Source organism: Pan paniscus, chromosome 2 (assembly GCF_029289425.2).
Source record: "Pan paniscus chromosome 2, NHGRI_mPanPan1-v2.0_pri, whole genome shotgun sequence".
Classification (NCBI taxonomy): Eukaryota; Metazoa; Chordata; class Mammalia; order Primates; family Hominidae; genus Pan; species Pan paniscus.
In genome coordinates, this window is record NC_085926.1 from 125,491,183 (window position 1) to 126,635,294 (window position 1,144,112).

At 47.8% G+C, this 1,144,112-nt stretch overlaps 12 protein-coding genes, 3 long non-coding RNA genes, 1 other non-coding gene and 3 pseudogenes across 41 annotated transcripts; 9 read left to right on the forward strand and 10 right to left on the reverse strand.

The window, feature by feature from the left end:
* Positions 1-5,646: 5,646 nt before the first annotated feature.
* TPRA1 (transmembrane protein adipocyte associated 1) lies at positions 5,647-30,514 on the reverse strand. Of its 6 annotated transcripts, none has more exons than XM_063602914.1 (12): positions 30,337-30,514; positions 27,053-27,186; positions 12,618-12,759; positions 12,336-12,468; positions 9,528-9,614; positions 9,359-9,431; positions 9,155-9,234; positions 8,479-8,589; positions 8,288-8,348; positions 7,964-8,066; positions 7,746-7,826; positions 5,647-6,366 (listed from the first exon to the last, which is right to left on the reverse strand). In XM_063602914.1, exons 3-12 carry the CDS (start codon positions 12,740-12,742, stop codon positions 6,099-6,101), a joined length of 1,122 nt encoding a protein of 373 aa, XP_063458984.1. In that variant the 5' UTR covers positions 12,743-12,759; positions 27,053-27,186; positions 30,337-30,514; the 3' UTR covers positions 5,647-6,098. The 6 variants fall into 6 exon arrangements, with proteins under 6 accessions (XP_063458984.1, XP_063458985.1, XP_034813188.1 ...); XM_063602915.1 differs by having other exon boundaries at positions 30,289-30,514; XM_034957297.3 differs by lacking the exons at positions 27,053-27,186; positions 30,337-30,514 and adding exons at positions 16,918-17,047; positions 22,986-23,322.
* A 96-nt stretch (positions 30,515-30,610) lies between these two features.
* Positions 30,611-54,388, forward strand: MCM2 (minichromosome maintenance complex component 2). Its single transcript, XM_003815242.5, has 16 exons — positions 30,611-30,754; positions 31,578-31,807; positions 36,905-37,080; positions 37,193-37,453; positions 38,412-38,631; positions 38,891-39,098; positions 40,657-40,791; positions 41,098-41,289; positions 47,792-47,885; positions 48,798-49,048; positions 49,209-49,335; positions 49,899-50,011; positions 50,967-51,218; positions 52,637-52,819; positions 53,012-53,167; positions 53,602-54,388. Exons 1-16 carry the CDS (start codon positions 30,749-30,751, stop codon positions 53,710-53,712), a joined length of 2,715 nt encoding a protein of 904 aa, XP_003815290.1. The 5' UTR covers positions 30,611-30,748; the 3' UTR covers positions 53,713-54,388.
* Positions 54,389-61,128: 6,740 nt separating this feature from the next.
* On the forward strand, positions 61,129-104,728 carry PODXL2 (podocalyxin like 2). 2 transcript variants are annotated; one of them, XM_034957298.2, is made up of 8 exons: positions 61,129-61,266; positions 71,182-71,460; positions 92,334-93,115; positions 94,193-94,267; positions 100,377-100,533; positions 101,077-101,138; positions 103,370-103,549; positions 104,204-104,728. In XM_034957298.2, exons 1-8 carry the CDS (start codon positions 61,197-61,199, stop codon positions 104,414-104,416), a joined length of 1,818 nt encoding a protein of 605 aa, XP_034813189.2. In that variant the 5' UTR covers positions 61,129-61,196; the 3' UTR covers positions 104,417-104,728. The 2 variants fall into 2 exon arrangements, with proteins under 2 accessions (XP_034813189.2, XP_054966369.1); XM_055110394.1 differs by lacking the exon at positions 100,377-100,533 and having other exon boundaries at positions 61,131-61,266.
* A 122-nt stretch (positions 104,729-104,850) lies between these two features.
* On the forward strand, positions 104,851-112,906 carry ABTB1 (ankyrin repeat and BTB domain containing 1). Of its 3 annotated transcripts, none has more exons than XM_003815245.4 (12): positions 104,851-105,003; positions 106,314-106,376; positions 106,468-106,523; positions 107,930-108,074; positions 108,232-108,391; positions 108,496-108,541; positions 108,927-109,043; positions 109,128-109,246; positions 109,425-109,523; positions 109,636-109,803; positions 111,965-112,165; positions 112,249-112,906. In XM_003815245.4, exons 1-12 carry the CDS (start codon positions 104,948-104,950, stop codon positions 112,453-112,455), a joined length of 1,437 nt encoding a protein of 478 aa, XP_003815293.2. In that variant the 5' UTR covers positions 104,851-104,947; the 3' UTR covers positions 112,456-112,906. The 3 variants fall into 3 exon arrangements, with proteins under 3 accessions (XP_003815293.2, XP_003815294.2, XP_008966439.2); XM_003815246.4 differs by having other exon boundaries at positions 106,314-106,341; XM_008968191.7 differs by having other exon boundaries at positions 104,873-105,003; positions 106,268-106,376.
* Positions 112,907-121,092: 8,186 nt separating this feature from the next.
* Positions 121,093-252,584, reverse strand: MGLL (monoglyceride lipase). Of its 7 annotated transcripts, none has more exons than XM_057301889.2 (8): positions 252,433-252,584; positions 251,045-251,189; positions 213,853-213,959; positions 154,409-154,545; positions 153,034-153,144; positions 142,546-142,635; positions 126,961-127,176; positions 121,093-124,346 (listed from the first exon to the last, which is right to left on the reverse strand). In XM_057301889.2, the coding sequence occupies exons 2-8, from the start codon at positions 251,167-251,169 to the stop codon at positions 124,221-124,223; spliced, it is 912 nt and encodes a 303-aa protein (XP_057157872.1). In that variant the 5' UTR covers positions 251,170-251,189; positions 252,433-252,584; the 3' UTR covers positions 121,093-124,220. The 7 variants fall into 7 exon arrangements, with proteins under 7 accessions (XP_057157872.1, XP_003815296.1, XP_057157873.1 ...); XM_003815248.5 differs by lacking the exon at positions 252,433-252,584 and adding an exon at positions 251,660-252,232; XM_057301890.2 differs by lacking the exon at positions 142,546-142,635.
* Positions 252,585-280,837: 28,253 nt separating this feature from the next.
* LOC129397438 (uncharacterized) lies at positions 280,838-479,000 on the reverse strand. 5 transcript variants are annotated; one of them, XR_008624873.2, is made up of 5 exons: positions 478,863-479,000; positions 470,997-471,113; positions 319,955-320,004; positions 317,511-317,607; positions 280,838-283,536 (listed from the first exon to the last, which is right to left on the reverse strand). It is a non-coding gene; the product is annotated as an uncharacterized LOC129397438 (long non-coding RNA). The 5 variants fall into 5 exon arrangements; XR_008624874.2 differs by lacking the exon at positions 319,955-320,004 and having other exon boundaries at positions 280,840-283,269; positions 283,370-283,452; XR_008624872.2 differs by lacking the exon at positions 319,955-320,004 and having other exon boundaries at positions 280,839-283,452.
* On the forward strand, positions 340,410-418,083 carry KBTBD12 (kelch repeat and BTB domain containing 12). 2 transcript variants are annotated; one of them, XM_055110395.2, is made up of 6 exons: positions 340,410-340,987; positions 352,003-353,184; positions 356,812-357,082; positions 359,180-359,330; positions 392,176-392,373; positions 413,063-418,083. In XM_055110395.2, exons 2-6 carry the CDS (start codon positions 352,115-352,117, stop codon positions 413,242-413,244), a joined length of 1,872 nt encoding a protein of 623 aa, XP_054966370.1. In that variant the 5' UTR covers positions 340,410-340,987; positions 352,003-352,114; the 3' UTR covers positions 413,245-418,083. The 2 variants fall into 2 exon arrangements, with proteins under 2 accessions (XP_054966370.1, XP_057157871.1); XM_057301888.1 differs by lacking the exon at positions 340,410-340,987 and adding an exon at positions 344,490-344,627 and having other exon boundaries at positions 413,063-416,634.
* Positions 478,983-498,598, forward strand: SEC61A1 (SEC61 translocon subunit alpha 1). Its single transcript, XM_003829396.4, has 12 exons — positions 478,983-479,460; positions 479,736-479,803; positions 482,420-482,485; positions 482,577-482,655; positions 483,615-483,746; positions 487,014-487,123; positions 487,420-487,573; positions 491,789-491,949; positions 493,864-494,061; positions 494,331-494,522; positions 494,893-494,969; positions 496,388-498,598. Exons 1-12 carry the CDS (start codon positions 479,454-479,456, stop codon positions 496,572-496,574), a joined length of 1,431 nt encoding a protein of 476 aa, XP_003829444.1. The 5' UTR covers positions 478,983-479,453; the 3' UTR covers positions 496,575-498,598.
* A 3,386-nt stretch (positions 498,599-501,984) lies between these two features.
* Positions 501,985-502,161, reverse strand: LOC112439524 (U2 spliceosomal RNA; annotated as a pseudogene).
* Positions 502,162-507,882: 5,721 nt separating this feature from the next.
* On the reverse strand, positions 507,883-587,221 carry RUVBL1 (RuvB like AAA ATPase 1). 2 transcript variants are annotated; one of them, XM_034957300.4, is made up of 11 exons: positions 587,082-587,221; positions 546,196-546,282; positions 539,772-539,904; positions 531,677-531,828; positions 528,465-528,554; positions 527,502-527,651; positions 525,788-525,851; positions 524,206-524,404; positions 514,628-514,730; positions 509,408-509,499; positions 507,883-508,334 (listed from the first exon to the last, which is right to left on the reverse strand). In XM_034957300.4, exons 2-11 carry the CDS (start codon positions 546,241-546,243, stop codon positions 508,175-508,177), a joined length of 1,191 nt encoding a protein of 396 aa, XP_034813191.1. In that variant the 5' UTR covers positions 546,244-546,282; positions 587,082-587,221; the 3' UTR covers positions 507,883-508,174. The 2 variants fall into 2 exon arrangements, with proteins under 2 accessions (XP_034813191.1, XP_003829446.1); XM_003829398.5 differs by lacking the exon at positions 587,082-587,221 and adding an exon at positions 550,431-550,788.
* On the reverse strand, positions 575,435-575,537 carry LOC112439392 (U6 spliceosomal RNA). Its single transcript, XR_003027688.1, has one exon. It is a non-coding gene; the product is annotated as a U6 spliceosomal RNA (small nuclear RNA).
* Positions 587,222-587,319: 98 nt separating the features above from the next.
* EEFSEC (eukaryotic elongation factor, selenocysteine-tRNA specific) lies at positions 587,320-843,010 on the forward strand. 5 transcript variants are annotated; one of them, XM_008954758.4, is made up of 8 exons: positions 587,384-587,699; positions 680,043-680,250; positions 695,327-695,423; positions 697,816-697,980; positions 775,270-775,422; positions 775,517-776,173; positions 792,472-792,628; positions 842,433-843,010. In XM_008954758.4, the coding sequence occupies exons 1-8, from the start codon at positions 587,384-587,386 to the stop codon at positions 842,621-842,623; spliced, it is 1,944 nt and encodes a 647-aa protein (XP_008953006.1). In that variant the 3' UTR covers positions 842,624-843,010. The 5 variants fall into 5 exon arrangements, with proteins under 5 accessions (XP_003829443.1, XP_008953006.1, XP_034813190.1 ...); XM_003829395.4 differs by lacking the exon at positions 775,270-775,422 and having other exon boundaries at positions 587,320-587,699; XM_034957299.3 differs by lacking the exon at positions 792,472-792,628.
* Positions 843,011-897,138: 54,128 nt separating this feature from the next.
* Positions 897,139-900,959, reverse strand: DNAJB8 (DnaJ heat shock protein family (Hsp40) member B8). Its single transcript, XM_055110399.2, has 3 exons — positions 900,836-900,959; positions 900,033-900,193; positions 897,139-898,812 (listed from the first exon to the last, which is right to left on the reverse strand). Exon 3 carries the CDS (start codon positions 897,945-897,947, stop codon positions 897,249-897,251), a length of 699 nt encoding a protein of 232 aa, XP_054966374.1. The 5' UTR covers positions 897,948-898,812; positions 900,033-900,193; positions 900,836-900,959; the 3' UTR covers positions 897,139-897,248.
* Positions 898,265-909,777, forward strand: LOC130541356 (uncharacterized). The gene is made up of 5 exons (XR_008955399.1): positions 898,265-898,429; positions 898,602-898,815; positions 905,636-907,401; positions 907,745-907,838; positions 909,252-909,777. It is a non-coding gene; the product is annotated as an uncharacterized LOC130541356 (long non-coding RNA).
* A 4,386-nt stretch (positions 909,778-914,163) lies between these two features.
* GATA2 (GATA binding protein 2) lies at positions 914,164-922,667 on the reverse strand. The gene is made up of 6 exons (XM_008954763.5): positions 922,453-922,667; positions 921,544-921,817; positions 920,469-921,110; positions 918,602-918,747; positions 916,562-916,687; positions 914,164-916,058 (listed from the first exon to the last, which is right to left on the reverse strand). Exons 2-6 carry the CDS (start codon positions 921,770-921,772, stop codon positions 915,759-915,761), a joined length of 1,443 nt encoding a protein of 480 aa, XP_008953011.1. The 5' UTR covers positions 921,773-921,817; positions 922,453-922,667; the 3' UTR covers positions 914,164-915,758.
* Positions 922,668-923,875: 1,208 nt separating this feature from the next.
* LOC103783426 (uncharacterized) lies at positions 923,876-926,103 on the forward strand. The gene is made up of 3 exons (XR_010111647.1): positions 923,876-924,159; positions 924,523-924,813; positions 925,274-926,103. It is a non-coding gene; the product is annotated as an uncharacterized LOC103783426 (long non-coding RNA).
* Positions 926,104-972,541: 46,438 nt separating this feature from the next.
* On the forward strand, positions 972,542-973,933 carry LOC100975304 (transmembrane emp24 domain-containing protein 10-like; annotated as a pseudogene).
* Positions 973,934-1,052,945: 79,012 nt separating this feature from the next.
* RPN1 (ribophorin I) lies at positions 1,052,946-1,084,119 on the reverse strand. Of its 2 annotated transcripts, XM_034957301.2 has the most exons (10): positions 1,083,527-1,084,119; positions 1,077,880-1,077,944; positions 1,070,736-1,071,042; positions 1,064,957-1,065,166; positions 1,062,956-1,063,148; positions 1,059,731-1,059,830; positions 1,058,872-1,059,010; positions 1,058,533-1,058,652; positions 1,055,165-1,055,410; positions 1,052,946-1,053,593 (listed from the first exon to the last, which is right to left on the reverse strand). In XM_034957301.2, the coding sequence occupies exons 1-10, from the start codon at positions 1,083,785-1,083,787 to the stop codon at positions 1,053,411-1,053,413; spliced, it is 1,824 nt and encodes a 607-aa protein (XP_034813192.2). In that variant the 5' UTR covers positions 1,083,788-1,084,119; the 3' UTR covers positions 1,052,946-1,053,410. The 2 variants fall into 2 exon arrangements, with proteins under 2 accessions (XP_034813192.2, XP_063458986.1); XM_063602916.1 differs by having other exon boundaries at positions 1,052,946-1,055,410; positions 1,083,527-1,084,110.
* Positions 1,084,120-1,104,743: 20,624 nt separating this feature from the next.
* On the reverse strand, positions 1,104,744-1,118,287 carry LOC129397439 (POU domain, class 5, transcription factor 1-like; annotated as a pseudogene).
* Between the last annotated feature and the right edge of the window lie 25,825 nt (positions 1,118,288-1,144,112).

Genomic DNA, 1,144,112 nt, shown 5'->3' on the forward strand with positions numbered 1-1,144,112 from the left:
GTGGAAACGAGTTAGTTCTGTGCTCCAGAGGTGTGCACTCCAGACCCCGCTCTGCTATAATCACCCCAGGCGCTCTCAGTCCCATCCCAGCAATCCTTTCGGCATTTTCTCTGCATCCTCCAGACTGGCTTTGGAGTGGCTGCAGGCTCCTCATTTTGATGCAATGGCCCAAGAAGCAAGGCTCGGGGCCCTTCCAGTGCTGAGGGTGTTTCTGTCAGATGTGACAGTGCGGCGCAGTGGTCAGAGGCCTGGACTCAGCCCGATTGCCTGGAGTCAAAACCCACCCTACCGCCACGTATTTGGCCATGTGACCTCACTCCCTCAGGTTTCCCCGTCTGTAAAGTGGAGCTGTATAACCCATGGCGAGTGTTTAGAATGCTGCCAGAACATAGTGTTTAGAACTACTTTCATATCGCCCTAAATAATCAACCAAAAACATGTGCAGTGCCAGATGAGCCTGCCTTCCTCTCCGATGTGACATGTGAAAGCCAGCTCCTCTCATTCACACCTTTCACATCTGATGTTGTTAAGGGGGGCAGTTTGGTAAAATTGCTCTCCCTGAACCCCTCCACTGACCTGGGTCCTCCTGAGAGGGGTATTGCGTCCCAGGTAAAGTCAGGCTGCAGATTCAGGCAGACCTGGGCTTAACACCCAGCTCTGCTTCCCATGAGGTCTAGGATCTTGGGCAAATAACTGCACCTCTCTGAGCCTCGGTGTCCTCATCTGTAAAATGGGATAGGTAAACCTGTCTTGCAGGATAATTACCAGGACTTTAGCAGAATGACCTCTTGTGGATGACCCATGGGTGTGAACAGGATTGCCAGCTTTGAAGATGAGACTGTCCTCTGAGAGGCTGCAGAGTGGGAAGTCCTGAAGACCTCACGTTTGCTGTGCCCGGGACTGAGCCCGAGTCCCAAGGCAGAACTTGCGCACGCATCCCCAGGGACACGGGAAGCTTGGGACCAATATCCTTTTGGCCTCACTCAGTTGTTGCAGCCCTGGGGAGTGTGGGTCCAGTCTCCAGCCCAGCTCTGCTACAAAGCCATGGGGAGAAGCAAGTGGCCACTCACTCTAGGCCACTCACACTAGGTCTATTCACCAGGCTCAGTGCTGAGCAGGTGCCTCTAATCCCTTGCAGCTCTCAAAAGGCATTTCTGAGATCGAGGAGAGGCATACTCATGGCTTAGCAACTGCTTCTCCAGGCTGGCTTTGCCGCATCTTGATCACCTGCCTGGGGCAGAGGGTGGGCTCAGGCCTCCAGGGAGCCCATCTGCCAACGGGTTCGGTGCCATGGTGTCTGACATCCAGGCACCAGGTGCAGGCCACCTGAGCATCTCTGGGACAGCCCATGAGGCCGGCCAGCTGCTCCAAGAGGTACCTACCCCATCGTCACTGGGAGAGGAGCAGGCTCACTCCTCCTGGGCTCGGGCACAGCCCTCTCTCCCAGGCCCGGCCCCTTGATCTGCAAGTGGCACAGCAGGAACAGTTGGTCAGGGAAGGGGACAGTGCTTCCTAGGCTGGCACTCCAGAAGGCAGCTCGGCGCTGGGTGCCCAGCACACACTTAGTACGTGGCCTGTGCCATCACAGCACACTAGCTCCTCCCCAGATGCCTTCACCCCTCCACAGTCACCCGAAAGCACAGAGATGAGGCCACTGGAAGCTGAAGGGAGGTGGAAAGACTAGGGCATTCAGGTTATGACCCTGGCACAGGCATCCCTAAGGAAGCTATGAAGGGGAGGAGAAACTAACAGAATGATCCATGGAGTCTCAAAATGAGCCCATGTGACACAGGGGCTGAGGGGGTGACCCTTTGAGCCCAGGAGCTGTTACTTGCCCCTAGCCCAGGCCTTGCTCTCTCTACTTGGAAATCAAATTAATCACAGCTACTGTAGCAGGTGTCCACCTCAGCTAACCCTTGGAGAGGTTGAGACATGCCAGGATGTGCTGCAGTAACAAACAGCCTCCAGTCTTGGAGGCTTAAAGGGTAGGGTTCACTTCTTTTTCTGGTCACATGTTCAGTGCATGCTCAGCAGGGGGATTCTTCCCACTGAGCCCCCTCAGGGACCCAGGCTGGCAGAGGCTCTATCTTTACCACATGCTTCTGCCATCACCGTGGCTGGCTGGAGCAATGTACTGGCCATTAAATTCTCCCACCTGGAAGTGACTGATGCATGCCACCTCTACCCACATCTCAGTAGCCAGCATTAGTCACACGGCCTCATCCCTCCTCTAATGGGGCAGGGCAGGGCGATGCCCCTCCAGCTGTCCCGAGGGAAACGGCAGAACCTGGGGCTCTCCTCGAGAAGACCCAGTCCCACATAGCGCCGGGAATCCCACCACAGCACACCAGGAATTTTCTAGAATGTTGCTGAGTTTCCACCATGGCCCCATTCTGCTGAGCAGGAGGAAGACTTAACCTCAGTTATGCTTAGGGCTTTTCTGCCTATTCCGTGGATCTGGTAAGGTCTCAGGCTCTTGCACAGTGTCAGGAGGTCAGAGGGAGAGAGGCTCTAATGCCATTTGTTATGGCTGAAGTCAGTCCCCCAACACTCATGCACTGAAGCCCCAGCCCCAAGCACCTCTGCAGGGGACTGCATTTGGAGATTTGGCCTTTACAGAGGTGACTAAGGTGAAAAGAGGCCATTCATTGGGAGTCCTAATCTAATCTGACTGGTGTCCATATAGAGGAAATTCAGACCCAGAGAGACAGCAGGGACCCCACACACAGAAGGAAGACCACTCAAGAAGGCAGAAAGGGGACGGCTGACTGCAAACCCAGGAGAGGGGCCTCAGAGGAAACCAACAGTGGACACCTTGATCTTGGAATTCCAGCCTCCAGAACTGTAAGAAAATAAACCCCTGTTGTTGAAGGCCCCCATCTATAGTATTTTGTTATGGCAGCCCTGGCAAACCCATACATCACTGGCCATGCGTTCACCCGTTATATCACCATGCTCCAGTGCTCTGGGTGGGTGGACCTGCAGGTCTCAGAGCTCTGCTGCTTCAGGGCCATGTGGCTGGCACTGAGCTTGGCAGCAACTGAGGACCCTGTGTCCAAGGTCTTCTTCCCTAAATTCTCAATGGTGACACCTCTAGGGTGGGTGCTTCACTGACCCACAAACATGAGGGTGCAGTTACTGAGGGAGGAAAAATGGATACCAGTGGCAACCAGTCACCTGCTACCCTGTACCACTAGTGAAGAAACTGAGGATCAAGGAGAAGCTGTGACCTGCCCAAGGTCCACAGTCCATGTGCAGCAGCAGTGGGAAGGTGAGACTAGACTTTGGCCACACACAGTGAACTCTGTCACCACGTTAAGACTCCAGAAACCTCGCATCCAGCCGCTCCTCTGCCTAATGCCTGTTCGCACCCAGACACCACACAGATGTGGTCTGAGCAGGGCTCTTCAGAAAGACTGAAAATGTGACTGGCATACCACGTCAGTGAGGATGTGCCGGTGGGAATGAAAGCTGGCACAGCCTCTTGGAATGGGTGTTTTGGTTCAGATTAGGTTCAACTGTAAGAGAAACATCAAAAGTGGTTTGAACAAGATAGCCACTCATTTCTCTCATACGTTCCAAAAGTCATCTGAAGGTAGGACGTCCGAGGTCGTTACAGATGCACTACAGTGTCCATGACACCGGCTCTCTCTATCCTGTCGCACTGCAATGAGAAACTTCCATTCCCCAGATTACCCTATGGTTCAAGATGGCTGCTATCACTCCAGCCATTATAAGCACATTCCGGTCAGCAGGAAAGAAGGGCCACCTCTTATCTCTAAGGAAGTTGCATGCATACTTACATCCATTGGCCAGAACCCACCTGCAAGGAAGGCTAGAAAATGCAGTCTTTATTCTAGACAGCTGTGTATCCAGCGAAAAATCAGGGATTCTCTTCCAATGGAGAAAAACAACATATATTGGAGGACAACTATTGATCTCTGCAGAAGACTAATAAGAGTAATTAAAACTAATTAAGACTGTGTGCTCCAGCAATTCTACTTGCATGAGTTACCAAAAGCAAATTTATAAGGATTGTTGATGTTGCCTTGTTTGTTGTTGCAAAATTTTTCAGAAACAAAAGGGAAGTGGTTTATAAATTGCCATATATCCATATATATGTAGCTGCAGGGGTGAAGCAGTCCTCCACTTGACATGGAATGATCTCCAAGATCCATTGGAGCGAGCTACAGGACATTAGCATTACAGAAAGAGGGATGATATACATATCCGTTGGTGTGAACACAGGATGGCTCTGGAAGGTTATGGAGACCCTGGGTGCTTCAGGAGGGGGACAGAGGAATTCAGTGCCACACAGGGAGATTTATCATTCACCAAATACCCTCCTGTACTGCATGAACCTTTTTTCTTGCCATGTACATATATGACCTATTCTTAAAAAACAAACTTAAAAATTATAAAAATGGTCTCTTTTCTTCTGTTGATGCCTCTCTGCTCATTCACTGCAGCCAGCAAACTTCGGCTGACACTGTGCCATCTTGGACTGCATGTGGATCTGATGGTCAAATCCCTGCTGGCCCCAACCCTTACCCCGCTCACTCAGAATGCCGTGAGCTTGCCTTCCCTGATTACCAGGCTTTTACATGAGCTGAGAGGCCCCGATAAAGTATGCCATTCAGGGGCACCCTGCAGTACCCCCTGCAGCCCAGGAGTCCAGCTCACTGGCCGTACTGTTGGCCCTGCCCACTATCAACCCTCCAGGCCCTCCCAGGGAGCCTGACACATTGGCCCCACAGACATGAGCTGTGTTGGAGCTTGTGCCCTCGGCACCCCATTCCCCCCTAAAAAAAAAAGGCTGATCGTGGAGGCGGGCAACAGCCTGATCCTCAGGGTCCCCACAGCCAGGGCTGAGACCTCCCCAGGCTCTGAAGCATGCAGTTGGCTGTGTCCTGGATGGGCTCCTCCTCTCCAACACTGGGGATTACATAACTGGCAGCAACTCCCTTTCACTCTGGCTGCCAAAAAGCTCAAAGCCGAACTCAGGTACAAGGGCAGTGGCAGGGACAAGTGGGCCCCTCTCCCCTACTCATGCCTTATGATCCCAGTGCTTTGCTCTGATTTACTCCCATTTTCAGCCAACCACACCCATCCTTATGACAAACATCAGTCCCCAAGTCCTGTCTGCTGAGGGCCTACTATGTGCCAAGCACTATTCTTGAGGCTAAAAATAAGAGCTATCCTTATCGTTCATTACTGTACGCCAGCCACTCGTGCTTAGTGTTTTCCAATCCTTACAAAAAGCCCTGCAGGATGGGTCTTCTCCGCATTTTACAGATGGCAATAGTAAGTCCATTCTGTGTTTTACTGGAGCTGAGCAGAGAGAACCGGCTGCCCAAGACAACAGTGTGTGTCTGACAAAGGGAGAGGGGCTGGCTCACAAAACATAGTTCTCCTCTCTCTCCATGTCTGTCCCCCCTACTCAGATGGGCCCAGGGGCAGGGGCAGCGGCAGCTGGGATCCTGTTTCTCTTCACCTCCCCAGCAGCCAGCCCAGGGCTTGGGCACTGGGGACTGTTCCTTGGTTGAGCAAACAGAGGCCCCCTGAGCCTCCCAGCCCCTCACCCAGCCCTCAGGCTCCTGAAAGGAACCAGCCCTGGTATTCCTGCAAAACCTCCACATTAGCACCTTCTGCTCCTTTTCCTTTTTATTAAAAAATAGATCAAGAAAATATACACACTTCAGTCCATCCACCATGGTGGATGCTTTGAGGAGGCCAAAGCACCATGGGGATGAGATGGAGGCATTGGGAGAGCCAGCCCTGCCCTCGTGCCAAGGGTGCAGAGAAGAAGGGTGCCCTCAGCCAACCTTGCCAAGCATGGCCCTGGAAGGAAAGCCTGGGCCATGTCACTGAGCAGTATGAGAACAGGTGGGAAGGGGAGGAGGGTCCCCAGTGAGAGCAGAGATGGCAAAGGGGATTGGGAGCCCCAGGGAGGTGGGGCCTCCAGACTCATGGTGGGAACAGGGCCACACAGGGCTACTGCCCACAGAAGGTCCCTTGACCTGGTCCTCCTCCCCTGGGGACTCTGGGCCCGCTGGCCTCCTCTCTGGCCTGTCCTCCACAGGCCCTGGCAGCCGCTCTCAGGCATTGATGGCCTTCCAGCGCTCGCTGTCTGTGCTGTTGATGCTGCCAGTGTGGCAGGGCATGGAAGCGATGTCATCCAGGTAGGCCACCCCGCCGGCAGAGTCGAACTGCGTGCTCGAGTAGCTGGCAGCTGAGGCCCCAGCAGCCCCTGCAGCCTCCAGGCCCTCCCGCCGGGCCACAGCGTAGGGCTGGGGTAGGTGTACATCTGGCTCCTCTGTCTCGTCCACTTGGCATTTGTAGGAGAAGAGGATCTTGGGCTCCGAGCTGATAAAAGGAAAAGAGGGGCATGGAAGCCTCACTGAGTGATTCAGGAAGAGCCTTCCCCTCCAGGCTGATGGGGCCACCAGATAAGGAAGGAATCGACCAACAGTCGCCTAACACCCACCCCGAGTGGGCCTGTGAGCTGGACTCCAGAGCCCATCTAGACTTGTTTTGGAACCCAGCCCTCCTCCCCCTGGCTGTGTGAGCTCAGGCAGGGGGCATCTGTGCCTGCTTCCTCATGGTGAAATGGGTGTGTGGACACCGTGTGGAGGAAGAACGGACATAAATCATGAGCCTTCAACAGTGCCTGCCCAAGCACTCAGGAGACATTGGCTGTGGCCTCCGCCCCTACTCCTGTGACCCCTGCTGCTCATGTTACCACCCACTCCACTCTGACCTCGTCCCTCGGCCCTCAGGGCAATTCTCCAAGGGGGACACACTACACCCAATTTACAAAAAGGAGCCTGAGGCTCAGGGGAGAAATTGTGTGCAAAGATCCAAGCTGGGGCCATGGACCAGTCTGGCCCTCTCCCAGCTTCACCCAGGTGGGAGGCTGATCCCCTCCCCACAAGACCTGGCAGGTGAGAAAGGGGGGACAAAACACCCACATTCCGACCACATTAAGGTCTGGAGTGGGACCCCCAATCCCATGTCTTCAGCATCCCATCTCACAGACGCTTCTGCAGATGCACATGTGCACAGCAGTGTACTCACCCCCAGAGAATCCAACTGACTTCCCACCCCAAACCTGCTCCCCACTTAAGTCTTCCCCCAACAGGGTACAAGCTTTGTGAGGACAGGGATTTGCATCCACTGTGGGCCTCGCATCTTCTGGCTCTAGCAGTGTCTGGCACACAGTAGGTGCTCAATGAATGCTTGCGAATGAATGAGTTAATATATTATTAAATAAAAACCAGCAATGTAGAACACCGTGCATAGTCACTCTCTCTCTCGTGGGGAGAGTATGTCTGTGTGTACTGTACATACAATATGTATGTATATGTGGATATGTGCATATACCTACATGTATGTATATGTTGAGCACGTGTTCATGTGTGTATGCATGCATGTGGGTGTGCACGTGCATGTTTGTGTGCATATGCCCGTGTGTATCTGTATGTGCGTGTTTGTGTGCATGTGCATGTGTGCACGCTTGTGCATCTGTGTGTGCATGTGCACGTGTCCATGCACATGTGGGTGGGTGTGCGTCTATCTGTGTGCATGTGTATGTGTATGCGTGTGCCCAAGTGCATGTATGTATGTGCGTGCGCATGCGCACTGTATGCATACACAGCCTCTCAGCTTCAATCCTCACACCCATGCTGGAAGAAGGCGCAGTTCCGCCGGCAGCCACGCGGGGGCGCCGGCGGTCACAGACTCACCCGAAGAAGCCCCGGAGGAAAGCCACGTAGATGAGCGGAGCGAAGAAGCTGAAGTACAGGAAGGTTGTGGCATCTACACAGCTGCGGAGAAGGCGGGTCAGCACGGGGCCTCCTAGCCCCATGCTGACTCCACACCTCCCCATGTCCCCAGCGGGTGGACACCCTGCCGCCCACTTCCCATGCCCCCACGAGGTAGACACCCTACGGCCCCCACGCACCAGAGCCCCTCGATGATGTCGAAGCACAGCAGCACACTCCCCAGCCCCTGCAGTAGGTTGAGCAGTGCCAGGATGCCCGCATACACGTAGAAGCTCCTCCGAGCTGGGGGCCGGACAGGGTGGGTCGTGAGGTCCCACCCTGGACAGGCCAGGCTCTGCCTCCAGCACCTACTACCCTCAAGCCTGGTGTGTCCCCCGGGGCCCCTCTAGGCCTCCCTCTCACCCAGGGCTCTCCAGCTCCAGCTCCCAGCTACCAGCTCTACAGTGGCCCGGTAGACTCCCTCCCATCCCCGCCTGTCCCAGAGCCGCCGGCCAGCTGCTCACAAGGCAGGGAGATGCGCTCCTTCAGCGGGGTCTTGGGAAGGATGACCACCAGAGAGTAGACCTACAGAGACAGGCAGGGCTGAGAAGGTGCTGGGGGCGCCAGCCCAGACCCACAGCCAGAAACCCAGGAATCCAATCCCTACCTGGCCCTAAGGCCCCAGCCACCCCAGCTGCCCCAGCCTGAACCTCACCAGGAAGAAGAAGCAGGAGCTGACCAGCCAGAACTGGCGGCCCCCATGGCCATAGATATTAAAGTCCTCAGCTGAGAGATGGGCATCAGGGTACAGGATCTCCAGGGTCCCCTGCAGGGGCAAGCAGGAAGGGAGGAAGGGAGAGGATCTCAAGGCTTCTCTCTCCCAGGGGCTTTCCCTGATGCAAAGCCCCTAAGCTCTCCACCACACCAAGTTCAGCCTCTTGGCCTGACCCTCAACTCACCTGCCCCAGCCTGCTCCCTGGCCATGTCCTGCCCAACTGATTGCAGCATCCAGAGCCAGCCCAGTCTTGGGCTGAGTCACATGGGGAAGGGGGCAGAGATGGACAAGGTGCAGTCCCTGCCCCCAATCTAAGAAAGGGGCCTCTAGATGCATGCTTCTCAGGGGGGTCTGTGGACCTGCACCGTCCCTACCTGAACTCCTTATTAAAACGGCAAGTCCTGAGCCTCCCATCCTGGCGCCCTGGCCCACTGGATCCAAATCTCCAGGGGACCCCAGAATGTGCCTCGGTAACAAGCACCCCATGTGATTTCTCAGGTGCAAAGTTTTGAGAACTCTGAAGGTGATAAAGACTGGAAACCTGACCCAGACCCAGAAGCAGTGGGTGCCTGGTGCCCTGACTCCTAGCGTCCCCTGCCCACACTCACCCTCTTACCTGGGTGACAGAGTAGGCCAGGGACAGCACTGTGGTGATGGCCAGCACCCGCTTGATGCTGGACTTACTCTCCAGGTGGCCTGGAAGAAACATGCTGGTCAGCAGGCAGGAGCCAGCCCAGGTGACCACGCCAGAGTCAGCCCACAGCGAGGGAGGGGCAGGGGAGAGCGTCGCCAGGGCCCAAGAGCCCAGCGGTACACACACCAAAGGCCAGGCCCAGGATGATCACACTCAGCTCGATGGCCAGCAGGAAGAAGCGGGTGATCTCCCACAGGATCTGCACGCAGAGTGGGCACAGCGTCAGCCTGGACCAGCATCCCCAGCCCACCCCAGGCCAGGCCTCCCTGGCCTCCCTCAGAGGGCCCAGCCGCACCTTATCAGCAACAGTTGCAGCGTTCGAGGTGCTCACCGTCATGGATACCACGGCCCGGGCAATGCCCACCAGCGCCACCACAAACACCTGGTGGGCAAGGGAGTGGTGTGGCAGTCAGGGAACAAGAGCCTCTGCGTCGGCAGGGGCAGCAAGCCCACCCCCATATCTACAGGAGCCTTTGATTCCTGAGGTCGGAAAGGAGGAAGGGGCAAAGTCAGGGTGGGACACAGGGAGGTGGGGATCAGGCTCCAGGAAGCAAGGCTCACAGAGTTGCAGACCCTCAACTGCAGGTGACTTCCAGCCTGGCCCTCCCTCTCGGGGCCCCGGCTTCCTGGTTAGCACCAACAGCCTTGGGCTGGTGAGCAGGAGTGCGCATGGTGGAGCCAGATGGGCCAGGTTCACATCACAAGCAGCACGCTGCTGCTTCCTGGCTCTGTACCTTAGCTTTCTCATCTATAAAATGGGGGCAGAAACAAAACCTACTGTGTTTGATTGTTGGGTCAAATGGGTTAACAGATGCAGCAGAAGCCTGCCTGGCACCCAGGAAGGGCCAAGTATACATTTGCTGTTATTACCATATTCATGGTTTTAATTCTGAGGCATGCGGGACCAGGCAAAAGGTCACCGAGAAGAGGTGCAGAGACCTCTAGGGAAGCCACCAGCCCAGCAGGTTTCACAAAGTGCCTGCTCAGCATCTGTGGCGCTTATCGGCCTGGTATATCCATCCCCTTCCTCTCCCTTCTCACCCCCACTTCGGTGGTTCCAGGTGAGGCTGAGTCCACCGTTCCTGGCTTCAGGGACGGGCCCGGGACGCAGCACTGGCCAGTGGTGTGTGCCATTCCCCTGGCCTCAGGGCTAGTTCAGGGAAGGGCATAGGCCCCAAGGGAGCCTCATGAGAGAGACCCAGGATGTCAGGTGGGGCTGCTGGGAAAGGCAGACGGACGGCATGCAAGCCTGGCACCATGGACACCACCCTGCTGCCACAAGGGCAGATGGCGAGAGAGCAGGGCCATCGGGGAGATCCCAGGCTGAGTGGGAGATGGAGATGGTGCCCCAGCAGCACTGCTGTGCCCCCAAATCCTGCTGTGCCTGAGGCCCAGGAACTGCCCAGTTTCTCAGTCAAAAACTGGCTTCTGTGAGTCTCAGTTGGGTTTTCTGACACATGCCCAGATCCATATATACTCTGTCTTTTGTGCCATGAGAAATTGTGTCAGCAGGGCAGGCAGTAAAAGCAACAAACTACCACACGCCTACTGTATGCCAGGCTCCCACTGGGCTGTAGCTATGCAGACGACTTCATAGGTGCTCACATGAACACCATAGCTAAAGCAGATCAACATCTGTTACGCAGAAGGGCACTGGGGCACAGAGAGACCAAGCCACTGGCCCCAGGTCACACAGCAGCATGGCTGGGGTTCAGAGCTGGACTTCCTGAGTCCACTCTTAACACTGCCTCCTGAACTCTTTAGGACAAAGTCCCCAAAAGTTGATGGGCTGGGCCCTGTTATATGTTCCTGGACATTTAGCCCTGGCTCTTTCTCCCTGCCTGCACTCCCCCTTACGCCACAAAAGGACATCTGCCTAGCATACAGTAGGTGTTTAATATCTGTTGAATAAATACACAAATGAATAAATGGTGAGAGAAGCAGTGGGAGAGAAGCAAAGAAAGCAGGCCTCAGTTCCCAGTCCTGTCTACCACCATCTTGTAGGTGTGAGGGACATCAGGCCACTACAACCTCCAGGCTTCCCCAGCCCCTTGTCTGTCTCTCTGCCTGCCCACAGCCCACTCCTCTGACTGGGAAGTTCTGGGCTAGACCACAAGGAGGGGACCAGGGAGCCACTCAGCTCTCATGTGGTGGTATCTAAGGGCCACAGAGAAGGGAGGACTCCAGTCAGGCAGGCCCTGCAGGCAGGGGAAGGGCGCCCTGAAGGAAGGCAGCTGGACAGCCCACACCCGAAGCCCACACCAGGACAGCCCGCACCCGAAGCCCACACCAGGAAAGCCCGCACCGGAAGCCCACACCAGGACAGCCCACACCTGAAGCCCACACCAGGACAGCCCGCACCCGAAGCCCACACCTGGACAGCCCACACCTGAAGCCCACACCTGGCACCGATACTGGGACAGCCCACACCTGGAGCCTATACCAGGAGAGCCCACATTTGGAGCTGCCTTCTCAACCACAGCCCTGACACCTCTCCCCAGGCAACATGTGCCAGGACCACCAAGTGGTGACAATGCAGGCTCTCCCAGCAAGTAAGATGTCTTCTCCAAAGAGGTTTCACAGAATGGACAGATGGGGGACGAATGGATGGAGGATGCAGTGGGCATTTTCCCCACCCAGCATCCATTCCCCTCCCCTCTAGTACCAGCTCCCCAATTCTGTTGTGGGCTCCCTCAGTCCATATGGTCCAGCTGAGCTGATGCTGCCCTCCCAGCTTCACAGTGCCCCTTTCCTTGCTAGCCACAGTGCTTGGCTCAGGGATGAGGATGGGATCCTAGGTGGGCCAGTCAGAGGAAATCCCAGGTCTACACTGGCACTATCAGCAAACAGGCACTGTTTGCCTGAGTTGTAGAGGCAGGATGTTAGCTCAAAGTTGCTCCTGGCCATCTTTGACACCATATGAGGGGAACTCATCTGAGATAAGTCCCAAAGAGATCAGAGATGCAGAAACAGATCCTAACGATATCATTTAACTGCCTGGATCCAGCCATACCTGAAGCTTATTTTCATTATAGAAGCAGTTAATTCCCTTTTTGTTTAACCCAGTTGGAGTTGGCTTTTCTGTCAACTGCAGTGAACTCACCAGGATGTAGAAGGTGATAAAAATGGGGCTGGAGGTGATGCGGATCTTCGCCCGAGCAGATGGAAGCTTCCAGAGCAGGAAGATGAGGAAGAGCACATTGGGGATGAGCAGCAAGAGGTCCCAGTACCGGACCCTGGCGGATGGGCACAGGAGCTGGCTCACTGGCGAGGCCACGTATGCACCCCCTCTCCAAGACACAATCTGCCCCACCCTCACCACCCCCCTACACCAGGAAAAGCCACTGACACTCAGCGAGCCTGCCCAGCGTTGTGACTGCCTCACCTGGAGGTGCCAATGTCTTCGTAGAGCAGCAGCAGGCAGCGATGAGGCACACTGATGTTTGGTGCCAGGGGTGGGGGTAGCACTGTGCTCCCATTGGCCCAAGTCACCTCCTCCAGGGTGTCCATCCCGCCAGCAGCCAGCCCTGGGGGAGTGAGAGCCGCCCAGTGAGCTGTGTGGCCTGGGCCACTGTCCTCCTTCCCCTGGACCTGGGACTCCCAGGGGAAAATCAGAGGGGCTGCACAGAGCACCCCTGTAAACCACCCTCCCCACCCCACTGCAGCTCAGTGTGGGGCTCCACACAGGTCACGACCCAATCCCCCAGGCAGGGGCCCAGTCCCCCATCTCAGGCTCTATCTCACGACCTGCAAATAGTCTAACAAAGCCACCCCCTCAGCTAAGCATCTCCATGTGCAAGGCACAGCCACTTGGCTCCTTTCAGTCCTGAGGGCCCATGAGAGCAGCGTGGGGAAGAGCATAGGCTCTGGGTTCACAGCCCAGCCCTGCCCCTTCCTTCCTGTCCTCTCCGTGCCTGTGTCCCCCCACCATGGAATGGGTGTAACAAGTGAGGCTGTGGTGATGCCGAGTGCCTCAAACAAGGCACACACGTGAGGAGTTCTTGGTAGCGGTCAGCCATGGTTCTGACCTGCCACACCATGCAGAACTCAGAGGCCACTGACTTGTGTGAGGCCACAGCACTGCTGAGGGCCAGAGCTGAGCACCATGCCCTCCTCAGTTGCACCCTCCGGCCCTTGTCTCCCTCTGCCACCACAGACAAAGATGGAGGGGACACTGAGCCATGCCTAGAAGATGCACAGGAGGTCTCCAACTGGAGATGGGCATGGGGGAAGAGGCTGTACCACGGAGGGGCAAGGCAAGTGTGTCTGCAATGGCCACGCTGCAGGGTGAAGCCAGGGACAGGGTGGGTCCATAGGCCAGAGGTCCACATGACACTCTGAGCATGAGAGGTCGAGTCTAGCCTGGAAGACAGGAGAGCTGGTGGTCTGGGGTCCTGGGAACCACTCTGGGGTTGGGGGACTGAGGGTCTGGTCGGAAAACCAAGACTCCTAAGCTAGAGGACTCTCAGGAGGCAGCAACAGGTACTTCGGCAGGGAGTTCGGGGTGATCCAGGTGTGGCCTGGGGCACCAGAACGTAACAGATGCCAACATTTAGAATGATTTGAACAGATTGGGCCAGATGCCTGTGACTCTGCTTCACCAGGAATGCTTGTAAAGGCTGTGGATGACAGCCCCAGGCGGGGAGCAGCCCCAGAGCATGGGCATAAATGGTGGCAGGTTCCTACGGTTGACACTTGCACAGCATAAAAAGAACAACCCACTGCTACAGGCAACACGAATGACTCTCAGAAGTGATATAGCGTGAAGCCAGGAACAAGGGCCAACAGGCGTATGATCCGTGGAGAAATGCAGACAGGGCGCCTTTGGGGAGATGAAGCGCATGGTAATTGGGGGAGCCCTGCCAGCGTCTGGGTGTCAGATCCAGGTGGTGGGTACACAGGTGTGTTCACTGTGTGGTAATTCATCAAGCCACACACCGATGACTCCTAAGTCATAGGTGTACTTCAGTAAATTTTAAAAAGTAAAAAAGATGTGGCTGGGCGCAGTGGCTCATGCCTGTAATCCTAGCACTTTGGGAGGCCGAGGCGGGCAGATTGCCTGAGCTCAGGAGTTCGGGACCAGCCTAGACAACATGGTGAAACCCCATCTCTACTAAAATACAAAAAAAAAAAAATTAGCTGGGCATGGTGGCATGTGCCTATAGTCCCAGCTACTCAGGAGGCTGAGGCAGAAGAATTGCTTGAACCCAGGTGGCAGAGCTTGCAGTGAGCCGAGATGGTGCCACTGTGCTCCAGCCTGGGCGACAGAGCGAGACTCCATCTCAAAAAAAAAAAAAAGAAAAAGATAAAAGATGTGTCCCGACAACACATCAAAGGCCCAGGCCTCCCCTTCAGCAAGGAGCCGCCCAGTGAGCTGCATGCCTGTCAGCAAGGTCTGCAGAAATGCAACAGGAGCCCTGCTTGTGTTGTCGCCAAAGCTATCCCTGAACAATAGCAGCCCAAGACAGGGGTGGGGGGACTTAGGAATATTTCCATTGCTGGTCCAAGCCCTTAAACACCAGAACACCTCTGGATGAAAGGGAGGGAAGACTCTGAAGGGGGTGGGCCATGGGCTGGGGCTCAGGTTGCCCCAGTGGGCCACTCACTGGCTCTGGGATCAAGTCCCCATCTAAACAGTAAGGACAGCAGGGTGTAGTGACTCACACTTGCAATCCCAACACTTTGGGAGGCTGAGGAGGGAGGACTGCTTGAGCTCAGGAGTTCCAGACCAGCCTGGGCAACATAGCAAGACCTCATCTCTACAAAAAATACAAAAATTGGCCGGGCACGGAGGCTCATGCCAGTAATCCTAGCACTTTGGGAGGCCAAGGCAGGCGAATCACTTGCGGTCAGGAGTTCAAGACAAGCCTGACCAACATGCCAAAACCCCATCTCTACTAAAAAATACAAAAATTAGCCAGGCATGGTGGCGTCCAGCTGTAATGCCAGCTACTTGGAAGGCTGAGGCAGGAGAATGGCTTGAACCCGGGAGGTGGAGGTTGCAGTGAGCTGAGATCGTGCCACTGCACTCCAGCCTGGACAACAGGGCAAGACTCTGTCTCAAAAAAAAAAAAAAAAAAAAGGCTGGGCACGGTGGCTCACACCTGTAATCCCTGCACTTTGGGAGGCTGAGGTAGGTGGATCACCTGAGGTTGGGAGTTTGAGGCCAGACTGACCAACATGGAGAAACCCCGCCTCTACTAAAAAAAAAAAAAATACAAAATTAGGGCCAGGCACGGTGGCTCACGCCTGTAATCCCAGCACTTTGGGAGGCCAAGGCGGGTGGATCACCTGAGGTCAGGAGTTCGAGACCACCCTGACCAACATGGAAAAACCCTGTCTCTACTAAAAATACAAAAAAATTAGCCGGGCATGGTGGCACATGCCTGTAATCCCAGCTACCTGAGAGGCTGAGGCAGGAGAATCCCTTGAACCCGGGAGGCATAGGTTACGTCTAGCTGAGATCGCACCATTGCTCTCCAGCTTGGGCAACACAGCAAGACTCCGTCTCAAAAAAAAAAAAAAAAAAAAATTAGCCAGGCATGGTGGTGCATGCCTGTAATCCCAGCTACTCAGGAGGCTGAGGCAGGAGAATCACTTGAACCCAGGAGGCAGAGGTTGCGGTGAGCTGAGATCACACCATTGCTCTCCAGCCTGGGCAACAAGAGTGAAACTCCATCTCAGAAAAAAAAAAAAGAAACAAACAAACACAAAACTTAGCCAGGTATAGTGGTGCATACCTGTAGTCCCAGCTAATAGGAAGGCTGAGGTGGGAGTATGGCTTGAGCCCAGGAGTTCGAGGCTGCAGTGAGCTATGATCATGCCACTGCACTCCAGCCTGGGTGACAGAGTGGGACCTTGCCTCAAAAAAGAATAAATTAATTAATTAAAAATAATAAAATGAGGCCATAGCTGCAATCTTCAAGTGATGGGGAATATTAAAGAGAACAAATGCCTGACACATAGTAGATCCTAAGAAAGAAGATGGCTCCTTCTCTACTGTTGGGAGGGGGGCAAAGAAGCCCACCCTTCATTCACACATGCTTTTTTTTTTTTTTTGAGACATTGTCTTGCTCTGTCGCCAGGCTAGAGTGCAGTGGCGTGATCTCGGCTCATTTCAACTTCTGCCTCCCAGGTTCAAGCGATTCCCCTGCCTCAGCCTCCCGAGTAGCTGGGGCTACAGGCACGTGCCACCATACCCGGCTAATTTTTTGTATTTTAGTAGAGACGGGGTTTCATCACGTTGGCCAGGATGGTCTCGATCTCCTGACCTCGTGATCCGCCCACCTCGGCCTCCCAAAGTGCTGGGATTACAGGTGTGAGCCACCATGCCCAGCCCACACATGCTTTCATTTGCTCAGCAGACCTTAACTAGCACCTACTGGGTGCCAGGCACAAGTCTAGGTGGTTGGACGTGGCACGGAACAGAGCAGACAAGGCCCTGCCCTCACAGCGAGGTGAAGCCAACAACAAGCATGAAAACCCTATTTAAAAAGCAAACTTGGAAAAAAAAAAAAAAGCAAACTTGACAGGGCACAGTGGCTTACGCCTGTAATCCCAACACTTTGGGAGGCCGAGGTGGGAGGATCACTTGAGCCCAGGAGTTTGAGACCAGCCTGAGCAACACAGCAAGACGCTATTTCTACAAAAAGTTTAAAAAACTAGCCAGGTATGGTGGTGCATACCTGTAGTCTTAGCTACTCGGTGGGGCCGAGGTGGAAGGATCACTTGAGCCCAGGAGATCCAGGCAGCAGGCAGCAGCAAACTATGATCACACCACTGCACTCCAGGCTGGGCCACAGAGTGAGACCCTGTCTAAAAAAAAAAAAAAAAAAAAAAAAGCAAACATCTAGAGATAAATGCTAAGTGAAGAAAACAGAGAGGTGGAGCAGAATGACAAGAAACACAGTAGAGACTGCTGGGTTCCCCCAACGTCTACCCTTCCCTTTAGTGATGGAACCAATGGAGTTTAGCTTACACATCGCTTCCCAGCACAATGGGGACCTTTCCCAGCTTCCCTGCAACTGGGTGTGGCCATGTGGCTGAGTTTTATCCAACTGGACACGAGCTGAGACAGGCTGACAGTCCTTCAGCCTGTCATTTGATCTAATCCCATGGTGTGAAGACGTAAACTCTAAAACAGAGGCCCAACAAAGATAAAAACCCTGACTTGTCTTTAAAAAGAACTTTTTTTTTGTTATAAACATATGACATGAGCAGAGTGAGGTCTGCTAATTTCAGATCATGCCCTCCTCCCTTCCCGGTGGCTGGAATATAGATACGACAGTGGGAGCAAGAGCAGCCTCCTCAGACCACGAGGCAGAAACCCTGTACGAGGGTAACAGAGCAATGAGAAAGAAGGTGTCTGGGTCCCCAGCACAATGAGGCCTCCGTGCATGTACTGGACAGCTTGCACAGAGGCTGCCTGCATAGATAAAAATAATCTGTTTTATTATCCTAGCCTTTGTTTCAACAGCTAGCCCAAATCCCAATGAATATAAAGGTACTGCTTGGACTGGGTAGTCAAACAAGGTGACATTTTGAGCCGAGATCTCAATAAATAAGCAGGAGCCAGCCTTGGAAAGATCGAGATAAAGAACATTCCAGGGAGAATCACCTAAGATCCAGATGCACAAGTCCAGAGGTAGAAACAGGTTTGGCCTGTCCCAAGGGCAAAAAACAGGCCAGGGTAGCTGATACCAGAAAGGTTGGCAGGGCCAGGTCCCACATGCAACTCAACTTCACTCTAAGTGCAACCAGAAGGGTGTTACAAGGAGTGAGAGGTCTGGTTTCCATGGGGACAGGATGCCAGTGAAAAGGGACTGAAGTGGAGGAGGAGCAGAGACAGGGAGGCCATGAGGAGCTCCTGCAACAGTCCATGCATGAGAGGACAGAGGCTTGCACTAGTGGCAGCAGTGCAGGTGGAACAGAGGGACTTGGGAGACCTTTGGGAGGCTTGGCCAACAAGACCCACTGACAGATCAAACACAGGGAATGAGAGAAGAGGCCAAAGACGGCTGATGGTACAGTTTCTGGCCTGAGTCACTGGATGTTTTGCAACTGAGGCCAACACTGACCACCAGACACTGTCCCCTTCTTCCTCACTAACAAGCTACTATTTTGTTCAGAATCCCTCCATAAAACCTAGTGTTCAAGCAGGGGCCCCTCCCCAGCACCAGAAGTTGAGTCTCCATTAATTTCAGCCAGTGGTCTCTGGGGTGGAGCCGGTGTGGAGCACTGCTCTAGTTTGACATGGCAACTGCTAGGGGATGGAGGACTGTGGATTTTTTTGTGTGCAGGGTCCAGGGCTGCCAAATGTCTGCAATGCATAGGACAGTCCGCCAAATGAGTAACTGTCTTCCCCTACAGCTAGCATGCCCTGCAGAGTGGCTCTGGTCGAAGTCAAGAAGGGTGGCCCTTCTGCTCCTGGCCAGCAGTTGGTTGAGGCAAAGGCATGTGATGCCTCATGGGGGGATCTGCGCCTGTGTGGGGTGTCCAGAACTGTCTTCTGCACCCCTGGAGGACTAGGCCACCACGCTGAGCATGCAGGAGCTTACAGCTGGAAGCAGGTGTGCAGTGCGCCTCCTGCATGACTTCTGGTGGCATGAGATAATAACTTGTAACTTTGAGTTGAGAGTATCAGTGACCTGATGAAGGAGGGAGATTCTACAGCCCTCTCCTCCCCACCCCATTATTTATTTATTTATATATTTTTCAGACAAAGTCTCACTCTGTCACCCAGGCTAGAGTGCAGTGGTGCAATCTCAGCTCACTGCAACCTCTGCTTCCCAAGTTCAGCCTTCTGGGTTCAAGCAGTCTTCCCATCTCAGCCTCCCAAGTAGCTAGGATCACAACTGTGCACCACCACACCTGGCTAATTTTTATATTTTTAGTAGAGACAGGGTTTTGCCATGTTGGCCAGGCTGGTCTAGAACTCTGGACCTCAAGTGATCCACCTGCCTGAGCCTCCCAAAGTGCTGAGATTACAGGTGTGGGCCACCATGACCAGCTATCCCCACCCCTATTATAAAGCCAAGCCAGGCAGAGCAAACGCCTGGTCCTAGCAGCCCAGCACCAACTCTGACCCAGAACGGAATGTCACGCAGCCCCAAGACGGGCAGGGCCAGGGTGCAGGCCAGGCACCCAGCAGTCACCAGCAAGCTGAGAGGCCCCTTGAGGCACAGAGGCCAGTGGGGAGGAACAGGGGCAGGGAGTAGGAGAGTGGGGGAGTCAGGCAGAGTCCAGGGTATGGAGGGCGGGGTGGGTTTCTGGTTTTGCCTGCCCAGCATCCAGGCTCCTGCCAGTTGGTAAGAGCACTGTTTTCCTGAGGTGGAAACTCAGCTCCCAGACTCTAGACTCTCTGGAAGTTTAGGGATGCGTGACTAACCCTTCACAACCCAGGGAATGCACCTGTGATCTAAGTCTGGCTAGTCAGGATGTTCCATCACCCTGGCCAATGAAAATCTGCCCTGAGGCTTTTGATCTAAATTATTATTAGAATAAATTATTAGAGCAAAAGTCTCAGGGCAGATTCTCATTGACAATTGAGGAAACACTCTCTGCTGAGCTCAGTAAGTCAGGGCTGTACCACCTTGACCTCACGCTCAGGTACCCGCCTCAGAGTAAAGCCGACGCGGAGGAGTGGAGAGCTGAGACACGGATGGAGACAGATCTTGATGAGTTCACTGGAGCCCCTGGATTCAGCCACACCCAAAGCCAGTCCTACCCGCTTGGACTTTTCAGTTATAAAACCCAACAAATCCCCTTTTCTGCCTAGGCCAGTTTGAGTCTGACTTCTCTAATTCACCACTGAAAAACCTCCAGCTAACACAGATTTTGGAGTCAACAAGACGGGGCTGCACTGCTGGTTCTGCCACGTGCTTGCTGTGTGACCTGGGGTGAGTCACTCCCCCTCCAAGTATCATGGGGACAACATCTGCCTAATAAGGGTGCCGTAAGGATCAAACAAAACCAGGGAGGTAAACATCTACAAAAGTGACACATGTACAAAGGTGGTTGCTGCTTTTCTTTTTTTTTTTTTTTTTTGAGACAGAGTCTTGCTCTGTCGTCCAGGCTGGAGTGCAGTGGCGCGATCTCGGCTCACTGCAACCTCCACCTCCCGGGTTCAAGCAATTCTCCCACCTCAGCCTCCCAAGTTGCTGGGATTACCAGAGAAGAGACTGAAGGGCAAGGAGGGAAAGGAATTGGTTCCCAGGTCCATGGACCTCTTGTGAAGCCCCCATTGCTGTGGGGTCTGAGGAAAGACAGAGGAGGTGTCAGCTGCTCTGCCTGCCCCCACTCCCCTGCCAACAACGTAGCAACCTCTGTGCCTAACCTCTGAGCCCTGGCCTCCAACCCTGGGAGGGAGGTACTTATGTTATCCGCATTGTGCACGTGGAGCTCAGAGGGGCAGCCACTTGCCAGGCCAGCAATCCAGGCTGTCTGTCTCCAGAGCCCAGGCCCCCAGTCAACAACTTGCCAGGTGCCCCTCTCCAGGCCTCGGCTTCTCCACCTGTGGGTCAAGAGCACCAGGCTTGTTCTAGAGCTATCTTCTCAGACCTGATGTGGGAAATACCCTGGTGTTGTTAACATGCAGATGCTGCTCCCAAGGGCAGGTGTAGGGCTGACAGTCTGTGTTTCCCACAGGCTCCCAGGTGGTGCCCCTGCTGCTGCTACTTGATCCAGCAACCACACTGGAGTTATGGGGCTGCTGGCCATACCAGGATTGCCATTACATATCAAAGCTTAGGAAATAACTGAAGCACTGACTTTTTTTTTTTTTTTTTGAGACAGAGTCTCGCTTTGTCACCTAGGCTGGAGTGCAATGGTGCGATCTCGGGTCACTGCAACCTCCGCCTCCTGGATTCAAGCGATTCTCCCGCCTCAGCCTCCTGAGTAGCTGGGATTACAGGTGTGCACCACCACACCCAGCTAATTTTTATATTTTTAGTAGAAATGGGGTTTCACCATGTTGGCCAAGCTGGTCTCAAACTCCTGACCTCAGATGATCCACCCACTTCAGCCTCCCAAAGTGCTACGATTACAGGCATGAGCCACTGCGCCTGGCCCGCACTGACTTTTAGTTAATAGGATGCACACTTCCTATGTGCAGACATGGTGCTCAGTGCTTTACACGTGGTGACACACTTAACAATGGCATCGCCTTCTAAGGGAGAGAGGACAATTACTGTCCCCTTATACAGAGGAGAGGAGAGGCAGAGAAGGGGTCAGTCCTCAGCCTTCTCTACTTAGTTCTCTTAGACTGATGCTCCCAAGCACTGACAAGGAAGTGGGAGGGGTTGGTCAGCTCACGATAGGGGCCTAAGGGTGGTGAGAAGGGGTGGTGAGAAGGGGTGGAGCCCAGGGGTGATTCTCAGAGGTGGAATTCCTGCGGTGCAGAGCACCCTGGGCAACCCCAGGCCTCCCAGGAACAGGGAAACTGGGACAGACTGTTTCTTCCACCTGGGAGGAGTCTCCCAGCCTCACAACATTCCAGGGGCCTCTGCCTCCCTCCCTCCCACCCAGTTGAGGGACAGGATGCTGGCTAGGCTCATGTCATGGTCACGCAATGCAGGACCCGCTGAGAACGACTGGATAAGGCCTTCTCTCTCCTCTCTGGGACTCAGCTTTCCCTGCTCTCTCATCTGTGCAACAGGATTGACCAAACCCCACCCACGGCTACCGGATAGGAAACCCTGGGGAGAGGGGCCCTCAGTGCTTCCCACACCGACGGGTTGTTGAGCTTACAAACCCTAGGGCCTAAGGGTGGTGAGAAGGGGTGGAGCCCAGGGGTGACAAGGTGGGGAAGGCTCCATAGGGCAGAGGCCAAGTTACTTTGCTCTCCCCTGTTGTCCTTCAGCCTTGGGGCTGGCAGGCGTGTGGTCCCTGTCCTAAGCCGGAGACCCCAGTAAGATGGGGAGGCCTGGGCCCAATCTGACCTGCACCTTGCCCTCCCTGCTTGCCTTCCACCTGCTGAGCTGGTCCGTTCCTCAGGGCCTTTGGGCTGGCTCTCCCCCAGCTCTCTCCTGACACCTCCTCTGAGAAGCCTTCCCTTCTCAGCTGTCTCCAGCGCCCGAGCCGCGTCTGGGTATTTACTACTCTCTATCCCGGGAGTGCCCAGGACTCGGTCCCCTAGAACACGGCCTAGCACGACACAAGCCCTCAACAGGTTGTTATGACGGGAACAACTGCATCTCCAGCACCGCCAAGCCCCGCTGGGGACTGGACGACCCTGCGGCCCCTCCTCACTGCAGAGAAGAGGGCAAAGCCAGCCCCCACCTGCATTCCCCGAGTCCAGAGGGAGCGGAGGCTTCGACATGGCCCCCTCACGGGGCAGCAAAGCCCCGAACCGGCGGCAGGCTTGGCTCAGGAGCACCTCGGCCGCTGCGGGCAGCCACCGTGGGGCTGGAGCCCGTGCCGCCACCCCGCGCCGGACCGGGTCGCCGAGGTCCGGATCTCCACCCGCACTGCCTCCAGCCGGGGCCGAGCCCGACGCCGCTACGTGCGGCTCCCTCCCGGGCCTCACGTGCCCCCGCGCCCCGAGCGACTCCCGACTGCCCGGCACCCCTCCCGTGGGTTCCCACATCCAGGGCCTTCCCTCCCAAACGCCGCCTTGGCCGTCCGAGCTGCGCCCGAGCGGAAATGGGCCGCTCGCGGAGCAAGGAGGGGGACGGCGGCTGGACTTCCCGCCGGGGCGAGGGACGGGGCTCCCCCTCTAGCTGCGGCAGGAGACGGGGAGAAGGCCCCTCCTTACCTGACAGCCCGGGCCGTGCTCAGGACCGGCCGCCCCGGCCGCCCCGGCCGCCCATCCGCCGCCACTGGGTGTGCGCGGACCCAGCACAGGCCGCAGGACTCCGGCCTCCAGCGCCAGACCAGGCGGCCGGGGCCGGGGAGCGTCGCGCAAGGACCGGGCGCGACCGGCTCCGTGGAATGAGGGCTAGGCAGGAAAGGCGAGGCGGGGTCAGCTCGCCGGGCCGCGGGTCTCGCGGACACCCTGCAGCCCTTCCCGACAGCGGCGACCGGGAAAGCAAGACCGTCTTTTTCGTCCAGCCCAAATTGCGAAAACGGCCACAGTCCCACAAGTCCCAGAGTCCCAGAGTCCCCGTTATCACTCAGGCCCGCCCTCTAACCTCCAGCAGCCTATAGGAATAAGTCATCACTGGGGGGGGGGGGGGGGGGAAAAAAAAAGTGGGAGAGACCAATTAAATTCCCAAGAGGCGGAGCAGCCCGCTGACCTCTTAAAGAGACAGCACAGCGGAGACAAGACGCTGCTTCACGGAAGAGAGAGGCCTGCGTTTCTCACTCGGAAAGCGGGCGGAATCGAAGACTGGAAAGCTGAGGACGCGCCACCTCTCGCCCTACGCGCCTTCCAGCTGGCAGCAGTTGTCAGTGGACCAGCTGGCGGCAGCCGCGCTCCACCTCCCGGCCTGGGCCGCGGCCGGACCGTCGGAGCGGAGCCTCCGGGGACCGCCCCCTCGCGTGCGGGCGCTTCGGGCGCCCTGCAGGGGTGACCTGGGGTCAGCTTGGGAGAAGGCGTGTCGGGGACCCTCCCCGGCGCCACGCGCTCCAGCCGCGCCACGCCGCAGGGCCGCCGCCTCCCAGCGCCCTGCTCCACGCCGCGCCGCCAGGCCTCGGGCACTCCTCTTAGCAACCCTGCTAGGCAGTCAGTCACCTTTTACAGGGCCACCTGAGGCTTGGAGAGGTCAAATAACTTGACCAAAGCCGCGCAATGAGGAAGCGACACAGCCAGGACGCCTCTCCCCAACTCTAACTTCCACAGTTCTTCACGCCTGTTCCTCTGGAAAGCCCTCCCTGATTGCGCCTGTCTTATCCCCTGGCATCGATGCTGCATTCACCATACTCAAGCCATGCGGGTCTCTGTTTCTGTCCCTCGGCTGTTCCAAGGTTGTTCCTGCTCCTGGCTCTACACCTGTTCCCCCGCAGAGCTGGCTCCTTGCCACATCATGTCCTCTAGAGGGTTTTGTGGACACCCTCGCTGGAGCGGCTGTCCAGTCTCATTTCCTTCCGAGCATCTTAATTCTCACCTGATTGTTTTCATTTACCTGCCTCCCCGTCCAGTCTCCCCACCCTATTATAGAATTCCAGCGTCATGAGGATGGAGCCAAGAGAGCCAAGCTGCAGGATGTCCCCTGCAGCATCCTGAGGCTGACTCAGAGCCTCATGCAGATTGTAGGCACCCAGTTATTACAGGCACCCCAAGACTCACACCTTGCGACAGCACCGCTGGGCTGGAATGAGATTGGGTCCCATTCTTCTCCTTGCTCCTGTCCTAAAAACACAGGGAGATTGGGGAAGAAACCACCTTGTGATCCTCTGGGACTTTCCCAGCCTGGACCACACCCAAATGTGCATACCTAAGTTTAGGCTTCTATATTCGTCAGAGAGGCTGGGCAATGCCGGCCTGCGTAATCATGAATGACCACAGCCACAATGAGCCGTGGGGAATCCAGTGGCTCCTCAAGTTCCTCCCAGAAAGTTATACACATCACTCTCACTCACATTCAATTGGCCACCGCTTCTAGCCTCCAGAGGGCAGGAAACTGCCACCCTACCATGTGCCAGGAAGTAGAAGTCATGGGACATGTGTGACCAGGCCTAATAACTACCCTCTGTAAGGTTCTTGTATCGGTTCGAACTCTGAGAGCGCGCCGACACACAACACGAGGCGGTGTGGAGCAACATGCTGTTTTAATGAGCGCCTGGGTGCAGGTGGGCTGAGGCCTAAAATGGCATCAGCCCCAAGTGAGGACGGGGCAAAGGTTTTATAGTCTCCTGTAAACAGGAAGTGTCCTAGTCTGACGTAACTGCTACGTTGTACCCGGATGGACTCTTTCTCGATCTTCACGGGTACATGTCTTCCCACCACGGTAGGTGTCTTCCGGCCAGCTCCTGTCCTGCTTCTGCTATCTTGCTGGCACAAGTAGCCTTGCACCTTGGAACTGGGCCTGAGAAGGGAGGAGTTATTCATCTCCTTAAGCTTTCAGGCCCCAGGAAGAATCTTAAACCCTCTATTTTTATTTTTCTGCCTTTTGAGACTTGGAGAATTCTGCATTTTCTTCTCTTGAGTTTTGAACCCCATATCTAGGTTTCTGTGGGATTTTGTTGTATTTGTGAAATAACCAAAGGTATCTCCCTCTGAGAGCTGAGGCAGTGGCTAATTCACTGCAGTATCCACTACACACAGGACAGAGCATGGCATCTGCAACATTAAATGAATAGTAGCTTAATAAACAGATCTGACTCTCAGGTTCTTCATCACCCTACAGCAGGCTCAGGGGTGGCCACGGCTGACAGTAGGAGATGCTGCTACAGAACTGGGCTCCCTGATAGCCATGGGGATGACAGGAATCCCCAGATAACAGATGCCAGATGGTAGTGCTTAGGCGTGAGAAGCAAAGTGGGTGCAACTGTCATAGGACCATCAAGATCAAGCTCAATATATCACTGGGATAGACATCCTGTGTAGTAAACAAAATGCCTGCACTGGTTCCTTGGTCTATGGGGTGAGAGTGATGGTAGTAAAAGTCAAGTGAAAGCCTCTGAGACCCCACTATCACCACCACCCACCCCGGCCAAGAGAGCAAGCACATAAACAACATCACACACCAGAGAAAATGGCGGAGACTGGTGCCACCCTTGAAGACCAAAGATGTGTGGAGGGTATCCCCCACCATGTACCTATTTAATTCATCAGTCTGACCTTATAAAAATAAACAGAGTGGCAATGGACTATTGCAGATTCAGCCAAGTGGTAGCCCTGACCACAGGTGCCGTGCAGGTGCATTGCTAGCACAGACAGATCTGCACGGCCCCCGCTTCTCAGGGTATAGCCTTCCATCTGATCACCACACTTTTTCATCCCTATCAGGGACCATTTGCACTCATAGGAACGGCCAACAATACACAAATATGGTCTTGCCCCAGGCCAATGATACCTTTCCCATCCTTTGTCATCACAGTCTGAAGGGGACTGGGCCATCTGAACGTCTTGCAGAACACTGCACTGGTTCATGGTGTCAATGACAATGTGCTAATCAGGATGGATGAGCAGGAGGTGACAAGTACATGGAAAACTTGATGAGACATATGTGCTCCAGCAGGCAGAAGATTAAACCCTATGAAGAATTAGGGGCTTGCCACATCAGTGAGGTTTGTAGGGGTCTGGTGGTGTGGGGCACACCAGAACATCCCCCTGCACACTCCATCACAGAAGAGCAAGCACAATGCTTAGAGGCCTCTTTGGGTTCTGGAGGTAGCAGATTCCACACCTGGGAGTGCTGCTCTGACCCACATATCTCTGGGTCACATGACATCAAAGGCTGTCCCTCAGGCTATGGGACCCACAGACCCCATGATACTAGAGGCATACATGGTGGGAAGACATGCTGTGTGAAGCTTATGGCAAGCTCTGTGGGAAAAACCACAAAGTAGACCCCCTAGGGTTCTGGAGCAAGACCAGGTCATCTATAGTAGAGAACTAGACACCATTTACAAAGCAGCTCTGCCAGGCTACTGGACCCTGGTAGAGATGACTAGGGGACATCAAGTGACCATGAGGCCAGAGCTGCCCCTCATGAACTGGGTTCTGTCAGGCCCTCTAATATGTAAATTCAGGTGGGTGGGCCTAGCAGCAATCCACTGAGACTGTAAGCAATCCGTTGTACATCCACATCACCTACCACTGCCACAGCAGCTCCTCTGCCTCAGTTCACAACTACGCCAATGGGCAGTTCTTACGGAGGAAAAAGGCTGCGCTTGATCACAGCTGAGCTGGCTCAATACATGGGTCAGATGTAGTACCTGGATGTGCAGCGGTCGCGTGGAGCCCTTGAGGATGAAAGCCACAGGCTACAGACGGTGGAACCAGAGTGGGGAGGAGACTTGTCCTCAGCGATGTCCTGAAGCAGCTGCCCCAGCACTGGATGCCTACTGACCTGGGAAGAGCAAATCCCAAGGTGATGTGTCCTGGAGCAAGTCCAGCATGACTGTTGGCTGGGGTCCCAGCTCCTCACTCCCCAAGCCTGTCCCAGGCTGCCTGAGTGTCCTCAAGACATGGATGCTGCCTTCTCTCAGAGTGAGCAAAGCTGCAGTCTTTTTGTAACTGAATCTCCAAAGTAACATCCAACCACATCTGTCCTATGCTGTTGGGAGGAGATCACACAAGGGTGTGAATACCAGAAGGCAAGGGCCATCAGGGCCATAATAGAGGCTGCCTACTCACCCCACCCACCTTTCTGTCTCTCCTACCCTGCCCCCAACCAGTGTTTAAACATGTCCAAGAACCTCTCATCTGAGAAAAAGCCATATCCCACTCCAGTGCCTGTCCCAGCTCTCACAGTCCATTCCACACCTGGGAATGCCTCTCTGACCCATACATCTTTGGGTGACATAAAAGCACTCCAGCCTCCAACTAGTAACTCACATTCACCCTTCTCACTTCCCTGCATCCTACCTGTCAACACACTTCAATGTGGTGTCTGACTCCAGACACACCGGCCAGCCCAGATCTGCTATCGCCAGGGCCACTAACAGCTCCTAGTCCTTATCAGATGACCTCTGGGCAGCCAGCTGACCCCATCCACCATCTTGACTGCTCTCTTCAGTGGCCTTTGGGAAGGCTCCTGATAATCCCCAGCCCTGCTAGGATCTCCTCTCCTTCAGTGTGGGCCGGACCTCAGGACTCACTTCTCGCTAAGAGAATATGGCAAAAGTAATGGAATATCACTTCCAAGACATGGCATCTGTCTTGTATAGCCTCTCTCTCTTGTTCGCTTGCTCTGAAAGAAACCAGCTGCCAGGTTGTAAGCTGCTCTGTAGAGAGGCCCCCACCCAAGAGCCAGTGGGAAACTAAGTCTTCAGTCCAACAGCCTATGAGGACCTGAATCCTATCATGTGAAGAAGCTTGGAAGGGGATCCTCCTGAAGATGAGCCTTCAGAGGAGACAGCAGCCCTGGCCAATACCTTGCCTGCAGCCTTGAAAGACCTTGAAGAAGAGGCACCCAGTGGCATCGTGCCCAGATCCCTGATCCACAGACACCGAGGTAGTGGGTGCTAATTGCTTCAAGGTGCTAAATCCCAGGATAATTTTTTTTTTTTTGAGATAGAGTCTCGCTCTTTTTGCCCAGGCTGGAGTGCAATGGCACAATTTCGGCTCACCGCAACCTCCACCTCCAGTGTTCAAGTGATTCTCCTGCCTCAGCCTCCTGAGTAGCTGGGATTACAGGCATGCGCCACCACGCCTGGCTAATTTTGGATTTTTAATAGAGACAGGGTTTCTCCATGTTGGTCAGGCTGGTCTTGAACTCCTGACCTCAGGTGATCCACCTGCCTCAGCCTCCCAAAGTGCTGGGATTACAGGTGTGAGCCACCATGCCTGGCCATCCCAGGATAATTTTTTATGCAGCAATAGATAACACAAGCCCATGCAGAGTCTCTTCAGCTTTCCTGTCAGCAGCTCCTAGCATCCAAGGTGCATCCTTCACATCCTTTGTTGGTGTCTCTTAACTGTTGGGGTTTCCCAGGTCCCAGGCTTAGACCTTCTCATCTCCCTGCACTCACTCTGGATTATACAACCACTCCCAAGGCAATCTACAGCTTCAGTCCAAACACGCCCTCGAGTCCCATACATGGATATCCAACAGCTTCCTGGATATGTCCCCTCGGCCCAAATTCAGCACAGCCAGAAACAAACTCATCTTCTTCCCCCTTAAATTGCCGGTCTTCCTGTGCGCTCCTATCTCAGCTATCATCCACCTAGCTAAGCCAGGATCCTGGTGTCATCCTGCATGCCTCTTTTGCTGTCCTCAATCACCAACACCTATAGACCCCACTTCCTGGCCGGGCGTGGTGGCTCACGCCTGTAATCCTAGCACTTTGGGAGGCCAAGGCAGGCGGATCCACTTGTCAGGAGTTGGAGACCAGCCTAGCTAACAATGGTGAAATCCCATCTCTACTAAAAATACAAAAATTAACCGGGCACAATGCCGTGCATCTCTAATCCCAGCTACTCGGGAGGCTAAGGCCGAGAATCGCTTGAACTTGGGAGGTGGAGGTTGCAGTGAGTTGAGGTTGCACCACTGCACTCCAGCCTGGGTGACAGAGTGACTCTGTCTCAAAAAAAAAAAAAAAAAAGATTCCACCTCCTAAACATCTTGTATTTCCAGTTCTCTCCATCACTCCTGTCTCCCTACCCTGGGTCCCAGGCAGAGATGCTTGTTCACTGCACAAAGTGCCTGGCTAAGAGGGTTGCGATTTAGCCCTGCCTCTGTTCACTAAGGCTGCCTGGAACTAGACAAGAACCACAGCAACCTCCTCGTTTGCTGCCTTCAACCTCGTTCAATCCACTTCCACCTGGTAGCAGCCAGAGGGATTCTAAAACCCACACTAGTTCACGTCTCACCCTGCTCAAAATGCTTCCATGGCCTTCCATTGCTTTCAGAATACAGAATAGTCAAACTCTCTAGAAAAACATCTAGCTCTTTTTTGATCCGGATTTTCTCTCCCTCAAGTCTTGTCTGTTGCCCGGCATCATAAGCTCCTAGCGTTAGTTCTTAGGGAGGGGCTTGCACATCCGGGCCCTGCCATGACCTCTGCAGCTTTGCACATGGCATCCTTCTATCTGTAACATCCTCCCTGCATCTTCGCTCCCCTGGGCAAAGATAACTCCTACTAAAGCCTCAGATGTGACCTCCTACAAAATCCCAGAGTTGTCCAGCTGCTTGAAGCATTGAGCCTTTGAGCTTTGGGAGAAGTTAAACCATTGTGCTCCTAAGACGGTAAGAAGCGTCAGAAAACCAGGCTCTGAACCTCTGTTGTCTTTTTTTTTATTTTATTTTATTTTTATTTTATTTTTTTTGAGACGGAGTCTCACTCTGTCACCCAGGCTGGAGTGCAGTGGCGGGATCTCGGCTCACCGCAACCTCCACCTCCCAGGTTCAAGCGATTCTTCTGCCTCAGCCTCCCGAGTAGCTGGGATTACAGGCCCGTGCCACCATGCCCAACTAATTTTTGTATTTTTAGTAAAGACGGGGTTTCACCATGTTAGTCAGGCTGGTCTCGAACTCCTGAGCTTGTGATCCGCCCACCTCGGCTTCCCAAAGTGCTGGGATTACAGGCGTGAGCCACCGCGCCCGGCCTCTGTTGTCTTGTCAGCAAAATGGCCCTGGTGTGACCGAGGTCACGCAGCCAGCAAGTGTCGTCGGGTCCCCTGGAGCCTCAGCTTCTACCTCCGCTCCAGCTCCCACCACAGCGCAGGCGAGCGCACGCGCACAGCGCCGGGCCGCACACCTCCGGGCTCTGGGCGGAGCGCCTCGGGCGTTGTGGGCGGGACCGGACCCTCTGGCCCGCCCCTCCGTGTCCCTGCTGGTCGCCAGTGGACGCCAACGTCATGACGTCGCGTTCCGTAGGGCTCTTCCCGGGCTTTGGTGGGTCACGTGAACCACTTTTCGCGCGAAACCTGGTTGTTGCTGTAGTGGCGGAGAGGATCGTGGTACTGCTATGGCGGTGAGCGCGCTGGCGCGTGGCGGGCGGGCGCCGGGGACATGGGTGCGGAGGCTGCGCGCTTCCCGTACTCTGGCCCCGGCCCAGGGCGGCGCTCTGGGTGAGGCTGGGCCCCAGGCTCTGGGGCGCAGCTACTTTCTCGCCTGCACCCTGCCTACCACTGACCTGGGGCCCTGGGCTCCCTAAGGCGAGCTCGGCCCGTTCAGCCTCTGTCCTTTATTCACCCCACACATACTTATTGGGCGCCATCTGTGTGGCGCTGAGCGTACAAAAGACAGGCCCCCATTTCACTACACTCCTTTAAACTTTTTTTTTTTTTTAATTTCCCAATGATCCTTGTTCCAAACACTACACTTACTTTTGTATTACCTTCTTGTGCCTTTGTCTTGTATACTGTCTGTTCCACATCTGAGTTCCAGACCTCTTGTTTTGGTGGCTCTTCTATGCCATCTCTATCACAATACTTTGCGCACTGTGTGTGCTGAAATAGGTCTAATGCTTAAGGGGAGATAATAGTAAACAGGTAAATAGGCAAATGACATAACCTCAGTGGTTTTTCATGGAGAAAGCACGGTGATGTGGGTGACCCCGATATTTGAGCTGGCTTCTATTTGTTTGGAAGCCACTGACTCAGATTGCTCAGCTGAGAGCATTCCAGGTGAGAGAACAGCAAGGGCAAAGATCTGAGGCTGGAAGGGGTTTGGTGTGTTGGAGGACAAGAGTCACAGGTGGAGAGAAAGAAGGGAAGGCCCCTGAGGGTAAAAAGGAAGCTGTATCATGCCTCACCAGCTTCCTATGTTTCTGACAACCGCACCTTCTCTTGCAGGAATCATCGGAATCCTTCACCATGGCATCCAGCCCGGCCCAGCGTCGGCGAGGCAATGATCCTCTCACCTCCAGCCCTGGCCGAAGCTCCCGGCGTACTGATGCCCTCACCTCCAGCCCTGGCCGTGACCTTCCACCCTTTGAGGATGAGTCCGAGGGGCTCCTAGGCACAGAGGGGCCCCTGGAGGAAGAAGAGGATGGAGAGGAGCTCATTGGAGATGGCATGGAAAGGTAATTTCATTCAAGGCCCTGGTCTCAGCAGATAGTTTTGCAGAGAGCCCATTGTGTGCCTGGTGGCCTGGCTTTGGGAGCTGGGAGCAGATAAATCGATGGCATTCTTGCCTTTGAGCACAGCTTGATCCAGTGTTCTGAGGAGACAGGTTTACAGAGCCATGACACAGGTCTCTTTAACTTACTGTATGTAACTTGGAAAGACTAGACCCTAAGCTGAGGATAAGCCCCAACTCCATAAGCACCCCAGAGAATGTAGGGGTCTCTAATCTGGAATACTCCAACTCAAAAAGACAGGAAGCAGGAAGCCCAGTGTTTCCCAGTAACTTTTCAAAGGAAAGGTGCATGGGGGAGGAGGGATCTGATAAATAAAGTTTTAGAGTCAATCAGCAAACATTTATTGTACCTAATGTGCACCATGCCCTTTGTTAGGAATGGTCTTGTTTATTAGTAAACATGTGGTGGCTCACACCTGTAATCCCAGCACTTTGGGAGGCCGAGGTGGGCAGATCACCTGAGGTCAGGAGTTTGAAACCAGCCTGGTCAACAGGGTGAAACCCCGTCTCTACTAAAAATACAAAAAATTAGCTGTGCATGGTGGTGCGTGCTTGTAGTCCCAGCTACTTGGGAGGCTAAGGCAGGAGAATCACTTCAACCCAGGAGGCATAGGTTGCAGTGAGCTGAGATCACACCACTGCACTCCAGCCTGGGCGAAAAGAGTGAAACTCTGTCTCAAAAATAAATAAATAAATAGGTTAGCAAGACTTAATGCTAGGAGAGTGGAGTAAGCTCTGCGCATAAGCAAGGCTAGATTTCTACCCCTGCCTTACTCTGCATTTCCAGCTGCGATCTGGTAGATAACGTCAGTAGCGGAATTGTGTGAATGCCCAGGAGCCTCGTGGAGATGCTCCTTTTGTGCCTTTCCAGCTTTAGCATGTGTGAGAGTACTGTGCAGGGCATCCTGCCGTCCCTAGGATGTCAGACAGTTGAGAGGCTTTCAAGGGCACTCCAGACTGGATGCATCTTTGCTATTATCAGTACCACCCCCAACGATGAGACTGCATGTGCTGTAGGCTGTAGAAGGAATGAGGAGTCTGGATAAATCTGCCTTGGACTTGGGGTCAGGGCATGGGTCCTGGACGGCTTTCCTGTTCTGCCTGATGGAGTTGTTCAGGCCGGATGCCCCTCCTCTGCTGTTTCCCCTCCCTGTCTTGACCCTTTCTCTTTGCTTCTCTGAGAAGCAAAGAGAGAGGCCCTTGGCAGGGGGCTTCTGGGTAGAGGTATCTGAGGGATAGCTGAGCCCAATTACATTTGTTTTTGTGGTTTTTCAAAAAAAAAAAAAAAAAAAAAAAAAAAAAAAAAAAAAAAAAACCTTATTGGGCTATAGTTTTTTAGAGTTTACCCCTTGCGAAAATATAATTCAATGCAAATTCATGGTAAATTTCCTGAGTTATGCAGCCTTCACCACAATCCAGTGTGAGAACAGGGCCATTTTCCCATTGAGGTCCCTCCTGCCTGCTTATAGTTCATTCTCAGTTCTTACCCAACCCACAGGTAAGAATTAAAGACCTGTCTCTAGATTTTCCAATCTGGTCATTTCATATAAATTGAATCATATTATATATGCACTTTTGTGGTGGGCTTTTTTCTCTTAGTGTGGTTTTAAGGTCTTTCTGTGTTCTTGCATGTGCAGCACTCCATTCCTTTTTGTGGCTGAATCATATTTCTTTGTATGGAGATACCACATCTATTCATCAGTTGATGGATGTTGGCTTCCTCAAGCCTTTTGGCGATTATGAATAATGTTGCTATGAACATTCATTACAGGTCGTGTTTTTTTGTTTGTTTGTTTGTTTGTTTTTGAGTTTTGCTCTGTCGCTTAGGCTGCAGTGTAGTGGCACAATCTCAGCTCACTGCAACCTCCGCCTCCCAGGTTCAAGCAATTCTCCTGCCTCAGCCTCCCAAGTAGCTGGGATCACAGACATTTGCCACCACACCGGCTAATTTTTCTATTTTTAGTAGAGATGTGGTTTCGATTTTACCATGTTGGCCAGGCTGGTCTTGAACCCCTGACCTCAGGTGATCCGCCTGCTTCAGCCTCCCAAAGTGCTGGGATTACAGGTGTGAGCCACCACACCCGGCCTGTTACAGGTTTTTATGTGAACAGATCTTCAATTCTGTTGGCTATGTAGGAGTGAGATTGTTGGTCTTGTGTTTAATCTTTTGAGGAACTGCCAGACTGTTTTCAAAAGCAGCTGCACTATCTTGCATTCCCACCAGCAACACATGAGGGTTCCACTCCTCCGTGTTCTTGCCAACATTGGTCTTTTTGATTCTGGCCACATCCCTGCAGGTGTGAAGTGGCATCTCATTCCTGATGGCTAATGATGTTGAACATCTTTTCGTATGCCTGATTGGCTATCTGTGTATCTTCAGAGAAATCCTGGACTCACTTTTTAATTGGGTTGCTTGGCTTTTTATTATTGAGTTGTAAGAGGTTTTTTACATATTCTGAATATAAGTCCTCTATCAGATATGTAATTTGCAGTTATTTTCTCCTCAATCTGGCTTATCTTTTTCGTGGTTTTAATGTTTTCTTTTGAAGTGCAAAAGTTTTGAAATTTGATGAAGTCCAGTTTAACTTTTTTTTTTTTTTTTTTTGGTATGAACCAATTAGAAGTTTGCTGAGGGCATTTTGTGTGACTTGAGATCCAGGGAGAATGGGACCGATACCTTTTCCCCGAAAACATGGAAGAAATCAGACCTGGTCAACTCTGATATCTGCCTGGCTGGGTTCTGCTTGGGGCATCAACAGCATAAAAAGATTTGTTCTGACAGTAGTTTGACAACGTTTATTGCAGAAAAATAGTAGCAGTTTCTCTTGTCACCATTTAACCTGAAAAAAGGAGAATTCAAGGGGATTGTCTTGGGGAGGCAGTATGGCATGGGGGAAGGAGCTCTGGGCTTGGACTATATTTTGACACTCAGGTCTACAGAGCGACCATAGGCAAAAATCACATTTTCCCCTCAACTACCCATTTCCTCATCTTTCAGATGGAATGAGTGTCTCCTCCTCAGGGAAGAGAGCACTGCAGGGAAGAGAGCACAGTGCTTTGCACTCGCTGGGTGCCTTATTAAGGCATTACTTCTCTTCAGTATCTGAAGGAAGATAATGTGGAAAATGTGTGTCTGATGGTCTTAGAGTAGCTCAAAGGGTTGAGACAGTGGGTGGCCATTTCAGAGGGCTGGTTTGGCTGACTGTGTGTGGAAGCCAGGACATCAGGTTGTTGAAGGCGGCATAGTCAGAGATGGGGAAAGTACAGGGAGAATTCCAGCCCTCACGGGGAGTCGGGTCAGCTCTCTGAAGCCTTTTGGTCTAATGTTTTGTGGTTCCTTGAATTATTTTTTCTTATTGGGCGCATAGAAGCTGTCTGGAGATCTACCTCCCCTTTTGTAATTGTGGTAAAATACACATAACAAAATTTACCTTTTTTTTTTTTTTTTTGAGACAGAGTCTCACTCTGTTGCCAGGCTGGAGTGCAGTGGTGTGATCTCGGCTCACTGCAACCTCCGACTCCCTGCTTCAAGTGATTCTCCTGCCTCAGCTTCCCAAGTAGCTGGGACTACAGGCGCCCACCACCGCGCCCAAGTAATTTTTGTATTTTTAGTAGAGACGGGGTTTCACCGTGTTAGCCAGGATGGTCTCGATCTCCTGACCTCGTGATCCGCCCGCCTCAGCCTCCCAAAGTGCTGGGATTACAAGCATGAGCTACTGCCCTGGCCCAAAATTTACCATCTTAACCTTTTTTGTTTGTTTGTTTGTTTGTTTGAGACGGAGTTTCACTCTTGTTGCCCAGGCTGGAGTGCAGTGGTGCTATCTCAGCTCACTGCAACCTCTGCCTCCCTGGTTCAAAGTGCTAGGATTACAGGCATGAGCCACCGCGCCCAGCCCTTTTGTTTGTTTGTTTGTTTTGTTGTGTTTGCTAGTTTTTTGAGACAGGGTCTTACTCTGTCACCCAGGCTGGAATGCAGTGGCACGAACGTGGCTCACTGCAGCCTTGAACTCCTGCGCTCAAGCAATCCTCCCAGCTCAGCCTCCTGAGTAGCTAGGACTATAGGCATGTGCCACCAGGCCTGGGTTATTTTTTTTTCCTTTTTGTTTTTTTTGAGACGGAGTCTCACTCTGTTGCCACCAGGCTGGAGTGCAGTGGCACAATCTCTGCTCACTGCAACCTCTGCCTCCCGGGTTCAAGCGATTCTCCTGCCTCAGCCTCTCGAGTAGCTGGGACTAGAGGCACATGACACTACACCCAGCTAATTTTTGTATTTTTAGTAGAGATGGAGTTTTACCATGTTCGCCAGGATGGTCTCAATCTCTTGACTTCGTGATTCATCTGCCTTGGCCTCCCAAAGTGCTGGGATTACAGGCATGAGCCACCGTGCCCGGCCATTTTCTATTTTTATACAGATGGGGTCTCACTATGTTAAGGCTGTTCTTGAACTCCTGGGCTCAAGTGATCCTCCTGCCTTCGCCTCCCAAAGTGCTGGGATTATAGGCATGAACCACCATGCCCAGCCATCTTAACCATTCTTATGTGTGTGGTTCAGTGGCATTAAGTACATTCATATTGTTGTGCGGCCATCACCACCATCCATCCACAAAAGTCTTTTCAGTTTGAAAACTGAAACTGTCTCGGTTAAACACTAACTCCCCATTCTTCCCAGCACCTAGCAACCATCATTTTACTTTCTGTTTCTGTGAATTTGACCGCTCAGTGAGTGGAACCATATAGGATTTGTCCTTTTGTGCCTGGCTTCTTTCACTCAGAATCATGTCCTCAAGGTTTATTCATGTGCCAGCACGTGGCAGAATTTCCTTCTATTTTAAGGCTTCATCGTCCATCATATGGACAGATCGTGTTTTGTTCATCCATTGGAGATCTTTTCTGAGCCTTCCGTGTTTCTGACCTGGAAGCACTGAGCCTACCCACAATGGGGCTCCTGAACCTTAGGGAACAGGCCCAGTTCCTGGATGGGGTTTGGTGCTTAGGGTTTTCCTTTTCGGCAGTAACCACATCTGTTTTGGTGCTCCCTCAGGGACTACCGCGCCATCCCAGAGCTGGACGCCTATGAGGCCGAGGGACTGGCTCTGGATGATGAGGACGTAGAGGAGCTGACGGCCAGTCAGAGGGAGGCAGCAGAGCGGGCCATGCGGCAGCGTGACAGGGAGGCTGGCCGGGGCCTGGGCCGCATGCGCCGTGGGCTCCTGTATGGTAGGTCCTGTTGTCTGCCTGCCCGAGGGACTGGGAAGCTGGGAAGGAGTCTGGGAGGGGAGTAGAAGGTGCTGGGGATGACCGCAGTAGCAGGTGTCTCTTGCCTCCCCAGACAGCGATGAGGAGGACGAGGAGCGCCCTGCCCGCAAGCGCCGCCAGGTGGAGCGGGCCACGGAGGACGGCGAGGAGGACGAGGAGATGATCGAGAGCATCGAGAACCTGGAGGATCTCAAAGGCCACTCTGTGCGCGAGTGGGTGAGCATGGCGGGCCCCCGGCTGGAGATCCACCACCGCTTCAAGAACTTCCTGCGCACTCATGTCGACAGCCATGGCCACAACGTCTTCAAGGAGCGCATCAGCGACATGTGCAAAGGTGTGGCTTCCCTACGCCCCCGCCTCAGCCCCTGTAGCGCCTCCATAAATCCTCCCCAGAAAGTTGTCTGAGCCGAGTGAACACGTGAAGCACAGGGCATATGGCTGAGAGGTCTGTCAGAGAAACCAAAAGTATTGAGTTTTGCATCAGGGCTCTCCTGCTGGCTATGCAGTGACCACATCTGGGCCACCAAAGCGTTTTTTGACAAGCTTGAAAATGGACAGATTTTATATAATAATCTGGATTACTACTTTGATCTTTGTAATAGGAATTGACTCTTTTTTTTTTTTTTTTTTTTGAGACGGAGTTTTGTTCTTGTTTCCCAGGCTGGAGTGCAATGGCACGGTCTCGGCCCACTGCAACCTCCGCCTCCTGGGTTCAAGCGATTCTCATGCCTCAGCCTCCCGAGTAGCTGGAATTACAGGCATGCGCCACCATGCCTGACTAATTTTTTTTTTTTAGTAGAGAAGGGGTTTCTCCATATTGGTCAGACTGGTCTCAAACTCCCGACCTCAGGTGATTTGCCCGCCTTGGCCTCCCAGAGTGTTGAGATAACAGGCGTGAGCCACCGTCCCCAGCCAGGAATTGACTTTTAAAAGGGACATGTAGATCTTGATTCCTGCAATTCCTTCCACTGCTTTTTGTCCTGTGTTTGTCAGTTTCTTCCTGGCTCTTGTAAGGCATTTCATGTTTGTAGCTGTGTAGGCACTCTGCTCATATTTAATTTAACCCCCCAGCAACTTTGTACACCGTGTGACATGCCCATTTTATGGAGTAGGAAGTTGAAGCTCAGGCTATGTCACAGCTGAAGTGTGGTAGACCTAGAAGTGAAAGCTGGGCTTTCTAGGTCAAAATCAATGGTCGGGGTGGGTAGGCCTTGCTTCTCACACAGGCATTGTTGCAGCCCAGCCCGGGCCTCATGCTTAGTTAACTCTCTTCCCACTGTGCCGCCCTCTAGAGAACCGTGAGAGCCTGGTGGTGAACTATGAGGACTTGGCAGCCAGGGAGCACGTGCTGGCCTACTTCCTGCCTGAGGCACCGGCAGAGCTGCTGCAGATCTTTGATGAGGCTGCCCTGGAGGTGGTACTGGCCATGTACCCCAAGTACGACCGCATCACCAACCACATCCATGTCCGCATCTCCCACCTGCCTCTGGTGGAGGAGCTGCGCTCGCTGAGGTGAGCTGAGGGCAGGTCCGAGCTCAGTGCTGGGTGACTCGGTCGTGATTCCTGAAGAGCGATTGCGGTGTGGGCGGGGAGGGTGCAGACAGCAGCATCCTCATCGCAGGTGAGTTGTGGTTGCACAGGAGTGTGATGGGAGGGATCTTCCCGGGCTGGGGGCTGGGTCCAATTTCCAGGACAGTGTGTTGGGACACTCTCGTCTGCAGCCTGGCCTCACCCTGGCTCACGGCTTCTGATGCACCCTCTGCCTCCGCAGGCAGCTGCATCTGAACCAGCTGATCCGCACCAGTGGGGTGGTGACCAGCTGCACTGGCGTCCTGCCCCAGCTCAGCATGGTCAAGTACAACTGCAACAAGTGCAATTTCGTCCTGGGGCCTTTCTGCCAGTCCCAGAACCAGGAGGTGAAACCAGGCTCCTGTCCTGAGTGCCAGTCGGCCGGCCCCTTTGAGGTCAACATGGAGGAGGTGAGAGAGGACACAGGGCCTGCTGCCAGCTGTCCTTAGGGGTGCCCAGTATGCAGGACCTGACTGGCCTCTCAGGCTGTGGAAGACCAGTGTGGGCAACCGCAAGAAGCAAGATAGAATTGTGTGTTGGCCACACCCTGGGGTGGACCCAGTCTGTCTGGCCAGTGGACTTAGCTTGGCCCACACGACGTTTTTAAGTCAATTCAAGTCAATATTTAAGTCAGGCGATTTGTTTAAACCATACAAGTTTATGGCTCCTCTTGAAACATGGGAAGATCTGGCAAACAGGGCCCACTTCTTGCCAGGTCACTCCTTCAGGATGTGTGCTTACCAGTCTCCATGGTGCCATCACTCACGTGGGGTGGCTGCAGTCCCATTGGGACTTCCCCTCAGCCTGTTTCTGGGACCTGTCTGGCTCACGTGGGGCCCCTGGACCATACCAACCTCCTGCACCATATTCAGGAGACGCTGCCAAAGCCTCTGGTGTTAAGGTCTTAGGCACATGTAATGTGCCTTTGTACTTGAGTGTCCCTGTAAATGGGCTCATCGCCATCGCTGTGGTGGCGCCCAGGCCCCTTGACTGCCCTGCTGCTGTGGCTGTTCTCTTCTCACCGCTCTGCAGTGCAGTTCTGCGAACTGTCCCAGCTGGAGCCACCTTGCCAGAAAATGCCTCAGAGGTTCCACCTGTGGCCACCTACAGCCAAAAGCTGACCCGTCTCGTCTCGGGTGGGGCAGCTGCAGGCCAGATGCCGGCTGAGCCACGTCTTTGCTCACTCTTCCCATGCCCTGTCTGTCTCCCTCAGGCCTTGCTTCTAGGGACCTGAGATAGTACCTGGTAGAGGGTTAACAGTTACAGCTATCATTCATGGAGTACTTACCAGTGCCAGGTGGTGGGTGGTTTATTACCTGGTCCTTTTTCACAGCTCATGAGGCAGGAACTGTTACTGGCCCCACTTTGCCGAGTGTTTAGAGAACTGGCTGAGGTCACCCAGCCAGAATGTGTGTTAGAGGTCCACAGCTCAGGCATCTTCATCTAGAGCATGTGCTTTTAACTGCAGTGCCATGTTGTGAGATAATGGGTACGAAATGACATGGCACAGTGCTGGCCTGTGATACTTGACAGTGACAGCCAAAACTTCCTGTAACTTAACATTTATCTGATGCTGGATTAGGTTGATGTGTGTATGACTTGCTTTAATTCTTATTGTGAGGTTGCAGAGAAGGCACAGAGAGAGGAAGTCACTTGCCCAAGATCACACAGCTTAGACACAGAACCCAGGCAGCCTGGTTCCAGCATCGGTACTCAAGACAGCTTAGCTGTACAGCATAGAGCAGGTGCTGAGTCTGGCAGTCAGAAGGCATCCCAGAGGGATGGTGTGGCAGGAGTGGGGACTGTCAACTGATGTGCTGAGTCGCCATGAACACATTCCTTGCTGTCTTTGGCTCTCCATTTGCCACTCAGGAGTCGGAATCCTGCCTGTTCTCCCTCCTGTTCGGGGGTCAAGGTTAGGTGACATAGTAAGTCAGTGATTTGAGGCCTTCTGTGTGTCCCTCGCAGACCATCTATCAGAACTACCAGCGTATCCGAATCCAGGAGAGTCCAGGCAAAGTGGCGGCTGGCCGGCTGCCCCGCTCCAAGGACGCCATTCTCCTCGCAGATCTGGTGGACAGCTGCAAGCCAGGAGACGAGATAGTAAGTGGCCAGGGGCAGGCTGGGAGGGAGCCAAGTTGCAGAGGGAATTGGCAGAAGCAGTTGTGGCTGGGCTGGTGGCGGTGTCTATGGTCGCAGGGGCACTCGGGCTAGGATCTGTTTTTGCATGGCTGAGGCAAAGAACTTTCTTCTGGTGGATGGGTTGTTGGAATGGTGGGTTTAGGAGGGGTTACTTATCTTGGTGTCTGTAGTGTGGAGCACTTGCAATAGGAGAAACTGGAGGAAGGCAGCACGGAGGTGGGCAACCCTGGGTTAGGCTCTGACTTCTTGGCCCCTCCCTTTCCCCAGGAGCTGACTGGCATCTATCACAACAACTATGATGGCTCCCTCAACACTGCCAATGGCTTCCCTGTCTTTGCCACTGTCATCCTAGCCAACCACGTGGCCAAGAAGGACAACAAGGTTGCTGTAGGGGAACTGACCGATGAAGATGTGAAGATGATCACTAGCCTCTCCAAGGATCAGCAGATCGGAGAGAAGGTAGGTGGAAGGCAGGGGCAGGGGCTGTCAGGATGCTGTGAGAGGATATGGAGGGTTGCTGGGGCTGTGGTAGGCACCTAGGGCTCACTGCTCAAACCTTGCCTTATTCCCCTGGAGCTCAGTAAGCTTGTCTGGAAGGGAGGCCCTGTGCTCCAGGGAAGAGGTAAACTCACATTGGGGATGGGTGAACCTGGCTGTGGCTCCACCATGGGCCAGCGAGGTAGTGGGATAACTTGGATGACCTCTCTGAGTCTGTGTGGTGGGAGGAGTCCCCTGCTGAGGACGGGGTTGCGACGAGAAGAGCTCTTCCTTTAGCAGATCATTTCAAGCTGTGGTTTGAAATTGGAACAGAGGCAGGGCAATAGGATAACTTGTGTCATGAGGGATTCCTAGGGATCCAGCTGTGGCCAACGGGAATTTCTTCAGAAAAACAACCCAGAATGGTGGTGTTTTTTGGTTTTTTTTTTTTTTTGTGATAGAGATGGGGTCTCACTATGTTGTCCAGGCTGGTCTCAAACTCCTGGCTCAAGATCCTCTCACATTGGCTTCCCAAAGTGCTGGGCTTACAGGTGTGAGCCCTTGTGCCCAGGCAGTTGGGCAGTTGGTTTTTAGTATAGACATCCTTACTGAAGGATGAGGAGATGGGGATTTATGTTGCAGAAATACGGATTACTTAAACAGAACGTTAAATTTCTGTTGATAAAAATCCTTTGCTGTTTCTCCCACATTACCTCCATCCTGCCCCCAGAGCACCGTGTGTTCTCAAGCTCGCTGCCCTCTGCTTTCTCTTCCTTCTTTCCTCTGTTTCTCAGTCAACTTCCTTTTTTTTTTTGAGATGGAGTCTCTCTGTCACCCAGGCTGGAGTGCAGTGGCATGATCTCAGCTCACTACAGCCTCTGCCTCCTCGGTTCAAGCGATTCTTGTGCCTCAGCCTCCCGAGTAGCTGGGATTACAGGCACACATCACCGCACCTGACTAATTTTTGTATTTTTAGTAGAGACAGATTTCACCATGTTGGCCAGGCTGGTCTCGAACTCCTGACCTCAGGTGATCCGCTTGCCTCAGCCTCCCAAAGTGCTGGGATTATAGGCGTGAGGCACCACGCCCGGCCTTCAAGTCAACTTGAACTTCAGTTTTTAATGCAGAGCAGTTTAGTTCGCCCTTTAACCTCCACTCTTCTGCCCTCTGGCAAGATAAAATTCAGTTCCCATTTGGCTTCTTCAGTGAACTGGGTGATTTCCTTCTGACGTATGTAAACCCCCCAGGGACAGGAGCCATCATTGGCTTAATCACCTCTGTCTCCAGGGCCTGGCTGCAGGAGGCCCTGAGTAATTTTGAAGGAATGGATGGTGGGGTAAGGAGAGCTGTGTCCAGGCTGCAGGTTAGCTGATTTGTTTTGGTTGTTTCTCTCTATCCACCTTCCCCTGAAGCCTGTGGAGCCCCCTTTCTTGGTTCCTCTGAGGCACGGCTATGGTTGCCCCTTCCTTTTCCTCCTCACCCATCACATTTACCCATGTCTGCCTGCCACTTAATATTCCTACACATGCATGGTTTGTTCTGTTCCTTTCTTTACCCTTGAGGCGTGTTCTCCAAGTAGGCAGGGTAGTTTTGTGTCTCGGTTCCTTTTCTCAAGTGTATTGCGTGTCTTTGCATCCACCGTGAGAAGCTGCTGCAGGCTAGACGCAAACCCAGTAGGGGCAAAGCATCCAGCATTTGTGGGCTTATATGTTACTGTCATTGTTCAGGAAAGCTCCAGAAATGCATCCCTGGCAGAGGCTGGTATTGGTGCCATTCCTTCCCAGCTCTTGGCCATCTAACCTAGTCTGCGAAGATTTGGGGTTCCCATAGGAGAGGTGGGTGTTTCTCAGCGTCAGGAAGCCAGGAGCTTCAGTTCAGCCAACACACATTCGTTCCTGGAAGACCTCCTAGGGCCAAGTTGTAGGGGTACAATGGTGAGTAAGTCAGACATGACCCTTGCCCTCAGAGCTCATATTTTACTAGGGTTCCCAATAATAGGAAATAGACAAGATCTTTTCATGTAGTTTTACATGCGAGGAAGACAGTCACACAGGCAAAGAAAGCCAGGACCTCCCAGCCTTCTACCCTCACCACCTGCAGAGGCTCATGAGTGCTACCACAGTGGACACCTTTGCAGAATTTCATCCAGATGTTTGAGCTAATTTCTTCAGGCTTGGGTGGACTTGGCCCTGCTGGGGTCTTGCAGTCCCTAAGCAGCCGGACCACCTGTGTCCCACATGCTTCTCTGTGTCTGTGCCTACCACGCCAAAGGAGCTGCATGCTTCAGGAACTCTCTTCTGGCACCTTCTCTTCCTTTGCCTTGAGCTTCAGCCACTAATCTCCCACTGTGTTGATTGAAGAGGTGAGAGACCCATAGGTGAGCGTGTGGCGGGCATGGCATGCCTGGGCACTAATAAGGCATCTGCCCGGGCCATCCCCATGTGCTTCTGGAGCCCCAGGTTCCAAAATGACTTGTTCCCCAAATGGAGGCAGCCCTACCCTGCTCCCATGTCTTGATGCCTGCTATTTGTGTCTACATAGAGCACCTTCTCCCTCACTTGTCCCCAGCTGACTTCTGTCTTCTGCAGATTCCATCTCCAGCAGGAAGCCCTGCAGGCTTCTGCAGCTGACTTTTTGTATTTGTTTTTATTTTGAGTTAGTTATCATCCTTGAGGGATCCGGAGACTTCACATAGAAATCCGGATGCTTTTTGAAAATCCAAGATCTGTGGGTGCTGGCTCTGTGTTCCTCTCTGGTAACGCTGACGGAGCTGAGGCATAGCTGCCCTTGCAGGCAGGACCTGTGTCCCCAGGTTTACCCCGTCCCCTACTCTGTCAGTTTCATGGCCCTGCCTGCCTTCCGTGGGCCCTGGACACTGATCTGGTAAAGTATTAAAGAGATCAGGGTCATGCCCAACACTTAGAGATTTTAAAGAACTAACAGAAGCAGCATGCAGTCTGAAGCCAGACTTTTTAGGTTTGAATTTTGGCCTAATCCTTAGGATGGTCAGATGAGTCACCCTTATCTATAGAAATGAGAGGATGAGAGTAAACACTCATAGAGTTGTTATAAAGATCAAATAAATTAGTGCATATAAAGTACTTGGCTGTTGGCCAGTGCTCAGTATCTAGCTGTTACTGTACATGGCTACCAAAGTTAAACTATTTGTACAAAAACTGGATGGAAGAGCCTGTGACAGGCGTGTAGAAAGCATAAGCAGCCAGTAGGTAGGACAAAAATAGCTTTGAGCCTGGTGCTTTAGGCATTTTACACACATTATCTCAGGCTCATGGTACCCATGCAGGTGGGTGCTTTTTCTCCGTTTGCTGGGTGGAGCTCACAGTACCCACTCAGGTGGGCACTCTATCCCTGTTTGCTGGGTGCGGAGACTGAGGAGTGCTAGGAAGCAGCACACCTAGAGCCAGGAGGAGCATGAGCTTTGGATTCAGATGCATCTGGGGTCGAGTCTTGCCTCTCCTCTGGGAGAAAATATTTTGACCTGAGCCTTGGTTTCCTCTGTAGGATCGAGAGAAACAAGGTTATTATGAGGATTACATGAGGTAATTCATGGAAAGCGCTGTTATTCCCTGGCAGGTCTGGGATTTGATTCTGCCCCACTTTCCAGCCATTAAATTAGCCTGCTACTCTCTCCTGGAGTAACTGGGTCAGCGGTGGAAGGCACAGCAGGCAGTGTAGGCATTCGCATATTTGCGCTCCTTGCCCTCCAGTCCCACAGGGAAATCCCCCTGGATGCAGTGGTTGCTTTACAGGAGGGGGATTGAGTTGGGCAATCTGCCCTGCATAGCAAGCAGGAAGCTCTTGGCCCTGGAGGGAGACATTACCTCATCCTGCAAGGTTGCTCGCTACAAAAATTATACGGGGAAATGAGCTGGGTTAAGAGGAGTCAAGGATTGGCAGTCTTGGCACATCCAGCACGAGGTGTGTTGGGGCATGAGAGGTCCGTGGAGTGGTCTGCCCAGCATCTGCAGCACAAAGTAAGAGTTTCATAAGAGAGTCATTATACTTACTGAGGACTTAGTATCTGCTTGGCATTGTCTAGGTAATTTCTAGATAGCAATGGTCCTGTGAGGTTTCATCTCTGCCTGTTTTACTGATGAATAAACTAAGGCACAAAAGGTTAGATAAGTTGGCCATAGTCACATAGCAAGTGGCAGAGTCAGCAGCCTGGCTTGAGTCCATGCTCCCAGTGACTGTATTGTGCCAACAGTTGGTGAGTTTATTTGGTTATTGTGAGTTCCATGGGCACTCTGTGTTACATAAGGCCTGGCCCACATTTTAAAACATTGTTACAGAAAATTTCAAACAGGTATGTAGAATGGTGTAATGAACTTTGACTATTTGTCTTAGTCCATTTTCTGCTGCTACAACAGAATACCATAGACTGGGTAATTTATAATGAACAGAAATTTATTGACTTATGGTTCTGGAGGCTGGAAGTCCAAAATTGAGGGCTGGCATCTGGTGAGGGCCTTCTTGCCATGTCATCCCATGGCAAAAAGGTGAGAGTTAAAGAGACAGAGTGAGAGCCCAGAGGGGGCCAGACTCATCCTTTTACAAGGACCTACTCCCTGGATAGCAGTGCTTTTATCCTCCATTCATGAGAGCAGATCCCTCATGGCCTGATCACCCCTTAAAGGTCCCACCTTTTAATACTGTTAAATGGGGGATTAAGATGCCAACACATGCTTTCTGGGGGGTACATTCAAACCGTAGCACTCTACCCAGCTTCCACAGCTGTCATAGTCACAGCCAATCGAGTGTTCTTAATACACCACCCATTCACCCTTGGTATATTTCAAGGCAAATTCCAGGCATGCCGTTTTTTTCTGTAACTACATCAGTATGTATATGAAAAAGAAAAGGCTCTCTTTGAATAAACCTAGCCACAATACCATTATCTCACTTTAAGAGGTAATTAACAATTCCTTAATATCCAATATTCTGTTGTTGTTCACATTTCCCTGATTATCTTACCCCTTCCCCCTGTTTTTTACAGCTTCTTGGAGTCATTATCCAAATAAGATCCATAAATTGTGATTGGTTGATATTTCTTAAGTCTCATAATCTTTAGATCTTTTCTCCATCTCTTTTTTCCTTGTAATTTTTTGTGGAAGAAACTGGGTCATTTGTTCTGTTGAGCCTTGCAGTCGAGATATTGCTAATTATGTCCCCATTAGACACACACCTCTGTCACCTGTGTTTTCTGTAATTTGGCAGTCAGGCACTGAAGCCTAGTCAGGTAAATGCCTGCTTATTTTCTTTGACTTACTAGTTTTAAAAATAATGAATTGGTTCCCAGGTGACCTGGGTATCATAACAGACAAATAGGCCTGCCGGGTGTTGAGGTTTCCGCGCTGCAGATGTCATCCCTACAATGCTCAAGTGTCCCTTTTTTGCCAGCGTGAACCTATTCATGTTGGCTCCTGAGTTCTGTTGACATGACCCTAGTTGTCTTTGAGTGATTTTTTGCTTTCTGGTAGAAGATATTGCAGGCTCCTCTTGTACATTTCCAGCCCCGGACCTGGAATTGGACATTTCTCCAAGAAGCCCTGTGGGAAGTGTTACTTGCTTTCAGAGGGAGATAGGAGTTAGAGACACCTCTAAAGCTGCATGAATTTGATGGTGCAGGCAGGACATACAGGATGCAGCCTGATGGGGGTGTCTCCCCTCCACCTTCAGGGCTGGTTTTCCTGCCTTAGTCCCCTCTCCCCAGGGGAGGGCCAGTGCTTTCTGAGCTCCTTTGTCTGTCCTATAAGGAGGGAAGGATGTGGGTGTGGCCAGTGCAGGGGGGTATGAAGGCTGAAAGCTATCAAAACATGGCTGTGCTGCAGATGGAGTTGGAAGCAGTCTCCTACAAGCAAGAAATGTCTTTGATGTCTCTAATTCTATCTAAAATTCATGAAGATTTTGCTCTCTCCCTGTCTCTTTCTTTCTCTCACACACACACTGAAATAGAAATGTTCCAGTGACTCACTAGTTGGAATTACTTCCTAGTGGACACATCTCCCAGATGTGCCACATTTATTGCATTGACGAGGCAGGCACTTGCATGAACTGTCGCATTTGTACCCACCCTTCTGTGAGTTGGATGTTGCCATCTCTCTTTCCCATATGAAGAAACTGAGGCTTGAGGTAGGCCAGTGCCATGACAGACCTGGTTCTGGTCTTATTTCTGCTCTTGGTCTGTGATCTTGGGAAAGGCCTTTCTGAAATATGTCAAGATTAGGGGTTCAGATGAAGGTTCTTCTAAACTCCAAAGTTCTGTGACTCTTGGGAAGAGCCAACTAATGAAAAGCTTTAGAGTCGGGCACGGCTTGATACCAGGGCCTGATGCAGTTGCAGCAGCTGTGGAAGTGGGTGTCTTTGAGCTGGGGATGTCGTGGTTCCCTGATGCCAGAGCATGTGGGAGACCTACTCTGTGAGTATCTGTTCCCATTCTTGTCGGTCTCCCTCCCTTTCTCAGATCTTTGCCAGCATTGCTCCTTCCATCTATGGTCATGAAGACATCAAGAGAGGCCTGGCTCTGGCCCTGTTCGGAGGGGAGCCCAAAAACCCAGGTGAGCACCCACCTTTCCTCTGCAGGGGTGTTAGCAGCTTTCTCTTTGGGGAGCCAGCATTCAAAGAAGGACACAGTGTTTTTAAAGCCTGGGTGCTGGGGAGAAAGAATGCATTAAAAGATGGTCTGGCTGGGCGTGACTCGTTCTTCAAGGGAGAGGGTGGCCCTGAGTTGGGCATTCTGGGTGTTGGGCTGTTGGTCAGGGAGCCAGTGTCTGCCTGCTTTTGTGATTTAAGCAAATGAGTCTTTGCTTCTCTTCTATGTAAAAAATACTTTGTCTTTTAAAAAACTGTTGTAAGTACAAAAATACTATTGACACATGAGTTTGTATTTATATTACACTTTTATAGAACACTAAAAGTCATGGGTGAGGCTGATTTCCCCATTGACCCCCACTTCTCTTCCTAGTCCCTCCCTTTGTGGCCATTTACAATTACACAGCAAACACAGGGTTTCATGACTACACGTGTTTATTTGTACAAGCGCAGCATCCCCTGTGTGTGCCCAGTGCTGTGCCTGTGCGCAGTGCATCCCACCGAGCTCTCCCGCTCAGTGCCACACTGCAGCATCTTTTCTTGTTAGTGCATACAGAGCAATTGCCTTCTTTTAAATGACTATCATGCCACCAGATAACGCAGTTCATTTAGCTCTCCCTTTGGAGAACACTTAGATTGTTTCTGATATTTCACATTCGCCAAGGACATCTCGTGCAACCCTCCTCTGCACCTGTGTGTGTTTCCCTGGGAGTGCCCAGAGTGGGACTGCATGGTGTAGGGCATTGTATCCCTTTCTAGAGGGACTGTGCCTTACCATTCCTAACAAGTAGGTTGAGGAATTGGTGGGGGATGCAACTGTGCCCTCCTCCTCTCACTTCCCACTCTCCCCCTCCCCCGCTTCTACTCATCCCCTCCAGGTGGCAAGCACAAGGTACGTGGTGATATCAACGTGCTCTTGTGCGGAGACCCTGGCACAGCGAAGTCGCAGTTTCTCAAGTATATTGAGAAAGTGTCCAGCCGAGCCATCTTCACCACTGGCCAGGGGGCGTCGGCTGTGGGCCTCACGGCGTATGTCCAGCGGCACCCTGTCAGCAGGGAGTGGACCTTGGAGGCTGGGGCCCTGGTTCTCGCTGACCGAGGAGTGTGTCTCATTGATGAATTTGACAAGGTGGGTCCCTGGGTCACGGAGGCTGGTGGAACTCAGGGGGTGTGTGTGGGCTTGGGCCTTAGCGACGGGATTGGTGTTAATGGGGTCCATTGGGACCTCATCGGAGACTTAGTAGTAGGGGCGTGAACCATGCTAAGGGTGGGCCATTTTAATCTTGCAGATGAACGACCAGGACAGAACCAGCATCCATGAGGCCATGGAGCAACAGAGCATCTCCATCTCGAAGGCTGGCATCGTCACCTCCCTGCAGGCTCGCTGCACGGTCATTGCTGCCGCCAACCCCATAGGTGCAGCAGGCACCCTGACTGCTGGGGCTGGGGTGGGACACAGGGAGGTCCCGCCTGCTTGAATTGGGAGCCCATGGGGTCCCCAGGAGCCGATCTGAGGAAGTCATTGTGCAGCAGAGGGTTCCCCTCTTCTGCATATCCTGCCAGAGTGGGGAACAGTGAAAGTGGGACCTGGGACACCTGGGTTTCCTGTTGAGTCATGTTGCTGGAATCACCTTGGATGTTCTCAGAAGGCATGGGAGGAGAGCCCAGTGCCCCTCTGGCCAGGCTGGAGTTGGCTGTTGGTCTCAGCAGCGAATGCGTAAAAGAACCCAGGCTCTGTCACCCACTGTGTTCTTGGTTTTTCCTCCTGGGGAAGCAGTTATACTTTCTGTCTAAATTAGGCTATTTTGGGCCCTGGTTAGGGTAAGCTCTTTGCTGTCTCAGACAGCAGGTGCTAAGTACCCACCTATGTCTTCCTCTTCCACTGCCCTCATCCCCTTCTGCCATCAGAGCAGCCTGGGGTCCCTGAGATGGGAGGATAGGGGAATCCACCCTGATGGAGGTGCTCCCCTGTGTTTCAGGAGGGCGCTATGACCCCTCGCTGACTTTCTCTGAGAACGTGGACCTCACAGAGCCCATCATCTCACGCTTTGACATCCTGTGTGTGGTGAGGGACACCGTGGACCCAGTCCAGGTATAGCTTGCATGTGCCCGGTTTCCATGAACTGTGGTTTGGGGACCTCAGGTGAGGCTTGGGGTCATACAGTGTGCCCAACACAGGGGACAGGTGCTGCAGGGGCCATAGGCTGTTTTCTAGTCCTGTTCCCTCGGTGTCTTCTCATGTCCAGAAGTCGCCCTGATTTCTCTTTCCTTCATAGCACCCCCGACCCCCACCCAACATAACCTACAATCCACCAAATCCTGTTGTCCCAACTCCTGAGCCTACCCACCTCCCTCACTTCTGCCTCTGACCTGAGGCACTACCATCATCTGAACTGGCCTCCTGGCACCCATGTAGACTGTCTTCCAGTTGAAGGCATAAATCAGATCAGCCTCGTCCTTAACAACTGCTTGAGGCTTTCTGCTGTCATCAGAATAGAATCCAGGGTCCTCCCCTCCGGCCCGCACCCGCCATCTCTGCAGCTACCTCCTCCTCGCTCCCTTCCCTCACCTGCACCTGCACCTGCACCTGCCCTTCTCTCTCTCAAAAGGGCCGAGCCTTGGGGCTTGATTGTGCTCCTTGCTCCTGGCAGACGCTCTCCCACACTGTCACGTGACTTGCATCTCATTGTCGTCATCTCAGCTCCCTGTCTTTCAGGGAGGGGCTTTGCCGGGCACCCTTAGCTAGAGGCATCTCCTTGGTCCCTTGATCCCATCACTCTATTTTTCTTCTGAGCATTACTTTCCATAATTAATTTTTAAGACTATTTGTCTCCTGTCCCCTTGTGGAGATGAGCCCTGTGGGGACTCTGTCCCATTGTCTGGTTTGCCACCCACACCCAGAACTGCCTGGCACATGGTCAGTGTAGTCAGTCTTGTTGAAAGAGTGTCACCCTTGTAGGGCACACACGCAGCCCTTCTCCAGCCACTGACCTCCCCAAAGCCACACACACCCACAATCAGACCCACCCTCTCATGGCTTATCTTAGGACGAGATGCTGGCCCGCTTCGTGGTGGGCAGCCACGTCAGACACCACCCCAGCAACAAGGAGGAGGAGGGGCTGGCCAATGGCAGCGCTGCTGAGCCCGCCATGCCCAACACGTATGGCGTGGAGCCCCTGCCCCAGGAGGTCCTGAAGAAGTACATCATCTACGCCAAGGAGAGGGTCCACCCGAAGCTCAACCAGATGGACCAGGACAAGGTGGCCAAGATGTACAGTGACCTGAGGAAAGAATCTATGGTGAGAGCCCAGGCAGAGCCGGGAGGTGCTATGCAGAGAAGGAAGTGCAGTGTGAGCCTTCTGACCAATGCAGCGGGGGTGGTGGTCAGTCAGGCCAAAAGGTGCCAGAGCAGTGAGGCATTAAAAAAAAATGTAGGTGCCAGGCACAGTGGCTCACGCCTGTAATCCCAGTACTTTGGGAGGCCGAGGCAGGAGGATCACAATGTCAGGAGTTTGAGACCAGCCTGACCAACATGGTGAAACCCAAAAATTAGCCGGGCGTGGTGGCACATGCCTGTAATCCCAGCTTCTCAGGAGGCTGAGGCAGGAGAATCGCTTGAACCCGGGAGGCGGAGGGTGCAGTGAGCTGAGATCGCACCACTGCACTCCAGCCTGGGTGACAGAGTGAGACTCCATCTCAAAAACAAAAACAAAAAATGAAAGTTGGGTACAGTGATTCATGCCTGTAATCCCAGCACTTTGGGAGGCCAAGGCAGGAAGATTGCTTGAGGTGAGTTCAAGACCAGGCTGGGCAACATAGTGAGGCCCTTTCTCTACAAAAAATGTTTTGAAACTTAGCTGGGCCTGGTGGTTTGTGCCTGTAGTCCCAGCTACTCAGGAAGCTAAGGAAGGAAGATCTACTTGAGCCCAGGAGTTCGAGGCTACAGTGAGCTATGATGGCACCACTGCACTCTAGCCTTGGTGACACAGTGAGACCTTGTTTCAAAAAAAAAATATTTTTTTAAATGATAGGTATTAATATATACCTTAACCATTTTGTTTTAGATGAAATTTAAATGTGCATTCATTTGTCTCAGTGTAGGGCCAAGGCCTTAATTGTTGATGTGCTTATTAAGTTCCATATTGACTTTGCGTAAATTTCACTCTAATGAACGCAAGGTCTTTGGCTCATTCATAGTGGAATGGAAACTTAAAGCAGCTTGCAAGCCATGTGAATGCCGAGTCCTTGTAGATTGCTGCCTCAGCCACACCCAGTCAACACAGCAGCTTTTCAAATTTCTGCCTTTTAACTTTACCAAGTTTTTTCAGATCATTCAATTTAGTTTTCCTACAAACAACGACCTTTTTTTGCACTTACATTGCACAGGATTATTCAATATTTAGTGTGTGACAATAACCAATACAGCTGGCCACAAATACAACAGCCTCTGAGATGCACAGAAGTCAGCTGGTGGGAGCAGAACTGTGCAGGTGTGATGGTGACAGGCCGTAAGCATGCAGCATCCACTGGCATCCTCTGATTTCCAGGAGGGATAGGAAGTGTGCATTCACTGGGCAGCGCAGTCAAGCATTCTGCATTTCTGCTGGGGCACTGTCAGATGGGTCTTCTTGGCTCTGGGTGCTAAGAGTGCCACTGCTTTATTTTCCTTGCTTCTCTTTCCTGCCCGTGAAAGACCTGACACTGTGCTTCTCTCCAGGCGACAGGCAGCATCCCCATTACGGTGCGGCACATCGAGTCCATGATCCGCATGGCGGAGGCCCACGCGCGCATCCATCTGCGGGACTATGTGATCGAAGACGACGTCAACATGGCCATCCGCGTGATGCTGGAGAGCTTCATAGACACACAGAAGTTCAGCGTCATGCGCAGCATGCGCAAGGTGGGTGTGCTCCGAGGTAGGGGCCTGATGGGCAAGCTCAGTGAAGGAGGCCACACGTGGGTATCCAGGGCTCTGGCCTGGACGTGCACCCAGGAGCAGCAGCCTGTCTGACCTGGGTGCTGGCACGTAGGGTAAAGGGAGTGTGGCAGGCGTAGTGGGAGCGGGTGTTTGACTGAGGCTTTTTTCCTGCAGACTTTTGCCCGCTACCTTTCATTCCGGCGTGACAACAATGAGCTGTTGCTCTTCATACTGAAGCAGTTAGTGGCAGAGCAGGTGACATATCAGCGCAACCGCTTTGGGGCCCAGCAGGACACTATTGAGGTCCCTGAGAAGGACTTGGTGGATAAGGTATGGGCCCGGAAGGGAGGTGAGGGTTGGGGTTTGCTGACTTGGGAGCTGCCAGTTTCCTGATGGGGGCTCCATCATAATGGGTCATGAAGTGGGTGGGCCTTGGTTGACAGCCATTTATTGAATGCTTACAGTCTGTTGAGTCCAGTTCTGTGCCTGTAGTCTGACAGCAGGGGAGTGAGGTGAGTCCTGTTACTGCCTTCCTGTTGTGCAGAGGTGGAGACAGATACAGGGCAGCCAAGTAACTTGTCTTAGTTTACACGCACAGCTTGTACAGCAGAGATTTGAAGCCCCTTAATCGGCCTCTCCACCCCTGGATATTTTCCTCCCATAAATGGAGGTGATGGTGTCTGAAAGTGCACTGTAACTGGGGCGCTCTGGAAACAGCCTGTTCTCACACCACTGATGGCTCACTGGACACTTCCTCCTTGCAGGCTCGTCAGATCAACATCCACAACCTCTCTGCATTTTATGACAGTGAGCTCTTCAGGATGAACAAGTTCAGCCATGACCTGAAAAGGAAAATGATCCTGCAGCAGTTCTGAGGCCCTATGCCATCCATAAGGATTCCTTGGGATTCTGGTTTGGGGCGGTCAGACTGAGTGGTCAGTGCCCTCTGTGCTTTATGGACACAAAACCAGAGCACTTGATGAACTCGGGGTACTAGGGTCAGGGCTTATAGCAGGATGTCTGGCTGCACCTGGCATGACTGTTTGTTTCTCCAAGCCTGCTTTGTGCTTCTCACCTTTGGGTGGGATGCCTTGCCAGTGTGTCTTACTTGGTTGCTGAACATCTTGCCACCTCTGAGTGCTTTGTCTCCACTCGGTACCTTGGATCAGAGCTGCTGAGTTCAGGATGCCTGCGTGTGGTTTAGGTGTTAGCCTTCTTACATGGATGTCAGGAGAGCTGCTGCCCTCTTGGCGTGAGTTTCGTATTCAGGCTGCTTCTGCTGCCTTTGGCCAGAGAGCTGGTTGAAGATGTTTGTAATCGTTTTCAGTCTCCTGCAGGTTTCTGTGCCCCTGTGGTGGAAGAGGGCACAACAGTGCCAGCGCAGCGTTCTGGGCTCCTCAGTCGCAGGGGTGGGATGTGAGTCATGCGGATTATCCACTCGCCACAGTTATCAGCTGCCATTGCTGCCTGTCTGTTTCCCCACTCTCTTATTTGTGCATTCGGTTTGGTTTCTGTAGTTTTAATTTTTAATAAAGTTGAATAAAATATAAACACTGGTATCTGTTGGCTTCCATTCCGCTTTAGTAAGTAACCTGGACTTCCTCTGAAGGCCCTTTCCACCTTCTCCGTTTAGAGTTCTGTAGGAGGTAGGTCGGGTTAAAAAAGCTGTTTTATTTGTGGATGTAGAGAAAGCAAAAATGATATAGATCTCCCCATTGAACTTGGTTTGCAGTCACTGCCTCTGTGATATCTAAGTGGAATCCATGGAAATCCTAGTTAGACGTGTATAGAAGGACTAGAGGTGGTGTAGCCTACCCCCAAGTGGGGCAGTACCATCCACCACCTCACCCAGAGATGAGGTGCCGGAGGGACCTCATCAGCCTCAGCTGATGGGCTGCCGGAGGGATTGCAGTTCCCAGATGGAGTTCTGACATCTGTCTTGTCCAAGTTTTCCCTTCTTGAACTTTTTTTTTTTTTTTTTTTTTGAAGTAAGTTTTCAGTCGCCCAGGCTAGAGTGCAGTGGTGCAATCAGCTCACTGCAGCATCGACCTCCCGGGCTCAAGCAATCGTCCTGAGTAGCCTGGACTACAGGCACACACCACTACGCCTGGCTAATTTAAGTTTTTGGTAGAGATGAGGTCTCACTCACTATGTTGCCCAGGCTGGTCTTGAACTGGGCTCAAGCGATCCTCCCATCTTGGTCTCCCAAAGTGCTGGGATTACAAGCCTGTGCCACCATGCTCAGCCTGGAGTTACTTTTTAAAGGAAAAGGTGCCAGCCACAGGAAAATGGGCTGAAGCATAGGGCAGGGCAAGGATTGAGGCCAGAGTCAGGCAGGTCACACAGGACTTGTGCTCTAAGGAGGCTCTAGTCTGCCACGGCAGGCAGCCAGCAAGAGGGTGTTCAGGACAGCAGTGGTCCAGCGGTCTTGGAGAGCTGGCTGGCCACCAAATCATACTGAGAGGAGAAAGGACAGAAGAGTGGAGACTTGGGTGATGGAGATGGGGGAAAGTGGACATAGGTGTATTTTGCAGGTAGATTAGACAAGATGTAGTGATGAATAAGATGTAGGGGTGGGGCAAAAAGGAAAAACCCTGGATGACCAGGTCTGTGGCTGGGGAAATAGGTTGAAGTTTAGTAGGGAAAGCCAGGAGTTTCATTTCAGACATGTTGGCTACACAGGCCTTTTAGGCATCCAAGTAGAAATGTGAAGTCTGCAGGCAGGTTGAGTCGACCACTGAGCAGAGGTGTGGGCATGAGGAGTGGTCATCATAGCTGCCACTGTGGGGCTAAGTGCCATCACCCCCAGAGTGCACAGAGAAATGATCCGGGCTGGGTGCGGTGGCTCACGTCTGTAATTCCAGCACTTTGGGAGGCTGAGGTGGGTGGATCACAAGGTCAGGAGTTCAAGACCAGTCTGGTCAACATGGTGAAACCCAGTCTCTACTAAAAAACAAAAATTAGCTGGGCATGGTGGTGTGCGCCTGTAATCCCACCTACTTGGGAGGCTGAGGCAGGAGAATTGTTTGAACCTGGGAGGCAGAGGGTGCAGTGAGCCGAGATCGTGCCACTGCATTCCAGCCTGGGCGACGGAGCAAGACTCCATCTCAAAAAAAAAAAAAAAAAATGATCTGGAAGGCTACGTGACACCCATCATTTGAAACAGCAAAGGAGACAGGAGGAAAATGTGGCAGAAAAACCAGGGGAGAAGGGTGTCTGTGGAAGCCAGGAGAAGAAGAAATTTCCAGAAGATTGAGGTCAGTTGGCCAACGTAGCTGAAAGATCAGGTGAAATGACAAACCTGCCCACTACCATGTTTCATTGAATATAAGATGCCATTGAAGATAAGAATCACCATTTTATGTGCTTCTGAGGAAAAAATGTAAACATTTATAATGATGTCATCAACCTTCAGATGTCCTTATTTTATTTATTTATTTATTTAGAGACGGAGTCTTGCTCTGTCGCCCAGGCTTGCTCTGTCACCCAGGAGTGCAGTGGCACGATCTCAGCTCACAGCAACCTCCGCCTCCAGGGTTCAAGCAATTCTCCTGCCTCAGCCTCCTGAGTAGCTTGGATTATAGGCCTGTGCCACCATGCCCAGCTAATTTTTTCTTTTTTTTGTATTTTTAGTAGAGATAGGGTTTCACCATGTTGGCCAGGCTGGTCTCAAACTCCTGACCTCAGGTGATCCACCCACCTCTGCCTCCCAGAGTGCTGGGATTAGAGGTGTGAGCCACCATGCCCGGCCAGACATCCCAGTTTAGATGTGCACCTTTGAAATACAAGCTTTGTGGTAATGTGGGAGTTGCTGTGGCCTCGTCCAGCAGTTTCAATCCCTTGGTGACAGTGGAAGCCAGGTTGGAGTGCGGATAGAATAAACAGGAGGTGAGGAGGTAGAAACTGCTCATGGAGAAAACGTGTGAGAAGTTTGGCTCCAAGGGGCGTGTGAAATGGGACAGCCAACAAGGTATACAGGACCACAGTGAGGCTTTTCCGTTGATGTTTACTCTAAGACTGGAAAATTAGATTTTTTTTATTCATGCGATAGAATTTATTAATGGATTAATTTGAAAGATAATTATGAGTGAAAAAACAAGATGCTAAAGGATGTGATACATATATGTAAACATTTAAAACATACCGATATTACATAATGTGTGTGTACATATATGTGTGTGTGTGTTTGTATGTTAAAGATAATATACGCCAGTGAGGTGGCTCATGCCTATAATCCTAGCACTTTGGGGGGCCAATGAGGGCGGATCACTGGAGCCTAGCCTGGGAAACATAGTGAGACCCCATCTCTACAAAAAAATACAACAGTTAGCTGGGCATGGTGGCACAAACCTGTAATCCCAGCTACTCCAGGAGCTGAAGCAGGAGGATCACTTAAGCCTGGGAGAGCGAGGCTGCAGTGAGCTATGATGGTGCCCTGGCACTCCAGCCTTGGTGACAGATCCAGACCCTGTCTCAAAGAAAAAAAAAACTCCAAGATAAAATGTGAGCTTGTGTATTCTTGTGTTTTTTACAGGTTTATTGAGATATAGTCTACATACCACATAATTTAAAATGTACAACTTGGCCGGGTGTGGCAGCACACACCTGTAATCCCAGCTACTTAGGAGTCTGAGGCAGGAGAATCGCTTGAACCTGGGAGGCGGAGGTTGTAGTGAGCCAAGATCACACCACTGCACTCCAGCCTGGGCAACAGAGCGAGACTCTGTCTCAAAAATAAATAAATTAATTAATTAAAAAATGTACAACTCAATCGTTTTAGCATATTTGCAGTTGTGCAAATTATCACACTTTTAAAACATTTTCATCACTCCCTTCCCCCAAAAAACATACCCATTAGCAGTTACTCCTCTTCCTTCCACACCAGCCCTAGGCAACCACTAATCTGCTTTCTATTGCTAAAGATTTACCTATTCTGGACATTTCATAAAAATTGAATCATATAATATGTAGTCTTTTGTGATGGGCTTCTTTCACTTAGAATAATGTTTTCAAGGTTCATCCATGTTGTAGCATGTGTCAGTACTTTATTTCTTTGTATTGCTGACCAACATTCCATTGTATGGGTATGCTACATTTTATTTATGCATTCATCAGTTGATGAGAATTTGGGTTGTTTCCACCTTTTGATTATTATGACTAATGCTGCTATGAACATTCCTGTAATGTATTTGACTAGACATATGTTTTCTATGCTCTTAGGTATGTATTAGGAGTGGAATTATGAAGTCATATGGTAACTCTATGCTTAATCTTTTGAGAAACTGCCTATGTCCAAAGCAGCTGCACCGTTTTACATTCCCATCAGCAGTGTACGAGGAGGGTTCTTTCTCCATATCCTATATAACACGTGGTCTCTCTTTTTAATTCTAGCCACCCACCTTAGTGAGACGCGAAGTGGTTTCCTTTTTTTTGAGACAGAGTCTTGCTTTGTCACCCAGGCTGGAGTGCAGTGGTGCGATCTCAGCTCACTGCAACCTCCACCCCCTGGGTTCAAGCAATTCTCATGCCTCAGCCTCCTGTGTAGCTGGGATTACAGTCATGCACCACCATGCCAGAGTAATTTTTGTATTTTTAGTAGAGACAGGGTTTTGCCATGTTAGCAAGGCTGGTATCCAACTCCTGACCTCAAGCTATCCACCCAGCCCGGCCTCCTAAAGTGCTGGGATTACAGGCGTGAACCACTGTACCCAGCCTGAGAAGTGGTTTCTTATTGTGGTTTTGATTTGCATTTATCTGATGGTTAATGAGGCTGAGCATGTTTTCATGTGCTTATTGACATTTGGAGGAATGTATATTCAGATCTTTGTCCATTTTAAAACATTGAGTTGTCTTTATTACTGACTTGTAAAAATTCTTTGTATATTCTAGATACATGATTTCCAAATGTTTCTTCCCATTCTGAGGACTGCCTTCACTTAAATTTTTTTTTCTTTTTTTGAGACAGAGTCTCACTCTGTCACCCAGGCTGAAGTGCAGTGGCACAATCATAGCTCACTGCAGCCTTGAACTCCTGTGCTCAAGCAATCCTCCCACCTCAGCTTCCTATGTAGCTAGGACTACAGGTATGTGCCACCATGCCTGGCTAATTTTAAAATTTTTCATAGAGATGGCATCTTGCTTTGTTGCCCAGGTTGGTCTTGAACTCTTGGGCTCAAGTGATCCTCCCACCTCAGCCTGCCAAGTAGGTAGGACTACAGACATGCACCACTACACCTGGCTAATTGATTTACTTAGAGATGGGGTTCTCACCATATTGCCAAAGCTGGTCTCAAACCCCTAGCCTCAAGTGATCCATCCTCCTACCTCAGTCTCCCCCAAGTAGCTGGGATTCCAGGCACATGCCACCACCCCTGGCAGCTTTAGAGTTTTCTTCATTTGGAGCTTACATATCTGGTTTGGTTTATTCCAGTTTTTAATAATTGTTGCTGTGATTGCGATCTTTTCTCCTACTACATTTTCTAAGTGGTTATTGAGGATACACAGAAAAGCTATTGATTTCTGTACGTTATCTTTTATTCAGCAATCTTGCTGAACTCATTGGTTTTCAATTATTTTGCCAACTGATGATCTTGCATTTTCTAGATAAACCTGCAAATAATGAGTTTTCCCCCAATACTTTCATCCCATTTCTTCTATCAGGCCTTGTTGCAGTGTCTCTTATAGAATATTCAATCATTGTGGTGGTAGTGAGGATTCTTTTGTTCCATTCACTTAAAAGAGAATGTTTCTAATGTTTCATCATTAAGTATGGTTTCACCATTAAGTATGATAATAAAGGTTTCTGGGAGATACCCTTAATGGAATTGAGGACGTTTCCTTCCATTTCTTGTTTGCTTCTAAGATCTTTGTTTCTTGTAACAGAAAAACAAAACAAAACACAACAAAAAACCAAAGGGATGCTCCTTTCATCCTCAGAGGAGGAAAGAAGAGGGAAGCTGGGTCTAGACACACCCTGGATTTCTCTTTTCCAAGCCCAGCTGACAGCCACTTTTCTAGTACCCCTAACACCCATCAAATAAAAGGTGCTACATTTTGCTCATGTTCTTTCTTTTGCCTGGAACCCATTTCTTCCCTATGCTCCTCCACCCCAACTCCTATTTCTCCTAAGTATTAATATTTAGTCTGGAAGAGTCCCGTGAGATTATCTCCAATGTCTGATGCTATACCCCTGCATAGGGGGGTGGGGATATACCTTGAAAAAGCATATTCAAATAACGATTTGTTATTTTAAAGAAGTGTTTTCCTAATATGGTATATATAAAGTAATATTCCACAAAATTGTGGTTGCTGTATATTTAAGCTGCAGTAATTCTAAAAGGGTAGTCGGGGTTTTTCTCTCCCTAAAAGAGGCTGAGCTTCTTTCTAACTCAGGAACTCTATCAGTGAGCTTTTCCCTCTGCCTTGTACGTTCTCTCCCAAACCCAATCTCCTACCTAATACCCACTCATCCTTCCAGATGCCAGCCAGCTTACCTTAAATGCTGTTTCTTCAGGAAGGCAAGCATAAGGTTCCCCTCTGTGCTGTCTCCCAGCCCCTTATACTCCTTAACAGACCGACTACCAATTGCAATCATAGGACCATATGTGTGTCCATTTTGTTTTTCAGTCTGTTTTCTCTACTAGCCTAAACTATGAGGACGAGGGATGTGCCTGTTTTATTTACCACTACAGTGCTTGGCATATTAAGGATCTTCAGTTGCCAAAAGGGAGCACATGTTAGAGAAGTCAGCACCTCTCTCATAATCTAAAACCCCCCAGTTAGCAAATGGGGCAAGTGGGGCCCAGAGGTGAGAAGGGATTTACTCAAGGTCTCGGAACCAATCTGATCCTGAGCCAGACTGCCTAGCTCTAAAGTCCAGTTCTTTGCTCTCAGGTTCTCCTTCAGGGCTCACCCAATCTAAGTACCCTGAGAAGTCTTTCCTTACCCCAGGCCTCTGTCCACCCTCACAGTCATTTCCACGCGTCGTCCTCGTCCCATCAGTCCCATCTGCCACAGCTGCCCACTCTGCTTCCCAGGGAACGGGTGATCGCGCGGGGAGAGAGCGGCATCCGGGCGCGAGGTGCGAGGCCCAGGTCTGCGGGCGGCCGGGCCAAGCCCCCGAGCCTCGGCGGTGCTGATTGGCCGGCCTGGCGCGGGGGACGGGCGGAGGGACGGCCGCCCGCGCGTCCGCTTCGTCTCCGCGGGGGCGCGCCCGCGGCACGCGGCCGGGCGGGGCCGGGCGTGAGTGACGGCCACGCGGACCAATGGGGCGGGCGCGCGCCGCCGCCGCCGCCCGCGCGGCCCCTGACGCGGGCCCGGGCGCCGCGCCGCTGCGGCTGCAGGCGGCGACGGCTACACCATGGGCCGGCTGCTGCGGGCCGCCCGGCTGCCGCCGCTGCTCTCGCCGCTGCTGCTTCTGCTGGTTGGGGGTGAGTGCGCTCCGGGCCCGAGCGCGGGAGGGCGGGCGGCGGCGTGGGCGCGGTGCTGGACAGCTCCCCGGGCCGCCAACAAAGGGGCCAGAGTGCGGCGCCGCCGGGAGCGCGCGTGTCCCGGCCGGGCCGCGGCGCCGCCCCGACACGCGCGCACGAGGAGTGGGTGCGTGGGGGCCGCGGCGGGCGCCTGGCATGCCGGGCGACCCCCGAACAAGGCGCGGCGGTGAAGCTGGGACATAGCACCGTGGCCCCCACGCCGCGGCTCTCAGGGGCAGGTGCGCAGGCTGCTGCCTCGCGGGCCGGGGGGGCGCGCACGTGTGGGTGTGCATGTGTGTGCGTGTGCATGTGTGTGTGCGCGAGTGCATTGTGTGCCTGCGCACTCGGGGGAGGAGGCGTGTGTGACAGCCACGCGGGGAGGAGGCCGCATTGTGAAGGTCCCAGGGGCCGCCTGCGGAGTGTGGGGCGGGTACGCTGAGGCGCGGGTGGCTGTTTACGCGTGGCGTTGCCGGGAGGGAGTGTGAGTGTGTCACGGTGAATGGGTATTCTCTACTGTTCTGGGCGACTCTATTAGGAGCTGACAAAAACGGGCGTACAGCCACGGAAGGCCCGTGACAGCACACGGCGGGAGGCTCCCACGCAGCTCACACACGAGGGAGGTGTGAGACTCAGATGTGTGGTTTCCATTCAGCAGCCACGCCGGGCGGCGGGCTGTGTGGGTGCGTGGCGGGCTGGGGGTGTGGCACAGGTGTGAAAGGGATGTGTCTGCCTGAGAGAGAAAGAGACGGGCCTCCTGATGGCTTCCGGCGCAGACGGGGATTTAGTGGAGGGGGTGTGTAGGGAGGTGGGCATGGGGTGTGACAGCCCATGAGGCAGGCGGCCACTATGGAAATGGCGGGGAGAAGGGCTGTCTGCAAAGGTGGGTCAAATAAGGTCATAGCTGAGCAGCTCCTGCACACACTGGCAGAGCAGAGGGAGTGTGTTACGGTGTATGTTAAGGTGTGACTGGTGCTGCTGGAGGAATACCCGGATGAGGAAGTGTGCATGTGTGCCTGTGCACACTCATCAGCCAGCTGTAACTTCACTTCTGATGCACACGTCAAAATAGCGTCCTAGTATGATGTGTGTATGTGCATGTAGGAGTGTGCACAGGACATTTCCCACGCAACTGGCCCATGAAGACACAGGCACTTTGTGTCCAGATGTGTGTGAGTGAAATAGAAACTAGTGAAGGGTCTCTATGGGAAGGGAGGAACAGTCTTTGCCTGAGGTGGGCCATGAACCTGGGACTCAGAGTGGCAGAATCCCAGGGTAAATGGCTGGGAGGGGAAAGTGGTCCCTCACACATTCCTGTGCATGTCATGGGAAGGCTCAGTTCAGGGAGGGTACATTTTCTCCACAGTCAGTCTAGGGATGAAGAAAGGCCCTAGGTGGTGTGCAAAGAAAAACATGTCCATCAGTGTTGGCTCAGACACTCACACAAACCCACCTGTATTCTTTCACGCTGTAAATCCTCTTTGGAAGAAGGCGACATTCAACAAATAAACATCAATTGATTGGTCTGCTATTTCTTTGTGTGACAGTCATAAACCAGAACTGGCCAGCAACGTCCTCATGGACCCAGGCCCAGCTGTAACTGCCCATGTGCTTATGTGACCAGCTGTGAGGACTGCAGGCAGCCTGCCTCCGGCTCCTCTCTCCCGTGCATGCTCTTCATGATGCACTTCTTACCCCATGCTTGGAGGGCATGTGCGTGTGTCTAGCAGTGTGTCTCTTTCTTACACACCTTTGTGTGGAAGCCCTTCAGGGACCCGTCAGCATTGTTTCTCAGGTGCTTACAGAGTGGAGGTAGCGTGACTGTGCTCAGCAGTTCCTGTTGTCGCTGACACTCAAGGGTGAGGGGCTGTGTGACAGATGCTGCAGGGCCCCTCCCATGTTGGTGTCTGCCAAGAGCTTAGGGAGACTGGACTTCAAAGACCCTGCTTAGGGGAGAGGTGGGGTGTAGCTGATGGTGGAAATCAGAAAGGAGTTTTGCACCGAGAGCAGATCACAGGGACTGATTTGAAAAGGTAAGATAAAACATGAGGATCGCTGGGGTCTTGTTTTTTTCACCTCCCCAAATGTCAGCCTGCTTCCTTTGCCTCTTTCTGTGTTTGTTTGGGTCAGATTTTCAGTTCTTTGAGGCTGATCCCCTAATCCTTTTCATGTGCCATCTTTTTCTCTCTCCTCTGTTGGGTGTGATGATGTAACAGAAAATTATAGGTGCTAGAGGGAAAAAGGAAATCAATCACACGCAGAGTGTAATTCTGAAATTTTAAGTCAGCTGGGGTCTCAATTAAGGCAGATTAATTATTAAGTGCAAAACTAATTATACACAGAATGGCTATGTCTCAGCTACTATTTTGGTGTCATCTTATGGTGGGCAAGTTTGAAAAGAAGTAACCTCTTGTAATTACTTAAATAAATACCCATTGCCAAGGCCTTTGAAAATATCAAGGTCTATGTAAAGACAAAACAGTCATTAGAGGGAAAAATAACCTTAAGAAAATGAAACTGTTTACTGGAAAAGGAATGAAAAACCGGGAAAATACCAGATTCCTTTTTCTTCAGTAGGGTTTTCAAAATCTTTGCCAATTCCTATTAGACCATTGGGAAGGGAAGACAAAGAAGGAAAGGGAGAGATGTTAGAGGAAGGTTGTGGATTCCTGGCTTGACAGGTGGGAGAGCTCAGAGAGGTGGGGGCTCACTGGAGCCATGGAAATGACAGGGAAGGGGCCTAGCAAACACACCAGACCACAGTCCTGTGCACAGAGAGCTGGACTGACTAGAAAGTGTTTTATCCCCCAGAGTGGGGAAGGAAACAGGCTCCTCTGGGCACACTGACCTGGAGAGGGCAGAGCAGTCTTCTTGAGTTCCAAGCCATTCCGAGGAGCCAGAGTAGGATGTAGACGGCAGCAGCCTCCCCCTGCCATGCCACAGCCTCTCCCTGCCATGCCACAGTTCAGCTCCGAGAGAGAGTGCCAAGGTTTGAGAGACAACCCGTGTTTAATCCTTCAGTGGTTTTGTAGAGAGTGAATTTCAAAATTCTTAGGGAGAATCAGTTTACACTTTTCTAACAAGGCTGAAGTAATATCTTTCCCAGCATACCTGCTGGAGGTTGGAGCATGCAGATAAAGATCTCCAGTTCATGGCCCTCTCAAAGGCAGGCTGCCCGGGTGCCCCGGGAACCTATACAATGTGTATTATTTAATTATTACAAACATTTTCCATCAGTTGACTTTTTTCTTCCTGGAATGCATGAATGAGTTTTTCCAGATTTGTTTCTTGTATTTTGGCTCCCTGCCAGCCCTGGGGATACTGCTTTTGCAAAGCAGTCTGCTACATCGGCTCATATCCCCTAAAGAACTTAGGGTTCCACTTCCCAAGAGTTCGTAATTTTCCTGAGGGCAAAGCCTGTCTCTTGTTCATCTGTCTCTTGTTGCACCTCCAGGAAGGGCCTAACACACTGTTTGGCACAGAATAGGAGCTCAGGAGTGACTGTATTTTTCTTTGTAATCGAGAGTCTAATAGAAATTTTACCTCTAATAAGAGCACAGCCCACCTGAAACCAAAGTTCAATTATAATTGGATCACATCTGATTGGCAGTACTACATGATTCTGATTCACTTTTCAAAAATTAGAAAATAACTATTAAATAAGTACAGTTTATAGATGAAACATTTCCAAACACAGGGGCCACATGGAAATGTAAATAAAGGGATTCTTGCTTGTGAAAACATTGGGAATCACTTTACTAATTTGGTCTTTTTCAAGAGAAGAGATTCCTTCAATTGATTGGATTGGTTGTGGGGACCCTGGGCAGAGTGTTTGGAAAGGGATGTCTTCTAGTTTTTAGCTCTGGCTTCTTTCCCTGGCCCTTAAAGCACATGAAATATTTAAGCTGTTTTACATATTCTCTTCCTTCACGTATCCTTTGGAGGAAGGAAGGTACCCAGCCCCACAAGTAATAGCTTTCCATTCTTCTTCCTGGAGCATCCACAAGACGTTTTTGTGGGGGAGAAACCAGCTAATTTCAGCTCCTCTATTAACTAGCTGTTTGACCTTAATCCCACTAGGCCTCAGTTATTTCATTTGTAAAACAAGAGGGTTGGATTACAAATTTTTTGTGTGTGGGGGGAGGGGAGAAACCAGCTAATTTCAGCTCCTCTTTTAACTAGCTGTTTGACCTTAATCCCACTAGGCCTCAGTTATTTCATTTGTAAAACAAGAGGGTTGGATTAGACTACTAATTATTTATTCAAACCTTTATTGTGTCCCCATCATGTGTAAAAGGTTGTGCTAGGCACTGGAATTCCAGGGTGGAATTGAAACAAGGGACTCCTCATTTACAATGGAGGCTGTATGAAGGTCTGTTACAATTTGGTGAGAAAAGTGGCGTGAGAGTAGTTTGTTGAGAAGGCTGTGATAGAGAGGAGTGGTGTCTCATCCAGACTTGGAGTGGCCACAGAAAGCTTCTCGGAAGCTGAGACTGCAGGCAGGAGTGAGAATTAGCAGGTGGGTGGTGGGACAGGACAGAGATGGGAAGATACGGATGTTCAAGCAGAAGAGCATATGCAAAGACCCAGAAGGCAAAAGAGGCGGCTGTGTTCTGGAAATTGCGGGTAGTCAGTTTGTCTGAAGCATAGAGTATGATTGGGGAAGGTGGGTACAGAGAGGGGAGGGGAGGTAATGGTCAGTTTATGAGAGCCTTCTCGCCTTTTCAAAGGATCTGACCTGTATGATAGAATGATAGAACCAGATTTGCATTTTAAAAAGACCTCTCGGCCTGCGCAGTGGCTCACGCCTGTAATCCCAGCACTCTTGGAGGCCAAGGTGGGCAGATCACCTGACGTCAGGAGTTTGAGACCAGCCTGGCCAACATGGCGACACCCCGTCTCTACTAAAAATACAAAATTAGCCGGTCATGATGGCACATGCCTGTAATCCCTGCTACTCGGGAGGCTGAAGCAGGAGAATCGCTTGAACTCGGGAGGCGAAGGTTGCAGTGAGCTGAGATCACGCCATTGCACTCCAGCCTGGGCAACAAGAGAGAAACTCCATCTCAAAAAAAAAAAGTTGACTGGGCACAGTGACTCACACCTGTAATCCTGGCACTTTGGGAGGTTGAGGCAGGCAGATCACCTGAGGTCAGGAGTTGGAGACTAGCCTGGCCAACATGGTTAAACTCTGTCTCTACTAAAAATAAAAAAAAAATTAGCTGGGCGTGGTGGCAGGTGCCTGTAATCCCAGCTACTCGGGAGGCTGAGGCAGGAGAATCGCTTGAACCTGAGAGGCGGAGGTTGCAGTGAGCCAAGAACGCGCCATTGCACTCCAGCCTGGGCGACAAGAGTGAAACTGTCTGAAAAAATAAATAAAAATAAAAAATAAATAAAAAGACCTCTCTGAGCTTTGTCACTCAAAGTGCGGTCCACGGACCAGCAGCATCAGTCACACCTACTGTGTCAGAAGACTCGGGTGACTCACACACATTTCAGTCTGAGAAGCGCTGATTAGAGGGCAGTGTGCGGGACAGATGGGTGCAGGCGGAATTGCTAGGGGTTCGTAAAAGAGCTCTCTTTTTCTTCCAGCGGTGAAGCACTATGAGGACTGTAATTCTAATGGAGGCGTCTCTCATGTCTACACACCTATGCTTCTGTATCGTCTCTGCTGTTTTGCTTTATCGTGAAGTGTGGGGCATTTCGGCCATGTGCCCCCCTGAGTGGCATGGTTGTCTACCCTAGAGAAAGGGAAACTGAACACATGTTCCTGAGATCCCGGTGTTGTTATTTCCTCCAGCCTCCTTTCTCCTTCACAGTGTACTGAGCACAGTTAGTACAGTGCCATGAGCAGTTCTGTTAGTAGCTACCTTTGAGATCTCTCTCCCTGCCCTACTAACCCTGTGGCTCAAACAGAGTTATATGGTCACTGTTACACTATTCCATAATGATTTGTTTACTTGCTGGTCTCTGTAGTAGAAACTGACCCTTTTGGGGCAGGGACCCTATCTTTCTTATTTCTGTACCAACATAGCCTTGGATCATGCCTAGTCCAAATAAGCATTTAATAAAGGCTTTTTGGTTGAAGAATGAATGAATGGATGGATGAATGAATGGAATTTAACCATTCAAACACTACTCTGATCCAAAAGGAGAACTTGATTTATAATTTTTCTTAATGTATCAGTTGGCTATTTCTGTGTAATAAATCACGCCAAAATTTAGTGGTTTCAGATTCTCAATTCTTAAGATCTGATCCCTGGACAGAAGCATCACCTGGGAACTTGCTAGAAATGCAAATTGTTGGGCCCCGTCACAGACCAGCTGGATTCAGAACTCTAGGGTGGGCTTAACAGTCTCTGTTTTAACAAGCCCTCATGGTGATTCCATGCTGGTTCAGGTTTGAAAGCACTGGATTAAAACGGTAGCCATTTATTTAGCTCATGATTCTGTAGTTTGGCAATTTAGGCTGCAGTCAGCTGGGTGGTTCTGGTCTCAGCTGAACTCCTTCAAGTTTGTCATCAGCTGTTTATCACCTTTGCTGGTCTTGTCTGGCTCTCTCACTTTGGGACTTCAGCTAGGACACTGAGCTGACCTGGCTCTCTTCTGCATGGGCTCCTGTTTTCCTGCAGGCTAGCCTTGAGCAGAATCCTGAGAGAATGGAAGCGTGCAAGGTATCTTGATGCCTAGCCTTGGAAATGGCACATCATCACTTCTGCATTGTCTTGTGTAGCAACTCACAAAGGTAGCTCAGATTCAAGGAGTGGAGAATTAGATTTCATCTCTTTATGGGAGGAGCTACAAAGTCTCATTGCAAAGATGTGTGTTATTAATTGGGAGTCATTGGATAACCCCTCTCAGGAAGAACCTTAAGAAGGTACTGTTTTGGGGTAGGACATGGCACTCTGTTTCTTTCCCATCTACCTAGTAGGGGATAGATACTGCTTTCTTCTATAATATTCGGGCTAGGAAAAAATCCAAGAGTAGCTTAGGGTCCCCCCGTGATGTGAAGGGGAATTAGAGTGGAAGAGGTCATGGGAAAGTCTTGAGCTAGAGAGAGTCCAAGTCCTTAATTCATCCTCTCCCAGGAACAAAGGGGAACTTCAAGGGGAGTGGACCCCCAATTGATTGTCTTGGCTTTCTCTGGCTTTTAAATACCTTTGGCTCAAAGAAACCACAAAATATGAGATGGCTGTTTCTCTCTTTGAGTCAGGGTTTCAGACACAGGCTCTGGGAACATGACTTCAGCTTCGTGGAGCCAGGCCCTGCCTGGAAGCAGAATCTTTGTCCGTGGACATGGTGCCTAGGACAGCAGAAGACATTCCGGATGGGGTGTGATAGCTTCCTGGTTTGGACTTGGCAGAAGGCATTCCCCTGTGAGCAGTCCTCAGGGGCACTGGCAACACAGCAGTGCCATTGGCTCCCACCTGCCCAGGGTCACAGCTTGCTCACCCTTTAGGTATTTTTTATTTTTATTTTTTTGAGACAGAGTCTCACTCTGTCGCCCAGGCTGGAGTGCAATGGCACCATCTTGGTTCACTGCAATCTCTGCCTCCCGGGTTCAAGCAATTCTCCTGCCTTAGCCTACCAAGTAGCTGGAGACTACATGCGTGTGCCACCATGCCCAGCTAGTTTTTGTGTTTTAGTAGAGACTAGTTTTGCCACATTGGCCAGGCCTGTCTCGACCTCTTGACCTCAAGTGATCCGCCCGCCTCGGCCTCCCAAAGTGCTGGGATTTACAGGTGTGAGCCACCACACCCAGCCCCATCCTCTAGTTATGATGATACTTTCTAAAGCTGAGAGTTGGGCCTGTGAATTATCTTATTGAGAGACAGAGCTTCACGGGATCTTAGAGGTTGGCACAGACGTTTACTAGCCCTGGTCAGATGCTAAGGCTCTGATGCCTCCTTAGCCCCGGCGTTGGCTTTGAGGCCACTTAGGATCACTCTGATATTCTTATTCACATCAACCTTTTGTTTTAATGTATTTGAAGATACCATGGTCTCTTTTAAATATTTTTTTCCCCAGGCCATGAACTTCGCAGGTCTCTGTTTTTTATATAGGATAATAACACAATATTTGTAGAATAGTTTGGTTTGTAAAGCTCTTTGTAGAGCAGCTTTCACACATGGCTCATCAATTACCTCATTTGGTGCCCCTCACACTGGAGGCATGGTAGGAATTGCTGTCCTTATTACACAGAGGAGGAGAGCAAGGCTGGTGGTGGTGAAGTCACTCAGCCAGAGAAGCCAGAGTGTAACCTATTTCCTGGTACCAGGCTTTCTCTCCTGTTATATAGAACATCTTCCTGTCTCTGACCTCAGGGCGTCTCTCTTACCCTGGAGTCTCTACTTCCCATCCCCCATCCACACAACCCAGACCCTGTGGCTGGATGTGGCATTATTGGCTGTGAGTTGTCTGGCTGCTGCACAGTGTGCACAGACTCCCTCATACCCAGACTCACAGGACAGTCTGAAATGCTCATTTTTTTCAGTGGCCAGTCACAGTATTGGCACATATCAAGCTTAGGGCCTGCTCAGCAAAGCACATGGCACCAATAATATTAGCCCTATTTTTATTATAAGCATCACTAAAAATTGCCATGTACTATAGTCAAGTCAGGTCACGGTACACATCTGGTGTAGAGCAAGAGGAAGACTGTGAAATTCCCTCTTCCCTAGATCCTTAAGTGTTAGTCTTGGAAAAGAATTCAGAGGTCATTTCATTTAGCTTCCTTGTCTTTCTGGTGAGGAGACTGAGACCCAGAGGTCTTGAGCAGCTTTCCAGGAGCCTCACAGCAAGTTAGTAATTTGTGTGGTTAGGTCATTAAGTTAGAGGTTAAGTTGTGAAACTGGCAAATAGGGCTATATTCCTGTCCTTAAAGAATGAGAGTGAAAGAAGAGGAAAAAGGCCTCCTTTAATTTGTTTTCCTGTCCATTTATTTGCTTGTTTTGGTAAATTAGGAGAGAGAGAGTATCCAAGATTCTAAACAAATATGTCAAATTACCAGCACTGGGTTGAGTTTGAACTGTGACCTCACGTGGTTTTTTAAAAGACTACGTGCAGAGGCTGGGCTCAGTGGCGCACGCCTGTAATGCCAGCACTTTGGGAGGCCGAGGAGGGCAGATCACTTGAGGTCACGAGTTCAAAACCAGCCTGACCAACATGGCGAAACCCTGTCTGTACTAAAAATACAAAAATTAGCCAGGCGTGGTGGTGGGCACCTGTAATGCCAGCTACTTGGGGGGCTGAGGCAGGAGAATCACTTGAACCTGGGAGGCGGAGATTGCAGTGAGCCAAGATTGCACCACTGTACTCCAGCCTGGGCGACAGAGCAAGACTCCATCTCAAAAAAAATAAAAAATAAAAAAACTAAAGACTATGTTCAGGATACTGTATTGCTGAAATACAAATCATATTCATAATGCAGTTTTGGAGAAATTTCAGCCAAGGATGGAAGCCTGGGGAACACTGTGTTCGTCCAATCATACTGCTAGGTCCTTAAAAGCATGGGCCCTGTCTTCACTTCAGTTTGTAGCTCCAACACCCAGCACAATTGCCAGCAGAGAGAGGGTACTCAGGAGGTGTTTTCTGAGTGACCACATGCGCAGTGGAACGCTGACTCAGTGATTCCTCTCTCTCCCCTGCCTGTCTCCATCTGTCTCCCCTTGCCCCTGCCATAGGGAAGTCTAAGCAATTTGGCCTTTTTGAAATGAAAATAGTGTCTCAGAATCCCCGCAAAGCCTCTGGGTTTTCAGGAGTGTCCACTGAAGTCCCCCCTTCCCCAGGACCTTTGTCATTTGAGACATGCTCTAACCTGGCACCAGTCTTGTGTCTTCTCTAGCCTCCCCTGACTGTCTGGCTTTTATGTCTGCACAGGAGCGTTCCTGGGTGCCTGCGTGGCTGGGTCTGATGAGCCTGGCCCAGAGGGCCTCACCTCCACCTCCCTGCTAGACCTCCTGCTGCCCACTGGCTTGGAGCCACTGGACTCAGAGGAGCCTAGTGAGACCATGGGCCTGGGAGCTGGGCTGGGAGCCCCTGGCTCAGGCTTCCCCAGCGAAGAGAGTGAAGAGTCTCGGATTCTGCAGCCACCACAGTACTTCTGGGAAGAGGAGGAAGAGCTGAATGACTCAAGTCTGGACCTGGGACCCACTGCAGGTAGCTCTTCTTACCTACAGAGCATGTGTTGAGTGCCAGCCAAGTGTCTAGGCAAAACACCAGGTGACCATTTCCTTGCCAGAAGCATCTCTTCTCTCTCCCTACAGTTTTTACCATGCTGCTGCTGTTTACCTGCACATCAGAGCTAAGGCTCTGGGACCCTGAGTGTCTCACAGGCCCAGGAGGCCCTTTCTCTTTAATACTAACCACTGTTTAGGGAGCCTTTATTCTGTGCTCATTTAATTCAATCTGATGCTTATAACCTGAGAGATAAGTAATATGACCCCCCTTGTAGACAAGAAAACACTGAGACTGAGAGGTTAAAAGCTGGCCTGAGGTCAAACAGCGGCTCAGATGCTCAGTCATGATTCAGACCTATGGCTTTCCAAGCCGTGGGGCTCATTGTTTTGTTTTTCCCTACTGCTCTATGCTGTCTCTGTTGAAGATTGCCACAAGGTCAGCTGATCCATGTTTCCTTGAGTCTATCCGACCAGCAATTGAGGCATTCTAACCGCCCTTCCCTCAGTCATGCACCAGAGCTAGAGCTGGTGTTTGGGTCTACAGAGCCCAGCTGGTGAACATTTGGGTCCTGAAGAAAGCCCGAGGCCTAGGGCTCCAGGTTTGAATGCCCACCGCCATGAGCTGACATTGATACAGATGTACGGGAGCGTGCAGGCAGCGCTGCCAGCCATAGCCCCTCCACCAATGTCCTGGGCCAGCAGGGGCCCATCTCTCAGTAGGGACTGAGGAATTGGTGTGATTGTGTGTGCACATGGGGCAAGGTGTTACAGAACTTAACCTTTAATTTTTCTTTTAAAAATAGGTAATATTTATTGGATTTACCTTTTCTAATTATAAAAGAACGCATGAACGTTGTAGAAAATCTAAAACACACAAAAATAATACAAAGAAGAAAATAAGGCTGGGTGTGGTGGCTCACGTCTGTAATCCCAGCACTTTGGGAGGCTGAGGCGGGTGGATCACTTGGGGTCAGGAGTTTGAGAACAGCCTGGCCAACATGGTGAAACCCTGTCTCCACTAAAAATACAAAAATTAGTTGGGCATGATTGCGGGCACCTGTAATCCCATCTACTCGGGAGGCTGAGGCAGGAGAATGGCTTGAACCCGGGAGGTGGAGGTTGCAGTGAGCTGAGATCGCACCACTGCTCTCCAGCCTGGGCGACAAGAACAAAACTCTATCTCAAAAAAAAATAAAATAAAATAAAAAATAAAAACTACCTATAACCTGATAATTGAAAGATAATTCCTATTAGTAGTTTGGGGATACATTGTTCTAGTCACTTTTATGTGCAAAATTGGAATCGTAGGGACATTTTGTTTTCACTCAAAATATTTCATATTTCCGCATTGTTAAATATCCATTTATAACCTGATTTTTAAACATGTTATTATTTATTTATTTTTTTGAGATGGAGTCTTGCTCTGTCACCTGGGCTAGAGTGCAGTGGCGTGACCTTGGCTCACTGCAACCTTCATCTCCTGAGTTCAAGTGATTCTCCTGCCTCAGCCTCCGAGTAGCTGGGGGATTACAGGCATGCGCCACCACACCCAGCTAATTTTTGTATTTTTAGTAAAGACAGGGTTTCACCATGTTGGCCAGGCTGGTCTCTAACTCCTGACCTCAAGTGATCTGCCCGTCTCGGCCTCCCAAAGTGCTGGGATTACAGGTGTGAGCCACTGCACCCGGACAACATGTTATTATTTATTTATTTATGTTTAGAGTTGAGGTTTTGCTCCATTGTTCAGGTGTGATCATAGTTCACTGTAACCTCGAACTCCTGGGCTCAAGCGATCCTCCCACCTCAGCCTCATAGGTAGCAGGGACCAAAAACGTGCCACCATGCCTGACTAATTTTTTCATTTTTTTGTAGTGATGGAGTCTTGCTATGTTGCCCAGGCTGGTCTTGAACTCCTGGGCTCAAGCGATCCTCCTCCCTTGGCCTCCCAAAGTGCTAAGATTATAGCTGTGAACCACTGTGCCTGGCTTATAACCTGATTTTTTTTTCTTGAGACGGAGTTTCGCTCTTGTTGCCCAGGCTGGAGTGCAGTGGTGCCATCTTGGCTCACCACAACCTCCGCCTCCCAGGTTCAAGTGGTTGTCCTGCCTCAGCCTCCTGAGTAGCTGGGATCATAGGCATGTGCCACCATGCCCGAATAATTTTGTATTTTTTTTAGTAGAGACAGGGTTTCTCCATGTTGGTCAGGCTAGTCTCGAACTCCTGACCTCAGGTGATGTGCCCACCTCGGCCTCCCAAAGTGCTGGGATTACAGGCATGAGCCACCGTGCCCAGCCCTGATTTTTAACAACTACGTTATATTTCATCATGTGGGTCATCAGGTGTATTAAACTGGTTCCCTACTGTTGAATACTTAGGTTGTCTTCAGTTTTAATGCTGCTACAAATATCCTTACACATTTTTGCACCTTCCTGGTGGTTTCCTTAGGATAAATTTCTAGAATAAAATTGATATGTCAAAAGATGTATTAGGGCCGGGCACGGTGGCTCACGCCTGTGATTCCGGCACTTTGGGAGTTCGAGGTGGGCAGATCATGAGGTCCAGAGTTCGAGACCAGCCTGGCCAACATGGTGTAACTCTGTCTCTACTAAAAATACAAAAATTAGCCAGGTGTGGTGGCAGATGCCTGTGAACCTCGCTACTCAGGAGGCTGAGGCAGGAGAGTTGCTTGAACCTGGGAGGTGGAGGTTGCAGTGAGCTGAGATTGCACCACTGCACTCCAGCCTGGGGGACAGAGCGAGACTCCATCTCAGAAAAAAAAAAAAAAAAAAAAGATGTATCAGTCAGCATCCCACGCGGAAACAGAAGACACAATCAAATTAAAACAATCTAAGGAGAGTTTGTTTATGAAGCAGCAGATTTATGAAGGTATGGGCTGGATACGAGTGAACTACCAGAGGACTCACAAGTCCTTTGGCTAAGGATCTGTGGCTAGCAACAGCTGAGTGCTTACCATCTCTAGGCACAGGGAGACCAGGGAAGGGATGAAGATGGGAGCCTGCAGGGAAAGTGGTGTAGAGAGGTGGCCAGATATGGGAGGAGACCAAGAGAATGAACGCCGCACCCCCCACCAAGTGTTCTCTCTTTCCCTTGTCAGTTTGATAGGAAAAATTACAATGGCCTTTGATTACTAGTACATTTTAACTCATATATGTACAAAATATATATGTACGTTCATTATATATAGAATATGTGTATTCTATAGAATATACATATACACAAAAATAGTGACCACTTATCACTCTTCTTTTTTATTTGAAGCACAGTGTAGTTAAGAGAACAGGCTTTGGAGTCAGGAAGGCTCCAGTGCTGTCATTTAACAGTGATGCAATTTTTGGCGAGTAACTCACCCTAAGCCTCAGTTTCCCATCTAGGAAATGGAGATAATTATATACCTACCTCACAGAGTTGTGAGGTTCACACACCATCATACATTTCGAGCACTCAGCTCAGTGCTTGGCACATTGTTAAGTGCTCTGTGACTGTTAGCTATTATTATTACTTTCCTGTTTTTTTCTATTGAGTCTTTAATTTTTTCTTATCCCTGTACAAATCTGAAAAAGGATACTAACTTTCCTCTGACATACGTAGAAAACATTTTTCCAGTTTGTCAACTGCTTGTATTTTTATTATAATTTTTGGCATAAAGAAATTAAATATTTTATAAGCTTAAAATTACTTTTTTTTTCTTCGAGATGGAGTTTTGCTCTAGTCACCCAGGCTGGAGTGCAATGGTGTGATCTCAGCTCACTGCAACCTCTGCCTCCCAAGTTCAAGCAATTCTCCTACCTCAGCTTCCCAAGTAGCTGGGATTACAGGCACGTGCCACCACGCCCAGCTAATTTTGTATTTTTAGTAGAGATGGGATTTCACTATGTTGGCCAGGCTGGTTTCAAACTCCTGATCTCAAGTGATCCACCCGCCTCAGCCTCTCAAAGTGTTGGGATTACAGGCATGAGCCACCACACCCAGCAAAATTACTTCTTTTAAAATGTTTTTATGTGTTTTTCTTTACTTTATGATTAGAAAATACTTTCTGCCCTTGAGATACATGCACCTTTCTTCCTTCTATTCTTTTTTTTTTAATGTAAATTCTTTTTTTAAAATTATTTTTATTTTTTGGACACAGGGTCTCGCTTTGTACCTCAGGCTGGAGTGCAGCAGCACAATCTCAGCTCACTGCAGCCTTGACCTCCTGGGCTCAATCGATCCTCCTGCTTCAGCCTCCCAAGTAGCTGGGACTACTGGTGTACCCCACCACGCCTGGTTAATTTTTCTGTTTTTTGTAGAGACAGGGTTTTGCCATGTTGCCCAGGCTGGTCTTGAACTCCTGGGCTCAAGCAATCCACCTGCCTCAGCCTCCCAAAGTGCTGGGATTACAGGTGTGAGCCAGCACGCCTGGCCCCTTCTATTCTTTAGCTTAATTTTTTACATTTAAGTCCAATTTAGCTGTAATTTATTTTTGTGTGTGGTGTAAGATAAGGATCTAATTTCATTTTCTCCATATAGATCATCTATTGTCATGATGGCATCCATTGATAAATCTGTCCTCTTATCATTTTAAAGAAATGATATTTTGTTGCTGTTGTTGTTTTGAGATGGAGTCTCACTCTGTTGCCCAGGCTGGAGTGCAGTGGTGTGATCTCTGCTTACTGCAACCTCTGCCTCCGAGGTTCAAGTGATCCTCCTGCCTCAGACTCCCTGGTAACTGGGATTACAGGCATGCCACCACGCCCAGCTAATTTTTGTAATTTTAGTAGAGGTGGGTTTTACCGTGTTGCCCAGGCTGACTGAACTCCTGACCTCAAGTGATCCACCCACCTTAGCCTCCCAAAGTATTGTGATTACAGGTGTGAGCCGCTGTGCCTGGCCAAGGAATGATTTAAACAAACTTTTACATTGTACCAGACAATTATTGGGTCTTTTTCTGGCCTTTCCCTTTTGTTGAGACTATTGAGCGTCTAGTGTGAGGTAAGCAGTCACGCAGAGAGCATTGGCCTCAGGACCACAGTGGAGGGCCCTGAAGCCTTGTTGAGCTCGATTTGTTGTCCTCCCCCCTCCCCAGGGGATTCGTTTCCCTTTCTTTTTCTTTCAGTTCATGTCTCTTCCTCTCCCATTTCCTTCCCTAGGTCTCATAAGAATAAAAATAGCTCTCATTCATTGAATACCGGCTATGCATAGGCCTTTGCCTCCATTGTCTCTAGTCCTCACCACAGCTGCATACAGCTTGGCTGTGAGGTGGAGATACCAATCACCCTACCCAGGATGGGCAGAAGGCTAGGGAGGTGCAGGGAGGAGGCCAGGAGGCAGAGGAGGTGCAGGGAGGAGGACAGGAGGCCAGGCAGGTGCAGGGAGGAGAGTTGCTTCAGTCCTGTCCCTCATTGCTCCTCTCTTGACCTGTCCCCTCGCCTTACGTTTCCTCAGGTCAATCTCTTCTCTGTACTACCTGACCATGATCCTGTGAAAAAATTGGAGTTGCCCATCTTCTTCTCAAACAAACTAGCAAACAAACCCCTTCTCAAACCCCAAAGCCCACAGGTTAAAGGCTGAACTTTTTAGCATGGCAGAAAATGCTGTTGATAGTCCGGCCCCAGCCTTCTCCAGCCTCTTCTCCTTCCTTGCTCCAGCATGCATCTGATTAGCTCATCATCAGCTTGTTCTCTTCCTTGCTTGGCAGAGTTGAACTGAGGCATGGGGAAGTAGGGTGCTTTGCCCAAGGACACATTGCTTGGATGTAATGGAGCTGGATCTAGAGTCAGTGTCTTCTCACTGACAACAGCCTGGCCTATTCCCTAAGCCTGTGATGCACTTGTTCCTCTTGTCCCATCTGCTGGGAAGCTCTTCTCCATCCTGATGTGCTAGTGGATATGTATTCGTCCTTGAGTACCTAGCTCAAGAGGACTAGCTTCAAGAGGCTTTTGCCAGCTCTGACCAATGAGCAGGACCAGTGCACGTGGTTATGCTGGTGGTGCCCTGTCCGGGGCTCCTGACCGAGCATGGGAGTTGGAGCCGAAGTCCAGCATACACCCTGCCAACCAGGCCATGGGCTGGGTGGGAGGAGCACCTTTTTCTAATTCATTTGCCCAGAGGGGACATCTCTGTGTACTGGCAGTGGCCCTGAAATCAGGCTAGTGACCCCTGCTTCTGTTTTCTTGCAGCACCTTGATGGCATATGATTAGGACATGACAGAAGAGAAAGTGGCTAAGGTGGCAGGCTGACAGCGAATAGTCAGGCTGGTGTAGGAGGCAGCCCAGGGGACAGTGGCGTGCCCTACCCCCCTATTCTTGTCTGCTCTTGTGCCCCGGAGCCACAGGCTTCTGTCTAGGGGTTCTTGGGGAGAAGGAGGTGGATCACCTCTTGGGGGTTGGAGGAGTGCAAAAGAACCTTGAGAGGGCATGCCTGGGTTGGGAGTCCTGCAGAGTCCAGAGTGACTATGCCAAGTGCTATCCTAACATGGCCATTAGGGACATTGAACTCCATGCAGCAGTAGCAGGGACTGCTGAAAACCATGCTGCAGACAGGCCAATCTCAGATCAAGTACAAGTACATCAATCAATGTATTCAACACCCAGTGTGTGCCCAGCACTATGTTAGGGGTTGTGGGTTCTCATTTAACGTCCACTGAAAAATGTAAGTATATATTCTTACTTCCATTTAGCTGATAAGCAAACCTGAGGCTTAGGGAGTTTGAATTTACAGCCCAGCAAGTAAATGTAAGAATCAGGATTCAAACCCAAGTTGTTAGACTCCAAAGCCTCTCTGCCCTGTCATGTCACCTCTCAGCACAGTGATTTTGCTGGAGACTAGCACTAATGTCATATTCTATGTGGTACTTATCACCATTTTTCCATAGATTTTTTTTTTTTTTTTAGATGAAGTCTCACTCTGTTGCCCAGGCTGGAGTACAATGGTGCAACAGTCTTGGCTCACTGCAACCTCCGCCTCCCAGGTTCAAGTGATTCTCCTGCCTCAGCCTCCTGAGTAGCTGGGATTACAGGGGTGCGCCACTATGCCTAGCTAATTTTTGTATTTTTAGTGGAGACGGGGTTTCACCATGTTGGCCAGGATGGTCTCAAACTCCTGACCTCGTGATCTGCCCGTCTCGGCCGCCCAAAGTGCTGGGATTGCAGACGTGAGCCACCACGCCTGGCTCCATAGAATTTTGAGTTAGCTCATTTGGACTTCACAACCATTCTGTGAGCTCAGCCAGGTGGCAGTTATTCTCTTTGCTTGACAAATGGTGAGCTGGGCCAAGGGAGGTTCAGACCTTTGCCCAAGGCCACACAGCTTGTGTGTGGCAGAGCCGAATCTGGAGTCGGTATCCCTGAGCACTGATGCCCTGGGCCTGGCTTCTTGCCAAGGGAGCACATTGATGACACGTGAGACAGGAAACCAGTCCATTCTGTCACTAGGACTTTGTCATACATCCCATTTCTAGTGTGTTGGGCCTCAGGTAGAGCTGATGCCTTCCTTCTCCATCTGTAGTGATGGTCCCCGGGCCCAGTGGGAAAAACAGCTGTTGGAGTTTCTGCTTGGTGGATAATGAGCAGTGTGACCTTGAGTGTGCTGCTTTTCTAATGTTGGCTTCAGTCTCTTCATCTGCAAAATGAGACCTGGGAATAATAGATTGAAGTCTTTGCAACTTGAAAATATTATGATTCTGTGACATTTCAAGTGAAAAGAGCAACCTCAACAAAGCAGGGAAAAAAACATGGAATGCGAATTGCTGCTCCATCAGCTAGCATCAAGTGAAGTTACAGCCTGACCAGTTAATTCATGCACAATTGTTAATGATTAGGAGCAGTCTCTCAGGTTACCTACTCATTCGAGACTGTCCCCACTGACCCCTCTAGCCCTTTCATTTTCTAAGCTCCTTAAGGAAATTGTCTTGCATGCAGTTTTAATTTTCCTAGTGAGTGAGCAAATTAAAGTGTTCTGCAAGAAACACTTTAATCTTTGGGGTTGGCAAGTCCTAGATACCCAACTCAGACAGGCTCACGGGCCTGTGTGATAAAAGGGGACTTTATTGGCTGAAGAACGGGGGTCCAGGAACAGGCTTCCAGCTCTAGCGCTCGGCGTGCCGCCCTCAACGTGCTGGAGCCTGCCCTGTCCCATCAGTCATGCTCAGCTTTCCCTTGCTGGCTTCGTTCTCAGGCAGGCTGGTCCTGGGCACCGGCTTGGAGAGCCCAGTAGCTCCACACTGTCGTCCCATCACTCAGCACCCTGCAGAAAGGGAGCTCTGCCTTCCCAGCACTTCAGGAACAGTCACTGGATGGTCTCCCTGGGTCCCAAGCTTGGGGATGGAATTTGACTGTCCAGGCCCATGTTGAGCTGTCCCTGAAGCCAGGGGACATTCCAGACCAAAAAGAGAGGAGGAATGTCCCCCAGAGTAGAATTGAGGTGCTATTAACAGAAAGAGAGCATGAGACAACAGTACTGTGCTTGAGTAGGGAACACTCATAAAGTGCCTATACTTCATATGTCATTTTCACTTGGATTTTTTTTTAACCTCACAGCAACCTGATGAAATCTGTAAAAGCAGGCATGATTAGATCACTGTTTTACAGCTAAAGAAGCTGGCTTACAGAGATTTAAAAGTGGCTCTAAATGACACAGTGGCAGAGCTAAATCTCAAATCTGAGAGTTCTACTTCAAGATCTGCTGCTCCCCTCAATACAAAGTCCTTCATTAGGCTACTTTAATTATCATTGCTGTAATCAATTTTGGAGAAAGCAGACCGACCGAGCAGCTGTCTGCTGGGACCTGGAGCTGGTTCCTGTACAGCGAAGCCTTGTTGTGATTGTGTCTGCTGTAGAATGATTTGACCTTCTGGGTCATTGCCCACACATCAGGTGTATCCATGTCCTTAGGATGGGCCGATAGCTGTGGAGCCTGTGGACAGAGCAACAAAGAGAGCACTTTTACTTAGACACCAAAACGAAAGCCTTGTCATTCTTGTTCTGTGCTAGTAATAAATATCAACATATAAAAATTTAAAACAGCAACTAAAAGAAGAAAATAAAAATCACCTATAATCCAGTCATTCAGTCAGTGAATGTTAACGTTTTGGACTATCTCTTTCTGGACTTTTTTTTTTTTTTTGAGACAGTCTCACTCTTTGCCCAGGCTGGAGTGCAGTGGTGTGATCTTGGCTCACTGCAACCTCTGCTGCATGGGTTCAAGCGATTCTTAGTCTCCTAAGTAGCTGAGATTACAGGCGTGTGCCCCTATGCCCAGCTAATTTTTGTATTTCTTTTTTTTTTTTTTTTTTTTGAGACGGAGTCTTGCTCTGTCGACCAGGCTGGAGTGCACTGGTGCGATCTCAGCTCACTGCAATCTCTGTCTCCCGGATTCAAGCAATTCTCCTGCCTCAGCCTCCTGAGAACTGGGGCTGCAGGCAGGTGCCACCACCCCCAGCTAATTTTTGTATTTTCAGTAGAGACGGGGTTTCGTCATGTTGGCCAGGCTGGTCTTGAACTCCAAACCTCAGGAGATCCACCTGCCTTGGTCTCCCAAAGTGCTGGGATTACAGGCATGAGCCATTGCACCCAGCTCTTTCCAGACTTTTTTTTTTTTTTCCTTTATAGGACATATATAAAAATATACTTTTACAAAAAATGGACAATAGTGGACACTGTGGTATACACATCTTGCTGTTTCACTTAGAAACCTCTTTCCAAGCCAGCACACACAGCTCTGCAGCCTGTTCAAGGCTGCCATGGTCTCCCAGTATAAGGCGGGTCTATCATTTCTTTGGGCAGTCCCCTGCCGTGTGGGTGCTGGACCCCAGTCTTCTGTTACATGGACTGTGCCATGATGGGGATCTATAAAGCCACATGACTGTGAGCGTCCCTAATCGTCTCCTTAGGGTACCTTTCCAGAAGTGAGATTGTAGGTTCAGAATATTTGTCTTTAAAGCTTCTCGTTCCTGTGACTCAGTAGCTCTCCAGAAATGTGGCCTGCTTTCCTTCCCATCCCTCACCCTTCCAATACTAGGCATGAATGACTTTGAATGTATACATATACTTGTCAGGTTGGTAGTCCAAAGACTTTGGCATTTTGCAGTTTACTTCATATTCCTTTGATGACTATTGAGGTTGACTATCAAAAAGTAGTTTTAAGCCAGGCATGGTGGCTTACGCCTGTAATTCCAGCACTTTGGGAGGCCGAGGCGGGTGGATCACCTGAGGTCAGGAGTTCGAGACCAGCCTGGCCAACATGGTGAAACCCCGTCTCTACTAAAAATACAAAAATTGGCTGGGTGTGGTGGGGGGTGCCTGTAATCCCAGCTACTCAGGAGGCTGAAGCAGGAGAATTGCTTGAACCCAGGAGACAGAGGCTGCAGTGAGCCCAGATCACACTGCTGCACTCCAGCCTGGACACCAGAACAAGACTCTGTCTTAAATAAAAAAGTAGTTTTAAGTTATACTAAAACGTCTTCCCTTGCACCTCTGTTTTAGACATATTTATTTTTAATTTTGAGTGTTTTAATATTAACACTCAGTTGGATAACTGACTTGAGAGTTGTAGTGAGGGGACAATTTTCAGTGACTTGACATTAACCTAAAGGGACATTTAAAGTGATCTTTCAAGGGCTCTGGCCCTTATGCCTGTTTTAATTCTGTCTCTTGAATAGAAGAATCAGTTCATTGATATTTCAGCCTGTGCTGAAGTTCATCCCTGGGATTATGGCTGGCCTGAGAGATAGAAGTAAAGTCCAGAGTGACCTCGATAAACTGGGGAAAGAAACCTATACAGAACTGTGATGAAATATAGGAGGGAAAAATGATCTATTTAGGGAACAAAGCCAGCACCATAATGAGTTTAAAAGAAAGCGGAGAAATAAGGCCTGGGGGACCCAGGCCTGGGGCTTCATCAGGGTGAGCTGGAGCTGCATCTGAGCCAGCACCAACCCATCACAGGGGGCGCGGGAGAGCTCAGCTTACCAGCTGTGATAAATGACAGTAGTGCCACTGGAGTGGAGAAACCCCTTTACATTTTGCATCAGTTAGTCTCAAGTTAGTGAATCTTGTTCAGTTTTCAATAGTTCATTCAGCAAATATTTACTGTGTACCCCCTGTGCTGATTTTGTAACACTCTTTTTTGTTTTTTGTTTGTTTTTTTGTTGTTGTTGTCATTGTTGTGACGGAGTCTTGCTCTGTCGCCCAGGCTGGAGTGCAGTGGTGCGATCTCGGCTCACTGCAAGCCCCGCCTCCTGGGTTCACACCATTCTCCTGCCTCAGCCTCCTGAGTAGCTGGGACTACAGGCACCCACCACCACGCCCAGCTAATTTTTTTTTGTATTTTTAGTAGAGACGGGGTTTCACCGTTTTAGCCAGGATGGTCTCCATCTCCTGACCTTGTGATCCACCCACCTCAGCCTCCCAAAGTGCTGGGATTACAGGTGTGAGCCACCGCGCCCAGCTGTAATACTCTTAAAACTGGTGAGGCTGGGCGCGATGGCTCACACCCGTAATCCCAACACTTCGGGAGGCCGAGACGGGTGGATCACCTGAGGTCAGGAGTTCAAGACCAGCCTGACCAACATGGTGAAACCCCGTCTCTACTAAAATACGAAAATTAGCCAGATGTGGTTGCGGGCACTTTAATCCCAGCTACTCGGGAGGCTGAGGCAGGAGAATCGCCTGAACCCAGGAGGCGGAGGTTGCAGTGAGTTGAGATCGTGCCATTGCACTCCAGCCTGGGCGACAGACTAAGACTCCATCTCAAAACAAACAAACAAAAAACACCAGGGTGAATCCAGAGTTTTCACAAGAGAAGGATGAAAACAGAAAGGTTGAGAATAAAGAATAATTACAGTTGTTTAGCCCCAGGAAAAGAAGCTAGGTTTAGGGGCAACTAAGAGACTATGTACATTGTTTCCTCTGAAGGCGGTGCTAGCAGGTGCTGCTCACTTACCAGATGAAACAGAGATGGACTTGAGTTGTAAAGGAACCATCACAGCTGGGTTTAGGCAAATGGGGGTGTAGGGGTAAGTCAATAACACAAAAATGCCTCTCTAAAGAGACCCAGCCATATTCTTGAAGATAATTGCCAGCCCATCTTCTCTAGACTCACCAGTGCCTGCCAGAGGGCTGAGGCCTCGTCAGGTAGCCTCCTGTGGTCCCTTCCCGTGTTAGGACCCTGACCCTAACCACGGATACACCTGCCGTGAGCTGGGCTGTGTGGATGCTGAGAGGAGCAGAGAACATGGAGTGTGACAGAAGGAAAGTGTGCCTTCTGTGGGCTGGGTGTTTTGCATTCCTGATGCCACTTCATCTTTGTAACAACCTGAGGTATTAGCCTCACATCATGGAGGGGTGGGTGTGTGGCACACAGAGGCAAGTGGCCACCCAGAATTCCAGCCCATGCCTCCAGAACCCTGAAGCTTGGCCTGGGACTCTTAACGCCAGCCACTCTTGTGATTCAAGCCCAGCTTTAAGGAGGTTGGCTGCGGCCACAAAGGTACAGGCAGACTGGGGAGAGGTCATGATTCTGCTTGTCAGCTTGCTCCTGTCCAGCATCCCAAGCCAAGCCTGGGTGCTGGACTAAATGACCAGGATGTGTCAAAAGACACTGGCTTTAACCACACAAGAGTCTAAGAGTCTTAGAACTTTACAACTGTGACAAGTCTAGCATCACAACTTAGAGCAAGAATCCTCATCTCCTGGGCTCCCTCATATGGAAAAGGCGAGAGATGGGCCCTTTGCTCTTGCAGGGCCTCTGTCTACCTGTAAAATCCCCGAGTCTGGGATTTGGAGACCCAACTGTTCTGAGGGCTCTGGGGAACATGTGGTTTCTGTTTAGAGCCACCAGGGGGGGCTGTGACTTCACAGTGCCATTCCCAGCAGTTCTGGGAGGGTCAGGAGCCCAGGAGCCTAAGTGTTATCCTGCAATCAATCCAGGAGGTGCTCCAGGGCTCTCCTGTGCAACGAGGGGGTCTGCCCCAGGTGTCTTCTGAGCTGCAGCTTAGACATTCGTGGCCTCCCATGCTCCGAGGCCCAGCCCGAGCCTCTCCCTGGAGGGCTTGCGCCTTGGATGACCTTTCTCATCCTTCAGTGCCCCAGCTCTTCCTGAGGACACGGATGAATCCATGGAGCCAGCCCTTAGACTTCCACGTGTCTCCAGTGTGTCTCCCGGGCAGCTCGGCTTCCTCACACCCGTGTCCAGGTGTGGGGCTCTAGAGGTACACCTTGATCCCAGACACGCTTTTGGGGTTTGGCTACAAACTAAAAGGGCTTCGTGGAGGGACCCTTCTCCTGAGCCTGAAGTGGATGGGGTAGGAAGGCATTCCCTGGAGCGCTCAGCTGGTCAGACCCTCCCTCTGGAATCAGAGCTGTCCACGGCAGCAGGGCTGAGGGTGTGGGCGTCAAGGACTTGCCCTGGGTCACTGAGGGCAGGCTGGGAGGGCAGGTAGCCCTGTCATGTGTCCCCTCTCTCCTCCCTCTCCTCTTGCCTCTCCCCTCTTTTTACTCTCCTCATCTTCATCTCCCTCCTTTTCCTGCTCAGCTTCACTTCTTTGTTTCTCTTCTTCCATTCCCAATTTGATCCTTTTTCACCTCCAAAGTGCCTGCTGAGGCTTCCTCTCCCCTCTCAATGCAGCGAGTCCCTAGAAGCCTGATCTGTATTCCTTGGACAACTGAGTGGGAAAAGCACCTTCCTCCCTGTCTTTCAAAACTGTCTCACCTGCTTCAGGGCGGTGTGGCTCCTTCCTGCCACAGGGCTCTCTCAGCCAGGATAGCCAGCCCTGTCCCTTGCCATGTTTCTATTCCCCTCTTGACAGCTCAAGCATGTTCGCTGACCTGTAGTGAAAGTCAGTGTCTCAGGCCGGGTGCAGGGGCTCTCTCCTGTAAGCCCAGTACTTTGGGAGGCCAAGGCAGGCAGATCATGAGGTCAAGAGATCAAGACCAGCCTGGCCAACAAGGTGAAACCCCGTCTCTACTAAAAATACAAAAAATTAGCTGGGCGTGGTGGCATGTGCCTATAGTCCCAGCTACTCAGGAGGCTGAGGCAGGAGAATTGCTTGAACCCAGGAGGCGGAGGTTTCAGTCAGCCAAGATCGTGCCAATGCACTCCAGCCTCGGTGACAGAGTGAGACTCCATCTCAAAAAAAAAAAAAAAAAAAAAGAGAAAGTGTCTCTCACATGTGCACGCTCTCTCTGTTACTCCTTATTTTAAAAAATTTTCAATTTACAGAAAAGTTGCAAGAATAATTCCGTCCACCCCTTGCTCGGACTCCCCCATTATTAACACTTTGCCGCAGTTGCTGTATCAGTGTGTATGTGTACATGTATGGATATGGAGATGCAGATCTGTACTTCTTGCTAGACCATTTAATGGTAAGTTGCAGACATGATGCTCCTTTGCTCCAAATACTTCAGTGTGCATTTCTTAGGAACAAAGCATTCTCCTAAAAACCACAGCAGGATGATCAAAATCAGGAAATTAACACTGATACAATATGCTTCTGTAATTACAAACTTTATTCAAACTTTGCCAGTTTTCCCAGTAGTGTCTTTTATAGCAAAAGAAAAAAAGAGCAGGGTTTCATAGTCCACTATCCGGTCCAGAATCACGTACTGCATTTAGTCAGCATGTCTCTTTTGTCTCTTTTTTATTCTGGAAAACCCTCTAGTCTTTCTTTGTCTTTCATGACCTTGACATTGTTGGAGTGCAGGCCAGTTATTTTGTAGATTGCCCCTCAATTTCAGTTTGTCTCAAATTTCCCCATGGTCAGATTCAGGCTCTGCATTTTTGGCAGGCATATTGTGGACGTGATGCTGTATCTTCTTAGTGAATCGTACCGTGGTTCTGCTCTTGGGTAAAGCCTGGCTTCTTCACTCTTTATTCTCAACTCCCATTTGGATCCAGTCTCACGGGCCCTCTCCTGGGACCGCTGCTTTCACACTGCTGGTGTTTGCCCTGCAGCTGCCCACACAGACGCCCCTCACCCCACTGGTTCCTAGTGTGTGCTCCCATCAGGCCTCCCAGTAATTCTGTTTCTGTTTTAGGAGACATTTGTAATACTAAAATCATATTTACACTTGTCAACAGATGACTAATCCCCTCCTGCCCTGCCCTTTTTCCTGGATTTTCTTTGACTTAAAACTCAAGTGCTTAGGCTTTAGTTACATTCGGTATAAAAAATGAAAAATAAAAACTCAAGTGCTTATCCTGCTCCTCATTCTATGGAGACACTTCCACTTTTCCTGTTATTATTTTACCAGGTAATAACTCCTTTAATAATAATAATGGCAGGCGGATGGCCAGGTGCGGTGGCTTACGCCTATAATCCCAGCACTTTGGAGGGCCAAGGTGGGTGAATCCACCTGAAGTCAGGAGTTTGAGACCAGCCTGGCCAACATGGCAAAACCCCGTCTCTACTAAAAATACAAATTTTTCTTTCTTTCTTTTTTTTGTGAGACAGAGTCTCACTCTGTCACCCAGGCTGGAGTGCAGTGGTGCAATCTCGGCTCACTGGAACCTCTGCCTCCCGCGTTCAAGCGACTCTCATGCCTCAGCCTCCCAAACAGCTGGGATTACAGGCACCTACCACCACACCTGGCTGATTTTTGTATTTTTAGTAGAGACGGGATTTCACCATGTTGGCCAGGCTGGTCTTGAACTCCTGACCTCAGGTGATCCACCCCCCCCCCCCCTTGGCCTCCCAAAGTACTGGGATTACAGGCATGAGTCACCATGCCCAGCCATAATACAAAAATTAGCTGGGCTTGGTGGCAGGTGCCTGTAATCCCAGCTTCTCTAGAGGCTGAGGCAGGAGAATTGCTTGAACCTGGAAGGTGGAGGTTGGAGTGAGCCAAGATCACACCACTACACTTCAGCCTGGGCAACAGAGTGAGACTCTGTCTCAAATAATAATAATGATAATAACAACAACAATAATAATAGCAGGAGGAGGTGGAGGACCCCCCACAGTTAACTGAGTGTTTACTCTGCACTGCGGACTGTGCGCAGGGTCACCTCACTGAACCCTGACCAGAGCCCTGTGTGGCAGGTACTATTTTTATTTTACACTTAAGGAAAGGGAGACACATGGAGGTTAAGCAGCATGTCCAAGATCATACAGCTGATAAGCAGTGAAACTGAGACCACACTGTAAAAAGAAAAGGAATAATTTTAGATCTTGAGAGCTGGTAAGGAAGTAGGAAAGGACTGCTGATTCCAAGTGCCAGTGAGCAAGCGTTCAGTGATTTGTCAAGTCACTGGAGTGAGAGGCTGGAAAAAAGCGAGGAGCTCTGGAGAAGATGTAAATTTGGGAGCCTTTAGCATAGAGAAAATAGATGCAGCCTGTGGAATGAGCACTGACCAAGGAAGAAGTGTGGAAATGATGAGTCAGAGGCTGACCCTGGAAGGGACTGCATTTTGGGAGGCAGGAGAGGAACTCATAGAGACAGTAAAGAAGTCTGTGCAGTGACGGGGGGGCCTCTTACCCCGTGGAGGCACAGGCCCTGGTTTGTAGGAGGCAGAAGAATTCAAAAACACACGTTGCTCTCCCTTCTACTCTGGGCCAGGCACTATGTTAGGTTCTGGGAATGTAGGGATGAAGACAATTGCTTTGCTTGGCATCAAAAATTTGTAATCTAGTGAATCCTATTTTATTCTTACTTAAGACACTAGAGTTGTTTGTAATGCCATTGGTGTATAAGACACATTTATCAGAACTATATCCAAAGCTTAAAATATCAGTGATATGAAGAACCTTAGAAATCATATATACCATCATCCTCATTCCACATAAAAACTGAAGCCCAGGCCAGGTGCAGTGGCTCATGCCTGTAATCCTGGAACTTTGGCAGGCCAAGGCAGGAGGATCGCTTGAGCCCAGGAGTTCAAGACCAGCCTGGGCAACACAGGGAGACCCCATCTCTACAAATAATAATTTTAAAGAATTAGCCAGGTGTTGGGCGCGGTGGCTCACGCCTGTAATCCCAGCACTCTGGGAGGCTTTGGTGGGTGAATCATGAGGTCAGGAGTTCGAGACCAGCCTGGCCAACGTGGTGAACCCTGTCTCTACTAAAAATACAAACATTAGCCAGGCGTGGTGGTGCATGCCTATAGCCCCAGCTACTCGGGAGGCTGAGGCAGGAGAATTGCTTGAACCTGGGAGACAGAGGTTGCAGTGAGCCAAGATCGCGCCACTGCACTCCAGCCTGGGTGACAGAGCAAGACTCCATCTCAAAAAAAAAAAAAAAAAATTAGCTAGGTGTGGTGGTGTGTGCCAGTAAGTCCCAGCTACTCAGGAGACTGAGGCAGGAGAATTGCTTGAGCTCAGGAGTTCGAGACCAGCCTGGGCAGTGTAGAGAGACCCTGTCTCTACAAATAATAAAAAAATTTAGCTGGGTGTAGTGGCCCTGTGGTCCCAGCTGCTTGGGAGGCCGAGGTGGGAGGATCACTTGAGCCTCGGAGTTTGAGGCTGCAGTGAGCCGTGATTGCACCACTGCACTCCAGCCTGGGTGACAGAGTGAGACCCTGTCTCAAAAGCAAAACAAAACCTGAAGCCCAGAGAAGTTGGAGGGACTTACCACTGCGTGCGAAGATAAGTTAGTGGCTGAGTCCCAGATCATGCTGCCGACAGCGTGACTGATGATGCATCTCTGAGGAGGCTGTACACAGTTTAGGGAGTTCTGTTGGTGCCCTCTGGAGATGTTGATGCTCTCTCTGACTTTTGGAAAGTCAGCACCAAATTGAGTAGAGAGATCGTTTTAGTCAGCTTGCCCTCCCAGGACTTCCCCACCCCATGGGATTCTGCTGATGGGTGTGTCACCATCCACCATATTCCTGCCATATCCTAGGCTTCATTGAATCCATCAGCTATTTTAAGTGTGTCCTAAAGGTTTCCAATACTGCTTTCCTCTGAACTTCACCATCTCTATTAATGGCTTGGCTACTCCCGCAGCTTCTCCCTGTTGGCCATCTAGCTCACGCATCTGATTACTTCTCTTTCAGAGTCATCTCTTGAGTCTGCTCTTTTCTCATCATCTCCAGTGTCATCACCGCCATGCATCTCTCCCGAATCACTGCAGCAACTCCCTGACTCTTCTTTGCACTTTCATTCATCTACTCCTTCACCTAATCTTGTAAATTGCTGTCAGATTAATCTTCCAATAATGAAATATTATGCTTGTAAGTGATTTCGTATATTGTATTTCCTAGGCACCCATCTGACTCCTATTCTGTTACCCAGTATTCCTATCAAGTAATCATCCAGCCCATTTCAGTTATGTTTTCATGCATTATATTTTAATTTTGGATAGATCTGGCTATTATAAAGTTCTTACTTACATTGAGGTAAAATATATTTATCCTTCTATATACTTGTTTTGTGGGTGTGATTTCCTCCTGAATCTTTCTGAAGATATTAACAAGAAACTTTTCTGAATTCTCTTTTGTTAACTAGACTAACTTTTCCTAGAGGTCAGTTGCTTTATGGTCCCACCCTTATGCTTCTTCATCAGGCTGGCTTTCTTAAAATGTCTTGTGAATCTTGGTTGTTCTTTCTTTCTTATTTATCTGTAGTGACTTCACTACAGAGTGTGTGCAGTAGGTGGAAGAGGGGGAGGATCTGCTACTCAAAAAGTCTAATTAACAGAAGTGGACTGGATAGAATATTCTAATTATTGATTTAAATACTATAGTGGGCTTTCAGTTGTCACTAGGATTGTTCAGCTTCTAAGTCATACTTTTTATTACAGGGAATCAATTTTTCTTTTTGAAATAATCGTTCTCAGAGCTCTCTCTCTGTGTTCTAATTTGAACCAATTGCTTTCCAGGCTTACTGCACAGTTTCCATCCTGAGATATATTTTCATTGCATTCCTCTCATGTTTCTTGATTTCCCATGTCTTTTTTTTTTTTTTTTGGTTTCTTAAATAACTTACTTAAATCTCTTGGAATCTGTGGATAGTAACACTTTTAAATCTTTGCATGTATGAGAATGTCTTTATTTTGCAATCACACTTGAGTAGTCATTTATTTGGATATAACATTTCAGGTTCAAAATAAACATCCCTCAGATTTTTCAGTGCATTTTTAAATTCTTCCTCTAGGCTACTGATATTAATTAGAAGCTTCATGATAATTTGGTAATCTGTTTCTTGTTCCTTTACAGATAATCTGTTCTTTCTCTGAGAGCTGTTAAGATTTTTCTCTTGCTCCTTATAATTCTAAAATCACATGAGAATGAGGCTGGGTGTAAGTCTTTTATCATTCACCTTGATGATACAAGCAGCTTTCATTGCAAAGATTCATGTTGCCAGCTCTGAAACTTTTTTTCTTTGTTTCTCTCCATTATTCTCCATTTTATTGGTTCTATCTTTCCAGAAATCATATTAGCTAGGTATTAGATCTCCTACATTGGTTGTCTGTATCTTTTAACTCTTATCTGTTGTCTTCTCACTTTTGCCCTAGAGGCTTTTCCTTGACTTTTTTTTTTCCCAGCCATTAAAAATTTGAATTTTCAATCCATTGAATTTTTAAATATCAACTATTGACTTTCAATATCCAAGAAATTTTTCTTTTTTAAAGATTACTTGATTTTCTGAGTGGCGTCTTATTTTAGGGATGCAATATTTTGTAATCTTTCTGAGGATACTAATTAGACTTTTAAAAATTTACCTTCTGTTCTCTGAATTTTCTGTGTTCTACATCCTTGCTCCCACAGTTGTGCCTCTTCCTAACTCTGGGTAAGAAAGCCTGCCTCCTCCCCTGCTATTTTTTCCTATGTTTATTTTGGCTGAGGGGTTATCTGTTCCTATAATCTCATCTGCTTTCCATGTTCCCAGAAATTTCTCTAAAATGTTTTTATCTTCATTTTGACAGTTAAAATTGTTTTTGTCATTTGATAAAAGTTTTGGAGGAGGAGGTAAATGAATACCTTTAGTTCGCTATCTTAAAGTGTTCCCACCACTCTCCTTTCTAAAGAGTATTTTAAAACTACAATATTTATTATTTTGAAACAAAATGGCAGCCAATAAAAGTTGCTTCCTAGATACAGCTTCTGATATTTTGAATGAATTTCCAAAAAACTTGTTGTATAACTTTCATGCATAGTTATCTGGAAGAGGCCTAGGGTTCATTGAAAAGCCAGAAAACAATCTGATCTCCAGGAAGTCTCCTAACTTCTCTGCTTCAAAATGTAATTCCCAAGAATGGCAGGAAGAATAAAAATCCCTCTCCCATTGCCAACAGTGACCCTGAACATTCTGGGAGGCCCTGGAAAACTCTGGGCTCAGCCCCTGGCCTCTCTCTGGCTCTCCCTACATCTTTTTCATTTCCTGTCAGGGCCTAAATTACAGAAAAAGAGCACAGTTGAGGAACAATGGTCATAATTGAGGGGTCTCACTTCCTCCAGTGATGAGAGGGCTCTCAGACCTCCTTCGGGGACTCCACCAAGAAGACTCTTGTAACGACTCACTAGAAAAGGAGTAGGGGGACCCTTCCTAGTGGGTTGTTGTGGGATCTTCTTGGTGAAATCCCCAGATGAGGACAAGCAAGCACATTACAAACACAGTGGAGAATATATACCTCAAACTACTCATGGCTCTTTTGGAGGAATGCAATATACAAAACTTTCTACATTCCTGTGTTCATTGAGTTTTGGTGATAAATTTGTATTATTTTATCATCATAAAGGAAACAGTGACTAGCCTTGTCCCTGTGTCCTCCCACAGTCTGCTCCCCTGGCCTCTCCATCATGACCTGATGACCCCTGCCCTGTCAGTGTATTGTGGTTCTTTTATGCCATCTGCCCAGTAAATACTGAGTAAAGCAATGAATGATGAAACAAGTGAATGAACTTTTCATCTCTGTCCTTAGATTATGTTTTTCCTGACTTAACTGAGAAGGCAGGTTCCATTGAAGACACCAGCCAGGCTCAAGAGCTGCCAAACCTCCCCTCTCCCTTGCCCAAGATGAATCTGGTTGAGCCTCCCTGGCATATGCCTCCCAGAGAGGAGGAAGAAGAGGAAGAGGAAGAAGAGGAGAGGGAGAAGGAAGAGGTAGAGAAACAAGAGGAGGAGGAAGAGGAGGAGCTGCTCCCTGTGAATGGATCCCAAGAAGAAGCCAAGCCTCAGGTCCGTGACTTTTCTCTCACCAGCAGCAGCCAGACCCCAGGGGCCACCAAAAGCAGGCATGAAGACTCCGGGGACCAGGCCTCATCAGGTGTGGAGGTGGAGAGCAGCATGGGGCCCAGCTTGCTGCTGCCTTCAGTCACCCCAACTACAGTGACTCCGGGGGACCAGGACTCCACCAGCCAAGAGGCAGAGGCCACAGTGCTGCCAGCTGCAGGGCTTGGGGTAGAGTTCGAGGCTCCTCAGGAAGCAAGCGAGGAAGCCACTGCGGGAGCAGCTGGTTTGTCTGGCCAGCACGAGGAGGTGCCGGCCTTGCCTTCATTCCCTCAAACCACAGCTCCCAGTGGGGCCGAGCACCCAGATGAAGATCCCCTTGGCTCTAGAACCTCAGCCTCTTCCCCACTGGCCCCTGGAGACATGGAACTGACACCTTCCTCTGCTACCTTGGGACAAGAAGATCTCAACCAGCAGCTCCTAGAAGGGCAGGCAGCTGAAGCTCAATCCAGGATACCCTGGGATTCTACGCAGGTAAAGTGAGGGGCATGCGGGCCACCACCCTGTACCTTCTTCACAGAGCCTGGCCATCCCCAGGGCTGGTGTGGCATGGGGGCAGGATCTGCCAGGTTGAGGAGGGAGGCCCTTTCCACAGCACGTAGAACCCCATGGAACTTGTGGGGATGCAAACCTCAGGGCCAACAATGGGTGTTCTCCCCACACTTCTGTGCAAAGGCCTTTGGAGAAGCTTGGTGGCCTGGCCTGGGTTTCATTTGTTCATGTGTTACCATTGCCACCCTTAGACATCTTTTGTTTTTTTTTTTTCCCGAGATGGAGTCTCACTCTGTCGCCCAGGCTGGAGTGAAGTGGGCATGATCTCGGTTCACTGCAACCTCCACCTCCCAGGTTCAAGCAATTCTCGTACCTCAGCCCCCTGAGTAGCTGGGATTACAGGCATGTGCCACCATGCCTGGCTAATTTTTGTATTTTTAGTGGAGACAAGGTTTCACCATGTTGGCCAGGCTGGTCGGGAACTCCTGACTTCAAGTGATCCACCCGCTATGGCCTCCTGAAGTGCTGGGATTACAGGCATTAGCTACCGCGCCCAGCCCACACTTAGACTTCTGCACTGATTCTACCAGCAGCTAGAGCTAGTGGCTGACCTGTGCTTTCCCCATCCCATCTCACCACCCTCCTCCTCCCCACCGACACCCACGTGCATAGCAGGCACAAGTCAGTGTTCACACCCACTGACACCGCAAGGAAAAGAAAGGAGCCCCAGAATATTAACGATAAACTTGCCCTTGAAAGCCAGCATGTGGGGCAAGCTCTCTGCAGCCTGGCCCCTTTGATATAGTCCCCTACTTCCTGGGAATAATGCCTGGCCTCCTCCTCTCACTCAACACATTCCCTGCTTGGTCCCCAAAGACATTCGAGTTTGTACTCCTTGGCATGGTGCCTCACAGAGGCTGTCAGCAGCCCCCTCGCTGTAATACGCCTCCACTGGCCTCCACCTTCCAGCTTCCCAAAAGGCCTCCGACCGGGGCTCTCTCCCCTGTCCCTTTCCTATGCCTTCGTAACTGTCGCCCTGCTTTCTGTCTCCTCGCACAGGTGATCTGCAAGGACTGGAGCAATCTGGCTGGGAAAAACTACATCATTCTGAACATGACAGAGAACATAGACTGTGTGAGTGCCCAGCCAGGCTCCGAACCGCAGGGAAAGGCTGCAGGCAGTGGACAGGGTGGGGCAGAGGGCAGGCTGGGGGGACAAGCAGTGCGTGGGAGGAGGCTTAGTCCTTCAGTTGGTGGCCCAGGGATATACCAGCAGCCATCAACATTACACACAGAGTGCTTTCGTATTTTAAAATGTCCAAAGGCTCTTTGGTTCTTGCTTCCCTCTCTTTTTAATTTAAATGAATACTTTGTTCATGTGTGCACCATCTTACCTCTCCCGTGATATTGAAACCTTTCTGTCTTTTTTAGAGTTGTTTTCTTCCTGTATAGGTTGCTTTTCTCCGTTTTGGGTCTCAGCCTTTTCATATATATACATGCTCTCCACACATGTCTGGTGGAGTTTGTTCATAGCTCTCTCTATCAAAAAAGTGGCTGGAAGCTTTGAGCATAGTGCTAGGGTTGTCAGCTATGGCTTCTCATGAGAGTGGTCTGGCTGGGCCGTATCACTTAGAAATTTGCAATGGCAGCATTGTTAGGTCCTTCCTCCTGAGGTGATTAGAGTCTTTGAAAAGGGAACTTCTGTTCTGTTCGAAGTATAACAAGTTGGTTGTCAGTGTTCTGGGAGCTGGGGTGGAGAGAGAGGGCTGGGTGTTTCAGTATTATAAATATGTATCCATAAATATCAATATTCATGTACTGTCTCTTCCTGTTTGCAGAGTGACCTTCTCCCTCCCCAAAACACACACTTGTGTCTGATGCTCTCTAGGTCAGAGACCCTCTGTTTTATCTTTTTTAAAGAATAAACTTCCAGTCTTCTGCCAGGGAGAAGGGACATTTCTTGGCTGTGCAGCACTGCGGGAAGAACTAGGGACCCAGCCGTTTCTTAAGCAAACTTTCGACCAGCTCATATTTTTAGTAGCATTTTCATCCCCTCTTCCAAAGGTAACCAGGGCCCCTATTCCGGGGCATCTGGGGAGTGTCAATCGGTATGCATCTGACTGCTTCTCAGCTTTCCTCATTTTGGCTTAGGGTTTGGCTCTTTAGAGTTTGCTAAATTAGGAAATTCTAACTCACCATCTGCTTCCAGTGTCTAGATTTTGTTGCTCTTGTCTCCTCTTCTGTTTTGCTTTGTCTCTGGTTTTAGGCCTTAAATTCTTTACTCTTGTTAGTGGGCCTGGGCAAGACTGAAGGGACATGCATGCGTTGAATCCAAAAGTCCCCAGCAAGGTTGGTTTCCCCCACCATCACTATACTGATGGATCTTCACCTAAGTGATGTGTGTTTTCATCCATTGCAGTTATTATTTTTACTGATGCTCAATACCTCATCTTTGGCCAGGGAAAGCCTCTTTGAGTTGGCCTCTGAGTCCTTTTGACCAATCTATTAAGTGTCTGATTGCTTCCTTGCTTTCTGGCATAATAAGACATTCCAGGCTCACCTTCCTCCCCCAGACATGGAGCCCTCATTCCCTTCATTGGGAAATGGTACATGAAGACCACAGATGGGTATTTGGGACCCTTGAACTTTTGGTGTGCATACTTGAACAATACAGCCTAAAGTTCGTATCTTTTTGCCAATCAATACATAGATATTAAGATGCTTTTATTCTGTTTTCCCTGTTTTTGTCTTCTGTGTTATTCTAATATGTGACCTCCACTCAATTAGTCATCATTATTTTTTATGGTAGATTTTTTTTATTGTAGTAAAAAACATAAAATTTTCCATTTCACCCTTTGTAAATATAAGTTCAGTTCTGTTAAGTATATGCACATTGTTGTGGAACACAGCCCCAGACCTTTTTCATTTTCAAAGCTGAAACTCTGTACCCATTAAATGACTACCTGTTCCCCAGTCGCAGCACCCACCATTCTCCTTGCACCCACCATTCTCCTTTTGGTTTCTATGAATGGGACTACTCTGGATACCTAATAGAAGTGGAATTAGACAGCATTTGTCATTTTTACATCTGGTTCATTTCACTCAGCATAATGTCCTCAGGGTTCATCCATTTGGTAGCATGTGGCAGAAATTTCTTTTTTTTTTTTTTAAGGCTGAAAAATATTCCATTGTATGTATATACCACATGTTATTTATCCATGCAGCTGTCCATGGACACTTGCATTGCTTCCATCTTTTGGCTATTGTGAATAGTGCTGCTGGGAATGTGCTGTGCAAATATATCTTCAAGACTCTGTTTTTAATTATTTTGGGTATATACCCAGAAGTGGGGTTGCTGGATCATATGGTAATTCTATTTTAAATTTTTTTGAGGAATCTCCATACTGTTTTTTGCTATGAGTATACCATTTTACATTTTCGCCAGCACTAGGGTTCCAGTGTTTCCACATCCTCATAAACACTTATTCTTTTCTGTTTTTTTAAACAGTGGCCATCCTGAGAGAAGTGAGGTATTTGGTTGGTGCAAAAGTAATTGCGGTTTTTGCCATTGAAAGTAATGACAAAACCCGCAATTACCTTTGCACCAACCTAAATGGTCTCATTGTGGTTTTGATTTGCATTTTCCCTGATGATTGGTGATGTTGAGCATTAGTCATTATTATTAAGTCAATGCTTACTATATTTTATCAACATACTTATTAGTTTCTTTGCCAGATTCACCACTTGTTAGAATTTTTTCAAACCATTTGAGAAAAAGTTGAAGACATTATTTCCTTTTGCCCCTACCCCCAAATACATTAGTTTGTGTTTCCTCAGAACAAGAATATTCTTTTAGATAACCACAATGGAATGGTCAAAATCAGGAATTAGCACTGCTACAAAACTATTATCTGATTACCTACCTTATTTCAATTTCACCATGGTTCCAATAATGTCCTTTATAGCCTTCTTCCCTCCCATGCCGGGATATAATCCATGGTCATGCATCACATTATTTGTCTTGTCTCCTTAGTCTCCTTTAATCTGGAATAGTTCCTCGGCCTTTCTTTGCATTTAATGACCTTGACTTATTTGAAAAATGAAAGGAATAAATGTGCATAAAAACTGATGGGCTATACAGAGACTACATATTCAGAAAAAGACAGGGAGAAAAGTGCTGGCAGTCTCTTGTGGAAAGTTTTACACGATGGAACTACAGGAGTTCCAGGAGTTCAGCCCTCAAGATCTAGAGAAAGTGATGCAGGCTCAGTGGCTTCTATTTTACCTAGATGTCACAGGTAACACAGAAGAAACTGGAAAGAAGTCTAAGAAGGAAACATGAGAGGAGGAAGAAAGATAAAACAGTAAATCCAGAGGTGGTGTTTTTGAGTTCTAGAAGGCAAAAGAAATCCTTACTGTAGAGATGCAAGGATCCGATCCTTTGTCTAGCACAACAGAGAGAAGTGCTAGAGGACAAGGACAAGGAGGAGAAATATGTGGATCATCCTTTAGTGAAAATCCTGAAATAGAGCTTCCATGCAAAGGGCTGGATCATCAAGATCTGGATGAAGAAGCAGCATTGACACAGTGATGAGGCGCCAGTCCTTTGCCTGAGGCTGCAGAGTTTCTCAGTGCATGCCACACACATGCTTACAAGATGTTCCAGGCTGCATGGGACTTTCCTTGCCCCAGCCCCCAATTTAGCCATTTCTGCAAGGAGCCCTGCTTCCTTTTAATGAGGAAAGGTATTTAGAAACCAAGATCTGGGCCCCAGGTGTGCTCATGGCTACTGGGGTGTCACTGCTTCTAGGCCCTTCTAGAAGAACTGAGCAATATGGATCTTTATTTCTGTCTCTCTCTAGGGCATAGATATACATATATCATGTATAATGCATGTACACATATTAAAAGTACAAATTCAATATTTCCAATTCTAATCCATCACCACTGGATGATGTCCTCCTGTGCTTACTGCTACAAACTTTAGATCTGTAGTCCATCTGGAATTAGTTTTGGTAAATGATGTCAGGTATGAATCAAGGAACTTTTTTTGTTTTCCTTGGGATATCCAGTTGTCCCAGCACCTGTGATTGAATAAGTACTTTACTTATTCACAGTAAGGTAGGGTGTCGGGACCATTGCCCATGTTTTTAAATAGGGAAACTGAGGCTCAGAGAGGTACTTCTTTTTTTTTTTTTTTTTGCTGACATCACAGAGAGCTGACAAATGGCAGAAGCAAGATTTGAACCAATGTATTTATTTATTTTTGTCACCCAGGCTGGATTACAGTGGCACAATGTCAGCTTACTGCAGCCTCAACTGCCCAGGCTCAAGTGATCCTCCCACCTCAGCCTCCCAAGGAGCTGGGACCACAGATGTGCACCACCATACTTGGTTAATTTTTTTGCATTTTTTGTAGAGACGGGGTTTGCCATGTTGTCTGTGCAGGAGTTGGAACTCCTGGGCCCAAGTGATCCACCTCCCTTGGCCTCCCAAATGTTGGGATTACATGAACCAGTGCACCTGGCCAGAACCCAGATTTATTTGATTCCAAAGTCAGGGCTTTTCCCCCTTGCCACGGACATTCAGTTTTCCTGTCTACATAATAAGTGGTATGAAATCTGCAGTCATCAGATCCTCCCACACTGACATTGTGGGTCTCTGGGCTTAAGCCAGGCAGACATATGTACCCAGGAAAACATGGGGTGTGCAAACACAGCAGAGCACAGAGCCGCAGCACAGAGGGCAGGCACTTCATGTGGCAGGAGAGTGCTTGTTTTGTAACCGGGGGTCTGTGGGTCATGGTGCATGGACCCTTGCTCTGGCAGGGGTGGGCATGCACTCCTTCTCCCCCCATACTCAATCAGTGAATAAAGTAAGAACCATCACAGAACTAGGGGTTTCCTAGCTGCTCTATGGCCATCTCCAGGTACCCATCTTCTCCCACATTTAAAACTCAGTTGGCTGGCTATTAGACCAGTGAGTGCCAAGGCTTGAGCCTGAGCCTGGCATTTGCCATGGTAACAAAGAACAGAGGCCCAGCATTTCAATCCCTCTGGTAGCCTTTAGGTTGGCATGACAACTACGAAACAGCTCATTAGCCTGGGCTCTAGCAGAAGGGAGATTTGGAGTGGCAGGGGATCCTGCAGGGCTGGCCTGGTGAGATGCTCGTGCCTCCCAGTGGCGCTGGCTCTCAGCTGCATAGCAGGGCACTGTGAGAGAGCTGAGCACCTGGGAGAGGGGTATCTGCAGCAGGCTGTGGAGGCTACGAGCAGGGAATATGCGACTGTGCATGTTCAGGAGGGAGAAGGCTGCTGGGGAGGAGCCGGAGTGAGGAGTGGCCACAGGGCCAAAGGAGGGTATCTTCCTAGATGGGGCTGGGCAGGGACAAATGGCAGGATGTGAACCAGGAGGCAGGGTTCTGGCCTGTGCCCCAGCCTGGGCTCTTGCCATTCGTTGAGTTTCTGTTTAAGGCCAGGCTCTTGTTTTTGTTTTAAATTGTGGAATTACACGTACACATGGTCAAGAAAACCTCACAATACAAGCGAGTGCACGATGAGAAAAGGTCTCCTCACACCCCTCCCTCTGTTCCAGCCCAGCTCCAGGGGCTGCGGTTCCCATCTCTGTGTTTGCTCTTCTGGCCTCCACCGCCTACACAAGAGCACACAGATGGCTTCCCCACTCAACAGCTTGGGGCTGCATCTCTGCGATGACAGGCGAGAGGAGAGCCGCGTTCTGCCACTTCTGGCCCTCCCCAATTTTTGGTAGTTACATGGTGCACACCTCTTTTGGCCATCACCACTCCCACCCGCCCATGTGTTCATCCCCAGCACCATGCACTTGAGCACTAGGCACAGGGAGCAGTTCTCCCATAGGCCTTACCACTCTGTGTACCCAGTTTCTGGGCTTGTCACTGTACATGGCTGCGTGTGTGTGTGTGTGTCCGTCCCCAGCCCCCGCCCCGCTCAACTGCATGTGTCTCTGGGACAGGCCCCTTGACTTTCTCATGGCTAGAGGCCAGGGCAGGAAGGAGCACCTGGTGTAAGTGAACAAATGGGTGTACATCTTGGGGTTCCCACATTCCCTGGCTTGCAGCTCTCAGAGGGTCTCCAGAGTTGACCAGAGCTGCCTCTCTGGGAACAGCCAGAGGGTTGAGGGTGAGTACGGGGCTGGGCCTAGAGGCAGAGGGCTCAGTAGAGCCCCTCTCCTTCACTGAACACGGGGGGCTCTTTCTGCCCTTGTAGGAGGTGTTCCGGCAGCACCGGGGGCCACAGCTCCTGGCCCTGGTGGAAGAGGTGCTGCCCCGCCATGGCAGTGGCCACCACGGGGCCTGGCACATCTCTCTGAGCAAGCCCAGCGAGAAGGAGCAGCACCTTCTCATGACACTGGTGGGCGAGCAGGGTGAGCGAGGGCAGGTGATGGGAGGGCCCAGGAGGGCAGTGGGAGGCAGGCGGCCCCTGAGGGTCACAGGAAAAAAGTGCACGCATAAGGGCTTTGAAACTTGGAACTCCAGGACAGTAGTTTGAGCTACTTAGCTTAGTGGTCAAGGTGTACCCACCAGCTTGGGTTCTGGGGACAAGGAGGAGGGTGTGAGAATTAAGGATGGGGAACAGGAGGCAGGGGAACAGGTGTGGTCCAGCACAGGTGGGAGATGAATGGACACTGTACCTGGTGTGGCAGGGGAGAAGGGGTGTGTTCAGAAGGCAGTGTGTGGGCTTCGCAAGTGGCTGGCTGGTGTTATACAAATCGATGTTCTAACAGATCGATGCAGTGGAAAGCATGTCTAAGAGAGGGGGAGGCATGTGCCTTGAGGATCTGTGTGCAATTTGAGCCAGGAAGGGAGACAGAGGCTCAGGCCAGCTGTTGGAGAGCGGGGCCAGAGCCCTTGGAGGGGCACGCACCTCAGCCATGGTCGCACTGATAGTGGTGTTTCTTACCCCCCAGGGGTGGTGCCCACTCAAGATGTCCTTTCCATGCTGGGTGACATCCGCAGGAGCCTGGAGGAGGTAAGAGTGCAGGGACCTGGACCTGTTAGCTTCTAATATGCTCCCTCCTGTCTCTGTTCCTCAAAGTCCCAGGAGTCTGCCCACATCGTGAGGTTCAAAGGAGTATAAGACAGAGCGTGCTCTGGGCAGGTTCCTTGCTTCAGGCCTTCCTTAGACATGGTTTTGTGGGAAAGACGGTGCATGTGCATGCTACCAACCAAAGGTCCAATGCAGGCAATGGCCAGGGGCAGAAAGGGGCCATGGGGGTGTGGGGGCTGTGCTAAGAGGCTGACAGTCAGGAGAGGGCCCAGAGAGGAAGGGTCTGGGGAGCAATGAGGGTTAACTGGGAGTTTTCTGGGTAGACAGTGGCAGAGACACCATGCTGCCTGGTGGGAGGGGCGAGCATGATGGGTTCCAGAAACCACAAGAGCAAGCCTGGGAGACCTGGACATGTGACTTGGCGTGGACGTGTGAATCTACTGGTGCTTGCACGGCCAGGCCCTGCGCTCCTGCTGCGGTGAGATGCGGCGCCTGGGGGCCAGGAGGCAGCCCTGCCATCTTGGGAGGTGCCCCCACCCAGTGCAGTCTGCTGGCTGCCTGGCCCATCCCGATCAACCTCTCCTACCCAGCTGCCGCACAAGCTTGGATGGGATGGCAGGGTCCCCCAGTCCTGCTCCTCACACCACCTTGCCTATGGGGTCCTTCTGTTCCTCATCTCACTTCTTGAGGACAGCCACCATCTCCACCAAAACTGCCTTTGCTCACTGTAGAGTCCAGTGCCCTGTCATCAGCCCTCTCCACTCCCGAAGGTGCTGCCATTTTTGGCAGGAGAGATGAGTGGTATAATGCTGGCCGCCTCTTCATCCTTGCGTGCCAGGGGAGCAGAGGCCCTGGTGGTGGTGCTTTTCTGGTGAGCATGTCGAATGCCCACTGAGCACCACAGTGTGCAAGGCTCTCTCCCTCAGTCCTCGCCACCACCCCATGGGGTTGTGAGGGTTAAGTGAGGCACCTGTTGAGTACCGATGGTGTCCCCATGGAAGATGAGAGCTGAAGCGGGAGAGGTTAGGTGACCTGTCTGAGATGGCACCAGCAGTAAGCGGTAGAGCCAGGCTTTGCAGGAAGCCTGATTCCGGAGCCCGGGCCTTTCACCACACTGCTCTACTGCCTGGAGGGCCACTGAGGCCCTTCCCAGTTCTGGAATCGTGGGTCCATGAACAGTGGGGCTGCTGGTGGAAGTGTGGGCTAACCTTGACCTTTTATACAGTCCTCCCCCTGCTTTTCGCTGCCCCTGAGTATTCTGGCCTTACTGGTCACTTAATTCACACTGACTTGGCCAAAAGTCATGCTGGGTCTTTGGAAATATACTCAGGTGAATCTAGCAAGAAAAACTGACCCTTGATAACAAAAAATTGAGAAAAGTACTGGAGATACACGGGTGGTTCACAGAAACCGGGGAAGAGCTGCAACCTGAACTCAGAAAGGGGGCCTGGTGCAACCTAGGCCTCAGCACTGGGAACTGCCCTGATCCCTCACCTGAGGAGCCCCTGGTGGTGCTCGCCCTCCTGCTTCTCTCTGCTAAGATGCTGATCTGTGGAGAGAGCACCTGCCTGGCCCCTGGCGCCGATCTCCTTGGCCAGAGAAGGCAGGACTGACCATGACAACCTGCAGCGTGGAGGGATGCAGGCAGCTACATGCCAGCAGTGAACACGCCATGGGAAGGGAGGAAGCTGGGCAGCTGGGGTGGCCCCCCATGTGGCCTGCATGCCCTCAGTATCCCTCCCTGCACCGGCCCTGGCATCAGGAAGCTGACTGGTCCACCCCTCCCCACCGAGGTGGAAGCGGTTGTATGGTGGAGGATGTGTGGGGGGCTCACATCTCTTGTCTCTCTAACTAGTTAGGATAGGTGTGGGCACTCTCTCTAGTTGGATGGTGTCCAGCAGCATGGGTCCACTCTCACTGGAGGGCTAGGGCCACAGTGAGCTCAGACTCAGCGGCTGGGGCAGAAGCTATGGTGGGATGTGAAGGAGGCTGGGAACATGGGCATGGGGTGGAGAGGCCTCCAGGTGTACTGAGGCAAACGGGATGGGCATGGGGTAGAGGCAAGCCCAGGCCCCAGGGAACTTCAGGAGCCGGGAGTGCCAGCACCTTCTAAGCCTGCTCCCCCATCCCCACCCGAGCCCAATGCAACCACCCCAGAGGAGTCATGGCACCCCAGGACCTCAGCTGAGGAAACTGGCCCCTCCCACCCCTAGATTGGCATCCAGAACTATTCCACAACCAGCAGCTGCCAGGCGCGGGCCAGCCAGGTGCGCAGCGACTACGGCACGCTCTTCGTGGTGCTGGTGGTCATTGGGGCCATCTGCATCATCATCATTGCGCTTGGCCTGCTCTACAACTGCTGGCAGCGCCGGCTGCCCAAGCTCAAGCACGTGGTGAGTGTGGGGACAGGTGGGGCTGGGGGCCAGTGGAGAGGAGAGTGCCCATCGATAGGTGTCCTCATCTGCAAGGGGAGGCAGTGACTCTCCTGGGCGCACAGGGTCCCGTGGGTGAAGCAGCTGGTCAGCCTAGCACTGCTGACTGCTCTGCAGGGCACCAGCCCCAGGACAGGTGCCAGAGGTGCAGGGAGTGAGGGGGCTGCTAGCCCCACCAGGGGGCCCCTCCCTGGCACCACCAGCCCCTTTCCGGCGGAGGCACTGCAGGGCCTGAGCACCTGAATACCTCACCAGAGGCAGGCCCTGCGTTGGTGGTGCCCAAGGATCAAGGAGAGGCTCCAGCAGCCTGGAGGCCTCCCCAGGAGGAAGCGAGCAGAGCCCTAGCGATGCTCCCTGCCCACCTCGCAAGTGGAGTCTTCTTAGGGGGCTGTTGGGGGATCGATGACGTCAGGGAGGCCACGGGGCTTTGTAGTGCCAACGACTAGTAGGTTTATTTTGAGAAAGGAATTGAGCTGCAGCAACAGAAAAGAAGGATCTGGCACCTGTGGAGGGTGCCGCGGGGACCCCCTGGGTGGGGTTGCACAGACGGCCGCGGGCCTGGCGCTGTCCGGGGGCCGGCTCGCTCGCCCATGGCCTCTCCCCACCCCGCCTCAGTCGCACGGCGAGGAGCTGCGCTTCGTGGAGAACGGCTGCCACGACAACCCCACGCTGGACGTGGCCAGCGACAGCCAGTCGGAGATGCAGGAGAAGCACCCCAGCCTGAACGGCGGCGGGGCCCTCAACGGCCCGGGGAGCTGGGGGGCGCTCATGGGGGGCAAGCGGGACCCCGAGGACTCGGACGTGTTCGAGGAGGACACGCACCTGTGAGCGCAGCCGAGGCGCAGGCCGAGTGGGCCGCCAGGACCAAGCGAGGTGGACCCCGAAACGGACGGCCCGGAGCCCGCACCAGCCCCGGGCCGCTCCCGTGGCCTGGCCCTCGGCGCGGGCTCCTCCCCGCTTCCCCCGACTTCACACGGCGGCTTCGGACCAACTCCCTCACTCCCGCCCGAGGGGCCGGCCTCAGAGCCCGCCTTGGCCCCGCTTTCCCGCCCCTGAACCCCGGCCCCGCGGGCGGCGGGCGGCGCTTCCTGCGCCCCGGGACTCCATTAAACCCGCCCGGAGACCACGCCGGGCCCAGCGCGTCTGCCTTCTTGACTCATTCTTATTTCCGGGGTTGGGGCGGGGCGGGCGGGGCACCCCCGGGGCAGGGGCGGGGCCGCGGGGCGGGGAGGCCGGGGCGGGCGGGTCCTCCGGACGCCGCTGCGGGGCGGGGCGGGGCGGGGCTGAGCGTGTTTACATCCGCCGGGTGCGCGGCGTCGCCGCCCGAGGTCGTTCGGCTCGGGTACCATCCTCCGCGCCATGGACACCAGCGACCTGTTCGCCAGCTGCAGGAAGGGGGATGTGGGCCGAGTGCGGTGAGGACCCCGCAGTCCCGGGGAGGGTGCGGGAGGTGGCCGCCCTCGGAACGCCTCGGGCCCTGGGACGGGCGGCTGAGCGGCCGCGGAGAGGCGGGCGCCTCTGCCGGCTCACAGCCCTCGGAGCGCCCCCGCGGGGCAGACCACCTGGACCCCCGCCGCAGCCCCCCAGCGGAAGCGCGCTGGGGCGGGGACACTGATGGCCAATGACCCCCGGAGGGCTTCCTGTAAGAAGGGACTGCTCCGCGGAGGCCCGAAGGCGCAGAAGTGGGCGGAGAGAAAGGCGGGCCACTGTTCGCCCTGGTAGGGCCCGGACGTCAGACACCCCGGGCGCAGGGCGCGGGTATAGGCCTGGGACTCCAGACGTGGCCCCTTTCTCTCGTGCTCTCTGGACCTGGCGCGGGGAACACCTAGAGCCCATAATCGGCCTCCGGTCCCTGAGGATTCGGAAACTCCTGACGCAGCTAAAGTGAATCTGGCGCTGAGATGCCGCCTCCATGGGCCGGACGCGGAGGGAAGGGGTGCCCAGTTGGGTTCTGGGGCCCTTCCCCTCCTTGGGCTTCCACTATCCCGTTTGACCTCCTTTTTTCTTGGCCCTTCCTCCCCCTTGACCTGGTGCTGACTGACTGCTTCCACCTCCCCTGGGCTGGCGCCGGGCTGCTGTACTCCCGTAGCCTCCCTGGGCCGCTCCCTGACATCCCGTGCCACTCAAGAGTTAGTGCATAGTGTCAACGCTGAGTGGGTTCACAGCACTTCCAGGTGCAGCCTGGAGGCCTCCTTCGGGCTGCCCCCGCCTCAGTGGGGCTACATTAGCATTGGCGACTCCCCTCGCTCACCTTCCGCATCCCATCAGTTGCTGTATCCCGCGACTCCTGCCTCCTAGAATTGTGTGCCCTCCACACCATCAGGAGGCCTGCAGCAGCTTTTCCCCGGGCTCCCTGCTTCTAACAGGGCCAGCTTCTTCCTGCAGTAGAGAGCTCTGGTGGGAGTGAAGGCTCCATCACCTCCTCTCCCAAACGCTGAAAGGCCAAAGGTCCAGCCTCGGCACTGGCTCTGGCTTCTGTCCCTGTAGCCCATCGTCCCCCAGCACTGATAGCACACCGTGTCTGCCTGTTCGACCCCACCTCCACATCCTTGCCTGCACTTTGCCTTGAGTGCCTCTCCTGCTCTGGTCTGCCTGTCACCTGCCCTCACCTGGGGGAGGCTTCCCCATACCAAAAGGGATGTTTTCCCTCCGTTCCTTTCCACGGGCCTTCTTTCTCAGACCATGAACCCGTCCTGACCCAGGCTCTGACCTCCTTCCTGCCCAGGTACCTGCTGGAGCAGCGAGACGTGGAGGTGAATGTGCGGGACAAGTGGGACAGCACCCCCTTGTGAGTGCTGGAGAGAGGGGTGGGGAGGGTGGGGGTTGGTGCACCCCTTCAGCACTGAGGACTGCCTCCTGTACTTCCTTCCTCCCTTCAGGTACTATGCCTGCTTGTGTGGGCACGAGGAGCTGGTACTCTACCTTCTGGCCAATGGTGAGAGCAGGGAGCCCGGCTCACGGGTGTGCGTGGGTGCATGCATGTGTGCGTGTGGGTGCATGCATGCGTGCGTGCATTCAAAGGCCTTGATACACATTTGCAAAGCACCACGATTCCTCTCTTACCACCCAGTCGAATCAGCAAGTACTATTATTGCTACTTTAAAACCTTTTCTCTGTCCACCCTGCCCATCTCTACTTCTACGACCTGAGCCCAGTCATCAGCATTTCTCCCCGGACACGGTGCCTGCCTCTCTCTTGCCATTGCAGCCAATTTGATCTTTTCACAATGAATCTGATCGGCTAAAAATCCTCCAGCGAGTTCCCATTGCCTCTAGGATACAGTGAGCCTGCCTGGCCATGCCCAAGGCTCCACAGGGTCTGCCCTCCCACTGGCCTCATTCCTTCGGCTCTCCCTGCTTGCTTGCTGCTTGCTTGCTGCTACACTGGCCTCGCTGGGGCTCCACTGTGCTATGCATGCCCCTGTTCCTGCCCCAGGGCCTTTGCACCTGCAGTTCCTCCTGCATGGACTGCCGTTCCGCAAACGTTCACATGGCCCACTCCCCCTTCATTCAGGTCTCTGCAAGCCGCCACCATCACAGAGTGACCTTTCATGACTTCCCTTCATTCAGGTCTCTGCAAGCCGCCACCATCACAGAGTGACCTTTCATGACTTCCCTTCATTCAGTGCCATTCTTCTTCCTATTTTGGTTTTTTCTTTTTGGAGACAGAGTCTTGCTCTGTCACCCAGGCTGGAGTGTAGTAGTGTGATCCCGGTTCACTGCAGCCTTAACCTCCCAGGCTCAAGTGATCCTCCTGCCTCAGCCCCTTCAAATCTTCAAATAGCTGAGACTACAGGCGTGCACCACCACGCCTGGCAAGTTTTTGTATTTTTTTTGCAGAGATGGGGTCTCACTATGTTGCCCAGGTTGGTCTCAAACTCCTGAGCCCAAGTGATCCACCTACCTTGGTCTCGCAAAGTGCCTGGATTATAGGTGTGAGCTGCCACGCCCAGCCTTGTTTTTCTTAATAGTCCCTGCCATCGTTAGGTAGTGGGTTGATTGTCCTGCCTCACTAGAGTATAAGTTCAGCAGGACAAGGACCTGTGTCTCGTTCACTGCTGTGCTCCAGTGTGTGGGACAAGCCCAGCCACCAAGCTCTCCGTTCTGTGTTGTCTGTCTTCCGTGTGAGTGAGTATGTGCCTGTGTGAGTGCACACAGACGTGCCCATTCGCCTAGCCCTTGACTGGGAGGGTGTTGGGGTCAGAGTGGGCCCAGGGTAATTTGGGAAGGCATCACCAGAGATTCGAAGCCCCATGTGTGGGAAGGTGGGGAGGAGGGACAGGGAGATTAGAATTTCCCCCAGGCCCCTTCCCTGCTAACTGGTGAGCCCTGCCTCCCCCAGGAGCCCGCTGCGAGGCCAACACCTTCGATGGTGAGCGCTGCCTCTATGGGGCACTGAGTGACCCCATCCGCCGGGCTCTACGTGATTACAAGCAGGTCACGGCTTCCTGCAGGAGGCGGGATTACTATGACGACTTCTTGCAGCGGTGAGCCAGGGCACATGAGGGGTGCAGCATGGGGTGCGGTGGCCCTGGTGGGTGTGGCGAGTCTGCTCTGACTGTGGCCTGCACTGGGTTCTGAGTGCTCCGAGGAATGGGGTGGGGCTGTGCCAAGTATCCTCCCTCCTGGCTTGTCCCTCCCCAGGCTTCTAGAGCAGGGCATCCACAGTGACGTGGTCTTTGTAGTACACGGGAAGCCATTCCGGGTGCATCGCTGCATCCTGGGTGCACGTAGTGCCTACTTTGCGAACATGCTGGACACCAAATGGAAGGGCAAGAGTGTCGTGGTTCTCAGGCACCCACTGGTATGTCCCTTCAGGGTGGCAGAGGGGCATGAACTGTCCAGGAACAGCAGGAGGTTGTGCTGGGTGGCTGCCTCTGACATTACTTTCTGGTTTTCTGCCCACAGATCAACCCCGTGGCCTTTGGGGCCCTGCTGCAGTACCTGTACACAGGTGACCCCCTGGGTCCAGGGTAGGAGGAGAGGGAGTGGGCCGTCCTTCTGGACAGCAGTACACCTAGGTGTGGCTGGGCTGACCTTTCACCTCTAGACACTTCATGGTCCCCCCGGGGTGGTTCCAGCTGCCTCTCGGGTTGGGTTGCAAGAGAGAGGACTAGTGTGCCTGCTCAGGAAGAGCTTGTCCCACCCACATGCTGAGGCCCTCCCATCTGTTCCCTGGGGCCTGTAGAACAGCTTTTGATGGGGAAACCATGGTGGCAAGTGGGCCCAGGAGTCCTAGTCCTGCAGCCAGGTGGCCAGGTGGGAGGGGATCACCCTTTTTCTGTGGGCCTGATGACAGCTGAGGTTCTGCAGGCCCTCATCCTTCCAACTGCCCCCAGGCCGCCTGGACATTGGCGTAGAGCATGTGAGTGACTGTGAGCGCCTGGCCAAGCAATGCCAGCTGTGGGACCTGCTCAGCGACCTGGAGGCCAAGTGCGAGAAGGTGTCTGAGTTTGGTGCGAGCAGGGTTTGGGGCCCGGGGCCATGGGTGCGGCCTGGCAGGGCTGGCCTGGCTCCCTGAAGTTGTTCTTCCCCTGTAGTGGCGTCTAAGCCAGGCACGTGTGTGAAGGTGCTGACCATCGAGCCCCCACCTGCAGACCCCCGCCTCCGGGAGGACATGGCGCTGCTGGCCGATTGTGCCCTGCCCCCCGAGCTCCGAGTAAGTGCGGGGCTGGTGGGCAGGAAGGGCGTTTTGGGATGGCAGGCTGTGACAGGCAGCCCAGATACTTGGGCTCAATTCCTTGTGTGGCCCTGGACCAGTTACTTCCCTTTTGTGAACCTAGTCGTTCACTTCTGTGAACAACTGCTCTGATGGGGTCACCTCTTCTGTACCCCAGGGTGATCTTTGGGAGCTGCCCTTCCCTTGTCCTGACGGCTTCAACAGCTGCCCTGACATCTGCTTCCGAGTGGCTGGCTGCAGCTTCCTCTGCCACAAGGTGCCTGTGCCCTCCTGTTGCCCCTGGCCCCAGCCCGTTGCCCTGAGCCCCCGTCTAGCTCCTCAGGAGACAGACCCTGGCCCTCACACTTCCTGAGCCCGGCCTCCCCCAGGCCTTTTTCTGTGGCCGCAGTGACTACTTCCGAGCCCTGCTGGATGACCACTTCCGAGAGAGCGAGGAGCCAGCGACCTCAGGGGGCCCCCCAGCCGTCACCCTGCATGGCATCTCACCCGACGTCTTCACTCACGTGCTCTACTACATGTACAGCGACCACACTGAGGTGGGGGCTCAGGCAGAGCTGGGGATGGCACACAACCTGTGCTGCCGTGGGCTGAGAGGGAGCGCCAGGGCCCTGGGGGTCTGTGGAAGGGCCCAGCTGGCCCCATGGTTGACGTTTTGAGAAGGCTGGAGGGGAAGGCTGTGGGACTTTGGATTTTTCTTTCAGGTAGAGGAAGCCTTGTTGGGCTCCAGAGAGAGGATGAGTGATGAGCTTGTGTCACAGACACTCCACACTTGTCAGCCACTTGGGATCCTCAGCTTCTCTAGCAGGAGGGTGGAGGGTGGGTGGGGACAGCCTCCTCTCTGTGGTGCTGCAGATCCCTGGGGTTCTGGGTTCCCAGTCTCCTCTTCCCTTGCTGCCTGCCTCTGTCTCCAGCTGCCCCAAGGTGTCCGTAAGCCAAGGCTGCAGGGCAGCAGCAGAGTGCTGAAGGTTTGCTCTGCCAGGGTGTGTGAGAGAGAGAGAGAGTGTGTGTGTGTGCGTGCGTGTGCGCGCGCACTATAAAGCGATCCCCATATCTGGTGGCTTAAAGAAGAGGGGAGTTTGTTTCTCCTTCACTTCTGACTGAGGTGGGTGCCCCAGGGCAAGTGGCTTGCGGAAGATCAGGTCATCCCTCCATCTTGCCCCTGTATGCCTAAGGGTGAAGGTCAAAAACCTTTTCTCTAAAGGTGAGTGTTTCAGGTTCTGTGGGCCATATGGCCCTGTTGTAGCTACTGAACTCTGTAGCGCAAAGGTAGCCAGAGACAGTACAGAGATGAGTGGGTGAGGCTGCATTCCAATAAAACTTTACTTGCACAAACAGGCTGGATTTGGTCCACAGGCCGTAGCTTACCCATCCTGCCTGGGGCATCGCCTTTGGCCATGGAGATTGGGTCCTAGGCAAACTCATGCTCTAGGAGGAAGAGGAAGGCAAGGCAAGCAATGCTGTTTTTGTAGAAGCCACCGGAAATTGCACCACTTCTCATGTTCCCCTGGAGAGAACTTCGTGCCTACCTGCCAACAAGGGAGGCTTGGAAAGTCATTCTGTGGCCAGGGCCCTGTTTTGTGGGGGAAGGGGAGGAAGCATGCTGGGAGACAGAGGGCAGTCCCTACTGCTGCTCTATCTCCAGTGGCAGCTCCCTTGTCCATCCCTCCCCGCGGCCTGACAGCCCCTCAGCCTCCATCTTTCCCACCCCCTCTACTGGGCATCTCCTGCAGCTCAGCCCAGCTCTCTGGCCCCTGTAGCAGGGGTTACCTTTGCCCACCCTGGAGAAGCTCCCTCTTCAAGGAGCCTCGCCACCCCAAGGGCACCTTGTCTCAGAGTGTGGCTTGGGCTCCTAACCTGGGTTGATACTGGTTGAGCTGTGTGACACTGGGTGAGCTTTGTGATCTTGGGCCAGTTACTTAACTGCTCTGTGCCTCTAGAACATGGGGATAGCGCTCGTCGTCGTTTCCTAAGGCCTTGTGCAGATGCATGGGTTACCCAGGTAAAGGAGGTGGCATGGCACATGGCACGTGGCCTGTAATGTGGTCGCAGAGCTCCCCTTGTCTCTGTCTGCAGCTTGCTCCCTGTGCCACCCAGGCTCTGGCCTGAATCTGAGGGCTTCAGTCTTGTCTAGCACAGGATGTACCTGTAGGTGGGCTCTGTGTCCCCACAGCCTCTTGAGAGGGAGGGAGCTGGTAGATAGTCTCCCATCCCTGGCAGGGTCCCTGCATGGGTCTTGACTAGCTGCCTCTGTCCCTCCATTCTGACAGCCCCCGCAGGTAGGCATGGTTATCTATACCTCATGGACTGGGAACTAGAGGCACAGGGAGGTGCAGTGACTTGCCCAGGGCCCCACAGCTAGAAGTGTCAGACCCAGGTCTGTGTAACTCGGAGCTCAGACCCTGGCTCCTGCGAGGGCCCTGCCTCCTGCGAGAGCCCTGCCTCCCGCCTGCCCTGCCAGCCTGCTCAGGGCATGGGAGAACCCCCCAGTCTTCTGCCCCCTAGCAGTCCTGCAGATCCCTGTGGGAATCTGGGCCAGCCCCCCGACCCCCAACCCCATACATGCGCAGGGAGCTCCTACTCCCACTGGAAGCCTTCCCGCCAGTGCCCCCCAACCACCGCAGGCCTTAGCCTTGGCTGTTGTGCCCTGGGAGCCCTTGGTGACCTCGGGGGGCACCATCATCCCTGTCTTCACTGCAGCTGTCCCCCGAGGCAGCCTATGATGTGCTGAGCGTCGCCGACATGTACCTGCTGCCAGGCCTGAAGAGGCTGTGCGGCCGCAGCCTGGCTCAGGTGCTAGACGAGGACACTGTGGTGGGTGTGTGGCGCGTGGCCAAGCTCTTCCGCCTGGCGCGGCTTGAGGACCAGTGCACTGAGTACATGGCCAAGGTCATTGAGAAGGTGGGCCAGTGGGCTGCAGTGGGTGGGAAGGAGGGGTGAGAGGGCGGGCACCCCTCCACTGAGCTGGCCCTTCCCGCTCATAGCTGGTGGAGCGGGAGGACTTCGTGGAGGCGGTGAAGGAGGAGGCAGCGGCTGTGGCAGCCCGGCAGGAGACGGACTCTATCCCGCTGGTGGACGACATCCGCTTCCACGTGGCCAGCACGGTGCAGACCTACAGCGCCATAGAGGAGGCGCAGCAGCGTCTGCGGGCACTCGAGGACCTGCTCGTGTCCATCGGTCTGGACTGTTGAGCCCCTGGCTGGGCAGCCCCAGGGGCCAGGAGCTCTCTTGGAGACAAGCATGTGTATGCGTTTGTGTGCAGCTCTTCTTCCTGCTCCCTGCACATTGAGGGCTTCATGGGGGGTGCAAGGGGCTCAGTGGGGCTTCTCTTCCCTCCATGAGCCTGGAGACCCCAGGGGAGGATCCATTTGGGATGAGCCCCCTCCCCCCAATGCACAAGCCAGCCCCCAAGACCCTGGGGGTGGGCACCACTCAGGGAAACCTGGGGTGGGGGTGGGCTTTGGTCTTAGCACTTTCCTTCTCCAGATCCCCCCTACCCACCCCAGTCCCAAATCCAGTCCTCTGGCCCTTGCCTAGCCCTGAATTGCTTCTCTAAGCTGGTGTTCCCATGCACAGGGCCATTCAGGAAGGGCTGGGGGAGTGTGTGTGGCAATAAAGCTTGAAGGCACCGTGGGAGCATGAGCCTGTGTCCTGGGGTACAGCTTGGGAAGGGTGGGGCCTTCTGGAGCCAGTGGAGCTGGTGTGACCAAGGAAAGAAGCTCTAGAGTTGGGGGCTCCCAGCAGAGGCTGGCCCAGAGCCCAAGGGCCAGGGTACCTGGCTGAGCAGACCTAGAGATCTGCCACTGACCCCAGTGTGGCCTGGGCCCATCCTGGCTCCCTGCCTCCCTGTCTCCATGGATGCTGGTTGTGGTGGGCCTCATTCTAGGAGAGGGCCAGGACCAAAATGACCATTTTTTCTCAGCCCAGTGCCAGTCTTTTCCCCAGGGAGGACCTTGTGGCCCTTCCTGCAGGGGCTGCTACCTTATTATGGGAAGGTAAGCTGCAGGGGCCAAGGGAGACCTTTCTTCTTGGCCCTCTGAAGGTTCACTGAAAAATTAACTTGCAAAAGGCAGAGTAACAGGAGAAAAGACACGCAAATTTATTTAGCATGTAGACATGGGCGTCTTCAGAATGAAGACCCAAAGATGGGAAGCTGTCCATTGTTAGGCTTAGGCTCAGCAAAGTGTGGCCAGCCGAGTAGAAATGGGATTGGCAAAAAGTGCAGGATCCTATGCTGACTGAACAGGGAAACGCAGCCAGGCCTGTCTAGATTCTTCTTGGTCTCTCTGAGCAGCCTGCCTGCCTGCCTTCTGGGTGTGGGGCAGGACCCTCTGGAATGGGGGTCTTATGACCTATAGTCAAACAAGGTGGATCAGATGATTACTTTATGGCCAGTTTTTACACAGATACGGCAGAGGGAAAGTGAGAGTCCTGTTTTTAGGTTTTATGGCTGGCTTTGGGGAAAGGGGGCTCTGGTTTCTAGGGCCTGCCTAGGGGAAGAGGGATTCTAGTTTCTGTGGCTAGCCTCGGGATGATGAGACTGAGAGAAGGGGGCAAAAGTTCAGAGAGAAGCTCCTGCTTCTGAGGTTGTTGCTTGGGTTTTCATTTTGGGGTATTTGAGCCCCAAGGGGGTTTCTCACGATGAGCTGCAGGCCTGTGGACCGCCCCCCCCGCCCCCCCCAGGCCTCTGCCTTCTAACCTGGTTAAACTCAGTGTCGTGTCATGGCCCTGGGGGAGGAAAGGAAGGCTGGTTCTTTCACAGGGCTTCTAATATCCGGTGTCTCCACCCTCCCTGCAGTTATTTCACAGCTGTTCATGCTTTTTTTTTTTTTTTTTTTTCTTTTCAGACAGATTCTCGCTCTGTCGCCCAGGCTGGAGTGCAGTGGTGCGATCTTGCTTGGCTCACTGCAACCTCCACCTCCCGAGTTCAAGCAATTCTGCTCAGCCTCCTGAGTAGCTGGGATTACAGGTGCACGCCACCATGCCCGGCTAATTTTTGTATTTTTAGTGGACACAGGGTTTCGCCCTGTTGGCCAGGCTGAGCTTGAACTCCTAACCTCAGGTGATCCGCCTGCCTTGGCCCCACAAAGTGCTGGGATTACAGGTGTGAACCACCATGCCCGGCCTCTTCATGCCTTTTTACTATGGTATTTTTGGATTTTTTTCCTTCTTCCTCCCCAGTGCATTTTCAGCCATGTTGCACTGGCATGTTGGTCATCACATGAGGGAAGTTGTAGGTCTGAAGTGACCACTAGTGAGGGATCAGCTGGGACAAGTCATGGTGCAGCCTGCAGGAGGTGATGAGTGTGTTGGGGAGGTGTCCTGGGTAGGGCCTGTGGGTGGAGATTGTAGTTTGTGCAAGGGCCTGGGATCCTGAAAACAGCCTGAGATGGGATGGGCTGGCAGGGGTCTGCGCATTGCCAGAGCTGAGCTGCAGCCAGAGGACCAACCCCCACCGTGGCTCTGCCTTTCACTGCTGGCCACCGCTCTGCCTGTTTGCCTGCCCACAAATTGGAGGTGATTATGGCAACTCCCTCTTACCTAGTGTTTGACCTATCCTGAGCCTGGTGTGTTAAACAAAGGCTGAGTCCACCTGGTGGGTGGGAGGTGGGAGCACGGGAGTGACAGGGGCTCACTCTGGTTGCCCTGGGGCACACAGGAAGGGAAGAGTGAGGCCAGGCTAGTGGCCTAACACCAGCAGGTCTCACCTCAGAGCACACACAAATCCTGGTGTGCCAAGAGAGATTTAAATATTTAAATAAAAAATTTTAATTCCTATGCATTTCTTTTCATATGCATTAGGGGAGAAAATGAGCTACTACATGAAACCTTTTTTTACAGATGTTATTATTTGAAATCATAAAGTTTCCAATCTTGAACAAATTTTAAATAAAACCCTAGTAAGAGGGCAGTTTAAGGAAAAATTATCTGGAGTTGGTATTTTAGTGGTTCACCGATACAGCAGATACAGCCAGGTGTACCAGCTATGGCACCTGTTCAGGGAGAGCTGCAGTCTGAGAACTGCCACCCCTCAGGAACTAGGCTGTGTGGTTGTTGGGGCAGCATTCCCCAGCCACACCACACCATTTCTCACTTTATTTTATTTTATTATTTTATTTTTTTGAGACGGAGTCTAGCCCTGTTCCCCAGGCTGGAATACAGTGGTGTGATCTCGGCTCACTGCAACCTTCATCTCCCAGGTTCAAATGATTCTCGTGCCTCAGCCTCCAGAGTAGCTGGGGCTACAGGCGCCCGCCACCATGCCCAGCTAATTTTCATATTTTTAGTAGAGACATTGTTTCACCATGCTGGCCAGGGTGGTCTCGAACTCCTGACCTCAAGTGATCCGCCCGCCTCAGCCTCCCAAAGTGCTGGGATTACAGGCATGAGCCACTGCACCCGGCCCATTCCTCACTTTAGCCTCAGGCAGAGAAGACAGCGCGATGGGGAAACACTTATGTAGGAAGGTGTCCAATGCGGTATTGCAAATCAACAGGAAGCATTGCCAGCAGCCGCAGCGAGCAGCAATTGGGGAAGGAACAGAGAGCATGGATGCGCAGAGCTTCCTGTAACTACGAGGGTGGTCAGTGAAGCTTCTGTGTCCACAAGGAAAAGGTGGAGGACATTCAGGCACTAGGGGGTGCTCCCCAGGCTTATGTGAGAAACCTGTAGCACAGACAGCCACACAGGAGTAGTGAACTACAACCATAGAATTTGAAATTTAGTGTCTAATACTTGGTTCTAAAATTGGGTTGATTTAAATTCAGAAGTGTGCTCTACTCTGACAAATGTTAAAATAGACTAATAGAAGACACATTTTGACACAGAGGCCCTGGGTTTGAGACTCCTCCATCATCCCTAAACCAGAGGAAGAGTTGCTGCGTGAGAGCTGGGGATATTTGATCTGATTTCTGTTTAGTTTCTGTAATGTAGCTGTGCTACCTTTAAAATTAAAAATAAAACAAAACATGTTTATCTCTTTAATTCATTCCCACTCCCAGGTGAAAAAAATTTTTATTGTTGAATGAAAAATATTTTCATCATGTGTTATTGGAAAAATTATATGTATTCTCTCCCAACTCAAGATACCCACAAATTTTTAACAGACAGAAAAATAGACTGGTGGTTCACGCCTGTAATTCCAGCACTTTGGGAGGCTGAGGCAGGAGGATGGTCTGAGCCCAGGAGTTTGAGACCAGCCTGGGCAGCACACTGAGACTCTGTCTTTCCAAAAAATAAAAAATTAGCCGGGTGTGGTGGCGCGAGCCTGTAGTCCCAGCTACTCTAGAGGCTGAGGTGGGAAGGTAGCTTGAACCCAGGAGGTTGAGGCTGCAGTGAGCTGTGACTGCACCACTGCACTCCAGCCTGGGCAACAGAGTGAGACGCTGTCTCAGAAAAAAACAAAAAAGAAAAAAAAAAAGAAAAATCAATTGGACAATGACAAAATGAGCAATGATGGAAAGGAAATAAACTCCATTTTGCACAGGAAAGGTAGTATAGGGATGGCTTGTTGACCCACCAGAAGAGGAAGAAGAGTGAAGGTGGGGCTGGGCAACCCTCTACCTAAAGCCCCCAACCGACAGGTGGTCCTCTCCCGCAGCAACTGCTGCTCTGAGGGTCTGCTCCCTGCTGTGGCTGGTCTTGGACGCTGCATCATCTGCTGCTGACCCCTTTAGTGACACCACCCTTGGTTAGGTGCAGCTGTTTCCTGCAGGGCCCCGAATGAACATGCCCTTCACCCCTGTGCTCCAGCCATCCTGAGAGTCTCTCAGTTTTGGGGCCACCCTGAGCTCTCTGCACCTCGAAAACTCCCCCGCAGACCCCTCTGCTGTGCCCCCAACCCCGGCCCGCTCCTGCTCACCTTTGGCTTCTGGAGGGCTGTGCTGGCCCCAGGCTGTGCTGGCGGACACTGGGTGCCCATCGCTGTTAGGCTCTGGGGTGGGAGTCCATGTCGCCCGGGGTCCTCGTTCTGTGAGGGTGGCCCACCTTGTTCTGCCCTGGTCACTGTTCCTCCCAGCGCTGGACACCGTGCCTGGAGCATCACAGGTGCCCAGTAAGGGGCTTGTGATGAGCCTGAGTGTTCATGGAGGAGGCTGGAAAAGCCAACAAATGCAAACATTGTTGGCTCTAGGTTTGATACAGTGAAGTTCCGGGCAGAATTTGGTTGGCCATAAGTAGAGCATGAGGACCTGGAGAGAATGGGCTGTCCTTCAGGTCTGCACACCTTTGGGGGACCTTCTGCACAGAGGCCAGGTGCCACCCCCCCAGGGCCTGAGTGGTTTGCAGGGTCCAGTGCAAAACAGCACGTGGGGACCTTGCTCAAAGAGCATTAAGAATTTCCAGAGAGCAACAGTAGAGCACTCATCCAAACGCACAGACCTTCTAGGGTGGGGTCTGGGCCTCTGCATGGGTGGCCAGGCTGCGAGGCCAACCCTGCTTCCACACCCAGTTCCCAGCTCAGTGCCTGGCTCAGATAAAGCCTTCCTGCCTCCTTCCTCCCTCCTTCCATCCCTCTCTCCCTCCCTTGGCCACTCATTCATTCCTTCATCACTCCCTCACTCAACCATTCTCTCGCTCACTCATTTCCTCATTTATTCATCCCCTCACTCATGGACTCATCCATCCTCTCATTCTTTCATCCCCTCACTCATTCCCTCATTCATTCTCTCTCACTCATTCTCTCATTTATTCATCCTCTCACTCATTCACTAATTCATCATTCTCTTACTTATTTCCTCTCATTCATTCCCTCATCACACATTCCCAGGCTCACTCATTCCCTCAATCATTCATCCCCTCATTCATTCTCATTCATTCATTCTCTCAATTCTCACTTATTTATTCATCCCCTCACTCATTCACTCATCCATTCATTCTCTCACTAATTCTCTCATTTATTCATTGCCTCACTCATTCACTCATTCTTTCACTCATTTCCTCACTCATCCATTCTCTCACTCATTCACCAATTCATTCATTCTCTCACTCATTTCCTCACCCATCCATTCCCTCATCACACATTCCCTCACTCATTCCCTCATTTATTCATCCCCTCACTCATTCACCCATTTATTCTCTCATGTCTTCACTTGCTCATTCATTCCCTTACTCATCCATTCTCTCATTCATCACTCATTTCCTCACCCACTCATTTCCTCAGTTCATCCCCTCATTCATTTTCATTCATTCACCCATTTCCTCACTCACTCATCCCTCATTCATTCACTTGTCACTCATTCCCTCACTCACTCATTCATTTTCTCTCATTCCCTCACTCTTGTTCCTTCATTCATTCATCCCCTTGTTCACTCATGCTCTCACTCATTCCCTCATCCATTCTCACTCATTCCCTCATCACTCATTCCTTCATTCATTCTCTCATTTCCTCAGTCATTCATTCATTAATTTCCTCCCTCATTCATTTTCTCACTCCTTTCCTCATTCATTCCCTAACTTATCCATTCTGATTCCCTCACCACTCATTCCTTCATTCATTCATCCCCTCACTCATTCCCTCATTCACTCACTCATTCTCTCATTTATTCATCCCCCCACTCATTCACTCATCCATTCATTCACTCACTCATTCCCTCATTCATTCATCCCTTCACTCATCCATTCATTCACTCATTTCCTCACTCATCCATTCTCTCACTCATTCATTCATTCACTCACTCATTTCCTTACTCATCCATTCTCTCACTCACTCGTTCACTCATTCCTTCATTCTCTCACTCATTTCCTCATCCATCCATTCCCTCATCACACATTCCCTCACTCACCCATTCCCTCATTTATTCATCCCCTCACTCATTCACTTATTTATTCTATTTCTTCACTTATTCATTCCCTCACTCATTCATTCTCTCGGTCATTCATCAGTCATTTCCTCACCCACTCATTCCCTCAATTCATCCCCTCATTCGCTTTCATTCATTCACTCATTTCCTCACTCACTCATTCCCTCATTCATTCACTCATCACTCATTCCCTCATTCATCCATTCTCTCATTCCCTCATTCATTTTCTCACTCATTCCCTCACTCTTGTTCATTCATTCATCCCCTCATTCATCCATTCTCTCACTCATTCCCTCATTCATTTTCTCACTCATTCCCTCACTCTTGTTCATTCATTCATCCCCTCATTCACTCATGATCTCACTCACTCATTCATACCCACACTCATCCATTCTCACTCCCTCATCACTCATTCCTTCATTCATCCCCATTCACTCATTCTCACTCATTCCTTCATTCATTAATTCCTTCCCTCATTCATTTCCCTCATTCATTCACTCCTTTCCTCATTCATCCATTCTCATTCCCTCACCACTTATTCCTTCATTCATTCATCCCCTCATTCACTTACTCATTCTTCTCACTCACTCATTTCCTCAGTCATTCATTCACTAATTTCCTCATTCATTCCCTTGCTCATTCATTCACTCCCTCACTCATTCCCTCACTCACTTATTCCCTTATTCATTCACTCACTTATTCACTCATTCATTCCCTTGCTCATTCATTCACTCACTCATTTCCTCACTCATTCAATCCCTCATGCATTCGTTTTCTCACTCATTCATTCACTCACTTGCACAGTCCCTCACTCACTCATGTCAGTGCACTTTTTACGTTTTTCTCCTTCAAAGAGAAACCAGAGGGATAATATGGGGCTATGGTAGGCGCTCTCTGTGGGGACCTGGGCTCAGCACCTGAGCCTTCACCTGCCCTGCATGGGATGGGGGTTTGGCTCCTCCTGAGAGAGAGGATAAAGAGAACACATCATTCCATCACTCACTCATTCATTCACTCACTCACCCACTCCTTCCCTCCCTGCCCTATCAGGCAGGCCTTTCCAGGGACCCTCTGGGAAGCAGGCAGAGGTGTAGTGCAGGGATATGCCCTTTTGCAGCTCACATGGGAGGGGACAGAGTGCTACCAAGCAGACAAGCAGAAGATCTGTCATGTCAGATGTCAACAAGTGTGCTGGAGGAGGAGAAGGCACGGCAGCACCTGGGGGAGGGCCTCACTGAGAAGACAACCCGTGAGGAGGCTGGCATGGTGAGGACTGAGTGGATGTGGAGGATGGGGAGAGGGGAGGCAAGGAGGCCAATGGCCCAGCACCTGTAGGCCTCAGCAAGAACTGTGGCCTTTATTTAGGTGAGATGGTAGTCACTGGAGGATGTTAAGCAGAGAAGGGCCACAGTCTGACTCATACTTTAACAGCCCTCTCGCCTCCGTGTGGAAACAGACTGGGTGCAGGAGAGAAAGCGGGGTCTGCCAAGGAGGCTGCTGCCGCCGTCCCTCAGACGCTGGTGACAGCCGTGCAGCTGGAAGGAAGCCACATAATCCTGGCCACACTTAGGAGGAGAGTGGCTGGGGGCCACGTGTGGGTATAGAATGGAGAGGGGCTGGAGGATGCCCAGCAGCAGGAGGCCGGGTTCCCTATGCTGAGGAGGGAGGGCTGAGTCCGGACAGAGCCCAGCTTGTGTGGGGATGGGTTTGGCATCTATATGGGGCCCTGGAGAAAGCACAAGCCACCCGAAGCTGGCGCGGGGAGGGTAGCCTGGGCTCCGTCCTCCCCAGTGGCAGGGCAGGGTCTGCGAGAGGATGTGTGTGTTTAGAAATCTGCTCCAAGCGTGGATGGGAGAAGATAAACTCCACACACGCTGATGGAGGCTGGGAAGCACTGCTGGAGTTGGTATCAGGTGACAGGCATGGCTCAGGCAGGGATCAGCCTGTCTAAAAAAGGGCCTGCTGTGCTCTCGGCAAGGAAGATTGCCATCCAGGGTCAGAGGCTACTGTGATGGATGACAGACGCCATTCCGAAAACATCGGATTTATTAGGATTAGCTGTAGTGTACACTGATTCCTTTAGCTCTAAATGGATACATATGTGCCCCGCAGACAGTATACACGCAGGGATGTGACTGAGCCACAGTGACATAGCAAACCCAACAGCTGGCTTGTGAAGCCATCGTGATCCCAACAAGGTCTATGTTAGCAATTGGTGAAAGAAGAAGAGAGTGAGATGGGACCCAGGTGGGCCTGGAGGTGGGATCCTGTGGGTTTTCAGAGCACCCACCAGTGCTCCCTCGGTGAGCCCAGCACCACCTGGAAGTGGAGGGAAGCTGGGTCGCTGCTGGAAGGGAGGGAGGCTGACTCTCTACCCCTCGCCTCTGCAAGGAACTGAGGCCTGTAGGATTGCGGCTGTCACCGGCTACAGGCGGCATCTTTCTGTAAAAAGCTTTTCAGGCATGAAACCCATTTCTGTATGGACTGGGCTGTGTTGACGGTGGTGCTTGGGCCTTGTGTGCCAGGCCTCTCTGGGTCCCCTCCCTGGCCTTTGCCTTCCTCTCACCTTCTCGAGGCCAAGCTGTGCGAGACCTGGCATCCCTTCCAAACCTCAGTTCCTCCAAGCCCCTGCGCTGGTGTGACTCCAGAGCTCAGAATGTCAGCACGGAGCCGTCAGTATCGAGAAGGAACTCAACGCAAGGCTTCACAGCTTTCCAAGGACAGGGACCGGCTCTGGAGTGGCCGTGCGTGAGATGTCAGGCACGCTCACACGCAGGGTCCTGTGTTGGCTCCTGACCCAGCAGGGGGACATGGTGGGCAGATGTACCAGCCCTTCTGGATAACATGACAGTCCCAATTTCAGGAAAGTTTTTATTTTAAATATTGGTGATTCTTTAACCAGGAATGCAAATGCTACTGAAGTGCTGTGTGTGTCTCTGTGAGAGCCTTCATATAAATAAATTCATGCATCTAAAGAGTCCCTGGTCAGGCCGCATGCCGATATTCAATTTGGGGAATGGTGATGCCATCACATGCATCTGGGGGAGGCGGCAGGGAGGCGTAGGGACTTTGTGTGGCCTGCTCTATCACAGCTCCTGGGAGAATTACAGATCTGAGCCCAGGGCATCTCTGGGCTTTTGGAAAGGGTTCCTGCTTTTCCTGAGTTCCCATGGCTGCCCTGCTGCCGGGGCTGACTGAGCAGGCGGGGCTGGCTTTCTCAGTGCATATTTTACATTTTTCTCCTTCAAAGAGAAGCCAGGGAGACAAGCTGGAGCTACAGAAGGTGCTCTGTGGGGACTTGGGCCAGGTCAGCAACCAAGCCCCCACCTGCCCCTTGTGGGGTAAGGGCTTGGCTCCTCCCCCAGGGCACAGAGTGATCTTCAGCAGGGTGACCCGTTCCTGGCTCTCATGGTGTGATCAGGGCTGCTGGAGGGAGGGTGGAGGGGCACACTCTCCAGGAACCAAGGTTAGCCTCCACAACAGGGCCTGGGAGAGCAGTGGCAGTTCCCGCTGCTGGAGGAAGAAGGGCGGGAGCCCCTGAGGCCTAGACTTCATGTTGGGGGTCCTGGTGGGAAGTGGCCTCCTCCTCCGTGGCCCCAGAACCCCTAGATTGCACCTTCTGCGGGGCTTCAACGGTGGCAAAGCCCTGACCAGGGTCATATTTGCACTAAGGAGCCTCCTGAGGTAACAGCAAGTCCCATTTAGAAGGGGAAAGTATTCCCGAGGCGGGTGGTGAACCCCACTTATTGCTGGGAAAAAGTGAGGCCAAGGGCAGGGCTGGGGTGGTATTGGCACCTGAGAAGGGCAGGCTAGGCCCAGGGCCTCGGCTCCGAATGATTGGCTGATGCCAGCCTTGGCCTTGGGTGAGGCCTGTCCTGGCCTGTCCTGCTGTGGCCTGGGGCAGGGCTGGGGGTGCCTCCAGTCCCTGCTCTGGGTCACCGAGTGCTCCATATAGACCTGGACAGGAAGGCCTGGCCTGCTGCTGTGCTGGGCCTCTCTTCTCCTGCCACCAGAGGTAGCTGTGCTGCTAGCACTGACACTCCCAGGGTAGCTCTGGGCCATAGGCAGGCCCAGGCCCAGGCCTAGGGATCATAGCCCCATAGGCTGCCACTGCTCCATGGTCCCTGGTGGGCAGGAAGAGCACTGGGCCTTGCCCATAGGAAAGGCCCAGCCAAGTCCCCTCTCGGGGGCTGCTGGCTTAGCTCCCGGAGCACAGAGCCCTCTGGCCCCACCATTGCCGGCCCAACCTGTCCAGTTCTGTACAGTAGCATCAAGCTCTGATTCCCTCAAACTCCCCTTGCTCCCTCCCACCTATCCACCAAAATAGTCTCTGCTTTAAAATATACATTATATATTAGACATTTCATCTTCAATATGATTCTCTCATAGCATCAGGTAAAATTAGTGACTCTAGAGGAAAGGCAGCCTTTGTGAGTACAGGCAGCACTCGGGGGCCAACCTGAGCCTCCCCCTGGCAGGAGGGGAAGGGCAGAGGACAGAGAAGAGCCTTGGTTTCCTGCTCAGTTCTCCTTCTGGGCTAAGCCTCACCTCCCGCCCCTCTGCAAAGCCTGGTCTCAGGCTAACAAGGAGCCCACAAAGTCATGGGTGGCTGCTCATTTTGAGGAAGGGCTGGGCATTTTCTGAGCCTCAGAGGGGCACGTGAGTCTGCCCTGGGGAGCTGGCCCCTATGGAGACAGCAACCACCTCATCACACGGCCAGAGGAAGGCCACCAAGCGGAGGCTGGTCAGAGAGGGCGCTGGGGCGTGAGCGAAGGGTGGGCAGGAAGGAGGCGCCTCCAGTTATTGCAGTCTGGTGTCCTGGGAACACCAGGAATTCCTGGAACCCTTGTGGGAGCTGGGAGAGGCGGGGCAGAGGCTTGACTTTGTTTTCAGTGGACATTTTAGCACATTCTTTGTGGAAAATCACCTGGGACCTTTCTCTTTTTTTGCATAAAGTGTCTAACCATTAAGGTAGGTCCAGTGTCTGATAGCCTAATGTATAACAAAAATGTCTGTTATTTTTTAGAAAATTGTGCTAAGGATTTCTCCAATTTCTGATTTTTTTTTTTTTTTTTGCAAGCCATATCTGAGAAGCCATCTCTGCCCTTCCCCTGCCTGCATCCCCCAGACCATGAGCCGGGCACCGGCCAATGCATTCAGGGTGGGGACGCAGTTCCTGCCGTGGCTGTCCTTTGAGAGACCCACATGTTTATTTCATGGAAGACGGAGTTGGTGACTTCAGGAAGCTCCTTGTGGAGAACATGGTAGGCACCTTCATAAATCTGCAATGAGGAGAGACACGGAATCAGAGCTGCACCATCAGAGGCAGGTGCAGGGAGCGGAGACCGTGGGCAGTGGGCAGGGGTCTGCAGCATTCTCCGGACCCTCTCTCTATGCCCAAGGACCTGGCCCTGACCTCCCATTATTAGGAGGCCAACACCTTTCTATCAGAAGATGGTTCAAATGTGTTACAATGTCCCAGTGTGTTCTTGAACTTCCTTTCTCAAATGCAAACCTTCCCTCACTCCACATCTCCCCCATCCCTGGACCCGTTTCTGTGTCTCTGAGTCAGGCAACCTTCTCAAAAGAGGGGGTTCCACTCCCGGCCTCACATCCTGACCTCCACGGGGTCCTCAGCTCATCCCAAGCTGACTTCCACTCCCGCCAACCCACGGTGGCTATCCTGGCGAGGTCTCCAGGGACCTCCATTGCCGTGGCAGGGGACACTGTGCTGGTCATTCATAAGCTGCTCACTCTCACCTTCTAGAAACACTTTCCTCTTGTGGTTCCATGGCTTTAACTTTTGATTTTCTTTCAACCTAGCCGGCAGATCCTTCTCAGTCCAGGCTCACCCCACCCACTGGCCTCTGCAGGCGGCTGGACTACGGGCTTGGCTGTGCCCTCCTTCACTCTCCCTGGTCACCTTGTCCAGTCCAGTGGTTTTAAAATCCATCCTGGGCTGATGACTCTGGAATTTACATCTCCAGCCAGACTTCCCTTCTGCCTCTAGACTGCCGACCTGCCATCTCCATCCGAATTTCTGGCAGGGACCTCCAGACTTCAGTGCAACGCTAATGGGCATCTCCAGGTGGACTCCAGCCGTTGCTCACGTCAGTCTCTCTGCCTGGCGTTTCCGGTCTCATTACAGCCTCCCGAACCCAGGGTTCGTCCTTCATGACAGTGATCTCACTCTCTGCCACCCTGCCTGGCTTGACCTGCCTTGGTTGTCACTGTCTCCTACCTCCTCCTTACCCCAGTTCCTGTCTTCCCAAGGCCACGGGGGGATGCTTTTAAAATGAAAATCAGAGCACGTCACTCCTTGGCTTGAAATGCTCACGTGGCTTCTCATCTAACCAAGAGAAGAAGTTTAGACTTCACAGGTGGTGGGGCTCCCCTGCCCCCCGCCACCAGCGTCCCTGACTGGTGCATCCTCACTGGCTGCTCTTCTTATGGCTGTGTGCCTATGCCAGCCTCAGGTCCTCAATCTCTCTCTTGCCTCAGTCTGGAAGGTTCTTCCACTGGCTCTTCTCACCAACAGACTGCAGGCCTGGCTGTCCCATCTAAACTGCTGCTTTCCCCCTGTCCCCCTCTATGCCTACACTACACTCTGCTGAGTTTCCTTAGGGGCACCGACTCCTCTCCATCATCATCCGTTTCATTTATTTGCTCATCCCACCAGGATACAGGTTCCGTGAGGGGAGGGCAGAGCCTTTGCCTGTCTTGTTCTCTGGGCCTGACAGAAACTTAGGGCCCCATAAATACATGAATTAAAGAAGCAATGAATGGATAGCTGGGTAAATGAATGAATAAACCATCTTAGTGGACTCCTTTCGCAGGGACTTGGCAAGGGTTCACATTGGTGTAACGGCGGTCTGAGTGATGCTGTCACGGATGAATGCAGTGTTCCACTGTGGCTTTTAAAAAATATATTTTGCTGGGCGAGGTGGCTCACACCTGCAATCCCAGCACTTTGGGAGGCCAAGGCAGGTGGATCACCTGAGGTCAGAAGTGAGACCAACCTGGTCAACATGGTGAAACCCCATCTGTACTAAAAATACAAAAATTAGCCGGGCATGGTGGCAGGCACCTGTAATCCCAGCTACTCAGGGGGCTGAGGCAGCAGAATCACTTGAACCTGGGAGGCAGAGGTTGCAGTGAGCCGAGATGGCGCCGCTGCACTCCAGCCTGGGTGACAGAGAGATACTCTGTCTGAAAAAAAAAAAAAAATATATATATATATATATATATATGTATGTGTGTATATATATGTATGTGTATATATGTGTGTATATATGTATGTATATATATGTATGTGTGTATATATGTGTGTGTGTGTGTGTGTGTATATATATATATAATCTTGCTGTCTAATATTCCACATAACCAAGCCGCAGGGCCTGTCCTCAGGGCCCCTGTCTGCAGAGCTAGCTCTGGCAGGTCCCTTCACGGATCAGGCTCTGCCAAGTCCTGCCAGCACCTGTGTGCCCTGAGCCCTCTGGTGGCCATGGCTCCCGAGCTACTGCAGCCACCACTGGTGCAGAGGGAGGCTTGGGCATCACACGTGTCCTTGGAGCTTGGACATGTCTCTCTCTTGGGAGATTTTATTTGCTCAGTGCCCAGTTGCAGATTCCTTTCTTGCCTATAACATCTTTTGATTGTTCTTCTTCCCTTTGAGGCTTATTCATGCAAAACAATCAGCAAATGACTCGTGTTCTCTTGAAATTCATAGGCTCCTGGGATTCCTTTTATTTATTTATTTCTCGGTCAAGCAGGCTGGTCCCTATCCTGAGACCTGGGAGGTGGCCCTCGAGGGTCTGGGCAGATGTGCCCCAAGGGGTGCTGCCTTCCTGTCCCCCTTCCACCTTGGGGGGAAGTGGGCAAGTGGCAGCTGCTCACCTTGAGAGTCTTGTCCTGGCTCTTGGCTAACTCCATGAGCAGGTAGGCCCCTTTGCTGTCACACAGGCGATCGGCAGAGCCCTGGAGCAGCAGGAAGGGCACAGTCAGCTTGGGGAGGGCACGCTCCACCCGTGAGACGGCATTCAGCAGTTGGATGCCGAAGCACACCTTCAGCCCTGCCCGGCAGATCAGGGGGTCTGAGTTATAAATGTCGACCTGGAGGAAGAAGGAGAGGGTTCCATCAGCATGGGCAGGGCTCACTTCCATAAGCCAGGCCTATTTCCTGGTAGCTTTTCCTTCTGCTCTGGCCTGAAGGGTTGATTCCATTCAGGTCAGCTGGGCTTGGGCATGGCTCTGAAGGCCAGCCGTGTTCATCCACAAACCTCATCTGCACCACTGGCAGTGCCTCTCCTTTCAGGCTTGAGGGTTTCACATACACATGGGTGCCTGTAGAAAATGTCAAGTATTGGCCAGGTGTGGTGGCTCTCGCCTGTAATCCCAGCACTTTGGGAAGCTGAGGCGGGCGGATCACCTGAGGTCAGGAGTTCAAGACCAGCCTGACCAACATGGTGAAACCAGGTCTGTATGGGATTTTTTGTATTTTTGTAAAAATACAAAAACTAGCTGGGCGTGGTGGTGGGCACCTGTAATCCCAGCTACTTGGGAGGCTGTGGTGGGAGAATCCCTTGAACCTGGGAGGCGGACTTTGCAGTGAGCCAAGATGGCGCCACTGCACTCTAGCCTAGGTGACAGAGCAAGACTCCGTCTCAAAAAAAAATTAAAAAAACGAAAGTTTCAAGTATTAATTTGTATTTTAAAAAATATAAGCAGCAGCATATTGTTCACGTCAATTATTTTATTAAAAAGTAGCTCTGCAGCAGTTTTAGCACTTGATTTTTGTTCTCTGACTCTGCTGATTTGGTGTCCACCTGGTGGAAGTGGATGAGGGGCAAACAGTAAACTGCAGGAACAGTTTACTGGGTTCTGTGCTGGAAAGCGAGGGTCCATGCTAGGAGCCCCTGGAGGGGCTTCGGCCAGGCACTGACAATGGGCTTTGGGGTGAGGGACGCCCAAGGGTGGGTCTGGCTGGGGTGGGCTCGGCCTCCGTGCCCCTCAGGGCTACACAGGGTGGTCAGACGCCCTGACAGGCTGTGCCCAAGGCCAACTCTGCCCCTCGACGGGATGTGGGTCCTCTCTCCTCAACCACCACCCTGTGGATCTTGCCTTTCAAGGGGCTGCTCTCTCCCCTGTCCTTGCTCTCCCTGGCCTGTCTGGGTTTCTGGCTTCACTCTTCCTGCCTCCATAAAGACAGCTCAGGCTCCACTGCCCTGATCTCTAGCATCTGCCCTACAGGATCGGGGGAGAAGTTTCTAGGAATCTCTCAGGCCCATAGAGGGCAGGAGTGAGCCCCTGATGCTTCTTTTTGTTTTGTTTTGTTTTGTTTTGTTTTTTTGAGACGGAGTCTCCCTCTGTCACCCAGGCTGGAGTGCAGTGATACGATCTTGGCTCGCTGCAGCCTCTGCCTCCAGGGTTCAAGTGATTCTGCTACCTCAGCTTCCCAGGTAGCTGGGATTATAGGCGCCGGCCATCACACCCAGCTAATTTTTGTATTTTTAGTACAGACGGGGTTTTGCCATGTTGGTCAGGCTGGTCTCAAACTCCTGACCTCAGGTGATCCACCCGCCTCGGCCTCCCAAAGTGCTGGGATTATAGGCATGAGCTACCGCGCCCGGCCCCATGATGCTTCTTCATTCATGTTTGTCATCCTTGCCAGTGGGTTCTTGGTGGGTTGGGGAGGGGCCACGTGGTGAGGACTGGGTGAGGGTCAGAGAGCATGTGGGGTCGAGGAAGGAACATGCTGCCAGCTGCTCCCCAGGCAACCAGGGTGCCCACTGCGCTAGGACTCAGCATTTCCAAGAACTGAGCTACACCCCTTCTGTTGCCACCCCTACAAGGCCTCGGCCAGAATTCTGGACCACACCAAGTGGGAGAGGCTGTCCTGCAGTCACCCCTGCCATCCTTGGATTCCTTCCCATGCTGGGGACTGAGCACCAAAAACCAGACCATTTGTGTAAATCCACACGAGACAGATTAGCCACTTCCTGCAGCTGAGCTGGCATGAGTCCTGCTGGGCCAGGCCATCTGCTCAGAGCCTGAGAGGACACGGGACTGGCAGGGCAGTTCATGGGGGCCCATGGCCAGGCCCAACCACAGGGGGTGCTTCCCCAGGGTCAGCCAGGAGCCCTGAGGGAAGGAGGGCTGTAGGGTCCGCAAAAGAGCCTGGGGCTTAGAGTCACCAACAGCAGCGCCATCTACCAGCTTGTGCAGGGCTGCGACATGCAGGGTCTCATTGAGTAATAAAAGTAATAATAGCTACATCTGAGCTCTGGCTGTCTGCCCGGCACTAAGTGTTTTTGCATGCAGTAACTCACTGGGCCTCCATAACTCCCCTGTATGAGGAATTGCTCTCATTCTCTCCACTACACAGAGGAGGAAACTAAGGCACCGAGAGGCTTGTCAACCTGCCTGCTGTTAGTTGCCCCAATTCTTGTTCTGCCCTACAGAACCTTGATGTTTCCTTCGGTACACAACTGCTCAGAATAGAGACTACATTTCCCAGTCTCCCTTGCAGCTAGGTGTGGTCACATGACCACGTTCTGGCCAATAGAAAGCAGGCAGGGGCTGTGTACACATTCTGGGTTGACGGCTTATTTTCTCCTTGCCCCACAGAAAGAGTCAGGGCCGTGTGGACAAGGTTCGCCCCTGGAAGCTAGAGCAACAAGATGGGTGTCCTGATGCCAAGAAGTCACCCTCTCTCTTGGTTAAGCTGCTGTTGTTGGGGGTATGGGTTCCAGCAGGCTGGCGGTGCCCTGGGCTGGGCCACCACCCCATCCCATGCTGTCTCCAGGGCTCCTATGGGACCTGTGGGGTGGGGGCCACACCCTCGCCCCTGTTGCTAGCGATGTTTTACAACCACCTTCTTCCTGCAGCAGGCCTGCTGCTTTGCCCCGCTGACCCCAAGTGTCCTGGGCACAGCAGGCGCTCGGGGACTCTGCTTCTGAGTTTAATTGCACTGACGGCCCAAGCGGCTTCCTGCTCTTGGCTTCGTTTTCCATGTCTTGATCACGTAGGCCCTGTTTACACAATGGCCTATTCTGGGCCTGGGGCCCAGCCACCAGATGTGTCAGAGAAAGAGCAGGCCCCTGATGTGAACCACAGCCTGGACTGGAGGTGAGGGGCAGAGGGAAACTGGGACCAGGAGGTTGGGGAGGGCTGTACCACATGGGGAGATTGAGGCACAGAGCAGCCAAACCCTCCCCTCAAGTGGCAGTTCTGGCCTAATCACAATGGCCTTGATTTTTTGACATCTTAAGATCTCAATCCACCAAAAGTCCTAGGAATGTGGCTTGTGGCTCCCAGGAAGGAGATAGCCAGTCCCCTTCCTCCCAAACCAGGCCCAAGCCCAGAACATGAGCCCATTCATTCAATAGGGACCAGAGTCAGTCCCCAAATATTCCACACTGCGTGATTCCACTGATGTAATGTTCTTCACGTGACAAAACTAGAGAAACAGAGACCAGACTCACGGCTCTCAGGGCTGAGGAGGGTGTGGGGCGAGTGGGGAGGGGATGCGGCTGCAAAAGGGCAACATGAGGGGTCCTTGTGGGGATGGAGCCATCTGTGACTTGACTGTGTCAAGGTCAGTATCCTGGTTGTGATATTGTCCTGTCGTTTTGCAAAATGTCACTGCTGGGGGAAACTGGGTAATGGGTACATGGAATCGCTCTGTATTATTTCTTATAGCTGCTTGTGAGTTACAGTGATCTTAAATGAAAAATTTAACTAAGAACAAGTAACAAAGGCCCAGGCTTTGGCACAGTCTCTCGCACCGCCACCTTCCTGTTTGGCTCACCATGGCTCCCACCAGCTGAGACCAGGGTCTGCTGGAGACATGGCAGCTGGAAGCAGGAGCCCAAGCTGGGGACCCAGGTCCAAGTGACCACCCCCACCGTGGCTCTAGATAACTGATTTCCTGGGGAGCCCCCACTGGCTGAGAGCTGAAGTCTTTTTTTCCCCGGGGTGGGGGTTGGGAGTATGGTAAGGCTCTACTCCTTCCTGGGCCTCAGTTTCCCCATCAGGGGACCCCAAAGGCTCCTCTTGGGTTTTAAGTTTCACAAGCTGGCCTCCTGTTGAGCTTGACAGCCAGGAATACACCAGCTGGGTCTTCTGAATTTCCAGCACTGTCTCTCTGTGGGAAGAAACTTTGCACTGAAGTGCAGTAAATACAGCTGCAATCCTCAGCTGGGAGTTTTCTTACACTTATGTTTGAGCAAAATCTAGACACAACCCCTGCAGTCAAATCTCTTGACCCATTTTTTTAAAAATTGTTCCATGATGAAATGCAATATCAGAGTTTAATTAGAATACTATGAAAAATAACTAATGCGTGGAGCCCTTGACTCTTTACTAGGTGCTGTAGTAAGTGCTTCACTCGTACTTGCTCATTTAATCTTCACGGGAACACTGTGATGTAGGAACTATTATTATTACCTTTTTACATATGAGGAGACAAGCTCAGAGAGGTTAGATGACTCACCCAAGGTTACACAGCAAGAGGCAGAGCCAAGGTAAGAACCTAGGCACTCTGCCACTGCCATCAGCATTCTTAGCCACTTACCATGCTCTGCTGCCTGTCTCGAGAGGAGAAGGTGAAGGTCAGTGCTGGGGCATACACAGCCAGGAGCTATGCAGGTGGCAGGGGCACTAGTGCTCTCAGAAAAGGCAGGAATGGTCCCTGATGAGGACCATAAGCAGATGGGCCTGACAGATGGTGAAGTGATCTGGTGGGGCCCAGGGGTTACCGCCCTTCACAGCCAGCCAGAGGGGATAGGGGAGCCCTTCTGGGCACAGACAGGCATGTGCCCTCCTGGATGCACCCCTAATCACAGAGAAATACAACCCAGCAGGCTTCATCCCTGTAGATCTGTCCACAGCTGGCTCTTCCTGCCCCTCCTTCCCTGCAATCTCCTCCCTTTTCCTACGGAAGCGTCACCCTTCCACCTGGGCTTTAGAGCCCATCCTGGAATTCCCACCTTCTTCCTCCATTGTTTAGATCTCTCTTAATCCATCCATTTCCAATACAGGGAACTCGGATAGCCTTCTCTGGCATAATAGAGAAAGAGTGCATGACACTCTACCCGAGTGATCTCTGAAATTTAGAAACCTGCAGGAACCCTAACAAAAACTGGCAGGTCTTTACAGAGACGATGTCCTCATTTCCCACCTTTGTCTTGAATGGCCGGAGACATAATTTGTGGTGGAAAGAGCTGGATGAGAGAATCCTCTTGTGATGGCTTCTGTCTCCCATCACAAACAGCTTTTCAGCCCCTTGCTCTTAGCTTAATTAACATTGTCTACTCCACTTTCAGGCCTCAGCTCAGCCTTCCCAGACCCCCACAGACTCTGCTGCCCCAAAGCCCTTCTCCCATGCCTCACTTGGCCTGGTCTGCAATCAGCACATCTCTTCCCACATGTCTGCCCCACGTGAGGGTCAGGGCTCTGTCTGTCCTGCCCTCTGCATGGCCTGCACGGTGGCTGGCACAGGGGAAGCCTTTGGTAAACTCTGGTGCGATGGATGAATAAGCAAACCATTCCCTAATCCAGCCCAAGAAGTAGCACCTTTGGGTACTGAGAGGCCAGCACAGACCTCACGGCAGCTGGGAACCGCTGGCCGCCTGCTGGCCAAGACAGTGTCCACAATGGGAATGAGACTTAGGACCCTCGAAAGGGGAGGCCCTTGTCATTTCATTCAGCGAATGGCCTTTCTGCGTGCACACGTGGAAAGCCCCGATAGCTTGCTTTTGGAGCCGCTTGGCATTGCTTTCCTTCAGTGCATCGTGCTGAACCTCAGGCCCATGGAATATCCTAAATGCAAATAAGAATGTACCGTAGCCTGGGCACGGTGGTGCATGCCTGTAATCCCAGCACTTTGGGAGGCCAAGGTGGGCAGATCACTTGGGCCCAGGAATTCAAAACCAGCCTGGGCAACATGGTAAAACCCCATCTCTACAAAAAATACAAAAATTAGCCTGGTATAGTGGTGCACACCTGTAGTCCCAGCTACTGGGGGGGCTGAGGTGGGATGATTGCTTGGGCCCAAAAGGTGGAGGCTGCAGTGAGCTGAGATCATGCCACTGCACTCCAGCCTGGGCAAGCGAGACCCTGCCTCCAAAAAAAAAAAAAAAAAAAAACCACCACCAACAACAATAGCAACAACAACAAAAAAAACAATGTCAATGTCCTGTGGAAGTTGGCCTGAATTTGGAACATGCTGAAGGCTGGAAACAGCTGTGCTTGGCGTGGCCATGGCGTGCTTCCTCTCCCACACATTCCCTCCCAAGCCTGTAGCACCCTGGCCACTGCTGTCAGCCCCCAGAGGGCTCACGGCATTGGGTCCCTGTCACGCAGAGATAGGTCCCATTTCAGACTCACAGATCTGTACCTGTCTCCCTCTGTGAAGAACCCTGTGGTGCTTCCCATGGGGGCTGCAGGGCAAAGTCCTAACTTCTTGGTATAGCCTGGGACACCTCCATCCCTGCCCTCCCTTAACACTCCCCACTCCCCTTGACCCCAGGGCCCTTGCACAGCATGTCCCCTCAGCCTTCAGACCCCTTCCTTGGCTGCCTGTGGAGTTTCTCCCTCCCTATCAACCCTCAGCTCAGCTGCCCTTCCTGCAGGCAGCCTTCCCTGGTCCCGTGTGTGTCATCCCCAGACCCCTTTCCTCATGTGCTTGTCGTCTGCACTACAGACTGGCCCCGATGTCTCCGTTTCCACCATCCCCTTCCACGGCCTTTCTCTTATCTGCCAGCAACCCTGTTCCTTCTCTTCAAAGCCCAGGTTAAGCATTTCCTCCTATGGACAGGTGCCCAGACACCCTCGCCAACATCCATGCTTCTCTCCCCAGGCTCCTGTATCTTCACCAGCACCTCCTTCAGTGGGCCTCTCTCAGAGCTGTGATAGCAACAGCTCTCACCTGCTAGGGTCCACACTGTGCTAGGTGGCTGTGCAGTCATCTGGAGGGATCTGAGGAAGGGCAAGACTGAGTGTGGCTTCCAAGGTCACACTGAGGAGATGGAGTGGGGTCCAGACTCAGGTCCTTTTGGAAGCCTGTGCTCTTCCCACTGAGCCTACCGCCTCTTTCCCCTCTGGGCCACCGCAGTTGATGGGCCTGGCTGGCAGGGACAACAGGGCGACTCATGGGGTGTCACAGCCTCCAGCTCTAGCCTGGCTGGAGTGGGAACCCTGAGAAAGTTTGTTGGTGTGGTGAGCTGCCTGCAGGGTGGCAGAGGGGAGATAGGCCCTGCCTGACTCAGCAGAAAGCTTCCCCGGCTCGATAGACCCAAGCAAGCCCTGCCTACCAGGAGGCCTGAGTCCCCACAATGACCTTACCCTGCCTTGGGCCAGCCCCAGCTGGCACCCAGCCTCGGTGGCTGAAATTCCTGAACCAGATCAGGGCCATTTGGAAAGAAGATGTTGCTCCACATTCTCCTCTCTTGGAAGCTGCAGTGCCATTTTGGACAGTAAGAGGATAATCAAGGATCAGCCTACAATTCTGAGTTGCCACTTAATCAAGGGTGTGCAAATTAATGAGCATTCTTTCCTCCAAATTACTTTTTAGTATGAAGGTTTGAACTCCTGGACATCCTGGCGTCTGTTTGTTTGTTTGTTTTTGAGATGGAGTCTCGTGCTTGTCGCCCAGGCTGGAGTGCAGTGGTGCAATCTTGGCTCACTGCAACCTCTGCCTCCCAGGTTCAAATGATTCTCCTGCCTTAGCCTCCCGAGTAGCTGGGATTACAGGCACACGCCACCATGCCCTGCTAATTTTTGTATTTTTAATAGAGACGGGGTTTCACCATGTTGGCCAGGCTGGTCTCGAACTCCTGACCTCAGGTGATCTGCCCACCTCGGCCTCCCAAATTGCTGGGATTACAGGCATGAGCCACTGCGTCCGGTCCTAGCATCCACTTTTAAGAGCAGTGAGCTAGGAATGGCTCTGCAGGTCGCAGCCCCGGCAAATGGGGAGAGCTGTTTGCATAGCCTCGCCCCACCACTGTCTCCTCCCCCAGGATTCCTTCTGCAGGGCTTCAGAGTCTTCACAACCAGAAGTGATGCAAAAAGTCAACCTCTTTTTGTCCTTTGGAGTGGAGGGCCCTGGAATGTGGCTCTGAACACAGAAGTGCTCCTAGGTGACCACCAAGGGAAAGGAAAAAGCAGCCACCACATTCTCTGCCTTCTCACAGGCTCAGGGATTTGAGGAATAATAAGAGAAACAAGAAAGAATTCCCAGGTCTTGCAGGACCACTTTCATAACTGCTGATCACAGAACAGCAAAATCATGCAGTCTCAAGTCTTAAATGGTGACAACTGTGGAAACTGGAGCATGGACTAGATCGAGGACAATAAGGGGGAATGACTGTTACTTTTCCTAAATGTGATAATGGCATGGGGTCCTGTGTGAAAGCCTCTGTTTTGAGTCCTTCCTCTTGGGCAACCCAGGCGGAAGTATTCAGGCGCATTCAGGATCGTGGTGTCTGCAGTTTACTTTCACATGGTTCAGCCAAAACAAGGTATCCACTTCATGACATTGGGTTTGGCAACAACTTCTTGGATATGACACCAAAAGCACAGGCAACAAAAGAAAAACAGATAAACTGGACTACATCAGAAAGAAAAAAACCCTTACGCTTCAGAGTACATTATCAGCAGAGGGAAAAGGCAGCCCACAGAATAGGAGAAAATACTTGCGAATTATATTTGTATATGTGGTTAATATCCAGGTAAGGGGTTAATATCCAGAACATATACAGAACTCCTGCAACTTAACAACAAATAACAAACAACCCAATTAGGAAATGAGCAAAGCAAACGATGGGCCAGACAATCCTAGGCAAAAAGAACAAAGCTGGAGGAATCATGCTACCTAACTTCAAACTACATTCCAAGACTACAGTAACCAAAACAGCATGGCACTGGTACACAAACGGACATATAACCAATGGAACAGAATGGAGATCTCAGAAATAAGACTGCATATCTACAACCATCTGATCTTTAACAAACCTGATGAAAACAAGCAATGGGGGAAGGACTCCCTATTTAATAAACGGTGCTGGGAAAACTGGCTAGCCATATGCAGAAAATTTAAACTGGACCCCTTCCTTACACCATATACAAAAATTAACTCAAGGTGGATTAAAGACTTAAATGTAAAACCCAAAACTATAAAATCCCTAGAAGAAAATCTAGGCAATACCATTCAGGACTTAAGCACAGGCAAAGATTTCATGATGAAAATGTCAACGCCAAGTGCAACAAAAACAAAAATTAACAAATGGTATCTAATTAAACTAAAGAGCTTCTGCACAGAAAGGGCTTCTGCACAGCAAAAGAAACTATCATTACAGTGAACAGACAACCTACAGAATAGGAGAAAATTTTTGCAATCTATCCACCTGACAAAGGTCTAATATCCAGAATCTACAAGGAATTTAAACAAATTTGCAAGAAAAAAACAACCCCATCAATAATGGGCAAAGGATATGAATAGACACTTTTCAAAAGAAGACATTTATGTGGCCAAGAAACACATGAAAAAAAGCTCAACATCACCGATCATCAGAGAAATGCAAATCAAAACCACAATGAGATACCATCTCACGCCAGTCAGAATGGTGATTATTAAAAAGTCAAGAAACAACAGTTGCTGGTGAGGCTGTGGAGAAATAGGAACACTTTTACATTGTTGGTGAGAATGTAAATTAGTTCAACCATCGTGGAAGGCAACAGAAACCCCATTTGACCCAGCAATCCCTTTGGGTATTACTGGGTATACACCCAAAGGAATATAAATCATTCTATTATAAAGATACATGCACACGTATGTTTATTGTAGCACTATTCACAATAGCAAAGACATGGAATCAACCCAGATACCCATCAATGATAGAGTGGATAAAGAAAATGTGGTACATATACATCATGGAATACTATGCAGCCATAAAAAGGAACAAGATCATGTCCTTTGCAGGGACATGGGTGAAGCTGGAAGCCATTATCCTCAGCAAACTAACACAGGAACTGAAAACCAAACACCACATGTTCTCACTTATAAATGGGAGCTGAACAATGAGAACATATGGACACAGGGAGGGGAACAATACACACCGGGGCCTGTCAGGAGGAGGGGCACGGGGGGAGGGAGAGCATCAGGATAAATAGCTAATGCATGTGGGGCTTAATACCTAGGTGATGGGTTGCTGGGTGCAGTAAACCACCATGGCACATGTTTACCTATGTAACAAACCTGCACGTCCTGCGTATGTATCCTGGAACTTAAAATTAAATTAAATTAAAAAAAAAAGAAAAAGAAAAACAATAGACAAGAAATAGGAAAAAGAAAAGAAATGGGCAAAGGATCTGAACAAACATTTCTCTAAAGAAGACATACAAGGTCCCAGCGCAGTGGCTCACGCCTGTAATCCCAGCACTTTGGGAGGCTGAGGCGGGCTGATCACCTGAGGTCAGGAGTTCAAGACCAGCCTGACCAACATGGAGAAACCCCATCTCTACTAAAAATACGAAATTAGCCTGGTGTGGTGGCACGCGCGTGTAATCCCAGCTACTCAGGAGGCTGAGACAGGAGAATCACTTGAACCTGGGAGGTGAGGGTTGTGGTAAGCCAAGATCGCGCCACTGCACTCCAGCCTGGGCGACGAGAGAGAAACTCCATCTCAAAAAAAAAAAAAGAAGAAGAAGAAGACAACATACAAATGTCCAAAAATCACATGAAAAGACACTCAGCATCACTAACCATTAGGGAAATAGAAATCAAAGCCACACTGAGATGCCACTCTATACCCATTAGGATGGCTACTATCAAAAAACACAACCTAACAAGTGTTGGCGAGGATGTAGGGACACTGGAACCCTTGAGCACTGTTGGTGAGAATGTGAAATGGCACAGCCACCGTGGAAAATGGCAGCATGGTTCCTCCAAAATTACCAGCAGAATATGACCCAGCAATCCCACTTCTGGGTACATACATACCCAAAAGAATGGAAGCAGGGTCTGGAGTAGATATCTGCACCGCCACGGGCACAGCAGCGTTATTCACAACAGCTGAGAGGTGTCTTTGAGAGAGCTTTGCCCAGGCTATGTTCCCACGGAAGCCCAACTGAGCCCACATCTTTCTTTCCTCCACTGCCAAGGCCCTACTATGTGCATGTCCCACGTACCCACAAAGGTACTGAGAAAGAAGCTCAGTTGGGCCTGCTGGACACAGAGAACTCCTCAGTGTGTCCTGTATCTTGCTGGCAGCTGTGGCTTCCCTGACAGTCTCTGCAGTCCCTGGTTTTCTGCTGCCATTAAAGCATCATACTTCCAGGATCTGCCTGTCATGAGCTCACAGCCGTTTCTCCCAGCCTTGGTGACCGGCAGGAGTGGGACTGGGAGCGGGTCCAGAGCTGGAACATCTACAGAGGGTGGTGCAGGGCGCAAAAGCAACGTAGAGCAATTCACACGCTCCCTCGCCACCACCCCACATGGAGCCATATGCCCAAGAGACTTTCTAGTGCCTGTTGTTTTTTTAGGGCATTGGGAAATTTTTAGCTGCAAATACTGGTAATAAGACTGTCTCAAATAGACAAGTATATGCTGTGGGGAATGTAAGTGATGAACGATAGAGAGCCACAGAATAAAATCTGCTAGCCAAACCGAGTTTGCTGGAAGGTTCTTAGCTCGTTCTCGGAGGGAACTCCCGTGGAAGGCTGTGTCCTGGGGACAGTGTGGGAGGCTGAAGCCCATCTTTAGCTGTGGTTACGCTTAAGTCGAAGGCCTCAGCACGGCCGAGCTTTCCAAGACCCGGCAGGAGCCTTCCGAGGGCCTCTGGGCAGCATGGGTGCAGGACAGGCAGGCAACAGGGGGACCTGGAGCCAACTCCTCGACATTGGGCACATCCGAAACACCGGGCAGAGGAGACAAAAAAGGAAGCTGAGTGGCCACTCCTCATGGCTCCCGGGTGCTCAGAACTCAGCATATGGCCTGCCTGAGGAAATATAAACTAGCAGATGCTCAGGAAGGGCCTCCCAGGGTACTTATAAAGAACAGAGACTGGGCTCTAGAAGACAAGTGGCCTCAGGAGATAAGCAGCTGAGGTTCCTAGCGCAAGGTGTGCTCAGAATCATGGCCTCTTTGCCTCCCGCCTCCACCCCTTCCACAGCCTGGGAGAGGAAGCAGTGCATTCCGCCTGAGTATGTGGATGGCTGAGGGCATGGGCAGATGCTGAACAACCTCTCCTCCTCACCTCCTCCCACAGCGTCCTTGGCCATAGAACTCTTTAGAATCACGTTCAAGGCTTCTCAGAGTAGGAAGGGATTCATCACATTCTGATAAAGCCTTTTTGGGGTGGAATGATTACCATGTCAGTATTCTGATGTTCTGATCAGGGACCCTAAATACATTGACAAACATAATAAATGTCTGTGTAGCAACTTCTTTGTTCCCTGGGTTTGAGTGCCAAGGGCACTTGGCCTGGAGTAGCTGTGTTCTTGGGCAAGTGACTTGCCCTTTCTGGGCCCACACTTCTACAACTACAAATGCTGGTAATAAGACTGACTTCCTGGGGTCATGGTGAGACCAGAAGGGCTCTAGTGTCTGGCACAGAAGAATGAAGCCATCATTGTGCATTGGGTAGTGTTGAGACAATAAAAAGTCCTCTTATGCCTTTTTTCCTGAAGGCTTCACACATGCAGGGAGAATGTGGCTCTATAGGGTGGCAGCTTTGGGGCGACGCAAGTGAAGAGAGCCCACTAGCAGTCCTGGGTGGGTTGTGAGAATGCTTGTCACAGCAAACACCAAACATTCTGCTTCTGACATTCTGGCAACAGAGCTAACCCGCTTCCCTTCAGACAGAATTCCAGATCTTCCCTGGGGCCTGTGCACCCTCGAGTCCCAGGCCCCTGCACCCTCGATTCCCGGCCAGTGGCCCATCCCCCGTAGTCCTGCTCACTCAGCTTGTTAGGCAAACATTTCTTTTCGGTTTGAGGCTTTTATAGCTGCAGGGTTCCATGGGAAATGTCTTAGCTAAAGATGTGCCTCAAGACACCCTGATGTTAGATGCCTTTCCCAACACATTTTCCCCTCGGCGTTGCTATTTTTAAAGCTCAGCAGAACGTTCAGAGGGAGACGCAGAGCTGCGGCAGGCGAGGGAGGGAAAGGCGTGCTCTTGATTTTTCCAACTGCAGTCCAGCCTTGGGGCTGACCGGCTACCTCCCTTCCTCATGTCTTCTCAGCAGGGACATTTATTAGTGTTTCTAAATAACTGATGACCTGGGCAGCCAGAAACCCGAGGCAGGAGGGCTCAGATGGGGGCTGTGGGTGGGGCAGGAACAGAGGAGGGAAGCCCCACCAGGTGCTTCCATCCTGAGTAAGACCAAAGAATTTCTCATTATTGCAAAAAGGAGAGAAAAGATCTGAAATTGGATGCTTTTAAATAGAGAGGGTTTGGAATCTCTTTTTAGTACCTGTTTTTTTCTTCCTCTTTGCCCGTGTATTTTCAGGTGTTCAGATAAACAACCTGGATTTGCACATGGGTGCTTTGTCTTAAAGGGAGGCCCCTCCCTCCCTGACCCATCTTTCTCAAACCTACTGTTGTCCTGGCACTGCCGCTACAAAGATCACTGGTTTTACCAGACACCACACCTTCAAGCTAGAGCCATTATGAGGGATGCAGGCAGGTGCAGGAGCCCCTGCCCCACACTGAGTTTCCCTGACAAAGTGGGTGCCGTACAGAGAGCAATGGCCATGGCCATGGGCTGCGTGGACCAGCAATCAATTGTAAAACAGGAAACAGAGCTTAATGACCATAATTACTAGCTAGAGGGAGGCACCAAAGCATGGACTTTTGAATAAAATGGGCTAAAATCCCATCTCTGCCCCTGACTAGTTGTGCAATCTTGAACAGGTTATTTAACCTCTCCAAGCCTCAGTTTCTTCATCTGTGAAATGGGGTTAATGTCGATCTCATTCATGTCAGGATTAAATCAAACAGTGTATATTTGGCTTTGGTCTTTCTGGGTCCTAAAGTTGTGCTCTTTCACTGTATGAATCTGCTTTTTGGAATTAAAGTTTTTTTCCTTTATTCAGATATTCTTTCAGAAAGACTAGGGGCCACACACTGGTCCCTAATGGGTCCAACCTGGCCCCAAGATGTAGGTTTGGGAGGCACTGTGGGCTTTAAAAACCAAATTATATTAGAATTTTAAATTAATGTGGATGGGTTGGATGGATCAGATGCCCTCTGGCTCCACACAGGCCTCATGGCTTGCTAGAATCTCTCACCAGTCTGATTTTTAAGGAGCTGGCCCTCAGAGGCCTAGGAGTTTTCAACCCCTGATCTAGAAAGTCTCTTTCCTACACACCACGGGCTATTCCTCTTGAGTTGCCCACTCTCTAAGTGACTCAGAGGGCCAGAAGGCCACATTTTATAATGAAGCTAGAGTCCAACAGCCCAAGGAAGTCTGGGAACATCCCCAGAATGCTAGAGCACTGCACTCCACTTCCCAGGGCCCTTTAGGGAGCCAGTGATTCAATGATTTAGGGAGCCAGTGATTCAATGATTTCAAACTCCTAAAGCAAGAGGGCAACTGAGGCAGAAGAGTGGCAAACTTATTTGCTTAATCATGAAGATAATGCTGGTGTCTTCTGGATGCTTCCTACCCATTAACTGCAAGCCCACTCCCATACCCAGACAGAGCACAGCTGGAGACCACACCTACCCACGTTCCCAGGCTAGCCTCACCACTGGCTGACCCCAGGCAAGTCATCCCACGTTATGGGGCTCAGTTTGCTCATCTGCAATATGGGTCTGTCCTTCCTTTGCTACCACTATTCTGAGTTACCCCCAGGGATCCCCTTCCTCTACTCTCAGTGGGTGGGGATGATACTACCCCCCTTTCCTGGACAAATAATCCAGGCCTGGATAATCAGTCAGTAGGAATCAGCCCTGAGACTTTTGCTGGAAAGAGGTGCTGTTTTTCCACTGGGGTTGCTCAGGTAAACCTGCTGGTGGCCCTCTTGGCCTTCACTGGGGGAAAGCCTGTCTGGGAATGAAGCCAAACCAGGGGAGATGAAAGCTGGGAAGAGACCGATGGAGAATAAGACTTTCAATGCCCTGGATCCAGCCATGTCTGAAGCCTTCAGTTCCATTCACCACAAAATCCCTGCTTTTGCTTAAATCACTTTGACGTAGGTTTCTGTCTCTTGCAACCAAGAGACTTGACTGGCACACACTCAACTTCCACTGTTGGCTCCTTTCATGTTTAGAACACAGCTCAGGCATCATAGCCAACCCACCCTTTTCACCCAAACCTGAAGCCAACCATGTCTAATGCACCACTGTGTCCTTGTCACTTTGCACAGGACCTCGGTGAAAGGGCAGCAGAGAATGCCAAGGCTGGAGCCAAAACTCTGATTCCCCATGGGGGCAGCCACCCAAGCTACCCCTGGGGTTTCGGAAAGCCTCTCACCTCTGTCTTATTCCGAGAGAGCACGCTGGAGTCGATGGGCCCGAGGGACAAGTTTGGCAGCACAAGGTTGAGCACTTTCGCAGCAAGGACCTAGCCGGGGAGGGAAAACAAGGGCTGTGAGCACAAGTGGCATCCACACCCGGCTCTTCCGCAGTGACAGTTTACAGTGCATTAAGGAGAGTGATGCCCAAACTGAACATCAGCCAGGTTCGTCTCCCAAGCCTGCGTCCTTAAGCCTGCATGCCCAAGGACTCTCCCTTCTGACTCAGCCTCTATTCAGCCTGGCTCTGCTCCACCTTGGGGGAGCTGGCCAGGCAGCTGCCGCGCCCAAGGCGGGAAGTCACGTCTGAATTTTGCCCGCTCTATACCCTCCGCATGATCGCTCATGGGTTGTAATTTTGCATCACTGGCAAGAGTTGCCTGGGATGAGCTCTGGCCATTTCTCTGGGGTACTGAAAATACACGGCAGGTGCAGAATCACACAGATCAACTGAACACGAAGCAGGACAGCGCGGAAGGGCCCACAGGAGCCACACAGAGAAAGTGTGCATCCATTTCTCTCAGGTGGAAGTAGAAATAGCACCAGCTCGATGAGGAGGCTGTGTGGCAGAGGGAAGGATTGCTGGGTTTGATTCCTAGCTCTGCTGCCTCGTGAACATGGGCTGGGATTTCCACATCGCTGAGCCTCCGTTTCCTCAGCTGCCAGTGGGACCTTGACCTTCCCCCAGAGGACCACGGGGAAGGTGAATAACACCCTGTGTGCAAAAGCCCAGGGAACACAGCAGGAGCTTAACACATGCTCACTGAACTTGAGCCTGATCGAGGCCCAAACCTTCCCACCCCCTCCCCCATCTCTCCTTCTGGATCTCTTGTTTTCCCAGGAAAACAGAGAACCCGGATATCACACTTCTGCCTTCAGAGAGGGGCTGTTTTCATTTCTGCAATGTGCACAGACATTTGGGGATGAAAGATGCTATTTCAAAAGTGAGCTGTGAAATGCTGAAATTAGAATTGGACGGAAGGTGGCAAGCAGTGAATTCTCAGTGCACATCAAGGGCACAGGGCACGTAGCTCAGTACCCTTGGCAGAGGGCAAGGGCACTCACAGGCACCGAGGAACCACCTTCTGGTGCATTGGGCACAGTTTCCCTATTTTTTTTTTTTTTTTTTTTTTGAGACAGAGTCTTGCTCTGTCGCCCAGGCTGGAGTGCAGTGGCGCAATCTTGGCTCACTGCAACCTCTGCCTCCTGGGTTCAAGTGATTCTCCTGCCTCAGCCTCCTGAGTAGCTGGGATTACAGGCGCGTGCCACCACGCCTGCCTAATTTTTGTATTTTTAGTAGAGACGGGGTTTCACCATGTTGGTTAGGCTGGTCTCAAACTCCTGACCTTGTGATCCGCCTGCCTCGGCCTCCCAAGGTGCTGGGATTATAGGCGTGAGCCACGGCGCCCGGCCAGTCTCCCTATCTTTGCAAAAACCCTGGGAGGTGAGGCTTCATCCTCACTGAACAGATGAGAAATGGAGGCTCAGTACCACGAGGTCCATGGGAGGGGCCCCGGGCTGGGGGGCCGCTTTATCTTCTTATGCCACACAGCCTGGATTACTACGTCTCTGTCTCTGCCGCTGTCTGTGTCTCTCTCCACAAATGTGACCCAGAGCTCTAACCTTCCCGTGGGTCTTGGCACCAGCGGCCACTGATGTTCTTTTGGGGGACAAGATTGCTGTGCTTGCCCACCTCCCTGTAGGCCAGGGCTAAACCTTCCTGTGTCCTAGGCCTGCACAAGTGTGGCGTGACTGCCCACCACGATTGTTTCTCAACCATCCAGTATCAGGCAGACAGCAAAAAACGGGCTTTTCTCCCAAAGGGCTTTGTTCCATGTGCATGAACCTATTCGGAGTTCCATGTGGTCAACTCTCCTTTTCTCAAATGGTAGAAATCAGGAATTCCTTCTTAGTGCAAAGGTGGCAGCCCCCTGCCTCTGAGGATACCGAAGCTTACTGCCCTCCAGCCTTGGCATCCAGGCAAGCAGATCTCATTCTGCAGCCGCCACTGTGCCAGGTGCTTTGCTGAGCCCTGGGCTCCGACTTTGACTGTCTAGTATAGAAGCATGCGGCAGCCTGACTTTGAGCACTGTGTGGGGGCATGGTGTGTCTGCATAATCGGAAGCCTCGAAGGGTGGCCGTGATGGGTCAGGAATGTTCAAGAGTCCAGCTAGTATCATGGGCCAGCTCCAAGAACAAGCCTGGGAAAGGAAAACTTGGAATTCTGGGAACTCTGCACAAGGATTGGGGTATTTTCAAACACGGATCAAATGTCTGTGAACTCCAAGAATTGGGAGCTCGTCTGCATTGGGATCTGTGCTTTCAAAGGTTAAAACAATCTAAAAATGAGAAAATGGAGTGGATCAGTGCATAAAGGCAGTGGGCTGTGGCTCTGTGGCCTTCACTAGACTCTGGCTGTGTAAGGACGAGTGTTCCAGGGCCTTAGCGCTCTCCTCCAGCAGTAGTGGGCAAGGGCCACACTGTGAGGGAAGACTTCTGTGTTCCACAGTTACGAAGAACTCACTTCTAGATATTCTGCTGTTCTCAGTACCCCGTCACTACTCCCTGATGCTGGCAGTGTGTGTGTCCATGAAACACCACAAACACCTCCTCCCAGTGCTGCCCTGAGAGACTGATTGTATTGGCCGAAGTGGAGCCCTGGCATCAGTGCCTTTTTAAAGTTCCCTAGTGATCCTGTGTGCAGCCAGAGGAGACATGGGGCTGCCAGCTGTGGCGGGGGGATCCCCACCACACTCAGGAACCGCAGGAAGGCTCTGTGTAACGGGATGGTGTGCAAGTGCCAGCCTTGCAGGCGCTGCTCCCAGGTCAACCCACCTGCCTGCTGGGGCCCACACAGCCTTCTCAGGGACATGACTGTTTTATGTAAGCCAGCTTCCTACCCATTCCCTGACCAGATGGCTCAGAGCCAAGAAAAGGCCCAGGGACCCAGCACCTCAGCAGTGCCCGCCACAGAGGTGAAAGCAAGAGACCACCCAGCATCCACACCATTTCGTCCAAGCCCACCACCAGATTTCTCATTGTGCCACCATTTGTGTTCAGATTTCTCATTGTGCCACCATTTGTGTTTTGGGGACCCATCACCTGATTCTGCGGGGACCTGGGCCTGGAGGTGCCGGTCCATCTTCAGGATCAGTCATTTGTGAAGACAGACTTACCTTCATCCTTGAACATATGTTTCTGCTGCTGGCACCTCTTAACCCAAAACTTTTATACCAAAAAGTGACAAGGCCTCTACTTCCAGGCTCTGGAGAAGATGCTGACAGCTTAGGCTGTTGGCGCCTCAAGGATCAGCGCAGCTTGAGCCATCCTTGAAGTGGTTTCACAGAGGATGGGGAAGGGGGAACAGAGAGCCAGAGAGAAAGCCTGCCTCCAGGAGAGAATTACAGCAAGCCCTATTCTGTCGTCTCACCCAGCAAGCCTGATTTTCTTCCTCCATGAACAGGGGAACTTTTTGCAGTTAAAGTAAGCTTTTAAGAAAAGAGCTTCGTAGGAAAAAAAAAGAGGAGAGCCACTTCCTGAGAAGTATTTGCTTTAGAAAATGAACAATGCAAGGGGCTGGTCCCTGGAGGGAAGGAAGTGATTCCTGGCAGCTGAACGCCTCACCATCCCCTTCCAGGTACAAAAAGCCAAGGACTGGGAGGCCTCCCCCTCCTATGGCTGTGAATGATCTATTGCTGAAAGCGCAAACAGGAGATGTGGGGAGAGCACATCCTGCTCAGGAGTGGAGGCAGAAGGTGACTTCCGCTGCATGCATCCAGCTGAGCGCTGGCTGCCCAAGGACGGAAGGGACAAGCAGCCACCCTCGCTCCCCTAAAGGAGCTGCTGCCAGCAGGTTCAGGATGAGGGAATGTGCCTAAAAGGACAAGCTTGTAACAGTAAAACTCCCGTGGCTGATGGTGTACATGAGGCACTGGTGTCCCAGCGACAATAACTGGTTGTTCCATCACGAATGTAGATGGAGGAACATGCCCTCCAGGAAGGCCTGGTGTAGATTCTGCAGACTTTTCCCAGTGAATGCGCACACAGGTGTGTCCTGGCACTAAATCCCGAGGAATGCCACCCCAAGAACAGAAAGGTCTCAGTGCATAGATGGTTGCTGAAGCCCTGGGTGCAAGTTACACCACAGAGAGTATGCAAAGAGGCAGGAGGGGACCCAGGTGGATACACCATTCACAGGAAAGGTGCAGAAAGAGAAACCCATGAAGGAGACTTCTAGAGTCCTGGGATTCCCTTAAAACGATCTGTAACTCCCTGTCTTCCCAGGAAGACGGAACCGCCTGTACTGTTCTGTTCCTTCAATCCAGTTGGCGTATGGTAGCGGGCACAGCACACCCATCCCAACATCCCAGGGCCTCCCTGCTCAGTGTGGTCCTCAAACCAGCAGCGCCAGGGGCTCCAGGGCCACCTGGCTTCTGGGTCAGGATCTGTAGCTTCACAGGGCTCCTGGGCATTCATGTGCGTGGTGAAGTCTCAGGGGCTGGCAGTGTGTGTGTCCATGAAACACCAGAAACACCTCCTCCCAGTGCTGCCCTGAGAGATTCTGATTGTATTGGCCAAAGTGGGGCCCTGGCATCAGTGCCTTTTTAAAGTTCCCTAGGGATCCTGTGTGCAGCTAGAGCAGAAGTGCCTCTGACAGGCACTGGCTAGGATGGGGGTGCACACGTCCCTGCAGGGCAAGCTGCCCTTTCAAAGGAGCCACCATAAGAGATGTTTGCATAGCCCTGATCTTCAGCTCTTTTTCTAAACCTGCATAGTAAGTTCCAAGCCACATTAAAGAGGCAAATCTTTTAATGATAACTTCATGGCTTAAAACAAATTAGGTGTTTAGCCTCTTCCGCATAAAAGCCCCAAGAAAGAGGAGAGCTGCCATGCAGGGGCAGGATGTTTTGAACAACTGCAAAAGAGATCCCCTCTCCCTGCTGCTCTTTTAAGATTTGTTGATTTCATGAGCCTAATTTCTCCTGAAGGAGGAAAGGGTAGGATGGGAGGAGAAAGAGCTAAGCAGAGGAAATGGGTTGATTGTGCATGAAGGAAAGCAGAACGGTTGAGCAGGGGCCATTGAGGCGGCATGACGAGGAAGCAGTGGGGAAGGAAGGAATCATGGCAGGTCCCACACCCAGATGGATCACATTGTCGAGGTCGACCAGATGACTGCTGCTTCTGCTCTCCCACAACCTCCATCCTGAGCTGTGAGCACACCAGGGAAGCCTCAGAGGGGAGTTGCTCACCCAAAAAGGACGTGGAATCCAAAACTTTAACATTGTTGATGCCTTTTCCATCAAGTGTTTCAAAATCCTCGAATAGTCCTACAGGAGCATTGAGAGAGCCTTGGATCCAGCTCAGGAGAGAGGAGCCCCTGCATGGCTCCCCCATTGAGGTGAGACCCCCCGCACCTGCCCCATGACCCTGGTGAAACCAGGTTTGTGTAACCACAGAGCTCCCAATTATGCCAGCTCAACCCAGACCCCAGGGGTCGTCGCCTGAGGATAATTTGGGGCCAAAACCCATGACAAATGGCTACACAGTCACTAGACCCCAACCCCAGAAGGGACAGGCGATGAAATGGAGAAACCAGACTTGGAGACGCGAAGCAGGCGCATTTGGATTTGAACTTTGATTCTGAATCCTCGAGAAAGTCTATGATCTCAGTTTCTTCACCTGTAAGACAGGGATAATTAAACTAACTCTGAAGGGATGCTGGGAGAGCTGCATGAGACTCAACCGCTCTGCAGCAGGTCCCTAACTCTCTTCCTGGCTTCTGGCCCTAAGGAGAGGCCCAATAAATAGGTGTTGGTTGACTGAATGAATGAGCAAATGTCATTCAAAGTAGAGACTTCAGGAAAAGCACATGACGTGCAGCTTTGCAACAAATGACACAGTCACCCACAAATAGGGCAACTCTCCCACAGCTGAAGTCAACATCTTGATGAGCAAGAGGCTTGAGGGGCGTTCCCGATGCACCATCACGCCTGTCACTTTAAATACTAGAGACAGGCACAAATGCCTTTATTGATCCAGAAGGTTTTAATGGCTCCCTGTGATCATTTCAAAGTGAATTTCACTTCTGCCAGTGAAAGCCTTGCCATGAGGAAGGCAATTACAGATGCTGTTTCCTTAGTGGCTCCCACAGGCTGACCTGTGCGCAGGAGGCTAGGACTCCCCACCTTCCGTGGGACAGCACTATGACAAGGGTCATAGGACGGCCATGTGGGGGACACAGCAGGTACCCTCAGGGTTGCCCCAGATTTTCTTGAGAGTGAGAGGACACCTTAAGGCAGCCATAAAACAGAAAGTGCTGTGCCCCTTTCCCAGTGACCCTCGCTGGGAAGGCCAGGACACTTGTTTCCTGATAGATCAGGGGCTCAGCAAAGATGTGTGGCAGGAGGCTTGCTAGGAAGACAGCTGGTTCCTGGAATAACAGGTGTCTAGAAAGCCCAACACCCAGCTATTAGAGAGCAGGTGCCCACAGGACAGAGGTGAACTAACCCCCACGGCAGCTCATTGCTGCTGCCCAAAGGGCCAGTGCATGGCTAAGTTCTGGGATCCTGGGTCCAAATTCACCTGAAGCTTGAAAGAGTGGCCATGTTCCACTTGTTTCCCCTCCCTCCCTGCAATCTCCCACTGCCCCAAGGGCCTTCTGGATTCTATGGCTAAAAACAGATGAGTGACATTCAGATGGGAGTGGGCTCCATTAAGGGAAGCTGATTTCAGGTGTGTTTTGGGGTGAAAGGGGGTATCCTGGCATGCTAGCTGGTCTGAGCTGGTGCTCAAGCTGACTCGAGCAAGACATTTGGCCTCATTTCCTTGTCTGTAAATTGGGAATAATTTCCCCTCCTTCCAAGGTGGTGCTGGAGAGGAATGGAGACAATGCATGTCAGGCACCGAGTGCTGGGCTCCCAGGGGCAACCCCCTTCTCCCTACTGGGCGAGGTGCCCTTCTTGGCGGAGAGTGGGAGTATCTTGAAGCACTGGCTGACTCCTGCACCTCTGCCCCAGGAACCCAAGGGACAACCTTGGCAACAGGGAGAGGTCATTTAGAATGATTACTCTCCCGGTAGGCTGAGACCCCCATCCCTCAAGCTTAGCCCAGAGGGATTTTTCTCTTCTAAGAGGCTCCCAGAGAAAGGAGGGGCCCTGGAGCCTGCAGTTGCTCCTGAGTGCTGTCCCAGACAACTAAGGGTGGGAAATCCTGAGGGGCACCTGGAGCTTGACACTCTTCCAGCTGGGGGGCCACAGTTCCACCTCTGTACCCAGGCACGAGCCACGAGCCATGGTGAAAAACCCCACGGAGTGACCTCACAAATAGCCAGATTTGTTCAGATGCATGGAGTTTTTGTTTCTGAATTTCTGCTGCTACCACTTTGCGAAACCACTTTCTCAGCAGAGACAATGTTTGGGGCCCCCCATCCGTCCTCATTGTCTCATCTCCAGGCTAAATATATTCCAGCTTGTTGAAAACCAGCATCCACATAAGAACCAGATGGTGGCGAGATTTAGGAGGGTGGGGGTGATCTGGCGTTCTCACATTGCAGGGGGTGGGGGCTGGCCGTCTTCCACAGGCCAGACTGTACTCACAGACTGGGCATCTCACGCTGCCCCTTACTAACTGGGGGAGTTGCTCTAGAAGGTGCCTGGTGCTGGGAAACTGTTGAACGGCTTGATGGATTGAACACTGTCTGAGGAGTCAGGAGGCTGGGACTTGACTGTGCTCTGCTACCACTCACAGCCACACTCAGGGAAGCCCCTCAGCCCCACCACCAAACAGATTTCCCAAACAGAACGCTGGAGGGAGGAGGTGGGCTCTAGGAATTGTTCCATCATTGAGGCTCATAAGAGCAAACAACTGGAAATGACCCCAGGGCACCCTCCTGAAACCAGGACCTATCCCTGCAGTGGGACCCTTGGTAGGTCCTGATGGGGAAGGAGCACCAAAAGGTTGCTAAGCAAAACCACCAAATAAAACCCAAAACCCACAAAAACAAACACACCAACCAAAACAACAAAAGCAAACACAGAGTACCCCCGACATGCAGGGAGCAAGCTCCTATTTGTGTGAAAAAGAAGAACAAATGGAGTGAGCGTTGATGGGAGTTGCAGAGACTCTCGCTGGTACCATGGGTTGCTGCCCACGCCAACCGGGAGAGAGACTCTCCCTGCATCCTCTTTCATATCTTTTGAATTTTGAACCATAGAAATGTCTTATTCTTAAAACTTTTAAATTACATTAAAAAATAGATCCTGTGAGACTTTCAGGAAGGTTGTCAGACCAGACTAGAAAATGTGCCAAGAGTAATGAAGCCTTCCAGGGGCAGGGTGGACGAATGCATCATGGACTTTGTCAGCCAAAATTGCCAGAGATGCAGGAGCAGCAACAGATCTCAGGGAGGGGAAGCTGGGCCCTCAAGTCTGGGGCAAAGGGAAACCTCATTTGTCTTGGTTAATAAGAGGAGACCTGTGTTCCCCCAGGGGCAGCTGGCTCCGAATGTCACAAGGTGATCTATTAGCACAAGTCTTTGAAAGGTCACAGTGGTGGCCTTGCCCAGAAGTGCCCCCTCCCCTGGTCGGTATAGAGCCCAGGGGGCTCTGGGAGGAAACCCTTGTTGGTCCCACCTCCAGGCCCAGCTGCCAGGTCCCCCTGGTGCACTTTATCTGAAAAGTCCTGTGGGCCCTGGCTTTTCTGTAAGGGAAAACATCCATTGCAGAAACATCCATTTTCTTCCCTGGGGAAATATCCTAGATGGGGAGTGGGCAGCCCTGGATTCAAACCCATCACAAGGGCTGCACAATCCTGGCCAGCCATTCATCTTCCCTAAGCCCAGGTTTTCCCATCTGGAAAGTGCTGCTACAACCTGCTCCTGGGCTGGAGAGGAGTTAAATGAGACAATGCCTGGGAGAGCACAGTGCATGCCTGGCATTGGCTGAATTTTGCAGACCTGCATATAGCAAATCCCATGGAACGCAGCGGGAACGCCCCTGCTGCTGAGTCTGGGCCTGCTTATTCTACTTAGATAATTAGAACCATAGTCACGGGAGATGTTGAGTAGCTCATGCCTCCCCCCCACCGCACGTTTCAATGATGAAGAGGTAGTGCACATCCGGGCATTGTGATGCTAAGGGACCTCGATCACTCTGTGACAGAACCCTGGTACTGTCCCACACAGCACTGAACTTCATTCATGATAGTCAATTTCAGTAAGTCCGTGATTTCCTTAAACTGGAGTAAAATTCAAAGGAGATATCATCCATCTCTCTCGCAAACTAAGTAAATCATCGTTCTCTGGCTAAACTATCAGATAGTCCCTGATTTCTCTTTTGCCAAGCCGAGCCCCATTTCAGATGGCTGAAATTTTCTGTTTTTAATTGAAAGCCTGTCTCTAGAGCCAGGAGCAAGTCTGTGGTCATGGGCTGAAGGAAACCCTTTGAGGATGTTGTTATAAGGTTTCATTCCCTGTGCTGTGTTGAGGAGAGTGCGGTGGGGGAATAAGAGCTAATGTCATTATTTAAATGATCCCACAGTTCACAGGGTAAGCCTGTGGGTGATGGCTGCCCAGTGCACCTGGCCCCATGACCTACTACCTCACCTCTTTCTCCTTTGAGAGTCTCCAGAACTGACTCAGGAGGCAGAAGCCCCTGCCCAGCACTGGGGTGAGACTGAGGATTCCTTGTGGATACGTGGGGTTGGGATTCTCCACCCTCACTGCGGCTATGTATCTACCTTAAGCCTGATGCCCCCAAGGCCGGGTCTAAACCGATACCTTGTCAACAAGCCAGAGTCACAAGCAAGCAGCCCTACCGAGGCCACTGGTTTCATCTCCTTTCTCGGGGAGAGAAGGTGCCTGCTCCACCTCTAGGTATCATTTGTTGGTTCATTTGCCTTGGCAAAAGCAGCCCAGAGTCCCAGTACCTACAGGGTATATCATTCCTATGGGTCATTCCAACCAGAAAAACAAAATCACGGATCCCTAACAGTCAGAGGTCGAAAGTGCCCGGGGCGGAGGAGCGCGGCAGTGGATGCGACTCCATACTGCATGCAGTTAGGAGTGCCTGCAGTTCCACTCACTGTTCACTTTCTGCTGAAGTTGGCAAATAATCAGTGAAAAACAGCCCAGGCCTTGAGTGTGACTTGTTAACAAACGTGACTTTGCTGGACAAATAACAAGTCTAACCTCTTCTCCTTTTAAAATTCATCAATAAAACATGCACAAACAGGAAGGCATTGTCTTTTTGTCTTGGGGGAAAATGGCACCTGCCTTTAGAAATTACAGAACCCCAGTGGCAACAGTGTTGGATATTTGTCCAACCCCTCACGCAATAGTGTCTGAGGTCCAAGGATGGCCTTTGGTCTTTTTACATAGACTCAGGCTACAAATGGAAGACCCATGTCCCGGGGAACCTGTAGGAATTGTACAGACTGGAAGGTCCTTTTACCTTGAAAGTTGTTGCAGATTCAGGATTGGCAAGAACCAGAGGCGAAATGAGTACCATGCCGGCGAAGTGGCCCGGCCTCTCTGCGGCCGTGAGGATGGCGATGGCGCCTCCCTGTAATGCAGAATGGGCAGAGCTGCTGTGTTCGGCTTGCACCAGTGCACACATTTCTAATAAACATGACCAATGCAGTCCTCTTAAGCTGCAGTCCTGGCCAAGAGCCCTGAGGAGGACTACCTTGGAAGAGGCACCATCAAATGTTGGCTAAACTAGATCTGCAATTATTTTATTATACAAGTTTTTTTCTCTGGGTTTTCCAAGAGCAAACATTTCAGAGAGATATAAATAAGGTTCCTGCTTGTGGGCCGCAAGTTAAACAATAACACATTCCCACTTCATTTCAAGCCCAAAGCTGGCAAAACCCCAATTCATCCATCCCGACAGGCTTAATAGGAGGGTTTTTTGTTTTTTTTTTTTTTGGTGGGGGGTAATCTGATCATAGTAATAGATTGCTAAACTATACTTTTTCCTGGTTTAGTAAAGGTCCTAGAAATTTAAATTCCAAGAAAAATGGGAGTGAACGTGGATGGTGCTGAAGGAGAGAGGCCTCACCTGTTTGCTGAAGCACAAAGGTGCTTAAAAGCAAAGGTTGCAACCGCAAATGCTTACGGGGCTGGGCAGGTAAGAGAAATGTAAGGACAGAGCCAGGCAGTGACCATGGGGTGGGAGGCAAGGCCTGCCCTGGTCAGATGTCCCCAGGCATTCAAATTCAAGCAGTTCAATATATCTTGGTCAGCCAACCAGCCTGCTTTGTCTGTAGGTAGATTTGGCCTGTGGGCTGCCAGTTTAAGGACCCCGATTTAAGATTACATTTCCTCGATTACATTTTAAGATTATATTTGCTCAATTTACATATTTAAAAGGTGGAAGGAGTTGGAATAAGCTTTAAGGAATTGTTTCCATGTGGACCCTTTGTCCCTAGTTAACACTTGTCATCTGAGTTCAATTCTGAAACAAGCACACAGGGTTTGGGGACATTTCATGTGCTTCTTATTGATGAAGGAGCTATTCCCCCCTCCAAGAAGTGGCTCTTAGTAGCCTCACTATGAAATGGCACCAAGTAGGCCAAAGAACGTTGAGAAAAAGATCAGTTTTCCAAGAGGCCCCGTATTCAAGCTGCTCACTAAGGACCGGCTGGCAGCCTCCCTTGTTTCCTAAGCACGGAATTGCCCAGGAACTCCAAGTGCAGTGCACAAAGGGAGACATCATGCCAGCCAGGCAGAGGGCAGTGGGGGGCAGGAAGTCAGGGCCACCCCCTTCCCCCTGCAAGGCTGGAAGCCAGGGTGGATTTAACCTGGGTCTTCTGTGGTCTGCTTACCATGGAGTGGCCCAGAAGGAAGACAGGAAGCCCAGGGTAGTCTTTCTGCATGGAATCCACATGCTGCAACACATCCCTGACGAAAACGTGGAAGTCAGACACTACCATCCTCTCCCCTTCGCTCTGTCCGTGGCCAACTGGAAAGGAACGGGAGATGAGAGAGAGCTGCAGTTACCAGGTCGACTCCTACACAAGCCCAGAGTTCTCCTCACTGCAATCGCTCTCTCTCCTGAGCGCCTGAATGTGTCACCTCATTTAACCCTTTCCAGCCACTCTTGAAGGTTGGAATTCTTCTCCCAACTTTTTATGGATTAGGAAACTGAGACACAGAGTGGTTGAGGAATGTGCCCAAGATCACACCACTAGGAAGCAACGAGCCAGGGTGTACCTACTACAAAGGCTCCCTTGGGGGTGGTTTCCAAGGAAGGGAAAAAGGATAGGCGCACAGAGAGCCTCAGCCTGCCCAGTTTTCTGCAAAGCAGCCGGGAGTAAGACGAAGAAGGCTCAGAATTTTCCTGCATTTTCCCTGTTCCTTGCCCCTGGCAGCTGTGCCTGAATATTGGCCTTTCACTAGGTAGAGTGGTACACTCAGCCCCTCATCTTACAGTTTTAGGTGAAGATAATATGACAAACATAAAATAATATGTAGTCATCGGGTGTGCTTGCCAGAAAGCGTCTCGACGAAGCTGCAGTGAAACTAGGTCACACTCTCTCCCTCTTGAGTTTAATCTGTCACATATCTGTGCTGTTCACCCCCTTGTTCTTTCCTTAGGGCCCTCCACTTTCTCCCTCTTTGAAGGACATCAGTCGCTATAGAAACAACTCACTGGCTGTGGCTTCATATTCGGGCTGAAAGTAGCTGTGATGGTTTGAAAATGGCAAAAAAGAAAGCGCTTCTGGAGAACTGGGACCACACAGCCAGAGGGGCTGCCCAGACCTTCCCTGCTGAGAGCCTGAAGCACTCATTAAGCCTCTGCCACCTCTGGGGAGGCTGCTGCAGTAATAACGGTCACCACCTGGAACTGACAGGCTGCCCAGACCTCCAGCTTGGAGACCCTCCTGCTGTCAGGCCCCAAGCTCCCGTGTTTCCCACTGGCCCTTCCCCCGCACCCACCTTCCCAGTCGCCCCCCCCCTCCCACGGTCTGTCTGACCATCCCAGTGGGCCCGGGAGTCCCACTACCCTCTCAGCAACACTCCCCCTTTCCTTGCCCTTCTGAGCTTTTTTCTCTTTTAAAATTTATTTTTACTTTTTACTGTGCTATCATATCTGTAACATAAATTGTACTGTTTGAACCATTTTTAAATGTAAGGTTCAGTGGCATCGACATTATTGTGCAACCCTGTACTTTTTCACCTTCCCACGCTGAGACTACATACCAATTGATATGGGTTGACTTGTGTCCCCCAAATCCATATGTTGAAGCTCTAACCCCCAGGATCTCGGAATGGGACCTTATTTGAAGACAGGGTCTTAAAAAACATGACTAAGTTAAATGAGGTCCTTAGGGTGGGCCCTAATCCAAATGACTGGTGTCCTGTAAGGAGAGGGGATTAGAACCCAGACATAGAGGGAAGATTATGTGAGGACGCAGGGAGATGGCAGCCATCTACAAGGCAAGGAGAGCCTGCAGGAGAAACCAACCCTGCTGATGCCCTGATCTTGGACTTCCAGCCTCTGGAACTGTGAGACAATGAATGTCTGTTGTCGAGGCCCCAGTCTGTGGTCCTTTGTTATGGAAGCCCTGGCAAACTCATACTAGCTATTAAACCCCAACTCCCCTTTCCTTCTTACTCTCTCTTCCCCCACACCCCTGGCACCCTCTACTCCACTTTCTGCTTCTATAAATTTGACTACTCTAGGGACTTCATTTGAGTGGAATCAGGCCATATTTGTCTTTTTGTGTCTGGCTTATTTAATGTAGCACAGTATCTTCAAGGTGCATCCATGTAGTCGTGTGTGTCAGAATTTCCTTCCTTTTTAAGGCTGCATCATATTCCATTCTGTGGATGGACCATGTTGTGTTTATCCATTTGTCTGTCGAGGGACATTTGGACTGTTCCCACCTTTTGGCTATTGTGAATGATGCTGCTGTGAATATGGGTGTGCAAAGATCTCTTCACATCCCAGCTTTCAATTCTTTGGGGTATATACCCAGAAGTGGGGTTGCTGGGTCAGATGGTGATTCTGTGTTGAATTTTTGAGGCATGACCCCACATTTCCATGTGGAACATCTCTCTGGACGTAGCCGCTGCTCCTCCACACTCTAAAGCTTGAGGGCTGGCTGCACACAAACGCTGAGCCAAGGCAACACCAGGGCTGCCCAGTGTCAGGCTCCCTCTTCCCACAGGCTTGGTCTCCAAACAAGCTCATCTGGGCATCTCTTCCATATGTTTTTATTCTCCCAAAACTTGCAATCCTACCTCACAACCCTGGGGACGTAGTATCACTCATTTTTTTGAAAACATGAGGACAGTCTAAAATGGCCCTCTACGTCGGAAGCATCCCCCTTTCTGATTCCGACCACTCCCGGCCCAGCCTGCCCCCTGTGCCAGCTGCATCCCCATCCTCCCTCCTTCAACCACAGCCCCCAAGCTGCCCTCTTCCCCTCCCTCCTTAAGGGGTGGTCCACACTCATGGCCCTTTTCGCACCTACATTCTCTCTCCAGCTCTGGAGGCTCCGTGCGACCCTCAGCTGAGTCCACCCCAGTAAGCCTTTACCCCATCCTCTTCCGAGATCTTGGCTCACTCAGCACCACATGCTCCTGCTGACCTTGTCATGGGGTGCACTGGAAATGGACTTCCTTGGCTCTCCTCCTTCTCATCTGGCTGTGTTTTCTTTTTCTCTTTTCCTTCCTGGCTGATTTCTGTATTTATTCATTCATTCAATCATTTTTAATTAAAAAATTGCATTTTAAAAGACATTCGATTCACATGGTACAAAATCAAAGTGGCATGAAAGATGTACACTGACAGTCCCTTTCCCACTTCCTCCCATCCACCCGATTCCCTATCTTCCCCTAAACTCTTCTCTTAGTGTCTCAGCCTCTTTACAAGCAAATACAAATATAAATCCTAATTTTTACCCCAGTCCTAAACATAAAGAAACACACAACAGATCCTGCTCTGTGTAGGGCTTCGTTCACTTGACACCATATCCTGAAGATCTTCCAACGTTTGAAATAGGGCTCCTCCCCAGCTTCTTACTACAAAACTTTCAAATGCACAAAAACACTGAAAAAAACATTCCAATAAAAACCCATATGCCTACTATCTTTATTCAACAGTTGTTATTTTATTTGCTGTATACATACACATTTATGAATATAAAAATGGCTGAATCTTTTAAAAGTAAATTGCAGGCTGGGCAAGGTGGCTCACATCTGTAATCCCAGTGCTTTGGGAGGCCAGGGTGGAAAGATCGCTTGAGGCCAAGAGTTCAAAATTGGCCTGGGCAATATAACAAGACAGACCCTGTTGCTAAAAAAGAATTTAAAACAGAAACTGGGCATTGGTGGCGTGGTGGTGCACACCTGTAATCCTAGCTACTTGGGATCACTGGAGCCCATGAGGCTGGGGCCGCAGTGAGCTGTGCTCGCACCACTGCTCTCCAGCCTGGACAAAAGTGAGACCCTATCTCAAAAAAAAAAGAAAGGGAAAGAAAGAGAAGAAACAGAAGAAAGAGAAAGAAAGAAAGAAAGAAGGAAAGAAACAAAGAAAAGAAAGAAAGAAAGAAAGACGGAAGGAAGGAAAGAAAGAAAGAGGAAGGAAGGGAGGGAAAGAGAGAGAGAAGGAGGGAGGGAGAGAGGAAGGAAGGAAAGAAGGAAGGAAGGGAGGGAGAGAAAGAAAGAGAAAGAAAGAAAGAAGGAAAAGAATGAAAGAAAGAAAAGTAAGTTGCAGATTATAACAACAGACAAATCTGGGTAAAGGATCTAAAGGTTATTTATTTATTTATTTATTTATTTTTATTTTTTATTTTTTTTGAGACGGAGTCTCGCTCTGTCGCCCAGGCTGGAGTGCAGTGGCGCGATCTCGGCTCACTGCAAGCTCCGCCTCCTGGGTTCACGCCATTCTCCTGCCTCAGCCTCCTGAGTAGCTGGGACTACAGGCGCCCACCACCATGCCCAGCTAATTTTTTTCTATTTTTCAGTAGAGACGGTGTTTCACCATGTTAGCCAGGATGGTCTCCATCTCCTGACCTTGTGATCCGCCCACCTCAGCCTCCCAAATTGCTGGGATTACAAGTGTGAGCCACCGCGCCTGGCCTACAGGGGTTCTTTATACTATTCTTGCAAACCTTCTGTGAAGTTGAAGGTATTTCTGAATAAAAAGTGTTATAAAAATGATCTATTAACTATTAAAACACTTCACCCTAAACACTTGAGCATGCTTAGTGACATTCTCTTCAAAACTACAATACTATTTTCCTGCCTAAGTAAATTAGCAATAGCTCCCTAATATCATCTAATATACAATCCAAATTCGAATTTCCCAGTTGTCTCCAAGTATTTTACAGCTGGTGTTTTAGAACCAGGATGCAAAACTCTTATGCTGTATTTGTTTGCTATGTTCCTTTAGTCTTAGAGGGGCCAGGCTAGTAAATGCCTTACATCCTGTATCTGATTGTTTCCCCTCATGGTCTGTCATTTGACTTGTTTCTGTGTTCCCATTCATTATCAAGAACTTCCCCCCTTCCTCAACACAAATGTACTAGGCTCACCTTATACTTTCCTTGTCCCAGATTTGGAATTAACCATTTCTCCAGGGAGCCCCAGTTCCTTTCAGTGTTTAAACATCAAGATTTAAAGTTGGGAGTGTCCAATGCCAACGAGGTGCCTTTGCTTTCATGCCCTTCATTAGGCAGAGCTGAAAAACTTAATTCTTTTTTTTTTTACATGAGACTTAAGAAAACTTAATTCTTAAAAAATGAGTCCATATAGATATTTTCAACTATAAATCAATGTTCTGGCTAGGCGCAGTGGCTCATGCCTGTAATCCCAGCACTTTGGGAGGCCAAGGTGGGCAGATCTCTTGGGCCCAGGAGTTTGAGACCAGCCTGGGCAACTTGGCAAAACCCCATCTCTACAAAAAATACAAAAATTAGCCTAGCATGGTGATGCACACCTGTAGTCCCAGCTACTCAGGAAGTTGAGGTGAGAGAATCGTTTGAGCCCAGGAGGTCAAGGCTGCAGTGAGCCATGATCGTGCCACTGGGCTCCAGCCTGGGCAACAGAGCAAGGCAAAAAAAAAAAAAAAAAAAACAGAGCAAGAAATCAATGTTCTAAAGTTTTCTCTTACCTTCTTTGATTTTGTATTTTATCTCTTTTCTTTGACACTGAAAATCTTGGTTCCTAATAGCATTAACATATTTACTTATAGCATAGCGTCAAAATTACAATACCAATATTGCCACCAATAATAAGCCTACGGCAAGAAGCTAGAATTGCTTTGCATTTTTTTGTCTTTAGAATATAGTTCAATCCTAATATGACCAGAGTATTGTGTTTGAAGTTTAAATTCTTACAAACAGGTTATAATTATTTTCTCTGTGTGCTTATGTTACTAATTTGATAATTAGATGCATTAATTTCAAATTAAATTTCTTTCCATTTGTAGGTTTTTCCTTTTTGCTTTTCAATTTAATTTTCTTTTCCAAATATGAAAACGTGTACCTGACACACCAGTCAGAAATATATTTAAAAATTCATCCAGTGAAGTCTCACTTCTACCCCATCTCCTCCATCTCCCCGCTCGTTCCCTAGCGTTAATCATTCTAATTATTTTCTGTTTTTTCCCTTTAAGCATTTCTTTTTGCAAAAATAAGAAAACTACCTGTTTATCCATCCATCCATCCATCCATCCATCCATCCATCCATCCATTTATCCATCTAGTCTATCATCTATCTATTCTCTGTCTAATCTATTTATCCATCCACCCATCTATTCTTATTTTTCCTCCTTTCTTACTTAAAAGATAGTATGCCACATATCCTACTCTAGAAACAGTCTTGTCTATTTCTGGATTTCTACCAGGTTTTCTTTTCCTCACGTTTAACATATTCTGGAGGTCACTCTGTGTCACAGATCCCAGACCTGCCTCCATTCTGCCTTACTGTTGCGTAGTACGCCCTGTGGGGGTGAACCGTAGTTTTTTCAAGCACTCTCTCATTGCAAAACACTTGGATCGTATCCAAGCTCTTATTTATTAAACAGTTGGCTGCGGTAGATAAACTTGGACTATTTTATGTCATCTGCATGATGTTGTATCTTCAGGGTATGTGCCTAGATGCAGGATTGCTTGGCTGAAATGTAAATGCATATGTAATTTTCGTAGGTATTACCGAATTCCCCTCCACGTGGGAGTGTCACCTTTCACTCTATGAGTGAGATGCGGGAGAGGGCCTCTTTCTCTTGGCATGACCAGCAGACTGTGTGTTTGACATTTAGGTTTTTGCTCATATGATAGGAGACAAAGTGTGGGTTGAACATCTCAGATTTTAAGAGCCATTACTTCTTTTTTGGTAAACTGAGTATTCATGTCTTTGCTCATTTTTTTCTGTGGGGGTTTCGCATCTCTTCTTGACATTTAGGAGCTGTTTGTATATTAGTTGGTCATTTGTCTTTTGACTTTGTTTACATTGTATTTAGCCAAGCAGAAGATTCTTATTTTTGGTTTCTTTTGAGATTCTTATTTTTGAATAGTCAAGTTATCAATCTTTTCACTTTATGGCCTCTGAATTTTGATTCTTGGTGATAAAGGCCTTCCCCACTCCACGGGTATAAAAGAATTCAGCCATATTTTCTGTGACTTATATTTCTTTTGCAGTGAAATATACATGACCTAAAAAATTAACCACTTTAAATGTACAGTTTAGTGGTATTAAATACATTCACATTCTTGTGCAACCATCACCATCATCCATCTCTAGATAGTTTCATTTTTTTACATTCGAATCTTTGACCCATTTGAATTTTGTCTTGGTGTAGGCTAGGAGATAACCATCTTTTACCAGACCTTTTTTTCAATTCAGTGAAATTCACCTCACATAAAATTAACCATTTTAAAGTGTACCGATTTAGTGCCATTTAGTATATCCACAATATTGTTGCAACACTATCTATAAGAAGTTCCAAAATGTAGATGGTTTGTAATCGTCTCAGCAGAATTTATGAACAAGTCCTTCATTGCTTCACTGAATTGCAATGTCATCCTTATCATGTGTTAAAGTTCCCTTTGCACTCAAGCCCAGCCTATTTCTGGATTTCTGCTCAGCTCCACTGGTTTGCTTATTCATGAGCCAGCCCCCATATTATTGAGACATTATAGGAGCCTGCCCTTGACACACATTACATGCAGGAGGCCCCAGGTCACTCTGCGAGCTCTCCCTAGTCCAAGCGTATCACTCCCATGCTTTGACTCTGATGGTAATGTAGGCATCTCCTGGATAAACTGTTTCTGACTCTGGCTTCTTTCCAGAGCTACAGATCCATCCTGCCAACCTGTGGTCAGACTCTCCTGGCTGTTCCACAGCTCCTCAGATTGCTTGCAAATAATTGGCTCTCCTTCACATAGCGGTTAAAGGCCCTGTGAGCCTTCCAAATTATTCAGGCTCAAAACAGGGCTGTCGTCTTTGACTTTAATTCTATTTCTACATTCAATTGGTCCCCAAGTCCTTCTAGATTTCTACATCCAGTCTCCTTCTTTGCACGTTATATCCCGGTAGGGGTGGAGACCGTTGCTGCCTTTGAACTTACAGTAGCTTCTTCTCCAATCTCCCTGCCCAACCCCAGGCTCTCCATGACCCACCTCCTCTTCCGGAAGCTGCTCTGATGGTGTCGTGGTCCGACGGCCCCCACTGTTTGAGAATGCAGCCTGCACATCCCAGCCCAGTATTCCCAGCCTCCCAGGAAGGCTTCTACTGGTTCCTCTGCCACAATCTGAGCCACATGCACACCCACCTGCCCACGGTTCCTGAAGCATACGCACACGTTCCTGCCCTGTGCCTCTGAACAGGCAGCCTCTCCTTGATGTCCTCACCCTGCCCCAGTCCTTTAAGGCCCTTTAAATCCCTTCATCCATGGCATCCACTGTAATTCCCTAAATGCAGGTGCAGCTTCCGGAAGAGGAGGTGAGTCATGGAGAGCTTGGGGTGGGCAGGGAGATTGGAGAAGCTACTGCAAGTTCAAAGGCAACATACCCCTTCCATAACCCTGAAGCACTTCTTGACCCTGTCACATGTGAGTTGATCACAGTCCTCCCTCGTTTTCTCCTCTAGCACCATCCCCCACCCTATAGATGGAGGGTCCTGAGAGCAGGGGTGCCACATGGCTCTGTGCTGCAGTGGCTTCTAAGGTGAGTGTGGCTGGATGGGGCGCAAAACAGTCCTGAGTGAACGATGATGTTTGTGTGGACTCGGGGAGGGAATGCACCGTGCATGTGCCCATGTCTGCCAGGGCCGTCTTGGAGAGCAAAGATCATACTTTATTCACCTGTGCATTCCCTAGGGTTCCTGGCACGGGCCTGGCAGAAGGTGGGTGTTTGATCAATGTCTGTTGAAATGAATTGTAGGCAATGTTTCCATAATGGCCACTTACCAAAGAAACTCAATTCCATTACTCTAGCTATAGCTGATGCAATGTTTCCTTGACCACCATGGAAACAGAGTTTGTTGAGAAGTAGTTTTGCATCTGTAATGAGAATTCTTTTTCTCCTGGTTTTATTTATGTATTTACACATTTGTTTTAGAGACAAGGTCTTGTTATGTTGCTCAGGGTGGATTCAAACTCCTGGGCTCAAGCAATCCCCTGCCTCAACCTCCCAAGTACTGGGACTACAGGCGCACACCACTATGCCTGGCTGCTCCCTTGGTGGCTTTTATTATTATTATTATTATTATTTTAAAGAACCTGCTTTGCAGACTTTAAGATATTTTTAGTTTTGTGTCTCTATGTATTAACTATGTTTTTAAATTTGCTGTACTTTGATGCTTTAACATCTCAGGCCTTGCTGATCCTGGAAAGACAGTCCCACCCCATTATGGATGGGACTTCAATTGCCTTATCAGACTCTCCCCGCTCCAGGCCACTGTCCCCCTGTTCTGATCACCTCAGGGCCAGGCAACAGACAATTAAGGACAGCCCTGCATCTGAGAGCCCTGAAATTCTTCAAACTAATCAATCCTAAACCTGCTCACTGCACCTCACCTGTTCTTCCCCTCGGAAGCCACAATAAAAGCCCCGGCCCACAGTTCCCTCTCCCTCTGGCCCCTGACCCGCCCCGTGCTCCCCTGCAGGGCCCTGCGTGGCATGCTTTGCCATCTGTTTCTAGGGACCTGTCAATGGAATAAACTTCTCCCCTCATGACAGTAATTTTCATGTCTGTGTGTCTTACCATATCTAATTAAAACAGATCCTAGGTACTCTTAAAACACCCCAGCACTGCATTTGATGCGAAGTATAATAAATTCGTGATAATCCTTTGTTGAATGATTAAATAGTCTCCAACAAAATATTTCTGTCTGAAAATTACTTTCCATGTTGTTACCATGTACAAAAAGAGTCCCCCGGGAACCTATAGAACCCTGGTGATCCTGTTACTGCTGGAATGGGAAGAGCCAGCCTCCCCCTTCCCTTTTTTCAGGGAACCAGGCTTTCTTAGCATTCATTTTCTTACAGAAGAAAAAGCTGATAAAATATAGCTTTGCGTAAGGAAAGTGAGATGAAGCCTTTAAAAAGTAGTAAAAACAGCACCTGGTATTTGTGTGAGAGTTCATAACGTACAAAGCACTTTTCCCAGAGTTTGTTTCATTTGATCCCCACAAGCTTGTGAGGTAGGGATTCCTTCCCCATTTTCTAGCAAAGGAAACTGACCCTGGAGAGACTAAAGGGCAGCACTCAGCCCCCAGTAGGTGAGCCACAGGGAGGGACTTGAGTACAGGATGTGAGCTCCAGACTCAGGGTTGTCACTCTCACAGCTCAGGGCAAAACACAGCAGGAAGCAGGGGACTGAAGATTGAGGAGGGAAAGAAAAGCCTTCTTAACAAGATAAAGAACCCGCTGTGAAAACACAGGGCTGGCATCTTCCCTACACGCCCAGACCCCAGGGCTTGTGCCTAGAGCTGCTCACCCCAGGTGAGTCCTGAGAAGGATCTGGTTCTGTGTCAGGCAGGGACAGGTGGTTCACACTCACCAGCACCTGCAGATGTGCAAACAGGGAGGCCACTGGGAAATGTTGTTTTGAAGACTTCACAAATTTCTAAGTGTGGGATACAATGGGAACAGAAGGGCTGGGCAGAGGCTAACCCTGGAAGTAACCACAACAAATGGCAGCAAATGTCCACTGGAGACCTCATGTCTATGAGGCCACCGAGTGCACTGACGGACACCATGACTGGGTCTCAGGAGGTTCAGTGACTTTTCCAGCCCAGGGCTGTCTGAGCAGAGCTGGGAGGAGCGGTGGGTGGAAGGAGGGTGAGAGTGCCAGAGGCGTTTGAACCAGAGCAACTCCATCCTGAACGGGGGCTGGGTAAAATGAGGCTGAGAGCTACTGGGCTGCATTCCCAGACGGTTGAGGTATTCTAAGTCACAGGGTGAGATAGGAGCTTGGCACAAGATACAGGCCATAAAGACCTTGCTGATAAAACCGGTTGCAGTAAAGAAGCTGGCTAAAATCCACCAAAACCAAGATGGCAACAACAGTGACCTCTGGTTGTCCTCACTGCTACAGTCTCAACAGCGCCATGACAGTTTACAGATGCCATGGCAACGTCAGGAAGTTACCCAGTATAGTCTAAAAAGGGGAAGCATGAATAATCCACCCCTTGTTTAGCATATCATCAAGAAATAGCCATAAAAAATGGGCACCCAGCAGCCCTCAGGCTGCTCTGTCTATGGGGTAGCCATTCTTTCATTCCTCTACTTTCCTAATAAACTCGCTTTCATGTTACTCTATGGACTCCCTCTAAATTCCTTCTTGTGTAAGATCCAGGAACCCTCTCTTGGGGTCTAGATCAGGACCCCTTTCCGGTAACAAGAGTGAGGGGGATTCAGGCCTGGGAGGCAAGGCAGATGCAGACCCCTGGATGGGAGGAGAGGTGTCAGTGTCTTGGGAGGACGTGGCCTGAGACCATGGTAAGGATGCTGGCCTCTACCTGGAGAGAGGGGAGGCTGAGGAGAGTTTTAGGCACAAGAGGGATGTTTGCATTTTTTTAAAAATGGCCTCATTATATCACTGTCTCCACAAGATCATTATAGAAAAGTCTTGTCAAAAGCTTCATCCACCAACTCCACGCCTCCCTGGGAAGAAAGGACCCTACGCAGCCATCGCTCTGACTTCCAGGGTTCAGAGGGGGAAGCTTTGCCTCTGAGCAGAGGGATGGAGTGGCTGGGTGCGCAGCTGCACCTGGGTGGGTGTGCTGACGTGGAGCAAGTCACTAAAGAGCCCAGTAAAGAGGGCAGGGCGGCCGAGCCCTCCAGCCTGCCTCCCAATTGCACAGCGTAGAGCGTTGTGGCCCTGCAGAGGAAAGTGGGCGTTCCTTGCAGAGCAGGAGGCCCAGGCCTGAAGTAGAAAACCCTGCTGGAGCCTTTCCTGTGGTGGAGCCGGGTTGGTCTAAGGAGTCTAATTCTGGAGCCCACCCCCTTAACCCTGTGGGATCCACGGCTGCCTTGATGCAGTGCTGCTTTCCCTTGAATCTACCTTGACCGGGTCTCACTTTCATAACCAGAGGGAAGACGCAACATGTGTTACCCAAAATGCAGGAAAGTGGATCCAGGTGCTAACCTGGGACTGGTCTGGTCCCTCATCAGCTCAAAGAGGAATGCCAGCAAGGCCAGCCTAGAGTAAGGAGGCGTTGCCACGAGGCGCCAGGGCACCCGGCTCCCAGTATTCCATTTCACCATGGAAGCATCACCCACTGCCTCTCCCATCAGGGGTCTGCAGTGCGCCCGTGCCTTCACTTACCCTAACTCTGAGCCCACACGCTCTCCACTGGGGGTTCGGCACAGACAGACATTTCTCCTCATTTCTCACCCCTGCTCCTTTGCAGGTGCCAACCACAGAGTGTCTCCCTGACCCTCCAGAGTGGCTGCACAGGGGCCCTGCAGGATTTGCTAGCCTGCCAAAGAAACCAACTCCATTAAAAGATGAAAGAACACATTTGAAAAAGGGCTCTTGTCTTGGTTCTGTCCCAACTTGACAGCCCCCAGGTGAAGAGATCCAAGGACCAATCCACCTTTCCACAGGCAGTTTATTCCCCTCAGCCCAGCAAATACCTTCTCTCTGGATTTTCCTGGTCATCTCTCCTCGGGCGACCAAGCCAGCCAGTCATGGCAGGCACACGGGCTGAGGCTCTGGAGAGATGGGAGCACCTGACAGTGAGGAGGACAGACACTTCCTTCCCTTACAATTTGGGTGTCTGCCCTGCATTCCTGGCCAACCCACAGGAGGTCAGCCAGCATCAGAAAGGAGGAATCTTACAGAATGTGTGGTCAGGGCAATAAGACAGACGATCACTGTGGGGCCTCTAGCCTCAAGAACCACACAATAGACCCGGAGGAGCCCGACGTGGGAGTCTTGGCTCATTCAGACCCAAAGGAAGAATTAAAGTCATTTGTTGATGAACACCAGAGTGGAACAAGCCTTTGTTTTAGGAGCAGAAAGGAAGAATTGCCTTAGTCCCCATTTTTAGATCTAAAGGAAGTCATAAACTCATATATGCTACAACAGGAGGGAGAGAAACTAGTACAACCCCCTTGGGAAAACAATTTGGTATCCGGTAAGGTTGAATTTCCTTACTTTACAACTCAGCAATTCCACACCATGATATATGTCCAAGAGAAGCTCTTAGACACAGGAATCGGACTGTTCATAGCAGCCCCGTTGTTATAACTAGAGAATGGATACATTGTGGCAAATGGATTATCACACAGTAGTGAAAAGCAAATAAACTAGAGCTGCACAAAGCAGCACTGATGAGTCTTAGAAAAGAAACACAAAGTGAAGAAAGCAAATCACGGAAGACTGCGTAAGTATGACGCCATTTTATAATGTTAAGAAAACAAGCAAAAGCAAATATACATATTTTTAGAGACTCATACTTATGTGATAAACACATAAAATAAAAAAGTAAGAGAATGAAACACAAATTCCAAGATTGTAGTTACCTCCAGTCACCTCCCTGCCTGTCTACTCATCAAGTTGCTGGGGGAATAAATGAAACAGCTGAACATACCTGGTAAAAGGTGGGTTTCCAGCACATGCTCGCTCCCCGCCTTCTCCCATTCCCTCCCTTTGTATGGTTTCAGAGGAGAAAAATGTATAAATTCTGGCATTCTCTTGGTGCTCGCATCCTTCCAGGGGAAGATCCCTCTGAATCTAGTCTGCATCTCTCCCACTTACAAGGATTTTCTCCTGTTCAGCTCTGCAAAGAGATGGGGCAGCTGGTCTGCACCTTCAGTTAGAATCCTGGCTCTCTTAAGAGTGCAAGCGTTAAACCATCTTTCGGCTCAGTTCCTTCACGCTAAAAGCTCCCAGGTTTAACATGGAACAGACCTTTTTATTTTCCCTTAAAAACATTCAGTTAGATCTGTTGTCCTCTGTGAGATTACAGAAGTTCCCAAACAGTGCTAGTTCCATTGTTTGGAGCTTAGGGTCAGTCAAACCTAATAAAAGTACAGACACCTGGCAACCCAAGTTTCACTTCTGCTGAAATTGTTGTAAGTATCACTTTAAAAAACAAAGAAGATTGCATGAGGAAAAGCAAATTGCTTTAAAAAAATGGACATTCATTACTCTAGGATGTGAGATACTATATTTTTTAACAAGAAGTGAAACTTTTAGAAAGCCTGGGTAATAAGCAACTAAAAACAGCTGAAGTCAGGATCCCAGAGCTTCCAGAAAAGGCAGGAGTTGGGTCAGCGAAAAAGAGTAATGAGTCACAAAGAGTAAATGAGTCTGGTCCTAGAGAGAACATGTGAGAAATGGCTCCGCTGCCCTGGAAACTTCAGCTTCATGCATCCCTGCCCAGGCAGGGCTGGGTGAGGGGAAGGGCTCCTTTCACCCGGGTTTAATGAATGAATAAGCACTATTCCAAATTTGAATTCAGCTAAGATGTAATGAAGGCAAACAGAAAAGAGCCTCATTTGTTAAGCACTTGCGGTATGCCTGGCCTCATGCCAGGCCATCAGGCCTGCTACTCCTCTTGTTTGTTTATTTATTTATTTGTGTATTTTTATTTTTTGAGACAGGGTCTCACTCTGTCGCCCAGGCTGGAGTGCAGTGGTGCAATCTCGGCTCACTGCAGCCTCGACCTCCTGGGCTCCAATGATCCTCGTGCCTCAGCTTCCTGAGTAACTGGGACCACAAGCGCATGTCACCACGCCTGGCTAATTTTTGTATTTTTTGTAGAGACAGGGTTTCACCTTGTTGGCCAGGCTGGTCTAGAACTCCTGACCTCAAATGATCCACCTGCCTCGGCCTCCCAAAGTGCTGGGATTACAGGCATGAGCCACTGCGCCCGGCCCTCCTCTTGTTTAATAATAACCCAAGCTGGGAGGGAAGAGTCACCATCTACCAGTTGGAAGATGAGGAGGCTAAGGCCAGTAGCACTGTATCCTGGAGGTGGCCAGTAATTACAAATGACCTGGGCAGATGTTCCAGTGAGGAGAATACAGGGCCACTTTGGTCTGTAGCCTCAATTTTCATAATGACCCTTATCATAGCAGTGAGCATTTATTGAGTGCTTCCTGTGTGCCCTGCTCTGTGCTAGCCACCATCCATTCCCTCCCTCACTAATCCTCACAGCACCCTCTGATGTGTGACTGTAGTAAGGTGGAGGTCACCTCTGTGTGACCTTGGGCAGTGACTTCACTTCCTGAAGGCTCAGCCTCATCACCTGCAATAAGGGGTATTCACAAGCCCACGTCAGAAGGTGCTGTGAGAATTAGTGAGGGAGGGAATGGATGATGGCTAGCACAGAGCGGGGCACACAGGAAGCACTCAATAAATGCCCACTGCCATGATAAGGGTCATTATGAAAATTGAGGCTGCAGACCAAAGCGGCCCTGTATTCTCCGCACTAGAACATCTGCCCGGGTCATTTGCAATTCCAGGACATCACTGGCCACCTCCAAGACACAGTGAAATCATCAACTGCTTCTTCTTCTTTTTTTTTTTTTTTTGTGAGACAGGGTTTTGCTCTTCTTGCCCAGGCTGGAGTGCAATGGCACAATCTTGGCTCACTGCAACCTCCACCTCCCGGATTGAAGCAACTCTCCTGCCTCAGCCTCCCAAGTAGCTGGGATTACAGGCATGCACCACCACACCTGGATAATTTTTTGTATTTAGTAGAGATGGGGTTTCACCATATTGGTCAGGCTAGTATCGAACTTCTGACCGCAGGTGATCCCCTGCCCTAGTCGGGATTATAGGCATGAGCCACCGCCCATCAACTCCTTAAAACGGGCATTAATTATGCATTCACATATGGCACATGGTAATATTATCTAAGTAAGAATAACGTAAGAAGTGCTCGTGTGGCTAGGCGCAGTGGCTCAGACCTGTAATCCCAGCACTTTGGGAGGCCAAGGTGGGCAGATGGCTTAAACCAGGAGTTTGAGACCAGCCTGGGCAACATGGTGAAACCCCACCTGTACAAAAAATACAAAAAATTAGCCAGGTGTGGTGGCACATGCCTGTAGTTCCAGCTATTCGGGAAGCTGAGGCAGGAGGATCGCTTGAGACCGGGAAGTTGAGGCTGCAGGGAGCCGTGATTTCACCACTGCACTCCAGCCTGGGTGACAGAGTGAGATTCTGTCTCTTTAAAAAAAAAAAAAAAAAAATGTGTTCTTGGTTCCTGGAAGCAGGAAATGGTAACCTAGATCTTTCTTGTTGATTCCTCCAGCAAACACAGGAGCAAGCCACGCCTTGGGAGGCCTTGTTTCTGGAATCACAATTTTACCTCCCAAGGAGCTGCTGGTGGAAGGGTGGAGGCTGGTCAGGCTTCTGGTGTTCAGCACCCACTCAGCCCTGGGTTGCTCACAACCATGGACAGGCAGAAGGAGGTCCTGGGCAGGAGCCATCTGCCAGGCTGGAGCACCCTGCAGCCCGGGTCCCACTCCTTGGGCCTGCCTGCAGAGAGGTTAGAAAGGGATTATCTGGCCCTCTCCATCTGGGCACACTGCTCAGCTTCCAGCATGGGGAGAAGGCCAGTCCAGCCCCTGTAGGAGTGAGCACTCCTGAGTACCAAGCGGCAGGGTGGTGTGAGGGGCTTCTGCAGCAGGGCACAGAGTCCCTGGATGCCAACTGACAGTGTGACTGTATAAAGAAGCGGTCCCAATCTGCACCAGCCGCACAGGCCAGCTATGCTTACATTTACATCAGTTAAAATGAAAAAGCAGAAAAACTCAGTTCTGTAGTCTTACCAATGCCCTACGGCCACATGCAACCAGTGGCTTCCACACAGGATGGGCAGAGGTAGAACATGTCCAACATCGCAGAAATTTCTAGTAGGCAGCATTGAAGATGCCTTCAATTCAGGAGGCACCAGGTGGAATGAAGGAAATGCCTGTGTCCGTTTGCCTGCATCTTAAATGATACACACTGCATCTCTGCTCTGATTGCAAAAGTAAAACATGTTCAAGGGAGCTATCTGGGAAAAATCCCGAAAAGCCTCAAGTGGCCGCTGAGTGCAAAGACCCCAGAATGAGACTTCTTCAGCCCAAATCCGGCTCCACCACAGGGAGGCCTCTTGTGGGGGGTTCAACTTCTTTGAGGCTCAGTCACCTCTTTTGCAAATTGAGGGTAGTGAAAGTCCCCACCTCTCTGGCTTGTTAGTGAGTTTAACTGAGATAATTGCTATAAAGTGCTTAGAGCAGTAAGACACAGAGTAAGTGGGCAGTAAATATTGGTTGTAGAAATAAGAACTAAAAGTCAAACCACTCCTGCCAACCAGAAATAATTAAGTATTATTAGCTTGGTCTCCTTTCAATAACTTGCCAACGTGAACTGTATGAACTGGCCTGGGAAGACCTCCAAGAGCCACTGTGGATAGAAAAAGCTTAAATTGCTGAATGACGCCTACGTAGCTCACCACTGATGCTTTTAAAAACCCACAAAATACTACTGTTTCCTTTGGCTCATACGTGACATCAAAGCAGAGAGAAAGCTCTGGAAGGTTATACTGCAAACCAGCCATGCTGGTGACCTTATGGAGGGCTTTGGGATGGAGCAGCAGGCCTGAGATTTCACTCATGGAACTCTTACATGGACAACTGGATGCCACGCAGAGGTGTGGACCAGTGGTACTGTGCTGCTTCTTTGAGGCTTTGGGGGTTCCTGGAGATGCTTTCTACCATCCTCCAAGTGTGCATGCAGCCAGCCCCCAGTGCACCTTTGCTAAGCACTTGCTGTATGCTGGCCAGTGTCTAGGTGAAGCACACACAGAGACTCATAAAACGCAGGTGTGGGCCTAGGGCCAGATACACACACAGCGAGTCCCCTTGCCTGTGTGGGGAGCCCGCTCAGAGGCCTGCGTGCCTGCAGGCAGCTCTGAGGGGGGAGGCCCTGGCCTCAGCAGGTCCAGGCCGCACAGGAATGTGGGTCCAGCGTGGCCCAGTCTTCCAAATGTTCAAGAGAAGCTAGAAATCCAGTTTTAAGGTCAAGTCTCCTAGTTCTCTTTTTAAAAACTTGTGGTAAATGTGCATAACCTAAATTGACCGTCTTCACTGTCCGAAGTCACCACTTGTGGCATGAAGCTCGTTCACACAGACATGCAGCTACCAGCACCATCCAGCTTCGAACCCTGCCATCCTCCCCAGCTGAAACGCGGTCCTTGTTCAGCAACTCTGTCTTCCCTGCCCCCACCCCCTGGCAACCACCACTGACTTTTTGTCTTCATGAGTTTGACTGCTCTAGGACTTCATGTAGGTGGAATCATAGAGTATCTGTCCTTATCAGTTCCAGTTTTAAAAAGTCTGAGTGGACTTCGCAAAAACCCCTCTGAGGACTGCCGGGACCCAGGTTGCCGTTTGCCGGCCTCACCCTCCAGCTTGGAGAATTCAAGAGAAAGGAAGGCAGAGGCTCGGCGGGGGCCCTGAGGTTCCAGTTCTGTGGGGGTTGTGCAGGGCAGTAGGGGGTACACCCCAGGGGAAGTGGCCTGTGGTCTGAGTCACGTAAACTTCAGGATGAAAATATATTCCAAGTGGAGGATGAAGTCACCAGTGCGGGGACAATGGTGTGACGCTGGCCTGGAAGGAAAGCTCCCCACACTGAGGGTGGAGGTGAGGCTTGCAGGGGCCAAAATGTGGCCGTGTCGACGTAGTGTGGGGACCTCCCAGGGCTGGATTCTGGACGTCTGTTTTCATACAAGAACACAGCACGGGAAAAGTGTTCTGTTCAGCCAGGCAGGGCCTAGGGGAGCAGAACGCCCCCACAGCAGTGCAAGCTTTCCCCGGGGCTGGACTGGCCCAGGCTGCAGGTACCAATGCCTGGCCCCAGCCAGCAGGGAAAATGCTGCTCCCCACGGCTACCCCCAGTGAGCACAGAGCCTGACCTGGTAGTCCTAACCACTGGGCCTTCAGCCACAGTGACCAGTGACAACCTCTCTGTGGCCAGGTGCCTGAGCTCAGCTGTGCCCAAAGAGAGACAGGACAACTAGGTCTCTGTTTCCTCTACATTCCATGGATAGAATGTTCTTCTTCTTCATCACAGGAAACACATCCAGCAGCACCTAGGATGTGACATCCAGAGACACAGTGGGGTGGAGTGAATGAGAATGGAAACATACAACATGGTGTGTGTGGCGACCCCAGGTCCAGGCCATGCCCGCTCCTCATGCTTTCTTGGGGGGGAAAGTGGACCTGTCCAGCACAGACTGTGGGGTGGCCCTGAGTGTGGCGCTGGATGCCAGGGCAGGCTGGGTGCTCCCAGGGGGCATGGCCCTCTCAGGCTCTTCCCAGCCAGACCCCATCTCCCAGGAAAGACAAAGCCGCCTGGTGTGGGCTTACTCCTTTGTCAGCACGAGGCCCATGCTAGGACACCACGATGCGTGTGTTACACCGGGGCAGAGGTTTGTGGGGAGCGGGCAGAGGTTTGTGGGGAGCAGTCACAGATGAGCCTTCCAGCAGGAACAGCCAGGGAGTGTAATTTGCCTCCTTGCTCAGTCAACATCCCCTTGCCTCATGGTTCCCAAGGTGTGCTTTAGGGGCTGGGTGGGGACAAGGTCAGCCCTTCTACTAGACAAAGCCTTTTTCTATCTGGCTGCTACAGGAAGATCGTGCAAGCAGGTCACTTTCAATGTAACAAGCATTTCCTAAATACCTGTTTTGTGTCAGGTCTTGGTTAGATGCTGGGGGCTTAGAGTTGACTTGTAACTTCATATACATAATCTGTGATTTTTTTGCACATTATTGCATCATTTGTACTCGTGACTTACACTGACTGTATAATATCCCATCAGGGGATACATCAAGACTCAACTACTTATTGTGGAGCATTGAGAGTGACTTCAATTTTTTGCTTTTATAAATAACACTGAAATGAACATCTTTTTACAGATGTCTATGGAACTCTCAAGATAAACTTACCAAAATGGGATTTCTAGATCAAAAGATACGAATATTTTCATGAGTTCTAATACATAGAACTAAAAATGCTTTTCAACTTGACATTTCATTGTCATCAGCAAAGTATGGAAGTTTGAGTTTTGCCACATCCTTGTCAGCACGGGAGTTACCATTTGAAAAAATGTCCTTATTATATAATAGGTGGCAAAACCCACCTTCTTTCTACTGTAGTACTTGGTTTACAGACAAAAGCTACAGAAGGCAGGCCAGGCGCAGTGGCTCATGCCTGTAACCTCAGCACTTTGGGAGGCCAATGTGGGCGGATCACCTGAGGTCAGAAGTTCAAGACCAGCCTGGCCAACATGGTGAAACCCCATCTCTACTAAAAATACAAAAATGAGCCATGCTTGGTGGTGGGCACCTGTAGTCCCAGATAGTCAGGAGGCTGAGGCAGGAGACTCGCTTGAGCCCAAGAGGCAGAGGTTGCAGTGAGCTGGGATGGCCCCACTGCATTCCAGCCTGGGAGACAGAGCGAGACTCCGTCCCAAAAAAAAAAAAAAAAAAAAAGCTACAGAAGGCATTGTTTTGGTCTGAAGAACATGCAGCTCAAGTTATGTGTTTCTCCTCACTTCTTTTCTTAAGGCAACCTGTTTTCTCTACCTTTGGTGGGGAGAGAGAGAGCCGTATCACTACTACACATGACCCAAACAGTGGATCAGAACATAATCTGGGCTGTCAGCCCACTGATTTGGAAGCCCTGATTGCAGGAAGAGACCATGTGGCTGCTTGAGCCATTTCTTGCTATGTCACCAGGCTGGTGTGCAGTGGCGGGATCTCGGCTCACTGCAACCTCCACCTCCTGAGTTCAAGTGATTCTCCTGCCTCAGCCTCTCGAGTAGCTGGGATTACAGGTGCCCACCATCATGCCCGTGTAATTTTTGTATTTTAAGTAGAGATGGGGTTTTGCCATGTTGGCCGAGCTGGTCTTGAACTCCTGACCTCAGGTGATCCACCCGCCTTGGCCTCCCAAAGTGCTGGGGTTACAGGCGTGAGCCACCGCACCCAGCCTGTCTGAGCCATTTCAAATGCACCCAAAAGTGATTTGACAGAAAGCCAGCTCAGTGGCCACCTACATGCCAAGAAACAATCTTCCAGTTTCAGCAGATTCCCCTGAAATTGCTGTGTATTTTCAGATTCCAGTCTTTAACCTCAATGCTTTATTGGAGAGAGGATGCCAGCATCTCCATATTTCCTTCCTACTTCAGGCTGCAACTTGAATATGCTTTTAAAAAATTTAGCTATCATTGTTTCAAAAACACACTTTCCTAATGAAAGCCTGGTTTGTTTTCTATGCTCCTGCGACATCCAATAGCAGGGCATTATATACCAAAGTATAAGGAAATAAGACCAATGTCAAATTAAAAGCAAAGGAACCGCTTCCTTAGATGAAATGCCATAGGTCTGTCCCTTTCTGCTGCCACTACAAAACTATGTTTGGCCATCAGCCGACACATTCCACTAATGCTAAAAAAAAAAAAAAAAAAAAAAAAAGTCCAAGCAGAGAGTACTGGAACAAAGGGAGGCTCAAAGTCACAGGTAGAAGGGGCCGGAGAGGCGATGTGTTAGACAAGAACTGCATGCCACCCCTACACGCTGCCCTTCCCTCTCCAGGGCAAGGAAGAGCGTATGACCACAGGGGCTCTGCTTTTCTCGCTTTCTAAAAAATGTACAGATGGCAAAAAGTCCAAGATCACAGCTTGTTGGCCTGGAAAACAGTTTGTTTCCCTCAACAAAAGCCATTTCCTTCTCTTCTGTTTGCTGATGGTCCCAGTTTCAATCCACGGCCACTCAGCACAACATGTTTTCGTCCCCCCAACTACCACTGCACTGAGTTACCTTAGAGCAAGGAAGGATGTCTCCCTTTGTGCCTCTCTGCATCATCCAAGCACAAGCTCGGCTTTACAAGAGAGATAAAGGCAGAAATTAATTTCTTTACTAATTGACAACAGCTTGAAAAAGGTATAAAGATGCCAGAATTCAGCATATGGGCTCTGGAAACACATTTCGACTCAGAATTTTTTTTTAAGCTGTTACTACATGCTTTATAATGTAACCAACTAAAAGGCTGCTAACGGTGCAGCATTTTTGAAGTAATGCATTCTCAGGATTTCATATTTAGAAGGTTTATTTGAAAACATCCTACTCTCCACTGTATAAATAAGAGGAAACAGAATGACAAAAAGTGTCATAACTACGGTTCTTGGCATCTAGCAAGATGATCTTCCTTTTGTATCACACTGCAGGATGACGATCTGGGTTTCAGAAAGCGGTAAGTGGCTGGTTCCGTGGGGTTAGCGATCACATTGCCACGTGTCATGCCCACAGTGGCCATTCTCCTGTTGATTTTCTCTCTCATGAAATGTTAGGGCTCTGTGCAGCTCTGGGTTGGCCAGAATCATCCAGAAATGCCAGACCTTTCTCTCAGAGCTCTATGATGAAAGTTGCATATACAGAAAGTGCCTCTGGCTTATAAATAAGTGACAGCTGCAGAGTGGGGAGAGGCTTTTGCCACTAGAAACTTCCAGGATGCATGAGATCAAGGAATTAAGTCTGTAACAAAATAACAGGATGCTCTGTGAAGTCCAAAGAATTGCTTGAGGCAAACTGCAGAGCTCCATGAGATCAGCAACCCCAAGAGCTTTTACACCGCCGGACAAGGTTTAATAGGAAAAAAATCTCCTATACTGTATATTCAGAACCAAATGAAGAGAAATGTCAAAGGAGTCGGAAACAATATGTCAAATTAGGTAAATTCCTGACCTGACCCAGATTTTGCAGAACATTTGATCCTAAACTGTGCTGTCCACGTCCTTAAGATCACCTTTATCTGGGTTAGAAAACAGATGACAGAGACCATGTTTTGACTAATATATATGCTTCTGTCATACACCTGCTGACCGGCAGAGTCCCTGGAAGGCAGCAGAAAGCAGGCAGGCAATGGCATCAGATCTGGGTACAGACCACAGCTGCTACGTCTTAGCTGTGTGACCTTGCAAACGTCTCCACCGCTATGATCCTTGGTTTTCCCATCAGTGAAAGCCGCCATCAGGGGCCAGGGTATTTACTGAGTGGATTGCTGAAAGGGTTAAATGAGGAGGCAAGTGAAAGCACCTGTCACACAGTAGGCATCCAAAAAATGCTAGTCTTCCTTTCTCCACCTTTCATGCTTAGTTCTTGCAGGGATCGACTTGAGTGTCCATAAACAGATGGCTGGATAAAGAAAATGTGGTGCATTTATACACAGAATGCTGCTAGGTCCTCAAAACGAATGAAATCCTGTCATTTGCAACAACATGGATGGACCTGGAGGCCATTATCTTAAGTGAAATGACTTAGGCACAGAAAGTCAAATGCCGAATGTCCTCACCTGTAGGTGGGAGTGAAATAATGTGCACACATGGACATAGAAGGTGGAATGACAGACACTGGAGGCATGGAAGGATGGGGGATGGGGGATTGAGAGATGACTTATGGGTACAATGTACATTGCTTGGGGGATGGTACACTAAAATCCCAGACTTCACCACCACGCAATATATCCGTGTAACAAAGCTGCACTTGTACCCATACATTTATATGAATAACAATAATGAAAAAGAAAGCCTGCTTCAGGATACCGGGGTTCCTGGTGCAGTGTCCATCCATCCTCTGGGATGCAGCTGCCTTGCTCAGGCCACACAGACTTTCCCAAAGCTGTGCCCTGAAAGAGTCCCAGCCCCCATACTGGTGTCACAGCTGCCATCCCTGCAAGTGGGGACAGAAGGCACAGGGGCGGGGCATGGAAGGGGAAGACTGCACAACGGACTGACCCCTCACAAGACTGGCGCTGGAACTTTACATTTTTGTGCACCATGTTAACAAAAGTTATTTTGACTTTACTGAAGTAAGGGCAAAGGACAGAGTTTGAATAGAATGAGTGACAGCAGCTTGGGAGATGGGGGCCCAGACAGAAACAAGGAAGGTGGAAATGGAAGAGATGGAAGATTGAGAAGCCAACAGCACCGGCCAGGGAGACTGGGGAAGAGGAGCCTGTGAGAACGCCTGGGATCGTGAGGATGGAGCTGAGGCCAGCGGGAATGAGCACATCCTCCTGACTCTCCTTCAGGGAGAAAACAAGCCCCAAACATGCGGCCATGGCTCCTGAGTTTTCTAACGTGGCAGCTCTGCACAGCGTCCTTCCTACATTTCTGGCTGCCTCCAAGCTGTTCATGGCTCCTGAGCAGGTGGCAGTCCCCACTGCACTGCTCACAGCACTCTCTTGTCCTGGGCTCACAGATCCACCCTGCCTCATCTGCCCCCAGGCGGTCCCCATTCACCCTGCCACGATCTTCCCTTCTCCACCCTGCCCTCCCTTTTCTCTCTGGTTCTGGGGGCCTCATCCACACAGAACACTTAAGACACCCTGGTGTGATCCCTGGGCTGGTTTCTGTTTCATTTGGCTCCAGGTCCCACCCCTATGTTTCCCACCTGTCTGGAACCAGTTATGTTCCCCTCCCAACCTGGACCTCTAGCTGCACGCCCTGTCTTTGTGGGGGTAGAACTGCAGGCTCACATTCCACTCTTCCATCTCCCTCTGTGTCCACTCCCTCCAGAGGCATGCACGCCATCCTTCTTGTCCTCTGCCACTCCCGTAGGGAGCCTCCCTCTCGTCTACTGGGGCTGGTTCCCTGGCCTTCCAGCCCTTCTCCCCACCCCCAGCCCCCAATCTCCCTCCAGCCCAGTGCATTCCACAAGATCCACCCAGTCCATGGGCCTGGGGAGGAGATAACCCTCCCCCTCCCTCATCCTTCCTGAATTTTCCTCAGGGGACGGGGTCTAGGAAGCTGGTCCCTGGGGTGGCTCCCAGACTCCTGAACCTGCGCAAACAAGTGACTCAGCCCTGTTCTCGATTGCTGATGGAGCCACCTGAGGTCACAAGTGGGTCATTCTGTGTCTGCCTTTGTGTGTCCCTGTCTCTGTTCCCTTCTCTTGTACTGTGTCTCTGTCCCTCCACTTAAGTGGACATAAGGAGCTCCTCAGCCCCCTCTTCAGTACCTGCTCTTTGATGGGCTGTTGGGAACATCTGGAGATTTGGTCTGGGACTCAGGGGAAGTGACCCAAGGCCACCATCCCAGGCCTCCAGGCAGCAACCACTCACCCATCCTTGCACTCCTGCACATCCTGGACCTTGCACACACACCTGCTCCATCTGAAACACCCCTCCACCCTGTGGAACATCTGCGTGTCTTGTCTCTCCCCTAGAAAAACCCCCAGCCTTCTCCTGTGTGTCTAGAGGTCCAACTCCAGTGTTATCACAGGATGGCATAATCAGGGTCTACTACAGACCCCTGCTGGACTGTGTGCTCCTTAGGGGCAGGGTGCCTTGTGGTGTCTTTGTATCTCCAGCACCTAGAAAGTACCAGGCCCATCACAGATTCTCAAGAATAAGAGAACTCATCAGGACAAGAGCTTGTGGTTTCTTAAGTCACAGAACAAGAGGTTCCCTCCAGGGCAGCTAAGAGGCCACGGAGACTTGTAAGCACAGGGTCTCCGGTCCAGCCCAACCCAAATGGGCACAGGTATGATCATTTCCATCAAGTGGCTGTCTACAGACTTGGGAAAGAAAACCTCAGGCTCCCTTGAGACAGGAGCTTCCACGGTAACACCTATTTGAGCTCCTCAGCTGCTGTCTCCAAGGTGACACCCAGAAACCGTGATTGGAGCGGGCTTCTCCTTCCACACCTGTGGTCCCTGGGGTGGCTCCCAGACTCCTGAGCCTGCACAAACAAGTGACTCAGCCACATCCTAGGGAAGGGGGGTCCTCCCACTGGAACAGGATTTGGCCACAACCTGGCACTTGGGGACCTGGTGTTGAAAATGAGTCAAATGGGGACAGATGCTCTCTCTTCCCAAGTCCACGTGAGATTTCACGCGGGGAGGAGCCACAGCGTCTGGTATTAAGTAAAGGAAAACTCATTAGCAAGAGACTTGGAGCATTCTAGGACAAGTGTTGAAAGTAATCCAAAACAAATATAAAACAACTTGCAACCCCCCTCACTGGATCTGACTAACACGGGCAGGGCTGGTTTAATATTTTTCCATAAAAGCATGCCTACCCAGACTAGGGTGGCCTCCCCTCCACACCACAAAGAGGCGCCTGACACTCAGAGGACCATTCGAATTAAATCCGAGTCATTCTCAACTGAGGGTTATGCATCGCAGTCTGTTGACATTGTTCCATCCTTGATCATTCCCCAGAGAGAGAGAGAGCACACAACAGAGGTGGGAGAGGGAGGAGGGAGGGAGGGAAAGAGAGAGAGAAAGAGAGAGAGAGAGAGAGAGATTCCTATCTTGGTGTTATGGGCTGAGCTGTTTCCCCAGATTCACAGGCTGAAGCCCTAACCTCCAGTACCTCCGAATGGATACAAGGTCTTTGCCAAGGTAATGAAGTTAATATGGGTGGGCCCTAATCCACTATAACCCAAATGTACACACTAGATGGGGAGGACCATGTGAGGACACAGGGAGAAGACGGCCACTTACAAGCCAAGGAGAGAGGCCTCAGAAGGAACCAGCCCTAGCAACACATTGATCTTGCATTTTCAGCCTCCAGAACTGTGAGAAAATAAATCCCTGCTGTTGAAGCTCCCCAGTCTGTAGAATTTTGTTATGCTGGCCCTAGCGGACTCATACACATAGCATCTTTTCATTTACGCTCCAACAGCCCCGAGTGGTGTGCAGCTCCCTCCACAACTCTCACTGCCACGTGACTCTGTTCTTTTGCAAATGTAATTCTCTTTGCTTGGAATGATGCCCACCTCTGCCCACCTCACAAACTTCTATTCAACCTTCAAAACCCTTGTAGATAGCACCTCCTCTGTGCAGCCTCACCTTGCCCTCTGTCCCCTTCCCCAGGGAGTGCTCCCTCTTCTCTGTGTCTACAACCCTGATCACTCTCTTACTAAGCATGCTGAAGCCTGGGTTTGGCAATGTGTCGAGATGCCTGTGATCTGGGCAAAGTTGGAGCCTCTCGACACTGGAATAAGGACTCCTCTCTAGGGCTGGCACAGGGCCTGGCGTGCCGCAGACTCTCCATGTATTCATTCAAATTCTCAACTCTTCTATTTATTTATTAGTGACTGTCTTGACTTTTGGATCAGAAAACTTCATCCTGGAACCTCCCTATTACTCTGAAATAAAGAACATTTTCATCAGAACTTGGGAAGTGCAGCATCTAGCCAAGATCTCCAAACAAACACCATTTTCTGATTGAAAGAAATAAAGCAAATGTTTCCCAGAGCTTTCTGCTGTAAGGAATTAGAATTTACAAATTCAGATACCATTCATTATAAAAGGAAAAGTGCACAGTGCCCTCTTCTATTCCTTTACTTCTAGCTCTCCTGCATTCCACATTCCATCCTTTATTCATCCTTACTCACTGAGCACTTGCTGTGTGCTGGGGGGATGGTTTGGCATTCAGCAGTGGACATTGTACCCCTCGCCAGTGCCTCTCATCCTGTGGCCCAGAGCAGATTCTAGAAGGAGGGCCTTATACACACCCCTTGCCCGTGCCTCTCATCCTGTGGCCCAGAGCAGATTCTAGAAGGAGGGCCTTATACACACCCCTCATGACAAGATCAGTACAGATCTTTGTCATGGTGGGGGTCAGACAATAAACACAGAAAATCTAAAGCGAGTCTGACCACTGGCAGTCTGGAGGGAGTGGGTATGTGGTGCGTGTGTATGTGTGTTATGCGAGGGGGTTTACTGTTTTAGAGGAGGCCTAGCTGAGAAGGTGATATTTTAGTAATGACCGGAAGGAGGTGACAGAGCAAGCCATTCAGACATCTGGGGACACATGTTCCTAACAAAGGGGACAGCAAGTTTGAAGATTCCAATGGGCCCAGTAGGTGGGAACAGAGGGGAGGCCAGTGAGTTGGAGCCAGGGACAGGGAGAGATGGGGCCAGGTCACGGGGGCCTTGTAGGCTTCTTGGGGACTTTGACTTTTACCCCAAGGGAGGTGGGAGACACAGGTGGTGGGAGCTGAGGAGGGCCATGGTCTCATCTGGGCTGAAGGGATCCCTCTGCCCGTGTGTGGGGACTAGACTGCGGGGGTGAGGGTAGAGGCTCCCTGCTGAGAAAGCTACTTCTGTGTCCCGTTCGTCTCCTGGTGTAATCAGGGCACCGTTTCTTCTGGGTTTGCTGTGGAGAAGGCATCTGAGTGACAAGGAGGGCATAAAAGGTGGTCTGGGACACTGGGCTAGGAACGGAGATCCAGTTTTGCTCCCGGCTCACTGGGGGCCTCGGGCAGGCCACGTGCCTCTTCATCTGCACAGCCAAGGAGACGGTCTCCACATCTCCCGTCACGCTTCAAAGGCTGCACTCTCATTCTCTAACTTCAGAAGCAGCTTATCAAAAAACAGAGGGTAGTGCAAAAACGAGGGAGAGAGAACCATGGTGGAGGAAACCGAGAAAGCCCCAAACAGCAGGTGGAGGCCAGGGCCCCCGGGACTCACAGGGAACAGATGTCCATTCTGTTGGCAAACCACAGGTTTCAGTCATTTCCACTCCCGGGCAAACGCACACTGACACACACACACACACCACTGAAAGGATATGCCACAAAATGGGTACTGTTTTTCTCTGAGTAATTGAGTGAAGGCTAATTGTTTTGTCCTTTGGGTTTTCCAAGATTTCTACAATGAACTGGTATTTTGTCATGATGGGAAAAAAATAAAGGCTTCCCTACCCCCAAACTGCAACTGTACATATGCACAGTACAGAAAGCATGAAGACAAAACCAGCTGGCTCTGAATCAGCCCACAGTCATATCTGCTCTTGAGAAACCACTGTAATTGGAGTTAGTGCCTTCATGCATTAAATGGACTTGCCAGGGGCAAGGCTGGCAGTTGAGGATGTGAAAATGAATGAGCTGAGTGTGTGGAGGGACCAGAGGTGAGGATCACTGATCTGGCATTGCCCTGCCATAGCAGTGGTGTTTCTGGGCGTCTGGATTACAGCCTCAAGACAACCACCACCACCACTGAGACATCCCTGGGATGGACAAAAGCGAAGATCAGAAATAGCTCCCAGGAATGGTTTTCATTATCTTCCGCCATTGTTGCCTTCTCTGAAACACACTGCTCTCGGTCATTCGGTAGGCTGACTGCAAAAATGGCTTCAACTCCCCCTCCTCCTTCCCTTTGCACCTGTCCATGCCACTCTGCAAAGTGCCCTGCAGCTCCTCCCAGCAAGGCTGGAGTCTGTGCTTGTGACTTACTCGGACCAACACAATGCAGCAAAGGTGATGTGTACCATGCCTGAGCCTGGGCTTGAAAGGTCTTGCGTCTTCTGCTTGGTCTCTTGAAACCCTGCTGCCACCAGGTGAACAAGCCCAAGCTAACCTACTGGGCGATCAGAGACACATCCTAGTCACCTCTCTTGCATCTGTCACCCCAGCCAACAGCCAGATGATTCCCAGACACAGCTGCCATGCGACCTGCAGCTGACCACACATGTGTGAGGGGCCCAGCTGAGATGAGAGAACCGCCCAGCTGAGCCCAGACTCATGCACTGGCTTGAAGCATCATGAGCTAGATAAATGGCTGTTGTCTGAAGCTGGTAAGTTTTGGGGTGGTTTGTTACATAGCTGTAACTAACTGATTAACTGGTTACTGTCACAGATGTACCTGGGCAAAAAAAACCCCAAAAAACAAAACAAAACTAAAAACACTTTTGGCTTTATTGAAACTTTCCCTCAGAGAATTTCATTTTAGAATCTGTGGCTCTGGCCAAAAGGGTGGCTCTACCATGATGGGCATCTGGGCTTTCCAATTCACAGTGGGCCTTTCAGAGGTCAAGCACTGTGGCAGGTGAAAAGCCATGAATGATGCTTGGTTAACATGCACTGCATCTACTGCTTTACAAATTGTTATTTAAAGTAACAAAATACATGTACGCAGTCTCACTATTCCCTCAGGTGACAAATCCTCTCACTTTGATGTGTATTCTAGACTTTTTCCTACACACTCACACTCATGTCTCAGCTCTGTGTCACTTTTTTTTTTTAGACGGAGTTTCACTCTTCTTGCCCAGGCTGGGGTGCAATGGCCAGTGTCGGCTCACTGCAACCTCTGCCTCCTGGGTTCAAGAAATTCTCCTGCCTCAGCCTCCCCAGTAGCTGGGATTACAGGCGCCTGCCACCACTCCCAGCTAATTTTTTTGTATTTTTAGTAGAGATGGGGTTTCACCATGTTGGCCAGGCTGGCCTTGAACTCCTGACCTCAAGTGATCCACCCACCTCAGCCTCCCAAAGTGTTGGGATTACAGGCGTAAGCCACCACGCCCGGCCATCATTTTGTTTTATGGCCTTCTTTTTCTTTCCATAAAGAGCACTTTATTTTTTTCCCTTAACAACAGGTCTTGGAGGCCTTTCCATAGCCAGAATTATAGACCTAACTCCTTCTTTTTAATCATGGCAAAGGATGACAGTACTTTAGTTTATCTGACTCTTCCTGTGGTCATGGGCATGTGAGTTGTTCCCAACTTTTCATGATAATGAGGTTTATTTCTCTGTACATATGCGGCAGATCCCTTTAGTGAGCAAGCAGAGATATGGCATCCCTGGTCAAGTGAGCATTTAAAGGAAAACGGTGGCAGATGGAACCTTCCCAAAATCCACAGACCAATAACTGACCCTTTCTGCAAAACCGGCTGAGCTTCCCCAGCCAGGGGTCTTTCACCTCCCACCGCTCTCAGGCTGCCTCCTTACCATCTCTTCCCACAGCCTGAAATGCACCTAGCATGGGGCTTGTCAGGTAGAGTTTTCCTGCTTTAATCTAAAGTGAATGTGCACTGAAGTGGCTATATTTTTCTAAGAGGGGAAAGAAATCACCCTCCATTTAGTCATTTTGTTGTGCCCTTGATTGATTTTTTTCTGAGTCAATGGTCCTGCACAGGGAAAAAAAAAGATTTTCTACTGTTGTATTACAAAAGGAACACCTGATTCGTATGGACAGAAGGCTGTAAGAGGAATCATTACAAAAATGAGAGACACAATAGTCAAAGGTGTAAATAAAAAAGAAGCCCCAAAAGAAAACAAGAAGCCAGAAGAGAAGTAACGACACAGGGAAGAGCTGCAGAGCAACCTCCCCAGCATCTCTAGGAGCCTATCACCCAGTCACTCTCCTGCAACCTGGATGGTGAGTGTTCTGGACAGGTGAGGGGCTGCAGGTGTTGACGATGAATTCCCTTCACCCAAAGCAGACCATAGTGACGATAATGTGCCCTTTCCCTGCTGATGCTGGGTCCTTGATGTGACCAGTTTTTAACATACTCTCAGAACCCAGGGATGTTCTCAGGGCTTAGGTGTGAGGCCATCTGTCCCTGCACAAAATGGCCCTTGCCCATGGGTTTCCAAGTTGGCATAGCTCTTTGTTCCCGCAGTCACATTCCATGAGTTCTACCAGCGTTTGCTGAGAACACAACACATGTCAACTGACGTGCTGGGCGCTTCTGCAGATCTTGCCTCATCGAATCAGCATCAGGCACTCCTGGGCCTGAGCTTTGTCTCTGTGATTGGGTAGCTGCGCACAGACAGCATAACCTCTGTGGCCTTCACTTTCCTCGCTTAAAATGGCCACACTAATAAGGTCGGCATATAGTCTACAGGGGGCAAGAAGAGCAGGAGATGTTCCATCTACAAATGTTCCTTCTGCATTTGGGCTCAGAAACAGCCCAATGACTGAATCAAGGCCACACAGCTAGAGATGGCAAAGGAGCCTGGTCCAGAGCACAGGCAGGTCTCCACCGGCCCCACAGGACCCCAACACACTTCCTTGGTGATGGGTCTCCATTCCCACCCTTGACTTGGCATGGGAGGCACCAGGTGTAAGCCCTGTCTTCCTCAGGGGTCACTTCCTCCCACCAGCCTCGTCACAGCCGTCAGCGCCCTGCACTCCTAGCCCATTCTGTAGCCACAGTAGCTGTTTCTGTTGGCACCCTGTTCTGTTTTGGTCACTTTTGGGTGGTGGCCCGCTGGGGCCTGACGCTGCACTCTACGGAGGAGGCCACAGCCTCCCGCTCACCCAGGCCCTGGCCTCACTCTCCAGCTTCCTCCTTGGCAGGGGCTTCCCTCTGTGAACTCAGAGGTCACGACCCGCCAGGCACTGCCGCCCACTCCCCACCAAGCTCACTCCCAGTTCCCCTGAAAAGAAGGAGGTGCTTAGACTAAGTGAGAAAATCTCTCCCTTTTAGGGAATCAGTCCTGCTGTCACCCCCACAACCATAAAAGGCAAAATAAGAAAGAAAAAAAAAACCAGATCTATCAAAAGCTCCACACAAGTGCCTTCCAGGACTGCAAGCCGTCTTCAGGGAAGGGCCTCCCCTTCTGCTCCACGCACCTCAACTCTACACAGGGCCTCACCCCTCACCGGCGTTAACTGGATGAGTACTTGCAACGGCCCCACTAGGCAGCAGTACTGCCTGTGTCCATTTCACCAGGGTGGACGCTGAGGCACAGAGAGGAGAGGGGGCTGGCGGGCTGGGATCCACAGCCTCTAGGTCTGTTCTCACCACTCAGGCTGTTGGTCCCAGTGGGCACCTACAGGTGTGCTTCTGAAGCTGGGTCGGGCAGGAGGATGGGTTTTCCTTGTCGGAGGGCAAGAAAGCGTAGGCTTCACGCTGGATCTCCACCCAGGCCTCAGCGGCCTTCCCGTGTGCCTCCCCCGCAGCTGCTGAGAAAACCAAACCAGAGAGCGAGAACGTCATCAGAGAGGGGCGCGTGGGGTGTGCATCTTGGGAGCTGTATTTCTAGGTGTGTGCACTCATGCCCACGTGTCCCAGGCTCTTTAGAGGGAAGTGTTCCCTAGGTACGTGGCATTCCCTTTCAAATTCACCTAGCGCCCCAGAGAAGGGATTGTGTGGGAGGAACACGGGTTTCCACGAGATGGTGGGGGTGTTTTATGTTTGTTTTCTCGGCATTTTGTGGTTCTGCACAGTCACGAGCTGTGGCATCCCCGGGGGAAAGGTCCTTGCCATTGCGGGGGCTGTTCTTTTTGCCCACACAGCCTCGTCAACTAGGGGATGCCCCATGCATTGCTCAACCCCAGAGAGAAAAGGAGAAGATAAAACCTGAATTCAAATGATTTCACTTCTCATTAGCCACTGTGACCTGGGAACAAGGGAAAAACCAAAGATGAAACTGTTCACGTTAGCTAGACTCAATGTTCTTGTGAAAGGAGGAAGAGGGTGTTTAAAGAAATGGAAGGGTTTAAACAGTTGCTCACAGCTTTATAAAGGATAGCATGCCTCTCCCACCCAGCCTGCCTTCTGGGGTCTCAGCTCCTTCCCTTACACAGCAATCCATCGCTGTAGGCCCCCAAACATGGGAGACACGATATGCCAGTTGTAGGTCAATGGGTTTTCAGTGACAAGGACAAGGAGAAGGTTGCTTATGAATGCGTGTGGGTGGGAGGTGCACGGTCACAAGGGCGGACCACATGCAGCGGCGAGACTCAGTGCAGCCGGGACACTGGCACGTGTGCCTGTTGCTCCGAACGAGGACAAGGGGCCCCACTGCGGGCCCCAGAGAATGCATCCAACCTTCTGTCTCCCCAAACATACCGGGCAGAGTCACCCAATCTTCGCGCACCACCTGTATTATTATTTACCTAATATACTTCTTAATTACACACTCATGTTCCCTCGCCCCCTTAAATTGATGTATTTATCAAAGACACTTTCTATGACTATTGTTTGTAGAAAATCTGTCACTTCCCATAAACACAGAGTAACTGGTGGACATGGCCATTTGTCTACCCAATATCCACTCTCTCTTTTCTTCTTAGTAACTGAAACCTGATTTTATTCAGACTGGCAATGTGCTTGGGCAGAGCACTCTACCTCCCAGCCCCCCTAGCAATCAGTGTGGCTATGTGACTAACTCCTGGTCATTGAGAAACAGGATGGCATGGATAGATGGAACTTCCAGAAAGGCTTCTTAAGTGGAAGATAGGTATCATTTTTTATGTCTGAAATATAAATGTAATGTGATGGCTGGAACTCTTACAGCCATCTTGGGCAAAGAGGTAAATGAAGCTAGGTGCTCTAAGGGTTGGGGAGCAGATAGAAGAAGTTGGTTTCTTGATAAAATAATGAAGCTGTTATTCCAAGTATTAAGTATGTCTTTTTATTCTGATATTTTGGCATCTAGGGCCTTGCTGACTGGGGAAATTACCTGTTCTAGGGCTAGCCAATTACTGGAGATAGTAAAGGTCTTACAGGGAAGCACATCTTTCCTAGGCAAATTAACTGGTCCAGAGCCCACACCTCCACTCCAGGCCAATATTTCTCTGCTTTCATCACCCCAGGGCCAGATGCCAGAAGCCCCTACACCCCAGAGCCCACAAAATCATTCAAACTGGCTAATTCTAAGCCTGCTCACCCCATCTCACCCATCCCTTCCCATGGAAACCACAATAAAGATCCTTTTCCAATTTTTCTCTTTGTTCCCTCTGCCTCCTGATCAGCCCTGGTGCTTCCCCACATGCCCCCATGGTATGCTGTGGCCCCTTCTCTTGGGAACTGAGAGGAACAAACTATCTTTTCAATGGCAGCCTCTCCTGATGTGTTGGCCTCACCATACCTGAATCACAATACAACCTACATTTTCAAACACAGGCCTGGCCTATCTCCAGACTTCTTTACAGAAGAGAAATAAACCTTTTTCTGTGTAATTGACTGTTACAACTAGTCTTTATTTCTAGCAGCCAAACTTAATTCCTAACTGATATAGAAATCATAAAATAAATACATATAAATAAGAAAAAAGTGATTGCCTGCATGCTATCTAAAACCACCATGGCTGCTACCCTTGATGACGCAGACCTAGGTCAGTAGCAGGAGGGGCCCTCGTCTTCCTAGGAAGACCTCCTCCATCCATGTTTCTTGCCATACATCCCTTCAGGTCCTCCCAGCAGGTGAAGAATATCTGTCCCCACTGTCCCCACCCTGTAAATAAATGTTGGGCTTGGCCATGTGACATGCTTTGGTCAATGGAAGGTGGACAGAGTGATGGTAAGAAAGTCTGAGTGCAGACTTTAAAATCATCACCACCATCAACAGCTTCTGCTGTTGTCCTAGAAAAGAACATGACTCTCCTAGCCCACTGTCCCTGGAAGCTGACAGACATGTGGAGAGAGCCGAACCCAACTTGAGGCCTGGAGCCACACCCAGCCAAGCCCAGCCTAAAACAGCTGACCTACAGACACAGAAGAAAGCATGAGTTGTTGTTTCAGGCTGTTGAGTTTTGGGGGTATTTGTTATGCAGCATTATTGCAGTAACTACTGGCTCAGTCGGGAAGGCAGCAATCTACATATATTTATTGATTTCTAATTTTTAAATTAGAAACTGCCCTAGGCATATCCCAGTACCTGTATATAATATATAATACACACAGACACACATGCACACAGACATACACACACATATATACAACCAGTGAGATGGCTTCTGGCTTCAAGAAATTGATGACTTAGCTCTGGAACTCTCCACTTTCAAAGACCACTGAGATTAGCTAGATGCCCAGTTGCCAACTCCAGCAGGAATTGTAACTCCAAGTGAAGTGACTACACCAGAGAAAGAAACTCTTCATTGAACTCCCTAAAAGAAAAAGCACCCAAAGAACCTTGGGGACAATGAAGAAAGCTATGACAGTGTCACGAAGCTGGGGGACCTGCCTCTGAGAGAGCGTTTCTTGACCCCAACCTGGGTAGATCCGAATCCAAGCTCAGGGTCCTCCTGACCCAGTTGTGTTCAGCCACGTGTCATCGACACCTTGTAAACAGATTGCTGATACAGGAGTGCCCGGAAGGAACGCACACTTGCTTACACTGGGGGGCACATAGCACACCTGTAGGTACTTGGCTGATGTTATTCCATCAAATCTGTATGGCAGCTGCCTGGGGGCTTCTGTTCCTGTTTTATAGAGGAGAAAACTGAGGATCTCTGGGCCCTGTGTGGCCAGCTGCACACGACCTTTGTCTCCTCTCCTACAGTGCTCTCCTCTCACCTCACCTCCTGTCTCCCGACTGTTCATGAGTCAGGCACCCTCCTGCCCCAGGACCTTTGCACTGGCCACCCCCTCTTCCCCTAGTCATCTGTGAGGCTCCTCCTTGCCTCCTTTGGGTCTTTGCTCAACCACCACTTTCTCAGTGGAGCCAGCAGCTTGAGCGTGGCCCCCTGCCCCCACTGCCCCGCCCTCCTCCTCCAAGGTTTTATTTTGCTTTGTGGCACTTATCTCCAATGGACATACCCTAAAGTCATTTATTGCTGCTCATTGTCTGCCAAGGGCAGGGACTTGTGTCTGTTTTGTTCACAGCTGCATCTCCTGTGCCCAGCACCATGCCTGGAGTTGGTAACTGGGCATCAAGCTAATACATTATGGACTGAACGAATGAATAAATACACGAATGAGGCTTGGAGATGTGAAGGAGCTTGCAAAAAGTCAATAGCTAGAAGTTTTTCAAGCTAGACAGAAGCCCAGGTCAGCTTGGCCCTCTTAGAGCAGCCCCTGAGCCTTGTATAATTAAATGGTGTGTTCCGTTGTTAGTGCTGACAAAGTGCCAGTCTCCTTTCCTACAATTCGGCTGTACCGAGCGAGGAGAATGGGGGAAGTCACCTGTAATTTTCTTTTCTGTCTTCCTCTTTAAAAGGGTCTTTAAAAATCAGATATGTGTTATAAAAAACAATGGGATAATGGGTCGATTTTTCATATCATGACAAGCAATTGCTAGGGAGAAAAATATCATTCTTGAAAATGTGCAAAAGTGCACTGGCTGTAAGTTGTAAACATGACCCTCACAGGAAAGGATGTTCTGGAGGCTCCTGGCACCTATTTCTTTCTTTTTCTTTTTTTTTTCTTTTCTTTTCTTTCTTTTTTTTTTTTTTTGAGACAGAGTCTTGCTCTGTTGCCCAGGCTGGAGTGCAGTGGTGTGATCTAGGCTCACTGCAACCTCTGCCTCCCAGGTTCAAGTGATTCTCCTGCCTCAGTGTCCTGAGTAGCTAGCTGGGATTACAGGTGCATGCCACCAAGCCTGGCTAATTTTTGTATTTAGTAGAGATGAGGTTTTGCCATGTTGGCCAGGCTGGTCTTGAACTCCTGACCTCAAGTGATCAACCTGCCTCGGTCTCCCAAAGTGCTGGGATTACAGGCGTGAGCCACTGCGCCTGGCCCTGGCAGCTATTTCTCACAGCGTCCATTACTATAAACCAGCTCACCTATTCTGTGACCCCAGCAACTGAGACACAGAGTCAGGTGGCTCTCAACCCTTCTCTCTGCTATGTGTGACCCTGGCTAACATCTCCAACCTCTGCGGGACTGTCCTTACCCCTCCCTTGGTCCCCTACCACACCTGATGTGACCAAGGCTCTCAGCACCGTGCCTGGTACACAGTAGATGCTCACTGGAGGTGGGTGTGCCTCTCTTCTGAATCACGTGCTCAAGAGGGATGTCTGTGTTCACCTGCGGCATGAGATTTAAAAATCTCAGTTGTGGGCATGTTCTCATGTCTCACTGCACCTTCCTCTGCTTAGAGGTCATTTTCCAAGGAAGGGAAGAGAATGTAATTCACAGAAGCAGTGCCACTTTATAGAGATGCTTTGAGCCCAGAGATCCCGATGACTTCAGAGACTCTTGGTTCTTGTGTGGACTGGGAGGAAGGAGTGGCCTGATGCAGAGCTCCTACCTGCTCAGATCAGCCCAGCTCCTTCTCCCTCACTCAACACAGGGTCCTTGGAATCGGTCCCTTTGGCCTTCAGATGATTCTCCTTTTTTGGTAAGAAAGCTTCCACTGAATAAAACCTTTAAGTGATTTTTCCAATCTGGTGGCATCTGTACAATAACTGAGGAGAGAAATAATTATGATTATGGGGCCTGAATGATCCCGCACTTCTCCACGACTCTGAGGAGGAGGCAGCTGGCCCCTGCCTCTCACATTGACTGTCTTTGTGGGCAGGCCCTGCTTAGACGGCTTGGTTTTCTGCGTTGGAGAAAGGAAGCCAGTGGTGTAGCAGGGAGAGCGCTGGATGTGCACACAGCTTTCAAAGAAAAGCAAAGGAAAGATGACGGGAGGGAAGGGCAGAGCCACACAGGGGTGGAAGCATCCATTTATGGGACATTGAGTTTGTGTGGGGTCCTATGAGCTAACGTTTCCATAGGAAGCCTCAGGCCTAACATACAGATGGGAAATCTGAGGCTCAGAGAGGTCAAGTGACTGTCCTGGACACACAGGTATAAAGAGTAGGCCAGGCCACTCTGCCTCCACCCAGCAGGTTCACATAACAGAACTCTCTGGGCTAAGCTCCACTTGTCAACAGGGGACCAACCCCTCTGGGCTCACACCATGCCACACAGGGCACGTGGGTGCTGAGGAATGAAGGTGAAAGGACCTTGTTCTCCCCCTGCAGTCAGCCCCGATGCTGGCTCTGTCCCTCGTCCAGGCTCAGGTGCCACCTCTGGGAGTCAGAGCATCTTCTAGCAGAGCCTTGGCAGGAGGCGAGGTGAGGAGCTGGCACGGCACCCCTGACAGACTGCGCGTCGCAAGCTATTCCTGGAGCCGCTGCGGCACTTCTGTCAGATGATGCAGAAACCCCAGGGCCACTCGCCTGGGGGCTGTGCCCCACGCCAAGCTGCTCAGAGGCACAGCACTGATTGGGGGGCGCTGGTCCAATGGAACCTGCGGCTCTGCACCCCAAAGCATTTTCCCAAAAGTTAAAACTGTAGCAAGGTGCAAGTGTGTAAGAATTTCAGTCCGACTTTGCCCCCTAATGACTGTGAGCTTGAATAAATCAGGCAGCATCTCTGAGCTTGTTTCCTCCATAGGGACGTTGCCTGCCTTACTCTGCTGCCGTAGGATTAAATGGGGTGATCCGTGGAAAAAATTATTAGCACAGAAGTCATGGATTTTTCCAGCTGGGCAAGCGTTATTTGATTTTCTTTAAACAGGGCTCATCCTCCAGGCCAAATTCATACCCACACATACAGGATTCACAAGTGTGAACTTGAGCGTATCCAAAGAAACCATCATTTCTGTGAAATGCCTTGTAATTCTGCAAGCCTTCACTGAGCAGCTGCTATGAGCAAGGTGCCACACAGATGCGGAGAGCAGAGGCCCCAGTTGCTGTATTCAGATAACCTACAATTCCCTGTGGCCATCCGGACCCTTCACACTATCAAGGGGCCCACCGCCTGGGAGGGATTTCTGGGGTGCTGATGACCAGACTGCGTCACTTTCCAGGGCCCACTGGGCAAACTGGCTTCTCCCCTGCTGCTGTGTCTTGTTAGAGCCACCGTGTTGTGTTGGGGGTGCTGGCTTAGTTTAGGGTGGGGATGAGAAGCTTTGAGGGACCAGGGTGGAGGCCTCCCCAGGGCTCCTCCTTCTCCAGCAAGCAGTACTAACCTCCACAGCCAGGGTGGAAGCCACAGAACACTCAGAGACAGCAGTCAAAGAGGCCACTTCTGCACTGCCTGGACCAGAGACTGCAAACTGCCCTTCAAGCTGCATTTCAAGTGCCTTCTGTGTGTGTGTCCACGTGTTCCCCTAAGCAACTGGGCTACACCGGTCCACCACAAAGGTACTGTTGGTTTCCTCTTTTGGCTGGTGAGGACACGGAGGCACAGAGAGGGCTGGCGCACAGCCGGCTGTGGGCAGAGCTGGACTGCCACGCAGGCTGCCTCCCTCCTGGCACGTTCGGCTCCTCGCTTCATCGGCCCGGCCCTTGGGACCCCAGCTCTTCAGGGAGGGACTCCAGGCACAGCTTCATTCTCAAATGCCCAGACAAGCACTAAATATGCGAAGTGCACCCAGCGCACTTGCCGGGGAGTTGTGACTGCATCTGAGGATCCCATGCAAGGTTTGGGTCCTCTGTTTGCTTTTTAATTTCTCCCTTTACCTCTAACAGGGGAGAAACCAAGACACCGAGAACACAGCTTAATAGATCTGTGATTTGGAATTCTGATCCTGGCTCTACCACTCCTGGCTTGTTCTCTCTCCTGTAAAATGAAAATGACGATGGCTTTACCTGCCTTGGAAAATGAAATGAAATAAAGAATATGAAGCCCTTCAGAAAGGGCGGCCTGACAGTGCAGTCGTGGTTTATTGCTTCCACGTTAGTGACACGTGAAGCACCTTGTCTGCCGGTATGCGGTTCTTTTTTCATTTTGAGGGGGACCCCACTGGGCACCGCTCTGCTCCTGAGCTCTCCGCGTCCTCCCCGCCTGCCCTGACGGTTGGCAGCATTACAGCCGTTTATTTTTAGTTCTTGGTGGGCCAGCCATTTCCTGGTCACATGCTGTTTGAGCTCCCACTTCAGAAAGGCTCAGCTCACAAGACAGACTCTGCCCATTCCCACCCCCAGCCTTTCTTAAGGGCTGTGTCAAAGCGAAGCCAGCCCTGACCCTACCTATTTTAAAGTTCCTTTGAGGAGCCCTTTCTTCTGGTCCACTTGCAGCCAGAGTGATTTTGAAGTTTCATTTACGAAATGGGTGGAGTAGCTGTTTCCATGTGTGGGGAGAGGTGCACAGAACCTGGTTCTGGGAGCTGGGGCCTGAGATCCGGGTCCAAAACTGCCACCAACTGGTGGGACCTCGAAGTCTGTCCCCTACCCTTGTACAATGAGAAAGGGAGGGGCGGAGGCTTCCTTGCAGGTTCCTTGCAGCCCACTGCTCTGTCAGGGACCATCAAATGAGAGCAGTTCTGGTCATTACTGCAGCTTCAGTTATGAGTATGCACGTAGTAACAGGTGCACTTCCTGCATGCTGCTCTGGGCCAGGGCCTGTTCCAAGCAATTTATCAATGGTAAGTTTACAGATTGGAGCTCTACACCTAGGTACCATTATTACCATCTCAACTTCACAGACAGAAGATGTGATGGGGACGCCTCAGGCCAGGTCTGTGTTTGTGCCCTGCAGCTGGGACTGGAACCCAGTGTCACTCCAGATTCTGCCTTCCCCCCATGGCAGCCTCCCCAGCTTTGCCCTTGATCTTCATGTGTGCTGGATCACAGTGTGTCACTCTGATTGGGGAAAGATGTGTGATCCACCCTCCTTGAATGTCTTTAGGGAAATACTCAGTATTTGGAGATAGAAAAACAACAACCACCATGCAAGGTCCTTATTACCTAGGCAGGGTGCAGCGGTGTGGATTCATAGGATGTCAGGTGTGCGGTGAGTGTGCACGCACTGACGTGCACCAGCAGGTCCAGGCTGCCCCAGCAGCCAGGGGACAGGTGTGCCAGAAAGAAAGGCTCCGGAGGGTACATCATCTCCAAGATGGATTTGAAGATGCCAGTCTGAGGATGATAGCAACAACTGCCAAAGACCGAAACGGCTTCTTCTGGGGACCTAGAGTGATGTCTGTTTTCTTCTCACCCTCTGGCCCCGCGAAGCCAGGTTGGACACAGAAAACACTGGGCTGTACCCAGTTGCTGTGGTAGCACGGGCCCCTCAGGCTCAAGGCCAGCTCTGACTCAGTAGAATGGGGGACCCTCACAAGCATGCCACAGTGTGGCTTCTGCTTGCCAAGGGGCCTGCCACAGCAGCCACGGCCATCTGGATCTCGGACCCTGCCCAAGCAACCTGGGTGGGGACATCTCCCTGGAGCCCCACCTGGACCTGTGCTGAGGCCAATCCAGCCCCTGACGTGGCCTGGAGTGGACCTCTGTCTGTGCCCTAAGCTCGGCCACTGTGGTCCTTCCCTCTGTGCTGCCTCGCTGAGCTTCCTTCCTTCCCCTCCCGCCCCTTCTCCTCTTCCTACTGCCCTCCCGTCCTCAAACTCTCCCAGAGACTGAACCCGTGTGTGGGGGAGGGGGAGGTAAGGCTAAACTGCAGATGGGTCTTGTCCTCAAGGAGCAACTAAGTTTACTGATGTCGCCGTAGTCATTACACCTACCTCAGTGTGCAGTCTCAGCTGCGTGCTGGGAAGACAGGAAAGGAAGACCCAGGTTCTGACATGGGTGGAAGCAAGAGGCTCCACCTCCACCCTCCTCCCTCCCGGCTCTCAGGCGCTCCTCCAGCTTCTCGGAGCTTGCATGCCACTGTCTAAGCTGCAAATCCCCAATGCCCATCACATGGCCTCTCTGGGTGGCACCCCATGCCTGATGCTGAAGTTGCCTGAATACCACCACCAGCTGTGTTCCCCTTTCCTCTCAGATGTAGGAACCCACCTCTGACATGATAAAGATGGGCCCTGGGAGGGGCACACACTCTCCTCTGTGAGCATCTGCTTCCACCACAGACTCCTGGGGTTCTAGGAAGCCTAATGGCCTAAAGACAAAGGGCAACTCTGTCTCATTTGGGGAAGAAGTCGTGCCAGAGAGAACGAGGCTGCAGACCTGGAGTGGAAGGGGTCCCACTGGCCTCTCAGCACCTTGTGACTTTACTATGTCTCCCTGCCTGCAGAATGGGCATACAGATATCAAGGCCATATACTTGTGGTGCAGAATAAAAGAGAAGAAGGACGGAAAGCCCCCAGGAGAGGCCCGGGCCACAGTTGTGCTCTGCTGTGGGTGAGAAGAGGTGCATGTTTGGGAAGCTCACGTGCTCTCCTCATCTGTAATAATTACCACACCTACTCCAAGGCTGTAATGAGGGTCAAGGCAACGTCTGAAAAGCTTTGCATGGATAATCAGGCATATGATAAATATTAATTAATGTTAAATATGAATATCATCTCTCTCTGAGAATTCTTATAAATACTCCATGCAGTAGGTAATATCACACCACTTTTCAAATTTGGAAGCCACACTAGTTAGCATGAAACTGTGACTGGAGTCAAATCAGGTTTTCCTAAGGCGGAAAAGTAGTCACCCCAACATAGCCAATATTTATGGAGTACTCTCTGTGGGTCAGGCCCCCACACAGAGGAGCTCATTTAGTTCCTTTTTAATCCCCCTACTGACCCTATGGGGTAGAGACTTTGACTCATCATTTACTGTAGATGAGAAAACTGAAATGCAGAGAGGTTAGTAACTTGCCCAGAGTCACATAGCAAATAAGTGGTTAAACTGACTCAAATTCAGGCCTTTCAGACAACAAGGACCACCTATTTGTTCTACACCCAAATATAACCTGCATATATGTTATAATTAGCTACATCTTTTCTCAGCTCCTGAACCACAGCAAATAGCATCCCCGGTGCCGAGAAGAATTTCATTTCCTAGAATTATTCAGTCTTTCTTTTTAAAACAGGATCACGTGTAAGTAATTTGACTTTGTTTCTCCTCCAACAAGTGACTCATTTAAACACTTCAGAAACGGCTTCTTCTGGGGACCTAGAGTGATGTCTGTTTTCTTCTCACCAGGAAACCTTAAATATTTTCATCTGAGAGACCGTATGAATAATTTTGAATGAATGACTATGCCTTTGGGGTAAATTCCTTCTGAAAGATAACCAGGTGGCAAATTATCAGGCCGCTGGGCACTAGAATGAGAAGAGATGGTGCTGGGTCTCCAGGAGTGTCCATTTGGCTTCCAAAGCCCCCAACACAGATCTGCGATTCAGCATTCAGATGGCACACTTGCTGCGGCGCTCGGAAGAGCCACGTGTTCTTGTCACTTCAGTGAAGCTGAGTGAACAATGTGCCGAATTCCTGTGTGAATAGCTCAGGGTTCACATTGTACCTGTCACAGCAACCACTTTGTAAATTTTTAAAAACAAGTTCAACAGTGGGTAAACGAACAGAAACACGTACCCCCAACGTCACTGAAGGGAAGCCCAGAAGGCTGATGAAGAAGAGCGTTCCCGCAGGAACGGCCGCATGTGGCCGCATCGCTCCAGATTAGCTAACATGGGAAGCAGGAACAACTTTCTATAGAAAAGATGGGGGCTGTCTATTTAATTTCAGGGAACTGAAAAAAAAAGTTTCTCTTCTCAGCCAGTGACTAATGTGTGGTGAGGAGAGCAGGGGTCTGTGTGTTGGGGAAGAGGACAGTATGGGGGCTTGTTGAGCACCTACTATGTGCCCAGCAGCCACTCTGCTAGCAGCTAAGACATTCATTTAATCTTCGCCAGGTAGATACTATGACTTAGAGTTACAGGTGGGGAAACTGAGGCTCACCAGTTTAAAGTGAGGTTTAGTAGCTTGTCCAAAGTCACAAATGTCATGTCCTATGAAGATATTTCCCCATGATCACTCCCAAAGGTAGTCTGGGCCCTCCCTCCCTCTCCCATACGTCCCATGCACACTTCTGCCAGAACCCCGTAATAGCCCCCCACCAACTACTTTTGCTTTTGAAGCATGTCTGTCTCCATGGATTCCTGAGGCAGTAACCAGGTCTGTGTGATTTCCTCATTCCACACCCAGCACTGACCCAGCACACGGCAGATTCTCATATAATAGCTGTTGAATCTGTTTATTGCAAATATTGTGTATACATTTCTAATTTTAACTATGTAGACACGCACTTATTGAAAGTAAATCCTACTCAGAAAATACTCGTAGTGCCCCTGGCTCTTTTCTCCTTACAATCTGCCAAACCCCTCTCTTGAGTGGGAGCCCCAATCCACTTCCTCAGTTGTGCACAGGGTCACCTCCCAACTGCGCCTTTCTGGCCTGTTTATCAGCCAAGCAGGGGCACTCTTATGAAGGGTGCTGTGTCCTCAAAAACAGCATCAAAGAACTCCGAAGACAGTGGCTTTGTTGGTTCATTATAGAGGATTCTGGAAGTCAGTTGTGCCATAATCAATGCAAAACCACATGACAAATTTTTATGACAAAAGATATTTGTAATGAGCTCTTTTCTTTCAAATATGAAGCCTTAGTTTACCTCTTTAAAAAACACTAGTTACGGCTGGGGGCAGTGGCTCACATCTGTAATCCCAGCATTCTGGGAGGCTGAGGTGGGCGTATCACTTGAGGTCAGGAGTTCAAGACCAGCCTGGCCAACATGGCGAAACCACATCTCTACAAAAAATACAAAAATTAGCCGAGTGTGTTGGCATGCCCCTGTAATCCCAGCTACTCAGGAGGTTGAGGCAGGAGAATTGGTTGAACCTGGGAGGCAGAGATTGCAGGGGGCCGAGATTGCACCACTGCACTCCAGCCCGAGTGATGGAGTGAGACTCTATCAAAACAAACAAACAAACAAAAAAAACCCCAAAAAACTAGTTAGGAAATTATCCTTTAAGGCTTACCTTCCTCATATTCTCCATCATCACCATCACTCTCACCAATATTACCATCACTATCACCATCACCATCTATGGGTGCCTGTCATGGAGCCTGAATTTATCTAATCTCTCAATATTTGTACTATTGCACCCATCCTGTTAGATGAGGCAATGGAGGCTTAGTGAGGTTAGGAAATTTCCCAGGGTCACATAAGCAGTCAGTGGCAAGGGCAGGGTGACATTCTTGCCTGCCTGGTTCCAAAGATTGTAAATAATTAACCAATTGTTTATAATTGCAGTCATAAAATCCCATATTTCATGGCTCGTGGCAAGGATCAAATAATTCAAAAACACATTTGGGGCTGGACCTTAGCTTGTGAGATTCTCAAGGGCAGGAGCATTGTCTCATTCCTCTTTCTATCCCACAGTGAAAGCACATGGTAGGCACTCGATTAATCTTTTTTGAATGAGTGAATGAATGGATTATTTAAGAAATTATAGACTATCAGAGCCCTGGGGCACTCTGTTCCATAAGAGTGTAAAATGTTCTCAAAGAAATTTTGAAGCAAGTTTAACTCTAGAAACGGAACAGCAATTTGTAAACTTATAGTCTCAGAATGATGCTTTTGACAATATCCAGTGTGGCCAGGTTTTAGCTATTAAACAATAGAATTCAAACACTTTTCAGTACATGTCTTCAGCAGGTAACTGGAATGTGGTGAGGCCATCAGTAATAATAATGAACAGGTGAATACATGCTATATGCCAGAACCTTTGATAAACACTCCACCTAAATGACTGTTTAATCCTCATAACAACTTATGAGGTAGAAATTTCAATACCTTTGTTTCATAGATTAGGAAACCAAAGCTCAGTAATGTTCCAGTAACTTGTCCAAGGATAACAGAGGATATTATGGACAAGTGTATGCCAATAAATTTGATGTCTTGGATGAAATCCACGAACTCCTTGAAAAACACTACTAAAGCTGACACAAAAAGAAAAAGAAAATTGGGATAGTCCTATTAATAGTTAAAGAAACTGAATTTATAATTAAAATCCTTCCCATAAAGAACACTCCAGGCCTTGATAGCCTCACTGATCTACCAAACATTGAAGGAAAAAATAATAACGATCTTACACAAATTCTTTCAGAACTAACTAAGAAGGAGCACTTCCCAATTCATTTTATTAGCCAGAATATCCCTGGTACCAAAACTGGAGAAGGCCATAACAAAAAACAGACTGCAGACCAAAGCCCTGCAGCTAGTAAATGACTGAACCAGGATTTGAGCCCATATCTGATGCCAAAGCCCGTGTGTCTAACCATCACACCACACTGCCACTTCCTGTGCCAGTTGCTTCTGTACAGCTGGTGTGTGGTTTAGGGATCAGAGCCCTCATTTTGGGGATGTGTAATGACTACTGGAGTCATAGAAATAAAATGTTAAGAATCGAGGCCTGACCTACTTTACTCTGATATCCAAGATGACTAAGTAAGGGAGTATTTCCCAAGAGTTCCACTCTGACTCTCCCTTCTCTCTTTGGCATTTCCTTCCCCCTCCCCTGGATTGAAATATCCTTTCCTCTCTTCTTCCTACTGAAGCTCCCTGTCCTGTCCACCCCTCCAGCTCTCCAAGCCCCAGTGCTCACCTCTTTCAGGGAACCTAGCGCATCACTCATGTGTCTGCCCCTGGGCAGTGATTCTAGACTATAGTGTCCATCAGAGTTGCCTAAGGGCTTGCTAAACACTGACTGCTGGTCCCACCCTGGAGCCGGAGAGTGTGCACTTCCTGCAAATCCCTGGGTGGTGCTGCTGCTGCTCCTGCTGCTGCTGGTTTGACCAGAATCACACTTTGAGAACCACTACCATACTCACAGCCCTCATATCTAGAGATGGTTCCTTTCAGTTCAGCATATGGAGTCTCTGGGTAAAACTCTGCTAGAAAGAATTGGATTGTCAGGCCAGGAGCGGTGGCTTATGCCTGTAATCCCAGCACTTTGGGAGGCTGAGGTGGGCAGATCACCTGATGCCAGGAGTTTGAGGCCAGCTTGGCCAACATGGTGAAACCCCGTCTTTACTAAAAATAAAAAATTAGCCAGGCGTGGTGGTGTGCACCTGTAATCCCAGCTACTCAGGAGGCTGAGGCAGGAGAATTGCTTGAACCTAGGAGGAGGAGGTTGCAGTGAGCTGAGATCATGCCATTGCACTCCAGCCTGGGCAACACAGCAAGACTCTATCTCAAAAAAAAGAAAAAAAAAAAGAATTGGATTGTCTTTGACCATAAGCTTCCTACAAATCAATTTTTAAACAACTGGCATTTCAAAAGTTCAACTAACCTGCATCACCTAGACGCTGCCCTCACTTAGTGCCATAGTCCACACTAAAACCCTGTGACGGAGGTAGTGTATCCTCCCCATTTCTCAGATGAAGATGGCAAGGCCCAGGGAGGCTGGTGAGGGGGAGGCTGCCATCGGAGCTGAGGTCTTCTCCAGGTCCAGGGAGTACTGGACCCTGAGCTGCCAGCCCAGGTGGCTTAGCCCCGAGGGACTGAACATATTTAAGTAGCAAGTGAGCTCCAAGAGGCTGCAAGCTGATGTCTGTTTGGTTCAGCATTTCCCCAGTGCCCAGACAGTGCAGGCACATAGTGAGTTTCAATAAATACTTGCTGAGTGGAGGGAGAGCAGAGCAGCCTCCCTGCCTCCACCCCACAACACCCCACCCCCGAAGCCCCATCAGAGTGCTGGGGGGTCTGTCCTGAGGATGGAGCGGGGCTCCTGTGAGTGCTCAGCTCAGTGACCGGCACGCGCCATGGCTGCTTTCTTCTTCCACCTGTCATCTCGACATCAGCCTGCCCTTCCCCAGGCCGCTCTGCTGCAACAGCAATAAGGTGCCTCTCTTCATAACTATCCTCCTTGTAACTCGCAAAGAGCTTTCATACCTAGTTTCTCATTTAGAATCAGAGAATTCTAGAAGTGGAAGAAACTTCCTAAATCCTCAATCTCCTGGGCTCAAGTGATCTTTCCACCTCAGCCTCCCAAGTAGCGGGGACAGGTTCACGCCACTGCACCCAGCTAATTTTTGTATTATTTTTGTAGAGACAGAGTCACATCCTATTGCCCAGACTGGTCTCAAACTCCTGGCCTCAAGCGATCCTCCCACCTCAGCCTCCCACAGTGCTGGGATTACAGATGTGAACCACTGTAATCCCACTGTAATGCCTCACCCTGAAACATTTTTTTTAAGTGAATCCTTTAATCAAATGAAATATTGTACAGAAAAAGAGCTGAATGGCCCTGCATAAGGTGGGAAAGAATGCAGTGCTCAGCCCTCTAGGTTTCTGGGACCCTCCCCACAGCCCCTTGGAGGATATAGGCTCCCCAGGGCAGTTGGAACTTCCCTCATCCACTCCAGGTCTCTTCACCTTTCAGAAAGAACCGAGATGGCAGGAGGGAGAGTGTCATGCCCAAGCCGTGGCATGGGTTGGTCAAAGAACTAAGGCGTGAGGGCCAGGTGCAGCTGCATAGAGGGAGTCCCGTAAATGAACAGTGAATATCTAAGAATATGGAATAGACTCCAGGAGGCAGGGCTGTACGGAGCAAAACCAGGCCACAAAACCCTTTTGGAGTCTTTAAACATCTTTAACCACTTGGCCTGTAATCCAAGGTCAGAGGATCAGTGACTTGCCCAAGGTCACAAGGCTGGGTGTCCAGGGTCACAAGGGTGAGTGCCAAGGGTCACAGGCTGAGAGCTCAAGGTCACAAGGCTGAGCACTCAAGGTTATAAGGCTGGGTACTCAAGGTCACAAGGGTGAGCGTCGAGGTCATAAGGCTGGGAGCCCAGGAAAGGCTAGGTATCTAGGGTCACAGGCAAGGTGCCCAGGGTCACAAGGATGTGTGTCCAAGGTCACAAGACTGAATGATTTACCAATTTCCTCTTTCCCTTTATGCTGCTTGTCCCTGATTAGGCCCCAGAAGCCTGCTTAAACCCCCATCTGCCTATGTCTCAACCCTACAATTTGTGCTAACCAAGCCCATGTAAGCAGGAACCACAACTGCTCATTGCCTCAGGCAGTTACCCTCCCAATCCTGCCTCCTTGAAAGCCTGGCTCCTGCACCAACAGGAGCAGAGGCAGCTGCTCTCTGCTCACCGTGAGCTGCGTGGACCCAGCGACCATGCTCCCTCTGGTCCTGCTCATCACAAGGCAACCCTTTACTATTTCTGTCTTCCTCCAGTTATGCATTTTATTTTATTTTTTGCGATAGGGTCTCGCTCTGTCGCCCAGGTTGGAGTGCAGTGGTGAAATCACAGCTCACTGCAGCCTTGACCTCCTGGGTTCAAGCGATCCCAAGTAGCTCCTGCCTCAGTCTCCCAAGTAGCTGAGATCATAGGCACGCACCTTTAAGCACTGCTAATTTTTGTGTTTTTTAAGAGACAGGGTTTTGACATGTTGTCCAGGCTGGTCTCAAACCCCTGGGCTCAAGCAGTCCTTCCCCCTCAGCCTCCCAAGGTGCTGGGATTACAGGTGTGAGCCACCAAGCCCGGCCTTCTCCATTTAGCTTTAAACGTTTTCATCTGCCTTAGGAAGAAGACAAATGTCCACCACTGGCTCTGCATCATTCTAGGACTTAGTGCCACACTTACCATCTGCAGTTAACTCAAGGGGCATTTGAAAATTATAAAGAGAAGCCCTACGTTAATTTTAACCCAGGGCAACATAGCGTATGTTGAGAACACCAGGGGCAGCATGTATGTGGGGAGTGGACAGGTGGGGGACCTGAGCCTAGTTGCAACAGTCCCGGCTGTCTTGGCAAGGACTCCTCTTGGCCTCCATGAGGTTCTGTTTCTCAACACAACAGTGGTGCAATGGTGGGTCTTACACCAACGTCTCTCAGGGCATCTGAGCTTCGCACTTTCCTACAGTCCATCAAAAAGCAAAAGAGGTGTCATGGGAGGAAGAAAGAAAACCTGCGTTTATCAAACCCCAGGCCCCAAACCAAGCACTCTGCATACTTCACCTCATTGAATCCCTGGGATAACCCCAGCAAGCCTTGCCAGCCCTGCTTTTTCAACTTAGGGGATTGTGCAGACTTGCCAAGGCCGCACAGGTAGTAAAGGATGAAGCCACAATTCAAGGCCTCGTCTGTCTGGTTCCAGAGCCCCGCTCCCCCAACCTCTAAGTGCAGACAGCACGCTGCATTGGTAGTTCACTTCTGACAGCACCCCACAGGCTGGTATTGTTAGCCCATTTTACAGATGAGGAGTGTGAAGTCCGGAGAAGTCAAGTAACTTGCCAAGGCCACACAGCAAATTAGAGCCAAGGTCTGTCTCTCTAAAGCTGAGCCTGTTTCACATCTGTCCAATGGCTGGTGGAAGGAAGGTCACGTGAACCGTCCTGCACACTACTGCATGCAAAGCATTCCCACAGTGCTCTTGAGGGAGTGGTCTGGCTGCTCCTCTTAGAAGCAGGAAAGCCAAGGCTCCCATGAGGCTAAAGCCATGGGCTCCAGCTGATCCAGCAACTAGGGAGAGGCTGGATTTGCAGGGGGGCTGTGTATGCATCCAAAACTGCTGCTCTCTGCTGTGGTGGGAATGTTTGTCTCCCCTCAGAATTCATGTTGAAATCCCAACCCCAAAGGTGATGGTGTTGGGAGGTGGGGCCTTTGGGAGGTGATAGGTCATGGGGGCAGAGGCCTCATGAATGGGGTTAGAGGCCTTATTAAAGGGGCTGCAGAGCTCTCTAGCCCTCTTCCCACCATGTGAGGACACAGTGAGAAAGCATCATCTATGAACCAGTAGGTGGTTCTCTCACCAGACACGGAATCTGTCAGCACCTTGACCTTGGACTTCCCAGCCTCCAGAACTGTGAGGAATAGATCCCTGCTGTTTATCAGCCACCCAGTCTAGAATGTTCTGTTACAGCAGCCTGGACACACCGAGGCACTCTCGGCAGATCTGAAGGCAACAGCTGGGCTCCAGCCTGGGCTGGTTTCCTCCCAGGGTTACTGAGATGGAATGAGATGTTTGAGGAAGCCCCTTATAAACTGTGAGGTTCTGTGCTTGTGAATGTTATTATTTTTGAGGGGCCCAAGAATTCTGTGGGCTGCTGCTTAGAGGCCAGGGTCCCCCGAAGGGGTCAAATTCTAGACCCCTTGAACTCTAGAGCCAGACAGCTTGGGCTTGAGTCTAGGCTCTGCCACGTAGCAGCCATGCCACCTTGGGCAGGCGGCTTAACCTGTCTGTGCCTCAGCTTCCTCGTCAGTAAGAGGGAGACAACAGTCTTGCCTCCTGGCAGCGCTGTGAGGACAAGTCAGATAAGGTATGAACATGTAAACACAGTGTTGAGCACATGCTGGGTGCTCAGTACTTGTGTCTTCTTAGGACAGGCCCTGGGGGTCACCACAAGACAGGAGAGGCCTAGGCAGGTGGGGTGGACACAGGCTGTGCCGGGCTGGCTCTGGACCGGGACAGCGTGACAGGGACTTGTTAAAGAGTGCACCTGCTCTCATCTTGCTGCCTTAAGTGGCACCCACAACATGTGGACTTGGGGGAGGGACCCTGAGACAGGCACGAGGCCTTGAGTTCAGTATGATGCAGACTAGACTCAGCCTTCCATTTCTAGAGGGAGATGTCGTTACAAGGAGACTCAGGCTCGCCACTGTTGGGCCTTCCCTGTCTCTCACCTCTCTGCCAAATCTTCTTGCTTTTATCTCTGTGTCTCTCCACTCTGCTCAGGCCTCTTTATTCCTAGGGTCGCCACCCAAGTTCAAGGCTCAGAGAAGTCTGGTTGACACTGCCACACAGCACACAGCAAGTCCCTCCCAGCCTGGCGGCCCAAAGTCCTCCCCACACTCCCTGCCTTCGCCCTGCAATCTGTCTTCGCACAGCAGCCTCAGGTCGTTCAGAAATCACACACATCACAGTATACTGCTCCCCTGCTCACAGCCCTCCCTCCAGTGGCTTCCAACACCCCAGAGCAGCCTCTGTTCCTCCTGCTTGGGCCCACAAGGCCCCTGCCCATCACTGCTCACCTGCTGCTCTGTCTAAGCTCTGACCATCCTGGCTTGCTGGCGACCTGAGAGCACCCTGCTAGCCCCTGCCCCCAGGCCTTTGCACTGACTGTTCCCAGCTCTAGACTCCCTCTGCCACCCAGACCTTTGCAAGAATGGGTCCAAATGACTGCCACAGCCTCTTGAAAGGCTTCCCAAACTGTTGGGCAGAGGGAGCCCCTCTCCCTGGCAGCCTCCTGCCTCTTGCCTCCCCTGCACTTGGCAGGACATAACACCTCTCCTTATTCACTCATGTCTGCCTGGCTCACTGCTGGACCTCTGTGCCTAGAACAGTTAGGAGTGCAGTTGGGCATTCAGTGAATATCAAAGAATGAAGGAAGAAGAGTTCCTTCACCTGAATGCTCTTTCTCCATATTTCCCTGTTCAATTTCATCTCCTTGAGGAAGCATCCTTTGAAGTCTGGGACAGAACTTTCAATAGCTGCAAAGTCTCCCTGCACCTTTATTTGCAGGTGAGCTGGCAGGTACTTCATGTCTAATAGATGCCTGGCGTTGTGTATGGTTTGTTACACACACTCTCTCAGGGGTCCTCAGCAGCAGCAGCAGCAGCAGCAGCACCCCCAGGGGCTGTTAGAAATGCACATTCTTGGGCCCCACAGCAGACCAACTGAATCTGAATCCTGGGGTGGGCCCAGCCATCTGGCTTTCAACAGGGGATGCTGCTGCCACTGGAGTTTCAGACCCTGCGCTATCTCATTTCATCTCCACGGCCACAGAGCAACCTTGTTATTATCATGGTCCTCATTTTACAAACGAGCAACTGAGCCACATGGAGGTTTTTGTTTTGTTCAACAAAGAGGCAAATGACCTCATATCAGAGAGGACACACAAACTCATATCCGAGATTTACATCAAATAAACTCAACAGACTTTCATCAAAGGTAGAGCATTCACTATGCTTAATAGTGAATGAAGAAGGAAGAGGAGGAGGCAAGGGGAGGAAGGGAATGAGTTGGGGAACAGCAGAGACTATGGGGGTCTCAGGGTGGCGCAGTCCACTCTCCCACACTCTACGAGTTGCAGCAAGTTCACTGTCACCCACCCTCGGAGTTGGGCCCCCAAGGAACTCTTGAAGACTTAAAGGGCAACTCACTCCATTATTTTAATTCTCATATTTACTAAGGCAAGAAAAACGGTTAACACATTTTTCAAACGTTTCAAACAAAAATATATTACTTACAAGAAATAAAATAAACCGATGGCAGTTTATTTTAGAATACTTCCAGCAAGCGACCTTGACTCAAATCTGTCTCCCTGGATGAAAAACACCCATATACAATTATTCCCCCTGAATTTCCTAAATACTCTTCTTCTGACTGGGTAGGACCCACCCGCCAAGGAGAACCACGCGTAACTGCCGCCCACAGACATTCCCTCAAAACTTCCTCTTCTCACATGCCCCAGCTGAGTTAAAAAAAAAACACAAAGCCCTCTTTAACACTTTCCCTCAAATATTTGCAGATAATTAATTCACTGTTCATCAGTTGAGGATGGTTCGTTTATACTTTGTAAATACAGAGGAGGCTTCTCTGGCCCCAGCAAGTGCTCCTGGAGCCGAGTGTGTGTGTTAGGAAGTCAGGAGGCTGCTCCCTGGGGAAGGGCCCTTTCCAGCAGGACTGCAGGGAGCGGGCCTGCGGGCAAATGGGCCTCAGATTCCCACCGTCTCTCGCAGCAGCGCCTCCTGGGTGGGTCCATGTGTGCCCTCCTCCCGGAGTCCTCCTTGCCCCCTCTGGGTGAGACTGGCCCTTCTGCCTGCATGGAAGGCCAAGGGGTTTCCAGTGAGTCACTGCAGCAGCTGGCAGACCAGGGACCAAGAGAACGCCAGCCCCGGTTTTCTCCCTGCTATATTTAGAATGTTGCGGAAAATCCCATCTTCTGGTGTCCCCACCTGTTCACACATGGCAGCAGCCCCTCCGTTTCTGGCTGCCCGTGCACCTCTCCCTCATGGGCTCTACTCCGAGGCCCCTCTCCTGAGGATCTCCAAAGTCTCCTGGTGGCCTTCCATCCTTCCAGGCCCCAGAGCCTTTCCTAATAAATCCTGTCTTCACCAGCTCCAAACTTTGTGCCTGTGTGGCCTCCTCTGCTCAGTGGTAGTTCTCAACCTGGGCTGCATATGAGAATCACCTCGTGTATCTTTTAAAATCCTGATGCCCAGGTGACACCAAAGACCAATAAATCAGGATCTCTGAGGGGTGGGGGAGGGGGAGCCCAGGCTTCAGGATTTTTTGACTCCCCAGTAATCCTGACAGTAGGCAAGGTGAGAACCATGGCTCTCAACGATCGGAGCCCTTCCTCCTGCTGACAAGCTCTCACTCTCTGACAAGACCTGGCCATCCTGCCAGCCACCCTGCTGGCCCTCCAGGCATTGAGGATGCCCTGAGCCTGGAGGTGCCACACCCCTTCCTGAGCTGCGGGCCTTGTGGCGCCTCTGTCCCAGCAGCGCATCCATGGCACTTACGGGCTCTCCACCTGCTTGGTCACCAGACTCAGGTCCAGTGGCCACACTGCTGGACCCTCTGCTCATTGAGGGGACCCGGTAGTGCCCTGCTTACGTGGATACCTTAATGTGGATGTTCTACCCTTAATATTTAAAGCATTTCTGGTCTGATCTATTTTGGCTTATAAACTCTTCCAGTCATTCAACAAACACTGTTGATGCCTCCACTTCCTGCTCAGTCCAGGAATGGACTATGCTATGCAAAGATGATGAGAAGGGTCTTGGGGGAGGGAGAGGAGCGAATGGACAACACAATGTAAGACACTGTCTTTGCCTGCCTGCAGTGGCTGCCTTGGCCTAAAGGAATAGTTCCCATGCAGGATAATACATGCTATAAAAAGCTATGCCTTTAGAGAGGGGCTGCTTACTTTCTCTGGGGAAGACAGGTCATGTTCTCATTAGGACAACAGTTACTGTGTCCACGCATTTCTCCTTGCTTCACACCTCACCCAGAACAAACACCCAATTAGGAACTTCAACCAATGCTTAGTAATGATGCCAATACTAATAGCCTTCACATCAAAACCTTCAGAAAGAACACAAGGATGGGTGAGATGAAAGGAAATCCTGTGAGTGAGCTGAAATGCCCAGAAAATACATAAAGTAGAAACAATCGGGGAAATGCTAATTTAATAATAAACCTGGGAGTGCGGCATGGCAGAGATGGATAGCCATCAGCAATGTCCATTCTCTGTGTCTACCTTACCAACAGAAGTTTCTGTTGTTTGGGTCAGTAGTTAACAAATTACAGTTCCTGCCTCCCTTGCAGCTAGGCAGAGCCCTGTGAACAGCGCTGGTCAATGCAGTGGGGCTAGAGCCTGCCAGGATTTCTAAGTAAGCTTTGCCTTCCTGATAGGAGCCCAGCCCTTTTTCTCTGTCACTTCCTGCTTCCTCTACCTGTTAGAACACGAGGCTGGAGGTAGTGCCCACACAGATGAAAGCCACATGCTAAGTAGTACCAGCTGAGCAAACTACAGATGGAACCCTGGGCACTGATGGTGCCATGGAGTCCTTGCACCTGCCTCAGACGTCACGTGCCCTGGAAGAAGACAAAACTTCCCTTTGCTAACACATGCGCAATGAGAATGGATCTGCTTGAATATACAGCCACACGTTCCTCACTTATAAAATGGGGAAAATAAGATTAATTGTTATGAGAAATTAGAGATCATATGAGGAAAGTGCCCAATAGAGAGCCTGGCATGCAGTTGACACTGAATAAATGGCAGGAATCACAATTTTCACTGCTGGCAAGCCATTCAAACCCATGAGGTCATTTTGTACAAATTCTGAGGTTAACATGGAGAACAAAGTTAAATTAGATGCTTATTGAACATGACTCTGAGCCCACCAATTTACCAGGCATGCTGGAGACACAGCCAGACTGCCACAACCACGGCGCCTAGAGGTTTCTGTCTGAACAGTGAAATACTGTAATGCATTGAGCAATGAGACCCATGGTAGTAAAATCAGTTAGCGTCAGATTTACAGAAGCCAGTGTTTCCATAAATCGTGTCATAGAAACCAGGCAGTGAAACCACCATAGGCAGCTCTGTCTACTTTGTAAAGCATTTTCCTATCCATTGCTTCACTGTATCTTCAGAACGGCCTGTGCAGGCCTGAGGGGTGACCCAGCCCGCTCAGGGCAACCACACAGGGACAAGAACCCCCTAACTCCCAGCCTCAGTCCTGCTGGTCTTGCTCAGAGCCCTGGGGTCACACCCACCTGGGTACACAGCACAGCAGCCAGTCTACATTGTAGATGAGAAAATTAAGACTGGGGATAGTTAAACAAGGTGCAGATCACACGGCTTGGACTCCCTGTTGAGTGGGCCCTGGACTGGGTGTATTAGTGTCTGAGCCCTTCTGCTGTCTGGGATGAAAGTGCAGTAGCATGCTTCCAGCAACACCCTGGAGTGCAGATGACAACATGGCTAAAGACATGGGAGGTTTGGATGTTGGAGCCTGGAGGTGCCATGGGCCCTGCAGCAGTGTTTTCAGCTCTGTTTTTAGTTTTCAGTGTACCTCCAATGGGCACAATAAATGTCCTGACATTCTCCTAATATTTGTTTTATTTAATTTTTTTTCTTTTTGAGACAGGATCTTGCTCTTTCCTCTAGGCTGGGTACAATGGTGTGATCATGGCTTACTGCAGCCTTGAACTCTCAGGCTCAAGTGATCTTCCCACTTCAGCCTCCTAAGTAGCTGGCACTATAGGTATATACCATGGGGCCCAGCTAATTAAAAAAAAAATTTTTGTAGAGACAGGATCTCACTATGTTGCCTGGGCTGGTCTCAAACTCCTGGCCTCAAGCGATCCTCCCACCTCAGCCTCCCAAAGTGCTGGGACTACAGGTGTGAGCCATTGCACCTTGCCTGCTTTATTTAAATTTAAAAGCTATGTTGGACTGGGTGCAGTGGCTCACGCCTGTAACCCCAATACTTTGGGAGGCCGAGGAGAGTGGATCACCTGAGGTCAGGAGTTCGAGACCAGCCTGGTCAATATGGTGAAACCCTTGTCTCTACCAAAAATACAAAAATTAGCCGGGCATAGTGGCAGGCGCCTGAAGTCCCAGCTACTCAGGAGGCTAAGACAGGAGAATCGCTTGAACCCGGGAGGCAGAGGTTGCAGTGAGTTGAGATCACGCCACTGCACTCCAGCCTGGGTGACAGAGCAAGACTCCATTTCAAAAAAATAAAAAGTAAAAAAATAAAATAAAAGCTATGTTGGAAAGAATGCAGTCTGCATATATCTCTGTAGGCATTTGTGCCTGGAAACATTGGTGTACAGTAATAAAAAAGGCCAGGCTTTAGAACCAGCCTTTTTTTTTTTTTCTTAGAAAAGTCTAGACAGTTGTGGCTGTAATGCAGCAGCGCAGGACCTTACATAACCTCAGCAATGCATCAGGAGCCACACTGTGGGCTCCAGGCCTTATTAAATAAGAGGATTTGCTGTTAAAATGCTGAACAGTGAAATACTATAATGCATTGAGCAACGAGATCCAAGGTAGTAAAATCAGTTAGCGTCAGATTTAGCATCCATTCGCTCCTTTCCCTCCCCAACCTTCTGAAGAAGGTTTGACCTGGGTTCAAATCCTTCCTTCTTCACTTACTAGCACATTTCTCAGCAAGAAGGAAATACAGCCAAGATCACTAGCCACCAGTACCTGCATCGCCAGCCTGCACAAGATCCCCGAAATGGCAGCCCACTTACTTGGCTTCCTTCTACTAAGCAAGCCACAGCAAAAGTCACACACGCACAGTCAACTGGGTTCATTTCTTGAATTAAACACTTCCCTTAGGCACTTGCTAGAGAGATTTCCATGAGTCATTCAAAGAGCTTGAAACAGGTGAACACCAACAGCCATTTTCACACTATATTTAGAATGTCACAGAGAGCTCTGCCTCAACTCTAGATGTTATTCTGGAAACATCAAAAGGTGGGCTGTTTCTTTTCTCCCTTTATTCTAAAAAAGGAGGCTTTTAAAATTGTTTCTCAAAGTGCCACAGCCAGACAAAATAAACAAGGAACAACATTTACTTAATCCCACAGATTTGGCCAAGTTTTATCCGATAAGAAGGTGGTTGGTGCTAAGATACAAAATAGATTCTTGGGACTCTAGCTGCATAGTACAAATATCCTTTTCCTTCACAATGTCTCTAGAACATAACGATGATGAGTGTAACAAATTTTAAAGGATGCAAATGCAATAGGAAAAAAAAATTCCTATCTGAGGCTTTTACATGTAAGAAGTGCCAAAGTTAATAATGACACAGTCCCCATACTAAAAGCCTCGGAGATAATCCTCAAATATTATTTCTCAAACAGTCTCACAAATATTACTGGGACAGTTTGCAAAGCACTAAAGAACGTCACAACTATGATAAGAAAGAATTAGTCAATACTGTCAGTTATGAGGACGCTTGTGTATATCCAGCTGAATAAGAGCTCCCGGCAAATCACATTTGCAGCTCTTTACCTACAGAATGTCCCAGCAAGCTTTTCACCTCCTGTGCAGCTTCTCCGTACAGATAAGGCTTTCCCGCATTTACAAGGACTTCCAGGCCTCTGTCATTGCTCCCCTGTCCCTCTTTTCAGAGACATCACTTAATTATTATCCATTTTCAAATCAGATAAAATGGAAGCAACATTTCTGGATCTGGGCCACAATGATAGAATTTTACATTGAAGCTGTGGGGAAATCACCGTGTTCAGTCACAGAGAAGTCTTAATTTTAAAAAGTGTTAGGCAAAGAACTAAATTGGGAGACTTCCTAGCCATAGAGAATGTTGAAAACATGATTACAAAACTACATACCGACTCAGACAATGAACATTGGATTTTGATGGTTGTGGATTTTGCTACAGAACAAAGAATCAAAGACCTGGCCTGGGGTTGTGTGTGTGTGATTGTGTATGGATGGTATGTTTATGTATGCATGTATATGTCTATATGTATGTGTGAATGTGTGTATATGTGTGTAAATGTGTAGGTGCACATGTGTATGTGTGTGTATGTGTGTTTTACGTGTATGTGTATAGGTACAGGTGTGTATGTGTGTGCATGTGTATGTATATGTGTATGTGTGCAAATGTGTGTAGGACTATATGCATGGGTAGGTGTGTGTCCTTGTATTTGTGTGTGTGTTGGGTTTTCTTGTGAACAATATGGCCTGTTGAGGCTTCTACTATTCTCCTGGTCTGAAATGCTTGGTAAACCTCGTGTGGTTAAACCAGGGTTTACACTGTACTTGAACTGACTACACCATGTCCATTTGAGGGCACTTGGAGAAAAACCAGGGCCCATTTTGAGAGAAAGCACTTTATAAATGCAGGAAAGAATTCCTTAGCCTCAGGCAAGTTCTGAGATGAACATATCCGACTTTGTTTTTCCAGTTGAGGTTTCTAATCAGCCTGCATTCAGTCTCAGACTACAGAATCTGCTCGTCAGACATTTTGTTTGTTTGTTTGCATAACTACATTTTTTTACTTTGAAACATCCGTGGGGAATAGAAGAATTGAGAAGGATGCTGGCGGTGAGATGGACTAGAGAGGGAGATCTCCAAATTGTCAGGGCCCAGCCAGCTCTGACGGCACCCTGGGACACTCACCATGGTCGTGGGCGAACACCAGCAGGTCCAGCCCCATCAGCATCCGAGCCAGCTCTTCATAGCGGCCACTGTGCTCTCCGGCTCCATGGGACACAAAGATGAGGGCCCTGCAGAGACAAGAAGGGAGCCTGGTTAGGAAAGCCCACACGGGGCTGGGCGCGGTGGCTCATGCCTACAATTCCAGCACTTTGGGAGGCCGGGGCGGGCAGATTGCCTGAGCTCAGGAGTTTGAGACCAGCCTGACCAACATAGTGAAACCCCACCTCTACTGAAATACAAAAAAATTAGCCGGGAGTGGTGGCATGCGCCTGTCATCCCAGCTACTCGGCAGGCTGAGGCAGGAGAATTGCTTGAACCCAGGAGGCAGAGGTGACAGTGAGCTGAGATGGCGCCACTGTACTCCAGCCTGGGTGACAGAGCGAGACTCTGTCTCCAAAAAAATAGAAAAGAAAAGAAACGCCCAGATGGCTGCCACTGTGCTGCAGCAGCACCAGAGCTTACAAAACCTCAGCAACACCAGGAGCCACACCATGGGCTCCAGGCATTGTCAAATAAGAGGAGTTTGCTGTTAAAATGCGGGGCTTCAGAGTCACGCAGAATGGAGCCCAAATCCCTGCTCTTCCTGTGAGCTCTCAGGCAGAGCTCCAGTCCCATGAAGTTTCATTTCTTCGCCTGTAACATGGTAAGAATAGCATCGCCCTGTGGGTGCTTGTGAGGCTCATGGGAGCTAATCAATGCCAATGGCCCAGGCAGAGTGCTGGCGCGGGGCAGGCAGGTCCTCCACCAGGGCCTGCTTCCTCCCTCGGGGGCGAATGCGGCAGCATTTAGATTCCAAACTATCCAATTTTCAAGACCTATATTCTTAGCAGAAGACCTACGGAGAGCTAGAGTCTCCTTCAGGCACGGAGTAAATGCCATGAGCGATACCCACCAACTTCTACTGCTGCTGATGGTGATGAGGGGAAAGAGGAGGAGGAGAACAAGCTGCCACCTTCCTGAGCATTTACTATGCACCCGTTCCTCTGCAACTCCACATGCAAGATTTCTAACTCTCCAGTCATCAGATGATTTATCTTCTTTACAGATGAGAGTGAAATGCATAGAAGTTAAGTGAGTTGGGCCAGGCAAGGTGGCTCACACCTATAATCCCAGCACTTTCGGAGGCCAAGGTGGGCAGATCACTTGAGACCAGCTTGGCCAACAAGGTGAAACTCCGTCACTATAAAAAGTACAAAAATTAACCGGGCATGGTGGCACACACCTGTAATCCCAGCTATTTGGGAGACTGAGATTGCAGTTGAGCCAAGATCGTGCCACTGCACTCCAGCTTGGGTGACAGAGTGGGACTCTGTCTCAAAAAAAAAAAAAAAAAAAGAAGTAAAGTAAGTTGTCCCGAGCTACATGGCAAGTTGGCAAAACACCATTCAGAGTATGTTGCCGCTGGCTGTCTGGTCTCCAGGAAGCTGCTATAGGGCTCAGAACACAAGCCATGGAGTCAGGACAGACGGTGCCTCGGCGGAGGCTCCCAGTGCCTGATCTGGCAACCCCTCCCGGGCCTTTCTGCTGGGCTCTGGCCCCTCTGTACACCCCTGCTGACCGTCACTCTGGTTCTCTAGTTGCCTGCCTGCTTCCTGATGCCCCCACCTTGACATCAGCCCACAACCCTCTGAGGACTGGACCCCAGAGCTGTATCCCAGCCGAGCAACATGAACAGGGGCCCAGCTGAGGACATAGACACCTCATTCAACAGCTGTGTTCTTCCTACAACTCTTTTCAGCCAGGCTGTGTAAGGCCAGAATGGCACCAGTTTGTTTTATGGTGCTTTCATTTAGCCCCATTTTTCAAATCACCTTTGCCATCTGTCCTTTTCCTTTTCCTGCCTTTTTCCTAAAAAAGCCAGAGGAATTTTCACGCCCTCTTCACTGCTCCATGGAATGCCCAGCCACCTCCACTCGATCAGATGTGTACTTGTGTAAATGACACCTGCCCACCTGATATTTCTGGGATTGGCTGATGGGATTTCTTTCCTGCATTTCCCTTGGCTACTGAGGAGCATGGCTGGAACTGCTAACTAGTCAGCATCTTCTGTCTTCAAAAGGGGCTGTGCTTCCAGAAGGGATAGCTCAAGTACTTTAACCCCCTTTGGGAGCACAGCCACTGCTGTCATAATTCAGGCTACTGTTAATGCAGACAGACAGGTCGTTGAGCTGGATCATGCAACTCTCCAGCCTCTCATCGCAGCCAGGGGCCACCCAGCAGAAAAGGACTTCGGGGTTCCATTTAGCAACCAAAGAAATGGCACAAGGCATTGCCATCATGCCTGGAATTGCCTGTCAAGAGAATCCAGCACCAAGTCAATATGTGGAAAAACAAGTGGTCTCTTACTCTGCAGCAATTCCTTCTAATCCAGAGGTTCTCAACTTTGGCCACACATTGGAGTCACCTGGGGAGCTTTCAAAAAGGCTGATGCCTGGGTCCCACTCCCAGGGCACCTCTGGGTTTAATTGGTCTGCGGTTAGAAAAGCTCCCCAGTGGCTCCGATGTACAGCCAAGGTGGAGAAGCACCTGCTCTCATCACAATGTTGAGCTTGGGCCATGGTACTGCTCAGAGGCTAAGTGGAACTTAAGTGTGGTGAGAATGCAGCCATCGTAGAAACTTAGAGCAACCTTAGAGCCACCAATCTCCCTGGGGGGTATGCTGGGTAGACCACGAGTTCTAGCCATAGAGGCTGACCGATATAGCCGTCCCACTGCAGGCGGTGGGGGTCACTGCCACCCTTCTCTCTGCACAGGAAGAGCCCGTTGGCAGCACCTGCAGGCTTAGCCTTCCACAGCCCCACACTTCCACCCCCAGGCCCGGTCAGCACCCTGAGAGCCCACCATTGGACACCTGGACTCATTCTGATCTTCAGCTTCTATTGTGGTAAGTGGGTTTCTCCTTAGTGTCTGGATTCAGATCCTGCCTGGACCCCGATTCTGATAACTCAATCTCCCCTTCCCCCTGGCTGCCACATTTACATGTTCCCAGGACCTTAGTGTGTTTTGTAAATCTGTCCAGCAAAGCGAAATCAAATCATGTTACCCTTCTGCTTTAAGCCTTCCAGAGACTTCGCATTGCAACAGAACAAAGGTTGTCTGCCTCTGAAACACCTCTCCCCCTCTGCCCTGCTCCCAAGCTCCGAGGCCTCCTTTCTGGTGCCCAGATGTGCCAGGCGATGGTGTGCTGTTAAATGTTTAACAACTAGGGGTGGGGGTGGTCCTAGGGTTCCTCTGCCCACTGCAGTGCCCAGGGTGGAGCCTCCTGGAAGCCCGCCTGTGCTGTGCTTACTGGCACCAGGGTTTCCAGGTGCTTCACCTCACCCCCTGTGAGCACACCCCTCCTCCTGTGAGACCTTCCCCCCTCCTTCCCCACACACCTGCTGCAGGTGGAGCCACTGTTGCCGCTCCCTCCTCTCTTCAGACCTCTTCCCGGCCTGGTCTGGCCGGCCCTTCCCAGCTTCCTGCCCTGTTGCCACGAATACAGCTGGCCATGTCCCAAGCTATGTGTGTCTGCATTTGTCTCTCTGGGTAAAGGGACAGACCCCAGCTCCAGGCTTCCTGATGGAAGGTCACATTCACCACTGGATGTTGGGCACTGCGTGGAAGCTTCCCCTTCAGGGTTTCACAAAACATTGTGCTTCTATTTCTGCTCCAAATATATACATGACTGAGCACTGAGAAACCCAGATGTGGAGGAAATGTACATCCCAGTTGCTGGAGGCTGTGAACAGAGAGCAAAGTTCAGCCAGAACAACCTGCTTGGATTCCCAGTGTGACCACGCAGGACCCTGGGCAAGTCGCCTGATGGCCCTTGGCCTGTCTCCTTGGCATTGGAGTAGAAAGAATGGGATGGCAACAACAGTGGGTCCTACTTTTCTTCAGCCGAGTCTGCAAATGTGTGAATGTGAGCTTATTACGTGCCAGGCCCCCAGGACACTGAGATGAACAAACAACGTTGTCCCTGCCCACACACAGCTTGCAGCCACTCAGCAGAGAACACGCCTGTGAGTGTGTACTGTGAGGAGCACTGTGAGCACCATGAGGGGGTCGACAGATAAGGGAGCCCAACCTAGACTAAGGGAGCCCGACCTAGACTCCAGGGAATAGCCAGGGAAGGCCCCTGAGTGTCTGAGTGGCTGGGAGCTATCCTGGTGCAGGAGTCCTGCTGGGGACACACAGGTGTGCCTACTCCAGGCGCAGAAGGAAGGCCCCGAGTCCAGAGCGCCAAGTGGAGGAGGAAGGTGAGAGGTGCATGGAAGGCTGGGTCCACAGCCCCAGGGGCAGCAGTGGGGCACTGGGGTTCTCCTCTGTGCGGAGGATGGTACCCAGCAGGGCAGCGACCTGATCTGACTTCAGCTTTGTGAGGATTGCAGGGCTGCTGCTAATGGAGTGGGAGACAAGAGACAACGTTCATCAAGGGGCCGACAGGGCCCTGAGCAGGTGCCAAGGAAAGTGGTTGGTTCCTGCCCTTCTTCCCCTGCCGTTCTGCAACCTCAACAACAGGCAGCAGCAGAAAATTAGCAGAGCCATTTATGCAGACAAGGCAATACCCACAGCAGCAGAAATTAGGTTGCAGAGGAGGCTGGCTAAGATCTTTTTCCTGGAACTTCTTTAACGGCTGCAGCCAGTTGGGAGCTAGTCGTTCAGGGAGAAGGCAATGACTGTGGGAGGGGCGCCCAGCCCCAGAAGCAGATGGCCTGCCTGGCATCCAGCCCCAGGAGGTGGGACAGCTCCCAATAAAGCACACACAGCCCTCGAGATGAACAAGCCGCAGAGCCTCTCAGAATGTACAAACCAGGCTGCTTTATCCTCTCCATCGAAAAATGAATGCCCCTTTTATACCTTTGTTTATTAATCAGGTGACCTAACCTCTCTGGGCCTCAGTTCACTCACCCGTCAAGTGGGGATAATCCTAACACCACCGACCTCAGAGAGCAATGTCGCGAGGTAAATAAGTAAATGAGGATAGGGCAGGGGTCTTGCCTGGGCTAATGAAAGCCCCCCATCGCTGTCCGCTAGGAAGCCATTTGCTCCGATGGCGCAGGTGAGCCACTTGCCAGCTGAGCCACTTGCCAGGTGAGCCACTTGCCATGTAGAGGTGTGGGGTAAAGCTCTGGCCCTCCCACAAGCTGGTTCCTAGACCTCTGTGGGCCTCAGTTTCTCCACCTGAGACACAGTAACACTGCAGCCTCCTCCTAGGGGTTTGGAGGTAAAAAGAGACAATGTGTGTGCAAGTGCACTGAGGCCCTGCGGCTCAGGATCCAGGCTTCTGCCTTCATGACCATCCTCTCTGCCTCACCCGCCTCCTGCATGAGGAGGAGGATTCAGGGCCAGGGACAACCCACATTCTCATGGTCACTGCCAGCCCCCTGGGCAAGACGCCTGCAATACACCAGCAGCCACTGCTGCCTTGAAAGGCAGAGACCAGAGCTGAGATGAAAGGGGTTCACCTCCACTGAAGGGGCCGGCCTGTTCTGGCCAGACTCTGGACTTGGCTGGACTTGCTGGCCCCCTGATTGCTCCTCCACAGAGTGGAGATGACAGTGCCTCCCTAGGAGGCTGCCAAGAGAATTAAACAGACAGTCCCCTAGAGCACGTGGAACGGCTGGCAGAGGGGAAAACGCTAGCCTCCTTCCTGCCTGCCCTTGTCGAAGCAATGCCAGGCTCCCTCAAAGGAAGAACGGAATGCCCAGCTGAAGGAACGTTCCGTTCATTTTCTTAGGAAAATGAATATTTTGTTAGAGGAAATGTATGGTCAGAGGGATACAGTGTTTGTTCCTACCACTAGGCAGGTGGGGATGCCACCAGTCCTGGGTGAGGGGAGCCTCGGGGACACTAGTCCCACGCCCCTTGGGGTGTCCTCGCTGGAGGGGCGGGAGCATCGCCTGCCGCTCCAGGGCAGTGCCTGCTCTTGGTTCTTGCTTATTCCAGAGCATCCCACCCATTCGACTGGATGCCTCACTTCATCCTCCACTTCTACCAAACTCCGTCCTGCCAAATTTTATGACTTTAACAAATTTGACCGGCACGTCTGCTGTCAGGGCTGCGTGTGGGCTTATGAGAGTGAGTTGGATCCCTTTCCAGTAACTAAGGCAGGAGAGCATGATGGCTCTGTGGAAGCCCAGATCTAACTTGTCCTTTTGGAGTTCCAGGGGGCTTTGGTTCCTCTCTGTCTCTGGCAGGGCTCCTGCAGCGACAGTGCACGGGGGACAGAAATAGAACAGAGCCAGTGAAGGAGCTAAAATCTCACAGAGGAAACTAGAAATAGACTTCTCCTTTGTATAATAAAACAGATCAATAACGCCTGCCTCCCAGGGAGGGCCTTTGAGAGGACTGGTTGAGAGAATTTATGGAAAATCACCAGCATGCTGCCTGGTACAGAGTTAGGCATTAAATAACATCCAGGGCTGACAGCTGACACCTTGGCCAGATACAGGTCTAAGTGTGTTATTACGTATCAACTCTTTTAACCCTCACAGCACCCCCATGATGTGGGTACTGTTATTTCCCCATTTTACTGATGAGAAAAGTGAGGTCCGGAGGTTGGATAGCTTGCCTGAGATCACACAACTAGTAGGTTTTGAGCCCAGCAGAATTTTAACTCAGCCAGGCTGGCTGGTAAGTCTGCCTTCTTGACCACTGTAGTTAAATAATAAGACAACACCACGTAATGGTCAGGTCATGCCCCAAAAGCCCCTCACCCTGACCAGCTTATCCTCTCTCTGGTCGCCTGCCCCGGCACCCCTACCCTACCCTGTACTGCAACCACAGGGAAAGACGTGTGGTTCCTCCACACCCCCTCTGTCTATGACCCCATGATTGGGCAGAGGCCTGCTCTTGCCCTCTGCGCACTCCGCAGTCCTTCCACGCTTCCCCAACACTGAGTTAGGTGCACCCTCCTGGGGCCCTGCATTACTCTGTTCATGGCTCTTATCCAGAGTTCATCATCAGGGCGTGTAGACCCTGTGTTCTTTGAGAAGAGATCATGTTTTATTCATTCATCCTGGTGTCCTGTCCCTAGCAGCCGGCACTGCCTCTGCTCCATGAACACTGAATGAATGAATGAATGAAATGCATCAGAGATAGGAGAGACAACTGTGGGCTGGAACAGTCATGAAGCATTCCCAGAGGCCTACAGACCACTCCCGCAGTGCCCAGTAGTTTTGAAAGCACTCAATGCCCCAGGTTAAATCCCTTTGCTTTGCCTGGCTAGAGAGGCTTCTCGTGCTTGCAGCTGAACCTGGTTATCCAAACGCTCCATGGGAGAGGTGGGAACTCTCTTGGGCTCAAAAGGGGTGGGGGGATGTGCAAAGGGCATTAAAGGTGGGGCAGGAGGGGGTGGAATGCCAAGGGACACAAGGCCCTGAGGCATGTGGTGGCCAGGAGGAGCTGGGTATGAGTGTGAGCAAAGCCCAGCCATGGTGGGAGGAGCTGCTGAGCCCCTGCGGGCTTAGCTTCAGGAGCCCTGGGCTAGGATGTGAAAAGGCCCGGGACCCATCTACGGCTGGAAGGAAAATTTGAGATTTGGGAACACAATGGGAATTAGACTCATCATCCCTAACACCCAACCCAATCTTCGCTTATTTTTAAAAGGCATATTTTGGGGCAGGTGAGGTGGCTCACGCCTATAATCCCAGCATTTTGGGAGGCCGAAGTAGGGGAAGACTGCTTGAGGCCAGGAGTTTGAGACCAGCCTGGGCAACATGGTGAGACCCCATCTCTACAAAAACATTTTAAAAATTAGCAGGGTGTGGTGGTGCAGCTACTTGGAAGGCTGAGGTGGGAGGATCACTTGAGCCCGGGAGGTGAAGGCTACAGTGAGTCATGATCACGCCACTGCACTCCACTCCAGTCTGGGTGGCAGAGCAAGACCCTGTCTCAAAAAGAAAGAAAGAAAGGAAGGAAAGGAAAGGAAAGAAGGAAAGAAAGAAAGAAAGAAAAGAGGCAGACCTTTAATAGAGGCATTTTCCAAGAAGAAAACAAAATTATAACCATAATAAAACAAAGCCACAGCACAGGTAAGCATTCTTTGATCTAATACTCCTTTCAGAATGGGCACAACTCAGACCCAGAACAACTTTGCATCCAGCATATTTTAGCACAAATGCTGCCACCCACCTCCAAGCTATGTATTTTTTTATTATCATAAAACACTACAAATCAGAAGCCCTTGGTTACGCCAAGGTGGGTAAAGTGACAATCACCCTGATTAGTAGTAAGTGTGCTCGCTGATTAAAAAGCAGTATCCAGACAGCCTCTTTACACACATGGCAGGTTTTCTGGCCTGTGTTTTGCTTTTTAACACATCTGGTTCCCATGAAGCAGGCACATCTGGGCAGAAACTGAAGGGTTCCAATCCCACCCAGGGGTCATGACTCAAAATATTTTTTCTTGGGAGCAATGATGTTGATTGTCAGCCTACCTAAGTCTGAAGGAATTCTCCATTCCTCCTTGGCTGTGAGCCAGATGGAACCCTTCCCAGCTCCAACATGCGAACCACAGTGGCTCCACCAGAGAAATAAAGCAATCGGAGTCGACCAGGCACGTGGCAGAATGGCAGCCGCCCTGGCCCTTGGCTGGCTCAGCAGCTCCCAGGCCACATTCGGGTCTCACTCTGTAACTTGCATGAGTCTAGGGAGAGGCAGGGAAGGGCCTGGCTTGGCAGAATTGCTAAAACTGGAGGTTAAAAATCCCCAATTGGCATAAATCCTAATAAGGGAAAACATTAGAAAAATAGGTTGTGTGTGAATATAACTTATTTTAAGAATGATAACAGTAACATATTTTGAGAGCCTATGGGCCAGGCACCGGGCTAAGGGCTCTCTATTCACAATCTCCTTCCCCATAATTAGAGAAGCTCTAGATCCCACGGAATCTTTTCAGATGTCAGTTTCTTCCCCTCTGCATAAGTGGGTCTTATTTTATAGATGCCAAGTCTTCTTCATTTTTTTTGAGACGAAGTCTTGCTCTTGTCCCCCAGGCTGGAGTGTGATGGTGCAATCTTGGCTCACTGCAACCTCCGCCTCCCGGGTTGAAGTGATTGTCCTGCCTCAGCCTCCTAAGTAGCTGGGATTACAGGTGCCTGCCACCACGCCCAGCTAATTTTTGTATTTTTAGTACAGACGGGGTTTCACCGTGTTGGCCAGGCTGGTCTCAACCTCCTGACCTCAGGTGACCCACCTGCCTTGGCCTCCCAAAGTGCTGGGATTACAGGTGTGAGCCACTGCGCCTGGCCAAGTCTTCTTGAAGTGTGTTGGAAGTTACTGGAAATTTTCTAAATATCTTGAAGTAAGACTGTCTTCTATGATGTAAGACTATCTTCTGACTTAAGACTATCGTCTATGATGTTAGACTATCTTCTATGAAGTCCGGCTGTCTTCTGTGATATAAGGCTGTCTTCTGGCCAGGTTTGATGGGTTATGCCTGTAATCCCAGCCCTCCAGGAGGCCGAGGTGGGCAGATCACTTGAGGCCAGTAGTTCGAGACCAGCCTGGCCAACATGGCGAAACCCCATCTCTACCAAAAATACAAAAATTAGCTGGGCGTGGTGGCTTGTGTCTATACTCCCAGCTACTTAGGAGGCTGAGGCGAGAGAATTGCTTAAGGTCAGGAGCTCCAGACCAGCCTGGCCAACACGGTGCAACCCTTTCTCTACTAAAAATACATAAATTAGCTGGGCATGGTGGCATGCTCCTGTAATCCCAGCTACTAAGGAGGCTGAGGCAGGAGAAAAAAAAAACTGTCTTCTATGAAGTAAGACTATCCTCTATTATGATGCCAAACTGTCTTCTATGATGTGAAACTGTCTTCTATGATGTAAGGATGTCTTATATGATGTAAGGCTGTCTTCTATGACATCAGACTGCCTCCTATGATGTAAGGCTGTCTTCTATGATGTAAGACTGTCTTCTGTGATGTAAGGCTGTCTTCTGTGATGTCAGACCGTCTTCTGTGATGTAAGGCTATCTTCTGTGATGTCAGGCTGTCTTCTATGATGTAAGACTGTCTTCTATGACATCAGACTGTCTTCTATGATGTAAGGCTGTCTTCTGTGATGTAAGACTGTCTTCTGTGATGTAAGGCTGTCTTCTGTGATGTCAGACCGTCTTCTGTGATGTAAGGCTATCTTCTGTGATGTCAGGCTGTCTTCTATGATGTCAAACTGTCTTCCATGATGTCAAACTATCTTCCACGATGTGGAACTTTCTTCTATGATGTAAGACTATCTTCTATGATGTAAGACTCTCTTCTCTGATGTAAGACTGTCTTTTATGATGTAACACTGTCTTCTATGATGTAAGACTCTCTTCTATGAGTCCTATGTAGGCCTCCTCCTCAGGATACCCCCCTCCTTTGGGCTGCAGAGTCTTTCAGATTTCTGTTGAGTTTTTATCTTTTGCTCGTCCTTTTGGAAGAAAGTTAATGTGTGTCTAGTATTAGAAACTGAGGTAGTTAAGCCACTGTGAAAAGCAGTTTGGAGATTTCTCAAAGAACGGCAAACAGAACTGCCATTCAACTCAGCAATCCCATTACTGGGTATATACCCAAAGGAAAATACATCATTCTACCAAAAGACACCTCCACTCGTATGTTCATCACAGCAATATTCATGATAGCAAAGACATGGAATCAACCTAGGTGCCCATCAACAGTGGATTGGATAAAGAAAAGGTGGTACATATATGCAATGGAATACTATGCAGCCATAAAAAGGAACAAAATCATATCCTTTACAGTTAACACAGATGCAGCTGGAGATTACTAAACAAATTAATTTATCCTAAACAAATTAATGCAGGAACAGAAAACCAAACATGGCGGGGTTTTGCATGTTCTCACAAGTGGGAGCTAAGCACTGAGTACACATGGACATAAAGCTGGGAAAAACAGACACTGGGAATTACTAAAGGGGGAAGGGAGGGAGGGGGGCAAGGACTGAAAAACTACCTATTGGGCACTATGCTCAATACCTGGGTGATGGGATCAGTCATACCCCAAACTCAGCATCATGCAATAAACCCGTGTAACAAACCTGCACGTGTATCCTCTGAATCTAAATAAAAGTTGGTACTTTAAAAAAAAATATGAGGAGATGATGATGAGGTTGCTGTCCAGACCTTTCAGCCCAGATGAAGCAAAAGGCTTAGAATTACCTTAAGTAGTAACTAAAAAATTACATTGAGGGGGAGTAATTAATGTTCCTGATGAATTTATAAAGTGAAAAAAGCATGCCACCAAATCTGCACATATGTAATATTGAAGAATGCACACACCAACTCACACATATAATTTATGTATGCTTAAAAAGGAATATGGGTCATTGCACAAAAATAGAAAAATATAGATGAGCACGAAGGAAAAAGCAAAATCCATCCACAATCTTATCACCCAGTGATAACAATTATGAACATTATGATATATTTCCTTCCAGGTTCTTTTCCAAATATATTAAAATTTGTTCATAATTATTTATACATTGTATGTTTCTTTTAAATCCTGCTTTTGATTCCTTAACATCTTTCCATGAACATCTTCCCATGGAAATAGCATCAACACTTTGCAGTGAGGGTGAATGGAGAGAACATTGGAGAAAGCCCCCTCCCCGCCCCACCACTCTCTGCACAGAGCCCAGAAGTTGGGAGGTATCTTGGAAATGGCTAATTACAAACACATGGCATTTGGGCCACTGTCCCTGCTCCTGAACTCAAAGCAGATATTACTAATCAATCCCAGTTCCCTTTTCTGAGGAACACAGAAGCCCTCTGACCCTTTTTCAGCACCACACTCTAGACAGCCACATATTATCTTCCTACATTGGGCCTCGGCTTTGAGAAGCCTAATTCTGAGAAGCTTCAATTCACAATTTCCCTACAGGACTATGTCACCACTACTTAAGAGATTCAAGCCTTTAGTGCACAATGAATCTGCAGTTGGAGCTTTCATATTTAGCTTGGACTGTCATTAAAAAAGCACTGTGGAGCCAATGCATTAGGGTTGCCAAAATCAGTCTGGCTTCAAAACCTCTTGGTTAAGTATCCAGTAGATGAGAAACCTCCCTGCTGCGTGATTAGTGGTAGGGCAGAATTTCATTTGAGACCAGTCCATCTTGACTCCTAGGTCAGCAGGACATAAGAACACTATCATACAACCCTCAAAACAGTGATGTACTGCAGCCAATGGTGCCCTATGGTGAGTGTCACGCAATGTTTAGAATCGTGCACTCTTCTGAGCACTGAACCTCAGCAAAGCTCTCCCAGCGTAAGGATAATTAAATTCTAAAGTAGGCCTACCCTGAAGTTATTCAACTAGAAAATTACAAGCCACAGCAAAGATGTATTTCCATATAAATGTGCAAAAGCAAATCCAGCATCCACCAGCCTGAAACAGACGGGGACGGAGAGCCTGGTGCATTTACCACCTAATTTATCATGCTGCTAACATCTCTCTTTGGGCACTTATCACATTCCCCCGGGGCGACTGCCTGCCTTACCCAGCCTGCTAAGCTGAGAGGTTCTGGAAGGCGGATGCCTTACCCACTCTGCAGAGCTCCGTGGGAGGCCTGCAATCCACTGGTGTGCTTGAGGACAGGGTGGCAGAGGAGAAGCCTGTGATGCTGTGCAGTCCCCAGGCACGAGAGGCCACGCTGTGCCACACACATGACTGTCACTGTTGGCTGTGTGACCGCATCAAAATCGTCTCTCCAGTTGTCTTTCACCATCCCTCTGCAGAGGGTGTATCCCAGGACTGCTTTCCACTCAGCTTCTGGGACATTCTGTGTGGCTGTCCCTGAGAACACCTGGGCAAAGCTGAGAATCCTCCTGGCTTTTTGCAGGCAAAAAAAAAAAAATGTTCCTGAGGCGAATAAGAGAACCATGTCTCCTAAGTAATATTCCCCTCGACCTGTCAAGACTCAGTCTAGTCTTGCTCCGCATGCAGCCTATTTTCTGAGCTGGAAGGCTCCTGAAAATAGAAACTCAGGGTGAAAAGATGGAGGTTGAACACAATCCCTTTATTATGGCTGTCTATGATTCCTTATTTATATGCCTAAGACTATACATCCAGAATGTCGCTAGACTCCTCAAATATTCCAGATTAGAAAAACAAACAACATAAAAATCAACTTTTTTTTTGAGACTTGGTCTTCTTCTGTCACCCAGGCTGGAGTGCAGTGGTGTAATCATGGCTCACTGCAGCCTCAAACTCCCGGGCTCAAGTGGTCCTCCCACCTCAGCCTCCTGAGTAGCTGGGACTATAGGCGCAAGCCACCACTGCCCAGCTGATTTTTATTTTTTGTAGAAACAGGGTTTCACCATGTTGCCCAGATTGGTCTTGAACTCCTGAGTCAAGTGATTCTCCCACCTGGGCTTCCCAAAGTGCTGGGATTACAGGCATGTGGGCCCACCATACCTGGCCCACCGTACCTGGCCCAAAATTCTTTATATAGCATATACTTCTCCAGTGTATCTCTAACCTTCATCTCCAACTTTGCCCAGGTTGATGTCATCCAGAGCAGCAAGGGGTGTGTGACATTTCATTGTGAAACAGATATATGTATTAAAAAGTACAAACAACTGATCTGCGCAGGTCAAATAATCATAACAGGTGGAAACCCGATGTACCTACTAACAGTCAAAGACACAGAGCACATGACCAGCACCTTGCAAGCACACTGCATACCTTTCTCCCTGCAGGAGCAACCCACTGTCCAGAGTTTTGTGATAATCACTCTTTTGCTTTTCTTCGTATCTATGTATGCAGGAAAGCAGGAGCCTGTTCAGGTTCTCTATGCGTCAGACTCTAGCCCATGAAGTGAATTCTTTGGGTGCCATAAAACAGGCAGCACGTCTCTCTGAGCTCCCACCTTCAGCTTCAGCCTCCGCTTTGCTCTGAGTCACAGTCCTGGGGCTCCGAAGTACCCTGCTGGGACCCCAGGGCCCTGTTCTTGCCTCTGTGTCCCCTGCCTGTCCTCTTGTGGAGCTGCCACTGGACTCTGGGTTCCAGGACTTCCTCCTTGGACAGGCCCTTTGCTGAGTCCTCACTTCTCTTGGATTTGTTCTTTCCATTCCCTCTGCTGTCACTCCCAGACCTTATTACCCCAACAGCCTGAACAATCCCAACAGCCTCCTAACTCCACACCCTGCCTCCAGTTTCCCCCACTCAAATCTGTGCTCACACAAATGCCATATTCCTGTTGTGTCAACAGCCAAAATCACTGATGTCTCTGCTCTTACATCATCTCCCCGCACCTTTGTGTGGCCTCTCCTCCACTCAGGATGCCCTTCCCGTCCTCCTCGCCTGCAGGAAGGTTCCTATCAGTAGGAGGCTGGGCTCCACAGCCTTCCCAGGTACCCCAGTCACTGGGGCCCTGGTCAGGGTGTCCACAATGAAGTGAGGCCACAGGTGGTGCAGCCAAGCTGGAGAGCACCCGAGGGAAGCTGAGGGCAGAGCAGGGGAGCAGTCTCAGGAGCATTGTCTTTCAAGCCTGCAGCTGGATTCCCACGATGAAGGGAGAACTTGGAGCCAAACACCAAAGGCCTAGATAGGGCCCTCTGTCCAGTGTCCCCGAGTCCATGGACTCATTGTTCTCTCGAGGACACATTCTTAGGACATCATAGAACACGTAATGCAAATTGCCAGGGACCAAGTGCTCCTAAGAAGCCAGGGAGGACACTCACGGCTGTGGAGCATCTACGTGCCCCAGAAACTCACCCATTATCTCAGCAGGTCCTCCTCCTGGCCCTTTGACATAAGTAGCCTGAGCATCAGTTTCCCAGATGAGGAAACTGAGGCTTCCAGAGGTGAGTGAAGCTATTCGTTAGGATCAGAAGAGCCGGGCCTCGAATGTGGACTCTCCCAACTTCGAATCTGCACTTTGCCCTTTCTACCACCCTCAAGACCAGCTCTGAATCCTGCCCTCACCACTCACCAGTCATGGGATTCTGATGCTTCCAGAACTCCTCTGAAACAACCCTGCCTCCCTCAGAGTGGGTGAGAAGGTGAAAGAGATTACGCACACGAACAGCATTTTGCCAGCTGTATCCTACTACAAGTGGGCTACCTCAAGTCCTTTCTCAGCACAAGATGTGTGTAAATAAACCAGGTTGAATGAGTGAATGAAATCCACCAGTCAACTCTCTTTGCTCTTTCCTGGTTCCTGGCTGATGTCTCATCTCCCGGCTGTGCCTCAGGAAGAGACAGTGAATCAGGCATCTTGGCAGCCCCCAAGCAGCTCACTACAGTAGTACCGGCAAAGGAAGGGCTTCATATTTATGAAATGAATAGATGACCCCATGTCTGCATATGATCATGAATGCATTTAACACTGTCCTGTGGTAGCCCAGTCTTAATATTCACAAAAGAGAAGATGGTCTTTATGGTAGACTGCAAACTGATTGCCCCAAACTGCATTCTCTCTTCTGTAGTTACAGAATTTTATAGAATTTTAACTGTTCATATGGCTGCCCAGATAGAGACTATATTTCCCAGACTTCCCTGCAGCTAGGTGTGGCCGTATGACTAAGTTATGCCAATAGAATATGAATAGAAGTGACGTATGCAATTTCTACAACACCTACTTGAAACAATCTGCTTGCCTTAGACTTGCTCTTTCTCCTCCCCATGGTCGGGAACACAGAGAAGGCAATGACCAGCTTTGGTGATTGAACCACACTCTAAGTGGTGGTGGGGCAACAAGATGGAAGGAACCTAGGTCCCTGAATGGCCATCTGGAGCCCAGTGACCCTACCAACTTGGACTGCTCACCTCTGGACTGCTAAGTGAGAGCAAAATAAACCTCTCTCTTATTTCAGCCACTAAATTTTGAGGTCTCTGTGCTCAGCCTGTACCTTAACAAATGCAGACTATCATTAATAAGACCCCTTACATGGGGAAGAGCCAGTTGACTTGAGTTCAGATCTAGGCTCTGTGACTTCCTACTTCTGTGAGTTTGGGCAAGTTGCTGAACTACTGTTTCTTCATCTGTGAAATGAGGAGAACCATAGGACCTGTAGTGAGAATTAAACAACATAGAATATACACAATGAAGTTGGCTACTGTTATGGCTACTGTTATCATCATCTTATCAAAATGTTTTCCTGCCTATGGAGCCCCAGCCAGGCTACCCGTGCATTAGTCAGCCTATACCAGAGGAAACAGCTTTTATGTTGGTCCCCTGTGTGGTTAGTTATGTGTCTTCCTGCCACAACTGATCTTATGTCCTCACACTCATTTTCATGCAAAAGCCCTAGCAAGCCAAGTGTGGTAGTAAGAACTACCCACTGGTTGCCCTGGGAACTTACTGGTAACAGTCAGAGCATGTGCTTCACCCCCTGAGGTGTCTAAGCATTGTAGCCAACAAGAAATCCCTTCAACTGCCTTTCCCTCCTCTAAACTCAGCTCAGAGTCCCGTAGAGCTCACCGGGTACCAGGCCAGCTTCAGAAGAAGCTGCTGATAAATTTAGAAGTCAGAGAGAGTACGTATAGTCAGAGAGAGAAGAGCAATGCTACTAATTAAAAAGGGGTAATGAGCCAGGTGCAGTGGCTCACGCCTGTAATCCCAGCACTTTGGGAGGCCAAGGCAGGTGGATTGCCTAAGGTCAGGAGTTCTAGACCAGCCTGACCAACATGGTGAAACCCCATCTCTAGTAAAAATACAAAAACTAGCCAGGCCTGATGGCAAGCGCCTGTAATCCCAGCTACTCAGGCGGCTGAGGCAGGAGAATCGCTTGAACCCAGGAAGTAGAGGTTGCAGTGAGCCGAGATAGCGCCATTGCACTCCAGCCTGGGCAACAAGAGTGAAACTCCATCTCAAAAAAAAAAAAAAACAGGAGTGGGGGTAATGGCCAGGCGCGGCGGCTCACGCCTGTAATCTCAGCACTTTGTGAGGCTGAGGCTGGTGGACCACCTGAGATCTGGATTTCAAGACCAGCCTGACCAACATGGTGAAACCCCGTCCCTACTAAAAATACAAAATTAGCCAGGCCTGGTGGTGCATGCCTGTAATCTCAGCTACTTGGGAGGCTGAGGCAGGAGAATCACTTGAACCTGGGAGGCGGAGGTTGCAGTGAGCCGAGATCGCACCATTGCACTCCAGCCTGGGCAACAAGAACAAAACTCCGTCTCAAAAATAAAATACAATAAAACAAAATTAAAAGGGGTGACATTTCCAAGAAAAGTTCAGATGCATGCAAGGTTCTGGAGTAGTCCCTAAAGTATTTATTTCCCTTAAAAAAGAAAGAAAAAATATATATGTATATGTTATGTATTTTAAAATATGTATTTATAATAATATAATAAATATATCATATATTTTATAATATATAATATTTATATATATAATTTTTTTTCTAGAAAGGATGAAGCCCTATAAAAGTAGCTGGAAGGCTGCTGTGGCCACAGCTGTAACCCAACAGGAAGAACCCATGCTTGTCACCAGCCAGAGGCCCACACAGCTCACAGCCCTCCATTTCTTATTTAACAGAGATTCCTTGAGAGCTCTGTCTGGCCAGGCACTGGGTTAGGCTCTGGGGACACATCTCAGACCAAGTCCCTACCCTTATGGAACTTCCAGTCTAGTGTGGACCCAGAATAATTAGCAGATGAGCATATGCCAGGCCGGGTTGGGCACCCTGAGCCAAGCATGTCAGGGTCAGGAGACAGGGGACATCCGCTCCATACCACACAGCACAGGCCTGCTTCCTATAGGACTGGAGATGCTAGAGTTGCGGAGTGTAAGAGATACTAGGTTCAAGAGTTTGGTCTTGAACTTCACTTACTTAGGTGCATACCTGTTTGCTGCTCATAAAATGCAAACAGGACCAAAGTGTGGAGGCCCACCGAGGCGGTCAGCAGCCTGACAGCCCTGGTGCCCAGGTGCAATAACAAGCAAAACCGACATCCTGCATTCCCTAATTAAGCCTGATTAGCCTCTCCCACACTTTCCCATCCTCCTGTAATCTGCTACAGGTGCAGAAAATATGTCAGTGCCAGTGGGGTGAGATGGATAAACACCCCCTTGTACTAGGCTAGAAACTTAGATGGCCGTTATTACTCCTCCAAAACAAGGTATCTACTGCCTCAAAATTATTTCATATGCTTTGGGGATGCAAGCTCCAGGAGTGATTTATTTTTAATCGAAAAGCAGTTCTGCATTATAGGAGGCCAAGAGATTAAGAACCTTTATTAACATGTGCGATCTCTTCAGATGCCTCTTCTAGGCCAGCCGGGGCCCTGGCCGGTTTTGAAAAGGTTCTTATGCCAAAGGGCTCCTCTGAGGCGACATTTAGATCAATATTTGGAACTGCCCTTCTGGGAAATCACTGATGGTCTGTGGAAGGCACATGGTGTGACTTTTAGAGCAGTCCATTAATGAAGAGCTCCACAGCTGTCCCAAGATTCCGGAAAAGGACCAGATGCTGGTATGACTGACCTCGCTTCTGTGCAAGAGCTTGGAGCGCTGTCTTTCAAGCCTGAGTCTCTCTCTCTCTCTCTCTTTTTTTTTTAGACAGAGTCTTGCTCTGTCACCCAGGCTGGGGTGCAGTGGCACAATTTTGGCTCACTGCAACCTCCGCCTCCTGGGTTCAAGTGATTCTCCTGCCTCAGCCTCCTGAGTAGCTGGGATTACAGGTGCGTCCCCTCACACCCAGTTTATTTTTGTATTTTTAGTAGAGATGGGGTTTTGCCATGTTGGCCAGGCTGGTCTCGAACTCCTGGCCTCAAATGATCCACCTGCCTCGGCCTGCCAAAGTGCTGAGATTACAGGCGTGAGCCACCACACCTGGCACAAGCCTGAGTTTCTTTATTGCTGCACGGGGAGGGCCTTTGTTTGCTCTTGTTCTGGCAGTGGGCACCCACCTCCAGGCTGCCTGAAGGAACAAGCAGTGGGGTGGGGGTGAAGATATTCTGGCCCCACCTGCTTCTTCTAATTCTCCTTGGTGCCAACCAGCCTCACAGCAAACCATGGCCGATGCTGGTGCACTCACACCATATGGGATGCTTTTACTGTACAGGCATGTTCCATAGGAGGGGAACAGTACACTCATTTATGGGATGGCTTTGAATGAAGATGTGCATATATGTCAGGGCAAAAAAAAAAAAGAAGAGAGCTAGACGCTAAATCACATAGAGGGTTGTTAAAAACCCTGCACATTTACTAGCTGGTGTGATGAGCCCTGAGTGTGCAGAGCATGAGTCTCTCGGCCTGTAGCACTCCCACAGCTGGTTGTGCCTGGGATGAGTTAGGGAAGTTTGATGTCACAGCATGAAATGCCATCACCGTGTACCAGGAAAACATTACCCATTCCCTCGTTCATCCCATTCCAATCCTCTGAGTACTTAAGAGAGAGACTCACTCAGGTGCTGACCCATTTTAAGCACCTCTCAGGCACTAGCTCACCACCACTTTCAGGACGGGGTGACTCAGGGCTCTTGAGTGTACCCCAGTGCAGAGCTGCAATACACTGTCGCCTTGTTTTCTCCTTGTGGTCACCTATTTACAGCCCCTGACACTGGTTTCTACTTCTTGTGTTACAATAAAATTTCCTCTTAAAATAGATTTAAAGTAAAAAAGAAAGTTGATTTAAAAAAAACTATGAAGAAATAATATGAAATTTAAATAGCCACTATGAAAATCACAAAGGTGGCGTGTAAACAATCAAGGTTTGGGAAAAGCTGATCTGGAGCCATTTAGCAGGAATTACCACCCGGAATGCAAGATGGCTAGTTAGGAGGTAACATCAATGGGAGGAGGATGGGGCCGCAGAGCCAGAAAGCAGTGTCGCCCAGGAGGCCGGCAGTGAGCAGAGGGTTGCAGGGCCACGGGGCGGACCAGACCCGGCTCAAATGTCACGTCTGCTTAAAGCCATCCTGGCCACATGGCAGAGTCCACTGATCGCTTCTGCTCACTTGTCCCCCATCCCACAGTGACTCCCTGAGTAGGACTCCCCACTCCTGCCATGGCCACCTACAGGGGAATGAGTGAGCCTAAGTCCCCTGGGCCTCAGTTTCCCCATGGTAGAGCCCACAGGTCAAACTATAATAGATCATCTTTAGGGTGCTTTCCAACTCCTCAGAGTCTGTGCACATCAACGTTAATTGTCCTGGAGTGGTCAGTAGTCACATCTTTCTACTTCAGTTTCTTAAGGTTCTATAATGAACATGTTTCCCCAAAACACAGAGCCAGTTTTATTGACAGTAACCACATAAAATAACCTAAGATGAGCAAGTAGAAGAAGAACCTATTCTATGAAGAAGAAATGGTAATAGTTGGGCCAGGCCTGCCACCCCAGAGAGGCACTAGGAGGAAGTGGGCCAGGGTCCACTGGGGGTCTGCAGGCACCTCGACCCCTGGAGAGGTCTCCCACCCACACCTGAAGGACAAAGGACAAGGCCACCAGCACAGGCTCTGCTGGGAACAATGCAGTGGGAGAAGCCTTTCCTCACAGAGTCCATGGGGGTCTTGGAGAGACGGCCATTCTATGTGAACACAGGGACAGTATGGAGCTCTTTTTAAAGGCTCTGCAAGAGAGAATGTTTAAAAACGGCAGCTGCCGTGTGATTGTGGACCTGGATAAAATAGGAAGCAAGAGGCAGAGATAACAGGGAGCTGTTTTAGTCAGAGAAGTGGTTTCCTGATCTTCTGTAAGAATGTGCTGGGCTCCATCTTATGTAACATTCATTTTCTTTCCTGGAAGGAGAACAGCTTGAACTTTTCAAGGCTGCAGATGGCTCCAAGTTCCTCTGGGTGGTGAAATGCCAAACGGATGGCGATAAATGATCAGGAATTTATTGAGAATGCAGGAGAGGTGAGACGAGCGTTGAGTGATGAATTTAAGGAAAATGGTCACAATTTCATAGGCACAATGAGGCCTCTGCACTCCATTATGACCTGAAGGGGCATCTGCAGCCAGGCCAGCATCATCAGTGGGAGCGGGAGCTGAACACCTATGGAGGGTGAATGGGGCATGGACCACAGGCTCATACCACAGATCTGGCATTCCTAACTGTGGAACCTCATCAGAGCCACTGAGCCTTTGTGGGCCTGAGTCTTCTCACCTGTAAAATGGGCTTATCATGCCCACCCCCCACTAGGGTTGTTGTGAGGGTTACGTAGCATCTGTACACACAGCTGAGTTACAGGCATGGTTCTGCAATATTTTACGAGGCAGAGCTAGGTGCTGGAATTTCAATGGTGCTTTTAAAGCAAACAGACTTGGGTTCAAATCCTGGCCCTGCCACTTAATAGCATGTAGCTGACACTGTCTATGGCAATAAAATAGCAAGAATGAGGCCAGGCATCTCATGGGTGCTGTGAGAGTCAGGGAAAGCCAGAGAAGTATCTAGCAACGTGTCAGACAAAGGTTTGGGCCTTCCAAAGAGATTCGTTTCCTGCCCCTTTCCAAAGGTGATACAAGCATAAATAAAAAGTGGTTACAAAAGAATTTTAAGAAACTCATGTATTCAAGGAATACATGCCTCCCTGCAGCCCTCTGAGGTTAAGCCATGGAGATCAGCAGGCTGTCTCCCCAATTCTTGGCTGGGGCCTCAGTGGAGATAGAGCCTGACAATGCCCATCTTTGTTCTGGTGCATAGAATTCTAAATGCACTGAATGGCCAGGTGGGGCATGAGCATGGGACTGTGAGGGTCCTCTCCTCTGGGAAGCCCTCTAGCTTCTCCAGGCAAATCACCCGGTCTAGACTCCAGACCCTGGCACATGCACTAGTGGCTTGCCTGCCTGCCGTTCTCCTTGTGCTGTGAGCCCTTGGAAGGCAGGGACCATGGGGTCTTAATGATTTCTCTGTCACCCAAGATCCAGCACAAGGCCTGCCATAGAGTTTGTGCTCAGTAAATATTTACTGAATGACACTGACGGATGTATGGATAAGTAAATGTGTGGATGGGTGGATGAATGAATAAATGGATGGATGGGTGGATTGGTGAATGGATGGGTGGAAGGGTGGAGGAATGGGTGGCTGGGTGGATATATGGGGTGGGTGGATGGATGAACGAATGGATGGATGGATGGATGGATGGACGGATGGACTGAAGGATAAATGAATGTATGGATAGGTAGATGGTAGGTGGATGGATGAGTGGGTGTGTGAGTAGATGTATGGGTGGGTGGATAGATGGAAGGATGAATGGATGTATGGATGGGTAGATGGGTAAATGGATGAATGGGTGAGTTGGTGGATGGATGGGTGAATGAATGAATGGATGGCTGGATAAATAGGTAGATAGGGCCAGGCACGGTGGCTCACACCTGTAATCCCAGCACTTTGGGAGGCCGAGGCGGGTGGATCACCTGAGCTCAGGAGTTCGAGACCAGCCTGGCTAACATGATGAAATCCCATCTCTACTAAAAATACAAAAATTAGCCAGATTCAATTTGCTAGTATTTGTTTTTTTGCATCTCTATTCATAAGAAATACTGACCTTTAGTTTTCTTTTCTTGTGATGTCTTTGTTTACTTTTATTATCTGGGTAATAATGACCACTTAGAATAAGTTGGGAAGTGTTTTCCTCTATTTTTTGGAAAGGTTTGTGAAAATTGGTATTAATTCTTTTTACATGTTTGGTAGATTTCAACAGCAAAACCATCTGGGCCTGGGTTTTTCTTTGTTGGTAGTTTTTTTGGTTTTGGTTTTGTTTTGCTTACTAATTCAATGTCTTTACTTGTTTTAAGTCTAAGTTTGGGTCTTTCTTAAAATTTGTTCATTTCATTTATGTTATCAAATTTATTAGCACACAATTGTTTATAGTATTTCTTTATAACCCTTTTTATTTTAGAAAATTTGGTAGTAACATCACCTCTTCCATTCCTGATTGTAGTAATTCAAGTCTTCTCTCCTTTTTTCTTGATGAATCTAGCTGAAGATTTATCAATTTTATTGGTATTTTCAAATAACCAACTTTTGGATTTATTTCCTCTATTGTTTTCCTATTCTTTATTTCACTAATTTCTGCTCTGATCTTTATGATTTTCTTCCTTCTGCTTGCTTTAGGCTTAACTTGCTCTTCTTTTTTCAGTGTATTAAGGTGAAAAGATATTTGCATTTTAAAAGATAATTTTATTAAGTGAATCTCTGGTTGGTAACTCTGTCAGTGATGAGAAGAGAGAAGGGAGGTCTCTTGGCCACTAAAGACATAGTCATACAAGAACAGGGGCAGGAACTCAGAACTTCATTTTATGATGTTTTCCGGCCCCTACTCTGGCTAATTTAGACATGCTGTGAAAAGTCTCTTTTTTTTTTTTTTTTTTTTTTTGAGATGGAGTCTCACTCTGTTGCCCAGGCTGGAGTGCAGTGGCATAATCTCGGCTCACTGCAAGCTCCGCCTCCTGGGTTCACACCATTCTCCTGCCTCAGCCTCCCGAGTAGCTGGGACTACAGGTGCCCACCACCATACCCAGCTAATTTTTTGTATTTTAGTAGAGATGCGATTTCACCATGTTAGTCAGGATGGTCTCGATCTCCTGACCTCGTGATCCACCCGCCTCGGCCTCCCAAAGTGCTGAGATTACAGGCGTGAGCCACCGTGCCTGGATGAAAACTCTTTTTTCTCTGCTCCAGAGTCTAGCTTTCTTATCAAAAATTTTGTCTACAACCTCCAACATGACCACAGCCTCCAATGTGACCATTTCCAGATCTATGATTCTTTCAGTTGTGACAGAAAGTGATTCCCATGCTTATTGGCTTATGTGATTGTTAGGCTCAGTACTGTTAGGTTTGATTCAAGGAGTCTGGCAACATGACCAGGAACTGGTTTCTCTTTCAACACTTCTTAGCTTTGCTTTCTTGAGGTGGGTTCCATTCTTGGTCAGACTTCCCCCTTGCAGTCTTAAAATGGTTGCCAGAGTGCCCAGGGTTCACACTTCTAGCGTCAACTTCAGAGGAGAAAAGTGATAGTTTCCTTCCCAAAAGTCCCAGGGGAAGTCTTATTGATCACTGACTTGCACTGGGTACTTGCCCATCCCTGAACCAATCACTGTAGCTGGGGAGAATGTAAAATGATGATAGGCTAAACTTGTTGCATGATCAACCTCTCACCAGGGTGGAGTCAACACCAACAGAAACACATGGGCTGAAAGTAGAGGAGAGATGCCTCTTAAATTTAAGGCACTGTGGGTGGAAGAAGGAAATGGATACTGGGGAGGCAACCAACCAATGCCTACTCAGGCTCCAAGCTCATCTCCCACTATTCTCCAACATCGGCCTCTCTTCTCCTGCTCATTCCTGCCTCCAGTGCCTCTACTTAGTCTGGACATGTGCCTAGGATTCCTTTCCTCCTTCTCATTCATGCTCCTCCATATCTGTCTTGGGCCATTTTTAGACTCAGTTCAAGCATCAGCAGCCCAAACACTCACCACCATTTGGATCTTCCATCATTTGGATCCATCTGGCTGAAAGAATCAGAACATACCTGGTGGTTGAGACACATCGGTGTGGATTTTTGTACTGTCAAGGTATATTTATAGGCAGATCCAAGGTTGGCTCAGCTGTTCCATCAAGGACCCAGATTTTCCCAGCTTTCTTCATCACTCTCTGTTAGCATGTTAGCCTTGCCATCTCATGACTACAAGATGGCTACTGCAGCTGCAAGCATTATGCCCACAAAGGCAGAATGTAGGGAGTGAGGGGAATTGGGGCAGAGAGAGAGATCAATCTTCTCATCTTGCTCTCTCTTGCCTTTTATCATGGAGCTAAAATCCTCCAGAAACGTCTTCTGTGTCTCATTAGCCATCACCAAGTCCTATAGCCAGCTCTAGCTGCAATGCCACTGGGAGAGGAGAATGGGAGAGCCATGTCTGATTAAGATCAATCATGAGGCCAGGTGTGGTGGCTCACACATGGAATACCAGCACTTTTGGAGGCTGAGGAGATAGGATCATTTGAGGCCGGGAATTTGTGACATGCCTGGGCAACATAGTGAGATCCTGTGTCTGCAAAAAATTTAAAAATTGTCTGGGTATGGTGGCAAGTGCCTGTAGTCCCAGGTACTCAGGAGGCTGAGGCGGGAGGATCACCTGAGCCCAGGAGTTGGAGACTGCAGTGAGCTATGATTGAGCCAACACATTCTAGCCTGGGTGACAGAGCAAAGCCCTGTCTCTTAAAACAACAACAACAACAAAAAAAGCCTAATGAGTGATATCCCTGAGGACAAAAATCAGCAAGAAAGAAGTGAGGATGGCCACAGTTCTCTGCACAGTACCCTTACTCTGCAATGACAGAGTTCATTCCTGGCACGCTCCCATGATGTGCTGGCTCTGCCCTTGAGCCAGGTGGCCTGTGGGGCTTGCTGAGACTAGATGGTCTTGGACAAAAGACATCAAGGCAAAGGATAAACCAACAGCAACTTCATGCAGGCTGGGGCGTCCACCATGGAACCACAGAGAAGTACGGATGTGAAAATGTGAGATCCTTGTCCAATTCTAGACATTTAGCCACATAAAACTTTTGCAGGAATTTCTCAGTTGCTCTGAATGGACTAGACTGTAAACAATTACCAACCCACATGGCCCCTGACTCTATCATGGTTCCCAGCACAGACTATACAATGAAGCCCAAATTCCTTAGCAAGTCAAAATGGTCATTGCCAACTGAACTGAGTGCACAAAGGAAAGGCCACACGAGGACACAGAAAGAGGGTTGGTATCTGTGAGCCAAAGAGAGAGGCTTCAGGAGATATCAACCCTGTTGACACCTTGATCTTGGACTTCTAGGCTCCAAAACTGCAAGAAAATTAATTTCTGTTGTTGAAGACCCCCAGTCTGTGGTATTTTGTTATAGTGGTCCCAGCAGAGTAGACAACAGCCATTCCAATGCAGGCTCCTGAGCCAGCCATTCCAAACTTACATTCTGCCATGCACTTCGGACTCCAGTTTCCAAATAATCCTTGTTATTTTCAGAGCACACTGTATCCTCTCTCACTTCCATGCCTGTGAGAGTGTGATTCCCTTCGGCCCAGAATGTCCCTTTCTACCTTCAAGATCCAGCTGAAAGTCACCAAACGTCCCTCTGAAATCCCAACACAGAATCCACAGCCTTCACAAGACAACATCCATGGTGTATGGCACTGCCTCCCTGACAAATGCATGGAGATGCCTTCAAAGGCAGGAGCGGGGCAACTTCATTTCTTTTTCTCCAAACTGGAATGAGACCTGGCATACACGAGGTGTTCAGCAAGAGCTAGTGCCATGGAGAGGTCAGAAGTGAAAGGGGCCACGTCTGCATGCTGTTTGTGGACCCTCCTTTGCTGTCCAGCACAGTACTGAGTTTACATTTGGAGCTCAATTAATACCTGTTGAACCATTCCCCCACCCAATGAAAAAAGGAAGCAAACACTCCAGATTCTGACATCCACAGCAACTTCTGTGCTAAAATGGAAAACACCTGCCATACTGTAACTCCCACTCGTAGATGCATTTCACACAAAGTTTTACAGCAAAGCTAACCAAACTGGTGAAAGTACAGCCATCCAGTATCTCAAGGGGTAACCTGCAGGGAATATTCTTCTTCTAGGTGTCACTAACTCCTTCGGTGATACTTCTGGATTTAGGTGCTCCTTTCCTGCACAAAAGATTAATGCCTTGAAGCCATACTCAGCAGAAATGCTTATATTCTTTTCCTGCAAAACTGTGGCAGTAGAGACTTCAGGAATCATCCTCTCTCAGTCATCCCACTGTAAATATGAGGAAGTTGAATCATCCATGCAACAAACGTGTTTTGATCCCTTATTTTGTGCCAGGTATGAAACTCTACAAGAGGCATGTGTTGGAGAAGATAGAAAAAAGCTAAACATGAATTCTGCGCTGGAGAAGCTCATAGGTTGTTCTACTCTTGCAAGATGCAAACTATCCCAGAGTTATAGCAAAAGAAAAAACTTCCGGGAACTTGCTGGAGAGTCTAGAGCTGGTACCTTGTCTAAAGTTACTCAGAGGCAGAGGTAGTAATAAGACTTCAACCCTCGTCCCAACTCTTAATACAAATATATTTTCCCCCATGCAACAGATTTCAAAAATGACCACAAAATATTCTATCCTCCATCCTTGCTCCTTGGACATGCCTTCACATACTGCCTCTGGGCTGGCCTCCTGATGTGCTCTGGCCAGTGGGACATTCACAAACATGATACAGGAGAGACTTCAAAAGCACTTGCATACTGGCATCTGTTCTCATTGCTCTTGAAAAACTGCCACCTTAATAACAGATCCAGGCCAGTCTGAGAAAGCATGATAAACCACATGGACAAGAACTGAGGTGATCCCACCAACAGCCTGCCAACACCAGATGTGGTAAAGCCATCCAAGACTGGCAAGCCTCTAGCTGGCCTGCCAGTGCCTGCTGATCCACAACTGACCATTGATACATGCAGGAGCCCAGCTGGGAGCAACAGAAGACCCATCCAGCTGAGCCCAGCACTAATTGCCAACCCACAGAATCATGGGCTGAGTAACAGCAATAGATTCCTAACATACCCCAGACTATCCTGCCCACTCTGGATCTAGCACATGGCCCTTGTAGTAACAGTCTCACTCTCTGCACCAGAAACATTTCTACCAACCATGATAACGTAATCAGGACCAAAGGAAAAACATATGCCAAAGACTGGAATACCTTAAGACATGGACCACTGAAAATTGACTGGATGCTCTAAGGAAGGCTTATTTAAGTTGACTTCCAGCTATAATAGCTAAGGGTTGTTTGGTTCTCCTTCCAGTCAAGAGTTATGCCACAAATCCTGTACTGCGTTCCACATAAAAGAAAAGTGTTGAGCTACCCTTATTATGTGTTATCTCAAAAAGAATTTCACACCGAAGGCCGGCTTCCTTGTGGCTTTCTTGTTTTGTTTACTTTTAAAAGAAGCACCCAGCAACTGCAGAAGTTTATCAGGGAGTCTGAAATCTCCTTGACATGGAACTGAGTTTCATTTGAAGAAACAAAAAAGTTAAGAAAAAAAAGGTGAGTAACCTGAGGCCTGGGGAAAGCCTGTGGCCTGGTGTGGTGAGGGCAGCAGTCAGGCTGGAATCTGTCAAAAGCATGATTGCTTTCATACTGGGTCCTCTGTGACTGGCGCTTGCCATGAGGGTGGAGGGAAGTAAGGGGTAACGGTGGGCAATCGACAAGCCCGGCACAGGTCCGCAGAGTCCCCAGAATGATGGTGCAGGGAGATGAAGCGGACAAAGGAATCAGGAGAGTTCATGTTGACCCCTCAGGGAGCCCACGTTTCTCTCTTACCTGCACCAGCCATGTGGGAAAGGTGCTATTAGTCCTCATTTTAAAGATGAGAAAACTGCTGCAGTGATGGGTCAGTAGCATCTCTGGAGGCCCATACCTGGCTGGTGTTGACCAGGGTGTGGTCCTGGCAGTCCTGTCCCAGGACCTCTGCTCTTCTGCAGGCACCATTGGCTTTTGCTGTTCAGAGAGGCTATGTTTCCCTGAAACACGTCTCTTCAAGATTGACGGAAGAGGATAAACAGAGGGGAACTTCTAAAATGTCTAAAGACAGCAATTTCCTAACTAAAGGTTTTTAATCTCTAATCCAGTAGACTGTCAATGACCTGGGAAAATTGACATGCCTTGACAAGGAGACATTAACCAGAGGCTGTATGTGGCTGCCTGTGCAGTTTTTTTGTGCCCTTCCATCTCTTTCCCTTTTCATTCTTTTTTCCCCTGCTTCCCTCCTTTTTGTTTGGGGCCCCCTCATAAGAGTCTGCCACTTTCTTCCGACTCTTGTTCTCCCAGAGTCCTCCTGGGCTCCTGTTCCTCCCACAGTTTCTCCCCTCCTCCCACCTATCTCCTGGCTGCTCTAAGTAGGTCTCTGGCCATCTCTTCTGAGGTCCATCTGCACTTATTAGCAGCCTCGGCGGGCATCACTTAGATGCCCACATACTTCTAACCACTGTCAACAGACCCAGCAAAATGGAGGCTGGCCAAATGGCTTCCCATGGGAGACAGGGGTCTGGTACCTCTCCAAGCCCTGCTCCAAACCGGACATTTGCTGGGGAGGGCTAACTTGTAGTTTAAATTGATCAGAAGAAGGCATAAGGGAAACTTCTGGAGGAAAAGCCTGAAGCAGAAGCAATGTGATCAGGAGGCTGCCCTGCAGCCCTGAGCCAGTCCTGTGGCAGCCTGAGAAACTCCTTTCATCCCCTGGGCCTCAGTCTTTCCATCTATGAAATGATGAGGGTGGCACAGGACTCCGGGGTCATTGACCCCCATTTTGAGAGTCTGGTGGAGCCTATGATCCATCTTCCTTTCCTAGAAAAATGTACATACCCCTTTGATGTCAAAAGCCCCAGATTCTAACCCCCAAAAACTATCCATGAACCTCCTGTAAGTCCCCAAGGTCAGGGACAGCTGCTGATCTCTAAAGATACCTTACTGCTCAGTCTGTTGTTTTCCTACTCTTCATTCTCTCCTCTATCCTTCCTCCTCCTTATTTTTCCCCTTCCCCTCTTCTCTTCTTCCTTTCTTCTCTCCTTCCTTCCTTCCTTCCTTCTTTCCTTCCTTCCTTTCCTCCCTGCCTCCCTCCCGCTCTCCCTTCCTCTCTTCAGAATGTTGCTAGAGCTGTGACTCCCTGGAAGGTGAGGCATACCTTCTCATCACCATATACAAGAGACTTTGCGGAACATCAAGCATGGGAATAAATGGTAAGCATTAGCCCGGGAGAGAGGCATGTTAGCAGATGGACACAAAGGTCAACTTGGGGCAGCTGCAAGTGTAGGAACACACAACACACAGCTCTTCTTATAGCCCTCAAACACACAGAGAACAATGTCACCCCGTTTCACTTGCTGACCACCGCAGCATCCCCACCCCCATCCCCTAATGAACAAGGCTGTGTGAAATGAAAAGAAACTCCTACCAACAAGAATCTTGGATGACCCTACAATATGGGACAAGGGTCATCTTGTCATCTCAGCTGTAAAAATTTGCACCAGTAAAGACCATTTCCTCCGTGTATACAATGACCAATAGTTTGGTTTGCATTCATGGACAAAGTGCATCTGGGATTAAGATCTAAACCTAAAAGGTGCCAATAAATAGACAATGGTGGACAAAGGTTGCTATTCAGGGAGCAGCTTATTCTGCTATTTTTTTTTCTTCGACTCTACTGCAAAACAAAGCCAGATTTGTATCAGCAGAACATTCTTACAGCAACTGGAAGAAATTATCCCTTAAAGAAGCTGTTGGAAAACTCAACTGCAAGAATAGCAGCCGGCCTTGCCTCTTGCCATCAAAAGATCTTTGCTATTTGAAGAGTATTTTTAAAAAGCCCAGAAGAAATGTCCTGTTTAAAAATAAAACAATTTGCTATGCTATCACAAAGGCAGAAGCATCAGAAGGAGAAATAACAGCTTCATACAAGAAAAACAAACTTCTGGAAATTCTTAAAATGGACTACTTAAAAGGTGCTACTAAAATGCAATAATCTGACTAAAAATAATGTCATTGCTAGAAGATGCATGGTAGGGCCCATTTTCTCAGAGTTTAAGAGTAAATTTTATGGAACAACAGACATATGTCAAAGGTGCTTCACTTTTTTTTCCTCCTTGTGGGGAGAGGGTGTAAGCTGATTCCTTCCTTACCTTCAGCAGAGTCACTCGTGATTCATATTGATTGATATTGTAATTGGTGACGTCTGAAATGTAATCAGTTCGTTGGCCACTGCTTCTCCTCACTCCCCTCCTGGCTTATCCCATGGCTGTGTCAACAAATGACCCACAGCTTGCGATGATCCCATGCATCCTCCTTGCCACACAGCAGCCTCACCGTGTTCCGAGCAAAGAATACATTAAAGGTGTGTGCTGTGAAGGAGAATCCCACATTCCCACACCCTCAATAACACCAGCTCCTTCTGCCATCACTCCAGAGACACCTGGGAGTCACCCTCCTTCTCTCTCTGCTGCCCATGCATCCTCAGATACAGTCCATGTTCATCTCTCCATCTCCCGCTACCACGCGGTGCTACGTCTTTGCCATGACTCAGCCTTCTTTGCCTTGCGCCTATATTACTATGAACCTCTCCATCTAGCTGGTTATTTGAGATACAATGCTGGGGCCCCTACACCCACCCTTTGGCTCATGCTTTTGTGTTTGGGTCCTCTCCCCCACGTGCCCTTTCCGAGGGTGGAACACCATCCAGGACACAGGACAGAAGGGCAAGTAGGAGCTGCGACCCAGCCCACGCTCTGCTCACCAACTCATGGGGCAGCCTCTGCCCAGTGGGCACCTCTGTCTGATTTGCACAAAGGCTCTGCGTGGCACAGCAGCAGCCCTGCCTCTAGGTCCTGGCTGCATCATATTATAATTATCCGTGTGTTGGTCCATCCCACCCCTTCATCAGATGCATGATCTTTGCCACCCTTTCCCCACCCTGGTGCCCAAGGACCATGTAGACGTCAATAAGGAAGTATTTGCTGAATGAATCGCTGCTTTGGATCCTGGGAGAGGAGAGCAAGGAGCCGTATGGGGTAGCCACAGAGCTGCATGCGAGGGGCGCTGAGCAGGAGCCAGGCCGTCCTCACCCCTGCAGAGACTGACAGAGTGGGGTTCAAAATGGCCACTTGAAGGGACAATAAGCTGTGTGATTTAGCTGACCCCAGGGAGCATCTGCGCTAAACCAGCTGGCTGGTGATGCGGGAACACCTAGTCGCAGGTGGCGTGAGTTCAGAAGGGCTACAGGGTTCAGCAGCTGCGGCCTGGGGAGATGGAAATTCACACTCCCTTCTACACTCAAAGATGAAAACAGGACCTGCAGAAGGTTTCCTGGAACACTGAACAAACACCCAAAGCAGGGGGTGGGGGAAAGAAAGCACTAAACAGCCAGCTGACAACCTGATTAGAAAACCTAAGGGCGGGGAAGGAAAAGCCAGTCCCACCTTTGAGGACAAAGTCTCAGGAAGGCCGTGGGGATGGAATTATGTCCAAGCAGATGGTGAAAATTCTTCACCTCCGGATGGATCCAGATGGCTGGGAGGGGCCCTTATTTCCCAGACCCACAGGTGCCACACCCGTGTCTGGCTGGGGGCTGATGTGAGGAGGATATTACAAGGACGCAAGAAGGGGGTATGTTCTGTATCACTTAAATCTACCCAGGCCTCAGGGCATGGCCTCTCCTCCAGGTAAACTGGCATAGGTGGGGGAAGTGCCCGAGGATGGCACTGCCCATTGCTGTAGACACACACAGGGAGTGAAGGCTTCATGGAGAAAGGGATCAACATGGGCCTAGAACGGGAGGGCTGTGATGGGGACCATCACTGAGTCCTACTCCCGGGAGCAAGCGAAGGAACTGCAGGAGGGAGGAGCCCTGTCTTATTGGTTCTAGATCCACTGAAAGTGGCCACAGTTCTGAGGACTTGGGCAGGTTCCAGAAACAATGCCAAATCTCCCTTGCTAGTCCATCCACGGCCTGTGTTCCCCTTGCAGCACCTAGCTCCGCGTCACCGACAGGAAAATCCTGAAAACCATGCAGGCTGCACCCTGGCCCCGAGGCAGCTCAGACCGGTGGAGCTGGCCAGGTGGGAGAGGAGGGAGCCATGGTGAGGGGGTGACTACAAAGTTCCTGGAGAGAAAAGCCAGGTGACCGAGGTCTGAGGCAAGAAAGGACTAGAAGGCAAGGCCAGTAAGGTTCGGAGAAAGGGCTTATGTTCCAGAAGGTCTCCATAAATGCAGGGGAATTTGGAACAAAATGCTAAACAGAGATTTAAAGGAGGAGGCACTTACTGGAGGTGTGAGGGCAGGGCTCTGGTGGAAGTGGGGAGGGCTGGCCTCCCAGTCGTGTGTCTTGGGACATCAGCGAGGGAGGGACAATCACACTTTAAGCCAGTTCCTTCAATACACCAGTTGTTATCATTGTAACAGAAGCTACAGAAAAGAAAGTGGGCCAGCTCTCCAGAGTTGAGGGGCTGCCGGGAAGGCCAAGTGGCACGAGCCGGTGGATGGACTAGCACTGAGGAAAGATGAGAGTGAGATGTGTCCACTCGGTAACCCTCTACTCAGCACCTCCTTCATGCCAGGCCTTGCAGATGAACAGCAAATATGGTCTGCTCCATGCCTTGAACTCACTGCCTGGCAGGGGTCAGAGTTGTACAATCATATAATTACAGCCTGCTCTCCAGCCTTCCTGGTCATCCAGTGTCAAATGAGGATATTTTTGGAGTCTAAGTCATCATATTGCACAGTGTTTTCAGACCGCACCCTTCCCTCACCTGAGCTCATGGGTAAGGAATTCTCACAGTTAACTTCTAGGCCTCCTTTCTATGGACTGAGAGCCACTTGGTTGGCTGAATACAAAGGTGCTAAATATTTCTCAAAGGGGCACAAGAGAAACTGTGACTTCCTAGCTCAAGAGCCCACAAAGCGGCTTGCCCCCATCCATGGGCCAGTCTCCATCGCCCTGCTAATAGCATCAGTGGACATTTGCTCATGATCCAGTATCCCCCTTTTTTTTTTTTGAGATGGAGTCTTGCTCTGTCACCCAGGCTGGAGTGCAGTGGCGCGATCTCCGCTCACTGCAACCTCTGCATCCTGGGTTCAAGCGATTCTCCTGCCTCAGCCTCCTGAGTAGCGGGGGCTACAGGCGTCTGCCACCACACCCGGGTAATTTTTTGTATTTTTAGTAGAGAGGGAATTTCACCACTTTTGGCCAGGCTGGTCTCGAACTCCTGACCTCAAGTGATCCACCCACCTCAGCCTCCCGATATGTTGGGATTATAGGCGTGAGCCACTGCACCCGGCCAATATTTTTAAATTCCAGCATGCTGAATTGGATAAGGCAGCCAGTCAGGCAAGGGCATAAATTCTGTTTTTTGTTATTGTTGTTGTTGTTTTCAGAATGGATACCTATCTCTATTTTTTTTTTAAGAGACAGAATTTCAACACGTTGCCCGGGCTGGTCTCAAACTCCTGGTCTCAAGGAATTTCCCGCCTCTGTCTTCTGAGTTTCTGGGGCTACAGATGTGTACCACGGAACCCAGCTCATTTCCCACCTTTGATATATTATGAGCAAACGATTAGGGAGAATTAATTATTCTCTTCCTCTTTACCCTAGGAAATGATGTTTACCCTAACCCAAAATGTAAGAATTTATCAGGAAAACACTACCTATAAAGACGAAATCTGTCCTGCTTGGTGGTGTAAGAACAATTGGATTTGGTCCACGTCAGAAGATTGCAGACCAAATCCCACTACTGCCAGCAGGGTCATTTGGAGAAAGATACTTTGTAACATTGGACCTCTGTTTCCTCATCTGTAAAATGGGAATAGTAAGAATAATAATGCTTGTCTCACAGATTGATGTGAAGGTAAAATGAGGTCATGTGTGCACAGAATCTAGTCCAGACCCTAGAACATACTTAGCACTCAATTAATATGAGATAATTGTGCCATGCCTTAAGTATAAGATTTGTTATTACCGTAAACACTACAGCATGAATTTGCCTTGGCACTGCCAAATGGAGGTTTAAGCTCTGATTCCTGATGATGAAATACAGAGACTCTGGCCTGCTACGTTAAAAACAGCACTGATGGTAAAGGCTAACCCAAGACATGCTTTCTCTTTCTCAGGGTCCAGTCCGAGGAGGCTGGTGTTTATACGACAGAATTTGCTTCCATAAAGCGGGTTAAGCCAGTGCAGCGGCTGACACCTGTGGCTTAGTGTTGCTCCGAGCCACCTGCAGAGCCAGTCTTGGAACCCAGCAGGTCCTCTGAGGGCAATATGTCTCTGTAGGTGCTCATGGCAGGCTCCAGGAGCTGGAGGTAACTGGTTGGCCAGAAAATCCACCCAAACCAGTACTGACTAACCGAGGCTGGCACAGATCCTTCTGCATAATAAGATATCCACAGGCCCCCGGGGTGGCTTCTGAGGTCCCTAGGGTCTCTATGAGGAAGATAGCAGAGGCGGGGCTGGAGATGAGGTGCTCTTAACCCAGGTTTTGACCACAGTTGGTACAGTAGTGGGGGAGGGTTCAGTCTCCTCTTTTTTTGCCCCTTGCTTTTCCTCCCTTCTTTCTTCCTAACTGGGAGGAGGCAGGATTGCACAAAGCGAGGCCCTAGTTTTGCTGAAGAGGGGTAAAAAGCCTGGGGGGAAAGATTGAAGCCCTGGTGACTTGAGGTCCCCTCCCTCTTCCTAAAAGCAGAGTGAATGATTCTGTGCAGGCAATAATAATAATACTTATTATAATGATGCTGCGGGGGTCTCCCAGATCATGCAAGAGGGCAGGCAGGCTGAGCAGCTGGTCTCAGTTATGAAGATACAGAGGTGTTTCATGCTGGCTGGCACAAACCTCTGCCCTGAGCCCCCACCCTAGGACCCCCATGACTGCCCCAAGATCCAGCAAGCACAGAGTTAACATGAGTCATGGCAAGGGGCCTCCAGGACCTCTGCGTCATCTCCAGGGGCTGGAGGCAGGGTAGGGCAGGTAGGTAGGACCTTGGCCAGCCCCTTCCTCTTTGGTAAACTGAGGATAACACTATGGAAAGTGTTCATACATGCTCATGGTTCTGTTGCTCTTTCTATTTCAGTGCTCCTGCCCTCAATATTTTTTTCCCTTAACCTTTTCTAGACCCATAGGTTTCTTCCAAATCCTGGGGCCGAACTGCCTCAACCATCCACCTCTGTTCTTAAGCCCATCAGCACCCACCACAAGGCGGACGCTGACATCCAAGAGGCAGCTCAGTTTAAATTAAGAAGTTGAGTTATCATCTCTAACTAGAGCAAAAGCAACGGAGCAGAGAGGGCTCCCTGCAATGCAACTTCAGCACAGAGATTGTGAAAACCACCCGCAGGCGAAGGGAGGGCAGGGCAGCCAACTTGACCGTTTCTAACCCACTGACCCACCACCCTCCCCCTGTGCCAGGACTGCAGAACCTCTTTATTTTTGTTGACTTCGAACTAGGACAACCTCACTACTTAACCAACAAAGCCCCCCAAGTCTGAGACTCAGACATTAAAAACTTCTATTTTCAATTATTTGTCTTCTTTCTGTATATTGATCAAATTACCACATACCACTAATCTGTTAGAAATTAATCCAAGATTGAGCAATTCTACAGCCAGTTAAGTCAGAGTGGAGAATTAATGATTAATTAGCATCATAATGCTCAACAACCCCTCCACTTCCTCTAATGCATATGCACGTACAGACACATTCTTTAAGAAATGTATTACCAGAACTGGTAGGAACTCTTCTCAGCACGTTACCCACTTGAAAACACTAGAGAGAAACCATAGCCAGTCTGTGTAGCTGCCCTGAAGCTATGACTCTATGCCGGGTTTTAAAAGTCCATATCTCTGTGTTTTTAACGTGCAGCTCCCTGGATCATAGATACCTTGATGAAGACAGAGAAGAAATTTTACACCTGTGTGAGGGTTGGGTGATTACCGGAGCACAAAGAGAGACATAATCCAACCACACAATGATCCCTAGGAGACAAGAGGCCTACAAAACAGGTAAAATGTCCCTGGAACAGGAAATGTTCTTGTCACCAGGCCAATTGGTTACCACAAATAAATTCTTTTTCCAAATAACACAAACAAGCAGGGTTTTCCTGCTTCATCCAAGAGGAGGGAGCAGCAGCAGGAGACCAGCTGTCTTGTGTATAGTCCCAATGCTTGCTTCTAATAGCAAGACAAATCCTTGATGGAAAATGTACAAAGTAATTGAGCTGGCAAGGAATCAGAAGGAAATACCCAGGCCCCTTTCTTCCTGGTGACACATGTATGCCATCTTCAGAAGCTCAGAAACAAGCAGGAAAAGTGAGCAAAGGTGAAGATATATGTATTACTTCGGGTTTCTCATCCATCTAGGGGATTTTCTTTAATTGTCGGGTTTGATTTTAAATGAATGCCTGTACAACAGGAAATCAACTCCAGTACAAAAAATAAAGTCATGTGGAATTTTTGAAAATTGCCATACGGTAGGATCCATATCTGAGTTGTTATAATGAAAAAAGAATTCCTGCTTCTTAAATTTAAAAATTATAAAGTATACATTTTAGCTTTGTTAACATTGCTCAGCCTAACATTAAAACGGCAGGGGAAGTAGGTCATAGAGAAAGCGGCCCCGCCCCACATGGCACATGATAACGACCAGAGGAGAAGCAGGGGCCATGTTCCCCTGTCACCTGGGGTGACTTTCTGGGGAAGACTTACTTGGGCGTGCCTGTGGGTTTCCAGTACCTGCAGAAGAGGTACTGTCCGTCTGCATTGACCAGGTGAGGGAGGTCCTGGTAGGGAATGCTCTGCGGGGTCCGCCTGGGGGAACTTTCCTCTGGCATGCTGGAAGGGTCTTCAGGTCCTAGAAGGAAAAGTGACATATTCCAAAGTCAGAAATATCTCAAGAACATGTATGGATAGGAGAGAAAAGTCTAGTTCAGAGTCAGTAACATTTTTTTAAAAGCAGTTTAAAAAACCCCTCTGTTTCAAAGGTTTAAAACATACATACATTTCTTGCAAACCTCTCCAACACTGAAAAATCCCATTTGTTCTTAAGAAAATGCTCACTTTATTTTTTAAGTGCCTCATTACAGCTTTTCCCCCTTCCCATCTGTGTTTATTTTAAATCATTTCAGGAAACTTCATCTTAAAGACTATTTTAGCTGTAATCAAGTGGAAATTATAGTCAGCTCTATGGGTACAAAGACCCAGCTGCAAGAAGACCCATCTATCTTAAAATCTCCAAGGAACAGTTTCAAGTGGGCACAATAATGAGGTGGATGATACTCAGATTATTCCTCCCATCTGAAATTCCAAGGATACATGACAAACCTGTTTCCATTATGTGCTGGCGTTTGCATTCCACAACCACGACAGCCTGGAGAATCAGAACCAGGCAAATCGGGCTGTTCCCTCATCTGGGCGGCCCCAAGGCAGCAGGAAGGCAGCTCCGAGCCCTCTTCCCGCACCCAGACCCTGCCTTTCGGGCTGGGGCGCTCAGCCGGGAGCCTGCTTCCAGCTCCCACCGGCAGGCTCTCCGGGGCTCCCCTCCCTCCCCAGGGCGGGGAGCGTCGCTGCGATTCTCCACTACTAGTTCATGTCATCACTTTTCCTAAACAAATCGCTAGAGGGGCTCGGAGAAGGGAGGGGCCCGGGAAACTGGGAAACTAGCTCCGCGCACACCGAGGCACCTCGCAGACGCACAAATGCGGGTGCCCAAGGCAAAGTCGCCCCCAAGGCTTCTCACAAACTTTGCTTCCTGTGCGTCTCCGACAGCACAGGACACGTAGCCCCGAAGCTGTCATCGGAAATGCCGCTGGGAAAACCGGGTGGGCTTCGCCGGGTGTCTGCACCGGGGAAGGTGGGGACTAGAAAGATGGAGTTGATGGGGACAAGTTGGTTTGGGGGCTGGTGCGAAAGAGCAGGGAGGGCGCGCGCGCGCGCACACGCGCGCACACTCGGACACGCGCGCACACACCGTGCACACACACACACGCACACATGGGTAGCGGGAGCCCACGCCGGGCGTGTCCGGGACCCCAATGCTGCTCCCCACCCCTGACGGCGGCACTGGCGGGCTGGGGCAGGGGCCGGGAGGCAGTTACCGGGGCCACGAGCGCCGCTGTCGCGTTCCCCGAGCGCAGCAGATCCTCGTTTGCGGCGGGCCAGGGCCGGGACGAGCTGCGCGCGACCAGCTTCGCGGCGACAGGGTGCGGCGTCTGCGCCGCCACTTTATCCCCGGGCCGGCTCAGCGGCGGGGGCGGCCCGAGATGGGTGGGGACGCGCGGGACCCGGCGGGCGGCGGGCGGCGCGGGGAGGCGGCGCCCGGGGCCCACGTGTGCCCGGCCCGCGGGGAGGAGCGGGGGCGCCGCCCGCCGACCCAGCCACGCACTCCTCTCCTCCGCGCCTCGTGGACAGCCGCGCCCCGGGGTGGCCGCCCGAGGACTGTCAGGGAGGCCTGAACTGAGCTGGGTTCATGGGAGCCTCAGCGCGGGAGGACACACCACACCCACGGGCACACGCGCGCACACAGACCCACAGGCACCACACGTACACAGACAACTCGCGCAGGGCCGCACACTCACCACACGTGTACACATGTGCACTCCCAAAGTCACTACACTGCACGCAGGGACATACAGACACACATCCCAGAGATACCACATGCATACAGACACACACAGACCACACATGCATGCACACACACAAGCCGAGACATAGGCACAGACAACCCACAGAGACACAGATGTGCACAGACATATGCAGACTATACACCTGGCCCACACATAGACACAGACACACTCACATCATACACACACAGTCGCACACAGACACACTCACACTTCATTGCAGTCAGACACATACAATGCTGGAGGGGCAATTAGCCGGTCGTGGTGGCATGCGCCTGTAGTCCCAGCTACTCAGGAGAATCGCTTGAACCCGGGAGGCAGAGGTTGCAGTGAGCCGATACCACACCATTGCACTTCAGCCTGGGTGACAGAGTGAGACTCCATCTCAGGGAAAAAAAATGCTGGAGGGGGTCCACTTGACTCTAGGGTAGTGTAAAAGCAGATGGTGCATGCCTACAAATGCCTTGTCCCTTCCTGGCAATCCCCAGCAACTCTCCCGTTCCCAGCGGCTGTGACCCCCAGATAAAACCTCTGGTGCATCTACACAGGCCAGGGCACAGTCTGAGCTCTGTCCAGTATAACTAGCAACGTGGCCGTGGAGGGTAAGGCCACTGGACTGAGACTCCACACCACCTGGGTTGAACATTAGCTCCTCCACTTGCTCTTTGAGCCTCAGTCTACCTACCTTCAACCTGTGAGTGATATACCTATGCCCCAGTGGAGTGTCCCTGTCTCACACTGACCTCAAGAGGCCTTCCTGTCTTTCTTTCTCCGCAAAAAATTCTACACCATAGCAGCGTTGAGGACTGTGTCTCAGCGTCACACTGTGTGTGTCCAAGGAGGCCCAGGGTGCTACAGAGCCTGTGGTCTAACTTGAGAAATAAAACAACAGCCTTTGAGCAGTGGCTTGAGTTGCAGGCACTGCTGAGCGTGACTTACCCACTGTCTGGCCTCCAGCAGGCCACCAGGCCTGGAGCAGAGGAGTGGCTAAGTGACTTCTGGTCGGGGCAGCTCTACAGAATCCATGCAAGAGAGGTTTAGGGGCGGCAGTCTCAGGGGCAGGAAGCTTGGGGGCTTCACTCAAAGCTGGACATGCTAAGTGCACTGGATTTCCGTTGGTTATAATTCATGGAAAGGAAGGGTGGTCGGGGGTCTGATGGACGCTTTTATCAAGCCATTATTTCAAATGTTCCTGGCTCTAACATTTTATGATTTAAAATACACAGCTTGAAAATTTGGAGGAGAGGCCGGGCTCAGTGGCTCACGCCTGTAATCCCAGTCCTTTGGGAGGCCAGGCAGGTGGATCATCTGAGGTCAGGAGCTGGAGACCAGCCTGACCAACATGGTGAAACCCCATCTCTACTAAAAATACAAAAATTAACTGGGCATGGTAGCGGGCACCTGTAATCCCAGCTACTCGGGAGGCTGAGGCAGGAGAATCACTTGAACCCGGGAGACAGAGGTTGCAGTGATTGCACTCCAGCCTGAGCGACAGAGCAAGACTCTGTCTCAAAAAAAAAAAAAAAAAAAAAGCTTTGAGGAGAGACTTCACTGAAGTTGTCAGAGGGATCTCAGTAGAAGTGACATTTGCAAACTTGAAGAGATCCCCCAAACTTGGTTATGGACAGAACTGAGACTGTGGTGTGTGGCCAGCCAACTGGGAATTTGGGAGTTAAGAGACAGATCGTATTGTTCTGTATCTGGCTTTTTCTTTTAATTAAACTTATTCTGAGATAATTGTAGATTCGCATGCAGTTGTAACAAATAATACAGAGAGATGCTATGTGCCCTTTACTCAGTTTCCTGCAATGGCAACTTCTCACAAACCACAGTAAATATCACAACAGGATACTGACACTGATAGAGTATCTGTAGTCAAGCTACAGAACGTCTCTACCCCACAAAGTGGTACGCTTTTATAGCCGCATCCACTTCCCTCTCATCCTCACTCCCCTAAAACCCCTGGCAACTACTAATTTATTCTCCATTTCTAAAATTTTGTCATTTCAAGGATATTTTCTGAATAGAATCATAAAGTACATAACCTCTAGGATTCACCTTTTCATTCAGCATAATTCCAGGTGGGTTGGGTGTAGCAGTCCACAGTATGGAAGTACCACAGTGTGTCTAACAGGTCATCTGCTGAAGGATATCTGCGTTGTTTCCAGTGTTTGTTGATTAAGAATAAAGCTGCTGTAAACCTCCATGTACATGTTTTTGTGTGAATCTAAGTCTTCATTCTCTGAGATGAGGGTCCAGAAGTGCAATTGCTGAGCTGTAGGGAAATTGCAAGTTTTTAAAGAGAATGCCAAAATGTTTTCCAGAGTGACGGTAGCATTTTACATTCCTACCAGCAGTGTAGGAGAGAACCAGTCTCTCAGCATTCATGTCAGCATGTAGTGTTGTCACCATTTTAAAAATTTTAGTCTTTCTGTTAAGTGTGTAGTGATGATATTTCACTGTGGTTTTTAATTTGCTTTTGCCTAATGGCTAATGTTGTTTCATGTGCGTATTTGCCATCTATATATCCCATTCAGTGAAATGTCTTTTCTTGGCTTTCGGCTATTTTCTTGCCCCCCACCCCTTTTTTTTTTTTTTTTTTTTTTTGAGACTGAGCCTCACTCCGGTAGCCCAAGCTGAAGTGCAGTGGCGCCATCTTGTTTCATTGCAACCTCCACCTCCCAGGCTCAAGCAATTCTCATGCCTCAGCCTCCCTAGTAGCTGGGACTACAGGTGCAGGCCACCACACCTGGCTAATTTTTTGTATTTTAGTAGAGACGAGGTTTCATCATGTTGCCCAGGGTGGTCTCAAATTCCTGAGCTCAGGCGATCTGACCGGCCTCAGCCTCCCAAAGTGCTGGAATTACAGGCATGAGCCACCACGCCCATCCTTTAGGCTATTTTCTTTCTTTCTTTTCTTTTCTTTTTTCTTTTTTTTGAGACAGGGTCTCGTTCTGTCACCCAGTCTGGAGTGCGTTGGTACGATCTCCGTTCATTGCAGCCTTTGGCTATTTTTTAATTGTTTGCTTCTTGTTTTCTTACTGTTGAGTTTTGAGAGTTCTTGGTATATTCTAGACATTAGTCTACTAGATACTAGATGTGTGATTGCAAATATTTTCTTCCAGTCTGTAGCTTGTCTTTTAGTCCTTTTAACAAGGTCTTTTGCAGAGCAAAAGTTTTCATTTTGATCAGAAACAATTTATCAATTTTTTGTTTTATGGATTATGCATTTGGTGTCAAGTCTAAGAACTCTGTGTAGTCCTACCTCAAGAGATTTTCTCCTGTGTTTTTCTCTAAAAGTTGTATAGATTTACATTTTATGCTTAAGTCTGTAAGCTATTTTGAGTTACTTTTTGTCTGGAGTGTGAGATTTAGATCAAGGTTCATTTGTCTCTACATGTCCCATTGCTCCAGCACAGTTTGTTGAAAAGGCTGCCTTTCCTCCACTGAATTGCTTTTGCACTTTTGTAAAATTCAGCTGCCTGCTTGTACAGGTCTATTTCTGGGTTCTCTCTTTTGTTTCTTTGGTCTGTGTCTATTCCTCCACCAATACCACACAGTCTTGATTATTGAAGTTCTCTATAAATCTTGAAATTGAATAGGCTTGTTCCTCTCACTTTATTCTTCATTTACAAGACTTTTTTTTTTTTTTTTTTTTTTTTTTTGGTAGAGAAGGAATCTCTCCATGTTGCCCAGGCTGGTCTTGAACTCCCGGCCTTAAGCCACCCTCCCACTGTGACCTCCCAATGCACTGGGATTACAAATGTGAGCTACCACACTCAGTCTACAAGATTCTTTGAACTATTCTAGTTCCTTCACCTTTCAATATAAATTTTAAAATAACCTTGTTTATATTCATTAAAAATTTTGCTGGGATTATGATAGGAATTGCATTAAACATGTATATTCTTTGAGAACTGACATTTTTACTATTAAGTCTTCTAATCCATGAACATGGGTATATATGTCCATTTATTTAGTTGTTCTTTGATTCCTTCATAAATGTTGTATAGTTTTCAGCATACAAGTTCTATACACATTTGGTCAAATTTATACCTTTTTAAAAATAAGTAATTATAAATGTTAGGTATATTTAATTTCAGTTTCCACATGTTAATTTGTAGCATATAGAGATAAAATTGATTTTTGTATGTTGATCTTGTATCCTGTAATCTTGTTGAACTCACTTATTAAATACAGATATAGGGTTCCTTTTTTTGGCATCTATTGTCTTCTGTAATCCAGGAGGGTTTGGCTTTGTTTGTAGCTTACTTGGGGTTTTCTACATAGACCATCATTATATTTGAAGGGAGTTTCTTGTAGACAACATATACTTATATCATTTTAAAAAATCCATTCTGCCAATGTCTGTTTTTTAGTTGGTATATTTAGACCATTTACATTTAATGTAATTATCATATTGTTATGGTTTAAGTCTGCCATTTTATTTTTATTTCTGTTCTCTCATTTCTTTTTTCTTTTTCTTTTCTTCTTCTGGGTTACTTGCACAGGAACTTTTTCTTGTTTTGTTTGGTTTGGTTTGGTTTTGAGATGGAGTCTCACTCTGTTGCCCAGGCTGGAGTGCAATGGTGCCATCTTGGCTAACTGCAACCTCTGTCTCCCAGATTCAAGCAATTCTCCTCTCTCAGCCTCCCAAGTCTGGCTAATTTTTGTATTTTTAGTAGAGATGGAGTTTCACTATATTGGTCAGGGTGGTCTCGAACTCCTGACCTCAGGTGATCCATCTGCCTTGGCCTCTCAAAGTGCTGGGATTACAGGCATGAGCCACCAGGCCCAGCCTGTTTTATTTTGTTTTTGAGACAGGGTCTCACTCTGTTGCACATACTGGAGTGCTGTGATGCAATCACAGCTCACTGCAGCCTCAACTTTCTAGATTAAGTCATCCTTCCACCTCAGCCTCCTGAGTAGCTGGTACTACAGATGTGTACCACTGTGCCCAGCTAATTTTTTTTTTCTTGGCAAAGATAGGGTTTCACTATGTTGCCCTGGCTAGTCTCAAACTCCTAGGCTCTGAGCCTGCCTGCCTTGGCCTACCAAAGTGCTGCATAATTATAGGCATGAGCCACCAGGCCTGGCCAGGAACATTTTTAAATTCCAGTTTTATTTGTTTATACTGTGTTTGAGTGAATCTCTTTGTATAGACTTTTTAGTGGTTGCTCTATGTACTGCATTTTATGTATCACAGCTTACTGATGCCACTTTACTAGTTCTTATGCAATATAAAAACCTAACATCTTCTTATGTCCCTTTACTCTGCACCATTTATACTCTAATTGCCTTAACTATTTTCTCTACATACTCTGAGATTCACATCAGATAGTATTAAAATTTTTGCTTCAATCATCAAATATAATTTAGAAAAGAGGAGAATAAAAGTCTATTTTATTTGCCCATAGTTTTGTTCACTGTGTTCTTTCTTCATGATAGTACAAGGTTTCTTCTTTTATCATTTCTTTTCGGTTTAGATATATTCCTTTAGCCATTCTTTGAGGATGGGTCTGCTGGCAACATTTTCTTAGTTTTGCTTTATCTGAGAATGTCTTGATTCCCCTTCATTCCTGAAGGATATTTTCACTACATAAAGAATTCTGGATTAAAAATTATTTTCTTTCAGCATTTGAAAAATATCGTGCCATTACATTCTGGCCTTGATGCTATCTGATAAGATATCCATTGTCATTCAAATTTTTTTTTCCTTATAAGGAAATTACCTATAGGTAACATGTAATTTATCTTTCCCTGCTGTCAAGATTTTTTTCTTTGTCTTTAGTTTTCTGAAGTTTGACTATGATGTTTCTTGGTATGGGTTTCTTTGGGTATATTTTATTTGGAATTCATTCAGCTTTTTTATTTATAGTTTTTTTTTTGTCTCCTGCCAAATTTGAGACATTTTCAGCCATTACTTATTTGAGTACTTTTTCAGCCTCATCGTCTTTTCTCTTCTCCTTTTAGACTCTGATGACATGAATATTTGAGCTTTTCTTATAGTTCCATAGGTCCCTGAGGGCTCTGTTCATTTTGGGTTTTTTTTGTGGGTTTTTTTTTTTAAGCCTATTTTCTCTCTGTTATTCAGATGAGTCATTTCTATTGTCCTATGTTCCAGCTTATTGAACTGTTCCCTCTATTTCACCTTTGAGCTCATCCATTGAGCTTTTTATTTCAGTTATTGTATTTTTCAACTCTAAAATTTCCATTTGGTTCTTCTTTACATCTTCTATTTCTTTGCTAAGAATTTCTATCCCTTTGCCAAGACTTTTTATTTTTCATTTGTTTCAGGCATGTTTATAATTGCCTGTTGGAGAACTTTTATTGTGACTGCTTTAAAAATCTGTTTGTTTTTCTGTTGGTATCTATTGTCTTCTCTAATCCAGTGTTAGATCTTTCTGGTTCTTGATAAGATAAATGATTTTCTATTGAAACTTGGTCATTTTTGTATTATGTCATCAGACTCTGGATCTGATTTAAACCTTTTGTTTTACCTGTGTTTCTCTAGAGTCACAAATGTATAAGGCAAAACAAAAAACCCAGGGAACTCACCACCATGTTGTTCCTCAGGTCCTGAGGTCCCCAGCAGGTTTGCCTTTTATCTCTTCCTTTCAGCATCCTCTTACGTTGGTTGTATACATAATGTCCAGGGTTTTTAGCCATATTTAGTGGGAAAAGTAGGGAAAAGCACATCCACTCCACCTTTGCAGATGTAGAAGTCTTGTATCTGGCTTTTTATTTCAGTAGGGAAATCAGTGGGCCACCAGGCCCCTACTTGCCTGTGTGTCCACCTAGATCTCTAGGGCAGGATTATTCTAGATGCAGTGATCTCCAAGACAAGTGCTGGTTGTCAGGCTCTGCTCCTACAGCCTGCGATGAAAAGGTAAGGGTTGCAATTCAAGTAAAGGTGACGTCTTTCTGCCCCTACAAGTTGATATGGTTTGGATCTGTGTCCCCACCAAACCTCATTTTGAACTGTAATCCCCAATGTTGAAGGTGGGGCCTGGTGGGAGGTGAATGCATCATGGGGATGGATTTCTCATGAATGGTTTAGTGCCATCCCCCTTGGTATTGTCTTGGTGATAGTGAGTGAGTTCTCGTGAGATCTGGTTGTTTAAAAGTGTGTAGCACCTTTCCCTCTCTCTCTTGTTCCTACTCTGGCTGTGTAGGACGTGCCTGCTTTCCTTTCACATTTTGCCATGATTGAAAGTTTCCTGAGGCCTCCCAGAAGCAGAAGCCACTATGCTTCCTGTATAGCCTGCAGAATCATGAGCCAATTAAACCTTTTTTCTTTATAAATTACCCAGTCTCAGGTATTTCTTTATAGCAGCATGAGAATGGGCTAAAACACAAATGTTCTTGTGTGGCCTTCAGAGATGCTCTGAGGTTTGAGGAGAGTAGAACATACTGGAAATACCTGTGAAGAGAAAAGGAGAAAGAGCAAGCTGGGAGATAGTAAGAAGACCAAGAGTTTCTCTTATTAGCAGTTTTAGTGTATGTGATATTGCACAAGAATTTGGGTGGTTGTATACTTCAATTATAAACCACTTCTAATGGGAAAGGAGTGGAGGTTGGGAATGGAAATGGTACTGAAAGTGAATGATAGAGGAAAAGCAAGACTGTACTATCAAACTTAAGGGGAAATAAAGTTGGGCAAAAATACCTAAGCCTCAGAAGCAAGCTCCACTGACTAGTGGTGCTACTTCCTGGTGAGTTACTCTATTTTGCTAAGCCTGCCTCCTCACCTGAAACAGGGGAATGTGGATAGGAATACCCCCTCTAGGGCCTTGGTTAAGATGAACTGAACATCAGCATGGTGCCTGGTGGCTAGTCAGCTTGTATTAAGTCAGGGGTGGCAGCTTGGGGGCCTTCATGTTAAGTCTGACCCATTAAAAAGTATTTCTATATCTGAAATGGTTTTCTTAATGTGAGTTTTAAAAATTGGTGATTTCACATGCAAATCCAGATTCCTAGCTTTTCTCAAAGAGCAGAGGGATATGGTTACACTGGACTGTTAGTGTTGGATGATGGGTTGAGCATGAGGTGCCTGCAGGGGCAGATGGATTTGAGGATCTAGAGCTGAAGAAGAAGGTCAGACCGGAGACAGAGATGTGGGTGTTGGCCGGAAATGGCCCTTGCAGCTGTGGGGGAGAGTGTGCTGACCCAGGAGAGTGGGCAGGTAGAGGTGTGACCTGGCAGCCTGCATACTGCACCTGGTCAGCAGGAGATTTGACCTGCACAGTGCTTTATTGATATTTGGTTGAATTAGTAGCCAATTTCTGAAAATCAGGGCATTTCACATAGCAATGCTGGTTGTGTAAAAGGCCAAAGGTCTGGCAATATGGGCTTCCATCTGGGCGGGCAGCAGCCTGCACTGAGGCTGGGGGGAGGCTGCCCCCTGCAGGTGGTGCATGCATTTGCCTATCGGCCCATTCTGCCTGGCCCACCTCCAAAAATGCTAACTCTCAGATTTCTGATTTATTTTACTGGGTGGAGCTTTTCTGAATTGTGAAACATGAAGGAAGAAGGGGATGTTTTGATGGTGATGGGCAGAAGCATGATGTCCAATTCATTCTAGGCTTTCTGAGTTCTCCTTGGAACAGCTAAGTGGAGAGGCCTGATTGCCAATGGAAGATGCAGTAGGATGCTCAAGATGGAGACGAAGGTTTGGAAGCCGTCGGCCATTTATTATCACTGAAATCATGGGAGTGAATTCAATTGCTCAGGGGATGTAGACTGGAAGGATAAGCAGGCCTAGGAGAGATCATCGTGAAGAGGAGAAGAGTTTGCAAAGGTGATAGAGACAGAGGTGGATGATCCAGAAGGTGTGATTGCAGAGAATCCAAAGTTGCATCATATTCCAAGAAGAATATGTGGCCAAAAGAGTCTAATAGCTCCCAGCAGTCAAGCAAAAGACAAACTGAGAAATGTGCAATTGACTTAATGACAAGGTCATTTTTGACCCTGGAGAGAACCCAGTTCATGGATTAATCAGGGTAGAGGCCAGCTTGTGCTTATGTATGAAGTGAGTGGACAATAAGTGGAGACAGCAAGTGTAGATAACCCTTTCAAGATATCTTCTGTGGAGAAAAGGCAAGAGTGCAGTGGCAAGGACTATGGGCATTCGAGGCAGACAGCCTGGGTTCAATTACCAGCTCTGCTAATGTTTAACTACATGATCTTGGGCACGTGACTTACCCTCTTTATATCTATATGAAACAATGGGAATTAAGATTATTGTCTATTTCATGGGACTGAATGGAATAACGTTGGTCAAGTACTTAGCACAATGCCTGGCACATGGTAAGAAGAGTGCAATAAAATTTCATTACTATTAATTTAAGTGATAGATGCGTGTGTTAAAAATTCAAATGAGAATCAAAATGTTGACAGTGAATTGTGAGTCTCCATCCCATCCCTGTGCCTTGGTTCCTGTCCCAGGTTCTGTGTGGCCTTCCAGAGATCCTCTGAGGGTTGAGGAGAGTGGGACTTCACTGGAAATACCTGTGAAGAGAAAGGGAGAAAGAGCAAGCCAGGAGACAATAAGATGCAAAGGCATCAGGGGAATGAAAGTAACTGGCTTCCCGGGGACTCCAGTAGCCAGGCTGCTTAAAGAAGCAAGACACAAACTGGAGAGTCTGGGAGTTAAGGACAGAGCTTGAGAAACATCTCCTAAGTAAGGGTGGAGATTTGTTGCATCAGTGGCCCCAGTAAATGGCCTGCTTGTTCCCATGCTCTTTGCACTGACTTGGAAGCTCTTCCCATCAAGAGGTGAAGTCTAGTTCCAATACCTTGAATCTGCGTTGGCCTTGACTTGTTCTGGCCAACAGGCTGTGGTGGGAATGGCACTGTGCCAGTTCTTCTTGATGTAAGGCATCAAGAAGCCTTACATGCTCACTCTTTCTTCACTCAGCCCAACCCTTTCCTTTGTCATGTAAACCAGCCTGGACTAGCTTGATGGAGTGATGAGGCCCATGGAGGAAGCCAAGGCTCTCTACCAGACAAGCAACCAATCCCCAGAAGCAGATCTGCCCTTGTGACCTGCAGCTACCCACAGATGCATAAGGGTGCCCAGCAGAGACCAAAAGAACCACCTTGGCTGAGCCCAGCCCATGTTGCTGCCCCCACAGAATAATGAGATAAATGTTTGTTGTTTTAAGCTCTTAAGTGTTGGGGTGACTTGTTATGCAGCAGTTGCTAGCTGATGCAGCAAGTTGTGCATTGCATTTGCCATCTCACACATTAGAGTTATCCCATCTCTACAATCACTGTGGGACCTGGGAGGTGGAATTCAACAGTTCTAAATCAAAAAATGTTTAAAATTACTGAAAATTTGGATGGAGGAAGAAAAGGGAAAGAAAAAGCACTTTGTACGATATATAATATCTACAAGATATGTTTACACGTGACAGAACAATCAAATTAATCAAATAGGATGTACTCAGTGCTATAACTAGAAATCATAAATATCCTTAATGTTGATATGGCAGGGTTTATTGACTCCATTATTCTACCTTGTTGAAGTGTGTAGAAAAATTTTCCCCAAATCATTTCCACCTTGGCGCCCTTTAGCAATTTTTCCATGAAGTCTTAAATTCTTTCTGCATGAGAGATTTGGGGCCATTAACGAGCATGGTTGAGAAAGGAACTATGGTCATTAGAGGCCCCCAGACAGCTAGGTATTAAATGTGAACATAAGCTCTTAAACAATGTGTGTGGGTGCAGAAAAGCTCATTTTCTCCCGTTGAATGCTCCTGAGAGTCGACTTGGCCATCAATTTCTTCTTCCATGAGGACACAGTTGTAGATGTCATTGGAAGGGCACGTGTGGCAGTCAAAGGCACTCTCCTGCCTTTCTTTGACCACTAAAGGTCATGTGGGAAAAACCAAACAGAACATTTTGAATATTTTTAGTATAGTTCCTGCAGAAATTGCATCAATGGGAATCAAAATAGGGAAGTAAATTAACAGGTGCCCATGCCAATAATGCCCTTATCATCCTATGGGGTCAGCACTAGCATGAATTTTACAACTGAGGAAACTGCACAGCAAAGAAGTTCCTTTGCTTGCCAATTGCCCTACGAGGAAATGGCAGAACAAGTCTGTGAACCCGATCCGTCCACCTCCCATACTTTCTCCATTGTAGGGCGACGTTACTGTGTGGGAAGTGTCCATTTTCTATTTAAAGAAAGCTTTCAAAATAAATGAAGTTTAAAACATGGGTTGATTTAAAGAAAGGTATTACATAAATAACAGAGCTTGTGGGTCATAGATGTGACAAAGCCATCATGTAAGTAGCGTGGCCTTGCCGAGGCTGGAGACACACAGGGAGGAGCCCAGGAGGGAGAGCTGGGTGTGGCCCCCACTCTGCCTGTGACCTGCCTACAGCCCCTCCTGGCTGAGGTGCCCTCCACATCAACATGATTTTTCACTTCTGGGCTTCAGCTTCCTGTGGGTCAAGATAAAGCTTGGCCCAGATGGTCTCCAAGGGTCCTCCCGGCTCTTAGAAACAGTCATGCTGTGAACAGCTATTTTTTGCTCTGTATTTAAAAGCACAAGGGCCAGGCCTATTGGGAAAGGCCATTAAGTACAATCAAATCTACCAAGATGAAAATATAGGTTCCCGCCCACATGCCATCTTCTTTAAATGCATTTGGCAAGTCCAGAATGTCAGCAATTAGTAACCGGGCCCAAGCACGGTAATAAGATTTGGACTCACCAGTGAAGGAGAAATTCTTCCCCTGACTAATCTGGTTAGTGAAGCAGTTCAAAGTTGCACACGCTGAAAAATGTTCCACTAAGGTCATTATAAGTACAAATAAAGTAGACTCTGCTCGCAAATAAAAGTGGTGGGTCACACATGTGTATCTTCCTACGTTATTTTTTGAAAAAAGTTTTTTTAGACTTCTTTTGAAATAGATGCCCTTGACCTCATACTAAAGTTTCACCATCAAAGGCAAATGAGGTGGTAGTTATGTTTAGGTGGGGAAAGTCCAGTGAAGGGTTGGGTAACTGCAGAAACTACTACATATGTATAGATATTTCCAGGTAATTTAGGCAAGGTTGTTGGGGAGGGAAGCAAACTACACAGCCTTTCTAAACAACAGCATTTGTGTGTGTGTGTGTGTGTGTGTGTGTGTTGGGGGGGGGTGGGTGTTCTGTTTTTTAATTGACTACTTTGAGTCAGAGAAGCTACACGGTGTGTACTGGTTAAGGGTACTGACCCTAGGGGCTGAAACAGTACTTGGACTTACAAGCTCTGTGGCCTGGAACAAGTTACTTAGCCTTTTTGCACCTCAGTTTCCTCATCAGTAAAATGGAGGTAATAAGAGTATATAATTCACAGAATTATCGTGAAGGTTAAATGAATGAACATATTAAAGTGCTTACAGCAATACTTGCCATAGAGTAAATACTTTATGTGTGAACTATATTCTTATCTGTGAAACAGTGTCACCTCTCCCTCTAAACTGCTTTGGAAACACCACGTACCTGATAACATGTATCTTACAAAGCCAAGCTACCTTATGCAATGCTAAGTGCACATTCCCTTGTGTATTAAGCAAGACTGGAAAGCCTTGGGGGGAACTTTATAGCTGGAAGGTGTCCGAGACATCATCTAGTCTTAAAGTGTCATTTTGTAGACAAAGCAATTGAGACAAGAGAGGTGAGGTGACTTGTCCAGAGTTATGGAACAACTTGTAACCTGGCAGCCAAATCCAGATGAGAACAAGGGTACTATTTACATCACCGCCATTCATTCCCAATGGATTCTTAGTGTTTCAGGTATGAAAAGAAATTAGAAACCAGGAATTAGGATGCTTGGGATCTCTCACTCACACTCTGCCACAGGCCTCTCTCCTAGCCTTCAAATCTGTAGCAGGTTTATGTGAACATTTGTTTTCTTTGTTTTTGAAACACTAGGCAATGCTCTTTCTTTTCTAACCACAGTTGTACTTCCTTTTAGGGAACTCTACATCGCTGCATGTTCCTGGGGCAACTGTCAATCAAAGTGACTCCCTCAGCCTAGGGCTGGCCCAGGGCCTGAGAAGGCCGACAGGACTCCCTCTCACATGGACTGCTGAGCACAGCACTGTGAACTGAGGGTACAGGCAGCGCTCCCCCATTCTAATGTGTGTGCCAGGAGAGGTGGCCAGGTGCTCCTGCTGAGGGAGGCCTGCTGCATGTCCTAAACCCTGAGCTATTGTTTCTGGGCCTGGTCTTGCAGTCTCGTTTACTCTATGAGCTACACAAAAGGCCTACAACAAAGTCCCTTTTGGCTTAAGTTAGCCAGCTTTGGTTCCGTCACTTAACCTATTGACTTAGCCGTTGTGAAAGTTCCTGGCAGGTAGAAAGATGGCGGGAGGCAGTGGACAATGTTAGTGGAGGGGCCTGCCGAAGAGGTGTCTGGGAGAAGAGAAGGCCTGAGCTATGAATTGAATAAAACTAAGGGACCTTTTTGGACCAGCAAAAACAAGGCTCAGCAGCAGGAAGAAGGGGAAATAGGGATTCCATAAGCCAAGCAGTTGGCACATTGAAGTCCCTAAGGGGGCAAGGGATGTCAAGGAAACAGGACAAGATGTTGCTCTGTACTTGAGGATTTGGAAACTGAAAAAATGAGAAACCGAAAGAGGAAAACATCCAAGGACTCAGTCAGGACTCCACCAATGGTCACAGCAAAACAGTACTTTACAGGCACCCCTTAAAAGCGAAACAAAAATTGTTTCCAGGACACTCTGGACAACAGAAGTCAGTATTCATTTACCGTTTCCTTTATTCATTCAGCTTCTATGCATCTGCTAAGCACCTGCCATAGGCTGGACATCGAGCTAGATGCGGAGATCACACCACCGTCCCTCCCCACACATTATTTGTCATCCAACAAGGATGAGGGATGAGAAGACAAGATCATCACAGCCAGAGAGGCAGGTGAGTGGGTGTGGAGGGGACACAAAGGTAAAGCAATGGTTCCCACAGGAAGCCAAGTGGTGGGAGCATCCAGCTCCAACAGCTGGAGGAGGGCTTGCGAGGAGTCCAGGAGAGCTGCCTGCATGTGCGCAGCAACCTCGCTTTCCTTTAACTCTGGCTCTTGTCTCATTCTGGGCTTTAGTGTCAGGGAAAGGAGCACAGGGGGCCAAGTTGGGCTTTGTTCTGGTTCCTAACAGCTTGCAGGTTTGACAGCCAGGCCCCCGAGGGATATGTGCAAAACCTTCCTACCAACATGTGGGCCCCAGACCAGCAGCATAGACCTCTCCTGGGAGCTTGTTAGAAATATAGAATTCAGGCCGCATCCAAGACCCACTATATCACAGTCTGCATTTTAACAAGGTTCCCGGTGACCTGTAAGCAGGTTAACATTTGAGAGCATCAGTGTGATAATTGATGCTAGTGAAAAAGTGCTTTACCAGTTAAAACCTTAGCGAAGTACTGAGATATTCATTTAAGGGTAGGTTATTTGGAAAGACTCAGGTCAGGAACTGGGGGCAATGGTGCAGGGGTTGGGGAGGGCAAAAAGACTGAGTAGGACAGGTTCCTTTGGGTTGGATATACCATAGAGTTACCTGATAAAATACAGAATGCTCAGTTAAATGTGAATTTCAAATATGCAATCAATAACCTTTTAGTATAAGTGTGTCCCAAATGTTGCATAGGGCATACTTATTATTACTATTATTTTTTTGAGACAGAATCTTGCTCTGCTGACCAGGCTGTAGTGCAGTGGTGCGATCTCGGCTCACTGCAGCCTCCACCTCCTGGGTTCCAGCGATTCTGCTGCCTCAGCCTCCCAAGTAGCTGGGATTACAGGTGTGTGCCACCACGCCTGGCTAATTTTTGTATTTTTAGTAGAGACAGGGTTTCACCATGTTGGCCAGGCTGGTCTCAAACTCCTGACCTCAGGAGATCTGTCCACCTCAGCCTCGCAAAGTGCTGGGATTACAGGCACGAGCCACCACGCCCGGACGGACATGCTTACACTAAAAAAGTTACTCATTATTTTTCTGAAATTCACATTTAACTGAGGATCCTGGCAACCTTAGTTTACCAGGATGTATGTGTTACCTCACAACATTTAAAAGGGCTCGAAGCTATTAAAATAAAGGGATTAATGAAGAATAACTGAAAGAATTGAATGGATGATTTAAATTTAGGCATGCCAAGCAAATTAACTTGGGGACATGTGTATAATTTTTTCCAATATTTTCAATGTGGATATGAATCTAGTTGAATCACTAATATCTCCCCACAAAAGAGTAACAACCAGAGGTGGCAAGTGGTTAAGTAAATGGTATTGGAAAAATAAAGCCAAATCTCTACCTAACACCATATGGATTAAAGACCTAAAAGTGAAAGATAAACTTGAAAAGTTAATAGAGGAGAATGTGGGAGAATATCTTAGTTACTCAGGTGAAGGGAAGAACTTCTTAAGTTAAAATTTAAAAACACTTACCATCCAGCAATCTCATCCCTGGGTGTATGTCCTAGATAATTTAAATCCAAAGGTATGTCAAAGAGATATCTGCATTCTTGTCTTCATTTCAGCATTATTTACAATAGCCGAAAAATGGAAGCAACCTAAGTACCCATCAGCGAATGAATGGATAAAGAAAATGTGGTATGTACATACACACAATGGAGTACTATACAGCCTTAAAAAGGAAGGAAATCTTGTCATGTGTGACAACATGGATGGAACTGAAGGATATTGCACTAAATGAAATAAGCCAGACACAGGAAGACAAATACTATATAATCTCCCTTATTTGTGGAATCTAAATAAGTCGATCTCATAGAAACCGAGAGCAGAATGGTGGTTGCCAGGGGATGGGGAGAGGGAGTAATAGGGAAAGGGAAGATGTTGATCAGAGGGTACAAAGTTTCAGTTAGGCTGGAGGAATACGTTTTAGTGATCTATTGCACTGCACAGTGACCATAGTTAGTAGTAATGCATTGTATATTTCAAATTTCCTAAAAAACAGATTTTTATCATCAAAAAAATAAGTTGGTGAGGTGATAGATATGTTAAGTAGCTTGACTTAATCTTTCTAAAGTGTGTACATAGATCAAAACATCACATTGTGCCCCATAAATAACACAATTATTGGCTGGGCATGGTGGTGCATGCCTGTAATCCCAGCACTTTGGGTAGCTGAGGCGGGCTAATCACTTGAAGTCAGGAGTTCAAGAGGAGCCTGGGCAACATGGTGAAACCCTGTGTCTACTAAAAATACAAAAACCAAATGGGTATGGTGGCACGCACGTATAGTCCCAGCTACTCAGGAGGCTAAGGCACGAGAATCGCTGGAACCCAGGAGGCGGAGGCTGCAGTGAGCTGAGATTGCCCCACTGCACTCCAGCCTGGGTGACAGAACAAGACTCCATCTCAAAAAAACAAAACACGCAATTATTATTTGTCAGTTAAAAATAAATTTAAAACAAATTTAAAAACAAAACCATAAGGCAAATAAACAAATTTGGTTACATAAAAATCAAGAATGTCCTTTCTACAAAGGACACCATGGGCATGGGAGAAGACAAAGAAGAGGTGAAAATATTTGCCAAATACAAATGGAAATTGATTTGTAAAGTGTATAAGGAACACTTGAAAATCAACAAGAAGGAATAACAACAAGAAGGAATAATTAGAATAGCTGTCCTAACAGAAAAAAAAAAAAGCCAAATGCAGTGGCTCACACCTGTAATCCCAGCACTTTGGGAGTACGAGGCAGGCAGATCACCTGAGGTCAGGAGTTTGAGACCAGCCTGACCAACAATGGCCAACATGGTGAAACCCCGTCTCTACTAAAAAGACAAAAATGAGCCAGGCGTGGTGGCGGGCACCTGTAATCCCAGCTACTCAGGAGACTGAGGCAAGAGGCTGAGGCGGGAGAATCTCTTGAACCTGGGAGGTGGAGGTTTCAGTGAGCTGAGATTGCACGACTGCACTCCAGCCTAGGCAACAAAGACTCCATCTCAAAAAAAAAAAAAGGACAAAGGATATGAATAGGGAATTGACAGAAACAGAATCTCAAAAAGCCAATACGCTCATTGAAGAGAGGCTCAAAATCATTAGCAGTCAGAGAAAGGCACAGTTAAATAACACGGGCACATTGTAGCAGACTATGCTAGGCTGCACTGGATTGGGGCATGGATAGCTCGGCAGTGGGAGGGCTGGCAGGTGGGCACTGTGGGGGAGGTCCTGCCTCTCTGGGGGGTGGGCCACCACGGCTCAGTGGAGGTCAGCGCACGCACCCCATGGCTGGGGTCTCCCTTTCCAGCTCATACAGGTCCAGAGGGTCAGCACATTCTTTGTGGTTGGATGTCCATGTGTCCTGAACGTCCATCTCCGTGGGAGTGGAAGGTATGATATGTTAGACACACCATGGAAAGTCATGCAGAATTGGAAGCAAAGGTCAGAGGTATCCAAAACAATAGGATGGATGTTATATACACGGTGCCGGGGGACAGAGCGAAACACAGAATGAAATCTATAACACAGTCTACTTACATGTATTTAAAAACGTAGGCATCCCAAGCAAAACATATTTTATGAAAAACATGAACTATAAGCAGAATAGATGGGTTGAATTTGCTTGGAAGGAGCATGGGAGAGGGATACAGAAAATGATAAGTAAAAAATAGCAACAACACTAAATAATAAAAGGATAATAAAAATTAAAGTACTAAGTAAATAGTAGACAATAAAATAGTAAGTAAATAAGAAGGAAGAAAAATAGAAATAGAATAAAAGAAGAAAACAACCATCCCTGAGCCAACCACATGAAGTGGCACAAAATTAGGAGGGTAATTGGCTCAGCCCTCTGCACCTGAAGTCCAAGAGTAAACATGTGAATATGTAAATAAGCAGCCAGGCATGGTGGTGCACACCTGTAATCCCAGTACTTTGGGAGGCCAAGGTGGGCAGATCACCTGAGGTTGGGAGTTCGAGATCAGCCTGACCAACATGGAGAAACCCCGTCTCTACTAAAAATACAAAATTAGCTGGGCGTGGTGCCACATGCCTGTAATCCCAGCTACTCGGGAGGCTGAGGCAGGAGAATAGCTTGAACCCAGGAGGCAGAGGTTGTGGTGAGCCCAGATTGAGCCATTGCACTCCAGCCTCGGCAACAAGAGCAAAACTCCTTCTCAAAAAAAAAAAAAAAAAATTAGCCAGGCATGGTGGCAGGCACCTGTAATCTCAGTTACTCCGGAGGCTGAGGCAGGAGAATTGCTTGAATCCAGCAGAGGTTGCAGTGAGCTGAGATCGCACCATTGCACTCCAGTCTGGACAACAGAGGAGACTCCATCTCCATAAATAAGTAAGCAACCACAGGGGTCTCAAGCCACTGTCCTCACACCTTTGGGGGCTTACCTTAAGGTTCTTACTTCCTAGTGCTCAGCTCTGCTCTGGAGCTCCAGCTCTGTTGCCCATGGCTGCTATTGTCATTTGCATTCCCAGTCTCTGTGCAGTTTGCATATCTATGCCTTGCTTCTACTGCTGAGAGGTGGTTCTCTCCTTGGTCCTCTCAGGCAGGCAGTCCAATAACTCACAGGGTGCTGAGCCCAATAACTCACAGGGTGCTGAGCCCATTGCTCAGCCCAGCCCCACTCTCTGTGACTCCTGCATCTGTGCTGTTTGCAGTCTGGGTATTAACCAATGGGATTTGACCAGAGAAGGAGAGCACCACAAAACTCTCCCCCTTCCCTGACATTTTCCTGCCACCTTGGATGGGGAAGGCAGTATCTGAATCTGTATTTGAAGATACTCCTCAGGTGTCTCTTAGGAACTTCACAGGTTGAAAACACTGAGGCTCAAAAGTAAAGAAATAAAAATTCATAAGATTTAGGTTGAACATCTCTAATCCAAAAATCCAAAATTCAAAACTTTTTGAGTTCTATCATGATGCTGCAGATTGTTGATATGGGTGGTTGAGAAAGTAACCCGTTTGCTTTCTGATGGTTCAAGGCATTCATGCTTTGCTTCATGCACAAAATTATTTTAAATATTGGCCAGACATGGTGGCTTACGCCTGTAATCCCAGCACTTTGGGAGGCCAAGGCAGACTGATCACTTGAGGCCAGGGGTTCAAGACCAGCCTGGCCAACATGGTGAAATCCCATCTCTACTAAAAATACCAAAATGAGCGGGGCATGGTGGCACGCGCCTGTAGTCCCAGCTGTAGTCCCAGCTGTTGCAGTGAGCCAAGATCACACCAATGCACTCCAGCCTGGGTGACAGAGACTTCCTCTCAAAAAAAAAAAAAATTCAAATATTATATAAAATCACCTTCAGGCTATGTGTATGAAGTGTAAATGAAACAAATGAATTTCATGTTTGAAAAATAACTAGTTAGAGGATATTAAGGGAGAGAAAATCTCCTTTACAATACAACAAAGAAGATAAAATATTTAGGAACAAACTTAACAAGAAATATGCAAAACCCATATTAAACCCCCCTGAAAGACACAGAAAAAGATATGAACAAATGGAAAGACTTTCTTTATTCTTGGATAGGATGACAACATCAGAAAGATGCCAGTCCTCTTTAATTTATAAGTGTTAAACAATCCCAACAAAAATAGCAACAAACTCCTTTGTGGAGCTAGATAATTGATACTAAAGCTCTTATTTTAAAAATGCAAGAAGAGCCTTTAATGTCTGGTAGGCAAGAATGCCTTACCAGACATGAAAGCATACGTTTTAAACAGTGTGCTACTGGCACATAAATAGACAAACAGACCAGTGAAATAGAATAGAAAGTCTAAAAATAAATCCACCCTCATATAGAAATTTAGTATTTGATGAAGGTGGCATCTCAAATCAACTGAGACAAAGGTGGATTTTTAAACAAATAACCCCAGACAGCTGGTAAGTTTTTTGGAAAAAGGTCCATCTTCATATCTTCCTCACACATGAACAAATTTCAAATGGATCAGAGCTCTAGATATAAAAAAAGGAAACTAGGCCGGGTGTGGTGGCTCACACCTATAATCCCAGCACCTTGGGAGGCCACGGCAGGAGAAACCCTTGAGGCCAGGAGTTTGAGACCAGCCTGGGCATCATAACAAGACAAAAAACATGTAAAAATTAGCTGGGTGTGGTTATGTGCACCGGTAGTCTTAGCTACTGAGGAGGCTGAGGCAGGAGGATTGCTCGAGCCCAGGAGTTTGAGGCTGCAGTGAGCTATTATCTCACCTTTGGACTCTAGCCTGGGTGACAGAGCGAGACGCTGTCTCTCTCTTTTTTTTTTTGAGATGGAGTCTCACTCTGTCACCCAGGCTGGAGTGCAATGGTGTGATCTTGGCTCACTGCAACCTCCACCTCCTGGGTTCAAGCAATTCTCCTGCCTCAGCCTCCCCAGTAGCTGGGATTACAGGTGCCCACCAGCATACCTGGCTAATTTTTTGTATTTTTAGTAGAGACGGGGTTTCACCATGTTCGCCAGGCTAGTCTTGAACTCTTGACCTCAAGTGATCCGTCCGCCTCTGCCTCCCAAAGTGCTGGGATTATAGGCATCAGCCACCACGCCCAGCCAACCCTGTCTCTTAAAAAAAAGAAGAAAAGAAAATGAAACCGTGCAACTACTAGAAAACCATAACAAATAACTCTCCAGTCTCTCTAGACTCTCAGATGCTGGGATTTAAATAATTATTAGCAAAGCAACTTAAGGCAGAGTGTCCCCCTAAGAACAAATCCATTCTTTATGGTTTTCAAACCATCCCTGGCTCACTTAGCTGTGCAGCTTTGGACAAAGCTGTGATTTCCATGACGTATTAAAGCCATATTTGTGGCAGGGATCGCCAAGCTTCTTCCCCATGGCCGTTCTGCTAGACTACATTTTCCAGACACCCTTGTAGCCTCTTGGGCTTGTGAGGCTGACTTCTGGCCAATGGAGCGTGGAGGGAAGTGCTATGTACTGTGACCAGGCCTGACCTAGAAAACCTCTCTCTGTGTTGTCGCTTGTCTACCAACTAGATGAAGAGTGGAGGATTCCTAGATGGTGTGGAGCTGCACAATGGAAAGAGCCTGGGTCCTTGAATGACTACATGGAGCAGAGTAACCCCTGCCACCACCAACAATTTGCATTGGTCTGTGAAGCAAATAAGAGATAACCTCTTAGTTGGGTTAAGCCAATGAGATTTGGGTTTGTCTATGACGGCAGCTAGCGTTACTTGCCCTGACTAATATGGTATTTGAACTGTTGCTACTGCAGCAGAAAACTCTTTCAATCCTTCAGAATCTTTTAGTTTTCTTCTGCCTCAGGATATAATGTGATATGTCAACACAAGAACATGCAAATTTTCAGCCGAGTAGAGGGATGTGTACCAATCCACATCTGGGCTACTGCCTGACGGTGCTGGGAGGACCATAAGAAGAGAGGTCTGGGAGGACCTGGGCATGTGACAAAGAACAAAATGCTGGAAAAGACAAAACTGTGGCACCAAAAGCAGTTCACAAAGACCAAGTTCAAAAATGTTTGAAACAACAGGTAGTTCTACCTCTAAGTTAAAGCTCTCTGTGTTTATTTGGAGATGAAACCAAAACCTAGGGAGCACTGTGACAGGTGTGAAAAGGCTGCTGTATTGAAGTAGCACAACCAAGTCAGATTATGAAGAGATGGCAGCCTAGATAGGAAGGGAGCCAATTAGTCAGGCAAAGCTGGTATGGAGGGTAGTAACATTTAGAATTAATTTCTCTTCTTTCATGGCCGGGCACAGTAGCTCATGTCTGTAATCCCAGCACTTTGGGATGCCGAGGCAGGCGGATCACCTGAGGTTGGGAGTTGGAGACCAGCCTGACCAACACAGAGAAACCCCGTATCTACTAAAAATACAAAATTAGGCAGGCGTGGTGGCACATGCCTGTAATCCCAGCTACTGGGGAGGCTGAGGCAGGAGAATCGCTTGAACCCAGGAGGTGGAGGCTGTGGTGAGCCGAGATCACGCCATTGTACTTCAGCCTGGGCAACAGGAGTGAAACTCTGTCTCAAAAAACGAAGAAAAATTTATCTTCTTTTCTTTCCTTCCTTCCTTCCCTCCCTCCTTCCTTCCTTCTTTCTTTCTTTTTTTGAGAGCGACCCTTGCTCTGTCATCCAGGCTAGACTGCAATGGTGCGACCTTGGCTCACTGCAACCTCCGCCTCCCAAGTTCAAGCGATTCTCCTGCCTCAGCCTCCTGAGTAGCTGGGATTACAGGCACCCACCATCATGCCTGGCTAATTTTTTGTGTTTTTAGTAGAGACAGGGTTTCGCCATGTTGGTCAGGCTGGTCTTGATCTCCTGACCTCGTGATCCACCCACTTCAGCCTTCCAAAGTGTTGGCATTACAGGCGTAAGCCACTGAGCCTGGCCTATTTATATACATTTTTATTATGTATTATATCTGTATTTATTGGCTTGCTTATTGTTTAGAATGGCACTGTCTGATGTGGTAGCCACTAGCTATTGATGGCTATGAGCACCTGAAGTATGACTTGTTTGAAATGAGACGTGCTGTGTCAAATACACACTGGATTTTGAAGACTTAGCCTAAAAAAAAAAATGTAAAATGTCTTAATCATTTTCATATTGATTGTATGTTGAAATGAGAATGCTTTGGATATATTGGGTTAACCACAATTTATTATTAAAATTAATTTCATTTGTTTCTTTTTACTTTGTTAATGTGTCTACTAGAATTTTTGTTGTTGTTGTTTTTTGAGACAGGGTCTTGCTCTGTCACCCATGCTGGAGTGCAGTGACACAATCACAGCTCACTGCAGCATGGACCTCCCAGGCTCAAGCGCTCTTCCCACCTCAGTTTCCCAAATAGCTGGGACTATAGGCACATGCCACCACAGCTGGCTAATTTTTAATTTTATAGAGATAGGGTCTTGCTATGTTGTCCAGTCCTACTAGAAAATTTTAGAACCCCATGTGGCTTGCATTTGTGATTCCCACTCTATTTCCACTGGACAGTGCTGATGTAGGATGGATGTTCCTAGAGAACAGAGACCCTGTCTGTCTTGTCCTCAGCATCTAGAAGAGCACCTGGTGCAGAGTAGAGGTTTAATAAATATCTGTTGAATGGGACTCTGTGTCTGTTGAAAACTTGGCAGTATGCACTCTCTCTCCTCTTCTCTCTCTCTCTCTCTCCGTATGTAACAACAGTATCATTGTATCAATGATATCCTTGTCCCCTGATATCACTGTTACATAAGAAACTGACAGCCTTCCTTGTCTGCTTACTTAAGACTGTCCTGATTTAGTCCCTTTTGAAAAACATATCTTTGCCACTATCTTCTGAAAATAACCTTAATTTTTTTTTTTAGATGGAGTCTCGCTCTGTCACCCAGGCTGCAGTGCAGTGGCACGATCTTGGCTCACTGCGACCTCTGCCTCCTGGGTTCAAGCAATTCTCTGCCTCAGCCTGCCGAGTAGCTGGGATTACATGTGCCTGCCACCACGCCCGGCTAATTTTTGTATTTTTAGTAGAGACAGGGTTTCACCATCTTGGCCAGGCTGGTCTTGAACTCCTGATCTCGTGATCCACCAGCCTTGGCCTCCCAAAGTGTTGGGATTACAGGCGTGAGCCACTGCACCCAGCCAATCTTAATTTTTGTCCAAAGTAGTTAAGGCATTCAAAATGATCCATCTTATGGACAAATTGGTTAATCTAATTAACCTGAGGGGATGCTTGAAAGAAATCAGGGAAACAAAACAAAAATCTTGAACCATAAGGGGAGACAGCATGCGTTGATGGCAAGAGCAGAGGCCTGGGGGTCAGCCTGGTGCCACATGCTTGACAGAGGGAAGGAGGAGGAGTGAAGACAGCAGGGCGACAAGCACTCAAAACAAGCCTTGCTTTTCCAATAGCCCAGGCATGGCCCACTCAAGTGATCACCTGAGGCAGCAAAGGCATCTACACAAGAAGACACGATCATGCATTCACTCTGCAGATCAATCCAGTGCCTCCCACATGCCAGGTGTTGGGGATACAGCAAGAATGAACAGGTGCCCACTCTTATTGAAGCTTATGTATTAGCTCAAGGAGACAGAAAATTAAGCAAAAAGCACGTAAATGGATAATATAGGCATTCTATGGACTTTAGTAATGCATGCCCAGAGAAGGGAATCCATGTTCTCAGTTAATTTTTAAAATCCTCAGTTAGAGGGATGAGCTAGACAGTGGATTTTTTTCTGAGAATAATTTCAGGATTTTTACAAATTAAGGATATTTAAGATAAATCTCCATAAAAATAAAATCCATGCTCAACATGAGAACAGAGAGGCCATCTACAGGAGTGTTTAAAATGGGGCAGATTCAGTCCCAGAGGGTTTCCAGATGAGTTCTGAGACACATCCAGCAGCGTGCCATGGGCATGGAAGGGTTCTAAGACTTGCATACAAGTTGTGTCAAAACCTAGAAAATGCTAGAATTATATTTCTAGACAGGGAAAATTAATTTTGAATAACAATATTAGTGTTAGTACAAAATTAGTATAAAATGCACCTGCAGACTTGCTGGAGTTGGTGTGATATCTGACACAGAATCAAAGCAAAGCATGACACTCACTGGATCAGAACACTCTAGCCTCAGAAGCCCTTGAACTCTCCAGCGTTCCAGGGCAGGAAATAGCGCTCATCTCTTTGTTAGCTGTGAGCACGCCTGAGCATTTTCTGGAAACTGCTAGTACTGCAGTCCAGATTGCCTGCTCTGAGCTGAAAGAAGACAGAGAGAGACTGAGAAAAGGCTTTGATTTAAAATCCTGCAGTCGCTGCAATACCAGAGCGGGTGAGTCTATGGCAGGATTGTTTTGTTAAGGAGACCTGACAAATCTGCAAAGCAGGTTTTCACGCAATGTATAATGAATCCCCTGGCTTATGTATTATGTAATAGTAGATCTGTGCTCATTGAGTTTCTGTAGGAGGAATGGGTGTACTATTCACAAGTGTTGTCTTAGCAAAGAAGGAAACACTTTTTAAAAGAATGAGGATCTGTATGGGTACACATGTAATTATATCATCTGTGTTCATTCATCCAGTCACCAAAGATTTCCTAGTGTCTTTTACAAAGTTAGTGCTGGGGATTCAAACCTGCAGGAAATTAGGTCCCTGATTCTAAGGAAACTGCAGTCTAGTTTGAGAGATCAACACAGCAGCGAATAATTAGGGCACCACATGGTAAATGCTAAGAGAGCTACAGACAGTTTCATATAGGCTCAAAGAGGAGGAAGTAATGAATCCTGCCTGGCAAGGGATAGGAGGTAGGGAAGGCTCCAGGAGGAGTGGGTATCTGGGTGGAGTGTGGAAGGTTGAGCAGGAGTTTACCAGGCAGAGGAAGAGAGGGGAAGAGAGGAAATGGCCTATGCAAGGCTCATCAGCAAAAGCATGTGTGGAGGTGCCAGCTGTGCTTAGAATGGCAGTGTAAGTGGACTAGGACAGTTGGGAGAAGATGAAGTTGATTTGGCCTGGGGTGTTAGTTTGGACATGGGTTCAGCTGTCCTAAACAATGTTCCCAAATCAGAGTGGCTTTAGAAAGAAAGATGTGTATTTCTCTTACATAATAGTATGGGCATGAGCAGTTCAGGGCTGGTAAGAGACTTTTCAGCGAGAAACCCCAGCTCCTTCAGCCATCCCAGGACACGGCCCCATCCACATGGTCCCATGTGGGGCTCACTCACCCTTGCACATCTGTGTTCCACCCAGCCATGTCCCTAGTCACAAGGCATTCCCTATTCACCTCCACCATTGCTATATTTACAATACAGTCTTCACCTCGTCCACCTTCTATGCTCCAGATGAAAGGGGGAGAGGGAGGACAGGCCTCTTTCCTCTAAGGATGTAGCTGGGAATTGTACATGTGGCTCACATGGTGTGCCGACATGATGGAGCCTGGCTATAAGGAAGGCTGGGAAATGTAGTTCTTATTCTGGGCAGCCATATGGGCAGCCATCTGCCCAGCTAAAAATGGGAGGTCCTATTTCTATGTGAAAGAAAGGGAGCTGGGATGCCAAGAGGCCATGAGCAGCCCCGCCTTTTCATGCCTTTGAGTGCTCTATTAGTGATCTCTAGAATGCCTTTGGGAAAGCCAACATAACGTGCTTCAATTTTCTGCTTTATTTATTCTGACATGCTGACTTGTTAGTGACAGTCTGATTTCTCAAAACTAGAATTTTCGGGATTTAAGAGGTTACTCGATGTCAGCAAGTAATAAATGAGTGCTGACCCAAACATCTGCTTTGGAAACAGGAGCTCTGACATGGTTTTAAAGACACTTTCCACCATGTCTGGCCAGTGGAGGTTTTTAGAGTCCCAGGGTATTCCCATTGCCAAAGTTTACAGAAACAAGTCAGGCACCATTTCCACTGCCCCAGACTAAGGAGATGGGAACAGACTTCTCGTTAGGGTAGGGCAGGGAAATGACACAGATCATGCGTCTGACTCCCAGTATACCTCTTAGGGTGCCACCTAATCTTTCTCAGCATCAACTACCTCATCTGTAAAATGGGGATAAGGATGACTCTCAGGTTGACAGAATTAAGTGAGATATTATATGTGACCTGTAGAGAAAGTCCAACAGACTTTGGGAGGCCAAGGCGGGCGGATCACAAGGTCGGGGATCGAGACCATCCTGGCTAACATGGTGAAACCCATCTCCACTGAAAATACAAAAAATTAGCTGGGCGTGGTGGTGGGTGCCTGTAGTCCCAGCTACTTGGGAGGCTGAGGCAGAAGAATGGTGTGAACCTGGGAGGCAGAGCTTGCAGTGAGCCAAGATCGCACCACTGCACTCAAGCCTGGGTGGCAGAGCGAGATTCCATCTCCAAAAAAAAAAAAAAGAGAGAAAGCCCAACAGATATTTGCTTTTCTTCTATTTTGACTGTCAGTTACTATGTGCATAGCACTTGGATAGAAACTACAATGCAAGAAAGGATTTAAAAGCCTGGTTTCTTGCAAGGAGGGAGGGCTCTTTGCATCTCTACCTCTACTGATACCTTAATGAAGTGATCAATCCTATTTTTTTTTTTTTTTTTTTTGAGACGGAGTCTTGGTCTGTCGCCCAGGCTGGAGTACATTGGCGTGATCTCAGCTCACTGCAACCTCCGCCTCCCAGGTTCAAGTGATTCTCCTGCCTCAGCCTCCTGACTAGATAGGATTACAGGCGTGTGCCACCCCACCCGACTAATTTTTGTATTTTTAGTAAAGACAGGGTTTCACTATATTGGCCGGGCTGGTCTCGAACTCCTGACCTCAAGTGATCTGCCTGCCTCGGCCTCCCAAAGTGCTGGGATTACAGGTGTGAGCCAACGTGCCCAGCCAGAGCAATCCTAATTTGGTCAATAAAGGAGCAAAGAGGCATCATGTCCCACCTGTTGAGTTACACTGGGGGCAGAGGATCACTTCTCTGGTATTCTTTTCAAGAACCCAAATTTAATCACAAATAAGCTTCAGGAAAACTCAAATCCAGGACATTCTGGAAATCAACTAGCCTGGGCTCTAAAAATATTAATGTCACAAAACACATACACAGGTGCACATAAATGAAGGGGAACTATTCTAGCTTAAAGGAGATGAAGAAGCACAGCAAATGAAAGCCATCTTTGATTAAGTTATTGATCAAATAAATCTGTAAAGAATGCTGTTGGTACAATTGGGGAAATTTGAATATAAACTATGTATTAAGCAATGCTGTGTATCAATAATGTTAAATTTGCTGAGTTTTGTGCAGGAGAATATCTCTTAAGAAATACATGTTGATGTATTTACAGGTAGAATATGATGACTGAAATTTAATTTCAAATGATGTTTTAAAATGTATATGTGTGTATGTGTGTGTATATGAAGAGAGAAAATTCTAAAACAAAATGTGATAGAATGTTAACAGTTGGTGAATTGACAGGTTATATCGTTTTTCATTGTATTATTCTTTTAACATTTGGGGTGTATTTGAAGTTTGTTAAAATAAAAGTTGTAGGAGAAAAAGATGATATGATGAAGGGAAAGAGTTTGAGTTTTCTGTAAGACGGTTAACTAGAGGCTATATATTCAAGAGGGCCTCTGGTCTGGCTGACCTATTGCTTCTTCCAGGACAGTGTAGAAAATAAAACATTTAGTTGCATATCCACATTTAAAAAAGAAAAAAGCAAGGGTCCCTTGCTCACTCAGGCCCAGGACTGTGGATGGGCCTTGGATGAAGCCAGGTGAAAAAGGGCTGTCAGCTTCACCCGCCCTTAGAGACAGCATCAGCTTTATCACTGGTGACAACGTGCGGAGGAAAGTTCAAAAGCTGAGGCAGAAAAGTAAGGGGGCAGCTGTCTTGTAAAATACAGTCATACAAATACAGACACACAGCAGCCATAGAGCTGCTGATGACCAGGCTGGGCCTGCCGGCAGATGCTCAAGATTCACAGGTGGGCCTCGGGCTGCTCGAGGAGGGAGGAGCCGGCAGAGCCAAGGAACACAGAGGCCTCACAGGGGGTTAATCACTCCCTCCACCTGCCATATGGCCAGGGAAATCATCCACTCTCACGGAGCTGGGTGGGCGCGGAAGCTGCTCCTGAACTTAATCAGAGGAGGGCTTTTGAATTCAGCATTAAACTGAAGGTGCTGGTAACATGGACTTGCCTGACCTGGTGGCAGTGAGCCAACATGACCCAGAAGAGGACTCCGTTAAATATGTGTATTAAGAGAACACAGATAAAAGCTTCCTGCTTTTATCTGGAGGACAGTGGGTGGTCAAAGAATTTTTCATTAAAAATATTTTTTTAGAATTTCCAGAATGTGACATATGTCCTAAGGGCAGTGCAGTGGAAACAGTTTCCCTAGATTCAAGGATGAGGAGGCATTGACAATGGAGACATTTTATATATATATATATATAAACACACACACATATATACTCACATTATGTATGTATTTCAAATTTATATATAGAAAAAATGTATACTTAAGAAAATATATAAAATCAATATGTAATAAAACATGCTACATTTTCAGTGTGTATGTGCACACTTTGAGTTAGCGCATGTTTATTACTTACCCTTTAATCAAGAATGCATGCTAATGGAAGTTATTTCAGAGAACTCCCAGTTACAAGGTTGGCCCCCAGTGCCGGCAGATTCAGCTACATACATTCCTTGTAAGTGTGGAATCATGTAAGCACTCTCTGAACTCCTATTTCCAACCTGTCAATGGTCTGCACACAACACGTTCCTGCTTTTAAGCAGTAGATTCAAAATAAACAATGCTAACAGTGATTCTGCAGGGGAAGAAACAGAACTTGAATTACTTCAGTTCTGTTATTCTTTTATAGGTAACTTGAAGTTTTTATTTCTGTTTAAAATTTTTATTTATTTATTTATTTATTTGAGCTGGAGTCTCACTCTGTCACCCAGGCTGGAGTGCAGTGGTGCGATCTCAGCTCATTGCAACCTCTGCCTCCCCGGTTCAAGCGATTCTTCTCCTCAGCCTCCCAAGTAGCTGGGACTACAGATATGTGCCACCACGCCTGGCTAATTTTTGTATTTTTCATAGAGACGCGGTTTCACCATGTTGGCCAGGCTGGTCTCAAACTCCTGGCCTCAGGTGATCTGCCCAGCTATTTCTATTTAAAATGTAAAACAATGAAACAGTGTGTGAACTGCAGTAAAATAATCCCCTTTAAAAATTATGATTAAAAAATATTAATCCATGACTTTTTACCTTTTTTTAACATATGTGCCAGCATGATTACATATACAAAGTTCAATAAAAAAATTTTCACTATCTACAGCAGTTCTTTTCTGGACATTATTATTATTCCTTTTGTTTAATGATCATTATTGAAAAGAATTCTGTTGTATGGAGGAAGGAAGTATTAAAAACCAATTCTTGGCCAGGGGCAGTGGCTCATGCCAGTAATCCCCGCACTTTGGAAGGCCGAGGCAGGTGGTCCTGAAGTCGGTAGTTTCAGACCAGCCTGATCAACATAGAGAAACCCCGTCTTTACTAAAAGTAGAAAATCAGCCAGGTGTGGTGGTGGGTTCCTGTAATCCCAGCTACTCGGGTGGCTGAGGCAGCAGAATCACTTGAACCCGGGAGGTAGAGGTTGTGGTGAGCCGAGATCGAGCCACTGCACTCCGGCTTGGGCAACAACAGCGAAACTCAGTGTCAAAAAAAAAAACAAAAAACAAAAACAAACCAACTGTCTGTAGGTGAATCACATGGTAGGTCCGCCAGGTGGAGACAGCAGATTGAGCAGTCTAGTCTGCTCCTTCCATGGCCCCTCGCTGGTGATGATAGAAGACTTGCTTTAAAGGAGAGGAGGCACTGCAGCACAGTCCTGGAAGCTGGAACGCAGAGGGAGCATGGAAATGACACACCTGGCAGCCCCAGGAAGACCAAGCCCTGAGCTGGCAATGGAGAAAGATGAAGCTCAGCCGGACTTACCCCACAGAATCCCCGGAAAGCCCAGGACTTCAAGGCACTCGATGTCTCTGGCAGTAGAGGTGACAAGGATGGTGACCTGGAGGCTGCAGGAAGGTTTGTTTAAGGAGAGGTCCAACACTCAGACCCGCTCCCCACTCTGCATTTTTGGTGATTGTTCTTCTCCCAACCTAGCAGAAGACGAGAGATTTATTTTGGGGAGAGGATAAAAAGTGAGTCTTTTGCACCGGGAGCAGCAGCAGCACAGCTGAGGTCAGCGTTGTCATCCCAACACATCTAAGTAAAAGATTATGTGTATTTTGGATGCTGAAGCCTCTAGCCATCTTTCCTAATCAGTTTTTGGAAGTTTTCACCCTGAGGCCACAAACTGGAGGATCTTTCTGGATGGAATTTGAGGGATAGCACAGGGACTACCCCAGTGAGATGACCCAGCACAGCACGCTCCTGCCAAGCTCCAGGTTGGCAGGCCAGTCACGCCTGCAGTTTCCAATACGCGTGTTAGTATCCCACTCCTGGGTGTGTGGAGACGATGAGAGGAAAATCTCTAACACGAAAGGTGGGACTAGAATGGAGACGGATGTGGCCCAGGATATAGACAAACAGAGAATGGCAATTTGGAGAAGAGCTTTTCACAGGAAGCATTTTTTTTAGAAAAGTCATTAATATCCCCAGGAAGATAAAAAAAGATATTGCAACCATGAAACACAGCAGAATGTAATAGAAATAAACATCAAGAGAACCAAAAAGAATTCTTGGGAATTAAAATCATGATTGCTGGAATGAAAAGCTCAAAAGAAGCTTTAGAAGATAAAAGGGCAGAAGGTAGACAGAAAGAGAAAGAGTTGGAAAATAAAGGAGAAAAGTTCAGAACCTGAAAGGACTGGTCCGTGGGGCTCAGTATCCAAATAATAAGAGTTTCAGAAAAAGAGAACAGAGGAAGCCCAAAGATGGATGGGGACAGAGGGGGAGGAATCTGGCAACTAGAAGATGAGTGTCCACATTGAAAGGGCCCACCAAGTGCCCCACCAAGGCACATCATCATGCAACCTTAGGACGCTGGAGACAGAGGCCCCACAAGAATGCAGAGACAGAGAAAGAGAAGATCAAGAACCAGAATGACAGAATGCATTTGTGTTCATTTCCCGTTGCTGCTATTAAAAAAGAACTACACATTTTGTGGCTTAAAACAACGTAAGTTTATAAATTCTGGAGGTCAGAAATCCAAAATGAGTTTCACAAGGCTAAAAATCCAGGTGTTGGCTGTTCAGTGCTCCTTTCTGGAGGATCCAGGGGAAAATCTGTTTCTTGCCTTTTCTAGCTTCTACTGGCCACCAGCATTGGTTGGCTCGTGGCCCCTCCCTCCATCTTCAGAGCCAGCAGGTTAACATTGTCATGTCTGTCTCCCTCTCCCCACCCTAGCCCTGGCTTCCATCCTCACACCTCCTTCTCTGACCCTCCTGCTTCTCTTATTAGGATCCTTGTGATCACATTGGGCTACCCAGATAGTCCAGAATAATCTCCCAATTCTGAAATCCTTAACTTAGTCCCATTTGCTAAGTCTCTTTTGTCATGTAAATAACATGATCACAGGTTCCAGAGATTATGACATAGGTATCTGTCTTAGTTAGTGACAAAGGAATACCTGAGCTGGGAAACTGGTAAAGGAAAGAGGTATATTTGGCTCATGGTTCTGCATTCTGCACAGGAAGCACGGTGCCAGCATCTGCTCCTGGGGAGGCCTTGGGAGCTTCCACTCATGGCAGAGGTGAAGGGGAGCCTGTGTGTGCAGAGGTCACACAGTGACAGAGGGAATGAGAGAGAGGGGGAAGGTGCCAAGGGCTTCTAAAGAGCAACGGTAGAACTCAGCTGGCAAAGGAGCAGTAACATGCCCTCCATTCTGCCTGAAAACCACCTCCTGCCCACATGACCTCTCTCCTCAGCCAAGCTACCAACCAAGGGCAAGGGTAAAATAAAGACACCTGCAGATGTAAGTTCTCAAAATATTTACATCCCACACATTCTTTCTCAAGAAACTCCTGAAGGATGTTCTCAAACAAAATGAAAGACTAAATCAAGTGAGAAGACAATATGGGGGATACAGGAAATAGTAGGTCCAATGTAGAGAGATGCAAACGGCATCATCAAGATGACATTGAAGAGATTCTAGAAGAAAAGCTGTGATGCCATCCAGTGGCATCCAGTGCGGTGGTTCAGGAGATTCCAGAAGAGACTTCCTTGGGAAGGTGAACTGATGGTTGTCTGGTGCATGTGACCTCATTGTGAAGAAATAAAGCCAGTGGGTCAAGGATTTGGGATCAAATTGATATAAGAAATCTAACTGAGCCCACGAATAAGCTTGTCGGCAGTGGGGGTGGTCTGTTGGAGGCTGTTTAGACTCAGAGTAACGGTTTGTTCATTCATTTGGTCATCAAATGTCAGGTGCCTACTATGTACCACGTACTGTGTGAGGTTTGGAACTTTCTTTTTTTTTAACTTTTATTTTAGGTTCATAGGTACATGTGCAAATTTGTTACATAGGTAAATTGCATCATAAGGGTTTGGCATACTGATTATTTGATCACCCAGGCAATAAGCATGGTACCCATACCATAGGCATTTTTTCTGATCCTCCCCCTCCTCCCAGCCTCCACCTTCAAGTAGGCCCCAGTGTCTATTGTTCCCTCTTTGTGTCCATGTGTTCTCATTGTTTAGCAACCACTTATAAGTGACAACCTGTGGTAGGTACTTGGTTTCCTGTTAGGTTAGGAACTTTCTTAGCAAACCTAGGGCGTTTGGGTAGAGGATCCCAAGTGGATGAAGGCCTAGAGTTATATGATGGCTCCATGGGGTCAGCAACTGGTAAGTGAAGGCTGGCTGAGGCAGGAAGGCTATTGGAAAGCACTGACAGACAAAGGGGCCAGGGCTGGGGCCCAGGAAGCGAGGAGTTGCTGAGCAGAGCAGCCATGTGGCATGGTCTCTGTTAGAAAATGAGTGACATGGGTGGAAGAGAACGATATAGTCCTTTTTGCTGGTGCTGTCTGTCTCAGAAGGAAATCATTTCCCACCACAGATGTTGGGGGCAGATGCTTTGTTTTGCTGTATGAGGTGGACAATCTAATCTTTTGATTTGTTTCCTAAAGCAAATTTTAAAAATCAAAGTATAGCATACATACAAAACATTCACAAATGGGGCAGGCCAGTGAATTCTCACACAGTGAATTCACCTCCACAACCAGCATCCAAACCAGAAAACAGAACAGGAACACTCCTGAGCTCAGTTCTCACTCAGCAAAAGCCTGCTCTGAAGGGCAGGCTGTTTCAGAAGGGGCAGGAGATAGACTTGCCCCTCTGGTGGGGTGGTGGGGATTGGATTTTAGATTCTCAGCAACTGGGTTCAAAGCTCATCTGTGCCACCTTCAGGAGACAGCCTGCTGCACGTGGCAGATTCCATTTGAAACAGGGTTGATAAGGCCTTCCTCACCCATTAGCCATGAGCATCACATGACTTAAAGTGAATAGAAACGATCCACGTACAGTCAGCGCTTAACTCTGTGCTGCAGACTTGCTTTAGACTTGATAGTGATTCTGGAAGGCTTCAAGAGAGGGCTCTAGATGCAAACTTTCTGCCATTTTCCAGGTCCACGACAGAGCCTTGTTAATGGACTCTGCAACCTTCCGGAGGACTCTAAGTCTCAGAGCTTTCCCAAGCCTGACCAGCCATCCTGGTACCTGCTGTCTAAGCAGCACCTCATATACCTCAGCTTATCTGTCACCTCTCTGGAGGGCAATTTGGCAGTGTCTAACAAAATTTAAAATTGGTATGCTCCTTGAATCAGAAATCATCGTTTTAGGCCGGGCGCAGTGGCTCATGCCTGCAGTCCCAGCACTTTGGGAGGCCGAGGCAGGTGAATCACCTGAGGTCAGGAGTTTGAGACCAACTTGGCCAACATGGCAAAACCTTACCTCTACTAAAAATACAAAAATTAGCTGGGCGTGATGGTGCACACCTGTAATCCCAGCTACTGGGGAGACTGAGGCACCAGAATCACTTGAACCCTGGAGGCGGAGGTTGCAGTGAGCCAAGATCATGCCACTGTACTCCAACCTGGGCGACAGAGTGAGACTCCATCTCAAGGAATAAAAAATAAAAATAAAAAAAGAAATTGTGTTTTAGAAATCAGTCCTAAAGAGGTATTTAGTCACGTGCACAAAGACTTTGTTGCTACATTTCTTGAATGTCTGAGAAAACTTTGTCTTCTAGTGGTCAAATAAATTATGGTAGAAATACACCATGGAGTGTTCAGAAGCCCTTAAAAAGGAAATAAGGGAATCCAGCACTTTGCCTGTAAAGAGCCAGATAGTAAGCATCTACAATACTAAACAAACAAACCTGTATTGTTTTCTACACTGCATAACACGTCACCACAAACACAGTGACTTAAAACAACATGATTTCTTTTCTCTCCACCCTACAGGTCAGAAAGCTGGCAGAGCATGGCTGGATTCTCTGCTCGAGGTCTCACATGCCCGAAATCAAGGTATTGGCTGGCTGGGCTCTTGTGTGGAGGCTCTGGGGAAGAACCATTCAGGCTGTGGACAGAAGACAGCTCCTTGTGTCTATAGGACTGACAGCCCTGCTTCCCGCCACCGGCCCTTCAAGCACAAGCCCTCCAGGCCTCAAATCTCTCTGCCTTCCTCTTCTGCTTGTAAAGGCGCATGTGATTTCACTGGACCCACTTTCAAAACCCAGGATAACTTCCCTATTTTAAAGTCCATTTACCTTAATTAATCTGCAAAGCCACTTTGCCATGTAAAGTAACATATTCGTGGGCATGAAACCAGGGGGTGAAGGTCATGTGGCTTTGAGAGCAGCACTCTCTGTGACACATACTCAATTCTGCTCCTCCAGTGCAAAAGCAGCCACTGACAATATGCATAGGAATACATGCAGCCACAACATGGAAGAAATACGTGCATCAACAACACATAGCAGCGTGTGTATGTATGTGCATAAAGGCCTTGGAACACAGCTGGAAGAATACTTTTCAAATCCTTCACTGTTATTTCCTCTAGGGAAGAGAGTGGAGGCCCAGGCTGGGAATCCAGGAGCTGTTCCCATTTTATTCTGCATACTTCCCTATCTTCTGATGACTTCACAATGTAACCATTAAGAAAAATAAAAATTGCTCATGCATTTACATATATAAATATTAATATATGTAAAGAAAACCTTAACCAATAATGATGATTATATCTGGGGAGGAGGGAGTGTAAGGAACTTGCTTTCTAAATTACGTATTCCTGCGATCTTTGCTTTTTTGTTACAATGAGTCTCTATTGTTGTGAATAGAAAAATATGTATACTTTTCATTGTACTGATGTCGATGAAGGATTTATGTAAAAAGCCAGATACTAAATATCTCCAAAGTTCATCCATTCTGGACAAATGCCCATGTTACAACTTTAAGTTAAAAGTGCAAGAGGCAGGCGGATCCTTTGAGGTCAGGAGTTTGAGACCAGCCTGGCCAACATGGTGAAGCCCCATCTCTACTACAAAAATTAGCCAGGTGTGGAGGCGGGTGCCTGTAATCCCAGCTACTCAGGAGGCTGAGGCAGGAGAATCACTTGAACCCATAGGCGGAGGTTGTGGTGAGCCGAGATTGTACCACTGCACACCAGCCTGGGCGGCAGAGCAAGACTCCATCTCGAAAAAGAAAAGAAGAAAAGAAAAGTGCAAGATGAAGAGTATACCCGGAAAATGAATCCAAGGACATAAATATTCATAGAAAATGACTGGAAGGAAATCCACTGAAACGTTAACAGTGGGTGTTCTAGGCAGTGAAGTCACGGATAATTATTTCTTCCTTTCTAGTTTTTAATGCTTCCCAATTTTCTATTATAAGTATGTATTATTTTTATAATTGACAAAATAAGCACTATTTTTTTTTAAACTGAATGTAATTGCCAAGTGTACGGCAATATTCCTGTCAACGGGTTGCCAAATTTTCTTCCCGGCAGGGAAGCCTGTTTGAAAAACAGTAAAAACCAGAGGTGTTCTTGCCGAATATGGGTTCCGAAAAAAAGGAATCTGAAGATGCATGGGTGAGAATGAAGAGACGGTGTCATTTTATCATTGAGGAAACAGGAGGGCTCCCCAACGCCTGCCAAGCCAACAGCCTGTCAAGACTGGCCACAGTGGGGTGGGTCCCGCCCAGCGACAAAACACCCAGCAGCATTGACAGGGGACCCACCCTGGCCCATGCTTAACACGTGCTAATGAGCTGCTATTTTCCATATAGATCAGACTTCTGGTTCCTATATTCCTAACCTTGCATACCTCTTCAACCCCCATGCTGTGTGCCATTCCCAGCAGGTGGCTTTCTGCTTGCTTCAGAGGGGGTTTCCCCTGGAAGGTTAATGATATGTTTCCCGTGGATGTTAGTGGATATTCTCACTGCTTAGGAGAATAAATGCATGCCTGAGATGCAGCTATCACCACACAAGACTCCCCAGACAGACAGGGCTGTGACATTTCAGCCCCTCCCTCTTTTCTGCAGTCCCTGCCCCAACAGTTTGAGCTCCTGCTTCATGCAAGGTGCTCTGGAACAGCTGAATAGGCAAAGGCTGCAGCAGCCCTCACAGAGCTCACAGCCGGTGAGAGACGAGATGTGTCCAGAAAAGGAGACTCCATGAAACAAACAGTAAGAGCCATAAGAAAGGTCAAGGTTGAGTGTTTTGTGAAAGAGAGATTAATCTGGAAAGGGGCGATGAGGAGTTTAAATAGAGGGAGTGACAGTTGAGGTGTACCTCAAAGGATTGGAGAATTTGTTCATGGTAAGATGGGAAGAAAAAGCAAAAGTATTCCAACCCACTCTCCAAAAAGCAGCATGAACAAAACCATAATTTTCTATGACTTTTCAGGATCCAAGGTATTACTCACCTGCACACTGGTCTGCATCAAGCATACCTATGAGTTATTACACTAGGCCACGATCCCCCGATAGAGCAAGTAAAACTCCCCATCTCCATCTAAAGTGCTCTAATAAGGAACCAACAAAAAGGGTCTGGAACCTCAACCTTGGTCATCACATGAGTGGTGCAAATTGAAATTACACTAGGAAACCAATGTATTCTGTGATGAGGCTGTGGGGAGACAGGCACACTCAGATATCGCTGGTGTGAATGCGGAATGCTACTACCCGCCATGGAGGGGAGTTTGGCAATATCTGGCCAAATCATACAGCCTTTGAGCAGAGGTATCACCTCTAGGAAAAGCTGCGTGTAACCTGTATCTTGTTTAATTTTACAAAAATGACTAGGAGATTTTAAAATTTTTAAAACCATGTAGGAGATCTTCTTGGAAACAAAACATTATTTTGCATTGAAAATAATTATTTTTTGCTTTCTTTCATTTCACATTTGAAAATTTTTTCAATACCTTTGTCTCATTAAAGTAAAGCATAGTAATGAAACAGACCCTGGTCACAGACAGTCCTCAGAAGCTGACCCTGTCAGATAAGAGGCAATGTGACCCACAGCACAGGAGAGACATAGGAAGGTAACATTTGTACTATTAATGACTTTGAGGTTCAAATCAAGATCCCTCACCTTCAAACAGGTCTTTATTTCTCATCAGTGGGCACCTCATTTACACATCTTTTGGGGTCATATCTCAGATTAATCATTTTGGTCTCAGTGTACAATAGTTTAACATAGAGCCACATCCCAATAGAGCGGAAGAACTGCCGAAACCATCTGGTCCAATTCCCCCTCACTTTATAGTGAAATAAAACCAAGTGATATTTAAGTGAATTACTTAACATTACACAGCTAGTGAAAGGCAAGGCTCAGGCTCAGGTCTAAGTTTCTTAATTCCAAGTTCAGTGTCCATCCTATGATGCCATACAGTCAGCTATCATAAAAAACCTTTTCCCCTTCATCAACAGTAGCTTGCATCTTTTGAGACAAAGGTATAAATAAAAGTTAGTTTAAAACACTTTAACATTGCTGTTATTTTATGTTTTTTATAAGAAGGCAGGGACCTTCATCTCTGTTGTAATGGATATAGCCCAAAAGCCTAGAAGAGAACAGTGTCCTTGTACATAGTAGATGTTCGATAAATGTTTGAATAAATATTTATTGAATAAATGAATATACTAAGTGGTATGAGTGGATCCATAGAGAAGAAAATGTAATTCTGATGTTTCTCAACTATCAGATTGGCAAAAATCTGAAAAATAACAAATAATTGAGTATTGTGCAGTGGTGCTATCATAGTTCACTGCAGCCTCAAACTCCTGGGCTCAAGCAATCCTCCCACCTCAGTCTTCCAAGTAGCTGGGACCACAGGCATGCACTGCCATGCTTGGATAATTGCCCAGATAATTTATTTGATTTTTTGTAGAGATGGAGTCTCACTATGTTGCCCAGGCTGGCCTTGAATTCCTAGCCTCAAGTGATCCTCCTGCCTTGGCAATTATTTCTTTAGGATAAATACCTGAAGGTAAAATTGTTGCATAAAGGGTCTGTATAGTTTTTAAGGTTTTTTTTTTTTTTTTAAATGAAGTTTCGTTCTTGTTGCCCAGGCTGGAGTGCAATGGTGCGATCTCGGCTCACCGCAAAACCTCCACCTCCAAGGTTCAAAAGATTCTCCTGCCTCAGCCTCCCAAGTAGCTGGGATTACAGGCATGTGCCACCACGCCCAGTACAGATGGGGTTTTCCATGTTGGTCAGGCTGGTCTCGAACTCCCGACCTCAGGTGATTCACCCGCCTCAGCCTTCCAAAGTGCTGAGATTACAGGCATGAGCCATTGTGCCTGGCCTTTTTAAGGTTCTGATACAATAAACTGCCAAATTGTCTCCCCACAAAATATTGTGCTACTGGCTGGGCTCGATGGCTCACGCCTGTAATCTCAGCACTTTGAGAGGCTGAGGCGGGCGGATCACCTGAAGTCAGGAGTTTGAGACCAGCCTCACTGATATGATGAAACCCCGTCTGTACTAAAAATACAAAAATTAGCTGGGTGTGGTGGTGGGAGCCTGTAATCTCAGCTATTCAGGAGGCTAAGACAGGAGAATCGCTTGAACCCAGGAGGCGGAGGTTGCAGTGAGCCCAGATGGTGCCACTGCACTCCAGCCTGGGCAACAAGATCAAAATTCTGTCTCAAAACGACAAAAACAATAAAAAATTTGTGCTACTTTATAGTGCCCATTGCCTGAAACTTCACCTGCCTTGTGTTTTATCCAATTTTTTAAAATTCTATGGAAAAAGCAAAACAGACCTGGTATTTCACAGGTATTTTTAAATATGCATTTATCTTCAAGTAAAAGAAAGTATTTTTGTTCCTTCTTTTTGTGACTGATCTGTTCTTTCATTTTCTCTCTCTCTTTCTTTTTTTTTTTTTTTTTTTGAGACAGGGTCTTGCTCTGTCGCCCAGGCTGGAGTGCAGTGGTGCCACCTCGGCTCACTGTAACCTCCACCTCCTGGGTTCAAGTGATTCTTGAACCTCAGCCTCCCAAATAGCTGGGATTACATGTGCACGCCACAGCACCTGGCTTTTTTTTTTTTTTTTTTTCTGTGGAGACAGGGTTTCACCATGTTGCCCAGGCTGGTCTCGAACTCCTAAGCTTAGGTGATTGACCTGCTTCAGCCTTCCAAAGTTCTGGGATTACAAGCATAAGCCACCGTGCCTGGCCTATTCCTTCATTTTCTTAGTGAACTGTAGAAGTTATTCACATATGGAAGATATTAGTTGTCAATTTTATATATGATGCAAAGCTTTCCCAGTCCATATTTAATTTTAATCATTTTTCTGGTGGTTTTTCACATACAAACGTTTAAAATTTCAAGCAGTCAATTTTAACATCATTTTATTTTTCTTCTTCTTCATATGATAAAGCGTCATATGGTAAAGTCCTTTCCCTACTCAGAAACTGCTTATAATTTCTTCTTTTTATTTTTTCTTTTATTTCCCCTTTTTAACCTCTTATAATTTTAAAATATTAAGGGTTTCTTGTGTTACATATTTTAAGATACTATCTTTTTTTAATATCTAGACTTTTTTCTAAAATAATTTATTAAATAATCCCGTTGATTTCACGTGACATACCTTATGTACACCCAATTCCCATATAAACATAGGTTGGTTTACGGACTCCATTCTGTTCCAGTGAATTAGTTGCCCATTCTTCCTTCAGTAGCACATTGTTTTAACTTCTGTGGAGGCATTTTAATGTTTCAGTGTTTGATGGAACAAGTCACCTCTCTTCACTGTTGTCAATTTCAAAAAAAAAAAAAGATCCCAAAACTATTGATTCTCTGCTATGAAATATGAAATTATATTCTTACACTTGTTTTCTTCACCAGCATTTTTATTAGCTATATTTAATTTTCTATTTTGTCAAGTTTTATAACATTTACACTTAATTCAATAAACATTCTCCAGTTGCTTAATTTTTTGTTTTTGTTTTTGTGTTTTTGACGGAGTCTTGCTCTGTCATCCAGGCTGGAGTGCAATGTTGCTATCCCGGCTCACTGCAACCTCCACCTCCTGGGTTCATGTGATTCTCCTGCCTCAGCCTCACAAGTAGCTGGGACTACAGGCACGTGCCACCACACCCGGCTAATTTTTGTATTTTTAGCAGAGACAGGGTTTTGCCATTGTTGGCCAGGCTGGTCTCAAACTCCTGACCTCAAGTGATCTGCCTGCCTTGGCCTCCCAAAGTGCTGGGATTACAGGTGTGAGCCACTGCACCCAGCCCAGTTGCTTAGTTTTTGTGGTGTTCATATGAGTTTACTATTTCTGTGATTATATGACATAACTATGGCCTTCTTTTTAAATTGCATTTTATCCACTATTATTAATGAAAAAATTTAATCTCATCATTGGTTCTATTTATAGTCAAGTCATTTTTTAAACAAGTGCCATATGCGATATTTCTTAAATTCTTCCATGTTTGAGTATGACTTCCTGTTTCCTTTCTATTGAAGAACTCTTTGGCTGGCTATAATTACTTGAATCTCACTTTCTGCCCCTCAGAACATTACCAGCATTGCTCTACTGCAGTGTTTACTGGCATTGAATGCTGCTGTAGAGAAATCCAAGGCTGATTTTTATCCCTTATAAATTACTTGTTTATCTACCTGAATGCCTGAAGAATTCTGTCTTTAGTCTTAAAGTTTAGTAGCTTAACCAGGTTAAAGGTATTGATTGTTCTGTGTAATCTCCCCCCAAACACTGTGTACCCCTTTAAACGAGTTTTATTTTTCCCCCATTACAGGGATCCTTTACTCATTTTTATATGTGAATATTGTTTCTGGTCAATGTCTTGGGTTCCGTATTTGCAGAACTCTAATTATCTTTATGTCGTTATCCCTTCAAATCTGTCATCTTTTCCTTAATTGCTTTAGTCTCCTGGTATTTCTCCTCTGCAATTACTGTGATTTTCTGAAATCTTTTCTCTATCAGGATTTTTTCCCAGCCATATATGTTTGATTTCTTGCTCTTCCTACGTTATTTATTAATCTCTGTGTTTGAAGTTTCTTTATTGTTCCTTTTCTCTGCTGCTTTCTTTCTCATCTCTGCTTGTTCTAGCATTAAGCTAGTTTATTCAGTTCATATACTTCTTTTTAGTTCTTTCATATCATGAAACACACTTGGAAGTTTACTTCTGTTTTTTAGATTATATTTTCATCCAGATTGGGTTCTTTGTTATTTCTATGCAATACTGTATGCATTTTTGTTGTTATGGGCTTTCATATTTGCATGCCATTTCTTTTTATCTTACACATGCTTCTGATGGTTCCCATCTGCCCGGATCTCCTTTTTGCTCTGCTCTTGCGTGGAGAAGTATCTCCTTGATATTTTGTCCACTTGATCTGACACTCATTTGTCTTCCCCCTGAGCCCCAATATGTAGAGTAAGAGTTGCCTTTTACTAAATTTCATGTGACTTGAGGGCATGGGGGTAGGGGTGGGGGCAGTGTTGAGCCAGCTGGGGGCTGGACCCTGCTGTCTCTTCTGAGCACTCATCACTGTCACGTCTGGAACACCCACCCTCACAGGGTGTGCTTCACTCCTATGGGCTGTGAGTCATTCTCTCCACATAGCAAAGAATCCTAGAAAGTCCTTCTGGCCTCTTCTACGACCTGGTGGTGATACATGAGATTTTCCATTCGCAAAGCTTTCCTTCTTTCTCCCCAGAGCTGCATTATTCACACTGTCCACCCATTCTCCTTCAAATGGGAAGGTCTTTGTGAGAATGTTCTGTATTTCCTTGTGTGGGAGTACGTGAAGAGGAGCATATTTATTAGCTTACAATTCCTTTCAGGGGTCTCAGCAAAATACCTTAGTGGACTATTTGATATGTTGAAAGTCAGATTTCAGGGCCTATCCCAGATTAGTGAAAAGAGAAACTATGAAATAAGAAGGAGCATTGGGGATTGCAGCAAGCTAAAGAAGAGATGGGAAAAATATTCAAAGTAGACAAGAGGGGGCCCAGCTATGTGGCCAGAGATTGGGTATCAAATGTAAAAAATGAGGCCGGGCACGGTGGCTCACGCCTGTAATCCTAGCACTTTGGGAGGCCTAGGTGGGAGGATCATTTGAGCTTAGGAGTTCAAGACTAGCCTGGGCAACATGGCAAAACTGTGTCTCTACTAAAAATACAAAATATTAGCTGGGCATGGTGGTGTGTACTTGTAATCCCAGCTACTCGGGAGGCTGATGTGGGAGGATCACTTGAACCTGGGGGCGGAGGTTGCAGTGAGCCAAGATCACGTCACTGCACTCCTGCAGGGGTGACAGCGAGACCCTGTCTCAAAAAGAGAAGAAAAAAGGCAATAAAAGCTCCACGGAAGTATGTTTATGATTCAATGTGCTGTGCTGCAATATTAAACTGCCCCACTGCTTAACATTTTCAAAGAGTCTCTGAATTGGACCTTGAATCAGTGGTCCTTGGAAAAGTGAAATAATCATGCTGGTTTTATGAGTATTGCCCTAAGAAAAAGAAGCAGTGTGGACAAAGCAAAGAAAGCAAAATCTAGATCTGTGTTCTAGAACACAGACAAAAGATCAGTGAAAGCAGGGACTTAAAAAGTCGGGAATGACCAAGAGAATTCTAAGTCCTGCTCCCTTACTACACCCTGGAAATACTGGCTGGGAGAAGTGAGATTTTAAGGTTTCTCACCAGCCAATTGGAAGACATTGACATGTAGTTACAAATGATTACTAACAACGTTTTCAAGATTTCCTCGAAATAACAGCCTCAGCCACACCCACATTTTCTTAGTTTTTATATATGGAATTGTATTAGTGCTCCCTAAATTAGTAATGCGAGATTTTGACTAGAAGGCTTCTAAAGACATTTTATATGTAAATATTAGAAGCAACTATGATTCCTTGGGGAATTTTGCTTTTTTTTTTTTTTTTTTACTGAGGTAAATTTTACGTACAGTGAAATGTGTGCAGATCTTAGTGAGCAATTCAATGCATTTTGACTAATATCTATACCCATGTAACCAACATTCAATCAAGGTACAGAATGTCTTGATCACCCCAGGAATTCACTTGTGCCCACTTCCAGTCAACCCTCCCACTCCAAGCAACCACTTTTCTGATACTGTTACTATAGATTATTCTGCCTGTTCTAGAACTTCATATACATGGAATCATACAACGTGTACTCTTTTGTGTCTAGCTTCTTTTGCTAAACATAGTATTTTGGAGATTCACAATATCAGTAGTTTGTTGTATATGTCGGTAGTTTGTTCCTTTCTGTTACTGATTAGTAGTCTATTGTATGGACTGCTGCAAATTGTCTATTCTATTGCTGGACATTTGCGTTGTTTCAAGTTTTTTACTATTTTGTGTGTGTCTTATTGTGAACATATATTTTTGTTTCACTTGGGCAAAAACTACAAGTGGAATCACTGGGTAGGTATACATTTAACTTTTAGGAAACCATCAGTTTTCCAAAGTGGTTGTGCCATTTGATGGTACAAGACATTTATGACATTTATGTGGAGCAACTAGAGCTCTCACAAAACATTTGAGAGTTCTAGTTGCTGCACATCCTTGTAAACATGGTTTTGTAGGTCTTTTTTATATTAGTCATTCTGTTGGGTGTAGAATGGAGCCTTATTGTGGTTTCAAACTGCATTTCTCTGGCAACTAATGATGTGAGCATTTCCTCATGGGCTTGTTGGTCATTTGTATTTATTCTTTTTGAAGTGTCTAAGTCTTTTGCCTATTTTTCAAAATTGGGTCCCAGTGTCACTTGTTGAAAAATTCATTGACTACGTGTGAGTCTATTTCTGGACTTTGGTCTATTCCAATGATCTATTTGTTCATGCCTACGCCAATACCATGCTGTCTCCTGATTACTTAGCTTTCTAGGAGATCCTGACATCAGACTGTGTGAGTCTTTCAGCTTTGGGAGGCTGAAGTAGGCGCATCACCTGAGGCTAGGAGTTTGAGACCAGACTGGCCAACATGGAAAAATCCCATCTTTACTAAAAACACAAAATATTAGCTGGGCATGGAGGTGCACATTTATAATCCCAGCTACTCGGGAGACTGAAGCACAAGAATCGCTTGAACCCAGGAAGCAGAGGTTGCAGTGAGCTGAGATTGCACCACCCACTCCAGCCTGAGCAACAGAGTGAGACTCTGTCTCAAAGAAAAAAAAAAGAATTCACTAATTCTAGCTTTAGAATTCATTCATTTTTGCCAAAAGAGTCTACTGGCCTTTGATTGGAATCAGATTAAATCTATAGATCAATTTGGGGAGAACTGACATTTTAACTTGCATCAAGTCTCCCAACTCATAAGTATATTTTTCCATTTATGTGGACCTTTAATTTCTCCCAGCAATGTTTTATATGCAAATGAATTTTTATACATATAAACTGTGAGTAATTTATATGCAAATAGTTAATAAAACTATGATTATATGATTTTTTTAAAAGTCTGCAGTTCTAAATGAACTGATAAAAGACCTCGCATGAAGGGGGAGAAGCACTCAGTAAACAATGTATTAATAACGGGCACTGGACACTCAGAATCCTCAAGTGCTGTCATAATAATGAGTTCAGTTTTAAGTGCAGTAGAAGCTGTTAGTGAAGAAAAATGATATTAGACACAAAGTTTAGTCTGAATGCAGTCTTACATCCTATCCAGTCTTAAATCCAAAGACTTGTTCCAGGGCTCCCCACCTGCACTACTCCAACGTCTTTCTTCTTTGTCCATCAAGGCTGTCCTGTTGCTTCCAACTGACTGCCACTGCCTGGGCTCAGGTGCCCCTTGGCTTGTTCCTGGACCACTGAAACAATGTCCTAACTGACCTCTGTGCCTCAGTCTGTCAGCTGCCAATTTATCCCACATGCTTGACTTCGAAGTTACTTTTTAAACCTGCAAATTTAATATATGTTTGTTTGTTATTTCTGTTAAATAAAAATGGTTCAGATATCCCTTCTTTGGGTTATTACTTGTTTTTGTTTAATGTGGCATGGCAAATATATTCTCCATATATCCATGGTTATCAGTTATCTGTTAAATTAGAAATGATTAATCCCCCATTAATTAAAATTTAAAGCATGTGCTTCAAATAATTTGTTTAAAATATCTGAATCATCACTCAGATTACTGATTCAGTTATAAAATTATTAGAAGAAAATATGTTAATTCAAAGAGTGCATAAAACATACTACATCTTCTGCTCTGTGAAGAGCACCCATTAACTTGCCGTGGAACCAAGCCACTAGACTGTACCTGCTGCAGAACAAACAGCAAATTGAGTCTCCTTGATGAATGCTTTGAGTTGAGTCTTCCCGACTGTGAAATAAATCATGATTTAAAATGTGATTAGCCCTGACTTGATGTAAATAAATCCATACTACTAGAAGCCATGTTCTCAAAGATGGATAGTTTGCCATCGTGTAAATGACCTTAAGAGAAGACCTCCACGTAATTTTCAAAATATAAATAAGCAACAAGAAACCTCTACTCAAGAGAACTACAGCTTTTTGCCTCAAAGTGGTATATCCGTTTTATTTTCATTACCGATGACCCTACGATCCATTCTACAAATCTGACATAATTATGTTAAGAAAAAAAATACAAAATGATGTGGTGTGTTGCTGCTTTTCTGCCTGCCAAATTGGAAGTGAAGAAAGAGTCGTTATGCCGCTTCGCTCCACTGCTGCATTCCAGCAGTTCAGATCGACAAAACAGCATCCATCATGCTTTGCATTACAATTTTCCTTTTCCATTTCCCCCCAGCTCATCATAACATAATTATGTTCCATTTTTTTCTAGCCAGGGGCTGGTATTTTCTTTTATACAGGACAACAGCTGCAAAGCTCAACCTTGATGCCTCCTTAAAATGGTGAAATGTGTTTGCCTTTGTTCCAGTCTTGGTAATTTCAATTTTCACACTCCTGCTTGGCAGATTTTCTTGCTGCCAAAAAATGCATTCAGCCCTGAAACTTTCATAGGGATGTGCAAAGGAGGTAGCTTCCAGGGTACTTAGTACTTGTCTGTACTGTAATTTATCCTTGAGCCAACTTGTTTTGGAAATGTGTTGAGAAGACTAATGCTGCTCTCATTCTTTTTATAGCTTCATAATTGTTAAAGGAGAATTGTCTTTGTGTCGAACCAATCTGAACATTTTTATTCTTCTCTCTATTCGTGTCTACTCATGGATACTCTCATCATCGCTTTCTGAGAGTTGGGAACATTGGGCCAAAATCTTGTCAATAAAAATCCTATGCTTCATGGCAAAAATTTTAAGATGTTAAACAAATGTTAATAATAACTAACAGTTTTGGGGCATTACTCTGTGATAAAAATGTTCTAAGTAATTTGATGAGTTACCTAATGTATTCCTCACGAAAACCATGAGGTAGGTGCTACCATGACCCTCATTTTTCAGTGGAGAGAAAGGAGACTAAGAGGGTTTGAGAAATTTCCTTGAGAGGCCACAGAGATAGTGCTGAGCTGGGAGTTAGATTCAGGCAGCTGGAGCCCACACCACTTCCTATCTTGCCTCCCGCTGTGGTCATCGTCAGCTCCCAAATTCTCTGGGGGCCCAGATTTACCCCATTCCAGCCCTGCCAGGAGAAGTCAGGGCTCATGCCTCAAAAAGTAGCATGTCAGTATGAAAACCCGACAGGATGCAGATGTCTCACATCGTGTATACTGAATGCCTTGCTGGAGGCTTTCAGCTTCATTACGTGGATTTTCGACTGCCATGGTCTTGGCCGCCCCCTATTAACCTGAGCATTCACAAGTTTCCTTTCCTCTTCCGATCCATGGGATACTGAAGAGCAGATGCAGAGGTTCGCAGGCCACTCGTGGCTGAAGGCCTCAGGTGCCATGTCGGGAATCCAGCTGCGCTGAGGCGGCCATGCTGGAGAGGCCACGCATGGAGAGGCAGGAGAGAGAAACAGAGAGATGCCTGGGGAGCCCCAGCTGTTCCATCTCCCCAGTCAGGGTGCCAGATGTGACTAAAGAACCTTTCAAGTTAACCCCAGCCCCAGGCAGCCACGGGTTACAACCTCATAAGAAACCCTAAGCAAGGATTGCTCAGCTGATCCTGTTAACTCCAGACTTACAGTCAAAATCAACTTTTGCTACTTTTCAAACCACTGTTTCAGGGTGATTTGTTACTGAAACACCATTAAGACAACAGCAGAGAACATTTGAGCACATACACCTTAAGGGCTCATATTTTTGCACGAGATTTTTGCAGAAGGACCCACCATTGTGACGTATGTGTAATGTCTGTTGTGTGGATGCTGTGGGTGCATGTGGGTAGGTATTGTTTGTTACCTGTTTGAGTTGTATCCTGTAGACCAGGTCTTACTTGAAGGATAACACAATTTATTGAGTCAGTTACAGAAGTTCTGCCTGTCACCCATGGACTGAGAAAAGTCTGTCAATTCAGAAAGAAGACCAAGTAGAAAGGTCTTAGAGAGGCAGATAAATTAGGATCACTGTCTTGGCCAGGCTCAACATGGGAGTCTTGTTTTGTTTAACCTGGGAAACCTGAGAAACATAGTGAGACCCCATCTCTACCAAAAAAAAAAAAAAAAAAAAAAAGCCAGGTATCTCACACCTGTAGTCCCAGCTACTCAGGAGGCTGAAGCAGGAGGATCACCTGAGCCCAGGAGTTCAAGGCTGTAGTGGGCTACAATTGCACAACTGCACTCCAGCCTGGGCAACGGAGTGAGACCCTGTCTCAAAAAAAAAAACAACAAAAACATTCCAAATTATGCTTTTATGCTTTCTGTTAACTGCAGCCAATAGAATCTAATGATACATTTTTCATAATACATTTTTTTTTTTGAGACAGAATCTCTCTCTGTTGCCCAGGCTGGAGTACAGTGACGTGATCTCAGCTCACTGCAACCTCCGCCTCCAGGGTTCAAGCAATTCTCCTGCCTCAGCCTCCGGAGTACTTGGGATTACAGGCGCCCACTACCACGTTTGGCTAATTTTTGTATTTTTAGTAGAGACAGGGTTTCATCATGTTGGTCATACTGGTCTCAAACTCCTGACCTCAGGTGATCCACCCACCTTAGCCTCCCAAAGTGCTGGGATTACAGGCATGAGCCACCACACCTGGCCACATTTTATATATATATTCACCCTAAGTATACTCAGACTTAGTGGTTTTGGATACTGTGATTCAAATAAATTTGCAGAAGTTAGCGCAAACACAAGTTAGGAACTTTTTATTATAGTTTTTACCAAATAAACTCCAGCTGTGGTATTATCACAGGCATAGAACTGGCATGTTAAGTTGCATGCTGCTGGTCTAGATGAGCTGTCACTATTTGTTTCTTACCCTCCATTCATTCGTCAAGCAAATATTGGATGAGCACCTATTATGAGCAAGGCACTGTTCTAGGCTTTGAGGATATAAGACTGAATGGCATGAACACAAATCCCTGCCCTCACAAGATAATCCACTTCTTATTGATTTGCTCTATGCTCACCGACGACTCTGGATTTCTAATTCAGTTTCTTAGTGTTTGTTGAGAGCAAAACCAGGGTGTCAGGCCCTGAGAAGGCATGGACCCCATTGGAGATTACTGATTTACGCAAAAGGCTCTGGGCAGTTTGATTCACGTGGCTTGGCCCAGGAGACTCTGAGTGCATTGGTAACATTCTACCATGGAGCCTTCAGAGCCCAGGAGCAGCCTTGCCCCCGGGAGACCATGACAACAAAACATCTCTTGCACATCCTGACCTTGATCAGCTTTAGTTGGCGTTATTATGAAAACCCAAATTCAGGGAAAATTGACCAATACTGGGACCTTGGCTTAGCACGTGTGCTTATTGATGCTTACATAAATGATTAGATTGTCTGCCATCACTGCTCCAATCCAGAACTTGGCCTGGAATTAGACACTACTTGAATAGGATGAGAGAAATGGTCTCAAAGGAAACTGTTCTCACTGTTAGTTAGGGAGCAACAATAATAAGGAATAACTTCTCTTGTTTTTCCCAGGTGTTCAGGCCTATTCTAAGAGCCTTAGATGCCTTTGCAACATCATGTCTCTAAAAGATGGGAACCATTACTATCGCCATTTTGCAGAAGAGACTGAAGATTAAGTGAATTGCCCAAGATTACCTGGCTGGTGGTCCCTGGTCTTTTTCTACAGCTTACAAAATCATTTATCTCACACTTCAAGAAGAAATGCTATGTTAGCAGGCAGCCATGAATTTGGGAATTCTGGACAATTGTGTAGAATACTTTTGTGAAGTAAGGATTGTAGTCTGAACCAGTTAGGAAAACAGTGGCTTAGAAGAGACAAGGGGGCAGGGTGCAGTGGCTCACGCCTGTAATACCAGCACTTTGGGAGGCCGAGGCGGGTGGATCACCTGAGTTTAGGAGTTAGAGACCAGCCTGACCAACATGGTGAAACCCCATCTCTACTAAAAATACAAAAAATTAGCCAGGCATGGTGGTGGGCGCCTATAACCCCAGCTACTCAGGTGGCTGGAGCAGTAGAATCGCTTGAACACGAGAGGTGGAGGTTGCAGTGAGTCAAGATGGCGCCATTGCACTCCAGCCTGGGTGAGAAGAATGAGACTTTGTCTCAAAAAAAAAAAAGACAAGGGTGCATTTCCCCCAGCCTGCCAGAAGCAGTCCAGGGCTGGCGTAACAGCTCTGCAATGCCACTGAGAACTCTATGGTCTTTTGGGTGTGATCCATACCCTTACACATCTAAGATAGCTACTGGGAGTGGCAACAGGAGGAAGAAGTCTGGCTGAGTCATCCCCTTTGTATTTTTTATTTTTCTGAGACAGAGTCTTGCTCTGTCCCCCAGGCTAGAGTGCAGTGTCGTGATCTCAGCTCACTGCAACCTTTGCCTCCCAGGTTCAAGCGATTCTGTTGCCTCAGCCTCCTGAGTAGCTGGGACTACAGGTGTGCGCCACCACACCCAGCTAATTTTTGTATTTTTAGTAGAGGCAGGGTTTCACCATGTTGGCGAGAATGGTTTCCATCTCTTAACCTCGTGATCTGCCCACCTTGGCCTCTTAAAGTGCTGGGATTACAGGCGTGAGCCACCATGCCTGGCCAAGTCATCCCATGTTTAAGGGACTTCTTTCCCATCCAACTTCTACTTCGAGCCCACAGACCAGATCTTAGTCACAAGGCATCTTCATCTGCAGGGGAAGCCAGGAAATACATGTCTCTGTTGGTTTGGTTTGGTTTCTATTTTTTTTTTATTTTAGTACAATGTTGCCCAGAATAAAATTAAGATCATATTAGTGAGGGACAAGTGGATAACAAATACTGGGTGGGCTAAAGCAGGATGAACCCCAGATGACCTAGAGCACTTTATGAACTTAGAACAATTCCAGGTACACATCTCCCTGCATGGCACAGCCTGGCGACTGATGATTCCTCTGTGTGAAGCTCTCAAAGCACCCATTTCCTCCAGGTGCAGGGCCTGGAGGGGGAGCCCAGGCCCCTGCTGCCCTCTGCCAGGCCCCCTGTGTATTATGGATGAGTCGGCTTGGGCTGCTGTAACAGACAGGGAGTCTTAACCAGCAGAAATCTATTGTCTCATGATGCTGGAGGCCACAAGTCCCAGATCAAGATGTCACAGGGTTGGTTCCTTCTGGGGACTGTGAGGGAGAACCCATCCCAGGCTTTTCTCCTTGGCTTGCAGATGGCCATCTTCTCCCTGTGTCTTCACAATCATCTTTCTTTTTGGGGTGACTGTCTCTGGGTCAAAATTTCCCCTTTGCAAAGAACACGAGTCATTGGATTAGAGCCCATCCTGAGAACCTCATGTCAGCTCATCTCTGTACAGACCTTATCTCCAAGTAAGGTTACTTTCTGAAGTCCTGAGGTGGGGACTCCAACAATTCAGCTCCTGTGTGGTGTATGACCTTTACAACGGTAAGAAGCAAGCTGCTCCAGTACTGCCTATCCACAGTGTGACCCCATGGAAACCCAGACTGCCTGCTCACTTCACCCCACATTTCACACAGCCCCTGGCTCCACACTGGCCTTTGGTAATACTCAACAAACAGCTACAGATGAATGACAATGCCAGCAAATCTGCCTAGAGAGGTGCTTGAATGCATGGCTCCCAACAGGCTCCTCAGCCTCACTTCCTGCTGCTTCACCCTCACCCCTGTGCTTCAGCCTCCCCAGACACAGTGGCCCTGACTGAGTCTGCACTTTGCATCCCTCCGCCTGGAATACCCTCTCCCCAGAGAGCCACATGCCTCCCTCCCTCCTATCTATTTTGTGGCAGGCAAGCTGGGGAGCTGATTCAGGATTATTGGGTGGGCCCGATGTAACCATGAATCCTTGAAGACAGAAAAAGCAGAGAATCTTCCTGGCTAAGTCAGAAAGTACACACTAATTGGAGAGAGACTGAGTCAAAGCATGAGAGGGACTCCATCCGCCATTGTCAACTTTGCAGAGGGAAGAAGTGAGCCATAAGCCAGGGAACCTGGCAGCCCCTAGAAGCTGGGAATGGCCTTCAGCTGACAGCCAGTGAGGAAATGGGGCTTGAGTCCTCAAATGCAAGGAATTGAATTCTGCCAACGACGCAGCAGGGCAGTAAATGGATCCTCCCCCAGAAGCCCAGAGAGGAATGCAGCCCTGCCGACACCTTGATTATGGCCGGGTAATACCCTCATTGGACTTCTGAGCTTCAGAACTGTAAGATAATATATTTGTGTTGTTTAAGCCACTAAGTTTGTGGTAATTTGTTATGGCAGCCTAAGATACTCATGTTATTCAGGTTCCTGATAAAATATCACCTTCTTATTGAGGGTTTCCGAGACCATCGACCTGCATTTCTCCTGGTTTACTTTTCCCCACAGCCCTTGTCACTAGCTGATGTCACACTGTACACTTATCTGTGTTTTTGCTTCTCTTCTCTCTCTCCACTAGTGTGAGCTCCAGAAGGATGAGATATTTTGTTTTGAACCCTTGTAGGCATTTAATAATTATTTGTTGAATAAAAGAATACCATAAACAGGGTTTAATTTTGTCAGCTGCTTTCTCTATTTAGATAATCATTTGGGTTTTTTTCCTTATTTCTGTTAACATAGTGAATTGATTTACAAAGATTAAATCAACTTTGCATTTCTGAGATAAACCCCACTTGGTTATGATATATAATCCTTTTCATATATTTCCGGATTTGATTTTGCTAATAGTTTGTTTAGGAATTTTGCCTCTATGTTCATGAGACGTAGATGACATGTCGGTTTTTTGTTTTGTTTTGTTTTTGTTTTGTAATGTCCTTGTCAGATTTTGGTATCTGAGTTATAGGAGACTCACAAAATGAATTGGAAAGTGTCATCTCTTCCTCTTTTATCTAAGAGTTATGCAAGCTTGGTATATATTTCTTTTCTTTAAAAGATTGGTTGAATTCACCAATGAAGCTATCTGTGCCTATGTTTTCTTTGTGGGAAGGTCTTAAATTATAGATTTAATTTCTTTAGCAAATATGACTACTCAGATTTTTTTTTACTTCTGTCAGATTTATGCAGTTGTGTTTTTCAAAGGATTTTCTCCATTTCCAATACATTCATGATATTCCCTTGTTATCCTTTTAATATCTTTAAGATCTGCAGTGATGACCCCCTTTTCATTGGAGATGTTGGTAATTGATAATTTGATTTGTATGTTTCTCCCTTAATCTCTCTCTCTCTCTATCATGTTATGAGGGAATTTATCAATTATATTAGTCATTTCAAAGAACTTTTGTTTCTGTTGATTTTCTCTATTGTTTGTCTTTTTTTCATTTCATTGACTTCTGCCCTCATCTTTCTTTTCTTTTCTTTTCTTTTTTTTTTTTTTTTTTTTTGAGACAGAGTCTTGCTCTGTTGCCCAGGCTGCAGTGCAATGGCACTATCCCAGCTCAGTGTAACCTCTGCCTCCTGGGTTCAAGCAATTCTCCCTGCCTCAGCCTCCCGAGTAGCTGGGATTACAGGTGCCTGCCACCATGCCTGGCTAAGTTTTGTATTTTTAGTAGGGATGGGGTTTCACCATGTTGGCCAGGCTGATCTCGGACTCCTGACTTCAGGTGATCCACCCACCTCGGCCTCCCAAAGTGCTGGGGTTACAGGCGTGAGCCACTACACCTGGCCCTTTATTTTCTTCTTTCAACTTTTCCGTGGTTTAGCTTGTTCCTCTCTTTCTAGCTTCTTGGGGGTATAACTGAATTACTGGCTTTAAATCTTCCTTCTTTTTAAATATATATATATTTTATATGTAAAAATTTATATGTATATATTTATGTATATAATATATAAAAATATATATTATATATTATGTATTATATATAATATATAAAAATATATATTATATATTATGTATTATATATAATATATATAAAATATATAAATAATATATAATATATATTATATATAAATATATATATATATTTTTAAAGAGACAAGGTCACGCTCTGTTGCCTAGGCTGGACAGCAGTGGCATGATCATGACTCACTGCAGCCTCAAACTGTTGGGCTCAAATGATCCTCCTGCCTTAGCCTTCTGAGTAGCTAGGACCACAGGCATGTACCACTGTGCCAACTAATTTCTTTTTTTTTTTTTTGGTAGAGACAGGGTGTCACTATGTTGCCCAGGCTGGTCTTGAACTCCTGGACTCAAGAGATCCTCCCACCTTAGCCTCCTAAAGCCCTGGGATTACAAGCATGAGCCATCCTAAATTTTTTTATTTGTTGTATTTTTGTTATCATTCAGTTAAAAACGTTTTCTAATGTCTCTTGTGATTTCTTCTTAAACCCATATATTATGTAGATTCATTTCTAAACAGTTGGAGTTTATCTGATAATCTTTTTGTCATTGACTTCCAGCTTGGTTCCCATGTGGTTAAGAAACACACTCTGTTTGATTTTAAACTTTTGACATTTATCCAAAATTATTTATGGTCCACAATATGATCTATTCTGGTGATGTTTCACATCCATTTGAAAAGAATACATATTCTTCAGTTGTTGGGTATGATGTTCTCAAATTTTGACCAATTAGTTCAAATTGGTTTATAGTGTGGTTCAAATCTTATATATCTTTTTCCATTTTTTGTATGCTTATTATTCTATCAGTTATTGAAAGAGAAATGGTATAATGTGAATTTGACTTTTTAAAAATCTTAGTTCTATAAATTACTGAGGCATACAGGGTGAATACACTTTAGGACAGTTAACACTTCCTGAAGAATTAACCCTTTATCATTATTCTTTATCATAAGGATGAAAAGTCCACCCTTATCCCTGGAAATATTAATGTAGGTCATCAGCTATATCAGTATAGCAATGATATTAATATAGCTGAATCTGCTTTCTTATACTATTTCTTTTTCCATTGTTTTACTTTTAACCTTTCTGTATCCTTATATTTAAAGACAGTCTCTTGTAAACATTATAGGGTCAAGTTTTCTTTTTTCTGTCCAAACAAACAAACTCTCTTGTTTCATTGGTGGGTTTATTCCATTTACGTTTTGAACTACTCATATGGTTGGGTGTAAGTTTGCCATCTTTCTATTTTGTTTCCACTTGTCCGGTCTCATCCATTGTTTCTCCTTTCCAGACTTCTGAATTAATCAAGCATTTTTATTATTCCTTTTTATCTTTTGCATTCAATTAGTAATAACTCTTTATTTTATACCTAGTTGTTGCTCTAGGGATTATAATACGCCTCCTTAACTTATCATACTCTACCTTAAGTTGATATACAACTTCATGTACAATGCTAGAAACTTACAACAGTTTAATTTCTTTTAACCACTCACTCCCCTTTAGGTTACGTATTATATATTTTACCTCTACATATTATATAAATCCACCCATACTCTGTTATTAGTTATTTCAAGTGGTCAGTAGGCTCTAAAATGTATTTTTTGAACTGTTCTTTTCTATTTATCTAACCATTTCTGTTTCTAGTGGCCTTCATTCCTTCTTGAAGATATGGGCTTCCAACTGGGATCTTTTATCCTCACCCTTGTCTTAGTTCGGGTTGCTATAACAGAATACGATAGTCTGGGGGGCTTAAACAATAGAAATCTATTTTCTCACGGTTCTGGAGGTTGGAGTTAGGTCAGGGTGCCAGCCATACTGAGTCCTTGGTGAGGGCTCTCTTCCAGGTTATGTCCTGCCTCACACAGCCTTCCCTTGTGCATTTACACACAGAGATCTCATGTCTCTTCCTCTTTTTATAAGGGCATTAATTCCACCAAAAGGTCCCCAACCTCATGACCTAACTTAATTCTAATCACCTCCCAAAGGCTCCACCTCTGAATATGATCCAGTTGGGGATTAGGGTTCAACATATGAATTTGGGAGACACAAACATTCAATCCACAGTGACCCTGAAGAACCTCCTTTAATATTTCCCAGGCTGGAGTGCAATGGCACAATCTCAGCTCACTGCAACAACTGCCTTCCAGATTCAAGCAATTCTCCTGCCTCAGCCTCCTGAGTAGCTGGGATTACAGGCATGTGCTACCACACCCAGCGAATTTTTGTATTTTTAGTAGAGACAGGGTTTCACATTGTTGGCCAGGCTGGTCTCGAACCCCTGACCTCAGGTGATACACCAGCCTCGGCTTCCCAAAGTGCTGGGATTACAGGCGTGAGCCACTGCACCCAGCTGAAATTCTTTTTCCTTTCCATGCTTTACTTAGGTAATTTCTACAATCTGTTTTGTGTTTACTTATTCTTTCATTTATTGTGTCTGGTCTGCTGTTAAGCCCTTCTGATGAGCTCATCATTTCAGATATTTTTCTGTTCCATAATTTCTAATTGGTTCTTTTTTAGAGTTTCAATTTCTCTGCTAAAATTTTCCATCATTTCATCAACTTTTTCCAGTAAGTTATTTAGCACAGCAGTCCCCAACCTTTTTGGCACAATTTTTCCACTGATGAGGGTGGGGGTGGGGATGGTTTCGGGATGTTTCAAGCACATTACATTTATTGTGCACTTTTTTTTATTATTATTACATTGTAATATACAATGAAATAATTATACAACTCACCATAACGAAGAATCAGTGGGAGCCCTGAGCTTGTTTTCCTGCAACTAGATAGTCCCATCTGGGGGTGATGGGAGAAGAGATACCTGAAGTGTGTTGCTTATGTCCAGTCTATTCTCATTTTGTCCAGTATCTCGTTTTGGTTGCTGTCACTGCAGAAAACCCTGCTTCACAAACAGAGGATGCTGGAAATGGAAGCAGGTTTTTCAGTGCTTTTGTGGCAATCTCAGGATACTCCGCCTTGACTTTAATCCAGAACATATGGGGATTTGAAGTTGTCTCCAACATACTTTTAAGGCCACAAGATGCAGCTGTACAACTGAAGTATATTGACTCACTTGCCAGCCACCAGATGCAGCTTAATTGTCACTTGCCACTCACTGGTAGGGTTTTGATATTAGCCTGCAAGCAGTGGATTTATTGTGGTCTTATGGTCTCTGTGCAGTGAAAACTGTCTGCTAATGTTAATCTGTATTTGCAGCCACTCCCTAGCACTAACATCACTGCCTGAACTCCCCTCAGATCATCAGGCATTAGATTATCATAAGGAAAGTGCAACCTAGATCCCTCCCACGTGCAGTTCACAATAGGGTTCATGCTCCTATGAGAATCTAATGCCACCACTGATCTGACAGGAGGTGGAACTCAGGCAGTAATGTGAATGAGGAGGAGTGGATGTAAATACAGATCTCGCTCGCCCACCACTCACTTCCCACTGTGTGGCGTCATTCCTAACAGGCCATGGACTAGTACCGGTTTGTGGCCCAAGGGTTGGGGACCTCTGCTTTAACATATTTATAACAATTATTTAAAGACTGTTTTCTGCTAACTCCAACATCTAGTTCACCTTTGAGTCTGTCTCTTTTGACCATTTTTCCTCCTTTTGATAAAGGATCACATTTTTTTCCTTCTTCACACATAGAACTGATTTTTCAGCATATGCCAGACATTGTGTGACTCCTAGAAACTCTGAATTTTGTTACCTTTCTCTAAACCGGGCTGAGTTTTGTTCAGGGAGGCTGGTGGATCCCTTCAATTTTGCTGAGGCTGGGCTTTTCGACATGTCTATTTCAATGTTTCCCTTAGTCATCAGGCACAGCCCTTACTTCTATAGCATGGTTCTTACTCTTAATGAAATGACCTTTCTGGGGTTTTAATTAAATGCCGGAGATGCCCACCAAGGTCTATGGCTTGACTGGCTGAAATTCTTCAATGATGAGTTATCATTGAAATCTCTGATTAACTCTCTGTTCCTAGGAACTGTTCTCTATTAGGCATCATGGTGTCTTGCCCCGGACATGTTCAGTTTAAGATTTAGCCAAGGACCTTAAGGGAGGCCTTATACAAAGTTAAGGAATTGTCTCTCATCTGGTACCCTGACACATAAATTGCCACTGTCACAGAAGCCACAAGCAATGTTTCCAGATTCCCTGCCCAGCTTCCCTTCCCTGCTGCTCTCTTTGCTTGACTAAATTATCCCCCACTGTGGTTTAGAAATCAACTTCAAGCAGAAAGCCAGGATAAATATCAAGTACCTCCCTTGGCTCAAGGCGGCTCAAGGCTTTAAGCCACTGTCCAAGGCCTGAAAACCATTGTTTCACATGTTTTGTGCATTTGTTATAGTCTTCATGATAGAATGGTAAGTCTAATGCTACTCCATCACAACCGGACTGGAAGTCTTTGAATAAGTTACTATCTACACAAACAAGAGGATGATTCAAAATTACCTAATGCAATGGAACATTAAAAACTCAATTACTGCCTGTCTCCCTCTGAGCCTACCCTGTAGCTGAGTTGGTCCCCACCACAGGCCTCTGTTTCCTCCTCTTTCCCATCAGCCATGGTCTTACAGCCTGTCACATTCAAGTTGACATTCTATTCATTTACCGTGTTCTTCTTATTCTGAACTCTTCCTTAGACACAGGAGTTACAAAATTGCCATTATTGGAAGGAAGGCACAATTCAAGAAAAAAGCTCAAAGGATCTCAAAAATACAGATTATATAATAAAAAAGGACAATGGCTTTTAAATATACTAATATATTCTATTACAGACCAAATACATCAGAAATTAGAAACCCCTGAATAGCTGTTGGCTTGTATTGCATTTTAAAAAGACAGAAGATCTTGAGAATATGCCCTAATGGAGGAATAGCAATGACAACTCAAAACAGACAGCTTCTTTACATATATTAGTCTCTCGCATTTGAAATGGTAATGAATGATATCTGCCCCACACTTCTCCCCACAATCCAGCTGAGGTTAAAAATAAAAATAAGAAGGCATGCTCCAGGTGGGCAGTCAGGAGGATCCCAGGAATATTCTGGGCACTTGCTATAGCTGCCAAGAATAGGATTCAAGGTTTATCACAAATAATCTATGAAATGGAAAGAAACACAAAGACAATTAATATTAACAATCCATTATGGCAAAACTGGGCACTCTCCAGATGCTTTAATATATATATATACACACACACACATATATACACATATATACACACATATATACATATATACACATATATGTACATTATATATATATATATTTTTTTTTTTGAGACAGAGTCTCACTCTGTTGTCCAGGCTGGAGTGCAGTGGTGGAGATTCACTGCAACCTCCACCTCCCGGGTTCAAGCGATTCTCCTGCCTCAGTCCCCTGAGTAGCTGGGATCACAGGCGCATGCCACCACACCTGGCTAATTTTTGTATTTTTAGTAGAGGTGGGGTTTCACCATGTTGACCTGGCTGGTCTCAAACTCCTGACCTCAAATGATCCACCCACGTCGGCCTTCCAAAATGCTGAGATTTCAGGCATGAGCCACTGTGCCCAGCCACTTTAAAATATTTTTGTCTACCTGTATATAACCCAAGTCTTTAAGAGTTCATCATAACAGACTTCCATTTGTAGAACATGCTTAGATTCTACCCTGAGTCCCTTTATTGATTCGAGGTCTTATCAAGTCACAATGTTTACTAGTTTTGAAAATGTGTTTAACATGGAAAACACTGCTGCGTCTCGCCACAGCATTTTATCTTCACATCTGGCTTGGGGACCATCAGCTTACCAAGTCCACTCATGCCCGCTAATGTTTCCAAAAGCTTTATTTTGGAAATTTGGTGCGCTTTGGCTTTGAAACATGTGTATAGACGATTTTTAACATAAGAAGCCCTGCATTCATTGTTATTTTTAAATAAATGTATGCAACTGTTAAATTTTGTGTTTCTTGGGTTTTGTTTTCCACAGCTGACTGGGCACATTCCCAGTGAGAAAATAAGGTCAGCAAAACAGCTGCAATAGTGGCAAAGGGACCAGTGGCCATGAGAGAGAACCAATGAAAGAGCATCTGCTAATGTATTAATGTGATGTCATGGAAGAACTAACCATCTTAAAGATTATAAAATGCAAAGGTATGAGGCTTCCAGAAGATACCTCTTAAAGGTCCAGCAAATTATAAATATGTTGACAACACTTCATAGATGATAGATTAACACATATAAAATGTATCATATGAAAGATAACATTTATCCTAAATTAGGTGTGGTTCTAAGTCTAATGAATATTCAGATGGCAGAGCTAGAAGAAACAACATTTTTCTTCCTGGAAAGCAGTAAACTTTGTTCTAATCTCAGTCATCCTTCTACCTAGCTGTGCAACGCTATTTAGACAACCAGGGCCTCGGTTTCTTTATTTGAAACCAAACAATTCCTCAGAATTTTATTATTTTATCCTCCTTCTTCCCCTCCCCAATAGAATGTAATTCTCTGAAAACTTAATGTATCTGCTTCGGATACTTCTGTTCTTTTAGCTAAGTGCCAAGGATTGCAATGGAAGAATGGTAAGAAATATCTTTTCCATGGTAAGGGTGATGTTTAGAGCATAGAAAACAGCAAATGCATTACTCGGCATCCTGACTATACTCTTATTGTGAAGCCTAACCTTTTAAATTGTTTTAAACCAGATGCTCTGAGGCTAGTCACTTGATGAATTAACTCATAAATGACTGCATTTCAATTTGGATGTCCCTATATGGACCCTGGCACAGGCTAGCGTTGCCATGGCTGTTCTCTAAATGAACATATAGATTTTACTTATTTATTTATTTATTGAGACAGGGTCTCACTCTGTTGCCCAGATTGGAGTGCAGTGGTATGATCTCAGCTCACTGCAGCTTCGAACTCCGGGTGCAAGCAATCCTCTCACCTCAGTCTCCCAAGTAACTGGGACTACAGGTGTGCGCCACCATGCCTGGTTAATTTTGTTGTATCTTTTGTAGAGATGGGGTTTCACCATGTTGCCCAGGCTGGTTTTGGACTCCTGAACTCAAGCGATCCTCCTACCTCGAGCCTCCCAAAGTGCTGTGATTACAGTCATGAGCCACCATGCCCAGCCCATATAGATTTATGTTAAATAATTAATTAGCATATTTCTTAAAAGGCTGAAATCATCAAAACAATTTGCAAAAATTTATAGACTTACAATTCTTTTCACTTAAACAATTTATCATATGTCCCTAAGGCTCTTTCATCTTTACACACCTCTAAACACACAGCATGCACGGATTCATCAGATACACAGTCACACACGTGCATGATCTATTGTTTCTCATACTTTTCCCTTAGAACTATATGATCTTTATTTATAATGCCTACAAAATAGTGAAATTGATATAACAATTTTGTCAACTTTATCTGTGTTAGACTGAAACATGTAAATTAAGGTCTATTATTGGTGTGTTTTCGTTCATTTCTTCTTACATTTCTTTCTTTTGCTTTTCTCGAGATGGAATTTCGTTCTGTCACCCAGGCTGGAGTGCAATGGCCTGATCTTGGCTCACTGTAACCTCAGCCTCCCAGGTTCAAGTGATTCTCCTGCCTCAGCCTCCCGAGTAGCTGGGACTACAGTCGTGCACCACCACGCCCGGCTAATTTTTGTATTTTTAGTAGAGACGGGGTTTTGCCATGTTGGCCAGGCTGGTCTCAAACTCCATTGTTATTTAGGCAATAACACTGTTTTTGCTTAATGGTGATCTTTTCATTCTTCAGTGTTCTTAAATTTGGACAATATGATTTGTCAGCATTACAGACAAGGTAGTACACAAGCTGTTCTGCTCTCTACCTGATTCAGACATTGCCACGGCACATATGTATCACTTAGCTTTCTCTGTTTAACAAAACACCCCTAAATTTAGTGGCTTAAAACAACGAAGTCATTATTTCCCATGGTTCTGTGGGTTGGCTGAGTGGCTCTTCACATCATTAGTTCGGGAGACGGCAGTGTGGCTGGTCTTGAGGGGCCTGACTGCCAGGTCTGGCTTGCTGTCAGCTGAGGCCACAGCCATATGTCTGTAATCAAGCAGCAGGCCAGCCTGGGCTTGTTCACATGGGCACAGGGGGGCTCGCAGCAGCACGGAGGGGCGAGCCCCAACACACAAGCGCTGCTCAAGTCTCCACCTGCATTCGTCTACTGTTGTTCCAGTGACCAGACAAGGGCCAAGTCCAGAGTCATGTGGGCACAAGGCCATTTCACAAAGAGTCTGCCCCACTCTATGCCATTCATCTGTTCCCTTTCTTTGTTTTTGCCTTAGGTCTGTTGTCAAATGTATTCAGCATCCAATCCTTTTCTGAGGTTTCCCCTGTCATCTTCCGGCTGGTTGGAGTTCATCCTCATGATAACAGGGACTGGGTGGAAATGCCGTCTTCTAATTTGCATAAAAGCACTGCACGTGCTAGCTGCAGGCCTGACCTTCAGCTATACTGTAGACAGCCTTGAAAGTGCCTTTGCAGAATTGTAAGTAACGAAATAAATCTAACATGATGGGCTCCATCTTGATTCTAACCTCACAGGTTAAATTGTTTTTTGCTTATTCTAGCGCAGAGGCCAAAATAACCATAAGAGGAATTTAGTTAAAGTTTGAGGCAAGGAAAACTGACCCCCTCCTTTTTCAGAGACCAAAGCTGCATTAATAAGATAAGATTAGAATTATGGCAGGGGCTTGAGCTTTGCTAAAGAATAGGCATAAACAATGACCTGCCATTGCTTAGTGTGTTTTCTACAAGTTGCTTATTGCCCCAGAGTCATGTAACCAGGGGTTACATGATTTAAAAGTTTCCCAAGTACTCCTACACTATTGTGAAAACTAAGTAACTAGTCTTTGAGATATTTTTTAGATTTAGCATTTCAACAGACAAACAGATGCCACCTGGTCCTAAGACCCACTCCCCAACTCCCAGGAACTGACTCAGCTACTAAAAGACAGTTTTAGACACACCTGTTATTTTGTTCCCACCCATATAATTATTCCAGTTCCCAAGCCCCATCTGCCAAAGTACCATTAAAAAACTCTAGCCTCTGAATTCTCCGGGGGACAGGCTTAAGACGTTTCTCCTGTTCTCCATGCTTGGCTGGCCCTGCAATTAGTAAACTCTTTCTTTGCTGCAACACCTGCTGTTCTCATTTTTTGGGGGACAGTGGGCAACACGCAAGAAGAACCCATTAGCTTGTGACAGCCTGAGTCTACAAAGAAGGAGGGTGTGGCTGGAATGCAAAGTCTGGGGAATCAGCCTGCTCACCTGACCACGCTTCCGTCCCTGGTGTACTAGTCAACGTTCTTCAGGAAGCAGGGGTTGCAGTGAGTCAAGATCATGCCACTGCACTCCAGGCTGGGTGACAGAGTGAGACTGTCTAAAAACAAAAAGGTTCTCCAGGGAAACAGAACCAACAGGAGATACAGATTTATAGACAGATAAAGAGAGGGAGAGACTAAGACAGAGAAAAATAGGAAGATGCAGCTCTCTAGGAAAATTATTAGGGGAATTGTCTCATATGATTATGGAGCCCGAGAAGCCCTCCCATCACCTGCTGTCTGCAGCTAGAGAACCAGGAAAGCTGGTGGTAAAATTCAGTCCCAGCCCCGAAGTCCTGAGAACCAGGAGGGCAGATGGTAGAACTCCCGGTCAAGTCCACAGGCCTGAGAACCAGGTGCTGTGATGTCCAAGGCAGGAGATGGATGTCTCAGCTCAAGAAGAGAGCGAATCCCCCCTTCCTCTGACTTTTTGTCCTATCACGCCTTCGATGGATTAGGTGATGTCCAATCTGGGGAGGGTAGACATTTTTTACTCAGTCTACCATTTCAAATGCTAACCTCTTCCAGAAACACTCTTACATGCACACCCAGGAGTCAGGTTTTACCAACCATCTGGGCATTCCTTAGCCCAGTCGAGTTGACACACAAATGAACAATCACATCTGGGCTGCTATTTTTTATTCCAAGTCAGCAGCCAGCCCTCAGTTCTTACTGGATCCAGAAAGAACTTCCTCATATCCAAGAGCCAATGCTGAGTTCTCAGACACTCTGGGTGGAATTTACAACCCTGAAGGGATGACGGCATCGTGGTTCCATGGTTCCTGGAAGGGGCATATCACACAGTTTGGCAGACTGGATTACTGGCTCCCAGGCTGTGGGAGTAGACATCCATAGGCTTTGCCATGTAACTTTCACCCATAGGGGCGAGGTATACTTCCCCATCCTTGCTGTGCTTTGGCCAATGAGATGTCAGCAGAGGAGACACAACAGAGGCTTGAAAGTACTCGCATGGCTGAGCTTACCATCTTTGCCTCTGCCATTCCCGTGAGAGCATTCCTGGCTAGGTCCAAGGAGGATAAGAGACACGAGGAGCGGAGACACCCCAGCTGACCCACGGACCTGCAGTGAAAAGAAAAGCCACCCCACCAAGCCTAGATCAGATTAATTCAGCCAAGCTGCAACATCCAATGAGAACTGTTTAAAGCAATTGAGTGCTGAGGTGGTCTGTTACACAGCTGTACTGTTGCCACTGTGAACTGCTACTTGTCAGAATTTAGTGGGTGAGTGTCGGCGTCCCTGGCAAAACCCTCAAGGGCCCCAGATGAAAAGATGACCTACTTTCTGGCTTGAGCCTCTGCCCCTCCCAGGCTCAGACTGGAAATTCTCCTCCCACAGCCACCCAACGCTGATCACACAGTCCTGCCGACAGTGTGGTGGGGAGCCACATGAAGACAGGGCTTCTTTTACCCTCCAGGTTCTCTTTTCCCTTACCACTCCTAGAATCGAAAATGTCTCCAGCTTCTTCCCACTTAGCACAGAGCTGTTGACTCAGGAGTCCCTTAATACCTATTACTTGAATAGATTAATCAGTGAATGCATTAGAAGGTCATTTGCTAAGAGTGACAACGAGCCCATGGGAGTTGAAAGGTCCACCACTTAGAGTATCTAATGCATTGAAATACACCAATGACATTATGAACAAATAAGCAAAATTACATTTATGCAGAATTTGGTTTTGATTGCCTTTCATTTAAAATCTAGCTCTAATAATTCAACATTGACACACATTTAAATGGGATGCTGGGACCCCATGACCTAAGAGGTAAAATTCCATTAAATCTCTTCTAACCCTTCCAAAACTGGTGTTAAGGGAAACCTGTTGGCCTAAAAGAAACTTGTTCCTTGTAGCAATAAACTCGCTTAATCACTCAGCAGAATTAAAATTGGATTCTTTACTGCTGTACTTCTCAGAACTTTTAATATGCTAATGTACATTGTACAGCTCTGAGAGGGGGAATTAGTATGCAGCATTTCCTAGGCCAATTTGGCCCCAGAACCCTGAGAACTTTTTGTGCTTAGGACATTTGTATGATTCATATCAGCCCATGGAACGCAGTTTGAGAAACTCTGGTCTTTTCCAATGACCTACAAGGTAATGAATCATTCTGTCAGTTACACAGTTATATTTGAATCCCACCTTCCTGGCCCTAAAGTGACTACCCCAGTGGTTGGTAACCTTTTTATGGTTACAGCACCCTGGAGGGGATTGAAAGAATCAAGGCAGGGGGCAGGAGGGGGCTGGAAAGCCACTAAACAAGTCAGAAGTAATTGCAATGAAAACAACAAAGTTTCACAGGTCTATAAAAGAATCCATGGTTATCTCACTATTCACCCTGCAAAACCGGGTCTTTGAATAGAAGTTGGTGACTGGGCCTGTGCTAATAAGAGAACGTTTTGAAGCAGTCTAGAGAATACTGCTTTCTGGCCCTGGCTGCCACAACACCACTCCCTTTAACTCTTATTGGTAATAAGCTGTCTCTGGAATTTCATGGCCCGATCAGTGCTGTGGCCACATATGGACTCATTTGTAATGAAACAAAGTGACATAACTGCAAAATACAACAGCATACCTGTCCTCAGAAACCACAGTACTGCAGTCAGCTCCTAGAGGGAGACTGCTGAGCCAATCATGCAAATTACACAGCACCAGAAATACAGGATCCATGATGAAATGACATCAAAAGGATCCCTGGTTTTCTCAATTGCATCTTTCAAAACAAACAAAAACAAAAGAAAAAGAAAAATGCCTCCAGCCCTCTTGGCCCTCCACAGGCATTGGAATGTCATTATACATGAACTTAGATCTACATGGGCTGAGTTCTTCAAGTCTGAAAGTACAGGAAACTCAGTGGTGGTCAAAAGGGCCTCTCTTAACTTTTCTCCATGGTGTACAACCATGGCCTGTGTCTGCTGTGCTGCCCCTTAGTGAGATACACCCAGCCAGCCAAGGGGTCTCCCGCAATGGAGCAGATGAGTCTGTCAGCTTGTGTATGTTACATATGAGTTCAAATTTCTCTTCAAAGAATTAATGTGTCAGTATGTTCAATTCTTTGCCTTCTACTTTTAAACTTAACTTCCTCATAAAGCAACCTTTTTCAATCACCTGCTCCACTCTGACTCATTCTGATCACCTGCTCCACCCTGACTCATTCCGATCACCTGATCCACCATGACTCATTCCGATTACCCGCTCCACCCTGACTCATTCTGATTCTGATTTCCTGCTCTGCCATAACCATTTTTCCCGCCAAACCACTCACCCTATCACTCTCTTTAAATTAGCCAATTGGAATTAGTTTAGCCTGTGCGGTCTAACCCTAGCCAATAGGGGACTGACACAGCAGCAGGGGCCACATGTGTCAGGAATAAGACCCCCTTCCCCTCCCTTGTCCAGGTGTGTGCTCACCATTGCTCCATCTGTGAGGGCACACCCTTCTATAGAAGTAAATTGCCTTGCTGAGAAGAAAAAAAAGAACATGTTATATTCAAGTCCTATTTCTTTTGCTGCACCGAAACTTTATTTATAACAGTCTGGGGGCTTGCCTATGATTACATTTCCTCCGGGGGCGGTCTCTGGTTCTCTCTTGTGAGGAAGTGCGCCCTGCCCCCTTGTGGCAGCCTCAGGGGTGAGAAATCAGGACCCACCCAGTGCGAGGAATAACCCAAGCTCTCAGCAATACGGAAAGAAACTGGCCAGCACCCTAGGGTAAAGGATCCTCACACACTGTGGTGACGGGTCTGTGCACAGACCAAGGAAGGAGAAGCTGCAGGAGCCGGTAAAGTACTTCCTTGATGGTCAAATTCTGGAGGGCTAAATGTGTGTGTGCGTGAATGATCACAAACAACCCTACTTGCAGTGTTGTTCGTGTGGATGGTGACAAGTCCTACTGCTGGACAGAGTGAGTGGGCCCTCTCCGTGGTTCCATAGCTACCTCATATGGCTTAGGACAGATCCTGCCGTGGGATTTATACCGGCATGCCAACGCTAAGGGGGCCTAATTCTCCGTTGGGGGAGCAGCTAGAGAGGACAACATGAGTGGGAAGTGTGCAAGGGACCTTCAGAGGGGGAAAGGGAGGAAACAGGAAACAGGTCAACCTTCCAGGGCAGCAAGGCAAGACACCCCCTGGTTTGAGGGGTTGAGCCTTCCAGGGCAGGCAAGGCAAGACATCCCTGGTTTAAGGGGTTGAGGCTTCCAGGGCAGGCAAAGCAAGACATCCCTGGTTTGAGGGGTTGAGCCTTCTGCATATTTCAGGGGATTGAACCTCACACAAACCTCCAGGAGTAGAAAAGGCAAGAAATTTCCAGTAGGGGAAGTTGAGCCTCATCCCAAAAGGTGAGAAATTTCCAGTAAGGAAAATTTCACCTTACCCCAAAATCATCAAGATGGGAGGGATAAAGATGGTAACAAGGATATCCCCCTGGATAGCCCCCTAGGTCTCATGTTAAAATACTGGAAGGATATTGAAAGGAGGCAAGGACCTGTCCCCTTTTTTCCCTTAAAAACAAATAGGGAAAAACCCAATCTGGCACCTCAAATGAAAAGTCAGAGGAGCCAGCCCTCATGCCTAAAGACTCCAGTGCATGAGATCCCCTAGACTATCTTCCTTCGCTCAGTGTCCCCAATCCTTCCCCTCAGGCGGCCACTGCCACCTCAGATCCCATTCCAAATCCTTCCTCTACTCACATTATCCCTCCTCCTTATAACCCTCCCTCTTGGGAATTACCATCCCACCAGCCTGTTCCCTCCCAACCTAAATACCCCTCTCTAAAAGGACTCCAGCATGAGATAGAACAATGTAAAAAAGATATTCAGAATTTCCCATTTCCCTCCATACCTAAGGGGCCAGCCTCGACGCTCTTCCCTTTGAAATAAGTGCCACAAGGAGGGGAGGCCACTGGCTTTGTAAATGCTCTCTTAACCAGTTTAGAAGTCCGGAATTTTATAAAGGAGCTTAAACTGCTACTAGATGACCCTTATGGGCAGATCAAATTGACCAATTCTTAGGACCTCAGTTATACACTGGGGTCAAGTTAATGTCTATCTTGGGCATCCCCTTTTCAAGGAAAGAAAGGAGTATGATTTGTAGGGCTGCTATGGTAGTTTGGGAATGTGAGCACCCTCCCGGTGAAAATGTTCCTACCGCAGACCAGAAATTCCCCACCCGAGACCCCCAGTGGGACAATAACAACGCAGACCACCGGGAAAATATGGAGTACTTAAGGGAGATGATAATAAAAGGAATTCAGGAATCAGCACCCCGAACCCGAAATCTTTCTAAAGCATTTGATATACAACAGGAAAAGGATGAAGGGCCTATGAGATTTCTAGATAGACTGAGGGAGCAAATGAGGCAACATGCAGGCCTCAATTTGGACGATACCCTTGGGCAAGGAATGTTGAAACTCCAATTTGTCACTAAAAGTTGGCCAGACATTTCAAAAAAGTTATAAAAGATAGACAGTTGGGAAGACCATGTCCTAAGTGAGCTTCTCAGAGAAGCTCAGAAAGTATACGTGAGAAGGGACAAAGAAAAACAGAAACAAAAGGCAAAACTTATGTTACCCACCTTCCAACAGATGGCTCCAAACCCAGGTACTTCTAGATAGAGTTTCCAGGGAACCAGAAACCGTAAAGGGTCCGAACCCTTCTTTAAAGGACCCCAGCCTCCATCTGGAGGGGCAAGGCCCTCGTCTACCAGGCCCCGCTAAAGAGTATGGGGGAGCAGGGTTAAAGAATCCCTGAACTAAGAGGGAGTAAGGGCAAGATAGGTGCTATAGATGTGGAAGAACAGACCACTTCAAGAGGGAATGTCCCAAAATAAGAAAGGAGAAAGAAGCCCTTCCACTCATGACTTTCGAGGAAGAATAGGGGTGTCAGGGGCTCTATCTCTTTTATCTTGAGTCCCACCAGGAGCCCTTGATACATTTAGAGGTGGGACCTAAACATGAGATTATCACCTTTTTACTCAATTCAGGGGCTGCTCGCTCCTCTGTTTGTTTCCCCCTGTCTAATGTTGTCTCTTCTTCAGAGGAGCTTTTAGTCTCTGGGGTAAAAGGGAAGGATGTAGAGTAAAAATTTTAGAAAGCACCAAAGTTAGATAGCAGGGTCGCTCAGCTCATATTCAGTTCTTGTTAATCCCTGAAGCAGAAACTAATTTATTGGGGGGGATTTAATGTTAAAGTTGGGCATAGGTCTACAAGTCAGTCCAAGAGGATTCCTCACCTCATTAAACCTACTCACCACTGCAGATGAAAAATATATTAATCCTAGTGTCTGGTCCAAAGAAGGGAACTGAGGGAAACTCCGAGTCCCTCCAATCCACATCAAGCTAAAAACCCCTGGAGAAGTAGTGAGAAGGAAGCAATAGCTTATTCACCTACAAGGTAGGATAGGGTTGAAACGTATAATCGAAGGCCTTATTAAAGATGGGCTTCTCAAGTCCTGTATGTTCCCTTATAACACCCCCAATACTGCCAGTCAAGAAATCAGACGGGTCATACCGGCTAGTACAGGACCTTAGAGCTATCAACCAAATAGTTCAGACTACCCACCCCGTTGTCCCCAGTCCTTACACCATTCTCAGCAAGATTTCATATAATCATCAATGGTTTACTGTAATAGATTTGAAGGTTGATTTTGGGCGTGCCCCCTGGCTAAAGATAGCCAAGATATATTTGCTTTTGAGTGGGAGGATCTCCACTGAGGGCGGAAACAACAATATCAATGGACAGTCTTGCCCCAAGGGTTCACAGACTCCCCTAATATTTTTGGTGAAATTTTAGAACAAGCATTAGAAAAAGTTTTCATTCCAGAACAAATACGCCTTCTCCAGTACATGGATGACCTTCTTATATCTGGTAAAGATATAGAGAAGGTAACTAACTTCTCTACACATATTCTTAACCATCTGCAGTTTGAGGAGCTAAGAGTCTCAAAAAAAGGAAGCTTCAGTATGTAGAGCCTGAAGTTAAATATTTAGGCCACTTAATAAGTGCAGGCAAGTGAAGAATAGGGCCTGAACGAATTGATGGAATCATGTCCCTACCCTTGCCTCAAACTAAACAAGAACTCAGGAAATTTTTAGGGTTAGTCACATACTGCCACTTACGGATTGACTCATATGCACTGCACAGTAAACTGTTACATCAAAAACTTGCCCAGGAGAAGCCTAACCCTCTCCTGTGGACTTCTGAGGAAGTTGATCAAGTCAAGGAGCTGACGGAAAGGCTCATAACTTCCCCTGTTTTAGCCTTACCCTCCCTAGAAAAGCCATCCCACCTTTTTTTTTTTTTTTTTTTTTTTTTTTTTGAGATGGAGTCTTGCTCTGTCGCCCAGGCTGGAGTGCAGTGGCATGATCTCGGCTCACTGCAAGCTCCACCTCCCGGGTTCACGCCATTCTCCTGCCTCAGCCTCCCGAGTAGCTGGGACTACAGGTGCCTGCCACCATGCCCGGCTAATTTTTTGTGTTTTTAGTAGAGACGGGGTTTCACCGTGTTAGCCAGGATGGTCTCGATCTCCTGACCTCGTGATCCGCCCGCCTTGGCCTCCCAAAGTGCTGGGATTACAGGCGTGAGCCACCGCGCCCGGCCCCACCTTTTTGTTAATGTGGACGGTGGGGTAGCTTTAGGAGTGTGGACAAAAGAACACGGTGACCTCCAGCAGCCCGTGGCCTTCTATCAAAGGTCTTAGACCCAGTCACTTGTGGATGGCCTCAATGCATCCAGTCCATCGCGCCTACGGCAATACTAGTCGAGGAAAGCAGAAAGTTAACGTTTGGAGGAAAATTGACAGTAAGCAAGCCTCACCAAGTTAGAACTATCTTAAATCAGAGAGCAGGGAGATGGCTTACTGATTCAAGTGCTATTTCTTTTGCGGCACCAAAACTTTATTTATAACATGTACAAGAGTCAATGATATTTTCCCATCATATCTTCAACCCAGGAAGCAGAATTCACATACAAGAAATGCACACACTATAAGGCATATACATATAATGTACAGCATGCCCAATTATAGGAATGTGTGACTTTGGGAAGCCCTGCGGGAGGGGTGGGCGATGGGGGAATCCACTCTCCACTTACCAAGCGCTTATACTAGACAACCATTAACCAGTTAGAAAATACAGTGAGAAAGAAAGAAATATTAATAATATGTAATATCTGAAAAATAAACTAAACAAGCAATGTTCATGAAGAGGAAAAAAAAACAATACTACCAAGGAACATAACAGATGACTCCAACAAAAGGAAAGGCATTATTTGGATCTTGGATAGAATACTCCAAATTGCAAAATTATTTCATTTTTCCAAACAAATAATATTTTTTTTGCAATTCCAAATGAAATTGCAAAACGATTTTTCTTAGAAATTAGACAAAATTATTTTAAAATTTGAGTTGAAAAACAGATGCATAAGGATAACCAAGAAAATTTTGAGAAAGACAAGAAACTTACCCTGGCACATATTAAAGAATATTATAAAGCTATAGGGATGAAAGTATAATGTTACTCAGCCAGGAAAAACAGATAGCACAACAGGTTAAAAAAAAAAAAAAAGAGTGCATAAAGGGACAGAAATAAATAGGGAAATTTGTTATAGGAGAAAGAATTTCAAATCAGATGGATCATGTAATAAATGGGATTGGAACAATTAGCTTGATACCTGGAAAAAGACAAAAGAAACCTGGATCTCCACATTACTCTGTTGAACAAAATAAATTCCAAATGGGTCAAAATTTAAAGATTTAAAATATGTGAAGCCATACACACATTGGAAGAAAAACTGGTACATTTGTAATAAACTTGTGTCCATTTTGTGTTGCTATAACAGAATGCCTGAGACTGGGTAATTCATTTTTAAAAGAGGTTTATTTAGCTGTTGGTTCTGCAGGCTGGGAAGTTCAAGAAGCATGGCACCGTATCAGTTAGGTTTTGGGGAGGGCCGCATGCTGGGTCAGAACATGCAAAGAGGCAAAACCCATGGGCATCTACTTTATAACAATGTGCTTTCTTGTGGGAACTAATCCATTCCCAGGGAAACTCCCTCATTACCAGGAGTCCAGCACCAAACTGTCCATGAAGGATCCATCCTCACCACCCAAACACCTCCTACTAGGCCCCACCTCCCAACACTGCCACACCGGGGATCAAATTTCAACATGAGTTTTGGTGAGGACCAACTCAATCCATAGCAACCTGAACGGGAAAAACATTTCTAAACATGTTGTGAAACCCAGAAAACACCAACGACAGATATTTTTAAAACTCCACAGAGTTGGAAGACAAAAGGAGGAAAGTATTTAAAATACACTACAGAAAGAAAAGCTAACATTTAAAATATCATTTATATCTCAAACCTCAAATAAACCAATAATAAATAAAGCAAACCTGTAAGAGAAAAATGGGCAAAGTAGAATGAGAAATATTATGAAAGAATACAAATACAAATGGACAAAACCATATGAAAAGATTTACAACTGTACCAATAATAAAAAATGAAAATAAAAATAAGAAAACATTTCTTGACTAACAAAAGAGTACAGATGTGAAGGACTAGGCCAAGCTCAGTGGCTCACACCTGTAATCTCAGCACTTTGGAGAGGCCAGGCAGGAGGATCATTTGAGCCCAGGAGTTCAAGACCAGCCTGGGCAACATGGTGAAACCCTATCTCTACCAATATCCCCCTCTCTACCAATTAGCTGGGCGTGGTGGCACACGCCTGCAGTATCAGCTATTCAGGAGGCTGAGGTGGGAGGATCACCTGAGCCCAAGAGGTCAAGGCTGCAGTGAGCCTTGATCACGTCACTGCACTCTAGCCTGGGTGACAGAGTGAGACCCTGACTAAAAATATATAATAATAATAATAACATAAATAAAGATGCAACCTTTAGAAGGGCATATTACTGATAGAAGTGCAGGAAGAAATTTGAAGTGAAGAGTGAACAGGAGGTCCAGAAAATGATCCAATTACATATGAGTGTTTAGTTTATGATAAAGGTGGCATTTTAAGTTAGTAGGAAAAAGATAAAATATTTAATAAATGATGGATTCACTGTACTATTTAGGAAGAAGAGGAATACTCTTCTTTCATTGCAATTGATTCAAAATGGATTAAAATTTTAAATGTAAAAAATACATGCAAAAGAGTACTAGAAAACACAACAGAACAATTTTGTAATGTTTAGTTGCATCTGTTCAGGGAGGGGGCTTCTAAGTATCTAAGTATGAAACCCAGGAGCCCTAAAAAGAAAAGATGAATAAATCCGATTAAATAGCAAAGTTTAAATTCTATGTTTAAAAGCACAATAAAATTAAAACGCAATTTTTTTTTTTTTTTTTTTGAGACGGAGTCTCACTCTGTTGTGCAGGCTGGAGTGCAGTGGCGCAATCTTGGCTCACTGCAACCTCCGCCTCCCGGACTCAAGTGATTCTCTTGCCTCAGCCTGCCAAGTAGCTGGGATTACAGGCACTTGCCACCACAACCGGCTAATTTTTGTATTTTTAGTAGAGACAGGGTTTCACCATGTTGGCCGGGCTGGTCTCAAACTCCTGACCTCAGGTGATCTGCCTGCTTTGGCCTCCCAAAGTGCTAGTATTACAGGTGTGAGCCACTGCACCTGGCCTAAAACACAAATCTTACACAAGGAAAAATACAATATTTACAATCAATATAACAAAGTCTTCCTAGAGAAAGAGAATCAAAATGTTAACAATGGTTATCTCTGGGTGATCTTTATTTTCTTTTTTACAATGCTTCATACTTCTTTATCACTGAGTATAATATTTTCATAAAAACAGAAACCCTTAAAAAAATTAAAACCAAAGAAAAGAGAATTGTTTATAAAAATTTTTGAAACAGGAGTGGGGAATTAGACTTTCTGAGCTTAGAGGCATGAGAAGGAAAGCAAACCTTTTGCTACATGGGGCCAGACTCACTTATCCAATGGCATCCCCGAAATCTCCAGCTGGGTGTCTCATAGGCTCTCAAACTATCCAACCACAATGCAACTCTTGGTGCCTACACACACAGAGGATATGAGACATCTAAACCTCAGATGCCAAAACATGAAGTCAATATAGAACTTTTAAAATGGATGAATCAAGAAATAACAGGGTTTGCTATTTTTTGCTAAAAGCCTTTTTAGTACTCTCATCAGTGAAAAGAGTAAGGAAAGAGGATGTCCTTTTGTCCTTGAGGATGACCCAGAAGTTGCCCACACGACTTCCTCCTACATGCCATTGGCCTGACCTAGTCATGGCCATATCTAGCTCTAAGGAGGACTAGGGAACGTCGTCTTTATTCTAGGCAGTCAGGTGTATAAATTCTGTTACAATGGAAGTAGGAGAGGATGGGTATTGAAGGACCACACTCTCTGCCACAATTCCAGCATAGCATGTAGTACATAACCTTATCTGTATCAAATACGCCCCTACACTCAACACACATGCACCTTGATGGATGTGAGGATACTTTAAAAATATTGGGACTTTGGGTGAGTTTTATTATCTTCCTTGAACTTTTCTGTATTGGTTGAATTTTACATAATAGGCATAATTTTCAATATGGCTTTTTTTTTCCCAAAATGAATAACATAGATTAAATCTAGGGCCAGAGACTGTCACCAGGTGTCACAGATCAGCTCCCCAGGAAACGGGCTCTGAGTCTGAAACGTGTGTGTAGGTGGCCTACTAGGGAGTGCATGTGGGTCAACACCTGTAAGGCGGCCAGAGAGAAGCTGGGCTGGCCAGAGAGAAGCTGGCCAGAGAGAAGCTGGGCTGCCATGCAGTTGCAATCCAGGCCTCAGCTGACCTCCTGGGGGCTCTGCATCTAAGATGACCCTTTGGAGTTATCCCAAATTCAGGACCTCTGTGACGTGTTGCAGACAGCCTCTAGGAGGGGAAGAAACCTCAGGCAAGGGAGCTCCTTTCAGCGCAGGGCAATTCCTGGAGGGGACTGAGCTAGAAGCCCTCAGCAGCTAGCACTCCACTGCTGGTGGAATGCATCTCCGTGCTGAAGGGGGAATGTGGGTGGGCACCATTGCAGCCACAATGCCGGGGTAGAGATACAAAGGCATGGCTTGGGGCTGGTAGAAGGAAGGAAAGGAAAGTGAGAAGCATTCTCTTAAACATGGTATGTGCCATGTGTTTTTCACTCTGTGTTATTTAATCTTCTCAATAGTCTTGCAAGATGAATGCTTCATTTCACCATTTTTATATGTATGGAAACTGAAGTTCAAGGATATTAGTAAAATCTGTCTAAGAAGAGGGAGTAGGTAAATAATAGAATCAGGATTCAAACCCAGACAGGGACATCTTTCTCCAAAGCCCTCTGCTACCACCAGCATTAAGTCACAAAAATTGAGGCCTTGTTTGGATTGACTAGGATGAAAACTGCTAACAGCATCAAAAAAGGCCTTTAAAACCATGTGGGCAACAAGAACAAAGAAGTGAAAGTTCTGCTGTAAGGGAAGAGTAGTGTAAGTAGATTAATAATAGAAGGCAGAACCACTTCATGCAGCTACTATTTTTCTTCAGATCTTCCTCAGGAAAGACACCGGTTTTAAAATTAAACGTGTGGCAAAAGTGCGTAACCTGAATCTAAGCAGGAAAAATCATTAGACAAACCCAAATAGAATAACTCTATAAAATAACTGGTCTGCACTTTTCAAAAATGTCAAGGTCAGGAAAGGCAGAGAAAAGCTGAAGAACTGTTCCTGATGAAAGAAGGCTAAAGAGAAATGACAGGTAAAGGAATGTGTGCTCCTGGATTGGAGAAAACTGTACAAAGGACGGCGTCAGGACTTAGGCAAATTTTAATATGGGTTGTATATACAATAATAGTTTTGTTACTGATGTTAAATGTCTCAATTTTGGTAATTACACCATAGATATGTAAAAGAATACACCTGTTTCTAGAATTACATGCTTAAATCTTCTTTTTGGGGGGGTGGGGGAGGGGGTTTGGGGTGACAGGGTCTGGCTTTGTCACCCAGGCTGGAGTAAAGTGGCAAAATCACAGCTCACTGCAGCCTCGAACTCCTAGGCTCGACTGATCCTCCCACCTCAGCCTCCAGAGTAGCTGGGACTATAGGCACATGCCACCATGACCAGCTAATTTTTTGTATTTTTGTAGAGACGGGGTCTCACCATGTTGGTCAGTCTGGTCTTGAATTCCTGGGCTCATGAAATCATCCCATCTTGGCCTCTCAAAGTGCTGGGATTCCAGGCATGAGTCACATGCCCAGCCACTTAAGTCTTTACGGGTGAAGAGTTACAGTGTCTGGAGTTGACTCTCAAATATTTAGAAAAAATAAAATTATATATAAATTTAAAATTATATAAATATAAATAAATGTGTGTATGTATGCACACACACATGAATAAACACAGTAAAAAGTTAATAACTGGTCAACCTAGGTGAAAGTTACATGAGGAAGCCCTGAAATAGTCTTGCAACTTTTTTGTATGTTTGAAAATTTTTTTTCTTTCTTTCTTTTTTTTTGAGATGGAGTTTCGTTCTTGTTGCCCAGGCTGGAGTACAGTGGCATGATCTCCAGCTCACCACAACGTCTGCCTCCTGGGTTCAAGTGATTCTTCTGCCTCAGCCTCCCGAGTAGCTGGGAACAGGCATGTGCCACCACACCTGGCTAATTTTGTATTTTTAGTAGAGACAGGGTTTCTCCATGTTGGTCAGGCTGGTCTCAAACTCCCAATCTCAGGTGATCTGCCTGCCTCCGCCTCCCAAAGTGCTGAGATTACAGGCGTGAGCCACCGTGCCTGGCCGAAAATTTTTCAGAATGAAAGGAGAGAGAAATACATTCCAAAAGCAGGTGAGCCAGTAGGATGAGAATATTCAGCCACTCTAAAGGAACTCAGATCTGACAACACAGGCTCCTGATGGGCAAACATTGCAATTGCCAGAAAGTGGATTATGATCACTGTAAATTGGTAAGCTTGAACTTGTTTCATGGACAAATTCTGGTAGGTATTCTCTAATGGACAGTTTGTGAACCCTTAGCAAAACTTGTGAGAGTCTCTATGGGTCAATATGATCTCCTCTACAAAAGTAAATAAATAAATATATGCAAATTAAGTCAAACTACCCTTATTTTCTTTTCTAAGATAAGTTTTTACAAATGATCATCATCATTTGTAAAATCATCATCAAAGTGAACCTTAATTTTGGCACATTTTTTTTTAATGGGTCCCACTCTGTTGCCTGGGCTGGCCTTGAACTAGGCTCAAGTGATCTTCCCACCTTAGCCTCCTGAATAAGCTGGGACTATAGTTGTGTGCCACCACATGCCTGGCTTGATTTTAGCCAAGTTTTTAGCCAAGTGGTTCGTACATCTTCCTGGATAAGCTAATATAACACTTGAGGGCATTTTTACAGCAACTTCAACATCATTCAGAGAAAATGGGCTGAATCTGCTTAGGGTAGCATATTAGTTTCCTGAGGCTGCTGTAACAGATTTGGGGGCTTAAACAGTAGAAACTTATTTTCTCACAGTTCTGGAGGCTGCACGTCCAAGACCAAGGTGTTGGCAGGGTTGGTTCCCTCTGAGGGCTGTGAGGAAGCATCTGTCCCAGGCCCCTCTTCTTGGCTTGTAGGCGGCCACCTTCATGTTCACATAGTGTCTGCCATATGCATGCCTGTCTCCAAATTCCCCTCCTTACAAGGACACTAGCCAGACTGAATTCAAGCCCACCCTCATGGCCTCATTTCAACTTGAACGCCTGTGTACACAACCTCTCTCAAATGAGATTACATTCTGAGGTACCAGCGGTTAGAACTCCAACACATGAATTTGCAGGGGGGCACAATTCAACCCTTAACAGGGAGGTACCTCTAGTAGAGTGCCACAAAGCCCTGCTCTGTTAAACTCTATCCAGAGAAGACAAGAGAGGACCCACCGATCCCATTTGGGGACCGTATGAAGATGCAAAGGGAAAATACCAAGTAGATGACGCAGCAGGGAACAGGTCGGGAGCTAGAGGATGGGGCCCATGGCCAGCTCCCTTACCAAGAGCTGTGCCATCCTGGAGGTCACCATTTTCCATCCTGAGACTCACATCTTCCTGGGTGGCATGGGGATTACAGGAGAGAAGGAGCAAAAGGCATTATGCAAACTGTGAGCCCAAATAACCCACTAATCACAGGCACCGCCGCACGCTGGGAGGCTTACTAGGAGCTGCTGAGGCGACAACTGGTCAGCTGGATCCAATTGTCACTGCTTCTACGACTGTCTTGAGCAGACTTGGGAGACAGGGATTTACTAATCTTCAAATCCAATTGTGTGCATTTTCATAAAACATATTCAGATTTCCATCCATCTCCATTCTTCAGAAGACTTTAAACATCCAGTCCTTTGATTCTTCACAGCTTCACTCTAGACACCTTCTCAGACCTCTCATGCCATCTCCTCTCCCAATCACCCAAAGGGGCCATCCCAAGCCCCCTTATTTCTTCCAGTCTGACTTTTACAGTAAAAGTCTATTTCTCCACACCCCGTGGAGACGGCTGATGTTCCTGCCTCTGCTTCGGCTGCCATTTCTTCTGCTCACCCTGCCTCAGCCCCACAATCTCCTTCCTCCTCTAAGGTTTACAATCTCCCCCTCACCAAGGGGTCTTGGTGTTCACCCTTACACAAGATTTTGCACTTCTATCTTAACACATCCTTTCTTAGCATGAGGTCCTCTCAAGCTTCAGTGGTGTTTCCCAGGTTTTTCCCACATGATCTTAGTCTGCATCATACCCAGACCCACAGTCACATCAGAAATCCAGAGGTCCCTAAGTCAAGGACATTTAGGAAATGCTTTGTCTCTTAACCACAGGATCACTAGCACTTTTAAGACTGCATTCTAATTCTCCAAAAAAGGACATAGAACTTGGCATTTCCCAAACTGTTCTTAGAACTCTGTATTCCAGAATATCCTGAGGGACTGATGTCCCACTATCACAAGTGCTGGTCTGGACCCAGTGTCCCCACTTCCTGTTGTTCTGTGAAAGAGATGGCTAACTGTTCACCAAAAATCCTTTCTGCACTTCTTGGACCCAGAGCCAGACTAGTTTCCTAAACTTCCTTGCAGCTTGACGTGATCATGTGGTGTAGTTCTTCCCAGTGGAATGTGAGCAGGGTGAGATGTGCCTCCTGTAGGCCTGACCTGTGCAAACCTCCTACGTGGTCTTTTCCACACCCTTTCCCTTCTGAATGAGCAGGAGGCCATGGAGAGCCACCAACAGCCAGGGCCCCAGTGGTCACGGAGGAAGCTGCCTTGATAGCTGACACCTGCCTGAGGCTGCTGCCTGGGCAAAATATAAGCTTCTAGTGTGGTAAGCCATGCACGCTGAGGCCGGTGATTCCTCAGCCTCACTCTACACTGCCTGCTTTCTCCTTTACTCCATGTAATTTACCCTCTGCTTTCTGTCTTGCCACTGACACAGCTCAGGAACATTGTCAGTGACTTTTTAGCCAAATCCTGAGGATTTATCCCAGTTCTTTACCTCTTTACATAATCTGAACCTCTTCACCACCACTTCCTCCTCACTGGGTATCTGCAACCATGTTGTCTCTGTCTGTTGTTCTTCAGCTGTAGAATATTTCATCTTTTTATCTCCTTCATTATCGTCTCCTCCCCCACTCTTCCCCCAGCTTTTAGTGTGCCTCTGCTCATTGTATTTGGTTTTGCTTTTCTAACATAGTTTCATCTCTGATCTCATGGCTTCTGTCATCTCATCCATGCAGTCATTCAGGGCTCCAGGCTGAGGCAGCTCATCAGATACACATCTCTCTCCCTAATCTTAAGAATACCTATGCCCTAGGCCCTAATTTCTAAGTTACTATAGGATGTCTTCACTTAGAATCATAGACCATACAGTGGAAGTGCCCATGGAGACAGTCCACTGAATTCCCCGAAACTCATTTCTGTCCTTCAGGTCACCTCCTCAGAGAGGCCTTCTCTGATTGCCTTATATATGGTATCACTCCAACCCACCTTTTCTAGCCCCTTATCCTGATTTATTTTTCCTCATAGCACTTATCACTGCATGGAAATATATTCCAATCTTGTTTGTGGTCTGCCTCTCTAGCTTACACTAGAATGTAAGCTCTGTAGGGCAGGGGCTTTCATCTTTTGCTGTATCATTGGTGCTTAGATCAGTGCCTGACACAAGCAGGTATTCAATAAAACCTTGTTGAAGGAACTTAGGCTCAAAGGTTCTTCTGCTCAAAGTCTTATATTTAGTTGTAGCATTTAGACTTCACTCAGTTCTTCTGACCCCTGTCCTGGGCTCTTTCCATTGCCCAATCATCTTAAATCACTTCAAACTCACAATTTCTAAAAAGGAGCACTACCCGTCGCCATTTGCTGATCCCATTTCTACCACTGATCCTTTAATCTTCCAGTCTCCCACGTTAAAGGCTGCTAAACCTGTAGTTGTCTTCGATTCATCATCCCTATCATCTAGGTAGAATCCCTTTGCTTATCTTTGCCTCTATTCCAACACTTCACCTTACTCCCCCAAAATAAATTTTTGTTCTCTTCCTGCTTCTATCCTCAGTTCCATACAAAGCATCTTGGTGACCTCTAAATATTAATTTCCTAGAATAATTCTGGAGGGACATCCAAGAAACTGATAATAGTCCCTTTGGAGATGAGAAACTAGAATTTGGGGGATTGGGGTACATATGCTTTTGAATGGCATGAATTTTTACTAGTTGTATTATGTATTTTGCAGTAAAAACATTTAAAAATATTGTGTTTTATGTCCGGATTTATTTTGAGGCTCAACTCTTTTGAGGGGAAAATAAATCTCTTAAATTGCCCAGGCTAAAGCTATAACATGAAATCACTGTCAGATAAAGAATATAATAGTTCCAAGAAGGAAGGAAGAACCTATTGCTAATGAGCCTGAGAAAGGGGCATTGGTTTCTTGGGCCTTTTGTGCCCACGAAGAGAGCAATTTCAGCAGAGTGGTGAGTGCGGAAGCAGGGAGGTAATGAGTTGCAAGGAAATCAATAGCACCAGCTCAAGCCACACATTTTACACTTTGCCAGTGAAAAGGAAAGATGAGAGAAAGTTGCTAGGAAGGGCAGCAAAAGTAGCTAAGAGGTTTTTGGAATTTTTTTAAGATTAAAAAATTGTTTCTACTTTTGAAAACGAAACAAAGGGAGAATTAATATGTGAGATACATTACCTGGCACCTCACCAGATTGTATTCTCTAAGGGACAATGTCTGTCTTACTCACACAGTTGGATCTAGCTATAAGACACGGGATATATAGACCAATGGAACAGAACAGAGGCCTCAGAAATAATACCACACATCTACAACCATTTTATCTTTGACTAACCTGACAAAATAAGCAATGGGGAAAGGATTCCCTATTTAATAAATGGTGTTGGGAAAACTGGCTAGCCATATGCAGAAAACTGAAACTGGACCCCTTTCTTACACCTGATACAAAGATTAACTCAAGATGGATTAAAGACTTAAACGTAAGACATAAAACCATAAAAACCCTAGAAGAAAACCTAGGCAATACCATTCAGGACATAGGCATGGGCAAGGACTTCATGACTAAAACACAAAAAGCAATGGCAACAAAAGCCAAAATTGACAAATGGGACCTAATTAAACTAAAGAGCTTCTGCACAGCAAAAGCAACTATCATCAGAGTGAACAGGCAACCTACAGAATGGGAGAAAATTTTTGCAATCTATCCATCTGACACTGCAATCTATCCATCTGACAAAGGGCTAATATCCGGAATCTACAAAGAACTTAAACAAATTTACAAGAAAAAACAAACAAACCCATCAAAAAGTAGGTGAAGGATATGAACAAACACTTCTCAAAAGAAGACATTTATGCAGCCAACACACATATGAAAAAAATGCTCATCATCACTGGTCATTAGAGAAATGCAAGCCAAAACTACAATGAGATACCATCTCACACCAGTTAGAATGGCAATCATTAAAAACTCAGGAAAGAATATAGATGCTGGAGAAGATGTGGAGAAATAGGAATGCTTTTGCACTGTTGGTGGGAGTGTAAATTAGTTCAACCATTGTGGAAGACAGTGTGGTGATTCCTCAAGGATCTAGAATGAGAAATACCATTTGACCCAGCAATCCCATTGCTAGGTATATACCCAAAGGATTATAAACCATTCTACTTTAAAGACACATGCACATGTATGTTTATTGCAGCACTGTTCACAGTAGCAATGACTTGGAACCAACCCAAATGTCCATCAATAATAGACTGGATAAAGAAAATGTGGCACATATACACATGGAATACTATGCAGCCATAAAAAAGGATGAGTTCATGTCATTTGCAGGGACATGGATGCAGCAAACTAACACAGGAACAGAAAACCGAACACTGCATGTTCTCACTCATGAGTGGGAATTGAACAACGAGCACACATGGACACAGGAAAGGGAACATCACACACCAGGGCCTGTCAGGGGGTGGGGGCTAGGGGAGGGATAGCATTAGGAGAAATACCTAATGTAGATGGGTGCAGCAAACCACCATGGCATGTATATACCTATATAACAAACCTGCACGTTCTGCACATGTATCTCAGAACTTAAAGTATAATAAAAAAGATATAAACATTAAAAAAATAAACACAGGCTCTACTATATCTAGACATAGTACCTACCTATATGTGGCACAAAATAGGTGCTCAATAAATATCTATTAAATGACTAGACGGATGGACAGATGGAGAGGGAGGTATTACCCTCTCAACATTAATGCCAAGTTATTCTGATAACAGGAAAATACAACATCCATAGTTCAGGTGAGAGTTTAGGGAGAGGTTGGGGTTCCACAGGTCACATTGGTGGATCATACGCTGGATCCCAACCTTTCTTTGCAACATGGTGTGAGGTTCTCTGCTCCCACACTTCTCCCATGCTTCTCTGCATTAGCAGGTGGAAGGAAAGGGCTGGAACATTATTAAAGAAGAATTATTTGGGAGAAGAGCTATAACAACAACAGTAGGTGAAAGCACATGACTGGAAAATAAAAACTTACATGTGCTCTATATAGAAGCTGTTCATTTTCAAACATAAATCAATTCACCTTGTGGGCCTCATATGTGCCAGCCGTGTGCTGAGCCCTGGGATGCAGAGATGATGCCATCACTCTCTGCCCTGGAGAAGCTCAGCAGTCAGCGGGGCACTGTGACGCCATGGGCCAAAGGCCATCTACCAGTGCAGGACACAGTGGGAGTGCTCTGGGAACACAGACGACGGCATCAGTAATTCCACAGTGATGTGTTCCAGGAAAGATACAAAGAAGAGGTAATGCTTGAGCTTGGGAGATGGTGAGAAGTTTCCTAATTATATTTATTAATTTACTCAGCAACTATTTATTGAGCACCTAATCTGTGCCAGGCACTGTGCTGGGCTCTGGGGACAGATGAATGAGCAGAGACAGACACAGTCCCTGCCCTCACAGCATTTACAGCTTAGTTGGGAGAAGAATCATTAATCACACAATAACATGTGCCAAGGCAAAAGTAAACCGGAGACAAGGGATGGAAAGGAGAGGCACGAGGCTTTACGAGAAGTGACAAGGCTGTTTGTGTGAATCCATAGAAACTATAGAAACCAATGCATTTATAGAAAGTGTGCATGGCAAAGAGTGCTCCCTATATCTTAATGTTGTCCTCCCCTTCTTCTGAATAAAAGAACTGCTGGCCACCCAGGAAGACTACATTTCCCAGCCCCAACCCCCTGGGTTTGCCATGTGACTCAATTAGGGCCAATGGTATGAGAAGTGACATGTGTGATTTCTGGGTGTGCCCTTAAAGGGAAGGGCTTGTCTTCCCCTTCCTCTTTTTAACTTCCCCTTCCTCTTTTAACTTCCCCCTCCCCTCCCTTCTCCCATTGGAGGTAGGGTGAGCCATCTTGGAGCACGTGGATGAGAGCAATACTTTTGGGAAGGTGGAACAAGAAGAGAGAAGGAACCTCGGGGGGCAGTCAGTGACATCCTGGAGCCACTTTAGAGCCTTGGAATGCTCCCACCTTAGCAGTTGTGTGAAAGGGAATTCACTTCTGTCTGGTTTAGGGAACCCTCATTCTAATTCTTTGTTAGAGCAGCCAAGCCTATATATCTTAATTCATACAGTATACAAGATCACTGGTCATTACTTTATAATGAAACAAACAATAACAATTAGTCCTGCCTGTGTTAAGAAACTACTTGGACCCTGTCTAAAACAGAATTTGAGTATTCATATATTCAGGATTTGAGGATTTAATTGTGGGCAGAAATGAAATAATCTTGAAATACGGAGAGAATGCTGGCTTCCGGAGGGTTTCATGACCTTTTAAAAACCCAATATCTACTAGATAAAGTTGTGTAAAACCTCAAATACTCCAAGGATGGAAAGTCTGAACATGACTTATCATCATGGGCATGGAAGAGTGTGGCTAAAGACACAGATAGTAACTCCATTCTCCATGCTTCCCTGAGATGCACTCTTAAAGTGGAAGAGCCTCCAAAAGAAATACAGTCCATCTCTTGCCTCAAGACAGGATGAAATCAAGATCAGCAATAAGAGAAGGCTTTACGTCCCATTTTCAAGATCTTTAGGAAAGGAGTTTCTATTAATAACACATGCCTTATGGGGAAATGACTTCATGTTACTATACAGTTTATCAAAGCACTTCCACACCCATTAACTCTCCTATTTCATTCTCCTAATAACATGGATGAGAGACAGACCCATTATCATTTGCCTATCATACTCCAAGAATCTGAATGACTTCCATAGGCCAAGAGGTCTTAGGGAGCAGAGCCGGGCCAGGACCCCAGGGGTCTCATCCCCAGGTCCACCTTCCTTTTTGCTTACCTGCTTTTCCTCTCAATAACCTCAAATCAGTCCCTGATCTTCTGTTCTCTTAAGGGCCTGAGCTAGGCAGGTGAGTGGACCATAAAGGTGAACAGGACAGAGTTCTTGGTCTGCAGGAGCTCTTGGGGTTGGCTAGGGAAACAGGACAGGTACGTCCACATGGCCACTGTATGAAGCTCTGTAGGGTGAGCATCATGTAATGGGCCCTGGCAACAATGCTTCGAGCTCCAAGCCCTTCAGACCAGGACAGTTAGGAAGGACAAAAAATGAAGGAGCTGTGACTGCTGGAAGCCCCACCCTCCCACAGGTGCTGACCCTGAAGCTGCAGGCATTGATGCACACACACAGACACACACACACACACACACACACACACACACACACACACAGCAGTGGGTGAGACTAAACACATCAGGCCTGCCAGCCTGTTCTTGGAATTCAGCACTCAAGTTCAGGCTCCAAGTCCTCTGGCCTCTGCTCTCTACCACGTCATCACCATCTAGTGTTTTTTACGTGCTGTTTTTAGTCCTGTTCTCCACTCTTCCTTTCCTCCTGAGCCTCTCCTCTGTGCTTTCTGGACCGTCCCCCACGTGGCCACCCCAGCTCTCTTTAGGATGCCACTCACCTTTAGCCTTCTCCAGTGGTAGTGGTTTAGCTTCTCACAGGTCACAAACCTCAGGAGGAGGGGGCAAGGGGCAATACACCTTCCAACCCTCCAACTAGAGAAGCTGACACAGATCAAAGAAATGCTTAAGCTACATTTCCTGGACCATCCCAAAGTCAGGGTGCAGACCTGTGACTTGCCTCTGTCATCAGAGGCCCTCCCAGGAGACCTGGAGGTGGAGGGGAGGTGGGAGCCTGAGAGAGACACAGTCATCTGGTAGGCACTATGAGGGAAGAGTCTGATGCAGCTGTGGAAGCTTCTGGAGTTCCGTCTTGGAACAGGGGCAGAGCAGCATGGGGCAGGGGCATTTCTTTTGGCTGAGGAAGAGCCATCACTCCCAGGGCTGTAACATCTGAACCCGCTTGTGTGGTGTTCCCAGACAAGCCAGAATGAATTCCACTCTGTAACTGAGACTCTGACCCACTCACTTGTTCATTCACTGTGCTGACATTTGCTGAGTACCTACTTTGTGCCAGGCACTTTCCCAGGGGCTGAGAATACAGCAGTGAACACGACAGATGTAATCTCTGTCCTCAGGGAGCTCACATTTGGGGGTGAGAGTGAATAGACAAGACAAAAGGAATCAGCAAATTATATAGCGGTAATCAGTTCAGCTCCTGTTTCTTATCTCTCTTTCAAGGTGCTCTTTGTAGCATGCTGAAACTAAGGTTCCAGGCCAGACCTTGTATTATGTCAAGCCTTCCATCTTGACAGTCCACAAGCTGATGTGTGTGACAGTCCACAAGCTAATGTGTGTGAGAAACAGAACCTGATTGTGCTAACAAGTTCTAGTTGAAGCCCCCAGGCCACCAGGATGCCCAATCCTTCCCCTTTCCCAGGGTCACCTCTAAGTTTGGGAGGGGGGCTCTTACCAAGACACCAGAGTCAGGGGAAGGGGCATCCTTCTGGAACTCGACGTCTGCCATCTGTCTGCACTGACACCCACAGAGAGGTCCACTGTCCTTGGTTCTTGGTTGTGTGAGGGCTCCCTATGTGCCTGTCTGCATGGGCCCCCTTGGTTCAGTGGCTCTCTCTACTGTATCAGGGCCTTGGGGACACCAAGGCCTCTGGAAGAGCTGTCTGGAGCCCTTGCTGTTCAGCCACACTATGAAGTCGTTGCTGCCCACTGGGTTCTGGCTGCCTCCCTGTGACCCTTCTCAGCAAGGGAGACAGCCATTCCTTCTCTCCTTAGATCCCACAAACCTCCCTACAATTAGTCCAGCCAAACAGGATGCAGGTCTTCTTCCTCAAAGCCTAGGAAAATCTATGCTCTCCTTCCTTGTTCTTCAGAAACTGCCTCCTCTCCTCAGCTGGGGAAGGGGATATGGCAGGAGGATGCACTGCTCTAATTTAGGTTGTCGCCCAAATGTTTCATGCATGCCAGTAATGCATGGCTTTCCTGAAAGGGCCTGGACTTCTGGAATGGAACGTGTTAAGAGGAGACCATTTCCTCCATTCCCTCCTTGTTTTCCACCGGCCTGACTCTCCCCCTGAGGCAATGAGCCTGGAATAGTTTTACTTTTTGGAACGGATTAGAGGAACAAAGTCTCCTAAGGAAATACATGATGAAGGAGGATGGAAAGAAGCAGCTGATACTTTTTAAAAAAATCACTCCACAGACAATATCATGCAGCAGCAGAACTGGTGCAAGCTAGTAAGAGGGCAGACATGGAAAAAAAAGAGAAGAAAGCTGGCACCACTGGGGTGTGGCTGCTCCTCGTGCTGCGGCAGGCTGTTTTGGGGATTGAATGAAGTTGCTTGTTTTTCATTTAAGAGCCAGGGTTTATCTAATGAGGAAACTGCTTAAGCCAAGTTACAGACTTGGCTCAAGACAAGAACCAGGCTGTGCTGTGTGAGAAGTACTATTTCAGACGTGTATTCCTCCTTCAAAAGGTACGAATGATATGGAGTGGGAGTGGGTGTGGGTGTGTGGAAAAAAAAATGGTTTCTGTGTCAAGAAAAAGCTGCCCAGAGTCTAGTCACAATAAAAGGGAGCCAGACACGGGTAGATCAGCTTCAAAGAATAAAGGAATAAATTATATAAAAATAACAAAATCTGCACACAGGAATACAGAGAAACAACTCAACACTGTAAGAAAGCAAAGACTGAAAATAAAGCTTTGAATAGAAAGAGGAGGGAAAATACCTCAAGAAGAGAGAGACAGAGGGCGAGAGCAAGAGAGAGAGACCCAGTAGGAAGGAGCAGTAAATAGAAAAAGAAGAGTAAGTTACTGCTGAGTAAAAAAGTACATATTCATATATGATATATTCCAGATGCATATTCCTTAAATCAAGTTATTGATAAATCAGTAGATTTGATAAATATTAATACTTCATTAATCATTTGGCAAATGGATGTTTTGAGAATCAACTATAGTCACTCAGTGATATGGCCCAGCATCTAAATTAGCCTCCAGACCCCAAGCCCTGACTCTTCATAGCATATTCCACTTCTTCCTGAAACAAATGAAAAAGGTAAAATAAAGTAGCCCAATAGGAAATTGAACAGGGCCTTCAAAGCAAGCTGAGAAAGATTCATTAGGTTCACACAAACATCTCGTAAACAAAACCAGAAGCAGGAAAGAAAATAGTCGCAGAAGGATCTAACTAGGACTAACTGGATCAAGGGATGTTTGTGGGGAAAGGACACAGGAATTTCCTCAAATAACTGTAAGTATGTATGTGTATGCTCGACAGGCTGAGGCGGGAGGATGGCTTCACCCCAGGAGTTTGAGACAATCCTGGGCAACATAGCGAGATCCTATCTCTCTCTAAAAAAAATTAAAATTTAGCCAAGCATGGTGGCACACACCTGTAATCCCAGCTATTTGGGAGACTGAAGTGGGAGGTTCACTTAAGCCCAGGAGTTCGAGGCTGCAGTGAGCTATGATTGCACCATTGCACTCAAGCCTAGATGACAAAGTGAGACCCTGTCTCTAAAAAAGGAAAAAAAAAAAAAAGTAAGTGTAAATACGAATGCATGCAAGCATTCTTCATTGACATGAATACCTTCTAAAATGTTTAAAGGGACTTTACTTACCATATAAAATCTGTTTTGTTTTCAATGTGGTATATAAAGGCACACATATACACAGAAAAATATTATTCAGCCTTAAGAAAAGAAAGGACATTATACTCAGTTAAATAACCCAGTTACAAAAGGAGAAATTCTGGCCAGGAGTGGTGGGTTACTCCTGTAATCCCAGCACTTTGGGAGGCTGAGGCGAGTGGATCACCTGAGGTCAGGAGTTTCAGACCAGCCTGAGCAACATGGTGAAACCTCGTCTCTACTAAAAATACAAAAATTAGCTGGGCGTGGTGGAGCACGACTGTAATCCCAGCTACTTGGGAGGCTGAGGTAGGTGAATCACTTGAATGGGGGAGGCAGAGGTTGTAGTGAGCTGAGATCGCACCACTGAACACCAGCCTGGGCGACAGAGCAAGACTCCGTCCCCATCCCCCTCCCCCAAAAAAGGACTAATTCTGTATGATTCTGCTCATATAAGGCACCTAGAATAGGCAAATTCATAGAGGCAAAAAGTAGAATAGTGGTTACCAGGTGCTAAAGGGGAGGGAGAAATAAGTTATTGTTTAAGGAGTACCAAGTTTCTTTTGAGAGGATGAAAAAATTTGGGAAATGGATACTGGATATGGTTGTACAACATTATTAACATAATGCCACTGACTATGCTTAAAAATGATTAAAATGATAAATGTTATGTTATGTATATTTTACCACAATAAAAAAAAAGGAAGAGGTGGGCAGAAGAGTTAGTGTCAAAGTGATGCTGAGAGGTGAAGCCAGCTGGGCTTCTGGGTTAGGTGGGGACTTGGAGAACTTTTCTGTCTTACAAGAGGATTGTAAAATGCACCAATCAGCACTCTGCAGCTAGGATTGTAAAACACACCAATCAGCGCTCTGTGGCTAGCTAGCGGTTTCTAAAATGGGCCAATCAGCACTCTGTAAAAACACACCAATCAGCTCTCTGTGGCTAGCTAGAGGTTTGTAAAATGGACCAATCAGCACTCTGTAAAATGGACCAATCAGCACACTGTAAAATGGACCAATCAGCACTTGGTAAAATGGACCAATCAGCAGGACATGGGCAGGGACAAATAAGGGAATAAAAGCTGGCCACCCAGTCAACACAGGGAACCCAGTCAGGTCCATTTCTAGGTTGTGGAAGCATTGTTCTTTTGCTCTTCACAATAAATTTTGCTGCTGTTCACTGTTTGGGTCCATGCGATCTTTAAGAGCTTTCTTTAACACTAAGGTCCATGGCTTCATTATTGAAGTTAGCGAGGTGGAGACCACAAGCCCACTGAAAGGAACCAACTCCAGACACAATGCATGTGAGAAAGACTCAGCCCTATTTTCTGGCTTTGAAGCTGGAGGAAGGAGCCAGGAGCAAAAGAATGAAGACAGTTTCCAGAAGCTGCAAAAGGGCAGGGACAGATTCACTCCAGGAAGCCCCAGAAACAAACACAGTCCTGCTGACACCTTGATTTCAATCCAGTGAGACATATTTTGGACTTCTGACCTACAGAGCTAAAATAATAGTAAGATAATAAAGTTATGTTGCCACCACTGAAAACAGTTTTATTTTGCTTTGGTTTAAGCTAACTGAGCTAATACAGCTGCCGTATTTTATGACACTTGCCTAAGGAAGACTTCCCATCCCTGCACTGCTCCCGGCTAACCAGTCCTTTCTCGGGACTCCTGGAAACCTCCCGCTCACAGAGAGGTGTAGGGTATAAAAATCACAAGCTGATGGCTCAGGATGTAGCAAATAAAAATACAAGACCAAAACGAAACCCAACCGGAACACCGAGTTAAATGTGAATTGACCATGCGATATTTGGGACATACTTAACCCTAAAAATTACTGGTTGTATATCTGAAATTTACCTTTAACTGGGCTCATGTATTTTACTGGGCAACCCTACCCCCCGGTCACAGTGAGACTACACACGGGGTCTTTTTGATCATTTTGCAAGTGTAAAAGACTAACGGGAACACCGGCATTTTTCAAAGCTCGATTTCCAAACCTCCTTTAAACACTTGTCCCCATCCCCTCCCCGCAGGCCTTCAGTCGCTCTGGCACGCGGGCCAGCGCGGGAACACTCTGCGCAGGCGCACAGCGTTCCGCGGGGGACGCTCAGTAGGGTATGGGACGCGCGCGGGGAGACCCTGTGCAGCGACACCGGGGCTGTAGTCGCCGTCTGGAACCAGCGCGGGAATAGGTGCGCAGGCGCCCAGTGGCTGGAGGGCAGTGGCGGCGTGGTCTCGGGCCACCTCCAAGCAGAGGGCAGCACCTGTCCCCTCGGAGGCGCTGCCAGCGCCCTCCCTCCTCCTCCGCAGGGCGCGGGACCTCTATTTATATCGCCCAGCCAGCACAGGCCCATATTGGGCAGTGGCCTCAGTCAGCCCGCTGGCCGCCCTGCCACACGGTAGCGTCCAAGCCAGGTCGTGGCCCATCGCGGGGCCCCTGCGGAGCGAGTGGGGACGCGCCCCGAACCAGGCAGCACCTTCGTAAGTAGGGGTAGCGCCCCGGGGGAACGCGGCCCCCAGTCACAAGCCCTGCCTCAACTCCGGGCCAGGTTGAACCTGGGCGCCGACCTGGGGCCACCGGCACTTGCAGCCTCGGCTCTAAGTGACTTCCTTCGAGTCGCGGTGGGCCGGCGCCTGGCGTCAGGTGGGGCTCCCAGGAGCTTCTCCTCCAGGCCATCTCCGCCGTCTCCGACCTTCACCATCGGGTTGTTCAGGCTCGTAGTCTGCATAGTATTATCATCCTCCGAATTACCTGACCAATGTATTATTGTGCCTTCCCTCGCTAGACTGTAAGCACAACAAAGGCAAGGGGCACTTCCCTGTTCCTGGTTGTCTTCCCGGAACCTAGGATAGTGCCTGGCACTTAGAAGGGTTCGTTTAAGTTTAATAACCCCTGAATGTATCCCTGAGCAACTCTCTTAACTTTAAAGCCAGGAGAATAATTGCCCTACATTTTCCCCCAAATGATTCTTAAGAGGAACTAATGAGCTATAATGCGGATTAAAGCACTTTGAAAAGTATAAAGCACTGTGAGAATGCAAAACAGTGTGAACTCAGCAAAGAAAAGAAAAGAAAACTAGTCTTATTTGTCTTTATCATCCATGTGCCTGGCTGTTACTGGATGCCCGGTGTGTGGGATGGATTATTATGAAATGAATCAGGTCTTTTTCCATGCTAGTGAGAAGCATAGAGTACATTTAGGGTGGTGCGTGTGTTCTCAGCCATTTCCTACCAGCCTCTGGAAGCGTAGGATTTGAGCAAGATGGTGTTGCTGAAACAAAATAGGGTGTGGAGACGTAATCGTATAAACTGGGGGTCACAAACTTAAATGGCTGTAGGATAATGTAAATGGACAGGAAAGAGAAAAGCAACAGCGTAAGAATTACAAATAATGACTGTCTCTCAGGTCTCAAAGAGGATAATGGGGCCCAGCAGATGTGCCAGCTGAGAGGTGGCAGCTGGGTACTCAGGTCCTGCACATTGTTGCCGCTTGGGAATTAAGGACTCAGTGTTGCCATACCTTTCATTTTTTTCAGTAGATGCTGGAATATTTCAGCTTAGCATGTTGACAGCTAATTTACCAAAAACAAAACAAAAAGCAAAAAAAAAAAAAAAAACTGAGCAGCCAATTTGTAATCTCAGGCGTAAGTGAAGCCAATACATGGCTTCAGTAGTTCCTTAAGAATGGGGCCAAATCCCAGACAGCAAATGACTGGGAATTAATTTTGAGGGTGCAAGTGAAAACTGGGTGTCATAGTGCATCACGCTATAAGCAAGGGAGTCACTTCACGATTCTGAATGATTTGACTGGAACAAGAGGATAGCAACTTGAAGCATTAAGCGTTGGCAAGTAGGAAAAAACACAGAACTGTTTGTCTGCTGCTCTCACACAATGAACACAGAAAATGTCTGTAACCTCTGCTAACCAAGAGGTATGTGGAGACTTCTCCCCATCAGCAACCAATCACTTAGTTCTGCAGCAGACAGCAGCTTGGGTGTCCTCTAACTCAGTGCAATTCTGACACCATCTACCTGGAGACAGCGTCAGATCCCACAGGCTGAGAGCTCAGTCCCACGGGGCTACCACTATCTTCAGACACTAATCCCAGCATCCAGAGCTTCTGACTGACCCATCTCAAGTTGGGGTTCCCTCTTTGGGTTTAATTTGCTAGGGCAGCTCACAGAATTCAGAAGAACGCTTAAGTTTTCCAGTTTACTATAAAGGATATTAACAAGGATACAGGTGAAGCGATATATAGGATGAGATATGGGGGAAGGGGTACAGCCAGGTGCACCACACTTCAGGAACCCTCCACATGTTCAGCTATCCTGGAAGCTCTCCAAACCCTGTCCTTTTGGGGTTTTTATGAAGGCTTCATTACATAGGCATGCTTGATTGGTGATCAACTTAACTTTCTGCCCCTCTCCCTGGAGGTCAGGGGATGGAGCTGAAAGTCCCAATGCTCTAATCCTGCTTTATTCTTTCCGGGGACCAGCTCCTATCCTGAAGCTCTAGAGGCTGCCAGCCCTCAGTCAACTCATTAGTGTACAGAAAGGTATTTATCACTTTGGAGATTCCAAGGATTTTAGGAGTTGTATGTCAGGAAAAGGGCAAACACCAAATAAATATTTTATAGTATCACAATAAATTTTATATGTAGAAAAAATCTTGAATATAATCTTTTATTATCATGTATAAAACCTAGAGAAAAGTTATCATTAACTTGTAATTTAGGACTAAACAAAGCATTAATTTAATTGAACAAACCGTATTGAGCAACTCCTGTGTGCTAAGTGTCATTACAGACAAGAATACAGAAATGGCCAGGTATGGTGGCTCAAGCATATAATCCTAGCACTTTGGGAGGCCAGGTCAGGAGGATTGCTTGAGGCCAGGAGTTTGAGACGCACCTGGGCAACACAGTAAGACCCTGTCTCTACAAAAAAATAAATAAATAAATTAGGCGTAGTGGTGCATGTAGTGGTGCAGCTACAGGGGAGGCTGAGGTCCCAGCCTGGGCAACAGAGCAAGACCCTGTCTCTAAAATAAATAAGTAAACATTTTCAAGAATACAGAAGTGACGAAGACAAGTCCCTTACCCGCAGTGTGCTCATCATTGACAGGAGGGGCAAGCATCTGCAAAAGTGAATGGCAATAGCAGTGCAGCAACCATAGTGTACACAACACAGGCAAGAAAGCAAAGGGATGCGTCAGTGAGGAAGTGATATCTGAGCTGAATTTTGAAGACCAGGTTATATTTTTTCAGGTAGATGGGGGAGATATTTCTGACACAGATTTACACATGTAAAGACAGAACAGCATGTTAGCCAGGCGCGGTGGCTCACGCCCGTAATCCCAGCACTTTGGGAGGCCGAGGCGGGCAGATCACGAGGTCAGCAGATTGAGACCATCCTGGCTAACACGGTGAAACCCCGTCTCTACTAAAAATACAAAAAGTTAGCTGGGGGTGGTGGCGGGCGCCTGTAGTCCCAGCTACTCGGGAGGCTGAGGCAGGAGAATGCCGTGAACCCAGGAGGCTGAGCTTGCAGTGAGCCGAGGTCGCGCCACTGCACTCAAGCCTGGGCGACAGAGCGAGACTCCGTCTCAAAAAAAAAAAAAAAAAGAAAAGAAAAAAGAAAAGAGAACAGCGTGTTAAAGGCCCATATGCGTTAGAACTGTAGTAGTTTGGTACTACTCAAAGACTGAAAAATATAAGGAAGGAAAGTCAGAAGACGAGGCAGGAAAGTTTGGGAGGCGCCAGAATGCCTGAATGAGGGGTAGTGTTGGTGAAAACAGGCCCGGGATATTTTTGTAATGTGGGGTAATAACTTTATACACGGTAGTGACCAATGTACAAAAGGATCCCACCCTTAAAAATGTTTTTTTTTAAACAGTGAAACTGGAACATCATTTTCTGACATCATAATGTTGATGTTCCTTGGATTGCCAAGGAACAAAGTGTAAGACCCTGCTCCTGTCCTATCCACAGACTGGAATTTAGCCCTGTCCAAGTCATTTCTCTTGTCTTCAGTCTTTCCTCGATAAAAATCAGCGGGTTTGATGTTGATCAACTCTATCATGATTATAAGCTACTCACTATACTGAACTTTTTTTTTTTTTCCGAGACACGGTCTCGGAAATAGCAAAAATTTGGAAATAACTTAAACAGCCTGTCACCCAGGCTGGAGTGCAGTGGCACGATCTTGGCTCACTGCAACCTCCGCCTCCCAGGTTCAAGTGATTCTCCTGCCTCAGCCTCCTGAGTAGCTGGGATTACAGGCGCAAGCCCCATGCCCAGCTAATTTTTGTGTTTTTAGTAGAGACGGGGTTTCACCATGTTGGTCAGGCTGGTCTCGAACTCTTGACCTTGTGATCCACCCACCTCGGCCTCCCAAAGTTCACACTGAACATTTTTATGGGAGAAAATACATGCCAGTTTAGGAATGCAGTAACTTCTTTTCCCACTGAAGCAGGATTAGGAATTGTATTTGCTCTTCCCTCTCATACAGGCTGATGCCAGCGATATTGAGGTGGAGGGAGGGCTATAACCACAGTTTTCAAAGCAGTCCTCATTCAGACTAGATAAGGAGGTCATAATTTTTTGTTTTTTCCAATCACTCATAAATTGGGCTACCTACACCCTGACACATTAAAAAGAAAATTCATGATGTATCTATTATCTCTCTCTCTAATATATATATATGTATATGTAAATCTGATAATTCACACATGGTTTACAACATTGAGGTTTTTCAAAAGCTGTGACCCTAATGCAGTTTTTTAAAATTTTAAACTTATACAATATTTAAGATATACAAAGAGGCATTAAGAATAATAAAGCATGTCTTGGATACCCACCAAACAGCTGGAGAAATTAAACATTTATACAGTTGAAACTCCTTGTCATCCTTCCCCACTTGCATCCCTCTTTTTCTGCAACTCCTGAAGGGAAACACTGTCTTGAAATTGGGGTTTATAATTACCCTTCATGTCTTTATATTCCACTACAGTTGTACAGATCCTTAAAGAATTTACAATTCCAAGCTTACAGAAAAGTTCCAAGAATGGTACAAAAAACTCCTATATGCCCTATGCCAGATTCACCAAATGCTCATACTTACTTTGTTGAAATCGATCATCAGTATTTACTCTATTAGAATATATAATATTGCTTTGCATATTAGAAATATATCAGTGGTATGTGGCATGTATATTCTACAGTCTTTTTCACACATTATTATGTTTATGAGATACAGCCATGTTGACGCATGTAGATCTAGTTCATTCTTTTTTTTTTTTTTTTTGCTGTACTATATTCTCTAGTGAATATACTACAATCTGATCTCCTATTAAGGGATGTTTAAGTTATTTCCAAATTTTTGCTATTTCAAACAGTGCTGCTGTGAATTTAAACTAGTGAAACTTCAGCAGAACATGGAGAGTTTCCTAGAAAAGAAGGCACGGTCATATATCAACCATTATTTCGAGAAAGTAGCAACTTAAGCAGTAAAAATAATATAGTAAAGATAATGTAAAGATTATAAAATTAAACACTGTCAAACATTCGTGGCTTAAAGAAATTGACTTTTTTTGCACCACATTAATATTTACAGTGGTCCATTTCTCAAAATGAAATATAGTGGACAGGAGTATAACTGCTTTTTGGACTTAGAAAGTAATTAGAGTTTATTCTTGTGATTTATATGCATCTTTGCTACTCCATTTTTCTCTATTACTATGAGTACTATTATTATGAATGCACCAGTTCAGTCTTCTATAAATTGAAGCAGTGAGTAACTTCCCATTTATATCACCGAGAACATTTATACAGTTTTGTTTTGCTGATGAAAGGAGAATGTACTTTGCCCTCATTACAAGGGAAAGTTACTATCAGCTCTCTTCACTTAGGAGCTGTGTCTATACCCACAGTGGTTTGTATATGTACCCAAATATTTTTATTATTTGAAAAATATATAGATATATCCTGCTTCACCTTTACCAAGCCAGTTTTACCAAGAAAATTGCATATTGTACATGCATGGCCTTATTTAATTCTCCTGAATATTCTTATGGAATTCTCAAAATGAACCTCAGGTGAGAAAACTAGAACATAAAGAGGCTAAGGAACGTGTTAATGTTGCTAGATAATAGAGTAAGGATTCAAAACCAGGTCTCGGTCACCCAAGCCAAAATCTGTGTTCCTAACCTTTGAGCTTACTATGCTATATCACTGGAAACTAATAATAATGTCTATTTATTGATCATTTGGATGCCAAAGACTAACTTAGCTACTTTACTTGTGTACATTATTCCCATTTTACAGATGAAGAAGCCAAGGTTTAGGCTAAACTGGGATCCAAACCAGGGCTCTCTCACTTTAAAGCCCCCATGTACAATGCCAGTGTCTTCTATGTACCTTATATGTACAAGAAACAAAGCTGAGAATGTTTTTTTGAGGTGTGGTGGCTAATATAACTGCCCAGGTATTTTTCTGGATTTCCATCAGTAAATTCATTTGGTCTATAAACCCCTAACAATTAGAGTAGCTTTCAGGAGTTGTATGAAATGCAGTTGGAAGGAAGGGATACAACAAATACATATAGGCCAGTTATTTCCGTTTTCAAATAGATTGTTTTTTGTGGTTGTTGTCAAAGCCAATGTTTTTGAGACAGACAAACTGCATCCAAGCAAAATATTTATTCAAGAAGTTGATTTATGTTTGGGAATCTGGGGATATCCAGATGCTCTTTTTAAAACAGGACCATTTCACTTCTCAAAACTCTTCAGCTGGGTTTAAGCAGAGACGTGGAGAATAGTCACCCCAAAAGGATATTATCTTACTCATAATCTAGAAATGTATTAACTTTTCCCATAAATGTTATTCTCACTGCTTGCAACTTACAGCCAAGTTAGAACTGGAAAAGGTGGTAGAGACTTGAGATCCTCTTCTAACATTAAGGTTTCTGACTCTAGGAATGTCCTTCTTTAAAACAAACGCTAATTTAAATTAACTTCCTTGAAACATCCCATTTCCATTTATCCAGGGAAGGTGAAGATGAGATAGCTAACTTTAAAAAATTTAGACTAATGCTTTTTAAGTGAAGAGAGATTCAGTCTCTGCCACTATGAATTGGGGAAAAAATAAAAGCTGAGCAAGGAGGGAGGACAGAGAAATCATATAGTTTTAGGCATTTTCTAAGTTTAGGGTAATTTAGTTGTATATTTTAAATATTGTGACTTTTCAGATCAGCTGACATTTGGTAGTGCCTTCCAAAGCCCAGTAGATATAATCTTTGTGTTATCTACTGCTTTGAATTATTTGTCCCACATCAAAGTTTGAGCAGAATTTTAGTGGACTTTTTTTCAGTTTTTCCTCTTCCAGGGTATATTGTACAAGGCCCCAGTCATGATTTTATGGACTGACTATTATAACAGTTCGGTGTATTTTTTGGAGAGGATGCATATAACCTTTGGGGTGATTTTGCATCTCCTTGGAGAGAATATTAACTGATGCCCCTATACCCTCTGCCTGCAGGTCAGCTGTATTTGGTAACTGGAAATGGAATTGCAAAATGTGCCCAGCTTATCACTTCTCTTTCTATACATGTTGGGAGGGAAGTCTTTGCAGTCCTAGAAAAATCTCTGCCGCTGATTAGGAGAATTTGTCACAGCAGTTAATTTAGTACTGTTTACGTAATCAAAATTAATATTTTTAGATACAAAAGTAGTTGTCTTAAACTGCTCTGCTTGGAGTGAATAATATTTGTTTATAAATACTTTTTAGAACTAATGCTGCATATCTAAATTATAGAGAATTTTTTCTTAGAAGAAAACTGCCTTTTTTCTTTCCCATAGAAATGTTTCCTGACATCTTTGTAGCTTCATGAGTAATCAGACATGCAAATAGCCCCTCAGGAATCAAGCTACACTTAAAGAAGACTTAGTTGGAAACTTTGGAGAGTAGATCATGGAGTGCAAGATTGAGGGAAAAGAAAAATACCAACATAGCTTGAATTTACTGAATAAAATTAAGAACATGAAAGAATTAGCAGAAATGATTGATGTGGTACTCACAGCAGAAGGAGAGAAATTTCCTTGCCACAGACTGGTCCTGGCTGCATTTAGCCCTTATTTCAAAGCTATGTTCACCTGTGGACTACTTGAATGTAATCAAAAGGAAGTCATACTTTATGACATCACAGCAGAAAGTGTGTCGGTGTTATTAAATTACATGTACAATGCAGCTTTGGAGATCAATAATGCCAATGTACAGACTGTAGCTATGGCTGCCTATTTTATGCAGATGGAAGAAGTCTTCAGTGTGTGTCAAAAATATATGATGGACCACATGGATGCCTCCAACTGTTTAGGTATCTATTATTTTGCAAAGCAGATTGGAGCTGAAGATTTATCTGATCGATCGAAGAAATATTTATATCAGCACTTTGCCGAGGTGAGCTTACATGAAGAAATACTAGAAGTCGAAGTGCACCAATTTTTGACACTTATTAAATCAGATGATCTTAACATATCCAGAGAAGAGAGCATTCTGGACTTAGTTCTGAGATGGGTAAATCATAACAAAGAATTGCGTACAGAGCATCTTGTTGAGCTTTTGAAGCAAGTCAGATTGGAACTTGTAAATCCTTCTTTTTTAAGACAAGCCCTAAGAAGGAACACAATGCTTCTGTGTGATGCAGATTGTGTTGACATAATTCAAAATGCATTCAAAGCCATCAAGACACCCCAACAGCACTCTCTAAATCTGCGCTATGGTATGGAGACTACCAGTCTTCTGCTTTGCATTGGCAACAATTCTTCAGGAATCAGATCAAGACATAGGAGCTATGGGGATGCCAGTTTTTGTTATGATCCTGTATCACGGAAAACCTATTTCATCTCATCTCCCAAGTACGGAGAGGGTTTAGGAACTGTGTGTACTGGTGTTGTCATGGAAAATAATACTATAATTGTGGCTGGAGAAGCAAGTGCCTCTAAACTCTCTAGACAAAAGAACAAGAATGTTGAAATTTATAGGTTTGTATCTAGCAGCAAATTTGCTTAATTATTTTGTTTTGATACTAGCAGCAGTAGAAGAAAGAACTGCAAAAAGTCATCACATCTTAAATTATTTGTAGTCAAAATTACCCTATACATCTCCCATAAGGAATAGTATACAGAACATGCTTTTGTGTGTCTGTGTGTGTGTGTATACATTTATATATATATATAATCTATAACTCATAAATATAGCATATATAAAAATATATAAATATATAATGTATATTATATAAAATATAAATGTAGCATATATATAACTTTCATAATTAAATCTCCCACATTTTAAAATTTTTTCTCTTCCTTTGTTAACATATAGTTGAATTTGCATAAGTTAAATGTGTTTGTTATGATCCCATTTTAGTTTTCAATCTTAGCTTTATTTATCCATATATAGGGTTTAATATACTGCTTTGTTTTCAAAGATCTTAATATAACAAGAAGGAAAGTTTATTAAAACAGACTCCTTTGAATTTTTTTTTAGTTCGTAATTTAGAGCAATAAGTAATTTTTTCCTTAACCATAAGTTACTAATAATCTGTCAGTTTTCATTCTATGTCCTTAATTTGTGGATTTTGCTTAAATCTCCAACACTGTAAAATGTTTGTAGTTGAAGAATGCTTTAATCCTAGAATTGTAGTAAGAGGAAAGAATGCCTGCTAAGAAGTAGCATATCATCTAGGTTTTGCTTATGAGAACAAATAGGTTTATTTACTGTTTATTCAGCCCGTATTAAATGAGTATTTAGCACTTAAATCTAAGTGAGAAAATTAGAAATACGCACATGGAATAAATACTACATAGTAAAACTTTCCCCCAATATTTTTCTCCTCTCAGTTCTCTTTTACCATGGTTTGTTCAGACATTTCAGTCAGAAAGTAATTCTTAGCAGTAAAGATGGGACTAAAGAGGGAATGAAGAGGTCTACTATTTGTCTGTCATCTCCTAGCATTACATTATCTGTCTCAAGCCATAGTCCTGTCCCTTTTCCACATTCATACTTTGAAGATGTGTCTAATCTCCCCTAGTAAGAGAAAGAATGCAGAGCCCTGGCTGGGTGACCTAGACCCGTGCCCATGGGTACCAAGCATGTCCCTGAGCCACAGGAGCAGCCTTCTTCAGAATTATCAGGGAGAGACTACAGAGCCAGGAGAGCAGATCCCCACAGGAAGAGGAAGCCTTGACTTCCTGATGTGGTTCTCAGGGGTCCATGCCACCAGTTTTACACTTGCTCTTGGTTGGGTGCCCTTCTTTCCACCTTAGAATCTCTTGACCTGGTACTTCAGGTTCTTTACATAGTTTTTTTTCTTCCTCCTCAAGATAGTCTACAATTCTGCCATCACATCTTATTTTTAGTAAACCTCCAACCCTGTCAAAGTGTCTTTCAGTTTTGGTCCTCAGACGTCTTTCCTTTTAACTTATTGAGAGCCCATTTCCCTTTCTAACAGCAAATGTCTAACTATACACCCCATGGTTTCCTTCCTGTTTATCTTGAACTCAACCAGGTTCCCATCACCAACCGTCTCACCCTCCACATTGGTCAGAGTTAGAGTAAAAGTTATTAGTTACTCCCATCATTTCTTCCCATAATGAAATTGTCAGAAGCATTGCTTTAGGCTTAAATGAGACTTCCAGCTGATGTTCTGTGTAGTTAAAATCTCCTAGCACTACTGAAGGTCACTGTAGTGCCAGTTTTGTGATATGCATAAGAAATTTATCATCCTGTGCTACATCCCTGTTATATTATTTGTGTATCTCATTCTTTTTATCTTTGTCCAGATGTTCTTCAGCTTGCCTCTACTCATAGATTTCCATGCAGATATATTTCTTCTTGACTTAAAAGAGGAAGTAGACTAGTACTCTGGAAGATTATTTATTTTTAAAAAAGATGTACCTTTCCATCTCCTTCACTTATCTCCATTTGTCTTTAAACTATCAATCTCTATTAACAATGAAGGCCTTTGTCACTATTGTTTTCTTTTTTATGTCATATCCACTTAATACTAAGTTTTAGAGTTTTATCTGGGTATTTTCTCTCCCTGTTTCAGTTCTAAATGTGAAAACAAAAATCAGATTAGGAAGTCACCCAGCAAACATCTACTTCCTAACCTTTATGTGATGTACTTCATTCCTAGCCTATTTTCTTAAACTATGTCTCAGAAAACCCAAACCCATTTTTTAAAGTTCATTTATATATTAATTCAGTTGGCTTTACTTTGGTAGCCCCCACATATATTACAGATACCTATTCCTCCTTTCTTTTCTAAAATTCATACAATTAAAAATAGTGACAAAAATATTGCCTGTGATTCTAGAGACTTTGGTTCTCTGCCTAGAATTACATAGAAGACAGCCATCATAAGGCGTGATAAATTTCTACATTCAGCTGTGACAAGCCAGACATACCCTCTTAGAAAGGAACATGCCTTCTAACTGCCCTGTCAAGCCTCAAGTAAAGATGTCTCTCTGGGAAAGAACGTTAAGAGTTGGCCTAGACAACTGGGAAAAACTCCTACCATAGAATTAACTGTCAGGTGTTAAATGCAAAATAAGTCGTCTATACTTAAAAATTGTACTCTGTATAAAACACACATAAGTTCCTAATTTGTTTCCAAACAGAACAACTTTTTTCTTAATTTCCATGTTTTCCTGTTTTTTTTGTGTGTGTGTTTAATTTTGAAATCCAGATATACTTTCTGGATTTTCTGGGACATTTAATTTCACATATTTTACCCCTCTGTCCCCATGAAGTACTTCTGTCCTTCTCAGACTGTGTATCTTCAATCATGATTGGAGATAAAGACTTACCATAATCATGATGCAAGACAAAGAATAGCCACAAACTCATCTACCCAGTGACCATACAATGCCCCATCACACACATAATCAGTTAATGTGTTGGACTCTAGAAGGCATTGAGAGACCATATATACTAATGTCCCTAGCTCTTAAGACTCTTAGAGTGATACTCTGGAAGAAATTACTGAAATTGCCACATCTAGTAGATTAAAATAGATGTTAAGTGCCCAGCAGACATCTACAGGTAGGTTTTTATACAGTGCTCTTGACCCAGTTGTAGGCCAGTTGGAACTACAACAGTTCTTAAAATTCTACATATTCTAAATCATCCTGAGAGAAATTTATGAATTGAGATGTTTTTAGATTCTGTGCCCTAAAACTGTGATTTCTTTAATGTTCGTATGAAAGTGTTATTTCTTGTCCACAGAATAAGGCATTCTTGTATTTTTGCTTACTTTTATGGTAAAATTAAAAATGATTTGCTGAAAAACTTTCTATCCATTCTTGATTTTCTTTCCCAGAATTAGAAGATGAAGGCTACTCCTGGAAAATCTATACTTTTTCTCTATATTTTCCCCAAAACTCTTCAGGTATATGTGGCTAATTATTTTAAAGCACATTACATTTTGTTCATTATTCCTTAAAAAAAAAGCAAACCTGTGTCATTTTCTTGTATTAATGTTTTTTGTCCTCCAATTGGAAGAACCATATCTCATTATTTTTGGTCAGAAAATAAATAAGTGTATTTCTTGGGTAAATTGCTTTCATGTTACCTCTAATCCTGGATACCCTCTCTCTCTTTTGCAGGTATCATGATAGAGGAAACCAGTTTTGGGAAAAGTTATGCACAGCTGAATTTCGAGAACTCTATGCTCTGGGCAGTATTCATAATGACCTTTATGTTATAGGAGGACAGATGAAAATTAAAAACCAGTATCTTATTACAAACTGTGTTGATAAGTACTCTGTAGAACGGGACAATTGGAAAAGGGTGTCTCCCCTTCCACTGCAATTGGCATGTCATGCTGTAGTGACAGTGAATAATAAACTTTATGTAATTGGAGGCTGGACCCCTCAGGTTAAGAAATTTCCTGTATACATAATTGGCATGGCTATACTGAGTCTGGCTGCTATGTTAAACATTGTTGTAGTTGTTGAATGCTAAAAGAGTGTGACTTACATTTTGGTAAAATGCTTTCTGTTTTATAGAATATAACTCAAGGTTTTAAAGTGTTAAAGCAATTTAGGAGAATGGATTTTTAAAGTGTGTTTTCATAGACATGACTTGATTCAGTTTTCATGCTGTGCTCTTTATAATCCTCCCATTTTTGCTAATTATGAAAGATATTTGTGCTGAGGGATTATCTGTAGGGAGCATCTAACTAGGAGGAAGAGAAGCTGGATCCTCATCCAGTTCTGTGTGTCTAATAGCTCTGTGACCTGAGGCAAGTAACTCATAGGCCTTTTCCATATTTAAAATTCTTACTCTAAGTGAGACACCAGAATACCGATCTGTGATGGCACAATCATCTCTATGCAAGCATATTGTGATTGTAACACTTGATGTTTTTATTGGGCATCAGCAGGCAGAGAACCCAGAATGCTGTTTCTATTGAAGCCCAGTGAAGTGATGGCAAACCAAAATGAAAAGTCAGGGGTGTGTGGCCATGGTGGCCTTCTCCCTCCCCTCCGGATGTCCTCTCCTGGTGCCTTGGAGCACTCTTCTTAGGATCACTTCAGCTGCCTCATGCCCTCGCCAGCCGGACTTTCTAATAAAAATTAATCTCACTAGCTCATTGGTCATCCTCATGGCATAAAGTAAATTTATTTTTGCCTGTATTATTTTTTGTTTCTCCAAGTTTTCTTCATGATAAAACTGATGCTATTTGCATTCATTCCAGAAGCTTGGATTTTGCCATTTATATATAGTATATCATACCTGTTTTAAAAACTTAAACCTCACATGTAACACATTTAATTTTTTCTGCTATATGTCAAAACGTAGTACAGATTTCATCACAGCTAGCAGGAGAAAGCTGACAGATTATTTGTAATTAAACTTTTTTAAAACTATCCATTTACATAGTTAATTTTGCATGCATAAGCCCCAAAAACAACTTAGAGGCTTTTCTTTGCATTTTTTCACTAAAATAGAGATTAAATACTTAAATTAGAAGGAAAATTAAAACCATAAAGTCAACGTTTGTTAATTTATAAAGTTTCTGAACAGATAACATGAACGTTTACCTCATAGAGGAAAGGCTTTGCTACCCGATTGAGTACCTTGTATAACAATTGCAAGATCACACAGGGTTGTGCATGTGCCATGGTGAGCATAACTCTTGGTATATTTAAAGTGGTTAACTAAAATTAATTGCATAAACTTTCATAAGTATGCCAGTTATTTCTTTGTTGAACACTTGCATCCCAAAAAAATGGCACTCATGAATCCTTAGCTTGAAGTCATATTAAGTTCCACATACATGTATACAAAAAATATTATTTCACCTAACATTTATGAATAGGAAAAGCCACATCTGTGTAAGAAAAATTTGTTTAATTTGTACCTTCTCTAGTCATTAAAAATATATCAAATAAGTATGTTAAAATAACTGCAAATAATTTATATTAGTCAATAAATCTTGAAAATTGAATTCACACAATTCCTATATAGGCCATAATTATGGTGTAAAAATAATTATGAAGACACTACAATGTTTTGGCAACTTTGTTTCATGTGGATTAGAAAAATATAAAGAAAATGCCTTCTAAATTATTAAAATTAGTTTCTCACAAATATTAAAATCAACAGCTATAAAGTTTGGTAAAATAGAATTACACTTTAAATACTATTCAAGAGAGCTTGGTTTTGTTTTTAAGGCTTTGCAGTTGCTTCTTTAAAAAAAAAAAAGCTGTAATGAATGTCTCACTGCTAAGATCACAAATTGTTTGCTATAACCATGCACCTTGGCCCATTATTTCAGAATATAAATTCCTCTGATATTGACAGTATACTTATAACCCCCGTCATGGGGTTTGGTGTGTTTGTGAGTATGAGTCACTGCAGTTAACCTCTATTTATCTCCTTGGCTGTCTGCTTTGATTAATTGCATTCATGTACTCACAAAGATTGCTAAATGATATGTTATTATATTGGCTGTCATATTTCATACAGATGGATCTTCCTGATGAAGAACCTGATCGATTAAGCAACAAACTGTTGCAGTATGACCCCAGCCAAGATCAATGGAGTGTGCGGGCACCCATGAAGTACTCTAAGTACCGATTCAGTACAGCTGTAGTCAACAGTGAGATTTATGTTTTGGGTAAGAAGAAGCAGATTGCTAACAGTATAACTACTTTTATTTTCCTCAGCAGTTTGCCTCAGCAAAAATGAAACGTTCTCCTTTGCATTTGTATTCCAGTTCAAATTTATATACAACTAGCTGAACTTTGTCTTTTATTTCTTGTTTTCTAGAGCACAGTCAAATAAGATTAAAGGAAGTCCATTGACATATTGAGAGCAAAATTATTTTTATGGCATTTACAAGTGCCTTGGAATGTAAAAACAATAATGATACATCCTTATATATACTACCAAGTAATATACTTTGAAATAGGAATAGGCCTTTGGTCACTTTTAGTCAATGAAATGTGGGCTTTGCACCAACTGTGATGGATCTGTGCCATTAGAAGAGAAAGCCACTATAGGTAAGACTGTGCCACAGATTGTGCCAATCCTCATTTTGCCTAACCCACCAAATTTCTAGAGAGGTGTTATCAAACAATTTTCATTTGAATGCACTTTTTTCTTATGTGTGTCTTGTACTTCTTATATATATGGTCTTGTACTAACCATAACTAACAAGAATTGGTAAAAGACTTCAGTTCCACTAAGATGGGTAAAAACAATTCCACAACATCCCCTATGTATCCCCTATCCTTCTCCATTCCTTGATTTTTCCTGTTTTGTTAAGTCCTTAGCTCTTTTAAGTACATTCCATCTGCCTAACATTATTCTCTATCACCTTCCCTTACCTCCCTAAGTATGGGAAAGAAACAATGAGGCAGGGAGGTTGACTGGACTGATGAAATGATACCTATGCCAATTCTTTATTTCATCCAATCTGCATTGATGGCTAACGGGAAAAACATGGGGAAGATGATGGATAGCAAAGAAATGGCAAGGAAGAAATATGAAATAGGGAATGGAAGCAAACTAAGCATTTAAATAGAAACTATTATCATGATGATTTTTTTTTTTACTAAAGGGAGGCCATTATCTCTTAGCTGTTTGCACAGCATGAAGCAAAATAATTAATGCACTCAAGCATTAGTAGTTATTTTATGATTTTAATAACAAGAACATTACACAACATAATTTATGACTACCTCAGTTATGAGATTCACTTATAATTAAGTTTTTTCTCTTGATATATATTTCTTACTTTGTTATAACCATATACTATGTCACAGGCCCAGAAGAGACAATCCCTAACCTATGATAGATCACCTAGGATAGGTGTATCACTCAAGGGGATGAAGGGCCTATCTACTAAACATATTAAAGTTGGGGGCAGCCAAAAGTGGGATAAAAGTGATGTATCAATTGGACCAGAATGAGATTTCCCCCTAAAGTGGAGCCACAACGAGGCTAGATGTGGAATTTAAATGATAATATATTGTTTGATAAACTACATGGGAAAGGCACTCGTGGGAGCTTACACTTCATGGCATGGACACTGTCCATTGAATGAATGAAAGGAGGTAGATTTAAAAGAACTTGTAAGATTTGAGTGGATGAAATCTAGAAAAGAGCATGCTCCAGGAAAAGGTGCAATGGGAGGGGGCAAAAAAGAACAAAGAAGGAGAGTGGAATAAGCAGTGGTTTGGAGGTGAGAATGAAAGTGGTGAGAGTAGAGGATAAAAGAAGGTAAATGGGTCCACCAGGGACAGGGAGTTCTGAGAGAAAGAGCTGAGTAGTAAACTGAGAAGCAGATTATAGAGGCCTTTGGATGAAGAATTAAGGAAATACTAGTGAACAGTAAGAAACCACACAGAAGCAACACCATTAAAGAATGTTTTAGAAAAACTTGTGAGATAAGCATATAAAGAACACAGCAAAGAGAAGAAGAAACTGGAAGTGGAGAGACTAATTAGGAAGGTTTTTACAGTAGCTTACACTCTAGTTTTTGAATATTCAGAACTGGAGAACAGATTCATGATCACCCCAGTGAGCTTTACCACCCTGTAAGATTCAGCCCAAAAGGGTCAACTTCCTCAGCATTTGCTACTTAATTCCCAAATATATTTATAAACTTTGAAATAGAATGTAGTTCAGTTGTTTAGGTATTTTTGTAGTAGTCTTAGTTCATATTTAATTGTTCACTGTATATATAATTGGAATTCGGGCAACTATCATATAGAACCCTAAAACCTTATTACTTTCAGTCATTCACATTATCTCAGCAAAAGCCCTGTCTGCTTTTAGGAATCTATATGTACCCCCACTGTGTTTTGGGTCACTGTCAATTAGTATAACAATAAGCCCTCTTTCTAATCCCTATAATGGATTTAATTTCTTACTATGTCCTAGATAGTCTACAGGGTATCTCCCAAAAAGCAGCCACTGAAACCTCCTTCACCAGGAAGGCAGCATGGTAAAGTAGGGAAGACACTAGCTTTGGAGTTGAGTATATTTGGATTGAAATCCTGACGTACTACCTATATATTCTTGGTCTGGTAAATCTTTTTATGTTGCTATTGCTAATATTGAAATGGGATTGCCTACCTCTTTGAGATATTAAGATAATATAAGTATAATTCCTACAATATAAGTGTTCAGATATTGTAAATTCTGTTTATTGAGCCCCTTTGTTACAGAGACTTTGCTAAATTCTTTGCTTAAAGTTTCACTTAATAGTCATAAAAGCAGATAAATTATTAACTGTCTTCTATATAGTTGGCTAGATATCGAGACTCATCCTCTGACTGAGAAAAACCTAAAAACATTGTAAAGCATAGCTTTAGAAACCTTTTAAGATCTGACATGCCGGTAAGAATTTAGCAGGCCAAAAGCCAAATGAAAGCAGATTTCCAACTATGAAGAACGGAAAAAGTCAACATTCTATACTTAAAAATAAAATAAAACAAAACCAGGCAAATTTGTCAAAAACTACCATTTTAGATCTCTAGAAATCAATCATAAATAACAAATTGAGAATAGTTTCTTTATTTAAAAACAATACTGAGCTTGAAGTAAGACTTCAGGCAGTCTGTAGCATTCTCTCCTGAGGTGCTGTTCCTCACCCCAGCTCATTCAACATGGTAATACTGCTAGAGTGGGGCTGGCTACAAGGCTACAAAAACTAGCAGCTTTTTTTTTGCCAAAGGGGGCTGACATGTTTGTGAGTAGAGGGTGGAAAACCCACACTCACAGTGGAAAATAGGAAAAGCCTACAGTTCTCCTAGGCTGAGATCTTAGTCCTGGTTGGTACAACAGCCCACAAAGGAACTGGCCAGAAATTTAACAGGAAGATCCTGGAAATCAGAAAGTCACAGAGAGACTTGAGAAACTCATTCCCTGGAGGCCAAGAAAGCTGCATAAACATGCAGCGCCATAGACAGCCCAAGCTCTCCACACATTCCTAGATGACTGGTAGGTTGAGCACATGTAGAGAGCAGATCCAAGAGGACCAGGCAGAAGGTAAATGTCATAGCAGACTTGGAAACTATTTGAACTTTTAAGGTACTCCCATGCAGATCCACCAGGAGACAGTGGAAGACTTACTGGTGTTTGACTACAACCACCAGTCATTGACAGAGACTAAGCTATGCAGAAATAAGGGTAACTCATAGGCTAAAATATAAAAATGATAATTTCTGAAAACAGAGGGGAAACTGCAGCAAACAGTAGAAGAGGCATGTTCCGTTTAGGTAAATTAGTTAAAAACAACAACAAAAAGGCAGTCAAAAAATGGAAAAGAAAGAAACCCTCAAGGAAAAAAATAAAATCAGGATAAAAAGTTGCTACAATATATTATCCATAATGTCCAGTACCAACAAAAAATCACAACACAAGCAAAGGAAAAGAAACAGAAAAGCATAACCCATTTGGGGGTGGGGGTGGTGCAGAAGTATTCAATAGAAGTTGTCTCTGAGTGAGCCTGGATGTTGGATTTAGGAGGCAAAGGCAAAGTCTTCAAAGTGACTATCAAATATATGTTCAAAGAATTAATGAACACCAATTTTAAAGAATTAAAGGAAAATATGACAATGACTCCACTTTGATATTGATAAAGAATAGAAATTATCTAAAAGAACCAGTGGAAATGTTAAACTTGTGAAGTAAAATAAACCAAATAAAAATGCCCTGAAGGGGCTCAGGAGCACTTTTGATATGTTAGAAGAAAGAATCAATGAACTTGAAATCTATAGAGATTATATAATCTGAAGAAGAGAGAAAAAATTGGAGAAAAATTAGCAGGGCTCAGAGTCAGATGGAATATCAAACCTATGAACAGATGTTTAATGGGAATCCCAAAAGGAAATGAGAGAGACAAGTAATAGTCAAAATTTTCTGAAATTTGATGGGGAAACATTAATCTACAGAGCAAAGAAGTTTATCAGACCTCATGCAGGATACATTCCCAGAGATCCTCACCTAAATACATAACAGAAGAACTACTAAAGACAGAAAATTCTTAAAAGCAGCAAGGTAAAACGCCGTATCATGTAGAAGGAAACGAGTATACTTAACAGATGAGACTTACCAGAAACAATAGAGGCAACTAGGCAGTGGAATATTATATTCAAAGTGTTACGAGAAAAAAAAACTGATCAATCAAGAATTCTGTATCCAGGAAAACTGTGCTTCAAAACTTAAGGTGAAATAGACATCCCAGATGACTAAAGATGGAGATAATATGTGGCTAGCAGACTTACAAGAAATACTAAAAGAACACTAAAATCCTTCAGACAGAAAGGAGGTGATGCTATACAGTAACCTGTGTCCACAGGAAGAAACGAATAGCACAATAAATGGTAAATATATAAGGAAATATAAAGGGCTGCATAGGACGTGTTTTTCTTTTTTCTTCTCTTAATTTATTTAAAAGATATAAAAGAATACAGATGCTCCTCAACTTACAGTGGCATTATGTTCCAATAAAAACCCATCATAGGTTGAAAATATAGAAAGTAAAAAATGTATTTTATACCCTGATAAGCCCATCATGAAGTTGAAATGTCCTAAGTTGAAATGCCCAAACCATCATTAAGTTGGGGACCATCTGTAAAGCAGCAATTGTGATACTATATAGTTGGGTTTTTCACATATGCAGATGTAATATATATGACAATATCAGAGAGTAGAGGAGGAGAAAATGGGGTTATTTTGGAACAAAGTTGCTGTTTGTAATGAAATCAACTCAGTATTAACCTAAAATAGAGGATGATAAAGTAAAATACATGTTAGAATTTTAGAGCAACCACGGAGATTTTAAAAAATAGTTTAAAAGTCAACTAAAGAAGCCAGGCACAGTGGCATGCACCTGTAATCCCAGCTACTTGGAAGGCTGAGGTGGGAGGATCACTTGAGCCCAAGAGTTCAAGACCAGCCTGGGCAATATAGTGAGCCGCCTGCTCAAAGAAAGTTACAAAAGAAAATGATGCACTTAAAAATGTGTTAAATACAAGAGAGGGCAGCAAAGGAGGAACAGAAAAAAAGTTACAAGACATAGAAAATAAATAGCAAAATGGCAGATGTATAGCCAGTCATTATCAAAAATTACATCAAAAGGGAATGGACCAAACACCCTAATCAAAAGGCAAAGATTTTCATACTGAATAAGAAATTAAAATCAAATATATGCTCTCTATAAGAGACACATTTTGTATTCAAATAGACAAATATTTACTATCATTTTATAATAAAGACATAAAATGCAAAAAGTAATATTAAGAGAGGTGCAGTGACTATATCATCAGACAAAATAGAGTAGAACTTTTACTACAGACAAACAGGAAAATTTCATGATAATAAAATTGCCAATAATATCAGGAAAATATATCAATTATAAACGTGTCATACCCAAAAAGAGAGAACTAAAATACATGAAGCAAAACCTGAGATGAGGCTGGGCATGGTGGCTCATGCCTGTAATCTCAGCACTTTGGGAGGCCAAGGTAGGCGGATCACTTGAGGTCAGAAGTTCAACACCAGAGTGGCCAACGTGGTGAAACCCTGTCTCTACTAAAAATACAAAAATTAGCCGGGTATGGTGGCATATGCCTATAGTCCCAGCCACTTGGGAGGCTGAGGCAGGAGAATCTCTTGAACCCGGGAGACAGAAGTTGCAGTGAGCTGAGATCATGCCACTGCATTCTAGCCTGGGTGACAGAGCAAGGCTCCACTCAGGAGTACAGAAAGAAAAAAAAATGACATGAGAAATAGTCAAACAATCATCAATGGAGATTTATACTACTATCAAGAATTGATAGGATTAGACTGAGTATCAGCAAGGTTTTAGAAGATTTGAACAGCGCTATCAACCAACTTTACTTACCTTTACTGGTTTGTGCTGACGGCTGCATAGTTTTGTAAATATACTAAAAATCACTAAATTGTACACACAATGGGTGTATAATGTGGTATCTAAGTTGTCTCAATAAGTAAATGTGCAGGACACCCAAACATTTATCAAGCCTGGAAAATTGTAAGCTTTAGTTTCCCAGGCTTGCAGCTTACCAAAATTACTCAAGGTGGGAAATCTAATTAGAGTTACTATGTACATAAAGCTGGTACTTCAAAGAGCTATAGCCTCTGTGTAACCATATACTAGAAGTAAACCTGCCTTACATCTCTCATCTCAGAGGACTTCAAAGAAACATCTTGGCATTGAGAAAGTTACTGATGAAAGGCTCATACATCCCTGAGAAGTAATAATCATAAATAAGCTCTTGAGTGGAATTGCAACCCAAATTCGCATACCCAAGTGGGAAAAAAGAAAAGAAAAAGCTTGAATCATGAATTTATTTTAAAATGCCTCAGACTGGTAGTGTGGTCAGGTACCTGGAAAAAGCAAATTCACATTCTCTCAAGAAATGCATCTTTATCCTAGACCTCAAAAATCCCCCACAAATAATTTTCCAAGGAAAATAAGCATTCCACAGTTAATGAAACAAGACACCTTGAGCAAGAACTGGTGGAAATAATGGCCAGAAAAACAACAACAACAACAAAACAGTGGAGACCTCACATACTGGAAGTGTCAGACAAATAGTGTGCTTACTCTGTTTAAAGAAATAAAAGAATAAAATTTACAATATCATCAGGAAATAGAAAATGATAGAGAATGATCAAAAATGTTTGGGTAAGAAGTGACTTTATAACTGCAAGGGATGTAAAAATATATAACAATATTAAAACCTCATAGGTATATTTGAGAGCAGATCACACAAAGATAAAGAGAAAATTAGTGAATAGGAGAAAGTTCTGAAAATTAGTGAATAGAAGAGAGTTCTGAAGAATTTGCCCAGAGTGCATCACAAAGATTTTTTTTAAGTAGAAGAAAAGTTAAGATAGATGGGTAATAGAGTGAGGGGATTAATAATGTTTAACAGAGTTCTACAAGGAGAGGAAAGAGAACAGAACAGAAGCAATATCTGAAGAAAAATGGGTGAGGATTTTCTAAAACCAGTGAAAGGCACTAATGCACACAAACAAGCAAAAATAGTGAATGCCAAGCACAACAAACAAACAAGAAATGTATACTTAGATTTGTAGTGATCATGAAACTGAAAAACACCAATGAAAAGAGAATATCTTAAAAGCAGATTAAGAAAACAGACTGATTACTTTTAAGAAGTGACAGATTGACATCTGACTTATCAACAGAATAATGGAATCCAAAAGACAGTTAAATTGCATGTTTAATGTGCTAGGAGAAAATAAATGCTAAAGTAGAATTCTATACCTAATGAGATGGTCTTTCAAGAATACGGATGAAATAAAGACATTTTCAGATGAGGTAAAACTGAAAGCAGACCACCAGCAGACCACCATAAAGGAATTTTAAAGTATGTCTTTAAGCAAAAAATGTGATCCCAGATTGAAGATCTAAAATGCAAGATGAAATGAAGAGCAAAGAATGTGGTAAACATATGGGTAAATGGAAACATTTCACAGTTCAATATTTAAGATAGACTATTTTAATATCAGTTACAAATATTAAATTGACATAAAATAATAATTAATATTTTTAAACAGTGATAAAATAGTAGTAAAAGAAATGAAATCAAAATTATAATAACAAGTTGGGACAAGGGTGAGTAGAGTGAAAGTGTCCTAAGATCCCCTGATTATCCAGGAGGAGGACCAAGGAAAGGATTAAATTTGCAACATTTGATGCAGACATTAAGTATGCATGCGAAATTTCTAGGCTTACCACTAAGACAATACAGAGTATACAAATTTTAAACTAACAAATGGGAAAAATAGAGTTAAAGATCAGTGCAAAAGAATGCAATAAGTAAGAAAGAAGAAATAGAATAAACAAGACAACTGATAACATGAAATAAAAAGCTAGATATTAGATGAAATGTACCAACAATTATATTAAATGGAAATGCACTAAATGCTTCAGTTAAAAGGCAAAGATTATCCATCTGTTGGAAAGAAAACCAACCGTATTCTGTTTAAAATATGACTTGATTGAAAAATACATTTTAGGTAAATTCTAACTAAAAGAAAGCTGGTATAGCTGTTTATTAATATTAGCAAAAATATACTTTAAAGCAAAATCGATTAATAGAGTTTCTGGCTCTAGGTAAAATGGAGTAAGCACACTTCACGTTCTCTCCCACTGAATACAACTATAAAACATGGACAGAATGCAAGTATTTGAAGACTCTGTAAACAGAAGTAGGTACATCAAGAAAGAACACCAGAATTTTAAGTACCACTACCATAGGACTTACTATGTTTTCTCCTCTGATAGCCCCTAGCCTGAAGTCAACGCAACTAGAAACCCGGAAGTGGCCACTGTGCACAGAGAGAGCTCCAAGAAAATCTGTCTGGCTCCGGCATGAGTTACTGAAAAGGGAGGTTGTAATTATCAGAATGTAGATATCCCCTCACTTTTTTCTCTCTTTTCTCTGTACTCTTACATCTCAATACCTAGACAATCCCATGGCAATGATGACCAGCAAGAGCCAAAACTCAAAGGGAGAAGAAACTTCCTCTCCATTTAGTCAAGCTGCAGTTCCAAGAGGGTGTGGTCAACCCACGTTGCTTTCGTCTTTTCCTTTCTCTCTTGTCTTGTCACTTGAGCCCAACAAGCTTCCAAATGCAGAAATATATGGCAGAGAGGGGTAACTAGAACCTCAAGTTTCTAGCCAGAGAACCGAAAAAGGGAACATTTGGGAACTGAAAGTACCAGGGAGATCTCAGGGAGGGTTTTTCAATGTATTTAGGTGTAATCTATGAGACATATATTTACAAAGCATGAAAGAGGGAGGGTAAATGGAACTATAAGGCGAAGATTCCAACATTCCAGTTATAGTGTTAAAATACTGATACTAAGTAGACTATGAAATAAGTACATATTTTGTAATCCCAAAAGAAATGCTATTCAAAGAGATATAGTAAAAATCACAATAAATGCATTGAGATGGAAGACTGAAAAATGTTTAAATAATTTAAAAGAGATCAGACAAAGTGAAAAAAATACCACAGAGAGACCAAACAAAGCAAGCAATAAATCAGTAGATCTAAATCTAGCCACAAAAATAATTACCTTAAATGCAGATGTTCTAATGACATCAATTAGAAGACAGAAATTGTCAGAATGGATTACAAATAGAATGACCTAAAAATATTCTGTGTACATGAAACCCACTTCAACTATGATGATATAGGTAGTTTAAGAGTAAAAGGCTGGAAAATGTATACCATGCAAACACTGATCAAAAGAAAGCTGGGGTGGCTTTGTGAAGATCAAATAAAGTAGACTTCAGCAGAAAGAAAATTACCAGAGGCATAGAAGGACATTACATAATGATAAAATAATTGATTCACTAAGAAGACATAACAATACTAAATGTGTATGTACCTAACAACAGAACCAAATTACATGCAGTGAAATCTGACAAAACTGAAAGGAGAAATAGACAACTCCACAATTATAATTGAAGATTTAACACTCCTCTCTCAATAATAAATAGAACCAGTAGATAGAAAAACAACAAGTACCTGTATATAGAAAGAGCTCAATAACGCCATTAACCAACTAGATCTAACTGACATTTATTGCCCACTCCACCCAGAAAGAGCACATGGAATGTTCACCAAGATAGACCATATCCTGAGTCATAAAACAAACCTTAACAAAATTTAAGGAAGTAAAATCATACAAAGTATATTCTCTGACCACAGTGGAACATAAGGATAACTGAATAGTCTTCAAATACTTGAAAACTGAGCAACTCATTTCTAAATAATCCATGGGTTAAAGACGAAATCTCAAGAGAAATTAGAAAATATGTTATGCTGAATGAAAATGGAAACACAACATATCAAAGTTCGAAGAGTACTGCTAAAGCAGTGTTTAGAAGGAATTTATGACATTAAGTGCTTGTATTAGAAAAGAAGAAAGTTCTCACGTCTATAGTCTAAGCCCCTGATTTTAAAAACTAGAAAAAGAACAACATAAATCAAGTAGAAGAAAGTAAATAAAGATAGGAGCAGAAAACAGGGAAATTAGAGGCTGAAAAAATAAGGAAAATCAATGAAACCAATCTGTTTCTTTGAAAAAGCCAATACAGTTGGTAAACACTAGCAAGACTAACCAATAAAAAGAGGAATACAGTACAGATTACCAATATTAGAAACGAAAAGGGATATTACTACAGTCTCTGAAAATATTAAAAGGATAATAGGGCAGTGCTACAAACAACTCTACAGAAATACATTTGACAACTTAGATGAAATGGACCAATTCTTTGAAAACCACAAACTACTAAAAGCCACCTAAGATAAAAGATATAACCCCAAAATGATTAAATACATTGAATTCTTAGTTTAAAACATTTCAAAAAATAAATATCTAGTTCCAAATGGTTTCACTCGTGAATTTAACCAAGCATTTAAAAATAACAGCAATTCTGCAACCTCTTTTAGAACAAAGAGGGAAAACTTCCCATCTCATTTTATAGGTCAGCATTACCTAATACCAAACCAGACAAGACAGTACAGAAAAAGAAAACTACAGATCAATATCACTCATAAACACAAACATGCAAATCCTTAACAAAATATTAGCAAGTTCAACCCAGCAATATATGTAGAAAACACACCATGCCAAACGCGTTTTTTCCTGAGAATGCAAGATTAGTTCAATATTCAGAAATCAATCAATATGATCTACCATATTATAGTCTGCAGAAGAAAAGCCACATAATCACATCAATTGATGCCTAAAAATCATTTGAAAGAGTATGACATTTGTTCATAATGAAAAATTCTCAGCAAACCAAGAAGATACGAGAATTTCCTCAACCTCTAAATCTGATAAAAGACACCTATGAAAAATCTATGGGTAACATCATTCTAATTTTTTATTATTTTTATTTTTTGAGATGGAGTCTCACTCTGTTGCCTAGGCTGGAGTGCAGTGGTGCGATCTCAGCTCACTGCAACCTCCATCTCCCAGACGGAATCTTTCTGGTTCAAGCAATTCTCCTCCCCAGCCTCCCAAGTAGCTGGGGTTACAGGCACCTGCCATCACGCCCAGCTCATTTTTGTATTATTAGTAGAGACGGGGTTTCACCATGTTGGCCAGGCTGGTCTTGAACTCCTGATCTGAAGTGATCCACCCGCCTCAGCCTCCCAAAGTACTGGAATTACAGGCATGAGCCATCATGCCCGGCCAATATCATTCTTAATGGCAAATTTATATGCTTTCCCCCTAAGTTCATGAAAAAGGCAAGAATACACTTATCACTATTATTCAACATCATAGTGGAAGTCTTAATACAATAAAGAAAGATAAAGTTGTGCAGAAGGGAAGAAATGAACCTGTCCCTATTTCCAAATGACATGATCATCTATGTAGAAAATCTCAAAGGGCCTATCTTTTACATTTCTAGAACTAATAAAGGGGTTTAGTGTAGTCAGCAAATACAAAAGGTCAATCATTTACTTTTAAAAAATGTATGTATTTAAGGCATACAACATATTTTGATATACATAGTCAAAAGATTACTATAATCAAGCTAATTAACATATCTGTCTCCTCACATACCTTTTAAGTGTATGTGCGGTGGGAGTACCTGATATCTACTCTTAGCAAATTTTCAGAATACGATACAGTATTAACTGTAGTCATCATGCTGTACTATGGATCTTTAGACTTATTCATTCTACATATATTCCAGATATAGCTGAGTTCATGCAATATTTTTCTGTGTCTGGCTTATTTCACTTAGTGTAATGTCTAGTTTATCCATGTTGTTACAAATTGCATGCTCTCATTTTTTAAGGCTGAATAATATTCCATTTCTTTATTCAGTCATCCATTAATGAACATTTAGATTGTTTCTATATCTTGACTATTGTGAATGCTGCAATAAAGATGAGCATTCTTGTGTTAGTTATATATATATAACTATATATATAACTACATATAACTATATATACAACTATATATAACTATAGTCCATCTTGTGTTGCTGTAACAGAATACCAGAGACTGGGTAATGTATGAGGAAAAGAGGTTTATTTAGTTCACGGTTCTGCAGACTGGGAAGTTCAAGGACATGACCTTGGCTTCTGGCAAGGGCTTTCTTGCTGCACCATAACATGGCAAAGAAGGTCAAAGAGGAAGCTGACCTGTGTGAAGAGACAGATCCCAGGGGCATGCTGGCTTTATAACAACAGACTCTTGCATGAACTAATTTATTCTCATGAGAACTAATCCAGTCTGCCCAGAGAGAGAACTCACCACTTTGAAAACAGCACCAAGCCATTTATGAAGGATATGTCTCCATGACCCAAACACCTCCCACTTGACCCCACCTTCCAACACTGCCACTTTGGGGATGAAATTTCAGCATGACTTTTGGTGGAGACAAGCCACATCCAAACTATAGCAGTCTCTTTGAGGTACTGATTTCATTTCCTTTGTGTGTATACACAGAAGAGGGATTGTTAGGTCACATGGTAGTTCTATTTCTGTTTTTTGAAGAAACTCCATACTTTTTTCCATAATGGCCATACCAATTTCCATTCCCATCAACAGTGTACAAGAGTTCCCTTTTCTCTATATTGTCAACACTTTTTGATAATAGCCATCTTAACAGGTATGAGATGATGTCTCACTGTGGTTTGGATTTGCATTTCCCTATTGATTAGTGATGTTGAGTGCTTTTTTCATATACCTATTGGGCATTTGTATATCTTTTTTGATATACAAATAGATTTTGAAAAAAAATCTATTCAGGTCCCTTGCCCATTTTTTAATTAGGTTATTTGGGTTTTTTTTGCTATTGAGTTGTGTGAGTTCCTAATATATTTTGGATATTAACCCTTTTCAGATACATGATTTGCAAATATTTTCTTTCAATATGCAGGTTGTCTTTTCATTTTTTTTTCTTTTCTATACAGAAGCTTTTTGGTTTGATGTAGTCTGACTTGTTTATTTTTTGGTTTTGTTGCCTAAGGTTTTGGTGTCATATTCAAAAAATTGCCAAGGCCAATGTCAAGCAACTTTTCCCTATGTTTTCTTCTAGGAGTTTTACCATTTCAGGTCTTATGTTTAAGTCTTTAATCCATTTTGAGTTGCTTTTTGTGTATAGTGTAAGATAAGGTCCAATTTCATTTTTTGCATGTGGATATTCATTTTTCCTGACATCATTTATTGAAGAGACTGTCCTTTCACCATTGTATATTCTTGGCACCTTGTCAAAAATTAGTTGACTGTATATCCTTGGGTTTATTTCTGGGCTCTCTATTCCATTTTATTGGTTTATGTGTCTGTTTTTATTGCCAGTACCATACTGTTTTGATCACTATAGCTTTGTAATAGAACTTGAAATCCGGAAGTTGGTGACTCTAACTTTGTTCTTTTTTCTCAAGATTACTTCAGCAATTTGGAGTCTTTCATGGTTCCACACAGATTTTAGAATAGTTTTTTTCTATTTCTGTGAAAATTTTCATTGACATTTTGATGGGGATTGTGTTCAATCTATATATCACTTTGGGTAATATGCACATTTTAACAATATTAATTCTTTAAATCTACAAATATGGGATATGCTTCCATTGATTTGCATCTTATTTTTTTTCATCAGTGTTTTATAAAGTGTTCAGTGCAGAGATTATCCACTTTCTTGGTTAAATTTATTTCTAAGTATTTTATCCTTTTGGGTACTGTTGTAAATGAGATTTCTCTATTTCCTTGTCAGATAAGTGGTTGTTGGTATAAAGAATGCAACTGATTTTTGTGTGTTGATTTTGTATCCTGTAACTTCACTGAATTTATTAGTTCTAACAATTTTTTTGTGGAATCTTTAGGCTTGTCTGTATGTAGGATCATGTCATCTGCAAACAGATAATTTTACTTCTTCCTTTCCAGTGTGGGTGGCTTTTACTTCTTTTTCTTGTCTATTTGCTCTTGCTAGTAATTCCAGTACTATGTTGTATAGAAGTGGCAAGGCATCCTTGCATTGTAATAAATCTTAAAGAATAAGCTTTGAGGTTCCCCCCCACTGATTATGACATTAGCTGCGGGATTCTCCTAAATGGCCTTTACTGTACTGGGGAAATGTTCTTCTCTACATTTTATTCTATTTTATTTTATTTTTTGTTATTTATTTTATTTTATTTTTTGAGAGAGGGTCTTGCTCTGTTGCTCAGGCTAGAGTCCGTGGCACAATCATGGCTCACTGTAGCCTCAACCTCCCAGGCTCAGGTGCTCTTCCCACCTCAGCCTCCTAAGTAGCTGGGACCACAGACTCATGCCAACCCACCCAGCTAATTTTGGTATTTGTTTTTGCTGTTGTTGTTGTTTGTAGAGATGGGGTTTCTCCATGTTGCCTAGGCTGGTCTAACACTGGTTGTTTTCTGTGTGTTTTTTTTAAAAATAGTAGCTATCTTTTTTTTTTTTTTTTTTTTTTTGAGACGGAGTCTCGCTCTGTCGCCCAGGCTGGAGTGCAGTGGCATGATCTCGGCTCACTGCAAGCTCCGCCTCCCAGGTTCACGCCATTCTCCTACCTCAGCCTCCCGAGTAGGTGAGACTACAGGCGCCCACCACAATGCCCGGCTAATTTTTTGTATTTTTAGTAGAGACAGGGTTTCACCCTGTTAGCCAGGATGGTCTCGATCTCCTGACCTCATGATCCACCCGCCTCAGCCTCCCAAAGTGCTGGGATTACAGGCGTGAGCCACCGCGCCCAGCCAAATAGTAACTATCTTAATGGTGATGTCTCTGTGGTTTTGATTTGCATTTCCATAATGGCTAGTGATGATGAGCATCTTTTCATATGCTTGTTGGTTATTTGTATTTATTTTGAGAAAGGTCTGTTTAAGTCCCTTCCCCAGTTTTCATTTGGGTTATGTTTTTGTTGAGTCTGAACTGGTCTTCTTATTTTCACTTTTTTTTTTTTTTTTGAGACAGAGTCTTGCTCTGTCACCCAGGCTAGAGTGCAGTGGTGCAACCTTGGCTTACTGCAACCTCCGCTTCCCAGGTGCAAGCGACTTTTCTGCCTTAGCTTCCCGAGTAGCTAAGACTACAGGCATGTGCCACCATGCCTGGATAATTTTTGTATTTTCGGTAGAGATGGGGTTTCACCATGTTGGCCAGGCTGGTCTTGAACTCCTGGCCTCAAATGATCTGCCTGTCTTGGCCTCTCAAAGTGCTGGGATTACAGGCGTGAGCCACCGCGCCTGGCCCGTTTATATTATTTTGTATTAGTTGTCCCAGAGATTTCAATATGAAATCTTGACTTATTACAGTCTACCTTAAGTTAATACTTTTACCTCTTCTCAAACAATATAAGAACCTGACAACAGTTTAATTTCATTCCTTCCACCCATTGTACTTTTGCTGTTATATAGTTTATATACCCTTATATTGTGGTTGTGGTTCTTTAAACAACCTGTTATGTTTATTCACAAAATTGCCATTTTCAGCATTCTTCACTCCTTCCTAAAGTTACAGGCTTCCAACCTTTCAATAAAGTGTCTTTACCTTTAAGTTTTTTTCTTTAATACTTATGGTAGTGCAAGTCTCCTGGTAATTAATTCTCTTGGCTTTTGATTGTCCGTAAATGTCTTCATTTGTCTTCATTTTCAAGGTATATGTTTTGCTGGTTATAGAATTATATATCGGCAGTATATGTCAACACTTTAATATGTCAGTCTATTTCATCTGGCTTTCATAGTTTTTATTTAAAAAGCAAATGTCAGTCTCATAGTGGTTCCTTTGAAGGTAATGTGTCCTTTTTTCTCTGACTTCATGTGAGATTTTTCTTTTCACTGTTGTTTTCAGCAATTTGACTATGATCTGCCTAAGTGTGGGTTCTTTGTTTTTATTCTACTTGGGGTTCACTGTGCTTTTGGAATGTATGGATTGATGTTTTCATCAGTTTTGGGGAAATTCTCAGCTTTTGTCTTTTTAAACATTGCTTCTATTTTGTTCTCCCTTCTTTCCTTGTGAGATGCTCATTTTCTGTACACTAGACCTTTATGTGCCATGTGTCTCTTGGGGTCTTACTGGAATTCTTCCATACTTTTTTCTTCCCATACTTCAGTTTGAATATTTTTTATTGAACTATCTTCAAGTTCACCTATCCTGTCTTCCGTTGTATTCAGACTGCTGTTAACCCAGCCATTTTCTTCTTCTTTTCAGATACTATATTTTTCATTTCTAGAATGTCCACCTTATTCTCTTTCATAGATTCCACTTATTTTGTGAATTTCTCTACTTTTCTCATCCATTTTTGTCTATCTGTTTTTTTCTGTTTTCTTTATCTTATTATTAATCAGTTATTTCAATATTTGGATAGTTCACAAGTCTGCTTCTGTTATGTTTTTTTCTTTGATCAGCCATATTTCCCTGCCTATGCCCATGTCTGGTGATTTTTTTCTTGTATACTGAGCTATGGAAAAGAACCAGAGGCTCCTGATGATCTCCTCCCTGAGAGGATTCTGCCTTTCCTTGGTAAGTTAGAGCAAGGGACTGATTCCCTCAGTCCAATCAGGGCCTGGGATGGGCCAGGGTAAGTTGCAGCCTTAATAAGTCTCAGTCTTCTGTGCTTCAGCCCTGTTCCTTAGGCATGGGCCAGTCTTCCCCGCCACTCCTGACTTTGGATGGTAAGCTGGAAGGATCTGTCTCCTCTATCCTGGAAGACTGTGGGGATTCTAAACAACTTCAGAGTTGTTTAGCTTAGCTTTTTAGCCTCCCTGAACAACTTCAAAACCTGACAGATCTCTTGAGATGGAGACCACATGTGTGTTTGTGGCAAGCCCCTCACTTAAGCCAGATTTGGTCACCTATATACCATGCAGCTGTGAGAGATTTCTCTCTGACCATTAAAAGTATTTGGCCCAGAATCCAGATTGCCCCATTAATCAGTGCTTTTGAGGAGAAAGTTGGCCACATGTTTGAGGTTCCTCTGTGCAGATCCTCTAGCTACCAATCTGTCACAACAGCCCCACACAACTGCCAAAAACCCCCCTGGTCTCTCTTTCCTTCAGCAGGGTTCCTCTGTCTGTGCCAAATCCAGCTCTTAGCGTTGGTCCAGAATCAGCAAATCCCTCAAGGGCAGAAAACAGCCTAGAAGAGGCTCTTCCCTCTCTGGAATGTTAGCTCATCTAGTCCTTACTGTTTCTGCACCTCTCCGATGCCTTTCAACATATGACTTTTCCATATATCCATGATCGTAATGATCACTGCATTATGATCACTGGCCTTCCATGACATCTTATAAAGAAGTGGAAGAATGGTTATCATACCTGTTATGTTTTAGACACATTTCTTTTTGTATATTTGTTTTATAATTTTACAAAGAGAAAAAGGGAAAGAATGGAACCTCAAAGAGGTTAAGTACCTTATTCAAACTGATGGTTACTAAGTAGCATAGCAGTAATCGAAGCCAGTTATCTGACAACAAAACTTTTACTGTGCGTTCCTTCCTGACCTCAAGATCATAGACTTTTGTCCTGCTGTTCCACTGAGGCCACTTCAGTGCCATCCTAAGCAGTTAGCAGAGGCCTTGGGGAGTCCCTAGTTCTGTCTTTACCTTGAGGAAGCTGAGGGTGGAGCCAGTAGCCCTGCTGAGTTATATATTGGTTGATGCTGGCCCCGTACTCTCTGGTACTCTTGCCTTCAGGATTTGGACTTCAGAATTACAGTGTTTCCTTATCTCTTGCCAAAGATCATAAACTAGACCCTCCCCCATGGGGTGGCTTAGGGAAACTGGTTCACATTATGTAAGCATATCATTCTGTGATGTTTTTCCATAACTGGAAGAGTGGGATAAAGCACAGACAAACCCTAGTCAAGATCAGCATCTCGTCTGTAAATGCTCATTTTGCAAAGGGGCCTTTCAAAGTACAGATGGCCCTCATGGTGGCAGTGAGAATCCCTGGTGTACCGGGAAAGCCTCCAGCTCTGGGCTAGGCTCCTGGGCCCATCTACAAAGTATCTTCTTCCTCCCAGCAAGCAGGTGGACATTCAGTCACGTTTGTTAGATCCATTTACCTAAGATTATCTTATGAAATAGTTTGTACCCAAATTAGGATTTAATAGCAAAATCATCACAAAACAAGCAAAGACAGTGAAAGGGGAGGAAAGAGGGAACTAACTTATCAGCTGTAAAACTGACTAGAAATTTTCCTGCATTCAACCACTCTAGCTTAATACCTGTCTGGCATATAATAAGTGCTCAATAAATATTTCTGACAGAACACTAATGGGGTAAATTTTCCCTTCCTTGCCCGCAACCATAATTATATGAATATAATGGACACAGTTGCTGCATAGGTTAACCTCAAGAAAGCTGGCAGGGAAGACACACCAAACAGAAAGAATTCCATGCGATGATTGCTACTTACAGAGGCCTATACAAATCTAGGGGTTTGGAAAAGATGTCACAGAGAGATTGACTCTGAGCTTACTTCAAGAAGTTGGGGTTTGCCCAACAGAGCAGCACAAGGAGAGAATTCTTGGTCGTTAACATACCAGTTGCATGTCATGTTACCTGACGGTAGTTTTGAGTGTCAGGAACACCAGCTGCACAATGAAACAGTAGCAGGAGATGAACCTGGAGAGCTAGACAAGAGCCAGCCCACAGAGAACTTCAAATGCCATGCTTTGGAATTCATAATTTATCTCTAAATGAGGGAGAGCCATTGAAGGATTTCAACAGTAAAGTAATAAAAGATTAGTGCTTATTGAAAGGACCAGACACCTCAATTCTACCTGCACACACCTTCAAGAGACTAAAAGGGATTGTCCTAGTTGGAATTATTAAGTGTGGGGACTATGATTGTCCTAGAATTCACTCACTGCCCCAGGTATTTGCCCTAAATATAGCTCTTGAGTGGACAGATGGTCAAGAACTCTGTCTCTGGTATCCTGAATTAACAGGCTCTGTAAGACCCTGTCACAAAATCCAAGTTGCGAAACAGAATGGATGAAATTTTGAAGGTGAAGTAGCTAGGTCTTGAAATTCCTGCTTTCTAGAGAGTAAGGGAGATGAGGCTGCTGCTCTTCTCTATTCCTACATTTAGTCCCTGTTTTGCGGCTGTGTAAGCCAGGTGGCGAGCCAGAGAAGGGGAAGGAGTTGGAAACTGAAGGGGAAGGAGCTGGAAATCAAATTAGCTAATTTTGACCTCTGACTTAATAGCATTTTATAAATAGTTTTACAGGGTAATCACTAAATTATGACTGGGATGAAGGGTACATTCTTGTCTGCATTTTCTTTGTTCCCTCTCAGAGTATGAGAATTTAAGAGTTGGCTTTATAGTTTGACCCACTGGGTTTGAATAAGAATGTAATGTGACTTTTATTACTTTTTCAGTTTTTGAATTTTGTTCTTGAGTAATTTAACTTGACATAGTAATATTTGCAATATACATAAAAAATAAAATTACAAAACATAGCTTTGAGCTACAAAAGATGTAAAGGGAGGAAGAAAACACACATGCAGGGGAAAGAAGATATAGCATAGAAATTCAGAATTATCTCAGGGAGGGAAGTGGAAAGAAGGAGATAGAAGGGCCCTAGGCTAACGGAGAGGAACAAACATCCAGAGATTAATGGACGAAAATAGTTCTTAGGAACTAGATGAGTGAAAACAAGCAAAGTTTGGCCTCTCAGAATTGATGGGAGAAATAATTCAGTGGAAAGTAAGCCTTTTTAAATAATAGGTAAAATTCAATTAAGTAACATTGATGTCAAATAGACTAATAATGTCCATTGAAGAGATACTGAATTTTTTTTATCATACTGTGATTTGACTCAACTAATACTTTGTTGCAGCAAAGAATACATCAAATATTACGCTGGGTGCTAAGGACCCAGCAATGAAAGATGCGCTCTATGCCCAGAAGGAACTCAGGAACTAGGGCAAGACAGATCAACTATGCATATAGTTAAGTGCACATAGTGAAGGATCAGCTAACTCACTCCACAGGGAGGAATTAGTCAAATAAAGAAAAATGAGGCCGGGCACGGTGACTCAATCCTGTAATCCCAGCACTTTGGAAGGCTGAGGCAGGTGGATCACCTGAGGTCAGGAGTTCGAGACCAGCCTGGCCAGCATGGTGAAATCCTGTCTCTACTAAAAATACAAAAAGCCAGGCGTGGTGGCAGGTGCCTATAGTCCCAGCTACTCAGGAGGCTGAGGCAGGAGAATCACTTGAACATGGGAGGCGGAGGTTGCAGTGAGCCAAGATCGCACCATGCACTCTAACCTGGGCAACGAGCAAAACTCCATCTCAGAAAGAAAAGAAAAATGAGAAAGTTGTTTGTACTTTACACCAGGAACAATATATATCAAAGCATGGTAGAGAAAGAGTAGGTTGAGTTACTTTAACGTTTTAATGTCTTCATTCTCTAGTATTCATGAATGAATCTTAGTCTATTTTTTGATTAAATGTCAATTATTGTTAAGAGATAAGACCACACTCAGTATATGAAACCACGAAAGCTGAATTTATTGATTACTTAGTGTAGGAATGGTTATTTGGTCAGAGATATTCTCATTGAACAAAGCAAACTGATGATTTTATATAGGATTGTGGGCAGGAGTTGAGTTTGGTTTAATGTTGGTTACAAAGATGAGAGTGGATTGCTGTTCCTCAGAAGTGTGGATTATGTTTGTTCATTGCTGAGGCAGGAAGGGGTCAGGTCAGCCTTAGAAGAGGACTCAGTGGAGTGAGTCAGCCTCTGATTGGCTGCCTTCCACAGTGTGAGGCTGTCTCTGACTGGTTGATTCCAGAGTCATGGTCACTGAAGCAAGTTGTCATTGATTGATTAATCAGGATGAAAACCACTTCTGATGTTGCCTTGTCATGGCTCGGGAACAATTAGTCTTTTCTCAGGAGCATGGGACTTTTCTGTATCCCACCCCTCCCTTTCTCATCTTCAAGCAGCAAGACAGACCATCAGGGATTGTCCCAATATTCACTACCATTGTTAATTTTGTCTTTAAATTATTCGTTGAAACATTTCTTAGGACAGTGGCTCTGTAGATTTAAGACTCTGGATAAACACATCAGACTGTGCAACAAAGTATAACAAAGGTATTGCAAGAAGGGATTAGAGGGCAGTATAAAGGCATGATCTAGATTTTCCAAGGTCTGACATACTCTTAAGTAGATAAGCTACCTTGACAGTTTGAGTTCTCAGTAGTATAAACACTGTCCTCCTGGCTTTGTTGGAAAATGAAAGATTCTATATAGTTACATTTTCCCAAGAATTCATGCCAGTACCTTTAAGTGGCTAAATCTGATTACATTTTTAACAAGGAAAAAAGTATCCCAAGTTATCACACTCTTCTTTGCCTTGTGAAAGAGTTCTTTGAAGGAAAATAATATTTTTTTGAAGAAGTACTAAATTCTAGGTGATTTCATATATTGTCTCAATTCTCACAATATCCTACAAAAGTAAATTCTTTATTTTTATTACACAAATATTGTGACTAAATCCAGGGTTCAAACACGGATCTGTCCAATTTTAAAGTTAAAATAACTTTTTAAAATATCTCAGTCATTAAGAGCATCAAAAATTGTGCTTCTCTATATGTGAGTGATGTCCATTGGCCATTGAGTAATGTAGTACTACTGTATTTGCTCCCTAAACTAGAAGGCCACAAATTACAGGGTTTCATGGGTTTTTTTCCTCTCCTTCCCACTGCTGTTGGTTACCATTTCTTTTCTTGTTGCTCTCTCCCTGTTATGTTACCAGATTGTACATACAAGATTATGCATCAATCATACATATAAATAGATTTTACATACAAGACTATATATGCAGGCAATTGTACATATGTTTAGATTACACATACAGTTAGGCCATTAGACCTTGTGTTATTAACAATGTCTCCAGTTTTTTCAGAATAAAATTCAAGGTCTTTTATCACAGCACCAATACTCAGACACTTGTTTTACATTGCTCAGGGTTTTCACTTGTGCTCTGGGCACTAGCAATCGTCTGACTTCCTGTTAAATGAGGAGTTACTGTAACAGGCAGCATCTAACCACCACAGGGAAAGATTTAGGCAAGCAGGATAATCGGAATCATTTGGTTAATGGCCCTTGCCTTTACCTTATTACATTTTTTATAAATTTTCTGAGTAAATCTCATGTGTACAAAGGTTTCCCAGGTGTATTCTTTAACAGAAATAAGCCATAGAAAGGAAAGGTCCTTCTGCAGACCAATCTTATCTCTGCAACTTAATAGCACCATGTGATTTTGAGCAAGTTGCTGAATTTTGCTAAATCTGTTTTCTTTATTCATAAAATAAGGATGATAATAATACATTATTAACTCATGCAGTTGTTGCAAAGCTTAAGAGAGTATTATGCCAAATGCTGAACACTGTGCTTGGCATATGAGAAGTGCTCAATAGATGAGAGTTATAACAATCATTATTGCTTATAGTAAGTGGCAAGGAGTCCACTGTGCTTTAGTGTCCTAATAATGTTCAGCCCGTCATCTTATTGTTAATGCCCTGCCAGGCCCAAATGAGGAGGCATACTGAGATGAGGTCATTCTGTCCTCATGCGTTGGGAGTCAAAGGACTGAGTCTTTCTACTTTCTTCATTTCCTCCTATTGTAAACATGCGCTAATGACATACTTACTGCACATTCACACAGCCTGCTTTTCTGTATGGAGCCAGGTACACATTTTCATGTAAGGAACTCTTTGAAAATATTGTCCAGAATGTACTCTTCTAATAGGAATTAAAGATGAAAACATTGTATTACCGGACATTGTGGCTAGCCCTGACCCTGGAGGTTTGCTTTGAGTTGTAAAGATTTTAGAATATGGACTTCAGTTAAAACCTATGCTGAATTTTTCTCGTGTAAAAGTTTGTCTTTAAAAAGTGTGTTGTCACAAATACCATGAATAATTTGAATTTAGATGAAAACAGCTTCTGGAATTATGGCAAACTAGCCAAGGGGCATATTAGTCATATACTGGATAGTTTTTCCTGGAAATCTATAAATTGCCTTCTTAGCATAAAAATAAAGGAATAGATATGGCCAGATTGCTCAAGTGACTCCATTGCTCATGTGGTTACATGTGCATTTTGTCAGCTTTGCCACACTGTAATTGGCTCTTCTGTTGGATAACTTCCTAGAAAGCCTAAAATAATTTAGTCTATATAAGTCTTATGAGTCAATGATACCCTAAGTGGAAACACAGGTATTTAAAACCAGCCAGCTTTCCTTTTGACTTTTTTTTTCCTGAGGCCCTTCTCAGGAACGTAACTATTTTTGTTAGGAAGTGCAGAAAGGAGTGGTCTGTTGTTTAATGACAGAACCACTGACATGCAGGAGGAGACCAAAGGGAAGGTGCCTTAGTTCTAAGGAAAAATCTTTTGTCATTTGTACAGTGAAAGCTCATTATAAGAGCTAGTTAAGCTTCTTTAATCTAAAATGCATCCTAATTGCCTAAAAAGGTAGTCCAGAAATTTTAGGTTAATATATCTTATTGCTGTAGAAAATATTAATGCCTTGTTTTCAAGGTTTTAAATCCATTTTATAAATAATAAAGTAGAAAATGAATCAAATACAGACTCCTATTAGTAAAATTTGGGGGAAGGTAGAACATTCTGGGTTCAACCTCACTGAAATCTCATTATGAGTCCTTGGTGAATGCTTCTGTTATAAAATACTGATTTAAATATGGTATCAGGGGCTGTCTCTTAGAAAAGAAGTTTGCATGTAAGATAAACTGGCAAGCATTTTAGATCTCATACTATTAGTTATGCTCTTGAATTAATTATGCTTCCTTCTGAAATGAAAATGTGTATTCATGAATATGCTTTGGATTTCCATCAAGTGTTCTTAAAATGTCAAATTGCATTCAAAAGTTGCTTCAGCTTGATGGGTCAGGCAAAATCAAATATAGAAAGTGAGGCCAGAATCTATTTATGGAGGCAGTAGACCTTTCACACGTGGCCCCAGCCTGCCCCTGCAGCCTCAGCTCCTCCTGCCACTCCTCCACCCCACAAAGCCTAGCGCCAGCCACAGGGACCGGGGGTCACTTCCTGAACATGCTTTCCTCCTGTGCCTTTGTTTACCCTGTTCCCTTTGCGTGTAGGGCCTAACTCAACATCCTCAAAATCTGGCAAAAATCCCACCTCCTTGTAGTGGTTTATGTAATCCTTTGGTCAGAACGAACAGCATGCTGCTTTGCCAGTCGCTGCCCTTGTCACACTATACTCAGACTGTCTAAGGCACAAGACGTTGTTTTACTCATCTCTGTGTCTCCTCTGAAAGCCAGCCCAGGGCCTGGCTTTACGTTATAGATGCTCAGTAAGTATTTGTTTACTGAATTGCATTTTCACATCTCTGTAACCTGTCCTATTCTTCTATCATGTAAAATGCCACAGAAATTATCAGAGTTTTACAGGTCTTATGGAGAATGTTTTGAAATAGGGACTTTTCATTTCCCTGTCTAGGGAGACAGTTAATGTTGAGTTTTCCCACATAGCTAATGTCCCAAACTATCAATGTTTTCTCCAGGAAACCATTTTGTGCCTCATTGGTTTACTGAAAACATAACAGCACTGTCCAAGTCTGACTCTCAGCTTGAATGCCATTAAAGAGTAATGAAGGGAAAAGTTACATAAAAGGTTCAAATTATTACAGTAACTGCATTTCAAAGATAATTTTAATGGTGAGTTAGTTTGTGAAATGAGAAGACCAAGCTTCATTGTGGTAAGATTTTACCCTTTTCTTTTGATAAAATTCTAAGCAATTTTTGAAAAGTGTAAGTCTCAAATTACCTAGGTTGCCTACTAAAACGGCAGATTCCTGGCCCTCACTATTGGCAGATTCAGAGTCAGTGAGTCTAAAATGAAACCTAGGAATCTGAATTGTAGGAAATATAGAGGCAATTCTGGTGTGAAAAAAATCACAGGATTGCACTTCGAAAAACACAGATGTTCTGAGGAAAGTGGAAAGGTAATATCATATTAATGGACATATTATATGCTCAAAATATTTGCTAAGCATATGTTACATAAGCCAGGCCCTGGGCTGGCTTTTAGAAGAGATACAGATGAATAAGGCAATATCTCTTCCTCTAAACAGCATGATTGTGTACTTGAATATTCTAGGAAGTTGGATAAAGTTACTTGCTCAAAGTGTCCTGGCACTGATAAGCCAGAATAGGCTGTCAGTTATGTTCTGCTCTAATTGCAAGAGTGTTCTGGGCTTAGATATACATTTCATACATTCATGATGAACAAGGAAAGAAATGCTTTACCATGGCCAAAGAAGTCAGACAAGATATTCCTCATGCCTCCTTGTTCTGAAAAAAGACTTGGATTTAGAGATTCAGTAGCTCTGAGCTGGAGTGAATGGCTCATTATGTTTTTGCTATAAGTATCTATAAAATATATTTCCAGTTAATCATATGAGGGGTTTTAAACCTTTATTATCTGGCACCCTCAACAAATAACTCAGAAATAAGTACTCTAAAAGACCAAAGTTTACCTGTGGCTCCCAAATTGCAACTTAGCTATAGTAATTTTTATCATTGATATCCCACAAGTTCACAGGGAGTTAGCATTCTATATATTATTGTGACAGTGAGTTAGAAATTACACTTTATTCCATCAGTGTGTAATTATAATCCTGTATTATATATGTTTTCATATTTGTCCTTTATTTCCCAGCAGACTCTGAGTGTCTTATGGACAAAAAAAAAAAAATCCTCAAACTTGTTATTCTATGACACCCAGTACAAACATGAGTGGGTATCCAAAATATACTTTTAGATTGCTTAAATTAACTACAAGTTTAAAATGTGTTTGATTCTGAAATTAGAGTGTTTAGAAGCTTCTACAGTGTGAAAGCCCCACAGGACAGTACTCATGTTACTGCGCGTGGATGAGAAATATCCTAGGAGAATGCTGTCTCAGGCTCTGATCTACTAGGGTGTGTCTGCAGGAAAGCTTAATGTTACAGAGGCAAAGAGTTGTACAACTATACAATCTGTGCTTTGCTTTTATGAAAAAGAGGTAAATTGTTAAAGAAAAAGAAAACATGCCAATAACAAGGATTTGTTTAAGAAAGCAAATCTTAGGCATGTCTTTGTGCAGCTTAATGTGTAGAACCATCTATATCCATGGCATATTATAAACAGCAGATCATTTTGTTACTCCTGAATCCTTAAGAAAATGTTCCACTATATTTGGTATCTTCAGTTCACTAAGGCAGAGAAGAACGTAATACATATTTTAAAACAGTATAAAGAGTTGAAATGGAAAATTTTTGTGCTTTAAAGAGGAAAATATCGATTACCAAAAAACTGTCATTTGGAGTAAAATGTACTATCTTTCTTCCTTTATCCTAACTCATACATGTGATCAATATTTTTATCACTCCCTTCCTCTGCCATTTCTTGGGTAAATATGGAAATGAGCACAAACTATCATTTTCTGTAAATCATTTCACTTAGACACAAGATAAATATGCCAAAGACTTATTATAATATTTTTTCTTTAATATTTATTTCACAAATACTGTCAAGCATCCTTTAGAAGATATTGTGCTTAGCACCTCAGGGAAGATAAAGATGTAGACCTTGCCTTCAAGGACTTATAAAATTTTGTGTCTCTTTCACTTCTAAGCAGTGGAATAGGTTTGACTAATAGCTGTTTGCAGGACCACTTCATAGAAGTACTAGTATTAGGCAGGCAAATCTGGCGGAAAAGATGAGCCCAACAACAGACAGCAGTCATTTTTCTCAGGATCTGAGATTAGATTCCTATATTCTTAAGAAGATGACTTTTATAATCAGCCAACTTTTAGCTCTTTGGATTTAGGACTTGCCATATTCTGAAAAGCCAGTCATCACTTTCTGTTTTGACCGCTCCCCCAACCGCCACCAAAAAAAAAAAAGTATAAGAAAAAAAGATACCTAGGACATGAGTAAGGAGCTGACCCACCCATGCATTCTGTTCAGTGTTTGTGTCTTCACTGTCCGTACCCAGTGTAGAAAGTGTTGGGGATACAGATGTGATTAGACATCTGCCCTCAAGGGACTTACAGTCTCATCTAACAAGGCAACATATAGGGAGATAAATTAGAGCAATGTATTTTCATAGGAACCTTGATTTCTGTTCAGGACAGTGGAAGCCAAAAAAGAGGGAATGGCCAATTCTGTGTAGAGACATGAAAGGCTTTGTGAGAGGTTGAAGGTGGAGCTGAGCCTTGAAAGAGGAGTAGGGGTTTGCCAAGTTGAGGAGGAGAAGAGGCCATTCTAGGCAGAGAGATCAGCCCAAGCCTAGGCCTAGAGACAAACAGCCTCCCTTATTTGGGGAATGGTTGAGTGTTCTGGTGCCTCAGGGGCAGGGGCGGCGCAGGAGGGAGAAGGGCAGACCAGGCATGTGAGGAGTTAGGAGCAGCTGGGTCACCAAGACTTGGTGTCTGTAGGGGAGGGGATGGGTATGGGAGGCACTGAGGAGGTACAGTCAGCAGAGTCGGTGACTGCTGAGAGGAGGGCTGTGGTGACATTCATCTGCAGCTGGCACCTCTAGCCTGCTGTGGCATCTATGGGCCATCCCCTAAGCTCACTCCCACCCACCACGTCCAGGCTCTCCCCTCTGTGATCTCCCCTTACTGGCCCAGGCTTTAGACCTGCTGGGACCCCTGCAGGACAGACTGGTGGTAAGACGGAGAAGAGACAAGGAAAAGATGGGCCCAGGGTTTGAAAGGCCCAGACTCGACTGAAAATCCACTAAGACCCAGTGCTGGGTTGACACAAAAGCCCGGGTATCACTCAGGATCAGATGGGACAGCATTGTGTAATTGCAGCTTATTTGGCACTCAGGGCCCAGCTCCAGAACGTTCTATTAAACCATCTATATGTCCACTCGGAAGTTATCAGATAATTCCAACACTTGATTTTTCCTTCCAAAATGAAGCAAAATCAAGCTGTAACAAATGGAACTTGGTCTTCCCCTTGAAGCTCTTTTATTTGATTTTCATAGTCATCTGTGTGGGGTAGCAAACAAAAAGCAGACAGATGATTGTGTTTTCCTGGCCTGGCAAGAAAAAGCTGGTCAAGGGCTATGAAGGCCAGCAGATAGAGAGAATGGAGAATGGCCACAGTACATAGAGGCCCAGCAGCCCTGTTCTGTGAGCCCAGGCACCCTATTGATGAGCACTGCACAGTATCAACCAGAATCCAGTAGAAGGCAGGTAAGCAGCTGTCAGCCTTGTACTGAAGGGCTTCATTCTGAAAATACCCAAGAGCCTCCTGTGTTAGACTTTAGAAAGTGGCAAGAAGCTAGGTTCATGTTTTCTAGGGTTTTAGGCACCAAAGCTAGAATTCTGATACGAGGTTGGAAAAAAATCAGAGAGCTGACAACTTGTGTGAGAATGAAACAAATCATCACAAGCATTATATCAGCAGTGAATAGATCATGTCTGACATGTGAGTCAGAAAGTAGCCCATCCACTCAGATATATGGGCCAGTTTAACTCCTAGAAGGCTATGCATTGCAAAATCCTTTTCTATTGTTAGGTCCACCAACAGCTCCTACCTCTCTCAAACATTTATGACCAAATGAGTTACTCTAAGTCATGTCAGGGAGCTTTTCCCTCTGCCTGAAGCCTGAGAGGAAGGCTCTGCCCATTCCTCAGCCCTTTAGCCTTCTGAATCTCTCTCTCCAACCCCGAAAGAAACTATTAAGGACAATTTGACCATACAGTTAGTAAACCATCAATTATAGACATAGCAAATAATTAAATTGAGAGTAATCAAAGGTAGGATTTCAGCAGCTTTAATAAACACCGGTTACTCATGCAACATCCTAGAACATGAAAGAGAATGAGAGTTAACATTTGGGTGCCTCCTGCACACTAGCCATTTTGTTTACACACCGTGCGTGAGAATAGGTATTAAAGGAAAATTCCTGTGGCAATACTTGTGAATAGGTATACAACAAATGGGAGTTCCTCCTTACCCTTCTCCACCTTTACATGGTTGCCTAATAAGTGAATCTTTGCAACAGGTTATGGAATTGCTGTCATTATCCTTAATTTACTGATGAGAAAAGGCTGAGATAAATTAAATTGACCAACTTTGTCTAGCTAGTAAATGGTGACACAGGGTAGGGACCAGGGTCTGTGTGTTTCCAAGGTCCACATGCTTTTTCCAAGGCACATGGATGCCGACAATAGTAAATATATGTATATTTTTCCCCTAAGACTGGTTTAGCATGACAGGCAACTTTGGGAGCTTATCTGAAGGATTACAAACCCCCACCTCCTGTTCTGGATCAAACCCAGGGGAAAATAGAATAAGCCTGCCACCTTGAGGTGACCCTGCAGGCAGAGGACATTGGGAGCAAGCACCGCTGCATTCAAGGGCAACTTGGGCAGCGAGTACCACGCCCCTCTGCTTCAGCCAGCTCCCTGCCGGGCTTTGTGTGGGAGGAGAGGTTCACTCCTGCACCCCCCAGAGAGGAGAGAATCTAAAATAGCCACACACACAAGAAGGAGGGAGTCTTTATAGAAATGATAAAGAAGAGAGGCAGGCATTGTCCTCTTCTATAATTTCCCCCTTTCCACTACGCACACACCAAAAAATATAAATAAATAAAAACCAGGGTATATATTTTGCATTTGAGGTCCATTTGGATATGACCTGCAAATATAATTTCTATTCATTTGTCTGTTTTTGAATAAAGAAAAGTCATGCTCAGAGGTTTGTATAAATTAAAGATATGGAGGTATCTCATTGAAATTCTACAGATGTGCTGATCCTACCCCAAGACACCTCTCATCAAAAGATTTCTCTTGTAGTGCTGGTGCTGACTTATTAATGAAGATCATGCTTTCATTTGATTATTTACCTAATCAGGATTCACCTTCAGTTTAAGCTCATTAAGTCTGCTGCTAATAGAGTGTACTTGATGGTGGAATTACATCCAAGTGAGACAGAGAATGTGTTCAGGCATTAATGGTCAGAAACAAAGACAGAGCACCCTGTAAGCTCATGTCACTCCTTGAGTGGAGCGTGTGAACTGCCTGCCAACCAAATAGAAAGGGCTAGTTTTGTAGAGTTAGGGCTGAACATTATAATTAAATACACTTGGTAACAGAGCATCAAAAGTGACAACACTAATTATTGCAAAAATCAAGAGAATAATACCCATTCTGTATATGCGTCATGTTGGGGAAGTCTTCTAATGGGCTTTTATGTGAAATTTGTGAGCTGGATTCAGGATGCTGGTTGCTCCGTGTGCCCTAACCCAACTCCAGTGACTCGCATTTGACCTCTTTGCTTCCACTTGCTGGTCTTCTGGAGGAGCTGTAATACAAACCAGCCTAGTAACATTTCTCCTGGATCTCACAAAAACAGACAACTAGATCATCTTACTCTTACCTTATGGGTGATTGCTTGTTTCAACTCCTATGGTTAAATCCTCTTCTTTAAGTCCTTCTTGCCCTACAAATAGGAAACTCCACTTTTTGTTAGGCTGAGAAAGCTCTCGCTACCACAGTGCCACATTGAAAGAGGGCCCAGGAACAGCAGAGCTGTGCCGTTAACTGAGGCCAGTGTGTCCCCTCCTTGGAAACGCTGCAGCTCAAACTTGGCACTGTAATGGGCTAAATTATTTATCCAGTCGGATAAGAGAGAAGGCAGCTAAAAGCCTCCTGAGTTAGTTTATAGCCTCAGTCCCTGGATTCAAACTGAGACAGGAAACAGGTCAGTTTATATCAGCAAAGAGAAAAAAAGACTTTTCCTTCAAAGTGCTCTTCCATCAGCTTTTATGCCTGGCATAAGCCCCAACCATGGTGAAAATAAGCTGTTCCCATCAATCTTCTTGGATTCATTGAGTACTGTGTGGCAGGCCCTGTGATATAAAAGATGCAGAATAGTGGCCTTTGGCCCCAATAGCACACTCACTTGGACGGGCAGGGAAAGCACATGCAAAATTAAACTTCTCATTCTTCATTCCGTACACACAACGTGTCAGGCACTGGGCTAGGTACTGGGGATGCAATATGGAAAACGACAGGCCAGTGAGCAAGATAGGAAAGCAGGTGATGGTGAAAATACCTCCTGACTGATGCAGTGATGGGCAAAGGGTATAAAATGACGCTGAAAGAAGACAGGCCAGGAAACACATGAGATTAATTTCTCAGTACGTGATACATATAGTAAAAGCCATGAGATCAAAGCAGAGTTCTTAATTTTGGTTTTGAGATCGCTGTCAACAACATACTCCAGTATCAGTCACCACCCAACATATGCAGTTTGCGCAGTGACTCTTCCAGGACCCTCTCTATGTGAAGGAGAGCTGGTTTACCTGAGGCCAGTGCTTTACAGGCTTTTTGATTAGTCACACAGACCAGGCTGTGAGTCTGGATAGAATGAGGTCATCGATGAGAGGCGTGTCTGCAAATACAGGCATGTCCCTCCTTCCGGGGGGTTTACCTCAGTCTCAGGAGCCATCCTTCAGATCAGGAAATATGGCCCTGACCTTGATGACCTTCCAGTGTGGACTTGGGAGGGGAAAATAAAAGCAGTGCATAGAAATGTGTTTCTTGTAACAGTGGATAGGAAATTTGTATACAGTTATTTTTCCAATGGAGAGTTGTACTTAAAGTCATGATTCTCTAAGTGTTATTTATATTCCTTGTTACAGTCCCTGGACTTCTAAATCTCACTTTTATCTCTTTAAGACACCTGTCTTGATGTCCTCTATTTATTTGCAAACACGGCCCTTTCCAACCCATTAATTTCTTAAGAGCAGGAAACATACTTTATGCATCTTTCAGAACTCCTTATTATAACTTAGCACATTGCCTTACATATAGTAGGCACTTAATAATTATCTGATGAATGAACTATATCATCCAAAACTGGAAGATGCACTGGGCATTTGGGTTTAGGGTCTTTCCTGAAATTTACCAAAGAATAGTCCTTCCCTAGTTGGGAAAGATCATGCAACTTAGGAAGAGAGGGAGAAACCAGCTTGCAATGATAAGGGATGGGAAGAACACATTCCTAGCTAGCCACATCAGCAAAAGCATTGCTAACCATCAACAGCAAGGCAGATGTCAAAGTCAGGTTACCTTTACAGTCAACCCTGAAATTCTTATTATAAAGGGGATGCTCATGATATGAACCAGCATTGGATATTATAGAATATAAGCCAATGGTGGACTCAGTCTCATGCATGATCACAAACAAGGGGAACACTATGAATAAAAATGACATTGAATGTCGCTATGGAGTACACAGTAGACATCACTATTGCTTAGAACTTGTCTTCAAGGTAGCACCTGGCAAGAAAGAGAAAAGTTACAGTCCCATAAACCTTTGATACAAACCATGCAGGGGGCGGTGCTGTCCACAATTGAGTTTCAGTTCCTGATCCTCTCATTTTTTCCACATAATTCTCTGCAGGTGGCATTGGCTGTGTAGGTCAAGACAAGGGCCAGGTTCGAAAATGCCTTGACGTGGTGGAGATCTACAACCCAGATGGGGACTTTTGGCGAGAGGGCCCTCCCATGCCAAGTCCCCTCCTCTCACTCCGCACCAATTCCACCAATGCAGGGGCAGTGGATGGGAAACTCTATGTCTGCGGGGGATTCCATGGAGCAGGTATGGGTCCAGTTTTAAACATTTTGTTACCTCCTTTGGTGTTGATTTGACTTTCTTTAACTGATCCAATCACCACTAATATTCCTGAGAGCAACGTGAGCACTGCAAAAGCATGGCTTTTAGAGTCAGGGACCCTGTGCAAAACCTCTTGGTCTGGGTTTCACATGGACAAAGTGAAGCTGGCACATCCATAGGCTGTCGTAAGAATTAAATGGAATCTAGTTTATGGCCATACCATCCTGAACACACCTGGTCTCACCTGATCTTGGAAACTAAGCAGGGTCGGGCCTGATTAGTACTTGGGTGGGAGAATTAAAAGGGAATCTAGTTTGTACAGCATCTAGCACATAGTAGACACTCACTATATAGTAGTTGAATATGAAGAGAAGAGAAATGGGAGAGGTAGCCTAATGACTATGGTGAGACTAAAGAAGAGATTTTAAAATGGGAAGAGTAGATGAAAGTGGAGTACTGATCAGAAGTGTTGGGTTTTATCTGATCAAGACTCAGAAAACTCTCTTATTCCTACCCCATGACTATCTCTTGAAATAAATGGCTTGAAAGCATTTCTAAAATAATACCTAATGCATGTGTTTATTACTAAACCTTTTTCCATATATCTAATTGTACCATCACTGCATTCTACAGTATGGATTTATAATTTTTTAATGTAACAATGAGATTCTAAACTATGCATAAATCTAGTAGGCACATGCCTCCAAAGTTTGATTAGTGGCATAAGTAAATAAGGCAGAATGCAGTTATATTAAAAATGACTAACTGTTGAATTATATTCTCACTAACAAGCACAAGGCCAGTACATACCCATGAAAACACGTGCCTCAAGAGCACTTAGAATTTTGGAAGAATGCCAGGTTAAAGTAAAGCTGATACTGCAGCAAAGCAGAGCCTTTTGCAAGCCTGCCTTCACTCTTTAAGCACATGATATGTTAAAGAATAAGATGGTGGCTGGGCGCGGTGGCTCACACCTGTAATCCCAGCACTTTGGGAGACCGAGGCAGGCAGATCACAAGGTCAGGAGTTTGAGACCATCCTGGCCAACATGGTGAAACCCCATCTCTACTTAAAAAAAAAAAAAATACAAAAAGTAGCTAGGTGTGGTGGTGCATGCCTGTAATCCCAGCTACTCGGGAGGCTGAGGCAGGAGAATTGCTTGAACCAGGGAGTTGGAGGTTACAGTGAGCCAAGATCGTGCCACTACACTCCAGCCTGGCAACAGAGCGAGACTCCATCTCAAAAAAAAAAAAAAAAAAAAAGAAAGAAAAAGAATTTGTGGATGAAAATGATATACTGTCTGAAATTTGTTTTAATCTATTCTAGCAAATATTGTTTTTAATGGCAAGAGGTGGCAAGAATACATTGAAAGTTGCCATAATAAAAACTTTACTTTTTCTTTCTCTATTTGCTCTTCAAAACATTTTTCAAAGAGGTTTTTAAAAAGTTGTTTTAATCTCTTTTACATTAAACATTACATGCCATGCTTGGGTAAAGACTGTAATCTATCATAGTAGTAAGAAACCTGGCCCAACAAGGAATCCTAATAGGGGCCCCTCGCTCAAGCCCTGCGTGTAAGAAGGGAGCTGAGGAGCCAGGAGGGAGAGCCCTGGTGCTGTGCCCACTCATGCGGCAGGGCTGTCCTCCAGCTTGCTTACATGAGCAACTCCCATATTCTGGCCTTTGGCTTTCTCTTGACCAGAAAAGAAGGACAGAGAATCTGAGGGTTAGCCTCCAGAGGGATAGGTGGTTATTCAGGTCTAAGGATCTAGAAGACATTCTGTTTTGTCTTGCTTCTCTATCTTTCTTTATATAATATTGAATTAGAGAATTGATATCCTCCAGTTTTTCAAACATGTCAAATAAACTCATACTATGAGCTAACCTCTCTTCTTGGTACTATTAATATAATGGACTGGTAATGCTTTCAGCCAAAGGGACTTACTATATGAGCTCTCAAAGTCCATTTTAATTATTTGTTTCTAAGATGGTAGATTGTTTGGGATTCGCTGAATGAATTATCACTGGGATTTTATACAAAATAAAACAATTGTATAATAACATACCTATTATGATCTAGAGATCTCATCAGACCTAAAACAGACACTAAATGTTTTCTCCCTGTGTGACACAGACCTACTTGTCTCATTTATTTTTTCAGAAAACCACAGTTGAGAAAGTAATCTCTTTTAATATACTTAATTCAATAAAAATACATCGAAATATATTGTGAAGAGGTATTTGGGATACAATCGAGATTTTCAACATTTGGTGGGAAAGACAGATGGATAAACATGTAATAAACATAGTAATTTGTCTTTGGTTAAAATAGTAGGTTGAACACCTCTATTTTATCTTCAAGCCCCACTAAAATGACAGTAAGTGGAATAAACACAGACAAAGAGAAGAGAGAGGAAAATAGCAACAACAATTTGGAAGCTAAAAAGCAGATGTATGAGAAAGTGTAATCCTAACTGGCAACAGAAAAAACAAAAAACAAACAAAACCCCTGATTTGTAACCTGGAACCCCAGATAATCTCAGGAGTTGGCAACAAAAGGTAACTGTGGACATTGAAATGAAAATGATACTGAAAACATGAAGATTAGCTGAAAGACAGGAAGACCCCTAATTTCCTGCTCTACTCTTGATAGTGAGACAAAGACCTTTCACCCTGACAAAGGCTGAGGTTGAGGACAGGAGTTAAGGTCAGGCATCCAGTAATTTAAAAAGAGATTGAGTGGAAGGTTGCATATTGAATATTGAGGTCCTCAGCCTCCTTCCCTCCCTGACTCTCAGAATATGCACAGCCATACCCTCTCGGCAAGAGATTGGGAGGTTCTTCTCTGGGGGTCTGACCAGCCCCCAACTAAGGCAAAGCCAGATTACCCTGTAGAGAATCTCACAGAAAAAGTCTTTTATGGCATCCCACTCTTAAAGATGAACAAGCAACTAAGGATCACCGAACATCTGAGGAAGTGCGTAGATGAAAGACAGAAAGCAAACTGGAGGAAACAGAGGCTATGCCAGGAGAGGTGTCCTCAGAGAGATGAGAGAAAATATTGCATCAATAGAACAGGAAAAGGATATTTAAAACATTTCTTGGAAATTAAAAAATATAGCAGAAATTAAATCTACAATGGAAAATTTGGAAAGTGTAGTAGAGGAAACTTCTCACAAAGCAGAACAAAAAGCAATTATATGGAAAATTAGAGAAAGAGAAGTTGAGGCCAGGAGGTCCAACATTTGAATAATAGGAGTTGGTCAATGGCTAAACAGAGAAAACAGAGGGAAATAAATTATCCATGAAGTAAATTAAAACTTTTTCCCCAAACTGAAGTCATCAGATTGAAAGGATATACAAATGCCAAGGACAAAGGATGAAAAGGGACCCAAACTAGGGCACATCATTGTGACATTACAGAACACTGGGGAAAAAAAATAAAAGGTTGTAAAAGTTCCTAAAGAGAAAAAACAATAGTTTTACACAAAGTGCCAAGAATCAGACTTCTGAATGATGACATTGGGAGCTAGAAGAAAACGAAGCAAATGCTATCTACATTTCTATGGGAAAGTTACTTTCCACCTACGATTCTATGCCTGCTGAACTATTAAATTTGAGGGCACATTTTCAGACATACAGTGCCTCCAAAATTTTTTCTCCTGTGTGCCCTTTTATCAGGACATGCTTCACCAAAAATGAACATATAAACCAAAAAAGATAGATGTGGGACCCAAGAACAGAATTAAACATAATAGAGAGAAAAGGAAATCAGTGGAGGATATTGAGGGGAGATTCAAGAAGCTGCAAAGCAGGCCGAAAGAGTGGCCAGAATAGAATGGAGCCGGTCAAAGGGCTCTGTGAGAGATGCCTTCAAGATTCCAACATTTGGAGAAGAACAATGAAAACTAGCAAAAATAAAATGAGAGAAAACAGTAAGTCATGCAGAAAAGGAAAAGTATGCCACACAGTCCATCTGTGAATAGCATTTATAACAATATCGTAATAAACATAATACTGAACTGACCAAAACTATGCCTTAACTGTACTGGAAAATGTGGAAACAGACCATAGGTAGATAGGGTAGGAATGTGAGAGAAAGCCAAGTCCGCATTCTTCACAGTGGAAGTCAAGAGTTAATGCCTTCATCTGACAAAGCAAGAGGCAGAAGTAATATAAAAAGTGTTGTTTATGGAGACCATGGTCAGTGCCAGCAGAATCAGCCGGAGTGGAGAGAGAAGCAGTGAATGGGGAGCAGGTCAGGGAACAACTGTTTTTAAGGAATAAGACTTGTAAAGCAGCTATTTAAATCAAGCAAATGTGTAACTAATAAAACAAAACCTAAATTTAAAATATGTAAATATAGTGCATATAGTAGAAGAATAACAAGAGAGTATTAAGAAAAATATGAACAAGTGAGTCTTTTGGGAGATAATTTTCCATGGGTCTTAAGTGTTTCTGCATGTCTTATGAGCAGAGGTACTGACTACTTTTGTTCTGGACTATTTCTTCCAGCATATTTGATAGCATACAGCCTTAGAAGATATAGTAAGTATCTCCATAGCAAAGAGCAGGCATGCTCACTGGTCATTATGAAAAATTCCGGTTCCCTAAGCTCAGCATTTCTCTGCAGTAATGCAACCCATTGATTGTACAGGTCTCAGCTGGCACTCTTCACATTGCCCCGTGAGAATAAGTCAAAAAACTGGCATAATAACTGGCATAAAAATGCTGATATACTAGTTGCTACTATTGCTATAACACTGTCTTTCATCTCTGACCCAGAAGTCTTACGTCTTCTATTAGCATCCATGAAACTGCAGCAAGCTTACTTATAAAATCCCAGACTCTTTGCAGTTCTTGACAGAGTCCTGGGACTCACCAGGAGGCTTTGTTCTCCACCTCCAACACAGAATGAGGGAGCCGGTATTGTGTTTCAAAAAGGTCAGAGCTCATAACACCAATCCTTCACAAACTCTTACAAAATATACAAGAGGGAACAATTCCAAACTTACTATTTGAGGCCAGTGTTATTCTGATACCAAAACTAGGCAAAGACATTGCAAGAAAACTATAGGTTAGTAGCCTTTATGAATATAGATGCAAAAATCTACAACAGAATACTAGCAAACTGAATCCAGCAACATGCAAAAAGAATTATACACCGTGTTCGAGAAGGATTTATCCCAGAAGTGAAAAGTTGGCTTACCATTTGAAAATGAATCAGTGTGTGGAAGGAGGGAGAGCATCAGGAAGAATAGCTAATGGATGCTGTGCTTAATACCTAGGTGATGGGTTGATCTGTGCAGCACACCACCATGGCACACATTTACCTATGTAACAAACTTGCACATCCTGCATATATACCTCGGAACTTAAAATAAAAGTTGAAGGAAAAAAAAAAAAGAAAACGAATCAATGTAATACGCCATATTAGTAGAATAAAGGGAAAAAACAGATTATCTCAATAGATGCAAAGAAAAAAAATAGATGCACCCTTTCGTGCTATAGATACTTAACAAACTGGAAATAGAAAGTAACTTCCTCAGCCCGATAAAGGGTATTTATGAAAAATCTACAGCTAACATCATGCTTAATGGTAAAAGACTGAAAGGTTTCCCCCTAAAATCAGGAACAAGACATGAATGCCTACTCTTGCCACTTCTATTCAGCATTATACTGGAGGTTCTAATCAGTAAAATTATGAAAGAAAAAGAAATATAAAGCATCCATATTGGAAAGTAATAACTAATTGCATATGACATAATCATTTTTTTAGAAAATCTTAAGGAATTATTTTAAAAAGCTGCTAGAGCTAATAGACAGGTTCAACAAGGGTGCAGGACATAAGACCATATGCCAAAAAATTGTATTTCTATACACTTACAATGAACAATTAAAAAATGAAATTAAGAAAACAATTCTATTTACAATATCATCAAAAAGAATAAAATAGGAGTAAATTTAACAAAAAAAGTACAGGATTTGTACACTGAAAACTGTAAGACATCATTAAAAGGAATTAAAATTCTATATAAATGGTAAGATATTACACACAAAAATTGATAGGATGATCCTAAAATCTATATGGAAATGTAAGAGACCCAGAAAAGCCAAAATGATCTTGTAAAAGAACAAAGATGAAAGACCCACACTTCCTAATTCCAAAGCTTTACTTCAAAGCTATAGTAGTCAAGACCATGTGGTACCGGCATAATGATAGACAAAACATATTGATCAGTAGAATAGACTTGAGAGTTCAGAAATAATCCCTCCATTTCAGTCAACTGATTTTCAACAAGGCTGCCAAGACAAGTCAGTGAGGAAAGGATCCTTTTTTCAACAAATGGTGCAGGAATAATTGGATATCCACATGCAAAATAATGAAGTTGGAATCCTGCCTCTTACCATGTACAAAAAGGAACCCAAAGTAGATTAAAAATCTAAACATACAACCTAAAACTGTAAAATTCTTAGAAGAAAATGTAGGCATAAATCTTGAATTAGGTGATGGTTTCTTAGAAATGCCAAAACACACATACCAAAAAAAAAAAAAAGATAAATTGTACATCAAAAATCAAAACGTTTGTGCTTCAAAGAGCAACAACAAGAACATGAAAAGACAACCCACAGGATGAGAGAAAATAATTGCAAATCATATCTGGTAAGAGACTTGTATCTAAAATACATTAAGAAATCTTATAACTCAATAATAAAAAGATAACATATTTTTAATGGACAAAGGAACAGAATAGACACTTGTCCAGTGAATATAAACAGATGATCTAGTGCTCAACATCATTAGCCATTAAGAAAATGCAAATCTAAACCATGATGAGATACACTTCATACCCACAAGGATGACTACAATGAAAAAAAGATAGATAATAACAAGTATTGACGAGGTTTGGAGAAATCAAAACCACCATACGTTGCTGGTGATATAAAATAATGCAGCTGTTCTGGAAAAGTCTGGCAGTTCCTCAAGAGGTTGACACAGAGTTGCCATACGATGCAGCAATCCCACTCCTAGGTATATATCCAAGAGAATTGAAAATATATGCCCACCCTTGTACATGAATGTTCACAGCAGCAGCATTCGTCTCAGCCAAAAAGTGGAAACAACCCAAGTGTCCATCCACAGACGGACAGATAAGTAAAATACACAAATAAGTAAAATACTGTCTATTTAAACAGTGGAATATCATTTGGCAATAAAAAGGAATGAAATACTAACAGTTGCTGCAACATAGATGAACCTTGAAAGCATTATGCTAAGTGAAAGAAGGCAATCACAAAAGACCACATATCACGATTCCATTTATATGAAATGTCCAGAAAAGGCAGATGGATAGAGGCAGAAAGTAGATTTGTGATTGCCAGAAACTGGAGAAAGGGTGAATGGGTAGTGACTGCTAATGGGCAGAGGATTTATTTTGGGAGTGATGAAAATGTTCTGAAATTAGACAGTGGTGATGGTTGCACAACTCTGTGAATATACTAAAAAACCATTTTATTATACATTTTCAAGGGGTGAATTTTATGATATATGAAATATACCTCAATAAAGCTGTTGTTAAAGTGAAAAAGTCAGAACTCCTTCTCTTATATCCTCACAGTAATCAGCTTGGTGTTTGACACTAATGAGGAGAATTAAGCTGAACTGCCCATGGTGAGGGTGCTTGGAGGCAGGTTCCTTGAGTGAAAGAGGCAGAAATGGCCCATTCCAGAGACAGAATTAGGCTTCCTGAGACAGAGAAGACAGTGGTGGCAGATGACACCTAGTGGCAGGAAACTATTCCCTGCTATAAGAACATCCAAGGGATGACAACACTGTGGCCTTAGGTAACTGCAAAAGATTCCTGTGGTTGGCACGCAGAAATCCTGCCTTTTAAGGGACCCTGTGGGCTTGGACAGAGGGCATCTTGGTGATAATCATAATGAACTGAATACCGAAGAGCCACTCTCATGTTTTCTAGCTCAAGTGTGCCCTCAGGATTCTTGTATATCTCACAAAGAGGAGTTGCTCCCAGAGGGCTCAGCCTTCTCCCTGCTGACAAAGCCCCCACTTTGGCTCTTGTTCCAGCTGTTGGCCCTTTGAGACTCAACTGCATATTCTTGCCAGGCTCTGGTTTCTGTCTGTTTCCCCGAACTCTGGTGTAGGGTCCCCCCATTCCCTACTATGGCAGCCCATCGGTACACACTTGTTTGCCACTTGTGGCTGTCTTCCCTTCCTCCAGGATGGCAGGGGAGCTCAGGGAGCAGGCTGAGGGAGCAGGGAGGCCTCCTGTTTCTCCACTTCAACTCTATACTGGCTGCCAGTGGGACCCGCTGTGGGCAGGGGGATTTCTTCCCAGAGTCCAGGCTAAGTCCCTTCTGCCTTCAGCCCATCTGAGCCATTTTCATCATCTTCTTTGGCTAACTTCTAGGGGACCCAAACAACATTTTCACCTTAGTATCAGCCCCTCCAAATCTTCCTTCCTTCACCCAGGACTGGAAATGCTCTCTACCTCCTCCATCTGTCCAGCAAGAACTTCCCTCAAATCACCCCTCTGCCTCCTCTAGTTTAGCCTTGTGGCACAGTCTTAATGGTGAAAAGCCTGTCGAGGACAAATCTGAATTATCATAAAGAGAAAATGCACTGGGAAGTACTTCAAAAATGAATTCTTTTACTAACCAATGCAGATTAAAATTGACAGCTGACAGTTACCTGGTTACCCTGTGCTAGGGAAAATTCTAAGCACTTTGCATGTGTTAATTTATTTGATTCTCTCAACAGCCTGCAACTATTATTTCCCTTATTTTAAAGGTGCAGAAACTGAAGCCATCTAAAGAAGTCAAACAGAGGGTAAATGTTGAATTTGGGATTCAAAGTTAGATAGTCTGGCCCCAAAGTCTATATTTTTAGCAGTAGGCTAAACTGTCTCTCCATACCAGACAAATCAAATCAGAATATTTGGTTATGGGGCCTGGGCATCAATATTTTTTAAAAGTCTTCAGATTTTTCTAACATGTAGTCAGGGTTAAGAGCCTGGCTGATGTCTGTTGGGTTTTCATTCAACAAACATTTATTGAATGCCTTTCTAGGTAGTAAGCCCATGTTAAACCCCAAAGATACACATACAAACATGTTTGGTTCCAGCCCTAACAGAGCTCATTGAGGGCAAAATAAGGAAGTTGCTGTATTGTTGGATGATGGACTCAGCTAGCTGCTTAGAATGTAGTTGTGCTTCTTCACAAAATAGCTGATTCTAGGTTTGGAGCACAGAAATTGCAAGGTAAGGTTCAGATATCCTGTTACACCAGAAAGCAGGTACATTGTCAAAGACTTAAGGGAGTCAGGAAAAGACAGAGAAACCAGCCTGAAAGGGCAGTCACTGGCCAGATTCAAAATAATTCAAACATCGAAAATCATAATTGACTATAATTGACTGAAACACAATGAATCAAAAGCCAGGTAATAAATGTAGAAGTCATGATAGAAGGATAGCCAAGATCCTAATTTGTATAATAGTTGGTTCAGTCAGAAATCATCAATGGATGCTAAAAGCATCGGTTGAAAGGTTATAAAGAACAGGATAGTCACATGGCACTGAAGACATATTACCTGATAAATCACAGACTAATTACAACATGAAAAAATATGTACTTTTACAATGGAGAAATTGGATAGCCACCACTGTAATCAAATAATCATCATTAATAATGATATAATTTTATAGTATTTGCTTCCTATATCATTCAGTATAGAGTCTTCTCATGTCCCCACCACCACCAAAATACTTAACTTGTGTCCAGTCAAACCTCTACATTTTACCTCCAGTTTATAGGAAATAGAGGAAGAACAAAGTAAACAACCCTATGAGGAGACAGGTGAATTCAGCGTGTGGGACATTCTACAAGAAAACTGACCCTGACTCAAAAAAATTAATGTCACAGGGAAAAAAACCCAAGATGGGGGCCTTCCTAAATGAAAGGAGAGCAGAGAGACATAATAACAAAGTATAACGTGTGAAGGTTGGCTGGATGATGGTTTGAAAATAACAGCTATTGAGTTATTCTGGGGACAACTGGGGAAATTAGAATATGAACAGAATTTTATTCAATTTTATAGAATTAATGTTATTTTTTCATAGGTATGATAATGGTTTGTGATTATGTAAAGGAATTTCCTCATCCTTAGAAGAAGTATGCTGAGTATTTAGGAGTGAAGTATTATGCCTGTAATTGATTTTTCAAGGTTTCAGGAAAAAAAAAGTGTGTGTGTGTATGGGGTGGGGACATAAAGCTAATAAGGCAAAATGCTAACTATTATTGACTCTAGATGCAGAATACACCGGTATTCAGTGTACTATTCTTTCACCTTTTCTGTGTGTTTGAAATTTCTCAAAATAAAAAACTGATAAAAGAACAAAGCTTTGATAGACACTAGCTATGGTGGCCCCTATGCTACAAGTCTGTTTTATCCTAGTACTAATGACTACAGAGAAAAAGATGGAATGATGGAAGTGGTTTGTTTTACCTTTGGCATCCCCGTGCCCCCCAGCCACACCCTGGAGAAATTGTACTAAACTTATGATATCCTGGAGGAGAGTTACTATTTTCATTTTCAACTTCATATCTGTCCTACAGTATATACCATATACCCATACATACATACACTGTCTATATCATATATATAAAAAACATTTCTATTTCCACAAGGAATGGAGACATTTTACAGAACTGGCATAGACAAAATAAAACTAAAAACATGCTTAGCAGTAAGTGCAGAGAGCAATTATATCAGCAAACCTAAGCTAAGAAACATTTCCAGAATTTGGCCCAGCTTCGTAGCCACCAAAGCAAAGAAAGAAAACTGATGGATTTTGAATCCCTTGCAGGAGGCATCTGAATCTTTGCTTCTGCTGCTTTCTCCTCCTAAGTCTGCCTCATGCTTTCCTTTCTCTTCTGACTGTGTTCTTCCCAGGGGCCTCCATGATACGGAAAGAGGGCTCCACAGCCATCAGTTTCATCCTGTACTGTCACTCCAGCCTGACAGCATTGCTCTCCCTAGATGCCAGAGCAGCAGATTGTGAACAGGTTTCTGTATGGGCCATCAGGAAGGGAATGTCCTTCAACTGACAGGAACCTCCTGTCCCTTAAGAGTGAGAAGCTAAGATCCCATCCCCAAATCCTGGAGACTCACCACATTCATTCACAACCTGATTGCTCAGGGACAAGTTCCCTGTTCCATACATCTGACCTGTTCTTTCCCCTCTGGACCACTTGGCTTTATTTTCCAATTAAGTTTCCAAGTATAAAAATAATCATCTGGCCAGGCACGGTGGCTCACGCCTGTAATCCCAGAACTTTGGGAGGCCGAGGCTGGGGGAACACGAGGTGAGACCATCCTGGCTAACATGGTGAAACCCCATCTCTACTAAAAATACAAAAAAATTAGCCGGGCATGGTGGCGGGTGCCTGTAGTCTCAGCTACTCGGGAGGCAGGAGAATGGCATGAACCTGGGAGGTGGAGCTTGCAGTAATCCAAGATCGCGCCTGGGTGACAGAGCGAGACTCCGTCTCAAAATAAATAAATAAATAAATCATCTCTGTTAGTTTGAGTTCCCCCAAAGCATACCTTGAAACAAGGCTTTGAGTGCAAATAGTTTTTTGATGGGGAGGTGCTTCCAGGAGGCTACTAAGAGGGGAGAAGAGAGTAAGATGGGAAAGGAGGGGCGCCAGGAGAGCAGTGTGACCTGACAGGTAACCACTGTGGGCCACTGAGGGTCAGTCCCACTGAGAAATTCTGGGAGGCAGTGTAGAACACACTTCGCAGTTGTCTCACCCAAAGGGTGAAGGATCTGGAGGTGTTCATCCTCAGACTAACTTCCTATCTGACCCCCTGGAGCTAAGAGAAAATCCTCAGGCAAAGAGTAGCAGATGGATGTAGTCAGCCTGTTCTGGAACAGGGATCACAGAGGAGATATGGCTGACATCTGGTATGTCAGCTGATACTTCTGACAGTCTCTTCTATGGCACCCTAACCACCCACCTTCAAATAAAGAAGGCTTATTACTGTTAACCAAGAAGATACACATGACATCAGGAGCACTGCGTGGGTCAGCAAAGACAGATTCAGCTTGCAGTGATAGCAGACTGTCATTGTCCCACCTTGCACCAGCTTCTTCTTACCATGTAGTCATTGGTTCTCCTTTTCCTAGAATGCATCCAAGAACAGGAACTCAGTCTCCGTGCTCTGTGCTAAGCTGACATGCAGATCTGTAGATCCCTAAAGTTTTATATGTTTTATAAGTTTTTGCAAATTTGAAAAATTGACACTGATTTGTTAGCATGAGATAGAATTTTCTCTCCGAACTCTATCAAGCTAGGAAAGGCTAAAGAGGTCTGCTGTTGGCTTTGGACTTTAGGCAGCATTGGACTTTAAGCCTGACATTGGTGACTGCTGTTTGCAACACTGACATTACAGCGACCATGAGGGAATAGAATCTTGGTGAACTCTTTTCTTGTTTTAACTTTTTATTTGAAATAATTTTAAACTTACAGAAAAGTTACAAAAAAGAAAATGGTATAATGAATACCCAGATTCACCTATTGCTAATATTTTTCCTAATTTGCATTATTTAACATTTGCTCAATCATGCAATACCCATACATATAGACAGGTACATAATTTTGTTCTGACCATATGCAAGTAAGCTGCATACATCACACAATTTACACCTAAATACCCAGTGTGTAGAATCTGAATATTTTCTTACATAAACACGGATAGCTAACAATTTTAGGAATTTTAACATTGATTCCATATTTTTATTTATTCTACTCTTAGTCTTCTAATTTTTTCAGTTGACCTGGTAATGTTCTTTTTGTAGAACCTTTTCTCTCCATGCCAGTCTAAGATCAAGTATTGTGCTTGTTGATATGTCTTCTCAGTTTTCTTAAATCTGGAACATGTCGACACGCCTTTTTTCCCCCCTTTTTACAACATTAACTTGTTTAGCACAATTTCCCCGTTTTAGAATAAAATCTTCCTCTCTTGATGTCTATCCGATATTCCTGGTGATTAAATTCAGGTTATACATTCCCGGCTGGAATATTACATAACTGATATATGTCCATCTCAGGACATCACATCTGGAGGCAAACTGTGTCTCTCTGCCCCTTGCTGGCAAAGTTCACTTTAATTACCTAGTCAGGATATGGTCTAATTTCATCACTGTGTAGTTATTATTTTTCCTTTGCAAATGGTAGAAAATGTGGAAGAGATCCTGTAAAACCATGCAGTTTACTTTTTGCACTTGTCTCCCAGAAATCTTTTCCACGTTAGGTAGTAGAGGCTGTCCTTATTCATTTTTATGTGTGTATGCTGTTTCATTGTGTGTATGTACCACAGGACCTCTGTTCTTTTTGTGTGTGTTAGTTTGTTACACTTTTAATTAATTTATTTTTAACTTTTAGGTTCAGGGGTACATGTGCAGGTTTGTTATATAGGTAAACTGTGTGTCACAGGAGTTTGGTGTACAGATTATTTCATCATCCAGTTTCTTGATCCTTATCCTCCTCACCCTTCTCCCACCCTCCACCCTTAAGTAGGCCCCAGTGTCTGTTGTTCCCTTCTTTGTGTACATGTGTACTCAATGTTTAGCTCCCACTTATAAGTGAGAATATGCAGTATTTGGTTTTCTGTTCCTGTATTAGTTCACTTAGGATAATAACCTCCAGCTCCAACCATGTTGCTGCAAATGACATGATATTCCTTTTTATGGCAGCATAGTATTCCATGGTGTCTACCACAGTTTCTTTATCTGGTCTACCACTGATGGCATTTAGGTTGATTCCAGGTCTTTGCTATTGTGAATAGTTCTGCAGTGAAAATACACATGCATGTGTCTTTATGGTAGAACAATTTATGTTCCTTTGGGTGTATCCTCAATAATGGGATTGCTGGGTCGAATGATAGTTCTGGTTTAAGTTCTTTGAGAAAGTGCCAAACTGCTTTCCACAATGGCTGAACTAGTTTATATTCCCACCAGCAGTGTATAAGCATTCCTTTTTCTCTGCAACCTTGCCAGCATCTTTTTTCACTTTTTAATAATAGCCATTATGACTGGTGTGAGATAGTATCTCATTGTGGTTTTAATTTGTCTTTCTCTAATGATTAGTGATATTAAGCATTTTTAATATGCTTGTTGGCCGTGTGTATGTCTTCTTTTGAAAAGTGTCTGTTCGTGTCCTTTGCCCACTTTTTAATGGGGTTGTTTGTTTTTTGTTTAATTTATTTAAGTTCCTTATAGATTCTGGATGCTAGACCTTTGTCGATGCATATTTTGCAAATACTTTCTCCCATTCTATAGGTTGTTTGTTTACTCTGTCGATAGTTTCTTTTGCGGTGCAGAAGCTCTTTAGTTTAATTAGATCCCATTTGTCAATTTTTATTTTAGTTGCAATTGCTTTTGGTGTCTTTGTCATGAAATTTTTGCTGGAGTGTATGTCCAGAATGGTATTTCCTAGGTTATCATCCAGAGTTTTTATAGTTTTAGGCTATACATTTAAATCTTTAATCCATCTTGAGTTGATTTTTGTATATGGCGTAAGGAAGGGGTCCAGTTTCAATATTCTGCATATGGCTAGCCAGCCATCCCAGCACCATTTATTGAATAGAGAGTCCTTTCCCCATTGCTTCTTTTTGTCAACCTTGTTGAAAATCAGATGGTTGTAGGTGTGCAGCATTATTTCTGAGCTCTCTATTCTGTTCCATTACGACCTCTGTTCTTTACCTTTTGCTGAGACAGCTTCCCAACATCTCTTTGGGCCAAAAACTAGGGCCATTCCCTGATTTCAACAACAGACTGGAATACTGGGTTCTAGTCAGGATAGTCAACACACTCCACCCTGTCTGTCCCACTAAAGGCAATTAAATCCCCTGGCCAGATGCATGGAGCAGCAATCTGAGAACTCTGAAAAGTAAATGGTAGTGGGCAGATTGGGGAAGGAAGTCAGAACTTGAAATACCACCAAATCAATAATAATTGTCTCATTTTTTTCCCTTGATATTTCCTGGCCTGGACTCAAAGATAGCCTGAAGCCTGGAACTTCAGACCAAGTATGGACAGAAACTCTAAGAAAATCCTCTTTTTCTGTTCCAAGGAGGAAGAAAGAGGGCTCCTATGGGTCAGACGGGGAATTTTTTCTTTCTTCTTTTTTTCGTTCTTTACCCCACCCCCTTCCCAAGCTCCCAGGCATTCCCAGGTGGTAGCAATAGCAGGGGCTGGGCTGGCCCCCTTTTCTCTGACCAGGGAAACTTTGGTCCCAAGAGTCTGAGTAAAGTCCCCATTGCCTTTCCATCTTGGTCTACTGGCCACGTCACCTTGGAGGCATGCATGTTCATGGAAAGTGTGCATCAGAGCAAAGAATCCAAAGCTCCAGCTCTTTAGCCAGAAGGCCAGGAAGGGGCATAAGGATGTTGCTGGAATCAGGAAAATGTAAGGAAGATTGCAGACAGGAGGGAGCTCAAGAAAATGATCTCGTAAAGTTGGACGTGAGCTCCTGGGCCACACACACATGATTTAGCCCTAAACTGTCTACCAAAGCCTTTGAAAACTGAGCTGACATTGGAAACACAGCCCACAGAAGGTAGCCAGGAACTTGCAGCCTACCTAACTGGGTCAGTTTTTGATTTTCTGCTAATACAAATAAACAAAAAAATCAACATTTTCCACAGGATTTAAACAAGACCTAGAATAATATGGCATAATATTCAAAATGCCTAGCATATAATCCAAAATTACTTGACTTACCAGGAACCAAGAAAATATCAGATCATACAAGAGAGAAGACAATCAACAGATACTAACCCCAAGATGGCACAGATTTTGAAATAACTAGGCAGAGACTTTAAAGCAGTCTCTAAGACTTAGTGCTCCAGGAAGTAAGAGTGAACACTTATATATAAAGCAGAAACTATTGGAAATAGTAACATAAATGGATAAATCCGCAAAATTTGCATGGACTTTTTCAGAAATCCATGGATCAAATCGATTTTTTAAAACTAAAGCAAAAAGAGATCCAGAACTGAGCTGCCCAACACAACACAATGGTCAGCAGCCACTTACATCTATCTGAATTTCAACTTAAGCTAATTAAAATTAAATAAAATTTAAAAATCAGTTCCTCAGTCTCACTAGCCACATTTCCAATTACTCCACACCACATATGGGCAGTGGTTACTCTATTGGACAGCACAGATTACAGAACATTTCCCTCATCACAGTGAGTTCTCTTGGACAGCACTGGTATCAAGGATTTAAATAGCATAATTAGCAACTTAAATGTCATAGATATATAGAATCCTCTGCCAAGCAAACAAAATGTAACTTCCTTTTAAACACTTATAGAACACATACATTGACTAACCATAAATTAGGGCAAAGGAAAATCTCAATATATTCCCCAAAATACAAATTATAGAAGTAATATGTGCTGTCTATGATGCAAATAAATTAGAAGCATTCAGTGAAAGGGTAGTCAAGTGCACATGCATGTACTAACACATACACTCAGCTGGAGATGTTAAAACATTTTCCTAAATAAGTCTTGGGTTAAAGCAGAAATTAGGCCTGAGATTGCAAACTATGGAGAAATTTGAACTGCACCAGAAATCTTCTAAAAAGAGGTACTCAGAAGAAATGTAAGCCTTAAGTGCACATATTAGAAGACATTGAAACATGAAAAAAAGGAACTAAGCATCCATTTCAAGAAGATAGAACAAGAGAAGATAAAACAAGGTTGGTTCAAATTAATCTGTCTCTAGCACATTTCAAAGTTTTTGGTTTGAGGTAAGAGGTCTAACAGAATTCCCAAATTTTGGCACTGCTAGTGTAATCATTGGGTTATTTTATTTATTTTATTTTATTTTATTTTTGAGATGGAGTCTCGCTCTGTCGCGCAGGCTGGAATGCAGTGGTGCAATCTCAGCTCATTGCAACCTCTACCTCCTGGGTTCAAGTGATTCTCCTGCCTCAGCCTCCCAAGTAGCTGGGACTACAGGTGGGCGCTACCACGCCCAGCTAATTTTTGTATTTTCAGTAGAGATGGGATTTCACCATGTTGGCCAGGCTGGTCTCAAACTCCTGACCTCAAGTGATCTGCCCACCTTGGCCTCCCAAAGTGCTGGGATTAGAGGTGTGAGCTGCTGTGCCTGGCCAAGTGTAGTTGTCTTTGACCGGATTATAATTCCATCCATAAACCATCCCTCTGTGGCCAGGAGGAATGCAGTACTCTGAGTCAGCCATTGGGTTATTTTAAATAAATTACATTGAAAGACATAAAACATTTCTCCCACTCCCAAAATTGAGAAATATATCATGCTGCATGATTAGAAAACTGTTAAGATGTTACCTTTCCCAATCTGATTTATAAATTTAATAAAAATCCAATCAAAATCATACAAATTCTATTTTAGATTTTTTGTTGGTTTTCATTTTTAGAAATTTCACATTAGATACCAAATTAGAAACAATAATACAATTAAGCCAATCTGACCACACCAGCTTCAACAATTTTGCTGTTCTTATTTCCAAACATACTTTTTTTTCTTCTTTTTACTTTTCTTTACTGGAGTACTTTAAAGCAAATCTAATAATCAGGCCATTTTATCCAAAAATACATTAATATCCATCTCTAACTGGATGGATATTTTAATATACCTACTGTGCCAAATTCACACCTAAAAAATGCACATAATCCCTTACTATTGTCTGATACACATCCCAGATTCTAGACTGTCTAAGATAGCTTGTTCCATGTGCTTCTTCAGAGCCTGGTTCTGCCATGTATCAGCTGTCAATCCTGAGGCAAGTTAATTAGCTTTTCTGGACCTGTTACCTTTTCTACAAAATGGAGAAAATAATAAATCCTTCTCAGATGATAGTTCAAAAGACTAAATGAGATCATACATTTAAATCACCTAATGCTATCCAATAAATAGTCATTATTATTAACATAACGGATTCTGACATAAATAGAATTACTTCTAGAAACAGTTTATCCCACTTTTGATGTTGCTGAGATTGGTTAGTGGGTGCAAGTATATCTGGGGATTAGGGATTTATTTCATTAGGTTTTGGAGGAAAGAAATTCTGTAATCCACTGTCCTGCCAGTTTTCCTCAAAAGTTCCCACTTTTTCTCCAGTGTGTTTGTGATACATACCCAGGTTTAAGAAAGATTGTCTTTTTGGCCAGCCACGGTGGCTCACACTTGTAATCCCAGCAGTTTGGGAGGCTGAGGAGGGCAGATCACAAGGTCAGGAAATTGAGACCATCCTGGCCAACATGGTGAAACCCCGTCTCTAATAAAAATACAAAAATTAGCTGGGAGTGGTGGCGGGTGCCTGTAAATATGTATAAGAGTTAAATAACAAGGCCTAATGAACATGTGGAACACCACAGCCAACAGCTACAGGATATACATCCTTTATGAGCGCATGTGGATCATTTTCAAAAATTGACTTCCACATGCTGAAACGAGGCTGGGCACTTTACACACATTATCTTCTTTAATTACCATAAAATTGTTAAATAGGCGTTCAAGCTGGAAATCTTCCATTTGTCCCTCCACACTCACCCCTACCCTTCCCCACCTCTCTCTGTGTCCTTCCAGGCTGGCCTCTATAGACAGCATTAAAGGTTCCTTTCCTCTCTGGCTTCTGGATGGTTCAGTCAGCAGGAGGAAAGAGCAGGAAATTATCAGGTGAAAAGAAAGGAGAGTCAGGGTATATTGTAAAGATTTTAAATTTTCTGTATATGTGATGTTTTGACAACTTAAGAGACCTTTCTGGTTGGGGAATGATTGCCCTCCCCAGGCTGGCCAGTCCTTAAGGACAAGAAAGGGCTCTGCCTGGAGCACATCTTTGCTGTGCACACGAGCCAGCCCAGAGCCACACCTCCTGTCTGGCCCCGACACCCCGGGAGACAGTGTGCCTCTGCCTCAGTCATCCCAGGGCCAGGCACCAGGCAACTAGAGACCACTCCTGTCCCCACACCCACTGAAATTATTCAAACCAGCCAGTCCTAAGGTGTCCACTCTCCCCTGCCTGGATTCTCCCGTGGCCTACACCTTCCCCTCACTCCTGTCTTCTGCCTCATGCCTCTGGGATCTGTGAGGATAAGAAAACTTGTTTTCCTGAGCCTCTCCCTTGCCTGCACCTGACTTTCACATAAAAAGATAGAAAATGCAGGGTATTTGCCCTCCCTGCTGCCTCCCTGCTAAGGATGGCTGTGTCCATCTTTCTCTGCTCAAGACAGGTGCTGCTCCCCAGACAGCTCCCCTGTCCCAGCTCCAGTGCTCACTCCCTCCCTCGCCTTCCAGGTCTAGGGACAGTGACAGCCCCTTGCTGTGATTAGTGCTGGGTACTGTGCCATCCCCCATGGGCCTTCCTAAGCCCCACTCACAGCGTTCTAAAGGTCCCTTGACAGAACTCTTCATGTTGCCCAGGTGGAGTATGCTGTGTTTCCACAGGACCCCACCTGAATGTGAGCATCCCTATCCCAAACACAAGCTCAGAGGGCAGCGCTAGCCCAGGGCCACATGACTCCAGCCGTGCCTCCTCTATGGGGGTGGAAATAGGGCAGTTTCAACCCTTGTTCACATCATTGCTAAATCATTCATATGGCATTGGAACACTTTTTCAACTGGAGACAACGGCATGCCCTGTCAGAACTTCTTGAATAATTTTTGACTGAATTGTGAACGTGGCCTTTCTTCGTTTCTTAGAAATCAGGAACACTGCCTTCCATTTAAAGTATCTTTATTCAGTTGTTAATTAATTTTTGGTGCTTAAATCCTGCTGTGGTTTGAGTTTGTTCTCTCTGAAACTCATGTTGAAATTTGGTCCCCAGTGTAGCGGTGCTGGAGGTGGGGCCTAGTGGGAGGTGTCTTGCCATGGATCCCTCATGAATAGATTAACACCCTCCCTTGGGGGTGAACTTGGGCTCTCATAAGAATGGATTAGTTCCTGGGAAAGGAGGCTGTTAAAAATAGTCTGGCAACCGGGCGTGGTGGCTCACGCCTGTAATCCCAGCACTTTGGGAGGCTGAGGCAGGCAGATCATGAGGTCAGGAGTTCGAGACCAGCCTGACTAACATGATGAAACCCCGTCTCTACTAAAAATACAAAAATTAGCCAGGCATGGTGGCACGTGCCTGTAATCCCAGCTACTCAGGAGGTTGAGGCGGGAGAATTGCTTGAACCTGGGAGGCGGAGGTTGTAGTGAGCGAGATTGCACCAGTGCACTCCAGCCTGGGTGACAGAGCAAGACTCCATCTCAAAAAAAAAACAGTCTGGCTTTCTTGATTTCTCTCTTTTACTCCTTCCCTGTCCCAGTGACCTCTTTGCAAATGCCCACTCCCCTTCCATTTTCTGCCATGAGTTGAAACAGCCAAGGCTCCCACCAGATGCAGATCCCCAGTCTTGAACTCTCCAGTCACCAGAATCGTGAGCCAAGTAAATGTCTTTTCTTGATAAACTACCCAGTCCTGGGTATTCTGTTAACAGTAACAGCAAGTGGACTAAGACATTGCCTTTTGGAGGAAGTTACTCAGTATGGTGCAGATGGCCTCTGAATTTAATACCCACATGAGATTTTTGTCTTCCCACTTTGCTGTTTTTCAGATCGCCATGAGGTTATCTCCAAAGAAATATTGGAACTGGACCCATGGGAAAACCAGTGGAATGTTGTAGCCATCAACGTCCTCATGCATGACAGCTATGATGTCTGCCTAGTAGCCAGGATGAATCCCCGAGACCTCATCCCCCCGCCTTCAGATTTGGTGGAAGAAGGCAATGAGCACTAAGGTGACCTTGCTGGAGGACCTCCTGCTGTTCTGCAAACAAGGCCTTCAGAACGGAGAGGACCCACAGCATCTCTGTCATGCCAGTCATGTGCACTGCATGCGTAGTGGCCTGTGTGTGAAGAAGCAGTGTGTGCTGGGCACTGGGTGGGGAGCATGGGGAGTCTCCCTTCAGGGACTTCCCAGCCTGATAGGGTAAATAAGACACTACAAAGAAGAGGTGATGATGGCCACAGGAGGGGCACAGGGCCACAGGAGAGCAGCAGAGGGAGGGTCTCACTCTGCTGGGGACCGATGAACAGCACTGCCAAGGAGCAGACCTTTTATTGGGTCCCCAAAAGGATGAGGAGGAAGTGGTCCCATGGGTGCAGTCAATGATGAGTTCATGGAAACAGCCAAGCAAGGGCCCAGAGACAGAAAGCTCGTGCCTGTCTGCAGTATCCTAGCTGGGCCAGATTGCCTGGGGCACAGGGTTTGTGGTCAAGGCTGAAAAAGTAGGTTGTAGCTAGATGACCAACGCCTGAAAGAATGAGGAGTTGGACCTGGTCTGTAAGCCAGGGAATTGTCTCAAAATCGTGCATTAAGGGAGACTTCTCTCTGTGCTCTGTTCCAGCTTCAGTCTTATAAACACTGACCATTCTCCTTCAGAATCCCCTTCTACTGAAGCAACGCCACTCAGCAGCAGGGCTAGCTGTACTACCAGCCCCTAACAACCAAGGCACTCAAGCCAGACCACAGTGGCCAAGAATCCTGCCCTGGGCTGACTCTGTCCGGGACAGGGATGTGGGGTTCTGCAGCCTGGTCCACTCTGGGGCTGGCAGGGAGTGTCCTGGAGTGGGCTTACCCAGGCTGCCTTTGCCCACCAATCAGACACATACAACCATCTGCAGGGTAGTCCTGGCTGAACAGGACTCGCCCAAGCCACCCAAGCCAGGGACAGAGAAGGCTCTGGCTGAGGACAGGGGAAGCAGCATCTCCTCCAGCTGCTGCCAACCCCATGGCCCGGCCTTTGCAATAAAGATGGAGCCACCCACTTCAGCCCACAATTGAGCATAATCAGAAGACAGTCACTCCCAAAATATATGTTAGAAATAACATTTAAATGACACATGGGAAGTCCGTCTATCTTACTTCCCATCTCTAATTCTGGAAGCACAGTGGATTCAATGAGGGCATCTTCATAGCTGTTCTTCAGCAACTTCTCCAAAGAGTTTCACATTGCACAAGGCTCTTTTGGAAGCAGGAGTGGTCAGTAAATTCAGAGGGAGACAAACCCTAAGTAGAGACAGCTTTCTTTGGTGCTGAGCTGTGTGATTGTGATGACCGCTAGCCTGTGCCCCTAGGTTCCAGCTGCCCACCAGGCAGGACAGGCAGGTCTTGCCAAAACTGGAGCCTGTTGGAAACCTATTTCTGCCACCAAGGAGAGGGACCAGGAGACCCAGCGTAGGTTGGCCCCAAGTAGGCTCAACTCGGGAGGGTGGGGGTCCCGCCTTTCTCTTCGCACTTGTGCCCCAAGTGCACTCACAGTACCTGGCATGTGGGTGACCTCTTGGGTGGCCGGCATGGGGCAGTGTTTCTCAACCAGAGGGTCTGGGCCCCGAGCATGTCCAGGAATCTGAGTTAAAGTGAGCTTACTCTTTCCCCAGTGGATGATCATGATCTGTGCATTCTTTTTCTTGCTACAAAGATGTTCCTCCTAGCTGCTGTGTTGGCTGTCGGCGGCCAGGGTTGAGGACGGCCTCCACAGGGCCTCCACTTCCCTCCATTCCTCTTCACATAGTCACTCCGCCTGCTCCACCTGCTTGAACAGTCCAGAAAGCTGCCGCGTCTCCCTGGCTCAAGGAGGCCTTGTTGGCATGTCATGGCACATCTCCTAGATGTTTTGGGTTCAAGATCTGGGTTCCAGCCCCCGCTCTGCTACTTAGCTAACCATGTGAACTTGGGCAAGATGACCTTTCTAAAGCCTCGTTTCCCTCATATGCAGAGTGGGAAGGAAAATATTAATACGTACTTATAGGGTTGGTATGAGGATTAAGTGCTGAGCAAAGTGCCTGTGAAGTCCTGAAATAATAAGCATGTTTCAGCTGCCATTATTATCATCACTGTCATTATCATTGCAGTCAGCACTTCCCAAAGCAAGGTGCCCAAAACAGACTCAGTGCTTTAGGGCAGTGGGGCAGATGTGCATATGGCTTGAGATGGTTCTTTCTTTTTTTTTTTTTTTTTTTTTTTTGAGACGGAGTCTCTCTCTCTCGCCAGGCTGGAGTGCAGTGGCACGATCTCAGCCCACTGCAACCTCCGCCTCCCGGGTTCAAGTGATTCTCCTGCCTCAGCCTCCCAAGTAGCTGGGATTACAGGCGCCCACTACCACGCCCAGCTAATTTTTGTATTTTTAGTAGAGACGGGGTTTCACCATGTTGGCCAGGATGGTCTCAATCTCTTGACCTCGTGATCTGCCCGCCTCGGCCTCCCAAAGTGCTGGGATTACAGGCATGAGCCCCTGCACCCGGCTGAGATGGTTCTTAATTTCCCATACCCTGTTGCTTGGCTCCTCCAGTTGGCGGCTGAGAGTTAAGCAAGGGTTTACTCAGATCTGAGGCCCCCGATGCCCTCGATGGACACATTCAGGACCCTGTGGCAGCTCAGCAGAGGCACCTGAGGGTCACGCTAGGTGAGACGATCACCCACCTGTGGGAGGCAAGATAAATGGGTAAACATCATTCCTGTCTAATGCGAGGTCTGGGCAGTGTCCCAGTGGAACTTTCCAGAGAGTGCCAAGGGAGGACCGAGAAGGGGCATGACCTCTGCTGGAGCCAGGAGGGCAGTGACCAGGAGCTGGCTTAGCACTGAAGGGAAGCAGGCATCAAGGGCAGGATTTCTCAAACTTCTTTTGAGGAATCCCCGAGGTCGAAACTGGTGCTTCACAGATTTCAGATGTCTGATCTTGATTTTTCTTTGATTCCATACAACAGATTGCTTGCCTGGGTTAGTGCTTATTTTAAGTTCTTGGTGCTTCTCGTCTGACTTCTGTATTTGCAATTAAAAACAACATGACCCTCCCCACCTGCAGCCAGATATCGTTAGAAATTCAACTTCGAAATATATTCCTATCACTCCTGTTTTCACTTTAATAGAAGGCTGTTGCAGTACTGCACGATGGGCTCTTATAAAACTTCTACTATCTGCTAATTCTTATCTTTGTGACAGGATTGTTTGACACTGAGCAAGGAAACACAATAAGGAAGTAATTTGGATGCTAGGCTGGCAGAAGCCTGCAGCTGTCAACCACAGCCTGCCCCAGTGTGTTCAACACGGTGGCCTTGTTCTCCCTGACTTCATAATGAGCAAATGTTTCACATTTGAACTTAAGGAATAAATTTTTACTAATAAAAGATCACTTTCATTTTGTTTTTCACATTGCAGTTCCAGGAGACACTGAGGGTCCCTTGAGTTGGGGAGTGATGGCCAGGGGACAAGCAGCAGGCCCGGGGCAGGGCTGTGAGATGGCTGGGGCAGCAGGGGTGTCCTCAGGGTGCTGCACAGGAGGGCAGCCAGGAAACTGGAGAGAGGCTGGGCGTGGTGGCTCATGCCTGTAATCCCAACACTTTGGGACACCAAGGCAGGTGGATCGCCTGAGGTCAGAAGTTCAAGACCAGCCTGGCCAACATGATGAAATCCCGTCTCTACTAAAAATACAAAAATTAGCTGGGTGGGATGGTGCATGCCTGTAATCCCAGCTACTTGGAAGGCCGAGGCAGGAGAATCACTTGAACCCAAGAGGCGGAGGTTGCAGTGAGCCGAGACCCCACCATTGCACTCCAGCCTGGGCAACAGGAACGAAAACTCCATCAAAAAAAAAAAAAAAGTTGACGCCTTTCACAAAAGATCTGAGGCCACACCGAGAGTTGGGTCTTTACGCCCCAGCAACACGGTCTCAGGCAAGGCAGTCCTCTAAGAACATCATCCACAGCCCAGAGCCACTGAGCAGGGTGGAGCAGCCTGGCAGTCCAGCAAGACGCATGTTGGGGGCCAAGTTGGGGGGAGCCTGGGCGAACCTGAGCAGTGGGATCAGAACAACAGTGTGGGTTGGGTGCAGCCCAGGATGGAGAATATCTGTGTTTGCTGTCAGATTCGGAGAGAAGGGACAGGCCAGGATTTTGGCCAGAAAAGAATGGCCAGTCAGCCAAACTCAAAGACCAGAAAATCTTATAGGGAGTACCCTGTTGGCAAGGGGCCCTCCCCTCCAACAGTGTTCCTAAAACAGAGCCACTACCCAGTGTCTTCGGCTGTTCACCCTTGGCCCACCTGGGGTCACCAAGAGACAGGAGAGGAGGCCCTGGGGTGTAGAGTCACGTCACCCACTTGCCTACCTAGCAGACAGTCGGCTGTGTCCCTGCTCTTCCTCATTTACAGAGACAGGGACCCTGACCCAGCTTATATGCCCAGAACAACCCAGGCATAACAATAAACATAACAATCCCATTACTTTACCAGGGGTTAGTTAGACATGGCCATGTGGCACAATCCCAGCCAAAGAGACATAAAGGGAAGCTTGCAGAGGGGCAAGGGAAAGGTTCTCTCACCTTTAAAAGTGATGTTGAGGAAGAGATGGGCTATTTTCTGCTTAGCAAGTCGGCCTGCCCCCTGGAACTGCAGCCACCGCCCTGCAGTGGTGACAGAGGTGGCTGGAGACTGCCACAGGTGATCCACAGAGGGGGACGGGCCCTGCAGAATCCGGGGCCTTGGTGATGTAATTGAGCCACTAAACCAACCAGGTAGGAGGCTTTTTGCCAGATGCTGATTGTTACAATAAATGTTTCTTATTGTTCAGGCCACCTTGAGTTACTTGTAGCCCAGGATTTCCTAAGTATTACTCCAACCTTCCCCCACAATGCCACCTTCTCTTGGGATGGTATTTGTTACCCCTGCCAAAGAGGAGGACTCAGACAGTCCCTGGTCCCTGGGATGTCAGATGACAAGGTTGTCATTCACTGCAGTACAGTAGCTTCTGCAGGGCTGCTGAAAGCTGATGGTTTATGAGCCTGAGTCACTTCTTAGCTATTTATCCGGTATTGCTTTTTCTCTCAGATCTTCAACATATTTGTTTGTTTACTACAAGTCCCACCCAACACTCGTTTTTGTAAATGTCTTATTGGAACACAGCCATGCTCATTCATTTCTGCACCATCCGTGGCTGCTTTCTGTATTGTCTATGGCCCTTTGCAGAGAAAGCTTGCCAACTTCTGGTGTATTCCATCAAATTTTCTTCTGATGGAAGAAAAATACTGAGCTAAGGGAATATATGTACTATAAAGGAATATATATGCATATTCCTCTATGATATATTACACATGCATACACACACACATATATATATATACACACACAAGACATGGTTCTAACTTATTCTTTCACTCAACAATATCTCTTAAAGACAGTGCTCCATATGGGAGCAGGTGGATCTGCCAGTTTCTAACACCTGCGCAGTATTCCATCATAGGTGTAGCAGAATTTTGTTAACAAGTCACCCAGAGCTAGAAATTCCCATTGTTTCCCACAGATGTTGTTTTGGTGGGCCGCAGGGGTAGGGGCGTCTGACCGTCCCCTCTTTTGCTAGGGATTCGCAGTTGTTTAGAAGGTGGCCTTTACAGTGCACTTACGTTTTCTGTGGGTGCTCAGGAGCACCAGAGACAGTCCTGGGAGGCTCCCGTTGTGCTGAGTGGCTTCAAGCCACTTGGAGGCACTTGGGCTTACTGAGAGATGTGGCAGGTGGTAGCCAAGCGAGGAGGCAGGCCAGCCTCATGCAAAGCCTGGTCTCCACTGCAGAACGGAGCCCAGGGAGGGAGTGGACAGCTGGCACAGAGAGGAGAACCGACACAGGCCGGCGTCTCTTGGAAGCCACACTGGCCCTGCAGCACTGAGACACTCAGGAGCCCATGATCCTCCACCAGCCGTGAAGCAGCAGAGAAACTCACGGCCCGAAACCGCAACCAAAGCCTCCAGCTCCGTGGCCAGACATGGGTGGAGGCAAAGGGAAGACCCACAGCTGGCCTGCAGCCTCGCGTCTGCCCTCTTCCAGCCGCGGGCCTGCAGGGCGCCCGGCATCCTCAAGGTGAAGCGTCTGAGGGCTGAGCCATGATGAGGGTGGCCTTGGAATGGCAGGGAGCAAAGTGTCCCTGAGGCTGGGAATCAGCAGCCCCAGCTCCAAGGGCAGGCCTCTCTTTCCCCCTTCAGCTCTGCGGAGCATGTGCTGGTGCTGATCAGGACTCTCGGAACAAGGCAGGAGGCCACCCCACCATGGAGGATGGTCTGGGGGAGGACAGTCATGGCGATGACCTCAAGGCACCGGCCACACACTCAGCATTTTCCGAGTCCTTTTTGGCACCAGCACCGCACTGGGCAGGGAGGTGAAAGATGAGACACGAGGCCCTGCTCTGAGCCAGCTCGCCTTCTGGAGGAGAGGAAATGTGCAGACATGGAGGTGACACAGCAGGCAGAATGCCACATTGTCCCCACTTGTGTTCGCTTCCTGCCACCACCAGAACACATGACCGCAAATTTAGAGGCTTAAAACAGATTCATGTACTTGCATTTCCGTACTTCAGAAGCCCAAAATGGATCTCAGTGAGTCAAAATCAAGGTGGAAGCTCTAAAAGGAATCCACTTCATTGCCTTTTTCAACCACTGGAATCTGTCACCATTTTGTGGCTTGTGGCCTGTCCTCCACCTTCCAGGCCGGCAGCTAAGCCACCCAGCTTTGCTTTTTCATCACACCTTCTTCTCTGACCCCTCTTCCACTTTTCAGGACCCTGGAGTTACACTGGGCCCGTCTGGAAAACCCAGGATGCTCTCTCTGACCAGCAGCCCCAGCCCCCTTCTTGTGTGATGCCACCCACTTGGGAGGTTCTGGGTTCTGCAGACCTTTTAGGGGAACCATTATTTTGCCTACCACAACCCCCAAATCCCCATAAAGTACGGTCATCACAGATGCGCATGTGCAGCGTTTATAGGAGTTCACATACACGCCAAGGTTGGAAACCCCAGCGAGGAGGGAAAGAGGAGCACATACACAGATGCCTGGTCCTTAGAACACAGTGCCCTGGGACCTCCATGACCAGCAGGGGCGTGCTGAGAGGTTCTGGAAGATCCTTTGCTCCATGGAGGAGCTGGAGGAAGCACGCGGGCCTGGGGCTGGCGGCGGCCCTCTTCCAGCCGCAGGTGAAGCTCACACCGTGGAAGGAAAACAGCAAAGCAAGAACTCAGGCCACTGACTACATCACTGTGCCCCTGAATGAAGCCAGGCCCGAAGCCTGCTGTACCTCTGGCACTCCCAGGTTTCAAGCCAACACATCACATTCCCTTGTGGGTAGGTTTTTTGTTTCTTACATCCCAAGATATCTTGAGGTTGGTGCAAAACATAGGATGTTATAGGCAGGATGTGAGGAGCAGGGTGGAGGGTGCCCAAGGCCATGCTCCAGGCTGAGAAGCTGGCGTTCAGGCTCTGCAACTGTGCTGTCATGGGCTGAGCTGTGTCAGTTGCACTTGGGACGAGGCCCACTGCAGATGGAAGATTAACATTCAAAAGGGCCTGCTGAGAAAGACTCCTGATGTTGGAGCGTGAGGCTGCCTCATGGGGCCTTACTGTCTGTCTCACAGGACCTGCAATAAGGCCCTGTGGGGCAGAAACAAGCTACTTTGAAAGTAGTCCATTAGAAAACAGGAAGGAAAAAAATATGCTCATTAGGAGATGCCCTTCCTGGGAAACTGGGTAAAGGCTACCCAGGATCTCCCTGGTATTATTTTGTATAACTGCATGTGAATCTACAACTATCTCAATTTTAAAAAAATTAATTTTTGAAAGGGGAGTGAGAGATGCCCCTTCTACCTACAGACTATAGTAAAAACAGATCCTTGGCCCCTTCGGGGCTCTGGCAGGAACATGTTAACTAAGATCATACAGCCTGAGCCCTTGGGTTCCTAACCTGGCTCCACCCCTTCTTTATGTGACCTTGGGGAACTTAGACACCCTGCTGCTCACTTTTCCCATCTACAAAAAGGGAATAACGATGGTACTACCTAATAGGGTTATTATGATAATTAAATGAGATAATACATGTTACACTCTTAAAACAGTGCTTAGCATAGTAAGTGCCCCAAAATGTTAGGTCGCGATAGTGGCCGTCCTAATTCCACTGCAAGCTAAGGTCTGGAAAAGTAGAAACAAAAATGAGGGGGCTCCACAGGAGATAATATTGCAGCCCCAGATAAGTCTGACCCTCTGAGAAGATATTTCCTCCCTAAAACAAATGAAAATGAATTATGAGAAAGAATAGAGAAAAATAACTACTAGAAATGTTTTAACATGAGAGTCAAAATAAAAGTTTCAATGGAAGGGTAGGAAAATAAAGTGCAAGAAAATGGCCCAGAAAGTGAAGTTACAAGACCAGAGAGAGTGAAAAGAAAGACCTAGAGAATCAACCCAGAAGACCAACAGCCAGCACTTGGGCGTCCAAAAAGAGGACAGAGACCAAAAGAAAGGAAAAGGCCCAGGAAAAGGCAGGCGTTCCCCAGGACTCACCTCTCACAACAAGTGTGCAGTAGCCCACAGGAGGCTCCTCATGGGAAATTTCAGAACTTCCAGATGAAGTGAAAGCCCTAATGGTGTTGGGTGGGTGGAGTGGGTAACGTTTAAAGGGATGAGAACTGGGCTGGGGTGCAGTGACTCATGCCTGTAATCCCAGAGCTTTGGGAGGCCCAGGTGGGAGGATCACTTGAGGCCAGGACTTTGAGAGAAGCCTGGGCAATATAGTGAGACCCCATCTCAACCAAAAAATTAAAAATTAACCAGGTAAGGTGTCACACGCCTGCAATCACAGCTACTCAGGAGGCTGAGGCAGGAGGATCACTTAAGCCCAGGACTTTGAGGCTATAGTATACTATGATCGTGCCACCGCACTCCAGCCTGAACAACAGAGCTAGACCTTGTCAAAATAAATTTAATTTAATTAATAAATTAAATTAAGTGATGAGAACTGGAGTGGCATCAGGTGCTCAAAAGCTAACACTACCAGCACTTTGGAAGGCAGAGGTGAGAGAATTGGTTGAGCCCAGGAGTTCGAGACCAGCCTGGGCAAGATGACAAAACCCCATCTCTAAAAATAAAAAGAAAATTAGCAAGGCACAGTGGCACGTGTGCCTGTAGTCCCAGCTACCTGGGAGGCTAAAGTAGGAGTAACCCCTGGGCCCAGGAGTTTGAGGCTGCAGTGAGCTGTGATCACACCACTGCACTCCAGCACCTGGGTGAAAAAGCAAGACCTTGACTCTATAAAAAAAAAAAAAAAAAAAAAAAAAAGCTAACACATGCTGGAGATTAAAGGAGCAAAACCTTCAAAATTCTGTGGGAAATTCATTTTCAAACTATATTCTTATTCCCAGTCTTACCATTCAACAAGCAAGAGAGCAGAGCAAAGACATTTTTAGACATGCAAAAACTAGAAAACATTTTGTTCCAGTTGTCTATTGTTGTGTAACAAACTACACCCAAACTTAGCAACAACGCTTTTATCACATCCTATGATTTTGTGGGCCAGGAACTCTGACATGGCTCATCCTGGTGATTTATCTGTTCTATATGGCATCGATGGAGGTCCTCAGTGGTTTTCAGGCCTAGCATCCCTCACAGGCCTGGTAAGTGGGGAGGATAGCTATAAGGCTGGGCCCAGCTGGGACACTATGACTTCTCCAATATGGCAGGTTCAACTGGAACTCCATGGTTCTCCTGCATGACTGGCTCAACTGGGACCCCATGGCCTCTCTAAGATGGCAGGGTCAACTGGGACTCCATGGCCTCTTCAACAATGCAGGCTCAGCTGGGACACCATGGCCTCTCCATTACGGTGGTTTAACTGGGACCCCATGGCCTCTCCATCATTACAAGCTCAGCTGGAACTCCAAGTCCTCTCCACCATAGTGAGCTCAACTGGAACCCCCTGGCTTTCCAACATGGTGGGCTTAACTGCCACCCCATGGCTCTTTAACCTGGTGAGCTCAACTGGGTCCCTGTGGCCCTCCAATATGGCGGATACACAGGTCCAAGAGTAAGTGTTCCAGCAAGAAAGGCAGAAGCAGCATGGCCTTGCATGACCCACCCTCAGAAGTCTCTTAAAGTACTTCCAGTGTACTTTATTAGTTGAAGCAGTCACAAGTTTCAGACTCAAGAGGAAGGACATAGACTCACCTCTCAATGACAGAAGAGGCAACAAATGTGCAGCCATGTTTCAAAACTGCCACATCTACCATCCATGCGTTCTTAAGAGGCTCCTTGAGGATGTGCTCAAGCAGAATAAGGTAGTAAACCAAGGAAAAGGAAGACATGGACCAGGAAACAGTGGATCCTACTAGGACAGTCTTGGGAAGTCCCAGGCTGACCAACTCACTGTGGGCCAGAGAGCACCCACTCCGGGTGGGAGAAAGAGAAAGAACTCCATGAAGGAGTTCAATACAAAAGCAAAAACAAAACAATTAGATGCTAGATGGGTTATTGAAGAAATCATAGAACATGGGAAAGGAATTAAGTATGTAAACAGAGAGAATTCTGCAGTGAAAACATGAGGCAAATTATGACTATAATAAAAAAAAAAATATGGTCTAGGGTTGGGCACGGTGGCTCACACCTGTAATCCCAGCAGTTTGGAAAGCCAAAGTAGGCAGATCGCTTGAGCTCAGGAATTTGAGACCAGCATGGGCAACGTGCAGAAACCAGGTCTCTACAAAAAATACAAAAATTAGCTGGGCATGGTGGTGCGCACCCACAGTGCCAGCCACTTGGGAGGCTAAGGTGGGAGAATCGCATGAGCCCGGGAAGTCAAGGCTGCAGTGAGCTGTAATTGCACCACTGCAATCCAGCCTGGGTGACAGAGTGAGAGCCTGTCTCAAAAAAAAAAAGGGGGGGGGGTGGTTAAACAAATGGAAACAATCATAGTGCACCACTTGGGTCTGAAATGAATATTTACATAGCCATAATATCTAGGCACCATATAACTCAAAAAAATTAACTCTTTGGGGAAGGTGGAGGAGGAATGCGGTGTAAAGAAAGAAATTGTCAGCCAACCAACCTATAACACCCAAGATCAACAAACCAAGAAATAGCAACATAAACCTATTGTTTAGAAACATGGGTTAACCACCAAACAACAACAACAACAACAAAACCTAGCTAAAAATGTCACTTGGCTGCCTCTGAGGAAGGGGCCTGGACAGAGGCAGGGGCAGGGGCTACTTGTGTAATTATCAGCTTTTTGGAATTTTCCATGCATGTACTAGTTTGTAAAATGCTAAGTGTTTGACATTTAAAATGTGTTAAAATAAAGGGGTGTCTAAAAGGTCTCATTGGTTCCTTAGCATAATAGATACTCTGGGCCAGACAGGACCATAAAGATGCTCTCCTGGGAGGTCACCAGCCTCACCAGCACTGGGGGATTGGACAGGGACTTCGGCGTGAGACCACTGGAGCTAACAAGGAGCCCATCCCTGCAATGCTGATGCCCGCTGAGCCCAGCAGTGTGTGTCCTGATCAACCCCTGTTGTTTGCTCAGATGGCCCCACATGGCTAGGAACACCAAAATTCAAAGAAAAAGGAGTGTGATTAATTAGCCATGAAGTGACCTATTAATCAGATGCTTGCTGCCTGTGGGACAGATAACCAGATCAGGCTGGGCCGTCATTCACTCTGAAAGTGGGAGTCTGGTCCCTGAGCCCTGGGCCCTGGGCCACTTTTCTCCTGGCTTTGCTGCCTGCATAACCAGGCCAGTTCACTGTCACTTTTGGTCAGGGAGTGGGTATGAGTTACCCCCATCTGTCCTGGGGCCCCAGGGTTGGCTGTTCCCAGAAAGCCTGATTTACTCTGCTGAGATGTGAAGCCTCCATTCCCTTGTATTTAAAGCCTGCAACTGAACTGGCCCTCAGAAGCCATTTTCCTCCATAGCTTCAAACATCACTGCCAGTTCATTTGACAATATTTGTTGCTTCTCAGCACGGGGCTGGCACAGGGATCCCAGGGGGGCTCAGGATTGCCCCCAAGCTGGGGAAGTGGACATGGCCTTGATCATTTAGGCCCTGCTATCCGCCCCAAGATAGAGGGGCTGAAAGGGCAGGGGCTGAAATGGCAGAGGCTGGGCTGGGGGTGGGAGACAGGCCTTCTCAGACGCCATGGGTGCAGTAGGAATTGGCAAAACCTCTGGGGGACAATTTGACAACAGGATACGTTTTAAACACCCATACCCTTTGCCCAGCAGCTGTTTCTGTAAAAGCATCCTACAGACAGACTCCCACGGGCACATAAAGGCATCACCAAAACATGCCAGCAAAGTCTGGAAACAAGCTCAGTGCCCATCCACAAACGATGCCGTAGCTGTGCCATGCATACCCTGCAGGAACTAAAACAGACGAGGCTGATGGATAGAGCTGTGGGACTCACTCCAGGATAAGCTGTTAAGTCCAGTAAACAGGATGAGGAGGTGTCAGTACCGGAAACTACCATTTGTGTAAAAAGGTAGGAGATATATATGCAAATGAGCTTTTATATGCACAGAACCTTCTAGAATAACACACAGGAACCAATACACTGAGAGATACAGACAGGGGTAGGAAGGTAGGAAGGTGGTTTACTTCTCAGTGTACATCCACTTGAACTGTTTGGCCTTTTAACATGCACATAAAATTAAAAAAAAATAAGTGTTGGTGAGGATGTGGAGAAATTGGAACCCTTGTGCACTGCCAGTAGGAATGTAAAATGTAAAATGTTGCGGCCACTGTGGAAACTAATTTGGCGGTTCCTCAAAAACTTAAATTAGTATTACCATATGTTCCAGCAATTCCACTTTGGGTGTATTCCCAAAAGAATTGAAAGCAGAGACTCAAACAGATTTGTACATCACTATTCATAGTTGCACTATTTACAGCAGTCAAAAGGTAGAAGCAACAAAGCATCCACCGACGGATGAATGGATCAACAAAATGCGCCTGTCCGTGCAATGGAATATGATTCAGCCTTAAAAGGGAACGAAATTCTGACGCATGCTACAACATGGATGAAACTTAAAATAAGCCAGATACAAAAGGACAGATACTATATGATTCCACTTGTACGAAGTACACAGAGTAGTCAAATTCATAGAGATAGAAAGCAAATGGTGGGGGTCAGGGGCTGGGGAGGAGGAATGGGGAGCTATTGTTTAACGGGGATGGAGTTTGCAAGATGAAAAGACTTCCGTGGATGGACAGTGGTGCAGCTGCACAACAATGTGAATGTATTTAATGCCACTGAATTATATATTTTAAATGGTTAAGATGGTAAATATTATGTTTTGTATATTTCACTGCAATAAAAAGTCTTTCGCTGATACATTTTCTGAGCAATTCTGGAAGCCAGCTAGGAGCTCTGCTCCAGGGAAGCCACCCGTCTGAGGCAGCCCAGTCTCCATGGCAGAAGGACGGACTCCTTCTTCCCCCAAAGCCAAGACTTAATGATTCTGGGAACCCATAGCTTCCACCACAGAAAAGCCGCTGCCCTCTCTGTGAGGCCTAAGACCTGGCCACTTAGATATTTGCAGTGGAGTCCTCTGTTGTCCCTGAAGCAAGCCAGGGGCAGCCGCTGTTGAGGACAAGCCACTGCCTGTACAACTGCAGAACTGAACACTCTTCTGTCCCTCAGCACCCAGGAATGCTGCCATGACAGGTGAGCCAGACAGGCATCAGCTCCCTGCTGACCCCATGGGCTTGCTGTTGTTTGCACTCAACTGAGTCAATACTCTTAATAGAGGCAACTGACACAGCCGTGCATGTCAGCTTCTGCTCACCAGCCACTGAGGATCTGGAAGGGAAGAGGAGGCCCAGGCAGAGGGCAGAGATCGAGATCTGGTGTCCTTGTTCTGTAGATGGCAAATGCCTCTCTTATCTAAGCAGCATTCTGGAGTTGCCATATGTGTGGGTTCATGCCGCCATCACAGTTGCCCACAAAAGACTGGGATAATTATTCCCATTTTACAAATGGAGAGACCAGGGTTTAGAAGGATGAGGTTGTCTGCCCAAGTGCACCAGCCGTGACTTCACAATCCCAGTCTTCCCAGCCACCTGGATGTCTTCCCAACATGCATTACTGAGCCAAAAGCAGCTAGAAAACCTGCAAATGTGGTTTTCATTATCTTCCTTCCCAACTGAAGAAGTCTCTGAACTCTGTTTCAGCCTAGAGGTGACCACTGAACAGAGAAGGCTTCCTTCTCTGGGTCTTGAACAAGCTCCAAAGTAAAGGTCACCCAACCCCCAACCCCATGTGAATGCAGGGCTGATCTGTCAGGAGTCGGGGCTGTCCCCAAATGGAAGCCTTCTAGGGCAGAAACTGGCAGAACATTCTAGGACCCCGGATTCCTAAGGTTGGCTGTGGAAGCTGTCCTAGGGGCCCAGGAGGGAAAGTGCAGCTCTAAAGGCGGGCTGCCCATGGCACCTGTCTCTGTGTCCCGGCCACCTCCTCATTGCAGGCCCTTCCTGAGCCACTTTCTTTTCTCTAAATGAAGAAAAACAACATCCCATCTCATCCTTAAAATGGCTCCACTTTAAGGATTATGGTGTTGATAAAAAAAAACAGCAATGTAGGCTGGGCATGGGGGTTCATGCCTATAATCCCAGCATTTTGGGAGGCCAAGAGAGGCAGATCACCTGAGATCGGGAGCTCAAGATCAGCCTGGCCAACATGGCAAAACCCCATCTCTACTAAAAATATAAAAATCGGCCAGGCATGGTGGCGTGCACCTGTAATCCCAGCTATTCTGGAGGCTGAGGCAGGAGAATCACTTGAACCTGGGAGGCGGAGGTTGCAGTGAGCGGAGATTGCACCACTGCACTCCAGCCTGGGTGACAGAGCGAGACTCTTTCTCAAGAAAAAAATAATAATAATAAATGTATATGAAATGCCTTACAATCGGGAGTAAAATATTCAAATTTTAGGAAATCTTAATGTAAAACATCATATTAACAGATTGAAAAAAATGATCATTTCAATAGATAGCAAAAAGAGATTTTGAGAAATTCAACATACATTCTCAGTTTTTAAAACTCTTAATAAAATAGAAAAACATGGACTCTTCCTTAGCACGATTTTAAAAATGTATATATTTAAAGGGCTTCCACCTCCAGTCATGTGAGAATAACTGTACTAGACTTGCCCTCCTGCCGTAAATACCTAGAAACTGGACAAATTATTTGAAACAACTGTTTTTAGACATTGTACAACAGGCACAGTCTCTGGACTGTGATCCCTGAGAGAAGGAAAGCAAACAGAATGGTCCAATGGCTGGCCCAGCTCCCTGCCTCAGTGCAGGTGGTAGAAGCCCAAGCACAGCAAGGACTGGCACCGGGGAAAGTGATGAGCTGGAGTTTGCAAGACAGACCACAGAAGGGGAGACACAGAATGGGCAGACATGGAGCTGCCCATTCAGCACAGGGGTCCACCTGGGTCTGTTGCTGAACGCTAAGCTGTGTGTGTGTAGGGCAAATTCTGCTGAGCTGGACAAAGAACAGCTGGGAACTTAAGCTGAAAACTTCCCAGGGATCATGCAGGGTTAGGAGACAAGCCAGAGAGGAAAGGCCACTCTCAACCCACTGTATTGGAGACAAAAAAGAGCCTCGAAAGAGCCAAGCTGATTCACAAGAAATGTAATGCCTGCCAGAACCAAGCCCAGCCATGTGTAAAGAATAAAAGGGCACGTGGCACTCACCACGATGGCCATTCAAAAATAACCAGACGTCCAAAGGAGCAGGAAAGTGCGTGCCACTACCAGGAGAAAAATCAGTCCATAGAAACAGACTCAGGAATGCAGAGATGATGGAATTAGGAGACAAAGACTTTAGAACAGCTACTGGCCAAGTGCAGTGGCTCAGACCTGTAATCCCAGCACTTTGGAGGGCTGAAACAGGAGGATCACTTGAGGATAGGACTTTGAGACCAGCCTGGGCAACAGAGCAAGACCCTATCTCTACAAAAAATTTTAAAAATTGGCCAGATGCGGTGGCTCATGCTTGTAATCCCAGCACTTTGAGAGGCTGATGAGGGTGGATCATGAGGTCAAGAGATGGAGACCATCCTGGCCAATATGGTGAAACCCCGTCTCTACTAAAATTACAAAAATTAGCTGGGCATGGTGGCATGTGCCTGTAATCTCAGCTACTCAGGAGGCTGAGGCAGGAGAATTGCTTGAAGCCAGGAGGAGAGGTTGCAGTGAGCCGAGATCACACCACTGCACTCCAGCCTGGTGACAGAGCGAGACTCCGTCTAAAAAAAAATTTTTTTTTAATTAGCCAGGAGTGGTGGCATGTGCCTGTAGTCCCAGCTCCTTGGGGGTCTGAGGTGGGAGGATTGCTTGAGCCCAGGAGATTGAGGCTGCAGTGAGCCATGATCATGCCACTACATTCCAACCTGGGTGACAGAGCAATACCTTGTCTCAAAAACTAATAATAGCCGGGTGCAGTGGCTCACGCCTGTAATCCCAACATTTTGGGAGGCCAAGTTGCGTGGATCATGAGGTCAGGAGATTAAGACCATCCTGGCTAATATGGTGAAACCCCGTCTCTACCAAAAAAATACAAAAAATTAGCCAGGCGTGGTGGCAGGTGCCTGTAGTCCCAGCTACTCAGGAGGCGGAGGCAGGAGAATGGCGTGAACCCGGGAGGCGGAGCTTACGGTGAGCTGAGATCACGCCACTGCACTCCAGCCTGGGGGACAGAGCGAGAATCTGTCTCAAAAAAAAAAAAAAAAAACTAATAATAAAATAAGAAGCTATTAGACATATGCTCAATATGCTCAAGAATTTAAAGAAAAAACATGAACATAATGAGGAGAAATATGGAAAATATAACCAAGAACCTAATGGAATTTCTACAGGTAAAATATACAATACCTGCAATGAGAAACGTATTGACTGAGATTAACAGCATATCACACACTGACAAAGGAAAGATCAATGAACCTGAAAACAATGCAACAGAAACTGAACTGAAGCACTAGGAGAAAAATGCTGAAATAAAATGAACAGAACTGGAAATGTTACCTGTGAGATACTATCAAACAATACATGTATCATTAGGGTACTAGGAAGGAGACAAGAAAAATATTGGAAGACAATCTTCTAAATTTGATGAAAATCATAGATGCAGAGTTCCAGGGAGCTCAAGGACCCCCGCCTGAGAAGCAGGAAGCTTTGTCCCTCAGCATCCCCTCCTGGAAGGACTTGCCCAGAGGCTGTGGGGAGCGCAGGCTGCAGAACGCCCTCAGCCACCAGCTCCTCCCCATCCCTCACCTGCAGAGAGAGTCACTGGCTAAAGGCCACACCTTCCCAGACAGCCCAGGTGACTGAGCAGGCAGGGAATGTAAAGATCTGGCCATTTCAGCTCAGCACAGAACATGCTGATGGAAGGCCTTGCTCTGGAGCCCCCACCAGGTGGGCAGAGGTGGGCAGGCCTGACCGAGGTTGAACTCCACTGCCAAGCCTGCTTCTGCCTCCTCCTGTCACAAGTGTGAAACACCTGGTGCCCCAGACTCCACTCCTTCATCTGCTTCCAGGGAAGCCAGCCTGAGACAACTAGCAAAGGCACATCCTAATGAAATGGCTGAGAATGCGAGGTAAAGGGAAACAGAAGCAAGAATGGCCACGTCCTCAAAAACTCTGCAGACAAGGAGACAATGAAACAGCATCTGCAAGAAAAAGCCGAGGATCTACAAATGTATATCCTGCAACCAAAGAAGACAAAATAGAGACTTTTCCAAACAAACCAAAGCTAGAGATTTTGCCAGCGGCAGACCTGCAATACTGGAAATGTTGACAGGAGTTCTTCACACCAAAGGCGAATGATATCGGATGAAAAGCCTGGAACTACAGGAGAGAATGAAGAGTTTGGGAAATGGAAAATGCATCACTCATATGAAAACCCTTTTCTCATTTTGAATCTCTTTGGAACATAATCGGCTCTGGAAGGTAAAACTGTTAACAATTTGTTGTTGAAGGCCAGGTGCGGTGGCTCACGCCTGTAATCCCAACACTTTGGGAGGCCGAGGCGGGCAGATCACAAGGTCAGGAGTTCGAGACCAGCCTGACCAACATAATAAAACCCCATCTCTACTAAAAATACAAAAATTAGCCGGGCGCGGTGGCACGTGCTTGTAATCCCAGCTACTCGGGAGGCTGAGGCAGGAGAATCACTTCAACGCGGGAGGCAGAGGTTGCAGTGAACCAAGATCGCGCCACTGCACTCCAGCCTGGGCGACAGAGTGAGACTCCGTCTCAAAAAAGAGCAGGATGGCAGGTATAAATACAGACATAAGGATACCTGCATTCAGTATAAATAATCGAGGGACTTGGAAAATCAGATATCAGACTGGACCAAAAAAGTGAGACTTACCTGTATGCTCTCTACCAGAAACCTACTTTAAATATAAAGACACAAATAAACTATAAAAAATAGAAAAGATATATCATGCAAGCACTAGTCATTTTTTCAAAAGCCGGAGTGCCTATATTCTTGTCGGACAAAGTAGACTTCAGGGCAAACATTACCAGGGATAGAGATGTTTCTTAATGATAAAGGTGTGAATTTATCACAAAGACATCATAATCCTAAATGTGCATCTACCTAATCACAAAGCTTCAAAACGCATGAAACAAAAACTGACAAACCCACAATTCTCATGTGTGATTCGCATGCAGAATTGAAAGGAAAAACAGACAAATCCACAATTCTCATGCATGATTCCCACACTCCTCTTCCAATAAGGACACAGAAGACTCGAACACGGTCAGCCAATTTAACCATCTCACGCTTAACAATGGCAGAATGTCCATTCTCAGAGCACATAGAGCCACCATCAAAATAAACCATATGCTGGACCACAAAACAAGTTTCATAAATGTTAAACGCTAAAAACAGGCAGAGTATGTTCTCTAAATAAAATATAGTTTAAAAAGAAATCAGTAACAATTAGATGTCGTTTAAATCCCTGACAATTGGAAATTGAACAAAGCACTTTTAATTACCCATGGGTCAAAGAAGAGATCATAAGAGAAATTAGAAATATTTTTAACTCTGTAAAAATAAAAACATAGCCTATCAAATTTATGAGAAGCAGCTAAATCAGTTTTTATAGTGAACTTTACAACTTTAAATGCTTACATCATGGCAGGGTGCGGTGGCTCACACCTGTAATCCCAGCACTTTGAGAGATCGAGGTGGTTGGATCACTTGAGTCCAGGAGTTCGAGACCAGCCTGGCCAACATGGTGAAACCCCTTCTCCACTAAAAATACAAAAATTAGCCGGGCATGGTAGCACACGCCTGCAATCCCAGCTACTCGGGAGGCTGAGGCAGGAGAATCACTTGAAACTGGGAGGCAGAGGCTGCAGTGAACTGAGATCATGACACTGAACTCCAGCCTGGGCAACAGAGCGAGATTTCGTCTCAAAATAAATAAATGAATGCTTATATTAGAAAAGGGTCAGAAATTAGTGAAACCAGTTAATAAATTTAGAAAGATCATAAAATACAAGGTCTATCTACAAAGAAATGTATTTTTATAAACTGGAAATGACCCACTGGTAAATGAAATTTAAAACTTTTAGCCTTTAGATGGAATCAAAAACACAAAAAATAATAAGGGATACATTTAACAACATATGAGCAAGAACTATTCACTGAAAACTGCAAGGTATTACTGACAGTGATTTCTAAGGGCCCAAATAGAGAGACATGCCATGTTCATGGACTGGAAGACTTGAACATGGGTGGGTGCGGGCGAAACAGGACTGGCCAAGGATGATGACTTTAGGGGCCAGATGCTGGGTACACGCATTATACAGTCCCTCTACTTCTATGTACATTTGAAATTTTCAGTAGAATAAAAGGAGCATAAAATATAATCTCCACATCACATTGGGCACCTTCTCCTCCTCATAAGCACTCTCTGCAGCTGCGTAGACTGCCTCGTGGATTCGTGTGGGTTCTTGGAATCCGGCCACATTCAGAGACGTGTGAGGCAGGGTGGTTGGGGATTGAGGTTCTCAGTCAGGCAACTCACCCTCTCTGTGCCTCAACTTCCTCATCTGTGACATAGAGCTGCCTTCTAGTGTTGTTGTGAGGACTCAGAGGGTCCTACACCAGAGCACATGGGCTGGCTCCTGGAGAGGGGAGCTGACGGTGCATGCTGACATGCTACCATCGTCACCACCGTCATCCTCATCATGGTCATCTTCATGCTTGTTGTTTCGCTGGTTTCTGATTTCCTGCACTTGCAAGTAACACCACAGCAAACTTCTTTACATATAAAGCTTTGCCTCCAACTCTGATGCTTTTCTTAGCCTAAATCCTAAAATACTGGATTTCTCAAGCAAAGGGCAGTCAGGCACCCACAGCAGGCAAGAACAGGGGCTGGACCAGAGCCCAACTGCCAGGACTGAATACACACAGCTGCTGCCGGAGGGCCAGCCTGCCTCTACCCAGCCCCGTCCTGGGGTCAGCGCCGCCTCAAAACCAGGCAGTGGCGATGGATGGACAGAGATAGGCCTAGGAGACATTTAGGCCTGGGATCAGAGACGCAGGTGCCACAGGGACCAGGTGGAGAAGGCAGTGCTGCATGCTCAGAGCAGCTGTGGCACACCTATGACTGAGGTTCATGCAGCGGCGATTGCGCTACACCTGGGGCAGGCGTTGTTTCAATTGATCTTCAGAACTCTAAGAGGCAGATCTAACAATAATTCCAAGTCACAAGTGAGGAGACGGAGGCACAGAGAGATCACGTCCCTTGCCCAAGATGCACAGCTAGTCACTGCTGGAGCCGGGATTCAAACTCTGGGATCGGAGTCCTGACCCACCACACTATGCCACGCCCATATGTTCATTGGAAGCCATGCCTGGGTCTGTCCCAGGAGATCCCATTTCGAGGTTTCTGACCCCAAGATGGCATTGCCCAAGGCAAACATTCCAATTTTATTATTATTATTATTATTATTTTAGACAGAGTTTCGCTCTGTCCCCAGGCTGGAGTGCAGTGGTGCGATCTTCACTCATTGCAACCTCCGCCTCCCAGGTTCAAGCAATTCTCCTGCCTCAGCCTCCCAAGTAGCTGGGATCACAGGCGCCCGCCACTATGCCCGGCTAATTTTTGTATTTTTAGAAGAGATGGAGTTTCACCATGTTGACTAGGCTGATCTTGAACTCCTGATCTCAAGTGATCACCCTGCCTCAGCCTCCCAAAGTGCTGGGATTACAACATGAGTCACCCCGCCTGGCCAAACATTCCAATTTTTAAGTGTTGACAATGAATTCTTACAAATTTAATACTACACAGCCCTCTTGCCACATTTGGCCCACGGGGTATCAGTTTGCAGCCCTGGGAAGGATGAAGCGAGGGAGAGGAAGGTAGTGCAGGCTCCTTCCCAGAGAGTGGGGACACAGAAAAAGGGGCAGGCAGCCCCATTTGTTTGCGTTTCCGTACACTAAGCAAACCTAGAAAGGAATGGGGCATCCCCTGTTGCTGGGTCAGGAAGCAGGGATCACAAATGCCAGAAAAAAGAAAAAAGAAAAAAAAAAACACCTAGGCACAGCCTGGGCTTTCTGCCCTCTGGCAGTAGGGATGGGGTTGAGAGGCAGAGGACCAACGCTGTCACTGTGATTCCCAGGCGCACTGAGGGGAGGGGCACCTCCTGGTGACCCTCCAAGAAGCAGCCCACCCAAATTGCTGCCTGCTGCAAGGGCCAAATGCTGGGACCAGAGGGACCGGGGACCGGGGCCTTTTGCACCGGGCTTTATCCTTTAACACAACAAAACAGAGCCCAGCCTGCTAAGGAGTGTTACACACCTGCTGAGAAACCCAGCTATGCCTGGCCCTCCTCTCAGGCAGACACAGTTCCCAGCCCTTGTTGTACACACGATGCCAGCCTTGGGGCCGTAGTGCCTCTGTGATCAATAAAAGTGGAAGAAAGGAGCTGAGGCCACCTCATCCCCAGCTGGTAGGCAGGCGGGAGGAGAGGCCCCCAGGCAGCTCAGCTGATGGCAGCTCAGGACAAAGTCTCAGCGTCATCCTGACCCTCCTTCCCAGGCACTCCCCCTTTTTTTCCCCGCCACCACCCCCTTACCCCCGCCCCCTGGCCACTTGGAAGAGGGGGGTGGGAAGCCCTCTTTGGGATGGAGCTGGGTGGGCAGGGAGCTTGCAGAAGGGCTGAGGAGGAGGTGGGATGGGCTGAGGGAGGAATGAACAGGGCTGCGGCCCCTCAGGGAGCTCCGGATGGGTCCTGAGCCAGGACCAGCCCTGACCTCTGGGCGAAGCCTGCCAACAGCCGGGCAACAAACCTTCCTTGAAGAGGGCGCCAGGTGGAGCATCCGCAAAGTCCGTTCAGAGCCAGGCCCCGGCCACCTTTGTTTGTTGCCTGGACCATGGCAGAGGCCTCCCACCTTCCCTGGTTTCCCGCACTGCAGCCAGAGGGAATCTTGGACGGTGCAGCAGGTCCCAGGGCTCCGGTTCCCAGAGGCCGAGGTCCCTAGGGAGGTGTGTAAGGCCGTCAGCACTCTGGCCCCACCTCACCCCACTCTCCGGATTCCTCTGGTTGGTCCTCCGCCGCCATGTGCGGCTTAGCTGTTCTTCCTCTAGAACCTTCTTCCCCCAGACATCCCAATACCAGTTCCTGCACCTCTCCCAAGTCCTTCCCCCTCCTCGGGGCCCTTCCCCACCCATGCGCTCAGGATTCAACGCTGCAGGTCCTCTCCCTCCCCCTGGTGTATTCTTCTCCGTAGCAGGGTCCACCCCCTGCCCACACAGTGACTGCCTTCCAGAGTGCCCGGTAGCTATTTCAGGCTGTTCCTAGCGGTTTCCGTGGGGAAGGAGAGCCCAGACCTGCCCAGCCTCTGGCTGGGTCCCTGCTCCCTGCCTGTCGAAGCTCCACCCACGGATCCTATGATCAGTCTCTCCGGGCTCCTCATGGAGCAGAATTCTCACCCAGTGCTGTCCAGGAAAGCAGAATCCCAGCCACGTCTGCGACTTTAAAGTATGCAGTAGCCACATTTTAAAAAGTAAAAGGAAATGAGTGCAATTAATTTATATTAATTATAGTTAATTTACATACTTTTATAAATAATATACTTTATCTGACTCAATATAACCAAAATATTGTCATTTGAACCCATAACCAATATAAATATATAAGCATATAATAACTATATGAAATATATAAATATGATGGGATATCGTGCATTCTTTTTTTCATACTACGTCCCCGAAATCCAGTATGTATTTTACACTCACAGCACGTCTCACTTCAGATGAACCACATCTCAAGAGCTCAGTCCCCTATGGACCAACACTCAACATTGTCCCCAGTTCCCCGCTAAACAATGCAGCAATGACATGCTCACACATGCCTCCTGGAAGGCTAGGGTGTGAATTCGTTTCTCTCCTGGGTACGTCCCCAGGGCAGTGGTGGCTGGCTCAGACTTAATTGGCCGTGGTTTGCCAGCTCCCTCTGTAGGATGGCTGCGCTGGCCACACTTGCCCTCAAGACACACGGGTCCACTGGCTCCACACCTTTCCACTTTCTGCATTACCCACCTTTTTTTTTTTTTTTTTTTTTTTTTGAGACAGAGTCTCGCTCTGTCGCCCAGGCTGGAGTGCAGCGGCACCATCTCGGCTCACCGCAAGCTCCGCCTCCCGGGTTCACGCCATTCTCCTGCCCCAGCCTCCCGAGTAGCTGGGACTACAGGTGCCCGCCACCGCGCCCAGCCTTTTTTTTTAATTTATTTTCATTTTCATTTTTATTTTTAGTAGAGACAGGGTTTCACTGTGTTAGCCAGGATGGTCTCGATCTTCGGACCTCGTGATCTGCCCGCCTCAGCCTCTCAAAGTGCTGGGATTACAGGCGTGAGCCACCGCGCCGGCCATTACCCACCTTTCTAATGTTAGTCAATAGGATAGCTGTAAAATGACACCTCCTTGTTATTTTGATTTGCATTTCTCTAATTGCTAATGAGTTTGGGCTGAGCTACCTTTGAAAGAATTTGTCCAGCCTAAATGAGCATCAATAACAGATTAGCTAAATAAGTCACGTTGTCCTAATTCACAGACTATTGTAGACCTGTTAAAAAGAATGGAACAAGGCTGGATGCGGTGGCTCATGCCTGTAATCCCAGTGCTTTGGGAAGCCAAGACGGGCAGATCACTTGAGCCCAGGCGTTCACGACCAGCCTAGGCAATATGGTGAAACCTCATCTCTATAAAAAATACAAAAATTAGCCCAGTACGGTGGCACATGCCTGTAGTTCCAGCTACTTGGGAGGCTGAGGCAGGACCACACCCAGTACCACCTGCTCTGCCAGGCACTCACTGTGTGACCTTGGTTCTGCCTGTGCCTCAGTCTCCTCCTCTGCAAAACAAAAAAGGGATGAGGAGAGTCTCACAGATTGTTGTGGAGAAGAGGCATTTGGAGATGCGCAGAGAGCAGCATCCAGTCACCTGCGTGCCCCAGCTCGGCTCCGATGCCAGCACTCGCTCCTCTTTGCCACACACCTTTGCTGTGCATCTACCAAATTCCAGGCACTGCTCCGGAGTCTCTCGGAACACAGAGGCGAAGTGCAAGGAAAAATAATAATCATCATATGATTATTAACCCTAGAGAAAATAAAATGCTACATAGGAGAGGGAAGGTAACCATAGATTACCATATGGCACAGCTGTGCCTTGTGTTTACACCGGTTTATGATAATATAAACTCTGAGCCAGAATTAATAACTAAAAGGAGAGAGGGATCAGGACAAGGGAGGGACAAGGACAAACTGTATTCTCAGGAAGCAGAGGCCCTCCATGCTCCTAAGGCCAGCGGCTTCCCTCAGTTGCGACAGGAACGTTCCTTGGCCTCCTGAGCCACTGAGGGCAACGCTGGGTGGCCCGCTGCTTGGGTGCTGATGGCTGTCCATTTCAGGGGCATCTGAGCCAGCAGCCCTTGGAGCCCAGCCTCACATACCATAGGCCCAAGAAAGAAGGCTTATGCATGGCCACACCTGGAGCTAGAGCAGAACCAGATGCAAACCCACCCTGCCTCTGGGTCTGGTGCTCTTTCCTCTGGCCTGCTCAGAGAGCCAGGCAGGCTGGGGACCTCGGGATATCCCTTCTGTGCCGGGATCTTTTTTTTTTTTTTTTTTTTTTGAGACAAGGTCTCACTCTGTCACCCTCACCCAGGCTGGAGTGCAGTGGCATGACCTCAGCTCACTGCAGCCTCTGCCGCCTGGGTTCAAGTGGTTCTTGTGCTTCAGCCTCCTAAGTAGCTGGGATTACAGATGAGTACCACCACACAGGCTAATTTTTTGTATTTTTTAGTAGAGACAGGGTATCACCATGTTGGCCAGGCTGGTCTCAAACTCCCGACCTCAAGTGATCGGTCCACCTTAGCCTCCCAAAGTGCTGGGATTACAGATGTAAGTGCCGGAATCTTGCACAGCAGAGAGTGGGACTGGTGAAATACGCCCTGGTGCACACACACAGCAGAATGCGTGGCTGCCTACACACAGTAAAGCAAAGCTAGCTGAGTTCCTTTGGGCCCTGTTGCCCCATCTGTAAAATGAGGCTGTGCTAGTGCTTGTGGGCTATGTAAGGGTCCCCTGCATTAATATAGATAAAGCGCATCATTACCATCCTCCTCCCCTCCACTGAGGAGAGACAGCCTCCGTGGTGCAATGCCCAGCGCCAAAGGCAGGTGAAGAACTCAGCTCACACCCTGGCTCTGCTGGTGGGGTGTGGACAAGGCCCTGAACACACACATCCATGTGTGAATGTATGAGGGGGTGATATATGGATGAGTGTGTGCACATTGTGTGTGGCAGGTGTGTATACGTGTGTATGTATAGTTGTGGGTATGTATTGGTGAAAATCATAATCTCCCATGACACAATCCTGGATGCCACGATCTCGAGTGTTGAAATCCTGAAAGATCAAAACTCCAGATGTTGAAATCCTCAAAGTCAAATTCTAGGAAAAGGATTAGTGCATTTCAGGATCATTGCATCATGTTGGTTGCATGTTGGGTGGAACTATTGCTTTGTTATCTTTGTTTGGAAATTCAGTGTGGTTTAAGGAGATGTGTTTGGGTGCCAAGTTGACAAGCCTGGCTCTGCTGTAGACTTGAGAAACCTGGTAGGCATTATTTTGGGGGTGTCTGTGAGCGCGTTTCCAGGGGAGACGAGTGCGTGAGTCTGACTGGATCAGGGGAAAGATCTGTTCTCGGTGTAAACAGGCACATTTATTTATTGCGCAGATAAATCTCCTTTTAAAAATGTTAATAAATGTCTTTTAGAGAATTCTAAAATTATTTTTTCCAGAATTATGTTTCGGGGATTTTTATCTTTTGAAATTTTGATTTTCAAGATTCTATACTCTAGGGATTTTGATCTTTCAGGATTTCAGCTTTCAGGATTATGGAATTTGGGGCTGTCTTTTGGTACTATGGCCCAAACTGGTGTGCATACGTGTGTGTGTGTGTTCATGAGTGTACATATATTGTGTATATCTGTGTGTGTGTGAATGGGGTATATGTACATATGTGTGTATATGAGTATGTGTGTGTGTTGTTAGGGTAAACACAAATCTAGAGAAAAAAATTGTATTTTTTCCGGTGCAAAGAAAGGGAATAAGGCACCCCCTCCCACTTCCTACTTCCTTTAATAAAGCTGAAATTGTAAACGCTACCTCTGTCTCCTTGAGATGTATGTAAATTTATTTTATTGTATCATTATTATTGCAGTAAAGAAATAGTTTATGACCCGAGGCCGGCCACCCTGGAGATTGAGTTATCACTCAATCTCGCTGAGGAGTTGGGGGGGGCTTTCAAGGGTTTTGGAGTGGTGATCGCTGATTGGTTAGGGATGAAATCTTAGGCGTGGGAAACCTCCCTGAGTCCGCCTCAGTCTGGGATCCTCTGACAGGTTTTGCAGCCCCGGGCTCCTTCTCTCCGCCTTGGAAACAGCCAGGAGGTGGCGCCGGATCTCCCCCATCCTCAGGAGTGTGAGGCCCAGGTGCTCGCTTCAGGAAGTAAACTTCTTGTCAAAAGACAGGAGGCATTTGGGAAATTAGCACGTATGGAGTGGGTGGTGTCTGCCAGGCTATGAAAGCTCTTTTTCTTTGCAATCTCTTTAGCCGACTGTCTGTGATGCACACTGCTGTCTAGTTGTAGCAAAACTAACTTCCTGTTACCTTTGTGGAGAGGTTTTCTGGGTTGACAGATTTTGTTTTTAATCATTTTCCCAATGACGTGTGTGTGTTTAAGATATGTGTCTATGGCGGCGGTGGGAGCGGGAGAGTGTCCTAAAAAGCCGGTTCAGTGCACACCTCTAGGACTGGTGGAACTGAAGCTGGAATTGGGGATGGGAGGGACAAACCAGTTTTTTCCTATACACTCTGTGTAGCAACAGAACTAAGCACGTGCATGTGCCTTGCATCACAGTTCACTTAGCAACGAGCTGCATCTATGACTGTGGTCCCATAAGATGATAATGGGACCGGGCGCGGTGGCTCACGCCTGTAATCCCAGCAATTTGGGAGGCCGAGGCGGGTGGATCACCTGAAGTCAGGAGTTCAAGAACAGCCTGGCCAACATGGCAAAACCCCGTCTCTACTAAAAATACAAAAATTAGCTGGGTGTGGTGGCGTGAGACTGTAAACCCAGCTACTCGGGAGACTGAGGCTGGAGAATCGCTTGAACCTGGGAAACGGAGGTTGCAGTGAATCGAGATCGTGCTACTGCATTCCAGCCTGGGCAACAGAGTAAGCCTCCGTCTCAAAAAAAAAAAAAGGACCTAAAAATCCCCCTTGCCTAGTGACGTCACATCAGCTATGACGTCATCGCACACATTCCTGTGTGTGGTGATGCTGGTGTACAGAAACCCACTGCACTGCCAGTCGGATGAAAGCCCAGCACATGCAATTATGTACAGTACATAATACTTGATCCTATTAATAAACGACTGTGTTACTGTCAGAGGCATTTAAACCAGCACAAATCCATCTTGAGTAGGGACTGGGTAAAATAAGGCTGAGACCTACTGCGCTGCGTTCCCAGACAGTTAAGGCATTCTAAGTCACAGGATAAATTAGGAGGTCGGCACAAGATACAGGTCATAAAAACCTTGCTGATAAAACTGGTTGCAGTAAAGAAGTTGGCCAAAACTCACCAAAACCAAGATGGCCATGAGAGTGACCTCTGTTCGTCCTCACTGCTACACTCCCACCAGCGCCATGACAATTTACAGATGCCATGGCAACATCAGGAAGTTATCCTACATGGTCGAAAAGGGGAGACAAGAATAATCCATCCCTTATTTACCATATCATCAAGAAATAACCATAAAAATTGGCAACTAGCAGCCCTCAGGGCTACTCTGCCTACAGAGTGGCCATTCTTTTGTTTCTTTGCTTCTCCAATAAACTCGCTTTCACTTTACTCTACAGATTCGCCTCGAATTCTTTCTTGCCCGAGATCCAAGAATCCTCACTTGGCATCTGGATCATGACCCCTTTCTAGTAACATTCCGGTTTATGTATTTACTGTATTTTACTTTTTAATCATTATTTTAGAGCATACTCCTACTTATTAAAAAAAAGTTAGTGATAAAACAGCCTCAGGCAGGTCCTTCAGAAGGGATTCCAGATGAAGGCATTGTCATCACACAAGGTGACAGCTCCATTGGTGTTACTGTCCTTGAAGACCTTCCAGTGGGACAGGAGTTGGAGGCAGAAGGTAATGATATCACTGATCGGGACCCTGTGTAGCAGCTCTCAGCTAATGTGTGTGTTTGTGTCTTAGTTTTTGACAAAAATGTTTAAGAAGTAAAAAAAAAAAAAAAAAAATTAATAGAAAAAGGTTTATACAATAAGAATATAAAGAAAGAAAATATTTGTGTATGATTGTACAATGTGTTTGTGTTTTAAGTTAAGTGTTATTACAAAAGAGTTGAAAGTGGCTGGGCATGGTGGCTCACACCTGTCATCCCAACACTTTGGGAGACCAAGGCGGGCAGATCACAAGGTCAGGAATTCGAGACCAGCCTGGCCAACATGGTGAAACCCCATCTCTACTAAAAATACAAAAATGAGCCGGGCATAGTGGCGCACACCTGTAATCCCAGCTACTCTGGAGGCTGAGGCAGGAGAATCGCTTGAACCCTGGAGGTGGAGGTTGCAGTGAGCTGAGATTGCGCCACTGTACTCCAGCCTGGGTGACAGAGCGAGACTCTGTCTCAAAAAAAAAAAAAAAAAAAGAGTTGAAAGTTAAAAAAATTGAAAAGTTTCTGAAGTAAAAATGTTACAGTAAGCTAAACATAGTTTGTTATTGAAGAAATAAAATATATTTTATAAATTTGTGTAGCCTAAGTACACACATTTATAAAGTCCGCTATAGTGCACAGTACTGCCCTAGGCCTTCAGGTTCACTTACCACTCACTCACCAACTCACTGACTCATCCAGGGCGACTTCCAGTCCCACAAGTCTCCATCCCTGGTGAGTGCCCTATACAGGGGTACCTTTTTACAATTTTTTTTTTGAGACAGTCTCGCTGTGTCGCCCAGGCTAGAGTGCAATGGCACCATCTCAGCTCACTGAAACCTCTACCTCCTGGGTTCAAGTGATTCTCCTGCCTCAGCCTCCCAAATAGCTGGGATTACAGGCACTCACCACCATGTCTGGCTAATTTTTGCATTTTTAGTAGAGATGGGGTTTTGCCATGTTGGCCAGGCTGTTCTTGAACTCCTGACCTTAGGTGATCCACCCGCCTTGGCCTCCCAAAGTGCTGGGATTACAGGCGTGAGCCACCATGCCCAGCCGGGATTCTTAATTTCTGAAAAACTGAGTTCCTTCCAGTTTATATATTAGGCACAGGAATCCCGATCCAAAGGAAATACACTGCAGCACCAATTGGCTGACTTTGGATAAGTAATGGGGTACATTTTACTTGAGTAAAGGATGGGATTGAGTTAGAGGGCCTCCCCTCAGTAAAGTCCCTCTTGGTTAAAAATAGATTAAAGATGACAGGGTCCAACTGAGGGCAAGCCTTGCCAGTTCAATATTGGGTGCTAAACAGCATGGCTAATGTCTATGTTTTGTCACTCATATTTTCCTCTGGCCAGAATGAAAAATGTTAATTGGGTTACCCCATGCAACCCCTTGAGCGGCAACTTGCAAAACCGAGAGGCTTTTGCCTGTGATTCCATAAAACAAAAAAAGATGATTTTCCTTTATGATGTGGCTTGGCCCCCAGGGCTACAGTGTGGCAAGCAGGGTCACTAGGGTCACTCAGGGAAAGGGAACCCAGGAGCCTGGCTTGCCCGCAAAAGGGTAAGAATTTATTACCAGTCGGACTCTGGCCTTTCTCTCTCTGTGAAAACTGGTTAAATAAATGGTAAAAATCACTGTTTATCTCCTCTCTAAAGTTTTGATTAACACAAAAAAGAATTCTGAGGCTGGTCTTAAGCTGTAGTGAACCTGGTGTGCTTTATGTGTCTTTCTGTATTGTTCTGTCATGAAAGGGAGTACCTTAGGATAAAGCATGTGTCTAGGACACCATAAACCCACTGTTCAAGATAGCCCAGAAAACTGGTCAGTCATGTCCTTGGGAGCCTGACCTTGTAACCATGTGGCCATGCTTTCCCTTTTCGCAATGGAGGCCCAGGTTCAGGGTTCAATTCCCTTAGGAAATGAGTACTTTCTGGTTTGATATCTGTGTAATCCTTACCATTTGTTGATTCTCTTCCCCTCCATGAACCATCTTAAATTTTCCTTTCTCTGAGCACAGAAATACTGTGCATTTGGCCTAGGCAAGGCTGCATAATAAAAGATTTAAAAGGAATTTTAAAAAGAGCACTATAGTTAAAAGTCAGCTTAATTAAAACTGGATATTAAAGCTCTAACAGCCTGGGACTCCTTGGGAAAAACAGGAGGCTCCAGAGACCTGTTTTGGAAAAAAATCCCTTTTCCTCATGGAACCTCAGGAATTGGAAATGGATAGATCCTCCTCAAAATCTAAGGCTCTGTTCTTTTTAGGATCCAGGATCTGGTATAAAAATGGGATCTGTTTTTCCCTTCCAACTGTGCCTGCTTATTAGGCTCTAGAAATTGCAGGCTTTCCTGGCCCTGTTCTTCCACCCTAGGACTCCACTCTAAAGCCAGTAATCCAACTTAAAAAACTTAAAACTTGGCTGGGCACAGTGGGTTATGCCTGTAAACCCAGCACTTTGGGAGGCTGAGGCAGGTGGATCATGAGGTCAGGAGTTCGAGACCAGCCTGGCTAACATGGTGGAACCCCGTCTCTACTAAAAATCCAAAAAATTAGCCTGGCGTGGTGGTACACACCTGTAATCCCAGCTATTTAGGAGGCTGAGGCAGGAGAATCGCTTGAACCCAGGAGGCAGAGGTTGCAGTGAGCCAAGATCGCGCCACTGCACTCCAGCCTGGGTGACAGAGTGAGACCCTGTCTCAAGATAAAAAACACACACACGCATACACACAACTTAAAAATTGGCAAATGAAAAATCTTACAACTACTTCTGTCTGTCTGTGTAGTTATGTATGTGTTGTGTGTGTGATGTTTATATAAAAGAGCTCTAATTAATTGGCTTTAAGAAAAATAAGCACTTAAATCAAATATTTTGGCAGAAAAGTAAAAATTGTAATGTCTTAGTTCACATAACTTTAGTAATCTTGGGAAAATAAAAACAGCTTTAAAGATTATTGGTAAAATAAAGACATTTGGTCTAAATTAGGCAGGTTAGATATTTGATTTGCTAAATGCTTTAAGGTCATAAACTGCTTCTTAGGCTTTTGAAAATTATTCAATTTACCTACTTTGGAGCATTAGATTCTAAATAAGGGCCAGGCACATGGCTCATACCTGTAATCCCAGCACTTTGGGAAGCCAAAGCAGGTGGATCACTTGAGGCCAGGAGTTCGAAAGCAGCCTGGCCAACATGGAGAAACCACGTCTCTATGAAAAATACAAAAATTAGCTGGGTGTGGTGGCATGTATCTGTAATTCCAGCTACTCAGGGGGCTGAAGCAGAAAAATCCCTTGAACCTGGGAGGCAGAAGTTGCAGTGAGCCAAGATCAGACCACTGCACACTAGCCTGGGTGACAGAGTGAGTGAGACTTTGTCTCCAAAAAAAAAAAAAAAAAATCCAAATAAGGCCTGGGGACAACCAGTAAAATAACTTGTTGTTTAAAAAGAGGGATGTTTAGGACAAGTCAGAAAGTCCATGCATGTTGTAGATGGCTTGTGTACATTGTGAAAGGATTTGTGAAAGAAAATTTATGCACCAAAAGTAAAAGTTGCTAAGAGTTACCATTATAACACGTGATTGAGACTACTGAAGAAATAGTTTTACATGCAAGGTGTGTGAGGAGAATGAAATGTGTTTTTGGTAAAAGATTCTAAGAAAGCATGGGAATGTAAATTTTTGCATAGTTTAGAGAGCTAAAGGATTGTTTTAGATAAGAATAAGCTAAAGGTTTGAACAAGTTGTGGAAGTTTTGTAAAAATTAATGTTGTTAAAAAGAATTTTGTATGTGAACACATTGACTAAATTTAAAGGAGTATTTTCCAATTTTTCCATAAATTGAACATCAAAATAAAGGCACAAACAGGGTTTCCTTAAATCACTGATCTGCTCTTTTTTTTTTTTTTTTTTTTTTGAGACAGAGTTTTACTCTTGTTGCCCAGGCTGGAGTGCAATGCCGAGATCTGGGCTCACCGTAACCTCTGCCTCCTGGGTTCAAGCAATTCTCCTGCCTTAGCCTCCCAAGTAGCTGGGATTACAGGCATGTGCCACCACACCTGGCTAATTTTTTTATTTTTAGTAGAGAAGGGGTTTCTCCATGTTGGTCAGGCTGGTCTCGAACTCCCAACCTCAGGTGATTTGCCCGCCTTGGCCTCCCAAAGTGCTGGGATTATAGGCATGAGCCACAGTGCCCTACTTGATCTGCTCTTTAACAAAACTTTGTAAAGGGTTACAAAAGGTTTATGATAATCTCATCTTATGGTCAAACTGATTAAGATTAGAAAGATTTGTCTGTAAGGTTTTATTAAAAATTGGGGTTAACATTAATAGTACACTAATGCAAGAGTGAAGTTTAGCTTTCTCTCTTGAACAAGATTTTCATGCATATTAACAGATAATGAAGCTTTTCATTTGCCTTTTGAATAAACTACTGAACAAAAGAAGGGAAAGACAAGAGACAGATTGTTTGGAAAGCCAAGTCTTCCCTCTATCAATGAGTAAAGGTTTTGCCTTTAAAAAAATATTCAAGTCATCATTGTGGCTAAATGAATGACTTATGGAAACCTGGAATTCTATTTCATAATATCAAGTGTTTTAAACCTTTAACATATTTGATAGCCTTCCCGAAATCAAATTTCAGCTTCAAAATGGTCTTTTCTGACCTCTAGCTTTAAGATGCTATAGAGGACCCCTGAAGAATCCAAAAGAGAGGTAAACAAGATTATCTGACATGTTTCATTACATGGGAAACATTGTCAAAAATTAAAAAAAAATATTTAATCTACTTCAGTTTATATTTTAGTGAATGATATTAATATATGTTCCAAAATTATATGGGATTTCTAAAATTCTAATATGTTTGAGTATATGTTATCAATAATAATTATGGTTATGTTATTATAAACCACAGAAATATCCAAATTTCCTTGTCAATTGTGTTTTTGACTATAACAATTTGGCCGGGCAGGGTGGCTCATGCCTGTAATCCCAGCATTTTGGGAGACCAAGGCAGGCAGATCACCTAAAGTCAGGAGTTCAAGACCAGCCTGGCCAACATGGTGAAACTCTGTCTCTACTAAAAATACAAAAATTAGCTGATGGTGGTGTCACGCACCTGTAATCTCAGCTACTCAGGAGGCTGAGCCAGGAGAATCGCTTGAACCTGGGAGGCAGAGGTTGCAGTGAGCCAAGATTGCGCCACTGCACTCCAGCCTAGGCAACAGAGTGAGACTCTGTCTCAAAAAAACAAAAACAAAAACAAAAACAAAAAAACTATTACTATTTGAATTCATTTCCGCAGTTAATTACTTAATGTTAATGCTGATGCAGTTTCTGAAAACTTCACAAGCCTGCAAAATCCTGGAATATGGTGTCTTTTAGGAGATCCATGAAAGGATAAAAAGGACCCTAAAAAACACTCTTGAATACAGATTTCTAATAAATTTAGAATCATATCATTTTAACTGGGTAAGAATTCCTGGAACTTTAATGAGAAGACTGACTGAGTTACAAAACTGCTAGCCCAAGTAGAACAAAGATTAATTAAATACCAAGAAAATACTTTGCCAGATTTTCATGCTAAATCAGCTAATACTGAAATTGTCTAGATATACAGTTTGAATGAACTCCATGGTCTAAGTCAAATTACCTATGATAACCCATTGGTTATCAGTGCTATGCACCTAATTTGGAAAAACAACTGGTATTCAAGAGGATATAAGTCTAATGTTAATTAAGCATGGACTCATGGATAACCAGGACAGCTGCCTTGTCCTTCCTGAGTCCTTAAAGCTTTTGTTATTAAAAGTTCTGCATTCCATGACTCACCATGGAAAAGATAAAATGATCCAAGTTGAATATATTGGTGTGGTGACTTATAAATGGCTAAGATAGTTTATAATCAATGTTTGGTCTCATATTCCTGAGATAACGATCAAAGCTTCAGGTACGTTTGGTCACCTGATGGACCATTTAAACAGTCTATAAAGGGATTTCATTCCATTGTTTTTTGTTGTGTTTTGTTTTGTTTTGTTTGTTTGTTTGAGATGGAGTCTCACTCTGTCACTCAGGCTGGAGTCCAGTGGCACGATCTCATCTCACTGCAACCTCCGCCTCCCGGGTTCAAGTGATTCTCCTGCCTCAGCCTCCTGAGTAGCTGGGATTACATGCTCCTGCCACCATGCCTGGCTAATTTTTGTATTTTTAGTAGAGACGATGTTTCACCATGTTGGCCAGGCTGGTCTCAAACTCCTGACCTCAGGTGATCCAACCGCCTCGGCTTCCCAAAATGCTGGGATCACAGGCGTGAGCCACTGCGCCCAGCCATCCATGGTTATTTTCAATGCATGTTTTCTGGTTGTATAAAAGCTCTCCCATGAAGAAGGCTGATGTTATAACACCAAGTTATTATGCTACAGTGTATTTTCACCAAAGAAAGCTTTTTATGGTTCGCTGAGGACAATCAAACCCTTCACAGTCTAGAACCTGAAAACTGGATCTTCTGAGAACATCAGAGAAAGACTGTCCTTGCCATCCACAAAAAACTTTGGAATCTTGAACTTTGGGTTCCTAATCTCACAATTGAGAAGGCTCCCTCCATACTCCCTCCATACTCTGTATACCCATTGGAACTCTTAAGGTAAAACTAGCCAGGAAAGTCTCTCCCCAGAAGAAGATGGCATCCTTGATGTGAACAGCTTTTCCTAAGATCAGGGATCAAGACTTCTAGTATCATGAGACTCTTATCTTTAAATATTTTTTCTTGTTTATGCTTCTATGAACAATAGAAATGAAAAGGGGGTCTGTTGTGTGCACTTATTAGGTATACCTTTATTTGTGAAGGATTTTACAGCCAGTCTTATACAGGGATAACCTTATACTTTCACAGGTAAAAGATGAAGGTCCAATGTAGATGAGAAACTTTAATGGTACATATGTTGCTTCATAATCAGTCAGAAACAGAACACTGATTCACTCCTCTTAACCCACATCATGGGCTAAAGAGAACATTGCTAGGAGGCCTTCACTCTTCTATGACAGAAGGAGATTATATGTTACGTCCTTTTTCCATGGTTTGGAATAAAAGAGGCAATGATTAGAAATGTATCCCTCGTAATAGATTCTATAGCAGATTCTACTGTAAAGGCTATGGTTACACAACAGACTTTAAATTCTCTTGTGAAAGTTATGCTAGAGGGCCGGGTGCGGTGGTTCATGCCTGTAATCCCAGCACTTTGGGAGGCAGAGGCAGGTAGATCACAAGGTCAGGAGTTCGAGACCAGCCTAACCAACATGGTAAAACCCCCATCTCTACTAAAAATACAAAAAATTATCCGGGCGTGGTGGCACACACCTGTAGTCCCAGCTACTGCAGAGGCTGAGGCAGGAGAATCTCTTGAACCCAGGAGGCGGAGGTTACAATGAGCCTCCGAGATTGTGCCACTGCACTCCAGCCTGGGCGACAGGGCCAGACTCTGTCTCAAAAAAAAAAAAAAAGTAAGTTGTGCTAGGTAATAGAATTGGCTAAACAGAAAAGTATCTGTGCAGCTGCTGGCACTTATGGCCTATGGAAAAAACATCCAGTATTATAGAGATTCAGTTGTAGGGAATTAATGAAGAGACTGCCTATTTAAGTGAGTGGACTCTTTAACTCATTCTTTGATCTATTTGATTTTAGGTAGTTTGGTTTGTGGGGACCCTGGGTAAGGCGCATACTCTGAACTCTTGGTATTATTTTCCCAATAGTCATAATGATAGTCTCCCTGATGCGCTATATTCTCTTGAAGGTTTTAAATGTTTGCACGCATTCATCTTTAGAATGTCAAATGGTCTCTTTTCAACTGGAATGTCAAGAGCTGAAAGAAATGTGCAACCAAGAAAACACTGTAACCTATGAATGATGTGCTGAGACCAGAAACTCAGAATGATGGTACTTGAGAGTGGTGCTAAGGCCTTAAGTTTTCATACTCTCACCTAAGTGAGAATCTGGACAAAAGAAGGGAATTTTTAAAAACAAAACTATGGGAGACCACTGTTTTATACTAAGCTGATGCAGTAGGCCATAACAGACCAAACCAAACAAAAATGGCACTGCTCATGCAAAATGTAACATAATCAAACTAAGACTTTAAGGAAACACATAGATCCTAGAACAGACCAGGTTTTGTTTTTCTCCTGTAAACAGGACATTCCAGCATAAGGGGATACCCACTACTCAGTCTTTGTTCCCACCTTCCATAACCCACTGTTCTACTGTTTCCCAGTGGGTTTCAAAACCAAATAAGTACGTTTACAATGGTGATAGTAACATCAATAATTAAAGTTATGGTCAATCTCTCAAAATTGAGAAAATGAACCAAAGTGGTGAAACTGTTAAAGCGAACTAAATATGGCCTAAGAAGGACTGCGTACTTGTCTATAAATTTGTTCTGACCACGAGGCACCCCTGTAGACTCTCTGAGCCTGCTGTGATTCTGGGGGCTGCCCGATTGCCATTCATTGCTCAATTAAACTTTAAATTTAATTCAGCTGAAGTTTTTCTTTTGGCAGGGATATGACACGTGACTGTATCATCTTACAGAAAAGACTTCATTCTGGATCCCTTTGTAGCGCCTGCTGAAGGATTTTCTCTACATCATTAATAATCACAGCAGTGAACGCAACCAGCCCAGCTCCAAGCACTGTGCCCCTTACTCCCTATACATGAGGTCATTTTGCACTTGGAATGGCCCAGCACAGCCTGCCCTGCCCTGCAAGGAGGTTGAGGCTATTATGATCATTCCCATCTTAGAGACAGGAAACCAGATGCCTGCCCCAGGTCACTGGAGTGGAAGTACACTGGGGTGGGGCTCACACACAGATGTGCCTCAAGGCCAAGCCCTCCTCTGTCCTAAAAACCTAGGAGTCCAAGTGAGTGGACGGCCTGGCAGCAGCCCCGGCTGGCTTCTGGTGAGTTTGCAGCCCTCCACCCCAGGCTGTCTGCTCAGAGCCACTCCCAACCAGGCCACATTGTCTGGTGTTTCGACTTGCCTGGCTCCCCCATGCCAGGTGCCAGCCTCAGTCCAGCTCTGCAGGCAGCAGCTGTAGGTGAGATGGGAGCCAGCCACCTGCAGGATGTGGGACTCAGGGGAGTTAGAACTCCAAGCCTAGAACTCGAATGACATCAGGAGCTCTCAGGGAGACAGGTCATGCTGCCATGATTGCTCTTTGGTTCCTTTAAAACTAGGAAGGGACCAGGCACAGTGGCCCATGCCTATAATCCCAGCATTTTGGGAGCCTGAAGTGGGAGGATCGCTTGAGCCCAGGAGTTCGAGACCAGCCTGTGCAACATAGTGAGACCATGTCTCAAAAACAAACAAATTAGGAACGATGAAGAGTAACACCGTGAGCAGGAAAACCCAACTGCCATCTGGAATGCAGACTTGGACCTAGTGTGGGGATCCAGCCCCAGCCCTGGCCCTCAGGCAGGTAAGGAATTATTGTCCCCATTGGCCCCCGAGAGAGCCACACCCCAAAGACTGTCAAGGCAGGCTAGGGGCCCAGTTGCAGGGAGCAAGGCCAACTCACTCATTGCCCCACCTCTCCCGTCACCATGGGGGGCTGACTCTGCCCAGCAATGCTCCCATGGCCCCTTTCCCAGTGCTTTTCAACTCCAGAATTTCCACTTGGTTATTTTTATCATTTCTACCTCTTTATTTATATTCTCTATTTGATGCAACATCATAATACCTTCCTTTGCTTCTGTAAGCATGGTGTCCTTTAGTTCTTTGACTATATTTACAATGGCTGCTTTGAAATCTTTGCAAGTTAAATCTGACACTGGGGCCAGGCGCTCATGCCTGTAATCCCAGCACTTTGGGAGGCAGAGGTGGGCGGATCACGAGGTCAAGAGATTAAGGCCATCCTGACCAACGTGGTGAAACCCATCTCTATTAAAAATATAAAAATTAGCTGGGCGTGGTGGCATGCACCTGCAGTCCCAGCTACTTGGGAGGCTGAGCCAGGAGAATCACTTGAACCCAGGAGGCGGAGGTTGCAGTGAGCCCAGATCGTGCCATTGCACTCCAGCCTGGCAACAGAGCAAGGTTCCGACTCAAAAAAAAAGAAAAAGAAAAAGAAATCTGACACTGGGTCTCTCATAGGCAGTTTCCATTGTCTGCTTTGTTTTTCCTGTGTATAGGTCAAAATTTCCTATTTCTTTCCATTTCTAACAGTTGTTTTTGAAAAGTGGACACTTTAGATAATACACCAATTCTGCATACTGATTTCCCAGCCTGTCTTCAGGGGCTTTGTTTGCTTGCTTGTTTAAATAGAGATGGGGTCTCACTATGTTGCCCTGTCTGAACTCCTAGGTTTAAGCAGTCCTCCCACTCTGGCCTCCCAAAATGCTGGGATTTCAGACATAAGCCACTGCACCTGCCCATGAGTTTTGTTGTTTACTTATTTCTTTAGTGGCTTGGCTTGATTGTTTTAGTAAAGTCTGTTTTCCCTACAATGTGGAGCCTCTGATGTTGCTCCTCAGAAATTGCAGCCTCTGGCTTGCCCAGTCACCCTGGGATGACAATAGATTCAGCAGCTCTTTCTTTAACTGTCTTCTTTTCCAGATCTCTCTGTTGAGCTGTCTGCCTCTGTTGGTATCACACCTAGCACCTAAATGTTAGCCTCCACTAACCACTAGCTGATCACTCTGTTGTTTTCCACAATGGTCTGGTGCCTAAATTGCTCCACAGTCTAATTCAATTAAGTCTGGATCACTTTCCAGCAGTCGTTCTGGAGGCCAGCCTTTGAGTTTTCTTCTGACCCCAGGAGAGATCTTCCTGTCTGTCTCTGTCCCTGGTTCTCTTTGGAAAACTAGCTGGTCTATGGTTTATCTTACTTCTCTCAAAGAGCTACCAGTCTCCTCTTAAATGCTTACCATCAACATCTGTATTGTTTTTGAGAGTGCCCTTAGGTTTGAACTTCCCCATATTTTGTGGCAAATAAAGCTAGTTCCTTTGGGGAGAATTTATAAGCCTTCCAAACTTATGGTCTGCCTCTCTCCCTGGGCAAATCCTCTGAGCCATCACTCAAAAACCAGGGCAGGAGCAGTGATCCACCTCTCTCAGAGTGACATCCAGCTTTAAGGACAGAACACTGTATAGGGGCCAAAGCCTCTGGTCTTCTCTGCTTGTTTCTCCTGGTGTAGAATCTCCACCCTATGAACAAGCTGGGGCAATGATGATAGAGACCCCAGTGTTTTCAGTGTGCCATGCCTGAGGTAGAACCTCTGCTCTATGGATGGGATCTGGGTGGACGATGGGAGTCCCTAACCTCTCAACCACATTGCCTAGAAATTAGTCTCTGCAACATGTAGCTAGATGGAGGAGGAGAGGGTCGGGAATAGATGAAAGTTAACAGTACAGGCCTGCTGTAGACCAAATCTTGCCCATGCCTTTCTTTCTAAATAGAATTTTATCGAAACACATCCATGCCCCCTCATTTACTATAATCTATGGCTGCTTTTCTACTAAAATGGCAGAGTTCAGTAGCCACAACACATACCCCATGGTCTGGAAACCCTAAAATATTTACTATCTAGTCCTTATAAAAAGTTTTCTAGAAGGCAGGATAGTAGGCATCCTTGGAGAGGTGGGTAGTAACTGGAACTACCATCTGAGGCACCTAGCCATGTTCTTCCTCTTGATCCCCATGCTACTTGCATGGTTGTGTTCACTTTGTAAACTTCAATGAGCTCAGACTCATGATTTGAACACTTTTCTATATGTCTTTTAGCAGAAGTTTGCCCCTAAAATTCTCTCTTCTCCTTCAAGACACCCCCCTGACATGATAATTTAAGAATAAAAAGGTAAAAACCCACAAAGCCAAAGAGAAGGAAAGAGAATAACAGGTGTGAGATGTCATAGGAACTTCAGAATATGGACAACAGACAAACATGAAGTGATTTAGTTTTCCTCTATTTGGCAACTGCTTGCAAAAGTGGGGCTCAGGGAGGGGAAAGCTCAGGAACTAAAGATGTCAAACACCTGTGAAGGCAGGGGTATATGGGGATAGGTTAAAATCAGAAGGAGTCGGTCTGTAAGATCTTGTCTGAGCGAAATGTCTTTGTTCTACTTTCAGCCTTGTGTGAGAGTTTGGCTGCTGTATAGAAATCTGGGTTGGAAATCAAAGTCACTATGGTAGTTAAACATAGATGCCTCCCCCAGCTCTCCCAGCTAGGTGACTGTCCCTCCCTCACAGGAAAAGGGAGGTTTCCATCTGGATAGGGTTACCAGATTTAGCCAGTAAAAAAAAAAAAACAACAGGATGCCCGGCAGGGCGCGGTGGCTCACGCCTGTAATCCCAGCACTTTGGGAGGGCAAGGCAGGTGGATCATGAGGTCAGGAGTTTGAGACCAGCCTGGGCAACATAGGGAGATGCTGTCTCTACAAAAAGTAAAAAATAAAATTAGCTACACACAGTGGCCTGTGCCAGTAGTTCCAGCTACTCAGGAGGCTGAGGTGGGAGGATCACTTGAGCCCAGGAGTTGGAGGCTGCAGTTCTGGAGATGCATGGTGGTGATGGCTGCACAACAATGTGAATGCACTTAATGCCACAGAACTGTAGACCTCTTTTTTCTTTTGAGGCGGAGTCTCACTCTGTTGCCCAGGCTGGAGTGCAGTGGCACAATCTTGGTTCACTGTAGCCTCCACCTCCTGGGTTCAAGCGATTCTCCTGCCTCAGCCTCTCGAGTAGCTGGGATTACAGGCGCCCACCACCACACCTGGCTAATTTTTGTATTTTAGTAGAGATGGGGTTTCACTATGTTGGCCAGGCTGGTCTTGAACTCCTGACCTTAAAGTGATCTGCCCGCCTCAGCTTCCCAAAGTACTGGGATTATAGGCGTGAGCCACCGCACCCAGCCCTAATAGCCTATTTTTATGTTATGGGTATTTTACCACCAAAAAAAAGAAGAAAGTGAAAAACTAGAGAGGGGGCAGGGAGAGAGAGATTGAGAGAGAGACTCTGGAGGGAGGAAAAAACCAACAAAACAAAATGAGGCTTCTGGGCGTCATCCTAAACCTACTGAGTCAGGACTTTCTCCTCCTTTCCGTGCTGCCCTCACCAAGGCCCTTTTCCTGAAAACATACTAAAAAGCTGCTTGCCTGGAAGTGCCCCAGGTGCTGGGGCGGTAGAAAAGAAGTGTAACAAAGCAGTGGCTATCGCCCTCCAGGTGCTTACGACCTGGCCAGGGAGATTCACAAACAAGGCAAGACACAGGAAGTAATGCAAGACAATACGCAGTTATGGACTTACACACGAGACCTGACCTCGCCATGGGAAAAAGTGCTACAGCTTCACAGAAGATCCATGGGGAAGTCAGACCAGAGTCGGGCCTTGACCCAAAAGGATCTTCCCTGTTTGCACCTGGGATGCCCCAGTCTCTGCATTAACATTTATTACAGACACCCAAAAAGGAGTTTAAATCTAATGTTGAAGAGAGGAAAGGTTAAATAAATAAATAAATAAATAAATAAGTGAATGGATGAATGAAGAGACAAGTATGGCAAAAATCAGACAAAAGCTGTAAAAGAAACCCAATGCCAGGAATTCAGAGTAGGGAAAGCGATCCCAGTGGTCAGGGATCAGGAAGGGCTCCATGGAGGAGGTGGCTTGTGAGCTAAGAATTGAAGGATTTCCATGTGTGGAAACAAGAAATTATTCCAGACAAAAGGAGCACCAGAAGCAAAGGATCAGAGGTCTATTCAGGGATTGTGGGGCAACCACAGAACCATACACGCTGCAATCTTCTGGACCTCCTCTCTTAGACTGCATGGCTCTCTACGCTCAACTAGCAATCATCCTGCAAAATCCAGCTCACCCTCCCCTCTTCTCCAAGGTCTTCCTAATCCTCCTCTCCACCCTCTCCACAGTTCCCCTCCCTGCTTTCCCAAAGCACTTTGTTCCCACGACTGTTATAGCTTACCAGAGACTGCTGGTTGTCCCTAGATATCCAGTTTCTCCTAGTTCCAGAACCTGCCATTTTTTGACAGGCACATGGCTGCCTAGGATAGATTACATTTCTCAACCTCCCTTATGGCCAAGTGCACTAAGTTCTGGCCAAAGAGACGTGCGTGGGTGATGTCCAGAGCACAAGGAACCACTGTGCCAGGCATCTCCTTTTCTTCCCTTCACTGGTGTGATGGTGAGCTGTTTTGGGCCACAAGAAGATAACACCTTAGGGATGCCTTAGGGACACCTTAGGGCAACCTTAGGGATGGTGGTGCGACATTAGAAGGAGCTGCCTCATAATCATGGAGCTGCCATACCAACCCAAGATTTCTCATATCCAGACTGATGCCCAAGAAAGAAACTTCTATCTTGTCCAAGATACTATGATTTTGTTTTGTTTTTGACAAATCTTAATTGTATATATTTATAGGGTACAATGTGGTGTTTTGATATATGTACCCATTGTGGAATGGTTAAATCAAACTAATTAATATATTCATCACCTCACTTATTTTTTGTGGTGAGTATACATGAAAATTTACTTTCAGCAATTTTGAAATATACATTAACTATAGTCACCAACCTGTGCAATTTATCTCAAAAACTTATTCTTCCTGTCTAACTAAAACTTTGTAACCTTTGACCACATCTCCCCATTCCTTCCCCAGCCTCTGGCAACCAACCTTCTACTCTTTGCTTCTGTGAGTTTGACTTTTTTAGATTCCACATATACGTATCTTGGCTACTGTGAACTTACTTTTTTTATTTTTAAGACGGAGTCTTGTTCTGTCGCTCAGGCTGGAGCACAGTGGCATGATCTCAGCTCACTGCAACCTCTGCCTCCTGGGTTCAAGCGATCCTCCTGCCTCAGCCTCCCGAGTAGCTGGGATTACAGGCATGCACCACCACACCTGGCTACTTTTTGTATTTTTAATAGAAGAAGGGGTTTTGCCATGTTAGCTAGGCTGGTCTTGAACTCCTGACCTCAAGTGATCCTCCCACCTTGGCCTCTCAAACATCTGGGATTACAGGCATCAGCCACCACATCTGGCCATGGCTATTGTGAATAGTGCTATAGTGAACATGGGAGTGCAGATATATCTTTTGCACATACTGACTTCATTTCCTTTGTATCTATACCCAGCAGTAGGATTGGTAGTCATAGGGAGTTCTATTTTTAGTTTTTTGAGGAACTGCCATATTGTTTTTTTGGGTTTTTTTTTTTTTTCTTTTTTTGAGATGGAGTTTCGCTCCTGTTGCCCAGGCTTGAGTGCAATGGTGCGATCTCAGCTCACTGCAACCCCGCCTCCTGGGTTCAAGCAATTCTCCTGCTTCAGCCTTCCAAGTAGCTGGAATTACAGGCACCTACCACCACGCCCGGCTAATTTTTGTATTTTTAGTAGAGACGGGGTTTCACCACATTGGCCAAGCTGGTCTTGAATTCCTGACCTCAGGTGATCTGCCCACCTTGGCCTCCCAAAGTGCTGAGGTGACAGGTGTGAGCCACTGCATCCGGCCTGCCATATTGTTTTTCATAATGGTCATACTAATTTACATTCTCACCAACAATGTACAAGAGTTCCCTTTTCTCTTGTTGTCTTTTTGATAATATCATTTGAACAGATGTGAGGTAATATATTATTGTGGTTTTATTTGCATTTCCCTGACGATTAGTGATGTTGACCATTTTTTCATATACCTGTTGGCCATTTGTATGTCTTCTTTTATGAAATGTCTATTCAGGTCCTGTGTCTTTTTTTTTCCAGACAGGGTCTCTCTCTGTCACCCAGGATGGAGTATAGTGGCACAATTATGGCTCACTGCAGCCTCAGCCTCCCAAGTAGCTGGGACTACAGGTGCATGCCACCACACCTGGCTAATCATTTTATTATTTGTCAAGACAGTCTCGCTATGTTACCTAGGCTGGTCTCCAGCTGCTGGGCTCAAGTTATCCTCCCTCCTCTGCCTCCCAAAGTGCTGAGACTACAGGTGTGAGCCACCATGCACGGCCTTCTTTGCTCATTTTTAATAGAGTTATTTGTTTTCTTGCTATTGTGTTCCTTACACATTTTGAATATTAACCCCTTATCAGATATATGGTTTGCAAATATTTTCTCCCATTCCATAGGCTGTGTTTTCACTCTGATAATTGTTTCCTTTGCTGCGCAGAAGCTTGTTAGTTTCATATAATCCCATTTGTCGATTTTTGCTTTTGTTGCCTATGCTTCTGGGATCAAATCCAAAAAAAATCATTGCCTAGACCAGCATCATGAAGAATTTCTCCTATGTTTCTTCCAGGAGTTTTATAGTTTCAGGTCTTACATTTAAGTCTTCACTTCATTTGGGTTGATTTTTATATGTGGTGTGATAGGATCCAACTACCTTTTTCTACATGTGGATGTCCAATTGTCCCAACACCACTGTCCTTCCCCATTGTGTGCACTTGGCACTTTGTCAAAGTCAACCAATCATTTATGCATGGGTTTATTTCTGTTAAGACACTATTATTTTGAGATTTAATTACCACTGGTATATCTTAATTCCTAGACTCATCACACTACACGGTAGCGGTGTGTCCACATTTCTTTCTCCTGTGCCAAGACGGGAGCTCCTCCATGGCCCACAGCCTCAGCACAATGCCTGGCCATTAAGACTCAGAAGCAGTCTCTCATACATCCTGTTAGCCCTTCCCAGCTTCTTCTAATGGCCAGATATTTTACATATATTATTCATGTCCTTCACCAAGTAATGACTGGATTACCTATGTGCTAGGCCAGAAGCCAACTGTGCATTTTTACAAATCTTCATAGGTACTCTGTAAAGTAAGCACTACTCTACAAGTAGGAAAGTATGACTTGCCCCCCTCCCTCTACATTATCTGCCTGGTGCAACTCAAAGCCTGGCTAAGTCTGACTCTCCTCCTGCCTCACTCTGCACCCCAGCAGTTAATGTTGCTGGGGAAACAGCAACCAGGGGACTGGTTTTACTTCAAAGTCAAGACCACAGGCTGACAGAGGCGTTTGGGAACCTGGGCACATTAATGGGTCAGGACACGCTCTCATTGTCTTAGTGGGGCTGTCTCAAGAAGATGCGGGTGGCAAACCTCAGCACAATGGTACCTGAGGGAAGGCTGCCTTTTAGGCATCTTTCAGGGCCTGCGGGATAGCATTAAATGCAAAAATACAAAATTACATTTTAATGATGTTCAGAAAAGAGGAGTAAGGCATAGCACCCCAAGATAGCCCCCAAGATGTGGGCCTACTCCAAGATGACAGAATCACAACCTCTCCTGTCCCTTCCTATTCCATCTTCACCCTCAGTTGATGGTGATCTTGCCTCTTCTTTCACAAGAAATTAGAGCAATCTGAAGAGAATTCCCTTATCTTGCTGCCACTAAATCTACAGGCATCTGCTCCCATATATTCTGCTGTCCTGTTCCAATACACGAGCTTCAAGGGCTCCTATCTAGGGTCAGCTCCTCCATTTGTAAACCAGTCCCCATTTCTTCCTGCCCATGAAATTCCTCATGTGTTAGCATAATCCTCCTCTTTCATGACGTTTTCACCCTGTAGTGGATTATTTCCATCAGCATCAACAGACATTCTGTCATTTGTCCCCTTTTAAGATTCCCTAGCAACTTCCTGTGCTCTCCAGCTCTTACCCCAATTCTCTGCTCCTCTCTACGCCAAATCCTTTAAAGAGCTGTCCATATAGGTCATAGCTGCTTCCTCATCCCCAGTTCTCTACTGAACCCTCTCTACTCAGGCATCACCCCATCATCTTCTGAAATTGGCTTTGTCAAGGTCATTAATAAGCTTGATGTGGCCAAACTCAGTGGTCAATTTTCAGACCTCGAGTTATTTAACTCCAAAAGTAACACATGAATCAAGAGGTCAAATGTAACCCACAAATGTGTTTTGTTTGGACAACACAGTGTTGGTTTTTAGTTTGAATTCACTGCCAGCATTAGAAATCAGGATATTCACATAAAAATCTAGATGTCAAGTTTCTTTGGAAAAATCTGAAAGTCTAAGCCCACATTCCTAACTGGCAATAGACTGGCAGTGAGTCATGGCTGACTCTGGAGACAGGGCATGGGGTTTCCAGTTTGCCAGTCCCCACCACTCAGGATTGGCACATTCAGCTTGCTTCACTTACTTATGTCACTTTCCTGGCACCTAGAGGCATTTGCATTTGTAAACTCTAGAGTAAGACTTAAAACTCACAAGTTATGAGCACCTATGTTTCCTGCTTTATGAAAGAAGACAAAACAGTGGGAGAGAATACAGTTTGTGTGTATAAAGCAGCAGCGCTGAGAAGCAGTGAACCTCAGCAATGGCTGAGTTTCTGGTTCTAGGCATCCTAAGTTTCTGGTTCTAGGCATTCCAATCCATCCTGCAGTTCAGCTGTTCAGCCAAACCTTGAAGGTCATTAGTTTTCGTATATCTTTCCTCTTGCGCTGATTTTCTACTTGATCTTCTATCTTTAGACCAGTGATACAGCTTTTAATTGCTAGCTTATTTAACCCTTGTATTGGTTCACTGATTGTTCCACTGTTCATGTTAGTTATCTGGTTTTGCCCACCTGAGCTGAACTCCTGGAAGACGATACAAATTGACACCATGGTTCATCAAAAACAGCTTTGGTAGTACAAGTCATTCATTTATCTCTCAACATAGCAGTATAAAGATTTTCTTTTTTCTTTTTCTTTTTTTTTTTTTTTTTGAGACAGAGTCTTGCTCTGTCGCCCAGGCTGGAGTGCAGTGGCACGATCTCGGCTCACTACAACCTCTGCCTCCCAGGTTCAAGCAATTCTCCTACCTCAGCCTCCCGACTAGCTGGGACTACAGGCGTGCGCCACCATGCCTGGCTAATTTTTGTATTTTTAGTAGAGCCGAGGTTTCGCCAGGCTGGTCTTGAACTCCTGACCTCAGGTGATCCACCAGCCGTGGCCTCCCAAAGTGCTGGGATTAGAGGTGTGAGCCACTGTACCCAGCCAAGATTTTCTAATATGTATAATTTCTAGACCAACAGTATTTTATTTTTTTTTGAGACAGAGTCTCACTCTATTGCCTAGGCTGGAGTGCAATGGTGCAATCTCAGCTCACTGCAACCTCTGCCTCCTGGGTTCAAGTGATTCTTGTGCCTCAGCCTCCCGAGTAGCTGGGATGACAGGCGCATGACACCATGCCCAGCTAATTTTTGTATTTTTAGTAGAAACGGGTTTCGCCATGTTGGCCAGGCTGGTCTTGAACTCTTGGCCTCAAGTGGTCTGCCCACCTAGGCCTTTCAAAGTGCTGGGATTACAGGCGCAAGCCACCATGCCTGGCCAACCAATAGTATTTAACTATATGTTGCAAAATACATAAAATCATATATGTGACTAGATCATAGTGAAGTGCACTGTGAGTAAGCTCTTAATAATAGTTTTCTTTGGTAGAAATCAGATTGAGCCATCATTTGGCCTTTTAAAGTGGTTTCCTGAAAGGGGAATGAAGGTGGTACAGAGGCCCAAGGGACTGTTTGCACATATAACTGTCACCCATAACAGACATCCCTGCAGGAAAAAACTATTGCGACTAGCTGTTCTAGAAGCCCAAGTCCATCCCATGATCATTATATACTTTTCTATAATGAGAACAGAATACATATAAAATACACCTTACAATTCCCTTCAAGGACTGCTACACCAAACTGAAAACTTTCCTCCCCTTTTTAGGTCTCATGGACATCAATATGAATAAGTTTTATATAGTGGTATTATGGGCTGAATTTTGTCCCCATAATATTCATATGCTGAAGTCTTAACCCTTAGTACCTCAGAATGTGATTGTATTTTGGAGATAGGGTTTAAAGGGGTGACTAAGTTAACATGAGGCTATTAGTGTGGGTCCTAATTTAATATGACTGGTGTCCCTATAAGAAGGGGAAATTTGGACACCACAGAGAGGCACCAGGGGCGCATGTGCACAGAGGGAGGACCATGTGAAGAGGTAGCAAGAGGGCCATCTGCAAGCCAAAGACAGGCCTCAGCGGAAACCAACCCCACAGACACCTTGATCATGGATTTCGAGCCTCCACAACTATAAGAAAATACCCCAGCCCTAGCAAACAAATATAACCTGGGTTAAATATGAGTATACTCAAGAGCAATTCATATACAGCCACCACTTACCCCTGCATGGAATGGCCCAGGCTGCTGTTTCTGCATTTGCTTCCCATGGCAGCTATCACTTCTTATTGCTAGTAATGCCTTCCTTTGCTAACGTCCTGTCCCTTTTACTAAACTGACATTGCCTGAAAAGATAGATACCCATAAGAGTTAAAACTGTAACTTTAGTGACATCAGTGAAATTAGCAGAGTAAGGACCTCTGAAAATTCTCTCCTCCATAAAGGCAACATGAAGCCTAGCAAAAATGGTCAAAATCACGTATTCAGAACTCTGAAAAGTAACCAAAGGCTCGCAGCAGTCTAGGAGCATTTATTCTGGAAAAACATTTGAGTCATGATGAAAACAGTGAGCTCTGTCCTCCTTCATCCTCTCCCTGTTTCCTAGTTCTGCAGTTACCTTGAATACCAGCAGCCTGGCAGTCTCTAGAGGAAGCAGAATAGAGTTAGAGTACCTTCAATGCTCTATTCCAACAGAAGTCCTATTATTTGACTTGTCTGGAAGTTCTCTGGAAGATCCCACTTGCAAGGCTGTCTTATTTGACTTGAGTTGAAACTCAGAGCTCACCCAGCGCAAAAAGCCTTTGCCCGGGGGCATTTCTCAAAAACATTTAGAGGGAATTATTTAATTTCACAACTGTCTGAGGCAGTGAGTAATGTTTAGGACAATTAATAGGTTACCCGAAAGGATTTTTTTTTTCAACTGGGAAATGGGCATCCATAGGGGCTTGGAAAAGCTCCAAAATATTCCTGTGAATCTAGAAGGCCATTTGCACTGGCAGAGCACATATTTATGCCCATGGCTGTTCACATGGTTGGGATAACCTGAGAACACCCTAAACTCTAACATCAGGCTGACCTTGAGGATCTACACCAGCAGAAAGTGAAGGCTAAGGCAGAGCTGTCAACTGCATGCTGAGTGTTGAACACATACGCAGAGCCTCTCAGCAAACATTAAGAGACCTATTGGTTTCAAGTGTTTCAGGAAATCTGTCTAATCATTAGCTGACATTAAGCTATTCAAACAGAGACTTCAGTGGCCATACAGAACAAAGAATACAGAGTTTGCAGAATCTGTGCAGGTAAGTTACTAAACAAACAAACAAATAACAAACAGCAACAAAAACATACCCTGGGATGGGGGAAAATCTGATTTCCAAAGTTGACACACTGTATTTTTTTAATGTCCAGTTTTGAGCAAAAAGTTATTAAACATGCAAAAAATAAATAAAAACCAAAAAAGTATGGCCCATACACAAGGAGAAAAAATCAACAGAATCAACAGAAATTATTCCTGAGAAAACCTAGATGCTGGATTTATTAGGAAAATATTTTTAAATCATCAATTTTAAATATGTACAAAGCATTAAACATGTTTAAAGCATTAAAGGAAAGTATGAGAACACTATCTTACCAAATAAAGAATATCAAGAAAGAGATATTTTAAAAATAGAAATTCTGGAGTTAGGCCAGGCGCAGTGGCTCACACCTGTAATCCCAGCAATTTGGGAGGCCGAGGCGGGCAAATCACCTGAGATCGGGAGTTCGAGACCAGCCTGACCAACATGGAGAAACCCTGTCTCTACTAAAAATACAAAATTAGCCAGGTGTGGTGGCACATGCCTGTAAGCCCAGCTACTCGGGAGGCTGAGGCAGGAGAATCGCTTGAATCTGGGAGGCAGAGGTTGCAGTGAGATTAAAAAGGAAGAAATATTTCAAGTCAATAACTTAACCTTCTACCTTAAGAAACTAGAAAAGTGAGAGCAAACTAAACTCAAAGCAAGCAGAAGGAAAGAGATAATAAATATTGGAGTGAAAATAAAATAAAAATAGAGAAAATCAACAGAATCAAAAATTTTATTCTTTGAAAAGATTAACAAGGTTGAAAAATCTTTAGTTAGACTAATTAAGAACTAAAAAGTCTCAAATTGGTAAAACCAGTAATGAAACAGGGACATAATTACAAATTTTACAGAAATAAAAAAGATTATAAACTAATACTACGAACAACTGTATGCCAAAAAAATACATAACCTATATGAAATGGAAAAATTCCTAGAAAGACACCAACTACCAAAGCTAACTCAAGAAAATGGAAAATGAATGCATGTATTATAGGAGATTAATTTAGTAATTTAAAAAAATCCCACCAATGGAAATTTAGGTCCAAAGTCTTCATTGGTGAATTCAATAGAATGTTTAAAGAATTAATACCAGTACTTCAAAAACTTTTCATAAAAAAAAAAAAAAGTTAAGAAAACACTCTTGGCCAGGCGAGGTGGCTCACACCTGTAATCCTAGCACTTTGGGAGGCCGAGGCGGGTGGATCACAAGGTCAGGAGATCGAGACCATCCTGGCTAACACGGTGAAACCCCGTCTCTACTAAAAATACAAAAAAATTAGCCAGGTGTGGTGGTGGGTGCCTGTAGTCCCAGCTACTGGGGAGGCTGAGGCAGGAGAATGGCGTGAACCCGGGAGGCGGAGCTTGCAGTGAGCCGAGATGGCGCCACTGCACTCCAGCCTGGGCGACAGAGCCAGAGCGAGACTCCATCTCAAAAAAAAAAAAAAAAGAAAGAAAGAAAACACTCTCAACACCTTATGACTTTATGAGGTCAGTGTTACCCTGATAGCCAAACAAAAAAAGTCACTACAGGCCAATATTGCTAATGAATATAGATGCAAAGATCCTCAGCAAAAAAAAACACATTATCATCTCAATAGAGTCAGAAAAAACAAGTTGACAAAATTCAACAGCGCTTCAAGATATAAATACTCAAAAACCTAGGACTAGAAGGGGAATTCCTTAACCTTAAAACGATATCTATGAAAAGCCTACAGCTAAAATCATACTTAATGGCAAAAGACTAAAATCTTTCCCAATAAGAACAGGAACAAACAAGGATGTTTACTCTCACCATGTCTGTTGAAGTTTGTACTGGTGGTGCTAGCTGGACAATTAGGCAAGAAAGATAAATAAAAAGAAATAAAAGATTGGGAGGCTGAAGCGGGTGATCACCTGAGGCTAGGAGTTCAAGACCAGCCTGGCCAACATAGTGAAACCCTGTCTCTACTAAAAATACAAAAATTAGCCAGGCATGATGGCATGTGCCTGTAGTCCCAGCTACTTGGGAGGCTGGGGCAGGAGAATCCCTTGAACCTGGGAGGTGGAGGTTGCGGTGAGCCAAGATTGTGCCACTGCACTCCAGCCTGGGTGACAAGACCAAGACTCCATCTCAAAAAAAAAAAAAAAAAAAGAAAAAGAAAAGAAACAAAAAGAAATAAAAGAAATAAAACAAATAGGCATCCAGATTGGAAAGGAAGACACAAAACTATCTCTATTTGTAGACATAATCTCATACATAGGAAATTCTAAGGAATCTACATAAAAGCAATTAGAGCTAATAAACACGTTCTGCCAGGTTGCAGGATATAAGATTAGTATACAAAAATAAATTATATTTCTATAAACCATCAATAAACAATCTGAAATTTAAATTAAGAAAACAATTCCATTTATAATACCATGCAAACAGAATACTTAGGAATAAATTCAATAAAAGAAGTATAAGACTTCTTTTGGACCTTGAAAACTATAAAACATAATTGAAATAAATTAAGGAAGACCTAAATAAATATGGAAAGACATCCATGGATTAGAATACTTAACATTGTTAGGATGGCAATATTCATTAATTACCACAAAAATTCCAGCTGGCTTCTTTGCAGAAATTGAAAAGCTGAACCTAAAATTCATATGGAATTCAAGGGACCCAGAATAGCCAAAATAATCTCAGAATAGAGTTGGAAGACTCACATTTTTGAATTTCAAAACATAGTGCATAGATACAATAATCAAGACTATGTGGTACTGACATAAAGATAGACAGACATATAAGTCAACAGAATATAATTGAGAATCCAGAAATAAATCCATACATTTATGGTTAATTGATTTTAGACAAGGATGCCAAGACAGTTCAATGAGGGAAAGAACAGTCTTTTCAACAACTCTCACTGGGACAGCTGGACATTGATATGCAAAAGAATGAAGATGGACCCCCACCTCACACCATATACAAAAATTAAAATGAATCGAAGATCTATATGTAAGAGCTAAAACTATAAACTTCTAGAGGACAACATAGGTGTAAATCTTCTTGACTTTGGCTTCGGCAATAATTACCTAGATATAACACCTAAAGCACAAGCAACAAAAGAAAAAATAAATTGGATTTCTTCAAAATTAAAAGCTTTTATGCTTCCAAGTTCACCCTTAAGAAAGTGAAAAGATGGCCGGGTGCGGTGGCTCATGCCTGTAATCCCAGCACTTTGGGAGGCTGAGATAGGTGGCTCACGAGGTCAGGAGTTTGAGACCAGCCTGGCCAACATGGTGAAACCCCATCTCTACTAAAAATACAAAAATTAGCTGGGCGTGCTATAAAAGAAAGTAAAAAGACAATCTTCAGAATGGGAGAAAATATTTACAAATCATATATCTGTTAAGGGACTTTATATTCAGAATATATAAAGAATTCTTACAACTCAACAATAAAAAGACAAATAGCTCAATTTAAAAATCAACAAAGTATTTGAATATTCTCCAAACAAAACATACAAATGACCAATAAACATACAAAAATATGTCTAACATCATTAGTTTTGCATCACTAGTGAAACACAAATCAAAACCTCAATGAGTTACCACTTCACATCCACTAAACTAGTTATAATAAAGAAACAGACAGTGACAAGTGTTGTCGAGGATATGGAGAAACTGGGACCCTTTTACATTGCTGGTAGGAATGTAAAATGGTGCAGCTGCTTTGGAACACAGTTGGCAGTTCCTCAAAAAGTCAAACATAGATTTACCTTACCGAGCAATTCCACTCCTACATATATCAGAGAATTGAAAGCAAATAATTCATGCAAAAACCTGTGTGTGCATGTTCATACCAACATTATTCATAATACCTAAAAAGTGGAAGCAACTGCTGAAAGGGTAAGTGCCATGTCCCATTCTACAGTCCACACAATGGCATATTATGCAGCCACAAAAAGCAATGAAATGCTGATATATGCTACACCATGAATGAACCTTGAAAACATTATGCTAAGTGAAAAAAGACCACATATTATATGATCCCATCTGTCTAGAATGTTCAGAAAATGAAAATCCATAGAAAGAATATAGATTAGTTGTTGCCAGCAACTTGGGGTGGAAGGAGAAAGAATGGATAATGACTGCTGATGGATATGGGGTTTATCTTGGGTTGATGAAAAAGTTTTGAAATTAGATAGTGGTGATGTTTGCACAAAAGTGTGAATATACTAAAAGCCACTGAATTGTGCACCTTAAATAGGTGAATTTGATAATATTCAAATTATTTCTCAGAAAACAATATATACATACACTCAACTGTGCCTCTATGAAGCAAATAGTTTCTGAAATAATTTTTTCAAGAGTAAAGGGCATGAGCCCTGGGAAGCCACAGCGCATCTCCTTTGACTTCCTCTAGGCTGTACTCTTGATAGCTGAGGTTGCTGTTAAGCTATCTGAGCAAGGAGTAGTGAATATCTTATGAGAATAATGTTGGTTACCACACACAGCCTAGTGACCTGGCTCAGACATAGTGACAATAAATGCTTCCCCAAATCTAAATTTCCAAGACCACAGCCAGCCACTGCAAGTTTTGGCAAAACCTATCATGAAAGCCTATCAAAGGGAAAATGGGGTTTGTGATTGATCAAATTTCTTTTAAAGTATCTGAAATTCGTAGTTTTGAAGTAAGCAACTTTATGAGGGCTCTTAGCCTTTAGAGAGACGTTCCAATGCCGCAAAAACATCCTACAGTAAGAGACAGCAGACTACTAATGCTCTATGAGGCTGAGGCGACTGGAGAAAATGAGCTTGAAGTCCTTCCAGAATGTTGAGCATTTATCATAGTATTACCACTATTTAATTTCATAGGAAAAAAAATCCAAGGAACAATCCCTTTGTACCTTGACAGGTCCCTAGAAGAAACTTCTGTTACCACATTCAGACAATATCTACTTAGTAAATAAACAAACCACTTGGTTCCAAAGCTTGTCCATATGACACATTTCACAATTGCTATATTTAATTCAAATTATTTGGAGTTAAAATACACTCCAGAGTGTTTATTTTTCTGTCCCTTTCCTAGAGGGTAAGAATAGTAAATGAGACAGCTGGTTGTATTCTCAGCTCTGGGGTTCTGGTAAGCATTTTATATGGCAGCAGGCAGGAGCCGGGGGTGTGTGGTTGGAGACAGTTTTTCAAAATGAAATGGTCTGTCCTCCCCCACAGCTCCCTGCCCTCTGCCACTGCAGGATTACAGTAATTCTGTATCCCAAGACTAGTTACTTTTAAAATGCCACAGCAAAGTATCCCCAAAGGGTATGGTTCCCATTTGTTCATGTCACTTAATAGCTAAAAAACCTTGGGCAAATTCCTGAACCTAGCTTACAAGGTTCCTTTGTAGAATGGGGTTAATAATAGGACCTTCTAGCCAGGCACAGTGGCTCACACCTGTAATCCCAGCACTTTGGGAGGCCCAGACGGGTGGATCACTGGAGGTCAGGTGTTTGAGACCAGCCTGGCTAGCATGATGAAACCCCGTCTCTACTAAAAATACAAAGATTATCCAGGTGTGGTGGCATGTGCCTGTAGTCCCAGCTGCTTGGGAGGCTGAGGCAGGAGAATCGCTTGAACCCAGGTGGCAGAGGTTGCAGTGAGCTGAAATCATGCCACTGCACTCCAGCCTGGGCGACAGAGCAAGACTCCATCTAAAAAAAAATAATAATAATTACAGGACCTTCTTCACAGTGTCAGTGTGAGGACAGTCAGTGAGTGCATGTGGAGTGGGACTGCTGGCACATTCCCCAGTGTGCCATGTGCATTGCTGTCTATGTGGCTGGCCCCCTGGAGCTGTGCAGCTGCCGTGGCCACAGAAGGGTCCAACCTAACAACACACATGGTACCCAGCAGTCAAGAAGTGGTAGCTGTTATAATTATTGTTATTATAGTAGTCACTTTTTCTTGCAAGAAAGGTGGACTTCCCTGAGTGCCACAAAGAGGTTTGGGTTAATAACAGAAAGAAAATTAGCAAAATTGAGCTTTCTGGACCAGGCATTTCTCTGGGTGCTTTTATATGTGCTATTTAATTTACTCTTCATATCCCCAAAAGGATATTATTAACTCTTTTTGAGAGATTAGAAAACTGAGACCCAGAGATTTTATTTTTTTATTTTTTTGAGATGGAGTCTTGCTCTGTCGCCCAGGCTGGAGTGCAGTGGTATGATCTCGGCTCACTGCAACCTCTGCCTCCCGGGTTCAAGCAGTTCTCCTGCCTCAGCCTCATGAGTAGCTGGGATTACAGGCGTGTGCCACCACACCTGGCTAATTTTTGTATTTTTAGTAGAGATGGGGTTTCACCATGTTGGCCAAACTGGTCTCGAACTCCTGACCTCATGATTCACCTGCCTCAGCCTCCCAAAGAGCTAGGATTACAGGCATAAGCCACCACACCTGGCCTAAGATACAGAGATTTTAAATGAGTAAAGTTATGTCACCATTAAATATTCAAGCCAGAAAGGATTGTGAGTCGGCTGGACTCCATATCCATTACTGTTCCCACAATGGTGGGAATGTATGCTCACCCAGTGATGCAGGATTTTTCTCAGCCCCTCTGCTGGACTTGTGGAAGGGGCACCCCCTCTACTTGGCTGACCCCACTCAACCAACCCCTTGTGGGAGGGACCACGTGAGTGAGCAAGTGTGGGTCCTGGCCAGATGCTCCAGGCACCAACACAGGAGCAAGCTCTATGTGAGGCCACAGCCTGACCAGGCGTGTCATCTCAAGGGGAACACGGCAGTGCCCAGGTGAGGGTGCCTGTGACCCCGAAGCCCAAGAGGGGGCATTACAGTGCTCCTTTAGTTTTGTCATCCATGGACGGGGGTGTGGTAGCTCAGTTAGCCCCTTGTCTCATTGTGTGGAGCAGCTGCCTTCCACTGGAGAGGGCAAAGGGCTGGTGTGATAGCCTTTCTGGGTACTGGCACTTGGTGGGTCCCGAGCTCTTATCTGGCATCCAAGAAGAATGAGGTCAGGTGGACAATTGAAGGATGGTGAAGGTGGAGAATTTAATTGAGCGATGGAAACAACTCTCAGCAGAGAGGGGAGCTGGAGAGGGGAAAGGAAGGGCAGGTTGTCTTGCCCGAAGTCAGGCTATCTCATCTCTACCAACTGAGTCTTAGGTCTTTATAGGCACAAGATGGGGTGTGCAGGCTGATTGGTTTGTGAGTAGGCAAAAAAAGGTTAAAGTGAAGACATCACTCAAATGTAGGCACGACAGTGTAAAAAACCAATTAGGAAAGGGTAGGTATGTGTAAAATAGGTGAAGGATGCTGATCAGAGGAAAGTATGCCAAACAGAAAGACAAGTTCTCAATCCAGTCCAAGGATTTAACTTGTAACTTGGCTTTCAGTCCTTCAACTGTCTTTGGCTTGGAGGTGAGGATTCACTGGGTACCTGCCCCTATCTGCCTGGGCATTTGGCTGCCTCCTGTCACTATCATCAGCATGTATTCCTCCTTCTTATGGAAACAGCACATCAATTTTCCATGATAGAGCCACCCCTCCCACATTCTCAATCCGTGTGATTTGGGTAAGGCTAGTCTCAGGCCTGGCAAGTTCATTCTATTTTATACAGTCACAGAGATGGTTCAGGGGTGAACACTTACCCAGTAAAACTCAGTCTCAGGACTTTTCTAAGAACTGTGGAAAGATGAAAACTACTCTTTCTGTCGAACTTGACACTATGAAGCCTGGGACTTCTGAGGTCCCTCCAAGGAGGAAGCCTGAATATGAAAGAAAGCAAAGAGATATGGAGAAACTGAGTCTGACAACAGTTTTTGAGCCTTGCCTAAATCCATCTTTGCCTAAAGCTAGATCTACCCTTTGACTTTTCAGTTACAGGAGCCAAAAAATTCCAGTATATTTTTTCTCAAGGATGTTCGAAGTAATTCTTTTGTCATGTACAATTGAAAGAGGAGTTACAAAATTAACGCAGGCAGTTCTTAAATCCACATAAACACCAAGCATTGTCTACAGATGATCTGTTCACTATTGTTAATCCTGTGTGGTGGGAATACAGTGTTCATCTTATTAATGTTTAAACTTTTCTGTACTTTTAACCTCATTAAGAAGATCAGAGAGGTAATGAAAACAGCACTGAAAAAAAACAGATCAGTTTCCAGCACAGAAAAGGAAAAAATACAAATTGTTCAGTATCTCTCAGATCCAAAACCTAATACCTGGATGAGTATCTGGTATAATTCTCACATTAACACCCTGTGCCACAGGTTTTTGTATTTGGGTTAAGCAAATAAGTAATGGTTAGTTTTGTATCGAATTGGCTAGGCTAGAGTAACCAGTTATTCGGTCAAACACTAACTTAGGTGTTGCCTTGAAGATATTTTTGTAGATGTCAATTACCTTAAAAAATATTATCTTCAATAACATGGGTGGACCACATCCAATCAGCTGAAAGGCCTTAGAAAATGGAGGTTTCCCTGAAGGAGAAGAAATTCTTCCTGTGGGCACCTCATCAGCTCCTGCCCAATTTCCCGGACTGTCGGCCCTACTGCATGAAATTTCAGATACACCCAACCAGACTTCACAATCATATTATGTCAATTCCTTGAAATACACCTATTTTTCTCTCTCTTTCTATTTCTCTACCATATATATCTCTCTGATATATATACAGCCGGCCCTCCATATCTGTGCTGCATCTGCAGATTCGGCCAACCATAGTTTGAAAATATTTTTTAGGCTGGGAAGGGTGGCTCACGCCTGTAATCTCAGCACTTTGGGAGGCCCAGGCAGGAGGATCACCTGAGGTCACAAGTTCAAGACCAGCCTGGCCAACATGGTGAAACCTCGTCTCTACTAAAAATACAAAAATTAGCCGGGCGTGGTGGTGGGTGCCTGTAATCCCAGCTACTTGGGAGGCTGAGTCAGGAGAATTGCTTGAACCTGGGAGGTGGAGACTCCAGTGAGCTGAGATCATGCCACTGCACCCCAGCCTGAGCAACAGAGCAAGACTCTGTCTCAAAGAAAAAAAAAAGTTTTTTAAAAAACAATGAAAAATAAAACATAATACAAAGAGCTATTTATATAGCATTTACATTGTTAGATGTAAGTAATGTAGAGATCATTTAAAATATACAAAAGGATGTGTGTAAGTTATAACCAAATACTACACCATTTTATATCAGGGACTTGAGCATCCACAGATTTTGATATCTGCAGAGGGTGGGGATGCTAGGGTTGGGGGGTCCTGGAACCAACATCCCACGGATACCAAGGGACGACTGTATGCATCTCCTACTACTGGTTCTGTTTCTGTGGTAGAACCCTGACTGACACAATCAGCCATGCCCTGGATGTTTCTTGGGTATTCTCTGATCTCCAGAATGGGAAAAGCCTCCTGAATTCTTCCCTGGGAGTCAGGCCTGCCTGCCTTCCTTTCTTTTTTTCCTCCTGGAGAGCTTCCATCTCAGAAATCTGGAAGGCCTCTATCTCTGAAGGGCACCATTTTCCTTTATCTGTCTAGCTCGTCATGCATTTGCTAGATATTAACAACTGTAATGAAGCCTAGCTTCTCCAATGATAGCTTTATTGCTAGCCTTACTCTTTGTTTTAGCCATAGGGAGCTATCTCTGTCCAATCCCAGAAGTTTACCATATTCCCTCCCCTTTCTCCTTCTCAAGTCCCACTTTCTCCTCACCACCTGTTACACAGACTGAGAGCTGTCTCCCAACAACCATTCTCCCCTTGTTCCATGGCAGTAGCCAGCCCATGACTTTACAGGATAAAGACTAGATTTTTCAAACTCCTTTTCAGATAAGTGCAACTAGGTTATAGCCAAAGGAATAGAATAGATGCAATGTGTCCAACTTCCAGGTTGTGCATTAACAGAAGGGCAGTCCCACCTCTCCCTTTTCTTTCATCTTCCAAATGGCCAAAATATAGACACAATGATGGGCCATACTGGATTTTGTGGGCCACAGCACCACCCAAAAGGGAGTGGAGAAATAAGAGAGAGCAAGCTTCAGACCTATACTGCTACCTGGACTTCCATCTGGTTTATGATACTGATTTGTTTTTTTGTTTTTTTTTTTAATCTCTGCAGCAACGGCCAATTTTTTTTTTTTTTTTTGAGATGGAGTCTCGCGCTGTTGCCCAGGCTGGAGTGCAGTGGCGCAATCTTGGCTCGCTGCAACCTCTGCCTCCCAGGTTCAAGCGATTCTCCTGCCTCAGCCTCCTGAGTAGCTGGGATTACAAGTGCGTGCCACCACGCCCGGCTAATTTTTGGTCTCCAACTCTGACCTCATGATCTGCCCGCTTCGGCCTCCCAAAATGCTGGGGTTACAGGCGTGAGCCACCGTGCCCAGCTAACAGCCAGATTTATATCCTAACCAACACACCAACTGGCCAAAAGAATAACCAGCTCCCCCAACCCGCTGTCTTCCCCAACCTAATTATTATATCGGATTGTCTTGTTACCTGGCTGTTCCTCCTCCTTCCCACCCTTAAATATGGTTGACCCCCTCTCCCACTGGGTCTCTCCTTGAATTTGGTCTCTCTATGCTTTCTCCCTTAGAAATCTCATCCACTCTCATGCAAAACGACTTAACATGCTTCTAATCCTAACTCATTTCTGAGCACCAGGTCTGCTTATTGGACTTCTCATTGATCAATTTCCAGTACCTCAAACTCTGCATGTTTAAAATAAAACTCACTTTCCTCTCTCTCACACACACACACAAACACACACACACACTCACCATGGGGGTAAGTAGGCAACCTGTTCTCTTCTTGATTTCCTTATTTAGGTAAATGAAATAAATGACACCACCATCCTGCCAAGAACCCAGGCTTAAAACTACAGCAGAGGCCACAAATTCAAATGCTTAGAGACCAAGCAAGAGGCAAGGGACAAGTGGTAACTGTGGGGAGCCAAAGAGCTGCTGACCAATCTTAAAAAAGCAGCCACAACTTGCTGATTTCTGGCATGTAGGAATATTAGCCTAGTGCTGTCGGGTCTTCTGATCTTCCAAGAGAAGTAAAAAATCTAGATTTTATGTTTTATGTGATCTCTCTAGATTTTACAAACAAAACAAGAAGTCATCTTGAACTGGTCAATATGTAAATCAAAAAATTTAAAAACATATCTCCTATTTCTAAATAAATATCATAAAATGACAATGTAACTTGCAGCAGAAATAATTTGACAGATCTTTCTAGTATGTCTAAATCATTTCTTGGTTTTTGGAAGTTATGAATCTTTTGATACAGTTGTCACTAGATTTTGCCCCTGCATGGGGTGATGATTTAACATAGGAAGCAACATCAAACTGTTCCAACAACTTCCTCATTAAATGGATAATCATTAAATGAATTAAGCAGAGAATTTCCTTAACATCAATGATACTGTTTTTAGTGTTGAATCCTCAGTTTCTTATTAATAGCAATTAAATTTAAACATTTTATAGACTATAATAAAGTCTAAGAACATACAGAACTGATTCAATATCTGTTATTGACTAAGTCACACAAATCACTTATTGAAATATCTTTTAACTTACTGGCTTATTCACTATGTTCTGTTCACTCTCAATTCACGGAGCTTCACAAACCAGGGGGCTTTATTTCAAGATTCAAAAAATTGAAAGGGCTTAAAAGTTTATTACATTTTTCACTTTTGTCACCAAATACATGGATTTATTAGAAAATCCAATAATTTTTCTCTTGGAATTGATACTTCACTTTTTTTTCAAACAGGATACCTATTTTTTCTTATCCATAATAACTTCCACTTATTTCAAACTTCCCTTTGTTTACATATGTCCAACTGCTTTACAGTTTATTGAAATAATGTCAGCTCTAATAGCTAAAACATGTTTTCTTATAAAGCTAAAATAAATACTGCTGGGCACGGTGGCTCACGCCTATAATCCCAGCACTTTGGGAGGCAGAAGTGGGCAGATCACTTGAGGTCAGAAGTTTGAGACCAGCCTGGCCAACATGGCAAAACTCCATCTCTACTAAAAATACAAAAATTAGCCAGGTGTGGTGGCGCACGCCTGTAATTCCAGCTACTTGGAAGGCTGAGGCAGGAGAATCACTTAAACTCAGGAGATGGAGGTTGCAGTGAGCTGAGATCGCGCCACTGCACTCCAGCCTGGGCAACAGAGCGAGACTTCATCTCAAAACAAAACAAAAAAACTCTAAATACTGACATCTCCATTAAAATATCATTTATTAAGGCCCAAACTCTTTAAAATATATTTTTCAAACAGCCACTGCATTTGTTTCCATTACAGTGAACATACAGAACTTACTGACTTCCACCACAGGGGGTATAGCTCAGGGGTAGAGCATTTGAATGCAGAACTTACTGACTTCCACATTGCTTTTGCAGATCTAGCACTGCAGGCTTGTCCATCAAGGTTCAATTTGCATTACTTAATGTAGTTATTTCTGCTACTTGGTGTGTGGTAGTAAATATAGTTTATCAAGAAAAGCATGAGTTCCCTGACTTGTATTGGTTTATCCAAAATTAAATTTGATAATTTGGTGCCAAATTAAAACATCCACATTTTTCCTAAACTTTTGGCTGAAACTCCATACTCTCTCTAGAATTACATTAGCATTTTTTGTATAAAATCCAATGACAATTTTCTTATTTGGTACAATATTCCAATTACATCTTTATGGAACTATATCTCAAATGTAATTCTTTCTTGTGTACTCATAATAAAGACAATACAGTGTACTAAATGTTTCCCAGTGTCAGAAGATCAACAAAAACCATTATATTCAAAAACCTTTAAATTTGCATTTTAATTATTAAAACACATTCACATAAAAAAATGAAGCTTCTTAGATGATGATTTTAAATACACCTCTTTGATTTACATATTTTTCAAAAAGCTGTTTTCTCATTTGGGTATATCTGGTTTTTAACAGGTGGGTCCAGAATACAATGGCGTGTTCATATCAATATTAATCCTTTTGAAGTTCTAGTAAATGTGTGTGAAATGCTCAATTATACTTAACTATATAGTAGTGCTAAAAATTCTGACAGTACCTTCTAAATCTTTTTTTTTTTTTTTTTTTGAGACAGAGTCTCGCTCTGTTGCCCAGGCTGGAGGGCAGTGATGAGATCTCGGTTTACTGCAACCTCCATCCCCCAGGGTTCTAGCCATTCTTATGTCTCAGCCTCCTGAGTAGTTGGGATTACAGGCACGCACCACCATGCTCGGCTAATTTTTTATTTTTAGTAGAGGCGAGATTTCACCATGTTGGCCAGGCTGGTCTCGAACTCCTGGCCTCAAGTGATCTGCCCACCTTGGCTTCCCAAAGTGCTGGGATTTCATGAGCCACCAAGTTTGGCCCTAAATCTTTTTGATTGCTTTATCCTCACTCTGATAACCTTTTTGGGAGTTCTAAGTTTTCAAATACTTAATTTATGAAACTGATTATATTCTTTTAAGTTCTTTTCTCATCGATAATCACAATTTTTCTTCACTTGCACAAGCTTTAAGAGCATTCTGATGAAATATATGTTTAACACTTTGATCTTTTAACAATAGAACTTCTGAGCACTAAGTACCCAACATTTCTGTCACTAGCAATGTCAAATTTTTGGTTGAAAAAAATTATTTTTTCACTACAAAACTATAGATTTTATGTAATAAAGTTTATCTTATAAATTATAAATTTTATTTTGTGCTGATTCTTAAACAGTATCAAAAGAAGTTCCAGGTGGGGATTCATTATTATTACAAATTTCTTGTTTATTCTTCTGCAGATATCAAGATTTACATTTATCATACTTAAAAGTATTGAAAATTCATCCAGATTTTTGTGGTCTCTTTCATTCTAGGTGGATGTTTCTAATATCCTATAATAAAGTCTTAAATGTATAAATATAAAACACTGCATACCTACTATTTTCCGAAGAATTAATGTATGTGCTAACAATAGAAGTATTTTATTGTTTTTTGAGACAGAGTCTCACTCTGTCGTCACCCAGGCTGAAGTGCAGTGGTGAGATCTCAGCTCACTGCAGCCTCGACCTCCCAGGCTCAAGGGATCCTCCCACCTCAGCCTTTCCAGTAGCTGGGACTACAGGCATGCGCCACCATGCCTAGCTAATTTTTTTCTGTATTTTTTTCTAGAGACAGGGTTTTGCCATGTTGCCCAGGCTGGTCTTGAACTCCTGGGCTCAAGTGATCCTCTTGCCTTGGCCTCCCGAAGTGCTGGGATTACTGGTGTGAGCCACTGCACCCAGTCCAATAAAAGTATTTTAAACTAGTGATTCTCCTAACGCAATTAGTGATTTAACACACGTAACTTGGCTGCAGTCCCTGCAGTGACACAGGCCAGATTGTGTCATAATGTGGAAACAACAGGAGGCCTGTTATCAATGGTACTGACATCCTACAACTATTAGCACAAACCAATGAGTTTATATTAAAATTTCTATTAACTAATTGTAATATTTATTGTAATTACTATACTATTTACCCTCGAAATATTTCAACATTTTAACCATCAATATGGTGCAGGGTGCATAATGGCTAAATATCGGATCTAGTCTATATGCTGAACTTAGTCCAGGGGCTGCCAGTTTTAGCTTCAGGGCAAAACTCCAGAAGAGATCATCAGTGGGTCCTGGAAGTGAAGATGGGTTGCATTTCAGACTCTGAATAAAGAGTCAATGTCTTCTTTTTCCCCTTTTTGGTGGGGGATGGATATCAAGTGATGTCACACCTAGACCACTTCACTGAAGTTACCTGCCTGTTCCCAGTAGTCCTTTGAATTTTCCACCAGTGGGTTTGTATTCCAAAAAAGACTTCCTGTCCTGTCCAACTTTCTGAGCCAAGAATGTACAAAACCTGATTATCTGCTAGAAATGGGTGAGAATGGAAAAATCCAAATAGTTGACACCTAAATTAAAAGCAAAAAAGCATCTTGCCACATATGTACCCCCAACTTCTACCTGTCCTGGTCAAGGTTTAGCTCCATGAAACCTTGCCTGATCCCACAAGGCGTGCCCACCTCCTCCCTGCTAAATGCTCACAGCATTAAGTCTGTTTCTCTCAGATGACATCATACCTACTGACTACAGATGCCTGAAAGTAAATTCCAACCCCCAGCCCCAGCATCCCTTGCCCTACCCGTTATCCCCCTTTCCCACACCGATCTTAGGCAATCACACCGCCATGCTTTGCCCACAACAGTCTCCTCAACCTGTTCCCTCATTCCTTCTCGCCAGAATCTATCAAGGCTCGGCACAAAGGTACTCTCCCAGGAGGCCTTCCTGAATTCTTCTGTGAGGCAGACTACTTCCCGAGCTGCCCCGGCCCTTCTCCGGCCAAGTCTCTCCAGAAACTCATCCCATTCGTTCTCAGATGGATGGGGACCCACACCCACGACAAGCCTCCGGGTTTGCTTAATGACTCAGACAGCGAGGGTGCTCGGTAAGCCCCACCAGCCCGCGCCCTACCCAGCAGGTAATGACGGAGACCTACTAGGTGACGGGCGCCGCGGTAGACGCTGGGACAAGGTCCCTGCTCCAGGGAGCTTACGGTCTATTCACTAACGTCAAAGAGCAGTGAGTGCTGTTACGTGTATGGGAGCCACCAGGGTCTCCGCCTGCCTGCAGGGCCACGCGCGCACTCGACGCTTCGCGCCTGCCTCAGTTTCTCCGTGGGGCCGCACCGCCCCAGTCTCGGGAGGCGTGACACACCCTCCCCGCGCGCTCTCGCGTTACCAAGTCTGCGCAGCCGCACACCCCCAGTCCCGGCGGGCCCCGCGCGCCAGGCTCCTTCCCGACAGGCCCCAGGAGCCCCGCTGCATGCCGGGGCTTGAGGTCTCGGCGAAGCGGCGCGGCGCAGCGAAGCGCGGCGGCCGGCGGGCGCGCGTGGCAGGAAGCGGAAGCGATCCGAGGCCCGGCCCCGGCCCCGCCCCGCGCCGCGCCGTGCCGCTTGCCGCCGGGCTAGCACTGACGTGTCTCTCGGCGGAGCTGCTGTGCGGTGGAACGCGCTGGGCCGCGGGCAGCGTCGCCTCACGCGGAGCGGAGCTGAGCTGAAGCGGGACCCGGAGCCCGAGCAGCCGCCGCCATGGCAAGTGAGTCCTGCAGGGCAGCCCTACTGAGGCCGGGACGGAACAGATCCCCCTTCCCCACACCCGTGCGGTCGGGCGCCCGCCGGCCAACCCTGACCGGCCCCCTGCAGAACGCGGCCCGTGCCCCCGGCCCTTCTCGAGTATCCCCACGCTTCCGGGGTGCGGCCGGCTCCCCTGGCCCCTGCTCTCACTCGTCGTGGGCAGAAGGCGTCCCTGGGTAGCGCGGAAGGTTACTTCTCTGTGTCCCAACTCTTCCTGTTTTGTTTCTCCCATCAAAGTCAAATTTCTGGAAGTCATCAAGCCCTTCTGTGTCATCCTGCCGGAAATTCAGAAGCCAGAGAGGAAGGTAAGTACCCCAAATCGCCAACAAAGAAGGTTTCAGGAAACTGTCTGGACTCTGGAAGTTTACAGTATGATTAAAAATGGCTTCAGCACGGCAATGGAAACTCTCCCTTCTCTTCCCTTGGAGTGTAGTTGTGCTCTGTTATTCCGGAGAGCTGTCGAAAGGTGACCTGGTTGTGTGGAAATTTCCACTGAAATCACTGTGCTTTATTTGGAGCATCTTTGGTGGATGTTGCTCCGAGAACAAAGCCTCCGGTTGCCCTGTCCCAAAAATGGATCCGGGCCATGAATGAATAAGGCCTCAGTTAGGATAGCAGATTGAGTTACCCTCCCTTTTTCACCTCCAACGGGAGCGGATCACGGGTTGGTTTTTTTTCCCAGGAGATGCCCTTTGTATCCAGCTGCTAAAGGGAAGGGCTGTCACTTTAGTATTTACAAATGATTTTGTACCTTTTATGTAGGCTGTCACAATAGGGGGAATAAAGGCTATTCTTTTGTGAAGTCTGCTGCTTTTCACAGACGGTGTATTAAAACAAGGAAAGATTAAATTTAGAGCTGTGCTGAATCAGAAATTGTGTGGAGTGAGTGTTGCCAGTGTAACTACAGCTGTCAACGAAAAAAAGTTTCGTTAGGTTCCTAGGTTAGAGAGTGGGGAATAAAATGTTTGTGTCCTCACATTATTTTTCAAACTGTTGTTAAAGCATTCACATGGACACTTGGGTGCTTGGAATCCACTTTCATTTTTTTACGTAAAATAGTTTCATATAAATGCCCATGTGCTGCTTTTAATGCACGAATTTGTAAAGCTTTACCCCCTCAATTCCAGTGTAGCGAAGGGGCATGGCTCTGGAGGCAGGCAAGCCTAGGTCCCACCCTTTACATAGCACCTTAATAGCTATGTGACCTTGGCCTTGTAACTCAGTGTGGTAGACGGAACAAGGGAAATATGTGCAAGGTATAGCAGTGGCTCAAGAAGGGATTAACTCTGGGAGACATGATGTCTTATGGTGGTTTTGAAGGAGAAATAGAAGTCTCCTTGAAGGGATGGAAAGGAATTCCAAATAAAAGGAGTATATAGTTTGCAAAGGCATTGGTGACAAGAGTGTAGCATGTTTGGATGGGAGGTTATTAGATGTAGTTGCTATTGATAGAACATAATTGTAGGTGGGGAACATTAGGAGATGAATAACAAGGGCCAGACATGAGAATGTCACTTTGGAAGAAAAGGAGAGGACTAGAGTTGGTTTAGAGGCTTTTCACATCAGAGGATGAACTGTGGTACTGAGCAAGAATGGATTTAGGGGCTACTAAGAAGCAGAGGAGACAGGACTTGGATAAAGAGCTTTTGGGGTTTTGATGTTAAATTTGATTGTAACCAGGAGAGAGGACTTGGTGATTAGAAAGGGAGTCTTGAAAAAATTGTCTGCTCTTTGTTTCCCATCAAGATTCATTTCAGACAGGTTACTCTGAAATGGCATTGCCTTCTCTTGGCCACTTTCTAATTTCTTAGTGTGGTGGGATGGTAGGTGGGAAGAGGACCATTCTCAAGAGAAGAAGAGTCCTGTGAATGCCCCCAGCTTTGGATGGAGTATCTGAACACTGATTCACACCACTGTTGTGTGGCCGTATGGCTGTGTCCTACTTTGCCTGCATGTATAGTTAGAGGATTGTGACTCCAGTTCTGGCCAGAGGGCCAGGAATGCTGACTCAGTGCCTGCCTAGAAGTGTTTTTAAAGAACACAGTTTTGTTCACTTAATACTGTCAGTCTCTTACAAGGTATTTCAACCTCAGAATCTTCCGTCTGTACAATAATTAATGTTTGTTAAGCCCTCTAAAGCCATTAATGTAGGGTAGGCAGCAGGTACTAGTGAAGACACTCAGTTTCAGAGGCAGAAAACCTGGAAGAGTTCCCACTCTACTCTTTAGTGACAGAGGCTTTGGGTGGGAGGTTTTCTAATGATACTTAATACTTAATAGTCATCTTTACAGCGATTCTTGTCACCTATGCAACCTATGTACCTGAGAAGATGTGAAAATCCTTAAACAAATGCTACTAGTAGGTTAAACGTGCAACTCTCCTGCCCTTCCCCAATATTGTTTATTACACTGTTTTACCCTTAATTCATAGAAAATACACTATTGAGCAATTCCAAATTACTTGACTCTAGAATAACAAGGTTTTGTGACTGAAACTCAAATGAAAAGTGGTTGCTCGTGTGTTTTACAAGTCATGTTCTATTGTGACATTCTTTGATCTTGAGTCTTAACTGTTAATGCTAATGGTTAAAAGCACAGTTTGGGACTCAAACTCACTTTAGCATTGGGGTTTGGTACAAATTATTTAGCTCTTCTAAGGCTCAGTTGTAAAATAAAGGTAATGCTCTGTGGTGTGAGGTGAGCTGGAGTGATGCCTGTAGGTCCTTGCATTGTGCTCTGTGCAGAGGAAGTTTAAGCAGTACATGGTACTTATGTTTGGTACATGGTTTAGCTTCTCTGCTGAACAGAGAAAAGAGTCTGGTTGGAGTCCATTTTTAGAGAAAGGGGTCTGATTGGAGTCCATTTTTATTAATTTGCTTTTCAAAGTAACTCCCTGCTTCAATTCATTCTCTTCTACTCTAGATTCAGTTTAAGGAGAAAGTGCTGTGGACCGCTATCACCCTCTTTATCTTCTTAGTGTGCTGCCAGGTAAGCTCAGGCTTGTATTTCGTACTGGGGAGGGGGATAAGAGTGGCTGGAAACAGGAGTGCTGACTGTTTTGCTCTTTGCCTGTTCCCAGATTCCCCTGTTTGGGATCATGTCTTCAGATTCAGCTGACCCTTTCTATTGGATGAGAGTGATTCTAGCCTCTAACAGAGGTAGGACTCTGGCTCTGTCTTTTCTCTGTAGAATGTGGGCTTACCTAGCTTCACTTAGTTAAATTAATAGGCTTTGGCTTTATATGGAACTTAGAGAGTGACTTGGAAAATAGAGTGAAGAATGTTAGCGTGCTGTGTTGAATAGCCTTATTAAATGCTGAGTTCAGCACCAAGGCATACCATCATATTTGGAATTGTATTTGAATGCAGTACAAAACCTGTAATGACAAGATAGGTCTGTGCTATAGAGAGAATAAAAAACATGGAGAAACTAGAATACTTTTTGAATACCTGAAATGATGACATTTCCATTGATAACATTCTTCGGAATATGTAATTTGTTTTTCAGCTGTATCTTTTTCATATCTATAGGTTACATATAGTGTCAAAAAATATGTAACAGTGTTTTATATCCTCTAACCAGTTACTTATGGGACTGGGGAGGATTCTGAATGTGTAGGTTGATACTGCATTTGATTAACTCATTTAAAAAATATAGTTCAATTAAATTCCAAATCAGTTGGAAGTGTAGCTCATTTTAACATAATGGGAAGTAGAGGCTTATTCACAACTAGATACAATTGTACAGGCTCCTTTTCCAGACTCTGGAAATTATTTGAATGTTATCCTTTTTTTATTAACTGATGAAGAGACGAAAATTTCTTATCTCTAAAACCAGAATGAATCTGTTTATGGTGAATTTAAATGCAGCAGTCTGTTTAGACACCATGTGACTTCCTAAAGAGAATAAGCTGTTGCCTGGCAGGCTGAACAGAATGAATTGAATTATATACTAATCGTTGATATTTTGGGGTTCTCTAAATTAAACACAGCTAGGAAACTGAAACACATTGGTTTTATATAAGGGGTACCCAGTCAAATTTTGCTTATTCATTTTTAAAATAATGTACTATGTTTCCAAGCTAATATTGACTGTTTTGCTTCCCCGTTTCCTCAAGGCACATTGATGGAGCTAGGGATCTCTCCTATTGTCACATCTGGCCTTATAATGCAACTCTTGGCTGGCGCCAAGATAATTGAAGTTGGTGACACCCCAAAAGACCGAGCTCTCTTCAACGGAGCCCAAAAGTGTAAGAAAGATTGTGAATAATCTGATATCTATAGTTGGAAAATTTGAATTTGCTATAAGATTTTGGTATCAGTTTTTCTTTTTTTATTTATTTTTTATTTTTTTATTTTTTTTGAGATGGAGTCTTACTCTGTTGCCCAGGCTGGAGTGCAGTGACGCAGTCTTGGCTCACTGCAACCTCCACCTCCCAGGTTCAAGCAATTCTCCTGCCTCAGCTTCCCGAGTAGCTGGGATTACAGGCACGTGCCACCACACCCAGCTAATTTTTGTATTTTCAGTGGAGACGGGGTTTCACTACATAGGCCATGCTGGTCTTGAACTCCTGATCTTGTGATCCACCCGCCTCGGCCTCCCAAAGTGCTGGGATTATAGGCGTGAGCCACCATGCCCAGCCCAAACAGTATTTTCTTTTGTGCTGCAACCTCCTTGGCCTGCCAACCCTGCAGGAGCTCCATGCCCTGTGTTAGCGTGAGAGAGCACTTCTGGTAGAGCAGAGGTGGTGGGTGCTGGGGATGGGCTGGGCAAGGCAGGGGAGAGTGTCTGGAGTGCCCCTGAGGCCATGTAATGGAGGGGAAGGATCAGAGCTTGGAGGTCTTAGCACCCTTGGCCACCATTTCATTATTGCTTAGAAGGAAGTAATGGCTACTTCAGAGCTGTCATAAGGATTAAATAATCACTGTCACAATGCCTGGCACATAGTAGTTATTTGGCAAGTGTTTTATAAAAGAATTTAACTGACTGGGTGCGGTGGCTCACGCCTGTAACCCCAGCACTTTGGGAGGCTGAGGCGGGCGGATCATCTGAGGTCAGGAGTTTGAGACCAACCTGGCCAACATGGTGAAACCCCATCTCTACTAAAAAATACAAAAATTAGCCAGGCGTGGTGACAAGTGCCTTAATCCCAGCTACTTGAGAGGCAGAGGCAGGAGAATTGTTTGAACCCAGGAGGCAGAGGTTGCAGTGAGCCGAGATAAAGCCATTGCACTCAAACATGGGGGACAAGAGCAAGACTTCTCTCAAAAAAAAAAAAAAAGAATTTAACTGAAGAAAAGGTGATCCTGTCAGTCCAGCTGTATAATTTACCAGCTCTGTGATCTGGGGAAAAGTTAGATGATAGCTCTTATGTTTCAGTTTCTTCATCTGTAAAAATGGGGATAATAATGGTATTTGCCTCATATCTAATAATAAGTGTTACTAGTAACAATTACTAGTCATCAAAATTAGCCATATTTAGCCTCTGTTTGCTGAAAAACATTAATTAGGAAATGATATTTACAGTCTCCTATCCAGTCATCTTTTCGCCTACACCAGCATGTTTTACAGGTCTTAAATTAGTATGGTGAATAATTGAATGAGAAATACATCTTTTTTTTTTTTTTTTTTTTTTTTTTTTTGAGACGGAGTCTCACTCTGTCGCCCAGGCTGGAGTGCAGTGGCGTGATCTTGGTTCACTGCAAGCTCTGCTTCCTGGGTTCAAGCCATTCTCCTGCCTCAGCCTCCCAAGTAGCTGGGACTACAGGTGCCCGCCACCACGCCCAGCTAATTTTTTGTATTTTTAGTAAAGACGGGGTTTCACTGTGTTAGTCAGGATGGTCTCAGTCTCGATCTCCTGACTTCGTGATCCGCCCACCTCAGGCTCCCAAAGTGCTGGGATTATAGGCGTGAGCCACAGCGCCCAGCCAAGAAATACATCTATTTAAACTTGTCAGTTTTAGATAAAAATTAGGATTTTAAAATACACACATGTGGCTGGGAGCAGTGGCTCATACTTGTATCCCAGCACTTTGGGAGGCCAAGGCAGGATGATTGCTTGAGGCCAGGAGTTCGTGACTAGCCTGGGCAACACAGTGAGAGAGACCCCATCTCTACAAAACAACAACAACAAATTAGCCAAGTGTGGTGATGCACCTGTAGTTCTAGCTACTAGGGAGGCTGAGGTGGGAGGATCACTTAAGCCCAGGAGTTTGAGGCTGCTAGTGCACCACTGCACTCCTGCCCGGGCAACAGAGCCTGTCTCTTAAAACAAAATAAAAAACACTAAGAAAACAAAAAAAGTACAAGCACAAATTGGCAGTTTTCTCTTTGGTCTTGACAATGTTTTGAATGTTTTCCTGCATTAAGAACTAATTGTTGTGGAGCACTTTTTAAAAAGTCAAATAGGGACTATATTTGATGGCCACTTTGGAGTACAATTAATTTTACATGACAGATTAAATAGGAAAGCTGAAACTGAAGGTCAGACCGTACTTAGAGGACCCATCTAGTACTGTGGAACTTGTCAAATGTGTCCATTCCCTTGTGCCTAACAGTGAAATAGAGTGAGTTGTAAGAAATGAAGACACCCTACAAAAAGGAAAGCTTTTGCCAGGCGTGGCTCACGTCTGTAATCCCAGCACTTTGGGAGGCTGAGGTGGGTGGATCACGAGGTCAGGAGTTGGAGACCATCCTGGCTAACACAGTGAAACCCTGTCTACACTAAAAATACAAAAAATTAGCTGGGTGTGGTGGCACATGCCTGTAATCCTAGCTACTCCAGAGGCTGAGGCAGGAAAATCGCTTGAACCTGGGAGGTGGAGGTTGCAGTGAGCCGAGATCATGCCACCGTACTCCAGCCTGGGCGACAGAGACTCCGTCTCAAAAAAAAAAAAAGGAAAGCTTCTATTAGACCAAAATAGCTTGGTAGCTAAGGGAATGGGAAGAGCAGCCAAACCGATGGTACGTGGGGTTTTCCTTTTAAAAGCACATTAAATAAAAACTTGAGAAGGGATCACTTTACCCCAGAGCTAATAATTCTGTCCTCTGGACCCAGACCTGGATGGTGAGCCTAGAGAGGTGGCCCAAATCTGTAGTTCAGCTCTTGAGCCATCGAGACCCCAAGTGCCTGACATTGAGTTTGGGTGCTGCAGGTGTGACATCTCCAGATTGTGTCTCCGGATGCTGTCAGGAGTAGGTTCTACTCCCTGATTTTCTTTGAATAGAACAAATTTTCCAAGTTTCACTTTTACTCCTCCCATGATTAAAAAGCAAGTGAATCTAGGAAAAGGTAAAACTAAAGAAGAAGTGTGCTTTTGTTCAAAGGCTTTTGATTCATCATGTACTTTGCTGATGTGATGGTTTAGCGCGTTCTCAGCCGAGCCCCTTGGAGGTAGTATCACTGCTCTTCATCTTTGTTCTCCACCGTGCCTGGCGTTGAATGGGTGTTTCTTAATTGTTTCTTTTGTTCTGTGTAGTGACCCACTTGGAAAACACTTCTTTCTTTCAATTCTAGTATTTGGCATGATCATTACTATCGGCCAGTCTATCGTGTATGTGATGACTGGGATGTATGGGGACCCTTCTGAAATGGGTGCTGGAATTTGCCTGCTAATCACCATTCAGGTAATTATTATGCTAACATCTCCCTTTGAGTAGCCCCTCACACTTACCTACAATTCTCACATAACAAATCTCAAGCACACCTAAAAGGAACTCCTACTGAAAGGAAGCAGAAGCCTAAGACTCTGGGTTAGCCCTCTGAATTCAGCAGAGAAAGGCTTTACTGACCGCTCTCTGGGGCTGAGGATGTGATCTCACTCCGTCTTCAGCGTTTATATCAGAGAACCCAATTACTGAAGGATGGAACTGTGTCCATGGGGAGCAGTAACACATAGTCTTGTATTTTTGAATTTTTACAGCTCTTTGTTGCTGGCTTAATTGTCCTACTTTTGGATGAACTCCTGCAAAAAGGATATGGCCTTGGCTCTGGTATTTCTCTCTTCATTGCAACTAACATCTGTGAAACCATCGTATGGAAGGCATTCAGCCCCACCACTGTCAACACTGGCCGAGGTAAGGGCCCTGCGCTCCCCTGATGGCAACAGCTTTCAGCAAAAACAATTGAGCAATGCAAAGCAGAAGACAAAAATCCCCCCATTCCACAGAAAAATAATGTCAGTTTTAGGTTTATCTCTTCTGGTTTTTGGGTCCATCTGCAAAGTTTTAAAAACACAAATAGGCTTGTAATTATGATGATACCTAACTTGCACTTTTCATATAAAAATATCTCCTGGATGTTTGGCATGTCAGAATACACAATCCTGCCTCACTTTTCTTAGCACAGTATAAGCTTATATTGCAACGATAAAGCAACGTTAAGTCATTTCCAGGTTTTTTTATTGTTAACATTGAAACCATAACTGTCCTCATGTGTTCATCTTTGTATATTTTGGCAGCTGCTCTCAGTGAATAAGTTTCTAAAAATGAAATTCCTAAACCAAAGCACTTGGTCATGCAAGGGGCAGCTTTCTGAAAAAGGCCTGAACTTGGAGCTTAGCACCTGCGTTCAAATCCTGGCTGTTCCTGTTAGTCATACATACGTGGCTTTGGGCAGATTCCTGCACCACTGAATCTTGGTTACCAGGATGCAGTGAGAAGCAACATGAAATTACGTGATGCCTGGCTCCTGGTAGATGTATATCAAACATTGGCATGCTGTGCTACATCCACCAAGTGCCGTGGAAATCTTGTAACAGCATGTTTTTAATAAAAAGTTCAAAACATACAAGGGAAGCCTTAGAGAGTGTGACTTATTAGGGAAAGGAAATAAACATTTTTTGGCACTAAATATCTTCTTCACTGAGGAGCATTCCAGGAGAAATAATCATGCATATTTGAGAGTTTTCTTTTAATTGAATGTTGGAAACAGAGTCCTTGGCCTCCAGAGACCATATTATCTCATTAATGAGATGGAAAACTGGTCCCCAAACAATTGAAGGCTGCATGTGCCTAACAGGTTACAAAGGAGAGTGGAGCTTGAGGTAAGGAGCCATAGAGAAGAGTGGGCAAGATCACATTTGATGCTTCCTTGAGTACTTTGTATAAATTTAGGAAATCCAAGGTAAATTGGGAGAAGCAGGTCCAGAAGGCAAAGTTTGACAGGATGTAAAAAGGCAAGAGGGGGATGGCATTGTAGGAGTTCAGGTATTTGTCAAGACCATCATGGTGACTGGCTTTTGGGGAGTGCCTGAGTGGGAAGGAAGTGAAGTCAGAGGGGAGCCCCTGGTGGCTTAGCAGCCCAGTAGTAGCCGCCAGAGGCTCATGTTCCATTCTGCAGCAGGGCATTGAGTAATGGGAGCCAGAGTTTGGAAGAAGTGATTTGCTCTGCACCGAAAGGCAGAGAGAGCAGCTAGGTGCGTGCAGCAGTAATCCAGCCCCAATTAAGCCATCCTACAGGAGAGCACTGTGTGAGGGCATTTGGAGGAAGCAAATTGAGAGAGGGGACCAGAGAGGCACTTTCAAGGTGGGGGAAAACTAAGAAGCAAAGGTGGGTTTGTCTGGCCTTGAAGTCAGTGTGTCTACATGTCAGTTGCTCATGTTTGGGACCTGGCTGACACGAGATGCATTCAGGAAGGGCTGTGCCCCATGGCCTGCATGTAGGCAGTGAGTGGTGCTAGAGGGAGAGCCTAGGGAGGGGCAGGGAGAGCCACACAGAGGGCACAGCTGGGACGGCAGCTTTGCAGCTGTGCCTGGAGATGTTGCAGGTTGGCTTGGGACCGGGGAGGCTGTTGAATGAGATTCTACAGGCAGAGACAGTAATCACTGCTGTTTCCCTGGGCAGCAGGAACAATCCAGAACTGGGAATTAGTCCCAAATTTGAAACCGTGGGGAAACAGGCCAGCCTTGTCACACAGGACCAAAAGGTGGAAAGGAGAGGAATTGACAAAAGACCGCCACAGGGTGAGATGAGGACATGATGGCCAGTTAGGACATGGTGTCTCTTTCACAGAAGCCACAGCAGAGGAGGTCAGTGGTCATATTGGTTAGATGGTCTGCCTGACATGTCATCTCGGAATGGTCCAGGAAGATGTAGCAGGTGGTCCTAGCTATCACGTGTTAGAAACTTGGGAACAGTGCTTTTGAGTTCTTTAGTTTCACCTTTTCCTAGATTCACTTGCTTTTTAGTCATGGGAGGAGTAAAAGTGAAAGTTGGAAGATTTGTTCTATGAAAGGAAAATCAGGGAGCAGAACCTACTCCTGACAGCATCCAGAGACACAATCTGGAGATGTCACACCTGCAGCACCCAAACTCAATGTCAGGCACTTGGGGTCTGGATGGCTCCTGAGCTGAACTACGGATTTGGGCCACCTCTCTAGGCTCACCATCCAGATCTGGGTCCAGAGGACAGAATTATTACCTTTGGGTTAAAGTGATCCCTTCTCAAGTTTTTATTTAATGTGCTTTTAAAAGGCAAACCCCACATACCATCAGTTTGGTTACTCTTCCCATTCCCTCAGCTACCAAGTTATTTTGGTTGAATAGAAGCTTTCCTTTTTGTAGGATGTCTTCATTTCTTACAACTCACTCTATTTCACTGTTAGGCACAAGGGAATGGACACGTTTGACAAGTTCCACAGTACTAGATGGGTCTTCTAAGTACGGTCTGACCTTCAGTTTCAGCTTTCCTATTTAATCTGTCATGTAAAATTAATTGTACTCCAAAGTGGCCATCAAATATAGTCCCTATTTGACTTTTTTTTGTTGTTGAGACGGAGTCTTGCTCTGTCACCCAGGCTGGAGTGCATTGGCGCCATCTCGGCTCACTGCAACCTCCGCCTCCCGGGTTCAAGCAATTCTCTGCCTCAGCCTCCTGAGTATGGGATTACAGGCGCCCGCCACCATGTTCGGCTAATTTTTTTGTATTATTAGTAGAGACAGGGTTTCACCATCTTGGCCAGGCTGGTCTTGAACTCCTGACCTTGTGATCCGCCCGCCTCAGTCTCCCAAAGTGCTGGGATTACAGGCGTGAGCCACCACGCCCAACTCCTATTTGACTTTTTTAAAAGTGCTCCTCAGAGTACCGATACCATGACCCCACACTGCCCACAGAGACCCTGTCTCTGGAAGTAATGCCAGCTTTCTGCCAGTAGAAGCAGCGTGAGTTGCCAGGCTTCCATTATGGGATGGTTATGCTGTACTGGAACGGCAGAGGTTATCACTTGTTTCTTTCTTTCGCTTTTTAGTTTTTTAACGTAAGTAAATTTCTTGCTGATGTCTAAAACTTAGGCCTTAATAATGCACCACACTCCCCGCCTTCCTCTCACTTGTTACCCTGTTGTCTGGTTCTCAGATTGGGTCCCTTTCCTATATCCCTCAGTCCCTCAGTAAGCTCACTCCACCCCTAGGCCTGCCTCCCTCAGGAGCATCTCCTGGCAGGGTGTCATTTGGATGGGACCACATGGTGGACGCAAGCATATCCTCTGTACTTGTATCCTTGGTGTGAGAAGCAGAGAGTTGGAGCCTCCCCACTCACCAGCCAAGGGCAGCCTGCACTTCAGAGCTGTTGAATGGGTACTTGTACTTCTCAGGATTTTCCAGGAAAGTAGATTTGCCAGCTCTGAGCCCCCTCTTCAGTGGATGACCCCTTTCAGCTAGAGTTCAGCAGAGTCTGCTTTTATTTTTATAAATTATCATCGTTCCACACCTCTGGTGGCCACTGACTCATGTGCCTAAGAAATGAGACCAATTAATTTTAAAAAGTGGAATAGTGGTTGGGTGCTGTGGCTCACACCTGTAATCCCAACACTTTGGGAGGGTGAGGCGGGAGGATTGCTTGAGGTCAGGAGTTCGAGACCAGACTGGGTAACATAGTGAGACCCCAACTGTACAAAAATAAAAAATAAAAAATTAGCCAGGCGTGGTAGCACGCCTATAGTCCCAGCTATTCGGAAGTCTGAGATGGGATCACTTGAGCCCAGGAGGAGAAGGTTGAGGCTGCAGTGAGCTGCGACCACACCACTGCACTCTAGCCTAGGCAACCGAGAGAGAGGGACCCTGTCTAAAAAAAATCAAAAACAAACCAGAATAGCCCGTTTCTGTAGTTTGAATTCTCTACAGAAGAGAAGGAAGGGATGAGAATAATACATGCTGTATCCCTGTGGCTATGGGCACCATGAGTCTAATAACTTAAGTTTGTTTTCCTCTTTTTATTTTGTCTGCTAAGAAGGCTAGAAGCAAATTGAGTTGCCTGTTCGTTCCTTCATATTTGTCTCCTCCTCTGCCAACAGGAATGGAATTTGAAGGTGCTATCATCGCACTTTTCCATCTGCTGGCCACACGCACAGACAAGGTCCGAGCCCTTCGGGAGGCGTTCTACCGCCAGAATCTTCCCAACCTCATGAATCTCATCGCCACCATCTTTGTCTTTGCAGTGGTCATCTATTTCCAGGTGCGTCCAGATCCAACCCCAGGGAGTTTCCGTGGTCTGGATTTAAGTTTCAGAATGCCTTGTGTGCAGTCCCCCACTCTGTGGGGTGCGCTGTCATCATATTGTGTTGAAACGATGAGATGGTATTTGAAGGCAGCAGGTTTCCAGATGAGCTGGACAAGCATGTTCATTGAGTCATGGGACCTGCCATTAACGAAACAAAATTAAGGCAGTTCTAACATATGTGAAATCATGTTCCTCTGGGTTGGGCCTATCGACAGGTAAGATACATTTTTAAGTTCTTAGTTCAAGAGAAGCAAAAAGTACTCTAGCTCTGAAACCTCATTGCTCTCTTATAGAAAGTTTGTATGATATTTATAGGTAACTTCTGCATCTCGGAAAAGGCCTATCTTCTTAAGCTGTCTTACCTTTAAAAGTATTCCATCTCTTAAACTTGCTTCTGAGTAAGAGACCTGAACTGCTGTTGTTTTCCTGTAATTGGATTGATCTTTGTATTTTTTGATGGTCCACTTTGTATTTTGGTGTTTATTTAAAAGAAGGGACAGAGATGAAAGGCAGTTTGATGTTTGTGAAAGGTATTTATACCAGCTACATGCTTTTCCCATTCCTTCTGCTGAGACTAAGCCAGATTCCTGCTTAATAAAAAGCTATCTCTTTAGGGGCTTTGCCAGAATTTGCAGTCAGATCATTAAGAATTTTTTTTTTTTTTTTTTTTGAGACGGAGTCTTGCTCTGTTGCCCAGGCTGGAGTGCAGTGGCGTGATCTCGACTTGACTCACTGCAACCTCCACCTCCCAGGTCAAGCGATTCTCCTGCCTCAGCCTCCCGAGTAGATGGGATTACAGGTGCCTGCCACCACACCCAGCTAATTTTTTTTTATTTTTAGTATAGACAGGGTTTCACCGTGTTAGCCAGGATGGTCTCGATCTCCTGACCTCGTGATCTGCCTGCCTCCACATTCCAAAGCGCTGGGATTACAGGCGTGAGCCACCGCACCCGGCCTTAAGTATTTAATTTTTAAATCCTCTGTATTCCGAGCCCTGTTCTAGGTACTGGGAGTTCATAAAAATAAACCCTTTCTAGTCTCCAAGGGTTTCAGAGGGAGAAGTTGTATTCCTAGAAAAGTTTAGCTTTTCTGTTTATGATTAAAAACACTGTAAGGAACTATTATAAGGTGTGAGGCCACTGCTGTAGTGGCCCTGCCTCAGAGCCAGTGTAAAAGCTCAGGAAACATCACCAGCTAGAGAGAAGCGCCCTTGGGATTTGGGTGTGTGGCCTCCAGGCTTTTCTCCATATTCCACACAGATGTGGATGTAATGTGATAGGCTCTGTCTTTTGGGAAAAAAAAAAAAAAAGCGGGGGTGGGGATCATTCCACCGTGCTTGCTTCCATGTTTTGTTTTGTGTGAGACAGGGTCTCGTTGTGTTGCTTAGGCTGGAATGCAGTGGCATGATCTCGGCTCACTGCAGCCTAGACCTCCCAGGCTCAAGTGATTGTCCCACCTCAGCCTCCTGAGTAGCTGGGACTACAGGCGCGCACCACCACACCCGGCCAGTTTTGTTTATTTTTTGTAGAGACGGAGTCTGTGTTGCCCAGGCTGGTATCGAACTTCTGGGCTCAAGCAATTCTCCCACCTCGGCCTCCCAAAGTGCTGGGATTACAGGTGTAAGTCACCACGCCTAGCCTTCAGTGTATTTTTAAACCAGCTTTTCTGGGCCCCTTCTGGATGTGCCAAGTGCAGGAGTGCAGTGGTGGGTAAGGAGTGGGCACAAGCTCTCAGAACTGGGAGCCCCAGAACCAGCACACAGGATTTCCTCCCTTGTGGCCCACTGGACAGTCCCCGGCTGGGCTGTGTTTCTGTGCAGCAGGCTGAAATGAGGCAGTGAAGGGGATTTGGTTCTGTTTGGCTTCTCAGGGCTTCCGAGTGGACCTGCCAATCAAGTCGGCCCGCTACCGTGGCCAGTACAACACCTATCCCATCAAGCTCTTCTATACATCCAACATCCCCATCATCCTGCAGTCTGCCCTGGTGTCCAACCTTTATGTCATCTCCCAAATGCTCTCAGCTCGCTTCAGTGGCAACTTGCTGGTCAGCCTGCTGGGCACCTGGTCGGTAAGTAGGCTCTTTGAAGATGAGCTAGCAATGCAGCTAAGTTGCAGTGGTTTCTATCAGTGTCTTGCTCATGAACAGATATTTCATCCGAAGATATTTTCCATTGTGCCTTTTACAAATTCAGCACATTAAATTATCTTTTCAGTAAAAAAATTGTACTGTGGGCACTGAGTAAAATTGCATTCTTTCATCTGCTCAGAACTATTTTTGCCTTGATGCTAAAGTAAAATGAAGGAGCACTCACATGCGTTTGGTTTCTTCTTCCCCAGGACACGTCTTCTGGGGGCCCAGCACGTGCTTATCCAGTTGGTGGCCTTTGCTATTACCTGTCCCCTCCAGAATCTTTTGGCTCCGTGTTAGAAGACCCGGTCCATGCAGTTGTATACATAGTGTTCATGCTGGGCTCCTGTGCATTCTTCTCCAAAACGTGGATTGAGGTCTCAGGTTCCTCTGCCAAAGATGTAAGTAGAAGCAAAACTTTCTGGAAGGGTGATGAAAGTGTGACTGGTATAAGGGGTGTGGACTTGTCACCTCATCATAAATAATGGTCTGTGACACATGCAGATAGATCGTCGTCCTTTAGGGGGCAGTTCAGAAGCTTTAAGGGCTGACAGATGGAGTCCAGCAGTAGATCAGCTGTGGGTATGAGAATCTGAATCCACACTGTAAAGTTAGACTTTGTCATATGACTTCCTTGCGGCAGTTTTAAAGTTCTCTGTATGAATATTGTCAGTGCTCGAAGAGGCGATCTGTAACTGTTTAGTACCACTTGGAATGCGTATTTCCCCTTCAGCCTCCAATTCCAACTTCTCCCCTGTGGGCACCCTGCAGGTTGCAAAGCAGCTGAAGGAGCAGCAGATGGTGATGAGAGGCCACCGAGAGACCTCCATGGTCCATGAACTCAACCGGTGAGTGGTGGCCCCAGGTCCCCAACCTCCTGTCTGTGGACATGTGTTGTTTCTTTCCATGCAGGGCATCCTGATAGGCCCTAGCACTTACTGGGTCACTAAATCTTATCCTTGGGTTACAGGACAGAATTAAATGTTAAATATTTATAAACTTGCTAAGTGCTGGACACTGGAGACGTAAAAATAAACACTTACAGCCCCTTTCCTCCAGAGGGAGCCACTGGGTAAGGAGATGGAAGCATGTGGCCAGGCGGGTAGGAGACAGTGCGGTAAGGGTCCTGAGAGCAACAGCTGTGACTGGCAGCGGGACCCTCACCCTGGCTCATGCCGGTGGGGTGCTGAAGAGAGCGCCCTGGAGGAGGGTCACTCTGAGCTCAGAGCAGGCAGGTCCTGGCATCTGAGTGCATTTTGGGGCCTGCGGTGGCGTTAAGGCTAGAGAGGCTGGCAGTGGCTGGGCACGGAAGGGGTTGATGTACATCTGAAGCAGGGCAGAAGGGATGGAGCCTGCAGTCTCTTAGGAAGGTCAGTGCTAATACACGAAACCACGCTAGAGAGGGAGAGGGGGAGGCCACATACCTGCCAGGCTGTGGTGAGAGTTTGGGCCAGAGGTGATGGTGCCAGATACAGCTGTACCCTTGGAGATGGAGCAGTTAGGTAAGGAAGGGCAAAGTCCAGGTGACCTTAGATGCTGCCACAGCACTCTTCAGTCTGCACAGTCCTCATTACAACTACTCATCTCTTCCATCGTCACTCAGAAGCAGCCACAGACAGACAACAGACAAATGAGCATGGCCGTGTTCCTACAAAGCTGGCTACAAAGTCAGCTGCAGACCAGGTTGTCCTCCTATGGGCCTTACCTAAAGGAAGCAACCACAGGAAAAGCCAGAATTGCAAACTTCAGATCATTTTCTAATCCCTAGCAGGGATGGTAGGCAATTTAGTTCATTCTCTTAATATTAAGCTGCTGGATTTACAGCACCGTGCAGTAGAAGTAGAATTCAATTTCATGTAGTTTTTTAAATTTCTAGAAGTCACATTAAAAAAGTAAAAAGAAACAGGTGAAATTAATTTTAATATATTTAACCTAGTATATCCAAAGTATCATTTCAACATTATAATTAATGTTAAGAAAAACCATGATGAAATATTTTACATCCTTGTCTTCAGATCTCCAAAATCTTATGTGACATCTCAGTTTGGTCTAGTCACAGTCCCCTGGCCACGTGTGGCCAGTGTGGCCACTGCCTGGACAGCAGCGCCTTGGCCTGGAGCGTTAGCATGTTAGTAGATGACTTTCTAGGAGACAGCAGAGGGGCCTTTGAGGCATTAGGTCCCAAAGTCTCAGGTGAGCCTGTTGGCCGCCTGGCTCACGGGGAGCTCTGTGGGTGTCCGGGAGCTGACTGTGTCCCCTCCCCCAGGTACATCCCCACAGCCGCGGCCTTTGGTGGGCTGTGCATCGGGGCCCTCTCGGTCCTGGCTGACTTCCTGGGCGCCATTGGGTCTGGAACTGGGATCCTGCTCGCAGTCACAATCATCTACCAGTACTTTGAGATCTTCGTTAAGGAGCAAAGCGAGGTTGGCAGCATGGGGGCCCTGCTCTTCTGAGCCCATCTCCCGGACAGGTTGAGGAAGCTGCTCCAGAAGCGCCTCGGAAGGGGAGCTCTCATCATGGCGCATGCTGCTGCGGCATATGGACTTTTGTTTAATAATGTTTTTGAATTTTGTATTCTTTCATTCCACTGTGTAAAGTGCTAGACATTTTCCAATTTAAAATTTTGCTTTTTATCCTGGCATTGGCAAAAAGAACTGTGAAAGTGAAATTTTATTCAGCCGACTGCCAGAGAAGTGGGAATGGTATAGGATTGTCCCCAAGTGTCCATGTAACTTTTGTTTTAACCTTTGCACCTTCTCAGTGCCGTATGCGGCTGCAGCCGTCTCACCTGTTTCCCCACAAAGGGAATTTCTCACTCTGGTTGGAAGCACAAACACTGAAATGTCTACATTTCATTTTGGCAGTAGGGTGTGAAGCTGGGAGCAGATCATGTATTTCCCGGAGACGTGGGACCTTGCTGGCATGTCTCCTTCACAATCAGGCGTGGGAATATCTGGCTTAGGACTGTTTCTCTCTAAGACACCATTGTTTTCCCTTATTTTAAAAGTGATTTTTTTAAGGACAGAACTTCTTCCAAAAGAGAGGGATGGCTTTCCCAGAAGACACTCCTGGCCATCTGTGGATTTGTCTGTGCACCTATTGGCTCTTCTAGCTGACTCTTCTGGTTGGGCTTAGAGTCTGCCTGTTTCTGCTAGCTCCGTGTTTAGTCCACTTGGGTCATCAGCTCTGCCAAGCTGAGCCTGGCCAAGCTAGGTGGACAGACCCTTGCAGTGATGTCCGTTTGTCCAGATTCTGCCAGTCATCACTGGACACGTCTCCTCGCAGCTGCCCTAGCAAGGGGAGACATTGTGGTAGCTATCAGACATGGACAGAAACTGACTTAGTGCTCACAAGCCCCTACACCTTCTGGGCTGAAGATCACCCAGCTGTGTTCAGAATTTTCTTACTGTGCTTAGGACTGCACGCAAGTGAGCAGACACCACCAACTTCTTTCTGCGTCACCAGTGTCGTCAGCAGAGAGAGGACAGCACAGGCTCAAGGTTGGTAGTGAAGTCAGGTTCGGGGTGCATGGGCTGTGGTGGTGTTGATCAGTTGCTCCAGTGTTTGAAATAAGAAGACTCATGTTTATGTCTGGAATAAGTTCTGTTTGTGCTGACAGGTGGCCTAGGTCCTGGAGATGAGCACCCTCTCTCTGGCCTTTAGGGAGTCCCCTCTTAGGACAGGCACTGCCCAGCAGCAAGGGCAGCAGAGTTGGGTGCTAAGATCCTGAGGAGCTCGAGGTTTCGAGCTGGCTTTAGACATTGGTGGGACCAAGGATGTTTTGCAGGATGCCCTGATCCTAAGAAGGGGGCCTGGGGGTGCGTGCAGCCTGTCGGGGAGACCCCACACTGACAGTGGGCACACGGCAGCCTGCAAAGCACAGGGCCACTGCCACAGCCCGGCAGAGGGGCACACTCTGGAGACCTTGCTGGCAGTGCTAGCCAGGAAACAGAGTGACCAAGGGACAAGAAGGGACTTGCCTAAAGCCACCCAGCAACTCAGCAGCAGAACCAAGATGGGCCCCAGGCTCCTCCATATGGCCCAGGGCTTACCACCCTATCACACGTGGCCTTGTCTAGACCCAGTCCTGAGCAGGGGAGAGGCTCTTGAGACCTGATGCCCTCCTACCCACATGGTTCTCCCACTGCCCTGTCCGCTTTGCTGCTACAGAGGGGCAGGGCCTCCCCCAGCCCACGCTTAGGAATGCTTGGCCTCTGGCAGGCAGGCAGCTGTACCCAAGCTGGTGCGCAGGGGGCTGGAGGGCACCAGGCCTCAGGAGGAGCCCCATAGTCCTGCCTGCAGCCTGTAACCATCGGCTGGGCCCTGCAAGGCCCACACTCACGCCCTGTGGGTGATGGTCACAGTGGGTGGGTGGGGGCTGACCCCAGCTTCCAGGGGACTGTCACTGTGGACGCCAAAATGGCATAACTGAGATAAGGTGAATAAGTGACAAATAAAGCCAGTTTTTTACAAGGTACTTGATCATGTTCTCTTAATTTTAAATTAGATTTTATTCCCAAAAAGGCCAGTGAGGCGCAAAGCTTGGTTGCAGCTTTATGTGTGTCAAAGGCTTGGCTGGAGCACTCAGGCATTTTGCCTGGAAAAGTTCCCTTCTGATGGTCATGTCAACCTGGTGCTCACATTTGTGATAAAGTGATATGGGTGCTGGGCCACATGTGGAACTGCTGCAGGGCTCTGCCCGTGAGGCAGAGTGCACTGGCTGTCCCGTGAGAATGCAGAGGCCTCCGCTGAGCCAGGGCGCCTGCCACCCTGTGGAAGAGTGGGAACCTTCTAGCAGGAGCCTAGGGCCCCATAACTCGAAGCCCTTTGAGCCTCAGCTCCAGTACCCAGCTGGTGATTGGAGAAGTCTTAACTTGGTTGTGAGGCTGGCCTCAGACCCGACCTGTAGGCAAGCCAGAAGGACCCAGTGTTGTGTGGGTGGGAGTGGCAGGCTTGTGGCTGCTCCCCTAGAACGTGTCTAGAAGTCTTTCTGTTTCTACACCAAGCCCCCAGTGGTAGGCCACATTTCCACTCTCCCCAGTCCTGGACAGGGCCTCACCCCAAACCTGCCGCCGTCCCCACCACCCGGGCCTGGTGCTTCCTCAGGAACTTGAGGGGCAGGTGGGTGGGCAACCCCAGGGCAGGCCTGACCAGGGCTGTGGGAGGTCGTTACTCCTTTGCTGGGCTCCAGCCTCAGTATTTCCTTGTAGTCTTAGACCTTGTCTTGGAAACTGATTTCCAAGGGGAGTTGGGTCAGAGCAGGATGGTTCCTCTGAGACCACCTGATGGACAGGTATGGGCCTGGCCTTGCAGAAGCCACACCTCAGCACTGTGTTTTCAGACTGCCAGGACTCATGTGCAGCCAGGTCTGCCCCGCGCTCCCTCTGCACCTGCTGGCCTCAGGGCTCAGGGAAGCCCTGGAGAGGAGCACAGCACGTGGCCTCAGGCTCCAGACCAGCCAGGCGCTGTGAATTGCTGAGGCAGGCCGGGTGCTTGCCAGTATAAATATGTTAGAAAACCTGCTGCCCCAGGGAAGCAGTAGGCCAACTCTCGTGCCTCAGGTATTTGTTTGCACCTGTGGCCGTGGCCCCTCTTGCCTGAGAGCAAACGGAGCCCACATTCCAGCAGCCACGCATGCTTCAAGATGGCAGGCCCTGGCGTCTCTCCACCTGGCTCCTCCCCGTGCACAGGGAACTAATGCAGTGATGAGGGGTAAGGCTTACTCTACTTTTTCCCTTGGGGCAGGCACTGTCCCAGCCACTTCCTACATGTGCTCTCACTTCACCCCACTAGAGGCCCAGGAGGAAACAAGTCCGTCCATTTTACAGGTGAAGAAACTGAGGCCCAGGGAAATAGAGTGTGGCCAAAAGTCACTTAGCTCCCGAGCCAGGACAAAAAGCCTGAGGCTCACTTCCTACTCCAAGTCCCTGTCTGGCTGCTGGTCCTGCCTGCAGGTACTTCTGCTAGGGGCCTAGCTGGGGCAAGGAATGAGGGGTCTAGGGAAACAGGCCCCACCCCTGGAGCTTCCCCTTGCTGCCCTTGGCTCAGGGGCAGCACCCGCTTCAACTGGCACTCCGCTCCATCCATGGTGCTGCTTTACCACTGCCTCCCTGGACCTGCTGATGCCCTACCCCATACCCCGCCCCCAGCCTGCTCCTGCTGAAGCCAGGCCAGCATGAAGTCCTCAGGAAGGCTGGGATGAGCCTCCCATCTCATTCCTGAGGGGTCTGAGCCCCATGGCCTGGGGAAGAGCAACAGATTCCTGATGAGGGCCAGGGGATGGGCATGTGGCACTGTCCGAGAGTCAGCAAAAGCCCCAACCTGAACTTCAGCACCTACCAATGCCTGGTTCTGGAGAGCCAGGTGTGCCCCTAAGTGGTAGTGCCCACCTCACTCCCCTGCCCCAATCCCTTCTAGGGCCACATTACCCACTCCTTTCCACTCAGCAAACATTATTGAGCCTCATGGGGAAATGGAACAGAAGGTGCCTCTCCTCTTAAAAGCTCATGCCCCAGCAGTAAGGGTTCTGCAGTGTCTGTCAAACCTGTGGGCCTTGTTCCCTCTGCTGTCTGCCTGACAAGGAGCTCCTGTTCATCCTTCAAAGCACAGCTCAATAAGGCTAGAAACATCTAAATGCCCATCGGAGGGGGCTGAATAAATTACAGCAGCTCCTCCCTGTGGAAAGGAACTAGGAGGACATTCTTTATATGTTGAGTTAGAAGAATCTCCAAGACATGCTGTCAAGGAAAAATACAGAAAGCAAGAAACAATAGCGTATGCTACCATTTGTGTTTAAAAGGGGGGTAGGAAGCAACTAATAGACTACATCAGGAAAAGGTGTAGCAATTTCCCATAAAACTAGACATACACTTACCCTACACCCAGCTATTCTACTCCTGGGTATTGAAACCCAAGATGAAAATATATGCCTATACAAAGACTTGTACAAGAATGTTCATAATAGCTGAAAAATAGGGAACAGCCTAGATGGCCATCAACAGGCAAATGGATACATGTGGTGGATCCACAGGGTGGCATTTTACCCAGCAATAAAAAATAACAAACTATCCATACACACAACATTCAGGAAGCTCAAAAGCTAAGTGAAAGAAACAAGTCATGTTGTATGATGCCATTTACATGAAATTCTAGAGCAGGAAAACCTAATCTATTGCAAAAAAAAAAAAAAATTCTAACAGTGGTTGCCTCTAGTGTGTTAGAGATTGGCACAAGGAACTTTCTGGGCAATAGTAATATCCTTCACTGGGATTTGGGTTTCATTAGTCAGAACTCATGGAGTGCTCCACTTAGGATTTGTACATTTCACTGTATTTTTAACGTTTAAAAATAACCATAAGCAGCCGGGCGCAGTGGCTCATGCCTGTAATTCTGGCACTGTGGGAGGCCAAAGCAGGTGGATCACCTGAGGTCAGGAGTTCAAAACCAGCCTGACCAACATGGAGAAACCCCATCTCTACTAAAAATACAAAATTAGCTGGGTGTGGTGGCATGCGCTTATAATCCCAGCTACTTGGGAGGCTGAGGCAGGAGAATCACTTGAACCCGGGAGGCGGTGGTTGCAGTAAGCTGAGATGGCGCCATTGCACTCCAGCCTGGGCAACAGAAGCGAAACTCCATCTCAAAAAAAAAAAAAAAACTTAAAAAACCATAATCAAGTACTGAACTCTAGATAATTATACACATGCTTAACTATTTACAGAGGTTGTTGTATCTGCAACTCACTTTGAAATGCACAGAAGACTGACAAGACTGACTGGCAGGCAGACAGGGGGATGGGCAGTGCAGTGCCTAGACGACAGGGATATGGGGGCTCACCTGCAATCCTTTTTTTTATTCCCCCAAAGGGGGTGCACTATTCCTGGAGGTACTGCAATACCAGGTGGATGCATGGAGTGGAAAGAGCAAGGTCCTATTCCATCTCCCTGCTCCAAAAATCCATTTAACATACTGTCCTCAGATAGCAGATATTAAAGTGATAAGAACACTACACTTGATCTTAGCCAAAGGCTGAGAGGCGATTGCCTGTAATTCTTGCAGTTTTCCATGTGATATGTTTCATAATGAGTGTTGGGAAGGTCCTGTGGAGTGTGTGCTGCCTCACCCAGGTCCTGGCCATCTCTAGAGGAACACACCGGTGTAAGGCAGGCGCTTCCGGAAAGGGAACAGGAGGCAGGGGGCAGGTGTCGAGGGAGGTTTTCACGGTACACGCCTTTGGCAATTTTGCATCAAAAAACTAAGTGTATGCACATTTTTTTTAATTGAAAGCCCAACTCAGCCTTCCCCCACTGCTCCTTCCCCGCATGCACGGGGGGACACACGCCTTCCTCCCTGCCTGCCGGGACTTCAACCTCGCTTGCTGGGAAGTCGCGCACTTTCGTCGCGACTTCCCAAGTCGTGCTGGGTGTGACTTGGAATCTCGGATCCCTGGGCTAGGCCTGGCCACGCCCCCATGGGGGGGAGGGGCAGCGCGGCGGGGGCGGAGCCTGAGCCCGAAACGCCACGGGCGCGACTCTGTGCGCGTCCGCCCACACGGGGGCGCTGTGTCCTCGCAAGCTCCCGCGGGGTGCCGCGCGGCCCTGGAAGGCTGTGGTTTTCGAGGGGAAAAGGGAGAGTGGCTGGTCCTGCCTCCGCTGCCGCTTGGCCCTGAGATCCCCACTGCCCACGGGATAGGCCCCAGTCCACCCAGGGCCCCCCCTTCCCCTCGTCTCGCTCTCCTTGGCAGTTCGGGCTTCGGGTCAGTCCCACACTCGCGCCCGGCTGTCCCTGCTGCGCTCCTGTCACTGGCATTGGGAAGCCCTCCGGCCCCCTCTCTGCACACCTGGCACCACACGGCTCCTCCCTGGCGGCAAGTGGGTATTTGGGTTGGGCGAGCCTCTCCCTCCCGATTCCCGAGTTCCGAGTGGGTCCAGGCGGACCAGCGCTCTTCTGCAGGGGCAGTGCCTCAGAGGCAGGTCGCTTCGAGTGGGGATTTGTGCGCTCTGGCGCGGAGGAGGGGGGTGGGAAGCCGGCTCTTGCCCTCGTCACCCGGTGGGGAGCGAGCAGGGCCAACGGTGCGCTGAGAGCGCTCAGGGCGTCCCCAACAGCATGACCCGACCCAGGGACGAAGCTCTGGGGGACGGGACCACTTGCGATGACAGCTAAAGGAGCACAGGGGGGCGGCCGGCATGGAGAGGCGCGGCCGGCATGGAGAGGCGGGGCCGGCATTCCTGCGGGCCTGCCGGGAGGGTGGGGAACCTGGGATTTAGCCATGGGACCTGTGGAAGGGTTTTGGTCGGGGTCCTGACCGTCTAGTCTGGGTTCTCAAAGATGGCTGGGACAGTGGGCAGGCTTGCAAAGACCGAAGAGGCTGGTGGACCTGGTAGCTGAGGCCTAGGCCAGGCAGGGATCGCGGTGGGGAGGTCACAGTAGGTGTGGTCCCTCCTCCCCCCACCCCTCAGGCCTAAGTCACTCAGGCCCTTGTGTCACGGTGGCACCGGGACCTCCACTCACTACATACACACGCGCGCGCGCAGCCCCGTGAAAACCTGCGCCGTGTGCCCCAGACCTGCAGCCCGCATCCCGCCGTGTCCCCCGTTCCCTGCATGCGGCTCCAGTGTAAGTGCAGCGTGCCGTGTGCGGCGTCCCAGCCCGCACCCCGCACCCCACCATGTCCCTCTGGGTGAGGGGTCCGCATGCCCGCGCCCTCCCCGCAGCTGCCGGCGTCCCCATTAATCACGCGGCGCTGACGGCGCTGATCTGCGTGCTGGCGGCGTGACGGTGACGGTGACGGCGGGTGACGGAGCGGGCAATCGGCAGGCGCCCATCGGCCCATCTTATCGCGCCGGCCCAGCCGCCGCCCGCTGCGCGCCGCCCATTGATCGCGCCGGGCCCCTGCCCGGGGGTCAGCGCGGGCCGGGCCGGCCTGACAGCCGCATCCATCGCCGAGACGCGCGCTGATGGCGGCCCAGCCGGCACGGCCTGGCCATTAATCACCATGCCTGCCGCCAAGTGACGGGAGGGGCGGCAGGGCAGCAGGGGACGACAGGCAGCCCCTGTGGCCGGCCCACCCCCTTCACAGTTCCGGGGCCCTGCTGCGTGGCCCGCCCTGCACCCTAAGCTCCCCAGCCCAGGCCTCCCTCACCCCCTATCCTCTTATGGCCTGCTCTCCCCAGAACAAATGGAAGGGGAGTGGCTGCATACTGGAGGAAGCAAGAAAGAGGAACTTCTGTGTGGAGAATGAATGGATGACCACGGATGGAGGGGGTGAACACTGTTCTACCTCCCGAGGGACCTCTTTCCCAGACACCAAATGAGAGCAGGTCTGACCTGACAAACACCAGCACTGGCTGGGACAAGGGGGTGGTCATTTCGCCCCCTCTGGCTGCCTCAGCCCTAGCTGAGCCTCACCCAGGATGGGATGCTAGGGCCCCAGTGAGAAGCAGTGCGTTGTTTCTGTCAGTTGCCCCGTGCTACCCCCTCTGCTCTTGGGCTGTGTGGCCCTGAGCCAGTGCTGGCCCCTCTGGGCTACAGGGCTTTTTCCAAACACAGGGGGATCCTAAGGGATCCAAGTGCCAGCTGTCTGCGATAGGGAGGGGCAGGGCCTAGCAGGCTGCTTCCTCCAGTTTGACAAACTGTGACCTCTTTCCAAGTGGGCCAGGAATCAGGAACTCTTTACTGCCTCTTAGTCTCTTGGGTACCTGATACAGCTACATGTGGGTCACTTCACCAAGTCCTCACATGGGTCTATGGGATATGAACTTCCCACTCACACACCAGGAAACCAAAGACTCATGGGGCTAGGACCAAGGGCCACACAGAGGAGGAAAATGCAATCAATACCATGCCCTGCTGAGCCCCAGAACCCCTGGGTCCCCTCCCACTGCTCCTCTGCCCACAGCCCTCCAGAGCAGGGCCTTCTTGGGGTACCCCAGCTGCTCCGCCCAGGGCTGGCCAGTTTGAGAGATAGAGGTCGACTGGGAGTGCAACCCCAGCCCCCTTCTGTACCCCCATTTTATTACACAAATGGCTAAGAAAGGTTTGCTAACCAAGAAGTCACTCTCTGGTGTGACAGCATGATTCATTTAGTCCTAAAAAACAAACTATCCTACCAATCAATCTGGCAGGTGCAACCCTAAGACATGTGGCAGTAAGAAGGTGTCTGCACTGAGAAAATGAGGCAGGGCACAAGGTGGTTTCCCTGCCAGAGCCAGGGACGCGTCTTTCAAGAGCCCTTCCCAGTCTCACAAGTATCTCTGGGGCCATTAGCACAGGAGACAGGGCGCTGGGATTTATGTGAAAATTCCTCCCTCCCTCTCCTCAGCCACCCAATCAGCTCCCTGGGTGGCACCCAAGAGAGCCTGGGCTGAGAGCCTGGAATATTCAACCACTTCCGATGACCAGCCCCCACCCTGCCTCACTTTAATATTACAACAATTTTTCACACTGGAGCTGAAATAGTACAAAAAATGAGGCTGCTGTAATTGTTGTTAGATTGTGTGTCAGCCTGATAAGATGTAACAAATATTTTCCTCCCCACCAGGGTCTGTTTCCCTCTTAGTAATGGATGGAGAAACTTCTCATAGTTGGTGAGGGATCAGTCGTAAAAACTTCGCCTGGAAGATTAATGTAATAATCACAGGCCTTGCTGGAAAAAATAGGAGGAAAATTAAAATAATCCCACCTTCCTACCTATCCAGAACCATCTCCCTCACTTAGGAGCACAGACCAGCGAACTGGGCCATCTCTCTGGGCACCACCTCAGCTAGGATATTTGAGGGGCAGGAAGCAGGGGTCTGTGGCCTAGGAAGAGCAAGACCACAGTCCCCTCCTCACCTGGCTGATCTGGATGTTGGTACCTTGGGCAGCCAAAGAAGACTGTGTCCCCACCCGCGGCTGTGAGATCTGCTGTCAGCGCCACTTCCATCTTGCTCCTTAAACACCATGAAAGGCTTGGAGCCCAAGTGAGAGGCCCAGCCAGGGCAGAGGCCTGGTTCTGGTCCTCTAGGTGGGTCACCTTCCCCACACCGGACCCCGCTTCCTTCACCTGCCTGGTACAAAGGTCAGATCTTGACAGCTCCTAGCTGCTGCTAAATGCCAACACAGAAGGAGGCAGTATGGCCCCCAGGAGTTAGGAACACAGGTTCCAAGCAGCCTGATTTCAAATCCTGGTTCCATCTCTCACTAGCTGGCCAAGGGACTTGCCTGAACTGTCCCCTCCTCCTCTGTGGAAGTGGTCTTAGAAGTGGGCTAGCACACCTATCCCAGTCTCACAGGCTACTGTGAAGGCAACATGAAACGCAGAGTGTGAACACAGTCCCTGGTGCAATAAGCTCTTGCTGCATCTCTCTTCTGTTTGTCTAACATGGCTCGAGTGGGGAGGCTAAAGACAAGCGCAGCCTCAGAGGACACTGGCAGCCGGCATGGGCCACACGCACAGCTGACTTCATGAAGGGTCCCACCACCACTGCTGTGCATGCCAGTGTCTCCTCAGGGGCCAGGCCGAGGGAGAAGATTCACTCTGGCAGCAGGGACGGCTGGGGCCTCTCAGGCTAGATGGAATCCCCAGCATCATCTCCGCCCCCTCCCACTGTCCCCTTGACATGACTACAGGGGACTGTCCCTAATGGAAGGACAATGCTGCTTGCCCCACAAGGAGTTCATAGTTAGTCTGAACTAAAGCACTGGACCAAGATGACCATCCTAGTCAGCCCTGCCTCCCATATCATAACAGCACGGAGATCCAGTCTGAACTAGCACAAGGAGCAAGTGCTGGGAACAGCGTCTGGGTACTTAGCCCCACCTCAGGCACCACGGAACCAGCAGGGAAGGACAGGCCTGGCAAGGGCAAGAACGCAGCTCTCATCCTACTGGGAAGGCACATTCCAGTAAGGTGCACTGCCCAGTGCTGCACTTGCTCTTGCTGCTTACTTAGTGGGCGAACCCAGAGATTCGGCCAGAGAGATAGGGACACTTCAGAGGGACATACGAGCCAACTGACAAGAGCTCTCACTGGCCAAAGCTGGCTCAATTTGAGCAACAAAATAAATCTACTAAAGTATACAATGAACTTCCGTAAGTCCATTCTGATACAATCTTCCATGCAGAATCCCAAATTATTTTGGTAAATACTCAGTCCTCTAGAGGTGAGCATAACCCCTGCCATTTAAGTGTGGGCTGCATATAGTGACTTCCTTCCAAAGAATTCAGTATGGAAAGGCAGCAGAGAGTAACTTTACAGTGAGAAGACCCGACAAACATGACCTCAGCCAAAGGGTCAAGCTCACCATCAACGATGAGTCATGTTGCTAGCATGTGATGAGAACCACACATGATACGATGTGATCAGAACCACATTTCACCTCTGTAGTCCTCCTCTCCATAACCCACAATCCCAGTCTACTCATGAGAAAAGCATCAGACAAACCCCAACTGAGGGATGTTCTACAGAATACCTGATCAGTCCTCCTCAAAACTGTCAGGGTCATCAAGAACAAGGAAAATCTAAGAAAATGTCACAGCCAAGAGGCATCTAAGGAGACATGACAACTAGTTGTAATGGGTTATCCTGGATGGGATCCTGGCACAGAAAAAGGACATTAGGTAAAACTGAGAAAATGTGAACGCAGTATAATAATGCATCGGTATTGGTCATTCACGGTGACAAATGTGCTATCTGATGTAACATGTTAACAAGAAGGGAAACTGGGTACAAGATACATGGGAACTCCCTATTGTATGTTCACAATGACTCTGTACATCTAAAACTGTTCTGAAAAGTTTATTTTTTAAAAACTTAGACAGAGAGAGAGAGAGAGAATCAAAATAACCTATGAAGATTTATAGAAAACACACCAGGTAAGGAAGGGTTCTTTCAAAGCAACCACAGGAACAGTTACGATAACTTAAAAAGAAATGCTTTCCACACTGAACTGACAGCGCTGCAGACCACGCCTGAGTGGGGACGGCAGCCCCAAGCCCAGGGGCAAGCGCCCACAGGCCGGACCCAGGCCAGGCACACCTGGGGAGTCTCTTGCTGCTGAAAACCTCAGCCATCTCACTTCATGTACTTATCCTGCTGGTCAGCCAGGATTTTGGCGGAGGACTTGGCATCATAGAAAAGTTCACTGATCTCTTCGACATGCTCCTTCTCAATGCTGTCCTTCCCGTTGATTTTAGCAAGCAAGTTGGCCGGGGTCAGCAGCTGCACTGAGTACCTAGAGTGGACAGGGGCCAGGGCTGGAGTGAAACTGGGGCCACTGAAGAAAGCCCCTTCCCCCCACATCAGTAGGCAGCACTGGCACCAGGAGCAGAGCCCAGTGCTAGGCTTGTGCCAGCTGCTACGAACACAGAAAAGGGGAGACAAAGTTGTCACTTCTCAGAGAGCTGCAGTCATTATCCCATCAGAGAGGGTCCAGGAGCCACCAAGAAGACTTAAGTGCTATTCCCCAAATCTTTAGTACAGTCTACAAATCCTCCAGTAGGAAGTAATGTCACTGCTACTGGAAAAGGACTGCAAATTTAGATGTATACAGGTGTCCGACAGATAGGGATATTTAACATGGCAGGGAAATGAAAACATAGCCAGCTGGAAGTACATGCCCATCCAAAGGCATGAAGACTCTGCCGTTTTAAAAAGTACCCCTTCATCCAAACCTCACAGCTTGCATTTCTGCCTTCAACCTCAGGAGCAAGAACTGACTCAAGGGATGTAGGGAAGGGCTGAGGACTGTGAAGCAATGATTTTACAATGAGTCAGGCCACTGTGAAGGGACATGCTCTGCCGGTCCTGCGTTTGAGCCGCTGGAGAACAATTAGGAGAACTGTCTATGTCTGCGCTCCTCCCTGGCTCGCCATATCCACCACCCAGACATTTTCTATTTGCTTGATGGTTAAATAAATCAAAAAAGTTAAAGATTTACCAGGCCTCATAACACCACCGGGAGAACAGGAGCCAGGGCCCTGGCTAATGAGCTGCCACATGGTCCCTGCTCTCTAGTTCTGTGCATCTTCTCTGCCACAAGAAGGCCCAGGGTCAAAGCACTCTCCACCAGAGGGGAGCATCTGCTGCAGGACATGGGGACTTCACCCTTACTCTAGCTTGTTAAAAACCATCAGATAGATCCTCTGCATTTGAAACTCAAGTGCCCTGGCACCCATCGCGCCAGGAAGAGCGGATGGATAGAGTCCCATGCCCTAGGAAGGGACCTGCCTTTATTGTCCAGAATGACCCCAGCGAGGGCCCTGGCTGTGCTGGGGAGGCCCCGGCAGGCCCAGGGTACCGGCTCACCTCAGTGTGGTCTTGGTGCCAATCTCCCCCAGGTGGTTCAGTGCCTCCTCACTGATGTTGATTCCTTCCGTCTGGGCACGGATTTTAATGATCTTTTAAAGGATAAAAAACATGATCAACAGTGACTGACCTCAAGTGCCCCATTTCTAAAGTGCTTTAAAGACAATGTTGCTCAGATTTCTCACTGTGCAGCATAAGAGAAACTGAGACCTGGGTTGGTGGGCAGGGAGCCAATGCCTGCCCAGCACTGCCGGCCCGGCACCCTCCAGGAGGCATGTGCGGCCCCGCAGTATGCATGAATAGCATCACGGCCAGTGTGCTGTATTCAACTGACTCACGTGTGCCTGGTGCCCAAGGAGGTATGCAGCTTCCCAAGTGGCTCACTCTTGCCTCCATGTCCTCCCGTCCTCTGTCCCCAGGCAGAGAACTGGGGCCTCTTCTAACCTACCCTGGGCTCCTGCAAGGGCTCTAACCTTCCTCTCCAGCATGGGCACTACTGCCTACAAGCACTCAGGCAAGAAGGGACATTTTTTATTTGCTTGATAAATATGATGGTTAAATAAATCAAAAAAGTTACTTTTAAAGATTTACCAGGCCTCATAACATCACCGGGAGATATCTTATCTATCAAGAAGAGGCTGACGCTTGTTGCAGTTTGAAGATCTTGGTAGAGTTGGAGGGGAGGCTGGCTGGCGGCGGGGATGCTGTAACACGGTGGACCAGGATCCTGCAGGCGTACCAGCACTGAGTGATAAGGGGCAGCCAGGATAATGATGTTGTGTGTTGTGGAGCTGAGATAACTGCAGGACTTCGAGCCGCATATAATACAGGAATTTTTCACTTTGGCAGCTTCGTAAACAAGATATCAAGAAGCCCTTGTTGAAATTAAAGCCATAAAAGCACACCCAGTGTAGAGGCACAGGAGCTGGGAAAGACTGAGTCCCAGCTTCAGCCTTCCAGGAGGGAGGAGAGCCAGAGGTTTACTGAGGTGGCCACATCAAGCCTCGCCTGTCAGCTCTCCAGGCTGGGACCCTGTGGGCAGGAGCTGCAGGGGGAGCCCAGTCTCTGATGATCGTGGTTGGGCTCGGGGGACAGCACATCGGCTGCCCACAGATGGGAAAGGCCTTGGAAAGCCCCAGCAGGCCAGAGCGGCTGCGATGAGCCAGGTGAGGGTGAAGTGCTTGGCCAGCAAACACCCTGGGGAGGCAGCCCCTCCACCCGCGGCCACCACTGCTGCAAGGTGTTGTCTGCAGTCTTCCCTTTTCTCAAGACAGGCTCAGAACTCAGATCCTTGTACGAAACGTCCTGATTTTGGCCGGACACAATGGCTCACGCCTGTAATCCCAGCACTTTGGGAGGCCGAGGCAGGTGGATCACCTGAGGTCTGGATTTTAAGACCAGCCTGACCAACATGGCGAAACCCCATCTCTACTAAAAAGACAAAAATTAGGTGGGTGTGGTGGCGTGTGCCTGTAATCCCAGCTACTCAGGACGCTGAGGCAGGAGAATCGCTTGAACCCGGGAGGCGGAGGTTGCAGTGAGCTGAGATTGCACCGTTGCACTCCAGCCTGGGCAACAAGAGAGAAACTCCATCTCAAAAAAAAAAAAAAGAAATGTCCTGATGTCTAGATGTCAGCAACTTGTTCAAACATTTCACAAACACTGCATAGGCCACATGAAACGTATCTGCTGGGCTCATGGGTGAACTGCCAGGGTGTGAGCTCCACTGAAACAATCTTAGCTTGTGCAGGAGGGGCTTCACTGTCTGAAATCCAAAGCTAAATGCAGCTGGGCAAAAAGGGGCCCTCTGAAGTTACTGGATGGTACAAGGACAACCAAGAAAAGGAGCTGGGAGGGACTCACAACAGAACTCCCCTCTGAACACAGCTTCAAGGTAAAAAGGGCTTCTCACTCACAGCTGGGACTGAGGAAACCACCAGGTCTTGCCAAGAAAAATGTCCCCAGATGACCTTCTGAAACTCCAGGGAGATGTAAATATTGAATCCTGGAGCCTGGTCATAGGAGACAGCTTAAGCCTAAGTGCCTCGCCTTCAGTGAGATGCACTGAATCTGTGGCTCAGCTTCCAGAATGTCAGGGACACTCTGCTCTCTCTCTCTCACTAGAGAGAGCAGCAGGTCAGAGCAATCGTGAGAGCGTCTGTCTCAGGCTGCTCGAAAATGGACAGTTCATAAATGAGATCTTTAATCATTTAATAACCTGCAGGGATAGTTTATGAGGGTGTCGGCTTGGATTGCAGAGTACACAAGTTACATTGAGTTTGTTTAAAAACCTAGCCCCAGGCTCCAGTAAAAATGCTGAGGTTATCGCCTGGGCCAGCAGGAACAAAGCCACGAGTCCTGAGAGAAAGCCTGAGGAGAGGCCCTCCTGACTGAGCCAAGACAGCCCCAGCCCAGAGTTGGCCTGGCAAGTCGCTGTCCTAGAAGCACAGTGCAGAACATTCCAGACTGTTTGGGCCAGGAGCTCTGGGTTCGAATGGCGGCAGCAAGGGTGAACTAGCTCTGAGTGGCAGTCCTGGCTCTGCTGCTTACTCTCCACATAGCCACAGGACCCTCGTTCTTGGAGCCTCCAACACTGGCTATTGCGAAGCTGTTGTATGTTGTACGTAGAGGACCCTAGAGGGTACCTATGAAGCACACAAAGCTATGAATACAGTAATAACAACAGCAATGGGAAGGATGGGAGGGCCCGTTATTGCCAATACCTCACAAATCCTAATGACAATCTTGCAAAGGAGGGAGGAGATGTTCCATTTAACAGAGAAGGTGAAGGCTTGGTGAGATGCACCAAATTGCTCAAGTCATTCAGTAGGCAAATGGTGTCTCTGGCCCTGAACACATCTGTGCTGGGCTGCCTTTTTTGGCAGGACACATGGGGTTTTGGACCCAACAGTAAGGTGCTATGTCCCGCAATAAGAATGGGCCAGTTTTCCAAGAATTGCCTGGGACTCTGTTTCTGCTTCTGCCTCCATTCAGTGAATGCCTTGGCTTCAACCTGGCAGTCACCCTTGCAAGTCACCTGGCAAGACGCCCTTACGTGGCAATGAGGCCCCCGGCCATTGACACCATCTCCTAGGTAACATATACAATTGCTACTATGAACCATAACTGCTTCAGTAATTTGCCAATGCTGGTTACAAAGGGAGATCTGTGACTCTCCTGATGCATCTCCACAGCACTCCTGCATGCGGTAAGAGATGCTGGCAGGCCCAGGCTGGGCCTCCAGCCACAGGAGAGCAGCGGAAGTGCCAGGAAAGGCCCAGGAGAGGCCCTGACTGCTCCAAAGGAAAGGTCCTGCTCACAAACTGCCAGAGGAAAGCCACCTCATGAATCCTAATGACAATGAGATGAGAGATTTCTAGCAGGAGGGAAGCTGGGTGGCACGGTGATTAAGAATACGGGTTTCCGGATCAGAAAGCCTGGATTACAGCCAGTCCCGTTACCTGCTAGCCACTGACTAATGTTATGAACTTGGGTGAATTAGTTACCCTAGGTCGCAGTGTCCTCATCTGTCTTTTTTTGAGACAGGGTCTCACTCTGCTGGAGTGCAGTGGCACCATCACAGCTCACTGCAGCCTCGACCTCCTGGGCTAAAGCGATCCTCTCACCTCAGCCTCCCAAGTAGCTGGGACTACAGGCACACACCACCATACCTGGCTAACTTTTTGATGTTTTGGTGAGTAGGGGTGTCACTATGTGGCCCAGGCTGGTCTCAAACTCCTGAGCTCAAGTGACCCTCTAGCCTCAGCCTCCCAAAGTACTGGGATTACAGGTGTGAGTCACCATGCCTGGGCAATGTCCTCATCTTTTAAAATGGCAATGACAGTAGTTCTCCCTGCCTCATGGGTTACTGGGGATCAAATGGAATAAACTGGCCAGGCATGTCCTGCTCAACACGATGCTCAACAAAGATGCCATGCTCTGGTGAAAAGACAAGGTCCAGGCAAAGCACATCGAGATGTCACTGCAGCCCCAGTCTGCTCAGCATCTCCAACCATGGCTGCATGCCAGAGCCCATAAGAAGAGAACATTTGGGGCAAAGGTGGGCAGGGCAGAGGAAAGAGCACAGCACACGCTGCCTCGGAGACACCAATTCAGGGTATGTACCACTGAAGATGGCCTGGGCTCTACAGGGCACTGCCTGGCTTTGCATCCTGCACTTACAGCTCCATGACTCAAATGTAAAAAATAAAATAGATGGTGATCACATGGAATACCTGGAAATACCATGAAGGTGACTAGAAATTCCTAGTCCAATGGTATTCCTATGCTTGGCACATAGTTGTGCTCTAGCTCCAAACCAAGCAAGAGGCAATTCCTACAGGGACAACTGGGACTGTGGCCCTTTGGATAAAGCCCACGCTCATACATCCCTGTCGTCTCCCAACTCAGCCTAACCCAGATTCAGCTCACGCAGACTTCAGGGCATGCACCGTGTGCCAGCCACTGAGCTAGATGCTTCTACGGGTCCTCCAATGAAGCCTCTTATTATATGATCAGTTTCACAAACTCCCTCCTTCAGATGCTCTTCTAAGCGGTATGATGCTGTCTCGCCATCACCTCTGTGGACTTGGCAGAAGCCCTCAAGGACTCTATTGCAAAGCCACAGACCTGCCCAGGGGCGGCCTCCAAAGCTGCCGAGAAACTTGTCATGCTGTTTACAGCAGACAGGCTCTGCTAGGACACAAGCACTGGCCTCTTCCAGGTCAGGGTGGCTACATTCTGTACCCTGCTGGAGCTGGCTTGCTGTTGGTTCAGGTAGAACAGCGAGCCTGGCCTTGTCCTCTGAGTAGAAAAGGCCACAGGCATAGTCTGGCCTGGTCACCAAAAGGCTATCACTAAATCATATTTTATTGCTTCCTTTTTATAGAGCTGGTAGCCTCCCTAATGGCTATCATCATGTTGATTTTTTCACTATCTTTTTCCTAAAGCTTATCAAAGGGGGAACAGCAGAAAAGCGAACAGCCAAGACAGGGAGCTGAGCTTCTGTTGACACTTGGGGCAATGTCTAGTTAGACCAATCCATCTTTCAGATGGGGAGACTGAGACTCTGGAGTAATGTGACTTGCTCGAGGCCAGTAGCTAAGTGGTGAGATGGTGAATGGCAGCCAGATCCAAGCCGCAGATACCTTTCTGCACAGCCACCAGTGAACACTGGGAGCAAATGAGAGAAGAGAGCAGGAGGGAAGAAGGGAGGCTCACCTGTTTCATTTCCTGCGGAGTATACAGCATGGTCCGGATTATCATCACTCGGTCCAGAAGGTCAAGAGGGATGCCGTGAGGGGATGTGATGTCCTCAGTGCCTCTGTAAGGGGCAAAATTAATCCCATCACCTAAGCCTCTGTTAGACAAGAAACGACACTGGAAATACAGATCCAACACTCACACCACAAGCAGCTGGCTAGGCAGCCTAAGAATCAGAGCCAGGACCAGAGTAAACAGACTAACCTCCAGTGGCATAAAAACAACTTCAGGCTAGGCGCAGTGGCTCACACCTGTAAATCCCAACACTTTGGGAGACAGAGGCCTCCCAAAGATCACCTGAGGTCAGGAGTTCAAGAACGGCTGGCCAACATGTTGAAACCCCGTCTCTACTAAAAATACAAAAATTAGCTGGGCATGGTGGTGCACACCTGTAATCCCAGCTACTCAGGAGGCTGAGGCATGAGAATCACCTGAACCCGTGAGGCAGATGTTGCAGTGAGCTGAGAGTGTACCACTGCACTCCACCCTGGGTGACAGAGTGAGACTCTGTTCCAAAAAGAAAAAAAAAAAAAAAAACCAACTTCTTTATCTTGGTAATCATCAATATCATAGGAAAACTGGGAAGGAGAAAAAAAATAACTAAAATCATACTCAAAAATAATCATCTAGATACTTGCCAAACATTCATATATAAACAAATTATATAGTATAATATATAGTATATACTATATTATAGTATATACTAATTATACTCTATAGTATAATATATAGTATATACTAATTATGCCCTATAGTATAATATATAGTATATACTAATTATACTCTATAGTATAATTTTACAAATTATACTAAGTATGCAAGTTTTTTTTGTTTTTTTTCATGTTGCTTCAGTCTTCTTGTTTTGTTTTGTTTTTGAGACTGGGTCTTGTTCTGTGGCCCAGGCTGGAGTGCAGTGACATGATTCTAGCTCACTGCAGCCCTGGACTCCTGGGCTCAAGGGCTCCTCCCACCTCAGCCTCCCGAGTAGCTTGGAGTACAGGCGTGAGCTACTGCACCTGGCTTGCAACAGTCTTAATAATTATGTTTAATATTTACTTAACAATCCATTAAATATTTTACTTAACCCAAATTGTTGAGCATTTAGGTAGTTTCCAATTGTTGCTATTATTTTTATTGATATTTTGATAATTTGATGCATACAGCCATAAGCATTTCCTTAGCAACTGTTGTAGTGCTTGACAGAACCCTGAATAGCTACTTGAATGAATAACTATCCTAATTTATACAGCTACACATGAGTTATCTAATCTCACAGGATCATAGCACTACTGAGTATTCTCATTCTGAAATATTTTGCTATTTCAACAGTTTAGAAAAAGAGGGAAAGGTAACACCTTAAGTTTGCATTTCTTTGATTACTAATGAGGCATTTGAATGTATTCCCTTATATATATTATTTTACTTCTTTTTGAGAAGGGTCCAATCCCATCTTTTGCCTATTTTTCTCTTGAACCCTTAGCCAAGCCATAGGAATAACAGCCCAGGGAGGAACCTTGCCAACCCACCAGACCCTGAGGTGCCCTGCGCAGCCACTGGTGGCACATGGGGCCAGCCTTCAGCTAGTGTTTGGAGGGCCCAAGTGCTGTAGGCTTCTGCCTTGGCCTCTGGGGGTCATAACAGCAGAAAGGCTACACTTCTGGCATTCTTAAACTTGTGCAGGATTGTACAGTCTATGGTTATAAGTAATCAATATAACAAAGAATTAGTCATGTCAACTGGATTTGTTAGTATCTGAATATTTGGTTTCAAAAACAAGTAAGCATGCTAAAAATTTAACTTTAGTAAAAATAAAATCTACCTGTTTAAATTCTATCCAGTTGAGGTATAAAAATGCATATTTATGACTGCAAAAATAAAATGCAAACAAAATACATGCTAGCACAGGATGAACCCTGAAAACATGCAAAGTGAAATAAGCCACCGACAAAAGAACAAATATTTTCTGGTTTCTTTATAGGAAATATCTATAGTAGGCAAATTCATAGAGACAGAAATTAGCGAGGCCTGGTGGTGTGTGCCTGTAATCCCAGCTACTCCGGAAGCTAAGGCATGAGAATCGCTTGAGCCCAGGAGGCAGAGGTTGCAGTGAGCCAAGACTATGCCACTGCACTCCAGCCTGGGTGACAGAGTGAGACCCTATCTCAAAAAAAAAAAAAAAAAACACAGAAATAAATGAGACGTTACCAGGATCTGAGGGGAGGAAGGGTTGGGACTTCATGCTTAATGGTTACAGAGTTTCTGTTTTTGAGGTGATGAAAAAGTTTTGGAAATAGTGGTGATGGTTTTAGAAATAGTGGCGATGGTCATGCCACCCTGTGAATGTCATTAATGCCAATGAATTGTACACTTAAAAATGGTTAAAATGGCAAATTTTATGTTACACACATTTTACCACAATAAAAACAATTCAAAAAGAGAATAAAATGCTACATTAATGAATTGTTAAATCTAATGTAAAAAAATTAAAATCAGCCGGGCGCAGTGGCTCACGCCTGTAATCCCAGCACTTTGGGAGGCCGAGGCTGGCAGATCATGAGGTCAGGAGATTGAGACCACGGTGAAACCCCGTCTCTACTAAAAATACAAAAAATTAGCCGGGCGTGGTGGCGGGCGCCTGTAGTCCCAGCTACTTGGGAGGCTGAGGCAGGAGAATGGCGTGAACCCGGGAGGCGGAGCTTGCAGTGTACCGAGATCGTGTCACTGCACTCCAGCCTGGGTGACAGAGTGAGACTCCGTCTCAAAAAAAAAAAAATTAAAATCTTCAAAGTAAATATGGAAACAAACTAATAGGAAATACAAGTATTAAGTTAACTTTAGAGAAAACTTATCTTTTTCCAGCAATGAATGTCTTTTTAAAATTAAGAATTATAAAGATGAAATTCTATCATGATTCAAATCTCAGTATTTGGTGTGCCTGGAACCTTCACATTAGGCAAAATAACCTTTTAAAACTACATTTAATTTTTAGTTTTTAAATTCTATTTAGGCCATAAGTGTTTTTTAAGTCTTATTTGAGAATTCTTCTGGTAATTTTGAGGAAATCCTAAGATCTCAATTTTGCCACATTAAAATATCCCAAGGACAAAAATATCCAAAATTCTACACCACCCATGATAAATCACAACAAACATAAAAAGTTTAAAGAAGAAAAGGTTAGAGAAAAATAAAGTACTCCCAAATCAAACTTCACAAGAACAGAATTTATAGAAATGCATTAATAACATTTCTTATAGTTTTTAAAGTCTATTAAAAGGCTACCAAGTGGTAAAAAGGAATTTGAGGAGAAAAACAAAAGAAAAGGCTGCTGAGGACTGCTAAGCATTTTTCAGGAAGTAAAGACCAAACATTTCTGAGATTTGTCCAAGCTATGAATCTGAAGTAGAAAGTTTCTTCTAGAAACCATATTAGTGGGAGACAGTTCTAGTCAGTGATGCTGCTGAGTGGGCTGGCTGAGTGGAGCCCTCATGTGCCAGCAGCGGTGCTGGGCCATGTGCTGACCTCAGCAGGAGCTGGGGGAACAGGGGGTGGGGAGGATCACAGTTTAACAAGGCAGCCATAATGGTAATGTTATAAAACTGCTAATAAGAAGCTGGATAATAATTACATTTTGGTAAATCTGCAGATTTATTCTTGCATCTTAGAAGTTCATTTCTGGCTTTGGCCTCAGTCTACTATTAATTTTAACATTTTACCATTCAGCAATTGTCCAAACTCGGCCATTAGTGAGCTTCCTCCAGATAGACAGTTTGGAGCTATGAAGCCACAGACCCAAATCTCCTTGGAATCCAATACAGCGTATCTATAAAAGCAAGACAAATGTACTTCTGGAAAAGTATCCTATAGATATACCACCACATGTGCAACATGGCTGACTCATTTGTGACTACTTTCCTCTTACAATAACTGTGACACTGTGGATGTTTTGGACCAAATTAACTCTTTTTGAAGGGCTGTCCTATGCACTCCAGGATGTTCAGCATCATCCTTGGCCTCTACCCACTAGATGCCAGCAGCACTTCTGAGTCATGTTAAGTAAAAATGTCTCCAGACATTGCTACATGTCCCCAGCGGAACAAATTTGCCCCTGGTTAAGAATCACTACATAAATGCTTCTTTATGTAATCCTGTAACTACAGGGACACGGATAACACAAAGCTTTTCTGCTGACAGAAAGCACAGTAAAAACACCTCTCTGGGTAATGCGATGGGTAACTCACCTAATATCCACTTAACCTTGGCTCAGTGGACACACAGTAAGAGTGCTAAAAAGACAGCCATTTGATTTTCTGATGAGGCTGCCAAAACAATTCAATAAAAAAAGAACAGTCTTTTCAACAAATGGTTCTGGGACAACTGGATATTCACATGCAAAATAATGAAGTTGGACCAACCCCTTCCTTATGCCCTACATGAAAATTAACTACAAATGGTTCATAAACCTACATATAAAAGCTGAAACTATAAAACTCTTAGGAGAAAACACAGGCATAAACCTTTGTGATTTTAGATTAGGCAATGGGTTCTTAGATACGAAACCAGAAACACAAACAACAAAAGAAAAAACATAAATTGGACTTCACTGAAATTTAAAACTTCTGTGTGTCAAAAGACACTATCAAGAAACTGAAAAGACAACCCAAAGAATAGGATATTTATAAATCATATATAAATGATAAAGATCTAGTATCCAGAATATATAAAGAACTCTTACAATTCAACAACAGAAAGACAAAGAACCTGAATAAAAAATGGGCAAAGGATGTGAATAAACATTTCTCCAAAGACAATATACAAATGGCCAATAAGCACATGAAAAGACGCTCAACATCCTTAGTCGTTAAGGAAATGCAAATCAAAACCACAATGAGATATTACTTCATTACCCACTAGAATATCTATAATCAAAAAGACAGACAAGTGTTGGCAAGAATGTGGAGAAATTGGGACCTTCATCCATTGCTGGTAGGAATGTCAAATGATGCAGCTGGCTTTGGAAAACAGCTGGCAGTTCCTTGAAAGGTTAAACAGTTACCACTGGATCCAGCAATTCCACTCCTAGGTACATAACCGAAATAAATAAAAACCATGTCCACTTAAAAATGTTGTACATAGGCCAGGTGTGGTAGCTCACAGTAATCCTAGCAGTTTGGGAGGCTGAGGCAGGAGGATCCTTGGAGCCCAGGAGTTCAAGACTTGAACAAAGTGAGACCCCATCTCTACTTTAAAAAAAAAAAAAGAAAAAGAAAAAGAAAGAAAGAAAAAAAAAAGTTGTACACAAATGTTCAGAGCACCATTATTCATAATAACCCAACAACCCAATGTCCATCAACTAATGAATGGTTAAATAAGATACACTACTAAATATTCCATATAATAGAATACTATTCAGCTGGAAAAAGAAATAAGTACTACGCATGCTACAGCATCATGCTAAGTGAAAGAAGCCAGTCACAAAAGACCAGATTATATGGTGCTATTTATACAAAATTTCCAGAAAAAGCAAATCTATAGAGACAAAATTGATTAATGGTTGCCAGTGGATGGGGGTAAGGGTGCAGAAGGGGACGATGACTGTTGATGGGTATAGTTTCTTTTTGGGGTGATGAAAATGTTCTAAAATTGACAGTGGTGATGGTTGCACAACTCTGTGAATACACTAGAAATCACAAAAAAAATTGTATTTTATATGAATTATGTCTCCATAAAGTTGGTTTTTTTTTTTTTTGGGAACACTATCTGCCACAGGGTTACACTGAGCAGAGACCATACTGTTTCTTAAATCTTGATGCTTTGGTGCAACAAAGTGACTTTCAGTGAGAAACTCCTACAAGAACTCCTAATCCCAGGGAGCTATACCTCAATATGAAGAGAAAATCTCCCAGTTTTCAAGCTGGGATCAGTGCTGGGCTCTCATCTAACAGTTCAGGATCCTGAGCCTGGAAGGAAAGGGACTTCTTATGGTGGCAAGTTAGGGAGGAGCCAGGCAAGAAGGCAACAGAGCTTTGCCTCCCTGTCATCCATGGATGGACCCTTCCCAGAAGGAGCCTGGAGCATCAAGAGGACCAGGGACAGGTGCTTCTTCTAGAACGGCTCCCACATCAGCTGTCCACAGGGAGAGGTGACCTAAAGGACTTGGGGGCTGCTCGTCAAGGTCAGGAGGGGCTATAAAGAGGCTTCATGCCTTGCTGGGTTCTCAGAGATCCCTGAGGCCAAGCCATGTCCACAGAGCAGACCAGGCAGGGGCATGAAATCAGCTTCCAAGAGGGCAATACTCTAGGGCTGGGTTGGGTGACAACTTTGCACTCACTTTTTCTACTCTTCACATAATTCTGCAAAAAAGGTGCTGATATTCCCATTTCCTGATGAGGATGGTAAGATTCAGAGAGGTCAAGGAACTCGCCTGGGTCATGAGCTTCCACATGACTCCAATGCCTGTAATTTTTCCATGTGGGAACCAGGCTAGTGCTGAAATTCATGCTCCATAAAACACAATGGCCATCAGAGAGTGGGCTCACTTCTGAGGCTCAATCCACAAGGGTCATTTACACAGGGAGGGGTGAGCGGCAAGAAGCCAAGAGGGAGCGTACACTACCTGGGAAAGAACACTCCTAGGAGGCTGTATTTTCACGGCAATCTGTTGTCAGCATCCAACAGTTCCCCACTGCCACCTCCAGGCAGCACCCCGTCAAAGCTCCATCCCCGCTCACAGCCCAGGGTCCACTGGGAAGCGGTGTGGGAGAGCAGTGAGAGCATGGAGTTTGGACCCAGACGTTCCTCTGGGCTCAGGTTCCAGTGGCAACACTTTCTAGCCTATGGCCTGGGCAGGTAACCTCCCATTTGAGTCTGGAGATAACCTCAACTGCTCACAGGGTTGTCAGGGTGTCCTGGGAGGACATGAGATGGCCCATGTAGAGTGCTCTGTATAGTTTCTGACACACAGGAAGCCCTCAGTTAGTCACCTCCCTTCCCCCTCTCTTTCCTTCGGAGCTCTAGAGATCAGATGTGGTTCTGGGGGGTAAGGAAGCCCTGTAGTTCCCCTCTAGGGGTGGAGTCTGTGGGAAGCATATCAGATGGCTATTATTGTTGGCTATTACTTTTTTCATTACCATGTTGACATTATTATCACCACTACAACAAATTTCCTACTAGAACATAGTGCCAAAATTCTCTTCCAAAGCAAACAACCGAATCTGCGTTACCTGAGCCGACCTGCCTAAAGATCCATGTTCTGAGTGTCTTCCTTACTTGAGTAACTACAGTCTAGCAAGGAGTCTCCACAACCTCTAGCAGCCCTTGATCAAATCAGCCCAGATGGGGCTGGGGCCAAATCTCCCGGGTCTCAGGCTGACCAGAGCTTTGTCTCCACTGAGCAGGTTCTGAGATCAAGGCCACCTTTCTGTGCACCTTAGTCCTGAGTGGGATGGGACTGAGAGACCTTACTTCTGGGGACGAGAGATGCCAGGCTCTGCAGGTATGGGCTGGGCTGGGTTCCCTACTGTGGAGGGAGGGAAGCCTATTAGCAGAGCTCCCCAGCAGGGGGCACCATCTGTCCAAGGCTGAGCCCTTTCACCAACTGCACTGTCAGGCTTCAGCCTGGCCTAGCCAAGGCTAAGCAAGTCCAGACAGCCACAGGCATGCCAGGCATACCAGCCATAAGGCCCACATGCATCTGTCTCCAGAAGCTGCCCAAGTAGCCATGCTGGATCTGGCACACACTTTCTCTCCAAGACTTAGGAGGCACTTATGACAGTGGTCTTGTCTAGAGAGCATCACGGACGGGGATTCAGAGTAGCTACAAGATGCTGCCACATGGACTTGAATCACGCATTCAATTCCTAATTGCAAGTGAAAGAAACCATCTGAGGGGGAAGGGCTGTTGCTATACTGCAGTGCTCACAGCACTACAGAACCCCCATTGTGGGGCTTACCCAGAGCCAGCAACACCAGAGTTTGCATGTTTTTTTTTTTTTAATTATTTTTAGAGATGAGGTCTCACTGTTGTCCAGGTGGGAGTGCGATAGCTATTCACAGGTGCAATCATTGCACACTACAGCCTTAAACTCCTAGCCTCAAGCAATCTTCCCGCCTCAGCCTCCCAGAGAGTACACTATAGGTGCATACCACTGTGCCCAGCTTGGACAGTCTTAATAATAAAGCTTCTCTATTAAAAGCAAACTAAAATCTTAGATAGGGCCCACCATCATTCAGAGCTGAGTTAGGCAAATCAGCAGTTTTTATTTCAAACTCAGTTTGGCTCCAGCTGTGTCCTGAGATACTCATGGGCCACAGGGTGTCTTTCTAACTCCCACTGCCTCCACTGCCCTGAGCATGCAGCCTCAGGGACTTTGTCCCCACACTACTCTATTGCAGGCTTGAAAACAGGCCCCTCATCACCCACCTTTGTGCTCCCAGCACTGCAGAGACCAGGCACTAATGTTTAAACAGTATCACAGAAAACCAAAAGAGCAATAAAACTACCAGGTACTGGGAATACTGACACTGGGCTTGAGAGATGGGAAGATGGGGTGTTCTCCAGGACCACGAGCATGGAGAGTGCTTAGGAGAAAAAGCAACCGCAGGAAAGTTCCTGGCCCAGCTTTGGGCCAATCTTGGCAGGATGAGCACCGTATGAACACTTGTCTTCCAGGGGTCAACATCTGCCCTTCCCAAAGGCAGGCCAAAGGGATGGGAAGGAGTGGAGCGGGAGGATGGAAAGACACCAGTGTGGTTCAGAGGTCTGGGATAGAAAGAAAATGCTGGGGCCGGGCGTGGTGGTTCATGCCTGTAATCCCAGCACTTTGGGAGGCCGAGGCGGGCAGATCACGAGGTCAGGAGATCAAGACCATCCTGGCTAACACGGTGAAACCCTGTCTCTACTAAAAATACAAAAAAATTAGCCAGGCGTGGTGGTGGGCAACTGTAGTCCCAGCTACTCGGGAGGCTGAGGCAGGAGAATGGTGTGAACCCGGGAGAGGTGGAGCTTGCAGTGAGCCAAGATCGCGCCACTGCACTCCAGCCTGGGCGACACAGCGAGACTCTGTCCCCAAAAAAAAAGAAAGAAAATGCTGGTTTTGTTATCAGAAGGAGCTGGGTTCTTATCCTGTCTTTACAATGAGGGACAAGTTATGATTCCAGTTTCCTTATTTGAAAAATGACGCCAATAATGCCTACCTCTCAGAGCGCAGATGAAGACTGAAGACGTTCATGTGTAAAATGTCATCAAAGGCTAGCCCTGTCTGATCTCACCTTTGTACACTCCAATTGAATGACCAAATTGCAGTATCACACCCCAAAGATCACGTGGGAGACCCTCCTCATGAGTGACAGGACAGCTGCTGCCTTTGGTGACTAGGGAAATGAGGCCAGAGGCAAGCCACTTGGCACATTTTCCCTCAAAAACAACATGACCTCCCCTCATCCCTGTCCCACCTCATGGGGTTTGGAGAGATCCTGAGGAACAAATGAGCCCAGATGGAAGTTAAAAAAGCCTTATGGCTGGCAGGCAGCCATCCTACCTGATGACACAGTTGCCTCGGTTGGATGCAAAGATGACGATGGGAGCGATAGAAGACTCCAGGGCGCGGTGCAGGTAGGTGAAGCACTCAATGTCCAGCATGTGGACCTCATCAACAAACAGCACACCCGGGACCAGCTCAGCAATGCCCTGGTCGATGTACTTGTTCACCACCTTATTAATCTCCCCTCGAAGTTTGTCTAGGAGATGCAAGGATGGGCAGGCAAGGTCAGCACAGGGCTGGGGGAGACTATCGCCTTTTCTCCTCCACCTGAATTCAATCCAAACCCACGCTAGGAGCCTAGTTTTCCTACTAGCTATGTGATCCCAGACAGGGTGTGTCCCCACTCCAGGTTTCAGTGTCGTCATCTGAACACAGTGATAATCATACCTAAAAGGTCACAAAATTGGCAGCCTCCCCCAAAAGATGGGTTTGGTTAAATGTAAAAAGGTTGCACAGGTGTTCTGCATGGGAATCCCTTCACAGCACACGCTCACTGCTGTCACACTCCCTACCATGCCTTATCACTTCCCACATACCCAATCTAGCTCTGTCTGATCTGGGAGACATTGGAGTTTGGGAGCCCTGGGTGAAATGAGTTTTCACATGCAAATTTACCTGTTCTATACTCAGTAAATGACCCTTTCTTTTGGTCCCATACAACAATGCTTAGGTTAATTAACTTTCAATCAAGTGCCTGGACTAAGGAAGTGGGTGCTTTTAGAATCCTGAGCAGAAACCTTTGAGGAATGAAAGGCTCTGAAGAAAGGCCCAATCTCAGAGCTCCTAGAGGGATGAGTCTCTCAAAAGTTACATAACCCAGCTAAGGTCTCAGTGCTCATTTTCCAAGCCAGCTCCTGTGTTATCATCAGGAGGGAGCAGCTCACAAATAGAAAACTGGAAGATCTGAGGCAGCGTCTTCCACCAAAGGCAAGAGGCAGGGATTGTCCAAAGAGGATGCACACCGAAAACCGTGTGAAAAGAAGGAAACTGCTTCTGACAACTCGAACAGAAAGGTCTCAGATTGCTGCCCTGGCTTAAACTTTAAAGACAATATTTGCTTTAATGTTTAACTAACATCTTAAGGTGACGAAACTGTAGGTGGAATTAGAAAAAAAACAGCAACAGGAAAACTGGGAAGAGCAGCAGGTTAAATAAAGGTTCACAGGGGAGCAGCAGCAGTGTCCCCTGTGGAGCTCTGGGAAGTGCCCACAAACTGGGCAGGGCAGTATGTGGAGCTGGTCTGTGGAGCTGCCCTGTGCTCTACTAGGGAGGGGGCTGACAGCCCCAAGGCTCCAGAGCCTGTGCTCCAGCAGAGCTGGGCGACACAAATCCATATTTCTGGGGCCTCACAGGGGCCAGAAACTGTGACTGCAGTGGGGCAGAGAGCACACAGTGTGCTGTATGGCTGCCTAAATGCCGCCAGAAACTTAGGCTAGAGTCAAGCTCTAAGCTATGAGGAAGAAAGAACTGTTCTGAGGCATTTCCTCAGGGCGGATGTGCTCACAGAGCCGCAAGAGCATCTCAGAATATGGGGCCCTTCGCCCTGCCCCTTGCTCACAGGGCACACTGGTTCTCCTACCTGTGATTTCTGTCTTCTTTGGCTTCATTAGCTGGCCCATCATGGACAGGATATCTTGTCCCCCCTGCATAAGAGAAGACTTAGAGTCAGTGCTGCTTTCTAAGGTGACTACAGAAGCCTCATCCCCCTGCATCCCACTCATCAACTCAACATGGGATCCTGAGGTATGGAGACCCCTCCTCAAAGCCTGAGGAGCGTCTAAACACAGAGGAATTTTTAGAGGTTCCCCTGACCTGTAAGAATCAAACAAAATCCTTTCATGGCAAGTATAAGCTCCGTGGGGCCTGCCCAGCCTCCTTTTCCAGCCCTACCTTTTTCCAACCCCTTGTTCCTTGATTAGCCACACAAGACTACCAGCCCTGCCCTGGACACCCCCAAGCTTTTTTATGACTCAATGCTTTTGAGTCTATTCCATCTGCCAGGAATGCCATTCTCCTTCCTAGGAAGTTCCCAGTCATTAAAGTTCAAGTCAAATGCCCTCTAGGGAGCATCTGACCCTAACCGGACTCAGGACTTCCTCCAAATGTTCCTGTGCCTTTGGGGACACATGGACTATAAGAGTAAGTATAAAGAGCAAGTATAAATATACCATGATTATATTGCTGTGCCTCCTCTCACTAGATTTGACCACAGGCTTGCATCAGCCTAGTCCTTACTTTACTTGGAGCTGATCATGGCTGACTCCGTAACAGGTTCGCCACTCACCTGCATCCTCCTGCGGGCTCCTAACAGTGCAGTCAGCAAGAGGAAGAGGCTGGTGTTTGGTCATTTGTTCAGCATTTAGTGATCACCTGTTGGTTACCAGGCCCTGAGACACAGAAGGGCTCACTAAATGCTGAATAGCTAAAGGCAGCAAATGTTTCCTGTCTGGTCCTCAAAACTGCCTTGCCAAGTAGGAGGGAACTCAAAACCGAACCCTAAACCACAGAAAACCCAGAGACCCAAAGTGACAAATTAACCAAGCTGGTCAGTGATGGAGCAACACAGTTCCTGACTTCTGACTCCCAGCCCAGCACTCTTCTCAGGTCAAGGGCTCCCAGGAGGTCAGTTTGGGGATGGCCATTTCACCAACCAAGGGGACCTGTTGGTCCAAGATGAGTCTTCAGTAATCTCTTGACCAAAGCTCCAAGGAACAAAACACCCACGGATCAAATTTCAAGTCAGAAAACAAACTATTCCCTAATAGTGACTATTCACTATTTCCTAGAAATGTCATATAGTGATAACATCCTTTCCTGCATTTTACTAGTCAAGGCATAAGTATCCATCTGTATGAGAAGCAGACAACAGTACCAGCTCAAAGCTAAAACACTGTGGCTTTTGCTAAGCAGGGGGAAAGAAAGAGCTTTGTTAGGCTTTCTGAAATCCTGTAAAGGGCTCATAGAACACTCCTGCCCTCCTGCCATTAACACCCAGAAAATCCCAGGCGTGAGCCCACTGCTGGAGTGAAGCCATGGAGGAAGCTGGCTAGCTCAGGGCCAGAGGCTTGGCTGGGATAAGAAACAATACACATGAAATCATCTGTGACTAGAGCATTTGAATGGGAACAAAGGAGTCCCTCGTAGCTCATGTCGATGTTAATTGCTGAACATTACAGATAGAAAAGGACCGTCTACCTCAAGAAAGGCAGCAAGACTCTGACAATTCATTCCCAGATCTCCACACACATACAAAAGGGCTAATGTGCCAGGTCACCCAGGCATCGAGGCAGTACCTGGGGCCGCGCATTAGCCACATCCAAGTCATGCAAGGTCACATCTTGGATGATTTCTTTCTTTTTGTGCACATCCCCTTTTGGCAAGGGGACATACTCTTCAGCTTCAAGGTCGAATTCTGTGGCATAGGTATCACACCTGCCCTGCCTCTGCAAAAAGAGAGAAACATGAGTGCCTGGTAAGTTTTCACTGCCAAGTCCCTAAATGGCACAGGGCTAAGTGAGATAAAGGTCTCAGTTCCCACTGCAGGCCTGACAGCCTACTTGACAAACTCCAAATATGCCCCACTCCCCTGCTGCCAAGAGAAGGGAGCTATCTGCTCATCGCTGGGCTCCAAAAACTGGGTTGAAAAACACCTGATACTTTCTCCCAAAATCCTTTTTCCCTTCTTTCTTTTAACTGTATGCAATTCCTGATAAAGGCCAAATCCAGTAGATTAACTGGAGGCAGAGGAGCTGCTCAGACTCTTTTGTAGGTGGATGATTTATTGTATGATATGAAGTATTATGCCCATCCATTAAACAGTGAGGAACACTGTACAGGACCCTGAAAATCAGATAGAAAAGAATGCCAACGAATGCAGCGTTCCTTCCCACATGCATATATCTTGGGAAGAAAATACCAAAGAGATAAAAGGAAGATTAAATACACTGCACATTTCAATTTGAAAGTGACTAAAGTTGTTTTGGTTTCTCACCCTGTCCTCCCCCTCTGAACAGGTTTTAGTATTTTTTCTAACAGACTATCTGTTTTAATCGCGACAAGGTTAAAGAATGAAGATAAAGGGAAGGCAAACTTTATTATACATAAAGGGCCACTAGTTGACCTTCCATCAGCCTCATAACAGACACCAGCCCCTCCCCACACACCCCACACCCTCTGAAGAAAGCAACTCCCTTGTCACTTAGGTCTTCTCATGGCAAACAAATCAGGGACAATGCTGTGTCCCAGGAAGGCATTACCTTCACGGCCCCACTGTTGGCTTCAATGTAAATCACATCTCCAGCTTCTACTCGCTCTTTCTGCAAACTTTCAAAAATGCTGGGGTCCAGCTAAAAAAAAAATGTAAATCAGAAGTGTAATACATATTCCATTTCCTTCTGACACCATGTAAGGTACCTTTCCGTAAGGGATCTGAGGTAGCTGGCAGGTGCATGGAGAAAGCCTGTTTTGCGTGTGCATGAATACTGGGACCTGCAGGAGTGTGAATGCATGAGTACCACACAACAGACTGGCTGGGGGACTAAGCACACCAGGGAGAAAATAGGGGGGCCAGCATACCTGCATCCCTATGTAACGAGCATGAGAGGGACACAGGGGACACGTACTCTCCTCTTTCCCTTGATTCCAAAGGCTGTAAACTGGCAGCAGCGCTTTTATAAGGATGGTCCTGGCTGCCGCGAGACGGATGGGCCCAGCCCCCACTGTCCACAGGACCACAGGCCCTATCACCCCTCTTGAAATCATCATCCCTACTTCACTCCTTCATTTGCCTCACCTCAGGTGGGGTGGAACTTTCCACAACTGAAGTACCTGCCAGCACCTGCTTACCAATCTCAAAGCTGGCATCTTGCAGGGCCTTTGATTTTGGATAAGGTTCTCAGTTCTAAGTTTCCTCATCTATACAACAGCATCCAGGTGCAATCACAGATGTATACAGTAATTCAAAGAAAAGCATAAATGAGAATCTTTCCCAAGCCTTTTGACTCACATCCCAGTGTTTGTGCCCTTGGGTCTGCCTGCTTATATCTCCAGGAAAGGAAATGAGCAGATTTGCGGAACTGTTGCTTTTCTCCAGATTCTGGTGACCCTCAGTGATTAATATTCTAGGACAGCTGCCTTTGTAAGGATTCTGTAGTTAAACACAAGTTTCTCGAGGTCTTCATGGAGATCTATGTTATACAATGTAGCTATGGTGGAAAAAAAACTTGGGCTTTGCCCAAACAAAATTAAAAAGTGAAAACCCAGGACTTGGTGAAAGAAGCCAGATACAAAAAAAGACATACGCTGTATGTTCCATTTATATGAAATGTCCAAAAGAAGGCAACCGAAAGTAGATTAGTAGTTGCTGAGGGCTATAGTTGGAATGGGGAATGACTGTAAATGAGCAGGAGGATTCTTTTTGGGGCGATGAAAATGTTCTGAAATTAAGATTGTGGTGATTGTACAACTGTGAAAATACATTAAAATTCCTGGAATTGTATACTTAAAATGGGTGAGTTTTATTTAAAATGCTATCTCAATAAAGCTTTTAAAAAACTACCCCCACAGCAGCAAACCCAGGGTTCTGCCTCTCCTTAGCTGGGTCGGGACGGCAGCCCCTGGCAGAACTGCTGTGAGTCTGCGCGCCTAAGGACAAAAGTGTGTGAGGCCCCCAGGTAAGGCCTGGCAGGAAGGGGTCATGAGTACTAATGGCGTTCTCGTTGCTAGAACTCAGAAGACTCCTTCAGACTTGAATATCCACCAAGTATTTGAGCACCTTCTATCCAAATATCTTGTACATATTCTAAAAATACCTAAAAGTATTCATTTTGGAAGAAAAATTTCATCTTCTCCTCTACATTATTTTTGTAAAGAAACTGTACAAAGCAGTGTTACAAATAGCTGAAATTTAAACTGTATGCCTTATTTTGTCTGTCCTACATTGGAGAATATACTTCTTTTTTGCCTCAAGCATTTTTATACCAGTTAATTTCCCAAATGAATTGACTGAAGATGTAATTACTGGAAAGGTGGCAGATGCTACTGAGAAATCTAATTAATTCAGAATGGAAGTGACGAGGGGTAGGTATAAAAGAGATATTTGCAGAGGCAAGTTCCTGAGATAGAAACCCTGTTAGGAAAAAGAAAAATGGCCCTTTGAAGAAGTGACATTTTTATGATCTCCATAAAGCAGTGACCAAGAAACAACCTTAGAGAATCAAAGAACCATAAAATCGTAGAACAGAATAAAAATGGAGAAATTATATGGTCAATCTCCTGCAGTTTATAGATGAGAAAACTGAGTCCCAGAGAGCTCAACTGACTTCCAAAGGTCACACAGCAAGCTGGTGGGTAGACAGTACAACGGTTAGGACTCAGAGGGTCAGCTCTGCCACATGACTGGCTGGATGATCCCAGGATAACCATGTAACCTCTTTATGAGCCTTCATCTGTTAACATGAGGAAAATTATACACACATACACACACGCAAACATATACACATATAAAGTTATGAAGGACAATAAATGTTTGTTGAAGCACTTAGCCCAGGCCTGACACATACAATAAATGAGAGCTATAATGATAATATTTATTAATAATAATAAGGCAAAGCCTAAAATCCAGACTGCTCCATTTCTCCAAGTGAAGGCTCTCACGATAACATTAACAGCTATCATTCATTAGGTAACTAGGTGCCACACCCAAAGCCATAACCCTGAAAGACAGGCAATTATTATTCCCATTCAACAAATAAAGAAACTACTACTCACAGATTAATGCCACACAGTTGTAAGTAACAAAGCCAGGGATTCCTTAAGGACTTAGACTCCAAAACTCATGCTCTTCCCCTAGAAACTCTACTGCCTCCATCCTAAAGACTTACAGGACAGGTGGCTGAGGACTGTCTTTGAGCGCTATCCAGTGTCACCATTCTGGCCTCTCCACAAAGCCCTGTACTAAGCAGAACCAGCCACTGAAGCGACCACAGGTTCCTGACACAAGCAACTGCAGTCAGGATTCTGCATGTGGCCCCTGGGAAGCCCATCCATCATCTTTATACAACTCTTATTTGATTACTCAATGCTGTTTCTTTCTATGAGCATGGGCACTGATAACTGGAAAAATTAATGCCCAGGTTCAGACCCAGCCCAGGGTATTTGATGCATGGTCATAATATGGGACATGGGATGGCAGAGGCAGTTTCTTGACTTAACCACACAGCTCACATTTTAACATGCAGAGTTTCCTAGGAGTAAGTAAGAAAAGAGCTATCTTCCTTGAGTCCTCCTATGTGCAAGCCCTATGCTAGGTACCGCTTTATACACACAATATCCTCAACCAGTTCTGTAAGAAATCAACACCTGCAGTGCACAGGTCAGGAAACTGGGATGCAGACAGGTTACACCACCTGCCCAAAGCCACACAGTGCTGGGAGAGTCAAGGGAAAAGAGGCCACAAACATGTACTCACTTTCAACTGTTTGGTTCCTTTGGCTGTTTTGAGTCCTATGATCACATGGCTAATGGTTTTGCCATATCCTCCCATGGGATTCTCTGTCTCACATGGAGTTAGCTCTGTGACTTCACCTTCATAAACTTCCTTGGTCTCCTTTATTCGCAGCCCTGGAAGAGGTGGCAGAGGGGCCATGGTGAGAAGCAGAATCTTTTCTCTCACACTGAGAGCCCAAAACTTCCATGTCACCAGAACTGACAAATCAACCTTAATAATGTACATTCCAGGGTGTCATGATGGGTAAAAAGGCAATACAAACATATCAATGTAAATTAGAGGCACTATTAGAAATGCAACTTTTTTTTTTTTTTTTTTTTTTTTTTGAGATAGAGTCTCGCTCTGTCGCCCAGGCTGGAGTGCAGTGGCGCGATCTCGACTCACTGCAACCTCTGCCTCCCGGGTTCACTCCATTCTCCTGCCTCAGCCTCCCGAGTAGCTGGGACTACAGGCGCCCGCCACCACGCCCGGCTAATTTTTTTGTATTTTTGGTAGGGACAGGGTTTCACCATGTTAGCCAGGATGGTCTTGATCTCCTGACCTCATGATCTGCCCTCCTCGACCTCCCAAAGCGCTGGGTTACAGGCGTGAGCCACCACACCCGGCCTAGAAATGCAACTTTTTAAGGGAACTTTCTAGGTTCAAATCCAGAACTAGATAGACAAGTTATAATTCTCGAAATTGTCTGCTTCATTTCCAAGGGGGTGAAATTTACCTTTAGCCTTTAATCCAGTCTCTGAACCCACACTATTCTATTCCACCAGAACAGTGGCTATCAAAACTCCTGTAGCCTTGTTTCCTGAATTTCTGACTCTCAAAGGAAATCTTAAAACCAGTGGAATAACTCATTACACACCCTCTGACACTATGAAACCTGAGCAGAACATACTAAAATAATTAGGTATCTATGTCAACAGTGGGTGACACTCAACACTGCCAGGTGTTATGGGCCTCTGGCTCTCACTGCATACTCTAAGAAGAAATACCCAGTTGTCATGCATTATTTGCAATGTGTTGCTCTACGATTTTCTTTCTTTCTTTTTTTTCCTTTTTCTTTTCTTTTTTTTTTTTTTTGAGATAGAATCTCATTCTGTCACCCAGGCTGGAATGCAATGGTGCGATCTTGGCTCACAGCAAGCTCCGCCTCCTGGGTTCAAGTGATTCTCCTGCCTCAGCCTCCCAAGTAGCTGGGATTACAGGCGTGCACCACCACATCTGGCTAATTTTTGGGGTTTTTTTGTACTTTTAGTAGAGATAGGTTTCACCACATTGGCCAGACTGGTCTTGAACTCCTGACCTCAGGTGATCCACCCACCTTGGCCTCCCAAAGTGCTGGGATTACAGGGGTGAGCTACCATTCCCAGCGGCTCTACAATTTTTCTAAGGCCATAACAACAAAACCAATTTCCAAAGCACCTTACATTAGAATATTGCAAATAAAGGTAAATTTCTCTCCGAATTCTAAACATCATCCACATTAGCTCTTTAATAAACATTTGTTCATTATCCAAGAATCATTAACTTTTAGAATGTGATCTCTATGTTCATTACATGCTTTTGCATATAACGGTTCTGCTTCCTGAACCACTCTTTTTAGCTTAGGCAACTCCTCCTTGCAGACTCAGTTTAAAACTTATCCCCTCCCCCTTCACACATTCTTCTTCCTCATCCTCCAAATTGTCCCCATGGTGACCTGTGTTTCCACTGGCACAGCAGCAGCCCATGGCAATGCCATAACTTGCAGACCTTGCCTACCCCTCTGCAGATTGCCCACACCTGAGCTGAGGGCACAGCACATAGGTAGATAGGGTGAATGGATGAATGAATGAAGTCACTAAGAGTGAAGGGGTTGTCATTAGGTAGATCATCTACTAATAATACCCAAGAAATGAACCTGCAGATACATTTACATGTTCTATATGGTAATGGCCTGAGAACTCTAAGGAGTCAGCCATGTAATGTTATAGCCTGTATCACTGAAACACCCTCAACCTCAGCACTAAAAGCCAGGCATAACTGAACTGTACTGTTAGAAATCAAGACTACCATTAACTTGGGGAAGGAAGGATGGCAACTGGGAGTGGACATGAAGGGTACCTTGGAGTTCTGGCAACATTCCCTTTTTCGATTAGCTGCTGGTTTCACGGGTTTTTACTTTACAATAATCCACCAAGCTATGCATTTTTGTTCTGCACACTTTTCTGTACATATGCATAAAATTACCAAGTCTACTTTAATAAAAATTTTAAGTAAATAATACCAGTGGGACCCGGTGAAGTAAGACCACTGATGGCCTAAGTTTAGGAAATACTGCTCTAAATCTCTGCTGGAGCCTGTGGTCATGGTTCTCAACCTTTAGGTCCACCTGAGGGGCCCCTATAATGAATCACGCCCTGGCTGTACCCAGACTACTTGCTTCCAAATCCTAGGGGATGGGCCCCTGCCATCACTATTAGTTTAATATTCCCCCCATGATTCCAAAGTGCAGACACAGTTGAGATCCAGTTATCTAAAGAATAAATGAAAAACTATTCAACTCACAAATGTGAAGACATAAACTAGTTCTGATGGCAGGGTGGCTTGATAAGGATTTGGTGTTCTCACCATTAAGCTACCTCCGTTCTGATATGGAAATATTCCAATGGCACTAAGAAACACTACCTATAGTGTCAGGTACGCTCTGTAACTTCTCACTTTTAAATGTGGTCATTATCTTATCATTGGGCTGTTTGCCTTCTCTACCCCAGAAACCCAGTCAGGACAAAGACTCTCAGATATTAAAGTTAAGGAAAAGTTTTACTCTACCTTCATTCTATCTGATAGCCTATAAATGGAAGTTTTGGAATAGCCCCAAAAGAGAGGACCCATTTCATTTGTGCTTTACCAAATTCTTAGTTCCTGAACATTAATCTTAGACAAAAATTCTCCAAACAACATGAATATATCAGAACATTGTGGTAAACTTGGAAAACCCTGTACTTTTAAAGTGAACTTTGATTTTTTAAAATCAAACCTTTATACCCCACAGCGATAAATTCCTTCAAATGGAATGCTTACTTATATTTACTGTTAGATGAATGTGGCATGAAATTCCTCAAGGAGGGGAAGAAAGACATTCCCGTCTCTCACTAGCCCCCACATTTGTTTAGAAGTTGCTCTGTGCTGACAAGCTGGCAGGGGACGTGGGTGACGGACAATGAAACCGGCTGTTAGCCAGGAAAGGGGCTGAGCTGGCGCTATCTCTGGCAACGACAACACAAATGACACAGGTTTCATCTGCTGGCTCAGGTTTCTATATCCCTGACAGGGACCTTCATCACATCAAGGAAATAGCACAGACTCCCTGCTTTTTATTTCTGGTCAGCTTATTGCTTCCTCCCCACCCCCTCTCCCAACTTCACAGAATTCAAAGGCAGAGGAAGATGGGCAGGGCTCCTTTTTGAAGATAGTCAATGGCCTGCCTTTTTATTCTCTGGTAGGATCAAGAAATTTTCTTTTCACCTCGCTGCCATCAAAAGAATGGTACTACTGTCCCCTCCCCTCAAAAATGGCAAATTACAAAACAGATGCCAAGGAACTTATCTCTATTTTTCTGAATTTTAAAGCATTTAAGTTACCTTTAAGCAATGCAAACACATACATCCATGTAAAAGCCAGTTTTCACAGATTTTATCAATATCAGAAAAACATTTTTTAAGTAAATAGAAAGAACATTTAAAAAGAATACTCAAGGACCAGACACGGTGGTTCACGCCTGTAATCCCAGGACTTTGGCAGGCCAAGGTAGGTAGATCATTTCAGCCCAGGAAAGAGATTGCAGTGAGCCAAGATCGTGCCACGTACTCCAGCATGGGCGACAGTGTGACACCTTGTCTCAATTAAAAAAAAAAAAAAGTACTCAGACATTTGAACTAGTTGTAACATCTTACTGTTCATCTCATCTTTATTATGAGTTAAATAAAACCATGGGCACATGTTTAAAAAAAAAATACTCAGAAGATTTTAAACCTTAAAGGAGTCCTGCGAGTCATTTCCACTGCTATTCCAAATACAACGTAAAAATCCACAAAGTACACTGCATGTAATCACATGGGCTGAACCTTACAGATATAGACGCTGAGCTAAAGAAGCAAGACACAAGGAACACATAAAGTATGATTTAGATAAACTTTAAAAAGGGCAAAATTAAGCCCCATGGTTTAAAGATACACACATGGGGTGTACAAGGTTATGATGATCACATAAACCATTCCCACACAATTATGGCACATTGTGGGTCCCACCTAGGAGAGGAAGGGGTTGTGACCAGGGAGGGACACATGTCTGAGGTGCTGGCCGTGCTCTGTTCCTTCGGTGGTGACTGTATAAGCCTTTACTTCATAATTAATTAATGTTTTACATCCTTCTCTATAAGTTTGTAATATCTCTGTTTAAAACTGGCACTGGGGTGGGTGTAGTGGCTCACTCCTATAATCTCAGCACTCTGTGGGGCCAAGTCAAAAGGATTACTTGAGGCCAGGAGTTCGAGACCACCTGGGCAACATAGTGAGACCCCATCTCTACAAAAACAATATTTTTTTTGAGATGGTGTCTCACTCTGTAGCCCAAGCTGGAGTGCAGTGGCGCAATGTCACCTCACTACAACCACCAACTCCTGGGCTCAAGCGATTCTCATGTCTCAGCCTCCCAATTTTTTTTTTTGAGACAGGGTCTCACTGTTGCCTGTGTTGAAGTGCAGTGGTGTGATTTCAGCTCACTGCAGCCTCGACTTATTCAGGTGATCCTCCCACCCCAGCCTTCCGAGTAGCTGGGACTACAGGCACACGTCACCACACCCAGCTAATTTTTGTATTTTTTGTAGAGACGCAGTTTCACCATGTTCCCCAGGCTGGTCTCGAACTCCTGGGCTCAAGCAATCTGCCTGCCTTTGACTCCTAAAGTGCTGAGATTACAGGCACCACCATGAGCCACCAGGCCTGGCCTCTCTGTAAATTTTTTTTTTTTTTTTTTTGAGACAGAGTCTCTCTGTTACCCAGGCTGAAGTGCAATGGCATAATCGCCACTCACTGTAACCTCCACCTCCCGTGTTCAAGCAATTCTCCTGCCTCAGCCTCCCAAGTAGCTGGGATTACAGGCGTATGCCACCATGCCCCACCAATTTTTTGTATTTTTAGTAGAGACGGGGTTTCACCATGTTGGCCAGCCTGGTCTCGAACTCCTGACCTCAGGTGATCCACCAGCCTCGGCCTCCCAAAGTGCTGGGATTACAGGCATGAGCCACCGCACTCGGCTTACATACAATTTTTTAAAAATTAGCTGGGTGTGGTGATGCACACCTGCAGTCCTAGCTACTTGGGAGGCTGGGGCAGGAGGATCTCTTGAGCCCAAGGAGTTGAGCCTGCAGGGAGCTATTGTTACACCACTGCACTTTAGCCCGGACAACAGAGTAAGACCCTGTCTCTAAAAAAAATTTAAAAAGAGAAAAATGTTTTAAAAATAGATAACTTAAATAAAATAGGCACCAAACCCAGGCATGATGGTGTGCACCTATAGCCCCAGCTACTTGGGAGGCTGAGGTGGAAGAATCACTTGAGCCCAGGAGTTAAAGGCCAGCCTGGGCAACAGAGTGAGACCATGGCACTAAAACAAAATAAAATAATTAAAATAAGCACCAAAAAATCCAATATTTCATGGTAAAAATAATATATTTCCAGTCAGAAATACTTTGCAGTTTTAAAAATATTCAAATCGTGGCACTGAGGAAGTGTTAAAATTATAAAATAAAAATAAATATATTCCAAGTAACACAAAATTTAGCCTCTGGACACAGTTCATAATCTCTCTGGTTTAGAACAACAGTCACAAACTTCAATGCTTATGGGGACCTGGTCAGAAGTACCCGCTCAGCTCCGCCTGCTGTGGGAAGGAAAGCTGCTTCAAGGAGGCAGAAATGAGCACTTTATGACACTTCCCTATTGCTAAATATTGACAACTAGCTCCAAATTTATAAAAAATACTTCATAAACCAAACAACATATGTCTATAGCCCAGACATATTTTTTAGCTAAAGACTTCTGTTTTCATATTTTTTAGCTAAAGACTTCTGGGATTACAGGCATGAGCCAGACACGGTGGCTCATGCCTGTAACCCCAGCACTCTGGGAGGCCAAGGCAGGTGAATCATGAGGTCAGGAAATCAAGACCATCCTGGCCAACATGGTGAAACCCCATCTCTACTAAAAATACAAAAATTAGCTGGGTGTGGTGATGCGTGCCTGTAATTCCAGCTATTCAGGAGGCTGAGGCACGAGAATCGCTTGAACCCAGGAGGCTGAGGTTGCAGTGAGCTGAGATCACGCCACTGCACTCCAGCCTGGCGACAGAGACTCTCTCTCAAAAAAACAAAAAGACTTCTGTTTTCTAACTGCTTCAAAGTCTACCCACTTCTCTCACTCACTCAGAAGAACTTTCCTGAGCACCCACTATGTGCCAGGAACTGCGTCTACAAAGATAAACACTGACCACTGTATCCCCAGGAGACGCTGAGTAAACACCCAACCTGCTCCCTCCCATTCTTCCCCATCTCCAAAAATGGCCAAACCTGGGAATTTTCCTCGACTCCTCTCTTTCTTTCAGCCCCACATCTAACCCTTTAGGAAATCCTGTCAGCGCTACCATGCAAACACACCCAGAATCCAACCACTTTGCACTTCCACTGCCACCACCCTGGTCCAAGCCACTATTTTGTCCTGCTCAGACTCCTCTCTGCCCTCACCCTCCTTACTATCCACTCCCAACCCAGCCGGAGGGGTCTGGTAAAAGCAAAACCAGAGCCCAGGGATACCAGCACTTTCTAACTGCTTCTCCTTTTGTTCAATGTAAAATCAAAAGCTTTAACCATGGCCCTACCTGATCTTACTCCAAAACTGAACTTTTTCATCAGTCTTTTAAGTTTCATCATTTCCTTGAAGTTTTCTGGTAAATTTCCTTCTTAAGAATACTTACTTTGGTTTGACAATGAAAGGGCCTGGAAACTGGTACAGGCACTCTGACTAGTGTTCATAACCCACAACTCAGCAGGCAAATCCTAGAAACATACTTGCACATGTGCACAAAGACACATAAAAGGATGTTCCTAGTAGCTTTGTTTTTAAGAGTAAAAGCTGAAAATAAATCTAAATGTTCAAAAAACAGAAATGGCTTAATAACTGGACTTTTACGTAACAGTTAAAAGAAACAAACTATTTCTATAAGCAGATCTGAGGGAAACTAGGACTTGCCCAGTGCTGTGCCAGCAGAAATGGGGCCAAAAAACTGCCCCAGAAGTCCCAGCTAGCAAAAAGCAAAAATTCAAAAGAGAAGCCATTTTCTTCTCACAGCCAATCTTCAGAGCAACGGCTCTAGAAATGAGACAGATGTCGGATCAAACTACTTCTGCCACTTACTAACGGGGTCCCTAGCAAGTTATTTAACCTTCTGAGACTGCTTCTTCAAATGCGAAATGTAGATTGATAATCTCCCCTCAGGGGAGGGAAGGCCTGGCTCATCACAGGCACTCACTATGATAGCCCGAGGCCCTAAGGGTTAGGCGCCATAAGCCTCTAAGCTCTGCCAGTCCCCACACAGTCTCCTCACTCTATGACAGGCCACAACTCTTCTGGCTCGCCATCCAGGACCAGGGGCATTCTGGCCACATGGCACACAAAGATTCTGGCTTGAGTCCAAAACCTTTTCAGTGGATAGTCATCTCTAATGGCAAAATAAGACTTCCAGGAAAATATGACTCATTAAAAAAACACTTTTAGACACATCTATTTATTGCATGAAGAAGCGCAGGCTCACAGCTGGGGTCCATAGTTGCTCCAATTGCTAACGCACTTCAATGAGAAAAACTGGGGTTTTGTTTTATTTGAAAAATAATGCACTACTAAGTGCCAAAAGAAAAACAGCAGTGCCACGAATACCAGTCATAAAGGCATCTTCACCACAAAGAGGCTTCGGTGCACAGGCTTCAGGAAGTGAGAACAACTCCTCCCACAAATGTGACACTACTTACCAATGGCCCTGCGGAAGTTCTCCATCAGCACCTCTGTCTTCTTGATCTCAGTTGAGTAAACTTCACTCCCCACCATTGGGCAGAAGGGGACCTTACTACCCAGCTCCTGAGCAATAGCCAGAGCCAGAGCTGTCTACAAAAGAAAGCAACAGAAACACAGTTCACAGTCCTGAAAACATGACAGTTCAGAAACACATGCTACAGAACCACCAGGAACTAGGAACAGCTGAACATCTAGTTCTACCATTTAGCATGTTTCACACAATAAATGTTTGATGACTTTTGTGGACAGTCAATTTAAATCATAAATGGCATCTCTTATCTTCCCTATAATTACAAGTTATCATTCACTCAGACTTACCCAGTGCAGGCCCAACTCCAAATGCCTCACATGATCCTCACAACCAGCCTATGAAATAGACACTAGTATTCTCCCCATTTTACACATGAGAAACTGAGAGACATTAAATAATGCAACGTAAGTACCATAATCTAGAAAATGGCAGCGCAGATTTAATCTCTGGCAGCAGGACTCCAAAGATCATGTTATCATAATTAGAAGAGTCTACTCTTCAGTATCCACAGGGATACCAAAATCCATGGATGTTCAAGTCCTGGTATAAAATGGCAGGGTATTTGCATATAACCTATGCACAAACTCCTGTTACTTTAAATCATCTCTAGATTACATACAATACCTAATAAAATATAAATGCTATGTAAATAGTTATTATATTGTATTTTTAAGTATGTATTATTTTTGTTATTGTATTTTTATTTTTTATTGCTTTTTTCCTGAGTATTTTTGATTTGTGGTTGGCAGAATCCACATACGTGGAACCCACAGATAGGAAGGGCCAACTTTATAGTCATCCAAAATTGTTCTCTCAATATCAATATATGGCTCTGACCGAATTGCTCCGAATACACCACTGGAACTTTGAGATACCTGCTTTCTCTTTTTACAAATACAGGAAAACACCAATCTACAACCCATCAGAAATAATGAAGAAATGAATGAATGGATTGTTCATTTTATGTTATGTAGCCCACAAAGAGTGAAGAAGGATACCTCAAGTAGGATTTTGAAGCTATGAGTTGGTCTTAACAAATTACACTTAAACACGCCCTGTGGTAAACTACAAATTGATTTTTGACAAGATAATTACAGCTGGCAAATGCTAAACAGAACCAGACTTCACAGATGTACGGTCAAATGTCAAGTATGGCAAGCAAATGCTTTAAAGTTGGTACAGAACTGGGCAATGCCATGGCCTTTGAATGCCATTTTCATCTTTCCTCAACTCTGAAACAGGAGCACAAGTAAGGCCAGCTCCCCGGGTATATGGGCTAAGACAGAAAACAAGCTTGTTACTGAAGAACAAAGTGAAACTCTGAGACGGTGTCTTAAAATTAACAGTCAAGGTTCCTCTCAGATTTTCTTTTCTATGACCTTTTGGTGATAGTTTTGAGGTAGTAAAATCTGGTAGAGAATCAGTGTATAGCATAGTATAAAATGCACTAGCCAGGAACAGAAAGATTAGTGCTGGTTCTGCCACTAATTTTCAGTGTGACCTTGGGCACTCAGCAAATCTCAGGTGCCCGATTTCCTCATCTGTCAAATGAAAGTACTAAAGTGCCATGCTAGATCACAAGTGGCAAACTCGTTGCTCACAGCCTGGTTCTGTTTGGCCTGCAGTCTCATGGTGACCTTCAGCAAGGCCGAGCACCTGGGGCTCAAGGCAGACACGCCACAGTGCACCCAGCCACTTCCCTCATCCCCGTTGCCTGCCTCATTAGGCATCTGCACTTGTGAGCTCAAGGCTGACACCTTGAAAACTGGTATTCTTCTAAGAGCAAAGGAAAAAAATCTCTGGAACATGAAAGGGCACAATGAGAGGAGCAGCACTCTAACAGCAGACTCCCCGTGGGGCCACAGGCTGGACAGGACCACCCCTTCCCAGTTACTCCTCTTTCTCTTCCTTGTATCTCTGCCAGCCCCAATTCCCTACCCTCAGTTTTGAACTTCAAAGACAGTGACCACATCCAATTCAATGGCACTCTCCCTCCCTTTAACTAATACAGAAGAGATGAACATACTTCCATTACAATATGATAAATACTTGGTTAAAAAAAAAAAAGCTTCATGTGTGTCTTGCTTCCTCCATTTAAAGACTTCCAGAGGGAAAGTATATGATATGGCTACTATTCCTACACCTACTACAGAGTGCTGCATAGACCTCATCGAATCTCCCCAACTAGCCTATGACCTTGATCATCTAGTTTGTATTTTATAGATTAAGAAACAAACTCAAAAGTTACCAACACACCCAAGGTCAAACCGCAAGCAGCAGCACCAGGATGCAAACCCCAATCTCCAAAGCCATTTTTTTTTTGTACTCACCCCATGTGAGTGACAAGTGGCACAAAAAAGAGGTTGTTGCCAAAAGAAGGTTGAAAAAATCTCTATTTTTCAATCTCATCTGAATATCTCCTTTTTCTAAAACCCAAACCCATTATTAACAGTGTGAGGTCCTCAAGAGTGGAAATGCATATGAACCATGCATTTGCATCTCTAAAATAAGCAGTATTTCTGCCTGTCACCCAGGTAAGTTGCCTAAACTTTGGGATCCTGCAGCAAACCATTAAGCAGAAGTCACCAAATTCCTTCATACACATTGGAAGGGAGTGGACAAACTTATAAGGTAATACCACAGTGCTGAGCACTTCTCATATTTCCTGGGAGGAAAGCAATACAATATCACCAAAAAAAATGAAAGACATATGCTTCTAGCAATATGGCACACTGGGTCCACTGAAAACCTCTCCTCTTATAAAACACCTAAAATTGAATAAATAATAACATTCAGAGCAGTAAACTATTTGCCTTGAAAGTTCAGAGACTATAGATACAGGAAAGCTCAGCAAGGTATAGCACTTAAGATAGAAACCCCTGAATAAAACCGGGACTGGGCGCAGTGGCTCACGCCTGCAATCCCAGCACTTTGGGAGGCCAAGGCAGGTGGATTGCTCTGGGTATTGCCCAGAGATGGCGATACCCCATCTCTACGAAAACTACAAAAATTAGCCAAGGCGTGGTGGTGTGCACCTGTAGTCCCAGCTACTCAGGAGGCTGAGGTGGGAGGACCACCTGAACCCAAGAGGTAGAGACTGCAGTGAGCTGAGATCACTGCACTCCAGCCTGGGTAACAGACCACTGCACTCCAGCCTGGGCGACAGACTGAAACTGTCTCAAAAAACAAACAAACAAAAACATTACAATTTAAAAAAAACCATAAAAGAGGACTCTTGAAGGGCCACACATGAGTAAAAAAGGTGGGCCATAACAAAATACATCTGGGGGCCAGGCACAGTGGCTCACGCCTGTAATCCCAGCACTTTGGGAAGCCAAGGCAGGTGGATCACCTAAAGTCAGGAGTTCAAGACCAGCCTGACCAACATGATGAAACCCCATCTCCACTAAAAATACAAAAATTAGCCAGGCACCTGCAATCCCAGCTACCCAGGAGGCTGAGGCAGGAGACTCGTTTGAACCTGGGAGGCAGAGGTTGCAGTGAGCCAAGATCACGCCACTGTACTCCACCCTGGCCAAGAGAGCAAGACTTCATCTCAAAAAAAAAAAAAAGACATTATAACTTGTAACAATTTATGCAGTGTGTAATCTTTGATTGCATTTTGATATTCTGGTGTTTTTTAAAAAGCCAAAAACTGAAACAACTTGGAAAGATGTTTTCTGATTTCTATCACCTATATTTTCTTTTCATTAAAACAATTTAACTTCGTTGTCTTTGAAAGCACATTTGTTAACTGCTCATGGAATCATATGATGAGCTGCCAGGCTCCTTCATCTTTGTGATTTCTCTACCGCAGTGGATATGGTTACCTACTCCTTTCTTTTAAGGTTCTCCTTTCTTGGTTCCTGAGACACCATTCTCTCCCTGGCTCTGCTCCTCATTTTTTAAAAATTAATTAATTTAATTTTTAATTGACAAAAATTGGGGGAATATAATAGCATTAGCAAGGTGGGTCTGATGATGGCATCGTGGTCATGTAGGAAGACATCCTTACAACTTACTGTCAAGTGGTTCAGAAATAAACTAGAGAAAAAGCAAATGTCACAAAATATTTATAACTGGCTATCTAGGTATAGGGTATAGAGGGGCTCATCACACTATTCTTTCAAGTTTTTTGTAGGTTCCAAACTTTTCAAAATGAAAAGGAAAAAAATATTCAATAGATTGGATTAATCAGTCACTTAATCATAGCTTAAGAGACAATTAGACCGGAACAAAGATCTAAAAGAAATTACCCATAATTTAGCAGAGTCAAAAAGATAACAAATATGAGAGGCTAAAAGACAAAGAGGCCAAAACGAGAAGCTCTAGCCCAGGGTTTCTCAGCTTGACTCCATGACGTTTGTGGTCAGATAATTCCTTATTATGGAAACTGCTCTGTGCACTACAGGATGTTTAGTAGCATCCCTGGCCTCCACCCACTAGATGCCAGTAGCACCCCCAACCAAGTCGTGAGAACCAAAAATGTCTCCAGACATTGTCAAAGTCCCCTGGGAGGGCAAAACTGCCCCAGGTTGAAAACCACTGCAATCTTAACCTCATCTCAGTGGAGTTCCAGAAGGAGAAACAAAGAGAATGGGGAAAGGCAATAGCTGAAGAGATTAACGCTGACAGTTGTTTTTTTTTTTTTTTTTTTGAGATGTAGTCTTGCTCTGTCACCCAGGCTAGAGTGCAATGGCGTGATCTTGGCTCACTGATACCTCCGCCTCCCGGGTTCAAGCGATTCTCCTAAGGCTGACAATTTTCCAGAATTGAGGAGAGACATAATACTCAGATTCAAGAAGCACAATTAGCATTAAGCATGATAAACAAAAATTAATCCACACTGACATATAATAGTGAAACACCAAACCCAAAAATATCTCAAAAACATGCAGAAAGAAGACTCAAAACCCTCAAAATTAGACTTCTCAAAAACAACAGAAGCCAAAGGAGCAAATAACATTGAGAGAGAAGTACTGTGAACAGTACTGAAGAAAATATCTGTCAACTGAATTATACAGCCAACATAACTCTTTTTCAAAACAAGGGCAACATAATGAATGCAAACGTGAGAGACTTTCCCACCAACAAACTTCTAGAAGAAATTTCTAAATTATTTACTTTAGGAAGAAGAAAAATGGAGGGAAAGAGAAGGTCTAAGATATAAGGAATAGCAAGCAAATAAATGGTAAATGCACCGGACAAGCTAATGTTGCCTGGAGAGAGGTAACTGAAGCTCACATCTGTATGGCACTTTACAGTTTAAAAAACTGTTCACAATTTGCTTTTATATAGGAAGAGAAAAAACTGTTCATAAATATAGCACTTCTTCCTCTTGTAAGATACCAATATAAGATACACAATCAGTAATCATTTCAAAATTATAATGCAAGTCATTATCTTACAACCGATCAGTTTAATAATTGCTTGAAATAGGTAGAGTATGCTTTTGCTTAGAAAAGTTAAGGGACCTGCCTCAGGTCTCATAGCAAGTCAATACCAGAGCTGGAATTTAAAGCCCATTTCTTTTCACACACAACCCCAAGCTCCTACTTGCCCACATCAAGCGGCCCTTTTGAAGAATAAGCAAGCTCAAATTGGGAACTCTGGCGAGTTTCAAGTATCCGGCCAGTCCCCTCACGAATCCCAAGAAGCCACACGGTGTCCTCTGCCTGAAAGGCCCTTATCTTCCCTGCAAAGCCAAATCCTCTCCCAGCTCTGAAGGGAAAATGTCAAGTCTCAACCCTTCCAGCTGTACCAGCCCGCAGTGCTGCCTCCTTAAATTCCAGCTGCATTTAATATTAGTCAATACCTCAAAGCTGAGCACTCATACTGAGTCCTCCTGTGCTGTCATGATTTCCTTTCTTTCTGCCCTGGAGAGACTGTAAGCCCCTTGAAGATAAAAATCATGTCTCTAATTCTTGTTTTCCTTTTCATCTCCCACACAGCCACAATAGCAATGCGTAAAGCTAGCATTTGGAAGAATGCTTGACTCATTTTTTTGTCCCCTCAAGTAAGATGTCACTCAGAAGATCTTTATGAAGCCCTAGGCCAACAGAAATGTATTTCCACAGCAAAGGAGACTTGAAAGAGATAAAGGACAAATTCTAGAGACAATGAGACCCCTTCAAGGACTTCATTCTCTCTTCTCTGGAGGTAGGCCAGGATAATTTGAATTTTAGAAGCAGGGATTTTAGATACCCAATTGTATTATTGCATATTAGTTTTTAAAACATACATATAACCCATTTAGCTAAACAAAGACTAGTTAAGACATGAATTCAATTTGGCTTAGACACTAGGATCATTCTCTTGGGTAGATTTAAAAAATGAGAGAAAATGAGTACCTTGCCAGTTCCAGGAGGTCCTGCCAACAAGACAGCTCTTCCAGCCATTTTCTTGCTTTTGATTAATTCTACTATGACGCCACATGCCTACACACCACAATGGAAAGAAATAATAAATCAATATTAAAATGTTTCACAAGGGGAAAAAACTCAGTCCCTGGCCTACACAAGTCACACACTCATCCAACTAACACTGAGTGCCAGTGCACTGCAGTCACTGTTCTAGGTGCCGAGGGTAACGAAGGCAAGGCAGAAAAGCCTTGTACTTGTGGAGCTCATGTTTTAGGGAGCGATACAAACATACAAACATTGCACACATAATCTTCATCACTACTATGAAGAAAAAGGGATGATGAGAGAGAACGAGTGGCTAGAAAGTGATCCTGGAGTGTCTTTCTGATGACATTTAATTTGATATGTGAACCTCTGGGAGGAGCAGGAGTCAGCGTTCCAGGCAAAGAAAACAGCAAATTCAGAAAATCCAAAGCAGAAACGAGCTTGGCATATCCAAGGGACAGAAAGGTTGCAGTGACCAAAGTATAGCGAAAAAGACAAGATGAGGTTGAAGAGGTAGACGGGGGCCAGAACGCAGAACAGGAACTTACAGTGTGTGGTAAAGTTTGGATTTTATTCTACATAAATAATACAAAGCCACTGAAAAGGTCTTGAAGACTATGTGTCATGCTATGATTTGTTTTTAAAAGATGGTGCTAGCTACTACTGTGTGAAGAATGCACAGTATGAGTACAAGTGGGAACACTGATTTTTGGCCCAGGGTACAGGGATAGACGCCAGGGGCCCAAATACCTCTTGAAGTTGGGAACAAAACTGTGTTTATGTTCATATATACATTTTTTCCAGAGAAAGGATCCATAGCTTTCATCAAATTCCCAGAGTAACCTATTAAGGGGTAAGAATCAATGACATAAGGTACTAGCTGGCCATCAGTGAACACTGTAAATACTGAATGTGAGGTTAAACCTATGGCACTATTAGATCCATTGAATATGTTTTGAATCCTCAAGGTTAAATTACTTTATCATCTGTTAGTATATTTTAAATACATTATAAATCTCTGAATTTTATTAACCATTTGCAGTACACATGTGTGTATATATACACACACATATTCCATAAATGGGCTATGGATCTTCATATATTTTAGAATATTTGACTATAAGGGGGGAACACTGAGAAAGTTACACTAGCTGAGCATCTATATCTCAGGATTACATAATATAAGGTTTGCTACACTGATTTAATAACTGAATACGTGACTATCTAAAAGGTGCTCTTCTCTCTGGGCAGTGACCACACTGGCCAGAGTCTTGTGAATACATCTTATCTCTTCTACCTCTATTCCTCATGGACTGTGAAGTACCTTGGTCCCACACTTATGGCAGCCCCTCAAAAAATATGTAAGGACTACAGGCGCCTGCCACCATGCCCAGCTAATTTCTTGTATTTTTAGTAGAGACGGGGTTTCACCATGTTAGCCGGGATGGTCTCAATCTCCCGACCGTGTGATCCACCTGCTACTCAGGAGGCTGAGGCAGGAGAATGGCGTGAACCCGGGAGGCGGAGCTTGCAGTGAGCCGAGATGGCGCCACTGCACTCCAGCCTGGGCGACAGAGCAAGACTCCCTCTAAAAAAAAAAAAATGATGTAAGCAATGTGTGTGGGTATGCTATATCCATCCCATTTCCACTTCAGTTACCAAAGCACACTGCCCTTAATAGAACCTAGAAGATATTCTTCAGATGCTACTTTTCTTTTCTCTTTCAAATGGAGTCTTGCTGTCACCCGGGCTGGAGTGCAATGGCGCGATCTCAGCTCACTGCTACCTCCGCCTCCCCGGTTCAAGTAATTCTCCTGCCTCAGCCTCACGAATAACTGAGACTACAGGCGCACACCACCACACCCGGCTAATTTTTGTATTTTTAGTAGAGACAGGGTTTCGTCATGTTGGCCAGGCTGGTCTCAAACTCCTGACCTCAGGTGATCTACTTGCCTTGGCCTCCCAAAGTGCTGGGATTACAGGTGTGAGCCACTACGCCCGGCCCAGATGCTATATTTCTAAATAGATAAAAAACCTAGCCAGGCGCGTTGGCTCATGCCTGTAATCCCAGCACTTCGGGAGGCCGAGGCAGGTGATCACCTGAGGTCAGGAGTTCAAGACCAGCCTGGTCAACATGGTGAAACAACCCTGTCTCTACTAAATATACAAAAATTAGCCAAGCGTGGTGGTAGGCGCCTGTAATCACAGCTACTCACGAGGCTGAGGCAGGAGAATCGCTTGAACCCAGGAGGCAGAGGTTGCAGTGAGCCGAGATCGCGCCATTGCACTCCAGCCTGGGCAACAAGAGCGAAACTTTGTCTCAAAAAAAAAAAAAAAAAAAAAAAAAACTACCATGGTCTTTCCACACAACCCTGTCATATCATAATCCCCAGCACTGAAGCTCTTTGGGAAACTCAAGGTAGAAGAGACTTTACAAACCTTGGATATGTGCGTTTATTTACAGACCAGGACCTCTTCCATCCATTCTCCCTCAATTTCCACTCCAACTACTCTCAGGTGAGATAAGCTTGAATTCTAACATTTAAAAAGAATTGGAAGGGTCTTTAAAAGATCACCTAGTCTAACTCTCATTTTTCAGGGAGGTTACTGATGTGACCAGAGTCACACAAGAACCTGGTACCTGAGGTGGGTCTTAGGCATACAGCATCAGTTAAGAGCATGCACTCTGGGTTTAAATACATAGACTTGAGTTAAAATACTGGCTCTCGCACTTACCAGATGAGTAACCTTGGACCTACTTATTTGACCTCTATGAACCAGAATTTCCTCACTTAAACAGAGTTCATTTCATACTAGTCAATGGCACACAGGTTAAAGGGTGTAGGGGTAAAGTGTAGTGATGCCTGCAATTCACCTTGAAATGTAAAAGTGGATTGGGAGAGGGACAGATGAAAAGATATATGATAAAGCAGCACAGTAAAATGTTAATTATAGAATTTAGGCACACAAGTATTTACAAGTCTTTCAACTTTTTTTGTATGTCTGAAAACTGTCATACTAAAGCGGGGAAGGGACAACTAATACGTTGGATATGACAAGGAAATGGACATATAGCTACTTAGCACAGTGCTTGGCACATGGAAAGCACTCAACCAATGTTAGCTACTTGCAGTACTAGCTGCTTAGTAAGCCAGGGTCAAACACTTCCTTTTTGGAAAGATGATGCTCAAAATGGAAACCTGAGGCTTTTCTTTGAGCCCTTTCTATTTAGAAAAATCAGGCTAAGAGGCAGTAGCTTAACTTTATATTAAGTGAAGATTTTTGTAGAAGCTAAGGCTCTCCAAAGGCCAAGGGGCATGGCTGTGACCTTAGAGAACAGCAGGCAGAGAGGGTGGCTGTATCATCATAGAGCACTGATTTGGGAGTCAGAAATACACGTGGGTGCAAACCCCAGGTTTACCGTTACTAAAACGAGTGTCAAGCATATACGTGAAGTGCCCTCTCCCCAACTCAATATTTTCACCTGCCAAAAAATAATATGTATGTGAAAGTACTTGGCATCACCAGCACTTAGAAAAAGAAGATTTAATTGGAATGGTCAAAAAGGATGCTTGGAGGAGTGGATAAACCAGATTGCTCTTCTCCATAATTTCCACTTCTCTCCCTCAGTTCCCGGATCCTGGGAACCAAAATGAGCTTTTAAAGTTTAGTCAATTCCCTACTTTAAACCGTCCCATAGCCTGCCACTGCATTCACAATAAAATCCAATTTCCTGACCGTGGCCGACAAAGCCCTGCAGTAACTAACCCCACCAAGATAAAATAATTATTTTTGTTTACTGGTGTACACGTTTATCGTCTCTCACTACACTAAAATGTAAGCTCCTATCTTAATTCCCGCTGTATCCCAGTGTCGCGAATAGAGCCTGGTACGAATTAAGGGGACGGGGTTGTGAGGGTTTATATCAGCACTTGTCCATGAGTTGGCAAACCGTCAACTGCCCCCAGGGGGTCGTCACTAGGTATCCTGGGGCGGCCCCTCACCCAGCTCCAGGGCGGCGCCCCTCCCCGAGCCCCTGGCCCATTTTCACTTCCCTGAGGAAACTATGGCGGGAGACCCCTGGCGCGCGCATCCCGCCCCGAGCCACCGACTTCAGCAGCTCTCTCGCCGCAGCAGCCCTGCTTGCAGCCCCCAACTCCCTGGTCCGCTGGCCACACCTCTCGCGCGTTCTCCTGGCCCACAAGCCCTGAGGCCGCCTGCTTGGCCAAGCCGCTCTCGTCCAGCCCCAGCCCTTTCACGTGGCTGTGGGAGGCGATGCGCTGCGTCTTCGTAGTGCTCTTCACCTCCTCAATCTTCATTTTGCGGACGCCGGGAGCTAAAACCAGCGTGGAAAACCAGCAGCTAGGACAGTGCGCCCGGCGCCTGAGTTACCATGCGGCCGTTACTAGGGCAATTTGCAAAGGCCCGCCTAGATCGGCTTTCCATTGGTGGAAGCGGGAACACCTCCGCTCTCCATAGGCTCACGGCTGCGCCCATCGCGGCTGCTGCTGGAGCTCCGGTCACCCACTTCCGTCTGTGTCTCCGGGTTGGCTTCCCCCGCAGCCGGCGCTTCCTGCCCAGGCTGGGGTCGGGAGCACAGTGGGACCACGCCCCGGATTTGATCTAGGGCTGGGTCGTTGCACGAGGCAGTGGCCCCCGGGTACCACTCCTAATCCTTCCGTCCTATCCATTAGCACATTTGAACGTCATACTCTTACGCGAATCTCAAGTTATTATTTCCGTTTTGGAAACAGAAGAACTGAGGTTCAGAGCTTAAACTGGGATTGGTTACTAACCAATGTTTTCTGACTCCCATACCTTTGCATCTCCCTGGAAAGGCCCAGCTCAACCCACCACTCTTTCCGTGGAATTGTCTTCCCCTGCTTCTATCCTCCATCCTCCACCGAGAGATAAGGTTCCTGCTAAGTTCAGTTGACTGTAAATAACATTTTGCAGTTTTCAAAATTCCACAGCCCTGTAAGGTAGTGTAATTACGCATGCAGCCACAAACAAGCGGAAAGAGGCCCATCCGCCCAAGAAAGCATCACAAATAATCAGAACTAGAAATCTTCAGGCTTCAAAACCTATATAATAATGCTCATCCCGTCCCATGACTCCAGCTGAGACAATCAGCCAGCAAATTGTCCCTTCAGGTTTCATAATGATATTAGCACAACCTGCACCACAATTGTACTTGCCATCCATCCATCCATCCATTTAACAAACACGAGCCAGACACCACAATGCACTGGGGATACAGGGATAAAAGTCTTGATGAGTTTACTCCTTGCTTAGAAAACTTGCAACATGAGATGTGCTGAGACAGGTACACCCAGGTGGCGAGAAGACCAGAGCAGAAGCCCCCGGAACAGCCTGGAGAGCCAGGGAAGGCATCATGAAGGTGATGTTGCCTTGGCTGAATTCCAACAAATAGGAGAGATTTCCTCAGAAGCAAATGGTATGACACCATTTTTACAGAAGAGGATACTAACATCCAGAGGAAGGGAAGGACTTGCCCAGAGTGCAGGAGAGTTTATGTTAGAATTGAGGCAGACCTGAAATCAAATCCAATTACAGTAGTTCCACAGTCTCACACCTCCTTGTACATCTTGATTCTAACATTTGAATCTAGGTTTCTATATACTTTTTTCTTTTCTTTTGAATCTAGGTTTCTAATGATTTACATAATTACTGGGTCAATGTTTTTCTCTCCCAGTAAACTGCAGGCCTTTTGAGGGTGTAGACCACATTTGATTGTTTACCATTTTAACCTAAGTGCCTGGCACACAGCCTACAACACAGCTCACAATTAAGGCTTCTCATGAATTCAGTTAAGGTTCTAGACCACACACAAACACATACACTTGAATTCATCAGTTTTGCTGCATGTATTTTACACGTTGGCTTTTATAGGACTTGGTAATGATTTCCATCAGTGAATGGAATCTTTTGGCATTTTCTGGGCCTAAAAGAACAGAGGCCAGGCCTTGGAAGGCTGAGGTTGTTACTAGGGCATGTGGTTCATCAGCACTAGAGACAGCACCCCACAAAGTTGCTTAGCCCCTCATTGACTTGTTCCTGGTCATTACTCTTAGAAAAGAAGCAATTCCTTTCTCTGTATGGAGAAGGAAACTTTTCCACCAACTAGTAGTCAAAGTGAGAAATTCTATGGGACTGACTTCTTTGTGTATTGTCCAATTAAGGAAAAAGACCTTTTTTACACTTATTATTTCAGCCCTAATCTTTGTATCTTTTGGCACAGAAAGAAGGATTTCCTTTTAATCCAAAAAGAGGAAGGGAGAATCAGGATTTTAGAGCACAGAGGAATATCCCCTGGATTACTTGGTCTAGTGGTTTTCAAACCACATTTCCAGCAGTTGTGGAATCCTTTTGTGGCCAGTACGGGTGGGGACAGGGAATGCTGAGAGTGTAGGATACCAGCTCCATGCCCCCACTTCCACCAGAGTTGTTCCTTTTTGTGTGTGTGTGTGCTAAATAACAGTTCAAACATCACTGATGGGCCAGGGGCGGTGGTACACGCCTGTAATCCCAGCACTCTGGGAGGCCGAGGCAGGTGGATCACCTGAGGTCAGGAGTTCGAAACCAGCCCAGCCAATATGGCAAAACCCCATCTCTACTAAAAATACAAAAATTACCTGGGCGTGATGGCAGGCGCCTGTAACCCCAGCTACTCAGGAGGCTGAGGCACGAGAATCGCTTGAACCCAGGAGGTGGAGGTTGCAGTGAGCCGAGATCGTGCCATTGCACTCCAACCTGGGCAACAGAGCAAGATTCATCTCAAAAAAAAAAAAAAAGGTCATTGATCTGGCCTAGCATTCTCATTTTACATGTGAGGAAACTGAGGCGCCAGGAAGGGACAGGATTTGTCCAAGGTCACAAATTGAGCAAATGCCTGACACAGATCCAGTGTGTAAAGATGCTGGACCTGGCTGCAAAGTCAGATGATTTCTTTCATTTCAACAGAAAACAATGTGGCAGGCCAGTATCCAAGCTACACAAGTCCAATAAACAGCAAGTGAGGCCTGCTGCAGTGGACAGGGTTATTCCTGACCAGCGTCCATCCCACTTCTGCGCACCATCACTCTCGTTTTCTTTCAGGAAATGACCGTTCTCCCACTTTGAGTCTGGGTAGTTTGGGCGAACTGACCCCACACCCCATGTTTGTTTCAGTGGTAAACACGTGGCCCTGGCCTTACCTATGAGTATCCCATCCTCTCAGACACTGTAATTGGCTCAGAAATGTGAGCAGCTAGTTCAATGACAGTCAGTCCTGGCAATTTACTGGACATATCAGGAGAGAAAATGTAGGTAATGGATCTGCAGGCTGGTCTTCTTTGTTACTTCATGGGGAGATTCTACCTGAGAATGAAGCCAAGACAGAGGAAAGGAAAGCTGACAGAAAGAGATTCCCGATGAAATCCTTTATATCCCTGCATCATCCTCGCCTTACTTGCAGTGTAACATGGCATTTACTTTGGGGCTTAAGATGTTTGAGTTAGATTTCTATCTGTGGGTACTGAAAATCCATATCAATGTAGTGACACATATGTAAGTAATTGTGTGGACTACTACATTCCAGAATTGTGCTGTGACAGCCCTAGACCTGCCAGCTCTCATTCCCTCACTCCCACGACCCTCTCATTCCCTTACTCCCACGACCTTTGCTCTTTCACCTCCAGGCCTTTGACCTCTCTTTCTCCAGCCCAAGCTTGATTATCTCAATCACTTGTTTCCTGACCCTTCTGCTCCCTCCTTACCTTGACTTCTATCACACCTGACCTTTGAACCCACAAGCCCAGGTCAAGCCTCCCTCTGCCTTCTTCACTGCCTCCTGAGGGCTACTGTGTGTGGCAGGATGCAACTACCCAGTGGTGCCCTGGAACCACTGCACAGTCATGGTCTCCAGCCTCAACTGGAGCAACCCAAGTAATGATTAAATGTTGTTATTTGGCCAGGTGCAGTGGCTCACACCTGTAATCCCAACACTTTGGGAGGCCGAGGTGGGCAGATCACTTGAGGTCAGGAGTTCGAGACCAGCCTGGCCAACATGGTGAAACCCCATCTCTACTAAAAATACAAAAATTAGCCAGGCATGGCAGCACACACCTGTAGTCCCAGTTACTCGGGAGGCTGAGGCAGAAGAATTGCTTGAACCCAGAAGGCAGAGGTTGCAGTGAGCCGAGATTGCGCCACTGCACTCCAGCCTGGGCGACAGAGTGAGACCCTGTCTCAAAAATAATAAATAAATAAATACATACATACATACATACATACATAAATGTTGTGTTAGTTTTTTGGGGGGCTTCAAGTGATCCTCTCATCTCAGCCTCCCGAGTAGCTGGGCATGCGCCACCACACCCAGCTAATTTTTTCTATTTTTTTGTAAAGACGGGGGTCTTGCTGTGTTGGCTAAGCTGGTCTTGAATTCCTGAACTCAAGCAATCCTCCTGCCTTGACCTCCCAAAATGCTGGGATTACAGGCATTAGCCATAGCACCCAGCAGTAAATGTTACATTAGTTAAAAGATTAGTTCAGCTGCAGTAACAGAGAGATCTAAAATAACAGTGGATCAAACAAGAGAGAAGTCACTTTATCTCACAGAAAGTCCAAGCAGGCATGCCAGCAGGTGGGCTGGCTTTACAATCAGTAAGGGCCGATGGTCCTTCTATGTTGTGGCTCTGCCACTCCCCACACACATTGTCTATCGTGTGGTCCAAGATAGCTGCTCAAACTCCTCCCAAAAGGGCTGAATTTGCACCAACTAGAAGGAAAAAAGGGGAAGAAGAGGACATACTTCTTCCCTTTAACCTTGATATTGAAGTTGCACCATCATTTCTACTCATATCCCAGGGGCCAGCACTTGATCAAATAGCTAGAACTAGCTGCAAAGGAGGCTGAGAAATGTAGTCTTACACTGGATGGATATGTGCCCAGTTAAAAATTCAATTCCTATGTAAAGAGAGGAGAAGATAGATTGGGAAACAACTCTCAGGTGCTACCCTAAGCTTCTACTATGTGTCAAGCACTGCTGGATTCTCCTTGTATGCTGACTCAAAGGCAGGTATGACCTTCCTTCTAGCCAAGGCATCTTTACTATCTGGGTCTCAGGTAACAACCTGGGCCCCATTCCATCTCTCAAAGGCCTTGCTCCACCCATTACCTTCCTTTTCTTGTATTTCCATCTATCCTCCCTGATCATTCCCACAGGATATGTGCAATCTTTCTCCCTCCTCCCCCTCCCAATATCATCACTTGCATTTCTTTCCTAGCATAGTTCTCATCTTGCCAAGTGCACCCCTTTCCCTTCCCAGGCTTCAGCCCAGTGCAATGTAGCTTTTACTCTTGCTGCTCCCATGAATCTGCTATCTCAAAAGTCCAGGGTGCCACAAAATGAGTCTTAATAAATGTTAAAAATTGAAATCATACATAATACTTTTCCAATCACAATGGAATAAAACTTGAAATCAATAACAGAAGGAAAATTCACAAATACGTGGAAATTAAACCATACATTCTTAAACAATTAATAGGTCAAGAAGAAATCATAAGGGAAATCAGAAAATACTTTGAAATGAATGACAACAAAAGAACAACGTACCGAAACTTATGGGATGCAGCAAAAGCAGTGTTAAGAGAGAAGTTTATAGCTATGAACAGCTATAATAAAAAAGAAGAAAGATCTCAAATTCATAACCTAACTGTACACCTACAGGGACCAGGAAAAACAACAACAACAACAAAAGAACAAGCTAAATCCAAAACTAGCAAAAGAAAAGAAACAATAAAGATTAGAGAATAGCAGTATTCCCAATAGTAAAGAGGCAGAAGCAATATAAGCATCCATTGACAGATAATGGATTTTTAAAAGATGGTATATACATATAATAGAATATTATTAAGCCCTAAAAAAGAAGAAAATTCTGACATGTTACAATATAGATGAATATTGAGCCATCGTGCTAGGTAAAATAAGCCAGTCACAAAAAGACAAGTACAGTATGGCTCCACTATGAGGAAGTAGTTAAATTCATAAAGACAAAAAGTACAATGGTGGTTGCCAGGGGCTGGGGAAAGGAAAAATAGAGAGCTAATTCAATTGGTGCAGGGTTTCCATCTGGGAAGATGAAAAAGTTCTGGAGATGGATGATAGTGATGGTTGCACAACAATGTGAATGTACCTAAAGCCGCCTAACTGTACACATAAAATGGTTAAAATGGTATCATTTATGCTACATATCTTTTACCAAAAATTTTTAAAAAGATTAAAATGGAGACAAAATAGAGAAACAGAAAAACAGAGAAAATAAAAAAACTAAAAGTTGGTTCTTTGAAAAGAATAACAAAATTGACAAATCTTTAGCTAGATTGACTAAGAAAACAAGAGAGAAGACTAATGATAAAATCAGAAATTACAGCAGGAACATTACTATTTACTATACAGAAATAAAAAGGAATATAAGCGAATACTGTAAATAATTATAAACAAATTGGATAATCTGGATGAAATAGACAAATTTGTGGAAAAAAACTATGAACAGACTACCAAAACTGACTCAAGAAAAAGTAGAAAATCTTAACTGTAATCAAGTAAGGAGACTGAGTCAGTAACCAAAAGTCTCCCTATAAAGAAAAGCCTAGAGCCGAATGGCTTAACTACTGGTTTCTACCAAACATTTAAAGAACTAACACCAGGCCAGGAGCAATGGCTCATGCCTGTAACCTCAGCACTTTGGGAGGCTGATGTGGGAGGATTGTTTGAGGTCAGGAGTTCAAGACCAGGTTGGGAAATAGCAAGACCCCATCTCTACAAAAAATATATATATATATATTTTATTTATTTATTTATTTATTTATTATTTTTTATTTTTTGAGACAGAGTCTCACTCTGTCCCCCAGGCTGGAGTGCAGTGGCGCCATCTCGGCTCACTGCAAACTCCACCTCCCGAGTTCACGCCATTCTCCTGCCTCAGCCTCCCGAGTAGCTGGGACTACATGCGCCTGCCACCACGCCTGGCTATTTTTTTGTATTTTTAGTAGAGACCGGGTTTCACCGTGTTATCCAGGATGGTCTCGATCTCCTGACCTCGTGATCTGCCCACCTCGGCCTCCCAAAGTGCTGGGATTACAGGCGTGAGCCACCCTGCCCGGCCTTTATTTTTTTTCAATTTTATTTGCCAGGCATGATTGTGCCCACCTGTAGTCTTAGCTACTTGGGAGGCTGAGGCGGTAGGATCACTTGGGCCCAGGAGTTTGAGGCTGTAGTGAGCTGTGATCACACCACTGCACTTTAGCTTGGGTGAAAAAGTGAGACACCAGTCCTTCCCAAACTCTTCCAAAAAACTAAAGAGAACACTTTCTAATGCATTCTATGAGGCCAGTGCTGCCCTGATAACAAAGCCAGATAAAAACATTATAAAACAGGCTGGGCGTGGTGGTTCATACCTGTAATCCCAGCACTTTGGGAGGCCAAGGAGGGCAGATCACCTGAGATCAGGAGTTCAAGACCCCATCTCTACTAAAAATACAAAAACTATCCGGGTGTGGTGGCATGTGCCTGTAATCCCAGTTACTTGGGAGGCTGAGGCAGAGAATCACTTGAACCTGGGAGGCAGTGGTTGCAGTGAGCCAAGATCACGTCACTGCACTCCAGCCTGGGTCACAGAGCGAGACTCCATCTCAAAAAACAAAACAAAACAAACAAACAAACAAACACTGTAAAACAAACAAACCAACAACAACAACAACAACAAAAAAACAGATCAAGATCCTGTATGAATATAGATGCAACAATTCTCAACAAAATTCTAGCAAACCCAATTTAGCAGTGTGTTAAAGAATTATCACCATGACCAGTGGGATTTATTCTAGGAATACAAAGGTGGTTTAACATACAAAAATCAGTGTAATATACCATATTAATAGAGTGAAGGGGAAAAGCCCCACATGATCAACTCAACTGATTCAGAAAAAAAATTTGACAAAATCCAATACACTTTCATGATCCAAAAAACAACTAGGAGTTGCCTATGAGAGGGAGGCGGAGCAAGATGGCCAAATGCACCCTCCAGAAATTGCCCCCACCTGCTGCCAGCAGGAAACCAAATAGAAAAACTATCCACACAAGAAGGCACCCTCATAAGAACCAAAAATCAGGTGAGCAGTCACAGTCCCTGGTTTTAACATCACATCAAAGAAAGAGGCACTAAAGAGAGTAGGAAAGACAGTCTTGACTCACCTGCACTACCCCTCTCTCATCCCCTGCCTGAGGCCTCATGGCACAGAGAGAGAATCTATGTACTTGGCAGAGAGATTATGGGACTTTGTACTGGAACTCAGTGCTGCCCTGTCACAGCAGAAAGCAACACAAGGCAGAATTCAACCAGCACCCACGGAGACAGCATTTAGACCAGCCCTAGCCAGAGGGGAATCATCCATCCCAGTGGTCAGAACCTGAGTTCCGGCCAGCCTCATCACCGCAGGCTAAAGTGCTCTGGGGTTCTACAGAAACTTGGAAGGCAGTGTAGGCCACAAAGACTGCAATTCCTGGGCAAATCTTGGTGCTCTGCTAGGCTTGGAGCCAGTGAACGTGGGGTGCATGTGACCTAGCAAGACAATACCCAGGGCAATCAAGGGAGTGCTTGCATCACCACTCCCCCAAAGCCAAGCAGCGCAGCTTGCAGCTCCCGGAGAGACTCCTTCCTTCTGCTTGAGGAGAGCAGAGAGGAGAGTAAAGGGGACTTTGTCTTGCAACTTGGATACTAGCTTAGCCACAGTAGAATGGGGCAGCAGGTAGAGTCCTGAGGCCCTTATTTCAGGCTCTAGCTCCCAGACGACATTTCTAGACACACCCTGGGACAAAAGAGAATGCAGCGTCTTGAAGGAGGAAAACCCAGACTTGGCAGGATTCATCATCTGCTGAGTAGAGTGCATGGGCCTTGAATAAACATCAGTGGTAGCCAGACAGTATTTACCACGAGCCTTGGGTGAGACCCAGTGCCATGCTGGCTTCAGGTGAACCAGCACATTCCCAGTTGTGATGGCCACAGAAAGAAACCCTTTCTGTTTGAAGAAAGGAAAGAATAAAAGGGACTTTGTCTTGCAACTTGGATACTACCTCAGCCACAGTGGGGTAGAGCACCAAGTGGTCTTTTGGGTTTCCCAATTCCAGGCCTTAGCTCCTGGGTGACATTTTTGGACTTGCCTTGGGCCAGAGGGGAGCCTACTGCCCTGAAGGGAGAGACCCAGGCCCAGCAGTATTCAACACAACTTGAAGAGAGAGCCCTTGGATCTTGAGTGAGCATCAGCGGTAGCCAGGCAGTTCTTGCTATAGGCCTGGGTTGGTTGTGACCACAGGGAGAGTTCTTCTGCATGAGGAAAAGGGAGGGAAGAGTGGGAAGGACTTTGTATTGCGGTTTGGGCGCCAGCTCGGCTACAGTAGACTAGAGCACCAAATGGATTCCTAAGGTTTCTGACTCCAGGCCCCAGCTCCTGGATGGCATTTCTGGACCTGCCGTGGGCTGGGGGATGAGCTTGTCACTCTGAGGGAAGGACATAAGCCTGGCTAGATTCACCAGATGCTGATTTTAGAGCTTTCAGGCCTTAAGTGAACATTGGCAGTAGCCAGGCAGTGGTCACCATGGCCCTTGGGTGAGACACAGTATTGGGCTGGGTTTGGGTCTGACCCAACAAAGTCCCAGTGGTGTTGCCACAGAGGTGCTTGTATCATCCCTCCCCCAGCTTCAGACAGCTTATCAGAGAGGCTCTGTTTATTCCTGGGAAAGTACAGGAAGAGAACAAGAGTCTCTGTCTGGTAATCCAGGGAATTCTCCCAGATCTTACCCAAGACCACCAAGGTAGCACCTCTATGCAGCTGAAAGTCACAGCTTTATTGGGCTTGGGGTGCCCCCTAGTGCAGATACGGCTGCAGTGACCAAAGACAGATTACAACACTCAATTCCCTTTGAATGCTTGGCAAGCCTTCCCAAGAAGGATGGGTACAAACAAGCTCAGACTGCAAAGACTATAATAAATACCTAACTCTTCAATGCCCAGATATTCACAAATATCCATATCATCAAGGTTATCCATGAAAACATGACCTCACCAAACAAATGAAATAAGGCACCAGTGATCAATCCTGAAGTGATAGTTATGTGACCTTTTAGACAGACAATTCAAAATAGCTCTTTTAAGAAAGCTCAATGAAATTCAAGATAATGCAGAGAAGGAATTCAGAATCCTATCAGATAAATTTAACAAAGAGATTGAAATAATTAAAAATAATCAAGCAGAATTTCTGGAGCTGAAAAATTCAGTTGATATACAAAGCATGCATCAGTCCACAGCAGAACTGATCAAGCAGAAGCATTAGTGAGCTTGAAGACAAGCTATTTGGCCAGGCATAGTGGCTTATGCCTGTAATCCCAGCACTTTGGGAGGCCGAGGTAGGCAGATCACTTGAGGTCAGGAATTTGAGACCAGCCTGGCCAACATAGTGAAACCCCTTCTCTACTAAAAATACAAATGTTACCTGGGCGCGGTGGTAGGCTCCTGTAATCCAGCTACTCAGGAGGCTGAGGCAGGAGAATCACCTGAACCTGGGAGGCAGAGGTTGCAGTAAGCAGAGATCATGCCACTGCACTCCAGCCTGGGCAACAAGAGTGAAACTGTCAAAAAAAAAAAAAAAAAAAAGACAGGCTATTTGAAAATACACAGAGGTGGCCAGGCATGGTGGCTCATGCCTGTAATCCCAGCACTTTGGGAGGCCAAGGGTGGCAGACCAAGTGAAGCCAGAAGTTCGAGACCAGCCTGGGCAACATGGTGAAACCCCATCTCTACAAAAAAAAAAAATAAAAATAACAATAAATGAGCTGGGTGTGGTGGCACATGTCTGTAGTCCCAGCTACTTGGGAGGCTGAAGTGAGAGAATCAATTGAGCCTGGGAGGTCAAGGCAGCAGTGAGCTGTGATTGCACCACCGCACTCCAGCCTGGGTGAGAAACTTTGTCTAAAAAAAAAAAGAAGAGGAAGATGAAAAGGAAAATAAAATGCAAAGAGGGGAAAAATTTAAAAAAAAGAATGAAGCATGTCTACTAAATCTAGCAAATAGCCTCAAAAGGGTAAATCTAAGAGTTATTGGCCTTAAAAGAAAGTAGAAAGAAAGATCAGGGTAGACAGTTTATTCAAAGGGATAATAAACAGAACTTTCCAAACCTAGAGGAAAAAAAATTAATATTCAAGTATAAGAAGGTTATAGAACACCAGATATAACCCAAATAAGACTATATCTAGACATTTAATAATCAAACTTCCAAAAGTCAAGAATAAGGAAAGGCTCCTAAAAGCAGCAAGAGAAAAGAAACAAATAACATACAAAGGAGCTCCAATATATCTGGCAGCAGACTTCTCAGTGGGAACCTTACAGGCCTGGAAAGAGTGGCATGACATATTGAAAGTGCTAAAGGAAGGCTGGGCATGGTGGCTCATGCCTGTAATCCCAGCACTTTGGGAGGCCGAGGCGGGTGGATCACCTGATGTCAGGAGTTTGAGACCAGCCTGGCAAATAGGGTGAAACCTCATATCTATTAAAAGAACAAAAATTAGCCAGGTGTGGCGGCATGCACCTGTAGTCCCCGCTACTTAGGAGGCTGAAGCAGGAGAATCGCTTGAACCCAGGAGGCGGAAGTTGTAGTAAGCCGAGATTGTGCCATTGCACTCCAGCCTGGGCTACAGAGCAAGACTCCATCTCAAAATAAGTAAATAAATAAATAAACTGCTGAAGAAAAAAATATTTTATACTAGGATAGCATACCCAGCAAAAATATACTTCAAACATAAAAGAGAAATAAAGACTTTCTTAGACAAACAAGGGCTGAGGGATTTAATCAACACCAGACTTGTCCTACAAGAAATGCTAAAGTGAATTCTTCAGTCTGAAAGAAAAGGATGTTAATGAGCAATAAGAAATCACCTGAAGGTGCGAAACTCACTGGTGATAGTACGTACACAGACAACCACAGAGTAGTGTAGCACTGTAATTGTGGTGTGTAAACTATTCATATCTTAAGAAGAAAGAATAAAAGATGAACCTATCAAAAATAATAACTACAATAACTTTTCAAGACATGACAGTATAATAAGATACATATCATAGAAACAACAAAAAGTTAAAAAGCAGGGGGATGAAGTTAAACTGTAGTTTTCTCTTTGTTCTTTTTTTTGGCAATTAGTGTTAAGTTGTCATTAGTTGAAAATAAACTATGCAGATGTTATTTGCAAGCCTCATGGTAACCACAAATTAAAAAACCTACAACGCATGCACAAAAAATAGAAAGCAAGAAATTTAAAGATACCACCAGAGAAAATCACCATCACAAAAAGAAAAACAGGAAGGAAGGAAAAAAGGAAGGAAGAGAAGACACAAATAATCAGAAAAAAAAAAACCAAAATGACCGTAGTGAGCCCTTACTTATCAGTAATAATAGTGAATGTAAATGGACTAAACTTTCCAATAAAAAGACACAGAGTAGCTGAATGGATTGAAAAAACAAGACCTGCCAGGTGTGGTGGCTCATGCCTGTAATCCCAGCACTTTAGGAAGCCAATGTGGGTGGTGAGCCCAGGAGTTTGAGACTAGCCTGCGCAACATGGTGAAACCCCATCTCTACAAAAAATACAAAAATTTGCCAGGCATGGTGGCATGCACCTGTAGTCCCAGTCACTTGGGAGGCTCAGGTGGGAGGAACACTTGACCCTGGAAGGTCAAGGCTGCAGTGAGCAATAATCATGCCACTGTACTCCAGCCTGGGTGACAGAGTGAGACCCTGTCAAAAAAAAAAAAACAAAAACAATGATCTATTGCCTATAAGAAACATATTTCACCTATAAAGACACACACAGATGGAAAATAAAGGGATGGAAAAAATGTTCCATGCAAATGAAAACCAAAAAAGAGCAGGAGTAGCTATACTTACAGCAGAAAAAATAGATTTCAAGACAAAAACTATATAAGGAGACAAAGAAGATCATTATATAATAATAAAGGGACCAATTCAGCAAGAGGATATAACAATTGTAAATATATATGCATCCAACATTCGATCACCACATATAGAAAGCAAATAGTATTAGACCTAAAGATCATGAACAAAGAAACATGGGACTTAATCTGCTATAGACCAAATGGACTTAATAGATATTTACAGAACATTTCTTCCAACGGCTGCAGAATACACATTATTCTCCTCAGCACATGGATCATTCTTAAGGATAGACCACGTTAGGCCACAAAACAATAAGTGCCTACATGAAAAAAATTGAAACACTTTAAATAAATAACTTACTGATGCATCTTAAATAACTAGAAAAGCAAGAACAAACCAAATCTAAAATTAGTAAAAGAAAAGAAGATCAGAGCAGAAATAAATAAAATTGAAATAAAAATACAAAAAAGCAATGAAATGAAGAGTTGGTTATTTGAAAAGATAATATCAACAAATCTTTAGTCAGACTAAGAAAAAAACAGAGAAGACCCAGATGAATGAAATCACAGATGAAAAGGGAGACATTACAACTGATGCCACAGAAATTCAAAGGATCGTGAGCAACTACTATGAACAACTATAGGTCAATAAATTGGAAAACCTAGAAGAATAGATAAGTTCTTGACATATACAACCTGCCAAGATTGAACCATGAAGGAATCCAAAACCTGAATAGACCAATAACAAGTAACAAGATCAAAGCTGTAATAAAAAGTCTCCCAGCAAAGAAAGACCTGAGACCCAATGGCTTTACTGCTGAATTTTACCAAACATTTAAAGAAGAACTAATATCAATCCTCCTCAAACTATCCCAAAAAATAGAGGAGGGAATACTTCCAAACTTATTTTATGAGGTCAGTGTTACCCTGATACCCAAATCAGGCAAAGACATATCAAAAGAAGAAAAGACAACTACAGGCCAATATCCCTGATGAACATTAACGCAAAAGTCCTCAACAAAATATTAGCAATGTGAATTCAACAACACATTAAAAAGATCATTCATCATAACCAAGTGGGATTTACCATAGGGATGCAAGGATGTTTCAACATATGCAAATCAACCAGTGTGGTACATCATATCAATAAAATGAAGGACAAAAGCCATATGGTCATTTCAAGTGGTGCTGAAAAAGCATTTGATAAAATTCAATATCCTGCTATAGAAAAGCCCTCAAAAAACTTGGCATAGAAGGAACCTACCTCAACACAATACAAGCCATATACAACAGACCCACAGCTAGTGTCATACTGAATGGGGGAAAACTGAAAGCCTTTCCCCTATAATCCAGAACAAGACAAGGATGCCCCTTTGCTACTATTATTCAACATAGTACTGGAAGTCCTAGCTAGAGCAATCAGACAACACAAAGAAATAAAAGGCATTCAAATCGGAAAGAAAGAGGTCAAATTATTCTTCCTTGCAGATATGATCTTATATTTACAAAAACCTAAAGATTACATGCACACACACACAAACACATCGACACACAAACTGTTAAAAGTGATAAACAAATTCAATAAAGTTGTAGGATACAAAGTCAACATGCAAAAGTCAGTAGCATTTCTATATGCCAACTGTGAACAGTCTGAAAAAGAAATCAAGAAAACAATCCCATTTGCAATATCTACAAATACAATAAAATACTAAGAATAAACAACCAAAGAAGTCAGAGATCTCTACAGTGAAAACTATAAAACTTGCAGGAAATTGAAGAGGCCACAAAAAATGAAAGATAGTCCATGTTTATGAATTGAAAAAATCAATATTGTTAAAATGTTCATACTACCCAAAGCAATCTACAGATTCAGTGCAATCCCTATAAAAATACCAATGACATTTTTCACAGAAATAGAAAAAAAAAATCCTAAAATCTATATGCAACCACGAAAGACTCAGGATAACCAAAGCCATCCTGAGCAAAAAGAACAAAACTGTAGCAATCACATAACCTGACTTCAAATTATGCTACAGAGCTATAGTAACCAAAACAGCATGGTTCTGGCATTAAAAACAAAAACAAAAACATAGTCTAATGGAATAGAATAGAGAACCCAGAAACAAATCCATACATTTACAATGAACTCATTAGACAAAGGTGCCAAGAACATACACTGGTGAAAGGATAGCCTCTTCAATAAATGGTGCTAGGAACACTGGATAGCCATACGAGAGAAAATGAAACTAGACCCCTATCTCTCTCCATATACAAAAATCAAATCAAAATGGATTAAAGACTTAAATCTATGACCTCAAACTATGAAACCACTAAAATAAAACATTGGAGAAACTCTCCAGGACATCCTTCTGGGCAAAGATTTCTTGAGTAATACCCTATAAACAGAGACAACCAAAACACAAATGGGCAAATGAGATTATATAAAGTTAAAAAGCCTCTGCACAACAAAGAAACAATCAACAAAGTGAAGAGACAACCCACAGAATGGGGGAAAATATTTGCAAACTATTTACCTGACAAGGGATTAATAACCAGAATATATAAGGAGCTCAAACAACTCAATAGGAAAAAATCTAATAATCCAATTTAAAAAAAACAGGCAGAAGATCTGAATAGGTGTTTCTCAAAAGAAGACATACAAATGGCAAGTAGGCATATGAAAAGGTGCTCACCATCACTGATCATCAGAGAGATGCAAATCAAAAGTACAATGAGTATCATCTCACTCCAGTTAAAATGGCTTTTATCCAAAAGACAGGCAATAAAAAATGCTGGTGACGATCTGGAGAAAAAGGAATCAGTATATCTAAGAGACATCTGTACTCCCGTGTTTACTGCAGCACTATTCACAATAGCCACAATTTAGAAGCATCCTAAGTGTCCATTAACAGGTGAATGGATAAAGAAAATTAAAAAGAATGAGATCCTGTCACTTGCAACAACATGGATGTAACTGGAGGTGCTGATGTTAAGTGTAATAAGCCAGGCACAGAAAGACAAATTTTGTATGTTCTCACTCATTTGTCGACACTAAAAATTAAAAGAATTTTTAATTGTACTCCCATGAGATAGGGAGTACAATAATGGTTACAAGAGGCTGGGAAGGGTAGTGGGGATGCGGAGTGGGAATGCTTAATGGGTACAAAACTATAGTTAGAATGAATAAAATCTAGTGTTTGATAGCACAGCAGCGTGACTATAGTCAACAATAACTTATTGTACATTTAAAAATAACTCAAAGAGTATAATTGGGTTGTTTGTAACACAAATAAATTATGTACGCTTGAAATGGTGAATGCCTTATTTACCCTGATGTGATTATACATTGTATGCCTGTGTCAAAATATCTCATGTACTCCTTAAATGTATGTACCTACTATGTACCCATATAATTAAAAATTTTTTAAAAACTTCCTCAATATGATATGATACAATTTTTTTGTTTGTTTTTGTTTTGTTTTGTTTTTTTTTGAGACGGAGTCTCCCTCTGTTGCCCAAGCTAGAGGGCAGTGGCGTGATCTGGGCTCACTGCAACCTCCGCCTCCCGGGTTCAAGCGATTTTCCTGCCTCAGCCTCCCAAGTAGGTGGGATTACAGGCACCCACCACCATGCCTGGCTAATTTTTGTATTTTTAGTAGGGACGGGGTTTCACCATGTTTGCCAGGCTGGTCTCAAACTCCTGACATCAGGTGATCTGCCACCTAGGCTTCCCAAAGTGCTGGGATTACAGGCGTGAGCCACCGTGCCCAGTTTCAGACGATACAAACTTCTTTATGAAAAACCCACAGCTAACATCATAATGGTAAGAGACTGGGTCCTTTCCGCACTGAGACCCTTCTCTCTATACAGAGAGTGCTATTTCTCTTTCTCTTCTCTTCTGCCTATTAAATCTCTGCTCCTAAATTCCTTGTGTGTGTCCATGTCCTAAATTTTCCTGGCATGAGATGACGAATCCCAGGGTACATACCCTAGACAATGTAGCCGCTTCATACTGGGGACCTTGTCTGGGATACCAAGGTACAACATTCATCGAAACAGTGAGTAGAGGAGCAGACTCCAACTCTGTCCTTTCATTTCAAGGCTCTCAGCCTCCATTTTAGAACTAAATCAAACTAAATACTGGGCCCCCTTCAGCCATTTAAAAACGATTAGCATGGCTGCCAGCGTTACAAGACTTGGGGGACAGGCTTGCTGGGGAGAACATGGAGAATCCCCCAGTACCCATGGGTTGCTGGGCATATTGGCTATGTTTGAATCAGCTTCATTTCATGGAGGACTTAGCCGTGGCATGGGGCTGGAGGAGGTTTTGGAGCAACTGAGGATTTCTGGCTGGGCTACTCCACAGTGTTATCCAAAGGCTTTTGGACTGACCCCAGCCTCTGACCACCATGGAGTGTCGGCAACAGGATCTCCAACTTTCCTATGGTAATTTCCCCTTTCCTGTCCGCGACGGCCATATCTCTTATCCTCTTTGGGTATGACAGTGCCCCATATAAATCAGACACACTTCCTCAAACCTGACTATAAAATCCTGTGCATCCACCACCCACTGGTTCTTTCCACTTGGAGACCCCTCTCTGCAAAGAGAGTTGTTTCTTTTTTTTTTTTTTTTTTTTTTTTTTTGAGACATGAGCCTCACTCTGTTGCCCAGGCTGGAGTGCAGTGGTGCCATCTCGGCTCACTGCAAGCTCCGCCTCCCGGGTTCATGCCATTCTCCTGCCTCAGCCTCCCAAGTAGCTAGGACTACAGGCGCCCGCCACCACACCCGGCTAATTTTTTGTATTTTTAGTAGAGACGGGGTTTCACCATGTTAGCCAGGATGGTCTCGATCTTCTGACCTTGTGATCTGCCCTCCTCGGCCTCCCAAAGTGCTGGGATTACAGGCGTGAGCCACCGTGCCCGGCCTGTTTCTCTTTTTCTTCTCTTCTGCCTAGTAAACCTCTGCTCAAAACAAACAAAAAACAAACAAACAAACAAAAAAACTAAAATTTCCCCCTATCGAGAACAAGCAAGGATGTCCACTTTTACCACTTCTACTCAATATACTACTGGAAGTTCTACACAGAGCAATTAGGCAAAATGAATTAAAGGGCATCCAAATTGGAAAGGAAGAGGTAAAACTACTTCTGTCTTAAATGACAATCCTGTATGTAGAAAACCCTAAAGAATCCATCCAAAAAACACTGTTAGAGGCCAAGAGCAGTGGTTCACATCTGCAATCTCAGAGCTTTAGGAGGCCAAGGCAGGAGAATCACCTGAGCCCAGGAGTTCAAGGCTGAAGTGAGCTATGATTTTGCCACTGCACTCCAGCCTAGGCAAGAGGGTGATACTCTGTCTCTAAAACAAACAAACAAACAATAACAACAACAAAAAAAAACCCTTTTAGAACTAATAAACAAACTGAGCAAAGTTGCAGGATGAAAAATTGACAAATCAATCGTATTTCTATGCACTAGCAAAAAACAACACTAAAAAAAGAAATTTAAAAAATTCCATTTACAACAGTATCAAAAAGAAAAAAATACTTAGTAAATTTAACTAAGGAGGTGCAAGACTTGTACATCAAAGGAGGTGGAAGCAAATAACTGTTGAAGGAATTTACAGAAAGCTTAAATAAATAGACATTCTGGATTCACGGATTAGAAGACTTAATATTGTTAAGATGACAATACTATCCAAAGTAGTCTGCAGAATTAACACATTCCTATCAGAATCCAAACGGTATGCTTTTGCAAAAACAGAAAAACTCATCCTAAAATTCATATGAAATTTCAAGGAACCCCAAATAGCCAAAATAATCCTGAAAAAGAACAAAGGTGGGGTATTCATAATTTGTGATTTCAAAACTTAATATAAGCAATATTAATCAAAACAGTGTGGAACTGGCATAAAGATGGACATGTAGACCAGTGAATAGAATTGAGAGTCCAGAAACAAACCCTCACATATATGACCAACAGATTTCTGACAAGGGTGTCAGGACCATTCAATGAGGAAAGCAGAGTCTCTTCAACAAGTGCTGGCAGAAAAATTGGATATCTGGATGCAAAGGAATGAAGTTGGAGCCTTATGTTACACAATGTATAAAAGTTAACTGAGAATGGATTTTTTAAAGCCCTAAATTTAAGAGCTTAAAATACAAAACTCTTAGATGACAACAAAGGAGCAAATCTTCGTGAACTTGTGTCATGGCAATGGTTTCTTAACTATGGCACCAAAGGCACATGTAACGAAAGAAAAACTAAATATGTTGGACTTCATCAAATTTAAAATTTTGTGTATCAAAGGACACCGTCAAAAGAGTAAAAAGACAACTCACAGAATGGGAGAAAATATTTCCAAATCATATATCCCATGAGGGTTTAATATTTAGAATATATAAAGAACTCCCACAATTCAAAACAAAAACAAACAAACAATGCAATTAAAAAATGGATAAAGGATGTGATAGACAATTTCCCAGAGAAGACACACAAATGGCTAGTAAACATATGTAACGATGTTTAACATCATTAGTTATCAGGGAAATGGAAATACTAACCACGGTCAGATACTATTTCATACCCCCCAAGATGGCTATAATTTAAAAATGGAAAATAACAAGTGTTGGTAAGAATATGGGGAAATTGGAACCCTTGTGCAGTGCTGGTGGGAATGTAAAATGGTGCAGCTGCTGTGGAAAATTTATTGATTCCTCAAAAAGTTAATCATAGACTTACCATATGACCCAACAATTCCTCTCCTATTTCAATATTTAAAAGATTTGAAAACAGGGACTCAAACAGATTCTTCTGTACCCATGTTCATATCAGCAATATTCACAATTGCCAAAGGGTGGAAACAACCCACATGTTCATCAATGGGTGAATGACAAACAAAATGTGGCCTACACATGCAGTGGAATATTATTCATCCATAAAAAGGATGACACTCTTAGGCCTGGCGCGGTGGCTCACGCCTGTAATCCCAGCACTTTGGGAGGCCAAGTGAGTGGATCACGAGGTCAGGAGTTCGAGACCAGCCTTGCCAGCATGGTGAAACCCCGTCTCTACTAAAAATACTGTGAACAACAATATGTCAGCTACTCGGGAGGCCGAGGCAGGAGAATTGCTTGAACCTGGGGGGCAGAGGTTGCAGTGAGCTGAGATCGCGTCACTGCACTCCAGCCTGGCCGACAAAGCAAGACTCTGTATCAAAAAAAAAAAAAAAGGATGAGGTTCTTTTGGCACATGTTACAATACAGATGAACATTGAAAACATTATGATAAGTGAAATAAGCCAGACACAAAAGGACATATATGTATGAACAAATATGTATGATTCTACTTATATTAAATATCTATAATAGGCATATTCATAGAGACAGAAAGTAGAATAGAGGTTAACAGGAGATGGAAGCGGTGATAAGTTATTATCAATGAGTATTTTGTTTTTGAGATAAAGTTATGGAAATAGTGATGATGGTTTCACAACATCTTGGATGTACTTAATACCATTGAATTGTACATTTAACCACAGCTTAAAAGATTTTATGTTATGTATATTTTACCAGAAAATTTTAAAAAAGAAAAAAAGGTAAAATTGACTTCTCAAGAGCCAAATCCTCCAGACATCTTCCAAGCTTATAGGATTTCTGTGCAACATTTAACACCACTGACCACCAACCCTATCTGGAAACTCTCAACTCACCTAGGGTGTCAGTTAGGAATGCTTTTGACTTCAAGCAACAAAAAACAAGACACACAGTAGCTTCAGCAAGTAGGGGATTGTGTCTGATGCTCCTTTGCCCTTAGCATACAGCTTTGGTTCTCATGATTCAAAGATGGCTGCTGCACCTCCAGGCTTCACTTCCACATCCCAGGCAGGAAAAATAAGGACAGAGAAAGAGCCATTGGCTAAATGCTGAAGATCCTGGCCAGCAAAGACTGTCCTCTCTAAGGGGCTTTCTAGGAAACCCAACCAGTGATGCCCACTTATATCTCACTGTCCAGAACCGGGTCACATACTCCTCTCTAATGGCAAAGCAGGATGGGAGTGTGAAAAGGCTTTTACCTGAGCATACCTCTTCCCAAAATCTAAATAGAGCTCTGTCAGAAAGGAAGAAAGAAGAGTGGAGAATGAGGAGGCCACTGGCAAAAGCTGCCCCCTGGCTTCAGGGGTGCCCCTGGCCCCTGATTCTGGCTTCTCCAGCTCTCTCACTACTGTTTCCTCTGGCTCACCCTTGACCATTCAGCATTTCCCCACATTCTGACTTCGGCTCACTTCCTTTTTCATTCCAGGTTCTTTCCCTGAGCCCATGCACCTCCCAGCCCCTGCTTTCAGCTATCACCCCTCATCAGGAATCCCAAACACACACATAACTTCTACCTGACCCAACGCCTGAGCTATAGACACATTCGTCCATTCATCCAAAAATGTTTATGAAGTGCTTTCTATGAGCTGGACACTCCTCTAGGCCTTGAGGATACAGCAGGAAGCAACAGCCCTCACAGAGTTTACCTTCAAGTGAGGGAGCGGGTTTATTAACATGTAAGCAACTAAGTAGGTTGTTCCAACTGGTGGCACCAGAAGACTCCACAGCAGGATGCTGTGACAGAGGAGAGCGGGGATGGAAGGCTACTTCCAATAGGATAACCTCGAAGAGCTCTCTAAAGAGGTAACAAGAATAGTTGGTTTCCAGCCTGGGAAATAGGGTGATACCCGTCTCTACAGTTTTTTTTTCTTAATTAGGCGGGTGTGGTGGTATGCATCTGTGGTCTCAGCTGTTCAGGAAGCTGAGGTGGGAGGCTGGCTTGAGCACAGGAGGTGGAGGCTACAGCAAGCCATGATCGTGCCACTGCACTCCAGCCTGGGTGACAGAGCAAGACCCTGTCTCAAAACGCAAAACAAAACAAAACAAAACAAAACAAAACAAAACAAAATAGTTGGTGCTAGCAAGGAGTGATTTTAAAATTTCCACCTGAGGGGGCTAGATACTGTAACAAGAGCAACTGACATTTTGCAGATTTGATATGGAGTCATGTGTGGAAACCTAAGTGGCACCACCTTCCCATGTGATTCTAGAACATTTTGAAACCTACAGGGCCCAGTGCCCCAGTCAATGGCTTGGCCCCCATCCCTTGATCAGGCCTCAGCATTTCTCACCCGATAATTATTATATAATCACTCCTCACTTTCTTCAGGATTCTCTCTAGGGGAGACTCGCCCGGGCCACATTTGCAATTGAAACTTCTCCCTTACCCTAACCAGCTCTTCCCCTTCCCCACAGTTGTCCCCACAGCATTCATCACCACATAACATACACTATACATCTATTGCTTATTTGTTTATTGCCTGCCTTCCCTACCATAACTGGGTGTGTACCAAGGTAGGGATTCTTGTTTGTTCTTTTCACCGCGGAACCCCCAGGCTCTAGGCCTGTGTCGGGCACATATAAGATGCTCAGAAAATATTTGTTCAATGAGTAAATGGTCTGCTCGCTTGGAGGCTCCACCCTATCTCTCACCCTCCTCCTTCCTGGCTACCAGAGAGACCAGTCCACTAGATCATTCCCCTGCTTAGCAACTTTCAACAACGCCCTGTGCTTTCAGAAGAGAGTGCAAATTCTCAACCCAGCACTGGGGATGGCCTGGCTCTCTGTCACTCCAGCCTCATCTCCCACTCCTTTGACACCCTGCACTGTAGCCTCATCACCCCATTCATAGGTCCTTGCCTATGTCTATTTTATTTTTCTCTTTCTTCCGGATCTCAGGTGCAGAGAGTTGAGTTCATCTTCCCTTCGGTTTCATGAGTCACTATCATTTTGGGTAAGTGGGAGGTCAGTGGTAAGCCCCCCCTTTTTTTTTTTTTTTTTTTGAGAAGGAGTCTCGCTCTGTCACCCAGGCTGTAGTGCAGTGGCGTGATCTCAGCTCACCACAACCTCTGCCTCCTGGGTTCAAGCAATTCTCCTGCCTCAACCTCCCGAATAGCTGGGATTATGGGCACGCAACACCACACCTGGCTAATGTTTTTGTATTTTTAGTAGAGATGGGGTTTTACCATGTTGGCCAGGCTGGTCTCGAACTCCTGACCTCAAGTGATCTGCCCGCCTTGGCCTCCCAAAGTGTTGGGATTACAGGCCTGAGCCACTGTGCCCAGCCAGTAAGCTCTCTTGATTTATTTTATTTTAAATATTTCCCCTCTCCATCCCTAATCTCCACTCTGATTTCATTTCCCCATGGAGGTGCCCACTCTAATGCATTTGGTCCAGGTCCTGGCTGGCTTTCTATCCCTGGCAAATATGTGGCATTCATTTATATAAGCAAGTACATACATGCCCTTGTACTACAGATCTCATTCTGTTTGTTACCTTTTCCACCCAACACCGAGGGTGTGATGTATGTGTATGTTTTGTGTGTGTGTGTGTGTGTGTGTGTGTGTGTGTGTGTGTGTACAATCTCTCCATTTCTCATTGCTCCCCACCAGATTGGTAATCCCTGCTGTTGTCCAAGTCCCACCCTAAGCATCCACCACATCTTATTCTCCTCCCAGTGTTAGACCTTCCACTGCCTCTAACTCCCAACAATTACAACAGAGTTGCAATTAACATCCTCATCCTTGTGTGCTAATAGACCTGAGAACAAAGCTTACTCAGGGGTGGGGCTGCTGGCTTTTAGATTATAGGCACACTCCCTGCACCTGCTCCCACGTCTTCAGCAGCATTTGGACTTATCCACCTTTCTAATTATTGGCAAGCTAATGGGCATGCTTATTATTTCAGACCTGGGCTGACTTCTGGGGCCAAAGGGGATAGAGATGATTTTGCTGACACCTTATAGGTGGTACAAAGTCATAAAAGTAACTAACATTGATTTATATAGTGAGAACACTATTGCCTTTTTAGTTTTCTTTTAGTAAGTTTTAGTGTACTGGAGTGTGCCTTTAATTCCTTCCTCATACCGTCATGTGTCCCATAGCAACATTTTGGTCAATGACAGACCACATATAAGATAGTGGTCTCATAAGATTATCATGGAGCATATATAAAAACCTGATTATGAAACTTGACATTGGCATTTCAGATCAAGTAGGGGAAATAATTGATATTCAATATTCAGTAAAGATGTTGGGACATTTAGTTTTCCAGATTAAAAAAATGTATATGTACTAGTATATATACCATCTAGGTTTGTATAAGTATACTCTATGATGTTCATGCAATGACAAAATCACTTAAAGACACATTTCTCAAAAAGTATCCCTGGCATTAAGGGACACATGACTGTACTTGCTAGACTTCCTTTTTATTAAAGATTCTTTGGAAAGCCTACTGTTGTTTTTATTGTATTTATTTTTGTGGTTTCTGACTATTTCTGGTAAGTTATAATGGTTTTCTATGTATGGAGAAATACTTCATTAAGTAAAAAAAGCAGGTCAATTGAAAGAAAAACGGTAATTAAGTCATAGGTGTTCCCTAGATAGCACAGAAATTCTGAAGATGGCTTTTCATATCACCAAGGCTGGGGAAATCTGACATAAACCAAGGTTCATCTGGGAACAGAGGGGTCTGTACTGATGCTCCAGGTGGCCTGGTAACCCTTACCTCACAAAATGTCCCAGGTTCAAATCCTGCTTTTTCTGAGCAAGTTACCTCTCATTCCCCTCTGCTGTAAAACAGTGATGACAACACTCACAGGATTATTAAGATAATTAAATGAGATCTTAACGAGGGACTCTAGCACTGGGAGGGGCATAACACATGGTGTCAACACCTTGGAGTATGAACACATGGACTTTTTTTCTTTTCTTTTCTTTTCTTTTGAGACAGAGTCTCGCTCTGTCACCCAGGCCGGAGTGTAAGTGGCACAATCTTGGCTCACGGCAACCTCTGCCTCCCCAGATCAAGCGATTCTCCTGCCTCAGACTCCTGAGTAGCTGGGATTACAGATGCCCACTACGACACCCAGCTAATTTTTCATTTTTAGTAGAGACGGGTTTTCACCATATTGGTCAGGCTGGTCTCGAACTCCTGACCTCAGGTGATCCACCCGCCTCGGCCTCCCAAAGTGCTGGGATTATAGGCATGAGCCACCATGCCCGGCTTTCTTTTCTTAATAGTTGCCTTCTCTCTGTGTGTCCTGGCCTTAGCAGTAGATTTTGTCATGCTTTTCCCCCTTCATGATTATGTTTTTAATTAATTTTTGTTTTGTGTGTCATCCTTGCCCAGGGGCCATGCTGTCTCTGTCTCATTCTAATTTTAGTATATGTGCTGCTGAAGAGAGCACTTGCCATATTTTTTAAATGGAAACAGTACCCCTAGGCACTCACAGGAACTGCTTTGGAGCCTAGAGACGGGAAATTGGGCTGGGGACAGAGGTCAGGTTAGCAAGGGCAAAGCCCATGCCTCCCACCATAAAGTCCTCTGCTGGGAGCAGTGTTTCCGTTTCAGCAGGCACGTCCCAACGCAATGGGTAAACCTGGCCACATCTGCTGACTCCCAGAGTCTGCCTGGGAACGTGGCCGAGCCTGGAGCTCCCATGGGTCCTGTCTGGAGCACATGGTAGTGGGGTCAGAGGTCAATCAGGGTAGCTTGGACGAATGCAGCCGGTCTGACAAGAGGGCAGGCATTGAGGTCTCTTCTGGTGAAGATCTTAACTGTCAAATTGTGGTCCTGGGTCTAGGATGTGGAATAAGCCTGGTAAAGACCCTGCAGAGCTCTGATGAGGTAGGGTGGAATTAGGAGCCATCCATTTAATCAATAAATACGAACATAGATTTGACACTCCAGTTAAGTGTTTATATTGGTTTCCTATTGCTGCCATAACATATTTAGTGGCTTAAAACAACACAAATCAATAATCTTACAGTTTTGGAGGCCAGAAGTCCAAAATGGGTCTCACTGGGCTAAAATGAATGTGTTGTTAGGGCCACGTTCCTTTCCAGGGATTCTGGGGTAGAATCCATTTTCTCGCCTTCTTCAGGCGCCCACATGCCTGGACTCAGGTCCCCTTTCCACCTTCAAAGCCAAAAATGGCCAGTTGAGTCTTTCTTATGATGTCATCTTTCTGCTTCTGACCCTCTTGCCTCTCTCCTTTTTTTGTTTTTGAGATGGAATCTCACTCTGTCGCCCAGGCTGGAATGTAGAGGGGTGATCTTGGTTCACTGCAACCTCTGCCTGCCAGGTTTAAGCAATTCTGTCACCTCAGCCTCCAGAGTAGCTGGCATTACAGGCGCACGCCACCACACTCAGCTAATTTTTGTATTTTTATTAGAGACGGGGTTTTACCATGTTGGCCAGGCTGGTCTCGAAGTCCTGACCTCAGGTGATCCACCCACCTCAGCCTCCCAAAGTTCTGGGGTGACAGGCCTGAGCCACAGTGCCCAGACCCTCCTGCCACTCTCTTATAAGGTCCCTTCATGATTACACCAGGCCCACCCTGATACTCCAGGATAATCTCCTCATCTCAAGACCCTTATCTTTTTTTTTTTTTTTTTTTGAGACAGAGTCTCGCTCTGTTGCCCAGGCTGGAGTTCAGTGGCACAATCTTGGCTCACCACAACCTCCGCCTCCTGGGTTCAAGCAATTCTCCTGCCTTAGCCTCTCGAGTAGCTGGGACTACAGGCATGGGCCACTATGCCCGGCTAATTTTTGTATCTTTAGTAGAGACGAGGTTTCACTATGTTGGTCAGGCTGGTCTCAAACTCCTGACCTTGTGATTCGCCCTTCTCAGCCTCCCAAAGTGCTGGGATTACAGGTGTGAGCCACAGTGCCCCGCCAAGACCCTCATCTTAATCACATCTGTGGAGTCCCTTTGGCCATGGAAGGTAACATATTCACTGGCTCCGGGATGTGAACATCTTTGGGGGGGCCACTATTCTGCCATGGCTGGTCTCCTCTCCTGAGGTCCCATCATAGCCCAGGCCTGCATGCCCCAGATTTCAGTCCAGTGGCAAAGAGTACACTTTCGTATTGCTTGCCCTGGGAAATATGCCAGGGTTGGCTGTGACTAGGCCAACCTGGGTTGTTAGGTTCACTAACAATCCAGTCACTGCGGCCAGCAGGATGGACCATGCTGCTTGGTTAGTACTGAGTCTCAGGCTCATCCCTGGAACTGAGACTGAGGTCAGCCCCCTAGAGACCTGGAAGAAAGGAGGGGAGAACTTTCCAAGGATAATTGAGGAGCTCTTACAAAAGAAGAGGGAGTAGGTGCTGACCACTACCGACCACAATGATCTTGTGAAACACTGTGATGCCCATTTTGCAGGTGGAAGAGATGGTGAAGTCACACTGCCAGCATGAGGTACAGCCATGATTTGAACCCGCGTGGAGGAGTTCTTGCCACTATATCAGGCTTCCTTGACCCGTGGCTAAATGTGGCATTGGCAGATCTGATTAATGCTGGAATGTTATGTAGCTCAGCTGACCTGGGTGGCAGCCTCCTTAGAGGTTGGCATGGGACCTACTGAGGAAGGCACATGGTTAACACAATTACTGGCGAGGTAGATACCCTCAGAGAAAAGGGAAATTTCCATTTCACTCCTGAAAGACTCTTTAAAGCCAAAACTCAAATCAAAGAGCAAAGTATAATAACTTCCTCTGGGCAAATTTATAATTAATCCTGGATTAATTGGCCTTAATGAAGTTGAATTAATTACTAGCTGTTTGTAAAGAACTTTGAACTACCTTAGTACAAAATGGCATTAAAGAAACAGAAAGGAACCAGCATCGCATTAACATGAAGAACAAATCCCAAATAATCGCAGTTCTGCAGGCTGTTTCCCGTCACTAATTTTCCCAGGGACTGTGTCCAGCCTGTGGAACTGTAGGGGGCCCAGGGAGTCTGTTGCAGAGGAGGATGTCTTCGTGGGCTAGAGGTTTGGGGGTGAGTGCATTCAAGAAGCAGTTATGGGGCTTTGCGTGTGCCAGGCCCAGGGCTATCAAAGATATGCAAGGTGAGGCCCTTGCTCTCCAGGCATCCTCAGCTACCAGGAAGGGGAAGAGCTCTGGAGCAACTGCCTGGTCTAAAGCAAACTCAGCTTAGTGGGAGGGATGGTAGGACAGAGACAGTAGACTATAGGAGGCGTTAAGTAACCTGCATTTTGCTGGGAACAGCTCTCCATTTCCTGTAGGGGATCCCCTGGTCCCTCCTTCCCCCCATTCTTGGGGTGGGCTCATGACCCACACCTGGCTAGGCAGAGCACTGGATTTCTCTCTTGGTGCAGGGGCACATGACTTCATCAGGGCCAAGGAGACTTGGTTTGGGGACTTTGTGGAGCTGCTGACAGCCACTTTGTCATTGTGAGGGGGGAGCCTGTCTGGGAATGGTGACAACTCAGAGGAAGGAGGAACGGAGAGAAAGAGACAAAGTCAGTGTCTTCATGTTGTCATCTGAGCCCCTGGATGAAGCAAGCTCTTCCCCCAGACTTTTTAGCTAGGTTTATTTATTTAAATTCACAAACTCTGATATAGCACTTATTAATATACCAGGAATTGCTCTAAGTGCTATAGACATACCAATTCATATAATCATCATTACCCTGTGAGTTAGGAAGTATTATGCCCCATTTGACAAATGAAGAAACTGAGGCACAAAGCAGTTTTGTAATGTGCCCAAGGCTCCACAATTTCCAGCTGGTGGGAGCAGGACTGGACACAAGCAGTGTCTGTGCTTTTCACTATACCATGGGCCAGCATGTTCCCTTTTTTGCTTAAGTCAGTTTCACTGTGAGTTTCTGTCATTTGTCCTCAAAAAGCATGACTGTGCAGAACATGACATGGAGGTAGCCAATCCAGCCCCCGGAGGTCTGAGGAAGCTTCCAGAGGGTGTGCCAGCCCAAGGAAGTAGCCCACGGGCGAGTGTTGGGGTGGGGTGGATGGGCACGGTGTGTGTGTGCAGCATTTCACAGGTTCAGGGTCACCAGGCACAGGGAGAGAAACGGAGAGGAGCATGGCAGGGTGAGCTGGGGTGGGGTGAGGAGTCAGTCTATCCACAGGTGACAGTGATAAAGCATTTGTAACTCTTCCCTTGGGGACTACAAACTAAGGAATCTTAGTCCTACTGGTGCCTTTAGGACACTTTTTCAAATTTTAAAAAATTTACTTATTGAATAGGTAATACTTTCACATGATTTAAAATTCAAAAAATGCCAATGTATTTCAAGTAAAATGTCTTCCTGTCTTCCCTCCAGCCAACCTGTTCCCCTCCCTGGAGATAACATTTATTGAGCACCACCTATATGCACTGTGCTAAACCCAGGGGGAAGCAGATAATGAGGAATGAACATAATAAGGAAATAAACCATACACGTATGTTCAAAGGTGATATGCGCAAAGGAGAAACTGGAGCAGGATAAGGGGGATCAGGAGTAGGGAGGGGGCTGTACTTTTAGAGAGGCTGTCCAGGGCAGGGCTAATGCAGGACGTGACAGTTGAACTTGGAGGAGGTGAGGGGTGAGCCGTTTAGAGGTTTGGGAGAAAAATGCTCTGGTCCATGCTTGGGAGCTTTGAGTAACAGCAAGGGGGCCAGTGTGGCTGGAGCCAGAAGAAAACAGGAGATGAGTTCAGGAAGGTAGCATGGTGTGTGTATGTGTGTGTATGTGTGTCTCTGTGCATGTGCGTGCGTCTGTGTGTGTGTGTGCATGTGTGCGTGTGTCTCTGTGCTTATGCATGGCCCCATTTGCCTGCTGCGGTGAGCAAGTGTGTGTGCGTGCATCTGTGTGTGTGTGTCTCTGTGCGTGTGCACGGGCGTGTGCATGTGCGTCTGTGTATCTGTGTGTGTATGGCCCCATTTGCCTGCCGCTGTGAGCACGTGTGTGTGCGTGCATCTGTGTGTGTGTGTCTCTGTGCGTGTGCACGGGCATGTGCATGTGCGTCTGTGTATCTCTATGTGTGTGTATGGCCCCATTTGCCTGCCGCCGTGTGCACGTCTGTGTGTGCGTGCATGTATGCGTGTGTGTCTCATGCGTGTGCACGTGTTTGCGCGTGCATCTGTGTGTGCATGCACATGTGTCTCTGTGCGTGTGCATGGCCCCATCTGCCTGCCGCTGTGTGCACGTGTGTGTACGTACATCTGTGTGTCTGTGCGTGTGCACGTGTGTCCATGTGTCTGTGTGTGTGTGCGTGCATCTGTGTGTGTGCGCACTTGTGTGCGTGTTTGTGTCTCTGTGAGTGTGCATGGCCCCATTTGCCTGCCACTGTGCTGCTGTAAGGACTGTGGCTCCTCCTCCAAGTGAGATGAGGAGACAAAGGCTCACTCCAGCTTCTGTAAGCAGAACAGGCTATAGGAGAACAAGAGCGGATGCAGGGAGTCCTAGTAAAAGAACAGCTTCAGTAAATTAAAACCATGATGAGATACCACAACACACCTATTGGAAAGGCCAACATTATAATTATTATTGAGACAAGGTTTTGCTCTGTTGCCCAGGCTGGGGTGCAGTGGCACAATCGGCTCACTGCAGCCTTGACCTCCTGGGGTCAAGGGATCCGCGCACCTCAGCCTCTTGAGTAGCTGAGACCACAGGCATGTGCCACCATACCTGGCTAATTTTTGTGTTTTTTATAGAGGTGGAGCCCTACTGTGTTTCCCAGGCTGGTCTCCAACTCCTGGGCTCAAATGATCTTCCCACCTTGGCCTCCCAAAATGCTGGGATTACAGGCATGAGCCACCACATCCTGCAAGAAAAGCTGAAATTAAAAACAAAACAAAACAGCCTAGGTAACATAATGAGACTCCATCTTTACAAAAAATTTTAAAAATTGGCTAGGCTACCCAGGAGGCTGCGGCAGGAGGATGGTTTGAGCCCAGGAGTTTGAAACTGCAGTGAGCTATGATTATGCCACTGCACTCCAGCCCGGATGACAGAGTGAGACCCCATCTCTAAAACAAAAACAAAAACAAGACACTCAACAATACCAAATACAACTGATGATGCTGAGCAAGCGAAACTCTTATACATTGCTGCGGGAATGTAAAATGATACAGCCACTCTGGAAAACAGTTCAGCAGTTTCTTATAAAGTTAAAACCCACTTGCCATATGACCCAACAATCTCACTTTTGGTATTTACCTGAGTGAAACTTATGTTGGCATAAAACCTATACATAAGTGTTTAGAGCAGCTTTATAATAGCCAAAACCTGGAAACAACCCAAATGCCCTTCAACAGGTGACTGGGCAACCAAATGATGATCCATCCATATGATGGAATACTACACAGTGATAAAAAGGACCACACACTGCAGTTATACACAACAACATTGATAAATCTCAAATGCATTATGCTAAGTGAAAGAAGCTGGACCCCAACGGTTACCTACTGTTTGCTTCCACTTATATGATGTTCTGGAAAAGGCAAAGCTTGTAGAGACAGAGAACATAGATAACTATCTGCCAGAGGTTAAAGGTGTAGGAGGGGTTGATCATAAAGGGCTTTTTTTTTTTTTGAGGGTTGAGTCTGTTTTGTATCTTGATTGTGATGGTGATTACCTGATATCATGCATTGGCCAAAGCTCATAGAGCCGTACACCAACAAGGGTGAATTTTACTGTTGCAGTAATCCAGGTAAGAGATGATGGCTTAGATCAAGTGCTGATGGTAGAGATGTTCAGAGGGGATTGGATTCTAAGGGTAAAACCAACAGAATTTTTTAATGAATTGGATGTGGTGTATGAAAGAAAGAGAGGAGTCAAGAACTGAGCCAGTTTGCTGCTTAAAAAACTGGGAGGATGCAGTTCTCATTCACTGTGATGGGAGTGGAGTGGAGGGTAAAACCAGAAATTCTGACCTTGACATGTAAGTTTGAGATGCCTATTAAACATTCAGGTTGTGTATGTGAGCCTGCAGTTAGGAGGGGGAGGCTCCTAGCTGCAGGCTCACACACAGAACCTGAATTTGGGAGTCAATGGCTTGTAACGCCAAGAGACATAGACATCACCAGGGAGTAAACATATAGAGAGAAAATTGGAGGGCTGAGCCCTGGGACCTTCTTGTGTCTGCTGTTATCCATCTCTTATGTACCCTTGTAGGGCTATTCTGTACTTGTACAAGCACATATATATACAGAGTGCATTTTTCATAAATGCAAACATGCTACACACACTAGTGTGCACCCTATTTTTTCAGTTACCAATATTATCTTAGAGATTGTTCCCAAGTAGTGTACAAACAGCTTCTTTGTTCTTTTCAAAGTCTGCATCGTATTCCACAGTATAGACAGACCATGATCTCTCTTTTTCTATTTACAGTTTTTCATTATGGAAAACTTTGAACATATCAAAAATGTAGACAGAATAATGAACCCCCAAGACCCATTACCCAACAATGATCAACTCAGGGCCAGTCTAGACTGCCACACACTCTTCTTTTAAATTATGATTTTTGGTAGCTTTGTGTCTGATATAATTTCTTTTTTCTTTCTTCCTTTCCTTTCCTTTCCTTTCTTTCTTTCCTTTTTGGTAGCTTTGTATCTGATATAATTTCTCTTCTTTCCTCTTTCTTTCTTTCTTTTTTTTTTTTTTTTGACAGAGCAAGACTCTGTTGCCCAGGCTGGAGTTCAGTGGTGCGATCTCGGCTCACTGCAACCTCTGCATCCCGGTCAAGCAATTCTCGTGCCTCAGCCTCCCGAGTAGTTGGGATTACAGGCATGCACCACCACGCCTGGCTAATTTTTGTACTTTTAGTAGAGACGGGGTTTTGCCATGTTGGCCAGGCTGGTCCTGAACTTCTGGCCTGAAGTGATCTGCCCGCCTTCGCCTCTCAAAGTGCTGGGGTTACAGGTGTAAGCCACTATGCCTGGCCTTTGTCTTGATATAATTTCAAACTTACCATAATTATTCTTTTTAAGGACATTTACTTTGTTTCTAATATTTTGCTACTACATACAATATAGAAAAGAAATACTTGGTACTAGAACATGCCTTTTCATGAAGACTACTTTCCTTGGGACCCAAAAGAACAAGAGGCTGGGGCCTGAAACGCTTCCAGAGCAACTGTCTGGAGGAAGGAGTGAGTCTCAATGGTTTCTCTCAATGGGAATCTGTTTCTGAGACCCTTGGGCCAGCCACACAACCAGAGCCCACACAAGGAGGGAGACTTTGGTGATGTTGCAACACCAATCTCAGCATTGGTGAGATTCTGTTTTCTGGGGAAGTCTGGCTTTGGCCTCTGGCCAGCTTTCCAGAGCTTCTGCCTGTGACGCTTCAGAAGGCCACACCACCAGGCTAAAACCATACTTTGAAAGACATTTTCAGGATATGCCTAGCATGCAGCTTCTTCTCTTCAGCCCCACCTCGCCACGTGCCACATGGCTTAGGTTGCTGCTGTCTCTGAGCCTGCTGTTTCCTCTGTGCAGCACGTTCTTTCATCAAATTTCCCTCGGTTCTGTGCAGCCTGGCCCTTCTCTTGCATCTTTGTCAGCTCAAATGCCTCTCCCTTAATAAGCATCCTCCTCCCTTGCACCAGTAACTCTCAGCCATGCTGCCTTATTTCTCCCAAAGCACTTCATCATTATTTGCCTTATTCATCCACAGTTGTATCCCTCCAAAATATCATGTCTGCCACACAGCAGGTGTTCAATCAATATTTGTTAGAAGATTTGTTAGAAGATTTGTATTAGTCAGGATTCTCTAGAGGGACAGAACTAATGGAATATACATGGAATATATATATATCTCCTAAGCCCAGGCTACAGACTCTCAGGGTGAGAATTTCTGAGTCAGAGATAACATTGTCCTCTTCCATCTTGGAATATATATACATATATATGTATATATATTCCATATATATGTATATATATTCCATTATATATATATATATGTATGTTCCATTGTATGGAATATACATCCATATGTATATATGTATGTTCCATATGTATATATGTATATTCCATATATATATTTCACAGAATATATATATATTCCACAGAATATATATATATTCCACAGAATATATATATGACAGAACTAATAGAATATATATATTCTATATATATTCTATACATATATTCTATACATATATTCTATACATTCTATATTCTATATTCTATATAATATATATTCTATATTCTATATATTCTATATTCTATATATTCTATATTCTATATAATATATATTCTATATTCTATATAATATATATTCTATATTCTATATAATATATATTCTATATATTATATTATATATTCTATATATTATATTATATATTCTATATATATTATATTATATATTCTATATATATTATATTATATATTATATATATTATATATATTATATATATTATATTCTATATTCTATATTCTATATATAATATATATTCTATATTCTATATATATTATATATATTCTATATATATTCTATATATTATATATTCTCTATATATTCTCTATATATTCTATATATATTCTGTATATATTCTATATATATTCTATATATTCTATATATATTCTATATATATTCTATATATTCTATATATATTCTATATATTCTATATATTCTATATATATTCTATATATATTCTATATATTCTATATATTCTATATATATTCTATATATTCTATATATATTCTATATATATTCTATATATTCTATATATTCTATATATATTCTATATATTCTATATATTCTATATATTCTATATATATTCTATATATTCTATATATTCTATATATTCTATATATATATTCTATATATACTCTATATATTCTATATATACTCTATATATTCTATACATACACTATATATATTCTATATATATACTCTATATATCTATATATAAAATCTATATATATTCTATATATAGATATATAAACTATATCAAGTGATCTGCCTGCCTCAGCCTCCCAAAGTGCTGGGATTACAGGCATGAACCACCGTGCCCAGCCAAACCTTTTTTCTTTTCATTACCATTTCAGGATTCTGTTTAAAACAGAGGTAAGAAATGAGGTTTATTTGAAGCCAGGCCCTGTACAAAGTCTTTGTTAGTTGAAATGTTTCTCAGAGGTACATAAAGCCTCTAAAGCTCTTATTACCTATTTACTAACCCTCCCTTTTAAATACGTTTACTGCTTTTACTACTAGATTTTTTTTAATGGGAGACATATTTTTACAGTTTCCTATTTGCAAGGTGGGAAAACGGAAACAAAGATTCTGTTCTCTTCTTGTAAGGACCCTAATCCCATCACAAGGGCCCACTCTCATGATCTCATCTAACCTCCCAAACGTCCCATCTCCAAATACTATCACACTGGGGGTCAGGGTGTCCACATACGAATTTGAGAGGGACACAATTCAGTCTATGACATGGACTCTGTTCCTAGTGGAGAGTGGTGGAACGAAGGAGGCAGTTACTGCAAGCATGAATACATCCGCACATGGTCTGGCTCATCACAGAGGGCAAAGGTAAGATCCTGTGAACTTTGTGCTCCACCGCCACAGTGTTACAAAAACACTCTCTTCTCTAGAAAAATGGAAGGAGGAGGCAATGTTGGGCTAGCATTCCTGCCTGGTATCACTGGCTGAGACTGAGCAGTGGCTTCCTTCTTTGCACAGGAAAAGGGCTCTCCAGGTCTCCCAGGTCCCCACCACTCCCTGTCATCTTAGACTCTTTTAACTTCTCTTCTTTGATTTACCCACCACCTGGCCAGAGCAGACACTTAGGTTTGTTACCTCTGGTTGGTGACTATGGCTGACAACCTTTTTTGTGGTTCTAGACACTTCAGAATCTAGTGAGAGTTGTCGACCCTCTGTCTAGCAAGAGCACATCACAACACATTGTGCGTTCAATTTAGAGGTTTGTGGCCTCTCCTAAGCCCAGGCTACAGACTCTCAGGGTGAGAATTTCTGAGTCAGAGATAATGTTGTCCTCTTCCATCTTCAAACAATCTTTTCCCATGGTTGGCTCCTTCTCAACACTGGAGTTTCAACTCAAACAGCAACTCCTAGATGTCTTCCCTGACCCACAGTTAGGTAGCTGTCCATCCTCCCTCTCCTGCTCCTTTTTATCTCAGCTTTTATTTTCCCTAGGAGACTTCTCGCTCTCTGAAATGGTCTGGTTCAGGCTGTATTGTTTGACTTAGCCCTCACTCCCTGAATGTAATATTAGCGGGCACTGTAGCCCAGCGGAACCCACCAGGCACTTGGTAAGATGTTGCTGAAATGTATGAATGATTGGAAGTGTGTCCGGAGTTGGTTTCTTCCAGTGGGTTCCTAGTCTCGCTGACTTCAAGAATGGAGCCGCGGACCTTCGCAGTGAGTGTTAAAGCTCTTAAAGATGGCACAGTCCCAAAGAGTGAGCAGCAGCAAGATTTATTGTGAAGAGCAAAAAGCTTCTGCAGTGCGAAAGGGCACCCGAGAGGGTTGCCGCTGCTGGCGGGGGTGGCCAGCTTTTATTCCCTTATTTGCCCCCTCCCCCCGCCCCCCGCGCCCCCCCGCCCCCCCGCCCTCCCCCCCGCCGCCCCCCGCCCTCCCCCCCGCCGCCCCCCCCGCCCTCCCCCCCGCCGCCCCCCCCGCCCTCCCCCCCGCCGCCCCCCCGCCCTCCCCCCGCCGTCCCCCCGCCCTCCCCTTCCCGCCCCCCCGTCCCCCGTCTTCCCCCCGCCCACCCCGCCCCCCCTTCGCCCCCCCTTCGCCCCCCCATGTTACGTTTTTGTCCTATCACAGCGCCCTTTTTTCAATCCTCCCTGTGATTGGCTTCTTTTAGGATCCTGCTGATTGGTGCATTTTACAGGGCGGTGATTGGTGCATGTTACAGAGCACTGATTGGTGCGTTTTACAGAGCGCTGATTGGTGCATTTTACAATCCTCTTGCTAGCTATCGAAAAGTTCTCCAAGTCTCCACTCACCCAGGAAGTCCAAATGGCTTCACTTCTCAGAAGGATCCCTCCATCTCGGGCTCCTAGAGGCTTCAGGCAGGAGGAGCCACGTGAGAGAGAAACCCTGCCTGCGGTGACCTCCAGTTCCTAGACCACCCACTCGGAGCACGGCGCTCGGCTGTGCCCGTGAGCCTCAGAAGGGCGGAAGCTTCCGGGCCGGAACGGGTGTGCACGGCGCGCCGGTTACGGGGGGGCAACTTAACGGGCCGGACCGCGGCGACTACCGAGGGAGGTGAGGGGCGGGCCGGGCGGGTGTCCGAGGCGGCGGCGGCATGGCAGGGCGGCGGGTGAACGTGAACGTGGGCGTGCTGGGCCACATCGACAGCGGCAAGACGGCGCTGGCGCGGGCGCTAAGCACCACAGCCTCCACCGCCGCCTTTGACAAGCAGCCGCAGAGCCGCGAGCGCGGCATCACGCTCGATCTGGGCTTCTCGTGCTTCTCGGTGCCGCTGCCCGCGCGCCTGCGGTCGTCTTTGCCCGAGTTCCAGGCAGCGCCCGAGGCCGAGCCCGAGCCCGGCGAGCCACTGCTTCAGGTCACGCTGGTCGACTGCCCCGGGCACGCCTCCCTCATCCGGACCATCATCGGCGGTGAGCGCGGGCCGGGGCGGGAGCCGGGCTCAGGGACGCGGGCGGAGCGACCGGGCCCCGTATACGAATTCGCTCGAGCCTTTGCCGGGACGGGAAGTCGCCCCACCTCATTGGTGGGGCTCCTGACGCCCCAAGAGGCGGACGTGACTTGCCTAGGGCCCCGCAGCAAGTGAGCGGAGGCTTTGAGATTCAGCTTTTCCCATCCAGCAGAACCGAGCTGCAAGGCGCCTTCCTTAAAAAAAAATAAAATAAAATAAAAAAATCCCTACCAAATGTGTTTATAATACATGGTCAAGTAAAGAAAACTCAAAATAAGAAAACTCACAAGCTACAAAAAGGGTATACATACAAAGGCTGTCTTCATTCACCTGTCATTTGGTCTGATTCCCGTTCCTAGAGCCAACCGCTGCTACCAGTTTTTGTATGTCATTTCAGAAAGGCTCCACGTCAGTACAAGCATATCTGTGTGTATGTATAAATCCCTCTTTCCCTCATCCTTTTAGACACGATTTCACTCAACATTGTGTCTGGAGAGTGCCCCATATCTGTACACATAAAGCTACATCATTCTTTTTAAAGCTCACATAGAATTCAACTGCACACTTGTACCAACATTTTCTTTTTCTTTTCTTTTTTTTTTTCTTTTTGAGACAGAGTCTTGTTCTGTCGCCCAGCCTGGAGTGCAGTGGCACGATCTCGGCTCACTGCAACTTCCGCCTCCTGGGTTCAAGCGATTGTCCTGCCTCAGCCTCCTGAGTAGCTGGGATTACAGGCGCGCGCCACCACCCCCGGCTAATTTTTTTGTATTTTCAGTAGAGACGGGTTTCACCATGTTGGTCAGGCTGGTCTCAAACTCCTGACTTCATGACCAGCCCGCCCTGGCCTCCCAAAGTCCTGGGATTACAGGCGTGAGCCACCACGTCCGGCCTGTACCAACATTTTCTGAACAAATCTTTTAATGATGGACGTTTATGCTGTTTCCAGTATTTACAAACCATTTTGCAGTGAATATTCTAGAACAGAACTCTTTGGTATGTTCGCATATATGTAGGATAATAGATAATAACTGGCTGGGGCAAGGGGCATGTGTGTTTTCGGTCGTGGCGGGTACTGCCAAAATGCCCCACAAAGAGGTACCATTAATTTTTAATTATACATGTAATACATGAATACATGCTACTTGTGAAGAAATAGAACATCACAAATAAGACAAACATTCCCTTACCCACTCCTCTGTCCTAAATTCTGTACCCCTTCTATCTCTGCAAATGAAAAGACCCGTTTTTTGTTTTTTTGTTTTTTTGTTTTTTTCTGAGATGGCGTCTCGCTCTGTTACCAGGCTGGAGTGCAGTGGTGCAATCTTGGCTCACTGCAACCTCTTTCTCCCCGGTTCAAGCGATTCTCCTGCCTCACCCTCCCAAGTAGCTGGGACTACAGGTGCACATCACCACACCTGGCTAATTTTTATATTTTTAGTAGACATGGTAGCCACCTCCAGTCTGGACTGGCTCAGAGTCCATGTTCTAAAATGTATTTTGATGTGACCAAAATGTTGGTACAAGTGTGCAGTTGAATTCTATGTGAGCTTTAAAAAGAATGATGTAGCTTTATGTGTACAGATATGGGGCACTCTCCAGACACAATGTTGAGTGAAATCGTGTCTAAAAGGATGAGGGAAAGAGGTTAAAAAATGAGATGGCGAGTTTTTAGTGTTGTCTAGTAAATAGGGTAGATGAGTGGTGAAGGACATACTTTTGGAGTCAGACAAAACTAGGCTTGAAGCCTAGCTTGCTTTCTTCCTTAGCTGTATGACGTTTGAACCTAATTCTGGACCTTGCTCCAACTGGAAGATAGTGGTAACCACACAACTATTTATTGGCTTGACTTCTCTTGTGTATTTGCTGCTTACCAGGCAAACCCTGCAAGGAGCGTGGTGGTTACCATTTAATAGTTGAGAAAATTGGGACTTAGGGAGGCAGGTAGTTAGTGAAACAGTCCAGGTCTGCCTGACTCCAAAGCTGGAGTCCTTTGCATGCTTCCCCAGGTTACCCTATAGTTCCCTCATCCGCTTCCAACATACGTGCATACCTCATGTTATTGTGCTTCACTTGATTGTACTTTGCAGATAGTGGTTTTTACAAATCGAAGGTTCAAGGCAACCCATCCAACAGGATTGCTTACTTTGTGTCTCTATGCCACATTTGGGTTATTCTTAACAATATTTCAAACTTTTCATCAAATATTAAGCATCAAACATTTCACTTCATTTCAAACACATGTCATCTGTTAATGGTGATCTGGGATCAGTGATCTTTGATGTTACTATTGTAATTTTGAAATGTCACAAACAATGCTTATGTAAGGCAGCAAACTTAATAAATGTTGTGTGTTTTCTGACTGCTCTACCTACTGGCTTTTTCCCTGTCTGTCTCCCTCTCCTCAGGCCTCCCTATTCCCTGAGACACAACAATATTAAAATTCATCCAGCTAATAGCCTTTATGCGTTCAAGGGAAAGGAAGAGTTGCAAGTCTCTCACTTTAAATCAAAAGTTAGAAATGATTAAGCTTAGTGATGAAGGCAATGTTGAAGACTGAGATAGGCTGAAAGCAAGGCCTCTTACACCACACCAAACAGCCAAGTTTTGGACACAAAGGAAAAGTTCCTGAAGGAAATTAAAAGTGCTACTGTAGTGAACACACAGATGATAAGAAAGCAAGACAGCTTTATTGCTTTATAGAGAAAGTTTTAGTGGTCTGGATAGAAAATCAAACCAGCTACCACATTCCCTTAAGTGGAAGCCTAATCCAGAGCAAGGCCCTAACTCTTCAATTCTATGAAGGCTGAGAGAGGTAAGGAAGCTGCAGAAGAAAAGTTTGAAGCTAGCAGAGGTTGGTTCATGAGGTTTGAGGAAAGAGGCCATCTCCAGAACATAAATGTACAAGATGAAACAACAAATGCTGATAGAGAAGCTGCAGCAAGTTATCCAGGAGATCTAGCTAAGATCATTGATGAAGGTGAGTACACTAAACAGATTTTCACTGTAGATGGAACAGCCTTATATGGAGAAGATGCTATGTAGGACTTTCATAGCTACAGAGAAGTCAATGACTGGGTACAAAGCTTCAAAGGACAGGCTGACTCTTGTTAGGGGCTAATGCAGCTGAAGCCATTGCTCATTGACCATTCCAAAAATCCTAGGGCCCTTAAGAATTATGCTAAATCTATTCAGCCTGTGCTCTTGAAATGGCACAACACAGCCTGGATGACAGCACATCTGTTTATAGCATGGTTTACTGAATATTTTAAGCCCACTGTTGAGACCTACTGCTTAGAAAAAAGACTCCTTTCAAAATATTACTGATTGTTGATAATGCACCTGGTCACCTAATGGCTCTGATGGAGATGTACAAAGAGATTAATTTGTTATCATGCTTGCTAACACAGCATCCATTCTGCAGTGTATGGGTCAAGGAGTAATTTTGACTTTCAGGTCTTATTATTTAAGAAATATATTTCATAAGGCCATAGCTGCCCAAGATAATAATTCCTCTGATGGATCTGGACAAAGTAAATTGAAAACCTTCTGGAAAGGATTTATCATTCTAGATGCCATAAAGAACATTTGTGATTCATGGGAGGAGGTAAAAATATCAACAGTAACAATAATTTGGAAGAGGTTGATTCCAACCCTCATGGATGACTGAGGGGTTCAAGACTTCAGTGGAGCAAGTCACTGCAGATGTGGTAGAAATAGCAAGAGAGTTAGAATGAGAAGTGGTGCCTGAGGATGTGACTGAATTGCTACAATCTCATGATCAATCTTGAGTGGATGAGGAGTTGCTTCTTGTGCATGAGCAAAGAAAGTAGTTTCTTGAGATGGAACCTACTCCTGGTGAAGATGCTGTAAACATTGTTGAAATGACAACAAAGGATTTAGAATATTATATAAACTTAGTTGATAAAGCAGTGGCAAGATTTGAGAGGACTGACTCCAGTTTTGAAAGCAATTCTGTGAGTAAAATGCCATCAAACAGCTTCACATGCTACAGATAAATTTTTGTAAAAGGAAGAGTCACCTGATGTGGCAAACTTCATTGTCTCATTTCATTAGATTGCCACAGTCACCCCAACCTTCATCAACCACCACCCTGATCAGTCGGCAACCATCACCATTGAGGCAAGACCCTCCACCAGCAAAAAGATTATGACTTGCTGAAGGTTCAGTAATCATTAGCATTTTTTAGCAATGAATTATTTTAAAATTAAGGAATGTTTATTGTTTTTGGAGGCATACTACTATTGCACACTTAATTGACGACATGTCATGTAAACATAACTTTTATACACATTGGGAAACCAAAAAATTTGACTTGCTTTATTGTGATATTCACTGTGCTGCAGTGGTCTGGAACTGAATGCACAATATCTTTGAGGTAAGCCTCATTTGTAGAGAAGCTCTTCATATTGCAAAAAAGTTTCAGCACTTGCCTGGTCCTATATAACCAATTGTAATGCCCTGAAGAATTTGGCAAGTTTTTTATTTAGACTAAAACTGTAGAAGAACTTATTTTTGTATGTACATTGTTGCTTATCTTTTGTCTCATCTCTGGAGTAGGGAGATTTATCTTCTTAAAATATGGCCTGAGTGGAATGGAATGCTGAGACCAAGGCTGCTACCATTCTTCCTTGAATACATCAGAGACCCACCTTCCTTTTCAGGGAATTGAGAAAAAACAATGTTTTTCTTGTAAAGAGAAGGTGTTCCCCATTGAGTGCCTGCTCGGGCCCAGGCCTGTTGCCAGGAACTTGCATCTATGCAATACCACCCTGCGTGGTGGGAGTGTTAGCCTTATTTCTCAGATGAGGAAACCCAAGCAAAGTGCCTTGGGCTAGTGTTGGAACCTAACTCCGCCACCCCTAACCTGGATCTGGTTAATACCTTCATTTCACCTCATGGTCCACAAACTTGTGGGCATCTTTGCCTTCTTGAAATGGCCCCCAAGGCCATCCTGGCTTATGGCACCTGGACTTCTACAGTTCTGCCCCCTGCCTGCTTATTCTCCTCCTCCCTCTGATTCATTCTCTGCACAGTGGGCATTGCTCTCCTTTTACAAGTGTTCATCAGATCATGTCAGCCCTACACTTGACAAGACTTTCCAGTGAGTTCTCATTGTGCTTGGAGTAAAATCCAGCCACTTTATGGCCCATAGGACAATGGTCTGGCTCTGCTTTCCTCTGATCCCATCAACGATACCATCAACGACTGCTCCCCACTCTGACCTTCTGTCACGGTGGCCTCATTTCTCTTCCTCCAGTGGGCCCACCAGCTGCTTCCCTCAGGACATTTGCACCTGTTGTTGCCTCTGTTTGGTACATCTGGCTCCTTAAGTCTCTGCTTTAATGGCACCTTCTCAGCAGCCTCTCCTGCCCCACCTATCTAAAGTTGTCTCTTCAACCCTCACCCCCTCATACTTTCTCATGTCCCTGTTTCATTGCCCCAGCAGCCCTTTTCACTACCTGACGTTCTTCATGTGTTTACTTGTTGAGTATCTGTCCTCTGCTAGAATGTGAGCTCCATGAGACCAGAGCAGGAACCTTGTCTGTCTCATTCACCAGTGTTCTCAGCACTTGGGCCAGAGCCTGGCATAGGATAGGTATTTAGTAAGTTCTGGATGAATGAAGCCTGTGTACCAGCTCCTGGGCTAGCCAGTTTTAGTGAGCAGAGAACCTTCTTTGTGGGTTAGTGGACAGAAGGCAACTAGCTTAGGGCCTGGCCTGTAGTGAATTATGCAGGTTGGTTCTTTGTCCTCCCCTTTAGGAGCTTACATCAGAACCCGGAAGACACTGCTGTGTACAAAGTGATCTTCTGGAGTTCTTTGCACAAGGGCAAAAGCAGGAGTAACTCACTTTTTCTTTCCTAGGCAAGGGCAAGGCTCTGAGCCTTAAACATGCCATTGTGTCTCAACATCAGAGATGACTGCCAGCATTTAGGCATGGCTGGAAATCGGCGTGGTGTGTGGGAGGTATGCTAAAGATGAAGCTAGAAGGGTTGGCAGGGCCAGACCCTAGAGAATGGCCCTTAGTGTAGATTTTTCCTAAGGGTCCTGGAGATCCTTGGAAGGCTGTTAAAGCAGGTGTGTGATATGATTGGGCTGAGCTTTTGATAGAAAGTTGCAGGATTGCTGGGCAGGGATTCCCACTGGCAGCAGGTGTGGTTTTCTCTCGCTGCACCTGCACCTGGCATCCCTGGGAGATCGGGCTCTTGTTAGAGTTCCTTGCTACTGTGAAAGATTTAGACCCCCTGTGGAATATGTTATTCCCAGGAGAAGGAAATTATAACAGTTGTCTGAGTTCTGTGATGATATCTCTGAAGTTTAATATATCTTAAATTAAAGCTGGCTCTAATTCCACTGTGTGCGCACACACACGTGTGCGCACACACACACACACACGAATCCTATCTTAACTTAGAGAAAATTGGGTTTTATCTCCCTTGATGCATGTGGCCACAGATAAAACTAAGTGGTGCTGTGGGGTTAACAGTGATAATTGTACTTACCATTATTTAGTGCTTGTCTGTATGCTGTTTTTTTGATTTGTTTGTTTAATCTTCACACTATTCCTAGGAGGTAAGAGTTGCTATTCCCATTTTACAGATAAAAAACCATGGCTCAGAGGTCAGGGAACCCAGTTAGTAAGTGTCAGAACTAGGTTTGAACCCATATTGATCTGACTGCACAGCCCATACGCTGGCATTCTCAGTGTGAATGAAAAAGTGTACCCGTCCATTCCAGCCCCCTGTAGTGGTTCAGAGCAGTATTTTTCTTGAATCCATTTTAGAGTATAAATCTTTCAGGGTTACAACTTCAAAAAGATTCAGTAATGTATGTTTTAAAGACTTGGGTGGGTGTGAGGGACTTAGACTCATCCTCAATCTAACTCTGGCAGGAAAGAGGAGGGCTGAAAAATGCTGGTATCTTGGCTTGGCAATTTATAGTCCTCTGGTGGCTGTGAGGATTAACAGTGTATTGTCTCCCAGTCTTTTGTTTCGGTTGTTAATGAACAGCACTGCTACTTGTCGCCTGGACCTCTTGCCTTCTGTACACACTATTTTAGCGGTGCCTCCTGCGTGGGTCTGACCCTCTCTGAGCCCTCCCTGCCAAGAGCTGAGGAGGGCTGCAAAAGACTTCTAAGTCTGACTCAGGTTACTCTCTTTGAAGGAGAGAAACATCCAAGAGCCTACAAGATTTTTGTCTCTGCAGCCTGGAGAGAACATTCTTTGTAAAACTTAAGCTACTTTGCCTTTTCCTTTTTTCCAGCCTTCTGTGTTCTTGGCGCCCATGTGGAGAAGGCTCTTCCCCTTTCATCTGTTTTATTGAGGTGTGTGCCCTTCATTCTTTCTGCAGATGCCCTCTCTTGACTCATAAATGAAACAAGGGGTTCTTGTGTGTGAATGAATTTCAACCAGATTTTTTTGTGATACCCGTTAGGCATCTGCACATATCCCCGGAAAGCAGCCTGCTCCAGGCAGAAATAACATACTGGGGGCTTGACCAGGTAGGCCTTGGTGTCCTTGAGGAATTTGGGTGTTACTCTAATGCAAAAGGAAACAAACCAAACACCACTTTTGGTTTTCTTTACCCCTAGTCTTTTCAGGAGAATCTGTGTAGGAATATATTATGTGAAATTGTGGTAATTATGTATGTTTGTCCTAAAATACTGAGGCATATTTGAAGGAGTTCTAAGTGGAAATGCTTTCTTCACCTTTACTTCTTTAGTTCCTAGTATCCATCAGGCCTTAGTTCCCTGTTTCTTTGTGCCCATCCAGTGAGAGCTGTTTCTTTCTCTTCTTCACTGAAAGGTACATACCATAACTAGAAGATTCTACTCTCCAGTACTGCTTCTTCGACGTCCTCTACCACCAACTAAAGCTGAGGCTGACACTGGAGTTGCTTGCCTTCACTTGCTTCAAAGACTCTTATGTTCAATAGAGTCTGCCTCACTCAGCACTAAAGTGTACCACTATTCAAGTACAAGTTTTCGTGTTTTGCCTGGTACCTTATTGCTCTCTGACCCCACCTGATCTCCCCATACACTGGAGTGCCTTTAACTCTCTCCAGGAGACTCAAGTTGAGCTTTGTCTGCGGCACCTTCTCTTGGCGCTGGACAGCGGGTGATTTTGCTTTAGCTTGGGTGACAGTGTGGGAGTAGCGCAACATCAGAGACACAGCCTTGAGTTTAAATTAATGCAGAATATTTGAGCAGGAACCAACAGGAAAGAAAAATGGAAGCAGGTAGTCATATTTCATTCTGTTGGGGTACATTTTTCTTCTCATGGGGCTTGCCCTTGAGAACAAAACATATCAAAAGTTAAATCAAAGAATATTTTTGTAGTCATGCTAGGAATAGAAAATAATGCAAAGACTCTGGCTTCTTGAGGCAAATATTTTGCTGGAAGGTTATAATCAAAGTCAGAAGGAAATCATAGCCACAGCTTTCGGTAAAGCTGTAATCATTTAAAATTAATTGCTTTTAAACTTTTCACTGAGCATCCCCTTTGTTTTCTATCAGCATGTCTCTTGGGTTTTTCTTCGGAATCATTCCATCCAGGTTGGAATAGGATTCGGGCAGGCATCCCAGGAAACAACCCATAAATTAAGCCCTAAGACATATTCCCCTTTCTGTCATTCTTTTGTTTGATGGAGCCTCAACCAGGCTGGGGATGAGATACTCTTGCCTTAAGAGCTCAATTCTGTGTCCCCTTTACCAGTAAAGGCTTTGATGTGCGGAAAATGATGGTATCTATAGCTCTGGTACTCTGGGTATCTTGGAGGCCCAGTCTTGGTGAGGGTAGAGCCTGGCACTTCTGAGGCAGCCTCATGGTAGGATAGGGAGCTGGAGTGAGTCCTCGTTCTTCTAGGCTCTGGACTTGGTTGCACAGCATGCATCCCTCTTGGTGTGAACACTTCACTCCAATGGCTGGTTTCCATGTCTCTTCTTTCCATTAGCCTGGAAGCTTGATGGGGTAGAGACAATATCTGAATCATCTCTGTAGGTCTAGGGCCAACCCAGAGCCTGGCATACAGCAGATAATAATTTTAAAAACATTTTTAATTTTATATAGTGTTTATATAATTTTTTAAAATAATTTTATGGTATGTAAATTACATACCATAAAATTCACCCATTTCACTGAGTGTACACTAAGTGAACACTCAGTGGTTTTCACTATACTCATACAGTTGTGTAGCTATCATCACACAATCTCAGTTTAGACCATTTTCGTCACCCCATAAAGAAACCACATCCCTACCAGGAGTCATTCCCCATTCACCCCTCTCCCAGGCCTAGGCAACCACGAGTCTACTTAATGTCTCTGGATTGACCGGTCCTGGACATTTCATATAAGTAGATCACACAATATGTGGCCTTTTTGTCTGGCGACTTTTGCTTGGCCTCCTATGTTGCCCAGGCTGGTCTTGAACTCCTGGAGTTAAGCAGTCCTCTTGCCTCAGCCTCCCAAAGCGAGCATATGCTTTGGGAACCAGTATTGCATTTTTTTGTGGAAAAAAAAAAAAACCAACTATTTCTATTGATTTCTACTTGTGGTAAAGTACAAATAATGTACAATTTGCCATCTTAGCCATCTTAAGTGTACAGTGTGTGGCATGTGCTCCTCAGGCTGCCTCCTCTTTCTGTGATGTGCCTGGCCCATGGAGACATTTGGGCTGGTAGGCCTTGTTTTAAGGGCTTTCGGCAGCTTGTGTGGTGGGAGAGGACCACATGGAGCTGCATTTGGTGTTTTTCTCCACTCACTCAGAGATTCTACACGTACACGTTGCATGGCTTTGTTTTGGACGTGAGGGCAGATACACAGTCGTGCCTGTGTTCAAGGGGCTCACAGTCCCGAGTAGGGAGGAGGAAGCCAGGCAGTGCCAGCAGCCAGTTTAAGATGTGGAGTGGTAAGGGCTTTGATCGAGATGGGCATAGAAATGTGAGTACCTGCCTGGGGTGGCAGATAGGGAATCCTGCTGGAGGAGACACACGGCTGGGCCTGGAAGGATGACCTGTGGATTTCCAGGCTGAGAGATCCAGGAAACAGCCTTAGCAGAGTCCAGAGGCATGGAAGCAGCCCTGGCTAAAGAAGGGGAGTGGTCAGGGTGGCTGGCACTTGCACACAGGGGGGTGTGAAAGGAGGTGCGGCCAGGTTGGCTGGGTCACAGGCCAGTCCAACTGGCTTGTGGGAATTGTGAAGGATGGTTGAGATATTACATTTTAGAAGATGGGAGGCATTCCAGCTAGAGGACTCAGAGTAAACAAGGACCTAGAGACAAAGGGAGGGCTGGAGTGTGACTGGGGTATCAGGCCAAGCTTCCAGAGGGTAGCCCGGACCAGATCTCAGGAGCCGGGAGAGTCTCTTTTGGGAGGAAGGCTGGTAGGTTTTAAGCTTCTGGTGGCTTTTAGTGAGCTCCCTGAGTCTGAGGAGAGGACTGTGACAAGTGGTCCTAGGGCCTGTCATTCCTCTCATCATTCCAGCTTCAGCTTTCTGACCCAGCTGGATGAAGGAGAAGAGGAAGGACACCTCAGGCAGGCAAGGCGGATGCCATCAGCAGGGAAAGTGGGGCTCTGGGGTTGCAGACATGGCAGTGCTGAGCAGTGGCCAAGGGATAGTTCTGCCTCTTCGAGGGAGAGGAAAGAATGGACTTTTGGAGAATGCTTGCTGTCTGCTGGACACTGTTCTAGACCCGTGGCTCTTGCTGCATCCTCCCAGCCAGTCTCCTAGGGAGGCGTTTCCATCTACATTGCTCAGCTACTAGAAATGAGGCTCTGAGCAGTAGGCAGTTTGCTGCAGGGCGCACAAGTAGCCAGTGCCAGGCTCTGTTTCAGAGGCCCTGGCTTTGCCCAGAACCTGCTCTCAGACCTTAGCACATGCCTGCTTCCATAGAAAATTGTGGCTCCTGAGGAACACTTTATATATAAATCAAATTGTCAAAAATAGAGATTTCTGCTTCTATTCTCCCCTTGATTATTTGAGTTTTTGTCTTTTGTTAATTGGGTCTTTTATTTTCTTGTGCTGTGTGATTAGGCTCCTGCTGCTTTGAAGTGGCCTTTGTTGGGTGGGTAGGGAGGACTTAGTTAATGTGGGTGATCCTCTCTTGGCAGGAGAAAAAACAACTTTTGCTGTTGAGAGAGAAGTTGACTTTCCCTCTTTCCATATCTCTTGTGTTGTGATGATTCCTCTCTTGTCTTGAGGCCTTCAGGAAGACTAAAATAATTTCCTTTGTCTCTAACCTACTTCCTGAGGATATTTATTTGGTGCCATGCACAGGTGCTGCTTAAAGATAAACCTGACTTTTTTCTTTTAAAATTAGTGCTTGAAATTTGCTAGCATTGCCCTGTCTGGCAGCAGGAACTTGCCTTGCTTGGCCTGGTGGCTACATCCCTTACCATAGATTTATTTGGGTTGCTTAGAGCTCTGGAGGGTCAGTGGCTTGTCCTTGGTCATTTGACATTGGCACTAGAGCTCAGTCTTCCCAGATACATGACGGTGTGGCACTTGAGGAAAAAATTGCCCTGTTTGTGGTCATTTCCAGGTGAGTTTCAGGATCTTTCGCCATGAACAGTAAAGGCCCTCGGGTTTGTGTTCTCAGCATTCTCTATTTTCTAAAAAGATTATCCAGGGGACATCTGGATCTGATTCAGAGATGATCTTCAGAACTTACGCTCTAGAGAGGAAAGACTACATAAGAAGGACTCCATTTCTTCGGCACTTGCTGTCTGACCTCACAGACAAGTAGACCACAGGAAGACTGGAAGGGAGCCCTGAGGTGCTTACGGCACAGCTGTGTTTCCCATCAGCACCCAGCCCTTGCAGAGAGGGCTGACAGACACTTTGGCTGGAAAAAACAGTGTTTTAAAAAATCTCTGCAGTGGCTTGATCAGTACTTTCCAGCAGAACTTTCTGTGATGATAGGAATGTTCTACAGTGGCACGGTCCAACATGGCAGCCACGAGCCTCATGGCTGTTGGAGCACTTGCACTGTGGCTAGTGTAACTAAAGACTGAAATTTTAGTTTTATTTAATTTTAATTAATTTAAATTTATATAGGCACAGGTGGCTAGTGGCTGCTGTATTTGACAGCGCAGGGCTGGATGGACTGAGGAATGACTAGGTTCTGTGTCCCTATTGTAGAGTTGGGTTTGAGCTGTCCCCTACATGTGATTTGGTTATAAGAACTGTCATCTTCCTGAGATGTCCTGGCCTGGGGTGACTACCACAGGCCCTTAGATTCCACCCTGTCAGCTTCTTCACCTTCCTAGTGAAGGACACCTCCACTCTCCCAAGGTGCGGCCCTTGAACTGCTCCTCAGTGTGTCCTCCTCCTTCACCTGCCTCTGGATCCATCACCACGCCTTCTCCCTCCTGCTTGCTCTCTGCCTTTGCATTTCCCATCACCACAGCTGCGACCTGAAGACAGGCTTCTGCTAGTTCCTGGCCGGATGAGTACAGCATTCCCTCACATAGTCTCCTTGATTCCAACCCCCCGCAGAAGGTATAGGGATAGAAGAGAGTTTAAAAACTACTTCCCTGTGTAGAAGTCTTTGTTTGCTCTCTGCTGGCATAAAGGCTTAACTTCTTAGCTGGCTGACGAGGCCCCTCCTGAGGGGTTGAGATCTCAGGACTCCAGGCTGAATGAACCACTTGCAGGTCTGTGGACAGACAGACTGTGCTCTCTCATGCTGCATATTCTGGCTACGTGCACTTTTCTGGGAAGGGTCATTGTCCACCCTCCTCAGGCTAGATTAGGTCACCCTCATTTGAGGGCCTGTAACATCCTACACATTCCCCTATGATCTCATTTTCTCCCTATCTTATGCCTTTTCTGTTTACTGGATTATGTTTTCCACTGGACTTGATCTCTTTGAGGGTAGGGGCCTGTTAGCATTCAACTGTATGTCCGAGGGCCCAGGACAGGCCTTGGCACAGAGTAAATATTTGGTGCATGCATATCGGAATGAATGAATGAATGAAGAGGTCATTTCCCACTGCCTGCACCAATTACCCATGCTCTTATGGTGCTTTAAACAACTGGCCAAATAGAGTTCAACAGTGGAGGAAGCCTGCCTTGAGGTTAGACAAGTTAATCTTTCAATGGAAATTCAATCCTCATATTTCATTTTCAGGCCACTTTGCGTAGCAAAGTAGTTTAACTCATAGCAGATTTCTGCCATGCTGATGGTTAATTTCGTGGCCCACAGAGGGTCAGCACACTAATGCCGGGAACACGGCGACCTCAGTGCAGCTCGCCGCACACAGTGAGGGCCCAGCGGCCCTGTTGTTTTAGAGAAGCAGTTCTCAAACATCCTTCTGATTTTGAGTTAACAGGGGTGACCCTTTCAAGAACATTTTTAAAAGCTATAACATAGATCCCTCCCAGATCGTATATTTTCCTTTCTCCATGCAGTTCAAAGGGGTTGAGTTGTCTCATAGGTTTTTGCCGGCAATCTTCAGCTTGACCCTGGTTGTTTAAATCTGCCGGAGGAAATTTGAACAAACTTGTACTTTGGTAATTCTTCTGCCTCTGTGAACCTTTAACCTTGGGGTTTCTTTTCGAGCCAGGGCTGCATTGTCACCAGTCGTCCCTGCTGGGGCTTTCAAAGAGCATTGTCTAGGGCGTCTGTTTTCACTTTGCTACTGGAGTTCTTTTGAGGAAGGGTATTAATTCAGACCTGACTCTGAGACAGGACGAGCACTTTTAAACTTGCCCCAGAGCTTGGGGATGGGGAAATGAGCGTAATGCAAGCCTGTGGCTGATGCCAGTAATTGTTCTGCAAATAGTCTGTGAGGGTGAAGGGAGAAGAGGCCCTCCAGAGGCAGAGGAATGTGCCAACTGTCCAGTGGGAGGCCACAGCTTTGCCCAGGGTTTGTTGACTACATGACAAAAAGAGGTCACTGTCTCTGATCACCAGTTCTGGGTCCAGAGTTCCTCCTGAATGTAAAATTCCTGGAGTGCCAGGTTGCTAAGAACCTGGGAGGCCGGAGGTGAACCTGGGGCTCCATATACCATTACCAAGTGCTTGCATGGTAAAAAAACTTTCTGGGGAGAGAGAGGAAGGCTCCCTGAGGCAAGAGGGTAGAGATTTGCTCTGCTGCTGTCCTGGTGCTGGCCTGAGCCTTTCTGAGTGAGTATCCCTCTGTAGACCAGGTCACTCACCTCCATCAGCTAGCCAGTTTCACCCTTTAGTTCTTCTTGTGTCTTTTCACAGGAAGCCCAAGACACCCATAAATGTGAAATGTCACAGTCATAGGCCCCCTGGGGCTTCGAGGCTGTTGTCATGGGTGTGCAGTGTTTGAGACTGGACCCTAAGAGGGGAGGCCCTCTGGTACCTCCCCAGGCATCTCCTTGCTGGTTCTGTCACTTACTCTTTGTGACAGGTTGAGAGTTGTTTGAACATCTGGCTTGTTCCGTGGCTTTCTTTGATTTATTTTCCCAGGATTCTTAGTGTCCTGAAGATTTGGTTAGGCGACCTTATTCCTTAAGCTCAGATGGTATAGAAGGAAAGGTGGATCATGACATTAATTCATTCAACAAACCCCGAGCAACTACTGCTTGCCAGGGGTTGAGTTTCTAGTGGTCAACAAAGCAGAAGTGGCTTCTGCTTTCATGTAGCTTCCTGTCTAGTTGGGGAGGCAGATGGTACAGAAGTAAATAAAACATGCGGAATTATAAATTATGTAAGTGCTAAGCAGGACAAGACAGGATGCCCAGATAGGGACTAATGGATGTGGGGCATCTACTTTAGTTTGGAGGCCAGGGAAGGCCTTTCTGAAGCAATAAAGCCGAAGCTAAACTATGGCGCAAAAGCCCGTCCCTGGAATGTTGGGAGGTGTTCCAGACCAAAGGTGTAGCACACATGAGGGTCCTGAGGCTGGACATCTCCTGGGGCTAGCTACAAGTGAGAGGGTATCAGCTGGTTTTCACACAGCAGACCTGGTGTTGCAGGTATATTTGGACAGATGCGTATATCTGGACTCTCTGGAAGTCCCAGTTTTGCTGAAAGATAAGCATGGCACATCCTATCATTCTGAAATAGGACACGGTGAGACAGAAGAAGGCAGGCCAGCCTTCTGGAGATGCCTGGTCTCACTATGGCTATCCTATTGGCCTTTATCCGTCCTTAGTCTTATTTCTGGTACTGTAACCCCTTATTTCCATGGTAGAGGGATGGGCTGATGTGGAATCAGCGTTGGCAGGCAATCCTGGCAGAAAGTGAATTAGACATTTTTCACAACTCTGTGATTGTGTTTGGTCATTAAACATTGGCCCACTGGCTGCTTATGACTTGAATGCCACATGGAGGTTAAGGACACATTCCTGAACCACTAACTCAAGAATTAGACATCAGAGATACTAAGTATCTAACATCATAGAATTGTAAATAAAATTCCCCTGACACCTAGACCTCGTCTCACTCCTGGTCAGCGCTCCTTTCCCTGCATAGCCTCACAGAGCACAGGCCCTTCATGCTTCCCTCCATCCCCTTTCCTGCGGGGCTGCCTCTTGGGCTGAAGGCAATGCATGGCGGTGGGGCAGGCGGCATATTTTGCCTTTTCTTTTTCCTCCAGAAACAAGTTTGGCATGGGACTTGGTCAGTCTTGATCTGTGCCTGGAAGTGTGAAGGCGTGGGTGCAGATGTTGGGATAATTTGTGTACCTCAGAACCAGAACTGGACACTCACTGTAGGGAAGACCAGCTCCTCACCCCCCGCCCCGCCTCCCCCGCCTGGCCCGAGGTTCCTGTTGAGCAGGCATGGCCTAGCCTCAGACTTGCATGCATATTTTTCTGCTGTTGATTTTCTCAAATTCTTTCACAAGGGAACAGTAGTTTACATCCTTTAAAGCTTTCTTGAGGCTGGGCACGGTGGCTCACGCCTGTAATCCCAGCACTTTGGGAGGCGGAGGTGGGTGGATCACCTGAAGCAGGAGTTCGAGACCAGCCTAGCCAACATGACGAAACCCCGTCTCTACTAAAACTACAAAAATTAGCCATGCGTGGTGGTGAGCACCTGTAATCCCAGCTACTTGGGAGGCTGAGGCATGAGACTGCACTCCAGCCTGGGTGGCAGAGTGAGACCACGTCTAAAAAAAAAAAAAGCTTTCTTGGGATACCAGTTTGGTCTTCTGGTGACAGAACCTTGCCCACAGGTTAGAGGAAATAATACTTTCAGCAACACCCCCAGCTTGGGGGATCTCAGAAAGAAGGGCATATTGCCAACTTTTGAGGATTTGTCTTGAGAAACAGCAACCTGGCATTCCCCCAACTCCCTGCTTTTTTTCCCTCTAGAATCAAATAGAATCTCTTTTCCTGGCAAAGATTTCCTAGATAAAAAGAGGTACTACTTAGTCATTTTTGTAGGTTCGTTAATAGTTTCTAAAAGTTTTTAAAAGTACATAATAAGAAAACTTGTTATGGCAACCAATAAAGTTTCTTTTCGAGGAATGAATATTTTCTAGGAAAGATAAGAGTCAGTTATGTTTGGTCTGATTTCTTCAGCTGAATCTTTCCCTCTTCCTCTTATCTTGAAATCTATCTCATAAGGCAATCTGGGGACACTTTAGCAAGCACTCTGGTAACAGATGTGTGTCATCCTCTTCCTGACACATCTCCCAGCCCTGGAGACCCAGCTGTACGATCGCAAGCTGTCCACAGGGCGGTGGGGTGGAAATCATCTCCATGCCGACTCTGGAACTATTTGGTGCACAAGAGGGCAGTATTTGCTTACAGTCTTGGATTGGGATGATCAATGTGTAGTTTCACAGGTCAGCATAGTTAAAATGACCTCTGACTTTTTCAAGACAAAATAAACTATAGGCCACAGCCATGATGGCTTCCTATAGATGCCTTTAAGTGTCTGATCCCTTCAGAAAAATTGCTGCTTGCTATCTTTTTTCCTTAAAAAGAAAAATATTGTTTCTTTCAAGGTTTATTTTTAATTTTTTTTTAATCAATGAAAATATGGTTTGCAGGCTTGTACCTACAATGGCAGAGGTTAAAAAGTGTTGCAAAAGCAAAACAACTGCTTTCTAATTAAAAACCAGATGGGAAGATTTTTGTTTGAAGCAAGGGGTCAAATGTATTTTCTCCCCCTTTCACATCAGTGTAAAGATTATCTGACTTAACTTTTAAAGCATTTGAAGATGTGGGCTTCAGTCATCAACCCTTCTATACTCAGTTTTCTTTTTCTGCAAGTTCACAGTATTAACCAAAGCAAGGACTTTCCAGGAGAAAAAAAGGAGATCTCCCTGCCTTCCAGAGGCACAATGTTCTGTCTGAACCATAGGCCATGTCTGCTTTTGTATAATGATTTGCCTTTTTCAGTTCTTCCATGGTGTTTTTCTATAGAGACTTTTAAGCCAGAAAGACATAGCTGGCCCTCCAAATCTGTGGATTCAACCAATTGAAGATTGAAAATATTTGAAAAAAAAAAAAATGAAAACAACAAAAATAACAATTCAACAACAAAAAAATGATATGTTTAAAAACACAATAGAGTATAGCAACTATTTACATAGCATTTTTGTTTTATTAGTTACAAGTGATCTAGAGATGATTTAAATATATGGGAGGATATGCATAAGTTATATGAAAATACTCTGTCATTTTATATCAGGGCCTTAAGCATCCTCAGATTTTGGTCCTTCAGGGGTCCTCAAATCAATCCCCCACAGATAACAAAGGACAGTGGCATTGGTTTACAACTCCTGTCCCACCAGATTCCAGCCTATGCAAGAATTGGGATCTCATATCTTTCTGCTCTCTCTTCCTCAAACCTGGAACTTCTGATTTGAGGTGCCTCCATAACTTTAGCACCCAAGAGAGTTTAACTGAAAACAGCAGTGGTAGCAAGGCCCAGCACATTAAGGACATAGTGATGGTCAGGCCGAAGGAACCCATGCATAGGGGTGGCCTGGGTCTAGCGGAAATGCCACCTGGCCTCTCTGAGCCTGTCTGTGCACCTCAAATGCAGATGATTATCTCACAGGGTGGTTGCATCAAAGATGTCCATAAATAAAGCTTCAGGCACATAGTAGGGAGCAGTTATTGTTTTGTTTGTTTATTTTTTGTAGAGCCAAGCGCTTGCTGTGTTGCGCAGGTTGGTCTCAAACTCCTGGGCTCAAGTGATCCTCCTGCTTTGACTGCCCAAAGTGCTGGGATTACAGGTGTGAACCACTGTGACTGGCTGGGAGCAGTTACTGTGCCAATGATCCCTCTGACCCCTGACGAATTATAAGCATATGGAGGTGGTGGGGCACTGTTGGACATGAGGATGGAGACACAGACACTGATTCTTGATTGCAGACAAACCAGTTCTTTCCGGATTATTCATTTATTTGATTCATTGAGCATGTCCATTGCTTGGTCCCTTGGAGCATCTGCAGCAAAGTGAAATGCAATCTAGATGGGAGGTGCCATGCTGCCGCCTCGATCCTCTGATAGCAATCGAGGAGAAAAGCTGGGTTCCGAGGCTTAGCCCTATATGAAATCAGATGTCTTCTTTTAATCTTTTGTAATCGCAACATAAATCTTCCAAAGGGAGTATGTCTATAAGATAGATGCCACATAAGCTGTGGAATGTATTAGTATGTGTGACATCCCTGTGGTCTTTTAATTGATCAGTGGCATTTAATGCAAAATTTGAATCTGACCACACAAAGTAGGGAGAACCCTGGGTGGCCTTCTTGTTTGCTTCCCCGTGAAGCTCCTGTCCTGGCTTTTATTAGAAGGGTCTGGGTAGGAAAAGAAGGGTTTTGAGCTGAAGGCTTTCAAAAGAGGCCCACGCCATGTTTTTCCGGGAACATAGTTTCTAAAAAAATGCTGGAACCATCAGTTTCCAAAGGAGCCTGGTTTGTGAGGGGAATGAAAAGTTGTTCCTGCGTGTGGATTCTGGGTTGTTTTCCATCTTCACTCCCTAAGGCAGGGCTGGCAAGCGGGGAATGGGACAGATGTTTTGTGGTAGTAATTTCCAGTCAGATTCTTGAATGCCTTGTATACTCTGGGTCACCGTCAGCTCATAATGGAGCAAAATTGAGTGAGAATTCCTGCAATGAACGACGTGAACGGCGCACCGGAGAGATATGATGGTGGAGATAGAGGGCATTCTGCGAGAAAATATTTCCAGTGCTATCTGTAAAATTCAGATTGAATAACCATTCTGAAGTGCTCCCCTTTTAAGAGTTTCCTTCCACAAGCATTGCAGGCTGAGTAAATACCAATAATTTTTATTTCCCTTCTCCTTATCGGTTCCCCTACTGAAATGTTCCTGCACAGCCTATCTGGTCTTTTCAAGTGAACATCAAATGATTAGTGTCAGCTTCCAGTTTGAATTATGATCATATTTCAAAACACAAACTTCTTCACTTTTGCGTTTGGAGGTAATTATCAATATTTACCAATACTGGGGAAGAGTTGAAAATGGAGGAAATACTGCTGAGAGAATGGTGCCCCAAGTGAAGATAGCAGGGAGGGGTTGTGTGTGGCCTTGTGTGTACAGTGGCAGAGTGCTTCAGGGGCTTGGCCTGCCACGTGGATGGCCTGCTCTCTTCCAGCCCTATCCGCATTCTCACACAGATAAGTGAGAGGAATGGTGGGGACCCAACTGCAAGGCGATCTCTTAGGGTTGGGCACTATGACAAGGCTAGAAAAGCTATTTCTGCCACCTGGAGGAGGAAACATTGCTCTGGCCGCTGCTCTCAGAGGCCCTCCCCTCTGTTTCCACAGATCCTACTCTCTGACTGCCATGGCCTGGTAGGAATGCCCTTTGGTGAAAAAGGCCAGTGAAACCCAGGGCTGGTTTAAGGCCTGCGCTGCAGCCTGGAAAGCAGACTAACACAAATAGACTGTGCTGCCATCACACAGAAAATACAGTTTGCAATACCTACATCAGAGTTGAATCCCAGTGTACTAGGTGGCGTTCTCTTGCATTGTAGTAGGCATTTAATTGAACTTTGAGTAATTTCAGTTTTTGCAGTTTTCTTTTTGTATTTTGGAGCCAGTAAGTTTTTTTATGTTTGCAAACACTCTGTAAGCTTTGGTGCTTTGCTTATTGTGCCTAATTAATAGTTGCCTCTGGAAAACGCAGAGGAGGTTTCAGACTGCCTCAAAGAACTTTCCAGAGAGTGGAGAAGCTGCAGCACAACAGGCCTGGGCTCTGGAGTCAGGAAGATTGAAATTGGAATCTTGGCCCTTCTGCTGGCTTTTTGTATTACTGTGGACGTGTAGCTTTTCTGAGCCTTCATTTCTTCACCTGTTTAAAACAGGAGAGAAAGGGAATAATGCCTACCTTTGGGTTTGCTGTTAGAGTTAGCAGTAACTGTGATACAGTTAGCATCATTCTGGGTGCAAGGTAGACACTTGGTAAATGGAAGCAGGCCTTACTGTAGGGTTAGTGCACTGCAGGCTTGGCACCAGAGTGTAGCCACTTCTGAAGTCCTTGGGGCAGTCAAAAGTCCTCTTCCCTCAGCATTGCAGACAGCAGGAAAGAGCATTGCAATTATGCAAGAGCTATGTTTCAAAGAAGGAAATGAAATTCTTGAATTTTTTTAAGGCAAAGAAGAGGACGGAAAAATAGATTTATTGTTTTAGTTGGCTATTCAATAGGATGCGGGATAAAGCTGGCCTCTCTCCTGTCTAATGTCATCATCGGCATTCTCTCTTTTTCTCTCCTTCTTCTCTTCCTCCCTCTCCTCCCCCTCTGCTCTACTCCTCCTCCCTTCTCTTCCCACGCCTCCCCCCGCTCCTCCTTCCCCTCCTCTTCTTACTAGTACTGCTACAAACCCCCACTTTTCTCCAGGTCAACCCCAGGTCCTGAGCCTGGGATTAAATCTCATGCTCTGGAGATACTCTAATGCTAGGAATTATTTCCTCTTTTGTGGTCTTTGGTCTTTCCTTCAGGTTTCCTGTTGCTTTCTAAGGGAGGTGCCAGGTGCTGGCCCTGTGGCTAGTTTTGGCTAGTGAGGAATGCTGTAAAGCAGCTGTGACACCAGCGTGCAGCAGTCCTACTGCTGTGCAGCTTGGGCAGTGGGTGGTGACAGGGTGGCATTGGAGTGAACAAGGTTTGGGGAAGACGAGCGTAGGTGGAAAAAATGTAGACCGACCTTCTCGGTAAAACTGGCCTGGGATCCCAGGCAACATGAAGGCTGGCAGATGCTGAGGGAGTTCTCTAGGGGAGGCTGATAAAATTCGACATCACCTTACCATTTAATGAGTCCCAGATACATGGGCTATGCCAGCCCAACAGAGTGCAGGCTTTGGAAAGCCCAAATGAAAACGACATGGTCCCTGCTGTTGGGGGAACTCATAGTGCTGGGAGAAGCCTGCTGGGCCTCTTTTTCAGAAGGAGGGAGAACATGGGTTTAGTAGTGAGCCCTCTAATTAGGCCTGCAGGTAGGCCTCAGCATGGGGCCTGGATTTGCACCCTGTCCTTCAGTTAGAGGTTTGTGACACCCATAGCTGTGCTCAGTTAAGTGGAGCAGTGGAAAGAGCTGAGGCTCAGCGTGCTGGTCCACGTTTGAATCCTGATGGACCAGCTTGTGAGAATGCACAGCTCTGAGCCTCAGTTTTCTCATCTTCAAAATGGGGAGAATAAACTTACAAGTGTTTTCGTGTGTGTGAGAATCCAATGAGATAAGCTAAATGTAGTATTTATCTCAGTGTATGGAACCTATACTCTGTTAAGTGGTGTTAGCTATTGTGATCATAATTTAATATGACTTAAGTTTTAATCTTTATACGACTTCATATAAAAATAAACCATTTGTCAGAAATCTTATTTTCCTTTTTTTTTTGGTTGGGAAGGCAGGCTAGATGGATGGTCTCTGATACCATGTGTAACATATGATTTTTGTCTCTGTTTTTAAATTGGTGATAATCCGATTGGGGAGAAACTAAATTAATATACTTGAAGTAATCAGAGTATGGGAGCTTAACTGCGTTGATCGGCTGTAAAATTGTGAGTGCAGTTAGAGTTAAGACGAAGAAGGCCACGAAGGGAAAAGACCCAACCAGAAGACACACACCGGAAGAGAAACGTGGGTGGAGTGTTAGCAAGCCACATGCCTTGTCTGCCGGGAGAGACCAGTCTGCTGGAAGCAGTGGCTTGTTTTATGTTTGCAAACTGATAGGTACCAATCACTGCTACATGCAAATGTACCCAAAAATATGTGATGACAGGAACTTCTCTTGAAATAATTTATGCATTAATATTAAAGGAAAAAAATGCATAGAACAGCATAAATTGCAAACATGGTATAATTGAAAAAGCTTGAGGTTTAGAGTCTGAGAAACTGAATTTGAATCCTGGCTTCAACATTTGTTAGCTATATGGTCTTGGGTAGATTACTTACCTTCTCTGGGCCTCAACTTCCTTGTTTGCAAAATCAGAAAGAACTATTTTAAGGATTAGAATATATATCTAGTACATGATAAGCTTTTAATAAACATCATTACTATTATGACTACTATTTTACTACTGATAATAAAGACTCCCGGCCTCACATGACACTCCATTGCCAGCTATAAATGTGGTCTTCCCTGAGATGCTATAATTTTTTTCTGTAGTTTAAATGAACATACTGGATTATTATTATTATTATTTTTGAGACAGAGTCTCGCTCTGTCACCCAGGCTGGAGTGCGGTAGCATGATCTCAGCTCACTGCAACCTCCGCTTCCCAGGTTCAAGTGATTCTCCTGCCTCAGCCTCCTAGGTAGCTGGGATTACAGGCCATACTGGATTATTGATTCAATGTTGTGGGGAGGCTTATAAATGAATTTATATGATTAAGTTTTGGAAAGCTTTTTTTTGTTGATTCCTTATCTTAAAACCAAGATTTAAAAAGCCTTAATAGCTTAATATTTTTAGGGTCTGAGCCAGGCCTATGTGTTGGCCTGGGGAAGAAAGGGAAACATTCAGAAAGCTTTAGATTTTTTAAAGACTTGTTGGGGGTGTCCTCCTTTCAATTGGAGAAATAGTGACACCACCCCCACCCCCACCCGCATCTCTGGATTTTACTGTTTATTTTTTGGCACACGTTTCCAAATACATCAAATATAAATGATGCATTTTGAAGTTTTTAAACTATCAATAAAGCATTAGACCTTCACAGGGGTTTTAAAAAGGTCTTGCTGACTTTTAGTTTCCCCAGATTTGTAGGTCTCAGAAATTTCTGGAAGCTTTCTCTGCATCTCTAGCTGAGCCAAAACACACCTCTGTTTAGAGATGGTAAAGAACTCCATTTGAGGAGTTCATTAAACTCCAAAGAATCTCCCCCCGTTCATTCTTTTTGTGTTTTGTTGCGGCATAGATTGCTTAAACCAAGTGAGAAATAGCTGTGAGTTTTTTTGAAACTTGGAGATACTCATTTTTGTCAAATTTGTCTTGAAGGAGCAGGCTCAAGTTTGCTTTTATAAATAGGAAAATTGATTTGCAAAGAGATGAAGGCAGAGTATCAGACAGGAGATGACATGTGGCACATTTAGAATTTGGAGAAACCATAGCCATAAAGACTGAGTAGACACACATTCTTTATATAAATGGGTAGGCCATCTGGTTCTCAAAAAAATGCTTGTTGACAAACATGATAGACCTCAAGGTGAATTTCAGACTTTTGGATTAGTTTATGTGCATGTTGGTACATGTGTAGAAGCTCATGGCAAAATAATGTACCATAATAAATGCAAGTTCAGCAAATAAAACATAGTTCAGAGTCGAGTTATGTGGTAAAAATGCATGAACTAAGTAATTTTCAATGAAGGTTTTATTATTTTATAAATGAGGTCTTTTTAATTGCCTTAAAAGACTCTCTTTTAGGAAAATTTGAAATATGAAAGTCATCTTATTTTCATGTAAAATGAAACATTTAAATACCTTTTTTCTCATGAAAATTTCTAGCATATAAAGTGAAACTGGAAGTAGTTTTGTTAAGTAACTTGTATTTTGGGGGCTGAGGAAAAGCACTAGAAAATTCAGCTCCTAAAGATCATTCTTCATGAGATGTCAATAGCCTCCAGACAAATTATCATGTGAATATTTTCTAAACCATAAACAAATTTTGCTACCATTGTGTTTAGACTCAAAGTTAGTTTAAAAGAGAAATTTCTAAATGAAACTTCCTAACGGTCATTCTTTCGGGGGCAGGCAGATTGGTAGAAGTAATATATAAAACCCAAGGACAAAATGGCACTTTGTTTTTTTTCTATTAAACTCTTTTGCTGTTTGCTGTTTCAAAAATTCATACTGAATCTTTACAATGAAACATTTGTGAGTCCAGGAGCCCAGAACCCTAAATGAATTCAGATTGACTTCTTTTTCTGTACGGTCTATCAAAACCTTTTCACTTTACCACAGACCAGAAATTATTTCTCACTGTTTTCTGTGCCTTACTCCTTTAATCTCCAAATACCTGTTACTACTATTGTAATTGTTATTTTATTGTAACAGTTATTGTTGTTACTGCTATTGAACAAGCTTTGGATGTTTGGTTTGAAAAGATTCAATCAAGTATTTTGATTATGATGACTAGTGCCTGTGTATAGCTAAGCAGTGAAGCAATGCAGAGATTTTATAAATATTTTTAGGGCATTTTTTTACTGTGATTGTAGGGAGTAAGATATTTGTTTTTACAGGCTGGAAAGATTGCTGTGAATTTTAACACTTGGGAGTCACAGCTTTAATTCTGATTTAGTCTACTAAAATAAATAAAAATTAGCCGTTGATACTCTTTTAAATGAATGGAACCTATTTCTGATTCTGATTTTTCTGAAGCAGTCTCTACATGTCCCAAAGTGCCACTTCCCAAGGTGGACAAAACATGTTCTGTGCAGGCGAAATGTGAGATGCTGGCTGCATAGGGGAGGAAGGGGGAGAGGAAGCTGTTTGCAAAACTACTTAAAATAAATTTGAAGGGTCAAACATGGAACACAGTTGCAAAAGAGAAAGGAAAAAATGCCTTAGGTCAGTTCAGCTAGAATAGCGTAGGCATTCGCATTGGCTAGAGGGTTAGTTGTGTATTTCTTGCTAATCAGATACAATTGGAGCAGATAATATTTTAGTATCTGAGGCTAGATCTCATTGCCTCTATATCAGGGAAATGAACCTAAAGGGGCAAGTTTTAAAAGTTTGATTTGGGGAAACAGATACCATTTAGGAGAGAGATGGTAGGCTGTGTTTACCTCGTTGTCCGAAGGCTGCTCAGACTTAAGTCTCAGCTCTCCAACTTGCAGCTTGTCCCTCAGAGATGCAGTCGTGGCTTGGGCCGGCAGACGGGCTTGCGTTAGCATTTCATTTAAAAGCGATCGGTACTTTTAAATTAAACATGCAAAGTTATCTTGGTGAGGTATTGAATGGGAGGTTGCTGGATTATTGAATTTGGCCCAAAATTTAGCCAGTTCAGCAGGGATTTTGGGGTCTGAAGCAATTAATATGCAAGTACATTTGAGTCAGCAAGGTAGGAGATTACTGTCTTATCAGAGTAAAAAAAAAAATTCTTTTTCCAAGATCCATACTTTTTTGGAGGTAGATAAAAACTCCATTGTTTGAGATTCATGTTTGTGAGTGACCACCTCAAATTGCCAGGTTTTAACCACTAAAACACAGAGGAGGGAATAATTGCATTTAAAATCTCTGATCTGTTATTTGCATTATGCTTAGCATAGAGGAGACCCCAATTTCCTTCCTCATGTTTTTGGGGTTTTTTTTGCCATTTTGTTAACATAGATTGAGAGGAAACTTAATTTTCTTTCTTGAAAAAATCATTCACTGAACTGCTCAAAACACATGAAGTTGTTTTTGTCTCATCAGATCGAGTACTTAAGACAAAACTAAGAAGGACTTCAATATATGGTTAACCTCTCATGTGCTCTGTGAATCTAGACACACTCCATCCGAGTTGCTGTATGATTTCCTGACCATAATGACCTGGCCAGGGGAACAGCTATTCCTTTGACAACACCGTTTTTCTTCTTCTACACAGCCAGAACCCTTACACCTGTTTTCCCACCTGGCAGGCAGCATTCAGAGGCATGAGGTGTATTTTTATTGTGTGGCACTCAGCCACACGAGTGGCTGTGCAGTCTTGGGGAGAAGAGGTTACTTAACACAATTTCCTTGACTTTAAAATGGGGAAAGTAAGAATGTAAGACCTTAAAGAGTTGTGAGGATGGTGTGGAACAACACCTGGAGGGAGCCAAAGGCAGTAAATTACAGATGTGCAGTGCCATTGAGATGCAGCTTCCTCTGCCCTTGACTCAGTGCAAGAGACTCCAGGCCCTGCATTGATGGGACCAGGCAGGCCTGTGAAAGGAGCAGAGCAGCAGGTCCAGAGCCAGCAGAACCTGCGAGCTAGTGTGCCATTGAGGCCTGGGAATTGCTGCTTTACTCCAGAAGACAGGGAACCTGGTGGTACAGCAGGAAGGCATAGTCTTTGAAAATCAGATGTGACTTAAAAATGAATTTAAAAAAAGGGGGTTAATGAAGTCCTGAAGGTCTTTATTTCTGTATTTATTGTGGAGATCTTTTTCTTCTGAAAGCTTTGATTTGACCATCTGCCTCATTTCAGGAGTTTGGAGACCTCGGAAATTTGAGAGATCACTCCTGGGTAGCAAGTTGCCCTTTTGCCAAGGGCCTACTTGTCCCTTAGAAGCATCTAGCCTTGGCTGCTTCAGGGGGCACTTCAGGACATGGCATGGGGACTGACCATGTCCTTTGGCAGGTGACGCAGGGAGTCAGCCTGGGCGTGAGTGGGTGTGTGGCTGGCTCCCTGGCAAAGAGCTGCCACAGTTTCCTAAGGGGCCCCATCTTTTCCATCCAGTGGGACAGCCTTTCTATTTCAGATGAAGGATAAAATACTTGGTAGAATAACTTTCATTGTTCCCATTCCCAAATCCTTTTCTGTGTGTGGAGAGCATTCTGAGTTTGTCTGTTTGTTTACTGTCCTCCCATCAAGACCTACAGCCTATGCCGACATTCTTCTAAGCAGATCACATGTGCTTGGCCCACAAGTGGGCATTCTGAACACTTTTTCAGAATGGTCCTCTTTTCTCAAGGGATACTGCCAGTCTCCATCCTGATCCAGATTTAGAAACACAACAAAAACAAAAGAGAAGCCGTGATATAAAATGGAAGTAGAACTTGGCATTGGCTAGTGGAGATGGCGATAAGGAGTTTTGAAGTGTCTCTCCTTTGAAAGGTCTTTCTTGTTGGATCACTGCTCCCCCAGTATGTCTGATCCTTGTGCACAGCCCACCTGGGCTGGTGGGGGGCGGTCCTCATCACACTGAGGCTGGGTTTCTTTAACTTCAGAAATGTCCTGAGGAATAAGAAATGAAACATGAGCAATACAGGGTTAATGTTGTCAAGCCATGTTTGTTTTTGTTTTTGTTTTTCTTTGTTTCTTTTTGTTTGTTTGTTTTTTGATACGAAGTCTCGCTCTATTGCTCAGGCTGGAGTGCAATGGCACGATCTCAGCTCACTGGAACCTCCGCCTCCCGGGTTCAAGCGATTCTCCCACCTCAGGCTCCTGAGTAGCTGGGATTACAGGCATGTGCCACCATGCCCGGCTAATTTTTGTATTTTTAGTAGAGACGGGGTTTCACCATGTTGGCCAGGCTGGTCTTGGCTCCTGCCCTCAAGTGATCCGCCTGCCTTGGGCTCCCAAAGTGCCGGGATTACAGGCATGAGCCACTGTGCCTGGCCTATTTTTGTTTTCTTTGATGGGGCAAGGTACCCAGATTAAGTTTATAGACGACAGCTAATGATAATCAAGTTCCATGTTTGAGTGCCTATTAAATTATCTTGTGTAATGCCCCCGCAAATCTGGGAGAAGAGTTTTGTTTTGGTTTTAGTTTTTTAAATAAATGAAGAAAAGGTGACTCAGACAGGTTAAGTAACTATCCAAAAAAAAAAAAAAAAATTCTGTAATAAGAAGGTGATCAATCCAGGATTTTAAAAAAGTATTACATTTTGGATTAGGTTATATATGTACATGATAGAAAACTTAAATAATGTTAAAGGATATGCAGAGAAAAGTATGCCTTCCTTCTGTCTCTGTGTTTCAGTCTCCTTACACTCCCCGCACTGCCAACACACATCATCAGTTTTCATTTGTGAGCGTGTTTTGGAGATGGGTCCATATTACTTTATAATAGTTTCCCCTCATTCTTTGTATTGACAACATACTGTTCCACTCTCAGGATGACTTGTGCTATCTCGAACAGTAGTGTCTGGAAGGCCTTGGTTATTCTGTCTTTTATGGTTGTTTGTACATGTCACAGGGTCAGTTCCTAGAGACAGTGCCTGCTGGAACCTGGGTGTCCTCACACCCAGACCTGTGCAGTAGGGGTTAGGGTTGCTGCTCTTGCCTAGAAGGAGCCAGAGGGCTCCCACCAGCCCTGCTGCTGGCAGAGACCTGGCGACCACTGTGGCTTTGGCACTTGGCCTGCTTCCCACCAGCCACAGAGATCGGGGGGTGGGGTGGTTGGTCTAGTAGTGGGGGTGGGCGGGTTGCCAGAGAGAAGGAGCAGGAAGAGGCCTTTCTTTTCAATTTACCCTCTTTTTGTATGCCATAATCTTGTTTTTCTTTGGAATCCCGCTGATCCAGTCCTGAATTCTAGTTTTACCATTTTACTAGCTGAATGATCTTTGTCAACTTATTTAACCTTTCTGAACTTAAGGCTTACCATGAGTATTAAGGCTTACCATGAGTAAAAATGGTGCTCAGAATACCTACCTGTTAGAGTTGCTTCGAGAACATAGAATAAATATTACTGCTAGTACTTTATTGAGCTTTGACTATGTCAGGTACTTCCTAAACCCTTTAACCTGTGTTAATCTGATTTAATCCTGATAAACCTCTAATGAGTTAGACACTGTTCCTATTCTCTTATATGTGACTTGAAATCTAAAAATGTTAGTAAACATTTGACCCCAACCTGTTGGGCTCCCAAGCCCATGATCTTGACCACTAGGCTATGCTGCCTCCCATAAATGCAGCCAGAGTTGATTGTGTATACTCTATGTCTGTCTAATCATTGAATTCTACTTCTAGTGACACTTAAGCTCTTTTCCTGCACTTTAATGTTAGAGATCATCATTCTTCCTAAGGAAGGCTTTTGGAGCGTTGCTTCTTACGGTGCTTATTGGAAATGTGACCTGGAACAAGATGCATCATTTCTTTGCACCTCAGTTTCCATCTTTGTAAAACACTGATAGCAATACTTACCTTCTCATGGTATTGTGAGAACCGATGCTTGCAGGGCACCCTACATACTAACTGCCTGGTGGATAGCGGGTCCTCAGTTGATGTGTTGTTGTCTTTTTCTTCCTCATTTGGGTCATTCATAGACTACTGGAGAGAGATTCGAGAATTCTTCAAGTGTTTGTAGAATGGCTTGACATAAGTTGCTTTCCATTCCTTATCTGTGTAAGGAGTGATGTTCTGGAGTATTAAATTGGGTGAGTGTGGGCACAGTTTGTGTTCTGAGGTTTAGTGTGACTGTGAAAACATGCTTTTTGCATTGCCTGAGAGGATACAATAGACCACCAGCAGGAACAGCAGTACAGACCACTGAGCAGCTTTTTGTAGCCCTGGACCCAGTGTTCAGTGTTCCAGAGAGATGGTAAGAATAAAGGGAGAGGCATCGAAGCCAAACAATTCCTAGATTTGATTGATCTGGCCTTCCAAATACCCTCAAATTCCACCAACAACTACTTTTAGTGTTTTTTCCTATTTTCTTCCAAGTTAAAAAAAATTGTGATAACATATTCATAATATAAGATTTACCTTTTTGACTATATTTAAGTATACAGTTCAGTGGCGTTAAGTACATGCATATTGTAGTGCAACCATCACTGCTATCCATCTCCAGAACCTTTTCATCTTCTCAAACTGCAACTCTGTATCCATTAAACACTTACTCCTTATTTCCCCCTCCCACCAGCTCCTGGCCACCGCCATTCTATTCTCTCTGTGACTTGGACTACTACGTGGAATCATACAGTATTTGCCCTTCTGTGACTGGTTTATTTCACTCGGCATAATGTTCTCAGAGTTCATACATGTTGTAGCATGTGTCAGAATTTCCTTTTTTAAGGCTGAATAATATTCCTTTGTATATATATTTTCCCATGTTTTAAAAGTATAGGGTAAGTATGTAAGTATCTATCAGTATATTTATTTATAGCCATCTCTGTAGTTCTGTATTTTGCTTTGGCTTAATGTGTATTTTTCAAGTTATTACTTAAATTTTGTGAGTATTGTTAGTGATACCATACTGTTCTGATTCTGTTTAAAATGAAGGACATTTTTTTTCCTTATCTGTTATAGAATGAACTAGCTGTATTACACTGTTTGCATATTTCTAGAATTGACATTTCCAAGGGACAGTTTAGAAATTCTCAATTGTATCACAAACTCTGCAGTGATTGTATTTTGCACCTTACCCAGACATGGTAAGAAATACAGGTCTGGCATGGCATGATGGCTCATGGCTGTAATCCCAGCATTTTGGGAGGCTGAAGCTAGAGATTGTTTGAGCCCAGGAGTTTGAGGCTACAGTGTGCTATGATTGTGTCACTGCACTCCAGCTTGGGTAACGGAGCGAGATCCTGAAAGAAGGAAAAAAACAAATACAAGTCTGCCATACCTTATCCATAAATTTGAAAATTCAAATAGCTCTGTAAACTGAAAGCAGTTTTTTGGAGTTTGGATGCAAAACCCCATCTGAACTGACTGAATCTTTTATTTTTCCCATTTAGTGTGAATATTTAATGTTTGATTATAGGGAATGGCCCCATCGCCGCTGGGGTATTATATAATGTATGATATATTTATGTATGTACAGAATTATCTTTTGGGGGGATAATTATTTTAATTTATTCATCATTTTATGACTTAATATTATGAAGCACTTCATATATAGCTTCTCTTTACTAAGCAATAAAACAGACTTTTTCTGTGACATTAATTTATAATAGAATATTCTTTTGTGTGCAACCATATCATATTTTTTTAGAAACTTTTTTTTTTTTCTTTTTTGAGACAGAGTTTCACTCTTATCACCCAGGCTGGAGTGCAATGACGTGAATTAAATGGAATTATATATACTTTATGACCTTTCGTGTCTGGCTTCTTTCACTTAGTGTAATATTTTCTTTTTTTGAAATAAGGTCTTGCTCTGTTGCTCAGGCTGGAGTGCAGTGGTATGATCATAGTTCACTGCAGCCTTGAACTCCTGGGCTCAAGCAATCCTCCTGCTTCAGCATCCCAAAGTGCTAGGATTACAGGTGTTAGCTACCACGCCTGGCCAGTGTAGTATTTCTAGATTCACCCATATTGTAGCCTGAGTCTCTACTTCATTCCTTTTTAAGACTGAATAATATTCCATGCCTGGATATACCACATTTAAAAAATCCATTCATTAGTTGATAGGCATTTGGATTGTTTTCACTTTTTGATTATTATGAATAATGCTACCATGAGGAGTCATGTACATGTTTTTGTGTAAACATACATTTCTGTTCTCCTGGGTATAAATATACCCAGGAATTGCTGGATCATGTGGTAACTCTATGTTACCTTTATGAGGAACTGCCAAACTTTTTCACAGCTGGTACACCATTTTTCACTCTCACAGCAATGTATGAAGGTTCTGGTTTCTCCACATCCTCACCAACACTTGTTATTGTCTGTCTGTCTGATCATATCCATCCTAGTGGGTGTGAAGTGCTATCTCATTGTGATTTTGATTTGCATTTCCCTGATGGTGAGTGATATTTAGCATCTTTTCATGTGGTTGTTAATATATCTTCTTTGGAGAAATGCCTATTCAGCTCTTTGTTTGTTTAAAAATTGAGTTGGCTTTTTATTGTTGACTCATAAGAGTTTTTAATATATTCTAGATAGTTCCTTATCAGATATATGATTTGCAAATATTTTCTCCCAGTCTGTGGGTTGTCTTTTCACTTTCTTGATAGTGTCCTTTGAAGCACAGAAGCTTTTAATTTTTGAAACATTCAAGTTTATTTATTTACTTTTGTTGCTTGTGCTTTTGGTGTCATATCTAAGAAATAAGTGCTTAATCCAAGGTTACATAGATGCATACCTATGTTTTCTTCTGAGTTTTATAGTTTTAGCTCTTCCATTTAAGTCTTTTATCTATTTGGAGTTGATTTTTGTATATGGCATGAGGTAGAGGTCCAACTTAATTCTTCAGCTTGTGGATATCTGGTTGTCCCAGTTTTTGTTAAAAAAACTATTCCCTCTGTTGATTTGTGTTGGCACTCTTAACAAAAATCAGTTGACTGTAAATGTGAAAGTCTCTTTCTAGATTCTCAATATTTCATTGATTTATATGTCTAGCCTTATTCTGAACTATTTTTTTTTTAAAGTTCTAAATTCTGAAACATTTTCCCCCAGCGGCTTAGGGATTAGGTAATAATAGTAGATTGCTACTGAGCCATGGGGAGGGCTGTTTCTCCAACTCCTCAGATATCCCTGTGCTTACCTTCCCAGCCTGTCTTCCTGTGTGAGCTCCATGGCACACCCTAGGGACAGTGTCTGAGGACAGTGCTGAGGCTCATGGCCACAGGAGTGGTAGAAGCAGGTTTTCAGACTGATAATGCCATTACATTTCAAACTTTGAACATTTCAAACCTTGAACATGAATATGAGATGTTGGAGATCCCAACTGGGAAGGTGTAGCTACCCAGCAAGTCTTCCATCTCTGAATACTCTGCTATACAGGAGTGGGTACCCAGGGACCACATTTGAACCCGGGCACCCTGACTGCCTCCAGCCCCATTGATATTTAATTGGTTCAGGGATAGATACCTGAGCCAAGATGTACTAAAAAAGTTCTTCTGTGGGAATTTGAAACTAGGGAAAGAGAGGCAGGGACACTAGGAGTTCTGGAAATCAGCATGTTGATAGAAATAGTGTGCTAGACCAGAGAGAAGGCTGGGAGCTGTTCTGCTTCTGGGCTTTCCCAGAGCTTCTGTGAGGTACCTGGAATCCTTCTTGTAAACCCTCCTTTTTGTTTACAATTCTTCAGCCAGTTGGTTACTTGTAAGAAAAAAAAATTCTTCATCAATGAATGTGTTCACTTGGTGAAGGGTGGATGTCATTTTTGTTATTTTTTTCTTTTGCAAATGTACATTTAGCACCTGCTGAGAGCAGGACATTCTGAATGTTAGGCACTGAGAACACCTGGCAGATAAAAGGTGGCCCTGCCCCTTGGGACTCACTGTTCAATGAGTTGGAGGGTAGGGGATAGACCATAAAGCAGATGTACTGAATATGAGATAGGTGCATCAAAGACCATACAACACACCAGAGGGTTTCAGAGGTGCGAGTCAGGGAAGACTTCACAGAAAAAGTGACATTTGTGTGGAGTCCTCATGGATGATTAAAGTCTGCCTGGTAGCAATGAGAGATTCAGTTTCAGAAAATGGGCATTGACTGCAGGGAGCCTAGAAGTATGAAGGATTTGGAGGGTTTGGACAATCCAGAGAAGGCTTGTGTGATTGGTCACAAGTGTAAGCAGCCAATGGTGAGCTGGTGAAGCAGGTTGGAAGCAGATTATGAAGGGCTTTGTATCTTGGACCAAAACATTTACACTTTGTTCTGGGGGCAGCAGACAGGTCTGTGGTTTACAGAGTTTACCCTGGCATTGATGGGTTGCAGGGGAGAGAGGCCAGGAGACCATTTTGGAGGGCAGTGCCAGTGGTTAGGGTGATGAGGGAGGGATGGAAAGGAAGGAAGGCCGAAACCCAAGTTAGGAAATAGACTCTCCAGACTGGGAGACTAGCTCTAGGTAGAGGGTACAGTGCAGTTTCAAGGAGACAGGGAACGAAAGAGGTACTTGGAACAGAACGGGTATGAGGTATGGGTGTGGGATGAGGATGCTGCTGCGATCATGATGAGGGCTGGCAGGCAGGCAGGCTGAGGGGGTGGCAGGCATGCAGCAGCCCCAGGGCTTCTTTTTTGTGGGGTAGATGAAAGGGGGTCCATTTGCCTTTGTTTTATGCCAATCAGGTGCAGCTTTTGGATTCCTGGCTAGCTGCCATGTTGCCCTCAGGCAAAAGTTTGGCGGCCTTGGTATTGTTGACCCTTTGTACTAGATGGTGAAAGTATCTGCCTTGCAGACCAGGCCCTGGAATCAGGTATTTGGAATGCATAGCTAATGTGTTCCACTCCAGTCCGTTGGTATTATTGTTCCACAGTATCGCATCTAATTGACTATTTCTAAATGTTCTTGTATATTTTGACTGTACAAGCAAAGTAGGTTTCCAGCAGCCCCTCTTTGCCGGGGCTGCCTCATCTGCAAAGTTTGCTGGCACCACCCTCCTTTCCCAGGGTTCCTGGTTCCTTTCTGCCTGGGAGCCCTGTGCCTGAGGGGGCATGGTGATCTTACTGGATTCCCCTCCCAGCCTTGCCCACCTGTTGTCCTCCAGCCCCCCTCACCTGGGAGTTTGATAGAGGGGCTATTGTGTGCAAAGGATGGTTCAGCATGGACTGCCTTTCCTCCCTTGTGAGTCTGTAGGGGAGTTGGACAGGTAGGGGTAGACCCCCAGGCACTGATGGAGCCCAGCCTCGGTGCCCAGTACCTTTACATGGGGGGGCTCCCAAAGTTGGATACTCCCAGCACAGCAAGACAGGCACTGCTGTTAGGGGCTGCCCAGATCAAGTGACACTGAATCATCTGCTGAGCAAGTCCTTCCTTTCTCAGTCCGTGGGCAGCCCCTCTGGCCATGTGGAGGAGGAGGCCTGTGAGCACTGGCTCTCTGGACATTGCTCATCTCCCTCCTTGACAAGCGCCTCGCAGAAGGCAAAACTCCATTCACACACTGCATAATGACAGCTTAGGTCAATGATGGAAGGTATATGTGATGGTGGTCCCATAAGATTATAGTGGGGCCAAAAAATTCCTATAGCCTAGTGCTGTCATAGCTGTGGTAACATCATAGAGCAGGTTACTCAGGTGTTTGTGGTGATGCTGGTGTAACCAAACCTACTGTGCTCAGTCTTATAGCACATATAGTTACTTATAGTACCTATTATGATAATACATGACTGGTTTATGTCTTTACTATACTAGACTTGTTATTATTTTAGTGTGTACTCCTTCTACTTCTTTTCTTTTTCTTTTTTTTTTTTTCCGAGCCAGGGTCTGGCTGTCTTCCAGGCTGCAGTGCAGTGGCACCATCTCAGCTCACTGCAACCTCTGCCGCCTTGCCTCAAGCGATCCTCCCACCTCAGCCTCCTGAGTAGCTGGGACTAAGGTCCTCACCACCATGCCCAGCTAGTTTTTGTATTTATTTTGTAGAGACGGGGGTCTCACCATGTTGCCCAGGCTGATCTCGAACTTCTGGGCTCAAGTGATCCACCTGCCAAGGCATTGCAAAGTGCTAGGATGAGCCACTGTGCCCAGCCTCCTTCTACTTCCTTTTGTGTCTTTTTTTGGAGATGGAGTCTCGCTCTGTTGCCCAGGCTGGAGTGCAGTGGCACGATCTTAGCTCACTGCAACCTCCACCTCCCGGATTCAAGCAGTTCTCCTGCCTCAGCCTCCTGAGTAGCTGGGACTACAGGTGCATGCTGCCATGCCTGGCAAATTTTTTGTATTTTAGTAGAGACGGGGTTTCACCGTGTCCCCCAGGCTGGTCTCGAACTCCTGAGCTCAGGCAATGCACCCGCCTCAGCCTCTCAAAGTGCTAGGATTACAGGCATGAGCCACCATGCCCAGCCGCTCCTTCTACTTCTAACAACAAAAATTAACTGTAAAACAGCCTCAGGCAGGTCCTTCAGGATGTATCCAGGAGAAGGCATTGTCATCACAGGAGGTGACAGCTCCATGCATGTTACTGCCTCTGAAGACCTTCCAGTGGAACAAGATGTATGAGGTGGAAGACAGTGATGTTGATGATCCTGACCCTGTGTAGGCCTAGGCTAATGTGCATGTTTGTGTTTTAGTTTTTAACAAAAAAGTTTAAAAAGTAAAAGAAAAAAGTTTTTAATGGAAAAAGGCTTATAGAATAAGGATATAAAGAAAGAAAATATTTTTATACAGCTGTACAGTGTGTTTGTGTTTTAAGCTAAGTGTTATTACAAGAGTCAAAAAGTTAAAAAATTTTAAAGTTTATAAAGTAAAAAAGTTATAGTGAACTAAGGTTAATTTATTATTAAAGAAAAATGTTTTTATTATAAATTTAGTGTTGTCTAAGTGTCCATTGTTTGTAGAGCCTACAGGAGTGCAGAGTCATGCCCTAGGCCTTCACATTCACTCAACCACTCACTCACTGACTCACCCAGAACACCTTCCAGTCCTGTAAGCTCCATTTATGCTAAGTACTCTATACAGGGGTACCCTTTTTAATCTTTTATGTTGTATTTTTACTGTCCCTTTTTTATGTTTAGATACAGTTCAAGTACACAGATACCACTGGGTTACAATTGCCTGCAGTATTTAGTACAGTCACCTGCTTCAGCTCACTGTGCCTGGCCTGGGGGTATTTTTTTTATTATGGTAAAAAATATATAACATTTACCATTCCCATTTTTAAATGTGTACAGGTTTGTAGCCTAGGAGCAATAGGCTATTTCACACAACCTAGGTGTGTGGTAGGCTCTGCCATCTAGGTTTGTGTAAGTGCTCTCTATGATGTTTGCACAAAGATGAAATTGCCTAATGACACATTTCTCAGAATGTATCTTCATCATTAAGCAATGCATGGTTGTATACCAACATAGCTTGATATGTATATTTTTAATGGTTGCCTTCTAATATTGCCATGTCGTGGTTTCATCTATGGCTGCCATATAAAGTTTCCTTTTTTGGGGGGCTATTTTTTATTTTTAAATTTATTTGTTTACAAAATTAAAAAAATTATTTTATTTTATAGATGGGTCACATTCTCTTGCCCAGGCTGGAGTGTGGTGGCATGATCATTTAGCTCACTGCAACATGGGCTCAAGCAATCCTCCCACTTTAGCCTCTTGAGTAGCTTAGACTTCAGCTCACTGTGCCTGGCCTTGGTGTATTTTTTTTATTATGGTAAAAAATATATAACATTTACCATTCCCATTTTTAAATGTACAATTCAGTGGCATTAAGTAGATTCACATTGTTGTGCAACTGTCACCACTATTATTTCTAACTTTCCATCACCCCAAACTGAAACTCTGTACCCATTAAACACTACCTCCCCATTCTCCCTACTCCCAGCCCCTGGCATCCACCATTCTACTTTTTGTTTCTAAATTTGACTACTCTAGGGAACTCATATAAGCAGAATCATACAGGCTTGGTGGCTGGTTTATTTTATTTAGCATAATGTCCTCAAGGTTCATCCACGTTGTATCATGGATCAGAATTTCTTTCCCTTTTAAGGGAAAGATAATATTCCAGCATATCAATAGACCACATTTTGTTTTTCCCTCCCTCTATTAACGGGCACTTGGGTTGTTTCCACCTTTTGCCTGTTGTGAATAGTGCTTCTTGAATATTGGTGTCTAGGTATCTGTTTGATTCTTGTTTTCAAGTCCTTCGAGAATTCCTATACCTAGGAGAGGACTTACTGGATAAAGTGGTATCAATGTTCCTTTAAGGGAAAAAAGTGGGTTTTATAAAACAGGGCAGGGCAAAATTAGTTATTTAAAGAAAAATATTAAGTAATATTGTGTGTGGCATTGTGATGGAGTAGAAATGATGGAGCTGACCCTGGAGTGGTGGCTGTTGCAGTGTGCAATGTCTTACCAGCCTGGCAGAATTCTGTGTGGCCTTGGCTGTGACTTCACTCCGGGTCTCAACCTATCCATCTGTAAAACAGGGCTGATGCCTCGTTTCTCTCCAGGCTGCCATGTGAACCTGACACGGTTGGGTGTGAGAAGCCTGCTGGTTCTCAGGTGTGCCCCTTTCCCGATTTTTCTCTGCGTGCTTAGAGACCATGGTGGCTGCAGCAGGCCCTGGACCCGCTCTTCTCCTGCAGATTCATTCAAGGCTGTGCCTGTGGGGTTCCGAGCTGGGCTCTTGAGCTTCAGCTGGCTGTTTCCTAATCACTTTCTTTCCTGTCACCCTGGCTGCCTGCTACTGTGACACCTAGAACATTACCCCAGAAGATCAGGACTCTTCCTGGACTTCACAAACTTATTTTTATAGTGCTTACACTCTTCTGCCAATTTTATCTGTAGCTTGTCTTTTTCTTCCCCTCTCCTATTTAACTTCTTTGTCTTTTGACCCCTTTCATTCAGTTAATTGATTGATTAACTCTTTCCACAGTATTTGTTGGACACCTGTGATACTGGAAGGAGGAGCATATATTTGTTGGGGGAGGAGGTACAGAAAAGATACAGTAGACACCTCCCACCCCCAATACTTTTAGTCTACTTGGGTAGAAAAGGAAGACATTCTTGAAATTGGTGGGTAGTAGTAATAATGTGTAAAGCATCCTAACAGGTATTTTTCTTTCTGGAGACTATCCAAGCTTCAGGGCAGGGGGGCACCTGCTTGCTGTAAACAGGGACTGTACAGCACTGGTAGAAAAGAGCCTGGGTTTTAGAGCCTAGGTTCAAATGTTGGCACTGTCCCTTACCAGCTACATGATCTTACGTGACAACATGGGAATTCCATCATGTCCCTTCAGGGTTAAATGGGACGGCTTGCATGAATGCTCTGCAGGGTGGCCACACTCAGGGACCTTGCTGTTAGTGACTGTGTCCTCCTCCCAAGGAGTGGGACTCCCCAGACTTCACTTATGCTGTCCTTATGTATCACTGAAGTTCCCCTCTCAGGACTTGGGGGAATCAGGGGATGCTCTAAACCAGTGGGCTCAGACACAGGTCCTATTGTATAGCCACATACCCCAGAAAGAAAGTGCCCTCCAGACCAGCCTCCAAGGGAGGCAGAGGAGGCGAGGGCTCACCATTGTTTTCCAGCAGGGTGCATCTGGGAGGGTGTTGCTCTCTGCAGAGCAGGCTCCTGTGGCTGTGACAGAGCTAACCTACTGGCACTTCGGGGGAGGGGCTGCCCTCTGCCTGTAGCCTGGCTATTGGCAAGGGCCCATTTTTCTGCATTCATTCATTTATCCAGTTACGTAATTTTTTCCCTTCAGATGATCATTTGCCTGGTCATTTGGGTGGTAATAATGATTCTAAAATATTATTTAAAAATGAATTGACTTATTTGCTTTGTACCAGCCACCATACCTACGTGTTTTACAAATGTCACCTTCTGTGATCCTTACCATGACCCTGTAAGGACCGCATCATCAGTTCCCATTACTGAGCCTCAGCAATGGCAAGTGACTTGCCTAGGATCACACACTAATCCGCAGGCCAGGATTTGGACATAACTTGTACAACTCCAAAGCCATTTCTCCTAGTTGCTCGGCTGTCCCTCTCTTTGCCTTCCTCCCTCCAGAGGAGGAGGGACTCTGATATCAGCAGATGTGTTTTTCCTCTGGCATGGGAGGACAGAAGGGAAGAGAAACAGTATAGTTATCTAAGTGAGAATGAGCCATGAAGACTGAGTAGCGGTTTTCTGTGCAAGTAAAATCTTATCTTGGGGGATAGAGGGAAGACCATCTTCCCTCTATCCCCCAACTTGAATGAAGAAGAAAAAACCCAACCAAAAATGACATAAAGCTAAGCTGCCACAAAGGCTGCACTTACCCAATATTCCTGGTGTGGAGGTAAGTTTTGCACCCCAATTTCTCCTCTCTTCCGTCTTGGGACGAGAAATCTTTTCAGCTCATAAAAAAGACAGGGTGCCCACATGCTGTTTTTAATGGAGAAAATAAGGCTGGGAGGTGTCTGAGCCTCTTGGGACTTCTGGAGAGCTTGGACACCACAGCCTTCCCAGCTGGAGGGTGCTGAGCTCCCACCTGGATTGAGGATCTGTGCTGTCCTGAGGCCATTGTTCTTTTTCCCAGCACAGGATGGAAAAGGCTCCTCTGGGAGGCATCTGAAGGTCAGATGCTTTTGGGGTGGCAGGGTGCAGCAGTGGCTGGGTGGGAATGGGATGGTTGTTTTAACAATAAGTTATTAGAGAACTTCAGCTTGGCCCTGCCTTTCAGGGAACTAATTCTGGGAAATCTATCTGGATCCTGAAATAAGTTCTGCTTTGTGATTTCATAATTCCTCTTTCAGGGAATAATCTGAAATGAGCCAGAGCTTTATGCACAAAAATGTTCTTCACAGCATTATTTATAAGAGCAAAAAATTGGGAGCCACCCAAATGAAGCAAAATAAGGTACTTTGTGCACCCTTCTTTAAAATGATATTTATGAAGAAAATTTAAAAATGTGAAAAGTCATCCTACATATGTTAAATGAAAAAAAGCAGGGCAAGGAATTCTTTTTGAGTTCAGTAATATACAAAATACATATGTGCAAGAAAAAGACTAGAAAGAAAGACATTAAATGTTAACAGTAGCTAACATTAGGGGCTAAGATCTAGGTGACTTTTAATTTCCTTTGTAAAGAATTTTTTTTTCCCCAAGGCTTTTTCTTTCCCAATGTTATTTTCTAAAATTTCTACAATGAACATTATTAGTTGAATAGTTACCCTCCTCCCTCCTCGCTCCTCCTTCTTGGAGCTGGTCAGCCAGTGCTGCTTTTCTCCTCCTCCCACCCCTCCCCTTCTCCCACCCGAGCACTGTGGCTGGTTCCCAGTAGCAGCAGTACAATTAATATTTTACACGATCTTCGCCTAAAGTCTGGTGGTAGTTTGAGATACTTCTTTTAGTCTGAACTCATTTTCAAATTTAGGGCCCAGGCTGTTCTATGGCTTTAGGAGTTGAGGAAACATGAAAGAAATCTGCCTTCTTTCTATTTGTTTAAATATTAAAGCATTTAAAATATTTTTTCCTTCTTTCAGATAATCAAAACACAGCTGACTTGCCATTGCTGCACAGTGCTGAAAGGTAGCTCTCAATGTGGGTGATTAACACCATGGCAATGGAGGGGGCAAGTTTTAAAGAAATAATTAAATAGATCTTGGAAAATCATTATTCTTTTGTCTCATAATAGAAAACCAGGCCTGTGTCTGCAGCTGAGCACAGTATTTGGTGATCAGCAGATAAAAGGACACTCCAAAGCCAAACTTGGAGCCACTGTCGTCTACCAGATGCATTTTATCTGGCGGAGTGTGTGGGACCTGACAGACACAGGGGAATCCAGGCTCTGCGAACCTCTGCTGAGCCTCGTCTCCTCTCTCCATGATGGAGATGAAGGCACCTCCCATTCACAAGTGTAGTTATTGCATAAGTGTTTCCCTCTGTCAGTTTTCAGTGGCTAAACCTTCCTATATAATATCCTTGGAAGATAGGTTGGGGCTTGGGCTTGAGGTCAAGATGGTAGAGACAAGGGATTTGTCCCAGACTTCATGGCAAGAGTGAGACTGGCATGTCTAGATTAGTGATTAGAGAGCTCTTTGAGAAACTGGGGAGAGCTCTGGCCTTTCTCCCAAGCAGAACGCATATAACTATTTCAGGAAGTGTTTGGACCCAAGATGAAGAACTGCTCTTCAAGAAGCAACCGTGGCCTGGCTAGACTTGGGCAATGGCATGACCCTGTGGGTATTGCCCCCACTGCCTTTCTGCGAGGGCCTGCAAAACGGGGCCCTTGTCCACGTGTGTGGGTCAGTGCTGTAGCCAGGAGGAAGGCCTGAGACAGTGTGTCTGTGACTCTCTGCTGTTTGATTGTGTGAGAGTCTGTATGTGAAGAGGAAAATAAAAAGGAAATGAAACCAATTTATAATAATTGTCTTCTGACATATATAACTCCAAAAAACTGCAAAGACAAGGTTCTGAGCCAAATGAAATTATTCGTTTATGATCAATTAAATGATGAACATAAACACAAGAAACACACGATTTTCCTTGCTCAAGATTTGGCATGTGTATTTTCTGATTCTACTATATATGTAAGATTTTTATTTAAAACAAAAGTGAGTTGTTGTGCATATCATGGGATGTGTGCTGTGATACAAACACAGTGGCCCTTTATATATATTTAAATACAAAGTCACTTTTTTCTGATTATAAAACTAATACAGACCTATTTTAGAAACTTTGGGTAATAACAGTATAAGGAAGAAAATAATAATCATCTGGTTTACTTGATGGAAATTATACATTTCATGTAATTTTTTTTGGCTGCTTTTAAATTTAACATTATATCCTAAACATTTTTCCCATGCCATTAATCACTTTCTGTAAACATCATTTTTTCATGCCTGCAGGAGTTCCATTGTATGAATACACAATTTAAGTGTTTGGTTGTGTGGAAAGCATATAAGCTCTGACTTGAAGAAATGTGTCCCAAACCTGTGTCTGTCACTTACTGGCACTCGATGGCCTCTGGAGCCTCAGTCTCCTTGTCTGCAGAAGGGAGACTGAATGACAGTACCTTGGGTTACTGAGAGACCTCAAAGAGCCTCGCACAGTGTGGGGCATGCACTCAGCAAATAGTTGCCATTATTATTATTGGTGACGGCAGTGGCAGCTTTGTCTTGTGGCTCCTCTAGGGAGAGTTTGGATGCTCGCAGTGTGTTAAGAATTTGCAGCCCAGCTCTGGCCTCGTTTTTTAAATGAATACTTTCTTTTTCTCTTATTGCTGTGATTTCTTCTTTTGCATTTTTCCTCTTTGTTCTGTGTACTTTTGTAAGTTGCTTTACATCGTTTTTGCAGTAAGGCAGATTATAAATAAATAAACACTGACTATTCCCTCTAGTGTTGGTTGTTTAGGTTGTTTCTGATTTCTTGCTATTGTGAATCATTCTGCATAGAATATCTTAGTGCATCAGGGTCTGTCCTAGGTTGTATTATTTGCTGGGGCTAGAATCCTGGAGGCGGAAATACGCATTTTGTTTTTCTTTTTTTTGAGACGGAGTCTCGCTCTGTTGCCACGCTGGAGTGCAGTGGTGCGATCTCGGCTCACTGCAACCTCTGCCTTCCGGGTTCCAGCAATTCTCCTGCCTCAGCCTCCCAAGTAGCTGGGATTACAGGCACATGCCATCACGCCCAGCTAATTTTTTTGTATTTTTAGTAGAGACAGGGTTTCACCATATTGGCCAGGCTGATTTCGAACTCCTGACCTCAAGTGACCTGGCCATCTTGGCCACCTAAAGTGCTAGGATTACAGGTGTGAGCCACTGCGCCCGGCCGGAAATACGCATTTTTACATCCCTGATCCAATTTCTTCTCAGAAGGCTGTACCAATCTACACTCCCACCATTAACGGTACGAGAAGACCAGTGCCACTGACTCCATGACTGACTGGCCTCTTTCTTTCAAGCCCCGTTTCTTGTCATGGCCCAGGGTAGCAACAATCTGATTCTCACCTGGATGCTGTGTTCTACATCATCATCAGTAAATGGAGCTCAGGGTTGAGGTCTGCCCCAGGTCCCCCGGTTTTGGTAAATCTTATTTCTGATGGGAAGGCAGTCCTGTCGCCAGCCAGTCCTGCCTGCATAGATTGCCCTCTCTGCTAAACAATGGACACATTCAGACCCGACTCGTGTTTTCAGTTATTAAAAAACTGAGCCGTCTGTCTCTGCCTGTGACTTTAATCTTTAAGCTTTTATTCCCTTTACCCCATCCCCCTTCCCTTAACCTTTTGTTTGTGCAGTTCCGAGCTCAGGGATACGTGGGTCCAAGACTTTCTGAATGTACTGTGGCTTCCCCTGACAGCTACAGATGGTTGTAGCCCTGAGTGATGTTGTTTCAGGGTAGGCAAGGGGGGGATGAAAGGGAAGGAGAAGAGAGGTCAGCTCTTCTTGCCTCCAGCAATCATTTGAACTTTGCCAAAAATATTTTTACATAGCTCTGGAGTGGAGTGCCTCCGTTCCATTCTCTCCCCATTTTCAAATTTGGTAGACTTGTACCGTTTCTGAGTTGCTTAGGCTTAATAAGTTTACATCTTACAGTGCCTCTTAGCATTTCTTCCTGAGAAGTAGTTCTTGTGGTTGAATTATGTATATGTGTGTCTAAATAAAAGCAAAAGTCCCAAGAAAGGATCTTCACCCCAACCCCCTTAAAACACAACCAGAAAGCTCAGAACACAACAACATCTTCCAGTTCAGAAAGGGCACTCTTCCGGCAGCACATGTGGTTCTCAGTGTCTTCTTGCACAAGGCCAGCCAGAGAATGCTGGATGTAAAAACCAGTGACAGGGCCATGAGCTTGGCTGGCAGGGAGCATTAGGAAACCATCCTCTCTTTTGCAGAGACACTGGGGACATTCCTTTCTGAAGAAGGCTCCTTGCATACAAAAAGAATGGTCTTTAAGAGTGTTGCTGGCACCTTTCTGTGAAGAGCCACACAATGCAGAGGGAGGGAACCTATCACTTGGATGTGGAGGTGCAGGTCTGAAGGCCAGGAAGGAGACATTTTTTCATATGTGTGTTTTTTTTTTTCTTAAAGACTTTCTGTTTTTTTTTCTTTTTTTGAGGTGGAGTCTCACCCTGTCGCCCATGCTGGAGTGCGGTGGCACTATCTTGGCTCACTGCAACCTCCACCTCCCAGGTTCAAGCGATTTTCTTGCCTCAGCCTTCTGAGTACCTGGGACTATAGGCATGCGCCACCGCGCCCAGCTAATTTTTGTATTTTTAGTAGAGACAGGGTTTCACTGTGTTGACCAGGCTGGTCTCCATCTCCTGGCCTCAGGTGATCCGCCTGCCTCGGTCTCCCAAAGTGCTGGGATTACAGGCTTGAGCTACCACACCTGGCCTGTGTGTATGTTTTTTCAAGTGTGTGCATTTTTACATGTCAACACACCCTGTTTGTTTTTAAACCTTTTTTCTCACTACAAAGCTTCTATGACTCCAGCATTTTATAAATGCCTTCAGAGAATGCAAGAGCCTCCTCACCCCTTTACGGTGATGTTAACAGAGGGTTGGTGCCTATTCATCTGACTTTGTCCACATATATGTATATTTATGCTTATGTTAGTCTATTAGTATTGTCACTTTAAAATTTGTTTTTAAAGTTAAGTGTGGGGCTATACTACATCTGCTATTTTGCATTTTGTTTTCCCTCTGCTTAGCAATGTCTTGGAGCATGAGTTCAGAGAGTTCAAATTCACTCTGTTTAGTGGCTGTAGGATATTCCCTTGTGTCTATTTACCATTTAACCAGTCTTTTAATGGATGTTTTTGGTGTCTCCAGTCTTTTACTAGGTGAACGTAATCTCTTTGCACCTTGTAGAAGTGTTTCTGCAAGTTTCTGTCTTAGAATTGGAAATTGTTGGGGCAGTTGCATTTTAAAAAGTATTGCCAAATTGCCCCTCCCCGCAAAAAAGTCATACTGGTTGTCTGTTTTATAAAAATAATTTTTTTTTTTGAGATGGGGTCTCACTCTGTTGCCCAGGCTGGAGTGCAGTGGCAAGATCTTGGCTCACTGCAACCTCTGCCTCCCAGGTTCAAGTGATTCTCCTGCCTCAGCCTCCCGAGTAGCTGGGATTACAGGCGCACGCCACCACGCCCTGCTAATTTTTATATTTTTAGTAGAGACAGCGTTTCCGCACGTTGGCCAGGCTGGCCTTGAACTCCTGACCTCAGGTGATCCACCCATCTCGGCCTCCCAAAGTGCTGGGATTACAGGCGTGAGCCACCGTGCTCAGCCTAAAAATATTATTTTAAGTGAGTTACCACTGAGGAAAAGTAAAGCTTTGTCTAAAATCTCAGGGCTACGTTTATCTTATGACTTTCTGTGCCTGACACCATCATACACACCTGGGCTTATAAACTTGAATTTGAAAAGTCTAGCTTCAAGATCAGTCAGCTTTCACTCATGATATATTTATTGTCCGTCTGCTATGAGCCAGACCTCCAGTTCTGTGGCGGTAACACAAGGAAATCTTTCTCCAAACTCTAACATGAATCTCTTTTTTTTTTTTTTTTTTTTTTTGAGATGGAGTTTTGCTCTTGTTGCCCAGGCTGGAGTGCAATGGCGCGATCTTGGCTCACCGCAACCTCCGCCTCTCAGGTTCAAGCGATTCTCGTGCCTCAGCCTCCCCAGTAGCTGGGATTACAGGCATGTGCCACCATGCCCGGCTAATTTCGTATTTTTAGTAGAGATGGGGTTTCTCCATGTTGGTCAGGCTGGTCTCGAGCTCCCCACCTCAGGTGATCTGCCCACCTCGGCCTCCCGAAGTGCTGGGATTACAGGCATGAGCCACCGCGCCCGGCCTTCTAACATGAATCTCTTTATGGCCATGTTTTTACAGATCCCCAGCCATGCCTTGGGCAGGTAAGGAAAGAATGCTAGCTGAAACGATGGGGAGAATTATGTCTGGCAGTATGGAATTGGGCAAAAATGAATTGGATGCAGGTTTCCCGCAGAACAATCGTGAGACTGTTATGGAATAAGCCTTTGTTCTTTGCAATCAGAGTCCTGGTTTTACACCACCCAGATTGTCTCATTAAGATGTCTTTTTTTCAGGACATCTGTGGTCACTTGTGTGAATGTGACACTGTAGGGTCAAGTGGAGGGCTCAATGAAGAGAGAAGTTAAAGTTCCCCACAGCCCTAGAATGGGACAGTTTGCTGTTGATTATGTAGTTAACTGCTGGTGATCTGTGCTGCTGGTGATCCTGGACTTGAGTTGGTCACAGTCCCCACCTTTGCAATTTTCATCTTATCCATGCACCACCTTTATTAGTATTATTATTATGTTTACTTTAAACAGACTATTTATTTAACCTTCTCCTAAGTAATATTAGCCTTGAAATAATGAGTTTAAAATACTAATTCCATTTTCCTTCAGTGCATATTAAAATAAACACCTAACTACCATAATAAAAAAAGTGTGTGTCACCTAAAATCTGGCAGGGTATGTCCTATACTTTGGGCAACACCATGCTCTCTAATTGCTCTACACTCACTTTCCTGCCAGGGTACTAGGTAATGAGTACACATACAGGATGGGGCAGAGATAGGAGATGGGAAGTGAGGCGTCTCTGACCCAGAGTTCTGGGTGTGCTTAAGAAAAAAAAAAGAATCTCATAGCAGAGATCCTGTGGTGGTATCTAATTGTGGTTTTATTTTGCATTTCTCTGATGACTAATAACATTGAATACTTTTTAATGTGTTTATTGGCTATCTGTAGATCTTCTTTTGTGAAGCAGCTTTCAAATCTTTTGCCTATTTTTTATTAGATTTTCAAAAATTATTTTGTTGTTGAGTTATAGGAGTTCTTTAACCTGCTTATCAGTCCTTTGTCAGATATATGTGTCGTGAATACCTTCTGACAATTTATGGCTTACCTATTTGTTTTCTTAATGGTGTCTTTTGATAACCAAAAGTTTTGATGAAGTCTAATTTATCACTTTTTTCTGTTGTAGTTACTGCTTTCTATGTTCTAAGTAACTTTGCTTACCACCAAGTTATGAAGACATTCTACTCAGTTTCCTTCTAAAAAGCTTAATGACATTAGCGTTTGCATTTAGTCCTGTAATCTATCTTGAATTAATTTTTGTATGTGGTGTGAGATGGGGGTCAAAGTAGATTTTTTTCCGTATGGCTATTCATTTATTCCAGTGCATCATTTCTTGAAAAGTTTTTTAGATTGTTTTGTTGCCTTTGTGAAAAATCACATAACCATTTAAGTGTAGGTCTATTTCTGGACTCTATTGTACTTTGATTTGTTTGTCTGTCTTCACACCAATATCGCACTGTCTTTATTAGTAGCTTTATAAAGTAAGTTTTGAAGTCCAGTAGTGTAAGTCCTCCAACTTTGTTCTTTTCCAGTATTGCTTTGAATATTCTTGATCCTTTGTAGTTCCATATAAATTTTAGAAGCAGCTTTTCAATTTCTACAAAAAAAATAAATCCTGGGATTATGATTGGGATTACATTGAATCTATACTATAGCTCAATCGAGGGAAAACTGACTCTTAACAATATTGAGTTTTCCAATCTATGAACTTAGCACATCTCTTCACTTATGTATTTTTAAGTTTTTAGTATAGAGGTCTTGTACATATGTTGTTAAATTTATTTCTAAGTATTTTATGTATTTTGATGCTATCATAAATGATATTTTTAATTTGTTGCTAATATATTAACATAATTAGTTTATGTATATTCATCTTGTATCTTGCAACCTTGCTAAACCTTCTTGTTAGTCCTAGTGGTTGTTTTATAGACTCCTTAGGATTTCCTACATAAAAAATCATGTCAGCTAAGAATAAAGATAGTTTTACTTCTTTGTTTCTACTCTTTATACCTTTTTCTAACCTTTATGTTCTTTTTCTTGACTTATTACACTGGCTACAACTTCCAGTAAAATGTTGAGTAGAAGTGGTGAGAGTGGACATCCTTGCCTCGTTCTGATCATGGTGACAAATCATTTCATATTTCTCTAGTAAGTATGGTGTTAGCTGTGGGTTTTTCCATACACATCCTTTACTGTGTTGAGGAAATTCCTCCTGTTCCTAGTGTGGTGAATGTTTTATCAGGAGTGGTTGTTAAATTTTGTCAAGTGCTTTTTCTGCATCCACTGAAATGATTTTATAGTTTTTCTTCTTCATTCCGTTAGTGTGGGGAATTATACTGATTGATTTTTTTGAATATTAAACATAAAAAGCTATAAATTTCCCTCTAAACATTGCCTCAGCCTCACCCAATATATTTTTTAACATGGTTTTAACATGTTCATGTAGATTTTTATTTTCCAGGAGTGGATTATTTGGCCCATGGATCAATCAGTTGGTAGAATACAGATTGTCGATAGTATAAATGAATGGTTACACCCAAATGTTGGCAATTTGAGACAATTTGTGAAACAGCAGGAATGGCAAAGTCTTTGTTTCATCGGCAACTTCCTAATGGAATTTGTTGACGGAAGTGATTTGATTTTTATCCATTTAGTGATGCTTATATCATGGCAAAGTCCAAGCCATTCACATTTCCCTTCAGGTGTGTTCTAATTCATGATCTTAAATCATGATAGGCTATTTCCTTAAAGTGATGTCATTGTTTCCACCTGGGCAGAGGAAGATGATGAGTGTTGGCAATGGCATAGGAAGGGGATGGACACAAGTCCAGGAATAAGGAAGGCAAATGTCAGCCAGCACTGTCAGCCACCTCCCTTGTGTGCGGGCACTGGGCTAGATCACCTGCATGTGTTAGATGTGAGTCCACAGCACTGAGGAGATGGAGGTCTGTAGGAAGTAAATCATCTGCTGCAGGTGACATGAGTAGGGGCAGAAACGAGGCTGGAGCCAGGTCTGCTAGCCCTCAAAGCTGGTGGACTTTTCCCAGGCAGTATCTACCTTTTTTTTATCATGCAACATGAGGATATCTACATTTTGGAGTGAGTGTGAGCTTTGAGGATAAAGTTGTAACAGAAGTTTCCAGGATAATCCATTAATTGATACCACCTATCTTATTGATTTAATAATTGAGCCACTGTTATACTTGGCCAGTTGAATATCAAGCTTGGCATTCCATTAGATAGGAAACCTGGTTTTGGAATACATCAATAATCCCAGGAATTCTTAACAGGAAACATGGTTACCAAATGTAAATGAAATACTAGAGTTATTTATAGGAGTGTTGTATTAGATAGTTCTCTAAGTGGGCTGCAAAGCAGCTCTGTGAAGTGAGTCCTATTTTCTCAGTGACTTGCATATTCTAAGATTAAGTGATGTATTCCCAAGGAACAAGTCCTTTGTAAACAGTGGTTAACTTTTGTAAGAAAGGAATATAGAAGATTCTGGACAGTGTCACGGAATAAAACTATTAAGAGCACAGATTCTAGCACCATACTACTTGAATCCTGGCTCCATCACTTGCTTGTTTTGGGATCTTAAGCTGGTGACTTACCCACTTTTTACCTCAGCTTCTTATCTGTAAAATAAGGATAATAATATTGTATGTACTTATGACAGTCATTGTAAGGATTAATGAATTAGTATGTAAAGTACTTAACACAAAGCCTGTTGCATAGTCAACTCTCAATAAATATTAACTGTTATTATTGCTATGGTTACTGATATTTGTATTGCTTTAATTATGACATTTATTTCTTAATTTTTGGCAGAATTTCCTTGCTTGTTTTAGCTTGCCATAAGATTGGGTATTTCCCTCTCTCTCCTTGTGTCTGAGGTAGGGTTCTTTCAGAGTTTTGCTATTTGTCACAGTGTCTAACTACTCTGTGTTCAGCTGGCCTCCCTAGGGTTGCTCTTAAGAATCAATATCTCTTATTAACAAATACGATGCTCCCAGCCACTCCTTTCCTGGGAGCATCTCCACGTTCAAAGCCAGGTTGCACAGTGCCTGGACAGCAGCAGGATGTGTGTTGGTTCCCTCCTGGGATGCCGCCTTCCCCAGGGCATGGTAAGTGTGCTGAGCAGTCTGTGCGTCAGTGAGACCCTCCCGAGCTCAGTGAGACCCTCCCAAGTTGGTGCTTCACTGAGACCCACCCAGCCATTTTTGCCTGATCAAGTGACAGAATGGTTCAAAACTGAATTATAAAAGACTTATTTACCTGGATGATAATACAAAAGAAAGGAGCCCAGTTATTACACTTCCCCATTAGGTACTTTTGTCTGCTGTGTGACGGGCTTCCCTAGAAGAGTTGTTCAAACTGAAGTTGTGAAGTTGTAGGTTATAAGGCAGATTTGATTCACTGTTTACTAATTCTGTGTGACTTGATATAAGGTTGGTGCTCAAAAAGTTGAAGGAATTTTAACTAGTTGAAGGAACTAGTTAAAATTAATTAAAGTGAGGATAAGCACCCTTCCTTCATTCAGTTATCCCCTTGTTTAATCATTTATTGATTGGTTCATTTGTATGCTCACTCATCTGGTCACCTGAACATTATTGGACCCCTCCTCTGGGCCATGTAGGCCCTGTGTGGAGCTCAGGGACTCAGATGTATCTGGGAAGACCCCTGCCCAGTCTACTGAGGAGACAAACACAGAAGCCCCCTTTTCAGTGCCTCTGAGCAGTGCAGAGATGGAGGGAGGGAAAGAGGGTGCCAAGTTGAGCCTAATGAGGGGAAGAGCAAGGCTGGACTCCTGCTGCGGGGGTGCCCTTGAGGAAGAGTCCCAGGGTGATGAGGGTGAGGGTGTGTTCCCTCCCACAATTAATGCCATCACAGTGAGATCTGCCTAATAATAGGATCTCCAGACCCCAGCAAATGGTCTGCTGATCTCAGGCAATGTTTGTCTGTAAGAATCCTTCGCCCTGTGTAAACATTTTATTAGACCATTAAGTTGCCGTCAGCCTCTCCCACATTTACTAATGCCTGAGCAGGCTGAGCATAGGCTTCCATTTTTATGAAAACTCTTGCTTTTCCAGAGGCTTATTCTTTGACCTAATTTATCTTGAATCCTCATCCCACAGATCTGGCTTGCTTTGTGTGACTGGGATAGTTGTCTGAAAGGGAGGGCTTTCCTGGAGCTGAGAGATGGGCTAGATAACTTCAGGAGGCCCTGGCCTGCTAAGGAATTCTTTAGTGCATTACAATTATATGCCTTTAAAAAACTATTCTTGTAAAGAATTATTGACAGTACAGCATTTTGGGAGTGGGGTGTGCCAAGTGTAGCAACCCATTTGGAACATGTCTGTGTCCTCCTTTTTCAAGTTAAAATAACGACTCTTTAAGTATTTTACAATGCAATGTAATGTTGATTTCAGAATCTGCTAAGATGTAGGGGATAAATGCAGTCCACAAATCATGCTGGTATTTCATTTTATATCCTATGTTCTTGTAAGGGACATGGAACTGAGAATGATGGTGGGTGTGTGGAGCAGGATTGTGTGAGGCACAATCTGGAACACCTTTCTGGGAAGAGACTGTCCAGAGAGCTTAGATCCATCTGCCCTGGGCAAAATCTGGTAATATTTATAAACAAGCCTGTGTTAGAATTCTCCTAGGCCTCCAGGAAGAGGCAGGAGCTCCTCTTTGTGCTTGGCTTGCTTGGAGGCATTTGACCAATCATTAACCTCCCAAAATTACCCTTGTTTTTATCAGGCGCGTTTTGAACTTGAATCTAGGCATTAGAGGAAGGGGTATTGGGAAAGGTTCCATCTCTGCTGTGGGATTAACTTGGCTTGGAGCAAGCCAGTCACTTCTGTCTGTGTGAGCACAGAACACAAATCTGTTTTGAAAACTGGACCTACCTGAAGGAAAGATGATGAGAATAGGACACATAAACAGCTGTATAAAACACAGCTGCTGGCAGTAGTTTCTCTTAGTGGCCATGGATCTGTGTGAAGAGGTGAAAACCTTTTGATATGAGAGAAAGAGGGTAGATATAATAATCACCTTTATGATTTGCTTATTAACGTTGGTTGCTCAACATATTATTTCGATCCTCATAGTGACCTGTAAGGTAGGTGGGCTCCTCTCTGTCTAACAGATGAGGATGCTGAGACACAGACAGTGCAGAGCTGGGTTGGGGACTTCACTTTACTTCTGCTGCCCTGCCGACTTCTCACGGCTGGCCCGGAGACAGAATAAGCCCAGGTGTAGAAGGGAGCAGCTGGAGTTGTAGGAAGAGCAGTGGGTGGACAGCCAGGAGTCCGCACCAAACACAGGCTCACTCTCCAGACCCAGACTGGCCCGTGCAGCACTTCTGCCTGCAGCTGAGGGGGCCCCTTAAGAGCCCTAGTTCAAGAAAATTGCATCTTTGGATATCAGAGTGAAGAAGAGTACTTCTACTGCTATAATTCAGGGCTTCTTGCTTAATTCTGAACCATCTAACCTAGCTCAATTTGAGTAAGAGTCTTATAAAACAGTATTTAAAGATGGCCAGCCCTCCCTTCCTGCTCCCCTCTCTCCCTCTATTTCCCTTCTTCCTTCTCTCTCTTCCTCCCTCCATCTCTCTCTTTCCCTCCCCCCTCCCTCCATTTTCTTCCCTCCATCTTCCTGACTCCTTGCTTTCAATTGTCTGGCTTCAGTTTCCCTTGGCTCTGTGAGAGCAGGTCTCTGGAGTGTGTTGCCCATCTTGTGGCTCCCCTAGGAGGTTATGTTAACTGTGAACTATGAAGAGGAGCCACCTTGTTTGTTTTTTAACACCCACTCGATTATAAATTGCCAGGGAGGCTTGGACTCTTGGGTCGCTAAGGTGAGGATCCAATTTTGAGATCTGCAAAATTGGGTCAAAATCTCATTGCATCTTTAAGCCTTTCCCCTCTCCCACAGACACATTGCACACACACACACACACACACACACACACGCTTAACAAGATAAGGATAACGTAAACTAGACCTTTCTTTTGACTTAATGTTTTTGTTCCATGTTGGCATTCAAAGCAGGAACACAGGGTGCTATCTGACAAAGCTTTTCTTCTTTGCTGTTCAGAATTTCCATTTGGAGTTTACTAAGCCAGGACTGATAATGGGTAGACAGCTCAGTAAAATTCTAGATGAGAAGATCTCTGTTAATAATTACGGACCCCTGAGAATTTCTGAAAGGTTCTAGAGAGAGTTTCGACATTCATCTGGCTGCCAAATGAACTTCTGGTCTGACTTCAGGGCTTATTGTCTGTGGCACCCCCAGATTTCAGTTCTGACAGGGGGTGCTAGGCTGTTGGTAGCATCAGAATTACCTGGGAAGGTTGCCTACCTGCCTGTTTCTTTTTTTCCTTTGGTAAATGCCAGATTTCTTGTCCCCACTGTTGGGAAATTTTCTGTGCCGGGAGTCTGGATCAGTACTGCTACGGAAACTACAGGAAGTTGGATTTTGGCTCAATCCAGATAAGGAAGTGATTTAAAATGGAGCAGCCCACATAGTGTGGGGCTGCCTCAAGTTTCCAGCACAGGCTGGTCTCTGCCTCTAAGTGGCGGATGGTTGGACGGGAAGCCTCTTTGGTCCTGTTAGCACACTAAGAGTTTTTTGTTGCGGATTTCACTCTAACAGGCACCCAAGTTACTTGACCTCTATTGACCTGCGCTTCTTTTTCTCCCTTCTGTCCGTGATGTCATAGATATTGGATGATGACTGTAAGTTAGGCTCAGGAAAAATGACCAAATTGTTCTGCTTTTATGGGGCTCATAGTCTAGAGGGAGAGACTTGAAACTGTAGACAAACTCTATCTAGTGAGTGCTGGAGGGAGTCACACCTTCAACCTGAAGAATGTTCAGGTGTAGTGTTAGTGCCCAAGGCAATCTGTTGCCAGAATTGACCTTGAAAATTCCTTGGGAAGGGGCTGTGTTGAAGATGAATGCCTTGCTCCTCAGTGAGCTCCACATGGGGCCAGTGTTTCCTCTGGCATTGAGTGGATTGCTATGTCTGAGGTGGGGCCTAGCTGAAGCAGTTGGTTGATGTTTAGGAGCTATGTTTTATGAAAAATCTCTATCAGATGTTAGAGTCACAGCTCACCCAGTGAGATGGCCACATTGGGAGGGGCTTGTGAGAACTGCGACAATTCAGGGGTCACTTTGGCACATCGGCTTATTAAATGGAGTTTTGGGCAAAAGCTCCTGCACTACTTCTCACTGAATGCTTACCTTTGAATTCCCATGAATTAAACCATACGTTGTGAATTCACAGTCTTATAGGAGCATAGATGAGAGAGAACAACTGATTCTATGTGGGGAGGGAGGAAAGACTTCTCAAAGAAATGACATTTGAGTGAGTTCTTGAAGGATAAGTTCAGAGTAGAATTTGATCAGATCGGGGGAAAGGAGAACATTCTAGGCCAGCGTTTCCCAAAGCATACTTTGTAGAACATGTGTTCCATGGCATGTTAATGTGGGGAAAGAAGAGAACCCATTAGTTGAGAGATGCTGGTTAAACTCAGTTCAGCAATTGCTCTCACCCCTTAAAGAACTTCTCAGAGCCTTTCATCCTTAATACACTTCGGTGTATCGTGAATCTTAAAGAGTGAGGTACAGTGTTTGTACTAGGTGAGACTTTTCTTGGAAACCTGGTTTAGGCAAGGTAGACAGCTCCTGCAGAGGCATGAAGCTTTGAAAGACCATGGCTAATTCAGGAAATGGTGGGTTTGTGTGTCTGAGTAGAGGGGGAGTGTAGGAGGGGAAGACAGTGAAGAGATGTGGGGAACTTGGATGGTATGGGCCAGCTTCTGGGAGAACTCCTTTGGGTGCTAGGTAAGGCTAGGCGCCAGTCTTACTCAAACTACAGTCATTTTAGAACCATCTTCACATCTCTCTTACAGGCTCAATGCCATATATATTCTGATTTAATATATTTTTATAATCCAATTTTTAAATTGTAGATAATCATAAGGAAATTTTGCATCACTAAGGCAAGTGGAAAACCAGTAGCCTTTGCAAAAGTAGAATAAACACACGTATGTACACAAGTACACATATATACACGCACACACACTGAAAACCAAACAGTTGTCAAATTCTAGCTACAAACTATGAACTTGAGCTATGATTCGCTTTTGTTATAAAGGGAGATTTGGGTATTTTAGAGAGGTAATAAGTAGATTATGTCCCCAGTTGAGACTTGCTCATCGTTCAATCAAAGAAATGGACAGATAACCAAAATGTTAATAATTTTCTTACAATATAATGCCAGATCTGTGTGCCATCAAAAATATCTCCCACTTTGGGAAACTTTGCTCTGGGCAGTGGGGAACCACTGAAGGCTTGTAAACAGGAGCACCTTTCTTTGCTTTAGAAAGCCAGTTTGTGTACTTTTATGGATGGTGGTGGTTCCGAATGGGTAAGACTGGAGGCAGGAAATCCATTGTTTAAGAAAAAAAGAAGCCCAGGGGAGAAATGCAGAGGTCTGGGCTTTGGGGCTATGCCCATAGAATGGTAGGAGAAACTGTTTCGTTATTTAGTAGAGAGAATGGCAGGACTGGGGGACAAACAGAGAAGGGGGTCCCAGAAATGACTTGGCTTGGTCTCCTGGAGAGGTCATAGCAGCTCAAACTGAGGTTGGTAGTTGGCAGAGAGGCAGATTGAGTAGTTGGCAGAGAGGCACGCTGACTTGAGGCTTCTGCAGGAAGTCAGTATGGAGGTGTCCAGGGGAGTAAGGGATTATGTGTATGTAACTCCAGATCTCTGGTGTGTGGAAAGAGAACTGATTTTAGAGCCAGGTAAATCTGTGCATGACCCATGGCTTTGCCCCTCACATCTAGGATCTTGGTTTCCTTTTTGGACGGTGAAAAATTGTAAACCCCAACCTTAAGGATGATTGGGAAGGTTACTAGTGGTAGAGTGCTTGGGATAATTGTGGCACAGGGCAGAGCCCAGAGTCAGCAATGTTTATTTTAAGTTCCTTCTAGCTTCCCAATTACATCTCTGAATTTTTTTGGAGAAAGCTAGCCTCAGATTCAGCCGATTCCTACGGATTTCCCCTGGAATGAAAGAAGCCTTGATTCACATGTGTCATGACATTGAGCATTCTTGTGTTTGGTGGGAATTTTGGTATAGAAAATGCTGATTGCTGACCTTTTATCTTCTGCAGAAAAGCTCCTTCTGTCAGGGTTCAGAGACTTAGGCATCAGGCCAGCTGGGCATCACTGGCATTTTTTCCTGCCCATTTCTGTCTGCTTTCTAGGCAGCAGAAATGAAAATGTCCTGCCAATCTGTTAGACTGACTTCGCCAACTGCCAAATGGCCTTGAAAGGAGTAGTGGGAAAGCCAGAGCTTGGTGGTCAGACATCCTCTGTCGCTTACTGGCTGTTTAAGCCGGGACAGTGGCATGTCCTTAAGTCTCTATGTTGTCATTTGCAAAACAGGGTTAATAATATCCATTTTGCAGAGTGTTTTGGAGGACTAGAGATCATAGAGAGCTGCCTTAGCCCAAGGTATACTATATGCTTAAAATATGGGTGCTATTGCCCTTAGTTGTTGTGTGTTAACCTCCTCTCACCTCTACAGAAATGTAGGAAGGCTATTTATTATTATTTTATTTATTTTAGAGACAGGGTCTTGCTCTGTTGTCCAGGCTGGAGTGTAGTGGCATGATCACAGCTCCTTGAAGCCTTGAACTCCTGGGTTCAAAGGATCCTCCCAACTCAGCCTCTTGAGTGGCTGGGACTACAGGTGTGAGCCACACCACCAAGCTCTAGGAAGGCTGTTATGAATATGAGGTATCTAGAGATAACATACTGTTACTTGACAATACAACATGTAAAAATTTAGACTGACCAAAAGAGAAATACATATACTTCTTTTTTTTTTTCTGGAGACAGAGTCTTGCTCTGTGATCTCAGTACAGTGGTGTGATCTCGGCTCACTGCAACCTCTGCCTCCCTGGTTCAAGTGATTCTCATGCCTCAGCCCCCCAAGTAGCTGGGACTACAGGTGCATGCCACTGTGCCCAGCTAATTTTTGTATTTTTTGTAGAGACTGGGTTTCACCATATTGCCCAGGATGGTCTCAAACTCCTGAGTTCAGGCAATTTGCCCACCTCAGCCTCCCAACATGCTAGGATTACAGGCGTGAGCCACCACACCTGGCAAGAAATACATATACTTCTTTTCTTTTCTTTTTTTTTTTTGAGACAGAGTCTTGCTGTGTTGCACAGGCTGGAGTGCAGTGGCATGATCTTGGCTCACTGCAAGCTCCGCCTCCCGGGTTCATGCCATTCTCCTGCCTCAGCCTCCTCAGTGGCTGGGACTACAGGTGCCCGCCACCACGCCCGACTACTTTTTTTTGTATTTTTAGTAGAGACAAGGTTTCACCATGTTAGCCAGGATAGTCTCGATCTCCTGACCTCATGATCTGCCTGCCTCGGCCTCCCAAAGTGCTGGCATTACAGGCGTGAGCCACTGCACCCAGCCAGAAATACATACACTTCTTAACACTCACAGAATGTTGGTGTGAAATGGGAGTTTGGAAACGTCTATGATTTCTTTGGAGGCTGTGGGAGCCCCTGGGAGGCTGGGGAGCTGCCCCAGCTCATATCTGGACAGGGGCTGACCCTCATCAGAGGTGTTCCTGCCACTGCCTTTAGTACCAGAGTGAACTTCATGTGTTACTCCTTAGAGACCAGCCACCATGCTTCTGCTGGCCTGTAAGCCTCTGGGCCTCTGCTTCACAGAAGTGCTCTGGTCTGGAAGGGCCCCAGAGGGCTCTTGTTGGACTCAGAGCCCTGCTTTTGATCTTCACCTCAGGAAAGCTGCTGGTACCTCTCCCTGACATTGAGTGCATAAAGTAATGGAGTGAGGGCCACCCAGGAGAAGGATTTAAAGCCGATTGAGCAGTCACATCCTAAGAACATTGGTTAAAAGCCCTATGTCGACATGGAGAAGATCTGGTTTAGAAACAGGGCTTTTGCTTTGGCCTTCTGTTCAATGTTTTTAAAAATGGCATTCGAGAGGAGTAAAAGCATGTTTGGAGGTATAGTTTCTACCCTCTTTGAGACAGCAGAATCAAAATTCAGATAGTCTCTGTGGGCTTGGACAGTGAGCCAAAGCCAACATGATGAAATGAAGCAAGCATAAACAGGACGAGTGTTGGGAGTTCAAGCTGGCCACCAGCCTCCCCAGGCAGTGATGGGCTGGCGCTGCCACATCAGCCAGCTCCTTCCAGGGCTGCCTTCCTGGGAGCATGGCAGCCACATCCCGGGGAGCAGCAGTCCTCTGCTAGCACACATCTGCAGCGCCAGTTTCCATCCTTGGTCTCATGTTTTAATAGCAAATCTGACAAATTCTCATTGACCCTCAGTGGGGGTTGGCTGCCCACCACACCTTCTGCATTGCCTCATGGGTGGTATTTCTCCCAAGGGAAGCCTTGGCTAGGGTGAGTGGGAGGGAGAGCAAGGACGCTAGGTCCGAGACCTGGGTTGTGGCAGTTGCTGCATTACTTACAGGCTGTGTGGCCTGGGCAAACCTTTCGTCTTCCGGATCTTAGGCTCCTCACCTGAAACATGAGATTGGTGATACCCCTGGTTGGTGATACCAGGTGAAGGGTCTGGGGAGCCTTAGCTGTGACAGGAAGAAAGTGCTTGGCATGTCCTTGGCATGTAGTTGGCGTAGTAGAAAATGCAGTCTAGCTGATTTGGAGGGTGTGGGTAAGCTGCTTAATCTCTATGAGCCTGTTTTCTTGTCTGTACCTGAAGAATTGACACTTCAGATACCTGGCCCAGTGCCATTCAAGACATGGTAGAGGTCACAGGCATGTAGGTCCTGAACGATCCAGAGGAAGAAGGGGCTCTGTAGCCCAGGAACTGCCTTACACAGTGCCAGGGCCCTTGGGGATGCTGAGCTCCTGCTTGTGGGGGAGTCAGGTGAAGCTGGGCAGGACCCAACAGGGTTGAGGTCATGTCTCACGGGGAGTGCCAGGCCATGTGAGGGAAGACCAGTGGACAGGCACATCAAGTTTTAAACTCACATACTTACTTTAATGTACGTTAGAAAAAAATCAAATAAGTAGTACATCAAATCTGTACCTTTTATGGAAGTTTTTGCTTTCTTTTTGGTTTTATAGTTTTAGTATTTAAAAAAAGTCAATTTAAAGGAAAATATTAAGTAAGTAATAAACCAGGCAAGACTCTCCAAGAATGTCAAAGTCACAAAAGAACTAACCTCCCTGCCCCAACCTCAGCCAAGTAAAGAGCAGGTGATGCTTCTAGATTAAAGGAAACTAAAGACAACAAATCTGGAAGATATAAAGAACACCTCTGAGAGACATAATGGGGACAATTGGGAGAAATTTGAATATAGGCAATAGATTAAGTAATATTATGGTATAAGTCAGTGTTAAATTTCTTGGGTAGGGGAATCTCCTAATTCTTAGAAGACAGATGGTAAGGGCTCCAGTGTCATTGTAACTGTAACCTGCTTTAAAATGGTTTGGGAATCCTTTTTATATATCAGCATTATATATATTCACATATATGTATATGGAAAGAGAACGAGAACATGCAGGAATGCACACAAATGTAGCATACTGCTAACAGCTGGCAGCAGTGAGGCGAGGGCTGTGCTGTGTTCAGTATTCTGTTCTTTCAGCTAATTTTGTAATGGTGGCCCAGGAATGATGAACATTTGAGAACCATTGTGCTGTGGGACTTTCCTTCAAGTCCTTTTGAAGTCCTTGCTGACTTTTCATTTCTGGAACATATCTTTAATTTTGTATTATAATTTGATAAGAAAAATTTTTGACCTAAGAAAAATCATTCAGTGACACATACTAATATAATGTAACTTGGTTAGAAAATATGATATGAGATCAAAAAATTCAGTTTTCTTAGTTATATAAAATGAGATGGCTAAATTGAAATTTTTGTCTCAATGAGGCAGAAATCATTGAGTAACCATTTGTGGCCACCAGTTAAGATATGTATTCTATAGAAAATGACCTAGTACAGGCCCAGAGGCCATCAGTTAACACTAGAATATTAATGATGTATGATAGGATTATAGAATTACCTGGGATCTCTTCATTTCCCAGAGGGAAACTGGAAATTATCTTGCTCTGTGCCACCTGAAAGCTATAAGGAAGGCTCTTTGAAGATGGTGGTGGGCAGCACTTACAGCTGCGATCTGGTGTTCCTCTGGGTGCACTGATACCAGCGAATGCTTTTCCTGAGGAGGAGGAGGTAACAGCAAAATCATGTAATATCAGAAACCTTTGTTGAAGATGGATGTGGGAAAGTTGAGGTGGCTGGTGAGGAGTTGAATTAGAAGACATAGTATTTCATTATTGTGGTTGTAATAATGTTGGTGAGATTATACACCAATATCCAGCCCTGAAGTGTAGTCTCTTCACCTCCTTGCCTTTCTGCCATGTTAATAGTACCTGGACCACACATTTGGGATCTCAATTATATTATGGCTCTCAGCAACCCTAATTGGTTCATGGATATATGTCTTATTTGAAGGTGATTGCATGCACTTGAATGTTAGGGGGTGAAGCTCCTTTTGTGTCTCTCTGCCTGCATTTAAGATGAGATTGAGCACACAGAGGCAACATGGCCTTCCCTGGGGGAAGGAACCTGGGTCTGAATTCAGAGGACTTGGGTTAGGATCCTGGCTCCACTCCCTAGTGTCTGTGTGACTTTGGATAAAATGATGATGATTATGACGGTGATGGCAGAAGTTAACTACTTCATAGGATCCTGTCTGTGAAGTAAGGGTAGTCATAGTGCACCTTGGACAGCGTCGATGGATCAGTTGAGATGATGCACATGAGTAGTCAGTTCACTGGCATGGAACATGCTATAAAGCTATTAAAATAATGATGCTTGAGTTGAACTGCATTGTTAAAATATGGGCTAATACACTGTATTAGTCTATAATCTGTGGTTATAAAGGACAAAAATCCACCCCAAACTGATTCTTAAAACCAGGAAGTTTGTGAGGACTAGCTTTAAGCACAGCTGGATCCAGGGCCTCAAATAATGTTGTTAGGACACTGCCCCATTTTCCGGATTGCTTACCTCATGCTGGCTTAATTCTTAGGCCACCCGGCTCCTGTGAGATTGCAGAGCTGCCATCCATTCTGCTTGCTTTCTGCCAAGTTTGCCCCTCTCACAGAAAGAGATATTTCCTAGTTCAGCAAAAAGCACAGGAGAGACTGAGTGGCCAGCTCTAGGTCCCACGCCTATCCCTGGAGCTGGGACCACAGTTCCTACTGTCTAAACATTAGGGACTGAGAAGGGGAGAGAGGCGATCCTAAAGGGAAAGAGACCCTGTGCCAGTGGAGTGCTAGGTCTCCGTAACAATGGGGATGCATAGTTCTTGCATGGGTTTCCAAATCTCTCAGAGGAGGAGAATTTCTCATACATCACACAGCCCAGCAGATCCACCAGTCTTCATTTCAAACCAAGCATTCTGCTATTTTTCTTGCTCAGGAAACTGTTGATAAAAACTGTCCCATTTAGTTGAAACACTGCAAAAGTTATACAGAAAAATAAACAAATCGAGACTCGGGCCAGTTGTGGGATGGAGGAACATCAAAGCTTGGCCAGTCACCAAGCTCATTTTCCACTGGGGGGTGGTTTCGTGTCCACTAACCAGTCTGCAGATCTGGAGCTGCAGTTTAGGCTTGATTGGTTGTAGAAGCCGAAACTAGCTCAAGGTGGCTCTAGTAAAAGGATTTGTTGGGAGCAGCAGAGCTGTGCCTGGGCTGGGCATGCTAAGCCCAAGTTGGAGCAGGTGGCTGTCCATACCAGACAGCCACAGTGATGTCCCTGCTAGGCCTTCCACCTGCCTCAGCCACGTTACCTGCCCACCCACCTGCCCCTCTGCCCCTCGACCAGCCCACTCAATGCCTGTACTGTCCTCTGATGGCTGCCCGTACATGGGGTGTCTGTCACACCCTTAGCCTCAGTGCCCAGCTCACTGGCCCTGTTTCCCAGTGAATTGCTTGCAAGAGCCTCAGGGGAGCCCTGTTGGCCCTGCTCACAGAGGTCACACGACATTGGTCAGTTTCTGACTAGAGCACTCTTGGGACAGATCTCCATGTGGTCCCCATAGTTGTGACTGATTGAAGGCAGTGGGCTATAGGTAGGACAGAATACTTTGGGAAGGGATGCAGGCAGGGACAGTCTTTGTTCCCTGGCTTTGGCAGTGATCCTGAAAACTTTTCAGATACTTGACCTCATAGATGGAGACTCTGGCTGCCTGGGCTGGACACGTACATATGTAGCTCAAGTATTCATATGTTAGTATTATAGTAGATAATAATTTTTATTATAAGTATTTATATTTATCATGAAGTACATTTTCTTATCCCAATTTTGGAAAATAACATAGAAAGAAGAAAATAAAAGTTACCCTTTAATCTCACCTCTGTAGATGCTAGTGATGAGAGCTGATAGCTTTTGCTTTGTGTGTCACCATTCTAAGGGCCTTCTATGCGTACTTGTTGATCCTTACAGCAATAGGGCGAGATAGGATGGAGAGTAATGTAATCCTCATCCCTCACTGTGGGACAGAGTTAAGGTCTGTGGTGGTAGTGGTGGGGAGGGATGAAGGGACACCTAGCCTACACGGGGCTGCCATAAAGCCCTGGTTCAGTGTCACCCAAAGGTCCACCATGTGCTCACTGGTGGACATCCCAGGGTGAAATGGGGTTGGGTAGTAGTGGTGTCCTGTTCATTCACCTTAGGCTGCCATAGCAGAACCAAAGACAGGAAAGACAGGATCCTGCCTCCCTCAATCTCCCAGCAGAAGGGCTTAAGGACCTGTGACCCTTTAATGTGTTCACGTGCACCTTGGCCATTGGTTTGGCTCTCAGGACCCTAGGCCTAGACCCTCTGGGCCTGCTCTCTTCCCCAGGGCCTGCCTGAACATGTTCAAATTAATTTGACATGTTTGAATTAAAGGAATACACGAGCACCTGGGGCATAGCTCCCCGTGGTCCCCCACTGCCCATGTATATAACTTGCCTTGGCTGTGGTCTTCTTTTCCACACTTGCTGTGATTATTGTCTTGGGGACAGTCCTCAGGGGAAACCTCAGCATCATGGGGAGCAGGGAGGTGTGAGTCATGAGAAAGAGTCAAATATTAATTAGGGAACATCTTCTATATTTCAGGGTTTGTGCCTGGAACTATGCGAACATTTTTCCACTTGGCTGCACAACTCTTTCAGGTACATTTCATCATCCTAGCTTTATAGAAGAGGAAACAGGCTCAGGGGGTTAAGGGGTTTGCTCAAGGCCACACAGCAGGTCAGTGGAGAGTGTGTGTTGGAATCCAAGTAAATGGGTAAAGACCAAGAGACCACAGTGGATACATGTTTCTTTTCTTGGTTTTTCAAGTCCCCTTTTAAGGGGCTTTTTAACTAGCAGTGAGAGTACACAGAGGTGCTCTCCAAAGGGTTATACTCTTTGTGATTTAAGTAAGTTAAGTTAATAAGGGGAAAAATGAAAGAAAAAAGAGACAAACCACAACAAGTTTCATGTATAGGCCTCTTCAGTTGGCTCTGGCCCCTTCACAGACATAGACTGTAAGAACTACTCCGGAAACAGCTGGTAACAGGACACCGTACTTTCAGCCTTTCTTTCTTCATTGTTGCCAGAAAATAATCAGCTCTATATCTTAAGTGCTTGATAGAGTGGCCAGACACCAGCTGTAACTTAAAACAATTTTTGTCTTAGTTGCTTTAAGCAAACAGATGCGGCTAGCTTTCTGGGCCAAGCGCAGTGTCCATGTCTTAGAGTGGACTACTCAAGCTGCTCAACCGTCTTGATTTATGTTTAATTCTTGCTTTAGATGTGTCCATTCAGACATTCCTTTGGTATGTTTCCAGAGGCTTGGGTTTGGGGTTTGAAGGAGTGATTCTGGACTGGCCGTTGGTTTGCTTGTTCATTGTTTCGGCACTTAAGTGTGCTGCGTGTGTCAGGAGCAGGGACTCAGCCCTCCTGGAGCTGACGGGCTAGTAAAGAAGCTGGACAAGCAAGTGAATAAGAACAGAGCCTCCCCTACCCCAAAGGCAACCATTTGCAACTCTTAGCTTATTATTTTTATATAATCTTTACACCATGTTTATTGTGCTACTTTTTGTTTGGCTTTAGACATTATCTGTAGACTTCCTGCTAAGGAACATAAGAATTCTTCTCTTTCTTATGTCCTCCTTCAGTTAGGCATTCCCTCAGAACTTTCAGCACATGGTGGGGCACTGTGCTCTGTACATAATATCCAGCGCCTGCCGTCAGGAAGCTCACGGTGCAGTGGGGAGATGGACCTTGGAAGAGACCACGAGAGGAGGCTATGCCGAGGCCTGAGCAGAGGAGTGGACGTTCTGTGCTGGATGCCTCTGCTCGGCCTTTGCCTCCCTCTATGGCTGAGCGGACTCATTCAGGCAGTGTGCTTTGGTGCAGTGGTACCATTTCCCCAGTGCTATCCTGGCCCCAGCCACCTCATCTCCCATTGGAGTGATGGCAGCAACTGCCCTCTGGCCTCCCTGTTGCCATTCTGTCCTTTGATATACATTGTCCACACAGCACAGAGTGACCTTTTAAAACATCCATCAGGGTTATATCACTCCCCCACTTGAAAAACTGCCCTTGGCCTTCTGTTAACAGTAAAATACAATCCTGACTCCATACTGCAGCCTTCAAGGCTCCTGGTGACCCAGCCCACTCCTGTCACCCCCATTTGGCTTGCTGTCTGCAGCCACTTGGGTCTTCCTTCTCCCCCTCAGACCTGCTCCTCACTTGGGCCTTCTCCTTGCTGTTTCCCCATCCCTTTTATCTTCCAAGGGAACCTTCTTGACTACCCTTTTTAGAATAATATCCTCATCACCTCCCACCACTTTATCCCATAATCCTGTTTTATTTTCTGTGCAGCTTTTATCTCTCTGTACAAGCTATGCAGAAAATATTTATTCATTATCTGTATCTCACACTAGAATGTAAACTCCATGAGGACAGGGACCTTATTTGTTTTGTTAAATGGCTGCATTCCCTTAGCATAGTGCTTGGCATGTAATAGACACTAGAAAAAAAAAAAAAAACTCTTGGCTAAATGAATATCGAAAGAGTGCCCATCTAGTGTGTCCCTGGGACCCAGTGCTACCCTACTGTCTGAAGTCATTAGTGAAAAAAATTATCCCTTTTATACTTAGAGTTGTGTCCAAGGAATACAGTATTGTTCCTAAATATCATGTATGAGCAGAAAGAATGAATAGCAGTAATAAAAATGGTAAACTCTTTGCATTTGCGGTGGCAGCTCTGTTCTCTGCACTTTAATACAGTAACAGATATTTCTGACCACAACTCCATGTGGTAGCACTACAAATCTAGTCCTAGTTATAGGATTACAACTCCTGGAGATGAGGGAACTGAGGGACAGAGGGAGTGAGTAACTTAACAAAGTCATTAGCTTTATAAGTGGTGGAGCAGAGACTTGAACCCAGTCATTCTGGCTCCAGAGTCTGTGCTCCCAAGCAAAGGTGCCTGAGTTCCTTTCAGGAAATATCTTTGGAGTTAAATGAATTGAACACTTTGCTTCTCTAGAGGTGGAACCAGGAATAATCTCAATTACTCCCACTCTTGAGTGCTCCGTCATGGTGTTTATGTGGCTGTTCATTGTGGACAGTGCCATCACTGATACCAAAGCCCCAGCACACGTAGAGACCATAAGGTGTCTTTACTGTCAAATGATGGGGCTTCACAGAGAGAGTCACAAGAAACAAGAGACAACACAACATACTCTCAGAGGTGCGGCTGGCCAGCTTCCCCCCATTCCCTGGTGAAGTATGGCTATGGATGCTACCCGCCATGCAGTCTGAGGATTCCTCCACATGCAAGAAGCCTCCTGTGCCAGTCCCATAGAGATGTTATGCCCTTCTGCTCCCCACTTCTAACTCACTGTTCTAAGGCCCTGACTATGTGCCTGCCTGAGGGAACCAGTACAGAATGATGCCAGCCTGTCCCTGAATGTGTGCTGTCAGATCAGGCGAGAAAGGGCCAACCTCCCGGGAGTATCCTGCAACAGACCCGGCTTCAAGCCTGTGTTTCCTCTTCAGTGCTGTATGTGCATTGCTGCCAGTTCTTATGCTATCCCTGTGGCTGGGCGGTGGGACAGATGAGTAGCCCCAGATGGCACAGCTGGCAGTGCCAGGGTTCAAGTCCAAGTCTTTTTGATATGGAGTCTACAACACAACTCTGTTTATATTTCTCTGTTCACCAAAGTGAATTCTCGTTACTCTCAGTACATTTGGTTTCCATCAGTGTTTTGAGTGCTGAAAATAACATGATAGTGCATGTCCCTCACAGGAGAACTTCAGAAACATCACAGGTGTGCCACACTTGCACCTTGCAATTTACCATGTTCTTTCAGACTTCCAGTTAACATGGTGGGCCATGCTGCTGCTGGAAGCCTTGTGTCCCAAACACATTGAAATGCTGGATAAAGTGAGGAAACACTAAGAGAAGAAAAAATATGCAGCCAGGTGGAGAAGCAAGAAAGGAGCATCTTCAAGAGCTAGACTAGAAAAGGAGGTCAAATTCTCAGCAGGGAATATGAATGGAAGCCAGTTAGTTCCAGGGGTATACAGATTGGAGATGTGAGGTTCACCTGGTAAATTAAGAAAAAAGACAAGAAGTTGCCTGTAACTGGTGGAGATTAAATTGCTTGCTTTGCGAGGTGAGCTGAGAAAGTTTCCTTCACCCAGGAGAGGACAGAATTCCTGAGATTGCATGGATTCAGATGCAGGCCTCATATCTGCATCACTGGTGCTAATGGAAATCCTCAGCCAAGAAATTAACATAGAAACTGGTGACTCCTTATGGCCCTGGGCTGCCGTAGCCCCTGATCTCCCTATGGGGGTGCCTTTACAGTTGCACACATGTGCAAGCCCCCACAGAAAACAACGTTTGCTGAAGAGGAGTTTACAGACAAAATTACAAGGCATACAGGGAAAATTACCACCATGAGAAAGAGAATCTATGGATTCTCAAGTGGGAAAACTCAGATCCTGGAAACTAGAAACCATAAAACAATCTGAAAGAGAATTTAAAATAAGAATATTTGAAATGTAAATAAAGGAATAGAAATTATAGCAAGATTAGGACATTATGAAAAAAGGGTAGATAAATTTGAAAACAAACCAAAAAGAAATTCTAAGTATTAAAAATGTATTAAAAATGCAGTCATTGCCATGTGCTTTCAGATTAATTATCTTATTAATGCTTCATGGAAGTTAGGGTAGGTAGTTTTATTCTTCGTGTGTTTTTTCAAAGTTTTTTTTTTTTTTTTTTTTGAGACAGAATCTCACTCTGTCACCCAGGCTGGAGTGCAGTGGCACGATCTCAGCTCACTGCAACCTCCCCCTCCGGGGTTCAAGCTATTCTCATGCCCCAGCCTCCCCAGTAGCTGGGATTACAGGTGCACACCACTCCAGCCAGCTAATTTTTGTATATTAGTAGAGATGGGGTTTCGCCATGTTGGCCACGCTGGCTCGAACTCCTGACCTCAGATGATCTGCCTGCCTCAGCTTCCCAAAGGGCTGGGATTACAGATGTGAGCCACTGCGCCCAGCTTAAAGTATTTTTTTTTACTATAGAAGTACTCATGTATGTTGAAAATCTGGAAAATAGAGCAAATTATAGGAAAGAAATAAGAATAATTTGTTAACCTGTTACTCGGGTTAACTATTTTGGCATTTTTTTCCTAGTAGGGATTCTACTGGGTATAAAATTTTAGATCCTTATTTAAGCAAAGTTTTGAACCATGAGCCTTCTTCTATACCATAATTATATTTTCTCTGAAAACATGTTTAATGGCTCTGTATTATTTTATTGTCCTGCTGTACCATACTTTATCTGTCTACTCTTGATGAATGTATGCACTGTGTACAATATTACATACTTTAACCACAACATGTTGAACATTTGTTTGCATTTCAGATTATTCTTTAGATTATTCTTTAGAGCAGATTACCAAAAATGAGATGGCTTGATTTATGGGTGGGGCCTTATATTCTGTAAAGGAAGGAAGGGACAGGAATATATGAACATTTTTTAGCTGTATTATATATAATAAAGAATTTGTCTGGTCTTTGTCCCAGGTTCCTGGAGCTTCTAAAACCCTTGGAATTTCCAGAGTGATAACTGTGTCTCTGTTACTCATGGTGGGCCCTTGGGGCACAGCTGAGTTTATGCTAAGGAGATGACTCAAGATGGGGACTGGTCATGCCTGAAAGACCAACCATGTCATTAGAGGGTTAGGCCTATGGGCCATATGATATCAGGCTGACCTCCTGACCTCTGGGGAGCTGGAAATTTAGTTCAGTCTCATGGCTAGTAATTCAATCAGTCATACCTATGTAATGAAACCCCAGTAAAAACTCTGGACACTGAGGTTCAGGGAGCTTCCTGATTGGTAAACACATTGATATGCCCAGAGGGTGATTTTCCCTGACTGCACAGGGAGAGGGCACCAAAGCTCTGAATCTAGGGCCCTTCCAGGCTTCACCCCATGTGTCTCTTCATTTGGCTGGTCCTGATTCTTACCCTTATAATAAAACTGTAATCCTAAGAATAGTGCTTTCATGAATTCTGTGAGTTGTTCTAGTTAATTATCTAACCTGAGGAGGTCATGGGAACCCTCTGGATTTGCAGCCAGCTTGTCAGAAGTGTGGGTGGCCTAGGGACCCCTGAACTGGTGGCTGGTATCTGAAGTGAAAGCAGTCTTGCTGGGGACTGTACCCTTAAGCTATGGAGTCTGACCATTGACTTTAGGTGGTTTGTGTCACTATTGAATTATGGTATACAACTTGTGATACATATTTCCAATTGTGTTATAAAGTTTATGTACAAAATTACAAAAGAGTGTACCTTTAAGTAACATTGACACCACTGGGCTTCAGTATCCTTATGTATGAAATGGGAAATTTAGTGACAACAACACAGAAATGTTGTATGATCGTCTTCGTAAAGTGCCTTGGACCAGCACCTGGTGCATAAAAAGCAGTCATAGGATGTCCATGAGCATGTGCCCATGTGCGTGCATGTTGTGTGAGCACTGCAGGAAAACCAGAAAACAAGCGAAGAAAACAGGAAAAGAAGAAATCATTTGAAATGACATCAAAGATATAAAAACGGGATATTTTGTATTTTGAAAACCTCATTGTTTAAATAGGTTGGCTTATCCCTTTTACATTTATTATTATATATTTGGTCTTTTGTCATCATGTTCCATTTAAAAAAAAAAAACATTTTCTATTCTTTCCTGCTCTTTTTGTTATTTTCTATGTGATCTTCTGTTTCTCATTCTCTTTTCATTTGTGCAGGTCTACAGTTTTTTTGTTTTTACCTTAGAGCTAAAAATGGTTCTACAAAGGGTTACTTTTAAATCTTAAATGAACCTGCTTAAGCCTGGATTTCCCAAGCTATCACCTTGAGAAATGAAGCACCACTCTGTGACACCTCTCCTCCTGTTTTTGGTAGTTCTGCTTCAGGATTTTTTTTAGTTGGCATTAGTGAAATAATTTTCATAGAATGTATTTCTTCTTTCAAGAATGATAGTAAATGTAATTGGTGTATAAGAGGCCCATCATTTTAATGGAAGAATAAACGTCACAGTTCTCCAGACTTAATTCTGTATTCAAATGGTTCCTGTGGTCACCCTTGGGTCTTTTCATGCATGCATCCTTATCCCCAGGTTCTCACTTAACATTTATCATGTTCCTATTAGATCTGCCTTCAAGGAGGTTTTATGTGAAAAGTGAAAGGTTTCAAACATACTCAGGACAAAGAGAACAAACCTTCATGTACCCATCAGGCAGACTGAACAGTTACTAAGATTTCACTGTGCTTGTTTCATCTCTCTCTCCCCTGCTTTTCTTGCTGAAGTATTTTTAAACAAATTTATGAGATCTTGAGTCATTTTACCCCTGAATACTTATGTATATATCTTTAAAAAATATAGACATTTTCTTGCATAAATCAATGTCATTAGCACAGCTAATAATAACTATTCTTTGGTATCCAGTACCCTATCTATATTTAGAATTTTCTTGAAAAATGTTCTTCAAATATGGTTCCCTACCTCCTCCCTCCACAAAAGGATATAAGAACATATACATCCCCAAGTCCTTCATGTCGATGAGGAGCCCGAGGCTCAGAGAGGTAGATTGGCTTCCTCAGGTCAGACCCTAGTATTGGGATTTGAATCCACACCCCTCTTAGTGAGCTTTATATTTTATGTACTACACCTGGCTGCCCAGGTATGGTTACCCCCAGTAGGGCGAAGCATGTAACCTCAACCTCAAGTTTCGCCCAAGATGTAGGGGCTGAAGCAGACAGGAAGATGAGCACTGCTCCAGGAAGCCTCCCACCAGTGCAGAAGAGCTCTTTTCTGGAAGACAGGGCTGGATGCCACAGTGAGGCAAGTCCAGCCCCAGCCCTGGGTCAGTGTCTTTTTTTGGTTTTGTGTCTATTCTTAAGGAGGTGCTTCTGGTACACAGGCAGTGCCAAGGCCCCCTACAATGAAGCTACATGGCTACAGGGAGTTCTGAAGGTTATAGAAGACTATACAGCCTTTGGGATCTTAGCTCTGCCATGCACTCGCTGTGTGTTTTGAGCCTGTGACTTGACCTCTCTGACTGAGTTTCCACCTTTGGAAGATGGAATTAGAGTGCTTACTTTGCAGGGTTGTTGTGAAGATAATGTGAATGCAGATGTAAGCATCCCCAGCACCGTGCCTGGCACATAGTAGCTGTTTATAAATGCAAATATAATGTTGTCTTTATCTGCCAGGGAGGAGGACAGAGCACCAGCCACCTCTCCATCTCTACTGCACTGTCCCCTGGCCCCAAGACCTCTTCTGCATCCTCTTCCTCTCTCCTCTGGTCTGGATGGTTAGGCACCCAGGCTTTATGGGGCAGGGCATTGGAGCTGAGAGGACACCAGCTCTGAGCACCTGCAGGTTTTGGAGAGAAGGAAAGGACACTGCCAAGCACTTGCTCAGTGTCCTGTCACTCCTCAGGTGGTCTGGTTTCGTGCTGCTTTACAGACCAAAGTGCTGGGCACAGAAGCAGATGTGTCTTATTGTCTTCTCAGAGTGTTACCAATTATTTCTAGTTTCAGTTGAAGAGACTCAGTTCATTGACGCAAGAGATTGACTCTCAGGATATGCCGGAGAACAGAGCCCCAATAAGAATCGGGGCAGGAGCTCAGGGGCTGTGGAAACACTCGTTGCCAGCAAGTGTGCTGAGAACACAAAGGAAATGCTTGTGATCCTTTTAGAGTGACTAGGAGTAAACATTTATTTCACCTTGAAGGAAATGAATGTTTCAGGAAGAGGCCCAGGAGCTTGACGAAGCTAGACAGCCCATGCCGTAAGCCACATAAAGGAGGACATCAGAACCAATTGGATTAGAGAGGGCCTAATAAATTGTGTCCCTCACAAGGACCCAGCATTTTCTGTTCCTTGGGTGGGCCACATGTGCTCTTGAGAAGATTGGGAACAGCTGTACTGAGTTGTTGCCATTGAGTCATATCTGGTCCAGGGGCCAGCAGTTGGCGCCTCTGGTCATTCCGTCCTTTTCTAACAAAGCTCGAGGTGATCTGGCCATCTCCCCAAAGATCCCGGGGAAGTGCATGCTCAGCATCCTCCGTGCAGCACTGGCAGCTGGGGCTTCCGTAGCCCCCTGCTGTGTCCTGTGCCCTGAATGGCCCCTTCCCTTAGCTTTCCGGCCTGCTCCCTCCCTCCAGTTGCTAAATTCCCCTCTTCTATGCTTGCTTAGCAGAAACTTCTCATTTAACTTTTACATACTTCACTGTGTTGATGTTGTCTGTATGTGTGTGTGTGTTTCCCCCAGAAGACTCTGAAGCTTCTCGAGGGCAGGGACTGGGTTGGATTAATTTCTGAGGTTCAGAACCCAGCCTAGGGACAGCCATACAGAATGGAACAGAAGCAAACTTTTATTTCTGTGCCCAGATATGGTGGTGCACAGAGGGTTGTGTGGTGCACAGAGGGTAGCTGGTTTTGCAGGTACAGTATCAGGCATCTTGAGAAATTAATAGTGGGGAAGGAGAGCCCACTAAGGTGGGAATGCTTGCCTGGGACACCAGCCTGGCCTGCCTGTCGCCTCCACCAGGGGGCCCCCCTGCCCCTGGCCCCTCTCGGGCCATTGCATCCTGTCCCTCTGGTTGCTTGCTTGGGGCTTGCAGGACATGGTGGACTCTGCAGGCTGCTTCACAGTGCAGTGTGTTCCTGCTGCTCCTTCTGAAATGTGACCTACCATGCCTTCTTCAGTCCCTCTGTCTCCGTCCAGAAAAATGTCTAATTGTATCTTGAATTCATTTACATTGCTTGTTTCAATGGCCTCACTTGGCAGCTGAGCCCATATGCTAATTCCACCCTTTTCATGAAGGAATTCTGCTGATTTTACTTACTTTTTGTGACAGATTCCTCCCCCTATCCCCCCGCTCCGTTCTTCTTTTTTTGGTCTCCTGCTCTCCCAGTAAACAATTTCTTAGGTCCACTCTCGCAGGCTCTGTGACCCAGTGCCCTCAGGACACTTCATGGGGTGAAGCTCCTGATGGGTTTGAGTCAGGGCCCTGAGCATTGGCCCAAGCCCTTCCAGCACCTTCAGCTTAGGGTTAGTCAAGAATGTCCTGCCTTGGTTTCTTTGCTTCAGAGGAAGGGCTCTCTGTGGCTTGGGGACCCATTTCTACAAGGGTCTAAGACAACTGTTGTTTTTTGGAACCCATAGTGTAAGAGTTGGTGAGAGCGGCATTGCCTCAGGGGCCTTGTGAGGACAGACCCTGCTTCCATGATAGGGGAGGAGGAGTCTGGGTCCGGGGGTGAATTGAGCCGGAGCTCAGTCCCAGTGCTTGCCTTTGCTGCCAGTGGGGCCTTGGATGAGAGTTCCTTGACCTCTCTGAGTCTCACTCTCTTAATCTGTAAAGCGGATATCTGAGGGCCCATCCTCCCCTCATTCAGATTACTGGGGTCTTCTCCAAGTGGATGCAGTCCTTGCAGCCCCTGAGTCCTCTCTCTATTGGCCCTGGGCCACCGGATCTTCACAGCATTTGATTTTGTCTTGGCACAGCCGCTTCAGTTGTTCAACTTTTCTCCCCTTTTTTCTGTTTCTAAACAAGCATACATAACCTTTTTAAGTGTTACTAGGATGCCACCACTGAGGACTAGAGAAGAGTTGATTAATTGTTGCTGGAGGGGGTGTTCTAAGTAATTGAACAGGCCCGGTCATCTCTGACCTCTCAGTGCTTTTCATTCACTTCATACATATTTGTTGAGCACCTATTCTCTGCTGCCGTGTGCAAGGGATTCTGTGGGATAAGGTGGCCCAGGTCCCTGTCCCAGTGGGTGAAGCTGCAGAGGAGCTTGGAGTCACAAACAGCACTATCCTAGGGCAACAGGGATTGTGGGGCTCTGAGGAGGGGCTGTCACCTCCAGATGAGAGGGAGCCTGGAAAATACCTGGGAGGTGACATCTAGCCAAAATTTGAAGGCTGGGTTGCCAGAGAAAGGACAAGGTGGGAAGAATGCTCCAGGCACATGTGCATGGGCCACGGTCCTGGGGTGATAGAGAGCATGGCTGAGTGAGGAGCTGAAGCATGGAGTACGAGGAGATGGGGGTGGTGGGTGTGAGGCTGTCAGGTGGTGCAGGTAGGGGCCCAACCACACTGCCCTTCTTGTTCCTTGCCCAGGGAGGAGGGTCAGGGTTGGGGAGTCGTTCTCTGACCTTGACCTCCTGTGACCCTCACTCTCTTCTCCACAGAGGGCAACATAGCACTACTAGATACCAGGTCCCCGGCCTGAGTGGGGTCTGATCCTGTCCTTCCACTTACCTGACAATTTGGCCTTGGGCAAGCAGGCAATGCAAACTCTCTGTGCCTTGATGTGATCATCTGCAAAATGGGGGTGTTGGTAATAGTACCTGTATCCTAGGACTGAGTTCAATGAGCTGATGTATGCAATGCACTTAGAACGGAGCCTAGTTATAGTGAACACTACATTAAATGTCACCTATAAAAACAGTGCTCATTTCTTGTGGAAAGGGCTTGGTAAGAATAACTTCTGTCCCAGAGGAAATTCCAGCCTGGTGTCTCTGAGGTTTTCCTGCTTCATGATCCAGGGAAATAATTGTCTTAGGTTATTCCTGGGCTTTCTACCTCCTGGGGCTATATTGAGACTCAGTATGAAAACCTACGTTTGAAATTCTAGGGAAAATCCCCACTAGAGAGAAAATAATGTCAGAAACTGTTTGGAGCTTTCACATGCATTAACTCCTTCAGTCCTCCTAACAGTCTACGAAGTAGGCCCTGTTTTTACACAGCATATGTATACTGTGGCTATGATACTAGGTGTGGGGCCTCGGTCCAGAGTGTTGGGGAGCGAGTGTTTGGCAGCCTCTGCACGGCCTTTTCATCAGCTTTGGAATAAGCCAAGGCCAGAGAGCGAAGTGCTCTCCCCACGTGGCCCCACTGGAGGGGCAAGGGCTGAGTGAGATTCGTCTGCTCTCATTTGGACCCCAGAGAGCCCATTGTCCTTTCCTCCAGGATGACCCTCCTGGCATCCACCTTCCCCACCCCCACCAAGGGCAAAACATGTCTCATGGGAGAAAGAAGGAGTGGGCTGTCAAATCTGCCCTACCCCAGGCATAGCGGACTGATTCCTGAGTGCTTTTCTGACTCCAATAGTTACAGGCCTAAAAGGCTAGATGTTTATTCTGTTTCTTCGAACTTTCCTTTCTAGCGAAAACTCCAGAGTTCTCACACTAGGGAGCTACAGGCCAGTCTTGGCCCATGGACATGTTTTGTTTGGGCCATGCTGTTTAAACATTTTTTTCAATTGGTTGTCAACATTTAAACATTGGCGAATTTCATATAATATTCCAGATTTTTGGCATCTCTTAAAAAATCAGAGGATCTGGCAACTTGAGGCCTACATTCCTGTCTGGCCATGGTGTACTGGAGCTGAGGAGAAACGGTCCCCTCCAAATGGGGTGCGGGAGTTTCTGTTCCCTTTGGTCTCACACCTTGACTTATGCCTAGCCCATGTTGCTCATGTGAGGTGCCCACCAGCCCTGGAGGGTTTCCTTTCCTTTCCTTTTCCTTTCGTTCTCTTTCTTTTATTTTTTCTTTCTTTATCTCTCTTTTTCTTTTCTTTTCTTTTTTCTTTTCCTTTCTTTCCTTTCCTTTTCTTTCTCGCCCACTTTCTTTCATTCTTTCGTTTTTTCATTCATTCATTCTTTCTCTCCCTCCCTCCCTCCCTTCCTTCCTTTTCTTTATTTTCTTTCGAGACAAGATCGTGCTCTGTGGCCCAGGCTGGAATACAGTGGCACGATCATAGCTCACTGCAACCTTGAACTCCTGGGCTGAAGCCATCCTCTCCTTCAACCTTCAGAGTAGCCAGGACTACAGGCATGTGCCACTGCACCTGGCTGATTTTTGTTTTTTAAATTTGTTTATAAAGTTGGAGGTCTCACTGTGTTGCCCAGACTGGTCTCAAACTCTTGGCCTCAAGCCATCCTCCCTCCTCAGCCTCCCAAATTGCTGAGATTACAGGTGTTAGCCACTGTACTTGGCCACTGGAGGCTTTTATATTTGGGACAACTGCTCTCCACTTTCTTTACTTTAGGACAGGCCTTTGTGAATGATAGCATTTGTTAGGGAGAATGGGAACTCAGGCTCAAGAGCACTCATAATGATCACTTTCATGATGAAGCACCTGCTGTCTTCCAGACCCAAGTGAGGTTGGTTAGCAAGTACCCATGAGCCTCACACTGCTCTGTTTATAGTATATGATCCCCATTTTACAGGTAGGAGAGACTGAGGCTCAAATAGGTAAGGGCCTTTAGACAGGTCTCACTTAGCATGCAGATTGGGAAAGTTGAAGTAGAATCCAGAATGTTCCCTCAAAGTCTGTCTGTCTCCCCACACACCTTGCCCTCACTCTCAAGGTGGCCCATGCATCAGTAGGCATGCCCTGAAATCTAGAGATGGAGGACTCCAGGAAGTTTCCTTCACAGTTTCCCTTGGAGATCACTGGGTGCTCTCCAAGAGAAATCCTCTTTGGTGACCTTCAGGTAGGTGGCCGGTGGAACTAATTTATGTTGCCTCAGATCAGGCAGAGCCAGCATTGGCTCCTGGCTCCACCACATTCTAGCTATAGGACTGCACTGTCCCCCTACTCCTCTCCTCCCCTCCATCCCCTCTCTCCTGTCTTCCCTCGCCTCCTCCCCCTCACTCATTTTAGTGAGCCCTCATTGTGGACTGGGCTCTGTGTCTAACTTTCCAAGCCTCAGATTTCTCATACCTGCATGGGTTGTTGCTTGGCACTGTGGCCAGCCCAATCGAGACCTTGATAATTGGTAGCCATTGTTATGAATGATGAGGCTTTCCACTCATTTTCACAATGGAAATCACATTGACAGGACCCCAGAGTTACAGAATTTTTGTGAAAAATATTGACTTTAAAAAATAGCCTTTTCCCTAAGGCACCTTGTGGGAAGAGCTGAGATGACACTGAATTGCACAGATCTTTGTAACTCTGGCTCTCCCGTCTCATGGATCAGGTACCTTCTTTGTTCTAAGCAGTCTGCTAGGCACATCACATACCTTTCTAAAAGGTTAGTAATGGTTTCATCTCCATATGATAGATGAAGAAACAGGCCTGGAAAGCCCAGGCATTTTGTGAAAGATCATACTGCTGGTATGTGGAGCAGGGGCTCCAACTCAGGCTGGCCCTCCCCAGGGATTGTGCCCTGAGCCCTTTCCTGTGGGGCCTGATTCCCAACCCTGCCCCAGGATCCAAGGTGGACTCAGTGTCCATGTCATGTAACAAAAGAGTCAGGGGTTCTCGGTGCCCTGTTAGGGCCTGTTGTTCCTGGTTGGTTGGCAAGTCTGAGTGTTTATTCAGCACTGCTGGGAAAGCTCCCTGGCTTAATTCTGAGAATCCAAGCCATCCTGTCGTATCTCCCCCCACTCCCCCAGCTGAGAGAACTGGGAGAGACACGAGGACACACAGGGCAGGGGCTCTTCCCTGGGTGAGGTTTGTGTTTGGATTTCAGGCATCGCTGATGGTGAAGTGTGCTTAGGGTTTTCTTTGTAATTCACATTCCTGTGTCTACCTCTTACTGTTTTGTCCAAAAATTCTTGTATCCATATTTGGTGATTTGTCTCTCTGTTCCCACCCCCACCCCCAAGCCCCTCAAGGTGTCTGCCAAAATCCTGTATAACTCATATCATCTCCCAAGCTGTTATAGTATATGAGGGCAAAGGATAATTTAGTTATTTTTGACTAAAGATTCGGAGGAAAAGTTAAAAAGTTGGGCAGGGGGTGGGGGGAAGTTTTCATACTCACTGCATGAAATAGACAATATTTCCTGAAACAGGAGATACGAACCTCAAAGAATTTAAAATAAAACATTCATTTTATTATTTTTTTAAAGAAGGAAAACGAGGGGAAAAAAGTAGAATAGTCAGTCTTTTTATCCTAAGTACAGATGAAATTGATTAAACCTTAAAGACTGGCCTCCGCACACCCGGTTTATTAATTGAAGAATTTCCTCTTACCCGGAATGGGAAGTTCACATTAAAATCGAGCTTGCCCTGAGTGGTAGTGACACTTGAGAACTGAACATTTTCCACAATCCTATTTTCTCTTCAGTGCTAGAGGAAATCCTAAAATGGTTAAAATGGGGGGAAGGGGACTGAGGCGGGAGAGAACAGAAACTGTACATTTTAAGGAAGCCTTCTTTCATTTCCTTGTAAAGCATGAAATCAAATTATAGCTTATGGGCCACAATTATTTTATTTCTACATTTCAAATTCCATTTTCTGCTCTTTTTCACTCCTCTTGAACAGGAGTTGTACTGTTGTGCAAAGTCAGCTAAAAAGATTACCCTAGATAGACTAAGACACGGTAGCTTAAAGAAGCAAAAAGGCAAAACTCCCTGGTTAGGTTGGGAGCCCTGTGGCCCTACAGAGCCCTCATGTCTGCTTCCATCTGGAAAGGCAACATAAGCAGCCATCACCCCCCGGACTCCTTGGCCCTGACAGGAGCTTGGAAACCTCCACTCTTCGTGTGTCTTCCTGTATGAGGCTGACTCTGCCTCTTGTCCTCTCAGTGATCAGTGTCTACTTCATTGCCTCCCTAGGGGTGGGCCGCTCCTGGCTGACGATAAGCTGATGCCTGGCGCATCATTAATGCTCTGGCTTAGCAGGACTGAAGGTCATGCATTTTCCAGTTTTCTTCCAGTCCCTGGATTTAGTGCCAGCACACCTTTCCCTACCTCTCACTGACCCCTTTTCGGCAGAGTGAGTTCCAGGCTCAGTGCTTCAGCAGGCCATGTTATCCAGTTAACATCTAATAATGTTTTATTTATCTTTACAGTTAATTTCTCCTTAACGCAAATTTAAGAGTGTTGTACTTATGGTCATGTAAAGTTGTTTTTAATATAAGTGCATTTGAATTTTAAAAAATGATGTGATTTAAACATACATGTGAGTAAATAATAGTAGAGGTAGTATCCATGGGCCTGGCAGAAATCATGAAGGTGGCTCATGGATGGAGAACCCTGGCTTAATTCATACTTCTTCCCTGATGTGGATCAGCTGTTTTGAAAACTTCTAGCCAAAGAGCTCTTTAATCATGTCTCCAGTTATCCATCCACATCTTTACCAGCCCTTGCTCTCAGGAAGTTCTCTTACAGATCTACCTGAGCTCCCTCATGCTTCTGTTGAAGATCACTTTATTTTGTATTTTCATTAGATAGGGAACATCCTACATTAGATAGGTCCCTACCTCTGACCTTGAGCATCTCCTTAACTTCCTCTTCCCTCAGCCTCATGGTGGGCATGCAGGCTCTTAGACTCTGGCAGACAGGCGATATTGCTTAGTATCATGGTACAAGTTCTGTTGAGTTGGAGGTTTGGGTTCTAATCCAGTCCTCCAGTTTGTTAGCTGTGTGACTGAGGGCAAGTCACTTCAGATCCTTCAAATCTCTTCAAGTCTCAGCTTCTGCACCTGTGTGTGTGAATAATAATAAATGTTTCCTTCCTGGGCTATTAAGATTAATTGAAATAATGTGCCTGGTGCATTCTTAAGCATGCAATATGTGTTCATTCTCTTTCTTCCTTTCCCCGATTCCCTGACCTGTAGTCATCTTTTTATTTATTTATTTATTTATTTATTTAATTTATTTATTTTGAGACAGAGTCTTGCTCTGTCGCCCAGGCTGGAGTGCAGTGGTGTGATCTTGGCTCACTGCAACCTCCGCCTCCCGGGTTCAAGCAATTCTCGTGCCTCAGCCTCCTGAGTAGCTGGGATTACAGGCACGCACCACCATGCCTAGCTAATTATTGTATTTTTAGTAGAGATGGCATTTCATCATGTTGGCCAGGCCAGTGTTGAACTCCTGACCTCAAGTGACCCTCCCACCTCGGCCTCCCAAAATGTTGGGATTACAGGCATGAGCCACCGCTCCCAGCCCATTTTTTTCATTTTTAAGCTTTTTATTTCAAAGTCATTTCAAACTTAGAGAAAGGCTCTAAGAATAGTACATAGGACTCCCGTATGCCCATCACCCTTGAGTCATCTTTGTGACCATCCTTGCATACGACAGCATGGTTTGGGTACAGCCAGACAGAGACTTAGGAGTTGCTCTCTAGCAAGGCTGACTGTGGTGCGAGGACATTTCCATGGATTCCTCCACTGGTCTTGCAGAAGGCTGAAACCTCATTAACAGAAAATCTTTATGACCACTAAGCAGACATAACTGGGGTGTCTTCTCTCTGCTACCCTCCCACCCTGCCTTAGGTGGATTGTCTAACTTGTAGATCAAAGCTAGCCTCTTGACAAGTTTCCTAATAGGACAGGTACATACCTAGAGTTGTGTCTGAGATGACTTGATGTGTGCACAGATATGGTGTTAAGGGACGTCGATCCCAGTGAGAAAGTTATTCCCATTTCAAGATTCTTTAAGTCTTTCTGATGACCTTAAGGAGATCTCAGGTTGGTGCTGGGAGCTCTTATACTTCTCTTAACATTGTAAGCTCAGTGCCTGTTACTGTAACCATGTCTGGCTAGAACTTAATAACAGTGTTTTACTTTTATTGTACTTCTTTTTTTAAACTTTTCACTTATGGTAAATTATGCTGGTTTTCCAGTGATATGAAGCTTTACTTTTACTTACTTATTTATTTTATTTTATTTTTTTGAGACAGGGTCTCATTCTGTTGCCCAGGTTGGAGTGCAGTGGCGTGATCTTGGCTCACTGCAACCTCTGCCTCCCTGGTTCAAGTGATTCTCCTGCCTCAGCCTCCCATATGTCTGGGACCACAGGTGCACACCACCACACCCAGCTAATTTTTGTATTTTTTTTTTGTAGAGATGGGGTCTCTCCATGTTGCCCAGGCTGGTCTTGAACTCCTGGGCTCAAGCAATCCCCCCACCTCGGTCTCCCAAAGTGCTGGGATTATAGGCCTGAGCCACCGCGCCCAGCCTGAAGCTTTACTTTTAAAAATAAATTGCTCTTGAGTCAGTAACGTATGTATGTACATAGTTCAAAATCTTAAAGGTACAAAAAGGTACACAGTAAAAAGTAAATCTTCCTTTTACCCCCTGCTTACCTAGTTTACTTCCTGGAAGCAAATTGCTATAACCATTTTCTTCTAAAGATTCCAAAGACACTTCATGATTTTTAAGCATGTTCTTTCTCCCACGGATTCTCTAGAAGTGGCAATATACTGTGCACACAGTGAACACACCAGCTCCGCTAGAGCTCTATTCAGTGAATAGTTACCGTGGTGTTTTTAAATAGCTGGGTCATGTTCTGTTTTATGTATATATCATGGTTTAGTTAACTACTTCCCTTCCAACAGGCAGTCAGGCTGGTTCTGACCTTTTGCTCTTCCAGACACATAGCAGTGAGTGTCCACATATGTGCCCCATGTGCACGTGGGTCACTGCTAGTCCCCAGGGGTGTTTGACGGCCATTTGCCAGCATGTGCTGCTCCTACCCCCAACCCCACCCCAGTGACAGGCAGGACTATCTGTCTCCCCTGTGTGGATGGGCAAAGGTTTGTTTGTTTGTTTGTTTGTTTGTTTGTTTGTTTGTTTGTTTTCAGACGGAGTCTCACTTTTTCGCCCAGGCTGGAGTTCAGTGGAGCAATCTCGCCTCACTGCAACCTCCGCCTCCCGGGTTCAAGTGTTTCTCCTGTCTCAGGCTCCCGAGTAGCTGGGATTACGCAGCAACACCAGGCACGCAACACCCCATCCAGCTAATTTTGTATTTTTAGTAGAAATGGGGTTTCACCACATCGGCCAGGCTGGCCTCAAACTCCTGACTTCAAGTAATCTGCCTGCCTTGGCCTCCCAAATTGTTGGGATTATAGGCGTGAGCCACTGTGCCCAGCCAAGAGTGTTACCAAATGTTTGAGGTGACTCGGCCTCCTGTATAAAACTTGGGTTCTGGAGCCACATAGCCTGACTTTGAATTCTAGCTCCCTATCTTTCTAGTTCTGCGACCCGTGACTTAATTTCCTCATCTGTAAATGGTGGGGGGCGGGGGTGGCGGTGACACAGAGTGTCAGCAGGCTCCCAGAATGTCAGGGCTAGGCAGGCCGAACACTCAACACGTTAGCTCTTTGTATTATCATCAGTATTATTTTGTCAGTACAGTAGGTGAAAAACAGAATTTCAGTGTACAGTGGTTTTAATTTGCATTTTTTTGTTACTAGTAAGGTGTGATGTCTTATCATGTTTGAGCTATTTTTATTTCTTTATGCCCCTGCTTATTTCTCTGACTTCATCTCCTTCCTCTTCCTCAAACGCATGTGGAGGCTTTGCACTTGTTCCTCCCTCTGTTGCCTACCAACTCCTTCTCCTCTGAGTCTGTGCCCAGATAGCTCCTTCTCAATGAGGCCTCTCCTGACAGCCTGATTTAAAATTGCAGGCCACCTGCTTCCCAGACAGCTCGGAGCCTACTTCTCCTGCTCTTTCTCCCCAGGATGCTTAGCCTCTCTGACCCTACTGTGAAATTCACTTACTGTGTTTTAATGTTTGCTTTTGCTCTACCCTACTGGACTGTGAGTTCTCGATTGCAAGGGGTAGGGACTGTTGTCTGTCTGGCCTCTCAAGTGTGCCAGCCACCAACTCTACGTCTGGCATGAGGGAGTGTTCAGTAAACGTGCTGCGTGTGAACTAGCTGTTGATACCATTTACATTTTTGATTGGACTGTCGCTCTTTTTAAAAAATCCATTTCTATATTTCCAATTTGAAATATTAAGGAAAACAGTCCTTTGTATGTAGTATGCATTTTAAGCTTCTCTCCCTTGTCACTGGACTTTATCGTATTTTCCTATACAGAGATATTTGGTTATTATATTGTTGAATTTGTCAGTGTTTCCTTTTTATTTTCTTCTATGTTTATTCTGTGGGTTTTGTATCTTACCTAGGTATTTTTTTACTTTTAAGATTATAAAAAATTTTTTTCTCACCCTTTCTTTCAGTACTTTTTTGGTTTTCTGTTTTTATGTTTGAAACCTTGATCCATTTGGAATTTATTCTGGTGTCATGTGTATGGTAGACATCCAATTTTATTTTTATCTAGATGGCTACCCATTGTCCCTTTATCACAATTATGTGATTGTCCCTGTTTCCAGATGTGGACCTTGGGGTCAGAGAGGGAAAGATCCTTACCCAAGATTGTGCAGCCAGCAAATGGACTTGCATCCTGCCCTGCTCCCCTCTCCCAGCTCTGCGGGTGTTTTGCCATGAGTCTCTAGCATTTCTTGTTTTTTTGGCTTTCTTTCCTTTTGGCGGGGGTCCAACACCTCTATTTGTCTGCTATCTTGTCCAGGGCCATTTATTTTTTGCCTTGATGTCTTACATGGACTTTCTTTGTTGTTCCTCCTGTTCCTCCACTGCTGACATGCTCTCATTGTTCACCCTGGCCTTTCTTCAGGTGGTGATGAATGTCTCCTTTGGCTCCCTCCTGCAGGACAATGCCTCAGGTTGTGCACTTTGTTCTCTTTCCTCTCTATCCTCAGGGCCTTGCCCACCTGCTCTTTGGGATGCCTTAGGGTTCCCAGAGCACTCAGGAATGCATGATTCTGGCCAAGAGGCAGCTGGTAATAGAAAAAGCAGAAATTTTGAAGTCAGACAGCCCTTGGTACTAGCGCTGCCTCTGCTGTTGACTGTTGGGCAATTAGACCTCAGATTTCTCTTTATGGAAATGGGAGGTCTCCTCTTCCAGGGGATAGTGGTGAGGATTAGAACTAATGCAGGAGTCACAAGCTCAAGTGCCTGTTGGGGGCCAGGCTAGTAATACAAATGCTGGGGTGTGAGGCAATAGGGAATTGCAGGAACCAGGGTAAAGTTGGGAATGCATGCCTGTTCTCCAGGAGACAGCTGCTCCTCAGCCACATCAGACAAAGGCCCGGTCTAACCACATGTGCTAATTCATGGAGATTTTTATGTGACATTTCTCAAGTTGTAAATGTTGGCAGTGCATGCATATTCTAACAGGCACTGCACAGGCTAGACAATGCCCATTCCAGATCCTCAGGCATCTTTAAGTTGTCAGTTTGCAACCAGTGATGTGAAGTCCTTGGCTCCAATTCAGCTCTCAATCCACAGTGGCTGTTATTCGGGGTTTTTTGGGGTTTTCTTTGAGCTTGCTCTGTCGCCCAGGCTAGAGTGCAGTGGCATAGTCTCGGCTCACTGCAGCCTCCACCTCCTGGGTTCAAGTAATTCTTGTGTCTCAGCCTCCATGCATACCACCATGCCCGGCTAATTTTTTGTATTTTAGTAGAGACAGGGTTTCATCATGTTAGCCCAAGCTGTTCTCAAACTCCTGAGCTCAGGCAGTGTGCCCACTTCAGCCTCCCAAAGTGTGTAATGGCTGTTATTTGAATTGTGGCTGCTGCTTTTGGGTTTCTTGTCAGTCAGGCAGCACCCTGCAGTGTCCCTGCTGGACGCTGGGTCAACTCTGTTCCCACTGTTACTTCCGGTTCTTGGAGTTCTTAAACTTCTTCTGGTCCACGTGGTATGGCATATCCTTTACCTGGAGACCAAGAAGCCAGGGTTTGACTCTTAATGCATCATGGGACCAGGACAGCAATGTCTAGTTCTGCCGGGTCAGCTTCTCCTGCTCAGGGGTCTCCCTGCAAGTCTGGTGAGATTTGGCCAGGATGTTTGTGGAGGAGCCTGCCTTTGCAGGGCAGTTCAAACAAAAAGGATGTCCTGCCCAGTGGTGGACACAGTGATCCAGGCTGTTGGCTGGCACTTACCAAGAAACCCCGTGAGGGGCCAGCTCCTGGGTCCACAGGAGTTGGGGGAGGCACTGTTTGTATTCGCTCCATGCTGCCGTTAATACTCTTCCTCTTCCTCCTCTGGAGGGCACAAGGCCTTTGGGTATATGTGAGTCCTAAAGGAAGGAGGAGGCCAGTTCTTGAGCTCTTACTGTGCTGGCATAGTGATACTTGCAGCAGCTTGCATTTAGTGAGTCTGGGGCATGTGGCAGGTGCTGGGTGAGGTGCCCTCCTCCAACTCACGGTGTTGTCTCTGGCATCAGCATCTTCCAAGGAGGAATCCCAGGCTCCAGGAGGTCAAGAGGTGTACTTGCCTGAGGCTGTGCAGCTGGCAGAGCGAGATGCTTACCCTCTGCCCCCGCCTGCCTCAGAACTTGAGGTGGGCTTCCAAGCTGCCGCCCCGTTCCTCCTGCCCACAGGCAGCACCCCTCTCTATGAATTCCTTGATCACATGCCTCAGATCAAAACATGCCCTCCCTCTGGGCTGTCTCCTCTACAGGAACCTGAGTTTCCAACTAGAGTGGTAGACACCACTGTCAGTAGAAAACAGAAATGCAATTATTGTTTCTGTTTTACAGATGTGGAGATGGAGCACAGAGAGGGTGAATAGCTTTATAAAACTCCCCTCCATCTGAAACTGTTCATGAAAATGGTTATCTGGTGATAACAAGGACCAGGGTCCCCGGAGCCTTCTCCTGTGACTGGGGCCTCCTTTGGCCATCTGGTCCCCACTGGAGGGTCTGGGCCTGGCCAGGAGCCTCTAGCCTGTTAGACTCCTAGCACCTCCTGCAGTCGATGGAGTAACCTGGTGGTTGTTAGCAGCATGGGCAGCATGAATGTTTGGCTTCAGTGAGAGGGCTGAGCAGAAAGGCTGAGAGAGAGTGCATGAGTGTGGCATGCTGCCCTGTGCCCAGGTGGGTGCTAGGTCACAGGCACTGTGCAGGGCCTGGTCGTGACCGCCCTCCTTCTCTCCTCCCCTTTCCCCTTCTCCAACTCCATCAGCAGGCTTTGTCCACTTGTGTTTGCCTGGGGTCTGCCTGGACTAGTGGGGACAGCAGGCCTTGTTACAGTTCGACCAAGAGTGGTGGGGCCCAGGTTCAGTGCTCACAGCTGTTAGTACCAGCTCCTGCTTACTGAGGGTGCTTGGGGCTGAGTCTCTCCTAATCTTCTGCAGGAGGCATCTTTGTTTAGGTCCTGATTGTGGATGAGGAAATTGAAGCTCCTGATAAGGTTGTGATTTGAACATATCCAAGCTTGGGGACCTCCAAGCCCTGCTCTTGCCACTTCCTCTTATTTGTGGTCCTTGTTTCCTTGGTCTTTAAAATGACCCTCTTGTTTAAGCCCCTTCCATTTCCAAATCCTCTGAGCCTGTGCTAAGGAGGACAGGCTGGACACTGCTGGTTAGTCCCACACCTTCCTGGTACCAGTAGGAATTTGAGAGGGAAAGTCCAGGCTTACCCTGTTTCAGGAAAACTGCAGAAGGAGGAAAACTAATTCTCCTTAAAACTGATTTTCTCCTTGCTGCAGAATGGGCTGCAATGTGACTGAAGTCTTGCTGCCTTCCCATCCCCTGCCCTTGGCAGAGAGTCAGGGTTGGGACAGCTGCAACCTGTGTTGGATGGAGCCTGATCAATCCTGGGTTCTTGCCCCTAGTTGGGTGGCTTTGGGCAAGTTATTTAACCTGTCTCAGCCTCAGTCTTCTTACCTATATAATGAGGAGATAGGCAATACGTTGAATAAATGAATAAAAACAGTTGCAAATAATAATATAAGGCTCTCGCCCTGGAGTCTGAGAAGCTGTGTTCTGAGGTGGGGACCTCTGAAACCTGCCCGTTTTGTCCTGGAACACCCACAGGGGGCTTGTACAGAGCAATTGTTTTATTCTGGACATAAGATCTTGCTGCTCAGAGTTTCAGGGTACTGTTGTAGAGCAAAATCAGTAGACTGAGTTCAAATCCCTCTGAATCCTTGCTCCTTGACCTGACTTGGTTACTTCACCTCTCTAAGCCTTTGTTCTCTCTCTCTCTCTTTTTTTTTTTTTTTTTTTTTTTTTTTTGAGACAGGGTCTCACTCTGTCACCCAGGCTGGAGTACAGTGGTGTAATCAGGCCTTGACCTGCAGCCTTGACCTCTCTGGGCTTAGGTGATTATCCTACCTTAGTCTCCCAAGTAGCTGGGATTACAGGCATGCACCACTACGCCTAGCTAATTTTTGTATTTTGTATAGAGACAGGGTTTCACCATGTTGCCCCATGCTGGTCTCAAACTCCTGAGCTCAAGTGATTCACCCACCTCAGCCTCCCAAAGTGCTGGGATTACAAACGTGTGCCACCACGCTGAACCAATTTTTGTATTTTTGTAGAGACAGGGTTTCACTATGTTGCCTAGGCTGGTCTTGAACTCCTGAGCTCAAGTGATCTGCCCACTTTAGCCTCCCAAAGTGCTGGGGTTACAGACCCAGCCTGTTTTCCCATTTGTAATACCCACATTGCAGAGTTGGTGTTGAGATGTAGGTAAGAAGAGATGAAGACATGTAGACCACCACTGTGCATGTCATAATAGCAGATGTAGAAGTGAAAACCGTGGTGACAGCTAATATAATTGAGGATTTCATATGTCTAGGCACTGTTCTAAATTGTTTACATATCTGATCTCATTGAATCTTCAGTGCAATCCAATAACATAGGCAGTATCATCGTCCTTGTATAAGATGAGGAGCCTGAGGCACAGAGAGAGTTAATGTATTTGGCAAATGGTCATAATAATAGTAGGATATTAATTGCCACTGCAGTTTTATATTGTTGATAAAATGTATTTACATTGTTCAATGAATATTTAAAAAGTCACCAGTCAAAAACAAATTTTGGCCAGGCACAGTGGCTCATGCCCGTAATCCTAGTAGCACTTTGGGAGCTGAGGTGGGAGGATCTATTGAGGCCAGGAGTTCGAGACCAGCGTGGGCAACATAGCAAGACTCCACCTCTACAAAAAAATTTTAAAAATAAGCTGGGTATGGTGGCATGCACCTGTAGTCCCACCTACTTGGGAGGCTAGGGCAGGAGGATCATTTGAGCCCAGGAATTCAAGGCTGCAGTGAGCTATGATTGCACCACTGCACTCCAGCCTGGGCAACAGTAAGACCCTGCCTCTAAAATTCAAAAAATAAATAAATAAATAACAAATAATGGCACACATTTACCTACATAACAAACCTGGTCATCCTGCACATGTACCCCTGAACTTAAAATATAAGTTGGAAATAAATTTTTTTTTCTTTATTTTAAATGTAAGATTATTTCTCCTTCTTATAATGCCCATAGCTTTGACTTTAAAAAAAAAAAAATCTGATTTTGAGGTTGCTAAAATATGTTCAAAGTATAATGTTAAGTTTCTCCAGCTGAATTTTTTTCTGAACATATTTTATTCCTTCAGTCCCAAAAGGAAAATTACACCTCACAGATAACTTATGCTTTGTTAAATGCTGACCCTTGTAAGTTTTTCATTATTTTTGAAATGATTAAGATATATAATTTACAGAATTGGAAATTGTAATTTTTAAATGTACTGAGAAACTTTAACCCTATTATAATTATTCTGCAAATCTTTTAAGGATACTATAGTCAGTACAACTAGATGAAAAACTCTGATAGATTGGGAAATATAGAGGATCATTTATAAGCCTTGATTTTTTTGTCTTGTGTTTCCCACCCACTCACTCGCTATGTCCCTCTAGTCTCAGAGCGATTTCCTACCCTGGGTTCATGGGAATTGGGAAGGACACTGTTTGATTCATTCTATGAAACTACTAGGGATTTTGAAAAAGGCAAGACGGGCCAGTTGTGTCACTTCCTGTCGTCTGATCAAAAGTTTGATGAAGAAAAGAAAGTAACTGAGAGCTGCTGCCAGGCAGCAGGCAGTTGCCTGGTGATGACCCCGGGTTTCCAGTGCTACTCTGGTTCCCAGTGTGGCCAGTCAAGTCCCTCTGACCTCTGGGCTCCTTAGAAGTCCCTGGTGCTGGCTGCGCTGCACGGGGTCTGCTCAAGAGCCTGGCCTTTTGGAACAAAGACGGCTTGTGGATGCTGGATCAGGCTGCAGATGAAATCCCAACTGGCTCCTGAGTGTTTGGGTCCTATCTGTGCTTAGTTTTCTGGGTCTGTCAATCAGTTTAATTTCCCATCCACAGGATCTCAATAGGCGTGAGAAGCAAGAGGGCCTGATGCGTGGAGCACATGAGTCATTCCCCTACTGGATAGTTGACTGGATAGTTGTGTATACCAATAGGAAATCGACTGTTGAAGAAGAGGAACAGATTCCTGGTGAATAAAGTAGAAGAGGCAGGGATATGGACATTTGCTGCATTAGTCCAGCAACGATGTATTAAGCTGTGCCCAAGCTGGGTCTTGTGCTGTGAATACAGATTGAAAACCCAGGCCTTGGTTATGAACCCTCAGCATGCAGCTGGGTGGGGCATCAAGGATCAGGGGCAAGTGAACCTGGGGCAGGTGTTCTGGGCAAAGCAGGAGCAGGGGCAAAGGCAAGGAAGGGAAAGGGGCGAGAGTCCACCTGGGTCCTACCTTGATCTTTAGATGGGAAGTGGGAGAGTTGATGGGGGGAGGGGGAGAAATTGTGGGCTGGGTCCCCACTGGGCAGGGCGGGCTGTGTGGCGTGGGAGTTAAGAACCTGGGCACCAGGGTTCAGATCTCTTCTCTGCCACCTACCTGCTGTATAACCATGAGCAGTCAACAGACTTCCCTAAAGCCTCGACTTCCTCATCTGTAAATTAGGGGCTAGGTAGTGGCAGGTGTTTAAGTTCTAGAGGGAACTTGGATAGTCAGAATTACTCTGGAGAAGTCCTTAAGGAACCCATGAGGTTGAGTGGCCTTGGTTCTGTGGGCACAGCTTCGCCCACCGGAGAGGGAGGCCTGTGGGGCCAGTGCAGGATCCATTCTGCTGTGAAGGTGGAGACTGGAAAATAGGCTGGGCCCCCAACGTGTTCCTCCCTCCTTGTTCCCTGCTGGGCTTTATCTCATCCTGCCTCAAGACCCAGTCTCACAGCCCTGTGGCCAGTTCCCAGATTTACTGATGGTTAGGACCCGGAAGACAGTTGGGTGTATCTTCTGGGTAGGGAAGGCTTGGGCTCAGCTTGTGTGAGGGAGGCATGAGTGTCATGGGGCCATGGGGAGAGGGCAAAAAGCCCAGGAAAGGGTTTGTGGAGCACACAGCATGGTGCTTGGCACAAGGTGAGTGGGAAGCAACTGGTAGTTAAAAAACAGGGAGCCTCCCAAAGCCACACTGGGGAGTCTTTTTTTTTTTTTTTTTTTTCCAGTGGACAGTGGGGCTCTTAGCATGAGAAGGGCATGGTCAGGTCTGTGTTTTATTGTATTATTTATTTATTTATGCACTTAAAATTATAATTTTATTTTAGAACAGATACTACACATCCCTGTTTAAAATGAAAAGGAACCGAAGAATGTACAGAGAATTTCCTTCCTACTCATCTTCGGTCTCCCAGCAGACAACCAAGTCATTAGTTTCTTTTGCATTCCCTCAGAGATATTTTATGTGTGTAGAAGCAAATACTTATGCAGTATGTGACACCCACACACGTGCACACACATACACACACACGTATACCTTATCCCCTTTTCAACACAAATCACACTCTGCACATTGTGCCTTGCCCTTCTCACTCACTCCGCCTTGGATATCATTCCATAGTGGTAGATAAAGAGCTTCTTCATTCTTTTAAATGGGTGTATAGTATTCTGTCATGGCATTATAGCATTATATTCTTATTTTCAACCTGTCCCCTGCTGATGGACATTTACCTAGTTTCCAGCATTAGCTGTAACAAACATGCTGCTTGGCTGGGTCAAAGATTATGTGCCTCTGAGAGGTTATACCAGTTAACCCCCGACCCCCGCTCCTGCCCAGCAGTATATGAATCAGTGATATATTTTTAGAAAGTGCCTTTGGGAAGGCTGTTTGGAGGATGGAGTTTGGAGGGCCACATCTGAGCTGCAGCAGCCCATTAGGGACTAGCCAACATGAGCCTGCCATGGGCTATGGGAACTGGAGCTGGAACAGAGAAAGAGTCCAGAGGAGAGTTGGTAATTCAGTAGCTATGAGAGGGAGTCTATCAGATGAGTCGAGCCTGTTTTTAATAGTCTGTTCTGTTCATGGTAGATGATAGAGTCGGTGTCCATCCCCTCTGTGGCTGTAGCAGAGACCTGGGCCCTCCTGCCCCTTGACCTGGCAGAGGAGATGCTGCTGCTGCTGCTGCGTGCACCTGAGCCTAGCCCTGTGGCCCCAGCTGGCAGGATGAGGAGAGGAGGCTGGACAGGGAGAAGCAGAGTGGGAGACAGGAGGGTTGGGGCATGCCTAGGTCTACCTGAAGTCAGAGAGACACACCGTTCTGTGGGAGGCCAGAGGAGTGTCACAGGACAGGGGTGACCAAGAGGCCTCTTGGAACAGTGGGAAGAATTCTTCAGCAGTGGTGTCAGGAGCCCTGATTTCTAGTGTCTTCGATACTAGTTGGCTGTGTGATCTAGAGCATATGACCTAGACCCATGTCTCTGAGTCTCCGTTTCTTCATCTGAAACATAAGTTTACTGGAGATTAAGTAAGCTGACCTAGTGTGCATAGTCAGAGTGCCCGAAAAAAGAAAGGCCCTCCCTCCTCCATGCCTTCCCTCTATCCCCAGCAGTGGGATAGAATCAGCATCATCAGAGTCATTCACAGAGCAGTCTCCTCTGCATTGCCAATGACCATAATCCGATCCCGAGAAATGCTTCATGGGCATTCTTATAAGCTCAAAATGTAATTATTCTTCATTTTAATAGGGAAAATGTTTGTATATTCCTGCAGTATGAAGTTACACGCTTCTTGTTGAAATGACTCCAAATCCCGTTAAAAAGGAAACAGTCACTTCACTGGCTAACATTATGTTCCTGACATGATTTATAGCAGTTTCCCTTCATTCACTTTCTGTAACTTGTCTGTCTACCTGCTGTTGTTCAGCTCAGGTGTGCCGTACAGTAGGATGATGCTCACAAGCGTGCACGCACACACACACACACACACGCACACAAATGTTCAGTACTTAGCGATTATGACACAGAACCTTAGATGCTCCTAACACCCCAGAAGGAATAGGACTGAGCCGTAGCACTGTGAGGAAAAGATGCTGTCCACTCCCTAATCCTCCCCCTTCTGCCCCGTCTACTTTCTCAGTCTTCTCTCATTTCTTAGCAAGGGCAAGTATCTAGCCATTTGCCAAGCCTAGTACGAAACTTTTTTTTTTCCCCCTGCTGAGACATTTCTTCCTCTGTCAAATGGAATGAAAGTGATAGGATTGGTGCAATAGAAAGGCACGGGTTTTGGAGTTAGACGAGCCTATACCTAAACCCAGCCCTGTTGCGTGTTAGCAGTGCGATCCTGGGCAAGCTCTCTGTGTTTTGTGGACCTCAGTTTCCTCATCTGCCATGGCAGTTCTGAAGCTTCAGGTCCAAGTGCCTAGCACAGGGCCTGTAGCCAGGAGCTGTGTAGTCACCATTTATTCCACTTTGCTCACTTTGACTGCAGTGCTTTGACCTGGGGCATTGGGCAACTTTCTGTGGGGCTCACCGCCCCTTTTCCCTTTCTAACCTTCTCTTCTCTTATTCCAGGGGCCCAGATCATTGATCTGATGATGCTGGTCATTGATGTGACCAAGGGGATGCAGACCCAGTCAGCGGAATGCCTTGTGATCGGCCAGATTGCCTGCCAGAAGCTGGTCGTGGTGCTGAACAAAATAGACCTCTTACCTGAAGGAAAGAGACAGGCAGCAATTGATAAAATGACCAAGAAAATGCAGAAGACCCTAGAGAACACCAAGTAGGTCTGCTAATGAGAGCAATGTTCACTGCATAAGAAGGCTTCTGGGGCCTCCCATGTTCATTTCACAAACATGAATTGGACAGGCAGGTGTCAGCCTCCCGTCCTAGTAAGTGGGATCTCAACCTGGCATTTGCTCACATAAGGGCTGCATTAAATGAGGTAAAGGCTAACGTGTTTTTAAAAGAGGCCAAAAACCACAGGAGCATAAAGAAACTAGAATTTGATGAGGCACAAGCCCTTCTGTGTCTCAGCTCACAGGAAGGAGAAGGAACACAGGGACTCTGTGCCCAGTGTGCAAGGCCTGGACTGGCAAGGGTTCAGATCCTTTCTACTTAGCTTGTCTTGATAAAAACTTAGTCCCGCCTACATATATTGGCCATACTTTGGTGCAAGAGAGGCTAGGACTGTGTTCTCTTGCTATCTGCTTCTCTACAACTCGATTATCAAAAGGGGAAGATGAATTTTGGTAGATGACTGGTTGTTTCTGTTACAGAAGCTTGTAAGATTGGGTGGACAGACAGACAGATGGTTGTTGCTGCTGGAAGCCAGACTAGGAAACACCAAATCACAAAGGACCTTTTTAGCATCTTCTGCCAAGGATTTTACAGTTTTATCTTGTGGAAAGTAGGAAGTTATTAAGGAATTTTATGCAAGGGGTGGCTAGATGAGGTTTTTCATTAGGAGATCACTGGCTGCAGGTGGAAGGCTGGCATGGTGAGGAGGACCCAGGAGGCAGCAGAGAGGAGAAGGAGGAGAAGGAGAAGGAGCAGCAGAGGCTACTGAACTGTAGTGGTTTTACCAGGGAGAGAAGGTGTTGCTCTGAGTTGAGGCAGAGCATGGAGGGAGGAGGTGGCTTGGGGAGATATCTAGCGGGAGAATCCACAGCCCTGGTGAAGCAGTTCACCTGGATCACAGTAAATGTGGAAGAAAGCTGGCAGTGCTACCGAGAAGGGCAGGGGTGTGGGAGGCACAGGGGGACTGTGAGACAGAAAGCCACCTGGTTGCTCAGGCGGCCACAGGAATGACTAATTCTGATGTGGTCAAGAAAATGAGAAAATGTCCTTGTTGAGCACAGTGTTGACAGACCTCATTGTTTTATCAATTTCTCTCTTCCTCTCTAGGCCAGTCCCTTTTGATCAATACTAAATAGCGGTCACTGGGAGACAGGGATGCTTCCTCTTTGCTATGCAGCCTGAGACAATATCCTGCCACTTCCACCTCTCCTTCTTCTGCCCATGGAGGGCAAGCAAGTAGAGAGCGTTTTTGTTTCCCTGTCATAAAGATTGATATGCCTTCCCATTTATGATGTTTTTTTCAGATCCAACACCTGCAGCTCTCCCTCAGAATTCTCAAGTTGGTTAAATTAAAGCTCCAGCCCTGTGAATGGGCCAAATATGTCATAAAAGATTTTCTAGCGCTGCCTTTTGTTAGCAAAATTCATCAATCCGATAAAATCGACACATTTAGATAAGTGTTGCATAAGAATTCAGACTTTGTTATTCCCAGCGGAAGTGGATATGAGACTGTAAAAAGGAAGATAAAAAATTATATCTTCTTTTTAGTGAGTTATTTGATCTCCCTGTCGTTTTATTTACTTGTCAGAAAAGGAAGAACAGGTCTTTTGGACTCCCGCATAAAAACCCAGTACAACCTCAGTACTCAGATACAACCTCAGTATCATTTACTATAGAAATGGGACCTTCAGGGAAGGGCTTAGGGTACGTTTAAGGGTTAATTAATAGTAATAGTTTTGATTAATTAAATTTAAGGAAAATTCTCATTTGCTTGTGAAAATTACTATTTCTATTTTAGTGTATTGGTTGAAGATCAAATTATGGACTTTATCACACATCCAGAGGAAATTGTCCATCTGAGGGTCCTTGGAAGCGCCTCCTGCCCTCATCCAGCACCAGCAGGCTGGTAGGGAAAGGAGAGGACTGTCACCCTGAGGGGTTGTAATCAGTGGGCATGTGACCTACTGAACATTAGCTTTTACCTCCATGAAGCAAAGAACTTCTTTAAATTATTTTAAGTGACTATTTCATTTTCTTATGTTCCCTTGTTAAGTAAACCCTTCATAAATGCCAGTCCAGATGCAAAGAAACTTTCTGTCTATAAAGGGAAAATGTGGACTGGTGAACCATGTACCTATCAAAACCGAAAAAGTGTTCAAAACATTAAATGTATTTTTTTCTGTCCAAAGAGTAACTGAAAGAAAACTTGGAAAATAGAGAAAAGTAGTTAAAAGAAAGAAGAGCCCGCCCAAAGATTTCTTTTCTCAAATGGCAGCTGCTGGCACTTTTGGGTTTTTTCATTTCTTTTTTCTTTTTAACTATGTGTAGTATTGCCCCCACTTTTTCTTCCACATTTTTTTTATTGTGGTAAAATACATATAACATAATGTTTATCATTTTAGCCACATGTAAGTGTATAATTCAGAGCTATCAAGTACATTCACAGTGCTGTGTACCTGTCCCCACTATATATACCCCAAACTTTTTCATGACCTCCAACATAAACTCTGTAGCCATTAAGCAATAACTCCCCTTTCTCCCTTCCTCCCACCCTGGCAACCTCTATTCTGCTTCTCATCTCTATGAATTTGCCTGTTCTAGGTACCTTTTATCAGTGGAATAATATACTATTTGGCCTTTTGTGTCTGGATTATTTCACTTAGCATAATGTTTTTAAGGTCCATCCTTATTGTAACATGTGTCAGAATTTCACTCCTTTTTGTGGTTGCATAGTGTTTTATTATGTCTATATACCACATTTTATTTATCCATTCTTCTGTTGGTAGACACTTGGGTTGCTTCCTGGCTACTGTGAATAATGCTGCTATGAACATGGATGTATAGCTATTTATTCAATTTTCTGCTTTCAATTCCTCTCAGTACATCCTAAGAGGTATGAAGTGGTATATCATCATAGTTTTCATTTGCATTTCCCTAGTTACTAATGATATTGAGCATCTTTTCATGGTTTAATGGCCATTTGTGTATCTTTTTTTGAGAAATAGCTATTCAAATCCTTTGTACATTTTTAGGTTGGGTTGTTTTCTGTTGTTGTTGTTGAATTGTAATAGTTATTTATGTATTCTGGACATTAATCCCTTGTCAGAGATATGATTTGCAAATATCTTCTCCTGTTGTGTAGATTTTCTTTTTACTTCGTTGATAGTGTCCTTTGATACACAAAACTTCCTAATTTGGATGAAGTCTAGTTTATCATTTTTTTTAATTGCCTGTGCTTTTGGAGTCATATCCATGAAACTGTTGCCGAATCCTGTGTCATGAAGATTTTTATCCAGTGTTTTTTTCTAAGAATTTTGTAGCTTTAGCTCTTAAGTTTAGGTCTTTGATCATTTTGAGTTAATTTTTGTATATGATGTAAATTAAGGGTTCACCTTCATTATTTTGCGTGTGGATATCCAGTTTTCCAAGCACTTTTTTTGAAAAGATTGTCTTTTCCCCTTTTAACTTTGTAAAAAATCGATTGACCATATATGTGTGGGTTTATTTCTAGGCTTTCTGTTCTATTCCATTGGTCTATATGTCTGTCCTTAGGCTAGTGCCACACTGCTTTGATGTCTGTAGTTTTGTATTAAGTTTCAAAGTCAGAAAGTATGACTCTTCTATCTTTGTTCTTTTTCAAGATTGTTTTGGCTATCTGGTGCTCCTTGCAGTTCCACATGAATTTGAGAATCTGCTTTTCCATTTCTGTGGAAAGGTTGTTGGAATTTTGATAGGTATTGCATTGAATCTGTAGATCTCTTTGGGTAGTATTGGCATCTTAACAGCATTAAATCTTCTAATCCATGAACCATAGGATATGTTTTTGTTTAAGTCATCTTTAGTTTTTTTTTTTTTTTTTTTTAGCAATGTTTTGTAGTTTTTAGCGTACAAGGCTTTTGTCTCTTCGATTTATTCCTAAGTATTGGATTCTTTTAGAGGCCATTGTAAAGGAATTATTTTCTTAATTTATTTTGGATTGTTCATTGCTGGTGGATAGAAACACACCTGATTTTTGAACTTGTACCCTGCAACTTTGCTGAGTCCTCCCCACATCTTTTCTTTACATATAGTCATAGTCATGAGGCATGTACATTTTTATTTCTGCTTTTATTACTTAACATTTTACATATCATTTGCTCATGTAACCACCACTCTGTTGACCTACTAGACTGGCTTAAGTTTCTGTTCTTAAAAATAAAGCCTTAAGGTGAACATCTCTGTACATCATTAAATTGTATTTTCACCTTTTTCCTCATGATAGATTTGCAGGTATGAGATTATTAGATCAAGGGGTCTGAACATTTCTAAACTTTTTGCTGTGCATTGCCATATTATTTTCCGGAAGTGTTCTACCATTTTACACAGGTGTCAGCAGATTACTTTGGTTTATAATTTTAAACTATACTTGAAACTTAGTAGAAAATAGTGTTTTAGTAGAAATGGTAACTTAGTAGAAATGGTATTTTGTTCTTGTTTTAATTTGTGATTCTTTATTTCCTGAAGTGTTTTGAACAGTTGTGCTTTTGTATGTGTGAGTTATGCCCATGTAAAAATTTTGTCTGTTTGCCTCTTGCAATTTTAATTTTTTTTTAATTTTTGGGAGTGTTTAATATTAGTAAAGATATTGCTGTTAACCCTTCTATCATATTTGCTACAAATAAGTGTTTGGCATTTGTTGTCTTTCCATTTTAGTTGCTTTTTTTGACATGCAGAAGTTTCTAATTTTTATGTAGTCAAACTCTTTGTTCTTCTTTGTGATTTCTTTATCTCTGAAAGCATTTAAAATTACTCTTGCATAAGCATTTATCAATGTTAACAGAAATCAAAACAGAAGATAAAAATGTACCCACAATCTTCTCAATGCATCAAATTAAAGTGTTTTTCCCCCAGGATCCCTGTCAGTCTTTCCTGCGTGTACATAATTTGAGGTAGTTGTTATCACAGCATTGACACTGTTCTGTGTTCTAGGCTTTTCTGTTTATTTTTCCACTAAATGTTATCATCTGACAGCATCCTTGATACATCATTCCCCCAGACTCCCTTTGTGTTTCTTCCTGCTTTTTAAACACTTTCTATTTCCTTCTGTCTGTTTTAGCCAGAGCCCTCTGTCTGGAGCCCACCAGGGACTCCATTGATCCTGCCTCCCTCCCTGTGAATGGGTTGAATGCCAATCTCAAGGAATTTCTCTGCTACTGAGTGGACTTTGACTAGGTGTATTTTCCATACTAGCTTTGTGGCTGACTAACTGTGTGTGCTTGGGCGACTCACTCCATCTCTCTGAGCTGCTGTTTCTTCCTTTGTAAAAGGGGAGCTGAAAAGTTCAGTCTCATAGCGTTTAATATGAGGGAGCATTTCACGTGGAGCCTGGCACACCATGGATATGTAGGAATAATAGCTGTAACATGTGGAGAACCTGCTGTGTACTTGGCACTGTACTAGGGGTTTCGCATACATAGTTCGTGGAATCAGTCGGATCCTTACAGTTTCCTAAGAGGTAGGTTTTGTGTCTGGCTTGACTATTGAGAAAAGTGAGGCTTAATAAATGTTGGCTGTTTTGAATCTACTATCCCAAAGGTAAAATTTATTTATACTCTATTTGTTTATATATCTTTATATGGATTATAAATTCATATATATATGTATATACACACACATACACATATATATTTATCTGAAACTTTTTTTGTGTGCTAACGAACATCAGCTTGCATACACAATCAGCACGTCTAGGCCCAGCAAGCACCGCAACATACTGTAGCTGCCAGGGAAGTCTGGAGGAGACAGTGGGATGGCAGGGACAGCAGTCCTTGAATGAGCTCTTGGTCAGCTCCTGCCCGCACTACAGAGCTATGCAGCTGCCGTCTCTGGCTGGAGCCCCTTGTACTCCTAGACCCCAGACACCAATCCAGTGGCTGCTAAACTCTACTCCCCAGGGCTCCATGGAGCTGGGTCTCCCTTGTACAGCCAGAAGCCAGGGTGCCCTAATGTGTAGCATGTTCAGCGTGTTGGGAAGGCTAGCTTCTCTTGAGTCTGGGAAAGGGCCAGACACCTGGCCCAACACACTGTTATGTTCTATTACTATATATTGCCCAAAAGGGTTTGGATAAAGATAGTTGAATTTCCAAAAGCTTTATAGGTAATCTCTGGAATTCCCCATGCACGTTCCTACAACTCTGTGTCCCTCTGAGCCTCAGGCTCAGGGCGTGGAAGCAGAGCCAGTGTACATGGCTGAGTCTTGGCTCCGTCAGCTCTGCGGATGGAGCCTTCGTGCTAAGAATAGATTTTTCTCCTACCCATCTCTTTCTCCTATGGGAGAGGCCTGGACTCTGGACTCCTGCAGACCAGCCACTTACTCCCTGGCTCCCTGGGCGAGTCATAGCTTCTCTGAATATGGTACCTGAACCCCTGCCCATGGACTATTGAGATGGTATGGACACCACCAAGCTTGGTGCCTGGTACAGAGCAGGTCGCAGAGAAGTCTGAGTTCTTTTCCTGCCTTTCCCATTTTCTCTCCTGTGTTTCTTTTCTTCTTTTCTGTCTCTCTTCCTCAGTGTTATTTTTTCCTTTTCCTCTTTCCTTCCCTCTCCTCACTGTTCCTTCCTTTGTGAATTATTTTTCCCTCCCTCGTTCCCTCTCCAAGCTCTCTTTTGTCCTTCTGGGTATTGCCTTTCTCAAGGCAAAGACCTAAGCCCCGCTACTTCTGTGGGGGCAGTGTGTCATGTCTGAGCTACTCTAGAACTGATTGACAGGTGGGTCTGTGGCCCTCTTTGGAATCTCCTTACTGAACTGAAATCATCGTGTCACACTGACCTTTGGAGCAATGAGTGGCCCCTGAGATTGTTTAAGTTGCTCTTTAGGGAACTTCAGCTTCCTCAGAGTTACTTCTCTTGTCTTTAAAAAAGAAAAAAATCTGGTTTTCTTCAAGGGTTTGCTCCCAACCAGGCCAGGGCAGTGGGATGAGGTTTTAAAGGCCAGTTGAATTAAGCTCCTCCCAACTGAGGAGCTTCCTGTGCAGTTGGACAGGAGAGCCTGAGTACCTGGACGATGGCGAAGGTGAGCTAGGGAATTTGCTTTGTGTCGGAGTTAAAGGCCAGAGCTGAAGTGGCTCCTCAGAGTAGCAAGGGGATTCTGAGGAAGGCAAGTTTGCTTCTGGCTGGGGAGTCAGGAATGAGGACTAACTCTAGAAGGGCATGTGATGACTAAGCAGGGGTGAGGTTCAAAATATGGAGCACAGGCCAGGAACTGGCCACTGGGAAGGGGTGCCGTCATCTGTGGCTGTTGTGCTGGTACAGACGGCTGGTGGTTGCAGCAGTTCCCAGGGCTCCTCATGAGTTCCAAACGGCACTTTTACACATGTTAACCGATTCAGTCTGGGAGACAACCCTGTGATCTAGGTCGTGCCATCTCATGTTGGACAGGGAAATGGGGGCTGAGTGAGGTGAAATCGCATAAACCAGCTGTGGAATGGAAATTAGTCCTAGGTTTCTAGCTGGAATCCTGCCTCAGGCTGCCATTGCCTGGGTGAGGTTTGCCTAGGAGAGGAGGGGAAGGAGGTGAGGGCAACAGTGTGAGCTTGGGTTTTAAAAATGCAGATACCCAGGGCTTTTGCTGAGATGAATCAGTGTGGGGAGACTGGAGCAGACCCCAGAGGGCCTTGTGTACCACCCTGGGCCAGGACTTCATCCCAGGACAGTCACAGAGTCCTGAGAGTGGGGAGGGGAGAGGGCCAGCACCTCAGAGTGGTGCTGCTAGAAGGTTCTCACAGCTGTGGTCTGTGCATGCACTTTGGAGAGCAGTTGGGAGGCCTGGGGTGAGAAGAGCCTGACCCAGAGTGGAACCCATTAAGAATGAAAATCAGGATGGATTGGAGCAAGATCCTAAGAGGAGAACCAATTGGATGCAGTGACTGATGAGAGACATCAGTGACCATGCAGTCAGAGAGGACTAATTCAGAGGCCAGGGCAATGCCATCCCATATCAGAGGCCAGGAATTAGAGGCCAGGAGGCAGCCTGATGGCAGATGGCAGGGTAGAACTAGAGTGCTGGGAATGGGGCTTGGCTGGGGATGCGGTTTGGGAGCGGCCCACAAGGGGGCTGTGGCCCTCATGGTCAGCATGCAGGGGAAGAGTTGGCCTCTCTGGCCACTCTTTGGGGAGGCCTGCAGTGGGCACATGAGTGATGAAGAAGGGCCTCTCGGGGACGTGAAGGATGGTCAAGGGCCATGGAAATAAAGGTATGGGGTTGTCAGGGAGGAGGGAAGGATGCCACTGCTGGACAGTCACCTGGTCAGATGCCACAGAGGAAAGCGATTGCAAGGGAAGAGCACTGAGTTGACCACTGGGAGCTGCTCTTGACCTTCAGGAACTTCTTTCTCTGCCATGCTTCCCCGAACCCTGGCCCCCGTTCCTCTTAGTGTCACATGGAATTGGCACCCTGGTCTGGTGCCCCAGCCCCTCACCCCCATTGCTCTTGGGAGCCCTTTGTGTATTTGTTGTGCATGTTCCGTGGAGACTGGCGCAGAGGAAGTACTTAGTAAATGTCCTGCACTTAAAAGGGAAGGAGACAGAAGTGACCTTGTAAGAAAATCAGCCATAAGCTCTGATGGGTAAACAGAAGTGGGATTTGTTTTGAAATATGAGAAGAAGGAGAAATTGGATGTTGATTGAAAGTGGCAGGGTGGGGGTGTCAAGCAAGAGGGCTTTTGTCCCAAGAGGAGAGAAATCTGGGGCTGTAGGAGTCTCTGGATGTGAGTCCAGGGAAGAGCTTGGAGGGGCTGGGGAGCGGGGCCGGGGCTGGGGTGTCAGCATGGGTTCCTGGAAGGCCCCCATAGACCTGGCAGCAAGCTTGGGCTCTTCCCTTCAGGTGCCTCTTCTTGGGCTGGATCCTTCGCCTGGCTTCTGTTTGGGGCTATAGTGGGGGAATGTGAGGGGATGGCCTAGGGTCTGAGGAAGATGAAGGCAGTATTATTCAGAGTGAGGGACGTGCACCACATGTCACACGAGATCCATCTGGGACTGTGCTTGGATGTGGCAAAATTGCAATGAAAGTTAATCCTTCTTCAGTTATCTTTAAATCTCTTTTATTAAGTCAGAAAAATGTCTCAAATTGGTACTGTTGTGTCTTAAAGATTTCCCTAACTTTTTAACCAGGCTCAGTGCCTTCAGCAGGTAATAGTATCTAGCTAGAATTTAATAGCTCTATTTTGTTTTCTTTGTGTTTATTTTTGTAGCTACAGTAGTAGAAGATTTCTTGTCCCCTGAGATTGGACTGTGGTTGGTTAATCAAAAAAGTCCCTTGAAGCACAGAATCATAAAAAATGACACATTCATGCCTTAAACATAATATTTTAACTTAAAACATATACATGCATATTTATTTAATAAAATCAACAATAAAAGCTGTTACAGAAGAAATACAACATTCGCAGCATCATGCCTCCCTTTCCTCATCAGCACCAAGACACTGGCAGCCGGGCCAGGCTGGTCTGGGGCTTCTTGGCTGCATGTGGATTTGAGTTCTGAATTCGGGCCTGACTCCACTTCTTCAGGCTGTGCTTTTGAAGAATGTTTGTTTTTTGTGTCATTTATAATTTCAGTTTTCCATGCATGATCACTTATAATCTATATGTTATCTTTAATTCATTTGGTCTGAATACAGTTAAGTAAGCTATATTCTGTATGTTCTTCTTGGTCAGTATGTATGTATGTATTTTTGAGACAGAGTCTCACTTTGTTGCCCAGTCTGGATCTCACTATAACCTTGAACTCCTGGGCTCAAGCAATCCTTCTGCTTCAGCCTCTTAAGAAGCTGGGACTACAGGCATGTGCTACCACATCTGGCTAATTTTTAACACTTGTTTTATAGATGGGTTCTCTCTGTGTTGCCCAGGCTGGTATAGAACTCCTGGCCTCAAGTGATCCTCCTGCCTCTGCCTCCCAAAGTGCTGGTATTACAGGTGTGAGCCACCATGCCTGGCCCAGAATTTATGTTTTTGAAAGCTCTAGAGTTTGCTGATTTGGCAATAAGGAAAAGTTGTAGTGTGCAGGCTCCAGTTGCATTACTGTGGGCAGCAACTGTGATCATTCTGGCTTTTTCTATCCAAATGTGGCATACTTTTCTTTGCATATGATTGTTTCTCTTGATCACATCTTCTAAGTTTTTGCGGTTTTCTCAGTGTTGTGGAGGTGCTCTCTAGTAAGATTTCCCAGAGAAAGCCTCAGTGACTGACTTTAATTCTGTTGTGAGTGTTTGAACAGCAGTTTCTTTCTCTTTGCTCAGATGCTCTCCAGAGGGGCTCCACAGCTTTGTTCCACCTGCCACTTGCTGGGATATGTTCTGCCCAGCTCGTCTTTTCTTCCAGGATGAGCCCACTAACTAGAGCTCCAAGTCACCTTTCATCTATAAACCACTCCCGAATGCAGTGCACTGCCCACAATTTCAGTGAAGCAAGTCTGAGTACAGGATTTTTCTGTTTTCACACAACCTCCCTGCAGGTCTTTTATGGTTTTCTTATCCACACCTAGTTTAACACCAGATTTTAAGGAGATTTGTCTTTATCACACCTTTCCAGAGCATTCAATTTAGTTTTCATAGGAATAGCTATTTTCACACTGTTGTTTCATAATACTAAATTAAATTATGTTGTTACAGCGAAGCTTATAACGGGCATTACCAACTTTACAGCATAACCAGGTTCAGCATAAAGGTCAGGAGGCAAAAGTGCAGGAAGTACTCACCTCTTGAGCGTGGCCTGTGCGCGTCAAGCTGTCCCCCCCAGCATGGAGGTTTGGCATGCTAGGAGCCAGGAGCAGGTTTTGCAGAGGGAGTGCAGAGCGTTGCCTCATGGATGTCCTTAAAGTGACCAGTGGTGGGAGGGCTTCTACTCTACCTTTTATTTGTGGAATGTGGTGGTTTTCCATTTAGATAGTGGCATGAAATTGTGTTTTAAAATAAATATATTTAAGTAAGAACATTAATTCTTTCAAGGAAAATAAATGAGCAAAGAATAGCTTAGGTGGCACACAAATTTGACAAAGCTTGTGAAGAGGATGTGGGACAATTGGTCTATGTGCAGGTCAACCCTGAGAGAGGAGGAGGAAGGGAGGGAGCAGAGCGACCTTGATGTTTTGTCATCCCCTCTTTGTGCCCAGGCTGGCACTGGACTCAATCTTCTGGTTTTGTGTTTTGAAAGACCATTGATGCCATCTTCCAGGTCAGTGTCCCTGGGGAGCGGATGCTGGAGGTCATTCTGGGGATCCCAGCACTGTGGGAAGGACAGGGCTCTGGAATAGGGCTTTTGGGACCAGAGTGCTGAGCTCTGGATTCCTTCTTGCTTCTGCTATTTGCTTCACCTGCGACCCTTTAGCAATCATTTGACCTCTCTGTGCCTCAGTTTCCTCATCTCTAAAATGATAATATAATACCTGACATCATTGCTGTGAGGATTAAATGGAGTCATGTGAAAGCATCTAGCCAGGTGCTGTGTGCATGGTGGGTGCTTCACCAATATTTGGAGAATGAATGTATGACTCTGAATATGGGAATGATGACAGAAGTTCTTCCTACCTTAGAGGGTTGTTAAGAATTCAATAAATTTATGTCTGCAATTTGAAAGTGATAGCAAACTGTCATAATATTGGGTACTATAATTATAGCTATCATATCGTTTTTTCGTTGGTTTGAGAACTAAAATTACATATATTTAATGTATGTAATTAAGGGCAAGGGTTTTATTAATCTGGCTACAGGACTTAAATATATGTTCCCTGATCCTTGAAGATCAGCTGCTTTCCAAATTCTCATATGGATTTGAGAAGGGACACATGCCCCTGCCTCCAACCTAGGCTGATGGAGGATTGTTCTCATGATAGTCTCAGGTTTAAAGTAAACTCAGAGTTGGCTTTAAATCACAGCCCCACCACTCATTAGCCTGTGGCCTGGAACAAGCTACCAAAGCTGGCCAAACTTTTAGGACCCTCTTCTATGAAATAGGGGGAGGAAGAATAATACCCACCTTTCAGGATTGTGATGAGAAGATGGGGATTGGAAAGCTTCTAGCACAATTGCTTGTACCATTGGTGCTTGGTAAAAGGTCCTGTCTCTTTCTGCCACTCCCACTGTGTTGCATGCTAGACTATATACAGAGAAGCACTTAGAGCAAGCCTCAGTGTCAGGAAGGTAAGGGTGGCTCTTCCTGGAGGAAACAAACTCCAGAACTAGAAGTGCTACAGAAATGTCTCCTGAAAATACATTGGGTATACAAACCGTTGAAAGTGGTTCAATATTGTATGGCTTACTTATTAAGGCAATGCAATACAAATTAAAATGAAGTATATATTAAAAATAATTTTTAAAAGACTATTTTGTTATGTGTGCAGTGAAATAGGCATCTTAGATGTCCATTGTGGTAGTGGAAAAGGTAGCATACCTTTCAATCTATTTTCTCTGTAATTGAGATAGAATTCACATACTATGAAATTCATACTTTCAATGTGGAAAGAATTGTACAGCCATCACCACTATCTAATTCCAGAACATTTTCATTACCCCAACAGGAAATTGTATTCATTAAGCCCTTTGCTCCTCATTCTCTGTGCCCCACCAGCCTGGGAACTACTAATCTACTTTCTGTTTTATGGACTTACCTATTCTGGTATTTCATATAAATGGAATTGCACAATATGCGACCTTTTGTGTCTGACTTCTTTCACCTAGCACAGTGTTTTTGTGGTTCATCCACACTGAAGTATGTATTGATGCTTCATGTCTTTTTATGTCATGTCTTTTTATGTCACAACAGAATAATATTCTGTTGTGTATATATACACAACATAGTTTGTGTATCCATTCATCTATTGATAGACATTTGAGATGTTTCTACTTTTTGGCTATTGTGAATAGTGCTACTCTGGACATGTATGGATATGTACTTCTTTGAGTATTTGTTTTCTGTTCTTTTTGGATATATATCTAGGAGTGGAATAGCTGGATCATGTGGTGATCCCATGTTTCCCTTCATTTTTGTAACATTTTTTACTGCATATAAAATTCTTGGTTGGTAGATTTTTTTTATTTTTATTTTTAACTTTCACTTCTTTGAATATATTATCCTGATACCTTCTGGCCTCCACGATTTCTCCTGAGAAACCAGCTGCTAATCTTATTATGGATTCCTTGTACATGAGTTCAGTCGCTTCTTTCTTGATGGCTTCAAGATTCTCTTTGTCTTTGGCCTTCAACAGTTAGATTGTAATGTGCCAGGTGTGGGTGTCTTTGAGTTTATCCTATTTAGAGTTTATTGAGATTCTTGAAAGTGTAGATATTTTCCATGAAATTTGAGAAGTTTTTGGCTATTAAACATCACAGCTTCCCTCAGGCAGCTGTGATGTTAAACAATTGGCTCTGATTATTTTCAACAAACTCCCCCAGGGAAAAGGCTATTTGCACTAAGCAAGCTCCAAGGCAGGTCAAATAAATATAGCATTGTGAGTAGGGCCTTCCAGGGAGCCACCAGACTGGAAAATCATGATCGTTCTCTGGAAGAAGGGCTTTGAAGGAACTCAAACCCATTCTGCCCCTTTCAGTGCCTGGCAGGCTACTGGTTTTCACCATGATTGGTTTTCAGGACAGCTGCAGAGTTAGCATAGGAAGAGGGCAAGTTAAAACATCAAAAGCTCACTTGATTTTACTGAGACTCTTCTTGAATAAACACTCCACAGATTGCTCAAGCCTTTGGTTAATTTCCAGAGTTCTGAACAAGTTGATTCTGATCATTTTTGCCAGTGTTCTTTGTTTCCATGGAAGAGGGCTTTTCAGATGTCCTTGCTGTATCATTTTGCTGATCTATTAGTGAGTATTCACTCTTAGATGTGTACCCCACGAATTCATCCCAAAGCCAAGGCAAAAAAAAAAAAAAAAAACCATTCATGCCCGCTGACATGTTTATCACAGTGTAATTTATAATAGTGAAAAATTTGAAATATCACAAATAAGTAATGGAGGAAAGCATGTACAAGCATGTAAATTCTGGGTCGTACCATTGTCCAGGTGTCAACAATGAAAGAACAGGCCCAGGTGGAGAGAAGTGTGACAAAGAGACTGAGAGCCCTGGCTTCAGACTCAGATGGGCTGGGTTCAAATGTGGCTCTAAGGTTTATAGCCAACAACTTGGAGCAAATCAGTTAGACTCCCTAAGCCTCATTTTCTCATCTATAAGATGGCAACAACTCCATCATGTGTTGTAGATGCTTTCATTCAAACCTCACATTATAGGCTTGGCTCAGCCATGTAAGTTGTTATTGTTGTTGCTGTCATTTAACAGAAAGTTCTTTGTGATATAATGGTAAATAAATTAGCAGGATATGAAATCGTATACATACTATAACCAAAATCTGAAAAAAAGAATCCCTTGGCAAAGCATGGGAAAACCATGGTTGGAAGAAAATACACCAAATGATGGGATTATGGGTTATTTATTTTCTCTTTCCCTCTTTTTTTTTTTTTTTTTGCCCTAACAATGTTCCTTTTTTTAAATGGGAAAGATAAATGTCCACACAGAATAAGTATGTCTTCTTAAAGATACGGGGGCTTTGCTAGTAGAGTTTAGGCAAGAATGCTCTGCATTAGAAACTGAGATTGTAGAGGCGTGCTTCCAGGTACATCTGCAGAGACTTTTTGGTCACTATTATTTCTTGCATCTCTTCAGAAGGCTGAGATGTATTTATTGGTCTTCTTCAAGAAGGTCATTTATTCAGAAGCCTAGGGGCCAGGATCACTGCTGCCTCCTTAGGGAGTGCTCTGAAAGTGGAAGTTAATATCTAAGAGAGCCCTTTAAAATTCTGATGTCCAATGCAGGGACATTTCCCCCAGACGGGGAAATTTGGGGCCTCCATTGCATCATGTGCCATGTGCTAGTACAGTGGTGCTGTCTTCTAGGCTTGGTTGATGCGGGGAGAGAAGAGGATGCTCACTGCACTTGGTACTGTGCCAGGTGCTTCATGGACGTGCTTTGTGTCCATGTAGATCTCTGTAACTGTGATGGGACTTATTTTCCATTTCAGGTTCCGAGGTGCACCGATTATACCCGTGGCGGCCAAGCCGGGGGGACCAGAGGCCCCCGAAACTGAAGCTCCACAGGGCATTCAAGAGCTCATTGAGGTACTGTCATCTTGAATCCAGGTTGCCCTTTAGCCCCAGCGCTGCTCAGGCCAGCCCCTTTGTGTCCCTCTCTCCCCTGAGAGAGAAAGAGAGGCAGCCCTAGCAAGAGGACTCAGTTGGTTCCATTAACCTCCCTGTTAACACCTTAGCACAACTCCCCCACCTCCCTCAAAAAGGTAGACCCAAACTAGGACTCCTAAGGTTCAATGAAGCCCATGATTCACCCTCCAGCCATAAACTCTGCAGAGCTCGTCACACCTTGCTGTGCCTCACTTTCTCCTTTCTCTTGTCATACCTACACTCAGACAAAGCAGCTCCCACCCATCTGGAACCCTGGGACCGTGACATCCATTCCAGTCCTTCAGACTGTATCAGCTCCTCCAGTACCCCACCTGGGCTGGGGGCCAGTGAGGCAGGGGTGAAAGACATGAGCCCAACAGCAGGGGCAATGCAGCTTCCATCCTGGGCACCTCCACCAAAGATGGGAGGCTTATCTTCGGAAGCTGTGGGGCTGAGGCCCAGGTTGTTCTTCCTAACTTGTGCTGGTAGTCAGGGAGGGAGCCCAGTCATCCATCAGGAAGGGTGTGTGTGGGTGCTGATGGTGCTGGTACTAAGGAAGGTAGCAGTGAGAATGGAGCCACAGAGTTCCTCCACAGAGTGCTCAGGACAGTTCAGCCAGGTAGAGTAGCAACGTGCATGGCTCTGGGGCTGGACTGTGGTTCAGGGGCTAGCTCCACCACCACTCTCTCTGACCTCAGGCAAATGATCTACTCTTTCTTGCCTCAGTTCCTTCACTTGGAAGATAATAGCACATACCTCGTGGAGTTGTGAGGGTTAAATGAGTTAATGTGTATAATGTGCTCGGTACAGTGCCATGTCAGTGCTTACTGTTACAGTGATGTTGATGTTTACAGGCCAGGCACTGTACTAAGTTCTTTACATACAGGATCATTGACATTCACAAAAACTCAGGGAGGCTGAAATTATTTATCCCCATATACCAACGAAGAGTCTGAGATTCAAAGATGTTAAATAACTTGACCCATGTCTTGCAGCGAGTTACACGGTGGAGCTGGGATTCAGACCCAGGTTGATCGCTGGGGTCAGCTTCACGGCCCCCCTGCACCTGGCTCCACAGAGCCAAGATGAGGTGTGACCACGTACATGCACTGCCACCATTTCTGTGATTCACACGTGCTGATCTTGTCAGCTTAGCAAAACAAATGTTTTCTGGGTGAGGCTTTTGTTACTTTTTCATCAGGCTCCTGAGAGCACTTGTCTGGGAGCCTGGGATAGTTGTTTTTGTTAAAGCGAAATCCTCAAAAATGCTGCTTTGAAAGATGTTTGTATATTCCTTTAAGAAGCCTCTACATAAATCTCAGACCAAGCCTGTTTTGTTTGAATCTCTAGTGTTTTTCCAAAAGAATTGTTATCACAAGACTAAGACTTTGGAACATTCACCACTGAATACTTTTTTGACAGCCTGTTCCCTTACAAAGTGAAAAAGTAGCAAACACAAGGAATCCTAGTCTTTGTTTTCATTTGTTTATTGGTGATGAGCCCTGACAGCATCTCCCGGCACACAGGTGGCATGAGGAGAATCGGCTGGTGAGGCTGAGGCGTGTGGAGTCCGCAGAGAAGGAAGGACCCTGGGAACAATCCTTTCCTCCTCCCTCTCCCCACATCCCCTTGTTTCTTCTTCTTTCACTTGTCATTCTCTCAGGCATGATGCCAGCTACTGGAGATACCTGGCTCTCACAGCCCTATGGGGGAGATAATAAAGAGATGATCACAGGAGAGTGTTAGCTATAGTGATGGGGGCAGAGGAAACGTGGCCATACAGAGAAGCCTGTCCAGAGGAGGTATTGCTGCAGTACAGGCGAGGCTGAGCCAGCTGGTAAAACTCTAGGCCTGCTGGTGGCTGGCTTCTGGCATACATCAAGGAGTGGCGGAAGATGAGGCCTAAAAGGTACCTAGGGGCTAGATGATGAGGAGTTTTAAATTCTGAAGGCATCAGGAGGCTGGGGAAATGCATGAGGCCAGGGAGCAATGCGACAGGGTGTCCTTTAGTGGCTACTCTGCTGCAGCATGGAGGGCCTGGCAGGACAGACCATTGTAGCAGTCCCACGGGAGAAGACAGATGAGGCTTCTCCAGGTGCCCTTTCCTTCAGACTGAGCGGAAAGAGCTGAGAGCATGGCAGAAGCTTGGAATGCAGTCAGGGAGTTAGGTGGTTTTGATCTCCTGTCCACCTTGCCAGGGCATGGACCTCTGAGCTGAGTTCACCTTGGCAGCCTTGATGAACTGCTGGTCAGCCACATTCTCTGCCTTCCTCTGCCCTGCCCCATCTGGCTCCTCTCCCCACGGACTGTGGCACCAGTTTCTCTTTTCTAGCTCCTGACGTCCCAGATTTCCATCCCAACGAGAGACCCCTCGGGACCGTTCCTCATGTCTGTGGACCACTGTTTCTCCATCAAAGGCCAAGGCACTGTGATGACAGGGACCATCCTTTCAGGCTCCATCAGCCTCGGTGACAGTGTGGAGATCCCTGCCCTCAAGGTCAGTCTTACCTTGTCTTCCCTTCTGGCCTCCTCGCTGGCAGCAAGGGAGGGGGACTGTCCGTTTGTCTGTTCAGCTGCTGAGCCTGCTGCTGTGCCTGCCCTGGGACTCCCACTGCCTGCTCCACCCCACCTCCCCTCTGGCTGCCTGGCCCTGCCCGGCTCCAAGTCTTTCACCTCAGATTCTAGGACTGCTGCTCTCCCTAATTCTCATAGCGCCTGTTTATTGGAGGCCTATGATGTGCCTCAAGGAGGTGTTCCCAAGTAGGTGTTCTGTGTAGATAAAGAAACTGAGGCTCCAGAAGGTGAGGTGGGCTTGAGATCACATGGTTAACAAGTGGGGCTGCTGGAGGGGAAACCTCCCTTTCTGGACACTGGCTGTACATCAGGGTGGCAAGTATGTGTGGAGTTATTTCTGGGTACCTTTTTCTTAACCACAGTAATTTCAAATTAAACATGACGTGAATCTTGTGATGCTCAGAGTCACAGAATCTGGAAGAAATCCAGGTTGGTTTTGCACTCCTGGTGGCCATTAACAGATGCCGCATTATTCTTCTGAAGACCTGTGAGAAGGATGACTGGTTGGTGCCTTCCCATCACCCCTCCTTCTACTATGATGGCCTGGCTCTGATTTAAAAGATAGTGCCTTGATATTCCCCTTATTTAGAAGGCATTTTTAATAGTTTTACTTTATGCGACAAGAGAAACTTACAGCCTCATTGACTGCCCTCCCCTTCAACAAGAATGAAAGGTAGGGAACACATGCTACTTAGAATTCGTGTGAGACCTTGCCTGGAATGCTGGGGTCCAGGGCAGTTCTCTAATCCTTGAAGGAGCCTAGAGTGCAGGGAAGTGGAGGTGCTCAGCCCTGTGGACTCAGCTAGCTGCTAGAGAGGCTTGGATGTGCATGATTTCAATTTGCATGTTAATTGGGAATGGCTACCTGGAGGCTGTATTGAGGCATTTTAAGGTTGTCTGGCTCACTAGGTGTGTTGGTTAAGGTTCTCCAGAGAAACAGAACCAATGGGAGATACAGATATCTAGGTATCTATAGATACATAGGTAAAGATACATAGATGTAAATATGTAGATATCTGTATCTCCTATTAGTTTTGTTTTGCTGGAGAACACCAACTAATGCACCTAGTATTAGATGCAGATAGATAAATAGATATGTTTTTTAAGGAATTTGCTTATACTAATATAAAACCTGGCAAGTCCAAAATCTACAGGGTAGGCTGGCAGGATTGAGGCCTAGGGAGGAGCTGCAGCTTGAAGGCCATTTGCTGGCAGAATCCCCTCTTCTCTGAGGAGGTTAATCCTTTTGTTCTTAAGGCCTTCAACTGATTGGATGAAGCCCACCTACATTATAGGGGTCATCTGCTTTACTCAGCATCCACCAATTTAAATGTTAATCTCATCTGAAAACACCTTCACAGAAACACTCAGAATAAAGTTGGAGCACTGTGGCCCAGCTAAGTTGACACATAAAATGAACCACATCACCCGCCGGGTGAGAGGGCCATGATAGCAGCACCTGGCCTGAGTGAGGGAAGTGGAGAGGGTCCCTACTGGCACCCATGTCTTGCGTGTGCCATCCCTCGTCTAGAGCAGCATGGTTGGATATAGGGAAGGGGCATTTCATGGAGGGCAGGCATGAACAGGGTTCCCCCAAGTGGAGGCAACCTGAGGTTTCAACCCCCCAGCTCATTTTACAGCAGTGTGTCTATTACTTCCTTCTGCAGGGGCCAGGGGTATTAGGGAAGAGTCTCCTGACCAGAAAGGACAAAACAAAAGAAAGGACTTGGCTCTGGCCAGGTTCCAGAGCTCCTTGGATCTAGTGGGAGGAGTCGAATGGCAGGGCCCCACCATATCCAAGGAGCCCTGGAACCTGGCCAGAGCTGGGTGTTAGGATGTCCCCCAGACACTGTGAGTCACAGTCCCCTCCTCTACCTGCTGTCATGTCCTCCTCTGAAGACCATTGGTCCCAGAAAAAGACCACTTGAATAAAATCTAGTTTAAGCCAGGGACTAAAAGTGCAAATCTTCAAAAATAAAGCACAAAAGTGTAAAAGTAGATTCAGTTTATATTTAACAAAATTAAGATTACTTTGGTGACTGTTTGCAGATTCTTTGCTAGAACAGAAAATGAATCAGTACTAAATTTCTTTCCAGTCTCTGTGCTTCCTAAGTCAGACCTCTGGGGGCCACTCTGACCTGGCATCCCTTCCACTCTGGGAGAAGACATGCTTGCAGCTTGGGAGAGGACCTGGGAGTATGAAAGAGGTGTCAAAAGAGGGCTCTCTGGGGGGTGGGGTAGACTTTGAATTGGGGGTACCTGAGGTTCTAGAGGGAGAAAAAGGTTTTTGATAAGAGTCAGTGGCTGCAATGTTAGGGCTGAGGGCATGGAGAAGGGCTGAGGCAGAGAAGTCAGCAGTGGTAAGGAGACAGGGATGTTCGAGTGGGGTCCTGTTCTGAGCTTTTTGGCCACCCTCTTTGTCCTTATAAAGGTGGAACTTGCCTATCAGGATGCCAGTTACTGATCTTTAGTACTTGGGCACATGGCCGGTGCTTGGCAGATACAAATTTAATTCTCCTTTTACTTTTGTGCACCTGTTTTTCCCCAGCCTACTTTTTAACACTTTTGGTGTCTACTGCCTGATGATCTAATTTACTAGTCAGGAAAAGCAGAACTTGTAAGCAATGTACTGAGACATTTGGCTAAGGAGATTTCTAAGCAAACTGTGAAAGATGCTGCCTTGTTTCTCCATTGATGCTTATAGTAAAACATGAGGGAAAAGGAATGAATTGAGGAAGGAACTGTTAGCAAACAGAAATCAGCGCTTGATGATTTGGGAGGTTCTCAGTCCCTCTAGATTGCAAAGGATGTTAAGATTAGGAAATTCACTGCTGAGAAAGCATACCTTGGAGAGAAGGCCAAAGGTGAGCCTGGACAACCTTCTGTTGAAGAGAGGAGGTGTGTGACTCACAGATCCAAGCAACTTAGCAGCAGCCAGAAATAGAGATGGACTTCTATAGCAAGGTTATGCGGAGAGCCGTCTTGGCTAATGGCATGGACCCCTTGATGTATATAAGAGACCCTCAAGGGTTTTGAGAATGTTATACCAGCAAGAACACTGGACTGAAAGGGAGAGAGACTTGACAAATGAATAAAAAGCTGTCAGACTTCTGGGATTCTACAGACAAGAAACAGGCTGATAGAACAACTCAGCTACAAACACATGTTATCCTTCAAAAACTAAAAAAGGAAGAATGACTCTGAGAGCAGGGCTCTGGAAACAGAAGTGAGGCTAGGGGAGTAGCCACAGAGGTCAGTCTCAGGTATTGAAACCTCATGGAATTTGCCCTGCTGTGTTTTAAACTTGCTTGGGACCAATGAACCTTGTATTTTTTCCACCGTCTCCCTTTTGGAATGTTAGAAGTAGGTAAATTGTTTTCTAGGTCCACAGATGGAGAGGCATTTTGCCCCAGGATAGACCATATCTAGAGTCTCACCCCTACCTGATTAGGTGACTTACATGATGACATTAGGAACTTTTTGAGCTGATGATAATTTAGATGAGATTTTGGACTTAGAGTTAATGGCCTAATGGACTGAGAGTTTGGGGGATGTTTGAAGAGGTGAATGTATTTTGCATGTGGGATGGATGTAAATTTTGGGTGCCAGAGGGTAGACTATAGTAGGTTAAATTATGGTCCCCCAAAATATGTCTACCCAGAACCTCAGAATATGACCATTTTGGAATAAGGGTCTTGCAGATGTAATTAAGGTAAGGATCTTAAGAAGAAATCATCCTGGATTAGGGTGGGCCTTAGGTCCAATGACCAGTGTCCTTATAAGAGACAGACAAGGAGAAGACACGGAGAGTCACAGAGAGAAGTCCATATAAAGACTAAGGCAGAGATTGGAGCTCTGTTGTTCCAAGCCAAGGGGTGCCCATGGTTGCCGGAAGCCCCCAGAAGCCAGGAGAGAGGCATGGAGATGAGTCTGCCTCGGTGCCTCCATGGGAACCATCCCTGCTGACACGTTGATTTGGACTTCTGGCTCCAGAACTGTGAGAGAAGAAATATTTTGTTGTTTTAAGATATCAAATTTGTGGTAATTTGTTATGGCAGCCCTAAGAAACTTATGAATTTTGCATGGAAAGGACTGAAATCAGAAAAAGCCTTAAGTCCTTTCTGATCCTGTCAGGTCCCTTAACTCTGAGCTTTGGCTTCCTCGCAGGGAATCGCTGCCCCTGCTCACCATCTTGGGCTTCTGGGGGAAACATGTCAGAACCATTGCATACTGATGGCCAGCACTGCCCGTTCCTTTCTTTCCTGGCATGCCCATCCCACAAGTGAGAGAACCTAGACCTGGGGAACTTAAGCAACTGGACAGCAGAGCTGGGACTTGAAGTCATTCATCCAGCTCCAAAGACCCAGCCCTGGCCATGTGCCCTGCTGCCACGGGAGCCCCAGAGGAGATGCCTGGGCTGGTAGTGGTGCCTCTACTCCAGGGCAGGGCCTGCAGGCCCCATGGCAGTTCTGTGGCCATGCTGCTGTGCTTTGCTGAGGCCTTGCCTGGGCTGCGGCATGTATGAGAGCCCATTGCAGCAGAGCCTGAGGTTCAGAACTCCTGACCTCCTCTCACCCCTGCCCTCTTCCAGCCATGATTGGTGGCCAGTGCCTATTGGGCACCGGGACATGGGGGGCCATGGCCCTCTTTCCAAACACAGTGACATCCCTGTCAGATTTCACTAATAGACTTGGACACATCTGACCGCTTGAACTCCCTTGGAGGCAGGGCACAGCCATTCCAAATAAACAGTCACATTCCCCTCCCAGCCTGGGCTGGCCTGCGGAGCCTGCCATACCCTGGCCCCCGTTTCTGTTGCCCAGGTCTGTTCCCAGCTGGGGCCAATTAGCTGAGCAAGAAAATGTTGGGGAACAGGGAGTGAAGGAGAAAAAAATTCCATTTAGTCCCTAGAACAGTTTAAAGGCCACTTATCCTAAGAGTCACCAGCTTTCTGCTGAGGCATTTTGACTCTCTCGATCTTCAGCCTGAGAAATCCCTCTGATAAGATTTGATCTTCGGGGTTCAGGCTAGTGATGTTTCTGGTGATGATTGGCTATCAGGGTTGTAACATCAGAAACTGTTGAAGCCACAGACCATGGGGAAAGAGAGCAGGGGCTGGGAGTGCAGAGGGACTCAAGGCAGGCATGTACCAGCTCTGTGTCCACAGGCAAGTCAGTCAACCTCTTCGTGTTTCACTGGTTCAGCTCAAACTTGGGATGACCCCTGTGTGCTTGGCTCTGTCCAGGACCTCTGGAAGATGGGTCAGGGTGGTGTGGTGTGGACTAGGGATAATGTATATAAGGTTCCTGGCATCTAGGAGATACAAGCTTTAGCTGATACTCTTGTCATGTTTATTGTTGCCATTTGATATTATTCTCATGTAGAATTTTTGTTGTGGGTTCCGGAAGTAGTAAGTGGCAGGGCACCTTCCTGGGTGTAAGGTCCTGTTCAGGGCTACTAAGTGAGTTATTGAAATGCAAATATGCTTTGCGGACCCCACTATGTGGACCCCACTATGGTCCACTATGAATCCAATCAATGTTCTGATAATGATGACACACATTATTAGATATATTTGGATACCTATTTAGTTGATAAAGCTTTTACGGAAGAGTTCAGAATTTGATAACATAGTCCTCCCAAATCAAGTCTATATTCAGATTGATTTTCTTCTTCATTGAAAACCCCCCAGAAAGGGAAAAGAAAACCTTAAATACTGGTAGGTGTTTTTACTTTTACCTTTGCCTCTGCTCTTTGAAGCTAATCACAAGGGTGAGATAAGATTATGACATCTGGAAAGAATCCATTTTCTTGCCCAAACAAGCCTGCAGTCTTGACTCTTCCAGATCTGCCCTTCCCCCACCTCCAGCAACGCTGTGCACTCCCCTTCCCAGAGGAATGCTGCATTGCTTCTCTCCTTGGAGCCCTTCCGGGCTTTCCCCTACCTGCAGTATGCTCACTTTCCAGCACAGCTCAGGGCTCACATCCTCTGGGTAGAGGTGTGCCCCGTCCTCTGTGCTGCCTGCTGCTTGTATTTGTCTTTGTGCCTGCATCTCCTGTGGACCCTGGTCTCCCTGGGGGCAGAAGCTGAGTCTCCTCCATCTTTGTATTCTCGGCATCCATCCTGGGCTCGGCCCAGAAAATATTTGGTGAAAGGAATAATAGGAAAAAGCCAATAAAGGAAATAAACAAGTTGTTTTTCAGTAGGATTTTGATTGGAAATAGGTAATGAGTGACCTGAGAGGGCTGTGTTTGGAGTCACTGCTACCCTGGGGCCATTTACAGAAACCCAGAGCTGGGCAGCCCCCCACTTCCTGCTGGGGCTGTGCCCCTGTCTTCAAGGCTGCATCCTGATGCTCCATCAGTAAGCAGCAGTGGAGATGCTCCCTGTGTCCCTGTGCTGCCTCATTCTGGGAGCAGTGACTGTGAATCAGGTGCCCGAGGCTGCAGAGCTGGCTTTCCAACACCTGTGGACATCGGCTCTCAAGGCTGAGCTCCCTCTGCTGCCATGTGTTTTTATCTAGAAAATATTGAGTGACCTTCATCCTGAACTATTTTCTGTTCCAGAAGATACATAAAGGAAGGCAGTTTCTGTGCATTTGATGTTTCATGGTTGTCTGGCTTTTGGCAGTGGAAGCTTATGGGATTCTGCTCTCTGTGCCCATGTGTGGTGCACCAGATGCACAGGGTTGGAGCTCCCTGGGAAGGAGAGAAGGCAGAGAAGGAAACCAGGAAGGTTTTGGGAAAGCCAGAGGAAGCCATGCTAGGCCCTTTGAGCAGATCAGCCCACCCTTGGTTGTCGCCCTCAGGAGGGACCTCGCAGATCAGGCCCTTCCTCTGCAGCACCATGGCCACTGCTCAGGTTCAAACTCCCGGGCCCTGCAGGGCCGCTTCTGTGGCATGCTGCTCCTCCCCTTGCCTCCCAGGTCTTCCTCTTGAGTCCAGCCCAGCCCTGCTGACAGAAAAGCCTTATTGCTGTCCTGCTCATCTGTCTGTGGGTCCTCATTGTCTCCAGGATAAAATCTAAAGTGCATGGCACGGAAGGCAGAGCATAGCTCTTCATTATCACCTCTCCAGCCTCAGTATCTTGTCTTAAAGCCTCATAAGACCTCCCACTGCTCTCTGTGTATCAGGCAGTACTCTGGTTTCAAAGGACAGAAACCCAACTTCAATTGCCTTAAGCAGGATAGGAAACAGATAGGCTCAGGGCTGGAGACGTCTGGATGTCATCAGGAGTGCTGGCTGGCTCCAGAACTGGCTCTGCCCTGTCGTGTGTGGGCCACACACTCAGGTGGCACCTTCCCTGGCATAATCCCCACAGCTCTGGCTTTCCATTTTCTCCTTCAAATCCAAGATGCAGTGCTACTTGTGGTTGACTCCTGAACATTACGCTATCGAAGGATCCGTCCTGGCAGTGGAACACCCCTCCCCTGGCAGCGGCTTGTTACCTGACTCTGGCCAATGATATGTGAAGGGACATCTCCTAGGGGTTTGGGGAAAAGCTTTTCTGCTTTTTGGAACTCAACAGGAAAAGACAGCTTTTCTCCTTCACTGGACATTGAAGGGAGGAAGGATGTGACACCTGGACTCAGGGGCTGAACGGCCACCTTACTCCCAGCCTGGAGGTTTGCAGAGGCTGGGAGGCAGGAGAGTTGCCCAGAAGCAGAGCCTGCACCTGAGGGCTGCTGTGTGTCTGCCCCACCTCAGAACTTCGTGTATTGTGAGAGCTCTGTCTCCACACGGTTCCAGTCAGGGCTATCTGTTACTTTTGGACCAAAGTATCATTTATGATATGAGAGTAAAATGGCATCTCTTTCCTAGCTGTTAGGAACACAATTAAGGAACAGGCTGCTCCTGGCCTGGTTGGACGGGAGCTCATCCCTGTGGATGAGTACAGTGCTCTAATTGGGCTGGCTGGGTTACATGTCCACCCCTGGAGCTGGAAGGGACAAGGTGGGAGGGATGGTTCACTAAGAAATTTGGGTTACTCCTAGGAAATGCAGAATAGACGTCAGGCAGGCAAAACTGAGAGGTATCCACTGGCTTGGTGCTCCCCAGTGTCCACACCATCACAGCTCAGGTGCTGGACACAGATGGACTATGTTTGAGTCCTGCCCCGTCACTCACGGGGCAGTTACCTCCCCTGGCTTCCTCCAGAGGTTGTCATGAGGATTTGACAAGAGCCACATAGTGTGCTTGCAGCAGGGCTTGACGGAAGCCTCACTGTCTTTATCACCACCCCGTACAACTCTGCATCTTGTCTTTTCTTTAATGGGCCTTTTTACTTGGCCCATGGAGTGCAGAGAGTTGGGGTGGGGTGGTCTGAGCTCTGCATTTCCTGCCTGCACCCAGGACCCCAAGAGCCTCTGTGAGGTCTTGCCTTTCTCCTGGCTTGAGGATTTGAATCACACCTGCAGCCAAGTTGTAATATCCTGTTGTCTCCCTAAGGAGGCACAGCTGAGGAAGGACAGTCCCAGGCAAAGATGGAAGGTTGACCTCACAGGAGGCAGGGAACTCAGGAAGACTTCTCTCTGCAGGTGCTGTTGTCAGAGATCAATGCTCAGTGTCCTAAAGCTCTGGCAGGTTGGAGGATGCTGCCCCTGCAGGCCTTTTTCCTGTGGAAGCTTGGAGCTTGTTCTTAACCCCTAAACCCCAAGTGAATGGCATGCCCTTTTCCATCAGGCCCCTGAGAATCTGTTGCAGCTAGACGAACTGCTACCAGCATGTGCTTCCAGAAGCGGATGACTGGCTGGAGTCCTGACCTGCAGTCAGCTGTCCAGGCAGAGGGTACAGCCAGCTTCTTGTGCTGAGAGTGGCCTGGACCTGTGACAGTGGGTCTGTCTGCACTCCTGATAGGCCTAAGCATTTCACACAGTCTTCTGCAAGGATGGCACTGGGTGGCCCAGGCATGGTTGGAGCAGGGGAGAAATGGCAGCTTTAACCCAAGTGGTGTCTTCTTAAGGAAGGGGAACCTGTTTCCCTTTAGTTCTTTCATGTGTGGGTCTCCTTTAATTTCTGAGAATGGCTGTTTATGCTGAGCGTCTATATGTAGAGATGGTGCCAATACCCACTGCACACACTGGGCCCAAGGGGCCTGATTGCTCAGATGCTGGTGGATAAAGAAGGCTGCCATGTCTGGCTTAGTTGGGGTCAAGTATTCTCTTAGTTTAGCATTTGATGGTTTGTAGGAGCAGTGAATTCTGAAGTGGAGTCAGGGATTGCATGGCATAGGGAGTGAGCCCCAGTGTGGACAACAGCTTGGGGAGTGTCTGTTAGCCATTTTCTTGCATATACCGGGTTCTGCTCTGAGACCCTTACATATGTTCATTCTGGGCTTTCAACAACATTCTGAGGAAGGTGCGATTGTCCCATTTTATAGGGGATGACACAGAAACACAAAGATGTTAAAAGTTTTCTTCAGGCTAATCAGCAAAGGAATCCAGATTCAAGCTGTGGCAGCCAGAGTCCAAGACATGTGCTCTTGACCCTGCCTGAGCTCCCTGGTTGGGTGTGAGGAGGCTGCAGAGCCCCTGGGACCTGCCCCTGTGACATGAAGCAGCTGTGGAGATGGCCCAGGGCACCTCCAACTCAAGGTTGCTGGAGCTGCTTTTAGAGTTGCTGATTCATGCTGCCTTATCCTTCTTCATGGCTTTCAGGGGGCCTCATTTAAGAGGGTGGCTGGAGTCCTGACCTGCAGTCAGCTGTCCAGGCAGAGGGTACAGCCAGCTTCTTGTGCTGAGAGCAGCCTGGACCTGTGACAGTGGGTCTGTCTGCGCTCCTGATAGGCCTAAGCATTTCACACAGTCTTCTGCAAGGATGGCACTGGGTGGCCCAGGCATGGTTGGAGCAGGGGAGAAATGGCAGCTTTAACCCAAGTGGTGTCTTCCTAAGGAAGGGGACAGGCAGGAGTGGTGCTGCCCCACTGCTGAGGTAGGCCCCCTTTATAGAGATGCCAGCTCAGTCTGGTCGTGCTTGGTGTGTTTCAAGCCTGGTATAAGCATCTAGAGTCCCACTTGGGCCCAGGTTGACCTGCAGCCTCCCAACCCTTTGATGGGGCTCTAGTGCCCAAGACCACAAATCAAGCCCTGCCCCAGCCCAACCAGGCTCCTCAACTGCAGCTTCCTGCTCTTAGGCCAGGTGGATGTCTTAGGATTCAGCCTCTCCCCTGCTCACCCCAAAGCCTGAGTGCAGCCACCACTCAAGCATACCCTGCCCTTTCCAGCTGAGGGGCAGTGTTACAAAGAAGTGACAGCAGGGCTTCGAGAGCAACTGGGCTTGGGTTTGTACCTATGTGCTGGCCCTGTGAGCTCAAACGAGTTCCCTGAGTACACTGAGCTTCAGCGTCCTTGTCTATCAGTGGGGTTGACCACGCTGCCTTCCTCCGAGTCGCAGCAAAGGGGAGGAGGAAAGGGGCAAGCTGCTCTAGAGCACGCACGCATGTGGGCGCAGTCACCACAGGAAGCCTCAGCCCCTACACCCTCTACATGGAGCCCTGGCAGTCAGGCAGCACTCAGTGGTTGCTGGGGGAGCAGATGTGGAGGTGCCAAATGTGGCGCGGATAGGGAGTGTGGCTGGCCTCTGGACATCCCCTGTAGAAGCCACATGTTGAGGGAGCCTAGGTCGGTGTGGGCCCTGGCCCAGGGTGGCCTCGGGACACTCCCAGGGCAGCTGTAGCACCCTACAAGTTGTCGTATGAAAACCACTCTAACTTATACGTGCTTTTGGGTGGAATTAAATGAATTTTATTGTTTCTAGGACAAGATAGGGATTTGATTAGAAACAACATTTATGGAATGCCAGGGCTGGTTCCCATCCACTGTGCCCTGCAGGAACACAGGGTCTTGGGTCCCAGGCGTAAACGGCCAGCTGTGTGACTGTGGCAAGACACACCCCTCTGTATGGCCAGGCCACCTTCTTAAATAAGTAAGAACAGCCTTCAGGTGGGAATGGTTCTTCCCGAGGGCCATTTGCTTTCACAATCTTGTTTACCTTCAGTGGTCAGTTAAGTTTCAAGGGGAAACTGTGACTCAGGCCAGTGGAATTGTCAGATGCAGAAGCAAGGGGTGAGATGGATGCGGGCTTGCTGGAGTTACCGAAACTTGTATGCCTGTAGGCCTCTGGGGGTGCAGTCATTTCCTCCCTCTAGCTGTGGGCTGCGGTGCCTTTGGAATAGGATGCGCATGTCATCGAGGGGTCTAGCAGTGACCTGAGGACTGGCAGGACCTCGATACTGGGGCCCAAAGCGGTTTCCTCTCCTGGGAAATGGGTGCCCAGCCAGTGTCAGAGCCCCAGCTGGGAGTGGCCTTGGTGCAGAAAATGCTGTGTAAATGGCAATTGACAGTGCCAGGTTGTGCCCAATGCAAGCATGGGTGCTGCCTGGTCCACAAAGGAGTATCTGGTCTTTGACTGTCTGAAGACCACTGCCTTTCTGGGTTGGAAGCAAGCTCTGATTCAGATGAAAGTGTGGCCATGCAGGGCTGTGTGACCTCAGCTTGCACACCCATGAAGCCAGCCCTGCCCACAACCTTTCCAGATACTGTTGATGCGTGTCATGTCAGGGACTGGAGTCCCTGACAGGTATCAGAGCCCAAGCTGGCCCTGGGGGAGCCCTTAGTGGGGCTGGGGTGGTCAGGCAGGCAGCTGTTTCTTCATATGGGGAAGGCACTGGGTGAACATGGCTTCCAGAGTGTGGTGGGGGCACTGGAAGGGCTCCAACCCTGCTTCCCAGGCAAGGCGACTGAAGCTGAGTCTCAGAGAGGGCAGAGGGCTTTGCCCAGGCATTCTGAGCAGAAGGAACAGTATGTGCTAAAGCCCAGAGGCGAGAGAGTGTCTGGCATGACTGAGGTAAACATGGAGCTCCTTGCAGAGAGTCTGAGAAGTGGGGTGGTTGGTAGGTGGTTGTGGTCATCTCTGAAAGGGCAGTAGGGAGGATGTTTGGAAGGCCGAGTCTAGAAGATGTTCCAGCTGGAGTCGGGTCCTGTAGGCCACGCCTTGTGATGGGGAAGCACAGCTGCACCCTGGAATCAGGCAAGAGAGCCCCTCCAGGGGCCCACAGGGTCTCGAGGCTCTTGGGTGCCGCTGCTCCCCACTCCGCCCCCTCATGCCCTGCCAGCCTGTAAGTCCCAGGACCCTGTGCTTTCACTCCAGCTTTTCCCCAGGCCCCTTCTTGGCCCTCCTCGCCCTCCTGGGCTCAGTCCCAGGATCAGCCTCCTGCACAGGGTGGGAATAAATCCTGTAGGCAGCCTCTGCCCTTGACAGTGGAAGTCAGGGCTGCCTAGCAGGGTCTAATTCATTATTTCTCACACTCAGCTGGGGGTTAGGGCGGGTTGCTTGAGATTCTTGTTAAACATTCTTGGTCCACCCCGGGTCCCTGAATTCCAGTCAGCAGGAACCAAGGAATTAACATTTGTGACAATCAAATCATCCAAAGGGATTCCCTTTATTGGCAGTTTGAGGAAACCATGGGCTAGAGGTTGGACTCTGAAGTTAGACAAACCTGGCTCACGTCCTGCCCCTGATTTGTCACATACTGTGCAGCCTGGGTGACTTAACCTCTCTGAGCCTCAGCTTCCTTATCCGCAAAACATGGAAATGTTAATAACAGAGCCTGCTTTGTAGAGTTATTGTGGGAAGGAAAAGAAAATAATGATTTTACATCAGTGCCCAACATATTCATTCAGCGCATAGTCTTGAGCACCTACTATGAGCCAGATGCTAGGCTAGGTCATAGGAGTAGAGGGTGAGTAAGGCAGGTCCCATTTCTGTTCTTACAGTTCACCTTCTACCAGTAGGGGTATGAGTTGGTGAATCACCTTATTTACCTTACAGTGAGGCGATTGAGAATGGGAGGGGTTCTGTAGGCCAAGAGAGCTCTCTTGGAGGTGGAGATATGAATATCTTGAGCAATGAAGGGGTACAGCCATTCAGAGGCCTGGGAGAAGAGTGTGGGAATGCTGGACACATTCTGCCACCAGGAGGGAAGGGGAGACGCTGTGGGACAGGCAGGAGGTCAGCAGGGCTGGAGGCCAGGGCATGCATCCAGGCTAAGCACAGCAAGTACTGGGGAGCCTGGCCTCCCAACCTCTTCTTGAGGAAGCAGACCCTTCTGGGCAGAGTGGCTCTGCCTGCCCCCTCTCACCCTCTGGCCTGGCACCTCAGGGAGGGCAGACCACACCTGCAGTCTGTGTCGGGCCCCTCACTGCCCTGGCATCACTCTGGGGCTCTGCTGGGACTTTCTTGTTTGTTTTTAAAGGAAAGTTGAGTGTTTCCTGAGTGTGCGTAAAGCCAATGTACTACTTAAACTGAGTATTTATAATTCTTTCTTTTAAGAAATAAAACAATAATAAAATACCATAAACCTTGCTTTAATTATTCACAGGTGTCAACTTGTAATTATCATGGGGAAAGGGCCAATGAGATGCCTTATTTAAAAAAGGCACTTGCCTGCTTTTGTTTGAAGTTTTGCTAAAATGCTTCATTATAACATGTTCTTGTTTATAAATAAATTCCAGCCTTTCAAAGTTTGGGTGTTTTTTGTTTTTGTTTTTGTGTGCGTGTTTTAAAAGTATTTAAATGAGATGATTCTAGATGAGGGTGATTCACAGAGTGAGCCAGCCAGAGCTGTCTGTGAGTGACAGCTGTGGCTCCCCTGCCCTCCTGGGGCAGCACAGCCACCTTAACTTGCTGTCAGCTGTGGTGTTTGTGAAGCTATCCATTGTGGATGTGTAGATTAGGGTGAATCCCGATTTGTGTGCTCGCATTTGCCTGCCTGCTGGACTTACTGCCTGGCAGACAGCTCTGCACGTGAGCACATGTGCACATATGGCCTGAGATGGGGCCTTCCCAGGACAGGGGAGAGTTCTCTGAGGGCAGATAGCAAGGGAACCAACCTGGGCTGAAGTCAGGGGAGGCTTCTCAGGTCCGAAGGAGGAGGAAGACTTACTAGGAGAAGATGAGCAAGGTGTGGGTAGAGAGGATTCTGGGCAAATGCAAAGGCCCCATGGTGGGAGAGAGCCTAATGTGTTTGAAAACCTAAAAGGAAGGCATTTGGCATCTGGACTGGAGCCCAGAGACAAATGTGGGGTGAGAGGTGCTGTAGAGGTAAGTGGCACCAGACCATGCAAGGCCAGTTCAAGTTCTGTCTATTCTCATGACGCAGCTGGTTTTGCAGGGTGGGTGATGTAGTGTGTGTGCAATTTATTTGTGTGTTTGAGGGAAAGACAGATGGTTTGGAGAACAGATTTGAGGGGAGCCAGGACCTTTCTGGGGACTAGTGGGGAGGCTGTTGCCATAGTCCAGGCAGATTGAGGTGGCTTGGATCAAGCTGGCAGCAATCCAATGGGCATTAAAGGCATTCAGGAGATGGAATTAACAAGGCTTTGTGATGGACTAGATATAGGGACAGTGAAGGGGAGAGGCATATTACCGATGGACCCCAGATCTCTGGCTTCAGTGACAGGCCAGGTGGAGGAGCCGTTGGTGAGAGAGAATCCAGAACAATCTGGAGGGGAGAGTGAACAGAGCCAGGAGTATGGCTTGGGCTTCACTAAGTTGGGGACGTTTGGGGAACCCACTTGGAAAGGTCTAGGAAGCAAGCTGACATAAGTGTCTGAAGCTCAGAGAAGTTTGGGATAGGACATATATTTGTGTGCTGTTGGTGGCTCCAACCTTGGTAGTTGGGGCCTCTGGCTAGAAAAGAAAAGTTAAAAAGCAAGCTTCAGCTGTTTCATCTAAAGTTATAATTCCGATGCTTTAAAGGCTCCCAACCCTCTTCTTGTTCATGGTGGGGGAGCCTTCCTAGTTGTGAAAGGTTAGGGTCTGAGTGGCTCCAGCTTTGGCATATTAGGGTGCAGGGGAGGATATTTCTAGGGACACTCTGGGAGAAGCTGCCCAGCCTGCATGGTGCTAGTGCCAGTCTGCAAAATCTCCAGGTAACAGAGAGGGCAGGCCCCTGCCCACCCCCTTGCAGCCTCCAATGCTGCTGCTGCGGCAGCTGCTGCTGCGAAACAAACCAGGGTGACTGGGCGGAAGGTCAGGAGTTTAAGAGCTTGTTTGATTCAAGACTAGGCTAAAAGACAGGAGGGGAGTGAGCTGGTTTTCTGTGTGGATCCTGGTATTTTCTTTTGAGTTGGGGAGGAGAGTGGTGGGGCAGGGAGGGAAGGCCAGCTGCCAGAGGGAACGCTGCCAAGCAGAGCGCAGCTAATGTGAACCATACGGCGGCGTTGGGCAGTGGCGGCCATCTCCCGCCCAGCTTAGTACAGCCCTTACTGCGGGCAGGGGTGCAGGCAGGCAGGAAGGCAGCTCGGGCTGTGCGGCCACTTAACCCTTCCAGTGCTGAGCTACAAGCAGGGCTCCTTCACCTCAGCACATTGATGTTTCAGCCAATAATCGTCTGTCCTGGGCACTGTAGATGTCTAGCAGCATCCCTGGCCTCCACCCACTAGATGCCAATAGCACCCTCTCCCAGCTGTGATGACCACAAGTGTCTGCAGACATTCTAAATGCCTCCTGGGGGGAAATTATCCCTGGTGGAGAACCAGTGGCCTAGAACAGGCGGCCCCCTCAGCTGCTGGGCCTGCCTGGACTCTGATGGGCCTGCACCCTTCAGGGGCCCTGCCCCAGACACACCACATCCATGTTTGGAGTGCTGCCTGGGGCTGAGCATGTGGGGGTCGTTTTCCCATGAAGCAGGCAGCCATAGGGTCAGAGGGGAGACGAGACCTACCCAGAGTTGTATGCCAGTAGGAGCCAGGGTCCAGGATTGGTGTTGCTCCACACATTCCCTGTCCCCCTGCTCCCAGGCATGGCCCCCATCAGTTTCTGTGGTTTTAAGTGGGAGGTGTGCAGCCTGCCCCTGACTGGCTTCCTGGGGGGACTAATTCCTATGCCAGCCTTCTCTGCCTATTCAACATGCAGTTGCCCAAGGGAACATGGCACGGGTGTTTACCACACTGTTCTTATACCAAGAGTCAGTGCACACGAGCTCAGTGTCCAGCGATGGGTCTGGTTCTCTAAACCGTGCGATACCACGTGCCCATCGAACACGATGGTGCAGATCTATGTGGAAAGACCACCATTAAAATCATCAGATCCGCGAGGACAGAGACTTTTGTCAGTCATGTTCCTGGGCCCTTAATAAATGTCCTGTGAATAAATAAAATGCTATTTGCAAAACCAAATCTCAATATGTATGATTTGGTCCCATTATGTAGGAAAACTGTCTGCATATGTTTGTATACAAATGCATCAAAAAATCTGGAAGGAGACAGCAAACTGAGAACAGTGGCTGCATCTTGGAGGAGTGAGGGAAAGTGGAATTTAGAGGGCTGAAAGAGAGCTTTCATGTTTCAGTCTATTTAATTGGTGTTTAAATCTTTTACAACGAGCTGGTATTCATCTGTTTCTTGTGTGGCTTTTATGAAAGAAAAAATATAAAGAACTGGAAAAAGAGCAACTTTTGTTCTGTCCTTCCCTGTTCTCTCTCACCTCCCTTGTGCCCTCACTCGGCTTTGGCCTGGAAAGTCCGTTCTCTGCTGGGGAGGCCTCTGTGTAGGGAGCCCAGGGGTCTGGCCTGGCACTGTTCTGCTGAGGGCCACCTCCTTTTCAGAAAGCTGGAATGGGCCCCTCCTCCTGGCCCCTGTGCGTGGATGCCACTACTGGGCTTCCCTGTCCTCCCTGAGCCCTCCAGCAGCTCCCTGGCACCAGTTGACATTTGCCCTCCACATGGCAGTGCCCTCCTTGCCTCTGTACGGTCTTCCCTCTGGGCCCTCAAGCTGGGGCTCGCACAGCAAGCGGCAGCCTCTACTTTACTGGGGAAGCTCTGGGCACCAACCCTCACCCCCTTCTCCTTCACTAGCCACCCTGCATGATTCCCCTCCCAGCTGTTTCTGCTCATTTCTCTGAAGTTTTCAGCCGTTTTTCTCCTACTCACTGTTTTTTTTTCCCCTCCACACTCCCCTCCTCGGAGATGCAGCCTGAGGCTGAGGCCGCATTGTTTGGTGACCTTCCCTGCTGTCCCAGGCTGCCTGCACATTATCATATACAAATACTTTCGTCCCTTTCACAGCAGCTGCCATCTTTGCTGACTCTTTCATTACCCCCTCCGCTTCAGCCTAGGCAAACAGGTCTCTGCAGGTGGTGACAGTGATAATTTCCTGTCCATGGAAAGCCTGCTCTCCCCGCAGCACCATAGCAGGAGCTTCTTCCCTTTAACAGGTGAGGGGAATCCAAGGTCCAGAGAAGTTAAGTCACGTATTTTAAATGTGGATCGGACCCTCCTTCTGAGCATACTTCTGTGCCTGTCCTGTGAGCAGCAATGGTTTATAACATCCCTGGAGCTGGCCCCTAATTTGGCTCCTCCATGGCCCAGCTTTCTGCATGCAGCTGCTCTGGGGTCCCTAGGAGTGATTGCAGCCCCTCCAGGGTCACTTCCATTTTAGCTGAGATTTGGGGTCTTGAGAGAGAAGGGGCCTGATGTGGTGTGGCAGCCTCCATCCAGCCCACTTCTGGTAAGAGTATGTTCCAGAAACTTGACTTTGTATGCAGAGGTAGCCTGGGTAAGTTGGGGATGGGGTGGATGAGGATGTGAGACATGAAGATACCAGCCTCTTGGAGGTTCTAGAATCCCAAAACGCCAGGCAGTAAGGGGTTTGGGCCTGGCTCCAGGAAGTTCCTGGAGAGTTTCACCAGGATGGGGTTTGGCTGGGTCTCACTGTCTTCCTGGATGGACCAGGGAGGACAGAACCAGCATGCCACCTCTGGGATCCACTCCAGGGCCTGGCTGGTTCAAGCATGTCCTAAGGACAGATAGGGGAGGAACCTCTGAGGCAGGCACTCAGGGGTCCTCCTCTGGGCCCTGTGCGGGGGTTTTGAGCCTTATGGCTGATGGGGGCCTGGCGACTTGCACTCTCCGGTTCTCAGCTGTTTTGTAGTTGACAGTGTGTGGGAAGCTGGGGCGTTCCCCTGAGTTAGTGGTGGTCGTGGGATCTGAGCAGGCAGTTGCAGACCTGATCCTGCTTTGGCTCTGGAGCCTGAATGGATTTCTGACAGGAGAAGCTGAGGCTGTCCAGCCTGCCTTGGGAACTTGGCTGCTTCACCAAGTGGGAGCTCTGAGACTCTCCCACAGGTCCCGTGCTCCCCACGTGCCCTTACAGTTACCTGCCCACCAGGGCCCAGAGGAGGGGCTACCTGGAGCAAGGGTGCCTGGCCTGGGCCTCTGTCTTCCCCTGCTGTGAGCAGAGTTCTCACCTCCTGACCCCGACTTGGTCTAACCCTGTGACCCACATGAAATGCCAGCCACTGGTGGTGGGAAGTGGGTGGCTGGTCTCTTCCAAGCCAGGAGTGCATCAGCTCCAGCCTCCTTCCCCGCTGCCGGCCTCGGTTCACAGGGAGCCCTTTGAGGGGCTTTTTGATGTGCACCATGGATGTTTGGCTTGACCAAATTTGTTTGCTTAAGCATTGCTCTTGCCAGTTCATTCGGACCTTCTCTTTCTTTTAAAAATATGCTGCTTGCCAAAGGTTATTTTGGATCTGTTTTTGTTTATCAGGTAGAATTGTTCCAGCGCAATTGAAAGCAGACCCACATGTTGACACGCACTGGAGCTGCTTGCCAGGACACGTGCACATGTGCACACGCGCACATGCAGAATATGTGGCAGGCATCTCATCGTGAGCCCTAGGGTGTACACAGCTTAGGAAGGGGGACTGGGGAAGCTGCCCATTTCACCGGGGACTTGGTATGTGAAGATTTTCATCATCTAGGTGCCAGCACTGACAGACTTCAGGTGGGGAAAATCTAGGGACTGTTACCTCCTGGGAGAGGCAACCTGGTGAGTCTGAGTACCTTGGGGTTAGGCTGGCTCTGCCGCTGGTTGCCTGTCATCCTTCCCTGCTCTGGCCTGGCTTCCTTCTCTGTGACTGATCTCCCGACTTCACAGGCTTTATGCCAGGCTGTGGCTGACGGCCTTCGGGAAGCAAGCAGGGCTGGCCAGAAGTCGGCCAGAGTGAGGGACTAGAGCGCTGGGCTCCATACAACTGTGCCTCCCTTTTAAGTGAGTAGCCTTTTCTTGGGAACACGGTTGGGTGCTTCCTGCCAGGAGGCCTGCAGTGGATTTCTTCTGAAAACACAGCTCTTTCTCCCCATCAGGACCTGCTGTGTATAAGCAGGCTGCTCAGAGGAGCCCTTTCAGGCACTGGCTTTGGGCCTTGCTCCCTTGCCCCTTTGGGGCCCTGTGGCACCTGGAAACACACAGAGGGACTAGGCGGTTAAGGCTCGTCCTCTTTCCCATCCCAGGACAGCCCAGCAGAAAGCTTGAGGATACTGATTCAGCTCCAGGTCTCATTGAAGGGAGGACACTGTGTCCAGAGGGGTGGCTATGTTCGTTCGTTTGATTATTATTAGTGATAGTAACCAACTCAGATGAGCATAAGGAAGGAAAGGAAATTTACTTGCTTCCACAAGTGAAAAGTCAGGGTACTCGTGCTCCAAGTATGATAGTGTGGGGCTTGGAAGCTGTCAGTACTGTCTCCTTCCATGCACTTACTTTGTTCTGTGTGGCTCTACCCTCCAGGCAGCCCACGTCTTGTGGAACCCTAGGCAGCTCCAGACTGGCCCCTGTGCTTCCATCCAGTTCCTCCTGCCCAGCAATGCTGCACAAGTGCTGAGATCTAGCCTTGTCCTGGGGCCGAATTGGTATAGACACTCAAGCACTGTCTCCCCTAGGAGTCAAGTGTCACCGTTAATGTCCTGGCAGGTGCAAGCCCCAGCTCTGCTGGCTCATAGGGCAGTCCACACCTTGGCAGAACTGGGTGTCCTTGTGGCTGGTGACATTTGTGTGAGGCTGCCCTCACCCCTGGCCTGCAGGAAGAACCCCTGTTTTGTTTCCAGTCTTAGACCAACAAAGGCATCCACACTGGGGAACTGGGGGAAGCTAAATCAGCACCTGCCCAAATGGGAGAGGGAGATCCAACATCTTAACATTATCTTCAGATTTTAAAAATGATACATACTTCTCCTTAAAACTTCAACACTACTAAGAAGGAGGTACATGTACCCTTCCCCATTTGCTGGAGAGCATGGGCGCTGCCATGTATCAGCCTCCCTCCAGCAGTTCCTGTGAGTAACATACATGGCTACACCATGGCATGAGCCTTGGCAGAGTCATACTACCGTGCTGCTGTGGCACCTCCAGCCCTCCACCCCCCACACAACCTGAATGTCTCTCCTCTTTCAATAATGAAGATCCTATAGTCATGAAGCTGACTGTAAAGCCCAAAAGTAATTATGTTTTATCTGAGTTTGGGAATCTTTCTAAAACGTATTTCATACTCCTGCCTTTCCTTGAACTACACAATTCTTCCTAGAATACTGCATATAATTCCATCTTTTCTTGACGACTAAAGCTTGTCTTGATGAACCAGTTGATTTTATAGGATTGGAGCTATAGAAATGCATGATCTGTTTGCTTCTCCACTAAATGGCTTCATGCAAGCTGGAGGGCCTTGGGGGCCTGCCCAGTGCTGGGGGTTGGGGGTGGGGGATGGGGCTTCTGGCACTGTGCAGGCCACCAAGGCTCCTTCCTCAGTTACTGGAGCCTCAGAGAGGCTAAGATGCAAGCAGAGGGTCGGAGCAGGCTTTTGGGCACTCAGGGTTACCTGATGAGGGGAATGCCTCTGCCCACTTGCCTTTCCCCTGAGAGACACTAAACAAATGACCAGGGTATGTGCAAAAGCCACAAAGGGAAGGGTACAAAATCCTCTGGGAATGTCCATTATGCACTATAGTCGAGTCATTTGATAGGACCCCATATAGCTGTACAAATTCATGAACTAAGACTGTACATGTCACAGGGGAGGCTCCTGGAGCCGCCACCACCCTGCCACTCCCCCATGTCTACACGGCTGTTCCCATGTCTGCACTGCACTCCTGTGCTTTACCTGAGCTATGTGTGCTTAACCTTAAGCGTTTAACCAGCATGCTTTAACGTTTTTTTTTTTTAATGCAATATGTAAGGAGAAGCCACTGAAGGATTTTAAGCAGGGGAAGAGGGTAGGGAATAAGGACCCCTGGCCAGGTGGGAGTCTGGTTGGAGGGGTCCAGAGTGGGTGTGGAAAGCTGGCTGGGTCCAGGTGAGGGTTGATGACGGCTTGGTCTAGGGAGGTATTGGGAGAGTGGGAGAGAACAGGCTGGGCTTAAGAGGTACCTAGGGTGCCTCAAGTCTTCATGATGCCTTGAGCACAGGGCAAGATGAAGAGGTGGGGTCATGGGTACTTCTGGGTTTCTGGCTCACATGATGAGATGGGTGATGGTGCTGTGGATGCAGAAAATCATGTGTGGGGAAGAAGGTGCCTCTGGCGTGGGAGCTATGGTGCTGCAGAGCCTGGGAGGCATGGGGTGGAAAGCCCAGTGCTGTCAGAGCCAGAGTCGAGAGTGTCCCCCTGGGTGCTCACACTGTGGGGCTGGAGAAATCAGCTTGGGAGAAGGCCTTGCTTTTGGAGAACTGTAGCACATAATGGCTGGGCAGCAGGGACAGGCCTGTGAAAGAGATGGCTGGGCCTGAGAGGTAGAGGGGAGTGAGGAGGGCCAGGGCTGGAGCACTGCCGTGTCCCCTCCTCCTCACCACCTGTAGCACGTCCACTTCCTCTGTCCAGCCTGCAGGATCCTCTGTGTTTGGGTCTACCCTCTTGTGCTTCCCTACTCATCCCCAATCTGTAGTTGTTTTCAAAAATTTAGCCATGGTTTCCTCCCTCGCACAGCCATCATGGACACCAACCCAGCTCCCCTGGCCCACGCTCCCTTAGCCCATTCCTGTCCAGCATCAGGCCAGTCCCACGTTCCTGGAGCCGCCAGCACCCTGCCACTCCCTGCCCCTTCACAGCCATCCCCATGTCTACGCTGCACTCTTGTGCTTTACCTGTGCTGTGTGTGCTTCACCTTAGGCGTTTAACCATCATTCTTTAAAACATTTTCAAATTTATGTGAAAAGAGAACTTGATAATATCTGTGAACTCATGAGTTTGCTCTGCTAGTTATATTTTTTCTATCTGGAATTTGATATAAGTACATCTCCCACATGGGTTTGTAGTCATGCATGTGTGTACAGCATTGTTTGCTCTGTCTTGTAGATAAATGGTGACGCTCTGTGTGTACCCTATGCCAAGCTTGCTCTTCGCATTCAGCACTATGATTTTCAGGTTTCTCTTTGCTGATATGTACAGTCTCAGTTCATGAATTTTTACTGCTGTATGGGGTCCTATTACATGACTTGACTATAGTTCATGAGGGACATTCCCAGAGCATTTTGCACCCTTCCGTTTGTGGCTCTGGCACACATACTGGTCATCTATTCAGTGTCTGTCTCCACTACCCCTCCCTCACTGGAGTCTCCTTGCACACAGAGCTTGATCCAGGCGGGAAGCAGGAGGGAGTTAAACTCTACCTCCTTGAGAAAGGAGTATCTATGTAATTATTTGGAATTCTTCCTTACAGGAGACTTGTCTCTTCTCCCAGTTTATTAACTCAGTCATGTATTTTTATCAGGGTAGACTTTGGATATGTATTTTATACTTTGGGTTATAATCCAATGCTACATTATTGTGCTGCTCAAATGGTTCCAGCCTTGACCATGGAGCTCTATGAGGCCAGCTCCTGTGTCCACTTGACATGGCCCATCCTTTTGTTTTCTGAGCACTTTCTGGCACTATAAGGTGTTCCAGGCTCATCCTGTTTCCTGCCCCAGACCTGGAATCAGCTACTTCTCCAAGGAGCCTGACACCTTCTATAGGAGAATGGTATTAGAGACAGGGTGTGTGCTCCTTGCTGCTGGGGCATCATTGCTTCTAGGTCCTTTTAGCAGATAGAGCTAGGAAAGAAATGTATATATAGCAACCCATATGTGCATATCTACCATTATAGATACAGAGGCATCTACCTATCTGCATTTACATCAAGCTGAACATGAGCTCATGCTCTGTCTCTGACTCTAATCAAGTACACATGGCTCATTCTAGGCTTGCCTCCTTGCTTGTCTGTGACCTCCCTCCACCAGTATGATGTTTGGCTCCTGTCACCAGCATTCACTCACTTATTTGTTCCATCACAGTTCACCCTTACCACTGACACAAGATTGTGAAGCCTGTGAACAAGGGTGGTTTTTTACTGTGGTTGTCCACAGGTCCCTGAGCCCCTGATCTATGGAAGCAAGAATGTTGGTGTTCAGATAGATTATTTGGAAGAGTGAACCCTGAGGGCCAATTTGGCAAATAAAGTGGTGAAATGTCCCCCTTTATCTTGAAGCGTGAAGCCCTTCCTGCTGTCAGGCTGAGGTGGAGATGGGCTCAGAGAGAACTCACAGTGATGCAGCTCCGAGGGGGCAGGCGGGCTTGTGCAGCCATGGGGGGAGGAAGGAATGAGATCAAGAATGGAATCTGGGGGCCCTGGGAAGTTGGAGTCCCAGCATGACAAACTGTACTAAATGGGAGAGAGTGAGGAGGCTGGGGAGGGGATGGAAATCATTTAACAGCTACACTTTTCTTCCTACTAGCCTTGGCTTCCTTAAGGCCTCAACATGCACTGGATTCTAAATATGCAAAGCAAGGCTAGCTGTAGACAAAAGGAGGAAAGAATGAGGTGGTGATGTGATGAGCTGTAGTTTGAGAAAACCCCAGAGACTGAGTCTCCTGGAGTTAGACTGGGAGACTTGCTCTTTGGGAAAGCCCATAGGCCAGAGACATCAAAGTGCCAGTAAGAATAGGGTTCCCCTTGGGTTACCATCAGTTGGGGATGCAATAACTACAGCATTTATCTTTAACTTAAATTTTTAATTGTTAAAAAAATAGGTAATGGATTCTCAAGATAGGGGGAAAAAAATTCAAACTATGTAAAAGATGTATAGTTCCTACCCTATTACCATTTCTGGTTTCTTTCTAGAAATAGTCTATGTGCATTCAAGCATATTCATGTATATCGTTATCTCCTTTTTTCCTGTATATTAATGATAGCATAGTATACACATTGTTTTGTACCTTGTTTCCCCCCGCCCCCCCCCAAAAAACTCTGTCTTTGAAGATACTCTGGTATGAGAACAGATAGACCTGCCTTTCTTTCTTTTTCACTGCTGCATTAGTGATAATACAGGTACGCCATCATTCATTTGTACTGGTCTTCCAGTGACGAACACTTCTGCTGCATCTAGTCTCTTGCTTGACTTCTGTATTTCTTCTTTTAAAGTGTAAATGTTTGGCACAGGTGCTTTTTTCAGTTATTTCAAGTAAGCGATTTTGGTTTTCACAGGATCCCTAGGAGATGGCTTTGGCAGACAAAACTCGGCTCTGAGGGATGATGTGTTTTGGTCAAGGTCATAGAGTTGACAAATGGGAACTTGAGTTTAGGTCTCCTTACTCCACTTCCAGTGTCCTTTTCACTGTATTCTAGACCAGAAGAATAAAGAATATATAAATCCACATGTAAGTCGTATGTGCCACAGCAAAAGCCTGAGTTCCTGCCTTTCTTTACCAGTGATCTGCAAATCAGGGTCTGTTGAGTGGGGTTTTCCTTGTTGTGACTTGTCTCTGGGACCCCAAGATAGGGCCAGGCCCAGAGCAGGAGTCAGGAATCCCTTGTTGAACAAATGTGCACCCTGGGCCCTGAGATCTGGGGCTCACTGTGGCCATTGACTTCAGGGAGTTCTCCTAGGATACGGCAAGCTGCCAGTACATTGGTTGGAGTAGAGAACCTATACTTTATACTTTGCAGGTGAACATGTTGACTTAACCATCAGAAGTCTCCAGATGGAAATGTCTTGCCCCATCACTGTAGTTTAAGTGGTATTCCTTTAAGAAGAATAACTTGGATGCCAGAACCAAAGGCCTGTGCTATTGGACTGGGCCAGTGAAGACAGCACAGGCATTTTCCAGTTCCAGTGAAGTTATTTTTGGTCAAGGCATTTCCTATTTGAAAACATTTGCAGCTCCTCATGGGTCCGTTGGTGCCTGGAGGTATAGGGCTTTTCAGAGGTTATTGTGATTGTCCTTGAAATGGTGGCCTTTGCAGTTGGAGTAATGTTCTGCAGAAGTTAGAGTATCACTATCTCTGATCAGAGTCTGGCACTGCTAAGGAGCTACAGGGATATGTACCAGCTTCCTCGCCCAGCATAGGGAACACGCTTTTCAATTCATGTCTGCACATTTTCCCACCTGAGGCAGCTGTGCCTTAGCCAGTTGGGCCCCTCTGAGAAATACTGCTAATACAGAGCGACACCACCACTCAGCTCTGTGGAACTTCTCCCCAGTGGCCTAAATGCTGATTCCTGGGACAGTTCCAAATATAGGTTCCCCACTCCCACTTTATAGGAACCAGTTTACCAAGACCTGGAGGCCACCACTATGTCTCATGCCTTTCTTTCTGCATCCTGCACATTCTCAGTACCTTCCAGACTCTTGCCAAGATGCAGGCTCTAGAGCCATATCACAAATTCAGGTGCCTTTTAGGGCCTGGCAGGAGGCAGATGGAGGGAAGCAGCACATGGGAAGAACTGTACTTCTTTACACTGTGTGAGTAGACCTGGGCACACTGAAGACCCACCACTCATCCCAACTGTGCATGGGAATGCAAAACTGGAATACCTAAATTTTGTCATTTTTAAGGAGAAGCTGGAAATCTGGATTTTCAAGTGAAATGTCCCATTTTAAAATATAGGCTTAAGGTTTTTTGTCACACAGTATGGGTCAAACAAAACATGTCTGCAGCCTGGATCCTGCCTTTGTGCTACCTTTGGGACCTTTGCTCACTTCTCTGCACTGCCCTTCCAGCCATCTTTCTGCAGAGGCTTGCTGTCATGTTTGAGGGTTTTCCTTTAGGCAGAGTGGCAGACATCTGTCTCATTGCTGTGGGGGCCACCAATATGGTAGAATGGAAATATGTTGCTCACCTTTTAATGTGTGGATTGGCCATCCCATAATTTTCTTTTGTGAAATGACTGCTAAATTCTTTTACACATTTTTATATTAGGTTGTTTGTCTTATTGTTGATTTGTAAGAGTTCTTATATATTTAGGGCACATGTCCTTTGTCAGATAACACATACTGAGATGATTTCTCCCGGTCTATAAATTGCCTTTTCATTTTGTTAATGGTGTCTTTTGAAGGCTTTTAATTTTGATGAACTTCAATTTATTATTTTTTCTTTTATGGCTTATGCCTTTTGTGTCCTCTCTAGGAGATCTTTGCCTTTGCCTATCCCAGAATTGTGAAGATAGTCTCTAATGTTTTCTTCTGGAAGCTTTAAAGTTTTAGCTTTTATGTTTAGGTCTGTGTTCAATTCCAAATTAATTTTTTTGTATGGTGTGAAGAAAGGATTGAAGGTTTTTTTTTTCCTCATATATGTATGCATTGTTTCAGCACTACTTATTGAAAAAAATTTGTCTTTCCCCTTTGAATTGCCTTGGCATCTCTTAAAAAAAATCAAGTGACTGAATATGTGTGGGTCTACTTCTGTGCCAGTGCTCTGTTTACGCTTATTGTCTTCTCATGCTATCTTGATTGCTGTAGTTTTATAATTTTGAAATGAGGTAATATGAGTCTTTCAACTTTGTTCTTTTGTTTCAGCTCTTCTAGGTCCTTTGCATCTATATAGATTTTCAAGTCAACTTTTTTTTTTTTTTAAGTATTGGAATTTGGTTGGCATTGCCTGGAATCTGTAGATCACAATTGGGAACAATTGACATCAGTATTGAGTATTTCAATCCATGAACATGGTATATCTTCCTATTGATATAGGTCTTTAGTTTTTCTCAGTAATGTTTTATCGTTTTTTGGGGTTGTTTTGTTTGTTTGTTTGTTTTTTGACAGAGTTGCACTCTGTTGCCCAGGCTGGAGTGCAATGGTGCAACCTCGGCTCACTGCAACCTGTACCTCCCAGGTTTAAGCAATTCTCTTGCCTCAGCCTCCCAAGAAGCCAGGATTACAGGTGCCCACCACCACACCTGGCTTTTTTTTTTTTTTTTTTTTTTTAGTAGAGATGGGGTTTCGCCATATTGGCCATGGCTGGTCTCGAACTCCTGACCTCAAGTGATCCACCCACCTCAGCCTCCCAAAGTGCTGGGATTACAGGCATGAACCACTGTGCCTGGCCTGTTTTATAATTTTAAGTGCAGTTTTATACTTCTTTTATAAACCTATTTCTAGGTATTTCTAAGTATTTTTTTTTTTACTTTTTTGAGACAGGCTTGCTCTGTCATCCAGGCTATATATTTTATTATTTGACACTGTTGAAAATATTTTTTATTTTCCAATTATTTACTGCTAGTATATAGAAATACAATTGATTTATATATTTTGAGCACATGTTGCTGTCTATGGTTTGAATGTTTGTCCCTTTCAAAACTCATGTTTAAATTTAGTTGCCATTGTAACAATATTAAGAGGTACAACCTTTAAGAGATGTTTAGGTCTTGAGGGCTCCACCCTCATGAATAGACTAATACTGTTATCCCTTTCTTGCTCTTTCTCTCACCTTTTCTTTGCCCTTCTGCCACTTGAAGCCTTCTGCTAGGTTCTGACACAGCAAGAAGGCCCTTGCAAGATGCCAGCACCTTGATATTGGAATTCTCAGCCTCCAGAGTTGTGAGGCAATAAATTTCTGCTCATTATAAATTACCCAGTCTCAAGTATTCTGTTATAGCAGCACAAAGTGGACTAAGACATATATGCTGCAAAATCTTTTCCTGCTAAATTGCTCACTAGATCCTTGCTAAAATTTCTCACTAGATTTAGTAGTTATTTTGTGAATTTCTGAGTACTTTCTTTGCAAACAGTTATGATATCTGGAAATAATTCCTTTCTACACTTTTTGCCTTTTTTCCCCCTAGCTTTAATTCACTTGCCAGGAAGTACAGTACAATGTTCAACATAAGTGGTGAGAACAGATATCTTTACCTTGTTGCTGATGTTAGGGGCAAAATGTTTATACTATTTCACTATTAAATATGTTAGCTGTGGATTTTTTGTGCATATCATTTATCAGATTCAAGAAGTTCCTTTCTGTTTCTGATTTGCTGAAAGCTTTTATCATAAATGGGTGTTGAATTTTTTTGAAATGCTTGTTCTGCTTCTATTAAATTATTATATAGTTTTTCTCCTTTATTCTGTTAATTAAGTTACACTTATTGCTAAGTAGGTTACATATATTGTTAAGTAAGTCACATATATTGATTTTTGAATGTCAGACCCACTTTACATTCCTAGGGTTAATCCTATTTTGTTATGAAATATTATTCTTCTTATATATTGCTGGATTTTGATTTTACATTTTAGCATTTTTTAATTCATTTTGAATTCATGAGGTATATTGCTCTTCATTGTCCTTTCTTATAATGTCTATGTCATGTTTTAATATCAACATTATTCTGGCCTCATAAGAAGAGAAGAAGTTTTTGCTCTTTTTTTATTATCTGAAATAATATGTTTAAAGTTGGTATCACTTCTTGCTTTAAAGTTTGGAATAATTCGCCAATGAAGCTATGAGGGCATATAGTTTTCTTTAAGAGGAGTCTTTTACTTATGTATTTAAATATATATATGATATATATTATATATGATGCAGATTTTTATTCTTGTGTGTGTTTTGTTGTGTTTCTATAAGGAATTAGCCTATTTTTGTCTATTTATTGGCATAAAGTTAATTGTAATATACTCTTATTATCTTTTAATGTTTTTTTGAATCTGTAGTGATATCTTCATTTTATTTCTAATATTTTTAATTTGTAATTTCTCTATTTATTTTGATCAGTCTTGCTAGATGTTTGTTTATTTTATTAATCTTTCCAAATAGCCAGCTTTTGGCTTTGTTGATTTTTTTTCTTTTGTTTCTTGTTTTCTATTCCATTGATTTCTCCTCTTTATTATTTCCTTTTTTCTACTTTCTTTGGGTTTACTCTGCTGATCTTTAGCTTCTAAGATGAAAGCTGAGATCCTTAATTATCAACCTTCTTTTCTAATATAATATTTAGAACTATAAATTTTCCTATAAGTACTGCTTTAGCTTTATTTCAATGATGTGCCATTTTTTAATCATTTGGTTAAAAGTATTTCAAAAATTTTTACAGAGTTTCTCCTTTGACCCATGGGTTATTTATAAGTGTTCTTCTTACTTTGCAAATGTTTGAGGATTTTCCAGTTAACTTGTTGTTAATTTATACTCTTATTCCACTGTGGTCAGAGAATACACATTTCATGTTTTCTGTCCTCTGAAGTTTGTTGATAATTATTTTATGGTCTAGCCTATGGATTTTGGCAAAAATACAGACCTATATGATGACTCTGAAAATGTGTATAGGCAGATGATAGCAGGTGTTGGCCTAGGTGAAGGCAGTTGTGGATGCATAGATAATCAGTTCAGAGTAGAAAAGCTTCCTATAAGGACATCCTCTCCTTCTTTTGCTAATTTTCTGTCTGTCTCTCCTAGTAGATATTTATATTTGCTAATGCCTTTAAAAACTTCCCTTGGGAGGCCAAGGCGGGTAGATCACAAGTTCAGGAGATCGAGACCATCCTCGCTAACACAGTGAAACCCCATCTCTACTAAAAATACAAAAAATTAGCCAGGCGTGGTGGCATGTGCCTGTAGTCCCAGCTACTCGGGAGGCTGAGGCAGGAGAATCACTTAAACCCAGGAGGCGGAGTATGCAGTGAGCTGAGATCACGCCACTGCACTCCAGCCTGGGCAACAAAGCAAGACTCTATCTCAAAAAAAACAACAACAACAAAAAAACTTCCCTTATAGGATCACATTAATAACCCGAGCCACAGAGTCAGAAAGTGCTGCCTTAGAATGCCCTCTGTCACTTTCTGGCTTGTGACCTTGGGTGAATGACTTCACCTTTCTGAGCCTTAGTTAATTTTTCTAAAAGGGTAATGGGAGTATCTTCCCTGTGGAGTTGTTGGGAAAATTAAATGAAATTTTACAAAATGCCTTTCACAGTTCTTGGCTTTGTAAATGGTAAATATTTTTAGTGGTAGCAGTACTCAAAGAAGTTAGGGAAGCTCACACACAAAGGTGGCTGCTTCTCCCCTTTGGACGGTAGTCAGAGGCACTTGTTCTACTCTTGGTGAGAAGGCTGCTCCCTACCTTCTGCTGTGCCCTTGGCCCCTCAGAGATCCAGAGGAGAGAGCCAGCTCAGAGCCAGCACTTCTGTAGACTGGCATGTTGGTGCTCTTGCAGGGGTATTGTGGGTGGGAGCCATTAGGGGTCCTCACTGGGGTGCCTTAGGCCAGATATCTGGTGAGGCCCAGATATCCCTCCTTCCCATAGGGTCCCCTAGGGCTAGGGTGGAGGACTTTCTGTCCTTCCTAGCCCTGAAGATTGCCAGGAATAGAGTTTGCTGACCCTGTTAGGGGCTGACAGTTGAAGTACATACAGGAAGACCTGCCTCTTCCTGAAAGTTTGTTCTGGGAAGGGGAATTTAGAGGGGAAAAGTGAATTAAGTTCTATCATATCTGAGTGTTTTTAAAATGTCAGCTATTGAGCCTCTAGAAATGACACATAAATTCTCTGCTAGGCACAACAGGTAAAGGAGAGTTTCAGAAGATGTGCCAAGTGCCCCCTCTGGACTGAGCAGCAGGGCCCCAGACCTAAGTCAGACACTGGCTCCACCATCAGAACTCATGACCTTGTGGGACAGAGAGAGCCAAGGAAGTAGAGCACCTGTACACTGGGGGCACTTGAGATAGGGAGGGACCACAAGGGAGGGTCTGGTTGGCTTTCTTGGAGACATGGAGGGCTCTGAGAAGAAAGAAACAGGTTTACTAAGTGGAAAAGGTAAGGGGAGGGTATTCCCATCAGAGGAAACAGCATATGCAAGGATTGGAAGATGCCATTCCAGACAGTTGGAATGGCAGACTGTTCTGATATTTGACATTTTTGTTCGAATTAGAATTGTCATGAAACAAAAACAGAAACACATCATACCTCCAATGTCTGTTGCTGCCATTTTGATGAACTATCAATCTCTTGCATGTACCTCCAGGCCTCTGCTGTGCCTGTCAGGGAGGGCTGTCCCCATGATGCCTGGGAAAATGGCTATGTCTCTGCCAGCCACAGACCAGCATGGGACATTTCACTGGCTGCACCATGTGTGGTGTTTGTCCGTTGCTGGAATGTGCTCAGTTGAAGGGAATTGTTTCATTTGGTCATCCAGGCTCAGGTGAAACAAAAAGAGGCCAATGCAAAAAGCTGCAGCTGATTCCAGGCACCCCCAAAATGTTTTCTACTCAACACTGGCAGCAGTGCGATGTCCCCTCAGCCCTGCCTTTGGTGGTGTCCAACTACAGGAGCTGGATGGCCCTCTGGCTGCCTCTTGGGGCCTGGGAAGCAAAGGAAGCAAGTTCAAATCTGTCACCTGTTTGTAGTTTTCATAATTTTTGATTTGGCATTTTGATCAGTCTGTTTTTGGTCAAGGAAATGCATCCGTATCTCATAACAGGAAACCCCTTTTGTGATCTTTACTTCAAGGCATTTTTCTCTCTGTACTTCCCCCTACTTTTTTTTTTTTTTTTTTTGCTGGCAAATATACAGACCTAGTATGATATGTGTGTCTTATTAAAAGTTCAACATAATTCATTGCCATTGGTTTGTTTACAAAATAAACAATTCCAGGGCCTTCCAACAATTGAGGCTCCTTTTTTTTTTTTTTTTAATCTTCCTTGGGGCTGGAACTGTGGTGAGAAAATGGAGAAGGACCCAAGTTTGGGAGAAGTCACGTGGTTCCATGCCTGCTTCCTGCCAGAGTCCCAAGCAGGTGACCCAGCAGTCAGCTGGGGAGGCAGACACCCCAGCATGGCCTGGACCCTGCTCTCCTCATTTATGTGAGGGTCTCAGTGGGGTGGTGGGAACCCAGGAAATTCTTGAACCTTCCTCAGCCCATTCATCCTCCTGCCCAGAGTCCCCATGGGAAGTATGTGCATAGGCACTAGCAGAAAAGCAAAAAAGGAATGCTTTCCAGCGTGATGTGGTGGGTTTGGTCCCCAGCCCCAGCCTCAGCTCTTGTGACTGAGTGACCTATAGGGCAGCTTTAACCTTTCCCCTGAGAAAGCACATGTTACCATGGTCCAGAAATCACCCGCTCATCCCAGAAGAGATGGAAGGATAGAGAGTGAGAGATTATCCAGGCCCTGGTACTGGGAGCTGAGCTTGCCTGGCTGCCTTTGGTGGGAGAGGGCCCTGGCAGAGCATGAGATTTCATCATCCTGAGCCCACACTGGGATGTCCCGATGTTGGAATACCCTAAAAGCTCTTCTCTTGGAAAACGTAATCCACGTAGGATCTTGAAATATGACCAGCAGGATGGGGCTTCCTGTCCCTGGTATGCAGAAAGGGTGAGTGGAGGCAGGAGGAAGGATGGTGTCTGAGCTGGCCATCCCATGTAGCTAACACAGTCCAATGCCACTCTGTCCTCATCCTGGCCACCCATAAGCCTTTCTTGTCTCCTCTTTCCCTTCCTACCAAGTCCAGCATTTGCAAGCCATCCTGATGCTGGCCCTTGCTTTTCTCTGTAGCCTCAGCTTGTCTCATTCTTCTACTGATAAAGCAAACTGTAGTTCTCCTGTTTTCTCAGCATACTCACCTTCATGGCCATGCACAGACCTGCAAGGCCTGTGTCTCCTCGTCATCCGCACAGGGGTGTATCCATGTGGGCACCTCAGGAGGCAGCTCGAAGGTCACCTCCTCACTGACCTTCCTGCCCCTCCACGCTACACACATATGCCCCTCCGTCTGTCTCTCTGGTGTGTGACTACCACTGTGACCTTGCTGCAGTTATCCATTGGCCTTTGTGCCCCTGAGATGGCCTGAAAGACACAATTTGGATTTGTCCCAGTTGGCATAGGTGTGGCTTACAGTCAGTACTCTGCGTGTGTTGGCCAGAAGGCCCCCAGTGGCAGTCAGATGGTTGTGACCTTGGAGTGGGGTAGAGGAATTGTAGCCAATGCTATTCCAATGCTAGCCAATACCAAAGCTGCACCTCATGCTCTGCATCACACAGGGAGGGACCTCCTGGAGTCCCAGAGGTTTGGCAAAGCTCCCTGCAGTCTTTCTGTTAAGAGTAAATAAAGAAGCATGATATCTGAGGTGGTGAGTACCCACTGATGAGTTAGTAGCATAGAGCTGGCCTCCGTCCTCTTGGGAGACCATAGGCACATACCAGGGATGAACAGCATGTAAGAATCAGGGGTGCCAACTTGGGCCTGAGAGGGAGGGGTGGTCAGGGAGATGTGTACAGGGAACACCAACTGAAGGCCCCGGTCCCCCAAGGGAGGACAGCTTGTGAGGGCTCACCGAAGGAACACAGGAGAAGTCTAGCCGAGGATTTATGCTTACCCTTCTCTTGATTACCATCAAGTGTGATGATAACCTTCGGAGAACTGGCTCTACCAGTGCCCCTTTCTTTATTTGTGGATTGAGCCCCTGAACCTCACTGCTGTAGTTTCCTTTGTGGAAGGAGAGATTAAAGAACCTTCCAAACTTCCTGTGGGTCAAGATGCCATCAGGAGGAAAGGAGCTGGTGTGGGAAAGCCCAGCCCAATCCCAGCTATGAGAGCAGTGTCTGGTTGTGGAACTCTGGCACACACCCTTCTGTGGACCCCACGGTCATGCTGAGTTCTGCATTACTCCACATGTCCCAGAGCTTCCTGCCTCATTCTCATGTCTCGGATAGCCTCATGGGAAGGCTCCAGCAGAGCTTTGAGTCTTGTGCAGCCTGCCCTTGATTCTGGGCTCCAGTTGCATGCCTTGTTCCCACTGGCTCTCCCATGCTAAAAATTAGATATTTTTTGAAAAATTGAAAATATCAACATGTTAAGTTATAAAATTAGGCACTTTTTTGCCTAAGCTACTCTCACCACACTCCTAAATCTTAGGTTCAAACTAGGTAGTTGTCTCAATTTTGCTGAAATAGTCCATTGGCTCCTGGCCAATCCTGCTGACTTCTCCAAGTACTTCCTGGATGCCTCTGGGGCACACATTGCTGCAGTCCAGGAGCTGAAGCCAGTCAGTAGGCCCTGGGACAGCCAAGGAGGGTGCATCACATGTGCCCTCAGGCAGGGAGTGGGAATCCTCCCAGTTTACAGCAATATTTTGCCAGATAAGCTGACACAGGCTTCAAGAAATCATCTTTTCCCCTTGGAACAAATGGGGGCATATGCCTGGATCATCTTCTCTTACTCCCTTATGCCAGTCTATGACACCACTGTTTTTTGTTTTTTGCTTTTCTGAGACAGGGTCTCTGTCACTCAGGCTGGAATACAGTGGCGCCATCAGCCTCAACCTCCCCAGCTCAAGCGATCTTCCTACCTCAGCCTCCTGAGTAGGTGGAACCACAGGCATGCACCACCATGCCTAGCTGATTTTAAAGTTTTTTATAGAGATGGGGTCTGCATGTGTTGCCCAGGCTGGTCTCAAACTCTTGGGCTCAAGCAATCCTTCTGCCTCAGCCTCCCAAAGTGCTAGGATTACAGGCATGAGCCACCACACCTGGCCATTTTTTAAAATAGATACATAATAGTTGTACATATTTGGGGGCACATATGATATTTTGATACATTCATGCAGTGTGTAATGATCAAATTAAGGTAATTGGGGTATTTATCTCCTCAAACATTTGTCTTTTCTTTATATTAGGAGCATTCCAATTCTTCTAGCTACTTTGAACTATACAATACATTATTGTTAACTATATAGTCAGCCTACTGTACGTTAGAACACTAGATCTTATTCCTTCTGTCTAACTCTGTAACAATTAACCAACCTCTCTTTATCCCATCCCCCTGCCCACCAGCCTTTGGTAACCACCAATCAACTCTCTACCTCCATGAGACCCACTTCCCCACATTTGAGTGAGAACATATGGTATTTGTCTTCTGGTGCTTGGCTAATTTCACTTAACATAATGGCCTCTAGTTCCATCCATGATGCTGCAGATGACAAGATTTCATTCTTTTTTATGGCTGAATAGTATTCCATTGAGTACATATAGCACATTTTCTTTATTCATTTATCTCTCAGTGGGTACTTAGGTTGATTCCATATCTTGGCTGTTGTGAATAGTGCTGCAGTAAACATGGAAGTGCAGATATCTGTTTGATATACTGATTTCCTTTCTTTTGGGTATATACCCAGCAGTGGGATTGCTGGGTCATATAGTACTTCTATTTTTACTTTTTTGAGGAACCTCCATACTGTTTTCCATAGGGGCCGTATCAATCTAAATTCCCACCAACAGTGTACTAGCATTCCCCTTTCTCCACATCCTCACCAGTATCCATTACTTTTTGTCTTTTTGATTAAAGCCATTTTAACTAGGGTGAGGTGGTAACTCATTGTGGTTTGGATTTGCATTTCCCTGATGATTCGTAAAGTTGAGCATTTTTTCATATACCTGATGGCCATTTGTGTGCTTCCTTTAGAGAAATTTATTCAGGTCTTTTGCCCATTATTCATCAGATTATTTATGTGTTTTTTTTGTTTGTTTGTTTGTTTTTGCTATTAAGTTGAGTTCCTTATACAGTCTGGTTATTAATCCCTTGTCAGATGGATAGCCTGCAAATATTTTCTAGTCACCACTGTTTTCTGGCTTGTAGCATGTGCTCAGGAACTACTTGTTGAGTGCTCTGTGAAGACAAAAATATTTTGATGTCCATGACCACCTGACACATGGGGAAGGCCTGGAGGAAGGCATGGGAAACCCAGAGCACAGACCTGGGTTCAGGTCCAGGCCAACAGCTGACTCCCTTGTATGTTCTTGGTCCTGTTCAGCTCTATGAGCTTTACTTCCCTCAGCCCTAACATGAGGATTATAAGTAATACCTGCTCCTCAGAGATGACCACGTATTTCATAAACCTTAGCCTTCTTCTTCGTTGCTTTCATAGAGTTACTGTGAGGATTAAATCAGAAAAGGCAAAAATGTCAGGAGCACCTCATGCACTCTTGAGGTGTGATCCAAGTCCTGGGGTGGTTCCTGTGTGTCCTGATTGTGGCCCTGACTTTGGCTCTGCCCCTTTCCCAGCATGTAAGCCCTGTGGCTTTCTTTGGTTTGGGGTCTGGGCCTGGGCAGGGGTTTTCTTCCCCAGGTGATGTTCACTGGTGGTAGTCAGCTCCCCGGCAGAGCAGACCCCCAGCTTGGAAAAGGAGCATGTGTTCTCCCCAAGTCTGGGTGTGCTAGAACTGGTCTAGAGATTCTGGAACAGCTGTTCTGGCCACCTCCCCAGCTGCCTTTCTCTTTGTCCCAGAATTTCCCCCATCTTAACTTCTTTCTTTCATCTCCCATTCTTGACTCCAACTCTGTAAGCAGGAATCTGGCCTTTTATCTCATTCTTGGATCTTGATAGGCTGGAATGATGGTAAAAAGCCAATGCGGGCCAGGCGAGGTGGCTCACGCCTGCAATCGCAGCACTTAGGGAAGCTGAGGTGGGTGGATCACGAGGTCAAGAGATCGAGGCCAACATGGTGAAACCCTGTCTCTACTAAAAATACAAAAATTAGCTAGGCGTGGTGGCACGCACCTGTAGTCCCAGCTACTCAGGAGGCTGAGGCAGGAGAATCACTCCAGCTTGGTGACAGAGCAAGACTCTGTCTGAAAAAAAAAAAAAAAAAAAAAAAAAAAAGCCAATGCGATGAAATATACTATTAATATATTATTAATGGCAATCATGTTAGTTTTCTATTTTTATTTCTGTTCCCATGGCTTCTACAATAAATTACCACTAAGTTTTTGGTACCACTAATTTAGTAGCTTAAAACAACACATACATATGTATAGACTATGTGCATTGAAGAAATAATCCTAATGCAATATGAAAAATAAAACTTTCATACCTTTCAGTACCTTTTTCCCAGAAGTTTGACAATTTGAAAATTTACTCTTCCAGATAATTCCTGTGCATGTATAAGCATAAATAGATACTTAGTGTTTTTTAAACAAGTAGGACTATACTGTGCTTATTGTTCTATGCTTAGGTATTTTTTTTGCATGTTTCTTGCATATGCCTAAATTATTTTATCTTATTGTCTATTTAAGCTGATTTCAGGTTTTTGTACTTGATCATTATAGTTAAATAGGGATAAATGTAAAATTCTTTATCCTCAAACAAGCTCCATCGATGGAGAAGAACCTATCAGCACAAGTGGTAATGTGGTTATTTGCACTCTCCAGCTCCAGGCTAGAGCATGTGATATGTGCAATGTTCCGTCCTAGGGGGGTCATGCTTTAAAGGGGTCTTTGCTGAGTTGAAGCAGCCAGGGAAGCCGTGGAGACTTGCCAGTGGTGGTGAAAGGTTACATAACTGGGAGGCCCCGCAGCTGCACCCATGCAGCTCCTCCGGTGTGCACGCTTGTTCCAGCTCTTCCTTTTACCTGGGCAGCTCCTACCCATATGTAAAAAGGCTTGGTGTACATCTCACTTCCCCTGTGAAGCCTGATCATGCCTAGGCTGTGAACCTCTCCTGGGCCTGGGGCTCTGCACATGGGCGGGACACAGGGTGGGCTGCAGAACTGAAATGTGGTGAACCGGTCAGGGACTTTACTGGTGCAAGTCACAGAAAGTCTAACTGGCCCTCAGTAAGTGGTTCCCAGGAGGCCATCAGGATGTCAAGGGGAGGCAGGTGTTGGACTCCAGGCCTGCTAAACGTACTCTCAGAGACTCAGAACTCCCTCCCTCCATCCTGTTCACCCCCTACCTGTCCAGTGTCCTCCTTAGGCACCTCTTCCTTCTGTCCTTTTCCCTAGTGGCAACTTTGTTTCTCTCCTGGAGTTGTGGAGTTACTCTTGACAGACTGGAGGGGAGAAGTCCTGAGGGGTGAGCCTGGGAATGGGGCAGGAGGAAAGAGACTGGTGTGCAGAAGGGACTTACATTAAATGTCCCAACATTTAATGAGGAGGGGTAGAGCAGCAGTTCCTGGGAGAAAGAACTCCCATGGGGGGCAGGAAATGAGGCTCAGTGGAAGACCCCACTGGGAAGCTGGCAGGCAGACCAGTGTGGTCAGGCCATGCAGAAGGGACCAGGGGGGCTACTCAAAGTTACCTAATGGAGTGAAGATGAATTTTTCTCATTGAAGTGGAAAAACTGCTGATTTTTATCAGGGCAAGTTGGTTAGAGTGTTAGTTAAACCATCTGTCAAAGCTCATTTAGTTGTCAAAATTAAATCATTTTCCTCCACTTCCTAGTGGATTGGTTATAATGATAACTTTCTTGGCATGACATTTATCATCTTGGTCCAAAGGCAGTCGGGGGTATGGGGCTGGGAAGAGGGCAGGAATGTAATGCATAGAGTGATACGCCTGTTCTTTTGTGGTAGAAAGATGCTATTTTAATACTGTTTAATTTTTATTATCACTTATAATATTAGTGTGCATTTTGCTGTAACTGCACCTGGTTTCAAAGCAGGACAAAACCCATGGCCATATTAATAAAGGAGGGTGAAGGGAAGAGCTGGGTTAGTGCCCCTTGTCTGGTGCTTCAGATGGTAGGAGAGGTTGATCCTGCAGGCCGACTGATTTAATGCCCTGATTTCCAGCTTAGGTTTCATATGCCAGTCATAAAGTGTAAGAAATAAATATCCTAAAACAATTATTTTTTTAAGAAAGTTTGGCTTATAAGCAAAATATCTAAAAACATTTCTAATTTTTATACAGAAGAGGAAAAAATAATCAGATAATCATTGATTTTGTTTTTTGTTTTTTTGGGGGGGAGGTAAATCATATATATGGTTGGGAAATTCTAACAGCACGAAAGTTACAAAATGAAGAGTAGGAGCCTCTCCTCCTCTACCCCAAACCCATTCTTTATAGCCATTATTAACAATTTTTCTGAATTTTCCCAGAAACAATTTTATGCATATACTCACGTATATAACTGTATAAAGCTATTTTAAAAATTATACTCACAAGAAATGGTTGTTTTATTATTGTGATCTTACAAATATTTCTCAGCATGTATATTTACATCTGTCTCACTTCAGTGTTTCATAAATACCCTGTTATATGGCTGTACCATATTATTTAACCAGTATTTTAGTGCCATTGATGGACTGTTGCCTTTTTAAAAAAATTACAGTTGATGCTGCATAAACGTCCCATTGTATGTAACTTGATGGACTTGTATGAGTATATCCATGGGTAAATCCTTAGCAATTGTGATTACTGCATCAAATGATATATTGCTTTGCATTTTTTTAAACATTATTATTACTATTATTATTTTGTAGAGACGGAGGTCTCACTTTTTTGTCCAGGCTAGTCTCAAACTCCTGGACAACAGGAGCAATCCTCCCGTCTACCAAAGTGTTGGGATTATAGGCATGACCCACTGCACCTGACCGCTTTGCATTTATAATGTTGATAAATATTGCCTAATTTCCCTCCAGAAAGGTGGTATCAAGTTACATTCCTACAACAATATGTGAGATGGCCCACGTCCCCAGACTTCTTCCCAAATTAAGGATCATCAGTCATTTCAATTTTTACCTGACCTGATAGGTGAAACAAGGTAGTATTTCCTTGCTACTCCATTTGCATTTAATTTTTGAATGAGGTTATCTTTGCATATGTTTATTGTCCATTTGCATTTCATTGTCTATAAATTACCTGTTTATGGTCTTTGCCCATTTTTATACTAGGCTGTTTCTTTCTTATTAATTAATATAAATTCTGTGAGTGAGGAAATGAGCTCTGTGTCAGTTGTGTGGTAAATAACTACTGTACCTTCTCTCATTAAACTTTTGACTTGGTTTTTTTTTTTATCCATTTAGAAGTTTTACATACTTACAGAGACTAATTTGTCATTCTTTTATGACCTCTGTGTTTTCTGTCCTGCTTAAACTGGCCTCCAAGATTATAAATTCACCCATACGTTCTTCTGAAATTGTTTTCATTCTTTCATTCTTTTGCATGTAGCCTACCTTTATTTTGATACAAGGAGAAAGCACAGTATCTAACTTTATTTTCCCATGTTAACTAGTAGCACCAGCACCACTTGTTGGTAATCCTTCTTTTACTCCCAATTTAAAATGCTACCTTTGTTAAGAATTTAAGTCCATCTCTGAGCTTTTTTTATTGTTGTCTTATTGATCTGTTCACATTTTTTCTTCCATGCCAGTGTTTCTTTTCTTTTTGATTCTTATAGTTTCATAATAGGTTTTTTTTTTTTTCTGGAAAGGCTAGTCCCTGCCTCTCAACCCTCCCTATTTCTCCTTTTGTTTTTTCTGAGTGTCTGTAGCTACTGGTGCATTTTTCAGATGAACTTTAATATTACTTTTAATTGCCAAAAAATAATTTTTGGTATTATAATTTGAATTGAGTTGAATATAGATGTAATATAAAGAGAGTTTACATCATTATAATATCTAATTTTCCTGAGAGCGTTGTCTTTCTTTCCACTTACTTAGAGTTTCTGAGTTTTTTTCAAATAGATCCTGTACATTTCTTAAGTTTATATTTAGGCATTTTGGTTGCTATTATTAATGTGATTTTTATTTTTGTTATAATTTAAAATTTTTCTTTGTTTAGAATAGCTGTTGATTTTAAAATACAATCCTGTAACCTGCCACCTTCCCAAAACAGACTTCGGTATTGTTTTTATTGTCTTTTCCATTGATTCTCTTGAGTTTTCTAGGTATATAATTATATCATTGGCAAACAGTGACAATTTCCATTCTTCCTTTTAAATGTTTAGACCTTCAATTTTATTTGCTTATCTTATTACATTGCTTAGTAGTTCCAGAACAATGTTAAATGGCAGGCATCTTTTTGTTGTTTTTAATTTTTTTTTTTTTCCCTCAAGACAGGGTCTCACTCTGTCACCCAGACTGGAGTGCAATGGTGCGTTCAGGGCTCACTGAAGCCTTGGCCTCCCAGGCTCAGATGATCCTCCCACCTCAGCTTCTCAAGTAGCTGGGGCCACAGGCGTGTACCACCACACCTGGCTAATTTTTGTATTTTTTGTAGAAACAAGGTTTCACCATGTTGCCCAAGCTGGTCTCGAACTCCTGAGCTCAAGTGACCCACTTGGCTTGACCTCCAAAAGTGCTGGGATTGCAGGCATGAGCCACCATGCCAGCCTGTTGTTTGTAATTTTAATGAGAATGTGGCGAATGTTTTATCATTAAGTAAGGTGATGGCTTTTCGATCTCATTTATCTTTTCTCTCATCATAAGGAAATACTCATTTATTTTTATTTTTTTAAATCAAGAATTATTTTTAATTTTGGAAAAACCTTCATGGCATATTTTGGAGTGATTTATGGTTTTTGTCTTTTGACCTTTTACTATGCTGTGTTATATTAATATGTTTTCTAGTATTGCATTCTGGAAGGTATCCTACTTAGTTGTATTCTGGTCTTTCAATAATATTTATATTATTCTTTCAGTAATATTTATGTCATAATTGAAAGGTCTGGTTGGCAATTTTTGTCATGTCAAGTCTTGGTATTAGTATGCTAGCCTCACAAAAAGGATTTGGAAGGTTTTCTCCTTTATTCTTTTTAAACAGTTAAAATAGTTATCTATTCCTTAGAAGATTGAAGAAATTTGTCTCTCAAACCATCTGAATTTGATACTTTTTGGGGGTAGCACTTTAATAACTTAAACTGTTTTCCTTTGTATTATTAGTCTTTTGTTTCAGTCTCTGCCAGGGATAATTTTGACATAACATTTTCCTAGAAAATTATCTATTAAGTTATATCTTCAAATTCATTTGTATCTAGTTTTGCAAAGTAAACTTTTTTATATGTAGTAATTTTCTTTTTTAAAATTTCTAACTTTGTGTATTTGGGCTTTACTGGTTTTTAAGAACTTGCAATTGCATTTATCTATCAATTCTATTATTCCATATTTTCTAATAGAATAATTTGTGCTTTTATCTTTGCTATGTATTTCTTTCATTGGGTAATTTGTCTTTTTGCTAGTTTCTTGACTTAAAGACTAAATACATTGATCATATAATAGTTACCTAGGTGTTTAAGGTTGTGAATGTCCTTTGAGCTTGTGAATGTCCTTTGAGCACCGTTTTAGTTGCATTCCACTGTATGTTACTTTCTAGATATCCTGCAACTTCTCTTTTGCGTCCTTCTTTAACTCGAGTTATTTAATGAGAAAATCGTCTCATTTCCAAGTTGTTTGGTTTTTTTCCCCTCTTTGTTTTGTCATGCATTTAAAGTTTTTATTGCACTGTGAGGGGAGAATATGGTCTGTGTCATGTCAGCTGTTTGGAGTTTATTGAGTTTTCCTTGTGGCCTAATATATGATTTTGTAAATGATCCAACGGCTTTTAAAAAGAAGAGTTATTCTGTTATAAGAATATAAAGTTTGAGATAAACCCCCCACCTTATAATATAGATCTTAGTTCAAACTAATCACTTATTTTATAAATTGTTTGTTTTTGCATTGCCTACAATTTGCGCTTTACAAATTTTGTTGCTCTGCCTTTTGATATATAAATATTTACTATTCATATCCTCACTGTAAATTAAGCCCTTCATTAACTATTAGTGGCCCCTTTGACTCATTTAACCTCCTCTGCCTAGAATTCAGGCTTGTTAGATTTAAATTTGGCAATCCAGTTTTCTATTTGTTAACGTAATCTATCTTTTTTTTTACTTTTCACCTTTCTGAGTCATTTTGTTTTAGATGTGATTCTTGTTTACAATATATAGTAGCTTTTTAAAATCAAAATCATTTTTAAAAGTTCTAAAAAAACTTTTTGAACCTCAGTTTCCCCATCTGTAAAATGGGTAGTTGAAAGTACCTATTGGATAAGATAAGATTTGTGCTACTCACTTTACATACATTTTCTCATTTAATTCACGTAAAGCTATCCTTTCAAGGTACTTCTTATATTTTTTGTCAGATGAGAAAACTGACTTAGGAAGGTGACTTTTCCAAGGTCACTCAATTGCTAATTGGTTGAGGTGTGATTCATCCCCAATCCAAGGCTTTCTAAATTCTAAAATCTTTCTACTTAGCCCATACGGCAGCATCGCACCATGGGTGAAACCCCAGGTCACCCTGCGTGAAATGGTTCCTAGCTTTTAAGACAAGTTGTAGCAAGCAGGGTAACCTGGTAACTAGGCTCACTTTTGGACTTAATTGGAACCAGACTGCAGGGGGCTCAAGGGTCAGGCTAGCAGTCTTCTCACCAGTACGTCCTACCTGCCCCACCTTCCCAGAATGAGAGCAGCTCTGCTGCTGGGTGTGGGGCCTGGCCACACATGGGGCCTTGCCTGCCCCTGCCCTCTCCAAGCTTTTCCCAAGGCTGGCAGGCACCCTCTGAGCACTGTTTCTAGCCTCAGCTCCATGTGACAGTCAGAGACAGCAGATGGAGCCAAAGACTTGGAGAAAAATGACACCCAGTTCAGAGTCCATGTTCCCTGGGGCCCAGACCCCAGTGTTGAATGTGGAGGAAAGGGCTTGGTTTATTGTTGGGGGTGGAGATTAGCAGGGGCTTTTCTTGTACCCTCTCCCTGTGGTGATTATGTCTAGGTATCAGTGAGGAAGAGGGACCCAGCGGGGCCCAGCTAGCATGAAAACTTCCTGGAAGTTAAGGCCTGGCTCCCACAGGGTGCCTGATGAGCCTTTATAAAATATCTAGAGGCATACCCTATGTCCACTTGGTCTCTATTCCTCCAGGCCTGTGGTTCCAGTAGGGGTTCAGCGAATATTGGCTGGATGAACTGGGCAAAGTATTGACTGAGCTGCTTTATTCGCAACAAGAACAGACAGGAAAGTGTATTTAGACTGACTCCTGCAGCATCTGGCACTGGGCATTAAGAGAAATAGTGCTCAGCCTGTGCACACATTGGGCAGGGTATCAGTCCAGCTGCAATACTTTCACCTGTGTGAGTGGGGCCATCACTAAGTCTCCTAGGGTCTTCTCTGTAAAGTGGAGATGATGCTGACTGTGGAGTTGGCCCTGACCTTGTGCCATTTTCAAGGATGATGAAGATGGTTTTGATTGTGCCCTCTCCCTGTAGGCCTCTCCTGGGCTTTGTGGCAGGCGAGAGCACATGCTTGTTGGAGCTCTGTGAGGCCCAGGCAGTGCCTGGTTCCCTGGGGTCACCTGGGCATAACAGTGCCCATCTTGTCAGTTGAACTGTGTGGCTAAGGGTGAAAGACTAAGTAGTTGGAACTCACGGCAACTTGCACACATGCTCTGCGCCCACAGTTAAGTATAGTTGGAAAAGTGGTGCTCTCAGCAGTGACCTCAGTCTCTGTCATTCAAACCCAGGAGTGGGTCTCAGAAGAGGCTGGAGGCCAAGCTTGGTCGTAGCGCTGCTCTTATTATATGATGCCCAGTGGCCCAGGTTCCTGACCACTCAGACTGGAAGAGCCAAGTCATCCTGGCAGGGGCCAAGGCTCTGACCTCAGTCCTTCTTGGTGCCAGCTTAGTGTGTGTGCCAGGCTGGATTGGATGTGTCGGGGGAGGGGAAATTGGGAGAAGACATAGCTTTCCTTGAGTACCTACTGTGTGCCACGTGCTGAGCTAGGCTCTCCAAGTACTAATTTCTGATCCTCTCAGGAATCTTCCAAAGCTGGGACTCTTATCCCCTCTTTGCAGCTGGAAAAACTGAAGCCAAATGCCATTTAATCGCACAGCTATTGAGTGAGAACCAGTAAGCCAGTCCCCCAAAACCTAAGCTTTACCCCTCATGCCAATAGCTTTTAAACATTTTTAGCTAAAGAACTTGAATATCAAATTTTATGAAGAACCCCCACAAATACAACCTATAGAAAGGGAGCCAGTCTGGCTGAAATGCAAATGGGTGACTTGGGCCCTTCTGTTCCTGCCCCTCCTCACACCTATGGCAGCCCCAGGACTCCCTGGGAACACAAGGCTCCTTGGAATCCAGTTTGGAAATGGGTCCTGTGCCCTAGAACCATGGATGGGAGAGCTCAAGACACCGCCCCTGCTGTCTGCAGGTGCATAGAGCCGGAGCTTTAGCTTCCCCGTCTGTGAAATGGAGCTGCTGATCCCTGTCTTGCAGCCTGCTAAAGAGAGTCCGTGAGGTGTGTTTGTTTTGTTTTGTGTTTTGTTCTTTTGAACTGAAAATTGAGGTGTTTCAACTATGGTTGAGAACCTACTGGCTGCCAGATAGTCAACTAGATGTTTGTACGCATGATCTCATTCGGAAAGACTGCCTTTGCCCATGAGCAAGAGTGTGAAAGTGAAGGTTTATTTGTTCATGAGAGGGTGATGGAACAGCTTGTCACAAACTGTAAGTGTAGTCCTGGCACATGGCTTGGAGAGGACCTGAATTCTGGTGGGTGGCTGTGGAAGTGGAGAGGAAGAGCTGACAGAGACTCTGCCCTGAACAGCTGTCAGCACCTGGTGGAGACTGAGCAGGTGCAAAGAGGGCAGAGGGGAGGCGATAGCTGAGAGAGGGCCAGCTGGAGTTTGGAGTTAGAGGAAGAAATGGGAAAGGAGGAAGCCTAGAGCAGGAAAATCAAGGATAATGTCCTTTCTGGATGAGAGGGGTCAGCGCACAGAGGCTAGAGAGAAGAGAGAGGCCCCTGCTGCTGTCTGCTGAACGCTTACTGGGGCCATGTACATAACCAGTGTACCCAATGAGTAGGACCTAAGCCTTTATTTTCAGATGGGGAAACTGAGGTTCAAAGGAGAAACTTCTACCAGTAAGTAAAAGACCATCAGTTCTGGCCATAAGTCATGGTGACTTTAGCTGTGAAGATTCAAATTAGAGGATGCTGGCAGAGGGTGAAAGCAAGCTGAGAAAGGCTAATGCCTAGGGAGTGAGGCATAAGTCAGAATCACTTGGGAGTTTTGTGCCCAGCCAGAGAAACCCCTACTCCTTCAGGTGTGGAGCTTCTGGAAACTCTTCTCTACTCAAGAAGGGCAGAGGTGCTTTGCAGGAAGGGCCTGGACACACCGATTCTTGGCACCCACTCTGGGGCCTCAGAGTTCCCCACTCTCCTGACCTAGCCTGGCTTGGCCTGCTGAGGTGCTGGATGCCACACTCTGTGATCTTATTCAAATGTCAGCTTTTCCTAGCATTAACATCCATTGACCCATTTAAAATAGACACACTTGGAGAAGGAAATCAAAAAGCAAAACAAAGAAGCAGTTGCTTTTCCAATCACATACACCTTGTGCAGCTTAATGAAGTCATAACAGAACCAAAGGCAGGTGTGGTATCTGTGCTGTTCAGGGAGAAAAGCAGGTGTCACCATTATCATCTGGATGCCCTTTGGCCACAGCATTTTTAGACCATCTGAGGCACTGCCAAGAATATTCCTGTGGCTTAGTGATGAGCCTTTTGGCAAGGTTAGGAAATTAGAACTCATCTTAGTTGTGTATTTAATTAAGGGTAGGGAGAAAGTCACAGGATTTCCTTTTTCTCTCCTTTCCCTCTGGAAGCAAGGGGCCACATACAACCATCTCCGCATCTTTCAGCTTTGACAGCTCCGCCTGTGCTTGCAGCTGCTAGGCCTGCCCTGAAGACCACTGGCAGGACTGCTCCTGCCCTGTAATATTGACTCCTGGGGTTGTGGCTTTTACTCACTCTCTTAGTTTGGCTTCTTGAGAGTTTCTAAAATTGTACAAGGTCATAGCCAAGAGATTGCCTCTTAGCAACCTCGTGCCAGTGGCCTTGCGCCTATCCCCTGGTCTCCCACACTTACAGGAGGCCCACAGAGAGAGTCATGCTGCTGTTTTCTTTGTAGGCACACAACAGAACAGTGTTTTCCAACCTTTTCCTCATAATCACTGTACAGATAGACTGTATCATGACCCAATGCACATGCAGGTGGAGAAAGTGAAAGGCTTTACAAAATAGTATCCTTACCTCCTGACTTCCATTGCATTGCATTCTACTCCAATTTTTTATTTTCCTTTTCACTTGAAAACCACTGGTCTTAATGCACTGCATTGCCACCTCAGTTTGGAAACCTGCAGTAGTGCTCAGGCTCTGGAGGTCAGGCCCCTGTGCTCTGCTGCCCCACCCTGCCCACCTGGCAAGCAGGTCTGGAGGCCTCTGCCCCTCAGCTGGTCTCAGCAGTACTGGCTGCAGGTGACTATTACAGTGGCATGGCTGGGGAGGCCTTCTATTGATGCAACATTCTGTGTGGGGAAAGGCCCACTTGATAAAACTGTTTGGTTTTACTTAAAAGGAGTGTAGGTGAGGAAACAAACTACACAACAATGTGAATGAACTGGAAAAGTAAGAAAAGATAATGCAGGTGATATCCTTCTAAGAAAATTTTAAAATTAAAATTCAGATTTAGACCAATGTGTTTTAGAAAAGGACTAACCATGAGATTCCCTCTAATTGCATGGTCTCCTCATTCATTGAAAATGTAGTTATTTTTACAGAAATCTGACCTTTCTGCAATTTTCAACTGTGGACCCATGTGAAGTGTAACTAATTCTCCTTTCACAGCATTCACCTTCCTCTTCGGTAATGCTGAGCCCCATTCTGGGTCTGCCATTTTACTACAGAGGAGAGAATTTGCAAGGTGGTCAAAAGAAGCATGGACATGTTAAATGTTTGGAAACCAGATTCCTGTAGGGAAGGAGGGAAGGATTTTAGCTCCACAGTTGTGTTCTGAGTGCCAGCTAATGGGGCTAGCCCTCTACGTCCCACTAAAAGCCTGCATGGTCCCGTGACCTTCAGGGCACAGCTCCAAACCTGAAGTGTGTGGCTGGCAGCCTGTCTTCCTCTGCAGCCATGCATGGGGAGCTTCAGGCCCACGGAGCTAGTTTGGTTCCCTGTCCAGCAGCTGCCTTGTCCTTTCAGGCTTCGGTAGCACTCTTTCTTTTGTGACTTGGGGCCAAGGACTTCAGCTTTCTGTGCCTCCATCTCTTTTCAGAGTGTTTCTGAGCATACATTGATTATTCATGTGCTTGGAGTGGGCACTCAGGAGTGTTCCTTGTTTTGCAAGGGACGCCCTTTCCAGCCCTGACCATTTGAAACACTCTTAGAAATATTTCAAAATCCAGCTCTTACGTCCCACCTCTTCCTAGGAGCTGCATCTGTCCTGAGGATGGAGTTGAGCTCTGCTCCTTATCATAGCCCAGTCACCCCTCTTCCCGCTTGACTCTGTGCTGCTTAAGAGAAGGCTCCCAACCTCCCTATGTTGGAATCCCCAGCACCTAGTACCGTGCCTGGCCCACAGTCAGTGCTCATTAGTGCTGATTTGTCCCTGAATTCACATGAGGGATAAGAAAAGCTTCATCCCATTTCCACCTCTGATGGATTGGCTGTACCGTCAAGAGTTCCGTGTTGAGAAGATTCTGAGACAGAACTTGAGAAAGGGAAAGACCCCACTATGTGGCAGATACAAAGCCAAGCATTTTACATGCCTTTTCTTCTGATTTAACCCTAGACAACCCTGTGAAGTAGGGACTGTTATCATCTCTCTCTGAGATGAGAGAACCAGAGCTCCTGAGTTACACAGAAGTGGGCAGTGCTGGGCTTCAGACAGGCAGGGTCCCCGCTGCTGCCCCAAGCACCTGGACCTAGGCCAGCTCTCTCTCCTGGAGTTTTGGTCCTGTCCAACTGCTGGCTACTTCCATGCGCAGAGGATAGAGTAGCGGGATCCCACCGCCTTTGTGTCACCAGACTGCACTGGAATAGGGGAGCCTTTGTTTGGTGTGAGCACCCACCAGGGTTCAGAATACCAGTGTTTAGAAGAGGCTCCGCCTTCACCCTCCAAGGAAGGACAGAGGCGTCCATGGTTGTTGAAAAGCAGAATGTTCCTGCTAATGAGAAACAGTTGAGAGATGGGTGGGCCACCATCCTTGTGGCAGGCCCTGTGTCCTGACCTGCTTGTCAAGGTACAGATGACAGGCAGGGCTATAGCAGGTGTGGCTTCCTCTAGCTGGATTGGCAAAGGGACCTGGGCCAGGCTGTGGGGAGGAGGGAGAAGGCCCTCTGCAATTTTTCTTTTCTCTTCCCTTTTCTTTTCCTTAACCATTTAGCTGTATCTTTTAGTAAAAGAATACCCAGAAGACAGTTTTTCTGCATTACCATATATAGAAAATTCTAAACTTCTAGAAAGAGATAGTTCCCTGGGAAGATGGTCTGGTTTGAGGGTGAGCATTAACTTTGGACTCATACAGCCCTTGGTTAAAGTCTAGGGTTACCATTTCTTGGCGGTGTGAACTTGGTCAAGTCAAGTAGCCTCCGCAGGTCTCAGCCCCCTTGTCTGTAAGTTATTTCCATGCCATAGCATTGTGATGAGGATGACCATGGGAAGCACCTGGGATGTTGTAGAATCTGGGTAGAAACTGGTTTTTCCTATTCCTGCCATCTCTTGGAAAAGGCTACATCCTGGCTCTCCCAGCCAGTTGATAGTGTGCCTCTCCCTGAAAGAGAAATTGATGCCTCCTGCCAACATCCTATTGGGGGAGTCCAGGAAAAGGGCAGTTGTCTGGGTAACCATTTGTGAAAGCCAAGGACAGGGCAAAATGGAGATGCAAGGAAGGGTTTATCCTCCTGGCAACAGGGTTGCACTCATGTTTCTGGTCGATGAAGCTTTGTGCTTCTTGCCTTTCCATGCCATGTGGGAGCCACAGGTGGCATGTTGCATTCAGTTAGTGACCAGGCTGCATCTTCAGAGCCCAGGCATCCCTGTCACCATCTAAGCTAGTTGGTCAGCCAGCCAGGTCTGGCAGGTAGGCCTCCCACTCCTAGAGTCTATGGATGCCACACCCAGGACTCAGGCATGAAGAGGTCCACTTTGGGAACCTGACTTCACCGCTGCCTGGTAACGGGGCTTTGGCAAGTCAGGCTCTTGGCATCTCTATTTTTAACAGGGCACTTGTAACCAGGACATCCTCATGAGCACAGCAGAGAACTGTTCCCGGGCTCTCATGAGATGTGTGAGAAGGCCCCTCATGTGGACATATATGAATGTAGCACATTTTTGTTAGTTTACTTTGAAAAGGTAATACTGGCAGATGGTTAAAAAGGCAAAAGATGCCAAGGTTATGCAGTGATTAGAGTTAAGTCTCCCTGACAACCCCCTGTCTTGGGTCCCTGGTCTCTCCCTCCTAGGCAGCCACTGCTGCTGCCATTCTGGTGATAACCTCTGCGTGTGGAAGCTTATGTATCTCCCCCTGTTTCTTACACCAGGCCCTACCCAGTGTGCTACCCCTTGCTTTTATCTCCTCCACTCTAGATGCAAGATGGTTCTACATCTGTACATGTGGATGTCTGTTTAGCCTCTGCCTAGGAATCTACCGTAAGGACATGCTGCTCTCTCTCTCCCTCTCATTGAGGCATAGAGTAGTTGTTTGGAGAGCACGTTAACCAACTGTTGGTAAGAACAGCTGTGTGTATCCTGTCTGCTTTGAGGTTTCAATGGCTCAATGTCCTTGAGAGCAGTTTTTAGGGAGTTATCCAGAAAATGTTTAGCAAATAAGGAACTCTTTCTTTTTTCTCTCTGGTGCAGGATTTCTGAAGCTCAACATTGTTGACATTTTATTTTATTATTTTATTTATATTTATTTTATTTTTTGAGACAGAGTCTTACTCCATCACCCAGGCTGGAGTGCCATGGTGGAATCTCTGCTCACTGCAACCTCCACCTCCCAGGTTCAAGCTATTCTTGTGCCTAAGCCTCCTGATTAGTTGGGATTACAGGTGTGCACCACCACACCTGGCTCATTTTTGTCGTTTTTGTAGAGATAGGGTTTTGCTATGTTGGCCAGGCTGGTCTTGAACTCCTGGCCTCAAGTGATCCTTCCACCTGTGCCTCCCAAAGTGTTGGTATTATAGGCATCAGCCATTGCTCCCAGCCTGTTGACATTTTTCTACCTGATAATTTTTTGCTATGAAGGCTGTCCTGGGCATTGTAGGATGTTTAGAAACATCCCTGTCTGTACCCAGTAGATATCTATAACACCCCCACCCACCATGTGACGACCAAAAATGTGTCCAGGTCCAGACATTGCCAACTTTCCCAGAGGTGGGGGAGTCACCCCAGGTTGAGAACCACTGCTCCAGTGGGATTTGGAAGAGCTGAGCAGTGCTGTGCACAAATGTGTAGCTCTGGAGTTTAGTCCTGGGGCAGACCTGTAGCTGAGAAGGCAGGGATGGGGGTCGCCTGGAGCCATCAACATCCACACCACCTGCTCTTCAGGGCTGCTTCCTAGTGTGCCTTTGGGAAGCCAATGTCTCTCCCTAACGCACACACAGGAGCCCACACTTACATCAAAGAGGCAATAGAGTGTGGTGTATTATGGCTGGGTTGTGAAGCCAGACTTATCAATGCTACCACTTCCTTGCTATGTGACTTGGGGTAAGATATTTATGTCTGCTGGAACTTAATTTTCTCAGCAGTAAAGTGGGGGATAATAAGAGTACCTGCCTCATTGGTAATGGAGATTAATGGGTTAATGCGTGTAAAGCACTTAGGCCCAGGGTGAGGTACGTGGTATGTGCTCCATGCATGTCAGATATCACTATTATTATCAGCAGAAAAATAAAATGACTGCTGAGCCCTCTCTGTGGGCCAGGATCTTCGAATTGATGACCACGGTTGAGTTTGCTTGTAATCATGGGCAGTAGGACCCTCCATGCCTTTATACTCAGGAAATGGAGGCTCAGAGAGAGTAAGGCCCTTGCTCAAGGCCACACGGCCAGTAAGATGTATTGAGCAGAGCCTGTGCCCGAGGGCCATGCTGAGGCTGCTATGGCCTCTGCCAGAAGCCAGGGCCTGAGCTCCTAGGGAGGCCCAGGAGGGAGGGAGTCTACCATTGGTACCTTGTGTTGTAGCCAATTAGTTATTTGTCAGAAGCCGTCCTTGGGCTTGAAGTCCCTGCACACTGTCAGTGGTATGGAGGGTAAAGCTCCATTTCTTGAAAACTGCATACTCGTCAGGGCCAGTGGTGTCACCTTGGCAGGGTTTATAAGGAAAGAAATTGGCCATAATTCTAGTGATAACTTTTATATGAATTTCCTTTATTTCACCTTCCTATGCTATATGTTATACATTTGCATAGTGGAGATCACTATGTTTAATTGTTACTAAATATAATGTCACTATTTCTGATGCATTCTGGTACCACTGTTTCATATGTCCTCATATCTTTGAAAGTTCTTAGCTTGTTGCCATTTTATTGGTTGCATAATATTAAATGTTTTCTTAATTATTATGCAAGTAGTACGTGAAATATATTTTTATTGTGATACTTTATGCATTGCCAGAAAAGACCAAGTCCTTTTGATCACCCTTCTAATTCTAGTCTGTGGCGCAGAGGTATTGCTGCTTGTTTGTGGATTTATTTTTCAAAGAGCGTGTTATTTATTCAGTTATAATAGAAATACATGCTTGTTGTGAATAATTAATTCACTATCAGGTAAAGTTAAAGTTTCCTAAAATTCTACTTCCCAGAGAAAGCCAGTGTTAAGAGCATGCTCTGTGTCCTTTCACCCTTTTTTAATGCACACAAATGCACCACACCCTAATATACACACTGAGGAATAAAAAGCACAACAGGCTTCTGTCATAGGCATTGTTTGTTATGTCAGTGTTTTCACTTAGCATGTAGCAGAACCATCTCATACCGATGCCTACCGCTCTCCCCCTCTCTTCACTCACTGCATCCTGGTCCACAGAAGGGCGCTCCTGCACTCTTGCCCCATCCCCTTATGATCGACAGGCACGTGGTTTCCAGTGTTTTTGGCTATGGGAAAGTGTGCTGCACAGCATCTCAGCATGTGTGACGTGGTTTAGGGCTGTTTCTGAATTTCCGGAGGACTGTCACGTGGGCTGAAGATCTGGCGACCAAGGGCACGCGGGGGATGAGGAGCGAGCCCTGAGCCTGCCTGGAGCTCAGCACAGAGGACCTGGGGCGGTGAGCCAGCAGCGTGGGGTTACCGCCCAGCTCGGTGCCGCCAGCACCGTGAACCGGGGCACAGCCCTCCCTCTGTGCTGCTCAGTGCCATCATTTTCCCCTCCCATGACATACGACAGCAGGGAGTTGAGTGGTTTGTTTCATCTCTTCTTAAGAAAAAGTTAAATTTATAATCCCAGCCCCGACCTTCCTTGTAACTCATGTGCTCATCCTGTTAACTGGTTTAATATATGGCACCACTATTTCATTAAACAACATACAGGAATAATTAGTTCAGCCACGATGCCTCAGAACAAAAGCCCTTGATTTAGTTTAACTTTATAAGTTGCTCTCTTTTGATGTCCAAGAGCACATCTGGGGTCTTAAAGAAAGCAGAAAGAAAAATAGAAGACGTTCTGGCAGGCTGGGGGTTAGAGTTTTCCAAGCAGAGCCAGTAACCCTTTGGTACCAGGCCTCAATAGGGCAGCAAGGGCCCCGCAGAAGCAGTGCGTGCTGCTGGCTGGGGGACGACAGCCAGCATTCCCAGGAGGTCTGTGGCTGTCAGCTGCCAGGCCAGGAGAACCCGTGTGTTTTCTTCCTTCATACACACGGTGTGCTCACATGCAGTGCGTCCCCAGACTTGTAAGCCTGGCCTGTTCTCCGCCCCGCTGCTGGAGCTCAGACGCTCACTCTGGCCTTTCCTTCCCTCAGCGTGTGCTTGGTGCTGCTGCATGCCAGGCACACTGTGAGAACTGTGGACATGCTCAGGGATCAGCACAAGGGCCCCTCTGGGGCTGGCGTCCTCTTCCTGTCATTACAGTTTGCTCCGATTTGCTCTGTGCCCAGAGTCTTTTTCCCCATCAGTCCTCTTTCCACCCGGGCTACCACTGGAGTCGTTCTGACCTTTGTACTTCATCACTCCTCACCCCTGTGTGGCATCTCACGGTATTCATCTGCTGGCAGAGGAGAGTTCCAGCTCCTTGGCCTGACCCTCGGGCTTTGCACTGCCTGGCTCCTGCCTCAGCTGCAGCCATTTGTGCTCACGTACCATTCTCTCACCGGCTGCTGACCAGTTGGGCCCTCTGCAGGCCTCAGGGCCTTTGCCCCCTTCAGCCTTCTGCTCCAGCTGCTCCGTCCATCCACAGGCCTGGCACAGATGTCCCCTCCTCTCTGAGGTTTCCTCCCAGTTCCCTGCCAGGTGGTAACCATGGTTCCTTTCTCAGGGCTCCCCCACCCTCCTTGCCACACTGGGGCAGCCCTTGCCATGTGGGCCATGGGAACTGGTTGTTAGGTGACTGTGCACTCCAGGCAGAGGCAGGATGGAGTTGTGCCTGGTCCCCTGTTTCTCTAGACATGGCATAGTGCAGGGCATACAACAGGCTCCGTGGACAGGAGCCCATCTGGCACAGTGGGGAGAGCCAGGCCGTCAGCCTGCCCTGGCCCAGCACTTGCTGGTGGTGAGACTGCATGAAGCTTGCATGGCGCCCTCCCGTGATGGACTGCTGTGAGGCAAGGGGGGTTAGAAAGGGTTCAGCCAATGCCCGGAACATAGTTGTTGCTCGACTAGTGGCAAGTGCTGTCCTTTGCAAAGTTTTGCTGGGACAACTTTCTCATAGACTGTGTTCCAGCTGGTTTTTTAACTGAGGTGGACTGAGTGACTGTTTTCCATCTCTGGCTTTTGGTTTCCAGAGAGCCAGGTTGTGCAGTGGGGACAGATGTCCTGGTCTGCCAGCTGCCAGCAGGCAGCAGCCATTAGCTCCCTGTCCCACCCGTTCCTGCTCCAGCACATGATGCTCTTCTCCCTGCACCCTTCACCCAGGACAGCAGAAGGTACAGGACCCTTGGTTCTCTCTCCTAATTAATGGCAGAGACCCAGTTAGAAACGGCGGGCCCCTCCCTAACCTCTCCACAGCCATTTGTAAGTCCAGCGAGACTGCGGACTGCTGTCCCCGGTGGCCCTGGTTGCAAGCAGCTCCCTTTGTAACAAAGTCAGCGTCACCTATTTGCCAGCATGGCTGCCCATGGCAAGCCATTCTGGTCTTGCCTGGAGTGTCACAGACAGTATCCCACTCCTCTTCCTGAGTGGCCGTGTACTAACAGGTAACAGATGGCAGATGTGTAGACGAGCAGCGGTTGATGCCTGGCTTCGCCACCGAGGGAGCACTTGGGCCAGGCACCTGTGTGTACAGCAGCTCCTTATCCTCACATCACCTGCAGGAGTAAGGCGGTTTTTACCCCATTGTACCATGAAGACTCAGAGGCCCAGAGAGGAGAAATGACTTGCCAGTGTTCAAGTCCTGGACAGGGTCTGAATCTAGGTTCAGACAGGGTGCAACACATGAAGTTTCTGCCCTTTTGGCTCCTCGGGAATTCTTCTCAACCATCAGAAAGAGAAAGCCTGGGGATTTTCACACCTGTCCCACCTGGAACATGTTTCATGTTAAGTGCCATTCCTTTCCCCACTGTGTTTTTCTGAGGTCCTGACCCCCCTCCAACCCCTTGTCCCATTTTCTGTGGCTCCTGACCCTCAAGGCAGAAGTAGCAGGCCAGCGGGCGGGAGCCAGCTTACCCTGCCTGCTGCCTCACCAGGGGACAGCAGGCTTCAGAGGCTCTCCTGTAATCTCTCTATCCACACAGCCCTCATTTTAATTTGCAAAATTGAAGCCAGATCGAGAGCAGTAAAGCCAGAGGATGGTAAATATTCATGCCTCAGTGAGTGAGGGTGGCTCCATTACCGTTCTGAGATTGAGAGAATTACCTGGGGGATTATGTATATTCATGGGCCGATTTTTATTTGCGATATAACATGACTCACGTTGGCCTGTGTGTTACAGGTTCTACCCTAAACAGACTTTGCACAAAGCGTATGCCCTTAAGCTTCTGAAAGTCATCTCAAGTGGATTGCCCATCGCCTTCTGCCTCCTAGGAGACAGGTCAGAATAATAAGCACACCAGTGACCAACCAGGGGTTTCCATGCACTCCTCTCTCTGCCTTACAAGCTGTGGGCACTATTCTTACGTCCAGGTCACAGAGGAGGAGACGATCTGAATGCCACACCATGTTCTGTTTATGTGGCTGTCCCTGCACTGTGCTGCCATCCTCTCGACTGCAGGGATGGTGTCTCATTCTGTCCTGTGTGCCCAGAACATAATAGGTGCTCAGGAAATGGCTGCCAAGGGAGTAGCCCCTCTTGCAGGCCTGCTCTGCAGACACACTCAGTTCTGCCGCTGGCCCCTGGCATGTGTACAGCACCTGCTGCTGGCAGCACAGGTTTGGCCCTGCTGATTGGCTGGGTGTCTGGCTTCAATAGGGGCAGGTCAGTGTTCCTGTTCATAGGACACTGTTTACAGTGTCCTGCCTCGGTGCACAGCAGGAGTCAGCGCACTGCAGCCTGCCACCTGTTTTGATAAATAAAGCACTGCAGTGGCAGAGTCAAGTAGTTGCAACAGAGGTTGTGTGGCCTCCAAAGCCTAAACTGCTTACTGTCACCTTCTCCAGGAGAGCTTGTTGCCCCCTGGCTTGTAGGCTTCAAGGGCACTGGGGCAGAGCGCCACTCCTCTGAGTCTTTTCTTGATGCCAGTGCAGCACACGGCTTATCTCTTTTACTTTCATTGTCACCATAATCCAAATGAAGTTGGGATGCTCATCTCCATTTTATTGATGATAAAATAGTAGCATTAGTAGTTTTAATCGCTAATTTATATTGAACAACTTCTAATTTTTAAAGATACCATGCTAATCATTTCACGTGGATTATCTCAATGTAACCTCACAAATGCCCAATTAGTTAGGTACGTTTTCCATTTAAGGGAACTTAGAGAGGTGACATCCCTGGCCTGGGGTCACATAGCTAATATGAAGGATTTGAACCCAAGAAGTCTGACTTGAAAACCTGCCTTCCTAACCACTGTGTTATGAGGAGAAAAGGTTGCTTGCCATCAATTGCTCATTTACTGAACTGTTGTTAGCACTGGCAGCGTACCAGGCCCCCTTCTGGGTGTGGCAGATGCAAAGATGAATTAGAGTGACCATTCTCTCGAGGAGGTCCCTGTAGGACAAACAAGCAAGGCGGTAGCCACTCCACCAGTGTATAAGTGTTAGAACTGGCTTGGCCCTATGAGGAAGATAGGAGGTTTGCAGACTCCTGGACGGGAGCTTCCTGGGCTCATGCCCCACTCCGTCACTGCTGGACTAGTGGCCTCTGGCTAGTCACCCAAACTCTGGGCCCCAGTTTGGTCACCTGTACAATGCAGGACATAACGGGACCTACCTCTTAGGCTTGCTGTGAGGATTGAGTAGGTTAATCCATGTGAGCTTATAGAACACTGCCCAGTGCTGATGACCTGAGTGGAGGTGGCGACAAAGGCAGGGATGGCACAAATATGTGTGGGAGGCCCTGGGGGTGCCAGGCAGCCTTGGAAGGCTGCTGAGAGGCAGTGGAGCTTCAGAGAGACTGGGAGAGGCAGGGTCAGGCAGGCCAAGGTGGGAGACAGGTGGGAAGCTCTGGGGGAGAGTGCTGTGCTCCCGGGATGGGCTGGGGCAAGGAGCTGAGCCAGGGCCCTGTCAGAGCTGGCTTGGAACTGGCTTTCTGCTTGTGTGTTTTCGGATTTATAATTGCTCTCATGTGCCAGGCTTACATTTTCTGAGAGAGAAGAAGAGCTGCGCCAGCTGCTGCCAAGTTCTGCCTCCATGAGCTGGCCCTCAGGGGGCAGCCACAGTGGGTGGAGAGGGGGAAGGACCCAGGCAAGGATTTTATGACCTGTCCCTCTCCCTTCCTGTTCAGGCCTCTGTCCAAGGCTTCACTCCCCCAGGACAGTCTCTGGGCAGACCACACGGGGTGCATCCTGCTAACTAGGACACTGTCCTGACAGGCTGGAGGGGCCCCTGCTGCCTGCCCAGGCCACGGCACTCCTAGCCTTTCACTATGGGCACCCGCCTGTCCCTGCACTGGCTTTCCCCTGCCGACTGTGCCCCTCATCCACCTTCCACCCAGGAAGGGCCTTCCCAGGAGCATGTATTCCATTCAGTAAGATAAGGTGCCAGCACTGGGCTGCCTGCTGGGTCTGCACTGGTGGCCCATCCTTGCCCTGATGGAATGTCCAGTGCCATGTGGAAGACAGACTTTAAACAACAGTGGGCCCTGTCACCACAAGCGGTGAGGCTGACCTGAGGAGCAGCCTCTGTGAGAAGACAGCAGGGGTTTAGAGGAGACTGGGGAGCCTCCCGAGGCAGTGAGCTGGGAGCTGAAGATGTCCAGATTGGCAGTGGGGGGAGAAGCAGTGAGTGAGGGCCAGCGTGGGGGAGCAGCAGTGCTCGTTCACACAGCAGCACCGCTCCTCTCTGTCCCCTCACTGAGTTTCCATCCTGGTACTCTAGGGCTACTTTGCCTTTCCCCAGGCTGGTACCGCTCTATAGCAGGAGCAGTTTCCCCATGAATTGAGAATCCCCAGTGCCCAGCTTGGGGCACATGTGTCAGGGAAGGAGCTTGCATTTGTCTCTCCTGGGGCTGTTGCCATGACGGCCGGTCCAGGTTCAAATCCCAGCTCTGCCACCTGCTGGCTGGGTGATGGCAGGCAAGTGACTGAAGCCAGCATGCCTGCGCCTACTTGCCCTGCAGCTTGTGGAGGGACCGTGTCCCTACCTGGGAGCCCCTCAGTGTGGTGCCCACATGGGGCAAGTGCTCAGTCAATGTTAGTTGCTGTCATTACTGCTGCCGACATCATCATCACGGTCATCACAATTGTCACCAACTCCCTCCAGGGAAAGTGTTGCTCCCAAAGGAAGCAAGGCTGACAGCCTGGTGGGGTTTCGAGGCTTTACTCTTGGGCCTTGAGAACCTAAAGACACTACAGGCCACTCATCAGCTTCCTGTGGCATCCGTGGCCTGAATGGGCCCACCTTAGCCCAAAGTCCCATCCGTTAATGCATTGCCAGAACATGTGAGATTGTGAGCCGTTCAGACATGAGAGTAGCGGCTGAGCTGATGGGGCAGAGACTCAGAGTGGCCCTTAATGGTTGGTCACCTTCCCTGGGCCCTTTAAGGCTTTGGATCCGGAGCAGGAGGTGCCACAGGGGCAGTGAGAGCTGTGGGAGAGCTGGGGTCTGCAGCCCGAAGCACAGGGGTGGTTTGGACCTTGCTGCCACCCCGTCCCCACCTTTGCCCCTGCTGGTCCTCTGGTCTTTCTTTGCTTGACTGACATCCAGCTGTCACTTTGTTGGGAAGTACCCTCTGACTCTGCAGATTGGTGGGGGCTGCTTTTCTACCCCACCCCGGGGCAGAGTATTTCCTGGCATTTTCCCATTCAGAGTATTTGCTTAACATGTTTAAAGTATTTCCATTAACCTTAGCTACAACTGATAAAGTTTTAAGATATTTAATATTGACACCCCAGCCTCAGGGTAATGACTTCTAAATGCATGACAGCTTTTGGGAAGAGCTGTCACATAAGTGGTGTATACTGGTTTCTGCACTTAGGGGTAGTTCACATACTTAGTTAGCTAAATCTCTCCAGATAACCAGGAAAACACTTGTCAGCCCTGAGCTTTGCTTGTACCTTTGGAGGGATCTCTTGCATATGGGAAATGGGAACTGCTGGCAGAAGCCGAGCCTCCTTTTGAGTCCATCTGGTTACCCAAGTTCTTGGAGCCGTCTTCTCCAGGCGGATTCCCTGAGGGTCAGACACAGTGGAACGAAGGGATCCTCCTTGGGCTGTGGTGGAGCCCATGCCATTCTGTCGGCTCTGGCCCAGAACTGACCTTTGTTATTTGAAGTGCTGGAAACAGCATACCTCACTTCACAGGTGCAGTGCTTCCCTGCCCTCCCAGCCCTAGTCTTTTAATTTCACTCTGTCAATCCTAACATGAATTACTCTTACCTGAGTGTTAGGTGCTGTGCTTGGCCTTGACTTCTCGCCATAGTCCCACGGGTGTTATTATCCCCTTTTTACTAACAAGGGAACTGGGGTAAAGAGCCCAAAGTTGGCCAGCCAGGAGGCAGTAGAACCAGCCAGCATGATTCGTTCCAGAGCTGGAGCACTTCCTCCCCTGAAGGAGCCAGCCCCCAGGGCAGATCATGGAGAGTAAACATGACCCTGGAAAATCACTTGGGCGGCTGCCATGTTGAATGCCAGCCCATCCTCTCAGTAGGGTCAGCCTGTGTTGGAGCAGCCTGGTGTTCCTTCAGCAGAGGGAGGATGCAGGATCAGAAGGTACAGGTGTATCTCTGAGTCTGAGCACCTCCCTCCCTGTGGCAGGGGCTCCCTCAGCTGAGGCTTGCTGCAGAAACCAGACCGTTGAAGGGGCGGTGGGCTCCCCACTGGCCTCCATCCGCTCTGGGGAAGGAGGCACGTGTAGCCATGGACACGGACCTCTCACGGCCTGGGTCCCTTCAGCTGAATTCATCCTCACCTTGCATACTCTTTGGTCTGGGGCTGGGAGTGGGGTGAATGCTATCATGTGCCCCAGGGCTGAATGCCGAAGGGCCAGCAGTTGAGTTTTCTACAGTGTCAGTTTTCCCAAGGGCAGTTAATTCCAAACTTCACTTTTATGTTAAAACAAACATGAATCTATTATGACATAGAATGCAAAGTTTCCATGAATCTTAAAGTCCAAAACTTGGTATTTCAAAGAATTTCTGTGCTTCTAGCAGTCAGCTTCAGGGATTTATTCTCCTCTGCCATGGAGTGGGGGGCTTCTCTGTGGGAAAGAGAAACACATCATGCTGTCTTTCAGGACTTCCTGGCCCTCCATGTGTTGGGGTGTCAGCACACTGTTTGCACTTGAGGATTCCAGGTCCCATGGAAAATACAGATTTCAGGTGGTTCAATGAATGCCTTACTCCATGGAGTTACTAAGCGCTTTCCCTGAGAGATCCCAGGGAGGAGAGAGAGAGATCCAGGAGGGGAAAGTTGCTCTTTTATTTTCTGATAGCCAACTTCCAACCCATTCCATCCTGCACGACAGAAGAGTGCACTTTCTACCAGCTGCTCTGCCCGCCTGTGGGGCACAGTTGTAGGCCTAGGGCTTTGCATGGTCTGGCTGTACCAGGCCCTCAATTCTTTTTGGTGGAGTTAATTCCAGGTGATTTGTTTGAGTTTAAGATTGAGACACTGAATGTTTCCTTAAAGTTTTAAATATGCTAATACTAAAGGCTAAACTTGGAAAATGAAGAAGAAATAGAAAAATAGAGAGGAGAAAAACATCCTTAGCACAGGGTAACCTTCCTGTTGCTGTTTCCAGACCTCAAACTCAAGGCTGCCTCTCCGTCCCAGACAGACTGTACCTTGACCTCTATTTCATGGTTAGAAAGAAGCTTCATAACAAAGAGAGATAACCGCCAGTCCGTGCACTTGTTCTTCACACAGGCAGGGCAGGCCCCCAACATCCCTCGCTGGCCTACTCTCTGCCTGAAGGTGGGATGCATCATCCCAGAGTGGACCTGGAGCCCAGAGCTGTCACTGCTCCCCGTGCCATACAGTCTGTGCAGACCCAGCCAGGCTTTTGTTTCTGGGGAAGGGGGAAGGGGGAAGTGATCTCCCTGTTGAGCCTTGCTGAGGACATCCAAGTTGTCTTTTGTGACAGCTTCCTCACTTTGCTCCAGATTTGGACCCAAGCCTCTGTGCCTCAGGCCCAGCCATTGCTGTGGCCAAATGAGCTCCCACTTCAGTCAGGCCTTGCTGGGCTTGGGTCCGAGTTTCACCATTTACCAGCTGAGGGGCCTTGGGCAGGCTACTGACTCTCAGTTTCCTCAGGTGTCAGGTGGTGGTGAGGTTGGAGAGAGTGGTCTCAGGTGCCCTGTAGAAGGCCTGTTCTGCAGCAGGCTCTCCGGGAAGATGTTTGCATGGGGAGGAATTCCTAAGAGTCTTTGCAGCCTCAGGAGCCAGGCACAACACCGAGCTACAACCTGGTGGGATGGTCTTTCTCTTTTAGTTTAGGTATTTCTTTTTGAACCTTTTCTTCATGTATGAAAGCAATGTGTGATTACTTTAGACATTTTTGTGGAGTATAAAGAAACTGGAAAAAAAAACCTCCCCCTTAACTATAGTTAAGACTGTATTTTAAATACATTTTTATACCTTGATTATTGGTTCAGTATTACAGAGAAAACATTTTCCATGCTGATAAAAGTGCTTCATATATTTTATTATGTAACACCTTGCCTGCTGTTTTATTTAGCCATTCCTCTATTGTTAGGCAGCTAGATTGTCTCCATCTTTTGCCTATCCTAAATAAGGTGAATATTTTATCATACTAAGGTGAATATTTCCAGTGATCCACCTTTGACTTTTGGAGAGTTTCCCTGAGTGGAATTCTTGGACAAGAAATGTAGAAATGATGAGAGCATTCCAGAAAGGCTGGACCAGTGCGATCTTGTGTGGTGCTGGGGGAGCATCTGGAGGGGGTGTTGAGGGATAGAAGCATGAGGGGTTTGTCATTGTCTCCAGACAACTGCAGTGAGGAACAGATGCTTGCCCCCAGGCACCTCAGAGTTAGGGCTGGTGTACTCAAGTTTAGTACAAAATATATTGGTGTCTTCAGAGTGCCTGGCTCCTGGGCCCAGCCTGTGGTGCCCTCCTGCTCTCTGGCTGCTGGGCCAGGCACTGCGTGAAGCTTGGATTGCACCTCACACTTTACTGCATTGCCCTTTTTATTTTGTGGAGAACTGAGAGACTCGCACCATCTCTTTTGCCCACCCCATCTTGGCAGGTGGTACAGCTGTTTCTGTAGATGGAGGGAAAAGATAGTCTCCCATCCTGGGCCAGTTACCTCAGCAAGGAGCACCTCAATTTTCTCATGTGGGTTGGGCATTCTGGCTTCTCATCTTATGGTGGTGGCTTCCAGGTGTTGCTGGGGAAGGCGAGACTCAAGCCAGCAGTGTGACAGACCCAGCCAGGAGGCTCAGAAGTGTTTCTCTTCCTCCCAGCACCTGACCCCTCCATTTCCTCCTCTCAGCCCAGGGCTGGCCTCCCCCAGAGTCTGCCTCAGAGTAGACTGTCAGTCTGTATTGAGTAAACTGATTGGAACTGGATTCTATTACATTTAATTGACTAGAAAATCTGTCTTTTTATTCTTAAATAGTTAAGTTTTAATCACACAACCAATTCATGAATTTCCTGTAGCAAAACTGAAACCTTTCAGTTAAGTGAAAAGGAGGCCTGTTGCATCACATCCCATCCTGGCCTCTCATCTAGAGGAGATCCTGTTAATTCTTTTGGGTTTAACCTTCCAAACCCTTGTTCTATGCGCTGTGCTCACAGAAATGCACAGCACTGTTGTGTAAATGTGTGAATGTGTGGCATCATATTCTGAGCAGTGTTTGCACTTTTCTGGCCATGCCCCACATGGATTCTCAGAGACCTTGCCTCATCATTACACACAGAGCTACCACACTGCCTGCCCCCACGTGTGCTCATCAGTGTGGACACCTCATGTCACACATCGCCATGTCCCCACTGATGGACTTTCAGACTGCTGCCCTGTCTTTGTGATTATTCCCTGTGCTGCACTGACCATCTTCTTGTGTACACCTGCACAGCGCTCTCCTGGGAGGTATCAAGAACTCTGCCTCAGACCTGCCCTGGCACCTCCCTGCACTTTTCCCATCCCCCCCATCCAAGGTTGTCCCCCTCTCTCCCGATCTCATTTGTATGTCATTGTCATTCCAGACCCAATTCAGATGTCCTCCTCTCTGCTGCCTCCCTCATAATACTCAACACATCATATTCTAAATATACTTTATACATCTGTCTCCCCAGTGAGTCTGGAGTTCGGAGGACAAGGGCCATGGCTTCCCCCACATCCCAAGGCCAGCACATGGCCTGCCATGGAGTAGGTGCTACATGAGCGTGTTGAATTACAGCCAGTGGAAGGAATAAGGGAGATGGGCCATGAAGAATGAGTGCTGGGAAAGATGTGCAGGAAGGCATTCCACATGGATAAACAGTAGGGCAGAGGCAGGGAGTGTGCTGGGAGACCAGCCCAGAGCTCTGGAGAGCACTGCACAGATGCAGGAGGAAGGCCAGGGGTGAGCACCAGGGCACCCGGAGCCCTGGCAGGTTTCATTGAGGACCTAGCCTGACCCGGGCTCTATACTAGGGAAGTGGCCTGGCAGTACATGGAGGAGGGGGCGGCTGCTATGGGTGTCTGAGCAAGAAGTGAGACCCAGTGACCAGAAAGAGACTGTGGGTGTGAGGCAGGCGAACTCTGGGATTTGTTGGCTCGTGGGCTATGGGAATGGTGCCCATGAGGAAGGAGCCAAAGGCTGAGGCTTGAACCGTGAACAAGGGCTGGGGGCCACCACAGTTCACTGAGGACTTGGTACTTACAAGGGCTCAGGGAGACCCTAGGCACATGCTGCCTCCTTCAATTTTCACAGAATCCCTGTGGCTAGGACCTGGTACCCTTAGTCTATTGGTGAGGACACTGAAGTCTAGAAGTTACAGAACTTGCCCACAGCTCAGAGCTGGAGCCACAGCTCCAACCTCAGTGAATCTGGCCCCAAGTCCAGCATGCTCACTGCTGACAGTGGGCACCCACAGAAGTGGGCCAGGCCTAAGTGGGGTGGGAGGTGAGTGCAGGGGTGATTCTGGCTCTAAACAGAATCACAGTCTAACAGCCATCTTGTGGAGTAAAAGGAGCCCATGCCTCAAGCCACATGCGCTGTCCAGATGTCAGAATGCAGGTAGGCAAGGTCCAGGCCATGGGATGAGGTGTGGGGTGCAAATTAGATGCCCTGGTGCACCCCAGGACCAAGGAGTGGGCCGTAAGCCCATTGCATGCCTGCCCTTCCAGCAAGTTATAAGGATAACAATAGAATGTCATAAAGCTGTTGTAGTTTCTTGTCTGTAAGGCTAAAGTTGTAATAAACAGAAATTATGAGCAAAAGAATAAACCTAGAGAGAAAGTCAGTTCTTAGGGTCACCACTGCTTTACATCCCTTGGATTACAAGGGCTTTTATGCCATATTGGTGGCACATAGGGAACTGCCCCTCAGGGGGTGGGGCTGGCCTCCTGGGGCTCCGAGCCTTGTATCCAGTGTCCACTGAGGCCCCACAGCACCGTGCCAGGTGAGAGTGCCTCGCCGTTTTACAGGGATTAACAATGTAGGTGGCATTCCTTTTTCTTTGATCCACCTCAAGAAATAGTGGCAGGTTGAATTTGAAAATACATCCCAGACCTAGCAGCCCCCTTTTGCAGCCACCTCAGTCCCTGGGATTTGGGTTTGGAATGGGATACCCTGTGTCTCAGGAGGCTCGCAGTGGCAGCTCAATTGGATGACTGAGTCCCAGTGTGATCCTTGGCACCCCCCCCCTCACCCTCCTCGCTCACTGTCACAGTGATGATTCTCTTTCCTTCTTCCCTATTTCTTCTTATCATTACTGTCATGGACCCAAATGCCTTCAACCGCTCCCCCTCCAGCACCCATGGAGGGAGAGCGAGGCCCAGGCTCAGCTGCTGGGCAACTTCCCTGGGGCCCCTGTCTCTGCCCTTGGCTTGCTGGTCATACCCTTGTCTGGCCTTGCTGATGCTCTGGTGCCAGCAGCCACAGGCCAGTGCTCCTGCAGGATGTGAGTCCAAGTGATGTTGCCCCTGCACAGCTGCACTGGGGTGCAGGGGATCATCAGTTGAGTCTGACAGACGTTCCTGAGCATGCTCCTCTGTGCCAGGGACGGAGATTAGTGCCACCCAGCCCCACCCCCCCCCACCCCCGCTGATGCTCCCAGTCTGGACAGGAGGCAGGAGCTAAAGGGATGATTACATAGCAAGTATCGGAGATAAAGTGGGGGTCAAGTGATGGGGGCTGTGGGGGCCAAGGTGGGCAGGCAGCATGACCTGCTCTAGCTGGAGTAATGCTGGAAGGACGAGGAGGGGCCTGGCAGTCAGGAAGCCAGCTCTGCCCAGGCACAGGGCTGGGAGGCACCATCGGGCATCTAGGCCATGAGTTGGACTTGGCCCAAGCTTAGGGTGCTGAGGGCAGTGCTGAGGAGTGCTCAGGAGCCAGCCAGATGGCCACAGGCCTGTGTGCCCATCCGGCAGCCTGCCCTGAGGGGCGGGAGCTGTGGGAGCCACACATAGGAGGGACATGGCCAGTGCTGGGCTTTCATAAACCTGGCTGAAGGACAGGGTAGCCTTGGAACTGTGGGGATCTTTCTGTCCACCTTGGATCCATTCCTTTAAGACCCAGACCCACCTGGGCTCTTTGCTCAGGCCCAGGGCCCACAGGTGAGGTACTGTTCACTGTTCCATGGCAGTGATGGCTTTTCTGGCTCAGCCCTGAAAACAGAGCTGGATCCCTTGGCTTACCTCCCAAGGATTGCTTACCCCCTAAAAAGCCCAGGGATGTCATTAAAAACAAAGTCCAGTTGTATAGAAAACAGAAGAATCCAGCATTGCTGTAATTCATTTAAAGTTTTATGGGATGGCAAATACTTGGGGTGGCTGGGAGGAGGAGCGTAAAGCTCCCTGGTGAAGCTCCCTGGTAGGCCCCTTGTCACTTTTATGGTTTTCCATTGTTGCAGTGACTGGGAGGTTAATCAGGAGGGTTTGTTTGTAAGGTCGCCACAGATGGGCAGGGGCCTTTGCTGGGCCACATGGTAGAAAGCCAGATCATTCCCTTCCTCTCAGAGTGTGCCCCATGTGGCAGGCACTGTGCTGAGGATCGGTGGTGAGCAAAATAAACCCAGCCTGTCTACCTGTGGCTGTCTGCCCGATCCAGGAAACAACAGAGCACACAGGCACACACTGGACAGATGCTAACGGGTTACGGGGCTTAAGGAGCGTCCTCTGGTCTGCCTGGAGACTCAGAACAGGTTTTGTGAGCTGGTCGGGGGACCCCTGAGGTCTCAGTGAGTGGGATTCAGCTGGGTACAGGGCGTCACAGGGGTGAGGAGAGCTGGGCAGGGCAGCAGTGTTCCTGTGGGGCTCCAGGTAACACTAGCCACGCTGTGTGCAAGGGCCTTACTGACGCTTGGGAATCCGAGCCCAGCCTGGGCACAAGGGGGCAGGGGGCATCAGTGCATCTCCCCTCTTCCTCCCTTCCTCAGTGCATCTCCCCTCTTCCCCCTTCCTCAGTGCATCTCCCCTCTTCCCCCTTCCTCAGTGCATCTCCCCTCTTCCCCCCTTCCTCAGTGCATCTCCCCTCTTCCCCCCTTCCTCAGTGCATCTCCCCTCTTCCCCCCTTCCTCAGTGCATCTCCCCTCTTCCCCCTTCCTCAGTGCATCTCCCCTCTTCCCCCCTTCCTCAGTGCATCTCCCCTCTTCCCCCCTTCCTCAGTGCATCTTCCCTCTTCCCCCTTCCTCAGTGCATCTCCCCTCTTCCCCCCTTCCTCAGTGCATCTCCCCTCTTCCCCCTTCCTCAATGCATCTCCCCTCTTCCCCCCTTCTCAGTGCATCTCCCCTCTTCCCCCCTTCCTCAGTGCATCTCCCCTCTTCCTCAGTGCATCTCCCCTCTTCCCCCTTCCTCAGTACATCTCCCCTCTTCTCCCCTTCCTCAGTGCATCTCCCCTCTTCCTCAGTGCATCTCCCCTCTTCCCCCTTCCTCAGTACATCTCCCCTCTTCTCCCCTTCCTCAGTGCATCTCCCCTCTTCCCCCCTTCCTCAGTGCATCTCCCCTCTTCCCCCCTTCCTCAGTGCATCTCCCCTCTTCCACCCCTTCCCCAATGCATCTCTCATCTTCCCCCCTTCCTAAATGCATCTCCCCTCTTCCTCCCTTCCTAAATGCATCTCCCCTCTTCCCTCCCCTTCCTCAGTGCATCTCCCCTCTTCCCTCCCCTTCCTCAGTGCATTGCCCCTCTTCCCCCCTTCCTAAAGGCATCTCCCCTCTTCCCTCCCCTTCCTCAGTGCATCTCCCCTCTTCCCCACTTCCTCAGTGCATCTCCCCTCTTCCCCACTTCCTCAATGCATCTCCCCTCTTCCCTCTCCTTCCTCAATGCATCCCCCTTCCTTTCTCCCCTTCTCCTCCATGCATCTCCCCTTCCTAAAGAGTTGTGTGTGTCACTGAGCACCTGGCTTACATAGTGGCTGAGGTACATGCACTTTGCCACCCCTAGGAGTTGTGGGTGGGACAGTAGATGTTGGAGAGACTCCAGAGACCCCTTCTAGGAGAGACTTTTTCCTGGTCATTGGAAACTGCACACTAAGATAGCAATGGGTCAGCACACCTTATCTATTAGACTGCAAAAATTTAAAGGCCTGCAGCCTCAGGTGCTGGGGAGGGTGTGGGGAAGAGGTTATTTCTTGTACTGCTGGTGGAAGCGTAACCACCCACTTTAGAGAAAAATCTACAAGATCTAGTAAAACTGAAACTGTGTCCCACAACACCACAGTTTCTCATCCAGATATCTATGCTAGAAAAACCCTATGTATATATACAATTTGATGTATAAAGAAATGGCCACCGTGAAATCATTCTAGTAGTATAAATAGCAACTCACATGTCCATTAAGGGTATGGATAAATGACATATAAAGAAATACTATACAGCTGTCAAAAAAGAATACCATATATATGTTATTGTATGTTTTTTGACAGCTGCATATATGTGTGTATATATACACATGTTATATACACATACATGTGTATGGTAGTATATATATGTATATACACACACACAAATATGAATAGATGTCACCAATATATTGCTGCAGGAGGGAGGCAAGTAGTAAATTAACTACAAACATGGTGCCACTGTATACACTAATAAGTCTATACAAGTTGAATGTCCCTTATCCGAAATGCTTGGGACCAGAAGTGTTTCGATTTCAGATTGTTTTGGATTTTGGAATATTAGCATGATATACTTAACAGGTTAAGCATCTGAAATCCAGAAATCCAAAATCCAAAGTGCTCCATTGAGTATTTTTTATTTTTGAGACGGAGTCTCGCTCTGTCACCCAGGCGGGAGTGCAATGGCGCAATATCGGGTCACTACAACCTCCACCTCCTGGGTTCAAGTGATTCTCCCACCCCAGCATCCCAAGTAGCTGGGATTACAGGCACCCGCCATAATGCCCAGCTAATTTTTATACTTTTGTAGAGTTGGGATTTCACCATGTTGGCCAGGCTGGTCTTGAACAGGTGACCTGAGGTTCCCTCTCGCAGCCCCAGAGGTGGTGCTGGGGAGCTGGGATCTCAACCTGCAGGGGCAGCGCTGGCAGTCTCCAGGGCCCATACTGCTCTGTCCTCATGCACAGCCCTAGGTTTGACTTGTTGTGTGTAAGATGTGATTAAATGCATTAGGCGGGGGAAAATGTCTTATCTGTACCCAGCCTAGGTCGAAGAAGAGGGAGAAATAAGAGCAGCCAAATTGAACCTTATTAAACAAAATTGGTTAGGTCTGATGGAGCCAAACCTAGACTGATCTTTAAAAGCTTATTTCATTTTTCCCCTCCAGTCTGAACCTCTTTGAATTGAAGTAACTGATCCTGCTGTAAGCTTATTAGTGTCAAACCTTGTGTGTTTCTTTTCCTCTCCGATTTACATTTTATTAAGTAATGATGAAGTTGCAAGGTCCCAACCCTAGCCCTTGGCACAACCAGGAGCTTCCAGGCTCATTAGTGGAACAAAATGGATAATAGAGGTCCAATCTTATTATAGCTGGTACATTATTACAAAATCTCTGCACATTAGAAAGGCTGCTAAGCACAAGTCTGTTACCTGCTTCACTCAAGCATCTGTTGATTCTGTAAAATGCTGGAGGGACCCCCCAACACTGCTGTTCCTTTAAAGTTTGTTGTGATGGTGTGGGCTGTCCATTTCTTACCTGACAGAAGGAGTGCTCATGTTAGTGATATCGCTGTGCTGAATTGTGTTTCATCTTGGACTTCTGTGGTGGAGTGTGTTTTTCTGGTGTGATGTAGTAAGAGAATATGTGCTTTAATGACAGGCAGATTGCATGCTTTGAATAAATGTCTTAACCTCTGGGGGCTTCAATTTCCTTGTCTGTAAAGTGAGATCATCATTAGCCACTATCATTAGAAGTGAATGGAATCAGGTGTGTAAAGATTTTCCCCATCATAGGTATCCAACTCTTTCTCCATCTTCCATATCGGCCCTGTGGTAACATAATGCAGCTCGTGTGCACGTCAGTTGAGTGCCTACTATTTCATGCAAGATGCTGTGGAGAACAGAGATGAGCACAGGATGACTCCACCTCAAACTGTTCCTGCTGGGTGTTTTCAGTAGCCTCAGAAAGTGCATGATAAAGGGAAACCAGATCATGCTGGGCACACTACCATGCAGAATCCTCAAAACACCAGAAAGCTAAGTTGAAAGACAGTCGAAAAGCCAGAAGGAGTATCGAGCTCATCGGGCCTGGGAGCAGTCAGAAGGGGGTGTTCATTTGTTCTCTCATCCACTTGATCAGCAAACTGGGCATATTGTGCTACCCAAAAACAGGAAACATGGGAGGTTGGGAGGGAGGGATGCAGCTGAGAGTTAGCTCTGAAAACTCCATGGGCTAGTCCAGCAGGGAGAGGGCTGCTGCTGACCTTCCCCAGGGTAGCTGTTGGCATGAGCTTCCAGGTGAGACAGCCTAGACTGAACCTGCCTCTGCCACATCTGAGTCTCAAGGCAGGCCTGACTGTCCTGGGCTTTGCTTTCTCACCCGAGAAAGGGGGCTCATCTTACTTGCCCGTTGGCATTGATGTGAGAGTCACAGTGGTGGCGTGGAGTCCCCTGTCTTGAGTCTTCCCTCTCTGCTTCTGCCCCAGGAGCCATCTTTTTGGGCTCAGGCTGTGTGGGCTCTACATGTTCAATCACTCAGGAGCCACAGCTGCCTGCTGCCTGCTGCCAGCACCCTGACTGGCTGAGCCCCGAGTCTGGCAGGGCAGGGTGTGGTTCTGCTCGACTGTCAGAGCTGAGGCCGTGGAACATCAGGCCTGCCTTGCAGTCCCAGCGTTTATCGTCCCAAGTCTCAGCCTATTTGTTTTGTGACCTTGGAGACATCAAAAACCTCTGTTTCTTCATCCATAAAATTGAATGTCAAAATATTGACCTGCCTGTGGGGTTTTTTATGAAGAATAACTGACCCAGAGGATGGCAAAGCTTCTTTGTTAATCAGAAAGGACCAAACTGCTTAGCAAGCATGAACTTGAGTTTTAAAAAGTGTTTGCTTGTTTGATGTGTTCCTCCCTCCCTCCTTCCCCAGAAGTGCTTGGTGCTGGAGGGATGGGAAGGATGTGAGGGAGAGCCTCTGCAATCACCCATGCCCTCTGGGGAGCTAGGCTCAGGGGACGGACCTCCCAGAGGCCACCATGGTGGTATAGGGCAGCAGCACCTCTCCCCATTCCACCTCCCAGCCTTCTCTGCTGCCCTTCTCACTGCATACCCCGCCTGGGACACTGGGGGCCCCTGGGCAGCAGGCCCCAGCCCTATCCTCCCATTTGGTAGACTCTTTACCCTTGGGGTTTTGTGGATCCTCTGAGGGCCTGGCCAGCCCCAGGACCACCCTGTTCCTGCAGCTGTGAATGTGGAGCTTGGGCCCAGGAGGAGCTCCCCAAAAGAGGGCCCATGTGGCTTGGCTCCTTTCAGTTACTCTTCCCACTTGCATTGAGGCCTCCCACATTCCAGGCATGGCGCTGGGCACTGCAGATAGAAATGGAAAAAAACAAAGCAAAGCCTGATCCTCATGGAGGTTCCATTCCAGTGCGGGAGTGACAGCCAGTGAACAAAGGGATGCCAAGCGGTGGGAAGCTCTATGATGAAAAACCAAGTGGGCAAGGTGCTAGAGAGTGACAGGGATAGGCCAATGCCTGTCTCTTGCTGGGTGGGGTGACTGAGGAGGGGCTCTGATACAGTGGCATCCAAGCAGGTATGGGAAGGAAGTGAGGAAGAGAGGAACTGCAGGTGCAGAGGCCATGAGGTGGGAGCATGCCTGGCACATTCAGGGAATGGGAAGCAAGGCCCACATGACTGAAGGGATGTGAACAGTGGGTCGGGGTCACAGCAAATAAAGTCAGAGACATCACGGGGGCTGTGTGGCATTGTGAGTCCTGGAAAGGACTTCAGCTTTTACAGAGTGAGATGGGAGGCCAGTGGAGAGCCTGGAGGCAAACCCCAGGGTCACATCATCTGTGTTTTCCCAAGAACAGGAAGAACAGGCTGTGGGGGAGAACAGGCTCTTGGAAGAACAGGCTGCGGGGGAGGGGGCAACAATCCAAGCCAGGTGAGGCTGGGACCAGGGCAGGCAGTGCAGGGACAGGAAGGAGTCAGGCACTGGACCTACTTGGAAGGTAGAGCCGACCCTGTCTCCTGATGGCTGGTTACAGCTACAAGAGGACAAGGAGAGTCCAGGTGGGTGGAAGCCCCAGCTTTTCCCCTGACATCAGAGCGTTGCCCTGGAGAAGCAGAAGGCTGAAGGAGACTTTAGGTTCTGGGCGTAGTAAGCTGGGATGCCTGTCAGCCATTCAAAGAGGCAGTTAGGTGTAAGTCTGTATGCTCCCAGCTCCAGTCTCCACCTCCCCTGGAACTCAGACGTCTGTGTCTCTCTGGCAGCCTCAGAGACAGCTCCTACTTGCAGAACTCCCAGCTCCTCTACCCTGAAGCTGGCTGCTCCCTGCTCCCACCTAGCATGAGGCAGATCCTCAAACTAGAAACCTGGGAGCTGTTCTTTACACATCAGCTGTTCTTTACACACCAGCTGTTCTTTACACACCAGTCTCTCCTTGTCCCCACATCTAGTCTGTCACCACCAAAATATGTCTTGAACTCTGAGTATCTTCCTTGCTAATTTCCATGTTTCCTTTCTTACTTCTCTACCTCCCCTGAATCTATTCCCCAAACTGTATAGCCAGTTTGCATCTTTTAAAACCGCAAACTGGCAGTGTCATTCCTCTGCCATCCCCTGTGCCCCATCACTGGTGGCTTCCTGGTGCTTTGTCCCATGGCAATGGTGGCTGGCCCATGTCTCCAACCTGCTGTCTCCCTGGACCACCACACCTCAGCCAGCCCTGCCACCTGCAGTTCCACTGGGGGCCTGGTTCTTCCCCTGCTCAGGGCCTTAGGCCTGCTCTGCTCTTCCCTCTGCCTGGAATCCCTGTGGGTGGTTTGTTACCGATCTGGTCTTGGCTCCAATGCCACCTCCTCAGGGAAGTCCTCCCTGACTACCCACAATGAATTAGGTCTCCCAGTTGTTCGCTCTCATACAGCCTCATCCTTTTTTCTCACAGTACCTCCCACAGTTTCATAATTCCTCATGTATTCAGTGGTGATCTAATTAGCATCTTTCTTCTCTAGAAGACAGCAGACTTTATAGAACCCAACTGTCTAAAACTATCTGTTTTGCTCGTCCTGCTGGCATTCCAGAGCCTGGACCTGGTCCTGAGAGAAGGTTGCTACCCACGTGTTGAGAGAATGTGCGTGCGCCACCTCAGCTGCGCCCCGTGGACATTAGCGAATGTTTGAGGAGTGAGTTATTCAGTAGATGGAGAGAGGCCCTCAAAGTTGGCTAGAAGATAAATGACTAAAAGGAAAGCCTGTTTTTCTCATTCTTAGGTTGGTAAAATTATCTACTTTTCTTTATCTCTGGTGTTCTAAATGGGTCTTCTGTTCCGAAGCGTCCCTCAGTGAGCGTGGGCTCACTGACAACCCTGTGTGGCAATGCTGTCTGCATGCGCCTGTGAGAACCCATGGGAGTGCCACGCTGCCCTGTCCCCATCTTTATCTGCTCCACAATTTCCTGTCTAGGCCCTTAAAATCTTGATTTGCACAGTTATTTATCTTTGTGCTCTTCATGGTGCCCTGGTAAGGCATTCTTTATGATTTCAGTCCTAAGAACACAAGCCCTGTTGAAAAGAGAACATGCTTTGAATAAAGCCTGCTTGACGTTCGTCTTGATGGGGAGGAGGAGGGGGAAGGGGCATCAGGGCAGCATGAGGCCCCTGGCCGCCCTCTCTCACAGGAAGGCTCATAAACACAAGGATCTCGCTCAAGCCCCGGCACGTCTGGAATCTCAGCTCGGTGCTTTGCCAGGTATGATTTTGCCACAAGGGGCATTTCTTTTCCAGAATCTGATGCAGTCACTCTCTTCAGAGCGGCTGGGCGTTTATCTGGACCTGTCACAACCAGGTTTCTCAGCAGCTCCTGTGCTGGGCACTGAGGACGCAGCATAGGGAGAGCACAGTCCTTGTCTCGGGATTTAGAAGGGAAGAGATACACATTTGATAGGCCAAAATTAAGAAATCTGGCAGTGCCAAATGTTGGAGCAGACGTGTATCAATGGGGTGTCTTGGGCCTTATTGATAGAAGTTGATTTATCTACCTAGCAAAGTTGAACAGCCATTCACCCTGCAATCCAGCAGCTCAACTCCAGGAACTGTGTCCTTGAGAAGCCCTTGCACATGTGCCCATGCAGGATCCTTGTGACAGAAGAAATTCATTGCAGCATTTTCCAGCAAAGAACTGGAAACACCCCCAGTGCACATCGATAGGAGTCCAGGTTGTGCTAAATACACAAGGTGCAGCAGATGGCATCGGCAGCAAATAAGCTTCAGGTGCATGCACTCTGTGCACAGATTTTTAGTATCATAACTGGCACGATGGCTTATTCATACAGTTCAGAAACTTATACAACAAAGCAAATTACTGATTAGGAATGTGTACTACATATGTAGTGAGCCTTTACACAATCATACACACGTGTGTATAAAAAGAAAGGGAATGCTGTGCGCCAAATTCAAGGCAGCGGCACCCTCCCGCTGGGGCAGGTGGGAATGCTGAGTGGGGAGGACCACACAGGTAGGTATGAGTTATCGATAATGTAGTTCAGGGGCGGAAAGGGCAATGAGCTCATGCGTGTTTCATATATAATTTAAATCTGTCGGCACACAGAGGCTGGGGCTGACCTGTAAAGTAGTGGTAACCAAACAGTGAGTCAGGTTCCGATGGTCAGCTGTGTCTGGAGTTATCAGAGAAGCCCTTCTAGGAGGTCCATGGGAGCAGGGGTTAGGGACGAATGAGAATTTGCCAGTGGAAGAAATCCCAGGGAGCAGCCTCAGGGGCAAAGCACAGAGACATTCAGAAGCACAGCATTTACAAGGATTCATTCAAGAGTCCCTTGGCTACGTTTTCAGGGTTGGGGAGAATGTGGGGCCGAAAAGGCTGTGGAGTTGGGCTGCGTGGTGGAGGCTTCCTGGTGGCTGAGCTAAGGAGTGGGGGCTCAGCCCTGTGAGTGAGACTTTTCAGCAGATTGCCTTGTGGGGCGGTGGAGGGGGTACCAGGAGACCACCACCCATCACAGGGAGTCCCCATAGAATTCCAGCTGACCAGAGGATCTTCCTGCTCGTGGCAGGACCATGACAAGCTTTGAAAGCCATGAGGTAGACGATGGGAGCCCACAAAGGAGGTGGTGACAAATAATTGCTTTATCAGAGAAACATTTTAGAAAGCCGCACAGGCTGCTGCAGGCGCCTGGGAGGGAAGAGTTGTGACCTGGGCCCCACCTCACTGGGCAGACGACGCTTAGTGTAAGGTGATATTCTCCAGTGACTCTGAGTAATGTTCCCAAAAATCTCATTCTCCTATTGCCTTTTCAGACCATTTCAGAGATGTTTTCTGTTTCTTTGTGATTGATCTTGGCTGTGGCTTTTGACACTGTGCGTCTCACTTTCTCTGCCCCCTGACCTCTGGTTAGGTAGTTAATGATCTTTAAACAAACACTTGAGTATTATGGCTCTCCAGGAAAGGTCCTGGGCTCATGGGCCATTAGCAACACACTCTCCCTTTATCCAGGGAGAAAATGAGTGTTCGTACACCCTGACTCGGTAGACAGGGATGCTTGCAACCTAAGTGTCAAAATTCTCTTTAGTTTAACTATTTTTGATGGCAGGTTTTCTGAAATATGTTACATATTTCTCTGCTTCAAATCCATGAACAGTTTCCTCTCATCTCAGAGACAGTGGATCATAGGTAGGAATGTTTGTTCATTTCAGGAACTTTTATTGGAGACTTTTCTATGTCTGTTCCTGATTTACAAACTGTGAATGCAGAAATCTGCCCAGTATAGTAGTCAGTGATATTTTAGAAACAGAGATAAGATCAGGTTACTCCTTTGCCTAAACTCCTCCAGTGACTTCCGGGCCTTGCACTCTACTGTGGGGCCCGAGCCTTGACCTCTGTGTTAGTCCGTTTTCACGCTGCTGATAAAGACATACCCAAGACTGGGTAATTTATTTTTTTAAAAAAAGAGGTTTAATGGACTCACAGTTCCGCGTGGCTGAGGAGGCTTCACAATCATGGTGGAAGGCGAAAGGCACGTCTTACATGGCACCAGGCAAGAGAGAGAATGAGAGCCAAGTTAAAGGGGTTTCCCCTTATAAAACAGTCAGATCTAGTGAGACTCATTCACTACCAGTATGGGGGAAAGCACCCCTACAATTCAATTATCTCCCACCAGGTCCCTCCCACAACACATGGGAATTAAGGAAGCTACAATTCAAGATGAGATTTGGGTGGGGACACAGCCAAACCGTATCAGCCTCCCTCCCTGCTGTCTCCCTCCCCACCCTTGCTGCAGCCCTCCTGCCTCGGTGTATTCCCAGACTCACCAAGTTACTGCCCTCTTAGGGCTTGCACTTATCAGTTGCCCCATTTAGAGCTGTCTTTCTGTGGGTCTTCACACAGCTGTCTGCTTCTTATGCTAAGGTCTTAGCTCAAATTCACTTCTTCGAGACCTTTACCCCACCCAGGCCTTCTCTATCACATCACCTGGCCTTGTTTTCTTTATAGCATATGTTGTCTAATATATTCATATAATATTAATATAGATTAATATTATATAATTATATTAATATATATTTGCATGCATGTAATTTATATATTAATTTTATATTGATATGAATTGAATTAATATATATAATTTTTCCTATACAGGTAATTTTGTTGTTGCTGTTGTTTCAAGATATTAAGCTCTTTGGAAACAGAGGTCACTGTATTTCTTCCCCTAGAACAGTGCCTGGCACACAATAGGCACTCTGGGAATATGTGTTGAATGAATGAAGAGAGATCCTGCCCTAGGCTACCCACAAGCCAGCAGGCAGCAGATACACAATAGACAGTGACCATGCAGCAGGCTGTGGGATTCAGAGGGGCTGGGTTACCACTAAGGAGTCAGGGACAAGTTCTGCCACTGGGAGTTGGGACAGGCTTTCCAGAGCAGTGGTGTTTGTCCCGGGCTTTAGAGGGCAAATGGGCACAGCTTGGCCAGCTGAGCAGCTGGGGAGGCCATTCTGGGGGGAGGAGGCAGACAAACCTGGACAGAGGGCTGGAAAATGCTAGCATGATTGATAGAAGGGAGGAACTTGGAGGGACTGGAGCCTGGATTGGAGCAGGGGTGAAGGGAACTAAGGTAGTCAGGGATTTGGCTGCTATGACCCCTGCCTTTCCCCCAGAAGAACAGTGAGACTTGGAGAGTGGGGCCCTGGCCCTGCTTTGCTGGCGGCCCTCGGCCTTGTGCTTTCAGTGTGGTACCTGCTCTGGTCCAGAAGAGTGTGCCTGGGCCCCAGACCCCCCTTGGCTGGTCCTCACGGTGCCTGCAGGTGGTGGTAAGCACAGGATTCTCTAGCTGCAGCTCCCCTCTCCTCCCCACAGCCCCGAGGCTTGTTGGTTTCATGTGCTCTCTTGCTTACTCCCCATCAGGTGGTGAAGAAGGTGAAGTCCATGCAGATGTTCCACATGCCCATCACTTCAGCCATGCAAGGAGACCGGCTGGGCATCTGCGTCACCCAGTTTGACCCTAAGCTGCTGGAGCGCGGGTTGGTGTGTGCCCCCGAGTCCCTGCACACTGTCCATGCGGCCCTCATCTCTGTGGAAAAGATACCGTATTTCCGGGGACCCCTGCAAACCAAGGCCAAGTTCCACATTACAGTGGGCCATGAAACAGTCATGGGCCGGTTGATGTTCTTCAGTCCTGCTCCAGATAACTTTGACCAGGAGCCTATACTGGACTCTTTCGACTTCTCTCAAGAATACCTTTTCCAGGAGCAGTACCTGTCCAAGGATTTGACACCAGCAGTGACAGACAATGATGAGGCCGACAAGAAGGCCGGCCAGGCCACAGAGGGCCATTGTCCTCGGCAGCAGTGGGCCCTGGTGGAGTTTGAGAAGCCCGTCACCTGCCCTCGGCTGTGCCTGGTGATTGGCTCCAGGCTAGATGCGGACATTCACACCAACACGTGCCGGCTAGCCTTCCATGGCATCCTGCTCCACGGGCTAGAGGACAGGAACTACTCCGACAGCTTCCTGCCCAGGCTGAAGGTGTACAAGCTGAAGCACAAGCATGGCCTCGTGGAGCGGGTGAGCATGCCCTTGCCTGGCCCCACACCCCTTCCCTTCTTGCTCAGGCAGCTGGGATCCATGGCCTGACAGCTGTGATAAGAGCCAGAAAGGCCCTCAGAGACCTTCTGGTGCCAACCTCTGTAGTTTCTGTACAAGGCATCTGATGCCCAGAATGGTCAGGTGGCCACAGTTCTCTCAGCTGGTCAGTCACAGAGCCAGGGCCAGCACCTGGGCAGGGGGACCCCCACTGTACCCAACCCCACCCGGCTATCCCACCCTCGCTTATTTACATGGTAGATGTGGCACCCATGGGTCTGAGCAGGTCTGGGCTCCCCCACAGCCAGTGTCAGATGGCAGCGGTTAGCACTGACTTCCCTGGCCTGCTGCCCTGACCAGGCCCCACTCTCTTGACCTTGGTGGGCACTGTACCTCCATCCAGCTGGGATCTGCCCATGTGCCCCTGCAAGCTGCTCATGTCCAGAGGGAAACACTGCCCATCAGTGGTGCCAGGCCAGGTCTTTCCTCACCTGTGGACTGAGGGGAAGGGGCTAATGGTGGCCAGGTCTTTCCTCACCTGTGGACTGAGGGGAAGGGGCTAAGGGTGCCAGAGAGCAAGAGGAAGGAAGGTACAGGAAGCTGACACAGTGGGAGGTCCAGCCCCTGGCTACCTAGGGTGCCTGAAGTTCACCATCGCTGGATGCAGGCCTTAGGCATGTAGGTGAGCCAGTCTAGTTGAAGTAGGATGAGGCCCTGGCTGTGCCTTGCTGGGCGGCCCTTGGCCTTGTGCTTTCAGGGTGGTGCCTGCTCTGTCCCAGGAGACTCTGACTGGGCCCTGGGCCTCCCTCGGCTGGTCCTGTGGTGCATCAGCACCTGGGCCCAGTGCTAGGTGGGATGGGCCTGCCACTAGGGTGGACAGAACACGGTGGTCTCCCCCAAAGTAGTGGAATCACCTCCTCCCATGGGGCATCCATACCCAGCAGCTGTCCACACAGTGCTGAGTGGGAATCCATGCCCATCGGGCCTTGAAGGCAGGATGGATGGACAGCCAAACCTTGCCATCTCTTCTGGCTAGCTCCCTGGCTGTGGGTCCAAGCGGATCAGCAATAGCTGTACTGGGACATGACTGGGCTTTGATTGGCTTAAAGAGCACGGAGGGCTGGCAACCCCACTGTCGGGGGCTCAGGCTCCTAGCAGGAGGGGTCTGCCCTGAGGCTTTCAACAAGGGCCTCAGTTCCTCACAGGAGCCCGATGAGGTCCCCTGGGTTTAGTGCAGGTGCCAGCACAACATCTGGCCCATCCACAGTGTCACATGTGGTGGGCTTCCGTCGCCCACCCTCCGCTCCAGGTCTCCGTCCACAGGTTTTCTCCTCTGGGAGAAAATCCACTGGTTTTCTCGTCTGGAATTCTCTGTCACTGCAGCCCCTTCCCCTCCCTTTCTCCTTGTCTTAGGTTCTTCCTGGGTGCTCCACCCTGGCCCTCTTCTTTTCCTGCCCCTGTACCTAGACCTGCCCTCAAGTGGGGGACTGAGGAGCAACCCCTTCCTCTCCCTTCCCCAGACCCAGAGCTTGGACCCTTAGCTTCGGGGGGCCGCTGGGGCCTGCTCAGGGCTCCATCAGCCTTAGGCCAGCCCCAAGATGCTGATTGAAGATGAAGGTGATAAAGTGTGTGTCACTCGTTTGTCTAGCCTGATTTATTAGCAGTGTTTGGAGTATAATTATTCTATAGTAAAATATCTATGAGAGAGTAATATCCCAATTGGTGTGGCTCCTGGGTCTAATTGCTCCCACTCAGGCCTGTCAACAGCGGTGCAGCAGTCACTTCCTTTGAGAACTGGGAGGGAGGGTCTGTGAGGAGCAAGTAAACATATGGCCGCAATGACTCATGCCTCCGAAGGGCTGAGGGAGGGGCCAGGAGACATGCCTGGCCTATGTCCTGCCACCAACCTGGGGCCACCAGCATTTTCCTGCTCAGTCCAGGGAGGCTGGAAGTGGAAGCACAAGAACTGTAGGCAGTCCACAGAAGCTGAGTCCAAATCCCATATAGACAACCCTGAGCAGAGACAGGCTTCCTCCAACCAGGGACAGCCGCACAGGGTGACTGTGGATGTGTGCAGAGGTGAGATCCTATGAGCCCAGGGCTTTGGTCGAGGAAGAGGGCCTTCCTGAGGCTCCACAAGCGAGGAAAGGGCATGGGTGCCCAGGCTAGGAGCAGCTCCCCCAACTCGCAACCCCCTGAGGCTCTAGCTGAATGGGCACCTGCCTTAATGCTAGGGGCTGGCTGTGGGCTGGGGCTTCTGTGCCACATGCTCTCCTCTGGGCCCCAGGGCAGGAATGAGCCTGCCTCCTGCCTCCCTCCATTCTGTCACCACTCTACTGATTAAGCATATACTATGCGCCTTTACTAGCTACATACTTTATTTTGAAACCATTTAATAACCCTGAGGAAGAGGTCATTATTTTTCCTATGTACATTTTTCCCCAATTAAATCAATCAAATTATGTGCAAATATTTAGGAAAAGTAATATATGCACATGGTAAAAAATTTCAAACAAGACAATAATTATTCAGTGTAAGGAAGTTTTCTTCCTACGAACCCAGGTCCCCTCCCCAAAGGCAGCCAGACTGGAAACCAGCCCAAGAAATGTGAAGTGACCTGCCCAAGGTCACAGGGTAGTAAAGCTGGAGTTTGAACTCAGGACTAGCTGGTCTCTTTTGAGTCATGAAATTTCCACTTTGTCAGACAGATTCTTGCCCAGTGTGTCAAAAGAGTCTGCGTTCTCTTGAAAAGCTCGAATCTCCTTGGTGGGAGACTTTCCTTCCTGGTAAGGTGGAACTTGGAGATCATACAGAGTAGGCTCAAGCCCTTGCTGTACCACAAAACAGCTGTACGCCTTGGGCAGCCATTTAATCTCAATTGTTCATTCCTTCGAAGGATGGTCTTGACCTCATCAGGTTGTTTTGAAAGAGCCACCATAGCTTGTGGCTTCATATGTAAGAGCCGACTCTCATCAGGTGAAGCAAGAAGGTAGTGTTCCTGTTGCAGCTCCTGAGTGATTGGCTGAGTTTGTTCCAAAGGGGCAGCCCTGTTTGCTTTGAGTAGGCCCCAGATCACCCAGAGATTTTCAGGTCATCTTGCTTGACCAGGGGCTCAGCCATCCGACAGACTGGTCCAATGTGCAAGCCTGGGCTTTACTCCCAGCCTTACCACCTGCTAGTGTGAAAAGTTGAGCAGACCCTGAGACTTCCATGTTAAGTGGGAATTTTCACAGTGCTGCACCAGGGTTAGATGAAGGTGAGATGGGGGATTGCACATAAGGTTCTGAGATCAGTGCTTGTCTCCTACTGCATCGTTATTGTTTTATCATTATTAATGTTTAAGCTCTTAGAGTCAAAATAATAATGCCTGGAGCGTGGGTCCACTCTTTTCCCTGGGACTCCATTATTTCTCTTTGAAGCACAGGAGCCAATCCCCCTGGTCCCTATCAGGAGCCACCCAGTTTTGGTTGAAGAGGGAGGGGCTAAGAGTCTGGTAGGCTCATGGGTGTGGTTATCCAGCACAGGGGCCAGAGAAGTGCCCTATGCTCTTCTTTCCCCACCGTGCTTGGCTGACTAAAAATTCCTGGGCACATCACAGTTACTAGTCAGCTTTCTGGACATGTCTATTCAAAGAAGTTTCTGGAAGATCAGAGAATCTTGAAAAGGTGAAATCCAGTCTCTTGGGCAGAATCTCCACCACCTTGGTGAGCCAGCACCCAGCCTTTGCTCTGTGATTCGGGGCAAGGCCAGCACATCTACTTTGCAAGCACAGTTAGCCTTCTGAGAACCTGGGCTTGGGTCTCTGAGCTATCTCAGTTCATCACAAAGGGAGACCCTGGCACTATACCTATGTGTGAAGTGAGCACTTTCCGCCAGGGGGGCTTAAGGCATATAGGCCTTCTGATCCCATTTCCTATAAAGGCATCCTTCATTCATATATTCGGATGTTTACTGTGCTCCTACGTTTGTGCCAGGCACTGTGCATACAACAAGATAGACAAAGTTCTTGTCTTCCTAGGGGAGGCTAGCAGTGAACAGTAAATTAGACATTTTCAGGTTATAATAAGGTCTAGAAAGAAAATAACAGCGTGATGTAAATATGTGATGCTGAGGACAGTTATTGAAACACAGAAGATGCTAATTTCCAAGCCTCTGCAGACTGTGTTTTTATTTCCTGTGCTCTGCATCACTGGCTCACACTGGAAGCTGGTCAGGTACCCTACCAGTTGTGGCTTAACTCATTAGTATTACATAGAGCAAACTATGGCCCATGGGCCAAACCTAAACAACTGCTCTTGCCCCAAATCTAATAATCTTAAACAAGCTTATTTTCTCTGGATTCTTCTTTCAGCTGCTTCGATCAAACACAATTTAATTAACTTACCATTGGTAAATGGCATTCCTTGCTTGGCTAACAAATGAGCCACCCGGAAACCTACTTTGGTTGCAGCCTTATTCTCATTTTTTGTTGTTTTGCGTGTCTGCTATGATGAAATATACTGTTTTAAGTTTTCTCTTTTTTGACATTGTTTTTCTGTGAGTTGGGAATATTGTGATGTCAGTGTATCTCATATTCTGTTAACACAACTAATAACAAACACAGTACTTTGCCATGTAATTTGATAAAATAATAATTCATACCCACTGCGCCTTAAAAGTGTGACATTTGAAGTCCACTTTTCTTGTTTTCATGTGATGGGTATGCACCAGTAATAAAATAAATAAATAAAATGTGTCACTGGGTGAGGTACTGCAAGTTGTAACTATGTTACCACCATCTGTAGTTTACTGAGCACCTCATCAGGTCTCAGACTCAGCTACTCAACTCTGCCACTGTGACACAAAGGCAGCCATAGACAATATGTAAACAAATGGGCATGACTGTGTTCCCATAAAACCTTTTGTTGTGAACATTGAAATTTAAATTTTATATAGTTTTCACATGTAACAAAATAATATTCTTTTGATATTCTCCAACTCATTAGAAAATATAAAAACCCTTCTTAGGTCACAGGCCATACAGAAACGTATCAGGAAGAATTTGACCCTTTGGCTGTAGTTTTCCAACCCCTGATATAAATGGTTAATAGGGCTCTTGAAATAGAATGAGCATCCTGCGAGGAAAATGCTAATAATTATCTGCAGCTGAAAGCATTAAACCCTCTCAGCAGTCCTTAGGAATTGGGCTTTTTCTTGGGTGCCCACTGTCTCTGTGCTAACACTGGGATGCATATACTACTTTATGTGCTGTGTTTTTTATTCTTGGATACATTTGATTTTTTCACATAAGTCCACGTGTACTTCTATAAGAGTGTGACTTGTAATAAAGGGTTAATGAAGAAAAAAAAAAAGAAGAAGAGGGAGCTTGGATTGGTAGAGACATCCAGAGGTCTCACCTGAGTGGGAGAAGAAAAGAAGTGAAAGTGTTCTAAATGGCTAATCTTTCTGGGGAGAGGGTTTAGGAAAGACTACTAGAACATATGGTGATAAGGGAAATAGCTGGTATCCTGTTTCAAAGTAAAAATATAGAAATATGTGCAAGATTTTGAGTACAGAGAAAGGGAAAGAAACTATATGAATGCAGTGAAAATGTAATAGCACTTTCACATTCTCAGAGGAGAAACTGGAATGAATTTGATTAAACCAACAAAAATAAGGAAAAAAGAACAATGTTAATAATAATAATAACAGAAGGAACAACATTAAGTATCAGTCATTACACTAAATGTGAATGGCCAAATTCTATTTAAATGCTAACGCTGAGAGATTGGGTTAAATACTGACAAAGGTAAAGAAGGACATCATGTAACGATAAAAGGCTCGGTTATAAACTTGTACACACCAAACATAAAAATAAAACAGTAGAAACCTAGGGACAGCTTGATAAAAGATGGAATTATAATGATAGGGTGGCACTTCAGAGTCCATATTTTAAAATCAGGCCTACTAGACATAAGGACAATGAGGCAGAATATATTCAATAAGCTTGATTTTTAGATAAATGTAAACTCTTACACTCCTTGAATAGAGTATACATTTTTTTTCTATGGCTTGGAACATTTACAAAACTAAATATTCAGCAGTAGACATTAAACAAATATTTGTAGAACATCTACTGTGTGTTGTCTTAAGGGCTAGGGAAGTAACAGTGAATAAAAAAGACAAAATCTCTGCCCACATGGAACTTAGATTGTAGTTGTATTTGTGGCCACAGAGAAAAAACCCTAATAGATTTTAGAAAGTAAATCATGAACCACTAAAATGAGAAATAAAGCAGTTATATATAGATATAGGCAGATATGGAGAGAGAGATACAAAGTGTGCATGTGCGTGTGTGTGTGTGCGTGTGTGTGTGTGCACGTGTGTGTGTGTGTGTATGTTCATTCTTTCACATATTCTAGTAAATTGCTCCTCATTTGGTTAAGGCTGTTTCTCATACTATCATAGAATGTTGAATCTCTTAGTAATAAAATTTTTCTCTTTTTCAGTGTTCTTTCAATCTTTTGATTACTTTGCAGAGAAAGCTTTAGATTTGTTCAAAGGTGTCTTTAACAGTCCTCTATTACATTCTAACCTGCTTTTTAACAAATGGAAAACAAGACCAAGATTCCAGAGCCTTCTAGTAGCAATAGTATGTAACTAGGATTATTCTTTGGGGGTTTTTTTGCATTGTATGTACTTTTACTATTAGCTTCCTCTGTTTATGGTTAGTGACTCTTTTCTTTAGGATACTATATAAAGTCTCCTTTCCAGGCAGATGTAAAGAAATATATTAGGTAAATAGTAGGTCGGGTATGCAAAGATCTGGCAAAAATGATGTGGGGTGAAGGATGTGTAAAAGCCGAGGCTGGAACCACTGGGTCCTGTCCCCAGGAGGTTACTTGCATCTCAGCCACATGCAGATTCAGACCAGCTGCTCCTCCTTTAGTGATCCAAAGCCTCATGGAAAACTGGGTCTTTCTAGTGGAGGACAGAGACTCATGCCTGCATCAGAGGAATATGCAGAGGGCTAGGAGAGGAAACAAGGAACTCTGCCAAGGTGGGAGGAAGTAGGCTGGTGAGGCAAAAGCACAAAATGGTGACCTTTTAAGTGTATCTTGTAAGACTGGAAGGTTCACTGCACAGACACTAGGGGCCGTGTGGGGAAACAGGAAGGTGGAGGAGGGGCATTCCAGGTCCAGGGACTGCTTCTGTAAAGCATAGAGGCCAAACAATGCCTGGCCCTGGGCATCTGGGAGGGCAGGGACAGGGAGCTTAAAGAGGCAGGCAGGGCCAGCCATCGAAGCTAGGCCCTTCACCCTGCAGGGGGAGTAATGCAGGTTGGGGGCTATGGGGGGTGTTCTAGGTCACCTGTGCTAGAGAAATCCTTGGAGCAGGGCCGGCCCAGGCAGCCTAGAGAGGGGAGGCTCAGCCTCTCTCACCTACCCTTCTGTATCCCAGTCTCGCCCTGAGGCTCTGGGCACCTGGTCGTCTGGAGCCGCAGAGCTCAATGGTCTGGGAGCCACTCACCCTATGGAGCCAGGCTTCTCCACTAGTAACAAATCATGACTTTTCAGGACTGTGTGAACATGAAGGAGGAGGTGAGGGTCTGGTGCTTAGGACAGTGAGTGCTCTGCAATACCTGCTGGCTTCCACAGCAGACTTCTCACTGTTACCACGCCCCAGGATGCCCTCCTCACCTCCCCAAGCCACCACCTTCTCATGGGTCTCACCATAGCCCTCTTTGCCCCTGGCAGCATGCATAGCTCCACCCCAGTAATTTTCTGCAAAACAAAGGGGGTCCTGCCAGCTCTTACTCAGAAATCTCTTTTAGGTCCACACCACCTGCAGGACAAAGACAATACCCAACCTTAGCATGTTAGCTGGCTGGCAGTTGGGTCCCAGGACATGGCAGGTATATGTGCTATATGTAACATGCTGAGTACTCCACCTGGCACAGAATGGGCCCTGGGTAAACAGTGGGTATCATCAGTACTATTTATTTGGACTTTCCTCTGGAAATGCAGATGCCTGGGTTCCCAGCTAGGGTGATAGCAGACACCATCCCCCTTCCACAGTGGTGGGATAAGGCCAGGCGTGCCAGCCATCCTGGGTCTGGCACCCACTGGCGCCGGTCAGGGAAGGCCTTAGGGCTGGGCCACAGGAGCTGGCAGCATCGGCCCAACCAAGTGTAAACATGCAGACGCCATCAGGAGCACTCGCCAGCTTTGAAGTCTGAAGCGGCGCTGCCTCCTGGCTCCTGGCTCTGCCCCACTCCACTGCTGACGGCTTGTTGAATGTGCCCAGGGCACCAGGGAGCATGCTGGCCTGGGGTGCAGGCTGGCTCATGACTTGCCTCTGGCACAGCTTGGGCCCCATCATTCTCAGCAGGGATGGTCTGGCAGGCTTGGTGGGCCCTAGCGGGTCAGCTGCAGGGCCCCTCGCCCTTGCAGGAAGCCATGCTATGGTCTAGCTGGCCACTGAGCCTGTTCTGCTGGCCCTTGCTCCCCTGGGTCCCTGCCAGAGGGTTGAAGGCCACATTGGCTCCCAGGCTACTTAAGAAAACAGAGGTTCCCCTGAAACAGAAGTTGAGAAGCTCTTTCCCCAGGGAGATGATCAAATGGCTGCCCTGGTATTCTGGTCCCAGCCCAAATCCTCAGCCTTTCTTCTGACTTCCAGTATCAGGCTGTGATAGCTAAGTGTCTTGGTTGGCTGCTGGAGCGCTTGTTCACCTTCCTTTGAAAATTGCTTTTTTGCCCATATAGAGACACAGGGTCAGGACAGCTTGATGTGCTGGAAAGAGCCAGTTCTGGAAACTGATGGACTGAGCTGGGCACAAGCTCGATGTGGCCGTGGGCAAGTCACTCTCCCCCAGAACCTGTTTCTTCTTTAAGAGCTGGTCAGGCGTTGATGAGACCTGGGCTACTTCAGGGCCTCTGCTCTTCCCACCACACCAGACCATGGCCTGCATTGAGGAGGAGACACTGTCCGTGGGGAAAGTTTTCTGATGATACTGGAACAACACCATCATCCTAGGTCCCCTTCCAGAATTTGTCAATCCTGGTGGCTTTCAAGTGGCCTAGAAGAGTTAACACCTCATTTTTAAGGGACTCATCCATGATCAGGCAGCCTCTGAGTTCTTCCCATTCCTCATTGGATCCAAGGACTGCTGGCTTCTGTCCTCCGAGAAGACTTTGCTGGTGGGGTGGGTAAGAGGGAGAGAAGCAGAGAGCTGTGGGCAGCTCCAAGCATGTGGTTGGTGTTGAGTATATGTTCTGTTCTTCTGGCTTCTCTTGGGCAAATTAGATAACTGGATCTTGTGATTTCTGTGCATCTGAGATCTCCTGCACCAAATGCTGTCTTATTCTTCTGCTTCTCCCACAATTTGACATCCACTAATTGAGATTCTTTCCTCTGGGTCATCCATTCTCTGTCAAGTCTTAGGTGTTATCATCAACATCAACACCCCTGATCCTAACAACAACCTTTTTCAAGGAGGAAACTGAGTTTCAGAGAAGTCCCTCGCTCAAGGTCATAGAGCTGTAAGAGGCAGAGTCAGAAGTCAGGCCTCCCAAGCCCTTCCTGTCCCGCGCACGTGGTTCTCACCACAGACCTGGAATCGGCACAGGGCTCCATTTCATGGCACGTTTGCCTGCCTTCCTTCGTATCACTTCTACAATTTGAATTAGAATGGTCACTTCACAGCTTGGGCAATTCCCAAGCCTCATGATGGGAGCCAAGCCCTGAAAGAGAGACACACACAGGTGTAATGACATAATTATGTGCACCGGCAGCCAAGTCCTTGCTCAAAGGCCAGGGACAATGGGGACCCACCTGGCGTGTAAGCAAGCGCCTGGACTTCCATGTGCACAGTGACTGCTCCTCAGGAGCTCAGTCCCTCCAGTGACTGAAGGCTAATAAATAGAGCAAATTATTCATGCAAACAGTGAGAATCCCTACTTAGCGCCATTGTTGTAACTGTGCTGGCCTGGATTCAGGACTGTTCCCTAGAAGCAAGGCCTATTGAGCAGATCCCACATGCGTTGCCTTTGGTTTGACATCACAATGATTGATTTCAAAATGAAAACCCTCCAACTGTTCTCTGAAGGTCTTTCCTCATTGGATGTGCTTGTGCCTGATCTCTGAGGTCTCTTTCCTTTAGCTGGAAGAATCTATAATTTGGTGAAGAACCCAACCATCACACATGCATGCACACACCTTCTAGTGATGGACAGGACAGAGCAAAGCCATGTTCCCCCATCCTCACCTCCTGACACTCAGGACAGATCATGACTCCTGGTCTTCCTGAAGTTCTCCAGAGATGTAGGCCTCACAGCATCCTGTAGGAATGTAGGAGCTGTCTCCCTCTTTCTAGCCAGACTTCCTTCTGATTAAATGAGGTTTCATGCAGCTGACAATCACTGAGTCCTCGCCCCCAGTACACACAGCAGTAATTTCCGGAGGTGTAGGTTTTGGAGATGCAAAAATGTGCTCAGACCAGCTCCTGCCTTCCAGGACTGCCTTCCTCCCCTCCCCGCATCCAGCTGGTGAGGCTGGCGTAGACAAGCCACTGCTGTGCTGAGGGACAGGCACACAGGCTTCTCTGTAGCCAATTCCCAGTGCAACCCTCTGTCTGGTTCTGAGGCCGGCAGTCTCTTAGATGGGGCCTTCCATTAGTCAGCGATGTCTTCTCAGATCTGCAGGTGGCGGCCATTGAGTCGCAGGGGTGCACAGGCCCTGCATCTGCTGCCCCTGTAGTCCTGTGTGGTGTGTCTGAGGGAGTCCTAAGGGAGGGAGACTGGTCTGCCCAGGGAGGGGATAGGCAGAGGCCAGACCAACAACAACTGTTTACAAGTGCTCCCCAGCACCCATTTAAACCTCCAGCAACTCTGTTTCCCCATATTATAGATGGAGAGATGCCTGCACCCACAGAGGTTAGGCCTCTGGCCAGAGTGCCTAGGCACCCAGACTTGGGATTCGAATGCAGGTAGTCTGGCTCTAGAGTCCAGGTTCTAACCTGTGATGTAAACAGTGCTGTGCCTTTTCTCTTCTTCTATTGTCTCCAGTGTGCCCATTTTTTTCCATTTATGGAGACCTGTACAGTAAATCCTCACTTAACATTGTCACTAGCTTCTTGGAAACCATGAGTTTAAGGGAAAGAATGTATAACAAAACCAATCTATTTTTTTCATTCATGTTATAACAAAATAACTTTGATATATGTTCAAATAACTTTGAATGAAGCAACATTATTTAAGGGCCTACTGTACATTATTTTGTTTAAAGTAACAGTTTCTAAGAACTTATGATGACACCAAGTAAAGACTTTACTGGAAATTGAGTATTTGGAATTCATGGGAAGGGTAGTTTTCCTCTTGGCCCCTATAACCATAGGTGGGGAAAGTTTAGCCTCCCTCCAACAGCAGTGCAGTCCTTCTCAGTGTGGCAGGGGCTGACTGGGCTGGAACATCTTCCTGTGATGGTGAAGTGTTTGGGCCCCACTATAAGTGCTGCATCTTGAGGGCCAGGATCTGCCCTCTTTCCCTCCTCTCCTCCTCCCTTCCAAATAACCTGGTGGGGGCTGGGGTCCCTGAACTTGGGGATTGTCTTCTGCAATGACTTGGGGTTTCCCACAACTGGGACTAGCAGGGATGGGGCTGCCCAGTGCCCCTGGGCCGGACTTCTAGGCCCATTTGTGTCCAGTCAGTCATGATATGGCTCTGGTGAGCCCAAAGGATGGAGAAAGTCGTCTGGGCTCATTTGCTGCTTTGGCACCTCCCGGCAGACAGGGCCCAGCCCTTCCTGCAGCAGGAAAAGCACCAGCCTCTGGATCCAGACAGTCTGAGTTGGAATGGGGCATTGCCACACTCACTAGCTGCGTGACTTTGAGCAAATCATTTCATTTTACTGAGCCCCCTGTTCCCGACAGGGCTTTCCTAAAGATTAAATAATGATATGGGGACACCTCACCCATGACATGGCTGAGGACACTGCCGCTCACCTGCTGCAGGGAAAGGGGTGAGAGAGCAGAGCGCGAAGGATTGGGAGAGTTGGAGGGAGATGGGATTTACCTGCTGACTTCTCTCTGCTGCTCCAGCCTCCCCTCCCCTGGGGCAGCCATGCCCAGAGTGCCAGTGTCCTCTGTGGGACCGACACAAATGCAAAGATCCACCCAGCTGCTGTGAAATGACAGTGTGGGGCCACCAGCAGGCAGAAGACGCCAGCACTCTCGAGACCACACGGGGTTCCTGAACGTGTGCAGACGTCCAGCTCCTGCCCTCACGGTGCCTCCCCCACAAATGGAACTGCAGACACAGAAGTTCGCAGGAGAGTATGCTTCACCCACTCAGTGCTATCGTGTCTTCTGGCCAAGCCATAAAACAAGAGAGCAGGAGTGACAGAGACACTCCCTTTGAACTTGAAATCCTTTCTAAACTGCCACTCCAGCCCCAGAGGCCCTCCTCAGAAGGTCAAAAAAAGCCCACTCACTCCTCACCTTATCCCGGATGCTTAAAACAATTTTGTGGGAATGTAGGTCAGTGAACCGAGCTGCACCACACACCAGCAGGATTCCGGGGCCAACCAGCCTGTGTGCTGGCCCACTAGGTCAGATGAGAACATAAACAAGGAACGCTGGGAGCCCTCAGCTTCCCCTGGCTCTAGTCCTTTGTTTATGTAGCACTTAAACTAACTTTGGGGTCATCTCTGTCTGGCATGAAAGCCCTGGAGCTTTTTGAAGTTCCCCTGAAGTTAATAAAATTAGTCTGCCCTCATTGCAAGACCCTGGCTTGGGGAAAGATAGATCCTCTGCTGTCTTTGTGGCATTTAGCTTTTTAAAGTTAATATTTTATAACCAAAAGAAAGGAGGGGGCAGGGGAGAAGATGCAGTAAACGTGTTCTAGAAGGCTAATAGGTAGCATGCCTGCCATCCCAGGCTCTGATTACCCTGGAGCCAGGCCTCCAGGCCCACTGGGAGGCTGAGCGATGGGCCTGCTGTGTTTAGCATGAGGGAACCAGCACTGGGGACGTGAATTGATCTGTCAGTGTGTTCTCCCAGGTAGATAGGAGGAAACTAGCCCGGGCTGGGCTGTTGGCTCACTCAGATGAATCGTGTCTCCCAAGGACATATCCACTTGAGTAATGTATTTCTACCTCCCGGCGTCTTCCCCTTGATGCCATGTGTGGGACTAGTGCAGTTGGCCTCCTCACACTCAGTGAGCGCCCGTTCACCAGGCCTGTAGTGGGTCAGGGCCACAGGAGGTGCACAGAACCCTTTCCTCGCAGAACTCCCAGTCCGAGGAGGGAGACAGATAGGTCAGCTGTCAGGGATAAGACATAGTGGCCAGGCTCTCAGAACAGAGGGATCTTGGCCTCAGTCCTGGGGGCCAAGGGGAGAGGAGGTGCCTGCAATGTCGGGGAAGCTGTCTGAAGGAGGAAATGTCCAAGGTGGGCCTTGGGTGGGGGTAGAGTCCCCGGTGCACAAGCTGGGACTAGCATTACAGGAGCACCACACAGGCGGGGAGGGAGGCATAACAGAGGGGCATGAGGACCCTGGGGGTGATAGATATGTTCATTAGCTTTATCATGGTGATGGTTTCACAGGCATGTATATGTATACACATATTTAGACTTATCCAATTACTTACTTTTAATATGTTCATGTTATTGTGTATCGGTTATAGCTGAATGAAGCTGTAAAAAAAAAAAAAAAAGCCTACAGGCATGAGTGAGCCTTGCAAATGTACCAACAACTACAACCATGTATTCTTGCAACATTTACTCACACATTCAAGGAATAGATAGTAAGCGCCTGTTTTATGTGCAGGGAATGTAGCTATGGAGGAGAGGAACATGTTTCTGCCTGGAGCTTGTGCCTGGTTGGAAGCAATAAACAAGTAAACAGATAAGGTCAAAGGCATAACGTCAGGTGGCAATCTGTGCTCTGAAGAGAGACAGGGCAGGATGAAGATTGGAGAGGAGTAGGGGCTGGAGTACAGGAAGAGGGAGCCATGGGCCACAGGGAACGCTGTAGGCACCAGGCCTTGATTTGAGCCTGCTCTGGGCCAGGCCCTGCTGGGCACCAGGGGCTGCATAGAGATGGGGAGCTCATAGGATCTGTCGCTGAGAAGTGCAAAGGCTGTGGGCTGTGAGGTGGAGGGAGAATTCTGTTATTTTCCTGTAGTACATGTGATTGTTCACAGCTACAGGCCTGTTTCATGGTAGGCTCTTATAGGAATAAAACAAGAATATTAATATCAGCTTGTTGAGAACTTTCTGCTCTGCTAAGGATACCTGCCTGTATTATCCCTTTGGTCTTGGTGGGGCCTCTTACAAGCTGTTTCTCTGAGAAAGTTGTAAGCTCTTAGTCCAGGGACTGTGCCTTTTTTGTTTCTTAGCCACTGCAATGCTGGAGGACAGGTCTTATTTCTCAGTCAGATGTAACCCCAGGGCCTAGCTATGCAGAGGCCCGAGTAGTAGCTCTCTGGGGTGACCATAATGCATGAGAACTGATGAAAGCTGCCTGGGTGGGGACAGAGGGCTGCAATTGTCACCCTTGCTGGACCAGAAGCCATCAAAGGAAAATGTTCTGTCTTTGGAGAAGATGTCAGGAGAGGATGGGAGGTCCGCCTGGTGTGTGGGTAGAAGAAATGCACTTCTTGGTTTGTTTTTACATTTTTAAATTCTATTAACTTATTTGTAAACAGGTGATGCATTCATGTATTTTAGTAGCCAAAGATAGAAAAGGTGTATGGTGAAAAGTCCCCAGGCACCCTGCTCCCTTTCCTGGAGGCATCAGTTTCTCCTGATTCCTTCTGTATATCCACCCCTGCCCTGCCCCCATCCATACACAGCCTGCAACATGCCCTTTGCCTCGCACTCTTCTTTTTAACGTGAAACACAATACTCTGGTTTTTGTATCTGTCCATACACACTGCCTACTCTCCTCTGTGGTCACATCATCATCTCTAGAGGCTGTGCTCCACTTCTTGAACTCAGGCTGGACTTCTAAGTCATTGTCAGCTTTTGCTGCTGCAGTGAGTGACCTTGGGTGGATCTCCCATCCTCTCCTGACATCTTCTCCAGCAAGCACATCAGCGGGATGCATTCCTAGAAGTGAAATTGATGGTCCAGATGGTGTGTGCATTGCTCATTTCCATAACAGCTGCCAGACTGGTGGGCACTTCTTATCATGGGGCCCAAGTTTGCTACTGGAGGCAGGATCTACAGAGCAGGGGTGGGGTGAGGAGCTGGGTGGGGCAGGCAAGGCCACCTGGCCATGCTGCCATCCCAAAAGCAGTACCTGGGCTGGAGCTGCCAGAGACTCAGAAGGGAGGGAGTGACACTTCCAGTCACTGATCAAGCCTCTAGGGAGAAGGTTCAGGATGAACATAGCTCATGGTGAAATCAGGGCTGCACCAAGCTGACTTTTTCACAGACATGTGTGTCCCTCCTCTCAGCCTGGGCACCCACAAAGAGACAGCAGTGGCCAACATGGCCAGCAGGAGGTATGAGCTCTGCAAAGACCTGGCCATGGCCAACAGGGGCCAGGGAAACGAGCAATTCTGCCTGGACTGAGGGAGGGTGTCATGGAGGTAGGGAGGTAGGGCAGTGGAGGAAAAGTGGGCCAGGCCAAGACAGGCTTCCAGGCACAGCTAGAGTGAGCAAGAGTAAAGCCTTGGGCCACTGTACATAGGGGTGTGTGCAGCGGGTGGGAGACAAAGGCCAGGCTCTCGGGCTCCTGTGGGAGGGGAAACCAGAGTGAGGAGGCCAGTTCTAGAAGGCCTTGGATGCAGGCTCAGGAGCGGCCCGGGTGACTGTGACAGCTTCAAGGAGAGTGCTCTGGGCAGGTGCCCTGGGGACAGGCTGGGTCATTGTGGCCCCCCAGGGGTTGGGGGGGGGCTGCAACAGGGGCTTGAATTCAAAGCTACTTCTATCCCCTGTGCTCTGTGACCTTGGATAGATGACAGAACTCTGCCGTGCCTCCATTTCCTCATCTGTAAAGTGGCGCCACAGAGCTGCTGTGGGGACTGAGGTGCTATCTGTGGAAAGTGCTCACAGCATGCCTGTTTTGAAGGGCCCGTTGTTATAGTGGCAGTTGCCAGTCTCAGGTTTCTGCCCTGCTCCCATGCATTTTGTTATCTGTTAGGTGGGCTCATCACCAGGCTACCCACAGGGTTCCTAGAGCGGGCAGCAGCCAGCCATGCCTAGGGCCCAGGAGAGCTGGGGCTAGGCACACCGTCACAGCTCTTTCAGTGTGCACCACTAATGCCCTCTCTCTGTGGCTGGGTGTGTGGGGACAGGCGATGGATGACTACAGTGTGATCGGCCGCTCCCTGTTCAAAAAGGAAACCAACATCCAGCTCTTCGTGGGGCTCAAGGTGCACCTGTCCACTGGGGAACTGGGCATCATCGACAGTGCCTTCGGCCAGAGCGGCAAGTTCAAGATCCACATCCCAGGTAAGTGCAGCCACTTCCTCCCGGTTTAGGGACACCGTGCAGGGCACAGAGAGATGGCAGAGGTGATGCCAAGGTGGTGCTCCTTGGCTTAGGTTCCTAATCCTGCCTTTGCCGAGACACGGGGTGACTTGGCCTGCATGGCAGCATGGCCTCTGGCTGGGAAGCCAGTATGGGTTCTGGGAAGAGCCTGGATGTGGAGTGAAGATCTGGTCTGAGCAGGGTCAAGATTGGAGTCTGAGTTCCCACTGCACCATTTACCATCTGAGGGGGCCTTGGGCCCGCACCTTGGTTTCTCTGTGGAGGCGGGAATAAGATTGAGCTTACAGGCAGTTTGGAGAAGAGCAGGTGAGGGAGACCGCTGGGGGCCTGGCATACTGTCCTGGCATGTGGTAAGGTTTCCAGGGATGTGAGTTGTCACCCTCCTTTGCCCAGCACAGACCCCCAGGCTCAGCACCACCTGCTGAGTTTGTGCTGGGGCCTCTCCGTGGGCTGGGTCAGAGGGTGTGTGTTTGCTGCTGGAGAGCCCTTGGATTTTGTCAGTGAACTCATCCTTCAATCACTTGTGCATTTATTCAGCCTACACTGCATCATGTTCTTCTGTGTTGCAAGCATTGTGCTTGGTGCTGGAGATATGGAGCTTACAGTTGTAGGAAGGTACAAACAATAAACATACTAAAGAAATCCCTGTCAGATGGCAGTAGGCACCACGTAGAAAGATAAAGCAGGGACGAGATGGAATTGCTGAGCATGCTGCTTTGGATAGGGTGATCAGGGAAGGACAGAGGGAGGGAAGAAGCCACATGGGTAGTCAGGGAGAGCATGCCACAGCGAGGGGGAAGTGAATGTAAAGGTCCTGAGGTGACAGTGAGCTTCAAGTGCATTTGCAGGTCAGTTGTTTGGCAAAAGTGTGCTGAGCAGAGAGGTGTGCAGGACATAGGCCAGGGTTCATACTGTGCACTGGGGACCGTGGGAAGGACTAAAGCCTGTGTTCGTACGAATGGGTCATGAGCCACTATCTTTTTTTTAGAGAAAGGGTCTTACCCTGTCTGTGGAATAGAATGTGGTGATGCAATCAAGGCTCACTAAAGCCTTGACCTCCCAGGCTCAAACCATCCTCCTGCTTCAGCCTCCTGAATAGCTGGGACTCAGTTGTATGCCACTACCCCCAGCTCCCCACTGTCCTTTATCTCCTGTACAATTGTACCAGATACAACCAATCCAGTACAATTCTGTTGTATTTCATAATACAGTAAAAATTATGAAAATTTTCAAACATACAGCAAAGTTGAAGATTTTACAGGGAACACCTTTACCCACTCCTGATTTTATATTGACATGTTACTGTCCTCTACATAACTCCAGGACTCGAGGTTGATCCTGTGAGGATGGAAAGCTGTGGGGAGGTTTGGATCAGGGGAACAACCAAGGTTGGTTTATGGCTTCTTGTGTCAAATCTCCTAAAGAGAAGGTGGTGCCCTGGCTCCAGCTGGAAAACAGAGACCCCAGCTGCCTCCGTGCTCACAGGTGGCATGAGCACCCTTCCCTCTCCTGACAGCCTTGCCAGGGAACCCCTTCCTTTCAAAGTCCTTCCACTGCCCAGAGATAGCATCTGCCTTCTCATGAGCAAAGGCAATGGTCACAGAGGCATTGCTTCTCCAGGGCACTTTGTTCCCTGTTAGCAGCCCCTAAGGCCTCTGTCAAGGTGGGGCTGGGGCAAGGGAGGCAGAGGCACCCCAGCCATGGGAGGCCTCCAGCGGTGAAGCTCTAAAATTCTGTCCTGTCCTCCCCACTTCTCCATAGTGGCTCTGAGTCCTCACCTCAGCCAAACAGGAGTCTTTGTGCATCGCTTCAGTTTGGCTGTGGGTTGTCCTCAGAGACTGGAGCCCACAGGGCCCCTCTCTGGACTCCAGGGAGCATGCAGGGGGCATGAGCCAGACAGGTCAGCGTCCAGACCTCAGTCCCCGAGGGCCTCGTGCCTATGCCTGCCTGGGCTATTGTGAGCTTTCTGGGAGGGAAGGATCCCGGGATTCTTCCAGCTGGGTCGGGGGCCATACTGAGGAGCACTGATCCTTCCCCTAAACAGCTCTGGGGCCCTGCTGGACCAGGCAGAGGGAAGAGCTTATGGTCTTCTCCTTTGGGAACTGCTAGGATCACGCTGACCTCCCCTGAGCTCCCTTCCTGTAGCCCAAGGCAAACTCAGAGCTGGGGTATTCCCAGGGCAGGCAAGAACCAAGAGGAGTCTTGTTTGGGGTGCTGGGGTGGCAGTGAAGGGAGCCTCTCGGGGTGCTGGGGCGGGAGTGGAGGGAGCCTCTCAGGGTGCTGGGGTAGGAGTGGAGGGAGCCTCTCGGGGTGCTGGGGTGGGAGTGGAGGGAGGAGGGGTATAGGGACACTGCCTCAGTCCACTAGAGTTCACATTCCTTCATCTGGTCAATGTTGACTTTTTAGTCTGCCTGCTTCCTGTTTGTGGCTTTTAAGCTTTTTATTAAATATCACTGGTCAGATTCCTCCATCCCACCCACCACCTTCCATCCCTCCCACCCCCACTCCCTGCTGATTCCTCCCTTTTAACCTTTTTGAAGTGCCTTAATTGTGAAAGAATCTTCAGGAAGCCTGAGCCATCCAGTGCCAGGTGAAGGGAGAGAGAGTGCATTGCTAGCTGCAGCCTGGACATGCAGGGTGGGGAAGCCTGGGTTTTGGTGCCATGAGAGGTAAGGCTCCCAGCCTGCAGCTCGTGGACAGGGCTGGGTTCAGATGCACTTCATGGGCCTCGCTGCCGGCTCTACAGGGCATCCGGGCTGGGAAAGGCAGAATGAAGAGTCCCCTGGGTTTCCTCCCATCAGCCTTTCACCTTGGGTTGCAAGGTCAGATGCCAGGAAGGCCAAGCAGGTGTTGAAGAGGCCAGGTGGCAGGTGATAGGGAGTGGTGGGGACTATGGTGACCTGGAGAGCTGCTGTGTGGGTCCTGCCAACTCTTCACTATATGGGAACGTAGGCCTGGGGTCTCATTTTATCTAATTTTATTTTTATGTAATATCTCCTGATTAAAAACTACAACTGTCTGTGCTAAACAAAGCATGCCTTTGGCCTGGTTTGACCCCTAGCAACTCGTAACTCCTGTTTGAATTTTAGAAAGGACACTTGGCCCTCAGGTTCACGAGGTGAAGCTGAACCGTAATATGCAAACAGTATGTTTTAAGGAGCCACAGACTCTTGCCTCAGAGACAAGGGTCCTGATGCTAGGGCTGTTGACTCCCAGAATGTGCTATGGGAAATCAGAGGGCTGGGGGACGGCCCCATCCTTCCTGATATCCAAGGAGCCTTCCCAGAGAGTCTTGGGGGATCTCAAGGTTGGAAAGCCCCGTATTTACAAAACATCTCCCTTCAAAGACCTTGCCATTTGCAGAATTGTACTTCATGGGAGGATAGGAGGCCTGACAAGCTGCCAGTAGGAACCTACTGGGGAGTTCTGCTGGTGGTGAGAGAGTAGTTGGAGGAAGGAGCTGGACATGGAGGAGGTTCCTGTCCAAGTCATAGCATCACTTGTAATTCCCAAGGGTTGTAGGGTGGAGTGGGTCTTGTTATCTCCATCTCACAGGTGGGAGCCGGGTAGCAGAGAGCCTGAGGGCTTTGCCCACGGTCTCTCTGTGTCACCTCACCCCTCTCCATCAGCTCTGTTGATGCCCCTAGAGAGCAGTCATGTCTTCAAAGAATCTGGAGCTGGGAGGCCCATGTGGTGCTTGGAGAAGCACTGCACCTGGGAGGCTGCGCTCCCAAAGCTCATCTTGGCAAGCCGTCTGTCCCACCGCTGCCACCCTCCCCTCTGCCTCAGTGTGCCAGGCATCAGCACTCACTCACAGAGGCAGGCTGGATGGCGGGTGGGACAACAGCTTCCGCAGCCCCTCCTGTTCCCACTTTGCAGGGAGAAAAGAACACCTTGATGACTCCCAACTAGAGAAGAATCATGTGAGAAGCTGAATAGACTTGTTCCTAATGACAGCTCTGAGTCACTGGGCATTTACTCTAGGACAGAAAAGGGCACACATGTGCCCGTGAGCTTATCTCCTGAAACAATGCTCTGTAAATCTAAAATCTCCCAGGGCTGTTGTTTTGTGTACCTGCCAAGATGTGGCAAGCTTTTTGAATGGCCCAAATTCATGATAGGTGGCCCCTCTCCCACAGGGTGCTCCTGAACCAGCTGATTTGGGACAGTTCCTGTGTGTGTCTGCTTTAGCATTGAGGGGCACGCGGAGCTTAAAGCCTTGTTACTGGAAAGCCCCAGGCCCCTATTACCACTCGCATGCCCATGTGTCACTGATTCTCACCAGGTAACAACTGACCATGGAACAGAGCTGCAAGTGCTTACCTCATACTAGCCAGAGAGCCGTGATTGAGAACATAGCCCACTCAAGGCCACAGCCGCGGCCTCATCCTAGCAGCGGGTGCTGCTCATGTGCCGGGAGCTCAAAAGGGTACTCATATCTCAGGCACTTGGTCTTGTGAGTAGCCAGAATTCTCATTCAAACCCTAAAATAGAGATTTTATTTTGGTGATCTTTAATAACCTTTTGATTATTACTAATCACAAATTAATGTACTCCAGATGAGAAAAAGAAAAAAAATTTGTAGAACCATACTTACAGTTAAGACCCCAGAAGGAGCTTCTATTTACTGATTATCAGGGAGAGCCAGCACTCAGGAGGAGGAGAAACAGCCCCCAAAATGTGAGCTATGATGTATAGCAGTTGGGCTGCCCGCTGTACAGCTGAGGAGACTGGGGCTGGCAGGATGGGCAGTGCAGTTGCTGGTGTTCCCATTGCAACAAGCACCTCGTTTCACTGCACAAGCAGACCATTTCAAACCGCTCTGCTGCATGCCAGGGCTAGGATAGTCTGTGCCCAGGGAGGTGTGCCACAGAGGTGGGCACTCAGCGCAAGAAAGCCAGAACAAAGCAGACACTTGGGCAAAGGTAGCAAACATCCACACCTGAGATTCGAACCCAGAGCACCTCACTCTCAACCACTCTGCTCGAGACTCCCCACACCATGATGCCTTACAGGCAGGGCTGGGGGTGAGGCACTGAAGTGTATCTCCCTTCCTCAGGGTATGCGGGAGAAGGGAAGGGTTGGTCATTCAGCTCAGTGGGCCCTTGGACAGAGGGCCTGAAATGACTACCATGTGGCCCCTGGGAAGAGGGAGTCAGGAAAGCCACTGCTGCTCACCTCTGAAGAGGGTCCTGAGGAGGGCTCCTGGGCCGTCCTGCACCCAATGCTGCCCCTGTGCCCACCCCCAGGGCTGCAGGGGCTGTGACTCTGAATTATGCCCATCAGTGTGCCATGCAGAAGAGGATGGATTAAAATGGAATAGGAAGTGTTGCTTGCATGAATGAATAAATGAAGGAGTTTGGTGGAATAGACTGGACTGGAATGAACAAATGAATGTACCCAGGCCCACGAGGGCCACTCTCAGCTCTGTTTTCTGCAGCCTCACAGTGGAGGCCAAACAGCCTGGTGCTTTGTGTGCTACAGGCTTCCCCAGAACCTCAGCAATGCGGGCAGACACCAACCTCATCAGACTCCCTCAGAAGCTGCTGCCTAGGAACAGAGCTTGGGGGAGGGCTCGAGTTTCCTGATCTTTAAAACAAGGGGGCCAGGCACAGTGGCTCACCCCTGTAATCTCAGCACTCTGGGAGGCCAAGGCAAGAGAATTGCTTGAAGCCAGGAGTTTAAGACCAGCCTGGGCAGCAAAGCGAGACCCCATCCCTACAAAAATGTAAATAAATTAATCAATACAGGGTTTGCCAGTCCATTTAGCTCGGCAAACCTAGTTGAGGCTTAGAGCTCGGGCGGGGGATACTGAGATCCTTCTCAGAGTCCTGTCCCAAGGTGCTTTCCCTGTGGGACAGGCAGAGACATGAGCAGCCATTCACAGTCAGCATGGCAAGTGGCCACTGGGACGTGTGGCTGGGAATGGGGGAAAGTGGCCATCCTGAGAGGAGGGCCAGAGCAAGCTTCCTGGAGGAGTAGCCTTCTGAGCAGAAGGGCGAGCGGGGAGCAGAAGGCTGCGTAGAGAGCTAGAATCAGATGTGTGATGTTCGCTAGAACCCTGTGGCCAGTGGTCGGTCCAGCCTCATGGCCAGGGTCAGGAAAAGGCCAGGACAGTGGAAAGACCATGGGATGGGGAGTCGGGAACCTGGCCCTCATACCTGCCCTGAGCTCTAGTTCCTTCGCCTACACAGTGGGCATGTGAATTCTCAGACTGCCCCTCCAGGGCCTCTTCCAGCCTCATTCATCTACTGCTGACTCTGCCAGTGCTCAAGCCACTCCTCTGTGGAGTGCACCTGACCCCCAGGCCCTGCAGCACTGCTGTGGGGATGCACTGGCAGGAAGCAGGGACTGGGAAGGCCAAGAGCACCTCCCAAACCCTGTCCCGGAGCTGCCATTTAGTCTAGCCCTCCACAGCCTGCATGGCAGCGTGGCCCCAACCCACAGGTGAGGAAACAGGCCCTTTGCTCACATCTACACTGCTAGTAAGTGAATGGGCCAGAGTTCTCTGTCTGCCCCAGGGAGATCGAGCAGAGGGGCCAGCAGGAGTAAGTGGGCACAGCATACCTGCTGCTGAGGGCAGTGCCAGCCCTGCCAGCTGGCTCTGCTCCCTTAGCCCTGCAGCCTTCTCCCAGGACTCTGGGGTTCCAGCTGGTAGCCCGTGGCCCCTGTGCTGAATCAGGTGTCTCAGGGCTCAGCATGGTATCCCATCCCATCCTCCTCTGTCCCTCATCACAATTTATTGGGCCCTCCGTGTACAGACCTGTCTAGGTGCTGGAGGGGGTCAGAGGTGAAACAAGGCCTGGGTGGGGAGGGGGCTCCCTGAGTGGATGGAGAGCCCTGGGCCAACACCCAGTGGGACAACTCTCCTGTGAACCACTCTCTGGTTTAGGAGAGGGACGGGTCAGACGAGGCCAAGGTTGCAGGGGCCGCTGGGCCAGTTACCTGGAGGGTCTCCTGGGACATCCCAGGCTCCCTTCTGATTGGGACCAGCCACTTTCCAGTCTGTGCTTCAGCTTCTTCAGTGCTAACCCAGAGCTAGTCATTCTGATTTCCAGGAAGGCTGAAAATTTAATCATAGAATCCCTGGAGAGGACTGCCTATAGTATCCACTTATGGCAGGGGCTCCCTAAGTGGTGGCTGGAATTGTGTGCTGTGTGCACCCACCCCTCACCTGCCAGCCCTTCCTCTTGGTGGGGTAGCTCACATGTCCACTGAGGGCCTCACTTTATCCTCCCACCCATGCCCTGTCCCTACCACAGAGCACTGGGAAATGATGCCTGTAGGAGCCCCGGTGCTGCATTCATGCCAGGCTGCTTCACAGGAGATTAACCAGCCACCTTTCAAGCAGGGATTGGCTGTGCCACAAGGACCTCTCCAATTTATTGACCCTGGAAAGCACTTTGCATGGTCAAAAACAAGGATTATACCTTTCCCTCCTGATTGAAAACAGAAGCCAAATCGTAGAGGCATCCCCCAGATGCCCTGCTTTGCCTCAGCCGTTGGATGGCCAATGTCTCTCCCGGGACCAGTACAGGGCAGAGCAGCAAGTGCTTCAGCTCAGCCCAGAAGCTGATGCACCTCTCTGCTGACCAGGCAACAGATTGTCAGGGGCTCTCAGACCCAGGTTCACAAGGTGGCAGATTTGTCAGGGCCTAAGTCCCAGAAGCTCTATTTGCTAGAAATATGGGTCATTTAGTATGGACTGGGCCAGGCCTGCAGGAGTTGGGGACACACCCCTTCAGTGGTTTTGGGGGACCAGTGTGTTGGTGAGGTCCCAGACAAGTAACTCTAAGAATAGAAACTATGGTTCTAAGAAATGGCCAGGGGCATTGGTCCATATGGGCTGGCGACCAGAAGGAATGGAATTGGCCTGGGTGACTTGTAGCATGAGGGCCTACAGCCATCCGGAGGGTAGCAGGCAGGGCCTGAGGCTGAGACAATGTCAGCAGTACAATCAGCTGCTGCCCATGCCCTGTGCCAGGCAGCACGCCCTTGTGTAGTCTGACCACTCAATCCTGCCAGCAGCCCAGGGAAGCCAGGCTGTCATCACCCCAGTTCTGCAGAGGAGGAAATCAGACCAACCCCAGTGCCCTGGCAGTCAGCCTGAGGGCACAGAGGAGGAGGAGGAGGAGCAGGAGCTGGGGTCCTGATTTTCAAGGTCAGAGACAGGAGGGCTCTGGCCTCACACAGTCATTCTGACTTTAGCTAGCTCTTCTTTACCAAGCACCGACTCTTGTGTGTGGAAAGTATTTTTCTGGTATCAGACATAGTGTTGGGTTCTGGGCACATGGCTCAAACAAGACACAGTCCCTGCACCCCGGGAATTCACAGCTAATCACTCCTCTGTTCAACAGTGTGCTTTTGAGCCCCTGTTATGTGTCATCCTTGTGTTGGGTTCTAGAAAGACCATAGTGAACCACAGCCCACATGACCCCTGAGCTCATGGGGCTGTTGGGTTGGTGTACTAGTCAACTCGGGCTATCATAACAGAATACCACAGACACGGTGGCTTAAACAATAGGCATTCATTTCCTGTCAGTTCTGGAGCCTGGAAGTCCAAGATCAAGGTGTCTGCAGGGTGGGTTTCTCCTGCAGCCTCTCTCTTGGCTTGCAGACGGCTGCCTTCTCCCTGTGTCCTCACATGGCTGTCCCTCTGTGCGTGTCTGTGTCCCAACCTCTATTTTGAAGGACATTAGTCAGTTTGGTTTAGAACTCAACCTAAAGACCTCATTTCATCTTAATTACACCTTTAAAGGCCCTGCCTCCAAATACAGTCCCATTCTAAAGTCTGGGGGTTAGGATTCCAGTATATGAATTTGAAGGGACACAGTTCAGCCTGTAACAGTTAGGATGCTGGCACTGGCAGACTTTCTCCTGAGCATTTGTGTATTGGCAGCCACATGCATGCTGTGCACAGAAGGTGCACAATGCCGTGAGATCTTACAGTAGGACCCCAACCGAGTCTGGGCTTGGGAAGGCTTCCTTCGGAAGTGGCATTGCACTGGGGTCTGAGGACAAATTGGAGTCTCAGTGCCCCTGGAGGTGAGGGTGCCACAGTGGTGCTGCTCAGGCTATTCCTGCTGGCCCTGAGTATCACCTCCGCATCGAACCAGTCACCTGCTATGTGGACTCCTGTGCCTGTAAGCAAGAGCCACATCCTGTTTCCACAAGGCCTACCTCAGGGATGCCATGAGACTGCAACATTGCTGCACCCCTACTTAGGCTGCCGATTATGGACTTATGTCCCCTTCCCACCTTACAGGGAGAGAGACAGCCTTGAAACCAGACCCAGAGATGAGTGAAGCACCACAGTTGGTGCTGTGGCCCCACTGCCTGCCTGGCCATATCACTGGCTCCATCAGGCCTCCAAAGAAACCAGCTCTACAATAAGACTCCCTTTTCCTGTCACCCATTTCATCTGGAATGCCAAGCAGTTCTGCACTGGTGACGCGTGCTGACTCCAGCTCAGGCTAGGGCTCTGCTGAAAAGCTGCCTCCTGCGATCACTTGCCTAATGGTTCTTCCTCCCACCACCCACTGGGAGAGCCGTGCCTCAGGAATTCCATGGGGCCAGCCACATGGCCTGATGCCCTTGGGCTGGGCCAGGATGGTGCTGCCACAGCCTAGATCCTGGGTGTAGCCCCTTGCACAAGGTCAGCTGGAGTGTGTCCTGTCTCCAGCTACAGCCAGTTACAGCAGATGGTGGTTGCATTTGGCACAGAAGTACAGTCCACAGGCTGGGTGCAGTGGCTCACACCTGTAACCCCTACGCCTGGGGAGGCTGAGGCAAGCGGATCACCTGAGGTCAGGAGTTGGAGACCAGACTGGCCAATGTGGCAAAACCCCATCTCTAATAAAAATTTAAAAATTAGCTGGGCATAGTGGTTACACACCTGTAGTCCCAGCTACTCGGGAGGCCGAGGCAGGAGAATTGCTTGAACCTGGGAGATGGAGGTTACAGTGAGCCAGGAGATTACGCCACTGCACTCCAGCCTGGGTGACAGAGCGAGACTCCATCTCCAAAAAAAAACAAAAACAAAAACAAAAGCAAAAAAAGAAGTACAGTCCACAACACAAACAAGAAATGAAGTTTTCTGTGTTTTAAGAAAGAGGAGTTTTAAAAAACAATAAACAACAATGACAACTGTGCATGTTAAAATCACTCCCTGGATGTGGTAGCTCAGCTGAGCCTTGCTGGTCAGGGCCACTTTCCCGGAAGCTTTCTCACTGTTGCTAATCCTTCTGAAGGGCCTGGGTCAGCTCACTGCCTTTGGAGCCCTCGGTTTTCATCTGATAAAATGGGGGTAACAATCCTGTCTTGAAGGACTGTGAGGAGTAAACCAGTGTGCAAGGATGCCCAGCATGTTGCAGGCATTGGGAGTGGGCTACCAGCCCCTTCCCTCATCTGCCTGCACCGCATGAGCCTGACACGTGCCGGAGTCCAGGCCTGAAAACCCAAGGGGCTGGGCCCGCTGAGCTCCATGCCCGTATTGCTGGCATTACCACTTCCAATTTTTCAAGAAAGCCTGGATATCTGTATTTTTACATGAAATCTTCCCATTCTCAGTTGGGCCACAATGTGTGGTCTCTGTGTTGGCACCAGGTCCTTAATGTGCCGTCTCTTCCTCCTGCTGCAGCCTTCAAGAGGAGGCCATCGCCCTGTTTCTCCCAAAGGCACTGTGAGGCTCAGAGGAGCTAGATGCCTGGCCCACCAGACCCTGAAGTTCCCAATGGAAGTGGACATCACCCATGGTTCCACTTAGCTGGGAGGCTTCTGGAAACTCAGCATAGAGCAAAAGTGAAAACGCATCCTGGTGCCAAAGGGACGGGACACCATGAGCCCTGAGGTTGTGGATATTGTTATGCTCCCATAAATAACAGGCCCTCAGACAATGGGCTGTGAGGCTGTATGTTCCTCTGGGGTTTGAAATGAAACTGGCTTTCTTCTCTTTTAAAATGTGCTCTCTCCAACCATCCAGCTGCAACTAGAGGCTCTGTTTGGAGCAGATTCTGGGGCAACCCCAATAACCTGTCCTTGGGATTTCATTAGCACCACCAGCCAGCTGCCTGGAAAGTAGCCCCTGCCAGGACCAAATTAACTTTTACTGAGAGACATTGGCAGGGCTGGTATTGTGCACACTTGGCATTTTCAGCCCACACTGGGATGTGGGAAGCAGGGTACCTTCAAAGAACAAGAGCTTCGGAGGCAGCCAGACCTGTGTTGGAATCGTGGCTAGAATGCTACCCTTTCTGAAAATCCCAGTTTCCTCATCAGTAAGGTGGGTTATCTTGAGGACTTTCCCTCCTAGCTTTTTAAATAATTTCAAACATACTGAAGAGTGGAAAGCTTATTGAGCAGTGTTGCTCCCTTGGCTTCGACAATTGCTCCGTGTTGTCTTGTCTGCTTTGTTTGTGCGCCGAGCCGACTGAGGGTTCCTCCTGGTGCTGCTGCTGTGCCTGCACCCTCAGCACATGTCCCCGAGGAACAAGGACATTCTCCTGCAGAACCACAACGCAGTTACCACTGGAGAAATGTGACATTGATGCCACGTTGTCTAGGATACAGTCCATTTTCAGATTCCCCAACTGTCCCAATAGTGTGTTAGGAAGTTTTCCATGCTTGGGGAGTCAGTGAAAGGTGGCACCTGCGCTCAGTGCTGCCACCAATTGTTTTACAACACTGATGTTTTTGAAGAGCCCAGGTTGGTTGTTTCCCAGTGCACTCTTTGGGTCTGTCTGATATTTCTTCATGACTGGGTTCAGGCTGTGCATTTTTGGAAGGAATTCTACAGAGGTGATTTCGGGGCCTTAGTGTGTCCTATCTGGATGTCTGCCCATCATAGGCAATGCTAGGTTTGACCACTAGTGAAGGTGGTTGTTAGGAGGTTCAATGAGGTGATGAAGACAGAGCCCAGGCCCAGAGATAGCTGTGTGGAGGGAGTGCAGCGGCCCACACTCACCACCCGTATCATAGCTCAGCAGCTGTGCCCCATGCAGGATGCCTCTGTGGCCTGGGAGGTGGGGCACCAGCAGGTCCCTTGGGAAGTTACAGTAAATGCCCCGGTCTGGCAGCAGTGAGGCAGAGCTGACTCTCTGGAGCCAGATCTAGGGATATCCTACCCCTCTCCCATATCCCCATGGGGCTAAGCCAGGGCCTGTGGAGGGAGGAGAGGAGCTGCTACTTCCCCCAAAGCCTTCTCTTTCTCCCTCTCCCCGACCACCCACCCTCTCTCCCCAGCCCAGCTCTGTTTCAGCCATTGCCCCTCTCCCTGTGACCAGCATCAGACCTGAGCACAGAGGACTGGCTCTAGGCCCATCCCAGGGGGCACCGTTTGGGTGGAGATGTTACAGAAAGGAGCAAGCACTATGGTAGGGGCCCTGCAGGGCTTTGGAGAAAGAGGATGGAGTGACTGCTCCCTTCCAGAGTGAAGGTGGGAAGTTTTACCAATGCAGTGAGGCTTGAGCTTGTCTTGAAGGTGAGGAGATTTCCCCAGGGAGAAAAGGGAGGAAGGGTGTTCAGGACAGAAGGAACAGAGTGTGCTAGGGCACAGAGGATGGAAAGAGTGGCATATTCTGGGAATATGGAATAGAAACTAATATTCATTGCTTGTTAAAATGAGTAGGACATTGTTCTAAGTGTTGTATATGTTATTAACTCCTTTGATGTATATAAAATGATGGTTTTGGAGCAGTTTTTTTTTTTAAAGCAATGGAATTCTTTGTTTTTTCACCCAAAGTCTTTCATGGAATCCAATTGAGGCCCTGGGAGCCTCCTTGCTGTTCACCTCAAATCCAGCCCTGAGGCTCATCCTTAGATGGATGGGGAGGAGGGGAGGAGGAGCTTACTCCCGAAAGGCCTTGGCCTCCACGCTTGTATCTGGCCTTTGTCTAGACAGGGTTCCCATCGACACTGCTGACACTGGGGCTGGACCATCCTCTACTGTGGGGCTGCCTTGTGCCCTGCAGGGTGTTTGTGGGTATCCCTGGCTTCTTCTTACTAGGTACAGCCTCACCCAAGTTGCAGCAATGAAAAACTTCTCTAGATGTTCCCAAGTGTCCCCTGGGGACCAAAATATCCCCCAGTTGAGAACCACTGGTCTAAGCAAGTGGCAGAAGGAACTGGTGGTTGGTTGGTGTGCAGGGAGGAACACAGTCAGAAAGCTCTGTCTGGCAGCTGGTTGGAGGGGGCAAGCCAAGGCCTGAGGCTGGACAATGGGCACATGGGGAGGAGGGCAGAGGGGCAGGATGCACCCCAGAACCTGTTGGGGTGCAGAATGAGGAGGGTGATGTCCAGAATAGATTCTACCCCAGGCCTCGTGGGCAGCCTCTGGCCAGCAAGGAGGGCCTAGGCATGCCCCCAGAGTCCCAGCCCCATGATAGGGGCCCTACAGGGCCACGGGGAAAGAGAGGACAGAGTGGTCCTGCAGGGGCCGGGGCCCGGTGGCAGTGCCTCATCCATCCTGAGGTCTCTGGGTGCTTGGTGGTGGGGGGCCCTGAGCTCTGGGCCCAGTGACCTTGAGAGGAGGGAGGCTCTGTCCAGCCTGGCGCGGACCAGGAGTGCAGGATCTTTACTGGCCCTTACACAGTGAATGCAACTTTTCTTTGGGAACTATTTCTCTTTGCTTAGGACTCTCTAAAACTTTCCAGATTTGCCAGTTTGTAGTTTTAGGGAAAATTTGTATTTTTCCATATGCAGTTATCCTACCTAAATAAAGTCAGCAGAGTGAACTGATAAAACAATTAACATTTTAGGCAGTGGAAAGTGGAACTTGCGATTGGCTGTCTCTGGAGGGTCTCTCCAGAAAGTCTTGATTCAGCAAACCACCAGCAATCTTAGATACCTGAGAGAAAGTTCCAGAAATCAGAGGCCGGCCCATGTTCTATCGTGGATGATCTTGGCTTGGGCAGCTCTGTGGATCTTGTGTCTGATACTCCATGCCCTGGACTGCCATGGCAGCTGGTCAAGGGGCCTAAAACCCTGAAGCCTTCAAATACATGTGCCAGCAGCAGGAAACTCCCTGCCCCAAATTCCCCCATGATTTGGATTCACCACAACACTTACCATGTGTTCAGAGACGCTTGGTCATCACAGTCACTAGCAAGGGGAGGAAAACCCCTTCCTGGCTAGGTGCTGGGGGTACAGAGGGCCTGGGGCAGGACAGGGTGCTCCAGCATGCTCTGCCACTACTACCACTGTTGCTGCTGATGTTCATTTAGCTCCTGCTGTGTGCCAGACTACCTGACATGCTTTGTTGAAATCCACTACAGTGTAGAAATCCACTGTTTTGTTCCTTCAGCACCCCCTGAGGTGGGCACTATTAGTAGGTCGTCACTCACCCAATGTCTGACAGACCACACTGCCTTTAGTGACCACAGCACAGCAGCCCTCTCCAGGACAAACAGGTTAGGGTGAAGGGTGCTGGGCCCCTGACTGTACGTAAACAAGGTATTCACAGCAGTGCTTAGAGCTGCGCCTAGCGAGGGTCGGTGCTCACCAGCCACTGCTGCTGTAGATGTCACTTCCATGAAACCTCTGAGTTGTTCCTGGCTTCCTTCCTGTCTGAGGAGGAGGCAGGGGAGTAATAACAATAACACCTGTAATTGTACCTATAGAAAACATGTACAGAGCAGTCCCAAGGCTGAGTGTTTCCTGAAGAGCGTCTCACTGATCTGCCCTGTACAAATGTCAAGATGAGGCCCTGAGAAGTGGAATGACTTCCACGAGGTCGCACAGCTGAGAAAGGGAGGAGGAGCCAGGATTTTACCCCATTTTGTCTGACTGCAGAGCCCCACCACTTTACGCTGAAAGAGAACTGGGAGCCAGTGGAGTGTGGAGTTCCGTGCGATGTGGAGCCAGGCAGGCAGGGACGAGTGAGAGAACCTGGCACCCATTGTGTGGATGTTGGGCCCACCTTGCTCTTGCCTGCCTCCTCCACCTGGGCTCTCTCACCTGGCCACAGAGTCAGCTGAGTTTAGAATGGCACTTGATGAGCTACAGGTAACCATTGGATTGCTCAGGCACCCAGGGCCACTCCTGGAACCTGTCTCCAGGGAACCTCTGTGGCCCGCACAGGATCTAGCCCTGGGCCAGAGTGTTTCACTGCTGCCGGGTAGTTAGCCAGGGACCTACAGCAGCAGCGAGCCTTTGGTTGGTGAGCAACCCCTAGCTGGGGCTCCTGTGACCTGGTGTTTATTTAGTGCTCGAAGGTTGGGATCACCACGTGCATGTCCAGGGAGCTCTGCTATCCACACACAACCTCCTCACAGATACAGGCTAGTGCCTATACCAAGCCCTTCCCAGCAGGGCTCTATTCATCCAGTCTCCTGTCCTTGGGGTGGGTCAGCTCTGGAGGGGGCTAACCAAAAAGATCCAGGTATCACATGCATATCTTAAGCCAATTCTCACCCATAAAATTTCACAGTCCCATTAGAGAGAAAGCTTAAAAATCTGGGGAAAAAGTCACCCACAGTCTCCTCACCCCAGTAGCATCCCAAGGGACTTTTGGTTCCATTTCCTTCCAGCACTTTCCACATGTCACTTGGCCAGGCTGGGAAGGGCTCATGGTCGGGAGTGAGAGTTGAAGGCCCACCTCCTTCACTGGCCATTAGACCTGGACCAGCCCCGCTGCCTCCCTGAGCTGCACTCCCCTCTGCAGCATGCGAGGGCAGTGCTGATGTCTATCATTAGCTCTGGAGGGTGCAGTTGGAAACCATGAGTATGAAGTGCCCACCCAGGGTCCAGCACCTGAAGATGCACCGTCGGTGCCCAGTGCTGTCATCGACTGTGTGGCTCTTTTGGACGTGACACCACACCAGACCCCCAGGTCATACTGCTGCTTTCCTTGGGGCTTCCTCAGAGGCTGCTGTTCATGTTTTCCCCTCGCCTCCAAGGGCTGTGCTTGTAGACTTGTGTAAGCGGACCGTGCTTACCTCACCATCTCCTACTGGTCAGGTACCTACAATTTTTCCCGCTGTTTTTTGTTATTATGGCCAACATTCAGAGTCATCCTGGAGCTTTTCTCACCATCAACCTTTGAGTGTGGGCCATTCGGTCAGGACACACTTACTCACTCTCAGATTTCTTTAGTTTGCCTCAGTGGGTGAGTGGGGGAGACCTAGGGGGCTTTCTACTGGGGACCCCATTCCAGTTCCTGGCACTAATTGTGGCTCAATAAACGCACACTGAATAAAAGAATGCCAGAAGTTTCACTGAGATGTGATTTTCCTCCATGTTTATGATTCAGTGATCAGAGTTAGAAATTGTTTAAAAAAATGAAAAACAATAATATATTTCTCACTGTATGCCATATACTTTTCTAAGCATATTATATATAATAATATAATTTACTCTTCACAACAAACCTGAAGGAATTATAATTATTGAAATTGCCATTTTGCAAATGAGGAAACAGAAGCACAGAGAGGTAAAGGAAAGTGCCCCAAGTCACACAGCTCTTGAGCCCCAGAGCTGAGACTTGAGCCCAGGCCATCTGGCACTGGAGCTCATGCTCTTAGCCCTGTGTTCTCTGCCTCTGACTGTTCTCATTTTTGTCCATCTGTTCCACCTGGCCCTGAGCTAAGGGCCCAACATGAATTCCAGAAGTTCCCATTTTGGTTTGGCCCAGCCTTTGGGGTGGTTAAAGAAATACTCTAAACTGCAGTTTCCTTGTCCTATATAAAAAAAGGAGTGGTCCCTGCCTTCAGGATTGTAATAAAGGAGTAAGAAAATGTGTACCAAGTGCTTGGACCCTTAGAACTGTCCTGTGAGTTTGAGTGTGTTTCTCTTCCTCTTCACAGGGGCTGCAGACAGTCCCTGGGGGATCAGGTGTAGGCTAAGTTTTGGTGATGAGGATTTGTGTCTGTCTGGGGACTGGTAAAGCCACTGCCTCTTCATGTGCCATCTTCCAGCACCTGTCTGTCTGGTGAGCACTTCACTTCTTGTGGCTGTTGCTTGCTAGCCCCTTACCTCCTGCCCACCCTCGCCATGGGCACAAATCCACACCAGGCACTATGCTCAGAAGTTGCCTTGACAGTGCCCTCTTAGTATGGCATTTGGCATGCTTCGCAGTCGGTCTCCCACCAGCCTTCTCTGCCTCCCCTCCCTCTGTCCCTCTGGACTGCAGGCCACCCTCCAGCCCTAGCCCTGCAGCAGCCCATAGCAGCTTTCCTTCATTCTGCCACTTGCGCTGGGTGCTCTGGCCTCAGCTCAGATGCCACCTCTAGGAAGGCTCCCTGCCCTTCTCAAACGGAGCAGGTCCTCAACGTTCTCCTCCTTTGCGCATCTCTTCCAGTGCCACATCGGCTTCTCCACTCCCTGCACAGAGAGCTCTGAATCCCAGGTGGCTCCACACTCATTCCACGACTGGGCTGGGAGGTGCTCCCAAGTGGAAGGTCTTTGCTGTGTTAGTCTGTGGCCTGCACATGCTCACTGCTCACTGTTGGATGAGTGAGTGAGTGGGCAAACCCCTGTGATCTCCACCACACACTCTTTATATGAACACCACCCTTTATTTAAGCTAGATGGGGCTGAGAAATAGGGTATTTGAAGCCTCAGATTGACCCATGTGCCTGAAAAAGTTCAGAGGTGGTGCTTGATCCCAGGACTCAGCCCTGCCCTCCTTCAGGCAGCTGTCCCAGGCAGGCTTCTCCATAGATGGTCTTCCAGCTGCAAGTCCAGTGGAGTAGGGTGCCTCTTTCCCAGTAACCCCACCAAAGTGCTAGAGCCCCACACCATCCCCAGACCAGCACGGGAGCCTGGGGCATGCACAGTTCTCTGGCCAGCCTGGGTCATGTGCTCCTCTTGGCACCAAGGATGCACCCTTTTGCAACCCTGCATCCCCAAGGAAAACCAGGGGCTGTTACTAGAAGTAGGCGGAAACAGCAGGTGTTTGCTGCAAGCAGGAATGCCCACTGTGCTCGGGCTTTCCTCACCACTGGCTTGGCCTTACCATCATCATCACCCTAACCTGCACAGCCACAGCCCTTCCCAGGGCCCCGCAGCATTCTGGGCCAGCTTTGCTTCCTGAGCCCTCTGGACTGCTGGGGTTTCTTCCCCAGAGGTGAGCTTCTCTAGGCTGAGGGCTGGACTGAGTCTCCCAGTGTCTCCAGGGTCCCACCCATCAGCTGGCAGACCCCAGGTAAGCTGTGTTTTGTCAGGTATGTTCATGGTGGGATTTGAAGGACCTCTGTCCCTTCAGCCATTGAAAACTGTTCCTCTCCCCAGTAACAGTGACCATCCCAGTTGCAAATACATCATTCATCCTCATTAGCCTTGGCACACTGAGTTGTGTGGTGGAAAGATGATCCCTCTGGCCAAGCAGTGAGCATATCAGGATTCACCAGTGCCTAACTGGGACTCAGAAGTCTCAGCAGAGTCAGCAGTGTCTCATGATTCTTGTGAAAGAGGAAAGATTTAATGTCAGAACCTAGGTCAGGAATAGGTGATTGTTCTGCACCCAAAGGTTTGGGGAACCCTCACACTGTGGGCTAATTTCCCTCTGTCACCTGGGGGAAGAAGGCCCCTGGCCTCAGAAGGCCCCATGGCTTCTTCGTGCCCAGCAGCGGCACAATCTCTCACTCAGGGGTCATGGCCTGGCCCCAGACTTTTGTTTCCATCCAAACTGGTTTGAAAAAAACCTCACAAACTGTTTTTTTAATAACCTAGAAGTATAATAGTAATAGTCATTCAAGGAGATTTGCATGTTAAAGAAAATAAAAAGAAGTCTCCCATAGTCCCATTATTAATATTTTGACTTAGTTTCTTCCGTCTTTTCTCTGCAAAGCCTTCTTTTTATGTAATTGAGATGATAATGGTGTATACAATTTTGTGTCTGATTCTTTTCAATTAATATTTATTATACAAACTTTTTTTTTTCTTTTACTGTTTTACTCTGTGGTCTTCAAGGGAAGTTGAACCATGTAGTGATTAAGAGCCTGGGCTCCGGGCTCAGACAGAGCTTGATCTAAATCCCAGCACCATTACTTACCAGGTCTACAACCTAGATAACCAAGCAGGCCTTGCTGAGTCTTAGTTTCCTCACCTGTAAAATGGATACCGAATGTGCCCTAGGTGGAGATGCTCCAAGATATAAATGTCCAGTAAAATGTAAAAGCACATGCAACACTCAGCAATAGCAAGAGCTGTCTGTGTTCAGTCATGTGGCCATTGTTTTCAATGCAGCGTAACAGTAACCAACCTTGCCAAGGCCTTAATGGGCTACCTAAGCATCTGTGGATGTTCCATCTCTTGTAAATAACATTGCTGGAAGCATCTCTGTCTATAAATCTCTGTTTTAATATGTAGGGTATTTTCTTAAGATGGAGCCTCAGAAGCTGAATTGTTCTAATTTTTAAAATGAAAACATCACAGACATTTAAAAAGTTCTTAAGAGTTCCTGGCAAAGTGTTTCCCAAAAGTACAGTGCCATTTTATACTTCCGTCAGCAGTGGGTGAAGGTGTCTGTTCTCTACCCCTCACCAGCGCAGGCTCCCCTGTATTATTTATCTTTGCTAATTTCCTACATGGCAAATGACATCTCAGTGTCTTTAATTTGCATTTCTTTGATAACTAGTAAAGTCAACCATTTTGCCATATCCAAGTTTCTTTAAAGAGATTCAGAAGAAGAAGATAAGTGGAGAAAAACGTGCAGTTCACAGCCTGGCATCTTTATGACTGTCTGCCAAAATTTCCCACTTCAGCCTCCTACACTGGGGACTAGAGTACCTCTTGGATTCTGACCTGCAGATCTCCATAGTGTATACTCGTCACCCCAACCCTGTGCAATCCAGAGGCACCTCTACCAAGATGGCATTTGTCCTTCACAGCACCTGCATCTCTCATCCAGATGCCCTTTGTGCCTGGCCCCATGCTGAGTCACGAACCCAGAGCCCAGACCCAGGGCCTGTCATATGTGGGCACTCCAACAGTCCTCCTCCATCTGAGGCCCTTCAGGAGGGAGCCACCACCCAGAAGAGTAGGGGAGGTTTCTCAGAGCCTTAAAAGAAGAGTCAGTCTTTGATCAATCCAAGGACAGCCTGTGACCTCCCGCCTGGGACAGGAATCATGTTGGATCTGTGCACCACTGCATCCCCAGGGCCTAGCACACTGACCAAGGAGGGAGATAAGCCCACCTCCAGGCAGCAGGGAGCCACTGAGGGTCTTTGGGCAGAGGAACTAGGATGGAGGAGTGTTTGTGGACAGTGGTGGTACTAGTGGTCTGGGGGCCTGGTGAGCTGCTCGTAGGAGCCCCTGAGAGTTCATGGCAAGTGTGGGAAAGCCAGTACAGGACTCAGGCAGCCCTCTCTCCTGTGCCTGACACCCCCAGGCTGGCTGCTGGCCCCAGCTACAGGCCAGCCTCACTCTGACAGCTGACTTCTCCAAGTTGCTGGCTGTTCCCAGACAGCTCATCCCACTCCCGTCCCACAGGGAGGCCTGAAGCCAGCTTTGTCAGGGCAGTCTGGATGTACTTGTGACCCCTGAGGTGAGGGCAAACTCTCCACAGGCAATCCTGGGCATTCCACTGGGTTCTGTCCCACACAGCTGACTGGTCGGCCAGGGAGACTCTGGAAAACAGCTTGGTTGGGAGAAAAGAGTTGAAGAGAGGTGAGGGGTGAAAGTTGAGGTTTCAGAAAATCCCTGTAAAAATGAAAACAAACCATCCATCTTTCTCCTGGGCGTCTTAGCCCGCCACTGCCCTTTGTGGATCTTGCCCCAGTGTCTGTAGGGACGGCAGCTCTGAAACCTAATCCAGCAGCCAGCTAGCTGCTGCCAACCCCCACCCAGTGCAGGAATGCCCTGACAGGGCCAGCCTCTCCTGGAAGCCGTCCTGACGGAGGAGCACCTTTACCAAGCGCAGAGAGCACTTCGGGGTGTCCTTTTTTCCCCAAACGAATAGCCAGCCTCCTCCCCCTTTGGCCATTGAAGCATTTCAAAGCAATTGTAAAAATTATATGAACCCCATCGAAGAACTGTTACAACAATGTTTATACCCAGCGTTTGAAACAAAGACAATGATATTATAAATAATTGTAGATGATGAAGATAGGCAAGAAAAAATAACATAATTAAAAGAATTTTACAAGACGGACCGTTCACAAAGATGGATGGAGTAACACAATACGTTAAAAATATCTGCAATTAACATAAACACAGCCTAGTGGACAGAAACCATCTGCTGGCTGGCCTCTCCCTGGGCATGGTCCCATGTCACACAGGGCGGTGCCAGGGCCTTCACTGTGGCTGTCATGTCTCTGGGGCCCCTAGGAAGAGGCTGTCTAGGGGTATCTTTCCTTGCGGCAATTGGAGGCCCTGTGATCTGGGAATGATTAAGAAGGAAGTACAGAAACAAAAGGGAAACTGAGGACTTTCCAAGAAGGAGTGTCTTCGTGGGGTCACAGAGCTTTCTCCAGGAGCCCCTCCCTCACCCCAGATGAGGTTGGGTCCCGTCAGCTGTCCCCACACACCCAATGCTTTTCCATCGCAGAGGTGGATGAATGCCCAGGGACTCCCAAGAATGAGTCATGTGGCCAGCCTCTCTGGGCCCACACATGCTCCACCTTGTGTTGGCACATAGTAGGGCCTCGGCCCCTGTGTGTTGGGTGACTGACCTATGGCTTCTGAGGCTGGCATGTAAGGTATAGGGAGCAAGGTGCGATTATTGGTCTCATGTCATTAGTGGGTGTCTACAGCAGGGCCTGACCACAGAGCTCTGGCTGGACTCTAGGTGCTCTGGGTGCAAGGTGCTTGGTGCCATTTCTCGTGATGACTGCCTGAGGTGGGCACCCCGATCCCCACTGGACAAGAGCCGAGGCCCCGAGAGCCTCATGCTTAGACAGAGACTGCCCAGGAGCACACCTGAGGCTTTTATATCTTACCTCCCCTGTTCTCCCATCCCCTTTTCATCACTATTTGATTTTCTAAAAGTAAAAATAAGATTTGTTTTGAACTGTGAAAAACTTTCACCATACAGAGTACAGTAGACAGCCCTGTAACCAGCAAGATCAGACAGATGTGAACTTTTTGTCACATCCTTCAATCTCTCTTCACCTCTCTTCACACCCTTCCCCTATCTTGTTTGGGAGAAGTGAAATGTACAGCTCAAGTCCTCCACCATGCTCTCTTCGGCTGGTGGCCTCACACACATGTGCAGCTTTCACACTTTTCCTGCATAGGGTGGCCTCCTGAGCAGCCTGGAGGGTTCGTACGTGCTTTACGTTTTACATACTTGGTTTCACACTGACCCAGGTGTTATTAGAACACTGATGCTTTCTTTGTGGAACTTGCTGTTCTGGTCAGCGGTTCTGGTTGACTCCATTTGACTGCTATATGTTATCCCATAGTCCGAATTAAACAATTTGTACACCTGCGACCTGTTGGGTGGGTTGTGTCCACGTCTCCACAATGCAGAGCAGGATAAGAGGGTTTCTCTAGGCAAGTAGGGTCACCTGGTGCTGGGACATGTGCACCTGTGGGTGGAGGGGGCCCCAATGGTGCCGGCCTCTCCCCCACCAGCACTGTGTTATCTGACTCACCGTTCCCGCCGGGTGATGGATGCAGCCATCTGATAATCAGAGCTGCTTTCTCCCCAGAAGTTCATGCTCAGCCTGGTTTCTTGGAGGCCTAGGATCAACCCAGAATATCAGGCCTTGACAGGGAATCTTTGGGCCTCCCCTAAGCAGAGTGGAGCTGGGATTTCTGATTGGCTCTTGCTATGGGGTGAAGGGAAACCTGGGCATTTAGTTGGAAAGCCAGGCCCCTGGCTTGCTCCATGTGATTTCCTGCTAGAGACCACCTCCTATCCATGACTTGGAGTCAGACACCCTTGGGTTTGAATGGACCATGGGTTAAGTGCCACCAGGCAGTTGGTTCACAGCTCTGCAGCCTGTGAAGAGGAAATGGGAAGCAAGTGGAGATGAATGGGTTGGGCGGCTGGTGTATATTTGGCCCTCTCCCTGAGTGGTCATCTTTATTGTTGTTAGAAAGGGATGATTGCCGATTGCTAGAAATAAATGATCAGGTCAAAGATTTGGAAACTGGCTTTGGGGGCTGGGCCTTCCCCCATGTAGTGGGATGATGTCTCATGAGGCAAGAACAGGCTTTGGGTCAAGGCCAGGATGAGTTCCATTAGGCCTGAACAGCGCCAGAGCTCTGGAGCCCCAGATCTGTGCATTCATGCGTCAATCACCTCTGTGTGCCAACCCTCAGCTCAGGCTAGGACTCAGTGGCAAGAGAGACAGCTTTGGGCCTGCTTCCTGGAGCTTCCACAGAAGGGGTAGTTGGTCAGGCCCAGGAGCATAAGCTTCTGTGCAGCTGCGTGCCGTGGAGGAAGAGGGCAGGTCTGACACGGAAGGGGCATCTTCGTGGGGCCTGCAGGAAATGCAGGGCACTTCTAAGGAAGCAGCACCCAGGAGACCTGGCCCGGGGTTCAGAGTCTACAGGGTAGCAGGGAGGGCATTCTGGGAGGGATCTGCACAAAGATGTTCCTTTCCCTGAGGTGGAAAAGGAAAGAGCAGAAGGGCCTGTGGCTGGGGCAGCAGGGAGCAGGGGGAAGAACAGTGGAGCACAAGTACCCTGGGCCACTTGAGGACGCCATCCACTACCTCGGGACGGGAGGAGACACTGGAGATAGGCCCGAATGTGGTTCTGTGAAGCCACTTCCCAGGTGGCCCCAGGCAAGGCCCTCTCCTCTCTGAGTCTCCTGCTGTCTAGAATGGGGGCTATGACGCCCAGCTCCTGGGGTTGTCAGGAAGAAGAAAGCACGGCCCATCATGACCTCTCTGTAAGCCCCTCTGGGCTGCTTGTGGAGAGAAATCCAAGGCCTCAAATCAGAAATGCTTCCTTCAGACTCCTGGGCCTTGAGGCAAGTGTCGTGGGAAATTGGGTGCCAACCAAGCCCAGGGCAGACACGCTGTGCCAGGATTCAGCAGAGCAGGGAGCGTGCAGGGAGAGGCAACCCTATGCCCTCATCTCAGAGCAGGCTGTGTGCGCCCAGCAGACGTGGCACCAGCAGGAGCTGTGTGGGCTCGGCTCCATGCAGGTGCGCCTGCGTCTGTGTGTGTCCATGTATGTGTGTGCGTGCTCACGCTTTTGTGTGTGTGGTGTGTTTTTGACAGGGGGGAGGTGAGTGAGAGGCCAGCTTCCTGACAGGGCAGTTGTAAAACATTCATAAAACTTTTATTGGACTTGCCACCCTTCCAGATAAATATTTTTCGAATTTATGGGCTTGTTTTAGGACCCCAAGCTTAATCATGGCTTTGTGGCTGCCTTAAAAAAATTAAATATTGTTTTGGCAAAAGGAGCCCTCTTCCCCCCACCTCTGCCAAAGGCAGCCTGAACTCTGAGCTCATAAATTCCTGCCACTCTCAACTCTTGCCCTTTTTCCCTCCGTAGTCTCAGAGCCATACTAGGATGAGCCCGAAAAAAAAAGAGGGAGAGAGAGAAGAAAAAGCAACCCCTACTCTTCTCCCTCCAGGTTCCCCAACTCCCCTGACCCTGGCGGGAAATTCAACCCAGCTCATTTGTCCACACAAGGGAGCGGGCAGAGGAGTCTGTGCTGGGCAGTCACCTGCTGCCTCCCTGAGATGGCAGGCTGCCTTGGCTGGAGGCGCCCCCATTCCCCCAGCCCCTCCCTGCCTCCTGGAAGACCTGAGTGGATCCCTGCCCCCTGTTCCTCAGATCTCATTGCCTCTGAGGCCCCACTTCCCACACTGCCTCCTCGGGCCCCTCTGAATACCCTTTCCAAAAGAGCACCCCCAAACCCAGCACCATCCCGCTGTCTCTTTGCTGTACTGCCTTCCTAGCATCTAGCACTATCGGAAACTTTCTCCTGTATTCATCTATTGGTTACAAGCCTGTCCCCGTTACAGAAATAACTCACACCATGCTGGACCCCCACCCCTGGAACAGGGCCCAGGGCACAGTAAGTGCTCCGTGAATATGGGGAAGGTATGCTCAGTGAATGGGGTGGGGTGATTTGGGTAAGGAATAAAAATAGTAAACATTCTTTAGACCTCGCTTTGTGCCAGCCGCTGTTCTAAGCACTTTCTGTTATATGAACTCACTTGGGCCTTACACCAAACCTGTTCCCATGTTTCAGATGAGGAGACTAAGGTGCAGAGAGGTCACATGTCTTTTGTGAAGGCATGCAGCTGATCTGCGCCTGGACTAGGGTCGGGATCTTGGTGGTCTGGGTACAGAGCCTGAGCTCCTGGCTGTGTGTTACACTGGGTTTCCTGGAGGAGGAGAGCAAGGTGGCTGTGCCCTGGCCTGGCAGGCACCAGCCAGCACTTGGCAGGCACCACCCCCTTCCTGGCCTCGTGCCAGGCCCTGAGTCAGAGGTGCTGGGGCCATAGGGCTGGGACAGGAGGGGCTCAGACTCAGATACAGATGCCTTCAAGGAACAGGCAGGTGACAGAAATGAGGGGAGCCAGTCTCGGGTAAAAGCAGCAGCACATGAGCGGTGACAGAGAGTAGCTGGTGTGCCCAGGGCCCAGCACAGGCCCACGCCAGCCCACTGTGGCAGGGTAGGAATCCAAAGAGAAGTCTTCTAGCTTTTCAAGACAAACTAGAAGTTCAGAACTGTATGTCAAATGTCCTGATTTAAAAGGTGAGTTAGTAGTTCAAATATTTCAAAAATGCCATAGAGGCTAGATTCTACTCCCAAGCTAATATAGTTCTTTTTGATCTTTGTGAAAGTGGTGAGCCCCAGGAAGCCCAGGCACAGAGCCTAGCTAAGGAGGAGGCCTTCTTAGAGGAGGCAGTACTGAGTTCCATCTTGGAGGAGGGTGGAGAGACAGCCTGGGGAGAGCTGTTCCAGGCGGAAGGGTCCGTGGCTCTGCCCAGGAGAGAAGGTACCACTGCTGCCCAGAGTGGCTGGGCTGTGGAGGGCTACACAAGGGAACCAGATACCTAAATGCTGGAAGAGGTCGGGGTTTCCCCTGCAGCAGCCTGATGGAGCCTCCAGAAGACCTCATGGGCCATGTTGTGAGTGGACTGGTTCAGAGGTGATTTGTGGGGTCCAGCTGCCAGAATGGGGTGTCCCAGGATGGAGATGAGCAGACCAGAGCAGAGTGAGTGTGGGGGTGAAGTGCTCAGGACCCAGCATACACAGGTGGCATTGCCAGCTTGTGGGGGCCTTACCAAAGCCCTGTAGGCGGGCACCCGTCTCTCCCAGCATTCCCACATGCACGCATGCACAAGCACGCCAGTTGCTGGGGATGGAGTGGAGGGTACAAGGCCTGAGGTGGCTGTACCCCTGAGCCCCTAGGGAATGCAACTGAGGCTGGAGAGGGAACACGTCCAAGGTCAAGAACTCGTTGAGGGACCACATCAGAGGAACAGAGCTTTAACTTCATTCAGCCGCTGTTTCCCAAGCATTTGCTGGGCTAGTGCACAGGGGTTTCCTCACTGACTCCTCCTCACTGTCTGCCAAGAGAGGTGGTATTATCTATCCCCCTTCCACAGAGGAAATTACTGAGGGCCAAAGTGGTGCAGGGCTGTCCCCAGGTTGCCCGCACAAAAGCAGCAGTGGTGGGACAGGTCCCAGACCCCCCAGTTGCCCCCTGCTATCTCCCTGGAAGTCCATACTGGGTTTTGTTTGAATGTGGGGAAGAGCAATACAGGCAGACCATCCTACCATTGTGATTTTACCAAACCCCATAGATGTCAGGCTTCCTGGCCCAGGACAAGGAGTGGCAGAGGCATAGCTGCCAGGCACCTTGTCCTAGCCCAGCTCCCTCCTCCTCCAGAGAAAGTCCCCAGGCCACCCCAAGGTGTGGCATGCAGTCTGGACACCTCCAGGCTCTCCAGAGCAGTCCCAGCAGCTGCTATAGCTCAGACCCACAATAAGACCCAACCCTGTAGGTTTCAGAGCTGGCCACAGGGGCCAGGCAGGCAGCGCAGGAGAGTAGCCCGACTGGGGGACTGCAGTGGGGAGTGGGGAGTGTGGTGTACAGGGACCACACGTCCTGTCTGAAGGGGCAGCCTGTGCTCACCTCAAGTCGCCTGCTGCCCTGGGAATGCAGGCCTACATTTTAAAATGTTGACAACTAGTCCACAATTTTTAAAGCACATGAAGAGGCCAAAGCAAACATACCTAAGGGTCAACTTTGACCCACAGGCAGCAGATAGTGAGTGCGGCTGTGGCTTGCAGGGTGTCCTCCCACACACAGCTCAGTGAGCTTGCCATGCACCAGTCCGGATGAGAACAACAGTGGACACTAACATTTACTACGTGCCCAGCACGTGCTGACTGTTTTATATGAGTTACCTCATTGACTTATGAGTTCCATTCCACCACTCACTGGCTAAGCTTGGAGAGTGCAAGGGCCTCACCCAGACTCACGATCTGGCTCATGAGGCTGGCCCTCTGCCCGCAGCCCTCAGCTCCCTAGCCTGAATCTGGGCAGAGGAACAAGAGGCAGGAGGCTGAGGCCTGGGGCATGACACTGATAGGCAGGTCAGCCCAGAACAGTCCAAGGAGGCCTGGTTCTAAGGGAGGGAACATCCCACAGTGGAACATGGGCAGCAGTTCCCCAAGTGGGCTGCTCACATCCACCCTGGGCATGTGCAGGATGACTCTAGGTAGTCCACAAATAAGCCCCCAAAGAATGTTCACAGTTACATGTTGATTTTAACAGGTACTCTATTTGTGTCAAGGGAGACTGGATTTCCACTTATGGCAGCATAGAATGTTCTCTAATTGAGTTAGATGAGTTGACTAAAGAAATCTTTAGTAAATAGTCGAAGTGGTGGCAATGGGTATGGCAGAACTAGTGACGCTGAGAAAGATTTGGGAAGTCCTGGGGGAGATTTGAGAGTTTTGATGGGTGAAGTAGGGTTCAGGTGGGCCTTCCAAGGGTGCACAAAATCTACCCCAGGGAGAGAAAGAATGACCTACAAGTTGGGGCCATACCCTAGCAGGCTGCAGGCTACCTATGCCCTGAAAACGTTCTCAAAAATCAGGAATTTTCATGTAAAAATCCAGATTTCCAGTTTCTCTTGAAAAGCAGGGTGTTCTGTCCATGCTGAGCACATCCCCTCCAGTTCCCCAGGGCCCCCAGCCCTGTGGGATATGGTATCAGCTGAGACAGGCAGTGGGGGAGGGGGGGGTGCAGTGACAGGTGACACCACAGCCGAGGGTAGTGAGGCCAGGCCTTCATGGTGGCACAGCCAGGCCCCATGGCTGCTGTGTGAGTCTGCATTGCTATAAAGGAACACCTGAGACTGGATAATTTATTTAAAATAAAATTTTAAAAAGGCTGTACAGGAAGTATGGCACCCGTATCTGCTTCTGGTGAGGCCTCAGGAAGCTTACAATCATTGTGGAAGGCAAAGGGGGAGCAGGTGCGTCACATGACAAGAGAAGGAGCAAGAGAGCGAGGAGGAGGTGCCAGGCTCCTTTAAACAACCAGCTCTCACATGGACTCACAGAGCGAGAACTCACTCATCACTGTGGTGAGGGCACCAAGCCACTCATGAGGGATCCGTGCCCATGATCTAATACCTCCCCCGAGGCCCATCTCCAACACTGGGGGTCACATTTCAACATGACATTTGGAGGGGACAGACATCCAAACCACATCATATGCTGGCCTCTGCAGCCTCCTCCCAGGCAGGGCTGCCAGGTGCTCACCCCTCATAGGCCTGGCTCTGTGAATTACCACAGGGCTCAGGTGAGGAGGATGGACAACTTGCCTGGTGGCGCGTGGGCAGCTCCCTCAGGGCTGGCAACACCAGCCACCCTCCTCGGCCCTGTGCTCCTCCACTGGTACTGCACCTGGCCGCAGGGGCTGCAGGGGTCACAGGGGTATGGGAGCCATGGACTGGGGGGCTTTGGCTCAGGAGGTGGCTCCTGAGGACAGAGGCAGTGTTCTGTCCCTTCTGGTCAGACCCATCTGCCCAGAATATGCTTGAGTTTTGCTTTCATAAAAATATCCACATGTCCTGGCAGTTCTCAATAGTTCTGACTATTTAGGAAAGATAAGTATACACCTTCTTCAAAGTTCAGAAATGAAGGTGCTGTGTGGCAAGACACAAAGGTGCGTGAGTCCAGGCTGGCGAAAGTCGTGATGCCAAGAAAGATCTGGGAAGTCTGGGGGGCGTCGAAGAGTTTTGATGCATGAAGTGGGGCTCGGGTGGGCCTTCTGAGGGTGCGAGAAATCTACCCCAGGGAGAACAGATACCAGCCTGAATTAAGTCGGCTGCTGGCCTCTCCTCAGCTCAGCCCAGAATGGGAGAGGAGGCTATGGACTGGCACGAAGAAGGATCTTTGTCACGTGTGCTTAGCATCAGATGGCAGGGCCAGGCTGGGCCAGCTCCTGTGGCACCACCAAGACCCCTCCCTACAGGCTCCACTGGGGCTGGGGAAAGGAATGTGCACCTATGGAGTCCTGCGCGCATATGGAGGCCCACTCAAACCCTGCGAGTGTATGGAGCCCCGCTTGCATGTTTGGAGCCCTGGCAGCCCCCACCTGATGTGCCTGCCCCAGGCAGCATGGAGCACTTCCTGGAGGAAGTAGGTCTCAGCCAGCCTTTTCTAGATGGGCACGGGCAGGCACTGGATGGCTATTTAGGCATGAGGGTGCCACGAGCAGAGACCTGGAAGCTCAAGTAAGGTGCAGCCATTAGGGTGCCAGGAGAAGGAGGCCTAGTGGCCCAGCCAGCCCCTGGGGTGCCCTGTCCAGAGCCTACACCCACCAGGTCCTCACTCTGAACTGGCAGTGGCAGAACCACGACTTGAGAAAAAAAGTCCTTTCTCTGAGCTCTGTTCATCTTTCCATTGCTCCTGCTCTTAGCGTCTTCCTTTTTTTAATATCCAATTTGGTCGCCTTCCTTGGGGACAGCCACAGAAGGGGTCCAGCCCTGTTGGCAGCCTCTTGCCCCCGCCTCCACTAACTCGCCTCCAGCGCTACCTCCTCTAGCTGCCTGCATGCCAAGTCCCCCTCCAGTGCTTCCTGACACCCCTTCTCGGACCCCTCAATTTATCTACAGTCCATCTCTGCCTTCGAGCTCCTCCATGGTGGGGAACAGGGAACAATCTGCCTGCCATGAGTCCGCAGCCACCAGCAGCGGGCTTGGCCAGGGTCCACGCTCTGTAACTGCCGTTTAGGTGGGGTCTGAGCCCGCGGCTGCCTGTGACATGTCTGCCCAGGTGGGCTGTGTCTCCACTGCAGCACCCACTGCTCTCCAGTGAGGGACTGGCCTGGCCCGAGCCTCCTGAGTTTGCTGAGTGAGGCCACTGCTGTGTAAGGCCCATTCCCTGGTGTAGTCTGCCTGTACCCCTCATCCCTTTGCCTCTTCGAGGCCTTCTCCTGGTGGACTATGTGCTTTCAGTGGTGCCGGCCAGAGCGTCTAGCAGAGAGGCCGACTGCTGCCTCTAGCCCCTGAGCCCTTGCAGGGGTGTTCTTTGAAACTCAGTCCAGAAGACGTGAAATGGAGGAGGGCTGTCTGTCTTGCCTTCCTGACTAGAGGTAGAGGGTCCCCAAGCTGCAGGTCTGCTGTTGGTTCTTCAGGGCCTCTTCAGTCCACCTGACACCCACTCTTGATTTCTGGGTCAGGAGCCTGAGGAACTGCCTGGACTGTCCCTGTGCCTCATGTGGTGCTGGGACCCAGGAGCCACAAGAGGTAGTCAGCTGGGGCCGCCACCTGAAGGGCAGTCTGTAGGGCAGGAGTTCCAGGCAAGGGAGCCGGTGTGCCCTGGGCCGAGGCAGCCTGTGGTGTCCTGTGGCCGGAGCCATGGGGATGGAGGCTGGAGAGAAGCAGGCAGGCAGAGGTGCTGCAGCGAGGCATCTTAACCCAGCTAAGGAGGGAGCGCAGACACCTGGAGCAGCAAGGGTGCTGACACTCACCCGAGGACATCACAGCCCTGCAGAGGAGGTAGACAAGCCAGGCCGCCCACCACTCTGGCAGGCATTTTGGTTGGGGATGGGCGGGCATAACAGGACACAGGAGGTCATCCGATGTCCACATTTCCCCACACACAGTGGTCCTGCCTGGCACCGTCTCAGCCATCCCAGACAGATTTTCTGTTCAGCCTTGGTTGCCAGATGAGGACTCCACCCAGAGGGCCCACATGGCCTCCTAAGTCACACAGTGGTTGGTGGTAAACCCAGGCCTAGAGCCCAGGTTTCTGGCTATCCCCCTGGAAGAGGCCCACCTTGGGCACTTGGGAACAACCCCTGACCATCCGTGAGCCCACGCTGCTGGGTGAGGCCGGCCGCCTTGCTGCAGGAAGCCTGGTTTATAAACAAGTCCAGTTACAGGAAGATCGGGAGGGTTTTTGGTTTTCACTGGACGTGGTTGTTTCACGGACCCACCCCAACAGGGAGCATGGCATGCTTGACCTTGGGAAAGGGAGGCCTTGGCTTAACGCCGAGAGCCTCATCTGCCAGCAGAGTGATGTGGTGTGGACTGAGGCTGCTCCAGCAGAATGGGCAGGGCAGGCCCCAGATGTGAACTAACTAGCTTGAGAGAGCACCTAGCCGGTCAAGCCTAGCCCACGTGGATCCAGTCCCACCTTGTTTCCATGTTGGTAGCAGAAGCTGGGAGTCCGGTTGCAGGGGTGGCTGAGTTGGCAGCGCCCGTAAGATGCTGTGGATTTGGATTTGGGTCCTGGAGGCAGGGAGGCCCAGTGTCATGGGTATGCTACCACCACACAACTATTTTAAAATAGAAGGCACTGGCCCTAAATTTTTCTCGTATCATCACATTTATCTGCATCTTGTGAAAGTGCTTTGCCTCATGAACAGTCCCATAGTTGGGACTGTTTCTCCTGGATATAATTTACATTGTTGTGACAACTCAAAGTCATGATTAACACAAAAGTGGGACTTGGGGTCACTCAGTGGAGTGATCTGTGCAGTCACTTCTCCCCATTCATCCTCTCACCTGTCCGCTCTGTTAATGTGTACTATATAGAGGAGGTGGCATTTGCTGGGGAGAGCTGGCTGTGAGATGGGCATGGGCCCAGGAACAAGCACAGCCAGGCTCAGGAGGGGTGCATGTGGGGAAGGGACCTTTTCGCCTCTTTGCCACTGTATTTTGGGAGGTAGAGGGGGTTAGAGCTTTGACCACCACAGAAGGGGGTGAGACAGATGTGAATCACCTTCGCCAAATGAAAAAACCTAACCCAGAATGTTAGTTGCTTTGGGCTTCTGTGTCTGAAAGAGAGAGGCCCTTGCTTGCTGTTCTCTACAGACAGTCATGCTGGAGTGGGCCCTGCAGGCCTGGGCTGGAAGCGACACAGGACACAGCGGCCACAATCTACCTCTTCTCCCTGCTCCATGCTGTGGTCTGTGCCCAGGGCCCGAGGCAGCCAGAGGGCCCCTGCCCTCAGGAGCCAGACCCAGCCCCTCTGCAGATCTAGCAGGAGACCCCACTTTCTGCACCACTCAGGCACCGACACAAACACACCCTCATACCCCATGATCACCCCGGCTCCATCTCCTGCTCTCCCCACACGCTGGCCCTTGGGGCCTTTGCTTGGCGCCCTCAGGCTGGGTGTTCTTCCCTCCCAGTGTCCTCATCCCTCACAAGTCCCTGTTCAGATGTCATCCCACCCTGGGCCCTTTGCTGATCACTATCTAAAGGAGCAAAACACCCTCTTGACACTCCCCTCTCCCGAGCAGCTGGCACCACCTGTCATACGACACATGGATGTGTTGGCATCGCCTGTCTCCCACCAGAACGCCCACACTGGGCCTGCGTGATTCCCTCACCTCTGCAGCCCCGCCCCCGGTGCATGCCTGCATAGAGTAGGTGCTCGCTAGCATTCTTGATTAAATGAATGCACAGACTCCCTGGCCTGGGTCAGCCATGGCATTCTCCAAACCACAGTTCCTTGCCCTCTAAAGCAGTGGCTGGTGCTGTGCTCATTAATTCCAAAAGGCAAGAAACGAAATGGTCTCCCGCCCCAAGCTATGGAGAGCTCTTCAGGACAGCAGCCTCCCATCTGTCTCCCCAGAGGCAGAAGAGCCCCACACCTGGGTTGGGGTGGCCTCCCAGATGACCACCAAAGGTGTTTCCAACCTCGAGGTTCTGGGCCCTGGCTGGTGACCAAGTGGGGAAGCCCATCTGGGGAAGGCAGGGAGGACATGGCCACGACTGTCGTGGTGGTGCCCTCCAGGCCTGCTCAGGGTGTGGTGGAGTCCAGGCATGGCAGGAGTGAGTGATAGAGCAAGCGCTTTGAAGCAAGCCAATGCTCCCAGTTCCCTGACCCTCACCGATGGGCTCTTCTCTCTCGGCACATTTTTAAAGTTTGGTTCCTGGCACCTGTTCCTATCAGGTGCTCTCTCATTCCTTTGCACATTTCTCTACACATGTATGTGGGTCTTGCACCCCCTGGACTGTGGACTCCACCAGCATAGCGGCCCCACCTGGCCCACTCAGGCAGTCCTCAGAGTCTGGGACAGTGCCTGGTGCCCAGCGGGTGCTCTGAGGGCAATCATGGGCAGAAAGACAAGCAACGAATGCAGGAGTGAGCTTCTGCTTGTGCTGTGCCAGAGGGAGGCGCCCAGCACCATGGATGCCCTGTGGAGGCCATTGGAGGGAGTCTGCAAGCGCTTCCAGAAGGGCGAGTGCCTGAGTGTGCCCCAGCCGTGGCTTCCCTGGGTCCTGTCTTTGCGGAGAGCATGGTGATCCTTTGCTCCTCTTCACCCAGTTTGCAAGAGTGAGGTGGCCAGCTGAGGGCAGAGCTATGTGTTCTGGGGTAGGGATCTGCAGCTCTTAACAGCCTGCTGGCAGCCCTCATGCCCAGTGCTAGCCTCTGTTGGCTCTGAGCCAGGGCATGCGGGACCCAGAGTGGGAGTTAGGCAGAAGAGACCCGCACCAGCCCCCCGTGAGGGCAGCAGACATTGCAGATGCAGGTTCTGGAGCCAGCCGCCTAGGTTCAAAGCCAGGCCCCCTATGTCCTGGCTGTGGGAACTGACGCAAGTCATTCACGCCATGTCAGCTGGTTGTTCCTCACGGGGGAGCAGGGTTCCACATGTGGGCCCTGCCCACCAGGCATGCAGTCTTGCACAGACGGGGCCTGCCCAGGGAGGCAGGGTCATTGTCCCCTTGTAATAGGCGAGGGGACCCAGGGTACCTCAGCTCACCCGTGACAGAACCTGCCATCCACCTGTATTCTGGACAGGGTCTACCTCCATGGGCCGAGGCACGCGGCATCTCGCTTAGGGCCTAGCTGTCATGGGCACTCAGTGCCATTGCTGCTGCCCTGACCCAGAGCATCCCTGGCCCCACACAGAGCCAAACAAGTGACAGGAGGCTGCCCCTCACGCCAAGCTCCCTTCCCAGCATGCTGCCCAGACCACTGTGCACATCGACTCCCGCCTCACCCCTGAGCCTACTTGTGCCCACCTGAGAGAGTGTGGGGGGATGACAGAGGCTGGGCCTGGCACACACAGGCTGCTCGGGTGCTGCCCTAGGCTCACTGTCTGCTGGCTCCACGTGCCCTTGGGCTGGTGTGGGGCACCATGAGCAGGGAAGGGGGTGGTGGGTCCAGCCCCCTCCCCAGTCCTCCTTCAGTGTTTGCTGTCTCCTGTGGCCCTGGTTTCCCTTGGCTTTCAGGGTCTTCAGAAGACAGGGGGCTTCCTCTGAGCCCAGCCCTGCTGTCAGAGGCCCACATGTGGCAGCCATGTGTCCATGGGAAGGAGCAGGAGGTGGCAGCTTTTCCCAGCACCCAGGCACCTGGCCTTTAAGGCTTCCACATACTTTATTTAAAAAACAAAGAAGAGGCTTTCTTTCCAGAGCCCTCTGTGGGGCCCTCCCTATCTCAGGCCCTCTCTGAGGGCTTCCCCCTTCCCCATCATAACAGCAGGACCCATTTCACAGACAAGGAGGCTGAAGTTCAGTGCACCACCCCCCAGGCACCTGCAGAGCTGAGCACCTTTCCAGGGTACTGGCCTGGCTGCTACAGGGATAGACCTGGGAAAGAGGCCATGATGACAGCTGTCCTTTTGGTACACACGCTGGTGTGTCCCAGATGGGAGTCCTGGCGTTCACGCTGCTGCAGAAACATGAACACCAGCTCTGTTTCACTGGTGTTGGCCCTGTCCCCAAGACCCATCCTTACCAGCCCTTGGAGCCCAGGCTTCTGAGGGTAGAGGGACACCTGGCCGGAGGTGCTCCAAGCTGAGGCCTATGCACTCCAAGACCTGGGGGCAGCATATCCCAGGTGTAAAACAGCCCCCACCCAGCCACAATGCAGGATCTGAGCCTGTGGCCACTAAGAGATGCAACCTGCCCAGGGCAGAGGCACAGACTGTGTTTTGGAAGAAAAGATGCACAGTGCCACTAGACAAGGCCCTCTAGCCCCTCAGCAGCAATGCTGGACAGTACTGGGCCAGGGGGCTACTGCAGAGAGCCCGAGTCCATGGCTGGTGAGCCAAGAGGCAGTTACAGTGGGAGGTACTGAGGGCTGTGAGGTAGGTGCAGGGCCAGGGACCAGGATGTGGCCACTTACGGGCACCTGCTTTGTGCCTGGCCCTGTCCTGGGCATTGGGGACCCATTTGGTCACACAGGCCTGAGAGCTGAGGTGGACACATGGCCAGTGGGTGACACGTGTGCAGCAGGAGTGCAGCCAGCATCAGAAAGCGTGTGGGCATTCCAGTGGGGCGGTGGCGGGGGCGGGGGGTGCGGAGGTCAGCCCATGGGCATACCTGCCTCCCCTGGGCCTTGCAGCCACAGGCCACCTCTGGGATCTGCCTCCGAGGGACAGTGTGTGGGCACATGGCCATCAGCACAGACACAGGGTGCCAGGCCCCAGCCCCTGTACCCACGCTCACCCTGGGCCTCAGCCCCTGCAGGTCAGGGAGGGATAGACTGTTGGAGTCTGCAGCTTTCAAATCAGGAGTGTGGGTGGGGACCAGAGATGCCACGCCACCCCTGCCCTTCCCCTGTCAGCAAGAGGACAGCCAGCACCGCCGCCTGCCCACGGCCTCTCGCTCTGCTCTGGGAACAGGGCTGATACAGTAATCAGGGTGCTACATATGGGCTCTGGAAAATGACTGCTCCCCGGGCTTTGTTCGCCTTCATTATTCTAGACAGTTTTTTTCCCCCACCAAGTCATAAAAATGACATTTTTAATATGTGGATTTTTTTTTTAAAGAAAAGCAATATGAAGAAGACTTTTATTGTCAATAAGCTCTACCTTTTAAACCAGTTATCTTAGTTTCTGCTCTAGGTATTTTAATTGAAGATTAACTGCTGTTAAAGAGTATACACATTTAGGGAGTGAGTGTTTGGAGTATTAAAATTCGGCTCCCTTGGTGGGGATGGAGCTCCACGGGAGGCCACCAGGAACCGTGCTCCCCCAATGGCCAGCCTTGGGGGGCTGTCTGAGGAGGAGGGCCGCCTGCAGGAGGGGCCCATCCTTGCCTCTGGCCACAGCCTTTTCTTTCATTGGAAGGGGCAGGCTGGGGTGAGTCCTAGCCCCACAGGGGAGCAGAGGACAGCCTGAGAGCATATGGCTGTGTGGTCAGAAGGGCATCCTGGCCCGGCCTCTGCACCCTTGGTTGAAGCAAGCCCTTCCCCTTGGCCAGCCATTGGGTTTGGGCACAAAGGAAGGAGAGAGGGAAAGGGCCACTAACCGAGCACTCTGTGTGCCAGGACTTCTGCATGCAGCGTTGTTCTCCATGGCCATGAGCGAGGGGAGTGTCCTCCCTGTGCTGCTGGCAGCATGGGGCCTCATGTCCCTAGAGCATCTATGACCCCAGGCAGGCCTGTCCCCCTCATTAGACACGTCCCCAGCATCCTCACAGCATCAGGAGGTCAGGCGCCTGTTATCCCTGCGTCACAAGCAGACAGGAGGTTTCAGCATGTGTGTGAGGCCTCCGGGCCAGAAGGCAGAACGGGAGCCATGGGGAGTGGGTCAGCTCCCAGACCCTCAGCCAGGGCCTCAGCAGGGCAGCCATCGGTGGCCCACTCCTGCCTGACCCACTGCTCCATTGAGGCCATGCTGCCTCACTGAGACCTGCCCAGGGAAATGTCACCTTTTCCACCACAGTCTTCCTGACCCCAGCTTCCTTCCTCCTCCTCCTCTGAATGCCCGGGTGCGACTGTCTGTGGCTCCTTCCCTTTCTTCCCAGGGCTTTTCACTGCTGTCACGAGTGGTTTGCATCCAAGTCTCCCTCTGTCTCAAGATGCCTGTGAGAGAACAAAAAGAGGAGAAAACTAGCTCTGCATTTCCCTGTTCTTTGTCGGGCCCAGCTTCCTCCCAGCAGAGTGGGACTCCTGCCGGGCCTCCCTCACAGGGGATCGTGGCCGTGCAATGAGGCGGTGTCTGTCCAGTGCACAGCCCAGCACACCCAGGCCAGTCAACAGCCAGGAACGGGGCCCAGCAGAGGGCCGAGCCTCAGTTGTAGCTTAGTTAGCCCCGAGCTGACGGAGACACAATGATACAGCACCCTCAGCCACAGCCATGATCAGAATGGCAGTGGCCTCTCTTTACCAAGCACTTCCTGGAGAGAGCCGGGCCATGTGTCTTATTCCCACCATCCCTCACCCCAACTGAGGAAAAAACCAAAGCTCAGAGCAGGCCAGTCAAGCTGCTGTGTCACCAAGCCTGGTGTCCAAACCCCAGCCATGAGCACAGAGCTCAGGCTCTGACAGCACCACTGTCATCCCTGCCTGCCCTGCAGGTGTCAAGGCCTGCCTTCAGGACCTGAGATGGCCTGGACAGCCACCATTCCAACCAAACAGAACCTGCTGAAGGAATGGCCCTGCCCTCTAGGGGGTCCCTCATTCTAGAGGCACATGTGTATCTGTGTGTGGTTTGTGTGTGTATGTATGTCATGGACCAGGCCTGGCTTACCAACAGTACAGGCACAGGGTGGCAGCTGGCGGTGCTAGTGGAGAAGAGAGACAGCCCCTTCCTCTAGCTCCAGCTACCTGGAGAGGAACCTGGGCTTCTCCAACAACTGGCGAGGACATGTGATCTCTTCTCTGCCACTGACTGTGTGACCTTGGGCACATCAATTTGTGTCCCTGGGCCTCCATTTCTACCTCTCAATGATGGAGTGGATAATGTACCCTCCTCACATGAGTTGAGGCACAGAAAGCACTTTTCTGATCCTTCCTACCCCAAGCCCTGTGCCAGGCACTGGGACACACTGTCAAATGGGATCGTCTCCGCCCTCCCGAAGCCCCCATCCATGCAGGAGTTGGACACACAGCTGCTGAGAGCTGGGACTGGTTCCTGAGGGTGGATGGCCTACTGGGCATGAGGCTGTGGTGCTGTGAAGGGTTTGAGCTCAGGCCCACTACGTTCTTGCTGTGTTACCTTGGGCAAGTTCCTGAGTGCTCTGTGCCTCAGTTTCCTGGTGTGTGTGAATAGCATGATTGTGAACTGAGGTTTGCTGTTGTCTGTGGAGCATGTGGAATGGTGCCTAGCCTGTAAAGGTGCAGCGAACATTAGCTGTGATTGCTACTGGGGTTCTTTCTGTGATTGTTGAGAACTGGCTGGTGCCCATTTTTGGGCATTTTGGGCCAGACCTCCCTTACACAAGATGGTCTTTTCTCTGTCAGGCCCCCTCTTGGCCATCTGGGCTGCTTTCAGTGCCAGTCTCCACAGTGGCAAGGCCCCGCAGCCCACAGTCCTGGTTGCCAATGGTCCCCCGACTGGTACCCACAACACAGAGGCACCCTGGGCCTCTGCCCTGGAAGTGTTTGGAGACAAGGCCCCACCTGGCTCAGCCCCACTGCCCTGGGCCTGGGAGATGCTGGGTGGGAAGAAACATCATTCTGGTCGGGGGAGTCCCCAGTTGATCCCACACCCTTGTCTCTTGCCATCCTCCCTCCTTCCACAGGAGATGGCTGCAGCCCCCTGCTGCCCCCCACCCATGGCACTGCCATCCAGGCTGCTGTATTCCCTGTAGCCAGACTCTCAGGCCTGTTGCAGGGTGGACAGCTTTGTGAAGCTGGGGCCTGGATGGGAATCGCTGCTCCCTGGCTTCCCAGCTGTGTGACCCCAGGCAACCACTGGGCCTGCCTGTAAAGTGACTTGTAGGATGTCCTGAGGCTGGAATAAAATGATGTCTTTGCAGCCCCTGGCTGAGTGGGAGGCATTTGGAGGAGGCTGCTAGAAAGGCACTCACTATGACGGTGGCAATGGTAGCAGCAGAGGGGACCTCTGGCCAAGCCGCATCCCAGCTGCCGACCTGCAGAGCCTGGCTTGCCCAGGGCTGCAGTCCAGTGTCCTTCCCATCCAGACACTTGTCAAACCTCAGCCCCGCCCAGGGCCAGCCAGAAGGGTCCCCAGAAGCACAGATGCAAAGGCTCACCTTCCGGAAACTGCCACTGAAGCAGCTCAGCTCTGGCCCAGCTGGCCTCTACTCATCAAGTGCATGTCTTATTCTCTCTGGACGGAGGAGTCGGGCATCCACCCAGCTGCTCTGGCCCATGGATGGGGGGCATGAGCCCCAAGGGAAGGGGCCAGGCCCAGGCCTCCCTACTGATTCTTCCTCCTAGTTCTGGGCAGGCAGGCTCACTGCCTGCAGGGATGACAGGAAAGTCTGTACAGTCCAGTTCTCCCACCTCTGCCATCAGCCCAGCTGGTAGGTGGTCGGCACACCTGCTCACCCCCCAGCCTCTGTGCACTGACAGGACCCTGTGGAGGCTGTCAGCCTGGAGGAGGGTGATGAGGAGCCCAGAAGGTGGGTGGGGGAGCTCTGACCCCATTGGCAGATGAGGTGGGGTGCACACGGGCTGAGGTCACCAATACTGCCCCTTCCTGGCATTGCTGGGCTGTGCAGGCACTGACTATCTCTGGGGGCATTGGATCTGTACTCAGGGCAGAGTGTGGGGGACCTTGGCCCTAGGGGAAGGCTGGGCAGGCGTCAGAGAAGGCCAAGCCAAGATGCTACAGAGCCTTGTGCCAAGGGAGCCAAGGGAGACAGAAGCAGGCAAGATAGACAAGTGTCATGGGTTCCCCAGGCCGAGGGAGCGCCAGTCCCGAGGCTGGGGCAGTGCTGAGATGGAAGAGGAATGTGTGGTAAGGATGTGCAGGGCTGTAGGGGCAGCTTCTGAGGGACTCCTTAGAGGAATTGGGACCCTGTCTGAGTGGTTGTGAGGGACTGAAGAGGTCTTCAGTGAGCAGCTGAACTGAGAGGAATGTTGGGGTTTTGTCCTAGAAGAATCTCTGGCAACAGCACTAAGGACAGACCAGTGGGAGAGGGTCCTGGCCACTCATGTGCAGGAGCCCCGTGTCCGGGCCCTGGGGCAGGGACCTGCCCCTGCCGGGCCTGCAGGGACACCTAGAGCAGGAGCCTCCAAGGAGCCTGTGGCAAACCACCTTCTGAGCTGTCCCGAGAGGCTGGGCAGGCGCCCCACTCGCAGCTGTGTGAGCCCCAGCCTGAGCTTCTGGCCTGCACAGCAAGGAGGGTAACCTTTGGGGCAGGGCTGGCTGCACTAGGAATGCACCTCACGGAGGCCTCACAGCCACTCCACAGGGTGGGGGATCCCATTCCAGAGGGGTAGGCTGAGACTCCGCTGATGAGGGATGGGGGCTATCCCTGCAGCAGCCCCTTCAGGAGGCAGCTGGTCCAGCCGGTCCCAGAGGGACTGAGAATTTAGGACAACAAACTTTCCTCCGCAGAGGCTGCCCCTCCCTGTATAATTGAGACTCAGGGCCAAGTCATTTTCTGCCTATTTCAGAATGGATTTGTTTTTTGCCTTAAAAAATAAATAAATAAATAAAATAAAATAAACCCTTCCGTCCGCATAATGCACTGGTGTTCCCTCCCCACGCTCCCCAATCTCCACAGCTTTGACTGCATTATAATTTCAATTTACATGGTGCGGGAAAGATTTCTGCAAAGGGCCCTTTTTTGTTTTTGAAGAATTCATCATTGCTGCTAAGAAGCTTAATGTAAATTAAAGGAGGAATTAGGCAACATTAAGACATCAAAATGGGGGTGCGGGGCGCTGGTTGCCTACGCTTCCGCCCAATCAAAGGGGTGCATGAGCCCGTCGAGTGCGCGCTTGAGAGCCTCGGAAAGAGCGAGGCTCCTGCGAAGGGCCCGCTCCGCCGCCTGCTTCCCCCTAATTCCTTTTGTTGCAGGGACAGCAGAGTACAGGTCTGATAAAAACTTAATCACCTTATCTTTTTAAAGCAAATTGCATCTTTGTTTACATACGGGATCCATAGCAGGGAGGGAAGGAGAGAAAACCAAGGAGCCGGCCCGCCCCAGCCAGCGACGTTAAAGGCTTTAGCTCCCCAGGAAAACAGAAGAGCCCAGCCTGACAAAGAGGTGGCTGGAGGATTCCAGAGTCGCTGTCACTGCTCACAGAGGAGACTGGTGTCAGGGCTGTCCCCTCTCAGGGAGCGCTCACACTGGCTCTCTCTGCCCACCTGGCTCTCCCCAGCCCTGCCAGGCCTGTCCTCCTGGGCCTCTCTGTCCCCAGCCGGGTCTGTGTTAGAGCCAAACCCTCATCGCCTCTGCCTGTCCTCCGGGCCCAGGCTGCCCTGCCCTGCTAGCAGGCAGAAGGGTCTGCATTCAGACTCAGCTGCACCACAACTGCCAGGAAGCCAGGGCAAGTCATTGCAGCTCCATGAGCCTGGCTGGCCGCTGATAGATGGGGGTGTTGATGTCAACCATAGCCTCCATGCGTTTCAGACATGACCGCCAGGCCCCACATTAGGGCCACTTCTGCCCTTGCCAGGTTCCCCCTTCTTTCTGTCTCCCCACCCCTGGCCTTGGGGGCAGCTCCCTCTTGGCCAGGCCTGCCTCCAGCCGCGCCCTGACTTAGACGTCTCATTGGAGCACTGTGCCACCCACACACCTCCGTGACCACCTGTGGCCTGTGCAGGGCAGCTTCCTACCTTGGGGTGGAGGGGAACTTGACATTGGAGCCCACCAGCACCCTGTTGAGGGACGGGGCTCCACCCCAGCTGCCCCATGGCCCCTGCTGAGGGGGGTGGCCTTGCTAGGCAGCCCCTCCTGTTCCTAGGGCCCAGTATCCAGTTCAGACTGGAGCCTGGCTGAATCCAAGGCCCTCTGTGGCTGTCCAGCCTGGCCATCCCATATATCAGCCCCACCTGCCATTTAGGCTCCCAGCTGTCAGTCATCACCAGGATGCTGACCCCAAAGAGATCCCCTGCCCCTGGCTCTGGCTCTCTTCCAACCCTCTCCAAAACTGCTTGTTTACAGCAGTGGGTAGTGCTGGAGTGACTAGAGCGGCCCCAGCCCCACAGGGCCACAAAGGGGCCAGTGACCCCAAGCTGCTTGCAAGGGTTCAGTTCCCACTGGGGCATGCAAGCCACCCACCAGCGTGGAGACCCCTCTTCCAGTCTGGCCCCCAACATGAAAGCGACGCCAGCAATTGGAGGCAATTTGCCGGCCTTTGATGGCCATGTCAGGGCGGCACCATGGCTAGGGCTTGGGAAACAGTTGTGCTTCCCGCATTCTTCCCTGATTACCCCAGCCCGAGCCAGGACCCGGCAGCCTGCAGCCCATTGTGCCTTTGTGTGGAGCTGGCGCTTGGTGAGAAAGGGCCAGCCTGGCCCTGGGAGAGTGTCTCCACGGGAAGCCATGAGGAGCAGTGTTGCCCCCAGGGTCATGGCCGCCCGCCCCCACTGCATCCTGGGGTTTGGGTTCATCAGGGGGTGGAGCAGGGCCATAGGCTCCAAGAATCCTGAGGTTTGGGAAAAAAGAGGCCCTATTGAATGACGGACGTACGTGTAGCACACACACACCCTAGCCCACCCTGCCAGGTAGAGAGCCACCCTCCAGCACATGGGAGAGGGACCAGGGGGCCAGGTCAGCCTGAGACCCGAGCCTGGACTTCTTTCTCCCTTGGGTCACTCGAGGGCAGACAGGTGTTTTCTGGTCCTGGAGGCAGGGGTCCTGCCCTGCTGGGGCATTTTTCTTCCCTCCGCTGTCCTGCACCCCTGCTGTGAGTGCTTGTGAGGATGAATCCATACTCATTCCCTTTGTTTTCATCAAACCTCCCTGAGCCCGTGTGCTAGGCCCTGCACACAATCCTGGAGAGGTGCCCCCTCACAGGCCACTGGGGGAGGCAGGCATATAAGGCAATGACAGCCACAGTGGTGCTGGGCAGGGCACCCAGGAGGATCTCACTTGGCTGGGCAGCTGAGGGGCGCCTTCCCAAGGGGCAGCAGCAGAGTGTGAGCATGGCAGGCAGAGGGAACCACACATTCCAAGGCCCTGCTTGGCTTCTTATAGCTGAAGCGTGGTACATGATGGGGTCAGAGAGGGAGGAGGGGTGAGGCTAAGAGAGAGGCCAGAAAGAGAATAAATGCTTCTGTTGGTGGAGCCAGGTCTAGATGTCTGACCCGGACCCTAGAGCAATCCTTGGGATAGCCAGGTGGGATGAGGGAGGAGGCAGCCAGGCAGGGCTGGAGGACGGTGGATTCCTGCGCCCACACCTCCCAGTCGTTGCCCTTGATGCAAGCAGCAGAGCAGCAGTGTGGGGACCTTGAACTTCCAGCAGCCATGGAGGAGTCATGAGCATCACCACCCCTACCTTACCTCTTGTCCCTGTCCTTCCTGGGCAGACTCAGAGCATGGCAGAGACAGCACCATGGGCCTAGAGATGTCAGCGAGCTTTCTGGCCCTCCCTCCCCTCCCCGGCTCCTGTGTGCCATGGATTGAGCAGGTTCCAGCCAGATTGCACCAGTAGGCACCGTGCCTTCTCTGGGCTCCCAGCTGGATGCCGGAGGCCACAGTGATGGGGGGCCTGTAATAGACGTCCCCCTGTGAGTAACCCAGGGTCACAGTAGAAGCCTTGGGAAATACATAAAAGAAGAAAGAAGGAACAGTGCTTGCAACCCACTCCCGACCCCTGACAGCCAAATGGACAGTCTTCCGGTCTCTTTTCCCTTCATCCCAGGGCTGCAGCAGAATTCTTCCAAAAATTTTGATTGCTGCATTTTTTTTGAATCAGCATTATAACATAGGTCTTTCTTTGTGTAACTTTAAACTCTTCTCAGGTATCACTTTTAGTCCCACAGAACATTTTGCTGCAGCAAATAGATGCTGGATGGGTCTGCTGGCCTCCCTTGGTCTTAGAGGCCCTTTGTAGTTCTCAAAAACGTGCCGCTCCCTTAGTGGGTAAGCAAACGGGCTTGGGAATCAGATAGCCTGGCATTCCCGCTCTGCCTGTAAATAGCCGTGTGACCTTGGGCAAGGTACTAACTCTTCTGTGCCTGTTTCCTCAACACGGTGTTACGAGGATTCAGTACCTCCATGCTGTGGTGACATCTTTGTGTAGAAATCTTCTGCCGTATCTCAGACCACTTGTTTGGACTGAATTCCTAGAAGTGCCTTTCTTAGTTCACACTGTGACCATCTAGGACTTTGTCCCTCCCAGGTTGTCACCAGCCAGTGCTTAAATAGCTGCCCTTCAGGTTCTTGGAAAACCAGAGCAGTTTGCCCCTCAGCCCCAGCAGGGTCTCCTCCAACGCTTATTTGGAGAGTGTTCTCTGAGTATCCGCCACTCACCAGCAATCACTCCAGGTGTTAGGGTTACAACAGTGAATAGACAAAACTCCCTGCTAGGGTGGAGCTTGTCATTTCAGCAGAGGCAGACAACAAACCCAAAACAAGGACATCATAGAGGACATTAGAAGGTGATAAGAGCTATAGGAAAAATAGTGGGGTGAGAGGGGGTCAGGGGAGCATGAGGGGGTTGTAGTTTTAAACAAGGTGGTCACAAAGGCCTCACCAAGAGGTGACAGTTGTACAGTGACTCGAAGAAAGTGAACCTGCAGCTGCCGGAGCTCCCAAGTCTACAGGCGGAGGGATTGGCAAAGACAGGGGCCCTGAGGCAGAGACGGGCCAGCTGTGCCTCCCAGGTGGGTCTCCAGGCAGAGGGATTGGCAATGACAGCAGCCCTGAGGCAGAGACAGGCCAGGTGTGCAGGAGGGCAGCGAGGAGGCTGACACAGGGGCGGGGCTGTGAGCCAGGGGCAAGCAGAGGCCAGAGGTCCAGAGCAGCCCCCAGTGCAGGGAGGAAGATGGGGACAGGACTGCACCTCCCTGACAGCGTAGGTCCTAGCAGAGCGGGTGGCAGAGCAGGCCCTGTCCTGCCTGCCTTGGAGACACAGGGCCTGCAGGAGGTAGACACCAGGCAGATGGGCAGTAGGCACTCAGCACGTGGCCTTGTCACCGCCTTCCCGCATACTCTGACCCCAAGTCAGAATGGGGAGCCTGGCACACAGGGCACCGTGTGGACATGGTGAGCTGTGGTCACCCTGGAGCCAGGCCCTCGTACCGCACCATGCATGGCACACGCCTTCATCTGCCCTCAGCGCCTCTCGCATACCCACCCCTAGGAATTGTCACTCAAATTCCCTTTGCCTGTGGATCCGTGACAGCAATATCTATGGCTGGTCCCTGTCATCTGGCCTTGGGTCCAGCATTCCTCCTCCTCCTCCTCCTCCTCCCTTGGAACATGCTGAAGCAGCCCTGTCCCCACACAGTGACCGCGGTGCTGTTTCCTTCGCCACCCTTCTGCTGTCTGGAGATCTGGCTGCCTTGTTCACTGTCTGTGCCTTCTTAGATGAGTAAACTGCATGGGAGCTGGGCCCTGGTCTGTGCATTCACCACCATTTATCTCCTGTTCTGGCATGTTCCCTGAATATTTTTAAGTGAAAAGGCACAGAGGCAGGTTGCGAGAAACAGAGAGCGGGACCCGCAGAGTCTGGCTGGGTGGGTAGCAGCTCTCACCACGTGACAACCTGGGGTGCTCTTCACTTCCCTATGTTTGCCACATGGCTAAGAAAGGGAAAAAAAGGCCACTGGGAAAACAAAGCAGCTCCTGGTGACATTTGCCACAAATCCATGCTGCCCCATGTCCAGGTCTCCCTTTGGTCAGGCTTTCCAGGTGTGGCTTCCCGGCCAGTCCATAATAGAGCAGAGGTAAACGAGCCTTGACCATCTCAGAAGAGCAATTAAATGGCCACATCTTCACCAGTGCCAGATAGACTTTCCGGCTCTGCCTGCTCCGGGCAGTGCGAGGTATGCATTGTGTGTAACGAGAGCCATCGCGGGCGAGATGGACTGCCGATTGGGCCACGCCTGTCTCCCCAGCCCAGCACAGACGCCGGGGAGCCCCACGCCTTCTCAGCCTCCAGACCTCCTGGCACCAGAGGGAGACGGGCTGCCCATGCCATTTGTCGGGGTCTGCTGCCAGCTACCTGCTCTGTTTGCAGAAGGAAGGCCAGGCTCTGATTCAGGGATTCAGATACCTACAGGCCAGGCGCTCACTTGAGGGGACTGGCCAGGGTCCTCCCCATGCCCACACTCTGCACCCCATCCCAAGCGGGGGGCAGACCACCTAGGTATGGAACCTGCAGAGCAGACACCGCTCAGGCTCCAAGTAAGGTATGCTGCTCACAGGGAGCGCTTCCTTAATGCAGGTCCCCAAGGCCATAGTGTCACATGTCCCTCAGGCAGGCATGCAAGGGCCTGGCTTCTGGAGCCCCGTTCATATCAGCTGCATGTCCTCAGTCTTCCCAGGGGACTCAGGCTTTAGATGGCCAGTAATCTCACTTCCGCCTGCCAGAGGGAGACCGGACCCTTTGTGCAGTGGGGCAGGCTGTCCCTGGCTGACTCTACAGATGGCCTCTTTATCCAGCACCCTTGTCACTTTTTTTTTGTTTTTTTTAAGACTGAGTCTCGTTCTGTTGCCCAGGCTGGAGTGCAGTAGCGCAATCTCGGCTCACTGCAAGTTCCACCTCCTGGTTCACGCCATTCTCCTACTTCAGCCTCTTGAGTAGCTGGGACTATAGGCGCCCGCCACCACGCCCGGCTAATTTTTTGTATTTTTAATGGAGACGGGGTTTCACTGTGTTAGCCAGGATGATCTTGATCTCCTGACCTCATGATCCACCCACCTCGGCCTCCCAAAGTGCTAGGATTCCAGGCATGAGCCCTTGTCACCTTTTTAAACATCTAGAGCTACAGGGCCAGTGCACGATGCTCTCACAGCCTTGAGAACCATTGTCAGAAGCCCACTGAAAGGTGTATCCCCCACCCATCACTCTGAGTGGAGAGCAGAAGCTGGCTTTGCCATTGGGTAAGGGCTGTAGCTCAAATCCTGGCTCTTCTGAACTCACTGTGGGGCTTCCAGTAAGTCACTGGCCTCTTAGACCTTCATTTTCTCATCCATATAAAGAAGGGGTGGCCAACATCTTCAGGAAACTGAGCCAGAAATAACCCACACAGCCCCGCCAGCCCGCGCTCCCAGTCTGAGACGACAGGCCAGGGCCCTCCGGACTGAAGCTTGATGTGCGAGCCTTATGGCTGCCTTGACTTTTCAGGAACGAAGCTAGTACTGGGCAGGACTGGGAAAAGGGAGGAAAATTCTTCAGGTGCCAGCAGGTGCAGTGGCACAGGTGCCAACGGCACATAGGAAGCTGGGCCCTCTGCCTGTGCCTCTGCCCAGCTTCCTCCCTGCTCTGGTCCTCTAGGTTCCCAGCCTGTACAGGCGCTTTGTGCACATGGGGAGGGGATCCTGGTGGGACACCTCCTTGGCAGGCAGGGTATGGGCTGCCTTCACCCCCACCTGCCCTCAGTGCCTTCATACCCAGCTGCCCCTAGCAGCAGTCTCAGGAGCCACCACCCACTGGGGCTCCCTGTCCCATGCCACTCTCACAGTGCCCCCATGAGCTTGCTCCCACCAGGACCCCCCAGTGGGGCTATGAGGCTCACAGAGTGAGTGCTTACACTGAGGTGCTCTGCCAGGGGTGGAACTGCTCCGAGCCCTGGGCCCACCCACTCCCACAGATGCAGAGGAGCCTGCTGAGTGGTCTCACCCTGGCCAGTGGCCCACATGGAGGCTGCACCATGCTGCCACCAGGAGATTCCTCATGAATACAAGCCCCACAGCACAGAAAGACAAATGCTGATGATCTCACTTGCATGTGGTATCTCAAAACCCAAACTCATAGAAGCAGAGGGTAGAAGGGTGGTTGTGGGAGCCTGGGGGTGCAGGCTGGGGTGGGAATGGGGAGATCTTGGTCAAAGGGTTCACAGTTTCAGTTAGACCAGAGAAATCGATTCAGGAGATCCGCTGTGCAGAATGGTGACTGTAATTAATAACAATGTATAATATTCAATGAAATTTGCTAAGAGAATAGATTTTAAATGTTCTCATCACCAAAATATGTGAGGTGATGAATGTGTTAATTAGTCTGATTTAATCATTCCAAAATGTATACATATATTAAAACATCATGTTAGACTGGGCAACATGGCAAAACCCCATCTCCACAAAAAAATGCAAAAAATCAGCTAGGCGTGGTGGCATGAGCCTGTGGTCCCCACTACTCAGGAGGCTGAGGTGGGAGGATCACTTGAGCCCAGGAGGCAGAGGTTGTAGTGAGCCAGGATTACACCACTGCACTCCAGCCTAGGCAACAGAGTGAGACCCTGTCACACACACAGACACAACACACACACAAATATATATATATACACATATATATATACATATATATACACATATATATATACATATATATACACATATATATACATATATATACACATATATATACATATATACACATATATACATATATATACACATATATATATACATATATATACACACATATATATATTACACTATAAATATACACAGTTTGTCATTTGTCAATTTAAAAATGAAAAAGACAAGCTCCAGAGAAAGGGCAGTTGCAGCAGCATGTTTAAGGATGAGTGGGACTTCTATTGCCTAGAATGGGAAGGGTGTTCCAGGCAGAGGGAACAGCACGTGACAGGCTTGCATGTGCAATGAGGAGCCCAGGAATGGGCCATGATCAGCAGGGCTGCAGAGACGGTGCACAAAGGCAGAGAGTGGTGAAGATGGAGGTGTTGGAGTGGGTGCGTGTCGGGGCATCAGCAGAAAACAAATTTCCACTCAGGTGTTCAGCTGGAGGGAGTTGAACAAAAGGTCTTTAGTGAGGCGTGGGCTGGTTAAAGCAACTCATAGAGGTAGCTGGAAAGCGGTGGGGGCTGCACCCACCCAAGCCTGGGGGCGGGGCTGCGTATACCCCTGGCAGAGGATCCCTGGATGAGCCACTGACTCTGTGAGCCCCATGGCCCCACTGGGGTGTCCTGATGGGAGCAAGCTCTCAGGGCAGTGGCAAACTGAGCCGAGGGGGCACTGTGAGAATGGCGTGGGGCAGGGAGCCCCAGCGGGTGGTGGTTCCTGGGACTGCTACTGGGGCAGCTGGGTATGCAGCCTGCATATCCCACTGAGGGCAGGTGGGGGTGAAGGCAGCCCAGGTCCTGCCTGCCAAAGGGAGCCAGGGATACACACCCTGACTGCCCTCTCTTCCCACACTCTGGCCTGTTGGGGCTTCCACTGCTAAACCTGGTCATGCTGTCTGCAGGGGTCAGCCTCCCAGGCACACAAGAGGGTGGAGAAGTGGAGAATGGGTCTCCAGAGGCAATCAGGGAGTACCCCACCCAGGGAGCCTCAGATGCCGAGTTTCCAGACGTGGACTTGGCATGAGTGCACTGGAAAGCAATGGACCACTCGGCACAGAGCAGCAGTCCCTCCAGGGCCTGAGCACGGGGTTGGTGAGCTGAGGCCCCAAGAGGCACAGTGCCCTGCTGTACACCTATCAGATGGGTGCCGGAGGGACCAAAATGTCAGAATGGACCACAGGCCTCAGGGCTGATTGGCTAGGGAGGGAGGCAGAAGAGGGGTGAGTCTAGGCAGCAGGTGCGCGGGCAGGGAGCCCACGGGTGCTTGGGGTACGGCAGAGTGACAGGCTCTCTTCTGTGCCTTGCAGGTGGCCTCAGCCCCGAGTCCAAGAAGATCCTGACACCCGCCCTCAAGAAGCGGGCCCGGGCTGGCCGTGGGGAGGCCACCAGGCAGGAGGAGAGCGCCGAGCGGAGCGAGCCCTCACAGCATGTGGCGCTCAGCCTGACTTTCAAGCGTTACGTCTTCGACACCCACAAGCGCATGGTTCAGTCTCCCTGAGTGTCCGGTGACCTCCCCCAGGGCCTCCTTGCCCAGCCCAGTCCAGGCTGCTGTGCCAAATCCCAACCAGCCACGCCTCAGCCTCTCCCAGTCTCTCCCTGCAGTCCTGCAGCAGCAGCCCCCACCCCCAAGCTTGGTGCTGAGCCCTGGTGAGGAGCTGAGGGGGATGGGTTGCCGGGGCCAGGAGGGTCTATCCTCCAGCCCCTGCACACTCCCACCCAGGACAGCCCCCAGCCCAACTAGGAAAGGGCCATGGGCAGAGGGCTGGTAGCCAGTATCTTCCACTGCCCCATCTGTTGGCCACCTGCAGGCCAGTCTCAACCCTCCCCCAGGTGGGCAGGCACTTGATGGCTACAAATAAATGTCCCATGGCCCCAGCCCACTCTACTGGTATCTCTCTCTCTGTGACTTCACTAGGGCCGCCGCCCTCCCCAGCTGTGTTCCAAGGGGAATCTCAGAAATCCCAAGAGTTCCTGCCCAGGTCGGGGCCAGGGAAGGGACCCAAACTCAGAGTCTGTAGGCTGTGGGAGTCTGCAGAGTGTCTGCGCTTCTCAACCCCACTAGGTGGCTCCTGGGGCGCTCTGGGCCTTCAGGGAGAATGGGGATTCTCTGGGCAGCTGGGTCCAGGGAAGGTACCCACAGGGAAGTTGGAGAATAGCAGGGTGCCTGGCCAGAGCATCAGGCAGAGCAGGTGGAGGCTTGCTCCTCCACCCCAACACGAGGAGTCCCTCAGCCCCTGCCCTCAAGTTTGAGAACCACATACTTCCCAGAAAGTGGAGGCTAGCATGGTGAGGGCACCCTGCAGAGCCATCTGCCATCCCCTGCACCCACAGACCACCCTGCCTTGTAGCCCCAGGCTGTGGGATACTCAGGAAGGGGTGAATGATGGAGTCAACAGACTGAGGGGAAATCAAAGCTTTTAGAGACATTTGTAGGATGAACAGATGTTCAAACGTTCCTTTATTTGGTCTCCAGACAGACGCAGAGGCCTCCCTTTTATCCCAGTAATCGGTGCATTATGCTTTAATTTGCAAATGGCATTAAAAATATTAACAGGGGCAGGTTTCGATCAAATGACTTGGGCCTGTTAAGCCCCAGAGCCGTGTGTGTGTGTGTGTGTGTGTGTGTGTGTGTCCCGTGTGCACGTGGTGGGTGGGGAGCAGGCAGTTAATTAAATACACCAACAGCAGAGCAAAGCCCCCGAGCTGCAAGGATACCAGCGATGACGACTGGCGCAGCCACCCTTCGTCAACCTTGGCCCAGACCGAGGCAGCAGGGCTGGAGCAGCAGTCAAGGGCAACAGCTGAGAGCCATGGGGAAGTGGGGTTCCCAGTTCAGTCCCCTGAGGGGATTGGCCCTGGAGGAACGTGAGAGAGAGTGTGGCCCCGGTGAGCGTGGCCTCCGCGGCTGCTGCAGGCTGCGGGTGCCAGGGCGGCTTGTCTGCACTGTGAATCAGGACAGCCCTCTGCCTAGGAGCCGACTCCCCCTCTACTGCCGCTGCCTGAGCAGACACTTCTTGGGACTGCAGTGGCCCCTCTCCCTGGGGCCTGACCCCACAGTGTGCTGTGCCCCACGGCCTCCTCACCCTACCTGGCCCTGCAGACTGTTTCACCAGGAAGGCAGTGCCACTTCACTGAGGCCACTCCGCCCAGGAAACTGGCAGCAGCTTTGAGCCCACACCAGGCTCCCTGCTAGCCTGCTGGTCCCCCAGGGGAGGGCAGCCCAAGAAGGGAGCAGACCTCCAGGAGGGCTTCAGTCAGCACCGAGCTGGGCTCACAGCCCCCAGCCTGTCAGTCCCTGGGGGCAGGAGAGGCCCCTCTGAGCACTTGCCAGTGCTGTCCAGGCTGGTCACCTCCCAGCACAGATCTGGGAGCTGCTGGTGAGGGCCAGCACTGGGTCCGAACCCAGCTCCAAGGACTCACCTCTTAGGCGAGGAAACCTCCCTCCTCCTCAGTGTGGGGCTGAGCTGGGAGCCAGGCCACACCCTCCCTGACCCCTCCCTCCCCGACCCCTCCCTCCCCAGCCCCCTCAGAGTCCCTGCACATTGAGACAGAAAGCTCTGAGCTCAGCCCCAGGTCCTGGCCTGCATGGGCAGGGTGACCTTGGGTGTGTCACTGTCCCTTTCTAAATGAGGGGTGATGTGACCCAGTGGAACCACTGTGCCAAGCATGGGGTTCCATGGAAGCTGTCCATGGGAGCTTCCATGGGAAGCTGGCTCCCATGGGAGCCATGGGAGCTGGCTCTGGGGCCAGATCAGGTGTGGAGGAAAGATGAGCACACAGGGCAAACGTGGCTGCCGCCACCAGGGCACAGATTCAGGCCTCTCCCTGCCTGCGGTGTGAACTTGGGCAAGTTCCCTAACCTCATGCCTCAGTGTCCCCATGTATAAAATGGAAGAAGAAAAGCAGCCATGCCAGAGGGCTGCCCTGGGGATGGGAGACTTGCCAGGCACACTGCTGACCCCGCATTACCTGTGGCCCTAGGGTGGGCCCCACACATCTCCCACTGAGAGGCAAAAGGCCCAGAACCCCTCAGGAAGTGACACCAGCCCCAAATAAGCCGTTTTTCCAGGAACTCTGTGCAGGCGTCCACCTCCACCCCACCTCTCACCTCCCCACTGGTCTGAAGACTGTGCTCCTCAAAGCCCCGGGAAGGAGGGGGCTCGGGTGGAGGAACTGAGGCACAGAGGCACAGAAGGGAGGAGGGGCAGCCCAGGGCGACTCCCAGGAGCCTCTGAGCGCCCTGAGTGTGTAATGAGGCGGACCTGCTCTGTGTGGCCTGAAAACGCCCAGCCGACTGCCCCAGGAGAGGCCTCTATCAGGCCCGGCATCGGTGGAAACCCGAGCGTCCATTAGTGGGGTCGGGCCAGGGCGCGCAGCCTTTGAAGGTGCAGCCTAGCCGGGACGGTGGGCAGGAGCTGGAGCCAGCACCCGGTTCTGGCTGAGGCCAAGGTATGGGCATGCACGTCCCCTTCCCTGGCTCCCCCGTCCCCCAGGGTGCCTTGGGCAACCCCAGGCCCGCGTGTTTTATGTAGGAGAGGGTTCCAGTGGGCCAAGCTCACTGCAGCCACCGACACAGGTAAACTCACCGAATCTGCTCGTCTACCCACAGCGGTGGTGTGGCAGCAGCATGCCGGTTTCCCAGGGGTGCGGGCAGGGCAGGGCTTGGCTGCCTGCAGCTGCCCCAGATAGAGCTGGAGTTTGAGTCCAGGCTCCACGTTCTTCCAGAGTCCCTTGCCCACCAGTGCTTCAGGCGTGTCCTTGGAAAAGAGGTGCCCTCTGGGGTCCTCTGTGGGCTGATGGGTGGGGTGGGGCATGGGGCAGCAGTGCCCTGGGCCCCCTCACCTGCCTGCCCACATGGAGTGAGGTCATGGACCGACATCCTGCCATGGGCTGGGGCAGGAGGGGCAGCGGTGATTGGCAGGCCCCCGACCAGCAGGGCTAATGCACAAACGAAGAGATAAGGCTTATCTGGAAATGTCCCTGGAATCGAGACTCTGATGGAAACAGGCTTCTGGGTTAATATATTTTCAATAGATAACGTCTCGTAAACGGGAAGCCCTGGGGGCCTGGGGCAGGAGAAGGGGCAGCTTCCGTGCTCCCAGGCCTCCTGCCCTGGCCATGCATGTGCATGTGCGCACACGGGCTTTGGTGCACCAGGCATCTCCAAGCCTGTGCTGACGTCTGGGTGTGCGTCTGTGCACATGGATCCGCGATGTCTCAGACGTGTCTGCATGTGCTCCGTGTGTGTTTTGGGAGGGTTGGGGTGTTTGTCAGTGTGTGTATCTCTTTGGGTGTGGGAGTGGGGTGAAGGAGGATCGAGTCCAGTGTACACAGGGTGGTGGCAAGTTCCCTAACCTCATGTCTCAGTGTCCCCATGTGTAAAATGTGCCTCAGTTCCAGTGTATCCAGTGCTAGTTTGCCCCATGGGCAAAGGGCATGCAGGTTAGTGGGGCCTCTTCTCCAGGACTGGGTGGGATTCGAGGGAGGCTTATCACTCTATTCTACAGGAAGCATACCAGGGCCAGACCCCTGTCTGGGGAGTGCAGGAGCCTGTCAGTCCGAGCTCACTCTGGAGTTGGTCCTGGCCCTGGCCTCCTCTGCCGAGCAGCCTCCATGTGGGGGTTAGCATCTCCAGATTCCCTTCCAGAGACCAAGGCCAGCCCCGCTGACAGCCTCCCAGCTCCTAGTTCAGCCTTGTCTGTCCTCTGAGGCAGGGACTGGGGAGGCCTCCTGCCAAGGGGCTGCATGGGCAAGGTCTTGAAGGGAGAGTAGGAGTTTGCCAGGGCAAGGAAGGGTGGCACCTGCCAGAGGGAACAGCAGAGTGAAGGCTGTGGCGAGGGAGTGCTCGCTGGGGCCCGTGTGCCTGCTTGCTGAGGAGGGATGAGGTCATGGCTCCAGACCCCCCAGCCCCTGCTGCACCTCGAGGAGCCTCCACACAGGCAGCCCAGATTAAAAAGAGTAATTAGCATTTGACTGATAACGGGGTTGAGCCATTAATTAGCCTGCTCAGCCGGCACCAGGCTTGGCTGCTGGGAGTTGGGGCGGAGGCAGCAGCGGGTGCTGGGAGTGGGGCTCGCAAGGCTCTGCAGGGGCTCCATTCCCTTTGCTGAGCACTGGTGATGCTGGGGGAGGTGATGGGGGCGCTATGAACAATGTGGCCGGACCTCGGGCAGCCAGGGAGGCCTAGAAGGCTGTCTGCTGGGTGTGGGAGGCCTTGGAGCCCCACAAGGGCACAGGCAGGGGGATGGGGCATGGTGTCCAGTTGGGGTTTCAAGAGACCCCTCTGGCCTCCTGAGGGAGCCAATGGCAGGGCCTGGAGGTCAGGGCTCCCCCACCCCCAACACAAACAGGAGGCAGAGGCCATATGGGTTGGAGAGGACCTGGGACCAGTGGTTGGTGATTGGATGTGGCAGCCGAGGGGAGGGGACAGTCCGAGCTGAGGCCTGGGAGGAAGAGGGCGTTTGGGAAGGCTTGGGGATTGAAAACAGAGAGGTGAAACTTGAGAGGAGAGGTACGGTTTGCGAAGAGGCCCCAAGTTGAGTGCTCGAATATTTATGAGGCCTCCTGGGTACAGGCCCTGCCACTGTGCTGGGGCACCAGTGGGGGAGACGGAGACCCTGCCCGCATCCCAGCCTTGTGCTCCCTGGGGCAAGCCCAGTGCAGGGACCTCAGAGGGCGCTGGGAGGGACAGCATGGACCCTAGATCACTACCTCCCACCTCGCAGCGTGGCCTGCAGCCCCCTCTGCAAAGGAGGCTGTCGGGCCGGCCCTGAACCCCTGGCCCACCCAGGCCAGCAGGTTGTAGGTCACATGGCCACACCCCTGGAGCCCTGAATGAGGTGTTGCTCAGTCCCCACGTGCTCCCCCGACGTTATCACTGGCCCCCATGAGGGAGACAGTGCAGCAGAGAGAAACGGCCACATCCCACAGCCACAGCTGGCCTCTAGGTCAAGGCCTGGCTGGGAGCCCAGGCTGACCTGGCCCTGGGGCATGGTGCCAGGCCTCACCCCCCAAGGTCATTCCATAGACTCGGCCCCGAGCCTCCAGCATCCCACATAGCCACCACCTGGCGGGCCCCAGCATCCGTCTCCCCTGCAAGGCTTGCACAGCCCAACATCACCTGTGGGAGGAGACCCCGTTGGCAGGGCCAGTCCTCTGGAGCCACCTGAAGAGGCACAGAGGCAACGGAGCTGTGGCCAGCACAGTGTGTCCCAGCAAAGGGCCGCCGAGGGGCCGCTGGGCCCAAGGCAGTCTCCAGTCAGCCGCTTGGTCCTCCAGCTCCAACCCGCCTGTCTTCACTGCCATCTCCCATCACTTCCTCTGCCTCTCTCTGGTCCTTGACGGACAACCCTGCCTCCCGCCAACATCTAGTTCACCTCTTCCCTGTCCATGCCCTGAGGCTTGGGGCCCCAGCCCTTGAGTGATGTCTATCTGGGACCCCCAGGCAACCTACCAAGGTAGAGGCAGGCTGGAGGGTCTGTGGGGTGTGGTTACCTACAAGTGGACCCCGGGGCTCTCTTGAGCTTTCTCCTCCCACTCCCTCCCTCCCAAGCTTCCACCCTGGGCCTGCCCCCGTGGCAGCCACTCTCTGCAGGGCCCTCCCTGCTCCCAGCTCTTCAGCTCCTTCTAGGGGACCTGAGGACCCAGGGACCCAGAGGACCTCGAGCTGGGGGTAGAGAAAGGCAAGGGGGAAGCGGAGCCAGGCCTTCCTCAGAGGCCCAGGCAGAGGCCCTGGAAATTCCCCAAGGACTCCAGAGCTGGGGCTCAGACCAGGCTACAGAGGCCAAGTTCCTGACCCTTCCCCATCCCTTCCCGGTTAATTACCAAGAAAGACTCTCCCAAGCCAGTTACCCACACCGTCCCCAGACTGTCATCAGCACCACCACCATCACTAACCTCACCATCATTCCATCATTTAACGTCACTACTAACGTCAATGCCATCATCACCTCATAGCGTAACTAACTTCACCGCCATCATCATCAGCATCACCAGCAACCTGCTCAGATTGGTTTGGGGAAGACATGTCTGGAGGCCGACAGGGAGGAGCGTGACACAGTTTGCCAGGAGGGAGACGCCATGCCCAGGCTCAGGCAAGAGGGAATGGGGTGTGAGTAGGGCCATGGCTGGAGTCAGTAAAGAGGAGGAGAAGGAGGCAGATTTGAAGATGATCCCAAAGCTACATCAGCTGGCCTTGGCACTGACTGGATGATCGAGGGGAGGCCAGACTTAGGGGATCCAGGGTCCCTGGCCAGCCTCTGCCCAGAGTTGCTGGGCACAAGAGATGGGAACCCTGCAGAGGAGGGGGTGGGCAAGACGCCTTGGCAAGCTTCACTGCAGAATTCCTGAGTCCAAAACTCAGATACCCTTGGGGAATTTGGCTTGGAAAGCCTCTCCCTGGACAGCTGTGTCTTGGGTCTGGGTGGACACAGAGATGGGTCATTGGCACAGAGGCACAGCAAGGCTATGGGATCCTGAGGCCATGGGGAGGGATAGAGCTAGAGAAGAGACGGGCCAGGGAGGGCTCTGCAAGGACATGCAGGACATGCAAGGACAAGAGGACATGCAGGGCCAGGGAAGGTGGGCATTGCTTGAGATGCCCATGGGCCATGGGTGCCAGGCCCAGGGAAGAGGGTGGTGGGGTGGAGCCTCAGGCAGGCTTCCGAAGGAAGTGAGCAGGGCGCTTCTGGGTGGAAGTTGTGTAATGGGTGTGGCGTGAGATGAGGCAACCCGCTTCCTAATCAGATGCAGAGCGATGATAGGGTGGAAGATAGCCAACAGTCAGCAGCGCCTCACTGCCCCAGTGCTCACCGTGGGGGGATCCACTCCCGCACTGGCCAGGCCTCCCCAGGTCTCCCTGCCACCTTGCCCTGCTCTGTCTCCAGGCCTTTGCTGGTGATGCTGCCCTCCCTGCCCGCTTCTCCCTCAACCTCGGGGCTCTCGCACAGATGGCTCTTGATGGGCAGAGTGGGAGGAAGAGAAGCAGGTTCTGGGTCCTGTGCCGCCCGAAGGACAGTGCTGCTCCAAGGAAGGTCTCCTGGCCGGCCTCTTATGGATGGGTGGGAAGGAGAGGAGTGGTTTTGGGACCCCTGCTTCCTGGAGTTCCTCACAGAGGGGAAACTGAGGCAGGGGAGGGGTTGGTCCTCTGCCCAGCCCCCCAGCACAGGGAACCTTTGGGGGAAAGTGGCTGCTGCCAGCTGATGCCTGTGGGAAGGACTAGCCCAAGCCTGCCAGGTCCTGGCACAGAGCAGGCATTGGGGACCGGGGTCTGGGTGCCTGTGTGGACACACTGACCAGGCTGCGGCCCAGCCCTGCCTCCCACCATGGACAGCTGGGTGGGCTGCCGATAAGGAGAGACGGTTGCAGAGTCACCAGGCCCCAATGATAAGACAGACAAGCATCTCCCGGTGGCCGGAAGGTGGGGGAGGGGCCCACCGGGGAAGCACCCACATCTCGGGTGGGAACACGGAGGCTGCTGGTTCTGGGCAGGGCCAACCCTGCCCCTGGGGGCACAACAGCCCTCCCCAAGGCATCTGGGCAGCTGCCGACACAGTGCAGCAGGGCCCCGGCCTGGCCCACCCTGCAGGACCTCCCCACAGCGGCCCTGCCCAGCTCCAATCCCACCTCAGCCCTGCCCAGCTCCACACGCAGTCTCCTCAGGGTTCCCTCGCACACCAGGCCCTGTCCCCCTCCGTCTCTGCTCGGCCATGCCCCTGCCTGGAGCACCCCCACACCATGCCCATCTCCCGCCCCTTCTTCCAGGTGCAGCAGCTTGTCCCTGAAAGAATGAACTGCTGGTGAGGAGAGAGGCTTCTGGGAAGTTGGGGCTGTGACAGAGTGGGAGTGGGGTGGCAGGGGACACACAGGACAGGTGGGTGTGTCCTTGTGGAAGGGGCCTAGCATGTCATGGGGTTCTTTTGCTGGAGACATTGGGGCTGTCTCTTCTTGCCGGGGTTGCAGAGCTGGACAGCATGAACTTGAAGCCACTGCAGCCATCCTGTCCCCACGAAGGGAATGAGGTCCACAGCACAAAGGGGTGACAGCCATGCCGAGAAAGGCCAATGGAGAAATGAAGAGATGGGTTCCTGCTGGCCCCATCTGAGCCCTGGATCCAGCTATGCCTGGAGCTCACCCCTGTGTCATGGGAGGCCACACATTCCCTCTGTTGCAGAAGCCTGGTGCCGCGGGTTCCTGCTTTGTGACTCAGAGAGCGATCGTGGTGGGTGCGGTCAGCCATGCCTCTCACTGTCCCAGCAGGGTTCCTGACCAGCAGCAGGTCCTGTTGCTTCACCTTCAAAGCCTGTCCCGAATCAGTCAGCCCCCACCCCATGGCCGCCAGCCCAGCCAGACCCAATCACCTCCTGCTTGGACCATCACAGTTGCCTCACCCTGGTCTCCTGCTCTGCCGGCTGCAGCCGGAGAATCCTGTTGAAACGTGTCAGGGCCCCTCTTCTCTGTTGTAAACCCTCTCGCCCGCACCTTCCTCAGGGCAATTGCCAGAGTCCTCGCCATGACCCCCAGGCCCTGCACGACCTCCCTGACCTCCTCTGCCATCTCCCCACTCCTCCCAGGTCTCCAGCCTCAGGAGAGGGAGCCCCTGCTCCTGGATGTCCCAGGTACTCCCTCCCGCCTCAGGGCCTCTGCACGCAGCTCCCGCTGCCCCCAGCTTGCTCCCCACCCATTCTTCATTGAGCAGCCCCATTGCCCCCAGCCCTGCAGTAAAAATCCACATTCCCACCCTCTGTTTCATCCTTCTTTCTAGCTGGGCTCTCCCACTCTCAGCATTCTGCCCGTCGACCTCATTTACTGCCAGTGTTCCCATGGGAAGGGGGCTCTAGGGACAGGGGTTTCTGTCCTTTTGCTCACTGCTGTGTCCCAGTGTCAGGCAGAGCACCCAGCACATGCCTGGCGCTCCACACACAGGAGCACTCGGGCCAGTGGGAATTAAGTGAGTTGGTCCATGCAGGGTCCCCATAAATGGAGCTGGTCTCATTATTGCCGTAACTGTTACTGGCCACACTGTCCTGGCCTGCAGACCACAGCGACCTTCATCAACAGTGACAGGGCATGTGCACTCCGGTTCACATGTGCTGAGGTGCCAGGCTGTACCCCAGGTCCTGTGCCCAGTGCTCCCTGCTGACCTAACAGAGCCAGCACCCCCATTCTCAGCCCCCAGCCAGGACCCGGGGGCCTTCCCAACCTTCCCCAGCCTTGCCAGCCCACCCTATGGCCCCAGGGGCCTTCCCATCTGATTGGGTCACTCCTCCACTCCCCAAAGGGTGAAATCCAAGCCCTTACCTCGGCATTCCAGGACTCTAGGATGTGGCCGGAACCTCCCAAACCCACCATGTGCCCACCACTGGAGTCCCCAGACCAGACTGGGCCTGCGCCTCCCTCTGCCTACGCTGATGCCCTCGTCCAGTCCTGCTCCCTCAGCACCCCCTCCTCACCTGTCTGCACCCGCTTATGACCCAGCTCACGGCCCCTCGGTAAGTGCAGTTTTCACCTCCTGCTCCAAATCTACAGCCCAGATGCAGTGTCTCTGCCAAGGCTCAAATCTGCCTTTCCAGCCTGGCTGTTTCCCCAGGACTCCACGCACCCACCTGTGCCTCCTCTGTGCTCCCAACAGCAGGCGGCTCTGCCCGACTCCTCTCCTGCCCCCACCACCCCATGCCCACACCAGCAAGGCCCAGGCCTTCTTCCAGCACATCCCAGTCTGACCTTCCCCCATTCTGCTGCACCACCCCAGGCCAGGCTACTCCCTGGGATCACACCTTAGCATCCCCCGTGCCCCACAGACTGTCCACATACAGCCACAGGGAGCCTGTCAGTGATGGCCATTCCCTGCCCCCACTCTGCCCAGCACCCCCTACTCTGCTCACACCCCAACTCTGTCCAGCACCCCCCAACTTTGCCCAGCACCCTTGACTGTGCTCAGCATCCCTGACACTGCCCAGCACCCCTGTGGCCGGGGTGCCCTGACTCTGCCTAGCACCCTGACTATGCCTAGCACCTCTGATTAGCACTGCTACCAGGATTTGGAATGAGGCACATGCAGGCACTGAGTTGGGGTTGGTCACCCCTCAACTTATCAGTTGCTATTCCTCACCCTGTCTCTGGACCTCTGCCTCTGCCCCTGCTCTCTGGGCCCCTCTGTGCCATCCCCTCAAGACTAGGGGACATCACATGTCCCTCCCTGACTCCATCCCAGTCAGTAATGCTCTTCATCCCCATACAAATTAAAGCAACAAGGAAGTGCCATTTTGCACTGGTCAAACTGGTAAAAATTTTTAAAGATTGATAATATCAAGTGTTGGTGAAGAGTGAGGGCAGTGGGAATTTGATGCTATTAGGAGTGGACTTCACACAACAACTCTGGAGGGCCAGCTGCCATGTCTATTAAATTAAAAATGCATGGGCCCCATGAGCACAAGCACTCACTCACATGTGTGCACAAAGAAGTGGGGCACGGCTGCTGGTGGCAGTCCTGCCTGAAACAGGAGAAAAAAAATGGCAATGTTCATCAGTAGTGGTGTGGACACTGAAACAGTGCTGTGTGGCCATAGAGTGAAATACTCGACAATAGGTAAAGGAATGAAGTCTGAGTGTCCTGTGGATAAATCCTGAAAACAGGCGAAAAAAGTTGCAAAAGGATACGTGCAGAATGATGCTGTTTACATTGAACAGAAACTCCACAAAGTGATACTGTGTGTTCTGTGAATGCAGGCATGGATATTTAACTACATGGAGAAAGGCGTGCAAGGATGTGCTTCAAACTGACCACCAGGAGCTGCCAGCAAGGGGGGTTAGGAAGGGCAGTGGTGGGAAAAGGGCACTCCAGCCTTATGTTTTCATTTTGTTCAGAGACTGTATCTGTGCATTATTCACAAACTGGAGGTGAGCGAGGGAAAGGTTCTGTGCAGCCCAGAGGTGTGCAGGAGTAAGAGCCACACCGGCACCTCCTTGCTCACAGCCACCCAGCCCTTGTTTCCTGGAGACCAGGTCTCTAGTCAGTTAATGAAAGACTAGCCCTGTGTGGTGAGGCCCTGACACATCTCTGTGGCTGCCCTGGATCCCACCCTCAAAAGCCGTAGCTCTGGGGCCAGAGACAGATTGCAGGAGGAGGCCTGGGGTTCAGACACCCCCATGGGGTTTGTCATGCCTAGGAGTTCACTCCTGAGCCCTGTGATGGCCGCAGCGGGAGGGGGGACAGCCAAGACCCAGAGACAGTGAGAGTAAGGGAGAGCAACAGAAACACAGAGAAAGGCCGGGAGAGACAGATACAGTGAGAGGGGCAGAGACATGGAGACGGGAAGAAAGAGTGAAAGGGACAGACACAAAGAGAGACAGAGAGAAAAAGAAGTAGAGGGGGAGAAACAAAGAGAAAACAGACAGAGAGTCAGAGAGGCCCCGCGCAGAGCAGGAGAGGGAGGCTGTCGCACACGCGCATGGCTCCGCCTGCTTGGATTGGTCAGAACCGACTGCAATTAAAGCCCATAATTGATTCCCTCGGATGACGAGGATCATTTCAATGCAGAGAATTAACGTTTTCTTCCAAGATGGAAATAAAGATTAATTTGCAATTTCCTTCCTCACTGCACATGTGAGAACGGTCCCTGCTGGGAAGAAAGCTCAACCCTGGCAGGTGGGCTGGGGGCGGGCGGGGGGCGCCCTCAGGGCCTGAGCCCACAGCCTCCCAGGAGAGGGCACAGCCTGGACCACCTGCCTCCTTGGCTGGCACAGAGGTGTGGGCGCCCTGCTCAGACACAGGCCTCCACGCCTGGGATCCCTGCAGTTGGATGGGACTGAGAGAGGCCAGGCCCATCAGGCCTCTACCACCTTTGACGAGCCCTCCACGTCCTTCTTTCCTTGCAGGCCTCATCAGCTCCTTTTCCTGGGAAGGACTCCCCAGTTCCCGAAGCAGAGTCTGATATGCAGAGCCCCAGTGAAAGATGACAGGACAGTACCGGAGGGGAGAAGTGGGGGCCCCAATACTTCCCTTCCCTCCCTCCAGGGCCCCCTGCTCCTGCCACCCTGGCTGGGCTCCCTGAGCTGGGAAGTACACACTGGAGTCTAGCAGGGTGCTCCCCTCCAGCCCAGGCCCCGCTGTGCCCCCTCCTCTGGGGGTACCTCAGGCTTGGAAACATATGCAGGTTCCAGAAGCGGCAGCCCTGGCACCTGTCCGGGACCTGCCATCCGGACCCACCACCTCTCGGGACAAGGAGGCTCTCAGGCCTCACAGAGGCCTTGCCCAGCCTGGGAGCATCATAGGGCTGGCCAGGGCCAGGAGGGACCATGAGCCCACCCCGTCCTGGGCCCCAGGAGCCAGCGTGGCAGGCTTTGTCCTGTGGCATTTCTAGCCACCCACCTTGTCCCTGGGGCCTTGTCCCCAGCAAGGTGTGCCAAAGGCCCCTCACCAGCCACCCCTCCAGGCCCACACTCTGCTGAGGCCCTGGCAGGGCAGGGTTACCAGTCTGGGCTCAGAGGCCTGGAGCCTGCACAACCTCTGAGCAAGCTGGACCTGCCCACAGCAGCAGAGGCTCTGCCTCTCCAGCTGGGGCGACCCTGCACTTGCCCTAGTATCCCAGCGTGAACGGGGGGGTCAGGTGTGAACAGGAGGGTCAGGAGGAAGCGGCACCTCCGTCTGCAGTCTCCTCAGATCTTGCCTGTGCAAGCTCAGAGTGGGGCCTTCAGGGGGTCCCAAGAACCGGGATTTGGGCTCTGGGCTGTGCACAGTCTCCGGGACCTGACTCTGGGTCTGTCCCTGCACCCCTGCACCTGTGGCCCTCCCAGGTCAGCTGCTGGTGCCACAGCCCCATAGTTGTGAACACCTGGAGCTGCCCATTCAGCCTCTTGTGCCGACTTTTCCTGAGGGTGACCTCTGGACGACCTCCCGGTGCACACAGGGAGGAGGAAGAGCAGGTTTATGAGCGGGGTGGGGGGGCGCATTCCTCCGGGCAGCCTGGTGGCCTGGGCCTATCTCACCATCGCCACAGGACTGAGGGGCCCCCTGAGCCTCGGCCCACCTCTGGCCTGGCTGACTTGTGGGCACCAGGAAGCCCAGGACCAGGGGACCACATTAGGGTCTCAGCCCCGGTTACCCTGGAGCTGGGCTGGGCCCAGTGGCTGCCATGTGTCTCTAGTGCAGCCTCTGCTTACTCCTCCAGGGACAGAGAGCTCCCTCTGCACTCCCCCGGCCGACTGATAACTCCATTTCAGATGGCACAAGAATTCTCTCATACAGATGGTTTGTGGAAAAAAACAGCAGCTCTGGGGCAGTCATGAAGACCAAGTTGCCCAGCACGGTGCTGGGCGCTCAGCCAGAGCCATCTCTGAACCCTCTGGGGGGTCCCAGTTCAGCCTCAAGACCTACAGATCTGCCTGTCCCTATGGCCCTGGGGCAACTGCAGAGCCTGGGCCAGTGCTCCGAGGCTGGCATCTCAGCCCCAACCCTGGCTCCCTAGAACTCTAGCAGTGCCAACAGGGCAGGACTGTCACCTCCAGAAAGCTGGGCGCAGGCCTTGGGTAGCCTGGCATGGGGCGGCTCCTGCATACGTTCAGGAGTGAATGGAGCCTCGGATTCTCTGAAGAGCCCCACTGCTCTGTCAGGGGGATCATGGCTCCCCGGGGTCAGAGGGATGGAGGGCAGTGTTTCTGTCCAGAAAGGCTCGAGGGCAGCTAGAAATGCCACAGGTCCTGGCCTTCTGGGGGATGGTTTCCCAGATGGGCCCTTGTACTGGGGGTTGAGGTCCGGAGAGGAAGGCAGGGAAGTGTGCAGGGCCACGCCTCAACACAGGGGCCAGACCCTGAGAAACTCGTTCTCACTCCTCGGGCCTTGAGGCCCCCCGGCTGCTCTCGGCGGCTGGCCCTGGCCCATTAGTTTATTGATCCCCTTGACCAATCATTGGACCAAAGTTTCCTCAACCCTTGCTTGGGCCAGATCCAGGCCAGGGACCAGAGGGAGCTTGAAACATCCCATCCCCTGACAAGGAGGTGCCCGGGAGGGTGGGAGAGTTGCCACTCAGACCAGAGGCCCAGATGTCCCTGCCTACCCCAGGGACAGCCAGCCCAGGCTGGTCCCAGACAGTCACCAGAGCCTTCCTTCAGGTCCCCCTTGTGTGCCCGCCTGACCTGCTGGGAGCACTGGGTAATGAGGAGGTCATGCTGCCCCCACCCGCAGGCTACTAGCCCTCCCAGAGGTCACGTGACCAAGAGGACCTTTCCCAGGCCCACACCACCCATGGCAGCTTTGCTTTTAGCAGCACAAACAGATCTGGGATCCAGTGAGACCTGCAGGAAGGGTCTCACCCTGTCTGTGCCTCAGCGAAATGAAATTAATATTAGGACCACCTTCTCTGGGTAGCAGTCAGAGGGAAACGGGCACCCAGCAGGTGCTCATTAAATGCTTCACGGCAGTCACTTGGGAAAACAGCTTGGGTGTTTCTTTAAAAGTTTAACATAAAGTTACTGCCAAAAAATGGAAGCAACCCTGTTTATCAACTGACGAATGGATACACAAAATATCTATCTACCCATGCAATGGAATATTATTTGGCAATAATCTAATAAAAATTAAAAAGGAATGAAGGCCAGGTGCAGTGGCTCATGTCTGAAATCTAGCACTATGGGAGGCTGAGGTGAAAGGATCACCTGAGGCCAGGAGCTAGAGGCCCCAATGAGCTATGATTGCACCACTGCACTCCAGCCTAGGTGACAGAGCAAGACCCTGTCTCAATAAATAAATAAATAAATAAGAGGAATGAAGTACTGCTATGCACTGCAGCATGGATGGACCATGAAGGCATTGTGCTAAGTGAAAGAAACCAATCGTGAAAGGCCACATAGTGTGTGATTCCATTTATGTGAAATGTCCAGAAGAGGCAAACCTATAGATGCAGAAAGTAGATTTGCCAAGGCCTGGGGGAGCAGGAAGTGGGGAGTGACTGCCAGTGGAGACAGTTTCTTTTCAGGGGACAGGGTGTTCTAAACTTAGATTGTAGTGATGGTTGTACAAATCTGTAAACATACAGAAGTTTGGAATTGTACACTTTAAGTGGGGAAACTTTATAGCATGTAAGTTATAGCTCAATAAAATTGTTTTTTAAAATTGGTCAATGCTCCATGGCCATTCTCTCTGCCCTGCAGCCAATTCCTGGGGGCAACCCTTGCAGCGGGTGGTTCAGCACCAGAGCCTTGGTGGGTAGAGAACAGAGGCCCTTTGCCTGGGGGGGGGGGGGTGATGGGGAGAATGTGACCTGGAGCTGCGGGAGACACAGAAACGACACCCAGAAACACCACACACGTGCACACACACACTATGCGTGCACATGCACACACGCACACTTCCTGGGGGATGAAATGCAGCCATTCCCAAAGACACCTGGCCCCAAGAGTCACCTCTGGCAGGCTGCAGGAAGCACCCACCAGCCTCCTGGCTTCTGCTGCTGGCTGCTCCCTACACCAGCAGGCTGGGTGCCTCCCCAAGCCTCAGTCTGCTCTTCTCCTCAATGGGCAGAAAGTAACCTGCTTCCCAGGGCTGCAGAAGAGGCCAGTGGGGTTCTATGGTGGAATTCACTTTATTGTTGTTTTTAAATTATTGTATTACTTATCTGGTTTGGGGGTGTTTTGGGTTTTTGTTTTGTTTTGTTTTGCTTTGTTTTAGGCAGTCTCACTCTGTCACCCAGGTTGGAGTGCAGTGGTGTGATCATGGCTCACTGCAGCCTCGAACTCCTAGGCTCTCATGATCCTCCTGCCTCAGCCTCCTGAGTAGCTAAGACTACACAGGCATGCACCATCATACTGCCTATTTTTTTTCTTTGTTGGTAGAGACATGGTCTCACTATGTTCCCCAGGCTGCTTGTGAACTCCTGTCCTCAAGTAATCTTCCTGCCTTGGCCTCTCAAAGTGCTGGGATTACAGGAATGAGCCACGGCACCCAGCCATTTATCATTTTTATTAAGGAAATAGTTCAAACATACGAAAAGTGCGCGGAGTATAACACAGTGAACCCCATGTGTCCATACCCACCACAACAAACTACTGACGCACACAACAAAGTGGATGGAAGTAACAACCTCCCGGACCGTGTCTCCTGCCCCACCCCAATCTACTCCCCCACTCCTCTCATCTTCTGTGGGCCAGTTCTAAAGCTCGTTCAGTCTAAGGTGGAGACTGCGGCGGAAGTGGCCCTTCTCAGGGAGGCAGTGGCGGGGTGGTCAGGGCCTCTCACCAAGCAGGTAGGACTGGTCAACTCCATGATTCTGAGAGTCTGCGACTCTGTGACTGGTTTTTAAAATTGTTGTTTGTCACATACAGTAAAAATCACCCCTTTAAACATGTAGCTCTGTGCGTTTTGAAAAACACATTCAATTGTGTAACCCCTACCTGAGTCAAAAGAGAGAACAGGTGCACCCCCATGCTTCATGCCCCTGTGTAAGCACCCCTCGCACGCCCGGCCCCAGCATTCACTCATCTCTTTTCCATCACTGTTGTTTTACACTTTCTAGAATGTCACATGAGTGGGATCACACTGTGTGTGGCCTTTCCAGCAAGGCTTCCTGGCCTTGGGATTCATGCTTGTGGCTGCACGTCCCAGCAGCTCCTTGGGTCACTGAGCAGGGCCCCGAGGTGTGGCTGTGGACGAGCGGATGGATTCACCTGCGGAAGGACACTCGGGCTGCTTCCAGTTTGGGGTGACTGTGACTAAAGCTGCTCCGAACACTCTTGTGGGGTTTTGTGTGAGCATCGGTGCTTCTCTCCCATAAGTAAAAACCTCACCGTGGAAGGTCTGTGTTGTGTGGCGTGTGTTTTACTGCCACGCGGTTTCCCACCCCAGCTGCTGTCTGCATTCCCGCCTGACTGGGCATTTTACCTTTCACTCAACACATTCCCATCGGGCACCCACCCAGGCCAGGCGCGGTGCTCCCAGCGACGGAAATGGCCAGGATGAACGAGCTCTGCCCTCCCGGGCCCTCCTGGGCCCTCCTGTCCTGTGGGCAGCAGGAAAGAAACCAGGCAGCCTGGGGACACGCGGGACCATCTGGCTGTTGGCAAGGGCTCCAAGGGCATGAATTAGGGCGATGCTAACAGGGTGACTGGGGCGGGCCTTGCTGAGGTGAGTTTGAACCGAGATTAAGGCGGAGGGGCCATCCCATCCAAGATCCGGGGGAAAGGTTTCCAGGCGGGGGCCCAGCAGGTGCCAAGGCCCCGAGGTAGGTGAATCGTGTTATTATGCTGTGACTTAGCGACTTTTTGGATGAATGCTGAGTTCCAGGGACCTGCTAGAAACCTTACAGTCATCCCCTGTTCAATCCTCACAGCAGTCCTACGCAGGAGGGGCTACTGTCGCCCCCAGCTTACAGCAGAGCCACTCAGGTTCAGAGAGGTTGTCACCTGTCTCGCTGCACAGGCCACGCGGGGCAGAGCCAGCACTTGAACCCGGCGGGACTCATGGAAGTGCGCTGAACACCTGGATTCCCACCTCAGCTCGAATCCCTGCCTGCAGTCCTGCTGTGTGGCCCTGGGCAGGTCACAGGTCCTCTCTGAGATTCCGCTTTCCTGTCTGTAAAACCGGGCTGGCGCTGCTGGCCTCGCAGCCCGCCGTAAGCATCCTGTGGGATGAGGTGTGAAAATGTCCTGGAACGGTGGGGCCCTTGCACGGTGGGGTGGGCACGCACCCATTCCGCCCCGAAGGGCCGTAGCCAGCCAGGCCCCCTCCCCGGCCCGCCGCGGGACTGCGCTGCCGCCAGGCGCCGACAGAGGGCAGGAGCGGCCCGCGCCCAGCGGCCGAGAGCGCACGGCAGGGCGGGCAGGGGCGGCCCCGGCGAGGCGCAGCGCGGGCGGGAGCCCGAATGTGGTCTCAGGACTGCGGCAAACACCTGTCGGACTGTCTGGGACGCACGACCTAGGGACACGGACCCAGTGCACGGTGTGGGGGAGGAGGTTAGCGAGGGATCCTGGGCCCACCCGTCTCCGGGCTACCCCACCCCTACCCCGCCAGTCCCCACCATCCAGCGAGGTGCCCCGGGAGTCTCTCCGGGAGAGCGCTGGCCCCGGGTTTGCGGAGAGCCGGCCTGGGGGGGCAGGGCCTTAGGCTCAAAGGCCGCCACGTCCCCACGTGGCTCTGAGCACCGGTGATGTGGCCGTCCAAGATGAGATATACCCAGGGCCCAGTACACCCCAGCTTCCAAAGGCCTTCTGTGACAAAGAGAGACTAAACAATCACACTTATCACCTTTTGTATTGAGCTGAAATAGTAATATTTTGGATCTGCTGGGTTAAATAATATATGAAAATTAATTTCATTTTTTCTTTTTAAAATTGTGGCTAAGATATAAAATTAGGTAGACGGCTCTCACCTGCCGCTTGCGTTCTGTCTCTACAGGACAGGCCTAAGTTGGTTGTCTGTGTTATCCCATGTAATCCCGTCCAACTCTCCCAATGAGGCGTTTACTGTTATTACCCATCCCATTCTACAGACGGGGAAACTGAGGCGCTGAGCAGTGATGTGACTTGCTCAGGGTGGGTTATGGGCACACACCCAGCAGTGCCCACCCCATGCCCATGTGTACCACACACAAATATTCATAACACATGCAGGGGCCCAGACTGTCAGTGCCAGAGTCCACGTGTAAGATGGAGAGACCCTGAACACAAACACGCTGCCAGCCTCCCGGCTCATGCACAAGCGTCACCTGTGCACACCCAGTCTTGTGACAGCGTCAGGAGCACACACATCCACACTGCTGTTCCCAGACCCCCTGCTCACGCCCATGCACACACACCTACAGGTGTGCTGGTCTTCGAGGCAGGCAGTGTGGCCAGCCTCCCTCATGGCCCACAGTGCCATCCAGAAGACTGTATGGGGCCCTGCTGCTGACTGACTGGTGGGCTCGAGACCCGCCAGACAGTCAGGCCCCTACTCACCTAGGGCTTGGAAAGGGGGCCCTGGCTGAGACTCCACCTGTGTCTGGGGGAGCCAGACCCGAGGGGAGTGAGTGGGCCTACGCGGAGCTCCTGCCCTCCCTGCCCCTGCCTGCCACCCTTCTGTTGAGGGCCCTTCCTCCTGGCTGCAGCCATTTGCATAAAGCTCCCAAGCCCAAGGATCACATTACATGGAGGCCTGATGGCAATCTTTGTTGAAATAATATTTAACACATGCTGCACTTTTAATTAACTATCTGAATAATCTCAAATTAATACCAGAGCTTTAAAAATAAGTTTTCATTTTCGCGTTTGGTAACATAATAGCGGCCCGGCTGGCCTGTTTCCCCCTTCTTTGATTTAATTAAAAGCCCTTTTGTGTGTCTCTTGTCACTTCAGAAATGGACAAAAGCCCCCATGTGGGCCAGCCAGGGCTCCCGCTCGGGGTCCAGGTCTGAGGCCAGGGCCAGGGTCAGGGGTACTTAGGGGCCCTGAGGGCAGGTCCTCCACTGAAGCTCCCAGCCTGGCTCTGGCAGTGCCACTGAGGGAGGCCACACATCACACACACTTTTGCCCAGGGACACTGGGGCACGGTCACAGAGGCCAGCAGGCTGCCTCCCATGCGTACAGACACACGCTACAGGCAGGTGGCGATCTCCATCCCTCGTCCATAACACACACCGGCCAGGCTCTGCAAACATGCCCACCAGACCCATGAGCCTCATGTACCTTCACGCATGCATGTGCACACACACAAAGTCACAGTCACATATACACCATTTGTGAATTGACAACCAGAGCCATTCTGGGCTTGGCATTAACAGTTGGCATTCTAAGTCCAGATCCAAGAAACCTGGGGAGCTGCCTGGCCCCGGTGCATGACCCCTGCCCCAGAGTGTGTGATGTGTGTGTCTGCTGCTTCTCTCTCTCCCTGTCCTAACCTGTTGGTTCTGTCTCTGCACCTCTGTCGCAGGCTCAGGACCCCGAGGCCCGCCAGGTGGGCAGCCTCCTGGGGCTGGGTGTGTTTTCCCACTAAGTCTGCTTTCACTCGTAGGTTTCCTCCTGGACCTGAGGAGCAGGCAGGGGTCCTGGGGGCTTCTGCCTTGCCCCTGCCCTGGCAAGCCAAGCCCTCCTCTGAACCCGAGATAGACCGAGGGAAGCTTCCTCAGGCAAGCAGCCCCAGCCAGCCCAGCAGGGAAACTGAGTCCCTACGGAGGCTTAGTTTTCTCCAGCAGGTCCAGGTTGCCAGGTGTCTCTCCACTTGGGGGGCCTGAGGCCTTGGGGAACTGTGTGGGAGGGGGGTACAAGCCAGACCCACCACAGAGCCTGGAGTCTTGGCAGGGAAAAGTGGAGGTCCCTGGGAGGGGCTGTGCTTCCCGCTGAGGTCCTTGGAAAGCTGGGGGCAGGGAGCTGTCGATTCCCCCAGCGACAGGGGCCAGCAGTGAGGCCCACCCGGCCAGGGGTGGAAGCAGCCACCACCTCCAGCTGACTCGTTCCATCAACAAACCCCAGGGAACTGGGTCTGTGCTGGATGAACATATTGGGCCCTGTGTCCACGTGATATGGGTGGTGAAGGGGTCCCTGCCCTCATCTCACAGCCAGATGGGTGCAGAACATAGTGCTACTGGGAGGAGGCTGGGCAGACAGTGAGGGCACGCGGTGGAGGCAGGGTGAGCGGGGAGGCCACATGCAGGACGCCGTATCTGACACATCGTCAGAGGAGGGGCTCCCAGGGCTGCAATAAGCAAGGCAGCCTCCTGCCCCCATCCTGGGTCCTGGGACCCAGAGCATGACCAGCAGAGCAGGTCCTGAGAACAGATGGCCCGGGGTGCAGTGGCCTCCCGAAACCCCGTCAACCGGCCCCTTCTGGCTCAGACTGCCCAGCCAGCCCGGGTCAGCTGGGGCCCAGTGCACTCCCCACCTGAGGGCTGCCTGGAGAGCCAGGTGAGCGTGTTCCCACCCAGCCCACCCAGCTGCCGAGGACTGGCTGGACCACTCGGGTACCTGGCCCTGCCCTCGCCCAGTGTCTCACCCACAACCACACCATCACCATCACACACCGGGACACAGAGTCACGGACAAGCCGTGACACAGAGCCAATGCCCGGGCAGCAGCCATCCCCAACCACAGGCTCACACAACACACGTGATCCTATGTGTGGGCACTCACACACAGTCACAAGTAGCCACATGCACACACACAATCCACATGGTCACACCCTCACCCAAGACCATGCACATGAGTGCGCGCACAGGGCCGCCACCAGCCGGCTGGTACAGACCCCAGGCCCTTGGCTGCTGGTGCCCCTGTGCAGGAGTGATGTCATGGGGAGGCCTTCCACCTGGGCAGCCAGAGGGGAGGCCAGACCGTGTCCTGTGTGCTGAGTGCCCGCTGGGCACTGGCGCTGGGGGTGTGCACAGGAGCTCTCACAGTAAGTCTTAAGCAGGGGCAGTGGTCCCGCTGTATAGAAGGGGAAACTGGCTCAAAGAGGTGAGATAAATTGATCAAGTCACACAGCAAGAAACAGAAGGAGCTGGGCCTGGAATCAGCCTGGACACTGCCAGTTCACACAGCTATCTCCTTCTGAAACCTGGGGGAAGTTCTGGGCAAGTAGGGGGCAGGGCTGCCCCTGCAACACCAGGAAGGTGACCCTCATGTGGCCCAGCTCAGCTGACCCGGAAGACTCAGAGCCCCAGATCTGCAGCGAGAGCTGGGCACTGGAGTGGGGGATAGGGTTGCCCATGCCTCTCAAGGTTGTCACAGAGCCTGAGGCCCTGGCTGGGAAGACAGAAGCCACCACAGCTTGAATCCCCGGCAAGAGATCTGTGTGTGACCCAGCCCCAGCTCGCACAGAAGCCTGCTGTGCACAGAGACAGTGCTCCAGGCATGGGAAGTGCTCACAACAGCGGCTGCCACCCGCAAGTTCTTTATTCATTCATCGGCTCATTCATTCCGTCAATCAACAAGCCTGCAGCCTGGTGTGGGCACAGGTGCTGCCCTGGACGGGAGCAATGGGCTGAACTGGCTCCTGCCGACTGGAGCTGCCATCCTCCTTAGGGAGACAGACAGTGTGCAGGCACCAAATACACTCGTAAAGTGACTTCAGATCATGATCCTTAGCCAAAGTGGGCACGGAGGGCTTCCTGAGGGGCTAAGCCTTGAGTGACAAGAAGGGGACAGCCAGGCCAAGAACTGTGGGAAGAGGATTCCAGGCGGAGGGAACAGCAAGAGCAGAGGCACAGAATGCTCAAGCTCACGGGAGGGAGGCCTGGGGCAGGGCCAGGAGCAGTGGGGTGGAGACTGGGCATGGAGGCAGTCCATGCCAGTCCTGAGGAGCAGTGCCACTCAGCCCCTGCCAGTGGCTGCCTTGTGGGATTGGGGACACGGTATGGCCAGAGGTTCCGATTTTGCAAGGAAAGCTGGAGGTCTGGAATTTTGCACAAAGCATCCTGATTTTTTTGTTTTGTTGTGTTTTAGAAATGAAGTCTCACTCTGTTGCCCAGGCTGGAGTACAGTGGTGCAATCTTAGCTCAGTGCAGCCTCAAACTCCTGGGCCCAAGTGATCCTCCTGCCTCAGCCTCCCAAATAGCTGAGATTACAGACATGTACCATCATGCCAGGCTTATATTTATTTCTTGTAGAGGTGGGGGTGGGGGACGTCTCATTATGTTGCCCAGGTTTCAAACTCCTGGCTTCAAGCAATCCTCCTGCCTCAGCCTCTCAAAGTGTTGGGATTGCAGGCGTAAGCCACCATGCCTGGCCTCCTGATTTTTAAATGGCCACAGTTTATTCAATTTTTTCTGAAAGTGTTCGAGCCACACAAAACCTTTCTGAGAGCCAAAAACAGTGTGTGGGCCACTAGTTTGAGACCTTACTGGGAAGTGAGGTCCTGGATTCAAATCCTGCCTCCCACACTTTCTAGCCATGAGACCCAGGCAAGTGACTTACTCTCTGTGCCTCAGCACTGTCATCTGTAGAATGGGGAGGAGGGTGTCTACCTTACAGAGGGCCTACCTTACAGGGTGCTGTGGAGGCGTAAAGGATTTAATTTACTCATTTATCCAGCACATATTTACTGAGCATCTACTGTGTTCCAGGGACCATGCTAGGTTTGGGGGTCACAACAGCCAACAGGAGACAGTCTCTGCCCTGGTGCATCTTACAGTCAATGGGAAAGACAAAAAACAAAATGAGCAACGGGAATGAGTACCACGTGCAGAAATGCCAATAGGAAGAAGTGCCGAGGAGAAAAACTAGGGCAGAGAGCAAGGCAAAAGGAGTTGAAGAAGGCATGCTGACATTTTAAACCAAGGAGGGCCTCACTGAGGAGGCGGCATTTCAGTAAAGGCCTGAAGGAAGCGCGGGAGTGAGGCACACAGATGTCCCGTGAAGTGTGTTCCAAGCAGAGGTAGCGGCCATGCAGAGGCCGGAGGCCTGGCCGCCCAAGGAGAAACCAAGGAGACTGGGGAGGCTGAGTGGAAAGACAGGCCAGAGATGGGGGAGGTGGCAGTCGTGAGATCAGGTGGTCCTGGAGCCCACTGCGGGGTGAGCTTTTCCTGTGAGTGAGGTGGGAGCCAAGGGAGAGTGTGGAGCAGAGGAGGGAGGATCTCTGACTTGGCTTTAACAGACCCTCCGGCTGCTGCAGGAGAATGGGCTGCAGCGGGATAGAGCCGGGTACAGGAGGGAGGGTGCTCACTGGTCCAGGTGAGCACGGTGGCGGCGGGACCAGCGGCCGGAACTGGGAGGGGGAGACGTCTCTGGGGAGACGTCCAAGGTGGAGCCAGCGGAGACAGAGGCGTGGAGGCCGGTGCCTGCGGGTTTGGCCTGGGCAGCGGGAGTGTGGAGGGACTGTTTCCTGGAGCGGGAAAGGCGAAGGGGCTGGTTGCGGTGAATGTGGGGCTGGGAAGGCCAGCTGGCTCCCTGGACATGCGGGAAAGTGAAGAGAGAGGCTCCCAGGAGAGGGTGGTCCGGGGACATGGCGTCGGGCACCCCTGCTGGCACTGAAGGAGGCACCAGGGAGAAAGTGTTGTTGGAGCTGAGGACAAATGAAGCAGCCCGCCCGGACGGTGGCCGCATTTGCTGAACATTTGGAATTCCAGGAAAGGGCCGGGGGCCTGGAGGAGGACCCAGGCGATCCCCAGGCCAGGTTTCGGGGACTGCGGCCCCCCGAGGGGGTCTCAGCTTCTGGGCACTTGGGTTGGGCAGCCGGGAGGCCGCCCCTCCCCCATCGCCCTCTCCCGGAGCGTCCGCCCCCTCCCCCGCGCCACCTGCGGGGTCGGTCAGATCCGGGCCTTTGTCCCGCGCCCCAGCCCCGCCGCCCCGCGTGGCTCCCCCCCGAGCAAACACAGCTGAGCGCCCGGGCTCGCGTGCCGCCCCCGCCCCCCAAATCTCCGGGCCGCGGGGTGGAGGCTTAGCAGGGCAGCTGCGGGCCTGCGGGCGGGCGGAGCTCGGGGCGCCCCTCTCCCGCTCGCACCGCCGGGGCGCGCCTTTGTCATGCAGATGGCCCGCTGGCGGCCGGCCTCGCTCGGCGGCGCTCGGGCAGCTGACCTGGGGGGTGGGGGACAACTCCGCTCCCACATCATGCCGAGGCTCCGGTGAAGACCGCGTCGTCCTTGCCCTGGGACCCGCTCCTCCCTCCCCCCGGCGCCAGGTGACCCACTCCAGTCGCTGGGCGTCCCTGGCCTGTGTTCTTGCTCGCACTCCCTGCAAAGGAACCTGCTGTCCACACACCTGGAGCCCTGGAGCAGGGGCTGGGATTTGCCGCTGCCAAGGGTGTGGGGCACATGTGGGGGGCAGCCCCATCCCTCCCAACTGGTCCTAGGCCAGCCAGACCTCTGTACCCACTGTGGGTGGCTGGGACCCAATCGCTGCCCATTCCTGCCTCAGTCTTCCCATCTGTACTATGAGCGCTGCTCCAGGGCAGAGAGGACTGGTGGGCTTAGGAGGAGGCAGGAGCCAGGTTTGTCCCACCGGCCTTGCAGCCACGTGGTGTGGTGGCCTTGGGATGATACGTCTGGCCTCACATGCAGCGATGTGGCCTGGGGATGTGGATGCCCGCAGCTCAGGGCCCTCGTGGGCAATGACACTCATGCTTAGGATGCCAGGATCCCCACCCTCCCAGACCTACCCCTCTCCCACCCATCCTGACCCAACCCTAAGGTCCTGTCTCCTCCTAGGTAACTGGGGTGGGGCTTGACTGGGGCACACGCCCACTTTCTCCAGAGCAAAAGATTCTCCAAAACAGGGGTGACCAAATGGAAAGTTATTTACTGCCTAGTGTCAGGAGTCAGGCCTGGGGCAAGACCTGGGAGGAGAAACATTCCTGCAGCTGGAATCAGGCCGGAGGAGCTGGTGTCCCCTGCCAGGGTCAGCTGCTAGTATCATCCCAGGAGCACCCTCTCTCTTTATTTTGCAGGTGAGTAGCCTGAGGCCAGAAAGCAGTAGGAACCTGTGGCCTCCCAACCCTTGTCTTCTCCTGCAAAGAACGGAGGATTGGGATTCACGCCAGAAGGTACAGAAATGGCCAACACAGACGAGATGCCTCAAGTCTAGGTTATGCGCACGGAATCACATGGTATCATTCCTCATTTCTGGAGTAAAAGGCAAGAATACTGACAACAAGCAGTGCCGGGCAGCTGTGGGACAGGTGGAGCTCCCATGGACCCTGCTTCTGGCGTGCAGTTTGTCAATATGACACTCAAAATTCTGCGGAAGCTTTGATCCAGTGACTTACCTCGAATAATTTATCTTCATTTTTTAAAATTTATTTATTTATTGAGACAGGGTCTCGCTCTGCCACCCAGGCTGGAGTGCAGTAGCACGATCGCAGCTCACTGCAGCCTTGACCTCCAGACTCAAGCAATCCTCCTGCCTCAGCCTCCCTCAAATAGTGCAACCACAGGTGTGCACCAACACACCCAGCTACTTTTTAAATTTTTTTGGAAAGATGGGGTCTCACTATGTTGCCCAGGCTGAATTTATCTTTAAAGGGCACGAATAAGATGAGTGGACAAAGAAGACCCAGTTATGTCATGGGGAAACCTGGAAGCCACCCCAAGAGCACAGCTTTGCAAGTGGATGAGAGTTCCAATCTCAGCCCAGCTGTGTGATTCTGGGCAACTGTCCTAACCTCTCTGAACTTCAGTTTCCTCATCTGTAAGGTGGGAATAATGGCAATACCCAACCCCTCCAGGGCCGTCTGAGGAAGACATAAGGCTACATGGGTAGAATGCTTACCTTTAGGCACACAAGAGACAATAAATTTATATAAAGGAAAAAGTTGGTGGTCCCATATGATGGATTATTAAACAGCTTTACAAATAAAGAAGAGCCTCTCTGGGCCTCAGTTTCCCTCTTGAACAAAGAAAAATTGGTCCTGGGAGCTCACTAGGTGGCTCCTCGACTCTCTGCAGCGATCCTCCCTTCCTGGCCCTGGCTATGACTCCCTGGCAGCTGAGCAACTGGGTAGGAGAGGGACATGGCTCAGTCTGTCTGTTGGGCCATGCGTCATTCTCAGCTTAGACCCAGCCTTGCCTGCCACAGGAGAGGGCGGGGGAGGGGAGGAGAGCCCAGAGGCCCAACTCCTCTACCCCTGGGCCCTGCCCCTCTGGCTCAGCCAGCAGGAAAGGCCAGTGGAAGGTGGGGGGCTTGTCTCACTGCCCTCTCCCCCAGGGAGGGGCATTTGTGGCCAGATCCAGTTTCTGGCAGGACTGGTTAGTCCAGGTGGCCTGGATGGATGGCCGAGATAAGGTCTGTGCAGATTGGCCAGGCTGGGCAGGAGACCCAAGCGGGACAAAGACAGGATAGCCCTGGCCCAGCCTGATTCACAGGTGGGGTTAGGAGCTGCCCCTGTCTTGTCCCAGCCTCTGTCACCAGATTTTGGGGGCCAGGCACCCAGGTATCCTCTAGGAACCTCCCGTCACTGCCTGCGGTGAGGTGGCACAGAAAGAGGTGATCCTGGGGAGAGGTGTTACAGGTCCGAGGTGGCCCAGCACTTGGCGGGGGGGCTGCAAGGAAGAGTTTTTACCAGCCCCTGATGAGGCTCTAAAGCCCAGAGACAGCATGACCTGGGGCTGCCTGGGTGTGAGGTTGTTCAGGATTCTGGGTTGCAGGTAGGCACTGTCTTGGTTTCTCTGTCTCTGTCTGACATTCCAGAAGCTCCCAGGGCCTGGCTGGGCCAGCTTCCCTCATGGGCTTGGTTCTCACAGACCCAGTCACAAAAACCATGCTGCCAGCACTTAGTACAGCCTCAGGCCTGTACCACCTCCGTCCCTCATCAGTGGGGTGCCCTCTGCCTGGTGGTTCCTGCCAGCCTCAGGCCAGGGGTTCAGAGAGCAAGTCTCTCTCATAGGTGCTGTAGCCCCAGGGACCCAGGGCAGAGCACAACTCAGCCTCCCAGGCTGCCAGCAATTCACTTACTATACTGAACATTCTGTTTCCTCCTCCACGACCACAGCCATCCCTCTCCATGCCCTGTGTGCTCTCCTGCCACGGTCCCCTTGCCCTTGCCTCTGGTCTGGTTCACCAATGGGGACACCAGCTGAAGACTGGAAGGGTGGAAGGAGAGAGTGGCCAGAACTACTCATCCAGCTCCTCCTGGGTTGAGGCTGGCCATGTCCTGACTAAGAGCCACAGTCCCCACTGTGGTGGGAGGGTGGCCCTCTCCTGGGCTGCAGCTTGGGAGAGCTCCAGTAACAGCCCTGCTCCCACTCCCCAGAGGCAGGAATGGTGGCTTCCTGCTCTCTGTACTGTCACCATCCCTTAAGCAGCATCGGTAAGTGGCCAGCTCATTAAGCCCTTTCCCCTAGTTTGCAGACTATGTCTCCTGCCAGGATCGGATCAGTAAACCTCAGGACTCTCACAGCCCTACAGGGCAGCTGGAGCCATCCCATTTACAGATGAAGAAACTGACTCAGAATCAAAAACAACAAATCCGGAGCCATCACATTACTCAACTTCAAACTATACTATAAGGTCATAGTCACCAAAGCAGCATGGTACTGGTATAAAAATAGTCACTTAGACCAATGGAACAGAATAGAGAACCCAGAAATAAAGCCAAATACTTACAGCCAACTGATCTTTGACAAAACAAACAAAAACATAAAGTGGAGAAAGGAAACCCTATTCAATAAATGGTGCTGGGATAATTGGCAAGCCACATGTAGAATGAAACTGGATCCTCATCTCTCACCTTATACAAAAATCAACTCAAGATGGCTCAAATACTTAAATCTAAGACCTGAAACCATAAAGATTCCAGAAGATAACATTGGAAAAACCCTTCTAGACATTGGCTTAGGCAAAGCCTTCATGACCAAGAACCCAAAAGCAAATGCAACAAAAACAAAGATAAATAGATGGGACCTAATTAAACTAAAAAGCTTCTGCACAGCAAAAGAAATAATCAGGCTGGGCGCGGTGGCTCACGCCTGTAATCCCAACATTTCGGGAGGCTGAGGTGGGCCGATCACGAGGTCAGGCGATCGAGACCATCCTGGCTAACATGGTGAAACCCTGTCTCTACTGAAAAATACAACAAAAATTAGACAGGCGTGGTGGTGTGCACCTGTAGTCCCAGCTACTCAGGAGGCTGGGGCAGGAGAATGGCATGAACCCAGGAGGCAGAGCTTGTAGTGAGCCTAGATCGCACCACTGCACTCCAGCCTGGGCGACAGAGCGAGACTCCGTCTCAAAAAAACAAAAAAGAAATAATCAGCAGAGTCTGTTAAGACAACTATAGAGTAGGAGAAAATCTTTACAATCTGTATCTCTGACAAAGGACTAACATCCAGAATCTACAAAGAACTCAAACAAATCAGCAAGAAAAAACAAACAATCCCATCAAAAAGTGGGCTAAGGACATGAATGGAACTAAAAGTAAATCTACCATTTGATCCAGCAATCCCACTCCTAGGTATCTACACAGAGGAAAAGGAGTCATTATACAAAAAATATACGTGCACACACATGTTTATAACAGCACAATTTGTAATTGCAAAAATATGGAACCGATCTAAATGCCCATCAATCAACAAGTGGATAAAGAAAATGTGGTGTATATATACCATGGACTACTACTCAGCCATAAAAAGTAACGAAATAATGACATTCGCAGCAACCTGGGTGGAATTGGAGACCATTATTCTAAGTGAAGCAACTCAGCAATGGAAAACCAAACATCGTATGTTCTCACTCATGTGTGGGTGCTAAGCTATGAGGACGCAAAGGCATAAGAATGAGCCATTCATTGGACTTTGGTGACTCAGGGGAAAGGGTGGGTGGTGAGGGATAAAAGATTACACTTTGGGTACAGTGTACACCACTCAGGTGATAGGCGCACCAAAATCCCAAAATCTCAGAAATCACTGCTAAAGAACTTGTTAATGTAACCACTTGTTCCCCCAAACCCTATTGAAATAAAACAAGCACCACTTGTTCCCCCAAAAACTTATTGAAATAAAAAAATTTAAAAATAAAACAAAAAAAGAAAAAGAAAAGAAAAGAAAAGAAAGGAACTGAGTCTCACAGAGAACTCGCTTCCCCACGGGGCCCTCCTTTATGGGACCCAAGAGCTGAACCACAAATGACCTCCCCCAAAAGCCTGGCATTTGGGCCACCATGGGGCCTGCTGCAGGCCTCTGGCCCAGCCCTGGGCCCAGCTCAGAGTTCAGGTGCCCCGTCAGTGCCCAGGGGCATCCAGGTTCCCCCAGCTGCAGCCCAGCCTGACCCCAGTGCTGACTTCCATGCAAGGAAAGGCAGCCCATTCTCTGTCATCTGCAGGGAGACACCCCCAGCCAGGGGACAGGCTCCAGGCCCCATCCCAGGAGCCAGCTTATCCTCTCTGCTGCCATCCTTCCCATCCTGTGAACTGCTCCTTGTCATTTCCATTCTTCAGGTGGGGAAACTGAGGCACAGATCAGAGCTCGGGAGCAGTGGTTCTGGACTGAAACTTGGGCCCTTCCTAACTGGATCTGCTGTTCCACCCTGAAGAAAGCCCCTCAGCCTCAGGACCCATGGAAGTATTGGGGAAGGTGTGGTAGGGAGTCTAGAGCCCCCTAGAGGCTAAGAGGATTGCAGCCGTGTGCCTGGAGCACTGCAGGCGGTTGGGGAGCAGGTGTCTCCACATCTGGGCTCTGGCCTCCAGAATGGGCATGAGGCCTCTGTGGGGCAGGAGGAGACCGGAGGCTTGCCCTTGGCCCTGCCTCCTCACTTCAGCCTCAGGTCACACCTCCAGCAGGGGCAGCGGCAGGTGGGTGCCTCCAATCCACATAGGGGCTCTCGCTCCCCTGCCCCAGGGCTGCTCCAATATTTGGGCCAGGGATAGAAGACAGCCAGCAATGGCCAGCCTTCAGTTCTTTTCCTATAGATGCCTCTCCCCTTCACCAAGGGAGGAGCCCCCCTCTACCCCCAGCTAGGGATGCTGGTGGAAGGAGCTCTTAGCTCCCCTCGTCACCATCTCCCTTCATTCTCAGCACAGACCTTGGGAAAGGCAACCCAAGGCTCACCTTAGCCTGAGCTCCCCCCGAAAGGACTGCCTGGAAGAAAGGAGTCTGTGTGCAGGAAGTTTTGGTGGGAAGCAATGCCAGGGGATAGGAGTGAGTGAGCCACAGGGGAGCCAGGCAGGGAAGGAGGAAAAGCAGCAGGAGGCACTGCCAACCCGGCCGCCTCTGTGGGGTTCTGTGCTCCACCCCAAGGGGCCATCCGTGGAAACCTGTGGGAGGTGCTGAATGCTGTCTGGCCCAGGGATGGCAGAGGGGCACACAGCCATAGGCTCCCATCCATCCACTGGGCCACCCAGTGACCTCGTGCTTCTGGATTGCAGTGTGTGAGTGCCAAGCAGTTCCCACAGGCGGTCCTCACAGCATGCCAGCTCTGGCAAGAAGTGAGTTGCAAAGCTGTGCAAAGACCACATGGAAGAGACCATGACAGCACCGTGGCTGGGACAAGCAGGAGGTCAAGAGGATGTGAAGTGGGCACAGAGGTGTCTGATGCAGTCCACGGTTAAAAATAATGGATGTGAAACAGAAAATCTGAAGTATAGCAAGGCCAACAGACCATGCAACGACTGCCGCTGAAAAGATAGTTTATTACTCACAGTTCCTTAGAGGAGGGGGCTGCCCGGGAGGCACTGGGTGGGTCAGGAGGCAGAGGGAGAGAGGACCAGAAGGCAGGAGCCTCCATCATGGAATTAACGGTGAGGTGGGTAAGCAGGTGTAGGGCTGATTTGTTTGAATAATTTTGGGGCTCTGGGGCGCAGGGCTGCCCCTGGTTGTCTGGTCCTGGCCCTTGCGGGGATAGGGCAGAGGGATGGTGGTCTGGAGTGTGAGATTCCAAAAAAGAAGGTAGCTGGGGTGTGGACATTGGGTTGGGTGGTTTTGCATTTGAAAGGTGAGCTCAGAGCGAGTCATGTCATCACCATAGATTGGCCGACCGTGAGAGAGGTGGTCCCTCCAGGCTCAGCAAGGCCCCAGGTGTCAAAGCATCAAAACACGGACACTGAAAGAGGTAGTTGCTGAAGGTCACCCGCCACCCCTGACCAGCTCGGCCCTGCTTGTGGTATCACTGAGTCCTGTGTGTCCAGAGCTTAAATCAAGGTGGCGGCCAGCCTGGATCTTTGTTCAATGTTAATACACAAGTATTGGATGGGTCACAGTCCCTCCTGCTGCACCTGGTCTCAGTGCTGGAACTGATGCTCAGCAGCACCCCCACCTCACCACCTCTTCTGGAAGCCGCCACCTGCGGTCCGTGGGTCAGCTGCGCTGGGACATTTGCCTGGTGGGGTAGCCTGGTCTTCCTTGGGGGTTCTGAGACCTCAGTTGGCTTGCCCTTTTCCAGCTGAGGTTGCTGCAGCTGCCCACTGGTCATTATCCCCAGGTACCGAAGGACCAGGGGAAGCCCCAGAGCCTTCCCTGAGTTTTAGATGTCTCCACCCTGGGCAGCAGCAGTAGTCTTCTCACAGTGGCCAAGTTGATCACCCTCACAAGCAGGCTCACTGCTGGGCTGTGGTTGTGGCTTCAGGTTCAGTGGCATATTTGTCATGTGTCCCATCCCACCATCAAGCCAGGACTGCTAATTTGGCAGAGCGAAACATTGTGGGGCAGGAAGTCTGTGTTCTGCAAAAGGGAATGATGGTGAGCGGGCCTCCTCCCCAAACTCCAGGTGTGTATTCCGGTTCCGGGGCCCAGCCTGGGCTCATTGCATGCACTGCCGCCCACAGGACAAGACCCCAGCCCTCGGGCTGCTAGTCAGGCGGGCACCTGAGCTGAGTCTCCCATGGGCCACTCCTCTTAGACCAGCCACTTCTGAGTAATGTGAAATAAAGTGAGGTCAGGACACCCATTCTTACATTCCTGTTGTCACCTCCTTACAGCAGCTCAGTCCCCTAGTCCAAGGCAATTGTGCAGGATGCCAGGGTTCCCTGAGGAGTAAGCTTTTAAACTTAAGGATTGCATTGTACATAGTGGATTAACTTCTCTCCTGGGTATCTAGTATGGTACCAATTCTGTATCATCCTGGGGTACACTGAGAAAGTCATCACTCGAATCATTTTCTGTGTGTTCGGTTCTGATGGGAAACTGATTGAGAAGCCTCCTGACCTGCTGGAGAAATGTTGCCACCAGATCCCCATGAGCCCTGGGAAGGGGATGTCAGTGGAGGCTCTGCAGTCAGAAGGCAAACCAGGGTGGGTGCACATGCGAGCTGCTGCCCCTCCATGGGGGGCAGGGTCCAAAGTAACCAACCTACCATTGAGTAGCTGTTAGTCTCAAGGGATGTCTCCAATCACCGACTCAGCATCTGTCTCTGCCACTGTGATTGCTTATTTCCCAGCAACAGTAGCAGAGACCGATGGCTCTACTCTTGCCCTCCTGGTGCCTCTGTTCATAAACCGCTTGTGCAAGCGCTGGAGTGGCCAAGGACACAGGCTGACTGGCGGCCACTGACCAGGTCAGGCTCCCCTGGTTGTCACATCTGTCTGTGGTAGATGCACACACTTTGTGCCCAACCTGTCCTTTAACCCCAGACCTCCTGGCCTCAGATCTCCCAAGCTCACTCCTTCTGGGTCCATGGCCAGCCAGCCTGGCCACACAAGTTCATGCCACTCCCTCCTCAGGGCAGGGTCTCTCCCTACAGCTGGAGCCATTGAGGGCACTGCTTACAGGGCTGCCCGAAGCACTGCTCCTCTGCAGGGGCACTCCTGGGAACTGTAGAACAGCATGGGGGTCCATATTTGGTTGCAGACCCCTCTGTGGGCCAGGCCTTCATTTTTAATTCTATCAGGTGGCCTTAGGGGACCCTCCCATGAAGCCATAGGTGAGCCCAGGAATAGGTGTCAGCGCAACAGAGATGGGTGACAGGGAGTCTGGGCCTCCTCCGCAGACCTGCTCAGGTCTGGACCTGAGCGCCTCCGCCTTCTGTCACACAATGGGTGGCCACTGTGCCAGCCATCCAGCCACCTCAGGACTCAGTGGATCTGATCACAGCCAGCTGCCTGCTGTCACAGGGTCACTGGATGTCCCAGGCTCTGCAGGGCCCAGCAGCATTCCAGGAGCTCCTTCTAGGACAGCACGCCCTCGCTGCAGGACTCTAAGCAACTTCCTACCAGAACTGGCCGGAGATCCCGCACGAAGGCGTGTCTGTTGCCATCACATTGTGTGGCCAGGCCTCGGGGCAGATTGACCACAGTCAGAGCCTTCTGCCGGGGCCTGTCTTGCTCTGGGGCCCACTCAAAATGTGTAGCCTTTGAGCTACCTGATGAATGCAGAGCAATGTCCCCAAGGCTGATAGCTGCTGCATCCCAGTCCCAGAAGGCCCACTAAATGCTGTGCCTCTTTCTTTGTGGTAAAAGGTGTGAGGGGCAATAACTTCTCCTTTTCCCCAAAAGAGATTTCACAGCCTGCGCCAGAGCTTGGGATCCCTCAGGTCCCCACGGATACAGCAAGCCCCATGCATCTTACCAAGATAACCAGGGTGCATGCCACACTGCTTCCCAGGCCTGCTTAGCACGGCTTCAGCAGCAGAGTGGACCAGCACAACATTCCATGGCACATTAGTTCCTCCTATGGCACACTAAGCTTTTTTAACTCTGATTCAATGGAACCTTTTCACACTGTTAAACTGCACATATGCTATGATGCATTATTACACCAGTGATTCCAGGTACATATTTTTTGGCCTCTCTTGGTCTTGGGTATCTAGGGGTCCAGAGGGATGTGGAATTACACTCATTCAGGTTCATGATGATTATTTTGGGTAGTGGGGTTTGGGAGTGATTATTTAATTTTGTTTTTTAATTTCTCTGTATTGTTTAAGTTTTAGAGTACGCAAGTTTAGTTGTGATTAAATAACATTTGACATTCAGTAAAAATTGCTGAATGTATCATTTCAGCCAAAATGCTGGAGTCAGGTGAGTTTAGATGGGAACCAGGGGTGACCTAAGAGAACAGTGGGGGAGTGAGAAGCCGGGCTCCCCTGGAGGTGGGCTGGAGGCTGTCCTGGAGGTGGACTGGAGGCTCCCCTGGAGGTGGACTGAAGGCAAACCTGGATGTGCTCCAGGCCCAGGTTCACATCAAGGGGCATGATCTGCTAGGGAGGGTGTTGGAAACCGTCCGGACCTTTCAGGAGCTAAGAAGTCAGAAGTAGGTCCAGACCCCAGGAAAGAGGCTGACCGGATGAGACAGGGACGATGTCTATTCCAGCAGGCTGGAGGCGAGAGAGGCCCCAGTGTCATTAAAACAGACCCAGTGGGCAGGGAAACAAAAACAGTATCGGAGGCACTTATGTGATCCTTCAGCCATACAGTGCTCTAAACCCTTATTCATATCTTCCAAACAACTGCAATAAGTAGGGTCTATAGTTATTCCCATTTTATAAATGTGGAAACTGAGGCAAGGAAAACTTTAATACTTCCCTGAAGGAAACTGAGGCAGGAGTCTAGATCTAGACATGGGGTCAGCATTAATTCCCTCACCCATGCATTGTTTTCAACAAATATTTCCATGTACCTGGTGCTGTTTCTGGTACTGAGAAAACAGAAGTCACCAACCGTCCCCCAACATACCCTGCCCCCAGGGCAGCCCCACCTGGTAGGGAGGATGCATGCAACATGGAAACACACAGATTTATTGTTACAAACAAGGACAGGGCCTTGAAGCAAGAGTATACAAGATGCTCACCTGGCTAGGGGGTCAGGGCAGGGCTCCTGGAACAAAGAATATTTTAGCAGAAGCTGAAAGAATCCATAGAAGTTAGGGGTTGAAGAACATTCTGGGCAGAGGGAACAGCATGTGCAAGGGCCCTGTGGTGAGCAGAAGAGTCGTTCATTAGGGGCTTCAAAAGCAGTGCCACATAGGGATTAGCAAGCAAGAGGGAGTCTGGTGGGAGATGGGAATGAAGAGGTGGCAGAACGTTGTGCCTAGGAGAAGGAGTTTGGATTTCATTCTTGGCTGGACGGTTTTGAATAAGGCAGTAACTGGTCTAATTGACATTTTCACAGAACACTAACTGTTGCATAGAGTCAGGAGGCAAAGGAGGATGCAGAAAAACCCTCTAGGAGGTGATCGTGGTAACGTGGGCGAGAGGGGGTGGCTGCCTGGGCCGCAGCAGGGAAGGGGCTGCCCTCCTTAAGATTTCTTGCAAGTCCCTCACACTCTCACTTAGAGCCCTTCAGCTAGAACTTAGTCCCATGGCCACACCTACCTGCAAGGGAGCCTAAGAAATGTGATCTCTATTCCCAGCACCCCTGTGCCACGGAAGACTCTGGCATTCTGTTTCTAAGGAAGAAAAGGGGGATGGGTATTGCGGCAGACATCTAGCAGCTCTGCCAGTGTGATTTCATTTTCTTTTATTTTTTCATGGATATGCCATAATTTTTCCCCCGCTTGGTTGAGGTGCAGTTGACAGTCTGCCACTGTGATTCAGACTTGGTAGTGGTGATGGTGCCAATGAGGCTGGAAGTGGTAGAGGTTAGGTATTAGGTTGTGGTAGGCGTGAGGTGGCAATGCTGGCACTAGGGGTGGCAATGAGGATGTTTGTGGTGGCCATGGTGGCTTCCTGAAGGTGGGAGCAATGATGGCCGGCAAGGTGGGGGTCCAAGTACTGGTGGTGCATGTGAGGTGATAGAGAAGGTGGTGGTGGCAGAGGTGATGGTAGAGTCTCATTGATGGTGATGGACATGGTCATGGTGATGTTTGAGGTGATGCTGGTGATACTGATGTGTAAGGCAACAATATTGATCTTGCCGATACAGAAGGTGACAGTAGTAGTGGCAGTGATGGGTTTCTGTTAGTAATGATAGTGATGCCTGTAGCAGTGGTGATGATGTTGCTAACACAAAAGGTGATCATAACACTAAAGGTGATAATAACGCGGTGATGATGTTGCTAACACTAAAGGTGATAATAACACTAAAGGTGATAATAACACGGTGATGATGTTGCTAACACTAAAGGTGATAATCCCTGAGTATCTGGGATTACAGATGCGCGCCACCACACCCAGCTAATTTTTGTATTTTTAGTAGAGACAGGGTTTCGCCATGTTGTTCACGCTGGTCTTGAACTCCTTGACCTCATGATCCTCCCGCCTCGGCCCCCCAAAGTGCTGGGATTACAGGCGTGAGCCACCGCGCCCGGCCCAATCCTCCCACTCTCTAAAGAGACATTAAGAAATGTCTCCCTCCCCAAATCTCTAACCTCTCCCCTGCTGTCCTCTGTTGCTAACACTAAAGGTGATAATGATGGTGGTGAGGCTGATATTTGTGTTGATGGTGATGATGGTGGTGGTGGTAGTGGTGATGATAATGATAGTCGTGGTGGTGGTGATGGTGATAATGGTGGTGCTGGTGATGATGGTGGTGGTGGAGATGGTGATGATGGTGATGGTGGTGGTGGTGATGATGGTGATGGTGGTGCTGGTGATGATGGTGGTGGTGGAGATGGTGATGATGGTGATGGTGGTGGTGGTGATGGTGGTGATGGTGGTGCTGGTGATGATTGTGGTGGTGGGGATGGTGATGATGGTGATGGTGGTAGTGGTGATGATGATGGTGGTGCTGCTGCTGATGGTGGTGGTGGTGGTGATGGTGACAGTAGTGGTGGTGCTGGAGGTGATGGGGATGGTGATGGTGGTGATGGTGGTGGTCGTGATAGTGGTGGTGGGGATGGTGATGATGATGGTGGCAGTGGTGATGATGGTGGTGATGGCAATGATGGTGGTGGTGGTGCTGCTGGTGGTGCTGGAGGTGGTAGGGATGATGATGGTGGTGATGGTGGTGGTGGTGATGGTGATGATGGTGGTAGTGATGATGGTAGTGGTTGTGGTGATGGTGATGGTGGTGCTGGAGGTGGTGGGGGTGGTGATGGAGGTGGTGGTTGTGGTATGAAGATAGTGGTGGTGGTGGTGGTGATGATGGTGGTGGGGATGGTGATGGTGATGGTGATAGTAGCAATGGTGATGGTGGTGGTGGTAGTGGTGATGATGATAGTGGTGCTGGTGGTGGTGATGATGGCGGCGATGGTGGTGGTGGTGGTGCTAGAGGTGGTGGGGATGGTGATGATGGAGGTGGTGGTGTTTATGGTGACGGTGGTGGTGGTGAAGGTGATAGTCATGGTGGTTGTGTTGGTCATGGTGGTGATGGAGGTGGTGATGGTGACAGTGGTGGTGATTGTGACGGAGATGGTGGTGATGGTGGTGGTGGTGATGGAGGTGGTGATGGTGATGGTGATAGTGGTGGGTATGGTGGTGGTGATGGTGGTGGTTGTAATAATGATGGAGGTGGTGTTCATGGTGATGATGGTGATGGTGGGAGTCGTGGTTATGGTGATGGTGGTCGTAGTGGTGGTGCTGGTAGTGCTTGTGCTAGTGGTAAAGCTGATGTTCATGGTAAGGGTAATGATTTTGCCAACACCAATATAATGTGTTATGGCTGTAATGGTGGTGATGATGTTGCTAACACAAAAGGTGATCATAACACTAAAGGTGATAATAACGCGGTGATGATGTTGCTAACACTAAAGGTGATAATAACACTAAAGGTGATAATAACACGGTAACTGATATAATTTGGATATTTGTCCCTCCAAATCTCATGTTGAAATGTAATTCTCAATGTTGGAGGTGGGGCCTGGTGGAAAGTGATTGGATCATGGGGGCAGATTTCTCATGAATAGCTTAGCACCATCCACTTGGTGCTGTCCTTTTAATAGTAAAAGAGCTCCCACAAGATCTCGTGTTTAAAAAGTGTGTGGCACCTCCCCCACACTCTCTCATTCCTGCTTTCACCATGTGATATGCCTGCTCCCACTTCACTTTCTGCTATGATTGTAAGCTTCCTGAGGCCTCCCCAGAAACCGAGCAGATGTTGGTACCATGCTTGTACAGCCTGCAGAACCGTGACCCAATTAAACCTCTTTTATTTATAAATTACCCAGCCTCAAGTATTTCTTTATAGCAACACAAGAACGGCCTAACACAGTAACGTTAGCAGTAATGGCAATGGGCATGGTGGTGGTGGTGGCAACGGTGCTGACAATGGCTTTAATTTCTCCATCCTCCTTATCCCAGACTCAGGAAATTGGGTCAGTCTACTTGTTCTTTAATTTTCTTTCAGACTTGTCCTCTTCCTCCTTATGCAAAAACAAATTCCCTAAGTCCAGCCTTCCCCTCTGAGGCTCACATCAGTAGGCCATCCCACCACTCCCACTCTTGTTGCTGCATCTCCTGACCTCCTAGCCACTCTTCCTCATTCACTGAAGAATTTGAAGAGACTCACAGGCTTTCCCATTGATCCCAGCTCTCCCATCTTCCTGGAGGAGTTTCTTGTCCACTTGGACAATCTGTCCAATGCCTGGCCTTTGGACAGGCTCATCCTCTTTTCCTGACTGGCTCATCCTCAGTGACCTTCTCCTGCTGTGCTCTCAGACACCTTTCTCCCCACATCCTAACCTCTGTCTCTGCCCAGCTTGCCTCGTTCAGCCATCCCCTGGTTTGGCCACTCTCCCCTTCACTGGCTCCCTCCTCCAGTGCTCAGTGCAGGAGGGACTGAGCTTCCCTCTGCTTCCCTCAGTCCATCAGCCTCCTCACTTCCTTCAGTTCCCCAACCCCACCAGTCAGAGCCAGCGGAGTCTGCGTTGCAATAGCATGGAGACTGCATTGCAATAGCATGCTTGCTAGCACCCTACACTGCATGCACCACTGTCTTTCTGTGGTCACAATCAGTGTTAGTTACCTATTGCTGTGTAACAGATTGTCCCAAAAGTTAGCAGTTTCAACAACAACAGACACTATGGTCTCATGCCACTTTTGTGGGTGGGGAATCCCAGAGCAGCATGGCTGGGTGGTTCTGACTCAGTCAAGATGTTGACTATCATCATCTGAAGGCTTGACTGGGGATGGGGACCTGCTTCCAAAATGGTGTACACAGTGAGTGGCAAGCTGGTGCTGGCTGTTGACAGGAGACTTGATTCCTCACCACAGGGACACCTCCACAGAGCCATTTGAGTGTCCTCATGACATGGTAGCTGCCTTCCCCCAGAGCGAATAACCCAAGTGAGCAGAAAGTGAAACCCACAGTGTCTTTGATGCCTGAGCTTCAGAAGTCACAGTCTGTCGTTTCCAAAACATCCTGTTGGTTATCTATGTCCACCCCACACAGTGTGGGCAGGGGCTCTATAGGGCATAGACACCAGGAGGCTGCTGCCTTCTTCTACCTGCACCAGAGCAGCTTAGCCCAGAGAAAGCAACCCCCAAGGGACGATTGGTTTCAGTGTGAATTCCTAAAGATGGTTGCACGGTTCCTCCCCACGGCCCAGCAGCCTGTGCTTCTGTGCTTCTGGGGCCAGCCTACCCTCCCACTCTTTTTTTTTTTTTTTTTTTTTTTGAGATGGAGTCTCACTCTGTCACCCAGGCTGGAGTACAATGGCATGATCTCTGCTCACTGCAACCTCCTCCCAGGTTCAAGCAATTCTCCTGCCTCAGCCTCCTGAGTAGCTGGGATTATAGGTGCGCGCCACCACACCTGGCTAATTTTTGTATTTTTAGTAGAAACAGGGTTTCGCCATGTTGTTCACGCTGGTCTTGAACTCCTGACCTCATGATCCTCCCACCTTGGCCCCCCAAAGTGCTGGGATTACAGGCGTGAGCCACCACACCTGGCCCAATCCTCCCACTCTCTAAAGAGACATTAAGAAACGTCTCCCTCCCCAAATCTCTAGCCTCTCCCCTGCTCTCCTGTCACTTTATTCTCAGGAAATGACCTCACCTCCAATTTTACAGAAAAACTAGAAGCTACAGGAAGTCCTTCATCTTCCTGTGACCAAGCGACAAACACACATCTCTCTCTTTCCTCCCTGCTGTTGTGAGAGGAATTGATTGCTGCTTCCGCCAAGACTGAACTCACCTGTGTGTGGCCCCAGCCCCTCTCCTTTCTGAGGACCTTACATGATGAATGCCCCTTCTCTCTACCACACATAGCCCTCCTCTTCCACACAACTGTGTTCTTCCCAGTGGATCCGCAGTGCCCTTGGCCCCGTTATTCTTCGGCTGCTTTCTCCAGACTCCTGTAGCAGACGGCAGTGTTCACATCTTCCTTTTCCTCCTCTCCATTCCCAGGCTCCTCTCAGTTCTCTGCTCCCATGGTCTCTAAATACCATGTCCCACTCAAAGGCACCAGGTATGAGTCAGGGCATATTCAACACGAGCCTGGAGCATCTTATAGACACAAGGGCAGCCATCAGAGACCACAGAGCCACGAAAACAAAATATGGGAGCTGCTTGCAGGGGCTCCCACTCAGGCCAGACAGCAGTTACCTTGAATGTCAGAAAATTTCAATAGATGGAAAGAGAGCAAAGGTGCTAAAAACCCATGTGTTCCCAGTGGAGCTCAGACCTCATTGGTCAACAATGAGTATACTGGAAACCACCTCATCATTCCAGAAATATTAAAACAAAAGGAAAGAATGGCCAGCAGTCGTGCATTTCCTATATGAACTATTTCTCAGAGTAACTAGTTGACAAGGGAAGCTCTCTTTAGGAAAATGCCAGCTCATGTATAAAAAAGAAAGAAGGGATGATGTCATCACGTCACAACCCATCATAATGAACTAGGCATGATAACCATTGACCACCAAAGTCATGGGTGAGAAGCTGATGGGGACTTTATCACAGATGGGCCAGGCTGGGAAGCCCTGAACCACTGGTCAGTCTTGACCCCACCAAAAAGGAGCAGGTGGACCCGAGGCGTCCCTGAGTACCGCCGTGGGAGGCACACCCACCTATGCAGGTTCTTGCCAAGGCCTCACCCCTGAATCGAATCGAGCCTCTGTGTCCACAAAAAGTGAAGGGCACAGAGGACCGTGTGGCCCAAGGCTGGTACCACAGCACAGCTCAGCTCAGCCCGACTGGTGCCATGGCCGCTTCTGGTCCGCCTGTCCGCACTTCTCGGCTCCCTCTCCCAGCATTTGGACAGGGCTGTCCGTGTTTGCAGTCCCATTCCCTCGGCCCCCCTCTCCCATCCCAGTCTGATCGCTGCCCCCTCACTCCATAGAAGCAGCTTCCACAAAGGTCAACAATGTCCTCTGTGTTGCCAGAACCAACTAATGTTCTTGAGGCCTCATTTGTCACTCTTGACCTTCTTTGCAGTGGTCAGCGTGGTTTAACACTCCCTTCTTCTTGAAATACCCTCCCCTCCTGGCTCCCAGGTACCCCCCAAGCCGGTTTTCTTCCGCACAGTCCCTCCCTCCAGAGACCCCAGCTCTGTGTCCTCTGAAGGGCTCTCCTCCCCAGCTGGGCATTAAGGACAGGATTCCCGGCCCTGTCGCCTGGCTATTCCTGAGTGGCCTTGTCCACTCCAGCTCTCACTGACTCCTTATACGCAGATGACTCTGAAACGTGTTCTCAAACCTAAGCACCTCTCTGAGTCCAGACCCATGCTCCAACCGACCATTGAAATATAGTGGGGGTCTCAAGGGCACCTCGTTCCTAGCAGGTCCAAACCTGAGCTCATGCTCTTTCTCCAAACACAGTCCTTTTCCTCCTTCCCTGTCTCAGTGGAGGGCCCCACTATTCATTCTGATGCTTGGGCCAAACACCTGGCGGTCTGCCTCAACTGTCCCTTCCTTTTAGTCAGATTCTGACCCATCACCACAACCTTTGGGATCTCACTTCCCAGAGAAGTGTTGAGTCCATCCTCTTCTGTCTGTCTCCCCCACAGCCACCTTCCTGCATGAATGGGACTCCTCGTAACTGGTCCCTGCTGCCATGCTGGCCTTGTCATCCTTTCTCCACGTGGCTGCTGGGATGATCTTTTCACAGTGCAAATCCAATAGTACCATCTTGCTTCAAACCCGTCTGTAATTTTCCATTGCTCTTAGCATCCAGGTGACAATACTCCTACAGCCCCTGCACCATCTGGTCCCTGACAGCCCAGCACCTGCCACCACCTGCCAGCCACAGTGGTCTTCTCCAGCCCTGGCATCACCTGTCCCTCCTGCTGTGGGGACTACAAGGTGCAGACCCTCTGCCTGCCACATGCTCCTCTCCAGGATCACCCCTGCTCCCTTTTAGATCTTGACAGCTTGTTCTCAGGGCAGTTCTGCTCATCTTCCCTTCTGCCTCCTGTGGTGCACATTTGAGTAATAGTTTCACAACTTTTGTTGTGACTATTTGAGTCAAATCTATTTCCTTCACTAGACTATAACCCACCTGAAGGTAGGAGTGATCTTTGCTCATCGTGGTGTCAACAAAATCCAACCTCCTGCCAGTCACGTAGTGGATGCTCAAACCTCGCTCGGTGATGGTGTCTGGAGTGTTGGTGACAGTCGTGATGGCGATGGCAGGGCGGGGGTAGTGTTGGCATGGTTATGAACGATGAGAGTGTGTTGGTGGAGGTGGAGGTGACGGTGGTGGTGGCGACATGCAAGGGCAGTGGGAACAGTGGTGCGGGAGGTGGCTGAGGGGATGACGGTGATGATGACAGGGATGATGATGGTGAAGCTAGTGACGGTGATCACCTTCCTACACACCAGCATGGCCGACAGACCGTTGAGCAGATTCATGTAAGAAGGGGAAATGAGGGGCTGATCTGTTCCAATGGCAGCAACCTAAGGAGACCATCCTTCAATCCAGGACTGCCTGGGCTCCTGGCCTCACCACACCCGTGTGATTTCTTCTCCTTTTGACTCAGCTTGTACCCATTCAATAGTGTTCCTCCTCCCTTTTAACTGAAGTTGGCTGGGGTTGAAGTCTGTCCCTTGTAGCCGGAGAATGCTAACTGGTGCAGATGAGACGAGGAACGGTGGGGTGAGCTAGATGGGGCCCGTTCCTTCCCACCTCCTGCTGGCCTCTCCTCCTCTCTCTGGCCTCTGAATGTCCTTGGATTTTTCTTCATCTCTGTTCACTCTCTGGGTAATCTTGTCCACTCTCATCCCCTTAATACCATGCTATAAGCTAATAAGTCTCGAGTATCCGTCCCTGGTCCTGACTTTTCTCCCGAAGCCAAATCCACGTGTCTGGTTATTTACTGGGCATTTCTTACATGGCTGCCTGTCACACCTCAAACTCAGCCTGACCGGCGACGCATGGGACTTTCCTCCAGACACCTGCTCCCTGCACAGTCCTGTGAGCAGCATCTACAACATGTCTTACCAGCAGCCTTGGGGCCATCCTTGACTCCTGTCCCTCGCCCCTACATCCGATCCACCAGCAAGCCTCATCAGTTCACTTTCCAGATGCAGCCTCCCAATCTCCGCCTGCACCGCTGTGCCTCCCCACGCCGGGGCCCCAGCAGCCTGCCCCATGCAGCAGCCAGAGCAGTCCAGACAGAACAGAGGCCAGCTCCTCCTCCACCCGCAACTTCCAATGGCTGCCCATCTCCTCCACAAGGAACACAGCTCTTCAAAGGGCCCATGAGTCTTCTGACGTGGTGTAGCCCCTACCACCTCTTCTATACCTCCTCACCCCGTTTGGCTCAGGGGATGCTTTGCTTTTAGGGAGTGCTCCTGCCCCAGGGCCTTGGCACCGGCTGTGCTCTCCACAGGGAATGCCGCCCCGAGCTTCGCCTGCTTCCTCACTGCCTTCAGGTGGGTGATGATGGAGCCTCTGACCAGGGCAGAGGGCCTGGAGGGAGAACCCACAGGATGTGGTGTCTGAGGGAGGCATTCAGGATGACTCCCAGGTGCCTGGGAAGGGACACAAGATGGGATTGGCTTTGGAGAAGAAGATGCCAAGTGCGTGTGAGGCATGGGGAGAGAGGGGCCATCCAGGGTGGAGCACGCAGGACACTGCCTGGTAGACCCATCACCTGGAGCCCAAGGCAGAGACCAGACTGGGAGGCAATGCCCGCCTGGCGACGGCCGCCTGGGGAGGGCTGACCCCCACCCCGCCACCCCCAGGGCAGCCCCTGCAGTGAGCAGCAGCGACACTCCACTAGTATCCGCCAGCTGCTAGGGAATCCAGCCCATGGTAGGCTGCAAAATCAGTGGCTGAGCTGGTGTGAGCAGAGCTGGCACCGCTGACCCAGTTCAGAGAGAAGCGTGACCACTCTCCTGGGGGACAATTCCACAGCCAGCCCTGCCTAGCTGGCAGCTGACAGCGGATCAATAAGCCCAATTACTGATTACCTTTTTAATCAAATATCAATGTACAGCAAGTATGACAATCAGCCTCTTGCAATTACGGCTGCTGCCTGCCTTTCCTAGAGGGATGCTTGGAGGGCCCAGCTCCAGGACCACACAGGGTTGGGGGCTACGCCACAGCCATGCCGTGGGAGAGCCAGGGGGACTCAGCAGCACAGCAGGGCCACGCTGGGCTGTTTGCTCCCTCTCCTATGGCCACAGGAATTCTGGGGCCACCAGCCCGATCTCCTTTAGCGACGAAGGGCAGAGCTTTCTCCAGTCACCTCCATGCTCAAATGAGCCCCGCTTTGTGCTGGGCAAACTGGGGTCAGATCAGAAACTGTCCCTGCCCTCAAGAGCTGGACCCAGACCCAGGCAACTTGAATGCCAGATGAAGATATTCAGGAACCTGCAGGTAGAGAAGGACTTGTTCCTGGGATCCCAGGGAGGGAGAAACAGGGGAAACACAGGCCGCAGAAAACACGCAGCTCCAGCCGCCCTTGATAGGGAAGCGTTGAAGGGACGCTCCTGGGGATGGGAGCCGAGTGGTTGGGGGATGGCTGACTGGGTATGGCAAGGCTCAAGGTAGTGGGAGGTGGCCAAAGCCAGCAGCGACCCAGGAACCTGAAGGAGACTCGTGCCCTCACCACCACCCCAGAACCCCACGACCCCAGGGGTTTCCTGACCGGCTGCTCGGGTGACCGCAGGCATAACCACGGCGCCCGGGGGCTTGAGTGACTGGCGGTGCCAGGTTCCTGCTTTGGGGTGTGACAGCGCAGTGTGGTTGGCGGGCAGGTGGCCCCAGCCCCGCGCTGCCCAGCACCCGTGCTCCCAAGCCCCATGGAGGGCAGGCCTGTCCCCAGGCCACACCCCACCGAGCTAGGGAGTGTCAGGCCCAGGGACATGGCCCCAGGGATGGGGAGGGACGCTCAGCAATGTTGCCTGAGGTCACACTCAACCTTTGGTGAGTCCTGGACCCCTCTGAGATGCTGATGGAGGCTGTGATCATATCTTTTCTTAAAACAAAACAAAACTACCTGTGGACCCACATCTCCACATGGTCTGCATCCTGGGTCCCCAGGGGCCAGCTGCCCCTCTGTATCCTCTGCTCTGAGCTGTGATCCTGGGCCCTCCTGGGGACCCAGACCCAGACCATTCCCAGGGTTAAACTGAAGGGTGACTAATGCCTCTAGACAGACGAGATGCCACAGCCAGGGCTCTGGGACAAGGGACACAGCCTTGGGGAGGAACCGCTGGGAGTGTCCCCAGAGCCAGGGGAAAAAGATAGAGAAAGCCAGTCCCAGAGAGAGGCAGGGACAAACCTGAGGTCTCCAGCAGGGGGGCCAAGCGGGTCCTGCACCCTCCCAGCCTTGGCCACATGCAGGCACTGGCTCTTCTGCTCAGGAACCCCCAGCCCTGCCCCCACATCCCACCTCCCAGGTCCTGCGGCGAAGCTCCTGCCACACGGGCCTCCTCCCAGCCCTGCCTCTCAGCCCTAGCCTCCTGGTCTCTCCTCCTTTGCTCTGCATCCCAGGCACAATCTACCTCCTCCCCAGGAGGCTCCTCTTCAGGGACAGGCACTAGGGGCAGGTCCTGCCCAGGGATCCAGGCATTCGAGTGCCCCTCCCTGAGCAACCTGGAATATGGTTCCCCCAGGCGGGAGGCCATTTGAGGAGTAGGTGGCTTTGAGCCGGCCTCTCAACAGCCCCTCTGTCCAGCCCTGTGGGGAGATCACCTCTTCTCTCTGCAGGCTCTGTGGTGGGTGGAACAATGTCCCCTCCCCACAAAGATGTCTTCCTCCTAATCCCCAGAACCTGTGTGTTCCCTTAGATTGCAAAAGGGACTTTGCAGATGTGACTGAGTGAAGGATCTTGAGACAAGAAGACTATACATGATCATCCAGGTGGGCCCTAGATGTAATCCCAAGGGCACTTACAAGAGGAAACAGAAGGGTCAGAGTCAGAAAAGGAGACTGGAGGATGCTGTGCTGCTGGCTTTGAAGATGGGGGAAGGGACCACCAGCCAAGGAATGCAGGTGGCCTCTGGGCTGGAAAAGGCCAGGAGATGGGTCCTCCCTTGGACACTTCAAGAGGAAGACACCTTGATTTTAGCCCAGGGAGACACATTTGGGACTTCTGGCTTCTAGAACTGTAGGACAATAAATTTGGGTTGCTTTAAACCACAAAGTTTGTAGTAATTTTCTACAGAAGCAATAGAAAATGATTGCAGGCTCCTTTTCTGAAAAACCCAAAACACAGTGAAAGAGAATTGCAAAAGAGAGGACGCGCTGGGGTGAGGAGGGACCCAAGCAAAGCCCAAGCGTGGCCTCAGAGGCAGCAGGAAGCAGGTGGGCTGCCCGCACCCTTGTCCCAGCCCCCAGGCCCTTGAGGTCCCTGCAGTAGTCCACTTCACAGAGAAAGAGAGTGGAATGGGGGGCACCAGGAGCTAGGGGGTGCAGAGTTAGAGGTGAGTGAGGACAGCTTCCATTTGGGAAGAGGAAAGAGTCCTGAGACGGATGGCGGTGAGGGTAACAGAGCAGTGCAAATGTGCTTCATGCCTCTTAGTTGTCCACGTAAAAATGGTGAAATGGTAAATCGTGTTGTGGGTATTTTACCACAATTAAACAAATACAAAAATAGCCCATTGATGGTAAAAGAGAGAGGTGGGAGGCGGTAAAGGACGAGGCTGGAGAAGAGGTTGGACCCCATGCGAGCCTGTGGGTCCCAACTGGGGTTTGGACTTTGTCCAGGATCTTGGTGAGGAGTGTGGAGGCTTCCACCCACGGACAGAGCGGGCAGTTTGAATTTGTCCTTAAGACCTTGGAGTGGATTTTAATATTTCCCTGTGAGCCACTCTGGGGAGTTTGGACTTCAGACTCATGATGATGAATGATCCATGCCCTCAGCAAGAAGCAGAGCACCTTGGTATTTTCTGAAGGCTGGAGGGGATGTGCCCAGGTCAGAGGATGGCTCGGGCCATGGGGAGGCCACCTCTGACAAGCTGGTGCTGGTGCCCAGGGCCCAGGGAGGAGGCTGGGGCAGGGATCGGGTGCATTGGAAACAGCATCTGCAGAGCCCCGGGGCCACCAGGGAAGCATCCAGTGGACGGTGCTGTGCAGACCTGAAGTCTGAGTCCCAGTCTTATGCTGAGGTTGCCAGTAGAGGTGTAGCCCTGATTCATAGCCTGTATTTTGAGGCCCATGTTGTGAACTGGGCACTGGGAACAAGCTGTGAGCAGCACCCACCTCCCAGGGCCTCGAGCTAGCTCCTGGTGGGTGCAAGGCACAGGCAGAACCAGGCTGTGGGGTGGCATAGGCAGGGTGGCAGTGGGGTTGGTGCAGGTGGCAGGGAGTCGCTCCGGGGAGAAACAGCATCTGCAAAGGTAGAAGGGCAGGGCTGAGGCATGCCAGCCCGAGCCTGGTGAAGGGTTCTGAGCAGTGGTGGCTGGCAGAGCAGAGTCCAGACGTCTCGCCTCCTTCTCTGCTGTCTCCTGGCACCTTCCCACGTCCCAGCACACAGAGGTGATGATAAATGCTTGCTGGGATAAGTTAGATGGGGGCTCTTGTTCCGGGCCCCTGTTCTGGGAGGGATTGGACGACTCTGTCCTGTGAAATGGGCATACAGATGCCCACCTGGTAGGGCTCCCTGGAAGGCAGATGACAGTGAGTGGACAAAGCCCAATGCAGGCGCTCAGTGCCACCCTCCATCTGCAAGATGAAGTGAGTATTGGCAAATCTCGACGATGTGATTGTTGTAAAAGCCAGACCAAGGGCCCTGGGAGTTGTCTGTGGAAGCAGTGGACATCCCAGCTCTGAGCTGAGCTTGGTTCCCTGTCCGGCCAGGGAGGGGCTGTGAGGTCTATGACCCTGGCATGGCAGAGTGGGCAGACTGGGGAGGCCTGAACTTCCTACCAAGACCCTTCCCCAGCAGACAAGAGGAGAATCTCCTGCTCAGTGGCAGGCTGCTGGGGGAGAGGGGGCAGGCGGGCCACCTGGGGCCGGGTAGGCAGCGAGGCGGGAAGGCAACCGTCTCACACCCTCCCCCAGCCCCCTCCAGGGGCTCCATCTCCACCCCTCACCTGGGCACCTCGAGCTATCTCCCTGGCTCCTTGGCATCTCTGTGTCTCCATGGTCCCTGGGTCTCCGGAATCCCAGTCTCCCCTTCCTTCTGTGTCTCTCCCTGTCTCTGTCACCGTGTCTCGTTGCTCCCAGTTCTCCTGCCCTCCCCGTCCCGCCCACCACAATCCCCTCCAGCCCACTTGGTGCCCTTATCTGGGTCTGCCCCGCACAATTGCTGGGAGCCCATCCCCATGACAACGGGGCAGATGGCGGCTGCGATTAACCACTCTCCCTCCCTCCGCAGCTCAATCCGTCTTTGAAATTAAATCAGCTGCGATAACATCGACCGGCCAGAGGGAGGGAAGGCGGGCAGGAGGCTGCCTGCGCCCCACCCACCCTGCCCCAGGCCCAGTGCAGAAGGAGAGGAAGAGGGGTGCAGAACTGGTTCTCACTGTGGCCCTGTGACCTTGAGCATGTCTCTCGCCCTCTGAGCCTCAGTTTCCGCATCTGCAAAATGGGGGTGAACAGCCATATCTCTTGCTTGGCTCGGTGGAAGGCGTAGGGGAGGTTGTGCAGTAGGCTGAGAACACTGTACCTGCCCACCCAGTCCATGCAGAAGCCTGAGCCCCAGTGGGCAACCCCTGCCTGGCCAGGCCTTAGGGGCCAAGGCTAATTGAGTAAACCAGCTCCTCGTGGCTGAGAGGCCACAGGCCTGGCTCCCCACCTGCTCTGCAAGCCCAGCGCATCTCCCAAGGCCTTGACACTCTAACTTGTAAAATGCTCCAGCTTCATTGAATCCTTGCTTAGATGCCATCTTGTCCACTCCCTCCCCCACAGCATTTTGGTCCCTTCAGACAGCCAGGGCCCTCACAGGATGTATGGACCCAGGAGTGGAGGGTGGAGAAGATGGAGACCTGCCCGGGTTTGAGACCTCCCAAGGAAGTAGCAATTAGTGGGGTTCGCTGGGTGGGCTGTGGGTCCCAGGCAATGGGGTCAGCATGTTCGAAAGCTGGAGGTGGGAGGCAGGGTGGGGCCAGAGCACAGAAAGCAAGAGAGAGCGGGGAGGCGCGCCTGGATTTGAGGCGAGGGAAGGCTGCGTGAGATCCAGAGCAGGGCTCTGGGTGGAGGTCACAGCCAGCTCAGAGGCCCCATGCAGGAACACGCCACTGTGAGTAGGAAGGGGAGGAGGCCGGGGGCTGGAGCAAAGAGTGATGGGGAAGCCGAGGCGGTCACTGTGCCGGCTGGGGAAGGGCCTGTGGGCCGCCGTGGGGACTGCAGCTTCCACTCCTGAGTGTTCCACAAAGCTCAGGCTTTCACAGAATCCTTCTGGCTGCTGGGATATAAACAGGATGAAAGAGGGAAGGGAGGAGGCCAGGGAGGAGGCTGGCGTGATGTCCAGTGGGTGACAATGACCCAACTGGGACACGGCCATCATCTTCGCGGGGAGCTACACTCTGCAGTGTCCCCTGCCCCTCTGCTGAGCCCTGCTTGGAGAATCCACGCTGGGATGGGGCCTGGGGCAGCAGAGGAGCCTCAGCGGACTCCACTTAGTGTGCCGCACAAGGTGCGGCCAGCCTCAGCCTGGCTCTGAAAGTAGCTCACAGACCCCTCACTGCCCCGCCCGGCTCTGAAAGTGGCTCCCGGACCTCTCACTGCCCCATCTGGCTCTGAAAGTGGCTCCCAGGACACCTCGCTGCTTCAGACTTGGCCCCCAGACACACAGCCCAGCCTAAAAGAGACTCCAGGAAAGGCCAGAATGGCCTGCCGCAGCAGTGCAGCTTGGCAAGGCCTCCTCAAGAAAGTGACACAGAGTGGGGGCCTCCTGGGATGACTTTAACAAGCCGAAGGAGATGGGAAGGGCGGCCCAGGCACGGGCAACAGCGTGATGCTGCAGCAGAAAGGGCCTGGAGCCAGCAGTGCTGTGGGGCAGGCCCTGGGCCTTGAGTGCCGCGTGGGGGTTGGACTTTACCCCAGACGTGCTCCTGAGGAAGTCACTTAAGCTGCCAGGCTTCAGCTTCTCTGTCTGTAAAGTGGGGCTAAAGGTGGACACAGGGATTCCACCAGGTGTCACATGCTCGGCTGGGTGGGTCAGTGGCTGGGGTCCCGGAGGCATTTGAGCAGGGGATGCCATGTCAGGTCTGGTTGGAGAGAGCTGGTGCCAGCTCCAGGTGTGAGGCTGGGCAACAGGAAGGAAGCAGAGAGCCGAGAGTCCTGGGGTGTTTGGGGACCGGTGCTGTGCAAGCACCCAGGTTTCTGCTGTGCACCCAGCACTAGGACTGTGGCCGCCTGGGCTGCTGGGCTGTAATTGGATTTGCTCAGCAGCTGCCTGTGCTAAGCAGACCCACTTGACGCAGCCACAGCTGGCCAGTAATTGGTGAAATTAGCAAGTCGGCGGGGACAGAGGTCAGGTGGTTAATGCTGTAGTGGGGGCTTTGATGAAGTTAGTCCCAGGGAAGGACTGGGAGCTGGGGTTTGACCTTCTGCGTGTCACAGGGCTCTCCTGCCCTGCCTGTAACGTGGTTAGGGGACCTCCAGCTGCCGGCTTGTCCCAGGGGCTCTCAGAGGCAGAACCCAGGGAGCCACAACCTGGCCCGAGCCTCAAGATGCAGCCGCAGCGCCAAGTTGCCGACTGTGTCCTCTAGGCCGAGACACATGCAGAAGCCAAGGGAGCCTTTCAAGCCCTAAAGATCTTGGGGTGATGCCCCTTGTCTTCCTGGAAGAGGACTTCAGCAGGCTTCCCTTGGAGAAAAGCAGCAGGCCCGCCTCCCAGCCTCTCCATCCCTCGTGAGTGCCCCTCAGACCAGCTCTGCATCTGGAAATGGGATGAGTTCTTCACTGGGTGTTCCCCTTATTCAACCAAGCCTCACCCTCCCCGCTACGTTAAAGGCTTCCCAGTGTCTTCTCCTGTCCTGAGCTCCAGAGAGTGTCCTCTGAGCATGCTGCTTGGTTCCTGCTCTTCCCTGACACAGTGCTCCTCCCTTCTTTCATTTCATATCATTTATTGGGCACCTACTAGATGCCACGAGCTGGGCTGGGAGTTGGGATGCAGAAATGAGCAAAATCTGACCAGATCCTAGTCGACTTGGTGCTACGCCTTTTGTGGCCATGCCACATCACCTTGCCCCAGCCAGGGAGCCAGAGACCCTGTCACTGACCATCCTTTAACCCCCAAACCTGGAATCATCTCCTTTTTGGCTTCTACTCCAGCCCCAAGGAACAAGGAATTGCCACCTGCACTCAAGCATTCAAACGCATCTCCCTGGGCTGTCACTGCCAGCATCATAATCATCATCACCACCATTTTAAAGGCAGGTCCTTTGGAGTCAACACCTGGGGTGATATTCTAGCATAGCCACTTGCCAGCTGTGTGACTCTCTCCTCTCCAGACCTCAGTTTCCTCTTGGATAATGTGGGGTCAATGACCCCTGTCTGGGAGGGTTGTGGACAGTTGTGGGCATTAAATGGAACCATGTATAGCCACCTTCCTGGCCTTCTTGCTGTTCTCCAAACAGGGGCAGGCGTGTTCCTGCCCCAGGCTTTTGCGCTTGCTGTTCCTTCTGCCCAGAACGCTTTTTCCCCAGATGGCCTTATGGTCCAGCACCTCACCTTCATTCCAGTTCCTGATAGACGTCACCCCCTCAGAAATGGAGGCCACTCTGTTGGTTTGTTTTTTTGTTTTGTTTTGTTTTTTGTTTTTGTCGTTTTTTTGCTTTGTTTTGTTTTGAGACAGAGTGTCGCTCTGTCGCCCAGGCTGGAGTGCAGTGGCGCGATCTAGGCTCACTACAAGCTCCGCCTCCCGGGTTCACGCCATTCTCCGGCCTCAGCCTCCCGAGTAGCTGGGACTACTACAGGCGCCCGCCACCACGCCCAGCTAATTTTTTTGTATTTTTAGTAGAGACGGGGTTTCACCGTGTTAGCCAGGATGGTCTTGACCTTGTGATCCACCCACCTTGGCCTCCCAAAGTGCTGGGATTACAGGCATGAGCCACCGCGCGCGGCAAGGCCACTCTGCTGAGTGTTGAGTGACTCAACACTCCCCTGCCCACTCCCTGAGCCCCCTTCTCAGTCAGCTCACCTGCCCATTTCCTCTCCGGTGTTCATTGCTAGTGGGGACCATGTTCTGCACACCTGTTTTTCATGTGTCTCCCTCAACTAGAATACTAACCACATGAGGGTAGGGGTCTGCCTGTTTTGTTCCTTGCTGTATCCCCAGTGTCTAACAGGTGCTCAATCAATATTTCTTGAATTGCATCCAATTAATAGTGCCTGACACATCTGTGAGTTTGAGATTGTTTCACAGTAAAATGTTACTTTTTTTGAGGAGGAGTCTTGCTCTGTTGCCCAGACTGGAGTGCAAGTGGCATGATCTCAGCTCACTGCAACCTCCACCCCCTGGGTTTAAGAAATTCTCCTGTCTCAGCCTCTGGAGTAGCTGTGGTTACAGGCACTCACCACCACGCCCGGCTAATTTTTGTATATATATTTTTATTTTTAGTATAGATGGGTGTTTCACCACGTTGGCCAGGCTGGTCTTGAACTCCTGACCTCATGATCCGCCCGCCTCAGCCTCCCAAAGTGCTGGGATTACAGGCGTGAGCCACCGCACCCAGCCTCAAAGTAAAACGTTACTTTTAAAATACATACTTTTTAAAGATTGGCACTCAGCAGGACTCAGGTCATCAGGACAGAGTCCCCTTTCCTTTTTAGCACCAGCACCCTCCCGTGACAGGGAGCTCACTCACCCTCCGAGGGTGTCAGCCTGGCTCTGACTTGGGGAAACCTCTGGCTCCACGTGGCTGAGACCTGCTCCCTGGGATCCTGCCCCCACCCATGGATGCCAGGCCTGAAGATGAGTGGGCACTCACCAGGGAGTGTGGCCTGTACGAAGGCCCTGGGGCTGCAGGGTGTGTGGTGCAGTGCAACAACTGGGGAGGCCAGCACGGTGGGAGGTCAGAGACCAGAGACGGAAGGCCGGGGGCAGGTGGGTGGGCCCAGGCCACCAGGCCCTTGTGGTGAGGATGAGATGTGCAGTCCCTATGCTTAGCACAGGGAGAGCCTGATTTAAAGCTACCAGGCAACGCGACTGAACGTGGGTTTGGCACAGCTGTCCTGGGAAGAACTTATGCGGGTGGGTAGAAAGGGGAAGGCTGAGAACGGGAGCAGCAAGGCCTGTGCAGATGGCAGGGGCCAGCAGTAGAGAGTGGATAGGGGTCAGGGTTGGGTTTGAGGTAATCAGGACAGGGCAGCCACGTTATTTGTCAACCCAGATGGTGGGCACAGGAGAGATGACAGTCCCCCTGCAGAACCACCCCTGGCTTCCTGATAGAAACAGCCCAGGCCCTGGAGGCAGCACCCACGCCCTCCTTCATGTTCACTAGGCTGGAGCTGGCCCCATGTCCCCACAAAGCTGAGAAAGCTATGCCATGAACTCACTTGGCACATTTATTAACCATCGGGCTATGTCTGCGGCCCCACGTGTTTGCTGCCCCGTGCACGGTGGTGGTGGTGGGAAGGCAGGGCCGGGTGGCCAGCGCCTACTTGCTGTCCATCCATTTGAGCTGCTCCTTGCCGTTCACAGTCACCGACTTGAGCTGCCCGTCTTCCTCCACCTCCACGCGCTCCTGCCCGTTCTCCACGATGCGCTTGGTGGTGACCTTGTGGCCATTGATCATCTCGGTGGACGACATCACCGACTTGAACCCCGAGCTGCCAGAACTGGAGCCCCCGAAGGAGGTGGATGAGCAGGTGGTGTGGCTGCCCCCGCTGCAGCCCAGCATGTTGAAGGATGAGAAGGCCTCCATGAAGGCCGGAAATTCTCCAAAGCCTGCCGAGAAGGCCCCCCTCAGGCCATGGCCCTGGCCACCACAGTCACTATTGAATGGGCTGTCCCAGAACTCAAAGGAGAAAGGGTCCAGGCCACCGAAAAACTCCCGGAAGATGTCCTCAGGGTTACGGAAGGTGTAGCCAGTGTCGAAGGGGCTGTGGTAGGGCGTGCTGGCCCCGCCACCAGCCCGCCAGCTGTCACAGCCAGCACGGTCATACAGGGAGCGTTTCTTGGAGTCAGACAGAACCTCATAGGCCTCAGACACCAGCTTGAACTTCTTCTCCGCCTCCTCCTTATTGTCAGGGTTCTTGTCGGGGTGCCAACGAAGGGCCAGCTTGCGGTAGGCTTTCTTGATGTCCTCCGGGGAAGCGCTGGCCTGCACGCCCAGCACTTCGTAGTAGTTAGCCATGGCCAGGGGTGTGGGTGAGAGGAGAGGGGACGTGGAGGCCAGGTGGGCGCAGGGGCCCAGCTGGTCAGATGGACGGGGGAGAAGTGGCCGGTGGTCTGGGGCCCTTCAGCGGGGGCCTGGCTGGACTCCGCAAGCTCCAGGCAAGATTCTGCCCAGGAGTTCACCTTTTCATAGTACCAATTCTCAGGGACTGGAGGGGCCCCCACTGAGAGGAGTGCGGGGAGGGGAGGGACACTGCCGCTGTGGGGCCAGGCCAGAGTGGGCTGCCCTCCAGAGCTCCTTTTATGACATCAGCTCCCGGGGCGGGGCATACCCCCGCCCCCAGCTCCGCACCAGGCAAACCTGGGCATATGGGCCTGCCCCTGCTGGTGAGGCGGCCACAACGGTGTGTGGGAATGGGATGCTCTGTGACCCAGGTGGTGTGGGCTGAGTCCCGGGAGCCAAAGGGCAGAGGCAGGATCAGCCACGGGATTCCAGCCTTGGTGAGTGACAAAGGTCTGTGGCCGTGGTGGGGGAGGCGGGCAAGGGCGCCCTGGGTATGTCCACTCAGCCGATGGCTGGGCAGCAGCTGAGGCAAGAGGAGGCCAAGGTGGGGTTCAGGCAGGCTGGGGTGGGGACAAGAGCCTGCTTTTTTTGTGCCCATTATCTGGCCAGGTCTTCCGGGGTAAGCTCCACAAAGGCGGGAAAGTCTGTCCCTGTCTAGGACAGTGGCTGGCACACGAGGGCCATCGGTAAACTCTTGGATGAACCAGGCTCAGAGACACGCAGTGCTCAAGGTCACACAGCGAGTCAGTGAGGGAGGGGATGTGAAACCAGGGCCAAGGCTGCAGCGGACAGCAAATCCAAAGAAGTGTTCCACTGAATTCTGGTAAGAAAAATAGGGATTGATGATAAATATTGATTACTGAGTGTAGTGGGTTGAATGGTGGCCCCCCAAAAGATATGTTCCTGTCCTAATCCTTGGAACCTCTGAATGTGAGCTTATTTGGAAAAAGGATCTTTTCGGATGTAATTAAATTAAGGATGTCGAGATGAGATCATCCTGGATTATCTGAGTGGGCCCTAAATCCAGTGACACATGTCCGTATAGGAGATGGACACTGACGCAGCCGGAAGCTGGGGGCCAGGAGGGTTCTCCCTGCAGCCTCCAGAGGGAGTGCGGCCCCACCAACACCTCGATTTCAGACCTCTGGCCTCCAGAACTGGGGGAAGAGATTTCTTTTGTATTGAGCTACCCAGTTTGTAATAATTTGTAACAGCCCTAGAAAACGAATCAGGTGAGTGAGGTAACCAAATATTCTTAGGCATTTATATTCCTTTAATTCTTGTTCTGGTGTTGGATCATATATAGAAACAGCAATTCACAATACTGATTAATATCTGTTCCTACCTTCACCTCACCCCACTCCAATTAAGATCAAAACCATGCTAAACCACCTACTAACCACACCAATAAAGAGCCTAGATGTTTGGGTCACCAAGTCTTAACTAAAGATAGCCTGCCTGCCTGCTTTCCTTCCTTCCTTCCTTCCTTCTTTCCTTCCTCCCTTCCTCCCTCCCTCCTTCCCTCCTTCTTTCCCTTCCCTTCCCTTCCGTTCCCTGCCTTCCTTCCCTCCTCCCTCCCTCCCTTTCCCACTCCTTCCCTCCTTTCTTTCTTCCTCCCTCCCTCCCTTCCCCCTCCTTCCTTCATTTCCTCCTTCCTTCCTTCCTCCTTTTCTCCTTCCTTCCTTCTTTCTTCCCTTCCTCCCTCCCCTTCCCCCTTCTCCCTTCCCTCCCTTCTTCACTCCTGGCTTCTTTCCTTCCTCCTTCCTTCCTTCATTGCTCCCTTCATCCTCCTCTTCCTTTTTCTAGTCTTCATCCCTTTCTATTATCCTCCCTCTCTCTCTTTTCTTTCAGTGCTCATGGGTGCTAGGTTTCAGGCTCCTAGCAGGGGACAGTGTGTGTTCTAACCAATCCCAAATGCCAGGAGGAATGGAGACAGACTGTAGAGACACTTTGTAAACCCAGCCTCCAGTGACCATCGCTGTCTCTCCATGCAGCTTATCAAAAGCAAGACTCGCACCCCCGTGCTGGGCATCCACCCACCTACACCTGCTGACACATGTGGCTTAGCAGAGGAGTTGAAGAGCAGAACTTCTCCACTGGATGTAGCTACAGATGAACCTGATTCTTTATCTCTGTGGCTGGATTTTTGTCACTATGTCTCGGTTAGCAGTTAGCACCTGCTGTCCCTTGCAGGCTTGTTCCTGGGGAGGGAGAAAGATGCTTGCCCTGCACAGTTCTCCATGATGGCGGTGGCAGTGGGAGAGGCACTGCTGTTGACTGTGTTGCTGGTGGGGAGAGGCACGGTGGGTGTCCATGGAGATGGATAAGGTGTCATTAAATAGTAGAGGTGACCATGGGAACAGTGTTGATGTGGAGGTAATGGTCATGGTGGGGGTGAGGGGGAGAGTAATTATGGGTGATGGTGGAGTTGATCATGATGATGGTGATGCTGGTGGTGACAGCAGCAAGGCTTGTGCTTGAGAGTAATTGGTGATGGTAGTGGTGGTGGTGATGGTCATGCCAGAGATAGTAACAGCGAGCCTTTGTTGTGGTTGGCAGTGATGGTGCAGGTATGATGAGGAGGTGATGGGAATGGCTCCTAGTGAGGCATTGGTGTGGTTGGCAGTGGTGACAGTAATGGTGATGATGAAGGTGAAGATGGTGGAGGTAGCAGACGTTGTATCTTGTTCGGCTATACCACAGTGACAGCTTCCACCTCTCAGTGGCTCACAACAAACATCTAGTTCCCCCCACTTCACTCACTGGTGCCTACAGGCAGCTGCCAGGGCCCCACCTCCCATAGCTTCTCACTGTGGGTCCCAGGCTGGAGAATCAGCTCTGACCTGCACACTCCTCTCTCATGACAGTGCCACTCAGAGACAGCAGGAACTTGGGCTGCCTCTGAAAGCTTCTGTTCGGCCATGATGTGTGGCAGTCTTGCTGCATCCCATGGTCAAGGCCAGTATCCATGGGGCAAAGAATGTTTCCTTCAGGAAGGTTCTGCAAATCTCAGGGCAATAGGAAGAGAGGCCTGAGATTCCCGTGGGGAAGAGGGAGTGAGCAGTTCTCCAACATATGCCAGATGCTCATGATGGGACTGACAGCGGGGGTGGTAACGATGGCTCTGCTGAGAGCAGTGTTGGCGCTGCTGGTGCCGGGGACACCAGTGGTGGTGATGGGGTAGGAGGCAGGAATTGTGCTATTAATGGAGGATGGTGGTGAGGGTGGTTGTGGAAGAGGCAATGGTAGAGGGGAGTGCCGAGGGGTGAGAAGGACACAGTGGTGGACATGCTGGTGTGAGAGCCGATGGCGATGGTAATGGCACTGAGGTGTGGGGCTCTGTATTTTCTGTTGCTAACTTGGCATTACACCAACCTCTTCCATGGTCTCCTTGCATCCTGGAGAAATCTGAGGGATTTTCCAGAATCCCATCACCGGTATAATTCCAGATTAGAGCCTGCCAATACAAGGGATTTGGAGAGTGGAAAAGAGAGGCCGTTGCAGGCAGGTGACAATGGTGAGCTTTGCAACAGCTTGGGGCAATCTTCTGCGAAGACCCTGCTTCTCAGCCACAGGCTGAGGCATGGATGGGGAGCTTCCTGGAATACCGTGAGCTCCTCAGCAGCTCCCAGGCAAGCTCTAGAGAGCCGCTCACCTGGGAGCTGCAGGTGAGCATCTCGATTCCTTGTTCCCTGACCGCTGGTCCCAGACTGTTCAGGGTGCAGCGTGTAGTAAATGTCCTCCTCCTTGGTACACATTTGAGGGCTGTGTACCGTGAGGGTGATGGCGGCTCAGATGAAGGTGGCGGTTGTGATGGAGTTGGGTGTGAGGATAGCAGAGAGAAAGCAGATGGTGACATCAGGAAGGCATTGGAGGGGCAGTGGTGGTGGCAGTGATGATGGTGGCAGTCTAATTAGAGGCAGTGGTGGGTCTGGCTGAGGCAGACCCGGTGGTGGTGATGGTGGTGGTAGTAGAGGGGGCAATGACGGTGGTGATGGCAAAGGCGGTGTGAGTGGTGATACTGGTGGCAGAGCTGATAAGGTGATGTCACAGATGGGATGGTGGGTGGAGATGGAGGTGGAGGAAGTGTGGTGACAGTGATGTGGTGGTGATACAATGCTGACACGGGTGGAGAGCACCGTGGTGACGGTGACAGAGATGATAGTGATAGTGGGGCTGGTGGCAGTGGTAGAGGAGATGGGGATGGGACACTGGGGTGTTGATGGTGATGGTGACACTGCTGAGGGTGTTGGTGGCCTGACATTGTAAAGGTGAAGCCTGAAGTTTTCATGACGATGGAATCAGGACATTGGAGGAGGGGTGATGAAAACAATGTTAAGAGACAAGGGACCTAGTATGATGAGGCATCCAAGAATCCTGTGGCCACCTCCCCATCCTGGCCCTCCCTGCCTTGTTGGAGACCCTGGCTCTGGTCTGCATTGTACTCCCAGGGGAAATTTCTTCCAGCCACTGCCCTGCTCCAACCCTTGTTCCTGGGATGGGTCTGTGGGAGTCAGCCAGGATGGAGACAGGGCTGGAGACCCCCTCACTGCCGCCCATTCAGGGCTGTCTTAGGGCACACAGAACAGACCACTCGGTAGGACTTACGGGAACAGGTGTGTCACCTGGGAGCAGGTCCCACACCTCACCATCAAGGGCATCCTGAGATGGAGGCCCCTGTGGGGAGGTCCCCATGAAGGGAGCTGTGGACCGTGGAGCCGGGCAGTGTGCAGAGGAGTTTCCCTTCTGCAAAGGGTTCAGGCTAGTCTCCTTCCACGCCAGTTTTTGGGGAGCCAATGGGGAGCATCAGGGGCTCTGAGGCCTCCATAGGGCCTGCTGGAGGGACAGGGACACACAGGCATGAGCACACACTTAGGCCCCACACGCTCCACCCTCAATTCTGTTACGCCACCTCCCCTCTTCAAGCCTCTCTGTCCTCATTCACCAGTGGGTGCTTTTGGGGATTTGCCCTCTCTGGGGAGCCAGCCTAGGCTTCCTGGCCTCGGATGTCCCATGTCCCTCGTCTCAGGCCCACCCTAAAGCCAACCCCGAGCCATGGCCAGGGAAAGAAGGACCTTCAGCAACCAAGCGAGGCCCAGAGAGGGCAGGGCACACCCAAGGTCACACAGCAGTACCAGGAAGGTCTCCCCCGGGCGAGCTGATGGAGCCGATTAAGCAGCCAATTGGTATTCGGAGCAGTCAGAGGCCCCTCTCTGTCTCTGTAATTAATGGAGTGGCTTTTTAAAAGGATTCTAATCACCCCCGATCCTATCTGCTTATCACTAGAGTTCCTAATTAGATGATCCTGGCAGTCACTCAGCTAATTCCCTCCAGCCCCCTGCAGCCCTGCCTGGCCTGGGCAGCCCACCCCACCCCCGGCCACCCTGGCCCGGCCAGATGGGCAGTTTGGGGCCTTCTCTCCCCTCAGGGCCCCTGGTCCTCTAACTGCATTAGCTCCAGGATGGATGGGCGACAGCGATGGATGGATGGACGGGCGGCTGGATAGACAGAGTGGCAGGCGAGTGAAGGGGCTGAACGGTGGGCAGTCACAGAGTGGATGGGCGGATGGACAGACAGACGGGCCAAGGGGCAGATCCCACAGTGGGGAAGAGCTCAGCCTGTCAGGTGACACAGCCTGGGTTCCAACCCCAGCACTGCCACTCCCCAGCCATGTGTCCTTGGGGAAGTCAATAACCTGGCTGTGCCCCAGTGTCCTCATCTCATCTGTAAAAGGGAAGTAATGATGGTCCCCTCTCACAGGGTTACTGTGAGGAGCTCAGAATGGAGAAGGAGCTGTGTGTGCGTGTGCTGGCATCCTGGCAGTGTCGATAATGGGTGGGCAGAGACAGATGAAAGGGCAGCCTGCCTGGTGAGCCAGTGGAAGCCATGGTAGGCAGACAGGCCCATGGCAGGCTTACATGCAGATTGGTGGCCCATGGGGTGGGAAGGCGGTGGGCTACGCAACCGTAGAAGGGCCAGTGAGCTCACGTCCTCCCCAGTGGTGCCAGAGCGATCTCAGCTCTGCTCTCAGACCTCTTCAGGCAGCCTTCCTGCCCAGTCCTCCAAGCCAGTGATGACAGGTGCCCACTGGGCTGCCCAGATCCCTTCCCTGCCATCCCAACCCAGGTACATCCTTCCTGGTGGTGGCTCATGTGGTCTCTGGAGGCTCAGATCTAGCCCCAAGTAGGGGTTTACTGCCTGAGTGAAGGCATCATTTGCGGGGCCCTCTGAGTTCCAAGTTGCTTCAGCCAGTTAGGGCAGCTCCCCTCCTCCAGGGTCCCAGCACCCAGCCCCCCTGGCATACAGCAACCCTAGGCAGGGCTGTTACCCTGTGTTCCTCAGTTACTCGAAGCCTCCAGGAGGATCCAACCCCCAGAGCCTCTCCATTCACCCACGGGGCTCTGCAGTTTCTGGGGTGTGGCATTTCCGGGGTCTTTCTGGAAACAGTATAGAACAAAAAAGCCTGAAGTATCTTCCAGAGTAAAGGCATGCATGCATATGCACACATCTGTACCAGCAGATAGCCACCCATCTCCCCATACACACACCCATCAATCCACCCACCTAGCCACACACATACCCAGCTACCCACACACCCAGCCACTCACATACCCAGCCACTCACCCACCCAGCCACCCACATGCCTAGCCACCCACCCACCCAGCCACCCACACACCCAGCCACCCACCCACCCACCCAGCCACTCACCCACCCAGCCACTCACCCACCCAGCCACCCACACAGCCAGCCACGCAGCCACTCATACACCCAGCCACCCAGCCACCCAGCCACCCACCCACCCAGCCACCCAGCCACCCATACACCCAGCCACCCAGCCACCCACCCACCCACACACCCAGCCATTCACACACCCAGCCACCCCCCCACCCAGCCACATGCACACCCAGCCACCCAGCCACCCACACACCCAGCCATTCGCACACCCAGCCACCCACCCACCCAGCCACCCACACACCCAGCCACCCAGCCACCCACACACCCAGCCACCCACACATGTTTCCTGAGCACTTGTCCATACACGTGCCGTGTACCAGGCACTCCCCTGGGTCTGGGGTCCATATGTCAGTGAAGGCACCAGACAAAGCCTTGCCCTTATGATGCTGACATGCAGTTGGGGAGATAGAAGAAACTGATAATGCATGAACATTTAACATGATGGCAGGTGTCATAGATGCCGTGAGAGAAAACAAAGCAAGACGGGGCTTACAGGAAGCTGGGGCTCTTAGGGAGGTCAGATTGGGTGCCCCACACTTCCACAGGTATGCTCAGGCACCCACGCCCCCATGCATGTGAGCACACCTGTACACATGGTCACACATGTGCACACAGGCCCTCCATGAGGCCTGTAGCCCTGCTGTGTTTCCAAAAGCATGGGCCCTGCCGTCCCTCACTGGGAGGTCTGGCTGCCTCATGCCTCTCTCAGCCTGGGCCCTCCCATCACCCAAGCCAGGCCTGCTCCCTGGAGTCCAGGGCACATCTGGGTTTTACTAGGTCTGCTAGCAAAGGGCCTGGGCGGCTCCTATGCAGTCAACAATTCAGATTCACAATTCTTCCCTGCACTGGTGTGAGTGGGGGCTGGAAACAGTTGAATTCAGCAGCATCACCCCTGTCCTCCCACGCAGGGAACTCCCAACCCCAGGCTCTGGGAGAAGGAGCAGACACACACCAATGTGCGAATGCAGCTGCAACACTCACTGGAAGGAGAGGTGACACTGTCTGGGGCATCTGGGAAGGCTGGTCAGAGGAGGCGACACCTTGGCAGGGCTTGGAGAGGGAGGTTCCAGCAGGGTCGGCCTCACACACATGAAGGGTCTTGGATGTCGACACTGGACATCCTTCCCCAGGGAGGTAGTTCATTCAGTCATGGAACATTTCAAGGTGGGAAGAAGGTGTTCATCACATGGCTATGATCATGTACCCATTGCAGACCACCCTGTCCTGGGGGCATGAGGAGTTCATCTCCTAAATCAGTGGTTCTCAACAGGGACAGTCCTCCCTCCCCAGGGGACATTTGGCAATGACTGGAGGAGTTGCTACTGGCATCTCCTGGGTGGAGGCCAGGCAGGGCTGCTGCTGAACATCCTTGTCTAGTGCACAGGACAGCCTCCACCACAAAGAATCATCCAGCCCCAAATGTCAACAGCACCAAAGTTGAGAACTCTGTTCTAAGCCCTGAAATTATCATTTGACAAGCGCAATTATAATGCAATGTCTTTTCGATGCACCAAAGGCATTAATGTCTTCAATATGAATATTTAAAACACACAGGTGACCTGTTTGGTGATTTATTTCTTAATAAAGCAGGAGCCTTGTTACATGGGAGTGGTTCCATGCAAAGGGAACAGCATGCACCAGGCTCAGTGGCTCAGTGGAAAGAGAGCAGGCATCTGGAGTTGACTACACCTGGGACTGAAGGGATGGTAGGAATAGAGCCCAGAGAGGGGCAGGGGCTGCACAAGGCAGGGCTCAGACCCCAGACCACAGAGCATGGATTGTGTCCTGGGAGGGGGAGACCTTGAGAAGATTTAAACAAGGGGAGAATGGGATCCATAGCATACTCTAGAAAGATCCCTCAGCAGCAATGAGATTCAGTTTTATACCCACAAAATTGGTAAAAATGTCAGTTTGACACTGCCAAGTGTTGGCAAGGAAATGGAGCAACTGAAATTCCCACACCCTGCTGGTGGGAACATACATTGGAACAGCAAATTTGGAAAATCCTTCTAAGGCTTATGCCCCGAGGGAAACCCTCACACGTGGGAATAGGGACAAGAACACTCATTGCTGCACTGTTTATGGTAGCAACAGACAGGAGTGACCGAAATGTCCATCTTAAGGAGAATGAGCAAATACATTGTGTTACAGCTGCACAGGGGACTATGACACTGCAGTGAGAACGAAGAAACCGACTCCATACATGAGCATGGAGGAGCAGCCCCAGCATGGCAGTGAGCAACACAAACCAGTCATTGAAAGCATCATTGTGACACCATTTATAGAAAACGTACACACATGCAGAATAATGCGTTAAGGATTTATACATATAGAGTAAAAGTATAACAACATGCATGGGAAAACGAAGTCCTGGCTACTTCTGGAGGCGGGCAAAGGGGACAACAAGGTCAAGAGAGTTCCATGATCTCTGTAGTGTTTCCCTCCTTAAGCTGGGCTGAGGAGGGTATCAGAGGGACTTGACGCTGCCTCCACTCTCCTAACTCCTGGAGCTTGTGCCCTGGAGAGTGAGCAGGAACGTGACCTGCATGCAGCCAATAGCATACGCAAGGCAGGGGAATGCTATCGGGGCCGTGCTTCACCAGCTCTCTTGACGCCTCCATCAGCTGCGCACTGTGCAGGAGTGAGCTGCCGAGACTCCTGCAGCTGCAGGGAGGTGAGCTCTGCCAGTAACCTGGGGGGTGCTGAGATGCAGATCCTTTCCTAGTTGAGCCTCTGATGAGAAGCCAGCCCAGGTCAGCAGGTGGACTGCAGCCTAGTGAGGGCCTGGGCAGAGGCCGTGGCTGAGCTATGCCTGGGATCCTGGCCCATGGAAACCATGAGATACTAAACACGTGTGGTTTCAAGGGGCTAGGTGTGTGGCAGTTTGTGATACAGCATAGAAAATCAATACCAAGGCTACCATGGTGTTGCTTATATTATTAGCTATATTTTTAGATAACTGAAATATTTCATAATTAAGAGGTTAAGAAGAGCCCCTGTGGTGGCCTCACCTTCAGGAAGAAGAGACAGAGTGCAGGGCGTGAGCCTGGAGGCTGGGAGGCCCAGAAGGAGGCTGGCACAAAGGAGAGGGGACAGGCCATGCAGTCCAAGGTGAGGAAGCAGTATGGGCTGGTGTCAGGGCTGGTGGTGTGTGTTTGTGTGTGTGTGTGTGTGTGTAAAAAGTCCCCTTCATCCCTAGATTCTGAGGAAAGGGAGGGGCCCATGCCAGCATCCCCTCAAAGTCTGGGAAACCTGGATCCCAGCCTCATAGCGTCAGAACGTCAGAACATCAGAACAGCCAGACCTGGCAGGGGAGGGGCCAGGGAGAAGGAGCAGAGGCAGTATTTTCCCAGGGTCCCCTGGGGAGCCTGGCAGTGTGGACTGGGGGTGGGGCCGAGGAGGACAGATGGGGCTGTGGGAGGGAGCAGCTGCCACTCTCCTCTCCAGGGATGCCCGCTCCCCAACTCCAGCCCGCATACCAGTGGGAGAGATCGTGAGACCCTCCCCCTATCCTTGCTCCCACCAGTCCTCAGTTTCCCTAGTGACACTGGAGAGACGATCTGTGAGGACCCCCCCTGAGTTGGGTGGGATAGAGAAAGACATGAGAACACCTACAAATAGCCTAGGGCACCCCGCTGGCACTCCCACCGGCCCTGGCAGCCTTTGGTTCTGTGGGAGAAGGAGAAACAGAATGGACAGGCCGTTTGCCCAGGGTCCCCAAACACCCTGGTCTTCTAAGATTGGAGGTGGGTTTGGGGGCTCAGTCTGAAGCCCATTGGGCTACCCAGGATGAGCCTAGAGTGGAGGAATAAAATGGCATTAGAAGGGTCTCCTTGCTGGCTGGCCTCTCCAAGACCTTCCGTCTTCCTTGTATGATCCTTCCAACAACGCTGCAAGATGTGGTCTTGTTTGACTGATGAGGAGCCGGGGTTCAGAGAGCCCAAGCCACTTGCTCGAAGCTGCACAGCAAGGGGGAGTCAGGTCTGTCCTTCGGGCGGGTCTTTATCCTGAGTAACCTTGGTTAGGGACCAGGGAGGCCCTGAAGGGCCCCAGGGAAAGAATTCAGATAAAGCTTCCCTAGGATCCTTGATCAGGGTTTTGAAGCATGAAGAAAATTCTCCAGACTTATCTGAAGGACAGAACATCCCAGGGAGAGAGACCAGCTAGGAACAAGGCAGAGAAGACAGGTTTTTGTGAATGACTATGTTTTAAATTACACAAGTGGCATATACTCAGAACATATCAAAACAACAGCCCACAGTTATAAAGGGAAAAGTGCCCCCTCCGCACCCCGGGTCTACAGCACACTTCTCAGAACTAACAATTGTCATCATCCAGGTACATGTCTCCCCAGGTGTTTTTCAATCTCTACACAAATATTTTAAAAACAAAAACAGAGTCCGCTTTACATGTTGTTTTCCAGCTTGCTTATTTTCACGTATCCTAGTGTTTCTGTGAGATGTACGGGAAGAGGCTCGCTGGGCCAGAGAGCATGCAAAACCTAGATCATTTCTGCCCATACAGGCATCTCCAGGCTGCTTCTCCACACCTGCCCAGTCTTTCCCGTTTCTGCTGAGAGGGGGAAGTGGTGTCCCATGTGGAATGGGCATGGATCTGATCATTTGTGAGACTCAGCGCCCATCGGGATGTCTGGTGGCTGTGGATTCACACTGCTATTGGGGATGACCTCTTGTATATCCTTCTGCCTGTTTCCTTCCACAGCTTGTTATGTGAATCTCCTAATTTGAAATCATTTGCAACTCATTCACACTTTGTAAAGCCTCATGCTGCCCACACACACTTGCCTGCAGCCTGGACAGAGCAGTCAGTGTTCACCAAGTGAGATGCTAACCAGCTAGTTGTTCCAACACCACTGGATTGGGTAACCCTCCACCTTTGCATTGATTCAGGACACCTCCTTTATCACCCATTATCTTGTAAATAATAGGGTCTGTTGCGGGTTTACTGAGTCTGTACCATTGATCTGTTTATTCTTACAACAGAACCACAGGGTTTGAACGATTGTGATAATAGAATCTTGTTTAATATCGGAAAGCATTTCTCTCTCTCTCTCTCTCTCTCTCTCTCACACACACACACACACACACACACCTCACTTTATTTTTCCTAATTTTTGACTTCTTCTGCTGATCTTATTAGTTTTTCCAGATAAAGTTTGGAATCATTTGTCATTTTGCCTTTAAAAAAAACCCAGCAGAGTTTTGATCGAACCATCCTGTATGATAACTCATCTAGGATCTACCCACCTCCTCTCCTGCTGCCCCTCATCTTTCCCGCTGCTCGGGTGATCCTGTCCCTGTGTCAAGCAGATGGCAGGCATTCCCCAAGGGCAGTGTCCATTTCTGTGGCCCTGAGGGCCCTTCCCCATCCTAGTACTGGGTCACCGAGGGGCAGGAGGTGCTGTGGGGAAGAACAGCACTGCTCCCTAAGAGTTGCAAAGGGCACTTGGTTTCTTCCTACAAATGGGTGTCAAAGCCAGGCCTGGAAGTGTCCCTGTGCAAGGCAGGGAAGAAGGGACCGGGCAAGCCGAGCTGAGTCCATGGCCGGCAGCCCCACCGGGGTGCAAACAGAGGGAAGAAGGCTGACCCACCTGGCCACCCTGGCACCAGGCCCTGGGGAATCATCAAAGCCACCCTGACCCACTCAAGATGGCCACTTGCAGCTCCTGGCCTGCCTGCCTGGCCATGCCTGGGCACTTTGTGGCCACAAAATTCAAACTGTTTACCATACACAGTGACTCGAGGAGGCAGGAGTCGCTGTTAGAAGTGAATTGTTTTATGAAGGAGGGAAGAGAAGCTGTAAACTGTAGCCCCTGAGCCTCGGTTCTTTACTCTGAAGTGACTTGCTGGGACTTGAATCTGAGGCTTTCACCCCCATCTCTACTCAACACCACCCCCCAGCCTCCCCCAGCTCTGGCTGCTGCCTCCTTGTGAGAAACAGCCCCTGCAATTCGGGTGCAGTGGCTCACGCCTGTAATCCCAGCACTTTAGGAGGCCAAGGCAGGCGGTTCACTTGAGCCCAGGAGTTTGAGACTAGCTGGGGCAACATAGTAAGATCCTGTCTCTACAAAAAAACAAAATTATTTTTTTAATTAGCTGGGCATGAAGGTACGCACCTATAGTCCTAGCTATGTGGGAGGATGGCTTGAGCCCAGAAATTTGAGGCTGCAGTGAGCTATGATCGCACGTCTGCACTCCAGCCTGGGTGACAGAGTGAGACCCTGTCTCCAAAAAGGAAGAAAGAAAAAAGAAACAGCTCCTGCTTTCCGAGAGTTTCCTGGTAGTGAGTAGAGAGAGCTTGTCATAGGATCAAGAGTCTCTGTGTGTGTTATTCCCCACCCAACACCAAGAACAAACGAGGCTGGTGAACATTTGTGGGAAAGTGAATAGATCTAGTCTACAGAGGACTGGGGAGCACCTAACACCAGCCATTGGGGGCACAGGGGACACAAGAGTGACCAGACACAGCCCCTGCTCTCTTGCAGCTGACGTCACGGGATGAGGGGATCCTCTCTGCTTGTTTCTGCTGGCTAGCCACCTCCCAGCACTCATGACAGCGCCTGGCACTGTGTGCTCCAAAAATACTGGTTGACAGGAGGAAGGAAATAACCCGGGGGCACAACAGAGAAACAAGGAGGCCTCTTTTGATGGCTATTCTGGGTTATGGGTCTGGATTCTGGCCTTTAAGTCCTGAGCCAAGTTCTAGGTTCGGATATGGGGTTCTAGGTTCTGGGACCTAGATTCTAGGCCCAAGGCTGCATGTCCTTAATGCTGAGTTATGGGTTCTGAGCTCCAAGCTCTAGGTTGTAGATTTGGGGTTCCACACTCAGGGCCCCAGATTCTGGGCTTTGTGTTCTGAGAACTCGATTCTGAGGTCTGGGCTCTGGGCCCCCGTCTTAGAGGTCTTTGTAAGTTCTGAGCTCTCAGCCCCAAGCTGCAGGTTCTGGGTTGAAGGGTCCATGCCCTGGGCTGTATGTTTTGGGCTCTGGTTCCTGAGTTCTGGGGCCTAGGGCTATGGTTCCTGGTTTGGGGATCTAGACTGCAGGTTCTCGACTCCAAGCTCTGCAGTCCAGGGCTGGCTCTGGGTTCTGGACTTTGGGCCAAGCAAGTAGGATGGTTCACCAGAGGACAAGCAGAGTTATTATTTATGCTTCATGCCTGGAGTGTAAGCTCCTTGAGGACAGATTCTTGTTTGTTTTATTCCCTGCTGTAGCCCCATGCCTACAGCAGTGCGTGGCATACAGGTGATGTTCAACAGGCTGTGCACACGTAAACACCTGATCGCAGAAACACACAGTCCTGCCGTCACTATCCAGGGGCATAGGAGAGAGAACCAACCCTGCCCTCACTGTGGCAACAGCTGGCAAGAGGAGAGGAGGCCTCCTGCTCTGGGGTTGTAGGGGGTGGAGGCCAGGGGGACCTAGGGCCACTATGCATCAGGTAGGAGGCACGTGCCTACCCTGCCAAGCCCCAGGCTGGCTCCTTTCTGTACTCAGTGTCAACTTCACAGGGAAGGACAAGAGGGGGTACTGGTGGCACACCAGGGCAGAGTCTGGAGGTCAGAGTCTATCCTGATGGGCTGGGGCAGCTGGGACAAGGTGCTGAACTTCCTGGTACTTTGGCCCACCCAGCTCTAAGTGAGGGACCTCCCAGTGTCAGCAGCCTGGTATTGGAAAGAATTAAAGGAAAATCTCCTGGACCAGGTGGATGGTGGCAATCAGAAATACCCAGTCCTCAGGGCCCCTGGTGAATAAAGATCCTGGTGGTCAAAGATGATGACAACTAAGGTGAAGAGAAGCCATGGCTGACCAGGGACATACAATCAGAGTGATTTTTCATTAGGGACGGTGAAGTCAGCCAGAGATGATGTCCATCAAACACAACCTGGTCAGGGAGGGGTGTGTTACATGCTGGCCATCAGGAGCCAGTGTTCAGGGGTCTTGGCAACCAGAATTATCATTGAACAAATATGTCATCAATCATTGATCAGGGGCATGGGTGGCTTCGGCTGTGAATGACCGGGAGCATTAGTGGGGAAAGTATTGGGTGTCCATGTCCTTGGTGGCCAAAGGTATACGAGATATTAGTGACCAGATTCAATGACTGGAGACATGGGGTCCAGAGATCTTGGTGAAGAGAACCAAATGCAGACCATTAGGGATCAAGGGCACTAGTGAGCAGAGGCATCAATGATTAGAGAATTTGGTGATCAGAGACATTGGTGACTGGGTATTCTGATGACCAGGGATATCAATGACCAGGGAGGTCAGTGATCAGAGGTATAAGGGACTTTGGAAAACGGGGACATTGGTCAGCAGAGACTTTGAAGACGATTCAGCAATCACTGATGTTGGGCAACAGAGACAGTGGTGATAAGAGATCTTGATGATCAGTGTTGAGCAATCGGGGTATTGAGAACCAGAAACACTAGTGACTACATTGATAGGAAATATGATGGGGAGAGGATCCTATGATCAGGGACATTGGTCATCAGGCACATTGCTAGTTAGAAATAATGGTGATCAGAAACAACTGACCAAGGACATTGTTAAAGAAACACTGGTGATAAGAAACAGTGTGATCAGAGATGCTGGAGATTACATGTGAGTGATCGGTCTATCACTAGAAAAAACACTGATCAATTACATTGGTGGTCATACTTATTGATGGCCTAGAACATTAGTGACAAAGCGCATTGGCGATCAACACATTGGTGAGAAGAGATACTATGATCAGGCATACTACTGGTGAGCAAAGACGGTCACTGGAGACATTCGTGATCACATTTTGTGGGTGTCAGTGATCAAACTCATGGTTAAGCAGAGGCATGGATGAAATATTGGTGATCAGTTGTTAGTCATCAGGTGTCTCTGATGGCAGGCTCTCATGATCAGACATGTCATTGATCTGGAATATCAGTCATGGTGCCTATCATTGATGACCAACATCACTGATCAAAGATGACAGCAATCAATGACATCAGTGATCACAGACACTGCTGGTCAAGTTTGCCAATGAACAGGAATATTGATGACCAAATATCTCAGAAACCAGAGCTGAGAGAAAGTTCAGCACCTGGAAGGAAGCAAATGGAGATGGGGTTTGCAGGAGCCTCGTTGAGCCCTCAGGGGTGGACCACAGGCTGGAGAAACCACGGCCTCCCTGCACCTCCCCAGTATCTTCCCATTCACTAGGACCCCTGGTGCAGTGACGGGAAATCCAGATGGGAGCAGTTCAGGGGAGGAGCCTCAGGACGTCAGTGGCAAAATCAGACCCAGGCCCAACAGAGGCCCCATCCTGGATTCCAGGGGCTTTCCCCTCGCAGCCACCCCGGCGACAAAAGCAATGCAATCTGGCTGCCCAAATTCACACCCGGGACTCAGCACCCTGGGAGCCCACAAGACAGGCCAGGGGCATTCACAAAAAGTATTTTATTATTCTTAACAGTACTCACTTTAAAGGAATAAGAGGATAGCATACATTTTTTACAGACAATATATAAATGTTGTACATAATTAACAATAACTTAGTTCACTAATCCAAAATAAAACAAGCCAAATAAAACATAAAAACAGAAAATACTGCCGATTCTTTTTCTTATGCGGACACTAGTACAAAATAAGTTACTTCTGGCCGTGGTGCTCCCTGCAGCGACTGCCCGCCCATGTTGCACTTGGTCACTACATCAGCACAATCCTCCTCCTGGGCCAGGGGCCCCTCACAGGCCACCACACCCCGCCGTCACCGCATACAGAATCTAAGCTCGGGACACGTTTATATACAGCTGTACCTTGGGAAGGATCCAGACAGCCACAGTAAAGCTGGACCTGAGACCCCAGCAGGGACACAGCCTCTCCCTGGGTCCTGGTCCTGACCTGCCCCCCACTCCTGCCTTCACCCCCCGCCAGGCCAGCAAATGCCAACCAGCCCCCAGAAACCAAGGGCAGCAAAGGCCCCTCCCCACCCCCAGCTTTCATACTAGGGCCGTGGGATCCCAGCTCTTTTCCAAAAAGAATTGCAAAGCTCCAACCTTGTGTGTAGGTTTTATTCCTTTCATAGCAGGGCTCCTGTGGCTACGTACAATCAACTGGACCCAAAAAGAGTTTAAAAATAAAACAATTAACTCATCAGCGAGTTAAGCTTATGCATTTTTTTAATATTTTTCTTTTGTCTCAGAGTAGGAGGCGAGGGGGTTGAAGGGTTAGCAGAAAAAGGATGTATTTACAGGGTCCACCTGACAAACAAGACAGGCTGTGGCTTGCGCTCAGTAAGGGGACACAGTCACAGCAGCTTCGGCCTCAAAGCCAAGGGAGCGATCTGGGAGACGTTTCCCCTTTCAAGAAAATGTTGTTTCCTTCCTGTGACCCAGCCCTGGCCTGGGAATCTGTGCAGGACCGCCCGTGATTGTCTCTGCCCTCCAGGGCCTGGCCCGTCAAAGCAGGCACCAGCTCACCCTCCCTGGGCCGTGGCCACTCTGGCTTTGGCTCAGCCCAGCCTGGAGTTCGGCTATTTCAGAGAGGGAAGCCAGAGGAGAAGAGGGTGCAGGCTGAGGTCCCCACAAATCTGCCCCCAGAGCCCTGGCAAGTGGACCCGCCAATCCCGAGGAAGAACCGGAGGACTTGGGACAGCTCAGACCACCAAGTCTCCAAGTCCTTGTTAGAAACAAGAGCAAAATAAATTATTTTTGCCTAATCCTTTTTCCTTCTAAAAATGGTTGCCTTCGTCTGTCCCATCCCCTCCTTTTCTCTCCATAAAGTTGTCCTTGTTGTTCTCCAAACAACTGTCCATGCAGGAAACCCCACCTGGGCAGCGGTCAGGTGCGGAGGCAGCCTCTCAGCGGTGGGGAACATTCACAGTAACTGCTGGCAGGCTGCTGGGCGCCCTCCAGGAGAGGGGGTGCTGGGCCGAGCCGGGCTGGCAGGAGTGGTGTCGGCCTTCGGGAAATGCTGGGCTGCTAAGGGTTTGGTCCACCCATCCCGGGAGTGCCCGGTCCTCGACGTCCATCTGTTCCCTAGCCCATGGCGGTCACCATGCTGGACGGGTGGGGGTGGCCGAAGGAGAGGCTGGAGGAGGGGTGGATGGGCGTCGGAGTGGGCAGGATGTGTCCGGAGTGGCTGAAGGGCGGGAGGTGGCCCACAGGTGCCATATGTCCAGCCAGGGCAGCTGCACTGAAGGGGGACGACTTCTCCTGCATGCACTTTGACAGCTCCTCGAAGCACTCCGCCCCTTTCTTGCTCTTCTTGGACTTGTTGGACATCTTCCGGTTCCGAGTCTGGATCCCTTCCTTCTTCATGGTCAGTGGCCTGTTAACCTAGAGGCAACCACCAGTTTTCAGAGGGCCAGTTCCTTCCTCCAGCAACATTCCTCCCACCCCGCCACAGCGTGGACCAGAGGCAGGTCAAGCTGAGGGTCCCAGGAAGCCAGGAATTGTGCCCGACCTTCATAGTCCCATCACCAGATGGCTACCATTCCAGGAAGGGCGGGTTCTGGCATATGGGGCTGACCCACACCCTCCCTGGCTCTGCCCACCGCATGCCAGCACTGCCCAGCCAACTGAAGTCCTCCCCTCCACCCTGACCCTTTTTAAGCAGAGAAACCACTTCCCTAGCCCCTGAGACCCTGTCCTAGCCAGCTCCACCTCCTGAGCAGAGGCAAGGCGCCCCCTCTTACGGGAAGCCCTTCTGGCGCTCACTCAGGGCAGCAGCTTCCCAAGCCAAGCCAAGCTGGATATTGTGGCTGGGGCCTCTTGCCTGGCAGCACAAAGCGCAGAGGTCCCCTGGGAGGGGCGGGGTGGCCGGGGCGGGGCGCACTCACATTGTGCAGCTTGTAGTAGAGGCCACAGGCGTTGCAGACAGGGTCCCCGTTGGCGTTTCGGCGCCATAAGGTGGTGGTTGTCGTCTGACAATTTGCACAACAGGTGCCGGCTCTTCTGGCGGCCGACTGGGAGGGCAAGGCAGCGTCAGTAGGCTGGACTCCCACGCCCACCTCGACCCCCCTCCCTGGCCCTCGCTCCACCCCCAGTCCCCACCAGCTCAGTCAAGGAGGGCTAAATCTCACATGGGAATCAAAGCATCTCAGAACCATGGAATTTTAGAATTTGAGAACGATATAAGTCAAGACTCACAGAACTTTGAAATAAAGAACTCTCAGAAGCCTGATGTTAGAATCAACGGGATTGCAAGAGCTACAGGGGAGAATTAGCTACCTCCCCCAACTACCCTGCGCTCTAACTCCATAAATGGGGAAACTGAGGCCCTGAGAAGGGCTCTCTAGTAGCACAGGCATCCTGAGGCTGAGCCGGCTTGGTCCCCCTCGAGCCCCTGGATCTGGGGCCGATTCTGTGTCTCCTCTAGCACGACTCCGCTCAAAATCCATAATCCTGGGTGAGTCAGTGTCGCTGAGGCCAGCGCAGGTTTACAGAGTGCAGAGCTGCACCGTCCAACACTGTAGCAGCTGGCCACAGGCAGCCATTTAAATAAGATCTAACTACAAATTAACCAAATTAAAAACCCAGTTCCCTCAATTGCACGAGCCACATTTCAAGTGATCAATATTCACATGTGGCCAGGGGCTACCACAGTGGGCAGTGCAGACACAGAACTTTTCCATCTCTCCAGCTGATGTGAGTGCTGATCCCCCCCATCCAGCCCCCCATACCCCAACCCTTAGAGCTTTAACCACCCAGCAGCCCCTCTGAGTCCTAGTCCCTCAGGAAATGCCTGGCAGAGGTAGGGTCTGGAAATGAGCGCCTGGTCCTTGCAGAGAGAAGCTAGAGGGAGGCTTTACCCAAGAAAACAGATCCCCTCTCCCGGTTCCACCAACGCCAGCCCCACAGTGACAGAGGGGGTCCCCCAACACTTCCCAGAGAACTGCAGGCGGGAGTGCGCCAGGTGGCGAGTGTGGGGGGCTGGGGGCTGAGGCCTGCAGAGCCTGGAACTGCCCCAGGCCCAAGCCTGGTCACAGAAGGGACAGAGGGACTGCAGCCGCGGGGGCAGGGAGGGGTGAGTAAGCAGCCTGAAGCTGGAATTCTGACTCAGGGGCCAACGCCGCGTCCTCCACCTCTACCCCCACCCGGGCCTCACCCCGCCCTCGCTCCAGGGGAAAAAAGGCCCCCAAACCAGGGAACGATTTAAGCCTCATAAATCACTTCGCCCTGAAAAAATATATTTATTATTCTTAGCATTTTACGCATTATTTGCAGAGTGGAGGGTATTAGAAATTTCAAAACAGCCCAGCGAGAGGCAGGACTGAGCTGAGGAGACTCTAAAAATTCGCAGAGTCCGGAAACAGATACACGAAGTTTCCTTATCTTCAGGCTGCAGATGTCCGGATAGGAAACTCCGGCAGGAGATCCGAAAGGGCATTTTTTAAAAATCACTCAAATGAAAATACACAGTATAGGTGACTCCATGGAAAAATAATAAAGGGCAGGTTTTTTTAGTGGCCGGTGTGAGTTTGTGTTTTATTTAAATAAGCACGAGGAGCTTGTGAGCGGGGCTGTCGGGGAGGGCTGAGCCACAAGGAAAAGTACTTCATGGCCCTATTTTTAAAAAAGAGCTAAGCAGAGGCCAGAGGACAGGAGTTCAGCCCGTGGACACTCAACTTTGGGGATCCCGGAGCAGAGTGGGGTGGCGCAAGGGTGCCCGGTGGGCTCCCTATACCCGAGGAGGAAATCTGGCCCAAAAGAATCTGGCCAGAAAGAGAGACGACCCCAACTGACATCCCAGTGCTTTTCATGATAAAAGAGGATTTCAAGCGGCAAAGCGTCTGCATTTGAAGGAGTTTTTTTCCCCTGTAATTAACCGCCAGCTCCTGCCCAGCAGCCCCCTCCCAGCCACCTGTGCCTGCTCCTACCAGTCTTCGCTTGGGCTTGATGAGTGGCCGGTTCTGCCCATTCATCTTGTGGTAGAGGCCACAGGCATTGCACAGGTAGTGGCCGGTGCCGTCCCGCCGCCAGAGAGGGGTGGCTGTGGCCCCACAGTTGACACACTCCCGGCCTTCTGCAGGGGAACAGGGAAAGACACGGGGGCCTGCTTAACCGACAACTTCTCGGGAGGGAGTCCAGGGCAGGAAAGCAGCCGGCGGAGCAGTGCCGGTGCCTCTCAGGCACACGGTTGGCCTGGGCCTGGCTGCAACAGCCTGGGCAGGAAGAGGGACCAGAGGGTCTCCCACATGGGAGAGGGCGCAGGTCCAGAGTCGTTTAAAGCCAAATCCCCTGCTTCCAATCCTCAAGAGGAGGGATGGAAACGAAAGAGGAGGGGAGGAGGGGCCCAGAGCCTCAGGCGTTCTGGAGCAACCAGGAGGGTATTTACTGCAAACTTTGCCGAGGGTAGGGTGGTAGCAGGAGTCACCCAGCTCAACCTGGCCGGGCCCAGGAGGCTCTCTCCTTCCCGCTCTGGCGCGTCTCTTCCCCTCTCCTCTTTTGTCCCTCTCCTTTCTACCCAACTGTGTCTGCCCCACCCCGTCTTTCTGCTCTAAGTCCAGAAGCATTTCCCTCTTTCTCCCCAACTTTTCTCCTCTTCCACCAAAGCTTTAGAATTTTTCTGAGTCCTGGAAATAATGGATCGAAGTTGTTGTTCTTTAAAATAAAATAAATAATAAGCTCTTTCTTTTTTAGATAAGTGGCCTTGGTTTTTTTTGTTTGTATTTTTTTTTTCAATTAAAAGACCATCTGGAATTCAAATAAAATGCAAAACAAACAGGAGAAAGGACCGAGAAAAGGCAAGCTGACGGGTCTGAGCAGAACTAGGACCCTGAGCCGGGGCTCAGCGGGTGCTGGGGCCAGCGGGGGCTGGGGCTGGGGACCAAGTTGAGCAGGCTCACTGCCTGGCATCGTGTTCCCCAGGAAGTTGTTCTTGATTTAGTTTAAACTAAATGAGGAGTACAGACTGGCAAGAGAAGGTGGTTCCTGCACTCAGGAGTAACTGTTTTAAAAACCTTCCCCCTCTGTGGCTCAAAGGGATTCGGGAAAGAGACATGGACAGCAGGAACTCCACACTAGCCACGAGTTTCTGGGTTTATGCTCTGTGGCCAGATTCTTGGACAAACCCAGTTTGGCCCCAGCCAGCTGCGGGAAAAGGGGCGGGGGCACTGCGGCTTCATCCCCTCACTCCAGCCCTCAGGGAGGGAGAGGGAAGGGCCTGGTGAGGGCAGGGAGCAGGAGCAGGTCCTGGGAATTTTGCTCTGGGGTAAATATCCCGAGGAGATCAGGGAGCCATCGAAATCCCAAGATCAGACTGACTGAGTTAGAGACCCAGATTCCTTAAGGGTCTGGAACCTCCGGAGTGCCTGAAACATGCACACACAACATGCACACAGACACACGTACACACATGCACACGCGCTCCCAAACACATGCACATACAGACTCACTTCCCTCGCTTCACATGCTAAGTCCTGAGGTGGCTTGAATTTTCACTTAAGATTCAGGGAGGGAAAGGGGGAATTCCTGTTCTGTGTTCTGGTCAGGCAGTGACCAACCCTGGGGCAAGGAACTGAACTTTGGGGGTACACTGGAAGCACTTAAGAAAATGGCAAAAGTTTTAGAGTCTCCTCTCCCTGACCCGGGGGTCTCAAACATCTGTTGGGGGCTATTAGAGAGAAACATCACCCATCCCCAGATCTGGGAAACCGACACTGCCCCCTCTCCCAAGTCACAGCCCCCCACCACAAAAACGCAAATGCTCCCCTCTTCCACGAAGTCCCCAGCACCTGCCTTTACCTGAACAGGAACGAGCCTTGCTGCGCTGCTTAGGGGTGAAGCTGGAGGCCGGTCCCCCCAGGAAGCCTCCGGGGTGGAAGAGTCCGCTGCTGTAGTCGTGGGCAGCCGCCGGCACATAGGAGGGGTAGGTGGGGATGGGGTGGTGTGTAGCAGGCTGGGTGCCCATAGTGGCTAGGCCTGGGCGCAGGGGACTGCCACTTTCCATCTTCATGCTCTCCGTCAGTGACACCTGGTACTTGACGCCGTCCTTGTCCTCTCCTCGGGCTGCACTACCCCCCGCGGAAGATGAGGCTGGAGACGCAGCCCCCGTGGTGCTAGGGTCAGGAGACACTTCTTTGGGTGGCGTGGGTGGGAAGCCGAAAAGGTGGGAGCCAGAGTGGGCTGCTGTAGGGGTGAGGGAGGCCACTGAGCTCCCGCTGCCTCCTCCGCTCCCACCCCCAGCCCCTGGGTACACAGAGAGTGGGCCTCCAGGGCCTCCAGCAGCTGAGGGGTGCAGTGGCGTCTTGGAGAAGGGGCTCACGGTCCAGGGGTTGTGGTGGTGGGCCGCAGCGGCAGAGAGGGCTGCTTTGCCCCCGTCCAGCCAGGGCAAACCCGGGCTGTGCAACAAGTGTGGGCGGCACATCTGGCCTCCGGTCAGGCGGGCTGCGGGCAGAGAGAGAGAGGATCAGGGTGGCCAGAAAGATCAGGGTAGGCAGAGCTAGGGACGCCCCTGACAGACATGAGATCACGACTCCCAGAACCAGCAGTCGTCCCCTCCCCAAAGAAAGCCAGAAACATAATACCCCACCGGTAATAATCAGGAATGTCAGTCCAAGCTGAAGGACAAGTGGCATAGAAGGAACCCCACCGGACAGACCCTACAGGGAACCCTCACGGGCCAGCTGGAAGTGGGCAGAAACCCTGCGGGTCCCACACCCTCCCCAATCGGCCGCTGCTCCCACCTCTCCCGCCCCGATTTTTCAGCAGCTCGATTCCTGCGGATCCTACATCCGGGAAGCAAGCAGACGGGCCCTCCTCCCCTCCCTCGCCTGGCGCGCGGCGCCTGGGTTCTCATCACCACGGGCCCAGTGCTCACCGTGCGCGGGGCTGTAGGAGACGCGCGCCCGCGCGTGAGCGGGGTTGGCATAGTAGGGGTTGCCCTGCGAGTCGAGGTGATTGAAGAAGACGTCCACCTCGTCTGGAGGCAGCAGCTGCGCGGGTTCCATGTAGTTGTGCGCCAGGCCCGGGTGGTGTGAGTCGGGGTGCTGCGCATTCAGCACGGCCGGGTGCGCCATCCAGCGCGGCTGCTCCGGCGCCACCTCCATGGCCGGCGGCGGCGGCTCAGGGTCTGGGTGCAGACGGCAACGGCCCTGCGCGAGGAAGGGGGCGTGAGGCGTGCCGCCAGCGCCTGACACCCCCCAAAGTCCCACCACGAGGTGTCCCGCGCGCCACGGAGCCCCAGCCCAGATCTGGCGAGAAAGAGCACCAGTCCCGGGTGGGAGGAAAGCCCAAGGCTCAAAACGAAAGGAAGGCGGGGGAGGGGGTGCAGCCACGCACACTCACGTGGTGACCCGCGGCTCCAGAATCACACACCCGTGCACATGGGGTCACACCCGGGGACAGGTCCCGACACCAGTGACCCCAACAAACGCACAGAGCAGCACTTCAGTCAGACACTCACACTGAGCCCCCCCGCCCGGTAGACAAACACATGAACACAGACTCAAAAGTTGGAGACAGGCGCCCGGGCACCCAGTGTGGCACTTGATCCCAGCGACACGCACACACCCACACTTGGCGCCAGATACACATACTGATCTCAACCCCGAAAACATGCACACGCAGCCCCCTGAATGCAGTACTAAGCGGCACAATCAGGACCTCTCAACAAAGCACACCAAAGCAGTCGCCCGCAGCCTGGCCCCCCGCCCTAAGTCCCCCCAGAGTCCCCTCAAAGCTAGGAGCGCCCCCAGGCCCCCAGCCGGCTCTCAAACCCCAAACTTACACACGCAGCCGTGGGGAGGGGAGGGACTCGGCCTCTGAGAGTGAAGGAGTTCCGGCGGGAGCCCCGAGGGCGACGGGCCCAGGGACAGCACGTCCGGAGACTGGCGGGGCTTACAGGGTAGGAGCTGGGGGTAGAGTGCGCCTCGGCCTCGGGCCCGCCCGGCTCCGGCCCCTCGGCATCCTCCGGCCGCCCTGGCGCCAGCTGCCGACTCCTGCACAGACATGAAGCGGGGGCCGCGCACGCCTAAGAAGCCCAAGCCAGCCAATCAACGCCGCGCGCCTCCCAGCCTCCGCCTCCCATTGGCTGCGTCCGCAATTCCCGAACCGCTGGACTCCGGGACTGACCCGCGGGCCGGCCCCCTTCGGCCGGCGGGCCCCCTCCCCGCGCGCTCCTGGCGGCCCTTGCTGCCAACGCGCCCCACCACTAAGGGACCCTCACCCCAAGGCCCGACCCCTGCAGCCCCTCTTGCGAACACTCCGGGATCCCTCGATGCTCTGGGCCTCCCTAGCAGTAACTAACCCCCAACTGCCCCCTCCCCAGGAGCCCGGGCCGCGCACCCTCTGGATGACCTCTCCCCGAGACCCTAACCCCGCCACGCTCCTTCACCGCTGAACGTGGTCAGTCCGAGCGCAGTTACCTACCCAGACCGTTCCCTCCCCTAGCTCGGGCGCTGTCTGGGTGGACTGGGGGTTGGGAGGGTTCGGAAGACAGCGGCGGCACAGCAGGAGCCGAGAGGGGCAGAGAGGGGCAGGAACTACAGGGCTCTAGAGGGCACCTGGGCCTCGGACACGCGGCCGCTCAGGGCTGTGCTTGACCCAGTGGAGGTGGCCGGGCCGGTGGCTCCAGAAAGGGGGAGGGGGCACCCCTCCCCGGGCGTGGCCTTCGCAGGCCAACGGGCCCAATTGCCTGGGGCGAGGCCGTGGAGACCCGGACTGGCGCCGGCGCCAGCTGGAGGGGGACGCCCCCGGGCAAGAGGTGGCATTTTTTTTCCTCCGGGGGGGGGCTCCCCGAGGTGGCCTCTGGTGAGGGGGAGGCGGTGGTCTGAGGTCTCCGTCTTCTAAGTCACCTGGAAGTGCTCCCCACTCACTTCTAGCCCGGAGATCGGCTCTATGGTTCGTGTGGGCCGGGCGCACAAGTCTTCCTCCCTCCCATTGTACAGACTGGGGAGACGGAGGCTCGAAGGGAGCCCCGGGCCGAGGAGGGAGGTCCAGGACAAAGGCATTTTGGGGGACCTAGACAGGTGCCGAGTACTGGGGGGACTCAACAGTGTCCTCCAGCCCTCTTCCCTGTTGGGCCCGAGGCTCCCGGGGTAGATGTCCAGAGGGCCCCCAGGTGGGTCGCGGGCAGGAGGAGGGCTGGGGTCCCGGCCACCCCCGGGAGAGTGGGGGAGGGGCGGCGGGATTGACAGTCGGTAATTGGGTAACTGGAGGCGGCTTCTCCGGCCGGGCGGCCCCGCCACCGCGACGCCGAGCCCCTGACGTCACCCGATTCGCCAGGAAATGAACTTTTTAATAATCCGAGGAGGGAGGAAAGCCCTCGGTCCCCTCGGCTCCGGGGGCGCCCGGCTGGGCCCAGCTCCGCGGGCGCGCCCCCGTCACCCCCTCCCAGGCCAGTTCAGGGCAGCGCCAAGGGGCCGCCGGCTCAGGCTGAGGCCTCCTCCTGCCTAGGCGTCTGGCGTCCGTTTGTCTGTCCGAGGCCTCAGCGCAGGTAAAGCGCGGGGCTGGGGGGCGCAGAGCTCCATTGGGCTGGGAACCAGCGCGTCTCGTGCCCTTGGGGGACCTGCCTGCCCGAGCCGCCTGCTAAGCCTCCCGCTCCCCTCCACGCTGGAGCGCGCGGAGCCCGGTCTGCTCGGAACTCCACTCTGCGGGAGCGGAGGCCGGCGCCAGCCCGGGAAGCCGCGCAGGGGGCGGGAGGCCGAGCGCGAGGCCCTTGGCGCCGGGCCTCCGCGGCCAGGCCGGGCAGGTGAGCAGTCTCCGTGCCTCCCGGTTGGCGTTCCCCTCAACGCGTGCGGTCCCGCCGGGGCCCACTGTCTCTCCGTCCGTCTGTCTCTCAACTTTTCCCATCCTTTAGCTTACGATTCTTCATCAACTCGTAAAATGAGATCGCCGCGGAGCTCGAGCCTATTTGGCGTCTCCGGAGACTAGCAAGACCCTCTGAAAGACACCGCGTCCCCAGGGATAATCCCCCGTGTCCGGCAAAGCTGCCCCGCTCGAGCGCGAACCCTGGGACCCAGCGCGGGAGGCAGACCAGCAGCTGGCCGCTGGGCTGTGAACGCCAGGACCGAGCGGAAGCTTCCCGCCCGGCCGCGATCGGTGCCGCGGCTCTCAGGGAAGTGGCTACGCGCGGCCCTCGGGAAAGCAGGTAATTCGCCTTTTTCTCCCACCGGCGCGGTAAAAATTACCCCCCCCCCTCCCCGCGTTCTGTGTGTATTCCCAGTTTCAGCGCAGCGAGCTCGGCGTCTAACCCCTCCGCGGCAGGGTCCCGGCCACTGCGGTAGTGGAGGTGGCCAGCCTGGCTGAGTCCCCTGCCCAAACGTCAGCCCTGCGCTGCCGCCTGCCTGACGCAGAGCGGAGCGAGGGAGGGGATTTAATTACCCCGCTCGGCAGCTCAGAAAATCGCCGCACAGAGGGGCTTAGCAGGACGGTTAAGGAGTGCTTGAGCAGGGGCCTCGGGAGACCCGAACCAGCCTCCTTGCCCGCAATCCGGTGTAGAGGAAAAAAAGGAAAGAGGAGTTCTGCCAGGTCCTTTCAGGCCTTGGGGTTGCCTTGCTCGACAACGCAGGCAGGAGTCGGCTTGACCGAAGCCTCCACCTCGGTTGCAGGTCCTGCGTAGGATGCGGGACTGCTGCATTCTCTGGCGGAAACGAACCCGCCTGGGAGAGAGAAATGCGACGCCAGGTAGCAGGGCGCCCAGCTGGCCAATAAAGAGGGACCCGCGCTCGACAATGTCTGTGTGTGCCAGGCAGACCGAGGGACACCAACCGGGCCCCTCCCCATTAGGCCGAAGACATGGTCCTCCCACCTTGGGCCCCAAACAAACTCCCGGGGAGGGTCAACGCAGCCCCCAGAGTCGGCTGGGGTCTTGAGGCGCTGTTCCAGGCCTGGTGAGAGCAGATTTACTCCAATTTATGGGCTGGAACTTTGGGGTCCCCAAAACACCTTTAGAGGGACGCGTTCCCTTTTTCAGTATTTTGTTCGTTCGGGAGCATAGTTGGAAATGCTGGCGCTGCCTTTGATCACATTAAGAAGCTGTCACTTTCCTTACTTGGGAACAAGATTTCTCTGAGGACTGGAGAAGGTCGGCCAGGAAGCAGAATTTTCGAAGGATCCTTTTCAAGTGGCCCGAGAACTCACAGCGGCGATCGCCACCATTTGACCTGGGTGCTTCTGCCTGGGAGCTGGGGAGGTAGCAGATCTGGTGCCCGGTTCTAGAGTGCTTCTCAGGCCTCTACTAAGCCGCGGGTGCCAGGTGGGGACACAGAGCTGCCCAGGTCTCCCCGGCCGTCCAGCCCTCCCCTCTGAGCCCTTTGTTTAAAGTTAGCTCATCCGAGGCGGCCCCTTTGGGACCATAAGTTTGCCCTCCCTTTGCAACCTAATTCTTCTCGCCTTTTCCTTATGGGCAGCTAATTGGCCCGCGGTGTGGGGCTGGGGGTGGGGTGTCAAGGAAACCCATTTGCTAAGGGACTACCTTCCATAGAGAAATTTAATTCGCAACCCAGCGGCCTCCCAGCCCCACACTGGCAATAAACCTTGAGGGGTACGGGGAGGAAGTGGGGTGCCTTAGCAGATGGGCTCAGAAGTTCCCTTAAAGCCGGGGCATTAGATCTCAGGCCAGCAGCCATCCCTCCAGAGGGGGTTCCCAACGGGGGGACTACTGCTATAACGGCCCCTCCTGCTCTTTGAGGTTCAATTCCAGCCCCTTAAAGCAGAAGGCTCCCTCCCTCGGCATCCGTGCAGGCTCTCCCACCTCATTACTGTTCTGTGTCTTTGGGAATCGTAGAGTCTGTGGCCCCCACGTCCTAGGTGTCTCGGCACCCTGGACCCAGGCGCCTCCGAGATTCTATATCGCTTCTGACCCCTACCTTCAAGCCTGGCAGGCTCCCCGCGGAACCCTGCTGAGACCCGGAGACAATCGGGCCGTGCTTCTCCCTCCTCCACGAACAGCCACGGTTTACTTGGGGCCAGCGGCCTGACAACTGGTAAATCCGTTTCGTTAGGCACAATTTGTCTGCAATTTGTCAGCCCGGCTGGGAAACGCTCTCCAGACGCCTCGGCTGCCGCACGGGCCCTACCTGGTTCTCGAATCCTGCCTGCTCATAAACGAATCCTAGCACGGGGTGCCTGCGTAGACCTGGAGCTCACCACCAGATGTTCCCGACCTCGGGAGAGGAGGCTTTTTCCAAAACAACGAATTTCCTTCCTTGTTTTCCGGTAAAGGAGCGGTCGCCACACACGGGGTCCCTGAACGCGGGGCCTTTCCCCTCGTGGTTGGAGCAACGCGGAGTTCAAGCCTGGCCACCACCGAATAATTTTAAATGCCCCGTTTTCAGACAGATCCAGAACGCCGTCTACGCCTACCGGCGGCAGATCTTCAAGCCCGCGGCGGCCCCATTCTTATTGAAATCCCACTAAACGGATTCCGACTCCGGCTTGGGGCGGGGGGAGACTTCCAGACCCGGCGCTCTCCCCCACACGCACCCCAGTCACACAGGATAAAGGGCTGCGGGGCGCAGCGCGCGGGGGCGCAAGCAGGAGCGAGCTGGGTTAAGCCGCGAAAAGCCGGCGCACGGGACCAGCCGGCAGGTGCAGCCGCCACTCGGCGGCCCGGCTCGGACGCATCCGCCGCGGTGGCCTGGGGATTGGGGGCGGCCGAGACAAAGGCCCCAGTTCGGGGGCCGGGAGGCGGGGGTGCTTTGCGAGGCTCTGGGAATGCCAGGGTCTCGTGGCCTGTGGCTCCGAGAAATGGGAAGACAGGAGGCCCGAGGCGGGCCTGCTGTGCCCAGGTAACCAAATACTCCCTCTGGTTGAAGTCCCTATAACCAGGGTTTCCGGTCTCTGGCAGGGCCAAGGCGAGCCCCAAAGGTAGGGGCCACAGGGCAAACGGACCAAGCGATTCGGGTGCCTGGCGGGCCGGGCCGGGGGCGGGAAGGGCCGGGCCCAGGGAGGGTGGAAGTGGAAGAAACTCACCGAGCGAGGCGCGGTGGGCGGCGCCCCCGGGCGGACGGGGCCTGGAGCAGAGCTGGGAGCAGGGCGAGGTGCGCGGCAGGCGGGCTCGCGGGACCTGGGCGCGGGGTGGCGGCGCTCACCAGCAGAGCCTGGGCTGCACGCCGAGCGGCCGCATGGTGTTCAGCGGACCGCTTTTGTCCGCCTGGTGGGCGACGGGGCCCTGCTAGGATGGAGGTGGCGGCAGGCAATAGACAGACTTGAGCAGCGAGTTCCGGGGCGACGCTGGCCTCGCTACCTTCCTCGCGCTCACGCTGCCTCTCTCTCCCCCACCGGCCGCAACGCGGCTTTTTATTTCGACATCACTTTGCGGGGGGGCAGGGGGTGGCGACGGGGGCGGGAGCGCCGCAGGGGGCAGGAGGGTACCCGGGGCTCTGCACCCGGCCTACCAGGTCCAGCCGCCTGGCCGGCCAAGGGCCGCTAGGCACTCAGGGCGCGCACACCCTGCGCATCCACACTCCAGGCCGCTCCCACCCTCTCCGGAGCGCACACGCGCGCCCCTGACCTCAGGGATGCTTGCTCAGAAAGCTTGGGACACGTCTTTACTGAGACTCTCCCCGGGGACCCTCAGGAGCTGTGAGCACACGCACTCACTGATAATGGTACACAGACGCCCGCTCCTCTGTCTTCAACCCACTTCCAGGAGTGCTCACACGGACACGCACACATCCCTGCACATGTGCACACAGCTGTGGCCGCGAGGACATCCTCAGACAGACGGCCTGGGTCACACCGACACACATGGCCACACAATCAGATGCAACTCGGCACTCGGGCTCACACTCAGGACGCCCTCACTGCCAGGCTGGTTTAGCTAAGTGCAGGCGCAGCCCCTCTCCCTGTCCCACCCCCCTCCAGTTCCTAACTCTGGGGGACCCCTGAGCACTTTAGAAGTCCACTGTCTGGTGTCCCCCTGGCCCATCTCCTTGGGGCAGACTCTCACAATGGGGGAAGCAAGGAAGTGTGCAGAGGGCTTGTTCACAGAAGTGGGAGGCAGGAGGAGGGGAGAAAGTGAGTGTGGGAGTCCTCATCCCCAGAAGGCCCCTGGGTTTGTGGGCAAAGACAGTCCAGTCCTTGTGCTGCCAAAGTTCTTACTAAGGGATCCAGCCAGTCAGCGTCCCCCCACCCCCACCCCTGATTCCCATTCCAGCAGATCAGGGAGAGTGAAAGTGGCCTGGGGACCTTGAGCCCAGAGGGAAAGTGCTTGGGCTTGGAAGGACTGGGAAATCTGGGCTCCCGTGCCCAGGTGTGCCCCAGAGGAGTGTTTCTGTCCCCTGGTCTTTGTGACCCCTGCTGTCCATAGGTCTTTCTCCAAATCTGGTGGTGACTATTGCATTGTGTGTGTGTTCTATGCATGTGGCTCAGAGTCTATGTCCTGTGTGCCCAGGTGTGTCTGTGTGCACTTAGGAGCACACAGGAGTGTCTGCAAAACTGGGTGTATGAGTATGTTCCTTTCTTCTTGTGGGTTCCTGAGAGTTTGTATATTGGGCAGTAAGTCACAGTGTGGCTATTCCATGACCCTGGAATTTGGCACAAGAGAGTGTGTCTGTGGAAATGGTTGTGCATCCCTTTGGCTCTGTGTCTGTGGGGTCATCATGTCAGAGACTCATGTAATGAGGGGTGGGGATTTCCAGGTGTTTGCCCATGTGTCTGTAGCAGTGTGTGGCATGTCTATGAATGGGTGTGTTTTGGAGTGTGTGTTTGCGTGTGTATGTGCATGTATCTAGGCATGTGTTACTGTGTGTATTTTTGTTGTTGTTGTTGTTGTTGTTTTGTTTTGTTTCTTGAGACAAGGTCTTGATCTGTTACCCAGACTGAAGTGCAGCGGTTCAATCAGCGCTTACTGCAGCCTCAACCTCCCAGACTCAAGCCATCCTCCCACCTCAGCCTCCTGAGTATCTGGGACCACAGGCATGTGCCACCGTGCCTGGCTAATTATTTTTATTTTTATTTTTGTAGAAACACAGTCTCACTATGTTGCCCAGACTGGTCCCAAACTCCTGGGCTAAAGCAATCCTCCCACCTCGGCTTCCCAAAGTCCTGGGATTATAGGCGTGAGCTACTGCGCCTAGCCTGTGTGTGTCTTTAATAGTTTGTACCTGGGTATCTGCATGTGTCCTTGAACTGGTGTATGTGTAGGTGTGTGTGTGTGGTGTGTTGCATGTGTCTGGATATCCATGTATAATTCTCTTTATTAATTGATGGCTGCTGGGGCGTGTGTTTGTGTTTGTGTATTTGAACATGCATTTGGCTATGTGCATGTCCATCTGTCTTTAACAGCATAGGTATCAGTGTATATCATTGTATCTTTGAAATGGTGGTGGGGAGGAGGAGATGTATCCGAGTGTGTCTGCATGTCTACGTACAGCTCCATGTATGAATTGATGTGTGTTGCGGTGGGTGTTTGTGTCTGCGTATCTGGGTTGTGGGCAACTGTGTATATGACTACATTTTTGAAATGCATGTTTCTGTGGCCAGCACTGCCCTGTTCTGTGGACTGTGGAAAAGTGTGTCCTGGGTGACACGCGGGGTGTGCATCCTGCCGGATCACACACCATCCAGACCTTCCTTAACCAGCAGGGCAGGCCGCCAGTGGAGCTCTAGGGTACCATTTGCTCGGGCACTTTCTGTCTGTCTGTGGGAGGGGAGATGAGCTGATAAGGCTTATCTGCTGTCGCCAGCGCCATGCTGAATAACTGCTCTAATGAGGTGTCCTCATTGGGACCACCCGATCCCAAGGCCCCGGGCCTCACTGGGGAGGGGCATGGGCGAGCTTGTCTGAAGCACAGGAGCAGGGCCTGGGTGCCTACGGGGCCTTTTCTACTTCTGTCTTGTTTCCTTGGAAAGGGGGTTCCAGGCCTTGCACCTCCCCACCCCACCTGCCTCCTGCCTACTGGGCGGAGCTGGGCTGGCCAGGCCAGAGCTGGCTGGAGCCTTCCAGTCTCTGGTCTGTGGCCAGGTTCACAGCCTTGAGAGGGCAGGAGGTATGAGGCCTGGAGATGTGGGGCCCTCAGGGTGGGGTGGATGAAGAGAAATGGAGATTCAGTGACAGAAAGATCCAGAGAGACAAGGAGTGGGGGAAGAGATGGGAGGCCCAAGGACAGATTTTAAAAAAACAATGAGGAAGAGGCACTGGTGGGGACAGGCCTGGAGCTTGGGGACACTTGGAGACAGACAGAAATAAACAACTAAAAAGTGGCAGAAAGGGTCAGAAAGATGGGAATAAAAGCAAAGAAGGTGATAACCACAGAGACATGGACAGAGACAGGAGAGAGATAAGAGAGGACAGAGAGATAAGACAAAAATAGAGAGATTCAAAGAGAGGCTCAAAGAGCCAATGCGAGAAGAGGGACAGGGGTGAGAAGGGCCCCAGAGAGAAGAGTGGGGACGCAAAGGAAAGATGGGCAGGATGGGATGGACAGACTGAGATGGAAAGGCCGACAGGGCTTAGCCGCCAAGCTCGAAGGAAGCGCGGGAGGCCGGGCGCCGGGTGAGGATGGGCTGGGCATGAGCTGCGGGCCGCGGGCAGGGCGGGACACCAAGGCGCGGGCGGTGGTGGCGGGCAGGGGGCTCCGCGCGGGGCTGCGCCGCTGTCCGGGGTAATTTTTCATCTCGGCCGGCTAATCTTTGTTCCCGGCGAAGATAATGAATAGCCAGTCGTTATCTGCCCGGCTCCCGGAGGCTGCCCGAGAATGGGGTTGTACAGGGCTGGGAACTGTTTCCAAAGTGCCGCGGAATAAATGGTGTTCCTTATCTCTGCCTTCCAGATTATCGGAGCCCTTTCAGAGAGCGCACAACAAATGCGCCCGCCATCGAATGCATCATTTACCACCGCAGATCCGAGCGCTGATGGGCAGGCAGATAGCCCTCTGCTGGGGGCACGCGGGCTCCCCGTGCCCGTACCACTCGCCTGCCTGCCGGGGCCACTGAGTGTGCGCCCCGGTGTGCCCGGCGTGTTTGGATGGACACGTGGGTGTGCCAGTGCATGGGCTAACGCCGATGCAACTGTGCGGGTGTGTCAAACAAGTGTACCACAAAAAAGTGCAAGTGTGCGAGCCCATCCATGCACACGCATGGCAGGCGTCTGTGCTGAGTGCCCGGAGGCGGCCGATGAGGCGGTTGGAGGGTCCACACAGGAGGCGGTGCTGCACTAAGCTTGTGGGCAGGCATGCGGCCCAGGGTGGCTGGACACGTGGTGGAGGAATGGGAGTGCAAGCCCGCGTGTCCGAGTGCAGCAGATGAGCATCCTGCGAGTGCCTCACTGTGTCTGCCCTGGAGGTGGCTGTTTAGGGGAGCACGCCGGAGGCCACTAGGGTGGATGTGCTGTGTGCATGCAAGTGCCCACCCTACGCTGTGTTTCGGGGCACACAAGCTACCTGTGCCTACCGGGATGAGCATGCAAGTGTCACCGCTCCCGCCGGGCGTGCTTGGGGTGTGCTTGGGTCTGCGTGAGGCTGTGTGTGTCCTGCCGTATCTCTGCCCAGGTGTGCCCTGGTGAGCTGAGAGAGGGGCACGGGGAAGGGCAGTCGTCGAGGCCTGTCCGTGTGCCAGCGTGGGTGGACTCCGGGCTGGGGAAGCGACAGGGAATGGTGTGTGCGGGTGTGACAGACGCCAGAGCGGCGGGGTGGAACGTGCTGTGTCACGGGAGACTTTCTTGACCAAAACGGAATGTGCGAGTGTGGAAGGAAGAGGGGCCGTCCGCGGAGTTTGGGGACACCAGGGCGTCCGAGCCCCAGAGCCTCTGCAGCTGGGACAAGGAAGCCCGAGCCCGCCGCCTGAGGTCCCCGCGCCGTTAGTGACACGCGCCGCCGACAAAGGCTGTATTTTTCCAGGCTCGCGCCCCGCCCGCGCGCGCGCGATGGTCCCCATGGCGACGCAGATAGCGCCGCAGCCATTTTCCCTATCTCCCCAGAGTCTATAATACGGCGGGATTAGCTCATCTCCAGGCAGGTCAAACCCAAAGTCACACAACCTGCGACGCGGGCCCCGCCCCCACTCCCCGGCCGCCCCTCCCCCGCCCCGGCCCCGGCCCCGGCCCCAGCCCGGCGACCCCCGGCTGCTGCCCAAGCGCAGGCGCAGAGCGCCACCTGGCGGCGGCGGGGTCTCGGGTGGGGTCCGCGGAGCCGGTGCCCGTGCAGAAGAGGTGGGGTGAGGGTCTCTACCTCCAGAAGGCGGGCTCTCTGGGAGCAGGGGCTTTGCTTTGTCACTGCTGTTCCCCAGGGCCAGACTAACACACAGTAGGTGCTCCATAAGTGTTTCTTGAAAGGATGTTTGGAGGGATGGATGGATGGATGGATGGGCAAGAAATTATAGACGGGGGCAAACTGCCAAAGGCTACAGTTTAGTTGGCAGCAAAAAAATCGTTTCTGAGAACGCATCCCACTGAATTTAGAATAAAAGCCAAACTCTTAGAACCTATGTAGTGGCCCTTACTGACCTCTCAGACCTGATTTCCTTCTTCCTCACTGCAGCCACAATGACTCTCTTCTTGTTCCAGAGTGTTCCCACCCCAGGGCCTTTGAGTCTACTGTCCCCTCCACCCCGAATGCATTCTGCCTCCACTCAAGTGTCACTCTCCAAGAGCCAAGTTGCTCCCCTGTCCCCCGCTCTTCTCTGTCTATGCATTTCTTTTATAGTGCTTAACACAGTCTGAAATAGTCTCGCCCCTGTGTGTGTGTTGTCTGACTCCCCCTCTAGAATGCCAGGATCCTTGAAGGTGGGGGGGTTCCTGTTTTGCTTGTGGCTACAGCTCAGCCACTGGAATCATATCTGACAATTGGTTAGCATCAGTCGCAACTCTGGGAATGAGGGAATGAGGACTAGAGGGGGCTGGACGGGCCCAGCCACCTGCCTTCATCATTGTCATTTCTCTTTATCACTACGGTAACTCCTCCTTCCCCTCATGACTTTGGAAGTCATTCAGCAGCCACTCCAGCCCCACCAACCTGCCCCCATCCCAGGGGGGCCTGGGATGGAGGGAGAGAACCACTGAGGCCCCTCCACATCCCTGCACCTGCTGTGCCCATGGGGGCGGAGAACACATCTGACCCAGCTCTGAGGGAGCCGTGGCCTCTCTAGGGAGGGCTGGCCTGCTGGTGAGACTTCACTCATAATACAAGATAATTATACCAGAGTTGTCATGAGGCGGTGGTGATTAATTGCTGTGCGTGGGGCACGGACGGACAGCGAGGTATAGAGAGTGGAGAGAAGGCCGCAGCCCAGCTGGGCTTCCAGGTGGGAGCTCAGCCTTCACATCTCTGCCGTGGAAGGGACTCAGAGGTGTCAGGCCAAGCATGTAGGCAGGCTTGTGACAAACTCCTTGGCCAGGAGCTCTGAGAATTAGCTTCACTTCCCTCAGAAATGCCCCAATTCCCTCCTGGAAGAGGAGCTGTGTGACAGCTCAGGCCAGGGGGTCAGGACTCCCCCCATCTCCTCTGCGCACACATACCCCTGCACACATACCCAGCCATGTACAGCTGGGTGGCTGTACGCAAGTCATTTTTCTACTCTGAGCCTCAGGGTCTTCCTCTGTCCACCTCCCCCCAGGATTACTGGCAGAATTAGGTGTGAGCTTGCATTTAAAAAGAGGTTTGTTTTGTAAACCCAGGCTTTGCAAATTGGCAGCCCAAGTCTCAGGGGCCTGTGTGGTGACTGATCATTACCAACATTTCGAAGTGAGAGATGTCACATAAAGAGCGTCATTTCGAGCTTCTCTTGAAAAGTTGTAAGGTGAGCTACCCTGGGACTGTATTCCTGAATGGCAATGTGATGGCAGAGTCCTGCAGTATTACCACCTGTGGACTTGTGCACCAGGGTTCCCACCCACCCACTTCAGGCCCTTGGTTCAGGGATGTGCCCGTCATGGAAATACCAGGGGCTGTGGCTCTGCTGGTTTTGGCTTTCCTTCTCTGTAACCTTCCAATATCTTTCTCCTTCCAGGTACTGTAAACCACTTAGTAATTAATTAGTTAATAAATTCATCTCATCAGCACTTTTAAATAATGTGCTAGGCCACACTGTTATGGACCCCAGATATACAGCAGCAAACAAAGCAGCCATGGTACCTTCCCTCAGGGAGCAGTCAGTCCAGTGGAGGAGTCAGATATGACTCACCACACAGATCGAAAAATCTCCACAAATTATGAGAAGAATGCTGAGGGAAGAAAGAACATAGGTGGACTGCTGCTGAGTCCAGGCTTACTTGCAGAGATCTATGCTGGCCAGGCCTTGTGCTAGGCAGTGGAGGACATGGAATAAAATCAAATAAGGTCACTGTGTGCAGGCACCTCACGGTGTGGTAAAGGAGCAGCCCCATCCACAGGTTCTATTAATTCCAGCCTGTGAGAATTGGAACCACAGGGTGAATTTTGGAGGACAGGCACTTACACTAATCTGGAAGCATAATATATAAAGAGTACCTACAAATCAATAAATAAAAGAAAAAAAAGAGCAAAGTATATGAACAGAAAATTCAATGAAAAGGAAATAGAAATGGCTCTTAAATGAATGAAAACATACTCTCACTCAGAGAAATGAAAATTTAACCCATGTCAAGATACTTGGGGTGAAGGAAGTGTTTTAAAATTAGATTGTGGTGATGGTTATAACCCTATAAATTTACTAAAACTTATTGAAGTGTACCTTTAAAACAAATGAACTTTATAGGATGTCAGTTATATCACAATAAGGCTATTTTAAAAATAAAAACACTTTGAGATACCATTTTATACCTGTTGGTATTAGCAAATGTCAAAACACTGGATAATGCATTATGTTCCTAAAGGCATGGGGGAGATGGCCTGGGGCAAGCGTCCACTGATGCATTCTTGGGTTGGGGTGGGCAACAGGACGCTGTCAAACATACAAATACATTTACCCTTTGAGCTGGGAATTCCACTCATAGGACTTTATCTGATATATATGCTTTACATCTGAAAAATGTATAAGGAAATTCACCACAGCCTCATAGATTATGGCAAAAGTTTGGAAACAAAAGATGTTTGTCTACAGGTGAAAGGTTATGCCACTGTCAAAAAAAAAAAAAAAAGAAAACAGAGAGAGAGAGAAAGAAAGGACGAGAAAAAGGAAAGAGTAGTTCTTTGCATACTGATACGGCATTATCCCAAGATAGAATTTGTGTGAAAATAAAGGTGCAGTACAGTGATGACAGTGATGTGTTACCACTTGATTAAGAACTGGGGTAAGGAGAGAAAATATATACATTTGCTTACATATTTACAGAATTTCTCTGGATGGAAAACAAAAGAAGCTGTTAACAATGGTTGACATCTACCTGGGTTTGGGACCTGGGTTTGGGTGGCTGGGGACAGGGATGGGAGAAAGATTTTCATGGTGTACCCTTTGATTCCTGTTGAAATTACATGGACAGATAGATGATAGATAGATAGATAGATAGATAGATAGATAGATAGATAGATAGAGAAATATATACACAGTCACATACATACACACACATATATATATCCTATATAGGAAAACGAGATTAAAATGCAAAATGAAAACTTTTTGACTACAAAGTAAAGATGGAAAAAAGTTTGCCAGGAAGAAAAGCTGGGGGAAAATTCCAGCCGCTGGCTAAAACATAAAGAAACAAGAATTCCCTTGCCCTATTACCAGGAATGTAAATTGTTCCAACTATTTTGCAGAGTAATTTGCCTGTTTCTGGCAAATCTGAAGATTGGAATGCCACACGGCCCAGCCATTCCTTTTCCAGGCATATGAGAAGCCCTCACACATGAGCAAGAAAGAGATGTGGCCAAAGACATTCATGGAGCCCTGTTTGTTAAAACAGAGAAAAAGAAATTAAGAAATACCCAGCCTGGGCAACATAGGGAGACCCTGTCTCTACTAAAAATAAAAATTTATACTTGGGAGGCTAAGGCGGGAGGATCACTTGAGCTCAGAAGATCGAAGCTTACAATCAGCTGTGATCGTGTCACTGCATGCCAGCTTGGGTGACAGAGAGTGAGACCCTGTATCAATAAAGAAAGAAAGAAAGAAAGAAAGAAAGAAAGAAAGAAAGAAAGAAAGAAAGAAAGAAAGAAAGGAAACAGAAATAAACTTAGGGCACAGCAGACGGCCCATCCTGAGGGTACCACATAGCAGATGCTGGGACCTTTTTCAGGTGGACGCCACATGACCTTTCCTTTGCAGGCATCCATGCTGATGTTCACAAGGCACACAGCATTTCAGCTGAAGAAAGAACTGAAAGGATTTTCATCACGAAAGGGCACTGTCTATCGTTTATGAAAATGAAGCATATGAAGTAAAAGTTTGGAAGCAGATGGAATTAAATCTTCTGACAGATTTTAAAATAAGATCTAAAAAAGAGCAAGACAAGCTCTTGGATGGGGAAACTTAATACCAGAAAAATGTCAATTTTCCCATTTTTTCCATATAAATTTAATGTAATTCAAATTCCATTACCAACAGGGTGATTTTTTAAAAAACTAGATAAAATGATCTCAAAGATTATGCAGCAGAATAAATGCCCAAGAATTACCAGGGAAGACTGGAAAAAAGACCTCTGTGGGGGTTTTGCCTTCCTGGAAATAAGACCATACTGCAAAGTCACTGTAATCAGATCAATATGGCATTGGCAGAGGACTAGACAATGGAAAGGAATGGAGAATACAAAAATAAGTTTCAGGATATATGAGAATGAGATATATGCCAAAGGTAGTATTTTGATTCGGTGGGAGAAGGGCAGACTGTGAAGTAAGTGGTACCAGCCACAACTGAATATCCATCTGGGATAAAATAAAATTGCACTCATCTTAGAGATCCAAATCAACTTCAGATGGATTAAAACTTTGAATGTAAAAAACATAAATGACTAACAGTCCTGCAAAATATCTTGGAGACAACCTGTGCCATCTGGAGAGTGGGAAGAGCACGTGCAAAGGCCAAGGGGTGGAGCAGCCCAGCATGTTCTGGAAAAGGTAGGGCTCCCCAAGGCTGAGATGATGGTGGAGACCTGGGTGTGTGGGAGCACAGGGGTGGGGGCTAGTGGGCCAGGAATGCACAGAGAGGGGCTGGTGCTCTGCCGCAGGCCCAAGCCCCCAAAGCCCAGTCATTCCCAGCACCATCTTCACGGGTTTCTGCCCAGGTCTTTCTGCTGCATCTCTTCCTCCCCCGATTCCTTAATCATTTTTTTTAAAATCAGTTCATGTCTTTGTAAACCAAATTATTTCTAAAAGGCAAATTTATATTACTGCCGAAATCAAGGGTCAGTGAGCTAGTTGTGTATGTTCTGAATCACATGGAAATAAATGCATCGACCATTAAGAAGGAAAGAGTGTCTAGCATTAGCTACCTTGGTGTGCTGGGCTCAATGTGCATTTTGGAAGTTGCCCTGCCACCTTGTGGGCAGGAGGGACTGGATGAGTAGGGAGTCGGAGTGAGCATGAAGGTGACCAGAAAGTCCATTCCTTAGAAAGTGAGGAGGTGGCAGCCAGGGTCCAGGCCTGGGGCCCTGCCTGCCCCATCCTCACACACCAGCCTCCCGTCTGTCATTCTAGAACCTGACCACTTCCCGCCTCAACAAGCAGCCGGCCTGGTCCTAGCTCTCGCCTGGACTACTGGAATAGCCTCCTTGCTGGAAGTCCTCAACTTCCCCACTTTCTGTTCATAGTACAGTGGCCGGCGGGGGCCCGTGAAGATAGAAGTCAGGCCAGGTGCAGTGGCTCACGCGTGTAGTCCCAGCACTTCAAGAGGCCAAGGTGGGTGGATTGCTTGAGCCCAGGAGTTCAAGACCAGCCTAGGCAACACAGTTAAACCCCATCTCTACAGAAGATACAAAAGTTAGCTAGGCGCAGTGGCGCACGCCTGTAGTCCCAGCTACTTGGAAGACTGAGGCGGGAGGATCACCTGAACCCAGAAGGTCATGGCTTCAGTGAGGCTGATTGTGTCACTGCACTCCATCCTGGGCAACAGAGTGAGACCCTGTCTCAAACAAAAACAAAAAAAGATGTAAGTCAAACCTGTCCCATCTGCGCCACACCCTCCCGCAGCACCCGGGTCCCTCTTGGCCTCTTTGGTCTCATTCCCTTTGCTTGCTCCACTCCAGCCCCACTGGCTTCCTTCTTGTTTCTCAAACAGCTGGCACACATCCACCCCAGAACATTGGCACTAGCTGTCCCTGTACCCAGATACCACATGGCTTCCTCATACTTTGGGCCTGGTCACCTTCTTGGACCACCTCCTGATGAACTGTGGGTGACAGCTGGAGCGCAGGTGGGTTCTGGAAGCCCTGCAGCCTGGGGTCAGGATGAAGATTAATTACCCAGGGCCAGCAGGCAAGCCTGAGAGGCCGGTCTCCAGGCTTTGCAGCTCCCGGCAAGAGGTCCCAGAGGTCTTGCCCTTCCAGAGATGAATGCTTGAGGCCCAGAACATGGGGCCATCCGGAGCCAAGGCCTGGGATGTTAGAGGAGGGGAACTCGGGACTCCATGCAAGGACCACGGGTCAGCCCTGTGCCTGTCCAGACCACCTGCATGGGACACAGCAGGGGCCCAGAACTGGGCATCCAGTGGATCACTGCAGCAGCATCTGTGTGTCCATATCCAGGTAGCTGCACCCGGATTTTCCCTCCAGGGACCACCCCCTCCCACTCTCAGTTCAAGGTGGTCCATGTGGAGCACCCACCTCTGGCCCAGCCAATCAGAGCCATCCTGGCTGATTGATTCTGGGCACATGACTCTGGAGGATCCATGGAGAGTCCAACCTGGAAACTTGGCAAGATTCCTCGGGGACTGCCCTCCTGCTGGGATCATGTGGCACTGGGAGCTGCGGTGGCCATCTTTACTGCCACCCAGGAGAGCCTGCCGGAGAGTGAGGCCAACACAGAGCAGCAGAGACAGAGACAGACTGGCTCCCGAGCGTTCAGCCCCAGTGCCAGAAGCCAGCTAGAGCCCTGGCCTTTTCAGTGACATGAGCCAATGACAACTCCCAGTTCTCTCCCTCAGGTCAATCTGAAGCCGGGTTTTTGCCTCTTACAACTGAAAGAGTCCTGGTGGTCACAGGCATGGCTGATTAAAGATGCCCACCAGGTCTTTGTTACACCCTCATATACTTGGGGCCTTGAATGTGGGTGTGCTCTGAGATGACTTGACCAGGAGAATACGGTAGCAGTGACACTGCAGTTTCCAGCCCAGGCCTGAAGAGATGATTAGCGCCCACTCCTTGCTTCTTGAAAGTCTCTCCTTGGGAGTCCTGGGCTGCTATGTTAAAAATCCAACTGCCCTGAGGCCACCATGATGTGAGGAGGCCGGAGCCAGGTGGAGAGGCCATGGTGGCGAAAGAGCTGCCGGACCAGTTCCCATTGCCCCAGCCCCCAGCCATCTGAGTCATCCCCACTGAGGACACAGATATCACAGAGCAGATACGAGCTATCCCTGCACCCCCCATCCAGATTCTTTACCCAGTTTGTGAGATATAATAATAATGAACTGTTTTAGGCCACTGAGTTTTGGGGTCATTTTTAAAGCAGCAATAGACAGATGGAACAATAGTAATGAGCAAAGGGCCACATATACCTATTGGATTGGGAAGCAAGACAGAGATGGGGCTGCCAATGTGCGCAGGATCGACTCACCTCCTTGGGAATTCTTACACACACCCGTATGAGTGCAGGATGCATGAGTAGGATAGTGGAGCCGAAAGGGTCTTGATAGCAGATGGCCTTGAATTTGAGTCCCTACTCTGCTGTGAGATCAGCTCTGAGTCCCAGGGCTATGTTATTTCCCCTCCTTGAGCCTCAGTTTCTTCACCTATCAAATAAAAATATTAGTACTGTGTTGCTAGGATGAGATTCAGCTGCACATAACAAGGAGATACAAATTTTTTTTTCTGTCATGTGAAAATTCACAGGTAGGCAATCCAGGGCTACTATATCACTCCCTGGTGTCAGAAAGCAAGGTTGGCTTTCATCGCCTCACATTCCAAGATGGCTGTTACAGCCTCACCATTGTATCTACATTCCAGGGAGCAGCAAGGAGGAAGTGAATAAAGAACAAAATGTTCACATCAGCTGTCTCTTAAGGAAGTCCCCTGAAAGCTGACACATCCACTTGTATCCCATTGGCTAAAGCACAGTCACATGACCATATCTAGCTGCAAAGGAGGCTAGGGAATGTAGTCTTGCTCTGGGAAATCATGTGCTCAGCTAAAATTCTATGGAGGAAGAATAGCTTTTGGAAGATACCTGACAGTCTCTGCCAAAAGTATCTATGTCAAGAGTTTATGTAATGACTGACGTGATTTTGAAGAGCTTTTGTTTTGAACCTCTGCTGCATGCCAGTTTCCACAAAACTAACTGCAAAAGACATAATCAGGTCTTTTGTAGGACATGGCACAGGGGCTGACACATAGTAGGTGCCCAGTAAATGAGGCGTCCTTGTTTGCTCTTCTAGCTGCACACCTTGCTGCTCTCCTCAATGGTGTTTCTCTGCCCCAACCCTCCAAGGATGAGCTCCCTCCCCAAGAGGATACCCTGTTTCATCTTCTTCACATCATTTACCATAACTATTTGTTTCTTAATTTGTTCATCATCCATCTTTCTCCACTCTAATATACACAACACGAAGAGAGGGAGAGTATCTCTAGGGTCCCACCAAGGAAATAGAAGTCACTTGAAAAGTGTAAAGCTTAATTTAAAAGTTAAAATTCAGAGATGTGATTGTGCAGGTGATGGAATTGCTAAGAACAGGGGACAATGAGGCAGCACAGAAATTAGGAGCAAGAAGCTGTTACCTCCCCAGGGTTGGAGGGGCAACGGGAGGAGATGGCATTACCAGAGCCCAAGGCCTGGGTGACACAGGGAGACTCAGCAGGCCTGTCCAGTGGGAGCTGTAGCTGTAGGAAAGACAGAGCCACACCAGAGATGCCACCTGAGATGAAGAGGAAGGGGGAGAATACCCTGGATCCTCCCTTGTTCACTCCGGGGCCTCTCATTGGCTGAATCCAGCAGGAATCCAGCTGGCCTCACACCTTGGGGCTAAGCTCCCCTCCCTGATGGGTGACACAGAGCCAAGGGATCGGATAACAAGAGCTAAGGGCAAACTAGCCCGGGGCTGGCACTGGTGACTTCATCTGTCTTGTTATCTTCTGCATCTGGAGCTTCAAAGGCACAGCCTGGCACACGGTAGGACCTCAGTAAACAGTGGATGAATAGATTGGGGTTTTCAACTCACCTTAGCACCTATAGAAGCTGTTTAGAGTCCACGAAACAACTCTTGTACCTGTGAGGGCTCCTAGGTGCTAGGCCCACAAAGGGAGGCATGTTATGGCCGTGGCATTCTGCTTGGCCAGGATCCGAGAGGAGCCTCCCAATTGGAGGATTTAGCCCAAGTTGCTTCATTCCCTGTCCAGTGGAGCCTGGCCTCTCTCTCAGCCTCCATCAACACCCAGAATCCTCCATGATGAGCTCCTATCCCACCAGGGCAGAGAGTGGGCATGTCCTCATCAGGGAGAGAAAGGACAGAGACAGACAGACAGGAAGAGAGAAACAGCCGTGCAGCCAGGGCTGGGGCTCTGCCTGCCATTGCCCTCTATGCACTCTAACTGTGGAAAAACCTGTGCAAAGTACATGGATGCTACCAACCACTGGCAAAGGAATAGGAAGCATATTCCTGTGGCCCGGCAAATGCGTGGGGATGGCTTCATCCACATCCTGCAGGAAGAAATTAAATTAATTGACAGGTCCAAATGTGAGTGGACAGGTGGGGCAGCAGGAGCTCTGCACGCCACTGGTGGGAGTGTTTTTTGGAAAGTGCACTTTGTAAGAGAATTTGGCAACACTAACAAGGACATGTGTACAGGTGAGCTCAGCAGTTCCCTGCACAGGTAAAATCTCAGCAGCATCCACTGATATAAACACAACCACAGTAACAATGCCTGGGAGCCATCCAGGTCCATTCACAGGAGAAAGGATAAATGAACCATGTCATGCCCACACAATGGAATACTCGACAGCAATGAAGACGAACAACAGTGTCACGCATCAACGCAGATGTACCTCCCAACAATACTGTGAGAGAAAAAAGCAAGTCACCAAAGAACACGTATGTATGAGGCCATTCAAATAGCTCTTCTGGATTTCACTCCTGGGGATGTCAAGGACCCACTAGAGTTTCCAAGCCATGTTCACATGTCACCTCCTTGACTAAAGGGACATGACCAATAAATGCAATGTGGGGTCCTGAACTGGATCCTAGAGCAGGACAGAAATAGCTATAAAGGACATTCTTGGGACAATTGACGTTTAGATATGGATTGTGGGGTTCGATCATAGTATCATATCAATGCAAATTGTCCTAGCTCTGATAAGCATATGTGTTTATGTAAGAGAATGTCCTTGTTTTTAGGGAACAAACACTGAAATATACAATAGTAGAGAGGCATCATGTCTCCACCATACTCTCAGATGGTTCAGGAGAAATATGCGTGTGTCTCCGTACATATTAATATAGAGAGAATGGTACAGCCAGTGGGACAAGTTGTAAGCAATTGGTGAATCTAGGTAAAGGGTATATGGGAAATTGCATCAAAATTAAAAGTTATGAAAATGGGGGAGAAAACCCAGTTCTTCTATAAAAACAGCCTCCAGCCTCTCCCTCCAGCACAACCTGTCCCCACATGTGGGGCACCCAGCACCCGTGCTCTGGCTCTTGTCTCTCTGGGTCTTAGTCCCACTTAGCACCCCACACCCAAAGGTCATGTTTTCACAGATATGTATCCTCAAGACTAAACACACACTTGAGGCATTCATGTGACTATACATATTTATGGAAAAAGAAAATTCTTGGGCTCACAAAACTGAACGCTCCAGGGTGGACTGTCTCAGGTGGCTTTAATCGGGGTGCTGACAACGTCCAGACGAGCACACAGGCTTCTCTCCCTGCCACGGCGGTGCCATTCTCCAACGGACCCTGCCGCCGTGGCTGCAAGATGGTGGCAGCAGCTCCAACCCCTGCACCCTTTTGTGGCCAAGTCCAGTGGGAAGAATGTGAGGTCTTCTTCCAGAAGCTTCTGCAGATTCTCATTAGCTTCAGCTGGGTCATGTGTCATCCCTGACCTGGCCTCTGGGGTCAGGAAGGCACCATGGTCAGACTGGCCAAGCCTGAGCCCCAAGCCCCAAGCCCAACCTCTTCACAAAGCACAGCTGGCTGGGGCAGAGCGGTGCCCCCAGTGGAAAATCAAGATGCAGTTTCAGAAGGATGGAAATGGATGCTGGGTGGCGAAATGGCAGAAACCCACCCCGGCCCACGCCCTTGCCTGTCCAAAATCCATGCACATGCTTCTTCCCATGCTCCCTCTGGGGGAGGTGTGCTAGGCAGCACAGATGTATGCACAGCTCCCCACAGATGCCACCCTCATCCTTGGAAACTGTCAATGCCCATGAATTTGTTACCTCACGTAGCAAAAGAGACTTTGCAGATGTAATTAAGGCTGCTCATCAGTTGACCTTAAAATAGGGAGAGTGTCTTGGATCATCCACATGGGCTCAGTGGGTCACACAAGCCCTTAAAAGCAGAGAACTTTCCATGGCTGGTGGCAGAGGTAGAAAGGACATTGGAAAGAGACAGCATGGGGGAAAGGGAGATTTAAAGCTTGGGAAGGAAGGATGGAAAGCACGACTGCTGCTTTGAAAACAAAGGAAGCCTCAGGCCACGTAGCAAAGAAATGGAGACCGCAGGCCTGCAATCATAAGCGACTGAATTCTGCTCACAACCCTAATGAGCACCTCCAGGAAAGAGCCCAGCCTGCCAACACCTCGATTTTGCCTTGTAAGACCCTAAGCAGAAAATACAGTTGAGGCACTCTCTGCCCAGACTTTCAGTGCACAGAAACTGTGTGATGCTAAACGGATGTTGCTTGAAGCTGCTCAGTTGGTGGCACTTTGTTACAGCAGCAATGGAAAATGAATACTGGAGGTAACACTGTCTCTCCCAGTGACAGGTCCAGCTCCAGGAGCTGGACCCCAGTGACCGTGTTACAGTCTAGGCTTAAGGCCCCCCTCACTCCCAACCTCATCTGTGCAGAGAGGGAAGGAAAAGTGCCATGTCAACCCCCAGTAAGGAAAAGGAGGATGGGAGACCCCTAGCCTGCAGCACATCCAAAGCCCTGCTAGAAAAATACTGAGAAATGTTAGACATTGAGCTACCACAGGACCCAGGATTACAACTCCTGGGTATCTACCCAAGGCAAATGAAAACATGTGTCCCCAGAAAACTTTGCACACGGTGTTCATAGCAGCATTATTTATAATAATTGAGAAATGGGAATAGCCCAAATGCCCATCAGCTAATGAATAGATAAACAAAATATGGCATAGCTATACAATGGAATATTATATGGCCTTAAAAAGGAATGAAGAAGCCAGACATAAAAGGCTTTGTGTGATTCCATTTCCAGACAGAAAGCAGATTAGTAGTTGCTGCAGGCTGGCGGGAGGGAGGAATGGAAAGTGGCTGCTAACAGGAACACGGTTTATTCTGGGGGCAATGAAAATGTTCTAAACTTAGATGTGATGATGGATGTACAACTGTGTGAATATACTAAAAAGCATTGAATGGCATTGAATGGTTCATCTTAAATGGGTGAATTTTATAGTGCGTGAATTATATAGATAAAGATGTAAAAGATTTGTTTAACATCAATAAAGATGTAAAAAAAAAAATGTTGAGTTTCTAGGGCAGCCAGTTCAACTGCCCAGCCCTGCCCTCTGGGAGGAAAAGGAGTACTCCCTGCCCACCCTTCACCATTCCCACATCTGAAGTGGGCATTGGGGATCTCAGTTCTCTAGTGGCCAATTCCTAATGGTGCAGATTCTAGACTGCAGAGATTGCTTGGGCTTGGAAATAACATCACAGACTTTTTCAAAAAAATTTTTGTCTTGTTTTTGTGTTTTGTTTTGCTTTTTGTTTGTTTGTTTGTTTTTACCAGACTTGAAGTTTTGGGGCAGTACAACTCCATCAAAAAAATTTTGACCTCAAGTGATCTGCCCATTTCAGCCTCCCAAAGTGCTGGGATTACAGGCATGAACCACCGCACCCAGCCTCCATCAAAAATGTATTAGGCATTTCCCTGTCTTTATTTTTAAATATATATATATTGTAGTCTGGGCGTGGTGGTTCACACCTGTAATCCTAGCACTTTGGGAGGCTGAAGAGGGAGGCTTGCTTGAGCCCAGGAGTTCAAGACCAGCCTGGGCAACATAGCAAGACCTCATCTCTACTAAAAATAAAAATTAAAAAAAATTAGCCAGGCTATGTGGTACATGCCTGTAGTCCTAGCTACTCAGGAGGCTGAGGCAGGAGGATTGCTTGAGCCCAAGAGTTCAAGATTGCAGTGAGCTATGAGTACACCACTGCACTCCAGTCTGGGCAACAGAGCCAAACACTGTCTCAAAAAAAATTACACATATATATATATAGAGAGAGAGAGAGAGAGAGAGAAAGAGAGAGAGAGAGATGTGTGTGTGTATATACATATATATACTTCAGGCACACAAAAAATTAGATCGAATAATATAAAAAACACCTATATACCCAACACCTAGCTTATATATTAAGTATTAAAATGTCACCAATACAGTTGAAGCAGGAATACAGTTGAAATTGAAATTGTAGTTAAAATACAATTATAGTTGTAGTTGAAATGTACTACATGCTAGATAGAATGTACAACTTTCTTATGACTTTGGGGTGGGAGGTGATTTTCTGAGCATTGCACAGAAAGCAGAAGCTGTAAAAAGTGAATGCTTCCTTGGATTCCTTGGACTATATAAAAATTTCAACTTCTGCCTGGTGAAGATACTGTAAACAAGTTTAAAAGATAAACAAATAGATCGAGAGAATATTTGCAATGTGTACAGTGAATCAATATCTACAATATGCAAAGTGTTCCCAAAAAAAATTAGAAAAAGAAAAAAAAACCAGTAGCAAAATAGGCAATTCACACAGGAAGAAATACAGTGGTCAATTAAGTTATGAAAAGTATGCCCTTATTCATAATCAAATAAATGAAAACTTAAAGCAATGATGAGATACCATTTTTCAGTTAGCAGACTGGCAAAAAAAAATTCATGCAAATAACAAGAGCAATAACATCCATCCAACGGCAAGCCTACAGGAAAGTAAGCATTCTTCTACACTATTGGCAGGAATATAAATTGAAGCAATCTTTTTGGGAGAGCAATTGCCTGGAATCTATGTTAATATAAATTGTACATACCCACAATCACACCCTTAGTAATACAGTGTTCAGAAATACTAGCACTTAAGAAAATAAATGAAAAAACAATAAAAGCATCAGAAACATCTTTTTTTTTTTTTTTGAGATGGAGTCTCACTCTGTTGCCCAGGCTGGAGTGCAGTGGTGCGATCTCGGCTCACTGCAACCTCCGCCTCCCAGGTTCATGCCATTCTCCTGCCTCAGCCTTCCGAGTAGCTGGGACTGCAGGTACCCACCACCACGCCTGGCTAATTTGTTATATTCTTAGTAGAGACGGGGTTTCACCGTGTTAGACAGGATGGTCTCTATCTCCTGACCTTGTGATCCGCCTGCCTCGGCCTCCCAAAGTGCTGAGATTACAGACGTGAGCCACCATGCCTGGCCAGAAACATCTTTAAGTCCATAAATATGGACTGATTAAATAGATGTTGATTATAACCACAACGTGGCTTTTCATCCACCTTTTTAAATAATTGATTCATTTATGTGCTGATAGGGAATGTTTTCCACAATTTCTTTACAAGTCACTCCACAGTACTTCTGTGGGGGAGCAGGGGGTGTATATATGGGAACTCTCTGTACCTTCTTCCCAATTTTGCAGAGAACCTAAAACTGCTCTAAAAAAATTAAGTATTTAAAATCAAATTTTAGAATAATAGACATATTATGTCCCCATTCATATTTTAAAACCGTGTATGATATTATGTGTGTGTATATATATATATATGTCCATTCTTTAGGGTTACCTATTTGTCTGTAAGTGGCATTGTTTGAATTGCAATAACAAACATTATATTTCTTTTGTAATCTAAAAACCACCTTAAAAATCTAATAAAGAATGTATTATAAGGCTGGGCACAGTGGCTAACCCCTGTAATCCCAGCAGTTTGGGAGGCCGAGGCGGGCAGATCACTTGAGGTCAGGAGTTCAAGACCAACATGGCAAAACCTCGTCTCTACCAAAAATACAAAAATTAGCTAGATGTGGTGGTGCACGCCTATAATCCCAGCTACTTGGGAGGCTAAGGCAAAAGAATTACTTCAACCCAGGAGGCAGAGGTTGTAGTAAGCCAAGATGGTGCCATTACACTCCAGCCTGGGCAACAGAGAGAGACTTTGTCTAAAAACACAACAAAAAAAGAATGTATTATAAGTATGTGATTAAAATAATAAAAATGAAGTCTATTTTATAATTCTTCTTTTATAGATTGTGCCTTCTGTGTCTTATTTTTAAAATCTTTGCTTAACCCAATGTCACTAAGATTTTTTTCCTATGTTTTCTCCCAGACTTTGAGAGTTTTAGCGCTTATGTTTAGATCTATAATCTCTTTTGGTTAATTTTTTAGAATGTTGCAAGATAAAGGTTAGATTTTTTTTTTACCATAATGATATTTACTTGTTTGAGCACCATATGTCTAAATATCAATATTTTCCCCCATTGAAGTACCTTGGTATCTTTGTAAAAAATCAATTGGCCATATAAGTGTGAGTATTTTTGGTTTCTTCTTCATTGATCAGGAGTTTGAGACCAGCCTGATTTATGGTTTATCCTTACACCAATACCACAACATCTCGATTACTATAGCTTTCTAGAAAGGTTTGAAAGCAGATTGTGTTATCTTTCTGACCTTCATCTTCTTCCAAGATTATTTTGGCTCTTCTAGGTCCTTTGCCATTCTATATAAATTTTTTAATTAAGCTGTCCATTTCTCTTCTTAATAAAGATGTGGGATTTTGATTTGGATTGCAATGAATGTATAGATCAATTTGAGGATAATTGTCATCTTAACAATATGGGGGCTTCCAGTTCATGCATGTGGGTATATCTCTCCATTTAGTTAGATCTCCAATTTCCCTTTGTGAGGTTTCATAGTTTTGAGTGTACAGATCTTGCACATCTTTTGCTCAATTTATTCCTAAGTGTTTTATCTTTAGTGATATTGTAAACTGAGTTATTCTTTAAATTCCACTTTCCAATTGCTCATTGATAGTATATAGAAATATGATGGATTTCTATATGTTGGTTTTTATCCTAAAAACTTGCTATATTCACTTATTACTTCTAGCTTTCCCTAGCCCCCATTCCTTAAGAGTTTTCTGTGCATGCAATCATGCGGTCTAAAAATAAAGACAATTTTACATCTTTCTTTTCTGTACTTATGCCATTTATTTCTTTTTCTTGCCTTATTACATTGCCTAGGACCTTCAGTATAAATGTTGCCTAGAAGCTGTGAGAGATGTCTGCACCTTGTTCCTAATCTTAGTATTGAGACTTTCATCATTGAGGATCATGTTAACTGTAGGTTCTTCACGGATGTCCTTCATTAAACTGAGGACACTCCCTTCTATTCCTCTTTTGCTGAGAATTCTTATTGGGAATCAGTTGTAAATCTGATCAAATGCTTTATCTGCATCTTTCAAAATTATCATATGGTTTCCACCTCTTACTGTATTAATGCAATGAATTTCTTTGATTTTTGGATATTGAATCAACTTTGCCTCCCTAGAAGAAGCCCTACCTGGTAATGATGTTATCTTTTTCATATATTGCTGTATTCAATTTGTTAATGTTTTGTTGAAGACTTTTTCATCTATGTTCATGAGGGATTTGGGTTCCTAGTTTTCTTTTCTTGTGATGCTCTTGTCTGTTTTTGCTATCAGGATAATACTTACCTCATAAAGTTGGTTGAGAGGTATTTCTTCCTCTTATATTTCCTGAAATAGTTCATGTTGGATGGTGATGATGATGATGATGATGACTATGAGACAGGGTTCATCTCTGTCACCCAGGCTGGAGTACAGTGGCACTAACATGGCTCACTGCAGCCTGGGTGCAAGCGATTCCCCTGCCCCAGCCTCCCAAGTAGCTGGAACTGCAGGTGCACACCACCAAGCCTGGCTAATTTTTTATTTTTTTTAGAGATGGGATTTCAACATGTTGCCCAGGCTGGTCTCAAGCTCCTAGGCTCAAGCGATCCCCTCCACTTCAGCCTCCCAAAGTGCTGGGATTATAGGCCTGAGCCACCGCACCTGGCCAGGATTTATATTATTTTTTCCTTAATGTTTTCTTGTGGAAAGGTTTTAAATGACAAAATCAATTGCTTTAATTGATAGAGAACTATTCAAAAGTTCTATTTCTTCTGGACCAGTTTTGGCAATTCATGTCTTTCAAGGCAATTGTCCATTTTATCTAGGTAGCCAAATTTATTGGCACAAATTTGTTCACATTTTCTTATAATCCTTTAAATGCTTGTAGGATCTCTAATGATGTCTCTTCTTTCATTCTTGATATTGGTAATTTGTACCTTTTTTCTTGAGCAATCAAGTTGTAGGCTTATCAATTTTATTGTTCATTTAGAAGAACCAGATTTTGGATTCACTGATTTTATCTATGATTTTTCTATTGTCTATTTCATAGATTTCTGTTCATTTTACTTCTTTTTTCAACTTATTTTGTTCTCTTTTTCTGATTTCTTAATGTTGGAACTCAGATCAAGCCTCAAACTTGGAAAAAATACTTGAAAAAAATAGATATCTGGTAAGGGCTTGTATCCAGAATTTAGTTTTTCTAAAAACAAATCTCCTACAGTTCAATAATAAGACATGCTATCTGATTTTTTCTTTAGTGGACAGATGATTTGAACAGCCACTTCATAAAAGAAGATGTATGAATGCCCAGTAAGAACATGACAAGATACTCAACATCACTTGTCTTTAAGGAACTGCAAATTAAAGGCACTATATACTCACAAAAAGTGGCTAAAGTTAAAAAGACTGACAATAACAAGCGTTGAAGACCATGTGGAGCAACTGTAACTTTCATACACTGTGGGAATGCAAACTGGTAGAGCTACTTTGGAAAACAGTATGGCAGTGTTTTATAATATTAACCATAATTTATCATGTTACTCAGCAAATCCACTCCTAGCCATAGATACATAAGGGAAATGAAAACATGTCTATGCAAAGACTTCTATGCAAGTGTTTATGGCAGCATTATTCATAATAACCCCAAACAGGAAGTAGCCCATATGGCCTCCAGCTGGGGGAATGGATAAGCAAATTTGTGGTATATCCATAGTATGAATTATTACTCAGCAATAAAAAGGAATAAAATATTAAATCACACAATGACAAGAGTCAATTTCAAAAACATACTAAAGAAAAGAAGTCAAACACAAAAGATCATATATTGTATGGTTCTTTTTAATGAAATTCTAGAAAATGCAAAAGTAAAGCACTCAATCATCAAAATTCATCCAACACTACAATTTTATTGTATGTAATTTATATCTCAATAAAGTTATTTTAAAAAATAAGTATTTTTAAAACCCAATAAAGGAGTTTTTCTTTTTCTTTTTAAAATATTTTAATATTTTAATTTTTTTAGTTCACCTTACAGTGCAGTATGCTTTCCCAGTTTTTGCTGGGAGAAAAGTTGGTTGATTGGAGAATCTCAGTGCATGCTCTTGTCCTCCCACTGCTGCAAGCTCAAGCTGAGCTATTAGGAGTAATTGCAGCAGGCAGAATAATGGCTGCCTCACAGATGCTCCTGTCATATCACCAGAACCTGTGACTACGTCACCTCACATGCCAAAGGGACTTTGCAGATGCGATCAAGTTAAGGATCTTGATATGGGGAGATGATCATGAGTTATCCAGATGGGCACCATGCAATCACAAGGGTTCCCATAAGAGGGAGGCAGAAGTGGGGTCAGAGGAGACAGCCACATGAGGCTGGAAGCAGAGATTGGAGAAAAGATAGAGGAAGGGGGCATGAGCCAGGCAGGCAGGCAGCTACTAGAAGCTGAAAAAGGCAAGGAGTCAATCTTCCTCTCAGAGCCTGCAGAAGGAACCAGCCCCGCCCCCCACCCCAACACCTTGACTTTAGGACTTCTGGCCTCCAGAACTGCAGGATAATAAATTTGCATTGTTTTAAGCCACCATGGTAATTTGTTAAAGTAAGAACAGGAAACTAACACAGCAATAAAAGGGAATGAACTACTGATACATGCAACAACATGGATGCACCTCAGTTGCACTGCGTGAAGGAAGCCAGGATCGAAGGTCACATACTGTGTGGTTCTGTTTATATGACATTCTAGCAAAACTACAGAGACAGGGACAAGATTATCTAGGCCCATCCCAGATCAGTAGAACCACTCAGGTGCTCCTATGGACTCATTGCAATAACAGATGGTTGTCACTTTAGGCCACCAAGCCTTGGAGTGGTTTCTTACGCAGCAGTAGCTAACTGATACAGCAGGGAGAAAGTCCTGCAACGGTGCCAGGGGCTCGGTGTTGAGACCAACTTTGGAGAGAAGGTTGCAGGAGCAGAGGCAGTGAGAGTGACTGAGGCTCAGGAGTAGGTTAGGGTGGGAGCCAGTCTGGTCCTTCTTCCCTTAGCAAAGGTTGCTAGAGGCCACTATCTCTGTTGCCAGAGTCTCTGTCCTGGAGTACTTGCCCAGTTGCCTCCACCCACCTGGGCCACACTCCATCCCTGATGCCCCCCAGGGTGCCGTGGCCAGTCCTGCCTCCTGAGAGCCTGCCTTCCCCCACGGTAGATTTCCTTCTCCATCTCAGCCTCTCCTCATGCCTGGAGCACCTGCTGAGCCCAAGGGGGGCCAGGCTGGGCCAGGCTTCTGTGCCCGCTCCTTGGCAGCACACAGCCCTATGCAGTGCAGTGCCAAAACCATATGTCTCTGGGGGCTGCCTCGACTGGAGGAGCTGCCTCCACACATCCACCCTTAGGAGGGTAGCCTCCCAGGGAACATGATCAGCAGCTTCCTGATGGGCCAGGGGTTTGCAGGGCAGAGAGGCAGCCAGCTCTGGGGAAGCCCTGGGGCTGAGCCAGGCAGTTGAGGGAGGGGGCAGTGGGCTATTGGACTAGAATTTTAAAACTGATATTCATTGACTTCTTACTATTCTGAGTGTCTTATGTCTATGATCTCATGTAATCCCCACAAAATGAGTCAAGTACCATTTTATGCAGATTTTACATATGAGGAAACTGAGGCACAGAGAGGTTGAATAACTTGCCCAATAATATCACACAACTATCATGAGCAGAGCCAGAACATGAATCCAGCGGCAGAACAGGTGCTCCCAGCCATGACATCCACCTGCCTGAAGCCCCCACATTTTAGGTCTGATGTGCTTCCGGCTCTAGCACATCCATCACACCCCATATGACAAGACAGCGGAAGGCAGCCAGGGACAAGGTTAACTTCCTGACCAGCAAGTGGCTGAGACAGGCAGTGTGGAAGAGGGCTGAGGATCCTTAGGTTCAAGTCCTGATACTGCCATTTACTCACTGCAAGACCTCAGCCAGATGGTCTCGCTGCCTTGTGCCTCAGTTTCCCCAGCAGTGATGGTGGTTTTATGTGTCAATTGGGCTAGGCTACAGTCTCAGTTCTTCAATCAAATACAAGTCTGAGTGTTGCCATGAAGGTATTTCACAGGTGGGATTAAAGTAGTTCATAATCTGTTGACTTTTAAGTAAAGCAGATTAGCCCAAATCACTGGGGTGGGCTGGACTCCATCATTTGAAAAGCCTTAAGGGCAGAGCTGAGGCTTTCCAGAAGTTCCGTCTGTGGACAGCAACTTTGTGCCATCCCTCCCTACTCCCACCCCCATCTCATAAGCCAATTCCTTGCGATAAACATCTTGCTGTAGATTTCCCACTGGTTCTGCTTCTCTGGTTGAACCCTGGCCGAGAGACTGTCGGAAAGTGGTGGACACTACGGCCTGCGCCACAGGATGGTAGTGAAGGTGAAATGCGCTCATACACATAAGGTGTTTAAAATCATGCCTGGTACAAAGTGAGCTCCAAATAACCTTTACAGCACAAAATGGCTACAAAACACATTTTATAATGACCTTGGTGGCCAGGCCCTGCTCGGTCCCACCAGTTCCACAGCAGGCCGGCTCCAGCGGGGTGCAGAACACAGCTCCCGACCCCGGGAGTACAAATAAAGTGTGGTGAGGAGCTTCCAGGTGCAAGAAGCTTCCTGTGCCCCATTTCTCAGAGCACAGGGTCTGTCCAGGGCCCCAGGCTGCCCCTTACCCCCAGCCGAGACAACCAGGGAACAGGGCTCTCACGATCCTCCCACCTGTCCCTGCTTCCTGCTTCTCCTCCCTGCGCTGCAGGGGCCACTCATGGAGCACCCAGTGTGCATCGTATCTTAGCTTGGATGTCACCTCTTCAGAGAGACCTGCCCAACCACCCTTCCTAGAATCACAGCCCCCAGGGCACAGCATGGTACAAACTCACTTTTAACTTATTACTGTGAAAAATTTCAAACCTACACAAAAGTAGAGAGAATGAGATACTCCCTACCATGCCCTCTGAGACAGTAGACAGAAGAATGCCCCCTCAAAGGTGTCCACATCCTAATCCTAGAACCTGGGAATATGTCACTTTACATGGCAAAAGGGACTTAGCAGGTGTGACTAAGGTTAAGAATCTTGAGATGGGAGGTGATCCTGGATTATCCAGTAGTAAAATGTGCATTGTGGGGAGTCTGTCTTTATGAGATTGCTCTTTTTATTTTTCTGTATTTTAAAACTTTTGCAAACTGAAACGGCGGTTGGGGTGGGGAGGAGATGTTTGTGCCAGACCCAGTGCTGCATACTGGGAAGATGGGGCTGGATAAGGTGGAGATTAGGACCTGCAAGGGCTCATAGTTTTGGTGAATGGCATGTTGGACACCTTGACCCTCTCAGCTGCCGCAATTTCATGAATTTCCTGGTGCCACAGAGAAATCAATTATTTTGAAGTCAGACAAATCTGGGTTCAGATTCTGAGACTGTCATTTACTGGCCATGTGATTTTTCCATAAGACAAATAATTGCTCTGAACTTCAGTGTCCACCTCTGTAAAATGGGATAATACTACTAATTTACAGAAAATCTGTGTATAATACAAACTATAATAGCAAGTCCCTGGCACTGAGAAAGTCCTGGATAAGGAATAGCTACTGTTGTGAATACAGCTTTTAAGTCCATTGCCCCTTCTCCAGCTCCTATCCCCAGAGGATCTTCCTGCAGATGTGGGGAGCTGGGTGGTGTGGAGACAAACAGTCGGACATCAGCATCAGAGAGTCCTGGGTTCAAATCCCATCTTCACCCCTTAGTAACCATGTGACTTTGGGTGAGTCACTCAAATAATATCTGCTCCCTGCTGAGTAGCGGAGATCAAAGTGAAAATGTGTGTGTTTTGCGGTGCCCGACACATGGTAGGCCTCATAAATGATGGTCATTGTGACACTGAGGACTGGCTCCTGCTTCCCAGCCCATTGGGAAGAAGCTCAGTCTAGCCTAGATTAATCCTCCTCATGATTCCATGCTGGGGCAGAGGCTGCTCACTCTTCCTCAATATCCATTTCCTTCTTCTTTCCTTAGTAGCAGGACAAAGCCTACATGCCCAGCCTCCTTTGCACTTCAGAGTGGACACAAGATTCGTTGAACCGAGGGGAAATAAGCAAAAGTTACACCTGAACCTCCAGGTCATACCTTTAAGGGATAGTGGTGTGTCTCCATCCCTTCTCCCCTTCCTACTGGCTGGAATGAAGATGTGATGGCAGGAGCTGGTGTAGCCACCTTGGGTTAGAAGATAAAAGCCTCAGATGAAAGGGGCAGAGGCACAAGATAGAAATAACCTGGGTCCATGTTCATTGTGGACACACAAATCAGTCTAGGACCACCAAGTTGGGCTTTTCCTTGAGAGAGACATAGACATTGCTTTTGTTTAAGCCACTGTCATTTCTGGATCTTTGTCATAGCCACTGAACTTGAGTACTATATTGAGTAGGCATGGACATGTGCCACAATTGCGGCCACTGGACATGGGAGGTGGTCTTCTGGGGAGCTTTGGGGGAATTTTTTCCTCTTCCTAAAGGTGCACAGGAAGGGACCCTGCCTTCACCTGGCTTTTGGACATGGCTGTGATATGAATCCTGGAGTCGATGCAGCCACCTTCTGACCTTGAAGAGCCAATCCTAGGGAGGAAAATGAACCTGCCAAGGCTGGCAGAGGGGAAGATGGACAGCCAAGAGCTTCTGGATGATGTCCCCCATCCACTGTTTAAACCAGCCCAAGAATGCATGCCTCCAGACTCCCTGTGACATGAGAGAACCACTCTTTGATGCATAAGCCAGAAGTCGCCAGGCTTTCTGTTACTTGCGGCAGAAGTAACAGGATATTTTGGGAGCCTCCTCAGGAGCTCATGCGTCCTCAACAAAACTGCCCTGGGCTGAATGCTGAAGGGAGCTTCAGGACTTGGATTCTTCCTGCCTTGGTGCAAGGGGCTGGGACTCTTCTGGGACTGCCAATCCTCATCATGTCTCTCAGCAACCAGGCATGCCGAGAGCTGGGAAAGCTCTACTGCTCCCAACATCAGGATTCATCAGGCATCTGTTAGGCTGTATGTGGACTCAATTCTCTGAGCCTCTGTTTCCTTATCTGCAGAATAAGTTCATATATATAACAGTCTCTCTTACAAGATCTTTGTGTGAATCAAATCAGATAATGGATTATTTTCTAAGCTTGTTGTATGTCAGTTTACCCTACTAGAAGAGTGATTTCTTGAGGGCAAATGAATGGCCATGATATCTTTATAATCCACAGACCTGTGACATGGCCTTACACCAGCCAGATACTCAGGAAATGTTTACAGGGGAATGTTAGGCATGACCTATCAGGGCACTGCATTTCTCTCAAGGCACAGCGATTGGTTCAGAGATGGCCAAACCCAAGTCACTCAAACCAATTAAAGTGAGTCCCAGGACTTTTGCTTGGACAGCTGGAAAAGATATTAATTTTCCCACTTACCTCTTTAACAGTGGGGAGTATGAAGCCAGAACTGCTGCAGTTAGTTTGCCACACCAGAGGAGAGGCTTCCTGAGAATGGAGTCATGCAGAGAAAGCAGACCCCAGAGACAGACAGAAAGCAAACAAGGTTTTCACAGCATCATTTAAGCCCCCAGATCAAACCATACCTAAAGACCACCCTTAGATTTTTTTTCTGTTACATGCAGCAACACTGCCTTTCTCCCCACCCTTTTTTTTTATTTTAAAGAGATTTTGGATCCCTGCTGCTGCAATGAATAACAGAAGGGCATTTGGTAAATGATTCAACCCTAGACATGTGTTTGAAATCACTCCTGCCGGATAGGTGAGCAAAACTGCTGACGGCTAGTCCCGGTTTTGCTCTGCCTAGACATGGTGTGGTAAAGGCTCACCTTTGCTATGGGAGTTATAAGGCAATCAGAAGGTTTCCTCTTTCCAAAAATGTCCTAGACATCTTCCAAAGTAAAGTAATTCACAAGTGTTTATACCAAAGGCAAACTCTCCATCCAATGTTCTATCTCCTGAGTGGGGATGTCCTCGCCAGAAAGCCTCAGTTAGACGCTGGTCTTTCACACTTGTCTGTAATGGCCAACCACTGTCTCCTTCAGCCCGACAGTGCCTTTCTTGGTTTAAGCCAGTGCAAACAATGCTCCAACACGGGCAGCCGGATGGGAGAGGCTGGACGGGAAGAAGCTGGAAGAGACTGGCACTAGGGAGCAGAGGATCTGCCGGTTGGAATCCTACGTGTTTGCTTTTGTTTAGTTGGGCCCCTCTGTGCCCCTGTGGTCTGAGTACTTGCTAGGTGGGCTCCCTCCGGAGCAGGCTCCAAGAGGTCTATTGAAGAGCCCTCAAAATCAGCATCTGGTTGCAGGAACAAGGAGGCAGGATTGAGCAGAGGGAGAAGTTGGGCTGCGGCCACCACAGAGGCTCAGCCAATCTCATGAGGCTGAGCAGGGAACCTGTGAGACTCACCACAGTGCTCACTACGCTCCCAACTCCAACAGCAACCTTTGCAGGAATGGGAATGTCCCCAGTCCTCTCTCCGCCCTTGGCTCCTTTTCCCCAGAGATTCCTCACTTCTGGTTGGGAACACCACAAAGCCATGTGGATCACCCTCATCCCTGGAATGATGGGGCCCAAATGCCTATGGACAAATGTGTGGACAAATGCCCCCCGGGCTCTGATGCTTTCTGGAGACAGCCAAGCCCTAAGCACTTGCCATTCACAGCTCTCTGTGGCGAGAGACGCACAGGCTGGTGCAGTTTCCTGTCTCTTCCTGCATCAGGGTGAACTCTCCCTCTCTCCTCTCAGGTGGCCATGGGTCCACCTGTCCTCCGGACTAGCTCTGGAGCCCCCCTCCCATGCCTCCTGGAACGATGCTGAGCTTCCCCCGTGTGTCTGCAGGTCCTTTCCAGGCTTGTGGCCTGTGTGGGATCCAGCCTGTGGACTGAGGGTGGCTGTCTCCCTCCAGTGGGACTTCGGGGCCTATCTCCACCTGATCCCCAAGAGGATGGTGTCCTCTCAGAGGACAGTGGGGCCCCAGGAGCCTCCTGCGCTGCCCAGCTGGGGGTGCATGCAGGGCCTGGGGAGAGGCGGTGTCCTGTGGAAGGCTCCTGGGAGGCGCTGTCAGGGTCTCACTCTCAGACTTCCTCCCGCCGCTGTGGGAGGCCTGGCCGTGCCCGCGACGTGTGTGGCACAGCGGGCTGGGTTGCAAAATATATCTGGCATGGCAGTTGGTGAAGGAGTTATGCAACCACCACCAACTTACGGAAACCACCAAGCGATGTGCCTTGCTAGCAGAGGTGCCTGGCTTGGCCACGCTGGCCACAGGCTCTGGTTCCGTGTTGGCAGTGTGAAAAGTGGCCCAGGCTGTGGGGTGTCGAGAACCATGACAGGTCTTCCCTGAAGTCACCCTGGGAGCACATGACCCACGAGACCCCGGCAGAGCTGGCATCTTCTCCTCCAAGGATCTCCTTCCCGTTCTACAGAATCCAGAAGACAGCCTCATCAGGTTATCACAGCCGATCCTCCCTAGGACGCCCACCTCAGAGGGGACAGGCCCAGCCCGGGGCAAGGGTCTCGAGGAGATAACTGCAAAAGGGAGGTGGCTGGAGGCCCACCCTTTGAGGAGCTGAGGTGGCTCAGCCTGGAGAAGGGCAGTGCTGGGGACCCTCTCACCATCCCTCTAAGGAAGCAAGCGGCCTTCAGGGCACAGATGGCAACACTGGGGCTTGTGGGGAACCCCCACAGAGGAAGATTCCAGCTCCATATCCACAAGAACTTCCTCCTGCCCAGAGCTTCCACAGATGAGATGGAATGCTGAGAGGGATGTCCTAAAGGGAACCCCCGGCATGTCTGTGCCCCTGGCCTGAAAGTGCTCTTCACCCACCAGGCTGCTCAGCAGAGTGAGGAGAGGAATTCTGAGACCAAGCAGGGAACCCGGTGAGGAGGAGGCCCCTCCCCTCCCCACTGAGTCCCTCCAGCTCCCCTGAGCCTCCACGTCACCTGCCCCAGGGAGAAGTGGGCTGAGCATGGGCTTTGAAGCCAAACCCACCTGGAGCTGATCCCAGCTCGGCCACCTACCCTCTGTGTGGCCCTGCACAAGTCCCTTCCCTTCTCTGAGCCTCTGAGGATTATATGCCATAACGGACAGGAAGTCCATGCTCAGGAGAAGGAAAGTTCATGTTATTTCAAGCTCACACCTGGCTGCCTTCAGCCCTCAGGCTGAAACCTTACACATTAGACGCACCACCTCCTGGGCTGATAAAATGGACATCAGGTTGGAATGCATCCTTCTAGATGTTTTCATATGCCCTATGTACATATGTATGCATAGCCAGAGGAGGGTTATGATGCTTTGCACAGTACTCGGTACCTTGCTTTTTGCACTCAAAGATTTGTCTTAGAGACCTATTCATGCTAATAAATAGAGCCACTCATTCTCCTTAACTACTACATTATTTAGTGAATGGCTACATCATGGTTTACTTAGCTCTTCCTCTATGATTGGACACTGACGTTATTTCTATTGTTTCGCTCTTACAAACAATGGCTATCTTCACTGATGCCTTCTGGTGTGTATACACAAAGGCTACTTTGAGAATACCCAAAGAAGGGGAATCTCTATGTCAGACAGGATGCACATTTGTCATTTTAATAGATACAGGCCAGTGAAAATTCATTAGTAAATAAATACAATTTTCAATTCAGCCGCGTTAACACCAAAGGCAAGTTTCAGGTGTTGTGGGTTTTCTTCTTAATTGTTAAGTTGCCTTTAAAATTCCACAATGAATGCATGCTCCTTGTAAAAAATAGACGCCCATATTTTTTAAGCGCAATTTCCACCCTTCCTAGCCCATTCCCTTCTCCCCAGTTGTGAACAGTGGACACATATTTGCTATGCATTTGCAAACACACAAATCAATACGAATTTTTTTACATAAATGAAATATAGATAGACAGACAGACATAAAACTTGATTTTCTACTTTACTGACATATCTTGGACATCTTTCCATGTTAGTAGATTCATATCTGGATCTTTACTTTTAATGGTTACATAGAATTTTATTATAAGAAGGACTATAATAAATTTACTCAGTCTCTTATTGATAGACATTTTCATTCTTTTCCATCTTTTGCTATCATAAACGAAATTGCAGTGAACGTTCTTGCACATGCATCTTTGTAAGCTTTGAAAATACATTGAACTAAAGCAAACAAAACTAATCCTGGAAACGTTGACAGACAGGTGTTAGAAGACAGAAATTCGCTACACTTTGGGGAAAGGCTGGTGACTAGGAAGGGGTCCCAGAGGGTCTCTGGGATCCTAGGGTGGTCTAATTCTGGTTACAAGGGTGTGTTCTGTTTCTGAAAATTCACCAGTTGTGAGTTGTGCGTTTTTCTATATGTATTTTACTTTTCTGTATGTATGTTACATGTAAAATTTTACTTTAACATGGTAAGTGAAAAATATATATATATAAGTTTTTCAGAGGAAATGTGAGAGATGACTGAAACTCTATAACAAGTTAAATTCTTTTTTATTTTAATTTTAGTTTCAGGGGGTACATGTGCAGGTTTGTTTCAAGGTATATTTCGGCCGGGTGCAATGGCTCAAACCTGTGATCCTGGCACTTTGGGAGACCAAGGCGGGAAGATCCCTTGAGGCCAGGAGTTCAAGACCAGCTTGGGCAACATGGTAAAACCCCATTTCTACCAAAAAAAAATTTTAAAAATAGCCAGGCATGGTGGTGTGCACCTGGAGGCTGAGGTGGGAGGACTGCATGAGCCCAGGAGGTCAAAACAACAGGGAGCCATGACTGTGCCACTGTACTCCAGCCTGGGCGACAGAGCAAGACCTTGTCTCAAAAAAAAAAAAGAGGGGAGGGTATATTTCATGATGCTGGAGTTAGGGCTTCTGTTGATCCTGTCACCCAGAGAGTGAACATAGTATTCAATAGGGAGATTTTTAGTCCTTGCCCTTCTCCCTCCCTCCCTCCTTTTGGAGTCCCCAGTGTCTGTTCTCATTTTCATGTCCATGTGTACCCAAGATTTAGCTTCCACCTGTAAGTGAGAACATGAGGTATTTGGCTTTCTATTTCTGCATTAATTCATTTATGATAATAGCTTCCAGCTGCAGCCATGTTGCTGCAAAGGACATGATTTTGTTCTTTTTTATGGCTTCATAGTATTCCATGGTGTACATGTGCCACATTTTCTTTATCCAATCCACTGCTGATGGATTGACTTTCAAGTTGATTTTATGACTTTCCTATTGTGAATAGGACAAGTTAAATTCTAATTTATGCAAAACTTATATACTGAACATGGTTATACAGTTTGCTTACAGACGTTGAATAAGTAACTAGGGGAAGCATATGGTGGAATGGAACTAAATGTGCTTAGGGCCTTATAATTCCAGGGAGTTCAGAAAAACTTTCCTGAGGAACTAATGTTTAAGCTGAAACCTGAAAGATAATGAAGCCTGTTTCTTCTGTCCTTTTTCTTGTGTTTTCAATCACACCCCATCTTCTCATTTGCCTGGTGATTTTTAATTGTGTGCCAGACATTGTCTATGAAAACCTATAGAGATAATATAAAGTTCTGAATGATGGTATCTTTCTTTAGAAAGGATTTACATTTGCTTCTAGAGAACAGCCAGGGTAGAAACATTACCAGTCTTCGATCATCTCAATCCAATCGTGGAGATAATTCAAAACTAAGCATCAATCCCAATGAGAGATGGCCTATTTCTGATTCACTCTTGCTTGGTTTTTAATAACAGTTCTATTGAGATATGATTCACACACTATACAATTCACCCATTCAAAGTGCAAAATTCAGTGGTGCTTAATATATTCATGGATTTATGCAAGCATTTCTAAATCAATTTTAGAATGTTTTCATAGCTCAAAAAAAATTCACATCCTTTAACTATCACCCCTCTTATCACCCCCATATGCCCTACCTCTAAGCAACCACTAATCTACTTTCTGTCCCTATAATTTGCCTATTCTAGACATTCAATAAAAATGGGATTATATTCTTTTTGTGACTAGCTCTTTTTGTGGTCTTTCTGTGACTAGCTCTTTCACTTAGCATAATGTTTTCAAGTTTTATCCAAGTAGTAACATGCGCCAGTATTCCTTTCTCTTTATGACTGAATAATATTCTAGTCTATGGCTATATCACATTTTATTTACCCATTTATCAGTTGATGGACATTTGGGTTGTTTCTACCTTTTGGATATTATGAATAGTGCTTCTATGAACATTTGTGTACAAGTTTTAATGTAAACATGTGTTTCCACTTCTCTTGGGTAGATACCCAAGAGTAAAATTTCTAAGTCATAGGGTAACTCCACGCTTGACCATTTGAAGAACTCCCAGACTGTTTTCTAAAGTGACTGTACCATTTTATATTCCCACCAGCACTGTATGAGGGTCCCAATTTCTCCATATCCTCATCAACACTTGTTATTTGACTTTTTATTATAGCTATCCTAGTGGATGTGAATCAATGTGTCCTGGTTTTGATTTGCATTTCCCTGATAACTAATGATGTTGATCATTTTTTCACATGTTTATTGGACATTGGTATATCTTCTTTGGAGAAATGCCATTTTGAAATGGCCAAAGGACTTGAATTTGTTTATTTGGTTTTTGTTTTTGTTTTTGTTTTTGTTTTTGTTCTTGTTTTGTTTTTGTTCTTGTTCTTGTTTTTTGAGATGGAGTCTCACCCTGTCGCCCAGGCTGGAGTGCAGTGGTGCGATCTTGGCTCACTGCAACCTCCACCTCCCGGGTTCAAGAAATTTCTGCCTCAGGCTCCCAAGTTGCTGGGATTACAGGTGCCCACCACCATGCCTGGCTAATTTTTGTATTTTTAGTAGAGATGGGGTTTCACCGTCTTGGCTAGGCTGATCTTAAACTCCTGACCTCGTGATATACCCTCATTGGCCTCCCAAAGTGCTGGGATTACAGGCATGAGCCACCACGCCCAGCTGTTTATTTGGTTTTTTAAAAAATTATTGAGTTGTAAGATTTTTAAAAATATTTTTAGATACAAGTCCTTTATCAGATACATAATTTGAAAATATTTTATTCCATTCTGTGGGTTGTCTTTTCACTTTCTTGATGGTATCTTTTGAAGCACAAAAGTTTTTAATTTCGACAAATTTCTAATTTTTCTATTTATTTCTTTTGTTGCTTATGCTTTTGGTGTTCAGTCTAAGAATCATTGCCAAATCTGAGGTCTTGAAGATTTACTCCTATATTTCTTCTAATAGTTTTATAGTTTTAGGTCTATTTTTTTCTTTGACAGCTTTAGGGTACAAGTGGATTTTGGTTATATGGATAAACTGTATGGAAGTGAATATTTAGGTCTTTGATCCATTTTGAGTCAATTTTTTATATGGTGTAAGGTAAGGGTCCAACTTCTTTCCTTTGCATATGTCTACCCAGTTGTCCCAGTACCACTGGTTGAAAAAACTATTCTTTCCCCATCTTGGCAACATTGTGAAAAATCAGTTTGCCACCAATTCATGGGTTTAATTCTAGATTTTTATTCTATTCCATTGGTCTTTCTGGCTATCCTTATGCTAGTACCACACTGTCTTGATTACTGTTGCTTTGTAGTACTTTTTTTCTTTTTTTTTTTTAGATGGAGTCTCACTCTCTCACCAGGCTAGAGTGCAGTGGCATGATCTCGGCTCACTGCAACCTCCACCTCCTGGGTTGGAGCAATTTTCCTGCCTCAGCCTCCCAAGTAGCTGGAACTACAGGTGTGCGCCACCATGCCCAGCTAATTTTTGTATTTTTAGTAGAGACGGAGTTTCACCGGGTTGGCCAGGATGGTCTCGATCTCTTGACCTCGTGATTCACCTGCCTCGGCCTCCCAAAGTGCTGGGATTACATGTGTAAGCCACCACACCCGGCCTGTAGAGAGTTTTAAAATTAGGACGTGTAAGTCCTCCTACTTTGTTCTTCTTTTTAAGAATTGTTTTTGGCTATTCTTGATCCCCCACAATTCCATATGAATCTTAGAACCAGATTTTCTATTTTACCATTAAAAGAATTCAGCTGTCATTCTGACAGAGATTTTGTTGAATCTGTAGATCAATTTGGGGAATATTGTCATTTTAACAATATTAAGACTTCTGATCCATGCATATGGGATGTTCTTCCATTTATTTCTATTTCCTCTTTTTTTTTTTTTTTTTTTTTTTTTTGAGATGTAGCTTCGCTCTTGTTGCCCAGGCTGGAGTGCAATGGCTCAATCTCGGCTGACTGCAACCTCTGTCTCTTGGGTTCAAGTAATTCTCCTGCCTCAGCCTCCCAAGCAGCTGAGATTATAGGCATGCACCACCATGCCTGGCTAATTATTTATATTTTCTTTAGATTGCTTAATAAAAATGTTTTGTAGTTTTCAGATTATATGTTTTACACTTCTTTAGTTAAGTTTATCACTAAGGATTTTAGGTTTTTGGTGCTATTTGCTATTGAATTGTTTTCTTACTTTCATTTTTAGATTGTTCATTGCAAGTGTATAGAAATACAATTGACTTTTATATATTGATCTTGTATTTTGCAACCATGCTTAATTCATTTATTAGCTCTAATACTTTTTCTAGTGAGTTAGGATTTTCTGTTTATAATATTATGTCTTCTGTGAATAGAGATAATTTTACTTCTTTCTTATCAATATGAATGCATTATATTTCTTTTAATTGACCAACTAGCCTGCTAGAACCTCTAGTATAATGTTAAATAGAAGTGGCTAGAGTGGGTATCCTTGCCTTGTGTCTGATCCTAGAGAAAAAGCATCCAGTCTTTCATGATTCAGTATGATGTTAGCAGTAGGTGTTTTGTAGATGTCCTTTATCAGGTTGAGGAAGTTCCCTTCTACTACAGGTTTGATGAATGTTTTTATTATGAAATGTTGTTGGATTTTGTCAAATGCTTTTTTCTGCATCTATTGAGATGATTATTTGGTTTTGTCCTTCATTCTGTTGATATGGTGTATTGCACTGATTGATTTTTAAATGTTGACTAACCTTACATTCTTGAATAAATCCCCCTTGGTTATAGTGTATAATTTGTTATATATGTTGCTGGATTGAGTCTGCCAGTATTTTGTGTAGGAGTTTTGCATTCATAATCATGAGATATTGGTCTGTAGTTTTCTTCTCGTGTAATTTTTTTGTCTGGTTTTGGTATCAGTGTACTGCTGGCATCATAGAAAGAGTTGGGAATTGTTCTCTCATCTTCTTTTTTTTTGGAGAAAAAGTTGTGAAATTCTTTAAATTTTTGGTAGAATTCACCAGAAGTCATCTGGCCCTGAGTTTCTCTTTGGGAGTAGTTCTGTTGTTGTTGTTTACTAACTCAATCTTTTTGCTTGTTACAGGTCTGTTCAGATTGTTTGTTTCTTCTTGAATTAGTTTTGGTAGTTTGTGCCTTTCTAGGAATTTGCCCACTTCATCTAGGTTACCTAATTTTATTAGCATATAATTGATCACAGTTTTCATTTATAATCATTTTTATTTCTGTAAGGTCAGTAGTAACATTCCCTCATTCATTCCTGATTCTAAATATTGAGTCTTTTCTGTCTTTTACTTATTCAGTCCAGCTAAAAGTCTATTTTACATGACATTAGTATAGCCAATCCAGCCCTCTTGTGTTTGCTGTTTGCATAATATATCCTTTTCCAATTCTTTTTTTCAGTCTATTTGTATCTGTAACTCCAAATTGTGGCTCCTTTAGACAATGTATAGTTGGGTCTTGTTTGTTTTTCCCGTGTGACAATCTCTGACTTTTGACTAGATTGTTTAATCCATTTACATATAATGTTATTATTGATATAATCGGATCTACTTCTGCTATTTTACTTTTTTTTCTCTGTCTACTGTCTTTTTTGTTCCTCTATTCCTACTTTACTCCTTCCCTTTGCATTAAATATTTTCTAATTTAGCCTTTAAATTTATGTAATGTTATTTTCAATATATTCTTTTGAGGTATTTCCTTAGTGGTTGATCTAGGGCTTACCATCAACTTCAGATTTTTACTAACTTAACGCCAATGAGATGTTACTCCTAATAGCTCTATTCACTTTTCCCCCTTTTTTACAGTATTATTGTTATTTTTATATATTACATTTATGAATGCTATAAACCCAACATTACAGTGTTATAATTATTACTTTACATAACTTCAGGTCTCAAAGAAGCTGTGAGGAGAAAAGAGAGCAACTATGTATTTATAGTTTTTATTATATTAGCCATGTTATTTATCATTCCTTGTTCTCTTAAAAAAACAATTGAAGTTCTGCTTTGGTACTTTTCCTGGACTATGCCCTCTTTACCTCTTTCTCAGACTAATCTCAATCTGTATCCTTTCCCTGTGATAAACTGTAACTGTGAATTTAACAGCTTTTAGTGAGTTCTGTGAGTCTTTCCAGTGAACTGTCAAAACTTGGGGACCCCCCAAACTTGCAATTAATATTAAAAGTAAGGGCAGTCTCATGTGGACTGTGTCCCCTCTGACTTCGCACTTGGCCTAAACTGCACAAATAATTCCCAAGGTTAGTGTTTGAAACTTGTTCTAACTCCCAAGAGGGCCCCTCCCAGCTGTCTCTTCCTCATTTCTATTCAGCAAAGTAGCCAGCTTGCAGTTTAGCCTGTTTCTCCACTGAATCTAGCAACATCCCCCTCATGGCCTTTCACCACAACCTCCACTGATTTTCAGAGTGCTCTTAGGCTTGAATTTCTCCAAACTCTGTTGCATATAAAGTCAGTTCCTTTGGGGAGAGATTTGGAGTTTTCTATTTTATGGCTTGCTTCTCTCTCTGGGCAAAATCTCTGAGCCACGGTTCTGGTAATTGGGGCAGGAACAATGGCATGCTCTCCTCTCAGTGACACCCCAGTTTTAGGAGCTGAGCACTCAGTGGAGAGGGGGAGGCAGCAGCCCCAGGTCTCCTCAGCTTACCTTTCCCAGTGTGGATCCTTCATCCCACAGGACAGGGGGTGAGCAGTAGGGGCCCCAGGATTCTCGGTGGTTCTGTGCCCTATACTGAGCCTTTGTCCTACAAGTTGGGGGGTGCTGGGCAGAAGGAAGCCTCCACTTCGGAGATGCACTTGCCCGGAATTTAGCCTCAGCAACAGGTAGCTGTGGGCAGAATGAGAAAAATCTGAAGATCTGCCCCTCCCAGGAGGATAACCCTTCAACAGAAAGCTGCAGGGTGGCGGGGGAAGGAGTCCTGTGTCCTTGACTATACTAGCACGATGCAGGGTTTCACTATCTCACTGAGCTGGGAGCAATGGGAAAGAGGGTCTTGGTTCAAATACCACAGACTGAGTTTTAGGAGATTTGCTTGAATAAATATTTCTTCATTTGCCATATGTTCTTAGGACCATTTCCAGAGTGATTGTTTTAGAATAACTTTTTACCAGTTTTGATTGCAGCTGGGTCCATAGAGCTCCTCACGCTGTCAGGCCAGAAGTACAAACTTGCTTCCAGGGTGTAGTGCCCTTTGGGGTCTGAACCTGGGGATTTTATCAAGGCCCCTGCTTCTGGGCAGTTTCTGACTTCCATTTCTTATCTTCTCAGGACCATGAATCTGTCAAGAGTTCAGTTTACGGCCTGGGGGAATTGGCTCACGCCTGTAATCCCAGCACTTTGGGAGGCCCAGGCAGGCTGATCACTTGAGGTCAGGAATTCAAGACCAGCCTGGCCAACATGGTGAAACCCCGTCTCTACTGAAAAAATAAAAAAATTAGCCAAGCATGGTGGTGCATGCCTGTAACCCCAGCTACTTGGGAAGCTGAGGCAGGAGAATTACTTGAACTCAGGAGGCGAAGGTTGCAGTGAGCCGAGATCATGCCACTGCACTCCAGCCTGGATGCAGAGCCAAACTGTCTCAAAAAAAAAAAAAAAAGAGTTCGGTTTACTTCTTAACTTTTCAGCCTTTCAGAATCAGCCTTGAGAGGGAAATGGTACCAAATGCCAGACTCCCATCTGCCAGACACCCATCTCTGGGTGTCCCTTCTATCCTTAGTGGCTGATCTAGGGCTTACCATCAACTTCAGATCTCACTCTGTTGCCAGGCTGGAGTGCAGTGGCACCATCTTGGCTCACTGCAACCTCCGCCTCCTGAGTTCAAGCAATTCTCCTGCCTCAGTCTCCCGAGTAGCTGGGACTACACAGATTTTTACTAACTTAACTCCAATTATCTTAGCCCTGCAATCTCTCATTGCTATAGTAGCTCTTCAAAGAGATTTTAAAAAATATTTAGTCCAGATTTTCTAGTTATTCTCAAAGGAAGGGTTGGTCTGGAAAACTTAATCTGCCATTGATGGAGGTAGGAACTGAAGTGGCTAACAGTGAAGATGGAGAGGAAGATGAGCAGAAGAAACACTTAGGAGGTGAAACCAAGAGACCCTACTGATTGATTGGATACAGGAAAAAGAAAGATAACAGGATGATGTGAAGATTTTTATCTGATAGCTTCATAGTTGGTGGGACCCTTCACAGAGACAGGGACCCAGGAAGAGGAAGCAAGCATGATGAGAAGGAGAGATCATGAGTTCAACTCTGGGTATTCCAAATTTGAGATGCCTGTGTGGCATTACACTGTTCAGGAAATGATGCAGTATCGAGGTCTGAAGTACAGGAGAGGAGCCTACACTTCAGACCAAGATTTGAAAATTATCAACAAAGAGGTAAAGACTGAAGCCACAGGATGGACAAGAGTGGGCTGAGAGAGAAGAGGAACCAGGGAAGATCATTGGAAAACACTGACTTTGAGGTGATAGAAGAGACAGTTGGCCTCAGAGAAGGAGTGGGCATGAAATCAGGAGGAATTTAGGAGAGTACAACCAGTAGAAGAAATCAAAGGAGAAGGGTGGGATCCACACATCGAGTGCTTCAGGTGGCCCAAGCAGAGGAGAGGAGTACCTTCCAGAGAAGTTTCAATGGCAGTGGGAGCAGAATCCAGGTGGCCAAGGCTGAGGGAGTGGGCAGGCAGTTAAAGAAGCAGAAGACAGGAGTGTAGACAACTCTTTTCAGAAGTTCCTAAGAGGAGTCTGCAGGAGATCTCTATTCTGCTAAGCTGTCTACCTTAAGTGTGCTGCATTTCTGCAGCCTACACTGGTTGTCTTGGCTTTCCCACCTCCCCCTCAAGCTCTTGAAAGAATTCCATGGGGATGGATTAATTGTTGAATCTAGTAATTTCTCCTTTTGCCTCAATCTATTTGTCCACTCAGCATCATCAAACACCATTAACCACCCATCTCTACCTCTGGTCCAAGATAACACTGTGGTAATTTTTAAACATAGATGCAAATTCCTTGACACTATCTCCCTTTGATCCCTCCCCTTGAGTCTGGACAGGTTTTTGATCATTTCTATCATGGTGGTGGAAATTATGCTATGTGACATTCAAGGCTAGGTCATAAAGGTCATGCAGCTTCTGCCTTGCATGATGCATTCCAATTCATTTGTACTGTTGCATGTACCAATAGCTCTATCCTTTTTATTGCTGTATAGTGTTTCATTGCATGGATAAACCACAATGTGTTCATCCATTCATCAGTTGACAGGAAATTGTGTTGCTTTCAGTCTTGGGCAGTATGAATAAAGCATCTCTAACTGTTCTCATATAGGTCTTTGTGTGGACATACGTTTTCATTTGGACTTTGCCCTCTCTTCTCTCTCCTTTTCCCCATCCTGCTGCCTGACATGCAGATATGATGGCAGAACTCTAGCTGCCATCTTGAGCCATGGGATGAAGACCTTCATCTAGGATGGCAGAGTGTTGAGCTGGGAAAAGCCTGGGTCCCTAGCACTGTGCAAATCCACAGCAGCCGTGGATTGTCCACCTATGGACTTCTCAAAAATAAGAAATACATTCCCATCTTATTTAAACCACCATTATTTTGAGATTGTCTATTACTTGCAGAAAATCTAATTTTAACTTACCATTGTGAAAACTCCTTTTGTGGAGATGGTATAAGCTTAAGTTACATGGAGTCAGTTTGCACTGCTTGCAAACAAGAACCCCAATTGAAAGCTTTCCTGTGATGTTAGAGAAGATGCACATCTTCTTCGCCAGATGTGGTCTTGTCTGTTCTTGGCAAATAGATCCAAAGCAGTCAATTCATGACCATGAACATGCTGAGGATTGTAAGAGGAAGATGAATGGCACCTGGCCCCATCTGTGGGTCCATTCCTGCTGGCATTTGTGAGCCACTAACCTATCCAAACTTGGAGCTGCCCAATCCTCTGGGCTTCATGTTACGTGAGAAAATAATTATCATTGACAAAGACTTATAGTTGATCATCTATTACATGCAATGGACAGAAACCAATGAACACATTCCCTCTCCTAACACCTTCTCATAGCACTCAAGGACTTTACCATCCGAGTCCCCCACCTTTGCAGCTTCATGTTGGCTTCTATATTTGTCCACTTTCCTGACTACAAAGTTCTTTCATGTACTTTGTCCCATGAAATTCTCCCAAGATCCCTCTCGCTTAGGATTTTTTTTAATCCCCATTTTACGGGTGGGGAAATCGAGGCAAGGCAAAGTTAAGACTCAACCAAGATGCCCCAACTAGTAAGTGGCAGAGCCTCTGCTCGCTTCACCTAGGCCTGTTAACACCACATCTTGAGTTCTAGTCACGACTCTAAGCTGCCTTTCTCATGAACCTATGCCCCTAATACAGGCTTTATTTTTGCCCCCTACACTGTGCCTATCCTCAAACATTGCCGAGAAAAGCCCTTTTCTCATCTCCACTTTCACAAATCTCCTCTATCCTGAATTCAGTGTAGGCTCAAACATCACTTCAAAAATAAGACAGTACCAGATGTTCTTGGCCTCAGTGATTGGATCGTTGGTGATCACAAGACACACACTAGACCAATTAGAGTAAATTCTGGAACTTTTGCTGGAATCACTGGAAAATTTAAAAGTCCTTTTTTCCCACAAAGTAGCTCAACTGGAGGGACAAGAGCCTGAGAGTACTGGGGACTTCTGTGCCACCTTGTAAGAAGCCCACGTAGAGGAAAGTAGAGGCGGTAATGGAGAGAGACTGGTTTTATTGTCTCTGTCTAGTGCCTTATAATTCCCAGTTACATCAGCCATACCAACCTGTTTTTGCCTGTGTATTTGGGTTGCAATTCTGTCATTTGAAGTCAATAGTTCAGACTAACAAAAGCCCCTAATTTACAACACCTTCCCTGGTTCATTTAGTTTTTTTTTTCAACAAATGGTATGAAGCATTTATCATGCACCAAGTGCTAGCCATGGTCTATTAAACAGATACAGTCTCTGATTTCCTCAGATTCACAGCCTCATGGGGAAGATAGACATCAACCAAGAGGAAGCACAAATTAACGTATAATGAGGCAAAGTGGAAAGTGTTCTGAAGTGGCCATTCCATGCAAGTACCTGGGGAACCTGCGCTAAATTGGAAGCAGAGGCAAGGCCACATCCTGGCCTTGATCCAGGATCTGGCCAGATCCCAGGCACGTTGGAGGGGCATATTTAGTATTCTGAGCTTCATCCTAAGAGCCATGAGAAGTACTGCTGTGGGAAGATGCTTTTAAAATTATCAATTTTTTGCCCAAAGACTTCCTTCAAGCCCTCTTTTACCTCCTCCCCTATTCAGGTCATCAGGTCATTTCTGTACTCATTGCCTCAGGGAGGGACACGTCAAAGCAAGAAGCGGAGGGAAAAAATGAGTCTCTTCATGGCTTTGGCTTATTCCCTCCTCAAGAAGCAGTCTGCTGAGGAGCAGCCCAGGGCTGGCAGGGCAGCTCTTCTCCACAAGAGTATCTGTCTAGCCCCTGGTGGCGCAATGATCACCTCCATGTTTGCCCTCCAGCCCAGGGGAAGGAGAATGAGGACTCCAGAGGAAACAGCTTATTGGGGCTCATCACTTCTCCTGGAATCTTATTGGCCCAAGCTTAATCACATGACCACGCTGATTACAAAGAGGCTGGGAAACGTGGTCACTAGCTGGGTGGCCATGTACATAACTAAAATTTGGAGTGTCTTATTACTTGTTAATATTTTTTGTTGAGGTATAATTCACTTACCATAAATTCACCTTAAAAACTTCTGTGATTCAATCATTTTGAATATATCCAGATTTTGCAACCATCACTCCTATCTAATACCACTGTTCTAATTTCAGAGTATTTTTATCACCCCATAAAGAATCTCTGTGCCCCTTAGCAGTCACTCCTCACTCACCCTATCCCGCAACCTCTGGAAAGCTCTCATCTACATTCTGTCTCTATGGGTTTGCCTTTGCTGGACATTTCATGTAAATGCGATTATACATGCAGCCTTCTGTGTCTGACTTCTTTCACATAACATATTTTATGGTTTATCTATGGCATAGCATACATCAGTGCTTCACTCTTGACTCCTTTTTTTTTTTCAGTAACAATGTTGGCATGGCTGTTTTTGTTTCTGCCCGGCCCCAGCCTGGTCCTCACCATCTCCTTCCACCTGCCCATTAACTCCTGAAAGTTCCTCCATGAGGAGATCCACAAGGACCTGCTAGTGATGGGTGCGTACGAGATCTCCAACAAGTCTGGGGCTGCTGGCAGCCTGCACAACCACCTCAAGGTCACAGATTCTGCTGGCCACATTCTCTACTCCAAAGAGGATGCAACCAAAGGGAAATTTGCCTTTATGCTGGAAGATGATGACATGTTTGAAGTGTGATTTGAGAGCAAGGAAACAGGGTGGATACCTGATCGATTCGTAATCCTAGACATGAAGCATGGAGTAGAGGCATAAAAGAAATTACAAGGAGATTATAAAAGTCGAGAAGCTTAAACCATTATAGATGGAGCTGCAATGCCTAGAAGACCTGTCAGAATCTATTGTTAATGATTTTGCTACGTGAAGAAGAGAGAGGAGATGTGTAGTACTAATGAATCAACAAACACTTGAGCCCTGTACTTCAGTGTCTCTTTAATGTTCTGCTTCATTGGACTAGCCACCTGGCAGGTTTTCTACCTGTGTTGCTTCTTCAAGGCCAAGATGTCGATTGAGTAATGAACGAAGTGCACTCTCCTCCCACCTTGTGTCTCAGGCAGCAGAACATCACTGGGCATCCTACCAAAAGCACCATCAAAATGCACTGGAGCCCTCTTGCCAGAACTGATCTCTTGGTCGGGGAGGACATGGGTACCACCTACCCAACAAGTCAATGAGAGATTTCTTTTTAGCTGGTAGTATTTGGACTTGTTTTGCAACAATAGGACCAGTATTAGAGTCACCTATGACCAAAAATAAGGGTTACCAAATAATGCCAAAGCCAGGATTTGTGCTGGGTTTCCTTGTGCGATCTGTTTGAACCAGGTTTTCTTTCCTTCTCCCGCTTTCTCGGCAGCTTGAGTTTCCACTCTAGTTCTTTTACCCAGATTGGTATGGCCATGTTGAACTTGTTTCCTTCTGGTTGTCTTCTTTGGGTTTCCTTGTGAAAACACCCTTAACTTTCCTTTTGCCTTTAGCTGAAATGTTTACATAGCTTCTGGTGATATCTTCTCATAATTTTATGTCTCTTAAAAGGTTGACGGATGTGACACTTCAAAAAGTGAGCTTTGAACTGAAGATAACTCTTAAAGAAAATATCATTTTAGACAATTAAAATATTTATGCTCCAAAAAGATATAATTTACATATCACTTTTTCACTGTTTTTATGGCTAAATAAAATTACATGGCATCAACATTCCATACTTTGCCCATCCATTCATCAGTTGGTGGACATTTGGATTGTTTATATCCTTTAACTATTAGGAATAATGCTGCTTTGAACATAATGCAAGTTTTTGTTTGAACATTTGTTTTCAGTTCTCTTGGATATATACCTAGGAGCAGAAGATGGGTCATATGGTAGCTTCATGTTTAACTTTTTGAGAAACTGTCTACTTGTTTCCAAAATGGCTGCACCACCTTACATTCCCCAGAAGCAATGCAAGAGGGTTCCAATGCTTCAACATCCTCGCCATTGCTATCGTCCATCTTTATTACAGCCACCCTAGTGGATGTAAAGTGGTGTCTCACTGTGGCTTTGATGTGCATTTTCTGATGCACATCATTTTACTGATGCTGAGCATTATTTCATGTGTTTGTTGCCACTTGTCTATCTTCTTTGGAGAAATGCCCATTGAAGTCTTTTGTCCATTTAAAAAGTTGGATTATTTGTCTTTTTATTGTTGAGTTTAAGGAGTTCTTTATATATTCTAGACACTAGACCTTCATCAGAGATATGACTTGCAAATATTTTCTCCCATTCCGCGGCTTGTCTTTTCATTTTGTTGATAGTGTTTTTGAAACATGAAGTTTTAAATATTGATGAAGTACAATTTATCTGGCTTTCCTCCCCTTTGGTTGCTTGTGCTTTTGGTGTCATATCTACGAATGCTTGCCTAGCTCAGAGATTTGTGCCTATGCTTTTTTCTAAGCAGCAGTGATCCAATCAAAGCCACATTGCAAAAAAGACCCGCATCTGACTGTGGTGTGGCCAGTAAATGGAGAGGGCAAAGGAGCAGGTATGGGGAGGTCAGTGAGGACACTGTGGCAGTGGTCAGGGAAACAGACAGACAGATGATGGCAGCTTGGTCCAGAGTGGTGGCAGTAGGAATGGAGAGAATTGGGCAGATTTCTGAATTATTAAGGAAGACAAACCTCAGAACTGAGTCTTCCATCTCCACCGTCCACCCACGTTACTCCTCCTCAGTCTCCTAACACACTTTTTTTAAAAAGAAAAAACTACTGAGGTGTATTTTACATGTCATAAAATTCATCCATTTCAAGTATAGAATTCAACAACTTGTGGTAACATAAACAATATGTGGCCTTTTGTGACTGGCTTCTTTCAATTAGCTTAATGTTTTCAAGGTTCATCATGTTGGAGCATGTAAATGGGCTTCATTCCTTTTCATAGCTGCATAATGTTTCATTATGCCACATACTGTTTATCCATTCATCAGTTGATGAGCATTTGGGTTGTTTCTACTCTTTGACTATTATGAATAATGCTGCTAAGAACATTAATGTACAAGTTTCTGTGTGGACATATGCTTTCATTTCTCTTATTTTCATTTTATTCCACCTAGGAGTGGAATTGCTGGGTTGTATGGTAGTGTTATGTTTAACTGTTTGAGAAACCACCAAATTATTTTTGTTTTCTTTTTAAGATGAGGTCTCGCTATGTTGCCCAGGCTGGTCTTGAACTCCTGGCCTCAAGCAATCCTCCCACCTCAGCATCCCAAAGCGCTGGGATTACAGGCGTGAGGCATGCCACCATTACACACCCGGCCGGCCACCAAATTATTTTCCAAAGCAGCTACACCACCTTACATTCCCACCAGCAATGTATGAGCATTCCCATCTCTCTACACCCTCGACAGTAATTTTGGTCTGTCTAATTTACTATAGCCATTCTAGTGGGTAAGAACTCACACACACTTCTGCTTCTTCTTGGCAATGCATCCACGTGGAGCCATGCTGGGGCTTTCCAGGACTGGCTGAATTTCACCTCCACTTGTAGAAAGAAGGGACATATCTGGCAATACCGTAGCCCCAGAGCTTGGTCCAGGGCCTAGAGCTAAGGATGCACCCCTGAATGGCTCCTGGATGGATAATGGGCTGGGTGAGGGAGGTACATGGTGAGGGGGATACTGGATTCAGTGCAATTGGAGCTCAGTGATATCTGAGAAGTCTGGGGGCTGGGAGGGGAGATGCGCATATCTAAGGACACCACCCACCGTATGATAGGGTATAGAAGAGGCAGGGTAGCCTGTGTAGAAAATCAGCTCCCAGCCTCCTGCTTGGACCTTACCCTCAAGGAATGCAGAACCCCCTGTGTATCCCTTTCTCCTCCTGATATAGTTTAGATATTTATCCCCACCAAATCTTCATGTTGAATTGTAATCCCAGTGTTGGAGATGGGGCCTGGTGGGAGGAGTTTTGGTCATGGGGGTGGACCCCTCATGGCTTGGTGCTGTCCTCACTGTAGTAAGTTCTCACAAGATCTAATTGTTTAGGTGTGTGCCACCTACCCCCTCCCACTCTCTCTCTCTTTTGCTCCTGCTTTTGCTATATGAGGTACCTGATCCTGCTTCACCTTCCACCATGACTGTAAGCTTCTTGAGGCCTCCCCAGAAGCCAAGCAGATGCCAGCACCATGCTTGTACAGCCTGCAGAACCATGAACCAATTAAAACTCTTTTCTTTATAAATTACCCAGTCTCAGGTATTTCTTTATAACAATGCAAGAAAAGCTGAATATACCTCCCCACTGGAGCACTAGCCCCAGACCTGTCACAAGTCAGATGTCACATATGCTTATAGAGACAAGAAAGAGGACATGGAAGTCCCAGAGGGGCTGCAGCTAGTATCCTGGCAAGGGTTGAGCTCTGGAATTGGGATGTCTGGTTTGCCCCCCTCATCTTCTTGGGGCTAGGTGAGCTCCTTGGTATCCCTAGTTGGCATTCCCAGTTGGAATCTGCAGACTCACATTGCCTGGATTTTTCCTGGGCTATTTCATGTGATCCAGACCCTGGGAGTGCTTCCTCTCTCAAGAAGCTCCTTTCATGCCCTGATACAAATTCCTCAGGTCTCAACCCAACACAGAAACCCACCTCAAAGCGACTTAAGCAAAACAGGTAATACATTGGCTCATGAGACTGAACAACCATGACCCACAAGGCTGGTGTGGGGGCTCAAAAGGTGGCTTCAGGAACGAGGCTGTGTCCATTTCTTTGTTCTTGTTTCCTCCATATGTCTTGACCCACCCCACAATGGCCACAGCATCTCCATCCTTACCTCTTCCTAGCTGAGCAATCCCAGCACAGAAAGAGTAACTTTTCTCAGCACTTCTAAAAGGAATACCATGCCTGAGTCTCTTGGGCCTGGCTTGGGGGCAATGTCACAAGGTAATTCCTCAGGGATTCCAGCCTCCCCTTTATTCAAGGGATACCTGGTCTGTGAACTGGCTTTGGTCTGGGAACTGGATAAGGGACTGTGACTCCCTATTATGGCAATTCAATTCAGGGCTCTAGTCACCTGACCTAAAGAACCTTTTTTGTTGGTGTTTAGACAGATCAAATTATATGACTTCTGCTTCTGGTCATGATGGTATAACAGGGAGTAGACTTACCCTCCCATCTTAAACAACTAAACAAAACAAAATATGCAAAACAATGGTTTTCAGATTTTACCAACAGTGCAGGATGATGATCTCTGAGGGAATGAAAACAAATGAGGTGAGCCCCATCGCTGTGCTGTCTCATCTCTGAAGGGAGTTTCAGGCTCCAGTGCTGGGAGGGAGGCTTAAACAGATTCTTGTGGTCTCCCTGATTTACAGAGACAGTGTTCAGAAGACAAGGTAGACAGAATTAACAAGGCAGAGTACCAGAAAGAGAGCTGAAGAGAGGGGGTAGGTGGTACTGAAATTCTGCACAGGGCTCTCCTTGGTTAGTCAGTGGAATACTGATCATTGCATGTATGTGAAGAAACTTGTGAGGCTAGGTAAAGAACCACTGAAAAGTAGCAGACAGAACAATCCCTAGGGTTGACACAGGGCCAGGAAGTGTTCATGTTCCCACTGGCCAGAATGGAACTCAACAATGGGGCCAAATTCATCCTAGATTAAAGGCTATTCTGGGTCAATGCTTAAAAGCAAGTCACAAAAGAATCAAACTCTATCCCAGAACAAAGCACAAACAGACAAAATCCAGCACCCAGGATCAAAACACTTATAAAGTCTGCTATTCAATCAAAAATCATCAGACATGCAAAGAAACAGGAAAATATAAGGAGAAAAATTAATCAATAGAAACAGATCAACAAATGACACAAATGATAGAATTATTAGATTATGGCATTAAGACAACTATTATAAAAATACTCAACATGTTCAAGAAGGGAGAAGAAAACATGAACATGATGAAAAGAGAAATTGAACATATAAAAAAGTCAAAAATTAAGCTTCTACAAATAAAAACTACAATGGATGGGATTAACAGCATATTAGACATTGCAGAAGAAAAATAAAGCAGGAAAAAAAGGAAAAACAAAGAACAGATGGCATAGAAAGTAACTAGCAATATGCTAGATTTAAATTCAGCCATATCAATCATCACAGTAAATGTAAATGTTCTAACATTCTAACTAAAAGGCACAGATTATCAGATCAAAAAAAAATTTTTTTTTTGAGATAGAGTTTTGCTCTTGTTGCCCAGGCTGGAGTGCAATGGTGCGATCTCAGCTCTCTGCAACCTCTGCCTCCCGGGTTCAAGAGATTCTCCTGCCTCAACCTCCCGAGTAGCTGAAATTACAGGCATCCACCGTCATGCCTGGCTAATTTTTTTGTATTTTTAGTACAGATGGGGTTTCACCATGTTGGCCAGGCTGGTCTCAAACTCCTGACGTCAGGTGATCCACCTGCCTCGGCCCCCCAGAGTGCTGGGATTACGGACGTGAGCCACTGTGCACAACCAAATTTTTTTAAAATAAGACCTAACTATGTGCTGTCTACAAGAAATCCATTTTAAATATAAAAGCTACAGATAGGTTAAAAATTTTTAAGTGGAGTGTAAATATATATATATTTCATGTGTATATATTATTATATATTATATATATTTTATAATACATAAATATATAATATATTTCATTATATATTATTTCATATATTATATATTCCATATATAATATACATATTCATATATTCCATATATAATATGCATATTCATATATTCCATATATAATATGCATATTCGTATATACCATATATAATATGCATATTCATATATACCATATATAATATGCATATTCATATATACCATATATAATATGCGTATTCATATATACCATATATAATATGCGTATTCATATATGATACGCATTTCATATATACCATATATGATACGCATTTCATATATACCATATATGATACGCGTATCATATATACCATATATGATACGCGTATCATATATACCATATATGATACGCGTATCATATATACCATATATGATACGCGTATCATATATACCATATATGATACGCGTATCATATATACCATATATGATACGCATATTCCATATATAATATATATTCCATATTATATATATTCTATATTGTATATATTTCATATATATAATATATATATTCCATATATATAATACACACACACATACCATGAAGTTACTCTTTTTGAAAAGCTGGGATGCTATACTAATATCATATAAAATAGATTTCAGGACAAGAACTATTGCCAGGAATAAAGAGGGACATTCCATAATGATAAAGAGTTACTTGGTCAAGAAAACATAAAAATCCTAAATATTAATGCACCTAATAACATGACTTCAAAATACATGAAGCAAAAACTAAAAGGAAAAATAGACAAATCCACAGTTATGGCTGGAGATTTCGACACATCTTCTCAATAACTGACAGAACAAGCAGACAGAAAATCAATAAACTTATAGAACAGAGGTCTGAAAACAGATTAGCCTTGTTTTTGTAAATAAAGTTTTATTGGAAAACAACCACAAACACTTTTTTATATACTGTTGGTGACTGCCTTCATGCTATAATGGCAGAGTTCAGTAGTTGAGTTGCAACAGAGATGGTATGGCCTCCACTGACAAAAATATTTATAATCTTATAATCTGGCTCTTTAAAAAAAAGTTTGCCAATCTTTTTTTTTTTTTTTTGAGACAGAGTCTCGCACTGTCACCCAGGTGTGAGTGCCGTGGCGCAATCTCGGCCCACTGCAACCTCTGCCTGCCAGGTTCAAGCGATTCTCCTGCCTCAGCCTCCTGAATAGCTGGGATTACAAGTATGCGCCACCATTTCCAGCTGATTTTTGTATTTTTAGTAGAAACGGGGTTTTACCATGTTGGTCAGGGTGGTCTCGAACTCCTGACCTCAGGTGATTCACCTGCCTTGGCCTCCCAAAATGCTGGGATTACAGGCATGAGCCACCACACCCAGCCTGCCAATCTCTGATATAGAAGACATGAACAACATCATCAAACAACTTAACCTAATTACTGTTTATAGAACACTCCATCCAACATCTGAATACATATCTTTCAAGTACACAGAAAGCGTTGGCCAAAACAGACTGTATTCTGCACCATAATGGAAGTGTCAATATATTTTAAAGGGTGAAAATCATACTAAATGTCTCTTCTGACAACAATAGAATTAAATTGGAAGTCAATCCCCAACTAAATAACACACTTCTAAATAATCCATGAGTTAGCCAGGCGCCGTGGCTCACACCTGTAATCCCAGCACTTTGGGAGGCCAAGGCGGGCAGATCATGAGGTCAGGAGATCGAGACCATCCTGGTTAACACGGTGAAACCCCGTCTCTACTAAAAATACAAAAAATTAGCCGGACGTGGTGGCGGGCGCCTGTAGTCCCAGCTACTCAGGAGGCTGAGGCAGGAGAATGGTGTGAACCTGGGAGGCGGAGCTTGCAGTGAGCCGAGATTGCGCCACTGCACTCCAGCCTGGGCGACAGAGCGAGACTCCATCTCAAAAAAAAAAAATTAAATAAGTAAATAAATAAATAAATAAAAATAACCCATGAGTCGAAGAAAAAAAACTGCAAATGAAATTAGAAAACATTGGAACAAATGCAAATGAAAACATGGCATAGCAAATTGTGAGGCATGCAGATCAGGTCAGACTTTCGTAGGCTGACATGTACTGAGTTCAAGGACATCATGATCAATTAGACACCACCGAAGATCTCTCTGGGCCAAGCCATCCTGATTATTGCTCCGACCCACCTTATCTCTGGCAGTATGGGGCTACCTCCCGTACTCTCCTGCTTCCTCGAATCAGTTAACTTCCCCAAAACTTAGTGGCTTAAACACTAACCTTTCGTTTTGCTCGCAGTTCTGTGGAGCAGCTGAACGGTTCTTGTGTTCTGGGTAACCTGGACTGATTCCTGCTGAGCTCTTTCATGTGCCTATAGACAGCTGGTGGCTGAACAAGCCAGGATAACCTCACTCACATATCTGGCAATTGGCTGGCTGTTGGCCAGAGTGCAGTGGCACTGGACACACATGCCTCTCATCGTCCAGCAGTCCAGCCAGACTTCACTGGGGCTAGGCTCCAGGGGCAGAAGGAAAGGAAAGAGCAAGCAAGCCCCAATGCACAAGGTCTTTCCAAGCCTTGCCCTGCATCACCTTTCCTACTGTTCCATTTTTCCAAAGCAGGTCACACGTCCAAACCCAGAGACAAGGTGTGGAGCAATAGACTCCACCTGGGAAGAGCTGCAGAGTGCGGTGGATGAGAGGAGAAGTATTCATGGCCATTGTTACAATTTATTCAGGGAGCTCATTTCAATGGGGACATCTCCCACTATCATCGCTGGCCTGCAAAGAATAGTCATGGCACAGCCTTTCAAGATGCCCATGCTTCCCTCACCAATGTGTTACCCAAAGCTTTGGTCCAGAAAACGTCCTCTGAACTCCTCACCCCAGGGATCATGGTTAGGTGGTAGATGAGTATTTGACTGCTCAAATCTCAATAACTTCCAGAGCCCTAGCTGTGAGGGAGTCCAGAAAAGGTACTTTGTATCCTTCCAGCCTCTGCAGTACAGGAAGGACCCCAAAAGATGGTGACATGGATGCTGAGCACCAGTCCAACATGTCTGCCCATGCTGAGGAGCTTCATGAGGAGGGAGGTGAGCCCTGCAGCAACAGGGAAGGAGACAGGCAGGAGTTCCCTGTTGCCTGCTCCTATCTAGAGGCCTCAAACTCCAGCTAATTTAAGCCATGTCAGCAGGGACCTCCCACGTGCTGACTCCGGCCAGCCATGACTAAGGTCCAAATCAGTCTCAACAGGAGCAAGGCGGCCCCCATGCTGGCCAGACCCCTCCCGACACACACTGTGCAGACCCAGAGCCTACAATAATCACAATTGTCACCAGCCCCACCATGTGCCAGGGACAGTGCTCTGCAGCGAGAGAGACCATCTTGTTTAATCCTCAAAACCACCAGGGGCAGGGAGGGGCAGTTCCATTCCAACGGGGATAAAAAGCAATGCTCAGAGAGGTGACGTCACTTACCAACATCACCTATAATAGTGACTGAGCTGGGGTTTGAATACAGATCTAAATGACAAGGAAACCTTCCCGCTGGGTTGCACAGCTGCTCTGCCTGTCATCTTCCAATCTCACTGGTTGTCAAGGGAGGACCACTCTGCCCTGCTCCCTAGGCACCCAAGGTGTTCTCTGCCCTTCACTTCACTCCACACCATGGAGAGCTGCCCCCAAGCCTGTACCTGGGTCTCTGAGGAGGTCTTACCCAGACCATGTCCTGCTGCCCACAAACATGTCACTGGCTAAGAGGGATGCATTCTTCCCTCCAATCCTAGAGGAAAAACAAGTGTGTGATCACTTGAAAGATGACCCTGTATTTCCAACTGGATGTCCCTGGAGTCGGCTGTATTAGTGTGGGGGATGCCAGCTGCCCTGATTCTATTTCCCCTTCCCTGAAGAACAGGCTTTTCCTAAGGGAAATTCCTTAGGATATTTTATGAGGATTGGCATCACCTCTCACAGAGGCACCAGAGTTCAACCTGTGGCCTATGCAGGGACAATCGCAGTCATTGTGATTATTTCAGGGATGGGCATATGACCCAGTTTGAGCCAGTAGTCTGCCAGTCTGGTGATTTTTTTCTGGCCCAAATGGAAAGGGGAAGTTTTCTTTCCACTGGAATTATTGAGCTGATTAATTATGAGCCTGAAGCCTTTGGGAACTATCCTGTTGGCACAAGGAGACAGTCTCCAGAGAAATAAGCCAACCCAGAAGCCCTAGAGCCAGCCATTCCTGAAGCTGGTAGAGCTTTGAAGTACATAGACCAACAATTTCTCTTTTATCCTGAAGGTGAGTTGGGTTTCTGTCATATGCATTCAAGTGGAACCCTGACTCCACTTTTACAATTTATTGTACCCAACAGGATCACGTTTTGCAAGGCATAAACTGTGCCCATTTCTCATCGAGTAAGAAATAAAATCCTCCAAACCCAACCCATCATGTCAGTCATCCTGCTGTCTCCCTGCCAGGCCTGTCCATTCACCTCCTTATCTGAACACCCTCCCACCCCACACACAATGTAGCAGTTCCTCAGTAGCCGAGGCCACCCCTCCCTCCTTCCTTGACACCCACAGTCTGGCCCTCTGGTCCATCCTCCCTCCAAGATGGCCCAGGACTCCCCACAGGGGACACAGGCTCCAGGAGTGAGGCTGAGCAGAACAGCCTCAGGCTGATGGTCTTTGTGGACCATGCACCCTATCAGGAAAAAAACAGGGAAGCACCTCCATAATCATTTCTTTATAAATGACATACTTTGCAACACCATTTGCATTTTATGTCTTAATAAAGCTGCATTAATTTCTTCTTTTAGATGAACGTTTAAATAGAAAGTCTCCTGTTTTCTTGCTTTTCATGCCCTATTGTTTCTATTTTCTTGTCTTTCACACTCTGTGGTGACCGCAGGGTCCGTCTGGTGGGGGTGGGGCCGTGGCTGGACTCTCCTTCCCGCCCCCAGGTTGTTTTCCAAACTTTCAGTATCGTGAGTAGAAGGAGGGGCCCTGCCTGGGGAGGGCCGTGTGAATCACCCCATGGAAATACTGGCGCCCTGGGCTGGGGGCAGGGTGGGCCTGGTTTCCAGGAAGGGCTTGGGCAGGAAGCCAGGCAGGAAGAGGCTGGGGAGTTTCTGGAAAGGCAGCGCGGAGGGGCCTGGGGAGGCCAGTGGACCTCTCGGGGCAGGGCACTGGCCTCCCCTCTCACAGATGGGGAATCCTTAGCACTTCCTGGCACATGCCAGGGCATGGGGGTGGGGGCAGGAGGCCAGGGAAGGAGGTGGCGGCCGATCCTCAGCAGGTCTCTAGGGTGGGTGGCTGTGGACAAAGAGGGGAGGGTGGGATGGACTTGGAGGAGGTGCCCTAGGGGCTCCTTTGAGCCTGGCCACAGCACCTACAGCCTGTGCTTGGGGCTGAGGGTCCCATTGTATGACCTGTAGTTTCAGCCAGAAGGATACTTGGAATAAGAGGGGACAAAGGAGGGGGCAGTTTAAAGCGGTTGCTGAGCAGAGAATCCCGCTGATGGATGGGGACGATGCTGCTCCATGGGGGGCCCTCTCTCAGACTTCTGTAGCCCCCATGGCATTTAGCCAAGAGAGGCTCCGTCCCCACACAAGTGAACTTACAGGACAGAAATCCAGAATGCAAGTGGGATAAGCAGGGTAGAAGTGTTTCTCTCTCAAGGCGGAGTGGTTGATTCACTCATTCATCCACTCGTCTGTGCACGCATTTGCTCCAAAAACACTGCTAAGCTCCAGGCTGCCCACTCCTCATTCATGAAGGTCCTGCCACCTTCAGATCCTGTGCCCCATCCCACAGTGACTGGCCTAGGGTAGAAATGTCATCCCAGCTGGCCCAACTGGGGCAAATATCAGGATTCTGGCAGGCAATACCTGGACAAAGATTTACACCTGGGAGAACGAGGGACCTAAAGCAGCTGGAGGCCACTTGTCACCCTGCAGGAAGAACTGTACTGAGAGTGGATCCAATGGAGAAGGGAGCAGACCCAACAGGTGGGGAGATACTGGCTCCTTGGATGCTGTTTGAGGCGCCTGGATTCACCTGCACCTGAAGCAAAGTGCTACACCCAGAAAACAATGTCCACTGAAGCCAGTTTGAAGCTGGTGCTCTGTTGTCTACAACCCAAGAATGCTAGCTGACAGGGATGAGTTGAGGGTGCGTGGGCACAGAGCACCACCAGGACCGGGTGAGTGAGAAGGAGAGCGGGGCAAGCCGCGGAGGGGGTGGGGGAGGGCACTGGCCCCACTGCAGGGGCAGCCTCCACCCTACCCCCACAGCCCCTTCCTCCATCTCACCAGGACCCAACTCGCTGACATCATCACGGTGGGAAACAGGAACTCCTCGACCTCAGGCCAAAAGATCCATCTGTTAGAGCCATCGGGCCAGCCAAGGCTGCTCAGAGAGGCAGGTGGAGGCCATGTCATTTCTAACTGACCCGGGAAGAACCATGTAGTGTGCAGGGTGGGGGTCTCTGCCCACCCATACTGGGCATCATCCATGCTTACTGATCACATCCAGCTCAGCAACCACAAGCACAGAGGCCAGCGTGTCCGGCATGGAACACAACACAGGGTCCTTGCTGCTCTAGCCGCTGCTCAGGCCACTTATGCTGGCGCCCTCCTCACATGTCCTCCCTGGAGTTTAAGCCGAGCTCTCCCCTCCAGTGGACATCCTCCTTCCCAGCCTCATGAAAGATTCAAGACAGATAGATAGATTTTTTTTTTTTTTTTTTGAGACGGGGTTTCGCTCTTGTTGTCCAGGCTGGAGTGCAATGGCGCGATCTTGGTTCACTGCAACCTCCACCTCCCAGGTTCAAGTGATTCTCCTGCCTCAGCCCCCCGAGTAGCTAAAGCTGAGATTACAGGCATGTGCCACCACGCCCGGGTAATTTTTTGTATTTTTAGTAGAGACGGGGTTTCTCCATGTTAGTCAGGCTGGTCTCCACCTCAGGTGATCCGCCTACCTTGGCCTCCCAAAGTGCTGGGATTACAGGCGTGAGCCACCGCGCCCGACCTGATTCAAAATATTTTTTAAAAGCTCTTCCTTAAAAATCTGTGTAGGATGGACTTACTGCAACCTAGCAGGCACCTGAAGAGATCAGGGATAAAAGTCGACCCACGAGAGCCCCAGGAGAAAGGACAACTGCTGCCGAGGCAGAAAGCCTCCAGGACAGCCTGTGGGAGCTGTTGAAAGGCAATGCAGGCAGCAAACACCACAGGACAGAGGGGAGGGCTGCCGCAGCAGTGTGGGCTTGAAGACCGTTCCCCTGTGGGTCCCTCCCAGCACAGGGGAACAGGAAGACATGGTGTGGTCCCTTCTTCACAGAGAGAGCAGTCTGTGGAGAAGACGGGGCTCATCGGGCAATGCCTCCACTGGGGCCAGAAAAGGCTTCCCCTGGCTGGACCTGCAGGACGAGGGTCAGGGCTCAGCCAGGTGGCCGGCCCTCAGCGTCTGCTCCCACCTCCTTCTGTGTCCCAGACCCTAAGGCAGAGGCTGGGAAACTAACAAACTACATTCCCCAGCCTCCTTCACAACTGAGTTCAAATTAGGTTCCGCCAATAATGTGCACTTGTGTGATGTGGAAGGCAAATGGAAGAGAGACACCATCTCCACGTGACTTTGGGGGATTTTCTGCTGGTAAGTGAGGCATGGAGTTGGTGGGTCTCTCTGCAAGGACAATCCAGGGTCCTGGCTTCAGCTTCTCGGGTGTACAACAGCAGCTGCAGCAGTTGAAGTGGCTTCTAATCCCTGGATCATAGCTGAGAAGCTACATTCTTTTTTTTTCTTTTCTTTTTTGAGATAGTGTCTTGCTCTGTCACCCAGGCTGGAGTGCAGTGGTGCAATCGCAGCTCACTGTAGCTTTGACCTCTCAGGCTCAAGCAATCCTCCCGCCTCAGTCTCCCGAGTAGCTGGGACCACAGGTGTATGGGTCACCACACCTGGCTAATTTTTTTTTTTTAATTTTCTGTAGAAACAGAGTTTCACTATATTGACAACACAGGTCTCAAACTCCTGGGCTTAAGGGATCTTCCCACCTCGGCCTCCCAAGTGCTGGGATTACAGGGCTGAGCCACTGCACCTGGCCTCAGATGCTATGTCCTTAAACCAGCAGTTCCCATGGTGATCTCATGACTCCCCTACTCCCCAATTACAGCAGAGGTCTGGTGGCAGATCCCCGGACAAGCCAGTTCCGCAGTGTTTTTCTGGGACCATCTTCAGCCTCGACACAGTCCACCAGCCTCTCCACAGGTATTGAAGCACCCAAGTCCCTGTATTAAATCTCCTCCCACTTAAAACACCTAGAGTGACTTCTGTTTCCTACAACCAATACATCAGGCAAAGAGGGCACCAAATAATGTTCCAGATGAAGCCACTGGCATGAGTGTAATCACCTAGCCAAAGATGGAGGAGGGCAGGGTAGAGGCAGGGGCCGGGGCCTAGTTCGGAGTTACTGCATGATGTGATGAGAGCAGGAACTAAGGCAAGGACACTGGATGGAGCAGCAGGAAGGATGGGGGTGAGGAATAAGCCAGACTCGGCCACTGCTTGCCTGAGGCCATGAAGAATGACCTTGAGGTCTCAACCCAGGCAGATGGGACCAAGGAGATTCCATGTATCTAAGGAGGTAAATAAGGCCATATGTGTGAGCACGTAGGGGGACCTTGGCATCAGGCATGCAAGGGGAAGACAGACACACCCCCAAGCCTCATGGGGCTTTTATTCCAGCAAGGGAGATGGATGACCCAGTGGATAAAATAATTTCCAAAATGACAACTACTGCAGAAAAGTCCGAGGGAGATTGGAATAGAAAGCAATGAATGGTCGGAGAAGGCCTCTCAGAAGAGGGGACAATGAAGTTCAGAAGTGAATGAAGAGGCCGGGCACAGTGGCTCATGCCTGTAATCCCAGGACTTTGGGAGGCCGACACGAGTGGATCACCTGAGGTCTGGAGTTCGAGACCAGCCTGGCCAACATGGCAAAACCCCATCTCTACTAAAAATACAAAAAAAAAAAAAAAAATTAGCAGGGCGTGGTGACAGGCACCTGTAATCCCAGCTACTCAGGAGGCTGAGGCAGGAGAATCGCTTGAACCAGGAGGCAGAGGTTTCAGTGAGTAGAGATCGAGCCACTGCACTCCAGATTGGGTGACAAGAGTGAGACTCGATCTCAAAAAAAAAAAAAGGAAGTGAATGAAGAGCAAAAGGAGACCACTGTGGGCAACTGAGAACACAGTCCAGGCAGAGCGAACAGAGGGCAAAGCCCTTGGTGTGGTAAGGAACTCACTGTGTCCAGGGAGCAGACACAGCTACATGCCCCGGTGTGGCCGTGTGGCTTGAAGCTGAGTAAGCAAGAGAGGAAGGGAGGAACAGGCTCACAGAGGAGCTGGAGAGGTCACAGAAGCTCCCTGATGACCAGAGCCTCTGTTCAGCCAGAACACTCCAGTGGAACACCTTGTGTCCACTAACGAGGCCTTGCCACTGATTTGGCAAAGAAGTAAATAATGTGTTAAAACTCAGATGTCCTAAGTTCTGGTTTTCCAAAAAGGCAGGAACCATACACACCAATCACCAGGGACCAGACAAAAAGCATGAAAAGTGAATCACAGGAGAGGGAACCAGAGGGAACCACTGGTTCCCAAACACCAGACCAGAGAGGACCAAGCAGGTCCACCCAGATGAGAGGGAGAGAAGGTAAGGATTTCAGGTCAGATTCTAGGTCAAACAGGACTTTTCTGGTGGCAGGTGGCAGTGACCTAACAGAACTGTCTTAACTGAAATGAGCATTGTTGATATAGGTAGCTGGAAAAACCCAGACACGGGTAGGCTCTGAGTCACTGGGGCCTAAACACAACTGGTCAGCCAGTGCTAGCTTCTGTCTTGGAGCTCAGCCCACCTCCTCAGATGACCGCACTCTCCTCCTGGTGGCAGGATGGCTGCAGCAGTTCCAGGCCTTACCTCTGCTCAGCCCTGAGGCCATGGAGAAACAGGCAATGCCTCTGGTTGACTATGGTCATACCCATCTCCGAGTCAGCTGCTGTGGGCAAAGGAATGCAAGGATTGACTAGGTATGGCTGAGGTGACCCCCATTAGGGCGTGATGGGGTCAGCCGCAGTCAAATCACACGGGCTAAGAGTGGGTGAGCGAATGAAGGTGAATGTCAAAAGAAGAGGGAGCAGATGCTGGTCCACCGGAGACTTACAGCAAAGGGGCACCTACACCGCAGCGCCACTGCTGCTAAGAATTAGCAGTCACGGAGGCTCCGAGCTCCTGTCAGATTGAGCACTTTACTCGTGACCCCTCAGCCCATATCGACAACGGCAGGACGGGCACTCCTCATCCACGAGGGCAATGACTGTGTATCAAGCACCTTCTGAGCGCCAGGCCTTGTTCTAAGTGTCCCGGCGTCCCCAGTGAAGCAGGCGAAATAAGCCACGGTGTGGAGGCAGGGAGTGCCTCCCAAGACCCCGAGACCGCGGAGGGCAGAGGAGGGTTATTTAAAGGCAGCACTTGAAGACCCAGGAATCGCTCCTGGGGGCGCAGCCTTGCACAGCTAGAGGGCCTGTGGGTTTGAGGAGCCTCAGGGTTGGGGACGCCGTGGCCGGTGAGGGAGTGAGGTCAGAGGGGAGGGGAGGGCTGGCATCCTTGGGAAGGCTCGAATAGAGGGGAGGCTTGGTGTGAACGATACCCTGCCGGCTGCGTGTGGAGGGGAGGCTGTGGCCTGGGCGGAAGGCAGGAGTCCCGGGAGGGGCAGCGGGGACGGGGACCCTGAGGCCCAGGGGATTGGGCTCAGGGGCCGGATTCAGGATGCTTTCCGCGCAGAGCCAGCCGCAGAAGGGGCATGGGAAAGAGCCTCATCTACACACGAGAAAACCGGGCCGAGAGTCAAGAGCCAAGGTGTGGCTGCCGTTCCAGGGCGCGACCCGGGCAGTCCCCCACCTCGATCCTGTGCGCCCTGCCTCGGGCGGCCAGGGTGCGCGCGGCGGCCGCGGGCGCTGCGGAGAGACCGGCGGAGGCCGGGGCACCCGGCGTGTTTTTCAGGAAGGAAGCCTTCGCTCCTGTAACAGGCTGGGGCTTGGCCCGGCCCGCGGCCGCCCCGCCAGGAAGCGCCCCGTCCGCCCCCTCGGGGCGCGTCCGCGGCAGGCACTTTTGAGGACAGGAAGGGGAGAGGTGACCTGAGCATCCACGCAGCTGTGGCATTCGGGGACGGGCCGAGGACTGGGTTTCTTGCCATCCTCAGCGCTGGGGGTGACTCCAAGCCCCCGGGTGGGGGTGGGGAGTGGCCGGGCACGGCGCCCGGCTCCACAATGCATCGCCTTACCCGGCCGGAATTCCTGCAGGACGCTTTGTTCTCAGATGGCAGCGCTGCTAGAGCCATCGGACCTGTGAGGGGGGGGGCGCCCGGGGCAGGCCAGAACCAGGCCTCAGGAAGCCCGCAGCGGCTGCGGCGCTGGGCATTGCCCCACATGCCCGCCACCCTCCCCCGGGCACCCCCCACCCACCGGCGCCACAGTCCCCCCAGGGCCCCCCGCCCCTGGAGCCGCCTGGAAACTGGGCCAGGTCCAGCTGGACAGGCTGTGTCAACTCCAGCTGGGGGGCTTCGCGGAAGCCACCCATTTCCTGCGGCCGTGCAGGCTGTCTGCAGCAGAGACCACCCCACCAAGTTCCCGCCTCTCCCTCCCACCTAGCCCTCAATGGCAACCTACTGGACACTGAGCGAGGGTGGTCTCTGGATGGCCCCCAATGGACACTCTGAAGACCTGTCCCTACCCCAGCCCCTGCCCCAGCCCTGGCAGGCCATGTGACATCAGGAGAGCAGTTTACCCTCTCTGGGCTTCAGCTTCCTGCTCTAAGGGAGACCAGAGACTCCCACTTCGGTGCAGTAAAGCAAAGCATCCCTGAGAAAAGAGCCTTTCCGCTTTGGAGAACTGAAGCGGAATGATGGAACCAGAACACTCTGGAGGGAAAGCACATTAATTTCAGTACTGCCTTGTGCTGTTACTTCGGTTGGAATTTTTAAAAACAACCACATCCAGCACTTACTCTGCACTAGGCACTGCTCTAACTCCTCACCTACATGCAGGTGCCAGCAGCAGCTGCCTTGCCCTCCCTAACAAGGGGGCGAAGGCAGCAGGGAGAGGTGGACACGGTGCCCAGAGCCAGGTCACTGACGACTGGATGAGACCCTGGCATCTTGGCCCAGGGCCCACGGTCACAGATGCTGAACCACACGCATTCTTAGGACCCAATTTTTAGAGGAAAGTAGGTTGTTGCCCAAAACTGCGTGCCGGTGTGGTGTGCATGTGTGTGAGAGTGTGTCTGTATGAATGTGCATCTGAGTGTGTTCTGAGTGTGTGTGGGTGTGGTGTGTGAGTTGTAAGACTGCGTCGTGTGTAGATGTGTGTGTGTGTGTATGAGAGTGTGTGTTGTGTGTGTGACAGTCTAGAAACCTCCTGAGAAGAGCTGGCGAGGAACTAGAGAGTGGGGCAGGGGTGAGACTTTGGGATGCGCCTGAAAAACTTAAAGCACCATTACTCAAAGTTGAATTGTTTTTCTAAAGTCCTAATGCAAACAACATGTGGGGCAGGGCCCAGATGGTGCCCGGGAGCCCCTGACAGGGTCCTCAGGAAACAGGTGCTCCTGGAATGTTTCCTGCCGCGGGGCTGTGGCAGCAAGCAGGTCGCCAGGCTCTTCATTACTGTCAGGAGGGCCCAGCTGCAGCCCGGTCCAGCTGGGTGGAAACCCATGGCCACCGGTCACAAAAGTGCAGGCCTTGGTGGGGACAGGCCCACAGCTCTGCGTTCCCAGCTTCCCCAGCCGGTGTGAGGTGCAGCCCTGGGCTGGGCCCCCGTGTGAGGAAGCCTGGCTCCACCAGCTCCATGGGGTTAGTGGCAAGAAGGTTATGAGCATCCTTAATTTGCAAAGCTATTGCCAATTATTTCCCCAAAGTGTTGTACCTAGCTGTGAATGCTAGGAATTGCTTCTCTATACCTTCTACAAGCAGGGCGTATCCTTGCAGTCTGATAGAGGACAAAGACATCTTCCAAAGGAAGGATTTTGAGCAGAAGAGGGAGCACATCATGCCTATATCTATGTGTTAGGAGGGTCATCATGGTGGCCAGGTTGACTATAGACTAAGGTACAGTTAAGGTTGTTTTCAGTCAAAAAAATAACCAAAAAACTACTTCAGTGATTTAAACAAACAGGAATTTATTTTTCTCACGTGAGAAATCTAAGGTGCTGTTCAATGGCTGAGGCATGCCCCGCTGAAACTGCTGTCAGTCTCTTTCTTCATGGTCACAAGATGGCTGCCTTAGCTCCTGCCACTTGATCCATGTTCAAAGCAAGGAGAAAGAGGAAAGGGGAAGGGTTGCACCAGCTGAGTCCCTCTCTTTCTGTCAGGAAAGAAAGGCTTTTTAAAAGCTATGCCCAGAAGATATCTGCTAATATATCATGGGTCAAAAATGAGTCACATGCCACCCCTAGCTATAGTGAAGTCTGGGAAGTATTTGGCTGTCAGCCTCTATAGTGAAAGGCACCAAGGGAGCAGAGGGCTGGGGACAGACGCTGGGACAACCTACGCAGCAGCTATCTGGCATTGATGCTGTGGGTCACCCAAGGCCCCACCCCACCTGGCTCCACCGTGCAACGAGCCACCGGCCACCCGCACACAGCTGTGCTCAGTGCTAGAACCAATGAGAGCTCAGCCCGCAATACCAGGAGCGTTCTTCAAACTCCAGGCAGGCCTCTAAAATTATCTCCAGGCTTCTGGTGAGGGTTACAGGGCAACTTCCTTGTCTGTCCAGTGTGAGGGCAGCCAACTGGGTCTCAGGCCTCTAGAATGTTCCACCTTCCTTGGTCTCTGGCACCAAAAAGAAGTCCAGTCCGGTGTTCAAGAAACCCACTGGTTCCCGCCAGCCCCCTCCTGGCATGGTATCCTGTCTAGCATGCCCATCTGGGCTGCACCTGGCTAACTGTTTGACCACCTGCCCTACCTGTCCATCTCACTCCCCTGATGTGGACTTCCTGATGCTTCCTGGGCTGGCGTTGACTCTTCTGCCTCGCCATGGCTGCTGCCGTCTTGCTGTTGCCCCAGGCTTCTGTGTGTAGCCACACAACCCCGTGGCGTCACCACCCTTTTTTTTTTTTTTTTTTTTTTTTTGAGACAGAGTCTCGCTCTGTCCCCCAGGCTGGAGTGCAGTGGCACTATCTTGGCTCACTGCAAGCTCCACCTCCCGGGTTCACGCCATTCTCCTGCCTCAGCCTCCCTAGTAGCTGGGACTACAGGCACCCGCCACCACATCCGGCTAATTTTTTGTATTTTTAGTAGAGATGGGGTTTCGCCATGTTAGCCAGGATGGTCTCATCTCCTGACCTCATGATCCACCCGCTTCAGCCTCCCAAAGTGCTGCGATTACAGGCGTGAGCCACTGTGCCCGGCCATCACCATCCTTTTAAAAATAATGTCAAATTGACTGGGCCCGGTGGCTCACACCTATAATCCCAGCACATTGGGAGGCCCGGGTGAGTGAATCACGAGGTCAGGAGTTCGAGAACATCCTGGCTAACACAGTGAAACCCCGTCTCTACTAAAAATACAAAAAATTAGCCAGGCGTGGTGGCGGGCGCCCGTAGTCCCAGCTACTCGGGAGGCTGAGGCAGGAGAATGGTGTGAACCTGGGAGGCGGAGCTTGCAGTGAGCCAAGATCGCGCCACTGCACTCCAGCCTGGGCTACAGAGCGAGACTCCGTCTCAAAAAAAAAAGAAAAAAGAAAAAAGAAAAAAAAAGAAAATATAAATTCTCCAAATGGAGAAGCAAAAATCCCGAACCTGATAAATAAAACTAAAGCAACACCTGGATACGTCGCAGCGAAACTGCAGAACACCACACACAGAGAGAACTGTGGCAGACGCTGTGGCACCCAGAGCCCCCCAGGACAGAGACCTGGTCCCCAGTGGCAGCAGGGCTGGCGGCCTGGCTCTCGGCTATGTCCCTCTCCAGGAACTGCTGCCAGCTGAATACAGCTGCCTCTCCCCACTTCCCCGTGGGTGCAGCTGCCATGGAATGACTGGTCCAAGTGGGGACCCAAAAGCCCAGCTCCGGAGTTCCCACGGGGTCCACCGAGGGCTATGCCGATGCTGCTACCTTTGCTCCCTCAGAGGCACTGTCCCCAAGAACACACCCCAGGACACTCCCCAGAGTTTGTTTTCTGGAAAAATCAACCGACATCAAGATCTTCATTAATATAGTCACACGATTCAAAAGTCCAAAAGCCCAGAAAGTAGAAAGGTGGTCGCTAGGGGTTGGGGAGGGAATGAGGAGTTAGAGTTGATTGTGGACAGAGCTTCAGTTTGGGAAGATGAAACAGTTCTGTGGATAGATGGTGGGCATGGTAACGCAATACTGTGAGTTCACTAAATGCCTCTGAACTGGTTAAAATCAGGCCGGGCACAGCAGCTCATGCCTGTAATCCCAGCACTTTGGGAGGCCGAGGTGGTAGGATCCCTTGAGCCCAGGAGTTTGAGATCAGCCTGGGCAACATAGCAAGACCCCATATCTATTAACAAATTAATTAATTAAAATGAAATAATAAATGGTTAAAAGCATAAATATTATGTTCCATACATTTTACCACAATAAAAAAACTGTCAAGTAGCCCAAAGTATAAAATAAATATCTAGCCGGGCGTTGTGGCAGGCACCTGTAGTCCCAGCCACTCAGGAGACTGAGGTGGGAGGCTCACTTGAGCCCAGGAGTTCAAGGATGCAGCGACCTATGATTGCATAACTGCACTCCAGCCTGGGTGAGAGTCTGAGTCCATACTGATATCAATAAATGATTGAATACATTCATAAATAGGAAAAAGTCTCTTATACAGAATAATTTCAAATAAATTATGAAGCTACTCCATTCTAAAGCAAGCATAGAACCCCACCCCTCAAGTGTGGGCTTCCCAGAGTGACATCCTTGAAAGAGTTCAGGATGGAAAGGGGGAAGGAGTAATCTTTCAGGACAGCAACCTGAGAGACACGACCTATGGCAGGCGGTCAAGGCCAGCATCACTGTGGTAAGTCATGTGCCAGTACTGACCACGGATACGATGAGATGAGAAGGACGCTTACCTCTGTGGGCTTCCTCCCCAACACTCATTAACGTCTTACAGAAAAACTGCAAAGCTCTCACAGAGAGCTCCTGTATATCCCACAGCCGGGGAATATACAGCCAGCGCCCTCTATTATTAATATTTTATGTTAGCATGGTGCATTTTTTACTGTTAATGAGCTATACTGATCTGTTATTAACTAAAATCCATACTTTATTTAGTTTTCCTTAGTTTTCACCTAATGTCCTTCTTCTGTCCTGGGACCCCCTCCAGGATACACATTACAATTAGTCGTGCTTGAGGCTCCTCTGGGCTTTGACAGTTTCTCAGAGTCACCTTGTTCATAGTAGGGGAAGGGGAGGAGGTATAAGGTAACTCCCTGTACCAAGTGCTCAATTTTTCCATCAATCTAAAACTGTTCTAAAAAATAAAGTATATTAATAATAATTTTTAAAGTACCAAGTAGCATAGGGTTTATAATAAAAAGCATTGGCCCCAATCCCTCTCCCTGGGAGCAGACAGCCTTAATTAGTTCATCTCCATACATTTAAATACTAAGCCTAAAACTACCATTATTTCATGTATCAACTTAAATCATGCTCTGTTGACTGCCTACCAGGACAGCCAAACTGGACAGTCAGCTAAAACCTAGCTGCCGCCACCTGCACCTCCCCCAGTTTTATTTAATGTGTTTAGTTCCTCCATTGCAGAGTTATCAACCCTCAGTCATTCTTGTGCCACCTTTGCAATTTTTGCTTTATCTGTCTAGTGCCTACCTGTATTACCATTTACTTACTACTTATTTTTTTAATTGATTTGCTTTTTTAAATGAAAGTACTTTAAAAGAAAGCATTTACTTCACTATCATTCTTTAAATCTTATGCTAAGACACATTTAAACTAGTATCACTGCCCACTGATATCCCACCTGAAACCCTTGTAAGCACCCTTCCCACACTTTCAACTTTAAATCATATACTTAAACCTTACTGCCTCCGTGTATTTTGACATCTCTGGGGGAGACAGCTGCTTCTCTCCCCAACCTTCCCAACCTGCTCCTCCCTCAGATCTCCTACCTTGGTTGACAGCAACTCCATCCTTCCCATCATTCAGGCCAAAGCCTCAGAGTCACCCTGAGCGTTCTCTTTCACACCCCGTGTCCACCTTCGTTTCTAACAGGCACTGCAAATCTAACCTGACAATGCTGGAGTCGGCAGTTGGATTTATGAGCCTGGAGTCAGGGGAGAAATTGGGGCTGAAGATAATCCATTTGGAAGTCATCAGTGTGAAGATGGTGCTTAAAGACATGAGACTGAGTGAGGTCACCAAGGGAGCGGGCAGATAGAAAAAGTTGGAGGACTGAGTCCCAGGGCCCTCCAAATTCCAGCAGCCCAGAGATGAGAAAGAACCAGCTTTAAAGGTGGATTCAGAGATACCAGCAAAGGAGAGGAGATACAGCGTGTGCTGATAAACCTGCCCTCTGAAAATAAAGAAATAAACGCATTGATTTGTAGAGTTTGCCAGTTTCCATGGTGTAAATAACTCCCACCGTGGTCCATTTCAGGCTACCAACATGACGTCACTGAACAGGGAGTCAGGAGCTTTGCACATAGTCAACTCTTGCAAACTATTATGAGTTTGTCCTGCTCCCCACTGCCTGGAAACCAAGCAAACAGAGAGTTACAAAAAAAGAATTACAAGCATGAAGGGTGAACAACCATGTTAAATGCCGTTGACATGTCAAATTAGCTGAGGACTTCCGCAGTGATGGATGTAACACTTTGCCACGCAAAAATGTTAAACGTAGATCAGGCAGGATGCAAAAATAGCATAACTTCACACTCTGTAAAGTTGCACTCCCCAGTACAACTTTCAAACCGGAGCAATAAAGAGAGAAACAATTCCCTGGATCATTTATTTTTAATCTCTCCTCAATTCTAACATATGCATTCAGGCCATAATTGTCCCTCTAAGCATGGCTTTAACTGCATTCCAACGTTTGTACATGTAATATTTTAATTATTGTTTGTTCAAAACATAATTTTAATTGCCATCACGCTTTTTCTCAGGCCTGAGAGTTTTTTAAGACTGCTGTTCGACTGGGCATGGTGGCTCACACCTGTAATCCCAGCACTTTGGGAGGCCAAGGCAGGCAGACCACCTGAGATCGGGAGTTCGAGACCAGCCTGACCAACATGGAGAAACCCCGTCTCTACTAAAAATACAAAATTAGCCAGGTGTGGCGGCACATGCCTGTAATCCCAGCTACTCGGGAGGCTGAGGCAGGAGAATCACTTGAACCCAGGAGGCAGAGGTTGCAGTGAGCCAAGATTGTGCCATTGCACTCCAGCCTGGGCAATGAGAGTGAAACTCTGTCTCAAAAAAAAAAAAAAGAAAAGAAAAGAAAGAGTACTGTTTAATTTCCAAACATTTGAAGACTTGGTTATCTTTTTTTTTTTTTTTTTTGAGACGGAGTCTTGCCCTGTCACCCAGGCTGGAGTGCAGTGGCGCGATCTCCACTCACTACAAGCTCTGCCTCCCGGGTTCATGCCATTCTCCTGCCTCAGCCTTCAGAGTAGCTGGGACTACAGGCCACCGCACCCAGCTAATTTTTTGTATTTTTAGTAGAGACGGGGTTTCACCGTGTTAGCCAGGATGGTCTTGATTTCCTGACCTCGTGATCCACCCACCTCGGCCTCCCAAAGTGCTGGCATTACAGGCGTGAGCCACTGCACCTGGCCGACTTGGTTATCTTTTTAATGAGTATTTCTAACTTAATTATATTGTGGTCAGAGAATATATTTTGTATAATTTCAATTCTTTGAAACAGTTTTTGAGAGTTGTTTCCCAGTATGAATCCATTTTGGTAAATTTCCAATGTGGGCTTGAAAAAAATGTGTAACCTAAGTAGTTGTTGTATCTGTCTGAAGTTGGCTGATCACGTTATTTAAATCTGTATATCCTACTAATATATTTCTGCTTGTTCTATGAGTTAGTGAGAGAGGCAAGAAGTATATAAAAACCTCCTACTATAATTGTGGATTTGTCCATTTCTCACTCTTTTTTTTCTTTTTTGATTTTCCAAAATGAGAGGCATCCGTTTCTTCTTGTCTGTTTTCTGTTATCTGTTGTCTCTCCTGGCATTCGTTCATGCAGTCTTGTTTCTGCTTGGGCCTAGCTACTATTATTGTGTGCTTAACGTTAAAATTTTAAACATTGTTAATAGAAATAATGAGACCTAGAATGCTGCTATCTTCCTCCAGAAAGGTATTCAAATGGCTTCTTCCAGGTGCCGAGGGCACGGGCAATCCTAAATCCAGCTGTAGAGTTTGATATTCTCTGAAACTGAGCAGCAAATCTCGCCAGGACTGGTGCAGGTCTCCAGTCCACCCGTATGCCCAGGTGTAGTGCTGTGCAGTCCCAACCAAAAATGCAAGCCAGGAACAAGCTCCCACCACCTTCTCTCCGTTATCCTCACAATCTGCGAAAGCACCGCTCAGCCCTCAGCCACCTCTTCTGACACTGGCAATCGCCCTCAAGGAAAAAGTGATCCCAAATGCTGAGCTCACCTTTCCCCATGTTTCCTTTGCGTGGATCTTCACCCCACCGTCAGCTCTCCAGTGCTTTCCGGCAGGCCTTCGACTGGACTGTTTTGTGCAGCTCCTCTGGGCATCCTCAGTGGAAGGGCTGCCACAAACCACCTAGTGCCTTTGCAAAAATCAAAAGTCTCACCTCATTTTTCAAAGGAAAAAGACAAGCTTTTCACTCCACAGAAGGAGTCTCCCCTTTCCATTCCTAAAGAGATCTCTACCATGATGTTATATCAGGAATGTAATGAGAATCTGAGGGAAAAGGTCTGCGACTATGGACTCCTAAAGGCAGGCAGTATTAAGAACAGAGTTGGCAACTCGCAGCAGCCAAAATGCTAATACAGAATTCTGTTTCCACCAAAAAAAAAAAAAAAAGGCCAGACATGGTGATTCACACCTGTAATTCCAACATATTAGGGGGCTGAGGCCGGAGGATCACTTGAGCTCAGGAATTCGAGACCAACCTGGGCAATATAGTGAGACCTCATCTCTATAAAAAAATTAAAAATTAATTGAGTATAGTGGTACACACCTGTAGTCCCAGTTAGTTGGGAGGCTGAGACAGGAGGATTGTTTGAGCCTGGGAGGTCAAGGCTGCAGTGAGCCATGATCACACCACTGCACTCCAGCCTGGGCAACAGACCAAGGCTTGTCGCAAAAAATAAAATAAAATAAAATAAAATAAAATTTAAGCCAATGTCTTCAGTTCTGGTTGAATTCACAGCCACCGTTAAATCTTCCGAGCACATAGGCAAGATAGAAACACCACTGCCGCTTGGTGACAGTGTGCTTTAATTGCAGGGAATGGGAAACAAAGGCCCAAAAGCAAGTCACAGATTAGAACAGCATCACCACAGGAGGTCTGAGAGCCAAGCCTCTGCCTCAAAATCTGACAGGGAAGGAACAATCTAGAAGACAGATTCTGAAGACATTCTGGAAAAGAGAGACTGAGTACAGTACAACCCCTGGTCCTTTCTTCTTCCTGCCCTAGGCCCCAGCTTAGCCCATCTGCTCACCTTCCCTATCCCTAGTTCTCACGGTAGGGAACAGCTTATTTACAAAGGGAACTCTAAGGTCTCAGGAGGAATTTTGGTCAATATTTTAGCCACTTCCTACATTCAGCCTCGCTCAAGGTCTCTCTTCTTGATTGTATTGTCCTAATCTACTTTCCCACCAACATAAATAGTATTTCTAGCTCTTGTCCTAACTGAGAGAAAGTTTGTGTTGGAATTGCTATTGGGAAATCTCTAGTGACTCTTCATGTTAAAAGAGGAGGAAGGGGCTGGGCATAGTGGCTCACACCTGTCATCTTAGCACTTTGGGAGGCCAAGGTGGGAGGATCATTTGAGCTCAGGAGTTCAAGACCAGCCTTGACAACATGGCAAGACCCCATCTGTGTTAAATATATATATATTCAATAAAAAAGAGGAGGAAGGGAAATTCAGAGAGCTCGGCTAGATTGCACAAAGTCACAGCCTTGGTCGTAGGGCCAGGGTACAGCAGCCACCTCCTGACTTACTGCCCCTCTCCACATTACCTCTTGGCCACACCACCTTGTCCCAGGCCAGGGCTTTTGCAGCCTGAGCTGTGGGGGGTGGGTGTCAAGATTGAGAAACTGACTTCCCAGAGACTATCTACATGGGGTCTGCGGAGGCTCAGAGCGTGGTGCTGGTGAGTACAAAGGGAGGTTCCAAGCCCTCCCTGAGCCCGTGAGCACCTTACACTCCCAGCCAGACCACAGTCGGGCATGCTGGGGCCACCACCAATGTGGCAAAGGGACACGGCTGGACACAGGGCACTTAGCTGGCCAGCCTTGTGGGTCTGCAGATTGATCTTCTCTTGAGCAAGACTTTTGCAGTCAGACCCTGGCCCTGCCATTTAACTGGTTGTGTGAATCTGAGTGAGTCCCTTTGCACTCCTCTGCACTCCTCCCCTGCCCGTTCCATGCTGTGGCTATGATAACACTGCCCATTCCACAGGGCTGTACTGAGAATGTGAGTTACTGTATTTAAATTGCTTAGCACCATGCCTGGCACATGGCACGTGCTCAGGGTTAGCTGTTATTAGAAAGAAAAACTGAGGGAGGCTTCATGGCACAGGGGATGGATTTGGCTAAGGCTGGGATAATCACCACCTGCCAAGGGTCCACCCTGTGCCTGATATTTCCCAGAGTGGCTGCCAGCGTCATGATGACCGTGACCTTGTGCTCAGAAGACATCACCACCCGGCTTCAGAGCTGAAGTTAGTGACACTCAGAGAGACTGAGTGACTTGCCCTGCTGGCAGGTGATGGAACTAGAGTCTTGTTCCAAACTAGGCACTTTACATATTTTACCTAATTTAATCCTCCCGAGAGCCTCAGCTGATCAGTGCTACTCACTGGGCCGATTTGACAGGCCCAGAAACTGTTAGTCCCCTGCCTATGTTTAAGCTCCTGGGCAGTGGCAAAGTCAGGATTCGAACCCAGGACCTCCACGCTCCAGAGTCCTTGCCTTTGGCAATTGTGCTCTGCTGTCCGGCAAGTCCATTGCAGCTGCTTGGTCCATTTTGCAGAATCAAAGCAGCGATGTGTGCTGGCTGTTGGGGGCGGGGGGCAGCATGGCCCCAGCTGAGGGCTTGCTGAGGGAGGGAGAGAAGCTAGAACTCGACATTTGGATGGAATGTTCAAGGGTCCTGTTGCCCAGGCCAAGCCTCTGCTTGAACACCCTCAGGGATGGGGGAGCTCACTGCCAGTCTGCTCCACTGTGAATGGACTTGATGGATTAGGAAGCCCTTTACTCCAGGAGAAGGTCACCACCTGCAACTCACTGGTCTCTGTTCTGCCTTCCTGAGCCACACAGATTTTACCATCATGTGAAACGATGATAACAATAATAAGAATGTCGTGGTGACTACGTATTTTTTGAGAGGGTCCAGTGCCCTAATCACTGTGTTTTGGGCTTTTTTTTTTTCATGCACTATCTCATTTAGTATTTAAAACTAACTACTGTGCCCATCCTCACTCCACCCCAACAAAGACAGGAAGTGACCAATTTACAAACTAATTGTGTTCCTAACATTCTTTTGTAAGGCTGTTGTTTGGATGACGAAACCGCTTTCCCACATAAACAATGTTATAAATGGCTGTGGGTGCCCCAGCTAGCCCCCCGAAGCCTGGTTTACTCATCCCGCCTGAAGGGCCCCCACACATTTACAATGAAAGAGAACAGAACGGAGTCAGGTTAGAGCCGCAGTCATTAAACAATGAAGGGAAAAACTGATGTTGGGAGAAAGATGTTTGTTGTCTCCAGCACTGGCTGCCTCAGGAAGCGCCAGCCCAGAAGAGAACGGCCAACTTCCCGCGCTGGGGCAGGGGCGGCCTGGGAACGGCTTCAAAGCCAGTCTCTCCCACTGATAGAACCAGACAGCACCCAGCCCAACATTTTACCCAAAGAATGAACCCAATGATGGGACAGTGTGGAGCCTCAGAGGGGTGAGCCAGACCTGGCCTTGCCACTTCCTGCATGTGTGGTCCCAGGAGAGCTACTGGACTTCTCTGAAGGTCCCCATGCAGGGAGCAGAAGCACTACGGTCTCCTGGGGTGCACTGAGGACACAGAGACAGCGGGTGTCAAGAACTTAGTATAGGCCAGGAGCCGTGGCTTACGCCTGTAATCCCAGCACTGTGGGAGGCTGAGGCAGAAGGATCACTTGAGGCTAGGAGTTTGAGACCAGCCTGGACAACATAGCAAGACCCCATCTCTAAAAAAAATTTTTTTTAACAACTTAGCACAGTCTCTGGCACATAGTAGGTGCTCAATAATGGTGAGTCATATTGTTAAAAATAATAAAAGTTGAAGCCGGGCACAGTGGCTCACGTCTGTAATCCCAGCACTTTGGGAGGCCGAGGTGGGCAGATCATGAGGTCAGGAGTTTGAGACCAGCCTGGCCAACATAGTGAAACCCTGTCTCTACTAAAAATACAAAAAATTAGCCAGGCGTGGTGGCGGGCACCTGTAATCCCAGCTACTTGGGAGGCTGAGGCAGGAGAATCACTTGAACCCGGGAAGCGGAGCTTGCAGTGAGCCGAGATCATGCCATTGCACTCCAGCTGGATGACAGAGCGAGACTCCGTCTCAAAGTAAATAAATAAATAAATAAATAATAACAAAAGTTCTGCATGGCCCATGCCTGGGGGAGAAAAGAAGAAAGAAATCAGGAAAGAGAGGTCCCAAATGCCAAAGGCATGGTGCAGGGTCCATAATCTGGGGAGGGGGTTTTTCTTATCTCAGATCTTGCATAGCCTTTCTGCATGGCAATGCATTGGGAATTAAAAGTGAAAAAGCCACAGGGTGTGGTGACTCATGCTTGTAATCCCAACACTTTGGGGAGCTGAGGCGAGAGGATCTATTGAGGCCAGCAGTTGGCCAGCCTAGGCAACAAAGTGAGACCCCATCTCTACAAAAATAAATAAATAAATAGGCATGGTGGTGCACACTTGTGGCCTCCAGCGACTCGGGAGGCCGAGGCGGAAGGATGGCTTGAGCTCAGGAAGTTGAGGCTGCAGCAAGCCATGACTACACCACTACACTCCAGCCTAGGGGCAGATCAAGACCCTGTCTTTAAATAAATAAATAAATAAATAGAAGTGGAGAAGAACCCGACAGGTACCTCGTGGGGACTCGGATTTGGAAATAGATTGAGATGCTATCTGCAGTCAGCCAGCACAGCCTTGAAGCCTCCTGATAACCAGGGCGACCAGAGAGTAACTTCAGACAGCAGAGAACTACACAGGCAGGTGGAAGCAACCTGAAGAGGAGGTTGGACCACCGCCTCTGCAGCTGGGGCCAATGGGCATGGTCTCCAGACTGCTAGTTCACCAAGAGTTTTTAACTTTAGGAAGTCATTTTCCATGATTATTTGCACCTGCAAAATTCCAGTCCCAATGTTCAGTTTGATCATGGCCTGATAGCCATTCGGTGCGACTTTAATGGCCACAGGATACTAAGGAAAGAAAGGTGGATGTCAGATAGAAAGGACGCATTCATGACAAGAGAAGGGCAATGGCACTTGGATGTGTTTTAAGACACTGAGGCTTTGCAGGAGTTCAAACAGAGAAAAGGAGGAGGAAAAGGGAGTTGTCACAGTGGTTACAGAATGTGCCAGATTCCACGGAAGCTGCACTGAGCCCATCAGCACCACATTCCTGTTTCAAGCAAGACAGCATTATTCATTGGCATAGACTAATACCTTTCACTTGAATTTCATTCATCTTGTAATTTTGGTTGGATTTAACTTATCTTTCATTTTCATCTTGTTGTAGAAGTAGACAGTACCAATGTTTAGCTTTAGGTGAGCACAGATTGATTGAACGATTGATTGATTGGTTGGCTGACTTTTTAGAGACAGAGTCTTGCTCTGTGGCCCAGGCTGGAGTGCAATGGCTTGATCTCAGCTTACTGCAGCCTCAACCTCCTAGGCTCAAGCGATCCTCCCATCTCAGCCTCCCAAAGTGCTGGGATTACAGGTAGGAGCTACCATGCCTGGCCTCATTTTATATAATGTTAAAATAAGCCAAAGTCACAATAGCCAAAAGGTAGGAGAAACTCAAGTGTCCATCTACAGATGAATGGATAAATGAATGCAGCCTGTCCCACAATGGACTATTACACAGCCTTAAAAAGGAAGGAGGTTCTGAGCTGTGCTGCCACATCGGTGAACCTGGAGGACATGATGCTGAGTGAAATAAGCCAGGCACACAAAGTCAAGTCCTGCATGATTCTATTCATATGAGATCCCCAGCAGTCACATTCACAGACACAGAGAAGTAGAAGGTGGTTGCCGGGGGCTGGAGGAGGGAGAATGGGGAGTTAGTGGTTAATGGGTGCAGAATTTCAGTTTGGGACAATGAAAAACATTCTGGAGATGAACAGTGGTGAGTGTTGCACAGCAATATGATTGTATCTCATGCCAATGAACTCTACACTTTAAAATGGTTATGGTGGTAAATTTTATTGTTTTGTTTTGTTTTGTTTTGTTTGAGATGGAGTCTCACTTTTTCGCCCAGGCTCGAGTGCAGTGGTGCGATCTCGGCTCACTGCTGCCTCCACCTCCCAGGTTCAACCGATTCTCCTGCCTCAGCCTCCTGAGTAGCTGGGACTACAGGTGTGTGCAGCCACACCCGGCTATTTTTTTGTATTTTTAGTAGAGACAGGGTTTCACCATGTTGGCCAGGATTGTCTGGATCTCCTGACCTCGTGATCCGCCCGCCTCGGCCTCCCAAAGTGCTGGGATTACAGGCGTGAGCCACCACGCCCAGCAATTTTATTGTTATATGTATTTCACCACAATAAAAATAGATATATAAAATAAAGGTATGAAATCAACACTGGGAATGGGTGAAGTTTTTTTCTGTTAAAAGACCTTGGGTGGTCTCAGGCCAAGACAACCGGAACCCTCAGACTCATCCTTCCTCCGAGGAGTCCCCTCCTGGGACTACAGAGAAGACTGCTCTCCCGACAGCGTCATCTCGGCTGACCTCGCTGGAAAGGCAGCTCTCTGTGGCCAGGTCAAGAGGGCTGGGGAGACCAGGAATCATCCACCCATGATGTTCCTAAAACCTGCCTGCCCATGGCAGCCACCGGGACGGCCTGTCAAAATGAAGTTGCCTGGGCCCTGCCCCGGATACTGAGTCACAGTCTCTAAGGGTAAGGAGGCCTGGAATCTACACTTTTAACAAGCTCCCCAGGCACCTCTGAATACCCAACCTGCTAGGGTATCAGGCCGGGCAGCGCAGAGGCCTGGAGGAGCCCAGGTATACAATCCATAGAGCCGACTTCACTACTGCCTGCCACTGCCTGCTGTGTGACTGTGAGCACGTCATTCAGCCTCTCTGGGTCTCAGTTTCAGACCTATGGGTTGGGCACAAAAGCGCTTATGTTGGGAAGGGCTTGTTTTGAGGGTTAGCAATAAGATACATAAAGTGCCTGGTGCATAACAGGTGCTGAATAAATGGTGGCTGCAGTTAGGATTCGAGAGCTGGGAGAGACCCACCCAGCTGGCACTGGCTGAGAGGTGAGCAAGCCGCTCCCGCACAGAGGGCTCCATCCCAAGTGCACATGTGTTTCCTGCAGGGGGAGCACCTTTAACCAGGGACGTGGATGTGGCTTGTCACTTTAGCTCTGAAAAATGGGACAGAAGTTGTTGAGGGGAAATCCCTTCTCACAGAAAGCAGAATGGTGCTTTGGGAACCCCCCCTCCTTTTCCCTCTGCCACCCCCAATCTAGAGCTGACTGCACCTCACTCTTATCATCCAAAAGCCTTGCCCCTGACCGCAGGCTAGCCCAGGAAGAGAAGTAAGGCTCACCTGCCAAATCTTGCTGTGTGGCTTTGAGAAAATCACATAACCTCTCTGAGCCTGAGGTCCTTATCTCTCACTAGGGGGAGGAGGGTGACACCCATTCATTCAGGGCATACTGACTGTGATAGACACGTCCTCATCCTCACAGGCCGACAGTCCAGTGGGAAGATCAGGCTTTAGCGAAACCACTGCAAATATCTCATTGCAAAACAAAATATCTGCCTTAGAAAGTTGTGATCAGGTGGTTTTTCCAACTTTTTTTTTTTTTTTTAGCAGCAGAACCCTTCATTCAAATGAAGCCTTACCCAGGACTGGGTCATGGAAAATAGCTGAAAGCAAAGTTGCTCAGAGGCTCTGTGGCTGTCACCAGAGAGCCCGAGGGCTTCAAGGAACACAGCTGGAAACCGGAGCTTGATGTCTGGGAGGGAGGGGTGAGGAAAGGCCCACAGTGGCACAGCAGAGTCCTGGCATATTGTGGGCACTGGAGAAGCCATCCCTGCCTGAGCTCGTCATCTCTCTCTCTCTCTCTCACCATGTCAAATGGTAGTGGGTGGGTACAGGGCCCAAACTCGGTCCCCAGACCCCCGAGTGTCTCTGGTGCCAGAGACCCCACAATGCCTAGAAGCTTCCAACCACCCTGGCCCAGGGTGCCTAGGGGCTGAGAGTCTGGGGGTCCCTGGAGGCGGGAGACGCTGAGTCTAGGCAGGCTCGTGCTGGAAACCAGCTCACTGCAGCGGACGACTATCTGATGGAGCGCTTCCTTCATCAGTGCTAATATCCATGTAGCGAAACAATGAAAGGGTTTCCTATCAGTTCCAAATAGGACGTGAAAAACTCTCAGTGCTAAGAGTAGAGGATGCTAGAATAGGGCAATGGGAAACGCCTGAGTCACCGGAGGGCCTCTTTGATTCCGACAGCCCAATCACTGAAAAGGAAAAAGAGAGAGAGAGTGGTTCATTAATGATCCGAGGGAGGGGACAGGAAAGACAGGCCCTTCACAGGGGACCTCCCCAGAGAGCTGAGAGCGGGAGAAGCCCGGCAGTGGGGACACCACCCAGAGAAAGAAACAGAGCTGAGGCTCCACCCGTGCACCCGCCCCACCCAGCCGCCCAGCACGTCCACTAGCCACGCGCCAAGGGCAGTTCTGGTTTCCACAGATAAGCATTTAAGGAAGAATGTTCAGGAGTCCTGCTGTATTCTTCACCAGACTTGTCTCAGAGCAGCTGCTCACCCAGGAGCTCCATGGCCACAGGGATGCCCAGGACAGGGACGACTGCTTGCCCACTGCCGTGCTCTGGGGCTCTAGGCAGTCCCTCGGCCTCACCCACTGCTCAGATTTTCTGCAGGAAAAATGGGAGAGCCACCCTTTCAAAGAGTGACCCGGGCCCGGTTCCTCCTCAAAGCCTTTCGGAATGAATCTCCCAGTTCCCCACTGACTGGACATAGAACCTCTGCTCTTTCCTTCTCTAAGGCTGTGCTAGTCCATTATTCATTAAAAGACAAAATGAGGCCGGGTGCAGTGGCTCACGCCTGTAATCCCAGCACTTTGGGAGGCCAAGGCGGGCGGATCATGAGGTCAGGAGATCAAGACCATCCTGGCTAACACGGTGAAACCCCATCTCTACTAAAAATACAAAAACAAAATTAGCCGGCTGTGGTGGCGGGTGCCTGTAGTCCCAGCTACTCAGGAGGCTGAGGCAGGAGAATGGCGTGAACCCGGGAGGTGGAGCTTGCAGTGAGCGGAGATCGTGCCACTGCACTCCAGCCTGGGCGACAGAGAGAGACTCTGTCTCAAAAAAAAAAAAGACAAAATAATTGTCTTTTAATGACTTTAAAAGACATTGAGGTGGGTGTGGGGCTCATGCCTGTAATCCCAGCAATTTGGGACGCCGAGGTGGGAGGATCACTTGAGCCCAGGAGTTTCAGACCAGCCCAGGCAACGTAGCAAGGCCCCATCTCTACAAAAATGTTTAAAACCTAACCAGGAATGGCAGTGCATGCCTGTAGTCCCAGCTACTCAGGAGGCTGAGGTGGGAGGATTGCTTTAGCCCAGGAGGTTGAGGCTGCAGTGAGCTATGATAGCACCACTGCACTCCAATCGGAGTGGCAGAGACCCCAACTCAAAATAAAATTAAAAGACAAGAGGCTAGGCGCAGTGGCTCACGCCTGTAATCCCAGCACTTTAGGAGACCGAGGTGAGCAGATCGTGAGGTCAGTAGTTCAAGACCCGCCTGGCCAACATGGTGAAACCCCATCTCTACTAAAAATACAAAAATTAGCTGGGCATGGAGGCGCATACCTGTAATCCCAGCTACTCGGGAGGCTGAGGCAGGAGAATTGCTTGAACCGGGAGGCAGAGGTTTCAGTGAGCCAAGATCATGCCACTGCATTCCAGCCTGGGTGACAGAGCAAGACTCCATCTCAAAAAAAATTAAAAGACAAAATGTGGACACACACATGGCCCCAGCAAGCAAGATTGATTACTAACTTCGTGGTGGCATGCACATGCACACCATGCTCCACAAGCTCATCATCTATTCGAGTCAAGAGTATTCAGTTATCAGCCTCAGAAATCCAGAAGGAACCTCACATCCCAGGAGCCTCTGGCATTTCAGGGCCTTTCACTCCAAGGAGCCGCCTCCACCGGGCCTTCCCCAGCAGGATGTATGTGGCCCTGTCTGTGTGCTAGGAGGAGAAGGGCAGGCCCGTGTGCTGTCTGGTGCTAGGTGTGAGACCACAGCCTTTCTGGAAAGGCTTTGTACTGTGCTGCTGGTGTGCAGACCCGGTGCGTGGTAGGGGCTTCAAGAATACGCATCAAATGAACCCGAACCCAAGGACGCTTGCTCACCTGTGTCATCTGGGGGTCTCCTTCCACAGGAAGCACATCTGGGCAGAGTGAAGGCTCCCAGGGCTCAGGTCCAGAAAGAGCTGGAGGCTCCTGAGAGCAAGGGGCCCTACTCGGCCATGAGCCCAGAACAATGCGAGCTTCGCACACGGCAGGTGTGTGCGTGTGGGAGCCTCTTCCTGAAGCCTTGGGGTCAGGGGCCGGGGCCCAGCAGGCTGGGTTTATTGTCCATTGTCTCAGGCCGGGACAGGAAGCACTTTCTGTTCCCAATTGCTCGGGTGGATTAATTTACAGTAGGGAGCTCAGAGTCGCCCACGGCACCTGTTTTCCCCTCTGAGGGGCCAGCTTCCAGCTTGGAGGGTGTTTCAGGAGGGGTCTCCTCTGCAGAGACGTGGCCTCCTCCAGAGACCCTTGGCCACAGCCCCTGCCCGCTCCGTGCTGGGCCGAGGCCAAGGCCCTGGCAGCCCTGCCTGCTTGCCCGGGTCACGCTGCCCAGCCGCGGGGAAAGCTGAGCCCTGTGGAGTGCACACCATGCTGTCAGCGGTGAGCCATGGCGAGGCAGCCTCAGCAATGTATCTTCTCTTTGGTTGGGAATCCGCTCTCTCTTCCAGGTTCAGGGGCAGGTGATGTATGCTTGTTTTCATTTGGTGAAGATCATGAGTCCCATTTTACAGATAAGGACGCTGAGGCTCAGCAAGGTTGACTACACAGGTCGCGAATGAAGAGGTGGGATGCAAACCCAAGTCTGCTCCAGGTCCCAGAGCTCTCAACCTCAAATGTCTCAGGAGCCAACGAAAGCTTGTGACTGAGTGTCACCAGCTGGTGTACAAAGGGGGAGTGGCAGGAGGTGGAGGAGAACCCAGGGGTGCAGGCAGGGGGGACCCTGTGCCATCTCCAGGGGCAGCACTGCTCTACCCAGCCTGCCATGCCTTGAAGTAAGGTGGACCTTGTGTGGCCACATTTTTCCTTGTTAGTAACTCAGAAGATACATTTCTAGACACGGGGTAGGTCACAAAAGCCTGTCTGCAGGCGGCACATTGCTTTCCACCTCTGCTCTGTGCCACCATGCCAACACCAACAGTGAGCACCTGCTATATGCAGGTGCTGCCCGGGCACCTCCACCACAGGGACCCATCCTGTGTCTTCAGGCCCCCCCCAGGCAGCAGGCACTGTGCTTCCTGTGGACACACAGGGGACTGAGGCTCAAAAGAGCAGGCTCCTGACCCTGGGCACCAGGCTGGTCTCGGCTTGCTCACTCCACCCCTGCATCGGTTTTTCATCACCACTGATGCAGGAGGCTGAGGAAGAATTCTGGAGTCTGGTGGAGGATGGGGAAGCTGACCCTATTTCTATAGGTACCTCCCTCATTTTTGTAGGATGGCTCCAAGTCAGCCACCGAGACTGCCCCCTCTGCACTAACCATTAGCCAGCACTACCAGGATTGGCCAGCTTGCTCTGTGCCACTTGTTTTATTTATTTGTTTGCTGGAGACAGGGTCTCGCTCTGTCACCCAGGCTGGAGTGCAGAGGTGCAATCATAGCTCACTGCAGCTTCCACCTCCTGGGCTCAAGTGACCCTCCCACCTCAGCCTCCTGAGTAGCTGGGACTATAGGTGGGCGCCACCACATCCAGCTTGTTTTTTTATTTTTTGCAGAGACAGGGTCTCGCCATGTTGCCCAGGCTAGTCTTGAACTTCTAGCCTCAAGCCATCCTCCTGCCTCAGCCCCCCAAAGTGCTGGGATTACAGATGTGAGCCACTGCACCTGGCCTATGCCACTTGTGTACTCCACCAAAATAAGCTTGATTCCCTGACTTCGGTGGCTTAAGATGGCTGAGCTCTCACTCTCTCTGCCCAGGCCCCTGCCCACCTGCCCTCTGCCCCAACAGCCACCTCTGCTAGGCTGCTTCCTCCTACTCAGGCAGGGTGGATGGTTCATTGTGTGGCCCCGGATCCAGGTTCCCCCACTGCCTCCCTGAGTGACAGGGCTGCCCTTTGTGGAGGGGGAGATTAGAGGCAGGCTGGAGGCTGCGCAGCCCTCCCTGGATGACAGGAGACATCAGCCCCGCACACCGCAAGGGCCTGGAGCGAGGAAAGCCTTGACAGGCCTGGAGGGGATCCAAGAGGGGAGCCAAGGAGGGGGCAGGCTCCTCACACACAAAGGCCGGGCCTGTCTTCACACCTGCGGGGATGAACAGAGCCCAGGGCCGGGAGAGGTGGGGGCTGCGGGGGGATGAATAATTCGCTCTGAAAGAAGCATGTCACAGGGAGATAGCTCAGCCAGACACTTCAAATAAAGGCAAGCAGCCGTGGTGACAGGGGACATTCTTTGCCACCGATGCACCGCTGGGACCTAAGAGCTGAGACGTTGTGAAAGAAAGGCGCCTTGAACCCTTCATAGTTATTTTTATTTTAAAAAAAAAAGAGAGAGAGAGAGAGAAAATAACACCACAGAAGCAAGGATGGGCCTCGCAGCGCGGAGAAAGGCCAGATAATGAGTTCTGGCACCTTAATTTCACTTTTGTCAGAAAGAACGGTGCTTCCTGGGCACACCTGAAGAACCAGGTCTGCTCATTCTTCCTGTCTCGGCATCTCTGGCCACCCTGTTCCCTGACCCAGGGCACCTCCACCCCACCACCCCTCCCTCCACAGACTCCTCCCCAGGGTTCCAGAGCCAGCACCGAAGGCCTCTCCTGCCATGAGGCCCACCCCAGCAAACACCTGGGTTCACGCCCCTCCTCCCAGGCGACCTCACTCAGTCCTCAGGCGGTGACCTCACCTTTTGACATACTTCTCCCCACCACTCAGCCAAGCCCTCAGGAGCGGGCATCCCATCCAGTTCTGTCCCACACCCCTCGGTAGAGCACACTGTCCTGTACACAGCAGCCACGCACTACATGTCATTGATGAGAACAATCACAGTGGCTTCTTTTTTCTTGGGAAAATAAGACAATGAAGCTACAAATACTAGTATTCTCGTGGAAAAAAATGATGCCCTCAGTGTCCACTCACAGAGGAATACCTAAATAAGTTAAGACTGAACCCAGCATGGGGCCATCTGGAGCCACACAAAAGAGTGAGGCTGATCTAGATATGTTCATGTGTGTGGACATCACGGACTTCAGTGGGGACAGCTGCAGGATGGCACATATATACGCATATACACAAACATGGATATATATATATAGCACAGAAAAAGGTCTGGAGGATTCTCCCAAAACCATGAACCGTGGCTACCTCTGCAGTGTCAGGATTTAGTGAGACAAGGGGAGGTGAGGGAACTGCACTTATTATACATACTTCGGTATTATTTTAACTTTTTACATTGAGTACGTATTGCTTTTGTAATTGAAGAATATATATATATATATATATATATATATATATATATATATATATTCTTGGCTGGCTGTGGTGGATCACACCTGTAATCTCAGTGCTTTGGGAGGCTGAGCAAGAGGATTGCTTGAGGCCGGGTGCGGTGGCTCATGCCTGTAATCCCAACACTTTGGGAGGCCGAGGCAGGTGAATCACCTGAGGTCAGGAGTTCGAGACCAGCCTGGCCAACATGATAAAATCCTGTCTCTACTAAAAATACAAAAATAGCTGGGCACGGTGGCAGGCGCCTGTAATCCCAGCTACTCGAGAGTCTGAGGCAAGAGAATCGCTTGAACCCTGGAGGCGGAAGTTGCAGTGAGCCGAGATCATGCCATTGGACTCCAGCCTGGGCAACAAGAGCAAAACTCCATCTCAAAAAAAAAGAGGATTGCTTAAGCCCAGGAGTTCAAGGCTGCAGTGAGCTATGATAGCACCACTGCCCTCCAGCCTGAGCTACAGAGCAAGTCTTTCTCTCTCTGCATATATATATGTGTGTGTGTGTTGCATATATGTATATATATATGAGAGAGAGAGTTGCATATATAGGTTTAGTTCTTGCTAAACCACACCAATTAAGAATTAAGAATACATACATAGATGTGTGTATATATGTATATGTTGTGTATATCTATTATATATCTACATCTCTATCTCTCTCTATAGATAGGTAGATAGATAGATAGATAGATAGATAGATAGATAGATAGATAGGCGTGGTTTAGCAAGAACTAAACCTTTTCCTAAGCTGGGACTCCGAGGCATGGCTTTGGTCCAGGAGGAAAGAAGCAGCATTGGTGAACCCAGCTCAAGTGCTCAAGGACAAGAGGGGAAGGCTTGGCCCAGGCCTCAGCTACCATCCTGCTTTCCAAGGACAGCAAAAGTTCTGCCTGGATTCCTCCAAGCTGGCTTCTGCTTGTGCCTCATTGGCCAGAACAGGGTCACATGACCAACCTAGCTGCAAGGGAGGCTGGGAAGCAAGCAGGTTGTCCTGCCAGGCTTAGACCAGGCTGACTCTGACCCAAAGGACCTCCCACCTGCTTAAATTTCCTCTTGCTTCGGGTCTACTGCCAGTTTTTCTCTTCTCTTGAAACAAGAGAACTCTCTCCAAAGGCAAACCCCGTTTCTGTTCATGGAAACTCTCTCCGGCTACACCCTGGGAACGAGTTTCTGTTGGCATTATTCAGGAATATTTCTCTGTGTGTGTGTGGGGGGGGGGGTGTGTGTGTGTGTGTGTGGTTTAATTTCCTCTGGACACATCAAAATTCTCTGCATTTCATTATCACCACCTGCCACCAGGAGGGGACAGGCTGCCTGAGAATGGAGCCAACAGGAAAGAATTCAGAAGGAAGCCCAGATCTGAGAAACATGGAGTCCTGCTGACCCAATGAGCCCCTAAGTCCGCCATGCCTGCAACTACCCCGATTTTCTTTTTTTTTTTTTTTTGAGACAGAGTCTCGCTCTGTCGCCCAAGCTGGAGTGCAGTGACGTGATCTCTGCTCACTGCAAGCTCTGCCTCCCGGGTTCATGCCATTCTCCTGCCTCAGCCTCCCAAGTAGCTGGGACTACAAGTGCCCGCCACCACGCCTGGTTAATTTTTTTATTTTATTAGAGACGGGGTTTCTTCGTGTTAGCCAGGATGGTCTCGATCTCCTGACCTCGTGATCCACCCGCCTTGGCCTCCCAAAGTGCTGGGATTACAGACATTAGCCACCGCGCCCAGCCAACTACCCCTGACTTTCTAAATGAAAGAACCAATAAATTATTTTTCCCTCTTTATGTCAGTTTGGGTTGAGTCAGTCTCTTAAAACCAAAAAAAAAAAAAAAATCCTGAGTCCTACTGTGGAAATTATCTTTGAGCTGAGTTTATTTAATATGTACCTTGAAACAGGGTAGTTTTATCCTGGTGGGCAGGTGTATGTGGTGGCTTCTGTATATATCTATATAAAACCCAGGCGTTCCTCGGGGTCGCCCTGACTTTGGAAGCTCAATGTGGGGCCATGCCACCGAGCCTTCATCCTGTGGCCTGTCCAGGGCTCTCTCCAAGATTTCTCCTGGTGCCCTGGTGGCTGCTCTTCTCCTGATCACCTGTGACTCCATGTGGACCCACGTTCTCACTCATCTGCCACGTCCTTCATCTCTGCACCAGCCTGAAGGTAGAACTGCACTGCTTCTCCTTAATCCACCCTGTGCTCCCAAGATGGCTCACCTAAGACACCTGAGTGGATTTTACTGATGATTTGGGGCACTTTAATGATAGCAGTGTAAACCTTCATCAAGTAGGAACACCCTAACTCACAGAGATTTATAGAAGTGTAAACCAGAGAGTATCTGGGGTAGGCCTCAATCAATTTAGAAGTTTATTTTGCCAGGGTTAAGGATGTGTGCCTAAGAGACAAGTCTATGCCTTTTTCCAAAGATGATTTTGAGGGCTCCAATATTTAAAAAGGAAAAGCCAGCTGGAGGGGACAGAGGGAAGGTGTGGTCTCATTACTGAATCCAAATGTTGCAAGAGAAAAGAAGCAGGTAGGGGTACATAGTCACTAATGAACTGGCCTGGTGCTCACTATAAGATAAGGTGAATGGAGAGGAGCTACCTGTGGAGATCTTTAACTTTTTATCTGTCACTATCTGCTTAGGAACAAAAGGAAAGGCAGCTTCTTGCATAACTCAGCTTTCAGCTTAATTTTTTTTCTTTTGGCAGAGTGAATTGGTGTTCTAAGTTTTTATTATCCCTTCACAAAAGCAATTAGGAGCCCAGCAATAACCCCATCACCAAGATTCGTTTGTGGCTCCCTTTTCCGTGGCCTGGCGCCCCCTTCCTCCCACCCCTCCCCCTCTCTTCAGCTCTCTGCCCTCCCAAATCACAGCTTCTTTCTTTTTTCTTTCTTTCTTACTTTTTTTTTTTTTAAAGACAGAGTCTTACTCTGTTGCCCAGGCTGGAGTTCAGTGGCGCAATCTCAGCTCACCGCAACCTCCGCCTCCCGGGCTCAAGCAATACTCCTGCCTCAGCGTCCTGAGCAGTTGGGATTACAGGCATGCACCACCACGCCCGGCTAATTTTTGTATTTTTTAGTAGAGATGGGGTTTTGCCCTGTTGCCCAGGCTGGTCTTGAACTCCTGGGCTCAAGCGATCCGCCTGCTTCAGCCTCCCAAGCAGCTGGGATTACAGGCGTGAGCCACCGGGCCCGGCCATCAAATCATAGCTTATTTCTTCATATGACAGTTAGCTCTGTTTTCCCGTCTCCTTCCAAACCACAACTCGTCCCCTTCCAGCATACTTCAAGAAGGTGTTTTCTTGAGTAATGGGGGTTCCCTCCCTAAGAGGAATCCTGGCTCTGGCCATTTGGGCTTTACTCGTGTCTCCGGACTCTTGCATTCTCTCTTAAGCACAGGGATTACTAGATGTGTGGGGATCAAGTGTAAAGAACATGGTTTCTGAAACAGCAAATCAAACCAATTTGATTGTGCAGGAGAAATAGAAGCCTGTCGACGTCTAATCTGAAAGAACAGCTATATTTACATACCAAGGCAGATTGCAGGTCAAAGTGTCATCAATTTGATGTTGATCAAATCTTGGGAATTTTCTGATGTGGTTTCTGGTGACACAGAGTGGCGGCAACATAGCCTGTGTGCAGGAGGCTTCTCACCTCCCCTAGGAAGAGTTGAGATATTCACAGCAACCCACAAGCAGCCTCCTCCACCAGCATGAATGGTGGCAAGGAGCATGGAGGCACCGAGCCTTGAAGAAAGAGGCTGGGAGTGAGGACCGTCTTAGAAAAAGGGGCTGACCTTCTTTGCCAGAGCTGTAGAGCTGTGGGGAACTCTGGGAACATCCAGATGCCTTCCGGGAAAGGGAGATCTCCCCATCTCTGCATCCCACCCACACTCCCCACCTTAGCCACTCCCCGCCAAACCTCCAGCCCCTGCTGCAGTGCATGGTGGTGTTATTTCCCAACAAGGCAACAGCCTCCTCACTTGGTTTTCCTGACTCCAGTCTCTCCCCAACCCATCCCCGCTTCAGATGGCAGCAATTTTTCTAAAGCACAAATCTGATGCTGCTTAAAATTCACAAATAAGGCAAAGTCCACAGACGCTGAGACAGGATGCAAGGTCCTTCTTGGCCCACCCACCAACTGTTCTTGCCTCCTCTGCCTGGAAACGCCCACCTTGCAGGTTGCAGTGGCCTCGGCATCCCTGTGGCTCTTCCGCCTGGGCCATTGTGGAGCCAAAGTCACGCCAAAAAAGAGCAGCCTGAAAGAGGCCCCTGCAGAGTGGGTGCTTTTTGAATGTCATCCGTTATTCAAGTTCTCCACCCTGGTTTCATCCTCCCCCAATCCGAGACCCTTTACCCCAATATTGTCCCTGTCATCTTATTACTAGTCTCCATCCACCAGAAATGTGCCTTGGCACCTGCCTTCCATCGCCTTCGGGCACCTCATCTCATGCTGGACAGAGACCTTCCTGATCGCCTACCCTAGCTGCACCTTGCCATCACTTGGGGAAACTAGAAAGTGGTTCTGATCTCCTCCATCTGGGGAGGGGCATTTGGAAACTCTCTGAGATTCCAGGGTGTAGACAGGGTGGAAACCCCTGGTGGGAGAACAGGGTGTGCTTGGGGCGTCACTAGCTGGTGGGATTCTTCAGGCCGCAGCATGCAGTTCGCAGTCTACACTTGCAGAAAAAAAACATCTGCCTGGATGGTTTCCTATTTATAGAGGACAGGGATATTCACATGGATGGATAGAGTGCATGAGACCCTTGCTACATCCTTTTTCCCTGCACTTCCTCCCTTCCACCCTTCCAGCCCTGTGGGATCATGGTGGGGAAGGGGTCAGCCTCGGAAGATGCCCTTGGAGAAAGGCCTGGGAGATGCCGTGTGTGACCCGAAAGAGGTCGGGACATTTTGCCTAAGAGTTGCTTCATTGTTAAGTTTTTTTCTTAAAGGTGTTGATCTACGCAGTGTAAACACTTGCAAGCTCCCATCATTGGTCACAAGGCTGTTTGTCTTGTCGTCATTGTTTATGGTTCTAGAAGGCTGTCTCCCCCTGGAGGGGAAGGGCCCTGGGACAGAGATCACAGGAGTTCTTAGGGGGCACTCGCTAGTAGACTCCTTCCCTCTGCTGATGGGGCCTTCCTCCCAGGGGATCTTTGGGCCTTAATGCCGTGCCTTTGAGGCCTGGCCCAGAGCCCCTCAAAGAGCCAGGCGAGGAGAGCTGACCCAAGTGGAGTCAGGCTGAATTTTCCTTCTCAAGAGAAGCACATCCCAGCCACTGTCCTTTCAAAGGCCATCAGGCCGGCCGAAGACGAGGATGTAGCAGACTGGCTCACAGCAGTACCCACTGGGGCGGAGCTCCAGCCTGCAGCTGTGCCAGGGCCGGGCATCTCTTCCCTGAGTGGTGGCTGCCCCCATGAGGGCAAAGACTGCACTGGCTCTTCCTGTGCAGGCGAGAGCGGGCTGGGAGCAGGGACACCACGTGGAGGGAGCCCTGGTGGCAACGGGGCTCAGGGGAAGTTTCTGGGCACAAGGAAGCCTGGGGGTGGGGGACTTAGGAGGGAAGCCCCAGCCAGGCTGCTGTGCAAAGGGGAGGCCCGTGGGGACCCTCTCCGGGAGTACAAGGAGGGTCAAGGGAGGGGCCGAGTCAGCTCTGTGGAAAGTTTCTTGTTTTTGTTGCTTGCTATTCGTTTTTTTCTTTTTGTTTTACCTTTATTATAAAAAACATCAAACTTTTATGAAAGTAAACAGAATAATATACTGACCCCATATACCCAGGTTCCCCTGGGTTCAACAATTATGGACACGAGCCAGGGTCACTTCGTCTATTACTGCTGCACATTTGCCGCCCCCGTATCATTCTACAGCAAACTGTATATAGCATAACATTTCATTTGTAAGTCTTTTGGATGTTTATCTAAAAGAAAAAAGAAACTTTTAAAACATAACCATAATACCATTATGACACCTTAGAAAATTAGTGCCATCTCCTTGACAGTCTCAGAAATCTAGTGTAATGGGTTAAGTTGTGTCCCCACCCCCCAACAGAAAGCTATGCTGCAGTCCCACTCCCCGGACCTCAGAATGTGACCTTATTTGGAGAAAGGGTCCATACAGAGGTAACCAAGCTTAAATGAGGTCATTAGGGTGGGCCCTGATGCAACATGATTAGTGTCCTTATCAAAAAGGGAAATTTAGACAGAAACAGACACGCACAGAGGGAAGACTAGCAAAGTGACACAGGGAGAACGCCACATGAGAAACGATGCTGCCACACGCTAGGGAAAGTCTGTGGCCACCAGAAGCTGGGGGAGGCAAGGAGGGACCTTCCCAAGCGCCTTTCCAGGAAGCGTGGCCCTGCCAACAGCTGATATCTAACTTCTAGCCCCAGAACGGGGAGAAAATAAGTTTTTGTTATTCTAAGCCACTCAGTTTATGGTACTTTGCCCTAGCTAACTAACCTGGTCAGTATTCAAATTTCCAATTATCTCACAAGTGTCACTTTTTTTGGAATCATGATTCAATCAAGGACCCCTGTTGCAACTGGTTGATGTGTCTTAAGACTGTTTTAATCTCCTTCCTTCCTTTCTTTCTTTCATTCTTTTTTTTGAGACAAAGTCTCACTCTGTCACCCAGGCTGGAGTGCAATGATGTGATCTCGGCTCACTGCAACTTCCACCTCCCAGGTTCAAGTGATTCTCATGCCTCAGCCTCCCCAGTAGCTGAGATAACAGGCACAGTTTTGCCATGTTGCCCAGGCCTGTCTCGGCCTCACAAGTGATGGGATTACAGGCATGAGCCACTGTGCCCAGTCTCCTTCCTTTCTTTCAATGTATTAGTTGAAGAAAACCATGTTGTTCATCCCCTAGAGTTTATCCTGATGTGCTTTTGCCGTTTGCACCATGATGGCATCATCTAACACCTCACGACTCAGGGTGAGTAGTCTGTGGGCCAGCAGCATGGCCTCCCCGGGGAGCGTGCTAGCAATGCAGAATGTCTCAAGCCCCACCCAGACCTGCTGTACCAGACTTTTCACCCGGCAAGCCCGCCAGGGACTCATGAACACTCGGAAGCCTGAGAGTCACCGGGCCGCACATTCTTTCTCCTTTGCATTTCCTGAATCGGTAGTTGGATCTATAGATGCTTGATTGGATTCAGATCTGATTTTTTTTTGGCAAGATCCTGTCTAGGTGGCAATCATTCTTTCATCAGGAGGCATATCATGGCTGCCTGTGTCTCTTTTATAATATTAGCAGCAATCGGCTGGGCGCCGTGGCTCACGCCTGCAATCCCAGCACTTTGGGAGGCCGAGGCAGGGGATCACCTGAGGTCAGGAGTTCAAGAGCAGCCTGGCCAGCATGGCGAAACCCCAGGTCTACTAAAAATTCAAACAATTAGCCGGGTATGGTTGTGCATGCCTGTAATCTCAGCTACTCAGGAGGCCGAGGCAGTGAGAATCACTTGAATCTGGGAGGCAGAGGTTGCAGTGAGCCGAGATTGCACCACTGTACTCCAGCCTGGGCAACAGAGCGAGACTCCATCTCAAAAAAAAGAAAAAAAAAAAGAATTACCTGAGACTGGGTGATTTATTAAGAAAAGGATTTTGCCGGGCATGTAATCCCACACCTGTAATCCCAGAACTTTGGGAGGCTGAGCCGGGTGGTCACCTGAAGTCAGGAGTTCAAGACCAGCCTGGCCAACGTGGTGAAACCTTGTCTCTACTAAAAATACAAAAATCAGCTGGGCGTGGTGGTGAGTGCCTATATCCCAGCTACTCGGGAGGCTGAGGCAGGAGAATCGCTTGAACCTGGCGGGTGGAGGTTGCGTGAGTCAAGACCGCGCCACTGCACTCCAGCCTGGGCAACAGAGTGAAACTCTGTCTAAAAAAAAAAGGAAGGGAAAGGAAAGGAAAGAAAAGAAAGGAAAGAAAGAAAAGAAAAGGGTTTTAAACTGGCTCACAATTCTGTACAAGAAGCATGGTGCCAACATCTGCTTGGCTTCTGGGGAGGCCTCAGGATCCTTCTAGTCATAGTGGAAGGAGAAGGGAAGCAGGCGTGTCACACAGCAAGAGAGAGAGCGAGAGCAAGAGAGAGAGAGATAGAGAAAGAGAGAGAATGGCGGAGGAGGTGCTACACACTGTTAAACAACCAGATCACGCAAAAACTCAGGGCAAGAGCTCACTTGTTATGAAGGGGATGGCCCAAGCCATCCATGAGGGATCCAGCCTCATGATTCAGACACCTCCCTCCAGGCCCCACCTCCAACATTGGGAATTACATTGCAACGTGAGATTTGGGCAGGGATAGACATCTAACCTATATGACCTGCATACTGTCCTTGCTTTCTAGTGCTACTAGATGTCCTCATCTTGCTCCTCTTCTGCCCCAGACCTGGAATCAGCCATTTGTCTGCCAACCCCTGGTTTCTTTCAGTGGCGAATGGTGTTTAGAGAATACAATTAGAACATAAGGGTGCTTACCTTTGGCCTTGTTTTCAGGCCTCTCATTGAACAGCCAGGAAAAAATACACATAACATCTTAGCACAAAATACACAAGTTCAGCCAGGCACAGTGGCTCACGCCTGTAATCCCAGCACTTTGGGAGGCCGAGGCATGTGGATCACCTGAGGTCAGGAGTTCGAGACCAGCCTGGCCAACGTGGCGAAACCCCGTCTCTACTAACAATACAAAAATCAGCTAGGTGTGATGGCACACGCCTGTAGTCCCAGCAACTCGGGAAGCTGAGACAGGAGAATTGCTTGACCCCAAGAGGCGGAGGCCTCAGTGAGCCGAGATTGCGCCACTGCACTCCAGCCTGGGTGACAGAGCAAGACTCCGTCTCAAAAAAAAAAAAACAAGACAATCACATTCACTACCCTGGGATTTTTAATTTAACCTTTTGCATCTCACGTGGTGTATCTGCTTTCTCTCATGCCACAAACCTAGGTTCACAGTGACATCAGGAGTGCTCGAGTTGGAATAGCCCAGATCTGCTCATTTGCCTCCCCCGGCTTGGCGAGCTCAGACCTGTGAGCTGTCGTAGGGGGTGACAGAGAAGCTGCACGAAAGAAACTCCATGGCTTCCTGGAGTGCCTGAGGAGGAAGCCCTGCACACCGGCTGGGGCTCTGCAGGGGGCCTCAGGGCCAACAGAGCCAGCTGAGTTGAGGTGAAGCAACGTGAAGTGTCACCATGGGGAATGACAGGAGGGAGTCCCACCTCGGGATTGAGTAGGAGACCACGTGAGGAGTGAAGAAGGGCCTGAGGGGTGAGACATCTCTGGCCTGTGAAAGGGACTGAGGGTGGGGCCCTTCACACTGGAGAGGGGCCGTAACTACTTCCATTTGTGGGGCCCACCAGAATATTTAAAAAAAAATTTTTTTTTGAGACAAAGTTTTGCTCTCGTTGCCCAGGCTGGAGTACAGTGGCGCGATCTCAGCTCACTGCAACCTCCACCTCCTGGGTTCAAGTGATTCTCCTGCCTCAGCCTCCCAAGTAGCTGGGACTACAGGTGCCTGCCACTGCATCTGGTTAATTTTTGTATTTTTAGTAGAGATGGGGTTTCACCAGGTTGGCCAGGCTGGTCTCGAACTCCTAACCTCAGGTGATCTGCCCGCCTTGGCCTCCCAAAGTACTGGGATTACAGGCATGAGCCACCACCATGCCCAGCAGAATATTTAAAAATTTCTAAATCCCAAATTACAGGATGTTTTAAGTGTTTCTGTTTAACACCTTAAAGCTGTTATGAGGAAAAAAAAAATATTGCAATGTAATTATACTCACCCAGATCATTAGAAGATCTATAAACATGTGTATATATTAATCTGGAGTCACTATAAGGAGTGAGAACAGTAGAGAAGCATGAATTTACGCTGAATGAGAAATGCCCTTCTTTCAGCTCTGTTAGCGAATCTCTTTGATTGTATGTTCAAATTCTTTTGTTTCATTTTCATTTTCAGTTTTTAAAATAAACTTTATTTTTTAGAGCAGTTTGAGTTTCATAGTAAAATTGAGCAGAAAGTACAGAGTTCCCATGTGCCCCCTGCCCCCACACATGCCCAGTCCCCCCACATACACACTATCACCATCCCCACCAGAGTGGTGCATTTAGCACAATCAATGAACCTGCCTGGACCCATCATCACCACCCAGTGTCCCTCACTCCCATGAGGGCTCACTCTTGGTATTGTGCATTCTATGGGCTTGGGCAAATGTATAATGGCACATAATCACCATTGTAGAATCACATAGAATGTTATCACTGCCCTAAAAACTCCCCCATATTCTGTCTATTCATCCATTATCCCCACCATCCCCTTCCAGCCCCTGGCAACCACTAATCCTTTTGCTATCTCCATAGTTTTGCCTTTTCCAGAATGTCATAGAATTGGAATCATCTAGCATGTAACCTTTTCAGATTCACTTAGTAACAGGCATTCTTCCTCCATGACTTTTCATGGTTGAGATAGCTCATTTCTTTTTAGCACTGAATGATATTTCATTGTCTGGATGCATTCCAGTTTATCCATTCACCTACTGAAGGACATCTTAGTTGCTTTCAAGTTTTGGCATTATGAATAAAACTGCTCTAAACATTTGCATGCAGGTTTTTGTGTGAACATAAATTTTCAATTAATTTGGGTAAATACCAAAGAGTGTGATTGCCGGATTGTATGGTAAGGGTATGTTTTAGTTTTGCAAGAAACTGCCAAACCGTCTTCTGAAGTAGCTGTGCCATTTTGCATTCCCACAGCAATGAATGAGAGTTCCTGTTGCTCCACATCCTTGTCAGCATTTGGTGTTGTCAATGTTCTGGATTTGGGCCATTCTTATAGGTGTGTGGTAGTATCTCATTGTTGTCTTAATTTGCATTTCCCTGATGGCATATGATGTTGAACATATTTTCCTATGCACTTTGCCATCATCTGTGTATCTTCTTTGTTGATGTGTCTGTTCAGATCTTTCGCCCATTTTTAAATTTGGTTATTTGGTTTCTTTTTTTTTTCTTTTGAGACAGTGTCTCACTCTGTCACCCAGGCTAGAGTGCAGTGGTACACTTATGGCTCACTGCAGCCTCAATATCTCAGGCTCAAGCAATCCTCTCACCTCAGCCTCCTGAGTAGCTGGAACTACAGGTGTGCACTACCATGCCAATTAATTTTTGTATTTTTTGAAGAGACAAGGTCTCGCCATGTTGCCCAGGCTGGTCTTGAGCTCATGGCTCAAGAAATCCTCCCACCTCGGCCTCCCAAAGTGCTGGGATTATAGGTGTGAGCTAGAGCACCTACCTGTTTTCTTATGGTTGTCTTAAGCATTCTTTGTATATTTTGGATAATAGTTCTTTATCGACTATGTCTTTTGCAAATATTTCCCCTCATTGTGTGGCCCATGTTTTCATTCTCTTGATATCCCCCTCTTTCAAGGAGGATGTTGAAGGCTTGAGTTAAGATTCACCACATGCAATATGGATCAGGCCTCCACTGTCCTGTGCCCCACGGTCCCCAAGGAGAGAGATGGGGCCTGTGAAGGAAAAAGATGGACCTCAATAGAAGGGAGGCTGGGGCCAGAACCTGCATGGAGGCTCCTCCCACTGTGGAGAAGTTGCAGAGGGGAAAGTCGGGCCCCCTGAGGAAAAGCTAAGTGTGAGGAAGGGGAGTTTAGGGGTGTAGGAAGCTGAGGCTGTTGGAGAAAGCTTACCTGGGAAAGGGAGCCCCGTTAGGAAGAGGAGACCACGTGAAGCCGTTGTCCCGGAGGCAAGGGTGACACTGCTGGCAAGTCCTGTGGGCCCAAGCCCCAAGGACCTTCCTTTGCCAGGACAGGCAGATGCTAGAGCCAGCCTGGCCTAGGGTGCGGAGGCGACACCGCTCCATGCAGTCACTAGGGGTCCCTCTTGAGCTGCTCCTACAGCCCAGCCCTCAAAGGAACACCAAGTGGGACATGCTGCTGTTCCTGGCACTTAGGACAGTCAGGTCCTAAGAGGGCCAGCGGTCAAATGGGAATGCCAGGTTTCACTATGTTCACCTATGCCACACATCCTGGAAAATCAAGACCTTTTGAATCTACAATCCAACTTTAAGCCATTCCTAGGGCCCAACGTGGGGAAATCACGTTCCAGAGAGAACCTTCACTTAAACATTTCATGACTTGGCCGGGCACAGTGGCTCATGCCTGTAATCCTAGCACTTTGGGAGGCCGAGGCAGGTGGATCATGAGGTCAGGAGTTCAAGACCAGCCCGGACAACATGGTGAAACCCCATCTCTACTAAAACTACAAAAATTAGCCAGGCGTGGTGGCACACTCCTGTAATCCCAGCTACTCGGGGAGGCTGAGGCAGGAGAATCGCTAGAACCCAGGTGACAGAGGTTGCAGTGAGCCAAGATAGCGCCACTGCACTCCAGCCTGGGTGACACAGTGAGACTCCATCTCAAAAAAAAAATTCCTGACTTGACAAAAGGAGCCGTTTTAAGGATACATCCATGAGATTGTTTGCATTTGATTTCCCTTTTCAAAACCCACACACCAGAAATAATCAAGGAGGTAAACATAAAACCAGGCAGGAGCCCAACCTGCAAATGTCTCTTTGGGCCTGAGTTGTTGCCAGTTTCACAAAAATTCATCAACTGTCAAAGCAGAACTACAGCTCTATCTGCACTGCCCCAGGAAGAGCAGGAGCTGTCACTGTGCCCTGACTGTAAGATCGCAAAGTGAAAATCTTAGCCAGACTTCTCAGCTCCCCATCTATCTACAAATAAACCAAATAAGGAACCTAAACTTTAACTGTCCTGGCTCAAGACCACCTTTTTGGCTTATTAAAGCCGAGAGATCTTCACTGGAGGTCACACTGGGCACCGTTGGTCAGGTGGAAGGGTGTAGGGAGAAGAGAAGAGGAAAAAGTGAGGGCAGAGATCAATGTTGAACAGCATTCTGAGTCACCAACCTGCAGATGTCACAAGGAGGCCTGTGGTGCCACGGGAAGGAAGCACGCTGACACACACATGCACAGGGTCTGCCCTGTGACAACCAGGCAAGGACTCCTTCTGTCTTAAGGACTCCTGACCTCGAGGTGGACACAGGTGCTCCTAAGAGCACCCGGAAGCCCCTGATCCCAAATACTTCCTCTGTGTCTGGAATTCCACCATGAAAGATTCTGTCTCCTGGAGCACACACAATAAAAAAAAAAAAACTGGAATCAGCCCAAATGTGCATAAATGAGGGACGGCTTAAATAATCTACGATACACACTTACAATGGAACACTACACAGCTGTAAAAAAAAAAAAAAAAAAAAAAAAGAGGGAGGAAGCTGGGCGCGGTGGCTCACGCCTGTAATCCCAGCACTTTGGGGGGCTGAGATAGGTGGATTACTTGAGGTCGGGAGTTCAAGACCAGCCTGGCGGCCATAGTGAAACCCCATCTCTACTAAAAATACAAAAATTAGCCAGTGCAGTGGTGCATGCCTGTAGTCCTGGGAGGCGGAGGTTGCAGTGAGCCGAGATCGCACCATGCACTCCATCCTAGGTGACAGAGCGAGACTCCATCTCAAAAAAAATAAAATTAAATTAAAAAGAGGGAGGAAACGCTTACCAATGGGTCTCCAAGAAACACTATCCCATGAAAAGAAACCAAGGTGCAGAACCCTGGGCATGAGAAGGAAGGGGAGGATGTATCTATGTATCTGCTTCTGTATGCAAAACCTCTCTCTGGAAGAATCCACAAGGAACTGACAATACTTGTCTCTACAGAACATAACTGAGGGTGGGGTCAGGCCACGGGAGGAGGGGGCTTGCACTGCATGCTCTTTTGTGCCTTGTGAATATTAAATCCCATGAATTTAACAGAAGTCTTTTAACATAGATTTAAATTTTAAAAGGAAAGGAATGAAAAAGATCTCTACGTAGAGACATGGAAAGATGTACAGGATTTGTGATTCAACGAAAAGTGAGTGAATAACAGTGTGTCTAGTGCACTTCAATGTGTTTAAAAAAAACAGGAAGAGATAATAGGATATCACATATATACTTGTAAATATATAGAAAAAGTCTTGAAGACTACACTAACAAACAGAGGACCCTGCTGGGGAAGATGGAAAAACACAGATCTTTCACTTTTTACCTCTTCTGTCATCTTTAATTTTTTTTAAGAAGCATGTATTACTGTTCTAATAATAGTAATACAGAAATGGTGAAGGTAAAAGGAAAGGCCTGGTGGCTGTCACATGGTCCTGAGATGGTACTGGCTCCTGCTGTCCTAGCCATCCCTGACAGGCAGCACAATGGTGGGCAAACTAACCCACGATGGGGCAGCTGTGCCAACCTCCAGGTCTGCTATAAAGCTCACATAAAGAGGCTGGTGTGAGCAGCTCCAGCATGGAGCCCAGCGCTGAGGTTTCATGGGCAAGGGCAACAGGAGGGAGGCTGTGGCATGGGAAGTGCTGGTAATCTCACTGCAGTGGGATATGCACAGCAGCACAGGTGATAGAATTGCAGAGAACTAAATACACAGTGCACACGCGCACACACACACACACGGGCGCACCATGGGTGTGCAGACAGAGCTAGGGAAACCTGCAGAAGATAGGACGATTGCATTAATATCAATATCCTGGCTGTGTGTCCCACTGCAGTTTTATGAGATGTCACTGTCAGGGGAAACTGGGTGAGCGGTACATGGGATTCCTCTGTATTACTTCTTACAACTGCATGTGAAACTACAATCATCTCAATCAAGATTTCAGTTTTTAAAAACACAGAAGCAACTTGCAGCCTCATTAACTTTGCCATGATCAGATGAGGCATTCCAAGAGTTGAGGCCACAGCACAGATCGGGGAAATGAGACAAGCCCCTGCAAGAGGGTGAGGGAGACTCAGGATCCACATGTGTCCTTGCGTGCTGCTTCCTGGGCCCCCCGAGAGGAACCATCACAGGGCCCTCGCTGCAGCACACGGGGAGCTGGGCCTGAGAAGGAGGACTTCATCCAGGGAGGCGAGTCCCATAGAATAGGAGCACACAGGAGAAGCACACTGGCCAAGGAGGTCTCTCTCCACCCCCTTGGAGTGCAGCAGAAATACCAGGGTCTCCCATCTGTGATGCAGGCCTGGCTCAAGGCCCAGCATGCCTTTGGGCAGGGGGCTTCAGCTCCAAGTCTCAGCCCTCCCCAAGTGCGACACACTATGCAGCGGGGCCTGCCAGGAGGGTTAGCAACACTGAGGCTGGATGTGCTGGTGGTGTCTGATGTGTGGTGGATGCTCAGGAAACATGGTTTTCCTCCCCTCGGCACCAAAAGGAAAATGAAATTGATGAGCAGAGTCCTGTAGTCTTCTGAGGATCGTCCCTTCTACCTTTTCCCAGAGCCCCTTCCCTTTAGGGAGAAAACACTCAGAAAGACAAAACTGTGTCTGCTCCAGAACATCCCATCACATCCCGGACCAGAGCCGCTTCACTGCAGCAGCGGTGCTTTTGCTTATAAGGAACATTCCCAGCCTGCTCAGCGTTGGGCCAACCACCGAGCTGGAAACAGCAGTGACTCGGCCTTTGCCACCTCCAGGCAGACCTCTGCCCTGTGCCTGTTTCCTCTTTGTAACCTAGGGTTGAGAACTCCCAGGACGAGCATGAAGATGAAATGAGATAATATAGATGAAAGGGCCTTGCACACAGCAAGTTACTTGCTATTACAGCATTATTATTGATCCATTTGGTTACAGGACACATCTCCCCTCCACTGTCGCCTGTGGGCACAGACCGATGTCCCAGTGGAGGGAAGATTAAATGGTCATAGTAACACTTACATAGCAGGGCACAGCTTCAAGTGCTGGGCTTAATTGATTCTCACAACAACTGCACGCAGAAGTTACTGGTGTGATCCCCACTTTCAGGTGAGGAAAATGAGGCACAGGGAGATCAAGCCACTGACATGGTTTAAACTTCCTGGCCGGGAGAGGTGGCTCAAGCCTGTAATCCCAGCACTTTGGGAGGGCGAGGCAGGCAGATCACAAGGTCAGGAGTTTGAGACCAGACCAGCCAATATGGTGAAACTCCATCTCTACTAAAAATTAGCTGGACGTAGTCGTGAGCGCCTGTAGTCCCAGCTCCTCGGGAGGCTGAGGCAGGAGAATTGCTTGAACCCGGGAGGCAGAGGTTGCAGTGAGCCAAGATCGTGCCACTGCACTCCAGCCTGAGTGACAGAGTGAGACTCCATCTCAAAAAAAAATAAAAATTTAAAAAAAAAAAACTTCCCACATAGCCCCAGTCAGCAGGCACCAAGCAGCAGCCACCTTCCTGCGTGGAACATATGTGCACCAGTTTGCCAAAGTCCCCACCACTTCCTATTGCCACCTGTCATGGAAGCTGAGATACTGCTTTCGTTTTTAAAGGCCCTTACGCTGTTGCTCTTCATGTGGTGGAGGCACCGTTTCTTGTTCCACATTCACACTGTCTGGTTTAAGGAGATTAATGTGGACACACAGGCCAGGGCAGCACCTTTCACAAAGACTCAAACAGGCCTGGCATTCCTGAGTTGTACAGTGTGGCAGCTTGATCTGGTGCCAGGTTTGCACTTCTGGGGCCTCAGTGGGACCACTGGGAAGGGAGAGGCCAGTGTCAACATGATGTAATGGAGGACAGCCCTCTGACCGTGCACACTCACCTCAATTCCTTTTTTTTAAGAGTTATTTCTCTGTGCCCAGCAGTGCCCTCTCCTCTTTCAAAAATCAGAAAAGCTGCCTGGGTGCTGTGGCTCACACCTGTAACTCCAGCACTTTAGGAGGCCGAGGCAGGCGGATCACTTGAGGTCAGGAGTTCGAGACCAGCCTGGTCAACATGGCAAAACCTCATCTTTACTAAAAAATACAAAAATTAGCCAGGTATGGTGACCTGTGCCTATAATCCCAGCTACTCGGGAGGCTGAGGCAGGAGAATTGCTTGAACCCAGGAGGCAGAGTTTGCAGTGAGCCGAGATTGTGCCACTGCACTCCAGCCTGGGCCACAGAGCGAGACTGTCTGAAAAAAAAAAAAAAAAAAAATTAGAAAAGCTGAAGTCTTTGGTCCCCAAGTCATAGAAGACGAAAAGAAAAACGGAAAAGAAAAGCTGGGCGGGGCACAGTGGCTCATGCCTGTAATCCCAACACTTTGGGAGGCCAAGGTGGGCAGATACCTTGAGCCCAGGAGTTCGAGAACAGCCTGGCCAGCATAGCAAAACCCTGTCTCTACAAAAAATACAAAAATTAGCCAGTGTGGTGGTGTGTACCTGTGGTCCCAGCTACTTGGGAGGCTGAGGTGGGAGGATTGCTTAAGCCTGGGAGGTGGAGGTTGCAGCGAGCCAAGATTGTGCCACTGCACTCCAGCCTGGGCGACAGAGTGAGACCTTGTCTAAAAAAAAAAAAAAATGCCGGGCACAGTAGCTCATGTCTGGAATCCTAGGTGGACAGATCATCTGAGATTGGGAGTTCAAGACCAGCCTGGCCAACAAGGTGAAACCCCATCTCTACTAAAAATACAAAAATTAGCCAGCCATGGTGGTGGGTGCCTGTAGTCCCAGCTACTCAGGAGGCTGAGGCAGGAGAATAGCTTGAGTCCAGCAGGCAGAGGTTGCGGTGAGCCAAGATCACGCCACTGCACTCTAGCCTGGGTGACAGAGTGAAACTCCGTCAAGAGAAAGAGAGAGAGAGAGAGAGAAAGAGGAAAGAAAGAAAGAAAGAAAGAAAGAAAGAAAGAAAGAAAGAAAGAAAGAAAGAAAGAAAGAAAGAAAGAAAGAAAGGAAGGAAGGAAGGAAGGAAGGAAGGAAGGAAGGAAGGAAGGAAGGAAGGAAGGAAAGAAGGAAAGAGAGAAGGAAGGAAGGAGAGAAGGAAGGAAGGAAGGAAAGAAGGAAGGAGAGAAGGAAGGAAGGAAGGAGAGAAGGAAGGAAGGAAGGAGAGAAGGAAGGAAGGAAGGAAAGAAGGAAGGAAGGAAGGAAGGAAGGAAGGAAGCAAGGAAGGAAGGAAGGAAAAGGAAAGCTGAAGTCTAACCCCTAATCCCTACATACAAATGGCTTCACTGAGACCACAAATCAGAGGAAGCACTGAGGAGCAGAGGCAGCGGTCCTGCTTGCAGGATCTTAGGTCTGTTGTCCCATTACTCTTGACAAGGTAGTTGCTATGAGTCCCCCCACTCCAAAGATGGAAAAGCTGAGGCACACAGAGGGTAAGTCACCTGCCAAAGGTCATTGAGCCAGGAGGTTGGCCAGGGAGATCTCTGCTCACCGAGTTGGGACTGAGGAGTGGCAAGGGGGAGAGTAGTGTTTAGGGAGACCCACTGCGTGCCTGCCACCAGGCTAAGTGCCCTCTGCACTAAGCTACTCTCATCCTCGAGCAATATTAAGAGCCTGGCATCGTGCACCCAATTTTAGAGATGAAGAAGCAGGGCCTCCGGGACCAGAAGCCTCAGCTCACACAGGATTGAGTGCAGGGCTAAGGCTAGAGCCTGTCTGCCTGGCTGCAGGGCCTAACCCCTGGAGAGAGAAGACAACATCACCCTGCTGGTGCTGTCCTCTCAGCCCCCTCCATGCCCTGGGCACTGGGTCCGGATGCCCAGCAGGGGGTGGTGGCCTTGGCCCTGGGCGGACATTCTAGAAAGCCAGCAGTTCATTAGGTCCCCTGCTCCAAAACACAAGGGCCATGCTTGAGACTCATGGGTGAGGGCAGGGGTCTGCTGCTTCTTCCAACCCCCACAACCAAGATGGGCAGGGTGGACACTGGTGTTTCTCAGGCTCCTGTGAGTGCCCAGCCCTTGCCATACCAACCGGTGACAGATGTTGCTGTCCCAGCTGCTTCTCCACGCCTGGTGCAGCCCTCCAGCGAGCTTTGTCAGGCCTACGTGGTGACTCAAACACATCTGAGTCAACATGTAAATATCAAAGGATTGCACTTTTTTAAATCCAAATTTCACATTTCTCTAGGAAAAAAGTAGATCTGCCAGCCCTAGGCCCATACTCTCACAGATCCCCAGTCAGCTAGTGCTGAGCAGCAGCTACCTCTTTGCGTGAAACATGTGAGCATCAGTTTGCCCCAGTCCCCGCCACCTGCAGCCGAACTACTGTTTTCTTTCTTTTTTGGAGGCAGAGTCTTGCTCTTTCACCCAGGCTGGAATGCAGCGGTGCGATCTCAGCTCACTTTAACCTCCGCCTCCCGGGTTCAAGCGATTCTTCTGCCTCAGCCTCCCAAGTAGCTGGGATCACAGGTACGTGCCACCACGCCCAGCTAATTTTTTGTATTTTAGAAGAGATGGAGTTTCACCATGTTGCCCAGGCTGGCCTCGAACTTCTGATCTCAGGCCTCCCAAAGTACTAGGATTACAGGTGTGAGCCACCACACCCAACCCTACTGTTTTCATTTTTAAGGGCCCTTATGCTGTTGGTCTGCTTGTGGTGGAGGCATAGTCCTTGGTACCCATGTCTCCATCAAAAATTGGAAAATAGAAAATAAATTGAAGGGCCTCAAGTCTTATTCTGTGGACATGCAGAATGTTCACGTGCAGTCCATCTGCAGACGCCTGTCCTGTTCACTATGTGCAGCACCACTGGGCCAAAGCCCCCTCTCAATGTGGTAACGGCTGCGCACTGCTCCTCCCCAGGGGGGTAATGTTCAGCCAGGTATTTAAGAATGGCACCTCCGCAGTCCACCCCCCAACACAGCAGGGGCCCCAGGAGGCTTGGCGTCTGCGATCTCAGGTCTCAGGGCCCTCAGCCCTGCTCCCCATGCCGTGCACACAGGGCTGCCTGGGTTTGAGGGTGCCCTTCCGTGGGCTCCATGCTTGTGGCGTGCATCTGCCCCAAGGCAGGCCGAGCCTGGGGCTGGGTCCTCTCTACCAAGCCCCTGGCACTTCCCAAAAGGGCTGCAGATAATGCAGCGAAGATGGCTGTCAGCGATAAGGACGATGATGACACCGACAAACGGCACTGCCCAGAAGCTTCCCGAAAGTGATCTGAGATGCATCTTCTGATCTGTGAACCTCCACGAATGAGAGTCCCCGACTTTCAGTTTGGGCCTCACATAATCGCTGCCAGAAACTATTAAAAATATATTTTATAAACTATCCCCCTTGCCCTGTTCATTTATTTCTGGAAATCTAGTCTTAGAAAGTCATTAAAAAAAAAAAAAAAAACAGATAAAGGGAGGGGAAGAAAAAAGAAAAAGTTATGTTCATGAAAATGTCCACTGGGCAAGGACACACCCAAATGATCATGGTGGGAATGCGGTTTTGTGGGGAAATGTTTTGTTTGTTCATTTTGGTTTTGTTATTTTTAAAACTTTCTGCAATGTTATATCACTTCTCAGAATAAATAGATACAGGCCGGGAGCAGTGACTCACGCCTGTAATCCCAACATTTTGGGAAGTCAAGGCAGGAGGATCACTTGATTCCAGGAGTTCAAGACCAGCCTGGGCAACATAGTGAGACCCCCATCTCTAAAAAAAACTTAGCTGGGTGTGGTGGCACACACCTGTAGTCCCAGCTACTGGAGCAGAGAGGTGGGGGCTGAGATGGGAGGATTACTTGAGCCCAGGAGGTTGAGGCTGCAGTGAGCTGTTATCATGCCACTGCACTCCAGCTTGGGCAACAGAGCGAGATTCTAACTCAGAAAATAAAATAATAAATAAATGCAAGCCAGGTGTGATGGTTCACGCCTGTAATCCCAGCACTTTGGGAGGCCAAGGTGGGTGGATCACCTGAGGTCAGGAGTTGGAGACCAGCCTGGCCAACATAGTGAAACCGTATCTCTACTAAAAATACAAAAAAAAAAAAAAAAATTAGGTGGGCACGGTACTGGGCGCCTGTAATCCCAGCTACTAGGGAGGCTGAGGCAGGAGAATCATTTTGAGGCAGAGGTTGCAGTGAGCCGAGATCACGCCACTGCACTCCAGTCTGGGCAACGAGAGCAAAACTCCATCTAAATAAATAAATAAATAAATAAATGCAACTTTAAAACTTCCAGGCCACCTGTGGTCCCGCCAGGTGAAGCTGGTGGTTAACAGCAAAGACAGGCTTCCTGGGCTCCTGTCCCCACTCCTGCAGTCCCCTGCCAGTGTCTGTGGCAAGGTCCTAACCTCTTTTTGGCTCAGTTTCCTTTTTTTTTTTGAGACAGAGTCTCACTCTATCGCCCAGGCTGGAGTGCAGTGGTGCAATCTCAGCTCACTGCAACCTCTGCCTCCAGGGTTCAAGCGATCCTCCTGCCTTAGCCTCCCAAGTAGCTGGGATTACAGGTGCCCACCACCACATTCAGCTCATTTTTTTTGTATTCTTAGTAGAGATGGGGTTTCACCATGTTGGCCAGGCTGGTCTTGAACTCCTGACCTCAGATGATCTGACCACCTCAGCCTCCTAAAGTGCTGGGATAACAGGTGTGAGCCACCACGCCAGGCCAGTTTCCTTATTTTTGAAATGGGCACAATAACAGTTCCCACCGCTTCGGGCCATTGCTTGGATGAAATGAGTTAGTTTGTGCAGAAGTGCTTAGAACAGCACCCAGCTCACAAGTCCTTCTGAAGCCCCAGCCACCCTCCTCTACCTGCTGCCCCCTGCCAGGGCCTGGGCCCCTCCCTCCCTGAGTCCCTTACCTCCTCGGCTTCCCCAGGCCTGCCCTAGAGCCACCCTCTTTCTCAGCCAGTCCTCAACTTTATGACCTTTATCTCTGGAACGCTGATGTGAAGCTCCGATTTGAGGTTAAACTTAATTCATTTTATGCAGAAGAAAACCTTAATTCATTTTATGTTTTATGCTGACATATTTCTCAGTAGAACACAGCCATCATGTCTTCATGCACCTTTATATACTCCAGGGCACAAGTGAAAAAATAAAGTTTTTCTGTATAGTCAAAACACATTATCATCGCTGACAAAATAATTCATCAGTTCTGTCTAATAGTTGGTTCACAGGCAAATTTAGAGGCAACATTTAAAAATTGTAATGTCCTTCTTTTTTTTTTTTTTTTTTTTTTGAGACAGGGTCTCATTCTGTCACCCCGACTGGAGTGAGCCCAGTGGCATGATCTCAGCTCACCACAACCTCTGCCTCCCAGGCTCAAGCAATTCTCCTGCCTCAGCCTCCTCAGTAGCTGGGATTACAGATGCGCACCACTGCCACCCGGCTAATTTTTGTATTTTTAGTAGAGATGGGGTTTCACCATGTTGGCCAGGCTGGTCTCGAACTTCTGACCTCAGATGATCCACCCACCTCAGCCTCCCAAAGTGCTGAGATTACAGGCGTGAGCCACCACACCCAGCCCGTTTTTTGTTTTTTTGTTTTTTTGTTTTTTTTGAGACGGAGTCTCGCTCTGTCGCCCAGGCTGGAGTGCAGTGGCGCGATCTTGGCTCACTGCAAGCTCCGCCTCCTAGGTTCATGCCATTCTCCTGCCTCAGCCTCCCAAGTAGCTGGGACTACAGGTGCCTACCACCACGCCCAGCTAATTTTTTGTATTTTTAGTAGAGACAGGGTTTCACCATGTTAGCCAGATGGTCTCAATCTCCTGACCTCGTGATCTGCCCACCTCGGCCTCCCAAAGTGCTTTCTTTTTTTTTTTTTTTTGAGACGAAGTTTCACTCTTGTCACCCAGGCTGTAGTGCAATGGTGCGATCTCGGCTCACTACAACTTCCAACTCCCAGGTTCAAGCGATTCTCCTGCCTCAGCCTCCTGAGTAGCTGGAACTACAGGCACCTGCCACCACGCCCAGCTAATTTTTTTTTTTTTTTGAAACGGAGCTTCACTCTTGTCACCCAGGCTGGAATGCAATGGCGCGATCTCAACTCACTGCAACCTCTGCCTCCCAGGTTCAAGCGATTCTCCTGCCTCAGCCTCCCAAGTAGCTGGGATTACAGGCACAAGCCATCATGCCTGGTTGATTTTTGTATAGACCGGGTTTCGCCATGCTGCCCAGGCCAGTCTCAAACTCCTGAGCTCAAGCAATCTGCCCACACCTCGGCCTCCCAAAGTGCTGGGACTGTGGATGTGAGCTCCCCTGCCCGGCCAAAAGTTTAAAAATAAAGAAAAGAATGAGGCAGAAAAACATAACCAATATACGCAATCTCCAAAATAACAGGTGAAGCCCAGGTACCACAGGCTGAATGGCTGTGCACTCTGGTCCTGTCTATGGAAGAATTCACACAGCCTTGGATCTCAGCCCACAGGTGCGCAGGACCCCCAGGAAAGCTTGCAAAATGGCTGTGGGGGCAGGGGGAGCATCTCATTAAAGGGACAAGAAAAAGCCATCATCGGGGTGGAGAACGATTTAAATGGCCTTGGGGAATTGCCGCAAGCTCTGTATCCCTCATAGCCTTACCACAAGGACAGGAGTCCTGGGTTTCTCAGGCCTCCTGATTTCAAAAGTTCCCTCCCCAACTCTTGTTGATACCCTCAGCCAGCTGGGGGTCCCAAAGTGGGCTTGAAAAATGTTTAGACGAGGGCCTTGTCCTCCCCTACCCTCTGCTCAAGAGGGACAGCGCTGTTATCCCAGATTCAGGCCCTGGAGCCCATCCCCACTGGCTGGGCAGTCTGAGTTTGGCTTGGGCCAGCAGAGCCCCCGGGTGCTCCAGCCCAACTTTGGCCATGCTGCCTAAGAGCGTCTTGCTAAACAGACGGCCTGGAGTCCTAGACCCTTGTGGGAACTGGAGCCTGTGCCAGCCTGGGCGCCCGGATCTCCTTCCTCCCAGTGCGGGGCCTAATCACTCATGGTCAGCAGGAGGCCTGCAGAGGGAGAGACGAGATTGGCCCTCCAATCCCTGCCTCTGGGAAAGGTGGCTGGGGCCAGGTTCTGGAGAAAGGACCTGGAGCTTCCAGGAAAGTTTAGGAAGCAGAGGGGGACCGCTTGCCCTGCCAATTCAGACCACTCTCACGAGTTGGGGCCAGAATAATTAAGCGGCTTCCTCTGGCGCCTACTCTGAGGGGTCGGTAATGATGTCCAGCACTGTGATGAGGAGGATTCTGAGGCACCGTCCATGATTGAAGGAAGGAGCTCCTTGGAGATGTTGCCACCTTCGCCACAGTAGAGGACGGGTAGTGTGCAGATGTCTGCCACCCTGGAGGTAGGGTCTCTCCTTCCCCCAAGTTCTATGCATGATCTCAAGTAGAGAGGGGTGGGGAGGTGTTATCAGGAGAATGATTCATAGTATTGCTCTCATTACGGTACAGCTCCCAGTCATGGAGCACCCACTTTCAGCCAGGCACTTCACAGATGCTGCCCTGTAGTAATCCTGAAATGCTAAGAGAATCGGCAAGGGCACGCATCTTGCCGATCTCTGAACATTTGCTTAATGGGGGCTGGGCATCATGATCCCATTTTACAGCTGGAACAACTGAGACTCCAAGCACCTGCCAAGGCCCCACGCTGGTAGGAGTGGGCCCCAAACCTGGGTGCCCTCTCAAAGGTACCCTCAAAGCCAGGGCCTGGCCTCCCGCTGCCTCTCCTAAGCCCCCACTCCAGGCCTGAGCTCCCCTGCTGATGGGGGGCAGGGGACACGCCATCTGTCTGCAGAGGCAGGGGTGCCACTGGGGGGGACATGCCACCCCCACAGGCAGTGGACGGGGCCTCCCTGCATCCGTTACTTGCCCCCCGCCCAGACTCTGCCCACCGCACAGCAGTGATAGATAGTTTGTGAAATACCCTGAGCTTGCGGTTGACCAGAATTCTGAAATAATTCCATTGAGACCGGAATTCATGCAATGTTCTGTATCCTGATGTGGTAAAGCAGGCTGCCCGCGGGGGCGCAAGGGGATGTGAAGGCCTGGGGATGGTGAGGCAGCCTCCAGGCCCTGCAGCAGGGGCTTCTGCCACCCCCCCTCGCCCACGGGCTCCGGAAGGCCCATCTGACAGGAGCAGGGCCCTGATAAGCACCACCTGACCAGGAGGCCCCCGGCAGAGAGATTAATGCACAAATTGTCAACAACCTCCCCATGCTGTACCCCCGCAGAGGAGCAGGGCGGGGGGGCACTGGGAAAGGAAGGACAGAGGAGGCCTCACCCGGAGAGAGGCAAAAGGACAGCTCAGCCCGGCCTTGCCCTGCGGCCTCAGCCTGGCTGCCCCACCTGCGCCAGCCGGGCTCTGGACACCTGGGGCGGGAAGAGGCCAAGGTGTGAAGGCAGGCTTGTATCATGGGCCAGTCTGATGCCCAGGCAGGTCCTGGCTGTGCAGGAGGGTGGGAGGCAGCTGCTGCCTGCTGAGCCTCCTCAGCCTGGAAGCTCCCCAAAGCCAGAGCTGACTCCAAACCTCCTGGCCCAGAACCCTGCGCTCCAGTCCCTGGCCCTGCCAGCCCCCAAGGTGGGTTCCCTGGAGGAAGACATGTGTTTCTCCTTGGCGAGCACTTCTCTCAGTGCTGCAGAGTGTCCCTGTGTTTCTGCAGCCAGGTAGGGACTGCAGGACTGGACTTGGCAGAGCACAGCAGGACTGCAGGAGGAGGCTGGGGGTTGCTCTGGGGTCATCATATTCAGGACCACACATGGTCGACAGGCTCAGGCCAGTGAAGTTCCCTCTCCTCATGGGACAACCAGAAGCTCAGGGGCAGCCTGGTGGGTTTTCTATAAAGCAAAATGCAGCCATTGAAAGGGCTGCCCTGGGTTCTGCCATTAGGAACTTCCTATTTCTTAGGTGGGGGAAACTTTTCTCTAAAGCAATGAGGGTACCAGCAAATCAGAGACATAAACTGAGGGCCACTGGCATACGGAGCTTGCTGCATGGGTTACCAGGTTTTTATTTTCTTTAAGTCCATTCTTTCAGGCTGTATTTCCAGCTTTGCTTTGGAAGCTCTGGCCACTCTGAGCCCACATTCCTTCGTGGCCCTATGCCTGGAGCTGAGCAGGGGCCACCCTGAAACAGGCCCACCCACTTCCCACCCCTGCTCCTCTCTGCAGTGAACAGAACAGTGAGGATCCAGAGTGTGAACCCCATGGACCAGGAGGAGTATGTGTCCCGCAGGACAGCACTGGGGTTCACGCTTCTGCAGGGTCCCCAGCCTGGAGTCCGTCTCAATCATTCTCCCACCTCTGCTGGGAAACTCAGCTGCTGCAGTCACTTGTCATGGACTATTTTCATGCAGGTCCATCTTCCTCATTAGGTTGCCAAGGACATGGGACACAGGCTTAGGGGCCCCGGGGTTCGGGGACAAGGAGTGAGGTGAGGCTGCACAGACCTGAGTGCTCAGTTGAACCCTCTGAACCTTTTCAAGAGATCTGGAAAATTCTACTGTTCTTTTTTTTTTTTTTAAGAAGCGGTTTTGCTCTGTTGCCCAGGCTAGAGTGCAGTGGTACAAACATAGCTCACTGTAACCTCGACCTCCTGGGCTCAAGCAATTGCACCTTGGCCTCACAAATAGCTGGAACTACAGGCATATACCGCATGCCTGGCTAATTATTAAAATTTTTTGTAGAGATGAGGTCTCCCTCTGTTGGCCAGGCTGAACTCCTGGGCTCAAGCGATCCTCCCACCTCGGCCTCCCAAAGGTCTGGGATTATAGGCATGAACCTCTGTGCCAGATGGGAAAATTATATTTTTTAAGTAATATCTCTCAGGTTTTAAATGTTGAAAATGAATTCATCTTTCAGTAATGATAATAATATTCTATAAGGAAAAGAAAATACATCTGCCAGCTAGGAGATGGCAGCCTCCAATTAGGAGCAAGGAGGTTCACCAGATCCCATGCTATCTGGTCAGTTGGTGTCAGGAGGGAATAAAACTATCCCATGCAAAATTTTCTGATCATCTTTTCCAGCCCGGCCCAGGACTGATTCCAGCACCTACCTAAGTCAGATCCTAGCCAGTCCTCAGGGAACTAGGTATGGAGCAGTGGACAGAGAAGGATAATTAAAGCAATATAGTGTGACATCGTGTACATGAATAGAGACTTTCCAGAGGAATTCACAAGAAATTGCTAACACTGTGTTTCTCTGGAAGAGAAGCTGGTAGGAAGCCGGAGATTCTGCTTGCCTCTGTATACCCTTCTGATCTGTCTGGATCCTTAGTATGAGCATGTGTTAACTCTTACAATTTGGATTTTTTTTTTTTTTTTGAGATAAGGGCTCACTCTGTCACCCAGGCTGGAGTGCAGTGGTGTGATCTCAGCTCACTGCAACCTCAACCTCCTAGGCTCAAGTAATCCTCCCACTTCAGTCCCCTGAGTAGCTGAGACTACAAGTACTCAACTCCGTGCCCAGCTAATTTTTACATTTTTAGTACAGATGGGGTTTCATCATGTTCGGCAGGCTGGCCTCGAACTCCTGAGCTTAAGCGATCTGCCCACCTCAGCTTCCCAAAGTGCTCGGATTACAGGCATGAGCCACCACGCCTGGCCTTTTACAATTTTTTAAATCTCTCTTTGTTGTTACAAACAGGGTCTTGCTATGTCACCCAGGCTTGCCTCAGACTCCTGAGCTAGAGCGATCCTCCCTCCTCAGCCTCCCAAGTAGCTGGGACTATAGGCCCATACCACTTTTACAATTTTTAAAACACAGAAACATTTTGTAATGAATCTGGATATAAACAGATGTGGTGATACCATCACAACATTGTAACCCCAGTGCACAGAGACCCCAGCAAGGCAGTAACCATGTCTATGAGAGGGAGAAGGAAAGTAGCACTTAAGCTTTCCCAGGAGTAACCCTGGGGGTGGGTTTTAGAGAATGAATAGGAGTTTTTCAGCGGGGCGCAGGGGCTCACACCTGTAATCCCAGCACTTTGGGAGGCCGAGGCAGGCAGATCACGAGGTCAGGAGATCGAGACCATCCTGGCTAACACGGTGAAACCCCGTCTCTACTAAAAACACAAAAAATTAGCTGGGCGTGGTGGCAGGTGCCTGTAGTCCCAGCTACTTGGGAGGCTGAGGCAGGAGAATGGTGTGAACCCAGGAGGTGGAGCTTGCAGTTAGCCGAGATCATGCCACTGCACTCCAGCCTGGGCGACAGAGCCAGACTCCATCTCAAAAAAAAGAGAATGAATAGGAGTTTTTCCAGGCAGACAAGAAGGAACACTTCGAAGACCCAGGACACCAGTAGCTGTGGGGATCACTGGGGAAGGTTTTGTGGCATTTGTGGAGGTGTTAAGCCTTGAAGGAGGGGAGAATCAGAGTGAGACGGGGGTTAGGGTGGGGAGTGTAGCACAGGCATGGACACAGCACAATGCCAGGGACAGTGGGATCTGGCTGCAGCTCCAGGAAGGCCATCTCCCTGATGTCAGGGAGGGGTGAAGACCTGGGTTCAAGTCCAGGTTCTCCCAATTACTTGGCGTGAAGCCTTGAATTTGCCCTATCCATGCCCCGTTCGCTCACCTGTTAAAGCAGGGATGTGTAGCAGGGCGTAATGGCGCACGCCTGTAGTCCCAGCTACTCAGAAGGCCGAGGCAGGAGGATGGCTCGAGCCCAGGAGTTTGAGGCCACCCTGACCAACATAGCCAAACCACATTTCTAAATAAGTAAATGGAAGCGTGGAAGTTGTGCCCTACTGAGAGTGTGTATGAGAAGCACCTGAGAACCACAGCTAATGAACTGCCCACAGGCTGTGAGGAGTTTGCACCGGTCCTCACTGCCTTGCTCAGGGTCAGCCCAGGAGAGGGGCCGCCCCACCCAACGCTGCCACACAGGCTGGGAAAAGCCATGGCTCTCCAACGGGCATCCACACTCCCGGCTAAGCAAAGGCTCTGCAAAGCTGGGGCCAGACAGCCACTCAGTGTCTGCTGTTTCCTCTGGCCCTGAATCGCAGGCCGCGCTGGATGGCTCTGGTGCCAAAGGGTGGCCTCTGAACAGGAACCTCGGCCTGGGAATGTCCCTGGGACCCCACAGGACCTGACCCGGAGCCACCACTAGAAGCCGGAGCTCCCAGGCCAGGGCTGCGGGAATGGCCCCGGGTCCTCTGCCCAGGGCCTGCAGGTGCTCCAGGTCAGCGGGCGACTTTGGCCGCTGCAGAGACCGAGATACGCGGGGTAACAGCCCGTTCCGGAGCCGGTCATCAGGCGCCAAGCCCCGCTGGGCTCCTCGCAGCCGCGGGACCTTTCTCTGCCCTTCCCGAGGCTGAGTTTCCTGAACGGGAAGCTGCCGGCCCGCGGGGCAGCCGGGAGCAGCCAGGGCGTGAGGACGTGGGTTCCCGTCACCCCCGGCTTGGAACAGCAGCGCCGCAACAACCGCTGGCGTTCATCGAGCCTCTCAGCAGCCCTGCGAGGCGATCCCGGGGAGCATCCCACGCCACAGCCGAGGAAACTGAGGCAGGCAGGGTGACACACAGCCCAGTAGTGGCGGGCGGGAGCCCAGGCTGCCACCGCGCTGAGGACCGGCCCCTCTGCCAGCCGGGAGGTGCGCGTGGCCTAGGCGGGGGCGCCCTCTGGCGGCCGCGGGTTCCAATCCCCGCCGGCCTCGCAGGCGTGGGGCAGGACAGCCGCGCTCTCGCCAGGGCCCAGAGCCCCACTTTGCCAAGGAGAAACCAAGGCTGTCCCTGGAGCGGTGACTTTGTTCAGAGCCATGGAACACGTCCACGGGAGAACCGGAGGAGGAGGCCAGACTTGCTGCTGGGCAGCTGGCACATGGGACATGGGGTGTTATGACTCCAGCATTTATGGAGCGCCTGCTGTGTGCTCTGCAGGTATAGTCCCATGACCACCCCCCCGAGCATGGGGTTATCTCATTTTTTTGGCGGGGGGGGACGGAGTCTCGCTCTGTCGCCCAGGCTGGAGTGCAGCAGCGCGATCTCGGCTCACTGCAACCTCCGCCTCCCAGGTTCAAGCGACTCTCCTGCCTCAGCCTCCTGAGTAGCTGGGATTACAGGCAGGCACCACCACGCCTGGCTAATTTTTGTATTTTTAGTAGAGGTTTCACCATGTTGGTCAGGCTGGTCTCGAACTCCTAACCTCATGATCCACCTCCCTCAGCCTCCCAAAGGGGTTATCTCATGGTATGGATGAGGCCCTGAGGCTCAGAGACCCATCTGACTCTAAAGCCACCCATTGGGACTGACCCCAGACAGCCCCTTAATAGCCACTGGGTTCCACTGTGGCCAGGGGAGTGTGGCATGAGGCAAAAGGGACCATTTCCCCTCTGAAACATGAGCTGAACTAGATCAGTGTTTTGCCAGCATTCAGGTCCACCTTGCAGCATGTGCAGGACACACCTATCACCCGTGTTCATATTCACATCCTAACGCCAGGCCTACACAGTACTGACCATGGGCACCACCTGACCGCTGTCAGCTTATTTGAGGATCACACCAACAACCACGCTCTTGTTAGAAATTAATATGACCCCGTTTTATGAATGGAAAATGGAGGCTCAGAGCAGCTGAGCACCTTTCCACAGTCACACAGCCAGGTGGCGTCAAATCCAGCAACCCAACCCTGGCCACCGGCTCCCGGCCTCTGCGAGGTGGAGCTTCCAGCTAATCCAGCTCCACTCTGCTCAAGCCATTTTTTTTTTTTTTTTTAAGAAATGAGGTTCACTATGTTGCCTCGACTAGTCTTGGTTCCGGTACTCAAGCTGAGTATGGGAATTAAAAGCATGAGCCACCACCCAGGCCTATATTCTTTTTTACAATTTATCCTTAAACGAAACTTTGTATCTCTGACATAAGTGGAAAATCACTTTCACATGGCTAAATACAGGTAGCTGTAAAAATCAAATACAATTTATGGCCAGTGCTGTGGCTCACACGTGTAATCCCAGCACTTTGGGACGCTGAGGCGGAAGGGCCACTCGAGCCCAGGAGTTTGAGACCAGCCTGGGCAGCATAGTGAGACTTCATCTCTTAAAAAAGAAAAAAATAAATCAAATACAATTTACATCAAATAAAGTGATCCAGTTCTGACCAGAGAGAATGGTCAGCAGAGAGCCTGGCATTCTAGACAGGGTTCCATTTCCATTGAAGAGGTTTCTGTGTTACAAGCAAGTGAACTGGTGGGACACTGCCTGGTTTTCTCCTGAATCTCACCCCACTGCGGCACAGATCTCACTCCCCATACCCCAGCAGCACCTCCTCCCAATCCCCAGCCTCTCCACTGCAACATGAAGCATGGAAGAAAGATGAAGGTGTGTGTGTCACTCGCTGTAGAGTGCTGAGAGACGCAGGGAAGACAGAGGCATGGGTGTCCGTAATTGGGGTGCAGGTGGTGAGACACGGGGAAGATGGTGGTGTGGGTGTCCATCTCTGCTGTGAGGTAGAGGGCAGACCCCATGTAGATCTAGGGTCATGAGTTAGCCTTGATATATGAGTGGTGACTTACATGACAACTGAAACCAGTGCCATGGTCTGAATGCATTTATCCCCCCAAAATGTACCTGTTGATGTCCTAATTCCATAGTGATGGTATCAGGATGTGGGGCCTTTTGGGGGTGACTAGGCCATGAAGGAGGAGTGCTCATAATTGGGCTCCAAGCCCTGATAGCAGAGCCCTTGCTCAGCACGCCAACTTCTGCCTGCGATGACACAGTGAGGACACCGGCAGGCTGCATCCCGGAAGACAGCCCTCTGCAGAGCCCGCCCCTGCTGCCACTGTCATCTTGGAGTTACCACCCTCCTGAACTGTGAGAAAGGAATGTGTGTTGTTCTAAGTACCCCGATTGTTGTTATTTGTTATCACAACCTGAACAGACTAAGACAGGCAGCATGAGCATGTGCTCTTGATCGACATGGACACAGATAAATGAAAACCCACCACACATTCCCCAGGGTGTACACGCACCTGTCCCCATGCGTCTCACACAAGATGCGCTGGAGGTGGGAAAGGGGAGGGAAATTGGGGCTGGGAAGCAGGAAGACGCAGCGAGCCCAGAGGGCACAGTGCCCTGATCTGATGAAAAAGATAAAAATAGAACGAACTAGAATCAAATGCCCCGCACAGGGCCCGGCCAATTCTAACCCTCAAGCCCCCCACACCCAGCTGTGGACCCTGGGACAGCCACTGTGTTATCTGTGCCTCTGCCTGTCCGCTGGGGGCCCTGCGGGCAGGACTGCTATGTTGCCTCTGTGCCTGGCCCATGGATGTCTGACTATGGGTCTCTGTAAACACGGGGGCAATGTCCCCAGTCCCTCAGAGCAGCCACACCAGATGGGCCTTCCAGACTGGCTCTGTCAAGACCTGAAATTCCCAAGTCCTTAAAAGGCTGCAAATCCTCCCCCCACCCCACAAAGACAACACACAAATAAATCATAACTGCTGTGTCCTAAGCACATCGTGTGTGCCTGTATTTTACACACATATTTGTCATCTTCACAACGTAAGTAATATTTGGTCCATTCTTTGAATGGGGAAACAGGCAGAAAGAACTTAAATGACTTGCCTCAAAGTCACCCAGCTGGCACAAGCAGGGTTCAGGTCCAGCTAGGCCTGATCCCACCTCCTGCCCTCTTCTGACAGCCCCAGGCTGCCTCCCACCACACACAACACACACACACACGCACGCACACACACATGCACTTGCACAGCCACATGACGTGCAAGGACACACACATATACATATACACAGACACACACGTGCATACACAGAGACACACAGACACACACACACAGGTCACAGCCCAAAATAACGCCTTCCTGGAGCTAACGCCTCTCCTTCCCCCTCACCCCAAGTGTGTATGGATTCCTCCAGCCCAAGCCTCCCTCCCCAAATCACCCCTCTCTAGCCCTGTCAGATTCAGAAGGGTCTCCTCCTCAGGTCAGCCTCCATCTCTGACAAATCCCCCCACCCCATCCTCTGGTCCTGCTCCCCCAGGGCTCCCAGCACCTGGCCCAGTAGACCAGCTGCAGGCCACACCTCTCTACTGGTGGAGAGGGAAACCCTGGGCTCTCGGGTAGAGCTGCGGGTGCTGGTGGTGGGTGGCCATGCCTTCGTCCATGTCCATCCAACATGCACTCCCTGTGTGCCTGGACCCCACTCCCTCTCCTCCAGGCCTTTGTGCCATGCACAAGCTCCAGGCCTGGGGCCCCATCCTGATGGAGAGAAGTGGTCAGGAAAGTGGGCAGGCCTCAGGGCTTCAAGCCAGGCCCCAAGGGGCAGAGGGGAGAGTGACAGGACCTGGAGCTGAGACTTAGGAAAGTGACAGGTGGCCAGCGTGGTGGCTCATGCCTGTAATTCCAGCACTTTGAGAGGCTGAGGTGGGTGGATCGCTTAAGCCCAGGAGTTCAAGACCAGCCTGGACAATATAGCAAGACCCCATTTCTACTATTTAAAAAATATGTATATAATTTTCTTTCTTTTTTTTTCCAGTCTCGCTCTGTCGCCCAGGCTGGAGTGCAGTGGTGCAATCTCAGCTCGCTGCAACCTCCACTTCCTGCGTTCAATCGATTCTCCTGCCTCAGCCTCCCAAGTAGCTGGGACTATAGGCGCATGCCACCACGCCCACTAATTTTTGTATTTTTAGTAGAGACAGGGTTTCACCATGTTAGCCAGGATGGTTTCGATCTCCTGACCTCATGATCCACCCGCCTGGTCCTCTCAAAGTGCTGGGATTACAGGCGTGAGCCACCACACCTAGCCTATATTTAATTTTTTTAAAGAAAACAGACAGGTGCTCTCCAGAGCAGCAGCGCATGGTAGCACAGAGCGGCAGGGTGCACTCACCATGTGAGCACACCACGCAGAGTGTTTCTGCATGCACGTGTGCCCCAGAGCAGCCTGTGTGCCTCTGCATGCCTCTGGGAGTCTGTGCACTTGTGCATGAAGGGGAGAGTCTGTGAGAAAGGATGGGTAGTGCAGAGGGCGAGAACACAGGCTCTGAGACCGGCACGCCATGCTCACATGCTGTGCAAGTTCCCTCAGTGGCGAGAGTGGCAGCCAGAGCCGCACCTGGCAGAGCGTGAACGGGCTCCTTATCATTTCCACTCTGCAGGCATCTCTGTGGGCTGCACGAGGTCCCTGTGGCGGGGACTCTGCCCACTCCCGACTGTATCCCCAGGGCCAGGGACATGGCGAGTGCACGTATCTGGCATGTGTGAATCTGCCTAGCGCCGTGTGTGCACCTGCGTGTGTTCACTCGTGTGTGCATGTCTGTGAGCCTCGGTGACAGTCACAGGTGTGAGAGTGGCATGCGCACATCTGAGCATTGGAAGAGCTGCATGTGCGTGCCCATGTGCCTTCTGCGCACCCCCCAGGAGGGTAAACATGAGACGGAGACAGACAGAAGGCCCCACCCTGCTAGCACAGGTGACAGGGGTCAGGAAGGATCCACATTGCATCACAGCACCCCCAGCGTTCACTGACAAGGCAACCATGAGACCCGCCGTAGGGACCTCATACCTGCCTCATCCCAGCACTGTGGAGGAACAGGAATTTGGAAAAATAAAATAAAAACAAAAATCTGTGCTTCCTCCCTCCCTCCACTGGGGCTGCTTCTGGGACTCTGCCTGCACTAACTGGCCCCAGAATCCCAGCTCATCAATGCTAGAAGGCCCTTGGACATCTGTCATTGTGCAGTAAGACTTGAGGCCCAGAGAGGTCAGGGACTTGCCCAAGCTCACACAGGTGCCGGCTGCAGAGAGGGACCTGTCCCAGGTCTGTCTGTCTCAGCGAGGGCTGGCTTCTCCCTCCACACCTAGGGCTCCAACCCAATAGGTGGTTCAGACTGCTGAGACCTCGATCTGCAGTCTGAACCAATGAATAAATGGACATTTATAAAGAAAGCACTTTGTAAACAGCTACTCTCGGTTCAAATCAAAGCGTTATACTTGTCACCCTGGTATCTGTCAAAGGAAGAGACTCCTGCTCCTTGAGCCGGTGCTGCGCCAGGGGCTTTCCCAGGCAGCATACCTCTGAGCTCCTTCCAGTCCTGATATCGTTATGGTCCTCATTCTCCAGGTGAGCAATGTGAGGCTCAGAGAAGAGAAACAGAAAGCCCGGAGGCTTGAGTGGGTCAGACACCCATCAGGAGCTTGGCATGAGTATGACAGCTCCTTGACGCAAAGTCTAGGGGGCATGAGTGCTGGGGCCATTGCAGGCACCAGGACCCAAGCCTAGGGGAGAGGAAGCTGGAAGCTGAGAAGCTGGAGCGCTCTAGAGGGCAGTTATGCATGAGACCTGACTTGCAGGCAGGAGGTCCTGCAGCCACCAGAGGCCTGGATGGGGTGAGGAAGAGGCCAAGAGAAAAGAGGCTGAAGGTTTATGGCCACCCAGCCCACACCCTGCTACACCACCCTGCCCAGCTCTCAGCTGTCCTGGGTCTCAGCTCAGGAGTCTCCTCTAAGGGATGCCCTCCTGACCCTCCAGACTACATCCATTTATCACATCACCCATTTTATTTCCTTCATAGCATTTATCACTATCATATTGCTGGTGCCCAAAACAGTGCCCACTACAAAGTGGATTTTTCTTTGGTGTGTGTTTGTATAGTTTGTTTGTTTGTTTTTAGCCATTCCGATTGCATTTATTTGTAAAAATACGCATGCAGCCCTCCCTCTGGTTTCCAGTCCCTGTCCCTCCCAGGGCAGCGCCCTTTCCTGAACACTCCTGTCTACCCTCTGAGTTGCTGACTTTTAGAAATCATAATGAGGCCGGATGCAGTGGCTCATGCCTGTAATCCCAGCACTTTGGGAGGCCGAGGTGGGTGGATCACCTGAGGTCAGGAGTTCAAGACCAGCCTGGCCAACATGGTGAAACCCCGTCTCTACTAAAAATACAAAAATTAGTCAGGCATGATGGTGGGTGCCTGTAATCCCAGCTACTTGGGAGGCTGAGGTGGGAGAATCCCTTGAACCCGGGAGACGGTGGTTGCAGTGAGCCCAGATCACGCCACTGCACCCGGGCAAGATCAGCCTGGGTGGCTGAGCAAGACTCTGTCTCAAAAAGAAAAAAAGAAAGAAAAAAAAAGAAATAACAATGAGCACCCATTTTTCTGTTACTAGCTTTCCTACTCACCTTTGAAAAAGGCAAAAACCTCAACAATGCATAAACCACACATAAGAAGGCAAATTCACAAGGAAAAATGACCAACCTCATCCATTATTTAAAAATGGCAAATAGGCCAGGCATGGTGGTTCATGCCTATAATCTCAGCACTTCAGGAGGCCAAGGCAGGTGGATCACTTGAGCCCAGGAGTTCGAGACCAGCCTGAGCAACACGGCAAAACCCCGTCTCTACAAAAAATACAAAAATTGTTTTTGTTTTCAAGACAGGGTTTCTCTCTGTCACCCAGGCTGGAGCACAGTGGTGTGATCATAGCTCACTGCAGCCTTAACCTCCTGGGTTCAAATGATCCTCCCAACTCAGCCTCCCAAAATGTTGGGAGGACATTTATAAAGTCCACTGCACTCAGTTGAAGATATTTGTTGAATGAATTGATGTGCTTCCTCTGTTTAAACTCTGCTGAAATAGAGCACCCAGTCTAGGGAGGCAAACAGTCCATTCCACTTCAGAAAGCAGTGTCCAGTAGTGTAAGGTAGGGACATCTCAGCCCACCTGGAGAATAGGGAGGGCTGCCCAGGAGGCGAAGCTTGAACAGGTCTTTGCTGATCTCCTCAGTGCTAATGAAGGCACAGTCTCTCAGGGCTCTCCCATGAGATCGCTGCCTTAAGCCCTCAATCCCACCCAATCCTGCTCTACTGGGATCTATTCACTGGCCCCTTCTCTCCTGGATCTTCAGCCTTTATGTCCCTGTTACCTCCTTCCTTCCCATCAGCATTTGAACAGACTCCTGTCCTTCCCACTGCTACAGACTGAATGTCTGCATCCCCCCAGAATTCTTATGTTGAAACCTAACCCCCAATGTGAAGCATTAGAGTGTGGCACCTTTGTGAGGTGATTAGGCCATGAGGGTAGAGCCTTCATGAATGGACATTAGTGCCCTTATAAGATACATCCGAAAGTTCCCTCATCTCTGCCACCATGTGAGGACACGAGAAGGTGCTATCTTTGAACCAAGCAGCAGGACCTCTCAACACCAAATCTGCCAGTGCCTTGATCTTGGACTTCCCAGCCTCCAGAACTGTAAGAAGCAAATTTCTATTTATAGCTACCCAGTCTATGGTATTTTGTTATAGCAGCCCTAACAGACTGAGACACTCGTATTAAATCTTTCTGGATTCTATCCCCTGAGTGGAAGTCAAAAAAGGAGTCTGGGCTCCTCCCTCCCCACCAACCCCCACAGGCAAATCCTTCAGATGCCGCGATGGCCCCTCCTGATGGCCCTCCCTTCCGACCTGCCTTTCCTGATGCCCAGCACTTCTGCTGTCTGCTCCCTTCTGTGTCCCCTGCATTTAGTCCTGGGCCTGTCACACCACATATGGAACTAAGGGCCTGATGGAAGCTGAGACCCTAAAGGGCTGGGCTGGGGGCACCATGAAGGGGTTGGCCATGGTAGGGGACAGGCTGCATCATTCAGCTTTCGCTTCAGGTCTAGCCCAGTTTGAAGGTTCTCTCTTCCCTCCCTGTCATCTCCCACACCTGTCCACGCAGGTGACAAAGCAGTCCCCAGATCCCAGGCCACCAGCCCCAGAACCAGGCCAGAGTCCCAGAGTCAGGCCCAGCTTCAAAATGGCGCCAGGCCTCATCCAAAGCATCAGGCCTTTGCAGAGGGCCCTGGGGTACACTCGGGGGCATTTCCTGTCTGAGCCTGCAGCCCCCAACCGCTGGCAGCATGGGCTTCCGGCGGGGCTGCGGCCGGGGCCTGCACTATCAGCTCGGCACCAGACGCCCGGTCAGGATACTTGTGGTGAAACTGTGAGGGCGCACTGGGTCCTTTGGGGTTTTCTCCCATGACAGCCTCCAAGACAAATGGAAGAGAAAAAGTGACACCCAGCCCTTCTTCAGCCGTGTTTTCCCCTCCCTGAGCCAGGGTCCAGGTTCAAGGCTGGGGGACTGCCATGAGGCCACCTATGACTACAGGGACATCCCAAAGCTGCAGCCATGGAAGCGGCCAGGGCCAGGCCTCTAGGGTCAGGCATCTTGGCCAAGGCTGGACAAAAGGCACTGTGGCCTGGGGATCTGAATGGGAGTGGGAGTGGGTGGGCCACTCCTATACGGCCACATGAGGGCCACAGAGAAAGTACGCTGGGTCTGAGACTAAGTGAGAGGTGTCAGGTGTCTGGGGCATGTCACCTTGAGCCAAGGGATGCCCAGCCTGAACCTGGCTTTACACCTAGGGCCCCACTTCACCTCCTCCCTGAGATTTACAAAGTGGAAACTGAGGCCCTGTTTACTACTGGGGAAACCGAGCATCAGGGAAGCGCAGGGCTGCGCGTGGCGTAGGGCGCTCTGTCCCAGCAACCAACGGATGTAAGCCCGTAGGTGGGGAGGGCAGCACCGGATGCCCCACTGGGCCCAGGGATGCACCCACCACAGGATGCTAGGGGAGCCACCGGCCTTGGCCAGCCCAGCTAGCCCTGTGGCTTTCCAGGGCAGCTGAGTGCCCAGGTCCCCATGGCTAAGCCCCTCAGCAGCCCAGTGTTCCTGAGCCCGCCGACCCCAGACCCAGTCCTAGTCCGGCCAGAGGAGGCCGTTTACGAGCCCACACCCGTAGGTGGCGCCACAGCCGGAGAATTGGCTTTGGTTCTGTTGGAGCCGCGCTGCCTTTAAATTAGGAGCAGCCCCACGCATGCGCGACTTTCCTAGCCCGAGCCCGCCGTCTGCGCCTGCGATTTCGCCCATACTCCCCGGTGCCCCCTAGTGACGTGCCACAGTGTTACGAAGGGACACCAGGGCGCAGGCGCAGCTCGCTCCTCAGGCCTGCGAGAGGCCCGCCGGCCCAGCAGAGGGCGCCCATCAATCTGCACGCGGGCCCAGCGAGTTCTCTTGATTTCGGCCAAGCTTTCTGACTGCTCCAAAAAACGGAGAAAAAGATTCAGGGAGAGTAAGAGGATGAAGAGAGCTGGTGAAGCAGCTGACCAAATGGCCCGAGGTGGCATGCAGCCGCGGTAAAGCAGGGCCCCTCCGTGAGGCACAGCCGCCCGGGGGTTCCCTAGGGAAGCAGGGGCTGCGGCAGACGCCTCTCGGGCAGGTCAGGGTATGCACCCTCCCGCAGGGGCTCCCAAGGCCGGGCGTGCGTGAGGCCAGGTCCACGGGCACACCACTGTGAACACTGATTAAACGTGGCCTCCACGGCTTCCAACCCCCAGGACAGGACCAACCCTCTGCCCCCGGCTCAGGCCAGAGCTCGGCGAGACCGTCGCTGTTTAACAAGCATTTGCTATACGCCACCTTGCATTATGACAGCATGTGACCCACACAGCCATCCTAGGAAGCAGGTAACAGCCCTACTCCATTTTGCACGGAAAGACTTGCCTGAGGTCACAGAGCGGCAGGCCTGGGATTTCCATCCAGGGATCCGACTGCAGAGCACGACTCTGGAGGGTCTTCCTTCTTGCTCCTCCCATCCTTCCACTGTCCTTGGATCCCCCATTTTCCCCCTGCACAATCTCCTAATCCCTATGTTCAACTTCTCATTTTCAACTGGATCTTTCCCAATGGCATTCAACACACCTGGTGTCCCCCACCTTAGAGTAGAACATTCAAGCAGCACAGCCTCCTGAAGGCCCTCACTCATCCCTTTCCCAGCCTGTTTGCGAAATGCTTTGTCAGGACTCAAAGTTAAGTCTCACTTCCGTCCAATTCCCATCCCCACACCAACACAGTTCTCAAGTCACCAATGGGTAAAAGGCTTCAGTGATCCACTCCTACAGCCAAAAGGCACTGCTCGGTCTCTTCAGCCTCAGATGGTTCACTCCTGGAAACATTTTTCCACTTGGCTTCATGACACCACAGTCCTGGTCTTTCTCGTCCCAGGTAAGGAGAGTCCTGGTCTTTGTCAACCCAGGTGGCCACTATTACTTTGTCGTCTTAATATTCAGTTCTGGATCTCTTCTTATTCTATACCCTTCCTAGGCACTGTCCCCTCCCACAGCCTCCTTCTCACCTTTTCCATAACCATGTCTAGGCCCGGCAGCCCCACATTTACCACTTGCACACCAGACCTTAGAATTCCAGGCCTGAATATCCACCTGCCCAGGGACATTCCCACTTGGATGTCCCGAGCACCTCCATTTTGCCATGTCTGAAACAGAATTCAGCATCAGTTCCTCACAACTGGTCTTCTACAGACTTCCCCAGTAATCCCTCAACCCACCTGCCAATATTTAAGCTGTAAGCCACTCATGCAAACATTCAATAACCCAACTACATGTCATAGATTGGTCTGAACACCTAGCTGTTAACATAAAGATGAGCATAAAAGATAAAACCCCTGCCCTATTGAAGCTAGTTCAGTAATCACACACATTCCAACTGTGGTATATGAGGTGGAGAAGAGGTACAAAGGAAAACGAGAGGGTACCACAGGACTTGACTGAGTGTGGCAGGCCACGGATGGCTCCCTGACACAGTAACCTTAAGTAACACAGCCTGAGGCTGAGCAGGAATTCATTAGGTGGACACAGGGAGTGAACTCCTGCAGAGAGGAAAGAGGGGCAGAAAGCCTGGCACTCACTGGCACTGTCGATTCCCCACATGACCTTTCAATCCCTTGCCTCTTGAGAGGAACCATCTCTGCTTTGCTCATCACTGTTTCCTTGATGCTGAGTAAAACATGACTCACAGGAAGGATGCAAAAACTACAAAAATGGAGGCCTCACTCCACTACTCCATTCTGTGACCTAAGCCACGTCAACTCTTTCAACACTCTGGCACCACTTTCAACACTCTGGTACTAGAATACCTCAGTGTTCTAATATGTAAAATGTAAATGCTTGCCTTGCAAACCTGCTGAGAAGCAAATCCATTATTTAATGAATAAAAAGCACTTGATAAAAGCACTATTCCCAAAATTAAGAATTAAATTATGAGAGATCTTCAACAGACCAAAAACAAATGTTCACAGTCCCTGCTTTATTTCCATTTGTTCACACACGCTTTAAAAAAAAAACAAAAAACACATGCACTCACACAATACCCAAACATCAGAATTAGAAGGGCATAAAACAGGGGGCTTTATAGGCTGAAAAAATATCCTAGACTTCAGAACAGAATACCAATCAAATATTGAAAATTCCTTTGTTCAAAACACAAAGATGTTTTGTTTTTAATGGGAGTTTTTTTAAAGTTTTCTTTTTTTTAAAAAAAAAAAAAAAGAAAGAGTTAAGGACAAACGGCAAGCTCACACTGCCTGACGCAGAGCCTGGTTTCTCTTCCTTGAAGGCCTTTTACAGATGTCAGCTTTCACTGGCCTCCATAGCTTTCACTGGCCTCCATGCACAACCTCCCACTACCACCCACTCTGCCTGCCACGGCAAAGTGCAGGCACCCTGGGCCCCCTGGAGGATGTGGGCAGGGGCTACAGGGCATCCAGGATGTGGTCGATCTTGGTGACCAGCTCCTGGCGCTTTCCTGAGATGAGCTTCTCATTCTCAATGTACGTGTCTTTCTTGAGCTTGCCAGCCACCAGGCGCTCAGCCTCCACCGCCGACTTCAGCACCAGCTCCTTGACCTGTGCATCCAGCTTCTGCATTTCGCTCACCTGGCCGAGGCAAGAGCAGGGCGGGACTTGTGAGCTGTCCTCCCACCCCACTCAGCAGGCCCCACCATCTCCCAGGCCTACAGACCCCAGAGCTCCACAGGTATCAGCCACAAATGCAGCCAACAGCACAGTGTCCCAGGGCAGCAGGGCTGGCTATGGAGGAAGATAGGCCTGGCTTCAAATGCCAACTTCACCACCCACAAGCCCCGTTCTTACGCCCTTGTGAACAAGCCCTGCACCATCCCTGGGCCTCATCTCCATTCTAGGACTCTGAGGACTGAGTATGAAACTACTTGGCAGCATCTATCATGCCCCCTGGCACATAGCAGCTCCTCTATGAACATCACTTCTCTCCCTGCAGCTTGTCAAATCAGTTCCAGGGATTCAATTAGGCAAAAGATCAATGGCAAGGGAAGGGGGGGTGACAGGCATTGTCACCTACTGTATGTCACATTGAGGACTGGTATAGTCACATTCATTCAACATTCAACAAATGTTTAGTGAGCCATGTCGCGCGGCACAATTCTAGGTTCCAGAAAACAGCACTAAGGACAGATAAGGGATCTTGTCCGCAGATGCTGACATATAATTAACACTTAAGTAGAAGAATAAATTGTTTCAGAAAGTGGTAGGCGTGGGCCAGGCACGGTGGCTCACATCTGTAATTCCAGTACTTTGGAGGCCAAGGCAGGCAGAACACTTGGGCTCAGGAGTTCAAGACCAGCCTGGGCAACATGGCGAAACCCCATCTCTACAAAAAATTAGCCAGGCATGGTGGTGTGCACCTGTGATCCCAGCTACTTGAGGTGGAAGGATCGCTTGAGCCTGGAGGTGGGGCTTGCAGTGAGCGGAGATTGCGCCACTACACTCCAGCATGGGCGACAGAGTGAAACCCTGTCTCAAAAACAAACAACAAAAAAAGTGGTAGGTGCTATGAGGAAATTCACACAGAGTGAGGAGAGGGAATGCCAGGGAGTGGACAGGGGAGTCAGTGACTCTGAGGGGCACCTCTGCGAAAAGGTTACTGTCCTCATTTACAGATAACTCCTTTACATAGCTTGTATCAGGACAGGGTTCTGAATATTTTGCATGCATTAACTCATTTCACACTCAGAACCCCTATGAGGGGCTAACAGCATTCCCATTTTATAGATGAGGAAACTGAGGCACAGAAGTTAGGTGACTTGGCCAGGTTTACAAACTCTGAATCAGAGCCTGGATTCAAACCTATTGATTCTAAAGTCTAGGTTCATTTTACCACACCATAAGCAGCCTGGGACCTAGAACAGTCTGGCCTCCAGGAGAGGATGCAGCTACTCTCAATACTGGCCACAAGGGCACACAGTGCTGACGAGGCTAGCAGAGCTTCCTCCACACCCAGCTCACAGCAGGACCCCAAAAATCCCTTTTTCCTCCACAAGGACTGGCACCACATGAAAAGCTATGGCCAGATGCAGTCTCATCCCACAAGCATGCAGGTAAGCAAGAGAGCTGCCCAGTGTCTGCCCTAGACAGAGCAGTGAGGCATGGAGGGCCCCAAGCCAAGCAACTCTGTGATGCCCGACACTTACTCTGTCGCACAGATCAGAGCCCTCTGTCTTCAGCCTGGACTGCAGCAGTGAAATCTCACTGGTCAAGGCCTTGTGTTCAGTCTCCAGGCTCTTCTTGCCACTGTTGAGGGTGGAGATGTCCCGGGATTGCTTGTACCTATTGACGGTCTCGTCAAAGTGACGGTAAAGGCCTATTCTCTTGTTGACCAGGGTCAAGACCTGCTCTGTGATGCAGGCTACCTTCATCCTGGCTTCTGCGGCTGGATCCTGAAGGAAGGAGAGGCACCATGTGTGACAACATCCAGGCTTGGGTCCACTCTGACCTTATCTCCCAAAGAACATCTGCCACCACCAGCCATCCAAAAATGAAATGCCACCTTCTTGGAAAGTCAAAGTCAAACCCCTACTGATACCTAATCTGGACCAGGTTCAGCAATGGGCAAAACTAGGGCCATAAAGATGAGCAGACCAGCCGGGCCTGGTGGCTCATGCCTGTAATCCCAGCACTTTGGGAGGCCAAGGTGGGCAGATCACGAGGTCAGGAGTTCAAGACCAGCCTGACCAATATGGTGACATCCCATCTCTACTAAAAATAGAAAAAAAAATTAGCCGGGCATGGTGGCGGGCACCTGTAATCTCAGCTACTCAGGAGGCTGAGGCAGGAGAGTCACCTGAACCCAGGAGGCGGAGGTTGCAGTGAGCCGAGATCGCACCACTGCACTCCAGCCTGGGCGACAGAGCGAAACTCCATCTTAAAAAAAAAGAAAAAAAAGATGAAGCAGACATTTCACTTCACAGTCCAGTAAGGCAGACAGATAGATGTGAACAAGGATGATAATGTCAGTGTGCCCTGCATATACATTACAGCAGTCTTGCCCATTTAATCAGCAGGAAACATTAGATAAACCAAAATTAAGGGACATTCTATAAAACTGGTCTCTACACCACAAATGTCAAGGTTATTAAACACAAAGAAAGGACCAGGAATGGTGGGTCACACCTATAATCCCCACACTTTGGGCAGCTGAGGCAGGAGGATCACTTGAGGTCAGGCGTTCAAGACCAGCCTGGGTAACATAATGAGACTCCGTCTCTACAAAAAAATATTTTGGCCAGGTGCAGTGGCTCACACCTGTAATCCCAACATTGTAGAAGGCCAAGGCAGGCAGATTGCTTGAGTCCAGGAGTTCGAGACCAGCCTAGCCAACATGGCAAAACCCCATCTCTAATAAAAATACAGAAAATTAGCTGGGCATGGTGGTGCATGCTTGTAGTCCCAGCTACTCAGGGAGCTGAGATGGTAGGATCTCTTTAGCCCAGGAGGTCGAGGCTGCAGTGAGCCCTGATCGTGCCACTGCACTCCAGCCTGGGTAACAGAGTGAGACTCTGTCTCGAGAAAAAAAAAAACATTTTTTTAATTAGCTGGGCATGATGGTATGCTCCTGTAGTCCCAAACTACTTGGGAGGATGAGGTGGGAGGATGGCTTGAGCCCAGGAGTTCGAGGCTGCAGTGAGCTGTGATTGATCGGGGGACAGTCAGCAAAATTATGGACTGGATGTTGGTCAACAGTACTAATTAACTGGCCAGTTAATAGTATTAACTAACTAATGGACAATTACATTACCCATTCTTTGAGGAAGAAGGCACAGAAGGCAGAACACACCACAAAGTTCTGAACGTGCTGTTCTACCAGATTTTTGGCAACATTACATTTCCTGAATTTGATCATTGTATTGTGATTATGTAAGAGAATACCCTTGCTCTCAGGCTACACACATGCTCAACTATTCAAGGGTAAAGGGGCACAACGTCTGCAACTTAACCTCCAATGATTCAGCAGAAATAATTACACACACACACGCACACACACACAGTTATTCCTCGAGCCCCCGCCCCCATCTCCGACTATCTGCACATACTCAAGTCCTGTAGTCAGCCCTGTTAAACCCAAGTATACAAAAAGTCAGCCCTCCACATATTTGGTTTCAGATCCCTCAAACACTGTATTGAGTATTGTATTTCCTATCTGCATTTGATTATAAAAATCTGACCAGGCACGGTGTCTCATGCCTGTAATCCCAGCACTTTGGGAGGCCGAGGCGGGTGGATCACGAGGTCAGGAGATTGAGACCATCCTAACACGGTGAAACCCCGTCTCTACTAAAAATACAAAAAATTAGCCGGGCGTGGTGGCACGTACCTGTAGTCCCAGCTATTTGAGAGGCCAAGGCAGGAGAATTGTTCGAACCCAGGAGGTGGAGGTTGCAGCAAGCCGAGAGCGCACCACTGCACTCCAGCCTGGGCAACAGAGCAAGACTCCGTCTCAGGAAAAAAAAAAAAAAAAAAAGAAAACGAAAAGAAAAAAATCTGCATATAAGTGGACCCACACAGTTCGGCTGGATCAACATCTTTGCTCACAGGTCCTACCAAAACCCCTCCCTGCTGTCTCACAAACATCAGCCCCTCCAACTGAATGCCCTTCCCCACCTTCTTTGCCTGTCACCTCCTCAGGGTAGCCTTGGGGCCTCCCAAGTTGCCCCACTAGAAGCACACCCTTGGTGCGCACCTGTGGTCCCAGCTACACAGGAGGCTGAGGCAGAAGAATCGCTCGAACCCGGGAGGCAGAGGTTGCAGTGAATGGAGATCGCGCCACTGCACTCCAGCATGGCAACAGAGCAAGACTCCATCTCAAAAAAAAAACATACGCTGTGCCTATCATCACATTCCACAGTCCTCAAGCACCAGCTGTGCTCATCTCCTCCACCAGGCCTCACCCACCTGACTACAATAAGTGCCTGGTACTAGTGCCTACCCTGGGGCATGGCGCCAAGAGCCCTAAGGAACAATGAGAGAATGAGAAATGGAGGAAGGAAGGAAGAACAGAGCAAGAGAATGACCTGAGGATAACAGCAGTGCAGCCTGGGGAGGACCAGGGAGCCACGGAGCCTGTCAGGGAGCAGAGAGTGGGGGTGGGGAGAACGGTGCTGACGGGGCCAGGTCAGTGGTTTCTGCTCCCAACAAGGAATCACCAAGGGGGAGGTGGGGAGGGAGAGGGGACTAAGAGGGGACTTCCACCTCCAAGTTCCACTGAATAACAAGAAGCAAAACAGCTAAATAAGCACCAATCTTTTCATGTTTTTCCTACCTCAACTGAGCATCCAAGTTACTCTGTCTCCAGAGCCAAAGCAAGACAGAAGCAGGGACTTAACCTCCTGTGCTGGTGACCACAAGCAACAAAAACAAAGTACCCTTCCGGCAAGGATGAGCACAGGCAGGGGTCTTTTGGCCATGGCGTCCTGCCCTGGGCTCACTGTGAGGATCAGTGCTCAAGCTGGTGAAATATTACCAAGGACACAAATGACAAGCAGGAAGAAGGCTGAGACGGTACCTTGGTGATGGAGAAGTCCAGCCGAACATAGATGATAACGGTGAAGAACAGGATGTAGAAGGCCGCCACCACCAGCAGGGGCTCCTGCAGCATGAGCACCTTGTTGAACGTGTAGTGGACCTGGGAGAAGCAAGAGGACAGGCTTCATCGGGGCTGTAGGGACACGGGAGCCTAGACTCACCCAGGCTGGCCCACTCAACCTGCTGCCCCACCCCAAGACCAGAAGACGCCATGAGCTCAAATGACTCCAGCCCAAGGAGGGACAGAGGGTGAGTTCTTGGCCCCAGAGCCCACTGTCTGGGGAAGACGCCATGGAAGGCAAACAGTGGAGCCACTCACCACAATGTCCTGAATGTGCTGTTCTACCAGATTTTTCTTGTAGGCAACAATCACAGGGCGGCCAAATGTGTCCAGATAGGTGTAGTGCAGCTCATCTGGGGCACGGCTGATTTCATAGGGACTATCAATTTCAATGTTCCTGGAAGAAGATGGGAATAAAATATAGCCTCCAACCAACTACATCAATAAACCAGATTTAGGATCAGAGAATTCCAAGGCTAAGGGGCCTTTCAAGATCACTAAATTCACACTCCTCCACTCTGCTCCCTTCCCAGCTATGGAGAACACCCACTCTCTTGAGACAGGGGAGCCAGTGCCAGAAAGCCCTTTGTTTTAAAGCCCTTGTCTGCTGGGGCAACAACTGTCCCTCTGAATCCTCCACTCCCAAGTTCTCACCGGTACTGGCCCCACTCCTTGGAGTCACAAAGTTGACACAGCTCTCCTGTACATCCTACCCAGTGAGTCCCTGGGAGGCTTGAACAGATGCCTCAAGAGCTGTTCTGAATGTTCTTTCTCTTCACATGAATAAGAGCTTCTTACGGGGCAGGGGACATGTCCTGCTTTTGTCTGCCCAGGCCCACTGTCCCTTCTCCTGGTAAACAGCACAGCCTGGATTTGCATGAGGAACTACTCTTCCACTATGGAACATTCTCCACAGGAAGAAAATCAAGGGGTCTCTCATTCTGGCAGTCAGAGTGGACATGTGACTCAAGAGAGGCCAAGTAGATGTTCCCTGATAAAGTAAATCTAGAGAAAAGTGACACAAAGACTGTGCCCCTAGAACATAGGCTCTCCTTAGGGTACCACAAGGGTACAACCAGAGAAATCGGGTGCAAAGGAGAGGAACAGTCACACTCACTTGGCTCCTTCAGGCAGGATGATCTTCACAGTCAGAGAATCTATCACTTGTTCATCAAACACATGGTCCACAAACCTCATCTTCAGTGCATACTGGTCACCTGAAGGATCGAGCAAGCATAAGCAATGATGTGGGAAACGGATCAAATGGGCAGGAGAGAAAGAAGTACAGGGGCTCACATAAAGACAGAGCAAGTAGACAACAAAACCAAAAACCCACGGACCATGTTTACAACAAAACCAGGCAACAAAGTATATCTCTACTGAACCCCATAACACAGAGACAGGGATGGGGGTCAAAACACCGACAGCCACAAGACCTTCACGTTATCACTGTCTGTGAAGGAGAACGCAGAGAGAAGAAACAGGGCAACTGATGGGCTTGAGAACAGCAGAACCCCAAAACACACAACCGGGATTCCCTAGAGAGCACAGCAGGCCAGTGTGAGGAGTGGCTGAAACTCGGAGCAGTTGTGCCCTGCCTAATGGTGAGTGAAACGGGCCTGCAGAAGGTCTACGAGTCTGCAGCAGTCTAGTCCCTGAGAGCAGAACTCCCCTTCTGGGACAGTGCCCTACAGTGAGGAGAAACTGCTCAACACAATCAAAAATGAGCATGATAGGGACAATGGAACTCAAAAACCGCACAGAGGAAAGCTCAGAAAGCAAGCCACATGTATTTGCACTAAAATAGCAGAGATCTGGGAAGGTACAAAAGCCACTCTAAACCATCCCTCCTTCGGAAAGGTCACATTAAAAATGATCAACAGACAGTGGCTCATGCCTGTAATCCCAGTACTTTGGGAGGCAGAGGCAGGCAGATCACCTGAGGTCAGGAGTTCAAGACCAGCCTGGCCAACATGGTGAAACCCCATCTCTACTAAAACTATAAAAATTAGCCGGGTGTGGTGGCACATGCCTGTAATCCCAGCAACTTGGGAAGCTGAGGTAAGAAAATCACTTGAACCCAGGAGGTGGAGGTTGCAGTGAGCTGAGATTGTGCCACCGTACTCCAGCCTGGGAAACAGTGCAAGACTCCATCTCAAAAAAAAAAAAAAAAAAAAAAAGATTAAGTTATATAAGAAAAATGGGATGAAAACAAGAACACCCCTGTAAGAAAATGAAAACATGCCAGCAAGACGCCCATAAAAACGAACCAGGAGACTGCTCCTGCTATTCCAAAACAAGCTAAAGGTATTAATAAAATCATGTAAGTCATGCAAGAACAATGTAAACAATAATTAGAAAAATTCAGGCCAGGCACGGTGGCTCACTCCTGTAATCCCAGCACTTTGGGAGGCTGAGGCGGGTGGATCACCTGAGGTCAGGAGTTCGAGACCAGCCTGGCCAACATAGTGAAACCCCATCTCTACTAAAAATAAAAAATTAGCTGGGCGTAGTGGCGCACGCCTGTAGTCCCAGCTACTCCAGAAGCTGAGGCAGGAGAATCTCTTGAACCCAGGAGGCGGAGGTTGCAATGAGCTGAGATCGCGCCAATACACTCCAGCCTGGGAGGTTACAGTGAACTGAGATCGCTCCACTGCACTCCAGCCTGGGCGACAGAGTGAGACAGAAAAAAAAAAAAAGAAAAATTCAGAAAAATGATAGAAATCAGGAAAAAAATTTAGAAATAAAAGAGGCATTTTAGGAATTAAGGCTGATTAAGATGGATTAGAGTGAATAACAACAAACAATAATGCTTTAACATAAATGCAAAGAACAGCAACTTTAATTATTTTTTAGAGACAGGGTCTTGCTCTGTCACCCAGGCTAAAGGGCAACTTCCTGGGCTCAAGTGTTACTCCTGCCTCAGCCTCCCGAGTAGCTGAGACTACAGGTGTGAGCCAGATAATTTTTCATTTTTAAAAATTTTTTTGTAGAGACCTGTTTTCACCATGTTGCCCCGGCTGGTCTCAAACTCCTGAGCGCAAGCAATCCTCCCACCTCAGCCTCCCAGAAAAGTTTTAAATGAAAAAACAGGCCTGGCACAGTGGCTTACACCTATAATCCCAGCACTTTGGGAGGCCAAGGCGAGCAGATCACTTGAGGTCAGGAGTTCAAAACCTGCCTGACCAACGTAGTTAAACCCCATCTCTACTAAAAATACAAAAAATAACCAGGCATGATGGCGGGTGCCTGTAGTCTCAGCTACTCGGGAGGCTGAGGCAAGAGAATCGCTTGAACCTAGGAGGCAGAGGTTGCAGTGAGCGGAGATCAAGCCAAGAAAAACAGATGTAGGTATTAACTGCAGACTAATAGATAAGGCAAATTGAATAGATTGAAAAGGGCAAAACTAAGGTACAGTATGTAGAGATATACACTTGGGTGATAAAACTACAAAGATATTCAAGAAAGTGATTACTCAAAGTCAGGGCAGTGACTTTGAGAAGGAAGAGGTACATGGAACACTTTTTGAGTAGCTAGCAAATTTTGATTTCTTGACGGGAGGGGGTGGGGAGCGGCACAAGGTCTTCCTCATAATAATTCACTGAGCTATACATTTTTTGTATGGTTTTCTGTATCTTATTTTTCAGTAAAAAGGTTTTAAAAAAAGACTTGGCCAGGCATGGTGGCTGTCACCTATAATCCTAGCACTTTGGGAGGCCGAGGCCTATGGATCACCTGAGGTCAGGAGTTCAAGACCAACCTGGCCAACATGGTGAAACCCCGTCTCTACTAGAAATACAAAAAATTAGCTGAGCGTGGTGGCGGGCACCTATAATCCCAGCTACTCAGGAGGCTGAGGCAGGAGAATCGCTTGAACCGGGAGGTGGAGGTTGCAGTGAGCCAAAATCGCACCATTCCACTCCAGCCTGGGTGGCAAGAGTGAGACTCCGTCTCAAAAAAAAGAAAGACTTGAAGAAAATATGACAAAATGTTTTCAATCATTAGTTCTGGGTGTTCATATAAAAGTGTTTTTTATTATTCTCTGAATTTTCATTTTTTAAATAACTCAAACACTATTTAAAGGAATTTCAGCGGTTCCATCTGATGACAGAACTGCAAGTAAGAAGAAGACTTTTACATACTGTTCGGATTGACTATCAAATGCATGTATTACTTTTACAATACTAACTCGTACCCACTTATAAAAAGTTGTTCCTGATAAACCAGCCTTCCTCAGAATGACAAATAAACACACCCCATCTATAAAGACTGATAATTGAAAGAAAAAAAATTCACGAAATTAAAGAAAAGGTTAGTTTCTCCCTTACTATTGAAGACTGACCCAAATTATAGAGGTACTCATAGCTTGGGAGGTTGTAGCCAACGATGTAATGGGTCTTCCACCCGCCAAAGAGAGGGAAGCGAGGCCGGATTTCCATCTCTACAGAGTCATCCAAAATAAGGAGGTGGCTGGTGGAAACATTGCCAATCTCATCCCGGTAATAAACATCCTGGGCAGCAGCAGGAAGGATGGTCTGCAAGAGAGTGGATATGCCCTTCTAAAACTCCAGGAACCAGCTGAGAGGAAATGATCCTAAACACAGAAGACTTCCTGCACCAAGATCCTCACATGGTACTACTTAATTAAAACAGTCCCCAAACATAAACAACCTAAAAAAGTCTAACTCTCCCCACAGAGGTTTGCGTCGACTTCTCAATCAAGGGTGCTAACTACCCAAATTCTTCTAAACAGTAAATAATTAAGGGAAATGCAAATACCTTTGTGAACATTGAAGACTTAATACAAAGGTAAAAATAATCTTGCAAGTTATTTTGCAGAGAAGAAAACTAAAGATAGAAGACGGAAGAAATTTCATCAAATTACTAGGTGGTAGGGTTACAGAAAGGGTTTTTTTTTCTACCTGATATGCTTTATTGTATCTTCCAAATCTGTCAGTGTATTTTGATCATGGGAGGAAGGTATAATACCTTTGTTCACATACTGACCCCTTCTATCATACATAAGTAAAAAAAAAAGTTTATAAGATTTCATTTATGGGACAAAAAAGATTTAAAAACTGTATATGCAATATGATAAAATGTTTTTTAAAAACACTACAAAAGAACAAAGAAATAGATCAAAATGTCAGCTGTGTTTGGGTGGCGCAGTACTATGAATATGCTTTTCCTTTTTCTATTCAAATTTTCACTTAAAAAATATGGTTTAGGCCAGGCACGGTGGCTCACGCCTGTAATCCCAGCACTTTGGGAGGCCAAGGCGGGCGGATCACAAGGTCAGAAGATCGAGACCATCCTGGCTAACATGGTGAAACCCCGTCTCTACTAAAAACACAAAAAATTAGCTGGGCATGGTGGCGGGCGCCTGTAGTCCCAGCTACTCGGGAGGCTGAGGCAGGAGAATAGCATGAACCCGGGAGGCAGAGCTTGCCGTGAGCCGAGATCGTGCCACTGCACTCCAGCCTGGGCAACAGAGCGAGACTCTGTCTCCAAAAAAAAAAAAGAAAATATGGTTTAGGCTGGGCATGGTGGCTCACGCCTGTAATCCCAGCACTTTGAGAGGCCAAGGCAGCTGGGCGCGGTGGCTCATGCCTGTAATCCCAGCACTTTGGGAGGCCGAAGTGGGCGGATCACCTGAGGTCAGGAGTTCGAGACCAGCCTGACCAACATGGAGAAACCCTGTCTCTACTAAAAATACAAAAAAAAATTAGCCAGGCTTGGTGGTGCATGCCTGTAATCCCAGCTACTCGGGAGGCTGAGGCGCGAGAATTGCTTGAACCTGGGAGGCGGAGGTTGTGGTGAGCCGAGATTGCGCCATTGCCCTCCAGCCTGGGCAACAAGAGCAAAACTCCGTCTCAAAAAAAAAAAAAAAAGAAAGAGAAGCCAAGGCAGGTGGATCACTTGAGGCCAGGAGTTCAAGACCAGCCTGGCCAACATGGTGAAACCCTGTCTCTACTAAAAATACAAAAATTAGCCAGGTGTAGTGGTGCATGCGTGTAATCCCAGCTATTCAGGAGTCTGAGGCAGAAGAATCACTTGAACCCAGGAGGCGGAGGCTGCAATGAGCAGAGATCACGCCACTATGCTCCAGCCTGGGTGGCAGAGTGAGACTCTGTCTCAAAGAAAAAAAAGAAAATGGCTTATTTATATATATGGGGGGGTATTTTTTAAGATTCTGTTGGTTTCTAACACTGCCAATCAACAAGATGAACATCAGTCAACCCTAAACAACTGCCTAAATATTTAGCTAGTTTCGAAAAGCAAAGAATAGGTAGCTGTGATAAAGTCCTCATTTCTCACAATGTCCAAGTTGAACATTCCATACCTTAAAAGAACGGATGGAGGATATTCCACTATCTGGCTGTCTCTGGTAATCATAGCGTGAGAAAGGCCCCTTAAGCACAGCTCCTGTGTGCTTTAAGTCCACATTTTCTTCCACAGCAATATTACCCCAGTGAGAGACTTCAATGACTCGGGTCATGCTGGTGATGGTCAGGAAAGGGCTGTTGTTCTCATAATGTACTTTAAAAGTATCCTGGAAGGAAGGAAACAAATAGTTCAAAGTTTTGGCAACAGAGAAAGCACCATTAGTTTAAATCAAATTGATTGGAGACAACCTATATATCAGCAACAGAATGGGTAAATTATGATGTATCTAACGTATGCAACATTTTAAAATTATGTTTACTAGGACTTCTTGCTAACATATGGGAATAAATATTCACGACATATTATTAACTCAAAAAATAGGACACAAAAAAATAATGTGTCTGGAGCTGATTGTATTAGGCAGTTTTGTAAGAGTTCTAAATAAGTGCATTATCTCATCTCATTCTCAAGACAATATGATGAAATAAGAACTACTTATCCCCATTTGACAAATAAAAATCTCAAGGCCTGGCAGTTTCCAATATCTTGTTCAAGGTCATAAACCTAAGTGGCAATACAAGGTCTGCTAAGTTCTGACTTCACTTTTTTTTCTTTCTTTTTGAGACAGAGTCTTGCTCTGTCACCCAGGCTGGAGTACAATGGTACAACCTCAGCTCACTGCAACCTCCGCCTCCTGGGTTCAAGCGATTCTCCTGCCTCAGCCTCCCTAGTAGCTGGGATTACAGGCGTGTGCCACCACATCTGGCTAATTTTTGTATTTTTAGTAGAGATGGGGTTTCACCATGTTGGCCAAGCTGGTCTCGAACCCCTGACCTCAGGTGATCTGCCCACCTTGGCCTACCAAAGTGCTGGGATTACAGGCATGAGCCACCGTGCCCAGCCAGCCATCGTGCCCAGCCTGATTTCACTCTTCTATGTGGTAAATACTACCTCTCAATAAGGCCCAACACACCTTGCTTCCCAAAAGTCCATGAAAAGGACAAGATCTATTTTGTTAGCTCTTACAACTAGTTTATTCGCTAGTTTATTCACTCATTCTATGACTAGATTTTTAAAAGTACAATTCACTCATAATCATATTTGATAGCATTTAATGCCAGTACAAGCAAGGGCATAAGGAAACCGGCAGTTTCACACACTGGAATCCTAAAAAATTGATTAAATCTTTTGAAAAACTACTTGGCAAAATACAGCAAGAGGTTTTTCTTTTTTTTTTCTTTTTTTAATTATAAACGGTCTCACTCTGTCACCCAGGCTGGAGTACAGTGGCACAATCTTGGCTCAATGCAGTCTCAACCTCCTGGGCTCAAGCAATCCTCCCACCTCAAGCCCCATGAGTGGCTGGGATTCCAGGTGCATGCCACCACGCCCAGCTAATTTTCTGTATTTTTTGTAGACATGGAATTTCACCATGTCCCCCAAGCTGGTCTCAAGCAATCTACCCACCTTGACCTCCCAAAGTGCTGGGATTACAAGCATAAGCCACTGTGCCCAACCAGCAAGAGATTTTAAAATGTTCATATCCTTCAATTTGAAAAACATTACTTCAGAAAATCCTGAGAATACAAAAATACATAACTTTTGTATAATATGCAGAGATGTATATTATAATATTAAATAGAAAAAACTGTTTAACTATAGAAACTTGGCAAATAAGCTCTAGGACATCAAATCAGTGAGTCAGCCACTTAAAAACGGTTTACAGGCTGGGCGCAGTGAAACTTTGGGAGGCCAAGGCGGGCAGATCACAAGGTCAGAAGTTTGAGACCAGCCTGGCCAATATGGTGAAACCCCGTCTCTACTAAAAATAGAAAAATTAGCCAGGTGTGGTGATGGGCGCCTGTAGTCCCAGATACTAAGGAGGCTGAGGTAGGAGAATCGCTTGAACCCGGGAGGTGGAGGCTGCAGTGAGCCGAGATTGTGCCACTGCACTCCAGCCTGGGCAACAGAGCGAGACTGTCTCTCAAAAAAAAACAAACAAACAAACAAACAAAAACAAAAACAACAAAACAAAAAAACTGTTTACAGGCCAGCCGGGCACAGTGGCTCACACTTGTAATCCCAGCACTTTGGGAGGCCAAAGTGGGTAGATCACTTGAGGTCAGGAGTTTGAGACCAGCCTGGCCAACATGGTGAAACCCTGTCTCTAACAAAAAATACAAAAATTAGCCAGGCATGGTCGCACATGCCTGTAAGTCCCAGCTACTGGGGAGGCTGAGGTGGGAGAATCACTTAAACTCAAGAGGCAGAGGTTGCAGTGAGCTGAGATTGCACCACTACACTCCAGCCTGGGAGAGAGTAAGACCCTGTCTCAAGAAAAAAAAAAAAAGGTTGACAAAGGTAATGTAGTAATATGTAAAATGTTTAGAGAATATTCTAAGTGGCAAAGGTATTACACGATACTTTATACATAATATGACATTAAGCATAATAAGTACATTAAAAAGCCCTATGCTTAGACACGACTCAGGTACTAAAATGTCCATAGTGTCGATAGTGGTTGTGAACTGACCTCAAATCTTCCTTTTTGCCAAATGGTCTCCATAAACCATTTTTTTTTTTTTTTTTTTTTTTGAGACAAACTCTCACCCTGTCGCCCAGATTGGAGTGCAATGACGCGATCTTGGCTCACTGCAACTTCCACCTCCCAGGTTCAAGTGATTCTCCTGCCTCGGCCTCTCAAGTAGTTAGAATTACAGGTGCACGCCACCATGCTCAGCTAATTTTTTTATCTTTAGTAGAGACGGGGTTTCACCATGTTGGCCAGGCTGGTCTCGAACTCCTGACTTCGTGATCCGCCAACCTTGGCCTCCTAAAGTGCCAGGGTTACAGACCTGAGCCACCGCGCCCAGCCTCTCATGAACGTTCTATTAACTTAAAATGGAGGAAAGTGGAAAACCCCAAATATTTATATTTTTAAAAGCCTGCGTAGAGGAAAATCAAATCAGTGTCCCAACATGAACTCTCACTCAGTTTGAAGTAAAAGAAATCATGCAGTTAGAGAAAGCACAGCTCAGAGTGGCAAGGCTGTCATCTTCACAGTGGGCACGTGGGCCCTGGGCACTCTGCAACCACAACAGGAGGCACAGAGACCCTATCTCTCCCCAAAAACAACCCCACCGTGCAACAATATACATAGGGAGCTATGTTTTGAGACATGGAGGAATATAAGTATGTTTACTACAAATCCTCATACATTTAGAAGGAAACACTAGAAGAATAAACCTAAAGCTAACATAAATGGTTACCAAGGAGAACAAATGAATGGGAGAATTGGAAGCAAGAATTCTCTGACTATAATTTTTTTTTTTTGGAGACAGAGTCTTGCTCTGTTGCCCAGGCTGGAGTACAGTGGCACAACCTTGGCTACCGCAACCCCTACCTCCTGGGTTCAAGCAGTTCTCGTGCCTCAACCTCCCTAGTAGGTGGGACTAGAGTTGAGTGCAACTACACCCAGCTAATTTTTGTATTTTTAGTAGAGATGAGGTTTCACCATGTTGGCCAGGCTGGTCTTGAACTCCTAGCTTCAAGTGATCTGCCCGCCTCAGCCTCCCAAAGTGCTGGGATTACAGGCGTGAGCCAGTGCGCCTGGCCCTATAACTTGAGATACACACACACACACACACACACACACACACACGTGTATATATAAAAAAATGGTACACCTGGCCTTATATATATACGTGTATGTATATATATAAATATATAAGTGCACTTATATATATAAGGCCATATATACATATATATATGCACCTGGCCTTTTAACTTGTTATATAAAACTTGTTATGTATAATTTTGTTACATACAACTTGTTATATATGATTTTGTTACATACAACTTGTTATATATGATTTTGTTACATACAACTTGTTATATATGATTTTGTTACACATAACTTGTTATATATGATTTTGTTACATATAACTTGTTATATGATTTTGTTACACATAACTTGTTATATATAATTTTGACTATGAAATCATGTTGTTTTCATATTCAAAAAATTACGTTAATAAAAAGTTCTTAAAAGTTTAAAACAACCCAAAACGAACAGCCCTAACTATGTATCAAACTGACATTTGAAACATAAAAAACAGGCTGGGCGCAGTGAGTCACACCTGCAATCACAGCACTTTGGGAGGCCCAGGCAGGCGGATCACCTGAGCTCAGGAGTTCAAGACCAGCCTGGCCAACATGGAGAAACCCCGTCTCTACAAAAAATACAAAAATTAGCCAGGTGTGGTAGCGGGCACCTGTAATCCCAGCTACTCAGGAAGCTGAGGTAGGAGAATTGCTTGAACCCAGGAGGCAGAGGTTGCAGTGAGCTGAGATTGCCCCACTGTACTCCAGTCTGAATGACAGATCAAGACTCCTTCTCAAAAAAAATAAAATAAAATAAAGACAAAAAAACAAAGAAACCATTATTTCAAGTAGCATTAGAACAAAGTATTTTGATTGCACATCCTTGGTGACACATGTTCTAAACACACAGAGAGATGCAAAGACATCTTTTTTTTAGAGTAGGGTGGTGCAATCATAGCTAACTGCAGCATTAACCTCCTGGGCTCAAGTAATCCTCCCGCCTCAGCCTCCCAAGTAGCTGAGACTACAGGAGTGTGTCACCATGCCCAGCTTATTATTTTTTGTAAAAATGAGGTCTCACTATGTTGCCCAGACTGGTCTTGAATTCCTGGGCACAAACAATCCTCCCATATTGGCCTCCCAAAGTGCTAGGATTATAGGCATGAGCCACTGCACCCAATGCAAAGAAATCTTAAACGTCTAAAATACCCATATTTTTTAGAGATGGTATAGAAGTAGGTAAAAAGACATGACTGCTGAGATTTGCTTTAAAATCCTCTAGCAAAAAGGCCAGGGACCATGGCTCATGCCTGTAATCCCAGCACTTTGGGAGACCAAGGCAGGAAGATCACTTGGGCCCAGGAGTTTGAGACTAGCCTGGGCAATAAAGCAAGATCCCGTCTCTACAACAAAAATAAAAAATTAACTGGGCATGGTGACACACACCTGTCACTCCAGCTACATGGGAGGCTGAGCTGGGAGGATGGACTGAGCCCAGGAGTTTGAGGTTACAGTGAGCTATGATTATGCCACTGTACTCCAGGCTGGGCAACAGAGCAGGATCCTGTCTCTTAAAAAAAAAATTTTTTTTAAGTACTCCACCAAAGAAAAAAAGAGGTAGGTTAATTATGGTAACCTGATAACCACTGAATCTAAGTGACGTGTGTGGGAGTTTATACTAGTCTTTGTACTTTGGCATGTTTGCGATTTGCCATAGTAACAAAATCTTTGTAAGCCTTAATTGCTCCCTCTCTCAAGTTCCAACCGAGGCCCAACATTCAAGGATGGCCCTCAACCACTCCGACAGCTTTGCTACCCCAGTATCTGCCCAGGCACACCATCTCAAAGCCTTTGTCCCTCTTACTGCCTCTGCGTGGAATGCCTTGCTTCCATCTCCCGCAACACCCATTCCACCTCTCCAAATGCTACCCCTAGCCTCTACCTGTGATCCCCCAAGGAGAAACAAGACCCCCATAGAGTCATTTCACTGCAGGTTAAACACTTTTGGGATGACCTTAGAAATGACTGCAGATTTCATCCACCCCACACCACCCAAGCCTATCAACCAGTAGTCACTCTGCAAGACATTCTCTGAAGCAGACAGGGATGGGCTGGACTCCACCTGAGCTTACCTGACTATAGGCAGGCACATCTCTGAAAGGCCCATAATCCAGTAGGTCCTCAGAGCGCGTGGGGTTCCCCAGCTTGGTGTAGCTCTCCACATTTCGAGAGGCAAGCTTCACACGCATGGTTTGTGTCTTCGTTGGATAGGGAGAGTAGAAATAATGGTTCCCCTCAAACACCACAAACTGTTTCTCTGACTGGGTGATCTGGGTTGGATACGGCTGAAGCACATGGGTGTAGACTGTTTCCACAATGACTGAAATCTTGGCCCCAGGATCAAGAGCAACTGGGAGCTTGACTGTGAAGAATCTCCCACTAAAGGAAGAACAAGGCAAGAGAGACTGAGGATACTGAAAACAGTAGTAGCAGTTCAAAGTCACAACAAAATTTTGAACCAAAGACAAAAGCAATTATCTTTAAGAGATCACCTTTTCCTTTTGGAGATGGAGTCTCACTCTATCACTCAGGCTGGAGTGCAATGGTGCGATCTCGGCTCACCGCAACCTCCACCTCTTGGGTTCAAGCGATTCTCCTGCCTCAACCTCCCGAATAGCTGGGATTACCTATTAGAATGTTTTTAACTTTTGTTCCATTGTTGAACATTTACACTGTTTTACACTCTTGCTATTTATAAACAGCCCTGAGAGAAACAGCTAGATATCTGTCTTAGAAGACTTAAATTATTTTTTTCTTTTTTTGAGACAGAGTGTTGCTCTGTCGCCCAGGCTGGAGTGCAGTGGCACGATCTCAGCTCACTGCAACCTCCACCTCCCAGGTTCAAGAGATTCTATTGCCTCAGCCTCCTGAGTAGCTGGGACTACTGGCACCTGCCACCATGTCCTGTTAATAAAAGACTTAAATTACTGTATTAAAGGTGATCTCTTGGCTGGGTGCAGTGGCTCATGCCTGTAATCCCAGAACTTTGGGAGGCCAAGTCAGGTGAATTTCCTGAGGTCAGGAGTTCCAGACCAGCCTGGCCAACATGGCAAAACCCTGTCTCTATTAAAAATACAAAAATTAGCTGGGCTTGGTGGTGCACACCTGTAGTCCCAGCTACTCGGGAGGTTGAAGTGGGAGGATCACTTGAACCCGGGAGGCGGAGGTTGCAGTGAGCCAAGATAGCGCCACTACACTCCAGCCTGGGTGACAGAGAGAGACTCCATCTCAAAAAAAAAAATTTTAATAGAACCACACAACAGAATATTGACAGTCGTTAGAAATATGGCTTCACACAATAGAATATTGGCAGTCATTAGAAATATGGCTAACCTACATATCTATATTAACATGGAAAGATGTCCATGTACAATGTAAATAATGAAAATCTGTTTACAAATGACAAAGAATAACTCCATTTAAAAACATACATAGACCCGGGGAGGGTGGCTTACGCCTGTAATCCCAGTACTTTGGGAGACCGAGATGGGTGGATCACGAGGTCAGGAGATCAAGACCAACCTGGCTAACACAGTGAAAGCCCATCTCTACTAAAAATACAAAAAAAAATAGCCGGGCATTGTGGCGGGCACCTGTAGTCCCAGCTACTCCGGAGGCTGGGGCAGGAGAATAATGTGAACCCAGAAGGCGGAGTTTGCAGTGCGCCGAGATCGTGCCACTGCACTCCAGCCTGGGCGACAGAGCGAGATTCCGTCTCAAGAAAAAAAAAAAAAAATGAATGAATGTAAAGAATAGTATTTCAAGGAATGTTCAACAAAATGTTAATGGTAACTGTCTCAAGGTTGTAGAATAAGTTTAGTTTGTCTTTTCCAATTTTATTTTATTTTTTATTATTATTATTTTTTGAGACGGAGTCTTACTCTTGTAGCCCAGGCTGGAGTGAAATGGCACAATCTTGGCTCACTGCAAACTCCGCCTGCTGGGTTCAAGTGATTCTCCTACCTGAGCCTCCCCAGTAGCTGGGATTACAGGCGTCCGCCACCACGCCCAGCTAATTTTTGTGTTTTTAGTACAGAGGGGATTTCGCCACGTTGGCCAGGATGGTCTGAACTCCTGACCTCAGGTGATACACCCGCCTCGGGCTCCCAAAGTGCTGGGATTACAGGCATGAGCCACTGCGCCAGGCCCTAATTTGTCTTATAAGGAGCTTGTATCATCCTCATATTAAGAAAAAAATAAAGCTACTAATATTTTAAAGAAAAACAGATGGCTGACCAGCCTTACCAACAAGGTGAAACCCTGTCTCTACTAAAAGTACAAAAATTAGCCGGGCGTGGTGGCAGGCACCTGTAGTCCCAGATACTCGGGAGGCTGAGACAGGAGAATTGCTTGAACCTGGGAGGCGGAGGTTGCAGTGAGCCGAGATTGTGCCACTGCACTCCAGCCTGGGTGACGGAGCGAGAATCCATCTCAAAAAAAAAAAAAAAAAAAAAAGGAAAAAAAAGAAAAACAGATGGCCTGGAAACTTAAAATTCACAGGGTACTAATTCTAAACTGAATCAGTTTTCCAAGCCAGGAGAACAATTTTTAGAAGACGTAGAAACCACTAGTGAAAAATTGAATTAATAAGCTTCAATGAGTTTGTCCTCAAAGGTGAGAACATGGATCACTCTTCCTGATATGACTTTATAGAACACAAAACTTGCACGTCTTTATCAGTCACACCATTATATTTCATATTACAACTGTGACGTTCACTACTCAAAATATAAGTAGCGGCATCTTCTCCTCAGGACAGTCTTAACCAATTCTTAGTTTCAAGTCCCAAATGTGTTTCTCATCCCACTCTCTGTCCTGAATTCTAAAATCAAATTTTCAAATGTTTACTAGACAGCTCCACTGACCACCCCACATGCAATTCAACAAAACCTTATCATTCATGATCCCAAGTCTTGATCTCTCTTAATACCACTGCCATCTGATCAACCTTAAGCTAGAAACCCAGGCATTTTCTGATGCCTCACTCTGCCCTGTCCCCAATACCTGGGCAATCCTGCCTCAGAAATTCCTCTCAGACCCATCCCTTCCTTTGCCTCCTCCTCCATTCAAACCAATACCATGTGCCTAGACTACTGCATCTCTTCCTATTAATCTCCTAATCTCCCTTCCCCCCAGCCCATCTACACAATCTCAAATCAACATTCCCACATTCATTTTACAAGTTGTTAAATGCTGCCACATAATTTAATTTTGCTTTGATAATTCAGAAGACAAATCAGAACCTTTCAGCACTCCAAGATCATTAGGAACATCAAGTCTTACCAAAATGTGGAAGCACCAGCTAATGAAGGTTTTTCAATCAATAAAAGGCTAGACAACACAGAACTGTCTAAACTGATGTATATGGAGCAGGTCTTTTTTTTTTTCGTGTAGCTCTTCTCTAGCTGGATCTAATGGGAGAACATTGTGTGAATGACTTGGGTTTTTTACTCATGTACTCAAACTGATTTACTGAGAACCCCATATAGGTCAGTTTCTGTGGCAGGATGAGGTGATAAAGACAAATTCATATAATGTATGCACATATAACTAGAAATGAATAAAATGGTAAGCTATGAAAAAAAATTTTTTAATGTTCCCAACTGTGGGCTTTAAGGACAAAGGCCACGCCTTTAATAATGGTTCAGAGCAGTCCTTAAACTGAACTCAACCCAACCTACACAGCTTCACCTTCCTCTGAGCAAGAGCCACTCTGAAAGCCCAGTTAACTAAACACACCATGAAATGTCAACCCTCCGTATCTTTACAGATATCTCTGCTTGAAATGTTCCTTCCATTCCATTAGCCTTCTTTGTGATTAATTCAAAATTTATTAAGTGCTTACTAAGGCTCCAAGTACATTATATATATTGATTTAGTGAATCTTTTTTTTTTTTTTTTTTTTTTTTTGAGACGGAGTTTTGCTTTTGTTGCCCAGGCTGGCAATGGCACAATCTCGGCTCACCGGAACCTCTGCCTCCCGGTTCAAGTGGTTCTCCTGCCTCAGCCTCCCGAGTAGCTGGGGTTACAGGCATGCACCACCACTCCTGGCTAACTTTTTTGCATTTTTAGTAGAGATGGGGTTTCTCCATGTTGGTCAGGCTGGTCTCGAACTCCCAACCTCAGGTGATCTGCCTGCCTCGGCCTCCCAAAGTGCTGGGATTACAGGCGTGAGCCACCACGCCTGGCCAATTTAGTGACTCTTAGCCATGATCATATCAGGTAAACACTATTATTTTACTGATGAGGAAACTGAGGAAAACGCTAGTAAACATAACAGGGCTAGGATTTGATCCCAGGCAGTAAAGATGCAAAAACCACAGTCCTAATAACTAAGTTACCTTGCCTATCCAAGACGCTACAGGCCAGCAGCTAGAGCCAATAAACACAGACAGGGTACTCAGACAGCCTCAGAGAGGGAGAGGAGTCTCTTAAAGCAAGAGAAAGCAATTTTAATAGCGACTTATTTAAAGCTAACTCTCAGATCTTACAGCCTCGGGGCTGGTGAGATGCCTACTTCATACACTCAGTGGAAAATCAAGATAATCACCAAGAAAAATCGAGATAATCACCACGCATTAAAATGTGGCTCCTGAGAGGATGCTGCTGTACATGAACTCAAAGTAATTCAAGGATTAAACTTAACTACCAAAGAAAGACAACTATGAAGATAACACGGAAAACAAAAAAGGTGGCCAGGTAGTGGCTGATACCTGTAATCCTAGCACTCTGGGAGGCCAAGGCAGGTGGATCACCTGAGGTCAGGAATTCAAAACCAGCCTGGCCAACATAGTGAAACCCTCTCTCTACTAAAAATACAAAAAAATTAGCTGGGCCTGGTGGTGAACACCTGTAATCCCAGCTACTCGGGAGGCTGAGACAGTAGAATCACTTGAGCCTGGGAGGCAGAGGTTGCAGTGAGCCAAGATCGCACCACTGCATTCCAGCCTGGGCGACAGACCGAGACTCCAACTCACAAAAAAGAAAAGAAAAGATATACTCACATAAAAAAAAAAGGGGTCAGGCGCAGTGGCTCACAACTGTAATCCCAACACTTTGGGAGGCCGAGGCGGGTGCATCACCTGAGGAGTTCGAGACCAGCCTGGCTAACATGGTGAAACCCCATTTCTACTAAAATTACAAAAAATTAACTGGGCGTTGTGGCACGCACCTGTAATCCCAACTACTTGGGAGGCTGAGGCAGGAGAATCGCTTGAACCCCAGAGGCGGAGGTTGCAGTGAGCCGAGATCACGTGCCATTGCACTTCAGCTTGGGCAACAAGAGGGAAATTCCGTCTCAAAAAAAAAAAGAAAAAAGAAAAAAGGGCCAAGAGCAGTGGCTCACACCTGTAATCCCAGCACTTTGGGAGGCCGAGACGGGCAGATCACCTGAGGTCAGGAGTTGGAGAACAGTCTGGCCAATATGGAGAAATCCCATCTCTACTAAAAATACAAAAATTAGCCAGGTGTGGTAGCGGACGCCTATAATCCCAGTTACTCAGGAGCCTGAGGCAGGAGAATCGCTTGAACCTAGGAGGCTGAGGTTGCAGTGAGCCGAGATCACGCCACTGCACTCCAGTCTGGGCAACAAGACCAAGACTCCATCTCCAAAAAAAAAAAAACAAAGATAGGTAGGATCACACAGTAATTGAAACTATGGGGCCAGGAGTGGTGGCTCACACCTGTAATCCCCGCACTTTGGGAGGCTGAGGCAGGCAGATCACCTGAAGTCAGAAGTTCGAGACCAGCCTGGCCAACATGGGGAAACCCGTCTCTACTAAAAACACAAAACTTGTGGGGCACGGTGGCTCACACTTGTAATCCCAGCATTTTGGGAGGCCGAGGCGGCAGATCACCTGAGGTCAGGAGTTCAAGACCAGCCTGACCAATATGGTGAAACCCCATCTCTATTAAAAATACAAAAATTAGCCAGGTGTGCTGGTGCATGCCTGTAATCACAGCTACTCGGGAGGCTGCGCAGGAGAATCACTTGAACCCGGGAGGAGGAGGTTGCAGTGAGCCAAGATTGCGCCATTGCACTCCAGCCCAGGCAAAGACAGCAAAACTCTCTCAAAAAAAAAAAAAAAAATACAAAAATACAAAAATTAGCCGGGCATGGTGGCACACGCCTGTAATCCCAGATACTTGGGAGCCTGAGGCAAGAGAATCACTTGAACCATCGCACCACTGCACTCCAGCCTGGGCAACAGACACTGTCTCCAAAAAATAATAAGAATAATAACTAATAAGTTCCAGGCTCCACGCTAGGTGCTGAGGTCTGAGCAAACAACTATGCAAGTTTAACCCCACCCAGCCTTCACAGTAGGCCTTCAAAGAAGTTACCACTTTGAATGCCCTGAAGGCTTAGGGGTGAGGTATCCAGGGGGAAGGTTGTCTGCCCCATGGAAGCAGAATGGTAGCCAACCACAGATAGGAGAATACTTGCTGAGGCAAACAGCTTGGAGTTCTCACATAAAGCTCTGTGGAACCAGGAGGGAGAACTGATCTGATACAGAAAGTAACTACTTTCTTCCTATAAAACAAACTGCCACTGTTTAGGGGAATCCAATTTCAGCATTAGTAATGAGAAGTCATAAATGAGTCCAGAATATATTACAGCATGTTGCTTATTATCACATACATTAATTAAAACATCCTCGGTGGGGCGTAATGGACTCACGCCTATAATCCTAGGACTCTGGGAGGCAAAGAACTGCTTGAGGACAGGAGTTCAAGACCAGCCTGGGTGACATGGCAAAACCCAGTGCCTACTAAAAATACATACATATACACACACACATATTAGCCGAGTGTGGTGGTACACACCTCTAGTCCCACCTATTTGGGAGGCTGAGGGAGAAGGACGGTTTGAGCCCTGGAGGTGGAGGTTGCAGTGAGTCAACATGGCACCATAGTAATGCAGCCTGGGCAACAGACCCTGTCTCAAGAAAAAAAAAAAAAAAAATCTCTAGGACAGATGCAGTGGTTCACACCTGTAATCCCAGCACTTTGAGAGGCCAAGGATGGCTTGAGCTCAGGAGTTCAAGACCAGCCTGGGCAACATAGCTAGACCTCCTCTCTACAAAAAAAAAAAAAAAAAAAACCCTGTAATAAAGCAGGCACTTCCTAAGCAACTCTCCTAGTTTATGATCCCATATGATCCCAACCCTGACATAACCTTTAACAAGAGACAAGGTATATTGTTTGTCAGCTTACCTTTTACCCTTAATTTTGGTTTCACGTACTTCCAAATTGTTCTCTTCCTCATCTTCTCCCTTTACCTACAACAGAAAAAGACAGTTTATTATTCATGTCTTTTGGCTTCTAAATTTTGAGTCAATAATTAACCAAGTGCTTTAGAACATCCCCATTAAAGCAGTCAAACTACCAGAACTTTTTAGAGATTGAATTTTCTTTTCAGTAACAATTTTTTTTTCTCTGAAACACAAGAATATTGTCAAAGACTTACTTTTACAAAGTGGCATATGGCCAGGCGCAGGGGCTCACACCCGTAATCCCAGCACTTTGGGAGGCCAAGGTGGGCGGATCACCTGAGGTCAGGAGTTCGAGACCAGCCTGACCAACATGGAGAAACCCCATCTCTACTAAAAATACAAATTAGCCAGGCATGGTGGCACATGCCTGTAATCCCAGCTACTCGGGAGGCTGAGGCAGGAGAATTGCTTGAACCCGGGAGGCAGAGGTTGCAGCCAACTGAGATGGCGCCATCACACTACAGCCTGCATAACAAGAGCAAAATTCCATCTAAAAAAAAAAAAAGTGGCATAAAACCGCTATAAATGAGTAACATTTTCCTGAATGATGAAATACACACAGCTGGGTGTGGTAGCTCACACCTGTAATCCCAACACTTTGGGAGGCTGAGGCGGGAGGATCACCAGGTCAGGAGTTTGAGACCAGCCTGGCCAGTATGGTGAAACCCCGTCTCTACGAAAAATACAAAAATTAACCAGGCGTGGTGGCGCTCGCCTGTTGTCCCAGCTACTAGGGAGGCTGAGGCAGAACAATCACTTGAACCTGGGAGGCAGAAGTTGCAGTGAGCCGAGATTGCACCACCACTGCACTCTAGCCTGGGTGATAGAGCGAGACTCTGTCTCAAAAAAAGAAATACACACATACACAAAAAGATTACACTTCCAAATATACTTCTCAAAGGCCTCTTTCTTGATGCTTTTCTCATTTACATTCAAATAAGCATACTCAAAGAAATGTATTTAGTGATGTAATAGAAAAGTCTCAGGGCTGGGCGCAGTGGCTCACACCTGTAATCCCAGCACTTTGGGAGGCCAAGGCGGGCGGATCACGAGGTCAGGAGTTCAAGACCAGTCTGGCCAATATAGTGAAACCCCATCTCTACTAAAAATACAAAAAATTAGCCGGGTGTGGTGGCGTGTGGAGGCTGAGGCAGGAGAATTTCGTGAACCTGGGAGACGGAGGTTGCAGTGAGCTGAGATCACGCCATTGCACTCCAGCCTGGGCGACAGAGTGAGACTCCGTCTCAAAAAAAAAAAAAAAAAAAAAAAAGTCTCATGGGTTTTTATTTTTGTAGAGACAAGGTCTCCCTATGCTGCCCAGACTGGTTTCGAACTCTTGAGCTCAAGCGATCCTCCCACAGATTACAGGCACGAGATACCACGCCCAGCCTAAAACTGTTTCTTCACTAATATAAAAGTTAAAACTGGGCAGGCATGGTGGCTCACGCCTGTAATCCCAGCACTTTGACAGGCAGAGGGGGGGTGCGGATCACCTGAGGTCAGGAGTTCGAGACCAGCCTGGCCAATATAGTGAAACTTCGTCTCTACTAAAAAATACAACAATTAGCTGGGCGTGGTGGCAGGTGCCTGTAATCCAGCTACTTGGGAGGCTGAGGCAGGAGAATTGCTTGAACCCAGGAGGCGGAGGTTGCAGTGAGCCATGACCATGCCACTGCACTCCAGCCTGGGCGACAAGAGTGAAACTCCAACTCATAAAAAAAAAAGTTGGCCGGGTGCGGTGGCTCACACCTGTAATCCCAGCATTTTGAGAGGCCAAGGCAGGCAGATCACCTGAGGTCAGGAGTTTGAGAGCAGCTGGCCAACATGGTGAAACCCCATCTCTACTAAAAATAAAAAAATTAGCTGGGTGTGGTGGCGGGCACCTTTAAGGCCAGCTACTTGGGAGGCTGAGGCAGGAGAATCACTTGAACCTGGGAGGCAGAGGTTGCAGTGAGCTGAGATCGTGCCACTGCACTCCAGCCTGGGCAACAGAGTGGGACTTCCTCTCAAAAAAAAAAAAAAAAGGTTAACAGTGGCAAAATACCCTTGGGGAGGAGCCAATGACCACTGTTTGGGGTACCCTCACAGCAACAAGATACATAACCAGGAAAAGGATGTTCACTCCAGCAGACTGCAGGGGTTTTCTGAGAAAGAGTAGTTATCTCCAATCATAAGACTGTGGAGCAGACTGCAAGGGAGAAGGGTATACATATCCCACTGATCGCTCTGCCAACCCACCCTCAACTGAAAAAAACAAAAATTAGACTATCTTTTAGGACTGAAGTAGTGATTCCCAGTAGGATACAAAAAGCTGTATTGGAGAACTTTTAAAATATATCAAAAAGCCTAAAAACAATCATACAATCATCCTCAATAAAGCTGTACAGTCTAATACAAACAACAAGTTTCATTACTTTGACTAGAATCTTATCACAGTGGGAATATTCCAGCCAGGCCAAGTGCAGTGGCTCACACCTGTAATCCCAACACTTTGGGAGGACTGCTTGAGGCTAGGTGTTGAAGACCAGCCTGGGCAACACAGCAAGACCCCATCTCTGAAAAAACAAAAAATTGCTCTTAATTAGCCAGGCGTAGTGGTGCGCACATGTAGTCCTAGCTACTCAGGGGGCTAGGTGGGAGGATAGCTTGAGCCCAGAAATTCGAGGCTGCAGTGAGCTCTGACTGGGCCACTGTGCTCTACCCTGGGGAACAGATCGAGAAATTGCCTCAAGAAAAAAAAAAAAAAAAAAAAAAAGAACATTCTAGTATATGTGTGTGTATCAGGAACTCTCATTGTGTTCAGTTATACAGACTTATTTATTTTATTGAAAAATATTGAGTTACTTAATAAAATATTAGCATGCCAAAATATTTCAGATACAGGATCCAAAAGAGAGGAAAAATCATTAGATGGGTCCTTGGTGGTAAAAAGAGAAGCAACCACTGGCTCCTAGTCAGTAACCACCATGGTCCCTTCTGCTAGCTCCTAAAATTCTACAAGGGTTTGAAAATAACCCACTGAAGGCCAGGAATGGTGGCTCACGCCTGCAATCCCAGCACTTTGGGAGGCCGAGGCAGGTAGATCACCTGAGGTCAGGAGTTCGAGAGCAGCCTGACCAATATGATGAAACCCTGTCTCTACTAAAAATACAAAAATTGGCCGGGCGCAGTGGCTCACACCTGTAATCTCAGCACTTTGGGAGGCCGAGGTGGGCAGATCATGAGGTCAAGAGATCAAGACCATCCTGGCCAACATGCATGAAACCCTGTCTCTACAAAAAAAATACAACAATTAGCTGGGCGTGGCAGCACGCGCCTGTAGTCCCAGCTACTCCGGAGGCTGAGGCAGGAGAATCACTTGAACCTGGGAGGCAGAGGTTGCAGTGAGCCGATTGCACCACCGCACTCCAGCCTGGCGACAGAGCAAGACTCTGCATCAAAAAAAAAATACAAAAATTAGCCAGGCGTGGTGGCATGCGCCTGTAATCCCAGTTACTCCAGAGGAGAGACAGGAGAATCGCTTGAACCCAGGAGGCAGAGGTTGCAGTGAGCCAAGATAGCGCCATTGCACTCCAGCATGGGCAACGAGAGTGAAACTCCGTCTCAAAAAAAAAAAAGAAAAAGAAAAGAACCCACTGAAAAACATTTCAGCAACCTCATCAGTTTCCAACACAACTGTTGGAAAATATACATCTCCTTGTTAAGTTTATCATCCAGTTGTTTCCCACTGGGATAGGAGTACAAAATAGCACATATATCCATTTAACTGGTGTCTTGGACTACAAAATTGAAAATGATTTTAAATAAATCTGTTAATGTGACTGCAAGTCTTATACCCAATACAATCCTATCTCACAGCCATAAAAGCCAGAAGAGGCAACATTATACAGTGTGAGAACACACAAATTACGGAATAAGCTGGAGCCCTGACTTACTCTGCACTGTAAGACCGCATGTAAGGGGCTAAATAACTTAACCTGACAGACTACAGCCTCCTTGCCTGCTATATGAGGATTTATATCTTAAATGGTTGCTATGAGGGCTAAATGAGAATATATTTAAAATACCCACCATAATATCTGACACACAGTAGAGTCCCAGTAAGAAAGTATCTTACCACAGAAACAAACAAACTAAAGGACAAAAGGAAACTTCTGGAGGTGACAGATATGTTTATTACCCGGATTGTGGTAATGGTTACACCAGTGTATACGTATTTTGAATATACTAATAATAGGCAGTTTTTTGTATACCAATTATACCTCAATAAAGTTGGGAGAAAAAATAAAAACAAGATAAAATAAGTACATTAACCTAGCTCGCAGGCATGATGGCAGGATAGCCGAGCTCCTGCTGTGGTCCACTTATACTGTAACAAGCTCATTAAATCACAACTGGCTTCTATAAAGAACGGGATTTAACATTCAAGACATTCAAAGGTGGCAAGGCAAATTTACATGAAGTTTTGATCTATCTTTCCACAAGCCTTTGAGTAAAACTTTGTTTCATCATGGACAACGCATGAAAGAAAATAGGAGTCATTTCAGAAACGTAATCTCTATAAACCCATCTTTATAGCTCCATATTCAGTCAGAGAACGAAGTGTGCTTAGAAGAAATGTGACACTATAATGACTATTCTCTCAACAAATAATTAGGTAATCATTTAATGAAATTGTTTAACAACAATAGTAATAAAAACCAAACCTCTCTGTATGTATATTCCCTTTACTCCCAAACCCAACATTTTCTTTACTCCCAAACCTGGAAACATTTAAGCCAAACACAGCCATTTATTGCCGAGGTGTAAGAATGAGAAGCAGCAGGGGGAAGGGAGAAAATTGGACCTTCCTTTTCTGTACAGCATAAGAGAACTTATATTACTGCAGGAGTTTTAAAACTAACTTTAAAAAGAGTTTTAACATTTAGAAAGCGTTCATTAGCAACCTTAAGAAATGCATCACATTCATAGGGATTTCAAGTGATTACCAACTTAAAAATGCGAAACCTGTTACATTTCTGATGGTTCTCTATGTCTAGAAAGAAGCACCTACAACGGACCAGATACTGAATTAAGAGAATGAAATTCACTTTAATTCATTTATTTGTCCTCTACTTGAGCCACCTCGTCGGGCCGTGAGATATGAAGTCTGGCGCCCGCTGGCACCGGGCCGAGGGGCTGCCGCGCTCGCCTTACGGAAGGGAGGTGCGTTCTACCGGCCGGAGGTCTCCCGAGCGGTGCCGAGAACGGCCCAAACAGGGGCAAGCTCCGAGGCGGGTCGGCCGCGGATCCCAGCAGCTGCCCACGTGAGCAGCGACCCGCGCGGGGGCAGGCCGGTGCTGACGTGGCCCAGGCAGGAGGGCGGGCGCGCACCGGGGGCAGCGGGGGCAGCGGAGGCGCCGGGGCCCCTGGCCACCCAGGACTCCTCGCGGGCCCCGAGGCAATCCCACGGACCCCCTGCGCCTCGCCCGCCGCCCGGGTCTCCGCATTTCCTGAGGCCTAGAGGGGCGCGGGCGGAGTCGGGGGACCGCCAGGAAGGGAGGCGGGAAGGGTCCCGGGAGCGGCGGCGAGGGGTCGCCCACACTCACCTGCACGCCCAGGTGCGCCAGCCGGGCCTCGAGCTCAGGCTCCAAAGCCAGCAGGAAAGAGGTAGCTCGGGACGTGGAGCCGCCGCCCAGGTGCGCCAGGACCACCTCGGCCGTCACCTTAGCCAGGTGGCTGCTTAGGTCCACTGTGCGCTTCACGTCCTCATTGATCAGCGGCGGTGCCTCGGAGGAGGCGCTGCCCGGCGCCGGGGCCCAAGTCCCAAGCAACAGGAGCAGAAACAAGCGGGCGGCTGGCGCCTCCATGACCGGGAAGAGCAGAGCGCCAGGGCGGGTAGAGCCCCGGCGCGGTAGCCCGCCCTCCCGCCACTGAGCAGCCGTTCATTGGGCAAGGGCTGGTGACACAAGATGGCGGCGCCGAACTAGGAAGGACCCTGTCTCCGGGGCAACCGGGAAGCCGACCCGGCGCCTGATTGCAAACCCCTCTCAGAGCTGCTCGGGATATCCTTCTGTTCGTAGTACGAGTGTACTTTTTTTTTTTTTTTTTTTGAAACGGAGTCTTGCTCTGTCGCCCAGGCTGGAGTGCAATGGCGAGATCTCAGCTCACTGCAAGCTCCGCCTCCCGGGTTCACGCCATTCTCCTGCCTCAGCCTCCCGGTGGCTGGGACTACAGGCGCCCGCCACCACGCCCGGCTAATTTTTTTTAATATTTTTAGTAGAGATGGGGTTTCACTGTGGCCTCCATCTCCTGACCTCGTGATCCGCCCACCTCGGCCTCCCGAAGTGCTGGATTACAAGCGTGAGCCACTGCGCCCAGCCGCGAGTGTACTTATTATTACTAGTTTTCACTTACCTAATTTTTACAGGAGCGGCCCTTGCCTAGGTCTCTACTCTCTCCTACCATTCTTCCTGTCCAATAATTCTGCTCGTTTTGCTCCTTAAAACAGTGAAATTTTGCTCAGACTGAGAAAGTAAAAGTCGGCCTTCCCCAATATCCACCGATGAATGCTACAATTAGTAGGCAGAACTTGAAGCCAAAACAGGATATATGCAAAGTTTCAAAACATCTCTACTAAAATGTTTAGTAATTAGGCCGGGCACGGTGACTCACGCCTGTAATTCCAGCGCTTTAGGAGGCCGAGGCGGGCGAATCACCTGAGGTCAGGAGTTCGAGACCAGCCTGGCCAACATGGTGAAACCCCGTCTATACTAAAGATACAAAAAATTAGCCGGGCGTGGTGGCAGGCGCCTGTAATTCCAGCTACTTGGGGTGGCTGAGGCAGGAGAATCGCTTGAACCTGGGAGGCGGAGGTTGCAGTGAGCTAAGATCGCGCCATTGCACTCCAGCCTAGGCGACAGGGTGAGACTCCGTCTCAAAATAAATAAATAAATAAATAAAATAAAATTAGCCGGGTGTGGTGGCGCGTGCCTGTAATCCCAGCTACTCCGGAGGCTGAGGCACCAGAATCATTTGAACCCGGGAGGCAGGAGATGCAGTGAGCCAAGATCGTACCACTGCACTCCAGCCTGGGCGACTGGGCGAGACTCCCTCTCAAAAGGAAATTAAAAAAATAAAATAAAATGTTTAGTAATTACAAAGGAGAAAATAGTTTACAGTGGAGAATCCTGGCAGGCACCACTTTAAACAAGTGATCAAAGTTAACATCACCACATATAAAATATAGTAACATTAGGTATCTACTGATAGGATCCATTGAGAAAGGCACATCACTTCTGTGGTATTGCCACAAAATTATTGAAAATCCATTACCTCAATCTAGTCATAAATATCAGACAAGGCCAGGCACAGTGGCTCATGCCACCAATCCCAGCACTTTGGGGGGCCGAGTAGGGAGGATCCCTTGAGCCAAGGAGTTCAAAACTAGACCGGGCAACAGGGTAAAACCCCATCTCTACAAAAAATCAAAAATCAGCCGGGCCTGGTGACAAGTGACTGTGTTACAGGAAAGGGGTCTGGATCCTGACCCCAAGAGAGGGTTCCTGGATCTCACGCAAGAAAGAATTCAGGATGAGTCCGCAGTGCAAAGTGAAAGCAAGTTTATTATTTTTTATTTTATTTATTTATTTATTTATTTATTTGAGATGGAGTCTCGCTCTGTTGCCCAGGCTGGATTGCAGTGGCGCAGTCTTGGCTCACAGCAACCTGTGCCTCCCGGGTTCAAGCAATTCTCTGCCTTAGCCTCCCAAGTAGCTGCGATTACAGGCGCCCGCCACCACACCCGGCTAATTTTTGTATTTTTAGTAGAGACGGGGTTTCAACATCTTGGCCAGGCTGGTCTTGCACTCCTGACCTCGTGACCCACCTGCCTCAGCCTCCCAAAGTGCTGGGATTACAGGCATGAGCCACCGCCCCCATCCAGCAAGTTTATTAAGAAAGTAAAAGAATAAAAGAATGGCTACTCCGTTGACAGAGCAGCCCGAGGACTGCTGGTTGCCCATCTTTATGGTTATTTCTTGATGATATGCTATACAAGGGGTGGATTATTCATGCCTCCCCTTTTTAGACCATATAGGATGACTTCCTGACGTTGCCATGGCATTTGCAAACTGTCATGGCGCTGGTGGGAGTGTAGTAGTGAGGACTCATTGCCATTTTGGTTTTGGTGGGTTTTGGCCGGCTCCTTTACTGCAACCTGTTTTATCAGTAAGGTCTTTATGACCAGTATTTTGTGCCGACCTCCTATCTCATCCTGTTGAGAGGTGACAGCGTGCGCCCTCGCTCGCTCTCGGCGCCTCCTCGGCCTTGGCGCCCAATCTGGCCGCGCCTGAGGAGCCCTTCAGCCCACCGCTGCACTGTGGGAGCCCCCTTCTGGGCTGGCAAAGGCCGGAGCCGGCTCCTTCAGCTTGCAGGGAGGTGTGGAGGGAGAGGCGCGAGCGGGAACCGGGGCTGCGCACGGCGCTTGCGGGCCAGCTGGAGTTCTGGGTGGGCCTAGGCTTGGCGGGCCCCGCACTCGGAGCGGCCGGCCGGCCGGCCCTGCCAGCCCTGGGCAATGAGGGGCTTAGCACCCCGGCCAGCGGCTGCGGAGGGTGTGCTGGGTCCCCCAGCAGAGCCGGCCCACCGGCGCGGCACTCGATTTCTCACCGGGCCTTAGCTGCCTCCCCGCAGGGCAGGGCTCGGGACCTGCAGCCCGCCATGCCTGAGCCTCCCCCTCCTCCGTGGGCTCCTGTGCGGCCCCAGCCTCCCCGACGAGCGCCACCCCCTGCTCCAAGGCACCCAGTCCCATCGACCACGCAAGGGCTGAGGAGTGCGGGCGCACGGCCGGGGACTGGCAGGCAGCTCCACCTGCCTCTCGGGTGCAGGATTCACTGGGTGAAGCCAGCTGGGCTCCTGAGACCGTTGGGGACTTGGAGAACCTTTATGTCTAGCTAAGGGATTGTAAATACCCCAATCGGCACTCTGTATCTAGCTCAAGGTTTGTAAACACACCAATCAGCACCCTGTGTCTAGCTCAGGGTTTGTGAATGCACCAATTGACACTCTGTATCTAGCTAATCTAGTGGGGACATGGAGAACCTTTGCGTCTAGCTCAGGGATTATAAAGACACCAATCAGCACACTGTCAAAACAGACCTCTCCCCTCTCTGTAAAATGAGCCAATCAGCAGGATGTGGGTGGGGCCAGATAAGAGAATAAAGGCAGGCTGCCAGAGCCAGCAGTAGCAACCCGCTGGGGTCTCCTTCCACATTGTGGAAACTTTGTTCTTTCGCTCTTGGCAATAAATCTTGCTGCTGTTCACTCTTTGGGTCCACACTGCCTTTATGAGCTGTAACACACACCACGAAGGTCTGCAGCTTCACTCCTGAAGCCAGTGAGACCAGGAACCCACCGGGAGGAACGAACAACTCCAGACGCGCCGCCTTAAGAGCTGTTAACACTCACCGCAAAGGTCCTCCGCTTCACTCCCGAACCAGCGAGACCACGAACCCCACCAGAAGGAAGAAACTCCAAACACATCCAAACATCAGAAGGAGCAAACTCCAGACACGCCGCCTTTAAGAACTGTAACACTCACCATGAGGGTCCGCGGTTTCATTCTTGAAGTCAGTGAGACCAAGAACCCACCAATTCCCGACACGCTGTGACTTAGAATGCCTTAACTGTATGGGAATGCAGCTCATAGGTTTCAGCCTCGTTTTACCCAGTTCCTATTCAGGATGGAGTTGTTGTCGTTCACATGCCTCTGACACCTGTAGTCTCAGCTACTTGAGAGGCTGAAGCAGGAGGATCACTGGAGCCCCGGAGATCAAGGCTTCAGTAAGCTATGTTCATGCCGCTCCAGCCTGGGTGACAGCAAGACCCTGTCTCAAAAAACAAAACAAACAAGGCTGGGCATGGTGGTTCATGCTTGTAATCACAGCACTTTGGAAGGCCAAGGCAGGAGGATTGCTTGACCCCAGGAGTTTGAGACCAGTCTGGACAACATAGCAACATTCTATCTTTACAAAAAATATTTTAAATTAGCCTAGTGTGGTGGCATGCCCCTGTAGTCCCAGCTACTCAAGAGGCTGAAGTGGGAGGATCACTTGGGCCTGGGAGGTCGTAGCTGCAGTGAGCTGTGATCATGACACTGCACTCCACCCTGGATGACAAAGTGAGACTTTGTCTCAAAAAAAAAAAAAAGAAAAAAGAAAGCCGGACGCCATGGCTCACGCCTGTAATCCCAAAACTTTGGGAGGCTGTGGCAGGCAGATCACCTGAGGTCAGGAGTTCAAGATCAGCCAGGCCAACATGGTGAAACCCCGTGTCTACTAAAAATACAAAAAATTAGCCAGGTATGGTGGCACACACCTGTAATTCCAGCTACCTGGGAGGTTGAGGCAGGAGAATCATTTGAACCCAGGAGACAGAAGTTGCAGTGAGCCAAGATCATGCCACTGCACTCCAGCCTGGGTGACAGAGCAAGACTCCATCTCAAAAAATAGTAATAATAAAAAAAAATAGAAAGATAAAATCAGACAAACCAAAATTGAAGAAAATTCTACAAAATAACTGACTCTTCAAATATTAATCCTTCTTACCTACATATCTCCTCATAGGTTGTATGTGCACCTGATTTTCCTTGTGGGAAAGGAGAACACCAAGGTTCCCTCCATTTCTTCCCCATTGATGACTTCCAGAGTGACTGGGGTGTTGCAAGTCTCAGTAAAAAGCTCTAGAAAAGTGTTTCCACATAGTCAAGTAAACGTGAGAAATACCACACTGCACATCAGCAGATTAGCGAAACCTCTTTATTCCCTAATTTTGGAAAGATAGAACTAACCAGATATCACAGGAAACAAAAATGCTGAGCCCACCAAATACACATGGAAGAATGTTCCGAACAGTTCCTTCACACTCCAAATTCCTGTTATTATCTATATTAGTCAAAACTCAGCCAGGCACAGTGGCTCACACCTGTAATCCCAGCACCTTGGGAGGCTGAGGCAAGCGGATCACGAGGTCAAGGGATCGAAACCAGGCTGGGCGCGGTGGCTCACGCCTGTAATCCCACACTTTGGGAGGCCTAGGCGGGCAGATCACAAGGTCAGGAGATTGAGACCATCCTGGCTAACACGGTGAAACCCCGTCTCTACTAAAAATAGAAAAATTAGCAGGGCGTGATGGCGGTTGCCTGTAGTCCCAGCTACTCTGGAGGCTGAGGCAGGAGAATGGCATGAACCCGGGAGGCGGAGCTTGCAGTAAGCCGAGATCGTGCCACTGCACTATAGCCTGGGCGACAGAGCGAGACTCCATCTCAAAAAAAAAAAAAAAAAGACATCAGCAGGACTGGCTGTCTGGTGAGGGCTGCTCTCTGCTTTTAAGAGGGTGGCTTGATGCTGCATCTTCCAGGGAAAGGAATGCTGGGTGTTCATATGGAAGAAGGGCAAAAAGGCAGTGAACTCCCCCCCATCAAGCCATTTTATAAGGGAACTTAATACAATTCACAAAGGCAAAGCCTTCATTACTCAATCATCTCCCAAAGGCCACTCCTTCCAATTCTGTGGCATTAGGGAATAAATTCCAATATGAATTTTTGGAGGGTACAAAAACATGTAAATCAGAGCACCAGCTAATGAGAAGTAGGAACCAGGAGGGCATGTTCCTTCCCTACAGAGCATGAGTCTGCAAATTACCACCTGCAGGCCAGCCACAAATTTCTGCAAATAACTTTTTTTGTGTGTTTTTTTGTTTTTTGTTTTTTTGAGATGGCATCTCACTCTGTCGCCCAGGCTGGAGTGCAGTGTCGCAATCTCGGCTCACTGCAACATCCACCTCCTGGGTTCAAGCCATTCTCCTGCCTCAGCCTCCTGAGTAGCTGGGATTATAGGCATGCGCCAACATGCCCAGCTAATTTTTGTATTTTTGGTAGAGACAGAGTTTCGCCATGTTGGCCAGGCTGGTCTCGAACTCCTGACCTCAGGTGATCCACCTGCATCGGCCTCCCAAAGTGCTGGGATTAAAGGTGTGAGCCACTCACCCAGCCTAAAGCCTTAATATTTTATTAGAACATATCTTAGCAGTGATAGTTCTGGGTATGCATTATGTTCTTTCAGCTTGTAGTTTCAAACCTTTTTGAAAGTCTTCTTTTTTGGGGATTCCTCTTATTTTACTGTTCGGTTTTACCCATCTTCAATATTTTGCACTTTGTCTTGAATCGTTTTTTGTTTTTTTTTTTCTTTTTTTTTTTTTTTTTTTTTTTTTTTGACACCGAGTCTCACTCTGTCGCCCAGGCTGGAGTGCAGTGGCACGATCTCGGCTCACTGCAACCTCCATCTTTCAGGTTCAAGCGATTCCCCTGCCTCAGCCTCCTGAGTAACTGGGATTACAGGCGCACACCACCACACCCAGCTAATTTTTGTATTTTTAGTAGAGACGGGGTTTTACCATGTTGGTCAGGCTGGTCTGGAACTTCTGACCTCATGATCCACCCGCCTCGGCCTCCCAAAGTGCTGGGATTACAGGGGTGAGCCACCACCCCCGGCCCCTTTTCTTTTCTTTTCTTTTTTTTTTTTTTGAGATGGAGTCTTGCTCTGTCGCCCAGGCTGGAGTGCAGTGGCGTGATTTCTACTCACTGCAACCTCTGCCTCCCCGGTTTAAGTGATTCTCCTGCCTCAGCCTCCCAAGTACCTGGGATTACAGGTGCCTACCACCACGCCCGGCTATTTTTGTATTTTTAGTAGAGACAGGGTTTCACCATGTTGGCTAGGCTGGTCTCGACTACTGACCTTAGGTGATCCACCCGCTGCAGCCTCCCAAAATGCTGGGATTACAGGCATGAGCCACTGCACTTTCCCTCTTTTTTTTTTTTTTTTTTTTTTTTTTTATTATTATTAAGACAGAGTCTTGCTTCATTGCCGAGGCTGGAGTACAGTGGCATGATCTCGGCTCACTGCAACATTTGCCTCCCAGGTTCAAGCAATTCTCCTGCCTCAGCCTCCTGAGTAGCTGAGACTAAAGGCACCCGCCACCATGCCTGGCTAATTTTTGTATTTTTAGTAGAGATGGGGTTTTACTACATTGTCAGGCTGGTTTTGAATTCCTGACGTCAAGTGATCCGCTCACCTTAGCCTCCCAAAATGCTGGGATTACAGATGTAAGCCACTGTGCCAGGCCCGTTTTTTCTTTCTTTTTTTTTTTTTTTTTGAGACGGAGTCTTGCTCTGTTGCCCAGGCTGGAGTGCAGTGTTGTGATCTCAGCTCACTGCAAGCTCTGCCTCCCGGGTTCATGCCATTCTCCTGCCCCAGCCTCCCGAGTAGCTGGAACTACAGGCACCCGCCACCATGCCCGGCTAATTTTTTTCTGTATTTTTAGTAGAGATGGGGTTTCACCGTGTTAGCCAAGATGGTCTCGATCTCCTGACCTCGTGATCCCCCTGCCTCGGCCTCCCAAAGTGCTGGGATTACAGGCGCGAACCACGGCGCCCGGCTCGTTTTTTCGTTTAAAACTTTTCTGGGCTGGGCGTGGTGGCTCATGCCTGTAATCCCAGCACTTTGGGAGGCCGAGGCAGGCAGATCACGAGGTCAGGAGATCGAGACCATCCTGGCCAACATGGTGAAACCCCATCTCTACTAAAAGTACAAAAATTAGCTGGGCATGGTGGCACGTGCCTGTAATCCCAGCTACTCAGGAGGCTGAGGCAGGAGAATCGCTCAGGCCCGTTTCACTCACCATTAGGCAGGGCACAACTGCTCCGAGTTTCAGCCACTCCTCACATTGGCCTGCTGTGCTCGCTAGGGAATCCCAGTTGTGTGTTTTGGGGTTCTGCTGTTCTCAAGCCCATCAGTTGCCCTATTGCTTCTCTCTGCTTTCTCCTTTACAGACACTGATAACGTGAGGCATTGGTTGCAGTGAGCTGAGATCATGCCATCGTACTCCAGCCTGGGCGACAAGAGCAAGACTCCGTCTAAAAAAAAACAAAAAAAAAGAGGGGGTGCCAGGCGCGGTCACTTATGCATGTAATCCCAACATTTTCGGAGGCCCAAGGCGGGCGGATCACCTGAGGTCGGGAGTTGCAGACCAGCCTGACCAACATGGAGACCAACATGTCCCGGGCGTGGTGGCACATGCCTGTAATCCCAGCTACTGGGGAGGCTGAAGCAGGAGAATCCCTTGAACCCGGTAGGAGGAGGTGGCAACTCCGTCTCAAAAAAAAAAGGCCGGGCGTGGTGGCTCATGCCTGTAATCCCAGCACTTTGGGAGGCCGAGGCGGGCAGATCACGAGGTCAGGAGATCGAGATCATCCTGGCTAACAGTGAAACCCCGTCTCTACTAAAAATACAAAGAATTAGCCGGGCATTGTGGGGGGCACCTGTAGTCCCAGGCTCTGGAGGCTGAGGCAGGAGAATGGCGTGAACCTAGGAGGCGGAGCTTTCAGTGAACCGAGATCGTGCAACTGCACTCCAGCCTGGGCGACAGAGCGAGACTCCGTCTCAAAAAAAAAAAAAAAAGAAAAAGGATGTCCACCCAATTCTTTATTATTTTGTAAGATGTTCACATAAGGGAATGCTGGGTGAAAGATGCCAGATGCAAATTGGCAGCTGCGCAGACACTCCTAGATCAGGCAAGAATTCTCTCTATTATTTTTTCAATTCCTATATATCAGAAATTCAAAATTAGAGAAAAAGATACCATTAACCGAGTAGAAAGAAAGCTTCAGAGTGGCAGAAGATAATTGAAATACATCTAACAGACAGAAGACTCATACCCAAAATATACACAAAAAGACAACTTATTAAGAAAAAGATAATAGAAAAATGAGCAGAAGAATTGATGCCATACTTCTAAAAGAAGAATATACAGCAGGGCGCAGTGGCTTATGCCTGTAATCCCAGCACTTTGGGAGGCTGAGACGGATGGATCATGAGGTCAGGAGTTCAAGATCAGCCTGGCCAAAATACAAAACAAATTAGCCGGGCGTAGTGGCAGCCACCTGTAATCCCAGCTACTTGGGAGGCCGAGGCAGAGAATTGCTTGAACCCACGTGGCCGATGTTGCAGTGAGCCGAGAATGCGTCACTGCACCCCAGCCTGGGTGACAGAGCGAGACTCTGTCTCAAAAAACAAAAAAAAAAAGAAGAGTATACAAATGGCCAGTGGGGTTATAGGACAGATAATGTCATTAATAATTAGGGAAATGCAGGCCAGGCACGATGGCTCACGTCTGTAATTCCAACACCTTGGGAGGCTGAGGCAGGTAGATCATCCGAGGTCAGGAGTTTGAGACCAGCCTGGCTAACATGGTAAAACCCTGTCTCTACAAAAAATACAAAAATTAGCCAGGTGTGGTGGCATGCGCCTGTAATCCCAGCTACTCGGGAGGCTGAGGCACGAGAATTGCTTGAACTCAGGAGGCAGAGGTTGTGGCAAGCTGAGATAGTGCCACTGCACTCCAACCTGGGCAACAAAGCAAGACTCTGTCTCAAAAATAATAATAATAATAATAATTAGGGAAATGCATATTAAAACCATAATAAGATACCAATATATGCTCATCAACTAGCAAAACTTTTTCTTTTTTTTTTTTTTTTTTGGAGGCAGAGTCTCACTCTATCTTTCAGGCTGGAGTGCAGTGGCATGATCTCGGCTCACAGCAGCCTCCGTCTCCCGGGCTCAAGCAATTCTCCTGCCTCAGCCTCCCAAGTAGCTGGGATTACACGCGCCTGCCACCATGCATGGCTAATTTTCGTATTTTTAGTAGAGACGGGGTTTCTCCACGTTGGCCAGACGGGTCTCAAACTCCTGACCTCGGGTGATCTGCCTGCCTTGGCCTCCCAAAGTTTCGGGATTACAGGTGTGAGCCACCGTGCCTGGCCAAAACTTTTTCTTTATTACAAGTTAATATCTCTGCACAATGGGCAAAAATTTTAGTTTCATAGTACCAACTGTTGCTGAGGTTGAGGATCAAGGGGACTCTCATTCCCTGAGATAAATAGGTATCATCACTCAGGAACAGTCTGGAATAGTCTGCTAAAGATATGCAAAGCCGGCCGGGCACAGTGGCTCACGCCTGTAATCCCAGCACTTTGGGAGGCCGAGGCAGGCGGATCACGAGGTCAGGAGATCGAGACCATGGTGAAACCCCATCTCTACTAAAAATACAAAAAATTAGCCGCGCGCGGTGGTGGGCACCTGTAGTCCCAGCTACTCGGGAGGCTGAGGCAGGAGAATGGCGTGAACCTGGGAGGTGGAGCTTGCAGTGAGCCGAGATCACACTGCTGCACTCCAGCCTGGGCTACAGAGCGAGACTCTGTCTCAAAAAAAAAAAAAAAAGATATGCGAACCCTGCGGCCTACCAATGTCATTCCTAAACATATACCCTAGAGAAATGTGAGCACATGTACCCCCAGCTACATAGACAAAAATATATGCAGAAGCGTTGCCTATAATACCAAAAAGCGAAAACATCCTAGATGAAAAGAAAGGTAAAGACTTCTGTGAGTATTATATGGGTAAGACAATATCAGTAGGAATGGGAAAGTCAGGACCTCTAAAAAATTCTGTCCTCCAAGTCAACAAAAAGTGTGAAACTTTGTAAAATATTTGAAATATGAGTCAAATGTGATTGACCATGGCCTGTGACACAGCGAGAGGAGATCCTGTGCCAAGGTGGTAGGGTTACAGCTTGGTTTTACACATTTTAGACATCAGTCAATATATGTAAGATGTACATTGGTTCCACCATGCGTGGTGGCTCACACCTGTAATCCCAGCACTCTGGGAGGCTGCAGCGGGTGGATCACGAGGTCAGGAGTTCGAGACCAGCCTGGCCAACATGGTGAAACCCCATCTCTACTAATAAAACAAAAATTAGATGAGCGTCGTGGTGGGCACATGTAATCCCAGCTACTCGGGAGGCTGAGGCAGGAGAATCGTTTGAATCTGGGAGGCAGAGGTTGCAGTGAGTGAAAATCGCACCATTGCACTCCAGCCTGGGCAACAGGGTGAGACTCTGTCTCAAAAAAAAAACAAAAGATGTACATTGGTTCCATCTGGAAAGGTGGGATGACTCAAAGCAGGAAGGGGGGGCGTTCCAGGTTATCGGTGGACTCAAAGATTTTCTGATTGGTTATTGGTTGAGAGTTTATCTAAAGCCTTGGAATCAATAGAAGGGAGTGTCTGGGGTTAAAATAAGGGGTTCTTATTATGCAGATGAAATTCAGGTTCTATTATGCATGCTTCAAAGAGAATAGATTGTAAATGTTTTTATCAGACTTAAAGAGACAGTTTTGCAGGCCCATTTCAAAATATGTCAAAGCAATATATTTTGGGATAAAATATTTTTATTTATTTATTTAATTTTTTTTTTGAGACAGAGTCTCACTCTGTTGCCCAGGCTGGAGTGCAGTGGCACAAGCTTGGCTCACTGCAACCTCCGACTCCTGGGTTCAAGCAATTCTCCTGTCTCAGCCTCCCAAGTAGCTGGGATTACAGACATGCACCACCACGCCTGGCTAATTTTTTGTATTTTTAGTAGAGATGGAGTTTCACCATGTTGGTCAAGCTGGTCTCGAACTCCTAACCTCAGGTGATCCACATGCCTCAGCCTCCCAAAGTGCTGGGATTACAGACATGAGCCACCACGCTCGGCCTTTTTATTTATTTTGTGACTGCAATCTGTCATGTTGGTATCTTATTGCTACAGAGTCTGCTCTCTCCGTCTCAAGGTCTCTGTTTTAATGTTAATGCTGGTCAGCTGTGCCTGAATTTCAACGAGAGGAAGGTATAATGTGGCCTGTCCCACCATCCATTCCCATGATGGTCTGAAATAATGTTTCAGGTTTATTTTGGAATGCCCTTGGCCAAGAGGAGGAATCCATTCAGGTGGTTGGGGGGCTTAGAATTTTATTTTGGTTTACATCCATTAATGCCATAAGAATACTGGCAGAAATGGTAAAAATCAATGTTTTCAGAACTTTAACAAAAAGACTATAACACGCTAGGCGTTGGCTCACGCCTGTAATCCCAGCACTTTGGGAGGCCAAGGCAGGTAGATCACCTGAGGTCAGGAATTGAAGACCAGACTGGGCAACATGGTAAAACCCCATTTCTACTACAAATACAAAAAATTAGCCGGGCATGGTGGCACATGCCTGTAATTCCAGCTACTCGGGAGACTGAGGCAGGAGAATCGCTTGAACCTGGGAGGCAGAGATTGCAGTGAGCTGAGATTGTACCACTACACTCTAGCCTGGGCAACAGAGTGAGACTCCATCTCAAAAAAAAAAAAAACAAAAAAACCAGACATGAGTAGAATACCAAATTCCAGCATGAAAGCATGAGGAGCTCTATGACCTATTCTCCAGTAAGACTTGTGAAAACTATAAAGACCCAACTACTTAAAACCTCTAGAAACGAGCTGGTCACAGTGGCTTATACCTATAATCCCACCACTTTGGGAGGCTCAGCTGGAAGAATTGCTTGAGCCGAGGAATTTGAGACCAGCCAGGACAATATGGGGAGACCCCGTCTCTACAGATAATTTAAAAAATAACTGGGCATGGTAGCATGCACCTGTGGTCCCAGCTACTCAAGAGGCTGAGGCAGGAGGATTGCCTGAGCCTGGGAGGTCAAGGCTGCAGTTCCTGTCTCAAAAACAAACAAACAAACAAACAAAAACTCTAGAAATTGTCATAAGGGCAACAGGAAAATGCAGAAACACTTATTCAATAAAATATATGAATATTCTGTAGGAAAAGCAAGCATCTCAGGTATCTGAACCAAGACTGCCACCACTCTCCTCCCTATCAGATTAGCAAGGCAGAGAATCTGCCGCAGATTGCTGCTGCCAGACAGGGCTCCCTCTCCCTGCAGCTCTTAGTCAGAAGGCTTTATCTGGCCAGGTGCAGTGGCTCATGCCTGTAATCCCAGCACTTTGGGAGGCCGAGGCAGGTGGATCATGAGGTCAAGAGTTTGAGACCAGCCTGGCCAATATGGTGTGCTGAGACCAGCTCGGTGGGGGAGACCCTAACCCAGCAGCGCTAGAGGAATTAAAGACACACACACAGAAATATAGAGGTGTGAAGTGGGAAATCAGGGGTCTCACAGCCTTCAGAGCTGAGAGGCCCGAACAGAGATTTACCCACGTATTTATTAACAGCAAGCCAGTCATTAGCATTGTTTCTATAGATATTAAATTAACTAAAAGTATCCCTTATGGGAAACAAAAAGATGGGCCAAATTAAAGGAATAGGTTGGGCTAGTTAACTGCAGCAGGAGCATGTCCTTAAGGCACAGATTGCTCACGCTATTGTTTGTGGTTTAGGAATGCCTTTAAGCGGTTTTCTGCCCTGGGCGGGCCAGGTGTTCCTTGCCCTCATTCCCGTAAACCCACAACCTTCCAGTGCGGGCGTTAGGGCCATTATGAACATGTCACAGTGCTGCAGAGATTTTATGGCCAGTTTTGGGGCCAGTTTATGGCCAGATTTTGGGGGGCTTGTTCCCAACAATGGTGAAACCCCGTCTCTACTAAAAATATGAAAATTAGCCGGGCCTGGTTGCACACTCCTGTAGTCCCAGCTACCCAGGAGGCTGAGGCAGAAGAATAGCTTGAACCCGGGAGGCGGAGGTTGCAGTCAGATGAGATCCTGCCACTGCACTCCAGCCTGGGCAACAGAGTGAGACTCCATCTCAAAATAAAAAATAAAAATAAAAAAGAAGGCTTTATCTTTGGGATGAGGAAAAGGTCAGCGTTTCTCATCCTGCCTCCAGCTACCTGTTGTTTAATCTAAGATAGTAGGCAAGTACAGCTGAGAGTAGCAGTTTCTCTTCTGCTATTCAGTCCCAACTTGCAGGACAAAGGTGCTACCTTAGGCATGGTGCACTGAGGAGACTGGAGCCCTGGTGACCCTTGTCCCAGTACTTTGCATTTCAAGAGAGGCCAGTGGAGAGGAATTTGGCTTCTCCCACACTTCCCCACCCACTGAGTGCTTAGGTCCTAGCGTCAAGGTGTCACTCAGCAAGAACTTGCCATTTTCTTTACCCTGTTCTCTGAGATTTTGCCTGGGGAGAGAAGCAGGCAGTAAAACAGGTAGCTTCTAATCTCCTCCCATTTGCAAGATCATGGGTGCTCTCAATGAAAAGCAATTAAACAATGAAGGTTAAAGTGAAAGGCAGAACTGGAGAACCGCTAGTTTACAAGAGGGAATGGTGAATAAGACAGGTGAGAAGAGGCCTCCTAGGATTAGGACAAATGCAAAACACTGAGATCAGAAACTATTCCTTCAAAGGAGCACATTTGATTGCATTACTTTGAAGAGCAATTTATGCCCTGCCCCCCCCCCTCATTGTTGAAAACTCTTAAAGCAATCAGCTGCTTAATTTAACTTAATTAAATTAAACTGCAGGGTGTTGTCAGGGAAAGACAGGACAACACCTCTATCAAGGCAACTGTCATCCCAAGACAGCTATGGATTTACCCATAACTGTACCTCCTTAAGAAACTAGGAGGATTGGCCGAGCATGGTGGCTCACACCTGTAATCCCAGCACTTTGGGAGGCCAAGGTGTCACCTGAGGTCAGGAGTTCGAGACCAGCCTAGCCAACATGGCGTCTCTACCAAAAATACGAAAATTAGCTGGACATGGTGGCAGTCACCTGTAATTCCAGCTACTCAGGAGGCTGAGGCATGAGAATTGCTTGAACCCAGGAGAAAGACATTGCAGTGAACCGAGATCACACCATTACACTACAGCCTGGGCGACAGAACAAAGACTCTGTCAAAAAGAAAAAAGAAAGAAAGAAAAAGAGAAAGAAGGAAAGAAAAAGAAAGTGGCCTGGCACGGTGGTTCATGCCTGTAATCCCAAAACTTTGGGAGGCTGAGGTGGGAGGATCACCTGAGGTCGGGAGTTGGAGACCAGCCTGACCCATATGGAGAAACCCTATCTCTACTAAAAATACAAAATGAGCCAGGCTTGGTGGCACATGCCTATAATCCCAGCTACTTGGGAAGGCTGAGGAGGAAGAATCGCTTGAACCTGGGAGGTGGAGGTTGTGGTGAGCTGAGATCGCACCATTGCACTCCAGCCCGGGCAACTAGAGCAACACTCTGTCAAAAAAAGAAAGAAAATACAGAAAAGAAAGAAAGAGGATTTACTCTGTGAGAGAAAAGACAGGCTTCACTAAAAGAATCCAGTAAGTCAGACCAGGTGCGGTGGCTCATGCCTGTAATCCCAGCACTTTGGGAGGCCAAGGCGGGCAGATCACGAGGTCAGGAGATGGATACCATCCTGGCTAACATGGTGAAATCCCATCTCTACTAAAAATACAAAAAAAATTAGCCGGGCGTGGTGGCGGGCGCCTGTAGTCCCAGCTACTTGGGAGGCTGAGGCAGGAGAATGGCGTGAACCCGGGAGCAGAGGTTGCAGTGAGCCGAGATCACGCCACTGCACTCCAGCCTGGGGGACAGAGTGAGACTCCGTCTCAAAAAAAAAAAAAAAAAAATCCAGTAAGTCAGCTGGGCGCAGTGGCTCATGCCTGTGATCCCAGTACTTTGGGAGACCAAGGCCGGTGGATCACCTGAGGTCAGGAGTTCGAGACCAGCCTGGCCAACATGGTGAAACCCCGTCTCTACTAAAACTACAAAAATTAGCCAGATGCAGTGGCAGGCACCTGTAATCCCAGCAACTTGGGAGCCTGAGGCAGGAGAAGGCAGGAGAAACCGGGAGATGGAGGTTGCAGTAAGCTAAGATCGTGCCACTGCACTCCAGCCTGGGGGACAGAGAGAGACTGTCTCAGAAAAAAAAAAAAAAATTCAGTAAGTCACTAAACAAATACAAAAGCAAATAATTAAACCCTAAAGGGGAGGAGGGTCAAGATCCAGAATCCCTACAGCATATTATCCAAAATGTCCAATTTCCAACAAAGTACAAGGTATACGAAGAAACAGAAATGTATTCATGATCCACCAGAAGAAAACAAAAAAGGAGGAAATTGCCTATGAATTTGGATTTATCAGAAAAAGACTACAAAACAGACATTATTAGCACAGTCATTGAAGGAAGCCAGAATATTTTTCCGCAAAACATAAAGGATGTTGAATTAAAGATAAGAAACGTGGGGGAGCTCTCTGCCTTCCCTGTTTGCCTAGAGCAGGACAAAGAAAAAAGGTCTTTCTATCCTCCCCGTTCCTTTACCACTTAAAGACAGGATGTAAATTTTCCTTTATTATAAATTCTCCTTTACTTAGTGATAGTATTGGAGGCGTTCGAACAAGAGTGACTCCGGTTTTTTGTTTGTTTGTTTTTGAGGCACACTTGTGCTCTTGTTGCCCAGGCTGGAGTGCAATGGCACAATCCCGGCTCACCACAACCTCTGCCTCCTGGGTTAATGCTATTCTCCTGCCTCAGCCTCCCTAGTAGCTAGGATTGCAGGCATGCACCGCCACGCCCAGCTGATTTTTTATTTTTTGTAGAGGCGGGGTTTCTCCATGTTGGTCAGGCTGGTCTCAAACTCCCAACCTCAGGTGATCCGCCCACCTTGGCCTTGCAGAGTGCTGGGATTACAGGCCTGAGCCACCGCGCCCGGCCCAGAGTGACTCCTTTTTTTTTTTTTTTTTTTTTTTTGAGACAGTCTCGCTCTGTTCTGGAGTGCAGTGGCGCGATCTCGGCTCATTGCAAGCTCCGCCTCCCGGGTTCACGCCGTTCTTCTGCCTCAGCCTCCCAAGTAGCTGGGACTACAGGTGCCCGGCACCACGCCCGGCTGATTTTTTGCATTTTTAGTAGAGACAGGGTTTCACCGTGTCAGCCAGGATGGAGTGACTCCATTTTGAGTGAGGGCTAGGAAAATGCGGCTGGAACTTGCTGGGCTGCATTCTCAGAAAACTAGGCATTACTAGCCCGGGCGGATCACAAGGTCAGGAGTTCGAGACCCAGCCTGGCCAACATGATGAAACCCCGTCTCCACTCAAATACAAAAATTAGCTGGGCGGGTGGCGCGTGCCTGTAATCCCAGCTACTCAAGAGACTGAGGCAGGAGAATTGCTTGAACCCAGAAGGCGGAGGTTGCAGTGAACTGAGATCGCGCCACTGCACTCCAGCCTGGGAGACAGAGCGATACTCCTTCTCAAAAAAAAAAAAAAAAAAAGGGGGGGGGCCAGGTGTGGTGGCTCACGCCTGTAATCCCAGCACTTTGGGAGGCTGAGGTGGGCAGATCACAAGGTCAGGAGTTCGAGACCAGCCTGACCAACATGGTGAAACCCCATCTCTACTAAAAATACAAAAATTAGCCGGGTGTGGTGGTGTGCCCCTGTAATCCCAGTTACTCAGGAGGCTGAGGCAGGAGAATTGCTTGAACCAGGGAGGCAGAGGTTGCAGTGAGCCGTGATCACGCCATTGCACTCCAGACTGGGTGACAGAGCAAGATCCCATCTCAAAAAAAAAAAAAAGTTTACTAAACAGACCCAGACTTGAGAATGTCCAGATATCCCAATATCTGGAGAAAAAAGACATAGTTCCTAATTTTGCTTTAAAGCAAATCGATAATAGTATCGATTTTTGCAAAATATAGTAATTTAAAAAATTAATCCTTTATAACAAACCCTTGTAGCAGAGCACATCTCCCCACATATATACAAGCATTGTACCTAGGGTGGATGCATTCCTCCTCTTACTTTCGGGAATGTCCTACTCTGTCTATGGTGTAGCTGTTCTTTCACTACTTTACTTTTTTTTGAGACGAAGTTTCATTCTTCTTGCCCAGGCTGGACTGCAATGGCTGGACTTGCTCGGGTCACCGCAATCTCCGCCTCCCGGGTTCAAGCGATTCTCCTGCCTCAGCCTCCCAAGTAGCTGGGATTACAGGCATGCACCACCACGCCCAGCTAATTTTGTATTTTTAGTAGAGACGGGGTTTCTCCACATTGGTCAGGCTGGTTTCGAACTCCCGACCTCAGGTGATCTGCCCGCCTCGGCCTCCCAAAGTGCTGGGATTATAGGCGTAAGCCACCACACCGGGCTCACTACTTTACTTGCTTAATAAACTTGCTTTTACTTTGCACTATGGACTCGCCCTGAATTCTTTCTTTCACAAGATCCAAGAACCCTCTCTTGGGGCCTGGATGGGGACCCCTGTCTTGTAACATATTTCTGGTGACCACAAAGGGACAGCAGGCATTTTTAGGTGGAGCAGAACCTCCTTCTGTCAGCTATGAAGGTTCAGATGTGTCGGTCATTTCTCCCTCTAGTCCACTTGAAAACTCTATTGAGAACGCTTCATCCCCTCCTTCTTACCCGTCTAGTCCCACTCTGTACCCACCACTCCCTGAGGAACTTAGTCCAGCAAGTACCACTCATATTGGAGCCTCCTATCAACCTCCAATGGGAAACCTTTATCCACTTGGAGAGGTGGCAAATGGGGAAGAAGGCACTGTGAGAGTACATGTTCCCTTTTCTATATCTGATTTGGCTCTATGCAAAGAGAAGTTTGGTCTTTTCTCTGAAGATCCAGGACAATTCATAGATGAGTTGGAGAAATTAACTCCAACCTATAGTTTAACTTGGCAGGATCTGCATGTCTTTTTGTCTCTGTGTTGTATAGTGGAAGAGAAACAACACATTTTGGGGACAGCTAGGACCCATGCAGACGAGGTATTGGCTCACAGCCCAAACCATTATATATATCAGGCAGGAGGTATAGCGGTTCCAGATCAAGATCCAGAGTGGAACTATCAAAGGGGCAGTGAGGACTTGGGGAGGAAAGATCATATGGTCACTTGTTTGTTGAAAGGGATGAAGAAAGGTATGAAAAAGCCTGTTAACTCTGAAAAGGTTAAGGAAGTTTCTCAGGGTAAAGATGAGAATCCAGTTTTGTTTCAAGGGCGTTTCATTGAGGCTATCAGAAACTACAGTAACACTGATCCTGCCTCAAGAGAAGGACAAACCCTTTTCAGAGTACATTTTATAACCCATTCTGCCCCTGATACCCGTAGGAAACTACAAAAAGCAGCTATGGGTCCCCAAATTCCTATGGAACAGCTTTTGGATATGGCATTTTTAGTTTTTTGTTTTTTGTGGGTTTTTTTGAGATGGAGACTTGCTCTGTTGCCCAGGCTGGAGTGCAGTGGCACGATCTCAGCTCACAGCAAGCTCTGCCTCCTGGGTTCACGCCATTCTCCTGCCTCAGCCTCCTGAGTAGCTGGGATTACAGGTGCCCGCTACCATGCCCAGCTAATTTTTTGTATTTTTACTAGAGACAGGGTTTCACCATTTTAGCCAGAATGGTCTCGATCTCCTGACCTCGTGATCTGCCCGCCTCTGCCTCCCAAAGTGCTGAGATTACAGGCGTGAGCCACCGCGCCCAGCCTGGCATTTTTAGTTTTTAATAACAGGGACAAAGCAGAGGAAGCAGAAAGAGCAAGAAGGACCTCCCAGAAGGTGTAGCTCTTGGCTGCAGCCTTAAGCTCACCTCCCACATGGGATTGCTTTCCTTGCTCTTGGACTGAACAAGGGAAGCAGAAAGGCAGGAAGCCCAAAGCTGGGTGTTCCAGTCACTGTGTCTTGGGCATGAATCAGTGTGCACACCGTAAGAAAACTGGCCATTGGAAGAGGGACTACCCAGCACACTGGAAGGAGCCATCCGCGCCCGAACCAATGATGGCTGAAATAGCCAGGCAAGGCCAGGCGCGGTGGCTCATGCCTGTAATCCCAGCACTTTGGGAGGCCAAGGTGGGTGGATCACCTGAGGTCAAGAGTTCGAGACCAGCCTGGCCAACATGGTGAAACCACCTACTAAAAACACAAAAAGTAGCCGGGCATAGTGACACATGCCTGTAATCCTGGCTACTCGGGAGGCTGAGTCAGGAGAATCTCTTGAAACCGGGAGGTGGAGGTTGCAGTGAGCTGAGATGGTGCCACTGCACTCCAGCCTGGGCAACAGAGTGAGACTCTGTCTGAGAAAGAAAAGAAAAGAAAAGAAAGGAAGGAGGGAAGGAGGGAGGGAGGGAGGGAGGGAAGGAAGGAAGGAAGGAAGAAAGGAAAGAGAGAGAGAGAGAGAAAGAAAGAAAGAGAAAAAGAAAGAAAGAAAGGAACCACGAAATAGCCAGGCAAGTCCAGGAGTGACAGGGCCAAGACCTTCCGCCACAGCTCCCATCAGACAACTAGCCATATCTCTGGAGGAGCTTCGGGAACCCTTGACTTTGGCAGGTAAGAATATTAACTTCCTTCTGGGCTGCTTATTCTGTTTTGGCCCATTATAATGGGCCTCTGTCACCCCAAAACTGTATGATCACAGGGTAGATGGACAAGCCCATAGAGAGCATTTTACCTATCATCTAAGCTGTTCTTCAGGGACTTTGGTTTCCTCACACACCTTTCTTATCAGGCCTGGATGCTTCAGGACAGTTGCAGCAACTGCTCTTTTAGTAGATGAAACCAATAAACTGGCTTTAGGACAACATCTGGAGGTTTTAACCCCACACCAAGTACAAGGAGTCCTAGAAGCTAAAGGACACCAGTGGATGACAGGAGGACACTTATGGAAATATCAGGCTTTGTTGTTAGACACTCCTGATGTAACACTTAAAGTATGCCAGACTTGGAATCCAAACTCATCTTTGGAGAAATACACAGACCTGTCTCCTGTGTCCTTAAGCTTAGCAAAATAAACTTCTAAATTGATTGAGACTTGTCTCAAATACTTTTTGGTTCATACTTTCTTTATATGTCCCTTATTTACTCATTTCTTTTACTTCATTTCATAAATAATCTTTAAATAACCTTTGAATTAGACAAAAATTATTATTTATTTATTTATTTATTTATTTTGAGATGGAGTCTTGCTCTGTCGCCCAGGCTGGAGTGCAGTGGCGCAATCTTGGCTCACTGCAACCTCCACCTCCTGGGTTCATGCCATTCTCCTGCCTCAGCCTCCCGAGTAGCTGGGACTACAGGCGCCCACCACCACACCCGGCTAATTTTTTTTTATATTTTTAGTAGAGACGGGGTTTCACCGTGTTAGCCGGGATGGTCTCGATCTCCTGACCTCGTGATCCGCCCGCCTCGGCCTCCCAAAGTGCTGGGATTACAGGCTTGAGCCACTGCGCCCGGCTATTTTTCTTCAAATAAGAACACTTCTTTTTAGAAAAACGTTTTCCATTGAGCCTGGTGCAGTGGCTCACACCTGTAATCCCAGCACTTTGGGAGGCTGAGGCGGGCCGATCACCTGAGGTCAGGAGTTCAAGACCAGCCTGGGCAACATGGTGAATCCCCGTCTCTACTAAAAATACAAAAAATTAGCCGGGTGTGGTGGCATATGCCTGTAGTCCCACCTACTCAGGAGGCTGAGGCAGGAGGATTGCTTGAACCCGGGAGGCAGAGGTTGTAGTGAGCTGAGATTGCGCCACTATACTCCAGCCTGGGCAACAGAGCGAAACTCCATCTCAAAAAAAAAAAAAAAAAGAACCTTAAAATTACATAAATGGGTTTTATTTCTATTTTTACCAATAACTCAGAACATGATGATCTCTTCTTTTCTTCTTTCTTTCTTTCTTTTTTTTTTTTTTTGAGACAAAGTCTCACTCTTTCGCCAGGCTGAAGTGCAGTGGTGTGATCTCGGCTCACTGCAACCTCTGCCTCCCGGGTTGAAGGGATTCTCATGCCTCAGCCTCCCAAGTTGCTAGGATTACAGGCGGCCGCCACCACGCCCGGCTTTTTGTTTTTTTTTTTTAGTAGAGACAGAGTTTCACTATGTTGGCCAGGATGGTCTCTGTCTCCTGACCTCAGGTGATCCACCCACCTCAGCCTCCCAAAGTGCTGGGATTACAGGCATGAGCCACCACCCCTGGCCAAACATGATGACCTCTGAGCTCACTGTGTATGTGCTGTGTGTATATCTCCTTCTGCCTGCCCATGTCAGAGGTGGCTGTGACTTGCGTACTCTCCCAATCATATTTCCCCTCCACCTCTTCCCTCATACTGTCATGTCATTTTACTCACGTGATATGACTGGCTTCCTCCACATCATGTGACTGTAAAGCTAACATTTGCATTTTAAAGCCTTTATTTTTTAAGAGCAGTATTAGATTCACAGTAAAATTGAACAGAAGGTACAGAGAGTTCTCATATGCCTCCTGCCCCCATGCATGCACAGCCTTCCTCACTGTCCATATCCCCAGCAGAGTGGTGCATTTGTCACAGTGGATGACCCCACCCGGGCATATCATTGATCACTCAGAGTCCATAGTTTGCATGAGGCTCAGTCCTGGTGTTGGACAGTCTATGGGTTTGGACAAATGTATAATGACATACATCGTCCACCACTTTAGCATTACACAGTATTTTCACTGCCCTAAAAGTCCTCTGTGTTCTGCCTATTCATCCATTCTTCCATCTCACCTCGCTTTAGCCCCTGGAAGCCACTGATCTTTTTTTTTTTTTTTTTTTTTTTTGAGATAGTCTCCCTCCTGTCCCACAGGCCGGAGTGCAGTGGTGCGATCTCGGCTCACTGCAGCCTCCACCACCTGGGTTCAAGGGATTCTCCTTCTTCAGCCTCTCGAGTAACTGGGATTACAGGTATGTGCCACCACGCCCAGCTAATTTTTGTATTTTTACTAGAGATGGAGTTTTGCCATGTTGGCCAGGCTGGTCTCAAACTCCTGACCTCAGGTGATCCACCCACCTTGGCCTCCCAAAGTGCTAGGATTACAGGCATGAGCCACCACGCCCGGCCAACTGATCTTTTTACTGTCCCCATAAATTATGCCATTTCCAGAATGTCATATCGTTGGAATAATACAGTATGTAGGCTTTTCAGATTGTCTTCTTTCACTTAGTAATGTGCACTTAAGTTTCCTTGGTCAGGAGTGGTGGTCCACGCTTGTAATCCCAGCACTTTGGGAGACTGAGGTGGGGAGATTTCTTGAACCCAGGAGTTCAAGACTAACCTGGGCAAGATAGTGAGGCCCAGTTTCTACCAAAAAAAATTTTTTTTAAATTATGTGGGCATGGTGGCAAATCTGTAGTCCCAGCTACTTGGGAGGTTGAATCAGAAGGACTGCTTGTGTCCAAGAGGTTGAGGCTGCAGTGAGATGTGATGGCACCACTGCACTCCAGCTTGGGTGACAGAGCAAGACCCTGTCTAAAAAAAAAAAAAATGCTTCTATGTCTTTTGGTTTTAGCACTAAATAACATTACATTGGATTTTCCACAGGAACTTATCCATTCACCTACTGAAAGACATCTTGGTTGCTTCCAAGTTTTGGCAATTATGAATAAATGAATACATATCCATGTGCAGGTTTTTGTGTGACACAAATTTTCAACTCCTTTGGGTGAATACCAAGGAGTACAGTTGTATGAATTGTATGGTAAGGGTATGTTTAGTTTAGTATGAAACTGCCAAACTGTCTTCCAAAGTGGCTGTGCCATTTTACATTCCCATCAACAATGAATGACAGTTAATGTTGCTCCACATCCTCGTCAGCACTTGGGCCATTCTAATAGGTGTCCAGTGGTATCTCATGGTTTTAATTTGCATTCCCCTGATGATAGATGATAGGAAGGATCTTTTCTTCTGCTTGATTTGCTGTCTGTAGACCTTCTTTGCTAAGGTGTCTATTAAGGTCATTAGCCCACTTTTTTTTTTTTTTTTTTTTGGGACAAGGTCTCGCTCTGTCACCCAGGCTGGAGTGCAGGGGCACTCATTGCAACCTCCAGCTTCCAGGCTCACAAGATCCTCCCACCTCAGCCTCCCCAGTAGCTGGGACTACAGGTGCACACCACCACACCCAGCTACATATATATATATATATATATTTTGTTGTTGTTGTTGTTTGTTTGTTTGTTTTTGAGACAGAGTCTTGCTCTGTCACCAAGGCTGGATGCAGTGGTGTGATCTAAGCTCACTGCAACCTCCGCCTCCCAGGTTCAAGCGATTCTCCTGCCTCAGCCTCCTGAGTAGCTGGGATTACAGACACATGCCACCACGTCCAGCTAATTTTTGTATTTTTAGTAGAGATGAGGTTTCACCCCGTTTGCCAAGCTAGTCTCGAACTCCTGACCTCAAGTGATCCGCCCACCTCAGCCTCCCAAAGTGCTGGGATTACAGGCGTGAGCCACTGTGCCCAGCTAATTTTTGTATTTTTTGTAGAGATGGGATTTCACCATGTTGCCCAGGTTGGTCTCAAACTCCTAGGCTCAAGTGATCCTCCTGCCTCAGCCTCCCAAAATGCTGGGATTATAGGCATAAGCCACTGTGCCCAGCTAGCTAACTTTTGTTTTGAGACAGAATCTCACTATGTTGCCCAGGCTGGAGTGCAGTGGTGATTCATAGGCACTATCCCACTACTGATCAGCACAGGAGTTTTGACCTGCTCCATTTCTGACCTGGGCCTATTCACCCCACCTAAGGCAGCCTAGTGGTCTCTGGCTTCTAAGAGGGCATCACTTTTTTTTTTTTTTTTTTGAGACAGAGTCTAGCTCTTGTTGCCCAGGCTGGAGTGCAATGGCGTGATCTCGGCTCACCGCAACCTCCGCCTCCCGGGTTCAAGCAATTCTCCTGCCTCAGCCTCCTTAGTAGCTGGGCCTACAGGCTTGCACCATTATACTCGGCCAATATTTTGTATTTTTTGTAGAGATAGGGTTTCACCATGTTGGCCAGGCTGGTCTCGAACTCCTGGCCTCAGGTGATCTTCCCGCCTTGGCCTCCCAAAGTGCTGGGATTACAGGCATGAGCCACCGCGCTGGAGTGCAGTGGCACAATCTTGGCTCACTCAACCTCTGCTTCCTGAGTTCAAGTGATTCTCCTGTCGCAGCCTCCTGAGTAGCTGGGACTACAGGCACCTGGCACCACGCCCAGCTAATTTTTGTATTTTTAGTAGAGATGGGGTTTCACCATATTGGCCAGAATGATCTCAATCTTTTGACCTCGTGATCTGCCCACCTCGGCCTCCCAAAGTGCTGGGATTACAGGCGTGAGCCACCACGCCCGGCCTTATTTTATTTATTTTTTACTGTGTCCCAGGTTTCTTTAAGAACAAAGTGATATATGATGTAGGGATTAAAATCAAAAGCATCATTGAACTTCACCTTCCCTCCGACCAGTTGTCCCAAAACCCCCTGCCCCCACCCTTTGTGTGCCCAATTCCTTCCTTAGTGAATGAAGAACTTAAGCCCAAAAGCCCTGGCACAAACTCCAGGTTCTCCTCCCCTGGCTTCTTCCCTTCCTCTGTCCCCAATTCCTAGAAGGGCAGGCACCTCAGTTTCAAACCGTGGCAGGGCCAAGTGGCAACAGAGACGGGGTAAAGGCTTCCCCTTGCAGCATAGTGAAGTGGGGGCTCCCATAGCCTGGGGTATCAAAATGGGGCCCTGGGGCCGGAGGAAAGAACACTGGCCCCCTGATAAGGGAGACCCAGCAGCCTGAAAATCTTCTTGTAGTGCATAGTCATTGCTTCATCACTTACCCTTCTGGCGCCAGTTACAGAACCACACTGGGGCCACATCCTCTCCAGCCCAACCTGGAGGTCTGCTGCAGTGTGGGTTTGTGGGCGCACTGGCTGATGTGGCTGATCTGCTGGGCAATGTGGCTAATCTGCTGTAGTGTGGGTTTCAGGCACTGCAGGAACAAGTTCTCCAGCTTGCCTCTCACTCGGTTCTTGTTCTTTTTTTTTTTTTTTGAGATGGAGTCTCGCTCTGTCGCCCAGGCTGGAGTGCAGTGGCGCGATCTCTGCTCACTGCAAGCTCCGCCTTCCAGGTTCAAGCAATTCTCCTGCCTCAGCCTCCTGAGTAGCTGGGACTACAGGCGCCCGTGACCACACCCGGCTAATTTTTTTTTGTATTTTTAGTAGAGACAGGGTTTCACTTTGTCAGCCAGGATGGTCTCAATCTCCTGACTTCGTGATCCTCCCGCCTCGGCCTCCCAAAGTGCTGGGATTACAGGTGTGAGCCACCACGACTGGCCCGGGTTCTTGTTCTTTCGGCCTGCCTGAGGGTCTCTGCTTTGCATATCTCCTGAAGATCTTCATTGTTGGCTGCTTCCTCCACCCACTTCTGCAGCAAGGGAGGCAGCTTACACATGTTCTTGAAACTGAGCTGCAGAGCCTCAAAGCAGCTGATGGTCATTTGGCTGAACACCTTCCCAAATAGAACCCCCAGAGGCTGGGCATGGTGGCTCACTTCTGTAATCCTAGCACTTTGGGAGGCCAAGGTGGGAAGTCAGAAGTTCAAGACCAGCCTGGCCTGTAACATGGAGAAACCCCGTCTCTACTAAAAATACAAAAATTAGCTGGGCATAGTGGCACATGCATGTAATCCCAGCTACTTGGGAGGCTGAGGCACGAGAATTGCTTGAACCCAGGAGGCACAGTGAAACGCCTAACCTTGTTTTTACTCTAACTCGTTACTTTGAATTTTATCCTGCTCGTCTCTTTAATCACCTAGCCTTGCTTCTCATATAAATAAGACTCTCTCTAGCTGGGAAAGCCAGACAAACTCCAATTGACCCCTTAATTTACAAGACACTAAGGGCTCCTTATCCAACCCCCTTCCGCAAGGAGTTAACCTGTGTAAGCAGATCCTCAGCATTTCAAAGTAGCACAATTAACTGATGAGGTACTAGCACCAACAATGTATGAAGTTCCCAGGATTTTTCTCAAAGAGATAACAACATAAAGCCTTGAGTTCCTGTCCGGCATACCCCCTATATCTAATTATAATGAAAGATTTAAAGCCTTGCACCTGGTACCGTTGCTCTTCTTGTAACTATTTGTCTTTTAAATTGTTTATCTCTTTGTAACCATTTTTTTTTTGATTCTTGCATGTTTTTACTTCTGTAGAATTATTGCATTTGAGTTCCCCTCCCCTTCCTAAACCTAGGTATAAAAGTTAATCAACCCCCTTCCTCGGGGCCAAGAGAATTTTGAGCGTTAGCTGTCTCTTTGGCCACCGGCTTAATAAAGGACTGTTAATTCGTCTCAAAGTGTGGCGTTCTCTCTAACACCCCTGGGCACAACAAGAGGTTGCGGTGAGCGAAGGTCACGCCACTGCACTCCAGCCTGGGCGACAGTGAGACCCTGTCTCAAAAATAAATAAATAAATAAATAAATAAACATTTAAAAAAAGAGCCCCCAGGGTGAGCCCCACACGGGCCTGGATATATCCCAGGGTGATCCTCTTCTGCTTCAGGAGCTTGGCAAATTACAGAGCTTTGATATCCTGGGACTCATTGAGGTTTTGCTCCAGCTTCTCCTTCTCTAGCTTCATGGCACCAGCTGGGGCAGTGCAAGCCTCCAGGGAGGCCCCTCACAGTTGCTCTCCACCCCAGCTCCTGCCTCGCCCTCAGGCTGAGAGGTCTTCAAGCCACCTTGGGGCACTAGCCCCACTCCAACCGGAGACCCACAGTATACCATCTGCCCACGGAACTCATGCAGTGGGGGGCACGGGAGAAACCCCCACATCTCAGAGCCTGGCCCAACACCCGGCCCAATTCCTGCCTTGGAAGCTTAGCCAAGTCCAGCTCCCGCCCCGCTGACCCATTACCTCCACCACCTGGAAGGGGCAAGAAGGTGAAATCCAAAGCCAGGTGTCCCACCATAGGGAAGGAAGGCTCCCCAAGCCAGGGATCTGGTGAAATGAGGCAAAAAGTTTTTAAATTTTAAAAAAAGTTGTTTTAGAAATGGGGTCTTGCTATGTTGCCCAGGCTGGAGTGCAGTGGCTATTCACAGGCATGATCATGGCTCATTACAGCCTGGAACTCCTGGGCTCAAGCGATCCTCCTGCCTCAGCCTTCTGAGTAGCTGGGACTACAGGCATGTGCCACTGTGACCTTCTAAGGCTTTTGAAATTTTAAAAAGAAAAAGAGTCTGCATTCCTGACAACACACCAATGCCCCATACAAGACTCAGATGTGCCTGCCCTTATTGCTACTTATTGCTTGAGACAGATTAACCCTTGTCTGTTTAAGCCACTATAGAAGGCTACATTGTTATTTGCAATGTAATTTGAATTGTTATTTGCACTATAGAAGGCTACATTGTTATTTGCAGCCAAACACAGTCATAATTATAATTATATGTGATAAATCTTGGAGCTTATTCCACAACAGTACTACTTTATTTTGTGGGAGGGGCTGCGTAGAATTCCTGTTAAACAAATGTGTCTTTTTTTTTTTTGAGATGTGGTGTCACTCCGTCACCCAGGTTGGAGTGCAGTAGTGCGATCTCCACTCACTGCAACCTCCGCCTCTGCAGCTCAAGTGATCCTCCTGCCTCAGTCTCCTGAGTAGCTGGGACTACAGGTGCCTGCCACCACACCCAGCTCATTTTTGTATTTTTTGTAGAGACAGCGTTTCACCATGTTGCTCAGGCTTGATGTGTCATTTTTCAAAAATCAAGCCAGTCCCCTATTTATGAACAATTAGTTTGCTTCCATGCTTTTGCCATTCAAACAGCCCTCAACTGTACCTCTTTCTACATTTGTCTGTGCACATGGGGGAATACATATGTAAGATAGTTTCCTTGGCCCTGAAGTGCTTAATCAAAGGATTGGTACAAAGGATTAATGTTACGTTAACAGATATGCCAGCCTGCCTCCTCATGGAGTTGTAAAAATGTACACTCCCACTTGTAGGTATCACAGCCCGCTTTCCCCAGCCTTGCAAACACAGTGTCCCATCACAAGTCATTCTGAATGCTAGTATAGGACACCAAATCTCTCTTTCCTCCTAACAACCTGGCTAGGAAGCCAGGACAGGGATTCCTGTTTACTACACTCTGGTTTTATAGGTAAGTAAACAGATTCCCAAGGATAAGGAACCTACTTTTCCCAACCTCAGCCTGAATTTCTGGGATTAATACCTTCTAAGAATAGATATGAATGTGTACTGTTGTAGCAGTAGCAGTAGTATTTAATAGTAGTAGTAGTAGTGTAGTACCATCATCCCCATTCCCCATTCCTCAAGCTGGAAGCCATTCTTTTCTTCACTTCTGGTGGAGATGGGGACAAAAGCTTTGTTTTTCTTTTTTTTTTTTGAGACGGAGTCTCGCTCTGCCACCCACGTTGGAGTACAGTGGCAGGATCTCAGCTCACTGCAACCTCCACCTCCCGGGTTCAAGCAATTCTCCTGCCTCAGCCTCCAAATTAGCTGGGATTACAGGCCTGCACCACCACACCCGGTTAATTTTTGTTTTGTTTTGTTTTTTGAGACAGAGTCTGGCTCTGTCGCCCAGGCTGGAGTGGAGTAGCACGATCTCAGCTCACTGCAACCTCCATCCCCCTAGTTCAAGCGATTCTCCTGCCTCAGCCTCCTGAGTAACTGGGATTACAGGCATGTGCCACTAAGCACAGCTAATTTTTTTTTTTTTTTTTTTTAGATGGAGTTTTACTCTTGTTGTCCAGGCTGGAGTGCAATGGCGCAATCTCAGCTCACTGCAACCTCCACCTCCTGGGTTCAAGTGATTCTCCTGACTCAGCCTCCTGAGTAGCTGGGATTACAGGCATGCACCACCATGGCCGGCTAATTTTGTATTTTTAGTAGAGATGGGGTTTCTCCATGTTGGCCAGGCTGGTCTAAAACTCCTGACCTCAGGTAATCCGCCCGCCTCAGCCTCCCAAAGTGCTGGGATTACAGGCGTGAGCCACTGCTCCCGACCCATTTTTTCTTTTTTTCTTTTTCTTTTTTTTTTTTTTTTTTGTATTTTTAGTAGAGATGGGGTTTCACCATGTTGGCCAGGCTGGCCTAGAACTTCTGACCTCAATTGATTCGCCCATCTTGCCCTCCCAAAGTGCTGGGATTACAGGTGTGAGCCACTGCACCTGGCCAAGAGCTTTGTTTCTATCCTTTCTAGTCCATTCCCTCATAATTTCTGAGCCCCAATCCTTCCCTTCTTCCAACCCTCTTCTCTTTGTTTTCCTACTAGGCCTGCCTTTGCGAAGTCCCACTGTAGATCATAAGGAGGCTGCAAGAACTGATGAGTGGTCCATTTCCTTGCAACCTCTAGAAGCCGGAATATACTTCAGGCAGGGCCTTGTTACCAGAGACAATGTGTAGCAGTTAAGGCCAGAGCCTTCCACTCCACACCACCCAGGAATTGCTATGGCTGTTCTGTGACGTTGGCCAAGTTACTTCTGCTTTCTTCACTGTCCTTATTTGTCAAATGGGAATGCTAGTACTAATCACCTCACAGAGTTGTAGTAAAAACTGCAGGCCGGTGCAGTGGCTCACATCTGTAATACCAGCACTAAGGGAGGCAGAGGTGCGAGGATAGCCTGAGGCCAGGAGTTGGAGACCAGCCTGGCTAATACAGAGAGAACCCCATCTACACACATGCACCTGTGACTGTAAAGACTACGTGACTGTTGCTACTACATTATTATTATTATTAACAGAGGACACTATTAAGAATCCAGCATTGTCATCTGAATACTCATTTTAATCCTTCCAACGATCCCCCAGATCGTTGTCTCATTTCACGAAAGACAAGGAGCCTCTAATCCCATCCCTACCAGGGTTTGGCAAAGTGGGCAAGTGAGAGGCTCAACCGTGAGCTTCAGTTCCTCCTCTGTAAATGCTAACAATGGCACTGTCACAAAGAGGACCAAGTGAGACCACAGGAGGCCCGTGTGTGTGTGTGTGTGTGTGCCAGAGAGAGAGAGAGAGAGACAAAGTTTCACTCTTGCTGCCCAGGCTGGAGTGCAATGGTGCAATCTCAGCTCACCACAACCTCCACCTCCTGGGTTCAAGCAATTCTCCTGCCTCAGCCTCCTGAGTAGCTGGGATTACAGGCATGCGCCATCATGCCCAGCTAATTTTGTATTTTTAGTAGAGATGGGTGAGTTCTCCATGTTGATGAAACTGGTCTCGAACTCCCGACCTCAGATGATCCGCCTGCCTCGGCCTCCCAAAGTACTGGGATTACAGGTGTAAGCCACCCAGCCCGGGCTTTTTTTTGGGGGAGGGGGATGGAGTGTCCCTCTGTTGCACAGGGGGGAGTGAAGTGGCACGATCTCGGCTCACTGCAACCTCTGCCTCCTGGGTTCAAGCAATTCTCCTGCCTCAGGCTTCCAAGTAGCTGGGACTACAGACACCACCACGCTGGCTAATTTTTGTATTTTTAGTAGAGATGGGGTTTCGCCATGTTGGCCAGGCTGGTCTCGAACCCCTGACCTCGTGGTCCGCCCGCCTCGGCCTCCCAAAGTGCTGGGATTACATGCCTGAGCCACCCCGCCGGCCGGCCGTTCTTAAACGCACGACCACTTCCCCAGCTTTCCAGCACCAAATCCAGCGGCCCCACCCGGCCACGCCCCCACGCCAGGCCATGACCCCCATATGGCTCACTGCGCAAGCTCACACCCAGTCCCAGGAAGCGAGCCCCACCTCGCCCCAGCTCTGCATTCACAGCCGCCGAGCGGTCCCGGAAGCCGAATGCCGGATAGGTCAAAGACAGCGCCCCTGCTCCGGCACTGCCGCCAGAGGGCGCGGAGTCGCCCTGTTGGCCTGCGCCTCTCTTGTCACGTCAGCCGAACGGCTACGGCAATGGAGGGTTTTGCCCTATGAGAGGACAGGATGACTGCTTCCCCTGAAGCTTCACCAAACACGGAGAGGCTTTCCTGTCCCTGGGAGACGCGGTGATGTGACGCAGCGGTTGCAGCGAAGGTTTCTTGTAAAAGATGGCCGCTGCGGAGTTGCTAGGTGTCTCCTGGCGGAGGCGGCGACCGCACCACAAAATGGCGGCCCGCCCCAGGGTCCCACACGCGGGGCTGCGGAGGCGGCGGCCCCGAGGGTCCCCGCCCCTTGCTGGCCCTGTCCCCGCGTGCGGGGCTGCGGCCCGCCTTTGTGTGCGGGTGGAAGTGCGGGCCGCCTTGGGGCCGAGTTGCAACTTCGCGACACTCCATTGGAGTGCGATGAGACGATGAGATGTTACCTCTTAACACTTCGGGAGGTGGGCAGCATGGCAATTCCTAATAACCTCAACGCGACTCACTCAGACTTCCTTTTTCCCATCCTGAGCCGCAAAACCAGGAACTGGTGAAATAAATCAGAGGCCATCTTTCAGAGGAATGGCCTGCCACGGTTAAAAAGAGCAAAGCTGCAGTTTATGTACTAATGTGGAACCAGCTCTGAGATAAATTAAGTGAAAGAAAGCAAAGCACAGGAAAATGTGTATAGATATGCCTTTGTGTTTTTAAACAAGAAGACCCACATAAATGAAGATATGAATGTGTAAGCATAGTATAGCGGTAATGGTAATAGCGATCGCCCAGCCTAAGGAAGGGAATGGAGAGATACGGAACAAGGATGGGAGGAGACAGTTTTCATCTAAGACCGTTGGGTTTTCTGAGCTTTGTACCATGGACAGGTGTTAATTTTAAATTTTTTGTAAATATTTAAATTATGGCTTAAAGACAAGTTCTTTTATAAGGGTATAAGGGCAGACTAACACACAGAAAAAAAAAAAAAACTTTTTTAACCTGGAACCAAGACATTTGATAAACATTCATGAAACTCAATTTTCAAGGATAAAAATTTCAAGGTCAATACTGTAGTACTTACAGCAAAGAATGCCAATCCCTGTGACAGCCTGAGCCCTCTTGAAAGCTAGTTTTTGTTGGCGGGGGGTCAGAAAATTTGGCCGGGGAAGCAGGAGGCACTCGACCTATTTGCTGATGCTGAATGCCTTTCTACTGTAAGCATACATAGTCTCAATGGCTTCTTCTGATTTTGGTATATCTTAGGCTTTTCGGGTTAATATCGAAAACAGTGGCAACATTGAGAGTTTGAGCCAAATTCTGCCTTAGAATCATCCAGAAAGGGGTTTCCACTGCCTGAAAAATAAGTAGTAGCAGTTTCAGAATTGGCATTGAGTTTGGAAATCGCCTGTTTGAACTTGAAAGAAGTGTTAGTCCTCCATCCTAAAGCAACAACCATACTGAGCCTTTACTAGTGTGCCAGGCACTGGAGAAGAGGGTATTCTTTTTTTTTTTTTTTTTTTTTCCTGAGACGGAGTTTCACTCTTGACTCTTGTTGCCCAGGCTGGAGTGCAATGGTGCGATCTCGGCTCACTGCAACGTCTGTCTCCTGGGTTCAAGTGATTCTCCTGCTTCAACCTCCCAAGTATCTGGGATTACAGGTGCGTGCCACCACGCCCAGCTGATTTTTTTTTTTTTTTTTTTTTTGAGATGGAGTCTTGCTCTGTTGCCCAGGCTGGAGTGTAGTGGCATAATCATGGCTCACTGCAACCTCCATCTCCCAGGTTCAAACGATTCTTCTGCCTCAGCCTCCCTAGTAGCTAGGACTACAGGCACGTGCCACCACGCCCAGCTAATTTTTGTATTTTTAGGGAGATGGGGTCTCATCATATTGGCCAGGCTGGTCTCGAACTCCCGACCTCGTGATCCGCCCACCTCGGCCTCCCAAAGTGCTGGGATTACAGGCGTGAGCCACTGCACCTGGCCACACCCAGCTAATTTTTGTATTTTATTTATTTATTTTTTTTGAGTTAGAGTTTTGCTCTTGTTGCTCAGGCTGGAGTGCAATGGCACGATCTCGGCTCACTACAACCTCTGCCTCCCAGGTTCAAGCGATTCTCTTGCCACACCTTCTCGAGTAGCTGGGATTACAGGCATGTGCCACCATGCCTGGCTAATTTTGTATTTTTAGTAGAGACGGGGTTTCGCCATGTTGGCCAGGCTGGTCTGGAATTCCTGATCTCAGGTGATCCGCCCCCCTCGGCCTCCCCAAGTGCTGGGATTACAGGTGTGAGCCACTTCGCCAGGCCAAGAGGGCATTCTTACATGGGATAATTACACATAGCACTCTGGGTTGTTGAAGGCATTAAATATGCTAATAAAAGTTTAGCCAAGTTACCTACCTGTACTAAATGCTCAGTAAATATTAGCTATAATTGTTTCGGGGAATCCCTCAGTTGCTCGATAAAGTACATTTTTGCCTCTGAGACTTTTTGAGGACTTAAAAATATGCTAGTTCTGTAGAGCTCTTATTTTTTCATCATCTTAGAGGCCACGTGGAAAGAATTTAGATTCTTATTGTGGAGCCTACAGTAAGTTAATTAACCTTTCTTTTTTTTCCTTTTTCGTGTGTGTGTGTGTGTGTGTGTGTGTGTGTGTGTGTGTGTGTGTGTGTGTGTAGACAGAGTCTCACTCTGTCGCCCAGGCTGGAGTGCAGTGGCTCGATCTTGGCTCACTGCAACCTCTGCCTCCTGGGTTGGAGCAATTCTCTTGCCTCAGCCTCCTGAATAGCTAGGATTACAGGTATGCGCCACCAAACCAAGCTAATTTTTGTATGTTTAATAGAGATGGGGTTTCACCATGTCGGCCAGGCTGGTCTTGAACCTGACCTCAGGTGATCCACCTATCTTGGCCTCCCAGAGTGCTGGGATTACAGGCATGAGCCACCATGTCTGGCCGTACTTAACCTTTCTTGGTTTCAGTCTCCACATAACTAAGGTGAGAATCACAAAACCTGTTTCATAGGGTCACTGTGAGAATAATAATTAGAATTAATATATGTAAAGCACTTTGTGCAGGGTATGCAGTAGGCACTTAATAAGTGGTGTTTAATTCTGTAATATCTCAACTTCAAAGGTAAAGAACTAATTAATACTGCCCTCAGGCAGAAGAGTTTCCCTGGTCAAGAGGCAGGAGTGGGTTGCTGCAGGGTGACAGTTAACACAGGAAGCCTACAGTGAGAAGTTGAAGGGATGGCAGGTCCACGGACCTCAGAGACAGGCTTCCTGTCTCTGTTGGGGAAAAGGCAAGGCCTCCACAGGAGGCAGATATGGTCTGCAGGCTATTGCCGAGATGCCTCTTTGCCAACAGCCACCTGCACTGTTTCATTTCACAGTTGCCTGTAAACCACTGTTTCTGAGGCTCATCTTCATACTTTAATATGAAGTGGCTACTGCATACTTTTTTTTTTTTTTTTAAGACAACGTCTTGCTCTGTCACCTAAGCTGGAGTGCAGTGGAGCAATCATGGCTCACTACAGCCTTGGCCTCCTAGGCTCAAGCAACCTTCCCTAGTCTCAGCCTCTAAAGTAGCTGGGACTACAGGCATGTCCCCCTACACCTGGCTAATTTTGTATTTTTGGTGGAGTTGGGGGTTCGCCATGTTGGCCAGGCTGGCCTCAAACTCCTGGGCCCACTTCAGCCTCCTGGAGTGCTGGGATTATATGCGTGAGCCACTGCACTCGGTCAGCCCTTCTGTCTTTTGATAGAAAATTCAACATAAGGCCGGGCACGCAGTGGCTCAGGCCTGTAATCCCAACACTTTGGGAGGCTGAGGCAGGCGGATCACGAGGTCAGGAGATTGAGACCATCCTGGCTAACCCAGTGAAACCCCGTCTCTACCTAAAATACAAAAAATTAGCTGGGCGTGGTGTCAGGCACCTGTAGTCCCAGCTACTCGGGAGGCTGAGGCAGGAGAATGACGTGAACCTGGGAGGTGGAGGTTGCAGTGAGCCGAGATCACACCACTGCACTCCAGCCTGGGTGACAGAGCGAGACTGTCTCAAAAAAATAATAATAATAAATAAAAATAAATAAATAAAATAAAATTCAACATAAAATGCCTTAGCCAAGCATAGAGTTCAATTTTCTCATAATCAAGAAGTCCAGAGTGGTAAAATCACATCATGGAGCCATTGGGCCAATGTTACTTCTGTACTTTTGCCCAGTCATCCTTACCCTGTGGGTATCATCCTCATTCTTGTCACCTCAGGGTCATAAGATGGCTGTTACCTCCTCTATCACATCCGCATTTCAGACAGGGTAGAAGGGAAGAGAAAATGGCAAACCATACTTGCCAGCTCAGTCAGCCCTTGTTTTTATGAACTTTTCAGGAAGCCCCACCCAGTAGCTTCCGCCTACACTTCATTACCTAGAACCATATTATATTACTTGGCCACTTCTCCCTCCAAGGAACACTGAGAAATGAAGTTCTTTATCTGGGCACATTGTTGTCCTGAACAAATCAGGGTTCTGTTAGAAGAACAAATTGGAGAGTAGATAGGTGAGCGATACAGTAAAATTTCATTAAACAACATTATTCATGTTTCCTAACTGCAGGTGATTTGCCTGCCTCGGCCTTCCAAAGTGCTGGAATTACAGGCGTGAGCCACCGCGTGCGGCCGCAAGCTTCTTGACAGCTCTGTTTTGAGAAATCATGGGGCACCCAGGTTCTGTCTGTCTGATTGCTTTGTAACCTCCAAGGAGTTGCCATCACCTAAATAGTCTAAAAATTGGTTGCCACCACATCCAATCCCAGCCAGTGTAAAGCTGGAAGAGAAGAAAAAAGGCATACCCCTCTTTTTTTAAGATGGAGTCTTGCTCTGTCGCCCAGGCTGGAGTGCAGTAGCATGATCTCAGCTCACTGCAACCTCCACCTCCCGGGTTCAAGCAGTTCTCTGCCTCACCCTCCCAAGTAGCTGGGCTTCCAGGCACCCGCCACTATGCCCAGCTAATTTTTGTACTTTTAGTAGAGACGGTTTCACCATCGTGGCCAGGCTGGTCTTGAACTCTTGACCTCGTGATCCACCCGCCTCAGCTTCCCATAGTGCTGGGATTACAGGCCTGAGCCACTGCGCCTGGTCCCGGAGTTTCACTCTTGTTGCCCAGGCTGGAGTGCAATGGCGAGATCTCAGCTCACTGCAATCTCTGCCTCCTGGGTTCAAGTGATTCTCCTGCCTCAGCCTCCCAAGTAGCTGGGATTACAGGCATGTGCCACCACACCTGGCTAATTCTGTATTTTAGTAGAGATGGGGGTTTCTCCATATTGATCAGGCTGATCTCGAATTCCTGACCTCAGGTGATCTGCCCGCCTCGGCCTCCCGAAGTGCTGGGATTATAGGTGTGAGCCACCGTGCCCAGCCACATCTGCCTCATTTTTAAAAGTATGACCAAGAAGTTGCTCGTCCACTGGCCAGCATGTAAGGCTTTATTCTGCGCATTCATATATTCAGATATAAATTGAAGGTCTTACTACAGAAAGAGAGGTCAAAACCTTTGCCTTAGCAGGCATGGTGGCTCACACCTGTAATCCCAGAACTTTGGGAGGTGGGAGGATTTTTTTGAGTTCAGGAGTTAGAGACCAGCCTGGACAACATGGCAAGATGCATCTCTACCAAAAAATAAATAAATAAATAAAAGCCAGGCATGGCGGCACATACATGTGGTCCCTTCTACCCTGCTACTGGGGAGGCTGAGCCAGGTGGATCCTTGAACCCAGGAGTTTGAACCTGCAGTAAGCTATGATTGCATCACCGCAGTTTAACTGGGCATCAGAGCGAAACCCTATCTCTATCATATTTTTTTACAAAGAAGAAAATTTGCTGGGCGTGGTGGCTCACGCCTGTAATCCCAGCACTTAGGGAGGCTGAGGCGGGCGGATCACAAGGTCAAGAGATCGAGGCCATCCTGGCCAACATGGTGAAACCCTATCTCTCCTAAAAATACAAAAATTAGCTGGGCATGGTGGTGCGCGCCTATAGTCCCAGCTACTCCGGAGGCTGAGGCAGGAGAATTGCTTGAACCCAGGAGGCGGAGGTAGCAGTGAGCCGAGATCGTGCCACTGCACTCCAGCCTGGTGACAGAGCGAGACTCCATCTCAAAAAACAAAAGAGAGAAAAAAAATTAGCTGGGTGCAGTGGTGCAGGCCTATAGTCCCAGCTACTCAGGAAGCTGTGGTGGAAGGATTGCTTGAGCCTAGGAAGTTGAGGCTGTAGTGAGCCGTGATTGAGTCAATGCAGTCCAGCCAGGGTGACAGAGTGAGACCCTGTCTTAAACAAAACAAAACAAAACAAAATCTTTGCCTTCCCAGAGTTTACATTTTTGTGGGGTGACACAATGAACAAACAAATACGTCAGGTGGTAGTAAATGTTAAGAAGAAGACAAAATCAGGATAAGGGGATAGAGATGCAGTTGATACTTTAGAGAAGATGGTCAGAAAAGACCTCATTGAGTTGGTGATACTTGATCTGGGACCCCAAGAGAAGAGTGCTTCTGGCAGAAAGAACAAGTATAAATTCCTCGACGTGGGAATGCGCTTGGTATGGTTGAAGAAGAGCATGATGAGGCCAGATGCCTAAAATTGAATGAAATCAAGGAGTATGAACTAGATCATGTAGAGCCCCATATGCTAGGATAAAGAGAGTGATTTATTTAAGTAAAATAAAGGTTACTTGGGAAAATGAAAAAATAAATACATAATTTTAAAAGATAGTGGTTTTTTTTTTTTTTTTTTTTTGAGACAGGGCCTGTATTTGCCCTAGGCTGGAGTGCAGTGGTGCAATCTTGGCTCATTGCAACCTCTGATTCCAAGGCTCAAGCACTCCTACCTCAGCCTCCTGAATAGCTGAGACTACAGGCGTGTGCCATCATACCCAGATAATTCTTTTTGTATGTTCTTTTTTTTTTTTTTTTTTTTTTGAGACAGATTCTCACTTTGTCACCCAGGCTGGAGTGCCATGGCATGATCTCGGCTCACTGCAGCCTCCACCTCCCGAGTTCAAACGATTCTTCTGCCTCAGCCTCCCGAGTAGCTGGGACTACAGGTGCACGCCACCACACCCAGCTAATTTTTGTATTTGTAGTAGAGACAGTTTCACCATATTGTCCAGGCTGGTCTCAAACTCCTGACCTTGTGATCCACCCGCCTCGGCCTCCCAAAGTTCTGGGATTACAGGTATGAGCCACTGCGCCCAGCCTGTATTTTTAGTAAGAGATGGGGTTTCACCATGTTGCCCAGGCTGGTCTCAAACTCGGCTCAAGCGATCTGCCCCACTCAGCCTCCCAGAGTGCTGGGATTATAGACATAAGCCACCAGGCCTGGCCAAGATAGTGATTTTTTAAAATTTAGTTTTAATTTTTTTTAGAGATGAGGTCATACTGTGTTGCCCAGGCTGGTCTCCAACTCCTGGGCTCACGCAGTCTTCCCACCTCAGCCTCCTAAATCATTGGAATTACAGGCGTGAGCCACTGCGCCTGGCCTGGATAGTGATTTTTAAAAGATGAGAAACTTCAAACTTCTCAGCAGAGAGTGACATCTGGATTTAGGTTTCTTAAAGACCACTCAAGTTATAAAATCTACATATGTGGTGTTTTGATGTATACTGATCCACGTTTCCTGGCGCATACTCTATAGCGTTTGTTACAGTCTTTTGTTACAATGCTGGGTATGTTAGGCCTCACAGCAGGCCTCTGACCTTCTCCTGCCCTCCTTCCACTCTAATGTTCTCCAGTGTTCCCCACCTCTCTGATTGTGGGTCTTCAGACCCTCCCATGAGAAGGTCCCATCTTATATATACTCTGAAGGAGGAAGGAATGCTGATGGCAAGAAGCTTCCATAAAAATCCAAGATAGGCCGGGCGCGGTGGCTCACGCCTCTAATCCCAGCACTTTGGGAGGCCAAGGCGGACAGATCACGAGGTCAGGAGATCGAGACCAGCCTGGCCAACATGGTGAAACCCCGTCTCTACTAAAAATACAAAAATTAGCCAGGCGTGGTGGCAGGCGCCTGTAATTCCAGCTACTCGGGAGGCTGAGGCAGGAGAACAGCGTGAACCTGGGAGGCGGAGATTGCAGTGAGCCGAGATCACACCACTGCACACTCCAGCCTGGGTGACAGACCAAGACTCCATCTCAAAAAAAAAAAAAAAAGGTTCTGGAGTTCTGGTCTGGACTTGCCACTGGTGTTGGGGGAGAGGGTGGTCTTGGAGAATGAGCAATCAACCTGTGAGATCTGACACTATCAGATAGTGTCGGAACTGAATTAGAGGACACCTACCTGGTGTCCACTGCTTGATGTGTGGGGAAAACCCCCCACACATTTGGTCACAGAAGTCTTGATGTTGTTGATTGTTGTCATGTGAGAGTAGAGGAAAGATGTGGTTTACAGGGCGTTTTCACTACACAATACACTCTCAAAGACATAAAAGTAAGAGCTGGCTAGGCGTGGTGGTTCACGCCTGTAATCCCAGCACTATGGGAGGCTGAGGCCGGTGGATCACCTGAGGTCAGGAGTTCAAGACCAGCCTGGCCAACATGGTGAAACTGTCTCTACTGAAAAAAAATAGCCAGGTGTTGTGATGTGCGCCTATAATCCCAGCTACTCGGGAGGCTGAGGCAGGAGAATCGCTTGAACCCAGGAGGCCAAGGTTGCAGTGAGCCAAAATCGCGCCACTGCACTCCAGCCTGGGCAGCAGAGCAAGACTCCGCCTGAAAAAAAAAAAAAATAAGAGCTAAAACTACAAAAATCTTAGAAGCAAGCATGGAGGGAAAGCTTCATGATTTTGGATTTGGTGATGATTTTGTGGCTATGACACTACAGGCACAGGCAACAAAGAAAAATAGACAAACTGGGGCCGGGTGTGGTGGCTCACGCACTTTGGGAGGCTGAGGCGGGTGAATCGCCTGGGCTCAGGAGTTCGAGACCACCCATGGCAACATGGTGAAACCCCATCTCTACTAAAAATACAGAAAAATTAGCTGGGAATGGTGGCGTGCTCCTGTAGTCCCAGCTACTTAGGAGGCCAAGGCGAGAATCGCTTGAGCTCTGGAGGAGGAGGTTGCAGTGAGCCAAGATTGCATCACTGCACTCCAGCTTGGGCTACAGAGTGAGACTCTGTCTCAAAAAAAAAAAGACAAATTAGACCACATTGAAATTAACTTTTGTGCATTGAAGTGTTGGAAAGGTGTGATATATTTCCTCACCAATCATAAAGGTCATGGCCAACATGCCTATGACAAAAGACAGAATTACAAGAGAAAATAATAACAAACTTATTTACAACATTTTACACAATACAGGAGCTTCTGGAAATGAAGACCTAAAGACCAAGGGAAAACTATTTGTATGCTTAGGTTGAATGAAGAATGGACAGCCATGTAGAAACATGATTGGACAAAAAGGGTGTGATCTAATAGTAATACACTGAGGGGAAGAAACCCAGTAAGGTTCAAATTCTTCTTGGTCTCTCAGTGTAGCATTTCTTTGCCCTAGGTATCAGCAGGACTCTTCTGGAATGAGGGTCTTCAAGGGAGAAGAGGAGAGTAACCTTGCTTTTTTTTTCTTTCTTTCTTTCTTTTTTTTTTTCTTTTTGAGACAGAGTCTTGTTCTGTCATCTAGGCTAGAGTGCAGTGGCATAATCTCAGCTCACTGCAACCTCTGCCTCCTGGGTTCAAGCAATTCTCCTGCCTCAACCTCCCCTGCCTCAGCCTCCTGAGTAGCTGGGACTACAGGCGTGTGCCACCACGCCCAACTTTTTTTTTTTTTTTTTTGTATTTTTAGTAGAGACGGGGTTTCACCATGTTGGCCAGGGTGGTGTCGAACTCCTGACTTCAGGTGATCCGCCCATCTCGGCCTCCCAAAGTGCTGGGATTACAGGAATGAGCCACCGTGCCCAGCCTAGACAGAGTAACTTTTCTAGATTTTGTGGCTAGCTCTGGGGGAGTGGGATTCTAGTTACTACAACCTGCCTTGGGAAGAAGGGTTCTGATTCTCACTTCAGTGGAGAAAGAGGGATGGGAGATAGGAGGGCAGGAGAAGGTCAGAGAGAGACTTTGCTTCTGGAACCTTTCAGTCTCCTTTAGTTCAAAGCACTCAGCATGCCAAAGCAGCATATTTCGGAGTATCATTTTCTGAGCCTGAACAGCATCAAAGAAAAACAAAGGGTTCTGGTATATTTATGGGAGGCCATTGATTTGGTTTTTTTGTTTGTTTGTTTTATGAGACATGGTCTCACTCTGTTGCCCAGGCTGGCGTGTAGCGATGCCATCATGACTTACTGCAGTCTTGACCTCCTGGGCTCAAGCAATCTTACCACTTCATCCTCCCCAGTAATTGGGACTACACTACTATTTTTTTGTAGAGAAGAGGTTTCATCATACTGCCCAGGCTAGTGTTGAACTCCTGAGCTCAAGGGATCCTCCCGCCTCGGCCCCTGAAAGTGCTAGAATGACAGGTGTGAGCCACAGTGCCTGGCCAAATGGAGGCCATTGATTTGTACTGAGCACCTCCTACACTAGGCCCCCACAGGCCGACCCAAAATGGAGTCACTCATGCTAAGGTTCCATGTCACCAAACTGAAACCTAAGCTGTTTGCTTATAAGATCTGACCTTAGGGCTGGGCGTGGTGGCTCACGCCTGTAATCCCAGCACTTTGGGAGGCCAAGGCGGGTCGATCACTTGAGGTCAGGAGTTCGAGACCAGCCTGACCAACATGGTGAAACCCCATCTCTACTAAAAATACAAAAATTAGCTGGGTGTGGTGGTGCATGTCTGTAATCCCAGCTACTTGGGAGGCTGAGGCAGGAGAATTGCATGAACCCAGGAGGCAAACGTTGCAGTGAGCTGAGATCATGCCACTGGACTCCAGCCTGGGCAACAGAGCAAAACTCTTGTCTAAAAAAAATAATAAATCTGACCTTCTGAGAAATCAGGAGAGAGGCAACAGTCAAATCCCCAATAGGTCAGTTTTACAAAAAAATAGATTCACAGCAACCAATCAAAAGGGGCCCATTCAACCTAAGCTGCTTGATAAGGAAGTCCCCTCTGCTTTAAGCCATGCAAGGAAAGTAACCCGAAGGAACCTAACGTTAACCAATCCACTTTTTTTTTTTTTTTGAGACGGAGTCTCGCTCTGTAGCCCAGGCTGGAGTGCAGTGGCGCAATCTCGGCTCACTGCAACCTCCGCCTTCCGGGTTCACGCCATTCTCCTGCCTCAGCCTCCTGAGTAGCTGGGACTACAGGCGCCCGCCACCAAGCCCGGCTCATTTTTTTTGTATTTTTAGTAGAGACGGGGTTTCACCATGTTAGCCAGGATGGTCTCGATCTCCTGACCTTGTGATCTGCCCTCCTCGGCCTCCCAAAGTGCTGGGATTACAGGCATGAGCCACCGCGTCCGGCCAACCAATCCACTTTTTCCACTATGCTGTTTCCTTGTTCCTGGTCAAGCTGCCTGCCTTAGAAAAACCTACTGCTCTGCCATGCCTGGTAGAGCTTCTGTCTATTTTGTAGGCTGGATGTTGCTCAGTTCATGAATCACCAATAAAAGCTAATTAGATCTTTATTTTTTTTACAGACAGGGTCTTGCTCTGTCACCCAGGCTACAGTGCAGTAGTGCAATCCTAGCTCACTGTAACCTTAAACTCCTAGGCTCTGGTGATCCCCCCACCCCGGCCTCCCAAAGTAAGGAGATTACAAGCATGAGATACCACATCTAGCCAAATCTTTAAAACTCAATGTGTTGAAATTATGTTTTTGACACAACACACAGAATAGGAGAAAATATTTGTGAATCATATATCTGATAAGAGATTAATATCCAGAATGCATGTAGAACTCCTAAAACTCAACAACAGAAAACGCATTTTCAAAATAAGCAAGGGTTGCACAGCAATCTGAACATATTTAATATCTGTGTGAGATAGAGGAACAAACCTAAGTGATTTTTCCTACTCTTACCCAGTCACTCAACACTGCCAACAGCAGATATGCGGGGGTTATTTCCCCACACACCAAACATCGATTCTGCGGATTCCCCAGTAGACACCAGCTGGGTGTCCTCCAGTTCAATTCTGACACCATCTACCTGGAGATAGCGTCAGATCCCACAGATTGAGGGCTCAGTCCCACAAGGCTGCCCCCCACTTCAGATGCTGCAAGCACGGGTCGTGGTCCGTGCTTCTGGCCAATTGGCTATAAACTGGGGCTCCCAGGATTTATTTAATTGGCTAGTGTGGCTCACAAGACTCAGGGAACCACTTACTGATGTGTACTGGTTTCTTATAAAGGATATTACAAAGAATACAGATGAACACTGTAATCCCAGCACTTTGGGAGGCTGAGCGAGGCAGGCAGATCACCTGAGGTCAGGAGTTGGAGATCAGCCTGGCCAACATGGCAAAACCCCGTCTCTACTAAAAACTTAAAAATTAGCTGGGCATGGTGGCATGTGCCTGTAGTCCCAGCTACTCAGGAGGCTGAGGCATGAGAATCGCTTGAACCTGGGAGGTAGGGGTTGTGGTGAGGCAAAATTGTGCCACTGCACTGCAGCCTGGGCAACAGAGTGAGACTCTGTCGCAAGCAAGCAAACAAACAAACAAAAAAACAGATGAACAGCCAGATGGACGAGATGCCCAGGAAGAGGTGTGGGGAAGATGCACAGAGTTTCTATGCCTTCTCTAGGCATGCCCCTCTCCAGGAATCTGCCTGTGCTCAGCTGTTGGGAAGCTCTTCTGAACCCTGTCCTTTTGGGTTTTTAGGGAGGCTTCATGACCTACACGACTGACTAAATCATTGGCCTTTGGTGATCAACTCAGTCTTCAGCTTCTCTCTCCTCCCCAAAGTCAGGGGGCTGCTGAAAGTTCCAACCCTCTAATCACAGGTTGGTTCCCTTGTCAACCAGCTCCAATCCTGAGGATATCAAGGATCTGCCAAGAGTTCCCTCATTAGAACAAAAGAGCTCCACTCCTGTCACCCAGGAAATTCCAACAGATTTAGGAACTCTGTGTCAGGAACCAGGGTCAAAGACCAAATGTTAGAACAAAAGATTGTCTTAGCACCCCTACTGCTTAGAAAATTACATGAGTATTAGGGGCTCTGTGCCAGCAACTGGGGCAGAGACCAATGTGTATATACATATATACGTGTATATATATGTATATATGTATGTATATATGTGTGTGTATATATATATATTATTTTTTGTTTTTGGAGATGGAGTCTCGCTCTGTCGCCCAGTGTGGAGTGCAATAGCGAGGTCTCGGCTCACTGCAACCTCTGCCTCCCAGGTTCAAGCTATTCTCCTGCCTCAGCATCCCGAGTTGCTGGGATTACAGGTGCCTGCCACCACGCCTCGCTAATTTTTGTATTTTTAGTAGAGATGGGGTTACACCATGTTGGCCAGGCTGGTCTCTAACTCCTGACCTCGTGATCTGCCTGCCTCGGCCTCCCAAAGTACTGGGACTACAGGCATGAGCCACCGTGCCCGGCCCTTTTTTATTTTATTTTATTTTATTTATTTATTTATTTGAGACGGAGTCTTGCTCTGTTGCTCAGGCTGGAGTGCAGTGGCACAATCTCAGCTCACTGCAAGCTCCACCTCCTGGGTTCACGCCATTCTCCTGCCTCAGCCTTCCGAGTAGGTGAGACTACGGGCACCCGCCACCGAGCCAGGCTAATTTTTTCTATTTTTTAGTAGAGAGGCGGTTTCACCGGTGTTAGCCAGGATGGTCTCGATCTCCTGACCTCGTGATCCGCCCACCTCAGTCTCCCAAAGTGCTGGGATTACAGGCATGAGCCACTGCGCCCAGCTGGCCCTTTTTTATTTTTTGAGACAGTCTCTCTCTATCGCCCAGGCTGGAGTGCATTGGTGAGATCTCGGCTCACTGCAACCTCTGCTTCCTGGGTTCAAGCAATTCTCCCTGCCTCAGCCTCCCAAGTAGCTGGGATTACGGGCACCCACCACCAAGCCTGTGTAATTTTTTTTTTTTTTTTTTTTTTGAGACAGAGTTTCACTCTTGTGGCCCATGCTGGCGGGCAGTGTCACAGATCGGCTCACCGCAACCTCCACCTCCTGGCTTCAAGCAATTCTCCTGCTTCACCCTCCCGAGTAGCTGGGATTATGGGCATGTGCCACCACCCCTGGCTAATTTTGTATTTTTAGTAGAGATGGGGTTTCACCATGTTGGCCAGGCTGGTCCTGAACTCCTAACCTCAGGTGATCTGCCTGCCTCGGCCTCCCAAAGTGCTGGGATTACAGACGTGAGCCACGGCATCAGGCCAATATTTATTATTATCTTACAATGCCATTAAACAATACACTTAAACATTGTTGGCCGGGCACAGTGGCTCACATCTGTAATCCCAGCACTTTGGGAGGCCAAAGCAGGCAGATCACCTGAGGTCAGGAGTTTGAGACCAGCGTGGCCAACATGGTGAAACCTCATCTCTACTAAAAATACAAAAATTAGCTGGGCATGGTGGCAAACACCTGTAATCCCACCTACCCAGGAAGCTGAGGCAGGAGAATCACTTGAACCCAGGAGGCGGGAGTAGCAGTGAGCTGAGATCACGCCAATGCACTCCAGCCTGGGTAACAAAGCGAGCCTCTGTCTCAAAAGAAAAAAAAAAAATTGTTAAGCCAGGTGCAGTAGCACATGCCTCTAGTTCCAGGTACTCAGGAGGCTGAAGCAGGAAGATTGTTTGAGCCCAGGAGTTCAAGACCAGCCTGGGCAACACAGCAAGACCCTGTCTCTTAAAAAAAAAAAAAAAAAAAAAAAAGCCAGGCATGGTGGCTCACGAGGCCTGTAATCCCAGTACTTTGGGAGGCCGATGCAGGTGGATCACCTGAGGTCAGGAGTTTGAGAGCAGCCTGGCTAACATGGTGAAACCCCATTTCTACTAAAAATACAAAAAATTAGCCAGGCGTGGTGGCGTGCTCCTGTAATTCCAGCTACTCGGGAGGCTGAGGCAGGAGAATTGCTTGAACCCGGGAGGCAGAGGTTGCAGTGAGCCGAGATCACGCCATTGCACTCCAGCTTGGGCAACAAGAGCAAAACTCCATCTCAAAAAAAAAAAGAAAGAAAAAAGAAAAGAAAACCACACACAAACACACAAAAGTTAAAATTATAAATTTTGTTATGTGTATTTTACTACAGTTTTTAGATCTTTTTTAAAGAACAGGCAAAGTACTTGAATAGATATTTCTTCAAAAAAGAAATCCAAATAGCCAAAAGCTCATAAGAAGATACTCAACATCACTAATCATTAGGGAAATGCAAACCAAAATTCCACAATGAGGTATCACTTCACACCAATTGGGATGACTGTTACCAAAAAATCACAAAACAGGCCAGGTGCGGTGGCTCACGCCTGTAATCCCAGCACTTTGGGAGGCCAAGGCAGGTGGATCACTTGAGGTCAGGAATTCAAGACCAGTCTGTCCAACATGGTGAAACCCTGTCTCTACAAAAATAAAAACATTAGCCAGGCATGATGGTGGGTGCCTCTAATCCTAGCTACTCGGGAGGCTGAGGCAGGAGAATTGCTTGAATCCGGGAGGCAAAGGTTGCAGTGAGTCAGGATCATGCCATTGCACTCCAGCCTGGGTGACAGAGCAAGATTCCGTCTCAAAAAAAAAAAAAAAAAAAAACCCCACAAAACAGGCCGGGTGCAGTGGCTCACACCTGTAATTCCAGCACTTTGGGAGGCCGAGGCAGGAGGATTGCTTGAGCCCAGTTCGAGACTAGCTTAGGCAACACAGGGAGTCCCCATCTCTACAAAATAAAAAAAAATTAGTTGGGCATGGTTGAGCATGCCTGTGGTCCCAGCTACATGGGGGGCTGAGGTGGAGGGATCCCTTGAGCCCAGGAGGGTGACGCTGCAGTGAACCCTGATCAGGCCACTGCACTCCAGCCTGGGGAAAAGAGCGATATCCTGTCTCAAAAAATAAAAAAGAAATTTTAAAAAATGTTTTTAAAAATTAAAATTTTAGCCAGGTGTGGTGGCTCACGCCTGTAATCCCAGCACTTTGGGAGGCCAAGGCGGGCGGATCACAAGATCGGGGATCGAGACCATCCTGACTAATGCAGTGGAACCCCGTCTCTGCTAAAATACAAAAAATTAGCCGGGCGTGGTGGCACGCTCCTGGAGTCCCAACTGCTTGGGAGTCTGAGGCAGGAGAATCGCTTGAACCCAGGAGGCGGAGGTTGCAGTGAGTGGAGATCGTGCCATTGCACTCCAGCCTGGGCAACAGAGCGAGACTCTGTCTTAAAAAAAAAAAAAAGAAGAAATTTAAAGATACCGGTCCGGGCAACAAAGTGAGACTCCATCTCTACGTAAAATTTAAAAATAAAATAAAAAATTTAAAAAATACGAAAAGTAACCACAATAGAATACTGAATCTCCAAGAACACATCACCAGCTTCTATAATATAAACTAGTGGCCAATCTTGTTTCTTCACTGCCTGTGAGAACACAGGACTTCCTGTGTCCTCATTGTCCTCATTTATTCTGAAGCAAATCGCTTTTTTTTCCTTCTTCTTCCTTTTGAGACAGAGTCTCGCTCTGTCGCCAGGCTGGAGTGCAATGGCCCAATCTCGGCTCACTGCAACCTCCGTCTCACGGGTTCAAGAAATTCTCCTGCCTCAGCCTCCGGAGTAGCTGGGACTACAGGCGGCGCGCCACCATGCCTGGCTAATTTTTGTATTTTTAGCAGAGACGGGGTTTCACCATGTTGGCCAGGATGGTCTCGATCTCCTTACCCCGTGATCTGCCCGCCTCGGCCTTCCAAAGTACTGGGATTACAGGCGTAAGCCACCGCGCCCGGCCTTTTTTTTGAGACAAAGTCTTGCTTCGTCGCCCAGGCTGGAGTGCGCGATCTCGGCTCACTGCAACCTCCGCCTCCCGGGTTCAAACGATTCTTCTGCCTCAGCCTCCCGGGTAGCTGGGACTACAGGCGCGTGCCACCACGCCCAGCTAATTTTATATTTTTAGTAGAGACGGAGTTTCGCCATATTGGCCAGGTTGGACTCGAACTCTCGACCTCGTGATCCGCCTGCCTCGGCCTCCCAAAGTTCTGGGATTACAGGCGTGAGCCACCACGCCCGGCCGCGAATCACATTTTTAAAAATTGCTGGAAGAACGCCCTTCCCCGCTCCCGCCTCGGTGACAAACAGGCTTTCCAGGGCCCAGAAGGCTGTAAGCAGACGCCACCACCCTGGCCCCTGCACTACTGCGTGAGCGACTTCCATTCGGGACGGCTCAGCCGCCCGCTACCGCAGCCTTCCCGCCTGGGTCTCCCACAGGCCTCCCGGGGCACCTAGAACTGCGTGCCTCACGCGGGCCCCGCTGGGCTCCTCACCCGCTCAGCCACTGCCACCTGCCTGGGACCCTCCCCCTGCGGAGCGGGATGTTTGGCGGGGAGAAATGCGGAGGGGAACCCTAGGCTGGCGGCTTTCCTCCTTCCGCAGAACCCATGGTCCTGATCTCCGGCCGCCTCCTTCTGACCCGGGGTTCTGGCCCCCTCCTCCCCCAGGACCTCAGCGCGGCACCCCACCCACCACCCCCCGCCCCCAACCCAGGCCAGCTGTCTCTTTTTCCTCAGGGGTCGGGCTCCCAGCCTCTGCCCTCCACAACCACCCGCCTGCCTCACCAGGGCCCAGCCTGGCCCCTGGGAGCGGCCACAGCGCCGAGCCGTTTTTCCCCCGACAACAGCAGCCCGGAGCCTGAGCTGCCACTCCCGTCCCGCTGGGGACCCAGCGTCGCTTGGGGAGGGCTGGCCGCAGGCTGCGGGGTGGAGGCTGCTCCAGCCGCCTAAGGGTGCCTGCAGAAGCTTCTCCCGGCGCCCTCCCCTCTCCAGCCCCGGGCAGCTCACACGCCTCAGGTTTTTTCTTTACCTTTCCCTTTCTCCCGGAACCACTTGAGGATAGGTTAAAGACATCTTTTTGCTTAACCCCTACCTTCAAGGTTTATTTCCTAAGAACAAAGCCATTCTGTTAGAAACCCCGTCTCTACTAAAAATACAAAAATTAGCCGGGCGTGGTGGCGCGCGTCTGTAATCCCAGCTGCTCCGGAGGCTGAGGCAGGAGAATCGCTTGAACCCGGGAGGCGGAGGTTGCAGTGAGCCGAGATCACGCCACTGCACTCCAGCCTGGGCGACAGAGTGAGACTCTGTCTCAAAAAATAAAATAAAATAAAAAGATACAATACCGTTACATAATTCACAGTCCATGTTCAGTTTGTTCAATTGTCCCAACAATATCCTTTGTGGCTTTTCCCTGCCTAGTCCATCCAAGATCCATTAAGGTGCATTGCATTTTGTTGTCACACCTCTTTAGTCTCTTAATCCAGAAGAGTTTATCAGCCTTTGTCTTTTCTAATCTTGATTTTTAATTTATATTTTATTTATTATTATTATTATTTTGAGACAGAGTTTCGCTCTTGTTGCCCAGGCTGGAGGGCAATGGCTCACTGCAACCTCTGCCTCCCAGGTTCAAATGATTCTGCTGCCTCAGCCTTCCGAGTAGCTGGGATTACAGCTTGGTGTTGAGAACATTCAGTATCCCAGACAGGGTCTCACTGTACTACCCAGGCTGGGGTGCAGTGGCTATCGTACACTACTGCCTCGAACCCCTGGGCTCAAGCACACTTCCTGCCTCCGCCTCCCAAGGAGCTGGGACTACAAACACGTGACACTCGTGCAGGCTTCATGATTGTAGTTTAGCACAATATTACGAATGTTAAATGTGATCATTTGGTTAAGGTGGGGTCTACCAGATTTTTCCACTGTAAAGTTATTATTTTATTTTATTTTACTGGTTTTTTGAGACACAGTCTCGCTCTGTCACACAGGCTGGAGTGCGGTGACACGGTCTCAGCTCATTGCAACCTCCCACTCCTGGATTCAAGTGATTCTCCTGTCTCAGCCTCCCAAGTAGCTGGGACTACGGGTGCTCGCCACCACGCCCAGCTAATTTTTGTATTTGTAGTAGAGATAGGGTTTTACCATGTTGGTCAGGCTGGTCTTGAACTCCTGACCTCAGGTGATCCACCCATCTTGGCCTCCCAAAGTGCTGGGATTACAAGCGTGAGCCACCACGCCCAGCCAAGTTATTATTTTACAATTCACAATTGTACACACATATTTTGAGACCAACGTGTTTTTTGTTTGTTTGTTTTTTTGAGACCGAGTCTCACTCTGTCGCCCAGGCTGGAGTGCAGTGGTGTGATCTCGGCTCACTGCAACCTCTGCCTCCCAGGTTCAAGCAATTCTCCTGCCTCAACCTCTCAAGTAGCTGGGACTACAGGCACATGCCACCAGACCCTGCTGATTTTTGTATTTATAGTAGAGATGGGGTTTCACCGTGTTGGCCAGAGTGATCTCGAACTCCTGACCTCAGCTGATCCACCTACCTCAGCTTCCCAAAGTGCTAGAATTACAGGCGTGAGCCACCAAGCCTGGCCTCCAACATGCTTTGTTGTTGTGTTTTTTGTTGTTGTTGGTGGTGGTGGTTTTGTCGTTGTTGTTGTTGTTTTGAGACGGAGTCTCACTCTGTCGCCCAGGCTGGAGTGCAGTGGTGCAATCTCAGCTCACTGCAAGCTCTGCCTCCTGGGTTCACACCATTCTTCGGCCTCAGCCTCCTGAATAGCTGGGACTACAGGCGCCCGCCAACACGCCCGGCTAATTTTTTTGTATTTTTAGTAGAGACGGGGTTTCACCGTGTTACCCAGGATGGTCTCGATCTCCTGACCTCGTGATCCGCCCGCCTCAGCCTCCCAAAGTGCTGGGATTACAGGTGTGAGCCACCGTGCCTGGCCTGTTGTTGCTTTTTAACTAAGTAGGGGAATGAAAAGGATGCACCTCGGAAGAGGGTTTGGTAGAAAGTTTGCTTCTGGGATCCACTCTCCTCTCACTCACCTAGTTCCCAGATCCCTCTGTCATACTTACCATTGCTCTCTTCCAGCCCATCCATTTCTGCCCTGGATATCTTCAGAGCCAGTGGCTGAATGAGGCCTTGGGGAGCATTTCTTCAAACTTAGGGCCTAAACGATGCTAGGGCAATGGTTCTCAAAAAGGTTTTAGTATCTAAAACAGATAAAAGGGAAGTTGTTTTGGCGGGAGCAAGAGCAGGGGGCTGCAGCCACCCCCAGAAGACCTTCTCCCCAACTAGCTGGCCTCTGAAGTACCCCATTCCACACCCTGGGAAAGTATGGAAATCTCTGGCTTATCAGGCACACCAGTGGCCTCTAGCTCCTCAGGAAGGCTGGCTTGGACCTTACCCACCTCTCGTTTGCTGCTTCATACAACATTGGCCTGAGTCCTGGGGCCAATGGCTTTTGAGAAAGAACTCGGCCTGTCATCAGGCAGCATCCCCATCCCCCTGCACCATCACTGCTGCTCTTTCTGTACTGTCTTCTGGAATGCAGACTGCAGGCCAGAGACTGCACAAGGAAAAGCAGCAGAGACCCAGCCAGCCCATCTCTCCTCTCTGCCCTGGAACCTGAATGCAGCTGCTTTCCTCCAACCTGCACCATTGAGGAAGCAGCCAGGTTGGAGACTCAGGCGGAGGGCCTGGCAGATTTCCTGAGTACTCTCTGCAACAGACCAGGCCCACCAGAGGGGAACTGGGATCTGGCAAATGACCACAGCCATCAGGAAGTGGCCTGGAAGAGTTTTCACTTCTCCAAAGATATTGTTCCTGGTAGCTCCAGGGTCTATATATAAGACAAAGGAGGTGGGGGGTAGGAGGGCAGTGAAGAAGACATTGGCCAGGATCAAATCCCAACCTTGTTACGTGATCCTGACAGGTCATTTCAACCTTTAACCCACAGTTTCCATTCTAAAGTGGAGGCAAAATAAGCAGCGCCTACGGTTGTTATGACGACTAATGTAATCCTGCAGCGGGCTTTCCAAATGTCAGAAATTGGAATGATAACTGCACAAATCTGTGCTATACCGTCATGCCAGTTCTATTATACTATTGTTTATCTAAGATTTCCCCTAACTGCTTTGCTTTTTAAACATGGGCATGTCCAAAGCAAAGCTGCTTGAAAATTGGGTTTATTTTACAGGTTATTGTTTCCTACTCTACTTAAATAGATGATTGCTAAAATAAAAAAAAATGTTCATCTATATTCACTTCCTCCTCTTTGTTTCTGAATCCTCTACCACTACCCTTCCTCTCCTCCAGTCTCCAGCTTTGTTTATAGGGAAATAGGTTCAAAATCTCAGTGATGACAGGTGTTTTAACTCGTTTGGTATACTGTTGCAGACAGTTGACCCTGGTCATGAACAGGATTGTACAATCCTCACCTTTAAGTGTGGAAGAGAGGACCAATGGTGTCACAGAAGCAAGATCCCTACAGAGAAGGCTTTTATATTTGCCCTAACTTGCCCTCAGGAATGATCTAGTCTTCACCTGCAGCAGACCAGGCCAGAAGAGTTTTCTGGTGGGGGTGTCCACATTGCCTTGTGGACGTAACAGGCTCTCCAAAATGTGGGCCAGAGCCTGAATTCGAGCCATGTTTTAGCTGGAATTCAGCTGGGCAGTCAAACCACGTACCTTCTGCATTAATCAGGGCTCAGTTACAGAAGACATGCCATTCTAGCCATTTTCATCAGAAAGGCATTTAATACAGGTGATTAGATGCTTACAAAATCTTAGAGGACCTAAAGAAAGGGGCTCTGGTGGACCTCCAAGATTGTGCCCAGAACTTGGCTGGGCGTGGTGGCTTACACCTGTCCCAGCACTTTGGGAGGCCGAGGCGGGCGAATCAGCCAAGGTCGGGAGTTCGAGACCAGCCTGACCAACATGGAGAAACCCTGTCTCTACTAAAAATATAAAATTAGCTGGGCATGGTGGCACATGCCTGTAATCTCAGCTACTCAGGAGGCTGAGGCAGGAGAATCGCTTGAACTCAGGAGGCAGAGATTGCAGTGAGCCGAGATTGCGCCATTGCACTCCAGCCTGGGCACCAAGAGTGAAACTCCGTCTCAAAAAAAAAAAAAAAAAAAAAAAAGAATGCACCCAGAACAAAACAGAACTGGCCTATTCACCTATGCTGAAACCTAGTGTCTCCCTGGCTGTGCTAGCCAGCAGTGAGGACTTGGGCGGCAAAACAATGGCCCCCATCTCCTAGCTGTTATGTTATGCACCAGTGCATTTAAGGAGTAAACCTAACTCTTATCCAGAATTCTAACTGCAAGAAAGTCTGGGAAATGTGAATTATTTTTTTTAAGCTCTCTAATCTCTGCAGCTTAAGAAGTCACACTAAAAGGTTGACATAGATGATAAAAATCAATTTAACATACCCACCACCGTTTAACAAATAAAACGTCTTCCTCAGCCAGGCGAGGTGGCTCACGCCTGTAATCCCAGCACTTTGGGAGGCTGAGGCGGGCGGATCACTTGTGGTCAGGAGTTCGAGAGCAGCCTGATCAACATGGAGACACCTCCTCTCTACTAAAAATACAAAAAATTAGCCAGGTGTGGTGGTGGGCTCCTATAATCCCAGCTCCTCAGGAGGCTGAGGTAGGAGAATTGATTGAACCCGGGAGGCAGCAGTTGTGGTGAGCCGAGATTGCGCCATTGCACTCCAGCCTGGACAACCAGAGCGAAATTCCGTCTCAAAAAAAAAAAAATCTTGCTTTCCAACACTTGGGCCCAGCCTACCTCTTTAGCCTGGTCTCTAGCCACTCATCCAACCCACATGTACTCTGTGTTCAGGTGAATTGTCAGGTACTATGGTTTGAACGTGTCCCGTCCATAATTCAAGTGTTGAAACTTAATAGCTACTGAAGTGATAGTAAGAGGAGGGAGCTTAAGGAGATGATTAGATCACAGGGGCTCCTCCTTCATGGATGGGATTAAGGCCTTTATAAAACAGGCTTGTTGCAGCAGCCTCCAGCTCTCTTGCCCTTCTGCCTTCCTCCATGTGAGGCCACGGTGTTCCTTCCCTCCAGAGGACACTGCAACAAGGCACTACCTTGGAGGCAGAGAGCAGACAACTGGATCTGCTGGAGCCTTAAGCTTGGACTTCTCAGCTTCCAGATCTTTAAGAAATAAATTTCTGGGCCGGGCGCAGTGGCTCACGCCTGTAATCCCAGCACTTTGGGAGGCCAAGGTGGGTGGATCACGAGGTCAGGAGATCCAGACCATCCTGGCTAACACAGTGAAACCCCGTCTCTACTAAAAATACAAAAAAATTATCCGGGCGTGGTGGCAGGCACCTGTAGTCCCAGCTACTCGGGAGGTGGAGGCAGGAGAGTGGCAGGAATCCGGGAGGTGGAGCTTGCAGTGAGCCAAGATCTCGCCACTGCACTCCAGCCTGGGCGACAGAGCCAGACTCCGTCTCAAAAAAAAAAAGAAAAAGAAAAAAGAAATTTCTGTTCCTTATAAGTTACCCAATCTCAGGTATTTTGTTATAGCAGTACAAAACAGATTAAGACACTGGGGTACCTCCACCACGCAGTGCCTTTGCTCAAGCTGTTCCCTTTTTTTTTTTTTTTTTTTTGAGGCAGAGTCTTGCTCTGTCACCCAAGCTGGAGTTCAGTGGCGCAATCTCCACTTACTGCAACCTCTGCTTCCCAGGTTCAAGCAATTCTCCTGCCTCAGTGTCCTGAGTAGCTGGGATTATAGGCGCACACCATTGCAGCTGGCTAATTTTTGTATTTTTAGTAGAGATGGGGTTTTGCCAGGTTGGCCAGGCTGGTCTTGAACTCCTGACCTCACTCGATGCTCCCATCTCTGCCTCCCAAAATGCTGGGATTACAGGCGTGAGCCACCACACCCAGCCCAAGCCATTCCCTTTATCTAGAATGTTCTTTCTTGCTTTTTCCACCAAATGAATGAATTGCCTCTTCTTACAAGCTTTTTCTTACCTTCTGGAGAAGAAGTCATATTCTGGCCCCCTGTAGCTTTTTGTGTGTACCTTTTTAAATGGTATATTTACATGTGTGTCTCCCACACTTGACTAAGAGGGCAGAGATCATCTCTTTGCTATCACAGGTGAGGAAAGTCTGATCCAATTCCTTTTAGCTCCTGGCTTATTATTAAAAAACAAAAAAAGGAGATTGAAATAGGGTATTAAAGTATTAAAGTTTCTAGAACAGTCTAAAGGTTTAAGTTTGCCAACTTAATGCTTTTAACACAAAAATTATGACGCAGGTGCTGCGGCTCATACATAGCCCCAGCTACTCAGGAGGCTGAGACAGGAGGATCGCTTGAGCCCAGGAGGTCAAGGCTGCAGTGAACCACAATTGTGCCACTGCACCCCAGCCTGGGTGACAGAGTGAGATCTTGTTTAAAAATCAAACAAACAAACAAAAAACAAAAGACCAAACAACTCCTGGGCTCAGGCGATCCTTCTGCCTCAGCCTCCAAGTAGCTGGAATTACAGGTGCCAGTGACTGTCCACCTGCACATGTATTTTGATTCTCTTTTACAGCATCTGAATATATACTGTGATTGATCCTGGTTCAGGACTATGGAGTGATATGATAAGCATTAAACTTCTAAATGTAGGATGTTTTTTGTGATTGTGAGATTCAGGCCCATGTTTTTCTTGGATTCCTAAAGCAGGTGCTAGACTCAGTCATAAACAGACTCTCACTATATAAAGTAATTAATGACTTAGGAGGTCATATGTATTTTTCACACTGTCTCAACTGCTCTTTTGGCAAAGTGGCCTGTTCCCAGCTTTAAAGGAACTCCAGCCAGGCGTGGTGGCTTATGCCTGTACTCCTAGCACTTTGGGAGGTCAAGGCAGGAGCATTGTGTGAGCCCAGGAGTTCAAGACCAGCCTAGGCAACATAGTGAGACCCCATCTCTAAAAAAAAAAAAAAAAAAAAAAAAAATTAGGCTGGGTGCGGTGGCTCACGCCTGTAATCCCAGCACTTTGGGAGGCCAAGGTGGGTGGATCACCTGAGGTCAGGAGTTCAAGACCAACCTGGCCAACATGGTAAAACCCCATCTCTACTAAAAACACAAAAATTAGCCAGGCGTGGTGGCACACATCTGTAATCCCAGCTACTCAGGCGGCTGAGGCAGGAGAATCGCCTGAGCCTGGGAGCCAGAAGTTGCAGTGAGCCAAGATCACGCCATTGCATTCCAGCCTGGGTGACAGAGCAAGACTCCCTCTCAAAAAGAAAAAAAATTAGCTGGGCATGGTGGCATGTATACCTGTAATTCCATCTACTTGGGAGCCTGAGGCGGGAGGAGCCCCTGAGGCCAGGTGTTCAAAGATCCAGTGAGCTATGATCTCACCACTGTACTCCAGCCTGGGTGAGAGGGTGACACCCTATCTCTAAAAATAATAAAGGAGGTTCAACAAGACTCAGGAAGCTCATTATGTAGAGATGTCCATCACTGTGAAACACTGGAAATAACCTAAGAGTAAGTCAACATGGAAGAGGTTAAAGAACTAATGACTTATTCATTCAAAGGAAAATTACAGCCATTAAAATAATGACAATTATGTGTCAATGTATAAGAAGCTTTGAAGTAATACTAAATCGAGAAGGATTATAAAACGGTACTCAGATTGGGAATCCAACTATGTCAAGAAACACATACACAAAAAGAAGAAAATGTCCTTATCACCTAATATGTGGTAGGCCTTCTGCTGAGTCTCAGGGATACACAATGAATAAAATGTGGTCTCGATGTGGCTCTCTGTTGTGGTGCCTGCCCCCAGAACTCTTACCAGGAACCTCCCCATGACAAAGCAAGTTAAATGTTTGATAGCTGCCTGTTGGTTGTGAGTGGGGATGAACGTTCTAGCGCTTTTGCCAATTTCTGTGATGTAAACATTTTCGCCAGGCTGATTTCAAGGTACCGATGGAATTTCACTAACACAGAATTGGAAAGAGATATTCATAAGCGACTCTTGAGACTCAGTGCAAACTAGCTTCAGCAGCACATTTGGGAGGTGGTTGCTAAATAAGCAATAATTTATTCATAGGATGGAATCCTAATCAGCCATGAAAATATCATACTGTAGAACAATTAGTCATATTTGAAGAAGTTCATCTAGTTATAATGCCATTCAAAAAAAAAGGCCGGGCACGGTGGCTCACGCCTGTAATCTCAGCACTTTGGGAGGCCAAGGCAGATGGATCACAAGGTGAGGAGATCGAGACAATCCTGGCTAACAGAGTGAAGCCCCGTCTCTACTAAAAAAATACAAAAAATTAGCTGGGCATCGTGGCGGGCACCTGTAGTCCCAGCTACTTGGGAGGCTAAGGCAGGAGAATGGTGTGAACCCGGGAGGCGGAGCTTGCAGTGAGCCGAGATTGCGCCACTGCACTCCAGGCTGGGCGACAGAGCAAGACTCCATCTCAAAAAAAAAAAAAAAAAAAAAAAAAGAGGGCCGGGTGTGGTGGCTCACGCCTGTAATCTCAGCACTTTGGGAGGCCAAGGAGGGTGGATCATGAGGTCAGGCATTCAAGACCATCCTGGCCAACATGGTGAAACCCTATCTCTACTAAAAATACAAAAATTAGCTGGGCGTGTTGGCGCACTCCTGTAATCCTAGCTACTCAGGAGGCTGAGGCAGAAGAATTGCTTGAATCGGGGAGGTTCCAGTGAGCTGAGATCACACCATTGCACCCCAGCCTGGGTGACAGAGTAAGACTCTGCTCAAAAAAAAAAAAAAAAAAAAAAAAAAAACAGAGATAGAGAAAAAAAGTTCAGAGTTTCTTTCCAAGCTTAAAAAGCAAGTGGCAGCTGGCCTTGGTGGTTCACGCCTGTAATCCCAGCATTTGGGGAGGCCAGGGTAGGTAGATCTCCTAAGCTGAGGGGTTCAAGACCAGCCTGGGCAGCATAGCAAAACCCTGTCTCTACAAAAATAAATAAATAAATAAATACAAAAATTAGCCGGGCGTGGTGGCGCCTGCTTGTAGTCCCAGCTACCTATGGGGGCTGAGGTGGGAGGATTGCCTTGGGCCTGGGAGGTCAAGGCTGCAGTGAGCCGTGTTCGCACCACTGTACTCCAGCATGGGTGAAAAAGCAAGACCCTGTCTCAAACCAGGAAAAAAAAAAAGCCAGTGGCGGCAGTGAGTGAGGTCAGTGAAAATTAAAAGTAAAGCAGTGTAAAGGTTCTAAAAACTGTCTTCTCAGAAAACCAAACAGAAAAATGGCCAAAATTGTCAGAATCCACATTCTGAAGACTGTGGAAATCAGTCAAAGTCTTGGAGCCTGGCAGGGTGATATACACGTCTGTAGTCTCAGCTACGGGAGCTCTGGGCTGTGGTGCACTACGTTCATCGGGTGTCTGCACTAAGTTCAGCATCAGTATGGTGACCTCTTGGGAGTGGAGGACTGCCAGGCTGCCTAAGGAGGGGTGAACAGGTTCACACTGGAAATCGAGCAGGTCAAAACTCCGGTGCTGATCACTAATGGGATCGCGCCTGTGAAAAGCCACTGCGCTCCATGCTGAGCAACATAGTGAGACTAATCTTCACAATAAAAAAAGGCTGGCAACAACCTGGAGAACATTATTCAAGAATGTGGGTGAATCTCAGTAAAACGAGAAAGCTTTGTGACATACTTTTTTCTTTTTACTTATTTATTTATTTTTTGTAGAGACAGGGTTTTACCATGCTGGCCAGGCTGGTCTTGAATTCCTGAGCTCAAGTGATCCATCCACCTCGGCCTCCCAAAGTGCTGGGATTACAGGCATGAGCCACCACAACTGGCCAACTCTGTGACATTTTAACTTGCCCTAAATCCATCCTCTGTCCTCCAGGCCCACAGTAGCCTTCAAAAATAGCCTGCATCCATGGTGCAGCTCAGCAGCTGCTGCAGGGAGAAGAGTGGAGCTGGAACCTTTTCAAAGTGGTTTTCACAAGTGGTTGTCATTATTTCACCTGTCTGGTGTTCCCTGGAAGACGTCAGTTGCAAGGCTGTCTGTATTTGGCCTGACTTGGAGCTCATCCAGTGTGAAAACTCGTCTTCTCTGGGGATTTTTTTTTTAAACAATTATAGGCAAGAGTTTTAACTTTGTGACTGCCTGAGGCAGTGCATAACAGCTGGATCAAGCAATAGACTAAAAAAAAAAGTTTAAAACGCTTAAAAGTTAGGGAATAGATGTCCATAAGGGCTTTGAAAACTCTGGCAAAGCCAGAAGCAGTGGCTCATGCCTGTAATCCCAGCATTTTGGAAGGCCGAAGCAGACAGATCACCTGAGGTCAGGAATTGAAGACCAGCCTGGCAACATGGTGAAATCTCATCTCTACTAAAAATACAAAAATTAGGCTGGGTGTGGTGGCTCATGCCTATAATCCCAACACTTTGGGAGGCCGAGGCAGGCAGATCACGAGGTCACGAGATCAAGACCATCCTTGCCAACGTGGTGAAACCCCGTTTCTACTAAAAATACAAAAATGTGCTGGGCACGGTGGTGCATGCCTGTAGTCCCAGCTACTTGGGAGGCTGAGGCAGGAGAATCGCTTGAACCTGGGAAGGGGAGGCTGCAGTGAGCTGAGATCACGCCATTGCACTCCACTCTGGCGACAGAGCAAGACTCCGTCTCAAAAAATATATATATATATAAAAATAAATAAATAAATAAATACATATAAAAATTAGCCTGGCATGGTGGCAGGTGCTTGTAATCCCAGCTACTTGGGAGGCTGAAGCAGGAGAATTGCTTGAACCTGGGAGATGGAGGTTGCAGTGAGCCAAGATG

Coding starts and splice junctions, on each gene's coding strand:
- RPN1 (XM_063602916.1), bottom strand. CDS start 1,083,787: ATGGAGGCGCCAGCCGCCCGCTTGTTTCTGCTCCTGTTGCTTGGGACT. Junction 1,077,945..1,083,526: donor TGGCGCACCTGGGCGTGCAG/GTGAGTGTGGGC, acceptor TTTCTGTTGTAG/GTAAAGGGAGAAGATGAGGA. Junction 1,059,831..1,062,955: donor TGAGTACCTCTATAATTTGG/GTCAGTCTTCAA, acceptor TCGATCCTTCAG/GTGACCAGTATGCACTGAAG.
- PODXL2 (XM_034957298.2), top strand. CDS start 61,197: ATGGGCCGGCTGCTGCGGGCCGCCCGGCTGCCGCCGCTGCTCTCGCCG. Junction 61,267..71,181: donor GCTGCTTCTGCTGGTTGGGG/GTGAGTGCGCTC, acceptor ATGTCTGCACAG/GAGCGTTCCTGGGTGCCTGC. Junction 103,550..104,203: donor TGCCCAAGCTCAAGCACGTG/GTGAGTGTGGGG, acceptor ACCCCGCCTCAG/TCGCACGGCGAGGAGCTGCG.
- TPRA1 (XM_063602914.1), bottom strand. CDS start 12,742: ATGGACACCCTGGAGGAGGTGACTTGGGCCAATGGGAGCACAGTGCTA. Junction 9,235..9,358: donor CATCCTGGGCCTGGCCTTTG/GTGTGTGTACCG, acceptor TGTTTCTTCCAG/GCCACCTGGAGAGTAAGTCC. Junction 8,590..9,154: donor TGGCCTACTCTGTCACCCAG/GTAAGAGGGTGA, acceptor TTGCCCCTGCAG/GGGACCCTGGAGATCCTGTA.
- KBTBD12 (XM_055110395.2), top strand. CDS start 352,115: ATGGAGTGCAAGATTGAGGGAAAAGAAAAATACCAACATAGCTTGAAT. Junction 353,185..356,811: donor AAGAATGTTGAAATTTATAG/GTTTGTATCTAG, acceptor TCTCTTTTGCAG/GTATCATGATAGAGGAAACC. Junction 392,374..413,062: donor CGGGGGATTCCATGGAGCAG/GTATGGGTCCAG, acceptor GCTGTTTTTCAG/ATCGCCATGAGGTTATCTCC.
- MGLL (XM_055110397.2), bottom strand. Junction 153,145..154,408: donor TCCTTCTGGGCCACTCCATG/GTAAGCAGACCA, acceptor TCTGCATTACAG/GGAGGCGCCATCGCCATCCT. Junction 142,636..153,033: donor AATCTGCAACAACTTTCAAG/GTAAAAGGACCT, acceptor CTCCCCGGCTAG/GTCCTTGCTGCGAAAGTGCT.
- GATA2 (XM_008954763.5), bottom strand. CDS start 921,772: ATGGAGGTGGCGCCGGAGCAGCCGCGCTGGATGGCGCACCCGGCCGTG. Junction 918,748..920,468: donor CAAGGCTCGTTCCTGTTCAG/GTAAAGGCAGGT, acceptor GTTCCCCTGCAG/AAGGCCGGGAGTGTGTCAAC. Junction 916,059..916,561: donor TCTACTACAAGCTGCACAAT/GTGAGTGCGCCC, acceptor GGTTGCCTCTAG/GTTAACAGGCCACTGACCAT.
- ABTB1 (XM_008968191.7), top strand. Junction 108,542..108,926: donor GCTGCAGTACCTGTACACAG/GTGACCCCCTGG, acceptor AACTGCCCCCAG/GCCGCCTGGACATTGGCGTA. Junction 112,166..112,248: donor TGGCCAAGGTCATTGAGAAG/GTGGGCCAGTGG, acceptor TCCCGCTCATAG/CTGGTGGAGCGGGAGGACTT.
- SEC61A1 (XM_003829396.4), top strand. Junction 482,486..482,576: donor TCTTCTTAGTGTGCTGCCAG/GTAAGCTCAGGC, acceptor GCCTGTTCCCAG/ATTCCCCTGTTTGGGATCAT. Junction 494,523..494,892: donor CAGGTTCCTCTGCCAAAGAT/GTAAGTAGAAGC, acceptor GGCACCCTGCAG/GTTGCAAAGCAGCTGAAGGA.
- DNAJB8 (XM_055110399.2), bottom strand. CDS start 897,947: ATGGCTAACTACTACGAAGTGCTGGGCGTGCAGGCCAGCGCTTCCCCG.
- RUVBL1 (XM_003829398.5), bottom strand. CDS start 550,571: ATGAAGATTGAGGAGGTGAAGAGCACTACGAAGACGCAGCGCATCGCC. Junction 546,283..550,430: donor GCCAGGAGAACGCGCGAGAG/GTGTGGCCAGCG, acceptor TGTGGTGTGTAG/GCATGTGGCGTCATAGTAGA. Junction 509,500..514,627: donor CTCCGCAGGAAATGAAACAG/GTGAGCCTCCCT, acceptor ATCCTTTAAAAG/ATCATTAAAATCCGTGCCCA.
- MCM2 (XM_003815242.5), top strand. Junction 31,808..36,904: donor ATTGGAGATGGCATGGAAAG/GTAATTTCATTC, acceptor GTGCTCCCTCAG/GGACTACCGCGCCATCCCAG. Junction 53,168..53,601: donor AGAAGGACTTGGTGGATAAG/GTATGGGCCCGG, acceptor TCCTCCTTGCAG/GCTCGTCAGATCAACATCCA.
- EEFSEC (XM_008954758.4), top strand. CDS start 587,384: ATGGCAGGGCGGCGGGTGAACGTGAACGTGGGCGTGCTGGGCCACATC. Junction 695,424..697,815: donor GCATTCAAGAGCTCATTGAG/GTACTGTCATCT, acceptor TCTCTTTTCTAG/CTCCTGACGTCCCAGATTTC. Junction 792,629..842,432: donor GTTCAAGATCCACATCCCAG/GTAAGTGCAGCC, acceptor TGTGCCTTGCAG/GTGGCCTCAGCCCCGAGTCC.